The 1,136,831-nt window shown below is 39.5% G+C and overlaps 4 protein-coding genes and 4 non-coding genes across 8 annotated transcripts; 4 read left to right on the top strand and 4 right to left on the bottom strand.

The window, feature by feature from the left end:
* The first annotated feature begins 67,713 nt into the window (after positions 1-67,713).
* Positions 67,714-67,784, top strand: TRNAG-GCC (transfer RNA glycine (anticodon CCC)). Its single transcript has one exon. It is a non-coding gene; the product is annotated as a tRNA-Gly (tRNA).
* A 3,016-nt stretch (positions 67,785-70,800) lies between these two features.
* On the bottom strand, positions 70,801-70,871 carry TRNAG-GCC (transfer RNA glycine (anticodon GCC)). Its single transcript has one exon. It is a non-coding gene; the product is annotated as a tRNA-Gly (tRNA).
* Positions 70,872-82,387: 11,516 nt separating this feature from the next.
* TRNAG-GCC (transfer RNA glycine (anticodon GCC)) lies at positions 82,388-82,458 on the bottom strand. Its single transcript has one exon. It is a non-coding gene; the product is annotated as a tRNA-Gly (tRNA).
* A 6,381-nt stretch (positions 82,459-88,839) lies between these two features.
* On the bottom strand, positions 88,840-88,910 carry TRNAG-GCC (transfer RNA glycine (anticodon GCC)). Its single transcript has one exon. It is a non-coding gene; the product is annotated as a tRNA-Gly (tRNA).
* Positions 88,911-210,487: 121,577 nt separating this feature from the next.
* On the bottom strand, positions 210,488-459,373 carry LOC136863701 (UNC93-like protein MFSD11). The gene is made up of 8 exons (XM_067140062.2): positions 459,195-459,373; positions 300,641-300,810; positions 291,668-291,844; positions 282,038-282,303; positions 279,524-279,649; positions 266,746-266,914; positions 225,553-225,688; positions 210,488-211,728 (listed from the first exon to the last, which is right to left on the bottom strand). Exons 1-8 carry the CDS (start codon positions 459,285-459,287, stop codon positions 211,525-211,527), a joined length of 1,341 nt encoding a protein of 446 aa, XP_066996163.1. The 5' UTR covers positions 459,288-459,373; the 3' UTR covers positions 210,488-211,524.
* Positions 459,374-459,943: 570 nt separating this feature from the next.
* On the top strand, positions 459,944-841,969 carry LOC136885432 (rho GTPase-activating protein 44). Its single transcript, XM_067157983.2, has 17 exons — positions 459,944-460,079; positions 460,195-460,392; positions 478,775-478,916; positions 530,011-530,084; positions 544,080-544,268; positions 556,640-556,742; positions 556,825-556,975; positions 568,397-568,546; positions 575,652-575,829; positions 590,248-590,460; positions 611,978-612,057; positions 640,344-640,560; positions 659,083-660,061; positions 735,757-735,916; positions 779,986-780,129; positions 801,027-801,189; positions 840,560-841,969. The coding sequence occupies exons 2-16, from the start codon at positions 460,340-460,342 to the stop codon at positions 801,173-801,175; spliced, it is 2,982 nt and encodes a 993-aa protein (XP_067014084.2). The 5' UTR covers positions 459,944-460,079; positions 460,195-460,339; the 3' UTR covers positions 801,176-801,189; positions 840,560-841,969.
* A 53,915-nt stretch (positions 841,970-895,884) lies between these two features.
* LOC136885429 (histone H3.3A) lies at positions 895,885-916,588 on the top strand. The gene is made up of 4 exons (XM_067157969.2): positions 895,885-896,001; positions 896,332-896,464; positions 896,581-896,734; positions 915,643-916,588. The coding sequence occupies exons 2-4, from the start codon at positions 896,337-896,339 to the stop codon at positions 915,769-915,771; spliced, it is 411 nt and encodes a 136-aa protein (XP_067014070.1). The 5' UTR covers positions 895,885-896,001; positions 896,332-896,336; the 3' UTR covers positions 915,772-916,588.
* A 95,930-nt stretch (positions 916,589-1,012,518) lies between these two features.
* LOC136863690 (ubiquinol-cytochrome c reductase complex assembly factor 4) lies at positions 1,012,519-1,066,332 on the top strand. Its single transcript, XM_067140053.2, has 2 exons — positions 1,012,519-1,012,623; positions 1,064,644-1,066,332. The coding sequence occupies exons 1-2, from the start codon at positions 1,012,532-1,012,534 to the stop codon at positions 1,065,014-1,065,016; spliced, it is 465 nt and encodes a 154-aa protein (XP_066996154.2). The 5' UTR covers positions 1,012,519-1,012,531; the 3' UTR covers positions 1,065,017-1,066,332.
* Positions 1,066,333-1,136,831: the final 70,499 nt, after the last annotated feature.

Raw genomic sequence — 1,136,831 nt, 5'->3', positions numbered from 1 at the left:
TGAGTGTGTCTATATCTCAAAACTTTAAAATTTTACAGATGTGAAAATTGGTATTTAGAATCTTCTTTAAAAATAAGGAAACACGTATTTTTTTGTTTTGAGACAATCCCAATAGGAGGGGCACAAAAGGGTGAAAAATGGGTTGAATGCCTTTAATCGGGATACCGGTACTTATATCTCAGAAACTGAAGATATTACAGACATGAAAATTGGTACTTTTGATCTCTTTTAAAAATAAAGAAACACATATTTTTTTGTTTGGGGGAAATCCAATTAATGGGAGGGTGAAAAGGGGATGAATTTTTAAAATGGGTGCATCTATATCTCAAAACTCTTAAAGTTTACAGATGTAAAAATTAGTACTTAGAATCTTCATTAAAAACAAAGAAACACGTATTTTTTTGTTTTCGGAAAATCCCAATAGGAGGGGTGAAAAGGGGTGAAAACGTGGTTGAATGACTTTCATGAGGATACTTATATCTCAGAAACTGAAGATATTACAGACCTGAAAATTGGTGTTTAGGATCTCCTTTAAAAATGAAGAAATACATATTTTTTGTTTTTGGAAAATCCAATTAATGGGGGGTGTGAAAAGGGGGTGAATTTTTAAAATCAGTCTATCTATATCTCAAAACTTTTAAAGTTTAAAGATGTAAAAATTGGCATTTAGAATCTCCTTTAAAAATAAAGAAACACGTATTTTTTTGTTTTCGGAAAATCCCAATTGGAAGGGTGGAAAAGGGTGAAAAAGCGGTTGAATGCCTTTAATGAGGCTACTTATATTTCAGAACCTGAAGATATTACAGACCTGAAAATTGGTATTTGGGATTTACTTTAAAAATAAAGAAACAGGTATTTTTTTGATTTTGGAAAATCCAAATAATGGAGGGTGAAAAGGGGGGTGAATTTTTAAAATGAGTGTGTCTACATCTTAAAACTTTAAAAGTTTACAGATGTAAAAAAATGGTATTTAGAATCTTCTTTAAAAATACAAGAACACGTATTTTTTGCTTTCTTTAAATCCCAATAGGAGGGGTGTAAATGGGTGAATAATGGGATGAATGCCTTTAATGAGGATACATATATCTCAGAAACTGAAAATATTACGGAACTGAAAATTTGTATATGGGAGCTCCTTTAAAAATAAGGGAACACGTATTTTTTTGTTTTTGGAAAATCCAATTAATGGGGGTTAAACAGGAGTGACAAACTGGGGTGAATTTTTTGAAAGACTATATCTACAGAATATCTGAAAAACGTAAAATGTTATAGACGTAAAAAGTGGGTATTTGGAATCTCCTGTAAATGTAAAGAAAGATAGGTGATTTGTTTTCGGAAACTCCACGTAAGGGGAAATAAAAAGGGGTGAAATTTTAAAAAGCGAATTTCTACAGTATATCTCAAAAACTTAACATGTTACAGAAGTGAAAAATGGTATTTTTATCTCTATTAAAAATAAAGAAACGTGTATTTTCAGCTTTCGGAAATACCACTTGGGTGGAAGGGGGGGGGGTAAAAGTGACTGAAAATGGTGTTGAATTCTTTTAATTAGGCTACTGATATCTCAAAAATGAAGATATTACAGACGTGAAATCTGCTTTGGAATCTGCTTTAAACGTAAAGAAACACGTATTCTCGGAAAATCCAATGAAGGGGGGGTGGGGGGTGAAAGAATTGAAAAATTAATTGAATTAATTGTATGAGAATACATACATCTAATAGAAACTAAAGTTGTTACGGACGTGAAAATTGGTATTTGAATCTCCTTAAACAAAGAAAAACGCGTTTGGGGGGCGGGAGTGAAAAGGAGTTGAATTCCTTTCATGAAGACACATAAATCAAAAACTGAAGAAGTTAGAGTCGTGATAATTACTATTTAGAAGATCCTTTACTATTAAGGAAACAAGTATATTTTGCCGGAAAATTCACTTACGGGGTGGGGGGGAGGAGAGTGTGAAAGGAAGTGAAAATAAAGTGAATTATTTTTATGGGGATACTTATATCTCAAAACTGAATGTAACAGATGTGAACATTGGTGTTTGGAATATCTTTTAAACATAAAGAAACACGTCTTCTCTTTTTGGGGGGGGGGGTGTAAATAAACTTAACGGCGGTGGGGTGTAAAAGGAGGTGAGATCAATTGATTTTACTGTTCATAATGTACTTAAGGAGCCTCCGTTGCTCAGGCGGCAGCGCGCCGGCCTCTCGCAGCTGGGTTCCGTGGTTCAAATCCCGGTCACTCCATGTGACATTCGTGCTGGACAAAACGGAGGCGGGACAGGTTTTTCTCCGGATACTTCGATTTTCTCTCTCATCATTCATTCCAGCAACACTGTCCAATATTTCATTTCATTTGTCATTCAACGATCATTGCCCCAGAGGTGTGCTTCGGCAGCCGGCACAATTCCTATTGTCGCTGCCAGATGGGGCTTTATTCATTCCATTCCTGACCCTGTCGAATGACTGGAAACAGGCTATATAGTTTCGATGTACTTATTCTGATCATAAACCGATCATTTTTAATCTTTCCTGGGCTGGTTTTCAACAGCCATCTTTTCCTTCGGAGAACGTTCTTAGATTACAGTAGATCCTCCTGGCATGTAAATAAAAATTTAAACACATTTGAAATAAACGATAGGAATGAGATGGACCGTCAAATTGTTCACCTCTATAATAAGGTCAACAATGCACGGAAGTATGTCATTGGTATCGCCAGAAATCCCGCACACTTGCCTACGCGCGACGATGGTGCTGGTCACATTGTAACAATGACACTGGCAGCAGATGTAATTTACCGCCAAGTAGCGATCTTGCAGCTTGCTGTGGGGTTCAGAACATCTTTTAATAATAATAATAATAATAATAATAATAATGTTCTGGACCGTTGTCAAATGTGCGGACCCCCCTGGAAAATGGTCCTGGACGGGTAATGACTAAGAATGCAGTCCGGCCGTGGGTTCAGTACCGCCAAGGCACCTAAGACGACACCACGCCGGATCTCCTGAAGGATTTGATCCATATTAAAAACGCTTATAGGAAAAGATGGCAAAGATTTAGGGACCCAACTGACGGGGTGGAATATCTGGACCTAGCCCAGGAAGTACGAAATCGATTGCTGGAAAGAAAGATTGAAAAATGTGAGGAAACATACCGTAATCTATTAGAAAACGAGTCAGATCGCGAATTTTGGCGGATTCTCGCAGAAAACGAGTCAGATCGCGAATTTCGGCGGATTATATATCTAAAACAATTAGCATTCAATTATAAATTTCAGTATAATACCGTAGCGAAGCACGGGTATCTTGCTAGTAATCTATATATATAAAATAACTTGTCCTGACTGACTGACTGATTCATCATCGCTGAGCCAAAACTACTGGACATAAAGAAATGAAATTTTGGGGATATATTCATATTAAGATGTAGGTGCTCGCTAAGAGAGGATTTTTTGATATTCCGTCGCTAAGGGGGTGAAAAGGGGGGTGAAATTTTAAAAAGAGTGTATCTATATCTCAAAACTTTAAAAGTTTACAGATGTAAAAATTGGTATTTAGAATCTTCTTTTAAAATAAGGATACACGTATTTTTTTGTTTTCTGAAAACCCCAATAGGAGGGGTGAAAAAGGGTGAAAATGGGGAAAAATGGGTTGAATGCCTTCAATCAGGATACCGGTACTTATATCTCAGAAACTGAAGATATTCCAGACCTGAAAATTGGTACTTTTGATCTCTTTTAAAAAATAAAGAAACACGTATTATTTCGTTTTTGGAAAATCCAATTAATGGGAGGGTGAAAAGGGGGTGAATTTTTAAAATGAGTGAATCTATATCTCCAAACTTTTAAAGTTTGCAGATGTAAAAATTGGTATTTAGAATCTTCATTAAAAATAAAGAAACACGTATTTCTTTGTTTTCGGAAAATCGCAATAGGAGTGAAAAGGGGTGGAAAAAGGGTTGAATGCCTTTAATGAGGCTACTTATATCTCAGAAACTGAAGATATTACAGACCTGAAAATCGGTGTTTGGGATCTCCTTTAAAAATAAAGAAACACGTATTTTTTGTTTCTGGAAAATCCAATTAAGGAAGGGGGTGAAAAGGGGGTAATATTTTAAAATGAGTGTATCTATATCTCAAAACTTTTAAAGGTTATAGATGTGAAAATTGGTATTTAGAATCTCCTTTAAAAATAAACACGTATATTTTGTTTTCGGAAAATCCTAATAAGAAGGGAAGAAAAGGTTGAAGAAGGGGTCGTATGCTTTTCATGAGTCTACTTATATTTCAGAACCTGAAGATATTACAGACTTGAAAATTGGTATTTGGGATCTACTTTAAAAGTAAGGAAACACGTATTTTTTCGTTTTTGGAAAATCCAAATATTGGGGGTGAAAAGAGGGGTGAATTTTTTAAAATGAGTGTGTCTACAATTAAAACTTTAAAATTTACAGATGTAAAAATTGGTAGTTAGAATCTCCTCTAAAAATAAAGGAACACATATTTTTTTGTTTCCTGTGAATCCCAATAGGAGGGGTGTAAAAGGGAGAAAAATGGGTTGAATGCCTTTAATGAGGATACATATATCTCAGAAACGAAAGATATTACAGAACTGAAAATTTGTATATGGGATCTCCTTTAAAAATAAAGAAACACGTATTTTTTAGTTTTTGGAAAATCCAATTAATGGCGGTTAAACAGGAGTGACAATTTGGGGTGAATTTTTGAAAGACTATATCTACAGAATATCTTGGAATCGTAAAATGTTACAGACGTAAAAAGTGGGTGTTTGGAATCTCCTGTAAATGTAAAGAAACATAGGTGATTTGTTTTTGGAAACTCCACTTAAGGGGAACTCAAAAGGGGTGAAATTTTGAAATGAGAATTTTTACAGTATATCTAAAAAACTTAACATGTTACAGAAGTGAAAAATGGTACTTTTTTATCTCTATTAAACATAAAGAAACGTGTATTTTTAGTTTTCGGAAATATCACCTGGGTGGAGGGGGGGGGGTAAAAGTGACTGAAAATGGTGTTGAATTCTTTTAATTAGGCTACTGATATATCAAAAATGCAGATTTTACAGACGTGAAATTTGATATTTTCAATCTGCTTTAAAAGTAAAAATACACGTATTCTCTAAAAATCCAATGAAGCGGGGGGGGGTGAAAGAATTGAAAAATTAATTGGCTTAATTGTATGAGAATACATACATCTAATAAAAACTAAAGTTATTACAGATGTGAAAATTCGTATTTGGATCTCCGTTAAAAACAAAGAAAAACGCGTTTTGGGCGGGAAACCATCTTGGAGGGCGGGAGTGTAAAGGAGTTGAATTCCTTTCATGAGGACACATAAATCAAAAACTGAAGAAGTTAGGGTCGTGATAATTGGTATTTAGAAGATCCTTTACTATTAAAGAAACTATTTTTTTCGGGAAAGTTCACTTAAGGGGGGGGGGGGAGTTGTGTGAAATGAAGTGAAAAAAGTAAATTACTTTTATGGGGATACTTATATCTCAAAACTGAAGGTAATAGACGTGAACATTGGTGTTTGGAATCTCCCTTAAACATAAAGAAACAAGCCTTCTTTTAATTTTTTTGGGGGTGGGCGGTAAACAAACTTAACGGCGGTGGGATGTAGAAGGAGGTGAGACCAATTGATTTTACTGTTATTAATGTACTTATAAGGATCCTCCGTTGCTCAGGCGGCACCGCTCCGGCCTCTCAAAGCTGGGTTCCGTGGTTCAAATCCCGGTCACTCCATGTGACATTCGTGCTGGACAAAACGGAGGCGGGATAGGTTTTCTCCGGATACTCCGGTTTTCCCTGTCATCAGCCATTCCAGCAACACATAATAATAATAATAATAATAATAATAATAATAATAATGTTCCGGACCGTCGTCAAATGTGCGGACCGCGCTGGCAACGGCTCCTGGACGGGTAATGACTAAGAATGCAGTCCGGCCGCGGGTTCAGTGCCGCCAAATCACCCAATATGACACCACGCCGGATCTCCTGAAGGATTTTATCCATATTAAAAATGATTAACGGAAAAGATGGCAAAGATTTATGGGCCCAACTGACCAGGAGGAATACCTGAGCCTAGCCCGAGAAGTACGAAATCGATTGTTGGAAAGGAATATTGAAAAATGGGAGGAAACGTGCTGTAAAATAATATAAAACGAGTCAGATCGGGAATTTTGGAGGATTCTCGCAGAAAACGAGTTAGATCGCGAATTTCGGCGGATTATATATCTAAAACAATAAGCATTCAATTATAAATTTCAGTATAATACCGTAGCGAAGCACGGGTATCTTGCTAGTGTTATAATATGTGTGTAACACAGTTGTTGGCTTGAGGTAATAAAGGTTTAGAAAATTCATATCGATCGATCATATTATCGATTCAATTCAGATTTCATTTCCATTCAGTTGGCAGTATTACCGGAACAGGGGGAGTTCCCTCCTTACTCCACACCCCCCGTACATAAATCTGTCACTAAAAAGTGTGCGAGTGATACAAGAACATCTTCCGTAACTCTAAGAACACCTCTGCGTCTCGCCGTGCTGCAAAATCATTTAGTATTGGAGTCAGTCACTCTGTAGGTAGCCTATTACTCCATCTAAGTTAAGCAAATATTATATGACATCAGTCTCTAACTTCAACTCTCCAAAAGTATCATAGATTGCAAAACATTATAGATTTCTCATTCTATGTAACAGAGATGAATTCTATTTCATGTACGTATACCCTTCACGGCCAGAAAAAAATAGTCAGATCAATTCGAACTAAAGCTAAAGGTCCAAATAATAATTCAATATCCACGATTTCTACCTGCATTACCTTATATCTTTCTGCCTTTGTGCATTTATTTAACTTCTCTCTACAGAATGCATTTTATCCCTCAGAATGGAAGCGTGCCAATGTAGGTCCTGTGCCCAAAATGAAAATACCTGCAGTATGTAGTTAATTTAGGCATATCAACATCCTCTGTGCACTTCGTAAGGCACTGGAAAAAATTGTTCATGAGAAGATATGTGAATATCTGCCTAAATACCACATTCTAAATCCCTACCAGTCTGGCTACAAGAAGGGCCATACTACTACTACTACTCTGTTGAAGGTTACAGATGATATACGCCCGGTTACCGATAAGAGGCAGCTTCCTGTCTTATGTCTCTTTGATTTCTCTTGAGGCATTCCACTCTGTTAATAATGAGTTGTTTCTTGCTAAGCTGAAGTCAATTGGATTCTCGCAAAGTGCTCTCTGGTGATTGATTGGCGGACGATCCTCTAGCTGGGAATCAGTAAAATGTGACGTACCACAAGTGTCTGTCCTTGATCCAGTATGTTTTGCTATTAATGACATCTCTGAAGTCTAATAAAAGCAATGCCTTTCACATGTATGCTGATGACCTTCAGGCTTACTTCCACTTTAGTCCCACTAACGCACTTTCTTGTATAATGCATTTTAATCATGACATCTCTCGGTTGATAGAATGGAGTGCAAATCATGATCTCCAATTAAATATGATAAAGACCCAACTTATTTGTACAGGTTACACAAAACTCCTGAAAACTGTTGATCTCATATCCCTCCTAACAATACAAATTCGAGATACTGTAACCGTTCATCACTATGGTATATGCATGTTAGGAGGTTTAGTCAATCATATATGCCTTTTTCCGCAACATTCTGCGACATATAATGTCGTAATTAGCAGTTTACATGCCAAACCGGCATATGAGTTGCGATACGCAGGCCCGAAGAGAGCAGTTTTCTGCGCTGTATTTAGAAAAGGATAGCATATTACCACGGAACCTGTAACCGTACAACAGGGTTACAGTCTCCATTCTGTATTTATTATTATTATTATTATTATTATTATTATTATTATTATTATTATTATTATTATTATTATTATTATTATTAACCCGATTCATTAGATTTTATATATTCTGTTTCTCATCAATTAGACTGTAATAATTAGGTATCGCGTATATTATTGTATTTAATCATAGGTTAAGTGAATATGTTTGTAATTATTCTGTATTGTAGTAAGTGAGATTTGTTGGTTTCATATTGTCATGCTGTGGCTTGTAACTTTGGCTAGATGAGCTGGCATAGTATTTTGCAATCGAGGCTATGTTTAACTGGGAATGTTGTGTACAAGGAGATTTCCCGGTGACGCATTCGGTATAGTCATTCTTGGTCCGCTTGGGTACGCTTAGACAGCGCGTGACTGATGACATCAGTGCGTGGACACGTGATTGCGACCAAGTGTCAGTATTCGCCAGCTACTGTATGTGGAAGTGGAAGGGATGAACAGTGAGTGGGGAGATGAGTCGTCATCGCGAGGTGATATAAGTCGAGGCAACGGTAGTGAGAGAGGCAGATGATATCAATCAGTGGATAGTACTCAGTTCATAAGCAGTTGATATCGTGCAGATCATATGTAACAGTCAGATGTATCAAATGGAAGAAGTGGTCTTAGTGTGATGGTAAGAGCTAAGAGTTGTGTTTGAAGAAGTAATAATCGAAGAAGTCTACAAGTGGTGCTTGTATCCGAGCAGAGACGGGTACTATGCTGATAAAGAAACATCATCTTCTTGTGAGGATGGACTTCACAAGATGTTTCAATAATATTTTCCAATTATTTAAAATATATTGAGTGGACGTAATTACATTGGAGCTCCCTACACGCGTACATGGTATGTAGGCCAACTCCTTGTTATATAAGAAGATAACAACAGACGGCTCCCGACTTCAGCTCACAGGTTTTCCCAAGAATTTCAAGTTCAACAGCGGTGTATGCAGACAACAGGTAATTAAAGCATCAGACATGTTATGCATTCATAACATGAAGAAGAGTGTAATCAGCGGCGATATCATATCTCACTTCAAGTTCATGCCAATAGCTTTTTTTGTTTAGATTAAATTTTCCTTTTCTTTGTACCGCAAATCTCACGATATATTTCTTTTGTTAAATTAAAAGACGTAAATGATTGTTCATTGTGACGTAAATTTAGTCATAAACTCAGTTTTATTTTAATTATAATAAGTGATTCCAGTTCCATGTACAATCCTCAATTGTGGAAATGCAATAGTAATTTAATATTTTCCTGATCCATATCCCTGTATATTGCCAAATATGTGAGTTTATCACCTCACGCCTTGAGATAATTGATATAAGAGGTATGCTCTACCGAATTTTGTTGTTTTTCTTAAAAAAGCAACTGGCGCTCAAACAAATGTTATTTATATTATGTGGAATATATGAAGGTATAATAGTAGTGGTCGGAGTAGCCACAACGTGTCGCCAGCAACGTGGGACTCGAAAGGTTCAGAAAAAGTGTTTCTGAATGGCAATATACATGGATCAGTTCTTTTAATGAGTACGCACATGTTAAATTCACCGAGTAATGTTAGGAAGGTCATTTTGTTGAAGTTTGTATTTAAGGGGTAATGTCAGAGGAATTGCAAGGGGAAATAGCTTTGAGATCGCGAAAAATTAGTAGGAAACCGAAGATGGACAAGGATAGCAATATGCAGTCAGGTGATGAGGCTGAGGTTATTGTGTCCAAGGAAATCCAAGGTGGTAACATAAATAGGAAGTTGGTGACTAAGGTGGGACCTGCTGAAAGTCAGAAAATAGTAGAAACTGAGGAAAACGCTGTCATGCAAGATCAAAGTAAAGGGGTGATTGACCTTGGTTTATTTAATTTGCTGATGTCCAAAATGACTGAGCAGAATAATGCTATGAGTGAGAAAATTGAAACGGTCATTAGTGAGAAAATTGAATCTCAGAATAATATTATGAGTGAGAAAATTGAATCTCAGAATAATATTATGAGTGAGAAAATTGAATCTCAGAATAATATTATGAGTGAGAAAATTGAATCTCAGAATAATATTATGAGTAAGAAAATTGAAGCGGTCATTAGTGAGAAAATTGAAGCTCAGGGTATTAGTATTAATAAGAAGATCGATGATGTTAGTAATAAGATAGATCATAAGGTGTTAGAAATAAGTAAGCAAATTAATAATTTAGAAAGTAAGGTAAATAGGGAGTGTAGTGACATCAGAGCTGAGATGGAATTGGGTCGGAGCAATCTCCATACTGAAATAGAGCAAGTTAGTGAGACATGCATCAAACAAGGGCATAAGATTGATGAATTAGGCGCCAAGATCGAGTCTAATAAAGGAAAAATCAATGAGTTAGTAGAAGAAAGGTTTGAAAAGATAACCAATACAGTGGGGCAAGAAACTAGGAAATGTATTAGTAGGGTAGAACATGTGGAAAGAAAACTTGGAGAAGTAGGTGATCTAGAGAGTGAACAAAAATCATTATCACAGAAGGTGAGAGAATCGGAAGAAAAGTTGCAAGAGGAATTAAGAAAAATTCAAGAGAGGGCTGAGGAAACAGTGGAAGAAAAATTTCTGAGTTGCCAGAGAGTACTCCAGAAAGAAGTGCGTGATAGTAGAAATGTACGTGAAATAATTGTAAATAATGGTTTAATCACTAGAGATCATGACTTACCTAAGTTTTCTGGGAAAGAATTTAACCCGATGGAATTTATGAGAGTAGTAGAGAAGAAATTTGCTGTTCAATTAAGAGACAATATTATTAGCTGGGAAACTGTATTGGAGATCTTATCTAATGCTTTCGTAGGAGAGACTAAGTCTTGGTTTCAAGTATATAAAAGCTCGATGTCTAGTATAACTGAATTTAAGGAGAAATTCGTGGCTAAATTTTGGAGTGAAGGTGTTCAGAGTAGAGAGAGAGAGAGAGTAATGTTTGGCAGGTATAATTCTAACGAGGGTGTTAGAATGACTGAATACTTTTTGGCTCATGTTTTGGTGTGGAGAAATTTAGAATGTATTGGACCTGAGGCTGATATAGTTAGACTTATGGCTAAGCACTATCCCGATAGAATAAGAGAAGCTGTTTGTATGCAAAGAGTGGAGACTATTAAGGAAATGGAGATTTTGTTGGAAAGTTTTGATGCTTTAGGTAGTAGCTTGAATAATAGTAGAACACTAAATAGGAATGTAGAAGGAAGGAGTAACCAATCTAATAATCAGGACAGGACTATGAATAGTCGTAACTACAGCAGAGAATATCAGGTGAGACCTAATAATAATTTCCACAGGGAGAGAAATTATCAAAATAGTTCGGAAAATTTCAGGACTGGGAGGCGTGATTATGGTAATCAACCAGAAGCTGGGAGGCGAGAGAATACAGGCCATAATAATAATAATAATAATGACGCTAGAGGAAATAGGCAACAGGGGAGGCCGACTGAGGTGTGTAACCAACAAGTCGTAACCGAACCAAGTACTTTAAACGCGCAACGGACTGTATAAACAGGTCACTGAGACAGTCCGTAAATGGTGAGTTCACGTATAAGGTAGATAAGTATGTTAATGTCGACCAGCCTATAGTTGTAAGTGAACATGATTGTGACCTAAGTAGCAATAATTCAAATATTTTAAGTGACGACTTAATCGTAGACAATAAATTTTATAAGTGTAATTTAAATTTAGATATAAGGCAAGATTTGTTAAGTGATCTTATATTATGTAATGAGGATAATTTAAGTAGTGTTACTGTTACACCGACGATTGAACTGCTGATATGGGGCAGAAAAGTTAAGATTTTGTTGGACTCTGGTAGTGAGAAGTCATGTGTAAATTCCAAGCTGTATGAGGAAGTTTTAAGAGAGAAGTATGAGGTAGCGGAAATTCCAGTGAGGAATACGTTCATCGTAACAGCTGTTGGAAACAAGTCTCAAAGAGTGAATAAACAAATAGCTGTCCCTATTAGCATAAGTGGAGAATGTATTTTCCAACCATGCTTAGTTGTGCCTAATTTAGTTTATGCCGTTATTTTAGGTACTGACTGGTTAACGTGTCACAAGGCTAAATTAAATTTTGATCTGTGTAATGTCAATCTTATTTGGGGAAAGAGTAGCAGGGAAGTCAGTTTACCATATGATGTTTTGTCAGAAATTAGTGCGAATAAAGGGTGTTCTAGTACGGAAGGATCTTGTGAAATTCCTAATATGAGGAAAAATATTGATGTCTGCCATGTGTCTATACAGAGAGATTCTAGAGATGAATTGTATGAGACAGTGGAGAAATGTAATTTAGCGGAAAGTCAGAAGGACGAATTGTGTGAATTATTGATATCACATAGTGATGTTTTTAGCGATCGGCCTGGTAGAACACATCTTTACGAACACAAATTTAATGTTCTTGATAACTCAACTTTTGTAGGACCGAAATATCCCATTCCGTTAAAATACGGTAGCGCTGTTGAAGAGCAGGTTGACATTATGCTAGATTATAATATAATTGAACCATCATGTAGTCCTAATTTAAATCCACTTGTTATTATACCTAAGAAGGATAAAACGGTAAGATTGTACATGATAATTTTTGTAGGACTATATTGGATGAATTTGAGCTTGGTGACAAGGTTTTACTCAGAGTGCCACTCCCGTCATCAGCAGAAGCTGGTCAATTTTCTAAGTTTTTTCTTGTTATATAAGGGATACTTCACCGTAGTGAAACGGATTGGGAAATGTGCTTATTCATTAGAAGACAAGGAAGGAAATATCGTAGGCACATACAATATAAGAAATCTTAAGAAATATATCATGTGAGTTTGTTGATTAATTTTCATTATTATGTTAATTCACCATATTTTATGAAGCTGGCATTGCGAACAGGACTTCAGTGAAATTAGCGTGTGTTATGATAATAAGTGAGGCACGGCAGTGCAATAAACTCCAGTGCTTGGAGACAGTGTATATAATGAAATGTCTTCGAGAATTACTTTTGAACACTCAATGAACGTTTGAAACGACAGAAGTGAGAAAGAAATGTAATCTGTATGTAAATAATACTGTATAATCAAAGTAAAAATGATAATTGATAAATGTTTTATATGTGTAACAACGAACATCCAGATGGATGATACTATGTACCAAATTTGTAAAGGGCATTTTTATACATGTATCTATGGTGTACTCGATTTCAGGTGATTGTGTAGATATTTCATGAATCAATCGATTCATTTAATCGATTATTTCATGAGGGAGGCGTTCTGTAACCGTACAACAGGGTTACAGTCTCCATTCTGTATTTATTATTATTATTATTATTATTATTATTATTATTATTATTATTATTATTATTATTATTATTATTATTAACCCGATTCATTAGATTTTATATATTCTGTTTCTCATCAATTAGACTGTAATAATTAGGTATCGTGTATATTATTGTATTTAATCATAGGTTAAGTGAATATGTTTGTAATTATTCTGTATTGTAGTAAGTGAGATTTGTTGGTTTCATATTGTCATGCTGTGGCTTGTAACTTTGGCTAGATGAGCTGGCATAGTATTTTGCAATCGAGGCTATGTTTAACTGGGAATGTTGTGTACAAGGAGATTTCCCGGTGACGCATTCGGTATAGTCATTCTTGGTCCGCTTGGGTACGCTTAGACAGCGCGTGACTGATGACATCAGTGCGTGGACACGTGATTGCGACCAAGTGTCAGTATTCGCCAGCTACTGTATGTGGAAGTGGAAGGGATGAACAGTGAGTGGGGAGATGAGTCGTCATCGCGAGGTGATATAAGTCGAGGCAACGGTAGTGAGAGAGGCAGATGATATCAATCAGTGGATAGTACTCAGTTCATAAGCAGTTGATATCGTGCAGATCATATGTAACAGTCAGATGTATCAAATGGAAGAAGTGGTCTTAGTGTGATGGTAAGAGCTAAGAGTTGTGTTTGAAGAAGTAATAATCGAAGAAGTCTACAAGTGGTGCTTGTATCCGAGCAGAGACGGGTACTATGCTGATAAAGAAACATCATCTTCTTGTGAGGATGGACTTCACAAGATGTTTCAATAATATTTTCCAATTATTTAAAATATATTGAGTGGACGTAATTACATTGGAGCTCCCTACACGCGTACATGGTATGTAGGCCAACTCCTTGTTATATAAGAAGATAACAACAGACGGCTCCCGACTTCAGCTCACAGGTTTTCCCAAGAATTTCAAGTTCAACAGCGGTGTATGCAGACAACAGGTAATTAAAGCATCAGACATGTTATGCATTCATAACATGAAGAAGAGTGTAATCAGCGGCGATATCATATCTCACTTCAAGTTCATGCCAATAGCTTTTTTTGTTTAGATTAAATTTTCCTTTTCTTTGTACCGCAAATCTCACGATATATTTCTTTTGTTAAATTAAAAGACGTAAATGATTGTTCATTGTGACGTAAATTTAGTCATAAACTCAGTTTTATTTTAATTATAATAAGTGATTCCAGTTCCATGTACAATCCTCAATTGTGGAAATGCAATAGTAATTTAATATTTTCCTGATCCATATCCCTGTATATTGCCAAATATGTGAGTTTATCACCTCACGCCTTGAGATAATTGATATAAGAGGTATGCTCTACCGAATTTTGTTGTTTTTCTTAAAAAAGCAACTGGCGCTCAAACAAATGTTATTTATATTATGTGGAATATATGAAGGTATAATAGTAGTGGTCGGAGTAGCCACAAACCTTGAAATCGCGCTCCCACTTCGTGCGAGAAAGGAGGAGAGATGACGCTACGCATGGAAATGTATGTTGTCAGAGAATGTGGTGAATTAAGGTGTGTTAACCCCCAAGAAATAAAAATCCTTACTGATTCAACACCGCATTCATTGGTGCCATTTCACCGTATTAACTAAAAAGAAGGAGAAGAACAACACCTTTTTCTGAGATAATCTATGGAAATTTATAAGTCAGGTCTCATTCGAACCAACGTATTTAATGCAAATTGCTGATGCATATAAATGCAATACTTTAATAGTGGATCGGTAATGACGCATGTCGTATGGTGGTGCGCAGACTGAAGCTGAGTACTGAGATCTGGCAACGTGCGGAAAAAAGTGGGGGCACTTACGAGATGATTCATGACGCGTGAATTTATAAAAGGACGCTTTTGAGATTGTGAACGATCCGCTGATCGGATGAACTTCGATTTGGATCGGTATAAGACAGGGGTCACGAACTATTATTTCACGCCGCTGAAAGATTCCGTTTACCGGAGCCCAATCTCGATTAGGGGCGTGGTCTACCACCTCCCCAACCACTCAACCCAAACACTATAAATAAGACCCGGACCTAGATGCAGCATCCCATTGTAATTTGTGCAGCTACAGTACTTACGTGTCGGTAATGGACTATGGATATCAGTGTATGAAGTGCTGTGTCAAGGAAAAAAAATATCAGTGCGGTGTAAATATCGCGAAATAAGGCGTGTGGTACGAGATAAAGTACAGTGGTGATGAATAGAAGTCTTACTTTAAAATGTAATCCTTTAAATATAGACGACAGTCAGTGTCGGCTTATGATGCAATCATCAGAGAAAGGACAAACGCATCAGGTTTTTTAGAAGTAGTGAGACAGCCGATTATATTCAGTAATTAATAGTGGCTGATTTAAAAGCATTTAAACAGTGAATGACACTCAATAAAATTAAAAGAACGGTGTTCATGATAGGAAGAATGTTTGCATACTCCATGGACACTCTTGGTAACAATTAGTCAGACTGTGTGATTAAAGGGGGAATGAATAGTGACTTCTCCAAACTTACCACTATTTGGATTAGTCCATTTGAATTAATAAGTGGATCTAATCACCAGTAGGTTCTTTGAAAACACATAAACAGTGTTTATTAACTAATTGTCCCATTTTTGCCTGTATGTTCGTGAGTGATCATCGAACCCAAGAATTGGAACCACCGAGAATCGTACCTAAGTGCCAGCATTCATCTCTTCAGGGAACGTCTAGATATTCCAACAACGGAAGACCACAATTCGGGACATGGATGTTGTGAGGAAGAAGAAGAACCAAGGACTATTTAAGATTGGAGCTGACGTCATGAGGTCTAAAATATTCCAGATGTACCCTCGAGATGGCAGAAAACCACAAACAGTATTCGATAAATATATTTTTTGAATATATTAAACCACGAGATTTGCATGCTAGTATTAACTTTTATTTGTAAATAAAAATGTCGTAATTAATATTAAATGTAGGGAACACTTACACGTGTGACTGGGAAAGATTAATTTATTAATTTAATTAGAATTTCTTCTGTGATTTAAGGATAATCACTAATATTCCAGTGGGGTTATTTGCATGAATTAGTTCAGAGATCCCATAAATTCTTAGTGCGCATGAAGCACATATTTTGAGGAGAATGGCACTTCAATTAAATTTATAATTTCTTCCTAATGTTACTAACTGGTAAGTATCTTCACAATAATTTGAATATAGATTATGTGTTCGCTTCGCAGGTGATTCACGTATTTTATAAATCCCATATAATAAAGTATGTGATCATTAAAGATATTCAAGCGGAGATGTAATCTGTGAATTATATAGATACACGGGTGAAATTGAATTGGTTAAATGACTTGTGAGAATGGAGTCTTCTATATAAATGTATAAAATGGATTTGAGGTGCAGTAGTGTGAATGGGGAATATGAAACTTGTGAAATGTTTGAGATAATGAAATGACTAAGAATTAGAACAACTATGGCTGTTGCGATGTATTGAATTAGACTGTATATGGCCGGAAAAGTAATAAGATATAAGAATTGGTGGCCCTTAAATAAATGTGTACTTGGAAACGAGCCAAGATGAGAAGAAATGAAAAGAAAGAAAGAAAGAAGAAAGAGATAGAGAGTGTCTTTTAGCCGCGAGGTAGGACACTGGCCATTATTAGAGAAAGACAGATTTACGATGTAAGGATTTGCACGGTCGGAGGGGGACTGTGTTGTCTCCAAGAGTCTTAAACATTTGCCTTGTAAGTTTTCTTTCATTCACTAATGCAATATCAATCCCATGCTAATAATACATGATGAGTAGCGTTGATAATTGTATGATTCTGCGAAGGACGTATTCCTCTCCATCTTTATGTATCAAATTACCTCGTGATAGGAGTTTTAGATTTTGTACATCGGAAGCTGGAGGACGTGGGTTTGACCCACGTCAGAATGATGGATTTAACCAGATACTATATGGCTTGACCCGGCCATATCTTCAAGATATATTCTCTGCTATATGTTTAATATTTCTCTATGTAATGTATTTATGTATTTCATTATTTCCAAGTGTTTATGGTGATGGGTTAGATACCAGTGTTGGTTGATTTACAATGAATATAACATGGTCAGGTAAACCCAGGATACGCGTACGTGCTCAGTATAATATGTAAATGATGTCGTCAAATAGACCATGTGTTTGATATACGGCGATGCAATCTCGTGCGTGAGAAAAATGAATTAATCAATACGTATACATTCCACAACCATGACTGTTAACTAATAATAGGATTTAATGGGAGAATGCCATCATAACTTCTGGTCAGTCCATTCAAATAATAGATACCATCGAGTATCATTGCTTAGAGATAAATAAATCTGCGTACGTGAAATGTGTATATAGTATTAGTGCGCGCTAGTAAGGGATTTAAAGTATGCCAAGCGATAACCACAATAGTGTTTGAACTGATAGTGAAAGCCGTTAAGGCATACTGTATATAAATGATTGCTTTACCATTGATTATTTTTGTGTGTGTAATAATATGGCATTATCTCATGTATTTATCGTGTGGTTCTGCCAGTTTAATAAAATGTTTGGTAAATATTCTTGACAAAGATCCTTCTCATTTAATAATATTAATGTATTCCTCTTCCTTATAGAGAATCCTACTTTCGTTATATTGTATGTAGTGCCTATTTTTCTTTTACGAACGTTTCATTACCCGTATGGTTCTAAGCTATTGGCATTGACGCAATGAAAGTAGGGAGGATGGGACCTCGATCCCCGGGAAGTGATTTCCGAAGGTTCTCATCCAGGAATTCTATTTATGTATTTGTTTGTGAAGCCGAATTGTGTAATTTGTTGCCCAGATATGCCCGGGATGGGTTCAATGCGGAAGTCAATTATAGTGACACCGTTAATAATTCAGGTCTAATTTTTGACAGCATCTTATCTTTGTCTGATCACACGTCAAATTTGATCCGAAAAGTTGTGCCATCCATTCATATTATTAAATTAACATCTCGTGTACACCACCTTTCATGCAAAAACTACTTCTTCAAAGTCTTATATTCCCGATCATTGACTACAGTTCAGTCGCACACAGCGATTTTTGAAACTTTGAAAATAAAACTGCAGAGGGTACAGAACGCGTATGTTCGTTACGTGACAAATGTCAAGCGTGATGAACACGTAACACCCTATAATATACAGCTGCAATGGCTGAAACTCCATGAACGTCGGGAAATCTGTAGCTGTTGCTACGCACAAAATTCTCAAACTGAGGAGCCCGTCCTAACTTTAAAATGCATTTAAACCTATGGAGTCGATACATAACAGAGATAATCGGTTTATAAAAACTACCCTTCAAATTCCCCTCCATCGTACTACTAAATTTAATACACACCGAGCTCGATATCTGCAGTCGCTTAAGTGCAGCCAGTATCCAGTATTCGGGAGGTAGGTGGTTCGAACCCCACTGTCGGCAGCCCTGAAGATGGTTTTCCGTGGTTTCCCATTTTCACACCAGGCAAATGCTGGGGCTGTACTTTAATTAAGGCCACGGCCGCTTCCTTCCCAGTCCTACCCCTTTCCTTTCCCATCGTCGCCATAAGACCTATCTGTGTCGGTGCGACGTAAAGCCAATAGCAAAAAAATAAATAAATAAATTTAATACATACTTTGTTTGCATTGGATCACGTACCTTTAACGTCTTTATCTTCACCGTTTCGCAATTTAAGCAGTTGTTAACATCTATCTCCCTGGAGGAGTACGCAGGGACTGAAATCAGACATTCTTGTGACTAACAATCCAAAATAAGTACATTTCTTAGTAAATTGCTTTACTCTCTCTTTTAGCTTTAGATTCTGTAGATTCTTGTAGTCTAAAGTAATAAATAGGCTTTAGCGTTTTACTTTCTTGCTTATTATATAACGTATGTTTTAATTTTACTGGATTTGGTACCTGCATTTAAATTTTTAAATTTAATATTTTATTTAATATATTAATATTATAAAAATTCAGTTAGTGTGTTCATAAACCTGCACATTATTATATGAGGACGATACATAAAGGGGTTTTTCATCCTCAGTGGCATGTAAATCATCAATAAATTAAATGAAATTCGTTCCTCTGTGGTTGTAGAAGGTGCCCCTAGTCTTGCAATTGCTGTCGAATTATTTATGTGATAAGTATGAGGTCCTTGCACCACATTCTCCCTGGGCAATCAATCAATCACTACTGATCTGCATTTACGGCAGTCGCCCATGTGGCAGATTCCCTATCTGTTATTTTCCTAGCCTTTCCTTAAATGATTGCAAAGAAATTTGAAATTTTTCCTTCCTATAAACGAATATTTGCCACAATTTGTCCTCTTGAATGCCAACTATATCTTCGTATTGTTATCTTTCCTATTTTTAACACCACTCAAACTTATTCGCCTACTGATATCATTCCACACGATCCCTCCACTGACAGCTCGGAACATACCACTTAGTCGAGCGGCTCGTCTCCTTTCTTCCAAGGCTTCCCAGCCCAAACTTTGCAACATTTTTGTAACGCTACTCTTTTGTCGGAAATCACCCAGAACAAATAGAGCTGCTTTTCATTGGATTCTTTCCATTTCTTGAATCAAGAAATCCTGGTGAGTGTCCCATACACGGGAACCATACTCTAGTTGGCGTCTTACCAGAGACTTATATGCCCTCTCCTTTACGCCCTTACTACAACCCCTAAATACACTCATAACCATCTGCAGATATATGTACCCTTTATTTACAATCATATTTATGTGATTACCCCAATGAAGATCTTTCCTTATATTAACACCTAGAAACTTACTTTTATTTCAAAGGAAACTTTCAACCCATCAACGCAGAAATTAAAACTGAGAGGACATTTATTATTTGTGAAACTCACAACCTGACTTTTAATCCCGTTTATCATCATACTATTAAATACTCTCCATCTAAGAACATTATCGAGGTCATTTTGCAGCCGCTCACAATCTTGCAACTTGTTTATGACTCTGTAGAGAATAACATCATCTGCAAAAAGCCTTATCTCTGATTCCACTTCTTTACACATATCATTGATGTATATAAGAAAACATAAAGGTCCAATAATACTGCCTTGAGAAATTCCCCTCTTAACTATTACAGGGGGAGATAAAGCTTCGCTACTCAAATTCTCTGAGTTCTACTTTCTAGAAACATAGCCACCCATTCACTCACTCTCTTTCAAGTCCAATTGCACTAATTTTTGCCAGTAGTCTCCCATGATCTACCCTATCGAATGCCTTAGGCAGCTCAATCGCGATACAGTTCAACTGACCTCCTGAATCCAGGATATCTGCTATATCTTGCTGGAATCCTACAAGATGAGTTTGGCTCGTAGGTTTAGCTGACCACGTCCACTTGAACGCATAATTCTACGATGAGAAAAATATTTTTATTTTTCTCAATATTTATTTCAAATAACAAGCTACTTTTATTTTTGAGAGCAGCCATGTTGCGCTTCCAGAGCCTCGCTGTCGCGTGGGAGCGAACTCACCCGCGGTAAGCTCGTGAAATACCGTGACACCTCGGTGGACTTAGAGTACACAACAATTTTCAAATTCACGGAATTCTGCGTAACGAGAGATTTTGGCAACACACTAAATACAGAAATAAATAATCTAAATTATTCTTAAACCCTACGTGGACAGAGCCCCCAGGGTAAAATATAAATGCAGTTAAGCCTAAGTAAAAATCAGCGTCAGATCAGTGGACTAGCTCCACGTGCCAAGGTCAATGGATGAAGAAAACCCGCGAAACGCCTGGGCAGAAATATTTTTTTTCACTTGTTGCGAGTGTGGTAAAATTATAAGATTAACATCTAAATAAATCACAAGTCTGTCCGGAATTCTGGAACAAGTTTCATGAAAATCGGTCTATTGGACGCGAAATTAGCAGATTACGCAATCAAGCTTAGTGGTGTGAGTAGCGTCACTCCTAAGACTATAAAAGAAACCCCCCCTCTGCATTTTTCTCAGTGTCGATCTGGGTTCTGAAGTAGCGGAAGCTTACGCCCGTCGCCAGCAGAAAATTGTATAAGATTAATCTACAAATAACTTAGTACATGTTCGTAGCTGAGGTCCATATCTTCTGTTACAAAGGGAGGGTGATAGAAAATTTTCTGAATTTTTGCCGACAAACTGTGAAAGCATAGGCGTCTGTTAAAGTACATAAAAAGCAGATTTTTATTGTATCACCTAGTGTGTGTTGGAAAGTGTTAAAAGAGTTGGGAAGATAACCAGAGTAGGTCTGATTTCGTTATCTGTTGAACACCTGTTGTATTAGGGTGACAGAAACCCGACTCTGGGGAGAAGGGAGACAGTCGCAGTTGACTGCAGAACGAAGGAGGTTTGGTGTACAAATTATAACGAAGAAAGTGCGTGATTTGTGTTGTCATTTAATAACGTGTGGAAAGGCAGTATTTGTAAGATAGATATGTTTGAGAAGATGATGTTCCCTGTACCAATGTGCGGCTAAGCATGAGGTCAGCTGGCAAATGTAGCCAGAATACTGGATATGACGTCAATGCAGGTCTGTCTATATTTTGTATTATGTTGTAGTTAGACTTTTTCTTTTTGTTTGTCCCAACCAATTTTTTCAAGATGTGTGTCGGGTTGATATTTTTAATTATCAGGCGAGAAGTGCTATAATTATGGTCAGCGTGTGAAAATTTTAGTTTTGTAAATTTCACGTCAAGAAACCGTAAAATGCAACGTTTAAATCTGGTGTTAATGTTCTATGAGATATTGTCCAAAGTGAGAAAAATTAGGAAAGCGATAATGGTAAAATAGTCGTAGCGAATGTCTTAAGTTCAAATATCGTTTGAATTCAGAAGTTTTTCAAAATTAATAATATTAATATTAATAATAATAATAATAATAATAACGTCTACCGCGGGATAAAAATTTTCCTATGTTAATAGTGCATTTAACAAGTATGTTTTACAAGGATCGCAAGCATTTAGAAAATTCCAGTGAAATTCGATAGAATTATGTTTTATTCATGGGAGGAAACATTTTGTGACATCGTGTATGTCGATGATACGGAAAATCGCGGTGTGTTCTTGTATTCTCGAGGTCCGAAAATTGTAGTAACAGTAAAATAAAGAGGTGTATTTTATAATGGTTATTGTTTTCATAAGAGGATCGAAATGTGAAAAGGGTCTTGGAAATATAAGAAAATGGATTGAGAGCGAAGAATTTATATATGTGGAGATGAGAGTGATAGGAATACCGAAGGCGAAAGGGAGCCTGGATTTTAAGTAATACCGCTGGGATAAGGCGAGGAGAATGAGTTTTGAGACAGGCTATGTTCGCCGAGGAAGGATTTGTGTGACAGGCTGTATTGTGGCAGGCTGTAGTGTTTTCCGCTAACAATCCGAAAATTGAGACGACTACTGTGTGAGGCACCGTAGATTTCTAGTAAGATACCAAGTGAAAACGATTCTAGTAAAGATTAAAGGTCTTGGTAGTAAAATTCAAGTGACTAGTTACGTAAAGTCAGTATGAATATTAAGATAATGTGACCTCAAGGATAAAAGAGCATTTAGAATACACGGTTGGTGTTGTATTGAATTTCGTTTCACTGGATAGTCATAGATATAAATATTTGAAATTGACGGTAGGCGATTTGAGGGTTTCCAATGCGGTAGTGATGATTATTATTTTGAATACATCCACTAAATGGTAGACGTGTGTTGGGAATTATTATTTCTTCCCTAAAACTTCATTGCGCATGCTGAGATCGCGTTTGAGTTGAGGGATTGTTCGTCACGTATAGTTATTTTCGAGCTCACGTTTTGTAACGAGATAGAGACTTACTGCATTTTTCGACTTGCGTTTGTTTAATAGTAAGAGACGTTGTTCCGTGATGTGTTATTAGTCTGACCAGGTTTACAACTGAAATGTCAGGGTTTGTTTGAAATTGCTTTTTCGCCTGATATGCCAGTGGAAGCATAATACGACCCATTTTACGCCCGACAATAGATTTAGGACGTCACATGTTATCCTTTGAGTATACTGATGAGACGTCCTAGGAAGGTATCGTGTGCATAGAGATTAGTGTTAGGATGTACAGATTTTAAGTGAGCCCGACGATAGGTCTGGGATGTCAGCTGTACATACTCAAGTCTCAGATTAGATGTTGTTTTTTTGTTTTTGCGAAGTGACCTGGGCGAAGGTAGCATCTACAGTAATCTACGAAATCTGAAGAGGGTTAGATCGGTATTAATGAGGCCAACTTGTGCGCAGCTCCAAACAGCTGGAAGGTGCTCCCTAAGATATGGGACCGTTATCGGCGAATGAGGGTTGCTCCACATTGGATTTCTTCTAAATGGTGATTAAATATTTTACTGTAATTCTCCATGCGGGTTGAGTTTAAATAACTTTGATATTTTATTTTTATTTTACGGACTTAATTGTTTTGTCGTTCTGACGTCTGTTTCGTTTTGATAGTGTTCATATTGACACTCAATGTATTAGTGTGAGACTTGAGTTGCGAATGTGGTTTCGATTCGTCAGCCGGTAATATTATTTTTATTTTCATTGTCGTTCTTTCATTTGTAATACGTAGGTGAGTTCGATTAAGTGCTAACTTTGTAGTTAGTGTGTTGGGTCAAACAAGAAGTAGATGGATCTGTAATGGTAGTCATTGTTTTAAAAGGAAAGAATTCCTTATGTTGTTGTATTTTTCAATGTGGACTGGTAATTTCATTAAGCGTAACATAACCATTTCTAACGTGAAAATCGGTTTGATAATAAGTGATTTACCACTTTTTGATTAACTTCCGTGTTTGGCATTTCTTCTAAATGCGTGATGAATAAATGTTTCCTGCATTTCGCAGTTTTGTTCCTTCAGAACGACGTAACGTAAGATCTTCGCGGTCATGTTGTTGGTTCCTTCTGAACAGCTGTTTGGGTGATGCACATTTAGCATCGGGATTATTTTATCGCTTAACCCTTTCTTGACCGCTATATATGAAAAAATATTTTTTTGTTGAATGTTGTTAAATTTAAGGTTAATACACTCTAAATGAAACATACTACATAGCATTTTACAAAAAAGGTAAATACATGATAACAAAAATAGATTGGGACTCAGAAGTCCCGTTGGGTAGTAAACAGTCACAAACCCAGTATTGACCACAACTTAGACGTATATGTTGAGACAAGATATACATTAATTATTTACAATTATTATTTAGATAGGATGCACATGAATTGTATTGAATTATTAACTAATTATGAAGTAACTATCTAACTAATATTTACAACTGAAAAATTCAAAATTTGAAATTGGCTTCCTGTAAAATTTGTGCATTCTAACTTATGACTACATCAAGCTATAGGACACATTTACAACTGAAAAATACAAGTATGCACTGTCACTCTAACTTATCTCTACTTCATGGTACAGGGCAAAGCAGTTTTACCTGTCATTGCAGCACAAATGAACTTTACAAATCTTACAAATTGAGTAAGGCCTAGACTCAACTTTCTGTAGGCTGCACACTTCACATCTTCCTCTGTGCAGTGAAAATGCAGGCCAATGACACCCCCTATTTCCTAGCCTTACATCATTCGACACTGAATAGGCACCTTTCTCTCTTTTAGGTTGGGGTGCATCACTTGGCATGGGTCTTCGGCTGGATCTCTTCCTTCCTACATTCTTTTTTGTCACCAGTCCTTGGGCAACAGCTCTTCTGAATTGCAGGACTGTTATCTTTGGGTACATCTGGTTATGTATGATGAAGGCATTGACAAGAAATATGTCAAATATTCCCCAAAACCACCTTTGCCCCCACTTTCTTGACTTTCTATCAACACAGTACAGGGCACGCAGATGATCAGCTTTGTCAGCACCTCCCATATCTGCATTGTAGTCTTTTACTACAATGGGGCACTTAACCTCTATTTTAGTGCCATCATTTCTTGTTCTTTGCACAACAGATGTTCATATACAAGTATCACCGTCGAAGGGGGCTTTCTTCTCCATCCTCTGTTGGGCTCAGGAAGTTTAGCTTTCTTTCTTGCAGTCTTACTTTCAATTGATGGATCATCTTCAGCATTTGCATCAAAAACATTGCACAGTTCATCTCTTTGTCTTATTTTTATTTATTTTCATTTGTATTATTTGTATTTGTGTTAGTGTTAGGCCATTGATGGGAAAATAAATAAATACTTACAGTCAGCAGCTTCCAATTCTGCATCAAATACACTGGTAAAATTATCAACTGTTTCTTCTTTGTCACTGTCTTCCAAATCGGTTAGGTTTCCTCCATCCACTGGAATATCTTCACATAAGACAGCAATAAGTTCATCTTCACTTAATCCTTTTGTCTTAGACCTAAACATTTTCAACATTTCACTCGAATTCTAACTAACACAACGTGCATAATTCTTACCGCCCTCCAACAACACTAAGGCATGGAACAAAACACTCACGACACGAGTGTCACTAGCTGCCCATCGGGACTTGCAAGTCCCTTTTAGAAATGTGTGAATGTTTATGATATTACGTATTAGAAGCCTTGTGCAGTAATAGAAATATATTCCCAAATATGCATGATTCATAAATATAATATCATAAGTTTATTTATACTGTCACACAAGGCAATAAATAATTTGAAAACTGATTACACTTTTCTCTACGGTTGCCTAGATACCACAGCTGAGATATAACCATTTAACTGCCATCTGTTGACCTGAAATAACACTACAAGTATATTGCTTCCTGCTCAGAAGTGGGACTAGCAAGTCCCAATAGTCAAGTGCCATCCAAACTCTGCCAATAAAATGTGAATGCACTTTTATAAGGGCGGGACTTGTAAGTCCCAATGGTGAAGAAGGGGTTAAGGGTGTCATGATATGACAAATACATGGTGGAATTTTATTTCAATTGTGAATGATGCTGTTAACTCGTAGTGAACACCATGCTTTCCCATAATATTTCGCAACCTATCCAAAGCAACTGATAGTCAATTTGGTTCGATTAAGGGTCCATTCGGCGGGTGTTCCTTATCCGTAAGTGTATTCGACTGGTGGATAACCTTAATTGAGAGGAAATCAGGCGTTCTACTTGTTGAAAGTCAGATTTTCCACGGATCGTGTGGATAAATTCTCAGTTCTCGTTTGGAGTAATAGGTGCCCGGTTTTCAGGTCTTTCCTTTTTCAGTTTTTCAGTTTCGCTGCCCACTAATTTATTACTTTCCCGAAGCAACTCTTCGATATTGTGAAAAATAAATCAACGCTATGCAATGTGACTGCGTTTGAAACATTCAATAATGAATGATTTATAATTTTTTTATTTCAAGGATTTATATTAAAATAAAAATGTTGTCGTGCCATTTCGAATTTAATAAAAGTCAGTAAGCACATATTTGCTCCTCATTTCAAGTAGTTAGGCTCTCTTCTGAACCCCATCGTTTGGTTAAGATCGTGACCGAATTTCTTCCCGCAACGACCCATGATTTAAGAGTTCTATATTGCTCTACTGTAGCAGCTGTGGCCGACCAACGATGGAATGGTAAGTTCAAGGGTTCACACTAGCGATCACTTTTATGTTGAGCGGATTTGTTATTCAGTAAGGTCACTCTCTGTTGTACCCGTAGGTGATGGGACAATTATTTAGCATGTGCATGATTACTATTTTGTCGGCCCATCAAATTGTTCCCGAGATTCTGAGGCACGCAGGTGGCCATGCGGCTGTCAGAGGCTTGAAATGACGTACTCCCTTCGTGGCTGTCTAGCGCCTTTCATACTTTCATCCTTTTTTATATTATTACTGGTCTTGTTTTCTTCTCTTACCTCGAAAATAAAAGCCAATTATCAGCTTAATATTTAAAAACAAGACTTCGTACGGATTTAAAAAGCCTCTAAACGCTGCCGCGATGATTACCGTAGCAATTCTCAATAGCATTAATTATCTCTCCTTGGACTTCACTCACTTCCACACAGCCGACGTTGATGTTTACGTTATTTTTCACTTTATCGGTAAAATGTGTAAATGATATTCTAAATAAATTTTGTCATGAGCAATGTTCGTGTAAAACCAACTATAAAATATGTTTTTTATTTAGTCATTGTATAGGCCATGTTTGGTTTCTTTCCTGGACTCGCCCAGGGATCCCACCTTCACTGCCTCGAGGGCAGTGTCCTGGAGCGTGAGGCATTTGGTCGGAAATACAACTTTTTTTTTTTTTTTGCTAGTTGCTTTACGTCGCACCGACATAGATAGGTCTTATGGCGACGATGGGACAGGAAAGGGCTAGGAGTGGGAAGGAACCGGGCGTGGCCTTAATTAAGGTACAGCCCCAGCATTTGCCTGGTATGAAAATGGGAAACCACGGAAAACCATTTTCAGGGCTGCCGACAGTGGGGTTAGAACCTACTATCTCCCGAATACTGGATACTGGCCGCATTTAAGCGACTGCAGCTATCGAGTTCGGTAGGGAAATACAACTGGGATGGAGGATGAGGACCAGTAACTTTCCCAAGCGGCCACACCTGTTATGATGAACAGCGGTCTTGTGGTTGGTGGGAAGGTTGGAAGGGACTGACAAGGAAGAGGGAAGGTAGTGTCCGTGGCCATAAGTTCGGCACCATCCCGGCATTTTCCTGGACGAATTGAGAAACCACGGAAAACCACTTCGAGGATGGCAGAGCCGTGAATCGAACCCCCTACTCATATGACCTCCCGAGGCTGGGTGGACGCCGTTCCAGCCCTCGTACAACTTTTCATATTTCGTGGCAGAGCCGTGAATCGAACCCTGGCCTCCGGGTGTGGCAGATATTCACACTAACCACTACGCCACAGAGGTGGACCATATCCCCTCTGACGCCCGTCTCCGCTAAATTATATCTCAGATCCTACTCGTTTATTTCTAAACTTAAATACTGTTATGAATAAAACCGTGTGTTTTATCACTCTAATTTATTTCATGATGACCCAATAAATACACACACGCAATTCTATTCAACCATGAATAACCACACTCGCCAATTGCTGCTTATTTACAAGTCTCTCACAGCAGGACTCCATCTGGACAGTCTTTACCAGAACAATGCCCAAAGCCTAATAGACGGGCCTTTCAATTGCGCTCACTGGTCCAGTCAGCCCACTCCACAGGTGCGTGCAGACAGCTAGGGTTGAACACCGTCTACTGGCCACAGAACCCACGACGACTGTTCCTTGGTTCGACCCCAGTGATTTACACAGTCGCATAGAGTGCATAACTAAACAGCAACAGTGCTTACCAACAGGACAGTACGCCTCACAACACGACCATTAGTACTGTTCCAATCACAGAGTTCTATAGCTGCAGTCGCTTAAGTGCGGCCAGTATCCAGTATTCGGGAGATAGTAGGTTCGAACCCCACCCCTGAAGATGGTTTTCCGAGGTTTCCCATTTTCACACCAGGCAAATTAATTAAGGCCACGGCCGCTTCCTTCCCACTTCTAGCCCTTCCCTGTCCCATCGTTACCATAAGACCTATCTGTGTCGGTGCGACGTGAAGCAACTAGCAAAAAAAACTCTTCCAATCACACTCACGATAACAATCAGTCCACATAATTACACACACATAGTACTCTAAGGCAGTAAACACAGTATTCCTCTCCGTACCCGACGATAGCTTGACCCCCGTGGGTCGCTGCCGGCAGCCAACAGCCTTCCCAATTTAACTATTCGCTGGACAATACCACACAACAACCTCGCTTGCAGTGGCCTTGTATTCATACCTCAATAATGGGTCACTAGAATATTCAGGCTTCGGCTAGAGATGGAATATTCCAGTTGTACCTTCCATAAAGCGCATTGAGAAACTAGACGAAGGAAACAATAGAGAAGAGGCTGCGCCATGTCCTCGGGTGGGCTATGAGGTTCTCCCGAGCTGGCTTAGTGATCCCTTTCAGGAAGTACCTAAGGGGCTGCGACAAGGCTGACGATCACTTGAGAATGTAACATTGCCTCCCTTCGAAAGCTGATCGTCCCGATCAGCCACTTTCTTTAGCTGTTACCCGGTAAGGCGCCATTCGGTCCAGATGCACCACTTTCATCTTGCTTCTCGGGCTGCGTTGTATGCGATATATGACGTCATTTATTCTCTTCATAACATAGTAATGCCTTCTCACGCTGACTGGAGTTTGAGGGACAAGCCTCTCTTCCTTATGGGGTTATACAGCCATACCAGGTTTTAATCATGATATCCGGTAGCGACCGCTCATAGGCCGTATCGCCTTCATTCGGGCGCTCTTTATTTTCAATCTCTTCCGGACAGCGGTGTGTACATCCCTTAGTTTCCTTGTTAGATCGAGGCAGCAATGGCCCGTAGGGGCAGGATGGTCCTCAGGTCGGCCAAACGCTAAATCCACCAGAGGTGCAATTCTCTCCCAAACAACGCCCTTGCTGGTGTGCATCAGTAGCCTCGTGCACTGCCGACCGGTACGCCAACAGGAACAGGGGAAGATGACTATCCCACAATCCACGTCCACAGCCGCGCCCAGCTCAGTCCCAACTGGGGTAGTCAGATCCTCTCCTCAGTTTAACCCAGCGTAAAGCAGTGCCTTCCCTGTATCCCCATCCCGAAGCGTGTTGGAGCTCATGTCCAGGATGATTCGATGATCGTTCAGAAAATCGATTTCAATGATTTTCTCGTCCACGATGTCTGCCACAAAAACAAGGTGCTTCACTGTCTTCATTCCTACGGAGAATTCCGTCACTGTTCCGCCGTGGACAGGTGTGGTCTCTCCTATGGCATTAGCCAAGCTGAGTTTCACCGGCAGCGGCCGAATTCTCCAACGTTACGCAACTGTCAGCTTGACGATTGTTCCCGTTGCTCCGGTGTCAATCTGTATGTTCCGCGCTATCCCGTCGACGAGTCCATCGGATCCTAGCCTCGTTACGAGGGCGTGGGATGCTGGGACTTGACGACTATCCTGAGCCAACCTTCGCCCCTGAGGCTGACTAATAGTCGTTTCCCTGACTGGTGTGTTTCCAAGTCTCGTGACGTCAGATGGTGGCTCCCCATTTTTGGCGGTCTTCGCAATTCCACCTCATGTGGTCCTTGTAACCACAAATCCAGCAGGTGACTGATCTTCAGGATATCCGCTGGCTGGAAGATTCTCCCGTTGCCTCGTTTGCTGGGTATCTCTTGACTCCATAGAAGTCTCCCGTGGCATCAAGGAAGTCGATCAGCGACTAATCAACCTGTGGCTGCTGAGCCTCTTCCACTTCCAGGCGACGCACCCTAGTCTCGATGCCTGCTTCGCGGCCTCGAACTCCGACGCGAGGCTGAGAGCGTCTTTTAGGGCCTTGTGGTGGGCGATGGGAATTGCTTGTTGAATATCTGGGTCACGTAGTCCACCTATGAAAGTCTGCCTACCTAGCTGCTCGAGGAACTCTTCTAGTGCTGATAGTTAGGCCAGACCGACGAGACGGGTGACATTTGTCTCGAACACTTGGAGAGTATCCGTATTCCTCTGAGATCTGGTCCGAAGCTTTGTCTTATTGGAGATGACGATCTCCGTATCGAGCGTCAATGTGGGCTAGTAAAGCAGAGCGCCTTCTGGTATCGCCTGTAAAACAGTAAGTGCGTTTCCTCTCAGGGCCACGAAGAGGGTTGTAGTTTTGTCTCCTTCCCTCCAACGCAGGGCCTTTCAAACACCCAAAATCTCACGCGTGCAAATCGAGGCACAGAGGTTCTGTGCACAATGCATCGGTCCGACCCGGCTCGGTTCAGACCAGCGTTTTTTTTCTCGGGACGATTCGGCTAATCTCGCCAAAGCTTGGTTCTACTCTGCTTGAGTGGTGGAGTGCTGCAGAGCAAGTGAGGAAGGGTGAGACAGGTGGAGCGAGCTATACAGGCATAGGGAAAGAGAGGGACAGCGCTATTGCTCAAAATTGAGGAGTGGGGTATGTACTCTGGTCAACCTAACCAAACCTTGCGTCGCGCAATGCACCGGTGCACGCACTCTGAGAGGCCTTGCTTTAACAGGCCGCCTCGAACTGCCGCAGGTATGAACTCCATGGTACCTTCCCGTCAAATATTGGTGGCGTCACCTTCGTCCAACTCGGTACTGCAGACGATGGCCCATCCACATAGCTCCCGTCTCGTGCCTTTTCTCGTAGTTAGGCGACTGCCCTCTGCAGGTCCTGGCAAATAGCTTTACAATTTTTGGTCAACCGCGAATATTTTCTTGTCAACCTCATGTTGTACGGTGCTCTTTCTTTTTGTCTTTTACTTTTGTTATCTCTGCATGCAGAATATAATTTATCTCAAGAAGACCCTCCTCGATCTTTCTTTCTCCGTCGTCCACTTTCTTCCGTCTTCTCCTCCGTAATCATCCGCACTCTTCCGTCTTCTCCCCCATACTCCCTTGATTTTCGTCCATATTCTCTTCCATTTTCTCCTGCTTTATCTTCTGGTCTTCTTTCATCTCTTTTCGATTTTCCCCCACCTTCATCATCATATCGGAGAGCGCATTTAACTGAGCCTCCGTCTTCGTGTGGTCTCAAGTATCAATTGTCATGTAGAAATGAACAAAAAACTAAACCGAATGACTTATATGTGTGTGTACTCACTATATACAGACGTTCTAGAATACTGAAGCTATGTGCGGTGGGGAGTGGAAAGAAGCCATCAAGATGGACATATAACATCAGTGCCTTTAGAACCGTTCGTGGCAAGTTCCAAATAAGATAACCACTGTCGGTGATGCCACAGTGAATACGAAACCCTTGTAGATGTTTTGAGTTCTTGTTCGTACTGTGAATCACTGCGTTATTCGAGGCACCATAAAATATGTCATTTCTGTCTCTTTAAGAGAGAAGGGCTTTCTTGTTCACGAAGAAGTCCACGGAATGTTGGAAACAGGCAGCACAAGGTGTATCGTCATTATAGCCATCAAACTTGAAAAGATAATAGGTAGGCCTACTATAACAGACACAACCCTAAAAACAGAGTCATAGCCTACCTCGAATAACCATCTGATCTGCACACCGAAAAATGCTCCATCTATAATCCAACCATCCCTTACTGCAAGTCAAAGTGTCAACTTGACAACATTAAGATTAACGGTTTAATGATCGGTACGAAAGGTACGCTCCCAGGGTTCTTCGCAAAGTTCTGCGAGGAAGTCCATCTGTGCAATGCCTTTGTTTTATGAATTGGAATTATCGCTCTAAAAGGACCCTCAACTACTAAGTATTTCTTTAATGATTTTCCAAACTCTGTTACTTTTAATTATGTAAGCATATGCGCCTTTAATGCGTCCAGGGCGGGTCGCGAAGAAATCCAGACTAGCTTGCTCAGGGTCCATCTCCTATCAAAATTATTCTTTATCGTGGTTTCCGAAGAGATTCCGGGAGCTCTCTAGGTCATCTGCCGTAGATTCTAATGGATGTCTCCAACCTACCGATTTGAAAGATATAAATAGAAATATTTCCTAATTTTTACCTTAAAGTAACACTAAATATATATGAGTATGCTAAAATCTAAATATAAATACCAGTGTACCTTACTCACTATTATTTATTCAAATTCTGATAAAATCAAGAAAGATGAAGATTAATTAAAGGAAAATTATCATCTCATTTAAAAAATTAATACATAACGTTTCATCATAGTCTTAGGATCCTTGGTTGAATTGTGATAACAATTATGTATAACAAGAAAAATGAATAATCATAAAAATTCCAATTGTTGAATTAAATTCACATATCGTCTCCTCACCATTATTAATTATATACAAAAGATAATCTTCCTGAGCTCTAATTAGAATTTCTCATATTATTTACAAGTTGTCTTTTGAAATACTACATTTCAGCATCGTGTATAACTTCTATTATAACCATTTATTTATTTATTTATTTATTTATTTATTTATTTATTTATTTATTTATTTATTTATTTATTTATTTATTTATTTATTTATTTATTTATTTATTTATTTATTTATTTATTTATTTATTTATTTATTTAGGATATATTTATTTATTTAGGATGAGCATTCGATTTTCTTCATTCTGGTATTTCACCTTAGGGATGCATCAGGGAAAAGGTAAGTACCAAGTCAACATCATATGTACTAAAATCTATGGCAATATCAAACGTCTCCAACCAACTCAAATATCATTCATTTTAGCAATCTTACCAATTAGCTTAATCATGTAAATGTATCAAATAAAACATGTTGTCAGATAATTAGTTGAATTCCAGCACATTACTTAGTGTCATCTACTAAAATAGATGTAAAATATTATTCATGAAGATTCTATCAACTATTCCTAGCTTCTCAAATTACTTATAAAGAAATTAAAATACTTTTCCATAGAATTCAATGAGTGCCGTGTACTTATTCAATAGATACTCACCATTACGGTAGAGATATAGGCTAATTTTTAATCAACGTAGTACTCAACATTCCCAATACTGAGTTATTTCAATGAATTACTAGTAGTAGATATATTGGACAGTTCTGCGGCCTCCGCCGCCGCAAGGCCCCCATGGGGGACCTTCCCAGGGGCCCGCTCCTCCTCCCGCGGGAAATTTGAAATTGTAAACAAAGCCACGTGCTTTTTGACAACTGTCGTCGACAACAACACATCGCTAACCTCACTGCTGCCATCTTGACGGGCCTAATACTCAGTGCTGTCAACTAAACCATACTAGCGCAAGATTTGAATGGGTAAACAAACCCACGTGCTTTTTGAGAGCCACGTGCTTTTTTGACAGCTGTCATCGACAACAACGCATCGCTAACCTCACTGCTGCCATCTTGACGGGCCTAAAACTCAGTGCTGTCAACTAAACCATACTAGCGCAAGATTTGAATGGGTAAACAAACCCACGTGCTTTGTGGCAGATGTCATCCGCCATCTTGCATCGCTAACCATAGTGCTGCCCTCTTTAGCTACTTACCTTTGAGGCGGCAATTTGAAAAATTCCACGTGCTCATGTTTGGAAACAAACCTACGTGCTTTTTTGACTGCTGTCATCTGCCTCTTTAATCAACAGAGCACCGTGCTGCTGTCTTGCGGGCAATCCCGTCACCTGTCATCCGCTATCTTATATCGCTTACCTCGGCGCTGCTATCTTTATGGTACTAAACCTTATCGTGGTAGTGGTGGGAAATTTAAAATCTGCATGTTTTTTTGACAGCTGTCATCCGCCATCTTTAATCATGAGAGCGCCGTGCTGCTACCTTGCGGGTAATTCCGTCGGATGTCACTCGCCATCTTTAATCAACAAAGCATCGTGCTGCTATCTTTAGCTACATACATTTAACACGTGGTGGCGGATAATTTGAAAAAACTTCCGTTAGCTATCATCCGCCATCTTTAATCAACAGAGCATCGTGCTGCTATCTTAAGCTACATACATTTAACATGTGGTGGCGGCAATTTGAAATTCTATCCAGATGCCATCTTTAATCTATTGAGCACCGTGCTGCTATCTTGAGCTATATACCTTTGAATTGCGGTGGCGGATAATTTGAAATTCCGTTAGCTATCATCAACTTTAATGCATTTGCGAACCTAACCTTTCATCTACCATCTTGAAGGAGATCATACAACAAGATGCCCCTCCCGACGCTAATTACTACTTAGAGGTTACTACACAAGATGGTGGTGGCTGTTATGGCTACCTCCTCCTCCTCCTCCTCCTCCTCCTCCTCCTCCTCCTCCTCCTCCTCCCGTACCTCCTCCGCCTCCTCCTCCTCTGTCAAGGCATAGCTTTATCGAACAAGCATCACGAAGGCAAGAGTGTGCAGCGATAACATTATTGTGCATGTTTAGACTTGCGGATTACAAAAGAAACATAACAAGACTAAAATCGATGTTGTTAACTTCAACATGTGATTAGAACATTGATTGATGTGTTCCGATCACTAATTAGAACCGAACATGGTATAACATGTGTTTAGAAAATGTCAGGGGATACATTTGTTCTAAGAAGATCAGATTGAAACATAACAAGACTAGAATTGATCGATGTTGTTAACTACAACATGTGATTAGAACATTAATTGATGTGTTCAGATCACTAAACAAGTGATCAAGACTAGAACCGAACACTGTACAACATGTGTTTAGAACATGTCAAGGGATACCTTTGTTCTAAGAAGATCAGATTGAAACATAACAAGACTAGAATCGATTCTGTTAACTTCAACATGTGATCAGAACATTGAATGATGTGTTCATGTCACTAAACAAGTGATCAAGACTAGAACCGAACACTGTACAGCATGTGTTTAGAACATGTCAGGGATACCTTTGTTCTAAGAAGATCAGATTGAAACATAACAAGACTAGAATCGATGCCGTTAACTTCAACATGTGATTAGAACATTGATTGATGTATTCAAAACACTAAATAAGTGATCAAGACTAGAATCGAACACGGTACTCGATACAACGTGTTTAGAACATGCCAGGGGATACCTTTGTTCTAATAAAATCAGATTGAAACATAACAAGACTAGAATCGAACACTGCACTCGATGTTGTTAACTTCAACATGTGATTAGAACATTAAATCAGATTGAAACATAACACGACTAGAATTGAACGCTGCACTCGATGTTGTTAACCTCAACATGTGATCAGAACATTAATTGATGTGTTCAAAACACTAAATAAGTGATCAAGACTAGAATCGAACACTGTACAACATGTGTTTAGAACATGTCAGGGGATACTTTTGTTCTAAGAAGATCAGATTACAAAAGAAGTGATTAAGAATAGAACCGAACACTGTACTCGATACAACATATGATCAGAACATCGATTGATGTGTTTTCAACATGTCTGGGGTATACTTTCTTTCTAAGAGAAAAAATTAATGAGACTAGAATTCTGAACAGCTTGCGTAAGGTAGCGATTGTTATAACCTCCTTTTCCTCTTCCTGCTCTGTCAAGGCATAGCTTTATCGAACATACAACGCGATCTTATGCATATTACGTAGCTAACTCGCTCAGTAAACGATATAGCAGCACGTCAATTATTTGCCTAGTGCGAAAATCAAAAACATACTGCGTAGCTAACTCGCTCAGTAAGCGATATAGCAACACTTCAATGATTTGCCTAGTACGAAAATAAAAACACTATGCACATATCGCGTAGCTAACTCGCTCAGTAAACGATATAGCAACACTTCAAATGATTTGCCTTGTCTTGTGCGAAAATCAAAAACCATACTGTGTAGCTCACTTGCTCAGTAAACGATATAGCAACACTTCAATGATTTCCCTAGTACGAAAATAAAAAAACATACCGCGTAGCTAACTCGCTCAGTAAACGATATAACAACTGCACCCACACACCCGAACACACACATCGCATACACACACTCACTCATGCCTTACACACACTCTGCTACCGTAGACACGCACACGCACATACATATATACATACATACATACATACATACATACATACGCACACACGCATGCATACACACACCAACAGGTCCGTGAATACTTACCAACTTACCTCATGAGACGAGGCCGTGGACGGGCTGGAACAGACTAAAACAGTCTGGAGCTGGACTCGAACCAAATTAGACTAAAGGAAGGAGCGGGAGACGGAAAGAACCCAGAACCCTTCCCGATAAATGAAAGAACGGGGTCAAAATACATGGGGGTTTATTAATGAAAATAAAGCAAGATAAGGCAATAAGAAAAAAATTCAAGTTTGAAACATTACTCACGGAGATATGCGTAGAAACTTATCGTGTAGGTTATTCATCCAATCATATCAAGAGGCAGATTGAAAACATATCAAACATGGCCACACAAGCCTCTTACAATCACAAAACTTGTAACATACGATTTACTTCCTCCACATAATTTTATACACGCGACGTATGACACATTCGTCCTCGCAATGAACTAATATCAGTGGACATGCATCGAAAGAACTTACACGCACATAAAATAAAAACATACACGTTACATCTCACACATCTCCATGCATATGGACCAGCATCCCAGAGAAGAGATCCATCACGCAACAATCCCCCATTTGAAAAAGCACAGCATCCCAGCAAAGAAAAAAAATCAAAGAATAAATATGGCTGCCATAGTTACGAGGCGAGTAAACAATGCTAACAATGAAAGAAGACTCATTCAAATGAAAGCAACAAACGTAAATATATAATTAGGCCAGCAAATAGCCCGAGGAATGAAAATAAGAAAATGTAAATAAAACATAAAAAATAGCACTGTAAGAAAAGGAGAATGCTGTTAATCAGGCAGGCATACAGCACAACCACACGTACACACACACCATAGAGACCCAAAAGAAGTGTATACAGGTAAAATAATCAGTTTTGTCCAGACACATAACGAACACAGAGAGATCCGCATAGCAAGACAAGTGCTTTCATGGACTCATGAGCTCAATACAAGACGCGTAATATAACAAAGGATTGCCGCATCATGGCAAGGCATATCCCCACTTAAATCATAGTAGCATCATCGTAACCATCACGCCCACAACGTATTCATATCGCCTCGCCACGGACGAACATGAATACCAGTCATAGCGTCAAAACACAACGTCACGCATCAAGAGCTCGGCCATGAGAGAAATCGACGAATAAATAAAAGGCAGTTGGTCTCAAACTTCAGATCACATACACGCCAAACAAACATACAACCGACCAAAACCATCCTCCGTCCTTGCAGGTTTATGTCACACAAAAAGAACACACAAATATAATGGAAACTAACAGTAAGGTGAAATGCAAAATTAACAGTAAAATATATACGACTAATATGCCCACGCAACCATAGCAAGCCAAAAAAAAAGGTTACCTTAATAGTCAGGCGTTGCTCAGAACTTTAGGTAGTCACAAAATAGCGACTCACATGAAGAGTCGGGCATACAAGCGGATAAATCCACTGCAGGAAAAGCAGACGACACAGGTTAAAGATCTCGTATCTCAAGATGCACATTATAACATCGGCCGCCATGATGGCTACAACCGTCATGCGAACTTGTTTCAAAGAAGGCGAGCACAAGACTCCTAAGAGGGCACTTCGGCTGATGGCCGGAAGCGCGCTCTGTCAAGGAGATAACGAGTCATACGTCACGTCCAGGGAATAGATCCATCAAAAGTCGATAGTGGTCAAAGAATGTATTACATACAGAGGAGTGCGCCACCAAAGGAAACTTGGTGTGGCACACAACACTTCAATGATTTGCCTAGTACGAAAATAAAAAACCACACTATGTAGCTAACACGCTCAGTAAACGATATAGCAACACTTCAATGATTTGCCTAGTACGAAAATTTAAAAAACATACTGTGTAGCCAACTCGCTATGTAAACGATATAGCAACACTTCAATGATTTGCCTAGTGCGGAAATCAAAAACACACTGTGCACATATCGCGTAGCTAACTCGCTCAGTAAACGATATACAACTTCAATAATTTGCCTAGTACGAAAATCAAAAAAACCATACTGCGTAGCTAACTCGCTCACCGCACTGCTAAGACGCTTGGTAATTGCAAATACACTGATATATGTCATGCGAAAATCAAGAAAGCACACTGCGTAGCCAACTCGCTCGGTCACACTGCAAATACATCACAACACGACTAGAACACTGATATACGTTACTCTTTTTTTCGAAACACACACACGGATAAGAATGATGCGAGATACTACATAGGCTACTTACATGTTTAAAAAAATGGGGGGTGAAAAATCATAAATTATTCGTACGCATCTTATCTCCTCCAAGTTGTAAGACGAAATGGACGCAGTACTGTGAGTTTCTGCTATGGCTGGCGATCGGAAGTGGCATGTTATCTCAGCAAAAAATACGCATGACCTTGTCCTTGCATACACGCGAGTCAGACACAATGATGGATACCGCGATTCAAATTGTGGCAACTTATGCCGTCAGGAAGCGCATCCGGCCAGATCCTTATACACGTTGTCAGGAAGACTGACGATCGCGCAGGAAAGGGCTAGCAGCGGCTAGCTACCCCGCCTAGCATTTGCTATCTTCAGGGCTGCCGACAATAGGGGTTAGAACCCGCTATTTCCTGAAGTAGCGAGAATGATTGCCTTGTGAAGGCTCTTTCGACAGGAGTAGGCTGTGTCGACACCGGATTTTACCCTCTCCCTACTGTCGTATATTACATCTTCTTTTTTTCAGAAATATAAATACAAAGTACACAATAAATTTGTTATTAAATATCACTTTGTCAGAAACATAATGGTGAACTTCAACGGGACAGGAATATATCATAAAATAATTTTATTCAGAACTGTGCTGTTAGTTTTGTGTCTTCAGTCAGAATCCTTGGAAAACTCTCTGTAAATAAAGAATAATTATTCACTGTTTCAAAAAGAATATTTTCATGGCAGCAAACGATACGTTTAAAATTCAGATAATTACGAGGTTTGAATTGAAACGGAGATTAAATAAAGACATCATTTCTAAGGAGATAACTAGCTATTCACGAATAAAAACTGTGTACATTATTGTACAATTTTATTATTTATTGACAACTGATATCTAACCGAATATTCGTTTTACTTTAAAAATAAAGTTACACAGAATTTTAAACATATCGTTTGCATATTCTTCATTTACAGAGATTTTTCCAATGATTCTGACTGAAGACACAAAACTAACAGAACAGTTCTCAATACAATTATTTTATGGCATATTCCTATCCCGCTGAAGTTGAGCATTATGTTTCTGACGAAGTGATATTTACAGTAGTATCAAAATATTGTGTAGGCGTACTTTATATTTATAGGTATTTCTGAAGAAAAGTCCGGCTCCATGGCTAAATGGTTAGCGTGCTGGCCTTTGGTCACAGGGGTCCCTGGTTCGATTCCCGGCATGGTCTGGAATTTTAACCTTTATTGGTTAATTTCGCTGGCACGGGGGTTGGGTGTATGTGTCGTCTTCATCATCATTTCATCCTCATCACGACGCGCAGGTCGCCTACGAGGGTCAAATCAAAAGACCTGTATCTGTCGAAACGAACTTGTCCTCGGACACTCCCGGCACTAAAAGCCATACGCCATTTCATTTCTGAAGAAAAAACTTCGAATTTTAAAATATACTTCCAGTTATTTTCAACCATTTTCAATAATTATTACTACTGGGGATGATCTCATTTCATCATTTATAAAATGCGTACTATAGTGAAAGTGTACATGTCAGTACTTTCGTAAATTATGACATTAATGCGAGTCCTATTGCGCGCGCAACCGCTGGCATCTATCGGGTGCTGGTGCTGGAGTAAGATATTATTTCTTGTCGGAGCGGAGTCGGCTATGTTCGGCTTTGCGTGACGTCACGCGTGGTACTAGATGGCGTGAATCTTAGGCCTCTCTAAAGAGTGCAGCACTGAGGTTTGCGATACAAGATGGTGGATGACAGCTGACACAATTTTTTAAATTACCAGCAGTGTCGTAAAGAGTGCAGCATAAGGTTTGCGATGCAAGATGGCGGATGATATCTGTCAAAAAAGCACATGGTATTTAAATTACCCATCACCACATTTCAATGGTATGTAGCTAAAGAGTGCGGCACGGTGCTCTGTTGATTACAGATTGCTGCTATCAAATAGAACTTTTCAAATTGCCCTCCACCACATTTCAAAGGTAAGTAGCTAAAGAGTGCAACACTGAGTTTTGCGATGCAAGACGGTGGATGACAGCTGACGGATTTTTTTTAATTACCAGCAGTGCCGTAAAGAGGGCAGCACTAACATTAGCGATGCAAGATGGCGGATGACAGCTGCCAAAAAAGCACGTGGCTTTGTTTACCCATTCAAATCTCGCGCAAGTAAGGTTTAGTTGGTAGCACTAAGGTTTAGGCCCGTCAAGATGGCAGCAGTGAGGTTAGCGATGTGTTGTTGTCGATGACAACTGTCAAAAAGCACGTTGCTTTGTTTACAAATTAAAATTTCCCGCGGGACGAGGAGCGGGCCCCTGGGAAGGTCCCCCGGCTGGCGGCGAAGGAGCGGGCCCCTGGGAAGGTCCCCGGGTTGCGGCGGAGGAGAGGGCCCCTTGGAGCTTCGACGCTTGATATCCTCTAATTATAATTTATTTTCTTGATTAATCCATCTCTTCTCAATGAATATCATTATCACTTCATATTACTCTCGTATCCATACCTAATTATAATCTGATATCATAGGGCACCGTTCAATTTTCATACTACGGGATATTAACCATTACTCACTGATAACCTAAAATATTCTATCGATATTGATCACATAATTCATATATGATAACCTCTTCACATGTTTAAATATCACTCCAATGGCACTAACGTACATACTTCTCTTCACATTTCCTAGCCAAGGATTGGTTATATATTTCAGATGATTACCTATTATTCCTGTATTCTGGGACAAGTATAACATTAATTCGCGAGAATCCAACATATCTAAGCTAATTTGAAGATCATAACGATTATCCATCTACATACTGGGACCTTTCCCATCATCCCCATAGCTCATGGGACCATGTGAACGACATAAATGTAACCCTGTCGGGTCATGAACACATGGGACCATGCTCCAAAAGGCGACAGTCAAGGGACCTTTACGGCCTAGTGACAATGCCGCCTCACCGGGATTTCATATAATTAATCCATTCACGTGGGGCGACAAATGCCCTTCACGGCACAGCGAGGTCACCGCCACTCTCCCGTTCCTAAGGTCTGAACCCAGGCCTCTCGAGGGCGCAGAGCGTTCGCGGCAATAAAAATAAAATATCTTACAACTAACTTAAAAGCATACAATGAACGGAAGAGGTTATGGATGCTAATTTTCGACTAAGATAGTCAAAGATAACTTTCCATATCAATTTACTTGGCGCTCGTTGAAACATATACAATATTTCTACAACCTTGTTAGATTAAAATGTAACAAATACTAAACACTCGTTAAGCAACGGAAAGTCCGTGCTGCCATTCAAATCAGCCTTCTGATTCACATTCCAAAAAGTCTCTATGTGGATTACAAATGTTCGCTGTTGAAAGTTGATTATATAAGAAATCATAACTTTATAGATCAACAACTTGCGTGTTACCTCACTCTCCATTTTAATATGTCCAGGAGGATGACATTTCTTATTAACAATTCACATTCCTACATTGGTTTTTGTAGTCTATCGATCCACTGAATGTAACTGTTGAGTACGACAGATAAAATCATAATAACCCTCACATAATTATAGTTATAAGCTATGACCCTCCAAATGCAAGTATTCCACGGGATTAAACCCCACATTATATACTTTAAAAATTCATTTTTACACTGAAAAATTTCGTTTTAGTATGGCCGCCTAACTTAAATTTACCGCAACAGAATATAGATAAAAATAAATCAAATGGTAAAATAATGAGCAACTGCTCAGGTAATTCAATACAATCCCACAAATAGCACACTTAAATCCGATTAAGGTGGTTATGAATCTCTCATTTACTGAACTAAACTATACACATAATCATGATCGAAACTCGTCACTTACAGCAACTATCAATGGACTTTCACGAAGACTAGCTTCAAATAGAACACTAATTAACTAAACACATGTTCACACCCTGAAAAAGAAACACTTATTATACACATACACAATAAAACAATGGCTGTATTCTGTTCTATAAAATCCGTTGCTTGGGTGACTTGCCGTTCTCATTGTGCTCCCGAGGTTCGAACCAGAGACGTGTGGCCGTCTCCACCAGGGACGCTGAAATCAAGCCCTAGCTATCGTATCAAGTGATGTAGCAGTCAAATGTTTCTACAATGCTTTGGTCCCGGCTTGTGGCGGGTGTGGTAATTACGTAAAATATTCTGTCTTTATTTTCACAGAAGAACGCAACGTTTGAAAGAACCCAATTCCTTGGCCGAGCAGCTCGCTCAGCTGGCTTTTCTCACAAGGACTCTCCCCACCCTGGGGTTGTAAATCTCGGCTCGCGACCGCTCCCCTTCCACACTGGGACAGTAGACCGTTCGACACACTCATTATAGGAGGTCAATGGGTCAATAAATTCATACAAGTGTACTGATGCGTTGTATTCATGCTCAAATCAGCTCGTATGTTCTTCATGTCCAAGGATTATCTCTCAAATTAATCCACTATATCATGTCAAATTCCCTCAACTTTCTGGAGGTCTAGAATTCAGCAAACGTTCTCATCACCTTAAGATTCACCACACCTCCACCAGCACACAACCAAATAACAATGTTCTCTAATTCTCTGACCAATGAGGCGGGAGTGTGTACGAGACATCAATTAACATTATGCTCAAATATATCGGCATATAGCATCCGATCAAATTAATAAAAATAATAATAATATAAAAATAAAATATTAAACATTACCAAACAATAAATAGGCCTTAACATATGGAGCCTAACTAGTGTATGGGAGGGCGGATATTCGAACCTCAGCGCAGAACTCTTGACACAAAATCCATATTGCACCCATAAGCGAATTTACGTAATTAATTTACAAATCAAAAGTTGAATATTTCGCATATGGGATACCACAGTTAGGCTGTGAAACTAGCAGTCACAAAGGAACTTTCTGGCGCCAGTCAGGCGGCGAGTAGAATCCACAAAACTCTCCTTAGAGCACGTCCAACTTGTAAACCACCCTGAGTACTCCTTCCAATAAATTTTATGACACCGCCTAGGAGTGGCGACTTTCTTCTGGTTCTCACGAGAAAATCACGCGTTGAGGCCTGACCTACTTAGCTAGGACAAAAGGGACAACGACAATAACCGCCAATCCTTGGGAGGAAATGGAAGCATCCACGCTACGAAGGGCGCGAAAGTCTCAGCCAATCACAAAATTCTAAATTTGAATGAACTGTCATAAGCGGGAATCTACAATCAGTATTTCGCGATCTGAAGCCCGGTGTGGTGGTGAAAAACAGTGTCCTGACTTCTTTATAATATTTGGAAAATTATCAGTGCGAATCTGTGGTTAATTAGTGCCTAATTAATAAAATTTAACTTCACACGGAGGAGTAAGTGGGCCCAGCAGAATGAAGTGTCATGGCGGGATGGAGCCATTCACCGGAAGAAAATAACACCAGTGACGCGCGCCGTCGTGTGGATTATCCTGTGATCATTTCCCACGGCGCAATATTACATGTAAGTCAGACAAAAATTAGGGAGTTTTGTACATAAATTTTGAAAACCTTAACCTACGGATGTACGATAAAGTGCTCCCGAGGGCTAGATCATTACGCCACATCCCTTCCACGGAACTATTTTCTAGGTGGGGGGAGAACCCTTTACAAAACCCAGCGACCAGGGGGTTGATTTCTCAGTGTTTCTTGAGTTTCTCAGTGTGTCTTGAGTTTTCGCAGTGGTTCTTGAGTATTCTCAGTGAAACTTCAGTTTGACAGTGTGAATCAGAGCGACAGTGTGACAGAGTGCGACAGCTAATTTAGTTAGTCAGCTTTACTTTTGGCTGGTAAGAAAGTGATTAGAGACACTTATAGGCATTTTGAGAAAGCCTTGTATTATTTCACTCGGGAGAGTAACATTTCAGAAATGAACACTTTAACAAACTTTTGCTATTTATGCAGAAACAACAGACAAGAGCTACACTTTCAACACTTGGCTTAAATAAACTCACATTACGAGTCGAGAGGAACAAGTCCATGTTTTCAGCATAATTACATAAAACCTCTCTAACCCACGGGTAGTTTCACATTTGTTATAAGCATAAATTTCTCCACAACATTGGAACTGTATTTAGCTTGCTTTTACCATGTAATAAACTGTTTGGAAAGCGAGATGTTTACGGGGAGAAACTTGTAAAGGCAGACAGGGAGGAGAATGACTTTTCTTTAATGAAGGCCGCAGTGGCAGACCTTGAACAAACAGTTATGTCCCGTTGGGGTTAATGTTCGATAAGCTGTGTGTGTAAACAAAAGCTGAGAGACCGGTGTGTAGACCAACAGGTGATTTCCAGGCAGGTAGCTAGACGACCGTCTAACTTCACGACAGGAGTCTGCAGTGGCATCGTCTAACCTTCACTGGAGTGCGAGAAATACGAGTGTTTTCTGTCAACGTAAGCGTGTGTTACGCCATGGCAAATATGTGTCAAATTTGCGTGTGTAAAAATTTGGAATACCACATCAGCTTGAAGATGGAATTCTAAATTCACCATGACCGAGGCTGGAGGGTGAGCCAACATGCTGCCATCACACAGGTATGAGCATCAATAAATAATGTAAATAAATAATGTAGGACCGTGACTAATCGATGATCAATGTAGCTTAAAGTATTAGGTAGGATTGTAAATAGTTCACATCTTTTATATAATCATAATTGTAACTATAATAATCATAATAATAATAATAATAATAATAATAATAATAATAATAATAATCGAGTTATGTGTGCACTTCGTCTAGGTAGATGTTGTTTGCGTGTTGTTATGGATTGTTTCTGTAGTATGTCACTTTGACAGTTTAGGCAGCTATGATATTTGATCTACGAGTGTAATGCCGATTTATAAGTAATTTTTATATTTTCATCATGTTATTATATCGTTGGTCTTGAGTCATATTTTTGTTGGAGTTTTGATCTTGTAAACGCCGCCTAGATGATTTTACTGTTTATTTTTGCTTTTATGCGCATTCAGCTTGTTTTTATGTTGTCGGATCATCCTTCAGATGACCGCGTCTGATTGTACTTATCTCGTGTCTTTTGCGACGATTTTTGGTAGACGCGAGTATTTATTTCTGTGTAGTTGCGGTTACACATCTTTCAACATCTGTGTTTTGAGAGGCAATCTCGCCACTTTTTTTATATAGAAACAGTGAGTGCCAGGAAACCGTTGATGAGTCAGCTCTAATTTTTTTTTGTGAGATGCGAAGCAGAGAATGATCAAGAGATCGAGCTAGATGATTAATGTCCCTGATGATCTACGTTGATAATGGAAATATGATATTTGGACCATGTCATGAACTGTCGTAAGAAGTCGTAATGTGCACGACAGATATTTTGCCCGCCGGATACGAGCGAGGCCGTGTTGTGAGAATAATGAATAATAAGACGTCGAGAATTAATGAGTAAAGAGAATTGTGAAATGAATAATTTAGCCAAGAGTGTTAAATGTGTTACGACATGGGTTATGATTGTAGGCAGAAGCCTGTATTTGTTTAAATAATTCCAGGGAAAGTAGATGCTCGACAAATATGCTAGCCATTGTACAATGTGAGCAGAGCGACGAGTCAATGTGTTTTCTTTTTATAATCATGTAGAGTCATGGATGACATGAAATAACAGTCATTGTCCACAAAGGTTAAATAGTATCATGGCCAGACATTATTCGTCTGAGGTTAGAGATTGCCGTCAAAGCCACAATATTTATATTTATTACATTTGCTACTCGCAGCGGGGTATATTTTTATGGAGACTCCGATTTTATTTTGCGCATTCCATCCTTATTAATTTCCAGTAGGCCGCGATGGTGGGATCTAGCTTTGCTTATTTGTTTTTCTTTCTGAGTGTACTTTATTACCGTTTATTTGTAGGACGTAAGCGTATGTGAATTATTTATATTTGATGTGATGTAAATAGATAGGTGTAGATAGGCTAGTTTTGATTTTTGTATTTTCTTTGTCGGAGCAATGTTTCTCCATTTAACAGATTTAAGGATGTAAATAAGATTTCAGATGTTAGGTTAATGGATCGTCGATTAGGTCACAGTCGAAACGATAGTAGTGGTATGCTCATACCAGGCATTTAAGTAATTACCAATTTTTTTTTAAATCCACTACATTTTATGTAGAGAATGAAGCGATCTTTAATAAACCAATTGTATAAACTGCCGCAATGAATGAGGTAAACAAGATGGCATCTGCCTCCATCTAGTGGTGGTACCACAAACAATGAGTTGATAATGAAATGCAGTTAGCGGCAAATTCAATAGAAATTTAATGTACAAGGATCGCTGTCATTTGAAATGTTAACATCAGGCACTTGGCCTAATCTTTTGGATTATTTTTAAGAAGTCCAGTCTATCACAGCTATGCAAGTGAAGTTTAAAAATTAGATGAGTGGTTGTAACACTCAGATTGATGTTTCAATAATTTATTTGTTTAATCATGAGGTTTGAATAAGACAATGGTTATGTAGGAAATGAAGGGTGATGTTCATGGCTGTTTTCTTCGAATTATCCCTGATGTGATACACTTGGTTAGTGCAGGCCATGATTATTTTAAAGTTGGGTATTTTACCAAATGAGCCACATGTGATAAATATTTGATAACTCCTATGAGTCAGTGGATTGATGACGTAACTAATTACTTTATTATGATTCAACTATTTTAATTTAGTTTGGAGAGATATTTTCTACGTAATACCATTCTGTAGTTCAAGAAGGTGGTCTTTCTGACCAGAGTTTTAATTGATTCACGTTATCAACATAAGACAGTGTCAACATAGTCTGGAATTATTGTAATCAATGTGTTTGACCTTCAGTCAGTTTATTAGGCAGATTATGGTGTTAGTGTAAGGCAGATCTTCAATCTTTAATTTTTCTTAGTCTCATTTATTTCATTCGTTTACATTTTTCACCAGTCTAGTTCAGTTTACGTTCATTTTTTTGGCACTATGCATTTTTTCAATAAATCAGTCTTTTATTTAAATTTTAATTCAGTCTTTGGGTACCGTCATTTTAGTTAGTTTACCCCATCTTTTCATTTCCTCACTCCTTGATTCGACGGGTGGCCTCTCTTCGGGGATAGCGGACGGTCACGACTGAGGAAGAAGAGTCTACATGCAGCGGTGAGTATGATTTACATGTCATTTATTACAGGAGCAGCCGGCGCACAGAAGAAGGAAGAGTTCACCGCAGTTGTTGCCTTGGAAAGGGCACAATATACAGCCCAAATCTTACTCTAACATGCAACTCAATCTACTGATTGATATTTAAAGAAAGTGCTGCAGCTACCCCACACTTACATATTTTCAGGCACTTGGCGAGGATCCTATCATCCGACAATCCTAATTATTTTATTCACTCACTCAGATGAAGTCTGCATCATTAACCTGCCAAAATTCATATTTATCTTCCCCCCTTTCCTTGACAGCACTCGCAAACACAAATAAAATAACATGCTCATGCAGTAACTAAAAAGGGTCCCCAAATTACATACAACATCTCCTAGTTCATTTCCTTCCCCTATACTCTCAAGTTAGATAGACTGAAAAGGGACTCATCTGACCACTCTAAGCGAAATAGCCCATCAATTTAATATTATAATTAACCCTATCTTTACATTGTTTTATATTTACAAGGAAGGGGAAATACTAGCATTGGAAAATCATAGCTCAGTACTCAACAGTTTGGGGCATCCCGCATTGTCCGGGCCTCCAGGGACCCGCCGATGGCTCTTACTCCATGGCGCTGGCTCGTGCAGTCCTGGGTTCTAGATGTCCCTCGACGGCTCTTGAGTAATCCATAGTACTGGTATTGGAATCACTGGAAAATATATTTCACACAGATTTTACACAACTTCTTCCCCACACGCCACAGTCAAAACTTCCCGTGTGGATAATTCTAACGGATGAATCAGCTAGTCTACGTCACTTTGATAAGCTAAGACGGACATTCACTATACTCTCACTGCAATAGTTCATCACCTCAGATTGCTGTGACATTAGCTAACTGTATTTATCATGATATCCTGTCTAGTTCGTCTGTTTCTGCATTTCTATCACTTCCCCGTCATGCAGTGCTATAATTCTCCTGACATCTGTTCATAATCTAACGTGGATTTTGATAGTACATTTTCACACGTTTACTTTTAAAAAACAAAGGATTCAAAATATTAAAATCAGATGCCTCGAACTTGGTATCTCTCACTGCTACGGGAAATTAGTTCGAAATTAGCGTTCTCCGTCCGGAGTTTGATACTACATAGTGTAATAATTACACAGTCATAATGTACGACGTAATTTCGCGTAATTACTGGCTGCTTCGCGGCCGATATGTCATGCACACACCACTATCGTCCAATTACTTTCTCTATCGACACTGCACAAGGGAAATTATATGAGTTACACTCCCGTTTTTGTTCATTTTTTAAAATACAAAGGAATGGCACTTCCGCTCACTAACCGGCCGTCGTTTCACCCCGGAGACTGCTTCTGGACTATCTCGCCACTAGAGATGGCTGAAAAATAACGTAGCAGTTACTTTGTCCCAGTTACATGTCTGTCATTGTTACAAATGTAACGAGGACGAGAAATAACAGGTTATCGAGTAACGACAACAGAAAAACATACTAGTGAAAACAGTATCTGGGAAGTGGGGACCAGTCACTAGTAGCAGCTTGCACACTAGTAGCACCTTACAGACACAGAATGTGACCTTCAGATAGTACGCATGTCTTCCAAGTGAGAGCGGTTTCGTAGGAGATTGCTTTAAGTTCCTGCTGTCATCTGGTAGTGGTAACTAAAGTGTAAACTGTTATCACACATTCAACTGTTCGTGCAAGGCTACCTACATTATAATATAAGTTTCACCCGTATAATTTTTCTTGTACCATAAATAAATTATTATGCTAACTTTCCATACTGAACTGATATTATAGAATGAACGTAGATAAAATGCATTTTGTAATACTATTTCACTTTGACATCATTATAATTGAATAAACCTGACCCCGCCGGGGATCGAGCCCGGGACCGCCAGGTGACAGGCGGGCGCGTTGCCCCCTACACCGTGGAACACAATGAGCACAATTGTTTGAATATTCATAACAAGTACAATAAACATTTCAGATTGTCATGAATGAAACGAACGTGATAACGTCTCTTCACCCACTTAAGTTTTTATTAATTCATTTCACACAATCCATTATAACAAAATAACACATTATCGGTTCTTCATTTTACTTAAACGATCCTCTTGTACCGGTTTGTGCAAGGTTTGGCAGACAGATCATCATGTTTTCTTGTCTTCCATCCTTAACTGGGGCATTGTCAAACTCACTCCTCTAGATTTCAGAAAAAGATGCTATGTTGTCTTCTCATTTCATCCCCTGTCTGTCTCTTGATAACTTTATAGCAAATTGGAATGCGTGTTTTGCTGTTCAACAGTGTGTGTAGTGATGCGTGCGCGCATGTGTGAGTGAATGAATGGCAATTTGCAACACAGCTGTAAGGGGACAAGCTTGAAGCCGTGACCAGGCTGTGACCAGTAAAAGGTGAGTAACGTTGGACGTTAAACGGGGACAAGCTTGAAGCCGTGACCAGGCTGTGACCGCACAGAACACCAATGTGTGACCGGTAAAAGGTGAGTAACGGTGGACGTTATTTTTCACTGATACTTTTCACAATTACTTTATTGTAGCAGTGACAGATGTAGCAGTTACACAAAAATAACCGTTTGTCACACCTCTACTCGCCACCCTCGGAAGTTCGTGCATATATGGTCAGACTCGGAGTGGGGGTGGTTCCAGGGACCTCGTCCTCACCCTAATTTTGAAATCTCCTGAATCATACGGTTTTTGAAGATCAGCTACGCGCCGGATTGTGTGGCCCGGTGATCGCAAGTACTCGATGTTATGCGGAACTCAAAACGATCAATGGTTTTGTTGTAATTTATCTGTATAAAATCGGAGTGGGGAGGGAACCCTCATTGGCATCTGGTTTCCCAGTTAGCGTGAGGACGCCAAGCCACTTACGTAATCTCATTTAGACGCACTTTCATAGACGACATTCTTTTACCACGGTTTATAATTTTGCCATTCATCCAATATTCTTCTAATTGCTCTGGCATGTGCTTCCTAGCTAAATTAAACGTTATTAGGCCGAAAACACCTCTGAAATGACCCCCTCAAGTTGGCTCTACCGTGAGTTGGCATTTGTTTTCAAGGCGGATTCATCAAAAACTGTATTCTTCTTCGCCTTCTTTCTTGACGCACGCTCAGTTCGGGGGTTTTCTGAACCATCAACTGCGTGTTCTAGGCGCCGCCACCCCCGGAGGCCCGCCTCTGCCACGAAATTTGAAAAGTGGTACGAGGGCTGGAACGGGCTCCACTCAGCCTCGGAAGATCAACTGAGTAGAGGCGGGTTCGATTCCCACCTCAGCCATCCTCGAAGTGGTTTTCCGTAGTTTCCCACTTCTCCTCTAGGCAAACGCTGTCGCTTAATTGCGGCCAGTATCCAGTATTCGGGAGATAGTGGGTTCGAACCCTACTGTCGGCAGCCCTGAAGATGGTTTTCCGTGGTTTCCCATTTTCACACCAGGCAAATGCCGGGACTGTACCTTATTTAAGGCCACAGCCGCTTCCTTCCCAGTCCTAGCCCTTTCCTGTCGGTGCGACGTAAAGCCAATAGCAAAAAAAGGCCACGGCCGCTTCCTTTCCCCGTCATTCTTCCCATCGACCCGCAAGGCCCCTGTTCAGCATAGCAGATGAGGTCGCCTGGGCGAGGTACTGGTCATACTCCCCAGTTGTATCCCCGACCCGATGTCTGAAGCTCCAGGACACTGCCCTTGAGGCGGCAGAGGTGCGATCCCTCGCTGAGTCCGAGGGAAAAACCGATCCTGGAGGATAAGCAGATTAAGAAGAATCCCTTCTTTTTTCGATCACTGCCACCTTGATTTTTTCTATTTCGATCTCGTGATATACTATATCTTATTGATATAGATGATTGAGTTTATGCATCATATTTAACGTAGGTGTTGACAATTGCCTCTATCTTATTTCCATAAGATGATCAGTTTAGGACAGTGAAATGGCACATATAGGTCCAGCAAGCTTTGTCTTATGGCAATCTCTGAATGGGAAAGACATATTTTTGTTATCAAGCAATAAAATTAAAAATATTGTGAAAACAAACAATTGTGCAAAATATAATATTCGATTTTACATATTTCTGTACATTACAGCACATAGTACATTACGAGCTTTGGTAACGGAGATATTACATAATATATTGAACCATTCTGTTCATTGGAACAATTGTATTAATTTGAGTATTGGATATTGGAATCACACAAGACCACCCACGAAGCCGATGTCTTACAGTATATGTCATAAAGGGGTCCAGAAGAAGCGTTCTTATGTGAAGTGAGCGCGAGCGTCATTATGAGAAATCTCCAGAACTCATTAAAAGGAGTTATGTCCCAAGCCAAGCCTCTTGATGAAGATTGGGGACGCTTTCCAGTTCCCGGCTAAACTTATTATAGGAGGGAAGAATGAAATAAATTAATATCTTTGGTTACGGAAGAGTTGCATTGGATTTGAGACAAGAATTGCAACCTGTATTATTTCTGCTTTATTTTGATAGGCATTAGGGCTGCATTCATTAATGCATTCGCTAATTTGAGCTCATGATATAATTAATGCGGGAAATTTTCCCGGGCGCGCTAAGATTGCACGCAGTCAAGCGGCTTGATGACGCTATCCGGAATTATAAATTAAGGCCGCCAGAGCATATCAGGGTCATTCTTGGACCGAGAGGCTGCGTGAACGAATCGTCATACTGCGTGTTGGTACTGAGAACAACGCTTTGTCTTCGAGCTACACCGACTACCCGTACTGCTATTTCTGCAAGGAATTACCCCAGCATCAAGTCAGAACGAGTGTTTGACAGCATCATTGCAAAGAAGCCACAACCAGGAGCTGAAGCCAACACAACAACGGGCATCGATCCAGGAACGTTGGGAGCACCTGATCAGCACAACATCGAAGGGGACACCTTCCGACTACAGAGGGAGCTGTACGAAGACGCCACACAAGCAAGAATGTCTCCAAGTGGTCAACACTATCTGATGCCAGCTCTGCAGTCTATCAGAATGTGGTAGATCCAGTGGTCCACAGGGATGGCCGCTCCGCTATGTTCCCGATAAATTAAGGTCAGAGCTTTCCAATTCTGTTTCAAGCATGTCATTTAAATTTAGATAGGAATATGGGGGCCGTCAGTCAACATATTTGTGGTAGTAGGAGAATTTCCCTTGTAATTTAGAGCTAGGCCCCAAACTCGAACCCCGTACTTTAAGGTAGATGTTATTTGTAGAGTCCTTGTTAGCGAAGTTATAGCTCATTTTGATTGCGTTATTTTAACGTACGTGTTTTTGTAAGGGTCTGATCGAACTCATTTAGGCATGGAGGTAGTCTACAGATAGGTACTTTGATTAGATCGCATTTAGGCATTTGTTTCTGCAGACGTAGAAGTGTTTAATTATGACCAAGTCGTGACCAAGCCGTGACCAGTAATTCCCCAGAATCACTGATAGAGCGAGCGAGTCCAAATATTTAAGAGATTTGAGCCCATGAGAGGCAGAAGTAAAATTTGCAGTTGGCATGAGAGAGCCCAACCATTGAAAGTTTATTGAATTTATTTTGGAAATGCCTAGTATGGCCATGTGACGATCGCTTAATGATTAGTGTTTTGTAGCACCAGGATTTAGCCCATGAGAGGCATAAGTAAGATGAGCGAGATTGCTGGAAGTATTGAGACGAGGGCAGATAGCCCAGGTATATTTAAATGAGGGCTTTAGCAGCTGACTACGTGAAGTGTTCTTTGAAAGGCAAGACTTTAGCCTGTCACCCCGTTTGAGCTCATAAATTAGGGGACTGCCGCAAGTGGAATGGTGAGGGTGGAGGTCATTGAGCTTGACGTCACAGGCTTGTGGGTTGGTCGTCTGCAGTATGTCAAGAATGCCGAGAGGGGAAGAAACGATCTTCATGTTTTGAAAGCAGAGAGAGATTTGTTTTATGTCCTATTTGTTTTATGTGTAATATTTTAACACTGGCCCGTTTTATCCTGACACCCATGTATGTGTTGATTGGGTCCTTTTATATTGTGTGCATAGGTATCTTGGACGCCTTACTTGTCATGGGACTAGGGTTCGTGACCGAGTCAGGTCATTGTAAATTTTGTGGTGATTTTTGTTTGCACCGGGGTTCGACGGCGCGAGGCATTGTATAATTTTATGGGAATCATTGTTTTTGTGTTATTAAGCAGATATCCATCTTTCTAAACTTCGTTACTTACTCTATTGTAACATGCTTGTTGCAGCTCACGTGTTTTCGTGAAGGCAGTGAACTGGTAGTCATCGGCTCAGCGTCATTTTACCATCTCATATTGAAAGGCTCTTTCATTTGTAAATAATTCAAGTTTATGTAATAAATCCCTATTTGTTAAACTTTGAATGCAGCGGTGTTTTCTGTTAGATATTTTATTTTTTTTATTTTTAATTTAGCCGAATTCTTACCGGAGTAGGTACATGTCCTAGTGTATTATCTTTATGTTGCCCCGTTATACCCATGTTATCCCTGAGAAGAGCGCTCTCCCGGCTGATTGAAGAGGACTGTATTCAGGTAAGACTATGTGCACCAGCTCACGTCTGTGAGAGTTCGTTCACTACTGTACTCTGGGTTCGAGACCGGCCTTCGCCTGGACGGAACTTTAAAGTGCAGTAGGGCACATAGTATAAATGGCGCCGAGCAACGTGGTGGCCGAAATTCCGTAAAGGGGCCATAGCGCCATAGTATAAATGGCGCAAGCCATCGTGGGGCCTCGATATTGCTGTAATGAGGGCTACCCAGACAGTGTAAACAGAGCGCCATAGTATTAAATGGCCAAGCAACGATGGGGCTCGATAACTTTGAAAAAAGGGCTGACCATAGCGCCATGGTATTTATGACGACGAGTAACGAATGGCCCGATATTTCAGTAAAAGGGACCATAGCGCCTTTGTCTACATTGTGAACTTGGTGTGGCTAACTGAGGACCCGATATTGCAGAACTGAGGGTCATACAGCTTATTTTTATTATGCCGTCAGGTGATGCTTGATATTTGTGTAAACGAGCTCACACAACCAAGTGGTATTTTACTGATTTTCCCCATGAAATAGGGCTATAGGTCATAATGTGTGTCTATAAAGGCAGGACCTGATATTTCGGTAAATAAAGGTCGTGCAAGGCTTGATTTCAGGCATATGTTATGACAGCTGCATTCAAGTATGTGTTGTGCAGGTATACCAAGTTTTGGTCTGTGATCTGTACTGTTAGCTTGAGGATATTTGGAGTATGTTGTTAAACTTGTGAGGTTGAATGACTGCCAGTTCAGAGAGGTATTTTGTGATGTTATGTCTTTGATCTTACCATTAGTTTATGGATATTGCTGTTGGTGGTGTTTAGCGAGGATGTGCTGATTTTGTGGTTTCCTTGAAGTGATGGATGATATTCGTGCGGGGATTTGACCTGCAAGGTGTTGTGTTTTACAGGTGTATAATCGGATAGCTTGGATTTGTGCATGTGGTAGTTTTTGCTGGTTTATGACATTTTGTGGGAGAATTTTATGTTTGTGTTGTATATATTTTGTATCATAGTGTTGTACTGACGGTTACCCTATGTTTGAATGACATGATATTAGATTGAGGTAGCCAATTTAGGCTTTGAAAGTTCGAGAGTTTAGCAGTAGGAACAGTTTGATAAATTAGAAAGTGTAGGAAATTTATAGTATTTGAAATTTAATCGAGGACATACGGAGCGGTTTTTCCCGCCGGACTTTATAACAAGTGAGTGGAATGTCGGTAGACATAGGAGAGGTGCTGAGGCAACTCAGCGAGCAGATGAAAGGACAGTTTGTGGCGCTTAAAGAGGAACTTAGGGAAGATATAGGTGAACGTTTGAACGAACAAGTGACTAGGAATCGTGAGCTATTGGTTCAGAACGGTGAGCGTTTGAACGACCAAGTCAGTGCACAACTTAAAGAACAGGAAATTAGGAACTCGGATCAGATAAAAGAACTTAAGGTACACGTAACCGAGCAACTTATGAAAAAAATCGCGGAGTGCGAAGAAAAGGTGACCGAACAAGTAGTACGCACCGAAACACGGGTAGCTAACCAAATAACTGAGCTAAAGGAACACACTAGCATTCGTTTGGAGCAATTGGCCTCTGAAAATGAAGCGACTAGGGAAACCATAGCAGAATTAGATACCAAAATAGAAAATGTACGGCTGTGCTGTGTTACCACGACCGAGAAGTTGAGTCTACAGATGGAAGAATCGCACAGAACGGTAGAGAAGCAAATCCGGGAAGTAAAGAATAGTATCGAGGGAATAGAACAGCGTATGGAAGAAAAGGATAAGGAGACTCAGTCCGAACTAGGAACATTTAGAGAAAACCTGGTGGCAGTCGTAGTCCGCATGGATCATACTCAAGAAGAACTAGTCAGAATAGAAGAAAAACTAGAGGCTAGGACTCAAGAAGTGGTAGACAAATATGAAAGGACGACCGAGAAAAATAAGGCTAAAATTGCTGGACTAGAATTGGATTTACAACAAACTAGGAAGGAAATCAGCGCGGAGGTCCAGGGTTTGAAGAAGTGCCGTGAGCAGGAACAACGGACAACTGAGAAACGTATACTAGGGTTAGAACATGAAATGGAGAATATACGGGATAAGTTGGACCAATTAAAAATTGAGGAAGACGACGGAGTAAAGAAGCGGAAACTGAGTAGGACTCATAGCCCGATGGAACGCCAGTATGGAGATGACAGCCTGAATGAAAGTCAGGAAGAGGGACATGAGATACTAGGAGAATCATTTAGGGCTAAGCCAAGGATAGGAAATTCAATCCTATTCAGTCAGGACAGTGTTTTCCCGGGTTACCATTGGATTAGGGCACCTGAGGAGAAACCGAAGAAATTTGAGGGGAATGGAGAGGTCACACCCCGTTCATTCCTGAAAGAATTAGAGACCTACATGGACGAAGGACAGATACCACCTGAGCGCAGACTACGCACGGCAGAAAAGTATCTTGGAGGGATTGCTGGAGCCTGGTTTAAGGCGTTTGGGCAATCATTTAAGAATTATGAGGAGTTTAAACGGGCATTCCTGAATAAATTCTGGAATCAGGGACATCAATTGGCACTGAGAATGGAGCTCTACGCACGGAGATATGCGAATAGTACTCCCACTAGACTAAGCGAGTTCTTCATTTCCCAATATTTACGTTTGCAAGAGCTAGATCATCAGCCCGAAGAGCTGGAAATCGTCACAACCATTATCAGACAGCTGCCGGTAGAGGTGCAGAGGGCTCTTATCGCGGCAAATGTAACGACGGCGGTAGCAGCGGAAGAAATGCTTAGGCTCTGGGACCAAACGTCTGCACTGCATCAGCCACGGATACGGGCCATAGAGACTGTCCATAATGTGAACATACAGGCAGAAGAGCAGATAGGAGAACGTAACCACAAGGAATGTCAAAATTCCGGCACTCAGACACCTACCCGGAGGGAGCGAGATGAAGAAAATCCTAAACCCAGAGGAGATACGAACTGGCGACCTCGAAGATGGAGCACATGGCAGGAGGAACCGGACCGATGGAAAGGGCAAGAACGCCGAAGAAATTCATTCCAACAGCGGCGGAATGACCGGCCGTACTGGAGACGAGACGGTGAACGTTATAACCCCAGAAGTAACAGCCAGCGGTGGAATGGGAACCGAGCGAGATATGACAGGCCTAGGGAGAGTTCACTGCGCCCGAGAAATGGTGAGAGACAAGACGGCGCCTACCACTCAAGAGGGAGAGAATCGGGGGAGATGTCAACACGCGACACATGGCAGGAAGCAATCCGAAATCACAGTGCTGCCAACTCTCCTGGAGCTGCGAGCTTGGCATTCCAAGAATTTCATAATGGAGCCAGGCCGAAGGGTCTCAACCCAAATGCACCCAGCTTTGCCGAGATCGAGAGAGAGGATAAAAAAACGAGAAATTTAGTGCCAGGAGATAGAATATTTCGCGAGGATGCCGGTTGGATGACTATAGCTATTCATAATTGGGTTATCACTCCTGATGATCTATTAGAGGATCCTAATAAAAGTAACTTGCCCCGACCGAAAGAATTACCTGTAATTTATACAAGAATTCACGGTTTAAACGTACGCTGTCTGGCTGACACTGGATCCACGGTCAGTGTCGTATCACAGGCTTTAGTTTCGGAAATTCAAAACAGAGTTCGTATCCCGTCTATACCAATTTCAAAGGTCAAAATTAAAGGGGTTATACCTGACAAGGTAACGTCCTGTAAGGAGCAGGTATTACTTGACATCCAGATTGGAGATTTACTGGTGTCCCATCCATGTATTGTGCTGCCTAAAATGGAATACAATCTTATATTAGGAGCCGATTTCTAAAGAGAATACGAAGCTGTTATTGACATGGGTACGAACTCTATCCTGTTAAAATTAAATGGTAACCAGGAACGAGTAGAATTAAACCAGAACCAGGAGTACCAACCCGGGGAACGTATTTGGACAATGGACATGCAGACGGAAGAACTTGATTCAGAAAGGTGGCTACAGGATCACGAAGAAATTATTCCAGAGTTCGAAATTATGGTATCCGAATTGGAAGAACAGCGAGAGAAAGAAAAATTTTTGGAACTGTTGCCGAGTAAAATCGAAGAAGCAAAGATTAGTCCGGAAGACAAGGGACGGCTGCAGGAGCTATTGATGAGGCATGAGACGGTCTTTGGTTCGAGGCCTGGAAAGATCCCGAATTACCAATACAAATTATGTGTAAATAACTGGGAGTCTTTCAAACAGAGACCATATCCAATTCCAGAGAAGATGCTACCCCAGGTCCGGGAGGTAATCGAAGACATGGAGAGGAACGGGATAATGGCCAAGTCCCCGAGTCCGTTTTTAAACCCGTTATGTGTAGTGCCCAAGGCAAATGGTACGGTGCGCGTGTGCCTTGACGCACGATCTTTGAACCAACGCCTAGTCCCCGAGTATGAGAGACCTCCAAACCTTAAGGATATTCTCAAGAAGTTCGGAGATATGGAATTTTTCAGTACGGTAGACATGACCTCAAGCTTTCACCATATCGTCTTGGATCCAAGTACAAATATGCTAACTGGATTTTTATTTGATAACCAGACGTATATTTTCCTACGTCTTCCATTTGGCCTGGTCTCAAGTTGTGCTGCTTTGATACGGGCACTGGAATCGAACCTCAGTCCCGAGGTAAAAGAGTTTACGATTCGGTATATCGACGATATTTTAATCTGCACTAAAACTCTTGAAGAACACATGGAAAAATTGAATTTACTCTTTCAGGACCTCGAGAGATGCAATTTCAAGGTTAATTTTGAAAAGTCACACTTCTGTCAGCGCAGGGTATTGTTCCTGGGGCATGTTGTCGACGGTCAAGGCATTCGGCCCAACCCAGCTAAAATTGCGGCGATACAAAATTTTCCTAGGCCGATCAAGATTAAACACGTTAGGCAGTTCTTGGGCCTAACGAACTTTTTCTCCAATCATTGTCCCGGTTACACGGATACAGTGGCGCCTCTTCAAGATATGTTGAAGACCAATAATAGATGGAAATGGGGAGAAGAGCAAGAAAAAGCTTTTGTAAACACGAAGGTACTTTTAGAAAATTCTGTAAAATTGGGGTACCCTAGCTTCGATAGGAAGTTCATCATCCAGACGGACGCTTCTGCAGTTGGAGTCGGAGCAGTGCTGTACCAGGAAACACCCGAGAGGGAGCATAAAATATCATATTTGGCTTTCATGAGTAGAAAATAACGAGGACACGAGTTGAAATACACGACCACCGAGTTGGAGATGTTAGCCATAGTTACTGCCTTAGCTCACTGGAGAAAGTATGTGTACGGATTCCCAGTAGTGATTAGAACAGATCACAAAGCACTTACCTTCATTCTGAAGACGGACATGGCTAATGCACGGGTCAGTAGATGGGCACTTTACGTCCAGCAGTTCGACCTCACGGTAGAACATTGTCCAGGGAAACTGAACATACTAGCTGACGCGTTGAGCAGAAATCCTAATCCGGAGGAACTTACAATACACTTAACTATGTTAGACCAAGAGGATCAGAATATACTGGAGAGACTTCGGAATATTCATGAGGAACAGGAAAATTACCCAGAGACCGGACGGTTAATCCAGTACTTTCGGAAAGAACTCCAACCCGGGACTCCACAGTACGCTGAAGCGGAGCGCAAAGCGGTAAATTACCACTATTTTAACAACATTTTGCATAAATTTGTGGATGAGAATCATACGAAATTTAGAATTGTGGTACCTCCGCGATTACAGATTGACTTGATATGGATAGCTCATCACGCTACAGGGCATTCAGGAATTGATAAAGTGGTAGCAATACTGCAGGAAACTTTCGTGTGGCCGAAAATGAGGTCGATGGTACAGAAAATCCTGCGTACATGTGACATTTGTCAGAGGGTGAAACCAAATCCGTACCTTCTGAAGCAACCGCCACGACCACTGATACCTACGGGACCACGTAAATTATTTGCAATAGACTTCTTCGGTCCCTTACCCTCTGCTACTAGGGGCTTAAAGTACATCCTTGTCTGTATGGACGTCTTCAGTAAATTTGTTACATTATGCCCTATTCAAAAGGCGAATACTCGTTCGACGCTATCGCAGATCAAAAGAAAGATAATACCCAGTATGGGTAAGCCTGAGAGCATCTTAAGTGATCATGGGAGCCAATTCACTGCGGCAGGGTTTAAGCGTGAACTAGAAAGACTAGGGATCAAGCATGTCTTATCCAGCATCAGACATCCGCAAGCTAACCCGAGTGAACGTATCATGAGGGAGATATCCAAGTATTGTAGGATATACTGCCCGAGAGAACATTATAAGTGGAACACTGTAGTGCCCATTATTACAGAGTGTATTAACACAACTAGACACGAATCGACTGGTATGATTCCAGTATGGATTCACAATAATGAGCTGCCTAAACGTCCTTGGGAAAATGTAATTCCGTGCCCCAGGGATCCTCAACTAGCTCACGAGATATGTGTTAATAACGTTGCAGAACACTTAAAAGCACAGGCTGAGAAGCGGCTGCGAAGAACTAGGAATAAAAGATTTCATAGGCCTCTACAAGTGGGCGAGTTGGTGTTAGTTAAGACACCCACTATCTCTAACCCTACGGAGAGATACTACCATAAGTTCGCTGAGCTATACACTGGACCGTATAGAATAATTCATAGTTATGAAAATAACTCATACAAGGTACAAAGCTTAGACGCTACAGTGACTAAGGTCTTTAACTCATCAAACCTTAAGCCCTTTTTCCAACCCGGCCAATATCAATTAGACAATCAGGAAGAAGAAGAAGAAGAAGAAGAAGAAGAAGGAGGCGAAGAAGAGGAAGAAGAACCTGAGGAGGAAGATACCGAAAATATTGCCAGAGAGGAGGTTATCATTCCGGAAGAAGATGAAAATGACAGCGGAGAAGAACAACCAGAGGTACCCAATGGTGAAGAAGAAGAAGAGGAAGAAGTGAATATGATTTCTCCAGACGACCAGAAACAGCTATCTGAGCAGCGCGAAGAAACGGAGTGTCAAGACTGCGAGAGTAACCACCGGAGATTTCTAGCTCTGCTGGATGCCTATTACCAAGTTAGGAAGCATAGGGAGGCTATCATGTCTGTAGCTGAATATAGTCCCATGCCCTGAAGTTTTGAATATTGACAGCATAGATGATTGCAAAGAGAAAATGATCTTGGAATTTGGGAAAATAAAATTCTTAACAAAATTTTATTTTGTCGTTCACGGGGGGCTATGAACCATTCTGTTCATTGGAACAATTGTATTAATTTGAGTATTGGATATTGGAATCACACAAGACCACCCACGAAGCCGATGTCTTACAGTATATGTCATAAAGGGGTCCAGAAGAAGCGTTCTTATGTGAAGTGAGCGCGAGCGTCATTATGAGAAATCTCCAGAACTCATTAAAAGGAGTTATGTCCCAAGCCAAGCCTCTTGATGAAGATTGGGGACGCTTTCCAGTTCCCGGCTAAACTTATTATAGGAGGGAAGAATGAAATAAATTAATATCTTTGGTTACGGAAGAGTTGCATTGGATTTGAGACAAGAATTGCAACCTGTATTATTTCTGCTTTATTTTGATAGGCATTAGGGCTGCATTCATTAATGCATTCGCTAATTTGAGCTCATGATATAATTAATGCGGGAAATTTTCCCGGGCGCGCTAAGATTGCACGCAGTCAAGCGGCTTGATGACACTATCCGGAATTATAAATTAAGGCCGCCAGAGCATATCAGGGTCATTCTTGGACCGAGAGGCTGCGTGAACGAATCGTCATACTGCGTGTTGGTACTGAGAACAACGCTTTGTCTTCGAGCTACACCGACTACCCGTACTGCTATTTCTGCAAGGAATTACCCCAGCATCAAGTCAGAACGAGTGTTTGACAGCATCATTGCAAAGAAGCCACAACCAGGAGCTGAAGCCAACACAACAACGGGCATCGATCCAGGAACGTTGGGAGCACCTGATCAGCACAACATCGAAGGGGACACCTTCCGACTACAGAGGGAGCTGTACGAAGACGCCACACAAGCAAGAATGTCTCCAAGTGGTCAACACTATCTGATGCCAGCTCTGCAGTCTATCAGAATGTGGTAGATCCAGTGGTCCACAGGGATGGCCGCTCCGCTATGTTCCCGATAAATTAAGGTCAGAGCTTTCCAGTTCTGTTTCAAGCATGTCATTTAAATTTAGATAGGAATATGGGGGCCGTCAGTCAACATATTTGTGGTAGTAGGAGAATTTCCCTTGTAATTTAGAGCTAGGCCCCAAACTCGAACCCCGTACTTTAAGGTAGATGTTATTTGTAGAGTCCTTGTTAGCGAAGTTATAGCTCATTTTGATTGCGTTATTTTAACGTACGTATTTTTGTAAGGGTCTGATCGAACTCATTTAGGCATGGAGGTAGTCTACAGATAGGTACTTTGATTAGATCGCATTTAGGCATTTGTTTCTGCAGACGTAGAAGTGTTTAATTATGACCAAGTCGTGACCAAGCCGTGACCAGTAATTCCCCAGAATCACTGATAGAGCGAGCGAGTCCAAATATTTAAGAGATTTGAGCCCATGAGAGGCAGAAGTAAAATTTGCAGTTGGCATGAGAGAGCCCAACCATTGAAAGTTTATTGAATTTATTTTGGAAATGCCTAGTATGGCCATGTGACGATCGCTTAATGATTAGTGTTTTGTAGCACCAGGATTTAGCCCATGAGAGGCATAAGTAAGATGAGCGAGATTGCTGGAAGTATTGAGACAAGGGCAGATAGCCCAGGTATATTTAAATGAGGGCTTTAGCAGCTGACTACGTGAAGTGTTCTTTGAAAGGCAAGACTTTAGCCTGTCACCCCGTTTGAGCTCATAAATTAGGGGACTGCCGCAAGTGGAATGGTGAGGGTGGAGGTCATTGAGCTTGACGTCACAGGCTTGTGGGTTGGTCGTCTGCAGTATGTCAAGAATGCCGAGAGGGGAAGAAACGACCTTCATGTTTTGAAAGCAGAGAGAGATTTGTTTTATGTCCTATTTGTTTTATGTGTAATATTTTAACACTGGCCCGTTTTATCCTGACACCCATGTATGTGTTGATTGGGTCCTTTTATATTGTGTGCATAGGTATCTTGGACGCCTTACTTGTCATGGGACTAGGGTTCGTGACCGAGTCAGGTCATTGTAAATTTTGTGGTGATTTTTGTTTGCACCGGGGTTCGACGGCGCGAGGCATTGTATAATTTTATGGGAATCATTGTTTTTGTGTTATTAAGCAGATATCCATCTTTCTAAACTTCGTTACTTACTCTATTGTAACATGCTTGTTGCAGCTCACGTGTTTTCGTGAAGGCAGTGAACTGGTAGTCATCGGCTCAGCGTCATTTTACCATCTCATATTGAAAGGCTCTTTCATTTGTAAATAATTCAAGTTTATGTAATAAATCCCTATTTGTTAAACTTTGAATGCAGCGGTGTTTTCTGTTAGATATTTTATTTTTTTATTTTTAATTTAGCCGAATTCTTACCGGAGTAGGTACATGTCCTAGTGTATTATCTTTATGTTGCCCCGTTATACCCATGTTATCCCTGAGAAGAGCGCTCTCCCGGCTGATTGAAGAGGACTGTATTCAGGTAAGACTATGTGCACCAGCTCACGTCTGTGAGAGTTCGTTCACTACTGTACTCTGGGTTCGAGACCGGCCTTCGCCTGGACGGAACTTTAAAGTGCAGTAGGGCACAATATATATTTACTGCTGAGTCCATCAACGGTGAGCGCCATCGACGTGGAAATACTGTTCACTTGTCCTAATAACCTAAAAAAGTGGAAAGTGTGTAAAATTTCAAACTTGCTCAAAAAAATTGAAAAACTGATAAGCGCTATTGATTTATTTATTTGCAGAGGAAATCACATTTAATGACGATTTCTCTTGAAAAGAGGACCAGTAAACTGGTAAATGGGTAAATAATATCCTGCTTGTGTACCGAACAACAAAGAGTGAAAAGTATCTGACAATTTTTATTTTATTTTATTTTATTTTATTTTATTTTATTTTGTTTTGTTTTATTTTATTTTATTTTATTTTATTTTATTTTATTTTATTTTATTTTATTTATTTTCTGTATCCGTTTAACCTTCAGGCTTGGTTTTCCCTCGGACTCAATGAGGGATCCCGCCACAACCGCCTCAAGGGCAGTGTCCTGGAGCGTGAGACTTTGGGCCAGAGATACAACTGGGAAGAAGGATCAGTACCTTGCGGGGGATGGGAATATTGGAACGGATAGGCAGAGAAGAGGGAAAGAAGCGGACGTGGCCGTAAGTGGAGAAGTGGGAAACCGCAGAAAATCATTTCGAGAATAGCTGAAGTGGGAATCGAACATCCTCTACTCAGTTGACCTCCCGAGGCTGAGTGGATCCCGTTCCAGTCCTCGTACCAGGTTTCAAATTTCGTGGCAGACTCGGGAATCGAACCCGGAATACCAGGGGTGGCAGCTAATCACACTAACCCCTATACTATAGAGGCGAACTCTGACAATTTATTATTACTCTTGTGAATTTTTCCTCGACCGGAAATATATTATTCGGACATATGACAAGGGCTTTCATGTAACGGGAGGGGGATATGCTTCTCCTGTTAATCCTAAGTTCTAAGTTGTTCAAAAAGTACAGCTAGAGATAAATACAAGTTTTTACTAATGGTACCTGTAGCTTCCGCTGAAGTCTCTATCTTATTTATGTCGGAACGCGTCCACCTGCTACAGCTATTTTTCTTTCTCATTTGTGGTCTTCTCACAACACATCTGTTCTGTCACCTACGTTTTAACCCTGACAATTACACCATACGATTTTCTGACGTGTCGTGCGAATGAATGCCATCTAGTCCTCATAAGGAGGGGAGAGTTATCCCCTCCACCACCTCTATTTCTTGTGCATTCTGTCTGGTAACTTTAACGTAACTTTAAATAATAGGCTTTCTCCGACTTCCCTTCCGATACCCTACGACCGACTTACTAGCAATATTCCCTTTCCCACCCTTAGACTCCTATGTCCTCACACAATTCCAGCGATCCTACCGCCGAGCCCTAGACCGAGACAACCCAACCCTCAACCAACTCCTCAGAGGAGACCTACCCCCCAACCCCCACTTCACCCAAACCCCGTTCCATCTCTACCGGTCCCTCCCCCCACCCGATGAGGGCACACATAAGCAAAGAAGCTGTGACGAAAATACCCCACCCCATAAGCCCCTAACCCTGTAAAATCCCACCCACTCCCATCACAGGTAAAGCAACTCCAACACCCCAAGAAACCCTGGCGTCCTCCCCCCCCCCCCCCCCCAACATCAGGATATATGTTAAATGTAATAACAAAACCCTCCTATGTTTCAGAAGCAGTGCCGGCCAACCACAAGCAACAACAAATGTAAACCTGCTAACAAACAACTGTAAATACCCAGAACAACTTGTAAATAACTCCATTTTGGTCTACAACTAATTATGTAAAACAAGACAATGTACTGTAAATAACAACGTATTGTAAATATCAAGCAACTGGAATAATCAAGTGTAAATATCCAAGTTCTGTAAATAGCCAAGCTCTGTAAATAACCAAGTGTAGATAGTCCATAGTGTAACAGATGTAAATATCGTATTGTAAATATCAAGCACTGTAATTCTGTAAATAACCAAGTGCAGATAATCCATAGCTAAACAGATGTAAATATCCTAATAACCCCCTAATAAAAAAAAGAGGGGGGAAGGGATATATCAAATACACAGTAGGCAAAACAATAAACAAGAAAATGTCACAGCACAAGAAAAACAATCTTATTGTAAAAACCCAAAAATTGTAAAAATGTAAAATGAATACTGTACATATTGAAGAAACCAATAAATACTTAGTCAAGAGGTCGAGACCCCCCCCCCCCAACTCCTCCAACTTAGCAAAGCTCCATCCCTCTCTACCAATCCCACCAAATCCCCAAACCCCGCCAAATCTCCTGGCCAGAGAGAAGGCGTAACCTTCTAGGTGGCCCGCCCCTCCCCTTCGGGGAGGGGAATGAAAACTTCCCCCTTGGTCCTTAATAGGCTTTGAGTGGCACGTCTTCGAGACGTGTGGTGTAACTAAAGCGATATTTATAGACATGTTACTCTCAGGGTTAAGGTAGATGTCGGCCTTAAGGGTGTGTCGCTTCCCTTGTGGTAAGAGCGGTGTCGAGTAATGACAGAACTCGACTAGTACGTCTGGGTGCCGTGAAAGTAGCTACTCGTAGGACCAATGAGGAAAACAATAAGAAACAACCTCACTCCTCAATTTGCCTAGTACGACTCATTAGTGCCACCATATGTTGTTTATAGTTTCCATACAACTGAATAACACATAGTGGTACTATTTGAAGGTCCTACCAGTTTCAGTACTGATGACATGAAAGCCAGAACTATGTGATACATAACAGTAAATATATATATATATATATATATATATATATATATATATATATTTATATTACAATTTGCTTTACGTCGCACCGACACAGATGGGTCTTATGGCGACGATGGAATAGGACAGTGTTAGGAGGGGGAAGGAATCGGCCGTGGACTTAAAATAAGCATTTGCCTGGTGTGAACATGAGAAAACACGGAAAACCATCTTCAAGGCTGCCGACAGTGGGGGGGTTCGAACCCACTATCTCCCGGATGCAAGCTCACAGCTACGCGGCCCTAACCGCACGGCCAGCTCTTCCGCTCGTAACAGTAAATATGTACTACAGTTTACCTGTGCTCTGCCTGGCATAGGTCCATAGAAAAACTATGAAAACACGGCAGGTGTAGATGATAGTTGTTTTAAGGGGTAATACAAAGTTATTATAGCCCGTCTTAACATTAATTGTTGGAGAAACCGGAAGAGTTCCGTCTTCACAAAATATCAGGAAAGGTGAGAAGAAAAAGAAAAGACTTCCTAGTCCGCGTGAAATAATAACCTAAGGGACAGAATAGTGCAAGAGTTGAATAAGCAATGTCAGATGCAAGACGGATTACTGGAAGAAGCCATCTAGCTGGTCTGGTGAGGAATGTAGTCAATGAGCTACACAACATTAAACAAGCTAAACATTGCAACTGAAGTCTCACTTCTAAAAAGACAACAGTAGTGTAGCATCGGTGGTTCAGTGGTAGAATGCTCGCCTGCCACGCGGGCGGCCCGGGTTCGATTCCCGGCCGATGCATATTTTTATCCAATGATGCTGAAAACCTGTTTTCGCATTCCCCTATTTTATTAACCAAATTGAACGCATGTCCGCCTCTGTGGTGATGTAGTGGTTAGCTACCAACCGCGGAGGCCCGGGTTCAATTCCCGACTCTGCCACGATATTTGAGAAGTGGTACGAGTTACTTATTGGATCAGGATACACTCAGCTTCGGGAGGTCAAATAAGCAGAAGGGGTTCGATTCCCACTTCTCCTCCAGGCAAATGCCGGGATGGTACCTAACACAAGGCCACGGCCGCTTCCTTCTCTCTTCCACGTCAATCCCTACCGATCATCACATCTCCACATATGGCCCCTGTTCAGCATGCCGGTGGCCACGACTGGACCGTGCCTCTACAGGTCTGCATTCGAGAGGTGACGAAATGCAAACGTGTGCAGTAGAAGTAGTAGCCGAATAATGTTACAAGTCATATTAATCTCACAATATTAGCAATGTTTATTAGCTTGAGCCAGCGCGTGCAAGCAGCAATCTTAAAAACAAATTTATAGTCGATCGAGCCGAAAATCGTTCCCTATTTAGCAGAGTTGACAGAATAGGTCGGGGACGTTGGAGACGATTGTGAGCATTCTGTATCTGAATAATAGAATCATATTATTATGTTTCTCTATGATATGGCTGTTAAACATTTATAGTCCTAGTCCGGCTTGCTCAGTCGGTAATGGGAATCTTAATCTCGGGGTCGTGGGTTCGACCATTATGTTGGACTTTGAATTTTTGCAATTCTTCACATGAAAGCATATCATTCAAGCTGCTTTACGTTGAACTGACACAGATAGGTCTTACGACGACGATGGTATAGGAGGGGGAAGGAAGCGGTAGTGGCCTTAATTAAAGTACAGGCCCGGCATTGCCTGGTATGAAAATGGGAAACCACCGAAAACTATAATCAGGGAAGCAAATAGTTTTCCAGGCCAAACCCGTCACCTCGGCTTCTCTGTAATCTTGCAGATTGTAAATACGTAAAACATTTTTTTCTACTCTGTTGTTTGTCTACGCCTAAATCCCTTTACTTGATACGTGATCGGGAATGAGGTGAAATTAATGTATGCTTTAACGGCCTGATGCCAACCTCAACTAATAAAGATGAATGATGAATTAAATTGTGTAAGAAGAGGAAATGAATTGTCTGTGGCTCATGAATTGGAACAGTCCTAACATTTGCCTGGAAATGAAAATGGGAAACCACCAGAAAATACTCTCAGGACAACTGGGGAGGGGGTTCGAACCCAGGTGTCTCCCAGTGCAGCGCTTGGCTCCGTAGTCATGCCCTGTGAACGAGCGGCCATTCTGATCGGCATTTTTCAATAGTTTCTTTCTTTATCCGTTTACCGTCCAGGGTGGGTTCTTCCCTCGGACTGAGAGACAGATCCCACCTCTACCACCTCAAGGGTAGTGTCCTAGAGCGTGAGACTTTGAGTCGGGGGATAGAACTGGGAAGAAGAACCAGGCGGCCTCACCTGCTATGCTGAACAGGGGCCTTGTGGGGGGATGAGAAGATTAGGAGGGATAGGGAAGCGGCCGTAGCCTTAAGTACAGGCCATGAAGGCCCTTGGAGGAGTGGAAAGTAAAGGCTTCCACCATTGTTAACCGCGCCACGTGATGGAGTAGAGTGGTTAGCTCAACGCCCGGCCGCCTTTGCCTCCAGGAATTAACCTGGTGCTCATTTTTGGTGTAGGCTGAGTGAACCTCAGGGCCATATGCACCTCCGGAAGTGGAAATCTGGTTTCTTAAATTTTACGACTTCCTGGCGGGGATTCGAACCCACGTCCTTCCGGGCGAACTGAGCACACTGGGAAATCGCACACACAAAAAAACACTTGTAAGATGGCTGAGGTGGGAGTCGAGCCCCCTATATCACTTAAACTCTCGAGGCTGAGTGGACCCCGTTCCCGCCCTTGTAACTTTTACAATTTCGTGGAAAAGCCGGGAATCGAATCCGGTCCTCCGGGGCTGGCAGCTAATCGCACTAACCACTACACCATAGAAGCGTACTTCAGTAGTTTAATGTAGGAAACGTATAATGTTGTATCTTCAGCCTGGATTGCACCACCTTCTTGCATGTCGTTTGCTTGAAATATCGTACGATACTGTGCGAAGCGCCTGGCAGACCAGGTCGCTTAATACACGTATATTTCGATAACTGTCATTATCGTACTGGTGTACACCTGTTAAGTCTTTTCGATATTGTAGTTTGCACGCGCGCAAGCGATGTCATATACTGAGCCATGGTGAATAGGGTGATTTCAATGTCACTTCAGAAAACTTACTACAGAGAAATGTGAGAAACGCAATCCACAAATTAGCTTGATTTCTTTCTTTTTTTTTTACTCTCCAGGGTTGGTTTTCTCCCCGGAATCGCCTCAAGGGCAGTGTCCTGAAGCGTGGGATTTTAGTAAGGGGAGACAGCTGGGAAGGAGGACCAGTACCTGCTATGCAGAACAGGGGCCTTGTGGGGAACGTGAAGGAAGCGGCCGTGGCCTTAAGTTAGGTACCATCCCGGCATTTGCCTGGACGAGAAGTGGGAAACCACTTCCAAGATGGCTGAGATTCGAATCGAACCCCCCCTCTACTCATTTGACCTCCCGAATCTGAATGGACCCCGTTTCATCCCTCATACCACTATTCAAATTTAGTGGCAGAATCGGGAATCGAACCCCGGCCTCCGGGGTTAGCCGCTAATCATGCTAATCACTACACAACAGAGGCGGACATTAGCTTAAAGAATGTGCGAATCGAACCCCCCTCTACACATTTGACCTCCCGAATCTGAATGGACCCCGTTTCATCCCTCATACCACTATTCAAATTTAGTGGCAGAACCGGGAACCGAACCCCAGCCTCCGGGGTTAGCCGCTAATCATGCTAATCACTACACCACAGAGGCGGACATTAGCTTAACTTAAAGAATAAAACAGGCGATAGGAACTGAATGTTTTAAAAATTATTAACAGTGGTATGGTATAATATGAGCGCTGCATCGGCCGGGAATCGAACCCGGGCCGCCCGCGTGGCAGGCGAGCATTCTACCACTGAACCACCGATGCTTCGCTAGCTGAAAACAAAAGAAGTGTGACTTCAGTAAGATGTTTTATTGTTCTGAAGTTAAGTAGGTCATTCGCTGCATTACGTCACCAGACCAAGTAGAGAGCTTCTTCAGAGACCATTCCGTCTTCTCCATGTGATCTCCCTTACACAGTTCTTGTAATCTTCTGAACCCGAGCGCATTACCTCTGTATGACCAAGGAAGCCTTAATTTTCCCACTGTTAATGATCCTTCTCCGTCTGCAACAGACACATTCATATTTTGAGGGGATGCACTTTCCCTGTTCTCGCTGCCAGTGTGAAGAGAGACTAATATTCACGTTGTTTCGCCCCTTGAAATAACAATCACAGCCTCCTATAGATGGGAGTTCAAGAGAAGAGTTTCGCTAGGAATGTGGCCGGGAATGCGTTAGCCCTCGCTTCGCCCCTCGTCCCTGGCTTATCGTCTCCAAGCTGGTGTATATACTTGCGTTTCTGAAAACGTTCGCCCTCGCAGTCGCAGTGTCCTCATGTGGTCTCCTCCTGCAAGGCACTTGATGTATTTTTGTATACCGCAGGTGGGCAAAATTATTCATTTATTAATAGACTACATCTGACCAGCGAAATATTAAGACAAGGCAGTTTCCAACTAACAGTAATCTAGGTTAATTTCCAGTGACATTGGGAATTTATGCCATCTTCAGAATTAGATTTTATCACTGGCAGAGTCCATCTTCAAGATGCAAATCGAAAGAGCTTCTGTTATTATTTTTTATTTTAATGTATATACTGTATTAATTATTATAATACTTTTTACCTATTTTTACAAAATGATCGCCAACGTCCGATGACGGTTACATTACTAGAAGAAGACGATATTTATTTCCTGTATTTCAAATGTAGTAATTTTCATGAAGTGAGGTAAAGGCAGGTCAATTTCGTTCGTCAGTGTGCCGAGTTACGAATGCATTCTCTCTCAAACACATGTCCCGGCAAGTTCGTTACGTGAAGAAAATAATAATAATAATAATAATAATAATAATAATAATAATAATAATAATAATAATAAACCAGATTGAATATGTGCGCGTATAACAATTTTATGATTACAATCCAATCATTCAACTCATCCAGACATGCAGTTAATATATAATGTCTATTGTAAGCTAAGGAGAAATATGTTCGGACTCTTAAAACAAATTACACTAATAATAGGAGTACCGGTAAGATACGTGTTGTCCTAGACAATATAACACTGTTAATGTTTAGCCTCTTCAGTCCTGAGGTACACATATGTTTACAAAACTATGAAATAAAATAACATTTAAAACAATAGTCTGTAGGCCTAAATTAGCTTAATCAATCCTTGTGTCTCTATGTCACTTTTCTTGATAGGCAAAACTATGAAATAAAATAACATTTAAAACAATAGACTGTAGGCCTAAATTAGCTTAATCAATCCTTGTGTCCCTATGTCACTTTTCTTGGTGACACACAAAACTATGAAATAAAATAACATTTAAAACAATAGTATGTAGGCCTAAATTAGCTTAACCAATCCTTGTGTCCCTCTGTCACTTTCCTTGATAGGCAAAACTATGAAATAAAATAATATTTGAAACAATAGTCTGTAGGCCTAAATTATCTTCATCAATCCTTGTGTCCCTATGTCACTTTTCTTGGTGACACACAAAACTGAATGAGGGTCCCGCGTTCGATTAACGGCCGGGTCGGGGATTTTAACCTTAATTGGTTAATTCCATTGACTCGGGGGTTGGGTGTTTGTGCTGTCCTCAACATCCCTGCAACTCACACACCACACATAACACTATCCTCCACCACAATAATACGCAGTTACCTTCACATGGCAGATGCCGCCCAACCTCATCGGAGCGTCTGCCACACGAAATTATTATTATTATCACATTCTTGGATAACATGTCTGATAACCTCCCTAGCTTCGCTGTGGATAGTCTTTCCTTTCTTCCGGCAGGGTTCCATAATAGTAATACAAAGTAGCACTATAATAACATAAATGTTTTATAACACAGTTATGTAAGTCTCAATATATAAATCGCTGTAAAACACTTACAACACACAGACAAGATCAACACTACCGAACTGTTCGACTGGCCATTTGTATCATCAAAGGGAGACTGGCTGCTGGCTGGCTGGCTGACGATATTTTTAGGAAGAGCCATAGCCGAGACGACAGAGAGAAAAAGCTGCTCCCCCGTGTCCCACCTCACGTCCCGCTAGTCTTCTCTTCAGCTCGCATCTATACCAACTTTCAACCGTATTTAGATAGACTCCTACCGCGGTGGAGTGCAGGAAATACAGTTTATTTTCAGCCAACTGCATCCAAATCCTGAATACGCCTAAATTGTTTCATTTCGTAATTTGATAGGTGTATTTAAACTAGTATTGTTGTCCTTCACTGACCAAAGTCGCTTTCTTTTCTATATATCAACACCTGTCATAACAGTAATTACAAGTGTAGGGGTAGTGTGTCTGCCTAGACTTAGGGGTGGATTGAAATTCAATCAGCCTCGTAAGAACTGTAATCGGGCAAGTTGGCCGTGCGGTTAGGGGCGCGCGGCTGTGAGCTTGCTTCCGGGAGATAGTGGGTTCGAATCGCATTGTCGGCAGCACTGACAATGGTTTTCCATTTTCACACCAGGCAAATGCTGGGGTTGTACCTTAATTAAGGTCACGGCCGCTTCCTTCGAATTCCTAGGCCTTTCCTATCCCATCGTCGCCATAAGATATATCTGTGTCAATGATACGTAAGCCACTAGCAAAAAAAAAGAAAGTAACTGAGAGGATGTTTATGTGAGAGACAGCGGACCCGGTCACAAAGCCAAGTTGTACAACTAAGAACGTACAGTGCTCCCCAAAAACCAAATAAAAGCAAACCCCATGGCGCAACAGCCTCGAAGGTACATGGCTTACCAAGCGACCGCTGCTCAGCCCGAAGGCCTGCAGGTTGAGGTGGAGAACGTATTCCCCCCCCCCCCAAGGGGGTTTGGCCGTGCGGTTAGGAGCGCATAGCTGTGAGCTCGCATCCGGGAGATAGTGGGTTAGAATCGCACTGTCGGCAGCCCTGAAGATGGTTTTCCGTGGTTTCCCATTTTCACACTAGTCAAATGCTAGAGCTGTACCTTAATTAAGGCCACGGCCGCTTCCTTCCCATTCATAGGCCTTTCCTATCCCATCGTCGCCTTAAGACCTATCTGTGTCGGTGCGACGTAAAGCCACTAGCTGAAAAAGTAAAACTGAAGAGATGTTGAAGTGAGAGACAGCGGACCCGGTCACGAAGCCAAGTTGTACAGTTAAGAACGCACAGTACTTCCAAAAACAAACGAAAGCAAACCCCATGGCGCAAAACCCTCGGTGGGCCTGCAGATTGAAGTGCAGAACGCATTCTCACTGGCCCTAAACATTCTGACATCTGCCAGCTATCTGACTGAGTGACAATCGTCTTGGAACAAAAAGGCACTTAATGTTCTGTACAGTAGATTCCACGGATTGTTTTGTTTGTCATAACAAGAGAGATGGATTTCCCCCTACAGAATGTTTGTTGACTTGCATTTCCTATTCGATGTGGTCGTCTATCTCCTTCAAACCGATCGACCTGGTGGCTATGTGGTTTGTGTAACGGATCTGTCAGCTTGTATGCGGGAGATGGCGGGTTCGAGCCCCACCGTCAACTGGCCTGAAGATAACTTTCCGTTGTTCCCCATTTTCCTACCAGGCTAATGCTGTGGCTGTACCTTAATATTTACTACCGGGCTGAGTGGCTCAGACGGTTAAGGCGCTGGCCTTCTAACCCCAACTTGGCAGGTTCGATCCTGGCTCAGTCCGGTGGTATTTGAAGGTGCTCAAATACGACAGCCCAGTGTCGATAGATTGACTGGCACGTACAAAAAACTCCTACGGGAGTAAATTCCGGCACCTCGGCGTCTCCAAAAACCGTGAGAGTAGCTAGAGGGACGTAAAGCCAATAATATTATTATTACTACGTAATTTGCCCACATCTGTGGTCCTTAGGTCTGTGCCACCCTGTGTGAGATGTTCCTAACTCGCTGACTAAATTTACAAATATTATAAAACTGCATTTAACTTGAAAAATCTGAATATCTGCATTTAAAATGGAAATTATGAAAATTAATATTCATTAAATAAAATACACACTCGTCGGACCTTGTACTCACACTTACTTGTTACCTGCTTACTTACACATACGTTATTTGAAGGGCGCCAGCTGTCACTCAGTACAGCAATAATACAATGAGACTCTTGACTATCTCGAGGGTGTGGGGTAATAAGCTTACTTTTGACAACATACCATATAAGTTCTGGGAAAAGGAGATTGGCGTTCCGTTTCCCCATTAATTTTGAGGTTAAGATATTTTACTTTCATTGAAATAAAACTATGAATTCGTTTGATAGAACAATATATATTCTTTAAATAATATATCAAAAAATAGTGAGTCTTGTTGCGATAAAACAGATGAGAATGTGAAATTATGACATTGCAACTGAAAGAAACTAGGCATGAATTTGAATTCTTCTTGACCGGACATTTAACAATTTATACGAAATATTTCCCTCACTGATTCACTTGACTGTACCTTCAACACTTTTAGTGTAATTACGACGTATTCCTTTGATCTGGTGTTTACTGTAGATATGTCACGCCTAACGTGGTGATACATCCTTGTGACTGCTTCTTCTCCATCTCATCTGACTTCTTTGTAAGTCAGTATGGTATTACCTCTTGGTAGGTCCTGGGTTGCCCTCTCTGACTTCATGGTAAGCCCTTGCGTCCGTGTCTTCCACTAAGTGACGGACCAACCTCTTGGTCTCACTCTCTCAATGACCAATAATTAATGGCTCACTGAGTCTTCACCATCTCTCGTTCACACTGGTTGACTGACCAACTAAGGCCTCTTGATCTAGTAGACTTCTTCACTGTACTGCATCCGTATAACTAATGACTGACGCTACAATATGCACCCACCTTTTATAGACGTTGGTTGACACAGCTACGTAATCTCCAGAAATAACAATGACATACTCCCACCTACGCGACAGATATTACATCCAGTGGTGAAATAGCCCCGGGCCGGCCGACACTCTGAGCGCATATCTAAATAAATACGATGCCGTAGCCATGGAGTGGCGATGACTTGGCAGAATCGCCAGTGGTATCGCAATATAACAACGTCACTTCCAATCTCTGATATATACAACAATTCTCACTGTACAGGTATTGAGTGTTATTCTACACATACGTATATATGCATACATCTAAGTACAATCTTGCAAGCAACAGGCATTGCAAAATTGAATTAAATAAGACTGATAATTACAATAATAGTAACAATATCACAGATAACATAATAATAATACTGACATAATAATAATAATAATAATAATAATAATAATAATAATAAAATACAGATAAAATCATACAATAATAAAAATACAGATATCATCTTGTAACGGGATTTGAACCGTTACAATTCGCCTCCCTCATAAATAAATCGAAGAACAAAGAATCGATTGATTTATGAACAAAATTATATATATAACACTGACACAGATAAACACTTTAAATGAGTATACAACAATAATTTTCTTTTTCAACATCCATACATTTTATAATACATCACATATATGAGAATTTTTCTCGCACATTGTCATCGCAGATAACTGTCCAGTGTCCCATTCTCATACAATTCACAAGAGCATAGCCCTTAATTTAACACACACAAATAATTTTATATGATTACACTACATTCTTCTTTTTTTAAACATTTTGTGAAAATTCACTTATATGAGAACTTTTCTCGCATATTGTTATCGCAGATAACTGTCCAATGTCCTGTTCTCCGTTTTGTCACACAGAACATGACAATGTAGCACTTATTCTTCCAATACACCAATACGACACTTGGTTCACACGCAAATCGCAGATGTTAGTTTTATTTTGCCAGTTTCTCACAAAATTTAATCATCTTACTCTTATTTCAACAAATCTCACGTGAAATACTTCTTTACATATATAATACTACAAATACCGACAATATCCTCTTCCTGAATTTATAAGGAATATGCACACTCCCCGATACGGCTCACAATAGTGAAATACCCCTGATACAAAAGAAAGAATTTAGACATATTTCCCGCCTCTGCAGATGATGAAATGGAACTCTGAGTAGCACTCTGTCACTCAAACTGAATCAATTTTGCCCTTGTTAACTTACATCTCTCAATAAATCACATCCTCCTTGGCAACAATAATTAAAGAATCAATACTATGGCTACAAGATGGTTCAATTATTCCGTAATCCAGCATAATGTTTATTTGTTCTTAGACTTCACTAGTTTTTTTAAGTTGAATGGGGTACTTACCTCCCACAAACGATCAATGGTCATTTACTACAAATTTATGTTCATATACGTGTTCTTCCTCACTTACCACTAAATACCTCTCGATGCTTACCTAACATCGAACACAATTACTTCTCCTGTAATTCACTCAAATTACCTCACGTCACTGCCTCATACCGACCATCCCTCGGATACTGGTCGTACAGGCACGTAACACACCCAACAAAACATTTCCTCTCACTAGGAACAACTTCACTTACCTCTCACCTATCTTTAAAGAACACACGTTACCAAACACTTACCTCAGACCATCATAATTAATACGTACTTCTTTGCTAGTTTCCTCACAGGACAAACACACACTACCTAAATTAAAGTCTACTCTAGCTCCATGATTTACAACCAAGTCAGCTCCTAAAACAACTGAATACACAAGTTTTGGTACAACGCATATATGAAACTTACAATTATCTTCAATTATGATTGGTACCGCTATCATTTTATTTACTCACTGTGACTTACCCAACGGCTGTTATAAAATAGTACCTTCTTCACATCACAATTTCCATCATCGGAGTTACTACTTCACTACTTACATCATATTCTCAGTATTATAAGTACTTACATCACGTAACAACACTTCTTACATCTGCCTTACTACTACTATTAATTACATCATTATCTACGACTACGTCATTACTTAAATATCTCACTTAACATTACTTAGGTCACAATCACACTACTCTTAAATTTACTTTCACTACATAACTACTTATACTAAATACCTGTTCATCTACTACCTTCAGCCTGTCTACTTAACTTACCCGATTCCCTGTGAATTTGAGATACTCTGGGTCGATAAAGACACCTGGATAACATTCATATTAAGACTATCATAATCCCTCTGATAACTCAAATCCGTACGCCTCCCATCTCCCGATTCTCTCTGATTACTCCTCTGACCTTCTCTCTCATAACTCAAATACATACGCCTCCCATCTTCCGATTCTCTCTCGTTACTCTTCTGACCACTATCACTATCAACACAACTATTAATCCTCTGCGGATCATGATCACCCCCTCTCCTCTGATACACGGATAGCATTTTCCCCCTTCTCTCTACAATACCACTTTCCCCAGACATCATGCGCGCTCTCTCTCGCGCGCGCCCTAGTACACATTCCTCCCAAAGCCTATCAATGAACACTTTAAACTCTCCTAAATTATACATATTATTCCAGTATACTCGAAACCATATTTTACTTTCACCGATAAAAACATTCGACAAGATTTCCACCACGTATTCCCATTCAATAACATTATTCCTCAACTTACTTGCAAATCTTTTCTCAACTACTTTTACAAATTCTATAGAATTAAACTGTTTTCCAGAAAACTTGGTTAAATCACGATCCCTACTGAACAAACCACTCGCTATTATCATCTCACCCGCCGACTCACCTGCAAATTCCAATTCCTGCCGTATCACTCCCTGGCAGTTCACAACTTCTTCTTCTTCTTCTTCTTCTTCTTCTTCTTCTTCCGCTGCTCTCTCAGAATTCTCTTCCACTATTCTCACTTCTTCCTTCAATTCTTCCTCTCTTTCTCTTACCTGCTGTGATAGCGTTTCCTGTTCGTTCCGTAGTTCAGTGACCTCCACAAGTTTGCTTTCAATTTGTTCATTACTACTAATCTGTTCCCCCGTATCTTCCCCAACTGCATTGCAAATCCTGTCCAATCCTTCCTCGACTACCTCATGAATTTCTTCCCGATTACTCGAAATTTTATTACTTAACAGTACGATCTTGTTTGTACATGTTCCTTTGACATGCTCAATTTGAGTATGAAAACCGCTCCGACTCAACTCCCTTTCTCCTCTAAGGTCAACGCACACTTTATTAAACTTATTTTCTAACTTGTATATTTGACCAGTTACCTCTACTATCTTAGTATCTATTTTAGAATTTAGTGATTCACTTAACCTATCTAATTTATCATTAATCGCATTAAAACGTTCGTTACAACTACCAATCATTTCTTCCATCTGTTTATTATTTTCATTACTAGTATCAATCTCTTTCTCCCTCTTACTACAGCTACCAATCACTTCTTCCATTTGTTTCTCATTATTTTCGCTACTAATATCAAATTTTTCCTCTATTCTTTTCTGACTATTTTCACTGAGCTCGGTCATTCTGGCCATGAACAAATTAAAAAAATCTTGGTTCATTCCCCCCGCGATTTCCTTTTGAGTTTCAGTGTGCTTCTCAATTTCTGCACTTTCCTGAATTAACTCAGAAGCTTCCATCGTATTCACCTGTTCCCTACTCTGAATTTCACCTTGGATGTCCGCAGAAGCAATGACCTCGTCGTCACATGACTTGTTATTGTCTTCCTTGTCCATCATTGGCTCGCTAGTGATAGTACGCGATCTCAAATTAATTTCCCTCTTCAAATCCCTTGACATATCCCCAAAATACAAATATATATCACAAAGTTACACTCCTAATATTTACCGGTAATAATTCCGTTGGCTTAAATTTGCATACTCCTCCCAAAATGAACCTATGATATGCTGTCATTCAGAACAAATTCTGAATTTATTCGAGTCCCACGTTGCGTCGACACTTTGTGAGATGTTCCTGACTCGCTGACTAAATTTACAAATATTATATAAAACTGCATTTAACTTGAAAAATCTGAATATCTGCATTTAAAATGGAAATTATGAAAATTAATATTCATTAAATAAAATACACACTCGTCGGACCTTGTACTCACACTTACTTGTTACCTGCTTACTTACACATACGTTATTTGAAGGGCGCCAGCTGTCACTCAGTACAGCAATAATACAATGAGACTCTTGACTATCTCGAGGGTGTGGGGTAATAAGCTTACTTTTGACAACATACCATATAAGTTCTGGGAAAAGGAGATTGGCGTTCCGTTTCCCCATTAATTTTGAGGTTAAGATATTTTACCTTCATTGAAATAAAACTATGAATTCGTTTGATAGAACAATATATATTCTTTAAATAATATATCAAAAAAATAGTGAGTCTTGTTGCGATAAAACAGATGAGAATGTGAAATTATGACATTGCAACTGAAAGAAACTAGGCATGAATTTGAATTCTTCTTGACCGGACATTTAACAATTTATACGAAATATTTCCCTCACTGATTCACTTGACTGTACCTTCAACACTTTTAGTGTAATTACGACGTATTCCTTTGATCTGGTGTTTACTGTAGATATGTCACGCCTAACGTGGTGATACATCCTTGTGACTGCTTCTTCTCCATCTCATCTGACTTCTTTGTAAGTCAGTATGGTATTACCTCTTGGTAGGTCCTGGGTTGCCCTCTCTGACTTCATGGTAAGCCCTTGCGTCCGTGTCTTCCACTAAGTGGCGGACCAACCTCTTGGTCTCACTCTCTCAATGACCAATAATTAATGGCTCACTGAGTCTTCACCATCTCTCGTTCACACTGGTTGACTGACCAACTAAGGCCTCTTGATCTAGTAGACTTCTTCACTGTACTGCATCCGTATAACTAATGACTGACGCTACAATATGCACCCACCTTTTATAGACGTTGGTTGACACAGCTACGTAATCTCCAGAAATAACAATGACATACTCCCACCTACGCAACAGATATTACATCCAGTGGTGAAATAGCCCCGGGCCGGCCGACACTCTGAGCGCATATCTAAATAAATACGATGCCGTAGCCATGGAGTGGCGATGACTTGGCAGAATCGCCAGTGGTATCGCAATATAACAACGTCACTTCCAATCTCTGATATATACAACAATTCTCACTGTACAGGTATTGAGTGTTATTCTACACATACGTATATATGCATACATCTAAGTACAATCTTGCAAGCAACAGGCATTGCAAAATTGAATTAAATAAGACTGATAATTACAATAATAGTAACAATATCACAGATAACATAATAATAATACTGACATAATAATAATAATAATAATAATAATAATAATAATAAAATACAGATAAAATCATACAATAATAAAAATACAGATATCATCTTGTAACGGGATTTGAACCGTTACACCTGGTCTAATGTCTACTTATACGGAAAATTGCAATCATACTCATAATTGTGTCGGAAATGTATTGTTCACTTTGTAATCCTACATACACAGAATGTGTCCGTCTGTGTGGTGTAGTGGTTAGTGTGTTTAGCTGCCATCCTCGGAGGTCCGGGATCGATTCCCAGCTCTGTCAAGAAATTTGAAAAGTGGCACGAGGACTGGAACGGGGTTCGATTCCCACCTCAGCCACCCTCGAAGTGGTTTTCCGTTGTTTCCCGCTTCTCCTCCAGACAAATGCCGTGATGGTACCTAACTTACGGTCACGGCCGCTTCCTTCGCTCTTCCTTGTCTATCCCTTGCAAACTTCCCATCGCCCACATACCCCCCTCCCCACAAGGCCCCTGTTCAGCATTGCAGGTGAGGCCGCCTGGGCGAGCTGTTGATCCTCCTCCTCCTCAGTTGTATCCCTCGACCCAGAAGTCTCACGCTACAGGACACTGCCCGTGAGGCGGTAAAGGTAGGATCCCTCGCTGAGTCCGAGGAAAAAACCAAGAAAGATATACAGAATATACAGGATATCTCTATCATCACACCAGCTAAAAGGCCAATGAGCTGAGTGAACACCATTCCCGCCGTCAGTTCAGAACGAAAATCCTTGGACTCCAACTGATTCAGCGTTACACGTCTGTTCTCTGGTTCCATTTCATCAGTGTCGCTAATGAATGTGTCTGATGATAATGAACGTCCACTCCGATTTTCTTTTTTCATGGACAACTCCTGTAATTGTTGAACAAATATCACAATCTCTCCCGTGTCGTCTCAAAACTCACGAGTCTCAAAATTCACGAGTGTCAAAACTCATTAATTCCAGGAAGAGGATTAGTAAGAACAGGTTTCTCTAGCTGGGCCAGTCTCAAAACTCATGAGCAGGGTCAGTTCTTCTTTGAATAGATAAATGTCCACCCTATTACTGATGGGATAATGGAATACTTTTAATAATCGAATAACTTCCATCCCATTATTTAAGTAATCGAATGAATAATCAATTTAAATAATCAAAAATCACTCGCATCGGCCGGGAATCGAACCCGGGCCGACCGCGTGGCAGACGAGCATTCTACCACTGAACCACCGTTGCACGGAACGAAGCCGTTAATAGGACTGGGTCTTCATCAAGATGCATCGCTAGTGAAAGTTATCTGGGCCATTCTCTGAATTACTGAACATGTCGGCATACTGGCCCGCTACCTCCGACCTGAAGTGAATCCGTCCTCGACTGTTATTTCACTGGCCGTAGTCATAGTCTTGGGCTGTTAAACCAACGACAGTGAGAATGCTTTAACGGGACGTACAGCGCTAAATGTTGCTTTATTAGCATCCAGAGATTTTCCATCTTATCATTGGAGAAAGAAGTCTTACCTACGATAACGACGAAGGCGATTTTATTCGTTTTCATTCGGGCGGGGCGGGCCACCTAGAGTGCAAAGCCCTCTCGCAGGCCAGGAGAAGTGTTAGAGAACAGTAAATGTGATGGGTGAAGAAGATGGGAAAAATAAGATAATATTTGTTGGAGGAATGATGGCGCCCTCCTTGCTACGGAGATGTGAATTATGGAGGATTGGAATTTCAGACGGGAGTTCCAAGGTGAAGGGTGAAGATTTGGAGTGTTATTGCGATATTACGTTGAGAGGTGGTAAGGATTCTTATGAGGTCATCTTATCTTTCGAAGAATTAAGAAGGGCAAGGGCCATGAAAGACGCGAAATTAAAAGATCCCCTAAATCTTGAGGAACTAAATATCATCGTCGGGGTCGGAGTGAGCTAGAATTTGCCTATAATGAGGTATTGTGACCGTTCATCACCATGCCATAGGCATGTTTGGAGGTTAAGTCAATCATATATGCCGTTTCCCGCAACATTCTGCGACATATAATGTCGTAATTATTAGTCTACATGCCGAACCAAGATGTGATTTGCGATACGCCAACCCGAAGGGAGCAGTTTTCTGCGCTGTATCGAGAAAAGGATAGCTCATTACTGCTGAACCTTGAAATCGCGCTCTCTTTTCGTGCGAGCGAGGAGGAGAGATGACGCTTCGCGTGGAAATGCAGGTTGTCGGAGAGTGGGCTGAATTAAGGTGTGTTAACCCCCAAGAAATAAATATCCTTTACTAATTCAACACCGCATTCATTGGTGCCACTTCATCACAATTAACTAAAAAGAGGAAGAAGAACACCTTCATCTGAACTAATTTCTGGAAATTTATGAGTCAGGTCTCATTCGAACCGACGTATTTAATACTAATTGTTGATGCATGTACAGTAAATGCAATACTTTAATAGTGGATCGGTCATGACGCCTGTCATATAGTGGTACGCAGACTAAAGATGACTGCCGAAATCTGGCAACATGAGGAAGATAGGTGGGAGGTCTTGCGAGGTGAACCATGACGCGTGAATTTCAAAAAGGACGCTTTTGAGATTGTGAATGACCCGCTGATCTTATTAAATCTAAATGTGATCAGTAGAAAATAGGGGTCACGAGCTATAATTTGATTGCTTTCACGTCACTGTAAGATTCCGTTTACCGGAGCTCCATTATGACCAGGGGCGTGGTCTACCTCCTCCCCGACCACTCAGCCCAGATATTATAAATAAGACCTGGACTTAGATGCAGTATCCCATTGTAATTTGTGTAGCCGCAGTACTCACACGTTAGGAGTGAACTATGGATGTATGAAGTATTGTGTCGAGGAAGAAAATCACATCAGTGCGATGAAAATATCGCGAAATAAGCCGTGTGGTACAAGATAATGTACAGTGGTGATGAATAGAAGTCTTATCTCAACATTTAATCTTTTACATATCAACGACAGTCAGTTGCGGCTCATGATGCAATCACTAGTGAAAGGGCAAACGCATCAGGTTGTTTAGAGGTAGTGAGACAACTAATTACGTTCAGTAATTAATAGTGACCGATCTAAAGCATTTTAAGAGTGTGTGACGTTCAGTAAAATTAAAGAACTATTCCTGATAAAATTAGCGTTTGCATACTCCACGGACACTCGTGGTGATAATTACTTAGACTGTGTGATTAATGGGGAAATGAATAGTGATTTACACAAACTTGCTACTATTTGGATTAATCTGTTTAAAGTTATTAGTGGATCTACTGTAATCACCAGTAGATTCTTTCAAAGCACATAAACAGTGTTTGGTAACTGATTTTCCCATTTTTGCCTGTATGTTCGTGAGTGATCATCGAACCCCGAGAACTGGAGCCTACGAGAATCGCGTCTAAGTGCTTGCAGTCATTTCTTCACGGAACGTCTAGAGACTCCACTAAGAAGACCACAGTTCGAGACATGGATCGTGTAGGATGAAGAGGAACCAAGGACTATCAAAGAGAAGATCAGTCATCATGATGGTGTAAAATCTCAAGTGTAACTCGAGATGACAGCAAACCATACCCAGCATTCGATAAGTACATTTAATTTGAATATATTAAACCACGAGATTTGCATGCCAGTAGCAATTTTTATTTTGTAAATATTAAATAGTTATAATTAATAATATTAAATGTAGGGAACACTATACGCGTGTGACTGGGAAAAGATTATTTATTATTTTAGTTAGGGTTTCTTGATGATTCAAGAATAGTGAACTTATTTGCATGAATTAGTATATAGATCCCATCAATTCTTAGTGCATATGAAGCACATATTTTGAGAAGAATAGCGCTTTAGCTAAATTTATAATTTTTTCGTGTTGTTAGTATCTGGTAAAGATTTTCAGAGTAATTTGAATATAAACTATATGTTTGCTTCAAGGTGATTCAGGTATTTATAAATCCCATATAATAATAAACGATCATTGAAGATATTCAAAGCGAGGTAATATGTGAATTATATAGATACGCGAGTGAAATTGAATAAGTTAAACAACCTGTGAGAATGGATTCTTCTCTGTAAATTAATAGAACGGATTTGAGATGCGGTGGTATGATACGGGAAGGTGAAGCTTGTGAGATGTTTGAGATGTTGGAATAATAAAGGATTTTAATAATTATGGCTGTAATGATAAACTAAATTAGGCTGAATATATAGCCAGATAATAAATAATAATAATAATAAGTAATGGCTCTCAAATGAATGCGTACTTGAGAACGAGCTAAGATAACAGAAAAAAGGAAAGAAAGAAAGAAAGAAAGAAAGAAAGAAAGAATACAATATATTTTTGTAGCCGCAGAGCAAAGCACACAGACATTGTCATAGATTGATTGATTTACAAAGTAAGGATTTGCAGTGTCTGAGGGAATATTGTGTTGTTTCCAACCGTCTTAGCTTCTACCTGCGAGCTTTCTTTCATTTCCAGTGCAGTATCGATTCCATGCTAATGATACGTTATGAGTAACGTGGATAATTTTATGATTTTGCGAAGGACGGATTCCTCCCCATTTTTATGCATTAAATTAGCTCGTGATAGGAGTTTCAGATTTTTTAGCTCGGAAGCTGAAGTACTTGAGTTCGACTCACGCCGGAACCATGGATTTAACCTGATACTATGGCTTGATTAAGCCATATCTTCAAGATGTATTGTGTGCTATATGTTTGATATTTTCCTATGTAATGTGTTTACGTGTTTTATTATTCCCAAGGTGTTTTATGGTGATGGGTTCGATACCAGCGTTGGTTGATTTTACTTTGAATATAATTTGTTAGGTAAACCCAGGATACGCGTATGTGTTCAGTGTAATATGTAATCGTTGTGGTCAAATAGACCATGTGTTTGATATAGGCGATGCAATCTCGTGTGTAAAAGAAAGTGTACTAGTGGAATGCATACATTCTACAACCATGATAGTTAATTAACGATATGATTCAACAAGATGGTGCCATTTTTGATCAGCCTATTAAAATAATAGATGCCATTTAGTATCGCTGTTATAGATAAATATATCCACGTATCAGTGCGTATTAATCAAATGATTTAAGGTATGCCAAGCGACAACTACAACTGTGAATGAACTAAAAGTACGTTAAGGCATACTATATATAATTATTGCTTCAGTCTTGGTTATTTCTTTGTTTATATGTTGTAATATGGCATCATCTAGTGTACTTACCGAGTGATTTTATCAGAATAATAAAATGTTTAGCAAATATTTTCAACAAAGATTCTTCTCATTTAATAATACTGTATTAGTGTATTCCTCTCACATTATAGAGAACCCTACTTTCGTTATATTTTATGTAGTGCCGATTTTCTTTTACGAACATTCCATTGCCCATATGCTTGTGAGCTCTAGCCGGTGACGCAATGAAAGTAGGGAGGACCAGACTTCAAGCCCGGGAAATGACTTCTGAAGGTTCTCATCCAACAATTCCATTTATACATCTCTTTGTGAAACCGAATTATGTAATAGTTGCCCTAATATGCCCGGGATGGGTACACTAAATCAAAGATAAAAATGAGGAGACTAGCACAGATATGTTGAAGTAATTCGACACTCTGCTAGATCCCTCCTCATGCACCCAAGATGAATATATCTGCCTGGATAGTCGGCCTTTTAATATTAACTTCAAAATAACAGTTATTATTCTTTCTTTCTTAATCTGTTTACCTTCCAGGGTTGGTTTTCCCCTCGGACTCGGCGACGAATCCCACCTCTACCGCCTCAAGGGCAGTGTCCTGGAGATTCAGACTCTAGGTCGGGGGATGGGATCATTTAAAGGGATAGACAAGGAAGAGGGAAGGTAGAAAGTTAGGTACCATGAAGGCATTTGGCAAGAGGAGAAGTGGGAAACCACGGAAAACCACTTCCTGGATGGCGGAGATGGGAATCGAACCCACCTCTACTCAGCTGACCTCCCGAGGCTGAGTGGAACCCGTTCCAGCCCTCGTATATTTGGGGACAAAACATGACGGCCTCAGTTCCTAGAAACGAGCTGGAAGCCAGTAGTCAATCACACCCTGCACCCTGGTAAGTTAACGAGTTATAAGTGGCCCTTGTTTGTTTTGGAGCGGCTGCCAAACCACTTTCTTCCTCACACTCTGTAGTATTTACCCTTTCTTCGTGTAGAGTGCAGTAGCCGATTTGGCAACTCTGGCTGCAGTAGAGGTAGTAAATCCTATAAGTCGCTAATAGACACCGAGCTCCCGCTGGAAAGTAGTGGTGTGAGACGAGGTCGTTTTGATTTGTCCCCAACTATACCACTTTTCAAATTTCATGGCAGAGCCGAGAATCGAACTCGGGCCTCCGGGAGTGGCAGTTAATCACACTAAGTACTACACCACAGAGGTGGACATACTTTCTTCTTTATTTATTTCTTAATCTGTTTACCTTCCAGGGTTGGTTTTCCCTCGGACTCAGTGAGGGGTCCAACCTCTACCACTTCAAAGGCAGTGTCCTGGAGCGTGAGACATTGAGTCGGGGTGATATAACCCGGGGGTAGGCCCGGTATCTCTCCCAGGTGGCCTAACCTGCTATGCTGAACAGGGTCCTTGTGGATGGATGGGGAGATCGTAAGGAATAGACGAAAAAGAGGGCATGAAGCGGCCGTGGCCTTAAGTTAGGTACCACCCCGGCATTTGCCTGGAGGAGAATTGGGACACCACGGAAAATCACTTCGAGGATGGTTGAGTGAATAGAAGTACCCTCTGCTCAGTTGACGTCCAGAGCCTGAGTGTACAGCTTTCCAGCCCTCGTACCACTTTTCAATTTATGTGATAGAGCTGGGAATCGAACGCGGCCCTCCGGGGGTGGAAGCTAATCACTACACAACAGAGGCGAAAGTAATAATAATAATAATAATAATAATAATAATAATAATAATAATAATAATAATAATAATAATAATCATCATCATCATCATCATTATCATCATCAAACCCCCACGGCACTACAGCCCTTGAAGGGCCTTAGCCTACCAAGCGACCGCTGCTCAGCCCGAAGGCCTGCGGATAACGAGGTGTCGTGTGGTCAGCACAACGAATCCTCTCGGCCGTTATTCTTGGCTTTCTAGACCGGGGCCGCTATCTCACCGTCAGACAGCTCCTCAATTCTAATCACGTAGACTGAGTGGACCTCGAAACAGCCCTCAGGTCCAGGTAAAGGTCTCTCACCTGGTCGGGAATCGAACCCGGGGCCTGCGGGTAAGAGGCAGGCACGCTGCCCCTACACCACGGAGCCGACAATAATAATGACCATTGTTGTAAATGAATTAGGAATTTCCGTTGGTTTTGCTTGCTCAGTTACCAGTTGTTTCCTCAAAAGCACGTTTTCAGGCGTGGATAACGTTAGATCTACCTTCGAAGTTGGATTTGGATAAAACCTGAAATCTATTAAATACAATAGCGACGTATGTATTGTTTTATATTCATTCGGGAGGTTATCTTCCTAGTGCGCAACATTTATTTTGTTTATATTGTACAGTCACAAGGGACCACTTTCTGAATCCAAGGGTAAGTCGAATTTTGTGGATAAAATTACGAAGAAAATGAATTGCATCAAAAATCACTTGCATCGGCCGGGAATCGAACCCGGGCCGCCCGCGTGGCAGGCGAGCATTCTACCACTGAACCACCGATGCTCAGCACACCCGGTTAATAGAACTGTGTCTTCATCAAGATGCTTCGCCAGTGAAAGTTATCTGGGTCATTCTCTGAATTACTGTACGTGTCGGCATGCTGGCTCACTACCTCCGACCTGAAGTGAATCCGTCCACAACTGTTATTCCACTGGCAATGGCCCGGCGGCTGGGTGTTTGTGCTGTCCCCAACATCCCTGCAACTCACACACCGCACGTAACACTATCCTCCACCACATTAACACGCAGTTACCTACACATGGCAGATGCCGCCCACCCTCATCGGAGGGTCTGCCTTGCAAGGGCTGCACTCTGCTAGAAATAGCCACACGAAATTATTATTATTTCACTGGCCTTGGTCTTAGTCTTGGGTTGTTAAACCGACGACAGTGAGAATGCTTTAATGGGACGTACAGCGCTATATATTATGTTGCTTTATTAGCATCCAGTCTCCTGAGATTTTCCATCTTATCATTGGAGAAGCCGCCTCTGTGGTGTAGTGGTTAGCGTGATTAGCTGCCACCCCCGGAGGTCCGGCTTCGATTCCCGGCTCTGCCACGAAATTTGCAAAGTGGTACGAGGGCTGGAACGGGGTTCACTCAGCCTCGGGAGGTCAACTGAGTAGAGGTGGGTTCGATTCCCACCTCAGCCATCCTCGAAGTGGTTTTCCGTGGTTTCCCACTTCACCTCCAGGCGAATGCCGGGATGGTACCTAACTTAAGGCCACGGCCGCTTCCTTCCCTCTTCCTTGCCTATCCCTTCCAATCTTCCCATCCCCCTACAAGGCCCCTGTTCATCATAGCAGGTGAGGCCGCCTGGGCGAAGTACTGGTCATACTCCCCAGTTGCATCCCCCGACCAAGAGTCTGAAGCTCCAGGACACTGCCCTTGAGGCGGTAGAGGTGGGATCCCTCGCTGAGTCCAAGGGAAAAGCCGAACCTGGAGGGTAAACAGATGATGATGATGATGATGATCATTGGAGAAAGAAGTCTTACCTACGATGACGACGAAGGCGATTTTATTCGTTTTCATTCCCCGCCCGAAGGGCGGGGCATGCCACCTAGAGTGCAAAGCCCTCTCACAGGCCAGGAGAAGTGTTAGAAACAGTAAATGTGATGGGTGAAGAAGATGGGGAAAAATAAGATAATATTTGTTGGAGGAATGATGGCGCCCTCCTTACTACGGAGATGTGAATTATGGAGGATTGGAATTTCAGACGGGAGTTCCAAGGTGAAGGGCGAGGATTTGGAGTGTTATTGCGATATTACGTTGAGAGGTGGTAAGGAGTCTTATGAGGTCATCCTATCTTTCGAATTAAGGAAGTGATGGCCATAAAAGACACGAAAATAGAAGAACCCCTAGATCTTGAAAAAGTAAATATCATCGTCGAGGTCGGAGTGAGCAATAATTTGCCGAGTAATGTGGGATAAGTGAGGAGACTAACACAGATAAGTTGAAGTAATTCGGCACTCTGCTAGTTCCCTCCTCATGCATCCAAGATGAATGTCCCTGTTTGGAAAGTCGGTCTTGAACCAATCACCTCAAAAATGCAGTTATTGGGATATTAGAATAGAGATTTAAAAGATATGCGTAAAACACCAGCAGGGTGCATGCCATTGAGACAATATGCCGACCGCGCTCCGTGATTAATGATCGACTGTCATTCATCAGACGCTTCATTTCGCTCGGCGACACTGTCTTACCAACAGTGATATAACACACCAAAATGGAACTTAACCCCTTAAGAAAATGTTTTTCATGTTCTGCTTAATCCGCCTACCCTCCAGGGTTGGTTTTTGCCTCGGACTCAGCGAGGAATCCCACCTCTACCGCCTCAAGGGCAGTGTCCTGGAGCGTGAGACTTTAGGTCGGGGATACAACTGGGGAGAATGACCTGTACCTCGCCTAGGTGGCCTCACCTGCTATGCTGAACAGGGGCCTTGGTGGGGGATGGGAAGATTGGAATGGATAGGCGAGGAAGGAAGCGGCCATGGCCTTAAGTTGGCACCATCCCGGCTTTTGCGAGGAGGAGAAGTGGGAAACCACGGAAAACCACTTCGAGGATGGCTGAGGTGGGAATCGAACCCTTCTCTACTCATTTGACCTCCCGAGGCTGAGTGGACCCCGTTCCAGCCCTCGTGGCAGAGCCGGGAATCGAACCCGGGCCTCCGGGAGTGGCAGCTAATTCACACTAACCACTACATCACAGAGGCGGGCTGTATTTCATTTTAATTTTGTTTATGCCATAATTTATACTGTCTTCTTTCTTTATTTTTTAATCTGTTAACCTCCAGGTTTGGATTTTCCCTCGGACTCAGTGAGGGATTCCACCTCTACTGCCTCAAGGTCAGTGTCCTGGAGCGTGAGACTTTCGGTCGGATTGATGCAACCGGGGAATAGGTCCGGTATCTCTCCCAGGTGGCCTCACCTCCTATGCTCAACAGGGGCATTGTGGGGGGAGGGGGGTGAAAGGAAGATCGGAAGAGATAGACAAGAAAGATGGAAGGAAGCGGCCGTGGTCTTCAGTTAGGTACCGTCCCGGCATTTGTCTGGAAGAGAAGTAGGACACCACCCAAAACCACTTTAAGGATGGCTGAGGAGGGAATCGAAGCCCCACTCTACTCAGTTGACCTCCCGAGGTTGAATAGACCCCGTTCCAGCCCTCGTTCCACTTTTGACATTTCGTGGCAGAGCCGGGAATCGAACCTCGGCCTCTGGGGGTGGCAGCTATTCACACTAACCACTACACCACAGAGGCGCATGCCCTTGCCCATGAGTTCACTGCCGTATTTTAAATTGTGTTAACTGTAGCATCAACCAATAAATATCAAGATTTGTCAGACGCATTTGACTGTGTGATTAGAGAGTTACTATTAAAGAAACTACGCACAAGAGGTGTAGCTAGAGATGGCTCAAGTCATACTTGGCGGATCACAGCCAGTGTATTCAAATACACTCTGGAAATCAAACTGAACTTGGGATAAGTCTTAAAGCTTATACACAGTAAAGCACAAATCACTGTATTGGTCCATATCATGTTTACTTTTTATCAATATTCTACCAGATATTTTAGATAAAGAACATGCAAGTACCATATTAAATGCACGCGATACTACCAATTTTGTCAAGCGAGGCGATATAAGAGAACTACTTCATTACATTACAGTTACGATGGGTAACACTTAAAGTTTGTGAAAATCATACAAACTGAACCAAGTATTAAGAAGAGGCATTAAATGAATGTGGTACGTCTGGCACAAAACTCCATGAAACCGAGCTCGATAGCTGCAGTCGCGGCCAGTATCCAGTATTCGGGAGATAGTAGGTTCGAACCCCACTGTCATTCCCGTTTTCACACCAGGCAAATGCTGGGGCTCTACCTTAATTAATGCCACGGCCGCTTCCGTCACACTCCTAGCCCTTCCCTATCCCATCGTCGCCATAAGACCTATCTGTGTCGGTGCGACGTAAAACAACTAGCAAAAAAAAACTCCATGAAAAAAAGGTTTAGTTCTTAATGAAGCACATACAGTGGAAGCCCGGTTAAACGCGGTCCGATTAACCGCGGATTTGAATTGAACGCCGAACTAAGTATGTCTCTGAAAGAAAATCATCAATGAAATTCTAATTATTTTAGTGTTTTAACTAACTGCATGGGAGTATTATACAGTACAATCTAAAAATGTTATCGACTCTGCGCTAAACAGAACTTCAAGAGACGACTGGATGGGGTTTTAGAAAGTGCGTGCCTGTCTGTTCACTGAAATAGTGGGACGTGAACAATTGGCTACGTTTTTACTTACAGATAAAGTTGCTACCGGTTTCTCGGTAATTACGCACGTGATGGAAAAGAATTGGAGTGTGTTTTCTGAATCCCCTAATACAATTAAAAAATTCGGAAAAAGAATGTCTATATTTTTAATGCATCAGAAGATATTTGAGGTGGGCAACTTCGTTGAATAACCCTGTACCCTTCGTTACGTAAAATGTTCGTACATTAACATAGCAAAATTAAAAGTGCACTAAACCAGACTATGCAAATTCCTTTTTAGCGCTGTATAACGCTAGCTGTATGAAAGTGGGTAGTTACACCCTGTTATACAACCAGCATTTTCTGTACTGTAATCAATAAAGTATGCAATAACTAATAGTAAGTCAATTGATACGGTGCTAGTGTACACACAGAAAATACAGTACAGTAGCGTAGCCAGGATCGACTGACGTGGGAGAAGGGGGGTATAGTTACAAAATTATGATCGAATATAATGAAGTTGCTTGTCCGTGTGTGGTGCGCGCACGCATGACTGTCTTTATGACACTGATACAAATTAATTATGTTGATTGCAATACCGATACACTACAAAATCTTACATTAAAATACAAAGCAAGAACAATATGAGATGGACAGCAGGCAATGGTATGTTGATAAACGGGGTTAAAAGTCAGGTTGTGAGTTTCACAAATAGGAAAAGTCCTCTCAGTTTTAATTACTGCATTGATGGGGTGAAAGTTCCTTTTGGGGATCATTGTAAGTATCTAGGTGTTAATATAAGGAAAGATCTTCATTGGGGTAATCACATAAATGGGATTGTAAATAAAGGGTACAGATCTCTGCACATGGTTATGAGGGTGTTTAGGGGTTGTAGTAAGGATGTAAAGGAGAGGGCATATAAGTCTCTGGTAAGACCCCAACTAGAGTATGGTTCCAGTGTATGGGACCCTCACCAGGATTACCTGATTCAAGAACTGGAAAAAAATCCAAAGAAAAGCAGCTCGATTTGTTCTGGGTGATTTCCGACAAAAGAATAGCGTTACAAAAATGTTGCAAAGTTTGGGTTGGGAAGAATTGAGAGAAAGAAGAAGAGCTGCTCGACTAAGTGGTATGTTCCGAGCTGTCAGCGGAGAGATGGCGTGGAATGACATTAGTAGACGAATAAGTTTGAATGGCGTTTATAAAAGTAGGAAAGATCACAATATGAAGATAAAGTTGGAATTCAAGAGGACAAACTGGGGCAAATATCCATTTATAGGAAGGGGAGTTAGGGATTGGAATAACTTACCAAGGGAGACGTTCAATAAATTTTCAATTTCTGTGAAATCATTTAGGAAAAGGCTAGGAAAGCAACAGATAGGGGATCTGCCACCTGGGCGACTGCCCTAAATGCAGATCAGTATAGATTGATTGATTGATTTGAAGGTGAATATTTTTATAAGGAATGGTATGTTCAGATTACAGTCTAAAACACAACTTCCGAAGCTTCCAGATTCAAGAGATCTGTTGGTTTTACAAATATGTCTCTGTGAATGTTTAAAAGAACAGCCCATTGAGTAGACTTTCACTAGTTTATCATTTTCGTTTGTCAAAATTCCATGGGGGAGGGTTATGACCCCCCCCCCCAGTAACCCCCCTACCCCTTGGCTACGCCCTTAATACAGTAGCTGACCATCTTTAGAGCTACCAACTCTGTGTAATTTCTTAATATCTAGAACTCGATTCATTTCTGCACCGAGTGATTCCAATGGTAATGTAGCGTGGACCAAGATCAAAGGCGCCAGCTCCTGATGAGAGGATCTGACAGTCTACTTCATTAACTATTTCATCGGGCAGGAAAGCCATTAAATGAGGGCGGCTAAACAAATGCTGAAGGACGAACCTGATGACTGTTCCATCCGAGTCTACACAATGAGCTGTCTACGGATGCCTAAAGGTAACTCAGGCAGTTAATAACTCCATGCAGAGTAAGTTTAATTTATTGTGACAGATGGAAATCAGTATGCATGGAAGTAGCTACTGCAGTAGCCCGCCGGCGGCGAGGCTCGTCGTATATTCATCTCAAAGTAGCCCCGGAATTAATATTAGAGATGAAAGATTAAGAGAAAATAGTTTGCTTCATGTTTGCTCCTATTCTAATGCTTCTATACTCTGCAGTTTTCGTGAATATCTATCTTAAGGAAGATACTGACTTGGAGTTCTAATGTAGAATATTTTAGTCTGCACAGTTTCAATGGAAATATTTGCCATTCCATTCGGTTATCTATCAACGCCAGCCTCGTATCTCGTGCTAGACTGGGAGACTGAATATTTTACCGTATATAAGTTTGTTTGTATGTGTTTCATCACCTAACTACCAGGAGATTCTGCCTACTGCCATTTCTTGATGGGTGCAGTACTTCTGCATTTGTCCCTTGGCAAAAGCCAGAGAAAAATGTACTTTCTACCGAAGTCTTACAGACAGTCTCATCCATGGTTGTGACAATATGGAAGCTGCTGAGTAATGAGATTCGGAGCACGACCAGTGAGTCTGATTGTTATGAAAGGTGTTCCTCGTAGGGTCAGTCGTGCTGCGACAGCACGTTCTGACCCAGTGAGGAAAGCAATGGAAAACTACCTCACTCCTCATCTTGCCTAGTACGTCTCATTTTGGCGCTGCCATCGGTTTTTGCGACCGCATAACCTTTGGTGGTGCTATTTGAGGATCCAGCCAGCCTTTGGGCTGATGACCTGACAGATAGACACCAGGACTTAAGAACACAAGTAAAATTAGAATGAAATTAAATGGCGTATGGCTTTTAGTGTCAGGAGATCCCAGGACAAGTTCCGCTGATTTGAGACCCGCAGGCGACTTGCGCGTCGTGATGAGGATGAAATGATGATGAAGACAACACATACACCCAGCCCCCGTGCCAGGAAAATTAACCAATGATGGTTAAAATTCCGGACCCTGCCTGGAATCGAACCCAGGACCCACGTGACCAAAGGCCAGCACGCTAACCATTTAGCCATGGAGCCAGATAAAGTTAGAATTATAAAGAGCTAGTTTGAAATTGTCTGTCCCGTTGTAGGGAGTAATATAAAATTTTCTATCTGACCGGCTGGAATTCGATTCGTGGCTCTCCCACGAATTTAAGACAGGATCATTGATTCCCTCTCACATAGCATCACTCTACCTCCCAGCGTTGTCCAGCTGGCCTAGGGTCCGCTTCGCAGGTCAATGAATACCATTTTGAGCGGTCTTGTACTTCGCTGAGCTTCAGACTAACAATCTTTAATTCTGAATGTTTTGTGTCTTGGCAGCGCTGCTGGGGGGTTGGTTAGAACCGCCCCCCCCCCCCGCATTGCAATTGTACAAAAATAAAATAAACATAAACTGGCAATAAACTAAATAAATATTCAGAGACGTAATTGTAGAACCAACAGATCTGTAGAAACTAATTTCTAAGAAGCCTCGAAAGTTGGAATTTAGATTGTAAACTCGACATACGATTCGTTGTAAAACTGTTGACCTTGTTCTGTATTTTAATGTAAGATTATTTACTGCGACCGCCTCTGTGGTGTAGTGGTTAGCGTGATTAGCTGCCACCCCCGGAGGCCCGGGTTTGATTCCCGGCTCTGCCACGAAATTTGAAAAGTGGTACGAGGGCTGGAACGGGGTCCACTCAGCCTCGGGAGGTCAACTGAGTAGACGTGGGTTCGATTCCCACCTCAGCCATCCTGGAAGTGGTTTTCCGTGGTTTCCCACTTCTCCTCCAGGCGAATGCCGGGATGGTACCTAACTTAAGGCCACGGCCGCTTCCTTCCCTCTTTCTTGCCTATCCCTTCCAATCTTCCCATCCCTCCACAAGGCCCCTGTTCAGCATAGCAGGGGAGGCCGCCTGGGCGAGGTACTGGTCATACTCCCTAGTTGTATCCCCCGACCAAGAGTCTGAAGCTCCAGGACACTGCCCTTGAGGCGGTAGAGGTGGGATCCCTCGCTAAGTCCGAGGGAAAAACCGAACTTGGAGGGTAAACAGATGATGATGATGATTATTATTTACTGCTCTGCTATCTGACTATCAACATCATTCACTTGTATCAGTGTCCTTATAATGACAGGCATGCATGCGCGCACCACACGACACACGCACAAGCACCTTCACTGTGTTCTATCATCATTGTAACTATAACCCCCGTCCCAGTCCACCGATCCTGGCTACGCTACTGTATTTGTCCACAATTGACACGGTATTCATTTGTTGCCGAATTGTGTCGTTCCTGACGCGGTTGATAAGAGAGATGCCCATCGCCCAGCGGAACATTATAATTTCCATGATGACTAGCTGGCGTTCATGCTCTCTTCCAACTCTATCGGTATTAGGGTACGTCCAAGATGCATGCTGGTTTTCTGAGTCAGACAGTCGGCGCCGAGTCGACATAAGTATGTCCTGTGTTTTTAAGCGGGATTGGCCATAATGCACCTGCGCGCAGGAAGCCTGCGCACTGGTAGTCTGACTCAGATATTTACCGGAATGATTCGTTCATTCTGGTTTCAGACAACCTGCCGCGCAGGCTGTTGATTTTCGTGTTGAGTGTGGTAATTCGCCCAGTTTTTCGTAAGCCTGTGTTCAAATTTTAACAAAATAAAACAAAACGTATCCGAACTCATTCTGAAATATTCAAAAATCTGTTTTCGTCGACAAGTAACTGTGGAAAAAGGTGTTTGTACTCCCCGTAAATATATCTTAATTCATTTATTGGATGTATATCACTTCTCATTCGTTTTAACTTGGTTGTAACATTGTCACTGAGCAGCAATAGAGCCGCAGCCTGTTCTCTTGTTAGTTCCATGCTGCACTGATCAGTTGTATTTCATATCTTTTCTTTTGTGGCAGCTCTGTCTGCGCTGACAACCAGCTTTCATAATGCCCACATCCCACCTGCCACTCGGAGTCAGACATTCAGCGCCGACTGTCTGACTCAGAAAACCAGCGTGCATCTTGGACGTACCCTTAGATTTGTTGAATGATGTCGTGTGGCTGATACAGGGCTTTCTAATTGACACCCATAGGCAACTTGCGCGTCTCTCTCTCTCTCTCTCTCTCTCTCTCTCTCTCTCTCTCTGTGTGTGTGTGTGTGTGTAGTGATGATTATAATGAGGTAGAGAGAGGGTGAAAGCTGGTGTCGGCACATAGTCTGCTCCTGTAGAATATCACCAATGGATCTGCTCCAGGCTTTACGTCCATCCGACGGACGTATTACCATCAACAGAGCCATATGCTCTCACTGCATATAACGACTGTGGAGAATTTTGAAACTGAATCCATGCTTTTGGCACTTGATCTAGTGATTAGAAATTGTGTATCACCATCTCTCCTAGTCTGCTTGCTAACAATAAATCAATCAATTATCATTGATCTACATTTAGGGCTGTCACCCAGGTAGCAGATTTCCAAAATTCTGATGGCGACTTTTTCTACAACAGCGGGAGTGGAACCAGCTAACCATACAGACTTACCGTCATAACGAACGCGGCCACCAAGTGGACTTCAGATTTGTGACGCCTGGGAAATATCATTTTCGTCCGTTTTATAGGCCTTCGCTTTCTCTGGTTCACTCATTCTTCGAACCTCTGAGGGTAAAAGAGCGTATTTACCTCACAATAATTTTACTATCAGATGTAGCTGTAGTCTAGAGGTAGCGAGTTGGCTCTCATCCGGAGACTCCAGCCAGGCCAGAGACATTTTTTAAAATCTGGATCTGGGTCTAGTTCAGCCTAGGGTCTGTCTGAGGATAACGATCCCAGTCTAGAAAGCTAAGAATAACGGCCGAGAGGATTCGTTGTGCTGACCAAGCATCATATCGTAATCTGCAGGCCTTCGAACAGAGGAACGGTTGCCTGGCAGATCAAAGTTCTGTTAGTGCTGTAGCGCCATGAGGTTTTTCTCGGCTGGTTTGTATTGTATGTGTACATTTTTGTGGTTTTACCCGTCAGTGTAATATCATTGTTGGTCTGTTTTAGAGGCGTAGGCCATTGTTCGTCATAACATTTTTTTTCAAGCTCGCCGATGATAGAGCGCTCCAGGCCGCAGAAGGTTTTTATTCCTCCTGTTTTTATGAAACATTTTACCCATATTTTTTGAGTGATTTCTCCTTAAAATCTTCATTTTAATAGTTATATTCCTCATCAGTAGAGGGTGATGACCACATGGTTTTTAACCTTATAGCACGATGCACGTCGTTGACAGACTAAATCCCCCTGTGGGTGGGGGCGGTAGAATAACACCCACGGTAACCCCTGCCTGTAGTAAGAGGCGACTAAAAGGGGCCCCAGGGGCTCTGAACTTTGGAGCGTGGGTTGGCGACCACGGGACCCTTAGCTGAGTCCTGACATTGCTTCCACTTACTTGTGCCAGGCTCCTCACTTTCATCTAACCTATCCGACCTCTCTTGGTCAACTCTTGTTCTTTTCCGACCCCGACGCTATTAGATTTGCGAGGGCTAGGGAGTCTTTCATTTTCACGCCCTTCGTGGCCCTTGTCTTCCTTTGGCCGATATCTTCATTTTTCGAAGTTTCGGACCCCTTCCGTTTTTTTCACTCTGATTAGTGTTATATAGAGGATGGTTGCCTAGTTGTACTTCCTCTTAAAACAATAATCACCACCACCACCACCTGACAGACTAAACAATAAACATCTAAATTAGTCATTATCCTTATTATGATATCTCTTACGGTAAATGTGTATCAGATATAAGAAATCGAAGAATTGCACTTCCTAAAACAATTTTATGTACCATTCTTAAATACTGGACGAAGTATTTACGAAGATGTTTGGATTTTTTTTTTAAGAATTCTGTAATCACCGTCCGCCCCTATGGTGTAGTGGTTAGTGTGATTAGCTGCCACCCCCGGAGGCCCGGGTTCGGCTCCCGGTTCTGCCACGAAATTTGAAAAGTGGTACGAGGGCTGGAACGGGGTTCACTCAGCCTCAGGAGGTCAACTGAGTAGAGGCGGGTTTCGATTTCCAGTTCAGCCATCCTCGAAGTGGTTTTCCGTGGTTTTCCACTTCTCCTCCAGGCAAATGCCCGGACGGTACCTAACTTAAGGCCACTCCCGCTTCCTTCCCTCTTCCTTGTCTACGCCTTCCAATCTTCCCAACGCCCCCTTCCCCCACGCACAAGGCCCCTGTTCAGCATAGCAGGTGAGATCGCCTTGGCGAGGTACTGGTCCTCGTTCCCAGTTGTATCTCCCGGCCCAAAGTCTCACGCTCCAGGACACTGCCCTTGAGACGGTAGTAGAGATGGAATCCCTCTCTGAGTCCGAGGGAAAAACCAACCCTGGAGGATAAACAGATTAAGAAAGAAAGAAAGTTTTCGAATGCTCAAAACACATGAAACATAAAAGATCGGAAATGATATCTTCGATAAGTTTTATTATTTACAGTTTTTCGATTCAGCTAATATTAATGAAGAAATTGGAGATTTACTATTTTGGACTCCTTAATATAGCTACGCTACAGCAAACTAACCAAAAAATGCATAGCCTAGTTCACAACTCGGCTATCCTTGGACTTGCAAAATTATGTGCAGTCGATTTCCCGTGATGGCGGAACAGAGAAACGGCGAACCCTGATATGAACTTACTTTCGACCTTTGTACATCTTATCCCAGATGAAAACAAAGTACGAGACTAAAATTTGAATTGTACAAACAAACAAAATTCTTCGTTTATGAACAATAGATTAAAACCTCCTGCGAAACTGAGCGAGTTGGTTGCGCGTTTAGGGTCGCATAGCTGTGAGCTTGCATTCGGGGGATTGTGGGCTCGAATCCCACCATCGGCAGCACTGAAGATGGTTTTCCCTTTTTCACATCAGGCAAATTCTGGGGCTGTATTTTAATTAAGGCCACGGCTGCTGCCTTCCCAATCCTAGACCTTTCCAACCCTTGCGTTGCCGAAATCCTTCTATATGTAAATGCGACGTAAAACCACTAGCAAAAAAGAAAAAATCCTGCCGTTCTTCCCACCAGTCCATAACCCCAGAATTTGCTATGAAGAAGAGCTAGGAGGAGGAATAATAAAAAATAAAAGAACATTCGGTGGTTATCCTAACATTCTTATCTATGATCAACGAGAGGTATATGCGTTATGTACAACTATTTTTTTATTTGTACCGGGCGGTACACCTCCACGCCGCTAATTTAAAATGTGCGCCAATTGAAACTCCTCTGCTGGAGGAAGTCTGAACTTTATTAACGGTATTAATTTTCAAATTTCTCAGAAGATGTCACTACGTGGAAAATTTGGAGTTTTTGAACTGTGTCATTTTCGACGTATTTTTGTTTTGCTTGAAGAAAGAAGTGTGAACTTTCTCTTCTAGAGGACACTACTGAAGATCAACAATAGTGCACCCTAGTGCGGAGTGAAAGAACTGTTTTTTTTTTTTTTTTTTTTGGAGAAATTTTTATTTCAAAAGTTTGTTTCTTGTTAAATTTCTTTCTGTTATTGTTTAAGTTGGCTGTATACCCCTCTCTTTCCCCTTGTTTTGTATTTAGCCAATCCCGAATTTCTTTTATTAATTTCTGACCAATCGGATGTATCTTCCCCCAACTTGAATATGTTGCTGTATCCTACCCAATAAAGTTATTGTGGGCGGGTGTTTTCTTCCCCTAAACGCCTCGAACTTTCCGCGAGAGGATATAAACTGCTGATTTTTGGGTCTCTGTGCCACTTCTGTTCCATCTTTCAGTGTGTAAAGTACATAGCAGGGGGCGGGAAGCGCCTCTTTCTCCGGCAGCGGTCAACAACCAGGTAATGGCCGATTAATTACTTCTTTTCTTGCTTGCTCAGCAGTTTAACTCTCGGGGCGGGTCCGAAGTTTTTCCATTATGTAACCTTCCTTAAAATGTAAAGAAACTTGTATTTATTCTATCCTTTAAACTACATATTGGGATAGAGAGTGCTTAACCCTCTCGAGCTCCCACTCATATTGTTTTGAGGTGAACTTATATTTTTCTCAACCTATTCTTCTTCGACTTAATGTAAATTGTTTCCTTCTTAAGTCACCTCTTTAGTATGAGATTAGCCCTTGTATTAACGGCCTAGTGCCAAGTAGGTTTTAAACAAAGCGTATTAGGAGCGCAAGTTCGCCTCCTCTCAAATTGTTATTTTAGAGGTCAAGTAATTAATCTTTTCTCACTTAATAGATCTCAGTAGGTTGGGTATTTTACCCCTGTGTCTATGTCCAGAGAGGACAACTTGAAGGTGGAGTTTGGTGTGGCCTTTGAGAGGCTTAAAGTTGAGAGCGAGTGGCTCTTTCTTGAAAACTAAGTGTTGTATGCCACGAGGAGGCTTTTCTGTGTAATTTGGAGCAAGTGCTCTGGAACATGAACGGGGTTTTCGGCCCCTCTGGTAAAATTTATTTTGGAGTAAAGTCGGGCTAATTGCTCAAGAATTGTGAATTTGGGGCTCGAAGCCCAAATCCTGTAAATCCTGTAATTGGAACTGTTGTTGCCTTGCTACACTGTACCTGCCGTAATTGTTATTCTTAATTTCGAAAAGAAAATATAACCTTGTTAAATTTTAAATTAATTTTACTTTCGTAGCTTGAGACCTGTTCACCACCCCGCACCTTCTTTCACCTCTACCTACCACCAAAATACGGTAACAAGTGGTAGCAGAGCGTGGTTGAATGGGTCTCATTTTAGCCCCTTTTGACGGCTAAACATTGTTTTGATCCGAACTCTAACCATTTTCTCAGTTGCTGGAATGTTTTGAGTTTTTCAAAATTGTTCTGTCATTATGCCCGGCCCTCGCGATGTTCTCCATCTTAACTACTTGCGCAAGGAGGAGTTGATCTATGAATTGACTATTAGAAATGTGCAATCTGGAGGCACGGTTGCGGTAGACACAAACAAGCTTAGAGAGTCCCTTGAATTGCCCATTTCCATCCCCACCTTGGGAGAGAAAGAAATTGACGACTCTCTTTCCACGATCGTCGAGAATATTACTGGGCTAGCCTCTGTAGTTAGTTTTTTTGATGAAAATGATCCTTCTCCTAATCAAATTAAGCGTGTGCAAGCCAGGCTGTTTCATTTTTCAAATAGAGTTAACGATCTGTTGTCCCTAAAGTTGAATGACGTTCAGAAGAAGGAAGCTAGTACGCTACTTGAAAATATTTCTGAGTTATCTAGCAAGGTCACTCAATTGTTAACTGGGGAAATTCCTCCCAAAATTGATCAACCCACCACGATGAATGCAGGTTCCGAGGAAGAGCCTCCTAAGGGAGAAGTTAACAGGATAACCGTTGCTGCTCAAACTATCTCTGCCCCATTGGACAACGAGTCTGGACGCCGTGCATCGTTGAATAATATACGTTCGGAATTAACTTCCTTGCCACTGAAACCTTTACCTACTATGTCACCCGGGTTCAGCAGTTTGCCTCATCCATTGGCAATGTTGCTCAGAGGTATCTCTAAGTTTTCCGTTAATACCACTAGTGAAGTAATTTCCTTTTTAAGATTTTTAGTCGAATTTCAGGATCATGCCCTTGTGTTTTCTCTTTCTCCATGTCAAATTTTGCAAATTATCTATCCCTATGCAATTGGTATTCTCTCTGATAAAATAGTAAGAGCCATTGCCGAGCAATCATCTATTGAGGATTTCCACGCCCACTTGCTAGCTAACTTCATCCCGGCTAGGGCCAGGTCCTCCCTTATTCAGAAGTACTATTATCGTGTACAGCGTTTGGATGAAAACTTGGCAGACTTTATCCTAGATATTAAATTCTATACTAGGGTGTTTGCTCTTCATTTTCCTGAAGACCAGATTGTACAGGCTATTGTAGAAGGAATTTCACCACCCTATAGGTCATATTTGTGTTTCGCGGCGTGCCCGCAAACTTTCTCCGAACTTGAAGCGTTGGCCGTCTCAGCGGAAGGAGTGAGATACGCCGATTCCTTGCGTGTCGCGAAAGAACCCCCGCCATCTTTTAGTAATACTCGGCCTCCACCTCGCCGATCAGTCACACCTCGTAAATGTTATGCTTGCGGGTCGCCTGACCATCTTCGCAATAAGTGTCCACTGATCAAGTCTAGTAGGGCAAATAATGGAGCTGGTTCATCACAAGGCTGTTTTAAATGTGGGGCTTTCTCACATATCGCCAAGAATTGCCCAAACTCAAATAGCACCCCCTCCTGCTCAACTTCTGGTGCAAATTCCACCAATGCCAATAATAAAATGTGACTAGCGGCTTCGGCTGAGTCGACTAATTCTGCTTCTCAAGGCTCAGCCCCTGGCAAAAAGGTCGTGAATTCAGGGAACGTTCAATTTGCAAATCCATCTTTCGAATGCCCCAAAGAATGTCTTAGGATTGCGGCGGATACCCCCGCACATGTTCCTTTTCTTAAGATTGAGTTAAATAACGAGCCTATAACAGCTCTATTAGATTCAGGCAGTGTTTGTTCAATTATTTCGGACCAATGGTATTCAAAATTGAAGTCTGTTTGTAAATTACCTGACTATGGCTCATCTACTGTTCAATATGTTTCGGCTAATTCATCTCCATTAGAAATTGTAGGTTCTGTACAGGTCAAAATTCGTATTTTTAAATTCACATGGAAAACCAAACTGTTTGTGGCTAAGCACTTGTCTTGCCCCATCATACTGGGAGCGGACTTCATTTCTCGCACTGGTCTTGTGCTCGATCTTCAGAGTAAGTCGTGCACGTTCAAATTTGCGTCCAATTGTAAAATTCCCTTGCTAAAGTGTAATTCTGTATCATGTTCATCTATTTCGCCTACCCAGGATGAGATGTTGTTAGACCTTAGACATCTACCTGAGGAGCAGGCTGATAGTATTCGTAAATTATGTCAGTCATTTCCAGAGGTGTTCTCGGATACTCTTGGCGTTACTGACCTTATTGAATACAAAATTGAGGTCACGGATTCGATTCCCGTCCGTTTTCCACCTTATAGGCTATCGCCACCTAAAATGAAGGCTCTGAAAGAAATCATTTATCAGATGTTGAAGGATGGTATTATTAGGCCCTCTAAGTCGGCGTATTCGTCACCTATTTTTCTAGTCCCGAAACCCCAAGGAGGCTTCAGGCCTGTCATTGATTATAGGGCTCTCAATCGGAAGGTGGTGTTACAATCTGTGCCCCTTCCCGACCTTCATTCTTGTTTTTCATGGTTCCGTAAGGCCAAGATCTTTACTATCTTGGACTTGAATCAGGCCTATAATCAAATTCCCCTAGCCGAAGAGTCTAAACATCTTACAGCGTTTGCCACGGACTGGAATTTATACGAATACAACCGCGTGCCTTTCGTGCTCCCCACGGGAGCAGCTGTACTCACTAGGCTACTAGATAGGGTCTTCTCCGACATCAAATTTGAGTACTTATATCACTACTTGGATGATGTCGTCGTATTTTCAGAGACTTTTGAAGAACATCTAGATCATCTGCGAGAAGTTCTCGATCGCCTTCGTAAGGCTGGGTTAACTGTCAAGTTGTCCAAGGTTGCCTTCGCTAAGCCCTCTATGTCGTTCCTAGGGCGTATTGTGTCACCTGATGGTGTAGCGGTCGATCATTCTAGAACACAGGCCATCCGTGATTTTAAACCTCCCAATGACATTAAAGGTATCGCCAGGTTCATTGGTATGGTGAATTTCTTCAGGAAGTTCATTCCTAACTTTGCTAATAGAGTGGCGCCCTTGAACCTTCTTCGTAGGAAAGGCATCAAATTCGAGTGGGGACCTTCTCAACAAGCCGCTTTTGAAGATCTTAAATTAGCTCTCTGTAATGCCCCTGTACTTGCTATGCCTGATTTCTCGAAGAAATTCATCGTCCAAACCGACGCGTCGTCGTCAGCAGTAGCTGCAGTCCTTCTTCAAGAGACTGAACTAGGGAGGCGACCCATCGCCTATGCATCGAGGACCTTGTCGGCTCAAGAAGCCAAGTATTCTATCTATGAGCTCGAAGGGTTGGCAGTCTTATTTGCCTTAGAGAAGTTCCGTCTCTATCTGGAACATGTCAAATTCGACCTGGAGACAGATAATCAAGCCTTAAGCTCGGTCTTAGGTAGGCCGCGTCGTACTGGTCGTATAGCCCGTTGGGCCATCCGTATTTCTGCCTTCCAATTCGATGTCCGGCATATCAGAGGTACCGAAAATGTTGTCGCTGATGGACTCAGCCGTATGTTTTCCAACGACGTCGAGACCCACGAACCGGTCGACAGTTCATCACCTCCCGAGTCCATACTATCTGGTGTTAATGCCATCTTAACTGATGCTCCCATGCTCTTCAGGGATATCGAGAAATACCAACGTGAAGATCCGACGCTGGCTCCGATAATGGAAACCCTTTCTTCTGGGGAACATGTTGTCCCTTATGTTTTGAGGAATGGTGTTCTATGTTGCCCTTCGAGGCATGACAAGATGATGAAGGTTGTCGTTCCAGCTATTCTTGTGCCTATGATCTTCAAATACTATCATGAGACCCCATTAGGAAATGTGAAATGTTCATCTGTAAGGGTATGGACGGTGAAATCCGGGAACTAGTAAAAGCTTGTAAATCTTGTTTGCTCAGTAAACCCACCATGTCCACCAAGGTAGGCCTTTTGTCTTCGCATCAAGCGTCGCGTCCCATGGAACGCCTGTATATCGATTATGTAGGACCCTTCCCCCAGTCAAAGGGAAATGCCAACAAGTTCATCTTTGTATGCGTAGATGTCTTTACTAGATTTTCCTGGTTATTTCCGACTAAGCTGGCTACCGCTCAGTCCACCATTACTTGCCTAAATTCTATTTTTGCTTCTTTCGGTCAGTGCCAATATATTGTATCTGATAATGCTAAGGCTTTTACATCTAATTTATTTCGTAAGTTCTGCTTTGACCTGTCCATCTCTCATGTGACAACTTCTGCTTATTACCCTCAACCATCTCTGGCTGAACGGGTTAACCGTAATCTCAGGTCCGCGCTTATTGCCTATCACCATGAAGATCATTCCAGGTGGGACACGTCCCTGCATTGGTTAGCTTTTGCCTTGAATTCGGCGGTTCATGAATCACATAAATTTACTCCAGCTTCTTTGATGTTCAAGTTTGTTCCCAACACCCCGCTCTCTAACCTCTGGTCTCTGAGTGACATTCTACCTGAGACAATAGATCCGGACAACATTAAAGATCTTTGGAAGAAGGCTAAAGCCAATCTTAAAGTGTCTCATGAAAAGGTTAGGGAAAGGTATGATCGTGGACGGAGACCCACCAATTTGAAGGTAGGTGACCAAGTGATGGTCAAGAATTTTGTTCCCGCGGGCAAGCTTGCCCCCAGATTTCATGGGCCGTGTGTCATTCTCGATTTCCTGACGCCGGTTACGTTATTATTAAGTAATCCAGCTACCGAGAGGATATTTAGGGTTCACCTGTCACAGGTGAAACCGGTGTAATTTCTGGGTTAACTTGCTTCATATAAGCGTGAAAGGAATATGAAGGTTATATTTTTTTGAGTTTTCACTTTTAAGGCATTCTGCCCCTTCTATAATATTTTGTTTCATATGTAAGTTTTTTGTAAACCCCTCCCGCACGGTTAAACTGCCATCCTGTCCTTGCCACGGCCATTACCACGCTCCCGCCTCCTGCTCCACTCTACACAGTGGCTTAATTAAGGCCATGGATTTCTGCACGCCGCTGGCCCCTCAACCTCTCCACAAAGCCTGTGCCCTCAAAAATGATGATGGTCCAACAATTCTGCCGCCTAGCTTTAATGTTTCAGTGCCCCCGCAGCCGCGCGGCGCCGTGCTGCGACTGGGTCAGAGGAAGGGCCCCCTCTTCCCCAGCGAGGACCACATGTGCACGGCGAGCCGGAGCTCTCCTCCCGGCCAAGGCTGATGTGCGGCGCACGACCTGCTACTGGCCCGCAGCCTGTATATGTTCACCACGGCCGCTGCTCCCCTCATAGTGCGGGCGAGCGGTATCTCAGGGTACTTGAGGGGTCCGAGCGGCCTCCTCTGGACGCAAGCTGCAACGGCCGGTCTGGCCATCCAACTTAATCAACATCAACTATATGGACATTCCAGATCAACTTTACTACCTTTTCTTGGGTATTCTACTGCAATATTTGGTGGACTTAGAAAATTTTCCTCAACTTTAAAAACTAAAGTTTTCTTTCTGAATTCAACTTCTACAAACATAAAAACTTTACTTCTCCAGTTACAACAAAAATTTTGAAACTGAACCAAACCACATTAAGAAAATCTTATAAATTCTTCGGCAATTAATCTCCATATCTACATCAAAAATTGGACCTTGTTTTCAAACAAATTTCATGTGTCACCCCTGGAGGAACTTTTGAGGGGGGAGGTCTGTACCGGGCGGTACACCTCCACGCCGCTAATTTAAAATGTGCGCCAATTGAAACTCCTCTGCTGGAGGAAGTCTGAACTTTATTAACGGTATTAATTTTCAAATTTCTCAGAAGATGTCACTACGTGGAAAATTTGGAGTTTTTGAACTGTGTCATTTTCGACGTATTTTTGTTTTGCTTGAAGAAAGAAGTGTGAACTTTCTCTTCTAGAGGACACTACTGAAGATCAACAATAGTGCACCCTAGTGCGGAGTGAAAGAACTGGTTTTTTTTTTTGAGAAATTTTTATTTCAAAAGTTTGTTTCTTGTTAAATTTCTTTCTGTTATTGTTTAAGTTGGCTGTATACCCCTCTCTTTCCCCTTGTTTTGTATTTAGCCAATCCCGAATTTCTTTTATTAATTTCTGACCAATCGGATGTATCTTCCCCCAACTTGAATATGTTGCTGTATCCTACCCAATAAAGTTATTGTGGGCGGGTGTTTTCTTCCCCTAAACGCCTCGAACTTTCCGCGAGAGGATATAAACTGCTGATTTTTGGGTCTCTGTGCCACTTCTGTTCCATCTTTCAGTGTGTAAAGTACATAGCAGGGGGCGGGAAGCGCCTCTTTCTCCGGCAGCGGTCAACAACCAGGTAATGGCCGATTAATTACTTCTTTTCTTGCTTGCTCAGCAGTTTAACTCTCGGGGCGGGTCCGAAGTTTTTCCATTATGTAACCTTCCTTAAAATGTAAAGAAACTTGTATTTATTCTATCTTTTAAACTACATATTGGGATAGAGAGTGCTTAACCCTCTCGAGCTCCCACTCATATTGTTTTGAGGTGAACTTATATTTTTCTCAACCTATTCTTCTTCGACTTAATGTAAATTGTTTCCTTCTTAAGTCACCTCTTTAGTATGGGATTAGCCCTTGTATTAACGGCCTAGTGCCAAGTAGGTTTTAAACAAAGCGTATTAGGAGCGCAAGTTCGCCTCCTCTCAAATTGTTATTTTAGAGGTCAAGTAATTAATCTTTTCTCACTTAATAGATCTCAGTAGGTTGGGTATTTTACCCCTGTGTCTATGTCCAGAGAGGACAACTTGAAGGTGGAGTTTGGTGTGGCCTTTGAGAGGCTTAAAGTTGAGAGCGAGTGGCTCTTTCTTGAAAATTAAGTGTTGTATGCCTCGAGGAGGCTTTTCTGTGTAATTTGGAGCAAGTGCTCTGGAACATGAACGGGGTTTTCGGCCCCTCTGGTAAAATTTATTTTGGAGTAAAGTCGGGCTAATTGCTCAAGAATTGTGAATTTGGGGCTCGAAGCCCAAATCCTGTAAATCCTGTAATTGGAACTGTTGTTGCCTTGCTACACTGTACCTGCCGTAATTGTTATTCTTAATTTCGAAAAGAAAATATAACCTTGTTAAATTTTAAATTAATTTTACTTTCGTAGCTTGAGACCTGTTTTTCGATTCAGCTAATATTAATGAAGAAATTGGAGATTTACTATTTTGGACTCCTTAATATAGCTACGCTACAGCAAACTAACCAAAAAATGCATAGCCTAGTTCACAACTCGGCTATCCTTGGACTTGCAAAATTATGTGCAGTCGATTTCCCGTGATGGCGGAACAGAGAAACGGCGAACCCTGATATGAACTTACTTTCGACCTTTGTACATCTTATCCCAGATGAAAACAAAGTATGAGACTAAAATTTGAATTGTACAAACAAACAAAATTCTTCGTTTATGAACAATAGATTAAAACCTCCTGCGAAACTGAGCGAGTTGGTTGCGCGTTTAGGGTCGCGTAGCTGTGAGCTTGCATTCGGGGGATTGTGGGCTCGAATCCCACCATCGGCAGCACTGAAGATGGTTTTCCCTTTTTCACATCAGGCAAATTCTGGGGCTGTATTTTAATTAAGGCCACGGCTGCTGCCTTCCCAATCCTAGACCTTTCCAACCCTTGCGTTGCCGAAATCCTTCTATATGTAAATGCGACGTAAAACCACTAGCAAAAAAGAAAAAATCCTGCCGTTCATCCCACCAGTCCATAACCCCAGAATTTGCTATGAAGAAGAGCTAGGAGGAGGAATAATAAAAAATAAAAGAACATTCGGTGGTTATCCTAACATTCTTATCTATGATCAACGAGAGGTATATGCGTTATGTACAACTATTTTTTTATTATTTTAATTTACTTTTAGAATTGCTTTACGTCGCACCGACACAAATAGGTCTTATGGCGACAATGGAATAGGAAAGGGCTAGGAGTGGGCAGGAAGTGGCCGTGGCCTTAATTAAGGTACAGCCCCAGTATTTGCCTGCTGTGAAAATGAGAAACGACGGAAAACCATCTTCAGGGCTACCAACAGTGGGGTTCAAACCCACTATCTCCGAATGCAAGCTGGTAGCTACGGGATCCAAACCGCGCGGCCATTTGCTCGGTGAGGAATATATATATATATATATATATATATATATATATTTGCTACTTGCTTTACGTCGCACCGACACAGATAGATAGGTCTTATGGCGACGATGGGACAGGAATGGTCTAGGAGTGGGAAGGAAGCAGCCGTGGCCTTAATTAAGGTACAGCCCCAGCATTTGCCTGGTGTGAAAATGGAAAACCACGGAAAACCATCTTCAGGGCTGCCGACAGTGGGGTTCGAACCTACTATCTCCCGAATACTGGATAACTTACTGGCCGCACTTAAGCGACTGCAGCTATCGAGTTCGGTAAGGAATAATTACATTGTAATGATTCTGTTTTCACTTTCTGAGTTACTAAGTAGTTATAATGAGTATGTGATGTAGCCTTTCACAGAAATTGCCCGAGGCAAGGTATATAATTCAGGACGCCAAATCTGGTGTTTCAGATGAAATAGAAAGCTAAAAATAAGCTACGGTAACTACGGTATAAGGCGATAGTTAATTTTTATGCTATGATTTATTTCAAATAACCTGGAGCATAGGAGCAAAAAAAATAATTAGGTCATGAGCTGAAGGGTTGCTGGGCTTCCCACAGAACTGTTTGCTATTCATGAGGCTCCGCGTCTTCTCCAAGATCCCCCACCCCTTCCACCAGAACTGTAAATTGGATTCGATCTCTGGTAATGAGTGCAGCCAATTAACGATGAAGTCACAGAACAGTAGCCCTTGCTGATGCTAGTACTACTCGTTCTAGAAACATCAGTTCATGTTCTGGGTGAAGGGCCGCTGCATTAAGGGAATAATTGTTGTTAACAGATAAAATCAAAGAAATGTAATGGAATAGTCAACTGAAGTGAAATATGAACCACATAAATAATCAAATCGATATTCAAAGAATTGAAATAAGCAAATGTTTTCAGATTACTTTGATTATTTGGGTGTTTTTGACCTAGTACAATTGGTCATGAGATTAAAATCTCGGCGCTGACAATGTTGTTCTAAGGACCACGATACGCACTCGAGGAAACTATTGGACTAGTACCTTACTGTATATCCTGAGGTTCTTTCCAACATCATAGATTCATACTACAGATTGCATAGTTTATAATATATTTCATTAATGACATGGTCCCAATTGCTGACTACTAAATTGACAAAGCAAACAATTCACACACATTTATTTTAATGAAATGCAAGATTAATTTGGGAATACGAGTAGTCTGTTATAATACGAATATTCGCAATATGAATCTATTATATTCTGTCACAAAGACTGTTCTTCATTACATTCAATGATTCTTCCCCTGTGGATAAACATTTTTTTTTTTTTTTTTATAAAAATCGGTGAACTTCGTCAGTAACTTTTCTGTAGCCTCAATAGTATATCTTCATCATCATCATCCGTTTACCCTCCAGGTTCGGTTTTTCCCTCGGACACAGAGAGGGATCCCACCTCTACCGCCCCCCAAGGGCAGTGTCCTGGAGCTTCAGACTCTTGGTCGGGGGATACAACTGGGGAGAACGACCAGTACCTCGCCCAGGCGGCCTCGCCTGCTATGCTGAACAGGGGCCTTGCGGGGGATGGGGAAGATTGGAAGGGATAGACAAGGAAGGGGGAAGGATTTGCCTGGAGGAGAAGTGGGAAACCACGGAAAACCACTTCCAGGATGGCTGAGGTGGGAATCGAACCCACCTCTACTCAGTTGACCTCCCGAGGCTGAGTGGACCCCGTTCCAGCCCTCGTACCACTTTTCAAATTTCGTGGCAGAGCCGGGAATCGAACCCGGACCTCCGGGGGTGGCAGCTAATCACGCTAACCACTACATCACAGAGGCGGACATAGTATATCTTACATTTTCTTAATACACGAACATGTGGTACTAATGGCCAATGTCTCTTAATTATTATACCGTTTTGTTTTGTTTCTTTTTTTAAATTATTATTTGAGATATCGTAGTCTACCGTAAATCTTTCTGCCAACTACTACTCTCTTGTGTCATCTGGCCCACTCCCTTCTAACACTCAAAATCACATAATCCACGCAGGAAATACCTAGGACAGGAATACAATGGCCGGATCGCTCGGTCGAGACAAACATAGAACGGTTTGAATTTTGACCCGTCATTCCTACCAAATGTGGATAAACTATCTACAATGAACCCAAAGGCAGCGTATGGGGAACAACACAGATTTATTAAGCTGGAAAGAATGGAAATTACACGTTAAATATAAGGGTATCATAAATTTCTTGTAATGTTGATTGATGTTGCCATGGCAATCTAAGAGTTAAGATGATTGATGGTGGTGGTGATTATTGTTTTAAGAGGAAGTATAACTAAGAGTTAAGACAGTGGGCTTGTGCACGAAGGTTAGCAAATGAATAAAATAATTGCCCACGGCAATGAAAGGAAATAACAAGGAATAAAAAAGGGATAAGGACAATGGTATAATAATAAAATAGTCATATGACTTACGCAACTCAGGGAAGATTCCCAGAAGATATATGCAAAGCTGAACAACATTTGAATCATACATGGCTCCAGGATATAGATACACGAGACTTATTCGACATACTTGTAGAACAGGATACTATTTGGTGTTCGGGATAAAGAACACTATTGTGAAAAGTATATCAATTTCTTACAAGAAGTTCATGAGGAGAAAATTCACACCACAAAGCGGTTTAAGAAGAATATTACCAAGTATGCAAAAAAATTATTTCACCAGGAGTGAAACCCGCCACCCTCGACAAAATAAAAATCGTAGGAATGTCCCCAGAGAAATGAATAAAAGGTAGAAATGGGCCTAGAATAAAGGCCATCAAGATGCAAAATAAGATGAATGTTCCATACTGTTGGGTGCCTGGCATTGTACCTCCTAGAATGAAGACACAGAGAAAAATGCTAAGATTAAGAGGGAGAAAAATGAAAACAGTAACCAAATTGAAAAACGCTCTAAATAATGCGAAGTACAACAGATGCACACCGAGACTTTCATTCCGCGCACGCAGCGTAGACAGTCTGGAGGGAAGCAATCAATGCGATGAGCCACCAGAAAAATATATCCAATTTATGTCCATCATTTGGACATAATAGTCGCAAATCACATGGGCAGGAAAATATTATGTGCAGTAATTTAGCACAGCAGACTCCTTTCCATCCATATCTCCAGAGGAAACACTTCCCTTTCGTCTCATGCTCCTGTGGTACGTAAGTGAACGTATGAAATTCCGCTACGTTGCACCAACAAAACTTTATTTAAGATCCTGTCTAGCCTACGTTACCACCAGGTACATTGAAGCTCGTTGAAATTGGTTGGACGCAGTGCCTGGCCTCTCCTTGTTAGAGAGTAGGAGACAGGATGAAAAGATAATAATGTTATTGGTTTTACGTCCCACTAACTACTTTTACAGTTTTCGGAGACGCCGAGGTGCTGGAATTTAGTCCCGCAGGAGTTCTACGTGCCAGTAAATCTACCGACACGAGGTTGACGTATTTGAGCACCGTCGAATGGCACAGTAGGTACTCAGCCAGGATCGATCCTTCCAAGTTGGGGTCAGAAGACCAGCGCCTCAACCGCCTGATCCACTCAGCCAGGCCCCTTTCTTATTCCATCATCACCAAGAACCCGCATGTGTTAGAGTGACGATAAACCACTAATCAAAACAAACAACTTATCTGACCTACCTTGGTCAACCTGTGTTCTCTTCTGGCGTAGTGGTATTCGATTTTCAAGGTCTATACAGTCCTTCATTTTCATGCCTTTCGTGGCCCTTTCTTTAATTAGATCTTCATCCTCTTCCGTTTACACTTCTGCTTAAAGTTAAGAGAGGATGGTTGTCTGGCTGTACTTCCCCTTAAAAATAATCATCACCATAATCACTATGTTCGTTCGTAATCTGTTTACTCTCCAGGGTCGGTTATTCCCTCGGACTCAGCGAGGGATCCCACCTCTACCGCCTCAAGGACAGTGTCCTGGAGCTTCAGACCCTGGGTCGGGGGATACCACTTCCAGGATGGCTGAGGTGGGAATAGAACCCCCTCTACTCAGTTGACCTCCCGAGGCTGAGTGGACCCCGTTCCAGCCCTCGTACCACTTTTCAAATTTCGTGGAAAAGCCGGGAATCGAACCCGGGCCTGCGGGGGTGGCAGCTAATCACACTAACCACTACACCACAGAGGCGGACAATCACTATGTACGTACGTAAAAACGTATTATGTTTCGTTCTGTTTCTCCCATTCTTCGTTTAGCATTTGATTGCATAGAGGTCATGCTCTCCAGTATCGACTTCTTAACAATGATAATTTGAAAATGTATCTTCTCATGAAGAAGAATTTTCATAATTCTTATATTGATTAGAAAGCCGGCCCCGCGGTGTAGGGGGCAACGCGTCCGCCTGTCACCCGGCGGCCCCGGGTTCGATTCCCGGCCGGGGCAGGGGTTTTTAATTGTATATTATTAATATCCCTGGCCTGGGGACTGGGTGTTTGTGTTGTCTTTAACGTTCCTTTCCTCACATTCAAAACTTTACACTTCCGCCATTAACAAAGTGCACACAGGTTCCTCACATATGATGCAAGTAGGCGCAAAATATCTTTCTAGGTCGACGCCCCGAACAAATAGCATTTTTTAAAAAAATATTGAATAAAAAGCGCACAATGTGTAAGGAAAATTTTGAACAATATCTTAACTCTCCTGCACCACTATGAGGAAAGGCACATCCAAAGACATGGATTGTTGAACTTGTTTTGGCCTGCTTCGTCGTATCTGGGAGGTGATTATCGGAGGTGCGTGCTCGTAATGAGCTTAGCACAGTAATGAGATGAACTTGTTCCCAATATCTTGTAATCTGAGACACCTTCGGGATAATTAAAAGATAATATGAGAAGCCATTCACTTTCTTTAAGTGTTTCATGTACTCTTCTGTTCCGATCATTTAGAGATAATGACTAACCCGGTAGCGTCTTCACTTCATTACAACCTTGCTTAAGCCAGGCGTGGCGGAAACAGGACCTCAGTCTATTCCTACATGTCCGAGCCATTAACATTCTTTAAGAGACACTTTGTAATGTCGAACCGAGCGTCCGTTTGTTCGACGGGTGGATTATACTAACTGATATAGTCGTATGGTCCGCCTCTGTGGTGTAGTGGTTAGCGTGATTAGCTGCCACCCCCGGAGGCCCGGGTTCGATTCCCGGCTCTGCCACGAAATTTGAAAAGTGGTACGAGGACTGGAACGGGGTTCACTCAGCCTCGGGAGGTTAACTGAGTAGAGGTGGGTTCGATTCCCACCTCAGCCATCCTGGAAGTGGTTTTCCGTGGTTTCCCACTTCTCCTCCAGGCGAATGCCGGGATGGTACCTAACTTAAGGCCACGGCCGCTTCCTTCCCTCTTCCTTGCCTGTCCCATCCAATCTTCCCATCCCTCCACAAGGCCCCTGTTCCGCATAGCAGGTGAGGCCGCCTGGGCGAGGCACTGGTCATACTCCCCAGTTGTATCCCCCGATCAAGAGTCTGAAGCTCCAGGACACTGCCCTTGAGGCGGTAGAGGTGGGATCCCTCGCTACGTCCGAGGGAAAAACCGAACCTGGAGGATAAACAGATGATGATGATGATGATGATGATGATATAGTCGTATGTATTAACTCATATTTGCGGGGAATAATTTAAATTGAATTTTTCACGCCTGACTCGGAGACCATTCTGAGATATTTACACGCTCCTAGGAAATATAGGAATAATAATTTATACCAAATCTCATGACACCTACCACAAAACTTGTCCTACAATATTCAGTTAAATCCTGACAGATAAGGGATACCATAAATACACGGTATCACCTATCCGTGACGAATGTTAGACTATTCTTCTTCGTCTTCTTCTTTCTTTTCGTTTTGGCCATCTATAGACCACGTTTGACAGTCTTTACTTGGGGCGTTCAAAAATTATCGACAATAACATTTAATGGGTTTTTTTCTTCACAGTAACCATTCACTGAAATGAAATAAACACAGTTTATTTTAGAGGTATTCCCCGCCAAGGTCCGGCCCCATGGCTAAACTGTTAGCGTGCTGGCCTTTGGTCACAGGGGTCCCAGGATCGATTCCCGGCAAGGTCGGGAATTTTAACCATAATTGGTTAATTTCACTGACACGGGGGCTGGATGTATGTGTCGTCTTCATCATCATTCCATCCTCATCACCACACGCAGGTCACCTACGGACGTCAAATCAAAAGACCTGCATCTGACGAGCCGAACTTGTCCTCGGACAATCCCAGAACTAAAAGCCGTACGCCATTTCATTTTATCCCCGCCAAAGTCTTTGCCCCTTTGTCATCGTTCCGGTAGTTTCCATACTTGCACAGCAAACCATGCTTTGGTACGGATCAGTGCCTAAATGGTGAGCGCACTGCCCGTTGGAATATGTGGCCCCGGGTTAGATTCCCGACCAGGTCGGAGATTTTAACCCTGATTGATTAATTCAACTCACTAGGGGCTTTGTGTGTGCGCGTTGCACTTAATATTAAAATTGTGCCTATTTCAATATGTTTCATTTCATCACGTTGTGTGTATCTAGCAAGAATCAAATAATGACTCATTACAAAATTTGTAATATTTAACATAGAGTGGCTAAATGGTGAAAATCGAAAGCTAAAATTAAAAAAAACATTTTTGATGGATATCCCGGCGCCACCAAGACCAATTTTCATTGCATCAGACAACATAGTGCTAGGTGAAAGATCTCGAAAATATGGCGGATGACGAACCAGAGTACCCAGGATGGGAGTGGTCTGCCGACTGCCACGTAGCCGCACGTTGTCATTCGGTCCCTATTTTCCGTGGCAGCGTTGCAGAATGCGTCGGCGGAGTTCATGCATTGAATTGCAATACTATCACTTTCGACGGTCGTCTTGCGGGAGGGATCCCCTCCTGATCGCAGAGTACAATCACCATTTTTGCTTCCGAACGAATAGTCCCGGCGATGTTTCCTTCGGAGGAAGGCTCCCACCGTGTTTCCAATTCATATACTGGTATTTCTTCTCTAGAGTCCCGAGCCTGAACAATGACTCGCCGACGGTGACCAGACGCTCAAAGAACTTTGCCAGATCCACGCTGTACTGATGTAACAACTGTTGGCATGCTTCCACACTCTTCTGGGCCTGTACAATGGTGATAGAACGGGGAATGCATTGAGCACAGGCCTTTTTCATCTTCACAATCCTAATGAACGAAGGTGTGCAGTGTTTCGCGTGACAAACCTGCTGCGTTCTTATCTCTCCAGTGTCAAATCGAACACGCGATGGGTACTGTCTGGTATGCGTGCAGTTGTTAGACGCTCAATGATTATATTTCTTTTAGCACAGTCCGAGTCGTCTTTGAACTCTGATATCCAGCGAAACACGGTTCTGCATCATGGGGCTGCTTCCCCACATACGGCTGCTAACCTCATGTGAATGTGTAAAGAAGCCACTCTTTCCTTCCATGACTGCCTGCTTCCATGTTGTCTGAACTTTGTCGAGGAATGCACCTGCACACCGGCAGAAATGACGCAGCCCCTGTTCTACCAGAAGTAGCAACGTCATCCGGTGGTAAAAGACGACTTTATTGGACATCTTTCCGCAAGTTATGGAGGGGGTGTCAATCATTTTTCAACGCCTTAAATATATTATTTTTCACCTTTCTCTTTACTTTCTGTCAGTATCGTTTCATCCCACCGGGCTGAGTGGCTCAGGCGATATCCTTCTGACCCCAACTTGGCAGGTTCGATCCTGGCTCAGTTATGTGGTATTCGAAGGTGCTCAAATACGTCAGCCTCGTGTCGGTAGGAATGCAGTTTGTCCCCTCTTCTTTTCAATGTTTATATAGAACATGCTGTGAAGGAAATCAAAGAGGAATCTGGACAAGCAATCACATTCCAAGGAGATTAAATAAGAACTCTGAGATTCACGTACGCTATCGTTATTTTATCGGACCCTGCAAAAGATCTGTAGAAAGTGCTCAGTGGCATGGACACAGTCTTGGAGAATGAGTACAAGATGAAAATAGGGAAATCCAAAACAGAAGTAATAGAATGCAGTAGAAGTCAGGTGATTAAGGAAATATTAGATTAGGAAACGGTCTTAATGAAGTAGATGAATATTGTTAGGAATAACCTATGTTAAGGGCACAACACTGAAGATGGTGGGAAAATTATTGAACTTTCTAGTATTTTTAAATAGTAATATATTATTTATACAATGAAAATGTATTGTTTTATTTAAATAATTACGCGAGAAATGTTAATGAAATTAAACCATTAAAATAAGAAGTTAACAACTTTAATTTGATCATTCTGAGGTGCCACAGTCATTACAAACCTCCTATCGGCTGTGCCATATTTAGGGATCGACTTAGTACAATGAGTTTGAGGGGGATGGCAGAAGAAAGGAGGACATAAAAATGCAGACTAGCACAAGCAAGAAAAGCCTTTCCCAAGAAAATGCATTTTCTCACTTTTGACATTGACATACAAATTAGAAAGATGTGATTGAAGACGTTCACCTGAAGCGTGGCATTCATTGTATGGAAGTGAAACTTGGACATAACTAGCTCAGAAAGAAAGAGAATATAAGCTTTTGCAATAAGGTGTTACAGACAATTCCGAGGGTCAGAGGGGTAGATCGAATCGCAAATTACGAGGTACGGAAGGAAATTTGTGAGAGGAGAATGATTTGGCGAAATTTGACCAGAAGAAGAGATAGAGTGATAGAACACATCTTAAGGCAACCAGGACTTGTTCCGCTAATTTTGTATGGAAGTGTGGCCGGTAAGAACGGTAGGGGAAGACCAAGGTATGGATATGAAAAACAGATTAGTGTAGATGTAGGATGTAGTAGGCAAGGGTTATTCTGCCTGAAGGTAGGTCCGAACCTCCGCAGAGGTGTTCCTGAGCCGGAGTTTACGTGCGGTAGGGTTAGGATGTAGTAGTTACATAAAAATGAATAGGGTTAGCACAGAATAGCGTAGCATACAGAGCTGCATTAAACCAGTCTATGGACTGATGACCCAAACAATATCATTCCCACTACAATGCACCACCATTCGTGAAGTTCTTGCAGTCAAGTACCTGGGAGAGTTAATATCAGCCAATGAGATTGAATCATTGGCAACAGACACTTGGTGTGCCAAATTGGACAGGGTCTACAATTCCTGCAAGAGCATGTACACGTCCAAATACCTTTCCAAGAATCTTAAACATAACAATTCCGTGATAAGGCCAGGGCTCACTCAGGAAAAGCAGAGCTCAAGAAACGGGAAATCTTAAAGAGCATATTAGGACCCATAAGAGAGAAAGATGGTATTTATAGGATCAGGCACAACAGTGAGCTCTATGATCATGAAGACATAATCACATCCATGCGAAAAAGGCGACTAACCTTCTGCTACCTCTTAACGCGCATGGACCCCTGTAGGCTAACCGGTAAGCTCTTCAACACAACAGGCAGAGGGAAAGCTTCTAAGAACAAATGGATTACCGCAGTGAAATCGGGCATAGAACAATTAGATATTCCACTAAACATCATACAAGACCTATCCCAATTCCGACAGATGCAAGAGAAGTTGTTACCTTGTCCCACACCCGTTTGGACGGGGAAGTTTTCGGAGAGCACACCTCTGAGCTCAACTTTGGAGGTGGTGTTCCTCAGAGTAGCCTGGGTTAGTCTGGAGATCTTGTCTCCTAGGTCTAGTTCCCACAGTATGGAGAAGAGGGTCTGTCTGTCTGCTGAATCATATGCCTCCTGGAAATCTACTCAGATGATTATCCATGGGTGTTCACAGCGACTTCAGTATGCAAGGATGGTCTAAGATATTGTATCTGCTCTGCGCAAGATCTACCAGCGCGAAAACCGGTCTTATAGTCACCCAGATGGGAGTCAAGTTGGTTGATGACTAGTCTGCAGGGCATTAGGGAAGATCTTCTATATGACAGATATTAAAAGATGTCTATGTAATTGTTGATGTCAGTCGATTACCTTTCTTGTGTAGAGGATAGATCACACTTGAGGTCCGTCTTTCTGGTAAGGTCTCTGTTACCCATATGTCCTGTATGATGTGAAGGATCTATTTCTTCCTTGGTTGGTGGTATGGAATCTAGACCCCTAGCAGGGGCATCTGGAAGGTTAGTCTCTCTTCAGGTTCTTCTGCGCTGAAGAGATTTTGGAAGTACCCTGAAGAATACTGGTGCAGTCCCTACTTTTGAAATGAAGCCTTCCATCGGATCCACTAAGATGAAGTGTGGGAGCCACGTACTGCGTCGTCTGCTTCTTGAGTTCCCTGTGGAAGCCCCTTGAGTTGTTACTGTTGAAGTATTCCTCTGCTATATCATCAGCGAACGCTAAGCAATCTATTTCCACTCCGTTTTTCTTTGTCTCAGTCCTTACGGGTTTGTAAAGGTTTCTTTCTTTTAACGTCTTTCGCCACTCCTGTATTACCTTCTCAAGTACGCAGTTGAAAACAAGAGGTGACAGCCCATCTCCCTGTCGAACGCCTGTCTTGATCTCAAAGCGTTCATAGAGACATCCTTGGAAGTTTATTTGGGATTTGGTATTAGTTAGTGTTGCCCTTATTATCACCAGCTGTTTCTCATCTACCGCCATTTCTGCAAGGATGTTAAGCAACACATCACGGTCGATGGAGTCGTATGCTTTCCTGAAGTCTACAAATGTAGATGCATAGGTTCAACCTCTCAGCATATGGTATCTTATTATGGTTTTTAGGTTAAGTATTTGTTCTGCACTTGATCGGCCTGTCCGAAAACCTGCTTGGTATTCCCCGAGTTTGAGTTCAACTTGCTGTTCTAGTCTTTCAAGGATGCATAGTGACAGGATCTTGTAGGCTACTGACAGAAGACAAATTCCACGGTAATTGTTAACATCTCTTATATTTCTTTCTTGTGTAAAGGATGTATCAAATCTAGCTTCCAGTCCTCTGGTAGTTGTTCTTTTTTCCATATATCTACAACGGTTTGGTGTAGGATGCCAATTGCTTCTTCCGGGGCATGTTTCCACAGTTCCGCAATCATGGAGTCTTCACCAGAAGCCTTGTTATTTTTCAGTATCTTTATGTGGCGTTTGATTTCATCGCGATTTGGTGGAGAAGACGGCAGGTTTTGGCTCACTGGTTTGTTTGTTTTGATGGGGTTGGCTGGTTTTTCACAGTTTAGAAGGTCGTTAAAATACTTAGCTAAGATGCCGCAGTTCTCTTCATTTGATGTTGCATGAGTTCCATCTTTCCTTAGAGAGCAAAGGGAAGATGCCTTGTATCCTTGTACCTTCTTTTTAAAATTTCTGAAATTCACGGGTCTCGCCTCTATGAAAGTCTTGTTCAATCATGTCCAGTAGTTCCTTTTTATACTTGCGTTTCTCACTGCGTATTATTTTTGCTGTTTGTGCTTGTTGTGTTTTGTACGTCTTCAAATCTTCTTTTTTCGAGGTGTAAACCATTTTCCAGGCATTCAGACGATCCCCTATGGTCTTCTCGCAGTTATCGTTCCACCACGTGTGTTTCTTCCTCTTCTTGACTTCGGCCACTCCTTTTGCAGCTTGTATCGTCTGCTTTCTCGTGCTGTTGAAGTCGTTTTCCAGTGGTTGGGAAAGTTCTTCGAATTCATTCTCTCTTTCTCTGAGCTTTTTTTTCTTGTGTCAAAGCGAATTATGGTAAGTTCTTTATTTTGTTGAGAGGGATTGGCCGAAACTTGCTGACTGATACGTAGTGATCTGAGTCTATGTTTATTCCCTTTTTTACGGTAACGTTTATGATTTCCGGACTGTATCTTCGAGATATAGCAACATGGTCTTTTTGGAATTCTCCTATTGTTTTGTTTGGCCATCTCCATATCGTCTGTTTGCTTGGTAAGTGACGAAAGTGTGTTGACATCAGTTGGAGGTTATGGTTATCACATAGCTCAACGAGGCGTTCTCCATTCTTGTTGGTTCTTGTGTGTTCTGGGAGGAGCCCAACAACTTTCTTGTGTTTCCGTTCACGTCCTACCTGTGCATTAAAATCACCCATTAGGATCTTGACGTGTGTTTCGGGATTTTCGCCAATCTGGCATCCAAGACGTTCCAGAATCTATCTGTGTCTTCCAGGTCTTTCTTTTTTTTTTGTTCATTAGTTGGAGCATGTGCATCGACTACCGTATATGTTTTATTTGCACACCGCAGGGATAGTAGGCATAACCTATCATTAACACTTGGAAAATTTGAGACTGACCTAAGGATTCTGGTGTTGACAGCAAAAGCTGTACCGAAGATAGGGGTGATTTTCATTACTCTCTTATGGGATTTGCTCTTGAAGAACCGTTACCCTTCATACTCAAACGTATCTTCGTCAGTGAAGCGAGTATCTTGCAGAGCCATTACTGCGGTTTTATTTTCGTGGAGGGCATTTTTCAGCTGTTTCATCTTACCAGTTTGTATTAGACTGTTTATGTTGAATGTTGCCAAAAAAAAGGTCTTAGATATGGGTTTCAGCTTTCGTGACTGTTCAGGATTTCCAAGACGCTCCGACCCGTCTTTAGCATGATGTTGCATCTCTCCCCCCACCCCCCAGAATCCGAACGGGATGCATGCGTCGCTTGTAAGCGACGGTGGATTTCTTTGAAAAGTTGCCACCTGGGGTATTAACTTCATGTCTTTGTTTTACCATCATGCTTGAGAGGCTTTAGCTTAGCTTGGAGCAAATTGCTCATTCTGAACACAACCAAGGTTGTTAACCCTGGAGGGCCTCAAGATGTTCTCCGACTGTGGGCAGGCATTTCCTCCTTACCCGAATAGTTATGGTTTTCCCGCCAATACTCGGGTGGCTGATTGCAATGGTTTCCCACCGGGCGATGGGTTTATTATTATTATTATATTATTATTATTATTATTATTATTATTATTATTATTATTATTATTATTATTATTATTATTATTATTATTATTATTATACCGGGAGGTACACCTCAACTCCACTCATTCAAAAGAAGCGCCTTAATGAACTATATCTAGCCAACGAAATGTGAAAATGCTACGGCATGAAGTTGGGACATTAATCAGAAGGTGTCACTACTGAATTGTACCGGGCGGTACACCTCCATGCCACTAGTTCAAATATTGCGCCAGTTGAAACTCCCCTACAGGAGAAAGCCTGAACTTTAACAAACTGAATTAACTCAACGGTTTCTCGGAAGATGTCACCACTGTAAATTTGGTAATTTTGAAGTGTTCTGAACTGTGTCTATTTCGATTTGTGTTTGTTTGATCCGTGTCAAGAAGTTGGGACATTCTCTAACAGATGTCTCTACCAAAAACTATGATAAAGGACTCTGGTGTAAAGGAATGTAGTCTCCTGAAGAAATATTGTATCCCTAAGTTTTGTTTTTACTAAATTTTGTTCTGTGGTTTGTGGGTTGGCAATATAAATCCTTTCTTTCCGCCTGTTTTGAATTCAGGCAATCCCGAATTTTCTAAATTAATTTTCCTCCAATCCTAGGTTTCTTGTTCATGTTGTGTGTAACTTTTGATGATAGCCAATAAAGGGAAGGGGTGTGGCGCTTTTATTTCATGAAAGGTCTCGAAGCTTCCTTCTGGGTATAAAACTACTGAGGTTCATGGCTCGTCGCCACTCCATCGACATCTTGCTTAGTGTGTGAATATGTAGCAGGGGGCGGGAGGCGCCTTTTTTTCTTCGGGAAGCACTTTATCAACAAGGTAATGGCCTGTTAACATCTTTATTTCTTGCTAGCTCTGCAGTTTAACTCTCGGAGAAGGTTCGAAACCTTTAAAATGTAATCCATCTTCCTTAAAATGTAATTCCTTTTTGCTATCTATGTAAAAACTACTATTTCTTGATTTCTTGAACTGTAAAGCGGGGATAGAGAGTGCTTCACCCTCTCGAACTCCCCTTCATTTTGAAAAGGAGGTGACTATGTTTTCATAACCGTTCTTCTCTTCTTTAATGTAGTAAGTTTTCTCAAACGTGTCACCTCCCTAGCTTGGGATTAGCCCCTGTATGACCGGCCTAGCGCCACATAGGTTTTAGACAAAAACCTTGTGTAGGAGTGCAAGTTATCGCCTCCATTCAATTTTGTATTTTGGGCCCTTTACTTAACCCGTTTTGTTTTCCTTCCTGCGAAGGCCCCGTAGATTGGGTATTAGATACCCCTGTTTCACTGTATGTGTGCCTTGAGGGCAGTTAGTGTAAAGTCAGTTTATGGCCTCTTAAATAGGCTTGAAGACTTTGAGAGCGCATCTGCTCTTTCTTGTGTGTGAAACGTGCCTCTAGGAGGCTTAACATGGTAATTGGGAGCTGGTGCTCCTTGGCATGATTGGGGTTTTCTGCCCCTTTGTATGAACTGGGTACATTGGTAAAGTTGGGCTCATAGCTCAATGATTGTAATTGTGGGGCTCGAAGCCCAAAACTTGTAACGAACTGTAATCTGTAATTTTTTAATTTGTTGATCTGCTACTTGGTACCTGTTATACTTTGTTATTTGTTGATTTTGAAAAGAAAATATAACCCTTGTTAAAGTTTTTTTTCTAGGGGCTTTACGTCGCACCGACACAGATAGGTCTTATAGCGACGATGGGAGAGGAAAGGCCTAGGAGTTGGAAGGAAACGGCCGTGGCCTTAATTAAGGTACAGCCCCAGCATTTGCCTGGTGTGAAAATGGGAAACCACGGAAAACCATTTTCAGGGCTGCCGATAGTGGGATTCGAACCTACTATCTCCCGGATGCAAGCTCACAGCCGCGCGCCTCTACACGCACGGCCAACTCGCCCGGTGTGTTAAAGTTTTAAATTAACTTTAATTTGGTAGTTGAGTTCTATTCCAGCCCGCACCTTCTTTCACCTCTGCTGTTCCACAGATACCTCGGAACAAGTGGTAGCAGAGCGTGGTTGAATGAGATTCAATTTAGCCCCTTTTGATGGCTAAACATTGTTTTCGATTCGAACTCTAACAATTTTCTCAGTTGATGGATTTTTTTTATATTTCTAAATTTTTTGTTTTCATGTCCGGCCCTCGCGACGTCCTCTATCCCGGCTATTTGCGCAAGGAGGAATTGATCTATGAATTAACGATTAGGAATGTTCAATCTGGAGGCACGGTTGCGATAGACACCAATAAGCTAAAAGATTCCCTTGATTTGCCTATTACCATCCCGACTTTGGGAGAAAAATTGATGACGCTCTCTCCACGATCACTGATAATGCTACTGAGCTAGCATCGGTAGTTGGTTTTTTTGAAGGGGGTGATCCATCACCTAATCAACTTAAACGTGTACAAGCTAGATTGTACCATTTTTCCAATAGCGTTAGTGATCTGTTGTCTCTTAAATTGAATGATACTCAAGGGAAGGAGGCTAGTGCCGTCCTCGAAAACCTTTCCGATTTATCTAGTAAGGTTAGCCTATTGTTAACTGGGGCAGTACCTCCCAAAACTGATCAACCCGCTACGGTAAACGTAGTTAGCGAGGAAGAGTCTTCTAAAGGAGAAGCAAATAGGAGAGCTGTTGGAGCTCAACAAACCTCTGCCCCATTAGACAACGAATCTGAGCGTCGTACCTCGCTGAATAATGCACCTTATGAACCAGCTTCTCCGCCACTTAGGCCTCTACTTTCTATGTCACCTGGGTTCAGCAGTTTTCCCCATCCGTTATCAATGCTGCTCAAAGGTATTTCTAAGTTTTCTGTTAATTCCACCAGTGATGTTATTGCCTTTCTAAGTTTTTTCGTTGAGTTTCAGGATCATGCTCTTGTGTTTTCTCTTTCTCCACGTCAAATTCTGCAGATTATTTATCCCTATTCCGTTGGTGTTCTCTCAGACAAGATAGTTACGGCAATTGCTGAACAATCTTCCATAGAAGAATTCCATGCCCATCTGTTAGCAAATTTTATTCCGGCCCGAGCTAGGTCTTCACTAATTCAAAAGTACTACTACCGAGTACAGCGTCTGGATGAGAACCTTGCCGACTTCCATCCAAGATATTAAGTTCTACACTAGGTTATTTGCTCTACATTTCCCTGAAGATCAAATTGTACAGGCTATTGTGGAAGGTATTTCTCCATCATACCGATCATACTTGTGTTTTGCGTCGCGTCCGCAAACTTTTGCCGAGTTAGAGGCTATGGCTGTCTCAGCCGAAGGAGTTAGATATGCCGACACACTACGTGTGGCGAGGGAGCCCCCTCCTTCTTTCAGTAATCCTCGGCCTCCACCTCGCCGACCAGTCACTGCCTGTAAATGTTACGCTTGCGGGTCGCCTGACCATCTTCGGAACAAGTGCCCCTTGATTAAACCCAATGGGACCAGGACTGGAGCAGGGTCATCCCAAGGCTGTTTTAAATGCGGCGCTTTTTCCCATATTGCCAAGAACTGCCCTAATGCTAACAGCACCCCCTCCTGCACAACTTCGGTTGCAACTTCCCCCAACAACCATAAGTGACTAGTGTCTTTGGCTGAGTCGACTAACTCTTCTTTGCGAGGCTCAGCCCCAAGTAAATCTGCCGAAAGCTCAGGGAAATTTTGTTCCTCTAATTCGTCTTTTGAAGGTCCCAAAGAATGTCTTAGGATCGCGGCGGATACCTCCGCACCTGTTCCATTTCTCAAAATTGAATTGAATAAGGAGACTGTAACTGCTCTTTTAGATTCAGGCAGTGTTTGTTCCATTATTTCGGCTGAATGGTATTCCAAATTAAAATCTATTTGTAAACTTCCTGATTTTTGTTTGACTTCGGTTCAATATGTTTCGGCAAATTCCTCTCCATTAGAAATTTTAGGTTTTCTGTATGCCAAAATTCGTATATCTAAATTTACTTGGAAATGTAAACTGTTTGTGGCCAAGCACTTGCCTTGCCCCATTATATTGGGAGCTGATTTCATGTCTCACACTGGTCTAGTGCTCGACCTTCAGAGCAAGTCGTGCACTTTCAAATTTGATAGTAATTCCAAAATCCCTTTGTTAAAATGTAGTTCTGTATCATGTTCATCCATTTCGCCTACCCAGGATGAGATGTTGTTAGATCTTAGACATCTACCTGAGGAGCAGGCTGATAGTATTCGTAAGTTGTGTCAGTCGTTTCCAGAGGTTTTCTCGGATACTCTTGGTGTTACTGACCTTATTGAATACAAGATTGAGGTGATGGATTCTATCCCGGTTAGATTCCCGCCTTATAGGCTATCTCCGCCTAAAATGAAGGCCCTGAAGGAGATCATTGATCAGATGCTAAAAGATGGTATTATTCGCCCCTCTAAGTCGGCGTATTCTTCGCGTATTTTTCTAGTCCCGAAACCCCAAGGTGGCCTCAGGCCTGTGATTGATTATAGGGCTCTCAATCGGAAGGTGGTGTTACAATCTGTGCCCCTTCCAGACCTTCACTCTTGTTTTTCATGGTTTCGAAAGGCTAAATTCTTCACCATCTTAGACCTTAATCAGGCTTATAATCAGATACTGTTAGCAGAGGAATCTAAACACCTGATAGCGTTTGCCACGGATTGGAACTTGTATGAGTACAACCGCGTGCTTTTCGGGCTCCCCACGGGGGGCAGCCGTGCTTACGAGACTGCTAGATAGGGTCTCCCCGGACATCAAATTTGAATACTTGTATCATTATCATGATGATGTAGTCGTGTTTTCTGAGACCTTTGAAGAACATCTTGATCATCTGAAAGATGTCCTAAGTCGCCTTCGTAAGGCAGGGTTAACGGTGAAGTTGTCCAAGGTTGCATTCGCTAAGCCCTCTATGTCATTTCTAGGGCATATTGTGTCGCCCGATGGTGTCGCAGTCGATCATTCTAGAACACAGGCCATCCGTGATTTCAAACCTCCCAAGGACATCAAAGGTATTGCCAGGTTCATTGGTATGGTGAATTTCTTCAGGAAATATATTCCAAATTTCGCCAATAGAGCGGCGCCCTTGAACTTACTTCGTAGGAAAGGCGTCAAATTTGAGTGGGGACCTTCGCAACAAGCCGCTTTTGAAGTTCTCAAATTAGCTCTGTGTAATGCCCCTGTTCCTGCCATGCCTAATTTCTCTAAGAAATTCATCGTCCAAACCAACGCGTCGTCGTCGGCGGTAACTGCAGTCCTTCTTCAAGAGACTGAACTAGGAGAAGACCCATTGCCTATGCCTCTAGGACATTATCGGACCAAGAATCCAAGTATTCCATCTACGAACTTGAAGGTTTAGCAGTTTTGTTTGCTATAGAAAAGTTCCGCCTCTATCTGGAACATGTCAAGTTCGACTTGGAGACTGATAACCAAGCCTTAAGTTGGGTCTTAGGTAGGCCGCGTCGTACTGGTCGCATAGCCCGCTGGGCCATAAGAATTTCGGCCTTCCAATTTGATGTTAGGCATATAAGAGGTACTGAAAATGTTGTGGCAGACGGACTAAGCCGTATGTTTTCTAATGAGGTAGACACCCCTGAACAGGTTGATAGTTCTTCACCTCCCGAGTCCATACTACCTGAGGTTAATGCCATTCTAACAGATGCTCCATTGCTCTTTAGGGATATTGAAAAATATCAACATGAAGATCCGACGCTGACTCCGATAATGGAAACCCTTTCTTCTGGGGAACACGTCGTCCCTTATGTACTGAGGAATGGTGTTTTATGTTGCCCTTCGAGGCATGATAAGACGATGAAAGTTGTAGTTCCAGCTGTTCTTGTACTTATGATCTTCAAGTACTACCATGAGACCCCACTAGGGGGGCATTTAGGCATCTTCAAAACCCGTGAAAAGATCCGTGAAATGTTCATCTGGAAGAGTATGGACGGAGAAATCCGTGAATTGGTAAAATCTTGTAAATCTTGTTGGCTTAGTAAACCCACCATGTCCACTAAGCAAGGGCGTTTGTCTTCTCATCAAGCGTCGCGCCCCATGGAACGTCTTTACATCGACTACGTAGGACCCTTCCCCCAGTCAAAGGGGAATGCCAACAAGTTCATCCTTGTGTGTGTAGATGGCTTTACAAGATTTTCTTGGTTATTTGCGACTAAGCTGGCTACCGCTCAGTCCACTATTTCTTGTTTAAATTCTATTTTTGCTTCTTTTGGTCCGTGTCAATATATTGTGTCTGATAATGCTAAAGCTTTCACATCCAATCTCTTTCGTAAATTCTGTTTTGATTTGTCCATCTCTCATGTGACTACTTCTGCTTATTATCCTCAACCATCTTTGGCTGAACGGGTCAATCGTAATCTCCGATAGGCGCTAATTGCCTATCATCACGACGATCCTTCTAGGTGGGACACATCCCTTCATTGGTTAGCCTTCGCTTTGAATTCGGCGGTCCATGAATTTCATAAGTTTACTCCAGCTTCTTTGATGTTCAAGTTCGTACCCAACACGCCGCTCGCTAACCTTTGGTCTCTTAGTGATATTCTACCAGAGGCAATAGATCCAGATAATATTAGAGATCTTTGGAAGAAGGCCAAGGTCAATCTGAAAATGTATCATGGGGATATGATCGTGGACGGAGGCCCACCAACTTAAAGGTAGGAGACAAAGTTATGGTCAAGAATTTTGTTCCCGCGGGAAAACTTGCCCCCAGATTTCATGGGCCGTGTACCGTCTTGGATTTTTTAACGCCGGTGACATTGTTACTAAGCAATCCAGCCACCGAGAGGATATTTAGGGTTCACCTGTCGCAGGTGAAACTTGTGTAATTTCCGTGCTAACATTGTCTTCATAATTTTGTAAGAATCCTGAAGGTTATATTTTTAGTTTCATTTTAAGGCCTTCTGCCCCTTATATTTTTACATTTGTTTGAATCTGCTTTGTATAAATGTTGTAAAACCCCCTCCAAGGGTACTTTGCTGTCCTCTCCATTCGGCCATTACCACGCTTCCGACTTCTGCTAAACCACACCTGTGGCAAAATTATATAAAATTTTCCACGCCGCTGGCCCCTCAGCCTCAACTCCTAGACAGTACCCTAAAAACATTATATTTCAAACAAAATTCTGCCGCCGAGATCTTACTGTTTCAGTGCCCCCGCAGCCGTGCGGCGCCGTACCGCCACTGAGGTGGAGTACGGGCCCACTCCACTCCAGTGAGGACAGAGGACAACCTGTGTACGGCGCGCCCCGCAGCCCTCCTCCCGGTCAAGGCTGATGTGCGGCGCACCTCCCGCAAGCTACTTGTGGACTGTAAACAAACTTCGCATCTGCGGCGTGCAGCACGACTACCCCTCTCATAGTGCGGGAGAGCGGTATCTCAGGGTATTTGAGGGTTCCGAGCGGCCTCCTCTGGACATAGGCAGCGGCAGCAGGTCTTGCCGTCAAAAGTAATCGGCAACTAATGTACTCCTTCTGCTACATGGACTCTCTATTCGGCAATTAAATTCTCCTTCAAATCAACATTTGGTGGACTTAGAAATTTTTTTTTCAAGAATTAAAGTTTTTTTTTCTTCTGATTTCAACTACTACAACATAGAGACCTTTTATCAAAATCTACTACAAATGGTTTAAAACTGCACTTAATCTAGTCTAGATTTTTGATATAATGTTGCCTCGAATATGCTGTAAGAAATTGGTTAAAGTGGGAGAGCATTCTACTGTAATATTGAGGAGTGCCTCTGGAAGGCTAGAGATTGTAACTTTTGGAGCAAGTGCTCTTGAATTTGGGGGATTTATATCTTTGTCTAAATAATACCACTTTTGAAAAGTGTAAACTTGCAAATCTGGGGTTTGAAGACCGGAATTGTTAAATTCCCTATTCTGGGGTTCTCTATTTTAATCCCCAAATTTGTCATTGTTATTTCACTAAGTGAAAAGTTGTTAAGTTTGTTTTTAAAAAAGAAATAACCTTACTTTCAAGTTTCAAATTAATTTTTGATATTGTAGTTAGACCCATTCTACCCAGCATCTTCTTTCACCTCTGTATTCCACAGATACCCCGGAACAATTATTATTATTATTATTATTATTATTATTATTATTATTATTATTATTATTATTATTATTATTTAGTCAGTTTACCGTCCTGGTTTGGTTTCTCTTCCCTAGAGTCAGCGAGGGATCCCACCTCTACCACTTCAATGGCAGTGTCCTGGAACGTGAGACTTTGGGTCGGGGATACAACTGGGCTGGAGGAACGGTACCTCGCCCAGGCAGCCTCACCTGCTATGCTGAACAAGGGCTTTGTGGGGAGAATGGGAATACTGGAAGGGATAGACAAGGAAGATGGAGGGAAGCGGCCGTGGCCTTAAGTTAGGTACCATCCCGGTATTTGCCTGGCGGAGATGTGGGAAACCACTTCGAGGATGGATAAGGTAGGAATTGAACCACCCTCTACTCAGTTGACCTGCCGAGGCTGAGTGGACCACTTTCCAGCCGTCGTACCACTTTTCAAATTTCGTGGAATAGCCGGAAATCGAACCGGGGCCCCCGGGGTTGGCAGCTAATCACACTAACCACTACACCACAGACTTTTTTTTTTTTTTGCTGGCCAATGTGATAAAATCACCGAATCTTGTTGCTTTTAAATCTCTTGGGTTTTAAACATGTTTTCTTTTGCATTTCCCTGAGAATTTACTTAACATGAAATATGTCCTTTCAAGAAATATTATTTACCGTAATTGTAATTTGCTTTAAAACAATAATTATCACCATCGCCACAAATAACAACCAGTTTCTATTCCTAAATAAATGGCAATTATTTTTTTTTCGTTTATTGTGGAAACGACCTCTTTCAAGATGTTTCGCGTGAAGAAGGAAATTTTCTAGATAACTGGGCAATGTTTACACAAATTATCTCCGTAAAGACTACAAGAATATTGTTATGCGCCGAGGGTAAGGTGGTTCTGCTTGGTAGAGTAGAAAGACTGAACAAGTTGCACCCCTCACCACATGCAGGTGCAGGCCTCGCCATGTCGCCACCTTGTTCCAGCCGCTGACGGAACTCGCTAATGTAGTCGATAATTAACAGCGATGAAAGGGCTAATGCTGTCCGCCTTTTTTTGTTGCCGCCACTTTATTCAAGAATCGCGTGATTCTGAAAGTCATCAGAGCGTATCTTGATGAGGGCTACATATTAATTACCGTGCCCCGATTCCCAGCAGAACTTGTAATAACCAATGGAATGTTTGTTTTAATAATGCTGCCGTTCCTTCAAGAGACATATTTGCCGTCGATTATGAGAAGAGCACCTATTGCGGCGTTTAGCCTCCGCACAACCTGTGTTCAAGTTCGACTCCCGAACCTTTCACAAGTTTAAGACAGAGCTGCAAATCTGTAATTAGGCGCTTTAATTTTTATCAATGGACATAGATTTTATTTGTAACACTTGTATGGACGCGCGGTCTCAGTGAGCGCTTAATATTAATTTTATTCTGAAGGTCTGTCTGTCTGTTAGGTCATCAGCCCAGAGGCTGGTTGGATCCTCAAATAACACCACCAAAGGTTATGCGGTTATAAAGAAACCCCAAAAACCAATGACAGCACCAAAATGAGGCGTACTAGGCAAGATGAGGAGTGAGGTAGTTTGCCATTGCTTTCCTCACTGGGTCAGAAAGTACTATTGCAACACGACTGACCCTATGAGCAGCACCTTTAATAACACTCAGATGCACTAGTCGTGCTCTGAATGCCATTACTCGGCACTACCCATACCCCAGCAACTTCCATATTGTCACAGCCATGGATGTTGACTGGGACTTCGGTGGAAGCCACACTTTACTCTGGCCTGTGCCAAGAGATGGATGCAAAAGTACTGTAACCATCAAGAAATGACAGCAGGTAAATTCTGAAGGTAAAAAAAGAAATTAACAAAGGGTCAAAGCCAATTTTTATTTTAACCCTGTATTTTTCAAACATCTGGAAGTGGCTTCTCTCCTGGGATATTTGTCCCGTTTTGTTAAATTCATTTAATTTGGTCACAGTGTCTGTTTTTGCTGACAAAGAGTCATTCTCTTACGATTTAGTTTCAGGAATGCAATCAAAATTAAATTTCTCTTTAAGTTTGATATTGCTCTGCATCCTGCCTGTGTATCAGCAATGTAAATGAGTCTTGGAACTAGAAAAGGATTTTTTTTGCAAGTTGCTTTACGTTGCACCAACACAGATATGTCTTATGGCGACGATGGGACAGGAAAGGGCTAGGAGTGGGAAGGAAGCGGCCGTGGTCTTAATTAAGGTACAGCCCCAGCATTTGCTTGGTGTGAAAATGGGAAACCACGGAAAACCACCTTCAGGGCTGCCGACAGTGGGGTTCTCCCGAATACTGCATACTGGCCGCACTTAAGCGACAGCAGCTATCGAGCTCGGTGAAAAGGAAAAACGACTATGCACAATTTCCCCGCCCAACCCTACGGACCGTTGTACAAACATGCGATGTATTGCTCACTGAAATACCAGATGTGCACGTAAACCATTATTCAAGTAATATTTCAATCCATTCACTCCTTAAGTGGATTTTCCGAAGACAAAAGAACACGTTTACCTTTTCTTTGAAAGATATAATTAATAGGTTATGCCACGTGATCTGTAATGGTGGACAGGTAAACGAATGACGTAAACCATTATTGAAAACTCTGGCACGGATATTAACTTTCTAGGTGGAAGGGCTGTAGTTTAGCACTATACTTCCAGCGCGTATTATGCACGTTGTCTTTATGGCTGAGACGGCAATGTGCCGGTTATATGCAGTATCATAGTACAGGTAAGGTAGAGGTCCAAACCCAAACTTACGCATTGTTTTAATGACAGAACGCGACCCACGAGGACATAATGTTCATCCATACCAATCAGGTCACATAGCGGCAATTATTAATTCATCTTGAATTTGTATAGGACGTTGTTGTAATGTTAAGCTAGTAGTAAGCTCTTTTCTTTCTTTCTTAATCTGTTTACCCTCCAGGGTTGGTTTTTCCCTCGGACTCAGCGAGGGATCCCACCTCTACCCTCTCAAGGACAGTGTCCTGGAGCTTCAGACTTTGGGTCGAATGATACAACTGGGGGGTTGACCAGTACCTCGCCCAGGCGACCTCGCCTGCTATGCTGAACAGGGGCCCAATGAGGGAAGGGAAGATTGGAAGGGATATACAACGAAGGGGGAAGGAAGCGGCCGTGGTCGTAAGTTAGGTATGTTTTGAACGTAAACTCACTCACTTGATTAAATACTAACATTTATTACATTTAAGACACTTATATAACACATTATAAATACATAATACTGAGTATTGATGGGCAGATGCCCTCGATAACAGTCAGTCACATGTTCTCGTGTCCTCTCGCACGAGGCACCCAAGCATGACAGTCTCTCATCCCCTTCCATCCACACCACTTCCGGCTGGGTGCTGAAGGGTGCTGCTATCTGTCCTAAAGTGGTAGCGAGTAAGTAGGTGGTCTAGCCATAGCTAGGCCGGAACATGCTCCCCACCGTTGAATCACCATGATTCAACCGAATTAAATTGCCTGACATGCCCTCATGAGAGTTCAGTTCAAATATCACACAGGCACTGACATACAGAGTTCATGTACAGTAACCAAAATGAGTTGATCATTCAACAAAATATACATATAAACATAGGCAAAACAGAAACACAAGCAACAAAATATTTACACTGTTAACAGAAGGTACTAAGTAGGTTGACTGTGTCCTCATCCATTATTATGCAATATGAATTAAGCACACTATAAGTTCTCAGTTCAAATCACGCACACACAACACCATAATTACACTCTGAAATGAACAAGAAAAAATATTCACATGAAACACATTATATTTTAGCCACAACGATCCTGTTTAGTTCTCAATAGGTAATGGAATTAACTTGTTAACAGGTCGTTTAAAAAGACCACTGGTTGTTCTGATGGTAGCCACTCGTGCAAGTCCATCCTTCCCAGGGTGAACAGTCTCCACCACAGCCAACTTCCAACAGAGAGGAGGAAGATTGTCCTCCTTCAGAAGAACAACTGTACCAGTAGCTAGGTTCTCCTTGGGACAGGTCCATTTTTTCCTCTGCTGCAGTGAGTTCAGGTAATCGGCAGACCACCTCTTCCACAACTGCTGCTGCATTGACTGGATACGCTGCCATCGAGACAATCTGTTGATGGGCAGGTCAGTAATGTCAGGCTCAGGGATGGTTGTAAGGGGGGCACCAATTAGGAAATGAGCAGGTGATAAATAATTAAGGTCACTGGGGTCATTAGATAAGGCAGATAGGGGGCGAGAATTAAGACAGGCTTCTATCTGTGCAGTAAGGGTACATAGCTCCTCAAATGTCAATAGCGCATTACCCGCAACTCTTCTCAAGTGGTACTTCATGGACTTGACAGCTGCTTCCCACAGTCCGCCAAAGTGTGGAGAGCTGGGAGGTATAAAGTGCCACGTGATGCCTTCCATCGCTAATGAATTCCTTATCTCTTCACAAAAGCTGGTTGAAAGGAATAGTTTTTGGAGATCCTGCATTCTTCTATTGGCACCAATGAAGTTAGTCCCATTATCACTATAGATGATGGAGCATTTCCCACGTCGAGCTATGAATCTCCTCAGGGCTGCCATAAAGGCATCAGTAGAGAGATCACTCACTACCTCCAGGTGAAGAGCCTTGGTAGCCAGACAGATGAACAATGCAATGTAGCTCTTCGTTGTCTGTTTGCTTCTTACATTTCCCCTCTTGACGAAGAAAGGACCAGCATAATCAGTTCCTACATTAAGAAATGGGCGACTCTGTTGCACTCTGGTAACAGGGAGCTGTCCCATCAGCTGTTCAGCTGTTGACGCCTTGAATCTAAAACAGGTGAGGCACTTGTGGATGACTCTTCGAACAACTGCCCTAGCTGTGGGAATCCAGAATCTTTCTCTTAATGATGCAATTACTAATTGAGCACCTGCATGTAAAAGCCTAATGTGTTCTGCCATCACAACAAGGTTTGTGAGAGCATGCTGGGGAGGAAGGATAAGCTGGTGCTTATTGTCATAAGGTAGTTTTGAATTTACTAGTCTTCCTCCTACCCTTAGCATTCCCTTATCATCTAAGAAAGGATGTAAATCTGCAATTTTACTTTTCCTTGAAATGCAACACTTAGAGTTGAGACTGGCTATCTCTTGAGCGTAACACACTTGCTGTGCAATTTTGATACAGGAGTGCAAGGCCATCTGCAGCTCTTGTGTACTTAATATCCCTAACCTCTTGTCTTGAGGATTGGCACTATTGTGAATAAATCGCCAACAATATGCAGTAACTCGAGTCAGTCGGGACAGTGACGAGTACTTCAGCATAAGTTCATCCCAGTTTGTACCTATCAACATAACTACAGGAAGTGTGCTTCGTGACTCAGGTAGTTCCTCTTCTGCATGGGCTGAGCTTGTGTCTGGCCATGATTCAGTGGGCTCAGTTAACCAGGATGGTCCGTGCCACCACAGGTTCATACCTCGTAGTTGTTCTGGAGCAACACCTCTGGATATTAAATCTGCTGGATTACAACTGGTAGGAACATGTCTCCATTCAGCCTTGTGAGTGTATTCTTGAATTGAAGAGACTCGGTTGGCCACAAATGTTTTCCAGCGAGTAGCAGGAGATGCGATCCAGGCTAATACAATGGTGGAGTCTGTCCACAGGTACAGCTTGCTGACTGGCAGAGACAAAGCTGGAAGGGTCTTGTGGAGTAGTCGGGCAAGTAGTAGCGCTCCACACAGTTCAAGTCTTGGTAGTGTCAGTTTCTTCACCGGTGCTACTCTGGATTTAGAACATAATAATCTGACACAGGTCTGTCCCCCTTTGTCGACAGACCGTACATAAAGACAAGCTCCATAAGCTTGTTCTGAAGCATCAGAAAAACCATGAATTTGTATATCAACAGGGGGTCCCTTACATGTGACTAACCGCTCAATATAAAATTCTCTTACTGCCTGTGGCTTAAAGTGAAGTTCTTCCCATTCTCTGACTAGTTGAGATGGTAGTCTGTCATCCCAGTTCAGATTGACTAGCCAAAGTTTCTGCATAAAAACCTTGTAAGAAATTACCAAAGGGCTGACCAACCCAAGTGGATCAAATATTGGTGCAATAACAGATAAGACCTTTCGTTTAGTTACATGAGAGTCAGCATGATAGAGACTGTCTGAATACAGATTGCCACAAATGAGAAAATGATCAGTGACTGGATGCCATAATAGGCCTAAAGATTTCACACTAGTGCCTTCATCAAGACTTAAAGGCAGCTGGGTTTCCCTGTCCTCTTCTGAAACTGCTTCTAGTAATGCTGGGTGGTTTGAACACCATTTCCTGAGGTGAAATCCTCCACTCTCTAGTAAATTAATAATTTCAGACTGCAACTGAAGAGCATCCTGGATATCGTCACAGCCGCTTAATAAATCATCAACATAAAAATCTCTGCGAACAACTTGTGCTGCTCTGGGGAACCTCGATTCTTCATCTTCAGCAAGTTGCTGCAGGCATCTGGTAGCTAGGAAGGGTGCTGATGCTGTGCCATATGTTACAGTTGTCAGTTCATAGTGAGAGGGTGGGTCCCTAGGTGATTCCCTCCAGATAATCCGCTGAAGTTTCCTATCATCTGCATGAACCATGACTTGCCGATACATTTTAGCAATATCTGCGGTGAAGGCAAAGGTATGCATTCTGAATCTTAGAATGATAGAGTAAAGATCCTCTTGTATTGTCGTTCCAACCATTAATATGTCATTCAATGAAATGTTGTTAGAAGTTTTAGAAGATGCATCAAATACTACCCTAGTTTTGGTAGTCGAGCTACTAAGCTTAAAAACTGGATGATGGGGTAGATAATAGCTTCCACCTTCATTCCCTGACTGAGTAGATGTATCCACCTTAACCATATGCCCCATCGCCTCATACTCGTGAAGAAAGTTAGAGTACTCGTGCTTAAGTGAGGGCTGCCTGCTGAAACGCCGTTCTAATTGAGTTAGTCTTGACATGGCATGATTGAAGGAGTTTCCCAGAACCTCAGGTTTCTGCTTGAGGGGTAAGCGAACTATGAATCTACCTGTAGCATCCCTAGTAGTATTCTCTGTAAAGTGTTTTTCAGTAGCTCTCTCTTCTCTTGTCATGACTCGTGATGTAAGCTCTTCTATTTCCCAGAACCGTTGTAGTTGAGTGTCTAACCTGTCCTCTGACTTCAAGAAACATGTAGTTAGAGTAGGATTTTTCTCTTCCCTACGATGGTAGTGTCCAGCAATAATCCATCCTAGTTCAGTGTCTTGAAGGATAGGATAATCTGGTGATCGAGTTCTGCGCCGAGGTTTCAGTAATGAAAAGAAATGTTCTGCGCCTATTAACAATTCAATGCCACCTGGCTGGAAGAACTTGGGGTCAGCGAGCTTCAAATCAGTGGGCAAGTTCCAATGCTCATGCTGAATGTAACTACTGGGCATGTTACCTGTGATACGTGGAAAGACAGAGCAAGTCATACTCACAGTGAAGTTACTTACAGTGGATTGCAATTCTAACTGAACACTGTACCTTGATTGAGAAATGGAATCATTTATGCCGCTGATTGGTATGGGATTCTTCATTTTCTTAAGGCCTAATCGCTGTGCTAGACTTTCAGTGCAAAGATTAACCTGGCTGCCACTGTCAAGAAGTGCCCGGCAGACCTGCATTTGCCCCCTACAATCTAGTACCTTGACCATGGAAGTGGACAGCAGAACCCCTACAGGGTCTTTTGTATTGCAGTATGTGTGAGAGGAGTTGGATGCAGTTTGATGGGCTGTACCTCCCTCTCTACCTGATGGATTATGTAATGAGGTGTGATGCTTCCTACTACATAATTTACAGCCACGTGATTTGCACTGTTTGGCAGAATGCTGTGTACGCAAACAGTTAAAACATAAGTCCATTTCCTTAACCCTTCTTTGTCTATCTTCCACACTGAGAGCTGCAAACTCTTCACATTTAAATATCGGGTGATTACCATGACAGCAGGGACACTTTATGAGACTGGTAGTGGTGTAAGTGTAACGTGGTTGAGTATCCCCTTGAGGTTTAGGCTTAATTCTGTCAGCTTGTTGTCTGTGCGATGGTGCAGTGTGCTGTGAGCTAGGGAAGTTCTCCAGAGCTTGCCATTTATGCTCAACAAATGACAGCAAGTCATCAAGTGATGGAACCCGAGTGTCTGCCTGTGATAATTCCCAGTCTCGTCTAGTACAAGCATCAAGTCCTTGAGCATACAGTTGAGTCAAAATAACTTCATGCAGTGGAATGTTTAGTTCTAGGGCCTTGAGTGCATTCAAATGACTATTAAAAGTGTTAGAGTACCTTAACAGTTCTGTGGCTGTTTCACTGGAGACTGATTTTAAAGTTAAGAGTGCCTTAACATGAGTAGCTGCTATTAGTTTCTTGTTCTCAAATCTGTCCTTCAACATTTTCCACGCTACCTCATAATTTGCCTCTGTGATGGGTAAATTTTGAATTAATTGGCTGGCTGGGCCCTTGAGAACAGATGCTAAATAGTGAAATTTCTGGACACTTGGCAGATTATTGTTGTTATGAATCATAACTTGAAAACTGTCTGCGAATGAGAGCCAGTTTTCGTATTTTCCATCGAAATGTGGAATGTTAATAGCCGGTAACTTTAAACTCGCGACACTGCTGACCTGAGTTCTTCCTGAATCTACCGTGTCGCGTGATGACTCTTCAAGGTTCGCTATTATTTTACTCATTTCGCCCTTTACCTTGTAGTATTTGGTTTCGAATTCGGCACGCGCCTGATCATGAGCTTGCTCGTTTTCAGCGTCTCCTAATTCTAATTCTGACTGCACGTCATCAAACTTCGACATTAATGCACTCATGTCTTCGTATCGCAGTTTAATTTCATGCGAATTCGAATGCTGTTGAGCGATGAAATTTTCAACGAATGTTTCCGAGCGGGTAAGTTGCGCTTTAAATCGCGACCTCTGCTTAAGAAGCTTTTGCCTTGTTGAAGATTCCATGATGGAGGGGGTAAGACAATAACAAGGAGAAAAGGAGAGCCTTAAATGAATAGTACTGACCTGCCTTCAGTTTAGTTTACCTCTGGTGCTGGAACATCGAACCTGGGACTGCCAGATGATGTCATTGAAGTGAACTTCCAAGTATTTCCATGTTACTGTAGAAACTAGTCGTCCATACTACACGCCACGCTGCTTTCACGAGATCCTCGTGGTGTAGATAATCCGGCCCGGTAATTGGACCATGTTTTGAACGTAAACTCACTCACTTGATTAAATACTAACATTTATTACATTTAAGACACTTATATAACACATTATAAATACATAATACTGAGTATTGATGGGCAGATGCCCTCGATAACAGTCAGTCACATGTTCTCGTGTCCTCTCGCACGAGGCACCCAAGCATGACAGTCTCTCATCCCCTTCCATCCACACCACTTCCGGCTGGGTGCTGAAGGGTGCTGCTATCTGTCCTAAAGTGGTAGCGAGTAAGTAGGTGGTCTAGCCATAGCTAGGCCGGAACAAGGTACTATCCTAGCATTTACCGGGAGGAGAAGTAGGAAACCACGGAAAACCACTTTCAGGATGGCTGGTGAGGGAATCGAACCCCCCTCAACTCAGTTGACCTCATGAGGCTGAGTGGACCCCGTTCCAGCCCTCGTACCACTTTTCAAATTTCGAGGCAGAGCCGGGAATCGAACCCGGGCCTCTGGGGGTGGAAGCTAATCACACCAATCACTACACCACAGAGACGGACTAGTAGTAAGCTCAAGCTATAGTATTTTAAGCCGTAGTACTAAGCACTGGAAATACTTAAGCTGTGTGTGAATTTGTACCGGTATCCTGTATTTTTAAGGACTTTCCAAATACCCAGTTTCTTCTCTCTAACATGTTAAGTTTTGACATATAATGTAGATATACCGGTACTCATTTTAAAAATTCACCCGCTTTTCCAATTCTTTTCAGCCCCTTAATCGGATTTTCCGAAAACAAAAATATACGTGTTTCATTATCTTTAAAGGAGATTCCAAATACCACTTCTCACAGTCTTTACGTCTGTAACACCTTCAGTTTTTTTAGATAAATGTATACTCATAAAAATAATTCAACTTCTCCTTCTTCACTTCTTTCCACCCCTCTCCCGCCTTAAGTGGACTTTCCGAAAACAAAAAATACGTGTTCCTTTATTTTGAAAGGATATTTAAAATATCAACTTTCACGTCTGCAACAGCTTCAGTTTTAAAGATAAAGTATCCTCATAAACATATTTCAACTCCTTGTATTTATTTTCAACCCCACACCCCTTACGTCGAACATCCGAGAGAAACAAATGCTTGTTTATTTATTTTAATGGAGATTCCAAATACCAATTTTCACGTCTGTAACATCTTCAGCTTTGAGATATAAGTGTACTCATAAAAGTAATCCAACTACTTTTTCACCCCCCTTCCTATCCGTTAAGTTGATTCCTCCCTCCCCAAAAGTGCGTGTTTCTTTGTTTTTAAAGGTAAGGTAGGGATTATTCTGCCCGAAGGCAGGTCCGAACCTCCGCAGAGGTGTTCCTGAGCCGGAGTTTACGTGCGGTAGGGTGGCCAGTTCCTTTCCGCTCCTCCATTCCCTTACTCCCCACCAACAGCGCGTGGCAACCCATCCACCTCCTGACCACGCCCAATGTTGCTTAACTTCGGAGATCTCACGGGATCTGGTGTTTCAACACGGCTACGGCCGTTGGCTTTGTTTTTAAAGGATATTCCAAATACCGATTTTCACGTCTTTAACATCTTTAGTTTTTGAGATATAAGTATCCTCACACAAAAAATTCAAGTAATTTTTCAATTCAGTCACCCCTTAAGTGGATTTTCCGAAGACAAAAGAACACGTTTACCTTTACATTGAAAGAAGATTCCAAATACAAATGTTCATGCCTCTAACATCTTTAGTTTTTGAGATATAAGTATCCTCATAAAAAGAATTCAACTCCTTTTTCACCCCAGTCGGTTAAGTTGAACCCCCCCCCCTCCTTCTTTATTTTTAAGGTGACTCCAAATAAAAATGTACACGTGTGTAACCTTAAGTTGTTGAGATATAAGTTTCTCCATAGAAAGAATTAATTTTTTTCACTTCCTTTCACCCTCCCCCCTTAAGTGAAATTTCCAAAAACAAAAAACAGACTCTGGGTCGGGATATACAACTGGGGAAGATGACCAGTACCTCGACCAGGCGGCCTCACCTGCTATGCTGAACAGGGTCCTTGCGGGGGGGATGGGAAGATTGGAAGGGATAGACAAGGAAAAGGGAAGGAAGCGACCGTGGCCTTTAGTTAGGTACCATCCCGTCATTTGCCTGGGGGAGAAGTGGGAAACCACGGAAAACCACTTCCAGGATGGCTGAGGTGGGAATCGAACCCACCTCTACTCAGTTGACCTTCCGAGGCTAAGTTGACCCCGTTTCAGTCCTCGTACCACTTTTCAAATTTTTTGGCAGAGCCGGGAATCGAACCCGGGCCTCCGGGGGTGGCAGCTAATTCCACTAACCACTACACCACAGAGGCGGACGAAGCTTTATCTCACGCTTTAATAATTAAAGGGGAATTCCTCAAGGCAGCATTACCTTTTATATTTTTTATTTTTTTGCTACTTGTTTTACGTCGCACCGACACAGATAGGTTTTATGGCGACGACAGTATTATTGGACCTTTATGTTTTCTTATATATACTGTATATATATACATACATACATAAATGATATGAGTACAGCAGTGGAATCGGGGATAAGGACTTTTGCGGATGATGTTATTATGTATAGAGTAAATAACTACGTTAAAAGATTGTGAGCAACTGCAAAATGACCTCGATAATGTTGTAAGATGGTCAGTAGGCAATGGTATGACGATAAACGGGGTTAAAAGTCAGGTTGTGAGTTTCACAAATAGGAAAACCCCTCCCAGTTTTAATTACTGCGTGTATGGGATGAAAGTTCCGTATGGGGATCATCGTAAGTACCTAGGTGTTGATATAAGGAAAGATCTTCATTCGGGTAATCACATAAATGTAATTGTATATAAAGGGTACAGATCTCTGTGCATGATTATGAGGGTATTTAGGGGTTGTAGTATGGATGTAAATGAGAGGGATATAAGTCTCTGGTAATACTCCAACTAGAGTATGGTTCTAGTGTATGGTACCCTCACCAGGATTACTTGATTCAAGAACTGGAAAAAATCCTAAGAAAAGCAGGTCGATTTGTTCTGAATGATTTCCGACAAAAGAGTAGCGTTACTGTTGCGAAATTTGGGCTGGGAAGACTTGGGAGAAAGGAGACGAGCTGCTCAACTAAGTAGTATGTTCCAAGTTGTCAGTGGAGAGATGGCGTGGAATGACATTAGTAGACGAATAAGTTTGAGTGGTAATTTTAATTTCGTGTGGCTATTTCTAGCCGAGTGCAGCCCTTGTAAGGCAGACCCTCCGATGAGGGTGGGCGGCATCTGCCATGTGTAGGTAACTGCGTGTTATTGTGGTGGAGGATAGTGTTATGAGTTTGAGTGGTGTCTTTAAAAGTAGGAAAGCTCACAATAAGAAGATAAAGCTGGAATTCAAGAGGACAAATCGTGGCAAACATTCGTTTATAGGAAGGGGAGTTAGGGACTGGAATAATTTACCAAGGGAGATGTTCAATAAATTTCCAATTTATTTGCAATCATATAAGAAAAGGGTAGGAAAACAACAGATAGGGAATCTGCCACCTGGTCGACTGCCCTAAATGCAGATCAGTATTAGTGATATATTTCCAGAGATTTTGGGCTATGGAAATCTGAGCCCTACTGATGACCCTTAAAAAGAGCGTGTTTTTCTTACCCCTGGCGTACACTGGACTTGGCTGAGCAGAACAAAAGAATGAAAAACAATGCAATGGAGCGTCTCCTCGCCGCCTTATTACAGCGCGGATGACAGTTCTTACGAGCGGAACGTGGATAATTATTCGGGATATGAATTATAACCGTCACAAAACAGAGCGCATCCCTTTTAATGGGGTTCGTAAGAAATGTTTCATTTCACAGGAAGAAACTCAAATACTATTAAATCTATTTGCTTACTCAATATTCGCTAGTTGGGAAGCTGAGCAATGTGTGTGGACAAGTTGTCTTCAACGGGTTATTTAGGTTAAGATAATAACTTAGAGGGGCTGCCTGGCAGAGGCGGTAAAGGCGTGCTTGGTTCGCCCGGAAGGACGTCGGTTCGAATCCCCGTCAGAAAGTCGTAAAATTTAAGAAAATGAGATTTCCACTTCCGGAGGTGCATATGGTCCTGAGGTTCACTCAGCCTACACCAAAAATGAGTACCAGGTTGATTCCTGGAGGCAAACCACTCTACCCCATCACGTGCCGAAGTTACGAATAGTGGAAGCCTTTACCTTCCACCCCTCCAAGGGCCTTCATGGACTGTTCGGGGATGACTTTGCTTTGCTAATAACTTAGTCTATTCAGACAATGAACTGCATGACCGGCCAGCGTTCTCGATCGTGAGATATTTGGTCAGGAATAAAACTGGGAAGGAGGACCAGTACCTCGCCCAGGTGGTCTCACCTGCTATGCTGAACAGGGGTCTTGTGGGGAATGCAAAGGTGGAAGGTCTGAAACCATGATTAGCCGGTTCGAGTCCGGTTGTTCGAAAAATTCACCGTCAGAGTGTTGGCGGCGAGGGTACCGGTAAGAGAGGTGGTAGTATATAACTTTTAATCCCTAGATTGCGGGCCAGAATCCTGCATTCAATTCATGTGGAGTGAAGGCACATGAAGCTGTTGGTAGTGATTCGTTTGTCGTATGGGGACGATAAACCTTGAGCACACCCCTTGGTGCTATTCGATAGTAGACTATTTGCCGGCACCGGGTTTCACCCTCTCCCTTCCTACTACTATAAAGTATATCACGCCAATCTTTTCATATCATTAACTCCTCTGATGAGGGACGTCAGGTCGTATAAACTCGCTACGAAGATTCATCTCATTTCATACCCGAGCCCGTAGAAAAACGGGACAAGGGTTGGACATACATACATTCAGGCACTAGACTCGTGATTTGCCATTGATATTATCATTTTATCTGAGTGTCCAGGTCTTTGGTCGAATGGTTAGCATACTGCTTTTCGGTTCAGGACGTCCGTGGTTCAACTTCCGGGGATGTTAACTGTGTATGATCAGTTCTTCTGTTTCGGTACGGTATTTGTTATGGTCTTGGAAAACATGTACACGATGACAAGTAACCTTCATTATAGATCGTTACTCACCCGGCTCCTTGGCTGAATCACCAGCATACTGACCCTCGGCTCAGATGGGCCCCGGATTCGATCCCTTGCCGGCATGGGCGCCCGCAAGGGGGGGCAAGGGGGGCACTTGCCCCCCCCCCCTGGAATTCTAAAGATGTTGATGTTCAATTGTTTAATGTCATACCAGATTATTTCATAAACTGAAATTACTGACAGTCATCTAGCATATGTTATAACTGGAAGTTTCTGTAAACAATTTAATGCTGCTGACGTTATATTGGTTTTTATATTCAAGAAAATTGTTTATGTGCCCCCTCCTGGAAAAGATCCTGCGGGCGCCCATGCTTGCCGGGTCGAGGATTTTATCTACTGTGTATGGTGAATTCCTCTGGCTTGGGGTTGGGTCATTGTGCTCGTCTTAATACACCTCTCTTCATCCGCATACAACACACCACACTACCAACCACCACAGGAATACGCAATAGTGAATATAGCCCTCCACAAAGAGTTGGTGGCAGGAAGGACATCGGACTATAAATTTTATTTATTTTCCGTTTACTCTCCATGGTGTTTTTTTTTTCCTTGGACGCAGCGAGGGATCCCACTTTTACCGTTTCAAGGGCAGTGTCCTGGAACGTGAGACATTTGGTCGGGAATAAAACTGGAAAGGAGGACCAGTACCTCGCTCAGGCTGTCTCACCTGCTATGCTGAACAGGGGTCTTGTGGGGGATGGAAAGGTGGAAGGAAGAGGGAAGGAAGCACCCTTGGCCTTAAATTACGTATCATCCCAGCATTTGCCTGGAGAAGAAGTGGGAAACTATGGAAAACCACTTCAAGGATGGCTGAGATGGGAATCGAACTCCCCTCTACTCAGTTGACCTCCGGAGGCTGAGTGGACCTCGTTCTAGTCCTCGTACCATTTTTCAAATTTTGTGTCAGAGCCTGGAATCGAACCCGGGCCTCCTGGAGTGGTAGCTAATCACACTGGGTCAAAGGACTTTTACCTCGAATGATAGATTCCCTTCGCGTGCTTGTGTGTGTCTCACTGTTCATTTCAGCCCCCCTCAGCTTTTCTGTGTGGAGTTTAGCGGTAGTTGATGGATAATGGGACGGCTCTCCATTGGAGGGTTAATAGCAGAAATACTTCCCGAACCAAAACTGGAACTGGCACATCATCGTTCATTAATGAGTGGGGTCGAGGCGCCGTTTCAACCTTATACGCGGCCCTGCAAGAAGTGTCATAAATAACATCAACCCTACACAGACTTCGGGAGACTGGACGAAAGGCAGTGGTTTTACGCTATGATACGATTTTTCTCATTTTTTTTAATATCTCAACACTAAGTACTGATCACATACTTAAAACTTTAAAATGTCTCACGAAAACGCTGAGATATATTTGCAGTGTGTATCTGCAAACTCCTGTGCTGTGTGCAGAAGATTACTGTCACTTATTTTTTGTTTTAATATCTTGGTTCTAAACTTATAATAATCAAAACGCTTCAGTAATAATGTTGTGTCGTCGCCATAAGACCTATCTGTGTCGATGCGATGTAAAGCCAATAGCAAAAAAAGAAAAAAAGTAATAATGTTAATGTCTTTACTTCCCACTAACTCCTTCTTGACGGTTTCGGGAAACGGCGAGAGGCCGGAATTTTGTCCCGCAGGAGTTCTTTTACCTGCCAGTCAATCTACCGACACGAGGCTGACGTATTTGAGTACCTTCAAATACCGCCCGACTGAGCCAGGATCGAACCTACCAAGTTGGAGTTTGAAGCCAGCGCCTCAACCTTCTGAGCCATCCAGCCCGGCCGATATGCTTCATGAAGCTCTGAAACGACACTGTATTTTTATTATGACATCCAGCACGCGAAAAAAGAACCAATTTATACACTCACTGTTGGCTTTAATTTATACATATCTCCCTTCTTTGCACCATCAAACTTTGTGCGCCCTTGGACATATGCTCAGTCTGCCTAGTTATAAAAGCTACACTGATTTCCTGTCAACGCTGCCATTGAAGGGCGCTCGTTTTCCAAACATAAAATAATAAAGAAGAATTATATGAGGAACACAATGGGTCAAGAAAGACTGAAAAAGTTGGCATTTCTTCCAGTCGAATAAGAAATAACCTACAATGGGTAACTTCACCGAGATCAAAGGAAGAAGACACGAATTTTATGATATAAACAATTTTATTTAAGGGTCTATATAGAAACTCTGACTTTGAACACTCTCTATTGTGATCTATGAGTGGTTTTGGTTAGTAAAAATGTGGTTGCAGCTTTACTTAATATGTACCCCAGTCACTTTTTCCTTCTGTTCTTGGAGGCGAACACCTGTTTGAATGACAGTACGCTTTGAAAGCCCTAATGTTTGAGATATGCGATCCACAACATGATCTACAGGAACGGAGAGACGGCTATACAAGCGTACGAATTTCGTCTCCCTCTCGTAAAACTCGCGAGTTCTCCGCACTAATTCTAATGCCTGACTATTAAGGGACACTCCGCGGCTCAAAGGATTATCACTTCGCGCTTCATGACTATGTTGTCATTTCCGAGACATCGCACTGCATTCGTTAAAATAAAATTTCACAATTATCTCAAAATGAAAACAAAACTTTCATAAACGCGCGAATCACACCTGACCACGTGCTAGCGGCGACAGGCAAAACGGCAACACTTCAATACAGTAGTCAAGCTACTTATAGATGGCACCACTATACTACCTATGTTGCCAACAACAATCAACTGAAAATAGTTCGTATTTATTTTGTAGCTCGCTTAAACCTTATAATATCTTTTAAATGCTCATATTTGTGTAGGCAAATAAAAGATTATGAACACTATACGGAATTAAATACGAATTAACATGAATAAAATGCGTAACTGTATCTGACATAAAAAGTAGTGGATTGGTGATTCTGACTGACGGGTGACGTTCTTCATTTCATTATTGTAGTGGTGCCAACATGACTTACAACTGTCAAGTGCAACCTTGAGCCGGCCCACCTATAACTACAACAAAAGACCCCTACTCACAAATTTTCAAACATATTTCTCTCAGCGTCCGTCTTTGTGGTGTAGTGGTTAGTGTTATTAGTTATTAGTTTTAGTTAGCTCGTCGCCATAAGACCTATCTGTGTCGGTGCGACGTAAATCAACTAGCAAAAGAAAAAAAAAGTGTTATTAGTTGCCACACCTGGAGTCCCGGGTTTGATTTCAGGCTCTGCCACGAGATTTGAAAAGTGATACGAGGGCTGGAACGGGGTCCACTCAGCCTCGGGAAGTCAACTGATCACAGGGGGGTTCGAATCCCACCTCAGCCATCCTCGAAGTGGTTTTCCGTGGTTTCCCACTTCTTCTCCAGGCAAATGCCGGTATTGTACCTAACTTAAGGCCACGACCGCTTCCTTCCCACTCCTAGCCCTTTCCTATCCCACTGTCGCCCATAAGTCCTGTGTCAGTGCAACGTAAAGCGGCTTGCAAAAAATTAAATAAATTCAAAATAATTTGCATATAACTCGTAATTAGAGTTGTACGCTTCAAATATGCATGGCATAAAAATAATAACTACATGCAAATATAATAATGGGTGTCAGAGAAGTTGGCAGGGGGGGGCCTAAGAATTTGTCAGGTGCCTATACGTCCATTGTTACGCAGGTATGAACATGAATTCGGGAGACAGTGGGTTCGAATCCCATCGGCAGCCCTGAAGATGGTTTCCAATTTTCATCCCAGGCAAATGCTGGAGCTGTACCATAATTAAAGCCACAGTCGCTTCTTTCCCATTCCTAGCTCTTTCCTATACCATCGTCGCCGTAAAACCTATTTGTGTCGGTGTGACGTAAAGCAAATTATTAAAAAAAATTCTTCTTTACCGTTTTTGCTAGCTGTAGTAAGTGGAGACTTAACTGGTCGCCTCCGGAAGGTGGGTCTGGGCGGAAGAACTGACCCAAAACCTGTGCCAGCTTATTTCAACTGTTAAATGAATTGTCCACGTCTATGAACAGTAAATCGGAACCAAACGAGAAGTTATGAGCCTGGGGGCTACAGCAGACCTTCCATCATAAACACTGAATTACTGCGGTATAAATAAGGATTTGGTGCTCGCCTTTCAACCTGAATGCTGTTTTAAAAAAAGAAAGAGACACTTACCATAGATATGCATGTGCCTTTATATTTAAATGAGTTGCAGGGAACTGGCTCTGCTCTGGTTATTACAAAAGAATTCTTTCCCAGAGTAACCAACCTCTCCTCAGGAACTCGTTTGACAACCGAGCACAACGAATGTAATGCTAAGATGACGGTGTACTGAACACGCCCTAATACCACACCATGCGGTCGTGTTAAGAGCTGGAGCCTCATGCACCCAACATGAAAATTATTCCTTTTCAGGCCATGAATGTCATGTGTCCTTCAGCCAAAGCTGAAATAATATCGTAGTAGGCTCTTGATTTGAAGGCTACAAGGGTGTAATTCGTGTATTTTGAACATCAATTGAAGGACGTGGTAGAGTGATGGTGATTTAACATAGCATTCAGTGCTTAATTTCTAAAATTGTAGGTGCCGAAACGCATACCCACACATTTTAACCCCCCCACCTTAAAAGTCACAAGTTTCGATGCTTGAAAATGTGTGAGAAAATTGTTACATACATGTTCCAGTAACTTTTTATTGAGCAATCCCCTTAAAAATACTGTACAAAAAAAAAATTCCCTGATCCCTGGGAGGTGCCGGAACACTTCCGGCGCGTTCCGGCCGAAATTAATCACTGGTCGCACTAACACATCAGAGGTTTCCGGTGGACGTGACAGACTAAACAGCTGCGATTCTAATCCCGATTAATCCGTGGTGAACTTTATGAAATGAAAATTCACGTCTTGATGGTTCGTATTCCACGTAAACCTAGAGGCCCCGAGGCTACGTTCACTGTGTTAATAATCCCGTGAAACTTTAGACTTGTTTGCTTGTTTATTTTATGTTGATCACAGGTTTGGTCCAATTAAGATGTGTTAATTGATTCCAATTATCAATCACCTAGATGTTAGTCCCTTAAAGTCGAACAGAAAAAATTTAAATAAACAAACAAATAAATTTAAATAAATAATAAATAAGAATTGCTGGCGGTTCAATATTTAGGCTAGAAAATAATTTTGATACGTGAACTTGTTAAATCACTGTATTGGGCACTTTTGCTATAGTAGTTTAACGTCGCACTAACACATAGGTTTTCGGCGACTTAAGGTTGTGGAAGGGTGAAGATTGGGAAGGTAGGAGCCGTGGCCTTAATTATGGTTCAGCCCCAGAATTTGCCTATACTGTGAATATGAAAAATTATCTTCAGAGTCTGGCAATGGTGGGGTTCCAGAATACACTGCGTACAGTTGTAGGATCATGCATTGCATACTTTCATTTATGGCAGATTTTTTTAACCAGTTGTTTTACACTGCACCGACACAGATAGGTCTTATTGCGACGATGGGATAGGAAAGGGCTACGAGTGGGAACGAAGCGGCCGTGACCTTAATCAAGGTGCAGCCTGGTGTAAAAATGGGAAACCACGGAAAACCATCTTCAGGGCTGCCGACAGTGGGGTTTGAACCCACTATATCCCGAAGGCTCGATACTGGCCCCACTTAAGTGACTGCAGCTACAGAGCATGGTAGACACATTTTGTTACATTATTTTGTTTATACTTGCTCCTAAAGAATGTTGCGATTTTTCTTTAAGGTTTAAATATTTGTCATTACATTTAATGATCTTAATGATCCCCAAGTCCTTTTTTCACCTCAATGAACCAGGTTCATTCGGTCTTCATATCCATAAAGAAGATTGCCTAAACTCATTCGTGTCAGATGGCCATAGAACGCAATCCTTCTTTCTAGAATGGGTCCGTTATCTATTCCACATGTGAATATAGCCCATGGTTCTCTTTTCTTATGTCTTCTTCTTTATCTGCTTTACCCTCCAGGGTCGGTTTTTCCCTCAGACTCAGCGAGGGATCCCACCTCTACCGCCTCAAGGGCAGTGTCCTGGAGCTTCAGACTCTGGGTTGGGGATACAACTGGGGAGGATGACCATTACCTCGCCCAGGCGGCCTCACCTACTATAATGAACAGGGTCCTTGCGGGGGGGTAATGGAAAATTGGAAGGGATATACAAGGAAGAGGGAAGGGAGTGGCCGTGGCTTTATGTTAGGTACCATCCCGGCATGTGGTTGGAGGAAAAGTGGGAATCCACGGAAAACCACTTCCAGAATGGCTGAAGTGGGAATCGAACCCTCCTCTACTCAGTTGACCTCCAAAGGCTGAGTGGACCCCGTTTCAGCCCTCGTACCACTTTTCAAATTTCGTGGCAGAGCCGGGAATCGAACCCGGGCCTCCGGGGGTGGCAGCTAATCACACTAACCACTACACCACATAGGCGGACCTTTTCTTCTATACTTACCATTTTTCCTGGTGGGGCCTAAGACTTTCCTCAGGATTATTATTATTCTTGTTCTTGCTCTTCTTATTATTATTGTCATCGCTTTGTTGGTGAGATCTAAGTGTTTGCAGGACATTATGTCTTCTGGTATGGCCTATTGCAATTTTGTTAGACTACTTTCATTGATCTGTCTCAGTCTTACCCTTGGCTTTAACGATGTGAAAATGATTGAGGTATGAGTGATGCTAGTAAGCCATTCCTAATGTAGCCAGCACCTACTATGAATAGTATGAAAATTTTGCTCAAAAGGTCGCTTGATTCATGCATTTCAGTGGGCTTGGCAGATTGATATGTAACAGCAACTTCTGGCTCAGCGAGGAAAGCAACGGAAAACTACCTCACTCCTCATTTCCCTAGTACGTCTCTTCAGTGATGCCTAAACCATCTAAGACAGCTAATGGTGGAGCTGTTGAGAATCCAACCAGCCATCGGGCTAAAATCTACTTGAAATTGCAGATGACTGCGAGGATCCAGGATTCTACAGCAAGTTCATAAATGAATAGCGTACAGTGGTTATGAAATACCACCGAAGCGTACTTATGAATTGAGAAAGTGCAATACCTATAAAATAATATCAAACAGAAAAATGTGTGATTTGTGGCGTATTGAGTGAAGACGAATGTAGATGATATCTCATTGTCTTGATTTATCCCTTCAATGCTGTGAGGACAACGGTGTGGACGACATCCTTGTTGATTCTGAGTCTGTTGCAGTAGTCGACAAAGAAAGATGCAGTAATCGTGTCCTCGTTCCTGATCATAACTCCCACAACTGCAAATTCCTGAAGTGATACCTATTACGATAGTAGGGGTTACACAGATGGCATCTATTTTTCTTTCTTTGTCATTTTTTTGCTCTCTCGCATCAGTCTTGAATCTGATAGTTGGGTCGATTATATACCCGCTTCCTTTTCTCTCTCTCTCTCTCTCTCTCTCTCTCTCTCTCTCTCTCTCCCTCCGTAGAAGGTGATGTCTATTCGACAAGTACTACCGGTAGTGGAGATGCTATGAACTTCTTAGAAGACAGCCATGCCTGGAATCTTGCAAGCTCTTGGGCCAGGATAGAACAAATGCTGTGGTGCCTGACATTAATCAGAGTTTCACTGTGCTTGCAGTGACCTAAGACTGTCTGTTCTTCTCTAGTATTACTGAATTACTTACCGAGTGATTTGGTCGTGCGGTTAGGGTCGCGTAGTTCTCAGATTGCATTCCGGAGATGGTGAGTTTGAATCCCAGCATCGGCAGCCCTGAAGGTGATTTTCCGTGCTTTCCCGAATATGACTAATGTGTAGCAGCGAACACATACCGCTTAGCCATGGCACAATTTACATTGACGGAATATTTGGACATGATTTCAATTTACGGCGAAGTAGGGCTGAATGCTCTTGCAGCTGCGGAGATGTACGCTGAACGATTTCCACAAAGAAGGGTTCCGTATCGGCGTACAACTGAAGCAGCTCTTTTAGTGTGAGATTATCTATCCTAGTACACAGTCTGAGCTCTCTAGGTCAGCAACTTCACTTCATTCTCGTCTTTTCTTGTATTTTATTTGTTCATCGTATGGCTTTTAGCACCGGGAGTGTCCGAGGACATGTTCGGCTTGCCTGGTGCAGGTCTTTCTATTTGACGCCTGTAGGCGACCTGAGCGTCAGGATGTGGGATGGTCTGACCAAGTGGTCTGCTCAAAGCTTTACGTTACCATCCGGCGGACGAATCACCATCAACAGTGCCATATGCCCTCACTCCATACGAGCACTGTAAGAGAGTTTGGAACTGAACCCAGACTTTTGGCACGCAATCTAGTGATTAGAAATTGTACACCACCACCTCCATTGCCCTGCCAGCCAACATTCTGATGGTGAAATTGTTTTCGACCAACCGGCTAACCATGGTGTCAGACCATGTAGACTTGACGCCTTAACATTCATGGCCACGAGGCGGGCTGCAGGTCGAGTGAACCTCAGGGACATGTGCACCTCCAGAAGAGGAAATCTCCTTTCCAAATTTTTCGACCTCGTCATTCTTTCAAGTGAACTGAGCACGCGCGTTAACACTTTAACAGCGTCTTAATAATACAAAAATCAAACATTTATTACATAAACCAAACCAAACCCCATGGAGCAGCAGCCCCGAAGGGCCATGGCCTACCAAGCGACCGCTGCTCAGCCCGAAGACCAGCAGATTACGAGGTGTAATGTGGTCAGCACGACGAATCCTCACGGCCGTTATTCTTGGCTTCCTAGACCGGGATTTATTACACATATTACCCCAATAATCGGTTGTTCAGAGCCATTGTGACTTTTCTTCATTTACACAAAACTAAGCTCCACTGATTTGCAATCTCTATCTTACGTAATTTCTACTTCATGCCTGGAATGAGTTGACCTTTCTCTGGAACTGGCCTTCTAAGTATTATCAACCTAGCACAGCTCGTCATTTTACAGCAGATAGCTGGCTTAAGGCAACACCGTAACTTCAAATTCTTCAGTAAAGTAGAAAATCGTGTAGACAACTCTAGTGTCTTTTGTCGACCGAAATACTAAAAGAAGGCATGTTATCCCGATCCAGCCCAAGACATTGATAGTCAGTCTGCGTGTCACGAGCTCAAGAAAACGTTTTGTGCGACATAATTTACATACGTAATTCCAATTTATTATTTCAGACTTATTAACGATTCAGTGTGTGAGAGATCTCGTTATAAACCCTGTCACAAAAACACTAAAATAACGACTTGTATGCTTTCAATAGGCTCAATCAGTCAAAACAGAACCTTCCCTTTGTCCATCATCCAATGAATTAGGTTATTATATTCAATGCCATTGAATTTATTATCTGATAACTCCCATCGTTACCATCAATATTTATCAACAGCTTCTCCATTGTGTTCTTTTTTCCCTCTCACCTGAATGTCATGTGTCTTGCTTTACCTCTGGGTGACGCTAATGGACGACGGCCCTGCAATAATAATTAAACCTTCAGTGTCAGACGGCAAGCGATGGAGTGTTGTGATAACCTTCACCATCCCTCATGATGATGTAGCAGAGTTCCAGTATAGTCATCACAAGTCCCCAACCCTGGCTCTCAACTTCGGAACGTTGACTGAGTCAGGTTTTATTTCCACGTACACTCAACCGCACAAAAACTGGCCATCGCAGATGACTTTCTTTCAAACCTGTTGTTTGAAATAGGATGAACATGTTGTGCCGGTGATAGAATCCAAGTATTATCTCCTCGGCTATCAGCAATTAACGAATATTCTTGCGTTTAGAGAATGTGTAAAGTTAAATATTACGTTGCTGGTCAAGTTTTGTGCGGTGGGGTGAACTTCTACCGAGCGCTTTGTTTTCATTTTCCTTATCTAATCTCCGTTGGTCGATTCTCGTTCTTTGCCCTGACGTCAGTCCGGCTCCATGGCTAAATGGTTAGCGTCTTGGCCTTTAGTCACAGGGGTCCCGGGTTCGATTTCCAGGCAGGGTCGGGAATTTTAACCTTAATTGGTTAATTTCGCTGGCACGGGGGCTGGGTGTATATGTCGTCTTCATCTTCATTTCATCCTCATCATGACGCGCAGGTCGCCTACGGGAGTCAAATCAAAAGACCTGCATCTGGCGAGCCGAACTTGTCCTTGGACACTCCCGGCACTAAAAGCCATACGCCATTTCATTTTTTTCCCTGACGTAATTTTGTGAGGTCTAGGGAGTATTTCGTTCTCATGCCTCTCCTGGTCCTCTGTTTATTTTCCCAATATGTATTTTTAAAATCGGTCATTTACTTTTTGAGATATCAATAAGAACAGCATGTGAGGTTTTGCATGTCGCATCAGACAGCGTGCAGTCGAGCAAGGACATATTGACGCGCAAGCAGTTTCGGGTGTGATTCCAGCCACAGAGTGGATACCAGGCATATAAGCATATCGTACACATGTGATGGGTTTACAAAGTGTGCATGACAGGCTAACTCATGACAGGACAGGGAGAGTTGATGATCTTAAAAGGAATAAAATAATAACTTTGACTTGAGAATTGAGAAAAAACATAACAAGGGAAACCCGAGGAGCTCGTTCTAGAAAAGCAAATGAATAACGTAGTAGCGTAAATTCGGGCTCGAATCCTGCCTCACCCGACCTGAAAGTGTTTTTCATGGTGTCTCATATTCAACACCAGGCAAATACCGGATTGGTACCTTTGAGATAGGCCACGGCCGACGTCCTTTCCAAATCCTTCCCATTCCCATCCGTGGGGAAAGACGCCAAACTGAACACAACCTGTTATACATGGATTTCAAAACAAAACAAAACAAAACAAAACACAGAAACTTTAATCTACCTTCCCCGTTGTGTGTTCGCCAGTCAGGGTATGATCGATCACATCGCAGGAAGGCACAACGACACCGCAACCATCTCTGCCATTGCTCTCCTCTGCTTCAACGCACTGCATACTTTTTCTTCGGCCGGGTAACTGCTCACCTTTACTTATCACCCCGTCGAGACAACAAAGCACATAGGCCGACACCGGGCAGGAGGTCGGCCTTCCCACAAACTTAACACCTGCTTTGCTCGTAACGTTCCTCTTGTCTTCTCAGACCACGATATCCTCACTGCCCTTCGTCCGGCCGGCGCCTGTGGTGTCTGCCGGCTGGTCGACGACGGGGCTCAACCAGCTGACGTCTCTACCATCATCAAGAATGGCGCACGCATCCACAAAGATCTCTGTGCAGTTGAACCAACTCCAGAGTCTCTTTTGGCCGAACTACCGGACACCGACGACCCTCCGCCTGGAACCATCGATCTGCCCGCTGCGACCACACCACCTTCCTACTGGTCACCCCTGCCCCCTTTGTCCTTCCCTCCTGTTACTTCTGTCACTGCTCTAACCACTACTACCGCCACCATTACCACCCCAGTTCACACCTCCTCTTCCCTCCCTGCCACTACTCCTATTACATCTCATCCTTCCCCTCTCATAACATTGCCTCTCCCCTTCCCTCCCTTCACTGACCCCACACACCCTCAGCGCTCATCACTTCAGTCATTTGCCGAGGGATATTCCCCTCAAAATCCCCCTGGCAACTTGACACATCCACCATTGGTCCCACCGACTTCTACCAGCACTACCACCTTTAGCTGCGTCGCCTGCGGTGTGAAGCCCAGTCCAGGAACTCCGCCAGACAGGGATACCAGTGCACCGAGCCTTTGGGATCTATAACTCCACTGGACCCACCTATCTCGTCCGACTTCATCTACCAACTGCTGAAGACGTTGAACGCCTCATCGCCATCGGGATCCACCTCAACGGCCGTCATCATCGCATAGAACCATCTCGCTCTCACCTCCACAACCTTCATCTCGTCCCCCCACACCTCGAAGTAGACCCCGGCCGTCCCCCCCCTCCAACCACCTCATCCATCTTTTCATCCTTATCTCCTTCCACCCGCACCTCGTTACTTTTCCCCACCTCCTTCTTTTGGCATCCTTCGCCTTCTTCTCACTTCCCTTGTTAACTTCTCCTCCTTTTTCTCATAACCTTGCCCTTCATTTATTTCCCTCTCACCTTTTATAACCCCTCTCATCATTGCATCATTGTTAAGTCTTTTTATCTAACTTCTCTTGTCTACTTCACCTCCTCGCCCATTACCTTACCCCTCACACAAACCCCCCCTTTGTCCCACAGCCTTTGCATCTTCCTTCTACCTCATCATGCTTTCCTACATTCCTGAAACCCAGTAAATTATCGTTTGTAACATGCCCCAGTCTTGTATTTTTGTAACTTCATAGATGAAATAAATAAAGCGATGCACAATACTTAGCATAGGCACACTCCCATCTCCTAACTCTTCACATCCTTTACCCACCTCCTTCTTTCATCACATCTCCCAACCCGCCTGCACCTCTTGGCCAGAGAGAGGGCGTTACCCTCCAGGTGGCCCGCCCCACCCTTTCAGGGTTGGGGAATGAAAATGAAAAAAAGGGTTTGATCCGCTACATCACATTATGTGAACGATAGTTTACAGTACATGCCTGGTATTCGTTCTGGGGCTGGAATCAATGCCAGGAAACAGCATGCGTGCAAATAAGTCCTTGGCTGACGGCACGCTGTCTGATGGGGCATGCAAAAGCCCAAATGCGGTTTTTATGGATATCTCAAAATGTAACTGTCCGATTTTGAAAATACTTGCATATTTGAACTTGTACGCGATTGAACGTTTAGATAAGTTGTATGTATTTGTGCCGTTCTATTTTAAAATATGGTGTTAGTATCAATATCTCGGTTATTAATCACCCCATGGGAATAAGTAGCACATTATTTTACAAGCCCCAGGGTATCATTTACGAATATGAAAACAGAATACCGACGTATTTAATGGTTTAGACGTTATGTCCGTGTAACATCTTAAGTGAATAACCCTGTATATGGCAGTCTGATTTGAATTTATTGATTGAGATACAGTCAGTAACAGTTTTATTCGTACATCTGGAATGTGAATATAAGGTTCTGTTTGCACATTTTTGGTACGAACATGCAAAAATATAACGTCTATTCTTAACACGTGAAGTCAAATTTTACATATCACCTTCAGAAGATATATGAATAGTCTCGGAAAACACAAAACTGAACTTTCTTTACAACTTTTCTATTCGTACACTTCATTCTAGGAATTATTCCAAGAAACAATCAACACTTCCACAATATTATTACCTTGTAACATATTAACAACTTCCTCGCATCGTGTTTGCATAGAAGAGACTATTTTCTTGCATAGCTGTGGACTGGTGTTCCTCAACATTGTTCTGCAATGACTCTTCGGAGCTCCGGTATGGATGTACTTTTGCAGTTTCTGCAACTACCTTTCAAAATCGGCCATAAATGTTCAATTGAATTTAAATCCGCTGACTGAGGAGGATATTTTAGTTGATGGGGAACGTTCGAAATCAGACAAGTTTTTACAAGTTCCGAAGCATGTTTAGGATTATTATCATGTTGAAACATGTAATTACCGTGAATTTTCTGGGTACTATTTTTCAAGTTTTTCGCCAATATATGCTTACACGTAGTTTTGTCACAACGAAGTGTAGATTTTCCACTCATTGGGAAGACATACAGGCCCATAACAGAATGGAACCACCTCAATGTTTCACTGTTGAAACAGTATTTTCTTTACGATAGTCTGTGTTAGGCTTTTTACAAACTTTGCAGCTTCCATCCGGAACTAAAATAAATATATTTTTCTCTCATCGGACCCTATGACTCGATCCCAAAAGTCTTACCTTTTGAAGCGTGCTCTTTCGCAAATGTAGGTCTGTCTGTCTGTTAGGTCACCAGCCCAGAGGCTGGTTGGATCCTCAAATAGCACCACCAAAGGTTATGCGGTTATAAGGAAACCCCAAAAACCAATGGCAGCGCCAAAATGAGGCGTACTAGGCAAGATGAGGAGTGAGGTAGTTTGCCATTGCTTTCCTCACTGGGTCAGAAAGTACTATTGCAGCACGACTGACCCTATGAGCAGCACCTTTAATAACACTCAGATGCACTAGTCATGCTCTGAATGTCATTACTCAGCACCACCCATACCCCAGCAACTTCCATATTGTCACAGCCATGGATGTTGACTGGGACTTCGGTGGAAGCTACACTTTACTCTGGCCTGTGCCAAGAGATGGATGCAAAAGTACCGTATCCATCAAGAAATGACAGCAGGCAACATTGTAGGTATCTAGGTGTTAATATAAGGAAAGATCTTCATTGGGGTAATCACATAAATGGGATTGTAAATAAAGGGAACAGATCTCTGCACATAGTTATGAAGGTGTTTAGGGGTTGTAGTAAGAATGTAAAGGAGAGGGCAAATGTCTCTGGTAAGACCCCAACTAGAGTATGGTTCCAGTACATAGGACCCTCACCAGGATTACCTGATTCAAGAACTGAAAAAATCCAAAGAAAAGCAGCTCGATTTGTCCTGGGTGATTTCCAACAAAAGAGTAGCGTTACAAAAATGTTGCAAAGTTTGGGCTGGGAAGAACTGGGAGAAAGAAGACGAGCTGCTCGACTAAGTGGTATGTTCCGAGCTGTCAGCGGAGAGATGGCGTGGAATGACATTAGTAGACGAATAAGTTTGAGTGGCGTTTATAAAAGTAGGAAAGATCACAATATGAAGATAAAGTTGGAATTCAAGAGGACAAACTGGGGCAAATATTCATTTATAGGAAGGGGAGTTAGGAATTGGAATAACTCACCAAGAGAGATGTTCAATAAATTTCCAATTTCTTTGAAATCATTTAGGAAAAGGCTAGGAAAACAACAGATAGGGAATCTGCCACCTGGGCGACTGCCCTAAATGCAGATCAGTATTGATTGATTGATTGATTGATTGATTGATTGATTGATTGATTGATTGACTGTCAATCGCTTTAATCTGCTTTTGCACTAATGGAAGGCTTCTTGCGTTGAACTCGATCACGGAAGCCGTTTCTCCACGAAACACGACGTAGTCTGGATAGAAAGTTTCTTTTGCATATTGTGTTTTAAAAGCGTACGCAGTTTTGGTACATTTAACTTAGGATCACGTCTAATTTGATGCAAAATGTACCTTTCATCCCTGTCACTTAATTTTCTCTCTTTTTTGGTTTTCGCCTCAAATTCTACCATGCATCCCCATATTGGAATTTATTGACGATATACTGGATTGTAGAATGCTTTTGACCAACAATCGTACGTATTTCGATGATGATGATGTTTGTTGTTTAAAGGGACCGAACATCTAGGTCATCGGTCCCAATGTACTTATTTCCCTTAATGATTTTCCCTTAAGAACAAGCTGGACAATCATTTTCTCCGGGTCGTCTGAGAGCTCTCTTATCTTCACCATCTCCCACCAAGTTTCATTTGAGTGTAAACAAATAAGCTACAGGTAGCGCTGAGGTATAACAGGGCAGCTTGATGCTGAGAAGTGGAACTAACTTGCAGGTGTACAAACAGAAACGTTGTAAGTAAAGTTCAGTTTTGTACTTTCTGATATTGTTCATGTATTTTCTGAAGGTGATATGTAATATTTGAGTTCATATCTTAAAAAATAGACGTCATTCTTCATCAGGTCCCAACAAGAAATGTGTAAAAATATATATATTTATTCCACAAAACAGCCAAATTTAATTCACATTCCAGCTTTACGAACAAAACTGTTACTGACTGTATGAATTTAATTTGTAGTTTAATTTTTAATTATATTTACATTTTACTTTTTGAAGTGTTACAAATTAGACAAATCACATATACATTCTTACAAACTAAGCACGTTACAAAACAAGCTGCTAACGTAAGGAGGATTCGATACATTTTCTAATAATAATTATAATGGTATTGGCTTTACGTCCCACTAACTACTCCTTTACGGTTTTCGGGGACACGATGTGCCGGATTTTGGTCCCGCAGAAGTTCTTTTACGTGCCAGTAAATCTACCGACACGAGGCTGACGTATTTGAGCACCTTCAAATACCACCGGACTGAGCCAGGATCAAACCTGCCAAGTTGGGGTCAGAAGACCAGCGCCTCAATCGTCTGAGCCACTCAGCCCGGCATGGTCTAGTGAGAACTGTAAGAATTTGGAGTGTAAAGCTTAAAGAACATAACATTTTGCCGGTAACTTTGCGGAGAAAAAACAAAGGCATTGAAATAAATTGCCTAGCATTTGCAGACGATTTTGCTATATTGTCAGAAAACGTAACAAGTGCAATTTCTTGGGAGAAATAGCCAACAAGGCAGGTTTGAGAATCTCCATAGAAAAAACAAAATTTATCACAAACATCAAGAATGCTCCAAAATTTTTGGCAACAGATATTGGTTAAGTGGGAAAAGTAACGAAATTCAAATATCCGGGAGAAATAATTCAAGAAAATGGTTTAGACAAATAGCAGTAGAAGAAAGGGAACACAAGATGGAAAGAGCATATGGTATCACAAATAATTTTTATAATAAAAAGTGTCTTCCTAAAAATCTTAAAATAAGGCACTACACTGCAGTGGTGAAACCGGAATGCCTGGTACTAAACTAGAGATTACATACACTTGAGGTACTAGAAAGGAGAATCATGAGAAAAATCTTAGGCCCTGTGAAAACAACGGAAGTATGGAAACTAAGATCTAATGATGAAATATACAGGAACATAGAAAACATAACAGAAACCATAAGAAAAAGGAGATTGCAATTTTTAGGACATATTTACAGAATGGATTATTCCAGATTAACAAAAAGGATTTTCAAGTACCTTTGGGACTAAAAGGCAACAACTAGCTGCATTCAAGAAGTAAAGAAAGATTTAGAAAGAAATAATATAATAGAGAAGAAACTATGGACAGAGATTTTTTTTTTTTTTGCTATTCGCTTTAAGTCGCACGGACACAGATAGGTCTTATGGCGATGATGGGACAGGAAAGGGCTAGGAGTCGGAAGGAAGCGGCCGTGGCCTTAATTAAGGTACAGCCCCAGCATTTGCCTGGTGTGAAAATGGGAAACCACGGAAAACCATCTTCAGGGCTGCCGACAGTGGGATTCGAACCTACTTTCTCCCGAATACTGGATACTGGCCGCACTTAAGCGACTGCAGCTATCGAGCTCGGTCGGGAGATTTTTAGAAAGAGGGTAGTAAGTACGGAAGGATTCCAAGGAAGATTGAACAAGAAGCCTAGTGCGAAGTGGTCCGAGGACAGAAAGAAACAGCACAGTGAAAGGATGAAAGAATATTGGAAGGAACGAAAGAGAAAACAAAGTATGAAGAAGTGAATTGAAATTGGCACGTGGTCCTTAGCAGGCCTCATCGGATATAATAATAATAATAATAATAATTGTTACGGAGATATCCGTGGTAGGTAGAGGTGAAAGAAGGTGCGGGTGTGAATGGGTTTCAAGCTACGAATTTAACGTGCAATGTAAAATTAATTTAAAATTTAACTAGGTTATATTTTCTTTTCAAAAACAAGAGATAACAATCATAACAGGTACAGAGTAGCAAAAATGTAGGTACAATATTACTGGATTCGGGCTCAGTGCCCTTACTTCATAACTCTTGGGCCATCAGCCCCGCCTTACTCCAAAAAAATTTTAGCCAAGGGGCAGAAAACCCCATTCATGCCCAGGAGCACTGGCTCCAAACATTACACATAAAGCCTGCACGAGGCATACAGAAACAAATTTCAAAGAGCGATCCGCTCTCAAAATTGTAAGCCTATCACAAGGCCACACCAAACTCTACCTTCAAGCTGTCCTTCTAAGGACGTATTCACAGGGGTAAAATACCCAACCTACGGAGGTCTATTACATGAAAAGAAGGTTGATTACATGACCTCTAAAATAACAATTTGAGAGGAGGCGATCTTGCACTCCTAATACACTTTGTTTTTAAAACCTAATCTGGCTCTGGGCCGCTAACGCAAGGGCTAATCCCATACTACAGAGGTGACTTAGAGAAGAACACTTTACATTACATAAACGAAGAATAGTTTGAAAAAAATAAGTTCACCTCAAAACAAATGTGAGTGGGAGCTCGAGAGGGTTAGCACTCTCTATCCCAATATGTAGCTTTACAAGAAAAAGATGAAAAGAGTAATTACATTTTAGGAAAAGGTTACATGATGGAAATGCTTCGAACCCGCCGCGAGTGTTAAACTGCCAACCTAGCAAGAAAAGAAGTTATTAATAGGCCATTACCTGGTGTTGAACGGCTGAAGAAGAAAGAGGCGCTTCCCGCCTCCTGCTATGTACTTAATACACTGAAAGATGGAACAGAAGTGGCCCGGAGACCCCAAAATCAGCAGTTTATATACTCTCGCGGAAGTTTCTAGGCGTTAGGGGAATGAAAACACCCGCCCACAATGTTTTTATTGGATAGGACCCCGCAATCGATTCAAGTTGGGGGAAGATACATCTGATTGGTCAGAAATTACTAAAAGAAATTCGGGATTGGATAAATCTAAAACAAGGGGAAAAAGAGGGGTATACAGCCAACTTAAACAATAACAGAAAGAAATTTAACAAGAAACAAACTTTTGAAATAAAGATTTCTCCAACAAAATAGTTCTTTGACTCCGCACTAGGGTGCGCTATTGTTGATCTTCAGTAGTGTCCTCTAGAAGAGAAAGTTCACACTTCTTACTTCAAGCGAAACAAAAACACATCAAAAGTGACACAGTTCAAAAACTCAAAATTTTCCACGTGGTGACATCTTCTGAGAAAGTAGAGAATTAATAGAATAGATAAAGTTCAACCTTCCTCCAGAAGAGGAGTTTCAACTGGCGCAACTTTTAAATAAACGGTGTAGAGGTGTACCGCCCGGTACAATAATAATAATAATAATAATAATAATAATAATAATAATAATAATAATAATAATAATAATAATAATGTCCGCCTCTGTGGTGTAGTGGTTAGTGTGATTAGCTGCCACCCCCGGAGGCCCGGGTTCGATTCCCGGCTCTGCCACGAAATTTGAAAAGTGGTATGAGGGCTGGAACGGGGTCCACTCAGCCTCGAGAGGTCAACTGAGTAGAGGTGGGTTCGATTCCCACCTCAGCCATCCTGGAAGTGGTTTTCCGTGGTTTCCCACTTCTCCTCCAGGCGAATGCCGGGATGGTACCTAACTTAAGGCCACGGCCGCTTCCTTCCCTCTTCCTTGCCTATCCCTTCCAATCTTCCCATCCCCCCACAAGGCCCCTGTTCAGCATAGCAGGTGAGGCCGCCTGGGCGAGGTACTGGTCATACTCCCCAGTTGTATCCCCCGACCAAGAGTCTGAAGCTCCAGGACACTGCCCTTGAGGCGGTAGAGGTGGGATCCCTCGCCGAGTCCGAGGGAAAACGCCGAACCTGAAGGGTAAACAGATGATAATGATGATGATGATAATAATAATAATAATGTTATTGGTTTACGTCCCACTAACTACTTTTACGGATTTCGGAGATGTCAGGGTGTCGGAGTATTGTCCCGCGGGAGTTCTTGAACGTGTCAGTAAATTTACCAACACGGGGCTACCGTATTTGAACATCTTCAAGTACCACCGGACTGAGCCAGGATCGCGTAAGAAGTGACTAAAAGGGATGACCCCCAGGGCACTGTCAACTTGGGAGGGCCTTTACCGACTAGCTTGTCAATAATAATAATTTTGTGTGGCTATCTCTAGCCGAGTGCAGCCCTTGTAAGGCTGACACTCCGATGAGGCTGGGCGGCATTTGCCATGTGTAGGTAACTGCGTGTTATTGTGGTGGAGGATAGTGTTATGTGTGAGTTGCAGGGATGTTGGAGACAGCACAGAAACCCAGCCCCCGGGCCACTGGAATTAACCAATGGAGGTTAAAATTCCCGACCCGGGCGGGAATCGAACCCGGGACCCTCTGACCAGAAGACCAGTACACTGACCATTCAGCCAACGAGTCGGAGCTTGCCAATTAAAGTCTTGTTTATTTCTTTTCACTGTCTGGTGTGCCATTGGTTATTTTCCTTTAAAATTTAGATATTAGATTGCATTACATATACATCAGTTCGACTGAATGTTTCATGGTTTTATTTTGCAAACGTCACTGAAAATTGCATTTTAAAAACACGTAGGTTTTAAGAATAAGGTATATTTTTAGTTGAACCTAATAGAATCTGTAAAAAAAAAAAAAAAAAAAAAAAGTCCATAGAATTACTTAAGACATACTTCTTTATTAAAGCGTAATGTTAAAATATGCGATGTTGCTAGATTATCGACCTAGTTATCATATGTTAAAAACAAATATATATATATCATCATCATCATCTGTTTACCCTCCAGGTTCGGTTTTTCCCTCGGACTTAGCGAGGGATCCCACCTCTACCGCCTCAAGGGCAGTGTCCTGGAGCTTCAGACTCTTGGTCGGGGGATACAACTGGGGAGTATGACCAGTACCTCGCCCAGGCGGCCTCACCTGCTATGCTGAACAGGGGCCTTGTGGAGGGATGGGAAGATTGGAAGGGATAGGCAAGGAAGAGGGAAGGAAGCGGCCGTGGCCTTAAGTTAGGTACCATCCCGGCATTCGCCTGGAGGAGAAGTGGGAAACCACGGAAAACCACTTCGAGGATGGCTGAGGTGAGAATCGAACCCACCTCTACTCAGTTGACCTCCCGAGGCTGAGTGGACCCCGTTCCAGCCCTCGGACCACTTTCCAAATTTCGTGGCAGAGCCGGGAATCGAACCCGGACCTCCGGGGGTGGCAGCTAATCACGCTAACCACTACACCACAGAGGCGGCATATATATATATATATATATTAGTATGTTGTCTGACGTTCCACGGAAGTCGTATTCGCGTGTCATCTAGTGGCACGCGTGTCATAGGTTCGCCATCGCTGACCTAGGGAGTCTTTTTCATACGGGGTCCACTCAGCCTCGGGAGGTCAACTGAGTAGAGGTGGGTTCGATTCCCTCCTCAGCCATCCTGGAAGTGGTTTTCCGTGGTTTCCCACTTCTCCTCCAGGCAAATGCCGGGATGGTACCTAACTTAAGGCCACGGCCGCTTCCTTCCCTCTTCCTTGCCTATCCCTTCCAATCTTCCCATCCCTCCACAAGGCCCCTGTTCAGCATAGCAGGTGAGGCCGCCTGGGCGAGGTACTGGTCATACTCCCCAGTTGTATCTCCCGACCAAGAGTCTGAAGCTCCAGGACACTGCCCTTGAGGCGGTAGAGGCGGGATCCCTCGCTAAGTTCGAGGGAAAAACCGAACCTGGAGGGTAAACAGATGATGATGATGATGATGATGATGATGATGATGATGATCTTTCATTCCAGCAACACTCTCCATTATCATTTCATAGCATCTATCAGTCATTAATGTATCACTTTGGGAGTGGCGACCCCATCGTACTAACAGCCTATGGTTCATTCATTACATCCCTGACCCGGTCAAAGACTGGAAAACAGGTTGTAGGTTTTCATTTCAGTTAATAATAATAATAATAATAATAATAATAATAATAATAATAATAATAATAATAATAATAATAATAATAATAATAATAATAATATTCAGATCTGTGCCGACGATGTAATACATCTCCAGAAACCATCCAGCACATAACCTCAGGTTGTCAATTAATGGCAAACACAGACTACAAGTATAGACATGACCAAATTGCAAAAATCATTCACCAGAAATTAGCCCGACAAAGTAACCTAATCCATTGTACCACAGTATATTGGAAGTTCAAACCCCAATCAGTCTTGGAAAGTGAAAATTACAAAATTTACTGGGATAGAAGTATAATCACTGATAAAACTATTACCTGCAATAGACCAGATATAACTTTTGTAGATAAAAACAAGAAAATCTGCTTCATAATTGACATAGCATGCCCTAATACTCACAATCTTCAATCAACACATACAGAGAAGATTTCAAAATACACAGATCTGGCCACAGAGATAAAAACCATGTGGAAACTCAACAATGTTACCATACTTCCAGTAGTGATTGGATGTAATGGTATTATACCAAAGACACTACACAGGAGCATTGAAGCCCTTAATCTCGACCCTCTCACTTAGGCCTACAGAGAATTACAAAAAGCAGCAATTCTGGCCACTTGCCATATAGTAAGAAAGTTTATTGGCATGAACCATTCACCATACACAGAGGACTAATGAAAATCGTCCACTAATAATTTTGGCCGTTTGTATATAGTAAATATCTCATAAATATCTGTCAAGTCTATTTGTCAGCAACGTTAAGTATATACCGATATGTATGAAGCATATGTGCGTATGTACCAAATAGTACTTCTTCCATGTACATTGTACCGAAGAAGCTCATAAACCCAATTATAAAACTGTGAATTATATATTATAATAATAATAATAATAATAATAATAATAATAATAATAATAATAATAATAATAATAATAATAATAATAATAATAATAATAATAATAATAATGTTACCGGTTTACGTCCCAGGGTGCAGGAATATTGTCCCGTGAGAGTTCTTTAACGTGCCAGTAAATCTACCAACACTCCACATGACTGGCAAACCTAACAGCATTGTGGTCGGAAGAAACCTAGTTTTGAAAGAAAGCGATACGAGATACGAAAGAAAAAATTACAGTATCGGCCAAAGGAAGACAAAGGCCACGAAGGGCGTGTTAACGAAAGACTCCCTAGACATCGGAATCTAATAGTGTCGGGGCCGGAAAACAACAAAAGTTGACCAAGGAAGGATAGGATAGGATAGGATAGGATAGGATAGGATAGGATAGGATAGGATAGGATAGGATAGGATAGGATAGATGAAAGTGAGAAGACTAGCACAAGTAAGTGAAAGCAATGCCAGGACTCAGCTAAGGCCCGTGGTCGCCAAGCCACGTTCCGAAGTTAAGAGCACTTGGGGCCCCTTTTAGTCGCCTTTTACGACAGGCAGGGGACACTGTGCATATTATTCTACCGCCCCCACCCTAAGGGTGGTCCCACTGTCACACTCCACCCTTCCAGGAGAAATTGTATCTAATAATTGTAAGTTATAAAAACAATAGCGTGTGGCCTCTGCGGAGGCCTGGTGCAGGTCTTTCGAGTAGACGCTTTATAGGCGACTTGCGTGCCTGTCCATGATGAATTATAATAAGATGACACACACACACACCCAGTCCCGAGACATCGGACCCGGCCGGGAATCGAACCCGGGATCCCTTGGGCCGAAGGCCAGCACGCTAACCATTTGGGCATAGAGCTGGACAATTGTAAGTTAAATCATGTCAGATGAGCACCAATAAATTATAAAGAAGAAGAAGAGGAAGAAGAGCCTCAAAGTTCATTACTGACCAATTCGGGAGATAGTAGGTTCGAACTCCACTGTCGGCAGCCCTGAATATGGTTTTCCGTGGTTTCCCATTTTCACACCAGGAAAATGCTGGGGCTGAACCTTAATTAAGGCCACGACCGCTTCCTTCCCACTCCTAGACCTTTTCTGTCCCATCGTCGCCATAAGACCTATCTGTGTCCGTGAGATATAAAGCAACCAGAAAAAAAAAAAAAAAAAAGCATTACTGGCCTCGTAGAAACTTGCAGAAGTCCTAGTATAAGGTAATTTTTGTCTTCTGTATTATGATGTTATGATGTCCCCACCCACTGATTTTAAATATTCTCTCATAATTATCTGTACAATAATTTATGACCTTTTTTGTACCATGAACTACCTTTTCTTTTGAAAAATGGATTCAACAACAATGTCACTAGGTCATCACTCATTTCCAATTAAAACTCGACTACTGACAAATGGCTCGTTTGTATCAACTTTTTACTGTGCTCTTTGTTTAACGTAAAAACATTTCTCGATGTTGTCATCTGTATGTTACAGATCTTCAGAAGAGATCAGATGCGTGGGCCTCGTCCGCATCGCGTGTTCCTTAACGACATGCACCTCAGGCAACGGAGTGAGTGTATTTATGAGTTTATAGTCAAGTCTTTGTCTACTGGACAACTGACTCCATCTATATATGCTGCCTACAATTTTATTTTGTGAAATATTTTGAAGAGAATAGTCGCAGGTAATTACAGTATATGGTATATATATTTAACAACTTCTTTAAAGAAGAGCAGGTGAGACAGGAAAAAACATTTTTTGCCCTTAGCGAGCTGGTGTTTTCTTTAACAACTCATGTCTAACATCTGATTTTTTTCTTTTACTCCACATACACAAGAGAATCATTCCAGGAGCGGATAATAAAGATTATCTATTAACAAGTGAAGAATAATTTTAACACTACATGTTTCAAAATTAGGATTCCAGGAACACAGGAGTGATTCGTGAATGCTAGGTACATATCAAAAGTTTGCTATTTTAATAATAATAATAATAATAATAATAATAATAATAATAATAATAATAATAATGTTCGCCTCAGTGGTGTAATGATTAGTGTGATTAGCTGCCACCTCCAGAGGCCCGGGTTCGATTTCCGGCACTGCCACGAAATTTGAAAAGTAGTACGAGGGCTGGAATGGGGTCCACTCAGCCTCGGGAGGTCAACTGAGTAGTGACGGGGGGGGGGGGTGCGATTCCCCCCTCAGATGTCCTCGAAGTGGTTTACCGTGGTTTCCCCACTTCTCCTCCAGGCAAATGCAGGGATGGTACCTAACTTGAGGCCACGGCCGCTTCCTTCCCTCTTCCATGTCTATCTCTCCCCATCTTCCCGTCCTCCAACAAGGCCGCCTGGGTGAGGTATTGGTCCTCCTTCCCAATTGTATCCGCGACCCAAAGTCTCACGCTCCAGGGCACTGCCCTTGAAGCGGCAGAGGTGGGATCCCTCGCTGAGTTCGACGGAAAACCTCTGGCCTGTGCCAAGAGACGGATACAAAAATACTGCATTCATCAAGAAATGGAAACTGGTATTTTATTGATATAAGAAATATAAATCCGACGTACCGATTTGGAAATATGGGACATGAGAGAAAATATTGCTCGCGATTGGACCCAATTAATACGTTTGGGTGGGGGTGGCTTTAAAAAAGTGAAGATTTTTAGTCAAATGATTTGAATAACTCCGTACATAAGAAGGTGGATAAGATGGCTTAAGATAGAGTAATTGGCGCGTTACAGTTGTAAAGCAAAATGGTCCGAAAAGAGAAGTAGAGAGAGACCAAGACGACGATGGTTATTCTGAGTTTCTAACGATTTCAAGATAAGAGGTATAGAAGTAAATGAGGCCACAGCACTAGTTAAAAATAGAGAATTGTGGCGACGTCTAGGAAATTCACAGAGGCTTGCAGACTGAACGCTGAAAGGCATAACGGTCTATAATGATAATGTATGTATGTAAGCTATTTGACCATCTAAATATAAATGGCCGGCTGAGTGGCTCAGACGGTTAAGGCGCTGGCCTTCTGACCCCAACTTGGAAGGTTCGATCCTGGCTCAGTCCGGTGGTATTTGAAGGTGCTCAGATACGTCAGCCTCGTGTCGGTAGATTTACTGGCACGTAAAAGAACTCCTGCGGGACTAAATTCCGGCACCTCGGCGTCTCCGAAAACCGTAGAAGAGTAGTTAGTGGGACGTAAAACAAATAACATTATTATTATTATTATTATTATTATTATTATTATTATTATTATTATTATTATTATTATTAAATATAAATGTCGACCCTCATGTCGGTGGTGGTGGTGATTATTGTTTTAAGAGGAAGTACAACTATGCAACCATCCTCTATATAACACTGATCAGAGAGAAAAAATGGAAGGGGCCCGACACTTCGAAAAATGAAGGCTTCGGCCAAAGGAAGACAAGGGCCACGAAGGGCATGATAATGAAAGACTCCCTAGGCCTCCATACGTAATACCGTCGGGGTCTGAAAAGAACAAGAGTTGGCCAAGGGAGGTCGAATAGGATAGATGAAAGTGAGGAGCCTGGCACAAGTAAGTGGAAGCAATGCCAGGACTCAGCTGAGGGGCCCTTGGTCGCCAACCCACGCTCCAAAGTTCAGAGCCCCTGAGGCCCCTTTTAGTCGCCTCTTACGGCAGGCAGGGGATACCGTGGGTGTTATTCTACTGCCCCCACCCACAGGAGGAGACCCTCATGTCGGGTACCGTCAGAAAGTTCTCTCTAAGCTCGGGATGATGGTATTACAACGTTGACGATACAAAGGGGTGAAGTGATGCAGGGGTCGAAAATGGGAGATTTCTTAATTTGCTTCATATCAGCTTCTGAATATAAAGTCCGATCCATGATGTGTGTAACATTTAATACAGAATGTTACGCCTAACGTAACGATACCATTGCGATAGATTTACAGTTAGGGCAGAATTTACATGGCGAAGGAAATTTCGAAAATTACAGTACCAAACATTTCGAAACATTACCGTGTTTGGTATCGTAAGAAACGTCTTGCCTGCTACGATGTCATTCGTACTGTTCTTGTCATCGGCCTCTTGCAAACATTGTTTTGAATTAATTGTCTAACATGCAGGGGCAATTTCTCCGAGCATGCTACGCTTGCTGCGCAAGCGCAATATTTTTCTAAAGCAGGCGAGTTAAAAAAATTACAATATGTACCGTATCTGTAATAGATCTGCATTATACAAATCGCATGTTGCATATATCTTAGCGAGTCCAGCGAGGCTTGCTCGTGTTTTAGGAGCTTCAGCGGCGCTGTCGACACAACAAGAAATGTATGCGCGCGCAGGTTTCTTCTCTCCAAGGGCGATTGCAAGCTGTCACGTTTGTAATGTGTAGTTGGAAGCTCTGGTCTGAGAGCTATAGATCTAGTGTGTTGTGTCAGTGAGTAGTGTACTGTAAGTTTCTGATCATCTATTCTGAATGATTTGATGTGCTGCAATGGGTTCCGAACCATGCATTATTAACAGCTTGTTATCAAATCCATTTTCTCGGAGGACTATCCAAGACGCAGCAGGTCGTTATGCTACTTAGGTTCCAAAATGGGTAAAATATAAATATGTAAATAAATTCAGTGTTAATTTTAATCTTATACCAGTTGTATAGTATTATTAGAAGTAATTTCACATACCGTACTGTATATGAGTTGACTATGTTTGTAAGATATTATAAGTAGAATTTTGTAAACAATATAAATTTATTAAGGATGATGTGTGTGTTTAATAGAAAAAATTATTAGCGTAAATTGTATAATATTGTATTCTAGGAAATTTTTCTTCGTCTCCTGTTAATTTAAAATTTAGTGCTTGACATTAATGTATTTTAGTGTACCATTTGCCACCGAGGTATACACCTCATTTGCAAATAAAGAGATTTTGATTTTGATTTGATTTGAAAACAGACATTATTAAGAATGGCAGGCCCTGTCCGGCGCTGTCAGATTTAAAGACACAGCACAGGGAGAAAGATAGAGAATATGTACGTTCATTCTCTGTATCTCAATATAATAATATGCACTGGTTGACAGGGTCCAAGAAACTGAATAGACTGTTTTGCTGGCCATGTTTACTATTTTCTGCTGATACTGGTGTATGGTGTAAAAGTGGCTTTGACAATTTGAACACCTTGACACTGTCCATTACAAGACATGAGAAATCTGCAAACCATATGAAGTGTTTCTTGCAGTTAAATAGCTTTGGGCATACAAGGATCGACCACCAGCTGGATGAACAGAAACGCATCAGCGGCCAACTTCATAATGAAAAGGTAAAGAAAAATCATGACATACTTAAACGACTGATCGATGCAGTGTGTTTTTTAGCAAAACAGGAACTACCATTTCGCGGACATGACGAGTCTGCAACTTCCATAAACAGAGGGAATTACATAGAACTTCTACAATTTACAAGTGAATATGATCCTCTTCTGGCAGCTCATCTGAAAGACTCCACCATTTTTAGAGGGACGTCGTCTGCAATCCAAAATATTTTAATAGCAGAAATAAGTTCAGTAATTTTGAGAATAAAGGAGGAGCTTAAACAAGCAACTTTTGTGGCAATAATGTTGGACGAAACGTCCGATATTATTAATAAGTCACAACTCTCTACTTTACTCCGTTTTGTAGATGAAAGTGGTGAAATTCAAGAGAGGTTTCTTGGTTTTGCTGACGTTAGTAAAGATCGCACTGCTGGAGCCTTGTTAAATCATGTTCGTCCTATTTTAAAAGAGTTCAGTTGTGAGGAAAAGATTGTGGCTCAAACATATGACGGTGCTGCTGTCTTAGCCGGTCATGTGAATGGGCTTAATAAACTACTTCAAGACCAGTATCCATATGCGACATTTGTGCATTGTTATAGCCACGTATTGAATTTAACACTACAGCAGTCTGCTTCAAAAATCAAAGAATGTACAATTTTCTTCCAAACAATGTCAGGACTTGCTGCTTTTTGTTTCAAAGTCTACAAAGAGAACAGCTGCTCTTCGAGAGTTTGTTCAGAAGAAGTTGCCAAGAGTAGCACCAAAGAGATGGAATTTTGCTTCACATCTTATTATTACTGTGAAGGAATATTATGATACGCTGGTGAAATTCTTTCAACATGTACAAGATACTTCAGACGACTGGAATGAAGACACTACATTGAAAGCACAAGGATTTTTGTTCTTCTTACTTAAGTTCAACACTAGATTTCTGCTGGCAGTGTTCTCCAAGATTTTTTTCATTCTCCGATACAGTGTTCAATATTTTACAAACAAAAAGTCTGGATATTCAGTACTGTGGCAAGAAGGTTGAGGAGCTCTTTTTAAATATCCAGTCTATGAGAGACAAAGATTTTGATAGTTTGTATGGGCATGTTGATACTGAAATTGATGTTTATGGAGGACAGCCGTGCCCTAAAAATTGAAGAATTAGTGATGAACCAGAAACATCAAAATACAAACGTCTATTCAATTAAATTATTGACAATGTACTTGTCCAAATAGGAGTGCGTATTAAATGCATAAAGAAATTTGTGTTCTTCTCGCTGTTGGATTGTGATTTGTTTGAGAAGCACAGAAATAGGTTTCCAGACAGTGATGTTACTGCCCTAGAAAAGACCTATGGTTCATTTTTTGACATTGTTTGCTTAAAAACCGAATTAAGTGTGATGTATTCATCTTCTGATTTTAAAGAGAAAAGTGTTTCAGACTTAATGCAGTTTATGCATACTAATAAATTGTACATGGGTATGCCAGAAATTTTCAAGCTCATCAAACTTGTAGCAACAATTCCTGCTACTACATCCTCTGCAGAACGTCCTTTTTCAACACTGAGGCACATTAATACATATTGCAGATCGACTCAAGGTCAGGAGAGGCTATCATCATTAGCTATGTTGTCGATTGAAAAAGGATTGCTTACAAAAATTAGATTACAGTCCTCTTACTGTGATGCAGTTATTGATGGTTTTGTAAAGAGAATTGCAAGTGACTAATCTCATGTTTTAATCCGTATTGAAATCTGTTGATATATAATAATAAAGTTTTATTATGAATCCACCTGTTCAATACATTATAATGTTGTTACATTTAAAATAACTTCATTAGTTAAAAAGTTATATATGGGACATGTTTCGCTCCCTTACAGAGCATCATCAGCCAAATCTGAATCTCAAATAATTGTTATTTACGTAAATAAAGACTTAAGAACTATTAGAACATTTTTGACAAACTTAAAACTTATTCTATTAGAAAAATCATAAAATATAAAATCTTTGTATACATGGCTTAATTACATGTGCTTAATAGGAAGATACATTAAAATTATGGAAGAGAGAGTACTAAAATATAAAATAAATAATATATATATTATGTCCAAAATCCTAGAAAGACGTGAAAATCAATCTTAGCAGCTAAATTTGAGGATTTTCTTGGCAATGAGATCTGGTAAAAAAGTTATTTATCCCCTATGGATAAGAGTCTATAAAGATTCAAATTTATCGTCAATTTGATGATTGAACTTATAACAGGATAAATGTTGGTCTTCAAGAAATTTAAATGCTTGTTGTCATGTGACCTCGGCGAATGCTGTTGAAAAGATATGTTCTTATAGATGTCGAGGACCGTTCGTTGAACTAATGGATTTGATAAGGATGATTGAAAGGGACGTAAATCAACGTTTGTGTCTGGCTCCATGGCTAAATGGTTAGCGTGCTGGCCTTTGGTCACAGGGGTCCCGGGTTCGATTCCCGGCAGGGTCGGGAATTTTAACCATCATTGGTTAATTTCGCCGGCACGGGGACTGGGAGTATGTGTCGTCTTCATCATCATTTTCATTCTCATCACGACGCGCAGGTCGCCTACGGGAGTCAAATCAAAAGACCTGCACCTGGCGAGCCGCACATGTCCTCGGACACTCCCGGCACTAAAAGCCATACGCCATTTCATCAACGTTTGTATTGAAAGCTGCTGCTTGGTTTATCTTGTTGAATGTCTGTAACAAGAAAAGGAATCTTGTAAGTAATCGGAATTTTTGTTGCTAGTTAAGAGTGTGCTTCTAGAAACTTCACTTACCCCTCCAATTGCTTTTGTCGGTTTGGTGTTGTCCGAGGTTATGTGGTGACTGTCAGTTCTGTGTCTACTCCTTGTGTTGTAAGAGTGAGGTGGTGGGGGTTGAGGGGAGGGAGTAGGGGTAGGAGGAGAAATGTTTGTGGGTGTGGTTTTGGAAGGGGAATGTCTAGTAGGAGCGCAGGGAGGGGTTGGGTTCTTTAATGTTGGATGATTATTAGTTGTTTTGGGAATGAAAACTTTGGCAAAATTACTTTTTTCTAGATTAAGCGTCTTTAAGAGTTTCGGTAATTGTTCGTGTAACGGATTTTTTATTTCAGTTTCGTCATTTAAATTGTTTTTCCTTATTGAAATACTGGTCTAAGTGGATATAAATATTTTCTAATTCTGTCATTAGTTTACCTTTTCCTATCTTCTTTATAATTTTTAGGTCTTTCTCTATGGTTGTAAATTGGTGGCCTGACTCTCTCATGTGAGCACTCATCGCAGAATGTTTGTTGTGCTTTGTAGCATTAACGTGTTCTAAGTATCTTGTGAGAAAGTTACAGCCAGTTTGGCCAACATATGAACATTTACATTCTACACATGTTAATCTATAGATGCCAGAACTTAAGATAAGGGTTCTTGTTGGAATGTATACTATTGTGGTTGAAAAAAATGTTTCTGTTAGTATTTTGTGTTTTGAATGCTACATTCACATCTCGTTTTTTGATAGGATTAGTTATTTGAAAAATGGCTGGATTGGTGAATGTAAATGTTGCGAATTTGGACTGCTTAGTTTTTTCGGGAGTAAGATTAGTTACTAACTTTTGTTTTACTTTATTGATGATCCGATTGACTATATTTATTTTATATCCATTAATTGAGGCCAGATCTTTTATAAAATTGAGTTCCTTTTTTAAGTTACTCTCTGAAAGGGGGATTTTAAAAGTTCTATAAACTAAACTGTAAAAAGCCATCTGTTTATGTGATTTTGGGTGAAGAGAATCATTTTTTATCGTTAGAGGAGCGTATGATGGTTTTCTAAATATTTGAAATTCAAATCTATCTCTTATTCGTGTTACATTAATATCCAGGAAGTTTATTGAGTTGTTAGTTTCATCTTCTTTCGTGAAGTCAATTCGTGGGTCAATATTATTTAAGAAACTTAAGATTTTTTCACTATCATTTTTTTGGCTATCTATTATGACAAAGGTGTCATCTACATACCTGATCCAAAGGCAAAGTCCATTTATTTTTGTGTTTATTTTGTTTTGCTCCAAATGATCCATATATATGTCTGCCAGTATGCCCGACGTGGGATCTCCCATTGCTAGGCATGTTTGATGGTAAATCTTTTTATTAAATGTGAAGTAATTATTGTTTAATACAAATTTCAGTAGGTTTACGAATTCATCTATTTCACATCTACTTAATTTACTGTATGTAAGGAGATTGTGTTTGATGATATTGATGGTTTCTTTAACCGGTATATGTGGATACATGTTGGTTACGTCGAATGAAACCATTTTATGTTGTGGTTGTAAATTGAATTTTCCTAGTTTATTACAAAATTCTATTGAATTTTTGATTGTCAATTCGTTGTTAAATTTGTAATGTCTTTTGAGAAAATAGTGTATAAATTTGGATGTTTTATACGTGGGACTATTTCTACTGTTTATTATAGGATGTATGGGTACGTTGGGTTTATGTAATTTGGGCAATGCCCTAGCTGTTGGTAACTTTGGATTCATATTTATCATTTTTTGGTGTTCTTGTTCATTAAATAAAAAAGTAGAATTCTTGAGGATAATTTTTAGATTCTGTTGAATCTTATTTATGGGATCCTGGTTTACGACAGTGTAGGTTTTGTCTGAAAAGAATTCTTCTGTTTCTTCAATATAGTCATTTTTATTTAAGAGGACTGTGGTTTCACCTTTGTCTGCTTTGGTAACAACTACATTATTTTTGTTTAGTTTTGTTTTTAGTGTCATTATTTCTGTTATGAGAGTGGGATTAGAACTTTTGTTTATTTCCCTTACGAAAGCCGGGAGCTTCTTTTTAACTTCAAATCTGATGTCGTTTTGTATATCTGGTGTTAATTTATTCAAGTTTGATTCAACTTCTGCTACTACATTGATTACGTCTTCTACTTTTTGAGAGTTAGGCCAATTAAATTTTGAACCTTTATCTAATAGGTTCATTTCATTATCAGTGAAGTTTGTGTTTATTATTGTATATTGTAAAGAGAAGCCGCAGAGTAGCGTTTGTTTTCAAGTAGGATGATCTAATAAATAGTTGCAATTTTTCTGTGTACATAGTTTGACGTTTACTGGCTTGTCATGATTTGTTAATAATTATAAAATGTGTCTGATAGTTATTATTCTTTTGGCCATTCTTGAAGGTGTGACTAACCAGTTTGAATGCATGTTCATGTAACCGATGATTAAAATGTTCATGTGATTTAGCGATTATTGGGTTTATAAATTTTATTCATTCAGAACTATGAATGTCCCACCCCACCAACTTTCACGAATGGAAGAGTAAGCCTGACTTTCATGACCAGCATTCGCCCCTGCTAACGTGTCTTTCATTTCTCACTGTCAGACTTCCGTCGCGCAACAGTCACGGAAACCCAGCGGGACAGGGTGCGTAACATTAGGACCTGCAGGGCCTGCAATGCAGGCGGGCCCGGGCCTTTAAGGCCCTCCGCAGATTCCTTGCAAATATATAAATAAAACATGGTGGATTTTAATTTATGCCGTAATAAATTAGGTTAGTCAAATAAACACTAGCATTGCGCTTCGCGTAATCGCGTTGGCGCGTAATGCAATATACTAATCTATGCATTTCCTACGTAAAAGCGTTTGGGTGTATGACTCATTCACACATGCGGAGCATGAGTTCTTATTATTTTTAAGGCTTATCAGAGACCAATCGTCCCACGCACACACGTCCTGTAATCCTGTCAGGGAATGGAGATGGTAATGTTAATTTCCCTGTGATGTTATTGATGAGTTGATGACAATATTTGGATATTCCGACCAGGACGGCATAAACTATAAGCTCGCATGCAGTTATAAGACCCTTGAAATCTTATAATAATGAATAATCCCTTTGTTTACATAAATTGACAATATATTGTATTACTTCTTCCTGCTGTGATTGAATTTGTATTAGTTATCCATAGGTTTGCGAACGCTTGGTAGGCCATGACCCTTCGGGGCTGTTGCGCCATGTAATTTTGTTTTATTCATAGGTTTTATATTTTATTTGAAGGAGCCCGAATTTTAATTTTTGCAGGCAGGCCCGCATAAAATTTCCTTGCGCCCCTGCAGCGCGACCGTCCCCTCAAATTGATAAGTTTCTTCTGCCAAGATGGGCTCATCCCTACTTTCATTAGAAAATTGCTTTTTCACAATTACAGATCTGGAATCCTTATATTCAGTAACAGTCCCCAAAGATGTAATCAATTCTTCTGCTTCCTCTTAAGGTTTTTCAAGACCACTGATCCGAAATTCCTCAATAACACCCATTGTTTCATTTGACCGTTTTGCTGTTGATCCAACTGCATGCCTTTCTGTTGAACTTATGTACTGATATAATGGCTATTATACCAGATCACAAGGCACAAAGAAAACTTGAATGTTGTGATCTCTTTTAGAAGACTGCCTGACTCACTGAAACACATGGAGTCTCCTTCAGGAATTTTTTCAACTTTTCTAAAGCATGTTTTGCATCTAACAGCTTTAACACTTTCAATCCTAGCTTCCACTCTGGTTTCACACAGTTCAAATAAAAAAATAATAATAAAAAATCAGTCACTACTGATCTGCATTTAGGGCAGTCGCCCAGGTGGCAGATTCCCTATCTGTTGTTTTCCTAGCCTTTTCTTAAATGATCGCAAAGAAATTGAAAAATTATTGAACATTTCCCTTGGTAAGTTATTCCAATCCATAACTCCCCTTTCTATAAACGAATATTTGCCCCAATTTGTCCTCTTGAATTCCAACTTTATCTTCACATTGTGATCTTTCCTACTTTTAAAGACACCACTCAAATTTATTCGTCTACTGATGTCCTCCCACAGCATCTCTCCACTGACAGCTCGGAACACACCACTTATGATATAGATGTTGACTCCCATAGGGAACATGAAATATTTGTCCTGAATGAATAAATTTATAATACCAATATAAGGGTCCGTTATTGGACATTATAAATTTTCCAGCTAACTCATTCTTGGTTGCCTGCGTTTCGCCCTCGTGTGCTAAGTTGGGCTCATCAGTTGGTACTTAGCACACCTACCAAGACGCAAGGCTAGTGCATACCGTGGAGGTCACTGCATAGGCTACTTGAAGCCACCAGCAGTGACTATGTCTCACTTCCAAAAATTGATGCCTGCCTGGCCATCAGATGATATAGATGTTGATTCCCATAGGGAACATAAATGAGTAAATTTATAATACCAATACCAATACTAATACCAATTTATAATACCAATCATTCAGGACAAATATTTCATGTTCTCTATGGGAATCAGCATCTATATCATCTGATGGCCAGGCAGGCATCAATTTTTGGAAGTGAGACATAGTCACTGCTGGTGGCTTCAAGTAGCCTATGCAGTGGCCTCCACGGTGTGCACTAGCCTTGCGTCCTGGTAGGTGTGCTAAGTACCAACTGATGAGCCCAACTTAGCACATGAGGGCGAAATGCAGGCAACCAAAAATGAGTTAGCTGGAAAATTTATAATGTCCAATAACGGACCCTTATATTGGTACATACCACTTAATCGAGCAGCTCGTCTCCTTTCTCCCAAGTCTTCCCAGCCCAAACTTTGCAACATTTTTGTAACGCTACTCTTTTGTCGGAAATCACCCAGAACAAATCAAGCTGCTTTTCTTTGGATTTTTTCTAGTTCTTGAATCAAGTAATCCTGGTGAGGGTCCCATACACTGGAACCATACTCTGGTTGGGGTCTTACCAGGGACTTATATGCCCTCTCCTTTACATCCTTACTACAACCCCTAAATACCCTCATGACCATGTGCAGAGATCTGTACCCTTTATTAACAATCATATTTGTGTGATTATTCCAATGAATGTTTTTTTCTTATATTAACACCTAGGTACTTACAATGATCCCCAAAAGGAACTTTAACCCCATCAATGCAGTAATTAAAAGTGAGAGGACTTTTCCTATTTCTGAAACTCACAACCTGACTTGTAACCCCATTTATCATCATACCATTGCCCACCGACCATCTCACAACACTATCGAGGTCACCCTGCAGCCGCTCACAATCTTGTTATTTATTACTCTGTACAAAATAACATCATCTGCAAACAGCCTTATCTCTGATTCCACTTCTTTACACATATCATTAATATATATAAGAAAACATAAAGGTCCAATAATACTGCCTTGAGGAATTCCCTTCTTAATTATTACAGGCTCAGATAAAGCTTTGCCTACTCTAATTCTCTGAGTTCTATTTTCTAGAAATATAGCCACCTATTCAGTCACTCTTTTTTCTAGTCCAGTTGCACTCATTTTTGCCAGTAGTCTTCCATGATCTACCCTATCAAATGCCTTGTCAAATGTAGATGAGTAGTCAGCATTTCTCAGCACTTCACAGATGCAGAAAATAAAGTGAACAATCATTGTGCTAAACCAAAGAAATGCAGTGCAATTACTGAAGATTTAACTGAATCATTGACAACCAAGTTCATACTATGAGTGCAGCAAGGTCTAACGGGTGGTTCACCAGCCTTTTGCAATTTAGTTTTATGCATACCGCCGTTTTTATTACAATTCTGAAATACTGTACATCGGTCCCTTTCCCTAAACAGGGTTAATACAGTAAGATGTGTGCTTACAGGCTAAAAGACAGCAGATATCATGAGTGCCACTATTAATTCATTATGGGTACCTCAAATGAACCCATAAAATGAGCACAGATACAAAGAGCCTGTACCTTACAACAGGAGGTGCACACACAGACCAGAAGCAGGTATTGTATACGCTGGAAACTGCTCGCTGCATGTCAAGCCTCACAGGGCGGGGCGTGGTGCGCAAAAGTTCGAATCCGAGACATGTATTTTTTTTTATTTCGCCACCAATTGCCTGGGATGTGGTAGGGCTGCATACTTGTTAACTTCCACAGACTGACTTGTTTATTTAGCCCTGTAATGGGCTGTATGTATCATGGCATAGGGTTGGACGAGGATGAGGAGATGATGGTCTGTGGCAAGGACACAGGCAACCAATTAGCTATATCATACATGTTCCACACTTCACAGACCACAGATAGGGCAAAGTGTGCCCTATTGGAACGATAACAACATGTGATAACATGTAGGTATGTAGATGCGCTAACTCCCCTCCTTCGAGGCAAGTCATAACATAACACAACATAACACAAAGATTATTCACTGACTCTTGATGTATTCCAGTGACGAGTATGTGGATATGTTACTCATCTATGGAGAAACTAGACAGAATACATACCAGGCATAGTGCCTGTATAAAGAATGCTATCTGGATAGACGACAACAGACAGGCATGATATTTCGGAGTGTAGAAAGATGTCTGTGGGCTACTGTGTCCCTGGGAAGAACACGGCCTGTTTGAGATCATCCCGTGACGTCTGCTCACAATGAAGAGGTTGTATTGGACGCTGTCCAGCATAACACTCACACTAGCACACGGGCCATTGCACAGGAGATGAATATTAGCCAGGTATCTGTTATGCGGATATTGCATACCTAGAGGTTTAATCTGTACCATCTGCACTTACACCTGGAGTTCCATAGTCATGATTTCGAAGCATGGGTGGCATTCTGTCAATTGACCCCACAACGTGCGAACACTGATCCGGCCTTTTTAGCGACCATGTTATTTACGGACGAAGTGCGGTTCCACAACAATGGAACCGTTAATTGATATATGTGTTACTGGAGTGTGGATAATCCCCATTGGGTACGACAAGGAACTTTTCAGCTACAGTGGGGCATGAATATATGGTGTGGCATCGTGTGTGATCACCTCATTGGTCTCCATTTCTTTGAGGGACCTCTGATGGGAGAACGCTATCTACGGTTTCTCCGAGATGACTTACCACCGCTCTTGGAACATGTGCCACTCCTTGACAACTGCTGATTTTTAGCCTGTAACCGCACCTTGTTATATTACCATGGTTTAGGGAAAGGGACCAATGTTTTTCAGAATTGTGGTAAATGCAGCTGGATGTGCATAATAGTAAACTGCAGAAGGCAAGTGAACCACCTGGTATAACGAGCTCTTTCGTTTTCTTGAAGGATACTAGCTTCTGTTCCACTATGCTTCCATTATCAAATGATTGTCCATGACAATCTACAAAAGGTATCCCAATTTCAATTAATATCTGAAGCTGTATCATAATATGGTAAAATCACAACAGGCCCGGCAAGCTGGTGATGGATTAAAAGTTGCTTTTAAGGAAAGAAACATTAAGTTGGGCAGATATATCAGAAGACTACCTTGGCAAGACAACGGACTACGATTTGGAACATTGAACATTACAACATTAACAAACAAAGTGGAGAAAATTGTGGATGTGATGGAGGAGAGAAAAATAGATATACTAGGTTTGGCAGAGACAAGATGGAGAGGAGAAAGTAATAAAGAACTGAGGAATGGTTTCTGGCTGTACTGGAGTGGAAAGGAAGAAGGAAGGGATAGTGGAGTGGGAGTAGTAGTGAGAAAAAGACTGAAAGTGGAAGTTAAAGGAATAAGTGACCAAATGATGAAAATAAAAATATTTGTAAAAGGAAAGAGCTTGGACGCACTTCAGGTGTATGCTCCTCAGGTAGGCTGCACTCAGCAAGAGAAGGACGATTTTGAGGATCACTTGCAGAAACAGCTAAATGGCCAACACATTATAGTCATGGAAGATTTAAATGCTCACATAAGTATGGACAGGAGGGACTACAAGAATGTGCTGAGGCCAGAAGGTTGGGGAAAGAGGAATGACGAAGGGAAGAAATTGATGGAGTTTTGCAAGAGGATTGGGTTGATGGTAGGAAACTCATGATTTAAGAAGGAGAACCACAAGATAACATTGTATAGCAGGGATTGGTCACTGAAATCAGTTGTGGACTATATGCTCTTCAACTCTGAGATGAAGAGGAACATCACAGATGTGAAGGTAATACCATCAGTGACCTTAGAAAGTGACCACTAGCTGTTAGTAATGAATCTCCGAATACAGGAAGAAAGAAAAAATACAGAAGACCACGAAGGGAAAATAAAAGTAAGGAAACTGAAAGAGAAGGAAACCAAGAAAGAGTATCAAGAACTTATTTTTTTGCTTTACGTCGCACTGACACAGATAAGTCTTATGGCGACGATGGGATAGGAGAGGCCTAGGAAGTGGAAGGAAGTGGCCGTGGCCTTAATTAAGGTACAGCCCCAGCATTTGCCTGGTGTGAAAATGGCAAACCACGGAAAACCATCTTCAGGGTTGCCGACAGTGGGGCTCGAACCCACTATCTCCCGATTACTGGATACTGGCCGCACTTAAGCGACTGCAGCTATCGAGCTTGGTCAAGAACTAGTAAGGAAGAAATTACCAACAGATGAACCAAGGACAGGAAAGGAGGAATGGGAAAGATTCAGAAGTACATTGTTAAAAGCTGCGGAAACAACATGTGGAAGGACCTGTGGAAGAAAGAAATAGAAGGAGACACCATGGTGGAATGACAGAGCGAAAGAAGCAGTAGGGAAGAAAAACAAGACCTTTCAGGTGTGGTTCCAACAAAGAACACCAGAGACATGAGAAGACTATACAAACAAAAGGATGGAAGCTAAAACAAAAGGTGGTTACGGAGGAGATGAGGAAGTGGATGGAGAAGTGGGCACAGATGATGGAGGAAGGTAGCAAAGGCAATCGGAAAATATTGTATGGAATGGTGAGAAATAAAAGGAAGAGTAAGCAGAGTGAAGTGGACAGAATAGAGGATAAAAATGGTAGTCTAGTGGAGAAAAAGGAGGAAATTAAATCTGGAAGGAATACTTTGAGGACCTCCCAAATGTGATTGGATTAAGTGAAGAAGATCATATTGAGGAAACTGATGGCAGGTGTGAAGAGAAAATGGAGGAGTTAACCTGGACAGAAGTGTAGGAAGCTGTGAAGAGGATGAAACTGGGAAAAGCACTAGGAGCAGATGAGTTAAGTGTGGAGATAAGAGCTGCAGGGGAAGTGCGTACACAGTGGCTATACAGGATGATGCGGGTCATGTGGAATGAGGAAAAGGTACCAGAAGATTGGAAGAAGGGTGTAATAGTACTCATGTTTAGGAAAGGAGACAGAAGAAAATGTCAGAACTATCATGGTATAACCCTGATGTGTCACTGTGCCAAGATATATGAAAAAGTACTGGAAAAGCGAATAAGAAAGGCAGTGGGTAAAGAATTCAGAGAAGGAAGGTCAACTATTTATCTCATATTCACAGTGAGGCAGCTTCAAGAACAACACTCTTGAGTATGGGGAAGATTTGGTGATGGCCTTTATGGACATAGAGAAGGCATATGATAGTGTCCACAGGAACAAGATCTGGGAAGCTATGAGAGTAAAAGCAGTAAATGAGCAGATATTTGTTGTTGTTGTTGTTGTTGTTGCTGCTTGTTGTTTAAAGGGGACTAACATCGAAGGTCATCGGCAAGTATGAAAAATATGTATGATGGAAATGAAAGCTGTATTTAAGTCAAAACCCAAAGAACTGAATGGTTTAAGTTAACAAATGGTATAAAGCAAGGAAGTGTCCTCTCACCTTTACTATTTATAGTGGTGATGGATGATATAACATAGAAGGTAGCACAGACCATTGGGGAGAGAATAATGAAAGCAGTGTTGTTTGCTACTAATATGGGGAAACAGTGAGAGTGAATTGCAGAACAGCTACATGTATGGGATGAAGTTGTGTCATCTTATGGAATGAAGTTCTCAGCACAAATTAGTGAAGTGCTGGTAACGACAAGAAACAAGATCCGAGCGTATAATGGTTTGATATTAGGAGGGGAGCAGTTGACAAGAGCTGAAAGCTTTAATTACCTGGGAAGTGTAATTGAAGAAAATGGAGGAAATAGCATGGAAATCAATGAAAGAGAAAGGTGTGCAAATGGATTCTTTAAGAGTGTGGGAGGATTGATATGAAACAGGGATGTACCACAGAGATGTAAAGGAATTATCTACAACACTTATTTTGTGTCAATTTTGACATATGGATCAAAAACATGGTGATGAAGGAGAGGGATAAAAGTATAATACAAGCAGTGGAAATGAAGTTGCAGAGATGTTGAGTAGGTTTAACTGGAATGGACAGAGTAAGAAATGAGAGAGTTCGGGAAATGGTAAATGAGGCACCCCTGCAGGAAAAGATATAAAAATCAAGGCTGCAGTGGTATGAACATGTTAAGAGAATGGGAGAAGAGAGGATACTAAGAAAGATGTTAGTTGGAGTTGAAGGGAAGGAGACCTAGAGGAAGACCAAGGGGCAGATGGCTGAAAGGTGTAAAGAAGAGCGTCAAGGCAAGAGGAGGGAAATGGACGACAGTGCGAGAGGCTTATGTTCCAAGCAGACTCAGCCTGTGGTTGGAAACTGCTCAAGATGATGATGATGATGATGATGATGATGATCTGAAGCAGTAATTCAGAAAGAACCTTTCTAGTAATGTTATGAACAACACCATACCAAATATACATATAAATTCTTAACATATTTTATTAACCTCGGTATGCATCTACTGCACTACAGTAAGATGCGTACCATAGCCAGCCTTCCAGGTTTTGCTGATTGCTAAACATATTCATTAATACATCAATTCAACTAGTACAAGAAAGTTCCCACTACCTGGATGTCCCAAATCTTCTTGATCACCCCTCAAAGGAAGATTCCTTCCCGCCAGAAACAAAATGATATAAAACAATTCCTCTAAAACTAACCTCCACCTTTTCAGTTTGATCTTGTGCTATCTGGTCATTAATGTTGGGATTTCTATTCTTTGAGAGCTCTTTCCACTTGTACATCTTTTTTTTTTTGCTAGGGGCTTTACGTCCCTCCGACACAGATAGGTCTTATGGCGATGATGGGATAGGAAAGGCCTAGGAGTTGGAAGGAAGCGGCTGTGGCCTTAATTAAGGTACAGCCCCAGCATTTGCCTGGTGTGAAAATAGGAAACCACGGAAAACCATCTTCAGAGCTGCCGATAGTGGGATTCGAACCTACTATCTCCCGGATGCAAGCTCACAGCCGCGCGCCTCAACGCGCACGGCTAATTCGCCCGGTACTTGTACATCTGTTGTGAGAAAGTTCATGGTTAGAGAGAACCTTCGAGAGTCCTTGCCAGTCTCTATATCCACTTCCCCTGAGAGAGGCTCAACTGGAGTTAAACAATTTGCAGCAAAAGCAATATACAGAATCTTTATCTTCTGAGTATATAAGCCAATTACACTTTACCTTTCTGATCATTTGGAAGACTGGAAGCCAACAAAAGCAGTAGTATATACTAAAACAACATCTAACTTCTTTGACTGTGGGAAATAACATGTTCTTAGCCAACAGTCTGCCCATAGTCTTTCTTATGTAACCGAATTCTAAAATGTTTGTCTACAACTTTTGGCCAGTTTCCTGGATCACTTGAATTGAATACACACTGAAGGTCTTGAACTACTGATGGTCTTTCTTCCTTCCCATGTAGATGAAAGTTAGCTGAAGACGAAGTTGTTTTTTTTTTTTTTGTTTGTTTGTTATAGAAACATTCAGATTTATGTTCAATACCGGTAAAGGAAGTAGATGAATATTGTTACTTGGGTAATAAAATAACTAATGATGGCGGAAGTAAGGAGAACATAAAATGTAGAATAGAACAAGCAAGGAAGAGCTTTCTTAAGAAAAGAAATTTGTTCACTCCAAACATTGATATAGGAATTAGAAAGATGTTTCTGAAGACTCCTCTGGAGTGTGGCATTGCATTGAAGTGAAACATGGACGATAACTAGCTCAGAAAGAAAGAGATTAGAAGCTTTTGAAATGTGGTGTTACAAAAGAATGCTGAAGGTGAGATGGATAGATCAAATCACGAATGAAAAGGTACTGAATTGAATTGGTGAAAGGAGATCAATTGGCTAAATTTGATGATATACATGTTGATTCCCCTGCTTCCTTCTCCTCCCTCCCTACCCCTAGTTCTGAGAATATAATTTGTCTCATTACGATGATATTATAGAACGTTCTTCCTTTCCACCATCCCCATCTCCTCTCCCAAGTTCAATTGGTGGCTCAGTTGGTACTTCATACTCATGTCGATGTCTCTTATTCAGGGAATGCATTTTGCATTCTTTCCCTTGAATGTGTCCCCGTTTCTAAGTTAGTGTAATGAAAATTTATTATGCTAACATTCACTCCCTGAGGTCCAACCGACTGCTGTTTGACACTTCCCTTTCCCTCTATACCCCAGATGTTTTCTTACTGAATGAAACCTTTTTGACCCATAGGCAAAATCCACAGTTCTCTTCTTTCACTCTTTACCGCGTGGACTGCCCCACTAATGGCAGAGGCATGTCGCTATTGGTGTCCGAAAAGACCTTCCAGTTGTTCAACATACTTTCCCACCTTCTGTCAATCGTTTCCACGAATATCTTATTCTCAAAGTTCTTACCTCTCATAAAGCTTTAACAATCGCCACACTTTATCTACCCACTCTCAATCCTGTTCCCGTTGAGTTTATTAAATCCATCGACACTAAATTCAATGACTACATCATCCTCGCTGATATTAATATTAATTCCTACACTCCTCCTCAAAACGCTGAATTTCTAAATGTTTGTGCTCACATTCGGGGTATGCACTTCCCGTTCCCTTTCCATACCCTTCCCACAAATAACACAACTCCTGATGTCCTTCTTCTCTCCCCTTCCTTGTCTACCTCTGTTACCATCCAACAACTCATTTCTATTAGTAGTGACCATGCCCCCACTCTTGTCACCCTCCCTGGTATTTTACCTCATTCACGTCAACCTCCTCCTCAACCCCCACACACCCGACGCTTTTCCCACACCGACTGGCACATCTATCGTCTTACAATCATTAATCACCTTCAAAACCTTCCACCTCTCACCTCACTGTCTAACTTACTCCCTTTCATTACTGTTCTCGAATATGCCATCACTACCGCTGACCATCTCCACATTCCCCGTCACTCTTACCACCCCTCCAAACCCCCTATTCTCCCCAAAGCTTTGCGTCTCTTACAGCTAGCTCACGACCTTTATTACTCATGTATTCATACCCGCGACCCTACAACATTACAGCAACATCGTCGGACCTTACGACGTCATGCAAGTTCTTATATTAAGGCTATTAAGAGAAAACTTTGGACTGATAAATGTACTGAGCTAGCTGACGTTCGCGACCCTCAAAAATTTTGGACCACTTTCCGCCATCTTACCAAGACTAACAAACCTCTTCCTACATATCCCTTTCCCCAACCCCCAGCCCAACCGCTCTCTGACAAGAACAAAGCTGACTTATTTGCTGACCACTAGCGACTAGTCTTTTCTCCCTCCTCCGCTCCTGACCACATTCACCCCCATGAACCCACTATTAATAACCTGGCCAACCCTCTCCTTCCTGAAATACAACCCTCTTACCAACATCTACCTCCCATTGATTACACCCATCCCTTAAACGCCCCCATTACCCCACAGGAAATCACTCGATTAAACACAAGAAAAATACTGCCCCTGGTCATGATCACATCACGTAACATCACATTAAAGAAGCCCCTCCCCTCTTCATTGACCAAATAACCCTCCTCTACACCTTCATGTTATACACCGGTTTTTACCCCAATCATTGGGGTAAAGCCAACATTCTTCTCTTTTTAAAACCCAACAAACTGCCCTCCGACCTTCACGCCTATCGACCTATTTCTCTCTTACCTGTCCTCAGTAAAATCCTCGAAGGCATTCTTAGTAAGCGTATAACTTCTTATCTCAGCTCCTTAGGTCTCCTTCCCAAATCCCAAGTAGGTTTTCGCTCCCACCATGCCATCCAAAATAATTTATTTCACATCTCTGCTTGACTACACTCTTACCTCCATCCCCGTCGGACCGTTGCCTTAGTGTGTCTGGATGTCGACAGGGCTTTTGACTCTGTCTGGCATTCAGGCCTCCTGTTCAAACTCCATCACCTACCAATCCCACTCACTCTTATTCGTTTCTTAAGTAACTTTCTCTGCCGTCGAACAGCCCAAATCGTTACCCATGGTTCCCTTTCTTATCCCTTCCGTCTGACCGCAGAACTTGCTCAGGGTTCCCCACTCCCCCCCTCCTATATATCCTCTTCACCTACAATATCTCCCACCCTGCTTCCCCACTCTGATTATATCAATACGCAGATGACCTGGCTATTCTTGCCCTTACACTCACTCGAAAACTCCAGATATATCTCGATACCCTTGTTACCTGGCTTAACTTCTGGCACAGCACTGTCAATCCTACTAAAACTCAATTCATTGTTTTCTGCCGTAAATCCCACCTCTGTCATCCCCACCACCATGTCCCTCTAACGATATACAATCTCCCACTAACCAAAACTAATCTCCTCAAATACCTAGGAATAACTTTTCAAAATAATCTTAAATGGCTCCATCACCTTAACTCTGTCTATAAAAAAGCTCTTCACCGCTTCCGAGTTCTCCGTATTCTTACTGGGAATATGTGGGGACTCCAGCTTTCCCAGATCCTTCCCGTTTACCAAACCTTTATTCGCCCTGTCGTTACTTACGCTTCATTTACTTGGATGACCGCTGACTCCATACAATACACACGTTTGTTCAAGTTAGACCACCACGCTATATGCATTGCTTATCACCTTCCCTATGCTACCCCCTCCGCCCAGTTTCAACCGCTTTACTCCTTCTCTTCTATCCTTTCTCATATTCACAACCTCCGTTTTAATTATCTTACTAAAGGTCTCCAAAATCATAACCATCTTATCACTGAAGCACTCACCTTATTCCCCCTAGCTACTGCCATCCACCAACGTGTTCATACTCCCCCCACGTCATATTTATTTCCCCCTCCCCACATCACCACTGCCCTCTCTGAACCTTTACTTACTTTAAAATTATGGTACTCGGTTGCTCCTGGCAGTGGTTATTATAGCCTACCTCTGCTATATTACTGATCTTTAGGCACCACAAGTGCTATCTACCATTCTGCTCTTCCTTCAGTACTGTATATATTGCTCCATACCCCCTTTTCTCTTAATCTTGTCCTGAAGTGAATTTTCTTATGTGTTTGTGTGTCTAGTAGTTCTATTTCTGCTTTCTTGGCTATGTTCTATCCTTTATGGACAATTGTGCAGGACTATGGCACATATATAATCGTTCCTTTATAAGTGTTATCATTGTATTATCGATTTTTGTGTTCTTACAAGTGCTAGTGCTACCTACTCAGACTCGGATCAAGCCAAGTGTTTTCTTTTCTAAGTTCCCATTGTTAACAGTGTTTACAGATATATTTATTTTACTTTTCCAAAGTGCCACAAGAGTCTGGCACGGACATACTTGTGTTATATTTTCTCATCCAGTGTCTTACCTCCTTTTGTATGATTTTTTTTTTTTTTTTTTTTTTTTTTTTTTTTTTTTTTTTTTGCCCACATTCTCCTACTTATGTATTCTATTCCTCTGTACATACCTTCCAGTATTGCTTTCTATGATCTTTCTCTCTCTCTTTGCGTTTAGGCCATCTGTGGACCACGGTGCTTGTGTTCTAGCTGTGTTTTTGTCTTCGTCTGCCCCTTTTAGCATACTGGATTGTGTTCTTAGTGGCCTCTTGAGCCTTCCTGTTGGCCCAGTATTCCTTCATTTTCTCGCTGAATTCTTTCCTGCGCTCCTCTGACCAATTTCCGGCTCCGCTGATGTAAGGGATGTTAGGAAAGGTTTAGTTTTGACCATTAAACGGTATGCATTTCTGTCAGTAATGGCGGCTTGATTAATATTAAGCTCTGCAAGATCTTTGTCCACTTGTTTGGTCCAGGGGAATCCAGTAGCTTTGCCTTTGTTAGCAACCTTGAAGATCTTATGGGATAATCTATTAGGATCCATTCTGTATAGGTGTCCATAGAAAGTCAGACGTTTTCTTCTGATGGCATCTGTGAGGTTTTCTTGATGCTGGTAGAGCTCATTGTTGGGTTTGTACCATCGCCTTCCATCTGGTAGGATCCTTGGCCCTATTATTCTTCTCAGGAATTTCCGTTCTTGCACTTCCAGGGCTCTCAGTGGGGTTTTTTTAGTTAGGGATAGGCATTCTGCTGCATAGAGGACTGATGGTCTGACTACTGCATTATAATGTCTCAGTTTTACATTCTTTGATAAATGCTTTGAGGCATACATGATCTTTATATATATATGTCTGCATTCTTAAATTTTCAATAAACGGGAGGCTAGCGGGGGCCAACTATGGCGGGTGTGGTGCGGGATCATCCTGTGGGCCGCTCTGTGGTGTTGCGGTTGCCTCTGCGCCAGAAACTCTCCTACCTCCTCCTGCTATGTATGTACTACACATACTCTCCTTCCATTTCCCCTAACGCGATTCACTTTTTTCTCTCGGCCTAAGAGCTGCTTTGTTCAGCTGGTGGCCCACCTTCCTCAGAAATGGGGAAGGAATGAAATAACTACGTGACTGACTGACTGACTGACTGAGTGATTGGCCTCCACGGTATGCACTAACCATGTGTCTTGGTAGGTGTGCTATTTACCAACTTAGCACACTGGGACGAAATCAAATACAGTAGAGACAATATGCGACACTTACGGATTTAGCCTTGATAAAATGGGAGACAATTCGACGGTGACGCTTCTAGTGACTTGACCTGAAAAGTCGCGCTAAATTCAAATATCAATGGAAATGCATATACGAAAATGGATAAATAAATTACGTCTAGAAAGAAAGTATTATTGAGATATTAACTTCAGAGTTGCTAAAGCAATTCTGGATAAATGAATGAAGTATTATTTAAAAGGTTATTATTTAAAGACTGAAATTAGACATATAAACAAGATGTGAAGTGGACTGCTGTGAAATGGGTTGATCTTTCATTTATGCATTACTTTTTTTGCTTTAGCATTCCTGCCTGAACTTTTACGGTTACATTTGTCTTTTTTCTCATTTAAGAAACATTGTATCATCACATTAAGACACTTGTCAATAAAAATATCAGCACATTCCTTACAATACCAATATAATGGTCCGTTATTGGACATTATAAATTTTTCCAGCTAACTCATTCTTGGTTGCCTGCGTTTCGCCCTCGTGTGCTAAGTTAGGCTCGTCAGTTGGGACTTAGCACACCACCCAAGACGCAAGGCTAGTGCATTCCTTACACACGATGCAATGAATTAACATTTAAAAGCTGGACAATTTTCCTCCTAACACGATGCCTACTAACAGAAAGAAAATCTATAAAATCCTGGTTTTAATCTGAGAAGAGGGATAAAAGAAAGAAAAGTATGAAAATGTTGTCGATACTGATGCTTTGAGGAATATTTACGTACAATTAGAGTAAAAATGTAACAAACCCTTGGCTGTATAGTCAAGGATTTTTAAAGGCGCTGGCCTGGAAATGATCTGAACAGATCTTATAATTCTTATATAAGTGTAACATCCCTTCTTTCTCGTACACCTTTTCCAAATCACTTCTGTGACATTTTAAAACCCACAGATCACACCTACAACAACACATCGGTATTGAAGGTTAACTGCTGCACTACACAATAAAATATGCTTATTATATTTTAAGGCAGTTAAAATATGGGTCGAGCAGGTCAGAAGATTATGAAGTACTATAAAAATCTCTGTCACTGGAAGAAAATATATGCAAACACAATATTACTTACATTTTCTTGTCACGAGGGTAGTGAAAGAAAGACAGCGCATTCTTCTCTACTTCATAGTTACTGCAGCCAAACACAGCACATACCTTTCCCCTCATGTTGAGAGGATATATCAAGGAATGACACATGCTACTATTTAATTATGTCAACTCACTGAAAACGTATAAATAACACCAAAAACTTCACACACAAATACACGTGCTCTTATGACAGAATCAGTAGTTCTCAGGTCTACTCGCTAGAGAGAGCTCCAATAGCTGTCCCTCGATATCTCTCTCAGTGTCGCGTATTGTCTCTACTGTATTTGCCGAAATGCTGGCAACCAGGAATGAGTTAGGTGGAAAATTTATAATGTCCAATAATGGACCAACTGTATTGGTATTGGCTAAATTTGACAAGAAGAAGAGATAGATTTTTAGAACACATCTTAAGACACCCAGGACTTGTTCAGTTGGTTTTTGAAGGAAGTGTAGGTGGTAAGAATAGCAGGGGTAGACCAAGGTTTGAATATGACAAGCACATTAGAGCAGATGTAAGATGCAGTAGTTATGTAGAAATGAAAAGGTTAGCACAGGAAAGGCTGGAGTGGAGGGCTGCATCAAACCAGTCTATGGACTGATGACTCAAACAACAACACACTGGTAAACAGTTTTCCACAATAATTGTGTTGAATTTTCTGCACTCTCTTCTTATTGTACACCTTTCTTATTTACAACAAAACTGATGGATTTTTGCTACACTCAGTTGATGGGTTTTTTAATAATTCTATGCTTGTTTGCTCTATTCCCTCTACTCCTATCACACTGTTCATTCATAGGCACCACCTTGAGTTCCCTTTACATATTTAACATGCCTTCCAGCCGTGATGATTCTTTCCTTAGCTCCTTCTTACACTTTCTTTTTTGAAAACATGATAAGTGTTTTCTATCCATTTTATATTACATTATGATAAACCATGGGGACAAAGCATGCACTTACCCGACTAATAACAATCAACTAACATGCTAAGCAGACAGGAACAAGAAATACATGGACTGGAAATTAATGATAGATAAATATCTTCAATTGAACTAGAACTAGAAATGCAGTGGTGTGCATATCAGTTTCAAGATTTTAATGATCTAAAACCAGTGATAATTAAAATGGAAGAGTAAGCGACGTTAAAGGAAGACAATTTTAGAGGGAAATGAAACCTGTTTTTACTAACAACGCTTTTACAAGAAGGAAACGAGGGGCCCCCTTAAGCTCGCTCCCTTCCCCCCCACACACCTCCACAGCTAGAGGAGCTGCGGGGCGCTTAAACCAACCCCGTGCAGAATGAAAACAAAACAAAAATTAAAGTAGAAAATTTGAAAGGTTTGCTAATAACAAAGAATTGTAAAATGACCTGTGTAGAATTCTATGTGTGCACAAAAAGGGACAACATTCTCAAGGAAATTCATTCTGTGTACAAAAATGATCACTGTAGTGTAGCAGCAATGTAGGGTGTCACGTCACATCCTTCCTCATGTTTGCCCTCATTTTGGTGAGTTTAAAATAATAATAATTATTATTACTTTTGTTATTTTCACCAATTTTCTATTATTTCATTAGCTGATGACATTTGCAGCCTTTGAACAACAACAACAACAACAACAACGACGATGACAACAACAACAAAGTAGCCAACCTTTGACAAGATACTGTGGTGTCCTGTACTTTTGTTATGAGAAATTGGTCACCTTACCTGGGTGACAAGTTTCAAGAACCATGAATCAAGAGTTGATTTATGTTGCTCCCCATATGGAGAATGCAACATGACATTCAGAGGTGCTAGGCCGATGACTTGGATGTTCGACCCCTTTAAACAACAACAATCATCATCAGAGGTGTTGTTTCCTAATGCATTACTTATTATTGGTTTTGCCTCTTTTATATTTTTTGGAGTCACGGAGTACCTAAACTTTTCGCCCCTCAAGTTATTTTATGTGCCAGTAAATCTACCAACACAAGCTGATGTTTCTGAGCTCCTTCAAAAACTACCAGACTGAGTTGAGTTCAAACCCATTACCATGGCTCAGAAAGCAAGGGTTTTACCTACTGAGCAACTAAGCCAGGTCTGTCTGAGCCTGAATCAGGGTCTAGGTAGCACTGACTTGGCTTTTGTCAGCTACATACAGCTGGTAAATATGTGTAATAATATAGATTTGGAAACACTACTAAGCAGTGGCGAATATGGAATTTTTTTTGCGGGTGGGGGATTAATGTAAGGTTAGGTTAAGTAATTTTAAGAGGTCAGATGATTTCAAACACTTTAGAAAGGAAAAAAGAAACATTGATTTGGGCTGATATTGGAACTACATTGATTAAGCTCGAAGCAGCGACGTCACAAGAAGCAGTTCTATTTGCAAAGTCATATTGTTTGTATTATAGGGATTAGCCATTTTCTATTATTCTCAATATCCAGTCTTTGGGCATTTACTTGATTGATAACACTTTCAGCCTTTTTCAATTATACCTTTTGTATTTTCAGTGATCAAAACATATTTCTTATGATAGGATAAGTTTTCATGCTTGCTAAACATTTCCCTGGCTTTTTTAAGATTGGTAAAAGCCTGAGTGACCAACGCCCCCTGCTACTTGGTGATCTCCTTTCCCTACATTTTTGGTATGGGAAAATAACACACAGTACTTGCAAAAGGATCCAAATTTTTCCTCTGAATAAGCTAACCATGTAAATTCTTTTAGCCACTTCATTCGAAAAGATCTAATATGATTTGAACTAGTAATGGAGGGAAATTCGTATCCAGGCTGAGGTTTACAAACATTTTCTAACATCAACATTTTTTTGTTTGTTTGTGAAAGACTGTGTTTCCAATATAGTTTGCTAATCTACTCCACAAAGGAAACTGGAATATCTGTAAGATCTGACAGTAGAAATAGATTTGAACACAATGGACATTCATAAATGACATAATCTAAGGTTTAGTATGGAGCTCTACAATCACAATCAGGGAAACTAAGGAAATGTCACCAATGAAGTGATTAAGTAGACAGTTTTGTGCAGTTTCTATTTAGTGATGTCCATGTTCTACAATAATACCAAGGATTCCCGGAATTAGATTAGGAAGAAGTGGCCATCACCACTCTGAAGCTGAATGTTTCCACCTCTTCATACATTTCTCATCCACTTGGTGATGCTCACTTCTATCACTTCTTAGCTGATCTAACTGGATGGAGAGAATTTGGTCTATTCTTGGAGAAATCCAAGATGCTGCTATGGATCAGTGGGAGGGAAGAAATATTGTAATATTCCTGGAGGAGAGCATTAAATTGGTGCAAGTCTGGTTGAACAAAGGAGAAACAAATGAGGAGCAATAACTTACCATGTAAGAAGCAGACAACGGAACAAGCACAAAAGGAGAAGAAAATATTGCACGGTTTACAGTTTTTTTACAATCCTTAACACTGGAGCGAATTAGTTGCAACAGTTACAAGATCTTGCCCAAAGCTTCACTACCACTGCAGAAATATAATCAAACTGATCCCTCAAATCCACTAGCATTTCTTTGTGTGTATACAACTTATAATATCTCACCTAGATAATCTTCAATTCTGAGTTAACATATCTTTATATCCTATTAGAAATGTCCATTCTGTTTCATTTGTCTAACAAGGAAGATTTTCCTGTAATTTAATATTCACCCACTTCAGTTTGGTTGGAATGTTGTATTGTGATATAATGTATTCAGTTAAAATAACAAGTCATAATATTTTACTGAAACATTGTTTTATTTCATTGAATATATAACAGACAATAAAAATATGTATTAAATAAAGAGTTAAAATATGTAAAACATAACCAGAAATGAAGAACATCATCTAGCAACCTTCATAGAATAAGGAGGAAACAGACCATTTAACTTATGGAAATTAAATATATATTCTGTACATTCATTAGTCATTTTTATAGTCAAGCATTAACAATTATTTTTCATATTGCACATTTCAGTTAATAAAATTAAATTAAAAATCTATTTTATTTTAAAAACAAGCTTTTATATAGCTAAAAATGTATGGTACATGAAACACTTATCTTACAGTACAATGGTACCTGTATCACTGTCAGTAAAAATGCTCCAAATAGATAAACGCCATAATACTGTATATCAAGTTAGTTATACCAACCATTAAATATCACTGTGGTATTATGAAATGTATTCCCAAAATATATTAAAAGGATGATGATAAGACAGAAACCATAATTAGAAAAACATTCTATAATGAAATGAAACATTTTTTAAAACTTGTAGCTCACCTTCGTAAATCCATTCACAGCAGCACAAACATCACAGATGATGGTAGTTATTCTCTACCATTAATATTTCAACATCCTTAGAGGCATAATCAAGGAGGAGAAGGAGAAAATTCTGTATTCCTATAGCATTTTAACTACATCATCATGTGCAAGTTCAAAATGTTGATATAAACACAATATTATATCTCCTTTGCAGTGTGTCATTTTGAACCTTTCTTTCATATTCTATAGCAAATGTATTACTGTATTTCTATTGAAAATACGGTATATGCAGAAACTAAAATTTAAAATGAATAATCAGCCTGATGTGTTGTAATATGCATTCTTTATTAAATATGATAATTAACTTCATGAATAATTTATTTCTAAATCACAAACCGCAGTACTTGAGTAATAGGAGGTAAAGAAACAGATGAGGAGTAATAATTTACCAAGTAAAAATGCAATTAACCGAACAAGCACAAAAGAAGAATATGACAGCATTACAGTTTTTAGAACAGTCCAGAACATTGGAGGATAGAAGAATAATGACTCACCAGATGGTAATGTCTTGGACGTTGCCAGAAGAGAAATAAAGAGAGGTGAGAAAATTCTTACTGCGTTTTCTCTGTATCAGTGTTCTATTTGATGTTTTCTTCCTAGCGTTTATCCTGCATAATCGCAGGGCCTGCTTTTCTGCACTTTGCTTTCCATTGCCTCCAGTCTGTGGCGTCAACTGAAGTGATGCCCACCAAGCACATGAACTCCTGTAGTGCATCGAGCCATTGCTTTCTTGGCCACCCTCATAGTCAACGGCCCTCTGGATTCAAATTCAGTGCTGTCTTCACAACTGAGGAACTACTGCTGGACAGTAGATGGCCACAACATCTCAGGCGAGTCTTCCGCATTTTATCACTAATTGGAGCCACTCCAAATGCTGCTCTGACATCCATTTTCTTACGTGGTCCAATTTTCCAATTTAGTGAGTCCCAGTGGACATTAAACATCTTCATTTCCATTACTGGACATGTTTCTTTTCATTAGCCAACACTTCGTCACCTATAGTGCCACAGGACTGACAACCATTCTATATATCTTTCATTTTAAATGCAATGGGATCTTCCAATTGAAAAGAACTCATGTAATTTGGTGCCACTTCATCCAGGATACATCTACTCTATTCATTGAATCTGAGAGTGTATTGCAGTCTGAAATGATATCAATCTCAAACATTTAAACTGATTTGGTTTTAGGAATATTGATGCCATTGATTTTAATTGACTCACTTCCTTGCTCTCCACACTCCAAATACTCAATCTTTCTGGTGTTAAGTTGCAGTGCTATGTGATGTCTAGCTTCTTCCTGTATCTTTCCTATTGTTTCTTTTTTTTTTTTTTTTAAACATTAAAATCACTAAAAACAAGAGGACTAGTTTATAAGTGAACACGATTGAGGAATGTAATAGTTGCTAAACGAAATGTGGTGGACCCAAGTTCGAAGACAGTTTAGTATTGTATAATTTCCAGGTACTGCAGTTAGCACACAACTGTTTTGGTTAAGAGCAATAAAGAGAGGTGAGAAAACTCTCTACTGTGATTTCTCTATATCAGTGTTCTATCTCCTTCTCTTCCTCTTCCTCCTCTTCCAGTTGTAGTGTCTGCTCCTCAAATCAAAAGTCGTCTTTTTATGTGGTTCGAACTGAACAATTTTCATGTTGTTAGCTAGTACATCTTGCCATTGTTGGTCTATCATAGAGGCAATTATCCACAATGGTGAAGTTGGAGACATTATAATCAATGGTACCTGTTGCTGTTCTCAGGACATTGCAGTACCACCTCAGCTGCCCCTGCCCCATTGTTTCCAGTATAGGAACAACTGCCACTCTACTAGATCATATTGCTGGTTATTTGATCAAGACGTGAAATCCAAGAGACCAGAATAATATGCACATCTCCTTAGTGTGAAGACGAAGCACAGCACTCTTGGTGGTTGATCAAGTCTTAGTCCTATATGATGTCACTAGATGGACCATAGTGCACCGACTAATTTAAGGTGGACCGGCATGCAGTATACTCCTGTGACTCCTTTCCATCTAAATCAAGCTTATCTCACACTTTCACACACTTCCTGATCAATTTGGTGGTATTAGGTTTGTGAGGTCCAACTCAAATTTTTGTATCCTTCATGGCCCTACTAACATCATTATTCTTCAAAGAATCAGTCTCACAGGTGAGAAATAATTCATATACTGTGTTTTTCTTAACAATTATATGAATATGAAAGTTATAGAAGGAATAATTAATATCTTTCCAGAACACAACTGTCCATATAATATATATGGATATTATACAAACAATCAAGATTATAACTGACAGAAGTGAATTCATTATATACCATGAAATGAGAATTCCTTTAATCATCAATAATCCATCAGTACCCCAGGGCTTTCAATATGAACCATAGCTGACTTTGGCATTGCTTCTACTTACTTGTGCAAGGTTCTTTGTTTTTATCTTTCCTACCTGACCTCTTTTGGCTAAATCTTGTTCCCTTCTGTCGCTGGCAGTATTAGGTTTGCAAAGCCAAGGGAGTCATTTTTGCACCTTTCATGACTCTTACCAACATCTTTATTATTCAAAGGATCAGATTCCTTTATTTTCTCCTCTAATAAGTGATAAGAGGGGATGGTTGCCTAGCTGTACTTCAACAAATGAAAAGTTTTATAAAACATTAGAAATTAAATTAAACTTATTTTATAAAAGGAAACATGAACGTTGAAAATAGATTCCTTTATTCCAGCTTAACAATTTCCACGTTGATAAGGAACAATGCTTGAGCACTTTAAGTGACAATCACCATCACGACATGAATGTAACCCTAAGTTTATTATTTAGTTCCTAAAACTTAGTACTAGGACCTACTACAATATTGTAAAAAAAAATTAAAAAAGAGAATAATAGGATGAAGCTAGACAAACCTTGCCTTTGTGTCATCACTTGGATCCTTATTTGTGTAATATACCACTCAAAATGGAAATCGGATCAATTCACATATTGTAAGTCAAGTGAGCTTCAATGTATGTTATTAAATGGGAAATGCCATAAAACACCCTTAATGGACTGAAACTAGTACAATTTACTTACTTTCATGTCATCATATCCTTATCTCAAAACTCATCACAAACAATGAAATTCTTAATGTTGTAATTTGCATTTTAAGTGGTATATTATGAAACTGGTGAGAGATTCTGTGGTGAATGCTTTTGGAACTCTGGTTCTCTTTATCTGACAACAGGTTGAAAAATTTGAAGATACAGACAAATCAACAAGAGCTTAAATGGAATTTGGAGAGGGGATGGGATATGCTATACCCTGTCTCCTCAGGCCATCATTAAATCTTGGTGTACTGCTATTGTAACACAATTTCTCTTTTCTTCATTTTCTGCTCAATGAACATGGAATTTTTAAGGCCATTCTTACCTCAGCTACTTCTATTTACCTGTCAATTTTATTTTCCATTACCATGAGAAAGAAAAGGATGTATACAGTATTTCATAGAAATTCCCATCTTGTTAAACTACAAACTTATGAAAGAGTTCTATTTGCAAATACGAACAATTTACGCACTCGCTCAAATGCTTGATTGTGCCATTGTGAAACATCCTGGTTCACTTCTCATATCCAAACTGCAAAATTCAGGGCAGAAAATTGGAGCTGTAGCGCTTTCCAGTTTGTAACATACAATAATAATCTATAAGTAATAATAATAATAACGTAAATGTTTCCACCTTTTCAATACAATATATTCACAAAATTACAAAATTATACAGTACTAGTTTCGACCCTAGAAACTAGTACCGTATATCTATAATACTAAGTACTGAATGAATTTCATTTCTGAAGAGTAAAGGATTGATATCTTGTTGGATTCTATCTAATATTTAAAAAGAAATGCAATTTAAACATTTAAAGTACCAGTACCGGTACAGTATATGGAAAATTCTCCAGCACACACTATTTTGTTGCTTCACACATAAATCAATGAAGTGCAGTTGCTCCTTCAAGCAAATGAAATCAAGAAAAGCTCAATAACTATTTTGGAATTTCTTTTAGTCTTCTACAAATATTGAGACGAATTTTCGAGACAAAGACTTCCAAAAAAGATATAGGGCCTAGGTTATGTACACTCAACTCTCGATTAACTGGGATAATGTAGGGTTAAGGTTTCCCAGTTAAGTAAAATCGCAGGTGTACTGAAAGTACAGTTAAAATGATAATAAGTGATACAACTGTATTGTTTTTTATTAACTTACCCAATACAATGCAGTAAAAGTAGCACTTAGCACAATTAATAATAGAAAAGTAAACAGCACTTTTCGTTGAAACTAATAAGGCGAAGAAAAATATTCAGACTACCTAACTTGACTGTTTCTGAAAATAATCAGTCATGGTTTTCTGCTATTGTGCCGAGACAGTTTTTCTTCATTTTGATTCTCAAATTTCTCAAAACAAGTTTTCAGAGTTGAGAGCATCATTTTTTTTGGCCTCTGTACCTTTAAAAGAGCGAGGTTTCTTTGCTTTCCCAATGACGAGTAAAGGTAATTTATGAGTGTCCGTTGCATTTGCGCAGGTCATAATCATCATCCTTTCTTTAGAGGCTTTTATAGCCTGGTGCACAATGCTCCTATTTGAAAGCAAGAGTACGGGTTTGTAGGCATTTCCAATACAAGCCAGACTCATCCGCATTGTAAATTTGTTCTGGGACCGAACCCTCATCCAGAACAAATTTTTCAAAATACGAACTGAACTGTTGAGCAGCTTCTGTATTTTCACTTAACAACTCTCCTTTTACACTAATATCGCACATGCCATGTCACTGTTTAAAACGTGTAAACCATCTGGATGGCACATCAAAATCACCCTCCATGCCAAGAGCTTTGAAGAAAAACTTCACTTTAGTCATACAGATCGGTCGTGATACTGGAGTTTCTTGAGCTCGCTGTTGTGAAACCACTCCAACATGCACAGGTCAAACTCCTCGAACGTAGATTTTTTTCATAGTTTTTTGGTTTGTCATACCACCTGTTTACATCGGAGGAACAAGCAAATGATAGTACAATATCCAACTTCCGTTGTATCTTCAAAACAACACGCTTCTATTTGGTTGCCATTGTTAGCACTGAGCATAAACAAGACAATGACTGAAAGTGAGGCAGTGTGGAGCAGAGCAGGTGTTCATGGCCGGTGACACACTAGCTACAAATAACTTCAAGGTTGCGCCACCCCTGCTACTATTATGACTCAGCAATATTATCTCGACCCTTTGTAATTCTGTACTACTGTAACTCCTAACATTCATGCATTTTTAGTGTTTTTGACATTGCGGTTAAGCCACAACATGGTTGATCCGATTATGGTATCCAGAGTATATGTTTGTTTCACAAACTTTCAAATTGTTGAAATAACAAGATATCTGTGTATATATAAGAACCAATATATGGACTATTTGTAATCTGACAGAAAATATGGGGGAAAAATAAAACATCATGCTCACAATCTGCTTATATAGGGTGAGAGAAACCATCTAATTATGAGCTTTGAATGTAACATATACACATGGTAGAAGTGTAATTTCTGCCTGGGAGACTGATTACCTCGGATCGAGTAGGGGTATTTCAGTCGCCTTGACAAAGAATACTGCAATGTATTCGAAACGTCGGCAAACTGTACATGATATGCGTACAAGTACAACACGGTTCAACCCAGAAAATAAATTAAATAATACTTATTTATTGTTCGTTTCACATTGCCGTCATTGGCTTTCTTTACCTGTTTTCTACTTTAATTTGTTTTATTCTTTGCTGGGCGCCTTCTGTGTTAGTTGTTTTGTGTGAAACCATGGTAACCGCCCCTTTTCCATTTTTCTCTCTGCTTGAATTTTATGAGCTCGGTGCAACCTTCCCTGTTCTCCCATTTTAAGCTCTTTTACTTAATGATAATATATTCTTGGGGGACGTGATTTTTATTGTTGAGAGTTTTATGTCTTATCTGGGGAATTGAAAGGGAGAATTTTATGATTAGGTGGTGTTACTCCCTAAACTTATGACTGTGTAGACCCGATGTGCTACAAAGAAATGTTTTGTACCCACCTGAATTCATATTCTTCAATTATTTAATATAGATGCCAAGTCCTTATTCCAAACTTTCCTTCGCGTCTTTTATGAAGGCAAGCGTGTGTGAAGGTGCTGTAATCAATGAGTCTGGTGTATTTTGATTACGGGCCACATATTATTAATATTAGCTATTTGATTTTTGGCCCCCTTGTTTTACCTATGCAACCTTTTTTTTTTTCTTTTGATTTCCTCTCCATTATAAATTCAAGTCCTTGCCCTTATTACTGTTATATTTTTATTTCTTTGCGTCTCTTATATGATTGTTGTCTGTAAGAGGCCCAGGTCCAGTTCCTGGCAGTTTTTTTGCTAGTTTTTACCAAATCCACCATACTGGGTCTTGTCTTGTTCCTAGTGTCAGTTCATACGGGAGAAGCAGATGACCCCAGGATCCCTAGAAAAATCAAAAATTCTCAAAATTCCCTGAAGGGGGCATGCTGGGGGGCCTCAAATTTTGGGCTCAGCATAAGAATGCAGTCGTATAATTTTTCCAAAGTGACAACCTATAGGTTTCGTGCGCTTAAAAATGTTCAGCAATTTCCTAATTTTTATCCCCTGTCCCCCCAAATCAAGATGGCGGCATGACCTGCCAGACGAGGTAGAAAATTGAAATTTGGTGAAATTATAGCTTTTGGTCCCTAAGTGACAGAAAAATTCCTAGATGTTCAAATTTTTCACTTCTTACCCCCAATGACATCAAAATATGGAGGCAATTTTAATGACTGTGCACACATTCCTTTTGAGCTATTTGTTGGCTAAACGGTAAGTCATATCACAAACCGGATGGCTCAATCTCCCTTCAATTCGGAGTGATCTACAACTTTGGTCCTATGACATTTTGTCGTATCTCTCTCCCTTATACGTTAGATTTGGCCGTATTTCTGGATTGTTCATAAATTTGCTGATTTTTACAAGTATATTTCATTGTTTGACACACTTATAGGAATGATAGGATCATCAAGTTGGGTGCACATATTGGCACGATCAAGGGCCATATGTGGACCAAATTTCATGATTCTAGCTTATACATAAGTAGGCAAGAATTAATGTAAAATGTTAAAAATGTACCCAAATTTCACCCTAATCAAATTTTTGAACTCAATTTACCCCCTAAAATGGGAGATATGAGGAAATGGCTTAGAAACAAACATATAGGGCGATAAATGAGGCGTCTGATGGCATAAAAAGTTTGTTAATATCATGCACCGTTTAGGAGTTATGAATATCGAAGTGGACGTCTGCACTTTTCAACGTGCTCATACTTATCAGTCATCTATACATATAAAAATGAATGTATGTATGTATGTATGTAAATGACATCTCCGCCCAAACCACTGGAGCAAAATCAAAGAAATTTGGTACACTCATAACTTACTATCTGCAAAGGAGCACTGTGGGGGTAAGCCATCCCTAGCACCCTTAGGAGTGGGGAGTTAGGGTGGGTATATATAAATTAATAGAAAATAGTGTTGAATACATAGTTTCTGTGTTCGCTGACATGAATAGTGATACGCCAGGTTTTTTTAAAGTCCAAGTCACCCCCTTCATGAAGGGGGGCGAGGGGGAAGTGATATATAAAAATAATCAGTAATAGCGTCGAATCCATTGATTTCGGGGTCGCTGAGATGAATAGTAGCACTCTGGAAATTTTTAAAGTCCAACTTCAGCCACCTTTGGAGTGGGGGGTCCGAAGGGGAGTGATATATAAAAATAATCCAAAATAGTGTCGAATCCATACTTTTTGGGGTTGTTAAGATGAATAGTGTCACTCAGGTAATTTTTAAGTACAAGTTCAGCCCACATTGGGGTGGGAGGCGTACAAATATTACTTACTATCTGGAAAATATACTGTGGGGGCAAGATGCCCCTAGAACCCCTAGGGAAGGGGGTTAAATATAACCTATATTAACAAATGGAATTTGGTTTGGAACGGTCTATATACGTAGTATACTGTACTGTATATATAAGTTAAGGTATAAAAATTAAAATAGACCTGACTTAATGAGGCACTTCAAGGCATCCTAGAAACTTAAAACTTGGACTTCAGGATCCCTAGAAAAATAGAAAATTATCAAAATACCCTGAGGGGCTTCGCTGGGAGTCTCAAATTTGGGGCTCAGCATGAGAACGCAGTCGGATATATTTATCCTAAACAATAACCTATAGGTTTCATGGGCATAAAAGTTTCCTGAAAGTCCTAATTTTTAATCCCCTCCCCCATATCAAGATGGTGGCATAATCTGCCAGACGAGCTAGAAAACTGAAATTTAGCAAAATTATAGCTTTTAGCCTGTAACCGACGGAAAAATTACAAGATGTTTAAAATGTTTATTTTTACCTCCCAAAAATATCGAAATATGGAGGCAATTTTAAAGACTGTGCAGACGTTCCTTTTGAGGTATTTGGAGGCTAAACGGTAAGTAGTATCACAAAACGGATGGCACATTCTCAGTTCAATTTGGAGTGATCTACAAGTTTGGTCCTATGACTTTTTGTCGTATCTCTAACCCTTATCTGTTAAATTTGGCTCCATTTCCGGATTGTATGCATTTTTGCACTTTTTACACGTATAATTGGTAGTTTGATTCACTTATCCAAAAGATAAGATCATCAACTTCTACGTGAACCTTAGCCCATGCAGTAGCTATATGTATACCAAATTCTATGTTTGTAGCTGTCACATGTGTGTCCGAAAAGTAATTCACTGTGAGAAAACCTTACCAAAATTTCACTGTATTCAACCTTTCCAACTCAATCTTACCCATAAATAGATGAGATACGAGAACATATCATAGAACCAGCCATTTAGACCGTTACATATGGCGTCTTATTGTAGGCCTACAATTCTTTTGTCGATATGAATTACCTTTTAAAGCAGTTAATCTTCAAATGAAGGTAAAGATGCACACAGTTTCATATGTCGGTCTATATTTATCCCTTGAAGTTGATTTGCAGCGATCCAGAAAGGGTGTGCGTGCCTTTGTAATTATTACTTCACAAATCGGTAATGACTCAGCAGGAAGGTGTCTGCTATTATAATCAGTACCCCCCTACATCGACTTTAACTGGCAGCATGAATGGGGTCTTTCTCTAACTCCTGTGTACCATTATAATGAACTAGCTGATGTACCCGTGCTTCGCTATGGAATTCTAAACTGTAGGCTATACAGAATTCTAGGTTAGGTAGTGTAAACGTTGTGAGCAAGATTGTATTAAGTTGCATAGCTCTTAACGTTGCCCTAGAAACAGGACGGGGAAGTCACCAACGTCTTTTCTCATATGAAGACTGGGTTAGGAAATTTTCATTGTAATGGTAGGCCAGTTTGCCTACCATCAGTCACAATCAGGGTGGGGAGTTTTCATTATAATGACAGACACTCACTCTTCGCCTGCCTTTATAGATTCTCAGAAAGACTCTCTTAGTGGTTTTCCCGACTAAAATGAACATGGGTCATTACAATGACGTCAGTAGGAATGGTGCGATTAAAAGCAATGCTTTGATATGAAATACTCAATCAAATAAAAACCCACACATTTTCTCACTTTTAACGAACAGTACTACACTGCAGAACTAACAGCCCAAAGCTACAGAGCTGGAATGACCAAGACGCAGACATCCGTGATCCGTGAACAATATTAGTCTTTTTTTCGGTGGGGGGGTTTGAATAATGGATAGTCCCAGGGCACAAACTATGCCCGTTTACTTATCTGTTTCCTGGGAGTACCCGATGAGTCAGAAAATCTCAATTCAGCACACACTGGCGGGGGAAAGAACTATCTGACGTGGAGGCAATTTTTCCTCCAAGCCAGAGAAGAAACCACATCTTCGCTGCTAATTTGGAGTAAAATGAATGCAGATTTAATAAAAAGTGAAGAGGAAGAAGCTTTTCTTAAGAAACGGCTCTTTTCAGGGTTGAATTTTGAGTTATTTAGTGAATTGTGGTACTATAATTTGGAATAGGCCTAAATTGTAATTCTAGACAAGTTCAAACTACTACTACTACTACTACTACTACTACTACTACTACTACTACTACTACTACTACTACTACTACTACTACTACTACTAACTGAGCCTCTGACTTAAGTGTGCACACTGCTCATTCAAAACAGCGCGTCAAAGTAGCTACGGTATCGAACAGCTGGAATACTATAATGAACCAGTGTGTTACGTACCAGCAGTATCAGAAAATATATGAACCAGAAGAATGGCATGCTAAAGAAGAAAGTTATCTAACTCCTCAGCTATTTCCCGCCAATATTCAGTTAGGCTGTTATACTCGGTACGCAGCAGTAATCCCATCTATCGGAGTTGAATGTCAGCATAAGAGACATAGAACATTACAACAAACAACGGTCAGTGTAACGTTATTGTTGATCAATGTTACGCGCTTTCAATATTGTAGGCCTTCACATTATTAATTGTCTTCCGGTTCTGAAATACACTCTTATCATAGTCGGTACGGTAAGACTGAATAAAACACAAATGATCGGAAATTGTATTCTCTATAACTTTTGTTATGTAGTACTTTTCTATAGGACTAAGAACATTAGGTATTTAAAAATGAAATTTTAGGTGCCTTCCCCTAAGCTACCATTTCACTCACGGTGAATACCATTGTTTATAGCTTAAAATGTAGCTTCTTATTCCCTGACTCAATATACTGATTTTCATTAAATCCTGTTTACCCATTTTCTCGGGGCTCGGTGTTGATATGGGCTTAGCAACAAAAATCCAAATTCATGAATATCTGTGTCATCATAGCCAGTATGGTAAAAAGGCATAAGACGTAAACGATCGGAAATTAAATTCTATATAACTTTAGGATGTAGTATTTATCAATATGACCACTAATAATATATTATTTGAGATATAATTTTACGCCTTCCCCTAAACTGCCATTTCACTCAGCGTGAATAAAATGATTTATACGCTAGATTGTAGCGGCTCACCCCCCGACTTTACATACCGATTTTTATTAAATTGTCTTCAGCCGTTTTCTCGTGATGCGTGTACATACAGACAGACAGGCAGGCAGGCAGACAGACAGACAGACAGACAGACAGACAGAAATTACCGAAAAGTAAAAACTGCATTTTCTTGTTACTGTGGACATGATCGATACAGAAATACCATTCTTTTCAAATTCTGAGCAATGTACAGACAAAACTCTTATTTTATATATATAGATAGATATTTTCCTTCTCGATTTGACTGGAAGAAGGCTAGGGAACATGCATTATTTCAAAACTCCATTACCCGATTGTGTTTGGTAGTAGGCTAGGGTGCTTGCCATTATAAACCAATTTACCCATCTAAAATGTGCATGACGTTAGATATAGTGACCTGCTATTATAATGGAAACTCACCAACTCGGTGTGAGTGGCTTTTTTTTTTTTTTGCTAGGGGCTTTACGTCGCACCGACACAGATAGGTCTTATGGCGACGATGGGATAGGAAAGGCCTAGGAGTTGGAAGGAAGCGGCCGTGGCCTTAATTAAGGTACAGCCCAAGCATTTGCCTGGTGTGAAAATGGGAAACCATGGAAAACCATCTTCAGGGCTGCCGATAGTGGGATTCGAACCTACTACCTCCCGGATGCAAGCTCACAGCCGCGCGCCTCTACGCGCACGGCCAACTCGCCCGGTGGTGTGAGTGGCAGTAAGCTGTCTGGCATTAGAAAAAGGGGCCTGTCATTACATTGATAACAGCACAACTCAATTTTGACTGAATGTAGGGAAGGTGCCTGCCATTATAATAAAACCTCCTCGATTGTTATCTGTCTGGAAGTAGGAAATGGGGCCTGTCATTGCAACAAGAACTCCCCAAATATATTGTGAGCGTGCAGCAGGCAATGGGGCCCACCATTACAACGAAAATTCCCAAATCGATTGCGAATGGCAGTACGTAAGTTGATCTGCCTTTATCGTCACAACTCCGCAACTCGCTCTTTACATTAGAAGCAACGTATGTGGACCTCCCTATGCCATTTCTCGGATAACGCTCAGAGACATGGAATTAAAAAGAGATCTTATTCAATGCATGTACAGTAATTTTTCTTAGATATCCGTATACAATATAGAATACTGTAGTGAAGCACGGGTACATTTGCTAGTAATATAATAATGACAATCATGTTAATGGTTTTACATACCACTGATTACTTTTATGTTTTTCGAGACATCAAGATACCAGAATTTCATCCCACAGGAGATCTTTTATGTGCTGGTAAATCTACAGACATGAGGCTCATGTATTTGAGCACCTTCAAATACCATTGACAAAGCCAGGATCAAACTCACCAAATTGGGTTCAGAATGCCAGCACTCTCCTGTATGAGCCACTCAGCCCAGCATTAAATACAAAGGGGTAATATATCTTAGCTTTGTAATTTGAGTTTCCTGCTAAATAATATTTTGTATCAGTAATTGATATTTAACAGCAATCAAAAGCTGTACACAAAATAAAATAAAATGAGGAGCTACAGATAAAATCTGTCATCAATTTTCTGGTTATATTAGAACAATTTCACCATATTTTGAATAAGATAACAAGCACACACCACCATTCCAAATTTGATGAAAATATTTACTATATTTTATCATTCTTTTTTTAAAATGGAGGATTAAAAAAGTACAAAAACAATCCTAGTACCAATTAAAATATAGTACTATTCCTTGAAAATTTGATGGAAGGATAAAAATATGCACACAGTGCCTTTCAGTAAAATTGGAAAGTCTTCATTTGGGAAGATAATGAGATCATGAAAGAAATTTCAAACTGTTTTGGAATGTTATACAATACTGTCTTGGTTATGGAGAGCTACAGACAGGGAAGAGTATTTGCGTGCAAGGAAGACAGAATTTCAGTTCCTGAATGTATCCTTCCACACATCTTCAAGAGCAATCAATAATTAAGTTAAAATATCACATTCTGCCACTGAATAATATAAAACTCACAGAGTTTTCTAGAGAAAATATCATCACTTCAACAGTACTATGATGATATGTTTCATCATAACCATAGCCTCAAGCTATTTATACCACTCCATATTACATAAAATGGAATATTTTGAAGTTACATATGGAACTCACAATTTCATAATGACTAGGGCTGAGAAATAGAGTTTTTCTCCATCTGATTGGGTTCCTCTGTATCACTTGTATAACCTTCAGTCTTCTTCGCTCTTGATTGCCACTCTACTAAACAGAAAGTAATTATGCTCGCTGTTGCTAACACGACGAGGATTCCTAGTTGAGCATACAGACCAATGGCACTGCTGTAGAAGAAACTCGCTGCAGCTGCTACAGACTGGAAACAGGAAATAAGAGGGTCTACAGAACTGAAAGAATCCAAGAATGAATTTAAGCAAAATAACATTTGTAACAATGTTTCTTAGTTTTACTAAAAATGTGTTCTTCCTGCTGGAGTTCAAAGATATGAGACAAAGCATTACAATGAGAGCAACTTCAGAAACTGCAGCAGAACGACAAAAACATGTGATTAGACAATTTTTATTTCAACATAACATCTTCATCACTGAAGAGGGCGAGAGATTGGTCAGCACTCTGGAGTGGATGAGGATAACACGAGAGAGAAAAAAGGGGAAAATAATTACGTTAATTCCTTCTCAGAACAATTATCATTACCACTACATATTTACATCGGGCATTTACGGTTCACACTGGCTTTACTAAAAACAAGAATTTTGCATTGCGCCTTTAGTCAAAGCATACCTAACAATTACCGCATAGTACATTGCTGATGTAAGGTTTAAAAAAAAAATAAACCATGACGCATACATTTAATTAAGGACCTTGGGCTTGCAAAATGACTACTGTCAAGCCAGATGTCCTGTTGTGTGCCAAAAGTTCGATAAAATTAAATTAAATGTACATTTCAGCCAACATAGTCTAATAACCACACAATGAACAATTCCATCATTAAAACAAAGTCACCGGGCGAGTTGGCCGTGCGTGTAGAGGCGCGCGGCTGTGAGCTTGCAACCGGGAGATAGTAGGTTCGAATCCCACTATCGGCAGCCCTGAAAATGGTTTTCCGTGGTTTCCCATTTTCACACCAGGCAAATGCTGGGGCTGTACCTTAATTAAGGCCACGGCCGCTTCCTTCCAACTCCTAGGCCTTTCCTATCCCATCGTCGCCATAAGACCTATCTGTGTCGGTGCGACGTAAAGCCCATAGCAAAAAAAAAAAATAAAAAAATAAAAAACAACAAAGTCATTGACCAAATTGTCCGTTATAAATTGTCCAACTAAACTAGACACAGTCACCCTCATTTCCTCTTCCGCATTGATTTTCTTTTAATAGTTACCTCTTACCTCTTTGTTTCTTTGGCAAGTGTTTTAATGTTGCACTGACTCAATTAGGTCTTTTGCTAACAATAGGACAGTAAAAGGCTAGGACCAGGAAGGAAGCAGCTGTAGCCTTAATGAACATACAGCCCCAGCATTTTCCTGGTGTGACAATGGGAAACAATGGAAAACCATCTTCAGGAGCCCATCTGGTGGCCATGATAGTTAAGGTGTCAAGTCTTTATGGTCTGACACCATGCTTACCCAGTTTGAGTCCCATTGGTCGAAGAAATTTTACCATCAGAATATTGGCCGGCAGGGTAGGAAAGGTGGTGGTATACAATTTCTAACCAGTAAATTGCGTGCCAAAAGCCTGGATTCAACTCCAAACCTCTCCAGAGTGTTCATATGGAGTGAGGGCATACAACGCTGTTGATAGTGAATCGCCCATTGGATGGCGATATTAAGCTTTGAGCAGACCCCTTGGTGTTATTCAACAGGAGTAAGCTATATGTCGACACCAGATTTCACCCTCTCTCTACCTCATTATCAACATCATCCCACATCCAGATGTGCTGGTCACTCATGGGTGTCAAATAGAAAGACCAGCACTACAAACCATACAATAAGTACGTACCATCTTCAGGGCTGCCAACAGTGTGGTTCAAACCCACCATCTTCCAAATGCAAGCTAACAGCTACACAACTCAAACTGTGTAGCCATCTTACTCTGTACTTCTTATCTTAGCAACCACAAAAAAAAAAACCCACACAGAAGAAGTAAAAAATAGTATTAGAATTCACCGAGCTTTACTGTAGATAATTCCATGTTAAGAAATCAGTACTACACTTATGGACCTACAAGGAATGAACACGCACCTTCTTAGACACCCACAATTCCTCATGATTAAGGAATATTATAATGCAATTTATATTGTATTAGGAAAGAAAGAAAAAATGATGAGGCATTTTTTACCCATGTGTCATTAAAATAACTACTGAAGCTTTTCTATTTCATAAATAAATTTGAAAGGAGGGAACACTATGGCAGGAACAGCCATCGGTTTGTTGCCTTTCTTCATTTTCTTTCTGTGTTGCTCTGGTACATTTGACATGCGATCTGTTACTCTGCGAATTCTGGCAGCTTATTACTGTTGTAGAGAAGTTGTTTATTTAAGTGTTGCAGATCTCTTTTTAGTCTTAATGTCAGTGCATACATGTCTTGTGTTGAGTGAGTGTTATATGATTAATTAGCCTAATTGTGCTATTTCTTTCTTTAACATTAATACAATGATTTATTTACTTTATGGACAAGGCTGAGAAATAAAAGTGAATTATGCTTAATATTTACAGCTTATTTTCTTCTTCCCCCTTTTATCTTGAACTTTATAACTAGATTTCACAAATTTATGTTCCATGGTTTTGCCGTTATGCTGTGAAAACCAAAATGAGCCCCTTCTAAAACTCCAGTCCTCTTGAGCTCATAAAAGTAATTTTCAGCCAAGTTTTGTACCCGTTTTATGTTGAACTTAAATACCGACTTCCACAAATTTACGTGCCACCGCTTTCATATGATACTGTTAAGCAGAACCATTTGATATGACAATTCTGTCACTGTAAAAGCAATACTGTTTTCTTGACATGGAATGATCTATAGTTAGAAGGGGATCTTTAACCGATATCCAGAATTCAGTTAACTTTTTTTGCAAGACATCTATTAAGATTCCCTTCTTCTACAGTTTTAAATTCAGATTGGGCACTAGAGCTGAATTGATCCTCAATTATGTAAACTTAAAGCCAAAATATATGTCCTTTAAAACCAGATGTCATAAATAAAGAAGTTAGCTCTATTAAGTTGAAAATTACTGCAAAAAAGGAAAACAATCTTTGCCTCTGTCTTCATTTTATTCCACAATGGGTTGGTTTTTTCCTTTCCTTTTTTTCTTTTCTTAGTTATATTTTTTCAAACCTTTTCAAAAGGTACTGTTGTTTCCTTGCACTAGAGCATTCTACTTTTCAAATATCACACTAGGATACTACTTTTAGCAGAAAATCGGTATCCACTAAATTTTCAGCATACTGTACTTGTGTTCTCTATGCTACAGTTCAAAGATTCAAGAAAAAATGTTATGACAAGAGAGGCATTGCAAACTGCAGTAGTACAACAAAGAAATGTGCTCAGCATCCACATCATCACATAATCTTTTGAACAACCTTGCCTTCAATATCTGAGTTTTTATAAATTTTACAATATTCACTACAAATTCTGTGAGCTTGTTCAGTATAGGACTCTGATAGTTATGATGGAAGTGCCTCCCTTTGAATAACACAATGGGTCCACAGTACATCAGGGGCTTTTCTTCAGATAAGTACCTGTAAGCCTTCATAACAGCCAGACATGGAGCAAGTACTAACACACTTAATTCACTTCAAATAATTTTCAGATATAAAAGTATCAAGGATCTTGAACAAGTCTTGAGCATTTGTATTTGCAGAGAAGATCTCCTTCTGTTATTACAATCTATCAAATGTATAGATCATCATTATTATTTTTATCTGAAATCTCTTCCAGTTACAACCAATACTTCTTTCCCTACTAGTCTTTCAATTAACTGATCATTGAGATCCTCTGCCATATGTTGTATTCTGAAACTGATGGTAATTTTGGACAAAGGCACTTTTAAAAGTAAACCAGTACACTCATCAATCACAATGTTCATGATGCACAGAAATCAGTAGAATGAAACTGTTCTGCAATTATGTGGAAGTTGTACTTTTTCATGATTCTATATGCCACCTCGTATGGTGGTAGCAAGCACTGCTTGATATCAACACCTGCTTAATAAAGATATCTATTTGTTGATTTAATTCTGTTAACTTACTGGTAAAGTAGTCATGAGTATTACTAACCATATTGCAATGATTAATTTCAGAATAGCATTTCAAGTTACTTCACCATTGACTTCTGTCCACATAAAACCAAAGTTCAAATAACTAATATTACATTTGTAATATTTATGCTTCTTCATGCTGTTGCCTCTAGTTGGTGGTGTACTTTCTGTATTTCCTCTCTCACAATGTTCAATGAAAACTGGCCCATTTTTACAAATATATAAAGAAATACTTAATTAAGAAATTAAATTATGCAGCAAAATACTTAATCGCACTAACATCTAATTGATATAAGGTCCAAACACCAACTCCATATTGCACAAAATCAACACCATTTATATACGAACAAAAAAATACGGAGAAAGTTTGGCAGGCTACTAGAAGTAAAGATTTGTAAAGGCTTTAGTAAAGAGTTAGGTACTATTTGAGTGTTTAGACCTTCTATTCGTCCCTGGTCCTCACCCTTGCACCTTACACCTAAGCGAGACAACTCATGGCATCCATGTGGCGATTACCGGGCGCTGAACACAAGAACAATACCTGACTGCTACTCGGTATGACACGTAGGAGACTTTGGCATAACACTGCTGGGTCAACCATTTTCAGTACCTTTGACCTTATCAAGGCCTACCAACGGATCCCGATGCATTCCAGTGACATTTGCAAAACAGCTATAACAACACCTTTCGGGCTGTTTGAATTTCCCTGTATGTCATATTTTTAAAACTTTTTTATACAACTTGCTTTACGTCGCACCGACACAGATAGGTCTTATGGCGATGATGGGACAGGAAAGGGCTAGGAGTAGGAAGGAAGCAGCTGTGGCCTTAATTAAGGTACAGCCCCAGCATTTGCCTGGTGTGAAAATGAGAAACCACGGAAAATCATCTCCAGGGCTGCCGACAGTGGGGCTCGAACCCACTATCTCCCGAATACTGGATACTGGCCGCACTTAAGCGACTGCAGCTATCAAGCTCGGTATATGTCATTTGGGTTATGAAATGTTGGACAAACTTCCCAGCATTTTATGGATGAGGTCACTAGGGATTTAAACTTCTGTTTCCCATACATTGACAACATTCTGGTGTTTTCACAGGATGCTGAAGAGCATATGTGCCATCTCCGCATACTTTTACAGAGATCAGCTGATTACAGTGTAGTCATAAATCCATCCAAGTGCGTATTACAAGCAGTGAGGTAACCTTGGGCAATTGGCTCTCAAAGGACAGTATCAAACCTTCACCAGAAAGAATCCAATCTGGAGTATCCTCTACAGAAGACTGTCCAGAGCCTCTGCCGGTTTTTGGGCATGGTCAACTTCTATAGACATTTCCTACCATATGTGGCTAAACTGCTGGCACCATTGGTGAACGTCCTAGCCGATTCTCAGCTAAAGGGCTCGGAAGAATGAACTCGTCCCACATACAGGACGCACTCTTGTGCACGATGCAATATTGCATCAGGTTGTATAAACTCTTGAACGAGCATCATTCGGCGGCGTCAATTATGTCTGAGCTACACGTCTCTATCTTGTCTTGTTTAACCGATGTATCAATCAATCAATACTGATCTGCATTTAGGGCAGTCGCCCAGGTGGCAGATTCCCTATCTGTTGCTTTCCTAGCCTTTTCTGAAATGATTTCAAAGAAATTGGAAATTTATTGAACATCTCCCTTGGTAAGTTATTCCAATCCCTAACTCCCTTTCCTATAAATGAATATTTGCCCCAGTTTGTCCTCTTGAATTCCAACTTTATCTTCATATTGTGATCTTTCCTACTTTTATAGACGCCATTCAAACCTATTCGTCTACTAATGTCATTCCACGCCATCTCTCCGCTGACAGCTCGGAACATACCACTTAGTCGAGCAGCTCTTCTTCTTTCTCTCAATTTTTCCCAACCCAAACATTGCAACATTTTTGTAACGCTACTCTTTTGGCGGAAATCACCCAGAACAAATCGAGCTGCTTTTCTTTGGATTTTTTCCAGTTCTTGAATCAGGTAATCCTGGTGAGGGTCCCATACACTGGAACCATACTCTAGTTGGGGTCTTACCAGAGACTTATATGCACTCTCCTTTACATCCTTACTACAACCCCTAAACACCTTCATAATCATGTGCAGAGATCGGTACCCTTTATTTACAATCCCATTTATGTGATTACCCCAGTGAAGATCTTTCCTTATATTAACACCTAGATACTTACAATGATCCCCAAAAGGAACTTTCACCCCATCAACGCAGTAATTAAAACTGAGAGGACTTTTCCTATTTGTGAAACTCACAACCTGACTTTTAGCCCCGTTTATCAACATACCATTGCCTGCTGTCCATCTCACAATATTTTCGAGGTCACGTTACAGTTGCTCACAATCTTGTAACTTATTTATCACTCTATAGAGAATAACATCATCCGCAAAAAGCCTTACCTCCGGTTCCACTCCTTTACTCGTATCATTTATATATATAAGAAAACAAAGGTCCGATAACACTGCCTTGAGGAACTCCCCTCTCAATTATTACAGGGTCAGACAAAGCTTCACCTACTCTAACTCTCTGAGATCTATTTTCTAGAAATATAGCAACCCATTCAGTCACTCTTTTGTCTAGTCCAATTTCACTCATTTTTGCCAGTAGTCTCCCATGATCCACCCTATCAAATGCTTTAGACATGTCAATCGCGATACAGTCCATTTGACCTCCAGAATCCAAGATATCTGCTATATCTTGCTGGAATCCTACAAGTTGAGCTTCAGTGGAATAACCTTTCCTAAAACCGAATTGCCTTCTATCGAACCAGTTATTAATTTCACAAACATGTCTAATATAATCAGAAAGAATGCCTTCCCAAAGCTTACATACAATGCATGTCAAACTTACTGGCCTGTAATTTTCAGCTTTATGTCTATCACCCTTTCCTTTATACACAGGGGCTACTATAGCAACTCTCCATTCATCTGGTATAGCTCCTTCGGCCAAACAATAATCAAATAAGTACTTCAGATATGGTACTATATCCCAACCCATTGTCTTTAGTATATCCCCAGAAATCTGATCAATTCCAGCCGCTTTTCTAGTTTTCAACTTTTGTATCTTATTGTAAATGTCATTGTTATCATATGTAAATTTTATTACTTCTTTGGCCTTAGTCTCTTCCTCTATCTCGACATTACCCTTGTAACCAACAATCTTTACATACTGCTGACTGAATACTTCTGCCTTTTGAAGATCCTCACATACACACTCCCCTTGTTCATTAATTATTCCTGGAATGTCCTTCTTGGAACCTGTTTCTGCCTTAAAATACCTATACATACCCTTCCATTTTTCACTAAAATTTGTATGACTGCCAATTATGCTTGCCATCATGTTATCCTTAGCTGCCTTCTTTGCTAGATTCAATTTTCTAGTAAGTTCCTTCAATTTCTCCTTCCTTCCACAGCCATTTCTAACTATTTCTTTCCAGTCTGCACCTCCTTCTTAGTCTCTTTATTTCTCTATTATAATAAGGTGGGTCTTTACCATTCCTTACCACCCTTAAAGGTACAAACCTGCTTTCGCATTCCTCAACAATTTCTTTAAACCCATCCCAGAGTCTGTTTACATTTTTATTTACCGTTTTCCACCGATCATAGTTACTTTTTAGAAACTGCCTCATACCTGCTTTATCAGCCATATGGTACTGCCTAACAGTCCTACTTTTAAGACCTTCCTTTCTATCACATTTATTTTTAACTACCACCTGTTGTAACCAAGGTTGAAGTTTACAGAACACAACTTTATTTGCTTCACTTTATAATATTTACACAAATAACTGAAATTTATTTTGAAGCAAAAAGGAATATTGAATCTTGAGAAAAGTCTGTCTTTATACAATATGTACAGGTTTGCAGTCTTTATATACACTTCTATCTTGAAAAGATAGTCTTTGTGAATTGACACGTTGATAGTCGAGAACTATCTGGCACACTAACATAAATGTTCATGAGAGTCCTTGTTTGTTGAAGTGCCTGAATTCCTAAAAAGCAAGTTCAATTGATTGAAGAAATTCCACCTAGCGAAACTAAGGGAGCTTGCATAACTTAGGGAATGAAAATGGCTTGTAAAAGAATTACGGAACATAGGCAGCGGAAACAGGTAAGGGAGCGGTGACCAGAGGTGAAACCTCGTACTGCCAGAAATTCAGTCCACCTGGTCGAAGCACATTTTCAAGAGGAGTAGCCTCCGTGCTCGACGTAGGGTGTATTCTGGAGCTGGACACCGGGGCAAGTGGGCAAGTGAGCAGGCCGGGAGCTCCTATTTATAGTACACTCGATGGTCAGGCACGCGCACTGAGGGCTGCGCGTCGAAGCTAGCAGAATGATACACAGGCGCGCGTGCAGCTGGCTGGCGGAGCGAGAAGGGAGCGCCGGACATACAACACCCTCCCCTCCTAAATGCGCCGGTACGGCGTGAAACGGCGGCGGCGCTGGCGGCGACTGCGATGCTGGGGCGGAGCTGCTGATATCTCTGTTGTATTGTCCGGAGCTGGAACTGGGCGGAGTGGCGCTGTCTCGTCCTGAAAGGAACCCATTGTTATTAAATGATCTAAGGCGCGTTCAGCAATAGATTTATCTGGTTTAGCAATAGCATCAATGGCTGGACAGGGGCGGTAGCGCAGACGTATCTGATCTTGATGGCGGCAGATACGTTTCTCCGTAGTCTGTATCTCGTAGAGACGATGACCCAAAGATCTGCAGATGACTCCAGGTATCCAGAGTGGGTTGGATTTGAATGTCCTGGTGTAGACCTTGTCGTTGAGGGAGAACTTCGTTGGTGAGGTCTTATGCTGGGCCGGAAGAGGCTGTAACAGAGAAAGTAAAGTTCTGTGAGGTCGTCCATGGAGCTTCTGTGCAGGAGTGATATTATCAGCGCCGGGTAGAGTTCTGTAGTTGTTTAAGAGTTGGAGCAAGGCTTGGTCTTTAGTTAAGCCTGAAGAGACAGCTTTCTTCATACTTCTTTTAAATGTTTGTACGAAGCGTTCAGCTTCACCATTAGATTGAGGGTGAAAAGGTGGTGCTAGGATATGACGAATGCCATTATGTGTACAAAAGTTCTGAAAAGCAGTAGCTGTAAATTGAGGTCCGTTGTCCGAAATGAGTACTTGCGGTAAACCGTCTGTAGTAAAGATTTTCTGGAGAGCACGAATGGTAGCTTCGGTTGTAGTAGTCGAATGCATATCCACGACATATGGAAAGTTTGACAGTGAATCGATGACTATTAACCACATGGAATTGAGGAAAGGACCTGCGAAATCGATGTGAACTCGTTCCCATGGAGTAGTAGCAGGAGGCCATGAAGCAAGATCAGAAGACGGGGCGTTCTGATTCGTTTGACATTGCTCACAATGACGTATTAGCTTTTCGATGGCGGCATCAATACCGGGCCAGTAGCAGTGTTGACGGGCGAGTTGCTTTGTTCTGGATATACCCCAATGGCTTTGGTGTAATAACTCGAGAACTTGTTTCTGTAGGCTAAGTGGGATAACCACTCGGAAGATGGTGCCTGCTTCTAGTAGTACAACTCCGGCACGAGTCGTGAGACGATGCTGCATACGATGATAAGGTGCCAGGTGGGCAGGAAGTGTGCTCTGAAGAGGCCAACCGTTGCGGATGTAAGTACGTACAGTAGCAAGTGTACTGTCCTTATCCGTAGCTTTAGCTATGCAGGTAGCATCAATAGGAAAACTGGATACAGTATCTTCAAGTTCTATGTCCAACTGAAGACATTCAGATTCTTGAGAATCGAAGGCAGTATCAGGACCAACGGGTAAGCGGGAGAGGGCATCAGCATTACAATGCTGGGATGTGGCTCGATATACAATCTGATAGGAATAATCAGAAAGGAACATGGACCATCTTTGAAGCTTTCTGAGGGAATTCTCTGGGATCTTATTACCAGGATGGAATAAGTGTACGAGAGGCTTATGATCGGTAATGATCAGGAAATGGTTGCCATAAAGATATTCATTGAAACGGCGAATACCAAAGATGATGGCTAAAGCTTCTTTCTCTATCTGTGAGTATCGACGTTGATGGTCATTAAGTGTTTTCGAAGCGAAGGCGATGGGGCGTTCTTGGCCATGACGATCCTTCTGGGAGAGAACGGCACCGACACCGTAGTCTGAAGCGTCAGTAGCTAGCGTGATGATCTTGTCGGGCTGAAAATGAGTGAGTTGTATAGCTTGAATTAAGGCGTTGTTGATTGTTTTCCAGGCCTGTTGGCATTGCGGAGTCCACTGAAACTTAACACCTTTTTTACGTAGAGCGTTTAATGGAGCTGCCACTGTAGCGAAGCGTGGAATGAACTTATTATAATAGTTCGCTTTGCCTATGAAGGACTGAAGCTGCTTGAGGTTCTGAGGTGCTGGCATGTTTACTATCGCGGAGACATTCTGCATACTAGGACGAATTCCATTCTTATCAAGTATATGTCCAAGGTAGTGAACTTGAGGCTGAAAGAAGGTACATTTAGCGAGATTCGCTCGTAGGCCATTGTCTTTCAATTTCTGGAGAAGAAGGCGGAGATTGGTTAGATGTTCCTGATGATCTTTTCCAGTAACAATAATATCATCCAGGTAGTTAGCACAACCGGGAATTGAGGCGGTGAGTTGAGCCAATTAGCGCTGAAAAATAGCCGCTGAGGATGAAATACCGAATGGGAGCCGCTGGAGCTGGAGCAGTCCGAGAGGAGTGTTTAGTGTGAGAAATTTCTTAGATTCTTCGTCTAAAAGTAGCTGGAGATATGCTTCTTTAAGATCAACTCGAGAGAAGAATTGTCCACCAGAGAGACGACGGAATAAGTCTTCTGGACGTGGAATAGGAAAGATATCGGTGTCGAGTTGTGCGTTGACTGTAGATCGAAAATCGCCACAAAGTCGAACATTACCATCAGGTTTCTTGATTACCACGAGTGGAGTAGCCCATTGACTAGAAGTAACTGGTACTACTATTCCAGTTTGTATCCATCTTTCTAATTCTTTCGTGACCTGGTCTTGAAGTGCTAGGGGTACTGGCCGTGCTTTGAGGAAGCGAGGCTTAGCTCCGGATTTCAGCTGTATGTGAGCTGTATAGTCTTTTGCTGTTCCGAGCTGAGAGTCGAAGACTTCAGGAAACTGCGCTAGGAGAGCGGTAACGTCAGAAGTAGGATGCAATGTAGATACGACGTTAATGTTGTCATGTATCTGGAAACCAAATAAGTTAAATAGATCCATGCCCATAATGTTTGATGCAGTGTAGTTGTTAACTACGAGAAGAGGAATGGCCTTCTGAATTCCTTTATAACTAGCCTGAAGCTTAATTTGACCTTTGATGTCAATTTTCTTCTTGTTAAATGTCACGAGCTGGATGTCAGCTGGAGAGCATGAAGGTGAACCTAAGTCGTGGTAGGTAGTCAGGTTAATAATAGAGACAGGTGATCCAGTGTCTAATTGAAAATCGACAGATCGATCAGAGAATGAGAGAGGAATGATGATTTTGTGAGAATCCTTTGTGGGAAGAATAAGATTGATCTGATCAACTTCCATGTCTTGGCGGGGCTGTATATGCTTCCGGCGCGCTGCAGTAGTCTTAGCAGGGCGGAGTGAACTTTGACAGACAGTCTTAATGTGTCCAAGTTTATTACATCGTTCACAAGTAGCTTTGAAAAAACGACAGTCACGACGTTCATGATGCTTGAAACAACCTCGGCAGGAAGGCAGGAGTTTCGAGGTGCTTTTAGAATTGGGCTTCCGTGTAGCATGACGAGAGGGAACCTGGCGAGAATGCTTGGTGGAGAGCGCCTTATCCGTACGGTTCACTGTAGCAGAGGACTTGCGGGCCTGAGGCGAGACTTGTGCAACTTCGTGTGGAGAAGCTATGGCTGCGGCAGTCTTGGTAGTAAGCTCATAAACCGTAGCAATACGCTGGACGTCTTCTAAAGAAGGGTTACTCTGCTTGACAGCGTCAAAACGTATTTTGTCTTCAGGAGTATGTAAAATTATCATGTCCCGAATGAGAGAATCAGTGTAGGATGAACCACAACCGTCCTTGGAGCAGATGAACTGGCAGGGTTTAGCTAGACCACGCAGTTCAGTTATCCATTCAGTATGTGTCTGATGGGGTTGCTTTCTGCTCTGAAAAAATTTATAGCGAGCAGCCACTATGTGAGGAGCTTGGGCATAGTGTTCCGTGAGACGGGCCAAGAGCTGCGTGAAGGGTACCTCAGATAAGTGTTCTTCTGGACTTAATTTACGTAGTAATTCACACGTAGCATTGCCAACCGAACTAAGAAATAGTGCGCGGCGGCGTTGATCGTCTGTGACAGAATGGCAGATGAAATGCTGTTGCAAGCGGGCTAAATAAACTGACCATTCTTCCTTAGCCGGATCAAAAGCAGAGAACGGAGGAATAGCTGATGGCTGTGTAGAGACAGAAATAGCTTGAATAGCCTGAATTAATGCTGCCTGTTGTTGTTGCATAAACTGTTGTTGTTGCTGCTGTAAGGCTTGGAAGACCGTAGCGAGTTGTTCCGCAGTAGCCATTGCGAGATGCGTGCAAGAAAGAGTAAGGTAAGCTGCGTGTCAGAACTGGTTGGAGTGTCGTTGCTGTTTAGCACGTCGCCGTAGAGTTGACCACTGGGCCCGTTGAATTGTAGTGTTGGTTTCGTTTGTACCTCGTCGCTATAGAGTTGGCAACTGGGACCGAAGAATTGTAGTTTGTTGCTTTTTTACCTCGTCGCCATAGAGTTGGCGACTGGGGCCGATGAAGTGTAGTGTCGCTTTTTTACCTCGTCGCCATAGAGTTGTGTTGTAACCAAGGTTGAAGTTTACAGAACACAACTTTATTTGCTTCACTTTATAATATTTACACAAATAACTGAAATTTATTTTGAAGCAAAAAGGAATATTGAATCTTGAGAAAAGTCTGTCTTTATACAATATGTACAGGTTTGCAGTCTTTATATACACTTCTATCTTGAAAAGATAGTCTTTGTGAATTGACACGTTGATAGTCGAGAACTATCTGGCACACTAACATAAATGTTCATGAGAGTCCTTGTTTGTTGAAGTGCCTGAATTCCTAAAAAGCAAGTTCAATTGATTGAAGAAATTCCACCTAGCGAAACTAAGGGAGCTTGCATAACTTAGGGAATGAAAATGGCTTGTAAAAGAATTACGGAACATAGGCAGCGGAAACAGGTAAGGGAGCAGTGACCAGAGGTGAAACCTCGTACTGCCAGAAATTCAGTCCACCTGGTCGAAGCACATTTTCAAGAGGAGTAGCCTCCGTGCTCGACGTAGGGTGTATTCTGGAGCTGGACACCGGGGCAAGTGGGCAAGTGAGCAGGCCGGGAGCTCCTATTTATAGTACACTCGATGGTCAGGCACGCGCACTGAGGGCTGCGCGTCGAAGCTAGCAGAATGATACACAGGCGCGCGTGCAGCTGGCTGGCGGAGCGAGAAGGGAGCGCCGGACATACAACACCACCCATCGGCTAAATGAACTAAAACTGTACGTGGAGACTGGGTGTGAATAAATCTGTTAACCATGAAGACTGATTCACTTACGGTAATGATGTGGAGCCGACTACAAACCAAGACACCATAGGTTTGTATTAAATCTGTATTGCATTGAAAATTAAAATAAAATTTAAAACATTTTGTAAATTTCTTTGGCTCCATAGCATTGTTGTGAACACTTTAGGAACTGACAACATACATACTTTGGTTTTCAAATCTCAATGAAAGAATAAGAGTGAACAGAACAGTCCCATATTCTGATAGACCTAACCCTTATAAATCCTATTAAGACTGGCAGCTGATATGGTAGTACCTAAATGAAGCCAATTTTGAGCCAAGCTTGACTTAAATTGACTAATTTTAACAAGCAGCAAATTACTTTTGAACTTACCTGAGTAAACTTGAAGAGCGCAAATGCAGGAGCACTGTCCTCAGCCCACACGCTTCCCAAGATAGAATAGATTTGTGTATTGTAACAACTGTCTCCAAATCCAAGCATAAAACTGCACAGCATGGCCAGGTACTGACTGCAGAAAACAACAATAACATGCATAATTAATGTACATAATATATTCATACAAATAGGAAAGACATTCAAAACTTGCCCTGGGTGGGAATCAGTAAACAACGAAATTACTCTTTCTTTTATTGTGCACAGAAAAATAAAACTGGCCAGAAAATATGTACAATACATTTACAATAGGACTGATGTGGAAATGACCCCTGTTCATGAACATCACAGAAGATGGTGGAAACAGCCACCACTGACACTGATGCAGCGCTGTGTTCAATTTATCAAACTGTGAGACGCGTAGCAGCAATAGCGTTTTCAATGTTCTGCTGTATATCTTCCAGTGTGTGAGGTTTATTGAAGTACACCTGACCCTTCAATTTGCCCCACAGGTTATAATCACAGGGAGGGAAATTAGGCAATTGAGGTGGCCAGTTGACTGCAGTCCCTCAGCTGAGTATCCTCTCCTCACCAAAAACCTCATGCACTCGTGACAAGGTTGTCAAGGTGGTATGTGCTCTTGCTCCATCTTGCTGAAAATATCCATATATTCAATTATATTCTGTGAGTTGATCCTGACACTTTCCTAACTGTCTGACTAATTTTACAAACATATAAAACTGCATTTAACTTGAAAAATATGAAATATCTGCATTTAAAATGGAAAATCTGAAAATTAATATTCATTAAATAAAATACACACTCGTCGGACCTTGTACTCACACTTACTTGTTACCGGTACCTGCTTACTTACACATACATTATCTGAAGGGCGCCAGCTACCACTCAGTGCAGCAATAATAGAATGAGACTCTTGACTATCTCTAGGGTGTGGGGTAATAAGCTTACTTTTGACAACATACCATATAAGTTCTGGGAAAAGGAGATTGGCGTTCGGTTTCCCCATTAATTTTGAAGTTAAGATATTTTACTGTCATTGAAATAAAACTACGAAGTCGTTTGATAGAACAAAATATATTCTTTAAATAATATATCAAAAAATAGTGAGTCTTGTTGCGATAAAACAGATGAGAATATGAAATTATGACATTGCAACTGAAAGAAACTAGGCATGAATTTGAATTCTTCTTGACCGGACATTTAACAATTTATACGAAATATTTCCCTCACTGATTCACTTGACTGTACCTTCAACACTTTGAGTGTAATTACGACGTATTCCTTTGATCTGGTGTTTACTGTAGATGTGTCACACCTAACTTGGTGATACATCCTTGTGACTGCTTCTTCTCCATATCATCTGACTTCTTTGTAAGTCAATATGGTATTACCTCTTGGCAGGTCCAGGGTTGCCCTCTCTGACTCCATGGTAAGCCCTTGCGTCCGTGTCTTCCACTACGTGAGCAACCAGCGTTTGTCCTCACTCTCTCAATGACCAATAATTAATGGCTCACTGAGTCTTCTCCATCTCTCGTTCACACTCGTTGACTGACCGACTGAGGCCTCTTCATCTAGTAGACTTCTTCACTGTACTGTTTCCGTTTAAGTAATGACTCACGCTACAATATGCACCCACCTTTTATAGACATTGGTTGACACAGCTACGTAATCTCCAGAAATAACAATGACATACTCCCACAACGTGGCAAATATTACATACAGTTGTGAAACCGCCGCCGGCTTACTGGGTTTCTCAAAGAAAGTGAGCTCAGTGCTAACTAAATACGATGACGTAGCCATGACATAGCAATGACTTGGCAGAATCGCCAGTAGTATAGCAATATCACAACGTCACATCCACATCTGATATACAGAAACTCTCACTGTACAGGTATTTAATGTGAATCTACATATATGTATATATGCATACACTCAATTACAAATACGCAAGCGACAAGCTTTGCGTAATGGAATTGAGTAATAATTATAACAAAATAATAGTAATCTCATAGATAAAATAATAATAATACGGACATAATAATAATAATAATAATAATAATAATAATAATGATGATAATGATAATAATAATAATGATAATGATAATGATAATAATAATAATAATAATAATAATAATAATAATAATAATAATAATAATAATACACATATTATCTTGTAACGGGATTTGAACTGTTACAATTCGCCTCCCTCATAAATAAATCGAAGAACAAAGAATCGATTGATTTATGAACAAAATTATATATATAACACTGACACAGATAAACACTTTAAATGAGTATACAACAATAATTTTCTTTTTCAACATCCATACATTTTATAAAATATCACAAATATGAGAATTCTTCTCGCACATTGCCATCGTAGATAACTGTCCAGTGTCCCATTCTCTCTCTTTCTCTCATACAAATCACAAGAGTATAGCGCTTGATTAAATACATACAAATAATTTTAATTGATTATACTACATTCTTCTTTTTTTTAACATATCAAAACATTTTGTGAAAATTCACTTATATGAGAACTTTTCTTGCATATTGTTATCGCAGATAACTGTCCAATGTCCTGTTCTCCATTTTTGTCACACAGTACATGACAATGTAGCACTTATTCTTCCAATACACCAATACGACACTTGGTTCACACGCAAATTCATATATGTTAGTTTTATTTTGCCAGTTCCTCACACAAATTAATCATCTTATTCTTATCTCAACAAATCTCACGTGAAGTACTTCTTTAAATTCCTAATGTTATAAGTACCGACAATCTTCCCTTCCTGATCTTTTAAAGAATATGCACACTTCCCGATACAGTTCACAATAGTGAAATACCCCTGATACAAAAGAATAACTTCAACATATTTCCCGCCTCTGTAGATGATGAAAATGGAACTCTGAGTAGCACCTTGTCACTCAAATTGAATCAATTTTGCCCTTATTAACTTACATATCTCAATAGATCACATCCTCCTTGGCAACGATAATTGAAGGATCAATACTATGGCTACAAGATGGTTCAATTATACCGTAATCCAGCATAATGTTTATTTGTTCCTAGACGTCACTAGCATTTTTAAGTTGACTGGGGTACTTACCTCCCACAAACGATGAATGGTCATGTACTACAAATTTATGTTCATATACGTGTTCTTCCTTACTTACCACTAAATATATCTCGATGCTTACCTAACATCGAACACAATTACTCCTCCTGTAATTCACTCAAATTACCTCATGTCACTGCCTCATACCGACTATCCCTCGGATACTGGTCGTACAGGCACGTAACACACCCAACAAAACATTTCCTCTCACTAGGAACAACTTCACTTACCTCTCATATATTTTTAAAAACACACTTTACCAAACACTTACCTCAGACCATCATAATTAACACGTACTTCTTTGCTAGTTTTTCTCATAGAACAAACACACACTACCTAAATTAAAGTCTACTCTACTTCCACGATTTGCAACCAAGTCAGCCCCTAAAACAACTGAATACACAAGTTCTGGTACAACAAGGCATAGATGAAACTTACAATTATCTTTACTTATGATCGGTACCGCTATCATTTTATTTACTCACTTTGACTTACCCAACGGCTGTTATAATATCTATTAGAACCTTCATTTACCTTCTTCATCTCACAATTTCCATCATCGGAGTTACTACCTCACTACTTACATCATATTCTCAGCATTACAAGTACTTACATCACTTAACAGAACACATCTTACGTCATTACTTAAATATCTCACTTAACGTTACTTAGGTCACAATCACACTGTACTCTTAAATCTACTTTCATTACATAACTACTTATTACTACACACCTGTTCAACTTCTACCTTCGGACTGTTCACTTAACTTACCCGATTCCCTGTGAATCTGAAATACCCCGGCTCGATAATGACACCTGGATAGCATTCATATTAAGACTATCATAGTCTCTCTGATAACTCAAACCCGTACGCCTCCGATCTTCCGATTCGCTCTCATTATTCTTCTGACCCCCTCTCTCATAACTCAAATCCATAATCCTCCCATCTTCCGATTCTCTCTGATTACTCTTCTGACTTCTATCACTATTGAAATTTCTATCATTCCTCGGCTGATCATAATTATTCCCTCTCCAGCTATTCTGTCTATAATTCCTCGCATAATTCACATCTGCACGCCTCTCATCTTCCGATTCTCTCTGGTAATTCTGCTGACCCTCTCTCTCATAACACAAATCCATATGCCTCTCATCTTCCGATTCTCTTTGGTTACTCTTCTGACCCCTATCGCCATCAACACAACTATTAATCCTCTGCGGATCATGATTACTACCTCTCCTCTGATACACGGCTAACATTTTCCCCCCCTCTCTCTACAATACTACTTTCCCCAGACATCATGCGCTCACTCTCTCTCGCGCGCCCTTGCACACATTCCTTCCAAAGCCTATCAATGAACTTGCCTTTAATTTCTCCTAAATTAGACATATTATCCCAGTACACTCGAAACCACATTTTACTTTCACCAATAAAAACATTAGACAAAATCTCCAACACATATTCCCATGCAATAATATTATTCCTCAACTTACTTGCAAATCTTTTCTCAACTAATGTTACCAACTGTATAGAATTGAACTGTTCTCCAGAAAACTTGGTTAAATCACGATCCCTACTGAACAAACCACTTGCTACTCTCACCTCTATCGCTGTCTTACCTCTACCTTTCTGCCGTATCACTCCCTGGCAGTTCACAACTTCTTCTTCTTCCGCTGCTCTCTCAGCATTCTCTTCCACTATTCTCAGGTCTTCCTGCAATTCTTCCTCTCTCTCTCTCACCTGCTGTGATAGCGTTTCCCGTTCATTCCGTAGTTCAGTGACCTCCACAAGCTTGATTTCAATTTGTTCAATACTACTAACTTGTTCCCTCGTATCTTCCCCAACTGCATTGTAAATCCCGTCCAATCTTTCCTCAACAATCTCGTGATTTTCTTCCTGATTACTAGAAATTTTATTACTTAATTCTACGACATTCTCTGTACATATTTCTTTGACTTGCTCGGTCTGAATATGAATATTGCTCCAATTCAACTTCATTTCATCTTCAATTTCAACACACTCTTCATCTAACTTTTTTTCTAACTTAGATTCTAATTTAGATGTTTGATTATTTATCTCTAATATCTTAGTATCTATATTACTAATGATCACATTGCAATTTTCTTTATTACTGCCAATTAATTCTTCCATTTGTTTCTTATTATTTTCATTACTAATACCAATCATTCGTTCCATTTTATTACTACAGCGACCAATCACTTCTTCCATCTGGTTATTCCTATTTTCAATACTACTACTAATCATTTCTTCCATTTCTTTATTATTATTTTCAATTAATTCTTTCATGTGTTTAATCCAATCTTCACTCAGTTTCTTACAGTTTTCATTACTGATCTCGATAAATTTGGCCATCATCAAATTTATAAAATCTAGGTTCATTCACCCCGCAATTTCCTTTTGGGTTTCAGTGTGCTTCTCAATTTCTGCACTTTCCTGAATTACCTCAGAAGCTTCCATCATCTTCACCTGCTCCCTACTCTGAATTTCACCTTGGATGTCCGCAGAAGCAATGACCTCGTCGTCACATGACTTGTTATTGTCTTCCTTGTCCATCATTGGTTCACTAGTGATAGTACGCGATCTCAAATTAATTTCCCTCTTCAAATCCCTTGACATATCCCCAAAATACAAATATATATCATAAACTTACACTCCTGACATTTACCGGTAATAATTTCCGTTGGCTTAAATGCGCATACTCTTCCCAAAATGAACCTATGTTATGCTGTCATTCAGAACAAATTCTGAATTTATTCGAGCACCACGTTGTGGAGCCAATTTGTAACTTTCCTAACTGTCTGACTAATTTTACAAACATATAAAACTGCATTTAACTTGAAAAATATGAAATATCTGCATTTAAAATGGAAAATCTGAAAATTAATATTCATTAAATAAAATACACACTCGTCAGACCTTGTACTCACACTTACTTGTTACCGGTACCTGCTTACTTACACATACATTATTTGAAGGGCGCCAGCTACCACACAGTGCAGCAATAATAGAATGAGACTCTTGACTATCTCTAGGGTGTGGGGTAATAAGCTTACTTTTGACAACATACCATATAAGTTCTGGGAAAAGGAGATTGGCGTTCGGTTTCCCCATTAATTTTGAGGTTAAGATATTTTACTGTCATTGAAATAAAACTATGAATTCGTTTGATAGAACAAAATACATTCTTTAAATAATATATATAAAATAGTGAGTCTTGTTGCGATAAAACAGATGAGAATATGAAATTATGACATTGCAACTGAAAGAAACTAGGCATGAATTTGAATTCTTCTTGACCGGGCATTTAACAATTTATACGAAATATTTCCCTCACTGATTCACTTGACTGTACCTTCAACACTTTGAGTGTAATTACGACGTATTCCTTTGATCTGGTGTTTACTGTAGATGTGTCACGCCTAACTTGGTGATACATCCTTGTGACTGCTTCTTCTCCATATCATCTGACTTCTTTGTAAGTCAATATGGTATTACCTCTTGGCAGGTCCAGGGTGGCCCTCTCTGACTCCATGGTAAGCCCTTGCATCCATGTCTTCCACTACGTGAGCAACCAGCCTTTGTCCTCACTCTCTCAATGACCAATAATTAATGGCTCACTGAGTCTTCTCCATCTCTCGTTCACACTCGTTGACTGACCGACTGAGGCCTCTTCATCTAGTAGACTTCTTCACTGTACTGCTTCCGTTTAAGTAATGACTCACGCTACAATATGCACCCACCTTTCATAGACGTTGGTTGACACAGCTACGTAATCTCCAGAAATAACAATGACATACTCCCACAACGCAGCAAATATTACATACAGTTGTGAAACCGCCGCCGGCTTACTGGGTTTCTCAAAGAAAGTGAGCTCAGTGCTAACTAAATACGATGATGTAGCCATGACATAGCAATGACTTGGCAGAATCGCCAGTAGTATAGCAATATCACAATGTCACATCCACATCTGATATACAGAAACTCTCACTGTACAGGTATTTAATGTGAATCTACATATACGTATATATGCATACACTCAATTACAAATACGCAAGCGACAAGCTTTGCGTAATGGAATTGAATAATAATTATAACAAAATAATAGTAATCTCATAGATAAAATAATAATAATACGGACATAATAAAAACAATAATAATATGGACATAATAATAATAATAATAATAATAATAATAATAATAATAATAATAATAATAATAATAATAATAATAATAATAATAATAATAATAATTGTACCGGGTGGTACACCCCCACGCCGCTAAGTCAAACCTTGCGCCAGTTGAAACTCCTCTACTGGAGGAAGCCTGAACTTTATCTACTGTGTTAATTTTCAAGTTTCTCAGAAGATGCCACTACTTGGAAATTTTGAAGTTTCTGAACGGGGTCGTTTTCGATGTATTTTTGTTTTGCCTGTAGTAAGGAGTGTGGACATTCTCTTCCAGATGGCACTACTGAAGAAATACAATTGTGCACCCTAGTGCGAAGTGAAAGAACTATGTTTTTGGAGAAATTTTGAATTCATAAGTTTGTTCTTTGTTAAATTTCTTTCAGTTATTGTTTAAGTTGGCAATATTAACCCTTTCTTTCTGCCAGTTTTGAAACTGGCCAATCATAATTTTCTGTAATTAATTTTCCACCAATAAGGTGTTTCTTCTTCATCTTGTGTAGGGGTTTTCTTGGTTAGCCAATAAAATTCTTGTGGGAGGGTGTTCTCATTCTTGAAACGCCTCGAACTTTCCGCGAGAGTATATAAACTGCTGATTTTCGGGTCTCCGGGCCACTTCAGTAACATCTTTCAGTGTGTAAAGTACGTAGCAGGGGGCGGGAAGCGCCTCTTTCTTCGGGCAGCAGTTCAACCACAAGGTAATGGCCGTTTAATAAATTCTTTTCTTGTCGGCTCAGCAGTTTAACTCTCGGGGCAGGTCCGAAGCCTTTCCACCATGTAACTTTTCCCCTAAAATGTAAAGACACTTAGTATATATTCTATCTTTTAAACTACAAATTGGGATAGAGAGTGCTTAACCCTCTCGAGCTCCCACTCATATTGCTTTGAGGTGAACTTATTTTTCTCAACCGTTTCTTCCAGTCTAGCGTAATGTAAATTGTCTTCTCGTATAAGTCACCTCTTTAGTATGGGATTAGCCCTTGCATTAACGGCCTAGTGCCAAGTAGGTTTTACACAAAATGTATTAGGAGTGCAGCTTCGCCTCCTCTCAAATTGGTATTGTCGAGGCCATGTAATATTTCTGTTTCTTCACTTAATAGGCCTCAGTAGGTTGGGTATCTTTTTACCCCTGTGTCTATGTCTTTGGAGGACAGCTTGAAAGTTGAGTTTGGTGTGGCCGTTGATAGGCTTAAACTTTGAGAGCGGATCGCTCTTTTGAAATTGATTTTGGGGGCCTCGAGGAGGCTTTACCTTGTAATTGGGAGCAAGTGCTTCTGAACATGATTGGGGTTTTCTGCCCCTTTGTCGAATCTTGTTTTTTTTTGGGGGTAAAGTTGGGCTAATTGCTCAAGAATTGTGAGTCCGGGGCTCGAAGCCCAAATCTTGTGAATACTGTAATTGTACATTTGTTACCTTGCTACTCTCTACCTGCCATTCTTGTTATTTCTTGATTTTGCTAAGAAAATATAACCTTGTTAAATTTTATCTTAACTTTAATTTCGTATTCTGAGACCTGTTCACCCCCGCACCTTCTTTCACCTCTGCTGTTCCACAGATACCTCGGAACAATAATAATAATAATAATAATAATAATAATAATAATAATAATAATAATAATAATAATAATAATAATAATAATAATATACATATTATCTTGTAACGGGATTTGAACCATTACAATCCTCATACAGATTAAACAGTGTTTGGACATACCGGTTAGCATTAACAGTTTGGTGAAAGAATTGTGTTACAATGCAAACACCAGACATTGCACACCACACACCAATCTTGAGATTAAGCAACGGCTTTTCAACATACTGATGGGGATTTTCTGATGCATAATGGTGCGTGTTCTGTGAGTTCACATACCCTGACAGGCTGAACCAGGCCTCATCTGAAGAAATGACAAACTGAAGGTCCTTAAGTCCTGACTCCACTTCACTTAGAAACCACCGGCAGAACTCAACACGCAAAGGTTCGTCTGGGCGCTTTAATGCATGTACAACAGTAAATGTGTATAGATATAGATGCAGGTCCTTTTTGATGTTTTGACACAATGATCTCTTAATTCCCACTTGCACAGATAAACGGTGCTGAGATTTTATCGGACTTCGTTCCACGCTCTACTGTACTCGATCAATGTTTTCTGGTAATCAAAATCTTTCAGATAGTTACAGTTTTTTATTCACTACAGAGCTCATTTCATGCCATTTTGCTACTAAGTTTTGCATTGCAGACTATGCTGGAGGTTTTGCCAGAACACTTCCAGTATTAAATTCTTGCACAAACAGTTCTGCACAGGTTTTCCACATGCTTCACAAAACACTTGACAATGAACACTTGCTGTTTTATTATGAGCACCATTTTGTGTTGCGTTCAATTGGTCACTAAACACGTCTGCTCCTCTCACTCACGTAAACGTAATGACATAGTGACGGAATCAGGATAGAGCATGTGGAAGATGCGCATGCACAGACATGTAACGGTAACTGACTGGAGCATTGAAATAACAGTTTGCAACATTTATTGTGATGGGCAGTTCTCCTGTTCATTAACCCAATGAACTTGGATGACGAGTCATGCCCGCTTGCGCGCACATGGCCTACAACTCGGATGATGAGTTGGGCCCGCGCACTGCCAATGCTCAGATATCTTTCTATAGTCCACTCAGTTTTTAACAGATAGCTCTTGCGTTAAGATTTTCGTATACTAGAAGCATATACGCTATGCTAGAAGGTTGACGCAATGTCGAAGTTTCCCTTTGTTTGACCTTCACACCACGTGTATAGGGTGACTCAGAAATATTTCAAATTCCTTTCAAGTCAGTAGTCAATATCGCAATTAGCAGCATGCGCATTTCTGAACACAAAGAATTAGTGAAGTTAATTAACAGTGTTTTAGATAGTGATTCTAATTATAGTGTAAGTGACGATCTTCAGGAATTAGAAGACGATAATTTGTGTGAGGAATTGCTGAGTGTAAATAGTGTTAATGAGTCAGGAAATGTATACATCACTAGTGACTCAGAGAGTGATGATGAGCAAAACCTTCACGCCATTCCTCCACAACTAATCTATCACACAATAACATCATTTTAGGTCAATACATGTATTCATTCACCTTATGGCAAAATTTCACATTTAAAAAAAAAATGCTATTTGTTCGAGGCGTCGACCTAGAAAGATCTTTTGCCCCTACTTGCACCATATGTGAGGAACCTGCGTGTATTTTGTAAGTGGCGGAAGTGTAAAGTGTTGAATGTGAGGAAAGGAACGTTAAGGACAACACAAACACCCAGTCCCCAGGCCAGGGATATTAATCATTTACAATTAAAAACCCCTGACCCGGCCGGAAATCGAACCCGCGGACGCTGGGTGTCAGGCGGACACATTGCCCCCTACACCGCGGAGCCAGACAAAATTTCACGTTAATATCTTGTATAGTATTTTTTTTAAACAATATATTTTCCATTGTGCTGCACAAACAGCTTCTCCACTGGGATTTAAATCTGAGTCAAAGTGACACGCAGGGGTATTTAAATGAGAGGTCCATTGGGTTAACAAGGGTCAATTCTGCATCAATCACAAATATTTTCCAGACCCGTTTTATTTTGACCACATGGTATATCTCTAACTGGTATAAGATTTATCTCCATTCTAAAGTTTTCTGGATGCAGTCCTTACCTTCCTGAGTAACCTAATTAATAAATAGACCACCAAGGACAGTCTGAAATGAGAGAAGTATTACAGGCAGGTCCAGGTAGACTGTAGCATAATGAAAAGAGATGTGATAAAGTATGTAATAACTTAGCACTATATGCATCAAAATTAAGCATAAACTATTCTAAATTTACATGAAGCTGGATCCAAAGTTGAGAGACTTGGCATATAGCTCATTACCGTGAATACTTTAAAACACTGATGCACAAGTGCTTAATCCACTTGGGTGGCTGCATACTTCTGGCATCATTGATAAAGCTTCCATAATCTAGTTGGAAGCTATATATTGCAGAATATCATAATATCTCCTATAATGATGCTTTCCCCTTATTTGCTGATGCAAAATGACATCCCTCCAGATGCTACTTGTTTGGTATTCAGTCAAAAGGTGCTTCTTCAACATGAAAATCAAAAGAAAATCTGACAGGATCAAAGTAAAAGTAAAGTCATGCACGAGGGTTTTCTTTTATTTTAAGGGAATTGTTCATCTGGAATTCACTCCAAGGACAAAACAATAAACAAAGAACTGTATCTGGATATTTTATGCCATTTGTTGGAACTCATCTGTCATAAGCGGCCTGAGATACAATGAAGTGGACAATGGTACCTTCTCCATGACAAGGAATCCTCGTCATGTTACCAACAGCAAGCAGATTTACTTTCTGTATAGCAGAGTGGCAATCACGAGCAAAGAAGACAAAGTTATACAACTGATACAGAAAAACCCCATCAGATGGAGAAAATACCCACTAATACAAAATACGATCATTCATTGCCAAAGAGCTTCGTGCAGAGTGTTCAACCATTTACAAAGTGGTTCAAGGCTTGTCAACGAACAGTAGCACCAAAAGAATAGACACGATAACCTTTAAAACACAGCAACAAGAAAGGTTATATAATCAAACCCAAAGTCAGAATGGAACATCACATTATATATTCAATCAATCAACAATCAATCAATACTGATCTGTATTTAGGGCAGTCGCCCGGGTGGCAGATTCCCTATCTGTTGCTTTCCTAGCCTTTTCCGATATGATTTCAAAGAAATTGGAAATTTATTGAACATCTCCCTTGGTAAATTATTCCAATCCCTAACTCCCCTTCCTATAAATGAATATTTGCCCCAGTTTGTCCTCTTGAATTCCAACTTTATCCTCATATTGTGATCTTTCCTACTTTTATAAACGCCATTCAAACTTATTTGTCTACTAATGTCATTCCACGCCATCTCTCCGCTGACAGCTCGGAACATACCACTTAGTCGAGCAGCTCTTCTTCTTTCTCTCAATTTTTCCCAACCCAAACATTGCAACATTTTTGTAACGCTACTCTTTTGGCGGAAATCACCCAGAACAAATCGAGCTGCTTTTCTTTGGATTTTTTCCAGTTCTTGAATCAGGTAATCCTGGTGAGGGTCCCATACACTGGAACCATACTCTAGTTGGGGTCTTACCAGAGACTTATATGCACTCTCCTTTACATCCTTACTACAACCCCTAAACACCCTCATAATCATGTGCAGAGATCGGTACCCTTTATTTATAATCCCATTTATGTGATTACCCCAGTGAAGATCTTTCCTTATATTAACACCTAGATACTTACAATGATCCCCAAAAGGAACTTTCACCCCATCAACGCAGTAATTAAAACTGAGAGGACTTTTCCTATTTGTGAAACTCACAACCTGACTTTTAGCCCCGTTTATCAACATACCATTGCCTGCTGTCCATCTCACAATATTTTCGAGGTCACGTTGCAGTTGCTCACAATCTTGTAACTTATTTATCACTCTATAGAGAATAACATCATCCACAAAAAGCCTTACCTCCGATTCCACTCCTTTACTCATACCATTTATATATATAAGAAAACATAAAGGTCCGATAACACTGCCCTGAGGAACACCCCTCTCAACTATTACAGGGTCAGACAAAGCTTCACCTACTCTAACTCTCTGAGATCTATTTTCTAGAAATATAGCAACCCATTCAGTCACTCTTTTGTCTAGTCCAATTGCACTCATTTTTTGCCAGTAGTCTCCCATGATCCACCCTATCAAATGCTTTAGACATGTCAATCGCGATACAGTCCATCTGACCTCCAGAATCCAAGATATCTGCTATATCTTGCTGGAATCCTACAAGTTGAGCTTCAGTGGAATAACCTTTCCTAAAACCGAATTGCCTTCTATCGAACCAGTTATTAATTTCACAAACATGTCTAATATAATCAGAAAGAATGCCTTCCCAAAGCTTACGTACAATGCATGTCAAACTTACTGGCCTGTAATTTTCAGCTTTATGTCTATCACCCTTGCCTTTATACACAGGGGCTACTATAGCAACTCTCCATTCATCTGATATAGCTCCTTCGACCAAACAATAATCAAATAAGTACTTCAGATATGGTACTATATTCCAATCCATTGTCTTTAGTATATCCCCAGAAATCTGATCAATTCCAGCCGCTTTTCTAGTTTTCAACTTTTGTATCTTATTGTAAATGTCATTATTATCATATGTAAATTTTATTACTTCTTTGGCCTTAGTCTCTTCCTCTATCTCGACATTATTCAGTCAAAAGGCCTCTTCCTCAATATCCTAGAAGAGTACTTTATATCTCTAGACCAGTTTTCTAATTCTGCTTTCAACATTAATGAAATTTCAAAAAAAACCGAATGTCCTCATTGAGTCAATTACCCTTAGCATCCAAGTATTACATTAAAAAATTCAATACAAGTCACACAAATGATCCTCCAAACGGTTGCCCTCCACCTCTTACTCCTCTCGCACCTTCCTCCTTACAACCTTTCCCTCTCTCTTCCCTCCGTCCCCTTCCTTCTCCTTTCTCCTCTGCTATGTCACAACAAATTCAAAGATTTTGTTACACTGACAGCTGTGCCGGTTGCACCACGGTAAATTTGAAGGGTAAGCTCTCTCTCTTTTACCAGTCATATTCCTGTGATTTTGTTTCAATTCGGTCTAGTAATTTTCCTTCTTTCTCTTTTAGATATTCCCCCTTTTAACACCCTTACAGACGGATATGACTTGCTTTAATAACATCGGGATATTCTTGTCTTATAACCAAAGTAGAATGTTCCTTCCATTAATTATACAGCTGTTGACATGCACATCAGCAACGAACAAGTTTTATTTGAGTCAACATTGTGATAATCTCTTGTATAAATGATATAGTTCTTTTAATGTATATTTTAATATGATCTGACTCTCAATAGACAATGACATTTTACGTCACCAAGTTTCTTTAATCTTGTTATCTGCTAGGTTTTATTCTGGAATCCCAAATCCACCTGACCATTATCCAGTGTCTAATGTTTGGACTTTTAAATGTGTACATTAGTGTATTTTCTGAGTTTTAATTTTTTGTAGTTTTAACTCAGGAGGTTTGTTTATAATGACACTATGTCCTTCTAATTCCAATTTTTATGATGAATAGCTGAGGATCCATGCTATGTGCGGTTAAAACTAGTACTATTTGAAAGTAAAACTATGTATTGGATTAGCTAAAAGAATAAACTAATGTTTGTAAAAAGAGAGCATCATTTGGCCAGCTTGAGGAGGTTAACAATGAAAAAAAAAAAAAAAGAGAACATATACACCCTACAATCAAATTTTACAGGAGGAAGTACCATTTAGAAAAGGTGGAAGTATTGAGTTTAATGGCAGGGGCACAGGGCGCAAAAGAAGGATTTAATTAATTTCTGGAACAGATTTGGTTTACAAAAGTCCAGAATACGTATTCTGGTAATAGCCTCTTTATAGGAATCTTAGTCTATTTTAAAATCACATCTCTATTCTCAGGAGTTCCTTTTATATTCCCATTAATGTCCTAATACTGGAAGTACTGTTCATTAATTTTTATATTTTCAAATTGTTTAGAGCTATTTATCATGTATTGTTTGAGTCATCAGTCCATAGACTGGTTTGATGCAGCATTCCATCTCACCCTATCCTGCGCTAACCTTTTCGTTTCTATGCAACTTCTGCATCCTACATCTGCTCTAATCTGGTTGTCATATTCATACCTTGGTCTACCCCTACCGTTCTTATCACCTACACTTCCCTCAAAAACATACTGCACAAGTCCTGGGTGTTTTAAGATATGTCCTATCGTTCTGTCTCTTCTGATCAAATTTAGCCAAACTGATCCCCTCTCACCAATTCAATTCAGTATCTGTTCATTCATGATTCAATCTATTCATCTCACCTTCAGCATTCTTCTGTAACATCACATTTCAAAAGCTTCTATTCTTTCTGAGCTAGATATCGTCCATGTTACACTTCTAAACAATGCCACGCTCCAGTCGAAAGTCTTCAAAAACATATTTCTAATTCCTATATCATGACTGAAATGAACAAATTTCTGTTCTTAAGAAAGGCTTTCCTTGCTTGTGTTAGTCTGCATTTTATATCCTTCTCACTTCTGCCACTGTTAATTATCTTACTACCCAAGTAACAATATTCATCTACTTCCTTTAATACTTCATTTTCTAATCTAATATTTCCTGCATCACCTGACTTCATTCGAATGCACCCCATTACTTTTGTTTTGGACTTATTTATTTTCATCTTGTACTCCTCACCCAAGAATCCATCCATACCATTCAGCAGCTTCTCCGGATCTTCTACAATCTCAGATAAAATAACAATATCAGCAGCAAATCTCAAGGTTTTAATTTCCTCTCCTTAGATTGTGATTCCCTTCCCAAATTCCTGTTTGATTTCCTTTACTGCTTGTTCTATATAAACAATGAATAGGAGGGGGGACAAACTGCAACCTTGCCTCACTCCATTCTGGATTGCTGCTTCTTTCTCAAGGCCCTTCATCCTTATCACTGCAGACTGATTTTTATACAGGTTCTAGATAACTCTTTGTTCTCGGTATCTGATCCCGATCATCTTCAGAATCTCAAATAGCTTGCTCCAATCAACATTATCAAATGCCTTTTCTAGATCTACAAATGCCATGTATGTGGGCTTGTTCTTCTTAATTTGATTACTTCATGTATTCCTACATTTCTTCTGAAGCCAAACTGATCTTTTCCCAACTCAGTTTCAATTTGTCTTTCCATTCTTCTGTAAATAATATGTGTTAAAAATTTTGCCGTGTGAGATAATAAACTAATGGTGCTGTAGCTTTCACACTTGTCAGCACCAACTTTCTTGGGAATAGGTTTAACAAAATTCTGCTGAAAATCGGATGGCACTTCTCCTGTCTCATATATCTTACACACTAAATGGAATAACCTTGCCACACTGGTTTCTCTTAAGGGAGTCAGTAGTTCAGAGGGAATGTCATCAATTCCAAGGTGCCTTGTTCCTATTTAGGTCTCTGAAAGCTCTGTCGAATTCTGATCTCAAAATTGGGTCTCCCATTTCATCAACATAAACAGCCCCTTCTTGTTTCAGAACCATACCATCTATGTCTTTACTTGATACAAATGTTGGATAAGTTCCTGCCATCTTTCTGCCTTGTCTTCTTTCTCTAGAAGAGGTTTTCAATCTAATCTCTTAATATTCATATGATATCCATATCATATGGTATTTAATATTATTATGTCTGTCTCTGTGGTGTAGTGGTTAGCGTGATTACCTGCCACCCCCGGAGGCCCGGGTTTGACCCCTGGCTCTGCCACAAAATTTGAAAAGTGGTACGAGGGCTCGAACGGGATCCACTCAGCCTCAGGTCAACTGAGTAGAGGTGGGTTCAATTCCCAACTCAGCCATCCTTGAAGTGGTTTACTGTGGTATCCCACTTCTCCTGCAGGCAAATGCCAGGATGCTACCTAAATTAAGGCCACGGCCACTTCCTTCTCTCTTCCTTGTCTACCCCTTCCAATCTTCCCATCCCTCCATAAGGCCCCAGTTTAGCATAGCAGCTGAGGCCGCCTGGGCAAGGTACTGGTCCTCCTCCTCCCCCCCCCCCCCCCCAGTTATATCCTCCGACCCAAAGACTCGCGCTCCAGAACACTGCCCTTGATGTGGTAGAGGTGGGATCCCTCGCCGAGTCCAAGGGAAAACAACCCTGGAAAGTAGACAGATTTAAAAAAATATTATGTTTAATATTATATACAGTATTCAAATTGAATTTTGTTACATTTTTTGATGTAGTTAAACTTTGTCCTTGTGGAAGTCCAGAATGTCTAGAAAGTCATTTTCTCAATAAATACATATAGAGGGTTCCAGTGACTGATGTTTGTGAAATGTTTCCTCTTTAGGCCATAATTTCCTGCAGCAACTATTAACGATGAGTAATTTGTTATTTCCTCATTCTCTTTTATTCTTAATAAGTTTCTTTTCCCATTTTAGTGTTAGATTTTGTCAGATGATGTAGAGGAAATGCTGCAGAAATGGAGTCAAGAGTTGAAGAGATATGATTTAAATATCAACAAGGCTAAGACGGTGGTGAAGAAGTTACAAACGGGAGATGACAAACCAAAAATCAGAATAAATTACACCAAACTGGACAGTGTTCCAACGTTGAAGTACTTGGGTAGTATAGTATCAAAAGATAACCTTGCAAAATATGATGTGGACAGTCAAATTAGCAATATAACTCAATTTTGCCACCAAGTAAGACAACTGCTGTGGGGTAAACATGTACCATTGAAAGCTAAGATGACATTATATAAGTCATATTATACACCCATTCTCATGTATAGCTTGGAAACTACCACATTAACAAGACAACTCAAAACTCCAAGCTGCAGAAATGAAGTACCTATGCACCATGATACATATGACCAGGAAGAACAAGTTCAGGAATGAAAAAGTCTGAGAAGAGGTGGGAATGGGAGACTCCCTACTACAGAGGATTCAGAAAGCAAGACTTTGGCCATGTAAAAAGGATGAGTGCAAGTAGGACTGCAAGGAGAGTATGAAAGAGAAGTAAAAGGAAAAAGACCAGTGGGAAGACCAATAGAAAAATGGACTGATCTGGTGAAGAAAGATGTCGAGGAGAGAGGACAAGACTGGGAGAAGATTATGAGAGAAAAGTGGTTTATGGACAGACAAAGATGGAGGAGGCTCGTACACCACACCTGGGCAACTGGAGATGGTTGATGATGATGATGATGATGATGATGTTAGTAAGTGCATTCAGTGCACTTTCAGTTTTTATTTGTAAATCTGTTTTTAATGAGTTCTCATAATTTGTTAAGTATTCTGATGTTTGATAAATTTCTCATTTCTTTGAAAAAATTAATTAATTTCATCATCATCTGTTTACCCTCCAGGTTCGGTTTTTCCCTCGGACTCAGCGAGGGATCCCACCTCTACCGCCTCAAGGGCAGTGTCCTGGAGCTTCAGACTCTTGATCGTGGGATACAACTGGGGAGAACGACCAGTACCTCGCCCAGGCGGCCTCACCTGCTATGGTGAACAGGGGCCTTGTAGGGGGATGGGAAGATTGGAAGGGATTGGCAAGGATGAGGGAAGGAAGCAGCCGTGGCCTTAAGTTAGGGACCATCCCGGCATTCGCCTGGAGGTGAAGTGGGAAACCACGGAAAACCACTTCGAGGATGGCTGAGGTGGGAATCGAACCCACCTCTACTCAGTTGACCTCCCGAGGCTGAGTGGACCCCGTTCCAGCCCTCGTACCACTTTTCAAATTTCGTGGCAGAGCCGGGAATCGAACCCGGACCTCCGGGGGTGGCAGCTAATCACGCTAACCACTACACCACAGAGGCGGCATTAATTAATTTACATTTTAAAAGAGTTGTGTGTGATGGCCATATAGCATCAGTTGTTCTTCCACTGGTATAGTGCTGGCAAAAGAGGTACGACATTGGTCACATTGTTTGCAAACTGAAATAAGAACTATCAGAGCATACATGATAGTTGGTACCTCCTCATGTTACTTCACCCATGAATAAGTATTTTAACATGAAACTTGTGGCTCAATAAAATTATTTAATCATTAAGTGGTCATCTTAAAACTCTAATACAACCATAAACCTAGCAATGTATCCTACAAGACTTTTTTTTAAGCCTCCTCTCTAAAAGTTTCACATTTTAATCCTTTTGACAATGAATCTGGGTAGACACTACTCAGCAGTAGTATCCACCATGTGCTTCCCTCTCTGAGAAAAGCAAAATAACAAAACAAATAATGTGACATCAAGGTGAATAGATCATGTACAGTATTTCATTGGTACATTTAACAATTAAAATTGTTATTTAGATAGTGTACAGTAGCTTAGAGTCAATTAAATTTACATTAACTGCTAACAACACTAACAAAACAGCCTACTTGGATAGATGCATTGCCAAGCCAACATTGCCAAGCTCAAACAGTAATATTTTATTTTATACATGCAAAAAAAATTATTTATTGAAATTTATTGAGCTTTTGTTTATAAACCATGTATTATTTACAACCTGATTATTTATCACTTCCAGAAAAAGAAATACTTCATGTCACGTGTAGACAGGATTTTAGCTATGCTATCAGTCAACGAAGAAGAGTCTGAGGTGAAAGAGGATGAAGATGGAGATTAACTCAATTTATTTCCAGCATCTAAAACTATAGGGAGATAAGGAACTACAATGTCCTCCAAATTTTGACATTTTTTAAGACTAACTACAGCTGTTATTTGAAGAATTAGATGTTATGGTGTTGAACGTCATTATTACTACAAATGTAGTGGATGTAAATGAAAATCAAACTGAACATTAGGAGGAAAGTCAAACTCATATTAGAGATTCTGAGGAAAATTTGGATCTTCATAGAGTGCCTGCCCATCCTCCATTATTGAGAACTACATGTGATAGATATAATGTGCCCCACCGTAACCACCAAGTCTAGAAGCTACAATTTTTTGTCAAATGGGAAAGAATTCCAGAGCAATGTCAATGTTGAAAATGACACTTTCATTATACCCCTACAAGTTGATATACAGCTGGAATGTTTTAAGACATTTTTCAGTTTGGATGTCTTTACGATGATGATGGATTTATACTCCATTGAGCAGATAGGGAGGATGAAAGGCACAAGAACTGGGTCAAGGCACCGATATGTAAAGAGCAAGCCTATGGGACTTTGTTTGTTAGATTAGGTGTTTCAGGTATTGTCTACGATTTCTTGATATATTGTGGAAGTAATACACAGCCAGAAAAAACATGCAACATCCTCAAGGACAAGATCATTTCATTCACAAGCGATGTGACAGTTCATCATTGGAGGAATATATGATTAAAAATTCAGACCAAATGAAACACACATCACAGACATGTAATGGATGTTACTGGAGTTAGAGAGGGTAGTAGCACTGAGAAATGCACCAATGTATCTGATGATGATGATGCTTGTTGTTTAAAGGGGCCTAACATCGAGGTCATCGGCCCCTAATGGTATGAAATGAAATAACAAAAAGTACAAATTCATCCACTGACCAAAATAAAATAAAAAATGTCATGAAGAATGAATGGATGGACATGAATCCAACAAAAAACAAACAAACAAAAAAACAGTGGATCAGACTCAAAAAAAGATCTAAATAATAGTATTACTGACCAAGGGACCACTTATAAAGCACAATGATGCTTGATGTCTAAAGGGGTGCAAAATCCATGTCTAAGGCCCCACAGAATGGTACATGTCGCGAGTAAAGTAGAACCATGGTATTTGTCATGTTGGGGTACTAATCAAAAGTAGCGAAGACTCACGGGGTTCCACACAAGATGGTACTACCCACAAGTATTTTACTTTGTACAGGGAACACAGACCTATGGTGTTTCTCACACAATGGTGCTACTCACAGCCAACTAATCATGGGTGTACTAATCACAGGCGCCGGCATTCCTGTGGTGTTCCTCCCATAGTGGGCACCAATCACAGGCAACGCAGACTGACGGTGTCGCTCATATAGCGGTACAACACACAGGCTACGCCCAGACCCGCGGTGTTGCTCACATGGGTACGACGCACGGGTACTGGAAACCCCCAGGCCAGCCTCTTTACTGCTACGAATCACAAACCTATTTCGTACCTAATTTAGTGGTACTACTTGCAAGTACAGGCAACCCATGATGTTCCCTGTATGATGGTACTAATCAAAAGTAGTTTCATGGTACTAATTCAATCATCCCTTGGTCGCCCCTTTTAGTCGCCTCTTACGACAAGCAGGAAATACCGCGGGTGTGTTCTACATGTGTGTCTCCCACCCGCAGGGGGTAGTGCGTTTGGTCCGCGAGAGGTATTTTATTTCCCTCAAGTCCGCCAGCAAGCTGGTTAGGAGCCCCCTATCCACCACCTGGGACGCGCCACATGGGAGTATCACCTCTCCCCCCATCAATGTATTGTTACTTCCTCCAGGAGCTGCTCGATGAAAGCACATGCCACGTTGGTCCGTATACGGACAGTTCGTCCTGAGCGTTGCTGATCAGCAGTTGCCACATGTACTTGCTGAAACTTTCCTACCCACCATGCTACTGTATGGTATGGGGGGGCATTATTCCCAAGTGCTTCCACCAATTCACTGTGACATTCTCCTGCATTTTTCCCCCTAGAATGGCTATTTCGATATATACGAGCTGCTCAACAAAGGTTACTTCCGTCTCGCATGATGCTCGCCCCCCAACTGATTTCACAGCGCTTTCTGTGCTACTACCAACAATCACAGAGCCATCTGTTGTTGTGAATACACACTATGCCTGCATAGCTTCCACGCAACAAATATCTGCAAGAAAACAAATACTGTAGTTGCAATGACTTTTGTCCCGACCCTCATATTTGCCACTAATACTATAAACTCTTTTGCTTCTACAGCTCTTACTTTGAAATCATAGCACTAAGTTTAACTATTCTCTGCTTCTCTTACACTCCATGGCGAAGTCAATTATTTCCCTAGATAACCAATCGTCTTCCATTCGTCCCACTTAATCCCATATGGTCAATTCTAACCAAACTTTTATATTTTCATTATGTATACTTTCTTGAAATGGTTACTACCTATCTGAACCAGTGATCATTCTTCTTATCTTCATGCCTCTTACCTCCAACTTTTACTCCATAGAGTAAAGCTGATGCAAAAACAACAGAATACCACTGGTAGCAAACTCCTTGAACTTTGCTACCAGTTCTCTGAGTTGATATTTCTCGCTATACTACAATTCTGCTAGATGTGTCATAAGTACTTCAAAAGATCCACCAGTTCCAATTTTGTATTCCTTACCTGTCATTAACCCTCATATATTTATTCCCAATCAATATGATTATTTTTGGAAATTTTAAATCAAACTTGCTATATTTCTTTTTATGTTCTAAAATATAAGATTGCAAGTTTTTGACAAAGTCAGCCATTAAGACCACAGATATCAGTATAAGCAGAGATGTCCTGCATATAAGGGGTACTTTGTCATCCATACATATCAAAGTCCCCTGTAAGTGTCCGTCTGTTATTTGTGCAAGAGTTTCTCAAAAACTACTATACAGATTTTGATGAGTGTTTGCTACTGTACAGATCATATATCAAGGAAGGCTTATATGTCTGAAGCATTAACGTATGACAAAAGGGAACTGAGCAGTGGCAATTATAGGGAAGGAAGTAAAAGAAAAAATGGCTTTCAAGTGCTTTCTTGGCTTACACTGCCTAAAATATCAGTGACAGACCCCAATTATGTGTCAAAGAATTGTTGAGCATAAAAAGTTCTACAAAAAGATCCATGACTATATACTTATCTGTAAATGGTAGCCTTCAAGCATGTTTATGTTATGGTTTGTAGTTTAAAAAAATCATCCTTAAAATTAGAAATCATATTTCCTTAAAATTAGAAACAATGTGAATGGTCTGTGCTAGATATCTAATTAACTTATAATGATATTCACTGAAAAATTAAAATCTTCAACGTGATTTATCAGATTTATGTCGTACTGATCAACACTTTGTACTTGCATCCCTTGTTCTTTGCCATGGGATGGATGAAAGTTGTGAGATCACAAGTAGCTCGACCTTGAAGTGTGTCAAGTTTGTGAATACAGTAACCTTTGTGCCTATAGGTTTGTGTATTCAGCGTACTGATTAGAAAGTTGAGATGCATAAGAAAAAGTTATTAAATCATCAACTAACGAAGACAAAATTCACTTGCTTCAAGAAGACACGACTGTCCCCAGCAGAAACGTGTTAATGATGTTTCACTGTATTTTGAAGATGACAAATCTGAACTAAAATATTAGGATGCAATATTCATAACCTACCTCTGCCTTTTCTCCTTATTTTTTTCCACTAGGAATGATCATTCTTCTTTCTTCTCCCTTTACCGTTTGAAACAGGAGCAATATTCTCCATCATCCTAATACATTGTATTCAGAGCACAAAACTGTGAATAATAATAATAATAATAATAATAATAATAATAATAATAATAATAATAATAATAATAATAATAATAATAATAATAATAATAATAATAATAATAATAATAATAATAATAATAATAATAATAATAATAATAATAATAATAATAATAATAATAATAATAATAATAATAATAATAATAATAATAATAATAATAATAATAATAATAATAATAATAATAATAATAATAATAATAATAATAATAATAATAATAATAATAATAATAATAATAATAATAATAATAATAATAATAATAATAATAATAATAATAATAATAATAATAATAATAATAATAATAATAATAATAATAATAATAATAATAATAATAATAATAATAATAATAATAATAATAATAATAATAATAATAATAATTTATTATTATGAGTCTGTTGTGCAGAGTAAGTCTGTTGTGCATGAAATGATCGAAGATTTCGTTGGTAATCACCCGTATATTGACATGGAAAGCGAGTATAAGTAATATTTAATATCCGTGCTTTCAACATTTAATAGGATAAACTATGGTAGTGGGTGAAAAGTTCAAGACATTGACATTGTGTGTTAGTGAAAATGCGTTTTTAGGTTACCTAGTTCTAGTTTCGTCATAGAAAATGAAATGATCGAAGATTTCATTGGTAATCACCCGTATATTGACATGGAAAGTGAGTGTAAGTAATATTTAATATCCGTGCTTTCAATATTTAATAGGATAAACTACGGTAGTGGGTGAAAAGTTCAAGACATTGACATTGTGTGTTAGTGAAAATGCGTTTAAAGGTTACCTAGTTTCGTCATAGAAAATAACAGAGAATAGATATATCTCTGCGACCTGAGTCACGGCCAGCTGGACTCCATACTCACGGCACGATGTTGGGAGCTGGAATCCAGTGCGACTCTGTGGATTTGAATCCAGCATCTATGGAACATGGCCACAATATCATGGACGTGGAGCGCACGCATGATACATGCAATAGAAGTATTGAGCAGAATGCGAAAACGAATCTGAGGCTTGATATCACTCAACAAATTATGGAGGATATGCTAAAAGAGGAAGAACAACTGGAAATCACCAGGGGCCTGTTGAAAAGTATTCTTGCAATTCAGCAGAAAAATATGAAGATTGAAATTCAGCAAGGTTTAAAGAAATTGGAGGAAGCCCTAGATGCGGGATCTATGCACAGAAAAGCTTGGAAAGCAAGTAGGGCATTAATGCAAAAGGATTTGCCCGATCAAGAGAAAGTAGAACAGAGCACCACAAACAGAAACGTAGAACAGGATAACTGAGAAATAGCGTTATCCAAGAAGAAGAAGAAGAAGAAGAAGAAGAAGAAGAAGAAGAAGAAGAAGAAGAGGGAACAAAGGCAGAAGAAGGCAGATGAAGATGAAGGTACTCAACCTGAACCAGTACCGGTATCTGAAACTCTTAAAAAGAATGAGCAACGGAAACGTTCAACTATAAGAAGCCACCCAGAAGCCGACACATTAAACCGATGAATGGCAAGACTTTTGCAGATGTTGTGAAGGATATCCGCAGCAAGGTGAACCCAGAAGACAGTGGCGCCAGTGTTAGATCGATCAAGAAAACCATGTCTGGAGCAGTTCTCCTTGAATTTAATAAGGCCACGGAAAAGGAGAATAGAGACAATTTTAATAAATCACTTAAAGGCGCTCTTGGACATGATGGCGAAGTAAAGGTTTTGACGCCTAGAACTATATTGGAAATTCGGGATATGGACAGTGCCACCACTATTTCCGACGTAGAGGAGGCTGTAAGACAAGAATTATAAAATCTTAATCAAGAATTGAAGGTCTCAATCACAAATCTGAACAGCAGGGGACAAAAAATCGCCATCGTGGAGATAGAAGATAGCGAGGCACGAAAGCTGTTAGACATAGGCAAAATTAAAGTAGGCTGGCTATACTGCAGAGTAAGACGGTGGGCCGTAGTTCCTCGGTGCTTTAGATGTCTGTCATATGGGCATCAAGCACGAAACTGTCAAGGATTGGACAGAAGTAAACTCTGCTTTAAGTGCGGAGAAGCTGGTCAGAAGGCAGTAGGATGCAAAGCGAATCCACGATGCATAATTTGCACAGATATGGGCGTTGAAGAGTCAAAACGACATCATGCTCTTGGCTCAGGCAAGTGTATTGTGTTTCGTGAAGCACTAGAAAAGGCCAAAAAGCAGTGGTGAATGGTACAGATCCTTCAAGCCAATATACACAGGAGTCTAACTGCCAATGATCTATGAGATAGGAGCAGACATCTTGATTCTCAGCGAACAATATAAAGACAGAGATCAACCAGGCTGGTTTTCAGACAATCTAGGGACAGCTGCGATATGGGTACCAGACCTTGGAAAATACTCAGTTACAAATCAAGGATGCGGAGATGGGTTCGTCTGGGTCCAAGTTGAGAAGGTAATTTTTGTCAGCTGTTATTTTACCCCGAACGAGGCTATTTCTGACTTCCAGACAAAACTAGATGGGCTTGAAGATACTCTGCAAGGGATGAACACTAACCTAGTTGTTGCTGGTGATTTTAATGCTCAAGCAGTTGAATGGAACATGCCTCAAACAGATTCTAGAGGGCGGCGTACAATGGATATGGTCGCGAGATTGGGATTAATGGTTATCAACGTTGGTAATGTGACAACCTTTCGGCGACCAGTGTGTCAGGGAACTATACCAGATGTAACCTTTGCTTCTGAAGACATTGCGTCTAGGATAACTGAATGGCGAGTAATTGAAGCGATCATCAGTATATCACTTTTCGTGTACTTCAAGAGATTCCGAATCTAAGGATTACCACACCCAAGCCAGAAAGATGGAACATAGCCACTATGGATAGAGAAAAATTTCATGAAGTAATACAGAATGGAATGGATTGTATGACGGATACATGTCACGGAGGCAAAAGAAGCATTATTGCTAATAAATGCGTGGAACACACCATGAGACTCCTTCAGCAAGCATGCGACGCATCAATGACCAGAATCAAACAACGGAGAGGCAAGCGTCCAGCATATTGGTGGAATGAAGAAATTGCTTAGTTGAGGAAACAATGCCTGCGACTCAGACGAAGGACACAAAGAGAACAACATAACGATGAAGCTCTCTCAGTAGAGTACAAGACTATGAAGAAAAGACTACGAAATACAATTAAAAAGAGTTGGTTCTGATTAGTAAAGGGAAAACTGGGGGTTATAGACCTCTATGTATGCTGGACACTGCCGGGAAAGGTTTAGAGAAGCTCCTACAACCGAGAATACTAGCAGCAGTCCGATTAGCTGGCGACCTATCCGACCAACAACATGGATTTCGCAGAGGTCACTCAACGCTTGATGCTGTGAAGGAAGTGGTGAAGACAGCAGAACGAGCTCAAACGGGTAATCATTATTCTAGGAAACTGACACTTCTTGTGACTTTAGATGTTAAAAATACCTTAGAACTCGGCAAGATGGAGTGATATTTTGGAAGCTCTAGAAGAAACTTTCAAGCTACCAGAATATCTCATGTATATACTGCGAGACTATTTGAAAGACCGTACATTGTTATACGACACGGAAGACGGTCAGAGAAGAAAATGGCTCACAGCTGGTGCAGCGCAAGGCTCAATTCTCGGACCACACCTTTGGAACATCATGTATGATGATTTGTTATGGCTGGAGATGCCAGAAGATGTAAAACTTGTGGGTTATGCTGATGATGTGGCTGCTGTGATAGTAACCCGTAACCTAGAGCTGGCTCAATTTAAATTGAATCAGGTGATGCGACGTGTCAAAGAATGGATGATAAATCACAAGTTAGAACTCGCAGATCACAAAACGGAAATTGTCCTCCTGACGAGGAAAAGGATTAATACTGTTGTACCGATGCAGATCGGACAGATAGCCATCGAAACAACTAGGAGCACAAAATATCTTGGTGTAACGCTTAATACTAAGCTTACATATTGGGACCACATCCAACGGGTAACAGATAAGGCAGCGAAAACCATGACTGCACTGAGTAGACTCATGGGAAATATCAAGGGACCGATATCTAGTAAAAGGCGGCTTCTCATGTCGATCGTTCAATCGATACTGCTATACGGTTTGGAAATTTGGGCTGAATCGTTAAAAAATGTGAAATATTGGACAAGAATTGCAGCTGTGCAACGGAGAGCAGCTTTACGAATTGCTTGCGCATATCGCACAGTATCAGAACCTGCGATTCTAGTAGTAGCAGCAGTAGCTCCCATTGACTTGTTGGCCTTCGAAAGACAAGAAATTTGGCTCACACAAGAAGAGCTAGGAAGGAAAAGGGCAAAGGCTTTGGCTCATAGTCGCAGAATGCAACGATGGCAAACAAGATGGGAAGATGATTCTAGAGGGAAATGGACGAAAAGACTGATACCTTCTCTGGGCGTATGGGTTGCCCGAAATCATGATGAAGTGAACTACTATCTCACACAGTTCTTGACAGGTCATGGATACTTCCAAAAATTTCTTCATAGGCTAGGGCTAGCAACTAGTCCGGTGTGCATATACTGCGGTGATATCGATGACGTATCACATACTTTCTTTGTGTGTGTTCATTGGCTGCCACAAAGAAGATGCTTAGAAGTTATGCACGGAGAATTGACGCCAGAAGGGATCGTGTCAGTAATGCTACGAAGTCGAGAATCTTGGGACCAGGTGGCAGTCTACGTAGAAAATATTCTGCGTCAGAAGAAGAAGGACCTGGACGATTACGACAGACAGTAAAGCAGAAGAAGGAAGATGAAGCACAAGATGCATTAAGCACGACATCCACCCTGAAGTAATGCGAGAGCGATTTCCGGGGCGGAGATAAACGTCGTGGGAAAAGGGAGTGTGGTTTTTAGTGGGTAAGAATCTCCACACACTTGTTGAGTGCGGACCCTCACAAGTGTCTTATGAAAGATTTTCCACACTCCCTCGCAAAAAAAAAAAAAAAATTATTATTATTATTATTATTATTATTATTATTATTATTATTATTATTATTATTTGTGAAGTAAAAGTGCATAAAACATAAAAGATAAGAAATATTTTAAACAAATTTTATAATGTACAGTTTTTGAATACAGCTAATATTAATAGAGAAATTTTACACTCTCCGTTTTGGTCCCCATAATACTGCTATGTCACTGTGTACATATCAAATAACATATAGCCTAGATCAATCTCCGGATATCTCTGAACTTAAATAGTAAGTTTCAAGAAATTCTGTCAAGTTCTTTTCCCGTGATGTTCACACAAGCATTTATCACTGCTATGGCACAAGAGCTCTGCCAGGAAGCTAGTGTGGTAGGACAGATTTCCTGTAAATTTCATTTGCAGGCACCATTCAGAAAAATGGCTTCTCATCATGAAAGCATGTTCAGGCCACAGGGTGCCATGCCCATTCCCTAGAATAGAAAAAGTTCAATGACATAAGTACAATTTCCTAAACTAACTTCTGATCACTACCTTTTCCACACCCTCTAACACAGGCCTTTCCAACTCGAGCACTGAGTGCTGGGGCGCACCAGCGCTGCACTCAGCAGCACCGTTCCCACCTACTGCACACAGTACATTGTATTTTACATCAAGAACAATTATGTGCAAAAAACTTTTGCAACTTTAAATCTGTTATGGATACTGTGTCAAAATGTGTAAATTTCTGCAGAAAGCAAGGTTTGAACCATCGGCAGTTCAAAGAATTTTTAAAAGATGTCGAGGAAGAATGTAGTGACATTCCCTTTTATTGTATTGTGCGCTGGTTAAGTTGCAATAATTGAAGAAATTGCTCTGTTCATAGAGATGAAATGTTCTCCACAACCAACTTTGCGGAATAAACAATGGGCAGCTGACCTCGCTTTCTTGGCGAACATAACGTCTTATATGATAGATTTAAATATTTAATTGCAAGGGAGAAACTCATTGATTAGCACCATGTGTGACAGAATTAAGGCTTTCAAAATGCAGTGTTTGTTTTTGAAAAGTCAGCTTGAAGCCGGAAATTTTGACAATTTTACTTCATTAAAATCATTACATTTGCCTACTTACAAAAATCTTAGAGACTATCAGACGTTGTTACAGATTTTGCACCATGAATTCAATGCCCAATTCAAAGAAATGAAGGATATGGCACCTCAACTTGAAATATTTATGACCCCATTTTCAGTGCGTTCTGAAAAGTCACCATCATATTTCCAAACAGGGCTGATAAAACTACAGTGCAACGCAATCCTAAAGGACAGGTACTACCACTACAACGGTGATTTAATTTCCTTTTACAAAGGTGTTCATCCACAAGAATTTCCCAGACTTCATGCACTTGCCTTAAAATTTACGTCGATGTTCAGTACAACTTATGCATGCGAACAGAATTTTTCAATTCGGAATTTAAATAAACGTAGAACTAGGACTTCTCTGTCTGATGTTGTCTTAGAGGCTGTGCTTATAGTTTCTACTGCCAAACTGTAAATTAGTTGCCGCAAAACAATGTCAACAATCGACTTATTTCTTTTTTTTTTTGCTAGGGGCTTTATGTCGCACCGACACAGATAGGTCTTATGGCGACGACAATCGACTTAAACGCTAAATGTACATTAAGGCAAACGCAATGTATGTACAGAATAAACTGTTTGTTTATGTGTTCACAGAATTGTCATAAATACACTGACTGACAGAGCAAATGCAACACCAAGAAGGAGTGGTCAGAACTTTATGCCAATTGCAGGGTAGACTGACGTCACTGAGGTATGCTCATGATGTGAAATGCGCCGCTGTGCTGCGCACGTAGCGAACGATAAATGGGACACGGCGTTGGCGAATGGCCCACTTCGTACCGTGATTTCTCAGCCGACAGTCATTGCAGAACGTGTTGTCGTGTGCCACAGGACACGTGTATAGCTAAGAATGCCAGGCCGCCGTCAACGGAGGCATTTCCAGCAGACAGACGACTTTACGAGGGGTATGGTGATCGGGCTGAGAAGGGCAGGTTGGTCGCTTCGTCAAATCGCAGCCGATACCCATAGGGATGTGTCCACGGTGCAGCGCCTGTGGTGAAGATGGTTGGCACAGGGACATGTGGCACGTGCGAGGGGTCCAGGCGCAGCCCGAGTGACGTCAGCACGCGAGGATCGGCGCATCCGCTGCCAAGCGGTGGCAGCCCCGCACGCCACGTCAACCGCCATTCTTCAGCATGTGCAAGACACCCTGGCTGTTCCAATATCGACCAGAACAATTTCCCGTCGATTGGTTATAGGAGGCCTGCACTCCCGGCGACCGCTCAGAAGACTACCATTGACTCCACAGCATAGACGTGCACGCCTGGCATGGTGCCGGGCTAGAGCAACTTGGATGAGCGAATGGCGGAACGTCGTGTTCTCCGATGAGTCACGCTTCTGTTCTGTCAGTGATAGTCACCACAGACGAGTGTGGCGTCGGCGTGGAGAAAGGTCAAATCCGGCAGTAACTGTGGAGCGCCCTACCGCTAGACAACGCGGCATCATGGTTTGGGGCGCTATTGCGTATGATTCCACGTCACCTCTAGTGCGTATTCAAGGCACGTTAAATGCCCACCGCTACGTGCAGCATGTGCTGCGGCCGGTGGCACTCCCGTACCTTCAGGGGCTGTCCAATGCTCTGTTTCAGCAGGATAATGCCCGCCCACACATTGCTCGCATCTCCCAACAGGCTCTACGAGGTGTACAGATGCTTCCGTGGCCAGCGTACTCTCCGGATCTCTCACCAATCGAACACGTGTGGGATCTCATTGGACGCCGTTTGCAAACTCTGCCCCAGCCTCGTACGGACGACCAACTGTGGCAAATGGTTGACAGAGAATGGAGAACCATCCCTCAGGACACCATCCGCACTCTTATTGACTCTGTACTTCGACGTGTTTCTGCGTGCATCGCCGCTCGCGGTGGTCCTACATCCTACTGAGTCGATGCCGTGCGCATTGTGTAACCTGCATATCGGTTTGAAATAAACATCAATTATTCGTCCATGCCGTCTCTGTTTTTTCCCCAACTTTCATCCCTTTTGAACCACTCCTTCTTGGTGTTGCATTTGCTCTGTCAGTCAGTGTAATATTGTTTTTGTAAGCTGCATGCTGACTTGACGACCTGTGGTTCTGCCGCTTGCCCTCCTTGTCCCACCACCTCACCGGGGCTACAGCACAGTGCCGGGGCTGCTGCCAGGGCCGGCCGGGGCCATGGGAGCACCTCAGTTGGAATCGTTTGCTCTAACACCTAACTAAGAATAGTACTGTTGATCATTACCAGAGAACGGATTTCTATGTAAATACATATGCTACAAGTTAATTGAGAGACTAATCCTGAGCAGAATCGTCTCAAGAGTGCTTGAGATAGTTCCCACAGAACAAGCAGGACTCAGACCACAACGGAGTTGCACAGACCAAGTACTCTCATTAACCACCTACATTGTGGCAGGGTTCCAGAATCACCAAAAAACATCTGTGGCATTCATAGACCTTAAGGCAGCTTACGACACTGTTTGCAGAGAGGGTGTTATTTACAAACTACTTCAGGTTTCCCTTGTAAGACATTGACTCATCTTGTAAGCAACATGTTGAATGATAGAAGTTTCCAGATCATCATTGGCAGTGAAATCAGCAAGCCAAGTAAATTAAACAATGGACTTCCTCAAGGATCAGTGATTGCCCCACTGTTATTCAGCTTGTATATATCAGATTTACCCTCCACAAAATCCAGGAAGTTTGGATATGCCGATGATTAGGCAACTGCTGCTAGAGATCCATGTTTTGAAGAGGTGCTGACAAATAGTCTCTCTGTTCTGGGAGACTACTTCCGAAAATGGAGACTTCAACCAAGTACAACTAAGACCGAAGTTGCTTGTTTCCACCTGAACAACAAAATGGCAATAAGGGAACTTGCAGTTTACTTTAATAACACCCTCCTTCACCACAACAGACATCCAAGGTTACGTGAACGCTGGTGATCCACGAAATATCACTGTAATATTTGTCACAAATTGAAGAGAGTAATTGTTTTTACTCAAATAAAGTCTCAAATCCCAGGTAAATTAAGAAATAATACGAAATATTTTATTTTAGAGAATACATACTTTACTGCCTTACAACTATTTCTGCTACGTCGCAGCACTTCCGTAAGTGTTTTGTTTTGTCTAGTCTTTGCTCACTGAAGTTCTTTGGTGTCGTTTTATTGATTTTTCTCATTCGATGTAATTTGATCGGCTGTCACTTCAAGAGCACTATAACTGATTCATTAAACGATTTATTGGTCCAGGGATCATGCTATTTTCCTTTTAATATATATATGTATTGGTCCAGGGATCATGCTATTTTTGGTTCAACAAAATACCCGCACTCCCATTCATCGGTGCCAGCCAACGAGCTAGAAAGAGAGCTAGAGCTCGTTGTTAGCTCGTTGGTGCCAGCCCTGGACCTTAAGAAAAAACAAACGACGGCGCGAGCAGCGGAATGCAAGACATATGGACAAAGATAACAGAGATCACAGACATAGCACTCCCATTCATCGGTGCCAGCCCTGGACCTCAAGAAAGAAACAAAAAACGGCGCAAGCAGCGGAATACAACATAATGGACTCCTGTTTACAGCTCGTATGTACGTATTCATATTTCTTGCTAGTAACGATGGTATTTCTTAATCAACCTGGGATTTGAGACTTTATTTCAGTAAATCAATGATTACCTTCCATTTGTGACAAATATTACAGTGATATTTCGTGGATCACCAGCGTTCACGTAACCGACATCCAAAATTTTTGGGTGTAACTCTGGACAGAACACTGTGATTCAAAGAACATCTATATATGACTGCTGCCAAAATGAAGACAAGAAACAACATCCTGCAGAAATTATGCAGTACCCCTTGGAGTGCCAGTGCAACTACTCTCCGTTGCTCAGCTTTAGGTTTAGTTTATTCTATCGCCAAGTATTGTGCACTGGTGTGGATAAATAGTCCGCATGTAGATGTACAACTGAATAACACCATGCGCATGATTACAGGAACAGTTATGTCAACTCCCACACAATGGTTCCCTATTCTCAGCCACATCCCTCCACCTCATTTGCAGCGATACAACATTCTGATAAGAGAATATTGGAAGATCCAGACCAACAAACAACTTCCTATTCATGGAGACGTTGCCGATCTACATGTGAAACGATTACATTCAAGACATCCACCTATCTTCTCAGTAGAGAACCTCATAGCTAACAAATTCAATCTGGCTGAGAGATGGTCTCATGATTGGAAATTGTTTGCCCCACCAGAGAGTTCAGAAATGCCCTGCTTAACTGAGAAGGAGCCAGGGTTCATTCAACCTAGAGAGATTAGGTCGAAATTAAATAGAATTCGGACCAATCATGGTGTATGTGGGGATCTCCTGTACAAGTAGAGGAAACGACCTTCACCATGTTGCAAATGTGGCGCTGTAAGACAGACTGTTAGGCACTTAGTTCAAGAATGCCCACAAACATCTTACAGTGGTGAATTAAAAGACTTCTTCCTAGGGACGCCACAGACACTGCAAAAAATTTGTAATCTTGATGTAGAATTATAAATAATTTTCATGTATGCCATACGATAAATAAACACATGTATTTAGAAAACTAAAATTAATTATATTTTGTATTTATGAATCATGATGTGTGGAGTTGAAATGAAAAATGCTGTGTTTAATTTTCCATATTTTTCCATAATTTGGAGTTGAGCACATACACTGAGATCAAAAGTATCCGGACACCTGCCTGAACATGACATACAACGTTGTGGTGCCCTCCATTGGTAATGCTGGAATTCAATATGGTGTTGGCCCACCCTTAGCCTTGACGACAGCTTCCACTCTCGCAGGCATACGTTCAATCAGGTGCTGGAAAGTTGCTTGGGGAATGGCAGCCCATTTTTCACGGAGTGCTGCACTGAGGAGAGTTAGCGATGTCAGTCGGTAAGGCCTGGCATGAAGTCGGCGTTCCAAAACATCCCAAAGGTGTTCTATAGGATTCAGGTCGGGACTCTGTGAAGGCCAGTCCATTACAGGGATGTTATTGTCGTGTAACCACTCTGCCACAGGCCGTGCATTATAAACAGGTGTTCGATCGTGTTGAAAGATGCAATTGCCATCCCTGAAGTGCTCTTCAACAGTGGGAAGCAAGAAGGTACTTAAAACATCAATGTAGACCTGTGCTGTGATAGTGCCACGCAAAACAACAAGGGGTGCAAGCCCCCTCCATGAAAAGTACGACCACACCATAACACCACTGCCTCCGAATTTTACTGTTGGTACTACACACGCTGGCAGATGACGTTCACCGGGCATTCGCCATACCCACACACTGCCATCAGATCGCCACATTCTGTACCATGATTCGTCACTCCACACAACATTTTTCCACTATTCAATCGTCCAATTTTTACGCTCCTTACACCAAGCAAGGTGTCGTTTGGCATTGACCTGCATGATGTGTGGCTTATGGGCAGCCACTCGACCACGAAATCCAAGTTTTCTCACCTCCCGCCGAACTGTCATAGACTTGGAGTGGATCCTGATGCAGTTTGGAATTCCTGTGTGATGGTCTGGATAGATGTCTGCCTATTACACTTGACGAGCCTCTTCAACTGTCGGCGGTCTCTGTCAGCCAACAGACGAGGTCGGGCTGTACGCTTTCGTGCTGTATGTGTCCCTCCACATTTCCACTTCACTATCACATCACAAACAGTGGACCTAGGGATGTTTAGGAACATGGAAATCTCGCGTACAGACTTTTGACACAAGTGACACTATCACCTGACCACGTTCGAAGTCTGTGAGTTCCGCAGAGCACCCCATTCTGCTCTCTCACGATGTCTAATGACTACTGAGGTCGCTGATATGGAGTACCTGGCAGTAGGTGGCAGCACAATGCATCTAAGATGAAAAACATATGTTTTTGGGGGTGTCCAGATACTTTTGATACCGGGCGAGTTGGCCATGCGCGTAGAGGCGCGCGGCTGTGAGCTTGCATCCGGGAGATAGTAGGTTCGAATCCCACTATCGGCAGCCCTGAAAATGGTTTTCCGTGGTTTCCCATTTTCACACCAGGAAAATGCTGGGGCTGTACCTTAATTAAGGCCACGGCCGCTTCCTTCCAACTCCTAGGCCTTTCCTGTCCCATCGTCGCCATAAGACCTATCCGTGTCGGTGCGACCTAAAGATCCTAGCAAAAAAAAAAAAGATACTTTTGATCACATAGTGTATGTACTGGACCATATTCTTAGTCATTAAAATCAATCTAGTCGATATTTTGGGTAAAAATAATAATATTAAATTCTATGAAATTAACAGTCCTCTCGATAATGGGGAAATAAATTTAAAATTCATATTTAAACATTTAACACTTCTACTTCTTGTACAGCTCAACAATCGACATTGTGCCAGTGGTTTCCCGATTATTTTGTATTTCAGGCATTCCCTTTCATTGCTTTATGGGACTTAATGGATGAGATTACTGCTGCGTCCCGACTAAATCAGTCTGCCTGCATATTCATGGGAAGTAACTGGGGAGTTAGATAACTTTTTTTTTTAGCATGCCATTCTTTTGGTTCATAATTTTCTGATAGTTATTGGTACGTAACACACTGGTTCATCATAGTATTCCAGCTATTCGATCTCTATTCTGACACACTGATTGGACAATGTAGCAAAGTCTAACTTATGGTACTGTGTTATTAAGTTATTCAATGTTATCTTTATTGTTTTGGCTGTAAACGTTTCACTTTTTTTTATTTTCAAAGACAAGGCAAAGGTTGTCTGACCGTGGCATCCGTTCAGCAAGCACGATGTTTTCTCTTTGGTCCAGCACAATGTTTTTTCTTTAGACATTAGGCGGTCGGGTGCTGGCAGGAGAGCCCTCAGTAAGCTCCTAGAGTTTAACAAGAGTGAGGGGTGCGGGGGGAGCCTTGGAAGACGATTTGGGCTTGTCAGGGGAAGGAAGAGTGCAGGCGGGGTGTATGCTTAGAGCATTTAATACTTGAGGGGTATATGGTCTGCCCGGCAGAGCCCGTAGCAACGTCGCCAACCACTTTACAATGTACCTAGGCCTTTTCTCACACGTCTTACGTTAACTGTTGTTAGAGGTTAATTCCAAAACTGTTTACAAAACAATGGATTCCATTAGACTGACTATTTAAACAATTCAGTTCTAAAAATAAGCTAAAATAAATATTTAAAATCTAATCATAAGGTGACGGCACTATTTGTACGTTGGTCACATTTCTTTGAGATTTGAGGAAGCCGAAAGGAATTCTGGCGTGCATTGTTTATTTGTTCTCGTGAATGTCATTGTCGTTTGTGATCAGTGAAACAGGAGTAGCCATGATTGCAGTAGCTGTTAGCTGGCTAATGTGTGTGTGTTTAAATGACATTGTAGTGTAGTGTTGCTGTGCAAGTGTCCAGTAGATAAAACTACGGTACCATAATAGTTTAAATAACATTGTAAATTCTACCTTCAGTTTTAAGTGTCGTTTTAATATCTTCATTCGTGTGTTTAGGACTTACCTGCCCATTTGAAAACTAAATGTTACAGTCTTAATTTAAGAAGGCAAGGAAGATGAATTCTGAAAATAGTATTTTAAGTAGTGACGGGAATTTAAGTTTTGAACATAGGATAGAATTGAAGAAATTAGGGTCTCCTCGGCCGAATTTAAATATTTCACAAGAACAAAAATGCATATACTAGGAAATTCAGTCCGTCACTTTATAAGCAGGCTGTGCGGATGTGAGATAAAGAATGCGTTCTTCTGTTACTCTTGTTTAGCAATGAATGTCGTTGACGCTCCATGGACATCATTCGGGGTATGACATAAAACACCTAGGTGAAAAAGCATAAACTGAGCGCGAAGCGTATAAATGCTGGTATTGAATTTGCTATGCTTGGTAGAGTAGATATTCGATGCCAATTAGACAGCGCATACAGACTTAAAATTAAACAATCAAATGAACAGGTTTCGAAGAATCGATACATTCTTAGTAAATTAATTGATGCTATTAAGTTCTGTGGGAAGTTTAAACTAGCGCTCAGGGACCACGTCTGTCTGATAAACCAGGCATTTTTCGAGGTTTAGTCAATTTAATGTCAGAGCTAGACAGCACACTGAAAGAACATATCAAAAGAGCAAATAACAGAGTATTTGTTGGTTTATCTAATACCATACAGAACGAGCTTCTGAATTCAATCTATGCCGTGTGCCATCAAATGATTTCGGAAGAAATCTCTCAGACAAATTTTGTGGCAATTCAAGTTGATGAAACCACCGATTGTTCCACCTTATCTTAACTCGTTTTTGTTGTACGGTACGAGCTGGGTAGCAAAATAAGTGAAAAATTCATAAGTTTTGTGTTGCCTGATAATCACTCAGCAGAAGTATTCTGCAGTATTCCAGGAGTTGGAAAAACTTGAGCTGGACCAAACTCCGGACACAGTCGTTGCGCAGACGTACGACGGCCATTCAGTAATGAGTGAAAGGCAGACTGGCGTTCAAGCAAGGGTCAAGGTCGTTTACAAAAACGCTCATTTTTTGCACTGCTACGCGCATCAATTAAATTTAATTGTTGAGCGATGCGCTACTCAGAATAAGCAGGTCGGGATCTTTTTTTTAAAAGTAATTTAAAAGGGTCTTATTTTTTTCAAAATCTGCGAAACGAACTGCTGTTTTGGACGAAGTGGTAAAAAGGCGCATCCCAAGAAATGCCACCAGAAGGTGGAACTTCAAGGCACGATGTGTAAGTACGGTTTTTATGTACAGAAATCTGATTTTCGCTACGTGGTCGTTCTGCCTCGGAAGAAGATACATACAGTATTTAGCCAGTGTCATCGGATTATTATTATTATTATTATTATTATTATTATTATTATTATTATTATCATTATTATATTTCATCTACAATTATCGTGGTGCTGGACAGTGAAAACTGGGCCATTGGAAGGGGGGGGGGGGGGGAGGAGATGACGGCACAGCCCTGCCAGAGTAAAATGTCACGAACTGCCACTGACAATTATGTTCCTAATCCAGATGTAGGCTATCAGGTGACATATTCGCTACCCTTCACTGTACCACTCAACACAAAATAAATTTCAATTTTTGAATGGAATGCAAAATACAAGCACAAACAGGCTCTCTGAATCATTCAGCAATCTTGCTGCTAACCAGCAAGCAAAACTGAACATTCCTGAGACTAACAGCTTGCTCCCTTAAGTTGCAACTTATCCTGTGAGTTTGGGAATTCAAGGTCTCTTCCCGTTATCATTCAAATGTGGTGAGGGCTCTTTCTTACCCAATTTAGAAATCATGTTCCTTTCACAAGGGATGTCAAATAACATTTCCAGGGCTGAAAAAAATGTGATCGTACTAAGCGAGCGGTAATAGCGAAAATTCGTGACACTATAAGTATTTTTATATAGATTTAATACAATGTGAATCAGGACTTTGAATTTACAAAGTGCTGAGCAGGAAAACGTGTTAATGAGGTTTCACTGCATATACGAGTGTTGGACACTCCAATTTTATGGACTGCCTGCTAAAACTGTAGACAGTGGATCATGTGGTTTGGAAGTTATGGGTGAATATTTAATTAACCAAATAAACTAAAACTTTTAAAACTTACCTAAAGGATATTCTTTAAAATTGAATTTTAACTCCTTCCCTTCTCTTTTAGCATTTAATGTGCTTCTCGGTCAGTCGTGCATATATGTGCAGTATTCAGGATTTTTTCAGTGTTTTCAAAGTATAGGTTTTCTTTTGATGTTAAATCTTTTCTTTTTTTTTTTTTTTGTAGTGGCTTTACGTTGCACCAACATAGATAGGTCTTATGGCGACGAAGGGATAGGAAAGGCCTGAGAGTTGGAAGGAAGCGGCCGTGGCCTTAATTAAGGTACAGCCCCAGCATTTGCCTGGTGTGAAAATGGGAAACCAAGGAAAACCATCTTCAGGGCTGCCAACAGTGGGATTCAAGCCCACTATCTCCCGGATGCAAACTCACAGCTGCGTGCCTCTAACTGCACAGCCAATTTGCCTGGTAATGTTAAATTCTAGTAGTTTAGGAAACTCTTTTCAAAATTTGTGCCTACTTGTGTTACAACAGGTTCACAGTATCATCTATATGTTGATGGTGGTAAATAAGATTTGTTCAAATACCAAAGTTATGTCAAAGGTGTATCTTCTCACCAGTTGTTATTGCTGTTCTTGCAAATGATATATAAACATGTTTTTTCAAATAGGATTCTACCCTTTATTCTACATAACCTTAATGTATTCTCCTGTTTATTCTGTACCTACCACAGAAACCTCATTTAGCCCAGAGCCTTCCAGTTGTAATGCAACTCTTTGATTATTGTGGGATATTACTTTCTGTCAACCTCTATACGAGACATAATACATGGTAGCATTATTATTTATTATTATTTATAAATTTCATTTTCCGTATTGACAGATTCAAAGAACACAACAAGCCTTCAAACACATCGGCACAAGACTTCCACAACAACTAAAACTACAACCACAAATGTAGACGAGAGAGGTGTTGCCACCAACTACTTCTAATTCATACTCAAGACCTGCTGTTTACTATATTAAAACTTACCAGAGTACATCACAAGTTGGAATATATAACACAATATAAAAAATTTCTTCATGACAAAGGTCCATATCAATGTGACGCATACCAGCTTCAGAACTTTCTCGAAGATTACCATACACAGCTAAAATCAACATAACATAAAAGCAAAGGAACTACACAGAAGATAGAAGAATGGAACTTACGTAACATGAACTAAAAAAAAAAAAATTAACAAGTGTCTACCTATACTTACCAAATTTTAATGTGTTAAAACTTTTTAAGTGTTTTATATTATGACCCATATGTTTTAATATGTCCTACATACTCATGTTCTAACTTATTGTAACTTTTTACCTTGACTACTGATATTTTAATTACATGCTACTGTATACATTTCCATCCCCCATTAGACATCCGGATGTCTAATACAATAACAACTTGTGAATTGTCTAATGGCTGGAAACAAATCATGTACTAGCTGATGATGGCCGTAAAAAACCGAAACCGGTACTAGTTTAATCTATTTAAAATAAATTGTGTATTGATTGGTGGAAAAACACTTTTCTATACATGGTAGCAGACTGCTATAATTTCATGGTAGCATACCATGGTAGCAAAGCTGACCCGTATTTCACCAGCCAATGCATGTGGAATTTTTGGAACGAATAATCATATCAGTATAGTTTGGATTCCACATAAAACTGGAGGTCTGGTAGTTATGATCATATCAATAGTAGTCTAATGTTATGAGCTCGTTTGCTTGCTTTTTGACTAAGGTTTCCTGGCCAAATATTTCACATAGTAATTAATGCAAGTGCAATGGTGGTATGTCATAAGAAGTATGTAAATTGCTTTATACATCATTTGTTCAGCCTCCATTGGTTCAACTCTATTTCACAGTAATTCTAAATTCATGAACAGAAAATATGTTTAAGTTGTATACTCTTACTCATTTCCGAGTCCAGTCTTGAATTTTCAACTAATACACTTCCTAAGTAGGCTACCTACTTTTCTCAACTACTTCAAGATCCTTGTATCTATTTCTGATAGCTTTATGTTCCTTCTCTCTTTCCTCCTGTTATCACAATTTTGATGCAACAAACAAAACAAAAAGTAAATAACTATGTTAATATTACTTACTTGCTTTTAATGAATGCTTCATCTTCTGTGTCTTTAAATGGAGAAGCATCAGGTAGATTGAGGAAGATTAAGAAGAAAGAGAGCATATGTATGAGGTAACCAATCATGACGATAGGATCCCTTCCCCATCGGATAGTTCTGTGACCCAGTATTCCAAATAATGCTCCCCCTAAAAGAAAGAACAGGTAAAAGTATTATACTACCCTGCAACCATTGTAAATTACAGTATCATCATATCAGTGAACTCTATACCATGAACATACAAAATTTACTGTAAGAAATTAACAAATATGGAACTACTGATGATGAAAAATGCAGGAAAAACATACTGCAATGTATACTACTTCTTTTCCTTCTCTTTTCATTACAATGTATATTCAATAGAAAACCTTTCAATTATATAGAACTATTTCATTATAATATTCTGAATAGTTTTTCTTCTTTTGGCATTTATTTTACATCACACCGACTCAGATAAGTCTTATTTGCAGTGGTTTTTCTGGTGTGAAAATTTCATTTCATTTGTCACTGATATGCATTTAGGGCTGCCGCCCATGTGGCAGATTACCAATCAATTGTTTACCTACTCTATTCTTAAAGATTTTAAAGAAGTTGGGAATTTATCAAACATCTCCCTTCATAAATTATTCCAATCCCTAATTCCTCTTCCTATACACAAATATTTGCCCCGTTTGTCCTCTCAAATTCCAACTTTATCTTCATATTATGATCTTTCCTACATTTAAAAACTCCATTCAAGCTTATTCATCTACAAATGTCACTACACCCCATCTCTCCACTGACAGTTCTGAACCTTAATTGAGCAGCTACCAAGGAAACCTTCGAGCAGCTTGTCTCCTTCCTCCTAAGTCTTCTCAGCCCAAAGTTTGCAACATTTTCGTAACATTACTCTTTTGTCAGAAATCATTCAGAAAATATTGTGCTGCTTTCCTCCAGACCTTTCCTAGTTCTCAAATCAAGTAATCCTGGTGAGGGTCCCCATACAGAGGAACCATACTCTAATTGGGATCTTACCAGAGGATTGTATGCCTTCTCCTTTACATCCTTCCTACAATCTCTAAATACTCTCAAAACCATATGACATGATATGTAACCTTTATTTACAACCTCCCTAATTAGATCTTTCCTTATATTAACACCTAGGTACTAAGAGTGATCCCAATGAGGAACTTTCACTCCATCAACACAGTCATTAAAACTCTGAGACCTTTCCCACTTGGTGAAACTTACAGTACAACCTGGCTTTTCACCAGTTTTCCATCATACCATTGTCTGCTGTCCATCTCACAATTCTGTTGAGTTCTTTTTTGCAGCTGCTCACAATTCCACAAAATATTTATTTCTCTATGCCTGGCGAGTCCAATAGCTCACCTTCCGACCAAATGTGGTCCTCGTCAACTCTGTATGCAGCCCAAATCCAAATTTATAAATTAGATACAATTTTTAATAAAGAAAATCATATTAGAATAGAACAAAAGTACAACACCAGTATTTTTGTGTGAATCCTAAATTCAGTCTAATAAAACTGTTTCCCACCTTACAAAGGGCATCCAGATGTTTTGAGAGTTTATTTTATTACATCCATTTATTGTTACTCAGTGCTTTCCAGCAAAAGTCTTATTTGTGATACTTAGTAATAAACCACTCGTAACTCTTTGAAGTCTCTGTCCACTGTTGAATACCAGTACGTCAGACCTCTGAAGGTGTCAGATTACTATTTAATATTTTAGCAAAAAACAATATACGTAATGTCACTCCGAGCTCTCACATTCCCAGTTCGTAACCTGTCAATGTTAATGAGAAGCCTAGTTTCCAATGCTATGTGAATAGTGTTTGTTCATATCAATTGTTTTTTTTTTTTACTGAAATGAAAAGCAAAGCAGTATGAAGAATATAATTAATTGATTACAGCAACTCTGGTTCTATTGAAGTAAAATCTAGTAATAAAAGTACTATCCCCCTTGATAGATACCACCCGGACTTACACTTACTCTTTTGTGTGTGTACAAAGAAGTAGATTTGTACAACACAAATAAAATGTTTACTGTTGAAGCTTTTTTACTCTGTACAAAATACATGTTTCTATAACTTGCTTCTTTTGCTGAATGTACATTAAATCCATAATCTGAACAAGCTTGAGGATGCCTTGGAAAAACGATACATATACAAATCTAACCTAATATGTACAATTAGTTTCTCATTGCCAGAACACAATGCAAATCAATATCCCTATAATTGACTGCCTAAATTGGTCTTGAGAAGAGTTCTAGCAGAAGGCAATGTAAGTTTACAATCTTAATATGACTGATGTCATTAATGAAAATTTATCAAGTGATAGAGCCATGCAAAGCAGATAGGATGAGGCTAGAGAGCTTATCCTGTGGTGAAACCTCCCGGCTAGCATTAGTCCACCAGTTCGGTGCACATTTTCAAGATGCGTGACATCTGTGCTTGATTTACGGTGTAGGCTAGTCGTTGGACAGCTGCTAACAGCCTGCCTGTCTGTCTCTTCCATCTGCTTGCCTATATATACCGCAGGCGGGCTGACGTCACAGTCTCGTCAGCATGCTGGCTGGGAAATAAGTCATGTTCCCGGAGACTTGACGTGTAGCGACTGTGTAGTGACTTCAAACACGTGAGGTAGCACCATAACAATGTTTTTACCTATAAATGAGATGTTCAATTCCTTATCTGCTCGTAGTGATCATTTTAATTTTTTTAAATGGAGATTACCGAGTGAGTTGGCTGTGCAGTTAGAGTCATATAGCTGTGGGGTTGCAAGTGGGAGATTGTAGGTTCAAATCCCATCATCAGCACACCTGAAGATGGTTTTCCCCTGGTTTCCCATTATCACACCAGGCAAATGCTGGAGATGTACCTAAATCAAGGCCATGGCTGCTACCTTCCCAGTCCTAGCTCTTTCCCATCGTTGCATCACCAAAAACCTTTGATGTGTCAGTGCGATATTAAACAATGGAAATAAAATAATTAAATGGGAAATTATGATGGATTAAATTATTATCTGTCTCCATTCAGCTAGAAGGTGTTGTTTCAGAATATATCAACCGATGAAGCAGCAGAATGCTTCTATTTATTACTACATTATGGCATGGAGTTAAACATTAGGGAACATCGACTTAAACTAGTGCGGGAGAAGAAGAAACAAATAAATCTTAAACATCTAGAAGAAAATAAAGAGAAATTCCATCAAGCCCTTCAACAAAGCCTACATGACACAACTGGTGAAAATCTGGCAAAAATGCTAATGGATACGGCTGAAGTAATTGGAGGGTTGAAAAAGAATAACACTCGTGTTAAGAAACTCAGTGACGATACCAGGAACCTGCTAAAGAGGAGGAGAGAAATGAAAATTCAGTCTGACTGTGACAAAATACAGTACTCTGAGCTGTGCAAAACCATAAGAAAGAGAATTAAAGCCGACTTAAAGAAATTCAACGAAGATACTCTGAGAACTTGCTTATCTGAAAAAGCAAGTTTGAAGTCTGCTAAAAGGAAGCTACAGATCGGGAAGAAGCAATTAATTGCATTAGATGGGGACAACGTACGAATTACTGATAGGGAAGAACTTCTTGAGTTCATCAGGAACTTTTATAGCAAGTTGTACGAGAAGGCTGATGATAACCTGTCCTTGCCTGACTTATCCAACATTTCCCAAGTCCCGGAAGTTCTCCCATCTGAGATCAGACATGCTATAAACAGTATGAAAAAAGAAACAGTCGCAGGTAGCGATAACCTTTCAGTTAGCGTTCTCAAACTTGCTGGTGATGAAACTTTAAGCCACTTGGCAAAAATATTCACGTCTTGCCTACACAATGCATTCATCCCTCCATCTTGGAACAGAGCAATGATAATTCTCCTGCACAAAAAAGGGAATATACATGACATCAGAAACTATCGTCCTATTAGCTTGCTTTCTGTCCTTTACAAGGTTTTCACTAAGGTACTGACAAATAGAATCAGTTCAACGCTTGATTTTGCCCAACCAATTGAACAAGCAGGTTTCCGCCGAGGTTTTGGAACAATCGACCATATACTCACCCTTCGTGAAGTTATCAGCAGAAGTAATGAATATCAAATGCCGCTCTGTCTAGCCTTTGTGGACTTTGAAAAGGCTTTTGACTCGGTGAGCCACGCTGCTGTTATGCAAGCCTTAGCTGAACACGGCGTCGATGCTGCCTACATAAGAGTTCTCCAGCATATCTACGAAACCTCTTCAGCCTTCATGAACATCAATGTGCCAACCACGGATTTTCCCATTCAAAGAGGTGTTAAGCAAGGCGACCCCATATCTCCCAAGCTGTTCTCAGCCGTATTAGAAATGGCCATGTCAAAAATCAACTGGCAAAGCACAGGAATCAAAATCAATGGGAAAAGGCTGAACAATTTAAGGTTTGCAGACGACATTACACTTTTGGCCAACGACATCGATGAACTACAAACTCTAATAAATGATCTTGTCTCAGCCTGTCAAAAAGTGGGACTATCCATGAACCTTTCTAAAACCAAAGTAATGCTTAACAAATGGGCCCCAGCAGGAAAGCTGCATGTGGGAAACACCACATTACAACAGGTCAATGAATTTGTCTATCTTGGGCAACTTGTAAACATGAAAGGGGACTTAAGACCGGAAATCTTCCGACGTATCAAACTAGGATGGCAAGCCTACGGAAAAAATTCTTCAGTCTTCAAATCCAACATGCCACCCCACCTAAAGAAGATAGTCTTTGACCAGAGTGTTCTCCCCGTACTGACTTACGGTTGTGAAACCTGGACATTGAGCGAGTTTGTTAAGCAAAAACTCAGAACAACCCAAAGAGCTATGGAACGGTTCATGCTAGGCTTGACGAAGAAAGACAGGAAGAGAGCAGATTACATCAGGTCAGTCACAAAGGTCAGTGACATTTTAGAAAGGGTATTTACCCTAAAATGGCAGTGGGCAGGCCATGTTGCTCGGAGAACTGATGGTAGGTGGACAAAGCTTGTGCTTGAGTGGTGTCCGAAAGATCATCTCAGACCAAGGGGAAGACCACCGGACAGATGGGATAAAGACATCCGGAAGATTACTGGGATCAATTGGCAGAACATCGCTCAAGACCATCCCAGATGGAGAGACCTCATGAAAACCTACCTTGCTTTGGACTTAAAGAGGCCACATCGTAAAAACGATTGAATATGGCTGATAGTGATAGTGATAGTGATATGGAATTTCAAGAACCCTAAATTCATGAAATGGTTTACTCATGAACTGAATTCACTAATTATTAAAAGGAAAAGAGCACAAAAGTTGTACAAAATATCAGGTCTCAACAGTGATTATCAGCATTTTTCTAAATTAAGAAATGAACGCACGTCTGATTCCAAATCTTGCTCTACAAACTATATTATCTCCAACTGTAAACAAAGTATTCATTCTAACCCACAGAAATACTGGCAATATCTAAAGTCTAAAAGATCATACAATAATATTCCTTCATCACTGCATCTTAATACAAGATATCTGGAAGGTTCTAGAATTAACATCCAAAAGTCCTTGGTAAGTTCCTGTTCTAGAATTATCTTGAAAAATGTTGGTCATTACAATGTATTATCTAAGGATATCCAGAAACACCTAGAATACTATATAGATATCCTTGGTAAGCTACACCAAGATTCCAGAGTTCATTTATGCCAACATACATACAAGTGAAAGTTTCCCAGGCAACTTGAAACACATGAAAGATTATTTACAAGTGATAAACATGATGTAACTTCAATCCACAGTTCTAGAGTTAACACATATAAAACTAGAAGTTTCCTTACACTCTACAACATATGAAAGATTATTTGCATGTGATAAACTTAACCTAACTTATAATACATGAGCTATATAATACACGCACACATTTTAGTGATAAATGGACACCCTAGTGCTGAATCGGTCGACCTCGGCAATCTTCAAGATTCGTATTGGCAACCTTTGAAACACAAACTATGAATCGCTCATGCATCGCTGTGCGACATCTGGCATACATTTTACGTACTAGTACTGTTGTTGTTTACACAACATAGCCAAACTATAGAATTTATGCTAGGAACAAGATTCGCATTGAGAAATGTTATGTAATGTGTGTGAGACACAGTTGTTGGCTTAAGAAAATACAGTAAAGGTTTAGAAAATGCATATCGATCGATCATATTACCGTATCGATTCAATTCAGATTTCATTTCGATTCAGTTGGCAGTATTACCAGAACCGGGAGAGCTCCCTCCTTACTCCTCACCCCCGTACACAAATCTATCACTAAAAAGTGTGCAAGTAATACACATGATTAAACCTAAATACATAACATAGCCTATAATATATGAAAAATTATTTTCCTCTATACATACAACCTAACTTGCTGGAATATGAGGGAGGTCCATACCATCAAGGGCATATATTACCCTCCTTATCAATGATGAGATAATAATATAACATTTTTGTCCAATCAAAACAAAAATTTTGCAACTGAACCTGTAAGCAAGTTGTTTCACCACTTTCTACAGCTGGCAGCGATAGTAATATGCCCAGCGACCCACTCCATTTGACATGTTTGTGACATATCGACATGACTGCAACCTCCACATAGACATCCATAGTGATAACATGAAAACCCACTTGACGTGTTTTCACATTCAAGAGTTAAATATCTGGATAGTGAACCACTGGCCAGACCCTCAGAAGGCTGGGTTCATGGTTTAACAGACAATGGGAAGACTGATATGAGTGACAACAAAGACAACTATGTAGGATAAGTAACTGATCCAACCATCCATGAGTCAACCTGAGAGAGAAGGGAATATATGGGCCCACAATTCCTTTCTACAAGGAAGCATACAACCTAAAAAGACAAAGGCACTGGCTTGCTAATTGGGAGCAAGAGCACTGAAAAAATTTGTCAAGTGGTGCAAGACATTAACCCCTACAAAAAACTTTTATATGTGATGTTTTCTTTTTTTTGCTTAAAAACTGTCAATAAGTACCTATTTTAAGAAACCATCTTTGGTGATTTTCTTTACAATTAAGAAATTATTTTTCTTTATTTTTCCATTCCTCACTTTTAGCTGGCACAAACTATACTTTGTCTTTTAGGCAGCCTCCAAATTGAGGAAATGTTCCTATATAATAAATTTATACAGAAAGACAGTAAAAATTTCATACAATAATCAAATTACTAGAAAAAAAAGAGTGTATTGAACCAAGAATGACTGTAAAATTATTTTTATTATAAAAAACTAAATACCATTTCATCCAGCATGAATAAAATTATTTATAGCCTAGACTATAGTGCGCCGGGCTGAGTGGCTCAGACGGTTGAGGAGCTGGCCTTCTGGCCCCAACTTGACAGGTTCGATCCTGGCTCAGTCTGGTGGTATTTGAAGGTGCTCAAATACGTCAGCCTCGTATCGGTAGATTTACTGGCACGTAAAAGAACGACCGCGGGACTAAATTCCGGCACCTCGGCGTCTCCGAAAACTGTACAAGAGTAGTTAGTGGGACGTATAGCAAATAACATTATTATTATTAGACTATAGTGCTCTATTCCCTGACTTTACATACTGATTTTCATTAAATTCTGTTCACCTATTTTCTTGTGGTTCAGTGTTGATATGGGACTTAGCAACAAAAACTGAAATTCATGAATCTCTCTCTTATCATAGCCAGTATGGTAAAAATGTATAAGACATAAATGATTGGAAATTTAATTCTCTATGTAGTATTTATCGACAGGACCACTAATAACACAGATTTTTGAAAATGACATTTTAGGTCTTCCCCTAAACTACCATTTCATTCAGCGTGAATATAATTATTTATAGCCTAGATCGTAGTGCCTTATTCCTCAAATTTACAAACTGTTTTCATTCAATTCTCTTCAGCCATTTTCTCGTGATGCGCGTACATACATATATACAGACAGAAGGGATGATGGAAAATTAAAAAGTGCATTTCCTTGTTACTGTGGACATGACCAATACAGAAATACCATTTTTTTTAAATTCTGGGCAATGTACAGGTAAAACTCTTATTTTATATTTATAGATATGTGGCAGAGGAAAATTTGCTACAATGTATGTATAACAGAATGTATAACATTGTTTAATGTCTAGGTCAAAAGAAAGAAAACTAATGATATGTGAAATAGTTATAAAACACTTCTTGGACAAACTAACTTTCATAAGAATTTTTTTAACATGTATGGTATCAAAACGATTATTTGAATTTTAATAAACAAATTTTCTCTCCTCATTTTCAGGTGATCCAGAACTAGGGAATGGGAGTATTATATTCAATCCTATTATGTGTTCGTACTCATGTTCCTATCTTTCTATCCCCTGTGGGTGAGGGCAATAAAATACATCCATGATAACTCCTGCCTGTTGTACGAGGTGACTAAGAGGGGGACCAGGGGCTCTCAACTTGGAAACTTGGTTCCCTAACTCAGTCTGCCATTGCTTCCACTTACTTGTGTCAGGCACCTCACTTTCATCCTACCTATCCAACTTCCTTAGTCAACTATTGTTCTATTCTGACCTCGACTGTATTACATTTGCAAAGCCTAGAGAGCTTTCATTTTCACGCCCTTCACGGTCCTTCCCTTTCTTTTGCTGATACATTTATTCTTTGAATGGATGACCTCTTCCATTTTTCTTTTGATTAGTATTAATAGCCAATGGTTACAAAGTTGTACTTCCTTTTAAAACAATAATCACCACCACCACCACCACCACCACCACCACCACCACACACCCTTCCTATCTTTCTGTATATGACTTGATTCATCACTTGTTGGCTCCTTTCCATTACCTACAGTACATCCCTGATATATCATATTTCAAAAGCCAACCTTTTTGGCATTCAGTCCAAATGTCAATAAATAAATTAATTTATAACCTCTTCACTGAAAAGATACCTACAATGTTAACTGAAATGTAAAACAAAACAATTACATATATCATTCGATAATTTAGCATACAAACAACAGGTGAAACACATGATTACTGGCTAACGAAAGTGAAAAGGATGCTCGACAGAATAGGAATGGGAAGCTACTGGGGCAAAGAGATTTAGTATAAAGATAAGGACTTCAATAAGAAAGTAATGGTCAGAATGAAGGATACTGAGAAACAGATGATTATAGCAGAACGTGGAACTAAAAGGACACTGCTGGAATTTTGTAAAGTTATACACAATATGGCAATAAGGAGAAGAAGGCTTCCTAACAGAGAAGTGAGAGGAATGGTGTGGTGGCTAATGGAAATTTATAAAAATAAAGGTCAGAGAGAGAGAAATAACAAAAATCAGTGTCCACTCTGTGGAGAAGAAATGGAAGAAGCACATCTATTAAGGGTTTGTAGGGCAACCGGAGCAATGAAAGTAAAATATCTGGGAAGTGAATAAGAAATCAAACTAGAAAGAGAGAGAGAGAGAGAATTCTATACAATTGCTGAACTATTAAATAAAGAGTGGATTATACCAGGAAGAACAACTAAATATTTTTATATTTTAAAAAGTATGTCGAAAAAGAAGTCCGCCTTTGTCGTGTAGTGGTTAGCGTGATTAGCTGCCACCCCCGGAGGTCCGCGTTTGATTCCCGGCTCTGCCACGAAATTTGAAAAGTAGTACGAGGGCTGGAACGGGGTCCACTCAGCCTCGTGAGGTCAACTGAGTAGAGGTGGGTTCGATTCCCACCTCAGCCATCCTGGAAGTGGTTTTCCGTGGTTTCCCACTTCTCCTCCAGGCAAATTCCGGGATGGTACCTAACTTAAGGCCACGGCCGCTTCCCTCCCTCCTCCTTGACTATCCCTTCCAATCTTCCCATCCCTCCACAAGGCCCCTGTTCAGCTTAGCAGGTGAGGCCGCCTGGGCGAGGTACTGGTCATTCTCCCCAGTTGTATCCCCCGACCAAGAGTCTGAAGCTCCAGGACACTGCCCTTGAGGCGGTAGAGGTGGGATCCCTCGCCGAGTCTGAGGGAAAAGCCGAACCTGGAGGGTAAACAGATGATGATGATGATGATGATGTGGAAAAAGAAAATTAAAAGAACCAAAACAAATATAAACAAGAATAATGAAGGATACAGACATAACATGGACATAACATACAAAATATTTTCAATAATCATCCTTAATAGGCTAAGTTTACAACTTGAGACAGAACTAGGAGAATATCAAGGAGGTTACAGACCCTGGAGGAGCTGTCCTGATCAGATCATGAGTCTTAAGTTGATAATGGACTATAACAGGGGAAGAAACAGAGATATGGTGATAACATTTGTAGATTTCAAGAAAGCTTATGATTGCATCCATAGAGAATCTCTGTTTAAAATTTTAAGACACCTTGGACTACACCACAAATTAATAAACATGATAAAATTGACTCTCACCAACACCAAATCAAAAGTAAAGTTTAGGGGTAAAACATCAGAGACATTTGAAATTAAAACTGAACTATGGCAGGGAGATGGGCTCTCACCATTATTATTTAACTGTGCTCTAAAAATGGTAATGAGGGAATGGTTTAGGAAATGTCCCCCCAAAATAAAGATTGGCTGAAAAATCAAAACAAATTGCCTGGGTTTTGCTGACGATTTAGCATTACTAGCAGTGGACATAAAAGAAGCAAAAACCCAGATATCAGAACTTCAAAACATTGCAAATAAAATTGGCCTCAAAATATCACTTGAAAAACAGAAATTATGCCCCAAAAACCAACACAGCTAAAAGAAGTTACCATAAATGGTAATAAAATCAAAATAGTAACTCAATTTAAATATCTTGGAGAAGTAGTAACACATAACCTAAATGAAAAAATCTCAATCCAAATAAGAACAAATAGATTAGCTAAAGCACAAAAATTAACATGGGATATCTACAAAAAGAGGAGCCTCCGTGGCTCAGACGGCAGCGCGTCGGCCTCTCACCGCTGGATACCGTAGTTCAAATCCCGGTCACTCCATGTGAGATTTGTGCTGGACAAAACAGAGGCGGGACAGGTTTTTCTCCGGGTACTCCAGTTTTCCCTGTCATCTTTCATTCCAGCAACACTCTCCATTCTCATTTCATAGCATATATCAGTCATTAATAAAACCACTTTGGGAGTGGCGACCCCATCGTACTAATAGCCTATATATGATTCATTCATTTCATTCCTGACCCGGTCAATGACTGGAAAACAGGTTGTAGGTTTTCATTTTTTCATTTTTTTCATCTACAAAAAGAAATGTCTATCAATAAATACAAAAATAAAACACTACTACACAGTTATAAAACTGGAAGCTACATATGCAGCAGAAACACTCTTTTATCTGAATAAACAATCAAAGACTGACAGACTTCACAAATTGAAAGGAGGACTGGAAGAACCTGCATCAACAAAAAATACCAGAAAGATGGACAGTGGCGGTTAATACCTAACAAAGTCATGTACAAAGAGCTAGAACCCATTACAGATACTATGCGTAAGAGGAGACTGGAATTCTTTGGACATATCAGGAGGATACAGGATTCAAGACTTCTGAAACAACTAGTACAACACAATCTCGTCTCAAAAAATACCACAACAGTATGTAAATGGATCAGAGAAGTAAGAGAGGATCTGAAGGAAATAGGCCTTACAACAGAAGACACCACAAATAAGATAAAATTGAATACAAAACTCAAGAATACAAACCTCCGTTTTACCCTTACACAAAACAAACCAACAACATGCATATTTTCAACTGAGGAAAGGGCACCAAGATCGGAGCATCTGAAGAAGTACTGGGAGGACCGCAAAGCCCGAACAATCCCTTCAAAGGGACCTGAACGACGGACTGACTAAAGTGATCCTATATGGTCATAAAAGAAGAAGAAGAAGGATTCGGATTAGATGGATAAGAGGCCTGCGTGTCGTAGAATAATGAATATGATTACTAGTAGGTTAAATATAATATCAAATTTAGTAATATTGTTATCTTCTATTCATAATTCGGCCATTAAGTAAGGAATGTTGTTAAATAATAATAATAATAATAATAATAATAATAATAATAATAATAATAATAATAATAATAATAATAATAATAATAATAATCGTATGGCCTCAGCTACCGTTTGCAGACATTTCGATTTGACGCCATCTGGCTGTCTGCTCGTCAATTTCGACGTTCCGTTTTACTCTAGGCCCCCACTAGATGGCAGACAGAGTAAACCAGATCTCTCTTGGGCGTCTATGGCTGAGATTTAATTAATTTTGTCGGGTAAATACCAAATGTATCACCAGAGATCTTTTACATGCCGACATCGTACGACATGGAGTGTCAAATGGACTTTTTTCCGCCCTTCAAAAATCCGACTACCTCTGCCGGGTTTGAACCCGCTATCTTGGGATCCGGAGGCCGACACTCTACCACAGATCCACAGAGGCAGCTAGGAATGTTGTTAATGGTAGGATACTCCAAAAGACTTTCGACACAAAAGTAAGCATTCAATAAGCTAACAAAAGGGAAGATACAGGTTGTCCTAGACAATATAGCATTGTTAACATCTAGGACAAAATAAATTATATTTAGAATAGTAATAGTCAAATAATTATAAGAGGAAAACATAATGCATGTATCAAACTTTAATGAATTGCAATAAAAGAGCGCTGTCTGCCTAGTTTCAGGCTATCTGGGAGTACTGTATTCTATTCTATTCTATTCTATATATCATTCAGTATGGTATCGTATGAGTTACCTAAAACTTCTCCCACTCCAATGAAGATACCAGAGAGTCCAACAAGTTGTTTGGCATTGCTTCCCATCTGTAAGGTGAAACCTACACTGGGACCATACACACCACTGAAGAAAGACAGCTCAATACCTGAAAAGTAAGAAATAAATAGATAATACACTACTTTCACAAAAGATATCATACTGTAGTTTTTGGCAAGTATATGGAAATAATAAAATCACTACTTAACCATGTACTGTATAATACCTATGCCATCAGTTTGTACCTCCTACAAGGTATTCACTACCAGTATCCTTACATCCCTTATCAACTGATTTCAGTTGATCTTTGAGATGTCAGTTTTTATAAACTCTTCATATATCGGTACCTGCTGAAATTTTTACATATTACCCTGCAAGCATTTAAAACTTCCCTTAACAAATATATCATTTACATTGCTTAAGCCACCCACAAGGTTTCTACCTATCCAAATAATATCTTGCCAATCTTCTGGTAGGCCTAAGTAATAAATTCACACAAAAAAATTATATCAGAAAGATCACTCACACATGGGGTTTCAAGGAAGAAGAGAGGAAGACTTATCAACATACATGGTCAATGCAATAAAAACACATTCACTGGTTGCACATGAAGGAATGCTGGGCTAAAAGAAAGACAAAGATCTTGATTCCACATGATCCTAAGTTTCCCCATTCATGAAGTTGACAGATTCAATCCCAGCTCAGTCTGGTCGTATTTGAAGAACGCTCATATATGTCCATCTCATGTTGGTAGATTTACCATGTAAAAGAACTCCTGCAGGACAAATTTCCAGCCCTTCAATGTCTCCAAAAACAAAGAAATGTTAGTGGAATGTAAAACAAATAACATTATTAAGAAGAAGAAGAAAAATGAAGTATGGTACTTGCATTTCCATGTTCATTTCTTATTTCTCTGGTGGGCAAATTTGTACAATATCTCCTCACTGAGGCCTGCTATTCCTGTGATGTATGCACAGATACTCATCATAATCTACAGACAATGTTTAAGTCCTCCTTCAATGAGGATGGTTCCCTAGTTGTACTTCCTCTTAAAACAATCACCACCATCATCATCACCAGTCTTCCTTCAAGAACTGAATTACTGGGCAGGCATGTCTTAATTCAATTCTGGGTGCCGAAGCATCATTCTGCATTACCAGTAGCCAGCAGTGTTAACTTTCTGATGTTCAAAGAGTTGATGAATGTGTCCTTTTTGTGAACAACTAACACTTCACTTCTTAGCTTGTCTTCACAAAATATTAAATTTGTGATGATGTTACAAACTTTCAGGAATGATAGAGGATGGCAAATGGATCAATTTGAGATAAGGAACCATATTCTGAAAACAAGCAAGACAAAAGTTAAGCAAAATTCTACTCATTTACGTCAAGTTTCACAAGCTGCTCCATTTGCAACAAATGTTCAAAATGGTGCCCCCCTGCGTCAATGCAGGCATGGCATCATCGCACAAAGTCCTGTCATTTGAATAGCGTCATAGGCAGCGAGAATTCTTGCCGAGAGATCCTCTTCAGTCTCAACAGGTGTCTCATACACAAAGCTTATCACATGGCCTCACAAGAAGAAATCAAGTGAGGTGAGATCAGGTGAAGGAAATTCCGACACCCTGGCATCTGTTAAGAACAGACACTAAACAGGATTATTAATAACTTCTGAGTCAAACGTTTCTGGACTGTGGTTCCTTATCTCAAATTATTAATTTGCCGTCATTCATCATTCCTAAAAGTTTGTAACATCATAATGGATACACCCTGTATAGACATGATTGTCTGGATAGACACTTGGGGGGGGGGGGGGGGATTCCGGATTGAACCGTGTTGTTTTCTGTACATTCAGTGCAGTTTGCCGACATTTTGAATACATTGCAGTATTCTTTGTCAAGGTGACTGAAATACCCTTACTCAATCCAAGGTAATCAGTCTCCCAGGCAGTAATGATTGCTGTATGGAATGTACAGAATACAACAACATGGTTCACCCCTTAAGAATAACTAAATAACTTTACAGTAGAAAGAATCCAAAACAGAATTTCAGATGCCCTGAAGGAAAATGCTAGACTGTGTACTGTGCAATTTGATGGAAATGTATGTTTGAACAGCTCTTTCGTACAATTAGTGGTCGATGCAGTATTCTGTGTAAGTAAGCAAGAATTAGCATTTTTGTTCATACTAGGTCTTCACCTAACTTTACAGCCATGAACTCCCACTGAACCCTTCAACAGAAAACAGTTCCAACTTCAGGGCTCGTTGAAGCTGGCTCCAGATTACAATGTCAAACAAAAATACATCATAAAAAAATACAGGTTTCTGGAAAATGGTCTTAAAGAATACTAATTTAACACACAATCACATCACAGTGAGGTACAATAGTAGTATTATCTGGTAGCACCAATACCATTGGCCCTTATCCAGAAGCTGCCCTTGTTATTTACATTATAACAGGACTCTGAATGCTTCAGTACATACTGAAAGATATCTTACCAGTATAAAAGAAAGTAACGCTGAGTAGTGCCATTTCTTTAGTGAAGAGGAGAGCGAAAGCTCTCTTCAGAGCATGGAGAGGACCGCCAGTATCCTTGCCTGCCAGTTCTCCATCAGCACTCTGGGCAGGCCTTAGCAGTAGTAGGAACACAATACCAACAGCTGCCAGTGCTACCAGCACAATGAACACCAAAAGTCTTGTGTCATGATCAATGTGAGTCTTCCCTTGGAACTTAAAGAACACAAAGAGGTTGCCAAAAAACATGCTAGAAAAAAAAAAGGATAACAATTAGATTACAATTACAGGGAATAGCTATTTATAATAAAGTAATGACTCATGAATTAGGTCACACATTTTCTGAAAAAAGGAAATGTAGTTGGAAATGAATGTGAGGGAATGTCATCTTCTAAAATATTCCAGTTTTAATTCCATTTTATCATAAACATGACAGGTTAAGTCCAGGAGAATCAAAAGAGAAATACAGCCTATCCTCCCAAATTTACAAGCAAAAAAAAAAAAAAAAAAAGAGAGATCAGAAAGAAAAAAAAAGGGGGGTCTGGTACAAGCAGGGCAGGATCAACTCAAAATGGTGTAGTTTCCATCCATGTATTCATAAATTCTGATATCTGGGAGTAGAGGTAGGATTAGGAGTGATGGGTGACAATCTCATTTACACTGAAGGAACTTAACTTACAGAAGTAGGAATAAATGGAAATAATTTAAGTTTTCTTCAAATAAAATTAAGAAAAGTATACAAGAAAATCAACTGCATACTATGGCAGGAAAAAGAGTGCTTAGCTTTCTAGCAATCTGAAAGAATAGTTTAGGCTTACTAAGAACCAGTCCGTGTGATACAAATGAGTCTTTTTCGACACTGCCTCTCCCATAACTTACAGCCATCCAGTGTGAAAATGTTCCATCAAAGAGAAATGCACTGGGTGAATAAAGAATGATGAGGAAAAAGGCTTTGTAGCAATGTATGCAATTAATGCTTTAGAACATAGCCATATGTTTAATTTGCATATTTTCATGTAAATTATTCATCTATAACCAGTTGTCCTCTGTAGATGAACTATACCAGTTCAACAAGTTTAATAAGTATGAATTTTTCATACCAGCAAATGCCTTAATTAAGGACACAGTCTCTTCCTTCCCATTTCTAGCCCTTTCCAATCCCATCATTGCCATAAGGCCTATCTGTGTTGGTGCAACAAAAAACAAATAATAAATGCAGTAGGAAAATAAATTGGATCCTGAAATTGCATCAGGCTTGCTTTGGTTGTACAAAATGTTTACACCTCTCCAAGATGTTTTGAAACAAACTGCCATTGTGACTGGAGAATTATACGAGGGGGTACCCAAAAATAATCGGAATAACATTGCCGTAAGCAAAGTTTGTGTAGTACGCATTTCTGTCTCTAGGCGTGAATAGCGCAAGTCATTGCCAGTTCAGTGCCGCCTGTGTTGTCAACCTGGCTTGTTCTGTTCATCTGCAGCGATTGTTTTTTGCTAGTGCTATTTTGTTCTTGTTTCTTTTTTTATGATAGTAAGTTTAAGTGAACAACGTGCAAACCTTTTATTGGGAAGTTTTAATAAGATTGCGCATCAGTGTTTGTCAAAAAAGACCCAATTTGTGGCAGACAGGAGACTGGTTCATCCACCACGACAATGCACATGCATATACAGCCATCTCTGTTACAGTTTTTGGCTAAAAATGGCATGGTTCTGCTGCTCCATGCCTGATCTGGCTCCGTGCAACTTTTTCTTATTTCCACACATGAACAGGGGCATGAAAGGACACCAATTTGACAACAATGAAGAAATAAAACTTTCATTGTTCCGTATTGAAAAGTATGACAGTTAAAATTGAAATAATATATAAAGAGGTTCAACCTATTCAATACAAAAGAATAAGAAATGCAGTGATTACATTCTTATTTAATAATAAGTAGAAGTGGTATCAGTTTCGACCCTAGTCCAGGTCATCATCAGCCGATTAAAACATAAAAAACAATGCACTGTGCATATATGTTTTCATTTGTTTCCGGTATTGCGCTTTTTACTATATTTTCTCTCTTCACAATTTTTTTTTTTCACGTCAACTGCTTCAAAAAATCTACAAGATCACAAGTACTTATTCAATTACATTGAATTATATTATATATATATCTATATATACTTACATTCTCACAACCAAAGCAAATACTGGATCATTAAGCTATTCTTCATTTTATGTTGGCGTTTGAAACCACAGTGCCTGATGTTGAATATATCGCGCTGATCACCAGGAGCTGGCAAGTTACTTCAATTGATCTACTCATCTTCAGCTTCAGCACGATTATGGATCTTCATATGTGTCCGATTGTGTTATGACTTTGTGCCTGACAGTGTATACAAGCTAGCTCATTTAACCGTTCTCCGCTTTTCATAAACATTATAAGACTTTGCCTAACACTGCGTGTGCCATATTGCCGTTTAGAAAATTACGCACTGTTTCTTTTAAGTGACTTACATTTTACTTCTTCTGAATTTTACAGTGTCTACTCCCGTCATTTTTATATTGCCTCTTCTACTGATCTGGAGTGAACAAATCTTTTATTTTCTTTTTCCTATGCATTGTTTTTCATGTTTTAATCGGCTGATGATGACCTGGACTAGGGTCAAAACCAGTACCACTTCTACTTATTATTAAATAAGAATGTAATCACTGCATTTCTTATTCTTTTGTATTGAATAGGTTGAACCTCTTTATTTATTATTTCAATTTTAACTGCAACAATGAAGAGGTCAAGAAAAAAAATGAGGGAAGAGCTGTCAAACAGTCAAAAAGTCAAAAAGATGACTACAAAAATTTTTTCTAACAGTGGAAGCACCGGTGGGCCAAATTTATTAGTTGTAATGGAGTATATTTTGAAGGGGATAAGGTCGTTTTGTAAAAATTTTGAAAATATATAGCTTTTAAAAAATAATTCCGGTGTTTTTTGGGTACCCCCTCGTATACCCCCATCTATGCAGACACCTCCTGCCATCTTTTAGTCCCACGGAAGTTCTTTAATGTCCCAGTAAACATACCGACGTGAAGCTGGCATATTTGAGAATTTTTCAAATACCGCTGGACTGAGTCAGAATCAAACCTACCAATTTCTACTCTGATATCTACATCTGAACCACACAGCCCACCTAATTTTTTTAAATTTTTAAATCACACCACCACTTGATATTACTCTTCATGGATAACAAACCCTGATAAAGAAAGTTTGAACTTGCCTTATTGCCTTAGGTCAGAAATATAACAATAAGTCAGTGTCAAGACATGGGCAAGGCTAGCTAGGCAGTCAGCTTATATGTGTTGCTAAAATGGAGATGCTGCATTGGACAATGGGTGTGATTATCAACGAGCAGGTCAAGATGAACACATATGAGGGTCAATGAACATCAGTGATATCACTGAAAAAATGGGTACTGACCAACTATAAGGGTATGGTGATGACCTATGTAGAAAACCGTCTTGTGAGAATTGAACAGTTGCCAAAAGGAATACAAATAGATAGATAGATAGATAGATAAATGTCTTTATTGGCGTAGTTAAGGCCATTAGGCCTTCTCTTACACTAAACCAATTTGTACATAGAATCAAAGTTAACACTAGCGTAATTAATACTAAGTATAGCACAGTTAAAGACAATCTAAATATTTTATGACAGAAATAAAATTCCACCCCAGTGAGATAAACATACTTACAACAATAATAATAGGCCTAATAATAATAATAATAATAATAATAATAATAACAGCAATAATAATAATAAGAAGAAGAATAAAATAATAATAAGAAGAAGAAGAAGAAGAATACGAATAGCTAGTAGTAATAATGTACTAACACCATCAGTAAAGGACTAGAAATGCACAGTTCATTCGTATCCTGCTGTACCTCTTAACGCTCTTTTAAATGACCTGGTGGTTGGTATTCCTCTGACGTCATCCGGTAAGCAATTCCATTCTCGGGCAGCAAACACAGAAAATGAGTTATTATATGTTGCAGTTCGATGGTGAGGAATGACGAGCAGGTTTGATGTTTGAGCCTGTGTACCTCTGTTATGCACATTTGAGAAATAATGGAAACGCGAAGAAAGGTAAGTTGGGGAAGATGTAGTAAGGACTCGGTGGAGGAGAGACAGAGTATGATGATTACGACGAACGTGGAGTCGCGACCACTCTAGTTCTAGGAAAGATGATGACACGTGGTCATATTTTCTTAGACTGCATATATACCTCACACATGCGTTTTGAGCGCGTTGTAGCCTTACGGACAGCAGTGGCCTCACATCATTGAAAACAACATTGCAATAGTCGAAATGTGGCATTACAAGAGCCTCGATTAATTTCTGCTTAAGTTTTATCGGAAATATGTATTTATATAAAGAATGAAGAGCAGAGAAAACCTTCTGGCAGATATAGCTATGTGGGAAAGATTTTGCAAAGAGCTGCTGAAGAAAAAATGTATTTCAGAATTACTGGTACACCAACAAAGAGACTAGACTACTCTCTCCATATTCACTGACACTGAACTGAAAAGAGAAGTTGAATGTCAACTGTGTTTATGGCAAGCAAAGAAAAATAAAAGAACTGCTACTTCTAGATCTGTTTGATGAAAAGACTCTGTAAATATCTCTTGCAGTCCCAGGGATGCCAGATGCCACCTTCTGAAGATCCCTCGCCAGGATGATCTCTCTCACCGACCCATGAACAGAAGTGTTACAGTAGGGTTATGAAAATGTTTCAAACTTTGGACTGGGAAGACTTGGGAATAAGGTGACAAGATGTTTGACTAAGTAACATGTAATTCTAATATAACTGATCCATCAGTGGACATTATAAATTTTCCAGCTAACTCATTCTTGGTTGCCAGCATTTTGCCCCACTGTGCCAATTTGGGTTCATCAATTGGCAACTAGCACACCTAGCAAGACACATGGCACTACAGGAGACTTAGTCTCCTTTACAGAAATTGATGACTGTATTTCAGGTTCCCTATGGGAATCAATATCTGTATCATAAGTGGTATGTTACAGATGTTGATTCCCATAGGGAACCTGAAATACTTCTCCTGGATGGGTAAATTTATAATACCAATATAAATGGTCCGTTATTGGACATTATAAATTTTCCAGCTAACTCATTCCTGGTCGCCAGCATTTCGCACCAGTGTGCTAAGTTGGGCTCTTCGTTTGGTAAATAGCACACCCACCAAGACGCATGGCCTCCACGGTATGCTAGCCATGCATGGCTGGAAAGTTTATAATGTCCAATAACGGACCATTTATATTGGTATTATAAATGGAATGTTCCGAGCTGTCAGTGGACATGGAATGACGTTAGTAGACGAATAAGCTTGAGTGGAGTTTTTAAAAGTAAGCAAGATCATAATATTAAAATAAAGTTGTAATTCAAGAGGACAAATTGGGGTAAATATGCATATATAGGTTGAGAAGTAAGGGATTGGGATTAATTTTTCAAGGGAAATGTTCAATAAAATTCAATGTTCTTTGAAAATATTTCAGAAAAAGCTAAGTAAACAATTGATAGGTAATCTGCTGACTGACCGACCGACCGACCGACTGGACTGACTGACTGACTGACTATAAATCTGAGATTTATAAATAGACAGATACAATGTTCTTTTTTGGCACCTTACATGAGAACAATCATTATATAACCTGTAGATTTCCACTTTAGACATACAGTACCTATAAATATCTTTTTAAATAATATGTCATTAATAAAATTAAGGAAATATATCAGAATTTACATTGCATACTCAACCGTGCTAATTTTCATTGCTACCTTCAAAAGTCCTTCATTGCTTCTCTTTTAGAAAATTAAAAAGAATCTCAATGCAACTTTCAGGTAAGTTCCCTCTGATTTGCTGTTCTCTGCCACTGGGCATCTGGTTTCTTTCATTCCACCACTGGCTCTTTATTAAGATGAATATTATTTCAGCAAAAGAGTCCCATCTAACTCCTTACCTTACAAGTATTCTTCCTCAACAGTTCCCAGTTCTAAGTTTCCCCTCTTTGAACCCCCTAAAATATTAAATGGATTGAATAGATTTGAAGGTATGTTGTTTGAGCACATGTGAATGATGAGCATGGTATAACAACAAATGAAAGGAATATTCCTGGCAAAATTTCTTGCATGACATGAATAACCATATATGTGGGTGAGTGAAAATATTAGCCAACTAAAACAAGACTTTCTTGTTATGTAATAACTAGTTATGAAAGTGATCTGAGTGTATTAGTTATACAAGTATGGGTGCAGCTGTTACAGTTGGCAACTGCAAGCAGAGTCACCTGGGTGGTCTTGACTAACTTAATGAGATTAACATACAGTAGCTCTCCCTTCTGATTTAAAAAGTTATTAATGTCTATACAGATAGTTTATGGTATGCTACACAAAACAAACTAGTGACATGCATACTATAACAAAAATTTATGGCACTCTTTGATAAAATGAAAGAACCACAGTCAGTCACACATAAGTGAAACCAAATGCATTTCCTGGCGTTCCACGATATAAACAGGATTGCTTAAAAAAAATTATATTAGATACTTACATTACCTTTTCTATAAGAAGGAAAACCAACAAGACAGATATTTTGAAAGGGGCCATGACAGTTTTTACTGTAAATACCATCTGTGAAAAAATTAAAATTGTTTGAGTAACATTTATATTTATATGGAATCAGACCATCTTAACTGCACATAGGCTACCATTATTAATTCAGTAAGTGATATTAAAATCAATTATATTTTTAAATTAAGAATTTGGCCAATTATAGACTGCTTAGAAACTATCACTCTACCACTTTCATTTTCTGCTTTAGTGAAAGAGTTTTACAGGTATGTTTCAAAGAAATGTATATAAAACTATAAACAAAAATAAACACTGATATCACAGCTGCAACTCCTACCATAGCTTGATTAGTGTCAAAATGAGTGACGTGACAATTTCTAATTGAAAAAAATCAATTGCTGAGCAAACAGACGTTCCTGCTTGTTGTTAACAAATTTAAATGCATTGTTACATTAAAAGATCAATTATAAACAGTGCGACACTTTATTTTCACACTGATATTGTCAATGATCAGAAGGCGGCAACAGACAACGTGTTAACTGCATTATCACAAAGCACAACAATAAATTGTATCTAATAAAATTACATACCGTTATGCTATTCTGAATTGAGGAGTAAATCAATACTGGTAATATCAATCAATCAATCAATCAATCAATCAATCAATCAATCAATCAATCAATCAATCAATCAATCAATCAATCAATCAATCACTACTGATTTGCATTTAGACCAGTCGCCCAGTTGGCAGATTCCTATCTGTTATTTTCCTAGCCTTTTCTTAAATGATTTCAAAGAAATTGGAAATTTATTGAACATCTCCCTTGGTAAGTTATTCCAATCCCTAACTCCCCTTCCTATAAACGAATACATGCCCCAGTTTGTCCTCTTGAATTCCAACTTTATCTTCATATTGTGATCTTTCCTGCTTTTAAAAACACCACTCAAACTTATTCGTCTACTAATGACATTCCACACCATCTCTCCACTGACAGCTTGGAACAAACCATTTATTACAATTTACGAACTTCATCATAGAGATCCGTATTGATACAGTTTAAATTAAGAACTAGTGTTAGGTTTAATGGTCCACCCAATCAATACACTTCACTTTACAAGTGAAAACTATTTAATATAAAATTATATTAAACATACAGTACTTTGAAACATGTTTCATCTCATTTGAGACATCTTCAGCCATAATGTCTCACAGCAGATTACAATGCTCATTGCTGCTGTCTAATAATTTAAAAATGGAAGACGCCCTGGTCCTTTAAGAATTGTTTGAGAATACACTAAAGATAAAATATACACATTATTTACATAAAATTGTCCATCACTTCTTGCAAAAAAAAATGTTACCTTCAATGTTAAAATTTGAATGACACTGAAGCCACCAGGTACCAGCACTGCATGTCACATTTTCAAGAAATGTCATTCAAATTTTAACAATGAAAAAAAATTTTTTTTTGCAAGAAGTGATGAACAATGATATGTAAATAGTGTGTATATTTTTACTTTAGTGTATTCTCAAACAGTTCATGGGTTCTTCCATTTTTAAATTATTAGATAGCAACAATGATCATTGTAATCTGCTACGAAATGTTTTGACTAAAGAAGTCTCAAATGAGACAAAACATGTTCCAAAGTACTATATGTTTAATATATTTTTATATTAAATAGTTTTCACTTGTAAAGTGAAGTGTATTGATTGGGTGTACTATTAAACCTAACACTAGTTCTTAACAAACCACTTAGTCGAGCAGTTCATCTCCTTTCTCCCAAGTCTTTCCAATCCAAACTTTGCAACATTTTTGTAACGCTACTCTTTTGGTGGAAATCACCCAGAACAAATTGAGCTGCTTTTCTTTGGATTTTTTACAGTTCTTGAATCAATCCTGATGGGGGTCCCATACACTTGAACCATACTCTATTTGGGGTCTTACCAGAGACTTATATGCCCTTTCCTTTACATCCCTTACTACAACCCCTAAGCACCCTCATAACCATGTGCAGAGATCTGTAACCTTTATGTACAATCTCATTTATGTGATTACCCCAGTGAAGATCTTTCCTTATATTAACACCTAGGTACTTACAGTGATCCCCATAAGGAACTTTCACACCATCAACGCAGTAATTAAAACAGAGGACTTTTCCTATTTGTGAAACTCACAACCTGACTTTTAACCCTGTTTATCATCATGCTATTGCCTCCTGTCCATCTCACCACATTACTGAGGTCATTTTGCAGTTACTCACGATCTTGTAACTTATTTATTACTCCATATAGAATAATATCATCTGCAAAAAGCCTTATCTCTGATTCCACTTCCTTACTCAGATAATTTATATAAGTATATAAGTAAACGTAAAGATCCAATAATACTGACATAAGGAATTCCCCTCTTAATATCAATAAGGGATACTAGAAAATAATATGTGTTTCAGAGTACTTCATTTTTTACTTTTTAGTTTTTTATAAACTGTAATATAATGCAGTACATACCAGAGTTATAAACTAAGTTTCTGTCTAACAAAAAAAAAAAAAAAAAAAAAGGGAAAAAACCAACATATTGTGCTACTAGCCATTGCAGATGTTTCTGGCTTATACATGGTACTTTTACATATAAAGTTATTGTTCTGAGTTTTTTTAATACATTGTTACAGGTTTCCTTCTTATACAGGATCTGTAATGTAGGTACACGTTTTACTTACACAGTACAAAAAATCCAAAATAAATACTGTATTACCATACTTGTAAATGAGTATATTAACTCAGGTCCATAACAGGCCCAGGAAGTAAATAATCTGGAGATTCAAGTATTGAAACCCACTAACAACAGTAACTATACTGAATAGAATAGCCTCATCTGCCCCAAAACACCATCACACAAACATAATGCTGGAATATCCTTACACTAGGTTCTAAGCTATGAACATACAAATCATCAAAAAATTATAAGTAAAGATAGAGCAGGATGATGATTTACCTGGCCTGCAGCATGGCCCAGAAGATGCCAGAGTTTCGAGATATTGTGACTGAATCGGAGTTCAGTGTCAAATAATTCCCTTGGCCAGTCCATATAATTGCAGCACCAAAGCCAATAATACAGGATGCAAGATACAGCAACCATGTTTGTGGTGTTAGAAAAGACAAGATAAATAGCCTAAAAACAAAAAACATTATGATAGACAAAGTTAATATAATTTAATATTATTTAATATGCGAGTTGTATGAAGAACAAACAATATATCTCTCCATATGCCATGAAAGAATACAATTAAGCGATATTTATGATAAGTGATATATAATTTTTAGATGATCATTTCAAAAGCCCAGAATAATAAACATGATGTTTTTTGAGTTTATATTATGTGAAACTGTTCTTATAAACCATCATGATTGGTCATGGTTCATTTCTGAGAAAGCAAAGCAAAGTCTTCACAAAAGGTAAAAGTCTTCCTGCAGTTCATTTTGTTTTACATGGCATAAACCCAAAAGATCATGTTGATTATTGCTTTAAGAGGCCTCACATCAAGGTCATTGGTCCCAAGCCCAAAATAAATATCATGTTTGCTCTCACTATTGTCATTCAGAGTCACTTATCTTACTGTAGTCCTATATGTCTAGCTTTTACTCTTTTGTCATTTTTTTCCTGCAATTTTTTCAACTCCCTGGTGGAGTCGTGGGTGTGATGTGTATTACACATGTGGACCTGACCCAGTTTTACGGCTAGGTGCCCTTCCTGATGGTAACCCAGTATGGCGGGATGTATTCTGTGATGGTTGGCAGTATAGTGTGTTGTGTGTAAATGAGGAAGAATATATTTTGACAAACACAAATATACAGTCACAAATTTTTTTTTTTTTTTTTTTGCTAGGGGCTTTACGTCGCACCGACACAGATAGGTCTTATGGCGACGATGGGATAGGAAAGGCCTAGGAGTTGGAAGGAAGCGGCCGTGGCCTTAATTAAGGTACAGCCCCAGCATTTGCCTGGTGTGAAAATGGGAAACCACGGAAAACCATTTTCAGGGCTGCCGATAGTGGGATTCGAACCTACTATCTCCCGGATGCAAGCTCACAGCCGAGCGCCTCTACGCGCACGGCCAACTCGCCCGGTAGTCACAAATTTAGAGGAATTGATCAGATGAGGCTAAATTCCCCGATCCGGCCGGCAATTGAACCCAGAACCCTCTGAACAGAAGACAGTGACGCTGGCCAATCAGTCAAGGAGCAAGACAATGTTTTATTATTACTATTATTATTAATTTTATTTTTTTCACAACGTTGTGCCCAACTAAGGAGCGCGATTGAACTTATTTAGGAGATGAATTTGCTTTCTTCTCTTTCCAGAATCTCCATCCTCTTGCTAGGACTTTTTTTTTCTTTTTTCCATTCTTCCTTCATGCAGGGGTGGTTCTCATCTTGGGCTTTTCAGCAAAATTATGTTTGTTCACAGACATTCTAAAGCTAGGCCTGTCCCATATATTTTCACTTGTTATGCTAATTTCTTGAAGGTCTTTTCAATTTTGAATATCCAATTATTCTTAACTTTTAGTGAGGAGGCATCATTAAAAAATTTTTAGTAAGTCTTTCATTGTCTATTCTTTGAATATGACCATTAATTTCAATCATTTTTATCTAACAGTGTCTGTTATTCTCTCAGAATCCTGGTATAACTCCTTTTTATCCATACTCCTTCTGTGCACACTGGGCTGAAGATTTTCCTAAGGATTTTCCTTTCTTGTTTTTCTAAATTTTTAGTTACCATAGTGATCTGCCTCCAATGATCAAGGTTTCTGATGTATATAATGATACAGGCTTAGTTACTGTGTTATAGTGTTTTAATTTAGCATTCCAAGATATTGATTTTTTGATTGTATCTGTTCCACAGGCTTTTTGTAATTCAGAAATTCTCCCTCTGTTTGCTTTATGATTTAATCCAGAAGGTTCGATGATTACCCCTAAGTATTTGTAATTATTTACCTGAGGTATTTTACCAAACTGAGTTACCAGAGGTTGTCTGTCGAAGTATCAAGGAGATCCCTTCCATTTATTGGGTTTTCTCATGTGCTTCTTGCCTAATGTTGGATAGAACCAGATCATCTGCAAAGGCCAAACATTTGATATGAATTTCATCTTTAACTAGCTTGCCGATATTAATCCGTTGTGTTTCCTTTTCCCAAGTTCAGACTACTTTCTCTACCAGAAGATTAAACAATAATGGAGACAAGCCATCTTCTTGTCTGACCCCTGCCTTAATATTGAAAGGTTCAGAAATTTCACCTAAGAACTTTCAAGGTTGTGTGTCAGTGTCTGTCTGATCAAATTTCTTGTTTTCTTACTTATCTACCCTAAATTCTCCCAGCACATCAAAAAGTGTTTGCCTACCTAAAGAATCATATGCCTTTTTTGAAATCTACAAAAACTGTCCAAGTTTGTCTGGTTTTATGTATTTGTAAGATGGCTTTGAGATTAAAAATTTGTACTGCACACGATCTTCCTTTTCCAAAACCTGCCTGATATTTATCTCTTAGGTGGTCTGTTTGCTTCTCGAGTCTTGTGAGTAGTGCTTTGGTGAGAATTTTGTAGGCAACTAGTAACAGTGATATCCTTCTTTGTTATTGATGTCAGATTTAAATACATAGTTACAGGTTTCCTTCTTATACAGGATCTGTAATGTACATGTTTTACTTACACACATACCTGCCAACTTTACAAAACCAAAAATCAGGAGATTTTGATTTGTAAATCAGGAAAAATCAGGAGAAATCAGGAGATACAATTGGTCAAAATTGCTTATTCTACATGTCTTGCGCAACACAGTACTACAATATATTTATAACACTTATTGTCTCAAAGCCCGACTGTTGCTATACGAGGCTACAAGGCTAAAAATTACACATCTCTATTCCCTCACAGGAAGTGCGTGAGTGGGATGATCGGTCTCTGATAAGCCTACCGAAAATAGTATGAACTCATGATCCAGATGTGTGAATCAGTCATGCACTTAGATGCCATTACTTAGCAAATGCATAGATTAATATATTGCATCAAGCACCCGCGCAATTATGCGAAGCGCAATGCTATTTGGATCAAATAACTAGCTGATGTACCCGTGCTTCACTACGGAATTCTCAGGAAGACTGTCCTTATAGTTTTCCCAACTGAAGTCAACATCTCATTACAACGACGCCAGTATGAATGTCATGATTAAAAGCTATGATTTCATACGAAATATTCGATAAAATGAAAACAGTACATTTTCTCAATTTTTGCGAAAGGTACTACAGTGTCAATCTAACAGTTCAAAGTTTCAGAGCTAGAATGACCAGGCTGCAGACAGCCGCAAACACTCTTGTGTAATTATTCTGTTTAAGTGTGCACACTGCTCATTCAAATCACTACCTCCGAGTAGGGATCGAATAGCTGGAATACTATGATGATCCAGTGTGTAACATACCAGTAGTATCAGAAAATTTATGAACCAGAAGAATGGCATGCTAAAGAAGAGAGATCTAACTCCCCACTCCCCAGCTTCTTCCCGCCAGTATTCAGGCAGGCTGTTATACTTGAAACCCAGCAGTAATCCCGTCTATCGTAGATAAATGGCAGCAGAATACACAAAGCACATCACAACAAACAATGGTCAATGTAATGCTATTGTTGATCAATTTTATGAGCTTTCTATATTGGAGGCCTTCACATTTAGTTTTCTTCTGAATCTGTGATATTAGAGCATCTAATGTAAAGTGAGTCGTCCTTTCTTTCATGACTCCCTCTTGTGGTATTATTCAAGCGATCGTTCGTTCATGACTTTCTTCATTATTATAATCTTCAAAATTTAATCACCATCACCACCAATATTATTGTAGTCAGAACAGTAAAACTGAATAAGCAAATTATCACAAAAATAATTTATTCTATTATTACCACCTATTCAATACAAGCCACGTGTTTCGTGGATGAAATGTACATAATACTATATACACTTCTCAGGGACATGTTTCGCCCCTTGTTAACGGCATCATCAGCCTGTAGGTAACCTTAAGGTCAAATGTCTGAAACATTATCTATTCATATATGGATTACAATGAAAAGTATGTTACACATTAATCCATGTATGAATAGATAATGTTTCAGACATATGAACTTAAGGTTACCTAAAGGTTGATGATGCCCTTAACAAGGGGCAAAAAATGTACCTGAGAAGTGTAAGTTATACGAATCAATCATGAGAAGTGTCTCTTGCAAAACTGAATAAGACAAATAATCGGAAATTGCATTCTCTGTAACTTTTGTTATGTAGTATTTTTCAATATGACCACTAAGATAGGTAATTTAAAAAAAAATTTGGCACCTTCCCCTAAACTACCATTTCGAACAGAGTGAATAAAATTATTTATAGCATAGACTGTAGTTCCTTATTCCCTGACTTTACATACAATTCTGTTCACCCATTTTCTCGTACATCGGCGCTGATATGGACTTAGCAAAATAATAATAATAATAATAATAATAATAATAATAATAAATAAATAAATAAAAAATCTAAATTCATGAATATCTCTGTTATTACAGCCGGTACGGTAAAAATGTATAAGACATAAATGATAGGAAATTTAATAATATATAACTTTAGTTATGTAGTATTTATCATTAGGGCCAATAATAACAAATATTTGAGAATTAAATTTTAGGCCTTCCCCTAAACTACCATTTCACTCAGCGCGAATAACATTATTTATGGCCTAGATTGTAGCAACTTTTTCCCCGACGTTATATACCGATTTTCATTAAATTCTCTTCAGCCGTTTTCTCGTGATGAGCCTGCGCACGTACAGACAGACAGACAGACAGACAGAAATTACGGAAAATTAAAACTTATTTCTCCTTGTTAATATGGCCACGACCGGTACGGAAATATCATTCTTTTTAAATTCTGAGCAATGTACAGACAAAACATTTTATTTATATTGAGATAAATTAAAATTAGTCAGAATTGTCTCCAAATGGCTTCTAAAATCTCTAGAAGTCACCCGTCGTTATCATTGAAATTATGTCACTATATTACTAAGAAAGCGACTAGTCTCTAGAATCGACCAAAGAGGATGGAATCGACTAGACTGACGTGAACGAACACGAACATAGCACGCGAGAACGAGAGATTGACAATCGATATGCGCGTCGCGATATACAGGTTTCAATAAACATCGCACATTCGCGCACATTTCTCGCATTAATAAACTTCGATATTTCGTTTGAAAGTGGCCAATGAGCGAAGGACTTCCGGCACTGACGTAAAAAAGCTGAAATGGAGGGATTTGAAAACAAATGTTTGAAGTTCACCAAAAAATCGGGAGAAAAGATAGAATATTCGGGAGGCGGGAAAAACTGTCGAAAATCGGGAGTCTCCCGCCTGAATCGGGAAAGTTGGCAGGTATGTACACAGTACAAAAAATCCAAAATAAATACTGTATTACCATACTTGTAAATGAGTATATTAACTCAAGTCCATAAAACGCCCAGGATGTGGTGACTTGTGAATAAATCTGTTTTCCATGCGGATTGGTAACTGTTTCCCATGTTTTTCTGAGAGCTGACCACATAAAGTCTCCTTTGCAGCCCCCATACTCTGGTCCTTACCCTGTAGTTCACCGTAATGAGAATACTTTGACACTAATGATTGGTAACAAGGAAGTAGTAGTGAGTACAGACCGTGTGAATCCTGCATACATAAAAACAAACCTTGCTGTTCCTACCTGCACCAACACACCTGACACATCTACTCCCTGCTTCACCCAGTCAATGCCGGGCTGAGTGGCTCAGACGGTTAAGGCGCTGGCCTTCTAACCCCAACTTGGCAGGTTCGATCCTGGCTCAGTCCGGTGGTATTTGAAGGTGCTCAAATACGACAGCCCCGTGTCGGTAGATTTACTGGCACATAAAAGAACTCCTGCGGGACTAAATTCCGGCACCTCGGCGTCTCCGAAGACCGTAAAAGTAGTGGGACATAAAGCAAATAACATTATTATTATTATTATTATTATTATTATTATTATTATTATTATTATTATTATTCATCCAGTCAACCTAGCACTTCTTTTACACCTGACGTACTCAATGCGTCATCACCACCCAGAAAGTAGGACTACACAACATGATCAGGACGAAGAGTTTGCTTTGCCCGTCCATTTGATTTGTGAACTTTTCTTTACTGTGGTGGTGGGGGTTGATGTTGTGGCATCCGGAAGAATGAACTTGCCCCGCATACAGATTGTACCCTTGTGCACGATGCAACATTCCATCACGTTGTATAAACTCTTGAACGAGCGTCATTCGGCGGTGTGGAGTGTGTTTGAGCATCACGTCTCTTTGTGTCTTGTTTGGTGTAACCAATGTATCCTGTAAGCTAAGCGTACTAAAACTGTATGTGGTGACTGTGTGAATAAATCTGTTTTCCATGAGGACTAATTCATTTATGGTAACGATGTGGAGCCGCCCACAAACCAAGACTCCATCTATTAATGCACACTTCCACTCGTCAGAAATATTTCTGTAATCCAGGTATCTTCAATAACGGTGTGAATTTGCTGAGCTAGGTTATCACCATCTATTTTCCACATTTCAGTAGTTATACCATCTTCTCCTAGTATTTGATTATATTTTAGTTCACTGACTTCTTCTAAGGGGGGGGGTTCTGAGTCTGGATTAAATTAGGGTTTTTCAAAAGAAAGGTGCTGGTGAGGGTGCTCACGATTTAACAGGTCTTTATAATAATTTGCAAGAAGTTTGCTATTTTCCTTGTTATTTGTTTCAAGGGTCCCTTCTCGATGTTTGAAACAAAGAGTAGGTGCCTTATAATTTGACAATTCTTCTCTAAATGTTTTATAAAAGTTCAATATATCCTGTTCAATTTCCATTAATGTTCATTTATCATAATCGTGTTTTTCCAATCTAATGGTTTTCAAAACCTGTTTATGAATTTTGAAGAATTAATCCCATTTTTGTTTGGTTTTGTGTGATTTCAAATTTTGCCAGGCCTTCATTCTAAATTCAATTGTTTTGTCACAGGTCTCATTGCATTTCCTGGGAGGTAATCTGATGGTCTGGAAAGACTTTGTGATATTACCTTTGAGTTCCATCCAATCAGAATTTTGGTTGGGGATATTTGTGAGGAAGGACTCTGCATTTTTGTTAAGAGTGTCTGAATCAATTCTCAATTGTTTTATTGTTCTGGCCTTGGGTTGGGTTGAAATTGAACTTTGATTACAGATATATAATGATCAGATTCGATGATTCCAGTTTTCTAACCTTGACATTCATAATTTTCCTTTGATTTTTATTAGAAATCACCACACGGTCTAATTGAAATTCTTCTGAATGAAGATTTGGAGATCACCAATTTTTATTTTTATTTTTTTTGCATGGAAGTGCCAAGAAATGAGTCAACATTAGTTTTACGGTATGTAAATTAAAGCTTTTGCAGAAACTCATCAACCTTTCTCCATTTCTATTGGTTTGTTTGTTCACTTCCATCTTACACGTTGAAATCTCCCAGTAAAATTTTGATGTGATGTTTTGGAATTTTGGCTGTGGTTTCTTCTAGCAATCCCCAGAAGTCTTTTACTTTTTTGGGATCCTTTTTTATTGTAATGATGTTAATTATTATTTCTAAAATCACTTATTAAATTTTTCTTTCTTTTCTGGCATTTGCTCCAACTACTTGAGCTCAGCACTACATGTGGATGTAAGTACAGTTTTACGGATAGATGCCCTTCTTGACGACATACCTTTGTGTATATGTTGTGTGTAAATGAAGATATATGCACTAAGGTGATCTCAAACATTTCACATCGGAGCTAGAGAAATTTAACCAGACACGGTTAAAATCCGCAGCCCGGCTGTAAATTGAATCCAGAGCCATCAGAACTGAAGTTGCTACACTGGTCAGTGGTCATTCACCCAAGAAGCTGAACACTTCTGAACAAGCCCTGCATTATTAAAACCCAGTTTTTGAAACAAATGTTTTTTCTTTCAGCTTCCTTACATCGCTGGTATGCCTATGGCCTAGGCCATCCATGACAAGTACTATACATACATACATACATACATACATACATACATACATACATACATACATACATACATACATACATACATACATACATGCCACTGACAAAGCAAGCATATTTTAAGTAATATGCAAGTGCAGTACCTACTGATGAAAATTAAAATTCACAGCCTGTTCCCCATCATTCGATTGGATCAGGAATGGAATGAATGAAGCCTCATCTAGTGGCGAAGATAGGAATTGTGCCAGCTGCCAAAGCCTGTTGCATGTGAGTGCTGATATTGTGATCATAATCAGGAGACCTCTAGGGAACGAGGACCAAGCAAATTGGCTACGCTGTCCAGGGCATGAAGCTGTAACCTTGCATTCGGAAGATGGTGGATTCAAACCCCACCGTTGGTAGCCCTGAAGATGGTTTCCGTGGTTTACCATTTCCGCATCAGATGTTAATTATTTTAATTAAGGTCATGGCCGGTCATGGCCGCTTTCTTCCCAATCCTTTCCTGTCTTTGCGTCGCCGAAAACCTTCGATGCATTTACGTACCGGTACCGGTAACGTTAAACTACTAGCAAAAAAAAAAAAGTCCTACGAGGATTCGGAATCACAAGTACGTGTCTTTATTTTTAAAATCCCGCACGCACTGATTGGGATTCAAATTACGGCTTCGTTTTGTTTGAAACCAATGACTATGTCACTCCGTATGACTTTTCTGGTATGGGAACCTAGGGTATACGTCCTCCCTTGTTCCATCTTAGATACTCGTCTGTGTAATGCATAAAAGAGACAGAAAAAGGAATGCATTCTCTACAAGTATCGTGCATTGTCATTCATGGGTCCAAACATTCATATTATCATCACATTATTCTGAGGACAATTGCTACTCACGCGTAAGTGATGGCTCCTACAATCATGGCAATCCGAGGACCAGTCACAGAGATGATTGATGGTGTGACCCAATTACAGAGAGCGAACACAGCATATATGACGGCCAGACTTGTGTATCCATCCCCCGTGAAGCTGGGATCATCACGCTGAATACTGTCCAAAATTGTTTTCTGCAAAATAGAAACAAAAAAATCCAGAATAATTTCTCCACAACGTTCGCCATTAATACGCAGTAGCAGATAATGAATCAGTGAAACAATTCATTGAAAATGGCCAATCCATTACAGTAGCCTATGCTGTATCGTATTTCAGTTCTCCATTCCCTTTCAGGCCATAAAAAGTAAAACCCTACATTCTAGGTTGGAAAAACTGGGCTAATTTTGTATTTAACAGCATTTTAAAAAGTAAGCTTACGAAATTGTGTACCGGTACATGTCCTCCTTTACACCGCCTTCGTGAATAGAACCCGGTACAAAGGAAGCCTGCATGTAAAGCACCACCATGTAATACCGATGGTTGCCGCCAATTTAATACAACTGTCTTCATGATCCATGTCAGTGTACGCAAACAATGGTGATGGTGATTATTAGCATTTTAGCCAGGATAAATCATTGATCACAAAATCTGGCTGTTCTATATCAGCGCATTGATTTTTTATGCCCAACTTAATAATGTGTGATTTTTCAGGTGAAAATTACAACCCAACATCCACCAGGATTCGAACATCTGCCTTTCAGGTGAGAAGCAGGCAGCTAAGCCACTGTGAAAATCAACCGTTATCCAAACTAATTTGAGACAAGAAGAGACCATTATCCCCTTCGTGCACACGCCAGACCGCTTTCGTCGGATAAATTCTCACAAACGACGTAAATATCCAGATTTATCTCCATGTTCAGGTCTCAAAGTTTCTGCTTTCTACGTTTCAATGTCCCGTCTATTCAATAGACTTGGAAGAAGAATTATTTTGCATTAGCAAGTGAGGTAAAATCAGCATCATAGGAGATATTACGAAAGGTAGCGAAAGATGGTTTCTAGCAGTGTTTCCGGAAGCTTTACAAACGCTGACAAAAGTGTATTGCAATTGTTCTAGGGAATTGCTTTGATGATGTTGTTGATGATGATGATGATGATGATGATGATGCCTGTTGTTTAAAGGGCCTAACATCTAGGTCATCGGCCCCAGGTAATTGCTTTGAAGGTGGTTATGCTCACGTTTATATTCACGGTACGGAACTGTATACCAAGTTCCTGAACTTTATGGTCCTACATTGTATGAGTTAGTAAGATACCTCATAATCTGCAATCTATCAATCAATCACTACTGATCTGCATTTAGGGCATTCGCCCAGGTGGCAGATTCCCTATCTGTTGTTTTCCTAGCCTTTCCTTAAAGGATTGCAAAGAAATTGGAAATTTAGTGAACATCTCCCTTGGTAAGTTATTCCAATCCCTATGTCCCCTTCCTATAAACGAATATTTGCCTCAATTTGTCCTCTTGAATTCCAGCTTTATCTTCATACTAGCAAATGTAACCCGTGCTTCACTACGGTATTCTACATTGTACACAGATTCCTCCGTAAATTACTGTAAAGGCAGTGAGTAAGATTAAATTAAATTGCATGCCTCTTAGCGCTATTCTAGAAACAAAACAGGAAGGTCAGAAGACGTTGTTGGTGATGTACGGTAGACAATGAGTAAGTTTTGAGGATAATGGAAGGCCACATTTCCTACTGCCAATCACAATCGAATTCGAAATATTTGATTATAATCAAGAAATGAAGTGCTATCTAACGTATCAACAATCGAGACAGGACACTAAGTCATAAAACCAAAGTTGTTGATCTCTCCAAATAGAACGAGGATTTTTTTTTTTTTTTTTTTTTTTTGCTAGTTGCTTTACGTCGCACCGATACAGATAGATCTTATGGCGACGATGGGACAGGAAAGGCCAAGGAATGGGAAGGAAGCGGCCGTGGCCTTAATTAAGGTACAGCCCCAGCATTTGCCTGGTGTGAAAATGGGGTTCGACCCCACTATCTCCCGGGTGCGAGCTCACAGCTGCGCAGAACGGGGATTGTGCTATCTGTTTTGTCATACGACTTACCGTTTAGCCACCAATTATCCCGAAACGAAGGTCTGCACCGTCATTAAAATTGCATCCGTATTTCGATATATTCCGGGGCCTAAAATTATATATTTGTATAGCTTGGAATTTTTCCTCAAAGAAAAGAGTTTCCAGGTTTCAGGATTAGCACTCCCATACATACAGAAGTAATTAAGGAAGAAAGTAATACAGTTAAGGAAGTTGAAATTAATAGGAAATAGGATTATGTCTGAGGACAAGCGGATAGGGCAAATATGTACATACCAAGTGGATGTAGGTATTGGAAAATCAAATGTCCCTCAATAAATTTTGAAGGTATGAGTTATGGATATAAGAAAGCGGTAATAGAGGAGAAATTCAGGCGCAGGGATTCTAAGGAAAACAGATCAGAAGATGACTTACGGTGTTATTACTTAAGCTATTCGAGGATGGTTATAACCTCCAACGATATTCCGCCAATATCCCGCAGAATGACCGATTGGTGTCCCTTTTGCTTTCTATGCAAGGAACAACTACGAGTTTACAGTAACGATGAAGAAAATGGCAATACGTTACTTCCCTGCTGACAAGCAGTCAGAGACGTTGCCATGGTAACTTGTAGGTTCGTTGTCGGTCACTCAATGCAGAGTACGATACCAGCAGAAAATAAGTAAGAGTAAGCTAAATTATGAACACAACAAAAATCGTTTATAACGAAGAGACGTGTGACATGCAGTCCACGAATTTTACAGAAAATCAATAGTTTAAGAGAAAATGGAAGAAAACTGTTCTGATTTTCCTATAAACCACCCGTCTATTCAAAGTTTTTTAAATCAAGTGCATATCAAAACCTTCCCCGTGATGAGTATACTCTAAATGTGACGTTTGGTGGAGATCTATTCAGCAGTTTCCCCGTGATGGTGGAACAGACAAACAGACACGAAAAATAAAAACCACAGATGCGGTCTTGAGTTGACCTAAAACTGATAAATATCTGAAAAGTTGGCAAAACAAACGAAATTACAAACAGCGGAACCCCTACAACTTTGTTTATATAGATTGTGATCTTTCCTACGTTTAAAGACACCACTCAAACTTATTCGTCTACTGATGTCATTCCACGCCATCACTCCGCTGACAGCTCGTCACCTTTCTTCCAAGTCTTCCCAGCCCAAACTTTGCAACATGTTTGTAACGCTACTCTTTTGTCGAAAATCGCCCTGAACAAATCGAGCTGCTTTAGAATAGAATTAGAATTTATTATTATTATTATTATTATTATTATTATTATTATTATCACCGATCTCTTCTCAAAACTGACACATTCAGAATATTTTAGAGGTGGTAATTCATCTCTTTGCCGAAAGGAGGACTTGGAACTTATTTATGATACTACAGTGATCACATAAAGTTTTGCATATTATTATTTCATACGGTATAGGCATTTTTTGCAATATGCACTGTAGACCAATGTCTTAGACACACAGTGAAGCTAAACCCAGATCAAGTTCGATATTTGCCCAATACGAAACATTTGCCGTTTGGTCAGTTTGACATCACTACTTGTTTAGGTCGGTGGTGCACGTGAAATACGGAGGTAAATATGGCAAGAGTACCCATTTCTGCTACTGACCGCATTCGAATTGTGACAATGCTTCAAGAAGGATAGCGACAGGTGGATGTCGGCCCTCGTGTTGGAGTGAGTCAGACTGATGTCTCCAGAGCTTAGAAAAAGTTCAGGGAGACAAACGGTTTCTGATCGACAACAGACGGGTCGCCTACGCGAAACAACTCGCGTTGTTGCTTTCAGCACGTCGTAAGCCCACCGCTGCTGCCATCTCATTCCGCCAGGATCATCGGATGGGGGGAGGGGGAGGGAGGGGGCAACACGGGAGTGTACCAGCTGTATGCATAAGTCTTTTCCGGATTCACTACGAGATAGCGCCAGCGATCAGTACGCAGCGTATGAATTTGACACATACGTCAGTTTGTTCGTCTGACATTAACCTACCAACACACACAAGTTGAGTTCGCCAAACACTAGCGTCTGTGTTGCGTGTTGTAATAATATTTTTGGCTTAACGTTCCGCTAACTACTTTTACGGCTTTCGGAGACACTGAGGTGCCGGAATTTAGTCCCGCAGGAGTTATTTTACGTGCCAGTAAATCTACTGACACGACGCTGACGTGAAATGAAAAGGCGTATGGCTTTTAGTGCCGGGAGTGTCCGAGGACAAGTTCGGCTCGCCAGATGCTGGTCTCTTGATTTGACGCCCGAAGCCGAACTGCGCGTCGTGATGACGCGGACATATGAAGATGATGAAGAGGACATATACACCCAGTCCCTGTGCCAGCGAAATTAACCAGTTATGGTTAAGATTTCCGACCATACCGGTAATCGAACCCGGGATCCCTGTGACCAAAGGTCAGCACGCTAACCATTCAGCCATGGAACCGGACGAGGCTGGCGTATTTGAGCACCTTCAAATACCACCGGACTGAGCCAGGATCGAACCTGCCAAGTTGGGGTCAGAAGACCAGCGTCTCAACCGTCTGAGCCACTCAGCCCGGCATCTGTGGTGTATCGTTCAGTGATCATGTCGACGTTTGTGCCTGAAAAAAAGAACATTTGCGGCATGCACTGCTTTCCTTATTTAATTAAAAAAGGCTGGGGAAAGTCATCGTTTGCTGGTAGAAACATATGGTGAACACGTTCCATCGATTACAACATGTGAGACATGGTTTCGACAAATCGCTTGTGGGACCAGAGCGGTATTGTGAATTATAAACTCTTGAAGCCCGACGAAACCGTTAATGCACAACGCTACCGCCAACAAATGATTAATTTAAATCACGCATTGATCGAAAGACGACCGGAATGGGCCAGGAAGACATGGTAAAGTGATTTTGTTACACGACAATGCGCCGTCTCACACCGCAAAACCAGTAAAAAGACAACTTGAAATCGTCTGGATGGGACATCGTTCCGCACCCGCCGTACTACCCCGACCTGGCGCCATCTGACTATCACCTCTTCGCATCAATGGGACACGCGCTCGCAGCGCGGCACTTCAGAAATTTCTAGGAAGTTGGAAAATGTCTCAACGAATGGTTTGCCTCAAAAGACAAGCATTTTTTCTGGCATAGTATTCATACCTTACCTGAAAGATGGGCGAAGTGTGTAGAAGCCGAAGGCCAATATTCTAAATAAAGAAATGAATTTCCATTGAAAATTACGTGTTTTCTTTATCACAAAAACCGGCAAAAACGTATGCATACACATGGTATGTGTCAGATCACTCAGTGTGGAATCGGCTAGAAGATGGAGGACTGATATCAAAGATGCCTGTGATAAAAGCTCTTCTTAAACCACATCATAAAGCAGCTTGTATGAGCTGGCAACAACTCATAGCCCATCAGGAACAGAGGAGGTGTACGCTCTTTTCTGATGAGGTCACAATGAGTTGCACCGATACAACAGGAGCATTAGAGACTGGAGACGATCCGGCGAGACATAGAGCGAGCCCTTCATACTGGAGCGCCATCGGCAGTAAGAATGTTTTGTCATGTTTTGGGGTGAGATCATGTTTGGTTGACGTAAGCCTCTAATTGCTGTCCAATGTAACATGACTGGTCTGATATACAGAGACTACTGGAGGGAATGGGCACATAGCGACGGGCAAGCATTGGCTAAGTAAACCGGACGACTGCGAAGAGAGGCCTGATGGCACCCCACGCAGTCGGTGCACACCGGTTTCTCTCTAGGTGCCGTGCAAGCTGCGTGGTGGTGATCACCAGAACAGCTGTTACAGCGTACCTGGAGCCCACAGCTACCCTGTCAATGGCCCCACCTCATACAGCGGAAACACTGCAAGAGCTGCAGAAGGGGACGTTCAGATCTCATCGGACTGCCGCTTCCCGCTAGGGTCCTCTCCTGGGTGGTCCGTCTTTTGACTGACCTGTAGTTGCAGGATTTGCTGCAATGGTCCTCTCCTGGGTGGTCCCTCCTTTGACTGACCTGTAGGTGCAGGATTTGCTGCAACTATGGGTGAGGGATTTCCACTAGTGCATGATAATGATCATGTTCAGCGAGCCACAGTGGTCAATCAGTTCCTTGAGACACGTGGCATACAGCGAATGGTGTGGACAGCAGGAACTGAAGAGAGTTATTGCCCACCGTCCTAATCCACCTGTTAACGTTTAGCAACTGACTACTGAAGCTGTTATCCAAAAGTGGAATAATCTGCTCCAAAACAAGCTGGATTATTTGATGCTGAATATGCCTCGTCTTGTTCAAGTATGCTTCAGGACCTGAGATAGCTACACACGGTACTGACCTGTCACAAATTGAACAATAATTTTGTGTTCAAGATCTTACATTACCAACTTTGTGCTTTTACTGTGTTTCTGTTGCTTTTGCATAGCTAACAACGTTATTTTCGTTATACATACTCTTGGTAAAATATAATAATCGTGCATTCACTAACAAAACAAAAAACAAAAACAGTGCTCTAAACCAACATATCCACACACAAAATTGAGTTCTGTAAATTATGGATACTACTAAGGAAGAAGGTAAGCTTTTGCCTAGGTTACCTCAAAAATAGGATAGATAAGGAAGTAAAGAATTCCACAATAGGCTGTTGTAACCTATGAGAAAGGCATCGATACTTTCCCCGCATTTGCCTAGCTGAAATAGAACACCACAGAAAAAATACGAGTATTGCCGAAGCTTGAATTCCAGTTCTGCTCTTTGAATTCAGTCCTCAAAGGCTAGTGACCATGTTGTTTATTTGTTATTGTCATGATAAGTCCACATATACATAATTTGATGCAGATATCCATACCATTCTATTCTCTTCAACCTTTTTATCTGCACACAATTGCTGCATCCTACACTAATCTGATAGCCTTACCATATTTTAGCCTTTCCTACCACCATTATTAATTCATCTATTCTGTTTTAAATCCATTAATTTAATTTAATGAATGAAATTAATTTTAATCTTATATTATGTTCTTAGACTGAACCCCCGTGGCTCAGGCGGCAGCGCGCCGGCCACTTACAGCTGGATACCGTGGTTCAAATCCCGGTCACTCAATGTGAGACTTGTGCTGGACAAAGCGGAGGTGGAATAGGTTTTTCTCCGTATACTCCTGTTTTCCCTGTCATATTTCGTTCCAGCAACACACTCCACCATAATTTCATTTCATCTGTCAGTCATTCATCGTTGCCCCAGAAGAGTGCGACAGGCCTCGGCAGCCGGCCACAATTCCTATCCTCACCGCAAGTTGGCGACTTCATTCATGCCATCCCTGACCCGGCCATTGACTGGAAAACAGGTTGTAGGTTTTCATTATGTTCTTAGACTGCGCTCATACTATTCAACAACTACTCCAACGAGCAACATGGCCACCCGGTTTGGGTCGTGTAGCTGTGGGCTTACATTCGGGAGTTGGTGGATTTGAACCCCACTGAAAATGGTTTCCCGTGGTGTCCATTTTCACCAGACAAATGCTGGGACTGTACCTTCATTAAGGCTACGGTCGCTTCCTTCCTACTTCTAGCTCTCTCCCACCATCGCCATAAGACCTATCTGTGTCGGTGCAACGTAAAGAAACTTGTAAAAAATATCAAAAACTTCCTTGAAACACGATTAATACAAAAATACGTATTGATACAGCAATAAACACACATTATAAACACAAGAAAAGAAACTGGGTTACAACAATAATATTATCTTGTGGCAATGAAGGCCAAGAGTGCACGGGGTCTGGCAAGACTACAATTCTAGCGAGAGGTGCATGTGCGGGGCCAGCAGCGAACGAAATCACCGGCAAATTGTTGAGGCTCACGATATGGAAGCTCCTTAGAGGAAGCTGGAAGCTGATTAACAATGGAGCGGACATCCAGAATGATCTGGAAGAGGAAACTACCGAGAATCTTCTACGGGCTTATTCTAAGCGTGCAGATGGCAAATACTAGTCAGTCTTGAGCGAGTAAGCCACGAGTGAATGCATGCAGTTACGGGACATTCCATACGAAATCGGACAGCAAAATAATAAGTCGTTTTCAATTTTGAAGTAATGACTCAGAAAAAGGAAGTGGTTGAAGATCTTTATTTCTGCCTAATATCAGCTTCCTCTGTTCAACAGCCTTCTGAAGGTCACATTTTTCTAATTTTTCGTTATTTAAAAATATATGTACAGTATATTTTCGTAAAAATAATTTGGTTTGTTTACAGTCTGTTTGGAAATAGTCAACACAAATTTTCGGCAGATTCGTTGTAATGTTTAGATGCTTGTTTATAAGGGCCTAACATCTAGGACATCGGCCCTGTAATGTTTAAATATTGGCCCATTATGCTTTAGTTTTGATTCTAAAATGATATAATGTGTCGCCGTCTGGTGTGCAAACCTAAATAATATTTTTAAAATAAAATAACTTATACCGAAGACTAAAAAATAGTCAGTGACTAAAATACAGTTCTTACAATTCTTTTATGGCGGGAATCATATAATTGCTCTCCATAAAACAATACCTATCTTTTAAATAGGTGAATATATGGGAGAAAAATGTATTAAAAATATGTTACATCTGTATTCGCGTGTCATGTATACGTCACAGCTATTACATAAGGTGCAATTTACTTGAGAACAAACTTTATTCTCTTAGTCGAAATATTCGTTTATGCTGAGATTGAGTGAGTATAAAATAATAACTAGTCTTCATTCATCCTCCTCATTGTCATAAGATTATAGACGGCAACTTTTTAAAGAACGAGTACCCAGGTAATCCGAAAATCAGCTTTTGAGTGAACGAGTTCCCAGGTACTTACTTCTTATCATCCGTGTATGGGGATTACCGGAACGCATCGGGAAATATTCGGGTTCTGGAACACCCAAATATCACGTGTCTGTAGGTTTCAACTGTTAGGTTGCATGGTGCCCACGTGCATTCTTGACGGTTATAGCGATGTCCAGATCTTACCCCCTCGACATCATACAGTCCGTTACAGATGCACATCATGCTGAATAGACGCCCCAGACGATCGCAGACAGCGTATTTGGTGCGTACCAATTAATACTGCAAATCTTAAACACTGAACCCGACATATGCAGTCAGGTGATGGCTCACTGAGGTTCTGGGGTGGTATTACACAGGGTCACCGTACACCGTTCGTGATTCTTAGGGACACGCTGCGTGCTTCAAAGTACAAGGGCGACATTCTCCAACCAACAGCGGGATTATATCTCAGCAATTCGCAGAAGACTTGATCTTAATGGGCGATGATTTTCGTGTCTATCCTGTACTTTGGTCTGGGATACACTGAAACAAGCTGTTCTAGATGTCCTAACCATACACGTAAACTCCAAGACTTACGCAGAAACTCTAGTGATGAATGGGACAAATTGGACCAAGTGGAGGAAATGTCAAGACGTGTATCCTAGCTAGGGCATATGCAACTTAATACCGACGTTGCCAACATCGATGGAAAATTTCCAGCTGAGAAACTTATGATGTGATCTTGTACAGAAGTGTTTTCATTTCTGTTTTGTTGAGCAGGAATTGTTTCAAATGCGTATTATACGCGAATCAAGTCTATAATCCGTGTTAAGTGTCATGAACTACTGTACATACTTCATAGGGGACGCAAAATGTATCTTATGTGTGCATATTCTCTACTGTGATCCAGTATTCCAACGGAGCATTCAAAACCTATTCTGTTCATTTTTAAGATTTCCGAAATATAGCAGACCTGTGGTTTGGAAGAAAGATTCTCTCTTCTCTCTGTTTATGCCAAGAAAAGAAAACAACGCACGTCTAAGTACAGTTCTTTATCAAATTCGATTAACTGTACCATGTGAGGGTCAGTAATGGTCATACACTTATCAAATATCAGCTAATAATGTCACACAGAATTAGGGCACTGGGTTGCCAAAGACAAGATAATGACGCATAAATCTATAAGAGTGGCAGAATGACAACTTAAATAACCTATAGTCCTCCCACTTTTCTACAAAAACCGTCCAAAGTATGGTTAGTTAGTGGGACGTAAAAACAATAACATTGTTAAAGTCCTCCCACTCAAGTATTTGCATCAGTTGCTACGCGAGGTGACAGCCGAGCAAGATTCTGAGAAAGTGGCATTGTCACTGGCTTTTCTTCAAGGCAGCTGCAGTTCGAATTTCGGCCAGTGCATGCAAGATTGTTGTAATTACATATCCAATTACATATTCACGTACATTTGGAGGTCCCAGATGACCACGACATCAAACCCACATATATCTACAAAATACAAGAATACTTCCCTAAATCTTCCATTTCTCTAACACCGCATTGAATGCATGCATAATTCCTGTTGGTCAAATCTCCTCTCGCTTACCAAGTCCATCCATCCAACCTTCTTGAGATTCGTGATTTTGTCTTCTAATACAGTGGTGGAGATTGGTATAAAGGCACGTGGTTTTGTATGGGGGAAGATGTTTATTTACTTATTTAGTACTGCTGCACGCATTTTTTCTCGTAGAGATTAAAATCAAAGCATACAAAATACATTCTCATTTTACAAAGTTTAGAATTTGTACTTGAAAAAAAAAATACATATCTTCTAAGTCTTATACCTATGTGGAAATCGATATAAAGACACTTGCGGTATATAATTTTGTTAGAAATGTGTAAAACTATGTAGCATCAAAATTAAATATAATGGTCCTACCAACCTAATTCGTAAACATCTTAAGCTTTCAGACACATACATACAGGGCAAAAATATATAAAGGTGTGATTGCGTTCTAAATGTGAAAAAACACGGGGATATTCACTTACCAATATGTGTCAAGATAGTTTACAAATTAATAATTATTAATTAACAATCCGGACTCTAGTAATGATGGTATCTCCGCAAAATTAATATACGAAGAAATGATGCAGTTAACTGCCAAAAGCATCCTCAGCCACGCCTGCAAAATCAGATGTGCAATGCTGCTTACCATATTCGCTCAACAAAGACCCAGTTTGTATGTCCAACTTTCTCACAATAGCCAATATCGTGTCTCTCTTAGGAGGATCGCTCACACCATACTCTATCCTGAACGCCCTTTACGTGGCTACCTACGATGGACTTCGCAATCCAATCATGTTTTACTAGAAGCACGCACTGAGGCAATGTGTACTGCACATGGCCGTCCATAGGATAGTTTGTAGGGGTGAGGGGGGGGGGGGGCTAGACCTGGGGGTATGTAGTATTTTTAATATTTTGGAAGATGAATATCGACTTGTATTCCACGGTAGAATACCACACACGGTATCCCTTATCACTTCTACGTAATACCGATTTTTAAACCATTTTAATAAAAGAAAAACAGCTGACTATATTAGATTTTTTTCCTTTCCTTGAGAGCTAGGGGTGGGGGGGCACGTCCCCACCTTGCCCCCGGGTATGGGCGCCCATGGTACTGCACCTTGAACGAATGTACGGTAAAACAAGCAAGCAAGCCAGCAACAAGCAAAGAGGAAGCTAACAAAGAATAACTTGCGTATTGTTGACACATGTTGGTAAGTGAATCTCCCAGAGTTTCTTCGCATTTAGAACGCAATCGCATCCCATTATCTCCTGTCAGACGGAAATGGGGAATAGGGCAACAGTATTAGTTTCAAAATGTACCCTAATCTCAATTATTGATTTTGTTCTAAGCAACGTCTACATTGTTCAAGGTATATTATATTTGGATATCCGGGCGAGTTGGCCGTGCGGTTAGGGGCACGCAGCTGAGAGTTTGTATCCGGGAGATAGTGGGTTGGAACCCTGCAGCCCTGAAGATTGTTTTCCGTGGTTTCCCATTTTCACACCAGGCAAATGCTGGGGCTGTACCTTAATTAAGGCCACGGGTGCTTCCTTCCCACTCCTAGGCCTTTCCTATCCCATCTTATCTGTGTCGGTGCGACGTAAAGCAAATTGCAAATTTGGACAGATCCTCATTTCCATCCCTTTAATGTGAATAATAATTAAAAATAATAATCTATATATACAAAATCCTTAATTCTATCTGCCATTCACAGTGATATTGAAAAAAACGAGGTTTCAATAGCTGCAATTGGTGCCAGGGTTATAGATTTCTACGTCTTCTTTACAAGAAAAATACGTTTCAATGTTTCTAAGTTCCTTGGTTTCTATCAGCGAAGTCGTTGTCTCCGATGTCGCATATTTGCGATGATGGTGTAGGTACACAGCTACAGTATATCCATCGTCATAACGTCGAACTACCTACATGCTGGCTTCTGTTACCTTCCACAGATATATTCAATGATACCGGATATGGGTTACAACTACAATGCAGTGATTGCAATCATACTTTAACTGTTCACTAAAAATACTATCTTTCAGCGAAATAAATGAATCTTTTTTTTTTTTTTTCATTCTGATGTTTATCAACACGCACGAAGCAGACCAGCACGCCTGGTGACCATAGTCGTTGACGCGTCAAATCTACAGTAGTGAGACACCGTGCCTAGACGGTTCGAGACCCATTCGTTGAAAATATTTTTACGACCAAAATGTTGGCCGGCAGGGTAGGGGAGGTGCTGTACATTTTCTAATCACTAGAATGCGTTCCCAAAGAAAAAAACAATACCATGGCGCAACAGCCCTGAAGGGCCACGGCCTATCAAGCGACCGCTGCTCAGCTCGGTTTAAATTCCAATCCTCTACGCAGAGTTCATATTATGGAGTGAAGGCATATGACGCTGATGGTGATTCGTCCGTCGGGTGGAGACGTAAAGCCTTGAACCATTGGCGCTTATATCACGTCATTCATGCCATCTCATAAACTTCTCTGATGAGGTTGATGTCAGGAAGAGCATCCGGTTGTAAAATCTCGCTACGAAGATTCATCTCACTTCATATCCGGCCACGTAGAGAAACGAGTCAAGTGTTGGGCGTACAAACGTCATGAGATAGAAAGCCTTGCGCTGAGTCTGAGGAGTGACATTTTAACCAATGGTGATCAGTGCTTCGTTGTAGATGTCTATTGCAGAGATATGATTCGGTTGAGATGGATGGTTCTCTCTCGATAACGAGGCGAGATTGTCATTTTGTTGCACATAATAACATTAACATCATTTATTGGCATAAGACTGAATCAAGTTCTACTCTTTGCTTTGAAGTATTCACGTACTGAATGCGATAACAGAGAACAATCGTTTATGCTTTTCAGTCAGTGCAGTGAGGTTCTCATTTTAAGGCAATATAATGGCATTAGACTGAACCAAGTCCTGCTGCCCGCTTTGATGTCTTCGCCTAACAGATACACGTATTAGCAAATAACAATAATTCAGTATTCATTGTATTTGTGAAAATGAAAACCTACAACCTATTTTCCAGTCCTTGACCGGGTCAGAGATGTAATGAATGAAGCAGATATAGGCTATTAGTACGATGGGGTCGCCACTCCCAAAGTGATTTTATTAATGACTGATAGATGCTATGAAATGAGAATGGAGAGTGTTGCTGGAATGAAAGATGACAGGGAAAACCGGAGTACCCGGAGAAAAACCTGTCCCGCCTCCGCTTTGTCCAGCGCAAATCCCACATGGAGTGAGCGGGATTTGAACCACGGTATCCAGCAGTGAGAGGCCGGCGCGCTGCCGTCTGAGCCACGGAGGCTTTCATTGCATTTGTATTCTGTGCATTTAAGTGTTTGGGTAGCAGACATCGTCTCCATTTGCTCGCACTATAATGGCAGATTTAATTATAATCTGGTGATTATTTATCGAAGTCCACCTCTGTGGGGTAATGATTAGTGTGATTTGCTGCCACCCCCAGAGGCCCAGGTTCGATTCCCGGTTCTGCCACGAAATTTGAAAAATGGTACGATGGCTAGAACGGGGTCCACTCAGTCTTGGGAGGTTCGATTCCCACTTCAGCCATCCTCGAAGTGGTTTTCCGTGGCTTCTCACTTCTTCTCCAGGCAAATGCCGGGATGGTAGTTAACTTAAGGCCACGGCCGCTTCCTTCCCGTATCCTTGCCTATATCTTTCAATCTTCCCAGCTCCCCACGAGGCATAGAAGATAAGGCCACCTAGGCGAGGTACTGGTCCTCCTCCCAAGTTGTATCCCCCGACCCAAAGTCTCACGCTCCAGGACACTGCGGTAGAGGTGAGATCCCTCACGAGTCTGAGGGAAATCAACCCTGGGGGGTAAACGGACTAAGAAAGAAAAACTATTTTGCTAGTGGCTTTACGTCGCACCGACACAGATAGGTCTTATGGCAACGATGGGATATGAAAGGCCTAGAAGTTAGAAGGAAACGGCCGTGGCCTTAATTAAGGTACAGCCCCAGCATTTGCCTGGTGTGAAAATGGAAAACCACGGAAAACCATCTTCAGGTCTACCGACAGTGGGATTCGAACCCACTATCTCCCGGATGCAAGCTCACAGCCGCGCGCCCCTAACCGCACGGCCAACTCGCCCGATGAAAGACTATTTACCAGGAGATTTTAATTATATTTTTCACGAGAGAAACATATTTTAGGCCACAATATATATATATATATATATGCCTATATTGCCATTGGAGCTTGGAGCTTTGGACTTCGTTCAACCGGCTATACGTCCACACATTCAGACAATAATTGAGGTGCTGAGATAAAAAAAAAAAAAACAGGACATGTCACGGAATGGTAGTTTTGAGATATATCAATTTTTGTGTATAATTATGTATAATAATATTTCTACACCTTATAGTTAACCCTACATGCTCATTAGGAAGATTAAAGTCATATACCAAAATATGTACTCTTATAATAAAGACACATACTAGGAAATCGATATATAAAATCAGTCAGTCACTACTGATCTGCATTTAGGGCAGTCGCCCAGGTGGTAGATTCCCTATCTGTTGTTTTCCTAGGCTTTTCTTAAATGATCGCAAAGAAATTGGAAAATTATTGAACATCTCCCTTGGTAAGTTATTCCAATCCCTAACTCCCCTTTCTATAAACGAATATTTGCCCCAGTTAGTGACATTACTGAAATTACTGACAAGTCCCGTTTTTGATTTAAACAACACTCATTTTGCCAAAACTAAAGTTTAACTCAAAAATTCCTACAATTTTACAGCAAAAGTCTTTTTAATCGTTTAAGCATATTCACATTCCAAATAAGCGTATAAAAATGCGTCATGTAACAAAACATACATATCAAAATCGAAGTTGTCAAGTCAATAACCTATCAATACCTTGGCTTGTAACATGGAAGGGATAATACAATGGGAGTTTCTTACTAAACAACCCAGGTTAATTAGTCAGACAACTATGTTCATATTTGATTTGGACGCCAGATTTCACTCCAGATCACTGTCCCAAACTTCACTTTCGCACGACACAAAATTTCAACACTGGTTTAGACAGGGAAAGAGTTAATGAACAAGTCCCATTCTAGCATCAACGGATGCGGAATTCTATAAAGATATATACCTCCAAAATAATGACTAGTCCCGTTTCTTACCTCAGTGCCTCAATTAGAGGAAATGTCAAAACATTATGTCACGCATTTTATACGTGTTTTTAATGATCACTTCAACATTAATACTAACGATAGTTTAAACACTAATACTTCGTTGTCACGACAGAATTATTTTATATTTAGGCTGTTCCTGACTCCTGTTCCAGTGTTAATCACCGAGTAGATCAATTGCCAAACATAATCGATTGTGGAGTTTACGCCATCGTTTTTGCTGCATCCGCCATTTCAACAGAAATCCTTCAGGAGAACATGACGTCCATGAGGGTATGAGGTCTCACTTGAAAGAATTTTCGATCGTCAAAGGCTGTATGCATTTCGCGTGTTAAATCAACAAATGTTAAAATGAGTCGACCATCCAATGTACAACTCCACGAGGAAAATGAAAAGACCGAGCTCGATAGCCGCAGTCGCTTAAGTGCGGCCACTATCCAAGAATCGGGAGATAGTGGGTTCAAACCCCGCTGTCGGCACCCCTGAAGATGGTTTTCCGTGGTTTCCCATTTTCACACCAGACAAATGCTGGGGTTGTACATTAATTAAGGCCATGGCCGGTTCCTTTCCATTCCTAGGCTTTTCCTATCCCGTCGTCGGTGCGACGTAAAGCAAATAGCAATAGAATAGAAAATGAAAAGCATAAACAAAGGCAGAAGTGGCAAAGATAAAATACGCAGTTACAGAGACAAACAACTGAAACTAAAACGATACGTTTCGAGAAAGATGAACGGAGAAAAGTTAAGTCACAGGGAAGAGAGAGTAATTTGGAAACTTCTACGTCTAACATAAGAATGTCAGAAGACGCGGAATAAATGAGACAGGTTAGTTAATCAAATGGGAGGAGCCAACCACAGCAGGCTCCTTCAGCAGTAGGTCATCTACTTATAAAGAACAAGTCACCTTTCGCTAGAAAAGAGATCTTGCTTACTGAAGACTTCAGACAGTAAAAATAAAAATTAAAAAAACCCACGTTCTTCAGCTTATCCCACTTATTTCTGGGTAGCTGGAGCCAACTAGGCTCATTTTGGTTTTGGCCGGGGGTTTAAAACCGGATGCCTTTACTGACGTCACGCGATTCTTGAGATGAAGATCTCGGCCCAGAATCGACCGGGATTCGAGCCTCAGCCTTCCGGGTGGGAAGCCAGCAGCTAAGTCACTGAGCTAATCACGCCCCCCACAGACTTCAGACTCATGTGGCAGTAATTCCACACTGTTGCAGAGCAGGTGTTCTCCAGTCAAGTTTGAAATATTCTACTTTATGGCTCAACATTACAATTTAACTTCACTGAACGGCTTGTAAACCTCGAAAACGGTGAACTAGGCCAAACTGCACTAGTGAGATTCAACAAGAAAGTATTTAAAAACAATTTTACATTATTCAATTGGTTCTTTTTATTTTTCATCCAAGTCAGAGTAAAATGTTCCCAAAGTAGGAAATTTTTTGCCCATGGAACGAAGAAGTTAACATCATCAATCAAAATGTTCTGAATAGTTTGATAGGTGACCAAATAACGCACATTATCATTGCCTCCATAATATGCTATGATGTTAATGAAGTAAATAGAACTGTTTTGTGCAATGAAACGAGGTTGAATCTACGGAAGCTAAACAAAAAATATCCTTCATGCAGAAATTCAGACGGACTCGGCTTCAGGAAGAAAGTGTTTTGGTCCAAGAATAGATTTAGAACTTGTGGTTCCGGGTATACCATTCGTTCTTAAATAGAGGCAATTTCATCTAAATGTAGCCATCTGTATCTCAATGAATAAGTCACTAAGATAAAATTTAAAGCTGGGATAAATCTTCCCATTCCTGAGTTCTGGACAGTTGTATGTAGCTTTCTCAAGAGTACGCAGATCCATAGACGTCAAAATACAACTCCGAGCTACAACTGCATTCAACACGGTTTGTAAGGAAATGCTACAATACCTGTCTTGATTTCATTCGAATGCAATATGAAACCTGGAAAGTGTAACATTTTTCATAAGATACATAGTAATTTCGACAGGCTTATGTAATCATCATTACCATCATCATCATCATCATCATCATCATCATCATCATCATCATATGACTTTAACTACCGTATTCACGCATTTTGATTTGACGCCATTTAGCTCGACTATTAATTTTGATGTTCCATTTTATTCTACAGAGAGAAGCTAATGAATATAATGAAGGGTTGCAGTAATATGTCAAATATACCACAGCTTTGGATGAAAAACAAAGACTATACCTTTTTAAAGAAAAGTAGCTTTCGTCCAGACGATTCATAAAATGTTAGAAGAAATGTATGACAATTTCCAAGTCCCTTGCTGAAATAAAATGCAGACTTGAGTTAGTAGTTTTGTCGCAGAAATTTCTACTACTTATTTTTGCATGTCAATATAGTTCACAGAATGTCTATACTGAATGTGCTACACTTATTGATATCATTTTCTATATGTGTTAGGTTTAATTTACCAAGCATAATTTATTTATTTAATACTTATTTATAGTGTTATTTGCTTTACGTCCCACTAACTACTTTTACGGTTTTCGGAGACGCTGAGGTGCCGGAATTCAGTCACGCAAGAGTTATTTTACGTGCCAGTAAATCTACCGTCACGAGGCTGACGTATTTGAGCACCTTGAAATACCACCGGACCGAGCCAGGATCAAAACTTTCAAGTTGGGGTCAGAAGGCCATCGCCTCAACCGTTTGAACCACTCAGTCCGACTATTTATTTATTTATTTATTTATTTATGACATAGAAAAACTGTGTTTTGATGCTTTATATAAAAAAGTAGTAACACCAGTAGACAGAAATGAAAATGAAAACCTACAACCTGTTTTCCAGTCTTTGACCAGGTCAGGGATGTAATGAATGAAACATATATAGGCTGTTATTACAATGCGGTCGCCACTCTCAAGGTGATTTATTAATGAGTGATAAATGCTATGAAATGATAATGGAGAGTGCTGCTGGAATGAAAGATGACAGGGAAAACCGGAGTACCCGGAGAGAAACCTGTCCTGCCTCCGCTTTGTCCAGCACAAATCTCACATGGAGTGACCGGGATTTGAACTACAGTATCCAGCGGTGAGAGGCCGACGCGCTGCCGTCTGAGTCACGGAGGCTCCAGAAATATCCACTATTCTCTTATAATGCCGCTAGGATTGGTAGCTCTAAGGGGTGCTCTCCTATATTTTATTCCTGTCTGGCCTTTTTTTTTTTTTTTTTTTTGTCCTCCATATATCCTGAAGTCTCGTATTTTACCAGGTCGAAGGTAATATCAGGTAGTAGGCTACTATCTGCGTATGAAGAGAAGTCTCGGCAGCTTATAGGTACGGGACGAGTAACAGATACTATGCTCTTACCTACAAGCATCAGTCGTGACAGACAGTGCGAGCTCTATGAATCATCTTCATTATTAGGGCACAATCGCCCTACCACTTCGAAACTTCACGACAGCACCTCAAATCGCAAGAGTCACCACGGACGGAACAGATATTTATTGTCAGACCTTGAGACTTGAGATAGGCGCATGCGCGGTGGCCATGCTTACCCCTCGTACCTCTTATCCCACACCCATGAGACTTCTCGTCAGACGACCATAGTATTTTGTTGTTGACCGGCGATTACGCAGTTTGTTCCGCTACTCATTTCTCCTAGATATAGATATAATCGATTCTTCTTCTACCACTTTTTCACACCCTGATGAGGTCACTGGTGCGAGCTGTGACACTCATGTGGGTTTGGCCCTGTTTTACGGCCTTTACGATCTTCCTAACGTCAACCCTGCAGAGGGGTGTATTATTGCGTATTTCTGTTGTGGCTGATAGTGCAGTGTGTTTTCTGAACATGAAGAGGAATGTATTGGGACAAACACGAAGTCCACGAATCAGTAAAATTAACCAGACGCAATTAAGATCACCGACCCGACCGGGAATCAAACCTGGGGCCCTCTCAACCGACGGCCTCAACGCTGACCATCCAACCAAGGAGCCGGACGACATATATCATCGATATCTTTATAAGTCAAATCAAAGCAAGCTTGCAGTTTTAACAGACTGTTGATATCCATTGTCATAGCCATGGGTCCTCCAGTCTGCTGAGGGATCTGAACCACACGAATGCGACTTTACATTTCAAACATCGAACTTACTTCGGCGGGTATTTGAACCGCGTTAGTGTTTACGGCGATAAACAAGTGGAAGATTAACACAACTATGCACTGGATACTGACATATTAACTCGTGTCAAGACGAAAATGGAATTTGGAATAACATTCAATGAGATTTAAGATTTAACGATCATATTAAAATGATTACGAATAACACCCTGAAAATGTTAGGCTTTATTATACGGAATCCATTATCATTTCGTCCAAAGATGTTATTACCTTTGTTTAATTCATTTGTAAGGTCCAGACCTGAGTATGGCTCGATTATTTGAAACCCAAAGACCACAAGGGACATCAATATTATCGAGAGTGCTCAAAACAAGCTTTTAAAATTCATGACATGAAATCACAGAAAATTGCCCTTCATAAATTATTCAAGTATACTGAAAGAACAAGGTGTGAATAGCTTGCACCACAGACAAAATTGCAAATATTTTACTTTCCTACATATAAATAATGAATTATGAAACTGATGACTCAAATATGTTGCAGTCAATCTCTTTCTATGCACCACAGAAACTAAGTCGTCCTAGAAATATCTTCATTCTTTCACAGGATAAGAATGAAATTCACAAGAACAGAGCGATGAGACCTTACAATAATATTCATTCCTACGTAGATATTTTTAGTAAACTTATGACAGAAGTTACATTCACTTCGTCATATAACACTGTACTTGAATATAGTTTAATAGATCATAAGGGATTTAAAAAAATATATACATGTTGTAAACCATATTATTAAATTTATTAGATCCCAAGTGAAATATCCTGTTCTAATAATTGTTTTAAGTATTATAAAAACCAAACCAAACCAAACCCCATGGCACTACAGCCCTTGAATGGCCTTGGCCTACCAAGCGACCGCTGCTCAGCCCGAAGGCCTGCAGATTACGAGGTGTCGTGTGGTCAGCACGACGAATCCTCTCGGCCGTTATTCTTGGCTTTCTAGACCGGGGCCGCTATCTCACCGTCAGATAGCTCCTCAATTCTAATCACGTAGGCTGAGTGAACCTCGAACCAGCCCTCAGGTCCAGGTAAAAATCCCTGACCTGGCCGGGAATCGAACCCGGGGTCTCCGGGTGAGAGGCAGGCACGCTACCCCTACACCACGGGGCCGGCTTTTAAGTATTATACCAAGTCTAATTAGTACTCTAACGTAATATTAGTTATATTATCCTTCATGGTATTTTTTAATGTGACTTGTGTGTCGCTGGAAGTAATTTTAAGATTATTCTAGCTAAATTATTGTAGCTATTTTTGTAACGTCTAAGTAATAACCATAATGTCATTTGATTTACGTTCCACTAATTGCCTTTACTGTTTTCAGAGACGCCGAGGTGCCGGGATTTAGTCCCTCAGGAGTTCTTTTACGTGCCAGTAAATCTACCGACGCGAGGCTGGCGTATATGAGCACCTTCAAATACCACCGGACTGAGCCAGGATCGAACCTGCCAAGTTGGTGTCAGAAGACCAGGGCCTCAACCGTCTGAGCCACTCAGCCCGGCAAACGTCTAAGTAACAATTGTTGTGAACATTGTAATTGGGACTCATGACCTGTTATGTTCATAATAAATAAATAAATAAATAAATAAATAAATAAATAAATAAATAAATAAATAAATAAATAAATAAATAAATAAATAAACAGACACACACTCCGCAACCACACTCCCTTGCCCAATGGACCATGTTCAGTATGCAAATCAACTCGAATTACACGATTAGGCAAACAACAGGTTCCATAGCATCTCTTGTTCTCTTGAATATGATTTAACATTAGCACTCTTTTGAAGAAAATTAAGAGATGTTTGAGTAGTGTTCTAAGTTTACGTGAATTTAGAGCGTTATAGCTACTAAATAATCAATTCTCTGGAACGTGACAATTTTGGTGAGGTCGATTTATGAGGCCCCTCTGGTGAATTTTCACACGTAGTCGGAATGCGTGGTAAAACCAGTCAGCTGTTCTGAAAGAGAACAGTTATATTCACGGTGAAGAAACACTCACCGAACCGATACAGCCGACCGCTTGGAATTCCGAGACGTACGACAAGGTCGGCAGCAAGGCCATCAACAACTGTTCTTTAGTTAGTGAAAGTAACATACTCGTCGATTAAAACAACCTAAGACGCTGAGGAAAAGCAGTTTAACTCTCTTACACACAGTGCGACCACATGAGGTCAAGTGTTGTAAGCCTATTAAATTAGTGAATTAAAGAAGACTATTTTTAATGCCATACAAAGAGTGAAGTTTGTACGCGGACAAAATCTTTAATTTGATATGTTGTGATAGTACATATATCACACCCCCGAATTATATGTAGAAGTTAGAGATATTATTGTCAGTATTCGATTTATTATTATTATTATTATTATTATTATTATTATTATTATCGGTATTTCATTTGTATGTTTTGTCATTTATATTTATAAGCTGGAAGATATCCACATATGTAGGTATGAGTAATTTGTTTTGCATGAGTGGGAAAACATTGCTTTAATAACTCTGGTAATTTGAATGAGTCATATGGCTGCCCCAGTGCTTGTTGTGATGTACTTGTGTCGGGAAATTCATGAGTCATGTATATATCCCAGCCTGATGAGATGAGCTTGTTGTTGTATTAGGAAAATTTGGCGATTCATGTAAAACTCCCGAGAGTTTGTTATTGTCTTGGGAGGAAGAAGTAGTTCAGGGCTTGGTCTTGACTTGAGATCACTCATGATTGGTGGGCAAGCACCAATCAAGACGTCTCATCTGAGAGGAGGGGGATGTTGATGTCTATAAAGGTTGATCATACGGCGGCAACCAGGACATTGTAAGGGACATTGTAAAGGTGATTGTAGAGGTGATTGTAAAGGAACGGGAAGGAAGTGGTGCTGATACACGGTACTGGAGTGACACGGCTGCAATGGACTGGACTTCAAACGTTCGTGGAGCGTAGTCTAGTTATGTTCGTGGAAAGTGGCTGATTGTGGAGAGTGCTTGCGCATTAAGTAGTGTAGCACTTGTGGCGGCCTAGCATTATATGTTGGTGAAAGCTATCTCAGACTTTCCATAAATTGATGTTGAGGATCGACAGACGTGTGTATATATCTCTACAACAAGTGTTAAAATATGTGAACACAGAAGTACAAGGTACAGTATCTGTGTGATGTGATAACTGCCAATTATGAGAATCAGTAAGTCGAATTGATATAGAGACAGTGAAGGGTATTTATCTTCATACATGTACATTGTTCATCGGACTATCTACAAATGGTAGCTTAGTTCTCGCTTTCCTTTTCCCACGATTTTCATTATTTTTGTTGTTGTTGTAAATATGGAGTCTTCCAGCAATATTTTATGTGTGTATTATATGTATAATGTTGTATGTTGATGAGGTGCCCATGCACGGAATTTGTTAAGAATATAGTTAGCTATTTTAGAATCAGTGTTATTGATAAACCTAGGTGCAGTTCCTACCTAATTAGTCGTTTTCAGGAGGTTAGGTAAGGCCTGCAGCAGATGTACCAGTACGCAGCATTATGTACACGCCCTGGGATATAAAGTCTATCATGCTCTTATCTAAATTCGAGGGATCCATTCTGGTGAACTCTGGCGCCCATACTACGGACATTTCGGTTAATTATGCTTATTAATTTTATTAAGTTTTTGAGTAACTTTATTTATATATTTTTGTTTATTGATTATATTTATTATTATCAGCCCAAAAAAGGTTACAATGTTTGGAGAAACCCACGAAACATACGAAGGGATTTTTTATTAAGAATGAAAAGGAAATGGCATATTAATCACTGGCAAGATCCTAATTAGAGCATGTTTCTAAGTGTATGAGAGACTCACCACAGTTACTTGATTCGACAATTGAAAAAGATCCAAAGGAAAGCAACGCGATTTGTTCTGGGTGATTTCCGACAAAAGAGTAGTGTTATGAATAAGTTACAAACTTTAGGTTGGGAAGACTTGGGAGTAAGGAGACAAGCTACTCGATTAAGAGGTACGTTCCGAGCTGTCAGTGGAGAGATGGCATAGAATGGCATTGGTAGACGAAAAAGCTTGAAGGGAGTTTCTAAGATCATAATATGAAGACAAAGTTGACATTCAAGCGGACAAATTGCGGCAAATTCTATACTACTAAACGAGCAATTTTTATAGGCTACATATATGTACTAGCTTTCTCGAAAACGACTCTGACGATTTCGACGAAAAATCATAGACTAGAGTTCTTTTGGGTCTAAGAATCTACCTCCCCGAGGCTCATTTTCGGGAAAATTCATTTTCAGGTGTTCACGTGCGCTTTTTCAGTGTCACAGCCAGCGCGAGAGGCGGATCTTTCTTTCGAGGTTTATTGTAGCTAAACGGTAAGTCGTAATAAGAAAAAAGAATTGCATCGGAAGAGCCTGATTTTGAGAGACCTTTAGTCGTATCTCCAACGGTTATACCTGAGCTGCAAGCTGTTCGACTAAGTGGTATGTTCCGAGCTGTCAGTGGAGAGATGGCGTGGAAGGAGATCAGTAGATGAATACGTTTGAGTGCTGTCTTTAAAAGTAGGAAAGATGACAATATGAAGATAAAGTTGGAATTCAAGAGGACAAATTGAGGCAAATATTTGTTTATAGGAAGGGGAGTTAGGGATTGGAATAACTTAACAACTAAAAGAATCTGTGAAAATTTTCCAAAACTTACACTAAATCTAAGTTTCTACCTCAATCGATTGAGACACTACAAAAGCAATAGATCAAAACTGTAGATATCATAAAATTTGGCACGCTTATGGCAGTTAGATGTACCAATATGCCTGCCAAACTTGATGATTCTAGCTGGCCTACAAGTGTGTCAAACAATTAAATAATTTGTGGAAAATGTACAAACTTTACTCAAAACCAAAAATGTAGCTCTACCTAAGGTATAAACGATGGAGATACGACAAAAAGTCATAGGACGAAACTTGTAAATCTCGTCAAGCTCTCAAAATGCTGTACTGCTGGTGCAATCCGGTTTTTGATACGACTTATCGTTTAGCAAAAATAGTCATTTAAGAACATCCATAAATGTGCTCGACAGCTGCAGTCGCTTAGGTGCGGCCAATATCCAGTATTCGGGAGATAGTAGGTTCGAACCCCACTGTCGGCAGCCCTGAAGATGGTTTTCCGTGGTTTCCCATTTTCACACCAGGCAAATGCTGGGGCTGTACCTTAATTAAGGCCACGGCCGCTTCCTTCCCAGTCATAGCCCTTTCCTGTCCCATCGTCCCTATAAGACCTATCTGTGTCGGTGCGTCGTAAAGCCAATAGCAAAAAAAAAACCACGGCGTTTGCATAAAATGCGCGAAATATGATTTTTAATCACTATGTACCGAGAAAATAAATTAGTTTAAACGCTTGTCATATACAATGAAGTCCAAAATAAAAGGCATTTTATTTTTTACGGGTTTCACATGCTCGGCTGTTCTATGAAAAAATTATGGATGTAGAATAATGTCGATTTTTTCTTGCTACTTGCTTAACGTCACACCAACACATCAAAGGTTTCCGGCGACGGAAGGATGGGAAGGTAGCGGCCTTAGCCTTAATTGAATCAGTCATTTGAGAAACACCCCATCTCCATTTTTGCCGAAATTGAGTTAAACATACAAAATTGTTAGTGAAGGCAAGGCACATCCAATACATATAAAACACCACATCTCCAATAAGTAAGCACAATGATAAGAGATGTTCAAACATTCGTTCATTTGAGAAACACCACACATCTCCTGGAAATGTGTTGTTTCTCAAATGACTTAAAATTCGTAGCTGGTGGCAGCACTGCACCTCTTTATTCTATTCCAACCTAAAACTGCTGTATATGTGTTCAGTTTGTTGTTGTCATAGTTTGTTTCTGAGTAAACATTAGCTCAAGTGTAAGTGATATTAGTAATTCTGCACGCTTGAAACGTAGAAAAAGGCAGAAGCAACTTGCATATAAGTGTGAAAGAATACAAAAGTCACGAGTGAAGAATGAAGAATACGAAAACTGGAAAGGAAATGTAGTGAAACCAAGAGAACATGGATTCCATTGCAGGTACTGTCCGCACACTTTATCTTGATGCATTTGTGTACGGGGTGAGGAGTAAGGAGGGACCTGTCCCGGAATCGATAGTGCTGCCTGGTGCTGCCAACTGAATGAAAATGAAATCTGAATTGAATCGAGAATATGATCGATCGATATGAAATTTCTAAACCGTTATCATCTTAAGCCAACAACTATGTCACATACACATTATATAACATTATAAAACATATCTCTCGATGCGAATCTTGTTCCTAGCATGAATTCTATACTTTGACTTTGATGTGTAAACAACAACAGTACCAGTACGTAAAGTTTACGCCAGATGTCGCACAACGATGCTTAAGCGATTCATAGTTTGTGTTTCAAAGGTTGCCAGTATGAATCTCGAAGATCGACGAGGTCGACCGATTCAGCACTAGGATGTAAATGCACCAAGATAAAGTGTGCGGATAGTAACTTAACCTATAAACGTAGCATAGCTTAAATTGTTTCCATCTGCTTGCACAGTTGGTGCCATTAAACAGAAAGCTTAACTTGTTCACAACTTTAAATTATTATAAACACTAGGACTACTTGATTAACGTACCTGTCAAGAGTTATTAGTTTATTAAGAGTAACCTCTTTTTAAAAATTTAAACATATTTTTGAGGAAGTTTTGTTTAACCTAAGCCGAAACATTCAAAAACTCTACTACCTTTTCACGTTTAACATACCTTTTTAGTATTTTGATGGCTGAAATTTAGTTTGATCTAAAGTTGCTTGTTTTAGGTGCAGATGAAATGTATCCCAGAGCAGGTTACAGAGGACAAAGCAACTGAAACATGTGCCCAGTTTATTGATTTCAATACCAAAAACTCATTGAGTGTAAGCCAATAGAAAGAAAAAGGTGTAAATCAGACAATGGTGAAACAACAAGTAATACACCAAAGTCGCATTCGTTTACATATTCTGTGTCTACATCTAGTGTAAAAGTATAGGTCTAAACTTTTATTTATTTCTGTCCATGACTTATCTTTTGAACGTGTCAAAAGACTATGTAAACCACTGTCACAAGTCAAGTCACCAAGAGATTACGAGGGAAAAATCCTCCGGGGAACGCTAAACCGGGACATATTATAAAGGCTATTGACGACCATATAGTCTTTTTTCTCATAAAGAAGCCGATTACATCAGCAAGTCTTACAAATACCTAAACTCAAACCTAAACGTAAGAATTATGTAGATTTTTTTCAAAGAAAAACATCCAGATGTGAGTCTTGACTATAAGTTCTATTTAAAACTCTTCCATGAGCATTTTTATTTAACGTTTGGGAGGCCACAAATCGACTCTTGCTGCAAATGTGATGAATTATCTGTGAAAATAAAAAGTCCCTCTTTAAATGAAGCGGTTAAAAGAGTTTATGTTGCTGAGTTCCTTGTCCATAAAAGGAATTCAAGTTTTTTTAAGGAAATTGAAAAAATATCAGAGACAAATGTTTTATAGATAACAAAATAGCTGGTATCTGTATGGACTTTACGCAAAACGTTCAGCTTTCCGAAATACCAGTCCAAGAAATATTCTATAGGTTATGCGACAGTTGACGGTGAATGTTTTAACATTCATGATATTAAAGGTAATAAAGCCAAATTTTATGTCTGTCATGAAGGTTTGGCCAAGAAAGGGCCCAATTAAATTTGCACATTTTTAGTTTTATATCAATGAAGTTCTCGAAGCTGATGTTAGGCAGGAGGACAAAATAAAAACAATGTGGTTGTGAGGCTATTTCTTACGCCAATGGCAAGCGGCCGATTTGACAGCATTCATCACTCCTTTCCCATACGGGGTCATTCGTACCTCCCACGTGACAGAGACTTCAGTGTTTTAAAAAGAAAGAGTGAATTTTAAATCGTGGTGGCCTCAGTTTTATAAAGTTGTAATATCAACTGAAATTCAAACTAGGAACATCCATAGAGAAAACAAAATTAAAGTCAGCATTTCAACTTTTATGGAGTTTCATTACTCCAACAAACATGTGCATCAAATTAAAGCAAAAAAGTTCACTAGAACTTCCAACAATCAGTGCTTACCCACAAAAATGTGTTCCATCGAGCTTGATAGCTGCAGTCGCTTAAGTGCGGCCAGTATCTAGTATTCGGGAGATAGTAGGTTCGAACCCCACTGTCGGCAGCCCTGAAAATGGTTTTCCGTGGTTTCCCATTTTCACACCAGGCAAATGCTGGGACTGTACTTTAATTAAGGCCACGGCCGCTTCCTTCCCACTCCTAGCCCTTTCCTATCCCATCGTCGCCATAAGACCTATCTGTGTCGGTGCGACGTAAAGCAACTAGCAAAAAAAAAAAAAAAAAGTGTTCCTATAAACATGAACAGACGTAATGATCTCAAAATACTCAAAGACTATATTCCTACAGACATTGTTGATGAATTAAATTCAAAAAAATTAGACTGGCCAACTATTGAAAGGAATGAAACTGAACTGATGTAAAATATATATATATACAATGCCTAGGAAATGTACCTATATAGATTGTTCTTAAAATAAATAAAAACTGGTTTTCATTCAGCATGTATATCTTTTAAAAGTTATTTCATGCCTGATGACTTCACATTATGTCGTCAGTTTAGTAACAATACATCCCCAGCGACTTTGTGAATTTTTTCACATTAAAAAAAGTATTTTTCTTAAAATATAATTAGCTTACGAAACCCCTGTACCCTCCTCCCCCATGGCACTAGAGCCCTTGAAGGACCTTGGCCTACCAAGCGACCGCTGCTCAGCCCAAAGGCCTGCAGATTACGAGGTGTCGTGTGGTCAGCACGACGAATCCCCTCGGCCTTATTCTTGGCTTTCTAGACCGAGGCCGCTATCTCACAGTCAGATAGCTCCTCAATTCTAATCACGTAGGCTGAGTGGACTTCGAACCAGCCCTCAGGTCGAGGTAAAAATCCCTGACCTGGTCGGGAATCGAACCCGGGGCCTCCGGGTAAGAGGCAAGCGCGCTACCCCTACACCACGGGGCTGGCAAAACCCCTGTACATACTTTATATATAAAAATTCTAATACTGATAGGCCTACAGTGTGAAATACTGTCTCAGAGATGTTTTCTCCGAAAGTTTACTTTTGTGGATATGACGTGTTTCTCAACTGACTGATTCAATTAAAGTGTGAAAATGGGAAACTACGGAAAACCACCTCCAGGGCTTCCGATATTACTCGAATTCAAGCTCACAGATGTACGCCACTAACCGCATGGCCAATTCGCTCAGTACCTTAAGCAGTTAGTGCGACGTAAAAGAAATATCATTTACGGGACTGAAAGTATTCGTCATTTCCGCTTGTGGATATTGTGGTAGTATTGATGTTTCAAGTGAGAAGATAAACACTTTAACTCAAAGGTAGAAGAGGAAGAATTTCGACCCTTCGATCGAGTGAGTTGGCCGTGCGATTAGGGTCGCTCAGCTGTGAACTTGCATTCGGGAGGTAGTGGGTTCGAATACCACCGTCGGCAGCCCTGAACATGACTTTCCATGTTTTCCCATTTTTACACCAGTCATATGCAAAGTAAGGCCACAGCTCTTTCCCATCCACACGAAAAGAAAAGTATTTCTCCACACGGCAAGATACGGTACGTATATTACAGTATAAGTTCTATCCTCACTGTGGATGGGAGCGGTAAAATACACCCATGGCATCCCATGCCTCAATTCAAGCCTTAATGCCACCTAGGTCGGAAGATAACGATAACTGGCTGTAGTCAATTTAAAGATGGGGGCTAGTACCAAAAATCTGAAGCAATAGCTTACTCGACTAAGATTCCTTAGTTACTATAGTAAAATGAAAGAAAATGAACTTTTACACTCTACCTGACTGTTGAAATAGTGGTCATAGTTATAGGATCTCTAGTTTTACGTGGAATCCAAAAGAAAGGCACATAACTTTTCGCTTCGAAAGCCCCAAAAACATTGGCCGTGTTTGTAAACGCAGCCGCCATGGTGAGAAGCCAGTGATAATACCACTTACTGTAGCAAGGTCTCACAGTGTCGTAGGTCCGATATCCTAATTGTGGTAAAACCTTCAGTAATCATATTTAATTTAATAGATAAAATAATAGGAGTTACGAAGATCTGTAAATTGTGTTAATAGATTAATGTTTTGTGTCCCTGGACGTACAACGTCCATATACTTATTCTGCTTATATATTAGCATGCTCAGTTTACGATGAATAAGGTACCAGTGGACAGGATGTTTAAAGACTTGTGACATAGTAATGGACGTATTAATACTCAAAGACTTCCAATATGGCGTCAAGAAACATAACCAATTAGTCATTGGTGTGAAACATGTATTTATTCTTAAAAAAGAGTGATTGTTTTAGGGAATACAAACAGATCGCAAGTGCGAGAAAAGAAAAAAAAGAGAACGATTGAAGAGAACAGTATATGTATCGTAGTGACAATAAAGTTGTTATACAAAGAAGTATGTTAAACGTGTTCTCGTATGATATATTTCTTGCGTAAGAAAAAATAAAAATTGCATATTGAGAACGACAACAGATTATGAGCTCCTGGGATTGACGTACAGTATACTATAAGCACGAAAAGAGCAGGCTTTGTTGAGACCGATCAGATTTTGCGCCCAAAGATGTAAATACAGTTTGAGGATTAAACACATTTTGGAAATAAAAAACATTGAATAATATGTGTATAAAGGTGAGAGGATGTCAGTAGAACTTCAATAGATAGGTCTGACCTTGACTGCAAGAGATCAACAAATTATTAGCACTCAAGAGATTATGCAACGAAGAAAACAGCATGTGCAAACAGGACAGTAGGGTGAAGCTGACCTTAATAGCTCGTTAATTGGTGTTAATGTCACAACTTTCTATGCCTGGGCTGGAATTGAACGAGTGACTTTCTAGAAACCAATCTCAATTTGCCACTTAATCACAGAGTACAGTAGTTGTAAAGGAACACGTATACTTAAACACCCATGTTGTTTACACACTCTAAAGAAATTACAAACCAACAATAACTAGGATGTTGTACTCAGTTTGGATAATAAGTTTTAAATGTTTTAATTGATATTTTTATTGATGAACACATCGAAGAGAGAAAGATGTTAGTCCTTCATGGTATACTGTATTAGGATCGTCATTATATTAGAATTCTTATAGGGAAGCGCACATTACTAAATTATTGTGAACCTACATCAGAAAATGCTCTAACAGCAATTATGCGTTATTTCGGTTGAAGTTGCTAAGCACAATCGAGATTACGTGCTGATAAATGTAGTTTCCTATATATGTTTTCCTTTATAAGGCTGACAATAATAATAATAATAATAATAATAATAATAATAATAATAATAATAATAATAATAATAATATTTGCTTTACGTCCCACTAACTACTTTTTCGGTCTTCGGAGACGCCGAGGTGCCGGAATTTAGTCCCGCATGAGTTCTTCTACGTGCCAGTAAATCTACCGACACGAGGCTGACGTATTTGAGCACCTTCAAATACCACCGGACTGAGCCAGGATCGAACCTGCCAAGTTGGGGTTAGAAGGCCAGCGCCTTAACCATCTGAGCCACTCAGCCCGGCTATAAGGCTGACAGAACCTCCTTAACATTTGTTGACCACACCAACCCCTTAATGAGACAGTCTCTTATTGGTTTGAAGTGAATTCTGGCACACAAACACTAACAAAGATCAGTTCAAGGTGAAAAGTGAAAGAGAAGGAATAAGTAAAAAGTGAGCCTGGACTCCGAAGACGTGAAATAAGTATCCCCTACAATAGCACAGTGAGGCACACACGGCGGGTCGAGACTGACCGTAGCAGTGGCAGGTCATGCAATCATATTAGTCATATATTTTCTTTACGTAAGGTTAAATAATTATGATGTATTAGTTCTATTACAGTTTCTTCGACAACAAACCGTTTCTAACATAGTTATAATTGCAACATAGCCTATGAACATAACTACTGACGAAAATGTATTTACAGTGCCGTACTTAGTTCAGTTGCAATCTTCGGAACACTGAGAAGGGGTTTTTTCTTGATAGATCGGTGGATAACATGCGTATCGTATGGTGAAATACTTTGCGGTCGTCCCGTTCTTGGCCTGCTTTGGGTGGATTTGTCCCTGCCGAATTTGTCTATTACATCGTAAACAGTTGAACGAGGTCAAATAACAATCCGGCTTATCTCATTCAATGATTTTAATTGATTATGTAGCTTTACAATCAGTTTTCTTTCAGCCTGTGTTATCTCCTTACTTTTGCGACCCATTCTATGTTTCCTTGTTTCTGCTGTTGATTTCATTGCTGTCCACATGCTGCAACTCATTTCTTTCTGTCTCATTACGTGTCGTATACGTTTGGAGCGTAGAATAAGCCACCTTTTCCAACTGGTGTTTAATATAAAGGACATGAAAGGAACTGGTAAACAAAAGCTCACTAGTTTTTTTTTAATTTCGTGTGGCTATTTCTAGCCGAGTGCAGCCCTTGTAAGGCAGACCCTCCGATGAGGGTGGGCGGCATCTGCCATTTGTAGGTAACTGCGTGTTATTGTAGTGGAGGATAGTATTATGTGTGGTGTGTGAGTTGCAGGGATGTTGGGGACAGCCAGCCCCCTGGCCATTGGAATTAACCAATTAAGGTTAAAATCCCCGACCCGGCCGGGAATCGAACCCGGGACCCTCTAAACTGAAGACCAGAACGCTGACCATTCAGCCAACGAGTCACTAGTAATTATAGACTATGGCATGCAGAATTTCACTTCCTAGCCATACGGGTGGAAGTTTTACGTTTTACATCGAAAGTGCTGAAGTGTTCGAATACTTTTGGTACTCAATGTACTGTAGGCTAAATTTCACGTATCGTTCAATAACAAAAAGAAAATCGTACAATGGCGTACTAAAATCTGCATACATAAAATCATCAATCGATGGTTTGAGGTACAGTTATTCCGTGAACTTCTTATACCGTATTTCCTAATCCTGATAAATAACATAAACATGGCCCTTTTAAGGAACACATGCATATCTGTTCTTTGGAAGAGAATATGCCAGTCAGTGTATCACGAGCTTATGAGCAACCGCCTCTGTTTTAGTCCCCTCGTGAACTTCCACAAGACAAAATCCCTCATCGTATTCCTCCCCAAATTAATGTGAATAACTCTGTTTTACATGATAGCCCTACTTCTTCTTTTTTGTTGCTAGTGGCTTTACGTCGCATCGACACAGAGAGGTCTTATGGCGACGATGGGGTAGGAAAGATCTAGGAGTTGGAAGGAAGCGGCCGTGGCCTTATTTAAGGTACAGCCCAAACATTTGCCTGGTGTAAAAATGGGAAACCACGTAAAACCATCTTCAAGGCTGCCGCCAATGGGATTCGAACCCACTATCTCCCGGATGCAAGCTCACAGCCGCGCGCCCCTAACCGCACGGCCAACTCGCCCGATGCTGCTTCTTTTGTGATGGATGTCTTAATATCCAATGCCCACAATCTGATTTAACATCTTTTAAAAGGAATAACCTCTTCTAAAGGTCCTCCAACATCTGAAGAATTGCGTGAAATGATTTCTCGGTGCATATACAATGGTCATTGATCTAAAACATAGTAAAATGGAACGCTCAGGCAGATACAAAAAAAAGACAGTTTATTACAGGAGGTTCGTAACAGGCTAATTTCTGTTGTCGCCATATCTGAAAGTTGGACATTTCCAGGTTTGGAAGGTTTACAGGTTTTCGAGTGTACGGAGATGATCGTATGGATGTTTGCGGTGGAGCAGCTCTCAATATTTTCTCTCGAGTACGACGTAAGATGATTCTACTGAACTTCAAACAGTTGACGTCTTTCCAGGCCGTAGCTGTACGGATAGACTTCGCTCCCAAGCCTTTTACACTGATATCAATATATGTCCTCCTCGATATGTGATAGAAATTAACGAGTGGTAAACACTGATATCACAACTTGACCCAGCATACCTCAACCTAAATGCACATTGCGATGCCTGGTGTTGTGCGTTCACTGATGTCGCGGGCGCTGCCCTAATGAAAACCCTCGTTATTTTAAATTACAGCTCTCCAACTCTCGTCCCTCGAATTGAGCAGCGACCTTCTACTGTTGATATCGTGCTTACTATGGAACGAGTCGTCCGAGGCATTGATGTGAGAATGTGCGCTGGCACGTTTTATTCGTGGTAGAAACCCTATTCATACACAGATAGGTCTTATGGCGACGATGGGACAGGAAAGGGCTAGGAGTGGGAACGAAGCGGCCGTGGCCTTCATTAAGGTAAAGCCCCAGCATTTGCCTGGTGTGAAAATGGGAAACTACAGAAACTACAGAAACTGCAGCTATCGAGCTCCGTAAACCCTATTCAAACAGGAATGCTGTATAATCAGGCAGTGCAGTATTTAGCCTATGCTGATGATATAGTAATCCGGGGAAGAACGGTAAGAGCCTTGACCACAGCATATGAAGAGCTAGAAAAAGAATCAGGATAAACAGGCCTAAATGTTAACACTGACAAAACAAAATATATGCTTCTATCACATGAGAAGGGAAATGAAGATAACTTAATTATCAACGGGAAAGTATTCGAAAATGTTAATAATTGTAAGTATCTGGAATCAAGACTCACTAATGATAATGATACAATGGCTAAAACCAGGGGGAGAATTGCGCAAGGAAATCGTTGCAATTTTAGCCTTCTAAAAGTAATCAAGTCGCGTACAATTTCCGTGGTTCCCCATTTTCACACCAGGCAAATGCTGTGGCTGTACCTTAACTAAGGCCACGGCCGCTTCCTTCCCAGTCCTAGCTCTGTCCTGTCCCACCGTCGCCATAAGACTAATCTGTGTCGGTGCAACGTAAAGCCAATAGCAAAAAAAAAAAAAGATTTATCGAACAGTAATAAGGTCGGTGGACACATATGTAGTAAAACATGGGTGCTAACCAAAAGAGGTGAGGAAGCGTAAAATTCTTAGGAAGATTTATGGTCCAGTTCAGGAAAACGGAATCTGGCGAATACGAAATAACAGAGTTATACAGCTTTTATGGGGAACCACGCATATCAGTAGAAGTAAGAAGAGGAAGACTTCGATAGGCAGGATACCTGGAGAGGATGGAGGAAAAACGAGCAGCACGCCAGGTATTCCATCGACATCCTGAAAGAAGAAGACAGCAAAGACGACCGCGCAAGAGATGGTTGGATGAAGTTGAGGAGGGCGTGCGACAACTGCGAGTCCATGGGTGGAGAAGACTTGTTCTTGACCGTGAAGCATGGATAAATGTGACTGGGAAGGCCCGGGTTCTCCATGAGCTGTAGCGCCGATGAGTAAGATACTTCTACTGTTGATGTTACGTTGTGCTCTTCTACTCTCTTGAATATCGTGTCCTGGAAAATCTTGCCATATGTTATAGGTTCGGACCATTATGCGATTATTCTATTGCGTATCATTTTATCTCATCGAGCATTATTTACCCATTCACAAGGTGGAATACAAAACTTTCAGACTGGTACGCCTACACTTCTAAAATCGAAAACGATCACCCAGTTATTGTGGAATCCGTTAGACCCATGGACCACTACCGGAAGACTGGAATACTCAAATAGTGGTACCCGTATTGAAGCCTGGTAAGGATCCTCAAGATGCAACATCTTACAGACAAATCGTTTTTATCAATCTTGCGTGGTCAAAACAGTATAACGGATGGTTAAAAAGAGATATTAGAATGGCTTCTGGAACACTACATCTCAATATAGATTTCGAAGAAGACGTGGGATCATGGATCATCGCAGTATATTCACCACCGATATCGAGCGTACTTTCCAATCTCGGAGTTGCCCGCCTGCGCTTTATTTGGGTACTGGTTCTGCGTACGACAATGGACGTACCTCTCCTGCTGCGCAAGTTAACAACACTGAAACTCCCTAGAACTCTTATCTTCGGGATTGGGACTTTGATTAAAGAACGCGCCATATACGTTCGGAACGGATCTAATTTTATTTGGACCGCGTACGGTCTCTAAGGATCTTTCACAAGGCAGTACATTAATCTCCTTACTGCACGTTATCTACACCTGTGAACTGGACGCATTATTAAGTCCCACTATCCGTGTCTTGCAGTATGCAGCTGCTGTCTGCATTTACACATCCTCAGTCTGACGATTACTTTCCAGCGCCTGAACATTGCGACACGCCGTCTTCAAGAATGGACTACACAGAGTGGACTTACACTTTCTCTTTCGAAATTATCACTAACTATATTCATTAAAAAGAAACTAGTTCTTCAGTCTTCTACAATTCAACCTGGACCATATTTCTTTCCTATGAGGTCTACTGTCTGTCTCCACGAACCTTCGATTTAATTTGTAGGTTGCTTTCCTGCATGGTGACAGAGCATGTGAAACTTTTCAACCAAAATATTGTCCATCATTTCGATCTAGTTGCCAAACGTGTTCTGTAGACAATTTTCTGTTCATAATGCAAGCTTTTGCAACGATAACAATGACTGCACAGATGAAGTCACGTGTTACTAATAAGCCAGTCCTGCCACTATTCTTTCAACAAATTTCCTTCAATTCACATGAGGTTCCGCCATTACTTAATTAGCTTAAATTTTAATCGACAATAATGTGCAGCGGTTAACTGACTTACGCTGCACCTGTCAGGGGTTATTTTATGGGTGAAAAGTTGAATATTATTTCACAATATAATGAAAGAATTCCGACCTATGGACATAAACTACAGCTGGAAGTAATCAGTACCAAGAGATGTTCTAGTTTGAATCATTCTCTGGATGAATGGAACTACTCCACGAAGTGTGCACGTCTGTTGTACCCCACTTTTTTGTCCAGTATATATAGGATTTTGAAATGGGAAGTGTAAGGTACTTCAAAAAGTTTTACGAGGTATCACATTGCATCTATACGAAATGGCCGGGAACCCTCTCTTAAAACAGTGCAAAAATCTCTATTCAGATCAGAAATTGAACATTCTTTATCACTTCCTTCTCCAGACTCATAATCCAAAGTAGCTTCCCCTCGTACAATGAAAGTGTAACGTTCACCTTCAATAAAAAAAATACCCCTGATACTCAAAGAATTCACAGAGCCTCACAATAATATTTCGAAAATAAGATCGTATTCCTAAAGCTATCATTGTAAGTTTCCGTAACCGAGTGAATTAGCAATGCGGTACGGGTGGCAAAGCCGTAAGCTTACATCGGCATCCCTGAAGATGGTTTTCCGTGCTTTCCCATTTTCACACGAGGTACATGCTAGGGATGTACCTTAATTTTCCTTGCCAGTCCTAGCCCTTGTCTATCCCAATGTCACCAAAAACCTATCTGAGCTGGTGCGACGTTAAACCACTAGCAAAGAAAAGAAAGAAAAAAGAGAAACATTATTTAGTTTGAAATTAAAGCTAACAAGCTACTTAGATAAAATGGCTTAAAATTAATGTTTACGTCCTCACTTCATATATTTTAGTAAAATATGTGTTTGTGATACTGTCAACAAATACATAACAAAATAGAAACAATAATATACGAGGCAACATATTTCAAAGTAACCTTGCTTACTGTTTATTATAACCAGATATTTTAAATGACATATGTTATATTATTTTCAAACCAGGGGGTAAACTGTATAACCAGAATGTTTTTGAGAGAAGTGTGTTAAATTCTCCACATAACATACTTAAAGTTTATTATACACTTTAAGTTTGTCGTTACATTAATGGTTTTCATCCAATTCCTTGTATCCTAAAAATATTCTTCCTTCATTCTACTTTAAAAATTGGTATATCTGATATACATAGATCTCTGCATACCACTTGATTCGTTATTAATCGTAAAGAGCGTAGAAATTAACTTTGTAAAATATCAGCCAAATTATAACAAGTACGTGGACCTGGTCATCAGTACATTATGAATAACATGTTCGTCTCTTTTACTTTATAAAATTACCTGGAGATGTAACCTATTTTATTTCTCCAAGAGACATCAGGTTATGCAATATCAGTGACCGCAGGGGCCCAGAAACAATCTAATAATCACTTGCAACGGTACAAATGATCGGATGGCTTATCCTGTGGAATAATAATGGCGGTGAAGTAATACTGAAATAATCGCAGGGAATCCTTAATAAGAATTCCGTTTAAACAAACAAACAAACAAACAAACAAACAAACAAACAAACAAACAAACAAACAAAAATATATTGCAAGGAATTTTAGATATCAGATTTTCTTGTAGAATGCACCCTTACTTCCAAAAGATAGTCTTGTAACAAACCAGTTTTTATGAAGATACCGGGCGAGTCAGCCGCGCCTGACGTTTTATGCTTCCCACCGAACGTCACTGGTGTTATAATAGGCCTATATTCTCCTTTGCCGTATACCAAGCAACAATCGCCTCACTGCACCATTACCTTTGCACATCATGTACCGTATGCGATAGCCATTTGCACAATGCATCAAACTGCTATACGGTTATGTAAAAAGTACGTGCCAATTATGAGCTTTCAGTAGGGTATGAAATCAATGCTAAAAGCGATGGCATACTGATAGAAAACGTGTGTGCATTTGTGAAGCGGAATTAATGGTGCATCTAGTAGGCTTTATGGAAACCTCGCGATTAATTAAATTTATTTATTTATTTATTTATTTATTTATTTATTTATTTATTTATTTATTTATTTATTTATTTATTTATTTATTTATTTTGGCACTGTTCTAGGCCATCAGGGCTGCTTATGTGGATGTTTTATAAGCAGAGCTGGACGAGGATAGAATGGTTGGGGGTTTGAATCAGCTTGACTGAGCAACAGCCTGTTAACGCAGTAAGTGTTCGAATAGATGGCCTTCTGCAGCAATGCACGTTTCAGCACGCCGTTGAACTGCCATTCGGGCGCTTTGTAACATTGTAGGTGTTACGGATTCACAGGCTTCTGTAATAAGGTATCGATGGCTTTCAGGTTTTTTCGGCTGCTGAGCGTACACTTCATCTTTCAAATAGCCGCATAAGAAGAAGTCCAGTGGCGTCAAATCGGGCGATATAGCAGGCCAGGTGACAGGTCTTCCCCTCCCTATCCATCATTGGTCTTGAAGAAACGATAGGTACCGGTCTCCTGTTAAATGGTCCTCAAAGAAATATGGTCCAATTAGGTGATCACCCAGTATACCACACCAGACATTTACTCCCCATCATGCCTGACGTGCTGCCTGCCTTACCCAGTGGGGATTTTCAACACTCCAGTAGTGCATATTATGACTATTCACAGAGCCATTATTATGGAATCGTGCCTCGTCCGAAAATAAAATGTGAGATACAATTTTTGGATCATTTGCCACTTGCGTCAGTATCCACGCACAGAAATCAACACGAGTTTCGAAATCTCGTCCGTGGAGTTCTTGATGTAGTTGCAGGTGATACGGACGAAAAAACTGGAATGCAATATCCTTACAACAGACGACTGGCTGATGTTGGCCTGTTGTGCTACTGCCCGGGCACTCGTGTGAGGATTCTCCTGGAAAATGTCCAGAAACCATGTCAGCAGTTTGACTGGACGTAACTGGTGCCTCTCTAACAGGACCTGTTCGGAAAAGTGACGAAGTTGTACGAAAACGTCGTTCCACCCTCCTAAACGTATTTGCGTTTGGTTGATGTCTGTGTGGAAATCATTCCTGGTACAGTTGCTGTGCTTCCTGTGCGTTCTGTCTTGCTTCACCGTAGATGAGGAGCATGTCAACATACTCATCTGTTGAATACATAGCGAAGAAATGACCAATACTGCTAGGCTACACCAAGTGTCAGGCTACTACACATTGAACATGCATGCTATTGGTCGAATGTGGCACGAATGGCCTGTTGTCTGATCCTCAAAGTTTAAAATGAGAATACAAATATTTATCGCTCGTGGGATTCGAACCCACCTACCAGCGCAACATGCGTCAACACGTCTGTGGTTAGTCCACTACACCAGAGTGACGGTTACCTTCAGTTTATCAGAAAGCTTTTTTGGTGTAAAACTACGCCCCGCTTCACAAACTCACACACGTTTTCTATCAGTATGCCATCGCTTTTAACGATAATTTCATAACCAATCGAATGCTTATAATGGAACGCACATTTTACATAACCGTATGGCAGTTTGATGTATTGTGTAAATACCAGTCGCATACATGGTTTTGCAAAAGTCGTGCAGTGATGACGCAGTAAGTGCTTTAAAGGCGACTGTAGCTTGGTATACAACAAAGGAAAATCGACCATCACCCCACTGACGTTCGTTGGGATGTCTAAAAGCAGAAACGTCAGGCGCAAAGGACTCATCCGTTATATTACTTACAGCTGGCAGAGAAGCAAGGCAAACAAGGTTCTCAGATGACCTTTTTCTCAAAGTTCACTTCAGATGCTTGTTATTGGTCCCCAAAGTATAACAAAGTAGTTTATTTTTGGTATATTTTCAATAAAGAAAGTCCTTTCCAAACTTCTTTGTGGAATAACCACATCTTCTCATCAGTATGTTCAAAATAACACAATTAACACAATTACAGTTTTCAAGAGGTACATTACGACCTTCCCTGGAAGATGTGTGTAATTCCATCTACAGTAGATACATGTTACAACTTCTTGTGACACTGTTTGTATTATGAATATCCTTCAAATTGAGTTTTGATAAAGGTTATGAAGATGTTATTGCTGCAGGCGCAGGATGATAGGACCACATACACGTTTGATGATGATGATGATGATGATGATGTTTAAAGGGAACTAACATCTAGGTCATCGTCCCCTAATGGTACGTGATGAAGCGCAATGTAATTCCAAAATCCATCCGCTGACTAGAATTCAAAAAGACGACGATGAAAAATGACCCGGAGTGTTTCTCACACAGTTGTACTATTCACAGGTAAAGTAGACCCATGGTGTTTCTCATATAGTGGTACTAATCATAGGTAAGGTAAACTCATGGTGCTCCTCTCCGAATGATACTAATGACAGACCCATGGTGTTCCTCACATAGTGGTACTAATCACAAGTCGACCCATGGTGTTCCTCGCGTAATGGTACTAATTACAGGTAATCTCATGGTTCCAAATCCATCATCCCTTGGTCGCCCCTTTTAGTCGCCTCTTAGGACAGGCAAAGGATACCGTGGGTGTATTCTTCGTCTGCGTCCCCCAACCACATGAGGTACATACTTTTCGCGTTTATAATTGTGATATTTTTTAAATATATGATTAGTTTCAGTGGTTAAGAAGAATGAAGGCTGTTTTGAAGGAAACTATTGTAACTTAGGTTTTTTTTCAATCAACTGTCAAATTCTTTCAACGTGTAAACCGAAGGATATAACTTTTTCTGCATTGAAATATTATATGCAAGATATCACTATTAAAAGCAAGGAAGCATTAACTCATTTTAAAAATGGATACAATATGCTTTACATTTGAGTTATTCAAATTTTAAAAAATATGGACTTCAAAAAGCGCTTGTCAACTCTAAATGCTAACATGATTTATAGGGAAATAAGTGCCGAATCTAATAGAAAAGGTAACTGTTATTGAATTCAGAAGAACATTGGCCATTAAGTCCATACAATTGAGAGATATATCCAACTACCTGTTTTATGGAGGTATATTATTACAGCCCACGTTTGAAAGAAATGCCTCGAAATAAAGGTAAATTTCTCTTTCAGCAGTTGCCAGAGGTTAAGTATGAAAAGGTCACTCTCTCTGACAAAATATTAGCACAAGCAATAAATAAACAATATGAGAATTGCGGCTACCGAAGAGGTTTTGGATTCTTCAGCACAATTAGTCAAGAATGCAACATTGGTTGGTTGGTCAACTCATCAGCCAGAAGGCTGGTCGATTCCCTAAATGGTACCACAAAAGGTTATGCGGTTATAGCAAAACCGCAAAAACCTGATAGCATCGCCAAAATAATAATAATTTCGTGTGGCTATTACTAGCCGAGTGCAGCCCTTGTAAGGCAGACCCTCCGATGAGGGTGGGCGGCATCTGCCATGTGTAGGTAATTGCGTGTTATTGTGGTGGAGGATAGTGTTATGCATGGTGTGTGAGTTGCAGGGATGTTGGGGACAGCACAAACACCCAGCCCCCGGGCCACTGGAATTGAAATTGAAATCCCCGACCCGGCCCGGAATCGAACCCAGGACCCTCTGAACCGAAGACCAGTACGTTGACCACTCAGCCAACGAGTCGGACATCGTCAAAATGAGGCATACTATAGACCATTCTATGTTAAGAAAACAGTATTGCTCTTATGACAACAGGGATGCCACATCGAACGGCTCTGTTCAACAGTAACACGGGAAAACGGTGGTACATACATTTGTGAAGCTCAGTTTTCTAAGTTCAAAATAAAAGGGAGAAGAAAATAAGCTGCAAATTAAGCAGTTAACTTTTGTTTCTTTCCCAGCCTCATCCATAAAGTAAATGATCACTGCATTAATGTTAAAAAGAAAGAAATCGCACATGTAGGCTAATTAATCACATAACACTCACTCAACACAAGATAAATACAGACAGATTTGAGGACAAAGAGATACGCAACACAAAAATAGACTACTTTTCAATACTAAGCTGCCAAGATGCACAGAGTATAACGGATTACGCGTTACATGTAGCAGAGCAACACAGAAGGAAAACGAAGGAAGGCAACAAACCGATCACTGTTGCCGCCATTGTGCTTCCTCCTTGCGAATTTATTTAGAAAAGTTTCAGTAGTTATGTTAATACATCGGTCTGTTATCAGACCAACTTTGCTCTACGGGAGCGAAAGCTGGGTGGACTCAGGATATCTTATTCATATGTTAGAAGTGATAGACATGAAAGTAGCGATAATGATTGCTAGTACAAACGGATGGGAACAATGGCAGGAGGGTACTCGGAATGAGGAGATAAAGACTAAGTTAGGAATTAACTCAAGGATGAAGCTGTACGCATAAAGCGGCTTCGGTGGTGGGATCATGTGAGGCGAATGGAGGAGGATAGGTTACCTAGGAGAATAATGGACTCTGTTGTGGAGGGTAAGAGGAGTAGAGGGAGACCAAGACGACGATGGTTAGACTCAGTTTCTAACGATTTAAGGATAAGAGGTATAGAACAAAATGAGGCCATAGCACTAGTTGCAAACAGAGGATTGTGGCGACGTTTAGTAAATTCACAGAGGCTTGCAGACTGAACGCTGAAAGGCATAACGGTCTATAATGATAATATATGTATGTATGTATGTATGTATGTATGTATGTATGTATGTATGTATGTATGTATGTATATGTATGTATGTATGTATGTATGTATGTAAATAAAGCATGGTCAAAAAATGCCTCATAATTTTTTTCTTTGTTTCGTAACACAATATAAAGTACATTATAATACTCCCTAATCATGAGCAATTATGGGTGTCTAACGGGGGGGGGGGGTGTTCGCTCCGTACAGGTCCATTAAAGCAATAGTGTTTTCCTAACATGGAATGGTCTATACTCTATAGGCAGGATGAGGAACGAGGTAGTATGCCATTGCTTTCCTCAACGGGCCAGAAGTGCTACTGCAGCACAACCAGCCTTATTAGTAGCACCTTTCATAACACTCAAACGCATTAGTCGTATTCCGAATGCCATTACTCAGCACCACCCATACCTCAGCAGCTTCCATAGTGCCACAGTCATAAATGAGACTGGAACTTGGGTGGAAACTACATTTTGCTCTGGACTGTGAGAAGATAAATAAAATATAGATAGGAGTTTTATTCCACAAAGATGTCATTATCAGAATTCAAAATACATGTATTTACAAGTTGCCTAAAGTCGCACCGACGCATACAGGTCGTATGGCGACAATGGGATAGGAAAGGGGTAGGAGTGGGAAGGAAGCAACCGTGGTCTTAATTTAAGGTACAGCCTTAGCATTTGACAGGTGTGAAAATGGGAAACTACGGAAAACCTCTTCAGAGCTACCGCCAGTAGGGTTCGAACCCACTATCTCCCGAATGCAAGCTGATAGCTACGTGACCCAAACCGCGCGGCCACTTGCTCGGTAGTTCGCAAAATAAGATAGGATAGGAAAGAGCTAGGAGTGAGAAGTACAGCCCAGCATTTTCCTGGTGTGAAAATGGGAAACCACGGAAAACCATCTTCAGGGCTGCCGACAATGGGATTCGAACGCACTATCTCCTCGATGCAACCTAACGGCTGCGCACCCCTAACCGCACGCCGAACTCACCCGGTCAGTAAAGTTTACTCCATCTAAATCGAAAGCGAACTTCTTCGGTGTGGTAAACCATTCAGGAGATCAGATGGCTAACCATAATTGAAACGCATATTTATCATATTTTATATATATAAACAACTATTCTATTATATAAAGGTCACCTCTGCTAATGTATGTCGTAAATGTAAATAACATCTTTAAAACGATAAACTATCCAAGGAAAGAAAGTCTTAGTTAAAGTTACAGAGAAGAATAATTTGAAAATAGTTCAAGTAACTTCACACTTCAGTAGATGGAAAGCGCAAGTTTTTGGCAGCTTTAGCACATAATAAACCGGTCTGCAAACCATATGTAGGCCACAAGCCATTTTATTTACAGAATAGCAAACAAGTTTCTCTCCCTGTACTGTTCAATCACTGCAGAGGCGGCACTCTTTCCTGCAAGAGCAAAGTATACGTGTTCCAAGTGAATCTGCGCATTCTGTGAAGCACCGTTTTTTCAATTTAATTTCCCTTTCTCTACGGTCATTGAAAGCTGTTATGTGAACGAACTTCAAACTATCCCAGGAACATCGTGTGTTACAAATATGTAATCTTTAGTTTGTATCAACCCTAAACTTCTGAAGCGTACACTTCAAATGAGAATATTTTTAGGACCTATCCGCGAAATTGTAGTTCTCACTGAAAATAATTCCTGAATCATTAAAGTAACAAGTTATTCAACGTAAATATTACGAATAGTATTGAAATTTTATGATCAAATTAAGAAATAAGTAAATGAATAGATGGATAAAACTGGAACAATTATAATTAGTTATTTAACATGATTTTTATCCTCTTCCTACATGCAGTTGTTCCATAAGTTATACATTTATGAAAGTAGTATCATGGGCTCTTGAAATCTTACTTCCGACCTAACTGAATGGTTACGTTGTCCGGCTCTTTAGCTGAATGGTCAGAAAGCTCCGGGTAGGATTCCCGGCCGGGGCGAGGATTTTAACTGCGTACGTTTAATTCATTTGGCTAGAGAACTGGGTGTTTGTATTCGTCTTAATGCACTTCTCTTCATTTATATACAATACGTCACACTACTAATCACGACAGAAAACGCAATAGTAAATAACTCTCTCCACATAGAGTGGGCGCCAGGAAGGGCATGAGGCCGTAAAACTGGAAACATCCACTTCAAGCGCCGACCCCAGTAAATCGGGAAATAGACCAGGAGGAAGAAATTATTTTTATGTAGGCAAGTACGTAACACCGCCGGGTACATCCATTAAAACTTTTTTCTTTTTTTCTTTTATGATATTTTGCTTTACGTCGCACCGACATCGATACGTCTTATGGCGACGATGGGGCAGGAAAGGGCTAGGAAAGGGAAGGAAGCGGCCGTGGCCTTAATTAAGGTACAGCCCCAGCATTTGCCTGGTGTGAAAATGGGAAACCACGGAAAACCATTTTCAGGGCTACCGACAGTGGGGTTCGAACCTACTATCTCCCGAATACTGGATACTGGCCGCACTTAAGCGACTGCAGCTATCGAGCTCGGTTCTATTAAAGCGAAGTAGTTAGTCATCAATTAATAGGTATAGCTGGCGGTTGTATGTTTGTTGAAGAGGTCTCGCATAATTGGAAACAAATAAACTACCGCATAAAGTGAGAACACCAGAATTGATCTTCCTCTTCACACACACACACACACACACACACACACACACACACACACACACACACACACACACACACACATTCTCCTTTCACTATTTCACTAATCTTGCTCATAATTTGGTATCTCTGGTTTTCTTCAAGCACTAGTTTCATTTCCTTCATTTCATTTAATTTTATCTCTTTTCAGATATGGTTCAAATATATGTATTTACTAGTTGTAATACCCGTCGCTGACGGACAATCATAACATGTGCAAAGTTATTTAACTCCCCAGCTGCTTTGCGTCAATATTCAGGCAGGCTGTTTTACTCGGGAAGCAGCAGTAATCCCATCTATCTGTGAATGGCAGCAGAAGACACAAATCACATTACAACAAAATGTTATTGTTGATAAGTTTTATGAGTTTTCGATATTGTAGGCTTTCATATTTAGTTTTCTTCCGGCTCTGTGATATTAGGTCATTTCATGAAAAGGGAAGTCCTTTCTTCTTTCAGACTCCCTCTTTTCTTATTCTTCAAATGATCGTTCCTTTATGATATTTTCTGTCCGAGTCGTTGGCTGAATGGTCAGCGTACTGGCCTTCGGTTCAGAGGGTCCCGGGTTCGATTCCCGGCGGGTCGGGGATTTTAACCACCATTGGTTAATTCCAATGGCCCGGGGGCTGAGTGTTTGTGCTGTCCCCAACATCCCTGCAACTCACACACCACACATAACACTATCCTCCACCACAACAACACGCAGTTACCTACACATGACAGATGCCGCCCACCCTCATCGGAGGGTCTGCCTTACAAGGGCTGTACTCGGCTAGAAATAGCCACACGAAATTATTGTTATTTTCTAATGTTTTATAATCATCTTCACAATTGTCCTTGTCGATATGGGCCGAAGACCACGCGGTTTTACAACTTACGACACTTATGATAAAAACCATCGCAGTTAACACGATTAAACAATATGCCCATGATCAGCGTTGATATGAACTAAGTACGGTACGGTAAAACTGTATAGAACATACATGATCGGAAATGTATTATCTATGTTGTTGTTGTTGTTGTTGTTGTTGTTGTTGTTTGAGTCATCAGTTCATAGACTGGTTTGATACAGCCCTCCATGCCACCCTATTCTGTGCTAACCTTTTGATTTCGACGTAACTATTGCATCCTACATCTGCTCTAATCTGCTTGTCATATTCATACCTTTGTCTACCCCTACCGTTCTTACCGCCTACACTTCCTTCAAAAACCAACTGAAAAGTTCTGGGTGTCTTGTGTCCTATCATCCTATCTCTTCTTCTCGTCAAATTTAGCCAAATCGATCTCCTCTCACCGATTCGATTCACTATCCCTTCCTTCGTGATTTGATCTATCTATCTATCTATCTCACTTTCAGCATTCTTCTGTAACACCACATTTCAAAAGCTTCTATTCTCTTTCTTTCCGAGCTAGTTATCGTCCATGTTTCACTTCCATACAATGCCACGCTCCAAATGAAAGTCTTCAGAAACAACTTTCCAATTCCTATATCAATGTTTGAAGTGAGCAAATTTATTTTCTTAAGAAAGCTCTTCCTTGCTTGTAGTCTGCATTTCATGTCCTCCTTACTTCTGACATCGTTAGTTATTTTACTACCCAAGTAACAATATTCATCTACTTCCTTTAAGACTTCATTTCCTAATCTAATATTTCCTGCATCACCTGCCTTCGTTCGACTGCACTCCATTACTTTTGTTTTGGACTTATTTATTTTCATCTTGTACTCCTTAACCAGGACTTCGTCCATACCATTCAGCAGCTTCTCGAGATCTTTTGCAGTCTCAGATAAAATAACAATATCATCGGCAAATCTCAAGGTTTCGATTTCCTCTCCTTGGATTGTGATTCCCTTTCCAAATTTATCTTTGATTTCCTTTACTGCCTGTTCTATGTAAACATTCTCTATAACTTTTGTTATGTAGTACTTTCGATAGGACCAATAACATAGGTACTTTAGGTGCTTCCCCCGAATCTAACATTTGATCCAGCGTGAATAAATTATGTATAGCCTAGTCTGTGGTGCCTTATTCCCTGACTTTACATACCGATTTTCATTAAATTATCTTCTCCCGTTTTCGGCGTTGATGTGGACTTAGCAACAAAAATCGACATTCATGAATAATCCTGTTATTACAGCCAGTGCAGTAAAAATGGATAAGACATAAATGATCGAAAATTTCATTCTATATAACTTTAGTTATGTAGTATTCGTCGATAGGGTCACTAATAACAGATATTTGAGAATTATATTTTTGGCTTTCCGCTAAACTACCATTTCACTCAGCGTTATTAAAAAATCCTTTATCGCCTAGATTGTAGTGCCTCATTCTCCGACTGTACATACAGATTCTTCATTCAATTATCTCCGGCTATTTTCTCGCGATGCGTGGACAGACAGACAGACAGACAGACAGACAGACAGACAGACAGACAGACAGACAGACAGACAGACAGACAGACAGACAGACAGAAAATTAAAAAGTGCATTTCCTAGTTACTGTGGACACGACCGATACAGAAAATATTCTTTTTAAATTCTGAGCAATGTACACACAAAACTATTATGCAGACTAGAGAAAAGATGTCAAAAAGGTGATGAACTAATGTTTCGAATTGAGAGTTGGCAGGAAAAATGTAGTCGAAAGTAGGTGAAGTTGCAAAAAAAAAAAAAAAGCCGGTAAGACCTCAAAAAAGACTAAAACAGGATCAATAAGCTAAAAAATGCCAAAAAGGCAAAAAAGGATATATAAAACCCACCATTTTATGGCCTACGATGAAGCTAGAATAAACATTATGTTCGGCCTCGTCTTCGGACATTCGAGAACAAAAGGATTTTTCCTCAACGTCGGAGCTCTACTGATGAGTCTAGTATCAGGTCTAAGACGAAACGCTGGTTTATAGAGCGAATGCCTGAAAAATCTTACATCTAATTTACCAAACTTTTAAATATAAGAACTCAGTTTTTTTACAATTATTAATACTATACAGAATACATTAAATAACTGTCTTTGGAATTATTTATTAACATGTTCTGGGAACATACGTATTTGTTGAATTTCATCGATATTCCCCACACTTAAAAATATTTTGAAAGTTACTACGGTTTTCTCTTCAAAGCAAGAGATGGAATGCCTTCAGAAAACTTTAGATGGGCTTCCTGTAATTATTGTTATTTGGGTCATCAATCCATAGACTGATTTGATGCAAATCTTCATGTTACTCTATCCTGTGCTAATCATTTCATTCCTACGCAACTACTACAGCACGTCCTATACCAACTTTAATCTGTTTGCCACATTCATGCCTTAGTGTACTCCTACCCTTCCCACCGCCTGCACTTTTCTCAAAAACTAAATGAACAAGTCCTGGATATCTTAACATGTGTTCTATCATTCTATCTCTTCTTGTCAAATTTCGCTGAATCGTTCTCTTACGAATTCGATTCAATATCTCTTCCTTCGTGGTTCGATCTACAGATCTCATCTTAAGCAGTCTTGTGTAACGCCACATTTCAAAAGCTTCTACTCTCTTTCTTATAGAGCTAGTTGTTGTCTGTTTCATTTCCATACAATGTCACACTCGAGACGAAAATCTTCAAGAACATATTTCTAATATAAATCACTGAAGTACCAAATTTCTTTTCTTAAGAAAGACCTGACTTGCTTGTGCCAGTCTGCATTTTATATCCTCTACTTCTGCCATTCTTAGTTTTATACTACCCAAGTAACAAGATTCATCTCCTCCCTTGAAGAGTTCATTTCCTAATCTAATATTTCGTACGTCACCTGACATCGTTCGAGTGCATTACATTACTTTTTATTTATTTATTTATTTATTTATTTATTTATTTATTTATTTATTTATTTATTTATTTATTTATTTTCATCTTGTACTCCTTCTCCAAGACTGTGCCCATACCATTACGCAATTTCTCCAGTTCTGCAGACTCGGATAAAGTAATATCATCGGTAAACCTCCGAGTTTTCGATTTCCTCTCCTTGGATTGTGATGCCTTCTCCAAATTCCTCCTTGACTCCCTTGACCGCCTGTTCTACATAAACACTGAAAAGGAGAGGAGACAAACTGCAGGTATGCCTCACTCCTTTCGGAATTGTTTCTTCTTTTTCATAACCCGAGATTCGTATCACAACATACTGATTTTTGAACACGTTGCCTTCTCGGTATCTCATACCTTCAGAATCTCAAATAGCTTGGTCCAGTCAATGTTATCGAATACCGTTTCTAGATCTCCGAATGCCATGCACCTAATCTTCTCTCAACTTACTTTCAACTTGTAATTCCATTCTTCTGTAAAAAATACGTGTGAGATACTAAACTAATGGTGCGGTAGTGTTCACAAGTGTCAGTACCCACTTTCTAGGGAATAGGTATAACAACATTTAAAAAAATCGAATGGCATTTCTCCTTTATCCTGCACACTAACTGGATAACCTCACCGTGCCGCTTTCTCCTATGGTCATCAGTAATTCTGAGGTTATATCATCAATTCCAGGTACCGTACCGTGTTCTTATTTAAGTCTCTCAATGCTCTGTCGGATTCTGACCACAAAATTTCGTCTGTCATTTCATAAGCACCAACAGCAGCCTCTTCTTGCTCCAGAATCTTATCACCTTACTCTTCCCTCTTTTACATTTGCTGAATATGTTCCTGTCATCTTCCTGTCTCGTCTTCTTTCCCTAGAAAAGGTTTTCTATCTGAGATCCTAATATTCCTACCTAATTTTTCTTCAACCAAAGATTTCCTTGATTTTCCCCGTTAAGTGCAGGAGAGGGTCGCGAGCCCTAACTTCACCACTGGAAAACAAAGAGCATCTGCCTTTCCTACAACCATATCATCTTGAACATCCATGCATTTCTCTTTCAGCCATTCTTCCTTGGCTTTCCTTCACTTTCTGTCTACTTTATTCTTTAGTAATTTGTATTCTTCTCTGGCCTCCCCATGTTTGTTTTTTTTTTTTTTTTTTGCAGTCTTGTACTTCCTCCGTTCGTCAATCCGGTCTGGTATATCCTGAGTTATCCACTGATTTTTGCTTGGTCTGGTCTTTCTTCCTAACTTTTCTTCTGCAGCCCTACTGATCTCATTCTTCCGGACTGTCCATTTTTCATCTAATATGTTTCTTTTAGCGTTTTCATTTGGTCCTTGTGCAACATGTTCCTTGAAACAATTCCTCACTCTCATCCTTCAAGTCGTCTACATTCCACCTCTTTGCATTCCTTTATTCAATTTCTTCAACTTCAGATTTCATTTCATGACCACCAAGTTATGCTCAGAGTCCAAATTTGGTCCTGGAAAGGTCTTGTAATCCAGCATCTGGTTTCTGAATCTCTGCCTAATCATAATGAAATCCCCAGGTCTTGTACACGTATACAACCGTCATTTATGGTTTCTGAACCAAGTATTAACAAAGAATAAACATAATTCTACCAGCCGACTTCCTGTTTGATTCCTTTGTCACGGTTCATGTTCTTCTACTACTACATTTTCTTACATGGTCAACTACTGCATTCCTATCTCCTATCGCAATTAGATTCTCATCTCCTTGTACATATTGAAATCTTCTCTCTCTTCGTATTTTCTTCCGATTTCGTCATCAATCGGCTGAAGTAACAGACATTGTGTGGGCAATGGCTTGGTGTCTTTCTTGACAAAAATAATCCGTTCACTATGCTGACCATAGCAACTTACTGGCTGCCCTATTTTCTTATTCACCATTAAACCAACTCCTGCATTCCACCTATTTTGTCTTGTATAATAATCTGTAGTGCCTGTCCAAAAATCCTACTCCTCCTGCCATCGTACTTCACTCATACCAATTACATCTAACTTTAGTCTACCCATTTTCCTTTTCGGATTCTCTAACCTACCACAACGATTCAAACTTCTAATTTTCCACGCTTCGACTCGCAGAATGTCTTCCAGATGATTGCCCTCCCCACCCCTCTCGTGTAATCCTTACCCGGAGATCCGAATGGGGGAGGGGGGGGGGGAATATTTTACACGAGAGGAAGCCATCATCAGTACACCATTCATTCATTCATTCATTCATTCATTCATTCATTCATTCACTCAGAGAGAGAGAGATGCATGTTCTCAGAAGTTAGTTACGGATGTAGGTTCCCGTTGCTTTCAACCGTGTAGCAGTATCAACATAGCAAAGCCATGTTAAGTATTATTACAATGCCATATCAGTCAATCATCCAGACTGACACCTTCACAACTTCCGAAATACCACTACCCCCCTTTCGATGAACCATTCCTAAGTCCGGTTTCTCGACAGATACTGACATCGTTGTCCCTATTGTCTACCTGCTTCGTTGATACGCACAAGCCTCCCTACCGCAGTTAGGTCACAAGGTAAATTTCCGTTTAATATCGCATTTCACTGTACCTAAATCCGATATAGGCACAATAATTACATACTAACTTTACACGAAGGAAATATATCCACCAAACACTGAACTGCTAAAATACACCCGTGTATAACAAGCATGTGATCTGTTAACATGATTTATTCTGAAAGAAAAGTTTGTATTACATGCGAACAAATACAGTATACAGCGGGGTAATTCGTGTGAAGGACATAGTTCAAATGTGTCGTCTTACCCAACGTAAGTTAGCGGAAAGAGTTTGCAAAGGGCAATACGCTATTTTGAGGTCAGCGCCGTGCACGTCACAGCAGGCGCTTAGCTCTTCGTATTCATGGTGAGAAAGTTGCTCCGCTAACGTCTTCAAGCTGGGGAGAAAGTACTCTAGTTATCAGAAATGCTACCCTTTAACGCGATCATCCGACTGAGTGCAATAACATGCATTCAGCTCGCATTTGCATTATCTAGTGCTTTTCATACTAAAGACGAGCAACATACGAGAAGCAATAATTTGAAATAATGTTATTCGTTTAACGTTAAGTGTCAGAATTTTGATCAGAAATTGATTCTTTAACAGAGAGGATTCGTCGTGCCGACCACATGACACCTCATAATCTGCAGGCTTTCCGGCTGTGCAGTGGTCGCTTGGTAGGTCAAGGTCCTTCGGGGCTGTTGCACCATGGGGAAAAAGGATTTGTTAATATGACTAATTCTGACAAAGCACACTTCAAAATTAACCGACTGCGGCGGGATTAGAACCCGTAACTTCCAATATAGAAAACGAGCGCCTAACTGAAAAGAAAATTATAGTGGGTGAAGGAAGGAAGGAAGGAAGGAAGGAAGGAAGGAAGGAAGGAAGGAAGGGAGGGAGGGTGGATGAGGAGGGGGCGATAATCAGAACAAAGAAAAATGTGGTGGTGGTGTTTTTTCTGTTACTGCTGCTGCTGCTTCTTCCTAAAAGGAGTTTGAGACAACGGCATTCTCTCTCTCTCTCTCTCTCTCTCTCTCTCTCTCTCTCTCTCTCTGTTTGTTTTAGTCTGGTAGTGGTGGCGGTTGTTGTTGTTGTTGTTGTTGTTGTTGATGTTATTGTTTTATGAGGAAATACGATGAGATATATCGCCTGTCCTCTAAACACAGCAGAAAGAGAAAGATTGAGAGATAGATAGAATCGACTTATTTGGGTTTTGCTTACATCTTACCAGTTTTTAAATATATTTTAATTACAATTTACCAAACCTTCAATTAAATACTGCAATAATAATATTAATCTTGCGTGCTACTAATTGTTTTACGGCTTTTATTTTCGGAGACGCCGAGGTGCCAGTATTTATTTCCCCGCAGGATTTACTTTACATGCCGATAGATCTACAGAATGGCGAATCTGAGCATATCAAAATGCTGCCAGACTTAGCCGGGCACCTCTAAGCCACTGAGCCCGGCACAAAAATAAAAGATATCAACTCCTAGAATAATGAAGTTAATGGCAAGAATTGGTGAGGGATTTGAAAGATGTGGAAATGAAAGATTCCGGAGATCTCGCAAACCTAATATTGTCGGTGTCGGAAGAGAACAAGAGTTGACCAAGAGAGCGCAGGAAGGAAAGGTGAATGAAGTCTGACAAAATTGGAATCAATGCCCGACTCAGGCAAAGGCCAAATGACCGCCAACTACGCTACCAAGTTGAAAGTGATGGTGATGGTGGTGATTATGGTTTTAAGAGGACGTACAACTTGGCAACCATCCTCTATATAACACTAATCAGAAAGAAAAACTGGAAGAGATCCGACACTTCGAAAAATAAAAGTATCGGCCAAAGAAAGACAAGGGCCACAAAGGGCGTGAAAATGAAAGACTCCCCAGCCGTCGAATGCTCTAATAGCGTCTGGGTCGGAAAAGAACAAGAGTTGATCAAGGGAGGGCGGATAGGATAGATAAAAGTGAGGAGCCTGGCAGAAGTAAGTGGAAGCAATGCCAGGACTCAGCTGAGGGCTCCATGTTCACCAGCCCAAACTCCCAAGTTGAGAGCCCCTGGGGCCCCTTTTAGTCGTCTCCTACGACAGGCAGGAGATACCGTGGGTGTTATTCTACCGCCCCCCACCCAGAGTATACCAAGTTGAAAGCCTTAAGAGAAGGGTTAATCTGAAATAGGTCAGAACGTGTGACACTGTGTTGTCTACTTATGTGCAGTATATATCGGGACTAGGGTTCGAAATAAAGCGGCCGTACTCTACATTTTAGATATGGGAGTTAGAGATTTGCTGCGTAGGCTTAGAACAATCCGTCCAAGCCCTTCAAATCAGCCTTCAATTCGTAGCATTCAGAAAGTTATTTTTTTACAATTTGCTTTCCGACGCACCGACACAGATAGGTCTTATGGCGACGATGGGATAGGAAAGGGCTAGAAGTGGGAAGGAAGTGACCGTGGCCTTAATTAAGGTACAAATCCAGCATTTGCCTGGTGTGAAAATAGGAAACCACGGAAAAACTATTCTCAGGGCTGCCGACAGTGAGGTTCAAGCCCACTATCTCCCGAATGCAAGCTCAAAGCTACGTGGCCCAAACCTCACAGCAACTTGCTCAGTGCAGAAAGTTACAATGCTAACCCTAAACTATGGCACTGAAATGAAAAGAAACATCCTTGACCCTCGAAGAATGAGCAATCCACAGTTCATCCTCAAGAAAACCATTCGGATAAGAGAATAAAATTTACTGGTAAGTACATCTAACACAGGGTTATCAATTTCCTAGCTCGCCACACGTAGCCCGTATATGTCGTCCTCGTCTTCTAAGCTGCCGAGTTCGTACGTTTACTCAGGGGACGGTTTTGGGACAGTTGCCGAATTCGTGCGTTTGATTTTACCAGAGCAGGAAAAAGCTGCAGAGTTCGTGCAAGCTCGAGAGTGCCAAGGCATGAACTAGAAGATTTATATTTCTACTGGTTTAACGTTGTACCAACACATTGTACTAACACATCGAAGAATTTCGGCAATGGAAGGATGGGAAAGAACTAGAATGGTAAAGGTAGCAGCCGTTGTCTAAATTAGGCTACAGACCCAGCATTTGCCTGGTGTGAAAATGGGAAATCGCGGAAAACCATCTTCAGGACTGCCGACGATGGGCTTTGAACCTACCATCTCCCGAATGCAAGCTCACAACTGCGCGACCCTAACCGTATGGCCAATTCGCTCGGTCAAACTAAAAGACTAATGCTAGAAAAGACGAGCACACATAGAGTAGAAGAGACTTGAATAAGCTAAAATAAAGTGAATATACACAGTGAATCATAAAAGCAGAGGAGAGCGTAGTAGAGATGAAAGAGGTGGGTAAACATTGTACTCATTATGCTAGCATATCTACTCAAACAAATGGCAGTGAGACAGACTAGCAATCAAGTGGATTCTCGTCACAGTCTTCACCACTCTCAATACAGCGAACATTTGACATGTGTAGTAATGTAGTTATTTCAGTTGTTTCAGTAGTTTCGTACATAAAATATTCATTCAAAATACCTATTTATGAATCAAGTTCTATTTTTCTGTTGACTTGCGAAAATTACTGAAAACTCGTTCAAAAACGTATTTGAGAAACAAGCTCTATTAATGTTTTTTTTTTTTTTTCTGTTTGTTCGTGAATATTGTTGTTATATACGAATGTCTGCATTATTTGCTATTTGCTTTACGCCGCACCGACACAGATAGGTCTTATGGCGACGATGGGATAGGAAAGGACTAGGAATGGGAAGGAAGCGGCCGTGGCCTTAATTAAGGTACAGCCCCAGCATTTGCCTGATGTGAAAATGGGAAACTACGGAAAACCATCTTCAGGGCTGCCGACAGTAGGGTTCGAACCCACTATCTCCCGATTACTGGATACTGGCCGCACTTAAGCGACTGCAGCTATCGAGCTCGGTATGTCTGCATTAATACTGTAGTTGTTCCTCATTTCACATGCCTGTGTTCATGTTAATCATGCCCCCACAATAATCACCCGAAGTCGGCGCGTCTGAAATATTGTAGTTCAACAAACCGTAAATACTTCAAATCTAAGTTATAAGCAATTTGTTATTCCACCGTGCCCCTTCAATCGCTTTCCGTTTACTTCACCTTTGTTCCCTTCTTTTGGTTATACATTTGGAAACAGTATTAAATACAGAGCGAATTTGTAAGTGAAAAGCAAGCGATCATGTTTTCTCGAAGCTGATATAAGCATTCGTTAGCGATATGCTACTCATAGTATCTTGACACGAATCTACAATAGCTCACCAGTAGACATTTTCTGAAATTAAAAAGAAAAGAAAGTGCATGGTAGGCTTTTCCCAACATTTTCACAAGATGTGCTTAAAACACTTGTCAAGCTGCAGCACAACCTGTTAAACTGCGGAAAGGACAGAAGCCGAGAAACGCAGTAGAGATACGCTAAAAAAAAAATCAATGAGACTTCCCAACGAGGGAGCACAGGCAAGAGTTTGAATTGCGGACATTTGCGTGTAAAGTATAATGCCACCGCGCATATTACGCCGATGGCTCGCTTCTAAACCAGTTTAAAACAAATTATGAAGGATATTTTTTCATTTCCTGTTGGTTATGTCACATGATAAAACAAGAGTAAGTTGGAAATGTATGTGTCCTCGAGACTCGAAGCAGAATTTTCAACATATTCCAGACACCCACGATGCCAATTTCTGCAGAATAATCGTGCTCGAGACTTACTTCACAACATTCACACATGTTCACGACATTACTAGTGCGTTCTTTCAGCTTGAATCAGATTTACAACGTAGGACATTACACACGGCTTTAGGGGACACTATCTTTCGGAATGGCCATTTCTGAACATACCTTATATTTTCACCCAAAGCAAAAAAAGGCGAACGCATAACCGTAAAGGTCATGAAGGCCCTTGGAGGAGTGAAAGGCAAATGCTTTCAACTATCCGTAACCTCGGTCCTGAAGAGTGGTTAGTTCTAGTTCTGGTCACCTTTGTCGTCAGGAATTAACCTGTAACTCATTTTTATTGAACATAAGAGCCGTGTACCTCTGGAAATCTTGTTTCTAAATGTTTCGACTTCCTGATGGGGAATCGAACCCTCGTCCTTCAGGGTGAACTGAGCAAACTTTAATCTCATTGGCTAGACAGTTTTTCACCACGTAACGATTTATTTTTTAAATCACAATTCCGGTATTGGATTATAGAAAGCTGGAATAGAGACAATTCTCTCTATAAAACACAAAAATCTAAGTACAATACAATACAATACAATGGATTTATTTTGTCTGGCAAGATTAAGGCCATTAGGCCTTCTCTTCCATCTAACCAGAAAATACTGTATCTACATGTGCAAAATTGAAATAAATACACTTACAATAGAAACATCATGCAACTACTAAACAATACAATATTATGATAAAAAATAACAATAGGAAAAAATAGGAGAATGATGATGCTGATGATGAAGATGATGATTATTTACACAATTATGACATGATTAGTTAATTTCTATTATCTTTGGTAAAAACAATGGGATTATATACAGTCTATAGTTTGAGGAAGGCTAAATCTACAATATTTCCATAGCATTACTTAGTAGGTAGCGGTGACAAAGTTGCCTAAAACTAGCAGGTGAGGTTCCTCTGACAGAGACGGGGAGTGCATTCCATTGTCGTGCCGAAGAAATAACAAATGAGTTTGTGTATCATGTGGTGCGGTGAGGTGGAATAGATAAGAGTGTATCAGTTTTGACCGTGTTCCAAAAGTAAGCAATGCTGATAACTTATTCACTAATTGCATAATTCTTCAGCGTAGGATCCTTGGGAATATTTTCATTTCTTAGGTCATAATCTGTAAATTCTACCTTTGTTGTAAAAGATGGTATCAACGACCGTCAGATTTTCCTAAGTTCTTAAATAACTGCCATTATTTTGGAACCCAGTCCATCCAGCAGTTACCAATATTGCATAATCTAAAGCGTGAAGTTCCATAATTGCGGCTGTTTAAACACTATGAGGTCTAACTGCAATTCAGACGGAATTTTCTCGATTTTTTCATATTCACTCAGTTAAATGCTGAATTAAACCACACAACAAGTTAAAACAAAATGCCTAATCCTTAAAATGCAAAATAGACTATAAGAAGTGGTTTTCACTAAGCAGGTCTGTTTGTGTTTTTAATATTACTTTCTTCTTTCTTCATCCGTTTACCGTCCAGGGTTGTTTTTTCCCTCGGACTCAGCAACAGAGGCCTTATGGGAGGAGAGGAAGACTGGAAAGGATAGACAAGGAAGAGGGAAGGATGCGGTCGTGACCTTAAGTTAGGTACCATCCCGGTATTTACCTGGAGAAGTGGGAAACCATGGTAAACGGAGGGATGAGGTGGGAATCGAACCCCTCCTCTACTCAGTAGACAGTTCCAGTGCTCGTACCACTTTTCAAATTTCAAGGTAGAGTCGGGAATCGAACTCGGGCCTCCGGGGGTGGCAGTTAATCACACTAACTGCTACACCACAGAGGTGGACATTCAGTAATATACTTGCAAATATTCACCAAAGCATCTTAATCTTAAACTGTCAACATCAGTCCCATTGAATCTTATGGCTTTACACCTGTACCGTGGTGTACGGATAGTATGTATGCCTATTACACCGAGACTTCGGGGATTTTAATTCTCGAACAGATTCAGCCTCGTAAGACCAACTGAAGAGCCCTTTGGTACGGGAATCAGCGTACCCAACCAAGAAAGCTGAGCAAAACAGCCGAGAATGTCGTCATGCTCACTACGTGGCACTCCAGTACCTGCAGGACATCTGGCAGGGCAGCAGTCATCTTGGCAGCCAAGGTTCTAATGAGCTGTTGGACCAGGAGTTTGGGAAAGAAGGTTTTCCGTAATTCGAATTTGACGGAACAATGAAAATCATAACTTACAAGGACGGGCAAAGTATTTGACCGCCGGCCTGAACAGTGTTAAAGGGATATTAAAAATAAATATTATTTATTATTTTTATTATTTTTAATATTATTATTATTATTGATATGGATTAATTTCATCGTCTGAATTTATAATCTCTAGTGAGGCAAATTATATATGTGTGGTCTTCTTCTTCTCCTCCTTTAATGATGCAAGTATGGATATCCAGTGCTCCATCAGAATATCACTATCTACCATGGCTGAAAAACAAACCAGAGGGTTTTGATCTTCCACGGAAGACCTGGACAACTATCAACAGGATTCGTACTGGCCATGGCAGATGTGGCGACTCCCTCCATAAATGGGGAATACTTAATTCGGCAGCGTGCAGTTGTGGTGCTGTGAAGCAAACAGTTCGGCACATTGTGGAGCAGTGTCCTCTCACTGCCTACCTGGGAAATCCAAGAGACTTTTTTCTGCTCTCACCCTTGTGTGTTGAATATGTAAATAATTTGAACCTGTAAATACTTCAAATTGTAAATATTATTTATTATTATTGTATCTATAATGTGATGTGTTAGCCATACGCTAAATAAATAAATTAATGATGCTATGCTAGTGACTTTGCAATTCTATTCTTTCAAAGACAACACCATTAATATGGACGGCAGTTTCAAATGAAAGATCACTGGATATCATTCACAGAAAGAGTACCGACGTCACCAGTATCAACGCGGACCATGACCACCGTTATTTACATACCCTTCCGTGAACCAACGCCAAGCAGCTGTTTGTTGCGATAGCAGAACGCACTTTAAACTTACGGACTGGATCCTCGTGTTCTTCGCGCCCTGGTTCTTTAACCTGATAAGTGTGTTAGTATTGAGAGCATGTCAGATAATGTGCCCTTCACTTCGTTCATTCAACTGGGTGACAATAGCCATCCTTCACTTCTATCAACAAAGTACTGAGTAAACAGTAGCTCGTCACTACCTCCAGTCCGGAGATTGTCGAGTATCTACAAAGAAATTCAAAAGGCATAAAATCTCCAAGTGACTCCAGTTATTTACTTTTTTCTTTTGTTTAAATGACGTACTCCGTGTACTAGTAATTTCGTTGAAATCTGAGCCCGTTTTAGTAACTGCAGCTTAACGTCATATCATACTGAGTTACAGTATTCTAACTGCAAATTCTCCGGCAGAAAAGGTCAAAAAGGTTTATCACTCACTTTGCTTCTATAGGTTTATGAGTAACTGAGGCAGTTCGCTAGGATAAAGAGCATAGGAGTAGTTAGCGCTATTAGATGCCATCTTCTCCTGACCGAGTTTGATTCCCGGTAAAGCCATAAATTTGAGATTGACAGGAGGGCTGCTATGGGGTTACAAAGATGCATGCGGCTCACCTCCACTGGTAATGTGCCTGAAAAAGAGCTGTACCACCTCGGGACGAGGACGTCGTCAACGGACATCGATTCTGCGTAACCAATTCAACTCAACCAACACAACAACACAACACAATGTGTAGAGGAAAACTCCTACGTAGGTACAGTCACTCCCATAAATATTCGGCCACTAATAAAATCCGTGGCAAAGTAATGACAATAACGTAACCATGGGCAGAATGTGAAACCAAATGTGTCCAACTAATGGAACTACATGCGTTTGCTTATGCAGAAAAGGAATCACGAAGCATTGATGTACAGTATGCTGTAAAAGAAAGGACATTGCACACATGGGTGAAATGACACGCCTCAAATATATTCGGCCACCCTGAAAGGCCGGGTTTGTCGCTTTGTTCATTGACGGCGACAGGGCTCATAGTGTTGCAAAACGTTCAGTTCAGTAGTGCGGTGCCGCAAGACATGTCGTGCCGAAGTCATTTGCTGCAGAGTTGCGGAATGATATCAAATGGGATGCAAAAGACAACACACTACCACCTTTGAAAAACGCCAGCTTGTGATATTCCATCATTATCGAGGTAAATAGCATAGAAAGTTATCGCAGATGCTTAAAATAAGCAGAACAGCAGTTGTAGATACACTAAGACGATTCGAAAATGAAGACAGAATTGATTCAATTTCCCAGACAGGCAGACCAAGAAGGCAGACAGAACGAGAGGAGCGGTTTGTGCTTCGGAATGTAAAACGAAATCCAAACATTAGTGCCCCGAAACTGGTAGCAGCTGTTTTAGAGGAGTGTGGAAAGAATGTGGGTACTGAAAGCGGGCGAAGTAATGAGTTCTTTGAGAGAAGAGCTAGGAGGAAACCATACATTAATGCGGTAAATAAAAATAAGCAGCTAGAGTTCGCAAACACCTACGTAAGCAAACCCAGTGCTTGGTGGGTAGATGTATTCTTTGTTGATAAGTCGAAGTTGAACGTCTTCTAGTCCGATGGAAAGCAAATGGCGTGGCGGAAACGTCACGAGGAACTTAAAACAAGCAATTTACAAGCAACGGTAAAATATGGTGGAGGGAGTGCAATTGTGTGGGGATGTGTAGCATCGAACGGGGTTTGTTCACTCAGTTTCACTGAACATACGTCGACAAAAGAGGGCTATTTTGGCTATCCTCAAAAACAGTTTGCGACAATTTGCGGAACAACTTGGTATACAGCGTACTTTCAAGTTCTACCAAGATAACAACCAGAAACACAACTCGCAACTTGTCAGGGAGCGGCTGCTGTACAACTGCCCGAAGGTTTTGGAGACTCCACCACAATCAGCCGACCCGAAACCCATCGAGAATGTGTGTAGTAGAATGAAGGGAGCTCTGCAATTGCGGCCGCCAAGTTCCCTCACAGAAATGAAGAGGAGACTGCTACAAGAATTGGCGCATTAAGCCCTGATTATACCAAGTAAGTTATCGCCAGTATGCCGAATCGACTGGAAGAGGTCATAAAACATCAAGTTGGACCTACGAAGTACCGAATGTGTAACACGGTTGTCAATTATGCGAGAGTATTTTGCTTTATGTATAGTGGCCGAATATTTTTGAGGCGGCACTGGAATTACTGCTTTTATTTAAAGTACGACAGATGGCGTACTAATGACTGTCAGAAGAGTTTGACTTACATCACAATGTTTGTAGAACGTGTTATGATGTTTTCCTACATGTTTCGTTGAATTATACGTTATAATTATATTGTAAGAACAGCTACCCAATAAAAGTGTGTCAAAAATCGGAGTGACCGAATATTTATGGGAGTAACTGTACTTCATAGCTTGTCATTGGACTTCCATTCTATGGCTATTTCATTTAAAATTATTGAAGGTAGTGAGCGTCGTTTAACACAGAATTACAACATTCACTAGAAATTAGATCTAGGCTACGCAAAACTAACAAAAACGTACCCGCACCTAAACAAGCTAACAAACTTTTCTTAATAGTCTTCGACTCTTTATTTCTTTCTCTCTATTTTTTTCCTGATTTTGTGATAGTGTCAATACTGTTTTCGGCTTGAAACATACTTTGGAAAACTATTGATCTTAAGGTCCTGTCGGTTCCTGTGATGCAATACATAGTTTTGGTAACAAAGTGCTATCCATACTTATTATGGGAATTATATTGTAGGAATATGTTAGTGCACTGACTGACTGAGCTACTGTGTGCGTGTTTCTCCCCGACGAAGGACAAGTGTCCTTTTAGTTCGCATTTCGCCTTCAAAGCCACTTTGGTCTTTGTTGTGGATAGAGGAGTGTGTGTAGCATATAAATCGTCTTCCCAATCTCTGAAGAAAACTATGTTCTGCTTTTGGATTCACGTACATTGATACAATTTGTACTGAAGGTATTGCTCCCAGTAAGGCAATCTAACAGTTCCAGATTAATTCTGATTCTACGGGGGAAAATACCAACCGTTTGATAAGTTGTTTTTCCGGCAGTGGAAAACTGTACCGACACTTACGAGAACAATAGTGTATCGAGAGGATATTCACGCCGAAGTACTCCACAGGGATATCATACTTACAGTGCAATGCTTTATCCATGTTCAAATTTCATCTCCAAGATTCCGGAATATGATAAAGTATTCTTGGTATGCAAGTCGATAAACAACAGAACGACCTCCAGAATGTATAGTGCCAATCAAATATAGTCTTGAAACGACGGGAAAACAATGAAGAACAGCATGACAAAGAAGTGCTTAATCAATCACTACTGATCTGCATTTAGAGCAGTCGCCCAGGTGGCAGGTTCCCTATCTGTTGTTTCCATAGCCTTTTCTTAAGCCTTTTCTTGTATGATTGCAAAGAAATTGGAAATTTATTGAACATCTCCCTTGGTAAGTTATTCCAATCCCTAACTCCCCTTCCTATAAACGAATATTTGCCCCAATTTGTCCTCTTTATCTTCATATTGTGATCTATCCTACTTTTAAAGACATCACTCAAACTTATTCGTCTACTTCTCGCTGTGCATGATGCATGTTTTCACCATTCAGTCTATACTCTATACTCTCACAAAGCGTGTACCCTGGACGGGGAAATAAAGATAGACAGTAGGCAATGGTATGATAATAAACGGGGTTAAAAGTCAGGCTGTGAGTTTCACAAATAGGAAAAGTCCTCTCAGTTTTAATTACTGTGTTGATGGGGTAAAAGTTCCTTTTGGGGATCATTGTAAGTACCTAAATGTTAATATAAGGAAATATCTTCATTGGGTTAATCACACAAATATAATTGCAAATAAAGGGTACAGATCTCTGCATTTGGTTATGAGGGTATTTAGGGGTTGTAGTTAAGGATGTAAAGGAGAGGGCATATAAGTCTCTGGTAAGATCCCAACTAGAGTATGGTTCCAGTGTATGGGACCCTCACCAGAATGACTTGATTCAAGAAGTGGAAAAAATCCAAAGGAAAGCAGCTCGATTTGTTCTGTGTAATTTCCGACAGAAGAGTAGCGGAAAAAAAAAAGTTGCAAAGTTCGGGCTGGGAAGACTTGGGAGAAAGGAGACGAGCTGCTCGACTAAGTGCTATGTTCCGAGCTGTCAGTGGAAAGATGGCGTGGAATTATATCAGTAGACGAATACGTTTGAGTGGTGTCTTTAAAAGTAAGAAAGATCACAATATGAAGCTGGAATTTAAGAGGACATATCGGGGCAAATATTCGTTTTTAGAAAGGAGAGTTAAGGATTGGAATAACTTACCAAGGGAGATGTTCAATAAATTTCCAATTTCTTTGCAATCATTTAAGAAAAGGCTAGGAAAACAACAGATAGGGAATCTGCCACCTGGGCGACTGCCCTAAATGCAGATCAGTAGTGATTGACTGAAGATGCCAGAACACACAAGATTAAGGGTTACGGGAAGCAACAGTGAGAATAAGAGACTTTATAAGCCCTCAGAAGGGAGGAACCGATCAATAGACTTGTGAAGAGAGAAGAATCTGATACAAGAAAGAATAATAATGCTATTGGATTTCCGACCCACTAACTATTATTTTATCGTTTTGGGAGACGGCGAGGAGTCAGAAATTATGTATCGCAGGAATTCTTTCACGTGCCGGTAATTGTAGCCATACGAAACTGGCGTATTTGAACACCCCACTTGACTGAGTCGGATAGAACCCACCACCTTCGGTTCAGAAATCGAGCGCTATGCCAAAGCAACTCAGCCCGACACGCATTTTTTTTTTTTTTTGCTTTACGTCGCACCGACACAGATATGTCTTACGGCGACGATGGGATAGGAAAGGCCTAGGAATTGGAAGGAAGCGGTCATGGCCTTAATGAAGGTACAGCCCCGGCATTCGCCTGGTGTGAAAATAGGAAACCACGGAAAACCATCTTCAGGGCTGCCGACAGTGGGGCTCGAACCCACTATCTCCCGATTACTGGATACTGGCCGCACTTAAGCGACTGCAGCTATCGAGCTCGGTGACATGCAACAAAGAGGAGAAACTGTCAGATTCAGTGATGTTCCGTATTGACAGATGCTCCTTGTGAGTCATGAAAGTGAAAATAAAATACCTAATCTAATCGTCAGCAAATGTTCAACTTTAGTATTCAAACATGGCGGAACAATGCTCGTTACAGTCAAACAGTGAAACCAGAACCGAGCACTATACCATCTTAGGAGCCCGCTCGTGTCACCGATTAGGATATTTGAATCGAGGTTCTACTTACAGTACGTAACTTATTCAGGCCAAGACGTTTAGTTTGGAAAGCATGACCTAGTAGTCTCATCTCTACCTTGGTAATTTGTTACTTAGCATTCGACACAAGTTTCCTTATTTTCAGGCAGCCTAACCTAAGTTGCTACTACACATTCGATCAAATACTCTAACTACAGTAATTCTTGAGTACCATGTCCGGCTCAGTGGCCAGATAGTTAGCGTGTTGGCCTTTGCTCCAAGGATGCCCGGATTCGATTTCCGGTCGGGTCAGGAATTTTAACTTTCATTGGTTAATACCGATGGTTCAGGGTGTTGGGTGTGGATGGCGTCTTCAGCATTAGAATTCTTCACAGACGCGCTGGTCATCTATAGGCATCAACTTGGTAGAACTGCATCAGGCCTCTCCGGAGGCCATACGCCGTTATATTAGTGAGTACCTGGAACTGACGAGCAACCAGTGCTCTAACAAGGGGGCATTCCCTACTCGTCACCACCGATTTCGCTCAAATTTATAGAACATGCAGGGCTTGGCTAGAAATGAAAGTACCCAAAGTGGGAACTCCAGATGGCCAAGTATATAGAAAATAAAAAAAATAAAAAATAAAAATGTTGACGCGGCTCTCGCACTGTATAAGCCACTTAGCGCACGCCGAGCAGTAGTTGGTGTAGCGGTAAGAGCTTGAACTAGTAATTCGACGGTCGTGGGTTCGACTCCCTGTATGGTGAACATTTTTCTCAATCTTTATATTATTCATTTATTTTAATTAATTTTATTTATTTATTTATTTATATGCAAAAGGCATATAAGTTAGGACGTCATTTTTTTAATGAGCGCACAACTGTAGAAACTTTGGAGTTGCGAACTTTCCCGACGTGTTCAAACAGAAATTTTTCTTTTTTCTCTCCTTGGGGAATGTGCCATAAACGTGAATAATAGTTTCGCTGTAAGATTCGTTTTCACCTGACAAGTGAAGCTTGCTCCTGGCGGCTGTACACAAACAATATATTCTTGGCGCAGGTAAAAAAAAAGTCTGACAATGAAATCCCAATTTTTTACCTTTTCTATGCCTTTTGCGTATAAATAAATAAATAAATAAATAAATAAATAAATACATAAATAAATAAAATAAATTATTCACCTCTTTGCTTAATTGGAAAATGAATAATATAAAATTTGACAGAAAAAAACCAGTCTTCACACAGAAAGTCGAACCCACGTCCATCGAATTACCAGTCCGAGCTATTACCGCTACGCCAACTACTGCTTGGCGTGCGTGCTAACGTAAGTGGCTTATACGGTGCGAGAGCCGCGTCAACATTTTTATTTTTATTTTCTATACGCTTGGCCATCTGGAGTTCCCACTTCGGGTACTTTCATTTCTAGCCAAGCCCTGCATGTTCTATAATTTTGAGCGAAATCGGTGGTGACGAGTAGGAAATGCCCCCTTGTAAGCGTCAAGCAAGCAGTGCTGTGTTTCAGTCGTGTGCTCCGTAAAAGAAATCCTTGGCCAATACTGCTGGGGATTCTAAACGGGGTTAAAAGTCAGGTTGTGACTTTCACAAATAGGAAAAGTCCTCTCAGTTTTAATTACAACGTCGATGGGGAGAAAGTTCCGTTTAGGGATCATTGTAAGTACCTACGTGTTAATACAAGGAATTATCTTCATTGCGCAGGTCTCCTACGGGAGTCCAATTATAAGATCTGCACCTGGCAAACAGAACATGTCCTCGGATAGGCCTACTCCCGGCACTAAAAGCCATACGCCATTTCATTTCAAGATCTTCATTGGGGTAATCACACAAATGGGATTGTATTAAGGGTACAGATCTCTGCATATGGTTATGAGGGTATTTAGTGGTTGTAGTACGGATGTAAAGGAGAGGGCATACGAGTCTCTGGTAAGACCCCCACTAGAGTATGGTTCCAGTGTATGGGACCCTCACCAGAATTATTTGATTCAAGAAATGGAAAAAATCCAACGAAAAGCAGCTCGATTTGTTGTGGATAATTTTCGACAAAAGATTAGCGTTACAAAAATGTTGCAAAGTTTGTGCTGGGAAGTCTTGAGAGAAAGGAGACGAGCTGCTCGACTAAGTGGTAAGTTCCCACCTGTTATTGGAGATATGGCGTGGAATGACATAAGTAGACTAATACGTTTGAGTGGTGTCTTTAAAAATAGGAAAGATCACAATATGAAGATAAAGTTGGAATTCAAGAGGATAAATTGGGGCAAATATTCGTTTATAGGAAGGGGAATTATGGATTGGAATAACTTAACAAGGGAGATGTTCAACAAATTTCCAATTTTTTTCCATTCATTTAAGAAAAGGCTAGGAAAACAACAGATAGGGAATCTGCCACCTGGGCGACTGCCCTCAATGCAGATCAGTAGTGATTGATTACCGGGCGAGTTGGCTGTGCGGTTAAGGGCGTGCAGTTGTGAGCTTGTATCCGGGAGATAGTGGGTTCTAACCCCACTGTCGGCAGCCCTGAAGATTATTTTCCATGGTTTCCCCATTTTCACACCAGGCAAATGCTGGGGTTGTACCTTAATTAAGACCACGGCCGATTCCTTCCAAATCCTAGCCCTTTCCTGTCCTATTGTCGCCATTTGTGTCGGTGCGACGTACAAGAAATTCTGAAAAAAAGGTTGTGACATTGATTGATTGAAACTAAACAGGTTCGTAGCAATTCGATCCTTGTCCAAACAATCGCTTCAAAGACACCTATTCAGTTACTAAACAATTTCTCCTCTAAGTTTCATTCTCAAGTCTAATTCACACCGTCCCATGCCAGGGAATCAAACCTGTGCCGACCGAGGAAAACCACGCTTCTTACTAACGCCTTTTTTTCATACTAGTGGCCAAAGAATTTGCCACGGGGCGAGTTGGCTGTGCGGTTAGGGGCGCGCAGCTGTGAGCTTGTATCCGAAAGAGAGTGGGTTCAAATCCCACTGTCGGAAGCCCTGAAGATGGTTTTCCGTGGTTTCCCATTTTCACACCAGGCAAATGCTGGGGCTGTACCTTAATTAAGGCGGATTCCTTCCCACTCCCAGGCCTTTCCTATCCCATCGTCGCCATAAGACCTATCTGCGTCGGTACGACGTAAAGCAAATTGTAAAAAAAAATTTTTCCAAAAGTATTAGATTGATTTGTATGGCTTGTAGTCATAGCACAGCATGAGAGAGATGATGTAGCAGATACCTTATGAAGTTATGATTGATCTATAACTTCTAACTGGAATTATCTGTAAGATTAGTTGTGGTGATTATTGTTTTAAGGGGAAAACAACGATTCAATCACCCCTCTTGACTTTCATCGGAGGAAAACGGAAGACATCCGACATCCGACCCTGACAAGAACTAAGTCATCGACAAAAGACAGAAGAGCCACGAAAGGCATGAAAATAAAAACTCCTTAGACCTCGCAAATCTAGATCGGAGGAAAAACGGAAATGAGAATCCTCGTACAAGCAACTGAAAGTATTGCGGACTCAGCTCAGTTTTGTGTGTTCTTGAGCTGCTGACGACAGGAAAGGAGTACCATGGATGTATTCTACACCCCATCCTAGGGGGTATCGTCTGTCAGGGTAACACGACGGTTATATGAGCAAGTCACATCAGCAAAAAATTAGGGAACAGCGAGGCCACACAGTCTGATATCCTGGTGTAGTGGATATGAAAACACTGCAATGACGCGGTTTATCATCACTATCACCTGATTTTTTCTTTTTTTAGGTTTCCTACTGCTTTTTCTCCCAAATAATCGAACAGATACCTATTTTGCGTAACATCGAAATCGGAAACTAGAACGTATGAATATAACGCCCGGCCAACGCCCTATAAACCTCGAGCTGTCCTAGGTGTTTACTTCCCGTACTGCCTAATGACATTATGTTTCAAGTAACCTTGACATTCTCATGGTCGCATTCCTCGAAAATAACATGACGAGAAATTATGCCCCAGCATGGTAGTAAAATCGGAACAACATTTCAATTGCAAGATTGTGCCCGGTTGATCAATAAAAGTGAACTTCATTACGAAAGTAGATCGGACAAGAGGCCGTGGTTTGCATCAATTTCTTGCGCTAGTAATAGTAGAGGAATATTTCTGAATTTGTGGAATAGTACTGTATCATGTAGGAAAGGTCACGACGGTTACAAGTGAATATAGTATGTACAGTCGTACAGCAAAGAGATTAAACAATGGACATAATTGAGACGAGTTCTTTTTTGCTAGGGGCTTTACGTCGCACCGACACAGATAGGTCTTATGGCGACGATGGGATAGGAAAGGACTAGGAGTTGGAAGGAAGCGGCCGTGGCCTTAATTAAGGTACAGCCCCAGCATTTGCCTGGTGTGAAAATGGAAAACCACGGAAAACCATTTTCAGGGCTGCCGATAGTGGGATTCGAACCTACTATCTCCCGGATGCAAGCTCACAGCCGCGCGCCTCTACGCGCACGGCCAACTCGCCCGGTGAGACGAGTTCAATCCGAGTACAATAACCGATTCATCAGAAGGGTTACTACCTGCTTGAGTTTCACACTTCACGTAAGAATGGAAACAACTGTAAAATGAGCACTAAACGGAGAGAGAGGACAAACGACAAAGTCAAACGTCCTAATAACTACTGTCCCTAAATATACGTCTGAGTGTCAAATTGTTCCTTGAAAAGAGGTTCCTTAACGTGGTAGTAAGTCTAGTCACTATTACATGTCAAAAAGCTTTGCCAGGTTTCGATCGCCCGCACACGATCAACTGCACTGTTCAGATGATCCGCGCTATCAGTAACAAGACTTCTTACACCGCTTTTCCACCCTTGAGGGGTTGTGGATGCGAACTGTGTTGCACATGCTAATTTGGCCCTGATTGACGGTCGGATGATCTTCCTGAAGCCAACTCTAAATGGAGGGATGTATTAACTATATGTGCTTCTGTAGTGGTTGGTACTGTGCTGTGTTTACATGAAGAGGACTGTAATGGGACAAACACAATTACCTAGTCTCCGAGATAGAGATATTAACCAGAAACAGTTGAAATCCCCAACGCGGCAGGGAATCTAACCGGAGACCCACTGAACTGAAGGCCTCGACGCTGACCATTCAGCCAAGCAACCGGCCCAGTAACACGACTACGTATTGTATTGTATATCATTTCAAAAATATTATTATATAGTTTTGGGAGACGCCGAGGAGTCAGAAATTATGTTTCACACGAAGTCTGTCACGTACCGGTAGCCTAAATGTATCCATACGAAACTGGCGTATTTGAACACCTCTACTTGACTGAGCCGGATCCATTAGGATGTCAGAACAGAACTCACTGTGCATGTTTATACGACCTCACTGGCATCTGTGAGTTATGAATAAGCTGAGATCTCCTAAAATTCTTTGTTCCCGCAACTGGTAAACACGCAGAGTAAAGTTGAAAATCCGTTTTAGGTCAAATTATGATTATTAAAAGGGATATGTTAGTGCCTATAAATGCCTATTTCAATCGTTAATGCCCATTTTGTGATATAAGACTATTTAAGTGCCTATTATTTTTAAATATTGTATTTTTTATTTTATTTGCTTAAAATATCTCGCTGGCCAGCCCGATAACATCCTGTGAGGATGAGAGCACAGTCTCTCGATTTAGAAATATCCTCACCGAACAAGTGGGTGTGCGGTTTGGGTCACGCAACTATCAGCTTGCATTCGGGAGATAGTGGTTTCGAGCCCCACTGTCGCCAGCTCTGAAGATTGTTTCCCGCGGTTTCCCATTTTCACACCAGACAAATGCTCGGGCTGTATCTTAATTAAGGCCGCGGTCACTTCCTTCCCACTCATAGCCCTTTCCTACCCCATCGTCGCCATAAGACCTACCTAAGTCGGTGCGACGTAAATCAAATTGTAAAATAAAATAAAAAGAAATATCCTAACTGAAACAAGACATAAATTGACACCAAAATACTTTGAAAATGACATAGTAGTCACAAACTGGCACTTCCAAATATAGTAACATTCGTCGGGAGACATTTCAAATTTGAATTACGGTAGTTAATGCAAAGTCCCGCTCCTTCGTCGAATGGCCAGCGTCGAGGCCTTCGTCAGATGAGTTCCGTGTTGGAACCCAGCCGCGTCGGGAATTTTACGCGCGTCTGGTTAATTTATCTAACTCAAGGACTGGGGTGTTTGTTCTTGTCCCAACAAACTCCCCTTCATATAAACACAACACAACACAGCACAACATACTACCAACACTTACAGAAACATGGAATACTGAATATACCGAGCTCGATAGCTGCAGTCGCTTAAATGCGGCCAGTATCCAGTATTCGGCAGATAGTAGGTTCGAACCCCACTGTCGGCAGCCCTGAAAATGGTTTTCCGTGGTTTCCCATTTTCACACCAGGCAAATGCTGGGGCTGTACCTTAATTAAGGCCACGGCCGCTTCCTTCCAACTCCTAGCCCTTCCCTGTTCCATCGTCGCCATAAGACCTATCTGTGTCGGTGCGACGTAAAATAAAAAATAAAAAAAAATACTGAATACTTAGTCGGCTTCGGGAGAGATGTGAGTGCTGTGACAAGGTTGTACACGAGGCGTTCAGTTTATAGTGTATGTCTTGCAGCAAAAGAAAGTACAAGTCATGCTAACCATTTAATCAAAAGGGGTTTTGTGGGTTTTTTCAATTTGCTTTACGTCGCACCGACACAGGTGGGTTTTATGGCGACGATGGGATAGGAAAGGCCTAGGAGTGGGAAGGAAGCATCCGTTACCTTAATTAGGCCTAAGGTACATCCCCAGTATTTTCCCGGCGTGAAAACGGGGAAATCACGGAAAGCCATCTTCAGGGTTCGAACCTACTACCTCCCGGATGCCAGGTCACAGCTGCGCGCCCCTAACCGCACGGCCAGCTCGTAATGTTATGTCATGTCCAACATTACTAAGCAAGCAAGCAAGCTTGTACTTTTACGTGAGCTGGTCTGAGTAGCTTAGATGGTAGATCACTGACCTGAGCTTGTTGGCGGGTTCAATCCTGGCTCAATCCAGTGGTATATGGAGGTGCTCAAATACCCCAGTCTCGTGTCGATAGATTATGGCACATCGGCGTCTCCGATAACCGTTGAAATGAAATGACGTATGGCTTTTAGTGCCGGGATATCCCAGGACGGGTTCGGCTCGCCAGGTGCAGGTCTTTCTATTTGACTCCCTTAGGCGACCCGCGCGTCGTGATGAAGATGAAATGATGATGAAGACAATACATACACCCAGCCCCCGTGCCATTGCAATTAACCAATTAAGGTTAAAATCCCCGACCCGGCCGTTCAGCCAACGAGTCGGACACCGTTAAAGTAGTTAGTGAGACGTAAAACCAATATTTCTTCATCATCATCATCATCATCATCTTCGAATCACAAGGACGTGACTTAATTTAACAACTCTCAGTTGCACCACTGACCGGGATTCGAACAGCGACCACCTTGGTGAGAAGCCAGTGATGATGACTTCGGCTGTCGCGCCCTCCTCAATTTTCCTTGTGTTATGTTTTAATATGGGAACACAAATTGTTTTATTGTATTTGGCGTATCAGAACACTTTAATGGATGATCCAATCACTCATCCTAGGGCTCTAGGCAGTTATCTTGTTTAACTGAACGGGACAACAGAGTCGCTTAAGTAACAAACCTCTGTACCCTCTTCCTTCTAGTAAGCAAACAGATAATAAGTAGGCCTACATTATTTTTTTCTATTTGTTTAACATCGCACGAACACATTGAGGGTATTTTTTTTTTTTTTTTTTTTTTTTTTGTGACGGAAGAATGGAAGAATTGAGAAGGTAGCGGCCGTAGCCTTAATTAAAGTACAGCCCCAGCATTTGCTTGGTGTGAAAATGGGGAATCTACGGAAAACTATCTTCGGGACTTCCGACGGTGGTATTCGAACTCACTATATTCCTACATGATGTAATAAGCATGAAGTAGGGCTACCTGCACACAAGTCTACATATTGGTTGCCTGATTTCTGCCAAGCCTGGAGTGCATTGCAGTTTGAATTTATTGTGGTTATCTTTATTACTACACAAGCCTCGTAAATAAAGAGTGCTCCTCTGAGGTCACTGATTTCTAAAGACTTGGAATATTGCAGCTGTCAGCTCCATGTACACTTTACAACAATGACATGAAATGTGATCTGCTGAAAATGCTAAGTACCCGAATACAAGCACGACCGAAAGTAGCACAAATTACATACAGTATATATTTCTTGACTATTTAACACATGGTTTTAATTTCACTTTAGCAATATAAGAGTGTGATTCAATGCGTTAAAAAGCGTTTGAATGATAGCAGTCCCTATAGTTTCCCTAAACGCTGATTGTACAGTACATAACAGAATAAGAAAAAAATGTATAACGAAGGACCATAGTCGTTTTTGTGTCACGAAGTGCGCGCGGACATCTACTCAGAGAGAGAGAGAGAGAGAGAGAGAGAGAGAGAGAGAGAGAGAGAGAGAGTGTGTGTGTGTCTGATAAGCTGTATCACTGCAGTGTCTACACTGACATATTTAAACAAAATAATTGACCTGGAATTTGGAAAGCAGGCGGTTTGCCGAAATTTGAAGGATGTCAGGTAAAGGTATTTAAAATATGCCGGGCTGAGTGGCTCAGGCAGTAGAGCCACAGTTGGCAGGTTCGATGCCGGCTCTGTACGGTGGTAATTGAAGCTGCTGAAATTCGCCAACCTCGTGTCGGTAGATTTACCGGGACGTAAACACTTATATGGGACAAAATTCCGACACCTCGCCGTATCCGAAAATTGTAAAAGTAGTGGTGGGTCGTAAAACTAATAACATTAGGCTATTGTTAGTACTTAAAAGCGACTTGACAATGGAATTTTCCCTCACCTGTTTCCTAAGTCAATGGTAGTCCAAAATGAACCGCGAATATCAATTTTATTTTTTATTTTTACAATTGGCATTACTTTGCACCGACACAGATAGGTCTTATGGCGACGATGGGATAGAAAAGGTCGAGGAGTGGGAAGGAAGCGGCCGTGGCCTTCATCAAGGTATGGTGTGAAAATAGGAAACCACAGAAAACCATCTTCAGGGATGCCGACAGTGAGGTTCGAACCCACTATCTCCCGGATGCAAGCTCACAACTGCGTAGCCCTAACCGCACGGCCAACTCGTCCGATAATATCAAATTTGAAAGCTGTTCCACAACGTGAAAACCAGAACTCTGCAATCGAGAGGCGAAGCCCCGTCGTCCCGCTTGCATTTCCACTCGGGTACGGCTGGACTCCACTGTCATAATCACTCACTCCCTCGCTCGGTTGGTGTGCGGTTGTATATACAGCCGAGCGAACTCCGCTCATTTCTTCGCATAAATCGTCGATAACTTGGTGGAAAGGAATTGCATACAAGCGCACGAATGGCACCATTCGCGAGAAATCGAAAATTTGAACTTTAATTGTTCAGGAATGCGTGTTTGTTGAAGTAATTGGAGACGGGAGAACTGAAGAGAGTAGGTCAATCTATAACAGTAGCGTAGCCAGCATCGGCCGGTGGGTGAGGGGTGGGTGTTCAAGTTACAATATGACAGAACACAACGAAGATGCTTTGTGTGTGTGGTGCGCGCATGCAAGACTTGTCATTATAAGGACACTGATACAAGTGAATTATGTTGATATTCAGATTGCAAGACACTACAAAATCTTCCATTAAAATACAGAACAAGAACAATACGATCAAGGTCAATAGTTTTACAGCGAATGGTATGTTGTTCATTTTACAATCTAAAATCAAACTTTCGAGGCTTCTTAGAAAATAGATTCATCAGATCTCTTGGTTCTACAATTATGTCTCTGGATGTTTATTTAGTGTATCGTTTATTGTCAGTTTCTGTAAATTTTCTTTTTGTAAAATATCTAGGGGGACAGGTGTTCTACCCCAACCCCTCCCCACTCCTGGCCTCGCCCTTAATCTACAAGCACATTAGCACAGGATTTAGTTGGTGGTAAAAGAGCATCAAAAATATAAACGTGACATATTTTAAAATGAAATAAGAATTCACAGGGAAATATTTATACTAGGGAGATGAAAGATCACAACCACAAAAAAATGCAGTTGCTATTATTTTACACACAATTATACATTTATTTATTTAATTTATTCATTCACACATGTACACCGTCATTGATACAGGCTGCAATGATAAATATAATAACACAAAATTGGAAAATGGCTTTACGTTCCACAAGCTACTTATTTTCTGGATACATCTCATGTATGATATTTACATCAGACCTTGCTTCACGTATTGCCCTGTTGAGGCTGGACAGAAGATAAGAGTGTGACGGGTCACATGTTGGACTGGCTTCCGCCACATGTGATCTGTCACGCAAAGAATGGGAGGAAAACACAGTGTCAGCAAGTTGCCTGTGTGCTTCGGTATCCGACTAACGAGGCGGGGCTGCTGGTGGTGTCTACGGGTTGAACGGGTAGTTTTCCTTACGAGGGGAGATGTCACGACCAGCCAGCTCTTTTAACTTGGTCTTAGGCAGTAGAATAAGCTAGTTAGGATGTTAGTGTAGCTTTATCTTACATGTGGTGCTGACTATCCGCGCATGTGTGGGATGCTACATAGTAGATTTAAGAGATAGTAAACTTAGAATTAGGGGCAGTAGTGGCTTGTTATATTTATTACCTAACCGATGGTATGTACTATGGTGGAAATAAAGATATGTATGTATGTATGTATGTATGTATGTATGTATGTATGTATGTATCAGGGACGAATGCTGGTCATGAAAGTCAGGCTTGCTCTTCCATTCGTGAAAGTTGGTGGGGTGGGACATTCATAGTTCTGAATGAATAAAATTTATAAACCCAATAATCGCTAAAGCACATGAACATTTTAATCATCGGTTACATGAACATGCATTCAAACTGGTTACGTCACACCTTCAAGAATGGCCAAAAGAAGAACAATCAGACACATTTTATAATTATTAACAAATCATGACAAGCCAGTGATTATATAATTTAAACAAGTAAACGTCAAACTATGTACACAGAGAAATTGCAACTATTTATTAGATCATCCTACTTGAAAACAAACGCTATTCTGCGGCTTCTCTTTACAAAACCATCAATAACTTCATCATAGAAAGAGGACTGTAATCTAATTTTTGCAAGCAATCCTTTTTCAATCGACAACATAGCTAATGATGATAGCCTCTCCTGACCTTGAGTCGATCTGCAATATGTGTTAATGCGTCTCAGTGTTGAAAAAGGACGTTCTGCAGAGGATGTAGTAGCAGGAATTGTTGCTACAAGTTTGACGAGCTTGAAAATTTCTGGCATACCCATGTACAATTTATTAGTATGCATAAACTGCATTAAGTCTGTAACACTTTTCTCTTTAAAATCAGAAGATGAATACATCACACTTAATTCGGTTTTTAAGCGAACAATGTCGAAAAATGAACCATAGGTCTTTTCTAGGCCAGTAACATCACTGTCTGGAAACCTATTTCTGTGCTTCTCGAACACATCATAATCCAACAGCGAGAAGAACACAAATTTCTTTATGCATTTAATACGCTCTCCTATTTGGACAAGTACATTGTCAATAATTTCATTGAATAGACGTTTGTATTTTGATGTTTCTGGTTCATCACTAATTCTTCGATTTTTAGGGCACGGCTGTCCTCCATAAACATCAATTTCATTATCAACATGTCCATACAAACTATCAAAATCTTCGTCTCTCATAGACTGGATATTTAAAAAGAGCTCCTCAACCTTCTTGCCACAGTACTGAATATCCAGACTTTTTGTTTGTAAAATATTGAACACTGTATCGGAGAATGAAAAAAATATTGGAGAATACTGCCAGCAGAAATCTAGTGTTGAACTTAAGTAAGAAGAACAAAAATCCTTGTGCTTTCAATGTAGTGTCTTCATCCCAGTCGTCTGAAGTATCTTGTAGATGTTGAAAGAATTTCACCAGCGTATCATAATGTTCCTTCACAGTAATAATAAGACGTGAAGCAAAATTCCATCTCTTTGGTGCTACTCTTGGCAACTTCTACTGAACAAACTCTCGAAGAGCAACTGTTCTCTTTGTAGACTTTGAAACAAAAAGCAGCAAGTCCTGACATTGTTTGGAAGAAAATTGTACATTCTTTGATTTTTTGAAGCAGACTGCTGTAGTGTTAAATTCAATAGGTGGCTATAACAATGCACAAATGTCGCATATGGATACTGATATTGAAGTAGTTTATTAAGCCCATTCACATGACCGGCTAAGACAGCAGCACCGTCATATGTTTGAGCCACAATCTTTTCCTCACAACTGAACTCTTTTAAAATAGCACGAACATGATTTAACAAGGCTCCAGCAGTGCGATCTTTACTAACGTCAGCAAAACCAAGAAACCTCTCTTGAATTTCACCACTTTCATCTACAAAACGGAGTGAAGTAGAGAGTTGTGACTTATTAATAATATCGGACGTTTCGTCCAACATTATTCCCACAAAAGTTGCTTGTTTAAGCTCCTCCTTTATTCTTCTCAAAATTAGTGAGCTTATTTCTGCTATTAAAATATTTTGGATTGCAGACGACGTCCCTCTAAAAATGGTGGAGTCTTTCAGATGAGCTGCCAGAAGAGGATCATATTCACTTGTAAATTGTAGAAGTTCGATGTAATTCCCTCTGTTTATGGAAGTTGCAGACTCGTCATGTCCGCAAAATGGTAGTTCCTGTTTTGCTAAAAAAAACACACTGCATCGATCAGTCGTTTAAGTATGTTACGATTTTGCTTTACCTTTTCATTATGAAGCTGGCCGCTGATGCGTTTCTGTTCATCCAGCTGGTGGTCAATCCTTGTATGCCCAAAGCTATTTAACTGCAAGAAACACTTCATATGGTTTGCAGATTTCCCATGTCTTGTAATGGGCAGTGTCAAGGTGTTCAAATTGTCAAAGCCACTTTTACACCATACACCAGTATCAGCAGAAAATAGTAAACACGGCCAGCAAAACAGTCTATTCAGTTTCTTGGACCCTGTCAACCAGTGCATATTATTACATTGAGATACAGAGAACGAACGTACATATTCTCTATCTTTCTCCCTGTGCTGTGTCTTTAAATCTGACAGCGCCGGACAGGGCCTGCCATTCTTAATAATGTCTGTATTCTCTTGGATAGTCCTCCGAGAAAATGGATTTGATAACAAGCTGTCAATAATGCACGGTTCGGAACCCATTGCAGCACGTCAAATCATTCAGAATAGATGATCAGGAACTTACAGTACACTACTCACTGACACAACACACTAGATCTGTAGCTCTCAGACCAGAGCTTCCAACTACACATTACAAACGTGACAGCTTGCAATCGCCCTTGGAGAGAAGAAACCTGCGCGCGCATACATTTCTCGTTGTGTCGACAGCGCCGCTGAAGCTCCTAAAACACGAGCAAGCCTCGCTGGACTCGCCAAGATATATGCAACATGCGATTTGTATAATGCAGATTCTATTACAGATACGGTACATATTGTAATTTTTTTAACTCGCCTGCTTTACAAAAATAATGCGCCTTCGCAGCAAGCGTAGCATGCTCGGAGAAATCGCCCCTGGTATGTATGTATGTATGTATCAGTATGTAATGTCCTGTTGACAACTGCCGATAAAAATAATGTTATTAAACCGCATCTTTGTGTTAACATTCGAGCTTTTCTAAAGGCTGCAAGCATAGCTATGGCAAGAAGTGGCCATGCAGCAAGGAACTTTCGAGACTGTACGTTACTAGACCTGCGCCTTACTGCCTGAACATTTTAGCGAGTGAAACCGAGTGTAAGAATCACATGACGTTGAGTGCTCGCCGTACTCTTACACGCGACCAGACGGGGATGCAATCGGCATTCAGGTTGCGTCGTGAATCTTCGGAAAAGTTTGCTGCACAGCATGGAAACTCATCTACTGTCTCTCTGTAACACCTCTGTTGTATCATCGTAAGCGGCTTTATCACACGTTTGCAGGGCTCTGGTAGCGAAAACTCACATCGTGTCTGAACAGTTGATCATGAGACGTTAGCGAACAAAATAGGAAAAAGAGAAACTCTGAATGCGTCGTCTTGGTATACGTTTCAGTTTTCTCTGAAGACTGGTTATTTACTCATTTTGGGATCAATAAGCCATTATGATGGCAGAAACAACAAAGTCATTATCCATTTCGAAAATAATAAAAACTTCATTAACACTGAAGTAGAAGGTCGTTTGAATAGAAAATAAAAATGACGTGCCGAAAATTCGGAAAGAAATAATGAAGGGATGAATTTTTATGTAACTCAAGTGGGTTAGAAGAAGCTTACTCAGTAGGCCTACAGGAAGCACTGAAATTGCCAAACCCTACCCACAGTCTGCATATATATTGTGATAGTACATATATCACACCCTCGCACGATATGTAGAAGTGAGAGATATTGTCAGTATTCGATTTATTATTATTATCTGTATTTCATTTATATATTCATTCTTATTTGTAAGCTGGGAGATCTCCACATATGTAGTATGAGTAATTTGTTTTGTACGGCTGGGAAAACATTGCTTTAATAACTCTGGTAATTTGTATGACTCATGCGGACATCCCAGTGTTTGATGAGATGTACTTGTCGTCGTCGGGAAGTTCTATGAGTCATGTATATATCCCAGTCTGATGAGATGAGCTTGTTGTTGTACTCGAAAAGTTCTATGACTCATGTGAAACACCCAGAGTTTGTTTATGTCTTGGGACCAAGAAGGAGTTCACGGCGTGGTCTTGACAAGAGGATCTACCATGCTTGGCTGGCAAGGACCAATCCAGACGTATCATATGAGAGGAAGGGGAATGCTGAGGTCTTTATATACTTCGACATTACAGCGGAAGAGAGACAACCAGACACACTGTACGAGAAGGAAAGAGTTCTGACACACTGTACGGGAAGGAAGTGGTGCTAACAAGATACGGGAGTGAAACTGTGAAACGCTGTTACTATATACTGGACTGGACTTCAAACGTTTGTGGAACGTAGTCTTGTTTGTGGAACGCACTATTTTATGTTTGTGTAAAGTGACTGACATACAACTTTGGATTGTAGCACTTGTGGCAGCTTGGCATTATCTGTTGGTGAAAGCTATCTCAGACTTTCCATAATTTATGTTCAGGATCGACAAGCGTGTGTTGCTCAAATGTATTAAATGTGTTAAAGTCTGTGAACACAGTATTACGAGGTACAGTATCGTTGTGGTGTTATCTACAAATGGTGGCTTAGTTCTCACTTTCGTTTTCCCACTGTTTTCTTTGTTGTTGTTGTTGTTGTTGTTGTTGTAAATATGGAGTCTTCCAGCAATCTTTTGTTTATTATAAGTGTACACTGACTGAACAAATGCCATGGGATAGCGGAGCACTGATGCACAGGTGTGTTGTCTGCGCACCACACGCCCCCTGTGCCAGCGGCAGTTGTATAGGAGACCTTATGAGCAGTGGCTGTGCATGTGACAGGTGTAATATGAAATGTCGTCGTGAGCTGACACCGTTCGAACGTGGTATGATGGTCGGTGCCCGACGGATGGGAAATGCGATTTCGGAAGTGGTGCGGGAATTCGGATTCCCACGATCAACCGTGTCCAGGATGTATCGTGAATGGTTGAATGCGGGTGTCACCGTCCGCAACAGACGAACGACCGGCCGTCCAGCCACCCTCGATGACCGTGACCTGCGACATCTGAGACGGATTGCCAATAGTGACAGATGGGCAACCGTGCAACAAATCACGGCTCAATTCAACACAGGCCGTGCTAGAGACATCTCCCAGTGGACAATCCGTAGGAATATGGGTTCTATTGGATATGCGAGCCGGCGCCGCACACGGGTGCCACTGTTAACCCAACGTCATCGGGCACAACGACACCCATTTGTCGCCAGTCACCAGGGATGGACACTGGAACAATGGCGTAATGTGATATGGTCGGACGAATCACGATTTCAACTGCACCATGCCGATGGGAGGCACCGTGTATGGCGCAGACCACATGAAGCGATGGATCTCGCCTGCCTCGAAGGTGTGGTCCAGGGCGCTGGTGTGTCTGTTATGGTCTGGGGTGCATGTTTCTGGTATGGAATGGGCCCCCTAGATGTTCTGAAAGAGACTTTGAATGGTACGCGGTATGTTGAGCTGCTCGGAGACCATCTCCACCCATTTTTGGCCTTCCAGCGCCCAGACGGTTCTGCGGTGTTTAAAGATGATAACGCACCGCCACATCGCTCTCACGTCACCCGGGAATGGTTCCAGGAACATGCATCGGAGGTCCAACGACTGCCATGGCCATCCAGGAGCCCCGATATGAACCCTATGAACCCTATCGAGCGTATCTGGGATGTCCTGGAACGCAGGCTCCGTGCCATGGATCCTGCACCCACAAAGAGACCAGCATTGGCGACCGCTATGCAAACGATTTGGTGTCAGCTGCATCCAGAGGACTGCCAGGGACTTGTCGACTCACTTCCACGGCGTCTCACTGCAGTTCGCAGGGCCAGAGGAGGCCCCACACGCTATTAGGTGACCATCCCATGACATTTGCTAAATCAGTGTATTTTGGTATGTTGATAAGGTGCTCATGCACGGATATTATTGAGAATATAGTTAGATATTTTAGAATCAGTGGAGTTATTGATGAACCTATGTGCAGTTCCTACCTATTTAGTCGTTTTCAGAATGTTAGGTAAGGCCTGTAGCAGATGTACCAGTACGCAGCATTATGTACAAGCCCTGGGGTATAAAGAACTATCATGCTCTATCTAAATTCGAGGGATCCATTCTTGTGAACTCTGGTGCCCATACTACGGACATTTCGATGAACTATGTTTATTAATTTTATTACGTTTTTGAGTAATTTTGTGTATTTATATATTTTTGTTTATGATATATTTTATGATATCCAAGAAATTATTTATTGGTATTCACAAAGAGTTACAATATATATATATAGATAGATAGATAGAGAGAGGACCTATACAATGATCAAGACAGAAGTAGAGTACTTATATTACACAAAGATGTTACCAAATGTTAACGAATATTTTCATCTGTTTCTTGGCTCAGACCAGAGCGAAGGGTAGCTTCCACTGATGTCCCAATCTCACTTATGGCTATGACAGTATGGAATTTGCTGAAGTACGGTTGGTGCTGAGTAATAATATTCTAAGCATGACTAGTGCGTCTGAATGTTATGAATAGTGTTATTCACAGGGTTAGTCGTGCTGCAATAGCACTTTCTGGCCCAGTGAGGAAAGCAGTGGTAAACTTCCTCGCTTCTCATCATGCTTAGTACGTTTCAATTTGGTGCCACCATCGGCATTTTCTGTTTTATTACAACCTTCGGTGGTGGCATTTCCGGATCCAACCAGCCTCCGTGCTGATGACCGAATAGTTAGTTAACCCAGCTTAACAATATTTTGTATTTAGTCTTGCTCCCCCTCTGATTGTGCAATACAAACCTTAGAAAAACAGGTAACAGGATCAGAAAGGTAATGTTCAGGGAGCGGATTTTTATATCATTACATTTTTGCGTTTGTTTTACACAATTTATGAAGTTCATCATTATTATTATTTTCATGCATCCGCAAGCATCTTAATCTTATATCATATAAAAACACATATTTTCACAAAATTTATATGTAAATACATATTTTACGAAAATCCATAATAAGCACATAAATCGGCAATACAATTTAAAATGCTTCTGTATTAAAAAGTGATACCCTTATTCTCATTTTACGATTACTGTATTGTTAATAGCAATTCATTTATTGATTTATGGTCTGAATGTTGTGGCTATTTATGGACTTCCCTCCGGAAGTTCGAGGACTTGCCGGTCACTAGCTACGTCGTTTACCTTTAGACAGAGATTTGATTTGCTGCACAAGTTGTTTCCCTCCATGATTGAGTTACAGTAGCTAGCATTCTATCTCGCTCCTATTAAACAGCTCGCTCGGGTTTTGTCTATACAATGTTAGCGAAAGGCAAGGGGAATGCTGTCCTGGTCGAGTGATTTTTGTCTGAATTTCATAGATAGATGAAATATTTCTTTCAGTGTCTGCTACTGTTCTTTTTTATTGAAACAGTGATTCGCCGTAAATGCGTGTGTCTTAACCTGCAAAACAATGCCGAAAGTGAAATCGAGAACATGATCCGTCTTCAACAATAAGTAGAGTAAGTTAAAAATATTTTCACTGCCGGTATATACGTATTATTTTGTCAACCGTGTAGTAAAACAATAAGTGCAGATCAACGTTCTAAAATACCTGGCATTTGTCTGGAGATATGCAAATTGCGGCTACTTCGCTTGTGCGTTCGCGACAATTACTAACAGATGAACCAGCTTCTTCAAATGTAGGCCCATCCAAATACTCCCAGTATTATTTAGCTGTACGTAGAGCTTTTGTTTGCGCTGATATTCTTCGTAAAAACCAAACCCCGTGGCGCAACAGCCCCGAAGGGCCATGGTGTACCAAGCGACCGCTGCTCGGCCCGAAGGTCTGCAGATTACGAAGTGTCGTGTAGTCGGCACTACAGATCCTCTCGGCCATTATTCTTGGCTTTCTAGACCGAGCCACACCTCTTGCCAGGCGTAGGCCGTTCTGTAAGCCTTCCGAAAATGATACACGTAACTTGCGTAGTTCATGTTCTACACAAGGTATGTGAAACTGTACGGGCTCAGTATCCTAAAGTGGATAAATTAGTATCCGATGACACAAAAGTCTTTGTAAAGCACCTTCAAGAATAGATCTGTGCACAGAGAAAAACACAGGTCTTGCGCTTCCTCCTCTACCTATTGTTACGCGGTGTGATACCTGGCTTAACGCTGTGGTACACTTAGCAGACAATTTCGAAAGTTTTGCATCTACCGTGAACGCACCTAATTAAAACGATGCTTCGTCTATTGAGATTCTTCAAGAGTTACTGAGCGACAGCTCTTCGAAAAATGTTTTGGCGTTTATATCTACCAATGTAAGTTTCCTGTGTAAAATCATAGACATGCCTGAAATATCCACTCACTGCAATTCTGAGACTACTTCTAGCAACTAATATTCCAGCGAGTGATTGGTGAGTAAGTTACGAACTGGTACAAATTGTTCACAGATGACAGGTTGACTTTGCCATATTTAAACAAATTAGTTTTTTTTGCAAAAACCATATGCACATCGAAAATTAATATAGCATACTGTACTTTTTCATGCACAGACATCCATTTGCCTTAAGGAGCACGTTTGGTAGCACCATATTTTAATACAATATAGTTATTTACTTCTTGAACGCGAGTGGTTACGTGATATTTAAAAAGTAATATTTTAACTTTTTATACAATACTATATTTTCATTTTTAACACATAAAAATAAACATTGTTCACAATTTAGCACCTAGTAATGACGATCTTCTTATTCCTCTTCTTCTTAGCCCTTTGCCAACTTCGTGGGTTCGGCAACAACGTGGACCAAGTTCAGTTTAAGGGCTGGGTGCAATTCCTGATGCCAACCAGTATATTGAAGAAATAAAGAAATACTCCTAATTATCACGTTTTTATCTCTAATGCAAGTAGTCTATTCTGAATAATCCGAGAAGAAGATTACATGAAAAACTAAGTGCCTGTAATGCTGAGGGACTACAGACTTCGAAAAGGTAAAAAACAAAAACAAGAGGTGTTCAGTTGTCCCTTATGGATCTCAGTGCTGCCCAGCAACTAAGAGTGCCGAGAAACAGCTCCATGTTACGGAGATGCGAATGTTGCACTGGACAATGGGCTTCACTCCCCTTGACCATATCACCAATGATGGCATAGTGTTTCACCAAACCATGAAAAAATTTAAAGAAAGACATCTTCGGGAGTATGGCCACACCTTGCGCGCAGCACCTTCTAACCGTAGTCAGTATCGCACACAACTGGAATGTTGATGAACCTTGACCAAGGGGCTGACTGTAACAGCGCTTGCAAGACACCAAGAACCTAGACCTGAAGAAGACCAGCTTACGCTCAGTAGACCCCTATATCGAACAACTCTGAAGGAGGCAAGTAGAGAACAAGTTATCAAATTGTTAAATGTTTACGCACTGTAACCGTACAACAGGGTTACAGACTCCATTCTGTATTTATTATTATTATTATTATTATTATTATTATTATTATTATTATTATTATTATCATTATTAGTATTAGTATTATTATTATTATTATTAACCCGATTCATTAGATTTTATATATTCTGTTTCTCATCATTTAGACTGTAATAATTAGGTATCGCGTATATTATTGTATTTAATCATAGGTTAAGTGAATATGTTTGTAATTATTCTGTATTGTAGTAAGTGAGATTTGTTGGTTTCATATTGTCATGCTGTGGCTTGTAACTTTGGCTAGATGAGCTGGCATAGTATTTTGCAATCGAGGCTATGTTTAACTGGGAATGTTGTGTACAAGGAGATTTCCCGGTGACGCATTCGGTATAGTCATTCTCGGACCGCTTGGGTACGCTTAGACGACACATGACTGATGACATCAGTGCGTGGACACGTGATTACGACCAAGTGTCAGTATCGCCAGCTACTGTATGTGGAAGTGGAAGGGATGAACAGTGAGTGGGGAGATGAGTCGTCATCGCGAGGTGATATAAGTCGAGGCAACGGTAGTGAGATTCAGATGATATCACTCAGTTCATCATATCTATTCAGTTGATGGTACTCAGTTCATAAGCAGTTGATATCGTGCAGATCATATGTAACAGTCAGATGTATCAAATGGAAGAAGTGGTCTTAGTGTGATGGTCAGAGCTAAGAGTTGTGTTTTGAAGAAGTAATAATCGAGGAGGTCTACAAGTGGTGGTTGTATCCGAGCAGAGACGGGTACTATGCTGATAAAGAAACATCATCTTCTTGTGAGGATGGACTTCACAAGATGTCTCAATAATATTTTCCAATTATTTATAATATATTGAGTGGACGTAATTACATTGGAGCTCCCTACACGCGTACATGGTATGTAGGCCAACTCCTTGTTATATAAGAAGATAACAACAGACGGCTCCCGACTTCAGCTCACAGGTTTTCCCAAGAATTTCAAGTTCAACAGCGGTGTATGCAGACATCAGGTAATTAAAGCATCAGACATGTTATGCATTCATAACATGAAGAAGAGAGTAATCAGCGGCGATATCACATCTCACTTCAAGTTCATGCCAATAGCTTTTTTTTGTTTAGATTAAATTTTCCTTTTCTTTGTACCGCAAATCTCACGATATATTTCTTTTGTTAAATTAAAAGACGTAAATGATTGTTCATTGTGACGTAAATTTAGTCATAAACTCAGTTTTATTTTTAATTATAATAAGTGATTCCAGTTCCATGTACAATCCTCAATTGTGGAAATGCAACAGTAATTTAATATTGTCCTGATCCATATCCCTGTATATTGCCAGATATGTGAGTTTATCACCTCACGCCTTGAGATAATTGATATAAGAGGTATGCTCTACCGAATTTTGTTGTTTTTCTTAAAAAAGCAACTGGCGCTCAAACAAATGTTATTTATATTATGTGGAAGATATGAAGGTATAAGAGTAGTGGTCGGAGTAGCCACAACGTGTCGCCAGCAACGTGGGACTCGAAAGGTTCAGAAAAAGTGTTTCTGAATGGCAATATACATGGATCAGTTCTTTTAATGAGTACGCACATGTTAAATTCACCGAGTAATGTTAGGAAGGTTATTTTGTTGAAGTTTGTATTTAAGGGGTAATGTCAGAGGAATTGCAAGGGGAAATAGCTTTGAGATCGCGAAAAATTAGTAGGAAACCGAAGATGGACAAGGATAGCAATATGCAGTCAGGTGATGAGGCTGAGGTTATTGTGTCCAAGGAAATCCAAGGTGGTAACATAAATAGGAAGTTGGTGAGTAAGGTGGGACCTGCTGAAAGTCAGAAAATAGTAGAAACTGAGGAAAACGCTGTCACGCAAGATCAAAGTAAAGGGGTGATTGACCTGGGTTTATTTAATTTGCTGATGTCCAAAATGACTGAGCAGAATAATATCATTAGTGAGAAAAATGAATCTCAGAATATTATTATGAGTGAGAAAATTGAAACGGTTATTAGTGAAAAAATTGAATCTCAGAATAATATTATGAGTGAGAAAATTGAAGCGGTCATTAGTGAGAAAATTGAATCTCAGAATAATATTATGAGTGAGAAAATTGAATCTCAGAATAATATCATTAGTGAGAAAATTGAAGCTCAGGGTATTAGTATTAATAAGAAGATCGATGATGTTAGTAATAAGATAGATCATAAGGTGTTAGAAATAAGTAAGCAAATTAATAATTTAGAAAGTAAGGTAAATAGGGAGTGTAGTGACATCAGAGCTGAGATGGAATTGGGTCGGAGCAATCTCCATACTGAAATAGAGCAAGTTAGTGAGACATGCATCAAACAAGGGCATAAGATTGATGAATTAGGTGCCAAGATCGAGTCTAATAAAGGAGAAATCAATGAGTTAGTAGAAGAAAAGTTTGAAAAGATAACCAATACAGTGGGGCAAGAAACTAGGAAATGTATTAGTAGGGTAGAACATGTGGAAAGAAAACTTGGAGAAGTAGGTGATCTAGAGAGTGAACAAAAATCATTATCACAGAAGGTGAGAGAATCGGAAGAAAAGTTGCAAGAGGAATTAAGAAAAATTCAAGAAAGGGCTGAGGAAACAGTGGAAGAAAAATTTCTGAGTTGCCAGAGAGTACTCCAGCAAGAAGTGCGTGATAGTAAGAATGTACGTGAAATAATTGTAAATAATGGTTTAATCACTAGAGATCATGATTTACCTAAGTTTTCTGGGAAAGAATTCAACCCGATGGAATTTATGAGAGTAGTAGAAAAGAAATTTGCTGTTCAATTAAGAGACAATAGTATTAGCTGGGAAACTGTATTGGAGATCTTATCTAATGCTTTCGTAGGAGAGACTAAGTCTTGGTTTCAAGTATATAAAAGCTCGATGTCTAGTCTAACTGAATTTAAGGAGAAATTCATGGCTAAATTTTGGAGTGAAGGTGTTCAGAGTAGAGAGAGAGAGAGAGTAATGTTTGGCAGGTATAATTCTAACGAGGGTGTTAGAATGACTGAATACTTTTTGGCTCATGTTTTGGTGTGGAGAAATTTAGAATGTATTGGACCTGAGGCTGATATAGTTAGACTTATGGCTAAGCACTATCCCGTTAGAATAAGAGAAGCTGTTTGTATGCAAAGAGTGGAGACTATTAAGGAAATGGAGATTTTGTTGGAAAGTTTTGATGCTTTAGGTAGTAGCTTGAATAATAATAGGACACTAAATAGGAATGTAGAAGGAAGGGGTAACCAATCTAATAATCAGGACAGGACTTTGAATAATCGTAACTACAGAAGAGAATATCAGGAGAGACCTAATAATAATTTCCACAGGGAGAGAAACTATCAAAATAGTTCGGAAAATTTCAGGACTGGGAGGCGTGATTATGGTAATCAACCAGAAGCTGGGAGGCGGGAGAATACAGACCATAATAATAATAATAATGACGCTAGAGGAAATAGGCAACAGGGGAGGCCGACTGAGGTGTGTAACCAACAAGTCGTAACCGAACCAAGTACTTTAAACGCGCAACGGACTGTATAAACAGGTCACTGAGACAGTCCGTAAATGGTAAGTTCACGTATAAGGTAGATAAGTATGTTAATGTCGACCAGCCTATAGTTGTAAGTGAACATGATTGTGACCTAAGTAGCAATAATTCAAATATTTTAAGTGACGACTTAATCGTAGACAATAAATTTTATAAGTGTAATTTAAATTTAGATATAAGGCAAGATTTGTTAAGTGATCTTATATTAAGTAATGAGGATAATTTAAGTAGTGTTACTGTTACACCGACGATTGAACTGCTGATATGGGGCAGAAAAGTTAAGATTTTGTTGGACTCTGGTAGTGAGAAGTCATGTGTAAATTCCAAGCTGTATGAGGAAGTTTTAAGAGAGAAGTATGAGGTAGCGGAAATTCCAGTGAGGAATACGTTCATCGTAACAGCTGTTGGAAACAAGTCTCAAAGAGTGAATAAACAAATAGCTGTCCCCATTAACATAAGTGGAGAATGTATTTTCCAACCATGCTTAGTTGTGCCTAATTTAGTTTATGCCGTTATTTTAGGTACCGACTGGTTAACGTGTCACAAGGCTAAATTAAATTTTGATCTGTGTAATGTCAATCTTATTTGGGGAAAGAGTAGCAGGGAAGTCAGTTTACCATATTATGTTTTGTCAGAAATTAGTGCGAATAAAGTGTGTTCTAGTACGGAAGGATCTTGTGAAATTCCTAATATTAGGAAAAATATTGATGTCTGCCATGTGTCCATACAGAGAGATTCTAGAGATGAATTGTATGAGACAGTGGAGAAATGTAATTTAGCGGAAAGTCAGAAGGACGAATTGTGTGAATTATTGATATCACATAGTGATGTTTTTAGCGATCGGCCTGGTAGAACACATCTTTACGAACACAAATTTAATGTTATTGATAACTCAACTTTTGTAGGACCGAAATATCCCATTCCGTTAAAATATGCTAGCGCTGTTGAAGAGCAGATTGACATTATGCTAGATTATAATATAATTGAACCATCATGTAGTCCTAATTTAAATCCACTTATTATACCTAAGAAGGATAACACGGTAAGATTGTGCATGATAACCCTTGTAGGATTATATTGGATGAATTTGAGCTTGGTGACAAGGTTTTACTCAGAGTGCCACTCCCGTCATCAGCAGAAGCTGGTCAATTTTCTAAGTTTTTCTTGTTATATCAGGGATACTTCACCGTAGTGAAACGGATTGGGAAATGTGCTTATTCATTAGAAGACAAGGAAGGAAATATCGTAGGAACATACAATATAAGAAATCTTAAGAAATATATCATGTGAGTTTGTTGATTAATTTTATTATTATGTTAATTCACCATATTTTATGAAGCTGGCATTGCGAACAGGACTTCAGTGAAATTAGCGTGTGTTGTGATAATAAGTGAGGCACGGCAGTGCTATAAACTCCAGTGCTTGGAGACAGTGTATATAATGAAATGTCTTCGAGAATTACTTTTGAACACTCAATGAACGTTTGAAACGACAGAAGTGAGAAAGAAATGTAATCTGTATGTAAATAATACTGTATAACCAAAGTGAACATGATAATTGATCAATGTTTTATATGTGTAACAACGAACATCCAGATGGATGATAACAAGTAACCAATTTGTAAAGGGCATTTTTATACATGTATCTATGGTGTACTCGATTTCAGGTGATTATGTATATATTTCATGAATCAATCGATTCATTTAATCGATTATTTCATGAGGGAGGCGTTCTGTAACCGTACAACAGGGTTACAGACTCCATTCTGTATTTATTATTATTATTATTATTATTATTATTATTATTATTATTATTAGTATTATTATTATTATTATTATTAACCCGATTCATTAGATTTTATATATTCTGTTTCTCATCATTTAGACTGTAATAATTAGGTATCGCGTATATTATTGTATTTAATCATAGGTTAAGTGAATATGTTTGTAATTATTCTGTATTGTAGTAAGTGAGATTTGTTGGTTTCATATTGTCATGCTGTGGCTTGTAACTTTGGCTAGATGAGCTGGCATAGTATTTTGCAATCGAGGCTATGTTTAACTGGGAATGTTGTGTACAAGGAGATTTCCCGGTGACGCATTCGGTATAGTCATTCTCGGACCGCTTGGGTACGCTTAGACGACACATGACTGATGACATCAGTGCGTGGACACGTGATTACGACCAAGTGTCAGTATTCGCCAGCTACTGTATGTGGAAGTGGAAGGGATGAACAGTGAGTGGGGAGATGAGTCGTCATCGCGAGGTGATATAAGTCGAGGCAACGGTAGTGAGATTCAGATGATATCACTCAGTTCATCATATCTATTCAGTTGATGGTACTCAGTTCATAAGCAGTTGATATCGTGCAGATCATATGTAACAGTCAGATGTATCAAATGGAAGAAGTGGTCTTAGTGTGATGGTCAGAGCTAAGAGTTGTGTTTTGAAGAAGTAATAATCGAGGAGGTCTACAAGTGGTGGTTGTATCCGAGCAGAAACGGGTACTATGCTGATAAAGAAACATCATCTTCTTGTGAGGATGGACTTCACAAGATGTCTCAATAATATTTTCCAATTATTTATAATATATTGAGTGGACGTAATTACATTGGAGCTCCCTACACGCGTACATGGTATGTAGGCCAACTCCTTGTTATATAAGAAGATAACAACAGACGGCTCCCGACTTCAGCTCACAGGTTTTCCCAAGAATTTCAAGTTCAACAGCGGTGTATGCAGACAACAGGTAATTAAAGCATCAGACATGTTATGCATTCATAACATGAAGAAGAGAGTAATCAGCGGCGATATCACATCTCACTTCAAGTTCATGCCAATAGCTTTTTTTTGTTTAGATTAAATTTTCCTTTTCTTTGTACCGCAAATCTCACGATATATTTCTTTTGTTAAATTAAAAGACGTAAATGATTGTTCATTGTGACGTAAATTTAGTCATAAACTCAGTTTTATTTTTAATTATAATAAGTGATTCCAGTTCCATGTACAATCCTCAATTGTGGAAATGCAACAGTAATTTAATATTGTCCTGATCCATATCCCTGTATATTGCCAGATATGTGAGTTTATCACCTCACGCCTTGAGATAATTGATATAAGAGGTATGCTCTACCGAATTTTGTTGTTTTTCTTAAAAAAGCAACTGGCGCTCAAACAAATGTTATTTATATTATGTGGAAGATATGAAGGTATAAGAGTAGTGGTCGGAGTAGCCACAGCACATGCAACATAAAATAGAAGTACGTGTTGTGGTTATTAATCATCATCATCATCATAATAATAATAATCATTTCCAGCTCCAGTTTCCCGGGTGTGATGGGAGGCTTGTTTTGGTTTTGAAAGCAAAGAAAGAACTCGTCAACTCTGTTCAGTTAGCTTAGTAGGCATAATACTACAGAGGATTTTCTATCAGGGCAATCTCCCTTTGCCTTTGGTAGTCCCTTGCCACACCTGCGAGGCACCAGCGTTTTGGTGAATCTGTGTGTCATTTCCCATACAAAGGTTTCAGCAAGCCTCTTAAGCAAGTATTCTTCCGCCCTTAGCTGTTGGTTCTCCCTTACTTTGTCGGGTTTGGTGCTGGCCGCCCATCCCTACTCCAGACAGTCGTATGCAGTACCGTCTACTGTCACATACGGTAGCAGAGTGCTCCTTCAGCAAAATATTAATTTATGTTCTCACAACTGTGGCAATATGTCCCAAAAATGAAAACTTACCAAAATATGCATTTATGCGCAAAATTCAATAAGTGCGTTGAGAGTAAGATTAATACAGAAAATCCAGATAGTTAGAACTTTGAAACTAAAACATGATATGTCGTAAGGATGCGAATTCTAGCTATAAAATTCCTCTTTGTGTCGAAGATCGTGACAGAGTGATAGCCGAAAAATGAACAGCGGAGTAAAGGACACCCATTTATAAGGATGGACGGGTATTGAGGTATTTATTATTTATTTATCGTATGGCATATATATACAGAAACAAGAACGCAAGTACATTATATTTTAATGTCCAAAGTTGTTATCCATTCTAGAGCCTCTATATTGCCTCTAGAAAATTAAACCAATCTCCAGGGTAGGCTCTTCTGCTACACTCCTTTACAATGTGTTCGATGGTTTGAAAAAGAGCACCACAATCACACTCGGGGGATTGTATCTTTCACTAAGGGACGCAGCACAGACACCATGACCACATCGAATCCTATTAAGGATGTTCCAAGTTCTTCTTGGGAGATCAGACCTCGAATTAGGTGGGAAGAAAGGCCAGAGATGTTCACCTGTTTTTGAGAACCAATCTTCCTTCCGTTGGGCACAGGGGTTGAAATTGTCTTCTGTGAGCTTCTGAGCGAACTTAACTGGCGGATGTCTAGATTTCAATCGGTTTCTCTGAAGGTCAGGGATATTGGAGTGGATGGGCAAGTCAGGGCTCTCATTTATCTTGGAGTATTCTCTCAACAGTGTTTGTGTTCTACGGAATGAAGGAGGAATGATGTTGCTCAAGACAGGAAGCCAGTGGGTAGGAGGTGAACTGTGGGAACATACCAGATGAGATCTTCAAAATACAAAAGAATGTGAAGCAAGATGGGGAACACATCGCCTAAAGAGGGGAAAGAATAGGCTCTGATGATGATCATGATAATGATGATTATTTGTGGCAAGTCACAAACGACTTCATGTTTTGGTAGCCACAAATCTAGTGTATGGTTCCGGATATTTGATTCGGGTACTATGGCGAAAGGAATCATTCACTCACTACAGAAAGACATGACTCTTCTCGTTCTTAAGTAGAACGAGCAGTCGCCCAAGGACTGGCGAAAGTTATATTAGAGAGAAGAATGCGTCTTACGGAAAGCGTTCAGAAATGTATTTTATGTTGTTCTAACAATTACTTAATTTCCAGCACTATTTCCAGTAGTAGTGCATGGCAGGTGAAAGATGGATCAGTCAGAGCATGAAGAAATAATAGTTAAGTTCAGCGAGATGGGCAACTATTAACTGACATGATCGAGCGATATGAACAAGGTGTCGTCAAAAGAGAAAAGAGTGTGTGCATGCGAGGAGGGGCAGGTGTAGGGTTGACAAGGCCTATCCTTCAAGACAAGACAATATATTAGGTCACTCGGCACTACTGTATACTTCCAGGTACAAAATATGACCGGCTGAAAAATTGTAAGTCCTCCAAACACTATTAAAATTCAATTATCATGCTGTTAAGGGCGAACGGCTGAAAATTCAAGTTTCATACTTGAGTAATCGAAACCAAGCGGTTGAAGTGGGAGGAGTTCGATCGACCGAACTTCATATACAAAATGGAGTTCCACAAGGTTCTGTCTTAGGCCGGTTTCTATTTCTTGTACAAATAAATGACACTACTTTATAACACAGGGTCTAATGCGAGTTCAGTGTTATATGAAGATGATACTAAATGTTTAAATCAAGTCAAATGTCGAAGAGCTCAATGTATTAAGTTAGCAAACACTTAACATGGCAGTTGAATGGTTCTCCGTAAACAAGCTCTCGGTAAATGCTTCGTACTTCCTCGGTCTGGTATCTCCATTGTACTGTACAACTGAGTCGTCTAACTTTATTATTATTATTATTATTATTATTATTATTATTATTATTATTATTATTATTATTATTATTATTATTATTTTGAAGAAGTGCCTACCAAGTTTACAGGTGAGAGCATTGTAACAGTATGTAAAAAATGTTCACTGAACTATGTTTCATCAGAGGATCTAAGAACCGTAGATCAAATTTTGTGAGATATTTAAAAAGGATGCATGGGCATGATATATACGATACCGCAAGTATTCGGAAACTAAAAAAATTGTCCTGAAAAACAGCATCACACGGACAAGCGTCCTGAAAAGTAGTGACTACCTTCAAGTTAATTTTTCATGACATTTCAAAAGGTGTGTAGAGAAATAATTAATAACTGAATGCTGAAAGCTCGGGTGTAAAACATAGGCCCTAAGCGGTCGAACACTCTGGCACGAGAGTATTATGCCACTATGAGCAATAATCCACTCTAATCGAGCAAGACTCAGAAAATAATTTCATGTATATTTACACAACTATAGATGTGTGGTAAGGGCGCAAGCGCAGTTTTTAAGCGTAACAGCTCACTGGATCAAATCTTCGACTTTACTAAGGCTGTCGAAGGCAATAAAATGACAACGATTTAAGGGGACACACAGCAACGGCGAAATTTATGAATTCAAAGAAATTTACACAGATTTAGGTTTGCATCCCATTAAAGTAGTAACCGCAATCACAATAAAAGGAACTTCATAAAATCTTTCTTAGCGTTCAACGTGAATTCATTAGCTATTTTTACAATTTGCTTTACATCGCACCGACACAGATAGATCTTACGACGACGATGGGATAGGAAAGGACTAGAAATGAGAAGAGGTGACCATGGCCTTAATAAATGTATAGCACCAGTATTTCCCTGGTGTGAAAATGGAAAACCACGGAAAACATTTTAGGACTGCCGATAGTGGGGTTCGGACCTACTATCTCCCGAATTTAAGCTGATAGCTACGTGACCCAAACCATACAGCCACCAAACCAAACCAAACCAAACCAAACCCCAGGGTACAACAGCCCCGAAGGGCCATGACCTACCAAGCAACCGCTGCTCAGTCCGAAGGCCTGCAGATTCCGAGGTGTCGTGTCGTCAACACGACGAGTCCTCTCAGCCAGTATTCTTGATTATCTAGACCAAGACCGCTATCTCAAAGTTAGATAGCTCCTCAATTGTAATCACGTAAGATGAATAGACCTCGAACCATCCCTCAGATCCAGGTAAAAATTCCTGACCTGGCCTGAGGAATACGGCGAGAGGAATACTAACAGTGAAACGGATGTCCGACTCCTTGGCTGTATGGTCAGCATAATCGCCTTAGGTTCAGAGGGCCCTGGATTCGATTCCTGGCTGGGTCAGAAAGTTTGACCTTAAATAAGAAGTTAAAAAAAATCAGCGGAACATGTTTTGTAACGTCTGGTATGTGAACGTTAATTTGGTAGATGGGGTTCCAATGGTCGTACAGCATACCTTGAGACCTTAGCTACTCAGGGTATGTCAAATCGACGTTATACTCCATCTGTAGACGTAGCCATGCATTAAACTGTCAGGTGACCCCCCAAAACAAAGTGAATAGCTGTGCGTTCGTGTGTCGTTGTGAGGTACAGACTACTGCGGTCATTTGAGCACATTGTACGTAAACCAGCACATCCCATGAGACATCTTAACGAGGTTCAAGTCGCAAGGGCCGTCACTTTGATCCAGGAAGGATGCACTTTTCGTCGTGTTACTGTGGATCTCAATGTCTCACCGTCAGTTATTCAACGCTTGTGGAATAGCTACAATGAGAGAGGCCAGTTCACAAGGAGGGTTGGACAAGGTCGTGGACGCATGACAACTCCACAGGATGGCCGATAACCGACCATCTGTGTGTTGCGGCATCGTTCAGCAACTGCCAGAGAACTGCAACAAGACCTCAAGAGGGTCACTGGAGCCACGGCGTCTGACCAAACATTAAGAACAGGTTAAGAGAAGTGTCCTTACGGCTCAGACGTCCTGTTCAAGTGCCCCGTTTGACGCAGCAACATCGCGCAGCTCGCCTTCTGTTTGCCCGTACCCACGTCAACTGGCAACTTTTTTAAAAAAATAAAAAAAATCAAAATCTCTTTCTTTGCAAATGAGGTGTCTACCTCGGTGGCAAATGGTACACTAAAATACATTATTGTCAAGCACTAAATTTTAAATTAACAGGAGACGAAGAAAAATTTCCTAGAATACAATATTATACAATTTACGCTAATAATTTTTTCTGTTAAACACACACATCATCCTTAATAAATTTATATTGTTTACAAAATTCTACTTATAATATCTTACAAACATAGTCAACTCATATACAGTACAGTATGTGAAATTACTTCTAATAATACTATACAACTGGTATAAGATTAAAATTAACACTGAATTTATTTACATATTTATATTTTACCCATTTTGGAACCTAAGTAGCATAACGACCTGCTGCGTCTTAACCAGAGCCTCTTTTGCCACCACTTTTCAGAGTTCCTGAAGGGCCTTCACAGCTACCGTAGCGGTCCCAGGGCCCTCGAGGTCCCCACTGTACTTCACCCCTACAGGCAGTCCCCTACTTGGGCTGTCCAAACTCCTTAGACCAGGGGATGGAATTAATTTAATCACACACATTTATTATTTACAATATCCTGCACTGGTCGAATGCCCTCTAACATTTAATTTATTATCTCTGTTGTTGTTTATTCTCTTCTTGAATATCTGTACAGATTTTGGAAAAGGATCAAACACTACCCCTGGTAAACTGTTCCACTCCTTCACGCCCTTCCCAATGAAAGATAATTTACCCCAATCGCTTCTGCTAAAATTCCTTCTAATTTTGTACTTGTGGTCAGTTCTACCAATATAATAATTTTCCAACCGAAACCTCTCACGGATATCTTCCCATGCTTCTTCTCCTGTATAGGCTCTATATAATCCTATAAGTCTAGTTTTCTCCCTTCTCTTACTTAAAGTTTCCCACCCAAGTTCCTTTAACATTTCTGATACACTACTCTTTCTCCTGAAATCCCCTGTTACAAACCTTGCTGCTTTCCTCTGCACACCATCTAGTTCTTTTATTAGGTATTCTTGGTGAGGATCCCAAACACTGTTTGCATATTCCAATAATGGACGAACCATACTTAAGTAACTTTTTTCTTTTAATTCTTTGTTGCATCCTTTAAGTAGTCTCATTAAGACATGTAACGATCTGTATGCTTTCCCAACAATGTCATCAACATGACCCTTCCAGTGCAAATTACTTTCAAATCTCACACCTAAGTATTTGCACTTGCCATCTTTTGGGATAACTACTTCATCCAAAGTATATTCAAATTCAGTTTTAAAGCTCCTGTTTGTAAATGTTGTAACAGTTGATTTGCCTCCATTAATCTTCATATTATTTTCTTCAACCCATTCTTGGATACTGTCAAGGTCCCTTTGTAATTCTGAACAATCCTCAATGTTATTTATTTCTCTATAAACAATTATGTCATCTGCATACAATCTTATTTTCGATGTTATATTGTTCCCTAAATCATTTGCGTATATTAAGAAAAGTAACTGACCGATTATACTACCCTCTGCAATTCCCTTCCAGACTTTCTCTTCCTGTGATATATTATTTCCTACTTTGACTTTCTGAACCCTTGAATTTAGAAATGTTCTTATCCAACGTATAACCCTTACATCCAATCCTATTCCCTCCAATTTCTTTAATAATATTCCATGTTCCACTCTATCAAAGGCTTTGGAAAGATCTATGGCTATGCAATCTAACTGGCCTCCTGGATCTAACTGATCTGATATGTCCTGCTGAAATCCCACCAGTTGTGCCTCGCAAGAAAATTTCTTTCTAAATCCATACTGGCTCCTCATGAACCAATTTTTATCATCACATATCCCTCTGATGTACTTTGCTATTAAAATCTCCAGTATTTTACAAACTATACTGGTCAGGCTGATTGGTCTGTAGTTCTCTGGTTTCCTTTTATCACCCTTTCCTTTATAAATTGGTATTATTATAGATTCCTTCCATTCCTTTGGTATTACACTATTATTTATGACATAGTCAAAGAGAAATTTTAAATAAGGCACTATATACCACCCCATTGTCTTTAATACCTCCCCAGTAATTTGATCACTTCCTGCTGCTTTTCCTTGCTGAAGCAGTTGGATTTCTCTGAAAATATCTTCATTTGTGAATGAGAAGCTTCTTGTTTCCCTCTGTGTCTCTGCCTCTCTATCTTCTGTTACGGTTTCCAAGTCCTGACAATCTTCTACTGAATCTCGAAATTCCCTACTAAAGAGGTTTGCTTTCTCAGTATCTGTTAAATAGTGTTCACCCTCTTCTCCCACCATTGTAGGAATTTGGATTCCTTTTCCTTTTTGATTCCTAATATATGAATACAGCTTTTTCCATTTCCCTTCACCAATGGAGACCTGTGTTGTTCACAGACGAGTTCAGATTTCTCCCTGGCACAGCGTCATGGACGTCAACGTGTATGGAGACGCCGTGGTGAGCGGTACATGTCTAATGTTGTCCAGGAAGGCGACCGATTCGGACAAGGTTCTGTGATGGTGTGGAGTGGCATCAGTAATGATGGCCGTACGGATCTTGTCGTCGTCCGTGGTAATCTTACCGCTGCAGAGTACATCGAACAGATACTGCTACAGCATGTGTTGGTTGCTGCATACGGTGTTGGCCCTGAATTCGTACTCATGCACGACAATGCCAGGCCTCATATAGCGCGCATCACCAGAGCTGTCTTGCGAGAATTGGACATTCAAGAGATGGAATGGCCAACAGTGTTTCCCGACCTTAATCCCATCGAGCATGTGTAGGATAGGCTTGACAGAAGTGTTCGTGGGCGTTCTGTTCCACCATAGACTCTCCAAGACCTCGAACAGGCTCTCATTGAAGAGTGGGACCTGATACCGCAATGTGACCTCCGTCGACTTATACGGAGCATGCCACGTAGGTACCAAGCTGTGATAAATGCTCGTGGAGGACATACACCATACTGAAGCTCTCCAACTGTGATAAAAATCCACCCTGGAGGACTGTTATCACTTTCTTTTCGCACCTATTTGGACATTTCCGTCTGTGTTCTGAAAATGAACGTGAATCCATCGATGTTCTTTTGTAGACTTCAGCGGTAAAGAATAAAGGTTTAGCTGGTAATATACCTGGGTGTGAGGTATTGTTTTGTGGAGCATGGCATAGTTCAAAAACATGTTCCCCTAATTTCTTGAACTGTGTAGTTAATTCCGCTGGTTCTGGGACTGGGTGTTTGTACTGCCCCCAACATCCCTGCAACTCACACACAATACTATCCTCACACAAGGCAGATGCCGCCCACCCTCGCCGGAGACCCTACCTTACAAGGGTTGCACGAGGCTAGCAATAGCTACACGAAATGTTTAGTGACACAGATGGTTCCGTATTTATTGGGCCAAGATCTTGTAATCAGCAACGTTGAATAGCTTCCTATGATAGATAGTCAGCCAGAATGGTGGTGTGTAATGTATACTCAACCACGCAAAGTCTGGCCGCTAGCTAAAATCGAAGAATCTTTCATATTAGAGACTCGCCAATCAGGTTAAGCCTGTACAGTTCTGGGCATGAAGCGGAAGCATGCGTAGTATCCGGTTTGTAGACATCACTGCGATCCAATTTCTGGTCGACAAACTCATTAATATCATAAGTCATCGCCAACTGGAGGTTATGGACCTGCTCCAACGGTGGGATGTAGTTGCTTCGTTAGTAGAGGCGCTGTATTTGGACGATAGGGTATAAATTGCGGTGGTTCGAATCCACCCAATGCTCCCTACCCCGACTCCACCCCCTTTCTATCGCTAACTACAACAACTTGTAAGTACAGTGCATTTTTCGAACACACAATAGTAATGGGAAAAAGTTATCGTAATTCCCTTATTGCCTATTTAATTTCTTTTCTCTGTATACCAAATCATAGGGAGAAGGCGCATTCTTTCGGTTTATTTTTGTTATTAATTAAAAAACAACCCCAAATGGCCATGTCCTACCAAGCGACCGCTGCTCAGTCCGAAGGCCTGCAGATTGCGAGGTGTCATGTGGTCAGCACGACGAATCCTCTCGGCCGTTATTCTTGGACTTCTAGACCGGTGCCGCCATCTCACCGTCAGGTAGCTTCTCGATTTATAATAATGTAGGCTCAGTGGACCTCGAACCAGCCCTCAGATAGGGAAGAGAGGGGCAATTGCACGCATCTAAAGCGTAACACCGTCCGGCTCCGCGGTGTAGGGGGGTCAACGAGTCCGCCTGTCACCCTGCGGCCCCGGGTTCGATACCCGGCCGGGTCAGGGCTTTTTTATTGTAAAGATTAATATCCCTGGCCTGGAGACTGGGCGTTTGTGACGTCCTTAATCTTCCTTTCCTTACACACAACATTCCACACTACCGCCATCTTTCACGCAGGATCATACAATATGGTGCCAGTTAGGGGCAAAAGGTCCACATGGGTCGACGCCCCGAACAAACAGCATTAAAAAAAAGGCAATACACCTGTATGAGGTACTATGTTGGATCAAAAATGTCTACAATACTTCAGTATGATAGGAAATATAGTTAGGAATATGGAGTGTGGAATACAACTACACAAGTAGTAAAGTTTCCGAGTCTTCTATCAAAATATAGAAATTGGTTTTGCGTACAATTACCCACCCATGTGGGGCAATAGCATGCATGTACTTCTTTCACCACAGAAGAAACAAATATCGTTGGTGGTATTCCTCTGTGGCAACTCAAATACCACTTTTTCTGTGTAATTACTATCATCTTGACGAAGTTAATCATCCCATATTTCATCTGAGGAACTATTGTTGTTTTGAAAAAGTACCTTCCTTCCTTGTCGTCTTCATTTTCGTGAATTTGCAACTCGAGTCTTCTTGACAATACGTACATTCGTTTCTCTTTCTTCTTTTCCAACTCCTCTAATACTGATTTTCCGTTTTCCTTGCAGAAGTTAAAGGAGGAAAGTGATGTGCGACTCGAAAAGAAGAGTTTGATTCTTCACTGATGATTGCGTGTGTGCAGCGAAATGCTTGAGCCACGTCAGGAACAAGTCCTCATGCATCCATCCTGACTTGGAGTACACGTAAATGCTTCCCGGAGGACCTCCACGTGTTATTGCAGTGGACATTCTCACTCTAGGATGCACAGTATAAACATGGGTGGTATATAATTACCCGTAGGATCCAAGGCGAAACATACAGTAATATTTAGTCTTCGTTCTAAGCTGGTAGCTGTCCTTACTTGATTTTGAACTTTGCGGCTTCCGGACGGCCCAAATGCTGGTTTCGTCAACGTTATAAATACGTGACGGAGGAAACTTACGTTTTTCACTGACAGTCAAGAGATTATGATAAAGTCTGTCAACTTCTGCTTTATTAAATGATAAATTTCTGCTTACACTAGTTGCTTCGTGCTTCCGCAGACCGAGTTCTGCGTTTCTTGTCAAGAAACCTTGCGCCCAGTCCTTGCTGGCCAGCTAATTCAGTAGAGTTGTTAAAAATTGTTAGAACTAATGTTCCTGTCCGAAAATTAAAAATAATAATAATAATAATAATAATAATAATAATAATAATGTTATTGGCTTTACGTCCCACTAACTACTTTTACGGTTTTCGGAGACGCCGAGGTGCCGGAATTTAGTCCCGCAGGAGTTCTTTTACGTGCCAGTAAATCTACCGACACGAGGCTGACGTATTTCAGCACCTTCAAATACCACCGGACTGAGCTAGGATCGAACCTGCCAAGTTGGGGTCAGAAGGCCAGCGCCTCAACCGTCTGAGCCACTCAGCCCGGCGTGTCCGCAAATTCATAGGCAACAAGACGTAGTTCAATCATCGTCATGCCGTAAAATAGCCTAGCCAACTGAATAAGGTGAGAACAGAATTGTAGGCACTGAAGGGGTAATGTGACGCAGAGCGCGTACGATTACCCCTGTAGACATCTCCACACCTTCTGTCCTGCCATTTTTTTTATAGTTGCTTTACGTCGCACCGACACAGATAGGTCTTATGGCGACGATGGGATAGGGAAGGGCTAGGAGTGGGAAGGAAGCGTCCGTGGCCTTAATTAAGGTACAGCCCCAGCATTTGCCTGGTCTGAAAATGGGAAACCACGGAAAACCATCTTCAGAGCTGCCGACAGTTGGGTTCGAAACCACTATCTCCCGGATGCAAGCTCACAGCTGCGCGCCCCTAACCGCACGGCCAACTCGCCCGGTACCTGCCATTTTATAACCGATGAAGGAAAAATGGAAATGACGTGTGTATCACAAGATATCGCACTTCACATTCAGAAAACTGAAGACTTTCGAATAAAAAGTGGACCGTTTAGTACGTGCCTTAATATAAATTGAACTCTTCTGATGTAAGATGATGTAACAAAACGAATATTTCTGCACAGCACAAGAAACATACGCAACTCAGGCTGGCATTCGACTCCCCATTAGATTGAAGCAGATTACAGAATGCTTGCTACCAGGGGAGGGGATTTAGTGGGGTGCGTCCCATTGCCCCTCTCTCCTCTACAGGTAAAAATCCCTGTTATGGCCGGGATTCGAACCCGGGGCCTTTGAGCAAGAGGCAGGCACGCTACCCCTACACCGCGGGACACTTTTGTTATTACTTACTTGCACTAAATTAGACACATTATTGTATGGTTTAATGCACAGAACATGTTAGTCCCTTGTTATATTAAGCACAACATAAATGGCTTCATCTTTGATTCCTATTATTTTAAGGCAATGGAAAGCGAGGACTGCTATAGTTTAATAAAAGTACGGTATGTAGATTTATCGACGGGTTGGCCAGTGGAATAATAGCTCAGCTTGTAAAACTGATTGATAGAGTCGGATACTGTAGTTGTAAGTTGAAGTGCAAATCCCTGTCTCTACAGTCACTGTGCGTTCACCGTCGCCATCGTCGACGTTGTTGTTGTTGTTGTTGTCATTACTAGCCGTCACCCGATGCCGTGGAGGAGTTGGCTAAGTGAACCCCTAACGGAATAAGAATCTCTCACCGTACTCAGTTAACGACCGCTGACGGTAGAGAGTCCTACTGAATTAACCCGTTAATGTACACCTACCGTACGTATGAGGAGCGCTCTCCTTGACCTTCTCTTAGGCTTTCACGGAACATAACCGGAGCCTATGGGCGGAACCTAATGTACAGGCTACAGCTTAAAAATGTTCTCTGAAGGTCACAACAAATCCAATTCGCACACTAACATAAATACAACCCTAGCCTGCAAAAGTGACCGTCTTAGTGACGAAATGTATGTTCAGAGATCAAATTGAGAATCTTTCGAATGGTCTATCATGAACTGAAAACTTCTCGATAATGACTGTTTTGGTAAAATTAACGAGAACTCGGGTTCGAGTCCAAAGGACGGCTGCCTTTTCAAATCATTGTTCTTCAGCTTTGAGCGATGTTATCCTATAAATAAATGACTAAAAATTACACGCTGCTGACCGGCACTTCTTTTTCGTTTTAATCCGTTTACACTCCAGGGTTGGTTTTTCCCTCGGACTCAGCGAGGGATCCCCGCCTCTACCGCCTCAACGGCAGTGTCCTGAAGTGTGATACTTCGGGTTGGGGATACAGCTGGGGAGAATGACCAATACCTCGCCCAGGCGACCTCACCTGCTATGCTGAACAGGAGACTTGTGGGGAGAATGGGAAGATTGGAAGAGATAGACAAGGAAGAGGGAAGGAAGCGACCGTGGCCTTAAGTTACGTACCATCGCGGTATTTGCCTGGAGGAAAATTGGGAAACCACGGAAAACCACTTCGAGGATGGCTGAGGTGGGAACCCCCCGCTCTCTACTCAGTTGACCTCCCGAGGCTGAGTGGACCCCTTTTCCAGCCTTCGTACAAATTTCGGAAATCGAACCCGGGCCTTCGGGTAATCACACTAACAACTACACTACAGAGGAGCACACCAGCATTTATTATTGCCTATTATAATTTGAAGATGTAAGAGTTGGTATTTTCCATTGGATTATTAAATCCCAGAAACTTTTTAGAGTTCTGTGCAGATAAGAAATGTTTTTTTTTCCTTATGGTCAAACAAACGAAGGTCTAAACTCTCCCCTCCTTCGTGACCTGCCATGAGTGGGTTATTTGAACCGCATGAATTTTTTTTAGCTAATCACCACTCCGTGACCACTACTAAAAACTGGTCCTTAAACATTCTTAGAATTTGGTCCATGGTATTACAGCCAACATACGGATTACCATAGTTATTTCTTCTCGAACTGCAAAAATGTAATACAGGAAGGAAGTCAATAATTTTCAATAAATTTTCAAACTCAACTCAAGCATCCGTTTAACAACTTCTCCGTGCGAGACAGACAGGCAGTAAAATCGCTAGTGAGGACATCAACATAGAATCGTTAGTGTGAAATATGTAGTAATGAACTCCGTGTCACAGATGACCTTGAACATCGTTGACCAAGGGCAACTGATAACAAACGGGCAGTAAACACTTTATCGCACAGGAAGAAGGAAGTACATAATTACAGAACTATTTTACTGGCAGATTTGCCTTTAGCTACGATACAACAATTTTCTCTAATTTATGTATGCATTTTTTATTTAGCGTATGACTTTTAGTGCCGGAAATGTCCTGAGACATGATCGGCTCGCCTGGTTCAGGTCTTTTTTTTTGACATCCACGGGCGACCTGCGTGCCGTCTGGGAGTGAGATGATGATAATGAGGTAGGGAGGGGGTGAAACCTGCTGTCGGCACATAGCCTACTCCCGTTGAATTAAACCAAGAGGTCTGTTCAATGCGTAACGTCTCCATCCGACGGATGAATTACCATCAAGGGCGTCACATGGTGCATACCACCAGCTATCCTACCCAAATCTGTAACATTCTGGTGGTGATATTTTTCACCAACGGGATTCAAACCAGCTAACCTCCGAGTCAAATCACAGAGAACGTCTTAACGATTATGGCTACCAAGTGGGTTCTCTATCTAAAAATACGAACAAACTAAAATAATATCAAACATTAAGCAAGATTAGCATTTGAAATACATTCTGAAAACAAAAGAGAAAAATTCTTCTTTCTATATCTAATGTTGTTGTTGTTGTTGTTGATGATGATGATGATGACGATAACACCCAACAAGGATAACAAAAGGAATCCAGAAGAAGTCAAAGATGCTGGTCCCTACTTGTAAGAAAAAATGAAATGAAATAGCGTATGGCTTTTAGTGCCGGGAGTGTCCGAGGACAAGTTCGGCTCGCGAGATGCAGGTCTTTTGATTTGATACCCGTAGGCGACCTGAGTGTCGTAATGAGGATGAAATGATGATGAAGACGACACATACACCCAGCCCCAGTGCCAGCGGAATTAACCACTTATGGTTAAAATTCCCGACCCTGCCGGGAGTCGAACCCGGGGCCCCTGTGACCAAAGGCCAGCACGCTAACCATTTAGCAATGGAGCCGAACTACTTGTAAGAGAACTGATGCAAGAACCTGACCATCACGTAGAAATTCTAATGGGCAACTTCAATGCGTAAATTAGGAAAGAAAATAAATAGGCCTATAAGAAAATAGTTGGAAGATATCTACGCCATAAAAGGACGCATGAGAACGGACAAAGGCAGACTGAAGTCTGTGATCGTTCAATCTGAATTTCATGTCCACCCGGTTCGAGAAAGAAACCAAAAGGATGTTGACGTGGCGATCGCCGAATCCCAGTTTGGCAGAATTTCAAATTGATCGCGTGACAATCATGGTGGCAACCTCCAGCCCCTGGGAAATAACGACTGTCAGGCTTCAAAAGGGAGCCAACGTAGACTGACCATTACCCGTGTGGGGTAAAGATAAGGTTCATACCTAAAACCAACAAAAGAACCCCATTTAAAACCAAAAGATTTAGGATAGAAAACTCCAAGATCAATCCAGAAAACATGGTGAAGAACCAGAAAAGCACGAATCATTTGACACGTATGGACCAAAAGAAATTACGAAGAAAATCCAATAGGCAGCCGAACATACGATATTCCTGGCAAAGAAGAGAAAACATCCCTGGAGCAACAACGAGTGTAACGAACCACTGCAGGAAATATCCAGAACATGAAACAGATGATGCTCTAACCACAGAGAGAAAGGACTGCCAAAATCGTCAAGAATGCGAAGTGATGGTACGAAAACGAAAATTTTGACCGCCGGCCGAATTTTCCGTCAGACCACAGCGGTCCGCAGGGAGCGCCACTGCACTTACTATTTCCTGGAGAGCAGAGGCCCGTTGTTAAATGGAAATAATTTAAGCTACGGGCAATTGTGGTCCTGCGGAAAGTTCAGTACGTCTGCATTGCGAGTAAGAATACTGCGAAGTACAAAAATAACTATCTTATTGTTTACATCAGAGGTGCTCAGCTGGGCGCCCGTTGAGGCTAGCCCAGTGCGGCCGGGCTGACGTGACGTAAATGCGGGCAGCTTACGTAAGAAGCATACGTTACAGTGAAGCGAGAGAGCGAACACACTTTGCAGGGAAGCGAGAGAGCATTTGCGTTTGAATGTGATTACGAAGCTCTCCTCCACTATTGAAGATATTCCGGTTTAATTCGTACTGCGCTCGATATAAACAGTCTGTTTTATTTTCTTATAGTTATCCATTCAAAGAAAACTTACACGTTATAATTTTTGTGTTAAAGTCTACAAATGTACAGGGTTTAAACGCACAAGCTACGATTTACAATTCCTTGGATGGGAAAGACAGTATTTCCATGTATTTTAATGTAAATTTCCTGTTATTCATTAAGCAAAAAGTAATATAATTACACAATGCGACAATGATTTTGCAAAGTGTTGTAGTGTGACTTCCCTTTTCACTGAATTTTTGAAAATAGCATTTCAAATTTAACAGGCGTCCCATGATAATAGCTAGCCTCCAAATGGCGAGAGAGAGTTTCATCACGAGTGAGGACACAGATATTTACTGTCCAAGATTAAAGTACAACAATACAAATATAGCAAGCCTTCAAATAAATAACCTCACTAATTTTATTCCCGGTAAGCATGACTGATGAGTTTATCAGGTAATTTAAGTTTCGAATATTAAGTTGGAATTCAAGAGGACAAATTGGGGCAGGGATTAGAATAACTTACCAAGGGAGATGTTCAATAAATTTCCAATTTCTTTGCAATCATTTAAGAAAAGGCTAGGAAAACGACAGATAGGAAATCTGCCACCTGGGCGACCGCCCTAAATGCAGATCAGTAGCGACTGATTGAAACCCAAACAACCATAAGCCAGAGCTTATCCACCTTAACTCCGTATTATATTAGAACTGTTTCTAAATCACCTCTTAAAGTGAAGGCCTAGTAAAAATTGTAATTCGTTACGTCATCATCATCATCATCATCATCATCATCATCATCATCATCATCATCATCAGTTTACCCTCCAGGTTCGGTTTTTCCCTCGGACTTAGCGAGGGATCCCACCTCTACCGCCTCAAGGGCAGTGTCCTGGAGCTTCAGACTCTTGGTCGGGGGATACAACTGGGGAGTATGACCAGTACCTCGCCCAGGCGGCCTCACCTGCTATGCTGAACAGGGGCCTTGTGGAGGGATGGGAAGATTGGAAGGGATAGGCAAGGAAGAGGAAAGGAAGCGGCCGTGGCCTTAAGTTAGGTACCATCTCGGCATTCGCCTGGAGGAGAAGTGGGAAACCACGGAAAACCACTTCCAGGATGGCTGAGGTGGGAATCGAACCCACCTCTACTCAGTTGACCTCCCGAGGCTGAGTGGACCCCGTTCCAGCCCTCCTACCACTTTTTCAAATTTCGTGGCAGAGCCGGGAATCGAACCCGGGCCTCCGGGGGTGGCAGCTAATCACGCTAACCACTACACCACAGAGGCGGACGTAATTCGTTACGTACATTACAAAAATATTTGTGGATGTAAGCCTAACTTTTTATTGTATCCGGTCAAAATACTTATTTTTCTTTTGCTCTTTGCTTTACGTCGCTCCGACACAGATAGGTCTTACGGCAACGATGGGACAGGAAAGGCTTAGGAATGGGAAGGAAGCGGCCGTGGCCTTAATTAAGGTACAGCCCCAGCATTTGCCTGGTGTGAAAATGGGAAACCACGGAAAAGCATCTTCAGGACTGCCGACAGTGGAATTCGAAACCACTATCTCGCGGATGCGAGCTCACAGCTGCGCGCCCCTAACCGCACGGCCAACTCGCCCGGTCAAAACACATGAACTGCAATGAACACAAATAAGTTATTTCTTACAACGTACATTGAAAATTACGTGGATTTCTGCCATCTTTCTTTCATTATTTTCAGCCTCCATTTCAAACTCGGATATCGCCGCAGTGATCGAGAGTGACCTTCACGGCCTGTGACGTAACCACAACGTCACAGTGGTTGAATAGCATACGCTCATCGCCTGCCCGCCCACTTACAGCGCTGAGCGCCCACGGGACGGAATGACCAGCGTGAACACCTCTGGTTTACATCATCGTTGTTACCGAGCTTGATAGCTGCAGTCGCTTAAGTGCGGCCAGTATCCAGCATTCGGGAGATAGTAGGTTCGAACCCCACTGTCGGCAGCCCTGGAAATGGTTTTCCGTGGTTCCGGCCGCTTCCTTTCCACTCCTAGCCCTTCCCTGTCCCCCTGTTCCATCGTCGCTATAAGACCTATCTGTGTCGGTGCGACGTAAAGCAACTAGCAAAAACACCATCGTCGTATTCTTCAACATTTTATTAAGTGTTTTGTTAGTCCAGTATTACGTACATGGCTCAAAACATGAACCGAAGCACGAATGACACAAAAATATCTAAATGAAAGTATTTCCTGTAAATGTGAGGAAAATTTGCCTGGACCGCTACGAATACTGTCAGAAAAACATATTTTTTTCATTCCATTTATGCGCACTTATATTTTAGTCCGCAGTTTTCTACTTTAATAATATAAACAACACGACCCAACGGGAAGGTTTAAAAAATCGTTTGGCGTTCAACGTGTTAAGAAAAATAATGCCGGGGAATTTTACGGAGTTTTTAAGAATAAAACTAAGCGATCCAATCCTGGGACACGGGTCTTAAGAATGAGGATGGAGAGCTCATCACGACCAACAAGAATATTTGCGAACACTTAGCTTATTATTTTCAGAAACCTTTGAACAGTGACACCTCTGAGGAAGGACTTGTTTTTGGAACACCCATAGAAAACTGCAGAATTCACATCCTCCTAATAAAGAATTCAAGAGTATATTAAAGAGCTAAAAAACAAGGCTCCTGGGAAAGACTATCACGGCAGAATATTTTAAATACGCATGCAAAATTGTGTGTTGACAGTTGGAAAGAATTTTGGCTCATATTTGGGCAAAAGAAATCCCAAAGGAGTGGAAGAATGCTCTGATTCACCCCTTACACATAAAAAAAGGGGTGATAAAACGGGTATCATTAACTGCCGAGGCATCTCTTTTTTCTTCACATCGCCTACAACATATTGTCGAAAGCATTTCAAACTGGGAAGTAGGCCAACCTGGATAAACAATAGGGGAAATACTAGGCAGGGTTCCGCAAAGGATGTTCATGTCCAAAACAAATTTTCATCCTCAAATCATTGATCAAGATTAGGACAATAAGACAGAAAAGGATGAATATCATTTCTGAATTTCAAGAAGGGCTGTGATTCAGTGAATCGTGAGACTCTTGTAAACATTCTCAGGTAGTTCGGAGTCGATAAAAAAAAATCGCTAGCCTCGATCCAACAGACTCTCATAGACGCGTATTCACAAGTTAAGTTTTTAGGTCAGCTGTCGGAAACAGGACCAAGACAGTGAGATAGCCTCTCCCTACTCCCGTTCAATTATGTTCTGGATTAAGTGATCAGAGAATGGAGAAAAGAGTTGGCAACAAATGATATCCGAAGTGGAGTAAGAAGAGCAGGCTGCAAAAACACTGGCGGTCTTTGATGATGATGTAGTGATCCTTGCAAACAACTTCCAAATTGCAGAGAGAAACAGATACGAGGGCTGTAAATACAGTAGTAGCAACGTAGTCCAGACACTCGCAGGAGATCGAGCACGCGGAAATAGGATGTGGAAGCGGTCAGGTGGCACTGTTGTCGATGTGTAGTGTGCATTTGACGGGCATCTAGTTGGGAGTGTTGTTGCTGTGTGGCGTTGAAGTGAAGAGTGTCGATTTCACCGCTCTAACACATGTTATCAAAAGGTGATCAGCGTTCATGGATTGAAATCGAGGTTGCCCGTGGCAAAAATGCATCAGAATGTTATCGAGGATTACTTGAAGCCTGTGGCGAAAATGCATTACCGTACAGGACGGTTGCTCGATGAGTCAAAACGTTTCGTGCGGATCGGAATGAGGTCTTAGAACACCCTCCATACTTACCAAACACGAGTCCTTGTGACTTCAACCTGTTTCCCAAGTTGAAGGAACACCTCCGAGGCCTGACGTGGCATCTGCACTCCGCGCAGTACGGCGCTCCGTCACTGTCATCAACATAGAACGCCTTGTCAACGGTCCCCAACAGCTTCCCGACATTTGGCAAAAGGTTATAGACTTTGAGGGTGACTACACTGAAGGAATGTAATGCAACTGTACTTGTCAGTTCATTAAATATCGCGTTCTCTCAATATTGCCACTACATTATTTACAACCCTCGTAACTGCTAAGACTAGCCTGGGGATCTCATTTGAAAAGACAACGTACATAGACTCGGCTAAAACAGACCCTATCCGCAAGATTGAAACAGTGTACGGAAGTAGCATATCTGGAGGACTGAGAAACTTAAGTATCTGGGTGAGGTCCTTACTCCGAATAGCAATGAAAAAGAATCGCGAGAGGACCTTTAAACTGTGCCCTAATATCGACAAGTTCAGATCGAACTTCCAGGCAAAACTCAGGCACTACTGCACATTAGTCAGACTGGAAACACTCTACGCTGCAGACAGACTAGCCAAAAAATACAGCCCCAACATTTGCTTGGTGTAAAAACTGAAAACCATGGAAAAACACTTCAGGGCTGCCGACAGTGGGATTTGAACCCACACCATCTACCGAATGAGAGCTCACAGCTATGCGACCCTAACTGGATTCCACAATTGAGAAAAAGGAAAGGGAGTTTCTCAGTCTAAAATCCAGGAAAGTGTTGGGGGTTTTTAAATTCCATCTGAGATCAATAGGGAACTGTGTGAGACAGCAGAGCAAATTATCAATACAATCAGAAAGGGGAGACTGGCCTTTTATGGACACCTAAATAAACTGGATCCCGACAGACGGGCGTATATAATTCTCGTTCATCAGAAAAAATCGGATAACTCATCCCCGTTGGCTTACAGAAGTGCAAGAAGATCTAAAGGAAAGAGGCATAAACTCCAAACAAATTCATGACAACAATATTCAGGAAGAAATTTGCGGATATGAGGGAGAATCCTAAGAGGTATTCTACTAAACCACGCAACATCTCGGTGGAAGATCGACAGAAGAGAAGTCTGAGATTGAAGAACCTTTGGCTACGATGTAAAGAAAAATGTGTAAGCCACTGAAAGAAAAACGGCAGGTAGCTTGTGCAGCTGTAGCCCATAGCTGGCTGTATCAATGCAATAATAATAATAATAATAATAATAATAATAATAATAATAATAATACAGTAAGACGAAGAAGAAATGCGAAGCAGTGAAATAGGCAGAGACCTCTCGGTAGCATGTCTGCCCCGGGGTTGATTCTTCGGAGAGGAGGAAATGGGGGAAGAGGAAGGAAATTATAATTCAAAACTGAGGGCTAGAATGGTGTTCACTCACTCGTGAGACCAGCTGACGAGCGATTTTATAAGGGAAGCAGCGGGTCCGTCAAGAGAGTTAAGTCATAGGTTGACGATGGCGCAACTCTGACCAGTATCTGCTAGCCATCTAGGTTGGCAGCAGTCATCTTGGCAATACAAAGCTCTGAATGACCTGAATGTGCTACGGAGAATGTGTTTCAGGAGAGACAGCAAACTAATTAATATGAAATATACAGCTTAAATTTGTAGGCTCCATATATAGCCCCAAAACTATATTAAGCATTACGAAACAAATAGATATTTAATCACGGTCGTATCCAGGACTTTTTTGTGAAGGTTAAGATTTTTCGGGCGGGAAGGGGAGGGGGGGGGAGCTATAAAAACAAACGCTATAGGAGTAATTACAAATATCCGGTGGATAAGGGTGGTACTGTACCCACGGTATTTTCTCGATTCAGGAGTTGCGTTGGCAATCATGATTCCCGTAGCTGAGTCCGCAATTGCTTCCACTTGTGTTAGGCTCCTCACGTTCATCTTTCCCCCCCTGGTCAACATTTGTTCTCATGCGACCAACGTTGTAAAGTTTGCAAGGCCTAGGGAGTATTTCATTTTCACACCCTTGGGCCCAATGGAGATGAGCTACATGTATCATTTTCACCTCATACCAACCTTCCTGCCATTCTTAAATCTCTGGCAGTACCAGGAATCGAAACCAGGCCAGTAGCACTAACAGTGTCCGGTGTTATTTGAAGGTGCTCAAATACGTCAGCCTCGTGTCGGTAAATTTACTGACACGTAAAAGAACTCCTGCGGGACTAAATTCCGGCACCTCGGTGTCTCCGAAAACCGTAAAAGTAGTTAGTGGGACGTAAAACAATTAACATTATTATTTTTCTTCAGGTGTAACTAATGTAACAGCGCGGCAGGAGATCAACTTAGCTTTGAAGAGAGAAAGTTTGTCCTTAAATGCAATTTGAAAACCGAAAACGCCATGGAAGTGCAAAGACGGCTCAGAAGGGAGTTCGATAAACCGCCACCAACACACCGGACAATTACTCGCATCAGGGATAAATTTTAAGCAGATGGAACCGTTCACAGCGTCAACAAGAAACGCTCTGGACGACCACGGACATCCACCAGCCCTCGAAACGAAGAGCAGGTGCGGGAAACCCTACTTCGATAACCACGGAAATCTCTACGACAAACGGCTCGGGAGACACACCTCTCAAAAGATAGCGTCCATCGCATCGTGGAGCGTCTGCGCTGGAAATGTTACATTCCAACACGAATCCATGCTCTTAATGAAGACGATCCGGATCGGAGAGTTCAATTCTGTGAATGGTACTTGGAAAAATGTGCAGAAAATGCAGGGTTTCCACACAAAATTGTCTGGAGCGATGAGACCACCTTTAAATGACTCAATTAATAGCCATAACTGTACCTACTGGGGTCCTGTAAATCCTCATGTTACAGTTGAATACCATGTAAACTTACCAGGGGTAACAGTGTGGTGTGGGATATCAGCATTGGGCATCATAGGACCATTTTTTGTCAACGAAACCTAAATGGTGACAGTTACCTAACCTTGCTGCAGGCAGGAGTCCGTCGGTCCACACACTGAAGAGATGTTTGGTGATGACGAGATTTACTTTCAGCAAGATGGAACACCTCCCCACTACCACCGCGATGTAAGAGCTCACCTCGATGCAATCGATCCAAACACATGGATTGGACGAAGAGGTAGAATTGAATACGCTGCGCGTTCCCCAGACCTCACGCCAATGGACTTCTTTTTAAGGGAATATTTCAGGACAGGGTTTATCGCACGAAACCAAGAACAACTAATGTATTGAAATTGGAAATTGAAAGACAATGTCGCGAAATTCGAAATGTACTGTTTCGTGACGATTGCGAATACATCGCTTCGCGTTATCAGAGTTGTCTGGACAATAACGGTCATCAATTTGAACATTTGCGAACATGATTCTCTAATTGCATGTTTCTGCTGTAATTCAAGCCCTCAAACTCTTCTCCATGTCCACAAATAATGACTTTACAGTCCTTCAAAGTGTTAGTACATTATTTTGAGACACTCTGTATATGACACTAGCAAACCAGGCACCAGCAGGGTATCCATTTTTACCGGGAGAGTTGGCCGTGCGGTTAGGTTCGCGCAGCTGTGAGCTTGCATCCGGAGGATAGTGAGTTCGAACCCCACTGTCGGCAGCCCTGAAGATGGATTTCCGTGGTTTCCCATTTTCACACCAGGCAAATGTTGGGACTGTACCTTAATTAAGGCCACGGCCGCTCCCTTCCCATTCCTAGGCCTTTCCTATCCCATCGACGCCATAAGACCTATCTGTGTTGGTGCGACGTAAGACAAATAGAAAAAAAAATGGTATCCATTTTCTACAATGGAGTTTGTTATGGATATATTTCTTTTCTGTGAACAATTAACATGAATAATTGTTCCGTTTAGTAATACATACATACATACATACATACATACATACATACATACATACATACATACATACATACATACATTATCATTATAGACTGTTATACCTTTCAGCTAATAATTAAAACAAAATGAAATGTGTAAAAAGTTATTTGTTGTCACTTAACTTTACCTTTACATTTCCCGCCAGAGCTGTTGAAATGGATTCACTATTTTTTTTATTTGTTTACTATCTGCTTTACGTCGCACCGACACAGATAGGTCTTATGGCGACGATGGCACAGGACAGGGCTAGAAGTGGGAAGGAAGCGGCTGTGGCCTTAATTAAGGTACAGCCCCAGCATTTTCCTGGAGTGAAAATGGGAAATCACGGAAAACCATCTTCAGGGCTGCCGACAGTGGAGTTCGAACCCACTCTCTCCCGAATACTGGATACTGGCCGCACTTAAGCGAATGAAGCCATCGAGTTCGGTATTCACTACTTTTGGGACGATTGATGCAAACATTCTTTGGAGAATTTAAAGAGGGAAGCTGGAATACGCATCTTCCGTAAAAAGCCGTAAAAAAATTAAAGTAACGGTAAGTCTCATCTCAGCAGGTATAGCTTCGCACGTATTTGTGTCCAGTTTACTAATTTTTGGTTCAATAATTTCCAACAGCTTGTGAGGACATCCGGGTAAAATTACGAAATAAAATATTTAGAGTACATTACTACTCAACTCAACTCGGTGTTTACGTTCATCCTAATGTAGTTCTTAACCCATAGGCCTAATCTCTTCCTTTTCTCTGCGATTTTCTTATCTCGCGCTCGCCTTATTACCTAATAAGCAGAATAAATACCCGCGCACGTGATAGCTTTCGCATCGCCCAACGCGATACAGTTATAGTTGGGCCCACGAGAGTTGAAGTCTGACATTTGAGCGGCGAAAGCGTTAACTACGAAGTACGCTGCGTTGTCATAGTTACCACAACCTGCGGCATATCACCCTTTTATACAGGCTGGATATTTAATCAACTATGCTGCCCTAATGCAATTCAATATTCTTTGACCCCTTCCTAAACTCGTGCTAATAATTCAAGCATTTAAGACAGAACACGTCATTGCCGATAAATATGAGATTTCATATTCACTAAACTGACAATAACCTAAACATATGCACATGTTAAATAGAGAATAGAACTGTAGAACTAGCCATTGATTAACTTAAAAAAATACCCTAACAACGAAAATAATATTCAGAAAACTAACACTTAGGCCCGGTTCCATCACATGCTAAATATATACTAACAAGTAGTTAGTTAATACGGAGTTAAAAATGTAACATCTTGTTAGGTTTCTTGCGTTTCATCAACTTTTCTTGTGAAATGTTAACTAATCGACTGTTAACTCTCCCAATATTGCGAACTGGTACGAATCAAGTAGGCAGTGGTACGAACATGCTGTTTTACAGCGCGCTCCGATGTGCTTTTGTTTGAGTACAGCTGTAAAATATGGCGCGTGAAGTGAAACGGAATCGTAGTTCTAATTTTTCCTCCTTCGAAAAAGAGTTGTTAATTGAATTAGTTAGTAAATATATATAAGTTATTGAGTGCAAACGTAAAGATGGCTTGACGATAAAAGAAAACGACGAGGCGTGGGAGAAAGTCCGCAGGGTTTCAATGGGGTTAACAGATACGTTTTTAGCGGGTATCCACTGTCACCTAACAAAATCACTTTGTTAATTGTCCCCACTTCAAACTGTGCTCCGATATGGGAGTTATTAAAATAAATATTGTATTGTCGTGTGCAGAACCAGACCACCTAACAAGTATATCCCTGATTTGGAGGTTAAGCTCACTAATCACCTGAACATTAACAGAGAAATATCCCTCACTATTACGATATATTTCGGCCCAATTGCCTCCAGGTGATTGGATTCTTACATGTGTGCAATCTATTGCACCTAGAAAAACACCAGGAAAACGGCTTATTTCATAGAAGTCGCGGATAATTTGCTGACGCTCGTCTACTGAAGGAAATGTTATATACCTCCTTATCATGGATGCTATTGCTGCAGACACTCAACAAACAACTCTACTAACAGTGGCTTTAGAAATTCCAGCACTTGTCTCCGATCATTATGTGAAAAGAACCAATAGCAAAAAAATCTTAATATTATCAGTACCTGCAACTTTGGAGAAAGAGGTAAGTTTCTCTTCGTAGGATATTCCAACCTCACTTAAATTTCGTCAACAACCTTAGCAACGACTATTTTCGATAACCTGTATCTATGAAGAAATTCTGCATCCGTCAAATTTTCAAAGTCATTATGTCGCTGAACTTTTCTTCGATCCGGATTGTTTTGTAAAAGATCTAAATAGAGCAATTCTGCATCGAAAGCGAGATTCACAGCAGCCATTTTGGAACAGGTTGCTAAATGCTAATGTTAGCCATTTAACATTGGAAATTGCTGATGTTAACTTTAATACGCAGTTTAACATTTATTAATGTTAACAGTTGTTGTTGAAACGCAAATTTTCTTAAATCGTATGTTAAAATGATTAAACACCTTGTTAAGAACTAACATGTGTTGATGAAACCGGGCCTTAAATGATTACATAAACCAGCAACAACTAACACAGCTGACACAGTACTACTCGAATAATATCACAAAAGCGACTGAGAGCAAACCAACCCACGTGGCGACGCATTCCTTAAATGTGGCACCTCTGTTATCGTTGCCATAGCAACAGACCATTTTCGAGCAGCGTTAGTTAACTTTTTCTCCCCGGTGGTGCTAAACGTCAGACTTCAACTCTCGTGGGCCCAAGTATAGTAACTTGAGGCACCATGTGGACACGTCGAATGCGCACACTACGGTGTACGTTCCATCCGTGCGCTTTTATTCCAAGAGGCGTGCACGTTTGAGACCTCAAAAATGCATCGTGTGGACGCGCCTGGGAATATAGCAATCAGGAAATAGGCATAGCGAAGAAACACGTACCCAGCATCAGCGACGAAGAAGTCTTAACTGGACAATCAGCTTCTGCATCGATCGATCGATCAATCAATCAATCAATCAACACTGATTTACATTTAGGGCAGTCTTCCAGGTGGCAGAGTCCCTAGTCGTTGTTTACCTAGTCTTTTTTTTAAATAATTGCAAAGAATTTGCAAATTTATTGAACATCTCCCTTAATCAATTATTCCAATCCCTAACTTCCCTTCCTAGAAAATAATATTTGCCCCAATTTGTCCTCTTGAATTCTAACTTTATCTTCATATTTTGATCTTTCCTACTTTTAAAAACACCACTCAAACTTATTCGTCTAGCTAGCAATAGCTAGGTATGAGAAAGTTCCAGACAGAGCCTTAGCTAGGAATTAATTTTGATGCCCTGGGTAAACACATGATAACTGTCCTCCCTCCCCCTCAATAAAAAGTGTCAAGATTTTCATTTATTTCTTTCTTTCTTTCGAAGTATTACAGTACATGCTACCTATTTATTGTGTACGCCTTACTTAATGATTTATATAACGTGGCTATCCCAAAGGCGTGCCAAGTCAGGCCATAAGCAATGCCCTACGTTGTATTTAATCAGGTCCCTATAAGATGTGTCTTATAAGGGCACAGTTATCTCGTCGGCATGCCTGATAATGGCCCGAGTTGGCCCGATGACCTTAGATGTTAGGCCCCTTTAAACAACAAGCATCATCAATGGTCCGAGTCCACCCTCATTACTTTTTCTAACAGGGTCCGTGTGGCGAAGTTGATAATATTGTACATTTGTCTAAGGAGCTATAAATATATTTCCCAATTTCACTGGTTTGTAAATGATAGTATTAAAACATATAAATGTACCATATATACATGAGCTGAAAGTGTAACGCATTCTAAAATTACAGCTGCTTTAGTTTCGCTCAACTTTTTCATTTCGTGTCATCCCCAAGCGGTTTTTTAAATTTGAATTATGTAGATATACTCGTTTTGCGTTATTCGAAATTAATTTTTACCTTAAACATTTACAAGGTTCTTGTTGCAAACAAGGAATAAGTTTAAACGACCAATTTTCTCTGTCATTTTTGTCCCTTATTTGATGCCTCCCGCTCACGTCGCTTACCCCTACTCTAGTTCCAAGCTAATGAAAATGCCATCCGGTTGGCTCAAATTCTTGGAGTGAAGACAATCAGTTAAATGTATGGTTCTGTTTACGTTTATAACCCCCTGAACAATGAAGTGGTATCGTAGTACTATACCACAAAAGTCAGAATGTTCCGAAGTGCGTAACAATGGTTATGACTGACCGAGCTCGATAGCTGCAGTCGCTTAAGTGCGGCCAGTATCCAGTATTCGGGAGATAGTATGTTCGAATCCCACTGTCGGCAGCCCTGAAAATTGTTTTCCGTGGTTTCCCATTTTCACACCAGGCAAATGCTGGGGTTGTACCTTAATTAAGGCCACGGCCGCTTCCTTCCCACTCCTAGCCCTTCCTTGTCCCATCGTCCCCATAAGACCTATCTGTGTCGGTGCGACGTAAAACAACTAGCAAAAAAAAAAATGGTGATGACTTTGACATGTGTGTTAACCGTCGTAAAAAGCGTTTGCCAGCCGACTGCGCCAGGATTGGAACCTGCAATCTTGAACACAGAAGGTGACCAATGAACTACGCTACAGTCGGTCATGGGATTACGACAAAGCTAGGAGTATTGATTGGCGGGATTATCAACGCTAGAATACGATAGTTAGACTCAACAGAAACTGGTTAAATTCTTGTTAAGATGTAACTGCTATGTACCTGCTAAGTGCTATTTGCTCTAATCGACTATCGTAATTGATGTCCGTCAGAGAGAAGGGTTTTCTTCAAATGACCTGAATAACGGATCGCCAGTTATCAGGTGCTACAAACAACAAACCACTTGAGCCTGTGTCCCCTCTTGGTAGATATCACAACAGTCAAATATTTACTAGTGCTATGTAGGTCAACGAAACTTCATAATTAGCGAAGTACTGTAATCAGGACCATGTAATAAGTTTTGTAGAGGCACCGGCAGATAACAGATTCGACTGTACTGCCCATAGGTTTTTAATAAGCTACATGAGCACAGTATACCTGAAGTGTTAACAATTAACGTTACTTTATTTCCTGTCTCTATATGACGAAGAATTCCTCAATTTCCATTAAGATTCTGCCCTGGATACTCTGACATATTCTGACAAGGAATGAATGCGACATGTTTTAACGTAAATATAAGTGATATGTTGAGCACAAAACACCCTGAAAGTCAGATCATTGTAACAATTTGCTTATTGGATTATGAGATTACCAGCAGAAATCGTGCAAGAAAAACAAAGCCATCTCCGTACAGGCCATGATAAGTTTCCACCACCTATACGATCGGCACTAAGTGGTCAACTCTCTGCCCGGCTACTTTAATTTAACTGGTTTCTAGTACTCTATATAGAGTCACTGTAGTTTTTAGTGTAGGTTGAGTGAACCCTTAAGCCGATGTGCCTCTTCAAGTCGTCTTGATTCTATTCCGATCTCTTAACGGGGAAACTAACCCACTTCCTTTCAGGTGAACCGAGCACGTCTTTATTGCCTCGACTGGGCAGTCCTTAGTTAGAGGCATACTAGATATGTTTAAAATGCTCTTAATAATAATAACAACAACAACAACAACAACAAGAGAGCGAGAAAGATGAGAGAGAAAGGTATGAGTCAAAAGAGACCGTAGGGCATGTTATAGCACCAAAGGTATATCTGGAAAAGATGATTCATAATGGGATATAGTACAGCATATGCATAAGATCACTGTAACAATTTGCTCTCTGGATTACCAGCAGAAATCATGCAAGTCAACAATGAAAACGTAATTCATTTTATGCACATTTTCGTAGAGTGTGAAAGTGATGGATGATAAGGGGGTCATAATTTTCTCGGAAACGCTCTTCGGTTAATTAAACTCCAAGGCAGTTTCAGAGGACCTGAATGATCTCTGGAGTAACAGCATTGGAAAAAGCAAAGCCTCCCCCCCCCCCTCTCCCAACATAGTATGATAAGTAGTTATTCACTATACATAATCAATGGATACAATAACAGACTCAGACGAGACCTCATGTATGATGGTCGAGAAGTAAAACTAGGTAACCATCCTCTCTGAACAAATTATGTGGAAAGAAACATGAGAATAAAACTTATTCGATGAGGGAATTTGAAGATGATCTTTTAAATAAAACAGAAGGTATTTTATTAAGCCGAAATGGACACAAACACATCAAAAGGGAACGTAGGTTTATTGAGTAACAGAACACTTGAAATTGACATGCCCTTCATTAATCCACTTTCACACATATGACGAAATCGACAGTATTCTCGCCCCGGCTATTATGAGTTCGAGTATTTCCTACAGGCCGAGGTTCCGTCCTAGGCCAGAGAGATTGGCGCACTCTACGAAGTGGGCCACGGTGAATTCGTCACTACAAGAACACACTAGGAGGTCTTCCCTCTTTAGAAGGCATGACTACGTAGATCTTTAACGACCTCTTGGTCTCAGTTGGTCTCTACTATTCCACTCCAATAGCAGTTTCGTCCATCTTTCATGACAGCAACATGACCGGCCCACTGCCATTTGAAGGCAACTGTTCTCCCCAGGACTTCATTAACCTGTGAAACCTAGCTAACGTATTTTGCCCTATTCCTACCCTTCCGAGTAAAAACCAGCAATGACCTATCCATACCTCTTTGGGATGTTCTCAGTTTTCCTTTAGTAGATTCGTTTAGTGTCCAGGTTCCACCGCCATAATTCTGCACAGAGAGAAAGCACTGTTCAAAACGAGTTTTCTTCACATTTACAGCCATGTTTGATCTGAAATTGATTGATCTTTACTTAAAGGTATGAAGCTTAATCACCACGCCTGCTTCAATGACGGATTGGTGATCCTCCCTCACTGACCTGCTCACCGACCCCGTTTTTTCCCGCTGAGATTGGATGGATACCCGAACCTTTCACTGAGTTGCTGGGCTTAACAGCAGCACCTCTTGTAGGTTACATGCTTGGATTTAGAGTGAGAGAGGCTAGAGAACTCAACCTTGCCTAGTTCTTATGTTATTGTTGCTACAATGGTTGCAACGACGAATAATTTCATTCCCATTACGCTTTTAGTGCCGGGAGTGTCCGAGGACATGCTCGGCTTGCCAAGTGCAGGTCTTTCGATTTGACTCCCTTAGGCGACCTGCACGTCGTGATGAGGATGAAATGAAGACGACGCAGACACCCAGCCCCCCGTGCCAGCGAAATTAACCAATGATGGTTAAAATTCCCGACCCTGTCGGGAATAGAACCCAGGACCCCTGTGACCAAAGGCCAGCAGGCTAACTATTTAGCCATGGAGCCGGACTACGCCCATATTATTTTTCAACCACATAGCGTGGAGGTTCTTGCCGTTACAGAACGAGATAAATGTGAATGACGCTGACTGGTGCACGTCTTAAGTAGGCCAGTGAGTCTAGGGGCTTTTAATGTGATCGCCGACCATGGCACGTACTAGAAACCACTTTCGAGGCACAGTTCTGGAATCTAGGGCCTAATAAGACAATCGGCATTTAAAGGGACGTTATGCACGTAATATTATTTATAAATGATTTCATTAGTCCGATTCTTTGGTTGAATGGTCAGCGTACTGGTCTTTGGTTCAGAGAGTCCAGGCTCGATTCCAGGCCGGGTCGAAGATTTTAACTCCATATGATTAATTTCTCTGGCTCGGGGGCACCTTCGCAGAAAGACGCAATAGCGAATCCATTCCACCATATAGGGTTAGCATCAGAAAAGGTATCCGACCAGAAAACAGAGCCAAGTCCACGTGTGTGATAGAGTTCACACCTGCGACCCTACCAGGGTGCGGGGAAGAGGAAGAAGAAGAAATTATTTCATTAATGCAATGGCGAATGGTAGTTTAGAGGAAGGTCTAAAATAAATTTTATGCTGGTTCTATGAAAAAATTGCACGCGTAAAAATACACACATCTTCATTATAGGCTGCTATGTCTTTCAGCTTTCAGTCTGCAATCCTATGTAATTGGAACCTCTATATCGAAGTAGCATTGTGAACTCGTCTTTGAAAACGAGAGTTCTACCACAGTCATCTATAAGTTTACCCGTGCCGGGCGAGTTGACCGTGCGGTTAGGGGCGCGCGGTTGTGAGCTTGCATCCAGGAGATAGTGGGTTCAAATCCCATTGTCGGTAGCGCTGAAGATGGTTTTCCGTGGTTTCCCATTTTCACACCAGGAAAATGCTGGGGCTGTACCTTAATTAAAGCCACGGCCGCTTCCTTCCAACTCCTAGGCCTTTCCTATCCCATCGTCACCATAAAACCTATCTGTGTCGGTGCGACGTAAAGCCACTAGCAAAATAAAAAATGTAAGTTTCCCTGGGCTGCTTTTATTCTCCTTCAATTGCCACATATTACTCCACCACTGAAACTGGTTCACACGTGGTTCGAGTTTCTGTAGTCACGTCCTCGTTCGTGAACTATGGAGAACGACTGAGTGGCCTAGGAAGTGGTCCTGAGAGCTAGGTTGCCAATCTATATATATAAAATAAGAGTTTTGTCTGTACATTGCCCAGAATTTGAAAAGAATGGTATTTCTGTATATGTCATGTCCATGGTAACAAGAAAATGTACTTATTACTTTTCCGTAATTTCTGTCTGTCTGTCTGTCTGTCTGTCTGTCTGTCTGTCTGTCTGTCTGTCTGTCTGTCTGTCTGTCTGTCTGTATGTATGTACACGCATCACGAGAAAACGGCTGAAGAGAATGTAATGAAAATCGGTATGTAAAGTCGGGGGATGAGCCGCTACAATCTAGGCTATAAATCATTTTATTTACGCTGAGTGAAATGGTAGTTTAGGGGAAGGCCTTAAATTTAATTATCGAATATTTATATTATTAGCAGTCCTATTGATAAATACTATATAACTAAAGTTAAGGCCTACAATATCCAAAGCGCATAACTCTGATCAACAATAACTTTACATTGACCATTGTTTGTTGTGATGTTCTTCGTGCCGCTCAACTCGGATAGATGGGATTACTACTGCGTACCGAGTATAACAGCCTGACTGAACCAGGGGCGTATCCTCCTTGAATGCAAGGCATTCATTGCATGCGTTATGATAACACAAAGAACTGTCTGATGTACGATTTTAGGTTGTTTCAAGTCGAATATTAATGATTTCATCTCTCAGAAGTTCAAAAGGTCCGTGCAACTGTACTAGTTCCGTTGCTTGACTACGTGTGGTGCTGGTGTAGTCTCCCCGTCTACACCACTCTAGGAAGAAAGAGACAGCGAATGGAGGAGTTACGGTTGTAGGCAAGACCAACTACAATATATCAGACCTTAATGCAGCTATCGATATTAGCTAAAATGGCGGCCCGATCGGTTTGTTTAAATGTAAACATGAGCATGTGCAAAGCAACTGTTTAGTTCTTTCTGTTGGTTTGGATTGATTAGAAAACGTTAGTGTAGTCATTTTTTTTAAAATATGGTTTTAAGACTATTTTGATATATTAGGACGTGTCGATCGTATTGTATGCCTGGATGTAATTCATATTACAGGAGATGCACTCGCATTTAGATCAAGTGTACTCAATGCATCGTGACGATTTCGTAGTTACAAGTAATTTATTACGGTGCATTAAAACATTCGAGGATAAATTTGTCAATAGAGAGGATGTGTTCCGTGTAATTGATGAGCTGCTTTTTCCGGATAAGGCCAAAACTCTGTGTTGGTGCCAATCCTAGTACATTTCTCAATTACTATACCTTTTGAGTATTTTAAGAGTGAGGTTATAAAAAGTGATAAAGCTATTTATTCATCTGTGAATGAAGATTATATTCTCCTTGTTAAATTAGAGGACAAGGTATCAATTGATATACTGTCCCTTACAGTACGTATTTACGTTGCCAACGATGTGGGTGTTAAAGTGCTTTAAACGAAAATAAATATGCTACCAGAGAATTTCAAGTTCATTCTCCTATAGATTCTCTGAAGTGAAACAGATGTAGCAGTTTGGTGGACCATTAGGCCCTATCAGAATCATTGTTATGAGAGAATTGAAATTCGCGACAAGGTTATGTTTCTAAAAATTTTCTTGAACGAGGTAGGCTATTATAGGCCTACTTAAAACATATGGTAATAGAAAGGTCATTCAAATAAATGTATTTATAAAACAAGTATTGATTTATAGGAAGAAGAATTACGGTCTGGAATAATTTACCAAGGGTGCTTCCTATACCAATTCGATAAATTTCCAATTTCTTTGAAATCACTTAAGTACTAAGTATAGTAGACAATTGATACGTAATCTGCCACTTGGTTGACAGCCCTAAATTCAGATCATAGGTGAGCTATTAATTGACTGAATTGAAACGTATCAAATATTCCCCCCAGGACTGTTATTTTAGAATGCAATCCTATATTACCTATTTCCTTTACCATACTAGTTCATAGAAAATATGTACCGGTACCGTATATTTTGAATTATCCACATATTGCTTATCTAAACATAGGCTGTTTCTAGATAGTGTTGGTCTATTACCCAAAGTAAAGTTTCTGTTCGTTATTATTGACAGCTCATCAATTCAATACGATAATCAAAAGAGTATGTTTATGTATCACAGGCGTGTTTACATGGAACCGATGCGTCGGCCATGTTGTTTTTGTATTAAGGTCTGATATTATTGTAGATGGTCTTGTTGTAGGGCATTCAATCTTAAAATTGCATTCGGTGGCAGACGTAGTTCTGAAACCCTCCGAACGATGTCGCTGCAATTGAAACTTGGTCAGAATTTGTCACCCCATACCCGTGCTACCCTCTGCCATCTGTTAGCAACTTGGAGAAAGTCGGCATCTTTACAGCGAACGTGACCCACAGATTACCCCCCCCCCCCCCCCAGCGAGAACCCAATGCCACTGGGGTGACTTACCTCCAGTGCTCGAGTTGTGGCCAACTAGTGAGTTAATTCATTGTGTTTTCGGTGTTTTATTATATTTTGTGCACATGTGGTATTGACGGATATAATTGTAAATCAGTTTGAAAAGCCATTTACTGGCCGTTCGTTTGATGAAAAGATTCAAATAGTTAAAGCCGGGAGACCTCTACCTTCCCTCGTAAACTTCTTCTTCTTCTTAATCTGCTTACCCTCCAGGGTTGGCTTTTCCCTCGGACTCAGCGAGGGATCCCTCCTCTACCTCCTCAAGGGCAGTGTACTGGAGCTTCAGACTCTGGGTCGGGGGATACAACTGGGGAGGATGACCAGTACGTCGCCAAGGCGGCCTCACCTGCTATGCTGGGGGATGGGAAGATTGGAAGGGATAGACAAGGAAGAGGGAAGGAAGCGGCCGTGGCCTGAAGTTAGGTACCATCCTGGCATTTGCCTGGAGGAGAAGTGGGAAACCACGGAAAACCACTTCGAGGATGGCTGAGGTGGGAATCGAACCCACCTCTACTCAGTTGACCTCCCGAGGCTGAGTGGACCCCGTTCCAGCCCTCGTACCACATTTCAAATTTCGTGGCAAAGCCGGGAATCGAACCCGGGCCTCCGGGGGTGGCAGCGAATCACACTAACCACTACACCACAGAGGCGGACCCTCGTAAATTTAAAAACAGAAAACAAGAATTGTGTACACACGTTCAATCCAGAAACTTACAGTAAAACTGTTTGGCTCGAGTTCACCTACATGTAATTAGGGTGAGTAGAATTGAAATTTACTTAATACATTGTGTTAACTGCATGGTTACTAGTTGCATGCCTCAGTGGAGATTCCAGGATACGCCACTGGACTGAACATTGGAGGGAAATAGCTAGGGAGTTGGAAAACTTTCTTCTTTAGCATGCCACTCCTCTGGTTCATACATTTTCTGATACTGCAGGTACGTAACACACTGGTTCATCATAGCATTCGAGCTATTAAATCCCTACTCTGAGGCACTGATTGGAATGAGTAGTGTGCATATTTAATGGAATAATGACAGAGGAGTGTTCATGGCAGTCTGCGACCTGGTTGTTCCAGCTCTGGAACTTTGGACTGTTAGATCGGCACCGTAGTACTGTTCCTTGAAAGTGAGAAAGTGTGCGGTTTTTCCATTTGATCGAGTATTTTATATGATAACATTGCTTTCAATCGCTACATTCCTACTGATGTTTTTTGTAATGACCTAAGTTGAATTCAGTTAGGAAAACCACCAAGTCAGTCTTTCTGAGAATCCCGTAGCGAAGCACGGGTACATCAGCTAGTTTCTTTTAGAAAGGACTGCAGATCTCGGACAAATTCTGAGTAGTTCATCTGGTTTTATCAGCTCCACGTCTAGAATATTTTCCCCTCTATTGGTTCTATCACTTTCTGATTCAACTGTCCTTATTTTGAATTTATTTACCATTTGATGGGCATAATTTCTGTCATTCGCATTACCTTCCCAGAAAACATTTGGTAAACTGAGATCACCCGCTACAATAACGTTCCTTCGTGTGTCGTAGCTGATTGTCTTATTAAATACTTCCGTATCAGCGTTAGTGTCACCCTTTCCAGGTCTGTACATCCCCAAAACATCAAATTGCCTATTATCTTTAGAGATAAGCCTTACAACTAGAATTTCATGTTTTTCATCCTTTCGTTTTTCGTAGTTTTCAATTTCCTTTTTCATTAGTGTGAATACCCCCTCCTGCCATTCCTATCCTGTCTCTACGATAAGTACTCCAGTTCCGTGAGAAAATGTCCGCATTCATAACATCACTTCTCAGCCATGGTTCAACTCCTATTACAATGTCTGACATATATCTATCTATTGAATTATTTAACTGTATACCTTCCTTTGTAATAATAATAATGTCCCATTAACTCCTTTGAACTGTTTTTGGAGACGCCTAGATGCTGGAATTTTGTTCCGCAGGAGATATTTTACGTTCCAATACATCTACCGACACGAGGCTGACATATTTGAGCGCCTTTCAATATCACCTGACTGAGCCAGGATCGAACCTGGCAAGTTGGGGTCAGAAGGCCAGCGCCTCAACTATCTGAGCCACGCAGCCCGGCATAGATTTTGTAAAGCAGAAGACAATTAATTGTGCGCTTAAATCTTCCCCGTTCTATCACCTAAACTTACACTGTTATACTGAAGAATTACGAAATGTTCTCAAGAAAACCTATTTAAAATATTATTTACATTCTTAAGTGTAAACACTAACTCACAGAAATATGGAATACGATAATCATTTACAATCAGGTAATGCCATTCTAACTACAGCGAGTGGTAAAATGACAATAATGAAAAGAGTTAAGTTCGTTTCTTCAGCACAGCACTCTTGACTAAACACTATTACTGCAAATATTACTGTATTTACTCTGGTGAATATTAATTTTCATGCCCGCATTGTTCTTGAAATATTATTATTATTATTTCGGGGATTTTTCGATGATACAGACCACTATCTGATCTGTAGTGAACTAAGTATCTCTAGGCCTAGGGTAGAGAAAGTAAAAATCTGTCTGCAAACGAATAAGGGTGGAAAATCTCCAGGACGAGGAAATTAGACAGAAGTACATGGATATGATTAGTGAGAAGTTTCGAACAGTAGACAGTAAGCAGGTTCAGGATATAGAAAGTGAATGGGTGGCATACAGGGATGCTGTAGTAGAAACAGCAAGGGAATGCCTAGGAACAACTCTGTGTAAAGATGGGAAAAGGCGAACATCTTGGTGGAATGATGAAGTGAGAGCAGCCTGTAAACGTAAAAAGAAGGCTTATCAGAAATGGCTCCAAACAAGGGCCGAGGCAGACAGGGATTTGTACGTAGATGAAAGAAACAGAGCGAAACAAATAGTTGTTGAATCCAAAAAGAAGTCATGGGAAGATTTTGGTAATAACCTGGAAAGGCTAGGTCAAGCAGCAGGGAAACCTTTCTGGACAGTAATAAAGAATCTTAGGAAGGGAGGGAAAAAGGAAATGAACAGTGTTTTGAGTAAGTCAGGTGAACTCATAACAGATCCCAGGGAATCACTGGAGAGGTGGAGGGAATATTTTGAACATCTTCTCAATGTAAAAGGAAATCATCATGGTGGTGTTGCAAACAGTCAAGCTCATGGGGAGGAGGAAAATGATGTTGGTGAAATTATGCTTGAGGAAGTGGAAAGGATATTTAAATAAACTCCATTGTCATAAGGCAGCAGGAATAGATGAAATTAGACCTGAAATGGTGAAGTATAGTGGGAAGGCAGGGATGAAATGGCTTCATGAGTAGTCAAATTAGCGTGGAGTGTTGGTAAGGTACCTTCAGATTGGACAAAAGCAGTAATTGCACCTATCTATAAGCAAGGGAACAGGAAGGATTGCAACAACTATCGAGGTATCTCATTGATTAGTATACCAGGCAAAGTATTCACAGGCATCTTGGAAGGGAGGGTGCGATCAGTCGTTGAGAGGAAGTTGGATGAAAACCAGTGTGGTTTCAGACCACAGAGAGGCTGTCAGGATCAGATTTTCAGTATGCGCCAGGTAATGGAAAAATGCTACGAGAGGAATAGGCAGTTGTGTTTATGTTTCGTAGATCTAGAGAAAGCATATTACAGGGTACCGAGGGAAAAGATGTTCGCTATACTGGGGGACTATGGAATTAAAGAGGCATTTATGTTGACAATTGGGCTTCAGTGAGAATTGTGGTAGAATTAGTTCTTGGTTCAGGGTCCTTACAGGGGTTAGACAAGGCTGTTCGTAGTTTACATGGATCATCTGCTGAAAGGTATAAAATGGCAGGGACGGATTCAGTTAGGTGGAAATGTAGTAAGCAGCCTGGCCTATGCTGACGACTTGGTCTTAATGGCAGACTGTGCCGAAAGCCTGCAGTCTAACATCTTGGAACTTGAAAATAGGTGCAATGAGTATGGTATGAAAATTAGCCTCTCGAAGACTAAATTGATGTCAGTAGGTAAGAAATTCAACAGAATTGAATGTCAGATTGGTGATACAAAGCTAGAACAGGTCGATAATTTCAAGTATTTAGGTTGTGTGTTTTCCCAGGATGGTAATATAGTAAGTGAGATTGAATCAAGGTGTAGTAAAGCTAATGCAGTGAGCTCGCAGTTGCTATCAGCAGTATTCTGTAAGAAGGAAGTCAGCTCCCAGACGAAACTATCTTTACATCGATCTGTTTTCAGACCAACTTTGCTTTATGGGAGCGAAAGCTGGGTGGACTCAGGATATCTTATTCATAAGTTAGAAGTAACAGACATGAAAGTAGCAAGAATGATTGCTGGTACAAACAGGTGGGAACAATGGCAGGAGGGAACTCGGAATGAGGAGATAAAGGCTAATTTAGGAATGAACTCGATGGATGAAGCTGTACGCATAAACCGGCTTCGGTGGTGGGGTCATGTGAGGCGAATGGAGGAGGATAGGTTACCTAGGAGAATAATGGACCCTGTTATGGAGGGTAAGAGAAGTAGAGGGAGACCAAGACGACGATGGTTAGACTCTGTTTCTAACGATTTAAAGATAAGAGATATAGAACTAAATGAGGCCACAACACTAGTTGCAAATCGAGGATTGTGGCGACGTTTAGTAAATTCTCAGAGGCTTGCAGACTGAACGCTGAAAGGCATAACAGTCTATAATGATAATGTATGTAATGTATGTATGTTATTATTATTATTATTATTATTATTATTATTATTATTATTATTATTATTATTATACATGCTGAAGAGATGTTCAGTACAGAACAACAATGGCCAAACGGACACCAGTGAGATCCAAACATATATGACCCAGAGTCCTAGATCATTATACTGTAGCTCGAACGGAAGAATATCCGACCCGAAATCGGAGGATTGTGAGTTCGGATCCCATTGGCCATTTTTATTCTGTATATAACATGCCTTCGTCATGTACTCAACACGACCTAATAAGTTGAAAGTGTATTTAAAATTGAAACCTACTTTCAACCTATTAGGTCGTGTTACGTACATTTAGTACGTGTTGAAGAGATGTTAAATACTGTACAGAACAAAAATGGCCAACCGGACACCAGTGGGATCCGAACCCACAACCTCCCGATTTCGCGTCGGTTGCAACCGACAAGTTTTGATCTTCAACACGTACTAAATATACGTAACACGGCCTAATAGGTTGAAAGTCTGTTTCGATTACAATGCCGTCGTGAAAATTAAATATTCATTGTATTTAAAATTATTTACTCATTTTTGGAGTCGAGTCAATATAAACATCAACCAACTGACCGGTTCTTTGGCTGAATGGTCAGCGTAGAGGCCTTCGGTTCGGAGGACCCCAGGTTCGTGTCCTGGCCGGGTTAATTCTCTTGGCACAGGGAATGGTGGTTGCATTTTCCCCCAACATTCCTGGAACTCACACACCACACCACAGCAACACACGGATGACACCGTCCACCCTTGTCGGATGGTCTGCCTAACAAGGCCTGCACCAGGCTAGCCGAGCTGAGCAGTTCCCGGCTCAGTCCCGTGGTATCTGAAGGTGCTCAAATAAGCCAGCCTCATGTCGGTAGATTTACCAGCACGTAAAAGAACCCCTGCAGGACAAAATTTCGGCACCTCTGCTTCTCCGAAAGCCGTAAAAGTAATTGTTGAGACGTAAAACAAATAACGTTATTACTGTTATGAATAGCCACAGTAACTATGATATCAGTCCAGTGGTATTTAAAGGCGCTCAAATACGTCAGCTTCGTGACGGTAGATTTACTGGCACGTAACAAAGCCCTCCTGAAGGGCTAAATTCCGGCACCTCGACGTCTCTGAAAGCCGTAAAAGTAGTTAACTGGACGTAAAGCAAATAGCATTATTTAACCACGATATCAAATGACTCGTCGAGATCTGGCAGGGTGAATTAAAATAAGAACAAACTGTATGAACAGAAGCATGGAAGTCATCATCAAGGGAGATATTAATTTGTATGAAATCCAACCCAATGATTGAGGTTCAAACCACGGTCATTATCACGCTCCACGTATAAACTATATCGACTGAGTGTATAATATGTCTGAAAGTCACCAATCTGTTGTCAGACACAGGCTAATTCACACTACATACTAAGCACTGTGTTTAAATTCATGACGCAAGTGATTTTATGGCACTAAGGCTGTATGTGTGTGAGTCCTCAGCCGAAGGCTGGTTGGATCACCAGCAGCAGATCCACTGTCGGCTGTAACAGATGCCCTAAGCGTCACTGAAGAGGCGATCTAGGGAAATGAGATACGTTCTTGCTGCTTTCCCCACCGAGCCAGATATTGCTATATATCAGCCTGCCAAGTCCACCGGAATGCATGCTTCAACCGACCGTATGAGCGACACTCTCACATCTTTCATCAAAGAGACTGGCTGCAGAAGAAATGGTGTTACCAGTAATGTTCATGCCTCCGGCACTTTCACACTGTCACAGCCAAGAATTCTGCAGTGAAACGGTTAGCGCTATTAGCTACCGTCCTATACCTGAAGACATTGTGCAATGTTAATACTATTTCTATTCTTCAAGGACGCCCATGCCCGCGGCAAGGGGGGGGGGGGGAATTGCTGCGGCCCCTCCCTAGCTCGCAGGGAAAGGAAAAATCTAATGTAGTCAGGTGTTTTCTTTCAAGAAAATGATATGAAAGTCAGTATTGCGTAGAAGTGGTAGTACCGTCCCCACCAACAGGCAGGGGATACCGTGGGTGTCATTCTACTGCTGAATACACGTCGCCATTCATCTTCCAAAATATTAAAAATACTACATACCCCCAGGTCTAGCCCCCCCCCCCCCCCCGGGAAAAGAGCACAGTATATTTCACGAATGTTCTCCCTGTGAGAGGGGGCGTACACGCATTTATACAGTATCCCCCTCCTCTCAATAAGAGGAGACTGCCAGGGGTCTCAAATGGGGGAAGGGCAGGGGGGCATCACAGGGCCTCTACTTGTCTAGCATTAGCTCCCTTGTGTCAGGTTCCTTGCTTTCATCTTTTCTATCCGACGAGCCTTGGTAAAATATTGTTCTCTTCCAATCTCGACGGTGTGAGGTTTATGAGGCCTAGCGAGTTTTCATTTTTGCTCCCCTCATGACTCTTCACTTCCTTCTTCAGATACCTTCATTCTCAAAGTATCCGACCGCTTCTGATTAGGTAATTAAGAATTATACTGATTTTACATCCTACTAACTAATTTTCACGGTTTTTGGAGGCGCTGAGGTGCCAGAATCTTGCCCTGAAGGACTTACTTTTACGTAACAGTAAATATACCGTCACGTGGCTGACGTATTTGAGCATCTTTCAAATACCATCCAACTGACCGAGGTCAAACCCGCCAACTTGAGCCCAGAAGGCCAACGTTCTACCATCTGAGCTACTCAACCCGGTCTTCTGAATAGAGTTAATAAGGGATGATGGCCTAGTTGTACTTTCCCTTATAACAATAACTGCCACCACAACGACCTTTCCAAAATGTAAGCCGAGTGTAATAATCTAGCCACTCTATACAATACTCATTTTCCAAAAATGCGAGGTCGAATGGGCCGGTATGAAAATCCTACGAGCCGGTCTGAGTAGCTCAAACGGTTGAGGCGCTGGCCTTCTAACCCCAACTTGGCAGGTTCGATCCTGGCTCAGACCGGTGGTATTTGAAGGTGCTCAAATACCTCAGACTCCAGTCGGTAGAGTTCTTCTTCTTCTTCTTGGGGCTTCTAAATACATATTAGTTCCTAATTAGCGTCGACCTCTAAAATATTTTGCTACCATGTTTTTCCTTCATTCCCACCTAGATATACCTGATCCCTTCACAAAGCTGCAGGTTGGTCTTCTTGGATGTTCTCTCTCTCTCTCTTCACCTGGTAGTCCTAGAGTTGAGAATCTGATTCTACCCAGCGTCTCACATTCGAAAAGTATGTGTTCAGCTGATTCCTCTGCTTCATTGCATTTCCTACATATATTGTCTCTTACTACTCCAATTCTATGTAGGTGTTTTTTCAGATGACAGTGTCCTGTCAACAGTCCTACTACCCATCTTATGTTTTCTCTGCCGAGATTCAACAGTTCTTTAGTATGCTTCTTGTTTGGTCCTTTTATCAGTTCCTTTGCAAGCCTGCGTCCTAGAGTATTTTTCCAGTTCTCCATTTGTTTCTTTTGTACCCATTTTCCTATGTAGTGTCGGGCTTGTCCATAGGAAATCCCGCATACAGGTTCTGGACCAACAAAATGTGTTTTTGTCCCTTTCCTGGCCAGTTTATCAGCCTTTCCATTTCCTTCTATTCCTGCATGCCCTGGTACCCATATTATTTTGACAATGTTGTACTTTGAGAGCTTCAGGAGAACTGAATGGCAATACCAGACAAGTCTGGATATGCGGACATGAAAATGTTCTTACTTGTCGGTAGATTTACTGGCACGTAAAAGAACTCTTGCGGAACAACATTCCGGCACCTTGGTGTCTCCAAAACTCGTAAAAAAGTAGTTAGTGGGACGTAGAGCGAATAACATTATTAAAAAAAGATTCTAAGTAAAACATATAGCCCACATAAGCATAAAAAATATGGCATAATGTTATGTTTCTATCACATCTGTTTTCATAAAACTGCCATTTCGTTATTCATAACAATCATAACTCTCAATTTCGAACGTGGGTTGGTGACCACAAGTCACCTAGCTGAGTCTAGCAATGGTTCTACTTACACATCCTAGTCTCCTTACTTACAGCTTTCTTATTCGATCTGCCATAATCAACTCTTGTTCACTCCTGATTCCTACGATATTAAGCTTGCAAAGCCTTAGAATTCTTTCATTTTCACGTGCTTCGTGGCCCTTCCCTTTTATTTGCTAACACGCTCATTCTTCGAAAGGCCGGACTTCTTCCTTTCCACTTTCTGATTAGTGTTAAGAGAGGATGGTTGCCCAGTTCTACTGCTCTTAAAACAATAATCACCACCATCAATCAGGTACCAATAAATCTTGTTTCCGAAGTTGGTAAAAATCATAATATAAAATGCTTTCACTGGAGTAACCCCAAAATCGTAGTCAAATTCATTGAAAGTTTAAAGAACTTTAGAAACTATAGAGTATTTTGAGGCGTAGCCGAATGAGCTGAATACGCGATTCGAGGCGTGTAGCTGTTAGCTTGCATTCGGGAGATAGTGAGTTGGAACCCCACTGTTGGGAAACCTGAAGGTGGTTTTCCGTGGTTTCCCACTGTCATACCAGGCAAATGCTGGGAGAGTACCTTAATCTAAGCCACGGCCACGAACTTCCCAGTGGTAGTCTTTTCCTATCACATTGTTGCCATAAGTCGTCTCAGAGTTGGTGAACGTAAAACAAATAGCAAAAGAAGTATTTTGAGGCGTAGTATTTGCAGAGGGTTTCATTGTAAGGTTTTTAGGAAAGAATCTAAAACAGCTTGTTCATCGAATGTTTTCAGAAATGAGTTGAAGCAACTATAAATATTATTCAAAGAAGCTTGCTCGCTTACAGCTACGCTTGGATAACATTAACTGCAACTATTACATGGTCCAGAGTTGAAGACTTTAGGACGTTTTACCGGTAGGTGGTATCTATCATATTGTTACGAATAAACCACTGACTGTTTTACTGAACTAATTTAATCTAGGGTAATCCAATCAACACACACACAATTATACTCGACAATGAATCACAGCAGTTCCGTGTAGTCAGGTTCGAACTCACGTCCGGTGACATGACTGCTGTACACTTGGCTCGACAGCAGACAAGACCGAGAATTCGCACAATCAACTCACGTGACCGCTCCACACACTGAACTCTCAGCTCACGACTCGTAAATGACTACTCAACACACAACACAGCATCATCTTCGAGGCGAGCCTTCTTTTATATACTTGGTGATGAAGTTCTAGTATCTTCGGCGTACGGCCAGAATACGAGTGTTCTAATTTCTCTTCCAGAAAATTCAGACACACCAGACGAAAGGGATAATAGGAACAGACGTTATCACGTGCCCGCATGTCAGTCGGTAGCTTACCAGTCTGATTTGCTCATCTCTTCAAGAAACTGTCGGAGAGGGCTTCAAGAGAGCAGACAGTCGAATTACCACGTAACAACAGTATCCCCTAGCACTTCAATGATATTCTCAGTATACAGTAGTTCTGAAAGGAACAGTCAAACGCAAAGTTAACGTTAAAACGTAGGATTAGACTTTTAAAATTACATAGAAACACTATCGCGCTTAATGTATCGCAATCTTAACCACATCTGAATAGATACAGAGTTAAATGTTGAATCTTCCACACGGATGTCAGGATGGTCAGCTGGCTGGTGCCGAATAACACAGTATGCAGTTCTGTAAATCGACTAGAACACAAAATGAGACCCCCGGTATAGTATACTATACCTTAGGTTTGAGGCATGATGTGGCCTCTTGTATTGTCACTTGCTGCATTTCTAGCACATGGTGACATCTGTGTGAACTAGTGAGAACTATCAGTGCAGAAAAAAATCAGAATATGCTTTAAATCTTTCCTTAACCCCAGAACCTAGTTTAAGTCAAATCTTGCTAAAATCCAAGTCCCGGGTCTCAGGAGGTTAGTGTCATTTATTTCATTTCCGATCTCGATGGTCCAATCGGTTTGTCGTTAGTCTTCAATTATCGGGGTAGTGGTTTCGATCCCAGCTGAGTTCTGTGACGTGTTGCTTAATTTGTGACAACTCCAAGCCGTTGGTTTCCGACACATAGAAACCTGTGTGGGACTCGGTTCTGACAATCCGGTGGCTCTTAAAATTTATAGTAAGGTCGTTGGTGTGAAAATCGCCTCAAAAGTACAGCTGAACTCTGAACAGATAGCGGCAAACATTCAGCTCCACTCATGCAAATAACGGGACAGCTATTAGACGCAGTATTAGCCGAAAGGAAGCCAGTAAACACTATGGGCCAATTCAATAAGCAATAACATCTAGTAGCTCTAAAATCTCATTATCTTTCACTCGTTTCATGTCAATTTCTTAGAACTTATGTAAACAATCGACGTTATTAATTTAAGGTTGGGGCCTCGAATAAAAAGTCATATTAGAAGTCATGCAGTATGCATCTTACGTTAAGAGAAAAAGAGAGGTTTACAAGTTTACATGATTCGATTACAAGCAATCATCTTCAGCTCTAGGGAAATTTTCATCTCTCATACAGTTAAATGTTTTACATTACACAGTTACCTGTCATTTATATTAAACAACCGATGCTTTTTTTTCATTAAAAAAACTGATCCACTACCGGCCGATCGCTGCTGAAGTTGCCTATCAGATCGCTTCGCGGAAGATTTCAGATGAGCTTTGCGAGGCAGTGTTGCTAAATCTGCACATGGCTTATGACTGGCTTGAGAATGTCATTAGAAGAAATAAACTTCTCTAGTGGAGGGACTTGAGCAAGGACCTCCCTACTGATACGCTCGGCCCACAACATGCTTCGGTGGCATTTGCTGAAACCCACGGCGCGTTAGTGTTTGATGTCATACTTCGGCATGGCTCTCAAGCCCGACCAAGCCCGTGCAGATTTAGTAAAGCCTAGTTGAATTCGCCCGTGAAGGGATCTGACCAGCTGATAAAATGACCTAGAAGTTAGGTAACTTTAAACAACAAACATCAGTTTAAGGTTGCATGTCTGTCTAATTAGTAAATGACACTTTACAATGTTCAAATTTGTTCATTTGGGAATTTATCACATACTAGCAATCCCCTCCTCTGCGAACCATGTGACCTTGCCGCGGTGGGGAGGCTTGCGTGTCCCAATGATGCAGATAGCCGAGCCGCAGGTGCAACCATATCGGATGGGTATCTGTTGAGAGACCAGACTAACGAATGGTTCATCGAAAGGGGGGTAGCAGCCTTTCGGTTGTTGCAAGGGCGGCAGTCTAGATGATTGACTGATACGGCCTTGTAATAATACTCAACATGGCTTAGCTGTGTTGATACTGCTACACGGCTGAAAGCAACGGGAAACTACAGCCGTAACCACCTCCCGAGGACATGCAGCTCTCTCTGTATGAAAGATGTACTGATGATGGCTTCCTCCCGGGTAAAATATTCCGGAGGTAAACTAGTCCCCCATTCGGATCTCCGGGTGGGGACTACACGAGAGGGGGTGATCATCAGGAAGATGGATACTGACATTCTGCGAGTCGGAGCGTGGAATGTTAGAAGTTTGAATCGTTGTGGTAGGTTAGAGAATCTGAAAAGGGAGATGGATAGGCTAAAGTTAGATGTAGTTGGTATAAGTGAAGTACGTTGGCAGGAAGAACAGGATTTTTGGTCAGGCGACTACCGAATTATCAACACGAAATCAAACAGGGGTAATGCAGGAGTTGGTTTAATAATGAATAACAAAATAGGGCAGCGGATAAGCTACTACGACCAGCATAGTGAAATAATTATTGTCGCCAAGATAGACACCAAACCAATGCCCACCACAATATTGCAGGTCTATATGCCTACTAGTTCAGCGGATGATGAAGAAATTGAAAGAATATATGAGGAGATAGAAGATTTAATACAATATGTCAAAGGTGACGAGAATCTAATTGTGATGGGAGACTGGAACGCAGTGGTAGGCCAAGGAAGAGAAGGTAGCACAGTAGGAGAATTTGGATTGGGACAAAGGAACGAAAGAGGAAGTCGGCTGGTTGAATTCTGCACTGACCATAATTTAGTCCTCGCCAATACTTGGTTCAAACACCACAAACGACGGCTGTATACGTGGACGAGACCTGGAGACACTGGAAGGTATCAAATAGACTTCATTATGATTAGGCAGAGATTCAGAAACCAGGTGTTGGATTGCAAAACTTTCCCAGGAGCAGGCGTGGACTCTGACCACGACTTGTTGGTCATGAAATGCCATCTGAAGTTGAAGAAATTGAAGAAAGGAAAGAATGCAAAAAGATGGGATCTAGACAAGTTGAAAGAAAAGAGTGTGATGGATCGTTTCAAGGAACATGTTGCACAAGGACTAAATGAAAAGGCTGAAAGAAACACAGTAGAGGAAGAGTGGAGAGTCATGAAAAATGAAGTCAGTAGGGCTGCTGAAGAAATGTTAGGAAGGAAGAAAAGATCAACTAAGAATCAGTGGATAACTCAGGAGATACTAGACCTGATTGATGAACGACGAAAATACAAGAATGCTAGAAATGAAGAGGGCAGAATAGAATACAGGCGATTAAAGAATCAAGTGGATAGAAAGTGCAAGGTAGCTAAGGAAGAATGGCTGAAGGAGAAGTGCAAGGATGTCGAAGGCTGTATGGTCCTGGGAAAGGTAGATGCTGCATACAGGAAAATCAAGGAAACCTTTGGAGAAAGGAAATCTAGGTGCATGAATATTAAGAGCTCAGATGGAAAGCCACTTCTAGGGAAAGAAGACAAAGCAGAAAGATGGCAGGAGCATATCCAACAGTTGTATCAAGGTAACGATGTAGATAATTTCGTTCTGGAACATGAAGAGGCTGTTGATGCTGATGAAATGGGAGACCCAATTTTGAGGTCAGAGTTTGACAGAGCTGTGAGTGACCTAAATAGGAACAAGGCACCTGGAATTGATGATATTCCCTCCGAATTACTGACTGCCTTAGGAGAAACCAGCATGGTAAGGTTATTTCATTTAGTGTGCAAGATGTATGAGACAGGAGAAGTCCCATCCGATTTTCGGCAGAATGTTGTTATACCTATTCCCAAGAGAGCCGGTGCTGACAGGTGTGAAAACTACCGCACTATTAGTTTAGTATCTCATGCCTGCAAAATTTTAACGCGTATTATTTACAGAAGAATGGAAAAACAAGTTGAAGCTGAGTTGGGGGAAGATCAATTTGGCTTCAGAAGAAATGTAGGAACACGTGAAGCAATCCTGACTTTACGTCTGATCTTAGAGGATCGAATCAAGAAGGACAAGCCCACGTACATGGCATTCGTAGATCTAGAAAAGGCATTCGATAATGTTGATTGGACCAGGCTATTTATGATTCTGAAGATGATAGGGATCAGATACCGAGAACGAAGAATTATCTACAACCTGTATAAAAATCAGTCTGCAGTGATAAGAATCGAGGGCTTTGAAAAAGAAGCAGCAATCCAGAAATGAGTGAGGCAAGGCTGCAGTTTGTCCCCTCTCCTTTTCAATGTTTACATAGAACAGGCAGTAAAGGAAATCAAAGAGAAATTTGGAAATGGAATCACAGTCCAAGGAGAGGAAATCAAAACCTTGAGATTTGCCGATGATATTGTTATTTTATCTGAGCCTGCAGAAGATCTCGAGAAGTTGCTGAATGGTATGGATGAAGTCTTAGGTAAGGAGTACAAGATGAAAATAAATAAGTCCAAAACAAAAGTAATGGAGTGCAGTCGAACGAAGGCAGGTGATATAGGAAATATTAGATTAGGAAACGAAGTCTTAAAGGAAGTAGATGAATATTGTTACTTGGGTAGTAAAATAACCAACGATGGCAGAAGTAAGGAGGACATAAAATGCAGACTAGCACAAGCAAGGAAGAGCTTTCTTAAGAAAAGAAATTTGCTCACTTCAAACATTGATATCGGAATTAGAAAGATGTTTTTGAAGACTTTTGTGTGGAGCGTGGCATTGTATGGAAGTGAAACATGGACGATAACTAGCTCAGAAAGAAAGAGAATAGAAGCTTTTGAAATGTGGTGTTATAGAAGAATGCTGAAGGTGAGATGGATAGATCGAATCACGAATGAAGAGATACTGAATCGAATTGGTGAGAGGAGATCGATTTGGCTAAATTTGACGAGAAGAGATAGAATGATAGGACACATCTTAAGACACCCAGGACTTGTTCAGTTGGTTTTTGAAGGAAGTGTAGGTGGCAAGAACGGTAGGGGTAGACCAAGGTATGAATATGACAAACAGATTAGAGCAGATGTAGGATGCAATAGTTACGTAGAAATGAAAAGGTTAGCACAGGATAGGGTGGCATGGAGGGCTGCATCAAACCAGTCTATGGACTGATGACTCAAACAACAACAACTAGCAATCCACCACGACCTCGTCTGTACAGAACTGTTATGACAATTTGTTTGCTGAGGTTCGAATCCCGGTCGATTCTAAGTTGAGATTTTCATCTAAAAAAAAAAAATCATGTGGCGTCAGGAAGGGCATCCGGCCTTAAACCCCCGGCTAAAACCACAAATGATCGAGCTCGATAGCTGCAGTCGCTTAAGTGCGGCCAGTATCCAGTAATCGGGAGATTGTGGGTTCGAGCCCCAATGTCGGCAGCCATGAAGATGGTTTTCCGTGGTTTCCCATTTTCACACCAGGCAAATGCTGGGACTGTACCTTAATTAAGGCCACGGCCGCTTCCTTACAACTCCTAGGCCTTTCCTTTCTCATCGTCGCCGTAAAAAAAAAAAAAAAAAAAAAAAAAAAAAAAAAAAAAAACAGAAAACCAAACCATGAGCCTGGGTGGCTCCAGCAACTCCAGAAATAACTGGGATAAGCTGAAGAAAGTTTTTGGGAATGAGTAAGTTGAGTGGAGCTGGTCTTATGATTCCCTACCGGAAGTATGCTTATGTTTCGTAGATAATATACAGAACGTATAAAACCGTTCTAGGAGTATAATAAAAGCAAAGCTAAGTCATCTCCGTACAGGCCAGGAAGGCCCTTGGAGGGGTGGAAGGTAAAGGCTTCCACTATCCGTAACCTCGGCACTTGACGGGGAAGAGTGGTTAGCTCTACGCCCGACCGCCTTTGCCCCCAGGAACTAACCTGGTACTCATTTTTGGTGTAGGCTAAGTGAACCTCAGGGCCATGTGCACCTCCGGAAGTGGAAATCTCGTTTCTTAAATTTAACGACTTCCGGACGGGGATTCGAACCCACGTCCTTCCGGGCGAACCGAGCACGCCTTTACCGCCTCGGCCAGGCAGCCCCTTCTATAAAAAGAGCATCCAGAGTTAAGAAAAGACTACAGGCCTTATGGGCCTGCTGCCTTCCACTGTTGCCATACTCGCTCACTCACCGCGGCTCGGACACTGCTTGTGAAATACAGTGATGACATAAAATTATACATCGCTTGGTACAGCTGTTGCAAGACTAATAATAATATAAATGCCAGATTATCTCCAGTCATTAATGAAATTACAGTCATAAAATTTCGTTTTGCCATAACGTTTCTAAGGATAATAGCCCACTGACTGTAACATTCGAAATAGAGTAAGAGTTTGAACATGCAGGGATGCGGACAACATGTCCAGAAACCGAAATGATTGTATTGTTTCTTATATCTGAGAAAGTTTCATGATCGTTGTTGCTTTACGGGAGCCCCCAGAAACATTTTATTATTAAGGCAAATACTGTGTGGTTACAACACAGGAAGCTGACGGCGAGATATCTCTATCTCGGTGATGTATCCTTCAGGTCATTTCAGATAAATTTACTCATAAGTGACAACAGATGCAAGGGCTTCATGTTTATCACAAAATACTATAACTTAAATATTCTTCCGCAACATAAAGTACAGAATGCTGAATGACCTATTCGTATGATTTCTTAAAATCAGGTAGTTCGGGGTTGCTGTTTACGGAAGTGATGATTGTGTTCAGAGTTGGCGGTTCATCTCAAAAACAGAATTCATGAACAGTGCGCTGTATTCCACTTCTGACAAAATCATCGTATTTAATGAGTCTGGAATTACTGCGAATTGACTTTTTCCTTTCCCGCTTCTTGCTGGGACTCTGGAGTGGCCCTTCGCTGGCTTCCTTCCTTATTTTGAAGACGGAAGACCTCGAAATTCCTAAAAACTTCAAAGCTTTATCTACTACCCAGTTTACACTTCGTCCTGGATGCTTTGTTTTCAAATATGAAAATGAATTAAGCACCATTTGCCGTACCTTTCTCCTGACAAATTCACTACTTCTCCTTTTCACACGTTCAGCTATAATTTAAATGTATTACTCGCTGATCGATTATATAAAATACTAAACAGACAAAAACAATACACGATACACACAACCAAAAGCAATGCAATACACGGAAAATGAAACACAATATACTGTATTTATAACAAAACACTATGCGCCCGAGGAAGACGATCACTTCACTCTGCCGAATATCTCCCTTACATAAGCAATCACTGTAATGAGTGACACACACAAAAAGGGAAACATGCCGCACTGACCTCACCAATGATGATTCGCAGTGGTTAAGCTGAGTTATTACACGTGTTGACTACTGTACACACTTCCGCACTACACGCTGAAATGTGGCGCGCAATGCGACAAGCATGGCCGGCTGTTCCGTGTACTGAACCGCATATACGATATTTAGAAGGATAAACTCAAAGATATCAAAATGTTTACACATCTTCTTCAGTATTGTATGGCACAACCAATGCTTGTTTCATAAGAAAAAATATACATTTTGTTAGGAATTCATTACAATTTTTATATACATGTAGAACTAAAGTGGGTAACACCAATAGAAGTAAAAGCCCACAAGGCCTGTAGTCTTTTCTTAACGCTGGATGCTCTATAGGAGTATAATAGTTTGTTTAAAATTCATAACAGGGAATGGCTCCATAAGGAATGGTATCAGTAGCATCGCTCGTACCTCAGTTACTTTCATACTGTTAAAGCCTATGATGAGACTGGGACAAGTCAAAAGCCTAGGATGAGACTGGGACAAGTCAATGAAAGTAACAAATTTGTTTTAGCTTATACCAGAAGACATCGTGTACTGTCAGCACTAAGTCTCGCCAGCAAAGACAGACCTCCAAGATACTGTACACTTCTTGTGTGAGGAACCTCTCTTTCATCTTTCCTGTGTTACTATCCGTTACTTTAGCTTTCTCTTTTCTTTTTGCTACCACTTTTCTCCACACCTGTGGGTTCGCGGGTGCGAACTGCGTCGCACATGAGGATTTGGCCCTTTCTTACGGCCGAATGCCCTTCCTAACGCCAACCCTATATGGAGGGATGTAATCACTATTGCGTGTTTCTGTGGTGGTTGGTAGTGTGGTATCTTGTCTGAATAGGACGAGTAGAGCGTTGAAAGGACACATACATCCAGTCCCCGAGGCAGAAGCGATTAAAATCCCCGACCCGGCCGGGCATCGAACCCGGGACCCTCTGTAGCGAAGGCCAGTACGCTGACCATTCAGCCAACGAGTATCCGTTACTTAAGCTTATACCCTCGAAAAGTCTCTCTTCTTGTTTGTGTTATTGTTACAAGGGGGTTAATATCAGGCTGCTTTCCTTCAAACAAATCACCGCCAAATTGGCCGAGTATACTGATGCTCTCTTGCACAGTACATCCACTGCAAAGCTGCATATTAAGATATATAATGTTAACAGTAAATGGACACATAAATGGATTCGGTTTCATACTTTCGTGTTTGTGATAAGACTTCTGATTTGGTCATTCACATAATCTCTACAATGAACGATTAGAGTCTGGGAACTGCAAATACACCATTTGTGCCGTGCGAGATGCGAATGCAGCATGTTTTCCCATGCTTCATAGGATACACGATGAATTAGAGAAGTATCAATATGATCATACTTTTGAATTATACTGTATGATACAGTAGTCCTATAAGTGCGCAAAGAGCAACCCTTTTCCAGTAAGAATGGTCTCCAGTCGGTCGGTTTACCTGTGAGTGGGGGCAGTAGAATAACATCCTCGGTATCACCTGCCTGTCGTAAGAGGCGACTGAAAGGGGGACCATGAGCGTGGGGAGGCGACCATGGTTCCTCTAGCTGAGTCTGACATTGCTTCCACTTACTTGTGTCAGGCTCTTCGTCTTCACACGTCCTATCCGACCTCCCTTGGTTAACTTGTTTTTTTTTTTTTCCGACCCCGACCGGACTGTATTAGGTTTTCGAGGCCTAGGGAGTCTCATTTTCATTCGTGGCCCTTGCCTTTCTTTCGTCGATACCTTCATTCTTATAAGTGTTGGACTTCTTCCCATTTTCCCTCTGATTAGTGTTAATAGAGGATGGTTGCCCAGTTGTACTTCCTCTTGAAACAATAATCACCACCACAGCACTTTCGGTAGGGCACAACTGATTTTCCTAGATAGCGGTGCTACTAGCTATTTCTTTCCTTGGTAGTTTGAATTCGTATCTGTTAGCTTACAGTTTTTGGTGCGTGCAAATTTTGTTACAAACAATATTATATTTGGTGTTGGGAAGGCCCTAATCAAAATGAACAAACATATCAGAATAAAGAATTTGTGAATAAATAATCGTTGTTTCCAATAATTTATACATTCAGTCTTTTAAAACATTTCAAAATGTTATATTTTAATAAAAGAACAATTTCAAAAAGAGGTTCCGTATCTAAAATAGCTTACTTGTAGAAAGTACCATCTGCATTCATTGTGCCCGTTGATGTGACTTGTAGCACTGCGCCCAACCGACAGTTAAATTACAAAATGGTGTGTAAAAATAGGTAAAATTATACAAGGTCCAGTCCGGCTCTTTGGTTGAATGATTGGGGTAGTGGCCTTCGGTACAGAGGGCTCCGGGTTCGATTCCCGACAGGGCCGAAGATTTTAACTGCGTATGGTTAATTTCTCTAATTTGCGTTCGTCTTAATTCACATCTCTTCATCTACACACAACTAACACCCCACAAAGGGTTGGCGTCAATGCACCAAAATATGTATTGTTGACCCTAAAATTGGGCCGTTTTTGAATGTTTACTGACAAACTGAAATGTTTAAATTCTGGTAAGATATACTGATCGTTTGTTGTTAATGTTTTTAATAAAATTTGCACCATTATTCAATTATTTACACTCCAGATCAAGTTAATCATCTCTAAGATGTTTTTCTTGGCCTCTTTGTTAGCGTCGCATAAATACGGAAAATTGCCTAACATTACAAATGCCGTGTGGCCTCCGGAGAGGCCTGGTGCAGGTCTTTCGAGATGACGCCGTATAGGCGACTTGCGCGTCTGTGACGGATAGGGCCCTACCTTTGATGAAATCTAGGCCTAATGCTGAAGACGGCACAAACACCCAACCCCCGAGCCATACGGATTAATTAATGAAAGTTAAAATTGCCGACCCGACCGTGAATTGAACCCGGGGCCCCTTGGACCAAAGGCCAGCATGCTAAAACCATTTAGACATACAGCCAGACATTGCAAGTGTTGAAACATATATTCGAATGGCTATAAGCCTCCCTCCGCTTCCCTGCGCAATTGTTTTCGGGAGGGAATTAGAGGTATATTGTTTTGATGGCCTTTGAGTCTCTTTATTTCTTTATTTCAAACTCGCCACCACCATATCTCATTATCTCAACCGCCACAATCCTTCCTATTTTCCGAAATACCGGAATTATTGCAGCAACCAACATGTCGAAGACAATTACGATGCACCAAGCAAAAAACCACCCCTAGGTAAGGGATATAGGACCGTATAGTTCGGAGGTCCCACCCTTCAATTCCACTTCGGGCGGCGCACGTGTTCGGATCGGATGAGTGTTGGTCTGTGATTTACGTCCTGGTAGTTCTTCACATCAGTGTTCAGACTTATTCACCTATCCAGCTGGGCATTACTCTCGCGTCTTCACCATATACCCATCCCTCACCATTTTACTCACTACAATACAAAACCAATCAATACTGATCTGCATTTCGGGCAGTCGCCCAGGTGGCAGATTCCCTATCTGTTGCTTTCCTAGCCTTTTCCTAAATGATTTCAAAGAAATTGGAAATTTATTGAACATCTCCCTTGGTAAGTTATTCCAGTCCCTAACTCCCCTTCCTATAAATGAATATTTGCCCCAGTTTGTCCTCTTGAATTCCAACTTTATCTTCATATTGTGATCTTTCCTACTTTTATAAACGCCATTCAAACTTATTCGTCTACTAATGTCATTCCACGTCATCTCTCCGCTGACAGCTCGGAACATACCACTGAGTCGAGCAGCTCTTCTTCTTTCTCTCAATTCTTCCCAACCCAAACATTGCAACATTTTTGTAACGCTACTCTTTTGTCGGAAATCACCCAGAACAAATCGAGCTGCTTTTCTTTGGATTTTTTCAAGTTCTTGAATCAGGTAATCCTGGTGAGGGTCCTATACACTGGAAACATACTCTAGTTGGGGTCTTACCAGAGACTTATATGCCCTCTCCTTTACATCCTTACTACAACCCCTAAACACCCTCATAACCATGTGCAGAGATCTGTACCCTTTATTTACAATCTCATTTATGTGATTACCCCAATGAAGATCTTTCCTTATATTAACACCTAGATACTAACAATGATCCCCAAAAGGAACTTTCACCCCATCAACGCAGTAATTAAAACTGAGAGGACTTTTCCTATTTGTGAAACTCACAACCTGACTTAACCCCGTTTATCAACATACCATTGCCCGCTGTCCATCTCACAACATTTTCGAGGTCACGTTGCAGTTACTCACAATCTTGTAACTTATTTATCACTCTATAGAGAATAACATCATCCGCAAAAAGCCTTACCTCCGATTCCACTCCTTTACTCATATCATTTATATATATAAGAAAACATAAAGGTCCGATAACACTGCCTTGAGGAATTCCCCTCTTAATTATTACAAGGTCAGATAAAGCTTCACCTACTCTAATTCTCTGAGATCTATTTTCTAGAAATATAGCAACCCATTCAGTTACTCTTTTGTCTAGTCCAATTGCACTCATTTTTGCCAGTAGTCTCCCATGATCCACCCTATCAAATGCTTTAGACAGGTCAATCGCGATACAGTCCATTTGACCTCCAGAATCCAAGATATCTGCTATATCTTGCTGGAATCCTACAAGTTGAGCTTCAGTGAATAACCTTTCCTAAAACCGAATTGCCTTCTATCGAACCAGTTATTAATTTCACAAACATGTCTAATATAATCAGAAAGAATGCCTTCCCTAAAATCACTCCTTGTCTAGTTTTTTTACACATGTGTCATCAGTTCTCGATCGTGTTTCAGATATACTTAAGAGTCTGAAATTAAAAATTATTAACAGCATTTTCCACAGCCTATAGTAGGTTAACGAATTAACAGATTCGATTTTGTAAACAAAATATTCAGCCTTTAGTTTCGAATTTTTCAGTGTCTTACTAGATTTAATCTCGAATAGTTGTCGTACATTCATGTTTGAAGATTAAAATTATTTAAAAATAATTCACGGTAATAAAATAATCTAACGATTAGAAATTGTACACCACAGGGTGGGCATATGCCATGTATAGGTAACTGCGTGTTGTTGTGGTGGAGGGTAGTGCTATATGTGGTGTGTGAGTTGCAGGGATGTTGGGGACATCACAAACACCCAGCCCCCGGGCCATTGGAATTAACCAATTAAGGTTAAAATCCCCGACCCGGCCGGGGATCGAACCCGGGACCCTCTGAACCGAAGGCCAGTACGCTGACCATTCAGCCAACGAGTCGGACAAATAATTCACGGTGACAAATTTTTTATCATTTCGAATTTTGCTTCCAGTAATTCTATCTTTCTTAGGGCCATTTTCTCCAAATCGAGTTAAACCTGGTATAAATTAAACCCGTTTAACTTTAATACCTTGCGTCCATGTTCTCCACCAATTTCTGACACTCGTTTAGTTTAAACCAGAGCCGTCTACATAAACGGGCGAGCTGTCGTTGACGCTAACGTTGGCTGCACTGAAGGAATAGTCGAAGGCATGGTCGATTGGAATTGGCCAATCAGAGCCAAGTAATTCAATGACCGACATTTTTGTAATAATATCAGCTGTTTGTGGAAAATTAATGATGATGATGATGATGATGCTTGTTGTTTTAAGGGGCTTAACATCGAAGGTTATCGGCCCGCAAATTAATGCTATCGTACGTAGTGAATAAAGAACAAATTCGGCGGGATATTAGCTTTACTGATAAATAAATTGTTTACATTTGTGCGAAGTGTTGTGTCATATAATTTTACCTATTGCTGTCTACAATTTCTTTTATTTCTTATTTTTCTCTGTCATGCTTTACCATAAACAAGTACCGTGGGCCTAATACGTGTCTTTTGATGTCTGTATTGTCTTACGGAACACACGGGAACGTTGAAATATTAAAATCCTGGTCTTTCAGCAATAGACCTACGGTATTCCTTTCCTCAGAAAATCAACATTTATGTGAATTTCAAGTAAACAACTTCCAAGCATGCTCGGGATCTATCTCCTATTAAAATCCATCGCCCTCGGCCGGGATCAATCTCACAAACCTTGGATCCAGCAGACAGACCACCGAGGATGTATTATTTGGAGATGTATTACTTGATTCTATATTCGTTTATAACATAACCAAGTTCGGGGTATGTCGTACTGTATGCATAATACTCTTCTCCCTATTGCATTAATATTTCTACTGTGGTATGCTGGCAATAGTTACGATGAAACATTCTTAACTATAATTTATTCTATTACAAGTTTACTAGCAAGCATGAAACACTTTGTTTTTCTGATCCTGTACATATATATAATCTAACGATTAGAAATTGTATACCACAGCCTCTCCTACCCTGCCGATCAACATTCTGATGGTAAAAATATTTCCGATGAACTGGATTCGAACCGTCTAGTCGCAAATTCGGACGATATTGGCCTAACGCTTCAGCGACGACAGCCACCAGACACCGTATGGAGAGCGGGCGTATTACACGACTTATGTAGGAATATTTTTATGTTTCACATTACAGTATTCATACCACCAACAGTACTTTACAGTAGGTATATAAAATTATAAGGAGACTGCAATTTAAGGTCTGTGGTCCCCGTTGTTAACAAGAAAAATGCCTGCTGCATCATATCTTAAAACAACCAGAATCATTGCTTCTAGCGAAATAGCATTACTTCGTGCAGTTGACGTTTTAAATGAATCCTTCTTCGATACTAGACAATCCTTGCTGTTCGCTTATGAATTATAAATCCTTCAAAAAAAAAACTCCGTTACATCCGATTTTCCAAGATTGTAAACTTTTGTTGGAATGCGGCTTCTTAACCTCACTTGCACATCAAAATTATTTCCTATTTAACCAAAGACTTCAATAAATTCTCCCATTTTTCTAATGCTAATACTAGGTTATAATTTTAGTACGTTTTCTATTAAAGTGCTGCAGTACTGGTAGTCAAAACTAACCCTTCTACTAGGAAAATCACAGATACGTTAATAAAATGTCAAGAAGGTTGAATATAAACAGCAGTTTAAACCAACAATATAGAAGTTTTAACTTTGAACTAAGTTTAAACTTGATACAAAGTTTAAACCAATATGGGGAAAATGAATGTTAGTTTAAACTCAGGCTTAAACCAGATTAAAATAAACTTAATTTAAACTCATTTGGGGAAAACGGCCCTTAACCTGTTTACCGTCCAGGGTTGGTTTTCCCCTCGGACTCAGTGAGGGATCCCACCTCTACCGCCTCAAGGGCAGTGTCCTGGAGCGTGAAACTTTGGGTCGGGGGAGATACAACTGGAAAGGAGGACCAGTACCTCACCCAGGCCGCCTCACCTGCTAAGCTGAACAGGGGCCTTGTGGTGGAGGGGGGAGGGGGGACAGACCAGGAAGAGGGAAGAAAGCGGCCGTGGCTTTAAGTAAGTACCATCCCGGCATTTGCCTGGAGAAGAAGTGGGAAACTACGGAAAACCACTTCGAGGATGGCTGAGGAGGGAATTACCCTTCGAGTAACTGCATTTGTAAAATCCTTACCTGAGCCTGCCAATTTAAAAAAAAAACAAAAAAAAAACGGTTCAAACCTCGGGCTCAAAAGCACGAAAATAAAGACCCGCGAAGATAACCTATAGCCCTATGAAAACCCAATAGACGTAGTAGAGATTCAGAGGCACAGACATTTGAAGGAAAGAAACCAACAGATGTGGAGTACTTTTTCTCTGTCAGAATCATTTTAGTTCTTTATTTCCCCACCTTTGCAGTATATAAACGCTGAAATGAAGCAAAGTTATTTAAAATCGTATTCGGTCTTCGCAAATCTCACCATCGTACCGTTTCGACTTGTTAGAACCGGGCGAGTTGGCCGTGTTGTTAGGAGCGCGCAGTTGAGAGCTCGCATCCGGGAAATAGTGGGTCACTGTCGGCAGCCCTGAAGATGGTTTTCCGTGGTTTCCCATTTTCACACCAGGCAAATGCTGGGGCTGTACCTTAATTAAGGCCACGGCCGCTTCCTTCGCATTCCTAGGCCTTCCCTTTCCCATCGTCGCCATAAGACCTATCTGTGTCGGTGCAACGTAAAGCAACTAGCAGAAAAAAAAAAAAAAAAAAAACTTGTTAGACCCTAATATTAATAGTTATAGTTTGATTGTGATTTCACGAGTTATTTACTCTTACATTACAACACGCCCACAAGTTTCATGAAAACTTATCATAAAAATATATAAACTACAATAATAACAAGTGGTCGGAAACAACGTGAACCGACTATATGAGCGTTAGAGCGTTGGTCATACTGATAGGTAATTTGAAAAAATTACGTCGATATCTCGTGCCGTTGTCATTTTATCAGCTGGTCAGATCCATTCACGCGCGAATTCAACTAGGCTTTACTAAATCTGCACGTGGCTTGGTCGGGCTTGAGAGCCATGCCGAAGTAAGACATCAAACACTAACGCGCCGTGGGTTTCAGCAAATGCCACCGAAGCATGTTGTGGGCCGAGCCTATCAGTAGGGAGGTCCTTGCTCAAGTCCCTCCACTAGAGAAGTTTATTTCTTCTAATGACGTTCTCAAGCCAGTCATAAGCCATGTGCAGATTTAGCAACACCGCCTCGCAAAGCTCATCTGAAATCTTCCGCGAAGCGATCTGACAGGCTAACTTCAGCAGTAAGGTCTGTTGACTGCTCGTCATCTCATACGACGAGGGGTGATGGTACTCGGAAGTTTTAGACTACGACGCAGATCGTCCAGGGCCACGCATTCCATGTGTACCACAGTAAGATGACCGCCACAAGTACAGAACGGGGAGCGGGGGGGGGGGGGGGATCTGTACTTTCTACCAGCCAGGCAACTGTACTTGAAAGAGCATTGTCTACTGTTTGTACTTTTAAGTATGCAGTACGAGCATTATCAGGAAGCACTTCTCAGTGCTAGCTAGCTCTTTTAGAGGTTTTATTTAAGGAGGATAAGGATGGAGCAGCTATCCATCCCAGCGAGACCGGACGACTACGACTTCAGGGCGGCGACAGAGGATCTCCAAGTGAGGCTGGTCTCGGAGCTCCCTCCGAACTTAGACTCCCGGCGTTGATGGTGCACAACCGGTGGGGGAAGTACACCCACAAGAAGGCGATTGTCATAATCGATCTCCTTACAGCGATTGCGAAGCACATCGGAGGGGAGACGATCACCCAGCTCGTCCACGAGGTGATCCCTGGCTGGACTGTTATCATCCGCCCTAAGGTCCTAAGCCGTCTCCGCGCCTACGAGAGCCTGGTGTCCCAACATTTCCAGGTTGTCCGGCTACCAGAACTCAGAGAGCAGCCATGAGACAACCACCCAGACGTCATAGGGGGTGTCTACCGTCGAGACGCAGACTGCCAGGAGGCAGAGGAATGAGCAGGTGGGAACGGACCCACGCTTCTTGGCTCCCGCAGAGCCGAGGACGACGGCGGCACTCCCGAGCGCCGCGACGGTGCGATCCAAGTTGATTTGCTGTACTTCACGAAGTACACTCAGACCAATAGGCCCCCAACCAGGAACGTCCACCACCTGCCCGAGCCACCGAGGGAAGGCTCACCACCTGGGCGCACACCACGAAGACGACCCGGACGGCAGAAGGTTGCACGGAGACGGACGCCCTCGGGCGTTCAGAGACTGCCACGTAGGCTCGGCCTGCTAGCGCCTTGTTCACGATGCAGACATCGATGTGCGCCCCCAGGACATGGAATGCAACAAGATGCCAGCAACGACCGACGCTGCCAACCAAGAGGAGGGAGAAGCCGACGCTGCAGCGGGACCACCCGCTACCCAAGGGTCACCAGGCCAGGAGGAGGGCCACCAGGACGAGGCCTCTTCCCCCGCTGAGCAGAGACCGCCGCCCCCGGACAAGAAAGAAGAAGACGACGCCGGCCGACCAGGCGCAACCCAGGACTGCTCCCAGCAGCCAGTCAGGAGAGAACCTCAACGGGTAGCGGGAATCAGGTGAGATCGAAACGTCCCCCTCAGCAACTCTTGCAGTGTTTCCGCTGTTTGAGGTGGGGCCACCGGCAGCAAAGGTGTGGGCTCATAGTGAGGTGCAACCGTTGTGGGGGTGATCACCACTACACGGTCTGCGCGGCACTGAAGGAGGCGCCGGTGAAGGCCAACTGTGCGGGGGGTCACCCGGCGGGCTTGGCCTCATTCTCCGGGATTGGAGACCGGATACGAGGGACCCCAAGGAGGTAGCGCTGTGCGGCGGGCCCTAGTGGTGTAACGTTCCAGACGTTACAGTGTAATTATGTTAATTTTATTATATGTAATTAATTCAGGAATTTAACGTCATGATATTTATTTTGGTATGTAATTGTATTATAATTCATGTTTAATCATTTGCTCACTATCATTTCATTACTTTGTAACTACGACTTGTAAACGAGGGCTGAATATTCTAATATTCACTTAGATTCTTGCGACATTGGTTTAAAATTAACTTGCAGTAGATTTCCTCTATCTTGCAACATCACCGAGGAAGGAGGAAGGACAAATTTAGACATCAAGTTCTGGGAAAGCGAGCACGTGTTCACGCGTCCCAACGTAAGCTACCGTATTTCGACCAGAATTATTCAAACTGGACAACGCCTATATTTTCAAAGGAGCGTCATGTTGCCATGGATAATGAGTGAATGGACCAATAGAAGAACAGTTAATATCAGAGTTAAGACCCGTCAACTCTAATATCTGGAGTGGGGAGAGACATGTCATCTGATTGGACCACGTGGAGCGACCTGTAATTAGCGCCAGAGAAGGTTATAAAAGGGCGTGTTGGAGCTCGTGGCTTCATCTCTTCAACTTGATCTCATCTCATCTTGCATCTTGGATCTTCGACGTGACCTGCTACTTAATCTTCTTCGTTTGATTCTGCAGTAGTATTCTACATTAATTTACCACGACGTGGTACTTAGAAATTCCGAATGAGGGGTGTATAGCCACTCTCATCAGGAAGTACGTACAGCTCGGCTACAAGACCGGTTTGAACCAGTCTAAGTCAATAGGTAGTATTAATCTAGATAGAAATGGAATTTCAGAGAACATTTTCAGTAAAATTGGAAGGATTCTTAATTGAGTATCCTCTCCAAATAACCCAAGGTGGTTCTGCTAACTGTGACTTAGGGCTTATCTCCAATATACGGGATGAAGCATAATAGGGAGTGCTAGTTTTGAAGTCATCTTCCAATTAGTGGTGGGTGCAATTTGCAAGGCAGGAATGGTATTTAGCTGCAGATGAAGAGATCTCAAAGACGACCGATGATGTTCCCGCTACAAGGATGGAAGCTTCCCAAGGACCAGCAGAACAAGACTAAATGGTGAGCAAGCGAGTTAAAGATATTGCAAGTTTTCGCGAAGTAGAGTCATTCAATTCTTTATTAAATTCATTTTTTATTTTACATTCAGTTCCCGTTAAACCGTCGTCATTTCTCTTAAATATAATAAATAGTATTTTTCTAGTTCACTTTAATTAATCTGCCTTAATTAGCCTTTTGATTTTGATTTCTCCTGCTTAATGATTAGTGCACTATCACCCCACCCCTGTGATAAGAGTCCGTCCAAGCTTGATTATAAATTTTTATCTTTAAGTCTTCAACTTAAAGATTGGCGCCCTTAGCTTGAATGGTTGCATTTCTCATTTGATGATGTTCTCCGAGAGGGGAAGTCACAGTGGTACTTGACGCATGGCTCCGCAACCGGCAAGGCCCGCGCTAGTCACGGCAGTGCCCAGAAGGACTGATCCCTTGACAACAGGAATGGCGAGAATATGGATCATGGCTGGTGCATGATACCTTTTCTCTACTAACACAAACACCTGGACCTATCCAGAAACCACATCCTTGCATGAGCTATCATAATTTGTCAGGTTTTACATGTAGGCTCTTTCTCTTTCCGCCTATGTAGTTTTCTTCTGACCCTTAATACCACGCCTTAACACCACATACCTAACAAAAACTCTGGCCTTGGTAGCATGTTTGACATGGAAACAGGCAGATACTCCTTGTATCACTTCTCACTCTTCCCTGCTATCTCCTTCTTCGTAGAAATAATAGCATGTCGGAGATAAAGTAGATTCAGTGGATGCCACGCGGGAGGAGCGGGCTTCGGGGGCCCCCTGAAAAAAAAGTGGGTCTCGGCCCACAATTGGCCACGGCCGGTCCGTGGTTCAACTGCTCTGCACTCCGACCGGCCAACTGAGCAGAGGAGAGGTGGCCACGGCTCTACCGTATCTCTACGCCTCTGCATTCGGGAGACGGGACAGGGCTGGACCTTACGGCTGGCCCCAACCGTCGGCTGTCCTGAGATTGGTTTTCCGTGGTTTGCCATTCTCCTGCACTAAGGCGAATGCCGGGACAGTTCCTAGTATAGGCCACGGCCGCCAACCCCCTCACCTTCTCCGCGCACCTCCTTCACTGTGACAAACCTCTCGGCCTGAGAGACGGCGTCACCGTCTAAAGAGGTCCGCCTCCGCTTTCAGGGGAGGAATGAAAACATTTGAGTAGTAGTAGGATGAGTAGGAGTAGTTCCTTTAGTAAGGAGGAGCGTGTTGCTGTACTATGGCCGATACGAAGACGACATAATACCACTGCTTCTCTCCTAGCAACCCGAAGGGAAGTCTTCCAGACCTTCATGATTTATGAAACAATAACCCTTTTTATATATTTTTTTCTATAGAGCAAAATGTGAAATTCTCTCCCATTTAAAAAAGGTAGCCATTAGTGACTATATTGATATTAAAATTTCACAAGTCAGACTTTCTTCAGCTTATCCCTACAACCCTAATTTTTAATTTCTGGACTCGCTTGAGCCACTCAGGCTCACTTTGGTTTTGGCCTGAGGTTTAAAGTCGGATATCTTTCCTGACGCCACGTGATTTTTTTCAAGTGGAAATTCCAACCCAGGATCCACCCTTCGATCCTCGGTCGTCTGGGTGGAAAGTCAGCTGCTAAGCCACTGCGCTAATTACTTCCCCCCATTAGCATCTCAAAAATGATACGAAGAAATAATGTCTTACAACATTATGCCGAAAAGCAACATTTGGTACTTACAGCAAAACATAACAAATAAAGGAGCCTCATCTACGCGTTTTGTTTTTCAGTAGGCCCCTACTTCACCAACATGCCAGATATATACTTTAATAGTACGCCTACTAAATGAAATATATTTTGGCTATAATAACTTAGCAAACTTCAAAATATTATCAAAGTTATACATAAATACATTTTTATGCCGTGATTTTAATTCATAACTTTGTATATGTAAGTTGTAAATAAATTACATTCACATTTAATACATAAACAAGGGTAAATGATTACATTTAAAATGTGACGCTCGATGGCACACTTTCTAGTTTAAATAATCAATTTTTGATGAACAGATAGAAATATTTTCACGTTACCGAGCCACTAAAGGTTAAAGATATCAAACTTGTACACATTTTACACAATTATAGAGAAAAATGATTCCTCCATTTCTAAACAAATGACAACTTTATCTCACACCGCACATAAGACCGCTATGAAATTACTTTCACTTAATCCATTGAGCTGTACGCTCAACATACACATACATTTTTTTTTTTAGAAAATCTATTTGACAACTAAAAACAGAGTTTTTTTTCGCTAGCTTTTGTTTTTAGAGGACCTCCCCACGAAAAATTTACAATTCTCACGCTCCCCATCTGAAAAGAAATCCTGGGTTCGGCCCTGGTTCCGACGACGCGAAAACAGCATTCTGAAGGAATAATACCTTTCTACAAGAAATAGTCTCCATTACTGAAACCGTTTTTATCAACTGGTCTACTTCCGACCCTGGTCTAAACTACAGTGTAATGGAAATACGCCGACGTATCGTAACAGGTCCGACCTCATCCCAAAAATCCAAGGTGATCTTTCGAGATGTTATCTTCGCTGTCTGGGAGGGATTGGCTGAAATTAGACGCTATAATGTCTCTCTCACATAATTTCCTCTTGTCCAGCTCACTGGCTGAATGGTCGACGTAGTAGCTTTCGGTTCCCGACCAGGACGGGGATTTTAACTTCGTCTAGTTAACTCCGAAAGTCAATTTTCATTATTTTAATGTTATGATCAAAGATAATATTTCAGACTGGAGCATAATTGGATAGAGTTTTGATTAAATACTTCATACAGAAACAGCTATTTATTTCCTTTTCTATAATATTCTGGCATGTGATCTGTATCAACGAGAAATGTGACTCATTACGAGAGGCAGAATGTGTGTGTGCGTGTGTGTTACTATACCCCCAAACATCAGTAGGCGGAATCCTCTTCCTCTTGTCCTCTTGATAACCCAATTGCAATCCCATCCCCGTACCCTGTATGACCGGTAATTATTTTACTTTATTTATTTATCCATACATTACACTGAAGTGTTGTACATTGAACGTTTGATATATTATATCAATGGACGTAATGTACAAAATATAACAATGGTTCATGTCATTTATTTCCCCACTTGACATGTCATGAAATTAACAATTTATCATTTTAACAAAATTATGCAGGTTCTAAACTCAAGATGAATGAAAAAAAGTTATTTAGGACGATCATAACAAAATGCCACAGATAAATTAGAACACAAAGAGGAAAAAAAAAAAAAACATTGTAATGAAACGTACAAAAAAAGCAAAGCAAAGTCATCTCCGTACAGGTAAAGGCTTCCACTTCCACTATCCGTAACCGCGGCACTGGATGGGGTAGAGTGGTTAAACGAACAAGGTGCACTTTAATATTGCCTCTACAGTATGGTAGGCTATCTGTTTGGGAAATCGTGTAGATTTTAAAGGTTTCATAGACATTATTGTTATCGAGCGATTTGGCCGTGTGCTTAGAGGCGCGTAGCTGTGAGCTTGCACACGGGATATAGTGGGTTCGAACCCTACTGTCGGCAGCCCTGAAGATGGTTTTCCGTGGTTCCCAATTTTCACACCAGCAAATGCTGGGGCTGTACCTTAATTAAGGCCATGGCCGCTTCCTTCCCACTCCTAGCCTTATCTCATCGTCGCCGTAAGAACTATCTGTGTCGGTGCGACGTAAAGCAGATTTAAAAAAAACACACATTATTTACTGCATTTTCATCCATATTGTTTCGAAATCAGAAATCAGGACTCAATCTACGGCGGATGAAATAAAATTAACTACCTGCGTTCATATCAGTCGTACAGTATAGGCCTACGGAACAAAAAATTAGTTGGTTTTTATTTCTTCAATGCTGATGCGCATTACTTTATAAGAAGAAAAATTACACAGACGGACTATCAAATAATGATGTTCAAAAAATGATTAAAAAGTATAGGTGGTGGTAGTACAATACACAGCACTAAAATATTATTATCCTTTTGCATTTATAAAGTGTAGGTAGGCTAGTTGTGTAGATCGAGAGAAATAACATTAAAGCAAGTTTTAAACAGATAATTAGTTTATATGATAAGGGGATACCAGACTATAAAAATAGACATTTTATTGACAATTTATTTAACATCCTTTCACATTTATGTGAAGATAAAATTGGACAGATGCAGAATACCGTACTTACCTCTATATTCCCCATAGTCTGGAATGCTGTGAAAACAAACATGAACGCAAACCCCAACAAGATCACATTTACGAATCTTCTGTCGCACCCCATGTTGTTATCCAGGTGAGCGGACGTATTGGTTTACGTACTGAGTCTGTCGTGTTACAACCACAACTACTGATGCCCAACTGCTCTATTCATTGATACCGTACCATTCGTACGTGTAGCCTAGTGTGGAAAGTGTTGTTACATGATAAATTTACAAACATGAGCGATTAGAAAGATATGATACGCTACTAATATTGTTCACATAATTCTTCTAATTAGGGCATAGCTCAAATTAAGTAGTGGTGTAACTGTCAGTACCAAGCATTAAATAATGTTTCAGTTTTCAATAACGTTGTAAAAAATGCTTTCAAGATTATGCAGAAGAACTTTCACGATTAGTTGAATTTAATGGTATATCTCTATGAGAAGATCCTTGAAATGTTATCGAATTTAATGACACTAGTCGACAGAATCTTCAACGATATATATCAATTATTGGCGGAAATCGATTGTACTGTGTGTTCGATAGTACTGTACAGTGGAAAAGAGTGAAGAAAGCGGTGTTTTCCTCGGACTGGTACGTGTAAAATGCTACACAATCACTTTTCATTAAAATTAATTGAATAATTAAATGTGTAGCAGTTAAATTTATGCGCCGTATGCTTAAACGTTGAGTTTAAAATCCATGTATGCGTGTTCATATGTCTAGTTAATAGGATGAGATCATCCCTGCCATTATGATTTCTGTAATGGGCTGGGCTTATCTTGTTTGATTAGTTAATCTAACACTCGATTTGCCTTGATGGTAGCTCTTCTGTTATTCAATAGGAGCATGTTTCTTCCTGTTATGATAGGGTATGTGAATCATTTGTCCATGACTTCCCTGTGTAAAAGACTGTGGAAAAGTTTCCTGCTTAGACTGTGGATTGTATTTTGAGCTAATATAAACAAGTGTGTGCTTCTATTTCAGGAGGAGAACGTCAGAGAAATGAGTAACAGAAGCTGTAGGAACACCTAAAGTGGATAAATTCCAATGTTGTTCCCTTTCATGTAGCATATTATTGAGTAAAAGCAAATAATCTACCTCACCTGGCCTTTGACATCTGCCTGTCAACATGAAGAAACAGTTCTTCAGGGTGAAACAGCTTGCTGACCAGACATTTTCAAGGTGAGCTAATTACAGAAAGCATATAATAACTATCAAGGGAACCCTGTTTACCTGTTGTCAATAAGCATATTCGGAAATTATTAGTAGTTATGTGAGATATAAATTTAAATCATTAATCAGAAATGTTGCTCCTACCTGAGAAGTTTAAAAGGTTTAAATATAATACTTTGAATGTAATTGTCTATCAAACTTCTTATGGAAGATTATTGTCAGCTATTAGTAAAGATATATTACAGAATGGTATTTTATATAAGCATTCATTAGCAGTGTGTTTACAAATGTTAGCACTACAATAACATACGCAATATATTTCGTGTTCATAATCACAGTAGTTTACTGTACACCTGACGTGCAGTAGAACACTTTTTATCCTGTTACTTTTCCATGGACAATAACTAATCTCATTTACATTGATGATGATGATTTTTTCCTTCAAAATTAGCATTTCGTGTTCCTGACCAGGTGATGAGCAAGAGGATGTCGACAGTAAGAATTAATTCTCTCTTGACAACTTGAGAGAAGATGAAGTACGACATAATGATTTAATGATCTGTTCGCTGGACTAATATTGGTACAATCAGAAAGGAACATGACTGAACTGAAGACAGTTGCTAATAGCCATTGGGTTATTGTGTTCTCCACAAGTTGCATTAACGTCCAAGGGCTCAACCACAGGACAGTATGGTGGAAGTTATTTAATCTGACTTCAACATCATGACTGCAACAATATTGATAATAATCTACGCCACTGTAAAAGAGACTTCACTTTTTTCCTATACTGGTAGTTACTAATTTTTGGTAAATTTTTTTTGGATGATGGGTGCTATTTCTTTTTTTATTTTTTTATTTTATATTATTTTTTTTTGCCAGGGGCTTTATGTCGCACCGACACAGATAGGCCTTATGGCGACGATGGGATAGGAAAGGCCTAGGAGTTGGAAGGAAGCGGCCGTGGCCTTAATTAAGGTACAGCCCCAGCATTTGCCTGGTGTGAAAATGGGAAACCACGGAAAACCATCTTCAGGGCTGCCGATAGTGGGATTCGAACCTACTATCTCCCGGATGCAAGCTCACAGCCGCTGCGCCTCTATGTGCACGGCCAACTCGCCCGGTGTGCTATTTCATTGTCGTGATGGATGCTTAGTAACACATTGTCGGAAGTATGAGGTTGAATTTTTGTGGAATGTCAGATTACTGGCCTGCTTTCATTACTCGTACCGAGCGAAGCAAAATATTAGTATTTAGATTACATTTAGTTGTGCGTGTGTGTTCAAATTTCACCATTGGTTGAAAAGACAGATCAGTCAGTCACCATTGATCTGTATTTAGGGCCATTACCCAGGTGGCAGATTTCCCATTGGTTCTGTACCTAGTCTGTTCTTAAGTGATCTCAAAGAAGAAATTTATCAAACATCTTCCGCGATAAATTATTCCAATAAATATTTCCCGTTGGCAAAGTTTTACCTGGTACTATGGAACATTAGTACCACGAGTCACTGTTTGCAGTGCAGACATCTAGGCGCAATAAGACTGTCATCTGTTTCGTTCTTGTGGATGACGTGATCACGTGCTGCACAAGGCTGCCAACTTGTCAACTTAGGAACTAGGGAGAAATTGATTGGTGAAGGATAATGACAAAGCCATTGGTGTGGATTGGTTACGTGCGGTTGTGTAGGTAGCGCCTTAAGGCCGAGACTGCAATGAATTTGATGTGACAAGTCCCCATCAATGACTGTGTTTTTATTCTGCTTGGGATGGTAACAATGTATTTCTCTTAATTGCTGGGAATGATGTCTTATCTGATTACAAAGGTGGATCAAATATAAACGGGAATTTGAATGTACCACTACTGTTAGTAATAATTCTGAGGCGGGGCTTTGCCAGGATGTTGGTGGGAGTGTCTGAAGAAGGGGTTTGTGTGCGCGAAACAGTGGAGAGCTGGGCTGCTTCAGTACTCCATGAGTGAACAAGAGGTGCACGCAGAAGGAACACTTTCACAGACTTGAGTTTATGAGTGGGCTAAAAATTTTGTTGCAGGAAGAGAAGCTGTGGAAAATGAACCTCAAGAAAGGAGACCGCGAACAAACATCACTGCAGACAACATTGTTGCCATTCGTGACGTTATTGGTGAAGATCGGCAAATAAAAATTCCGCAAATTGTTTTAACCATAGGAATAATTTACGGAAGTGTTCAAACCATCATCCAAGATGAACTCCACTTCACAAAATTTTCTGCCAGGTGGGTTCGTCGTCTCCTCTACCGGGAACAAAAAACTTTACTTCAGGTAGTTTGTCAGAGACTCCTGCGTCACTATGAGGGGAAGGAGAGGATTTCTTGGGTCGTATTGTGACTTGTGATGAAACTTGGGTGCATCATTACACCCCAGAGTCAAAGCAAGCAAGTATGGAGTGGAGGCGAAGAGACGAAGCAGGTCTGGTCAAGGTCAAAATACGCCCATCTGCTGGAAAGGTGCTTGCAACAGTTTTCTAGGACTCTGCGGGCGTTTTGCTGGTGGATTTTCTTCACGAAGAAAGGACAGTTAATGCAGCCTATTACTGTCGCCTCTTGGTTGAAGCAAAAGCTGCGTATCACAACAAGCAACGCCGGCAACCGATTCGAAATGTCATTCTTCTCTATGACAAAGCTGCATACTGTCGCTTTGACGCGGGAAAAACTGCAGGAAATTCACTCCGTAGGTCCAGATTTATTGCCCTGTGACTACCATTTATTTGGACCACCCAAACAAGACCTAGGTGGACAGCGGTTTAATGATGATGCAAGTGCAGAAGAGTTCGTCCGCAACTGGCTCTTCTTTCTGTCAGGACGGCATCAAAAACCTCGCCAATCCGGTGGAGAAAATGTGTACCGAAGGCAGGACATTATGTAGAAAAGTGATCTCTATATGTGTATTTTTTTGGTTGATGCAATAAATTTTAAAAAATAATTTCCATTTATATTTGATCCGCCCTTGGGGAGAAGTTAATTGCTGTAGGATAGTGAAGAAGCCATTGGTGTGCCTACCGCAGAGCTTCAAGGATAGCATAGAGCTCTGCTGTGTACACACTATAGGTTTCCGGTAGAGGAAAAAGAAACTTCTTATCAACAATGAACGTGCAGCCTACTTTCCCTTCTGCCCTTGAACCATCCGTGTAATAACTGAACCTGGATATGGGCTAACAGTGGACAGGAAGAGCCTCCGATAAATGGAGGGGTCTGTGTTCACTTTTGGGCTGGGGTGCAGATCCAGGATGATTTCAGGTTGTATTAACCATGGAGGTACCTTACTTGGTCATCTAAGAAGACAAGGAACTGAAGGTACATCAAACAGTCTGTAATTGTTATCCAAGCTTATACCAACCGGCTGTGTTGCTCGTAGATAAGTAGCGTACAGCCGACAGTTTCCATTGTCGAATGCTCAGGGATAGTTTGGGTGAAGTGGCATCTGTCGCAAAAATACTATTCAGTTTCACAAGGATGCCTAGTCTTGCTGATCCATATTTTGTACTGCCATAGTCTAACCTGGATAAAATATGTGCTCTATAGAACCGTAGGAGCATTGTGCGGTCTGCCCCCCCCCCACATAGTGCATTTAACTTTTAACTGATGCATCACAATAATTTACTGTAGAGTTTGAGGGATGTTCCACTATTCAACACATTGCAACAATTTATTAAATTATAAGAAGAACGGTTTTGACTCCCATGGAGTCATCATCAGTTCTTGGTAAAAATTGAATTAAGGGAAAATCTGATAACAATCATCATAATGAAAAATCCTTGCACCTATAGGTGGTTGCATGGAAATACATCATTGAGTTGATATATATAACCTTGAAATGCAACATAGCCTACACTTGGCAAGGAGAACTTGGAGCTTAGAAAGTTCCCAGTTCTCCTTGCCAAGTGTATGTTGCATTTCAAGGTTATACCTACCAACTCAATGATGTATTTCCAGGCAACCACCTATAGGTGCAAGGATTTTTCGTTATGATGATTGTTATCAGATTTTCCCTTAATTTAATTTTTACCAAGAACTGATGATGACTGGTCTTCTTATAATTTAATAAATTGTTGCAATGTGTTGAATGGTGGAACATCCCTCAAACTCTACATTGTTGGTTAAACGTCAACACGGAAATGAAGATTGTAACTTACGACAATAATTTACTGCCGAAAAGGAACCCAAGAAATCTGTATGTATATGTCAACTACAGGAAGAGTCCCCCCCCAAATAAAGCTCAGAATGGAGGTGAAGAGTGCGCTTTCGGTAGAAGTGAACAAGAGAAACCTTTTCATTTGAAAACCAGAAGTCATATTCTAAGTCCACTGTTTCACTCTCCTAATAGCTTGCTGTATGTTGCTCTGCATCTGCCCTCCTTTGTGTGCTATAATGCAGAACAAAATCGTCCACATATAGTGACAGTACTACTGCTGAACTGCTGAGCGACAATACCGTTATATGGCCGTCGTGAACTGAGTGACACTGAGAACCGACCCCTGTGGGTCTTGTATTTTCCTGACATGATATTGTGAATATGTCCTCCCTACTCAGAGACAGGAACAAAGGAATCGTAATAAAAACTGGCAAGTTACTTCGGAATTTCCATTGATGCAGAACTATCGCCATGTGGTGTCATAGGCCTTTTCAAAATCAAAGAAAACGGTCACTAAATGCTGTTGTCAGAGAAATGGGTCCTGGATAGAACTTTTCTGGCATACCAAGTGGTCAGTGGTGGAGCGGGCAGCTCAAAAACCACATTGGTACTTGGACGAAAGTCCTCTTTTCTCCAAACACCCCATAAGTTGGCAGTTCACCATCCTTTCAAATACAGTAGTTTACACAGACAGTTAGTGAGACAAATAGATCTGTAACTTCCTGCATATTTAGGTTATTTGTCAGGCTTGAGGAGAGGAGTTACTATTCCCTCACGCTACTGTGACAGAAACTCTCTCTCTGTCCAGATTCGGTTGAAAACCCCAAGAAGATATAAAAGGCTATCCTCGCCGAGGTGTTTCAACATCTGGTTATGAATATTATTTGGTCCGGGAGCAGTGTTCTTGCAAAATGCCAAGGTGCTGCAGAGTTCCCACCCTGTAAAGGGCACGTTATAATCTTCTGTGAGTGGCAAAACATAGATAATGGCATTCTGCCTCCCGCTTCAGAGCACGGAAATTAGGATGGTAATTCCCGGAACCAGACTCATCTGCATAGTGACTTGCTAAATGATTAGCAACCGTTAACGTCCATTAATTGTTTTTGAATTTCATTAATTTTTTTTAAATTTGTGGTTGTAGTAAATATTGTCTAAGTTTTTGGGTTTTCTCTAGGAAGTGCTCACTTAAGAATATGATACATGGAAAATTGTTTGTCTGATGGTAATGAATTTGTTATATCATTGCTGGGACAAAACCTTCTATGTGGTAATATTTTTGGATATATAGTGACCCGCAGCACATACATTATGAATGCCTTGACAATATTCACACAATATTGCACCTTAGATGAGAGAACCTTACCAGCCAAAGTTCTAAGCTAAAATATTTCACATAGGAGGTTTTGTCCCGGCAGCGATGATATGTTATAAACACATATATTCGTAATGTAGGACTCAAGTTACAATTTTTTTTCAACCACCCCAAAAATAAGTTCTTATTTTTCTAAAGCAACTTTTTCTCAGCCCAGGAAACTTGGACCGGGCGAGTTTACCGTGCGGTTAGGGGCGCGGAGCTGTGAGGTTGCAACCCTCATCCGGGTTTGAATCCCACTGTTGGCAGTCCTGAAGACAGTTTTCCGTGGTTTCCCATTTTCACACCAGGCAAATGCTGGGGCTGTACATTAATTAAGGCCACGGCTGCTTCCTTCCCACTCCTAGCCCTTTCCTATCTCATTGTCGCCATAAGACCTGTCTGTGTCGGTGCGACAAGAAGCCACTGGCAAGGTTTTGTTTTGAAGCACTCAGTTATGGTTATCAGAAGCTATAACCACTGTAACCATACAGTGATACTGAATTTATAAAGAGTAATATTGATAGGAGTTTGTGTGCACGCTGGATTACAGTAAGAGTTTTGCATGACCTTAACTTTTGTGATCATAAGCCATGGGACCTCCATTTTTTATGGGGAATGACTTGTAGGATAAGACATTTCCTTTTTTTTAAACCCTCGTGCATTGGCCAGGAATCAACCTGACTGCCTCGGTGAGAAGTGAGCTGCGATCTACTGGGATTGTTTCTATTACATCTCATTGTAACCCGTATTTCCTGCAGGGTTAGGAGTTGTAAGAGATATGGCAGAGCTTTATAGCCAGATTCCCTTCTTGACGACAATCATTAGATGAGAAATGCTGCATGTAAATGTGGTGGTGGTAATTGTCGTGTCTTGTTGTGTGCTGTATACAAGTGTTGAAGACGACTGAAAGACCCAGTCCCCAAGCTGTAGGAATCCACTTGTTAATGTAATTGTGTTGCAATTCTTGGAATTCCCAAACATGACTTTCCACGAGAATAGTGCAAGCTACAGACCTGAAACTTGCAACATTGAGATCCTCTCCTCAAGGTCTATTATTCATATTATTTTGATGCATCAGTTGCCTTAATCTTGCCAGGTAAAATAAAACATTACTAAACTAAACTAAACTAAACTTACCTTCCACCCTGAATATTCCTTGAGTGTTTGGATGATTTAAATGTAATTTCAGTGCAGTTAAGTTGCTGTGAAAATCATGTTACGTCTATTTGTATTCCGCTACTTGAAATGCCGATTCTTCTTCTGCACACGGGAGATAAAAAAGGAATTATTTACATTACATGTAACAAACTTTAACATCTTCATTTTAGATGAAAATCCGTATTGACTATAAAATCAAGTAGCGAATATTTAATAAATTAAATATTATATTTAAGCGGTTCGCCTATTCAATACATATATAAAATTTATTAAATCTAGTACGTGCTTCGTCCCCTAGGGGACATCATCAGCTAGAATAAATCATACAATGTATCAGATACAAAAATTATATTAAGTTACTAGATTGGTAAGACAAATTAAAAAGACTTTTAGGTATACACAAGGACATTTAAAATAAATTATTAGCAAACTTTGTTAAAGTTTAAAGTCATATAGTCAATAAAATTGGTATGAATAGTTCATTAAAATTCTTGATGACAGAGTTCATGGAAATTAACAGTTGTATTCGTAAAATCGTAAGATAGACATTGATGCGAATAAAAACATTTGATCTAAAATATTTCTTGATAAAAGATCCTTGCAAGGGAACTCTTCATACTGTCATATCGAAATTGACAGTGAAATTTGGTAAAGAGGATGAGAGGTCCATAAGAAAGCAATGTACAAAATTTCAGCTGCCATTTCGATCTGTAAGGTCCTGAAATCGATACGGAAATGTCTAATAGAATCGCACATGTTAGCATATAGCTCGACGTTGACAGCCCTGGTGACCAGCTGAAGCAACCGGGTTACCTTGAGCTTTCTGCGCTAGCCAGTTGACACATGTTCCTTTGAAAGAGCAATCATGAATCTGGCTAATCGTCTAGAGTATGCTTTACGTTATTGCCGTGTAAAAGGTTTCTCCTCTTCTCATGAAGTAACTTCAGAAGAAAGTGAGATGGGTTGACATATGATTGAACTAATTGAAAATCATCCCATGGGTGCCAGCATCGTCTTGGAGTCGTGTCTGGAGAGAAATAGTGACAGAGAATGTGATAGTGGAAGCAGCGACACCTCATCTGCATTATCTGAAAGAAAAGGCAGCACACCACTGCCAGGGACAAGATGTGTTACTGATCCGGTTTTGAGCCCCGAGTCTGATTCCTGTCAATCCAGTGAATAGACACCGCAGTCACCTAGCAAATCTACTAATTCAAGCTATGCTTCCATTCCACAGAAGAAAGTGAAATAAACTATAGATCTTGCATACAAGAGAAAAGCTGTAAATTTATGGTTAAATAACAGGAGTAAGAAGCAGCTTTTATTAACCACTGTTCGCAAAAGTTGTCATAATTTGACGTCACTACAGCAACTGTACAGGTGGAAGAACCAATTTGAATCTACATCAGCAAGCCCCATTGAACACAGGAAATTGATGCATACAAAATTATTTTCTCCCTTTACAGAAGCAAGAAGACTGAAGCAGAATGTATGTGATGAGGACCTGCGACTGTGGGCCTTGGAAATTTCAAGAGAGATTTCAATGGGGCGAAATAATTTCAGCGCAAGTCTGAGAGTCGTTTTAAGAAAAAGTACAGAATAAAAAGTAGAAAAACAGCGAAATTTGTTTCTCGTACGTATCTGCAAGAAGAAGACAAAAAAGATAAAGTCGCAAAGAAATTTGTGGAAGCAGCTACAGAGCGATTTCAAGATTACACCCCTTCTTCAATATACAACACTGATCGGAGTGGTATCTTGCGCAAATTAAAAGCGAAAAGGACTCTATCGTTTGTTGGTGAGAAACATACAGAAACAGTTGCTCAATCAGTTAGTGCACTCACCCATTTGTACACAATTATGCCTACAATTAGTATGGCCAGTACTCTTTTCCCGAAATTATTCATTGTATTACAGGAGGCAACTGGACCTTTCGGTCCGAGAGTTTCCAAAGAAATGTTTCATGCCAGAATTATAATTGAAGCGATGCACCGAATAGGGGTCTAACCACCAAAATCTCTCTTATGAGTTAATTGCATAAAACATTATCTTGGGCTGGAGTTAGATCCCTTTTCCGTGCGAGACAGAAGTTCTCCACTCCCTAACACAGCAACAGGTTCCGAATTCTTCCACGTGACTACGCCACTATGCAGGAATGGCAATGTAGATCCTTATTACATTGAAACCTTACTCTTGGCAAAAATGTTGTTAGATCCCTTTTCGGCGCATCGCTTCAATTGTGACAGCCACAAAATCAGGGAAAATGGTGAAAAAGGAATTTTTTTTTTTTTGCTAGTTGCTTTACAATGCACCGACACAGATAGGTCTTATGGCGACGGTGGGACAGGGAAGGGCTGGAAGTGTGAAGGAAGCGGCCGTGGCCTTAATTAAGGTACAGCCCCAGCATTTGCCTGGTGTGAAAATGGGAAACCACGGAAAACCATTTTCAGGGCTGCCGACAGTGGGGTTCGAACCTACTATCTCCCGAATACTGGATACTGGCCGCACTTAAGCGACTGCAGCTATCGAGCTCGGTGAAAAAGGAATTAAAGTATAGGTTTAAAGAATCCTTCTTCCCATTTGTGGAAGAGAAGTGTTTGCTACTGCTAGATTCCTGGACTATTTAGAGTAATAAGAGCTGTCTTGAAGACATTCCTCCAGACACCAGTATAGAAATTCTCCAGATTCCTCCTGGTGCTATAGCAAAAGTTTTTTTTTCTTTTTTTTTTTTTTTTTAGTTGTTTTTACGTCGCACCGACACAGATAGGTCTTACGGCGACGATGGGACAGGAAAGGGCTAGGAGTGGGAAGGAAGCGGCCGTGGCCTTAATTAAGGTACAGCCCCAGCATTTGCCTGGTGTGAAAATGGGAAACCATGGAAAACCATTTTCAGGGCTGCCGACAGTGGGGTTCGAACCTACTATCTCCCGAATACTGGATACTGGCCGCACTTAAGCGACTGCAGCTATCGACCTCGGTAAGTTTTTCTTCTGGCAGTGGAAAGCTTTGTATCACCGTTTAACAGACATTGTGCCGACTTGTGAAGACTTTCAGTTTCATGTTTATCAGAGAAACAGCATACCAAAAATTCAGTCCTTCATTCAATTTCAATTTTCTTCCCCACAGTTCAAGGACATGATTAAATATTCATGGTTCACAAACAGTTACACAACGGAGAGACCTCCCAAGTTCGAAGTGAATGCAAAACAAGTAAAGATAATTGCGAAGAACAATGTGGCCTCAAAGTGCATATTCGTCGTGCATGGTGTTAAAAATATTTGGGTTTTTATCATGCGATTAACACACCTTATTTATGTTTCACATTCGTTCTGTAACAATAAAGTGACCGTGGTGCGTGGCAGCCTGCCAGTTCGTTCTCTCTCTCTCTCTCTCCAACACAAGTGCAACTCCACTCCGCTGTGCGCCGCGCGAGCCAGCAAGAAGCGAGGGGCGTCCAGTAAGCTGTATTGTTACACGGATTTTGTATCAAAATTTCAAAACCTTCCAGTTCAAAACGGCAGCTGAATTTTTGTACATCGCTATTTTATGTGTCTCCTCGTGGTCTCTGGAAAATTTCATTGTCGATTTCGATATGACAGTATGGACAGTTCCCTTTGATAGACAATCTTTAAATTGCATTTAAGAATGAACGCTTCAGGATTCCAAGTAAACATGGGGCCAGAGCAGTAAAGTTATTTGTAGACATTACATACATACATACATTATCATTATAGACTGTTATGCCTTTCAGCGTTCAGTCTGCAAGCCTCTGTGAATTTACTAAACGTCACCACAATCCTCGATTTGCAACTAGTGTTGTGGCCTCATTTAGTTCTATACCTCTTATCTTTAAATCGTTAGAAACCGAGTCTAACTATCGTCGTCTTGGTCTCCCTCTACTTCTCTTACCCTCCATAGCAGAGTCCATTATTCTCATAGGTAACCTATCCTCCTCCATTCGTCTCACATGACCCCACCACCAAAGCCGGTTTATGCGTACAGCTTCATCCATCGAGTTCATTCCTAGATTAGCCTTTATCTCCTCATTTCGAGTACCCTCCTGCCATTGTTCCCACCCGTTTGTACCAGCAATCATTCTTGCTACTTTCATGTCTGTTACTTCTAACTTATGAATAAGATATCCTGAGTCCACCCAGTTTTCGCTCCCGTAGAGCAAAGTTGGTCTGAAAACAGTCCGATGTAAAGATAGTTTCGTCTGGGAGCTCACTTCCTTCTTACAGAATACTGTTGATCGCAGCTGTGAGCTCACTGCATTAGCTTTACAACACCTTGCTTCAATCTCACTTACTATGTTACCATCCTGGGAAAACACACAACCTAAATACTTGAAATTATCGACCTGTTCTACCTTTGTATCACCAATCTGACATTCAATTCTGTTGAATTTCTTACCTACTGACAACAATTTAAGTCTTCGAGAGGCTAATTTTCATACCATACTCATTGCACCTATTTTCAAGTTCCAGTATATTAGACTGTAGGCTTTCGGCACAATCTGCCATTAAGACCAAGTCGTCAGCATAGGCCAGACTGCTTACTACATTTCCACCTAACTGAATCCCTCCCTGCCATTTTATACCTTTCAGCAGATGATCCATGTAAACTACGAACAGCAAAGGTGAAAGATTACAGCCTTGTCTAACCCCTGTAAGGACCCTGAACCAAGAACTCATTCTACCATCAATTCTCACTGAAGCCCAATTGTCAACATAAATGCCTTTGATTGATTTTAATAATCTACCTTTAATTCCATAGTCCCCCAGTATGGCGAACATCTTTTCCCTCGGTACCCTGTCATACGCTTTCTCTAGATCTGCGAAACATAAACACAACTGCCTATTCCTCTCGTAGCATTTTTCAGTTACCTGGTGCATACTGAAAATCTGATCGTGACAGCCTCTCTGTGGTTTGAAACCACATTGGTTTTCATCCAGCTTCCTCTCAACGACTGATCGCACCCTCCCTTCCAAGATGCCAGTGAATACTTTGCCTGGTATACTAATCAATGAGATACCTCGATAGTTGTTGCAATCCTTCCTGTTCCCTTGCTTATAGATAGGTGCAATTACTGCTTTTGCCCAATCTGAAGGTACCTTACCAACACTCCATGCTAATTTTACTACTCTATGAAGCCATTTCATCCCTGCCTTCCCACTATACTTCACCATTTCAGGTCTAATTTCATCTATTCCTGCTGCCTTATGACAATGGAGTTTATTTACCATCCTTTCCACTTCCTGAAGCATAATTTCACCTACATCATTTTCCTCCTCCCCATGAGCTTGGCTGTTCACAACACCACCAGGTTGATTTCCTTTTACATTGAGAAGATGTTCAAAATATTCCCTCCACCTCTCCAGTGATTCCCTGGGATCTGTTATGAGTTCACCTGAATTACTCAAAACACTGTTCATTTCTTTTTTCTCTCCCTTCCTAAGATTCTTTATTACTGTCCAGAAAGGTTTCCCTGCTGCTTGACCTAGCCTTTCCAGGTTATTACCAAAATCTTCCCACGACTTCTTTTTTGGATTCAACAACTATTTGTTTCGCTCTGTTTCTTTCATCTACGTACAAATCCCTGTCTGCCTCAGCCCTTGTTTGGAGCCATTTCTGATAAGCCTTCTTTTTACATTTACAGGCTGCTCTCACTTCATCATTCCACCAAGATGTTCGCCTTTTCCCATCTTTACACAGAGTTGTTCCTAGGCATTCCCTTGCTGTTTCTACTACAGCATCCCTGTATGCCACCCATTCACTTTCTATATCCTGAACCTGCTTACTGTCTACTGTTCGAAACTTCTCACTAATCATATCCATGTACTTCTGTTTAATTTCCTCATCCTGGAGATTTTCTACCCTTATTCGTTTGCAGACAGATTTCACTTTCTCTACCCTAGGCCTAGAGATACTTAGTTCACTACAGATCAGATAGTGGTCTGTATCATCGAAAAATCCCCGGTAACCTCGTACATTCCTAACAGATTTCCTGAAATTGAAGTCTGTTAAGATATAGTCTATTATGGATCTGGTACCCCTAGCCTCCCATGTGTAGCAGTGAATAGCCTTATGCTTGAAGAATGTATTCGTAACAGCTAAACCCATACTAGCACAGAAGTCCAGCAAACACTTCCCATTCCCATTAGCTTCCATATCTTCCCCACATTTACCAATCACCCTTTCGTATCCTTCAGTTCTATTCCCAACTCTCGCATTGAAATCGCCCATTAGCACTATTCTATCCTTGCTGTTGACCCTGACCACGATGTCACTCAATGCTTCAAAAAACTTGGGTGACTTTTTCTAGCTGATGATGTCCCCTAGGGGAAGAAACATATATTAGATTTAATAAATTATATATGTATTGAATAGGCGGATCACTTAAATATATTATTTAAGTTATTCTTAAATATTCACTACATGGAAATATCTACATCGATAAAAGGAAAATCATGTCGCAAATGCTCAAAATTGTCTAGCTGCTAAAGTCTTCCTTAAGTATGAATTTTGTATAACTGTTTCTTACTTAGCAGTAGTTATGCATGCCACTGTTCATCTCTCTAGATCTCGGGTGTTAGGATTGCCACTTGGGCTGTGGATCATGGCAACTCGAGCAGCGCTCCATGGCTGACTTGATGCGTGGTTCTAGGTAGCTCCTTACTGGCATTGACAAATGGGTCCATGGACTGTAATATGAATAGTTTTGTAGCTCAGCACATAGCACTGGTAGTCTGCAACTGTGCGATAAAATAATGAATGCTCTTCTGCTGTGGAAAGGTATTGACTGTGATTGTCGATTTTTCGTCATTTAGAGGTATGGAGATTGTTCCATAGGTAAATATTGTTGAAATTATTAATCCTAAAAGCAGCTTCCATTGATATTTGCCAAGATAATGTTGTGAAATGAAACTGTAAAGACATAGTGTTGTCCAGCTGACATTTCTTAAATGTGAGTAATAAGTAATCACTTTTATTATCCATAGTATTTAGATACATAGAAGAACTTACCATAAGGATATTGTTCTATAATTTTGTCTTCTGATGTAATAGTGAGATTAAGCTTCATTGTTCAATTAAGAGACTTAAAAATTTTCAAGTGCTGCTGTCAGGATGTAGACGTGGTCGAAACAAAAAATTCTTAATTTTTGGTGTGCTTCAGGATTTCAATGGCTTCCAATGGAAGCTTCAACCTTAAGGAGGAATCTGAATGGGTAAACAGAGCCTGGTTTCCAGTCCTTGAAAGCCTTAAATCCTGAAGGACACGATGGCCACAGCATAACAGAAAAAGCAACAGGTGATCAGTTGCCTGTCCCCGCCAAGGCAGGTCAGTGTACATCGGGCTCCTTAATGCTTCAACCATTGGCCGAAGAACAGCCAATCAACGACTGCCCCTCCAGCATGGCGGACCAATAGGCAAGCAGCGCTCCGTAGCCTGCACTATATATTGAGGTGAAATTATGACACCACTTAATTCCACATTGAGCTTCGCTGCTATCAAAGTCAGTCAGAACCCTTGAAAATGCTGAACGCAGTCTTCGGTGAAACATGGAGAGCATCACATGCTCCTGGACCACGGCCTGCAAGCCCGGGAAACACTGACATGATTTGTAACGCTGGCCTTGAAAGCCTCAATTGCTATATATTAAAAGTTATTTCCATCCTCCTTGTTCTTTCTTCTAGCAGTCTCTTTCATTGCCTTTGGGAGAAAGTTTATCTCTCAATCTCCAGATATTTCCATCTTATGGGTAGGGCCCGGTTTAGCTGAGTTCATATACATTGTCTTTTCAAATAAGATCCTCAGGCCACTCTTAGCATATATGTATGGCAGTATCTCTATTTGTTTTCTGCTGTTGTGGGGTTGTCTGCAAGGATCACTTTGTCATCAGTAGGGGGTGAATGTTGTTGAAATGTCATTTTTTTTCCCCCTGTGCATTAGGATGTTGCTCAGAAGTATAGAAATTCATCATGCGATATGACAAATGCTAATAACATGTTTTTATTTTGCATTCTTTGTGCTTTTTGACAGTTTGGGATGATCGGTTATTATTTCAACTTTCAAGAAGGTTTTAGGTAAATATATTGCATTTTGAACGATTTTTAGATCATTTCAAAATGTTTTTAAAAATATTTATGCATATATTCGTTATTGTCAGACTGATTAATAGTCCACAGGTGACAACATAAAAAATTATAATTTTTTCTTACATATGGTTAAATTTGCTGAATATCTTTCATGACCAAGCAAATTGGTCAGCAGTTGTTGGTGACTGAGAAAGGGTAAGAACAGGATACCTGTGAGCCATGTGTTTCCAAAGATATATGCAGGAACACAGCACAGAACTCAAATAATTAGGAGAAAGTATTTCCTAAAATGTCTTGAGCAGAAGGAATGCACCAGCCTTTGTACCCGCCCTACAGCCAATCATTTACCCCCGCGTACCTCAAGACCAAGAACAAATGGAAACGAGAAGGGATTGGAAACAACAGTTATTTAACTTTCTGCTTCAGTACAGAATTTTCCTTCCAGGTAGCTTTGTTCAAGAAAAATGCAAAAAGTGAAATCACCACTTAGTGTATTTTTAATTCAGCTAGTGAATGAATTTTGAAAAGACACGTTTATTTACAACAGATGGATATGTTTTATTTTGTAAATTGTGCAATGTTAAAGTGAGTGTGGAAAAGCAGTTTGTTTATAAAGGCACATTAAATGAGGAAACACCTGAAAGCTGTAATGAGCGTGAAGAACAAGTGTTCCCAGGTTCTTCGGGGTTGAAGTGCTTGCACTACATCCAGCAAATCATTATGTCCATATTTATACAGTATACACTTTCAAGGGGATGATTACTTCTATAAAAACAAGAGCTGAGCAGTGAATAGAACGGGGATATATTACTTGTAAGACCATTGTTACACAGTCTAGAATTTAGTTTGATCAAATTTTTTAAAGTCTTTTTTAAATTTCATAGTATTTTTCTATAAATTTAGGGGCATGTTATTATTTTCAGTGACGTTTAGGTCATTAACATCTGCCCCCTAATCCTCAGCAAAGGCTAGGCAATCAAATGTAATACCAGTGCTTTTGCAACCAACTCATCCTCCACTTTGGATATGATTTGTTGCCAACTCCATTCTCTGATTGATTTATCCAGAACACAATTGAACAGGTTGCCTCCTGGATTTTCTTAGTAGTTTCCATTCGCACCGTATTGGATGCTTTACCACAATTGGATTGACGTCGTCTGTTCGCGAAGGCTCTATGGAAACTTTACCTCCATTCACCTCCATAGAGTTGGTGTTGAGCATGGTAAACAGACATGTTGCATGTAATAGTAAAACTTGTAGAAGTCAGGACATCAAAGAGGGTCTGGTGAGTTTAACAGCTGTAATGTGGCATGCCTTTTTTAATCACATGGTGACGGAAGAGCTAAGATTCTGGGAATTGTTCTTTATCAATTCTAATTAGGTAAAGTACTTTATTTCAATTTTCTTTAATATTGCCTTTTCAGAACTATATTTCCCTTCTAGAATTTAATTTTATTGAAGTAATAAATATTGAAAGTGTGAATTTTCCTTATATGTGCTGCTGTGAATGATTTATTACATATGTACAAATCCATCAACCTTCCGTAATTTATTTCTTTTCTGAGATGTTACATATCCAGGTGTGATATATCATTCACTCATTGTTTATTCCTCACAGACAGTGAATATAATTTGCTTTGTAATTCATATCATCATTACATTTCATCTACATGTTGACATAAGTGGTATCCAGCAACAGTCTCATGTAACTGCGGTAACCAGGTGAGGTATTGACAGTTCCTAGACAACCATACGTGGCTCTTGCCATGTGCTCGGAAGTAGCCCGGCCATTCACTCATCAACGTAAAGACCACGGATGGATACATAATGTTCTTGGTTTACATCAGTTTCGGTTCTCTCGATGACAGCAGAATAGAATTTTTACTTGATGGTCAGGTACTTGCATCAGTTCTTTTTCAGTAGGAACCAAAATTCTTTCACTTTATCCAGATTCTCTTTGTTATCCTTATTGTTTGGACCATGGACCTTCAGAATCACGTAAGATTTGTTTCCACTTTTAAAACCCATTCGTGTCACAATAAATGGCCACACTGTTGACTGTAGAATCAGATTTAATTTGCCGGTCAGAAGTTTGAGCATACCTGTCATACAAAAACATACATAAAATACTAACTAATGAAGATAATTCACTCAAATTTCACATTTATGGCATTGAAAGTTATGTCTTACCCATACTACATTCCTTGAATGACTGCTGACTATGGTATAAATGTTTCATTTGAAATAACCTGAAAAAGAGCTTATCTGTGTACTCTAAAAGCATTGCAAGTTCGGACAGTGGGCGGAATCTAAATTTTTGGTATTTCTGAAACGCCGCTGTATCCACAAAATGGATATATATATCAGATTTATTGTCTTTATTCTCCTATTTTCAATCACTACAGTTCTTTAATGTCACCGGTCGCACGCGTTTGGAAGAACCTGGAGTGGCATTTTCACTCTTATCTTCTTCAATGCTCTTTGCACTTGAGTAACTTCCACTGTTGCTGTCACTACCCTCAAACTCGGATTAATTTTCCAAAACCTCATTATTGTCATAATCGTCATCTAAAACAGTGTCTACAACCGCTTTCAAACTCTTCTCGTCATTACAACAATGCCGGTTCTGCGGATGCTTCTTCTGAAGTGAAGCTGATTTCTTGGACTGACAGTAGTTTTATTTGGTACTTGTCCAGTAGTTTAACAATTTCCATTTGTTTGCCAATAAAAGTAATTGGGGCCGATGACCTCGATGATAGGCCCCTTTAAACAACAAGCATCATAAAAGTAATTGGTGGGTTGTAAAACCGATACCGGGTGAGTTGGCCGTGTGGTTAGGAGCGCACAGCTGTGAGCTCGCATCCGGGAGATAGTGGGTTCGAACCCCATTAGCAGCCCTGAAGATGATTTTCCGTGGTTTCCTATTTTCACACCAAGCAAATGCTGGGGCTGTACCTTAATTAAGGCCACGGCCGCGTCCTTCCCATTCCTAGGCCTTTCCTGTCCCATCGCCGCCATAAGACCTATCTGTGTTGGTGCGATGTAAAGCAAATAACAAAAAATAAATAAATGTAAAACCAATAACATTATTATTGTAAAGAAACTACTTATATTTTAGAAGTGAAGCTTCCATGGTGTGTAGAATTATTAGTTGTTCTTTCAGGTTGAATCAGGTTGTTGTTTTCTGTACATTGAACAGTAACAGAACTGTAAAGAATAACATTATAAGTAATTATTTAGTAGTTCTTCTGGGTTGAACCGTGTTGTTTTCTGTACATTGCCTACAGTTTGCTGACATTTCAAATACATTGCAGTATTCTTTGTCAAGGCGATAGAAATACCCCTACTGGATCCACTGTGATTGCTGCCTGGGAGACTGATTACCTCGGATCAAGTAGGGGTATTTCAGTCACCTTGACAAAGAATATTTCAATGTATTTGAAATGTCTGCAAACTGTACGCAATGTACAGAAAACAACAATATGGTTCAACCCGGAAGAAGAACTAAATAATTATTGATAATGTTATTCTTAACAGTTTTGTTAATGTTCATGTATATATAATTAGTGAGAGACAACACTTTTTATTAATGTCTTATGGTTGTGTGTTTCTCTTACAGAGCTGACAAAACAGAAGTCCTGTCTGATGATCTCCAAGAGGCAGATAGAAAGGTGGAGTATATCAAAATGGCATGCCAAAATACAGGAAAGAAGCTGGCATCATGTATTTCTAATCAGGGTCAGGAAAAGGACAAGAGACTGGTGAGTAGAATGTTACATCTCATTAATAAAACAAATCATTCTATAGTGGCATTCTACACTCTTTCAGATTTACTTTATTTTAAAACTTGTGGAGGTTGGGATTCTGCATGTAAACAGTTGTTTCTGCTTGTCTTCTATGAGATACTATGCCGATTCATATAATCATTTTGCTAGAATGTTGGTAGCTGTGCAAATTGTGTGCAGAAGTTGTTCAATAAACTGATTGAAGTGACGCAGTGGCTGTGGCGCAGTTGCCTGGGACTATGGAAACAATAAGCAGACTATTCACCACAAAGCCTTTGAATGTCTTACCAGATGTTAATGAGGCAACAGGCAAAACTTTGTGTTATTCTTGGAGAAGTTGAGTGGCACTTGATGCCTATTTCATTCTCAACTGTATCAGTGTGGCACTTCAAGTAGTGAACTATGCTTCTGCTCAACTTATTATGACTTGTTTTGTATTCTTCCTTCCCTTGAAATGTGTTTGTGAGGATAATTCCTTGGTTGCCCTTGTACTTCGAACAGTTCCATTTCTGTGAGTCTGTGGTGTCAGGAAAGGAAAGGAAAGCAATAACTCTTATCATTTCTAAAGTTACCATCATTTATGTTTAAACCTGTGACAACAGTAGCTTTTTTAAACTGTAAAACCTTACAGAGTGGCTGAAGTTTCTCATACAGATAAATAAAAAGAAGGTAATATTACTACAAACTTGTATGATGAAAGAAATTTTGGATAGTCTTTGTCCTCACTCCATCCATAGCTGCTCCTCTCCCCTCAAGATGGCGGACGGTTACAGGCATGTTGTGAATGTGGTCCTGATAATAATCGTGTTTCTTGTGGTCCAAGTGCTTTTATCGCGGTTACGTGTGAATGAAATTGAACCAACTAGCGTATACTTTGATGTTAAGTGGTATAACTTGTTGGGAAGATATACTCTCCAATAATAAGCTGAAAATAAGCGCCCACGTTGTGTATTAATGGCAAGCAGCAGTGAATGGCGTCCAGTCAGCGTGTAAAGCACAAGCCTTCGGCCAGTGACACATCTACCTCCATCCTGACGCTGAGTATTCTACTACTAGCAGTTGCCGGCGATGTCCAGCTGAACCCAGGACCAGAGGTAACCTACCATCAGAATATCTGTAGTCTTAAGAAATCACTCGTGGACTTTAACGTCGCTCTGAGTGACATGCATTACGACTGCGTATGTTCAACGGAGTCCTAGCTTGACTCTTCAATCGACAATAGTGAAATACTGCATGACAATTATGTTATTTTCCACCAAGATAGGCAAAATATCATTACTGGTAAGAACAAGGGAGGTGGGGTTTTAATAGCAGTGAACTCTGCTTACGGTGCAGTGCAATGACCCTACCTAGCGGTTAACTGGGAATGTGTCGTTGTGAAAGCCACCCCTTCTGCTGGCCGAGCGCTGTACATAGTCTGCTGTTACCTGCACCCGGACAAGGTGAAAGTGCGGCTCACGGACTTCCGAGAAACCCTGGCTCAAATCAGTCGCGTAGCAAAAAAAAATGACACTGTCATGATGTGCGGTGATTTCAATATAAGCCAATTAGCCTGGGCTTCAGACGATTCGGAACCTATTAATCCTATCCTCACCCATGTCAACGAGGAAGCCTGCTTTCTTTTAGAGATCACCAATGAATTTAACCTTCGCCAAGTTTGCGGTTTTCCATTACGAGGAAATAACTTCCTGGACCTTGCTTTTGTGTCTGAAAAAGTCACTAATAATACCCTGTGTGAAGCAACTGAACAGTTAGTACAATCAGATCATTATGCGCTTAAGCTCAGACTTCATATTTCCCGTGTTCCTCGTTTACCACAGACTACAGAATCATTATTCATATGGACAAAATCAGACTTTCCTCATCTACGAAATATCTTATCCCGCTGTCCATGTAACTTGCTCAAATCCTGTCCATCCCTTGATGCCGCAGTTGACTTGTTTTATGATTTACTGCACAGCGGTCTTAAGGACGCTGTACCTTCCCGCATAATGAAGACTAGGCATCTTCCCTTTTGGTATGATTCCGAACTTACAGACAAAATGCGGGCAAAGGAAAGAGCAAGGAAACGAGCTGCAAGGTCTTCACTTTCCTCAGGTTACGTCGAATTTGCGACGCTAAGAAAAGAATACAAACAAATGCAGCGGAGAAAGTACAAGGATTATGTCGGGTCTGTGATTTTGGAAATTTATTAATTGTAAATCAAAATCTAGACAAGGAAATCAGCTCACTGAAAGAAATTCTGGATAATTTTGCTGTCACTTTCAAAAAATTCCATCCACCCAGTGTTCCCTGTAATTCTCACACCGTACAATTCGGGGAAATTAACTTATCATCCGTGATAACGTCGGCATCATCGGAAGCCTGCAACATCTTGAAGTCAGTGGATACGAAGAAGTCATGTGGTCCAGATCACATTCTAGGAATACTGTTACGTGAGTGTGCTGAGGAGCTGGCAACCCCACTAACCACGATAATCGACTGGTCTCTTCGTACAGGCAATTTCCCATCCGAATGGAAGAAAGGGTATGTTATTCCAGTCTTTAAGAAAGATGACAGATCTTTATTTTTCAATTACAGACCAGTAGTTCTTCTGTCACTCATTTCCAAAGTAGCGGAAAGAGTCGTGTACAAAGCCTTGTACAGTGCAGTCAGTGGTTTAATTGAGCCGCTGAGAGCCAAAGTGGTCTAAGTCAATTTTTTCCATTTTTCTGAGAAATTAAAGGTTTTGCGTTTCGTTTAATGTAAATTCAGGCTTTGCAAGAATTCATGATTCATTTGATGAAATATGCAGATGATATATTAAAATTATATTTAATAAAGACATTTTAGTTACTTGTTCCTTAAATTGCTTTTTTTCGTTCCTAAAATTTGAAGTACCACTTTTCCTGTCAGCAGTTTACTCATAGCGAAAGGCAAAGTGGTACAAATCAAGAGTAGTACCACTCTTCCGATAAATATTTTTTTCGAAGTTGAGTAAAAGGAAAATGTATATGTTGTGTTTTAACCTCTAATATGGCAATACATTGAAACCTCGGAATGCGAGTAACTTGGTCTACGAGTGTTTTGCAAGACGAGTAAACATTTTAAATAAATTGTAACTTGATAAGCGAGTGAGGTTCCGCAATACGAGCGTCACGTGTGCCTACGTTTTCCCCTTCCCTGTTAGTTTGTTGAATGGATGAATGAGGTCTTTGGTCCTGTAGTAAAGAAATGGCTTTCAGAAAATAATCTGCCGCTCAAAGTCTTGCTGGTTAAATACAATGCTCCTGCTCACCCTCCAGGCCTTGAGGACGACTTACTGGAGGAATTCAAGTTCGTTAAGGTTAAGTTCCTTCCTCCCTACACAACTCTAGCCTATGGATCAGCAAGTCATTTTCGAACTTCAAGAAGCTATACACCAAAGCACTATTTTAGCGATGCTTCGAAGTGACCGAAGAAAACAAACCTTACCCTCCGAGAGTTTGGGAGAAATCATTTCCCCATCGTGAACTGCCTGAAGATCATCGATAAAGCCTGGAATGGAGTCACCAAGAGAACTCTCACTTCCGCTTAGGGAAAGGCTGTGGCCTGACTGTGTTCTTGGATGTGACTTTGAGGGGATTGTTGGTGACAGTGAACCGCCGATTGTCGATGAAATTGTGTCTTTAGAGAAGACTATGGGGGTGGAGGTGAATGATGTGGACATTCAAGAGCTGGTGGAAGAACATAGCCAGGAACTGACCACCAACGAACTGATGGAGCTGCATCGCGAACAAGAGGAGGGGTTTATGGAGATCTCGTCCGGGGAAGAGGAGGAGGAAAAGTCACTGGAATCTCTCACTTAAACTGAGATTCGGGAGAAGTGCAAAATGTGGGAAACGGTGCAAAATTTTGTAGAAAAACACCACCCGAATAAGGTTGTAGCAGTGCGAGCGATGTATCAGTTCAATGACAATGCAGTGTCGCATTTTCATGAAATCCTCAAAAAAAGGCAAAAGCAACAGTCATTGGACAAGTTCCTCGTTAAAGCTGCACGAAAAGAAAACAATTCCAATGAGCCAACAGATAGCAGTGATTCCGTTAGTGAAATTCGTGCTGTCCGCCTCTGTGGTGTAGTGGTTAGTGTGATTAGCTGCCAGCCTCGGAGGCCCAGGTTCAATTCCCGGCTATGCCACGAAATTTGAAAAGTGGTATGAGGGCTGGAACGGGATCCACTCAGCCTCGGGAGGTCAACTGAGTAGAGGTGGGTTCGATTCCCACCTCAGCCATCCTGGAAGTGGTTTTCCGTGGTTTCCCACTTCTCCTCCAGGCAAATGCCGGGATGCTACCTGACTTAAGGCCACGGCCACTTCCTTCCCTCTTTCTTGTCTATCCCTTCCAATCTTCCCATCCCCGCGCAAGGCCCCTGTTCAGCATAGCAGGTGAGGCCGCCTGGGCAAGGTATTGGTCATTCTCCTCAGCTGTATCCCCCGACCCAATGTCTCACGCTCCAGGACACTGCCCTTGGGGCGGTAGAGGTGGGATCCCTCGCTGTGTCCGAGGGAAAAACCAACCCTGGAGGGTAAGTAGATTAAGAAAGGAAGAAAGAAGGAAATTCCTGCTACATAGTAACTCTCCTCATGTCATCTCTCGTCTCCCTCACACCAACAGTGATTCTATTATAAGGAAAAGTGCATTTTTATTTGTTTTAGAATGGTATGCGAATAAATATTTTTGTGCTGTGGACAAATCATCCGTGTTTCAATTGTTTCTTATGGGAAAACTTGCTTTGATATACAAGCGCTTTGGATTACAAGCATGTTGCCGGAACGAATTATGCTCGCAATCCAAGGTTCCACTGTGTATGTATAAAATAATTCTTAATGATACATAATGTTGTACAGTAGATGTGAAACTGCACTTACGGCTTCCATCACAACTTTTTTTCTCACAGATTGAGTTAAAATAATTGCTCTGTTGTTAAATGCTAGCTACGCAATCTGGTCGAATAGTTCAGCAGTACGGACACTCATGAATTATAAATAAATTGTTTTGCCCAAATGTAAACGTTTCTGAAAATTAAATTATCATGCTGAAATTTAAACAGACTTTATAATTGAAGATGCCAGTTTACTCGATTTCACAATCTAGGTCATCTTCCTCTTGTAATGGGTCGACATAATCAGGTCCATACTCCACAGCCGAAATCACAGTATCAGTTGATTGAAGAAAGTGTGGTGTACCGGACGGATGTATGGGAGAAGGGTCATCATGTTTCTCGCCTTTGCCTCGGTGACAGGTCACACATCGTTGTTGAGAGGGATGAGTTGAACACCAGACAAACGAGGACGGCCATGAATACGATGTGAAGGAGTAATGTCCAAAGTTTTGAAAGGGATTCCTTCAACGAGAGATTTCTTGTAGAGAATGAGATGAGGAGAAAATGAAATGACGTATGGCTTTTAGTGCCGGGAGTGTTCGAGGACAAGTTCGGCTCACCAGGTGCAGGTCTTTTGATTTGACTCTGCATCGTGATGAGGATGAAATGATGATGAAGACGACACATACACTCAGCCCCAGTGCCAGCGAAATTAACCAATTAAGGTTAAAATTCCTGGCCCTGCCAGGAATTGAACCTGGGACCTCTGTGACCAAAGGCCAGCACGCTAACCATTTAGCCATGGAGCCGGACGGATGAGGAGAGTCTTTCTGAAAACGAAGCTATCGAACATGAAGCCAACTGAACTTTTAATTTTGCATGTTCACTTTCTAAATCTTACATTTTTCTCTATGTCTTTTGTTGAGACAAAGTCATTCAGAGCCATTCTATAAACGGCAAAGTGTTGTTTTCTCCTTGCCTTTTAAATGGTATTACACCAATCATCAGGAGTGAACATTTGAACAGCTCTTGATTTTTCTCTCAATAACTCCGAAATCCCGATTGTTTGGAAGAAAGGAATGTCCTGATAGCATGAACTATAAGCGAATTTCCCTTATAAAGACTATTTTTACTTTAATAACACCTGGATATTAAAAATCTAAATAAAGAAAACAATACCGATACTTACTAGCACAGTTACAAGGACTTTTTGATTTTAGAACGTAAATAACGATAATGAACACAGAACAACTCAACCGCGTGGCCAGGATGCTTGACTTATACCATTATTCCTGTAAATGCGCTCCACTCCGGTGTGATGGGAAGAATGCATCTAGTGCTCTCAAGCGTCTCCCATGAGAGTTATTGTTATACCACTTCTTCACAACAAATTTTTTGTGTTATAAGTGCACTGAGTGGTATAACTCAAAAAATGACATTTCTTGGCTCTCAGCAGCTCAGTTAATATTAACCAGCGTGGTTTTGTCCAGAAACACTCAACTATCACCAATCTTGCTGTGTACTCCCACTTCATATCTAGCGCTCTAGACAGTTGCAAGCAGGTTGATGCCGTGTACACAGACTTTTCCAAAGCTTTCGACTCTGTGCAGCATAATGCTCTTCTGACTAAGTTGTCAGCCTGTGGCATTCATGGAAGCTTGCTTGAATGATTTAAATGCTATCTTTTCGACAGGAGATATTCAGTAAAATATGAAGGTATCATTTCTCGTCCTTATCAGCCTATGTCTGGCGTTCCACAAGGTTCACTACTGGAATCTTCATGTTTCCTTCTATTTAATGATCTGCCATCATAAATCCATTTGAGCAACTACCTGCTCTATGCTGATGACCTTAACCTCTACAGGGTACTTGAAAAGATGAATGACTGGGAATTGTTACAGTCTGATATAAATAATATTAGTGATTGGTGCAAAAAGTGGCATTTAACCCTAAATATTTCAAAGAGCAGTGCAATATCCTTCATGAGAAAATCGCAAGTCATCGTATTCCATTATCATATAAAGGATCAAGAAGTGAAGCGTGTTAAGAAAATTAACGAACTTGGTGTTATTCTTAGTAATCATAATGGTCTATCTTTCAATGAGCATGAAGGCATTTAAAATGTTAGGCTTCCTCAAAAGAAATTGCAAGAGTTTAAAATCTGTTGCCCCTTTAAAAACCCTGTATTTCTCGCTTATACGATCTAGTCTAGAGTACTGTTCTGAAGTGTGGATCCCCTCACAGCAATACTTCGTTAATGAATTTGAGCGAGTACAGGTCAGATTTTCAAAATGGATCAGTAAAAAGTGTTTGGGTATCAAGCTATCATCGATAGATTATGACTTGTTTTGTACAAACATGTGTATTGAGTGTCTTAGAACTAGGCGCAGGAATGTCAATGCACGTTTCATATACAAATGTATCGGTAATTTCCTTGACTGTCCCAATTTACTCCAGTTGCTACCAATTCATGTTCCTTCCCGCAACATCTGACAGGCTGTCACCTTTCACTTACCCAGGTGCAGAACGGAATCACACAGGAACTCTTGGTTTGTGCAGGCCCTAAGATCCCGGAACAAAATTAGCGGGATGGTGGATATATTTCACTCGTCAGCTAGTGAAATTCGCAGACATCTTATGGACGCTTCATAGACAGTGTGTTGTTCCTTGTAACTTGTTCTGTACATCTGGTAACTGAAAGTTATACTTCCTTCCTTCGGTCATTGCAAATGTTAAATACTTTTCTGTTTTCATGGTTTCTTTTTTCCTTATGTGTTTTGTAAATATGTATATATTATATATTGCTTACTTATAATTAGTAGTAGTAGTAGTAGTAGTAGTAGTAGTAGTATGGATGGTCAGGTCAGGAGTGATCCTGCAACTGTATGCGACAGTAGATGGTACTACCTGCGTCTGTCTGGCCGAGGGTTGGGCGGCCGACACCAAACCCGACAAACTAGGGGAAGACCAACAGCTACGGGTGGAGGAGGTTTCCCCTAGAAGGTTTGATGAGACCCTTGTGTAGGAAATGACACATAAATTCATCAGCTGCTGCCTTGCAGTGAAGTAGGGGACTGCCAAAGGCTAAGAGAGAATACCCCTGACAGAAAATCCCCAGCAGTAAACGAACTGCAGCAGAAATACAGAGCTCAGAAACTACGAGTAAATAAAATTGTGGCCGAAGAAAAACAGAAAGCTTGGACTGATTTCACAGATAAACTAGAGCAAGACAGCAAAACTAATTCTAAACTACTTTACCGAACAATACGAAATATAAGAAGAGACAATGAATACATAACAGCAATAGAGGAACCAGATGGTAACATAGTTAGGGAAGAGACAGAAATAAGGAAGATCATGAAAACCTATTTTGATAATTTATACAACTGTACTGGGAAAGACTCCAATGATGTAACCACGCAGGTCAGTTTAAGCTGCAATGATGAGCCTGACCAAGAGAGCCCGCCAACATGGAAGGAAGTAGAGACGGCCCTTAATAGTATGCCCAAAGAAAGATGAACAAGATTTGATGAAGTCAGTGCAGATATGATCAAAGCAACTGGTGCAATAGGAATACAGTGGCTTCATAGAGTGATTAATGCAATATGGAAGGATAGGTAAGTCCCAGATGATTGGAAAAAGGGAATAATAATACCTCTCGTCAAAAAAGGAAGCCAGAAGAAATGTAGCAATTATAGAGGGATCACTTTATTGTCTCATGGTTTGAAAATATTTGAGAAAATACTTGAAAAAAGGCTAAGGAAAATAATAGAACCACAACTACAGGAAGAACAATATGGATTCAGAGAACACTGATCAACTACCGATCTCATATTTGCACTTAGAATACTGTTAGAAAAGCATTGGGAGAAGGGCAAGGACTTAACACTAGTGTTTTTGGATCTCGAAAAAGCATTTGATAGTGTTCCAAGGAAGACTATATGGGAATGCTTAAGAAAGAAAAATGTACCCAAAGGGCTTATCCAGAAAGTTAAAATGCTTTACGAAGACTGCTGCAGTTGCGTACAGATAGGAAACGGTAATTCTGATTGGCTCCAAACCACTAAAGGAGTGCAACAAGGCAGTATCCTTTCACCCTTACTTTTTATCACTGTCATGGATGAAGTCATGAAAGAAATTAAGCAGAAGAACAATATGGGCATCAATGCATTTGCATTTGCAGATGATGTAGTAATTTGGGGAAATACAGAGAAGGAAGTCCAAGAGAGGCTGAACACCTGGAATGAACATTTAAAAGCACAAAGATTAACAATAAATAAATCGAAAACTGTTACTATGTCTGTCAACAGGTAGAAGAAGAAAGGAAAAATAATGCTGGAAGGTACACAGCTGGAAACAGTAGACCAATATAAATATCTTGGGTGCATCATTTCAAGTGATAACAGAATACAGCACGAGATTAACAACCGCATTCAAAAATCAGCTCAGTTTTACCATCAAGTTCAGAACCTCCTCTGGAATGAACAAGTTCCCTTAAGATCAAAACAGATTCTATTCCAATCATACTTCACCCCCATAACAACATATGGCCTAGAAACCTGCACAACAACCCAACAAGTGGATAGCAAACTACAAGCCGCAGAAATTAAGTTTCTACGAACTATGGTACAGAAGACAAAAAGGGACAGTGTAAGGAATGAAAGAATAAGGGAGGAAGCTGGTGTGTACCCATCCCTGAATGAAAAAGTGACAAGGGCCCATTTGAAATGGTTTGGCCATGTCAAACGAATGGACGAAAGAAGGACAGCAAAACAATGGCTACACACAGTCGTGGCCGGAAAACGACCGGTAGGAAGACCTAGGAAGAGATGGCTGGACCAAGTGAAAGAGGACATAGGAACAAGAGGAGTCAGCTGGGATGTCGTCTTGAGAGAAGAGTGGTACATGGACAGACAGAAGTGGAGAGAGCTCGTAAACCACACCTGGGCAACTGGAGTGGAGAACTGATGATGATGAGTAGTAGTAGTAGTAGTAAGTGCTGTTAATGTTATTATTTAAAAGTCCATTATAGCGAGAATTCACAACAGCAAAAAATTTACTCTCTATAATGGATTGTCGTTATATCCGATTTTTTGTAAAAAGTCAGCGAAACCCTCGTACACATTAAAATCGGTATGAAACGACAGTCAGCTTGAACAAAACTTGCATTTTCGCGGATAATATCCACTCTACGGCTTACTTGTTTGTTATTTTTCAAAATCTGATATTACCTGAAAGTATGTTTAATTTCATTCTGAAAAATTATAGAACCGTATTTCTCCGAATCCAAGACGCCCCCACCTTTTCCTTCAAAAAATTTATATCAGTCTTAAAAATTGCTTTGTAAAATCATATGAATGCCTTTCTTATACAGTACACATTTTAGACTATTTTTAGACGCCGAACATTGGCTTTAGTTATGGCATATTACTTTTCGGCTGCACGCTTATTCTCTATTTTAGCGGGTTTAATAACCATTAACTTATAATTGGCATCATAATATGTAATCATTAATAATAATAATAATAATAATAATAATAATAATAATAATAATAATAATAATAATAATATATAGGCCTAATCGCAGACGTTGAAGGTCAACGAACAAGTTTATTGCGCCGCAGTATGGCAATTCCGCCCTTGCATTTTTTGTGCACATACTTCACAATTTCATCTGCGACTTCTTTAAAGTGTCCGTGTTGCGGGCCACAAATGCATTTTATTTTTTTTGTGCAATACACATTTTTAAGTTATCCTTGTCTTTACGCTAACGCCGAATATTGTCTTTTGTTAGGCCTATGCCGTATTTTCTTTCGGCTGCACGTTATTCTACATTTACGAGTGTTTAATAACCATTAACTTAAAATTGTCATCATAATGACGAGCACCCATTGAAAATTTGCCGGCAATACGTGTTCCACGTATCTTTACAGTACGATGATCCATCACGAAAATATTCCTGCTATCTGTAACACTAAGCGTCAGGTATAGTGAACGCGTTATAACTCTGCTACTGAGTAGCCATGGCCTTTCTAAGAATTCGAAGGCTCGCATTTTTTATGCCATTGTGCAGATTTGAGAAACGATTGTGTAGAGAGGCTAATATAATGTCATTCTCTCTTCAGTATTTCCCGAGATCCAGCGATGTACACATGGGCATTGAAGAACCGGTCGCCGCGGGCTAGTGATGTATAATAAAGAGACGGTCGTTTATAGTCAACGAGTTTTGTGTGCACGCGCGGGGAGGGGGGGGAGGTTGCACCGTGGTTACAACGATAGTTGCGAAGGCCGCGAATGGAAGACGACCCTTGATATTTCACATGATATTCTGAGGGAAAAAAATGTCTTGGATTCGGAGAAATATGGTATCACTCCAGAGGCTTCTGTGGCAAACATTTCCGTTTTCTTCTTCAAACGGCGTCACCTAACCTGACCTAACCGCACCTATGTGTATCGTGAAAACACATTTGAAATGCATGTAGAGAAATGATAACCTCCTTGCTAAAATTTACATGGGAATAGCCATTCCAAAATTTAACTAGACGCGAGAAAATATAAACTATCCTCTGAAATCAGTGATGTGCTCTGCCACATCTAGAGGTGTTTCACATTCTTACTTAATTTCAGCGTATTCAGAAAAGGAAATTCAACGACTTTAGCTGTCTGCTGTCTCCAGACTGACATAGAAGAAGCCTTAAAGAAACCAGGGGGTAAACTGCATGCCATTTTTATAGATTATTCGAAAGCTTTTGACACCATAAGCAGAACCATACCATTAGAAAAATTGGAGAGTATCATTGGTAGTATGAACTACCTTATACCGCTGATTAGGAACCTACTGCTCAACAATTCAGTAGAAGTAGATGATGGCATTATCATTCTAATATTTTGGAACAAACAACTGGGGTATTACAGGGAGACCCATGGTCTTAACATCAGCGCCAGAGAAGGAACTCCGGAATCATTCAACCAAATAGTAGGTTGGATAAATAAAAAGGAGCTCAAACTGAATGTAGAAAAAACAGTTTTCATGACGTTTCAAAGAGGGGGCCTCATCGAATCTTTTTTTTATGGAGACCAAGAACTTAAAACGTAAAGCATTTTAAATACTTGGGTGTAATTTTTCAAACCCAAGGTAATGTTTTTACCCTCCATCTCATGGACTGTCTAATTGCATCTATGAAAGCAATATCTGACATTAACCCTCTGAGAAACTTGTCTTTAGAAACAACCATAAAACTCTTTCATCTAAAAATCAGCCCTATAGCAACCTATGGCTTGGAAAACATTTCGGAACATTTGAGTATGAAACAGATAAAATCGAGAAGTTGAAGGGAATCTACTTGAAACGGGCTCTATGCTGCTCCAAATATTCTCCTTCCCGGCTCGTGTATGAGCTATCCAGAGAGGGATTTTATGTGGAAGAGCTAAGGTTACAGTTGTTACTTCCAGCAACAACACCCTATGTACATCTGTTTCGAGACCTACGATTGAAGAAGGCTGACATCTGGAAAGATTTCTACTCTACCGATGCCATGCTAAATTGCGAGTGCGTTCAAGGTGGATATGAACTGCGACACTTGCTGACAATGTTCCCCGTTCATGGGTTCCATTATAAACTATGTAATATTAAGCATTATCATGAGCCAGGTTTGAACTGTGTATGTTCAGGATGTGGTGCACACTGTACTAGGTACCATGTTATAAGTTGTAAACAGCGATCGGAATCACTGGTGACATTTTGTAAAGAAGAAACCATTTACTTCAGCCTTTATTTCTAACGAGTTAACAACTGCTATCGGCCACGTTATTTACGCATTTATTACGAAAACATGTTATCCTCTTTCATTTTGAATTTCCTTTAGAAAACAGCAGTCGACGGGTATTACTAGGCTAATCAATTCCAATATTGCCTTTGAATGTCGACGAGAGAGCTCGCAAATGCACATCGCAAGAAAACTACACCGTACGGAAAATGAAGCTGATTACTTGCAAAACTACACCGTATCAAAGATGATTGATCGCATTTTGTGGCAAACATTTCAGTTTTGTCATTCAAACAGCGTGACCTAACCTAACTTATCCGTACTGTATTTATTGTGAATACTTACGTACGGTATTTCTAGCGCCATAAATTTTCATGATAATAGCTTTTCTGAAATTAAACAGACACGAGAAAATAGAAACTGACCTCTGAAATCAATTATGCACGCTGCCATATTTTGAGGTGTATTTCATCCTTAATTATTCACAGTATTTATTATTAAAGTTAAGCAATCATTTCTGCAGCCTTTATTTTTAACGAGTTAACAACTGTTATTGGACACATTATTTATGCATTTATTATGCAAAAAAGTCCTCTTTCATTTTGAATTTTCTTTACGGAACATCAGTTGACGGGTTTTACTAATCGACTCCGACATCGCCTTCGAATGTCGACGAGAGAACTCGCTAGTGGACATAGTGAGGAAACGATACCAAAGGAGATCGATTGCATGCAACATAATCGCTGGAGTGCATAAATATCGGTAACGGAAAAATCGCTCATAATAACGGATGCGTCAGTGATAGTGCTCTCACTGTAACTGAAGGATATAACACAGTCTAATATAGGAATTTTGAAGGGACCCGCAAACGTTGTTATAACGGGGTTCTCGTTATGTGCCGTACTCGCTACAGTGGACTTCTACTGTATTATATCATCTGTAATTGGAGAATTACTAACTCTGTTGATGATAAATAAACAAATCAAATCTATCTTTCCAATTAGTCATATCGTAAAGTTGAGCGTTAAGCGGTACATAATTATGATGCAGACTTTCAGAGCATCATATTTGCTACACCCAGCCACCGTACTTCATGAATATCACCGAGTTTTTCTATTTCACTTTGTAAAAGTTTTGCAGTGTTTTTAAGCTCATAGAGGTGTTTTGGTGATCTTTTGTAAAATTTGAATATTTTCTTTTAGAGTTTTTGCAGCCTCCATGGTGCAGGTGGCAGCGCGCCGGCCTCTCACCGCTGGATACTGTGGTTCAAATCCCAGTCACTCCATGTGAGATTTGTGCTGGACAAAGTGGAGGCGGGACAGGTTTTTCTCCGGGCACTCCGGTTTTCCCTATCATCTTTCATTCCAGCAATACTCTCCATTAACATTTAATTTCATCTGTCAGTCATTTATCATTGCCCCAGAGGAGTACGACAGGCTTCGGCAGCCGGCACATTTCCTATCCTCGCTGACCTGGTCGAATGACTGGAAACAGGCTGTGGATTTTCATTTTCTTTAGAGTTTCATCAAGCTTTTCCAGGTAAGGAATGGAATCAGCAAATCAAGGATGGCCAACTGTAGGTGACATGCAACACTATGGGTGGTGTGCACCAACCAAGAGCAAGTTCTACTTCCGTAGTAAAGTACTCTTGAAGTCAGCATTCGGCGACTTCCATACGAGAGTAAATTACTTCCGAAGTACTTTAGTCCTTTCAGATACTCTTGGACTAAATTACTACAAGAGTAAAATGTTGAAGAGCACCATCTTGTAGTATATTACTAAAGGAAGTAAATAATGCACGAATATAGGTTAGAATTTACTCTCACGTCGTGCATGGAGTAAGCTAAGTTTAGACTTGTTGACTAATGATATCGTGCCGTATATGAGAGGAAAGACGTTTCAAACGTGTTTATGGATTACTTAGATTATATTGGCGATCTCATCGCAGTAAACGACGGGAAATGCAATAGTACGTGAAAGGCGAGAGCCGTATAATGTGCACACGGAGAGTTTCAGGAACGTTCTTGGTCTTAGGAAGGAATCCTTTACTTTCCTTTTAAATCTACTTGGAGATCACTTTCAGCTGAATTCCTGATTTAATTTTCTTGTATCTCTCAAATTACAGTTGCGGTGTGCCCTACGAGTGTTTCGTACCGGAACATTTCAGTACAGTTGCCGGTGATCTAATTAACGTTTACCGCACAACTGCTGGCCGTATCTTTCATCGCGTGGTTAAAGCACTAGTTAAGGCTAAGAGGGAGGTACGCCTGCAAATGATGATGATTGTTCGGAAAATAAAAGGATATTCTTCACGTTGGCAGGTTTCCACACATCGTGGGTGCAGTTGACTGTGACTGCACTCATATTCCCATTTTTTGCCTTCTCGGTGACAACGGTGAACTTTTCAGAAATTGGAAGAGGTGTTTTTTTTCAATTTGCTTAACGTCTCACCAGCACAGATAGGTCTTATGGCAATGATAGGGTAGGGTAGGCCTAGGGATTGGGAAGCGGCCGTGGCCTTAAGGTACAGACTCAGCATTTGCTGTTGTGAAAATGGGAAAATTTCGCTGTGGATGTAGGCGATCTGTAGGAAGAAACCACCATCAGTTTTAATTTTTTCCACGCGTGTCACTCGAAGCATTGAATTTTTCTGTCATGGCTTTCCATGAATTTCTTTTCCTAACTAGTGTGTTGTGTTTCTTACACCCTATATCCTTTGTGTAGATCGTCATTAGCTCTATTAACAAGCATTTATCTTTTTCGCTTACTTTCCCCCCCTCCCCCCTCCCGTTTCCTATCGCACATAACCTTATCCATTTAGATTTCTTTAAAGAAGATTCTCAAACACAACACTACTCCGCGAGTAACGAACGCTACTTCTATAGTAGTAACTAAAAGAGTAAATTGTACTTCAACTCTCTGACGTTACTTCCGGAGTAAATAACTCCCGTAGTAATTTACTTCTGTAGTATGGACTTCTTTAGTAAATGCTACTTCCGTAGTAATTTACTCCAAGATGGTGCACGCCACCCTATGAATACTAATTAAATGCACAGCTTCTTCCTTCAGTTGTACTACAGAACCTAATTTAGAGTCAAACATAGGACGATGCTCCCTCATTTCCAAGCTAACCATGTACTTATCTCTTCTCCAATCAAGCCCTAATATATCCAGTAGCCCAGTAACAGCAGCAAACTATGACTCTGCCTTACCACAGTTGTAATGAAACAAATCTGTTGTATTGAATTCTGGGAGTGATGCCTATCTTACTTTGTATTAGCAAATAGCAGTTTTATGATAATTAATTATAAAAGTAAAGTTTCTTCTTGGGATGGGATGGTTGGGCGTCAGCTTTGGCAATGAACAATTACATTTCCTACATGTCCTACGAGGTAAGATTCCACATTCTAGCTTATATGTTACAAGCTAATGCGACAATACTGAAGAATCTACCCTGCTGGGCTAGTAAAAATCATGAACTATTTTCTATATTATTTACTTAATAGTATTACTCATATCTAAAGTTTATGTGCTTTGTATAATGTCATACATAACGCTCAGAAAATTTTCTTCTTACCTAGGTGTCGCTTCTGAAAACTAGGCGCCACAATAATACAAATACAGTGTGATGTACAAGTCAAGATTTTATGCCCTTAAATTTTTATTGTTGCTGATATAAAAAGTACAAACTTAATTTAGTGAACAATCTTTCTCTCGAAGATTACTGCAAATAAAGGCAATGTAACTGAAGTTTCACAAAGTAGCAGTGTATGTTTTATGTCCATTCACACATCTTGTAGTTTGAGCACTGACACATCAATTTTCCAATGTTCTGGATTGATAAAAATTTTCATGTTAATATACATTAAATTATTAAGGTTGTCTGACCCCATTAATCACCTCAAAGTTTTACCTATTGGGTTCATTAACTTAAACCCTCTCACAAGAAACACTTGATGCAGTAACCCTGATGTAATATGAACCAAGTTGCCTACAATTGAAAATTTATCTTCTTTTGAAACAACTTTGCTCAAAATCTTGCTTAACTTCATTCCCTTGCCAGACATTTTGAATTCATATAACTTGTGTAGAGTGCCTTCCTTTTTCGAAGTCCATGCTGTCCAAAATTCTCTTCTGTCCAGTAAAAGTATAAAATACGCTGGTGCACAATTCAATGTTCATTTTTGAGAAACCTTTCCCCTAGATGTTTTTCTGCACCTCGCACCAATGTTTCTTGGTCAGCTTGAAGAGAGGAACTGATACTGACGCAAGTGTAATAGACTAGTATAACTTGGAAACAATATTCTCTAACCCATTGGTAAATAATGGAAATATTGATTATTATTGTTATTAATATTATTATTATTATTATTATTATTATTATTATTATTATTATTATTATTATTATTATTATTATATATAATTCGCTGGGGCCATCATGGACCACGTTAAGTCTTGTTGCATTTGACACTGAACTTGGCCTTCTTTAGAGCCAAAATTTTCCTCATTCTTTGTGTGTGGGCCTGCTTACGCTCCTGTGTCCAAGGGTCACCGTGTCTTCTCTTCGGTTGCTCGTCTCGGCTTAGCCCGTTCGTCAATATTTTCTTGCGGAAGAGATCTCTGTTAAGGGCGTCTTCAGCTGAGATATGTAGCATTTGCAGGTCTTCTTTGGTATTTCTAAACCAGGGAATTGTGGTTTTGGGGTTTGAATCAAAAAGGTGAAAGATTTCTTTAGTTAACTTTCATCCGTCCATTCTTTTCAGATGACCGTAAAATCGTGCCAGTCTTTTTCTGATTGTGTCGGTAATTTTCTCTATTTTGCTGTAGACTTCCTTGTTGGATCTCTTTTGATGGATTCCATTTCTGTACTTTGATCCCAAGATTCCTCTCACAATTTTGCGTTCTCTTTTCTCCAGTTCTTCAAGGAGTCCTTTGTTGGCATTTAGAGACAGGGTTTCGGCTGCATATAGAACTACTGGCTTCAGAACTGTTTCATAGTGACGTATCTTGGTGTTTTGGGAAAGACATTTTTTGTTGTAGATTGTGCGGGATGTTTGGTAGGCTATTTCCAGTTTGCGTACTCGCTCCTGAAGTGCTTCTTTGTCCAGTCCATTTTTCATGATGATCTCACCCAGGTATATGAATTTGTCTACTCGGGTGATGTCCCCGTATTTTGTATGGAGTTTTGGTGGAGCCTCTTTGATGTTAGTCATTACTTCTGTTTTCTCAAACGATATCTGCAAACCAGTTTGTTCGGCAATTTCCTTTAAAATTTCAACTTGAGCTCTAGCGGTTTCTATGTCATTTGAGAGAACAGCAATATCATCGGTAAATGCTAAGCAGTCTGTTGCGATCCCCTTGGATTTGGTTCCTATTCTCAATGGACTGTAGTTGGTTTCCTGTAATCTCACCCGCCAGGTTCTGATGATCTTTTCAAGAACACAGTTGAAGAGTATCGGGGATAGCCCATCACCTTGTCGGACTCCTGTTTTGATGTCAAAGGAATGCGAGAGACATCCGTGGAACTTCACCTTGGATTTTGTATCGGTCAGGGTGGCTCTAATTAATGCCAGCAGTTTCAAATCAACTCCAAATTCATTTAAGATGTTTAGCAGGACTTCCCGGTCAATGGAGTCGTACGCTTTCTTAAAGTCCACAAAGACAGACACATACTGCTTGGACCTTAGTGTACAATATCTGATGATCGTTTTGAGATTTTGGATATGTTCAGCTGTTGAGCGACCTTTTCTGAACCCTCCTTGGTATTCACCTGTTTCATGTTCGACTTGTGCTTCCAAACGCTCCAGGATGGCAAGTGATAGAATTTTGTAAGTCACGGGTAGCAAAGATATTCCTCTGTAGTTGTTGATGTTCTTCATGCTGCCTTTTTTGTGTAATGGATGGATCAAAGCTATTTTCCAATCTTCGGGTAGGGTCTCCTTGTTCCAAATTTCTTCTATTTGCTTTTGCAAGATATCAAGTGATTCCTCTGGGGCATATTTCCATAGTTCTGCTACTACTGAGTCTTCCCCCGGAGCTTTGTTATTTTTGAGACGGGCAATGTGGCGCTTGATTTCATCTTTGTCGGGTGGTCTGGAATCTGGGTACCTGAGTAAGGGTTCCTTGGTCTCAATGGCGCTTTCTGGTTTAGAGCAATTAAGTAAATTCTTGAAGTAATCTGCCAGAATGCTGCAATTTTCTTCATTTGACATCGCCAGTGTGCCGTCCTTTCGCTCAAAGCATAGAGATGGTGGTTTATAGCCAGTGAGTTTGCGTTTGAAGGCTCTGTAGTACTCTCTGCTTTCATGCTTCCTAAAGTTTTGTTCTATCTTATCAATGAGAGATTTTTCGTATTTACGTTTCTCAGTTCTGAACACCCTAGCTGCTTGGGCACGTTGGGTTTTGTAGGTTTCTCAATCATTTTCTGATTTCGTAGAGTAGTACTGTTTCCACGCATTGAGTCTTTCTTGGAGGACTGATTCGCAAGTACCATTCCATCAGGCATGCTTTTTGCTTCTCTTGATTTCTGCAACGTCTTTGGCGGTTTCAACAAGGAGACTTTTGGCGTTGTTAAAGTCACAGTCATTTGGTCTAGCCTTCTCCTGGAACTCCTCGACCCTTTGCCGAAGTTTATCATTGTCGAAGCGTGTGATCTGTTTGGTTGTCTTCCTTGTGTTTGCGGGAATTAGTTTGAATTTGATAAGAGACATATAATGATCTGAGGCCACATTGATGCCTTTCTTTACCTTGACATTCATAATCTCAGGGCTGTTTCTGCTGGAGATTGCAACATAATCAATTTGGAACTCTCGGAGAGCTTGGACGGGAGAACACCAAGTCATTTGCTTTCTGGGTAGATAGCGAAAGTGAGTCGACATGACCTGCAGGTTGTGATTTTCGCAAATGGACACCAGTCTTTTGCCGTTGGGATTGGTTCTTTTGTGAGCAGGGTAATTTCCTATAACTTTCTTGTACTTCTGTTCACGATCTAGTTGGGCGTTGAAGTCACCCAAAAGAAGCTTGACATGGTGTTTGGGAATTTTGTTTAATTTTTCATCCAGTAGGTCCCAGAAATTATCAACTTTGTCTGGATCAGACTTGTTCTTATCGTTTGTAGGAGCATGTGCGTTAACTAGGGCGTAGGTTTTGTTTGCACATTTAATTGTGAGTATAGACAATCTGTCATTCACAGGTTCGAAATTTGCAACCGATTTAAGGATCTTGGTTCTAACAGCAAACGCGGTTCCAAGCATCACAGCTGCATTCAGGATTCCTCTTTGCGCTTTGCTCTTGAAAAATCGGTAGCCTTCGGATTCAAAAATCTCTTCATCTGGGTACCTTGTTTCCTGTAGGGCCATTATGGATATCTGATTTTCGTGAAGAGCTTTGGTGAGGGTTTTCAGCTTGCTAGTTTGTGTAAGTGAATTTATGTTGGAAGTTGCTAGAAAGGTTTTAGATTTTGGCCTGAATTTTTGACTCTTCGGGGTACACCGAGACGCTCCGACTCGTCTCTTGCATGATGTCGAGTCTCCCCCAGAATCCGAACGAGACTCGTGCACCTTGGTGTTCACGACGAGGGATTTATCCGAAGATTTACCCCCTGGGGTATGTTTCTTGAAATGTTGTGCCATCATGCTTTTTGACTTGACTTTGCTTTGGACGGGTACCCATCCTTTTACAACTAGGGTTGTTAGCCCTAGAGGTTGCCTCAAGATGTTTTCTGGCTTCTGGTCATTTATCAGATCAAAAATTAGATGTAAGGCTTTTCAGGCGTTTGCTCTATTAATCGGCATTTCGTCTTAGGTCTGACACTAGACTCGTCAGAGTGGGATGTATCAGACCCTACCCACTGATGCTGGGGTGTATGCAAGTGAACTTATCAGAAGACTATTTATGAGGCACAGTCTTATAACTGCATTCGGGAGATAAAACTCCACAATGGAATTAATGCCCGCCTAGCAATTCCAAATGGAAATTCTAAATTCCCATGGAGGGAATTAGATATTTTTCCACCAATGGAGCATATCAAAAATCACATCAAAAATTAGATGTATGGCTTTTCAGGCGTTTGCTCTATTAACCAGGATTTCATCTTAGGTCTGACACTAGACTCGTCAGAGTGGGATGTATGGAGTTTTATCTCCCGTATGCAGTTATCAGTCTGTGCCTCATAAATAGGCTTCTGATAAGTTCACCTGCATACACCCCAGCATCAGTGGGTAGGGTCTGATACATCCCACTCTGATGAGTCTAGTGTCAGACCTAAGACGAAATGCTGGTTAATAGAGCAAACGCCTGAAAAGCCATACATCTAATTTTTGATCTGATTTTTGATATGCTCTATTGGTGGAAAAATATCTAATTCCCTCCATGGGAATTTAGAATTTCCATTCTGGTCATTTACCAGTGTTCGCCATAACCCTGGCAAGGGACCAATTTTTTTCTTCACGGTGGTATTTTATTTCCCTACTACCCTCTGACTCTGCTGGCGGCAGAGCCAGCGAGCTTCCCCAATTCTAATGGGACGCGCCCAATGGAGGTAACCGGTAAATCCCCACACGGGTATTATTATTATTATTATTATTATTATTATTATTATTATTATTATTATTATTATTATTATTACTTGTGAGGTGTGGCTATGAAGTTGTTTACATCTATTAGTATTATTATTATTTATGTAGATATGTCTGGACTTTATTTGATATAAATCATGATTCTATTATTTGTGTAGTTATGTCATGAAATATCTGCTGTATGTACCTATATTAATGAGTTTATTTAATGTAAGAACATGTAATTAATAGTATATAATTTATTATTACCTGTATATATGATGTATAAATCCACTGCAATGGTGTGCAACACACAGAACAACCTATCTTTGGAACTAGAGAGTTACAAAAAATTCCATTCATTGTAAATATGTTATTGGAGACTCTCAAAATTACGAGAAAAAATGTTGTGCCATACTCTGCTAGAAGCCTGGCCAAGCAATGTGTATAAAAAGGCAGTCTTGAGGGTTGGGGAGTGTGGTTTAACAAGAGTTGTAAATGCAAGTCGTTAATTGAGTATGTGAATTATGTTGTGATTGGTAGTACATTGACATGCTATTGTGGCAGTCTTATTCATCTTATTCTTCATGACAGTGTTTTGTTCAAGAGCATATTAGTCAAGTGTTCAAGATGGTAGTTTATTAGAGCGTGTGTGTAGAATATGTATAAATATGTATATATAGATTGTAAATAAAATGTTGTACACAATTGACAGGATTTCGTGTGTGCATCTTTGTGGTAACAACATTGGCGACCGTAACAGGATTGAAGAATAAATTTCGGAATACGAGTGTAAGTGTATCAGAAAAAAATGCGAGTGATACTGGAGGATATGTCTGTACAACAACTTAAAGACGAACTCACAAAGAGAAATCTTCCGATGAACGGCAAGAAGAAGTCGCTTACAACATGATTACGAGAAAATCTCATTGAAAGTGGCGAAGATCCCAAAAAGTTTTTTATCGAGGTGGGTGAAACACCGGACTCGTCATCGGAAGAGGAGGTAAATATTACTAAAATGTGTTCCAACTTAATGAGCATGATGCAGGCACTCAATGACAAAATCTCATAGACGTTGATTCACGAGTTAATTCCACCTTAACGGAACAGTGACAAACTTACAGACCAAATTTCTCAAGCTAAGACAGTTTTAACCAGACAAATATCTCAAGTGTACACGCAGGTTAACAAAGTAGAACTGGGCGTAGAATCAAAAATATCAACCGTAGATGATAAAATTTCATCCCAAGTTAGCGACGTCACCAATCATTTAACACAGGAGATATTGGACATCAGGTCAAAACTGGGACAGGTTGAGCAAATCAATAGTAGGGTAAACCAGCTGGAAGGGGACATCTCGAACATCAAGGAGGATGATATAGGAGGAGGAGGTGGTGGAAATCCAGGTTTCCGGCATAAAACAACAGGTTGAGGGAAGAATTTCTACCGTTGAAGGAAATTTTGAAATTTTCCAAACTGTATTTCTGCCATTAAAGGAAGGTTAGAAAACAGGATTTCGACCATCAAGGGAGATATGCAGAATATGAGAGAATGCATCCTTCACGCGGTAGATAGATTAATCAAACAGGACCTATAGCCACGCCTTCAACCCCCTCAAACCTAACTGGCATTACAGGACACCTAGACCAAAAGGTGATCATAGAGAGCCTTCCGGAATTCCACGGGCGACTGGAAGAGAACCCAGCTAGCTTCATTGAGGGATTGGTCAGTCTACTAGGAAGGACTAATCTACCGGAGGACATCTTCGTTCAACTCATCACACCGCAGTTAAAGGGGAAGCTGCTACTTGGTGGAATAACTTTAAGGGCTTAACCTTACTGGACTGATTTCAAGAGGGAATTCCTTGCTAGGTTTAATATGAAGGGGTGAAGAGCTCTGTGAAAAATAAGCTACTGACTGAGGTACAACCCACCGGCGTGAGAGCAAGCACGTTCGTCCTCCAGAAGTACCAGCTCTTCAAGTGCCTGCACCAGGAAGGAAATGAGAACGAGATCTTACCAGACATCGTATAGCTACTCCACGATAACATTAGACCTCTAGTGAAGGTATCACAACTAGATCCTTTGATAAGTATTGGAAGGTGGGAACCTACTCATAACTTAACCTTAGTTCCTTTGAAGTTCTGCATAGAATCATCGCCCAGTTGGAAAAAGAACACAAGAGCAAAGCCACGGATGAGACCAGCTCGGTTAGGAAATGCTACCAGTGTGGAAGAACAGGACCCTGACAAAACTAGATCCAGCCCATTCTGGATTGAGCGGGGATGGGACCAGGAACAGGAATGCGCCTCAAGACCCGACATTACAAGATATTAGAATTAGAAACATTCCGTATTGACGGTTTTCACTTTACAATGGCGAAAAATGAGAGTATCCTCCTATTCAATACATCATATGATGAATATGAATATGATGAGAGTATCCTCCTATTCATATTCATCATATGATGTATTGAATAGGAGGATACTCTCATTTTTCGCCATTGTAAAGTCAAGACCCGACAGACAAGCAACCCTGGTCAGGTAGGAAAGGGATTGGTCATATTGTGAGCAGAACAGGCCAACCTTGCCCAGCTATCATCTTGAGGATAGGCAACTAGGATTTTTCAGCCATACTCGACAGCTAAGCAAGCCATTCATTTGTAAGTGGGACTGTTGCCAGATTACTACCGCCTATGAAGTCTCACCATCTCAGAAGGGTAGTGGGAACAGCGGATGGGGTGACCTATTCCATCCAAGGACAGACTAACCCAACCGCTAAATGCATGGACCTGCCTATTGTAATTAACGTTGCAGTGATTCAGAACCTAATACCTTACATCATATTAGGTCATGATCCTAGACTATGCAGCTCATGAAGTCTTTTTGGGAAAAGACAGACATTTGATGGTTGCCTGGCACGATGGAAATCTCCGGACTCGCAAGGATGCGGAAGTCGACGTAGACCTGGGAGATATCCAGTTAACGCATCTTCAACCAAGTTAGGAAGAGGAGCTAAGACGTGCCTTAAAGGACTTTCCGGAAGTCATCATTAAAATAGGACGGAGTACCACTGTATTTCACACCATTGAATGCAGTGCTTCCTCACCCATCAAGCAAGGTCCATATCAATCAACCCAGATAAGCACAACTTTGTCATTCAGAAGATTCAAGAGATGGAAGGGCAAGGTCTCATCGAACCCTCTACATCCTGTTGGGCTTCATCTGTTGTTCTACCAAGAAAAGAATAATGGGGAGTATCGACTGTGCGTGGACTTCCACAAGTTGAATGAGAAGACCATTAGTGACGCCTACCTCATGCCTGACCTGAAAGATTCACTGAAACAAGTAAGTGGGTCTAGGATTTTCAGCACGCTGGATCTCAACTCCGGATACTGGCAGGTGGAGGTTGAGGAAAGTTCTAGGCCACTGACTGCCTTCATGACACCGAGAGGATTGTACCAGTTAACAGTAATCTATTTTCGACTGAAGAATGCTCCTGTAACCTTTATGCAACTGATGGACAAGGTATTGTCAGGATATGTTGGATATTACTGCCAAGTGTATCTCAACAACATCTTATATCACAGCAAAAATTTTCAAGAACACCTCGTACACCTGAAGAAATTGCTGGAACGATTGAAAATTCATGGACTGACCTGCCAACTGGAGAAGTACCACTTCGTCTAGTCCGCGTAGAATATCTTGGCCATGTCCTAACATCTGAAGGTTTAGAAAGGCAACCAGAGAGGAATCGAGCTATCGAGGAAACTGAACGCTCGCAGACCAAGCGACAAGTATGTCAGTTCCTTTGCTTGTGTGGGTGGTATAGCAGCTTCGTGCCACACTTTGAAGAGAAGGCAATACCACTTACCGATCTACTCCATAACTGCCCATTCTGATGGACCAGCAAGGAGGAGGCAGCATTCCAAAACATTAAGGCTGTGATATGCAATGCTCCTGTTCTAGCTCATCCCAACCTTCAGCGGAAGATGTGCCTGCAGATGGACACCAGCGACTCCGGCTTAGGAGCAGTGTTATTCCAGGAGAGGAGTGACCATGGAAGAGACATAATCAAGTATGCCAGCAGATAGCTATCCCCCACCGAACAGTGCTACTGCACTGCCGAGAAGGAGGCTTTAGCCATGGTGTGGCCCATGGGCAAATTCAAAGGATACTTGGAGGTAAGGAAGTACCAACTGTACACCGATAACTCAGCTCTCAAATGGTTGAACTCAGTCTCTGGCTCAAAATCTAAATTGATGCGATGGGCTCTGTTAATCGCAGAATTTGATTTTGATGTATGTCACGTTCCAGGATCGATGGACATAGGAGCAGACAGTTTATCTAGGCACGCGGAGATGGAACCTCAAGTTAGAAGCTCCATTGTCGAGAGGGAGTTTCCACAAAATCATCAGAGCGAACCCAATGAACCTGTTCTTATGTTCAAGAAGGAACTTGATCTGGGAGTAATCACGCAATGGAAAGAACAAGAGAAGCCCTGTAGGACCATGATGCATTGGATTAGGAGACAGAACACAGATAGTCGACTCGTCCTGAGGGAATTCAAGATGTGCTACAAGAACTTCCAGGTTGACTCTTGATGTACAGATCGCACATCTCCGACACGCCTGCAGTAGTGGTGATCCCTGGACAGCACACGACGGACATCCTCGAGAAGTTCCACGACAGCACTGAAGCCGGACATCCAGGAAGTGAAGAGACAAATCAGTCTATCCGACAAAGATTCTTCTGGGTCAACATGCGGAAAGACATCCTTGATTATGTGAAAGGGTGCTACAACTGCGCCTGCATCAAGACGAACAACAGGAAGATAGATTCCAGTCAGCGGGGAAGACGACCACAATGCCCTTGGGAAGTCATAGCCTTGGACTTGATGGGTCCTTGCCCTAGAACACCAAGGGGTAAAACAGGACTGCTAGTAATCATCGACCTCTTCACAAGATGGATTGAGGCCTTTCCGATACCAGAAATCATGACGGGACGCATCACCAGTCTTCTACAAGATGAGATTATCCACAGTGCATTCTGTCAGACAACGGGAGTCAATTCACGTCAACGAAGTGGCAGCAAATGATGACTGAATGGAATGTGGAGCATTGGACCACCCCTATCTACAACCCAAGGGCCAATCCAACGGAACAACGAAAGAATGCTACGGGTCCACCTAATAGATAAGGAACATTGATTGTGGGACCATCACATACCGCATTCACCCTTTGCCCTGCGACGGCGCTTCGACCATGTCACTGGCTGTTTTCCAGTGGAGCTGTTCTTTGGTCGATAGTTATACGGCACCGGGGATTGGGAGATTCTTCCACCACCCACTTCTAGTCAAGATGATGCAGCTGTTTCCCTAGCAGAATGGCAGCATAAGCAGCAGCAGAACATCAAGGAAAAGCAAGCTTTGGCTGAGAAGAGATCCCTTACCCAGGTCATGGCTCAGGATGTTGAAGAGACCCAGATCTTCCCACCAGGTCAACAAGTGCTGCGTCGTAACCACCCAGTCAGTAATAATATGGACGGTTTCACGCAGGTCTGGCACCTAAGAGGGTTGGTCCCATCGAGGTCAATAAGCAGCTGGGCCATGGTGTTTACTTACTAAAGGCCGTTGACCACTTTTTCCTTTACGTCAGTTAATCCACGGGTGCTAATTTGGCTATGCCTTATTCACACCTGTCCTCAGCGGCGATGTGTGAACTAAGTAAGGGGTTAGACAGAGATTGTTTTAATTTAAATTATTTAAAACATGTTATATATGGAATTTTATTTTCAGTGCATGCAGACCTGTATTCAGTATTATATTAATGACTCTGAAACCTCGCCTATCAGACCCTACTTGGGCAATCATATCACCAATAACAATGGTTCCTTCACCTCTAACTTGCTCTTCCAACATACATACATACATACATTATCATTATAGACTGTTATGCCTTTCAGCGTTCAGTCTGCAAGCCTCTGAGAATTTACTAAACGTCGCCACAATCCTCGATTTGCAACTAGTGTTGTGGCCTCATTTAGTTCTATACCTCTTATCTTTAAATCGTTAGAAACAGAGTCTAACCATCGTCGTCTTGGTCTCCCTCTACTTCTCTTACCCTCCATAACAGAGTCCATTATTCTCCTAGGTAACCTATCCTCCTCCATTCGCCTCACATGACCCCACCACCGAAGCCGGTTTATGCGTACAGCTTCATCCATCGAGTTCATTCCTAAATTAGCCTTTATCTCCTCATTCCGAGTTCCCTCATGCCATTGTTCCCACCTGTTTGTACCAGCAATCATTCTTGCTACTTTCATGTCTGTTACTTCTAACTTATGAATAAGATATCCTGAGTCCACCCAGCTTTCGCTCCCATAAAGCAAAGTTGGTCTGAAAACAGACCGATGTAAAGATAGTTTCGTCTGGGAGCTGACTTCCTTCTTACAGAATACTGCTGATCGCAACTGCGAGCTCACTGCATTAGCTTTACTACACCTTGATTCAATCTCACTTACTATATTACCATCCTGGGAAAACACACAACCTAAATACTTGAAATTATCGACCTGTTCTAGCTTTGTATCACCAATCTGACATTGAATTCTGTTGGATTTCTTACCTACTGACATCAATTTAGTCTTTGAGAGGCTAATTTTCATACCATACTCATTGCACCTATTTTCAAGTTCCAAGATGTTAGACTGCAGGCTTTCGGCACAGTCTGCCATTAAGACCAAGTCGTCAGCATAGGCCAGGCTGCTTACTACATTTCCACCTAACTGAATCCCTCCCTGCCATTTTATACCTTTCAGCATATGATCCATGTAAACTACAAACAGCAAAGGTGAATGATCACAGCCTTGTCTAACTCCTGTAAGTGCCCTGAACCAAGAACTCATTCTACCATCAATTCTCACTGAAGCCCAATTGTCAACATAAATGCCTTTGATTGATTTTAATAATCTACCTTTAATTCCATAGTCCCCCAGTATAGCGAACATCTTTTCCCTTGGTACCCTGTCATATGCTTTCTCTAGATCTACGAAACATAAACACAACTGCCTATTCCTCTCGTAGCATTTTTCAATTACCTGGCGCATACTGAAAATCTGATCCTGACAGCCTCTCTGTGGTCTGAAACCACACTGGTTTTCATCCAACTTCCTCTCAATGATTGATCGCACCCTCCCTTCCAAGATGCTTGTGAATACTTTGCCTGGTATACTAATCAATGAGATACCTCGATAGTTGTTGCAATCCTTCCTGTTCCCTTGCTTATAGATAGGTGCAATTACTGCTTTTGTCGAATCTGAAGGTACCTTACCAACACTCCACGCTAATTTTACTACTCTATGAAGCCATTTCATCCCTGCCTTCCCACTATACTTCACCATTTCAGGTCTAATTTCATCTATTCCTGCTGCCTTATGACAATGGAGTTTATTTACTATCCTTTCCACTTCCTCAAGCATAATTTCACCAACATCATTTTCCTCCTCCCCATGAGCTTGACTGTTTGTAACACCACCATGATGATTTCCTTTTACATTGAGAAGATGTTCAAAATATTCCCTCCACCTCTCCAGTGATTCCCTGGGATCTATTATGAGTTCACCTGAATTACTCAAAACACTGTTCATTTCTTTTTTCCCTCCCTTCCTAAGATTCTTTATTACTGTCCAGAAAGGTTTCCCTGCTGCTTGACCTAGCCTTTCCAGGTTATTACCAAAATCTTCCCATGACTTCTTTTTGGATTCAACAACTATTTGTTTCGCTCTGTTTCTTTCATCTACGTACAAATCCCTGTCTGCCTCGGCCCTTGTTTGGAGCCATTTCTGATAAGCCTACTTTTTACGTTTACAGGCTGCTCTCACTTCATCATTCCACCAAGATGTTCGCCTTTTCCCATCTTTACACACAGTTGTTCCTAGGCATTCCCTTGCTGTTTCTACTACAGCATCCCTGTATGCCACCCATTCACTTTCTATATCCTGAACCTGCTTACTGTCTACTGTTCGAAACTTCTCACTAATCATATCCATGTACTTCTGTCTAATTTCCTCGTCCTGGAGATTTTCTACCCTTATTCGTTTGCAGACAGATTTCACTTTCTCTACCCTAGGCCTAGAGATACTTAGTTCACTACAGATCAGATAGTGGTCTGTATCATCGAAAAATCCCCGGTAACCTCATACATTCCTAACAGATTTCCAGAAATTGAAGTCTGTTAAGATATAGTCTATTATGGATCTGGTACCCCTAGCCTCCCATGTGTAGCAGTGAATAGCCTTATGCTTGAAGAATGTATTCGTAACAGCTAAACCCATACTAGCACAGAAGTCCAGCAAACGCTTCCCATTCCCATTAGCTTCCATATCTTCCCCACATTTACCAATCACCCTTTCGTATCCTTCAGTTCTATTCCCAACTCTCGCATTGAAATCGCCCATTAGCACTATTCTATCCTTGCTGTTGACCCTGATCACGATGTCACTCAATGCTTCATAAAACTTGTCAACTTCATCCTCATCTGCACCCTCACATGGTTAATACACGGACACAATTCTTGTCCTAATTCCTCCCACTGAGAAATCTACCCACATCATTCGCTCACTTACGTGCTTAACAGAAACTATGTTGCGTGCAATGGTATTCCTGATAAAGAGCCCTACCCCAGACTCTGCCCTTCCCTTTCTAACACCCGTCACGTACACTTTATAATCTCCTATCTCTTCCTCCTTATCTCCCCTTACCCGAATATCACTTACTCCTAGCACATCCAAATGCATCCTCTTTGCTGACTCAGCAAGTTCTACCTTCTTTCTTCCATAAGCCCCATTAATATTGATAGCTCCCCATCGAATTCCATTTCGTTCGCCAAGTTGTTTCCAAGGAGTCCCTCGCCTGTCAAATGGGAGTGGGACTCCATTACTCCCATAGGTCCGAGGCTTGCTTAAAGTGTTCTGAGCTCGGTAAATTCATGAAGCAGGATGCTGCCCTACTTGCACATAGTCCAAGTGAGGATCTCTCCTCTAACGGGTTATGGACCACCGGTGAATTGTGTAGTCCTAGCCGCCTGAGCACAAGGAGGGCCACGACTCAGAATATGTCCGAAATGCCCACTCCCATTCCATAGCAACTGGTATCCCGACTCTCAGGACCACTTACTAGGCCACTCAGCCGTTGCCCATGGTTCACGAACTAGGACGTGACTACAGTAACCCACAAACATGAACCATTTGCTCTTCCAAGTATTCTTTAAATAGGTCTTTCTCTGAACTATCACATCCTACTTGCGGGCCATAGCACTGAATTATACTAATGTTCTGGGTAGGGTTTAATTTTAGATTGACTTGGATAATCCTGTCAGATTTGAAGTTTATGTCTGTTACATGCTATTTCATTGAATGGTCCATTATAACACTCACTCCATTCTTAGCTGAACTTCCTCCCGACCAATATAGATATTAACCTTCTCTGAATTCTTTTGACCCTTGTCCGTTCCACTTGGTTTCACTCAGTCCTAGTACATTAATATTCCTCATTTTCATCAAATCAACACACACTTCTATTTTCTCTGTCAAAGTAATGATATTCGGAGTTGCTACTCTGATTGTAATCGTTGTCTTGTAGATTTTAGTTCTCCTGCTGGATCTTGATGGAGCATCGAGCGTTGAGCTGTCATTAATATCAAAACCAGGATAACTTGCATTCTTATTGGGTTTGCTTAACACTCCGAGGCTTCTTTTGGTTTTGAAAGCAATTAAAATTTCCCTCTTCCACTGACTTGCTAGGTGTAATGTTTCAGAGGATTTTCTGTCAGGGGTTGTCTCCCTTAGCCTTTGGCAGTCCTCTGCCTCACTGCAAGGCATCAGCTGATGAGTTTGTGTGTCATTTTCTACACGAAGGTCTCATCTAACCTTCTGAGGGAAAATTCCTCCACCTGTAGCTGTTGGTTTTCCCCTAGTTTGTTGGGTTTGGTATCGGCCGCCCAACTCTAGGCCAGACAGTCGCATACTGTCGCATACGGTAGCAGAGTCTTTCCTGACCTGACATCGAAATATAAATAAATATTATAAGTATAAATGTAAGTATAAATAAATATTATATCCTCTGTTAATTCAGCATTCAGATATGCAGATTTGACATCCAAAAGTCGAGCATGGAGACATCCTTGTGCAGCTAGTACAAACAAAACTCTAATAGTCTCGCATTCAGCAACTGATGCAAATGTTTCGTCAAAATCTTGTGAACATTTCTGTCGCTGTCTCATTTTGCTTTGAAAACCTTTTTGCAGGAAATCACTTTTTTTCTGGATGTTAGTTCTGCCAATTCCCATACCTGACATTGATTTCAAGTACTTCCTCTTGAGCAGCAGTTGACCATAACTTTTAGCTCGCAGGGTGTCATTTTCAATACCAATATAAATGGTCCGTTATTGGACATACATCAATAGGATGACATTTTCACCAGTTCATCCTGTGTGCTTGGTTCTCTCATGTAATCTGTTTGCGGTTTGTAGGTCAGTCCTGTTGGTGGTACTTCATTTTTTCATTTTTCTTTGTTTTTACGCATGTCTTGGGGTTCCTCTTCAATTTCCGATGTTCAATTCTATTCCATATTTAACATGTGGATTTGTTGAGGTTATTGCCAGAAATGTGATTTTGCTAGCGATTATGAAATCTCGTATTTATCGGCAATGACATGTTCTGTCTTAAATGGTGGAATTATTAGCTCGAGCTTAGGCACGTGTCAAAGTTTATTGAATTGCATTAGGCCTTTAACACAGTTATTGTGTTTTACCTTATCTGAATATGAAGATAGGCGTTGTGGCCAGTTGTTCATTAACCACAGCGAAATCCCTGTGCCCCAATTGCAGATGCCATAGACGTAGACATCCTGCTTCTCTTGCATGTTAGGTACCTGCCTTAGATTTACATCAAAGAAAGGACAATAAGTTCCACCTTTTCAGTACTATATATTGTGTGAAAGTTTTACATTACAGTTAAAACATCACAACTTTTGTACATTCGGTACCGGTTTCGACAGATTCTCTGTCATCATCAGCCTTAGAGTCACAGTTTGAAGTCAGAATAAATTACCATCACTTTTTGCATCATCAGTGATCTGTTGTCCTTTGTAGACTCCTGACAAATTCTTCTCAAAAATTACATGATGACCTTGTTTTATCATCCATTAGAGAGAAATCAAATTATCGTCTTGTTGGGGAATACACAAAATGTTTTGCAATCTTATCTCCTAATTTCTCCTTTTGGTAATTTACAATTCAGTGCTCCTTCTCCCACTCCAGCTGCCTGTACTGATACTGGCAGACCATTAGCAAGATAAATAGCAGACTTTACATCATGTATGCATAAGAAACTTTTGCGGGTGTCAAGTCATATGACTTGTTGCACTGTTATCAATGCACTATCTCTCAGGCCATATGATACTTTGCTTATCTTGTATGACATAACTCTGTTTACCTTCTACCTCAACTGATGATTTGGCAGATTCTGTACCTCTTATTTTTTTCACTTTACTTGAACCAATTTCATTCGGTCTTTAAATGGCCAGGTTTTTGACAAAATAACACATTCAGGTCTCTCTATGAGATTTAATTTGTGTTTGTTCTTTGTACCCGTGGGTGATCCTTTTTTTATTATGATGATCAACCTTACTTGAGCCTGTTAGGGTTGACTGTTGTATGATCTCCAAGTCACCATTTCCCAACTCACCTGCTTTGACATTTCTTTGATACTCGTTGAGTATTTTTCATGTTCCACAGTTAAAATCCACTTCATCATGGCCTTCAAGCACTGCAGAGAGTCTTGAGTATGCGTCTGGAAGGCTCACCAATAAAACTACGACAATTTCGTCATTCTCAACAGGCTTACCTGATGCATGCAGCAATCCGACTGCTTCCATGATGACATCAGTATGCTTGTTTATTGAGTCACCACGATAGTGTATTCAGTACATCTTACGACGTAAATACAGCCTGCTCCAAACACTGGTCTCTTATACTTCCTTGTCAATATTTCCCATGCATCGTACGTGTTTTCCAGATGATCAGAATGAATGAGTTGTCTGTCCTCAACATCCAGTGTAATGTGTTGTATTGGAAGCCATTTCTTTTTAGTTTCAGCTTTGTTAATTTATAACTGTTAGGTTCTTCAGTCTGTCAAAACAAATTTATGAATAAATAAAACTTAGAAAATACCTGAAAAAGAAAACATATAACAACAGATTATACCTGAAAAGGAACAACTTAATTAAAATAGAATGATGTTTCGTTCTTGAAAGAACACCATCAGATTCTATCAAATAGCACACTTGTTTTAATATATAACTTATGAATTGATTAATATTATTGAGAAGTGTATAAACCATTTACAATAGAAACCTGTGTGCAGTCTTCTAATAGTTGTTGAATGTTGTAACTTGTATTAACCCATTTTCATCATTTGACGAGCTGTGATCGAGGACGTTGTTTTGGTGAATGAATCAAATTATGAGCTCAGCTTGTAATGACACAATATCTCATATATCTTTGTATATTTATATTACATTTGCAATATAAGTTTTCACAATACACACTATTAGGAACCAGAGACATGTACACTGTTGGTAAAAAGTGCAGTCTGTATTTCTGTGTGACATTGGGATTGTTGAACAACATATTATTATTTTTTTTTCATTGCTATTCAGTAGTCATCTTGCATGCAGTAATGACAACAAGAGTTTGAAAGCGCTTGTAGACTGTTTTTCAGATAGCGATTCTGGCAGTAATGACTTTTCGGAGAGTAAATCTAAGTTTGAAGGTAGTGATACCGACGGTGAAAGTTACTAGAGTTGCTGAGAGCATTGAAGAAAGTTAAAGTGAAAGTGCCATGCCAGATCCTTTGAAACGTGCATGGCATATGATGCAAAAGAACCGCAGTGATTGGAAATAGGAGAATAAAAACAACAATCATTACATTATATTCATTTCATAGATACAGTGGTGTTTCAGAAATACTTTAAAAAAAGTTTGAGTCCGATCCATCATCCGAACTTGCGATAATTTTAGAGTACCTGGATACGCTCTTTAAAATAATTTCAAATAAAACAAATGTACCACAACCAACAGTCATTTAAGGAATGAAGTATGGGTAAGTCATAACTTTCAATGATATGAATGCAAAACTTGGATGAATTATCTTGATTAGATAGTGTTTTATGGATTTATTTGACAGGCATGCTCAAACTGCTGGCAAGCAAATTAAACCTGATTCCACTGTCAAAAATGTGGCCATTTATTGCGACTTGAATGGGTTTATGAAGTGCTCGTCATGTGATTCTTCTCCTCTCATTGGTCCACCTAGGAGAGTAACGTTGCATATTACACTGTCACTAGTGTTGTACCAGCTGGCTTGTTTCCAGTAACTTTCCATTATATCACGTTCCGGTGATGCCATGGGTCTTCCTGGACTTGTAATTATAGCCTATTATTAATATTATTGTCATATTTTAAACTGTTTTGAATCATTTAAGGGATGTTTAATGAGCATTAGTAAATGAAATAATTATATAATTTTGAATGGAGGTTGAATTGTTGTTCTTTCTTGATACGTGATTTAATTGATGTAGTGAATATTGGGAAATCTTTTAGGTGCATGTATTCATGGAGGTTTTTGTTACATAATGCTCTGGTGACGGCATTGGCCCGCTTGCAACTGTAATTGTCTTCATCTTATTATTATTGTTATGGAAATATCGCGCAGATCACAGAGGGGTAAGAAGCAAGAGGGTTGAATAGGTAGACAAGGAATTAACTAGAGCACAACTTAACACAACAAATTTTGAATATTTTTTTTCCTTTTTTTTAAAAAAAAATTATACATTGATAAATAGAAAATCTGAAAGAACAACAATATTAATGAGCTTGTCAGCTCTAGCAATAACAAGGTCTTAAAAGTCCAAAAATCAGGTACCAAATTTACAATTGTTAATAGTGTGGTTGATTTACATAGAAAAGAGCGTTAGTGCTCTTGCCAGGTACAAAATTTTATAAGAGCTAGAAAAGCTCCAGGAAAATACACTTCGTAGGAGTCTCCTCTCCAACTTTATCACAGTCCAGCCTCGCAGAGACATCAGTTTTCTCATGGCACACTTACAACCGGTTGGTTGTCCTCAGTTCAAGTATTTACACTAAGTAGCCCTGATTTGGGCTTATCTATTGCCCAACAGTTTATACGTTACTGTTCCTAAAGGGAACTTTACATCAGAAACAATTATTGAATAAACAGGGGCATGATTGCCCATACTAACTGGCCTTAATGTAAAAAGAAACGGATGAACATGACTGGCCATAAACAAAAGGCTAGGAAACAAAGCCCTTGTCCTCCTTATAGAAATAGTTAAAACCCGAAATGGGCTTATGGCCCAATGATACAGAGGCGAAACCTATTCTGCACTGGGGTGACTAAGTAAGAAATATTAAAGCCAAATATGATTAAAGAAATTTAGAGGTTTTGAAAACTGTAGTCACCCCATGCCAAGTTGAATGGGAACCAACAGAGGGTAATCACTCTTTGTTCCCTTACATTACATATTTCAAAGTAGGGAATAGGATAGAGTCTTCAGACTTGCCAAAAATTCTACATTTAAACCACCAAATCCAAAAATTTACATAAATAAAGGAGGTAGAAACCTTCCCCTCAAGCTATCCACAGGAGCTATAACATGTTTATGAAAATTCTGCCATTACCTTGAGTTGCTGGGCCTATCTAATGCCGTCCGCGGCTCTGCCCCCTGGTTCACATCAATACACCCTCCTCACACTGGAGCAGTTCAGACAATACGGCCCTCAGGTGCCCAGCTTTTATAGTATTTTTTGAGGGGAAGCTTCCAGAACTCTTTACGGATAGACTGGATTCATGTACACACCCCCAATTTTAATTGGCTAGAGAAAATATTTACAAGTTTCTCAAGTTTCTGATAGGTTGATTATTGTTGAAGTAGGAACCAGCAGAAGTGTTGACAACTTTGATACATGAAAACAACAGTTTTCAAAACCTAAGGTTTGCCAACTGTAAAAATAAATTTTCCTTTGTAGTTGATCATTGATCCCGCCAGGGGGGTTGCACTTAAACCGATTATAGAGACATCTCACAGTTGAAGACCAAAGCATCTTGTAATATACCAGTTCAAGTTTGTTTACATAGATGGCCTTATAGAAGGTGCGCAGTTTAACTGGCTAGGGAAGGTGTACCCCCGGTACAATTATTATTATCATCATCATCATCATCATTCTAGATTGTTGTGGAAATATTTTAGGGGCTTGTTAATGAGTATTATCAAATAAATAAATAATATGAGGGCGTTTTTTTCAACCTCCGGAGGGTCATAACTGAAAGACAAGTGTACGTATCCAAATGAATTTATTACCAAATGTTAGGTACAAATGTGTTCACTTTTCAACATAATCACCATGAAGGTTGAGGCATTTGTTATACCTGTGGACAAGTTTTTTGATCCCCTCTGCACAGTATGTTGCCGCTAGTGAGTTCAGATAAGCCTGAACGTTGGTTTGAAGATCTTCATCCTCCTGGGACCTCTGCCCTCCCAGCCACTTTTTCAGTCCTGGGATGAGGTGGAAGTCATTCGGCGCTAAATCGGGACTGTACGGTGGGTGGTCAAAAATGTCCCACCGAAATTCCTCCTGCAGAAGTTGTTGGGTGACACGAGCACTGTGAGGGCATGCGTTGTCATGAATGAAGAGGATTCCAGACGTTAGCATGCCTCGTCGTTTGTTCTGTATGGCCCTCCGCAGTCGTCATAAAGTCTGGCAATAAACAGCTGCATTGATAGTAGACCCCCGTTCCATGAACTCAACAAGCAACACACCCTTTTGGTCCCAAAAGACTGTAGCCATCATCTTCCTTTCGTTGAAGGTTTGCTTAAACTTCTTCATTTTGTTTGGTGAGTGCGTGTGCATCCATTGACATGATTGTTGTTTTGTTTCTGTGGTGACGTACGAAACCCAAGTCTCATCACCAGTCACAATTTTCTTCAACAAATCGCCACCTTCAGCCTCATAAGGGTAAGAAACGTCAACTCTGCTGCCATCCGGCGACTTTTCCTGTAGCGCAGGTGTTCTGTTAGGATCTTGTAAACAGATGACCTTGAAACTGCAGGAAATTTCTCACACAACTCACTTACGGTAAACCTTAGGTTCTTGCGAACCTCTTGGTCAATTTCGTGAACAATGTCATCTGTAGCGACAGACTTGTGTCCTTGCCCCCCTTCATCGTGAACATCGGTCTGGCCTTCTTTGAACTTCCTGCACCATTCAAGCACAGCACCATCACTCATAACGTTTGGACCGTATACTCGACTGATTCGTCGATGAATGTCAGCTGCACTATTCCCTTCTGCTTGAAGGAAACGTATCACACTACGCACTTCACATGTGGCGGGAGTTTCAATAGTAGCGGCTATGTTTCTGTGCCAGTACCTCGGCTCACACTGGTGTGAGGAAGTTGGCTGTGACCACGGGTAGAGGGGAGGACTGCGCAGTCACCTTCCATGCGCGAACAGTTCCCACAGCTTGTGTGGTTCTTTACCTGCGCGATCGGAGGTTGAAAAAAAAACCCACCTCCGTATAATTTTAACGGAGTTTGAAATATTGCACCGTATCAAATTGATTTAATTAAGCAGGGTGGAGGCGAATCTGTTAGTGTATGTGAACATTGAGGTTATTCTGGTTGCCTTTATTCGTGATTTGAATTTCTATTGACTCCATTACATAAAAGATTTTTTTATTATTTTCTGTGTGTAATATTTTAAGATCTGTGTTGATGTCTCCAAGGTGGTTGGTTTTGTCACATATGTGTTTGCAGAAGGCTGAGTCTGTTGTGTCTAATTGTGTTCTTTGTACCTGATGTGGAAATTATGTTTTGTCTGATCAATGTATGTGGCATTACAATTTGGTTCTTGGCATTTGAGTATTTTTTATTTAGATTACATTTACCAGTTTGTTTTTGTAAAGTTTTTTATGTTCTGAATGCTATTTTAAACCCTTGCTTTTTGAATATGTTGGCTATTTTGTATGTGTTTTTAGTCGCAAAATTAAGAACTATGTATTTATCATTTTTGAGTGAGGTTTTGTTTAGGTTTGTTGTTTTTTTAATGGCCATTGTACTGTGTTGATGACTGTTATTTTCTGCCACAATTTGTTTTATTTTTGTATTTTGTTGATGAAATCTGTTTTGCTCATCAGTATGGTTATAGTTCTGTGTATCATTGCATTCAATCCTGCCAATTCATGTGTGATCGGGTGATTAGAATCATCGTTAATTGTGTGTGTTTTTGAGTGGGTTTCCTGAATACCTTGTATGACAGTTTGTCTTTATTTCTACTGATTTTGATGTCCAAAATAATAACAACAATAATAATAATGCATTGAGTGGCAGTAAATAACCTAACACCTTAAGGTAATCTATGGCTTAGGGAAGATGATTTCCTTTATGAGGGTGGTGGTCCCTTAATGGAGGATATGCTGCTAGAATCCATCAAGCAGCATCTGTACTCCAGGTTAGGGGCAGCTGCCAAAGGCATCTATTCTCCAACAACAGAAACAACTACGGCTGGCGACTGTTAACATTGGTATGCTCATGGTACACTCACAGGTCGCAGACGTGAACTTGTATCTGTACTGAAGAGTTGACATATTGACATCACCTGTGGACATGGGTCAAGGCCAAGAACATCAGAGACTGGTACAAAATCTACTACCACAGCCGAAGATCAAATCAGAATGGCATCGCAATGGCTGTAAGTTAGAAGTTTGAGGGTAGTGTAGTTAAGTAAACTGCATCCCAAACCAGCAGCTTTCCATTAAAATCGACTCCATCACCACTACCATCTGCATGGTCTCACGCTATGCACCACAAGCAGAAGTCAAGAAAGATGAGTTTTGGAAGAGCGTTGACACCCGTCTCCAATCCTTTACTGAGGATGAACACGTGTTACTTGGCGGAGATCTTAATGTCCATGTGGGTTCAGCTAGCAGCTAGGGACAGGTACCCTCAATGTCATGGTGAACAAGGATTTGGCAACTGTAACACCAATGGCTGCTGTGTCCTTGACTGTCCAGAAGCACTTGATCTCATTGTCGCCAATACCTATTTCAAGAAATGGCCAGCCCACCAAATCACATATTATAGTGGTGGATGAACATCTCACCTCAACTATTGGTTTGTCTATAAAAGGGTAGAGAAAGGTCCATCTATTCAATATCATGTATTGGTTTCTCTGGTGAAACTATTTCAAGTTGGTGGTGAATGCTAAGGTAATTCAATTCGACAGTGTAGCTCCTCAACAGCACTTGCTCATTTTAGACCTCAGGCTTGATTTCATTCACAAAAAGAGGCACCACATGACTGGCATTGATCTGTTCGGACGATAACGTACTACCCGATGCCCATGCTCGTGTCGGCCGCTAGTTGGCTGAAGTGGAGACAAGTCAGTGAGCGTCCTTTTTGATCACAGGATACCCATCCATCTGAAGGCCAAGGTTTACAGGAGCATTGTATGCACAGTTGCCTTCTATGGTTCTGAATGCTGGCCAGCATCCATTAAACATGAGGAACCAAGAAAAAAGTACATATCGAATTTTAAAATGATAAACTATATAGTCAATATTCAGTTAAAAACAAAATATATATTGAACAAACAATATGAAGGCAAGTTCAGCGCCACTGTTTGATGCATACATAGCCAAAAATGGTGCCTACTGTTGAGCCTACATGAAGCATTTTGTTCAGACAGGAAGCTAGGAAGGAGAACATGAAATCGCAAAAGGAAGACTACAGTGATAGGCTAGTGTGAACAGTGGAAGCAACAAAATGAGAGACAAGGACAGTGATAAAAACTCTTACAGGACAAGGACCTAAAAAAAAAACCAGTCTTTCTCCTTTACTCTGTCAATCGTAGTTCTTCCAGATCGATTTCTTCTCAGTCCCTAACAAGCTTTTCTCTGCTTTCCAGCTTTGTCAGAGGTGGACATCCACCTTCATCAAAGAAACCATTCTTGATAATTCTTAATTTGTGAAGGTGTAAGAAAAGAGAAAACTGAATAAATGTAAGGAGGGAGAGGCAGAAGAAAGAAATATTAGTGCACATAATGAGATACAGAAGAAGGTACAAATGTAGAAACAGAAGTTTATGAATATAAATCATCAAAGGTAAAAACTAGGAAAATGGATTGGAACACAAGCAAGAAGGACCACTGAAGCATGCCAGTGAAGGCAGAGGGAACAACAGAAAGGTGAAACGAACTTCTCATTGATAATTTATATTCGTATATTTGTTTGTTTCATTTTTATATTTAATACCACATTTTGTTAAGTCTAAATGTTGATTGCAGTTTTTGTATAGCTGTTGGTCTCTGCTGCTTTTCTTTCTCATTATTTTCCTCCTTGTTCATGTCCTTTTCTGAAATAATTTTTCTGTATTATCTTCTGGACAACAAACTTTCATGCTTGATGGTTTTAGCATCCTTATTTGTAAGGAAGATTGGGAAACATGGATGTCTGACTAGGCACTTAGTACATAATTTAGGACTCTAGGAAATCCTGTTTTTCATCTAGCGCTGACAAGGGAAATAACAGGTAAGACAGGTCGAAACCTATCCTGAATTTTTTTGACACAATTGTTGAGCATGTTGAGAATCAGCCTCCAGATTAAATGCAAGGTTCTGAAATCATACCTTGAATCCTGGTACGAAAGCATGACGGGTTGTGCAGCTGGATATCCCTGAGCCAGCTCGGAGTTTTGGTGTGGCGGGGTGTATAAGCATGCAGTCTCTCTATCTGCTTTGAAACTATATTGTTTCACTCACATGTCAGTCACTCACAAAAGTATAGCAGAAATGACTGGTATAAATTGCATGATAATAATAATAATCGTATGGCCTCAGCTACCGTGTGCAGACATTTCAATTTGACGCCATCTGGCTGTCTGCTCGTCAATTTCGACGTTCCGTTTTACTCTAGGCCCCCACTAGATGGCATACCGAGTAAACCAAAACTCTCTTGGGCGTCTATGGCTGAGATTTAATGAATTTTGTCGGGTAAACACCAATTGTGTCACCAGAGATCTTTTACATGCCGACATCGTACGACATGGAGTGTCGAATGGACTTTTTTCCGCCCTTCAAAAATCCGACTACCTCTGCCGGGTTTGAACCCGCTATCTTGGGATCGGGAGGCCGACACTCTACCGCTGATCCACAGAGGCAGACAATTGCATGATGATAACATAAGTTGTTTGTACTCCAAGCACAACAAATTAGAACTTCATTGTCAAACTGTTCTTCACACGTTTCTTTTCTCTTCTCCAAACAATATTTAGCGGGCACTATGAACTCAGGAGGTTGCTCTCTTGTGTAATTCATTGCAAACCATGAATATTTTATCATATCTTGAAATCGTGGAGATGAAAACTGAAAATGTATGAAAAACTGCAATTTAAGGATCATGTCTCTGTGGTGAACCTCAACTTTAACATCATGTATGAGAAGTTAGAATTTCTGTTAATCGGCAATAGAGAGCGTTCCACTGTCGGAAGAAGTATTTGTCTAACGGTTGAATTATGCCTGTGCTACCTGGAGGAATCTGAAGCAGTTCTATTGTTTTGTGTGGACAGATGTCTTCAAGACAAGTTGTATCACTGCATGTGGTCCACAAATCAAAACGTTGGGCATAGTTGTCGTCAGAGAACGGGAAAAAAAGGCTTCTCTAAACAATATTTTCAGTTCTGTTTTCCCCATTTTCCTGAATTTGTGGCAACGATGTTATCTGCTTTAAACATTTTTTTTTTTTAAACCAGAGGACCGAAGGACCCAATCAGATTCTGCAGTAAAATAAATAATTTAGTGAACATCTCATTTTGCGCTCAAACCCACTTTGATCGGTGTTGTAAATAGAGGATTGGGTGTAGTGGAGAAATCGCTCTTGAGCCCTCTCTAGAAATTCTACTGCAGCCTTATTCCTTTGTTTTTCATCCTGAATGTGTGAACGGGATACAGATTTTGAAATTTTCCTACTCCCAATTCTGTATTGTCTCTGGAAACGGCTGATCCAGGCATGAGAGGCAGAGAAATTACCATTTTTGATAGATAGTTCATGTGCAATTTCCAAAGCCCACAGTCGTATCTTTATCGCTTACATTTTTCCTTCCCCTTCTTGCCTCCTGGAAATGGCAATAGAGTTTTCTTACGTAATATTTTTTAATGTTCAGTCGGACTTTCTGACATACACGTATTTTGTCATGTGCGATTATTTTTATTTTTTCCATCTTGATGATTTACGACTCACAGTTACAGAGTTTTCTGATGTTCCCACCTAATCTACTACTGTATATATGTTACTTGATGATTTACCCTGCTTTGCTACGGGATTCTTAGAAAGACTGACTTTGTGGTTTTCCTAACTGAAGTCAACATAGGTCATTACAAAAACGTCAGTAGGAATGTATCGATTAAAAGCAATGTTATCACATAAAATTCTCGTTCAAATGAAAAACTGCACATTTTCTCACGAACAGTATTACGGTGCCAATCTAAAAGTCCAAAGTTCCAGAGCTGGAATAGCCAGGCCGCAGACAGCCATGAACACTTCTCTGCCATTATTCCGTTAAATATGTACACTTCTCATTCGAATCAGTGCCTCGGAGTAGGGATTGAATAGCTCGAATGCTATGATGAACCATTGTGTTACGTACCAGTAGTACCGGAAAATTTATAAAACAGAGGAATGGCATGCTAAAGAAGAAAGTTACCTAACTCCCCAGCTACTTCCACCAATATTTAGGCAGACTGTTACACTCGTACGGCTGGGCGAGTTGGCCATGTGATTAGGGGCGCGCAGCTGTGAGCTTACATCTGGGAGATAGTGGATTCGAACCCCACTATCGGCAGCCCTGAAGATGTTATTCTGGGGATTCCCATTTTCACACCAGGCGAATGCTGGGGCTGTACCTTAATTAAGGCCAAGGCCGCTTCCTTCACACTCATGGCCCTTTCCTATCCCATCGCCGCTACAAGGCCTAATTGTGTCGGTGCGACGTAAGGCAGATTTTAAAAAATACTCTGTACGCAGCAGTAATCCTATCTATCGGAGATGAGTGGCAACAGAAGACAAAGCACATCACAACAAACAGTGGCCAATGTAATGTTATTGTTGATCAATTTTATGAGCTTTCTATATTATAGGCTTCCACATTTAGTTTTCTTCCGACTGTGATATTAGGGTGTCTTATAAAATTATTTATAGCATAGACTGTAGTTCCTTATTCTCTGACTTAACATACCGATTTTCATTAAATCCTGTTTACCCATTTTCTCGTGACTCGGCGCTGATAATGACATAGTAACAAAAATCGAAATTCATGAATATCTGTGATCATAGCCGGTATGGTAACAATGTATAAGCCATAAATGATCAGAAATATAATACTACATTATCGATACATTACATTATCATTATAGACTGTTATGCCTTTCAGCGTTCACTCTGCAAGCCTCTGTGAATTTACTAAACGTCGCCACAATCCTCGATGGGAAGATGGGAAAAGGCGAACATCTTGGTGGAATGATGAAGTGAGAGCAGCTTGTAAACGTAAAAAGAAGGCTTATCAGGAATGGCTCCAAACAAGGGCCGAGACAGACAGGGAAAGACGAAAGAAACAGAGCAAAACAAATAGTTGTTGAATCCAAAAAGAAGTCATGGCAAGATTTTGGTAACAACCTGGGAAGGCTAGGTCAAGCAGCAGGGAAACCTTTCTGGACAGTAATAAAGAATCTTAGGAAGGGAGGGAAAAAGGAAATGAACAGTGTTTTGAGTAATTCAGGTGAACTCATAAAAGATCCCAGGGAATCGCTGGAGAGATGGAGGGAATATTTTGAACATCTTCTCAGTGTAAAAGGAAATCCTCCTATTGGTGTTGCGAACAGCCAAGCTCATGGGGAGGAGGAAGTGGAAAGGATGGTAAATAAACTCCATTGTCATAAAGCAGCAGGAATAGATGAAATTAGACCTGAAATGGTGAAGTATAGTGGGAAGGCAGGGATGAAATGGCTTCATAGAGTAGTAAAATTAGTATGGAGTGTTGGTAAGGTACCTTCAGATTGGACAAAAGCAGTAATTGCACCTATTTATAAGCAAGGGAACAGGATGGATTGCAACAACTATCGAGGTATCTCATTGATTAGTATACCAGGCCAAGTATTCACTGGCATGTTGGAAGGGAGGGTGCGATCAGTCGTTGAGAGGAAGTTGGATGAAACCCAGTGTGGTTTGAGACCACAGAGAGGCTGTCAGGATCAGACTTTCAGTATGCGCCAGGTAATTGAAAAATGCTAGGAGAGGAATAGGCAGTTGTGTTTATGTTTCGTAGATCTAGAGAAAGCATGTGACAGGGTACCGAGGGAAAAGATGTTCGCCATACTGGGTGACTATGGAATTAAAGGTAAACTATTAAAATCAATCAAAGGTATTTATGTTGACAATTGGGCTTCAGTGAGAATTGCTGGTAGAATGAGTTCTTGGTTCAGGGTACGTACAGGGGTTAGACAAGGCTGTAATCTTTCACCTTTGCTGTTCGTAGTTTACATGGATCATCTGCTGAAAGGTATAAAATGGCAGGGAGGGATTCAGTTAGGTGGAAATGTAGTAAGCAGTCTGGCCTATGCTGATGACCTGGTCTTATTGGCAGACTGTGCCGAAAGCCTGCAGTGTAATATCTTGGAACTTGAAAATAGGTGCAAGGAGTATGGTATGAAAATTAGCCTCTCAAAGACTAGATGTCAGTAGGTAAGAAATTCAACAGAATTGAATGTCAGATTGGTGATACAAAGCTAGAACAGGTCAATAATTTCAAGTATTTAGGCTGTGTGTTTTCCCAGGATGGTAATATAGTAAGTGAGATTGAATCAAGGTGTCGTAAAGTTAATGCAGTGAGCTCGCAGTTGCGATCAACAGTATTCTGTAAGAAGGAAGTCTGCTCCCAGACGAAACTATCTTTATATTGGTCTGTTTTCAGACCAACTTTGCTTTACGGGAGCGAAAGCTGGGTGGACTCAGGATATCTTATTCATAAGTTGGTAGTAACAGACATGAAAGTAGCAAGAATGATTGCTGGTACAAACAGGTGGGAACAATGGCAGGATGGTACTCAGAATGAGGAGATAAAGGCTAAAGTAGGAATGAGCTCTATGGATGAAGCTGTACGCATAAACCGGCTTCGGTGGTGGGGTCATGTGAGGCGAATGGAGGAGGATAGGTTACCAAGGAGAATAATGGACTCTGCTTTGCAGGGTAAGAGAAGTAGAGGTAGACGAAGACGATGAAGGTTAGACTCGGTTTCTTATAATTTAGAGATAAGAGGTATAGAACTAAATGAGGCCATTTCAGTCAGTGTGAATAAAGTTATTTATGGCCTAGATTATAGCGGCTTATTACCCGACTTTGTATACCAATTTTAATTAAATTTTCTTCTGCCGTTTTCTCGTGATGTGTGTACATACATAGAGACAGACTAGGGTTACCAACTGAAAATTTCCAAATGCAGGACATTGCTTAGCAAAAAGCAGGACATTTAAGAAAAATGCCTGACAATTTTAATCGATAACAAATTTTCATCATCACAGACTCAATATCAACAGGAAGAGCATCAGCTCCATGTTGCAAACAGTTGTGTAGAATGTGAGCAGGACATCCAACACCTACTATGTTTTCATTCAAGTCTTTTTTGAGACATTATCGATACTATCACTAATAACATAATTATTTAGGAATTAAATGTTAGACCTACCCCTAAACTACCATTTCATTCAGCGTGAATAAAATTATTTGTGACCTAGATTATAGCAATTTATTCCCAGACTTTGCATACCGATTTTCATTATGATAGGACCACTGATAACAAATATTTGAGAATTCCATTGCAGGCCTTCCCCTAAACTATCATTTTTCTCAGTGTGAATACAATTATTTATGGTCTAGATTGTAGCAACTTATTCCTTGACTTCCCCTACAAATTTTCATTTAGAGACGACCATTAATAACAAATATTTGAGAATTAAATTTTAGGCCTTCCCCTAAACTACAATTTTACTCAGCATAAGTAAATTTTTTATGGCTTAGATTATAGCGACTTATTCCCCAACTTTGTATACCAATTTTTATTAGGATATGAACACTAATAACATAAATATTTGAGAATTACATTTTAGGCCTTCCTCTAAACTACCATTTCAGTCAGTGTGAATAAAGTTATTTATGGCCTAGATTATAGCGGCTTATTACCCGACTTTGTATACCAATTTTAATTAAATTTTCTTCTGCCGTTTTCTCGTGATGCGTGTACATACATAGAGACAGACTAGGGTTACCAACTGAAAATTTCCAAATGCTTAGCAAAAAGCAGGACATTTAAGAAAAATGCCTGACAATTTTAATCGATAACAGAATTATACATATATTACACACAACTTTTTACAAAAGGAAATACCTTACTTAATGATCAGTCCTTGCTGCAGTTCATTTCCTTGAAGCTGTATTTTTCAACAGAACCTACTTTTGAAAGAAGATGTGAGTTATTTTCTGAAGTACATATTTATAAAATTCTTCACACGACACATCTTTGAAATTGAACTTCACAAGTAACATTCCTTTCACTGATTCTACCAACAAACGGTTCCTTTCCTTTGTCCATTGAGCATTTATGAATGAAAACACACGTTCAGTGGAGGCATTGCTGCCTGGTATGGCAAAGAAAAACTGGCAAATATTCAAAAGTTCAAAAATACCTCAATGTTCTGGCACTTATTAAAAAAAACAGACCATTGTTGGTCTAGTGTTGTATCTTTATCCAAAGTTGAAGTTCTAGAATAAGCCCTTACGTTGCAGAACTGGTCGAATAATTTTGAATCATCTATTTCTACACCTTTTGACTGTAAGTACTGAATACTTGGTACAATATCGTCAAAACTGAGGTCTTTAATGTTTTGAAGTTTCAACCATTTGAAACACTTGAATTCCTCTATAGGATGCATCTGTTTATCCAAGTACTCAGTGCAGGTTTCATAGAAACAAGATACATTCTCCATAAACACTTTGCATTCTTTATCCAAACCATCTTTTGAAAATGTATTTAATATCTGTCTGACTTTAAGGGGAATGAATTGACCTTCAAGTCTGCCTTTCAATGAAGATTGGACAGATTCTAATAGTTCAAGCACTTCTACAACTGACTTATGTTCTTTCTCAAGTGACAAAATTTTATAGTGAAAAATGTGCATGGTTGAGGAAAGAAGCAAAAGATAGAGCTCTGAAAAGTCATTTTCAAGGAAGTTTCTAATTGATGAAGGCACTGACTTCCTACCCTGAGAAGGAAAGTAGGATTTCAGAGCTGGGAACAATTGCAGGATTCTTTCAATTGCTGGATACAGTTAACCACCTAGTCTTAGAATGATTTAAAAGCTGCAGATAATTTACATCAACAAATTCACAAAAGTCTTTCAGTTCCTGAGTGCGCACTGCATATATATGAAAGAAGTTGAAAATTTTCATCACCACAGACTCAATATCAACAGGAAGAGCATCAGCTCCATGTTGCAAACAGTTATGTAGAATGTGAGCAGGACATCCAACACCTACTATGTTTTCATTCAAGTCTTTTTTGAGAGCAGTGAATACATTCTTCCCTTCCCTGCGTGCAAGGCCTCCAAAATTAACATTGGCATTGTCTCCAGAAAATGCAATGCATCTAGAAGTAAATTTATGCTTTTTGAGAGTATCTGAAATATAGGAGGAAATACATTCAGAACTTTCATTTGGACATGCTTGTAAATCAAGAACTTTTATCTGAATGCCATTATTTTTGTAATCAAATAATTGGATGACAATTGGAAACAACTTTGGTGCACCATGATTGCTTGCATCTATTCCTAGGCCAAAAAATGGAACTTTATTGTCAAGAGTTTCAATTATAATATCTGTCGAGTGAGGAGCAATAACATTATTTATTACGGCTTCTGTTTTAGTTCTTGCACAGGTCAGTTTCTGTGCTACTTCAAAACCTAAGAACATACTCTTATTCAATTTAGCTGTGCAGTCCATTGATTTGTACGACTGGTGATGGAAAACTCTATGAAATGACATTGTAGCTTCTGCGGCTTAAACTTTTTTATCATCTGGTGAATATTTGGGAGTGACAAATGATAACATTGAACATGATATTGACCTAGTTCTCACCGTCTTTTTGTGTTTTTCACTGTTAACGTGTCTTTCCAAGTATCCTTGGTATCCGACATTAACATAACCATCACACACTGCACGTTTCGCTTCACTTTCACTGCGTCCGTGAGTAAAACAAGGATACTTATGTTTTAGTTTATCCGAAAATTTACACTGTCTTTTTTTAGATTCACTCCTTTCAGGTTGCAAAGATGACATACCGGTATGTAATAGGATGCGATGAGCTTAATATTTCACTCCACTCACTGCATACTCGCACTATAATTTACGGCGATAACCAGATAACCAAACACGATAGCTGCAGATCATATGGCAAGCACATTTAAACTGTAGCTCTCGACACTTCCAGTTTCTCTCAACATAAACGTGGAAATGAAGTGCGTTGAGCGCGTTGATTGGTTGATCAATGCCTGGACTTTGTGTTCAATATATAGAATATTAGTATTACTTATTTCCACCCTCGGAAGTAGCGCCCTGAGCACATGGAGTTGTTGTACGATACAATAACATGCTGTCTTCAGCCTAAAACCTAAGTGAGCAGTCTTGTAACGAAAAATGCCAGACAATGTCGATAAATTAGAAATGCCGGCCGGACATAACCAAAATTATTGAAAAGCAGAACATGTCCAGCAAAAGCCGGATGGTTGGTAACCCTAAGACAGACAGACATTACGGAAAAGTAAAAAGTGTATTTCCTTGTTACTCTGGGCACAATTGATACGGAAATGCCATCCTTTTTAAATTTTGAGCAATGTACAGACAAAACTCTTATTTTATACATATAGATTAAATTTATTTATTTACATCTAAATTTCAATACTAGTTTTGATCCATGGATCATCCTCAGTCGCTTACACTAACAGATTAAAATAGCACATCACAATCATTAGAAACCACTTTCTTTGAGCTTGTCATATATTATAGTTTTAAAATCTAATAACCATCCATGTTTCATTTCACTAGCATATCGCTATTAGTTGAATTAAAACTCTCGTCTTGAACTTTTACAAATTCACCGTCTCAAAATCTAGTAGCTAGTTTGTTTGGTTTGTTACACTAATGATTAAAAAAGTACATTTCCAATCATTGGAAACCATTTTCTTTGAATTATTGTTATATATTACAGTCTAGTGCACTAGTGTAACAAACAAAACTAGCTACTAGATTTTAAGACAATGAATTTGTAAAAGTTCAAGAAGAGTCTTTTAATTCAACTAATAGCGATATGCTAGTGAAATGAAACGTGGACGGTTATTAGATTTTAAAACTGTAATATATGACAAACTCGAAGAAAGTTGTTTCTAATGATTGTTATGTGCTATTTTAATTAGTTAGTGTAAGCAACTGAAGATGATTCATGGATCGAAACTAATATTGAAATTTAGATGTAAATACATTTTATAATATATATGATACTGATTAGGTGGGAACATCAGAAAACTCTGTAATTATGATACCCATCTTTTCCAACCACTTCTTCCATAAGTAAAGATATCGCTCCGATCTCACTAAAATATTTGCAGACGTGTAAAAGTGATAATTGCTTTTTACCACCTTCATTAAGCCAGAATTTTACAGTCCTCTTGTATTCCATACTGATGTTTTCTCACACACTTTTTGTGGGACTAAGAACATACCTAGAACTGGACGATTTGCATGGCGACGGATTCATGGCATCACTAGACTCCGGAGAGTCATATTTTAGTTTTGAACTCAGACCTGGAACTTCACTGCAATCGACAGAAGGTTTTGACGAACGGAATCACTTGAGTCGCTCTCACTGTTTCCACTGTGTACATCAAGAGAAACCTCCTCATTATATTACTCTCCTCTAAAGTTTATTTTCCATCAAATCAGATATTGCTGCATTTTCTTTTCTTTCAAGCTGATTTCTCCGGAAGACAAAAACCCCTTTTTGCGGAAATAACTCGTTACAAACTCCGCTACGTTAGGATTTAAAACGTCATCCTATAGGAACTCAATTTCACTGTCTTGCTTTCTTTAAAACAACCATCAAAACTGTTATGTTGTTGCTGTATGCAGTGAAACGCCCTACAGTTGACTAGCGTGTGCGGCTTTGCTTATCCTTGGCCTTGAGTACCTGGGACGTCAGGGCTATCCACTCCATCCAGCATGTACATCCACGATACTGCCACTACTTCCCATTGATCTGTATGAGAGATTTGGCACATGATTTCGGAGACTTGTAGTAACATCTAGCGGCTGATTTTCTGCACGTTGTCCTCTTATAGAACAATTGTCAAATAAAATTCAGGATAGGTTTCAACTTGCCTTACCTGTTTCTTCCCTTGTGAAGTAAATATATTTGTTGACATTTTTATATCTTTGTCCATTGTGGTCACTCGTAATTGAATAGAATATTTAAAAAAAAATATAAATATAAATATTTAAAAACACTGACTGGACGCTCAGTATATGAGTGGCTTAATAGGTAATTTATAGCTGAAAAAAGATAATCAAGATCCATTAAATTGATGTTTTGTTTCTAGTGTTCACCATTAATAGATGTCCACCCTATAGATTTTACTTACTCCCCCATTAAAAATGTTTCTTAAAACCTATGTTACTTTTTCAGAAAAAGATTCCAGAACATTTATTGGGTGTTGCTATGCAAGACTCTGGAGCAAGTGAGGATGATTGTCTACTTGGGTAAGTTTTGCATTTCTGTCTCTTCAGCATCAATTTATAGTACATACTTATTAGAACTGTATGTTTTTTTAATTCAGTTGTTTCAACATTTTAATTATCTGTTGATATATTATTAACTCAATAAAGTTTTACCGTACTCCATTTATCTGTGTAATTGTGGCTGTAGTACTGTTTGACCTTATCTATAGATAACTGCTCCACTTGTGCTGCAGTAATTAAAGTCTTGCATATTCTTCTCCATTGTACTTGAATGAACATTGCCCTTATTTGATGTAAATTTATAATCAGTAGATTTACATAGTTATTATAAATGCAAAATATAGCCAAATACTGATGTTTAGGAAGCAATTATTAAAGTGTATCACTGTATACTGCATGTCTATAATTGAAATACACTCACTGTATGAGGGCGAAATATTATTTGTAAGAAACATTTTTTTTTTTTAGAAGAAAATATATACACTAGCAGGGAAAGAAATCCCAACACAAGAAGACATCAGTTTAGAGAAATGCAATTTAGGCTAAGCAATTGTGTAGGTAAGATATTTATTTGATTGAAATTTCCAGGTTACAGATTCACGGTATGCGTGAGAAGTCATGTGACATGGTGGTACATTAATAACTGCTATAGTTATCACGATTTTTAATGCAAGCATGCAAACGTGCACATATTGTGTCGTATTTTCTGCACATTGTCCTCTTATAGAACAGTTGTCGAGTAAAATTCAGGATAGGTTTCAACCTGTCTTAACTGTTACTTCCCTTGTGAAGTAAATGTATTTGTTGACATTTTTATATCTCAGTAGAATATTTAAAAACACTGACTGGACTCTCAGTATACGAGTGGCTTAATAGGTAATTTGTAGCTGAGGAAAGATAGTCAAGATCCATTAAATTGATGTTCTGTTTCTGATGTTCACCATTAGTAGATGTCCACCCTATAGATTTTACTTACTCCCTCATTAACACGCGATGGGTCGCGCCCGTTCTAGAACCCGAGAGGTCGCGCGAAGGCAAATTGCTCACGCTTAATATTTTAATGAGCTGCTATTTTCCTTTTGCAGTGGATAAATATATGAATATGTACCCTGTTTAACTGCCTTTCAACTAGTACTAACATAATTACCTTGTAAAAATATTTTCTTAATATAAAAAAATTTATGATTTTTTTTTCAAAATCTGGTAAAATTACGCAAGTTTTTAAAGAGCGCGGGAAATCGCGCATGAGCAAATTGCCTCAACGCTTGCATTTTTACATTTCAATTAATGATTTGGTCACAATTCAAGAGAAAATGACAGCACCACGCTTCACTGAAAGCCACCATAAAGATCATGATCTTTACTTAAGAAACTTTCTTGGAAATGCAGTCATGTAAGAATGCACTACGCGAGGGATCGCATGAAGGCAATTTGCCACGGCAGATGCGAAAGTGAAAGAGAAGTTAAACTACTCTGGAAGGCAGCAGGCAATACACTGACGATAATCGTCAGGCGGGAGAGAGGGAGTGGAGGGATCAAACGAGCGCCCTAAGCCCTACAGTGGCTAGCAACAAAATTATTAACAAATATTATAAAGTGCGGCAAACTGCCGCAGGCGCGACCACTCGCATGTTAAAAATGTTTCTTAAAACCTGTGTTACTTTTTCATTTTGTGGGATGGAATTCCGTGCCTGTTGCATTTGGTCAGTCAAATCAGCAACAGTTAATGCTGGTATTGGATGATGCTAGATTTGTCATCCCATAGTATCCCATACATGCACAGTGGGCGAAAGGTTTGGTGATCTCACAGACCAAGGCAACTGGTCAACACTCTGTAGAGCACGTTTGGTGACAGTCACAGTATGAGGATGTGCATTATCCTGTTCGAAAACACCCTCTTGTATACTGCAAATGAATGGCAGCACATCCGGTTCAGTCATCAGTCTGATGTACGAATCTGCTGTGAAGGTTCTTGGGATAACGAGAGTGCTCCTGCTGTCAAAGGAAATCGTTTTCCAGACTGTAACTCCTGGTGCGTCGACACTGCAGCTAGCGTGGTTTCAGTCGCTCACCTGGCCTCCTCCTTAACTAACCTACGGTCATCACTGGCACCAAGACTGATTTTGTTAAAATCATATTTAGATGGGAGTGTACGGGTGTTCTTGAAACATCTTGGATTCTTAAATTTTCCAATTATTAGTGGGGGTACTTTTTCACTCCCATCACTGTTAACACATAACAACACTCTCAGTCTTTCTTTCCTTTTTTTAATATTTTGCCTCCGTGGCATTTTTCTCTGCGAACAACGTATGTCTTGGATGGGAGCAAATTGTAAAACACTCCTGTTTCATTGGCGTTAAAAATATCCTTAGCATCATATCCTTCAAGAAGTCGAGGCAATGTATTCTTTTTTCAGTACACAACTGTATCGTCGTTAACCTCTGCACTCTCGCCGCATATGTTTTGTAACGATAGATTGTGCCATTTTTTAAAACTATCAAACCGGCCATTAGAAGCGTCGTATCATAGCATGTAAACTTCATAGTTTTGATCCGTATTGAATTGTGATCACTAGGGATGGGCTTGAACGCAGCTCAAGCATCTCGAGCTGATGACATCACAACTCAATGTAGGTCGAGCAGTACTCGAGCAGGAGTATGGCCCGCCATCTCTGAGTGATATCCTTGTACTAAATCAGTTGCGTGGCAGTCTTCTTTGTTCTTTGATGTCAAATATCGCATGTTCGTGGAAATAAAATAAGTTTATATCGAAATATGTTGAATTATTAATGACTAATCCACGAGAATTACAAGAACATAATACCAGCCCTATGTGTCCATTAATGCATTTTCGCAACATGTAGTATCTACGGATTGTGAGATATAATTTAAAAAATCCTGAAAGTTCAATTATATCCTATCAGATTTAGGAATTCAGTTCTGTTCAAATTTTCTTATTATTATTACTATTCTCCCTCCTTTCCCTTTTCCTAATTAGCATATACAACAGGAAAATAATTATAAATTGAATGGATACAAATTAAATATCGAAAGTCCCGTCATACCAATTGTGTATTGTATATAAACACGTCTTTGTGTAGGAGAAATAGTGTCATAGCACTATAATAAAACTGAAAAGAATATGTTATTAAAATGATACATCCAATGATCAGAAGAACCAGAATTGGAAGCAGCGACCAAGTAACGACAAGAAAACCACAGAAATATCATCACCACACAGAGCTCATCTTCATGTCGAGCAGTCAGTTCAATTTGATAACAAAATGTTATTCTGGGCATACATGGGTTTAATAAACACTACGACGTACGGTACGTCTGTACTTCTGCAGAATGATCGCCAAATACTCCACTGCAATGTAGTGCTGGAATGTGAATACCGAGGAGAATGAGTGAAGACGGAAGTGTGGCTGGAGTCACAACACACGTGCCCTGCTTAAAGCACATGCAAGCCTACGCCACGAGGGAATTCTGTGCTGCTCGATCTTGCTCGACCAAGCTCGACACACCAGTTCATGACATCAGCACTCAAACCTGTTTGGGCACGCGATCGAGTGGCATATCCCTAGTAATCACAATAATAATTTAACTTATGTCGTAATGGTTCCACCTTTCCAGTGTTTACATTACATTTCATTACAAGCATAGAAATGGACCGAACCCAGGTTAAGTGTGACTTCTTGAGTTGTTTGTTTAAATATGTTCTCGTCATTTGGAGCATCCTCACTCTTTTTTTTCCCTTGGAACCATTTCATTAAAATATGTTCAAGTTCTCTGTACAGTGAAGAACGAATAATCTTCCATATTTTTACCCCAGAACCACACTCCTCTTCCGCAGTCAGAATAGCTTCCTTCTGTTTCATGCCAAACAACATAGAGGGTGCCAATCCATATTTTTTTGCCATCCCTGACAAAGGGACTTGGCTGTCCCTTTCAACATCACTGATGATGTCAATCCTTTGTTGAAGAGTCAGCTTCTTACATTTAGCAGTCATAATGAATGTAGTCCATCCTAACTTGCAGTGCAACTCTTATCACAGACACAAAAGTAACTCGTAGCACAACTTGCAACAACACAGGAACGAAAACAGTGAATGAGGCTGAAGATATTTTTCAATCTGCAACCTACACATGATTCCTAAGCAGCGATTGGAGCCGCGAGACGGAAATGCCTAACCGGTGTAAAAGCGCTGCGGCTATAGGTTAAGACAGCTGACCTCACTGGAGACATAATCATTGAACTAAATGAAGACTGGACAAAGGATATTTAATTTTATTATGGGATTTTCTTTTCATTTAGGGCCACAAGTGACCACGACAAGTAACTATAAAGCATTTCTAGAGCCTTTTTTGCAGCCCAGAAACATTGCATTCTTTCTCTGGCTATCTGTCTTCTCTCTTCTGTCCAGCTGCTGTTCTGCTTTTGCTCATCGTGGAAATCCTTAAAGTTCTTGATCACTGATCTGTATTTTGTTCAGTTAGAGATGTTCTGATTCAGTCCCATGCTCTTGAGGTCCTTCCTTTTTTCTTGACCCACTTATCTGCTTCTTAGTTGGGTTGCATCCATTCTGAACAGATACCTGTAGAACTTCAGTCGTCATTTCCTTATTAACTCCATCAGCCATTCATTATCTCTGTATAGCTCTTTTCTTCCTTGGAGTCTATACCGTCCATCTGTTATATTAGTACCCATTATTTTGTGAAGGATCGTGCACTCATACTTCTCTGCTTCTCTCAGTCCAGCTTTTCCTGTCATTCTGAGGCATTCACTTGCGTATAGATATTTGGGTTTGATCACTGTGTTATAGTGCCTGAGTTTAGCTTTTCTTGAGATTGCCTTTTACTTGTACAGGACATGCGTCATACGACAAGCTACGGTCATCTTCTCTCACCTGTTGTTGTTAGCTTCTTTCTTACTAGTTTTAATGTGCAGTATCTCACCAAGATATCTAAAACTGTCCACATTTTCTATTTTACCGTACTGTATTGTTGGGTGTTCAGGTGCTGTTTGGAAACTGGTTATGTACTTTGTTTTCTCAAAATAAATTTGGAGGCCAGCTTTCTCTGCCTGCTTTTTCAGCATATTTATTTGTTCCACAACTGTCTCTATGTTTCTTGACAGGATTGCCAATTATTATTCCAGTTTCCCATATCTTTTCCATCTCTTGACTTAAGGCATTAATGGTAATTTCTCCTCCACCTTTCAAAATTTCTGCTGTGATTGAGTCTTTCCCGGCAGCTTTGTTATTCTTCAGTTCCGCAACTGTCCTCCAAAGTTTATCAGAAGTAGGAGGAGCTGAATCATTGTTTCTTTGCTCTGGAATTATTCTCGGCCATTTTTCTCTGGGTTCTTCACAGTTAAGCAGTGTCTTGAAGTACTTGGCTAAGATCAATAAATCATCACAGTTTTCAATATTGTTCACTGCCACTTTCCCATCGTCTCTCTTGAAGTTCAAACTTGGTTGTTGATAGCCATTTTCATGCTGCTTGAAGGTCCTGCAAAAATTTCTCCTGTTGTTTTTCTTTAAATTGTGACTCAGTGGTCTCCATTCCTTCTGTGATTTTGGCTCATTTGGTTTTATGGAAGGTTTTTGCAGTCTCCTTCTGTTTTGTCTGTGTTCCATATTTTAAATGCCATTACTCTTTGGTCAACTGCCTTATCACAGTCTTCAGTTCACCATGAACGCTTACGCCTCCTTCATAAGGGTGCAACTTCGTTTGCAGTATGTGCCATGTTTTCTCGGATATCATGCCAAGTCTCTGTTTTTCCTTGCTGCAACAGTTCTTGGAAAGTAGCTTTGTTTTGATTTAGCTTATCCGTGTCATTCCTCATAACTTTAATCTGAGGGAGGTTTTTCTTATTTAATGGAAGAAGTCTAACCTTTATGCAGGTCAGGTAGTGATCTGAGTCGAGATTGGCTCCTTTTCTTATTTCTACATTCATTTCTCTAATATTCCATTTTTATATTGTGACGTGGTCCAACTGAAATTCACCAAGATCTTCTCGTGGAGAGCGCCAAGTTTTCTTTTTCCTAGGATGTCTTTTGAAATGAGTAGACATAAGTTTAAAATCGAAGGCATCACAAACATCAATAAGTCTACTGCCATTTCTGTTTGTTCTATTGTGAACAGGGTAGTTACCAATGATATTCCTAAATTGTTCTTCCTTCTCAATTTGCACGTTGAAATCAACCATTAAAATTTTAATTTTTCCAGATTAGGTTTTTTGTATTTTGCTTTCTAGCTGGACCCAGAAGACATCTGCTTTTTCAGGGTTTCTTCAATCGTCTTTGTTTATGGGTGCGTGGGCATTGAATAAAGTACACCTTTTGTTTGCACATTTGAATGTTAGTATAGAGAGTCTGTCTCTGAAGTCTGGAATGGAGTCAATTATTTGTTTGTGCACACAGAATGCTGTTCTGAGTTGCTGTAGATTTGTTCCAATCCTTTTCCCAGGTTTCCCTTTGAACATTCTGTAATAGCCTGAATCAAAGGTATTTGAATCTGTGAATCGTGTCTCCTGTAACACAAGTATCAGAATTTTCTGTTTTTCCATCTCATCTAGAGTTAGTTTCAATTTCCTGATCTGAAGTTGAGTTTGTATGTCCCAAAATGCTGATGCTTCTTAGCTCGTAAATTAGACCTGGTTACATTGACCCTTGTTTCAGTTTAATTTCTATTGCTTAAAGGGCTTCCAGATGGCTCTGACTCCATCTTGCATGTTGGTACAGGCTCCCCAGAATATGGAGACCTGTGTGTGCCGCCTAAAGCAATGGCGGATTCCTGTTGCCGTTTACCAATTTGAGTAGTTCTTTCCGAAAGTGTTTTCATCACGTATAATTGTTACTTTATAGTATATTTGGGAGGGCAGATACCGTATTTCACCGCATAATCGTCACACTTTTTATACCAAAATTTTCAAAAAAATAGTACGGTGCGACTGTTGCGCGAAGAATATTTTTGTTATTTGCTTTACATCCCACTAACTAAAGAATATTTTAATACCAGTATTTGTCTTACTGAAAAAATAATTTGTAACTAAATTGTATTTCATACAAGCTTAAGGTGCACATAATAATCGCGTATATACATTAAAATAATTAAAATAGTCCAAATCAAGCTTCATAATTTATTTGCAACAGTTCGATGAACGTTTCTGCAATCAGAAAATAAAAATGAGCTTATTACGTTAATTGTCATTAATCAGAGCATTAAAGTTAAAACATTACACTAGCAAAAAATTATTGCATTATTGTGAAGTATGGTCTTCCCAGTAAACAATTTATTGAAATCTTCTGTGCTGCTATCGCTGGTTTCGGTATCTGATGTGTCATTCTTCCCATTGCTCATACCAGTATCAGATTCTTAGTCACTCTGCCACACAGCGTCATCTTTGTATCCGTCTAGTGCATTCGAAATCCAAGTCTTTTTGAAATTCTGGGAAACTAGTTCAGGTGGTATAAAGTACCAACTCTTGATTGCCTACGAGCATAACAGTCGAAGGATGGACACCTAATATTTCCAGTGGGTGTCATGTCATTTTCGTTGAGAAGTTGCTTCACTTTGTTCACAAGGTGACCTGGGAATCCATCTAAAATAAGCAGAGCCGGCTGTTTCAGTAGTGCACCGGGTCTTCTATCCCACACAGTTTTAACCCACTCCAGCATGTGTTCTACAACCATTGGTTGCACTCATACACGAATTTGCTTAGGCATCGTTTTCCTCTTGAAAATTATGTGTGGCAGGAACTTTCTTCCATCAGCTGTAATGGAAAGCATTGCCGTGCATCATAATTTCTCACTACCACTAGTTTTGATAAATTCACTCCATGATTCGTATAGTGCGAGAAGCATACGGTATCGAAAAAGACTGGAACCTGATAAGCATTACCGATTAGAAAAAGTAAGCATACATTTTTCTGGCGCAAACGTAAGAAACTTTGCAACCTTTTCCGTGTAATCAGCAGTCAGTCTTTGATACCAGTGTTGTTCTCCTTCGCACTGACAGATTGCGTCGTTGCATGGACCTCATAACCCACCCAGAACTCACCTTAAACTGAGTTAATGGAACGTTGTGTTCACGCACTACCTTCTGTGCCTTCATTTGTAACATTTTATTTGATACACTAGAGCCAATGTTACGTATTTCATTGACGTACATGAACACTTCATCAATTTTCGGACATTACCCAGTTTCCGGACATCTAAGCGTGCATCTAGAATAGTTTTTGTTTCTAGCTGCTTTTTATTTCCGCCAGTCACACACCAAGCTTCCACTCACTGAAAATTTTCTTTCCACAGCTGTTACCGTACTGTTCAGTGAAAACAATTACCTTTAGCTTGAAGGCCGCAGAAAGGTTTATGTAATTATCTATAATTACAATTTCCTTTAGCGTGAAGGCGGCAGAAAGGTTTCTGTAATTATCTATAATTATATGCTTCATGCGTTAATGTGTTGTTATATAAATTACTGTCCGGAACTGTTCTGCATAATTGTATTAAAAAACAGAATATTTCTACAAACATCCCGAAAACAAAATATAACTTAAATTCTCACGCACACATGCCTACAGTAATCAAGTCACTTATAAAAACACACATGCAACTGTACACATTCCAAAGCAGGGGATACTTCTGCAAGAGTACCTAATAAACACTAAACGGGAAAAACCTACCTACTCCTACAACATGGAGAGGTCCACTAGAGGTGAAGTACAAGGGTTGCAAGCGGGAGTGTACCTACTCGTAAATTTCCCAGTACTGGAACATTCAATTATGTATTATAGTAGACCACAAGAACATGACAATGTTCTGAAAAAAGAATGTATTCATTCTGATGTTTACCATTGATAAGAGCAAATATTAACTTTTTTTTTCCTTTTCCTTTTTCTTGATTTAGATTCTCAATGACTCATTTTGTTGTTTGCCTGCGCGTTCTAAAACCAGTGCACCCCTGGTTGCAGGGCTTTGAAATCCGTACTAGAAAACAAGTGTGTTTGGTGCCCGTATTTCCCAGCGATGTTGCCGATAAGCGATAACTTACAGCCTTACGTATTTCAAATGAGAACTCATACATCACTGGTGTATAAATTGTACACTGTCTCGCTCTGTAGTTCTGTCAAACGCGAAAGCAATAGAAGCTCATCTTTAGACCAAAGGACACTGTTTATGTTTCCCAATAGGTGATGATATATACCTCAGGCTACTTGGTGAAATAGCTTATGGCTCGAAGTAGGTAGAGATTTCTGGTGTCTAGTCAATTTAAGTCAAATAAAATGTCAAGAATTCTTCATAAAATGTATACTAAATCTACCTGTATTCATAATTTAGCATTATTATTGATCAACAATCTCATAAATACACCTTATAATCAAGATACAGTCAACTACTATAACTTCCATTATTTACAAAGTCATGCTCCCGGTTTGACCAAACTTTGAATTCTGGGTTAATTCAGGTTAAATTTTCCATACATTTCCTTGCTAGTTCTGATGAGCTATCTTCATCAGTGCTGCCTTAAGTGCGTTGTCGGCACCATTGTTGTTGGTCATTTCTACTACAGTTTTGTCAACAGTTCTCCATCCCTCAATACTTAATCAGTTTCCTGGAACTCTTTCACTTCTGCTATTTCATAGACAACATGCATACGTGTCTTGTAGATGATTAAACGTTCCTTTGAAGCCGTGGTGAGTGAAATGGTTTTGACTGATCTTCCTTCTACCTGCTTGACACCAACCTACTCATAACCTAACTCTTGTAAAACCTTCAATTATTATGTTTAATATATTTTAATTATCTTTTATTAAATGCTAAGTATGACTATATCCTGTAAATATATATTAAATATATATTGTACATTAGTATAACTTCAAATACATATTGTGAATATGTCTAACCTCAAAAAGTGAGTAGTCGAAAACTGGAGAAAACTCTGTAATATTCATATATTGGGTATAATCCACTATAAATCTGATACATACGGATGTTTTGGAAACTTATTGTAATGATTTATTATCCAGATACATGTAGAAACATTGGAAATGTTATAGATTTCTTCATGTGTGTTTATAATTTGCAATCAAATATTTGAGTTTGATCTACTCCAATTGAGAGGCCGGACGATCCATTGTTCCTTGTATGTTCGGATGTGTTCCACGAGATTGTAGCAAGAACATTTCCAGAAGTTGATATTTCTAGACTGTTTGTCAAACAGTATGTACAGCATATCAAGCTGACGGGCCGAGTGACCAGTCAGTCAGACAGTGCAGTAAGAGAATATAGAGTGTGGGTTTAGAGCGAGTGTAACAGTGAGCTGAGGAGTTGGTTGATATCTGTACTTTTCAGAATCGACTTGAGTGAGAGGGTAGTCAGTCTTGCCTTGTGATGGCAAAGTGAATAAGTGAATAATCAGTGTGTGGACTGTTGATATATCTACTTTTCAGAATAATCTGTGTGATGATAAAGTGAATAACCAGTGTGAGAACTTGTTGATATCTGTACTAGACAAAATCGATAGTAAATTGTTTCAGTGTGTTTCTGTTGTGTATAACTGCGTATTGTTAAGGAACAGACATAGCGCAATAAAGTGGTTTCATGCAAGGAAGTGAGTGTATCTCGTGTGGTGTTTATTTACACCAAAATAAAATCGGATTGAGAACGATATGCTGTCTGCTACAAACTGTACTGCAGACACCTTTACTTTAATTTCCTTTGTTGTTGATAATGATGTCAGGAGTTCATCTTTGCTAACGCTATATTCTATTAGTTCTAGATTTTTTTCAACAGAACACAGATGAATCTTAGACTGTCCAAAATAGGAAATTAAACATTTTTCTTAAGTCAGATGAATTTTCTCTTGATTTGAACAAAGAGTTGATAATATGGAAGAAATCCTTTGAAAACTTGTTCATTGTAAAAGAAAAGCTTTCTAGTATTGTCTCTGAATTGAGTGGGGTGAGTAAGGATGGAAAAGGAAGCAAATGATAAAACCAACTCGAGAGAATTACATTAAGTCTAGTTTACATGACAACAATAGGTTTTACAACTAATTTCGTGAAACTGATTTCATGAAAGTAATTACATGGATGGTTGTTTACATGGAGACACTTATGAATACTGTAGTTTCATGATATCTCCTGCATTTTATTTCAGTATTATCAGTTTATTATGGATGCTCACATCCTTGCAGCAACTAGTGTGTTATGCCCTTTTAAACAACAAGCATCAAACAAGCAACTAGTGTTGTGGGAGAGATGTTGATAATGACACTAAAGGCTGAGAAACAAAGATAAAATATGAATATGGAATGAATAAACAGATCACATTTAGGATGTTCTGAAAAATTACTGAAAGAAATAGTAATAGAGAATCCCAAAATTCACCACAATCATTTACGAATGACTATTTAAGAACCTGAAAAGATACAATCAGTATCTTAATGTGATATTTTATAAATGTTAATGAATCATACTTACGAGATTTGAATAACTTCCTCTTTTTATTTTCCTCAGAAATAAATCAACAGTGTTGAGCTACTGGACTTCTATACTATTCCTTTGTTCATGGCCCTAATAGAATGGATTTTGTTTTGGATTCATTAACTGTCAGTCTATCCATATTATTATTTCTTGCAGATTAAGACCATGGTCACTTCCTTCCCAGTCCCTTTCCTATCCCATCATCATCATAAAAGTCTGTGTCACTGTGACATAAAACATAGCAAAATGCAAAAATACTCACTTCGATTATTTAAAAAGTTTAAAGTTATGAAATGTTATATTTTTACAGGCTTATTTTTTTTATAAAATTTCTTACAAAATTGTCTCTCTTTACCTTATACTAAATTTGAAAATTCATGTATTTCATATCAGTGTACTTTATTTCTTCATAAGTTCTGCAAGAGCTCATTGTGGATGATGTAAAATTATCCCCTGAGACATTATTGACCTGTGGGAGTGTATTAAAAATATTGAGATTTCCTCTCTCAGGTTACAGTGTTCTGGTTTTTTGGTGAAATCATATTAAAGATTTGTTTTTTGCATTTCTGCACTGGTGAATTATTTTACCAAGAGCAAAATAACCATGTTAAGGAAACAGTTGAAGAACAGAGACTTTCCTGGTACGAATACATTAATAGAATGGACATTAAAAAAAAGACAACAAGAAGAAGAAAACTTACTCACTCACTCCTCCTCCTCTTCCTGATACTGACAATTTTGGATCTTAATGATATCATTGCTTAATGATGATGTTTCCACAGTGTGCTTTAAAATTTTCAGCTGTTGAAACTTGTGGAGTAAATACAGCACTCTTAAACACATCACTGTGCAATCTAATCTACATTAAATAGCAAAAATGAATATGTTATTTGCTATCCTCATTCAGATATACTAATCACGTAATCAGTCATTACAATATATGGAACCTTTTTTCATTTGCTACATAATTATACTTGCTACATCTGTATATTGATTATGATATTAATAATCAATAGGATGTAACGTGATTCCTTTATGGCCAAATCCCAGGTATCTATTGCTTGGAGGGGGAGATATGATTCTTACTGGCTTTAACCTATTTCATATTATTAATACATGAAGTAACAGTATATACTGATTTCACTACTAAATAAGTTATGTTGTTGCAGCACTATGAACTGCATTTAACTATCCTTGATAGCTGACTTTCAAGACAGGAATACTCAAGGTCTTGAGTTCACTTCCACCCTTGAAAGATGCACGTGTCTGGACACAAGACAACATGCTCCATCATCAAGACAACCACTCAAAAGCAGTTGAAAATGCTTGAATGTGACTGTTCGTTTACTGTTATAAAACAGTTGTGAAGTCAGGTTAATTCCTTGAAATTGTTATCACTACATAATGATCATCAGTATTGAAGAACCCCATAGTTTTGGAAAAGTAGTCATATCTGCAGCCTGCATTAATATATTAATATAATGTTATAGCTATGGACGAAATCATAAAACGTCTAAAACAGAGTATCAGTAGTGATGAAGTGAATGCTTTGGTATTTGCAGATGATGTGGTGATTTGGGGAAAGGGAGAAAAGGAAATACAAAGAAGATTGGACGTTTGGAATGAAAATCTGAAGGAGTTTAGAATGGTAATTAGTAAAAAAGAAAACTGTAGTCATGCACTGTGGAAAAGAGAAAAAGAGAAGCCATGTGAACATACACAGAGAACGGTCAGAGAATGTAGAACAGTTTACATATCTGGGTAGCATTATTAATGGAAGTAATGAAATCAACCCTGAAATCAATAACAGACTCGGTAAAGGTACAGCATTTTATCATCAAGTCAGAGAGCTTTTATGGATTGACAAAGTACCCAAGAGAACGAAATTAACATTATATAAACAGTATTTCATACCAATTGGAACATATGGACAACAAAAGCTGGTAACTAATAAGAGACAAGGTAGTAAAATCCAAGCAGTAGAAATGAAATTTTTAAGAACATCAGTTAAAAAGACAAGAAGAGATAGAATTCAAAATATTAAAATCAGAGAAGAGCTAAATATAGAACCGTTAGTACAGAAGATACAGAAAGCAAGACTGAGATGGTTCGAACATGTAAAAAGAATGGGAAAGGAACGGGTAGCAAGACGGGAATTTGAAAGAGAAGTTAAGGGAAAGAGACCAGTTGGAAGACTGAGAAGAAGGTGGATGGATCAGATTTGGAAGGACATTAGAGAAGCTGGATTGGATGTGGCAGAAGTAATGGAGCAGGAAAAGTGGAAGAACAGAAACGAATGGAGGAGGCTTGTTAACCACACCTGGGTGACTGGAGTGGGACATTGATGATGATGATGATGATGATGATGATTGTAGCTATATGAAAAATGACATGATTTGTCACTGTGGACGGAAAATCTTGCCAACATTAGAGGAAAAGTCAATATATTTTTAATGTACAGTAAGTCAGCCATTATTTAAAGGGTGAAACTAAGTCAATTTGGGACATATTTCTTGGTTACAGGCACGTATTGGTGGACTGTGGTAAAGTAGAGCAAGACTTGGCTAGTGCAGAACTTGAATATGAGATTGAGGTAGAGCAGATAGTGATGGCAGCTCTGCAGATGGTGCTGGAAAAGGACATACCTAATATCATGAAGCACAAGAGGAACTTATCAAAAGTAATTTTGGATATGGATTCTGCAAGAACAAGGTAGGAATTCTTTGAAACTTTTGTTTCCTGAAAAGATGGACTATATCAGTGTTTCATTGAAGTATATGCCTGTAAAAACTTATTTACAAGTTTCTTACAATAGATGATTTTTCCTTGATCAGTTTTAAAAGCTGGAATGAAGTGGCATGTTAATTAATTCATACTTTATAATGAACTACTGTGAGTACTCTTATTCTCAATTATTCTTACATTATTTCTGTGTGAGCATGTTATGCCAAGATTCTTCATAAGGAAGGGAAACTTGAGACATTTGTTTGTTTGTTTGTTTGGTTTGTTTGTTTGTTTGTTTGTTTGTTTTTGACTGTGGTCAATTCACTTGTTTATTTCCAATCTGCAAAACCCTCCTGATCTAGTCAACAATTAAAATTTTCCTAGACAGATAAAAACCAATTCTGTGCCTATGTTCAGGTAAGTAAAGATTTGAATCAAGAGAAAACTTTTTAAGTTAGCATAATACCCATCCCATATAATCTCTGTAACCACAGATTACGGAAAGGGTGTTGTTTATTGTAATCTTTTCTTTTAATACATGCAGTTAACAATAATTTTAAACCGTATGGCATAGTTGAAAAACATACAGTAGAGAGACAAAGAATAAAGTAATCACAAAGTTTATACAAGGAGTAATTTTAATACCACGTAGTCAATACAATTTATTCAATTATTGTGTGGTTAAATACACATAGAAATTACCAGATTTTAAAGGTACATGTTTCGCCCACTATTTATTGGGTATCATCAGCCTCATTGAATCTTAAAACATACACTGGTCTAAGGAATCTTAACAATTTATATAAAACGTATTGATGAACATTTACAAGTGTTGATACTGTGGTTGCATAATGATTACAGCACAAAAATATTGAATAAAACAGAACTTATACTAAAATCACTTTGAAAAATTAAAATGTTCATCTAAAAGTAATTGTCACACATTGTTTCTTAAAAAAATAATCGATGTCTGGCACTGAAATGGATCTTTTTGATAAAAAGCTTGAGCAATATGTATCACGTTTGGAGAACAGAATATCAAAACCAAGGCTTCACAGGATAAGAACAATACAGTTAAAAGATACAGTATTTGATCAGGTTAGAGTCCAATATTTAAAATTAGGATGAAAATATGCAGTCGAATTGGAGGCGATATAGATTAAGACGTCTTGGAAAGTTGAATAAAAATCATGGTAAGTCGAGAAGCGCTGAAAACCATAGAAGAATTTTCCAAAAACACTGCTAAAATTATCCAAATAAAAGAAGGTAGGTACATAAAAATGATATTCCAATGTGTCCTATTATTAACTGCCGCAACAGTCCAACTTATAAAGCCTCTAAGTACATCCATGGCTTCCTTAAGAGACATTACGTGTTTAATAACAAGCAGCCCTTAAGGAATTCAATAGATTTTTGTGAGATTATAAGCAAATTTAATCTTCAACCAAATCAAGCAATATGCTCTTTCGATGTGATTTATATGTACCCAAATATTCAGACTAATGACACAGTTAACATCATCTATGATAACATCTGTAAACAAAGTGGCCTCAGTAGAAAGGAGATCGATAAATTCATGAAACTATTGAATTTTGTTCTGGACAACAGTTGTTTTACATTTAACAAAAAAATTTATAAACAGAACGGTTTAGCAGTGGATAACCCAATATCGGGCATCCTAGCTGACATTTACATGGACTCAATTGAACACACCAAAATAAAAACTAATATTAAAGGGATTTACTTACAGTTGAGATACGTGGACGATACATTCATAATAATTGATAAAGATGTTACCAATAGTAGCAAGATTTTGGAAAAATTAAACAATATCGACCCTAACCTGAGTTTTACTAAGGAAGATGAAGACAAGGGTTCCTTAAATTTTTTAGACATAACAGTTACACGAACCAATAACACTTTTGAATTTCAAATATATAGAAAGCCTACACATACTCCGATAAGTATAAATAATTCCTCTGGTGTGTACCTGCGGCGACCATCTCTGTGGTACACATCCTTACGGAGTGTGTGGACCTGGTCGATCTGCGCCTTAGTCTTAACCTTCCGAGTACAATCACCCTTATCTTGCGAGATGACGAGCAGTCAGCAGACCTCGTCATCCGCTTTATGAGGGATAGCGGTCTGTTTTATCATGTGTGATGATGTCCTTTGTCCTAGTGTTTTTTTGTGTCAGTTGCGCTTTTATCCCATTGACTTCATTTTAGTTTGTGTTGCGCATTTTAATGTGTTATTTTAACGTCTAACGTAAATTATGTGTTAATATCTGTACTACTGGGCAATGCCTTATTCCTTCGTTTTCCTGTATTTTCTCTTATTTTATTAGAAAATAAGGCATTGCGTATTAGATCCACTGGATGTTTTAATCTCACCCTCATTTTTCTTCATCACCATTTTTAAAAACTCCAGTCAGTGAATACTTTTTAAAATTTTAACTTCATATCTCATTACATAAAATCAGCTTCATGGTCCGTATCGCACTTCAATAGATTCACAATTAAGTATTTATTTATTTTCCACCTAGTCGATACAATGATTGCTTAAGGCAATTTATAATGGTCAAAAGTGGTACATGTTTCGTATATTATCAACATCTTCAGCCACATAACACTGTTTAGATGAAAAATATATAAAATTGACAAAGTAATGCTTTAGAGGAAGTGTCCTTAAAATGAATATAAGATTTTCTCTTGAGTTATTTGTTTGTTTTAATCTTGTCAATCTTATGTTCATTTTAAGGACACTTCCTCTAAAGCATTACTTTGTCAATTTTATATATTTTTCATCTAAACAGTGTTATGTGGCTGAAGATGTTGATAATATACGAAACATGTACCACTTTTGACCATTAAAAATTGCCTTAAGCAATCATTGTATCAACTAGGTGGAAAATAAATAAATACTTAATTGTGAATTCATATCTCATGTCGTTCATTTCGTTCCATTAGGGGCCGATGACCTTTGATGTTAGGCCCCTTAAAACAACAAGCATCATCATCATAAATAATTCCTCATTACACCCTGGCTCCCAGAAACAAGCAACTTTTCATTTTAATTTATAGAGCACCGAAGATCACTCTTTCCGCTACTGACTTAAGGAATGAGTTGAACTACATAAAAAACCTAGCCAGACTTAATGGGTTTAAGGTCGTGACGGTAAACCGCTTAATTCACAAAATCAAAAACAAGTTATCTACGAATCTCATACCCGACAAACCAAAAAGAACTAAATACGCCACTTTCACTTATAGTAGCCCAGTAGTCTACCAAATTGCGAATACTTTCAGTAAATATAATATGAACATAGCCTTTCGAACGATTAACACAACTCAAAACATATTTTTAAATCATAATAAGATTAATTACGACAGTAATAGATATTCAGGTTCAGGAGTTTATAGATTAACATGTTCTCAGTGTGGAAAATCATATGTTGGACAGACTGGGCGTAGCTTTTATATAAGGTACATGTAACATTTCAATGCCGAAAAACATAATAAATACTCGGCAATGAGCACCCACATGAAGGAAACTGGACACCGTTTCACTACAATAGAAACAGATCTCACAGTAATCAGGAATACAGGCAAAAGTAAACTTTTGAATGAATTAGAGAGTATTTACATTTTCTTGTACAGGACATATAATAAAGATCGTAATCTTAATGACGACATGGAAGTCAGAAGTCCGCTACATATTTTAACGCCTAAGTTATTAAATACGGTCAACCCAAACCATTGTAAAGTCCCTCAGATATTTAAATCCTTAGAATTAAAGACTCCCTCTATTTCGCTAAATACCGACCCCATACTTGCTCCTTCAAATAACGCCCCTCCTATACTGACTACAACATGTGAAGCTCTGCGTACCGGTACCCCCTCTTCCCCTCAGCATTCCCCAGCACCTCCACAGTGTCGATACTACACTAGAAGTAGGAACTTCAAACAGACTAACGCTGCAGATACATTAGGACATAGGTAACATCTTGAGAATGAGTAAGTACACATTATGCAACATATAGTTTTCAGTGATATACTCTTGACCTAATTTCCCGTCGTCAAGTTAGCTTTCCGTTTCATTCCAGATTGACAACATTGTTTACTACGGACATCCATGTCTACACGAGACATTTTCTGGTTGCACAAAATTGTCGTCTGACCTACCTTCTTTTATTTGGATAATTTTAGCAGAGTTTTCGGCAAATTCTTCAATGTTTTTTAGCGCTTCTCGACATACCATGATTTTTATTCGACTTTCCAAGACGTCTTAATCTATACCGCCTCCAATTCGACTACGTATTTTCATCCTAATTTTAAATATTGGACTCTAACCCGATCATATATATCTTTTAACTGTATTGTTCTTATCCTGTGAAGCCTTGGTTTTGAAATTCTGTTCTCCAAACGTGATATATATTGTTCAAGCTTTTTATCAAAAAGGTCCATTTCAGTGTCAGACATGGATTATTTTTTAAAAAACAATGTGCGACAATTACTTTTAGATGAACATTTTAATTTTTCAAAGTGATTTTAGTATAAGTTCTGTTTTATTCAATATTTTTGTGCTGTAATCATTATGCAATCACAGTATCAACACTTGTAAATGTTCATCAATACGTTTTATATATATTGTTAAGATTCCTTAGACCAGTGTATGTTTTAAGATTCAATGAGGCTGATGATACCCAATAAATAGTGGGCGAAACATGTAAACTTACCTTTAAAATTTCGGTAATTTCTATGTGTATTAGCCAACGGCCGTAGCCGTGTTGAAACACCGGATCCCGTGAGATCTCCAAAGTTAAGCAACATTGGGCGTGGTCAGGAGTTGGATGGGTTGCCACGCGCTGTTGGTGGGGGGTAAGGGAATGGAGGAGCGGAAAGGAACTGGCCACCCTACCGCACGTAAACTCCTGGTCAGGAACACCTCTGCGGAGGTTCGGACCTGCCTTCCAGCAGAATAAACCTTACCTATGTGTATTTAACCACAGAATAGTGGAATAAATTGTATATGCCGGGCTGAGTGGCTCTGGCCTTCTGAACCCAACGTGGCAGGTTCGATCCTGGCTCAGTCCGGTGGTATTTGAAGGTGCTCCGGCGTCTCCGAAGACCGAAAAAGTAGTTAGTGGGACGTAAAGCAAATAACATTATTATTATTAATAAATTGTATTGAATAGGTGGTATTAAAATTACTCCTTGTATAAACTTTGTGATTAGCTATTTTTCAATACGGAATAATGACGAGAATAATGGTTTGTAAAGAATAAAGTGTCGGGAAAACAATGTTAGGTAATAACCAAAGTTTAACACTTTAAATTAAACAGAGAAGGAAAGGACTGAAAGTGGTATCAAAGGTATTTTAGTAAACTTCTCGGACATGTTATAGAAATTCATCGGATACCGTGGAAATGTGACCCTCAGAGTGAAAGTCAACACAATAGTCATCCTCAGTCCCTCCATACCATATCTGACACCTCAAGTGAATATGAGCATTAAATTGTCAAGTAACATGTAAATTAATTAGAATACCATTAATTAATTATAAGCTATAACTATAATCTATGTACCTAATTGCTCTATACTTCAACAAGTTAATAGGACCTAGCTGCCTCTGTAGATCAGTGGTAGAGTGTCGCCCTCTGGATCCCAAGATAGCAGGTTCAAACCTGGCAGAGGTAGTCAAATTTTTGAAGGGCGGGAAAAAGTCCATTCGACACTCCATGTCGTACGATGTCGGCATGTAACAGATCTCGGGTGACACATTTGGTGTTTACCTGACAAAAGTAATTAAATCTCAGCCACAGACGCCCAAGAGAGTTTCGGTTTACTCGGTCTGCCATCTAGTGGGCCTAGAGTAAAACGGAACGTCGAAATTGACGAGCAGACAGCCAGATGGCGTCAACTTGAAATGTCTGCACACGGTAGCTGAGGCCATATGATTATTATTATTATTATTATTATTATTATTATTATTATTATTATTATTATTATTATTATTATTATTATTATTATTATTATAGGACCTATTGCAGAAACAGTTTTTAGACAATGTCTATGGTTAAACAATACCTAAGTATGGCTGCTGCATTGCAGAGGCTTTATTTATCACTTAGGCACTGTCTAAAACCAATGTTCAACCGGCCATGTTTAAACACTGCCGAGAACAATGTTTAACTTCAAATGAGAGGAGTGAATCACAATCAGAGGTTATGTACCATGAACCATGCAATTTGTATTATGTCGAGACGATTCCGGGAAGAAAGGTTAGTCCGACGGCCTCTCTGTGGGTCGCCTGCTGCAAAATAGCAGCAGTTCATTTGAAATGTATGGGGAGGTAGAGCTTAAAAGAAGATTTTATCTAGTCAAGAGACTTATTTCTTGAGACTGACAAAGGGACTGTTAGTAACTGTCAACTTGAATGCAATAAATTCTTGGCAACTGATATATTTTATTGTAGGACTACATGGGGTAATTTCCATGGAATTATAGGTCACTTTGACTACATACATGTCAATTACTTATCCCAGTCGTCACAGGGCTGTCACATACATCAACCGGGAGGGATTCACTTATATTTACTGCCAAGTAAGCACACATAATAGTGAAAGCTAAAAAGTCGGTTGTATGTGGTTTTTATATATATAATCGTCGAACTAATTCAGATAAGTTTCTAGCAACTATTGAGATAGGAAAAGGCAAATGGTGATGTTGGTGGTGATTATTGTTTAAAGATGAGAACTGGGGAAGAAAAGCCGTGGCCATAATAACAGCCCTAGTATTTGCCTGGTGTAAAAATAGCATAGTGTCCACATTCTCAAAAGTCAAGGAAAGACAGGGAAAAAGACAATAAAATCTGGAAAGTCAGGGAAATCTCCCCCAATGATGGATTTGAGGGGATATTTTTAGGCTCTAGTCTGTTGTAACCCAGGCTGTTGTGGCTTTTCTTTTTCAGGTATTTTTTCACAGCAAGGGCATAACAATTCTACAGTTTTTGTTGTGCCCTAGTGTCATTTCTTTTGACCATTTTTTTGTTATTTTTATTTCAGTTCTAGGATGCTTTCTTGAAACTCATGACAATGGCTTACAAGCAGTGTACATTTAATAAACTTTGGCTAGACAATAAAGTGTTTCCTGAACTGAGTGGTTGGTTGGACATACTGGTAAATGATGCAACTTCAGCATATTGTAAAGTGTGTTGTAAATCATTCAAACTTAGTAATATGGGCAAACAAGTAGTCACTTCTCATGCTAAAGGACCTACTCATATAAAATACATGAAAGCTAAGTCTTCCCAGCCAACAATGTCATTCTTTGCAAAGAATACCTCTACTCCATCTCCACTTGAAGATATGCAACCAAGAGTTAGCACTACATCCACAGCTACAAAGGAATTAGCAGTGCCAGGAACAAGTCAAAGGAATTTAAAGACTTGCAGTGTTAGACGATGTTATACCGGCTGAAGCCATATGGGCTCTCCAGGTTGTCACTGGAAAGATGTTTCTCAACTTTTGTGATGAAATCTCCGCAGCATTCAAGGCAATGTTCCCAGACAGTAAAATTGCTCAAAACTTTACTATGAGCAAGGCTAAGGCTTCCTTTGTTATAAATAATGGATTAACCTCATATTTTAAAGAAAGTTTGCAAAATGACTTAAAACAGTGCTCTGACTATGTTGTTTGTTTTGATGAATGCACTCATACCCTTTAGTTTTGTTCTTTTTGTTTGCTCTGACCATTTTTAATTTCCACTTATCATACCAAAGTACTCCGTTATTGACAATGAGAAGGTTTTTTAATAACATTATTCTTCATACTCAGATCATTTATCTTTTGTAAAATTTATTTTTCAGCTTCAGTTATTCTAGTGGATTTTTTTTTTTTTGTTAAGAATGAAGCCATATTTTCCAGTGTCGACTTAGTTAAATGCAATAAAAACTTTTCAGTCTGTCAAACACACAGCAATTACAATATAAAATTTACAACAGAAGACACCAAAAATAAGATAAAATTGAATACAAAACTCAAGAATACAAACCTCCGCTTTACCCTTACACAAAACAAACCAACAACACGCACATTTTCAACTGAGGAAAGGGCACGAAGATCGGAGCGTCTGAAGAAGTACTGGGAGGACCGCAAAGCCCGAACAATCCCTTCAAAGAGACCTGAACGACGGACTGACTAAAGTGATCCTATGTGGTCATAAAAGAAGAAGAAGAAGAAGAAGAAGAAGAAGAAACATACCTGAAAAATTAGTGTGTATTTTACAGGTATGTTTATAGTGTTATAATTTATATTGTAATTGCTGTGTGTTTGACAGACTGAAAAGTTTTTATTGCATCTAGTGGAATTTATTAAGTTAATCTAGTTTCCTGTTTTTGGTAGTTGCTTTGTTTTGAGTGTTTCGGGAATGAAGCAATTTGTACATTTAAATGTTATTTGAGACAGTCAGATTGAAAAATGTATTATGTAATGATTTGATGTACACTTCCAATCCCACCCATCTGACTCAGCCAATTTTATTCTCATAATTCCTTTGTCAAATCCATATGACTTGATTTTCATTTTACTTCTTTTGTTGTTAATAAATTTCATGGTACATGTGAAACAATCTTACTTGCTCACAATTCCACACTTTATTACAGCAACATCGGTTTCAGTGACAACTCGCCTATACCGTCAGGTATCCTGTCATACCAACGTATTCCTCTTTAGGAAAGTGTTTTTCAGCCTTGTTTAATATGACAAACATATATGCAGCTACCTTTTACACTATATAATGTCAGTGCAAACCTCAGTTTGGACCACAGTTTTCTAAGAACCAAAGTATTTTAAAATCTCTATTGTCACTCGAATGTTCTAAAGCCAAAGATCATGTCAGTGACAGAGATGATACTTTGCCGTTATCTGAATTGCTGTGATAAATAAACTGTGATATTCTAAATCAGTGTGACTATGAAACATATGCAACAATAGATGATGACCTAGTTTCAATGGAGGTACAAACGGTTGACAATATTATAAGCGGAGAGAATAATTAGGACCACAGTGACTAACAAGAAGAGGAAGAAAAAAATGGAAATGCCTGCTCCAATATTGAGCGATACTTTAGATACCTTAGCAAGAACCTCAATTACTATTTCTCAAAATAATGTAAACCATTCCAGAATACAAATCAACATATTGAACTGTTCAATGGACATTCTAACTATCAACATCAATACATAGTGAAAAAATTAACTCATCTATTTCTGCTTGCATTGAACATTAATATAATTCTTCCATTCTTAAGTCCAAGTTGAAGCTCCAATCGGATTTTATTGTACATATTTTATGTGGAACACCATTCGACTAAATGTTTGTTTACCTTTTTAATGTGTCAAACATGGCTACATAACTTCAATGAATTGACTGGTCAAAAAGTTAAAATATTACAGAATTAAGCCTACAATCAAATTTCACTATAGGCCCTAATTATATATCACAAGAACAAAATTTCTTTTAACAAATTAACCGTTTAATTAGAAATATTAAGGTGTACACCTCATAGAATAATGACCATTCCCATTTTACTTACCTTTTATTTGTGTGTGTGTATATATATATATATATATATATATATACTATTTTAATCATATAATGTACATTTTTAATCCACCATTGTAATCACACCATAAGAATCATGATCTATACGTGTCTTTGTTTAATTATTCTCGGCTGATGATGACAGGGAATCTGTCGAAACCGGTACCGAATGTACAAAAGTTGTGATGTTTTAACTGTAATGTAAAACTTTCACACAATATATAGTATTGAAAAGGTGGAACTTATTGTCCTTTCTTTGATGTAAATCTTGTTTCAATACGGAACCTAAATATGAAATTCTTAACGTTAAATGATACTTTAGAAGCCATCAGAGTTGTACATGTTGTACGAAGCTACTAAAAGGGAAAAAAAAGGGGTTAGGGTGCAGTGAATTTCAGACAAACTGTACTCATTTTATATGTATGTATGTATGTATGTATGTATGTATGTATGTATGTATGTATGTATGTATGTATGTATGTATGTATGTATGTGTGTGTATGTATGTATGTATGTGTACCCATTAGTCTCTTTTCCTGATATGGGGTCAGGGATGAGGTGAGATGAAATTATACAGCATGTATCTTAAATGTGAAGTTTTCACGGTATGTAGTTATTTAGTTCTTCTTCCGGGCTGAACCATGCTGTTGTTTTCTGTACATTCCATACTGTTTGCCAACATTTCAAATACATTACAGTATTCTTTGTCAAGGCGACTAAAATACCCCTCCGATCTGAGGTAATCAGTCTCCCAGGCAGCTAACCGATGTCACAAATTGAACTTTAAAAATCGCAGGTACATACAAGATCATCAGGCGAATTAGTCAGCAGATTGCATCAATTGATAATGGACTTTCTAGGCACTGTATGATTTAAATGAGGTTATGTTAGCTGTTTTTAGACTATATCAGTAGACCTGTTTGTTTTTAATTGTAAAGCTAAACGTAAATGGAATATAGATAACCAGTAGAACCTTCCTGAATTTCGTCACATTGTATTTGTAATTCAAACTGGTGATTTAATGTTTGTGAATAGCGCTACCTGTGTTTTACAGAATTTTAATTTGTGACAATCAAATAATGAACATTACAACTTAAAACTTTTTACATGTTGTTTTTCAAATTTGTGACTCGTTGTGTTTGTGAAGCCTAAGAACCTTAAAACCAGAGTTTTTAGATTATATTTTAAGTACATTTCATGATTATGTTATAGTTCTAGATATGTTAAGAAGTTTTAGAATTTGTGAGCTGATGAAGAGATTGAAGGTTTTGTGAACATGTACTCTTAGAATTAATGTAGACAACAGTTTGTGATTGTAATTAATGTAGACAACAGTTTGTTATTGTCTGTTTAGGTATTGACAAGGTGGATCCAATAAAAGAAACACTAATTGTAACAGTCAATACAGACCAATTGAACCAAAATGGTCAAAATTATAAATTCTGACACTAGGCTATTATCCATTATTGCATAAGTTTCAAAGTCACATTGATTCAGAATATCACAGTCTATTTTTCACAGCAATTCAGATAACGGCAAATTATCATCACCATCAATGCTTAATTATGTTATTTAAATGTAATTGATACTATCAGGATGACTTACTGAGCTGTTTTAAGGCCTCATGTGATGCTTCTCTTCTTGGCATGGTTGCAGAGGCTTGTCTTCTAATAAGGTAATGCCCACCCATGTGCAGAACAGGTTTTCTGCAATTTCTCTTGTGATGTGGAGATGCCTCCTTGTGAGAATTTTGTTTCAAATACCATATTATGTTTCACTGCATGTAAAGGAGTAACTACAATTTCTTGTCTGTAATACTGTGCATTTTTACATCTTTCTTAAAGATACACTCTAAAGAGCTTTAACTTTTGTAGTTTGTTCCATGTTTCTATGTCATTTTTAATATACATGACATTAAAGGGTGCCTTTAATGGTCCTACATTATTTTCAGTAACAAAAGCATAATTGAAAGTGCTAATTATCATTTAGTGCTTTTTCAGTTTCTTTGTCTTAGAATCTAAACTTTATCTCATATACCAGACTTCCTGATGTTACATGATCTATTTCTTTTAAAACAGTGGAAACATATGAAGATAGCCCTTTTTATTCTCAAATTTGATGATTAGGCTCTCTTTTTCTTCATATATCATCTCCCTAATCACTCAGGTTTAGAATTGATATTTTTTCTACATCTTACTCCATGATGTGTGTGTATATTGTATTCTTATAGACATGATATAGGCTTTTGGGCTTATGCCGTGTCAAGAAAATAAGGTGAAATTATTTACGTTTCGCAGAAAACTTTGCTTTGCATCATCAGAAGAAAATCTCGACTGTTCACGAAAAAGGCTTCTCAAGGAATGAGGTTTGAATTTAGATGTTATAATAGAAGTGAAAGTGGTACGTTCATTCGTCACCAGATGGCTCACCGGACGCGCTACAGTGCTAGCATTCAAAGCGGAAGTTGACGGAACCATCAGAATCGGTCTGAGAGGGAGTCACATAACAACAGGAGTACACACATATGAAAGTATGACATTGATACAAGCCTGGAATGAAACATATCGTAATGAGGAACGTACGGGCTATGAAAGCATCAATGACAATATTGTATTCTTGTCTAAGTTGAAATATTCTTTCTTACTGATTTCCTTTTCCTGGCTTGGCAGTGATGTGCGTACATTTATTTCAAGTATAGTGGTATATTATCACCATTATTATTGTTGATTTATATGTTTTGCTTTTCTACCTTCAGGTATCAGACTGCATTGAAGCATAGCGCTAATACAGGAACATCACGTGTTGAATCCATTAAGACTGAATTAGAAGATGCAGAGTGTAAAGTTGAACAAACTAGGGTAAAGATACTATTTTGTATTGATTTCTTATGTAAGTAGTTGAGTAATTTAACTCCTATTACATTCCACTTTCTCTTTTTAGGATATACTAGCCTCAGAAATGTTCCAGCTTGTAAGCCGAGAGTCTGAAATAGCTCAGACAATAGTCCAGTATGTAAAGCTTCAACAGAAATATCATGAAACAGCACTTTCACACCTTAGAGAAGTGATTCCTGTTTTAGAAAGAAGTATAGGTAAGGGGAAGTTTTAAGATTTCAAAATCTATGGGTACTGGAGGAGAGAGAGAGAACTATTTGTGAATTATGGGAAAGTTTATGATGATGTAACTACAAAGGAGCTGTTTCAATGGACAGTACTAATTACTCTCAGAAAGTTCTTCTTGTTTTGGTTTTAAAATTCACATATAGCATTGATGTTAAGGTGCAGAAAGCTATTAGTCATTGCTAAAACAAAATCATGATGTCCAATCTGTTGTCCTGATGAGCAGTCTATTCGTTGTAGTACAGCATGGCATGCAACTTCTCCTAACTCAGTAGTTTGCAGTCAGCTATTCTTTTTGTCAGGAAGAGAGATTTTTTATAACTTAAATATATTTATTTTAATACTTGTATCTTGTGTAAGGCAACTGAAATTTTCAAAATATGGAGGCAAAATTCTGTTGTCCAAATTCTTTATTCATCTGATAGTCTTGTTACTCAGGAATACAAGATTTGGATGTAAACAGGACGAACTTGCTTGTTTTTTCCTTAAATGCCCATAATTCAAATTAGTTTATTCATTCAACTTAAATTCGAGAGACAAATTCTTCATATGAATGTGGCTAATACTTTATTCTCTAACAATAAGTACTGGGCCCTTCTCTGTCAGGGGTGACCAAAAACAGTGATCTTGGCTGTTTCATGAATTATAACTTTTTAAAAAAAAATTGGGGTCCATGTTGGTGGGAGAGGATACACCAATAGGTAAGTCCTTCTTCTTCTTCTTCTTCTTCTTCTTCTTCTTCTTCTTCTTCTTCTTCTTCTTCTTCTTCTTCTTCTTCTTCTTCTTCTTCTTCTTCTTCTTCTTCTTCTTCTTCTTCTTCTTCTTCTTCTTCTTCTTCTTCTTCTTCTTCTTCTTCTTCTTCTTCTTCTTCTTCTTCTTCTTCTTCTTCTTCTTCTTCTTCTTCTTCTTCTTCTTCTTCTTCTTCTTCTTCTTCTTCTTCCTCAGTTGAAAATATGCATGTTGTTGGTTTGTTTCATGTAAGGGTAAAACGGAGGTTTGTATTCTTGAGTTTTGTATTCAATTTTATCTTATTTGTGGTGTCGTCTGTTGTAAGACCTATTTCCTTAAGATCCTCTCTTACTTCTCTGATCCATTTACATCCTGTTGTGGTATTTTTTGAAACGAGATTGTGTTGTGCTAGTTGTTTCAGACTCTCGAATCCTGCATCCTCATGATATGTCCAAAGAATCCCAGTCTCCTCTTACGCATAGTATCTGTAATACTCTTTGTAGATGACTTTCTTAGGTATTATCCGCTAATGTCCATTTTTCTGGTAATTATTTTCTTCCCAACCTCCTTTCAATTTTTTATTATTTATTCAGGTGAAAGAGTGTTTCTGCTGTATATGTAGCTTCCGGTTTTATGACCGTGTTGTAGTGTTTTATTTTTGCAATTATTGATAAACATTTCTTTTTGTAGATATCCCATGTTAATTTTTGTGCTTTAGCTAATCTATTTGTTCTTGTTTGGATTGAGATTTTTTTCATTTAGGTTATGTGTTATTACTTCTCCAAGATATTTAAATTTAGTTACTATTTTGATTTTATTACCATTTATGGTAACTTCTTTTAGTTGTGTTGGTTTTGGGGCATAATTTCTGTTTTTTCAAATGATATTTTGAGGCCATTTTTATTCGCAGTGTTTTGAAGTTTTGATATCTAGGTTTTTGCTTCTTTTATGTCCACTGCTAGTAATGCTAAATCGTCGGCAAAACTCGGGCAATTTGTTTTGATTTTTCGGCCAATCTTTATTTTTGGGGGACATTTCCTAAACCATTCCCTTATTACCATTTCTACAGCACAATTAAATAATAGTGGTGAGAGTCCATCTCCCTGCCGTAGTCCAGTTTTAATTTGTAATGACTGATGTTTCACCCCTAAACTTCACTTTTGATTTGGTGTTAGTGAGAGTCAGTTTTATTATGTTTATTAATTCGGGGTGTAGTCCAAGGTGTCTTAAAATTTTAAACACAGATTATCTATGGATGTAATCATAAGCTTTCTTGAAATCTACAAATGTTATCAGCATATCTCTGTTTGTTCTCCTGTTATAGTCCATTATCAACTTAAGATTCATGATCTGATCAGGACAGCTCCTCCAGGGTCTGAAACCTCCTTGATATTCTCCTAGTTCTTTCTCAAGTTGTAAACTTATCCTATTAAGGATGATTATTGAAAATATTTTGTATGTTATGTCTGGGATTGAGATTCCTCTGTGGTTATTAGGGTCAGTTTTGTCTCCTTTCTTGTGCAGTGGGTGAATGAAGGCTGTTGTCCAGTGATCTGGACAAGTTGTTGATGGAGGGCAACTTTTGCTGATCTTCCTGCATATTTCAAGATTTCCGCAAAGGTCTGATCATCTTCCCCTGGCGCTTTGTAGTTTTTTAATTTATTGAGTGCTTGGTAGACTTCCTTTATTGTGGGGGGGATTGATGTTCTCTGGTGGTGTTTTTATTGGAGTGTTGGTGTCCAAATGAAGGAGTTCTGTAGGTTCCTCACAATTTAGAAGCTTGTTGAAATATTTAGCCAGAATTTCTGCATTGTCTTTATTATTATGAGCCAGCTTACCATTTTCATCCTTCATCAGTAGGGTCGGGGTTGATATTTTTGGAGGTGTTTTCTGAAGGTTTTGTAGGAGTCCCTTGATTGAGTTTTATTGAATTATTCTTCAATTAATTGCAGTGTGTCCTTATGATGCTGTCTTTTTATTCTTCTTAAGACCCCTTGGGTAGTTTCTTTTCTCTGTTTTACTAGATTTTGATAGAATATTTCTGATTTTTGGGACTGATGTAATAGCCATGCCTGATGTCTTTTCTCCACTGTTCCATCGCATTCACTCTTCCACCATTGGTATTTTTTACGTGGTTTAATTGGAGCCAGGTTTTCTGCATTTTGTTTAAGGTTGTGTACTAAGTCTTCAAGTTTATCTGTAATTTTTATTTTTTTCAGTTGCTTTTTGGTAATTTTCATTGTTGATTAGCTGGGTATGATCTATTTTTCTTTTAGTTTTAGCGGCTTGCTTTTGTTGTCTCCTCTGGGGAGTGAGGTTAATTTTTATTTTAACCATGTAGTGATCTGAACCTGTGTCTATTCCTCGGAGAAATTTGACGTTATAGATCTCTTCGTGGTGGTATTTGTCCATGCAGATGTGATACAGTTGCCATTCTCCTTTAGTGTAGTCAGGGTGCTTCCACGTTTTGAGTTTTTGAGGTTTTCTCTTAAAACATGTAGATTTTGTGATTAAGTTATGGTTTCTACACAGGTCAACTAGTCTCTCTCCATTTTTATGTGTTTTCTTGTGTGCTGGCCATTTTCTGATGATTACACAGTACTTTCTTTCTCTGCCTAGTTGAGCGTTGAAGTCGCCTATTAATGATTTTACATGGTGTTTGGGGATGCTATCTATGGTCAGGTCCAACAGGTCCCAAACTTCTTCTGTTTCCTCATGGTCTTTTGAAGAATTGTTTTTGTCATTAGTGGGAGCATGGGCATTTATTATAGTATAGATTTTATTAGATGTCTTTAAGGTGAGCATTGAGCGTTGAGAATCGTGGAGACTGTGATTTGAATTCTTGAACTGAGTTTATTATTATTTATTATTTTAAGGCTGACCAAAAATCCTGTTCCAAATTGTGGTACATTCTTCATCACTCTCTTCCTGGGTATACCTTTATAAAGTCTGTACCCTTGAGATTCCAGGGCATCCTGGTCAGTGTTTCTAATTTCCTGTAATCCTATGATAAGAATTTTGTGTTGGTCCATTATGTAGGTGAACACTTTTAGTTTACTGGTTTGCATGAGTGAGTTTATATTGTGTGTAGAGAAGTAGGTTATCTGCTTTGGTTTGATACTTGACTTTGTGTCGTTCGTATGTGGTATTGGGGTATTTCCGTGCCTCTGACTTCACAGAATCTTTTATGTGGCAGCCCACCGTATCCGAATGCTGCCTTCTCTGAACTCTTGGTTCAACCGGTGGAGTATTTCTTAAAAGACCTTCCATGGTTGACTGTCAAGGTGTCACCTGTGTGGGACTGGGTCCTGAATTACAACTCTGGATGTGATCCAGTGAGGTGATAATGAGGCCGCTCCTCTGGAGTACAGACATCTTGTGAAGCCGCCCCTAACCTGGAGAACAGACGCTGCATAATGGATTCCAGAGGCATTTCCTCCATTGTGGGGACCATCATCCCACCTAAAGGGGCTCATTCGCCCGAAGCCATTGGCCCCCTTAGGGAGTCAGGTTATTTCCCGCCGCCCCAACACTCGGCGTTGGCAGTTTTACAGCTGGGTACCAGACCAGCAAACCCTCCTCCTTTCTCATTCCGGACAATGGCGGAGTTAATTCCTACTTATTATACAAGATAATTTAAATGATCTGTTGATAAGTTGTTCCTTTTTTGAGGGTTTGGCCATCAGCTCCCATTTCTCAACTTTTGCGTGTATGTCTTGCATGGTCAAACATCTCTAGTACAACTCTCTCAAAGTTTGAAGTCGTGTACAGAGAGATAGGAACATGAAATGAAATACATAATTGGGTGAACACAATGACAGGACAGTGTGGGAAGAGGGAGCAATGGAAAGAGATGACACAAACATGAATGCACCAAGGAACAAGGACAATCTCCCCACATACGTACACTGCCATCTTTAAGTAGGTAGGCTCTCTCTCGCCAGTCCTAGTTCTTCTACATCCGTCTCTTCTCAGCCACCAACGAGCTTGTTTCTGTTTACCAGCTTCATCAGGAGGGCAGGTATTAACACTCATTGAAGGGCTATCTTAACTGATCTTCAGTCTTGATGCAGGAATTTTAGGGTAAAAAGAAATCTGGATAAGCACAGGAAAATGGAAGAAACAAAAGATAGTTGAATTATGTTGGTGAAGGGTATAAAGTTTTAATTTTTAATTTAATAAATAAGTATTGATTAGGTGGAAGCCTTCTTCTCATTGTATTTGTTATATACTCCTCTTTTGTCGGAAAATTATTCAGAACAAATCGTGCTGCTTTCCTTTGAATCTTTTCCAGTTCTTGTATAAGGTACGGTATTCTGGTGAGCGATCCCACACACTATAACCAGAATCTAATTGGGGTCTACTGAGCTCAATAGCTGCAGTCACTTAAGTGCGGTCAGTATCCAGTAATCGGGAGACAGTCGGTTCGAGCCCCACTGCCGGCAGCCCTGAAGATGGTTTTCCATGGTTTCACATTTTCATACCAGGCAAATGCCGGGGCTATACCTTAATTAAGGTCACGGCCGCTTCCTTCCAATTCCTAGGCCTTTCCTATCCCATCGTCGTCGTATGACATATCTGTGTCGGTACGACGTAAAGCAAATAGCAAAAAAAATAAAGATAAAATATTAATAAAAAAATTGAGATCTTACTTGTGACTTTCACATCCTCTCCCTTACATCCTTACTACAACCCCTAAAGACCCTCATAACTGTATGAAGTGATTTGTAACATTTATTTAAAATCCTGTGTATAGGATTACCCCAATGAAGATCTTTCCAGAGCGGATGACCTAGATGTTAGGCCTCTTTAAACATCATCATCAAGAAGATCTTCCTTTATATTAGCACCTAGGTATTGTACTTTCAGTGATCCAATGATCCATTAATTACTGTCATCCCATCAAAACTGAGTACTGTATGACTAATGGTGCAACATATGGTGTTTTTATCATTGTAAATAGTCATTCAGGTGGATCATCATCTTCTTCTTCTTCTTTTCTTCTTCAATTTAGTGCTATGCAACCTCTTTGTCACCTTCACATGGAACCTCATCGGATATAAATACCTTTACACTGAGCATTTCTCTGCATTATGATACAGTTCTGTAACTCGGAGGTATAAGGCACTATGTCCAGTTCTAACCAAAATGGGATTATTGGCACTCCCATGTGGGTTTCTTGTCCTCTACTCATAGGTATACAACACAACGTCCTACTTCAAGTATTGGGGGAGTTATCCATATGCTTTTAAAGGAACACCAAGTCCATTTTAACTTAGAGGTATACAACACCATCTGGGCGTAGTTTTGTACACTTCCGTACTTTCTGGTGGATTTTCCGTGAATTAAAGAAAAACTTTGCAGTCCAGTCAGTTTTACATGTAATTTGACATCTTTACCTCCTTTGTGTGTGTGATAGGCGTTGAGAAAAATTAATCCAAACTCTCATTTGTATAAAATTATGAAGTTACTTCTAGGCAATAATAGTACTGCCTTAATAGATGAGCTATTGATTTCTGCAGTCCTCATATTAGTGAATATGTATTACGGTAGCAAACATAAATTATTTTGAATTGGTATTTCAACAGACCATAACTAGGAAGTTTTTACGAAAAGGCTATACCCAGATGGAGCCTGACAGTGTTCATGCCTTGATAGAGAGGGAAAGGAAGAAACTGAATAATATTTGCATTTTACCACCCTGGGATTGGCAACAACTGGTAAGACAAACTTCTAGCATTATATGCTGTTCATATTGGAAGTACCGAGCTCGATAGCTGCAGTCGCTTAAGTGCGGCCAGTATCCAGTATTCGGGAGATCGTGGGTTCGAGCCCCACTGTCGGCAGCCCTGAAGATGGTTTTCCGTGGTTTCCCATTTTCACACCAGGCAAATGCTGGGGCTGTACCTTAATTAAGGCCACGGCCGCTTCCTTCCCAGTCCTAGCCCTTTCCTGACCCATCGTCGCCATAAGACCCATCTGTGTCGGTGCGACGTAAAGCCAATAGCATATTGGAAGTTGAAGATTTTAAATGTTTCACTGTGTATGTCACACACTCATCCTGTTTATAGGAAGAGGGATATTGACAAATGGCAATATCTCCTATCAAAATGTGTACAATTCCAAGTATCACAAGAAAACATGGAAATTCTGTACATAAATACATATTTTGATGGTGTAAACCTAGTTGATGACTTCATAAAGTTCCCCCCATACATTTCCAGTAGATTTGAAACAGCTCTCAAATGTCTCCCTTCTTATTTTCTAGTAGAAATGGCGCTATTACCCCTATACCCCTTCCGTTCACCATGAGATTTATAATGAAATTAAAAACATGATGGCCCACCGCGATGCACTTTACCGACGCTTTAAACGAACTCGTGACCAAAGTGACTTCGAAAATTATCGGGTCCTTAGAAATAGAGTTAAACAGTTCGTTAGAAACTGTAAATTTACTTACTTGCAAAACATGACTGCAAACATGAATTCTAGCAGTGCTTTGAACACACTTCGTTCCCTAGGCATAGGGAAACCTCAGCAACAACCTCATGTGCCAGACATACCACTTGATAAGTTAAATGAGTTTTTCACTGAAGAAAGAACACCACCTAATGTACTAAATTCCCCAAACTCAGTACCCACCTCCGTTATGAACCCTTTACCTGACCAAGAACATTTTACATTTCGCCCCGTTACTGCTAATAAAGTTAAAAAGGTATTATATTCTATCAAATCCAAAGCCAGAGGAGTGGATTATATCCCTATAACTTTCCTACACAACATTATTGGTGCTGTTTTACCCATTATTACCCACATTTTTAACTACTGCCATAAAAACGGAACCTTTCCTTCACTATGGAAACTAGCCAATGTTATCCCTGTGCCTAAGAAACCTGACCCTTCCCTACCATCCGACTACAGACTAATTTCTATCTTACCTGCGATTTCCAAAGCACTCAAGCGTCTGGTTCATGAGCAGGTTTTGGAATACTTAAACAACCATTCTCTCCTAGACCAATTGCAATCTGGCTTCAAGAAGGGACACAGCACAGCAACTGCCCTGCTCAAAGTGACTGATGACATACGACAGGCAATGGACCAAAGACTGGTGACAGTACTTACTCTCCTCGATTTCAGTAGTGCATTTGACACTATGAACATCCAGACTCTACTAAATAAGATGCAATCTTACTACTTCGATCAACGAACTATTAATTTCTTTTCACCGTACGAATCATAACCCTTGATCAAACCTCTCACTGGCTGACCAGGAAGGAAGGCACGCCGCAGGGTAGTGTTTTAGGCCCGTTGCTCTTTATTTTGTACATAAACGACATTTCATCTAATTTAAAGAATTGTAGCTACCATCTTTATGCGGACGACTTATAAATTTACTGTCACTGTAACACCTCTGATTTGCCATAACTGGCATCAACGCTGACCTTCAGCGACTTAATGCTTACTCCTTGAAAAATTCCCTCCTTCTTAACCCCTCCAAGACACAAGCAATCATTATTGGCTCTCAAAAATTGTTGGCCACACTACGGTACGAAACTATTCCTCCAGTTATACTGAATGGTAGAGTTATTCCATTCAGCCAAACTGTGAGAAATCTTGGAGTGACAATGAACGAAACTTTAAATTGGACTGAATATATTAAGAAAGTGTGTAAAAAAAAATATTTTCGACACTCCATTCGGTTAAAAGAAATAGCGATATTCTACCTTGTAATGTGAGAGTCAAACTCATACAAACGCTAGTGCTTCCCTTCCTCGACTACTGTGACGTCATTCTGGTAGACGTAACAAAAGAGCAGACCTCGAAACTTCAGCGAGCACTTAATTGTTGCCTTAGATTTGTATACAGTCTGAGTTATGATACGCATGTCACCCCATACTATCACACTATTTCATGGCTGAAACCTGACAAATGACGAACGTACCACATACTGATACAGATATACAGACTGCTCTCTGAAGACAGACCACTATACATTTCTTCCCAGCTTAAGTATTCGTCCTTTCACAGCAGTAATACCCGCTTTGGTTCCTCCCTTTCTATTCCTGTTCACTGATCCTCTATGTACAACAATTCCTTTGTTGTGGCGGGTTCTAGACTTTGGAATTCCCTGCCAGTCAGTGTCAGAAATTCCACCTCATTACCTAAATTTAAGACTGCTTGCCGAGACTACCTTCTAAATGCAGCTGACTAACTTGTATGACTGGAAGATCGAATGAATGTGAGTTAGAATAGTGTAATGTATTTTTGTGTAGGTTATTTACTATATAATATTATGTACTCAAACTCTGCTCCCATTGATGTATCACTACAGTGGTTAAGTGTAAGAGAGGGCCAAGAGCCCTAACTTCGCCACCTACAAAGGCATAATAAATAAATAAAATAACATACCGGTACATGTAATACAAACAATATAGACTATCTAGAAGAAGACACAGTAGAGGTTTAGGATTGGATCTAACATTTACAGTATGTTCCTGCAGCAAGTCATTCCACAACGTATGTAATGTTCTGTTTATGTAATATATTTCTTCAAATGAAATAATTATAGTTCAGTAGTGTGTTTCTTGTTATTCCTTAAATACCGCAAACACTACGTCATCCAATACAATACGCTCATGAGAGGTATACAACACCATGTCCATAAAAAATCAGTAAGTAAAGAAACAAATAACATCAATGTAAAACACTGTGATACATAATGTACAAAGAGTTAACTGGTAAATTTTTGTTTTGAAAATGCTATGTATAGGCAAGAAATGAAGGGAGATCAAAGTAAAACATCTTCAAACTTCAAACGTAATGTAGTGTCCTATACCTCCGAGGTACAGAGTTGTTTCCCTATTAGCATAGCTTCTTGGGAGATTACTGCAGAAGATTCTGGCATGACAGGTCGTCTTCAGCAAGAATGTTCTTAACATGTATCTTATCTCCCTCTGCTTCCTTTCCCTCATGACCCGATGATAGGGCGTGCTCAGCTATTGCTGATTTGTCTGGCTGGTTGAGACAAATATTTTGTCACGATGTTGTTTTCCAAGATGTTCGAGCTCTTACCCACGCCAGACGCTACAGCTCTAGGATTATATGGGAAGCTGTGGAAAAACCTAGAAATCCTAACAATTTCAACAGGGACACTGGCTATCAGTTAAGTAATACATGGTTGCCAGCCATTAAGGATTTACGTAAGTAATTCTCTTCCCTGTCCTTTCATTGTTGTTATTTAATTTCGGTGTTTTCCAAATTCGTACATTCCTCATCACCAGATGTTTCATTGCAGGCTTGTGTCAGTGTCATACTTTCACAATGCATGTTCACCTGTTATGCCCCCCCCTCCTCCCAGACAGACTCTAATGGTGCTGTCAGCTTCCACTTGGAATGCTAGTGCTGTACCAGAGTACAGTGAGCCATCTGGTGACTTCTATTACTAATGGCTAATTCAAACTTTCATTATTGGAGAAGTCTTCCTCGTGAACAGTCGAGATTTTCTTCTGAAGACGTGAGCAAAGTTCTCTGCGAAACATAAAGAATTTCACCTTTTTTTCTTGACATGACATAAGCCCAAAATGCCTATATCATGTCAATCACTCACTGATATTACAAGATGACTGTTGTGTCTAGTATATGTCATGTTTGACATTAAGGAAGTTTACTGATGTGATGCATCCTCCTTCAAACAACAAACTGCTTGTATGATTTCTTGGAACATCCCATCACACATTCGCTTGCTGATGATGAGACCTCTCTGAAAGTGACTCATTTGACTCTATGAGTTTATGATACAGTGATGTTACATCCTAAGCAGTTTCTGCAGACCACTTACTAGCTAGCACTAAGAGTTTGACCCAAAACCGGAACCTATTTAATCATATATCACCCATTCAGTATCATGCGTCACAGAGTCTGATTGACTTAAGATAACTATTCCTGGGTGATTGAAAATGTAATACTCTTTATTTCATCATTACTGCAAAATAACCTGACCTGTGAAAAATCAGTTACTTAGCTCTTAATGATCTTCCAATTTTTGTGAGCTGCTGTATGCAATATGAACATTTGAGTAATTATTGTCCACATTCTCATACCTTAGAATTCAAATACATTTTATATTTATGGTCTTTTTCAATTTTCATTTTCTGGAAATATCACTTTTTAAGTGCAGTTTATACTTACTTCTATTTTGATGAAAGCAAATTCGTTAGAGATTTTATTACAAAATGATTTTATCATCATTGACTACACTTGCAATTGCACAGCTTTGTTCGCTATTCCAATGTAAGAAAAAGAAGTAGGCCTGTCTAGTGTTTGGAGATGAAACAGAATTATATAAAAAAGATCAATGAATCTTTGTACAGATACTGTACATCTGCTATGTTGTGAGGTCTGTTGATATTACTCAGGACTCAAATGCTCACTAAATCGGAAGTAATTAAGAATATTATCATTCTCTTTCATCCTCTCATTGACCAAGAATTTTCCCACCAGATGAATTAAGGTTGCCCTGAAACTTCTCTCTCAGTGTGCAATGAAAGTCAAGTGACTGTTGTTCTTGCCTAAGTTGTCGCACTTGTGGAATATGCTGTGGGGTATGCCTAATACTACTGTCATTTCTATTCATTCTTGTTTTTTCTTGTTTGCATTTTTTTCAGAGGATAGCTGCTATAAACCTGTGTATGGGATTTCTTTAGAAGAACACCTTCAGGTAACTGGCAGAAAAATAGCCTTTCCTATTGAGCTGTGTGTATGTGCCTTGCTGGAACTTGGTATGGAAGAAGAGGGCCTCTTTCGTGTGGCTGGAGGTTTGTACAGCCTTTATGGATAATTATCAGCAAATTGCATACGATTCAATAGAGTGACACAGGACTTTCAAAATAGAAATACATTGTGAATAAAATTATAACTTTCTATAAAAACTAGTATATCTAGATTCCCTGTTACATGAGAATGCTTATATTTTACATTTTTATTAATTTTTAACCTTTTTAGAAGAGATATCTTAATATTGGTTTACAAGACCAGTGTTTTTATTAAACTACTAAAACAATATCTTCTTTACAAGGCCTGTTCAAAAATTTTACAAACTCCCCCTCCCCCCTCCCAAATCTTTTCTTTATCCCCCGTCAAAATACTGTACTTCCCACTGAGCAAGTGGCCGCACGGTTTGGGTCGCGTAGCTATCTGTTTGCATTTGGGAGATAGTGGGTTCTATCCCACTGTCCGCAGCCCTAAAAATGGTTTTCCGTGATTTGGTTTCCCATTTTCGCACAGGCCAAATGCTGGGACTGTACTTTAATTAAGGCCACGGTTCACTTCCCATTTCTAGCCCTTCCCTACTCCATCATCGCCATAAGGCCTATCTGTGTTGGTGCGACGTAAAGCAGATTGTAAAAAAGAACAAAAGCTTTACTCCTCTACTTATTCCACATGCAATACTGTTACCAAATCAGGCAAACAAGCATGCATGGATTTTCAATGACTATTAATCTCGCATCATAATCCACAGGACCTACAGTTATTTGTGCATGGAATCAAATTAATGGATGTAATCTATCAATCAGTCCTCATGATCTGCATGTAAGGTGTACGGGCAGGAATTTCACGACTAGATATAATGAGCACGTAAACGCAATTAGGCATAATCATTTCTCGGCAATAGGGCAACATATGCATGAATATAAGCACAATTTTACGGACATAAATAACGATTTAAAAATATTAAATGTAGAACCTAAAGGTCCTTTGCTTAATATAAGTGAAGAATTATATATAACACTAGATCAGTATGCAAATTCTAATTATAACATAAATGAGTTATCTGAAAAAACTAATATTTTGTTCAATAAAATTGTTCCTGTCTTAAAAAACGACTACGTCAAAATAGTCAACAGACGACGTCATACACAAGCTACGGCGCAGACAGCGAACCTCAGTGACTCCGCCCATACACACGTAACAACCTCCCTTACTTATCCCTCCGCCCCTCTCACAACAGACAACACTAGAACCATCAGTACGAGGTACATTACTCGTCAAACGGCCAAGAAACTCGCATTTCAAACATCCAGCAGTAAGTAAATTAATTCAGGCTTTACAAATTCACACAATATTACACTTCCATTGAAATCTAACTCACTTCATTCATTTTGGCTTACAGACTTTACCAGCCTCAAAAAGGGAAAGGAACCACCACATTCTTACGGCATTTGATGGGACGAAACTCCAGAACAGAAGTTAGGCCAGAACTGAATCACACATATAGTGCATAATTTAACACGTATCAAGCTTATATTGATCCATTTCACAATTATAGGAAAGTGCTGTTATTTACAAATGGAACCTATAAAGACCAACATTCGACATATATAAAAAAAGGCAAATTATGGAAATATAACGCAAGAATCAAGGCCAACACGTTTCAGTGTCGCTAATACATTGACTATATTACTAGACATTCAAGTGTTTTTAAAAAACTTCTGTAGTAAATGATAAGCATTCTATTTAATAGACATTTATGTTTTATACAATACATAATCAACATAATATGAAACTTGTAATTTTATGCAAGAAGGAACTGACATTTAATCATTAGACTTAAAAGCCAACCATACACGGCATATTTAAATATTATCAATATCTGATGTTATATAAAGACAAATTGTTACAATATTTTACCACATAACAACGCAAGATCCAAAGCAATAAGTATTTTAGACTTTAAAGTACAATGATTAGACTTTAAAATATATTAGTGTGTTTATGTAAAATATTTTATAGAGGTCAACACGCATTTATATTCTACCTAAAATAATATCACTCCAGCAATATGGTGTAAAGATGTAACATGATATTTTATTATAATTATCACGCAAGTTTTATTTATCAAATTTTACTGATAGTCTATTCACGATTGTACATAAGTATAAAAGGGAATCGATTCAACAGAATAAGGAACAATACCTAACATAGATGCTTAATCAACCCAAGGACGCATTCTGTCAGCCAAAGGGCATGTATATTGTTACCGTGGTTTGGTGGATTAGCAGAGGTGAAAGAAGGTGCTGGGGTGAACGGGTCTCAACTTACGAAATTAAAGTTAAGATAAAATTTAACAAGGTTATATTTTCTTTGCAAAATCAAGAAATAACAAGAATGGCAGGTACCGAGTAGCAAAGCAACCAATCGAGAATGTACAATTACAGTGTTACAGGATTTGGGCTCCGAGAGCCAGACACATAATTCTTGAGCAATGAGCCCAACTTTACTTATACATAAGGTTTAACAAAGGGGCCGAAAACCCCAATCATGCCCAGGAGCACTCGCTCCCTATTACTCAGAAAAGCCTGCTTGAGGCACACAGAAACCAAATTTTAAGAAAGAGCAACACGCTCTCAAAGTTCAAGCCTATCAAAGGCCACACCAAATCTACTTTCAAGCTGTGCTCCAAGTACATGAAAACAGGGGTAAAAATACCCAACCTACTGAGGCCTATTAAGTAAAGAAACAGGTCAATTACATGGCCTCCAAAATACCAACTTGAGAGGAGGCGTCCTTGCACTCCTAATACACTTTATTTAAAACCTACTTGGCACTAGGCTGTTAATGCAAGGGCTAATCCCATCCTAAAGAGGTGACTTATATAAGAAAACGATTTACATTACATTAGAAGGGAAGAAACGGTTGTGAAAATAAGTTCACCTCAAAGCAATATGAGTGGGAGCTCGAGGGGGTTAAGCACTCTCTATCCCAATTTGTAGTTTAAAAAGATAGAATAGATACCAAGTGTCTTTACATTTTAGAGGAAAGTTACATGGTAAAAGGCTTCGGACCTGCCCCGAGAGTTAAACTGCTGAGCTAGCAAGAAAAGAAGTTATTAAAAGGCCATTACCTGGTGGTTGAACTGCTGCCCGAAGAACGAGGCGCTTCCCGCCCCCTGCTACATAATTTACACAATGATAGATGTTACTGAAGTGGCGCGGAGACCCGAAAATCAGCAGTTTATGTACCCTCGTGGAAAGTTTGAGGCGTTTCGTGAATGATAACACCCGCCCACAAGCATTTTATTGGATAATGGCAAAAACTACTACACTAGACGAAGAAGAAACACCTTATTGGTGGAAAATTAATTACAGAAATTCCTTATTGGTCAAATTTAAAACTGGCAGAAAGAAACGGTTAATATTGCCAACTTAAACAATGACTGAAAGAAATTTAACAAAGAACAAACTTATGAACCCAAAATTTCTCCAAAAACACAGTTCATTCACTTCGCACTAGGGTGCATAATTGTAGTCCTTCAGTAGTGCCATCTAGACGAGAATGTCCACACTTCTTACTACAGGCAAAACAAAAATACATCGAAAACAACACAGTTCAGAAAACTTCAAAATTTACAAGAGAAACTTGAGAATTAACACTGTAGTTAAAGTTCAGGCTTCCTCCAGTAGAGGAGTTTCTACAGGCGCAATGTTTGAATTAGCGGAGCGGAGGTGTACCGCCCGGTACATATATAATATTCAAAGTTTTGTAATTTTAAAATTTAATTTTAACACAACGCTTAGAAATTTGTAAGTTTTTAAGATAAGTTTTCACTGAAAATTATGAAACAATATATAATGAAGCTCTTTCAGAGGTATAAGATAGAAATGCAAATGTGATTCTGATATAGCTGAGGATGACCTATGAAGGGTCGAAACCGGTCCTAGATTGTAATACTTTACAAGAAAATAAATGTATTGATTAGGTGGAATTTTTCTTTCCTTTTATGACGACAGATAGGTCTTACGGTGACAATAGGAAAGGCCTAGGAGTTGGAAGGAAGCGGCCATGGCCTTAATTAAGGTACAGCCACAGCATTTGCCTGGTGTGAAAATGGGAAACCTCGGAAAACGATCTTCAGGGCTGCCGACAGTGGGGTTCCATCAACAACTTGTCTCTATCTGGATTAAAGAAGAACTGCCAGAACACTGGACATCAGCCCTCATTCACCCACTGCACAAAAAAGTAGACAAAACCGACTCTAATAACTACAGGGGAATCTCACTCCTAGACATGTCATACAAAATTTTATTTTATGGAATACTTCTTGTCATGCAGAGGCTGCCTTGCGACAAAGTATACTTTTACATTTATTTTTAGAAGATAAAATAGATATACTGTACTTGATAAATGTTGAAGGTAGCCTACTTGTAACAGTGATTTCTTAGAATTATCAGTGAGCCCCTTAAGGCTATGATGGCAATCTCCCGTAACGCTGTAACTGGCAGAGACATCTGTTTCCAGAAATTAGTGGCAAAAGCGGGAATCGTTCCCCTTGCTCCAATCATCAGACCTACTATGTCGATTTCCTCTATCTGGTATTTCTCCCTGTAGTAAGGAATTGTTGGCAAGTAAATATTCCTTTTCTCTAGGTTAACATCTGAGGGCTGCGACTTATGGCTTTCAAAGCGAATTGTGGGGTCGATGATGTAACCTCTCTTCTTATTCTTGAAAGCAGTGATGTCAATCCTTCTGTGGCTTCCGTTGTCCGCTAAACCATGAACCTCTTCAAATACCTGATAACCATGGTCTTTTAGCGTTGCCGCAATTAACGAGTGAATGTTATGGTGACGCATATTCCTTAAAAGTTCACCACAAGGACAAGATCCCAGAACATGCGCAAGAGTTTCAATCTCCTTGAGGCAGCGCCTACAAAGGGAATCGTTCTGAGATCTTCCTGGTACCGATCTAACTGCTGAAATGTTTGCTGTCGTCTTAATTGCTTCACGCCATTCACTACATGATAAGCCTTGATGGTCTCGAATCCAGGAGTTGGCAGGAGTATATTCATTGTACAAACATACACCTCTTCCTTTCTGCTGCAAGTTACACCACTCACTGAATGCCCTTTCTCTCAGTACTCTTCTCACTTTCCTGGCATCTGTTATTTCTAGGCATGGATGCAGCAAATTGTCAGATGGAGGGACATTGAGGGATTGTAGTGAGAGAGTTATTTCTTCTTTCAGATTTCTTGTAGCACGGATGTATTCGTCACCTGAGCTTAATAGTACCTTACAGATGTTAATGTGCTGAAGATGAGCTTCCCAAGTGGTGCAGAAGAGTCCTTAACAGGATAAGTTTACAACTTGAGAAAGAACTAGGAGAATATCAAGGAGGTTTCAGACCATGGTGGAGCTGTCCTGATCAGATCATGAGTCTTAAGTTGATAATGGACTGTAACAGTTGAAGAAACAGAGATATGGTGATAACATTTGTAGATTTTAAGAAAGCTTACGATTGCATCCATAGAGAATCTCTCTTTAAAATTTTAAGACACCTTGGACTACACCCCAAATTAATAAACAGGATAAAATTGACTCTCACTAACACCAAATCAAAAGTGTAGTTTATTGGTGAAACATCAGTCATTTGAAATTAAACCTGGACTATGGCAGGGAAATGGGCTCTCACCACTGTTATTTTATTGTGCTCTAGAAATGGTAATGAGGGAACGGTTTAGGAAATGTCCCCCAAAAATAAAGATTGGCTGAAAAATCTAAACAAATTGCCTGGGTTTTGCCTACGATTCTCACTGACGATTTAGCATTACTAGCAGTGGACATGAAAGAAGCATATTCAGCAGGAACACTTTTTCACCTGAATAAACTATCAAAGACTGACAGACTTCAGAAAATTGAAAGGCGGATCAGAAGAACCTGCATCAACAAAAAATACCAGAAAGATGGACAGTGGCAGATAATACCTAACAAAGTCGTGTACAAAGAGCTAGAACCCATTACAGATACTATGCGTAAGAGGAGACTGGAATTCTTTGGACATATCATGAGGATGCAGGATTCAAGACTTCTGAAACAACTAGTACAACACAATCTCATCTCAAAAAATACCACAGCAGGATGTAAGTGGATCAGATAAGTAAGAGAGGATCTGAAAAGGGGCCTTACAACAGAAGACACCACAAATAAGATAAAATTGAATACAAAACTCAAGAATACAAACCTCCGCTTTACCCTTACATGAGAGAAACCAACAACACGCATATTTTCAACTGAGGAAAGGACACGAAGATCGGAATGTCTGAAGAAGTACTTGGAGGATCGCAAAGCCCGAACAATCCCTTCAAAGAGACCTGAACGATTGACTAAATTGATCCTATGTGGTCATAAAAAAAGGAGAAGAGAAGAAGAAGAAGACGAAGAAAAAGAAGAAAAATAGGAGGTAAATGAATGAATGAATGAATGAATGAATGATTTAATAAATTAATTAATTTAAGTGATGAATATAACTCTGAATGGTCCATATTCATTTTTGTTTTGTTGTATATGTACTCGATTTTTAGGGTTGCTTTTCGGAGGACATGTGCAAAATCATACGTGTGTAAATGCAATTGTTTCAGAATCCAGCTATTCACCGAATTACATGCAGTCTTTTCAGGTTGTTCTTATCACTGTAGTGTTATAAGTGCATACAAACTTTCCAGTAGGTTTCAGTATAAACAGCGAGCGTATGTACTTCAGCAGTCCTACTCGCAACATCAGTACACAGAAAAGTAAACCATCTTAATGACTGGTTCGTTGCTCTTAAAACAAAGAAACAACAATTTAGTCTATAAAACTCTACATATCTGGTAACAAATTTTTGTGCATGACAGGTATGATAGAAGTCTTAAATAAATATACAGCTTTTATATGTACATTACCGACATGTTTAATCTGTTCCCACTTTGTAAGCTGTACACGCTGAATTTATTACCTAATTTCAGGAGAAATATGTGGTAATTGGAGATAAATTATTATTATTAACCCAAAATGATTCAAGACACACACATATCTATATTATTACATGTATTGATATCAGGTTTCTGTGTGTTAAGTTACTGAATGAAAAATTTGTTCATAATGATTACAGGGGCATCAAAGCTGCGCCGAATGAAGATGAGCTTAGATGCTAGATGCCTTACATTGCAGACTGCTCTTGAATATAGAGATCCACATGTAATTGCTGGTGCCCTAAAATCATATCTACGAGAACTTCCAGAACCGCTTATGACACATGCACTCTATGAAGACTGGATGATGGCAGCTAGGTATGTTAAAAACAACAGTGGTCTGAGTATGCCTTTTGAAATGATTTGACCATGCTATATGGTATCTCGTGTAACTTATAATTCAATGTAAATATCTTAGAACACCAGTTTCTGAAATACTTCGTCGCATAAGACCATCAGTCTTGTTGACTGTGTATAGGTATGAGGATGTTATAATGAGCCTCTGGAATTTATACATCTAGGCAGAGTTACAGGTATTTCAGGGAAATACATTCATAATTCTGCTTATAAGTACAGTGGAACTTCGATATCTTGAATCATCTCTGGAGCTAAATTTTATTTCAAGTTATCAAAATTTCAGGATACAAAGAATACTATTTTTGAGCATGTATAGTACATAATTGAGTCATATGTATCTACAGGCTAATACTGAATATATTATTTTTAACAGTATTTAATAATATACAAAGAAACTCTATTTTACAGCATCACCATAATTATAACACTTATTATAGTAACTTTTTAGAAGATAGGATACAGTACATACAGCAGTGAAACAAGAAACATACCTCAGTTAACACATTTGGAAAAAAAATCTGTTAGTCTCTTCTGTTTGTTATTGTTAACCTTTCCTCCCTTCACGTTGAAATTTCTCGTTAATACCACGCAGCCGAGATTCGTAAATGGGGCTTGTCATCCGCGTAAGTTTTAGTTTTTCGGTTCTCATCATATTAGCTCCCAGCATCACTGTAAACCTTTCTTTACTTGTTAACTGTTCCTCACAAACCACAGATGTCATATTGCACAGTTAATGTTGCACAAAATTCGAGTTGCAGAGTATATTTGGCTTCAAGGGAGGCAATGTTTGCTTCGAGAAATCGAGAAATTTGTGTAACCGAATTTCAAGTCATAGAAAAATAAATACATGTAAAGAATAGTACAAACTGCCTGGATATTTAAGTTACTTCAAGTCTGAAAATTTGAGTAATGGAGGTTTGAAATATCGAGGTTAGACTGTAGTTGTAATAGAATAGATTAGGGTACACACAACAAGACAAAATGCACTAGAGAACTGCAAATAAAGAATAAATTGTTTTAAACTAAAAGAAATGCAAAAATCTCCAGCGACACATTCTGCATTTACCAAACAAAATTAAAACTCAGCTATAGGTTGCCCAACAGAGTTCAGTTTCTCTGCCATCTGATAGAGTAAAATGAACATCAAAATTGAGATGCAGGCAGCCTAAATGATGTAAAATCAAAATACTTGAACGTGGTATGTGAGATCATTTGATTATTATGATTATTATTATTATTATTATTATTATTATTATTATTATTATTCACCCAAAAGATAAAAAAAAACACACACACATTCATTATGTCTCTGAAATATAATTAACTGAGTCCAGGTTTATTACCTCACATTCAGCCATTACTTCGATAAGGCTATTTCCCATTTCTCTTTTCTTCAGTTTCCACCAGATGCTTTGCACATATTTACCACTGCTGAGGCGTAACTTGTTTGATTCTCTTCAAAAGATGTGGCCAATGGCAGGCCTGCGGGTTGCAAAAAAATACAAAATTATGATAAAACCTTGTTGAAATGTTTCCACAGGGGACAAGGAAAGAGAACGTGTTAAGTGAGAAAACGTACTATTGAATATACAGTAGAAGTCCGTTACAGCGAGAACTCATAACAGCTAAAAATTTACTCGCTATAGTAGATTGTCGTTATATCCGATTTTTCTTAAAAGTCCGGGGAAAACCCATTCACATTAAAATCAGTATGAAACGGCAATCGGTTTGTTCAAATTTTGTGTTTTTGCGGTTGATATCAACACTACGGCTTACTATTTTGTTATTTTACAAACTTCAGTACGACGTGAAAGTATATTTAATTTCTTTCTGAAGAAATGTCCGACTCATTGGCTGAATGGTCAGCGTACTGGCCTTCGGTTCAGAGGGTCCCGGGTTCGATTCCTGGCCAGGTCGGGGATTTTAACCTTCATTGGTTAATTCCAATGGCTCAGGGGCTGGGTGTTTGTGCTGTCCCCAACATCCCTGCAACCCACACACCACACACAACACTATCCTCCACCACAATAACACGCAGTTACCTACACATGGCAGATGCCGCCCACCCTCATCGGAGGGTCTGCCTTACAAGGGCTGCACTTGGCTAGAATTAGCCACATGAAATTATTATTATTCTGAAGAAATAATAGAATCTCTCCAGAGGCTTCTGTGGCAAACATTTCAGTTTCCTTATTCAAACAGAGTCACCTAGCCTAACCATATATGTATCATGAAAACATATTTCAAGCACCTGTAGAGAAATTATAATGTCCTTGTTATAAATTTACATGGGAATAGCCCTTCCAAAATTTAACCAGATGCAAGAAAATATAAACTATCCTCTGAAATCAGTGATGCACTCTTCTATATCTTGAGGTGTATCACATTCTTATTTAATTTCAGTATATAACGTTAAAATTAAGTGATCGTTTACTTCAGCCTTTATTTCTAACGAGTTAACGATGTTATTTACGCATGTGTTATGGAAATGTGTCATCCTGTTTCATTTCGAACTTTCTTTAGAGAACAGCAGTCAACGGGTATTACTAATTGGCTCTGACTCTGCCTTCAAATGTCGACGAGAGCACTCACAAGTGCACATAGAGAGAAAACTATACTGAAGACGATAACATTTTGTGGTGAATGTCTGTTTTCTTACTCAAATAGCGTCCGTCACCTAAGCTAACTTAACCGTATTATACATATAGTGGAACCACAATTATCCATTCCCGGAAACTATTGTTGTTAAAATATCATGAAAATGCTCAAAGGTTCTTCTGTTGGACATTGTCAGTGGTTGAATCAAGGACGGCACACGAAGATGTGGTTAAATAACTGGCACGTTCTTAATTTGTAACCAGTAGATATTCACATTTCAATGCAATTAATGTAAATGTAATTTAAACATTGCACAATATAGTAATGAAAAAGTGGATCATTATAAGTTTAAATATTGTGATCACAATTCAATACAGATCAAAACCTTGAAGTTTTTATCCTATGATCCTAATTATATCGTGTTGTAAAAATCCCGCATTTAACGTTCCTCGAAAAACTATTTCCCGGATCAACCGTCCAGCAATTTCAGTCCCATCAACGCTAAATCCTCGATCAAGCATTTTTCAAGAAAAAGTTTTGCACGAAAGGATGGCTACAACACAGCTATGGATTTTAATGTTAACGTCCCGTCATTGCGATAATTAGAGCAAGTACTGTACTGGGAAAGTGATTGGCGGTGAACTTTGTAAGGGACCATTTTAGCATCACATTCAGCTGGTATTGTTTAGGGAATCGTTGGAAATCATAAAGCAGAGCGGCCACAACAATTGGAAGGAGACGGAGCGTATTTCAACAGCTCTACTTGAAGAAGAAATGAGTTTCGTCCAATGTTTGTACTTGTAAAACATTACGTTATGTACAGGATTAGATGTTTATTTTTGAATTTTTTCTATTGTATTGCCGAACAGGTTTTTGGCACTTCCCACAGGGCACTATATAACATAGTCACAGAGCTTTAAGACAGGAATCGAAATTGCTCTTTCCTAATTCAAATCTAGTATTTTAATATGATCGGTTCCAATTGCGTTCTCGAGACCAGAAGAGATATTGCACTTTACATATTTAAAGCCATTACTCTTTTGGTCCTAATATAAGAGAGAGACTTTTACATTTACATTTTTATGTTAAAATGCCTTAAAAAACATAATTTGTTTTATTTGCGCAGCGTATCATTGAAAAAGATTCCAGCTGATCTTTAGGTCACTAATAAACCGAAATTTCTGGAGTTTTGATGGGTTTCCAATCTGCTTGTGATTAGTGACAGGCAGAATTGAATATTTAATGTATTGGAGAACTTTTGAGATACATTCAAAACCATATTCTCAAGTTCAAAATAAATTTTAAAAGTCATAGGCCTAATTTACGCCGCAGTAGATTTCCAGAAACTTAATACAGACAGTATACCGGTGACCAAATTACAATGGAAGATTTAAAAAAAAAAAAAAAAAAAAATTGCCATCATGTTGGGTGCTTTTGTATCTGATATTCTTCGATTAAATTAGAGAATTAAAAACTACTTGCAAGCGATTGTTGTTCGGCTTGGCGATATTTATTAGATATTTTGATGAGCTTGGCTGATCAGAGTTGCTGACATGAAAGATATTTTCGGGTAAAAGTGACTGTAACGTATCGAGATTTGTAACTCATGTAATTAATGTTTGAAGCCGGCCGCACAGTCTAGCTTGCTTGCTTTTCACCCATATGCCCTGGTTTCGATTACTGGCCACGTCAGGCATTTTTACCTGGATATGAGTGCTGGTTCCAGGTTAATTGAGGAGCTATCTAATGATGAGTTGGCGATCCCAGTTTAGAGAGCCAGGAATAACGGCTGAGAGAATTTGTCACACTTACCATATGTTACCTCATAATCTACAGATCTTCGGGCTGAGCAGCGGTCGCTTGGTGGGCCAAGGTCCATTAGGGCTTTAGTTTGGTTTGTTTTAGGGTGTTTGTTAGATTATAATTATATGCTTTTAATTGTTGTGATGCTTAGCCAAATTGTTGATGATTTTAATTCTTTCCTGAATTTTCCGTTTTCCCGTATCTTACGTTTCTTCCCCGTGGTCCACCCAATAACGGTGAATCGAGGTTCCACTGTGTCGTGAAAACATATTTCAAGCGCCAGTAGAGAAAATAATGATAACCCCCTTGCTATGAATTTGCATGGGAATATTGTATTAAAATTAAGCGATCGTTTACTTTAGCCTTTATTTCTAAGGAGTTAACTACTAGCAACCACGTTATTTACGTATTTATTATGAAAATATGTTCATCTCTTTCATTTCTAATTTTTTTTATGAAACAGCAGTCAACGGGTATTATAATCTACTCCGATATCACTTTTGAATATTGACGAGAGAGTTCGTGAATGCACATAGCGAGAAAATGATATCGAAGATTATCAATCGCATTGTGTGACAAACGTTTGTTTTCTTATTCAAACAGTGTCAAATAACCTAACTTAACCGTATGTGTAGCATGAAAGCATATCAAGGGCCATTAGAGAAATGATAATCTTCTCACTATAAGTTTACATTGGAATAGCCTCTCCGAAATTTAACCAAACGCGAGAAAATTAATCGATCGTTTACTTTATCCTTTATTGATAACGAGTTACCAACTGCTATTGACCACGTTATTTACGTATTTATTATGAAAACGTGTTCTCTTTCATTTCTAATTTTCTTTAGGGAACAGCAGTTGACAGGTATTACTAATAGACATTGCCTTCGAATGTCAACGAGAGAGCTCGCAAGTGAACATAGCGAGAAATTGATACTGAAGATGATTGATCATATTTTTTTGGTGAATGTTTCAGTTTTCTTATTCAAATAGTGTCGCTTAACTTAACCGTACTATATTTATAATGAAAACATATTTCTAGCACAGCAGATAAATGATATTCTCGCTGTAAATTTACTTGATAATAGTCTTTCCAAAATTTAACCAGATGCAAGAAAATATAAACTAACCTCTAAAAGCAATGATGCATTCTGCCATATTGTTATATCCCAGTAGGATGCGCGTATGTTGACCACAGCATTTATATAGACTGTTTTATTCTTAGTTCTTCCATCGTTTGAGGTTGATTATTCAGATGTATCATGTGACAATTTCAACACAATTTTTTTTTTTTGAAGTAATTTGCTCATGCTTAATTATAAATGTAATTCTTGTATGGTCATGAAAAACATATCTTGAAGTGTATCCCATTCTTTATTTCAGTATATAGCATTAAAATTAAGCAATTGTTTACTTTAGCCTGTATTTCTAACTAGTTAACAACAACTGTTATCGAACACGTTATTTACACGTTTATTACGAAAACATGTTCTCCTCTTTCATTTCAATTTTACTTTAAGGAACAGGAGTCAGCGGATATTGCGAATTGACTCTGACATTGCATTCAAATATCAACAAGAAAGCTTGCTAGTGGACATAGCAAGAAAACGATACTGAAGACGATTGATCGCATGCAGTATAATGGCTGGGGTGCATAAATATAGGTAACAGAAAAAATCGTGCACTGCTCAATCGCTCGTAATAACGGGTGTGTTGATGATAGTGCTCTCGCTGTAACTGAAGGATAATACACAGTTTAATATAGGAATTTTCAAAGGACAGGCAAAAACTGTCGTAGCAGAGTTCTCGTTATATGCCATACTCACTATAGTGGACTTCTACTGTACGAATAAAAACTATACAACAAGGATATATAAACAGTTGATATGTTTTTCTGACATACGTGCATTTTATGTCGTGTATATACGGGTACAGTGAAAGATATAGGCTGTCAGCATTTCTAAAGATGAGATGAGTGTATTAAAAGGCGTGGAGAAGACAAGAGAACAAACACGAAAACCTTTTTCACAGGGACTTATTAAATAACAGTGTATTAAAGGCTGTGAAAAATACCAGACAACAAATGTGAAAACATTTGCTCTGGGCCCACGAAAGTATTAACATATTATTACATGATCACACTCTTTCTGAAAGAAATGTTTGGTGAAGCCTTATATTTCAGACCAGGGAGTTTTTAAATATTGTTTTCTGGTCACACTCTTTGATCATGAATTATTTGGAGATTAAGCTCCCATTGTTTGTGGGAGTTAGTGTCTCTTAAAAATATGTTTTTCTTTCTCAAATCGCTCATTTTCATCTATAGATACAGATTTGGATATCCTGCATGCAGCCAATAAAGGAACTTGATTAAACTTTCTGGGAAATATTTACATAAATCTCGATCAAAAATGGAATCCCATTCTCAATCTCAACGAAATTCAGGAAAAGACTAACATTCTTGTTGATATAATAAGTGAAAGACATCTTAATCAGCAGGTTTGCTGTAGCACACAATACATGTGCAGCTCTTCGTCCTTCAGCTCATTCCCCTTTTCCTCATCTGCCACTTTCCCTTGTGAACATTATCTCTGAGCAGTCCCCAGTCAGTGCTAAGGTCAACATCAACTCATCCTGAGACGGAGTACATGTTTCAGCATTTTATGTATTAACTCTGTTTCTTCAAATTTTTTCTCGTTCACGCACTTAGTATTTTTGAGTTCCCTTTAGATACCTGCTCAACATTTCATTCTTCATTGAAGAAAAACTGAACTTAAATTTCACTCTGTTCTGACATTGATGACTGATAATTGGCAATCCATATAACTGGAGTTTGGGTAATTAGAGTTCTACTGTATTTAAATTCTGTATAAATGTGTGCGACCAGTGACACTACCACTCATCATATATTGGCCCTCAAATAGGATGAAGTTGGTCACACTTGCTCTAAAACAACAGTTTCTCTCACGCACAAGGACAGAGCACCAGCGGGCCATTATTGCTCTGCAGACTCAATATCCCTTTACCGAGCTCGATAGCTGCAGTCGCTTAAGTGCGGCCAGTATCCAGTATTCGGGAGATAGTAGGTTCGAACCCCACTGTCGGCAGTCCTGAAAATGGTTTTCCGTAGTTTCCCATTTTCACTCCAGGCAAATGCTGGAGCTGTACCTTAATTAAGGCCACGGCCCCTTCCTTCCCACTCCTAGCCCTTTCCTGTCTCATCGTTGCCATAAGACCTATCTGTGTCAGTGCGACGTAAAGCAACTAGCAGAAAATAATATCCCTTTTATATGTATTTTATTTGATCAGTTTAACCTTTTAAGTGCTGAGTTACCAGTTGACTGTTCGGTACCTCAGTGCTGAGTTTTTTAATTCGTATATAAATTTTTTTGTAGAAGCCTCAATTTTAACTTATCAGTGGGGTGATTAGCTTAAAATGTTTATAAATGTTGGTGATTTATAAATCTAATGCAAATGGAAAATCCTACACTTACGTTCAATATTATTTTGAGAGAAAACAAAATTACACTTATGTGCCCATGCGTGCATTATCTTTATACAAAGTAAAGAGCCCAAAATAACATTATTTCCTAAAATCTGTAGGCAACTAAAACATGTAACTTCTTACAAGTATATAAGTTGATATTTTAAAATACTTTCCAAACCTGGAATGTGGTGATAGTTAAATGTTTTCTACTGGTTTTTGGTGATGCCGATTTGTTCAACTATCTGCACCAAATCCACCGGCACAAAAGTTTCTAAAACGTCAATGATTTTCGGGTTGTTACCAAACACTACTTGGCCCTCAGAGCCTGTCACAGTTACTGGAAACTCTGGTGAGGAAAAGTAATCCATCCGCCATGAAAATAATGATAAAATAGCTTTTGTACTCACCGTGTTTTTCTTCTTTCGTTTAGAAGGAGGTTCTGTTTCTCTCCCACATACAATATTTTCGGCACTCTCTCTATCACTCTCACTTTCAAAATCGCTTAACAATTCATTAAAATGATCATCTCCATCATCACTTTCCGTTGTGGTTAATTACTGAAAGTTTCTGTGGTCCGAAATGACATCGCTGCATGAGAAACTAGACTGTTGTTCCACCATGTTTATTTACATCACAGATGAACTCCACAGACGTCTACAAAAAGCTCTGTAAGTTACTTCCCGAAGCTATAATCTCTGATCAGTTAGTTCTACATAATGCCCAACAGAAGGCAGAACATGTCAGAGATCAAATTCGCACTCGAAAGTGAACCGGGAAACTAAAAAAAATTAAAATTCTCGTGGACCGTCTATAGACGGGCGTAGCAGTGGTGGACCGGACGCATCAGCCCGTCTATAGGCGGGCGTAGCACTCATCGGGTTAACCTAATAACTGGAACCCCATTTGAACTTCATCGTAATTCAACCTAGCTGATGTACCCGTGCTTCGCTATGGAATTCTACATTATATACAGAATTCTAGATGAAATATTGTACACATTGTGAGTAAGATTTTATTAAATTTCATAATTCTTAGCATTACCCCAGAAACACAACGGTGAAGACGCCATATATTGTTTCTCATGTGAAGACCAGGTTAGCAAATTTTCTTTGTAATGGCAGGCCCTCTTGCCTACTGCCACTCACAGTTGAGTTGGGGAGTTTTCATTATGATGGCAGGCCCCCTTCCTACTGCCAGTTACAATCGAGTTATGCAGTTTTTGTTATAATGGCAGGCACTCGCTCTCCACCTGCCTATCTACATCCTCAGAAAGACTCACTCTGTGGTTTTCCCAAATTTTTAAAGGATGTGCCAATGGACGGAAAACAAACATGACAGCAATATGAACACAATAAAGTGTTTTTTGCTTCTCTGTGTAAGTACAGATTCAAAGGAAATATGGTTAATAATTAATATGAATGTTTTATTATTGAAACATACCATATTTTCTTGCATAATTAACGCCCTTGCATAGTTTACGCATCCCAATATTTTTGGGTCCAAAGTGGAGAAAAAGAAATGTTCACGTATTTGACGCACCCACTTCTTTGAACATCCATCATACAGCTCCAGATGCATTTCAAAATAAAGATGACAGCTACTCAAGTAACAGCCTTCCTATTGTGAAACCGAGCATTCAGAATACTGGGCAGTGTGCTGTTATCAGCCGGTAGGAAATACCACTGCACTAGTTCAATGAGAGAATCAGTGCAGAAGCGACTAGTGACGCTCTATTCCAGTCTGGTACAAACATATTTTAGGAATGTTACGGGGACGGGACATGCGTTTTCTGTGATCTCAAAATTGTTTGTTATTCCACAGTGAGCAAGTATTTGAGTAATACTGCTTCATATAAACTCACGGTGATCAGTTACGCCGAAACATACAGAAATACGGCAGCGGGCCGCAAGTATTGTGCCTGAATGCAACTTGCGCTACCGCAGTAACAGAGAAGTGTACTTCAAGCGACCAACAAGTCTCGTAAAACATTTCGCGGACCAAAAACCGGCAAGTTTCGCCAAGAAGAGGAGGGTCTGCTTAAATATATGATTTAGTTACACAACATTGGATATGCTGTTTCTCACAAAATGCTGTATTTTAAAGGACGAGAAATCGCTGCTGCACATGGAATCAGTGTGTCAGATATGAAGATTAGCCACAGCTGGATGATTAATTTTATGAAGAGAAATTGACTTTCTCTCTGACTAAGAACAATGTTATGCCAAAAAAATGCCAAATTATTTCAACCAAAAAGTAATTGATTTTCATCGCTTTGTGATTGAGAAGCGTAAAGTGAAGGAATATTTGATCTCCCAAATAGGAACCGCAGGTCAAACGCCACTCAGTTTCCATATGCCACAAAGTTGAACAGTCAATAAGAAAGGGATATAATGTGTTATCGTACGCACTACCGGAAGCGAAAAACAACAATGTACTGCAATGCTTGCTGTAACACCTGATGGCAGAAAGCTTGCACCTAACGTTTTTCTAAAATGAAAAACATTGCCTATAGTTAAATTTCCATGAGGGATCCATGTTCGTGTCCAAGAAAATGGGTGGATAGGCACATCACTTATACAAGATTGGATATGAACGGTTTAGGGTAATCTAGCAAGGTCCCTCCATCGATGCCCAGCCCTTCTCGTATTGGACAGGTTTTTTTATTTTTTTTTATTTTTTAAAATAAAACTCACTGAAAACGCATAAATAACCCAAAAAAAACTTCACACACAGATACACGTGCTCTTATGACAGAATCAGTAGTTCTTATATGACAGAATCAGTAGTTCTCAGGTCAATCCGCTAGAGAGAGCTCTAATAGCTGTCCCTCGATATCTCGCTGAATGTCGCATATTGTCTCTACTGTATTTGCTTCATCCCCTCGTCATATGAAAGTTCGATAAGCCACCATATTTTAAGGGCGTCGGGCACTTTCCATGCCAGTACAAAGCATTTAAAAATGCAAACAGTACAGAAATCAAAAAAAATAATGCATTTGCACAGTGGAACCAGCATAATTTATCCTCGTCTTTGAATTGTGTGATTTTTTTCTTTCATTGCGTGAGGTTATGTTTGTCAGTGATTTATCCAAGTGCATTATTTAAACATTGTAAATGCACTTTGTTGGATACCTTTCGGAAATATGTTTTTTCATGGCATTAAAGGTTTAAAATGTGAATCAAGGTGATTGCATGTATTAATGGGTCTTAGAATACTTTGTGACATGGCAAGTGTTCACATTTCTGACGTACGAGAGAAGTGCCATGGCGGGAAATCGTACAAGGATAGAGTCGTAAGGAAGTTTGATTTTAAGGGCATCGGGTACTTTCTGTGTAAATACAAGGCATCTAAAATGCATACAGTATAGTAATCCAATGAATAAAGCACTTGCACATGGGAGCCAGCATAGATTTCTCCCTGTCTTTGAATCGTGTTTTATTTTTTTGCCTTTCTTTCGTTGCGTGAGGTTATGTTTGCCAGTGAGATATCCAAGTACATTATTTGAATACTGTAAATGCACCTTCTTCGATACATTTTGGAAATAGTTCTTTTTTCATGGCATTTGAAAGGTATAAACTGTGAATCAAAGTTAACTGCATGCAGTAACGGGCCTTAGAATATTTTGTAACGTGGCAAGGGTTGGTACTTCTGAATTGCGAATTGGCAGTTAATTCAAAATCACGCAGTTCAAAGTCCGATTTTTGAGTCCCAATGACTTCGAATTAATGCGTTTTTACTATGTATATTTAAAAATCCTTTAGTTGTGATATGTCTTGAATGCAATTCAGCTGTGGTGAAATTAACTCCAATATTGACTCTTTTACAACAGAATTTCATATTAAATGCTTTGTGGTGTACAGCTACCTTCTAAAAGCCTGAAGTCAATGCTGACTTGTCCCATGACCATGAAAGCAAGTGTAATACTGTACATTAGAAATGCTTCTCTTTGTAACATTTGGAAAGTCATGCTTGTTGACAGTCCTCATAGAGACATAATTGTAAAACTGACAGATCTCTTGAATATATCTTCTAAGAAGTCTTGAAAGTTGGATTTTAGATTATAACCTGAACATATCATTCGCTGTAAAACTGCAGAGTTTGATCATATTGTTTTTCAGTATTTTAATGCAAGATTGTGTAGTGTACTGCAATCTGAATATCAACATAATTCACTCAAGCATGCGTGCGCTGCACACGCACAAGCACCTTTATTATGTTCTATCATAATTTTGTAACTTTAAGCCCACTCCCATAAATTGATCCGCAACTGGCGTGTAATGGCATTAGTAGAGGAATAAGCTTGGAGTGGAGCTTTTAAAGGTAGGATAGATCACAATATGAGGATAAAGTTGGAATTCAAGAGGACAAATTAGTTCAAATATTTATTATAAGAAGAGGAGTTAGAGATTGGATCAATTTATCGTGGGAAATGTTTGATAGATTTCCAAGTTCTTTGAAGTCATTGAAGAAAAGACTAGGTAAAATGATAGGGAATGTGACCAAAATGCTGATCAGTGATCACAGATATGTATTGTACAACTTTTAGGAGTAGGTAGAGGATCATATATATCAGTCCCCAATATCAAATACAACATAATTTCTGTCAGCTAGGTGGTAATACCCGGATGTACATAGGTGCCCTCAAAATGAGGCGCTCTTTATAAAACATCGCTGACTATACAGACTACCTGTTTAACCTTTTTAGACCATTGGCTGAAGAGTATGTTTCCTATTGTAACGTATCACTTTGCTGTATGGGATTGAAAACTTATTTTGACGTAAAGCCCCTAGCAAAAAAAAAAAAAAAAAAATTATTTGTAAGCTGAAAGAGACATGAACGTAGTGGGAATGATTACTAATACATTGTGTCATCATCACAGGCATTCCCTCATGGCAAGCATAACGATTATCTTCAGAGTGTATCATTGTTTCAGATAATGGGTTCTTGATGGCTGAAGAGATCAGTTCTAGAAACACAAGCTTTGCTGCAATGTTTGCACCTCAAATCTACCAAAATTCCTAGTGTTGGAGAACCTTGGTCATTTCTTGTCTAATTGCTTTATTCTTTTGTACGTTCTTATTTATGTGACTCGTTCCTACATCTCTGTTGCTCAGAATGTTTTGGGCCCTTGTGGACAATACAGCTGAGAACAATGATAGGAGGACACTTGCATCATCCATCCCATCCTGTCCGTCCATCTACCTACCCTCATTCTGTCTCCGATTTCCTTCCTGATGTCCTCATTTCTTACTGTCCGTTCTTGTTTTTCCTTTCATATTTCTTAATATCTTCATTTTACTGGCCTGGATTTTATTCTCCTGTCTTTTGTCACTGTCCAGGTTTCTGCTACATATGTCAATATTGGACAGAAGTACATCTTATACATCACTTCATTGGTACCTCCTTCCTCCACACCAGGTTTTCTCACACTCTGGTAGAATGCATTTCCCTGTTGAATCTTTTTACTGATCTCCATGTCCAGCCCTGCATCCTGCATCAGTTTGCCTTCCAAGTACTTGAAGCTGTCCATAATTTCAAGGTTTTGCCCCATTATTTTTGTAACTCCTTTCCCCTCCCTTTCTCCTGTCTTACTCTTTTCTATGCTGATTTTCATTGTATAAATTTCAATAATCTCACTCAACATATCGCGTTGCCTTGTACTTTCTTTTGCAGTGAGGAGATAAAAGGTATCTTTGAAATATGTTACGTAGGTATATGTATGAACAGGCTTTGATGGTTGGGTCATACGAAGCAAATGGAGTGGACAGGTTACCGGAGAGAATAATAGATTTGGCCATAGAGGGAAATGATGACAATGATTATTAGGTTCTGATTTCAAGTTAGAGGGTGTAGAACTGGAGGATGCTACAGTGCTAGTTACACCTAGGGGATTGTTGAGGCACATATTTCATTCATGAAGGTTTGCAGAATGAATGGTGAAAGCCATAACAGTCTGTAATGAAAATGTATACTCTTACGTTAACAGACTCTCACTGAAAATCCACAGCCTGTTTCCAGTCATTTGACCAGGTCAGAAATGGAATGAATGAAGCCCCCATCTAGCGGAGAGGATAGGAAATGTGCCAGCTGCCGAAGCCTGTCACACTCCTCTGGGGCAATGATAAATGACTGACAGATGAAATGAAATGTTAATGAAGAGTGTTGCTGGAATGAAAGATGACAGGGAAAACCAGAGTACCCAGAGAAAAACCTGTCCCACCTCTGCTTTGTCCAGCATAAATCTCACATGGAATGACCAGGATTTGAACCACGGTATCCAGCAGTGAGAGGCTGGTGCACTGCTGCCTGAGCTACTGAGGCTTAGACTCTCATTATATTCAATATTTTCATGTACATTCCAAAGCATAAACTTAATACTTGTAGTTGTATTACTGACACCATTGCAGATGGTTCTTTTATCCTGTTGATTTATTGTCTTATAAATACCAGTTGATCATTTTGTAGTTATAATGGTCACTATTGTGTTTCATAGATCCCAGCATTCCAACGATGCCCGTCTTCAAGCGTTATGGCAGGTGGTTCAGAAGCTACCTCAAGCTAACCTCGACAATCTACGCTACCTGATCAAGTTCCTATCTGCTCTTTCTCGCAACCATGAAGTAAATAAGATGACCCCACAGAATATTGCAATTGTTATTGCCCCTAACCTCATATGGAGCCAGTCAGATGAAAACAGTGCAATAGGGTAAGTAAATGCCTTGAACTATATTTTCTTTTCATAAATATAATTTAGAGCCTTTTGGATTGAAACAGTGCAGTAGGGTAAGTATACGTAATCATTTCTTTTCGCCTTGAACTGTATTTTCTGCTTATTTATATAATTTTGTTCTGAGCTACTTCTCATATGGGTGAAATAGATACAAACAGTTCAAGAAGTTCTGATTATGGAGTATGGAAAAGAATGAAATTAGGAAAGTCGTTGGGAGGGATTACAAAAAAAAAAAAAAAAAAAAATCTCATAATTGTAAGGAAAATTATGTAATTGAAGATGTGTGAATATTTGTAAAGGTCAGAAAGATTTCATGATCAAGAGTAGTACAGATTGAAATCGCTGTTGATGCCAGTCTAATCGTCACACTTTTTCATTTTATTTCATAGGTACATTTTCAATGAATCACTGTATTGCATGAATATAAGAGAGCTCTGAAATCTAACAGACGTTTTACAGAAAGAAAACATAAGAATGTGTATTTTGGCAATAAAGGCCTAGAATGCAGGCAGCACAAGGCTACAGTGCCGACCCAGCACTGACAGTGTGTGTGGGGCCAACAGGGAGCAAAACAATGCACCCAGCGAATTGTTGAGGCATGCAGTAAGGAAGCTCCTTAGAAGAAGCTGGCTAATAATGAAGAAGGCGCCTAGAATGGTTTAGAAGTGGAAATTGTGAATTTCTTCCACTGGCTTACATAAAGAGCGAAGCCAATGAGGGTGTGTCAGTCGCGAGTTATGAGACAGTTGAGAATCGGTACATCTGTGAGGAGCAAGACAGCCTTGGTTACACGGGGTGCAGTGAGTTATGTAGTTAACTGCCGTAGGAATAAGACTGCACTGTGAGAAACCATATTTGAGAGCAGAAGTTCCATATGCCAGAGAGTTGAGTGTTCAGTTACATTCGTGAGCACAACCTGTGTGAAGTGGAAAACTCAGACGTGAGTGAACTTGTAAATACAGTAACAGTAAATAGTAGTTCAATACATGTAATCAATAGTAAAACACATACCTGTCTGTGTAGTCATTTGAGTTTTGAGGCCCCTGTCAACCTGCCACAGTATGTAAGACAGTATGTATGAATGTATATATTTTCTGTCCCTTAGTCCTATTTCTTGATACGGGGTTAGGGATGAGGCGAGATAAAATTATATGGCATGTTTCTATGACTGATGCCAATCCTAACGCCAATCCCATTTCAGGAACTAATGAAAATTAAATGAAATTGGGTAAGAGGGTGAAAGAAATCAGTTGTGGCCTATGAGTAGGAACTGTCCCAGCATTTGCCTATAAGTAAAAATGGAAAACCACTGAAGACCATTCTCAGGACAGTCAACAGTTGGGGTTTGAACCTACTCGTCTACTGAATGCAGAGATCGGCTCCACAGACATAGCACGTTAATACGCGGGGCCATGCCACTCAGTCACAGTATATCAGACCATCACACGCACAAAATTACCTAATTTGTGATGGGGTTGGTCCATGAGATCCTCAAGATCTGCCTAAACACCCATACTTCAAAAGCTTGCACTCTGTAGCTGCTTCAGTGCCATATAAGAGAGTTCAGAAGATATAGCACCTAACAATCCCTTTCTTCTAGGCTCACACGTATTGCAGTATTATTAAAAGAAAAATGTTCTTTTTATCATCATCATCATCATCATCATCATCATCATCATCATCATCATTTCCCATTATCCAGCTGTAGCTGGGTAGGGGCAAATATGGTTCCTCTCCACTTTCTTTGGTCTTTCCACCACTTCTCCTCCAACAACACTGTGTCCCAGTCCAGGTTTCTTTAATACTGCGATGAATTGTGTCCTTCCATCTCAATCGTGTTCTTCTGCGGCCTCTCCTTCCTTGCATTTGCATTTCCTTTTTTTAGCATTCTTTCATCACTCATTTATAAATACTGAATTTATTTTAAGTCCAATTTATTTTGCAATTATCTGTTATTAACTCTTTGATGTTGGCCATAGTGGTATTTTAAAGGGGGGGGAAACAAAACTGAAAAACATTACCAGCACCTGTTAACTTTCTCAGAGATGATTTTTAAACATTCTTGAACAATTTGGCATTTGTAGGAGTCACCGAAAGAATTCATTAAAGTGAACTCAAGCTTTTTCTTTTTGTTATGAAACACTATTATTGATATTTATGTACCATTTAGAATATTCATCTCTGTTTATACCGCAGTCATTGTCGTCATCCCCATCATTGTGTCAGTCCCATCCTTTTTTGCTCAAGCTAGGCTGAGAGGCTCAGATGGTTCAGATGCTGGCCTTCTGACCCCAACTTTGACCCAGGTTCGATCCTGGCTCAGTCTGCTGGTATGAAGGTGCTCAAATGTGTCAGTCTTGTGTCGATAGATTTACTGGCATGTAAAAACTCCTGCAGGACAAAATTCCGGCACCTTGGCATCTCTGAAAATCATCAAAAGTAGTTAATGGGACATAAAAACAATATTATTGTTGTTGTTATTATTATTATTCCACAGAATGTCATCTTTGGTACCATCGGGTGCATTATACCACATTTCTTGAAATTTTCGACTCCAAGTTCTGACATATTCAGGTCTCACATGGTCTTTATCCATTTACATATCAGCTCCAAGCCGAGTCTTCAAATTTTCTGATTGACACATGTATGGTTCCTACCTGCCATCAGTTTGGTGTATAACCATTTCAAATGTGCTTTGAGAGGCTTATTAATTCACACATCAAGTGGTGAGTCCTCCAGGTATGATCACTTCATCCTTGTTCCCTCATTGAAGGAAGTTTTCACTATATCTTTCGTGTGTCCATGAGAACTGTTCATCACAATCATGTTGTTGAAGTTGAACAAATTGTGTCCATCCAATCTTTTTCTTGGGTCATGGTTATTACATCAGGCACACTGATTTTTTAATTAAATTTTGCACCTTAAAATTATCTAAGGTGGCATATTTCCCACTTCAGGTGTGACGTTCGTCATCATGGCATCAGCAGTGCAAGCTTCTAACGAGCACTCCCGGATTTTGTTAGAAAATTAAGTGAAATGTTCTGTGAGATGTACAGACAATGGCAGGTAGTGAGAAGAACAATAAAGGTATTCACAGTAGTGAAAATATTCACTTTGTATCGTCAGAAAATTAAATTTGTACCGATAATAACTACGAACACAAACATGTGACTAGGCCTAAAATGATGCCATCAATTGTCCATGAAAGTGCTGAATCACTACACAAAATAATAGAAGTGCTACGTAAGGATTTGGTAGAAGTAAACTCCATAATTAAACAGTTATCTATTGAAAACGCAAATCTGCTTGAAAAGGTAGAGAAGTTAAAATCATTGCAATAATTAGGGTGACCAGCCGTCATGCATTTTGTGGGACGTTTCTCATTTTAACGTATTTTGAAGATGTCCCGCATGGGACGTCATTTGTTCCTCAATTGTTTTGTTTTCTGACTGATTGAATTTTCAAGTTATTGTCATCGGTACGAATTTTCACAATACGCAACTGTCCTGCCATCTAGCTGCAACTAAACATAGCATAACCATTGCCAACAGTATGATCTTTGAAAGTGCAAAGAAGCAGGTTATAGCATCTTTGGAGAAGCTTACTGTATTGTGACTTCCGAGTTACCGTTGGCGTGGCGTGGCGTGGCGTGGCGTGGCGTGGTCATTCTGTAGCATGAAATGCATCAACATAGACATGCTGTATTAACTGGTGTTTTTCTTTAAGGTTTTGTGATTTTTTAAATAGATTCGACATGGGTTAATAATGACTGTACTACTACCTCGTCACGAAAAGAAGGCCATCATTTAAACCCAGGAAGGCAAAAGGGAAAACTAAACACGTGTGTGCACATAAAGCAAAGTGGGAAACAAACATGCCGTACTTATCACCTGATCGAAGTAATGTCCACAAGACATTTTGTAAACATTTCAAGAAGACATTCTGTAATCATGGATGAGGGGTCTTCAACCCACGACTTGAAAAGAAATTGTACAATAAAGATGAGTGAAATTAATTTTTTCTATATTATTACTTCAGTAATAGCAGCAAAATTAAGACATTATAAAACAGTCACACAGCCAGAAATAACATACGCTAGTGAAATCATTTTTAAAACTACTAATACAGCTGAAACAGACAAAATACTTAACACAGAAAGAAGAATAATTAGGACATGCATAAATTAACAGTATCAGTCAGTCAATCAATCAATCAATCAATCAATCAATCAACACTGATCTGCAGTTAGAACAGTCACCCAGATGGCAGATTCCCTATCTGTTGTTTTCCTAGCATTTTCTTAAACGATTTCAAAGAAATTGGATAACTGAACATCTCCCGTGGTAAGTTATTCCAATTCCTAACTCCCCTTCCTATAAACAAATATTTGCCCCAATTTGTCCCCTTGAATCGCAACTTTACCTTCATATTGTGATCTTTCCTACTTATAAAGACACCACTCAAACTTATTCGTCTACTAATGTAATTCCACACCATCTCTCCTCTGACAGCTCAGAACATACCACTTACTTGTAGGATGCTAATTTATTATTTAACCACCTATTCAATACATTAGTCCGTGGCGTGGGTGGTCAGCGGAATGATAAGCGATGAGGGCAGATCGCAGGTTATGATTCACTCTTTCAGCATAATTTGGCCTCGGGTAATACGTGGTAGTGGTTACATGAGCAGTGGATAGATCAAAACAGAAATTCCGGAACTGGACAGAGGTAAAAACTCTTGCATTATCACTCACCAAAAATTGACAGGGTCCAAAAGAAGCATCAACATAGACATCATTTGCAACATACCACTTAGTCGAGCAGCTCGTCTTCTTTCTCCTAAGTCTTCCCAGCCCAAACTTTGCAACATTTTTGTTGCGCTACTCTTTTGTCGGAAATCACCCAGAAAAAATCAAGCTGCTTTTGTTTGGATTTTTTCTAGTTCTTGAATCAAGTAATCCTCTGAGGGTCCCATACACTGGAACCATACTTTAGTTGGGGTCTTACATCCTTACTTCAACCCCTAAACACCTTCACAACCATGTGCAGAGATCTGTACCCTTTATTCACAATCACATTGAAGTGATTACCCCAATGAAGATCTTTCCTTATATTAACACCTAGGTATTTACAGTGATCCCCATAAGGAACTTTCACCCCATCAACGCACTAATTAAAACTGAGAGGACTTTTCCTATTTGTGAAACTCACAACCTGACTTTTAGCCTCTTTTATCATCATATCATTGCCTGCTGTCCATCTCACAACATTATCGAGGTCATTTTGCAGTTCCTCACAATCTTGTAACTTATTTATTATTCTATACAAAATAACATCATCCGCAAAAAGCCTTATCTCTGATTCCACTTCTTTATTCATATAATTTATATACATAAGGAAACATAAAGGACCGAGCTCGATAGCTGCAGTCGCTTAAGTGCGGCCAGTATCCAGTATTCGGGAGATAGTAAGTTCGAACCCCACTGTCGGCAGCCCTGAAAATGGTTTTCCGTGGTTTCCCATTTTCACACCAGGCAAATGCTGGGGCTGTACCTTAATTAAGGCCATGGCCGCTTCCTTCCCACTCCTAGCCCTTTCCTGTCCCATCGTCACCATAAGACCTATCTGTGTCGGTGCGACGTAAAGCAACTAGCCAAAAAAACAAACAAACATAAAGGTCCAATAATACTGCCTTGAGTAATTCCCCTCTTAATTATTACAGGGTCAGATAAAGCTTGGCCTACTCTAATTCTCTGAAATCTATTTTCTAGAAATATAGCAACCCATTCAGTCACTATTTTGTCTGGTGCAATTGCACTCATTTTTTCTAACAGCCCACTAACCCACGCTGAACAGTAAATGTATACTCACCATAACGTGAATACTTACCTCATGGACTCGGTAGGAACAGGCTGAAAACTGCCTGGAGCTGAACTTGTGCCTCTTAAATTACGGGGAGGAAGTAATAGAGGTATGACCCCTAATAAAACAAAACGGAGGGCCGATGACCTTCGATGTTAGGCCCCTTAAAACAAGCATCATTATCAAACAAAACGGATCCAATAAAAGGGTTTATTAACATAAAAATGAAATTAAATGAGTAAATGAACAAAATATGGGGATACAAATGACAAATAATTTAAATGTTTTATCCAAGGAATACCGTGTGTGTTGTCAATTTCCTTTCAGTTCAGAAAACTTTATCTTTTACAAACACTAACGGAGTTGTCACGGAAGCGTTCCGATGAGTGAGAATTACATCAGTGATAAAACAAACCTTTTCTCGGAACAGTTAGTCAAAATACGAAGCATCCCTTTTCTCGCTGTGAAAAGTAGGACACGCACAAAAGACCACATATAACTCAGAAAGTTGCGTAATGGAGTATATGGCAATGTTGGGCCTCAACAGCCACATCCATTCAAAAGACATGGGCCACCACAGCAAATAGCCCCGTAGAGACTCGCATCCCCAGCTATCAGAAAAGAACCGAGAAGCAAAAGCCCGGCCAAAAAAAAAGCTAGGAAGATGATAGTTCGCGATAGTTACCGAATCAATCAATATCTCAAACAGTGAAACATGTTAACTGAAAGAATTTTTTTTAGAAATCGGGCATACAAAGCCAAAAACAAATATAATAAAGAAAGTAAGGAAGGCACAAAATAATATTCGCGAGATGCGGAAACCATCACAAATCTCATCCATCAATGCACAGTCACACACGCACAACCGAGAGACCAGTATGAACAAATCCAAATAAGTATAGGGGCCAGGCTAGGATACGCACCGCATGACAAATAAAACCAGAGGCTTGTGAGCTTGAACAAGATACCCATATCACAACGTCGGATGGCCGCGCAGCAACCCAGGCTCATCCAGCATTTGGAGTAAAGGCCAACATTAACGAAACAGGAGTTTGCTTGTGTCTTTCATGGACGGCAGTGTTAAATGCAAACGACAACCAATTTAGTGAAGAATCCCACGTAGAGTGGTCAGCGGAGTGATAAGCAATGAGGGCAGATCGCAGGTTACGATTCACTCTTTCAGCATAATTTGCCCTTGGGTAATACGGGGTAGTGGTTACATGAGCGATGGATAGATCAAAACAGAAATTCCGGAAGTGAACATTATAGAGTATGTTATTTTTAGGCATTGGTGCTGACCTTTCATCTATAAACCTACATGTTCAACCATCACTTTTGTGCAACTATTTCCCATACTTAATTTTTGTATGTGCTAATAATATGTATTAATTTGTACATGTCTACTACTAACCAGTTACCTGATTTTTTACCTTGAGGTGATATTTTGACTGATGATGCCCTCAATGAAGGGCGAAACATGTCTCAAGTGGAATCTACAATAAATTCCTAAATTATAAAATTTATATGTATTGAATAGGTGGAAAAAAACAAAACTTTCCATTTTCCAGAATTAGTAAGGACATATTTCTAGAATCCACAACTGACAGGGAAAGTTCGCGTTCCAACCTTTCTGGACTGTTCCAGCTATTACAGAGCGGTAATTTACAATTTAATAGTTACTTAAGTGGATCAAGGGAATACAAATAAAATATACTACAATATTTTACACCATACAGGTTAGGTAGCTAAATGGAATATGAATAAAATATTCTACCACAACATTCCACATCATATAGTGAATATTTCTAAAAACGATTTACAAATAAAATATTCTACAACTTTCCACATCATAGAGATTCTACACAGGTCTCAATATTTGCAGGAAGTTTCAAATTTATGTATGAATCACAGCCTTTTATGATTGTGGACAACTCTAAACTACCAAGCATCTGCAATATTTCAGTCCCATTAGATTGACAATTGATGACCTTGGTGCAAAAAATGGTCAAAAGCACTATCAGCAATCACAGTGTTCGGTAACCTGCATATATAGTTTTTACTCCAATTATGTGTACGGTGTAGAAGTTTGTAGCCAGCCTTCTGGTGTAGGGGTAGCATTCCTATCTCTCACCTGTATGCTCTGGGTTTGATTCCCAGCCAGGTCAGGAAATTTTACTTGGACCTGAGGGCTGGTTCAAGATCTACTCAATCTGCATGATTGCAATTGATAAGCTATCTGACGTTGAAATGACGGCCTTGGTCAAGAAAGCCAAGGATAACAGCCAAGAGGATTCATTGTCCTGACTACGCGTCACCCCATAACCTGCAGGCCTTCGGGCCTCTTCACCCTCTTCAGTGCATTTAGGCTCCATAAAAGAAAACAAAAGAACAAATCTCTCTCTTTCTTTTCTCCTTGCAAACAGTCTTTAGAAACTTGATGCCAGATAGAAATAAGTTTAAATGCATGTTTGCATCTTCTGAAGCATCTTCATCGTCATCAACAATGTGTAACCCCACCTCCAAAATGAGCACCAGCCAAAGATCCACTTTCTTGGCTTAACCCTTGATGCTGACCACCATACATCATATTGACCTCCTTTACTTCACATGCTGCCGACTTTGATACGTGGTATGGATCCCTGCAGGCCTAACTTCATTTTGTTCTAGCTTGTAAAGTATTAAAGTTGTTGAAATGGAAATGGTATATCTTTGAAGGTTTCCTTTTTTCTTTTCTAAAGTGTTTGAAATAGTCTGACATCTTTCCGGTTGAGAGCATTTCTGCTGCATTCCAGCGGATATATGTTTCAATACTTGATGTTTCCTTATGTAGATTGATAGTATAAATTGCCATCTCTTCGCTGATATGAATGTTCACATCATCTGGTGAAAATTCCTGTAATTCTTTCAACTCGCTGATACCTCTTATGAATTGTATTTACTTATTTCGCTGCCACTTTGAAATATGTTAATTGCGTGTCACAGAAGGATGGTACTGTGCAGTTTTTGAATGAAAAGTAATTAAATTTAATAGAGTGAATGCATAACTTAAGGAATGGGAGGGCATAGTTCGTGCAGCCAAGTAATGGACTGAACTGAAAGTAATGAACTAACCATCCCATTAATCTGAGATTTGTGCTGAATGAATCTTTGAACTATCATTCCCAGTTCTTCTGCTCAAAGTTCCCGAAGCAATGATTACCCTAGTTTTCATTGCATTGTGAATCAACCCAGGCAAATACAAGAACATCACTTTCATTCTGTACAAAATATGCAAGGTTTCTTCTCCATTACTACACTATAAGATAAATATAAAGTTAGTGAATGTAAAATACATTCTTTTGAGTCTCTACTGTAAACATCTGAGCTAAACTGTTGTAACAGTGAATTTTTAAAGAGATCGCTGCATTCTGTTAGTGCTCACATCTGAATCACCTCTGTCCACTGGGTAAAGTGGCATCCAAATGTTCCCTGTTGCTGAGGGGTTAATGGAAAAAGAAAGGAGCATAATCTCTTGAAATTTCTCCCAGTAAAAAGGAAGAGCAAGAAAATGGAGAGTGATGAAGAATAAAGTTACAGGTGAAACATTGTGATACTGCATGAAACGTGGTGTTTCTCTTCACCCTGAGGAGTGTTATACTAGATATCACACCCTTAAAATTCACTAGATTTATGTACAGAATTTTGTATTTCCAACAAATATGGTTTAGGAGCAATGTTATATTTTATAAAGTATTGCATAGAAGATGAGAGGAGGATGAAAATGGCTGGACCTAGCATTTAAATGCTGGGACTGAATGTGTTAAAATAATATTGATAACATATTGCTTAAAGTGATAAATTTACTGATTTTCTTTTATAAAAGAACATTAACATTTTGTTGCTCTATGCAATAAATGTACTGTGTTTTCATGTCAGATTAAAAGTTTCATACTATTGGACACATATACAACACTATACACGTGTTGCTAACGTAATAGTCTCATTATTCAATGCTAGATTTTATGCATCTTTTTGCTGCACATGTTGTAATATTTAATTTTATCCTCCATTGTTCAATTGAGAACTCCTGTATCCACTGCCGAACGGAAGACTTCGTGGATTTCTGAGCCCTAGTTGACTGATTCAGTCTTGGCTCAGTCTGGAAGTATTTGAAGTTATTCAAATATGCCAGCCTCTTGTTGGTAGATTTACCGGCACATCAAAGAAATGCTGCAGGACAAAATTTTGGCACTTCAACATCTCCGAAGGCCATAAAAGTAGTTTGTAGGACTTTAAAATAATGTTATCATTTATATTCTTATTGTCGATGAGATGGAGCAAGATATTTTTGTCTTCCTGGCACTTTGCACGAATGTACAATTACACTGAAATCTTTTACTACATTGAATGCAAGAATTAAGTTTCCAGCTCTTCCTCCAAAGAGATTCACTTTGAAGTTTCCTACTTCTCGTGTTCACTGCAAGAGGTTGACGTGAGAATCACTTAATGACTTTGAAATCTTCTGGGGTGTATTCATCTATTGTCATCAGCTGACTGATGTCATGTGGCTTCTGGAGAAGCCTACCTGGTCACCTGTGTATCTGAGAGTGTGATGATGATCATGATGATGATGATGATGATGATGAATAAATGGCTTGTGGCCTTCTGAGAGGCCTGGTGCAGGTCTTTCGAGTTGACGCCCGATAGGCGACCTGCACATCTATGAGAATGGGGCCCTACTTATGATGAATTCTAATAATGAAGGCAGTACACACACCCATTCCCTAAACCACCGGAATTAACCAATGAAGGTTAAAATCTCTGACTCGGCCGAGAATCAAACCCGGGACCCTTTGTACCAAAAATCAGCACGCTAACAATTTAGCCGTGGAGCCAGACATAATGATGATGACCCGGTGTTGATATATAGGCTACTCTTGTCAAATAACACCAAGAAGTCCTATGTCCCCATCCGATGGACGAATCACCACTGACAGCATCATATGCTGTCACTCGATATGAAGCCTGCTTCCGTAGCATAATGGTTAGCACTATTAGCTGCTGTCCTTGGTGGCCCGTGTTAGATTTCCAGTACTGCCAGAAATTTAAGAATGGCTGCAGGGCTAGTATGTGGTTAAATAGGTACATGCTACTCGCCTCCATTGGGGGTGTGCCTGAAAAGAGCTACATCACCTCGGGATGAGGAGTCAAATTTACATTACTCCATATGAACACTGTGGAGAGGTTTGGCATCGAACCCAAGCTTTTGGCATGCAATCTAGTGATTAGAAATTGTATACCACCATCTCTCCTTCCCTGCTGGCCAACATTATGAGGGGATTTCTTTTTTCTACCAATAGAACTTGGTGTCAGACCATACAGACTTGATGCCTTAACAAGCATGGCCACTAGGCAGGCTTTTATAATGCTAATGTGAGAGGATTATTGTGGAGGTATATTCCTACAACTCCTCTTGTCTGTGAAAATGAAACATTTCCTAAGGGATTTAAACAAACAAGGACTGCATGACCTTGTTGTTTTGTGTGAACACTGCAAGTATGCACAAAGTGAAGCCAGCAGTGAGAGGGAAATTCCTAAATCCGTGATGTTTCAGATATGTCATAAGTAGGGGTGGATGTTGATGACCTAGAAGTTCACTGAAAATTATCAGTTAAATGCCCTTAAATTTATGGATAAAATGCCATAAAATAATTTTAAAAACTTTAAAATATTTGACCAAACTGTAACTGTATAACAATAGTTTTCCAAGAAATGTATCCCTGTTCTGTTTACCGCAGAGCTCTTGTTTTTAAAGATACTTATCTCCTAATATATTTGGAAGTACAGTATATGCAATATGGACATAATTAAAATCATTAGCTTAATAAATTTTTTAATTTGATCCCAAAACCACTTTTATACCTGTACGTTGTTATATGAAGCTTACTTTCCTAACACAAAAGTTAAGGACTGAAACCTATGAAACTAACTACAATAATGCATTCCAATTAATTTAATTGTTAACAGGAGACAACATGGAAAATCTAAGATATGCATTTGGAAATGTACGGTATGTACTTGCGTATGATGCCACTAGATAGTGTATGTAAACAACAGTGTGGGTCTAAGCACGCTCCCAATTTCAGTGTGTGAGTGAGAGCGTCACAAAATGGAAGTCTACAAGCAAGAGCAACGATCGTATATTAAAATAGCAGTTCTCCGCGGCAGAAATGCATGCCAATGTCATGCAGAGCTGCGGGAAGCATTAGGTTTGCATGCCATGTCCTATAGAACAGTGGCGAGTTGGGTGCAGACGCTCAAACGGGGTAGAGTATCGACTGCCGATTTGCCTCGCCCAGGCCGTTCAGTGTCCATGGACAAATATGTTTATTACAATTCTTTCTTTGTTGTACCAATTGCGCCGTGCAGTGTGAACCAAACGTCCAGATCTTTTGGACAATGCCATAATCCTACATGATAACGCGACAGCTTACACAGCAGCAATCGTTCAGCGTCGCTTACAACGGTGGGGATGGGACCAGATCTTTTGGACAGTGCCATAATCCTACATGATAATGCGACAGCTCACACAGCAGCCATCGTTCAGCGTCGCTTACAACGGTGGGGATGGGAGGTTCTTCCACACCTGCCTTATTTGCCTGATCTGAGCCCATGTGGCTATGATCTAATCCCCAAAGTCAAGAAGCTAACAAAGAGGACATCGCAACAGCATTTCGGAGAGAGCACACGTTAGCGATACACATGCAGCGAATGGTATTCACCGCCTGCCCCACCGCTGGCAACGCACAGTGGAAACCTTGGGTGATTATTTCGAAGGTCTGTAACCAGTGGAAACCTGTCCTTTGTACGTAGTCTTGTGTATTTGCTGTCTATACCATAATAAAACTATGTTTACCCATGGCCTGTGTTCTGTCACTTTCCTACGAGAATCTCCTGAAGTCAGAATTTGCCTTCAGGCATTATGTATAAGTACATGCCCTATATTTCCAAATGCATATCTTAGATTTTCCGTGTTGTCTCCTGTTCGCAAGAAAAAAAAATGGTTGCCATGACTTATGACTCGACTCTCGTATTATTTGCCAAAATCTTCATGAACATCCATGCTGCTTTGCATACCAACTGATGTTAGAACAGGAGGACTTTTTTAAATTGCAGTTTGCTTTACATTGCACCAACACAGATAGGTCTTATGGCTATGATGGGATAGAATTGAGAAGGAAGTGGCCGTGGCCTTAAATAAGGTATAGCATTTGCCTGGTGTGAAAATGGGAAATTACAGAAAGCCATCTTGAGGGCTGCCAACAGTGGGGTATCCTGAATGCAAGCTCACAGCTGCACGATCCTAACCGCACGGCCATTTGCTCAGTGCAGAAAGATGATGTGTGTGAAAACCAGACCAGGAATTTCTTTATTGTTAAGACATGGGAATGCCATATTCTCCTTCCCTTCATTATCCAAAATATTGTTAAATAAAAATTATGAACAATATTGATGATGGTCTGCACCCGTGCTTTAGCCCAATGCCTACTTGAATGAATTTATCCTACCATTTCCCTCTACTTTAATCGCACATTTAAACTCTGAAAGCAGTTCTTCTGTGGCATTAATCTTTTAATTCAACACCCCTGTTCTAGCCAGCCTTGCAGCAATGGTCCATCTGCTAACACAATCGAAAGCTTTCTGTAGATCTATAGCTGTAACTTGTAATTCACCAACTTTCCTCTAAGTAATTATGTATTATTCTTTTAATGATGACCGAGCAAGTGGCTGTGTAGTTTGTGTCACTTTGCTGTTAGCTTGCATTCTGGAGATAGTGGGTTCGAACCCCACAGTCGGCAGCCCTGAAGATGGTTCCATGGTTTCCCATTTTCACACCAGAAAAATGCTGGGGCTTTACTGTTATTACGGCCATGGCCACTTCTTTCCCATTCCTAGGCCTTTCCTAACCCATCATCACCATAAGACATATCTGTGTTGGTACAATGTAAAGCAAATTGTAAAAGAAAACTTTCCAAAATTCATGATTCCACTAATAGCACCTGATTTCCCCTCCTTTCAATTTTTTCATTAGCACTAGTACTTCATCCATAATCCCTTGAAATACTTTATCCACTCATCGTTGCTTATGTTTACATGGTTACTACATCTATTTTCTCTATAAATTTTGTTTATTCAGTTCCATTCTTTCTTGGTTTTTTTTTTTTTTTACAATATCTATTTAATTACTGTACCTCTTTGGCCTGCCAATTCTTTATATTTTCACTCAGTAAATATTTGTACTCCTTCCTTTCCTACAGAATTGTATCCTTAACTCATGCAATCCCTTATTTTTGTATGCTGTTAGTGCCTTTATCACTTCAGATTTGTTTTCCTACACTCATCATTATACCACAAGTTTTGTTTATTTTCTCTTCTCAATCTTGCAGCACCGAGCTCGATAGCTGCAGTCGCTTAAATGCGGCCAGTATCCAGTATTCGGGAGATAGTACGTTCGAACCCCACTGTCGGCAGCCCTGAAAATGGTTTTCCGTGGTTTCCCATTTTCACACCAGGCAAATGCTGGGGCTGTACCTTAATTAAGGCCACGGCCGCTTCCTTCCCACTCCTAGCCCTTTCCTGTCCCATCGTCGCCATAAGACCTATCTGTGTCGGTGCAACGTGAAACAACTAGGGAAAAAAAAAAAAAAAAAAAAAAAAAGCAATCTTGCAGCCATTTTGCTGCCTGGTATTACTGTCGATCTTTCAACAGTTTGTATTGCTTCATCTATGTTATTATTCTTCATCATATCTTCAATACCTAACTTCAAAATTCAAATGTTGTCCCCCCCCCAATAATCATTCCTAAATTATGTTCCTCTCTCCACTTATATCTTACCAACTGCTTCTGACATTAGTAATCTGTTGTTTTTCCTTCATTTTCCCTTCACTTCTCTACAATCAAGTAACAACTGGGAAATGATGAGATGCTGCCCAGTTCTTTACCTTTATGTCTTTAATTCAGTGCCTCTCTAGATACGACTACTAGATCGGTAATACTCTCTCCCGAATCGACTTTGTAAGTTAATTCCCTTTTTTATCCCCTGACCACCAACCATTTAGTACGGTATGTGTAATTCCTCTGCTGCACACATTTCTGATAGTTTCTCTCCATTCATATTGCATTCTTTATCTTTGTCAGCTCACAACATAATACATTTGCACTGTTTTCAAAATTTTTATTTTTTAAACGTTGGAGGGAGTCATGCAAACAGGTAGATATCAGAGATGTATTTAAGAAGTTCAAATATTCATTTGTTACACTACAACGTGGATAGTCATCAACATTCTTGCCATACCTTCATATTTATTTGTTAGTACATTTTTGTAACAATATATATACCAGTGATGGTGAATGTTCTGTAGACTACTGTAAACTGTTTTCTCACTTAATTTGTGTAGGCTATGTTGTAAAGCTTAGAATTATGATTCAGTACATTATCAATGGATCCTTTGCATTTTAACAGTTACCTATTAAAATACAATTTAAAACCTCTGGAAGTTCTACAATATGCCTAAATTCATTAATTGAGAATATTTATGTGATATGTAGTATAAATAATGCATTTTTGAGCTAGTCCATAGAAAATCTCAGTTAACCTGCAAAATAAGTTATCCTGTACTAGTCTGGGCCCATTATTGCTGGATAAGAGGGATTTTACTGTATTTTACTGTGCTTTCTTTAAACAAATATATTTATTATTCAAAAGCACAAAATATAAAATAAGTTCTGTCAGTTTAAGCATTTGTAGGTATAATAGAATTTCCAATATTGATTGTGCTAATATGCAGTGACTTAATTTTACTGTATATCAATGAGGAACAAAATATTTTTGCCTATTATCCAAGGTCAGCTCATCATATTTTTTTTTTTTTTAATTTATTCGCCTTTTCAAAAGTACAAAGTTACAAAGTACAAATCACATTGCAAATTAATTTTTTAAAATGACAGTTTAAAGAAAGGGACTGACCTGAAACCCAAAAGCACACCTGTAGAATTGTATACGAGTGTTGAGTCTAATAGAAACACTAAACTGCACGTTATAATTTAAGGAAAGAATCCAAAATTAGAATAACACTCTTTTAAAAAAAAATACAGAGTCATCTCACTGTTATCAGTTCTCAGTACCTCACCGGATAACATAACAGAAAATACATTTAAAAATGAAATAGATGTTTCGCAAATTTCTCTATGTTGCGGTTTTTTACCAGTTCCCAACGAGCAGTCTTGATTGATCTGATAAAGTCCACCAAAGTCCATCCACTCTTATCGTATGCCGTCAAATTCCAATGCACTGCCGCCGCTAGCAACCATGTTACAGCATTCACTGCTGATTTTTCCTCCAGTTGAAATTCGCCAATCATTAACTGCTCAGTCGATAAAGAAGACAGACCTCCGTGTATTTTCCGCACTGTATTGACAGTCCATGTCCAGACAAGTCGCGCTTCTCGACAAGATGTAACTCGGTGCACTGTGGTATCAACCTCGCCGCAATGTCCACACTTATTATCTTCAGACAAGTTGTGACGAAATCGTTTTGTTGCTGTTGGAACGATGTCATTAATTAACGAGTAGACTGATGACCTCCACGGGGTGGGTACTTGTTGATTGTTAGCGTTTGACCACACCATTTTCCATTTTCTTTGAGGAAATTTTTGTTCTACCGGTACTGGTCGCTGTAATCCTTTCAGCAGGTAAGTGTAGAAATTCTTTGTCGTGTGAAATTCTTTTCGTTCCTTCCGATCCTGCGGGAGGCTGTCAAGGATACCAACGATGGTTCGGAAAGCAGGATGTATATGCCTATGTCGACCACCTCTGACATCAGGCTCCGGAGGTGTAAGAAATGTCAGTTCTGTTCGAGTGTGCAACCCTGACAGTGATTTAAGTATTGTTCTTCCCAGCAGAGCCTTACATTTCAGGTCTACACAGATTAGGTTGAGTCCGCCATGTGTAACCGGCAAGTACAGCTGATCACGTCTCACCCGATATAGGGAACCTCTCCAAAGATAGTGGCCTAGACAAAGTTCTATACGCTGTGTTATTTGTTTTGTTGCAGGTAGGACTTGCGCAAAGTACCAAATTTTAGATAAAGCAAACACATTAATATGCCATACTTTTTGGATGAAATTCAGAGACCTGGTATGCTGCTGCATTAAGGTGTTTCTAACTTTATTAATTGTCGACGTCCAATTCTCGGTTAACATGTCTTTAAAATTTTGTTGGAAAACAATTCCTAAGATCTTCAACTTAGTTGCAATGGGCAGTGATCTATTAGGCGAAGGTGATGGATGACGGCCAAGAAGCAGCATTCCGGACTTTTTCTTATTTACGTTCGATCCTGAATCTTCTTCAAATTCGTGGATGATATGTAGAGTTCGCTCTTCGTCGGATGGTTCTGTTAGGATAACACACACATCATCAGCATACGCCCGTACTGTCACTTTTTGTGCACCGAGTGACAGGCCAAATATACACTGATTTATTCGGTGGAGAAATGGTTCTAGCGCTACGATGAACAGAAGCATAGAGAGGGGACATCCTTGACGAACTGATTTCCGTATAGGTATTTTCCCAGTTAGATGTCCATTTATAAGGATTCGTGAGGTAGCTATTCTATACAGTTCTTTAATGCACTCAATCAATTTAGGTGGAAAGGCGAAAGTTTGCATTGTGGACCATAGATATGGATGTTTTATTCTGTCGAAGGCCTTGTGGAAATCCAAACTTACGAGTGTCGTGGGAGGAAGGTTCGATGAGGCTTTGTCGTGTAACAGAATGATGTTTCTGAGCACTAACAGATTGGAGATAATATTTTGATCTGATGTCCCACACGATTGCCATGGTCCGATGATCTGTTTCAACTGCAGTTTTATTCGAGATGCTATTATTTTAGTGAAGATCTTGTAATCTGTATTTAGCAAGGTGATCGGTCTGAAGTCTTCCATTTCTAGAGGTCTTGTGGTTTTGGGAATTAAAAGAATAATTCCCGACGTGAAATCTTCCATTAAGATGTGTGGCCGCTCTAGTATTTCTTGGTACACTTGCAACAGGTCACCCCCTATTATGTCCCACATTATTTTGTAGAATTCATAAATTATTCCATCTGGGCCTGGAGAGCTATGACGCTGTGCTTGGGAAAGTGCAGAGAGTATTTCCTCCGAGGTAATGTCTGCAATCAAACTTGACTCATACGATTTATTCAGTGTTGGTAGACCGTGCTGTAGGATGCTGTAAGAGGGCTGATTAATGGGTGGGTCGTCATGGAATAGTGTTGTGAAGTAGTCTGCACCAATTTTGAGAATGTCTGTCATCTCCGACTGTATGTGACCATGCTCATCCCGGAGTTTAGTAATTGCTTTCCTCTTCCCTTTACGTCTTTCAGTCAAAATGTGAAATAGTGAAGCACGCTCTTCTTCATATACTGAGGGGACTTTTGCACGGACGAACGCCCCTTTCAGATGATTCTCTTGAATATTAATGATAGTGTGTTTGAGTTCTTTCATTTCATTAAGGACATTCTCTCCACTGGCTTGCTGTCGTTGAAGCTGGTATAAAACTTCATAATAAAAATTCAAGGTATTCCTCTTTTCCTTTGCCCGTTGTTTAGAAATCTTTTGAAAAAATCGTTTAATTTCTGGTTTAACAGTATCCGTCCACCAGGTCACATGGTAATGGTATTTAGATCGTTTACTACGCAATTTCATCCATAGTGCTCGAAAATCAATTTGGACATCTTGGTCGTACAAGAGGGACGCATTAAGTTTCCAGAATCCATGCCCATGTAGAGGTGGTCGTATTGTTGTTGAGTAACGAAAGAGGAGAGCATGATGGTCACTGAAGGACACCGGTATAACCTCAGAACTGTGTAGCCTAGTTTTCATCTCTCGTGATATATACGCCCGATCTATTCTAGAAGCCGACCCAGCCCTGTAGAATGTAAATTGGACATCAGTTCCATGTTTCAGTTCCCAAACGTCATGTAACTGTAATCCCTCAACAAGATTTTGTAGGCTGCGACAGTTATTGAAATGTCCAGTTTGATCACGCGGATTTAATACACAGTTAAAATCACCGGCCAAAATTATGTTGTTAATAGGGCCCTGCACAAAATATCTGATGTCATCTTCAAATAAGCGTTCTCTGTCTAGACGCCCTTGCGAACCGGACGGAGCATAAACATTAATAAAAATGGTGTCCTCACATTGCACAGAAACAATTCTACCATTGGGATGAAACTCCGCGTCAGAAACAGTCAGTCCTGCTCGATATATTATAGCCGTACCTCGAAGTGATGGACCTACGTTTACTTTATATTCGTATCCCGACAGCCAGTCTAAGTTTGGATCATTAACTTCTTGAAGAAATAGGATATCTATGTCATGAACCCTGAGAAAATCCTGAAGGAGAGCTTGCGTGGTTAGACTTTTGACGCCGCCTACATTCAAGGTGGTGACACAACGTAGAAGAGTCATCTGCAGAAACAAGGGAAGAATCAAGGTAATTGTAGTAGAATTCATTCCGGTAGAAGGATGTGATTAAGCTGTTGTGGTCAATACACTGTCACACATACTCTGGTTTAGAGTTTCTATTATTTAAGCCGACTGCGTGAGGTACTACGCCTTTGGGTGTTGTACGGTTTTGATTCGTCACGTGCAACGTATTGTTTGACAACTTTCATCTGTAGGTTGTGAGAGTCCTTGGTACTGCCTGTCGTATTCGGGGTAGTCTTGTCACCTGCTAGCAACGTCACTGCACTTTCACTAACACTCGGTCCTGTAGGTGTGTTAGGATCAGTTACAGGGTCAGCAAGGGAAGAATTGTCTAAATCCGGTGTAAGCTCCATGTCTGCACTGCGCAAGGAAGCAGGCTGTGTTTGTTTGTTGTCTGTAATTGGATGGTTTGTAAAATCTGGGTGTGTGTTCTTGTTGGTTAACTGAGTGTCTCCTGTTGGTGTATGAGTGTCGTCCTGAAGTTCCATATCCTCAGACCACAGCTGTCTTTCTAGTGGTGTATTTACTATTTGTTTCATTCCAACTGGGTTCTCGTCAGCTGCCGCCTGATCTACAGTCTCCCGTAGTGTCTGAATATTTTCCCCCTTCTCCAGGTTGTCGCTACAAAGTGTCCTGATTGCTTCTTCCGTACTACGAGGTAAAGATGTGTCTGCTATGCTGTCAGCTAGAAGCGAGGTTTCTTGAAAGTTGTGTTGTTGTTTATGCGGAGTGTGAGTAATACTCTCTAATACGGTTGGGTATTCAGGCGAGAGAACGCCGACTTCTGCATCTGTTGTATTGCTTAGTGTACTGCTCCCATCAGACTCGGCCACTGCGGAGCTGTATGTTTGTTTTCTACTCAGCGCGGAACGCGCTTTCCTATTGGGACAATCTATTTGAAGGTGTGTCGTTTCTTTACAATAGAAACATGATTTTGATTGTCCTTCGTACGATAGTAGAATTCTACAATCATTCAGCATAAGCTGAGACGGGATAGGGTACTTAAGTTCTATTTTTACAATTCGTATGCCATTACTTACATCAGAAAATTCGTAGGCTTCATTCCACCGTTCTTCCTGGATGTCTTTGACTACTCCATATGTAGAGAGCACTCGTGCAAGACGATCGTTGCTTACTTCTGGAGGGAGGTTGAACACACGTACGCGTTTAGTTAACGTGTCCGCTGCCGAAACCGTTACTTTAGTGGTACCACCATTAGCTAATAGAAAAGTTTTCACTCCTTCGTGACGTGCTAGAAGGTTTTCATAAAGAGTCACAGATACTAGTTTTATGTACACAGCATTTTCTCCGTTATTTAACTGTATAGCAATCACTTGGTCTCTGTTAAGTTTTAGTTCGTGACTAACCCAACGATGGATTTCTAAAGGTGAAGGCCTATTAATCCTGTCGTCGAAAACACATTTTATAGTGTTCTTCCTGATACTTGCCATGATTGTACGTACAATTTCCCAAGAACTACACAAAATATGTATTAGGAACACACACTTGCACTACGCGATAACCGCACAGTACCGACACGCCGCTTGCCGTGTTACCTCGGCCGAGGTTACGCACGAACTGATCATATGACTGACAACTATCGCAAAGTAATGATCTGTATTGGGAAACTGGCTAACCTCACATCACATAATTTGTAGGTTGGTAGTGAATGAGTAATTTGTAGAAGTCTCACCAATTCCTCAACATACAACACTGTTGAAGGTACAGTATTCTGCAGGTTGATCTCATTGGTAATAAAATATGAGAAATAGTACACTATGCATTTAGACCAGATTTCTTCATTGGAGACTCTGAAACATTCTTCTTATGGAAGGCAACAAAATGTTGTTTGTTGTAGAAACCAAAGTCATATTGTATGCTTAGTGGTCTGCATTTTCTTATATGAAAACAGTGTACCATCAGTAATCAGTCAAGTCTTCTGTAAGGATAATTTCAACTGATATTTCATCCAGAGGATGCAGGCTTTACACTTCAACTTGTGTTTTCTGCTTTTGAATCTTTAACTCGTTTTGCATATCTTTGGTTATGTGTAATTGAAATTTCCTTTGCTAAGTTTTTAGTCTCCTATTGTTATTTTACAGGATGAATATGAATGCTGCAAATACATACAGCTTGATTGTGGACAGTCTCGTTAGTTACGCCGATTGGTTCTTCCCTGGAGGTAATGTAGATATGCAATTCAACGTACATCTAATGTTCTGTGTTTTCTGAATAAGTTCCTTGATTCTTGATTCACATCCTTTCTGAAAGATTTGAGGAGCTACCAAAAACTCTTGTGTTAATTGATAATCCTTCTGCTCTTTGAGTTATTTCGAAACTTGTCACATCCTCTCTTAGATGTTTTGTAAGAAGATATTTTCTATACCTGTGTCAGTGTTAAGAGAATTCGTAATGTAAATGAGCAATGGTTCAGTTATAGCACTTAGTCTGATATTCTTTTCTTCATTTTTATTCAAGAGGTCAAATGACTCAGTGTGTAGAGTGCTGGATTTCTGAGTCCATAGGTAGGTTCAAATCAGCTCAGTCCAGTGATATTTGAAGGTGTTCAGATAAATCAGCCTTATGTTGGTAGATTTATGTACTAGTAAAAGAACTCCTGCAGGACAAAGTTTCCTGCACTTTGGCATCTCTGAAAACTGTGAAAGTAGTTACGGGAACATAAAACTTTTATTATTATTATTATTATTATTATTATTATTATTATTATTATTATTATTATTATTATTATTATTATTATTATTATTATTATTAACCAAGTGGAGTGATTGGTTGCGCATGTAGACCGAGCTCGATAGCTGCAGTCGCTTAAGTGCGTCCAGTATCCTGTATTCGGGAGATAGTGGGTTTGAACCCCACTGTCGGTTTCCCATTTTCACTCCAGGCAAATGCTGTACCTTAATTAAGGCCACAGCTGCTTCCTTCCCACTCCTAGTCCTTTCCTCTCCCATTGTCGTCATAAGACCTATCTGTGTCGGTGCGACGTAAAGCAACTTGTAAAAAAAATGGTTGCGCATGTTAATGCACTTTGGCTATGGAGCCAAGCTCTGAATTTGGGAGGCGCGTTGGTTCAAACCCCACTGTCAGCTGTCCTGAGAATGGTTTTCTATGGTTTCCCATTTTCACTTCTAGACAAATGCCGGACAGTTCCTATTCATAGGCCACAGCCGATTCCTTCCACCTCTTAACTCAATTTTCACTCACCATAATTCATTTAACCTTCATTAGCTCCTCAACTGAGGTTAGGGTCAATAAGGGCATCCGGCCATAAAAACATGCTTATAAATTCATCTTACCTCATCCCCAACCCTGCATTATGAAACTGAACTAAAGGGGTAGAAATACATTATTACATTCAACATGGCGTGTACAGTACTTTATCATTTATTTGTTTTGTTTTGTTTTGTTTTGTTTTGGTTTGGTTTGGTCTGGTTTGTTTTGTTTTGTTTTGTTTTGTTTTGTTTTGTTTTGTTTTGTTTTGTTTTGTTTTGTTTTGTTTTGTTTTGTTTTGTTTTGTTTTGTTTTGTTTTGTTTTGTTTTGTTTTGTTTTGTTTTGTTTTGTTTTGTTTTGTTTTGTTTTGTTTTGTTTTGTTTTGTTTTGTTTTGTTTTGTTTTGTTTTGTTTTGTTTTGTTTTGTTTTGTTTTGTTTTGTTTTGTTTTGTTTTGTTTTGTTTTGTTTTGTTTTGTTTTGTTTTGTTTTGTTTTGTTTTGTTTTGTTTTGTTTTGTTTTGTTTTGTTTTGTTTTGTTTTGTTTTGTTTTGTTTTGTTTTGTTTTGTTTTGTTTTGTTTTGTTTTGTTTTGTTTTGTTTTGTTTTGTTTTGTTTTGTTTTGTTTTGTTTTGTTTTGTTTTGTTTTGTTTTGTTTTGTTTTGTTTTGTTTTGTTTTGTTTTGTTTTGTTTTGTTTTGTTTTGTTTTGTTTTGTTTTGTTTTGTTTTGTTTTGTTTTGTTTTGTTTTGTTTTGTTTTGTTTTGTTTTAGAAACGATGCGTGAAAAGAAATCAAAGCTGAACAGAGTGTGTAGCCCAGTATGCCTCTAACTGTAGGTATTAATAGACCACACCAGAAAGTAAAGCAAAAGTAAACAAATAAATATGTGGAACTTGTGTGGGTTTCGGGCTTATGACAAGGGAAAGTAAGACTTAAGTGGATACAATACCTTAGTTTAAAAACAGTTAAAATTAGAATTGAAAATAAACAAGGACATAAAGGTGCTTTACATAATAAAATTAATTTAAGAGGTGAACGGAGCCTGGAGGCGTAAAATATTCACTTCATCTCAGGGAGCTTTAAAAGCGACTGTGATCAAAATTCACTGCAATACAAATTTTAAATAATAAAATGAATTTGACATTAAAGTTACCTATATATATGTACATACACCTGCAGGTATCTACTAACATAAGACTGATCTACTTGAGCACCTTCAAATATCATCAGACTGCGTTGATTCTAACCTGCCTAAGGCTCAGAAATCCAGCGCTCTACTAACTGAACCACTTGACCTGTAGAATAGAAAGGAAGAAAATAATGTTTATCAGACTAAGGACTATAATTGAACCATTCCTCATATACACTGAGTGGCCAAAAATCATGGGAAGACACTGAATGTGATGTTAATGATAAGCTGTTCCTCTGTGAGCCCTCAAAGTGGCAGCAGTACGGTGAGGCATCGACTCTACAAGGTGTTGGAATCATTCTGGAGGGATCTGGACCCATGCTTCTTGCACTGCTACCCACAATTGATATTGTGTAGTTGGTGCGGGGTTCATGGAGCGTACACCAGCATTGGCAGCATCCCATAAATGCTTGATTGGATTAAGATCGGGGATCTGGAGGGCCAATCTATGGTCGTAACTTCAGTGGAGTGCTCCTCCAACCACCTGCGTGCCACCACAGAACAGTGACATGGCGCATTGTCCTGATGAAACATGGCAGCTCCATCAGGGTAATCGAGGACCAGAAAGGGGTGCAGATGGTCTGAAAAAATGTCAACATAATGTGCACCTGTCAGCACAGCGCTCCCTGCAGCCGGACAATGGTGCCTATTTGCGACCATGAGAACTCCGCCCAGACCAGAATTGAGCCACCTCGCTCCTGAACACAACCTTGTTGACACACAGGATCCATAGCTTCATGGGGCATACGCCACACACTCGCGCGCCCATCAGCTCGATACAACTGGAACCGGGGTTCATCGGACCATAGCACACTTCACCACTGTTCCATTGCCGATGTTCATGGGCCCGTGCACAGCGTTGAGTTCTGTGTAGACGTGTCAGCAAAGGGACACGAGTAGGTCGTCGGCCAGTGAAGCCTATGCAGTGCAATTGCCTCCTTACAGTTCTGGTAGAAATGGGTTCCTGACTCGCAACATTCAACTGGACGGTGATCTGACTCACAGTAGCCAGTCGAGCGCCCAGTGTGGTTCTGTGGAGGCAACGTGATGTTCGTTCATTAAACACCTGTGGTCTTCCCGTGTGGCGTTTTTTGCAAGTGGTAACATTCTCTCTGCGATTTTGAAGATCTACCCTCGACACTGATGACCTTGGAAACCTGAATTTGCGTGTAATCTCCACAGTGCTATGACCCGTGTAAGATCCACCCTCGACACTATTGACCTCAGAAACTCGAATTTGCATGTAATCTCCGCAGTGCTGCCGTGTTGCCATCTTCACGACACGGGTGTCTGTGACAGACTGCTCAGCTACGCCCCACTAGCCGCAACACTCAGGGGTCCTACACGGCCCATTTTCTAATGGGACACCCCTTCCCGTGACTTTTGGCCACTCAGTTCATACCGTATTTAAACTCTCTCAGTTTGACCTTAAAGATTACACTTACACCTAATTACTATTCCCACGTAATTTCTAAATTATAGTTTAAAAAAATGGAAGCTGTTTATATTTGTCCAGGCATTAACAGTGTTTTATTGTCTAAGGCAACATGAATCTTACCTTTACTATTAATTGGCACGAGTGTGTGTTTGTTTTGAGTCCGAACAGATTTCTCCTCAGCTTAAATAGACACTGTGAATTCTCGACCTACAGCTAAGGAATTCCAGCAGCTATATATATATATATATATCGTATGGTTGTACAAGTACACAAAAGTTTACAAATAATCAAATGGAAATATCCAAATTTGACAACCATTCCAGAGCACATGGTGTCACTTGGTGTAGAGTCTTCAGACCACCGTCAAATGCACGAAGTGGGCACTCTTGAACAATGTGTTGTATGGTTTGGTCCTCCACTCCACAGTCACAAGCAGCAGATGTACGGAAACCCCATTTTTTAAAAGTGTGACCTCACCTCCCTTGACCCGTTCTAATGCGGTTCAGCTTCGACAAGGTTTGGCGTGGTAGTTGGAATCCCTCTACCTTCTTTGTAGGATCTTCAACCAGGTGAGCATTGTTGGGTGGATGTTCGTTCCAACTTTGTTGCCACTTGTAGGTCATGTTGAAAGAATTGATACCTTCCGGCAGCTGAATAAGACACAGTTCATCTATTGCAAGCTAAACAGATTCACGTGCAATTTAACACTTTAATAGTGACAATAACACTACAACCATGTTCTTGGTATCTTTTCATACTTTTAGTTAGTGCTAATCTCTTTTCATTTCCTTCTGCCACATACTTCTTAAAATACAAAAAAACTTTGCTATTCGTACTGGTGTGATCCATTCTTTGTTTAACGATTTAGCTATTGTATAGAATTCCTTCTCTCTTTCTATTTTTAATTTATATTCACCACCAAAATATTTAATTCTAAGTGCTCCAGTTCACCTAAATACTCTCAGTAGATGAGCCTCTTCCACTATTTCTCCACAGAGTAAACCATGATTTTCATTATGTTTCTCTCTCAGCCCCTTATCTATATAAATAAAATTGTAGGGGGTCCGCTGTCTGTAATTTCTTTTGTTTTGCCAATTTTTCAGATATTTATCCGTTTTAGGTCAACTCAAGACCGAATCGGTGGTTTTTACGTTTCGTGTCTGTTTGTTTGTCTGTCTGTCTGTTTGTCTGTTCCACCATCACGTCGAAACGGCTGGATAGATCTCAACCAAACTTCATATTTAGAGTATACTCATCCCGGGGAAGGTTTCGATATGCATATCGTTTTAAAATCTTTGAATACACGGGGGGTTTATAGCAAAACCAGAATGGTTTTTCCGCCATCACGTCGAAACGGCTGGATAGATCTCAACCAAACTTCATATTTAGAGTATACTCATCCTGGGGAAGGTTTTGATATGCATATCGTTTTAAAATCTTTGAATACACGGGGGGTTTATAGGAAAACCAGAATGGTTTTTCCACCATCACGTCGAAACGGCTGGATAGATCTCAACCAAACTTCATATTTAGAGTATACTCATCCCGGAGAAGGTTTCGATATGCATATCATTTTAAAATCTTTGAATACACGGGGGTTTATAGGAAAACCAGAATGGTTTTTCCACCATCACGTCGAAACGGCTGGATAGATCACAACCAAACTTCATATTTGGAGTAAACTCATCCCGGGGAAGGTTTCGATATGCATATCATTTTAAAATCTTTGAATAGATGGGGGGTTTACAGGAAAACCTGAATGGTTTTTCCACCATCACTTCAAAACGGCTGGATAGATCTCAACCAAACTTCATATTTAGAGTATACTCATCTCGGGAAAGGTTTCGATATGCATATTGTTTTAAAATCTTTGAATAGACGGGGGGTTTATAGGAAAACCATTCTGGTTTTCCTCCATTTTCTCGTATGCTATTGATTTTCTATAAACTTAGTTTACCGTACGTGAAACGTCTCTTCATTATAAACAACTTTCGTTATGTTCATAATTTACATTACTCTTCACATGACGGAGAAATTTACAATTTTCCGCTGGTATCATGCTCTGCATTGAGTGACCGACAGACCGACAACGAACCTACAGGTTACCATGGCAACGTCTCTGACTGCATGCTAGCAGGGAAGTAACGCATTGCCATTTTCCTCATCATGCTTTTAAATTCGTGGTTGTTCCTTGGGTAGAAGGCAAGAGAGGCGTCAATCGGCCTATCTGCGGGATATTGGCGGAATATCATTGGATGTTATAACTGCCCTTGAATAGATTAAATAATAACACCATTAGTCATCTTCTTATTATTTGTTTACCTAAGAATCACTGGACCTAAATTTCTCCTCTGTTACTGCTTTATTATATCCATAACTCACACTAGCATAATTTATTGAGGGGCATTTGATTTTTCAATACATTCACTTGGCATTTACATATTTGTCGTTATCCGGCTGTCCTCAGTTATAATCCATTTTCTATCCTTTCAACTTTTTTAACTGTATTATTTTCTTCCTTAATTACGCCGTATGTACGCGAGTGATACAAACTACTGGATGTATTTCCACCAAGACTCATATTTAGAATACACCTGTCCTTGATAGGTTTTAGGGCAAATATTGTTTCTAAATCCCTGAACTGACTGGAGGTTTATACGAAACCGAAACAGTGATTTTGCACTTCCACAAAATATACACAACCAAACTTAATGGAAATCTACCTACCTTGGTAGAAATTAATTTCTAAACCTTTTTTCTCATGTGCATCATTTCGATACGAGTATTAATAGGGGAGATATCATTAACGGACCGTTTTTCTGTACAAGTCCCATCGGACTTAACTCACGGGCGGGTGCTTGTAAAGCGTATTCCTTACAACTTGAAAACTACTGAAGACATTCGAACCAAAATTTATATTTAGCATCCACCTGTCCAAAGGTAGGTTTTAAACGTAAATAATATTTCATGTTCCGGAATGGACTGGTGGTTTATAGGGAACCGAAATGGTGATTTTACTCTTCCACAATATATACAGAACAAGACCAACCTGACTGGAAATCGACCAAACGTGATGGAATTCCACCTCTAAACCTTTTTTTTTTTTCATGTGCATTTTTTCGTCAGGAGGATTAATAAGGGAGATATCATGAATGGTCACTTTTGCAGGTTAAGTCCAGCGGACATAGCCTAAAAGGCGTTTTACATGGAGCAGATTCCTTATCTATATAAATCAAATCATAATGACTGTGTGCCTCTACACTGACTATTTTGGTGAAATTTTCATACAGCTTTCCGTTTAAGGGGTAATAATGACCATCTCCATAATTTTTGGTTTAGTTTCCTGAAAGTCCTAATTTTTACCCGCCTCGCCCAAAATACAGATTGCGGCATAATCTGCCAGAAGAAAAAGAAGATAATTGAAATTTGACAAAATTATACGTTTTAGCCTGTAATGAACGGGAAACATCCTAGATCATTAAATTTTTCTCTTTTTATCCCTGAAGAATATCGTAATATGCAGGCAATTTTAATGATGGTGCAGACCTTCAGAAATTCCTATCACAGAACGGATTGCACAATCTCCGTTCAATTTGGGATGATCTACAACCTTGGTCTTATGACTTTTTGCCGTATCTGTATCCATTTTACGTTTGATTTTTCTCTATTAATCGATGTTAAGTCAATTTGGAATTTTCACATGCATAATTCATACTTTCAATTACTTATATGAAATACAGAATCATCAAACTCTTCACAAAAATTGGCCCACCCAGTAGCCATATGTGAGCCAAATGCTATGTATGTAGCTGTCACATAATTATCCGAAAAGTAATGTAATGTGAGATAATCTTACAAAACCTTTACCCTGTTCCACGTTTCTAACTCAATCTGACCCAAGAATAGATGACATATCATAGGACCAGCCATTTAGGCCACTAAATCCGGCGTGTCTTATGGTATAATCCTTTGTCGATATGATGTACGTTTAGTAGCAGTTAATCTGTAAATGAAGGTCTTCAATATTGTAAACACGCATATACTTTCGTATGTCGATCTATATATATTCACTGATGTCGATTTGTAGCGATCGAGAAAGGGTGGGTCTGCTATTGTAATCAGTACTCCCCACAACGACTTTGACTGGCAGTAGGAAAGGGTTCCTTCTCCAACTCCTGTGTAACTGTCATTAGTAAGGAAGGCCTACAATTGTAATGAATAGTTCCCTTCTCGATTTGACTTGCAGAAGGCAAGTGAGCATGCAGTTTTGTTTAAAAGTCCCCTACCCGATTGTGTTTGGCAGTAGGCAAGGGTGCCCGCCATTATAAAGAAATGTCCTCATCTAAAATGTGACTGGCATTAGGCATAGTGGCCTGCTATTTCGATGGAAACTCACCAACTTGGTGTGACTGGCAGTAAGCTGGCTGGCAGTAGGAAAATGGGCCTGGCATTATAATGATAACTGCACAACTCAATTTCGAGTGATAGTAGGGTAATTGCCTGCCATTATAATAGAAACTCCTCAACTGTAATCTGTCTGGAAGTAGGAAAGGGGGGCTGCCATTTTAACGAAAACTCCCCAAATAGATTCTGTCCGCGTAGTAGGCAATGGGGCCTGCAATTATAATGTAAACTTCCCAACTCGATTGTGAATGGCAGTAGGCAAGTGAGCCTGCCGTTATATCACAAATCCGTAACAAACACTTTACATTGGAAACAACGTACGGGGACCTCCCCATGCTCTTTCTCGGATAACACTAAGAGACATGCAATTTTAAAACAATCTTATTTACTGCATGTACACTATTTACTTCGATATTCGAATACAATGTAGAATACCGTAGCGAAGCATGGGTACATTCGCTAGTTTTTATATAATCCCATTAGCCACCACACCACACCTCTTAGTTCTCTATTCGGGAATCTTTCTTTCCTTCTTGACATATTTTGAATAATTTCACAAAATTCTGATAATGTTCTTATAGTCTCACATTTTAATAATAATAATAATAATAATAATAATAATAATAATAATAATAATAATAATATTTGCTTTACGTCCCACTAACTACTTATTTTTATGGTTTTCGGAGACACCGAAGTGCCAGAATTTAGTCCCGCGGGAATTCTTTTGCATGCCAGTAAACCTACCATCACGAGGCTGACATATTTGAGCACCTTCAAATACCACCGGACTGAGCCAGGATCGAACCTGCCAAGTTGGGGTCAGAAGGCCAGTGCCTCAACCGTCTGAGCCACTCAATCCAGCAATCTCACATTCTGCCCCAATCATCTGTTTCTCCATGTCCTACACTCGGATCGTTACTTTTTTTATGAATCTCTTCTCTTCATCCCAGTATTCTCCCATTCCTATTCTGTCTAGCATACTTTTCACTTTTGTCACCCAATAATCATCATCTAGGTGTTTCATCTGGTGTTGGTTTGCTAGGGTCTAACCTTTTTCCTATCCCATCACTGCCATAAGCACTGTCTATCATTGTGGCGTAAAACAAATTGCAAAACAAAATTCATGCTCTTCATATCTCTACGCCTACCTCTCGACTAATGGTAACATAGATGCTGAAGTACAGTGTTGCGTAAGATACACTAGTGCAGTATTTGGTCTTCTCCTTAACCATGATCTCATTGTCAAGACAAGGCTGCTGTATTTACTTACGTATCGGTCCCCATCGCGTGATTTCCCCACCCTCGATTCAAACTTTTTTGTTGTTAAAAAACTGGATGAGTAGACTAAGGCTATGTTAGGATTGACATCTATAGGTGAAGCTGTACTCATAAACCAGCTTTGGCGGTGAAGTCATGTAAGATGAATGGACGAGGACTGCTTACATAGGAGAATAATGGATTCGGTCATGGAGGATTAGAGAAGTAGGAGGGAGACCAAGGCAGCGATGGTTAGATCCAGTTTCTAATGATTTAAAGATAGACAGTATAGAACTCTACAAGGCCACAGAGCTAGTTACAAACTGAGGATTGTGGAATTGATTATTTTAACCATGTTGGTTCAGTCTTGTCCATATTGACTTATATTAAATTTCTATGAAACACTTTTCCACCTTTTCAATACTTAGTAAGATTGTGGAGGCGTTCAGTTAATTCACAGCAGCTTGCAGACTGAACACTGAAAAACATAAGTCTGTAGTAAAGAGGTATGTATGTGTGTATGTATGAAAAACTGAAGTTTCTGCAATATTTCCCTCATCAGCTTTCTAATCCCATGAGTCATCAGAACAGCCAATTTATGACCAGATTGTCTTTATCTGTAACATGTTTCCTCAGTTATTTCCAGTCAGTTTGGAGTATGTATTCTTTTGTGTAATAGTGCATGATTCATAAGTGATAATGCCATAAAATAATAGTTAACACCACAGGTTTTAAGCTAAAAACGATTGCTTCCATGAAGAAAAACCGTGTGGCTGCAACAGGCCAAGATTTTCACCACTCCACTGACCAAATGATCTTTCCAGGCACTCTAATCTGGAAAACTTCAAGGTGTTAGAAAATAAGTGCTAGAATGCATAATCAAATTTAGAAATAATGAAGTAGAAGTGATTCATGAAATGATACACTTAAGAAAATGGAAATTGCAACATCATGAAGGTATTGGTCGTTTGTGTTGATTTTCAAGATATGGAACTATGCCATGTAGGTATGTAAACGATCCAAGTTTCAGACCCATTAGATTGTTGCTACAGGTCTCCGCACTGATTGGTCGCGGAGGAATCAACTCCAGTATACGGACTCTGGTGTAGCGTAGTTGACTTGCAGTCTGTGCAGTGAAGTGTTCCCCGTCAAACATGCCTCGATGACAGAGAAGAGCACGCTATCAACAACTGTTGCCGTTTGAGAGGGCTCGAATAATTGGGCTGTGTGAGGCTGGATTATTGCTAAGGACTGTCGCTGCACGTGTTGGCCGACAGGCATCTACGGAACAACGTGTATGGCAGCAGTGGTCAAATAAAGGTACCCACACTCGTAGACCTGGCACAGGCCCAGCACGACAGACAACTGTGAGAGAGGATCGCCGCATCATTCGGATGGCCCGGATGGAACCCCATGCAACAGCAGCGCAAATTCGAGCAGCTGTGGCACCGCACGTTACACAACAAACAGTTGATAATCGCCTGCGTGCAGCTGGCTTACGAGCCCATGTCCTTGCAGAAGGTGTTCCATTGACCCCACAACAGCGACGTGTAAGGCTGGCCTGGTGTCGAGAAAGATCGACGTGGGTCGACAAATGGCATAGGGTCGTCTTTAGTGATGAATCGCGCTTCTGTCTTGCCCGCAATTATCGCCGGAATTGTGTGCGCCGATGTACCAGGGAGAGGGGCCGCCCAGATCTTTTTGTCGAGAGGCACACAGAGCCAACAACAAGCATTATGGTCTGGGGAGCTATTGGCTTTAATGTGAAATCACAATTAGTGCTTGTTGAGGGCACTATGACTGCTCGACAGTACGTGGACAGGGTACTCAATCCAGTGGTTGTCCCTATCATGGCGAACATTGCTAATGGGATGTTTCAGCAGGACAGTGCCCGGGTTCACACTGCACACATCTCCAGAGAAGCTCTCCATGACATCACAACCTTAGAATGGCCCGCCAGATCCACGGACCTCAGTCCTGTTGAGCATGTGTGGGACATGATGGGTCGACAACTGGCCAACTGTCCTCAGCCACCCACAACTATGGAACAACTGACGCGTGCAGTGCTGCAAGCATGGGCCACAATTCCTCAGGAAGCGATCCAGGACCTTACTGACTCCATGCCTCGACGAATTCATCAATGTATATATCCTGTATTGATTGTTGTCCAAACTTGCGGTCAGAGGGACCTGAAAGTGTAATCATCGAAGCACAACCGAACACTCGTCCTGCATGTTCAATTGCAGCAATGTAGCACCGCTCCTTCTGGGTGTTGCAATTTCCATTTTCTTCAGTGTATACATGAAAGCACGGGACATCGTGAAATTACACGGAAGTTTGAATCAAGAATTCAAAGCTAACAGAAGATGGGCAACACATTTTATCAGATGCTATGAACTTGGTTTACTCAGAAGAATACTATGGCTTCCTAAAGATTACACAGACTAAGTTATGGAGTTCCAGCAATTCGTTCTTCGTCAGCAGTAGGAACATGAATTACTACTGTTGCAAATTGGGAATGCTGACCAGACTCCAATATTTCTTTTATATGCCAAGAAACACCATGAATAATGAAAAGGGTGCATCGAATGTGGTCAGAAGAATGACAGGAGCAGAGAAACTTCATTGCACATTAGTGCCTTCGGGTTGACCACTCTGGCAAAGCAAGAACAGAAGCATGGCCTCAAGAATGAGAGTGTGGGGTAGCTGGCCCTGTTCACTGTATGGTATACTTTCTGCTTTCTTACTCACATTTGTTCACGTTGTTAAGACACAACATATTGGTAACTTAAAAAAAATATATAGTTCATTCAAATATAATTTCTAGAGGCAAGATTATTTTGTGAGATGTAATAACGTAAAAGAATTCTAATGTACGTTTAACGTGGATAACTGCCCCTTTTGTTTCATACAGATGTTCACTGCTAAAGAATCAATTTGTAAAATAATGCAAAATGAATATATATTGTGAAAACTTGAAAATCCATATTTTCTTTCTGTTTTTGTGCAATCAATAGATTTTTTATGCATTTTTAAGTTTATTTTTCACTTTACTTTTGTTAGGTTAGAAAAGAAGACCAACCTGTTCAGCTGTCGTCTAATATTACTAAATGTCAGCAGCACTGAGAAATCAATTATAAATTGATTATGAAGATTTTATTTCCGAAACTACAGTAGCATTCCTTGCAGGAGGTGTACCTGTGGAAAAGTTGGATAATCCAAAACTTTGCAAATGAAAAAATAAATATAAAGGCAGTGGTGACCTTCCCTGATTGGTTATGGTACATTCTGTTACTTAAAGACGAGTAGGAAGATGAAACCAAAGAGCTTGTGTAGGATCAGTACATTGTTGTGTTGGTTGATGAAGCAACTGACAAGATGAATCACTGTGTGTTCAACATATCGTTCTCTATGCGGAAACCATCTACTGAATCTACAATAATATTGGTGGCTTCTGTGGTGCTAGACAGCAAAAATGCTGCTTCATGTTTGGGAGCCATTGTTGACACATTACATAGGTACTGTGTTGATTTTGACAAAGTGATTATGTAACAGACAGTGCAAGACACAACCAGATCTGCCAACACTGCTAGGTTTAGTTTAAGTTTCATGCACATCAGTGTTGGGCCCCAACCGAATTAGGTGATTGAGGACCGGGTGAGTTGGCTGTGTGGTTAGGGGCGCGCAACTGTGAGCTTGATCTGGGAGAAGTGGATTTGAACCACACTGTCGATAGCCCTGAAGATGGTTCTCTGTGATTTCCCATTTTCACTCCAGGCAACACGAAATTAAATAAAAAACTCCAGGCAAATGCTGGGGCTGTACCTTAATTAAGACCATGGCTGCTTCCTTCCTACTCCTAGGCCTTTCCTGTCCCATCATCTCCATAAGACCTATCTTTGTCGGTGCGACATAAAACAAATTGTTTAAAAAATCATTAAAAAGATGATTAAGGCTTTCACAGCCAGCGTTACAAATCATGTCTCTATTTTCTGGGCTTGTAGGCCCTGGTCGAGTAGCGTCTGATGGTCCCGACATTTCACCGAAGACTGCACTCTGCATTATCAAGGACAATAAAGATGTTGATTCCCATAGGGAACCTGAAATAGGTGTTCCGTATGAGTAAATGCACTAGCCATGCGTCTTGGTGGGTGTGCTATTTACCAGCTGATGAGCCCAACTTAGCACACTGCCGCGAAACGCTGGCAACCAGGAATGAGTTAGCTGGAAAATTTATAATGTCCAATAACGGACCAACTATATTAGTATTATCAAGGACTCCGACTGTCTTCGATAGCTGCAGAGCTCACAGTGGAAAGGAGTGGTGTTGCAATTTCACCTCCTCATATAGTGCAGGCTATGGTGCGCTGCTCACCTGTTGGTCCGTCATGCTGGAGGGGCGGTCGCTGATTGGCTGTTCTTCATCCAGTGATTGAAGCATTAAGGAAACCGATTTAGGTCGATCTGCCTTGGCAGAGACGAGTAATTTATGGCCACGGCAGACTAGAAAAAGCAGCAGGTGATCAGTTGCTTATCTCCGCCAAGGCAGGTCGACCTACATCGGGCTCCTTAATGCTTCAGTCATTGGCTGAAGAACAGCCAATCGGCGACCACCCCTCCAGCATGGCAGACCAATAGGCGAGCAGCGCACCATAGCTTGCACTATATAATGAGGTGAAATTTCAACACTACTCCATTCCACTGTGAGCGTGACAGCTATCGAAGTCAGTCGGAACCCTTGATAATGCCGAATACAGTCTTTGGTGAAACGTTGGGACCATCATATGCTCCTGGACCAGGGCCTACAAGCCCAGAAAATATCGACATGATTTGAATTAGGTGAGCTGAACAATGTTTTATGTAAAGTGAAAGTAAACTTCCTAAATACAAGAAATGGAGACACATGTATTTATCGTTTCTTAGAAGGAAGTATGGGGATAATTCAGATAAAGTGAAGTTGTTCCCTATTCCAATTGTAACAAGGCTTAAATCTGTCTTGTATGTGTATGAATATATTCAGGATATATTGAGTTCTTTGAAGAACTGGGAGAAGAAACCTCAGTAGTGAAAATCCTGAAAAATATGGCTGAGGGGGAAGTAAAGATCTGTAAAGTGCAAGCAATGTTCATCTCTAATTGCTGTAAAACAATTCTGGAGGTGATAAATATCTTAGAAGGCTCTTCCTATCACAGAATTTATCTATTACTTGCCAAATTAACTGACGTGCTGAAGAACTGCTCTCATTTGGAATTTATTCTGAAGAACTTAAAACCATACTTACAACACTGTCACGACTGAAATGTGGGGAGCAGACATCATTGTTTTGGAAAACAGTGCAGTTATATATAATTATTTATATATATAACACAAGGAAGACAACCAAACAGATCACACGATTCGACAATGATAAACTTCGGCAAAGGGTCGAGGAGTTTCAGAGAAGGCTAGACCAAATGACTGTGACTTTAACAACGCCAAAAATCTCCTTGTTGAGGCCGCCAAAGACGTTGCAGAAATCAAGAGAAGCAAAAAGCATGTCTGGTGGAATAGTACCTGCGAATCAGTCCTCCAAGAAAGACTCAATGCGTGGAAACAGTACTACTCTACGAAATCAGAAAATGATTGGGAAAGCTACAAAACCCAACGTGCCCAAGCAGCTAGGGTGTTCAGAACTGAGACACGTAAATACGAAAAATCTCTCATTGAAAAGATAGAACAAAACTTTAGGAAGAATGAAAGCAGAGAGTACAACAGAGCCTTCAAACGCAAACTCACTGGCTATAAACCACCATCTCTATGCTTTGAGCGAAAGGACGGCACACTGGCAATGTCAAATGAAGAAAATTGCAGCATTCTGGCAGATTACTTCAAGAATTTACTTAATTGCTCTAAACCACAAAGCGCCATTGAGACCAAGGACCAAGGTACCCAGATTCCAGACCACCCGACAGAGATGAAATCAAGCACCACATTGCCCGTCTCAAAAATAACAAAGTGCCGGGGGAAGACTCAGTAGTAGCAGAACTATGGAAATATGCCCCAGAGGAATCACTTGGTATCTTGCAAAAGCAAATAGAAGATATTTGGAACAAGGAGACCCTACCCGAAGATTGGAAAATAGCTTTGATCCATCCATTACACAAAAAAGGCAGCATGAAGAACATCAACAACTACAGAAGAATATCTTTGCTACCCGTGACTTACAAAATTCTATCACTTGCCATCCTGGAGCGTTTGGAAGCACAAGTCGAACATGAAACAGGTGAATACCAAGGAGGGTTCAGAAAAGGTCGCTCAACAGCTGAACAGATACAAAATCTCAAAACGATCATCAGATATTGTACAGTAAGGTCCAAGCAGTATGTATCTGCCTTTGTGGACTTTTAAGAAAGCGTACGATTCCATTGGCCGGGAAGTCCTGCTAAACATCTTAAATGAATTTGGAGTTGATTTGAAACTGCTGGCATTAATTAGAGCCACCCTGACCGATACAAAATCCAAGGTGAAGTTCCACGGATGTCTCTCGCATTCCTTTGACATCAAAACAGGAGTCCGACAAGGTGATGGGCTATCCCCGATACTCTTCAACTGTGTTCTTGAAAAGATCATCAGAACCTGGCGGGTGAGATTACAGGAAACCAACTACAGTCCATTGAGAATAGGAACCAAATCCAAGGGGATCGCAACAGACTGCTTAGCATTTGCCGATGATATTGCTGTTCTCTCAAACGACATAAAAACCGCTAGAGCTCAAGTTGAAATTTTAAAGGAAATTGCCGAACAAACTGGTTTGCAGATATCGTTTGAGAAAACAGAAGTAATGACTAACATCAAAGAGGCTCTACCAAAACTCCATACAAAATACGGGGACATCGCCCGAGTAGACAAATTCAAATACCTGGGTGAGATCATCATGAAAAATGGACTGCACAAATAAGCACTTCAGGAGCAAGTACGCAAACTGGAAATAGCCTACCAAACATCCCGCACAGTCTACAACAAGAAAATGCCTTTCCCAAAACACCAAGATATGTCACTATGAAACAGTTCTGAATCCAGTAGTTCTATATGCAGCTGAAACCCTGTCTCTAAATGCCAACAAAGGACTCCTTGAAGAACTAGAGAAAAGAGAACGCAAAATTGTGAGAGGAATCTTGGGATCAAACTACAGAAATGGAATCCATCAAAAGAGATCTAACAAGGAAGTCTACAGCAAAATAGAGAAAATTACCGACACAATCAGAAAAAGACGGGCACGATTTTACGGTCATCTGAAAAGAATGGACGGAAGAAAGTTAACTAAAGAAATCTTTCACTTTTTTGATTCAAACCCCAAAACCACAATTCCCTGGTTTAGAAATACCAAAGAAGACCTGCAAATGCTACATATCTGAGCTGAAGACGCCCTTAATAGAGATCTCTTCCTCAAGAAAATATTGACGAACGGGCTAAACCGAGACGAGCAACCGAAGAGAAGACACGGTGCCCCTTGGACAGAGGAGCGTAAGCAGGCCCACTCACAAAGAATGAGGGAAATTCGGGCTCTAAAGAAGGCCAAGTTCAGTGTCAAATGCAACAAGACGTAACGTTGTCCTTGATGGCCCCAGCATTGCCATTTCTGGAGGAAGTGAATGAGGCTAAATTCCTGTAAGACTATGTTATTCTGTAGTTGGTGAAGGATCAGAGAAGTTCCTATGAAATGTAAAGAGATAATGTACAAAATGTACTCTACCCCTATATTAACGTATGCATCAGAGACTTGGACTTTGACAGCAAGAAATGAGAGTAAAATTCAGGCCAGCAAGATGAAGTTCTTGAGAAGTATGGTAGGGAAAACAAGGGGAGACAGAGTAAGAAATGTTGGGGTCAAAAAAGAGATAGGGGTAGAAAAACTGAGTGATAGGATGGAGAAGAATAAATTGAGATGGTTTGGATGTTTTATGAGTATGGAGGAGGGAATGATAACGAAACAAGTGTTGAAAGAGGACATGAGGGAGGCCCAGAGTAAGATGGTTGGACTCGGTCAAGAACAGTATATGAAAAAGAAGACTGGACTGGAATACAACTACTAAAGAGGAGTGGTGGAAGGAGAGGCAACGGTGGAGAAGTGCCATGAACATCCCAACCTGACAGGAGCTGGACGAGGGTAAATGAAAATGATGATTAAATCCATCTCATCTTAATATTTTTCGAAGTTACTTCCCTGTGTGATGGTACAAACTTCCTGTGCATTATACAGTTTCTTGTACATTATGGAATATGGTACCAAAACACTTTTAAGATACCTTTAGAAGTGCTAATACATTGGCAGTGAACAGCAGCAGGTAGCAAGTGACAAGCTTGAAGGTCACTCAAATTCTTGCCTTTGAACAGACTGCCCTTTACACCTGGTGGCTCTGCCAGAAACTACAGTTTCACAAGACAACCACTAGATATTTTTCTCATATTGAGTTGATGAATCCTCTGAATTGCTTTGGGTCCAGCAGCCAATGTTGTTGCTCTCTTGGCATCACCCAGGGGTCACGTGTAGGGTAATATAAGGTTAAACCTACGGACGTGTAGCAATGGTGATTTTGCCTGAACAGAATCCACACTCACTAAAGATCTCTGCAGAATTGATAATTATTTTAAAACCTGGCGACTGAAACCAAACATAACAAAAACAGAGGTCAGCTGCTTTCATTTGAGCAATAAACAAGCCAATAATGTCCCTCAGGTTCAATTCAGAGGTCATATTCTGAAGTTCAATCCACATCCAAAATATCTAGTAGTTTCCTTGGATCGATCCTTGACTTACAGCAAACATGTACGCAAAACATCAGCCAAGATCAAAACCCGCAATAACATCCTGCACAAACTCACAGGAACAAGCTGGGGCCCATCTGCATCCACCCTCCGAACTACAGCACTTGCGTTAGTATACCCAGTAGCCGAATACTGCTGCCCAGTATGGCTCAACAGTGCCCATACAAAGAAGATAGACACTCAGTTAAACGATACAATGAGGACTATATCAGGAGCCATCCAATCCACACCTCTGGATTGGTTACCAGTTCTTTCAAATATTCCACCTCCTCATCTCTGAAGACAAATGGCACTGAAGAAAGAATGGCTTAAATGCTGTGATAACCCTCTCCTACCAATGCATCAAGACTGCTTACTTGAAGATCTCAGGCTGAAATCTAGGAACCCTTCTTGGTTACTAGGAAAGAGGCTAGCCCAAGATGAATTTCATACTAACACTGCCTGGTGCGATGGGTGGGCAGCTTCAAACCCTGACAGATTAGGCCTAATTTTGGATCCAGTTGTGCAACCTCCTGGTTTCAACTTACCCATAAAAATTTGGTCATTACTTAATCGGATCAGAACTCAACATGGTAGATGCAACTTCTGGAAACACAAGTGGAAGATTATCAGCGACCCTTACTGCGACTGCTCTAACGTGCCTCAGACCGTTCTGCATATCGTCACTGAGTGCCCACTCCGAAGATTCAATGGGACAATAAAAGACATTCACGGTGTCAGTGATGAAGCTGTGAGTTGGATAACAAAACTGGACATTCAGCTTTAGCAGCAGTGCAAATATTGATGAGCTCAAATGTACAAATATTGTTTGAATTATTACGTACTTGTTCTGTGTGTATAGATGAAACTTTTTTTCCCTGTAATTGTACATATTTGTAAATAACCAAACTGTAACAATGTATCCTCATGCCATACGAAATATATATATATATACCACTAGATATCATGGAGGTTGAACTTCTTCAGCAGCTTATTTATTATTTATTTATTTATTGACTTTAGCAGTGGCGAAGTTAGGGCTCATGGCCCTCTCTTACACTTAACCAAATAATTAATTTACAGAAAATACATAGTCTATATAAAAGAAGTGTACTATTCTATTATAAAATCAAAGATAAGCTAAAAATGACAGATTTGGACAACATATAATGAAGAAAGAAAGCAGAATTCAACAAATAAAATAGAATAAAATTCGGAGCATAAAGATAATAAGAAAAAGACAAAGTCATAATGAAAAAGTAAGATACAAACTGAAAAAATAAGCAATGCGTAAAGAGAACACAATAAGTAATAAAGTAAATGGAAATATAAGCATGGCCATAAAAGTGATCTGTGTACATGAGTAGGAAGCTAAATATTATGTACATTACACTATAATAATAATAATAATAATAATAATAATAATAATAATAATAATAATAATAATAATAATAATAATAATAAGTACATTTACACTATAAGGATGATGATAATAATAATAATAATAATAATAATAATAATAAACACAATCACACAACCTATTATACATCATCATACACACGAAACAATCAGCGGTATTCAACAGGTAATCTCTACATGCAGTCTTAAATTTTAAGTTTGAGTTCCTGACAGCAGCTGGGAGTGAATTCTAAAGTTGTGACCCAGCCACAACGAAGGATCTGTTATATATTGAAGAGTGGTTGATGGGTATAGCAAGGGCAGTGCCAGATCTTGTGTTATAATTATGGAATGAGGATAATAAATGGAATTTTGAAGAGATGTATTTGGGTAGATTTTCCTTCTGAGTTTGATATATCAACGTAAGTACGTGTAATTTCCGTCGCCTCTCGGGTTTCAGCCAGGAAAGAAATGTGTAGCTAGGGGTTATGTGAGCATCGTAACTCAAGTTAAGAACAAATCGAAGACCAGAGTTTAGTGCTCGTTAAAGTTTCATAGTTTGTTCACGGGTCTCATCAACGAGGACAATGTCGCAGTAGTCAAGTATTGGTAGTATCAAAGTTTAGAGTAGTTTTATCTTTACGTCTTGTGGCAAAAAGTCCTTATGTCGTTTCAGAGGGTGTAGCGTCTTGTACATCTTTCTACATGTATTTCTTACGTGTGCAGACCAATCAAGAGTTTCCGTCAGGGTCATACCTAGGTTCCTTACTTATCGTAGCGAAGCATAGAATAAAGGAACAACACACAATTGCTACAGTCCACCATCCATGCGACATCACTCCGGTGTGACTGCTGGGGCAGTCCACCGGTTACCTGGCAAGGCTTTATCCCAACTGCTACAGCAGTCCAGGAGTGAAAAGGTTGAGGAGATGGGAGAGTCATAAATGCTGATCAACGAACAAGGCAGTCAATGCTCCCAAACAACAAATTATTTTACAGTTGATTGTAACTTTACGTAATACTTCCAGCACGAGTTTTAGTAGAAGTACTTCATTCTGAAAGGGTGGGAGAATTAGGTACGGCATGCCTGTAAATACAGCAATTACCACTTGTTAACTTCATGAGTTTTACCTAGTTCACCTAGCAGTATTTAGCTGTTTCTCCATTTCATCATTGTTTTTATTAATGTATAAATTTAACTTACCATTTTCTTATTTTGAACTGGATGATGCAACACTTGGGATATTCACGAGGATCCTACTGCCATGGAGAGGTATTTGCACCAAATTTTGTAAATTTAATACAAAAATGTACTTTATTTACTTATTAGACAAACAGTATATACCAATTTTCTATCAATAACCGATGGATAATCATTTTTTTTTTAATTTCTTGAATTTACCTGTGTCTGATAAGATCTCTATAATTATCCCCTTTTCAACTTTGCTTAAAAATTCTGAAGGAAAAAAAAAAACGGAGACTGATACGCAGAAATATAACAGTTTATTTGTACAATGTTGCAATGATGCTAGCAGTTTCTTATAGATGCAATACTTGGAATACTTACAGGAACCACTTAAAATGACTGAATAAAGTTAGATGATGAAGAGTAAAATGGTAGGACTGTCTAATGAACTTAGTGTCAGAAGCATTGAGGCAATGATTATCAAAAGCTTCCATGGGCCAGCCTCATCACCCACTACCGTAACACATGCCTCCCAAAGCAAGTGATGTTTTCCCAATGAAAGATGGACAACGCAACCGGGAAGGACTTAGTTTAATTATGTTATAGTGTTGCATATTATGTTCTGGACTAGTGTGTTTGACAGACTGAAAAGCTTTTAAATTACATTACCTGGGAGGACAGCAAAAATGATACAAGGACATTATTTTATTTTTTATCGTATGGCTTTTAGTGCCTGGAGTGCCCAAGGACACGTTTGGCTTGCCGGTCGCAGGTCTTTCTATTTGATACCCATAGGTGACCTGCGCGTCTGGATATGGTATAATTATGGTAGTGAGATAGGGAGAGGGTGAACCCAGCGTCGGCATGTAGCCTGCTCCTGTCAGATAACACCAAGCAATCTGCTCAAGGCTGAACATCCTCATCCACTGTCGATAGTGTTGTATGGCATCACTCCACATGAACAATGTGGAGAGGTTTGGAATTGAATCCAGAATTTTGGCACACTATCTAGTGATTAGAAATTGCATACCACCACACCTCTCGTACTCTGCTGGCCAACATTCTGATGGAAAAATTTATTTCCTCCAATGGGACTCAAACTGGCTAACCATGGTGTCAGGCCATATAAAGCGAAGTAAAGACACTAGCAAAAAAAAAAAAAAAGAGACCCCATAGACTTAATGCCTTAATGACAATGGGCTATTTCAACATTATTTTTAATATGAAGAAGGGGCCAATTAACATTGACAACTAGGACAATATAGCTTCTAATCAGCTGATGTGGTAATGTATTTCTACTTGGGTTCACAACATTTTGAGCAACAGCAAAGAGATCGTAGAAAAGAATGAGAAAGTCACAGAATAAATGACTGCTAGTAGCCTTGGTATATTTGATATGTCAGCATTGCTGGAGAGCTTGTTCTAGAATTGGTCTCTTCAGCCATCCGAGAGCCCATAATTGTCAACATTGATGTTATCGGAAGACATTATTTACATTAGTCAGTGAAATGAAATGAGTGAATACATAAGATGATGATGTATTTTGTGTTGATTCTTGGTGCTATTTCACATGGTAGTGACTTTCTTCAAGCAGATAGTTTTCAGTGCACATGGCTGCCATTCATAAAGAAGTATTTTTTGTAAAGATTGGAGTTCGTAATTTTATTTAGTACAGTAGAGTCTCGATTATCCGACCCAAACGGGACCTGGAGTATGTCGGATCAGCAAAAATGTCGGATAATACAGAATTACTTTGAAAATTAACTAAAACAAACAGGAAGGCCGTACTGTGTTACTAAAACAATAACGTGTTTTACAGCACTCTATTTATTGAATTATCAGTTCAATTGCACAGTACATGCAGTATTGAACGAAAACATTCCAAGTATTTTACGAAAAGAAACTTGCCAACAATCAAGGATGAAAGGAGTTTCCGCCGATATTTCCTCTTCAGTGTTTCCAGTACACCTCGGTCCACTGGCTGGCATAATGACGTCACGTTAGGAGGGAGGAACGTGAATTTGATAGCACCACTTCTAAGTTGCTGTTCATTTGGGTGTGATGGAGCGTTGTCTAGTTGAAGAAGAGGTTTTCTAGGGAGAGTGTTTGAAGCTAGAAATTTTTCTACATCTGGAACAAACTGTGTAACAAAACAGTTTTTACAGATGTCAGCAGACATCCAGGCAGCCTTCAGATTCGTGTAATGGACTAGAAGAGCATTAACAGAAATATTTTTATAAATGCCCTAGGCTTCTTTGCTTTACCAATCATAAGCAATTTTCATTTTAAGTACCCAGTAACATTACTACATGCAAGAACAGTAAATCTTTCCTTACTACGCTTGTAGCCAGGTGCAGACGTCTCGACTTGGGCTGCGAGAGTTTTTGATGGCAGCATCTTGAAATTTCGCCTAGTCTCATCACAATTAAAAATCTGTTAACCGGTTTATCCTTCAGCAAGTATTATTACTTGACATTCCTTTTTAAATTTCACAACCTCATCGGATTTAGCTGACAGTTTTTCTCCATAGATATTAAGCTGCCTAATTCCGTACCGTTTTTTCCACCGATGAAGCCACCCAGCACTGGCAGTAAATTTAGGGTCTCCTTCATTAAACCTCCTTCTGGAAATACATCGCCTTTTCTTGCAGAAGGGGGCCAGATATTGGCAGGTCCTTTAGTCTCCACCAAAAGTTGAAAATTATGTCTACCAGTGTCGGATAACACGGAATGTCGGATAAGCGAAGGTCGGTTGAGCGAGACTCTACTGTATTATTCTCCCGTTGTAACTGCTGGAAAGTTCTGGAATTATTACATCTACATGTGATAGTGCTACTTTTCCTATTGCTTGCTTGCTCGCTCGGTTTTCTAAACACATATGCCGTAAGTCTTTGTTTAACATGTTGGATTTCATTTCATGCATTACTCTCCATTGTCCACTTTATGTGCTCCCTGTTAGCAACTTGTTTAATGATTATAAACAGTGTTTGGGAAGTAATTATTACCAAACGAGTTGGCCATGTTCTTAGGATTACGTAACTGTGGGCTTGCATTCAGAGATAGTGGGTTCAAATCCCACCATTGGCAGCCCTGAAGATGGCTTTCCATGGTTTCCCATTTTTACACCAGGCAAATGCTTGGGTTGTACCTTAATTTAGGCAGTGGCTGCTACCTTCCCAATCCTAGCCCTTTTCCATCCTGTCTCTGAAAACCTGTAATGTGTTAGTGTGACATTAAACTACTAGCAAAAGAAAAGGTAATTATTGAGTAAAAGTAATCAAATTACCTGTAATGAATACTATTTTAGTAATTGTACTTGTAATCATTACATTCTAGTAAATCAGTCTGCATTGCATCGAGAGTTGACAACTTTGAAGGCCCAGCACTTACATGGCATCATGCCACAAAGCCAAGGATATGTAGGGACGTTGCAGTACAATACAATACAATGCAATACAAATGTTCAATGCAATATTTTGTTAAAAAATGATACTCAAGTCACAGAAATATTGATGCTCCGGTAATATTGGAACCACTAGTATTGTGCAATATTGGCAGTATTGTACAGGCTGTTTCGAACCTGGAGATAACAAAAGAGCAGTAATGAATTAATGAACAATAAAATGTTCAAATTTCTATTATATGCGGATGCATTATGTGAACATTACAAATAGCAGAATGCTAACGCATAATAAAAATACAAATAAACTAGCAGAATGAAGGGTACCCTGCTGACGGGTTGTTAGTTGGCAGTGTCACTGACTTCTGTTTCTACCAATTGTTAACGTGTAACCTGCCATTTTTAAGTCACCAGTCATAAAATGAGGGAGCCGTGAAAAATTACAAGATGAAATATGTATGACCTTACTTTTTTTTTTTGTTAAAAATTAATTTTTAAGTCACTAAGTCACATGCTGGGTGTTGGGCTTTTATTGTGAGAGGACTAACTATTTGCCCCTTACTTGTAGTGAATAAACCATGCACATGCCTTTGAATACCAACATATGAATAGGCTGCTTGCTTTGAGGTTTTTATGGAAGGTGTACAAAAGAGGTTTGCGTTGCACTGACAAACAGAAAATTAACCGTAACTGTAGGATTGATTTCTGCATTAAATGTTCATGGCTAGATGGAGAGGAGATTGAAGAAGCATTTCCCTTCTGAAAAAGGGTGTAGATTCCACCTTTGAAATGGCCAGGGCTGTTGAGACTGTGTGTGTTGAAGCAGGAATGGGAAAAAAATAAAGGGATAATAAAGATAACTTTTTCATATTTACTACAGTAGATTCAGCAGCTTCACCAGGGCTGAATGGTCTTTACTAGAACGTAAAAGAACTCCTTCGAGACACCGAGAATCGTTAAAAAATAGATAATGGAACGTAAAATCAATAACATTATTTTTTAAACTAGTAATACACAGATATTAAAACTGAGGGGACTTTTCCTATTTGTGAAACTCACAACCTGACTTTCATCCCCGTTTATCATCATACCATTGCCTACTGTCCATCTCACAACATTATCAAGGTCAGTTTGCAGTTGCTCACAGTCTTGTAACTAATTTACTACTCTGTACAGAATAAAATCATCTGCAAAAAGCCTTATCTCTGATTCCACTTCTTTACACATATCATTGATATATATAAGAAAACATGAAGGTCCAATAATACTGCCTTGAGGAATTCCCCTCTTAATTTTTACAGGGACAGATAAAGCTTCACCTACTCTAATTCTCTGAGTTCTATTTTCTAGAAACAGAGCCACCCATTCAGTCACTCTTTTGTCAAGTCCAATTGCACTCATTTTTGCCAGTAGTCTCCCAAGATCTACCCTATCAAATGCCTTAGATAAGTCAATCACAGTATAGTCCAATTGACCTCCTGAATCCAGGATATCTGCTATATCTTGCTGGAATCCTACAAGTTGGGCTTCAGTGGAATAACCTTTCCTAAACCCAAACTGCCTTCTATCGAGCCAGTTATTAATTTTGGAAACATGTCTTATATAATCAGAAAGAACGCTTTCCCAAAGCTTACATACAATGCATGTCAAACTGACTGGCCTGTAATTTTCAGCTTTATGTCTATCACCCTTTCCTTTTATACAGGGGCTACTATAGCAACTCTCCATTCATTTGGTAAAGTTCCTTCATGCAAACAATAATCAAACAAGTACTTCAGATATGGTACTATATCCCAACCCATTGTCTTTAGTATATCCCCCGAAACCTTATCAATTCCAGCTGCTTTTCTAGTTTTCAACTTTTATATCTTACTGTAAATATCATTGCTGTCATAGGTAAATTTTAATACTTCTTTAGTATTAGTCACCTCCTATATCTGGATATTATCCTTGTAAGCAACAATCTTTACATACTGCTGGCTGAATACTTCTGCCTTTTGAAGATCCTCGCATACACACTCCCCTTGTTCATTAATGATTCCTGGAATGTCCTTCTTGGAAACTGTTTCTGCCTTGAAGTACCTATACATACTCTTCCATTTTTTACTAAAATTAGTGTGGCCACCAATTATGCTTGCCATCATGTTATCCTTAGCTGACTTCTTTGATAGATTCAATTTCCTTATAAGTTCCTTCAATTTCTCCTTACATCCACAGCCATTTCTAACTCTATTTCTTTCCAACCTGCACCTCCTCCTTAGTCTCTTTACTGCTCTGTTATAATATAATGGATCTTTACCGTTCCTTACCACCTTTAAAGGTACAAACCTGTTTTCACATGCCTCAACAATTGCTTTAAATCCATCCCAGAGTCTGTTTACATTTTTATTTACCATTTTCCACTGATTATAGTTACTTATTAAAAACTCCCTCATGCCTGTTTTATCAGCCATATGGTACTGCCTGACAGTCCTAATTTTAATCTCTCCTTTCCTTTCACATTTATTTTTAAATACCACAAAAACTGCTTCGTGATCACTAATACCATCTTTTACTTCAGTTTCTCTATAGAGCTCATCTGGTTTTACCAGCACCACATCCAGAATATTCTTCCCTCTAGTTGGTTCCATCACTTTCTGAATCAGGTGCTCTTCCCATATTAACTTATTTGCCATTTGTTGGTCATGCTTCCTGTCGTTCGCATTGACACAAAAGAGAACTTATTTTATGGTAAAGTCTTATGTACTGTAACGTTAAATACCTCCTTGGAGATTTTGACAGGTTTTTTTTCTATTATCGCTGAAGAAGACAAGATTATTTTCTCAAAACATGTACGATAATGAAATGAATCGAATTAGTAATCACCCTGTACTAATTGTGTAAATCAATTGTATTGACTAGCAGACCATTATTAGCCCTGTTTGTTCATAGGTTCAATCTCTGATAAGTTTATTCAGGTCGTTGAAGAAGGTGAGCCAACTAAACCAGATATTTCATCTTCCTGTCATTATGCAAAACTAAATGATCACACTGTGGTGCCAGATTTAAAAGAAAATCATCAAATCATTCCATGCATATGATTACACATTTTTGATATCGTTTGCTGGAGTAGCACTGTCTGGCCCAGTGAGGAAAGCAATGGCAAACTACCTCACTCATCTTCATGCCCAGTATGCCTCATTTTTGGCACCACCACGAGTTTTTTTTGTTTCCTTATAACTATGTAACCTCTGGTGGTGCTATTCAAGGATCCAACCAGCCTCTGCGCTAATAACCTAACAGACAACAGTTATTCACTTACACTTGTGGGAATTTCTTTTCTTTTGAAACATACTTTTAATTCATAGATACATATATTATTTGAGACCCTGACACATAAAAGCCAGACTATTTACAGAGCCAATTAAAAAATTCACTGCTTCATTAAATGAATTGTTTATAACACAGAATGATTGAACTCTGAATATGTTATTGCTCTGCCAGAACCCCACATCCCACTTGAGTTACATCCTCTAAACAAATATTTGAATAACAAACAGTTCATAGTTGTGAAACTTCTACAGTATTTCTTATTATAATCTCTCCATAATACTGTTTCTAGGCCTACTAATAAATCAAAACAGTGTATGCTCATCACAAAAATGTAAATCCTAGAAATGATATTCTTATCATAGAAACTGAATCACAAACAATATACAACCTAATCAAAGGTTCCATTCAAACATGTTTGTAACAATCATTCCTCCTAGAATGCAGGTGCTCTTAATTGCTTGCCATTTTATGATGTTTATACCATTTATCCTTATCCCTGTAGTATAGATGTGATGCTATGAGAGATAACAATGAAAATCAGACTTAGTTCATAATCAGTATCTTCCGAGATTAAAAAAAAAAAAAAAACCTTGTGCAGAAAACCAAAATGTACTGTATGTGTGTGGAACCATGTTAAAATAGTAATGAAGAAACAATCAAGACCCTTTTACATCCTCATTACTTACTTCTTCTTAATGAATTTGTATTTTTCATATGTAAATGTGAATGTTGATGGACTCTTGTTAGACTGACCCATTCCTTAAGCCTGTAACATCTAGCTCTTTCCTAATAAGGAGTGAATTGTCAAGTTAGAGGTAGTATTATTCCTTTCTCACAATAAATATGATAAAGTTATATTTTCTTTCTTTTGTAGACTTGGATTTTTATCAGACATTTGCCAGAGAGACTACTGGTATGGTAAACGGCATGACTACCAGTATTGGTCCTGTACCTCAAGATATTCCATCTGTTCATCCATTTTCAAGTGGTCATGTACGTAGCAGCAGTGGAGAGGGTCAGTTGATACACTTGGGAGAAAGTGGGGATATGAAACGGACCCAGTCCAACAGCAGCCTATCTGACCATAGCAGGTAATATTAAAGTTGGTTTCATGAAGCTTCAGTGATACCTACTTGACATTCAATTTAATCAAGTTAACTAGTTCTAAGTTTGTTAAGCATAACAGAATAGCTAATTTCTTTATATAGGGTCTTCACATGCAAGAATGAAGAACTTATGTTGCTTGAACTCTCAGATCTTATTAAACTGAATAATAATAAGAGACGTTAGTCAACTAACAATCAACCTTAAAACTTGTCAATCCTCAAATTATGTGGTACTACAGTTATCTTAAGGAAGTATCACTGATCTTCTCTGAATAATAGAGCAACAAGATTTAGTTTGATAAAAAAAAACAACACATATATTCTGTACCTACATACATTTATAGACTCTTATGCCTTTCAGCTTTCAGTCTGCAAGCATCTGTGAATTTACTGAACACCTCCTCTGTCCTCTGTTTGTAACAAACTCTTTGGCATCATTTAGTTCCTTACTTCATATCTTTAAATCATTAGAAACTGAGTCTACCCCCTGTGGGTCCCCTCTTTTTTTTTTATTGCTTCTTGAGTGTTAGTTGTAGACCGATTCAAAATTCTTGATGTGCATGCTGCTCAGAGATGGGCCTCTTACATGTGCAATTATGCCCGAAAGCCCACTTGTGACCACCCAGGGATCTTGCGGGTGGGAGCGTCATGAACCCGTGCAGTAGTATCCACCTGACAACACAGGTCCCCGCACAGCCGAATGCCAGAAGGACATATTATTATTAATTGTTTTTTACTTTTTTCCTATATTTATTACTCTGTACACGGTATGGGGTACATGCTACTGTGGGTGATTGGAGGAAGGAAGTCCTAGTGCGCATTGCCTCAGTCATTCCATATTAGGCATCATCCAACATTGGACCCCGGGCAATAGCGGCTACGACCAAGTGGGTATTTGCCTTGGCTGCTTGGATCGGCTACAGAGGCCCCTGATCGGAGCGGGTGGCATTTGGGTAGGATGATTTCAGGCATGGCTTTGAAACGTCTTCAACCTGCCCAAGGTGGTCCTCCATCGAAGTCTTTAAGTTTTGATTCCTTGAGTGGTTCAACCCCGTGGGAACAAGCGCAGCGTGAAGGAATGGGATCCAGCTTCCCTAGGTTTCTGGTTGCTACCAGAACTGATGGGCGCGATTTTAAGCTGGTAAAATCGATCCTTTTTAGAATACACATTGAAGGCGTCTACAGCGAACTTGAGGATCTCAAGAAAATGCGCAATGGTTGTTTGCTTTTGAAGACTCGCACAGCACTGCAAGCTGATCAGTTGCTTAAGTACGACCACTTTGGGAATATTCCCGTCAAAGTTGAGGAATACAAATTCTTATAATTTTGTTAATTACCACCTATTCAATACAATAAAAACGTAGTACAAACTTACATATTTATTAAGATGTTTATATGGTACATGTTTCGTTCCTTTTTCGTGAGCATCATCAGCCAACTATTATTCACTTAAGGTTGTATAAGATCATGAAACAATTCTTTTGGATTAAGATTATCCTATAAAACTAATTGACAAATCTTATAATATTTTACAAGTCATATAACAATAAAATTATGTCTTTAAGTTAAAACGTTTTGTCTAAAATCTATCTGAGTCTAACATTTTATTGACAAAACTCATCTGGTGAACATCTTTTAAATTGTTTAAAAAATAAAAAATTAAAAACTTTTGAGATCTGGCTAATTGTATTGATTCATGTTGCTTAACTTGTATGATTGTCGTTAAAACTTCGTAAACTATATTGACAATTTTCTGCAGTTGATAATTGTCTATGTTATGGACATTTGACTTGTTCTCATTGCTGGAGTAACATTATACAAATGTATTGGCATTAATTTTATATTGTCAATAAGATAATATTGTTCGTGAACAAACTTGTTGATGAAACACTTTCTAATGTGATATTGGATTTAAAATGTTCTCGTATGTTCCAAAATGGCTTGTTGGTATATTTTTCTTTCTGCTGCGTAATTGTTTAGTGTTACTCCTAGCTTCTTGAGAACTACTTGTTGTTCTGTGTGCAATATCTTGAAGTTTCTTAGTGGCACTACTTGGGGGGGGGGGGGGGGGGGAGGCAACCTCATGGTGCTCCTACAATTTTATAAGGCACATATTTTATCCAGGTTAGACTACGGCAGCATATGGATCAGCAGGGCAAAGCGTCCTAGCCTAATTGAATAGCATTCACCACAGTGGAGTTAGGTTGGCAACGGTAGATAGTCTGCTCGCTGAATCTGGTATGCCGCCTTTACACCTGAGGCGACATCAAATGCTTCTGTCCTATGTTGCAAATTTGCGACAGATGCCACTTCATCCGAGCTATCGTTGCGTATTCCACAATGGAAACCGTCGGCTGTACTCTACTTATCCCCGAGCAACACGCCCAGTTGTAATACGCTTGGTTAGCAGTCACAGATTATTTGATGTACCTTCGGTTCCTTGTCTTGTCAGACGTCCAAGTAGGGTACCTCCGTGGACAATACGACTACCCGAAATCATTCTTGATTTGCACATCGGCCCGAAGGAGAACACGGACCCCTCCATTTATCGGAGGCTCTTCCTGTCTGTTGTTGGCTGGTATCCAGGTTCAGTCATCGTTTACACGGATGGTTCTAAGCCAGAAGCGAAAGTGTGCTGTGCGTACTTTGTCGACAATGATAGGTTTCCTTTTGCTCTCCCGGAAACCTGTAGTGTGTACACAGCAGAACTCAATGCTATCTGTGAAGCTCTGCGGTACGTACTGTCCAATGAGTGCCGACACTTTCTGCTGTGTACTGACTCCTTGAGCTCGCTACTGTCTATTGATACCTGTTTTCCTTGACACCCTCTGGTGCAGCGGATCCAGGACCTGCTGGCTGGGTGTTGGGATGCTGGCACCAGAATCATGTTTATGTGGCTCCCAAGCCACATGGATAGAGGGAAACAAGTTAGCAGATACGGATGCCAAGGAGGCAGTTACGTTCCCCCCCGTTGCCTTACAAGGTTCCAGCAAGTGATATTTGCTCTCAGCTGAGACATTTTTTTGTGTACCATTGGGAGGTGGAGTTGCATGCCACTCCACTTCCAAATAAGCTGAGAGTGATAAAAGGTACAACAAATGAAAGGAGGACTTCCCTTGGGGATTCTCGGAAGGTAACAATGTTATTATGTCGTCTTCGGATCGGCCACGGTATAGTAATGCACTCCTGTTTACTGAAAGGAGAACCTCCTCTGGTGTGTACTTGCGGCAATCATCTTATCGTGGTACACATCCTTACGGAGTGCTTGGACCTGGTCAATCTGCGCTGTAGTCTAAAACTCCCAAGTACCATCTCTCTCATCCTGCAAGATGACGAGCAGTCTGCAAACCTCGTCATCCTTTTTATGAGGGATAGTGGTCTTTTTATGGTGTGTAATAATGTCCTTTGTCTTAGTGTATTTCTGTTAAGTGCGCTTTTATCCCATTGACTCTATTCTAGTTCGCGTTTGCATATTTTAATGTGTTATTTTAATTCTAACTTGAATTATATATATATCTGTACTTCCAGGCAATGCCTTATTCCATTGTCACCTGTATTTCCTATAATTTTTTTAGGATATAAGGCATTGCAAATTAGATCCACTGATTGTTTTAATCTCATAATCATTTTTCATCACCATTTATTTTCAACTTCAGTCAGTGGATACATTTTAAAATTGTAATTATCATATCATGTCGTCCATCTTGTACCATTAGCAAGAATCATCATCATCAGAAACTGAAGTCTAACAATTGTCATTTTGGTCTCACTCTACTTCTCTTACCCTCCATTACCAAGTCCATTATTCTCCTTGGTAACCTATCCTTTTCCATTCACCTTGCATGACCCCACCAACAAAGCTGGATTATGCTTGCAACTTCATCAGTCAAGTTCATTTCTAACTTAGCCTTTATCTCCTCATTCTGAGTACCCTCCTGCCATTGTTCCTACCTGTTTGTACTAGCGATTATTCTCGCTGCCTTCATGCCCGTTATTTCTCACTTATGTATCCGATATCCTGAATCCACTCAGGATTTTTTTTTTACATCGCACTGACAAAGATAAGTCTTATGGCGACGATGGAATAGGAAAGGACTAGGAATGGAAGGAAGCGGCCGTGGCCTTCATTAAGGTACAGCCCCAGCATTTGCCTGGTGTGAAAATGGGAAACCACGGAAAACCATCTTCAGGGCTGCCAACAGTGGGGTTTGAACCCACTATCTCCCAGATGCAAGCTCACAGCTGTGCACCCCTAACCACACGGCCATCTCGCGCGGTACCATTCAGGTTTTACTCCCATACAGCAAAGTTTGTCAGAAAACAGACCAGTGTAAAGATAATTTTGTAGTTTTGTCCAGAAGCTGAATTGTTTCTTACAGAATACTTGATCACAACCACAAGCTAATTGCATTCGTTTTGCAGTTCCTTGCTATTCCAGTTTTCTAATCCCAACCTGACATTCAATTTTCTTAAGTTTCTTCCCTGCTGATATCACTTTAGTTTTGGAAGGCGTAATTTTCATGTCACACTCATTGCACCTATTTTCAGGTTCTAAGATATTGGACTGTACGCTTTCAGCACAGTCTGCTATTAAGACCAAGTCATCGGCATGGGCCAAACTGCTTACTACATTTTAGCGTAACTGAATCCCTCCCTGCCACTTTATACCTTCCAGTGGATGATCCATATATACTAGGAACAACAAAAGTGAAAGATTACAGCCTTGTTGAACCCCTGTAACGACACTGAACAAACAGCTCATTCAGCCATCAATTCTCACTGCAGTCTAATTGTCATACAAATGGCTTTGATTTCTTTTAATAATCTACCCTTAATTCCATAATCCCCCTGTACAGCTAAAATCTTTTCCCTCAGTACTCTGTCATATGCCTTCTCTAGATCTATGGAACAAAACTGTATATTCTTCTTGTAGCATTTTTTTAATTACCTGGTGCATACTAAAAATCCTATCCAGAGAGCCCCTTCACACTGGTTTTCATCTAAATTACTCTCTACCATTGATCGTATCCTCCCTTCTAAAATACTATTGAACACCTTGCGTGGTGTACTGATCAATGAAATACCACGAAAGTTGTTGCAATTACTGCTTTCATCCAATCAGAAGATACCTAATATTCCATGTTCTTCTTCTTTTCTTCATGGGGCCTCTAAATATTAGTTCCTAATTAGCGTCGACCTCTAAGATCTTTTGCTACCATGTTTTTCCTTCATTCCCTCCTAGATATTCCTGCTCCCTTCACAAAGCTGCAGGTTGTTCTTATTGAGTCTCTTGGGATTTTTTCTCTCTCTTCACCTGGTAGTCCTAGAGTGGAGAGGTTCTACCCAGCGCCTCACATTTGAAAAGTATGTGTTCAGCTGATTCCTCTGCTTCATCGCATTTCCTACATATGTTGTCTCTTATTACTCCAATTCTGTGTACAGGTAAACCCCGTTATACGCGGTTTTGTTATACGCGTTTTTGCATATGAGCGATTTTGGTTTTAGTCTAGTGCTGCCATCTGTTAAGAAAACTGTACGTGGAAGCTGTAATGCCTTAAGGCGGGTACAGACATGCGGACCTAACTCTAACCTACACTATATTGCACGCCAAGGTTAAACGAGGCGAGCATCTCTCTACGCGGATCTTCTGCCGTGTTTGTCGAGACTTGAATTGTCAGTTCTGATCAGTAGAGCTGTGAAGTTGCACTTGACAGGCGTATTTAAAAAGCCGGATAAAAGGAAAGAAAGTGTGCCTGTCGAAGTCATATTAGTTAGAAACAAAGTTAGGAGTTTTGGATAGCTATGAGAAAGGTGGGCGTATTGTTGATATTCAGCGTGCATTGTGACTTAGTGAATCCACTGTGAGAACTATTCATGACAATGCCGAATCAATTCGAAAAAAGCTGTTCAATCTTTTGCTAACTTAAGTGTGACTGGAATGGCCAAATCTCGTTCGGAAGCGATGCAAAGAATGGATCGGATTGAGCATCACAACCAACAACACATGCCTTTCTCGGGAGCTGATATTCAAGCTAAATTCAGGAGCTTGTATGCAGAATTTATTATATTATTGTGTGTTTAAGTGTTACATTTTTAAGTTTATAAAGTTTGCATTAAAATGCGTTTAAGAAACATGTTAATGATTTTGTTTTTTTGTTGTAGAAATACTAATAATATTTGCTATTGCACCCGCTCATGTAGCGGTCAGTGCCAAGTTATCCCGGTGGCTCTCTATTTCTTCTCAGGGTATCCATTTCCGCTCATAAAATCTGTGATTTTATATATGATTATTTTACGTGGTTTCGAAAGAGAAATTGGTCGCTGGGATACGCTTCACGGGAGTATCTATACGCACAAGAATGAACCTGTGACCGATAACTTCAAAGGGATATCGCTTTTCGTTTGAAGAACATATCAATTGCTTACATCTAGAAGACTTATCGACTAACTTACAACTATGTTAAAAATTAAATAACTGGAAAGGAGGTTCAACCTATTCAATACTCAAAAGAAAGAAACGTAGCAATCACATTTCTATTTAAATGGGACCGGTTTCGACCTTAGTCTAGGTCATCATCAGCCATAAAAATGTGATTGCTACGTTTCTTTCTTTTGAGTATTGAATAGGTTGAACCTCCTTTCCAGTTATTTAATTTTTAACATCAATAATTTCAATACGGAACAATGAAATTTTTATCTTTAAATTAACTTACAACTAGACGTTACCCGAACAAAAATTAAAACACAGTCACTTACTAAAGAAAAAATATATAAGATTATTTATTGACTAAAATAATGTTCGAGATATAGTGAAATCTGGGTAGTATTAATTCTGTATTATTTAATCATTTGAAAAACTAGAGTCAGCGCTGGCTCAAATAAAATAAAATAATGAAAGCTTAAAAAAAAATGCTAACATACTCTCATAACTAATGTACAAATTCCAATTAAAACATATCTGAATATACGTAGCCATGTTCCGAAAGTATTACATTTTCTCCAATTATATTCGCGATCACTGAGCATTCATGGAATCAAATAAAATTTACATATTGTAAATACTGCTCTGTTAATTATTAAAATTATCCTCACAACATATAAGACGTCATACTGTGGTAAAATGAATGATTTGTTAACTTGAAAACGTAATAAAATTACATAGGAAAAAGTTAAATTGTAAACGCAAATCTGCTCATATTTTCACGTAATTATTTCCCAAATATACTCTTTTGTGAGTATTAAACAGTAAAAGTGTCCTCCAACTTTCCATTCATAAGTAATAGTCTTTCACAGATTATATTCATTCATAGATCTGAACTCTGACTATTGGGTCACATATTTTGAGTACGCACAAGTAACAAACTTACGAGCTAAGGCAATACCACCCTAAAGCCTACGACATATGGCTCCTAACTAACCATAGTAATATACTTCATATTTAAAATTCCCGAATTGAAATAATTATTGTATGAAAAGAAATAAATATCTAACTATTTATTCAAGTAGTTTCTGATATACACACTCCTCTATTATTGGCTCAATGTACTCTTGCGATCTGCACTGTCTCAATACTTCATATATATACGTGCTACTGAACTTGTATGGATAGTATAGAATGAAATTATTTCGTATTCTCCTGTAACGTCATCGCACCACGAAATATTTTATGTATACACAGTCATGAGTCTATTGAATCATATATTAAAACACTCTCTCATACGCAGTACCTGTTATTCACCAAAGTCAGACATAAATATAACTGTCACGATACACAATTCTACATAATACATGTTTATCTTACCTTAGAATGGTCATCTGCGCGTTATTCTCTCCTTGTCATATACTTTCAAATACGGCACAAAAACTCATCTTGTATTTCTAATATACCATTATCACGTCGAATAGCAATTCTTACACTTCCCGTAGAACATAAACAAACCTCTATACTTTAACCATTCATCAATATACTCCAATAAATAATCACATTTCAACACTATTCCAAAGACACTTTAACATAATACCGGCTTCCATATAGCCGTATGCATATAGCTATTACTCCCAAAACTATATGCTAAATATTCTAGAATTGCCTTGTACAAATACGCAGTTAATAACCTTTATCTTAACGTCAGTAGTACGAGTTCAATGCCCTCTTTCTATGATGAAAGGAATACTTAATTTGACAATAATCAACGCATCGCGCAGGTATTTCGTGACGTAATCTATATTCATGTAAGCGAGATTAATCGAAATTTCACTAGTAAGTTAGACTCATTGCTACTAGGTCTACACATGTAACACTTCTTTCTCTAATCCAAACTAGTTCCACTGTAGATATGCTAGTGCGGTAACCTGTATATGTCATATTAGCATTCTAATTCTACACTTCCATCTTATCTTAAAGCCTTAAGTATTTCACACTTCACTTATATTACACACGCGTTCTTAATTACTTCAAAATTCACCAAATATTCAGCACATGCCATAATAGATTGCGGGTGCAGATTACAAGAAACTACTCTACTAAAGAAATGTATGGACTTAGCTCGTCAGTTGCTACGTTTGGTCTGGTGGTTGCTCCATCCTTCGGTTGCAGCTAGACCCTCAGATCGGATCTGGATCTCTGGTTGGATTGCACGTTCATGGTCATCAGCTGGTCACATAGCTCGTCGGACCACTCCTAATCGTCCGGTCTCTTGGCTGGCCGGTGTTCATCCAGGTCATCATGTCCACTGGTTGGCCGGTCCAATCATCCACAGCAGGTCATCTGGCTCGACGGTACATATCCCCAGTTCGGTCCATCTTGTTAAATTAGCAGACAGTCATCATCTTATATCTGTAGACAACGAAAAGAATTCCATGTGCGCAGTAAATAGCCATGATATTTTCCATATTTCTAATATTTAAGGTAATCGTCGAAGTTTTTCTTTGCTCTGAAAAGATTCCTCCGTAAATAGTTATTAGGTTTACTGCTATGGTATTTACTATCTTCTCGTATGAAGTTATTCAAAATTATAAAATGGTGAATTCCGATTCTTTCGATCGCTGAGTTGGTGCTCACTAAACCAAGTCCGTCGTATATCACCAAAAATTATATATTTATATACTTTTCTCGCCTCTTCTACTAGTATACACCAGTGAATAATTTACTCGTATGCTATCGCCGATATATATAGTTAATATTCTTCTTCAATAGCTAAGAACATTCTTCGAATATGTAGTTCCGCTCGTTTCTGCGTCTTGTCTCCGCGAAAGTAATTTTTTGAGAGTGACTTCTTAAACAATCCTCCCGCTGCTATATTTTTTTTAAAACAATTCAAAATGAACCTCTACTGTTCTGCAGTGTCTTCGAAATTTATCCTTTCCATGACGTACATAGCCTCCTATTCGCTGCATTGATATGAAGTTCATTGCCTTAGTAGATCGCATGGGCCATACCTTCCTATGCCGCCATTTTGTTGTTGGTCTTCGAGATGCGAACGGGCACACTATTTTAAACTTAACATGTGAGTAAATGGAAATCTAACCCTATATTTTACATATAAATGACTCTCGATTTACGCGAATTCGGTATGCGCGGCAATTCCGCGGAACGTAACTATCGTGTATAACGAGGTTTACCTGTAGGTGTTTCTTTTTCAGATGGCAATGTCCTGTCAACAGTCCTACTACCCATCTTATATTTTCTCTGCTGAGTTTCAACAGTTCTTTAGTATGCTTCTTGTTTGGTCCTTTTATCAGTTCCTTTGCAAGCCTGCAACCTGGAGTATTTTTCCAGTTTTCCATTTGTTTCTTTTGTACCCATTTTCATATGTAGTATCGGGCTTGTCCGTAGGAAATCCCACATACAGGTTCTGGGCCTACAAAATGTGTTTCTGCCCCTTTCCTGGCCAGCTTATCTGCCTTTTCATTTCCTTCTATACCTGCATGCCGTGGTACTCATATTATTTTGACAATGTTGTACTTTGAGAGCTTCAGGAGAAGTGAGTGGCAATACCAGACTGTAACCGGTTTTCGGCGGTTACACGATACACAATTAAAAGGGAGGAAAATAAATCAAATTACACGGTACCTTAAACCCTAGACACGCAATGAACATCAAATGAACTGCGCCTAATGCACACAAACAAATATCAGGTTGGGCAACTTGACGACTATAAACAAGGAACGTGGAACGGGGCTGGGAAAGCTACCAAAGGCCATAGAGATGCAAAGGTTGTGGGTTTCCAGAAAAATCAACAGTGATTTCTTGTTTTCAAAATATTCTTTTCCGAAATCAACATTACAAGGTAACTTCTGAACATATTCATCTATCTCCACAATCCAGACACACAGTTTATGAATACAAGATTAGATGTTGTTTGACAAGAGCTTTGCTTTAGACCAAGAAGTTAACCAAATATATCTTAGCATAAAACAAGTTCTACAATATGATTTTGGGGGTAAGAAGACACACAAGATACAAATACAAGCTTAAAAAAAAGTAAACATACCTTCTAAAGCATCTGAGGAATAGAGTGGCGAGCAATGTTGCCAACTTAGCGGATTTTCCGCTAAATTTGGTGGAATTAGAAGACTGTCGGCGAAGAAATATATCATTTAGCGGACAGCGGATTTTTTGGCGGAATTCTAGATTTATTACAGCGGAATTTACTGTTTTATCATTTTAGGTTTTTTAAAATTTGTACTCCATTGTTTCTCTGAGCTATTCCGTATTTCTTGTCAGGAGCTAGCATTCACATGAGGAAAACATGTTATTTGGATATGATGTTATGAGATCATGTTATCATAAATTAATAATGCGTGGGGAAAGGGTACTTATCTCTTAGTTGATGAATGACGACAGATGATAAAACTGTGAGAGAGTAGAATTTATATGTATGCTATGAAGGAAGACCGTTTAATGAACAGGCCTGTTCTGTGTGTGGCCCTTGAGGTAGAGGATTCACATTGTTTGCACCCGGCACTACAACGCCTACAAGTTTTAGCTCGCCGGCTCACAGGCAGGGGGTTAATCCCAGTGAAACTCACAGATCAGGTGAGTGCAAACAGTTATTATTATTATTATTATTATTATTATTATTATTATTATTATCGGATTTCTTGGCGGAATTTTAGCGGATTTTTAGCAATATTTAGCGGATCTTGAAAATATAAGTTGGTAACACTGGTGGCGAGTAGGGCAAACTCCTATGTGATAACACCAGTGAAACATTAAATGTAAATTAAAGGGAAACCGAAATCAAACGTTAGTAAGGACATATTTCTAGAATCTACAACCGACAGGAGGCAACACACCCTGTTCTAAAAGTCCGCGTCACAACCTTTTCTGGACTGTTCTAGTAGTTACTTAAGTAGATAAAGGGAATACAGATAAAACATACCACAAAATATTTTACACCATACAGATTAGGTAGCTAAATGGAATGCGAATAAAATATTCTACCACAACACTCCACATCATACAGAAAGTATACCAAAAAAATGGTTTACAAATAAAATATTCTACGAACACTTTCCACATCATAGAGATTCTATACAGGTCTCACAGACAATTCTGGATATTATCCGGACTGCCTCTAGTGCCTTAATGCCCGCTTGGCTGTCCATAAAAATGAAATTGTTCTTATTCTTTATAGTTCATTTTCAGATTTTCTTCAAGACATTTTGTGATAGCTATCATTAATATTCCATGTTAATCTTATTACTCTGTGAAGCCATTTCATCCCTGCCTTCCCACTATCTTTAACCATTTCAGGTTTAATTTAATCTATTCCAGCTGCTTTAAGACATTGGAGTTTATTTACTATCCTTTCCACTTCCTCAAGCATAGTATCAGTGACATTACTGTACTCCTCCATTAGCTTGGTTGTTCACGTTGTGAGCAAAAATATTTCCTTTTGCATTGAGAAGATTTTCGAAATATTCCTTTCACCTGTCCAGTGATTCCCAGGGACCTGCGATGAGTTCACCTGATTTATCCAAAAAATAAACTATTCATTTCCTTTTTCTCGATCCTTTCTAAGATTCTTTATTACTCTCCAGAGAGTTTTCCCTACTGCTTGACCTAGCCTTTCCAGGGTATTACCAATATCTTCCCATGACTTATTCTAGGTTCAAAAATTATTTCTTTTGCTCTGTTCCTTTCTTCTATGTACAATTCCCTGTCTGCATCAGTCCTTGTTTGGAGCCATTTTCTGATACACCTTCCTTTCACGTTTACTTCATTCTATCAAGGTGTTTGCTTTTTCCCATCTTTCTGCACAGTTGTTCCTTGGCATTCCCTTGCTTTTTCTGCTACAGCATCCCTGTATGCCATCCATTCTGTTTCTATATCCTGAACATTCTTACTGTCTATTGTTTGGAACTTTTCATTAGCCATATCGATGTACTTCTGTCTGATTTCCTATCCTTATTTGTCTGCAGACAGATTTCACTTTCGCTATCTTGCACCTAGAGATACTTAGTTCACTGCAGATCAGATAATGGTCTCTATCATAAGATACCTGCATGTTCCTTACAGACTTCCTGAAATCAAAGTGATAGATAGATAAGGAATAGGTGAGCCGTGCCTTCTCAGGGCTCCACACGTAGGTCTATGAAGACCCTTTGTGTCCCTTAAATGGGTTTGCCTAGTCCAGTCCTAGTGCTCCTATGAAGGATACCAGTGTCCGGATGTTGGCATTCCTGAGGTCTTCCAGGTTCACAAAGTGTGAGCCAGATTTCAATGTCTAGTGCGTGCAAGAGCCTCGCACTGACACAGTACATGCGCAGAGGTCTCTTCCTCCCTACCGCATCTTCTGCACATTGGATCTTGACTGATTTTTATGATGTGTAGGTGTCTCTGTAAGGTGTTGTGTCCTGTCAACAGTCCAACTACCATTCTTATTCTGGTCCTATTCAAGTTTATTAGGACCTTTTTATATATTTGGCTGGGCTCTTCAATAAGTTTGCGTGCCTGCCTTGCCGTATGAAATCAAAGTGTTTATGGTTTAGTCTATTACAGATCTGGTACCCCCTTCCGTCCCATGTGTATTGGCGAATAACCTTAGCCTATGTTTGAAGAATGTATTCATAACTCCTAATCCCATACTAGCACAGACGTCACGTAACCGCTTCCCATTCCTATTAGCTTCCATATTTTCCCCACATTTACCCATCACCTTCTCCTATCCTTCAATTATATTTCCAACTCCCACATTGAAGTCTCCCATTAGCGCTCACTATCCTATCCTTGCTGTTGAACCTTACTATGATGTCACTCAGTGCTTCATAAAATTTGTCAGCATCATACTCATCTGCACCCTCACATGGTGAATATCATCATCATCATCATCATCATCATCATCATCATCATCATCATCATCATCATCATCATCATCATCACCATCATCAGTGTCCCACTCCAGTTGCGCGGGTGTGATTAACAAGCCTCCTCCACTCCTTTCTGTCCTTACACTTTTCCTGCTCCATTACTTCTGCCACATGCAATACAACTTCTCTAATTTCCTTCCAGATCTGATCCATCCACCTTCTTCTCCGTCTTCCAACTGGTTTCCTTCCCTTAACTTCACTTTCCAATTCCCTTCTTGCTATCTGTTCCTTTCCCATTCTTTTTACATGTCCGAACCATCTCAGTCTTGCTTTCTGTATCTTCTGTACTAACGGTTCTATATTTAGCTCTTCTCTGATTTTCATATTTTGAATTCTATCTCCTCTTGTCTTTTTAACCGATGTTCTTAAAAATTTCATTTCTACTGCTTGGATCTTGCTATCTTGTCTCTTGTTAGTTACCAGCGTTTCTAGTCCGTACGTTACAATTAGTATGAAATACTGTTTATATAATGTTAATTTCATTCTTTTTGGTGCTTGTCATTTACTGAACTCGATAGCTGCAGTCGCTTAAGTGCGGCCAGTATCCAGTATTCGGGAGATAGTAGGTTCGAACCCCACTGTTGGCAGCCCTGAAAATGGTTTTCCGTGTTTTTCCATTTTCACACCAGGCAAATTAATTAAGGCCACGGCCGCTTCCTTCCCACTCCTAGGCCTTTCCTGTCCCATCGTTGCCATAAGACCTATCTGTGTTGGTGCGACGTAAAGCAAATAACAAAAAAAAAAAAAAAAAAGGTACTTGTCATCCCATAAAAGCTCTCTGTCTTGATGATAAAATGTTGTACCTTTACTTAGTCTGTTATTAATTTCAGGGTCGATTTAATTTCTTCCTTTAACAATGCTACCCAGATATGTAAACTCTTCTACATTATCTAAACATTCTCCATCTATGTTCACTTTTTCTCTTTTCCACAGTGCATGAGTACAGTTTTCTTTTTACTAATTACCATTCCCAACTCCTTCAGATTTTCATTCCAAATGTCCAGTCTCCTTTGTAGTTCCTTTTTTCCCTTTCCCCAAATCACCACATCATCTGCAAATACCAAAGCATTCACTTCATCACTACTGATACTCTGTTTTACACGTTTTATGATTTCATCCATCAGTATAATAAACTCACCTTAACCAACACTAAATCAAAAGTCAAGTTCAGAGGGGAATTCTCTGAGCCATTCATCATAAGGCTTAAGACAAGGAGATTGCTTGTCACCACTGCTGTTCAACTGTGCCTTGGAATATATAATGAGGGAATGGTACAAGAGTAACCCAAAGAACATCCAAATTGGAAGACCCAAAGACAACATAAGTTTAAATTGCCTAGGTTTTGCCGATGACCTTGCTCTCTTGTCCAACAATATTCAGGAAACCAGACAAGAAGTTATGTCACTACAGGAAATAGCACAGAAAATTGGTCTTGGAATATCTTTTGAAAAGACAGTAATCATGTTTACTGACCCACCACTCATAAACAGAATTGCCATAGGAAACCAAGAAATCAAAATTATAGATAACTTTAAATATCTAGGAGAAATCATAACATATAACCTCAATGAAAAGCCAGCATGGCATAATAGAATAAATAAACTGACCAGAGCACAGTATGTCACCAAGAATACCTACAACAAAAAGGGCCTGTCAATAGCAACAAAATTAAAACATTACAAAACAGTCACTCAACCAGAAATAACATACGCAAGCGAAACCATCTTCAAAACAACTAACACTGCACAAATAGACAAAATACTCAAGATAGAGAGAAGAATCATTAGAACATGCATCAACAAATCATACCAAAAAGGTGGACACTGGAGAGTAGCTTCTAATGAAACAGTCTACAAGGAAATAGAACCAGTAATGAGCACAATCAGGAAGAAACACATTTCATTTTTTGGATATCTAATCATGACACCAGAGAACAAATCATCAGGAGAATAATAGAAAAATTATGGAATAGTAAGTCCAACATTAAGTGAATTACAGAAATCAAGGAAGATATGGATGAACTACAAATTACAGTGGGAGACCTAAGAAACAAAACCGACAAAATCAAGGAACTCACAGACAAACAAACCAGACTGCAAATCAGAATCAACAAACAGACAATAGGAAGGATGCAAATCAGAATCAACAAACAGACAATAGGAAGGGTGATTTCCGATGAAGAAAAAAGGATAAGATCAGAGAGAATGAAGAAGTACTGGGCTGACAGGAAACTGAAAAATTCTTTGTATAAAGTTGGCTAGAGTGGTCCAGTGAAGGCCATAAAATGTAAATAATAATAATAATAATAATAATAATAATAATAATAATAATAATAATAATAATAATAATAATAATAATAAACAATAATGATGACAGTGCAGTTCCTTGCTTGAGACCCTTTTTCTGTATAAAATGTTTCAGAGTCACCATTCCCCACTTGTACACTGCTCTTATTCTCATGATACAACATTTTTATCTTGTTAATTAATGATTTTGGTACAATTCCTTTTCAGTAGACATTCCCATACATGTTTTCTCTTAACTTTTTCCAAATCCAAAAATATGTTGATTTCCTTGTTCCTTTCCGGATGTTTTTCCATTAGTCAAATTGGCAGCAGTAACGAGCCGTTAAGAAAAAAACGAGAATAGGGCGGCGATACTTCAATCAAATCAGTCAATACTGATCTGCATTTAGGGCTGTCGTTATCATTTGCACCGTAAATATCAAGTCTATTGTTGATCTATTCGGTCTAAAGCCATATTGTTCTTCTTCTAACTGTGTTTCTATTATATCCCTCAGTCTTTTGTCTATGACTTTCTCCATTATTTTTAGCCCATGTGATAATAGAGTTATACTTCTATAATTTTCACATTTCTTCCTATTTACTTTTTTGAACAGCGGTACAATGCTTCCTTGTTGCCAATCTTCAGGTATCCTTTCATGCTTCCTGCTGCCTTAATCATATCAGCATTGAATTTGTCTTTTCAGCTTGCTTTACCTTTGGTCATTGCTTTTACTGCCTTTTCAAGTTCCAACCATGTTATCGGGTCTCTTCTTTTTCTCCGTCTATTATTTCCATTTTCTTATCTCCTTCTTCCTCTGAGCAGTCATCCTCATTATAAAGTTTTTCAAAATACTTTGCCATCACCTTCTGAAGACCCTTTTCATCCTGTACTATGGATCCATCTTCTCTTTCTAATGCCTTGATTTTTTCTTGATTTAATCTTTTCAATTTTATTACTCTCTATAATAGTTTCTGATTGAATATAAAAAGACGTTTCTCATCGTAATTCCTCCAATTGCTAAATCTACCCACATCATTTGTTCATTTATATGTCTAACAGACACTTTGTGGCTGCAGTAGTATTCCTGAGAAACAGTCCTGCTCCATACTCTGCACTTCCCTTTTTAACACCTATTAAGAACACTTGATATTCTCCTATTTCTTCCTTACCCAAATATCATCAACTCCTAACCCATCCAGACACATTCTCTCTGCTGATTCAGCCAGTTTTACTTTCTTTCTTCCAAAAGCCTCATTAATATTGATAGCTCGTCATTGAATTCTATTTCATTTGCCAAGTTGTTTCCAAGGAGTCTCTTAGCTTTCAAATGGAAATGGGACTCCATTATTTCCATAGGTCTGAGGCTTGCTTGAAACATGATTTTGAAGTTAAATAGGAATCTAAACTTGTAGAAACGATCCATAGAGAGTTTAATTAAAATTTTAAAGAATATTGTTTGAATAAATATGCATCATGCTTGTTTAAATTATAGATTGCTATTAACTCTTCTTTGTAAGTTACGGGGCCTCATATTCAACAAACAAGTCTCTACTTATGTATCGGAGGATGGAAATGATATGAAACTGCTCAAACCACCAATATTCATTCTGAATCACGGCAGCAGAAGTAGATAGCCATCGCATGTTAAAAGTTAATTGATCAACAGTCTCATTTATAAGAGTGATGCATAAAAGAGATAAATGAAGTTAGTAATGCTCTGTTGGTAGATTAATGTTGTGCTAATTCCTATTATAACAAAGCGGGAGAATGTCAGTCCAACTCCTCGGCTTAATGGTCACCATTGAGGTCTTCAGCTCAGGGGTTCCGGGTTCAATTCCCGGCTGGATGGGGATTTTAATTGCGTTTCATTATTTATTCTGGCTCAGGGACTGGATGTTTGTGTTTGTTGCAACACTTTCCTCTTCATATTCAGACAACACACTACACAACCAACCACCACAGAAACACGCAACAGTGATTACATCCTTCCATATAGGGCTGGTGTCAGGAAAGGTGTCCAGCCGTAAAACAGGGTCAAATTCACATGTGCGACACATTTCACTCCCCAGAGCAAACGCCTGAAAAGCCAACATCCAATTTTTGATCTGACATTTCACTCCCGCGACCACACAGGTGTGGGAAAAGTAGTAGAAGAAGAAGGTGGGAGAATGTCAGATTTCGGCATCTTCTGTAGTTCAATATTTTGCATGTAAATAGTCATCAGAAAACTTTTATTGTGCCTAAATCCACCTTGTTATTGATTATTTCCTGATTTTGTTATAAAATTGTAAATCTTAAATATATGAGGTTCAGCAGTCATAACCCTCAGTACTCTTCTTTCTTCATTGTGTCCTTGAGGAAGTATTATGATGCCATTTGACTGCTGACATACATACAGAAAATGTTGTGTTTCCAGTTATGTGAAGTTCTATTGTCCTTCTATTTTTGCTGTTGGAATATTTTCATTGAATTTTGTGGTACTGGCCACCTGAGCAATTCTGTTGAATAGGCTCTCTTGCCCTGAACTCAATGTTGTAATATTAGATCCCAGCATGATTGGGATTTAAGAGTGCTTACATGTAAGACACCTGTGTTAGTAGATTCGCTGGTATGTTGGAGTACTTCTTTTCAGAATAGACGACTCTAGTGCCCCTGAGGTCTAATTATAGTTGGTGGTGATTGGGGCATTTTACATACATAGGCTATCATCATCAACATCATGGTAATCCACTGTAAGATGATTACTTAATTTAATGATAGATCATGATGTGTAGCACAGTCATAATATGTGACACTTCTGTGATGTATTTTCTATGCTTACTAAATTCTTTTTATTACATTTTTTAGCCCACCTCATGGTAGCCCGAAGCCTGCAACTCGACGGAAGAATAAACCTGCTCCCATACCACCAGCGAGCGTGGCATCCAGCAAGGAACAGCCTCAGTCATTCACATCAGGTACAGAGAAACCTGATAAGCCTCCTCGCCCAGCAGGACCTGTTGTGACTACACTGCCTCGTCCTAGCAAGAAGCATACTGATCACCATGATATTTCCCATCCCAGTGAACCTACCGATAAATTTCAGAAGCAAGGTACGGGGCCCATAGGGTTTGAGCATTTCATGCAGGGTAGTACTATGGGAAGACGTAGTGTAGATTTGGACCATACCAAACAAGTGGCTCATAAAATTCAAGTTTCAAGTGGAGAAAAAGTTCCTCCTGATAGTTGCAAAAGCAGTGAAGCATCTGCTTCTCATGGTAGTAGTGAGGCGATGCATTCCCCACCTGTCTCAGATAATAGTAATACTGGTACGACGACAGTGACGGTGACTTCAGGTAGCGTAGGTAAGGTTTCTGTTATTTCAGAAAATCCATCAAAGGTTTGTAGTAGTAATACAAGTGGGACTAGTAAAATTCTTGTTACCTCAGAAAATATACAACAGAAAACATGTAACAATATCACTAGTGGAACCAGTACTATTGAAAGGAAACAACGACCAGTTGCTGCGCCACGCTCGATAGTCAACATCAATGTCAGCAGCGGTGGTGTGACAGCAGTGGAGAGTCGGAGTGGGGAGCCTGCAACAGTGTCTCCTTCCAGCAAGACTTCTGCTGAGTCATCAAGGGAAACAGAATCGGTGGGTGGAAATGACGTTCTTAGTGGAGTTCCTTTGAGGAGAGCCTCTGCATCAGATGGTGAAAGAGTGAGCAAACCTGTCGTTCCCGAAAGACCCGCAGCCTTACTTCGTCCTACTTCTTCTTCCTTTCGTGTATCCAGAAACTCTTCTGATTCAGACTGTGCCACTGGAGACAAACCCACCTCAGAAGTAAGTATAGTCGTATCTCACTCATAGTTGCTGTATAAGCCTGTGTAAATAGCATATTCTCAAAGTAAAATTCCTATGTTCAGAAAAATTCTTTGTTGTAAGGCTCTAGTTGATCAACTTTGTACCAGATATGGTAACCACCAATCCCAGTTATGTGATTCATGCATAAATGTGTCTAATTTCACTTGAGTTAGTTGCCTTAACTTAACAGTGGTACGATAATTTTGATTCTTCAAGATTTGCTGTTGCCTGTGGAAATTCAATACATTATGTATTTTATTGTGTGTTACTTTCCCTTCTTGGGAAGTTGAATTTTGAAATTTTTCTTATTCGTTTAAGTTTGTAAAGTCATGATTTTCTTCCCCTCAATTTTTCATAAATAGGATCTTTAACCCCTTCAGTGGCACGCCCGAGAAATTCTCGGGTGGCGCACGCCTGCCCATAACGTCACCGCCCGAGAAATTCTCGTTTAGCTGCAGTGTTCATTTCGCGATCGCCCAATAATTTCTCGGGTGCTCTAATCGCTTTGGAAAATGTTTTCAAGCATTCTCAACAAATGGCGGGAGGATTTCCAGCTGTATTCACGAAGCGTCTGGCCTAAAATATGCCTTATCTTTTCTACTTTACATATACAACCTCTGGCCAGCTGACGAGGTAAACAGAAATGGCGAGCGCGAAACGGAAGAGAAGTTTGTCTGAAGACAAAATAAGGAACTACATCAAAGATGAATCTCTAAGTGACATTAGTATTTCTGATAGTAGCTATAATGGTACTATTGATTCTTCAGATGATGACCTCAGTAATTGTAGTGAAAGTGAAGAAGGTATTACGCCAGAAGCTAAGGTGATGGTAGATGTTGAATATACATTCGTTTGGAAAATGTGTAAGCCTGGGGATAGTGCGCGACCTAATATTATTCCATTTACGGCAAATCCTGGTGTGAGGATTATCAGAGGTGAGTGCGATTGACTGTTTTGAACTGATTGTAACAGATGAAATTGTAAATTTGACAGTGCCCGAAAAAATTCGTTGGCCCTATTCTAAAATTGCATTGAAAAACTTGTAAATAAATCTCCGCATGGAAGGGCACAGTTTTGGAAAAAATAAACTCTTACAAAATTTGGCAATTGATTGCGTTAGTGTTGCTGATGGGAATAATACAAAAGCATGAAATAAGAATGTATTGCTCACAGGACAGTATAGGTCCTACTCAAAACACCAGTGTTTTATGATTTTTATGAAACTATATCACAGGCCTACTGTAAAAAAGTGTTAATAGAGTGTAAAGTAAGATTTTATTAACCTTGAATAATATGTGAATGTGTTCCCTTAATAATTGTTACTCATTCCTTGCTTCCTAAAAATAAATAATTTCCTCCGAAAAACCTCACTTTTCTGGCACAGGAGGTCTCCCAAAACCCGCCACCGAAGGGGTTAAATTTCAAAAGAAAGGATCTTAAATTTATTGTCAGTTGTGATTGATTGGTTTGCACAGGCTTATTGCTTTCTATAGTGAGACTATGTCTATGATTCAATAGTTAATAAATTCTTCTTGTGGTACACTGGTTCATCTAAAAGTGAAGCATTGAGTTCTTCAATACCTACATTTTTCTTTTTGCTAGAATTCGTGCTGCATAATCTCTGATTCTTGGTTCTGGTTAATGGTATCGTATTTATTTTTTAAAAGAACTTGCTGTTGCTCATTTTATTGAAAACTAGCCTTGAAAGCCTTAATTTTGAGATTTGAACCTGGCTCAGACTGACATTCTTCAAGAATTTGAATATGGCAGTTTCACTCTATTAAATGTACCAACAAGTTCAGCTGTATGGCGCAGCTGGTTAGTCACTTGCTATGCCCAAAGTTATAGAAATATATCCTGGCTAAGTGATTGAAAAGTGTGACTAAATCAGAGATGTGGAAAAAGTTCCATCATCCATTGAATTTTTTGTGTTCTGAGATACCTAATATTTTTTGGTGCTGTTCCTTTATTATGTTTTTCTAATATTCCCTATTTTTATTTGACAGCACGAGTCAATTTATTTTTATTTCTTTGCTTGATGACAGCTGAGAACAAGAAAATAAAGATGGCAGATAATTGTGTCTAACACCATTTTCTGAAAGGCAAAAAGATATTTAAATACAATCATTGTTCGAAAATATGTGAAATATCTTCTTCCTTTCCCCCCCCCCCCCTCCCTCCCTATGTTTATGGTACCCCAGAGATTATCAGCCACTGGACAATCAAAGATTGATTGTATACTTTGTATTTAGGGTTTCTGTTTGTACATCAATTCAACCTATGAGAGGTATGATGTGCCCCATTTATAGACCCATGTTACAGATGAATTTCATTCTTTTCATGTTATGTTTCATTTATAAATGTGCGCTAAATGAGCTATAATGTTTAAATGAATATCAGGTAAACATAACATTTATGACAGTTAATTGATTTTATGTGAAATTTCAATTTGGATATAGTAGTTCATTCACTTCATATAGAAGTATAGTTTGTGTATAAGATCCCTATTACTAAAAGAGTGCCTCTGATAATGCCAACAATTTAGATTTCAGCACCGAAAAATTAGTTGTGGAACTGGCATAGGAAAGCTGGCCCTACTGTCTAGGGATACTGTGTCTACCTCTCACCTAAAGCCCTGGGTTTGATTCCTGGCCAGGTCACAGATTTTTACCTGGATCTTAAGGCTGGTCCAAGGTCTACTCAGTCTACGTGATTACAATTATGGAGCTGTCTGATTGTGAGATGGTTGCCTGGTGTAGAAAGCTAAGAATAATAATGACCAAGAGGATTTGTCTGACTATGCGTCACCTCAGGGCAGGCCTTTGTGCTGAGCAGCAGTCACTTGGTAGGCCAAGGCCTATCAAGACTGCAGCACCATGGGGTTCAGTTTGTTTTGTTTAGAAATAGTAGGTTATTTTTAATTTTATGATGATAATCTTTGGTCTGCACTTATGTTCTTGAAGTGCTATGGCGAATGAAGAAAATGAATTCTCTGCCTCATTACTGGACAAGTTGCTTGTGATGTTGAGCTCGAAATTTATACCCTGTAAATGTTTTACGGCAGAGAAAAAATTGTGTGTGTATGTTTCTTCGTGTATTATACCCCCTTGCATATTGGATTACCCTGGCTTTTCAAGACAAAGAAAAAAATAATGGTTGCATATAAGATCCCCTCCAAAGTAATTCATCAGAGAAGAACAATGATTCTGCTTCGAAGTGGGTACAGGCTGTACTGCCGTTCCAATGACATCACACAAATTTGTGAATAGTTTCGTCCATCCGACCCGTGCAGTGAAGATACGAATTAAAGTCATGTGGTAAGTCTGTGTTTCGTAGTTAAGAAATGTCCACCTCCGTGGCGTACTGCCGCTCCGATGATGTCACACAAATAGCTGCCCAGTTTCATATGTCTGACCCGCGCATTGCAAGTGTGGATATGTCATGCGATATGTTTGTGTTTTGTAGTTAAGAATGTCCGCCCATATAATGGTTAGCACAATTCGATTCCCGGTACTACCAGAGATTTATGAATGGCAGAAAAGTTGATATGAGGTAAAATGGTGCATGCAGCTCACCTCGATTGGGGGCGTGCCTAAAAAGAGCTGCACCACCCGGGGATGAGGATACAAGTTTACTTTAGTTAAGAAATATTCACGGTTGTTGCTATTAAAATAGCAGGCGAGATCATTAATAAAGTGATTGTTTAATATATCGTAACTCAGGCCAATATACATATTTTTTTGAGAAGTAGGTTTAAAACATGATAAAACAAATCCAATCATAATGATTGTTTTACTCATCAATGTACCTAACGAATAATAATTATATTGGTTTTACGTCCCAATGACTACTTTTACGGTTAACTTGTAAAAATTTGAATTTTATAATTCCACCTTTACAATACTGTTTTTGTCTTTATTAAAAAGACTACATTAAATTATACTCGTGAAACATGTTTCGTCCTCTTATGGGACATCTTCAGTCACAAATACAAAACATTAAAAATAAGGCGAGGACACGTTGAAATAAGTAAATAAAAAGTCTTTGTATCCTGTGACACGGCGTGATGGTGTCTTGTCAATCTTCAATGTTAAAATGGCGTGGCATGAACATGATATGAAGCATGAAGTCCATTAAAATCATAGGTTAAAATTCTTGTTCAAAACAATGAATTGTCAATTATAAAAGGACATAAGTGGCTGTGCGAATAAAATTATGTGCATATTGTACATAAAACAGTGTTGTGGTAATGCCACATTAAAATAGCTTTCTTGATCAGGAGGTGTTATACTGATGATGCAAGTTGAACTTGATTGTGTGTTGACAATATTTTATAAAGTTTATAACGTGCAATACTTTTATAGTTTTCGGAGACTCCAAGCAAATCATCATCTTCTTCTATTACTACCGTTTTTCTCACATCTGTGGGGTCGCAGGTGCAAACTGTGTCATCACATGTGGATTTGTCCCTGTTTTATAGCTGAATTTCCTTCCTGATGCCAACCCTATATGGAGGGATGTAATCGCTATTACGTATTTCTGTGGTGGTTGGCAGTGTAGTGTGTTGTCTGAATGTGAAGAAGAAAGTTCTGGGACAAACATAAACATGCGATCGATTAAAATCCCCGGCCCCCGCCGGGAATTGAACCTGGGACCCTCTGAACCCAGGAGGTGGAGTGAACTAAAGTACGAAATTAATCATTGTGATAATAAAACTCATTAGCTCTACACCTTTAGATATCCATAAATATGGCAAGCTTTCCTGCTTTTAATTTTTATTTTTTTGTTGTGGAACTTCGGGCACTATCTGTACACATGATAGCATACCTAAGCTAATTAATCCGGCCTCTCTTATCTCATTTACACCTGTTTAGGTAAATCCTTATGTGATAAATGTAGAAATATACTTAAAAGTAAAGGTCTAGTTTTCAACAGCCGCAGTTATCCAAAGGACGCTTCCAGTCACTATGTAATACATTCAGAAGTACAGTTTGTAACATTTGCTAGCAATCAGCTGGTGGGTTGACACACTTTCTACAGCACAGTTTTATTCAGAGAGGGTGGCTTCTGCTATACCTACACCAACTCTAGAAAGAAACTATTTGCAAATAGATTCTCACTGTTTGAACTCTATAATCGGAAACAAAACTAATTTTAACAGTTTCTAAAAGACCGGGATCTTGAATGGTCTCGATGGCTGGTGGCAGGGAAGTTGGTGGCAAAAGACAATGATAATTCAAATGAAAGCAGTGATTAGGTTTACTGTGTGATAAGCCTACTGCTCAACTGACAGAGACTAATGACTGGCCATTATTTTGTACTAGTATTGCATAAAACTCTTTGTCCAACCCCTATCCCTTTTCTCTAAGGGGTCGAGTATGAAGTGAAAAGAATCTTCGTAGCAAGCTTTTATGACTGGATGTGCTTCCTGATATCAACCTCATCAGAGGAGTCAATGAAATGAAACGAATGACGGGATATAAGAGCAACCAAAACTGATTATATGTACAGTATGTGTAGGCCTAAAAAGTCCTATGTTCACCATTTATTTTCTCTTCATTTTTTAAATTTAGAAATACTGCCTTCCAGTGAAAGTAGCCAGTAAGACTCAAAATACAATCATTTTAAAAAAATTAATAGTGTAGAATACATACATGTACAATTTCTAGTTCAATAGGACAGACAGACTGGGAACTTTTTTATGTCCTATTTGACTAAGTCGACTTTGGAAAGTATGGCTTCCTTCTTAACAATTTATAGTTCTTTATACCCAGAAATCGCTGGACGAAATGGGAGGCTATCGCATATTGGACCCGCCCTCGCTCCACCCCACCCCACCCCCCCACTCCCCATTATATTTTTCAGCTATAAAAACAGTGGCTCTAATACACAACAAAATACTTCCCACCACCACCACAAATATATTATTGTGAGAGTAAATTTGTATCATTTCCTTTAAACACCCTGTATCAGAGATGTAAAAGTTTCAGCTACTTTTCATTGTGTTAGGATAGGACAGATCAAGGAGCGAAAAGGTAGTGACCATGGCCTTAAGTGTTTAAATTGGCTGGAATTAGATACTTGCACACTCACAATTTATTTGTTCTGTTTAACTAATTGTTTTTACTGCAATGAATTAGAAGTTATTGATGAAGTATATTTAAAATGTAAACTGCCATGAATCATGAACTTGTCATTGTTGAGGCAATCCTTAATCTCAGGAACCAGAACCAAGGATGAAAGCATTGTGCATGGAGTCTCAAATAGGAGCCTGCAATCTATATTTTGGAGTAAAACATGAAATAAGTCATAGGTAACTTAGCGAAATATTTTAATATTACTACAGTCAGATGACTTTTAGTTATCATTTCTATGGTTTGGAAACAAATAAAAAATACAGTACTTATTGGGATTTTGTTGATCATTTTAAAGAATATCTACATAAAAAAGGGAAATTTCATGGGATTTGGCTCACTTTATTTTCCTGTTTCTTTTCTTACTCACAGGGCTGGATGGGAGTTAATAGTTTCCTTATTCTCATTTATTTGTTCTTTGTTGGTTCCCATAACATGGTCTGTTTTGCTGTTCATTCTGGTTACACTATTTCAATCCATATAATGTTGTCTTTTACACGTATTTTATGACTTCTTTCTCTATGCTTCATATTTATATCTTTACCCATTCCTGCTTCTGATTTTTGTTTTCTTACCTTCAACCAAATCCCAATCACTCGCATTGCTCAGCATGTAAGTATAATAAATAAGTAAGGATATTGTATACTTTTATAATAATATATTTTTCTACTTTTTATTATTTTATCTGTATATCTTTCCTGTTGGCCTTTTTTCTTTTTAATTTCCAGAAATTTGAGCATTAAAAAAAGTTTTTAAGAATTGCTCTTTATGTTAAAGATTGCTGAGGTATGGCATAATGCAGTTTCAGCTCCAATATGATTTTGTGGGAATCTTTCCTTACTCCCCTTCCTATATACTATTGTAAACCTTGAGAGGCTTCTTAATTGGGTGAGCATATGACAGGTATTAAGTAGTGATACTGGTGGTGGAAATGAGAATCATGAATAAGAAAGAAAGGTTGGAAATAACGAACTTTCCTCTTTTTTTATTCCAAGAGCAACTTGTAATCTCCCATATCAACTTCTTAAATACTTTTACCTGATGAGAAAATAGGTTACATCTGTGAACAGTACGTTCTCATTTTCTGCCAGATAAAATTTGTACTGCAAAAGTTTTTGCTACCAAATGAGCATAAAGTAGCATTAATGTAACATAATTAGATGTCTAGGCAACAGTAGAAGATATAACACAGCTACACAGAAATGCACTTGAATATTTTCACTTGACATTCTAATCTACCATATTTATTCGCATAATGGATACACCCGAATTTTGGGAGGAAAAGTTCCACCTTAAGTGGATGTATTTAATTCTCTACACAAATTGTCTGTAATATTTAAAATCTTAAAATTGTATGGATTGCAGTCATTGTTACCAACACTGTAAAAGTGAAATCCACTAATTGACTGTGCCAGTTACGCTAGAAATCTGCTAGATTCTTCAGTATTTATTTTTATTTAATTTAATAATAAATTAATACATAAATAAAATTTATAATCTTGCATATTAGTTTTCTTAGTTGGAACAAAGCTTAATAGGGCATAGAAGTGGGAATGGTGGCAGTAGCACCATTTAGTTAAAAGAGAGTTTGATTTATTAAATTTATTGCTTAACTGCTTACCACTTACAAAATAAATACGTTATTACAATGACCAGGCGTTAAGATGCTATTACACTGTGAAATGTTCCACGGAATTTTAAGACCCCGACATCTGTTGATTCAACAGTATTGTAAGTGCTGTCACCTATATATATTTTTCAACTCATTTAGATATGAAATGAGGTCCAAGTATTTTTTTTTAAATTATTGCAGTACCGGGCGAGTTGCCCGTGCGGTTAGGAGCGTGCAGCTATGAGCTTGCATCCGGGAGATAGTGGGTTCGAATCCCACTGTCGGCAGCCCTGAAGATGGTTTTCCTTGGTTTCCCATTTTCACACCAGGCAAATGCTGGGGCTGTACCTTAATTAAGGCCATGGCTGCTTCCTTCCAACACGTAGCCCTTTCCTATCCCATCATCGCCATAAGACCTATCTGTGTCGGTGCAACGTAAAGCCACTAGCAAAAAAAAAAGTTTATTGCAGTACACTTTGTTTTATGCATATGAAAATCTCAGGCAACAACAGAGTTTGTAAACATCTTCTTGCAAACTTAGACAAAGTGATCAGTGGTTCTGGAATAAAGAAGGTTGCCTTGCCATCAGCAGATTTTGATTTGATAACTGTGGTTAATATCAGAAAAGTGATAACCTGTTGTTGGGCTGGAACCAATACGTTCACCACTTCAATATGCTTTGTACTTTTACAGTGATTTGTAAGTTACTGTAAATCTACAAAAAATTTACACTCCAAATAAACAGCTACTTCTTTTTCAGGTTTTGAAATACAATTTATTCTTTAACCATTCATGGCTAAATTTTTGGGTGGATTGTGGGTTTGGAATTTTTATGAAACTTAGTAAAACATTCTATATTTAAACATACAAACACAGTAAGTACCATGAGTCAATGTTACACTTCATTAAGGCACAGGTAATATAAATAAAAATGTAAATATATAAATATAAATTGTCTAAGTAAATCTTTTAAACATAAAAAAACACAGAATGCATGCACAGCACACTGATGAAAGTCACAAAATTTCTAAATACAGTATGGTACCTCAAAAAATGACTCCTGTGTTGCTGCAGTAGGATGACTCAGTCCCACACAGACACCAATGAAGAACTGAACTAAAAAACACATTCACAAAGGAAGGCAGAGTTTCTCCAGTAAAAAATAAAAGTACTTCCTATTTACATGAAGGGGATTCACAGGCTTGTCCTGACGCAATTGAAAACAACAGTAGTAGTACTTCCACCAGTGACTAGATACATTCCGATTTTTCCCACTAATTGGATTCAGTGATATTTATGCTACAAATGTGTGAGATATCATTTACATGTTACAAGGCCACTCAAAACTCTGGTGACACACCAAAATTCTGCCAAAAATTCTACTTGCCCCTAAATGCATTTTTTCACCATTAGAAGGATATAGAATCCACCAGATTTAGCAGGAAATCTGCTAAGTTGGCAACACTGATTGCAGTATGCAATAAAACTAGGAAACAGAGATCAGAGATCGGCGGCTGCAAACTCATTTGTGCTAACCACAAAATTCACTTTCCAGGAAGGATAGCTATTATTACTTTTCACATTTAATTCTGACATTATTTTCCTGCTTCTTGGTTCCCCATAAATACAAACATTAGGTACCCTTAATGTTACCAATAGCATATGTTCAATACTGCACATTATAACATACAATTTAACACACAACTGATGTGTGCAATTTCTCCACAAGACACTTGTCTGTCGACCGAGCTCGATAGCTGCAATCACTTAAGTGCAGCCAGTATCCCGTATTTGGGAGATAGTGGGTTCGAACCCCATAGTCGGCAGCCCTGAAGATGGTTTCCCATTTTCACACCAGGCAACCAGGAATGAGTTAGCTGGAAAATTTATATTTTATAAGGTCCAATAGCGGACCAACTCTATTGGTATAATAATTTACTCAATAGAGTAAATTAATGTATTATTTGGGTTCACCTTTTCAATACAAAATGTAAATAGTTTAAATTACATAAGTGATTAGGGACTAGTTTCGACCTAGTACTAGGTCATCGTCAGCCTAAAGCAAAATTAAAACACAAAATATCAAAAAAATTAAACAATGTAAAGACACGTACGGTCTCGTAAAAGTACATACCATGTGAGATATTGTGCAGCACTATGTTAAAAAATAACTCTCCGAAAGAGATTCATAATAAGTCCAGTGCATATAAAAAGATGTTATAGAAAGGAATCCTTGAGTTGCTGGAATATGCTGGCTCCTTTAAGATGCAGGTAACCAATTGAAGAACCACTGAGCCGAAGTCACGTCCCAGTGCACCGTGTAGCATTAAAAGGTTGATAGGGATGGAAATTTTTCAGTTGTTGGTCAAGGAATTCAACATATGCTGGCTTCTTAAATTTGCCGCTGTATATTCGAAGAACAACTGAGATGAAGTTACGTCGTTTTTTAAGATATTCGTAGACGTTAAAAACACATGGATGCTGGAAAGGCTCTTCAGTTTTTTGGAACTTGAAGGAAGGTAATTGTTGCGCGTGGAGGCTTAGGAATCCAGAGATGCGCTATATTATGTTAAAAAATAGAGATCCATAAAAAGGTCCCGTGCGCCGTATAAAAGTAACAAGTTGTAAAAGTAATACTTAAGTTGGTCATGGAAGTCGAAAAAGGTTGGTTTTGAAGCGATGCTGCTGTTCATTCAGAGATCAATTCAGATTACAGTACCATAACATTGTCTCCTCGAGATGTTTATAAACTTGAAATAAATGTCGATGTGAAGTAAGATGCTAGAAGAAAGCTCTTCTGTTTCTAGAATCTTGAAGGACGATGCATGTTACGTGAGGAAGATTAACATATATGGAGTTAAATAAAGGTGGATAGAAATTTGCAGATCAAAGAAAGGAAAGGAAAGAAAGAAAGAAAGAATACCCAAACATCTTCCACTATTCGCCAAGATTCCTCTCATCCACAAAGCCATAAAAGAGCAGCTTATTATAGTATGGTTCATCGAGCCTATAATGTCCCAATGACCGAAAGTGATCTTAGAAAAGAATTGAGCAATATCCGTATGATTGCTAAACTCAATGGATACAATAGTTCTTTCATTGAAGGTATTATCAATAAATACAAACATCGTCCTGTAACCACTCTAAAAAAAAGAAAAACCAAAAGTTTCTTTATTTTCTACCTTTACGTTCAATAAAGATATTTATAAGGTCACTAACGTTTTTAAAAAACATGATGTTAAGATCTCCTTCAGAACCAACAATAATAACGCTAAAGTCTTACACAACTCATCATCTGTTAATAGAACTGATTGTTTTTCAAAATCCGGTGTATATAGGGTCAAATGCAACAGCTACAATTTTTCTTATATTGGACAAACAGGGAGAAGCTTTAAAATACGGTACTTGGAACATGTCAATGCCCTAAAACACAATAAATTTTCTGCAGTTGGTCAACACATGAATGATTATAATCATAAATTTACGGACATTAAGCATGATACGGTAATTCTCAAAATTATGAATAAAGGACCCCTCCTTAACATAACAGAGAATTGCTTTATAAATCTAGACCAATATTTTAATCCAAACTTCAATCTTAATGACATTTCCGAAAAATCAAACATTCTGTTTTGACCTGCTCATTCAGCTTTTCAGACAATCAAAATCTAATATTGAAGGTCCGATTTTTCATTCTATTTATAGTACTTTTCTTAAACAATCTTCCATATTCCCACATCCCTCAGCCCCACTTGAATATCCTCTCCCCCTCCCTCTTTTCTTCTCCTTCCGTTATTTTTCTCCCTTCACCTCCTCAAGATTTCCTTTGAACCTCACCTACCCCCATTTCTCTCTTCAGCTTATTACAACACGCGTTAATTCCCTTATGACATATTTTATTTAAATATTTTCTTCCACCTGACCAAATTTCTTTCTTTCTTTCTTTCTTTCTTTCTTTCTTTCTTTCTTTCTTTCCTTGCTGTCGTTTATTCAGAGTCAAATGTATGGTCCGCATTGATCTACGAATTTCTATCCACCTGTATTTAACTCCATATATGTTAATCCTCCTCGCGTAACATGCATCGTCCTTGAAGATTCTAGAAACAGAAGAGCTTTCTTCTAGCATCTTATTTCGCATCGACATTTATTTCAAGTTTATAAACATCTCGAGGAGACAATGTTACGGTACTGTAATTTGAATTGATCTCTGAATGAACAGCAACATCGCTTCAAAACCAACCTTTTTCGACTTCCATGACCAACAACTTAAGTATTACTTTTACAACTTGTTACTTTTATACGGCGCACGGGACCTTTTTATGGATCTCTATTTTTTAACATAATATAGCGCATCTCTGGATTCCTAAGCCTCCACGCGCAACAATTACCTTCCTTCAAGTTCCAAAAAACTGAAGAGCCTTTCCAGCATCCATGTGTTTTTAACGTGTATGAATGTCTTAAAAAACGACGTAACTTCATCTCGGTTGTTCTTCGAATATACAGCAGCAAATTTAAGAAGCCAGCATATGTTGAATTCCTTGACCAACAACTGAAAAATTTCCATCCCTATCAACTTTTTAATGCTACACGGCGCACTGGGACGTGACTTCGGCTCAGTGGTTCTTCAATTGGATAGCAGTATCTTAAAAGGAGCCAGCATATTCTAATCTCCTTATCCAGCAACTCAAGAATTCTATCTTTAACATCTTTTTTAGTGCGCACTGGACTTTTTAATGCTATACGGCGCACTGGGCTTTATTCATAAATAAATGACGTAACTTCGGCTCAGTGGTTCTTCAATTGGTTACCTGCATCTTAAAGGAGCCAGCATATTCCAGCAACTCAAGGATTCCTTTCTATAACATCTTTTTATATGCACTGGACTTATTATGAATCTCTTTCAGAGAGTTATTTTTTAACATAGTGCTGCACAATATCTCACATGGTATGTACTTTTACGAGACCGTACGTGTCTTTACATTGTTTAATTTCTTCGATATTTTGTGTTTTAATTTTGCTTTAGGCTGATGATGACCTAGTACTAGGTCGAAACTAGTCCTAATCACTTATGTAATTTAAACTATTTACATTTTGTATTGAAAAGGTGGACCCAAATAATACATTAATTTACTCTATTGTAATCACAGTTCAATACGGATCTCTCGTTATGAAACTTATTTCATTTAATAATTTACTCATTCGAACAAATATTTCAGGTTCCCTATGGGAATCAACATCTTTACATCTGATGGCCAGGCAGGCATCTATTTTTGAAAATGAGACAAAGTCTCTCATAGTGCATTTGCACTGCCGGTGGCTCCAAATAGACTACGCAGCGGCTTCCACGGTATGCACTAGCCATGCGTCTTGGTGAGTGTGCCATTTACCAACTGATGAGTCCAACTTGTCACACTGAGGCGAAATGCTGGCAACCAGGAATGACTTAGCTGGTAATTTATAATATCCAATAACGGACCAACTATATTGATATTGTAGTTCGGGATTTAGTATTAGTTACATATGTCACTATACAAAATGAACCTTCTGTTATTGTACTTAACAATGTCCCAGGTGGAATACACACAGCGAAGTCCCGAAGGATTAATAAAATCACTTATTGTTTAAATACTAGAAACTGGTGTTATCTGAAGAAATGTTTTTTACTGAAATGTGCTTCTTCTTTACTTGACTTCTCGTTTTCTTCCTCGTCACTTTGTACTGTACTAAAAAGGTTGATCCTCTTGTTTGACCTTTTTAAAGTTGAAAAGGTGTATTCGCTGTTGGTTGAATTAAGAATTGTATTCATATACATGTCAGGTTGGATAGCTTGTTGTACGATCTGTAACCAGCAGAAAAAAAAGAAATGGGTCAGTTAGTTAAAATCGCCTGTGAAAGTGTTGTCTAAGGAAACTGTTCCGTATTAAAATAATGGAAAATGATTTTAAAATTTTGAACTTATCCGTGTCCAATTCACTTTCTTTACTCCCCGTGATTACGGGTGTGGGTCTGTTTCTACTGTCCTCGACCTTGTGTAATAGCGATGTGATGTGGTCTGTTTGCTAGCGTGATTCGGAGGGGAGAGGGGAAGCGAGGACGTGTCATTGTTTCTCGTGAGAATGTGGCTTCTGGCTGTGATGTAGAGACCTCATGCCTGCTTGTTACACTTGCTGGGTGTGTTTGATTCCTACCTAATAAATCCATGTATCTCAGTATATGTTTGTATAAGGGATTTCTTTGTTCATTTATACGACATCAAGGTAGCGTTTTCAACAAACATTTCCTCAAGATAACAACACCAGTTTCTAGTATTTAATCAATAAGTGATTTTATTAAGCCTTTGGGACTTAAAATGTCACCAAAGACATTTTAGCTCAGAAGATAGTAAATTTTAAATTTAACTCCCTTGTAACAACCGTCCCTCCCGTCGCACATTACCCCGTCCAACCCATAAGTCCTTTACTAACATTAGTTTTAAAGTCAACAAATTTTTAACTATGTGCTTGCTTTATGCTTTTTATCTAAGCCTTTGAATATGCAGCTGATGATGATCGCAAGCGATCGAAACATGTCCCGTTATTCTTAATGATATTATAAATTGCCAAAGGCAAAATAAAGAAAGGTATCGATTAGGTGGAAAATATTTTCTTACAAAACCATTAGATTTGTTGACAGCACAACAAAATTGCCAGTGAGCATTTGGCAGGGAGTAAATAGGAAATACATGTGGTTAAGGACACGCTGCTGTAAGCTTGCATTCAGGATATAGTGGGTTTTGAACCCCACTGTTGGTAGCCCTGAAGATAACTTTGATTAAGAGGTAGCTTCTGCTTTACAATACTTGTTTATTATCTTATATTCATGTACAACTAACATTTAATTTTATGTCTATCTTAGTACATGTTTCATCTCTTTTTGGAGACATCTACAAAAAATGATACAGACAATAAAAATTGCATTAAAGCAACTTTAAAACCATTAAAAACTTGTTAAACACTGACAGTATGCTTGTTGTTTATCCTTATTATTATTATTATTATTATTATTATTGATGTAATTTTTTTTTTTTTTTTTCTCCTTTGTACATGATATAGTAAGATGTTCAGTCTTAATTAGATGCCCCTAATACATGATTTGTATCTGTGTTCTAAAATGGAACAGTCTAATTTCTATTGGCAGGTGAAACTCCTCTATACCTTGGTTGAATTTAGGTATAATGTGCTGTATTGTCTATTGATAATAATTGTATTGAGGAGTCTGAAAAAATAGAAAAAAAGGCAGTGATGGTGGTGATCGTTTTAAGAGGAAGTACAGCTAGGCAACCATTCTCTATATAACATTAATCAGACAGAAAATGTGGAAGGGGTCCGACACGTCAATAAATGAAGATATCAGCCAAAGAAGGACAAGGGCCACAAAGGGCAGGAAAATGAAAGACTCCTAGGCCTCGAAAGCTCTAATACCATCGGAGTCTGAAAAGAACAAGAGTTGACCGAGGGACGTTGGATAGGATGGATGAAAGTGAGGAGCCTGGCACAAGTGGAAGCAATGCCAGGCTCAGCTAAGGGCTCTGTGGTCGCCAACCCACGCTTCCAAGTTGAGAGGCCCTGGGGACCCTTTTAGTTGCCTCTTACGACAGGCAGGGGATACTGTGGGTGTTATTCTACCACCCCAACCCACAGGGGGATAAGAGAAAAGGGAGGATGTATCTTCAGTGTTTAGCAAGTTTTTAAGGACTTTCAAGTTGCTTTAATGCATTTTTTATTGTCTGTGTCATTTTTTGTATGTCTCCAAAAAGAGATGAAACCTGTCCTAAGAGAGACGTATATTTTAAGTGTTAGTTATGTGTGAATATAAGATAATAAACAAGTATTAAAAGATTAAACTACCTCCAAATCAAAGTTGAGTTAGAGTCAATATGGACCATTATAATGTACTTCATAAACTGAGCCCTGAAAATGGTTTTTGTGGTTTCCATTTTCACACCAGGCAAATGCTTGGGCTGTATCTCAATGAAGGCCACGGCCGCTTCCTTCCTACTCCTAGTCCCTTCCTATCTCGTCATCGCCTTAAGCCCTATGTGTGTCAGTGCGATGTAAAGTAACTTGTAAAAATAAATAGAAACTTGTGTTGATGTAGGCTTTCATGGCCTACATGATTGTCTTGAGTACTGCTAGATTGTACCACTCTGGCCATCTAGTAAATTCATACAGTGAACTTTTCTGTGGGGCGATGCTAGAAAGTTTTCTTGAATTTCTAATGACGAATTAAAAATTCAGTAAAAAATATTATAATTAATTATTTTATTCTACATAATTATGTATAAATAGAGAGATTGGCACCTAGGTAAAGTGCTAGCTAAGCACTTTGGCATTCAGCATGTTAAATCAGAAAAATTGTGGGCTCATGATGGATGATTAACTACAGTATTTTTCACTTCTTTGTTGGTTTTAATGCCTTCTCATTTTTGAAAGTGGTTATACACTTTCCTCCTCTGTGTAAAATTATTGATTAGTACTCGCAAGGAAACCCGTCCATCAAAAAGTCTCTAATCTGATTGAGATTTGGTACTACAACTTCAGTAGGAATGCTTTATTCAGCCATATCAGAAATAGATGCCTTGCCCAGTTGTATATTTAGCACCTGTTTTGGGGTGTCAAAGTTCGCTCATTTAAGCGCTGCATGGACAGGAGTTAAGAGGCGGGGCAGCCGTAGTTCATGTGTCACGCTCTCACTCTTTCTCTCTTCGCACACATATTACTTCCCAACCTTTACTTGCTTCCAGCCGCTCACCCTTGTCTGTGCAGTGCTTAATTGAGCAAACCCCAAAACAGGTGCTAAATACACGACTGGGCATCTAATGTATAATATAACTATTTATAATAGTTTATTTAAATCCGCCTTGATCAATACACTCATTAAATGAAAGAAACATTATTAATTAAACCATACATGTTTCGGGAAATCTCAACCATTCTCTTCATCAGTGGTTAGATCAAAGAATAACACAATATGACACAATCTTTTGTTTTACAATTTGAAGGAGTATTGTGTCCCAATACATCATATCAAAGAGTAAAGAGAACTTATGAAATATTATAAAAATGATCAATACATACAATTTTGGTTGAACTGAATGAGAACACTACACAAATTTAGGATCCTCAAGTTTTTCTTCTTTTCTTCTTCTTTTTGTTCCTTAAATGATTATATGCTAGCCTAAACAGTGGGTTATCTTCTGTACTTTTCTCATTTAAACTTGATTCAGAATTACATTTTTGTGTAAGGTAAATTTCTAAATTTTCCAAAACATTCATCAGTTTTCCCTTTTTGGTCGAATGTAATAATTTCATGTCATTGGAAATGTCTGTAAATTTATGATTCATTTCAACCATATGTTCTCCCATTGCCGAATATCTTTTATGTTTGACCGCATTAACGTGTTCTTTGTACTTCTTCCGGACTGTCCTATGTATCGTTGTTTACATGTTTGGCATGTTAATTTGTAAATTCCTGATTTATTAAATATACATTTATTCTCTATTTTATCTGAATTGAAAATTATCTTATTAGTATTATTATCCGTTTGTATGTGACATTGTTCTTTTTCCTGAAAATTTTAGCCAGTTGATAAGAGTGCTTATTTCGAAAAGTTAGAACTACGAATTTCTTTTTCTCTTTTCGCTCTTTAATTAAAGTTGTTTTAGGTTCATTTTTCACTTTATTTATCATTCTATTAATAAATCTGTTGGAATATCCGTTGCTACGAGCGATTTGATGGATTATATTTATCTCTCTATTATGATTCTTCTTAGACATAGGTATGTTCAAAGCTCTATTAATTAAACTGTAAAATGTTGCCTTTTTATGTTGACCTGGATGATTGGAGTCATTTCTGATAATAGTATCTGTTTGAGTAGCTTTTCTGAAAATTTGAAAATCAAAATGACCAGAATTTCTAGTAACTGTCAAATCTAAATAATTTAAAGTCCTATCATTTTCAGATTGCATCGTAAAATGCACTTGTCTATCCAAAGTATTTAAATACTGTAATATACCATCAGGTTTAACCTTTCGTTCATCGATAATAACAAATATATCATCGACGTATCTCAACCATGTAATCAATCCATCTATTTTATCCACTATTTTATTATATTCCATGTAATCCATGAATATGTTAGCTAAAATACCTGAAGCCGGCGAAATTTTGTTGTCAAAAACAAAATAGTTATTTTCCAAAGTAAACTCTAGTAATGTTAAAAATTCTTCAATTTCCACCTTGCTTAATTTGCTGTGTTGCATTAAATTCTTTCTTACTATTTTTATAGTATCTACAATAGGAATGTTGGAGTACATATCTTTGATATCCAAACTATGTATCGTGTAGTAGTCCGTTAGCTCAATGTTTTTAATTCTGTTACAAAAGTCAATAGTATTAATTAGGTGCGTCTGGCTATAAAACTTATAGTGTTCTTTTAAAAATATTTGTATGAATTTGGCCGTCTTATATACTGGACTATTTCTATTGGTCTAATAGGAATTTCTTGTTTATGAATTTTCGGTAGTGCCTTTAAAGTAGGTATTTCTGGGTTCATGTTAATTAAACAGTTAGTATCTTTGGAGTCTAATAAAAAATTTATGTTATTGAGAATTTGTTTAAGCTTTTTTTCTGCGTAGAAGACGTGGGATCTTTTTTAATCAATTCAAAATTATTGCTAGTTAGAAAATTCTTAGTCTTTTCAGTATAATCCTGTCTTCCTATCAGTACAATAGTATTACCTTTATCAGCTTTTGTCACAACAATATTATTATTATCTATCTTATTCTTCAATAATTTGATATTCTTATTCAACTCCTCATGGTTCTCTACCGTATGTTCTGGCATCTAATTTCGATATGGCTGAATAAAACATTCCTACTGAAGTCATCGTACCAAATCTCAATCAGATCGGAGACTTACAGTTGGAATGGTTTCCATGTCAGCCAAGTTAATTTAATATTTAAAGGTGCTGAAATACAATACTGTACATACATCTGTACGTAGAACCTATATCAGAATAATAAAGAATAACTTTAAGGAAAATTTCTGACATCCTGAAATTTCTTGAGACCATACGATGTTGAAAGAACATTAAATGCATAAAATAATTTTCCTTGTTAATTATTTCTGAACATTATTTGAGGATGAATTTATTAAATACTTTGTCATTCATCGTAAATGTTCCACAATTAAAAAAAGAAAACACTTCTAGGTTCTATTTGCTGGAATAGAATCTCCAGTATATTATAACATTGTCCATCCATTGTGGGATTAATTTCTTCCCACATTGTACTCATGAAGGACAAATTATATTAGATTGTTTCTGGTGTTAAATAGTGAAATTGCATACTGTTTTAAAACATAAGAGATTTACTTATCATGTAAATGTTCCTTCCTTGAAGACCTTGCTAGTTCTGAGTTGAAACCTCATTGATTTTGTTCTCAACAGTGCCGTGCCCATGCTTTTTTCTCACAACAGCAGCATAAATCAGTTTATGAGGTAAGAGATCTTCTTTTTGGACATTTTCCAATGGGATGATTGAAAATGTTCATACTTAGGAATTCATACTGGAATTCAAAGGGCATGTTTACAACAGTTCATTGTTGAAATATAAGTTTGGTATTCCCTACAACACCCTGTCTTTCTCTTTGCTGCATATATATGATATGGAGGCTTCTGTCCATGCTCATTCTGGTCAAATTTTGTTCTGAAGGTGAAATTCTGTGCTCAAGTCTTCCACACTAACCAATGTGCATGTGATAATATGGTCACTGTGATGGATTAGTATGATTTTTTTTTTTTTTTTAAGATTATTATTCATTGATTGAAAACAGAAAAACACTTAAGGTTAGATATCCAAGTCATGTCAGTTTCTATATTTTTTTAATGGAGTTTTGCATTTTGAGTTTAACTCTATGCAATAGTTCTTCCAACTCTTTGGCATATACTTATGAAGTATATTTACCTGAAACCTTGTTGTTTTTTTCTATCTTTCAGTGTAATTTGAAACAAGAAAGAGCATAATTGAGGCCTTTAGAATGACAATGACATATTTGTCAAAATCTTGTTTTGAGATAAATGCATTAAGAGTTATGAATCCATTTCCTCTGCATAGTGTATCTGCCATTGCACAAAAGAAAAAGAAAGTACAACATTAATATTTATCCACTTTCAAAATAGCATAGGGTCTATACTTTATACAGGGTGATTCTTATAAAAATCATTTTTCATTTGATGTTTATTTTGACAAGAAGGATACAAATAGCGTGCTATTATGTCTGGCATGTACCGAATATCTGGGAGATTACTTCGTCATTGAAGGTTGTGCTGAAAATGTCCTCCGTCCGTCTCTAGGCACAGCTGAACCCGCCATTCCATATTTCTGGCAGTTCACTGGAATGTTGCATTGTCAGTACCATTGGTTTCGCGTGTAATATTCTCCTTCAGACTGTCCAAAGTCCAAGGGCATGTAGGGTAGACAGACTCTTCCCTTTGGATAACCCCACAGGTAAAAGTGTGATGAGGTAAAGTCCGGCAATCTTGGTGCCGACCAGTTCCTGGAGATTATGCGGTCAATGAAGTAACTTTGGATCAGCGCCATTGACTCGCATGATATATGGTGAGTGGTATCGTCCTGTTGAGAGTACCCTTGACATAGCTCAATATCATCCAATTGCTCAATGAATTCACTGAAAATACATTATTACTCTTCAGTCTTCACTGTTTCGTGGAAAAAGATTGGACTCATGATTCTCTTTGCTGATAGTGCACAGCAAACTCTGACTTTGAATGGGTACATAAGTGTTTCTTGAATGCCGTGTGGACTTTGTGCTGACCAAATGTGTGTGTTCTGTGAGTTTGCGTAACTGATTAGGTGTAACCATGCCTCTTCTGTGAACCATGTAATGGACAGTATGCCAGGATTTTGAACATTGATCATCTGGAACCAGCGGCAGTATTCCACCCTTATATCCTTATCTGGCTCAAGCAGTTCCTGAATAGATGTTACCCTATATGGCTTTAAGCTGGTCTTCTTCACAGCTCTTTCACACATCGTGTATGAGTACCCGGTCTCCTGTGACAGTCGCCTTTAAGACTTACGCGTGACCACTGTAGTCACTCCAGAACGTCCACAGCAGCTGTTGGAAGTCAAACTATGCTTGCTGGTTTTGCTCACAAGATGTCCACTTGTTTCCAACTTGTGCACCAGTGCCAGTATTGTGTTCTTGTCTGGATGATTGCAAACACCGAATTCCCTCTGGTATGCCCTTTTTGTTACTATGACCGATTTTGTTATCCAGTAATTTTTAAGAATACCCCTTGCTGTAACGTGTATTGCATCTTGACTGACAATAACAAAGCAATGACGGCTCCTGACACAATCAAATGACAGTGACAATGAACAACTTCAGGCTGCAACTCCAACTGCGCCACCTGTTAACAAATGCCTAAAGCTCCCACGCGGCATGCATTCAAAGCTCCAAGGCTTCCCCTGTCATTTGATAGGTAAATGAAATCTTGCTGTATATTCCTATTTCAATGAAAGATAATCATGAGTTTTATATGAATGACCCTGTATTATAAATTGCTTTGGATGAAAAAATCATAAATGGTACATTTGTTCATACAGTTTTAACTACTATTGCTAAATAAATGAGGTAATAAATTTTAAAAATTCTGATAGTAACAATCCAATAAATAAATAATGAATAAAAGGGGTGGTAGTTTTCCTTTACTTAAAAAATCAAATGGTACAGTCAAAAGATGCTAGCGGTACTCCTGAATAGGTAATGCATCAGTCTTACAGCATATAATCATCTTTATATTCAAAGACTACCACAGTATCTGCATTTTCTTGATTGGTAATGATATCGCTGAATTAAACACGATATGAATGTGGGATGTAGTTCATAAGTTGCCAAATATCTGATAGTTTTTCAGGGGTTTAAAAACTGGCTTGCTGTATTTGTTTGGGAGTGCTACTTGATAATTTGAATTGTACTGGATTGTAGTCCTTGCTTCAGCCCTTTTACAGACTTTTCCAGAAAGAAGTTTCTATGTTATTTGAGATTTTTATTTGAAATATAACTCTTTCTAAAAGGATTACAGAAAAAGATCATTACCTTAAAAAAATATGCACCCTGGACTTGTTGCTTGGTCACATGATGCTACAGGACATCCACATCTTTGAAATCTTTCTTTTTTTTTATTGTTTTCCTGCAGTTCTTAGTAATTTGAGCATAATGGATGCTAGTGAATACTGCCCTTTCCCCGACATATTTTTTCTACATTACCATAATTCCTATCACAGGGTATTTAAGAATGCCCAGGTATCATGAAAGTGTGAGCTATTGATTTGAATCTGCCTGAATGAATGTAGCGGGAACATTTCAACACCATATTTTAGTTGTTGTTTTGTCCACTGGAGTTATCGCTCAAAATATGAAGAGTATTTACTTCTTGTCCAATATTATTCTCTGTAGAGTGCATGAAACAGGTTACCATTTCACTTTAACCCATCTTCCCCACACCTGCATTCCAAATATACATAGAGGCTTTTCCATTCACCTCATTATGAATTCTGAAATTATAAGTCCATAATCATAAAGCTCTATTCGTCAATTAATTTTAGGTGTTGTAATGCCTGCTGGAGATCTATTGTGATAACTGCCACTGTAGAATCTTCATGTGCAGGAAATTGTTTGAGGGAATATTGTGTCACCTTAACATTTCTTCATAAGCAATTTTTTTCTGCAGTTAATTTCTGCAATCATTCCGCATCATGTTCTTTATCCAGGGCATTGAGTTCATAATTCACTTCATCTCATTAATTACAAGTATTGGACATTGGAGGTGCAAAGCAAAGGATAAATTTTGTATTTATGATATACTGGTAATATGACTGTGTTACTGGTTTTCCATCTCTGTAATTTTCAATTAACCAGTCACAATGCATTTCGTACAATGCAGAAATATTTAACTGGGGATTAGTTTCTATTAGGACTTCTTGCCATGCAATAGTGGCTGGAAAGAGCAGGGTATGATACTCAAAATTTTATCGTACACAGTATGCAATCTTCCTTCACTTAGGCAATGAATATTTCTAAAAGTAACAGCACAAACACTGTAAGAGGCACCATGGTAAACAACTCTATATTCTGCAGATCAAAGTCTTCACGAAGATCTGTTCTTCACCCATATACTTTTGACATTGACAATTTTCATTAGAATATTCAAATAATTATTTTGCAGTTTGTAATCTCCAGTTTTGCAGAATTCACCAAATATCACATCAATAATATTCTTACCAATTTTTGAAAGCAGCCACAATGACTGTTTTTGGTTTTTTGCCATTTTTGTAGTTTTTCACACTAACATACTCTTGCTTACTGTAAATTTATTTTACAGTTTGTTTTTTAACTGGATGCTTCCTAGAACTATTAGGGTGCTCCTGCCCAATAACTGATGCACGGGGAACATGGGATGACTACTGCCTGTAGAATGTCAACAGAATAAGGCTAGGCTGCACCCAGTATGGAAGACTTCTAGCAGAAAACCATACTAACTCCAGGGCTTTTTCAGGCTGGCCCTACAGTACACTGTCAAACAAAAGTACATTACTAACGTAATGTGCATTCACAACACATTGATTTGTATGTGTAGTAATACAGTAATATCTGGTGGAACAAAGTCCCGATGACCTTCACCCAGAAGCCACTCCTGGATATGAGTTGACATATGGAGCACACTTTTAAAAGGATACTCCTTTATGTTAGTACTCATATTGTTTATTTCAAAATTGGGGAATACTATTTTACAAAAGTTATGATGGAATGAAAGTGCATGCCATGAATTGTGTAATGTAAAAGAGAATGCATACTTAGGTGTGAGAGAAAGACGAGTATTGAAGTAAACTTTGAGTGTAATTGATAAATTGAAGATTGATACCTGAAATTAACCTGTAATTCAGAAAATTCATATAATTCAATGGAGAAAAGTTTGCTTAAATTTTCAGACATAGTGAGTATGCAGTGAACTTCACTTCAGAGGTGAGCGATCAAAGGAATCACATTATCTTGCTCAAAAAACAATGAAGCTAATAGGAAAGTTCTCATTTGTCCATATTCCAGAATTGAAAACCCATTAAAGGGTAATAAGTTTCCTTCTGGAGGTCACCTGTTTAATGCTGAAAAATTGCTGGAGAAGTTCTTAGCATGCATGGCTGGCTTTTACCGATCTATGATTATTATTGTTGCTGATATTTTTTTCAGTTACCTGGATAAGATGTAAGGGCTATTTTTTAAAGAATGGCTGTTTGCCAATATCTTTTGAAATCATGCATAGCCATCCTTGTATACGTGCCCACAATTCCCAGCATTCTTCGTCCACAATTGGACAACATTTCGAGCCACATGTGCAGCGTGTGTGCTTCAGACTGTGTCATGGAAAATGTTTTAGACAATTGAGCAGATGTGAAATCAGATTGGTTCTTAGCAACAAGAATACTTGCAGTAGCAGAAATTCATTACTAGATCTGTGGAGATTACGACAACAATTTTATGAGTGAAGACAAGGTTCATAAGTGGGTGAGGTTATTTGAGGACAGTCTGGAGAGTGTGCATCACGAACTGCGTTCTGGTCAGCCATCTGTAATCACTGACGATGATGCTTGCATTAGACACCAAAATTCATGACAGCCAATGATTCACAATTTCTGAACTGGCGTTGCATTTTCCACAAGTGTCAAGGTGTGTTCTGTATAAAATTGTATCAGAAAACTTGGGCTTCAAGAAACTGTGCAGTCAATGGGTTCTGAAGATGCTGATGGAGAAAGACAAAATGAAGAGATGTGCTAGTGCTTTAATGTTTTTGACCTTGTACCATGAGGAAGGAGATGAATTATTGGACCACATCATCACAGGATGAGAAAGGGTGTCTCACATGACACTTAAACCAATTAACAATTGATGAAGTGGCGAAATGTGACACCTCTGACGAAAGTGAAGTTCAAACAGTCATTCTCAACCTGCAAGATTATTGCAATGGTGTTTTGGGACAGGTGCAGGGTTTGCTTGTGAACTTCATGCCTCAAGGTGCGACAATCAACGTAGCTTTGTATGGTCTTACATAGCTAAAGATTAGGCAGCAGTCCATGATAAATGTCATGGCCTGCTGTGTACCAGAGTACACCCCCTTCATGATCATGCATGGTCCCAATGTGCTGTTCAATCGCAAGGTCTCATCCAGTCATTTGACTGGTAGCTGTTCAACCACCCTCCCTACAATCCTGACTCTACTTCTAGTGACTACCATCTCTCTCTGCATATAAAGAAGTTCCTCGCGGCAAGCATTTTCTCACCAATGATGAAGTTAAAATGATGAATCAGAAATGGTTTCCTTTTTAGGTAGCATACTTCTGTGATGAGGGTATACAAAAAGTTGTCCCGTGTTACACTCAATGTTTGAATAAGCATGGAAAATTATGTGGCAAATTAGCAGAAGGTGTGTAGAATGGAATAAACAAGTAATTGACCAATAGCATGTAGTGGTTGTTACATTATTGGCAAATAGCCTCTATTAAAAAAATAGCCTTTGTACAAATGGAAAGGAAGTGTGACTTACCTATTTAAAGAAATAATCCAGCTTGAGTTATTGCCTCCGTTTGACATAGTCGTTTTTCTTCCATGACTTTTTACACACATCAACAAAAGTTTCACATCACCTGTGTATTATGTAGTTAATGGCACAGAAAAGAAAACATAGTACTGATTCATGAGGGAAAGTACATTTGCAATAACTTCACACACACACACACACACACACACACACACACACACACACACACACACACACACACACACACACACACACACACACACACACACACACACACACACACACACACACACACACACACACACACACACACACACACACACACACACACACACACACACACACACACACACACACACACACACACACACACACACACACACACACACACACACACACACACACACACACACACACACACACACACACACACACACACACACACACACACACACACACACACACACACACACACACACACACACACACACACACACACACACACACACACACACACACACACACACACACACACACACACACACACACACACACACACACAACCCCCCTCTCTACAAGTAAACATCATTTCTTTTACATGGGAAGTTTTCACATCAATCATGATAAACATTGATACAGGATAGCATGCCCCATAGCTTGCATACAGGCTGCAATCTACACTCATGTTCATGAAAATCAGAACCTCTTGAAAGACTAGAGATAGGAAGTTCATATTCACAGGATATATGCATTAGTACGTTCTGAAGAAAATGTGATTAGCATTTGAACCATGTCGGCCCTCAGGTTCAAGGTCCACATCGTTATCTCGGCGCACCACCACTGACTGGTAAAATGTGCCTGCAGATCTCATTGTCGCTATAAACCGAAGGTAATGGATCAGTGTGACTTGAGCAGACGTATGCGAGGACCGTACTGTCATATGAGTGAGTTTGAAAGAGGGCGCATTATTGGCATGAGAGAACGTGATGCATCCATTCGGGAAATTGCTGCTCATGGGTCCGGTCACGCCACCCAGACCAGCCCCGAGAAGATCGATACCTCATCCGAATGGCATTGCAGGACAAATCTGCGTCCTCCTCAATTCTGGCGGAACAGTGTAACACATCATACACTATCTGGAGTGACAATCCGTCGCCGTTTATTACAGTCTGGGTTACCAGCGCATCGTCCACTTCTCCGCCTTCCTTTGACTAATGTGCATAAACATGCTAGACTGCAATGGTGTATGGAACGACGTCACTTGGGGCAGGAATGGCAGCAGATAGTGTTTTTTGGATGAATCCAGGTTCTGTTTGTTTGAAAATGATGGCCGCATTTTGGTTCGCCGCAGACAGCGGTAGGGGCATCACATTGACTGCATTTGCACAAGGCATACAGCACCAACTCAAGGCCTTATGGTGTGGGGTGCTGTTGGGTGCAACCACAAATCACATTTGGTGCATGTGCAGGGCACTGTGACCAGTTTGACGTATGTGAATAACATCCTGCGACCCGTAGCCATATCTTTTCTGCACGACTTTGCAAACGCTATATTTCAGCAGGGCAATGCATGACCACATGTTGCTGCTTGAACACTTGCTTTCTTGCTGTCGCAGGATGTCAGACTGTTGTCCTGGCCTGCCCGAATACCGGGCTTGTCGCCAATCAAAAATGTGTGAGATATGGTGAAACGATGGGTACGACGCTGTGACCCAATGCCAACCACCAAAGATGAACTGTGGAACCAGGTGAATGCAGCATGGATGGCTATACCCCAGGATACCATTCACGCCTTATATGTGTTGATGCCATCACGCATGGAACAAGTTATCAGTGCCCATGAAGGACCCAGTGCCTACTAGGCAACAGAACACATGCTGAACCTAGGTGACTGAAATACTAATCGTTTGTGCAGTACATACTAATGAACATGTCCTGTGAATATGAACTTCCTATCTCTAGTCTTTCAAGATGTTCTGTTTTTTATGAACAAGAGTGAATCATGGCATGCCATCCACATCATCCAGCCTTGATCTATTTTTCACAGGCAATTCTGCAATAAGTCGTGCAGAGTACATGGTCAGTCTGGACATCCGATCTATCTGAGGCATGTTTGATGGGGTTCATGTCTGGCGAACAGGCAGGTCACTCCAGTCGGGTGATCCCATCATGTTGAAGGAAGGTGTTCACGAGAACTGCTCAGTGAATATGTTCGTTATCATCTATGAAGTGTTCTCAGAAGGCTGGTGATACAATTCCACTATTGGTTTGGGAATGTTGTTTTTGTACTGTACAATATTTAGGGTGTCCAGAACAACCATGAGAAGTGTGCGGTGATCCCATGAAAAGCCACCTCAGAACATTGCACAATTACCTTGTTGCACATGTGTAATGCTTTGTTGGAGGCATGTGGTATTACAGGGTTCCCTCCAAACACATTGTCAGGAGGACAAACAGATCTGACAGTCATCAGATACACCAATCCTGGGGCATCCATGCCATATGATTTCATGGAACGGTCTGCGTGATGTTGTGATATACAAGGTGAGACTCGCCTTGATCATCAGGAATATAGATTCGCATCATGCAACGTTCTCCTGGTGGTTTTATTCAACACGTGACGTCCTACAGACCCCACAAACTCAGTTTGGCATCACTCAGCCCTCAGTTCTTCCAAGCCAGCATTCAAAGATAACAATCATCACCAGCATTTGTCACACGTGGAAGGCATGTGGGGCTAAGTCCTCAACACTACCTGTAATTCTGAACCAATCCCATGTCCACACTACATAACTTCAACTCGGGTGCACACATCGAGCAGCTTTGCTGACTGACAAGCTTTTTTGCTGTCCACTTTGTTACAGGAACATTCATAGTAACAATACACACACACATGACATACTGGAGCGATGAACACTTTTATTGATATGTGTATATTTGTGTTTCCTTTTACTAAAATTTTAGTAATTTCAACATTAGTATATTGAACTGTAAAGTAAATTTCTATTTCTAAGTAAAGAAGATAGCTCTTCTTTCTTGTCGTTTTCCTTGTGAAGAGATTAAATTCATTACTGATAACAAATCCATATTCTTGCGAAGTTTCCAGTGACTGTCTTCTGGAAGATAAATCTGTCTAGCATATTCTGTATTAATACAGCCCGTATATTCTGTACTTCCTTCGGACTTACCTTCAGGATATCACGGAATATGTAAATGTTCTCTCTGTCCATTTTATCGGTCCTTCAGTGTACCTCTTGTTCTTTTTTCTACTTCCATCTCTTAAATTTTCCAAAGACTATCTGTTGTTCTCTGTTCTTTTTAATCCTCCTTGGATCTTCTTTCAAGTAGTGGTTACTCTGCCACATCTCTGTTTCTTTGTTTGTATTTTCATGTTCTTGTAATCCTCAGAAATTTCTTTTTGCAAACAAATTTACTCTTTCAATGCTCCAAGTATATGTTAGAATTGATGCTTATTTGAGAAGTAGGTCCTCTTTTCTTAGATCCCTAGGGCAGTGTTTCTCAACTTTTTCTGTTAGTGTATTCCCTTAGGCCTCCAAAATTTGTGAAATACCCCCATAGTAAATATGTCAATTATAATTACAAGCATAGTTAAAGGTGTAATAATCATGATTAAAGTTATTCTTGGCAGTAATATAATTTTGGATATTTTATTTAGCCATACAAGGATCTGTGCAATGAATAGCAACATATGAATATGAAATTGACAAAGTAATTTTACTAATTTAAAAATACAGAAAAAATCATTATTGTAACTTAAAATCTACATGCTAAAACAACATATTAAAATTGAGGTATTAGGAAAATGTGAGTGTAGTTATGAAAAGTTGATTTAATGAGAGGTGTAATCCTGCATTCGTGATATCTTTTATTTTATGATACTGAATGTTATTCTCTAGTATGTTATCATACACTGACAATAGAAAATCATTTTCAAATGGGTTCTCAACGCTGTCTAATTACTTATTAGTAAATTCATAGGCTAAAAGATTGTACCCCTTCAGTCCTCGCAAAGTCCCCCCAGGGGTACTCATATCCCCAGTTGAGAAACACTGCTCTGGGGTACATTCCTACTTCTTTTTTTTTTTTTTTGCTTTACATCGCACCGACACAGATAGGTCTTATGGCAACGATGGGACAAGGAAGGGCTAGGAGTGGGAAGGAAGCGGCCGTGGCCTTAATTAAGGTACAGCCCCAGCATTTGCCTGGTGTGAAAATGGGAAACCACGGAAAACCATTTTCAGGGCTGCCGATAGTGGGGTTCGAACCTACTATCTCCCGAATACTGGATACTGGCCGCACTTAAGCGACTGCAGCTATCGAGCTCGGTCATTCCTACTTCTAATAAGGCTCCTCCTTTTCGGGAATATTCCATCCTGTCTACCTTGCGTGTCTCAGGATTTTTTGCATCTTATGTCTCTCCACATTGGAACGTAAGACTTGTCCTACAGTTCTTTCTTTCTATACTACTCCCTATCTTGAAGATAAGTTCTGTATATTCCTCTCTACTGAAGTCTTCCTCTCCTTCCACATTACCTTCATAAATCAAAATGGTAGTTATGTTCCCATATTCCTTGTTGCTCCTATTATCTCTACACTCGATCCTTTGTCTCTCTGTAGCCTGTCTTCCAATTTTCATATTCTCCACTTCAGTGTAACTTAATTAGTGTTGCAGACCTAATGACAATAGAATATTATTCTAAACCATCAGAGGAAAATATTTCTTTCTATTTCCTGGTTTAGATTTTTACTGAGAAATTTCTCATGTTCTGTAATATGAAATCCAATTAAATAAAATTATTTTGGTCTCATTCATATTAAAGTGGAAAGAAAAGAAAACATCAGCATAATTTAGTGTATTCTAAAGTCATAGAAACAACATGCCATCTGACTGAAAATTTGAATGTTAATACACGGATTAAAATATTTCATTAAATGTAGTGACATAATTTGGAATAGAAACCAAGTAAGAACCATAATTAATATTATTTGATTTAGGTAGAGTTATCAGTTATTACTTTCCATGTTAGTGTTCTTCTTATATCTAATTTACCTCATGAATTCAGACAGGTTGACAAATAGAATGAGGCTCTGAAAGTGAATATTTGCACTGATAATATGAAAATTAAGGCACTAAATAAGGAAACGCTCATCAGTATTTACTGTAAAGTTGTAAATCTACTTAGATGTGGAATTTCTGGCATCCACTTCGAACTCTCTTTAAGCACTGTTTTGGAGGGAGAAATGAGAGGAGAGCGTTTGCAGAAATGCTGGTATGCATTGAGAGTGTGTGCTAATTACTGTTCAGGAGAAATTAAATTTCTTGTTTCGTTTACATTCTCTTTTGTTTTCTTGTACACAGTTTAATGTAAATACCTACATCCATCTTACACTCTAAGAAATTGGGGACCATTTATACCTGAGAAGTGACTGAAATCTGTAAGTTTCAAAACATATTTTCACTGAACATTCTGTTTTTCTCAAAATGAGTGATTTTTCTGGGGAAAACTGAAACAACTAATAATTTTGTGTGGCTATTTCTAGCCGAGTGCAGCCTTTGTAATGCAGACCCTCCGATGAGGGTGGGTGGCATCTGCCATGTGTAGGTAATTGCGTGTTATTGTGGTGGAGGATAGTGTTATGATTGGTGTGTGAGTTGCAGGGATGTTGGGGACAGCACAAACACCCAGCCCCCGGGCCATTGGAATTAACCAATGAAGGTTAAAATCCCCGACCCGACCGGGAATCGAACCCAGAACCCTCTGAACCGAAGGCCAGTACGCTAACCATTCAGCCAACGAGTCGGACACTGAAACAACTAGGAACTTCTGAATATGTGTATTTTAAGAAATTTCTATATTCAGTAATGTTGTATGGTCTTAAAGTTGAAATAACATGTTCACATGAGTTTCTGCAGTTGTAAGATTTGGAATGGGATTTATTTGACTTTAAACTCCTAGTACTGTTGGTGGCATTAAGCTGTCCCATCCTGGATCTGTAACATCCTCTTTTTTGTTTTGTTATTCATTTTAGTCTGCTTCTTTGAAGGCTTTCTTTCCATGTTGAAAGTGGTGTTACTGTAGGTTCATAAAACATCAATGAATGGTGTAATGTCCCACCACTCACTCGTACCAAAAAGTAAAAAAAGTAGTAAGAATATTTCAAATTGTGGCCTTTAGGAATGTTTTTAAATCATTAAATTGAATATTTTCCTTTTAAGAATAATGAAACAGTTAATGGTTGGGAAACCATGCTTTAATTTTAAGTTTTATGCTACCAGGTAACAAGAATGTTTCTCAGGTGGTTTTGTGAAAATTTCAGTAATAGATTGGTTTTCTTTTCTTGTATGACATAGTATCTCCAATGAAAAAACTAACTCTAATATATCACATTTGATTAGAAAGACATTTGTGAATGCTACAGAAAGAAATTAAAGCATGGTTTTATTACATTTCTTGTGGGAGCTCCCAAATGGTGCAGCCCTTTGAGAGTAATTATGTTTTGTTTATATTTCCATTAGATCCCTCCCAGTATAATATCAAAGAAAAATTACATAACTACCATCCATCCTACACCCAACATTTAACACAATGTGATTTCTAGTCATTTTGGATTTAATTTCTTGTCCATTCAGAAGATAAGTAGCTGCATTGGTAACTCACACCATACTTTTATTGCTGCAGTAAGCTTAATAAACCCTCTCCTTTTTTAAAAAAGAGCAGGCTACTTGAATTTAAATCTGGTTTGAAGATTTATAAAGTGTATGCTAAACCTTGTAAGGTTGATTGAAGAGCTTTTGGATCACTAGGTAGCCACCCAGTTTCAAAAACTTGCATGTATTGCAATGTAATCATTTGTGTTGATTACACATTACTCAGTACTGTTCCAAGGAAGATTAGTAATCAGTCAGGAGCCCTAGGCGTATGAGATCTGTTGTACCAAGAATACTTTTTGTTTATTTATTTGTTTTTTATTTTAGTAGACCTCTTATTACAGTCCCAGTAGATGTGTGAAGTGGATGCCAGAATTTATAGGTACATATGTTTTTGAAACATAGAATTTGCTCAGTTTAGAATTGTTCTCTGAATGTAAAACTATCAATTTCCAGTTTGGGTATCATAACTGGTCACAGTTGAGTGCTTAACAGATGCTGCTAAATTGTAAACTTGTGTAAAAATTTCTATTGTGTGCTGTCTTTAGCTTGGATTCAGTGGTAGTAGTATTTCTTATGTGGGCTAGTTGTGCACTTTTTGGATGTGATAGTTTGGTCCCTTGTTGTTATGCTTTTTGTTTCATGGCATTTTGTTTTTCTTTACATGGGAGTATTTCCTTTTTTAAGATTGTATGAGGAAACATTGTGAATGCTGGTGACAAGGATGAATTTGTTATGAGTTGTTGTGCATGTTATGTGTTTCTCAGCCTGTGTGCTGTACAGTGCTTTATGAAAGTATTTATATCACTTAAAGATTTTGTATGTGGTTGTCTCTTAATTAAATGTATTTTATCATATGAATCATGTATAACTTAAGGACCTTATTTCCTTTTTTATGGCTGTGATGATTAAAAAAAATCCCCTTTAAATTTAGAACTATCATTAATTTACATTTCCAATATATCTGGTCACAGTAGACTGTGTAACAAATGTTGCTGAGTTGTGAACTTTTGTAGAAATTCTTATATTATATGCTGGTTTTAGCTTTGTTACAGTGGCAGTATTTCCTTCATGGACTAGTTTTGCTCTTTTTTGAATGTATTTTGCATGATCCCTTGTCATGCATATGCTCATAAAAAATATTCCCTGATACATGTTAAAAAAATAATTCTAAAAATGGACTTGTTCTCAAATGATGATATCTACATGAGAAATTATAACAAATATTTATGTAAATCAAATCCAGTTCCTAGCTGAATTGTCATCATTGAGGCTTTCAGTTCAGAGGATCCCGTGTTCAGTTCTTGGCTGGATGTAGGATTTCAACTGTATCTGGTTAATTCTTCTTACTCGGGGACTGGCAAACTGATCCATATCTAGTAAATACATATGCACTAACCAACCAGATAAAGTATATAAATCCAGCCAGTTGGACTTAGAACTTCTATTATCTCAAAAAGGAGTCTCGCTGACTGTACTTTGGAATTCATCGTTAAATGGTTTCCAAGTGCCTGTTTATGAGGCAGTAGGGTGTAATTTACTGTAGTAGAATTTCTGACAAAAAATTGTTAGGAAATGAATAGTCATCATGGCCCTAAAATGAATCTCTGTGATAAAATTTTGTGTTGTGAATTGAATCTCACTATAGAGGTTGAGAAACACTCAGCAGTATGATGATATTTTATGTTTGTTGATCAGTATCTTAAGTATTGTACTCTAAGCATGGTTGAGCACGATATGCTTCGCTGCATATGTAAAAGGCTTGTTGGCATGTTACTTCTTCTAAACTGTTGTTAACTGTGAATAAGTGTGGCTGCAGAGTATTCATTAGAAGTGAACAAACTGTAATTGGCTTCTAATACTACCCATATCAACATGAAGAGCACTATTTCATTGACTTTTTGTATTGCAACATCTTTAATGACCTTCCTAGTAATATTTTGAGATACGGTTTGTAGGGATTTCAATTTAATCCAGACATAAAAAATAATACACTTTTAAAATAAATTTTTTAGGTAACCTACACTCTCATATTACCTTTTTTATAGCAATTTGAACATAACCAGAAATACATTAGAAAATTTAGCTGTAATTTGCAGGTGTTTTCCTGTATTAGTCTGAATTTTTCTTCACTCTTTCTTTATAAATTATGAATATTGCTTTATTGCCATTATTTAGGGCATTCCATTCAGAATGGGACACATCAAGATGTACAGTATACTGGTGCACATTTGTATTTCAAATATCAATCTGCTGTAAACTTCCAAAATAATTATTATAAAAAATACTTCCTTATCCAGATATTTCATCACTGTTATTCTAAAATTCAAGACCTATTTGTCAGGCTTTCTTTTATTTTTTCATGTAGTTTACTGTAACATATTGCTTTTCTAAAAGCAGTTTCTGCTCATTGTTTGCTCCAACTTCATTGTCTTAATACACAATTACTTTTAAATGTAAAATGAGCTATGTTGATTTATTATGTCTCAGTGTAATGATCCTCTCCGTTTTAGATGAAATAAGTCTCTTTTTCTATAAGTTGAATACCTTTACTTGACACCTTTGAATTGCCCCTGTCAGTGTTTCATGAATGTAGATGTATTAGCTCATAAAACCACTGCTTAAATAACTAGAAACCCTATTCATGAGTTCTATTTTTGGGCTTATGCCGTGTAAATAATTATAAACACACTCAACGTTTCAAAAGGAACCTTGCCTTTCTTCATCAGGAGACAAAAGAGAAGAGAAACGACGTATTGATGGTTGCTAGGAGAAAGCAACAAGGAAGCTTCAAATGGTGCCCAAAGATGTAAAGGGGATGCCATTTTAGCCCAATGCTAGAGACAATGAATAGTAGCAGCAAAGCATTACTCTCTAATGGTTCTGATTATAGGTAGCCATGATTCACTGAGGTTGTAACCTGTATCGCGGTTGAAATTTTTTTTTTTTTTTTTTTTTTTTTGCTAGGGGCTTTACGTCGCACCGACACAGATAGGTCTTATGGCGACGATGGGATAGGAAAGGCCTAGGAGTTGGAAGGAAGCGGCCGTGGCCTTAATTAAGGTACAGCCCCAGCATTTGCCTGGTGTGAAAATGGGAAACCACGGAAAACCATCTTCAGGGCTGCCGATAGTGGGATTCGAACCTACTATCTCCCGGATGCAAGCTCACAGCCGCGCGCCTCTACGCGCACGGCCAACTCGCCCGGTGCGGTTGAAATTATCTGGATGTTTACGTATTTCAACCGCCTCCCTGATAATTCTTGGGCGATATTGCTTTATACGGGCAAGAACATCCACTTCTTGGAACAAGACATCATGACCAGGTGTTAGGGCATGGTCAGCAACAGCTGATTTATCAGGTTGGTTGAGTCTGATACATCTGGTATGTTCTTTGATGCGAGTACACACCGTTCTCGAAGTCTGCCCAATATAAACCTTGCCACAAGTACAAGGAACTCTGTAGATACCAGGTTGTTGTAATTTAGGCAAACTATCCTTAGTTGGTCGCAGGAGTTGCCTAATCTTAACTGATGTTCCAAAAACAGTTCGTACATGGTACCTACGTAAGATTTTAGCAATACGATCCGTCGTGTTATGTATGTAAGGTAGGTAAGCAGTTCCTTTTACATCTTTTTTCTTAACAGACGTCCGATTATGTGCCGATTTCAGAACCCTTGAGATCAAAACTCTGCTGTAACCGTTGCTCTCAAAGGTGGTTCTCAAGGTGTTAATTTCCTCTTGTAGATCTGACGCTTCACAAATCCTCCTGGCCCTGGTAGTCAGAGTTGTAAGGATACCATGTTTCTGGGCAGGGTGATGGTGAGAATCTGCGTGGAGATATCTATTGGTGTGTGTGGGCTTACGATACACGCTGTGTCCTAAAGATCCATCCTCTTTCTTGGTGACGAGAACATCCAAAAATGGTATCTTGCCGTCAGATTCCATTTCCAAGGTGAAACAAATGGAAGGGTGCTGGCGATTAAGGTGATCCAGAAAGTGACCAAGATTGTCTTCACCTTCTGTCCATACGACGAACGTATCATCCACAAATCGCCACCAGATCTTCGGCTTGCAAGGTGCCGACGACAAAGCTTTCTCTTCGAAGTTTTCCATGAAGAAATTGGCCACAACAGGAGAGAGAGGACTTCCCATGGCCACACCATCTGTCTGTTCATAATATTTCCCATTCCATAGAAAGTAGGAGGAGGTCATGCAGTGATAGAAAAGCCTTGCGATCTCTTCAGTAAAAATATCATTAATGAGAGACATAACACCATCAACAGGTACTCTCGTAAACAGAGACACCACGTCGAGACTCACCAAGATATCGCCTGGCTGAAGTGATATAGTTTTTAACTTCTCAATGAAGTGTGTGGAATCCTTAATATATGAAGGGGTGTTACCCAGGTGTGGTTGAAGAAGACTACCTAAATATTTCGAAAGGGCATATGTCGGGGAACCAATCGTACTGACAATAGGCCTAAGAGGAACACCCTCCTTATGTATTTTGGGAAGGCCATATAGTCTCGGAGGAATAGCATCCCCTGGAAGGAGACTCTTTGCTGTATCTTCTGGAATAGAAGATTGCTTGACCAATTTGACGGTCATATTTGAGTAGCGAGTTGTGGGATCACGACTGTTAATCCTGTATATAGGATCAGCTAACAAGGACGAGATCTTGTTGTCATATTCATCTTTATCCATCACCACCGTCGCGTTACCCTTGTCAGCGGGGAGAACGATTACATCAGAATTGTCCCTTAGATCTTTTAGCGCCCGGATTTCACCTTGTTTTAAGTTGGACTTAGGTGGATTAGCGGTCTTGAGAACTCTGGAACATTCTTGTCTAACTTCCTCAGCCTCTTCAGGTGTGAGGTTATGTACCGAGGATTCTATAGATGTAATAAGTTCCTCAATTGGAATTCTTCTAGGCGCTACAGCAAAGTTGAGACCTTTAGCGAGAACTGCCTCTTGGGTTTCATTCAAAGGCATACTGGACAAATTTACGACAACTTTGTTGGAATCATGTCTAATGGCATGTGGTTTCTGCTTCTGACATAACCTTTCATATTTGGAAATATGCCTGCCCCTAACCTGATCAAGTATGTTGTTGGCTTGCACTGCAGTAATACGATCAAACACCTTCCATAATTCCTCATCTACGAAGTTTGAGAGGCGTAGATGCAGCTGTAGCAACTCCCTCGAGATTGAATCCAACTCCTTACGAGTCTGCTGTATCCTCTCTATCAATAACGCCTTGCTAGTACGACGATAGATTCTCATAGCTTTTGGTGTTCTGAAGGTATGCTTCAACATAACAAAATTTGGTAGTATATCATGGTCCCGGCATCTTAAGAGAAAAGTGAGAGATCCTTGTTGCTTTCTCCTAGCAACCATCAATACGTCGTTTCTCTTCTCTTTTGTCTCCTGATGAAGAAAGGCAAGGTTCCTTCTGAAACGTTGAGTGTGTTTATAATTATTTACATGGCATAAGCCCAAAAATAGAACTCATGAATAGTTACACGGGCCGTGAAAGTCTAAATGATAATAACTAGAAACCCTCTTAAAAATGAAGTTAGTTTTTTAATTTATTTGATGTTTCCTTTTGTTTACTTTCTCCTGCAGTTTCTAAAGTTTGGTTGAATATTTTCTGCATCACAGAAATGGTGCTTCAAAAAATAATTAGATGAATTTCTATTATTAAAATGTACATAATTGGTTTTTGGAAGGATTTTCACAATTTTATATCATGCACCTCTTATTTCTAGTACCCTTTCTGTTAATTGTACATATATCAGATTTAAATTCCTTGTCTCCACAAAGCACTTTTAACTGCTGTGCTGCCGTACTTGTTCACAGAAATATAGTACAGTGTTGCATGTCTCTTGGTGGGCTATGTAACTATGAGTTGTTAAATAAATCAGAGCATAAGTAAATAGGTAACATATTGAAGTGTAGAAAAAGAAAGTTGTCCATCATTATTCTAGTAGCCTTCTTTGCTAATTTTTGCCTACATATGTACTGTATATTAATTTATAGTTATTTCTTTATTATGTTCATGTCGAAAACTAATTTGTTGTGTTCTTTTATTTAATAATGCTTTGAGTACTGGTAGTGTATTTAAAATATTTCTTTAGTGTCATAATAAATGAGTTGCTTCATTTTAAACATGTTATTTGTAGTTAACAATAGTAGCTGGAGTGTCTTTTCTAAGATTTTGTATTAATTTTTTTTTTAAATGACATTAAACATGTTCATTCTGTAGAACGTGTGAATTATGTTACCTATGGCTTGTGTCCTTCCTCTTTGTTGCATGTATGTAAATGTGCAAATGAAGAGTGATGTCACTTAGGGGCAATCAGCTAGCTTCGTGGAGTTTATAATACTAGTAGGATGTGTAAATACCTGCATAAAATATGTTTTACTAGAAGTTCCATTTTAGAGGGTGTATATACACTTACTACATAATTTCAGAAATATTAGCAAAACCTCAGTAGTGTTAAGGCAAGGATTTTATCCTTCTTTACATATTGACGGTATATTGAAACTTTCTGAGCGACCTCGGTGTCATTAGGTTCAGTTGTTCAGACTGTTTGCTGTGGTTGAAATTGAAAAAGAAAGTACATGCATTGACATTTCAAAACAAATTCCTGTACATGCTTAACATCTTTGTTCAAAAAATTAAAACCAGAGATGATGTTCCTTCAGCGGTGCTTTACAGTTTATTTTGTCTCCATACCTTAAGGGGACTTTGTAGCCTAAGGGGGTCATTCTGAAAAATTATAGTACCGTATTTCTCAGAATCCAAGGTGCCCCCACCTTTTCCTTCAAAATATTTATATCAGTCTTAAAAAAATGCCTTGTAAAATCATATGAATGCCTTTCTTATACAGTACACTTTTTAGACGCTGAACATTGGCTTTAGTTACGGCGTATTATTTTTCGCCTCCACAATTATTCTCAATTTCAGTGGGTTTAATGACCATTAACTTATAATTGGCATCATAATATCGAAGAGAACGAGTTGAAAATTTGCCGGCAATACCTATTTCACGCATCTTTACAATACGACGATCCATCAGGAAAATATTCTTGCTTACTATAAAACTGTTACTTTCACTCAGCGTCAAGTATAACTGGCTGCCGCTACACGCTCGTCTCACTTGCCGACTTCCGCCAAGTTCAGTGGCTAGCGATGAATAGGCCTAATCGTGGATGTTGTATGTCAACGAACAAGTTTATTGCACTGCGGCATGGCAATTCCGCCCTTGGGTTTTGTGTGCTCATACCTCACAATTTCATCTGCGACGTCTTTAAAGTGTCCATGTTGCAGACCACTGATTGCATTTTTTGTGCTGTACGCATTTTTAAGCTATCTTTGTCTTCACGCTAATGCCAAATATTGGCTTTAGTTAGGCCTATGCCGTATTTTCTTTCGGCTGCACGATTATTCTACATTTCCGAGTGTTTAATAACTATTAACTTAGAATTGTCATCACAATGTCGACTAGCACCCGCTGAAAATTTGCCGGCAATATCTTGTTCTACTTATCTTTACAGTACGACGATCCATCACGAAAATATTCCTGCTATCTATAAAACTTAATTTTACTAAACGTCAGGTACAGTGGACGCGCTATAACTGCTACTGAGTAGCCATGGCCTTTCTAAGAATTCGAAGGCTCGCATTTTTATGCCATTCTGCAGATTTGAGAAACGATTGTGTAGAGAGGCTAATATTATGTAATTCTCTCTTCACTATTTCCCAAGATCCAGCGACATTACACATAGGCACTGAACAGACGGTTGTTATTGTCAACGAGTTTTGTGTGCACGCGGGGGGGGAAGTAGCACCATGGTTACTACAGTAGTTGCCAAGGCCGCGAATGCAAGACGACCCTTGATATTCTGAGGGAAAAAATGTTGTCTTGGATTCGGAGAAATACGGTATCACTCTAGAGGCTTCTATGGCAAGCATTTCCGTTTTCTTCTTCAAATGGCGATGCGTAACCTAACCTAACCGTATATGTATCATGAAAACATATTTCAAATCCATGTAGAGAAATGGTATATAACATTAAAATTAAGAAACCATTTACTTCAGCCCTTATTTTTAACGAGTTAACAACTGCAATCGGTCACATTATTTACGCATTTATTACGAAAACGAGTTATCGTCTTTCATTTCGAATTTCCTTTAGAAAACAGCAGCCGACGGGTATTACTAATCAAATCCAATATCGCCTTTGAATGTCGACGAGAGAACTCGCTAGTGGACATAGTGAGAAAGGAGATCGATCGCATGCAACATAATCGCTGGGATGCATAAATATCGTTAACAGAAAAAATCGCTCGTAATAACGGAAGTGTCAGTGATAGGGGTCTCGCTGTAACCTAAGGATAATACACAGTTTAATATACGAATTTTGAAGGGAACGACAAAAATTGTCAGTATAGCGGGGTTCTCGTTATGTGCCATACTCGCTATAGCAGACTTCTACTGTATTTGCCAATTGATTAAATACATTGATCAGGGGGCATTTTTTTTGTCACCTCTTATGCTTAAGATTGAGAGTCCAAATCCCAGTTCTGTCACATGGCATTTACATATATTTAAATATGAAGAGACCCTTGTCACTAGATTTACAGGCACTTTCAGGAACCCATTTCCAGCTCAAAATACCAGCAATTCAGCATCTCATAAGGTACGTTAAATACAGACTGCTGTCATCATCGCCATATATAGGACATCAATCTACAAACTTTTTGTGTAGCGTACCCTTTCTGGAACATGAAATTTCTGTATTCTTCCATCTTCAAATATTCGTTCCTGCTCACGAGATATTATGTATAACACATCTGTCTAAAGTAGTAGTAGTAGTAGTAACAATAATGTACCGAATGAGTTGACCGCGCTGTTAGGGTCACGTAGCTATGAGCTTGCATTCGGGAGAGGGTGTGTTCAAATACTATCATTGGCAGACCTGAAGATGGATTTCTGTGGTTTCCCATTTTAACACCAGGCAAATAAAACATTGCCATTACTCAGATTGAGCAGTAGGTCTGTTTGGCATATGTTTGAAGAGCTGGGTTGATTTGCATACCTCATTCAAATTGTTCAGCATCTAACAGAAAGGGGTAAACGAGCCTAATTACAGTATTGTTGCCAAGTGTTGTTCATGACGTATGAGGATTCAGATTTCTTCTGCAACATATAACTTTCAGATGAAACTATATTCACTTTGATGATTACATCAACTCACAAACAATTCTCTTTTTTAGAGTTTGAACAGTCTGATGTCGTTATACAGAAACCACTACACAGTTTGCGGGTTATGATTTGGTGCACTGGTGATGGAATATTGGACACTTATTTCCTCGAGGATGCTGGACAGAATCCGAAACTGTGGACCAGATAATCTACGGAGATCCTACTATGAGGGTTTTTTTTTTTTTCAAGGTCCGATCGGTCGTGACAGTCAAACGCCCGTGAATATATGATGAACCGCTGCACAGATGTGTTGCGCAACGTCTCGGAAATGACCGTTATGCGCCTCACCTCAGTTCCGTCAGTAGTGAACGTGCAGCGCGCTCGTAAACATGGCTACAACGATCGCTTCGCCCGCCAAGTGTGAAGTGCGCGGTGTAATTTGATTTCTTCAGGCTGAGGGGTGCAATGCAGCCGAAATTCATCGCCGAATAAGTTGTGTGTATGGTGAAACGTGCATGAGCGACAGCAAAGTGCGACAATGGTACAGGAACTTTACAGCAGGGCGTACAGACGTCGATGATGCAGGCGGCCAGGGAAGGAAGCGTGTGTCAACCGATGATCTTGTTCAGCGTGTGGATCAGGCAATTCGAGAAAATCGTCGGTTCACAATTTCTGTGTTGAGTGCTTCGTTTCCTGAAATTTCCAGGTCACCTCTGTACACAATTGTGAGACACTTCAGTACCGCAAACTTTGTGCGAGATGTGTTCCGAAGATGCTGTCTGACCGTCACAAAACACAGCGAATGGGCGCCGCTTTAGCGTTTCTCCAGCGCTACCATGATGAAGGACCGGATTTTTTGAACAAAATTGTCACAGGGGACGAGACATGGGTTCATTTTGAAACGTAAGAAACAAAAGAGCAATCCAAACAGTGGATGCATTCGCACTCCCCGAGTAAGCCAAAGAAATTCAAGCGAACATTCTCCAACAGAAAGTGTATGGCTACTATGTTCTGGGACCGGAAAGGAGTTCTGTTGGTGGAATTCAGGGAACATGGTTCCACCATCACTGCAGCCGCATAGTGTGCGACTATTCAACGTCTACGACGGGCAATTCAGAATAAGCGGAGAGGGATGTTGTCATCAGGCATTGTCCTCCTCCATGACAATGCTCGGCCGCACACTGCAGCTGCCACCACGAACCTCCTGCAGCGTTTCCAGTGGGACGTTTTCGATTACCCAGCATACAGTCTGGACCTGGCTCCATCAGATTTTCACCTCTTTGCTCACATGAAACGCTGGCTAGGAGGACAGCGTTTTGACACCGACGAGGCGCTGCAGACCGGCATACAAAGATAGTTACAGGCGCAGGCGGCGACGTTCTATCAAGAGGGCATTGACAAGTTGGTACCACGCTACGACAAATGTCTCAATCTGCGAGGCGACTATGTTGAAAAATAGCTGTGATGTATCAGTAAGTGTTACTAATAGAAAAGTGTCAAATTTGTACTGCTGTTTCATTTCGTGACCAATCGGACCTTGAAAAAAAAATAGCCCTCGTATTACCTCATTCATGTGGGTTTTGCGCCGTTTTTGTCGTGCCAGAAACTTGCCTCCAATAGATGCAGCAAGATGGAGCTACAGCCTACACTGCAGGGGAATCACATACCTTTTCTGCAAGGACACTTTGGAGATTGCCTAATTTCATGTGGAACTCTATTTCCATATCCTTCCTACTCCCTGGGTCTTATTACTCCAGATGCTTGCATATGGGGGCATGTTGAAAAACTCAGTTTTTCCAAGACAGATGACCGACCTACGAATATTTCTAAATTACACAAGATGATGTCATCTTTCGTGTCCTTCGGACTTTATTTATCAACATGTTCGATAATCTTCAAAAACATAAGAAGCCATGTGTGGCACATGGTGGTAAACATTTTTAACATACATTGTACCAACACAATTAATAACATTTCAGTGTCATTTGTTTTGCCACATAGGGTGTAAAATATAAAATAGGCATTAATAATTTGCTAAAGAATGATACTAATGTAACAAGGTTCCACATTTATTTAATTAATATAAAAAAGAAACTAATTCATATTTCACACTCTGAAGGTATCCATACACAAACCAAATGCTTTATTTCCTTTACAGTGGATTTATCCATCAGTATTAGTATTCCTATAGGTTGCCTCACAGCAGATGACAGATTTATTTTTTTCTTTCCTTGCTTATCACTTTAAATTTCAAAAATGTTTTAACCAGGACTGTGTATTCAGCAGAAGACAACCAAATACAACCAGTTATAACAGATATAAAAATACTGAATTACTGCAAACACAATAATGTAAATGCAACGTGTCCAGTATGCCATGATATTGCACGGTACGGCATTTAAGTTTTACAGCACTAGACCTATTAATTATAGATGGACTGAAGAAAGAGGGTAATAGTTTTATATTGGGAATGAGAAAATCTGTGTTAATTCAGTTCCACCTTCGTTGTTCTTTCTGATTAAAACATTAACAGCACAATTAATATCTTCAGTCCACCCAACACTGTGTCTAACTTATTTATCACTTTTTGCCAGCAATTCTGGCTGCTTCAGAAAGTTTTTTACTTTGCTGTGTTCAGCAGTTGAAGTTGTTAATAGATAGGCTTCCCATTACTTCAACACCAGTAAGCAGGTTTGTATTGAACGTAAAGTGTTTTTTTTAACATCCCATGGATACAGATAGGTCTTGTGGTGATGATGGGAAACAAAAGGGCTAGGAATGAGAAGGAAGCAGCCGTGGCCTTAATTAAGGTACAGCCCCAGCATTTGCCTAGTGTGAAAATGGGAAACTTCGGAAAACCATCTATAGGGCTGCGACAGTGGGGTTCGAACTCACTATCTCCCGAATGCATGCTCACAGCTTGAACAGTCTGATGTCATTATACAGAAACCACTACACAGTTTGCAAGTTACGATTTGGTGCACTGTGTCCAGTGATGAACAGTTCTGGCTGCTTCAGAAAGTTTTTTACATTGCTGCATTCAGCAGCTGAAGTTGTTCAGCTTCCCATTACAACACCAGTAACCAAGTTTGCATGGCTAACTCGCTTGGTGAATGTAAAGTGATTTGATATACGCCAAGTCATTCTGTACAATAGAATCATCTCTTTGGTGCATGGAAAAACCCTTCAGAAATAACAGCAGACTGTGGTTTACTATATTTCTATTTTTTTTTACTTGCTGAAGGTTATTTACCTGTAAACTGCCACATTCAAACATGCTTTCCTCATACTGAAAGTGATAGGGTTGGGATCCTTGGCTCTGTACCTCTAGAATGCAGGAAGGAAAAGGAACATAATATTCCCATGCTTCCATCAAAATTTAAACACATTTACAAAGTCTAGTTTACAAGTAATAAACTTCATAATTGTTCCATATTGAGTAACAACTGTTATACAGAATTTTCTTATAGAAAATATATTGAATTTTCCCACCTTTCTAATACTATCACATTTCAATTTTGTGACCCAAAAATTGAGACTCTTTGTACTGATAAATAGCTAAAACAGTGCATGTTTCAGTTCTTTTGAACCTTCTTCAACTGTAAACATTAAAAATTCAATCGCAGTCCATCAAACAAAATATTTTCATGAAAAAATCTGGATGCATTAAAAAGAGTGACGTAGCACACATTCATGTTGTTAAAAGTTTATGAATAAAATCTTCTTAATGATGAGTTGAAAAGATGTTCCAGAAATGACTAGGATGCAGCAGATGTTGTGAAGAGTGGATGTTGTTTTACATAAATTGTTGAATTCAAATATATGAAAGACAGTTGTGGACTTGTCAATATGGAACAAGATTAATATTGCTAAGTCTTGTTGGAATTCATTGTGTTCTATTATTCTTGGCCTCAGAATTAAAGTCTAGAAAGAAGGAAATTATGTAGGGTAAAATAAAAGAAAGAAAATGAAAACAAGAGAAATGAAACAATGGCAAATTGGGAAACGTATTGTACTTGCTCCTTGTTGATAATGTTAGCGTGTGAGCTGAAAGTTGGAAGTAATGAATAAGTGGAGCTATTGCTAGTGAGGGGAGATTGTGGTATGGGAGGTTGTTGGGAGTGTGTTGTACGTTTTACGAAGGGTGCTTTTTTTTTTTTTAATATTGAATATTTCTTCCTAAAGTATAGTGACATCATCAGAAATTTCATTTAAAGTTAGGTTTGAATTTATTTCTGATTCAGATGTATGTGTATATTTTCACAAATGTTGAGAGACTTGCCTTTTCGTATTCTAATTAAATTTTAAATCTACTGACACCTTGGAATGTATCACTCCCATGATCTGCCGTATCAAAAGACTTGGATAAGGTAGTTTCTTTTATTTTTTATCTCATCCCCATACTGCAGCATCTACTTTATTTTTCATTTTGTCTCATTTTAAGCTAGCAGTAGTCTGTTGCTGTTGAACATTGTCTCTGATCTCTGTCTTAGTGCACTGTTGTTTCTTAGTTTCCTTGGTAAGCAGTTGTTAAAAGCATGCGAACTGCATTACGAAGTGTAAAATAGCATTTTCCTTGAATGTAGAGATCATATGTTGTTACAATAGTATCAGTGAGTCCGGCTCCATGGCTAAATGTTTAGCGTGCTGGCCTTTGGTCACAGGGGTGCCGGGTTTGATTCCCAGCAGGGTCGGGAATTTAACTATAATTGTTTAATTTTGCTGGCACGCGGGCTGGGTGTATGTGTCATCTTCATCATCATTTCATCCTCATCATGATGAGCAGGTCGCCTACTGGCGTCATGTCAAAAGAGCCGAACATGTCCTCAGACACTCCCGGCACTAAAAGCCATATGCCATTTCAGTTTCAATTTCAGTATCAGTGAATTCAGTATATTCTGAACGAAGTGCTCTCCTTTGTGGCTCTTTTAAGCTGTGATGGAAGTGATTTCTATAACAAACTAATTTCATACATTAATTCAGAGCTACCAGAACATGGAGAATTCGCATGAAATGACATTCTCTCTTTGGATGGACTGTGTGTGTTTTGATTTGATATGCCTTATTTGAAAGAACTGTGATTATGACTACCATATATCATGCTTGTCTATACTGGGAAGCATTGATGAAATAGGCCAATTGTTTCAACAAGAAAGAAGAACAATACAAGAATAGCTGCACTGTGTGTCTTGGTAATACCTATGTGAGAGAGAGAGAGAGAGGAAAATACCTCCACCTAGCTTTCTTAGTGCTATAACTATAAAAGTATGGGCACCCACGTTGCTAATGTCTTTCCATGTTGGCAAGAGCTCAGCGTTAGAAATGTCAACATATTTACAATGTCAAATACCCAAAAGAAGGCATGTGTAAGCAACATGTCAATAGTTCACAAAATGGAAATCAATATCATAATTTGATCTTTCCATCATGGCCATTCTCTACCTTTGCAGATCATATTGACAATTGACAGTGATATTTTTCATCTCAAATGCAAGCGGTATAGGTTGGAATATATCTATGATATTTAGTGGATTAATCTAACGCATCGTCGTCGATGATAAACAACCTCCTATGTGATGGAAAATTTCTTTTTTGACATACTGGTATTGATGTGTAAGGAACAATTGCGTAAGTGATAATTCTATGGACACAAAAATACTCCTATACAATTGCCTTTTCTTGATAACAGAATATCTCTCTTCTGCTAACCTCTACGTAGGAAGTTTCCGAAAAGTGAATGTGAGCTTTGCCAGGTGCAGCAAAGTGCTCAGGAACTGTTAGTCTACTCATAAATGGAAGTCAAAGTGTAGCAATGCATAAAGGCAAGTATAAAAACGAAAGCAGACATGCATTAATGAGGCACTTCGAGGCACCCTAGAAACATAAAATTTAAAACAAGGGAATTTAATACCCCCAAGATCCCTACAAAAAATTTAAAATTTTCAAAACTCTCAGGGAGGCAGGGCTGGCGTTGTGGGAGTTGGGGTTGAGGTTGAGGTTGTAATTGGGCTCAGAAGCAAAACAACAAAGTACATAAGCATAAGCATTTTTTTCACACAGTGGGAAGCTTTTTCCAAGATCTATATATACTATGGGCTTAAATGTTTAGTGAAAGTCCAAATTAATTTTTAACATCAAACCTCAAAAACATGCTAAGAGAAAATGAGATATTAGGGAAGTAAAGAGACATAATCTAGTCATAAATGGAAGTCGAAGTGTAGCGATGACTCCCAATTTATTTACGTGGTGCCTATTTCACCGTGGCTCACTTCCTCGCTGAGTGCTTCGATCTATCTGGCGTAAGACAGAATCTTGGCCTGCAGGCAACACTTGAACTTATACTAGCAGATGATGAGAATACTGATATCTTCATTTGATTTATATGTGATAGTGGTCTAATCAAGCACATATAAATTTCAAGTGTTCTGCTACTCAGGGAAATTGCATTCCTTTTTGATGTGTTTTGTGTTCATTTTGGCTCTAAACAAATTTTATCCCTTCATTTTCAAAATTTGTTTGTTGAATATATAATTTATGTTTATTTTTGTTATTTTTGTTTCCATTTAGTTTGGTAAGAGAGGATGGTTGCCAAGATGTACTTACCTAAGTAGTTTCAAGAGTAAGATGTACTTAGGTGCGGTCAGTATCCAGTAGTCAGGAGATAGTAGGTTCGAACCCCACTGTCGGCAGTCCTAAAAATGGTTTTCTGTAGTTTCCCATTTTCGCACCAGACAAATGCTGAGACTGTTTTTTTTTTTTTGCAAGTTGCTTTACATCGCACCAACACAGATAGGTCTTATGGCGACAATGGGACAGGAAAGATCTAGGAGTGGGAAGGAAGTGGCCGTGGCCTTAATTAAGGTACAGCCCCAGCATTTGCCTGGTGTGAAAATGGGAAACCACGGAAAACCATCGTCAGGGCTGCCAACAGTGGGGTTCGAACCTACTATCTTCCGAATACTGGATACTGGTCGCACTTAAGCGACTGCAGCTATCGAGCTCGGTCTTCCTACTCCTAGCCCTTTCCTGTCCCATCATCGCCATAAGATCTATCTCTTTCAGTGCGATGTAAGGCCAATTTATTAAAATTTTTACAATTAATTTATTAAGAACCACCTATTCAATACTTTGAAGTCTTTACAACTATGATACAATTATTATATTAAGGTTTAAGCATATAATGGTACATGTTTCACCTGTCATTGCAGGCATCATCAGCCATAAATTCTATAATCTAGGTCAGAGCTCTGAAGTGGATGTTATATGAAAACTAATTGTTTACAATAATATACATTGATGTATAAGGAACATTGTGGTCACATTTGGAATGAATTGGATATGTTTTAAAGTTCTAATGGGAAGTCTTATTTATTGTTCACATCAAATGGAGATAAAATAAATAAAAATATATTAACATTCATAATGTTGATAATTGAAGTCATAGGGAATCACAATATTTACACAGATTTTTTCCAGTATATACGAGAGAACCATATTTTCAGCTTAAAATGATTTTTGGATTGCTAAAATCTTCTATAGAATAAAATATTTTCTTAATGAATGAGTTAATAACACACTTAATAAAATTATAAACAAAATCAAGATAAAAAAACTGCAAGTAATTAACCCCTGAAAGACCTTAAAAAAAAAAACAGTTTTGCTGCTTTTACCTTCACAAGTCCAGCTCTATATCAGATCACCAACCTGATTAAGAAACACGGCGGCAATATTGCTTTCAAAACTTGTAATACAAACAGAAATATATTCTTTAACTCCCATACAGTAAATTCAACACACAACTGATACTCAAATTCAGGGATTTATAGACTCAAATGCGACCGATGTGAGTTTCCTTACGTGGGGCGAACTGGACGCAACTTTCAAACAAGATATTTAGAGCATTACAACGCATCTAAGCACAACAAACACTCTGCTGTGAGTCTTCATATGCAAGAAACAGGACATAGCTTCACCACTATAGACCAGGACCTTCAGATCTTAAAGATTATTAATAAAAGTAGTTTAATGACTGAATTTGTAAACACCTATATCTTTTTAGACCAGCATTTCAATAAAAATCAAAATATAAATGACATCGTAGAAACAAAGAGCCCAGTCAAGGAGCAGATTCCCAACGTATTGTCATCTCTTAACATAAACAGTAACACCTTTTCAAAATCTTCAACTATAAATCCAGCATTAATACCCCTATATCAACAGCAGCCAATGTCTCATCGCCTAGCCACACTCCTCCCCCTACGCGTACCAACAGCGATCTTAACGCCCTGCCCACCCCTCTCCACCCAACACACTCCCCGCCAACAGTGACACACCCCTACAATACAAGGAGTAGAGATAAAGCGACTGTCAAACCACCTCACACAAGCAATGCTGCCGGACATCTCTCCTAAAGTCTGAAGAGTATGTGTCAAGAAGATTAATTCCACTAGTGTACAATTCCAATATAGCATTAACACACCTTTTCGTCTATTTCACAGATGTCAACACTTCACAAGCCGTTACACTTACACACCTAAGAATCCAGTTGAACTCCTCTTCAGACTTACACAGATAATAAATAACTTTATAAGCTTCACTACCGAGGCAACAAACTGCATATTTAAGAGAAGATGAAATACTCTATTTTATCGCATAAGCTCCCCCCTTGCATATTTCCCTCTCCTACTATTTTTCATTATTAAAAATGATTTTATTAATATCGTGCATAATTCCCTCTCCTGGTTTGATCTAACTGGAGTGGCCTTCAAATGACTTGATAATGGACAGCAATGAACACAACGGTACTTGACATAAAAATGTTTCCATTGTCACAACATGCCGTAAATTTGAACAGTGAAGTTGCAGGCGTGTTTCTAGGTCAGTTTGTTACAAGTCGTCATAATGTCGAAATATTTAAACTACATGGCAAAATTTAAATTAAATGTGTTATCTTACGCCGGCCGATACAAACGGAGTGAAAGCTGCAGGAAGACATTTCTCCGTTGATCCTAATTCAATATGGTATTGGCGGAGACAAAAAGATAAACTCATGACTGCAAAGGCAAGCTCCAAATCTCTCCGTGGGCCTAAAGCAGGGAAATATCCCAAAATTGATAATGGTGCAATTGCTTATGTCAATGAACTTCAGAATGATGGTTGTGCTGTTTCTTACGAAATGAATCAGAACAAAGCTTGCGAGATAGCTGCCACGCTCAACATTGACAGAAAGGATTTTAAAGCAAGCGTTGGTTGGGTGATTCGTTTTATGAGACGGCAAAATCTCAGTTTACAGAGGAGAACATCTTTGTGCCAGTGTTTACCTCGAGACTACACAGATAACGTAATCGAGTTCCATCGTTATGTAATACAAGTGCGACAGCTTACTCTCTCAGGTTGGTAACGCTGACCAGACTCCAGTGTTTTTTGATATGCCGCATAACACCACCGTTGCTCCAACTGGCTCAAAAAGTGTCCTTGTGAAGACGACTGGAGCGAAGGGTCTAAAATGCACAGTGATGTTGTGCATTACAGCAGATGGCAATAAACTTCCACCATATGCCATCTTTTAAAGGAAGACATTACTAAAGGAGACTACCCCACATGGAATTCACTTACGAGTTCAAGAAAAGGGCTGGATGACAGCAGATTTGATGGTGGATTGGTTGGAGAAAGTCTAGGGAAGACGACCAGGGGCATTATTACAAAAGAAGTCCCTTCTTTTCCTAGACAGTTTCCGGGGTCACTTTTGGAAGCTGTAAAAGAGAAAATGAAACTGATGAAGTCCCATCCTGTCTTCATCCCTGGAGGTTTAATGTCCATTCTTCAACCTTTAGATGTCAGCATCAACAAACCTTTCATAGAACATCTTTGACACCTGTATTCAGAATGGATGGCGGCGGGATCTCATCAGCTGACTCCAGGAGGCAAGATAAGGAAGCCATCAATACCAACGATGTGCAAGTGGATAATTCGGGTGTGGGAGAAAATTAGTGTCGATATTGTTAAGAAGAGTTTTAAAGAAACTGGAATTTTTTGTGCCATTGATGGTTCCGAGGACAACATGTTGTGAAATAGTGAAAATGAAGATGATGATGTGTTATCTGAGCCTGAAAATAGTGACGAAAGTGAGGCCGCAGAATAGTGAGAGAAAAGAAACAATGCATTGCTGCTCTTCATTGTAGCCTAATGAAACCATGGTATTCTTTTGTGTTAATTGAAAATAAATACCAGTAGGTACCACTTTTTTCACATACCGGTATTACCGTAAATATAACTTTTATCTAATACATCGTTTCCCTTCCTTTCTGAATGCCTGGAAGCACCACTCGCATAATTCCCTCCCTAGTGTTTTCAAGAAAATTTTTCTAGAAAAAAAGGGGGGGAATTATGCATTAAAATACGGTAATTTGCTATTTAAATGAGACTTGATCAAGCGTCCTCTACTAGCTATCTTGCCATTGAACCAGCACTTTAATAATAGACTCCTGTTCATTAAGAAAAGATTTTATTCTATAGAAGATTCTAGCAACCCACAAATCATTTTAAGCTGAAAATATTGTTTCCTTTGACTTCCTTATCAACATTATGAATGTTAATATATTTTTATTTATTTTATCTCCATTTGATGTGAACATAAATAAGACATCCCACTAGAACTTTAAACCATGTTCGATTCATTCCAAATGTGACCACAGTGTTCCTATACATCAATGTATATTATTGTAAACAATTAGTTTTTAAGAATAGTTTTCATATAACATCCACTTCAGAGCTCTGACCTCGATATTAGAATTTATAGCTGATGATGCCTGCAACAACAGGTGAAACATGTACCATTATATGTTTAAACCTTAATATAATGATTGTATCATAGTCATAAAGACTTCAAAGTATTGAATAGGTGGTTCTCCATAAATTAATTGTAAAAATTTTAATACATCGAATTTCAATACAGTCAAAATGAAAATAGTCACTTGAAAAGCCAATTGTATTTAAAAAAAATCTACTATCAGCACCAGTAAAAGGTAGGTATAAAAATGAAAATAGACATGAATTGATGAGGTACCCCAGACACCCTACAAACCTGAAACTTGGTACAGAGAAACTGATACTCCCAAGATCTCTACAGAAGAGGAAAAATTCCTAAAATTCCATGAGGAAGCTGAGCTAAGGGTGTTCGATTTTGGGACTTGGTACCTAAACAGTGTTATTATGCAAACATATGATTATTTTTAACCCAATGAGAAGATGTAAGGTACACTGAAACCATGTGCTTAGGAACAAATATGTGTGTCTCTCTCCAGTCGTTCCACTCATGACTGAATATCGTGACGCAAGGACTTTTTGTTTCTTTTATAAGCTGATGCCATTCTGTACGAACTTGCATTTTCTGAACAGTAATTCTCCATGGTAAGTCCATGATCTCCCTTACTTGATCAACCCATCTTTTTGCGACTTTCCCTTGTACAATTAATTTTTCCAGGTTGTCTTCCTCTCTTCTCAGAATGTGACCAAAGAATTGCAGGATTCTCTGGTACACAACTTGGCATAGACTTTCTTGTATTCCAATTTCATGGATGACAGAATCATTTGTTCGCCTGGCTTTCCATGGTATTCGCAACATCCTTCTCCAACACCACATTTCAAAGGCATTGATACGGTTCCTGTCTTTAGCTTTTGTGGTCCAAGTTTCACATCCATACAGGAAGATCAAGAACACAAGCAAATAGACTAATCTTTTCTTCATATTCATAGATATTGCTCTATTTGTCTTTTCATGAGAGTTTATTCCTGATGTAAACATGGTATGTCCACGCCTCCACCAAAGAAAGAGTTGTGATTCACTGAGCGTGTAGTACCAACCTCCACCCCATCAAGGTCTCGTGTTCGGACGTACAGGGATGCGCATCACATACGACAACAGTGTGAAGGTCTGAACTTCTGAATAAATGACGAAACCTGGATTCTATTCACTTTGTTTATTGAACACATTCACGATGCACTGCCTATTGTCACTTCTGAGCGGTTTTCCTCTTTTGTGCTTCACAACACACGATGGTCCTACCTCTTGCTCCATTTGTCTCACTATGAATACTGACACTGACTGCTGCTGCCAAATGCAACATCTTATCTCCACGCTGTACAGCTTGGGACTTTCCCTCACTATGAGAAGACTTCCTGTATTACACCACGCCTTGTGCCTTCATTTCTCATTATTTAATCACTATTTTATATGTATTTAAAAACATATAATTATATACCGGTATATATGACAACCATATTTTAATTTGATTACGTACTCTTCCAAACTCTCTAAATGTAATAAACGAAAATAAAATAAATGTCATGTACTACTTTTCTTCGAGCTCACATACTGTCGAGTGAGTGCGACGATTGCTTCTCCAATCAACTACGACTGTTTCCACACGTAAATGCAAGTAGCTCCACCTATTTGTTTACATCAGGATTAAACTCTCGTGAAAAGACATATATCATCTTGGCAGATCTTAGCTATACGTCCTAGAATGATACGGTGTTTGATTTCTTTCCCACAGCTACTTGTATCCTCGATTATTGAACCAAGATAAGGAAACTTACAGATTCTTTGGAGATTGTTCAGGTGCTGTGGCAGCTGAATTTCTGCACCGTTGTTGACAATGATTAGTTTTGTCTTGCTCCAATTAATATCCATGCCAAGATTTTGACTTTCCTGTTGTACACAATCCATTATCTCAACAAGCTCCTGTATACTGCTGGCTACAAGTGTGGTGTCATCCACAAAACGGAGGTTATTCTTCCCACCAATCGAAAATCCTCCTTCCCAACTGTCAAGGGCATGCCTCATGATATATTCACCATAGATGTTAAACATTTGAGGTGATAAGATGAATCCTTGTCTCACACCTGTGGAGACTTTGAAACTTTATGATAGATCACCATCAACTCTGACTTTGGCCAAGTTGTTATCGTATAAGCCTTTTATAAGTGAAATGAGATGAGATGGAATTCCCATTTCCTCTAGAACACACCACACCTTCGGCCACAAAAAACAATCAAAAGCCTTTTGGTAGTCAATGAAGTACAGAAACAAAGGAATTCATGTGCCTTTTCAACCAACTGACGAATATTTAAAATCTGTTCTCTAGTTCCTCTTCCATTGACAAAGCCAGCCTGTTCTGATGGGAGCTGACATCTAATGTAAGGTTTCAAACGTTCATTTATGATATGTAATAATATTTTACTTGCATATGATATTAGTGAGATGGTTCTATAATTCCCGCAGTTCCTTGTTGATCCCTTTTTTGTGAAGCGGAATGAAGATGGAAATGAGTCAGTCTTGTGGCCATACACTTCTGTCCCGTATCTTATTACAGGAGAAGTGCATTAAACGTACTCCTTCCCCCATTTCCTTAATCATTTCCCCAGTGATGCCATCACTTCCTGATGTTTTATGATTCTTCCGGTGTTTAATTGCTTCTACTTCTCTCCTCAGTATTGAAGGTTCTGGTTCTGAGTTAGATTGGTTAGGGATGTACTTATTACAAACATTCCTGGTAGTCACATCTGCATATAGATTTTCCCAGTATATTTTCCACATTTCAATGGCCAGTTGCTTCTCTCCAATGAGGGTACCCTCTTCATCTTCCACAACCCATGAACGGGGCTTGACGTCGTGGGTAATTTTCTTTACCTTCATAAAGAGATCACGAGGTTGACAGTGCTGCAAGTGCTGCTTATGCAGTTCAATCTTTTCACAGATTTCATGAATCTGGTTTGCTTTATCAAGTCTGCACTTTTTGAATTTTCCTAGATGGTGATGTATGCATTTGTAAATATTCATTAGTTTCATAATTGTTTCTTTATAGCTGTTTCCTTTCCTCTATTAGACTCAAAGTTTTGGCACTTCCTAGAAGATGAATTGTGCCCATGTATATCCTTGCTTGCACTACTCACAGCAGTCTTCAAGTTGTTCCATACTGAATGTGCAGTGTCAGTGGGATTTATTCCTAATGACTGTAGTTTGGGATGAATAGCCTCTCTGAAGCTACATAGAGCTCTATCATCAAATTTAATTTCCCGTACCTTTGTTGTGGTTTTGAGTTTGTCGCATTCTCATGATGACAAGGATATGGTCTGTACCACATTCAGCACCAGGGTAACTTCTGCTGTTTAAAACAGATGACTTCCAACGACTTCTGATCAGGATCAAATCAATTTGATTTCGTACCCTGTTTCCAGGGGATATCCTTGTATATCAGCGGTTAGGGTTATGTTAAAAGAGTGCATTGGTAACAAGCATTTCCTTTTCTATACAGAATTGCAGAAGATGTTCTCCTCTATCATTTCTAGTCCCAAATCCATATGGACCAACATGTACACTAAGGTGGTTATCGGATGATGTGTTACCAATCTTAGCATTGAAGTCCCCTTGAATGATGATCTCTTTGAGGAATGTTATCAAGAAAGCATTCTAATTGACTGTAGAATTAATCTATCTCATCTTCAGGAGCAGCAGACATTGGTACATACCCTGTACAATATTTAATTTACAAGGTGTTGAATTTATCTTGATGGAAATAATTCTGTCATTAACTGGATAATATCCAATGACTGCACTACACAACTTCTGTGGAACAACAACCGCTGACTCTTAAATACAACTGTTAAATAATACATAGGAAAGAAATAATGTATATAAAATACATAGGTTGATCTTTTACTAATGGCAACTATTTATTTTCTAGATACATGCATACAAGGTTCTAGGTTTTACAGGCCTTCGATGTAGCCACCAGTATTGCGTACCGCATGATCGCAGCAACATGGAAGCCTTTGATACCATTGATATGCCTAATCTCTGGATGGTGTGAAGAGAGCGATCGATTGCCTGCAGAATGTCTTCAACTGTTTAGAAGCGAATTCCATGGTTCCTTCATCTCAGGAATTAGGTTGAAGTCGCAGGAACTTAAATCCAGAAAGTATGGGAGAGTGATGGAACAAATCAGACGGTATTATTGTAAAGTATACTGTTACCCCAAGGCAGACCCACTATTTTTATTGTTTTCTGAAATGCCAAGATGCTGGAATTACTTTCCATAGGAGTTCTTTTACATACTGGTATGCTTTTGCTTGCGCAGCTCACAGCACTGACACCAGACTGACTCCACCTGTATAGCACAGAGATAGGATTAGGCAAATTTTACACATTCCATTGCATGGAAAGTTATGGTAGATATGTTTGTTATTAAGTTAAAATATTGTTTCAGCTGCTCTCTACTTTCAGATATATTGTCTATGTTGCTAGAATCAGTAAGTGTAAAATTGGAACGAATATTGTCCACATGCTATCTTCTCTGCCATACGCTGGATACAGCCCGCTACCATATCTGTCTTAGGCTAGATTTGGTACCGAATGTGTTAATAAACAGATGAAGCACATTTGACACATTCTCCAAAAATGCATTGAGTAAGATATGTATATACAGTTACTTAATATTTCTATTACTTCAAGTATTAGGGCATATGTTTTGTTCCTAAGCAGTGTACATAAAATCATCAAAAAAAAGTTTCCCACCAGGTGAAAATAAGTGTTGCACTTAATTGCATATACTGTTTTGCTTCTGAGCCCCAGTTTTGAAGACCTTCAGCTCAATCCCCTCAGTGAATTTTAGTAAATTTTCCATTTTCTAGGGATTTTGGGGATAGGTTCTCTCATTTCAAGTTTTAAGTTTCTATGTTTACTGGATGTGCATCATTAATTCATGTCTGTTTTAACTTGTTATTCCTGCTTTTATACATCACTATGCTTCTTATTAGTGTAGATATTTATGTATACATGAAAGTTATGTATAGTAAAACCTCGTTTGTTCGGTCTCTTTAGTCCAGATTCGTCTGGATCAACTTTAGCAAAAATGTTAATAAATTTTAATGAAAAAGTGATTATTAAATTGTTATGCAAAACAAATAATTTAACAGATTACAGTAGAGTACTTTACAAAACTGTAATATAAAAGTAAATAATATGTTTAAATTTCATGTTTAAGTGATTAATAAGCGATTCAAATACACGCGTCGTCATCGGCTGATACTCGTATCCAAGTTTTCGTTTCTCGCCTGCAGTTCCGTAATCCTTTGTCCACATGATGAAGGTGGCACTGATGGCTTATCAGACTAATTCTTGTATAAAACATGCAATCACACATGTTGCATCCAATGGAAGGAGGGGGACGTGGCAGTGTTTGACGTAGCTTCTTTCTCTGGCGAGTTTCCTCTTCCTGTCTTCGACGTTCCTGCTCAAACTGTGCAACTGCAGCTGAGATAGCAGCATGCCATTGAGGGCAATCCAATGCGAGAGTATGGCAAGTATTTGGGTTTATATATGTGCCACAGTGAATGGCTCCAGGACCATAGCGTGTGGGTCACTCCCCAGCAAATTGCAATCCACCTTAAACAAACTCATGCCTATGGCATTCTCTCCTGCTGTTCCTCTAAAACCCCAACACAAACACTCTACTCTATTTATCTGTTTATCAGTTATGTGTAGTATGGTAACGTTAATAGTGCAGTAGAAATAAGTGAAAAAACACCTTGAGGTGGAACTAATTGCAACAAAAATGGTTCTTGTTGTAAATGGTAGGTAATGCGCTCCTAATCAACATACCAAAAATATACATTCGTACTGTCGCAAAAATGCAGATTTTGTACTGCCACCTTGAAAAAGCATTATAAATTAAGATTTAATCATAAAAAATCATATGTGGTATCAAATTACAGGAAATTTCATGCTGAAAGAGAATATGCTATTGGTTTTTAAAAGTAAGATGTTTACAAAGATGAAGTGAGGGGAAAGTGATGAAAAAAGTATCCTTATATGACCCTGAATGATCAGGATATTTTGAAATGCACTGACTGGCAGTTGAGCATATGTTACCTCTTTTCTTTTTTTTGCCAGTTCAGGTCATGGTAATTATGCTAAATGTGCAAGAATGTACTTTCAACAAAGGCGGGAACTAAAAACAATGAATCCAGAACTCTACAGAATGCTGAATGAAGTCCATTTTATAGTATGAATAAATGACAGGATGTGGTCTGATGTTTAGACTGATATGTACATTGAGCAAACTCTCACAGTACATTGAGCAAACTCTCACAAAATGCACTAAAAGTTATTCTGGTATGGAGGAGGAATGACTGAAAGTCAACATGCTACTTGGATTTTGACCCATTTTAAATGCAGTGAAGTAACGTGTGATGAGTTTGCCGACGTATTGTTTCACATATTGGTAGTGAATAACATACTGATTTAACTGATGCAAGTATTGCTAGAGATTTCAAAGATATGAAAAAGATATTGATAAAGCGTTGTATCGTGCGGAATATTTTTAATGGAATTATGGATAGTGAAAACAAAGTGACTGTACTGGTGGTTTCACACCCTGTTAATGCATGAACAAGAAGCAAAGTTTTGTAAGCCTCGTCTCCAGTAGATCATTGCATGGCTTGAAAGTCACAAACGTCGTTTTGTGTGGCAGACTGCATTAAAATGTTTTGAGAAGAATGATATAGCAGTAGGATTAAAATATCAGTTTCATTGGCTACTACAGTGATATGTTTTTTCTGGGCTATGTTTAAAGCTTCATTGCTGATTACTGTGTCTGTATCACCTTCTGTGAGGATGATTACCTAGTTGTACTTCCTCTTAAAACAAAATTCACAGACTGACCGACCTATCACCTTCTGCATGAATGACGGAATGCCCTGTTCTTTGAAAATATATCTCCAGTATATTGATAAAAGCGTTGTTTGTTTGTCGAGTTAGAAAGAAATTAGTTAGATGACTGTTTCATGCGCAGTCTGTGCTCCATATCTTTCATATTCAATTTTTCATACCCATCAAAAACTATTGTCACTTTTCCATACCTTCTGTTGATATACAATTCGCATTGCCTTATGACATCGTCAGATGTTACAGAAGCAGACCTTGGTAACTGGTGAATTAATTCATCTCCATCAAGAACATAGGAAGCACTAGACTGGGAATAAAACTGTTGTATTTCATTGACGTTCATACTATCTAATGAGTTTGCCAATTATGATTTATCAGTTTTTCTCATTTGCTGAGACCATGGTCGAATAATGAAGTAGGTAGAGTGGATAATTCTTAATTGAAAAACTCCCTTGCATCTTGAGTGTGATTATCCAAGGAAATGCAAGCAAGTATCCTCTGTGTTAAAAGATGTGAATCTACATGGTGAGTCTCACCAGCAATAACAATCCCTTTCCTCAGTACTTTCGTGGTTACTGCTTGGTCTGATTTCAGTAAAGTGTCATCTTTAAAAAGTTTGCCGGTAAGTTTATTTTGGATGTTTCTTCCAATAATGTCAGCATTTTCTGCAGGAATTTTCTTTACACTACTGTATTTGTAATTCCATTAAGAATATTCCATAAATTACTAGAAGCTGACGTTGACTGTCTGATGTGGCTCAGCTATTATTCCTTTGAAGATAAATGGTAAGTTTCAAAAATTGCATTCCCCCCCCTTGTTTTTCTATAATCCAGATTTTTTGTTAGTCCAGATCACCTCTAGTCCCATTTAGTCTGGAGAATCGAGGTTCTGCTGTACTGATATTAATGGGCAGTGGATTGTGATATATAAAAAATTGCATTATCTTTTTCATATCTTTGAAATCTTTGGCAATCCTTGCATCAGTTAAATCAGTATGTTATTCACTACCAATAAGTGAAATATTAGTCACTTGGTACTTCACTGCATTTAGAGTGGCTCAAAATCCAAGTTGCGCGTTGACTTTCAGTCATTTCTTCTCCATGAGTTATACCAGAACAATTTTTAGTGCATTTCATGAGTGTTTGCTCAATATACCTATCAGTCCAAACACCAGACTACTATCGGCAGCCCTGAAAATGGTTTTCCGTGGTTTCCCATTTTCACACCAGGCAAATGCTGGGGCTGTACCTTAATTAAGGCCACGGCCGCTTCCTTCCAACTCCCAAGCCTTTCCTATCCCATCGTCGCCATAAGACCTATCTGTGTCGGTGTGACGTAAAGCCCCTAGCAAAAACAAAAAACAAAAAAACACCAGACTACTTCCCATCCTTGGCCATGCGGTCCGGGGCATGTGGCTGTGAGCTTGCATCCGGGAGATAGTGGGTTTGAATCCCACTGTCGGCAGCCCTGAAGACGGTTTTCCGTGGTTTCCCATTTTCACACCAGGCAAATGCTGGGGCTGTACCTTAATTAAGGCCACAGCCACTTCCTTCCAACTGCTAGGCCTTTCCTATCCCATCATCGTCATAAGACCTTTCTGTGTCGGTGCGATGTAAAGCAACTAGCAAAAAAAAAAAAAAAACAACCCTTCCTGTCCTTGTCCTTTATTCTTACAGTAAAATAGCCCCTATTCAGCATTTTGTAGAGTTCTGGGTTCGTTGTTTTTAGTTTCCGCATTTGTTGAAGGTATATTCTTGAACATTTAGCAGAATTACCATGACCTGAACTGGCAAAAAATGGTAGCATATGTTCAACTGTATGAAAGTGCATTTCAAAATATCCTAATCATTCAGGGTCATATAAGTATACTTTTTTCATCATCTTCCCGCATCCTTACATATTCTCTGGAAACCTGCACAGCAACATCACAGGATTGTAGTAGGATTCAAGCCTGTGAAATGAAATTTCTTAGAACTGCCTTCCAAAAGACATGACTTTATTACGTCAAAAATGATGAGATCCGATCTAACCTAAGTCTAAATGAATCGATGACTCATCTAGACTTAAATGGTTTGGGCATGTTAAACGAATGAATAGCACGAGGTTACCATGTGTTTATTTGGAAAAGAGAATAACAGGTAGAAGACCAGCTGGAAGACCAAGAAGAAGATGGATCACCAACTGAGGAGAAGAGGATGGAACTGGGAATCTGTGATGGACAACAAAATCTTTTTGAATAGGCAGCTTTGGAAGGTGGTCGTTTTCAAACACCCTACCCAGCTCTCTGGAAGGGCAGACCGATAATGATAATGATGATGATGATGATGATTATGATGATGTTCTTGCACATTTAGCAAAATGACTATGACAAAAAAAAAAAAAAAAGGTAGCATATGCTTAACCACCTGTAAGCGCATTTCAAATCATCCTAATACTTTTTCATCATTCTCCCCTACTTCATCTTTGTAAACATTTTACTTTTAAAAACCTGTATCATATTCTTTTTCCGCATGAAATTTCCTGTAATTTGATATCACATATGGTTTGTTCTTAATTTTCTATCTCTTCAAGATGGCAGCCAAACACCTATTTTGCATGACAGTACAGATGTATATTTTTGGTAAGTTGATTAGGAGCATGTTACCTACCATTTACAATAAGAATCATTTTTGTTGCAATTAGTTCCACCTCTAACACTATTTCTACTGCACTATAAACTGTCTGATGTGGCTCAGCTATTAATCCTTTAAAGATAAATGGTAAGTTTCAAAAATTGCATTTTCCCCCCTTGTTTTTCTATAATCCAGATTTTTGTTAGTCCAGATCACCTCTAGTCCCATTTAGTCTGGAGAATCGAGGTTTTGCTGTACTGTTATTAATGGGCAACAATTTTAAAAAATCAGAATACATCGATATACACAGGCAGAAAATTAAATCCCAACACCAAGAAGACATTAGAGGAATGTAATTTAGGCTTAACAATTGTCTAGATAACGTATTTATTTGATTAAAATTTCCAGGTCCCAGGTTAAAGGATTTGCGAGAAGACTTGTGACATGGTGATACATTAATAACCACTATAGTCACCACAATTTCGAATGCAAATATGCAAACATTATATCATACAGGTGCCATATACAAGATATTAGAAGCATTCCGTATTGACAGTTTTCACTTTACAAAGGAAAAATTAAGTGTATCCTCCTAATTCAATACATCATATAATTCCATCATTAGATGGAGTAATCAAATTCAAACATGTTTCGACTCATTTGAACCATTTTCAGTGAAACAAAGGGGGGAGGGGGGTAAAATAATTTACATAATACAAACTAAAATGTGCCAAAAGCAGCATTTAGTGCAATTCATGAGCGTTTGCTCAATATACCTATCGGTCCAAACACCAGACTAATTCCTCCATTATTCTTGCAGTAAAATGGCCTAGTCAGCATTTTGCAGAGTTCTGGATTCGTTGTTTTTAGTTCCCGCATTTGTTGAAGGTATTGCACATGTAGCATAATTACCATGACCTGAACTGGCAAAAAAGGTAGCATATCCTCAACTGTCTGTAAGTGCATTTCAGAATATCCTGATCGTTCAGGGTCATATAAGTATACTTTTTCATCATTTTCCCCCATACTTACATATTCTCTGGAAACCTGCACACTAACATCACAGGACTGCAGTAGGATTCAAGCCTGTGAAATGAAATTTCTTAGAATTGCCTTCCAAAAGACACGACTTGATCATGTCAAAAATTAAGAGATCCAATCTGACCTAGGTCTAAATGCACACTAACATAGTGAGTGGTCATTCCAAGCGCTCACCTGGCCTCTTCATTACCAACCTACGGCCATCACTGGCACCAAACCAGAAATGGCTTTCATCTGAGAACACAACAGATCTCCACTTCGTCCTCCAATGAGCTCTAGCTTGACACCACTGAAGTCTCAGATTGCAGTGATTCAGAGTTAGTAGCATGAATGCTACAGGACATATGGCTCAAAGCTGTCCCTCAAGTAATCTTTTGTTCCTTCATTATGTTTTTGGCACATTTTTAGCTTGTATTATGTAAATTACTTTAACCCCCCCACCCTTTGTTTCACTGAAGATGGCTCAAATGAGTTGAAACATGTTTGAATTTGATTACTCCATCTAATGATGAAATCCTAACAGCAAGGAGAAGTTGTGCTAAATAAACAAAATTCAGGAGGCATGTTTGCACATCTGAAAGATGACACTTATTCAGATTTGAGCGCTAGTTACAAAGAGTGCTAGTAGTGCCAGTATGGCCTTGCAAAGCAAGTTGGCTTTAAATGCATGCTGTACACTTTGTGAGGGTTAGTCATCATCTGGTGTTTGAATTAGGAGAATACACTTAATTTTTCCTTTGTAACGCAGGTGCCATATGTCATTTTGTAGGATGGAGTTCCACACCTATTGCACTTGGTCAGTTAAATCAGCAACGATGAATGGATTTGTCATCCCATAAAGTCCCATATATGCTCAATAGGCAAAAATTGTGGTGATCTTGCAGGTCAAGGCAACTGGTTGACACTTTCGAGTATGTTGGGTGACAGCAGTGGTATGAGGTCGAGCGATATCTTCTTGGCAAACACCTCCTTGAATACTGAAAATGAATAACAGCATAACCGGTTCAGTCGTCAGTCTGACATACAAATCCGCTGTCTAGGTTCTTGGGATAGCGATGAGAATGCTCCTGTTCTAAAAGGAAATCGCACCCCAGACTATAACTTCTGCTGTAGGTCGACTGTGTCGATGCTGCAGATAGCTTGGTTCCAAATGCTCACCTGGCCTCCTCATTACCAACCTACGGCTCTCATGGCTCTCATCTCAGAACACAACAGATCATCACTCTACCCTGTAGTGAGCTCTAGCTTGACACCACTGAAGTCGCAGTTTGCAATGATTCAGAGTTAGTAGCATGAACGCTACAGGACATATGGCTCGAAGTTGTCCCTCAAGTAATCAATTTGTTGCTGTTTGCTGTGATGCTGTGGTGCCAATTGAAGCTGTAATAGCTTCTGCAGATGCAGCACGATCCATCACAGTCATGCGACAAATATGGCAGTCTTCCCTCTCCGTAGTGACTCGTGTGGCTGGTCCCTGGTCTTCTTGAGTCAGCGCCTTCCTGTGACCACTGTTGTCAACACCGATGCACTATGGATACATCTCTGTCTAGTCTTTCTGCAGTATCGCAGAAAGAACATCGACCTTCTTGTAGCCGTATAACATGGCCTCCTGCAAGCTGCTGATACTGCCTTCTCCATCTCTTTGATGGCATATTTGATTTGAACCTACCTCACACAATATAAACACCAGATGATGACTAACCCTCACAAAGTGTACAGCATGTATTTAAAGCCAACTTGCTTTGCAAGGCCATACTGGCGCTACTAGAACTCTTTGTCAACTAGCGCTCAAATCTGAATAAGTGTCATCTTTCAGATGTGCAAACATGCCTCCTGAATTTTGTTTATCTAGTACAACTTTTCCTTGCTATTAGGATTTCATTTTCTGCCAGTGTAGTACAACCAAACATATCATTGCAACTACAGAAATACACCACACGTGTTATTACGATGTCATTGGTTTTGATTGTGTGAACATAGGCAGTTGTTTCAAAATGGCTGACAGCGATGTTTCATTTTGGCAATGTGTTGTCTATGAATTCTGTGGTAAAGAGAAATTCCTCCTGCTTAAATCCATTATGGTTGCTAGCAGTGTTAGGAGATGAGTGAAACATTTCAAAAGTAGAAACATGAACATCCCAAGATCAACACTGTAGCAGGCACCCACTAACTACCTCCACTGAATGCAACATATAAAGAGTTGACAGCATAATTAAAGAAGATAGACATGCCACTGTGAACACATTTGCAGCAAAACTTTAAAGGAGACAACATTTTATACTACATAAGCATGTAATTTAAAATATTGATCCTAAAATGTACGTTACATTCTACTATCTCTCTATGCAATTTTGTTTTTTCATGCTGCAATCACACATATCCCACGTCATTCCATCTAGAAATAAATAAATAAATAAATAAATAAATAAATAAATAAATCAACTCTGAGAAAGATTAATCAATATCATGAATGTTGATTCAAGCTTTCAGGAGAAAACTTTAAAGAAAGATGAATAGAATCTAGATTATTACCCTGAACAGTGAACAGTATTCTTTTTAACTACATATTCTATCAGTGCTAGACTATATAAAGAAATCTCACATTTCAGTTTGAACAAGTTGTTCGATCAAAATAGCTCGAGCATATTTATCAACATAAGAAAGGAGCATATGTTATGAATTTCATTATGGTCCGTATTGACAATTGATCACTATCAAAGGATAGGAAGGATCCACCTATTCAATACTATGAGCAGTTTTATCAGTTTGTATATTGTCTTATAAAACACTGAGCAGTTTTATAAGACAATGTACAAACTGATAGTATTGAATAGGTGGACCCTTCCTACCCTTTCATAGTAAGAAAGGAGCTGTATTAGCATAATAGTGCCAAAGTACACGTGATCAGTGTATTTTAAAATTTTTGAAGTTATCATTTATCATGAACACTGTTTTTATAATAAAATAACTAAAGTGCTGAAAGTTATAGAAACTTGTTTTTCAGTTTTAATGTGGAGGTTTATTTCACAAAAGTCTTAATTTTTTAAAATATAACTATTATTATTATTATTATTATTATTATTATTATTATTATTATTATTATTATTATTATTATTATTATTATTATTCAAACATTGCCTCATATTTAGCTATTTTCTTGAACCAGTGGCAAGATACTTTTTATGGACTTTTATAAGTAACAATCTTTGACTGTCTGTACCTTGAAACCATCCTACCGACTGAGACAAAGTATTTACTATCTGTCTTATGGAGTTGAAAATCTATTACTTTCCTATGAGCAATTAAACTGCATCTAAACTAATTTCTTGTATAGCTTTTAGTGCCGGAGTGTCCAAGGACATGTTCATCTCGTCTGGTGCAAGTCTTTCTATTTGATGATCATGGGTGACCTGCACGTCTGGATGTGGGATGATGATCGTGATAATGAGGTAGCGAAAGGGTGCAGGTGAACTAAGACAAATACGATTATTCTGCATTATACTCTTATTTCTGTACCATGTACTATCCATTACAGTGTTCAAGGTCAAGTCCTATTGCTATATGATGTTCTTAACAAGGTCCATCTATCGTAATCTGGATCTTCCTTAGCCTTTCTTTCCTTTCATTTGTAATTCCATTGTTTGTTTTAGCATTACTTCTCCATTCATCCATTTAATACACCTAAACCATTTCAGTTTAGTTTTCACCATTTCATCAGTCAGCTTTACTTCCTCTACCTTTTCCCCACACATTTTTAGTTCTCACTCCATCTCTTCTTGTCATCTGTAACATACTCATTAGTCATTTCATTTCTGTTGCCTGAATTCAATTTCTATCCTTCGTTGTCACTGACCAGCCTTCAGCAGCATATATTAAATAGCTACGCAGTGATGCTAGCATATTATGTATTATCCTTCATCAAAATATCTTTGTTCCATGGTAGATTCCATATTCTATAATTTAAAAAAAAAAATGCCCATGTTTTATACTCCTTTTGATTCCCATACAAGCTCTTGAATTCTCCATTAATTCACTAAAGTACATGAAGTTACCTACAACTGTGTCTTTGTATCCAATTTTTATTGCTCCTTTTCTTTCTCACTTTCCTCTTGTCATCACCAGTGTTGCTTTATTCCACATTTATCCATATTCTAATTCTTCAACTTTCCCATACAGGGTGTAACAGTAAGGTACAGCCAAACGTTTAGGACACATTCCTCACATGTAGAAGGAGGAATAGAAGAGTAAAATATGTTATATGGGCGTGGGTCCAGAAACACTTCATTTCCATGTTAGAAATCATTTTCTACAACTCTGCATAGTACATTAATCATGGGAAACGCAGAGGAACAGAATGTACCAGCATACCACATGAAACTTTTTCTTACATGAAATATATAAAATAAACTGTGGGTGGGGGCCGCAGATGAAGAATACACCCACAGTATCCCCTGCCTGTCGTAAGAGGTGACTAAAAGGGGTGACCAAGGGATGATGGAATTAGAACCATGAAACTACTTGTAATTAGTACCATCACGCAGGGAGCACCATGGGTCGATTTTACTTGCGCGTAGTACCACTTTGTTAGGTACAAAATAGGTTTGTGATTAGTAGTAACAGAGTGCGTTGCCGGCTTTTACAGTACCTGTGATGAGTACCACTATATGAGTGACACCATGGTTCTGGCTTGCCTATGATTAGTACCCAATATATGAGGAACACCACGGGATAGTGCGGGGTCCCTGTTGTTAGTATTACATGATGAGCACCATAGGTTTGCGTTGCCTGTAAATGGCGCCGCAAGGTGCGAAACACCATAGGTCTGTATTACATGTGTGAATTTCATTACCTGTGAGTAGTACCATAATTTGTGGAATACCACGGGTCTACGCTACTTTTGATTAGTACCGCAACATGACGAATACCATGGTTCTGCTTTCCTAGTGATAAGTACCATTATGAGGGGCGGATGACTTGGATTTTGGATGCCTTTAGACTACAAACATCATCTATTCAGTATTGTGCTGTAGAAGCAGTCCCTTGGTTAGTAATACTATTGTTTCATGTCAGTTTCTGTGACTGTGAGGCATTGCGGGTCAGATCCACTGATTCTTTTAAATTCATATCCATCCTTTCATTCTTCGTTGTCATGTTTTGAATTCTGGTCAGTGGAGGATTTTGGACTTTTAATTTATTATTCCATTTTGTCTCATTTCGTACCATTAGGGGCTGATGACCTAGATGTTCATGTATGCACGACAGACATGTGACATGGTGGTACATTAATAACCACTGTAGTCATGATTTTGAATGTGAGATGCAAAGTGCATGCATTGTGTCGTACAGGTGCCGTATGTCATTTTGTAGTATGGAGTTCTACATCTATTGCACTTGGTCAGTCAGATTAGCAACAGTTAATGATGGGATTGGAAGACACTGGATTTGTCATCCCATAATGTCCCATACGTGCTCAATGGGCAAAAGGTCTGGTGACCTCACAGGCTAAGGCAACTGGTCAACACTCTGTAGAGCACGTTGTGTACAGCATCTGAAATATGATGCCTATTCAAATTTGCCTGCTAGTTGATGAAGAGGGGTGCTAATAAGCCATTATGACCTGGCAAAGGAAGTTTGCTTTAAATACATACTGTACACTTTGTGAGTGTTAGTCATCATCTGGTGTTGATGGTATGAGGAAGGTAAGAATCAAACCTGCCTTTAAGGAGATGAAGAAGGCAGTATCAGCAGCTTATTGAATTTTAATGAAGCCGTGTAATAGGGCTACAAGAAGGAGGATGTTCTTTCCACGATATTGCAAAAAGACTTGGCAGAGATGTCTAACATGGATTTAATCCATTTGACGACGGTTTTACTCACCTTGCTCTTTCCAATGCTTTGATCATAGAGTCATAGGTTGTACTGCTGAAGGCTGTTTCTATATCTAGAAATGCCGCCAGTACAGTTTCTTTATATTCTAGGCTTTTCTCTAGTTTACAAACCAACTGGTAGAGTGCTACTTCAGTGGATCTGCCAGGTCTATATGCAAACTGATTTTCGTGTAACGTTATTGAGTTCAGTTGAACCGTTCTTCTGATATATTTATCTAGAATTTCTCCATTGCTTTCAGCATGAAGGAGGTTAAACATAAGGGTCTGTATGCTTTGACTTGGGCATAATTTGCCCTTCCAGGCTTAGGTATGAATACTGCTTTAGCTTCAGACCATGATTTTGGCACATACCCTAAAGCTAGACTGAAAAGGTCCGTCAGGGCATTGCCGAGTATCTCCTGTCCTTCCTGTAGGAGTATCGGAAGTATCTCATCTGGCCCTGGAGTCTTTATAGGATGAAACATGTCGATTGCCCATTTTACATGGTTATGTTTTATTTTTTTGTTGGCACAGTTCCAGTCTGCTCTTCGAGCTCCGGTTTCTGTTCCATCCGTTTCTTTCTGTCATCTCCTCAGCCTCAGGAAACTGACACGCCATTAGTATCTCCAACGCGTCCCTCCCTGCCTGAGTAAATGACCCATCTGGTTTCTCCAGTGTCCCCACTTTATTTATATGGATTGCTTTCAGAACCTTCTGGAGTCTTGCTGTTTCAGTGTGTGATTCCACTTTCGCACAGAACAGTCTCCAAGATTTTCTTTTTGCTTTCCGTATCTCTAGGTTATACTCAGTGAGTTTCCTATGATATACGTCCCACATACCATTTCTAGATGATATTCTATACAACATCCTAGCCTCTTTTTTCATTTTGGCTAGTTTGTTGTTCCACCACCTTACTTTTTTGGTGTTTTTCTTTTCTTTGAGAGGACATTTTTCATGGAATGAGTCTGTAATAGCCTCTTCTAATAGTTCCACTGCCTCATCCAGTTCTTTCTGTCCTCTCGCGTTAGTTGGAATTTTTTGTACAGCCTTCCCTAGAACTTCTCTGTATCTGTCCCAATTAGTTCTTTTTGAGTCTCTGTTTATCTCAATCCCACATAGTCTCGCATCTATTGTAAATTGGATGTGTTGGTGGTCTGCCATTGATGGTTCCTCCAGTACCTTCCAGTCTTTAATAAAGTTTGCAATATGCGTAGTGCTTTGTTGTAATGTCTATTACCTTCCTACGATTTTTATTTATAAATATAGGCTTGTTTCCTAGGTTTAGTATTGTCAACTCAGTTCCAATAATAAACTCTAGTAAAGACTCCCCTCTTGCATTGCAGTTCATGCTGACCCATGCCATGTGGTATGAATTTACATCTGCTCCAAGGATTAGGTGTTCGTCTTTCCTCTTTGCATTGCAAATTAGGTTCTCAACTTCTTCTGATGGGGCAGATTAGTTGAGTCATATGGGAGGTATGCAGAGCCTATGATTATTTTTCTGGGTCCCTCCCAATTTCCAAGTTTAATCTTGGCTACGGTTAAGTCCCATGAACACTGTTCCTGCAACATAAGACATTTACAATCAGAGATAAAGGTAGGGTTTTCCACCTGTTCAATACTGCAAAATAATGAAATTATTAAAACACATTTTTGTTGTCATTTTTGGTACCGGTTTCGGCAACTTTATTTGCCATCATCAGCCTAGGAGATTGGTGCAGGACATTATGATAGCTACATTAAAATATTTATGTACATAAACAGAACCTTCTAAAATAAGTTTTGTTATTTACAATTGCATATATAGCATAAAACTTATGTAATTGGAAAACGGAGACTAAATCACTCCTTATGAGGTTCTAGAAAAGGTATAAAAAATGTTTTATATACAATCTTTTAAATGTACATCTCCTTGCGTTGTCAACTGTTTGTAACTATACATAAAATTAATAATAACACCCAAGTTTCAGATAAAATTTACTTTTTAAGTGTATCTTATTCAGCTGTTAAATATGTACAACTAGCCTTGAAGAGGTATAAAAACATTTTAAAACATTTTGTCATGAGCGATCTTTACAATAATACATTAACAGATGGTTTCATTCTAGAATATTGTTATAAAATATAAGTGGGTAGAAGATCATTTTCAGTGACCAATTTGTATAGAATTCAGTTCCTCTTTAACTTTTCACTCGTGAACTTGGTGCTCGAGGTCCATTTGATTCAAGATCTCTCCAGATTCACGATACTCTACCTGAAAATAGCGCATTTTCAATGAAGTCTCGTCTATCAATTCACAGCCTCAAGTTTACCATATAGTGTTGGATGTAATTTTAAAATATAGGACCAAAACTAATGACACACTATTTAGTTAAGCTGATTCAGTGAATCCATATGACATATGTCATTAATCTTTTAATCTAACAACCAGAAATTCTGAACAATATAGATGGTTCATTGATTACTTTCTATGAGGAACTGTTTTCTATAAAAATTGGTCACTGAAAATGATCTTCTACCCACTTATATTTTATGACAATATTCTAGAATGAAACCAGCTGTTAATGTATTATTGTTAGGATCGCTCATGACAGAATGTTTTAAAACGTTTTTATACCTCTTCAAGGCTACTTGTACTCTTTAACAGCTGAATAAGATACACTTAAAAAGTAAATTTTATCTGAAGCTTGGTTGTTATTATTAATTTTATGTATAGTTACAAACAGTTGACAACGCAAGGAGACGCATACTTAAAAGATTGTATATAGAACATTTTTTAAAATCTTTTCTAGAACCTCATATGGAGTAATTTAGTCTCCCTTTTTCAATTACATAAGTTTTACGCTATGTACGCAATTGTAAATAATAAAGCTTATTTTAGAAGGTTCTGTTTATGTACATACATATGTTATAAATATTTGAATGTAGCTATCAAAATGTCCTGCAACAATCTCCTAGGCTAATGATGGTAAATAAAGTTGCAAAACCGGTACCAAAAATGACAACAAAAATGTAATGTTTTGATAATTTCACTATTTTGTAGTATTGAACAGGCAGAAAACCCTACCTTTATCTTTGATTGTAAATTTTTTTTCAATACGGACCAAGAATGAAATTTTTGACATTAAACGTAAGACATTTTAATTTCCTGTTCACAAGAAGACATGTTCTGGGTATTTCCGATGTTGTATCATACATCAGCTTATCTCCAGATTCTGCTAGTCTTGCTACTACTCTGCCATTGACTACCCACTGGCTCTTGAATAAGAGCCACGTCAATAGCCTCGGATTTGAACTTCCTCACAAAATTGGCCACAGATGCTTTTTTATGCTGAAGATTGGCCTGAAGGACCTTCAGCTCCATCTTTATCAACATTGGGTTTTGTTTTTCCCTTAATTACTTGAAACTTGATCTGCCCAAGTCCGAACTTAGCCTTAAGGCTTCTCCTTTCGAGCTCTTCAAAGTCTCTTTCATCAAGGGCTAAAACGACTGTCCTTCCTGTCTTGTCGATTGAAGTGGCATTCAGCACTCTCCACTCTTGTGTTAGAAGTTTGGTATCATGCTGATTGATGCTGACAGCATTCTGCTCTTTTGGAGCTTCTGTTGCCATTTCTTGTTTTGAGTCAGTGAAATCCTATCCAGTTGGGACTTCTGTCTCCATTTTTTCATCTTGGGCTTGCTCCCAAATCTGCTCTACTGGAGCTTCCTTGGCTTCCCTTGATGTCGAAGTTTTTGAAATTGGTTCTTTATAAGCATCCATATTTTGATCAATCATAGGGTTTTTGCCCCTTCTAGGGTCCTGAGCGTCGTTCTCACCATCCGTTGTGATGCATACAGCCAGACATTGTCCTCCCGCAACTCAGGCTCTCCGTAGCAGAGACCACGCCTCTCAGTCGTCCATCCAGCGGTCCACCCCTGGCCCGAACCTAGCCAGGTTTGTTCCCCCTTCAGTAGGCCTACTCACGTGGTCTCCACTTGGCATTAAAATGACTGAGTTCACAGCCATGACTTCTCCCCTAGGTTGGGATCACCCCTTTCCCAACCTGCGGCTCGTCCTGGCTATGTAGAGCAAAGTGATGTGTTGGTTCCAGCACCCCGCAGTGAGCCTTCACCTCAATCACCAGCCCCACTTCACCTGAACCACCATATCACCCATGTGGAGGAACCATGGATGCCTCTCTAGCATGTGTGGGCGAGGTCTCCACTTCCAAGCCTTGACTTGGGCTAGTAACAATTCCAAGCACTAACCTGGCCTCCACATTACCAACCTACGGCCATCACAGGCACCAAGACAGAAATAGCTCTCATCTGAGAACACAACAGATCATCACTCTACCCTCTAGTGAGCTCTAGCTTGACACCACTGAAGTCGCAGATTGCAGTGATTCAAAGTTAGTGGTATGAACGCTACAGGACGTCTGGCTCGGAGCTGTCCCTCAAGTAATCAATTTGTTACAGTTCGCTGTGTCACTCTGGTGCTAATTGAAGCTCTAATAGGAGCTGCTGATGCAGCATAATCCACCACAGCCATGTGGCGAATAAGGCGGTCTTCCGTCTCCGTAGTGTGTGTGGTCAGACCGTGGTTTTCTCGAGACAGTGCCTTCCCGTGACCACTGTGCCAACACTGATGCACTGTGTATACATCTCTGCCAAGTCTTTCTGCAACATCGTGGAAAGAACATCCTCCTTCTTGTAGCCCTATTACATGGCCTTCTTCATCTCCTTAAAGGCATGTTTGATTCTTACCTTCCTCATACCATCAACACCAGATGATGACTAACGCTCACAAAGTGTTAAATACAGCATGTTTCCGTGGTTTCCCATTTTCACACCAGGCAAATGCTGGGGCTGTACCTTAATTAAGGCCACGGCCGCTTCCTTCCAACTCCTAGGCCTTTCCTATCCCATCGTCGCCATAAGACCTATCTGTGTCGGTGCGACGTAAAGCCTCTAGTAAAAAATACAGCATGTATTTAAAGCAAACTTCCTTTGCAAGGTCATAATGGCTTCTTAGCACCACTCTTCATCAACTAGCAGGCAAATTTGAATAGGCATCATATTTCAGATGTGCAGACATGCCTCCTGAATTTTATTTATCTAGCACAACTCCTTCTTCATGTTGGAATTTCATTTTCTGCCTGTATATATACTGTACAGGATGATTCCGCTGTTCACCTCAAATAAACTTGTAAACCATTAAAGACATTGATCATTTGCTACACTTTTGGTAATATTACCAAGGGGCTTATAATTGAACTTAAAATATTTTTTCAGAATGACCACAGAGATAACAGTACTAACTTTATGATAATTATTTGTGGATATTAGGTCATGTATTAATAAATAAATACCAGCTGACGCGTTTCAATCCTGCGACCAGGATCGTCTTCAGAGCAACAACAAAGCAAAATGGCTACGGTCACTCCACCTTTTAGCATCCTACACTCCATAGTAACCAGACTCAAGATAGAGAGAGACCCTGTTAGAAATATAGTTCATACCAGGGCCTCCAGAGTCACGGAGAAAGACGTTGACAAGTTAACTATGGAGGGTAGCCATGATTTACTCAGTATATAGCCGTCACCTTTGTTGAAATTATTCGGGCGTTTAGCAATTTCTATCACCCGAGTCTGGTTACTATGGAGTGACCGTAGCCATTTTGCTTTATTGTTGGTCTGAAGACGATCCTGGTCGCAGGATTGAAACGCGTCAGCTGGTATTTATTAATACACGACCTAATATCCCCAAATAATTATCATAATGTCATTTAGTAGTCGTGAAAGTCTACGTATTAAGTACTAACTTTGTTTTTTAAATGGAACTTGACTGTTCTCCACACCTAGCGTTAGAGTCATGGATATTATAAATTCAAGGGTGGAATTATTTTCAAAATCTGGAAAGTAGTGTACTTTTTGAGAAAATGGAATGTCTTCAAATGTACTTTATTCACCGGCCATGGGCCACCATATTCAAAATTAATCTCTAACCTGGTGACCGAGATGTGTGACACACATGAATCCTTAGCAGTTGACATGCACAGTTCCTTTGCCATCTTCTGCCAGCTAAGTATTCACTCTGATGTGCATGTAAATACACTATGATAACATTGCATGATTTAAAATCTTTGATAGTCATAGATAACTCATAAAGGAAAACCAGATTTGCAACATTATTATCTTGACATGTGATGTTAACCATTGTACATTTGGCATTTAATAACAGATTTTAATTAAAAACAGTGTTACTATTAAAGTTACTGTAATCCTAGGTGTAAAAATCTGTGCAGTTCAGTGTTTAAAAAAAAAAGTCAGTACTGTAACATTATCTCAACAGATATTCACACACTGCAAAAGTACTGCAAATCTGGATATGCAAAAGCTTCTAAGGGATAGCATGGATAGCATTACCATGTAATGTTAACCATTATCTTCACTGTAACATTAGCACCACTACCGATAGTGATTTTTGATATCTTTAACTGTTTACATGTTATTTGAGTTGAACATCTTTGCTCACTCGCCCTGTATATTTTGTAGCTTTTCCAGTACATGATTGTTTACCATTTGCCAAGAACTGTTAAATGGGATCTTTCTCTTAATAATCTTTGCGTGTTGGATCTTCTGGTCTTCCAAAACCCTGCATTCATAACTAGCACTGTTGTCTCTTCCGCCTTTTACATTTAAGGAATTAATGAAATGTACAGCCATTACTATATTTCTGCATTTTTTGCCCTCTACTGAAGTAACCTATTCTTTTCCATTTGTCTCGCATCACCCTGTTTTCAAGGGCAATAGATAAAAAAGGTGCATTCCTTACTAAACCAATATCTCTTTTAATTCTCACTATAAATTTATTTTTTTTTAATGTGTTTTACATTGATGACATTGATGAGCATAATTCTCATATGCAGTTCTTCTATGATTATTTAAGCTACACTCCCTCTGAAAGCTTGAAGTGAGTGCTATTTGGTGGATAATAGCTTTTGTGTATGTACAGTGAATGTAAAAGAAGCATTTGTTGTGGGGTTGTGAATTATTCTATCACAATTTGTGGGTTTATCCTTCCATACTATACTTCAGCAAGATCTTTGAAACTTCTGTGTTTTGCTTTTGCTTAGTGTTTGTATGTATGTCCGTTTTCAGTCTGAACGTCCAATGCTTGAGCGAACTCACATGTATTCAGTAGACAAACAACAGGTGTCTATTATACAAGTGGGAGGAGAGAGGGAGAAGACTGATAGTGTGTTACAGCGTAGTCCCTCTGTGGGGGGAGGTGTTAGACCTCTTTCGATGTCACTGCCAGGTAAGTGTATGTTCTTAAATTGCTTTATGTAGTACATTATTGTTTTATTGTTCATTGTTGTGGCTCGATGGTTATTTTATTAGTTTTTAATTTTCTTCTGCCTCTTTTGTCATTAGAAGATTTTTCTTCATTGCTCTTTTATTCTCTTAAGTTTGCATTGTGCTACTCCATTGTAAATATATTTTTCATTGCGGAGCTCTGTAGTTTGGCATCTTACTGTTTTGGTTCCCAAATAAATAAATAAATAAATAAATAAATAAATAAATAAACATTTACCGGGCGAGTTGGCCATGCAGTTAGTAGCGCGCAGCTTTGAGCTTGCATCAGGGAGATAGTGCGTTAGAACTCCACTGTCAGCAGCCCTGAAGATGGTTTTCCATAGTTTCCCATTTTCACACTAGGCAAATGCTGGGGCTGTACCTTAATTAAGGCCACGGCTGCTTCCTTCCTAGTCCTTGCTCTTTCCTATCCCATCGTCACCATAAGACCTATCTGTGTCTGTACGACGTTAAGTAAATAGCAAAAAAAAAAAAAAAGTAAACATTAGAATACATTTGATGCATGAATATTGTGTCTGGTGGAGATATAACTTCCTTTTTCCATTCAGTACTCATAGGGTCATGAAAATTAAAAGTGCACTTACCTTGGTCAATAGTAGAGGCCATGCAAGAGTTTGCACTATCCGCAGAGCTTTTAGTGACACTTAGGCTCCCTAGTGGTGAATCATTGCAGCTCGTTTATCTTCATGATACAGATTGACAATCTAGAGAAATGAATTTCATTTTATGGGTCCGTATTGAACTTTGATTACATACATACATACATACATACATACATACATACATACATACATACATACATACATACATACATACATACATACATACATTATCATTATAGACTGTTATGCCTTTCAGCGTTCAGTCTGCAAGCCTCTGAGAATTTACTAAACGTCGCCACAATCCTCGATTTGCAACTAGTGTTGTGGCTTCATTTAGTTCTATACCTCTTATCTTTAAATCGTTAGAAACCGAGTCTAACCATCGTCGTCTTGGTCTCCCTCTATTTCTCTTACCCTCCATAACAGAGTCCATTATTCTCCTAGGTAACCTATCCTCCTCCATTCGCCTCACATGACCCCACCACCGAAGCTGGTTTATGCGTACAGCTTCATCCATAGAGTTCATTCCTAAATTAGCCTTTATCTCCTCATTCCGAGTACCCTCCTGCCATTGTTCCCACCTGTTTGTATCAACAATCATTCTCGCTACTTTCATGTCTGTTACTTCTAACTTATGAATAAGATATCCTGAGTCCACCCAGCTTTCGCTCCTATAAAGCAAAGTTGCTCTGAAAACAGACCGATGTAAAGATAGTTTCGTCTGGGAGCTGACTTCCTTCTTACAGAATACTGCTGATCGCAGCTGCGAGCTCACTGCATTAGCTTTACTACACCTTGATTCAATCTCACTTACTATATTACCATCCTGGGAGAACACACAACCTAAATACTTGAAATTATCGACCTGTTCTACCTTTGTATCACCAATCTGACATTCAATTCTGTTGAATTTCTTACCTACTGACATCAATTTAGTCTTCAAGAGGCTAATTTTCATACCATACTCATTGCACCTATTTTCAAGTTCCAAGATATTAAATTGCAGGCTTTCGGCACAGTCTGCCATTAAGACCAAGTCGTCAGCATAGGCCAAACTGCTTACTACATTTCCATCTAACTGAATCCCTCCCTGCCATTTTATACCTTTCAGCAGATGATCCATGTAAACTACAAACAGCAAAGGTGAAAGATTACAGCCTTGTCTAACTCCTGTAAGTACCCTGAACCAAGAACTCATTCTACCATCAATTCTCACTGAAGCCCAATTGTCAACATAAATGCCTTTGATTGATTTTAATAATCTACCTTTAATGCCATAGTCCGCCAGTATGGCGAACATCTTTTCCCTCAGTACCCTGTCATATGCTTTCTCTAGATCTATGAAACATAAACACAACTTCCTATTCCTCTCGTAGCATTTTTCAATTACCTGGCGCATACTGAAAATCTGATCTTGACAGCCTCTCTGTGGTCTGAAACCACACTGGTATTCATCCAACTTCCTCTCAACGACTGATCGCACCCTCTCTTCCAAGATGCCAGTGAATACTTTGCCTGGTATACTAATCAATGAGATACCTCGATAGTTGTTGCAATCCTTCCTGTTCCCTTGCTTATAGATAGGTGCAATTACTGCTTTTGTCGAATCTGAAGGTACCTTACCAACACTCCACGCTAATTTTACTACTCTATGAAGCCATTTCATCCCTGCCTTCCCACTATACTTAACCATTTCAGGTCTAATTTCATCTATTCCTGCTGCCTTATGACAATGGAGTTTATTTACTATCCTTTCCACTTCCTCAAGCATAATTTCACTAACATCATTTTCCTCCTCCCCATGAGCTTGGCTGTTTGCAACACCACCAGGATGATTTCCTTTTACATTGAGAAGATGTTCAAAATATTCCTTCCACCTCTCCAGTGATTCCCTGGGATCTATTATGAGTTCACCTGAATTACTCAAAACACTGTTCATTTCCTTTTGCCCTCCCTTCCTAAGATTCTTTATTACTGTCCAGAAAGGTTTCCCTGCTGCTTGACCTAGCCTTTCCAGGTTATTACCAAAATCTTCCCATGACTTCTTTTTGGATTCAACAACTATTTGTTTCGCTTGGTTTCTTTCATCTACGTACAAATCCCTGTCTGCCTCGGCCCTTGTTTGGAGCCATTTCTGATAAGCCTTCTTTTTACGTTTACAGGCTGCTCTCACTTCATCATTCCACCAAGATGTTCGCCTTTTCCCATCTTTACACACAGTTGTTCCTAGGCATTCCCTTGCTGTTTCTACTACAGCATCCCTGTATGACACCCATTCACTTTCTATATCCTGAACCTGCTTACTGTCTACTGTTCGAAACTTCTCACTAATCATATCCATATACTTCCATCTAATTTCCTCGTCCTGGAGATTTTCTACTCTTATTCGTTTGCAGACATATTTCACTTTCTCTACCCTAGGCCTAGAGATACTTAGTTCACTACAGATCAGATAGTGGTCTGTATCATCGAAATATCCGCGAAAAACTCATACATTCCTAACAGATTTCCTGAATTCAAAGTCCGTTAAGATATAGCCTGTTATGGATCTGGTGCCCCTAGCCTCCCATGTGTAGCGGTGAATAGCCTTATGCTTAAAGAATGTATTCGTAACAGCTAAACCCATACTAGCACAGAAGTCCAGCAAACGCTTCCCATTCCCATTAGCTTCCATATCTTCCCCACATTTACCAATCACCCTTTCGTATCCTTCAGTTCTACTCCCAACTCTCGCATTGAAATCGCCCATTAGCACTATTCTATCCTTGCTGTTCACCCTGACCATGATGTCACTCAATGCTTCATAAAACTTGTCAACTTCATCCTCATCTGCACCCTCACATGGTGAATACACGGACACAATTCATGTCCTAATTCCTCCCACTGACAAATCTACCCACATCATTCGCTCATTTACGTGCCTAACAGAAACTATGTTGCGTGCAGTGGTATTCCTGATAAAGAGCCCTACCCCAGACTCTGCCCTTCCCTTTCTAACACCTGTCAAGTACACTTTGTAATCTCCTATCTCTTCCTCATTATCTCCCCTTACCCGAATATCACTTACTCCTAGCACATCCAGATGCATCCTCTTTGCTGACTTAGCCAGTTCTACCTTCTTTCTTCCATAAGCCCCATTAATATTGATAGCTCCCCATCGAATTCCATTTCGTTCGCCAAGTTGATTCCAAGGAGTCCCTCGCCTGTCAAATGGGAGTGGGACTCCATTACTCCCATAGGGCCGAGGCTTGCTTAAAGTGTTCTGAGCTCGGTAAATTCATGAAGCAGGATGCTGCCCTACTTGCACATAGTCCAAGTGAGGATCTCTCCTCTAACGGGTTATGGACCACCGGTGAATTGTATAATCCTAGCCGCCTGAGCACAAGGAGGGCCACGACTCAGAATATGTCCGAGATGCCCACTCCCATTCCATAGCAACTGGTATCCTGACTCTCAGGACCACTTACTAGGCCACTCAGCCGTTGCCCATGGTTCACGAACTAGGACGTGACTACAGTAACCCACAAACATGAACCATGAACTTTGATTATTAAACCAAATAAAATAATAAGTGAGTTATTCTACCTTTTCAATGCAAATTAAATAATGTTTAATAAATAAACATTCAATGGGACCAGTTTCGACCTATTTAAAGGTCATCTTCAGCCATATCGTGTGTAGAATAAAGTATTTGAAACACAGTTGTTTTAAGGATGGTCTTAAAACATACCGGTATGTTTGACACTATGAAAAATTGTTTTATAAAATTTCCTGAAAACACATTTGTTGTAAGAAATTATTCACTTAGCTGTAGGAATATATGAGAAGAAGAAGTCTTAGAATATTCTTCGTAGTATTCGAGAACGTAGATACAATTCAAAATTCACAGTCTTGATGAGATGTGGAAATGGGCATATATGCATAGTGTTGTTGTGGTAGAGGAGAAGAAGTCTTATGGTATTCTTCTTATCACTGCAAAACGTAGATACACTTTAAAATCATTCATAATCTTGATGAGATGTAGAATTGAACATATACAGTATGCAAAGTATTGCCTTAGTAAAATGTGAGTTAAACAAATACAGCTGCTCGCATAAGTATTTGTCCACGTACGTCGTGAGGACAATGGCCAATAGCACAAATATCATAAAGAAGTTAATGATAAACAAATAATAGTATGTTTTATTTGCCATCTGAACATCTGAGAACATAATGTATAGCACTGTAAGCACTGGCATTTGGAAAAAATAAAAAACAATTACACTGCTTCCAGAAAAGTCACGTTGCAAAAGTATTCGTCCACTGTAAGAACTCGAGGAATGTTACAGTCATTTCCTAAGAATCAGCAGTGCATCGAAGTCCTTTGGAAGCAATCACAGCTTGAAGGCTTTTTGGCATGGATGTCACCAGCTTTTCTATCACTTACAGGCCTATTTTTTGCCATTCGTCCATGAAGTATTGCTTCAAAGCTTCCTTATTTATAATACGCTGCTTGCTCAGTTTACATTTTAATTCGGCCAATAATTACTCTGTGCGGTTTAAGTCTGGGGACTGGAGTGATGTCTGCAGCACATGAGGTGTATTGTAGAGTAGCCATTCCCTAACAACATGAGCAGTGTGCTTAGGGTCATGATCTTGCTGGAAGAAGTACCCACTATCAAGACCTAATTTTGCTATGCTGAGTGATATGTGTTGCGTTAAAATTTTCAAATATGGAATCTTATCAATCCGTTCAGGTATTATATGGCATTTACCTACCCCAGCTGCCGACATACACCCCCATACCATAATGGAACCTTCTCCACATTTTACGGTTGGTTGCAGACTTTGATTTTCAAGCTCAGCGTTCTTCTTTCTCCATACACGTCGCTTTCCAGAGCAGTCATATAAACAGAATTCGCTCTTCTTGGTAAACAGCACATGTTTCAAAACGCCGGAGGCTTTCTAACGTACTCTTTGGCGAATGCCAGCCTCTTCTTACAGTTCACCTCACTCATCGAGGGGCTTCTTCTGTCTTTTACGGCCCTGCAAAACAGCTCTGTAACACACATCGTACGGTGTTTGTGCCAATGTTCTTCTCAGTGAAGGTTCGTACATCTGTTCGAAGCACAGGTCCAGACACATGGGAATTTTGCTGGACGGTGCGTATAATGCTTCGCTCTTCTCTTGCTGTCAGCTTTCTTGGCCGCCCAGTTCTTGTTCTGTCGAATACAATTACACTGGTCTTATATCGCTGAATGATACTTGCGACTGTATTTTGCGGTATTCCTGTTTTCTCAGCAATTACTCTCTAATAATCATCAATTTGGTAGAGTTGGATAATTTGTTCGTGTTCAACAACAGTTTGTTTCCTTATCTTAACCATTGTATTCAGGGCATGCACTAGGTGTTCACTCACTCGCACTCTCCGCATCACTGATTGGCTGAGCTTGGTGATGTGACTGACTTCTTCAATGCTGTTAACGTTAATCAAGACAGTGCACAAAGTGGACGAATACTTTTTCGTTGCCATTTCCTAGCTCAACCACACTTCTTATTTTTTATTAAAGAGGATTGACCTGCAAGAGGGTATATTCTGCCATTATTGTAAGTATACATTGCATATCCACTGCTTACTTCTTTCTTAACGTACCTTAAGCTTTTGTAATGTATTCGTGGTGTTCAATATATGAAAAGGGCAGATGGACGAATACGTATGCAAGCGGCTGTATATTATTGCAGTGGAAAGGAAAATCTATATAGTTGTGTATAAAGAAAACAATGTAATAAATGTTGAAGGTATCCATGGAGATTAATGACTTCATTATTATTATTATTATTATTATTATTATTATTATTATTATTATTATTATTATTATTATTAGAAAAGCACATGAATGTGCATTACAAAGATTATTGACCGTTTTAGTCTCTGCTATAATCGCATAGAGATTTGTTGTTGTTTTTACATCTTGTGATGTGATATATGTCACAGAACTGATCACACAGCAAACACTCACATTTTTCATTTGGGTCGTGATAAGACATATTTTTACATATTTTATGGTGGTACCCGTGTACTGCTAGTTTTATTATCACGTCTTAGCTTCTGGTTGGCATTCGTCCAATTTCGATCCAACATGGCATCTGTAGCGGAATTTCTTCTCTCTTCTTCCGCCTCTCCGCTAGGTGTGCTTCGACATTCGTTGTGGATGGCAGTGGTAGTTTTATCCTCAGTTCTTCAATAAGGAAGGGTTCCTATGCTAGTTCGTATGTTAGGCGGGAACGTGTGTATTTTGAGATGCCCATTATGGTCTTTAGGAATTTTGCCTTAACTCCTTCTATGGTGGCCAGGTCTCTCTTTGTTAGTCTTTCCCGTATCAAGTGGATTCCATAGGTGAGTATTGGTAGGATCGTTGTGTCAAATAGGTGCATAGCTGTTTTTAAGGATAACTGCTGTAGGTTGTTGATGTCGTACATGGCTTTCATAGCTGCAACTGCTTTGTCTTTTATGTGTAGTCTGAACATCACAGTAGTCTGCAAGGTTATTCCCAGGTATTTGAATGGGTTTACTATTTCCACTTTGCCGTCGTCATATTCTACGTTGTCGTTTGGTGCATTTCGTCCGCCTTTCCGAAAGACCATCTGTTGAGTTTTTGTCCAGTTTATTTACAGACTGTTATTTCCTGCCCATTCAGCCAGCACTGAGAAAGCGTGTTGGAGCTCTTCCTTCTTTGTTGACCCTAGGACCATGTCGCCTGCATATATGTAGATCACTGCATCCTTTGCTCTTTCTCTGATTGCTTTTGTTACATCCGCGGTGGCAATATTGAATAGTATGGGGCTGAGTGAATCACCTTGCAGCACTCCATTAATTTGGGTGATTTCCTTTGTTTTATGGGTTGCATCGTCTATGGTGATCTGGTTGTATGCTAGAATATTTCTTATTAGAGCTGTAAGGGGAGTATTTCCAATCATAGTTTGGAGTTTTGACATTAGTTTCTTCCTGTCTATTATGTCGAAGGCTTTTGTATAGTCTATGAAGACTACATAAAATTTTCCTTCGTGAAGCCGTTGTGCTTCTTCTATGTCATTGAGTAGGTTTTGAATTGCATGCAGGGTTCCTCTTTCTCTTCTAAATCCAAATTGCTCTTCTGGCATTTTCGGGTCTACTTCTTCAACTATCCTGTTGGTTAGGATTCTTGTTAACAGCTTGAAGATATTGCTTTCTAGAGCGATTCCTCTGTATGAGTTTGGGTCGTTGGTTTCACCTTTCCCTCTATAGAGGGTATAATTGTTGATTTTCTCCATTCATCGGGAATATTTCCTAATTCTAGGCATTTATTAAACAGTTTGGAGCATATTTCTGCTAGATGCTGCGCGGATTCTTTAAGGTGCTCATTATAAAACTCGTCCGGTCCAGCGGATTTTTTGCATTTTGTAGCTTTGATAGTGTCTAACACCTCTGCTTTGGTGATGGGAGGTATCGCTTCAAGCTGGTTGTTGTATTCAATTTCGTACGCCGCCTGTTTCCTTGCATTGTTAAGAATATGAGTGAAGTGCGTTTCCCAGGTTCCTATTTCTATGTTGCTAGTTCTTGATGATCTTCTGGGTCTGATGGCTACATATGGGTCTTTTATTGCTTCTTCAGCGGTTTTTTCACCTTCTTTCTCTATGTATTGAATACGTTTTTGTGTTAGTAGGTTCTTGTAATATTTTCGTTTTTCACTGTATATTTGTAGGTCTTCTGGTTTTGACGTCATCTTGGCTTGATGCAGCGCATTTAATGTGATTCGTCTTTCTGTGTAGCACTCCTTGTCGAACCACGGTTGAGCTTTTCTTGTGTTCAGTTTGTGGGTTATACTTGCTTTTAGCATATCGTTGATTGTTGCTAGGGCTTTGTTTAAATCACTCTCCTTGATTGCCTTTTCTGCTTCAGTTACATTTCCTAATACTCTCTAGTTCTGCCAAATTTATCTTCCTGGATATGGTGATTTTTACATTTGTTGTTATAACTTTCTTTGGAATCTTGAGTGAGAATTTGGTCTGTATGGGGATGTGTTTTCTCAGCGGGGTTACTGGTGAAGTCCACAATCCCTTTTGTTCTAGAATGTGTATATCGTCTCCTTTATGGAATACCAGGTCGATGGTGCTACTTCCATTGTGGGCAAAATAAGTTTTATGTTTTGGGTCATTCACTAATTTGAAATTTTCTTCATCAAGAAATGTGAGGACAGCTCTACATTTCATGTCGGGTTTGTCTAGTCTGCAGTTCATATCTCCTGCTAGTATGACGTTTTCTTCTGTGTTTGGAATTTTTCTGAAGGAAAGCGTTAGGAGCTCCATTATTTCTTCTATGTCGGTGTTCGGGCTTATATAAATGCCTATTACAGTGAACTTGATTGTTTTTGCAATTATTAGATTTTCTTCTGTATGTAGGGTCTTCATGGGTCCTATCCATGGTTTGTAGTAGATAGATACACCTCCTGATGGCCTTCCTTCTGTTGGTTTCCTTGCTAGGGAGTGGATAGAGTAGAATCCTTGTATGTCTATATGTTTCGTGAGGAATGTTTCTGTGAGGACTAGTATGTCTGATGTTTGTAAAGCGTTTTCTGGTGCTAGTTTTAGTAGTCCGTTTAGCCCTTCTACATTCCAAAGGAGCATGCTTATGGGATTATTCGAGAGATACGCCTTCGTTCCTCCTGGAGAAACGAAATTGAAATCGGCGCACAGTTACTCTTCTTGGCCAGAAGTCGGGATTATATGCTTTGTTTTCTCCTCTTGTTGTGATCTCTTCGCAACTGATGTTTCCTTGGATTCCTTTCTTCCTCAGATAGTTTGTCACCATCTCTGTAGTCGTTTCTTGGTTCAATTTCCCAATAAATAGCCAGGCTTTCTTGTCTGCCGCTTGTAGATCATCTTCTACTGTTCCAGTGCCAATTAATATTTTAGGTGCTGGTCGGCGTTGTTGAGTGCCTTTTAATTTTAATTGTGACTGCAGCTGTGTATTTCTTTCTTCTTCCGTATCCGCTCTTATTTGTACATTTGTGTTGTTGTCTCTTGGTTGTTGCTCATCATTTCCTTTTTCTGGGAGTGGGGGGAATTCTTGTTTGGAATCCGCGGCGTCTTTGTTCCTATTGGTTGTTTCATTGGTTTTCATATTTTTTTGTTTGGTCACAGATGGTGCCGGTTCCCCTGTTGAATATCGGTGGATTGCTTTCTGTACTTTTTGCTCTATAACTGCATCCAGTGTTTGTTGTATATATTCTGTCATTAATTCCACCTTGAGTGTCATTTACTATTTACCAGGATGCCCTCTATTTTGGACATGAGTTTCTGGAGTATATCTTCTTTCTGTTTGTTTGCAGATTTAATTTACAGGTCTTGCATATCCATGTTAAGTTGCAGTTACTTTTGCACATTATATCAAATTCTCCTTGTTTTATACCAGCGCAGTCCTTGTGATGCCATAATTCACAGGCTCCCTCGCACTGTATTGCTTGTTTGTCCTCTTCAAATCCTTTCTTGCATGTACCGCACTTCTCTTCTCTTTGGTTTTCTGCGTGTTTATGTGGCGACATCTTTGGGCAAGTGTGCACTTTCCATTTCCTCTAACGGTATTTACTCTGTGAGTTTTTAGTCGTCCGTAATTTCTTTGTCTTTGTTTTTGCACTTGTATAAATTGTAGTCTGCTATAGATGTTGTACACCTGATATTGGTTAGTTAACACTCGTGTTAGTTTGTCTCTTTTAGGTATCTGATTCTTCTATTTGTCACTTACGGGTTGATTTATTTAGACTATAGGCGAACAACTTCTCGCGCATAAATTGATAACGTCATGGCCATCTATATACACTCCTTGATAACTGGTGGACTATCCACGAGTATTTATAAATTCCAAGATAGCCAACGGAGTTTTATATATTAAGTTAATATCGATTGCTCCTTGGCGAATACTTCTTGGGCATTCTTGGGCGAAAAATTAAAATGGTGGGTTTAACACAAATCCTCAATAAATCCAATTGCTTCTAATCACCATATCACTAGCAAACTAGATCTAGACAACACCAATCCACATGAAGGTAAATATTTGAATTATACTAAACAGCCACTCGCTTATATTGACTCACAATAACACCAGTTACACACACGCGAAAAATAGACGTTTGCTGGCCTTGTTTGTCCACCTAATCGATAATTTTTTTTAAATGAAAGTGAAAAGGCACTTGAAGATATGAATTTAGTTTAAAAAAATTATATTCTTTGTATTAAAATGGTGGAATGAATTCTCATCTAATGCTGATATAAAAGAAATGAAAGATAAAATTAGAAAAATGTAGGAAATAGTAATGAAATTTAAGGGATGTAAAATATTGAAAGAAAGAAAGGAAATAAGACAAAATGTGGCTCATCTTACATAACCAATTCTTGGACATATTAGTAAACTAAGGTACTTGGAAGCAAAAGACATGGAAAAAGAAAAATACTAAGGTTTAAAAGTTGAATAAATATATAGTTGTAATGAAAGGTGTTATGAATGGAGGGAAAAATCTTAAGGTGGGGCTGAAAAATGAGGAAATGGAGGTAAATGGTGAGGAGAGGTGGAATGAATAGAATGGAAGATTGAATTTAGATTGGTTAAATTAAATTTTTTAAGAATAATGATTAAAAGATCAAAAAGAATGTTGGTTTTTCACTTTTTTTCATTTTGGTTGGAATTAGAGTTAAAATATTGATCCAAATGCATGAAAAAATTATCTGTTATATCAAATATTGAGCCTTTGTGTAATGTTTTAAGAATTTTTAGGTCTTGTTGAATGTCAGTGAAATTATGGTTATAGTCATGCATATGTTGACCTACAGCTGAAAATTGTTTGTATTTAATGGCATTCTTATGTTCTGAGTATCTAGTGAGGAAGTTTCTCCCTATTTGTCTGATATAAGAAAAATTGCAATTATGACATTTGAATCTATAAACACCTGATTTAGATAAACAATTAAATTTGTTAATAGAGGTGGAGTTGTATAAGATGTCTGAATTATTATTAGTTTTGAATGCTGTATTTATATTGTATTTTTTAAAGGTGTTTGTGATTTTGTAAATGTCCTTGTTAAAAGTAAAGGTTGAAATTGTTGAGGTGTTAGGTTTATCTTTAATTTAGGTAGTTAAAGAGCGATGTCTGTACTTATTAATTATTCTATCAATGAAAAAGCTGTTGTATCCATTTGATTTAGTGATGAAATAAATGGTATATAATTCACTTTTTAGGTCTTGTTTGGACATAGGAATAGTGAAAGCTCTATGAACTAAACTATTGTAAGTGGCCCGTTTGTGGGTTATAGGGTGAGTTGAATCATGACGGATTATGGAAATAGTTTGAGTAGGTTTTCTGAAGATTTTATAACCTAAAGAGGTTGAGTTTCTAGTGATGGTTAGGTCTAAATAGTTATTTTTTTGTTCTAGTTCGGATTCAAGTGTAAATTTAGTGCGGGGGTCAATATTATTAACCCTTAGATGTGAAGCGTGTAATTTACTCCCTCAAGTCTGATGCTCCCGGTAATGACGACATACCATTATCTTTCATAAAAAATATTATTGGTGCCATATTACCTATTCTGACGCATATATTTAATCATTGCCTTGTACAGGGAGTATTCCCAACTGTGTGGAAGCACGGTATCGTCATTCCTATTCCTAAGAAGAATTCTCCTAGTTTACCATCAGATTATCGCCCTATATCCATTCTCCCACCCCTTTCCAAAGTACTAGAACGCTTGGTACACGAACAAGTCCTCACTTACTTGACTAACTTCTCACTGCTTGACCCTTACCAATCTGGTTTCAAGAAAGGACACAGCACAACGACTGCCCTACTGAAAGTAACTGATGATATCCGACAGGCAATGGACACTCGACAAGTGACTGTACTGGTTCTACTTGATTTTTCTAGTGCTTTTGATACTGTTGTTCCTCAACTGCTACTTTCAAAATTGGATTCATTAAATTTCAGCAAGACGGCAATAAACTTTTTCAGTTCGTACCTCAAAAATCGCCGTCAGTGTGTCAAAGTAAATAATAGCAGATCTGAGTGGCTTAACAAACCCCTCAGTGTCCCCCAAGGGTCTGTACTTGGACCATTGCTGTTTGCAATTTACTTACACGATGTTGCCAAATCGATTACACATTGCAAGTATCATCTTTATGCTGATGATCTGCAGATCTACTACCACTCAAGAAGTGATAAAATTCAGAGTGCTGTAGAAAAAGTTAATGCTGATTTAAGTCTCATAAGTAATTTTGCATTGAGTAACAATCTCAAAATTAATCCTCTTAAAACGCAAGCAATAATCATTGGTACTTCAAAAAACTTACACGTCTTAAAACAATACGAAATTCCTCCTGTAGCACTAAACAATACCATTATTCCATTTTGTGAAACAGTTATGAATCTTGGTGTGGCTATAAGCGAAACATTGAACTGGTCGCAACATGTGATGAAAGTGTGCCAAAAGGTATATCAAAGCCTGCATCCTCTGAAGCGGTTTAAAAATATATTTCCTCGGTCCTTGAAAATAAAGCTCATTCAATCACTCTTGTTTCCAATTCTCGAATACTGTGATACAGTTTTTATTGATATCAATAACGAGCAAAGCATGAGACTGCAACGTGCCCAAAATGCATGCATCAGGTATGCATTCGACATACAACCATATGCCCATGTATCCCCATTCTATACACAATTATCTTGGTTACGACTGAATGACAGACGTAGACTCCACGCAACTACTTTGGTGTATCAAGTGCTTTCTGAAAACACTCCTCCTTACCTATCCACCAGATTTCGCTACCTTAGTTCCCTGCACCTGTTCAATACCCGGTCAGGCTGTACGCTAGAAATTCCTGTGCATCGAACCGCAACCTACAATAGATCGTTCACTATCACCGCCACGAGCTGGTGGAATGAACTCCCCAATGACATCAGGGAAGCTAAATCTAAGACAAAATTTAAAATCCTTTGCCAGCGTCATCTTTTAAGCACTTCCAGTCTTTCTTGAGTGTGAATGGGATGCATGAATGAGAGTGAATATGGTTGTTTATTGCAATGTGTTCCTGTATATAATTTAGTTATACTTTACTCACCTTAGTTTAGTTAGTGATACTTTAGTTGCTTTAGTTATACTTTAGGTTGTAAAGATTTCATATGTTTAAATTTTATGTAAAATATACATTGTATATACATGAAGTGGTTAAGTGTAAGAAAGGGCCGGGAGCCCTAACTTCGCCACAATAAAGACGCTTTAATAATTAATAATAATAATAATAATAGATAAAGAATGGGTGAACCCTGCCTTTGCAGGGCTCCACACGTAGGTCTGTGAAGACCCTTTGTGTCCCTTAAACGGGTTTGCCTAGTCCAGACCTAGTGCTCCTATAAAGGATACCAGTGTCCGGATGTTGGCATTCCTGATGTCTTCCAGGCTCACGAAATGTGAGCCAAGGTATCGATGTCTAGTGCTTGCAAGAGCCTCACACTGACATAACACATGCGCGGAGGTCTCCTCCTCCCTACCGCATCTTCTACACATCGGATCCTGACTGATTTTCATGATGTGTAGGTGTCTCTGTAAGGTATTGTGGCCTGTCAACAGTCCAACTACCATTCGCATTCTGGTCCTATTCAAATTTATCAGGACCTTTTTATAACTTTGGCTAGGCCCTTTGATAAGTTCACGTGCCTGCCTTGCTATAGTTAACCTCTTCCAAATGTCTAAGTGAGACTGGTTTGTCCACTGGGATATTACCAGTTTCACGCTTCGGAGTGACACTCCCAGGAAGGGCTCTGGTCCTATAAAAGGACCTTTTGAGCCTTGTTTCGCTAGTTTGTCAGCTTCTTCATTTCCACTGATACCTGTGTGCCCAGGGACCCATAAGAGGGTAACTGAGCTAAATTCACACAGCTGATCTAACATCCTTTGGCATTCCCATACCATTTTTGATGTTGTTTTAACTGCACATAGTGCTTTTAACGCTGCCTGGCTATCGCTGCAAATAGTGATACATCTTCTGTGTCCAGGCATTTTCCGTATATATACAGCACAGGCCAGTATTGCATATACTTCGGCCTGGAAAACAGTAGCGTATTTACCCATAGGTAGGGAGAGCCTTGTCTTAGGCCCCCAGACCCCGGCGCCTGTGCCCGTCTCTGTCCGCGAGCCATCTGTGTACCATGTACAGCCCCCAGACCTAAGACGGGCCCCAGCATCCGCGGCCCACTCCTCCCTTGTGGGTATCACCACTGTGAATTTATAGTTCAAATTAAAGCTAGGCTTCATCAGGTCCCCAATCATCATTGTCATAGGGCAAGTCTGGTGAAGCCTTGTGAGAATAGAGGCATGACCTCTATTCGGATTCTTGAAGGACCATCCTCCGAGTGACCAAAGGCGGTAGGCACTCATTCCCGCTATTTCCTTAACATATAGATGTAAGGGGGGAAGACCTAGGATGGCCTCCATTGCACATAATGGTGTAGTATCCAGTGCCCCTGTTATTCCTAGACACGCAAGTCTTTGGACACTGTTTAACTTGGTGGTCACAGTTTTACTTTCCGAGCCTGGCCACCAGACTAAAGATGCATAGGTGATCGTGGGCCGTACAATAGAAATATAGAGCCACTGGACCACCTTAGGTCCTAGGCCCCAAGTCTTTCCAACGGCCCTGCGACAGGCCCACATAATCTTGCGAGCCTTATCCACCTTATGGTCTATGTGTTTCTTCCAGCTCAGTCTTGCCTCAAGGATTACCCCTAGGTACTTAACTGAGGTTGTCTTAACTAATTTTTTCCCAAATAGGAAAGGCTCTGACAGTCCGTCTAGCCTCTTCCTCCTGGTAAATACCACGAGCTCCGTCTTGTCGGGATTAACCGACAAGTCCGTGTCGTGGCACCATCTTTCCACCCTACGTAGGGAGCTCTGTACGAGCTCTGAGACCGTACTGGGGAAATTTCCAATCGCCATCAGGCTAATGTCATCTGCATAGCCTTGGGCGTAAATTCCTCCAACATTTAACCTGGTAAGTAGTTCATCCACTACCAGACACCATAATGTTGGTGATAATACTCCTCCCTGTGGACACCCCCTGTCTATATTAGCTCTCAACATAACTGCGTTGAGGGTAAAAAGAACTTGACGGCCCTGCAGCGAGGCCATAATCCATTTTATGAGCATCCTGCTCACTCCTCTTCTCTCTAGACTAAGTTCTATGGAGCCCAAAGATGTGTAGTTAAAGGCCCCTTCTATATCTAGGAATACAACCATAGCAAGTTGCTGCTGATCCAAGGCACTCTCCAGCCTAGAAACTAGCTGGTGTAGTGCCGTCTCAACCGACTTCCCTGGTTGATATGCATGCTGATGAGGATGCAGGGGACAGTCTCTTAAAACTTTCTCCCTGATATATCTATCCACTAGTCTTTCCAAGGTCTTAAGAAGAAAAGACGTTAGACTGATGGGTCTATAATCCTTAGGTCTAGTATATGAAGACCTTCCGGGTTTAGGTATATATACTACCTTCGCCTGACGCCACAAGGAGTACACGTACCCCATAGTGAGACAGGCTCTAAAAATTCTGACCAGGTATGGTATAAGGACCTCACCCGCTTCCTGAAGAAGCGCCGGGAAGATCCCATCCATTCCTGGGCTTTTGTAAGGGGCAAAAGATTCTAATGCCCACTTCACCCTTCTGTGGGTAACAATCTCTGCGGCTTCCTTCCAGCCACTTCTATCGGGTCTGAAGGATCCGCTCGATTCTACTTCACTATTCGTGACTGCTGAACCTGGAAAGTGGGCATCAAGCAGTAGGTTCAGGGTCTCCCTCTCTGTGGATGTGTATCCGCCCGAAGGTGACTCCAGTGAGCCCAGCCTTGCCCTTCCATCCAAGGTTAGAATTTTATGAAGCCTTGCCGCTTCATGTTGACTTTCAATGGAGTCACAAAACTGTCTCCAAGATTTCCTAGAAGCCTTTTTGACTTCTGACTTATACCTTCTTTGTGATTCTTTATAAGAATCTAGGCTTTCTTGATCCTGAAGTTCCCTGTATTTATTCCAGAGCCTTCGTGTGTTTCTCCTCAGGTGTTCAAGATAACTATTCCACTTGAAACTTCCTGTTGCTCTTTTTGCCTTAACAACTGGGCAGTTTAATTCATAAGAGGTAACCAGTATTTGTGTGAGAAAGCTCACACTAAGCTCCAGCTCCTCTTTGTTCTTAATTATATTTGAGGGTCCTCCTTCCAGTCCCCTCCTCACGTCCTCCCTAAAAGACGTCCAGTTGGTTCGTCTAGGGTTTCTATAAGGTGGGATCTCGAAGGAGCCCTCTATATGAAACACAATGTGTCTATGGTCTGACAAGGAAGGTTCTAAAGAAACTTTCCAGTCTTTAAATTCCTGTATGATTCCCATGGAACCCAGGGTAAGATCTATGATCCCCTCACTCCTGTTATTGATGAAGGTAGGGGTATCACCTATGTTCATGATCTCAAGATCAGTTGTACATAGAAATTCTATGAAATGCTCTCCCCTTCGGTTTGTGTGTTTGCTTCCCCAAATGCTGTGATGAGCATTGGCGTCGCATCCTACTATAAGGTTTAGTCCTTGTTTCTTACAATATATCACCAGTCTCTTGAACTCCTCCGACGGGGGTGGAGATTCAGAGTCTCCTGGGAAATATGCAGAACAGACAACCAGATCTCTTGGCTGTCCGCCCTCTTCATATCTCACTAGAACTGCTACAAGGTCTCTAGTAATGAAGCCTGGTATAGCCCAAGCGTTATGATCCTTAACTAGTATACATGCTCTAGGCTTTTCCTCTGCTATTCCACTGAATAGAGTGAAGCCTGCACCTCTTAGTCCCATGATATGCCCCTGTCTAAGCCAGGGTTCTTGTATCAGGGCGACCGAAAACCTGCCTTTCTGGATACTTCTAATAAGTACCCTGGAGGCCGCTATACAATGTTGTATGTTTGCCTGTATGAAAGTAATCATTCCTTACTTTCATGCAATACTTTACCTTATGCGGTCTCCGGAACGTGCTGCTCCGTCTCCCGCGATGAATCTTGAGGCTTGGCTGGCCCCGGTTCCTGTCCGGGCTCCCGCTCTTCGCCCCTGCTAGTCTCAGTGTTGTCTGTGGTGGGGTTGGTCCTCTGCTTGTCACGCTTGCCCTCCACCAAGGTGAAGGTAGCAACATGCACCCCGCAGAAGATCTTCTTCCCCACCACTTTCTCCACATCTCTGGAGTCCATGCTGACCACAAGTCGGACACCTCTCTTCTCCTCCTTGCGGTCATAGACCCTCCAACTGTTGGGATTTAAGCCATGGTTCTGGCGTGCCATTCTTCCCAAAAGGACGTTATTGTCCTTTGGTTGTCCTGGTATCCAGACCATGACTCTCTTATAGGAAAGGAGTTTATCCATGCCCACAATTGTGAGCCTGGCTCCTTCCCACGGTTGTAGACCTGTAACAAGACTAGAAAGCCATGCTACAGTCTCATCATTCTCTGCGATAATGACGGCCGCACCTCTCGACAGATAGCAATCCAGGAACTGAGGCTTAATGGGCCCCTGCTCTGGAAGCCCGTCTATCAGATCGGTGATAGCCCCCTCCACAGATTCTACCTGTTTCTCGGTTAGCTGCTGGTCAGGATATCCTACAGGTACAATGGCCATCCTGATCCCAGCTTTAGCTATCCTAGCATACTCCACCTTGGGTTTTTTGTGGGTCGGCCGATCTTCTTCTGGGGTTGCCCCCGACAGAAGTCGTTTCCCCACTGGTGTCTTGGTGGGTGGAGTCCTCTGTGCCCTAGAAGCAGAGCCCTTTTCAGGGTCCTGCCTCTTGTGCCCATTGGATCCCCCCACCGTCGTCGCTGTCATGGCAGTAGAAGGCCTCTCAGCTCCAGGAGTTTGGCCATCTTTGGCCTGCTCCCGGGCCTTTAAGGCCTTCTTATACCTCCTCTTCTCAGCGCCGGAGCGCTGTTTCTTCTTCTTCTTCTGGATTAGTAGATTGCCCACCTCTAGAGTGAGCTCTCTTACTGTCGAGGTCGTACTATCCGAGGGTATCTCCGAAGAGTACCCATCGGTTGTTGAACTGGTGTTTCTCTCGGAGGCCCCAGAAGAGCTCTCCGGTTTATGGGTAGCTACAGTACTCATTTAGGTCCCACGAGGAGCTAGGGAAATATATGTCCGCCCAGGCAGAGCCCCGCATACCCGGGTAAGGCTACTTACTTCGAGAGGGCGCCAAGTATCTCGAAGGCTCCGTTCAGGACACATCTCCCATGTGCCATGCACCCCATCGGCACGGGTCGCGTTACACCTTAGGGTTGGGTGGTGCTTTAGCTTCCTCCTCCTTGTATACCGAATGGTTACCCAACAGGGCTCCACTCGGCATCGCAAGAAAGGAGCTACTAGTCCCCCCCACCACGAAGAGGATCTTCAATTGAAGAGGGTAACCAAGGTTAATCCCCTACAATTGTAGAAGCACACACGAGGGGGATTATTAACCCTTTCTGCTCGTGTGTCGACCTGAGGTCGACAGCCGTCACTTAGCGTTATAGCTCGTGTGTCGACCCTGAGTCGACACAGTGTTTCGCCGCTTGTTGGTAGGTTACCTGGGATGCCAGGGCTTTTGTACTTCGTTTCGTAAGTGCTGGTCCCTTCTGGAAACTGAAAGAAACCAAATAGGTGTGTTTTAGTTTCTCTTTGCTTGGCAAAATTGCTCCGTTTCCTTGACAATGGAAAGCAGTCGCGTGAAGCAACATGGCGGCGCACAGTCTGACCGAAGCAGAGATTCTTGCGTCTCTTTCGGCTGATTTTGATGATAGTGACCATGAAAGTGATGAAAATTTTGAATCTGGCAATGAAAGTGAGTATATTCATTAGTAATTCAAATGACGATATTGATATCAGCGTCACAAGAAATCATGGAGGAGGCAATAGTATTGTGACTCGTCCCGGTTCCAGTCATACAGTGCTGACTTCAAGCATACCTTGGAGATTGTGGAGAACAGGTGATGAAGGATTAGCCAAATTTCCTTACAGATTAGTCAGTGATTTATGAGTTGTGGCAATAGACCTAAAATAGAACTAGAGTACAGGTAGCTATTTTTTGCTGATCAGTTGATAACCTCTATTGTCCATGAGACAAATAAATTTGCCAAAATGAATATACAGCAAAATGTTCCACTTCCGAAGAGATCTATCTGGTTTTCTTGGAAGGCTGTGACTTTAGAAAAGCTGAAGGCATTTATTAGTGTAATTACCAACATGGAGATGAATAGTAAGGCAGAAATGCAAGGTTATTTTAGTGAAGACCAGTTGGATAAGCAAGCAGGGCTCCATCCAGGCATTTTCTTTGAATACTTCCACACACTCAAGACATACCATTAAGAAAGTGAAAAACATGATTTTGTGTCATGTAAATACCATACATTCATTCATTTTGTAGTTCCTTCCTGTATATATTGTTACAACCAGGTTTTAAAATATGAAGAATGCTGACAGAAATAAATACGAGTTGGGAGAAATCAGGACTTAAAATAATTTGAGTGGAAAGGGTTAAGATTTAGAAGAGTGGACTCGGCACTAGAAATGTTTTCATCTAAAATAACTAGGACATCATCGACATATCTATGACACCAAAAATGAGTCCATCATACATCTCCAGTAAGACATCTAGCAGTGTAATCACAAAACTTTGAATACTATTGTTATTTATACAGTAAAGCAAGAATAATATGGCTGAAAACTGAAATTTTGAAACCCATTCGAATGAAGGAAAATCCAATTACATCGCAGGAACACATTAGAACTCTACTCGGAAACATTACATAAAAATTAAAGCAAATATAGCAGGTTGCTGTAATAGAGAAAAAGAAAATAAACCATTGCTCTTCCCTCTCAGTAAGTCGATTGGACTTCCATATATATGGTAAAAGACTTTTCCATGATTAAGAGGATTAACACATTTTCTGCCTCTCATCCTAACAAATCTCCAGGCAACCCTGGTAAGAAGAGGTAGGCCGGGCTAATTATTTTATTATGCTTGAGAATATTATGGATGAAAAAATTCTCGAGACATGATGTGATGCATTCGAGGGCTGAAAAATTTGAGTTCTCTCCTTACCTCTCGCCCCCACGAAACGAAGTGTCACTAAAAGTTTAGTGGGTAGTATTCAGGTCTTGCATGTTCAGAAGGAAATGTCAGTGCAGTTGTATAGTGTAAAATATATCTGTCCCATCAATGATGTAGCAGTTGTAGTAGTATTATATAGTGAATACAATCAGATCACTGTAAAACATTAATTCTTCAATCAAAACCTCTATCTTATCAGTGAAATAAATCCTGCAGGTAGGCTATGAAATAATACTTCTCTCATAAGGCTGAGAGAACAATGGGTAATGAAAGATTGTTTCATATGATAGAATTTGGGAAGTAATCAAGACCATGGTAAAGGCTGTTTCTACATACCTATGTTTCTCCTTCGAAATCAACTATATATCACCTTTAAGTTACTAGTGGTGTCCTGATAATACAAGCTGAGTGACCCAGTATCCTTATTTGTTGAGACAGTCCCAGTTTTTACTTGTTTGTCTGTAAGTAATTTTAAAAACTCATGCCTCAGTTTTTAAGATAAGAAGATTTCCATAATGTCAGATGAAAACAACTCTCATGAATTTACACAGATTTCACTACTGTTTTTGACTGTAAATGAATTATCTAATTGCTAAATAGCTCTTGTGGACAACTGAGATAGAAACCAAGATGATTCATTTATCATCTCAAGATGAAGTCTGTGTATTCATAATAATACTGTGTTTTATGAAAAACTCTAATCCCACTGTCATTTGCCTTTTATAGGTCTAAAGCTTACAGATCTATATTATTAGATGAAGTATTGAAAATGAATTATTGGATTGGGGTATGAGAGGAAGGGGAAAGGAATATAAAGATTAGAGATGGAAATATTGTAGTTGTAGTGAAGTAATGAGGAATTTTAGCCTGGGCATGGAAATCAGCATACAACTTGTTAGTGTTTTCTATCACAGTTTTCTCTACCTACAATAGAATGAATATGTATCAAATAGACTAAAGAAATAATGTACAAGGCATATTACATGCCTATTTTAAGATATGTCAAGACTAGTCAGTGATATTCATTCTCTAAAGGCTAAGTCTTGTCACTGCAGCCACAGAATCTGTTTTGAGCAGTTCACTTTAGCTCTAAATAAGATCTGCAGGTCATTCTGGTGGCCAAGATTTTGAAATAGGACTCTTTTGGTTATCCTCTTTCCTTTCACATCCATATGTAAGTACATGCCAGCAATATAGCAATATAGTGCTAGAAGAGGAGTGGTGGAAAGATCAAGAAAGGTGGGGGAATGGATGATGAAGAAAAAAGAAGTAGAGATATAATAGCTGCAATAAAATTGAAAGAAATAAACTTTCTTTGAACTTGTTAAATGGTTGAATGAAGATTGAATGAAGCAAACTACAAATTACAAATGAAAGGAAGAAGAGACTGAGGAAGACTCAGATTAGGATGGATGGACATGGTTAAGAAGAGTGTAAGACAACAAGATCTGTATTGGAACAGTTAATGGATGAAGAATGTTGTAGAGATAGTGTCAAAGTTAAAGATACCTGTCTCCCTTAATCTCAAAAACCATAGATTAGGGAGAGGGTATTGTTTATTGTAACCGTTTCATAATTTGTGATACATGCAGTATACAAAATTAGAAGGAGTAACTTGAGATAATTGAGAATTGTGTTAATAACTGGTACATTCAATGAATATTAATATAAAACAGATGATAAGAGATTGAACAGAGAAAGAATAATGTAAACTGAATGTTGGAGTTACGTTGATAGATGGCATTTTGAAAGAAAAACCAAAACATCTATGGATATTGACATCTTTTCAGATTATAAACAAAACCTCAAAGAATCTCAGTATTTCCTTTACGGGCTATTAAGAAAAGAGAAAAAATAAAAATAAGTATTCGGCAATATGGCAGACTAATAGAACTACTGCAACAAGGTAGTTCCATACTATACCTTAAGCCTATGTACCTAATGGCTCTAGACTTCAACGGAGTTATATTGTCTAGGTTACCTTAGGTACAATTCAGTTCCTGGCTGACATGTATCACATCCTTTCCTTCCCTCAGTTTCCTACTCCACATTCGCCTAATAATGTTAAATAATTTTGCGATTCTCCCCGGTTGCATCCATTCTCTGTTCAATAACTTTACAATTGTTTACAACTGATTTTCTCTCTCAATTTTCTTTACATCCTCCTCATCTATAAATTTCTCTCGTATTTGCTTTGTCATTGAACAATCTTTTATCAGGTGTGCCCATCCCATTTCTTCAGAACATAGTAAATATTTATTTTCATCTCTGTTTTGTCTGTATGCTTTATTTTTATGTATCCCCATTAACCACCATATTATACCCCTCATTCCCTTTTTCGTTATAATCTCTACATTTATCCTCATTCTCCCACTTACATTACAAAATTCTTCTAATGACCTCTTACTTCTACATTGTGCATCAATACATTGCTTTTCAATATTCTTAATTCTTAGCACTATTTTTTTTACATCTTCTCTATACAGTCTCTTTTCCAGTAATATCCCATTCCTGTCGTTTCCAAAATGTTCCGTACCCCATCCACCCAGTATCCTTGGTTCTGATGTTTCATTTGGTGTGGATATGTTATCTGTAATACTTCGCCCCCTTCTCGCAGCTTCATTCTCGGCCAATACTTTATTATCCTTTTAATAATATCCACTTGCAAACTTATATCTTTGCATATCCTTCTCACTCCACAGTCAGCTGTACAACTGGGTAGACCCATAATTATTTTACCAAATCTACTCGTAATTGTATCAAGTGAATCAACCCTCCCTTTAACTCCCCAAGTTTCCGCTCCGTACAACACTAGATTTAACTACTGCATTAAAAACATTTTTATGCACTCTGTAGTCTGTGTTGGGCATCTTCTTCTCCAGTATGTTAATGGCTGACAGTGCACTCATACCTTTTAGTTTCAATCTTTTTATTTGCTCTGTCCATTTCCCATTTCCGCTTAATATCAAACCCAAGTATTCCACTTTCTTGACAACTTCTAACCTCGTCTCGCCCATCCACCATTTTTCATTCTTTGACAATTTATATCCTTTTTTTCACACCATTACCTTGGTTTTCTGTGCATTAAGTTTTAAATTCCACTCTTTACAGTAATTTACCACTACATTTACACTACCCTGCATACTATTGGGTGTCAAAGTGAGCAGAAGGATGTCATCAGCAAAAATGAGACCCGGAATATCCTGGTTCTCAAGACTTGGGTAAACCCCTGCCTCAAAACCTTTTGATTGAAAGATATCAATTATAAACAGTAGGAAAAGTATTATTGACGACGTACAACCCTGTTTCAGCCCTACTTTAGAGAATATTTCCCAAAATACTGCTCCCTCTTTAGTTTTAATTGAGCACTTTACTTCTAAATATACGTTTTCAACCGCTCTTATCATCTTCTGAAATACCCCTATCCTTCTCATCTTGGCTACGACCGCCCCTCTGCTCACAGAATCAAATGCTTTCTCCAAGTCAATAGCAGTAATGTACAATTTTCCATCTTTCTTTTTTACATACTTATCCATTATTGTTTTCACTACAAAAATATTATCTGTTGTCCTCATCCTTTCTCTAAAGCCTGACTGAAGTCTCTCTAGAATCGATCCCCCCTCTGGCCACTTCATTAACCTCTTTGCTAACACACCTGTGTATATTTTACTCAATGTATCCAGGAACGTTATGGCCCTGTAATTACTTGGGTTAGATTTATCTCCTTTCTTCTTGTAGATTGGGCAGATCACTCCCTCTTGCCAAGATTTTGGAAACTCCCCTCCTTCAAATATTCTGTAAAATAGTTTCACCATACTTTCTAGGATATCCTTATTCTGTGCCACCTGCTTCCAAAATTTGTTAGTGATGCCCGAAATCACTCCTGATTTGCCTTTCTTGGCTTTCTCTAAGACCTCTCTTATTTCTTCTACTAATATTTCCTTGTCTAATGCAGGCACAGTACACTCCAGCCCTACTGATATTCTGTTTTCATTTATTCTTGGTCTCCACCTATCTTCAACCTCTAATAGTTTCTTATAGTGCTCCACCCAGATAGCCTGACTTATTTCAGTCTGACGCAGAAGCTTCCGCATTCCACAAATCCTCCTAATTTTACTCCATACTTTCCTGCTATCATTCTATTTTGCATTGCTATTCAATTCAGCAACTCTCTGCTCCTGCCATTCAGACTTACGAGGGGGCATTCCCTAGTCGTCACCACCGATTTCGCTCAAATTTATAGAACATGCAGGACTTGGCTAGAAATGAAAGTACCTGAAGTGGGAACTCCAGATGGCCAAGCATATAGAAAATTAAAATTAAAATGTTGACGCGGCTCTCGCACCGTATAAGCCACTTACATTAGCGCACACGCCGAGCAGTTGTTGGCGTAGCGGTAAGAGCTTGGGCTAATAATTTGATGGTCGTAGGTTCAACTCCCCGTATGGAGACTAGTTTTTTCTGTCAACTTTTATATTATTCATTTTCCAATTATGCAGAGAGGTGAATAATTCATTTTATTTATTTATATGCAAAAGGCATAGAAAAGGTAAAACATTGGGATTTCATTGTCAGACTTTTTTCTACCTGCGCCAAGAATCTATTGTTTGTGTACAGCCGCCAGGAGCAACCTTCACTTGTCAGGTGAAAACGAATCTTACAGCGAAATGACTATTCACGTTTATGGCACATTCCCCAAGGAGGGGAGATAGCCAATAAAGGAGAAAAAAGAAGAATTTCTGTTTGAACACGTCGGGAATGTTCGCAACTCCAAATTGTCTACAATTGTGCGCTCTTTAAAAAAATTACGTCCTATATGCCTATAAATAAATATAAATAAAATGAATAATATAAAAACTGAGAAAAATATTCTCCACTCGGGGAGTCAAACCCACGACCATCGAAATATTAGCCCAAGCTCTTACCCCTACGCCAACTACTGCTCGGCATGCGTTCTAACGTAAGTCGCTTATAGGGTGCGAGAGCCGCGTCAACATTTTTATTTTTATTTTTATTTTCTATGCACTTGGCCATCTGGAGTTCCCACTTCAGGTACTTTCATTTCTAGCCAAGCCCTGCATGTTCTATAAATTTGAGCGAAATCGGTGGTGACAAGTAGGTAATGCCCGCTTGTTAGTTGTATACAGTAATTCCCTATATTCTCTTCTCAAGTTACAAAATTCCATCCTATGGTTTTCTCCCCCATGCTTCCCATACGCCTTCAATGCTTTCAGTACTTCATACTTTTTATGCCTGCATTCGTCATTGTACCAACATTTTCCTATTAATTTATGCCCCTCCTTTATCCTCATCTTCGTGGTTACCCATTTTCACACCAGGCAAATGCTGGGGCTGTACCTTAATTAAGGCCACGGCCGCTTCCTTCCAACTCCTAGGCCTTTCCTATCCCATCGTCGCCATAAGACCTATCTGTGTCGGTGCGACGTAAAGCCCCTAGCAAAAAAAAAAAAAAAAAAAAAATCCTCATCTTCTCCCCTGCCATCTTTACAGTGTTTTCTATTATTTTAACTGCTGTACTCGTTTGGTTAATCTCGATACCAGCTTTCACTATCAGGCCTATTTCTCCCTCATAATAGTTCATAAACTCCTTTAGCTCCTCTCTCCACCTGTATTTATTAACTAACGTTTCTTTGAATTTTATTGTATTGCTTGTTAATGCCCTACCCTCTCTATCTTTTACTCTGACAATAATTGGTAGATGATGTGACTCACCCCATGCATTTAATCACAGGCAACGCATTCCTAGAGCATAGCGCCAAGTCTATGCTACTACCCCTTGTTTCCGTTATGCATGTCAGGTTCCCTAATTCTTCGCCATGCCACCATCCATTCAAAATATATAGTTCTACCGTACCACACAGCTCTAGCAACTTTTCTCCATTTTATTAGAGGCCTTATCCTGGCTCACTCTCTTTTGTATATAAACTTCTTCTGCCTCCTTTTCGTACACCGGCTTCTGATCTGCAACCCTCACATTGAAGTCCCCCATTATTAGAATGCCTGCATCCTTAAAAATGTTTTATTATTATTATTATTATTGCATACTAATGTACATAGATGAAGTAAAAGGAAAATTCGCACCTATATAGTTACTCTTTGCTATAGTCCACGATCGATCTTTCTCGTTTAGGACACATGGTTATATGGTATCTGTCACAGTGGTTATTACACAATGCACATACACATTCATTGTTTGGTTCATGAAACTTTTTGTTTTTACAAATTTTATGGTGAAAACCATGCACTGCCAATCTTGTAATTACATTTCTAAGTTCTTGATTTTCTTTTACCCATCTCCTGTCGATCATTGCATCTGTGCTATAGAAGTCCAGAGGGATTTCTTCGCGCTTCTTCTCTCTTGTCTGGATAAGTTTTGTCGCTTGCTCAGTAGATGGCAGGGATAGTTTGTAACGTAAGTCCTCGATGTAGAAGGTATCTCTTGCCAATTCGTAAACAAGCCTGGAAGGTGTTGTTCTTGCCACTCCAAGTGCTCTTTTCAGATATCGGGCTTTTACTTTCTCCATTGAGTTTAGGTCTGAAAAAGATAGGTTTTCCCATATCAATTCTAATCCGTAGGTCAGCATTGGCGATATTTTGGCATTAAATAAGATCATAGCCGTCTGGAGGGATAGACTGGTTATGTTCTTTATGTCATATATTCCTCTTATAGCAGCTGTTATTCTTTCCTTTACGTGTATCCTGAATGAATTGCGTGTTGTTTGTAGGGTAATTCCTAGATATTTATAGTAGTTTACTGTCTGCAGTTCTTTCCCTCCTAAAGTCATTTTATCCTCTGTTGCTAATCTTCCACCTTTCCGGAACACCATGTATTTTGTTTTGTTACTATTTATACTGAAGTCATTTTCTTCTGCCCAGTTATGTAAGTCATTTAGTGCTTCTTGTAATTCAAGTCTGTTTGAGGAACCTATGACCATGTCGTCTGCATACATATATAAAGATAATGAATTCGATTTTTCTAAGATCTTCACGATATCTGTACTGGTTTATTCGAGACTTTTCCTAGTCCTGAAGCTAATATTTCTGCTTGTTGAAGTTGTGTTTCCAAGATAAGTGTCATTTTTTTCATCAACTCTTCACTCACTACTTCTAGTTTCTTTTTGATGTCGTCACATGTTTGTTTGTTTTCGAGTGTGGCTTGCCTGGCTTCATTGTTCTCTTGTATAGCAGAATTGAGCCCGTAGTTTTTTAGACGATGCCTACATGACCCGCACATCCACATGAGGGATCCATTATTTGATGATAGGGCCTTGAATTCCGTTACATTGACTGACGTGCATTTTCTGTGAAACCAGAGATTACATACTCCGTCGCAGCCAATAACACTATCTTCATTTGAGAATGCTGTATCGCATTTTGCACATTTGTTTTCTCTTTGATTGTCTCCCATTGTCTGCTTGATCTTTACAAACTCAAGAGGGCTGTGTCTTTGAAGCCTAACCCAATATAAGGAGCGCACCCTGTTCTCGTCACAAAGTAAGATGGCTTCCCTTTCAAAACTGAACTGTGTGATGTTAATATTCAACTAATATTTACTATACCACACTTTTATTCTTGTGAATAACACTTCCTCTAATTAAAATTCACTCTAGGAATTGAACTGGACACTAATAGCTTCACCAAAACACTACAGCACTGAGTTTATAAGGTTTCAACACGCACCAATTGACAACCACCTCCATACTCTTCAATTTCTAGTGCCAACTCATCAAAGAAATCCCTTTTTGCAAATGGCGAGGCTTCAGGAGGGTTGTAGACAAAACCAATACATAAATCTGGCCCATTCTCATCGTACATCTTTATTTTGACCCACATCATCTCCTCCATTTCTGATTCAATTTGGACTATTCTAGCTTGCAAATCCTCCCTAACCATAACCATTATCCCACCAGGATATATACCCCTGCCGGTTCGTCTTTCTTTTGCCTTATAGTAGACCGTGAACTCTTCTATTTCTACATTACTTTTCAGTGGAATCAGGTTTCCACACATACGAGGATATGCAAGCTACGTAACAACTCTTTAAAAGGTTCATTCTGTAACTTACTTCTAAGGCCTTCAATATTGATGCACCCTACTATTATCTCTAGTTATTTCTTTCTCCCCTGCCCCTCACTTTGGCTGTTCTTCTTAGACCTCGCAATGCTAGTAACACCCAGTTCAACAGAGTTCTCATCTAGAGTATTAACACATTCCCTATCAAGGCCACCCTTATTTAAATTCCTTTTTCTGTGCCAGAAGTCTTTGAGACTCTGCGTTTCGGTGTTGCGTCTCTCATGGAGTCAGCACTCAGCTATCGCTGAAGGTCACCAGGACTGCCCTCACTATTAGTTGTCTCTGCGTCTGCTTCTTCCTCTCTCTGTCCTTGGCGCTTCACTACCTGGTCGTCACTCTCTGTTCCGCCTTCTGCTGATCTCAACTGCCTCGTGCGTTCATTTTCCTCCTCAGCCAATGTATTACAGTAAAATTAAATTCCTTCAAGGTCCATCTATTCAATACAATGACGTTTTATTGTGATTCAATCACATGTCAAATGGTCAAATGGTACTAGTTTCGGCATCTATGTGCCATCATCAGCCTTAAGTACAAATTAAACAATTTATATATTCCTAAAACATCTAAAACACATTTTAACACATTATAAAATACAATTGCCGTAGTGATATATGAGATAAGTTAAAATTATAATACAATTGATTGCTGTGATATAAAGTTCTTAAAATTCCAGCTGTTCGTTACATAGTTCAGTCTGTGTACATCCGGGATAAGTGAATTTGTGCTGTTGTGTGCTATCTATGTGAGTGACATTTATTCCTTTGATATTAGGTGGTTCCGGAGAAGTTTACTTTGATCATGTAAGATCGTGATATAAATAAAGATGAATTCCCAGGTCGGAAAGAATGAATTAGTTCTGGGAGCAGCAGAAGAAACATAAGCCATATTTGTAGCTAATACTCTTAAGACTTAAATGTATATGGATTGATTAAAGTGTTCCAATGTGGATGTAAAATAATTAAATAAATAAATCTACTGTAAGTCATCTAAAGATGACAACCAGTAGGCAGCCACTTCAGGGCATTGAATGCTTGCCATATCTTAGAAACCATCTCTCCAAAACCCAATTTTGATGCAGAAGTTCATCACCACCTGCTTTTGGAAGACTAATAATAATGACTAAGGACACTTGAATTTCTTGAATGAAATGGTGCTGAATTCTTGAGTAAAAAGTTAAAACATTCTTGAGTAGCGAGGGAAAATTCTTGGGTAGGTAATTAAAATTCTTGAGTACGAAACAAAAATTCTTGATTAGAAAAGACAAAGTCTTTGATAATGTGGGTGTTAGGGAAATAAAAAAACACAGGCAGTATTTTCAAATATTGATATTAATAATAATGTTATTTGCTTTACGTCCCAAATATTGATATTGTAACTGCAAAATTATCACTTCAAAAGACAGAAATTGCAAACATTAAAGACAAAAAAGAATATTTACAAATTTTACCTCCCTGCTATCTTCATGCTTTACATTCAAAATTGTAGAACGGCATCAATTCCAAATTTGTCATTGTGAGATTGGTTCTGAAATCAGTAAACACACAAGAAAATTTTGAAGAGAATCTTTCACAATTTACATTTAACACTGGAACCCACGTTGCCCTTAGTGCACAATCCTGTTGCTGAAAATTCCTATAACAGCCACTTGTAAATGCTTCTTCAAATTCTGAAGTTTGGGATACACATCTGCAGCAATTGGTTAGGAATTTGTCTTCAGTCTGAGCAATAGAGGTTTCATCACCAATTGTGCAGATTTAACGGAAAGAGCTTTCACATAAAGCACTTGTAATTCTGATTCCATTATATTCTGCAGATGTGAAGATGCATAGATTAAAACATATATATATTAATAAAGTGTCATGTGCAAGCTTAGACTTATAGTACATACTTGCTCTTCCTCCTCCTCCTCCTCCTCTTTCATGGCTTTTCTGGTTGCCCTTCTCTAGCAGCTTCTCTCTTGAACACTATTTACATTGGCATTAATGTTGTCGAGGTCCTTTCTAACAAAAGTACCCTAGAGTAATAAATAAGTTACAAGATTGTGAGCAACTACAAAATGACCTTGATAATGTTGTGAGATGGACAGGAGGCCATGGTATGGTGATAAACAGGGTTAAAAGTCAGTTTGTGAGTTTCACAAATAGGAAAAGTCCTCTCACAAGGGGGCATTCCCTACTCATCACCACCAATTTCGCTCAAATTTATAGAACATGTGGGGCTTGGCTAGAAATGAAAGTACCCAAAGTGGGAACTCCAGATGGCCAAGCATATAGAAAATAAAAATGTTGACGTGGCTCTCGCACCGTATAAGCCACTTCCGTTAGTGCGCACGCCGAGCAGTAGATGGCGAAGCGGTAAGAGCTTGGACTAGTAAATCAATGGTCGTGAGTTCGACTCCCGATGTGGAGAATATTTTTCTCAATTTTTATATTATTCAATTTATTTATTTATTTATTTATTTATTTATTTATTTATTTATTTATTTATTTATTTATTTATTTATTTATTTATTTATTTATTTATTTATTTATATGCAAAAGGCATATATGACATCATTTTTTTAATGAACGCACAATTGTAGAAAATTTGGAGTTGCGAACTTTCCTGACGTGTTCAAACAGAAATTCTTCTTTTTTCTCCTTTATTGGCTATCTCCCCTCCTTGGGGAATGTGCCATAAACGTGGATAGTCGTTTCGCTGTAGGAGTCGTTTCCACCTGACAAGTAAAAGTTGCTCCTGGTGGCTGTACACAAACAATAGATTCTTGGCGCAGGTAAAAAAGAGTCTGACAATGAAATCCCAATTTTTTACCTTTTCAATGCCTTTTGCGTATAAATAAATAAAATTAATTATTCATCTTTTTGCTTAATTGGAAAATGAATAATATAAAAGTTGACAGAAAAAAAACCATTCTCCACATGGGGAGTCGATCCCACGACCATCGAATTACCAGTCCGAGCTTTTACCACTACGCCAACAACTGCTCGGTGTGCGCACTAACGTAAGTGGCTTATACGGTGCGAGAGCCGCATCAAAATTGTTATTTTTATTTTCTATATGCTTGGCTATCTGGAGTTCCCAATTCGGGTACTTTCATTTCTAGCCAAGCCCTGCATGTTCTTTAAACTTGAGCGAAATCAATGGGGACAAGTAGGGAATGCCCCCTTGTCAGTTTTAATCACTGCATTGTTGGGGTGAAAGTTCCTTATAGGGATTTTTTTTTTTTTTGATGATATTTGTTCGTGGCATCGACCTCTGTAGATCTTTTGCCACACTACTTTCACCATTTGATAGGAACCTGCGTGTAAGTGTAATTGCGGAAGTGTAGTGTTGAATGTGAGGAAAGTAGGGTTAAGGACGACACAAACACCCAGTCTCCAGGCCAGGGATATTAACCATTTACAATTATAAACCTCTGACCCAGCCGGGAATCAAACCCGGGGCCACCGGGTGACAGGCGGACGCGTTGCACCCTACACCGCGAGGCCAGACTCCTTATGGGGATTACTGTAAGTACCTGCGTGTTAATATATGGAAAGATCTTCATTGCGGTAATCGCATAAATGGAATTATAAATAAAGGGTACAGATCGCACATGGTTATGAGGGTACTTAGGGGTTGTAATAAGGATGTAAAGGAGAGGGCATATAAATCTCTGGTAAGACTCCAAATGGAGTATGGCTCCAGTGTATGGGACCCTCACCAGGATTACTTGATTCAGGAACTGTAAAAATACAAAGACAAAGTCACCTCCTTACAGGCCATGAAGGCCCTTGGAGGAGTGGAAGGTAAAGGCTTCTACCATTGTTAACCACGGCACGTGATGGGGTAGAGTGGTTAGCTCTACGCCCGGCCGCCTTTGCCCCAGGAATTAACCTGGTGCTCATTTTTGGTATAGGCTGAGTGAACCTCAGGGTCATATGCACCTCCGGAAGTGGAAATCTCGTTTCTTAAATTTTACGACTTCCTGGCGGGGATTCGAACACACGTCCTTCCAGGCGGATCGAGCACGCCTTTACCACCTCGGCCAGGCAGCCCCTAAAAATACAAAGAAAAGCAGTTTGATTTGTTCTGGGTGATTTCCGACAAAAGAGTAGCGTTACAAAAATATTGCATAGTTTGGGCTGGGAAGACTTGGGAGAAAGAAAATGGGCTGCTCAACTAATTGGTATGTTCAGAGTTGTCAGTGGAGAGATGGCGTGGAGTGACTCTAGTAGACGAATAAGTTTGAGTGATGTCTTTAAAAGTAAGAAAGATCACAATATGAAGATAAAGTTGGAATTCAAGACGACAAATAAGGGCAAATAATTATTTATAGGAAGGGGAGTTAGGGATTGGAATAACATACCAAGGGAGATGTTCAATAAATTTCCAGTTTCTTTGAAATCGTTCAAGAAAAGGCTAGGAAAACAACAGATAGGGAATCTGCCACCTGGGCGACTGGCCTAAATGCAGATCAGGTTTGTTTTGGTTTTTTTTTTTTTTTTTTTTGGGTCATCCTGGAGCTGGTGGGAGTAAAGTGTAAGAACAGGATTTACCAAACAGTGTATTTAATTTCAAGGATAACCAGGGTGTATATATTATTTCATTCGTATTCAGTTGCATAGCTATATTAAAGGTATGGAAACAGCAATTGTTCAATTTCTCCATTAATATTAGCTGTAATTGAAAACTGTATGTAAGAACAAGAAGTGTAAAATATAATTTCCAATCTTTTTTATTATTACAAGTTATACATCTCATCACTGAGTCCTATTGAGCAACTTATATTTTTCTAAAATAATACTTTTGAAAGTTCACCTTTTCAACACAATACGGTTTTTATTTACATAAACAACTTTACAGTATTAATGTTTTTATGGGACATATTTGGCCCTCATTTTGAGCATCATCAGCCATTGTTCCTATACTCAGTCAGAATTATCAAAAATAGCCAGTTGTTTCCACAAATCATAATTATATGTACACAGAAACATATTTTATTGAATAACATCCAAGTTAGCATAACACTTTTAAATATTTTATCAGGATACAAGTATCCAGGATCCTGGATATTTTGATCATTGAGTATAGGAAAAACGGCTGGTGATGCCCAAAATGTGGGCGATACATGTTCCGTAAAAACATTATTAAATTTACATTATTAAAGTTTTTATGTAAATAAAAACCATATTTTATTTAAAAGGTGGACTTTCAAAAAGTATTATTTTGGAAAAATATTTTATATTTCATGCATTTTTACTCGTCATGGTAGTGAATTAACTGGTGGTGGTGGTGGTGGTGGTGGTGATGATGGTGGTTGTGATTTGTTTTTATAAGCTGAATGTGAGGTCATTATCCAATATTTGTCAGGAATATAATCAAGAAGACTATCAAAATGAGAAGGAAAATATGAAGGAAGGATCTCTCAAAAAAAAAAAAAAAAAAAAAAAAAAAAAAAAATTGGAAACAGGAATCATGAAAGTGATTATGGTGTTGAAAGCCTTGACCTGGAAAAATTCAGAATATAATGACTTGCAATGTCATAAGCTCCTAAAACAATTACAATACAGTGATTGAATGTTGTTGTTAAATGAAGTATGCTATGTTTCTTCTGCTGCCACTCATCTGTTGGAGGATTACTACTAAAAACTAATTCATCAGTAATGGTATAAAACAGCTAGTATTTCTAAAAAAAAAATTCTAAACTTAACTTATTCTCCTCCACAGTTGATTGTTTCCTAAATATTATAATTTATTTCATAAAATTTAATTATTGCTTACTTTCTGTTCCTTTGTGAGATTATTGAAGTATTACTAAGAAACACACTAACTTGCTTAGTAATGCTTTCAAGCACTGGTAGTGTGTTTACAGTGGTTAACATTAAGAATGTATATTCATATTCCAAAGCAGAAATGAGTTGAAAGCAGAAGACAATTTAAGGATTTGTACCCAAATCCTCCCAATTTCTAGATGTATGTTTTACACTTTTTCTTAAACAGCCACTCTACAGGAACATCACTTCTTCGTGGAAACAGCTATATATGAAACACTACCTAAACATTGACAAAATTCTGTAATGCAAGTCCTCAGTCCACGAAAGAAAATATTTAGTCCAATGAACAGTACTTTGGTACTATCTCTCACACCAGGCAAATGCTGGGGCTGTACCTTAATTAAGGCCATGACTGCTTCCTTCCTACTCCTAGGTCTTTCCTATCCCATCGTCGCCATGAAACCTATCTGTGTCGGTGCAACGTAAAACAAATTGCAGAAAGAGAAACAAAAAAGTACTATCTCCCGTTGAAGTTTCATAATGTTTTTCACCCCAGCATGATTATTTTCTAACCACACAATGGCACACAGACCAACAATCCCCTTAACCCTTAATAATTCAGATGTCCCATACTCATTGTATTTAATTTATTTATGTTTAGAAATGGTTTTGTAAGAAGAACTAACTTTAAAGCCATTTCCGTCATACCTAGGTCCTAGTCTTATTTTATAATAGTGTGATTTCTTATAGTATTAATATTAAGATCTAATTGACATTGCTGTACAGCCAGAAAATCATAAATGTTTGCATGTCTACATAATTGAAAGATTAATATTTAATGATTTGTTAGTAGGTATTTGAACTTATCAAAGTTGTGACTCCTCCAAGTTATGGAATACATATTATCATTATTTATTGGTGACAAAAGGTCCCGTCAGCCTCTGACTCGTGATAGGAACAATACAGTACATACTTTTTTTTAAGGCGACACAATAATTACATTTCATATACAATAGCTTTTTCTGTAAAGTGACAAGTACATTTTTGGATAACTAAGACATTGCTTTTTTTTTTTTTTAATACATGTTAGAATCATAGTTTTTCAGAAGTATATTCAGATATTGCATGGCTGTAATATATTAAATATGGACAATATATATATTATTGTATTAAATAAAGCTACTGCTAGTTGCTTTACGTCGCACCGACACAGATAGGTCTTATGGCGACGATGGGACAGGGAAGGGCTGGGAGTGGGAAGGAAGCGGCCTCGGCCTTAATTAAGGTACAGCCCCAGCCAGCATTTGCCTGGTGTGAAGATGGGAAACCACGGAAAACCATCTTCAGGGCTGCCGACAGTGGGGTTCGAACCTACTATCTCCCGAATACTGGATACTGGCCGCACTTAAGCGACTGCAGCTATCGAGCTCGGTATTAAATAAAGCAAGTTATACAGAGATTGTATTAAGATATCTGTAAAAGAGTAATATTCCTTCAGTTTTTTCTTAAAACATATAACCGATTTAGAGTTCTTCATAACAGGGGGCAACATATTATATTCCCTAAACATTGATGATTCTATGCCTTTGACTTGCTCTATTACTTGGTCCTTTTTAGGGTAACAGAGTTAGCCGCTGTGATCTTATGGGCTGTTTTATGAAAGATTAAGTATTTTGTTTTAGTCACATTTATGATCATTTTTTGAGATAAAGCCCAGTCCGATAACTTGTCCAAGTCACAATTTATATCTTCCATAATTTGCGTTTCACATAGTTCTTTGTAAGTTATTAAGATATCATTGGCAAATACTTTACATTTTCCCTTTAGTGTTAAAGATTGTATGTCATTAATATAAATCAAAAATAGAATAGGACCTAGTACTGAGCCCTGCGGTACTCCCGTTTTTGTTTGCTGCTTAGAACTTTTAGTATCGTTAATCATCACATATTGTGTTTGGTTTGATAAATAATTTTGGAACCATTTGTGTTATAAACCCCTAATTCCTACTAATTTTAACTTGTTCAGAAGTATTTTGTGGTCAACCAGGTCAAATGCTTTCTTAAGATCTATGAGTAGCCCTGCTGCTAATTTATTTTCATCTAAGGTCTTTTGAACATCTATTACTGTATCAAATACAGCATTATCAGTTCCTCTATTTGGGAGAAACCCATATTGATTATTGGAAAAGTAATTAGTTTTACACAGAAAATTTACCAATCTAATTTTTACTACCATTTCTGTGAGTTTTCCAATTGCGGATAATATACTAATTGGTCTGTAATTGGATGGATCTGTGTTATCTCCTGATTTAAAAATAGGTACAATTCTGGCACATTTGAGTAATTGGGGTATCTCTCCACTGAGAATGGAACGGTTAATAATTTCCACAATATATGGCAGTAAACTTTCAACACATGTTTTTAACATGACATTGGTTATTTTATCTTCTGTTAAATTATTTTTATTTTTTAGAGAAGTGATAATTTTGAGCACTTCACATTCATCAGTTGGAGACATGAAAATACTATTAGTTTGACTTTCAGCTGTTGTGCTGCCATGAACTTGCTCATCTTCAGGAAGACCTTTTCTTATATTTTCAGCTACGTTAACGTATAGTTCATTTAGATTCTTGCATATAATTATGTCCTCTGTGTTTGTAATGCTGACATCATTTACCACCAGATGGCTGATTTCATGTGTATGTCCAAGCTTCCTATTTAACACGTCATTGACTACATACCATGTTTCTTTTTGTTTTTTGCAATTCTGTAATCTGTGTTCATAATACCTTTTTTGTAACTCTCTCTTCAATTTGGTTATTTTATTACTGATTCTTTTGTATTCTTCAGTTACTTCCGCAGAGGGGGTTTTTATTTTAGTTTTGGAAAACAGTGAGTCTTTGATGTGAATCATTGTTAGTAAATCTTGGGTAACCCAAGGTTTTAGGGGAATGTCTTTGGGGTTCTTTCTTTTTATTGAAATTGAGCTGGTTTCAATTCCTGTGCTAATATACTCAATAAATTTATTATAATAAGTGTTTATATCCATTTCCTCACAGTTAAATTTATTTTGTAGGATATACTGATTTAATTTGTTGTAATTTAGAAATTGCTTACCACTATCTTTGACTATTGGTACTACTGGAACTGATTTTTCACTAGAAATTTCACATACCAGTAGGTACTGATCACTTAAGTTATTTGTTATATTGAATACATTACATTTTTTACTACTATTTGTGACAAGTATGTGATCAATTAACGTGAAGGTTGTTTTCATTACTCTAGTTGGGTATTTGTTATTGCATGTTATATAGCCGTAAGTTGTTATTAAATTGTCATACAAAGTTCTGTTTCTGGAGGTTGAAAGCAAGTCTATATTTGTATCTCCAAGTATTATTGAACTATTATTTAGGATATTTTCTAGATCAAACATAAAACTTGGCGAGTTACTTTCCTGTGGGTTATAAATGGTAATGATTTCATATCTTTGATTTCCTTTTGTAATCATGACTTGTAGTATGCTATGAGATTTATTTATTTTATTTATGACATTGCTTTTCCATTTGTTTGAAACAAAGCGAAACACCCTCACCTATCTGCTCCCTTACCACTTGATGAGAAGTGTAGTTTTTTATTTCAAAAGCGTGGGTTAGTTTGTTGGTTAACCAATTTTCAGAGATTGCAAGAATATCTACTTCTTTAATCTGATCTAAGATAATTTGGATATCATCAAACTTCTTTTTCATGCTTTGTGCATTTATGTGTAGGCCTTTCAAATCACATGATCTACTTTCTAAAACTCTATCTTTAATATAATTATTTAGGGTTTCACATTTAAATTTGTCTACTTTAAGAAATTTGTTTTCAGGATCCAGGTTTGGTTATGTAAGGATAAAAATTTGAAATTAAGAAAAGAAAGCTTGGAATTGAAGGAAAGGTTACCTCATTGTTTCTAGATCAGCTGAAGTGAGCAAGTTCATGCAGAACTTCAGGGTTTGCCACTAGCCTCGAAGGACCGTCCTTGAACTTACGGATATACACTTTACAGTCCCTGACCCATGTGCCAAATCAAAGAGAATGAGTAGTGCCAAATATTTTCCCCTGTTGCCGTAGCTCGCGGCATTTTTTGGCGAGGGTCTCATTCCTAGGCGTTAAGTGCTCGTTGATATAGATGTTATTTACCTAACTATATCCGATTTCGTTCATTTTTAGTGTCCTTTTTTGTCGTCTGCTACTGAGGATTTGTTCTTTCTTCCATCGATTAAGAAACTTCACGATGATAGGTTGTGGTCCAGGTTTTGTGGATGGAAGCCGGAGTGCAGCGTCAATATCTTCGGGCTTTATATCGACTCCCAGCTCCCTGCCAACTTCAGTTACTTTCTGGAAAACCTTTTCATCCTTTTCAGCAGGAACTCCATACACTAGTAAATTGTTTTTGCGTTGATATTGTTTCAAGTCTTCTAGCTCGTTCACGGCTGCCATTGTCACAATTTCCGCATTTTTCTTATCTTTCCTCAAAGTGTCTAGTTCGTTCTTGAGGTCATCATATTTTTCGGAAAGAAAGGTTGCTAATTTCCGTAATCCTTTGTTTTCTTCCATTAGTAATTTGAGGGACTCTTCAAGTTGTTTGGAAAAGTTCACCATAACCTCATTTATGTTAGGTTGTGCAATGCAGTCTTCACGTTTACACGACCATTGGAATTGTTCTTCCTTACGGAAATTTTGGAGAGTTTCTTTGTTCATTTTTACACATGTTACATGGAACCAACATGCGGGATTTACCATCACAGCCTACAGCCTGTTGATTGTTTTTTATTTTCTAGCCACACGGGGAGCACACAAACACCATGATGTTGTTTATCTTATTTATTTAGTTGTAGCTGTTTGAGTGCTAATTCAATTTTGTTTTAATGGTTTCCTAAGTTATTAATGTTACTGATCTGCAGTATCTTCCTGAAGAATTGTGGATATTACGTAAATTTGTTTTTTTCGTCACTTCACTTAATATATCACACACTCACTGCCACCATGTTTAGACCTTATTTAAATAGATAAAGAAGAGTAAATTCATTACTGTTTCCACCTTGACAGCTGATTTTGAATAGGTATGAGCTGAATATTGTCGATAAATGTCTCACCTTACTATATGACATGAAACTTGTCATCTCTTTCTAACATGTCCTATTGCACACAAGCTCAGAATGTAATGTTTTGGCTCTCAACAGGCAAAAATACAACAAAGTTGTGGTAGGTGTATTGTTCATCTTTGCAGCACCCAAGTCTGGGTCAAACTGCAGCAAGAGCCCAAGAAAAGCTGTTTGTATTGAGAGACAGTTTGTCTGCTCTTCAGCAGCACAATTCATTGGTTGCTATTGTCAAAGTATATGTGCAGTTAAATGCAGTCCAGTTCAAAGACAGTTCCAAATTCTCTGCTGCCCAAAATTTATACACAACTGACTACATTATGCCTAGAGGCTTGCTTGTTAGGAAGCTCTCGGTAATAATTACACACTTTACTAGAGAACATTTGCAGAATTGATTGAAAATATTTTGAATTGCTTTCATCTTCCACAGTGAGTCTACATTTAGAGCAGTAATGAATGTTGTGGAGATCGATTCCCATGTTGGGAGTGAATGTTGTCATATGGGGTAGGGACACTTCATATTATTGTATTGATGAGCATCTCACTAAAGAGTAATATTTGCAAAATATCATCAACTATCAGAAGATTACAGAGGATGAAAGGTGTACCACTGTTGTTAAATGCCTTATTGTTCAGGCAAAAACTTTTTGGCAGAAGAGAAAATTACTGTGTACCAGTCAACTTAGTCTTTCCCTCCGAATGAGAATGCTACAAACATATGTATGGACAGTTTCATTGTATACCTTTGAAATGTGGACACTAAACAAGAATGAAAATAAATATCTTAAAGCCTTTGAGATGTAGTGCTATTGTAAGATGATAAATGTGATGTGGAGAGAGGGAGAAATACCAGAGTTCTGGACACTTCAAACCAAAGGAGATCAATCCTTTGCACAATCTGTAATTGTCATCTTGCATGGTGGGGGTCACCTCCTTTTAACAAATTCTAATTGACACCCAAGCACAGAATTATGTTTCAGTGAAGGAAGTGGCAAATGACAGGATGATCTAGAAATCTTTTATGGCAACTGCAAACCAATGATAGCCTAATGCTTAATCTGAGAGTGCACTATCATGGTGAGATTATCCAATTCTAACAGGATCTCTCTCTTGTTGACACACCAAATACTATTCAGGGATGGTTCACCGTACGAGCAGACACTGAATTTGTTGACAATCCTCTTTGAGCTCTCAACTTAATTCCAGTTGAAAACATGAGAGTGACCGGGCGAGTTGGCCGTGCGCGTAGAGGCGCGCGGCTGTGAGCTTGTATCCGGGAGATAGTAGGTTCGAATCCCACTATCGGCAGCCCTGAAGATGGTTTTCCGTGGTTTCCCATTTTCACACCAGGCAAATGCTGGGGCTGTACCTTAATTAAGGCCACGCTTCCTTCCAACTCCTAGGTCTTTCCTATCCCATCGTCGCCATAAGACCTATCTGTGTCGGTGCGACGTAAAGCCCCTAGCAAAAAAACAAACAAACATGAGAGTGAAAATAAAGTGTTGCATGCAATTACAATTACCACAAACAACTCCATGAATACCAGATCAACTCAGTACCTCTCGCCTCTTAGACGGTGAGACATTACAGACTCCATACCTAGATGAATGAACAAGGTAATAAATAGATGCTAGCAATGGGTGGTCATCATACTAACTTCATCTATACAACAATCATGTTCTGTACAACCAGTACTAAAATAAAAATCAAGTCCTTTGAGTGGATATAAGAAAGCTCAAAAATTCTGCTATAAAAACGGAAAGAAATCACACGTTAATAGTAAATTTGAACCACAACTTTTTATCCAACTAGTTACTGAAGAAAACAGCTGAAAAACCTGTGCAATAAAGTAAATGCCTGAAACAAGACATGCAGTATCACAGCATACCATTCATTGGAAAAGCATCATATCCAATAGCCAGAGCCCTCATGAAGCAAAATATACCCATCAGATTCTCAACCAAAGAAAAGTGTGTCAGATTCTACCACACACAGTCTATACACCAGATAAATTCAAACACATTGTTGTGTATAAAATCACCTGTGAATGGAAGAGGATTTGACATCATATTTCAAGAATATCTGGCAGCACTTTGGCTACATAAGCATGAAAAGAATTATACATATGGGAGTAGGAAGTGTAAGGTGCTGTGGAATGTATGAATAATGCTGAGTAGGTTTACCTGGATTAGGATACAAAGCAATGTAATTGTCAGCCATGAAATCCTCATGCTACATAATATTTAATCTCAGAGAGTACAGTAACCTTTATGTTAAACTCTCAAAATAGTCCCCCAGATTGTCTACAACACGTTGCCAGAAGACATCAGATACCAGTCGCCTTACCTTATGTGAATTTGCAGTCTCATGTTTCACAGCGTTGGCAATGTCCTCTTGTGTCCCAAACTGTTTCCCCACACAATGGTTCTTTCACTTTGGAGATGAGGTCAAAATTGCATGGAGAGAGGTTTGGTAAATGTGTCAGGTGTTCCAGTACTTGTCTTGTTACATCCATTTTGAACAGAGCCTGACTCATTACTGCAGTCCCATCACCTTGTCCGTGGTACCTGTCCAATGCACCAGCATCTCATTCTGTGTCCATGTACCGTGAGTGCCATGCTTACCAGGACATACGACTATTGTATGGCAGCACCTTGCAGATGTGAGGACAAAAAAATAGTTGCCATGATGTATGCCCCAAACCTCATATTTTGTATATTAGCAAACGTGCTAGTTTTGTTGTTGTGTAAAAATAGATACATGTTTGCCAATGTAGAAACATATGAATATCCATTATATTTAATCTGTTAGTCAATTTGTTTTGTATGCTACGTAGTACAATGATTCTTTTCTCTGTCAGAAAAAAAGAATTGTTACTAGTTTACTGTGTCAAATGGTTCAAAATTACAACCACCATAATTTTGATGTCATGTTATTCGTTGTTCTTCGCTAGCCCCTTGCCTCACGTGACATGCAGTTTGATTGGTAATTAGCAAGTTTAATATTTTATTAACAATAATTTTGGTTTTCTCTTATTTCTACTGAAAAATTAATGACACCTGTCCTCTAAGTTGTTATGGGCAAGGAGACTTCCCTGCTGCAGGAAGAGGTGGGGAAGCAAAGAACGAAGGAATGGAGGAAGAACTGTGTTGGTCAATGATTCTGAGTCATAGACTTTGCAAAATTTTGGACACTGCTGATATAGATGATGTGGTCATGTCCTGGATTAAAATCATTGATATAACATCATCAGGGTACCAATCAACTCACACTGTGAAAAAATCAAGGGATCTTTTGTCAATGTGCTTTGTTTCTTATTCCCTTGTTTGAATGGATAAATATGACAGATATGATGCACTGCATCATACGCACGTGAGGGAATAATATTTTCCGCCATTGCAGAACCTGTTCTTACACAAACTAGTGGAAGTCAAAATGCAGTACAAACTTTTCCCAGCTCCTGTATGATTTAAATATTTTTAGAACAAATTTATCTCTTCAAAGCTCGCAATTGACATATTGCTGGTCCCTGTATAAGAGCTTTGCTGAAAACAAACTTAAATCTGCCTCTTTTTGATGTTATATATTATTTTTCTGAAAGTACATGTTTCAGTACATTTTGCCAATTTTTAACATAAATATGTATATATTTTTACACTTTGGTATTACGCCCTACACATGACCCATATCACTTACCCAGTCTGTTCAGGACTGATGAATTCTCATTGTTGTGTGTGGCATATCATTCTGCACTGCTCAGTTATTGCAGATGCATTTTAATAATAAATAATGTTATTTGTTTTACGTCCCACTAACTACTTTTACGGTCTTCGGAGACGCCGAGGTGCCGGAATTTAGTCCCGCAGGAGTTCTTTTACGTCCCAGTAAATCTACCGACATGAGGCTGTCGTATTTGAGCACCTTCAAATACCACCGGACTGAGCCAGGATCGAACCTGCCAAGTTGGGGTCAGAAGGCCAGCGCCTTAACCGTCTGAGCCACTCAGCCCGGCGCAGATGCATTTTATTAATGGTCACTGTATGCTTCACTTTTTATGTTTTTGTTATGGTTGTGTTAGTCAGAGACATGCGAAGGGTGCATAAACCTTTCCTGGTATAGTGGTTTATGTTTCTGCAATTGTACATAAATTGTTACCCTCGCTGAATATTTTAATATCCTGTATGCAATAATATGTATGTACGTTTTTTAAGAATGTAAATGTTCTATCTGTTAATGTTCTTAATACTTTCATTTTCAGACAAAACTAGTCAGGTGGAAAAGCCTGAGAGACCACCGAAATCTGAAAATGTTGTTCATGTCAGCGAAAAGGAGCACCGGCACTCTAGTCATTCCCGTACTCTCTCGGAAGGAAACATTGTCGACATTGACTCCAATAAAACAGGTAAGAATTTAATAAGAAGCTACTGGGTTCAATGAATCCACACATGTAGTTGAAAGAAGATAACTCATGAGATGAGGAAAAAGATAGGTAAAATGGTTCAAAAGTAAGAGTTTTTATGTTCATATCAAGCACATTGATATTCAATTTTTTCTGCTTTGGGTAAACTTGTTTGGACAGAGTAGATGTTAGTGTCTTATAATGCCATTGTTGATGGACTTATCAGTTGGTGATCAAAACGGCCAAGGTATCATCTGTGCATACTTTTTTGATAAGCAGTAACTTGGCTGTGCCTTTTGAGTCCTTTCTGGAAAATGGTATTTGGTGACATCATTTATAGACTCCATCTGTAATATAAGTTGATAAATCAGAACTGTGTGGAGAAATTTTGACTGATTATGTTTTGGGGAATGCAAGGATATTTTGATGAACTGAATAACAATTTATTCTTTATAAAATAATATATTGTTATTATGGGTGTGGGTAATCGAGATGGGCGAAGTGACACTGCTGACTGTTACGAAACATTCAATATGGTACAGCGAATTGCTTCGAAGCAGTGTGTCGACACACGGTGCACAGACTGCAAGAGAAGCAGTGTTCTGTACACAGTATCTTGACGGTGTTTTGCGATGACGTGGTAAAGCAGTGTGTTGACACACAGCGCACTTCTGTCTCCGACTGCAAGAGAAGCAGTTTGTCAACACACAGCACACTTCCGTCTCAGAATGCAGGGAAGCGGTTTTCATGATAGCGTAGTGAAACATAACCATGCTTCATAGCTAAGTTCAGTCACTAAATAAAATGTTTGATGTTCCGATAACAATAAAATGTGAGGTTCATGAAATATTAAATGAGCAGCTGTACAAAATATAGTATGAAAAATAGATGATGTACAGTGTAGTAAGTACCAATATATACTGCATTTGCTTTTTTACTGTGTGCTTACAAAGATACTAAAAGGGATCAGTTTTACAGTTAAAAGCATACTAAAATTGTAACTAATTTGAATAATTATAAAATTATTCATGAAAATTAAGAACGAGTTCAGAATAGATATTCTATGTGCTATAACAGTACAGTTACAAAAGCATAGTAAATTTGTAGTCTAAGTAAATGAACTAACTTGAATAACTTTAAACTGAGTAATAAAATCTAAGAAGCATCTGAAATCGGAATTCTACGTACATTAACAACCTAAATTAGTAACGAAAATGTAGCAAGATAGTTAATAAACTAAATGAACTAATTTGAATTATTGTAAAATCAGTAATTAAATCTTAAGAAAAGTCCAAGATCGGTATTACCGGTATATGTACAGTAACAGACTTGACCTAATCCAGATCAAAAATCTACTTCAAATCGAAGTTTAAAAATATAATTTTTTTTAACTTTTGCACTTGACAAACGGGAGCATCTTCCTGTTATACTATGACCATGTTTTGAGAGCAATAATGTCCTTTTTTCTGTGTAAAGCAAAGACATTACATTGCAGAGTAAATTTTTCTTTTAGTAACTTGACTCGCAGTTTGGAGTATGAAGCTTCTATTAATGAGTGTTGGCTCATCTTCAGGGCAATGTCGTGTGGAGTGTTTCTGTTGAAAGCAAGAGGATGAATAAAGCACCATCACTGTTTTGAAGCATCAATGTAGCTGACGTGTATGGAAAGACTGGAGTTTCTGTTCATGCGACACAACACACGAAGCAATCTAACTGCTTCTAAACAGTAAAGCATTGTTGTGTTCAGGCATCGAGGCAGCTGATCGCTCTGACTCAGTGTTTTGAAGCATATACTCACACCAGCCAACTCTAGTGTCTAACTCCATCATCTGTTAATAATTCTCTCTTAAAGTGTATGTCTTTTCCTTGTAGTTAATAGATAAACTATGAAAAAAAAGAATGCATCCCCATTGTTGATACTCAGCAAGTTGAATGTAGACAAAGCAATCAGGATTCTAAAATAATTACTTTTGGTTTTTTTTAAATGAGTTAGACTTCAATAAATTATTATTATGAACTGGACTACATTTTGTGACACCAACATGATACGAGTACAATAAACTCTTGCAATATCTGCCGCTTGCTTTTAAATACCATAACCCATCTATCCATGCCCAACCCAACCTCAAATGACAGTAGTCATGAAAGTAGTAGTGAAAATACCACAATTTTGTCAGCAGGTCCCTACACATATATCGCTGAATTTGAGGAATCTGAGGCATGAAAGGAAAAAAAAAAAGTTACTTACAGAAGTCTAATTTGATGGCAGAAAGCCGTTCATATTCCTTAGGGAAACCGCTAATTCGCAAATAACAGAGGCCTTCTTAAAAACCCTTTTTCTGCAATGAGTTCCCACCAGTGCATGATCTAATCTGGCTGTTGGTCAGGATGTTGTCTCAGTGCAGTAACCTCTATTCCTGAAAAAATCCTGGAGATCTCCACACCTAGTCAGTTTGTTTATTGCACAGAAGTCGTTACTTCATGCTCTCACATTTAGAGAAGCAAGTTTTTGAAGTAACGAGTTATATCGAGAGAATCGAGAATCCAGTTACAATAAAGAAGCAGAAAGTCAGCATGACACTTACAAAAACATTCTCTCTATTGATACCATTTTAAATTGAATGCAAGGAAATGCACCCCACCATGCTCGTTGATTCAGCGAACCACTAGTAAAAATCCTTCAGAAAACATGCAGACCAATCACTTGGTATAGCATGAAGTGAGGAGGCCAGACGACTCTGCCATCTGGAGTACCTCAGCCAGTTCACTAGGGACATTTGATACCTTAATTGAGAAGAGAATATTCCTGCTGATACTTGTCCCAGAATTGCAGGAATTATGTTTCAAGGCGTGGGGTGATAAACTCACATACCTGGCAATATACAGGCATATGGATCTGGACAGATGTAGATTGTGGTCACATCTCCACAATTGAGGATTGTACTTGGAAATTGAATCAGTTGAATGAATCAAGAAAATTGAACTCCTGACTATACTATACATCACAATCAACTTGCATTACTTTAATAGAATAATATAATACCCCATGAGATTTGTTGTTACGTACAAGGAAACCTGATATCAATTTAAGAAGCTATTAGCATTTAATATGAATTATATTTTATATTGCCGCTGATTAGTTTCTTCTTCATGTTATTTACGCATAACATGTCTAATGCTGTAATTACCTTATGCCTGCAACCACCGCTGTTGAACTTTGTACTCATGGAACCACCCCGTCCAGTTTGTGATTGGAAGCTGTAGTCTGTTGTCTCATCTTCTTGCTTACCTGGAGTTGGCCTACTTTCCCTCTCTGAGTGTAATGACCTCCATGTGGTCACGTCCATTCAAATTCATGGTCAGAAATAAGAAGATTTCACTTTATTTATTTAATCGTATGGTGATTTTATACAATATATATACTACAAGGCAAAATCAAACTTTAAAAGTCCATCCTTCTCAGCCATTGAGATAAACTGGGTGTGAGAGTGAACAAATCATCAGGAGTACCAGGGTACGAATGAAGAGGACAGCGTTGGATCAGGTGCTCAATCGTCTGTTCTTCCAGGTTACAATCACACATTGGTGAACTGATCCCACCCCACTTGTACTTGAAATAGTTGCAACAACCATGTCCAGTCCTTAACCTGTTGATACGGCACCAGAGGTTCCTCAGTAGGTCAAAACCACTTGGCTTCTTTGTGGGATCAAGATGGTGGGCACCTGTTCCCAATGTTTTTGTTGACCACTCATTCTTCCAGCTTTCATTTAGGTCAAATCCATCCGCAATTAGTTGCCCTGAAGTGACACTTGCTGGTCTTCTTGATTGCAGTCACTGTTGTGATGGATGGCAGAATTCTTGGTGCAGTGGCAAAGAGGGTGATGCAAAGATTTTCTTAGCTTCCCTTATTAGAGCTTGGAGGGATGTGACTCAGCACAGGTAACCAGTGACGTGGAGTTGATTTGATGGTACTAGTAATGCAACGCATTGTATTTTTCAATTTTGTGTCTACCTCTTCACATGTACACTTTCCAACCAGACAGCCGAGTAGACAAGGCTGATGCCAGTTAAACGTAGACAATCAGCAGAGGCTTCCCAGGAGGTACCTCAGAGTTTATGCAGTAAAGTCTTATGTCTACAACCACTGCTGTTGAATTTTGTACTCGTGGAACCACCCCGTCCAGTTTGTAGTTGGAAGCTGTAGTCTGTTGTCTCATCTTCTTGCGTACCTAGAGTTGGCCTACTTTTCCTGTCCGAATATAATGACCTCCATGTGGTCATGGTCATTCAGGCATGCTATCTACTCTAGTTTCGCATGTCCTGATAGCTAATATAGAGACTGTTGATACAAATACAACAGTTCTATGTGATGTTAGATGCATGTACAGTATGAACAAAGTTCGCGAATTACGTAATAGAATTCAATTAAGAATTTTAAGTACCCTGGCGACTGTTAACTGAACGTGTTGTTTGAGTCATCAGTCCATAGACTGGTTTGATGCAGCCCTCCATGCCACCCTATCCTGTGCTAACCTTTTCATTTCTACGTTACTACTACATCTGCTCTAATCTGCTTGTTATATTCATTCCTTGGTCTACCCCTACCATTCTTACCACCTACACTTCCTTCAAAAACCAACTGAACTAGTCCTGGGTGTCTTGAGATGTGTCCTATCATTCTATCTCTTCTTCTCGTCAAATTTAGCCAAATCATCTCCTCTCGCCAGTTCGATTCAGTATCTCTTCATTCATGATTCGATCTATCCATCTCACCTTCAGCATTCTTCTGTAACACCACATTTCAAAAGCTTCTATTCTCTTTCTTTCTGAGCTAGTTATCGTCCATGTTTCACTTCCATACAAAGCTACGCTTCACATGAAAGTCTTCAAAAACCTCTTTCTAATTCCTCATTGCTCATATCAATGTTTGAAGTGAGCAAATTCCTTTTCTTAAGAAAGCTCTTCCTTGCTTGTGCTAATCTGCATTTTATGTCCTCCTTACTTCTGCCATTGTTAGTTATTTTACTACCCAAGTAACAATATTCATCTACTTCCTTTTTTAAGACTTCATTTTGTAATTTAATATTTCCTGCATCACCTGCCTTCGTTCGACTGCACTCCATTACTTTTGTTTTGGACTTATTTATTTTCATCTTGTACTCCTTACCCAAGACTTTGTCCATACCATTCAGCAGCTTCTCGAGATATCATCAGCATATCTCAAGGTTTTGATTTCCTCTCCTTGGATTGTGATTCCCTTTCCAAATTCCTCTTTGATTTCCTTTACTGCCTGTTCTATGTAAATACTGAAAAGGAGGGGGGAACAAACTGCAGCCTTGCCTCATTCCTTTCTGGGTTGCTGCTTCTTTGTCAAAGCCCTCGATTCTTATCACTGCAGACTGATTTTTATACAGATTGTAGATAATTCTTCGTTCTCGGTATCTGATCCCAGTCACCTTCAGAATCTTAAATAGCCTGGTCCAATCAACATTATGAAATGCCTTTTCTAGATCTATGAATGCCATGTATGTGGACTTGTCCTTCTTGATGCGATCCTCTGAGATCAGACGTAAAGTCAGGATTGCTTCACGTGTTCCTACATTTCTTCTGAAGCCAAACTGATCTTCTCCCAACTCAGCTTCAACTTGTTTTTCCATTCTTCTGTAAATAATACATGTTAAAATTTTGCAGGCATGAGATACTAAACTAATGGTGCGATTGTTTCACACCTGTCAGCACCAGCTTTCTTGGGAATATGTATAACAACATTCTGCCGAAAATCAGATGGGACTTCTCCTGTCTCATACATCTTACACACTAAATGGAATAGCCTTGCCATGATGGTTTCTCCTAAGGCAGTCAATAATTCAGAGGGAATGTCATCAATTCCAGGTGCCTTGTTCCTATTTAGGTTGCTCACAGCTCTGTCAAACTCTGACCTCAAAATTGGGTCTCCCATTTCATCAGCATCAACAGCCTCTTCTTGTTCCAGAACCAAATTATCTACATCTTCACCTTGATACAGCTGTTGGATAATGTTCCTGCCATCTTTCTGCTTTGTATTCTTTCCCTAGAAGTGGCTTTCCCTCTGAGCTTTTAATATTCATACACCTAGATTTCCTTTCTCCAAAGGTTTCCTTGATTTTCCTGTATGCAGCATCTACCTTTTCTAGGACCATACAACCTTCCACATCCTTGCACTTCTCCTTCAGCCAGTCTTCCTTAGCTACCTTGCACTTTCTATCCACTTGATTCTTTAATCGCCTGTATTCTTTTCTGCCATTTTCATTTCTAGCATTCTTGTATTTTCTTCGTTCATCAATCAGATCTAGTATCTCCTGAGTTATTCCTAACATTTCTTCAGCAGTCCTATTGACTTCATTTTTCATGACTATCCACTCTTCCTCTATTGTGTTTCCTTCAACCTTTTCATTTAGTCCTTTTGCAACATGTTCTTTGAAACAATCCCTCACGCTCTTTTCTTTCAACTTGTCTAGATCCCGTCTCTTTGCATTTTTTCCTTTCTTCAATTTCTTCAGCTTCAGATGGCATTTCATGACCAGCAAGTTATGGTCAGCGTCCAAGTCTGCTCCTGGGAAAGTTTTGCAATCCAACACCTGGTTTCTGAATCTCTGCCTAATCATAATGAAGTCTGTTTGATACCTTCCAGTGTCTCCAGGTCTCGTCCACATATAAAGCCGTCGTTTGTGGTGTTTGAACCAAGTATTGGCAAGGACTAAATTATGATCAGTGCAGAATTCAACCAGCAGACTTACTCTTTCGTTCCTTTGTCCCAATCCAAATTCTCCTACTGTATTACCTTCTCTTCCTTGGCCTACCACTGCATTCCAGTCTCCCATCACAATTAAATTCTCGTCACCTTTTACATATTGTATCATCCGCTGAGCTAGTAGGCATATAGACCTGCACTATTGTGGTGGGCATTGGTTTGGTGTCTATCTTGACAACAATAATTCTTTCACTATGCTGGTCGTAGTAGCTTACCCGCTGCCCTATTTTCTTTTTCATTATTAAACCAACTCCTGCATTTCCCCTGTTTGATTTTGTGTTGATAATTCGGTAGTCGCCTGACCAAAAATCCTGTTCTTCCTGCCAACGTACTTCACTTATACCAACTACATCTAACTTTAGTCTATCCATCTCCCTTTCCACATTATCTAATCTACCACAATGATTCAAACTTCTAACATTCCACCCTCCGACTCGCAGAATGTCAGTATCCATCTTCCTGATGATTGCCCCCCCCTTGTGTAGTCCCCACCCGGAGATCCGAATGGGAGACTACTGTAGTTTACCTCTGGAATATTTTACCCGGGAGGAAACCATTATTGGTACATCATTCATACAGAGAGAGCTGCACGTCCTCAGGAATTAGTTACGGCTGTAGTTTCCCGTTGCTTTCAGCCGTGTAGCATATCAACAAGGCCATATCAGTCAATCATCTAGACTGCCGCCCTTGCAACTTCTGAAAGGCTGCTGCCCCCTTTCGATGAACCATTCCGTTGTCTGGTCTCTCAACAGATACCCATCCGATACAGTTGCTCCTGCGGCTCGGCTATCTGCTTCATTGGGGCACACAAGACTCCCCACCGCGGCAAGGTCACATGGTTCATGGGGGAGGGTTAACTGCATATACGAATTTATTAAGGTCTATATATACTGCCTATACATCTACAGAAAATGGCACCAAGCCTCTGGTGAATATACTGAAATACAGTAAACTTTCATTCACACGTTCTACCTTGCAATTAGATGCTGCTGCTTCTCCATCAGATCAGTACAAATTCCCACTCATATTAGATGACTCTACTATCTTTTTTTTTTGTTTTTTTGTTTTTTTCATGCTATTTGTTCGGGGCGTCGACCTAATAGAGATCTTTTGCCCCTTCTACTATCCTTACATCGACTGCTTCTCTCATATCAGTGTGGATATAGTGGGTCTATTACCAACTTCTCAAGCTGCATGTACTAGTTAATAATGGTTGACAGTTGAAGATGGCTTTCCGTGCTTTCCCACTTTCAGACCAGGCAAATGCTGGGGCTGTACCTTAATTAAGGCCACGGCTGCTTCATTCCAACTCCTAGGCCTCTCCTCTCCCATCGTCGCCATAAGACCTATCTGTGTCGGTGTGATGTAAAGCCACTAGCAAAAAAAAAAAAAGATTGACAGATTTTCTCGTTGACTGGAAGCGGTGCCACTCAAGGAGATCACTGCAGAAACAATTGACAGCGCACTTCTTTCATCGTGGATTTCACATTTTGGTATGCTGTGATTCATCACCAAAATTAGTGGGTAACAGTTTAACTTCCGGCTGTTCACTCACCTCACAAAACCCTTAGGCAGGCACCACATCAAAACTACTGTTCTGCTGATTAGCATACAATTCCATTGTTGTTCTGTTGTTGATTCCATTGTTGGACATGCTTATGAATGGTCAGCTGTTGAGAGTGCTCTTGCATTATCGTAGTGATAAAGAAGTTAAAACCTATTGAAGTTGTTTAATTTTGTGGGTGTGTGATCCATTTAGTGCTATTTATATACAGTATTGGTGTTTAGTGCTTATTGGTAGAAATTAGGAGTAGTGATATTTATTTAAATTTTATATCAAATAGTTCAGTTGGTGTTCAGTAGATGACATTTCCTAGGTGTGGAAGGCTAGCTAGGTGTACTTTGTTTCAAATTTAGGTTTAGGAAATAATTTAGGCAATAATATTAACTTTTTAAATTTAAATATCTAAAAGTTCATTGGTAAAATACGTACAAAGACAGATTATCATAAGGAGTTCCAACTTCCACAGCTTTTACATTCACGCAGACATTAGACATTGTATTCCATATAAATATCCATTCAAACTATCACGAAGGTAATAATTTATTCAATTAAATAACATGATACACCTGTAAACTTTGATTTTAAAAAAGAAGTTAAAGAATATATATGGTACTTCACTGGAGAATTACTCAACAGTCTGTGGATTTTTTATAATTGCTGCCTTCCGACAAGAACAAAGAGTATAGGGTAGTTGAGAAAACAAATACAGGAATCAGTTGATTGCTATATTCCGATAATTTGTAGTTCCAAGTCCCCGGCATACTTCGTACATTGCACCTTCAATTATTCGTCGAGTAAAAGTGAATAATCTAATTCCTATATCCCAATCATTGCAATTCAGGTCCCCAGCATAGTCTTGACAGAAGTTTTTTGAGATATTATTGTAGACAACCTCCTATTTTTCTTTATTTAAGGACACTTTTATTTTCCATCCCATAGAGTAGGGAAAATAATAGTAATCTACTAGCTGTAATAATCACATAACCACATTTCAGTTGAGAATTCTAGTTTAGATACAGTATATTAGATAGTATCTTGCCTGCTTTATTCGTGTGTACCTTTGTGTACGGTAACCCTGTTGATACTTCAGCATTTAACCAAACGGCAGTTTTTATTTCTATTAGATCATAGTAGGATAAAATAGTACTAATAATAATCTGTCTACACATGTAGCTTTGTTGCTAATCCTTCTGTAGTTCTTGTGAATTTCAAACTTTAACAGCAATTTCATTTCTGTTTGTGCTTAGTAATAACCTATTGTAATTACGATACGTCTGAATGTAAATTAAAATTTTTATAGTGTATTGTTGTATCTTATTTGAAATTGGCATGCTTATTCTATTAAAGTGAAATATTTGTGTTGTAGAAGTATCTGTAGACAATCTCTTACTAGAATTCTGTTGTTATAATTTGGATAGGCCTAACCGCAGTTTAAAATTGTGTAATTCTTGTATATTCCTTTTAGTATTCAGTAATTGAAGGCAGTTTTCATCCTGTTAGGGTACTGTTGGATAAAACATACTATGACTAAGTACTGTAGTATTGTAGTGTATAAATTACCTTATTGTCATGTGATCTTTGTGTACTATCCTGGACAATGTTACTTTCCTTTCATTTCTTGTACACAGATTAAGTTATTTTCTTTTTTTCTTGTTTTTTAATTATTCCATAAAGAATGGCTAAGGTGTGCAAGTGTAGAAACTGTGGGTGTGGCCAGGCATTAAGGAGTATGAGGGAGGAGTTGGACAGTTTGAGGGAGATAATTTTCTCTCAGAGGACAGGAAGGAAGGTAAGGCCTCCCTCAAACAATGTACAAGATACAGTAGGTGTAAAAGAGGAATAGGAAGGAAAGGGGGGAATTGTAGAAGACAGGTGGTCTAATGTTTTAAGGGGAAGGACATTGGGCTCTGTTCAGGATCAGAATTCAGAACAGGTGTCTATAAGAATTCAATACGAGTCACTGCAGGTAGAACAACAGACGGAAGATGGGGAACAGGGAACTGCTGTTGAGAAGTGTGGAAGTAGGAGGAAAGGAAAAGGCAGGAAAGGGAAATATAGAGTTGAGGATGATAGGTGATCTGTTCGACTGTGCTTGTGTACTCGAGCAACCCACTCTCCTAACAGCGGGTCAGCACGAGCGGGTACAGAGCGAACACCTTCAATGCATGTTTCCATAAGCCAAGGCCATACCATCACCATTCTACATCAACAATAGTCGACGACGGTTACAACTGCATCAGCAAGTGATCCATAATGAAGGATGTTCCCCCAGCTCTTCTACCAACTTAAATCTACTAATAAGTTTATCCATCCATCCAAAAACACTGCAGGAACATATAAACTAAACCAGCAAGTTCTAAATATTTTCAGTGTCAAACATATTCTCATTTCAACTATATCTTACATCAGGTTGTTTAAATCAGGGCCAACAATCAAGTTCCGTGTTCCACAAACACACAGTAATAATTCTAACTTAGACCCAAGACCTTTCTGTAATACTAAGCATCTCAAGCCAATGTATAATTTCAGCTGATTACCAAACATTTCTTGTGATTGTGTGGTCATAATGGTTAACAAGTTTTGTTTTTGTTTGTTCACATATTCCAGTTGAGTGTGGCATGACCGCTTGACGGGTCTGTACCGAGTTGCACGGACATACAACAGCATTTTTACTCATATCCAAGAACGTTAAAGTGCCATGTGTTTCATATCTGTACATAAACTTTCAATCCATGTGTATATTCTCAACTACGATAGTGCATTTGTTTCCAATAGATTGGACCAATGGTTCTATTCTAATTCCTCGAACACGTGACAAATTTTTTGGAAACCAAACCAAGAACTTTTAGATGCCAAGTGGTTTGTCTTTGTACATTTAATGTATATATGTTTCATCTAGTTTAATCAGTTGGAGGCAAGACTGTCAAGCCCAGGAACATACTTGAAATGCCAATTGTTTCATATCATTGTGTCTCACATCGTAAGTGTGTTTTCAACCAGTGCAAGAAATTCCAGTATTTCCGTGTCTATGAATGCGCGACGGTCTAGACCAGAACCATGTCTTTGTACATTTGTTTCAAGGTGTATGTATTTTATCCAGTTTTTTAAAATAGGAACAAAACTGTCAAGTCCAGGAACGCTCTTAGACAGCCAAGGTTTCATATCATTATAAGTGTCCGTGTCATATGTTCAACAGTGCATGTGTTTCCAGTGTTACGTGTTCCATGAACATAGGACAGTTTAGCCCAGAACTAAGAACATGTTAAGTTCCAAGTGCTGCTTGCCATGTATGCGTTGCATTTCAAGGTAATGTCTTGCAACCCATTGATGTTTTCCCATGTTATCACCTTTAAATTTTCTTATTATGATGATTGTTATCAGATTCCCCCTGAATTAATTTTCAACAGGAACTGATGATGACTCCAAGGGAGTCGAAACCGGTCTTCTTATAATTTAATGTATTTTACAATGTGTTGAATGGTGAAACATCCCTCAAACTCCATCTTATTAGTTAAACGTCAACACGGAAATGAAGATCATAACCTACGATGAGTATGACATTGTTTCCATTTGAAAAATTTTATTTTGTAATCAGTGAGTATTGTAAGAATAAAAAGGTGAGCGATGGACGGCTATGGGGATGGTGGAGACCAATTAAAAAAAAAATTGATATCCTTCCTGTCATTTAATGACTCGAGAGTCAGGGAAATATTGTCTTTTCAGTCATGGAAAGGCAAGGAAATCAGTACCAAAATAAAAGTCTTGGAGCTAGCCTCCTGTATGCATTAGGTCACTTATGCTGCTGTCAAATGTTTTTTGTTTGTTTTTTTCCTTCTTGAAGTTATACCTTCTCCAGAGAAGTATTGTAATGAGAAATGAGTTATGAAGAAATTATTATTAACTTAGTACTACTGAATAACACTCCAGCCACCTCAAATAACCTTTCCAAGCAGAAATTTCTCACAGTATTGGCTGTTTGTTTTCCTTTGAAGTTTCATCATCATTGTACAGTTCCAGTTTCCCGGGTACTGTTAATGAGCCTCTTCCACTTCTTCCTGTCCATATACACTGACTGACAGAGCAAATGCAACACCAAGAAGGAATGGTTCGAAAGGGATGAAAGTTGGGGAAAAAACGGAGACGGCACAGACGAATAATTGATGTTTATTTCAAACCGATATGCAGGTTACACAATGCGCACGGCATCGACTCAGTAGGATGTAGGACCACCGCGAGCGGCGATGCACGCAGAAACACGTCGAGGTACAGAGTCAATAAGAGTGCGGATGGTGTCCTGAGGGATGGTTCTCCATTCTCTGTCAACCATTTGCCACAGTTGGTCGTCCGTACGAGGCTCGGGCAGAGTTTGCAAACGGCGTCCAATGAGATCCCACACGTGTTCGATTGGTGAGAGATCCGGAGAGTACGCTGGCCACGGAAGCATCTGTACACCTCGTAGAGCCTGTTGGGAGATGCGAGCAGTGTGTGGGCGGGCATTATCCTGCTGAAACAGAGCATTGGGCAGCCCCTGAAGGTACGGGAGTGCCACCGGCCGCGGCACATGCTGCACGTAGCGGTGGGCATTTAACGTGCCTTGAATACGCACTAGAGGTGACGTGGAATCATACGCAATAGCGCCCCAAACCATGATGCCGCGTTGTCTAGCGGTAGGGCGCTCCACAGTTACTGCCGGATTTGACCTTTCTCCACGCCGACGCCACACTCGTCTGCGGTGACTATCACTGACAGAACAGAAGCGTGACTCATCGGAGAACACGACGTTCCGCCATTCCCTCATCCAAGTCGCTCTAGCCCGGCACCATGCCAGGCGTGCACGTCTATGCTGTGGAGTCAATGGTAGTCTTCTGAGCGGACGCCAGGAGTGCAGGCCTCCTTCAACCAATCAACGGGAAATTGTTCTGGTCGATATTGGAACAGCCAGGGTGTCTTGCACATGCTGAAGAATGGCGGTTGACGTGGCGTGCGGGGCTGCCACCGCTTGGCGGCGGATGCGCCGATCCTCGCGTGCTGACGTCACTCGGGCTGCGCCTGGACCCCTCGCACGTGCCACATGTCCCTGCGCCAACCATCTTCGCCACAGGCACTGCACCGTGGACACATCCCTATGGGTATCGGCTGTGATTTGACGAAGCGACCAACCTGCCCTTCTCAGCCCGATCACCATACCCCTCGTAAAGTCGTCTGTCTGCTGGAAATGCCTCTGTTGATGGCGGCCTGGCATTCTTAGCTATACATGTGTCCTGTGGCACACGACAACACGTTCTACAATGACTGTCAGCTGAGAAATCACGGTACGAAGTGGGCCATTCGCCAACGCCTTGTCCCATTTATCGTTCGCTACGTGCGCAGCACAGCGGCGCATTTCACATCATGAGCATACCTCAGTGACGTCAGTCTACCCTGCAATTGGCATAAAGTTCTGACCACTCCTTCTTGGTGTTGCATTTGCTCTGTCAGTCATTCTTCTTGCTAGGGGCTTTACGTCGCACCGACACAGATAGGTCTTATGGCGACGATGGGATAGGAAAGGCCTAGGAGTTGGAAGGAAGCAGCCGTGGCCTTAATTAAGGTACAGCCCCAGTATTTGCCTGGTGTGAAAATGGGAAACCACGGAAAACCATCTTCAGGGCTGCCGATAGTGGGATTCGAACCTACTATCTCCCGGATGCAAGCTCACAGCCGCGCGCCTCTACGCGCACGGCCAACTCGCCCGGTGCTCTGTCAGTCAGTGTACAACTTGTCATGTAGAACATCTTCCACTGTCCATCCTCTGGTAACTAGATCAACCTTGATCATGTCCATCCATCAGGTTTTAGGTCTTCTGGCAGGTCTTTTCCTTTCCACCTGTCTTTCCAAATTTATTCTGGCTCCATCCTCGTCACGTGCCCGTACCACCGTAGTCTGGATGTGCCAATTCAGTCTAATAGGGATGTCTTTATTCTGGCTTCTTTCCTCACCTCCTCATTTCTTAACTCGTCCATCTTGGTCTTCTGGATGGTGGATCTAAGAAATTTCATCTGATTCTTGCAGTCTTGATGAATCTCTTTTTGTGAAGGTGTATTCTTCAATACCATAGGTTAATATTGGTATGAAATAGCTGTTCAACATCATCAGTTTGGCCAGTTTTAGAATCATGTCATCCCATAAAAGTGTTCTTACTTGTTGGTAGAATTCTGATCCTGTTTGGACTCTGTTTGTAATTTCCTTTCTGACCAATTATCCGTGGAGATTACTCTTCCAAGGTAAGGAAAACTATCCACACACACTAGCTGATGGTCTCCCAGTTTTACACTTGCTAGACGTTCTTCTCTGTTGACTGCCATCACCACATCTCGCTGATGTTGAAGTTATATTCCTGGAACTGGGATTTCCATACGTTGAGTCTGGTCTGTACTTCCTCTTCTATTTCACCCCAAATTATGATATCATCAGCAAAGGCCACTGCATTCAGTTCACCTTACTTTTCCTTGACGTTCTTCATTATATTATCCATAACAGTGATGAAAAGTAGTGGGGACAGTGCACTTCCTTTCTGAACTCCACTCTTGGTCTCAAACCATGATGATCGACCTTCCCCAATTTGCACACGGTTAGTACAGTCTTTGTACAACATCTGAATTTTCCTTACCAGTCCTTCAGGCACATTTCATTTCCTCAGGCACTCCCAGATCTTATCTCTTATAACACTAGCATAGGCCTTTTCGATATTCAGGAATACAATGACCAGGTTCTAGCTTTTCTCCCGATACATTTCCATCAGCATGCGCATGCTAAAAATTAGATCCATTGTTGATCTATTACTTCTGAATCCATATTGCTCCTCCTCTAACCGTGGTTCAGTGATAGTTGTCAGTCTCCCTTCTATGATCTTCTCCAGAATGTTTAGTCCATGAGACAGCAGTGTTATTCCTCTATAGTTGGTAGGACTCCATCTGCTGCCTTTCGTAAACAGGGGAATTATAATGCCCTTGCTCCAATCTGCAGGTATTTTGTTGTCTGCCTATACGGCATTTGGTACTCTGTGCAGCCATTGTATACCCTGGATGCGTGCTGCCTTTATCATGTTTGCATTCACTTCATCTGCACCTGAAGATTTCCCTTTAGGCATAGATTTTAAGGCTGTCTCAGTTTCTGTCCAGGTGATGGGAGGTTCTTCATTGTAGGCTTGGATTTCCAGTTCTGTATTTTGTTCTTGAACTGGTCTATTCAGTAGGTGGTCAAAATGGTTCTTCAGGACTTCTCTCGTGTCACTTTCTGTCCTAACAAGATTTCCATTTTCATCTTCAAGTGCCTTTATGGTATTCATTGGTTTTCTTTTACCTCTGGTAACACTATACAGTAGTTTCTTATTGCCTCTGCTGTCTTCCTTCAGTTTCTGAGTGAATATATTCCATGCCTTGGTCTTTTCTTCTGTAACCGTTCTTTTAACGTCCAGTTTCTTGTTTCAGTACAATTGTTCAAAGTTTCTGATCTTTGCCTCATCTCTAGTAAGATCCGGTTTATTTTTCTCCAAATCGAGTTAAACCTGGTATAAACTAAACTCATTTAACTTTAGTTACCTAGTTTAAACCTGCAACCATTTTCTCCGCCAATTTCTGACACTCGTTTAGTTTAAATGACAGCTCGCCCGTGTAAACTAATGATGTCAAGTCTGCACTAGCGTTGGCTGCACTGAAAGGATAGTCAAAGGCATGGTCGATTGGAATTGGCCACAATTAAGTATTTATTTTCCACCTAGTCGATACAATGATTGCTTAAGGCAATTTTTAATGGTCAAAAGTGGTACATGTTTCGTATATTATCAACATCTTCAGCCACATAACACTGTTTAGATGAAAAATGTATAAAATTGACAAAGTAATGCTTTAGAGGAAGTGTCCTTAAAATTAACATAAGATTGGAATTGGCCAATCAGAGCCAAGTAATTCAATGACCGACATTTTTGTATTAATATCAGCCGTTTGTGGCAAATTAATGCTATCATACATAGTGGATAAAGTAGAAATTCAACGGGATATTAGCTCTTCTGATAATAAATTGTTTACATTTGTGCGAAGTATTGTGTCGTATAATTTTACCCATTGTTGTGTACAGTTTCTTGGAGAGTACTTTTATTTCTTATTTTTCTCTAACATGCTTTACCATAAACAAGTACCTTGGACCTAATACATGTTTTTTGATGTCTGTATTGTCCTACGGAACATACGGGAACATTGAAATATTAAAATCCTGGTCTTTTAGCAATATTCCTTTCTTCAGAAAATCAACATTTATGTGAATTTCAAGTAAACAAATTCCAAGCGTGCTCCAGATTTATCTGCTGCTAAAATCCATCGTCCCCAGCCGGAATCAACCTCGCAAACCTCGGATCCAGCAGACAGACCAGTGCGGATGTATTATTTGGAGATGTATTACTTGATTCTAAACTCGTTTATAACATAACCTAGTTCGCGGCATGTAGTACTGTATGCATAATACTCTTCTCCCTATAGCATTAATATTTCTATTACTGGTATGCTGGCAGTAGTTAGGATAAAACATTATTACTAGTTTACTAGCAAGCATGAAACACTTTATTATTTTTCTGATCCCATAAATATTTATTGAATATAGTTTATATATTCTTAAGAGCAGTTGCCTTAAATATGGCGAAACAATCACATTATGTAAGTCGTGTCGGTAGATTTACTGGCACGTAAAAGAACTCGTGCGGGACTAAATCCCAGCACCTCAGCGTTTCCGAAAACAGTCAAAAGCCATTAGTGGGATGTAGAAACAGTATTATTATTATTATTATTAGAAATGGGGAGGGTAAAGCCCGGTGTCGACATAGCCTTCTGCTATCCGGGCTCTACTCAGGGCTTAGCGTTTCCATCCGACGGACGAATCACAATCAACAGCGTCAGTGCCCCCACTCCATATAAACATAGCAGAGAGGTTCAAGATTGAATCCAGGCTTTTGGCATGCAATCTCGCCATTATAAATTGTATACCACCTCTCCTACCGTGCCAGCCAACATTCTGATGGTAAAAATATTTTCAACCATCTGGATTCGAACCGTCTAATCACGGTTTGGGATGTTCCTTGACCTAACGCTTTAACGAGCACAGCCATCTGACACCACACAGACAAGGGACATATTACACCACTTATGTATGAATATTCTTATGCTTCACTTTACAGTATTCATGCCGCCAACAATATTTTATATAATATTATACGGAGACTGCAATTTAAGGTCTGTGGTCCCCGTTGTTAATGAGAAAAATGCCTGCTGCATAATATCTTAAAGCAACCAGAAACATTGCTTCTAGCGAAATGGCATTATTTCGTGGAGTTGACGTTTTAAATGAATCCTTCTTTGATACAAGACAATCCTTGCTGTTCTCTTATGAATTATAAATCCATAAAAAAATACCTTGCATCCGATTTTCCAAGATTGTAAACTTTTGTTGGAATACGGCCTCTTAACCTCACTTGCATATCAAAATTATTTCCTTTTTAAACAAAGATTTCAATAAATTCTTCCATTTTTCTAATGCTAATTCTAATTCTAATTTTAGTATGTTTTCTATTTAAGTACTGCAGTACTGGTAGTCAAAACTAACCCTTCTACTAGGAAAATCACAGATACATTAATAAAATATCATAAAGACTGAATATAAACAGCAGTTTAAACCTATAATATAGAAGGTTTAATTTTCAACCAAGTTTAAACTCAGTACTTAAACCAGATTAAAATAAACATAGTTTAAACCCATTTGGAGAAAACGGCCCTCACTCTTTCGTTCCACCAAGGTGTTTCCTTCTCCCTTGTTTTCATACTTGTCTTTCCACAAACTTCAGTTGCTTCCTTAACCAACGTGTCCCTTAGTCCGGTCCATTCTGCCTCTCCATTTTTCCTGTCATCTCTTGGTAACAGGGTTTTTATCTGGTTCTGATACTCAGTTCTCCTATCTGTTTCCTGGAGTTCCCATACTTTTATTTTTGGCATTTTCCTGTTCTGTACTTTTGGCACATAGAAGTTTCTCAGGTCCGCTACTAATAAACGGTGGTCACTGTCAAGGCTCCCGCTGGGTATTACTGTGTCATCTGTTACCTTTCTGCTCCTTTCTTCATCTGAGATGATATAATCAATTACAGTCTTTTGTAGTCCATCCCAACTGTATCGTGTTATCTTATGGCTCTGTCTCTTCTTAAACCAACTATTTTTCACCACCAACCCATTCCTGATACAGAAGTAAAGGAGATCTTCACCTTCTATCTTTTGTCCACCATATCCATAAGGTCCCATTATGTTCTCATATTCTGTTCTATCTGTCCCAATCTATGCATTCAGATCTCCTATAATGATTACTCTCCCTTTACTAATAACTTTTTCCAAATCATCAAAAAACCTGGTTCTTATCCTCTTGATAACATCCAATTTGAGGTTTTGAAGTTTCAACACCTCCATTAGCAGTAATGATTTTATAAAAGCTTACTGTTATCTCATGCCTTAGAGGAATGTAAAAATCAACCTCTTACTTTACAAGCAAATGTTTCTTGACACATAGAATCTCAACAAGAAATCAATTTAGGAAAATGTTGAGCTTGTATAACTTATTTCGTATGCATTGTAGATCGATATAAAAAATATGATGATGCTTGTTGTTTAAAGGGGACTAAGAACTAGGTCATCGGCCCTGTATTAAAAAAAGAGAATAACCTCCAAGTTTCCTAGTATTTAGATTTTGTGCAGTTCGTTCTACCTGTAATACATCTGTTGTATTGACTGTTTCAAAATGATCATCTAGTGTTTTATTTGGAGTTACATACACTGACTGACAGAGCAAATGCAACACCAAGAAAGAGTGGTTCGAAAGGGATGAAAGTTGGGGAATAAACAGAGATGGCACGGACGAATAATTGATGTTTATTTCAAACCGATATGCAGGTTACACAACGCGCACGGCATCGACTCAGTAGGATGTAGGACCACCGCGAGCGGCGATGCACGCAGAAACACGTCGAGGTACAGAGTCAATAAGAGTGCGGATGGTGTCCTGAGGGATGGTTCTCCATTCTCTGTCAACCATTTGCCACAGTTGGTCGTCCGTACGAGGCTGGGGCAGAGTTTGCAAACGGCGTCCAATGAGATCCCACACGTGTTCGATTGGTGAGAGATCCGGAGAGTACGCTGGCCACGGAAGCATCTGTACACCTCGTAGAGCCTGTTGGGAGATGCGAGCAGTGTGTGGGCGGGCATTATCCTGCTGAAACAGAGCATTGGGCAACCCCTGAAGGTACGGGAGTGCCACCGGCCGCGGCACATGCTGCACGTAGCGGTGGGCATTTAACGTGCCTTGAATACGCACTAGAGGTGACGTGGAATCATACGCAATAGCGCCCCAAACCATGATGCCGCATTGTCTAGCGGTAGGGCACTCCACAGTTACTGCCGGATTTGACCTTTCTCCACGCCGATGCCACACTCGTCTGCGGTGACTATCACTGACAGAACAGAAGCGTGACTCATCGGAGAACACGACGTTCCGCCATTCCCTCATCCAAGTCGCTCTAGCCCGGCACCATGCCAGGCGTGCACGTCTATGCTGTGGAGTCAATGGTAGTCTTCTGAGCGGACGCCGGGAGTGCAGGCCTCCTTCAACCAATCGACGGGAAATTGTTCTGGTCGATATTGGAACAGCCAGGGTGTCTTGCACATGCTGAAGAATGGCGGTTGACGTGGCGTGCGGGGCTGCCACCGCTTGGCGGCGGATGCGCCGATCCTCGCGTGCTGACGTCACTCGGGCTGCGCCTGGACCCCTCGCACGTGCCACATGTCCCTGCGCCAACCATCTTCGCCACAGGCGCTGCACCGTGGACACATCCCTATGGGTATCGGCTGCGATTTGACGAAGCGACCAACCTTCCCTTCTCAGCCCGATCACCATACCCCTCGTAAAGTCGTCTGTCTGCTGGAAATGCTTCCGTTGACGGCGGCCTGGCATTCTTAGCTATACACGTGTCCTGTGGCACACGACAACACGTTCTACAATGACTGTCGGCTGAGAAATCACGGTACGAAGTGGGCCATTCGCCAACGCCGTGTCCCATTTATCGTTCGCTATGTGCGCAGCACAGCGGCGCATTTCACATCATGAGCATACCTCAGTGACGTCAGTCTACCCTGCAATTGGCATAAAGTTCTGACCACTCCTTCTTGGTGTTGCATTTGCTCTGTCAGTCAGTGTATAAGGCAGTCGTAATCTATGACCAAAGCACCATCCTTGAAATTTTCTGTGATTAAAGTGAGAAAATGAAACCCACTTAAATCCTGAAAGATCCACACTAAATCTAGAATGATTTTTTTTTTTTTTTTTTCCTGATCAACCCAAATATACAAAACAGAACTTTGACCACACACTATATTTTTAAATGTATTATAAGTGTTTGCCTAATTTGTTACTGCTTTTTAACTGTCTGTGATGTAGAATTTTCAGCTTTGTGTAAAGTTCCATACATATTGTAATTCTTTCAGTAATTCTGAAGCATCCTCCAACTAGTAGTGGCAATCCTCCAGGTTCCCCAAGGGTTCTGAATCGTCCACCACGACCTCAACCACCTCCCCCACCACCACCAACAATAAAGTCAAGGTCAGATAGCACGGCTGAGAGCACGGATCTGTGACTGTTGTAGTATAGGTAAGTTCGTGGACTTGTATCTCTGAAATGATTTCTTCTTCATCATCATCATTATCTTTTTTTTTTTTTTTTAAGCATATGATGTTAAATATGATACATATTCTTAAATGAATGGAAAGTTATTCAAGTAGACTAAAATGATAACAGTCTGGCTGACTTATACAAAGTAGAGCGATGGCCTTACCGACACATAAGAGAACTCGTTTAGGACAATATTCCAGCACCTCAGCATCTCCAGAAAACATAAAAATAGATAGTGGGACATAAAACTAATGAATTATTATTAAAATGATAACATCAGAAAACAAATTTTAACATTTTGTTTGCAACACGGATAAAACATATCTCTACGTATGCATGAACTGTACTGAACGTGCAAATGGTAAGGGAAATATCAGAATCAAGAATCTTTATTTGGCATTGACCATATACAATGAAATAGGCTTCATCAACTAATGATAATTTAGTACTTAATATTTCTAAGGCTATGACGTAGCTCGCGACGACGCCAAGAATGTAAGATCACAACTTAAACATACACTAGGGAAGCTGACCCACACTAACGTTTTTGTAGTGAACGTGCCCCACAGGCATGATTTGAGTAGAGACTCGTGTGTGAACATTGAAGTGGACAAGGTCAATACAGATATTGTTAAAATTTGTAAACATTTTCGGAATATTCAGGTTATTGAATGCAGCAGTTTTGAGAGATACTGTTATACAAAACATGGCCTCCATCTAAACAATTCAGGTAAAGGAAAGATAGCAAATATTGTTCTAGATTTTATTAATCTTAAGATATGTACTGTAAAACAGGCAACTCCCTTGAGTTATAATTCTGACCAGGAAAACTAGTAGAAAGAGCCAGCTGTACTTCAAGCTGGCTCAGTCCACTAGAAAAAGAAACTCAGGATAGTAAGGAATTTCAAGTTACCCAATTGCAACAGTCAAGTTTTAGGGAGGAAGGGGGTCTGAGATTGCTCTTGGTAAACTGTCAAAGTGTAGTAAATAAACAATTAAAATTCAGTACATTGATGGAATCTTATGAGACTGATGTGGTGATAGGAGTGGAATCGTGGTTGAAAGAAGGGGTGGGTAATAGAGAAGTATTTCCAGAAGGGTACACAGTCTATCGTAGAGACCGAGGAGATAAAAAGGGAGGGGGGGTGTTTATTCTGGTGAAGGAAACTTACTGTTCACACAAATGGTTTACCGATGAAAGGGATGAAATATTAGGGATAAAATTAGTTTGTGATAATATGAAGGAGGTGGGAATTATAGGAACATACAGGCCTGGAAGAGAGGAAAGAGACATGGAAATCTTTGAAAAAATAATAGATTATACTCGTAAAAACAATAATAATGATATGGTAATAATTGGGGGAGATCTAAATTTGCCTGAAGTTGAATGGAAAGGAGCTGCAAGTGAAGCCCATGAACAGAAACTGGCAAATAAGTTAATTTGGGAGGGAGGATTTACACAAGTAGTACAAGAACCGACTCGTCTCAATAACTTACTAGATGTATTCTTGGTTAAACCATGGGAAATTGTTGATAAAACTGAGGTAATTGAAGGAATAGGAGACCATAAGGCTGTAATAATGGATGTAGGACTCGTACCAAAAAGGCTTAATAAGAGGGTTACACAAGACAAGAAATTGTACAGAAAAACTAAAGTTGATGAATTTGGGACTTACCTTAAATCACAATTCAGTTGTTGGATAAGTGAAGGGAGTAACGTGGATACACTTTGGGCTAAATTTAAAGGAATTATTTGGGAAGGAGAGAAGAGATTTGTACCTGTTAAGAAGGGCAAAATGACCTCAGACCCTGTTTATTATACAAGGGAAATAAGAAAATTAAAAAGAAAATGTAGAATAGTAAACAGGAAAATCAAAGAGGGTAGGGAGAGTAGAGAAACTAGAAAACAGCTAATGAGGGAACTGAATAGAGTGAAAAAGGAAGCAAAAGAGAATTATATGAATGGCATACTTCAAGAGGGTAATGACCACAAAGGGAAATGGAAAAAGCTGTATTCATATATCAGGAATCAAAAAGGAAAAGGAATCCAAATTCCTACAATGGTGGGAGAAGGGGGTGAACACTATTTAACAGATACTGAGAAAGCAAACCTATTTAGTAGGGAATTTAGAGATTCAGTAGATGATTGTCAAGAGTTGGAAACAGAAACAGAAGATAGAGAGGGAGAGAGACAGAGGGAAGCAAGAAGCTTCTCATTCACAAACGAAGATATTTTCAGAGAAATCCAACTGCTTCAGCGAGGAAAAGCAGCAGGAAGTGATCAAATTACTGGGGAGGTATTAAAGACAATGGGGTGGTACATAGTGCCTTATTTAAAATTTATCTTTGACTACGTCATAAATAATAGTGTAATACCAAAGGAATGGAAGGAATCTATAATAATACCAATTTATAAAGGAAAGGGTGATAAAAGGAAACCAGAGAACTACAGACCAATCAGCCTGACCAGTATAGTTTGTAAAATTCTGGAGAGTTTAATATCAAAGTACATCAGAGGGATATGTGATGATAAAAATTGGTTCATGAGGAGCCAGTATGGATTTAGAAAGAAATTTTCTTGTGAGGCACAACTGGTGGGATTTCAGCAGGACATATCAGATCAGTTGGATTCAGGAGGCCAGTTAGATTGCATAGCCATAGATCTTTCCAAAGCCTTTGATAGAGTGGAACATGGAATATTATTAAAGAAATTGGAGGGAATAGGATTGGACATAAGGGTTACACGTTGGATAAAAGCATTTCTAAATTCAAGGGTTCAGAAAGTCAAAGTAGGAAATAATGTATCGCAGGAAGAGAAAGTTTGGAAGGGAATTGCACAGGGTAGTATAATCGGTCCGTTACTTTTCATAATATACGCAAATGATTTAGGGAACAATATAACATCAAAAATAAGATTGTATGCAGATGACATAATTGTTTATAAGGAAATAAACAACATTGAGGATTGTTCAGAATTACAAAGGGACCTTGAAAGTATCCAACAATGGGTTGAAGAAAATAATATGAAGGTTAATGGAGGCAAATCAACTGTTACAACTTTTACAAACAGGAGCTTTAAAACTGAATTTGAATATACTTTGGATGAGGTAGTTATCCCAAAAGATGGCAAGTGTAAATACTTAGGTGTGAGATTTGAAAGTAATTTGCACTGGAAGGGTCATATTGATGACATTGTTGGGAAAGCATACAGATCATTACATGTCATAATGAGGCTACTTAAAGGATGCAACAAAGAATTAAAAGAAAAAAGTTACTTGAGTATGGTTCGTCCATTATTGGAATATGCAAACAGTGTTTGGGATCCTCACCAAGAATACCTAATAAAAGAAATAGATAGTGTGCAGAGGATAGCAGCAAGATTTGTAACAGGGGATTTCAGGAGAAAGAGTAGTGTATCAGAAATGTTAAAGGAACTTGGGTGGGAAACTTTAAGTAAGAGAAGGGAGAAAACGAGACGTATAGGATTATATAGAGCCTATACAGGAGAAGAAGCATGGGAAGATATCCGTGAGAGGCTTCAGTTGGAAAATAATTATATCGGCAGGACTGACCACAAATATAAAATTAGAAGGAATTTTAGCAGAAGCGATTGGGGTAAATTTTCATTCATTGGGAAGGGTGTGAAGGAGTGGAACAGTTTACCAGGGGTAGTGTTTGATCCTTTTCCAAAATCTGTACAGATATCCAAGAAGAGAATAAACAGCAACAGAGAAAATAAATGAAGTGTTAGAGGGCATTCGACCAGTGCAGGTTATTGTAAATAAAAAAATGTGTGTGAATAAATTAATTCCATCCCCTGGTCTAAGGAGTTTGGACAGCCAAAGTAGGGGACTGCCTGTAGGGGTGAAGTACAGTGGGGACTTCGAGGGCCCTGGGACCGCTACGGTAGCTGTGAAGGCCCTTCAGGAACTCTGAAAAGTGGTGGCAAAAGGGGCTCTGGTTAAGACGCAGCAGGTCGTTATGCTACTTAGGATCCAGAACGGGTAAAAAACAAAAACAAAAAATAGTAAATAAATAAATGCAATGTAAATATTAATGTTATACCAGTTGTATAGTATAATTTGAAGTAATTCCACATACTGTATATTAGATGACTATATTTGTAAGTAGTACAGGAGATATTATAAGTAGAATTTTGTAAACAATATAAATTTATTAAGGATGAGCTGTGTGTTTAATAGAAAACATTGTTAGCGTAAATTGTATAATATTGTATTATAGGAAAAATTTTCTTCTCTTGTTATTTTAATATTTAGTGCTTGACAATAATGTATTTTAGTGTACCATTTGCCACCGAGGTAGACACCTCATTTGCAAATAAAGAGATTTTGATTTGATTTGATTTGATTTGAAATGAACATAAACCTTTTATTAAAACTTAATACTAACATTATGCATTTCTAAGAATCCAGAGGTATTATAAAATGGATTTTCTATTAACCAATCATACATTTTTCTTTTAAAATTACTTAAACAAGTGAGTGGACTGTGCAGAATGTGGTAATTTATTAAATAATCTTAAACAACTGATTTTATGTGAGTGAGCAGTTTTTGACAGCCTGTGAATTGGGATGTCAATGTCTGCTTTGCCCCAAGTATCATGAAGGTGAATGTTTTCCCTAGTACTGAATTCATTTATGTTGTTTTTAACATATGTCAAAGATATATAAATATACAAATTTATAATTGTCAGTACGGTATTTTAAGAGAGGTCGACAACGGTCAATTGCACCAGCCCTACACATTGTTCGGACAACCTTTTTCTGTATTAGAAGAACATTATATACATAAGAAGAATGCCCCCATAATAACAGTCCATAAGTAATGTGTGACTGGAAGAGACCAAAATATGCCATCCTTAGGTAGTCACTGCTAACTAAATCTCTCAATTTCCATATCAAATAGGCTGCTCATGATAGTTTTACAAACATGATCAATGTGTGTTTCCCAGTTCTATTTGGCATCTATATGGAATCCCAAAAATTTGACTGACTAACTTTCAATATCTTTGGATAATCCTAGTGTGAGAAATTGAGTTTTATCCTGATTGCACAACAGCCTATTGAATGAAAACTAATGCATTGCAGTTGCAAGAGCTTCCTGTGACATCTGATTCAAACCTGAGATGCTCTGACCTGAGATGCTCTGGTATTTTGTAATTAACGTTGTATCGTCCGTATACGATATAAGAGCATGGCATTTGACATTTTGGGTAAAACATTGACTGTATAGACAAGAAATGTGTTTTTCCACCAATCAATACTTAACTTATTGTAAACAGATTACACTAGTACCGGTTTCAGCCCTTAACGGCCATCATCAGCTAGTACATGATTAGTTTCCACCCATTAGACAAAATCACAAGTGATCACAAGGGCCGAAACCAGTACTAGTGTAATCTATTTACAATAAATTAAGTATTGATTGGTGGAAAAACACATTTCTTGTCTATACATTGAATCTATCAATACGGAAAATGAAATGTCGAGATAGAGAAGGAGACTAAGGCCAAAGAAGTAATAAAATTTACATATGATAACAATGACATTTACAATAAGATACAAAAGTTGAAAACTATAAAAGCAGCTGGAATTGATCAGATTTCTGGGGATATACTAAACACAATGAGTTGGGATATAGTACCATATCGGAAGTATTTATTTGATTATTGTTTGCTTGAAGGAGCTATACCAAATGAATGGAGAGTTGCTATGGTAGCCCCTGTGTATAAAGGAAAGGGTGATAGACATAAAGCTGAAAATTACAGGCCAGTAAGTTTGACATGCATTGTATGTAAGCTTTGGGAAGGCATTCTTTCTGATTATATTAGACATGTTTGGAAATTAATAACTGGTTCGATAGAAGGCAATTCGGTTTTAGGAAAGGTTATTCCACTGAAGCTGAACTTGTAGGATTCCAGCAAGATATAGCAGATATCTTGGATTCTGGAGGTAAAATGGACTGTTTCGCGATTGACCTGTCTAAAGCATTTGATAGGGTGGATCATGGAAGACTACTGGCAAAAATGAGTGCAATTGGACTAGACAAAAGAGTGACTGAATGGGTTGCTATATTTCTAGAAAATAGATCTCAGAGAATTAGAGTAGGTGAAGCTTTATCTGATCCTGTAATAATTAAGAGGGGAATTCCTCAAGGCAGTATTATCGGACCTTTATGTTTTCTTATATATATAAATGATATGAGTAAAGGAGTGGAATCGGAGGTAAGGCTTTTTGCGGATGATGTTATTCTCTATAGAGTGATAAATAAGTTACAAGATTGTGAGCAACTGCAACGTGACCTCGAAAATGTTGTGAGATGGACAGCAGGCAATGGTATGTTGATAAACGGGGTTAAAAGTCAGGTTGTGAGTTTCACAAATAGGAAAAGTCCTCTCAGTTTGAATTACTGCGTTGATGGGGTGAAAGTTCCTTTTGGGGATCATTGTAAGTATCTAGGTGTTAATATAAGGAAAGATCTTCATTGGGGTAATCACATAAATGGGATTGTAAATAAAGGGTACAGGTCTCTGCACATGGTTATGAGGGATTTTAGGGGTTGTAGTAAGGATGTAAAGGAGAGTGAATATAAGTCTCTGGTAAGACCCCAACTAGAGTATGGTTCCAGTGTATCGGGCCCTCACCAGGATTACCTGATTCAAAAACTGGAAAAAATCCAAAGAAAAGCAGCTCGATTTGTTCTGGGTGATTTCCGACAAAAGAGTAGCGTTACAAAAATGTTGCAATGTTTGGGTTAGGAAGAATTGAGAGAAAGAAGAAGAGCTGCTCGACTAAGTGGTATGTTACAAGTCATTAACCTCATTTTTTGGTCCGTATTGACGACAGTGAATGCATACAATTTCCAGAATATTCGTTAAACGTCAACCTAGTCAATACTTACAATACCACATTTTGTGGTTAGATAATTATAAAAAATAGACAGAACGTGAACATGATTCACCCTTTCTAATGGGCATCATCAGCACAATGGATAACCTTAAAACAAATGATTACAATTAAGACTGTTTACAACTATTAGTCATATAAAATTGGAATGAGATGTTGTGATATTAAAAGTTATTTTCGATATCATGATAAAAAAAGTTTGATGTCAATATTACAAAAACAAGTTAAAACAATTGTAGTACAATTTACAATATTGTCTTTAAAAAAAAAAATTATTTGTTAATATTCGTGAGAAGTTTGTCAGTCGGCATTCGTCTGGAATTGAAATGGATCCTTTTCTTTTAACTTTAGGTGAAAGTCAATATTATAATCGTATTCACCAGCAAGTAGAATTTGCAGAATAGAATATATAAAAAACATATGTCATATGGTAGAAAATTAGGTCAGGAATGATCATTTGGTGTTTCTTCTTGAGTTAAATTGGTTTAAATCCATTCAGGTAAGAGTACGTTAAAATAGAATATACGTTGAAAATTTTATCCGATGTACTGGTTGAAATATCTATCACTTTGACAGTAGTCTTCCATTTGTTGTATAAATATCTGTGGTTAGAATGTTGATAAACTGCAAAGAAATATAAAAACGCATTTAATGTGTATGTATATAGTGGATGTGGTTGTATAGTGTTATGGGTTACATAAAAATGTATACTTACTCGAATGCCGTAAAGTGCCTATCTAGTTCTGTTATTAGCGTTAGCCTGACTGGCGTTCCTGCTGCGTGTGTTGTATGGGTGTGGCGGAGGGAGGGGAACGGGTTGAGGGAGGGAAGAAATGGGCGGAGTAATACATACTGGTATCGGTACGGGAGGGGGGTTGTTCGGAGGGGGAATTGTAGGTTTAGTATTCGAGGGGGTAGATGGAGTTTTTGAATTGGCAACTTTTAATATATGCGGAATTTTCTTTTGATTTGGGATAACTGTTTTCATTAAACTAGGTATTAATGTGTATAAAGAACTCTTAATCTCCATGTCGTCATTAAGGTTATGATCTTTATTAAATGTTTTGTCCAGATAAATATAAATATTTTCCAATTCATTTAGTAATTTTCCTTTGTTAGTATTCCTTATTATTGTCAGATCTTTTTCTATTGAGGTAAAATGGTGGCCTGATTCCTCCATGTGTGTACTCATAGCGGAATATTTGTTATGTTTGTCTGCATTGAAATGTTCCATATATCTTGTAATAAAGCTTCGCTCAGTCTGGCCAACGTATGAATAACCACACTGCGAACATGTCAACCTGTATACTCCTGAACTTAAATATTTGCTGTTACTATTATTATTTATTTTATTATAATTAAAAAATATGTTCTGTGTAGTATTGGTTGTTCTTTAAGCTACGTTTATATTATACTTGTTGAAGTTATTAGTAATTTGGTGGATTGTTGGGCTATTATATGTGAAAACGGCATGCTTATTTCTGTTAGGCTTATCTGGTTTGAGGTTAGTGGATAGCTTGTTTTTTATTTTATATATCAGACGGTTTATCATTTCAATTTTGTATCCATTGGTTACTGCAAGATTTCTTATGTAATTTAATTCAGTTTTCATATTTTTGGGAGATAAGGGGATTCTTAAGGCTTGATATATTAGGCTGTAAAAAGATGCCTGTTTTTGTGTTGCAGGATGTAGTGAGGAATTATTTATTGTAATTGACGAGTGTGTAGGCTTTCTGTAAATTTGATATTCAAAGGAGTTATTAGATCGTGTAACTTTTATATCCAAAAAATTTAAAGAGCCTCCTTCTTCATCTTCTTTTGTAAAATTTACGTTGGGGTTGATCTTGTTTAATTCATTTAATATTTCATTATTGGTGACATTCTTGTCAATTATGACAAATGTGTCATCTACAAACCTTAACCATAAACTGATTCCTTTTATGTTGGTTTTAATTTGTGTGTGCTCTATCGTATCCATATAGATATCAGCCAGGATATCCGAAATAGTGTCTCCCATCGCCAAGCCATTCTGTTTGTAAATTCTACCATTAAACATGAAATAATTATTATCTAATGTAAATTTTAATATAGTCATAAATTCTTCGATTTCCATTTTACTGAGGTTACTGTATTGACTGATATTGTTGTATATAATATTAGTGGTGTCTTTAATGGGAATATTTGAAAACATGTTAACCACGTCGAAAGAGCACATTATATGATGAGATTGTAAGTTGAAATCGTTAAGGATTTCGCAAAAATCAATTGAATTCTTTAATGGATGTTTGTTATTAAACGTATAGTGTCTTTTGAGGAAACTATGGATATATTTAGAAATTTTGTAGGTTGGGCTGTTACGACAGTTGATGATGGGACGTATTGGGATATCTTTCTTATGTATTTTGGGGAGGGCTCTAGCTTTAGGGAGGCTGGGATTCATGGTTATGAGATTTTGTTGTTCCTGGTCATTAAAAAGAAATGTTGATTTTTTTAATAATGATTTTAAGTTCCGTTGTATTCTAATTATCGGGTCTTTGTTTACTATTGTATAGTTGTTATCATTAAGAAAATATTCTGTTTTTTGGATATATGCATGTCTATCTAATAGAACTATTGAGCCTCCTTTATCAGCCTTGGTTACGATAATGTTGTTACTATCTGTTTTTTTGTCTTCATGTTCTGTATTAATTTATATTGTTCAGGGTCAAAATTGGTGTTCAGGTTTTCTGCTAACCTTGGGAGCTTTTGCTTTATATCAGTTCTTAAATCGTTTTGTACATTTGTACATTTCAATGCAGACAAACATAACAAATATTCCACTATGAGTACACACATGAAGGAATCGGGCCACCATTTTACCTCAATAGAAAAAGATCTGACAATAATAAGGAATACTAACAAAGGAAAATTACTAAATGAATTGGAAAATATTTATATTTATCTGGACAAAACGTTTAATAAAGATCACAACCTTAATGACGACACGGAGATTAAGAGTTCTTTATACACATTAATGCCATTAATACCAGTACGTATTACTCCGCCCATTTCTTCCCTCCCTCAATCCGTTCCCCTCCCTCCGCCACACCCATACAACACATGCAGCAGGAACGCCAGTCAGGCTAACGCTAATAACAGAACAAGATAGGCACTTTACGGCATTCGAGTAAGTATACATTTTTACGTAACCCATAACACTATACAACCACATCCATTATATACATACACATTAAATGCGTTTTTATATTTCTTTGCAGTTTATCAACATTCTAACCACAGAGATTTACACAACAAATGGAAGACTACTGTCAAAGTGATAGATATTTCAACCAGTACATCGGATAAAATTTTCAACGTATATTCTATTTTAACGTACTCTTACTTGAATGGATTTTAACCAATTTAACTCAAGAAGAAACACCAAATGATCATTCCTGACCTAATTTTCTACCATATGACATATGTTTTTTATATATTCTATTCTGCAAATTCTACTTGCTGGTGAACAAGATTATAATATTGACTTTCACCTAAAGTTAAAAGAAAAGGATCCATTTCAATTCCAGACGAATGCCGATTGACAAACTTCTCACGAATATTAACAATTTTTTTTTTTAAGACAATATTGTAAATTGTACTACAATTGTTTTAACTTGTTTTTTTAATATTGACATCAAACTTTTTAAATCATGATATCGAAAATAACTTTTAATATCACAACATCTCATTCCAATTTTATATGACTAATAGTTGTAAACAGTCTTAATTGTAATCATTTGTTTTAAGGTTATCCATTGTGCTGATGATGCCCATTAGAAAGGGCGAAACATGTTCACAATCTGTCTATTTTTTATAATTATCTAACCACAAAATGTGGTATTGTAAGTATTGACTAGGTTGACATTAAACGAATATTCTGGAAATTGTATGCATTAAGTGGTATGTTCTGAGCTGTCAGCGGAGAGATGGCGGGGAATGACATTAGAAGACGAATAAGTTTGAATGGCGTTTATAAAAGTAGAAAAGATCACAATATGAAGATAAAGTTGGAATTTAAGTTGACAAACTGGGGCAAATATTCATTTATAGGAAGGGGAGTTAGGGATTGGAATAACTAACCAAGGGAGATGTTCAATAAATTTCCAATTTCTTTGAAATCCTTTAGGAAAAGGGTAGGAAAGCAACAGATAGGAAATCTGCCACCTGGGCGACTGCCCTAAATGCAGATCAGTATTGATTGATTGAATTTATAAATAATAAAACATTGACTGTCGGAATGAATAAAAATGGACCGAGGACAGAGCCCTGTGGCACACTAGTTGTAACTTTCTTCAAAGTGGAATACCTATTTTTAATTTTGAGACAAATTGATATCTGTTATTTAAGTATGATATAATTAATGTTTAGTGAGGGATACTCGACACCATACATCTCAAACTTTGCAAGTAAAATTTCATGATTAATACAATCAAAAGCTGTTAATATCTGATTAACAGTTTCAAGAACAGCAGTAGTAGTACATTTACCTTACAAATCATCACGCTCATTCTTGGTCCATATTGAAAACAACGATCTCACTTAGTTTACAAAAGGAGTACATTTATTGTTCAACCTGTTCAATACAATCAGTACCACTTTATGTGGTTAATTAGACATAGAAAATCTGAACATTATGGGCACATGTTTCGCCCTTCTTATTGGATCATCAGCCATATTAATTTGTCTTAAAACAAACATTGTTAAAAGGACAATGACATTTATAATTTGTAAAAAATGAACTGTGAGATCTTATGATATTAACTTTACAAAATATTGGTTATAAAGTATGATATTGGGACATACAACACCTGCTAAAATTATTGTAAACTAATTCAAAATAATGTCTAAAAGAGAATTTGTGTCGATATAAAGTTCTAAAAACGGCACATGTCTGGTACTGAAGTGGATCCTCTTTGTTATAAAAGTCTGCATATATTCGCTGCAGCAGTTGCCAACATAAACTTGAGGGTGAATATTTTTTATATTTTGCGTTCCAACATTAAAAGAATGGTTAAGAGAAAAGGCGAATGTTATGATGTTATCCTCAGTAAGTAGATTAGTCTAAAATATTATTTGACATAACCATTGCAAACAGACGTTAGTATGCTGGTTGAAGCTGTTATGAGACTAATTTATTTCAAGTATTTGAATTTTATGTTCGATGGCTGATGGCTGATGATGCCCAATAAGAAGGGCAAAACATGTCCTTATAATGTTCAGATTTTCTATGTCTAATTAACCACATAACGTGGTACTGATTGTATTGAATAGGTTGAACAATAAATGTACTCCTTTTGTAAACTAAGTGAGATTACATTTACCTTGTCAAAACGCAAACTGACAGTTGAATAGGAGATCGTAAGTTTCAAAATAGTTACTAAGTTGATTGTACAAAAGTGATTCAAATATTTTAGAAATTATTGGAACAATTGAGACCGCACGATAGTTCTGAAAAATTCTTTGTACCCACTTTTAAATACTAGAATAACTTTAGAAATTTTAAGTAGATCAGGAAAAATTCCAAACTCTAAACACTTATTAAAAATAAAAGCTAGAGTTTCAGAAATCAAATGTATTATTCTTTTGATGATGTAATTAGATAACAAATAACAATCCATACGCTTCGAGTTTGATAATTTTAAGCTACAGTAACTTTAATTACTTCATTAGATGTGATTTCAACCCTATGGAAAGTGTTTCGGCAGGGGGGTTGATTGTGAAGGAAGTCACTCACAGTTTCTTAGTAGTCCAATAGATACATTTTCAGTGAAAGTCTAATGTTATTTATTCTGTAATGCATTGTTGTTTACCTCAACTAAAACTTCTTCTGTCGGCTGACCTTGTATGCCAGTTCAAAATTTCTCCTGTGACAGGCTAACAGTGGTCAGCAAGTATATTTACTCTCCCCTTTCACTGGTAATACTTTTCCAGAAGTCGAGATTTATTAGTGAAATCTTTCATCATATTCTTCGTTCATTGTCCACAAAATTTCAATGTGGGAGGAAGGACATATTGCAGTCCATTTTGTAGTAGAATGACTGGAAAATCCTCTCATGGTCATCGTAGTTTTCTGTTCATTAGTTTCTCAAGATAAAGTATGCAATTTATTCGAAAAATTTCCCTTCCTTCTGCTTTCATACATACAGCATAACGAATAGAATAACAATTATTGTGACACCTCCATCTCACTCATATGTTAAAGTCGAAGGCTTAGACGTTTTCTGCCACGTGGAACGCTGCAGCCACTGCCAGTCGAAACTTGGCACGTTATTCATGGTACTTAATATGGCAGCCGACTTGTAATTACATTAGAACCTCGATTATACATTCCTGGAAACTACGTTTTCCTGTATTATTCATAATTACCCCGATTCTCCATTTTTGGAGGTATCATGGAAGAAATGTACAACACGGGAACGAATGAACCATCAACAATTTGGCTAAACATCACAGAAATAAAATATGTATACTTATAATCTTACAAACGCCCCCTAAACCAAACCAAACTACAGCCCTAATGGGCCTTCCGCCTACCAAGCGACCACTGCTCGGTCCGAAGGCCTGTAGATTACAAGGTGACGCATGGTCAGTGTGACGAATCCTTCTGCACTTCATAGTTACTGCAGCCAAACTCAGCACATATCTTTCCACTCATATTGATAGGAGATGTAAAGGAATGACACACGCTACTATTTACTTATGTCAACTTATTGCAAACGCATAAATAACGCCAAAAACTTCACAAACAAATACAGACTCGGTAACTCCAGGTCACTCCACTAGACAGAGCTCTAATCGCTGTTCCTCGATATCTCACAGACTGTCGCATATTGTCTCTACTGTATTTGCGTAAAGTTCATATTTCTGAAATCTCCTCAGATCAATTCACAGAGAAAACAACAATGCTTAGTATAGCTTTGTTGTGGCCAAGTTCAAGAGTAATATACATTTTAAACTGTTTATTGTGTTGTCGCTTTTAGCAACGTATTGGATATAATGACAAAATTTAATGGTCCCATCTAAATCCTTTATCTCCTTCTGTTTGATTTTGGCCACTACGGACCCACGGAGTAACAACTACGGTATCCTGGATCATCTTTTCCCTCCTCCGGCTTTGATCTTCTGCCAATATAGCTTCATTCATTGGCTTATCTGCTTCCCTCTTTCTTCTCAAGAAATCACTTTTGAAGGTTTTTTTTTTTCTCCTTCTCGAAAGCCTCTGAAGTCTGAAACTAATTGTTGAAAGTGGTTCCTGTTTTGTGTGTCTTCATGACTAATGCCCATTCTCTCCATATCAGCATGTATCTCCATAAACCACCTGGGAACAATTTTTTTTTTTCCCTTCGAAATGTGTAACGAGTTTTTGAGTCAGCCTTTCTTGATTCATACATAGGAGATGTCCATAAAATTGTATTTGTCTCCCCAACTTGGCAGGTTCGATCCTGGCTCAGTCCGGTGGTATTTGAAGGTGCTCAAATACGACAGCCTCATGTCGGTAGATTTACTGGCACGTAAAAAGAACTTCTGCGGGACTAAATTCCGGCATCTCGGCGTCTCCGAAGACCGTAAAAGTAGTTAGTGGGACGTAAAGCAAATAACATTAATTATTAATGTATTTGTCTCTTCTTCATCGACTCTATAATTCCCTCAGTCTCTCTGTATAATTCTTTTTTAATCTTTATTATCCACCAACATGTATAGGTCCCAGAATCTTCCTTTCTTTCTTCTCCAGTAGTTCCAGCAATCCTCTGCTTGTTAAATCCAATGTCCCAGCAGCATATAGTCCTTCTGGTTTGATCACGGTGTTATAGTGCCTTAGTTTTATTCTCAGACTTAATATTTCTTGTTATTTCTTGTTCTACACATCTTTCATCAACTGGTACACTAATTCCATCTTCCTGATTCTAGCCTTGATGGCCTCCTGTTGTAAGCCATTAGACTGGATCATCCTGGATCATCACACCAAGATATTTGAAGCTCTTGACTTTATATAATATATTTTTTAAACTCATAGTACGTCATTGCTTATTACAACGTATCATATAAAATGGCGTATTTTTATCACATTTTTGGAGAACTGTATTGACTATATCATCCAATGATAAATGTTGTTTATTATGCATTTGGGAACTGTTGACAACAATGTTGATCTTATTTTCAAACTATTGTTCTCAGTAGATTGTAGATCTCAAATCAGTCTGGGTGTTAAATAGTGAAGGGAAGCATCGCTGTGATGATGTTGCAAAAGATAGGGAAAGTGTTCAATAGTGAAGAAAAGTCACACATATTATGGCGATTACAAAACGGGGAAACAAACGTCAGCAGCGTGAAGGAATTGGGTGTATCACACTAACGATTTCTACAGTAAGGACAGAGAGACCATCTCATTTATTATCCAAGACTGAGTGTGACATTATTGATCAGTTTACATAGTTGCTACTTCTTTCCTCACCTATTATTTCATATTTTGCTATCATATTATATTAAAAGAAAAATTCCCCTCAGTCCCACTCTGCAAATACGTGTGCTTTTTGAAGTTTTAATTTTTAGCAACAAAAGAAAAGACTGGTTCCTGTGACTATCACCTATGGTGCCATTAATTGGTGGCCCTTTTGGAGTTATTATTGCCGGTTGTGGCTGTACTTTCAAATTTTCCATTTGTAGTTATTATAATGAACTTAGATCATGAAAATTTCATATTATGTACTACCCTTTCACATGCCACAGCGTTGCCAATAGGGATCGACTGTAACTGACTGGTGTTATGGAGTAACACAATGTTCAGGCTTAATTTAGTTGCGTTTATGAAGAGTCTCCACACCTCAGAGGTTTGCTTTATGTGTAGAGCCTCCAGTAAGGAACACACATCATTACAAAATACGAAATTACCTTCTATGAAGAAATATTTCTCTAATGGATTCTGACATTCACAAGAAACAAACTTTCTCATTTTCAGCTATAAATGTATAGTGTAGTGAGTTAGATATTCATCCTTTATGCTGAAGTTTGAATCCTAGTGCTGCTGTTTGGCATTTGAAAGTGCTTAGATGCAAGAGAACTGGACTTGTGAATTTACAGACATGTTAAAGAATCCCTTTTCAGGACAAATTTGCAGCACTCCTTGCTATCATATTTATAAATAATGATAATAATGTTATTGGTTTTTACATTCCACTAACTACTTTCACAATTATTGGAAATACTGAGGTGCCAACATTTTTTCCTGCAGGAGTTTTTGTACATGCCAGTAAATCTACTGACATGAGGCTGATATATTTGAGTACCTTCAAAGACCACCAGACTGAGCCAGAATCAAACTTGCTGACTGGGGCTCAGAAAGCCAACTTCTTAACCGTCTGAACCACTCAATCCAGTTTATATTTATAAATATCTTGGGACTTTTTTCATCTGGTAGTTTAATGCAACAGTCGAGGAACTAACACAGTCAGAAAAGTAAGGTATGATACAGTCTAAAAACCAGCCCTTTAGGGCCTTTGCCTGCAAAGATGACTGCTTTCCTGCCAAATGGCCTGTAGATACTGAAGTTCCACGTGGTCAGTGCAATGACATCCTCAGCCACATTGCGTAGCTTTCTGCTGCCTTTCACATCAGACAGCTCTTCATTGATCTCACAAGGCTGAGTGGACCCCATCCCAGCCCTCAGTCCAAACTTAAAATCTCTGGACTGGCTGGGAATCAAACTGAGGTCTCCAGGTAAGAGGCAGATAAATTATCTCAACACCACAGGGTGGCCCAGTAAATCAAGACAAGGAAACTATAGTGAGGAAGAGCAACTTAACTAAAGGAGGAAATGAAAGGCACATATGTTTGAAATTAGAACAGCATAAAAAAGTATTAACAAATAGGGAGCATCATTGAACCGCAACTAGAAAGAACAATATGGATTCATGGGTACCAGGACAACCATAGATCTCAACTTTGCTGTTAGGATGATTATGGAGAAATAATGGGAGAAAGGAAGAGATATCATCTTTGTTTTCTTGGATATACCAGGTGTATGCATACATTTTTGCCGGTTTTTGTGGTAAACAAAACACTTAATTTTCAAGGGAAATTCATTTTTTGTTCATGCAAAATGTTGGCCATCGGCTTCTACACACTTCACCTATCTTTCAGGTGAGTTATTAATACCATGCCAGAAAAACTGCTTGTCTGCAAACCATTCATCGAGCCATTTTTCAACTTCCTCTAAATTGCTGAAATGCTGCTCTGTGATGCAAAGAGGTGATAGTCAGATGGCATCAGGTCGGGGCAATATGGCGGGTGCGGAAGGATGACCCATCCAAGTAATTTCAAAGGTGTCTTTCACTGGTTTTGTTGTGTGAGACGACACATTGTCATGTAACAAAATCACTTTGCCATGTCTTCTGGTCCATTCCAGTTGTCTTTCGAATCAATGCCTGATTTAAATTAATCCTTTGTTGGCGGTAGTGTTGTGCATTAACAGTTTTGCCGGGCTTCAAGAGTTCATAATACACAACACCACTTTGGTCCCACCAGACACAAAACATGGCGATTTGGCCTTGGTGTTGAAGGACTGGCTTCACTAAGTGACAGCCATGGTTTTCTCCACTTCGGGTTTTCAAAATAAATCCCTTTTTTATTACACGTCACAATTTGGTACAGAAATTATTTTCTTTCGTGGCATTGAAGCAGCATTTTGCAAGTGACTTTGCAATTTTCCATTTGCCGTTCATTCAAATCATGTGGGACCCATTTACCAAGTATATTGATCTTCTCCATTGCTCATAAACATCTGCTGCTTGTTTCTTTTGACACATTTAATGCTTGTGCCATTTGCTGTTAAGTTTGTGTCCAGAGCACACACTGTCTTTCACAATGAAATCACTATGTTTAAATTGTCGAAACCGCATCTCATATGTTCTAATCGATGGAGCGTGTTCACCATATGTTTCTACCAGCAAACGATGACTTTCCACAGCCTTTTCCTTTTGATTAAATAAGAAAAGCAATGCGTGCCACAAATGTTCTTTTTCAGACACAAACGTCGACATGATCACTGAACGATACAACACTGACGCTAGTGTTTGGCGAACTCAACATACTAATGTGTGTGTCAAATTCATACGCTGCGTACTGTTCGCTGGCGCCATCTCTTAGGGACAATATCTGGGAATGTCTGACAAGGAGAAATGTACCAGAATCTCCTGTCAGGAAAATGAAAATGATCTATACCCATTGTCAGAGCTGTGTCCAAATAGGGAGTGGATATTTAGATTGATTTGTCACAACTAAGGGAGTGTAACAAGGCAGTGCATTGTCACCATTATTATTCATCACTGTAATGGATGAAATCATAAAAAAGCTGAAACAACAGAATTCCAGAAATGATGTTCAGGCTTGTGCTTTGGCAGATGATGTAGTGATATAGAGTTGCATAGACAATGAAGTACAGCAGAAACGACACACCTGGAACAACCAATTTAAGGAGTTTGGCCTTAAAATCAGTCCTACAAAAACAGTTATGAGTTATTTATTTTAATTCACATTGTTACCGTGGTTTGGTGGATTAGCAGAAGGTGCCGGGGTGAATGGGTCTAACTACAAAATTAAATTTAAAACTGTAACAAGGTTATATTTTTCTTTTGCTCTTCCTTTTTTTTAACAACAAGAAACAATGCAATAGGTACAAGTAGCAAAATTAACTCTAGGAAAGATAAGATTGGTGGTATAAACAGAACTTGGGCTTCAAGCCCTCCCTTTACATTTTCTGAGCTCTCAACTCACAAACACATATTTACCAAAGGGCAGAAAACCCCTAATACCTGGAGCACTTGCTCCCAACTTTTAACCTAAAGCCTCTCAGAGGCACCTTTATACACTGGAAAAGAGCTAACATGCTGTCAGTTTTTCAAGCCTATTAAAGGCGATACCAGTCTTTACCTTTAATTGCCATCAAGGCTCAACTTCCACAAAATGAAACGGAGGTATCTCATACCCAACCTACTGAGCCTTAGTAGAAAAAGAACAGGTTAAGTAAATGGCCCAAAATACAAAAATGAATGGAGGCGTGTACTTGCACTCCAACACATATATTCTTAAAACCTAAGAGGCACTAGGCTGATGAAACAGGGGCTATTCCCAGACTATGGAGGTGACTCATATAATGAATAAATTTAACACATTAAGGAAGAGTAGAAAATCGGTTACCAGAACGTAGTCACCTCAAATCAAAATGAAGGGGAGCTCGAGAGGGTTAAGCACTCTCTATCCCTGATTTACAGTTAAAGATATATGAAGCACAAATTTACATTTTTTTAGAAAGGTAGGTTACATTGTAAAAGTTTCGGACCTTTCCTGCGGGTTAAACTGCTGAGCTAGCAAGAAATAAAGATGTTAAGCGGCCATTACCTTACTGAAGAACTGCTGCCTGATGGAAGAGGTGTTTCTCGCCTCCTGCTACACGTCCATACACTAGGTTAGATGTTGATAAAGTGGCCGAGAGGCAAGAAAATCAACAGTTTTTATACCCTCAGGGAAGGTTTGAGACCTTTCATGAATGATCAAGACACACCCACGGAGTTTTATTGGTTAACATCAAAAGGTACAAACAAAATCGAAGAAGAAATACGGGATTGGCTGAAAATTAATTACAGAAATTATTGATTGGTTAACTTCGAAACTGGCGGAAGAAAAAGATAAATATTGCCAACCCAAGAATGAATGAACAAATTTAGTAAAGAAAAAAAAGTTATGAATACAAAATTTCTTCAAATAAAGTTCCTTCACTTTGCACCAGGGTGCATGATCATAGTTTTTTTTTTTTAGTAGAGACATCTATGAGAGAATGTCCACTCTTCTTGATAAATAGTAAACAAAAACAAGTCGAAATTCACACAGTGACATCTTCAGAGGAAAAATTTAAGTTGGTCTAATTCCAAGTTCAGTGTTTCTCCAGTAGAGGAGTTCTAATTGGCGCAAGATTTAAATGTGCGGCATAGAGGTGTACCGCGCGGTACACACATTATTCACAATTATTATTATTTTACGCCCACATTGGAGCACTTTAATCAATCCATATACACTTAAGTCGTATAAGTATTAACTACAAATTTGGCTTATGTTTCTTCTTCTGCTCCCAGAACTTCTTCATTTTTTCTGACCTGGCTGCCCTTTCTTCGTCAGTTATGGTGTACCGTTTGCGTGTAAGCATTTTTAGTTTAAGTCTCAAGTCTCTGTTTCTCAGGATCCTCTTCTCTTCTCGGTCTTCAGTTTGCTGAATTTTCAAGCCTAATTCATCTAAATCATCTTGGACTTCTTTGAATCAATTATTCTTGGTTTTACTTTTCCAAAAGTAGTTGAAAAGATGTTTCAGTACCCTGGTTTCTGGTAGTCTTGATACGTGACAGAAAAATGCAACCCTCCTTTTCCGCATTGTGTCTGTTATTGACTCGTTTCCTGGTATACAACTTCATTAGCTAATAATCGCCATTGTCCATCTATTTGGTGCTTTTTGTTTATGATTATTCTGAGAATTCTTCTTTCTGTCTTCTGTAATTTATCTGTTGTTGACTTGGTGTTCAAATTGAATAGTATTTCACTAGCTTAGGTAGCTTCAGATTTAATAACGGAGTTGTAGTGATTGAATTTTGCATTTATCGAGAGAGATTTCCTCTTGTAGGTTGGCCAAGTTATACGTTGTGCTTGTTTCAATTTAGTTGTTCTATTTTCTACTGATACTTTCTTGTTTAGGTTCCAAGTAATAATGTCCCCAAGATACTTGAATTTATTTACAATCTTAATTTGTTTGTTGTTATTCAGTGTAATAGTTGGTGTTTCAACCATGAAGAATGGCATCATTTCCGTCTTTTCAAATGAGATTTGTAGTCCGACTTTTGCTGCTATTTTTTTGAATTCTTCAATTTGGTGTTTAACCTCTTCCACACTATTTGCAAGCAGCGCAAGGTCATATGCAAATGCCAGGCAATTGAGTTTGATACTTTTGCCAAACTTGATGTTTGGTTGTCATTTCTTAGTCCATTCTCACAGTCCGGATTTCAAATGATTCAGACAACTTTCCTCTGAATTTAAATTTTGATTTAATGTTCTTAATGGTAATTCCAATAAGATTGATAAGTTTTTGGTATCATCCAAATTCCTTGAGGATTTTAAGTAATGACTCATGATGGATGCTGTCGTATGCTTTCTTGAAGTCAACAAAAGTGATGACTAACTTTTTGTTTCTCACTCTTTGAAGTTTCATGATCCACTTAAGACTGATGATTTGATCTGGACAACTTCTTCCAGGTCGAAATCCTCCCTGATATTCTCCAAGTTCTTGGTCAAGTTGTTCCTGAATTCTTGTTAGGATAATTCTAGACATCAAGTAAAGAAATCCCCCGGTAATTATTTGGATCCAATCTATCACCGTTTTTGAGTAATGGATGAATTATAGCTGTGTTCCATTTTGCAGGCAGTTGTTCAGAATTCCACCTGTCTATGAAATGTTTGTGGAGGTTTTCAAGTGTTTATTTGCATTCTTCCACAGCTCTGCAACCACTTGATTCTCTTCTGCTGCCTTGTAGTTCTTGAGCTAACCAATCGCTTTGATTACTTCATTGAAATCTGGTGGTATAATCTTTTCTAGACTTATTTTATTTTTTGGATAAGGATCACATTCTAAGTATTCTTTTGGTTCCTCAGCATTTAGTAATTCTCTGAAGTGATCGGCTATAATTTTGGCATTCTCTTGATTATTGTGTGCTAGTTTCCCTTGTTTATTTTTCATCATGAGTATGGGTGGAGTATACTTTGATTGATATTGTCTAAATGTCCTGTAATAGTCCCTTGTCTTGTGTTGTCTGAATGATTCATCTATGATGGTCAGGTTATTATACAATTCATATCTGTTTAAAGAAGCCAGAACCGGGCGAGTTGGCCATGTGGTTAGGAGCGTGCAGCTGTGAGCTTGCATCCAGGAGATAGTGGGTTCGAATTCCACTGTCAGCAGCCCCGAAGATGGTTTTCTGTTGTTTCTCATTTTCACCAGGCAAATGCTGGGGCTGTACCTTACTTACGGCCACGGCCGCTTCCTTCCAACTCGTAGCCCTTTCCTATCCCATCGTCGCCATAAGACCTATCTGTGTCAGTGCAACGTAAAGCCACTAGCAAAAAAATAAAAAGAAGCCAGATGTTCAGACATTGTTTTATACCTTTGGCTCTTTCCTTACCTTTTTTATTTCTGGGGGTAGAGTATTAAAAATACATGGTCCTAGATATGCTGGCTGCATGTCTCTGTCCAAGAAGTGTGTTTTTACTTGGGATTGGTAATGCAGATCTTATTTGTAGTCTAGTGCCATGGCATGTTTCTGGTCCTGTAATCTGTGGTAGTTCTTTACAGTGTGTGCTGTGACAACTTTTGTGTATAACTGTCGTATGTTTAAAACCTGAGCTAAATTGACAATTTTATCAGAGGAAAGAAAAAAGATTTCCCATTTATAGCTTTTAGTATCTGCTTATGGGTAATGGATAGGAGGCTTATATACTTGTCCATTGCCTCACCCCATCCTATAATTCTTGCAAAACAGAATTGACAAGTGGATAATAAACATTAAGCATTATCTTGAGAGACACAATTTGTCTAAGCTGATTGAAGATGTATAGACTGAGCGAGTTGGCCATCTAGTTGGGGGCGCGAAGCTGTGAACTTGCATTCGGAAGATAGTGGGTTCGAGCTCCAATGTCAGCAGCCCTGAAAATGGTTTTCTGTGGTTTGCCATTTTCACACCAGTCAAATGCTGGGGCTGTACCTTAATTAAGGCGACGGCTGCTTCCTTTCTATTCCTAGGCCTTTCCTCCCATCATCGCCATAAGATGTATCTGTGTCGGTGTAACATAAAGGAACATGATGATGTCTCTCTTTTAGTCCAACCCTTCGTAAGGGTGTAGTACTATCACGCAACAACCCTTTTGGTGATCTTCCTCCAGGAGTCTCTGCTTTGGGCATGATGACTTGCTTGCTGTAAGCTCATCCTGGTCAAGTTCTTGATCTGGTCCATCCATCGTAACGGTATACGTCCTCTAGGTCTTCGGCCTTCAACTTTTCCCTCTATGGTAAGTATTTCCATTGCCTCCTGTCTTCTGGCAATATGACCAAAATATTTGAGTTGTTTTTGGTTGATAAGGGTCGACAGTCTTGTTCTGATGCCGAGCTGTTGCAGGATCGATTCATTAGTACAGTGTGCTGTCCATGGTATTCGCAGTAATCTCCTATAGCACCACATTTCTAGAGCATCAATCCTGCGGCGATCTGCCGTCTTCATCGTCCAAGTTTCTGCTGCATAGGTTGTGATAGGGAAGATCAGATTTCGAATGAGGTGAGCTTTGTCTTGGAAGTGATGGAGGTGTCCTTCCAGATGCGAGTAAGTTTTGCCGTTGAATTTCTCGCAATCGCAATGCGCTTGCGGATCTCAAGTTCACAGTCTCCAGTATTTGTGACAATAGATCCTAGATTCTTGAAGCGACTGACAACCTCATAATCCGCAATTATTGTTATGGCAGGTCTGTTGTTATTAAAACGGTCTACAGTCATCACTTTGGTCTTTTTATTGTTGATTTCAAGACCATATTCTCTGCTTTGCTCATCTAACTTCCGCATGATGGCTTCTAGTTCATGACCATCTATTGCAATTATCACAGTGTCATCCGCATATCTAAGATTGTTAATTTTCCTGCCACCAACTGTGATGCCATCACTCCAGTCCTCGAGAATCTCCCTCATAATGTACTCGCTGTATAAATTAAATAGGAGGGGAGGAAAGAATGCAACCTTGTCGCACTCCAGCACTAGTAGAAAAGATGTCTGAGAAGTCGCCATTAACTCTCACTATCGCAGTGTTCGAAGAGTACAATTGCTGAATCAGGTACACTAATTGTCTCGGCGTCCCCATCTCAGTGAGTATAGCCCAGAGTTTTGACCATTTTACCTTGTCGAAGGCTTTCGTGTAGTCCACGAAGCACAGGAACATCTTGATATTGTACTCCCTTGTCTTCTCTATGAGCTGCCGGATGTTTAGGATCTGCTCACGAGTTCCTTTGCCTGGAACAAACCCGGTTTGTTCCTCTGAGATTTGTGGAAGTAAGAAGGTCTTCAGCCTCTCGTTCAGCACCATGAGCATGATTTTACTGGCATGGGAGATGAGAGCTATCGTTCGATAGTTTGCACAGTCAAGTGGAGAACCTTTCTTGAACAGTGGTACGAAGACGGTGTGGCACCACTGGTCTGGCCAATTTCCAGATGTCTATATCTTCTGACATAACTTGTGTAGGATGTCGACACCTAGGTCACCCATGTTCTTTAGGATTTCAGCAGTGATTCCATCTTGGCCTAGTGTTTTCCGGTTCCGGAGCTTTTTTATTGCATGTTTCACTTCTTCTCTAAGGATCATTGGTTGACTGTTGGGTTCTGGTGACCTGGTATTGGTTGTCGGTCATCAGTGAACAGCTTGATGCAGTATTCTCTCCATACTTTGGCGATGCCCGCTGCATTTGTGATGATATTCTAATAATCTGAGTCTTAGGCATAAACTCTCGTGCTAAGTATTTCACCTTGTCGTACAGTTCTGCGCTGTGATTTTTGGTCGCATGTGCCTCTAGTTCTGCACACAGTTTCTTAATGTGTTCATTCTTGTCTCTTCTACAAGCGTGTTTGCTATCACTGTTCATTTTCTTCATTAGTCGACCTTGTTGTTCTGGATCTGTAACTGTGAGCCGGATGTTAAGTCTCATTTCAACCAGTGCCAAAGTTTCGTCAGTCATCCAGTGTTGTCGCTTCACAACGGTGTTCATCTTTGGGACCTTGCTCGCTGCATCTGTGATCCATTCTTCAATTCTCTTCCAAGCCATGTCACAGTTTCCCTCTAGGTCAGGTGACCCAGTGCTTCGTAGTGTTTCTTGGAAAGCAATTGGCTCAGGGGCCGCTAACTTTTTCGAGTTTCTTTTGACGACTGGTTTGCTCAGTTTGATTCTAAGGTAGGCCCAGAGTAAACGATGATCCGATCTGCATTCGGCACTAGGTTTTGTTTTCACATTACGGAAGGAGGTTCTCCATCTTTTATCGACAAGGACGTAATCAATTTGGTTCTTAAAAAGCCCATTCCGGGAGGTCCACGTAAAGAGATGACGTTTGTGGTGTTTGAACATGGTATTCATAAGGGAAAGACTGTTGTCAGTTGCAAACTGTATCAACCGATTGCTTCGCTCATTACGTGCATCCAGGTCATACTGTCCTACAGTTTCTCGCAAGTGGTTGTCCATCAAGGTGGTTCCTACTTTTGCATTGAAGTCTCCCAATATGATGGTAATACCTCTTGGTTTAAGTGATGCTATTGTATTTTCCATGTCTGCATAGAAGTCTTCGATCTCTTGGTCGTCTGCAGCGATGGTGAGTAGATATACCTGGATCAGGTGTAGTTTATATGGTTTGGTGTTGAGAGTGAGGGTCAGTATTGTTCCATTGATAGGTCTGTATTCCTCAAAATATTGGGATATCCGCTTATCAACAAGAAACGCGACGCCATTCTGACCTGTATAATTTGCCCCGGCGATGTATATTACATGGTCATCTGTTTCAAAATGCCCACATCCTTTCCAGTGAGTTTCTGACAGTCCACAAATGTTGATTTGATGTTTCTTTAGTTCTTTTTCTACAATGCGAAGTTTTTCCATCTGAAGTAACCCTCTCACATTCCATGTAGCTATTGCTTTACCTTTGTGAAGTTGGTCTGCATTTGGTCAATCAGTAGCAGATTTATCGTGTGAGGCCTGATCGTTCACCTCTGCACGTCCGGTCGCACATTTCACATCGTTTGGCTTGGACCCAAACTGGCGCCAATCGCTACTCGGGTCGCGCAGCATACCAATATTCATTTCTTGACTCTGCATGATGCGCTCATGGGATGATAATCAGGTGGATTCTCCTTGCCTTCCTGATCCTATGCCGTGGCCATCCAGTGGCTCTTCCGCCTTCAGGGGCAGTTTCCCACCTCAAGGACAAGAGGGTGCCTTAGACTCTACCTGCTCGTCCGCCCTCCGGGGAGGCCGTTGGCACTTTCCCGGGACATGATGATGTATAAAAAAAGTTTATAGTCGTCTCTCTACATAGGAGGTATGATAGTTCCAATTCAGATGGCTGTCGATCGTATACCTAACAAGGAACTATCAATAAGGTCATACTGAAACCAACAATGCAATTTCGCTGAGAGGATGAGGAGACCATAAAATAGCGATGTACAAAATTTAGCTGCCATTTCGAACTAGAAGGTTTCAAAATCTTGGTTCAAAATCCATATGACAAAGCAGCTAGTGGACAACCCTTGTATCTTGCTTGCTGGCTTGGCACACAGTGGAGTGGAGTTGCATTTGTGCTGGAGAGAGCTAAAACAAACTGGCAAATTACTGTGTGCCAAGGTCACTTTAATGTTAGGGAATGAATGTGAAACATAAATGAGGTGTGTTCATTGCATAATAAAAACAGAATTTTTTTTTTGACACCACGCACAACGAATATGCACTTTAAGGTCACATTATCCTTCAGTTTTCCTATTTGCAGGCACTTCAAACTTGGGAGGCCTGTCCGTTGTGTAATTGGTTGCAAGTAACAAACTTTTTATCATGCCCTTAAACCATGGGGAAGAAAATTGAAAATGAATGGATGATTGCATTTTCAACATGCTGTTTCTCTGATAAACATCAAACCAAAAGCTTTGACAAGGAATCTGGAGTATTTCTATACTGTTGCTTGGAGGAATACTTTCAAGGCAGCTTCCAACTCCTATTACTATAAGTAGTCCTGGAATCTAACAGTCACAAACACTTGTCTTCTGCGAAAGGGAAGAAGGCTTCTTTAAACCAATACTTTAATTCCTTTTTTTTTTTCCCCTTTTTCCGTGATTTTTGGCTGTTACAGTTACATTTTCCGCATGAAACATTTCTTTGAAAACTCTCGCACCATAAGTTCCAGATGCCTCCTGTTGTACAGTGAATAATTTCGGGAAAAGAGTACCAGCCGTACTAACAGTGGCCATAATTGTTTACAAATGGGAGAGTGCACTAACTGATTGTGTAACTATTTCTATATGTTTCTCACCAACAGATGAGTCCTTTTTGCTTTCAATTCGTGCACGAACCACTCTGATCAGTGTTGTACTGTATATTGAAGAATGAGTGTAGTCTAAAAATCGCTCTGTAGCTGCTTCCACAAATTTTTTGCATCTTTTATCTTTTTCCTCCTCTTCTCGCAGATATGTACGGGATACAAGTTTCGTGATATATCTACTTTTGATTTGGGACTTTTTCGTGAAGCAACTCAACCAACCAGTAGATGCACTGAAATTACTTTGTTCCTTTGAAATCTCTCTTAAAATGTCCAAGGCCCACAGCGGTAGGTCTTCATTGCAAACATTCTGCTTCAACTTTCTCGCTGTATAATTCTAATTTTTTAAATATTAATTTCCTGTGTTCAATGGGACTTACTGATGTAGATTCCATTATAAGTTCTTCCACATGTTCAGTTGTCGTAATACTGGGCGAGTTGGCCGTGCGGTTAGGAGCATGCAGCTGTGAGCTCGCATCTGAGAGATAGTGGGTTCGAACCCCTCTGTCAGCAGTCCTGAAGATTGTTTTCCGTGGTTTCCCATTTTCACACCAAAGAAATTCTGGGGCTGTACCTTAATTAAGACCACAGCCGCTTCCTTCCCATTCCTAGGCCTTTCCTGTCCCATCGTCGCCATAAGACCTATCTGTGTCAGTGCGACGTGAAGCAACTAGCAAAAAAAAAAAAAAAAAGTTGTCATAATGACGTCACCATACGACAATTTTTACGAACAATGATTAATGAAAGCCACTTCTTTCCCCCACCGTACCCCCAATTTTACCATAAATTTACAGCTTTCCTCTGTTTGCAACATCTACATAGCTTGAACTGGTAGATTTGTCAGGTGACTGCAGTGTCTCTTCACTGGATTTACTGGAATGAGACTTGGGGGTCAAACTCCGATCCATAACATATCTTGTACCTGGCAGTGGTGTAGTGCCTTCTCTTTTAGATGATGTGGATGAGGTATTGCTGCTTCCACTATCACTATTTCTCTCCAGCCATGACTCCGAGACAGTACTAGCACTCAAGGGATGATTTTCAATTAGTTATGTCGACCCATCTTCCTTTCTTCCGAAGTTATTTCACGGGAAGAAGAGAAGCCTTTTTCACACAAATAACGTAATGAATCCTCTAGAACTTCAGCCAGATTCATGACTGTTCTCTCAAAGGAACATGTGTTAACTGCTTGGCACAGAAAGCTCAAAGTAACGTGGTCACATTAGCTGGTCACCAGGGCTGTCTGTGTTCAGCTGTACAGTATGCAACTGTATTAGACAGTTCCATGTTCATTTAAGGATCTTACAGCTTGAAATGGCAGCTAAATTTTTGTACATTGCTTTCTTATGGTCTTCTCATCCTCCCAGAAAAATTCCATTGTCGGTTTTGATATACCTTATTGATAGTTCCCTTGTAAGCATTTAATATGGGTTGTTTTCTGTACCACGTTGCAACTACAATCATTGTCTGAACATTTGTTCACATAGATTTTGATTTTTAAATGATCTGGGGGCTGCGGTGTTTTATATTGTGAAAAGGTAATGTAATAGGTCTTATTTTCATTTAAAGTATTGTTTATTACCACTGCTGTATTACATTTATTAACCCTTACCCCTCGAATTAAAGTTCTCTGTGTTGTCTCTACTACTCGTATTTTAAATGTGAATTTTTATCTTATATGACCTGTATTCATCTTTCACGATTTTGGAAGTAGCATTTGCTTTTAAATGATGTATTTAGGCTATACACATTTTAAGCAGGCTATACCGGTGCAAATAAAAGCAGTATGTGCAATTTAAGACAAATTATTTTGCATTATTATTATTATTATTATTATTATTATTATTATTATTATTATTATTATCATCATCATCGTTATCGCATCATACCGATTGGTTTCGTTAATTATTTCACTGAACAAATTAGCGGTAAAAAGCAATTGAAAAACTCTGTTCAGTCTCTGGTTTCATACCTCACGGTAGTCTGTAGGCTAAACGGCGATTTCTTTGAAATCGGGATCAGTTGATTTATAATTGTGCCAGCCGTCAGCATCAGGCACATGTAGGGTTACGATACACAAGCCGAACATCGCCAGTTCACTTTTAGGGTACCGTACAAGGAATGTGAAGAGGTGCGAAAATACTGTGGTTTTGTGTGTTACCCGACATATGCAACATTGAACAGTAAACTATATATGATAAGAAGAGCACATGGCGACCATATTTGTTTTTTTTCTTTTCAAAATGGCGCCCGGTAATGACGACGTAGTGTTTTATCCTCCGAGTAAATTAACCGTAAAATGTGACGAAAAATGCCGAAAATGTCGAAGATTAGTGAAAAATGGAATGTTGTGTGATTCATGTGATTGATGGTGGCATTATAAGTACGGAAATTGCCCTAGAAACGTAAAAACTAATGAAAATGTTGACTGGATTTGTGAGCAGTGTGTTCAGAATGTTGTAGTTGGCGACAGCGTTGACGATGAAGCACCGAAAACAATCGATGAGGAATATAAAAGTGCATTAGAAATTATAAACATTCTACAAAAGGACAATGAGGCTCTTAAAGTTGAAAATCAAGAATTAAAAGAAAGACTGCGATCGCTAGAATTTGGGACTGACCCTTCTTCGAGTGATATACCGGTACCAGTAACAAACTCGAGCACGTGGTGTCAAGTAGTTTTGGGATGGCCGGCTAAGAAGAAATCTACAACTGAATTTCCGGAAATAAACATCAGAAATAGGTTTTCTGCCCTAAATAATTTAATTCTGGAAGAAAGTGTTCGCGCGCGAAACTAAATCATCGCGATCCCCTGCCGTTGCCGTGCCGAGGTTAAAATTTAGGCCTAGATTTCAGATTTAAGACCCAGTTAGGCCTAAATCAGCAAAGGTAGCTGTGTTTGGTGATAGCCAAGGAAGGGGAATTGCGGGAGTGATTAACGACGAGAATATAGCAGCAACCGGAGAAATATATCCAGGAGCTTCTATCAACAGTGTCCTGAAAAACGTAGAAGAAACAACTAGGAACTTCGGGAGCGGCGATGCAGTTCGTATCATCGGTGGGACGAACGACGTAGCTCACGACGACGCCAAGAATGTAAGATCACAACTTAAACATACACTAGGGAAGCTGACCCACACTAACGTCTTTGTAGTGAACGTGCCCCACAGGCGTGATTTGAGTAGAGACTCGTGTGTAAACATTGAAGTGGACAAGGTCAATACAGATATTGTTAAAATTTGTAAACATTTTGGAATACTCAGGTTATTGAATGCAGCAGTTTTGAGAGATACTGTTATACAAAACATGGCCTCCATCTAAACAATTCAGGTAAACTAAAGTTAGCAAATATTGTTCTAGATTTTATTAATCTTAAGATATGTACTGTAAAACAGGCAACTCCCTTGAGCTATAATACTGACCAGGTAAACTAGTAGAAAGAGCCAGCTGTACTTCAAGCTGGCTCAGTCAACTAGAAAATGAAACTCATGAAAGTAAGGAATTTCAAGTTACCCAATTGCAACAGTCAAGTTTTAGGGAGGAAGGGGGTCTGAGATTGCTCTTGGTAAACTGTCAAAGTGTAGTAAATAAACAATTAAAATTCAGTACATTGATGGAATCTTATGAGACTGATGTGGTGATAGGAGTGGAATCATGGTTGAGAGAAGGGGTGGGTAATAGAGAAGTATTTCCAGAAGGGTATACAGTCTATCGTAGAGACCGAGGAGATAAAAAGGGTGGGGGGGTGTTTATTCTGGTGAAGGAAACTTATTGTTCACATGAATGGTTTACCGATGAAAGGGATGAAATATTAGGAATAAAATTAGTTTGTGATAATATGAAGGAGGTGGGAATTATAGGAATATACAAGCCTGGAAGAGAGGAAAGAGACATGGCAATATTTGAGAAAATAATATATTATACTCATAAAAACAATAATAATGATATGGTAATAATTGGGGGAGATCTAAATTTGCCTGAAGTTGAATGGAATGGAGCTGCAAGTGAAGCCCATGAACAGAAACTGGCAAATAAGTTAATTTGGGAGGGAGGATTTACACAAGTAGTACAAGAACCGACTCGTCTCAATAACTTACTGGATGTATTCTTGGTTAAACCATGGGAAATTGTTGATAAAACTGAGGTAATTGAAGGAATAGGAGACCATAAGGCTGTAACAATGGATGTAGGACTCGTACAAAAAAGGGTTAATAAGAGGGTTACACAAGACAAGAAATTGTACAGAAAAACTAAAGTTGATGAATATGGGACTTACCTTAAATCACAATTCAGTTGTTGGATAAGTGAAGGGAGTAATGTGGATACACTTTGGGCTAAATTTAAAGGAATCATTTGGGAAGGAGAGAAGAGATCTGTACCTGTTAAGAAGGGTAAAATGACCTCAGACCCTGTTTATTATACAAGGGAAATAAGAAAATTAAAAAGAAAATGTAGAATAGTAAACAAGAAAATCAAAGAGGGTAGGGAGAGTAGAGAAACTAGAAAACAGCTAATGAGGGAACTGAATAGAGTGAAAAAGGAAGCAAAAGAGAATTATATGAATGGCATACTTCAAGAGGGTAATGACCACAAAGGGAAATGGAAAAAGCTGTATTCATATATCAGGAATCAAAAAGGAAAAGGAATCCAAATTCCTACAATGGTGGGAGAAGGGGGTGAACACTATTTAACAGATACTGAGAAAGCAAACCTATTTAGTAGGGAGTTCAGAGATTCAGTAGATGATTGTCAGGAGTTGGAAACCGAAACAGAAGATAGAGAGGGAGAGAGACAGAGGGAAATAAGAAACTTCTCATTCACAAATGAAGATATTATCAGAGAAATTCAACTGCTTCAGCAAGGAAAAGCAGCAGAAAGTGATCAAATTACTGGGGAGGTATTAAAGACAATGGGGTGGTACATAGTGCATTATTTAAAATTTCTCTTTGACTATGTTATAAATAATAATGTAATACCAAAGGAATGGAAGGAATCTATAATAATACCAATTTATAAAGGAAAGGGTGATAAAAGGAAACCAGAGAACTACAGGCCAATCAGCCTGACCAGTATAATTTGTAAAATACTGGAGAGTTTAATATCAAAGTACATCAGAGGGATATGTGATGATAAAAATTGGTTCATGAGGAGCCAGTATGGATTTAGAAAGAAATTTTCTTGTGAGGCACAACTGGTGGGATTTCAGCAGGACATATCAGATCAATTGGATTCAGGAGGTCAGTTAGATTGCATAGCCATATATCTTTCCAAAGCCTTTGATAGAGTGGAACATGGAATATTATTAAAGAAATTGGAGGGAATAGGATTGGACGTAAGGGTTACACGTTGGATAAAAACATTTCTAAATTCAAGGGTTCAGAAAGTCAAAGTAGGAAATGATGTATCGCAGGAAGAGATAGTTTGGAAGGGAATTGCACAGGGTAGTATAATCGGTCCGTTACTTTTCTTAATATATGCAAATGGTTTAGGGAACAATATAACATCAAAAATAAGATTGTATGCAGATGACATAATTGTTTATAGGGAAATAAACAACATTGAGGATTGTTCAGAATTACAAAGGGACCTTGAAAGTATCCATCAATGGGTTGAAGAAAATAATATGAAGGTTAATGGAGGCAAATCAACTGTTACAACTTATACAAACAGGAGCTTTAAAACTGAATTTGAATATACTTTGGATGAGGTAGTTATCCCAAAAGATGGCAAGTGCAAATACTTAGGTGTGAGATTTGAATGTAATTTGCACTGGAAGGGTCATGTTGATGACATTGTTGGGAAAGCATACAGATCGTTACATGTCATAATGAGGCTACTTAAAGGATGCAACAAAGAGTTAAAAGAAAAAAGTTACTTGAGTATCGTTCGTCCATTATTGGAATATGCAAACAGTGTTTGGGATCCTCACCAAGAATACCTAATAAAAGAAATAGATAGTGTGCAGAGGAAAGCAGGGATTTCAGGAGAAAGAGTAGTGTATCAGAAATATTAAAGGAACTTGGGTGGGAAACTTTAAGTGGGAGAAGGGAGAAAACTAGACTTATAGGATTATATACAGCCTATACAGGGGAAGAAGCATGGGGAGATATCCGTGAGAGGCTTCAGTTGGAAAATAATTATATCGGCAGGACTGACCACAAATATAAAATTAGAAGGATTTTTAGCAGAAGCGATTGGGGTAAATTTTCATTCATTGGGAAGGGTGTGAAGGAGTGGAACAGTTTACCAGGCGTAGTGTTTGATCCTTTTCCAAAGTCTGTACAGATGTTCAAGAAGAGAATAAACAGCAACAGAAAAAATAAATGAAGTGTTAGAGGGCATTCGACCAGTGCAGGTTATTGTAAATTGAAAAATGTGTGTGAATAAATTAATTCCATCCCCTGGTCTAAGGAGTTTGGACAGCCAAAGTAGGGGACTGCCTGTAGGGGTGAAGTACAGTGGGGACTTCGAGGGACCTGGGACCGCTACGGTAGCTGTGAAGGCCCTTCAGGAACTCTGAAAAGTGGTTGCAAAAGGGGCTCTGGTTAAGACGCAGCAGGTCGTTATGCTACTTAGGTTCCAGAATGGGTAAAAAAAAAATTAATAATAATAATAATAAATAAGTACATAAATGCAATGTAAATTTTAATCTTATACCAGTTGAAGTAATTCCACATACTGTATATCAGTTGACTATATTTGTAAGTAGTACAGGAGATATTATAAGTAGAATTTTGTAAACAATATAAATTTATTAAGGATGAGCTGTGTGTTTAATAGAAAAAATTGTTAGCGTAAATTGTATAATATTGTATTATAGGAAAATTTTCTTCTCTTGTTAATTTAATATTCAGTGCTTGACAATAATGTATTTTAGTGTACCATTTGCCACTGAGGTAGACACCTCATTTGCAAATAAAGAGAATTTGATTTCATTTGATACTATCCCTCGACCTTTCGTGTGCGTGAGTGGACAGCTGACGGCTACACTGCCCTCTAAATAATAGATTATTGACTGACTGTCAAATAATATCTGGATTTTACAAAGTTCCACGCTGAACCAAAAGATGGCAGAACAGTATAGCATCATTTATTTTGATGGCTAAAAAACGGCAGACGAGCGGTGGGTGATACAATGTCATGTGACCGGAACGGGAATATCGTAATGTCGGGCCTCACCCGACAGACGAGTGGTAAGGGTTAAAAGTGTGTTCCCAAGACATACTGTTAAAAACTATTAATGTGTCATCAGCATATCCCATCTATCTGTAAATTTTAAAAAAGTAGCAATGAAAGTGAGCAGGCGAGGGGGACATACGAACATTTTTCTGGACGGAAAGAAATTAGATGTTGATCATTTCGAATACCCTGGCATCATTGTAACTAAAGACTGCCAAAGCTCAGCTGAAATCGCCAACAGAGTTCAGAAGGAGCCCATTTTTATCACCAAGTCAGGAACCTCGTTTGGGACTGTCAGGTGCCTTTGATATCTAAGAAGACTAATTATTGGTACGAAGTAGGCCTGATACAAACATATGGACTGAAAACTTGCACCATGAACAGAAGGGATAATAGCAGACTCCAGGCTGCAGAAATGAAATTCCTGAGGTCAGCACTTTAGAAAATAAGATGAGATAAGATCAGAAATGAAATGATCTGAAAAGATGTCCAACTTTGTGCAACTCTAGGCAACATCAAGATTGAAATGGTTTGGTCACTTCAAGGGAATGGTTTGAAAGGGACCTGGAGGACAAGTGACCTAGAGGTAGGCCATGGACAAGATGGATACCTCAAATAAAAGATTATCTGCTAGGAAGAGGCGTAGAATGTTGTAAAGTTGTAGAGAAAGAAATGTACGTATGGAGACTCAAATGGAGGGTGCATCCGGGAAACTGGAGATGGCTGAATGATGATGATGATGATAAAAAGTCAGTGTTGTCTTCACTAGTCATAAACAACTGTGAACCGGGCAAGTTGGCCGTGCGCGTAGAGGCGCGCGGCTGTGAGCTTGCATCTGGGAGATAGTAGGTTCGAATCCCACTATCGGCAGCCCTGAAGATGGTTTTCCGTGGTTTCCCATTTTCACACCAGGCAAATGCTGTACCTTAATTAAGGCCACGGCCGCTTCCTTCCAACTCCTAGGCCTTTCCTATCCCATCATCGCCATAAGACCTATCTGTGTCGGTGCGACGTAAAGCCCCTAGCAAAAAAAAAACAACTGTGAGCTTGCATTTAGTAGATAGTGGGCTTTGAACCCCACTGTTGGCAGCCCTGAAGATGGTTTTCTGTGATTTCTCATTTTCATACCAGGCAAATGTTGTGGCTGTATCTTAATTAAGGCCATGGCCACTTCTTTCCCACTCTCAGTCATAAAAGGAGTCTTCCAGGAAGGTCTGTAGAGAAGAAGGGTAGAATGCCAAATTGTTAATAATAATAATAATAATAATAATAATAATAATAATAACAATAACAACAACCACCCAATGACATTGGCTGAATAGAAATCTGCTTCCGAGACAGAAAGGTCATGTGGCAAAAATCAGATAACATTGAAAAAACCTCAAAAAGAAACCTGGGTTGTCAGATGTATCTGCCTGAGCACTAGTTCAAACTGCCCACAGAACTTAACAGCACATATTAACTTACTAAATATGCAGCATCAACAACATTCATTGCCAGACAAGCGTAACGAAAGTACGCATTCCTTATTTCACATCTGCACAGCCAGTCAGCGTGATTATAACGTGACGGAGTGAATTTCCTATTTTATGTATTTTCGTTCTTATAACTCTTCTGTTCTTGTACAGTGTTTAAATTTGGGCTGAGGAGGACCTAACTTCCTTAATTCTAGCCTATGTTCAAAACATAAATTCCCGCCACTAATTAAAATGCTACTTACAGAATTCATCATCTTTGCCTTCTTAAATTAAGACCGTAACACTTGCTGTAGTTATCAACAGAGGTTTAGTTGGACTGGAACGGGCCGGAACGCCGTTCCAGAAAATATTTTGCCGCTTTAGAATGACGTAACATTTTTACACTCAGTAAGAATATCTTATATCTATACATGGCGCTGAAACGTCATGGGTGTACAATGAGATCTACGCCGAAAAGAGAAATAGGCTGCTGGTTGCAAGATCAAGCTTACTTATTTTCACAAGCAGCGTTGGACCCCCTGTGCATATATTTAACCCACAACCATATGTCAAGTCATGGCTACAAAAGGGGAAACGTTCAGCTGATGAAACAACTTGTCGGAAACATAAGGCCGCTGATTTTGACACCTAATACGAGTCCATTTGGAAATTACTGAATTAATAAGGTGAGTTCTTGTAAATATTTTGTTCCAACTACATCACTGGTTATCAACTAGACATATAAACATTAAACACACGATTGAAGATATTGACATGAGATTTAAATACTGAAGGTAGAATTTACATGACTATTTAAACTAGAATGGTGCCATAGTTTTATATATTGAACACTTGCACTACAGTAAAATGGCACTTATGACACATTGACAGGCTACCAACTATTGCAATCACTACTACTAAGACACTGCACTGTTTAACTATTCACTAACAACAATAACAACATTAGCGAAAGCAAATAAACAGTGCAGTCCGAATTTCACTCATCTTGCCTAAATCTCAAAGGATGAAGACTTAGTTTACAATTTGACCAAAGGTACCATCGTCTTATGGCTACATTTTAAATCTTTAGTTTTACCTTCTCTGTAGAACTGAATTGTTTCAGTAGTCTATAATAGAATTCATTGTTTTGTAAAATGTTTTGGAATTAATCTCTAACAACAGTTAATGTAAGACATGGTGGGGTAAAGCCTAGGTACATTGTAATGTGGTTGGCGATGTTGCTGCGGGTTCTGCCAGACAGACCATACACCCGCCTGCACTCTTCCTTCCCCTGACAAGCTCATATTATGCTTCCCGACTTCTTCTCTACCCCACACACTTGCTAAACTCTAGAAACCTACTGAGGGCTTGTCGTGATCCTAAGGACTGGACAGGCTGGGAACTTGGGTTTGATTTTAGGGAGCTTACACTATGGCAATAACAAGACTCCACTTCAAGTTCACTCACAACTCCCTTCACCAGTATTAAGCAGAGCATCGGTACACTCTTACAAATACACAAATAAACAAGGAAACTAGTCTTTACAAATATGTACGAACTTGATATGTGAGAGGGATTTTCTCAAGTCTCTGTCCTCACAAATTCTCTCTAGACAAGCTAATTTACAAGTGAAATATACCTGTGAAACTTGGTGAATACTTAGCTCATGTTTTAGGATCTTCTTTCTTCTCTCTTCTGCCTTCTCTCTTGATTCTTCTCTCAGTCATCATAAAGTCTAGTTGAAGGAAATTGCAAATCCACAAAGTTGAACTCGGTATGCTTAAATACTGTTGTTCCCCAACTCAAGTCCAATTTTCTTTACTGTAGTTTTGTAGTTAATTATGCATTTGTTGAGCATAATAACACTCTGCCATTACTTAAATTTCTTTAACAGTGGAGTAGGTTCACTCTCTCATTGTCTCTGCAGCTCACTGCCACAACACATCTTTCACAGTGGCTGGACAGATTCTCAGCTTCTCAAACTCCAACTCATATGTTTATTCCTACTCTCTCAAATTTTTTCCAGTGCCTTCTCGAATACCATCCCCTACTGCCACCAAGTTCTATTGTTTCTCAGTCTGATTGTCTCACGTGCTCCTCCCACTAACTAACGGGGCATTGTCATGGAACACTCTAGAACAAAATATTTTTCTCATGCGTCAAAATCACCATGTGGCCTACGTGACATTTCTTTCTACTGGCTTCTCAAACTACCCTCAGGATTTCCCTATTGTGTTTCTGTTTCTACATTGGCGCTGTTCTGTCGATATTTCACAATGTTGCACATACACTGCACTGGCTTCCAATAAACTTAGCTTTATGTTAAATTGAATTATATGCTTCATTTCAAATTTCCACTCAAATAAAATTATCACTCACTTAAATATTCGAAGCACTGTAACTTCTTGCTGTTGTTATACATTCGCTTAGGTTTTAGACCATTACTCCCAATCTCGTCATTCTCAGAGGTCGTGGATTCGAGCCTCACTAGAGTCCGTTTGCTCGGCACTGAGATGTGAAAGGGGTGCGTCATGACACGCGGTCATGACAGGCTCTTCTGCCAGAGCCCAACCGCCTCAAGACTAAAGAGAAAACATCGTGCTTGCTGAATGGCTGCCATGGTTTAAAAATAGAAAAGCGAAATGTTTACAACCAAAATAGTAAAAATGACATTGTATAATTGAATAGCACACCACTGTAAGTTGTATTTCTCTACATATGTCCATCTATTTATGTAATCAGTTACAGAGTGAAATTATATTAAGTGTTTTTGAAAAGGCAGCGGGGCAGCATCCAAAAGCCCTTCATGCACCAACTGCCACTGGTTCTTACATCAAGACTTTTACCGTGATATATTTTATACTGCTATGATATTTTTTTTAAGATAGGCAGCGAATTAAATTGTGTCATATTATTTCAGTGTATATCTTATATGTATTTCTGGAATTTGTTCTCATTCAATAAGTGGCTGAGGATGTCCTGGAAGAAGGCACGAAACCTGTCTCACTTGATGTTAATTGTATTTTAATTAGATGCATTGCTTTTAGTATAAGGTGGACTTCTCTAAAAATATTTAATATTAATCACTGTCAATACTGGGCTTTTAACCATGAAATTTATTTCATGATAAGGAAGATAATCTGCACCAAACAAGAGTCTGATTTTCAGTACTTGAAAACAGTCAGTAGCCCAATCGCTGTATCATTTCTCTAGCAATAAGAACTATGCTGTGAACACTTGTACATCCATGTACATAAGGAGAGGTCAATTCCATATAACTGCCAGAATGTCATGACTAGGCCTGTAGTCTTGTGGACATGTTAATTATGTATAAGCATTATTTTCATGCAGTTTTCAAAATGAAGCATCGTTCCATTCATCCTCCAAAACAAGTTTTCCTGCCCTTTATGTTTGTTTCAAACTAGAATAGAGCAGTGTTTTGCCTTTTACTATCTGTCATCAACTGATAGAAAACTGGAAAACTAATAGTGTTGATAAGATTATTTTCCTTTTCCTTCAGGTGTTGTCAATTCATTAAAAAGAAGTCGCGTATTTTGCTAATCATTCCTGAGTTATAGAGTGACTTTAAGTTTCCAATGTGGTTTATGTTGCAGGCAAAGTTCTGGCTGTTACCTAGGGGTAGTTCTGCATGTAGCTGGCTGGTACATGGCTGTTGTGTCTAACAGCACACCTGCTCCTCTGTCAGCACAGGCCTCATGCATCTCACTAGTATGTCTAAGCATAGTTTTCTATGAGTCATCCAGCTGTCAGACTGACATGTTACAGACAGCTTCTTTGGATCTTTTTGTAATTCTATTATATATTGATAAAGTTAAAGTCACTAAGCTTGGGGGAAGTAAATACATTGAAAATAGTATTGAACTTCATTGTTGTTTTGGTCATAACCATTTCTAGAATTTTGTAATGGAATCCGCTATTTCATAATCCACTTTCTTGTTATAATGTCTGAATCGTTCTGTACCGTATAAGATATTGTGTAAGGTGATTTATTATCCATATGTTCCTTTAGCATTTCCATTTCTACTACTGAAGTGTCAAGAATGCACAAATGTTACATTGTTTTAGTAAAATTTTCTGCAACATTTTATATGAAACTTAGATGCTGTATTTTATATCACATTCTGCAGATATAAACATCAAAGCTTTATTAAGGAAATAATTAAACACATTTTCTTCTGTTTTATTGTAATATATTTAATATATAATATACAGCTATATAGAGAGAGATATTTATGTTTATTGTATTGTAATATAAATTTAAGATAGAAGATTGTAATTAAATTGTTGTATGGTAAAGGATAGAAAGAATTCTCTTGAGTATTAATGCAGTTGGTATGTTACTGTAATTCTCTTCAGTGACTAGTGTTGGTATTTGAGCAATTTATTGTAGAGTTGCTACAATTTTTGCTTCATTTTAAGAGATACTCAAATTTTCACATGATTTAAGGTTTCTCCTTACATTAAACAAACAAACAAACAAACAGAAGCTGAGCCAGGTTAAGCTTAAGGGCCTGTGGCAACAGAACATGCCTCACATTTGCTAACAAACCTGTTGCTTTTACAGGTATTAATTACTTCAATGTTTGCTACGCCCACAGTTTTTATGGGGATGAAAATTGAAACAAATGTAGTTACCCTCCCTACCATTACTATGGGTCTAGCTAGAAACATCTCATCCCCATATTGTTAGGGATTTTCAACCATAGATAACATTTGATGTGTAATTCTTTGGATTATAAGAACACTGTCACTTCATTCATTTAAGCATAGGAAGTTATTGTAAATTGGAATGGAGGCTCACCAAGGTTTCTTTAGAACAGCACATAAAGCACTCTACCTATTATCTTTCAAAAATTCGGGAGATAGTGGATTCGTATGCCACTGTCGGCAGCCCTGAGATGCTTTTCCATGGTTACCCATTTTCACACCAGGCAAATGCTGGGGCTGTACCTTAATTAAGACCATGCCCGCTTCCTTCCCAGTCCTAGCCCTTTCCTGTCCCATCATCGCCGTAAGACCTATGTGTTACATAAAATCAGCTTCATGGTCCGTATCGCACTTCAGTAGATTCACAATTAAGTATTTATTTTCCACCTAGTCGATACAATGATTGCTTAAAGCAATTTTAGTGGTTTCGCTTTATGTTAACCATTAAAATTGCCTTAAGCAATCATTGTATAGACTAGGTGGAAAATAAATACTTAATTGTGAATCTAGACCTATGTGTGTCAGTGCGACGTAAAGCCAATATTGAAAAAAAAAATCTTTCAAAAAAACATTCAGTGACTCAGCAAAAGAAGATGACATTAAATTGCAGCCTTTTTACTGTCTATTCTAGGAGGAGGAGTGGTGGAAAGACTGAAGAAAGTGGATTATTATTATTATTATTATTATTATTATTATTATTATTATTATTATTATTATTATTATTATTATTATTATTATTATTATTATTATTATTAAAAGTAAAATATCACTCAGCATTTTTCACTGGGTTCCAGCCAAGTAGGCTAGTGGTAGGGGTGGTGATTTTTATTTTGAAATCAGAAATTAACTTTTTATAGTGTTTTGAAGAAACACTTATAATTTGAGATAATTCTGATATATAGGTCATGGATTTTGATAGCATTACTCATCATCATCATCATCATCATCATATCCCATTATCCAGCTGTAGCCAGGTAGGGGCAGATGTGGTTCCTTTCCACTTTCTTTGGTCTTTCCACCACTCCTCCTCCAACACTGTGTCCCAGTCCAGGTGTCTTTCTCTAATACTGCATTGGATTGTGCCCTTCCATTTCAGTCGTGGTCGTCCACAGCATCTCCTTCCTTGCATTTGCATTTCCATTGCCTTTTTGGCATTCTTTAATCACTCATTCGCTTTAAGTGCCCAAACCATCTTACTGGGCTCTTCTCTATTCTCTCATTCATTTTTTCCACTCCAGTTTCTTCCCATATTTTCTCATTTCTTATTTTGTATTTTCTTCTCTTCTGCATCATACTCCTCAAGAACTTCATTTCGGCTGCCTGTATTTGACTCTCATCCTTCTTTGTCATTGTCCAAGTTTCTGCTCTGTAAGTTGTTATGGGTATGTCATACATCTTGTACATAGTTTTCTTTGCTTCCATTGGCACATCTTTGTCCCATAACATGTTTCTTACACTATGATAGAAACAGCTTCTAGCTTGAATCCTCTTACTAATTTCAGCATCCAGTTGAGCATTAATTCACTCCCCAGGTATTTGAACGTCTTCACTACTTCCAGGGGCTTGTCTGCAAGTCTAATCTGACCTTTCCCTTCTTTCTCCCCTCTAGTCATAACAAGAGTTTTACTTTTTTCTATACTTATTTTCAATCCAGATTCTTCGATCGTCCCATTTACCACATCCAACTGTTCTTGAACATTCATGTCTTCTTTTCCCCAAATCACAATATCATCTGCAAATAACATGATGTTCATTTCTCTTTATCCATATGCTGCTTTTGCTGTTCTCATGATGTCATCCATTACTATTGTAAACAGGATTGGTGATAAAACACTTCACTGTCTCAGCCAACTAGTGATTTTGAACCAACTTATACTGCCAACTTGTGTTTGCACGCAACTACAACATACCTTGTACTTTGCCATGATCATTTTTATTAATCTTTGTCCAATTCCTTTTGCACCAGACTGTCCCAAACTTTAGTCCTGGGGACACTATCATATGCCTTTTCAATGTCAATGAATGTCATCACCATATAATTCCCATACTCCCATTGCTTTTCCATTAGTTGTCCATAATGAAAATGTGCTCTATTTTTGACCTTCCACTTCTGAAACCAAACTGATTTTCTTGTATCTGATTTTCAACCCTCAACCTTATCCTACTTTCCAGAATCCTCTCCATTATCTTATCAACATGGGATGTCAGAATAATTCCCCTGTAGTTCTTCAATACTTTCTTTTACCTTTCTTGAAAATTGGGATGATTATTCCTTTTTGCCAGTCCTCAGAGACCTCCTTATTCTCCCAGACAATCCTGAGAATTCAATATGACCACTTCAGGCCTACAGCTCCAGCTGTCTGTATCGTCTCCACTGAAATTTCATCTATTCCAGCAGTTTTTCCATTCATCTTTCTTACTGCCATTTCAATTTCATTCATTGTCATTTCTTTATCCATTTCTTCATCAACTACTTACCTTTCCTGGTGGTCTGTTGAATGTAGATCTCATGTTCAGCAACTTCTGAAAATACTCTCTCCATCTATTTCTTATTTCTTCTGGCTTTGTTAATATTATGCCACCTTCATCCTTCACAAATCTGGTGTTTACTTGATCTCTCTTTTTGTTCTTAAGATACCATACAATCATGTCTTGCTACCCTGCATATCATCTTTCAATTTCTGTGTGAATAAGGCCCAGCTTTTCTTCTTTTCTTCCTCCACTACTTTCTTGGCCAAATTCTTTGCCTCCACATATTTTCTTCTACTTTCTTCAGTCTTAATTGTTTTCCATGCCATTTTCTTTTCCTTCACTTTAATCTTTACCCTGTCATTCCACCAATGTGTCTCTTTGTCTTTTGCATTTCCTGATGTTCTGCCACCTACCTTTTCTGTACATCAACCAGCACTTCCTTAAATCTTTTCCATTCATCTTCAACATTCCCCATCTCTGTCCTGGGTACCAAGACTATTATTTCCCTTTGAAATTCTTCTTGTATGCTTTTCTCCTTCAACTTCCATACTTTAATTCTTTTCTCTCTTAATGGGAGTTTTTCAATCTTTTCCACTTTCAGTTTTCCTATCACAACTCTATGATCTCCACCAAAGGCTTCTTCAGGCATGGCTGAACATCTAAAAAGGTTCTTCCGGTGTTCTATGATTACATCAATCATGGTCTTTGTTCATCTATCTCCCCAACCATACCTTGTAATCTTCTGATTCTGCTTCTTCCTAAACCAGGTGTTTCCAACAATCATTTGGTTCCTCATGTAAGAATCCACCAACAACTCTCCTTCTGGATTTACATTTCCATATCCAGAGGGTCCTACAACATCTTCCTTTCCTCGTCTTTCTATTCCAACTTGTGTAATTAGTTCTCGCATCAATAGCACTTCCTTATCTTCTACCTGTCTCTCCACTTCCTCTAAAAAGTCCTCTAGATGTTCATCTATGCAACCCATTTGTGGATCATACAACTGAAATAGATCTTTCATGCCATTTTCCAACTGGAGTCTCATCACCATCATCCTAGCGCATTTTGTAGATTCCACATATTCTTGGATTTCTTTTCTAAGTATGATGGCCACTCCACTTTTTGCTTCAGGTCCTCCAATGTAATACAGCCTGTATCATTCTTTCAGAGGAATCTCTCCCGTTCCCCTCTTCTTGGTCTCACACAGTCCAAGTATGGCTATATCCTTTTCTTTTATGAAGCCAACCAGTTCTTCTGTCTTTCCTTTAAGTAACACCTCCACCACATTACAATATCCCCTCTGCCAACAATAACATAACACACTTCTTGGTCCATTTAATAAACCCAAATCCTATTTTTTTTTCAGAAAGAGATATAAACTGGATCATCGTCACTGCTTGTGTTAAGCAGAAGTTTGTTTATGGTAGGAGACTCATTATTACAAGAGTAACTATGTTATTTCCTTATGCACAATGGCTTTCACAAAATTTGTGACACCTAACGCAAGATAGGCATGCCTTTTCTTCTTTGGTGTACTAAGCTTCCATGCTGTAGCCTGATCTTCCCATGTGCTCTAAACAGCTTATGAAGACACACCCATAAACTCAAATATTAGTTGTATATGATTGTTCGTAGCTACAGTCAAATACTTCTCCAAAAATTCTGCATAATCAGTAATATTATTACCTTTCCACCTCCCTTCAATGGTTTGCTTTGTTTGTGTTTAAATATAGCTCTTGAACTCACTCCCATTTCACACTCTTCAGCACAGCTTACAGCACAATCAAAAAATTGCTTCAAGGCAGGTAAAATGTTGTTAATCATGGCACTTAAATCATTATCTGTTTAATGTAACTATACATTTTGTGAAGTGAAATATTTTACTGCACTGCCTAGAAATATACTGAATTGTTTGCAGTGCTGAATGCAAAGTTTCCAGTTAACTAACAAACTATATTGTAAAATTGCATGAACAGAATAAATAACATAAGCTAGTCCATTCAGTTTCTTCTACATGCTTTTGTTTACAGGTGCTCTGAAGATACAATAGACAGATTATACCCGTTTCCTTTTCGTGAAATATAAGTAGCATTTCACACCTTCATATCTCATTTTAAAAAATAGGTAAAAATTTTTATTCAAGCACCTGTGTACTTTTTATAACTGTTATTTTTAATTTTGGTTGGGTTTTGGGGATTTTCTAGTTAAAGAAGTAGAGGTGCCAGAACCTTTCTACATTAAAAGCACTCAAAGAAGTTCCAGATGTATATGCTGGTCCTATATGCTTGGAAACATCTGTGCAAATTTCATTCTTGCATTTATGGAAGTATTGAAGGTATGATGCAAAATATAACTCATGTATGTAATGTATGTATGTATTTATGTTCCTCATAATATCAGGTCTTCCCAGCAATGTGCCCAGTTTTTACACTTCTCCAATTGTATATCAGAAAGCATATTCATAAACTGTAATTCAGATCAATTAAATGAAAAGGTTTTTGTACACAAGTCTTGAACTGTTTGATGGTCATGAAAACTGGTTGATTTTTTATGTGATTGTATATCATAAATCTGTGGTACTAAGGCAAAACCCAAAATGTCAAAAAAATGTTGAATTTTTGGTTTTTACTGCCACTGTGGTAGATTTTGCGATGAAGAGTATGACGACAAAGCCTGGTATGATTCTGGTACCCGTAGAATACTCTGTCCCCAAAATAAAGATTCCAATATGTTCAGTACAAATATTGAGGTAGTTGAGTGATTTGTTCCATGATCTTGCTGTATAAATAAGAATAAAATTTGTTCCTTCTTTTTATTACATTCATAAATGTATGTCTCTTGAATTTAGTGGTCATTGAAATACAATATGAATTTCAGCGGGCTTGCCAACTTTTAAAAGCGCCTCCTGATAAATCAAGTTCTTTGACATATAGGGTCTTGCCTTGGTACCACATAAATATCAGTTTGAAAAAGTTTACAGAAGTAAACTGTATAAATATAGAATTAAAAGAGAGTTGCACAATTTGTCATTCTATGGCATGACATTCATTATTAAATATACTTCCATGTTACCATATATTTCACACTAAGAGTTTTAGGTTCTGTAATGAACCACAAGTAAGTGCTGCACTGGCAAAAGCAGAAACAGAACCTGTTTTGCAAAAGAAATATAAGCAGCACTGAAGAAGAATTTTGTAGAATGTGCCAACAGGGGAGGTATGTGAGTAGCTTCGGCAGGCATGTTAGGGATGGGCTACAAAACAACATTCCAGTGGATTCAATCTGGTTACCTCTCAGACCAACCCACCACACTAATTGCAGTCACACCCTTTTCAATCTAATAATAACAAACAATTCAGCGAAAGTCCTGCAACATGGACAAACATCAGCCCTGGGACTATCTGGACATGATAAATATTGAATTTACCAATTACAAAGCCCGAAACCAAGGACGAAAATATTATCATTCAGGGACCTCAGACGAATTGATGCAGATAAATTAGAAGAAGATGCTCTTTCCGTGCCGTGGATGGAGATAAATCGTGCCAATAATGTAGAGGAAATGGTCTCAACATTTAATAACCTAGTAACGCAACTCTATGATCAGCACACCCCAGTGCATGCGGGAAAAGGTTCCAGAACTCGTAAACCTCGGATAGATGACAAAATTCGCCACTCAATGGCTAAACGAGACTTGGCTCATAGACGATACAAGCACTACCCAACAGAAGTGAACCACCAGATTTATAAAACACTGCATAATAAAACGACCTCTAAAATTTGAAGCGCTAGACTACGTTACGCCCATAACTTGATTAGACCTGACATATGACCTGCAACGAAGTGGAAATCTATGAAATATTTTGGCATCAATAACCAGAAATCTGACGTAGAACTAAATGTTTACGTAGATGAATTAAACGACCCTTTCATCTCGCCAACGGGAATTAATCCGGCCGTGAAAGAGAAAACAATTCATACATATGATAATATGCCATCACCACACAGAGATAAATTTTACTTCAGTCACGTCACACCGCAAGAAGTGATTGACTCAATAAAATGCATCAAGACCAAGGCTAGGGACGTAGATAATATAGGCCACGAAATGCTCATGAAAATTCTCCACCACATCATTTATCCATTGGTGAATATCTTTAATTATTCACTGTTTCAGGGGACTTATCCGGAAGACTGGCAAAGGACATCGGTGACTATTGGCCGATTAGCATCTTAAGCATATTGTCAAAAGCTTTAGAATTCATAGTTCCCAACTATCTTACTCAACACAATCTCCACGACATCCACCAGTCCGGCTTCAGACAGAGACACAGCACTTGCAGTACATTAACACATGACGGATGACATAAGGCAAGCTATGGACAACAAACAACTGACAGTTCTAGCGTTATTGGACTTTAGTAAAGCTTTCGACACTGTTGACAGAGACATACTTATATCCAAATTAGTTTAAATTTCTCCGCGAGTGCACTTCAGTGGATCGGTTCCTATCTCGCCGGCCGCCGGTAGTGTGTACTTAATAACAGCAATGAATATTCAAATATCTATACGGTTGATGTAGGAATACAACAAGGATCTGTATTGGGCCTCCTATTTTTCTCTTTGTATATAAATGGCATAGCTTCCGGATTAAAACACTGTAAATACCACTTATACGCAGATGACTTACAGATATATATAAACACAGGAAACCCGAAAACCTACACTCAGAAACACTTCACCTGAATGAAAACTTGATGACCATAGACATATGGGCCAAAAATCACGGATTAAAATTAAACCCATCAAAATCCCAGGCAATAACTATTGGTTACCCTAAATTACTTTGTACCGGGCGAGTTGGCCGTGCGCGTAGAGGCGCGCGGCTGTGAGCTTGCATCCGGGAGATAGTAGGTTCGAATCCCACTATCGGCAGCCCTGAAAATGGTTTTCCGTGGTTTCCCATTTTCACACCAGGCAAATGCTGGGGCTGTTCCTTAATTAAGGCCACGGCCGCTTCCTTCCAACTCCTAGGCCTTTCCTATCCCATCGTCGCCATAAGACCTATCTGTGTCGGTGCGACGTAAAGCCCCTAGCAAAAAAAAAAAAAAATTACTTTGCAAACTTAATCGAACAGCGTTGTCACAGTTGTCCATAAGTGGTACTCCCATACAGTATAGCCAAAAGGTAAGAAATCTTGGTATAATATTTGACGAACATTTGTCCTGGTCTGCCCAAACTATATCTGTGTGTAAAAAAATATACAGAACGCTACACGGTCTCAGTAAATTCAAATTCACTTTCTCTTTTAAACTAAAGAAAATTCTTGTTATATCACTCGCATTAGTTCATTTTGATTATTGCGATATAGTTTACAACAACCTAGGAGTAGATTGGGGAAGGAAATTACAGTGTGCTCAGAATGCTTGTGTAAGATTTATCTATGGACTTTGTTACGCTGACCATGTCACACCGTCTTACACACGGTTCGGGTGGCTTCACCTGCAAGAACGACGCACACTTGGTACTCTTTGTTTCTTTCATAATATTCTTAAAACTTCTCAACCAGCCTATCTCCATGATTGCATCAAGCTCCTCTTCACAGACTATAACAAAAATACCCGATCCTGCAGCACCATATGTTTATCCCTACCTGTACACAGAACAGCAATCTACACTAATTCACCATTACCGCAGCCTGAATGGAATTTCTTACCAGTGGACGTCAGAAGCATGTCCAGCAGCTCAATTTTTAAACATGCCTGTGTCGAAATACTAGGTAAACATGCATGAATCATCAAATTATGACCTGAAAACACCACCTCCTACTGCCTCTTCATCATTATTTCCTTCTTCCTTTCACAGATTTTCTTCTTTTTCTCGTTCTTCTTACTAATCCTTCTCTTCGGCTCTCAATTGAAGGCAGTATTTCGGTGTACTGTAGAAATGTATACATTTTCTGAACTTTATCTTAAGTAGTAGTTAGGTATAGTATTTATTATTCATATATTTTTTATGTACTCTACGTACGATGAGTATTATATAGATGATACGATTTTTTTTAAATGTGGTTACTTTTATTAATACATATTATGGTCATCAGTAGTTATTATTAAGTGCTCTAGGTTAAGACTGGTTAAGTGTAAGAAAGGGAGTACATCCCTAACTTTGCCAGAAGAAATAAAACATTATTATTAATTATTATTATTATTAATTATTATTATTATTAATTGTCATATGGTCCAAGTCCATGATCAGCAAATACTTTCACTGGGAATGACCTTGACATCAGTCTACCATTTCCCCCCCACTTTTGTTTGTGATGACATAATCGATCAGAGATTTAGGTTTGCCATCCCAGCAATACCTTGTTATTTTGTGGCTCTCTCGTTTTTTGAAGAAGGTGTTCTTGATGATCATGCCATTTCTTCTATAAAGGTCAATCAGTTGTTCACCTTCTGCATTTCTGTTTCCAAACCTATGTGGCCCAACAATATCCTCACAGCCTTGTCTGTCTGCTCCAACTTGTGCATTTAGGCCTCCAATAATGATAACGTTTTCTTCATCAATTACATCATCTAGGTCTTCAAGAAATTTTTCTTTATCATCAGCACTGCATGCAGTCTGCGGGGCATACACTTGCACAACCACGTCATTTGTTGACTCTAATTGTCTAGATAATTTTATGATCCTGTCGTTCTTGTAGGAAACTTCTGACACAGCATCCATATCTTTTGTCAGTAAAAATTCCACACCAATATCATTTTTAGCCACCTCTGAGAACCTTGCTACCTGTCTTTCTCCATTTTGTTTCGCTCAGACCCAGTATAGATATGTTTCTCCTTTGCATCATATCTATGAGTTCTTCAGTCTTCCCAGTTAGGATCAATATATTAATGGTCCCAATTCATACTTTTCTCTTCTTGCAAATCCGTCTATCATCAGAACCATATTGGCTGTCATACCTGATAGATCTGTGTCACGTTAGGTAATAACTTCAATTTTTTACATTTGAAACCGATAAAAAGACACTAAGCACTGGCTTTCTGGGTCTATAGTGGATCTTCACGGAAGTGTTTGGTTTTGCACTAGATGGTTATTGCCTGATAAGCATTTCCTCATGTCAGCTAGATCTATGGTTTACCTGCCAATATTCGTGAAGCTGACTGCAGTGGTTGCCCACTGGGCGATGGGGTCGCCACATCCCTACGCCAAAACTATTTAATTTACTGCCATTATCATCACACCAGTAACACACAATAGACTTACCAGTGATAGTGATTTCTTCTGGAACGTCATCGCCACATCAAATATCAACAAGCCGTAACTATCAGCTTGCATTCAGAAGGTAGTGGGATCGAACCCCACTCTCAGCAGCCGCAAAGATGGTTTTCTGTGGTTTCCCGTTTTCACACCAGCTGTATGCTGGGGCTGGTAGGGCCATGGTCACTTCCTTCCCACTCCTATCCTATGTTGCTTTAAGTCTTATCTGTGTTGGTGCAACGTAAAGCAAATTGTAAAAAGATTTTTTCAATGAATTTAGTTGAAAATAAATGTAAGAGAGCTGAATACATGCAAAATGTAAACATATTCAATAGGGTAAACAAATTGTTTGGATAGACCAAACTAATTTTAATTTGTTTTGCCAGCAAACGAAGGGTTGCATCCTTGCTGTTGTGAGAAATCCCGTCTGCCTGGAAATGCCTCCAGCAAGAGGCCTGAAGCAGTTTCAACTGTAGGCATTATTACAGAGGAGAGGAGGAGGGGCTCATTCACAACTGTGTCTGTAAATGCTTGGATGACAAGCTTTTTTCTATAAATGGGCAATCAACTGAACAATTGTAGTGTGTGACAGTACACTCTGCAACTCCAGATTGGAAACCGTGCTTGATGGCACTGGAGCAGCACCATTGCATTTTGCTCTATATTCTCCATTGCTTAATCCTGTTGAGGTGATATGGTCAAAAGTAAAATCCTACATGAAGACTTATCTCAGAGCTCCTGAGGTTGCAGCTCCTGGAGTTCAAGTGTGAAAGCTTGTCAATTTAGAGAGGGTTTAGACCAGGCAAAAATTCCACTTGGGGGGAGATTGTGGTCATGTGGCACAACATACCTCAGTTCACCATACAGCAGCTTTGGCAATGGATGATATGCTTGTAGGTTGTTCAAATTTTTCATAGGTTCCGTGTATGTATGTATGTATGTATGTTTCATTATAATTTTTTTTTTAATATTTTGAATCATGGTTAGTGTATTCTGAATTACAATTGACACTTTCTGAATTACATTTTATGCTTTCTGATTTACAATGAAATTGATGAATTGCATCTAACTCTTTCTGAAATTCACTTCATTAATCTGACTAACATTTGATCTTTTCTAATTTACAACTGGAAAAGGTGTAGTATACCATCCTGTGTTGATTCTAGTATATGTAATTTTCAGTGCTATACGTAGGTAATAAAGCCACTGGACCATGTAGTCACACTCTTACAAAAATAAAAATAAATAGTATCCCCCTTTGCTACTAATATTGAATGAATTTAATATAAATTATTCAATATTTTTAACAATGGAAACTTTACCATATAAAACATTGTGATGCTAATACTAATCATTTGTTGCTTATTGTACATGTATTAAAATTCTGGAAGATTCAGTCCTTGAAGATCTTAACTAGCCATCAGTAACTGTGTTTATATGTATGAAGAATTCTTTCTGTACAGATGCATTTTGAATGCTTAATAGAGTGAGAAAAAGAAGAAACCATAGGTTTATTAAGAAGAAATTTGAACACTTGGAAGAGAATTAATGCCAACAGTTACATGGTAAATGTGTACATGCTGTTATCTTCTATTTAATTATGAAATATTGAAATATTGCATGTGTTTTTCCCTTAGTTATTTAGTTCACTGTGCATTTATGTTTTACATACTACTTTTAGTGAGACTAGCAGAGGTATTATTATACTATAATGTTGATGAATGTTCCAGGCTTCTGTTCAATTTGTCATTTCTGTATACAATATTTTTAACACTGTTTATTGTGGGGTAAGTGAATTTAATACAAAAGCAGTACAAATTATTTCTTATTTTTCAATCTGGAATGCCTGTTTTTTAATAGTTGTATTGTTTGATTTACCAATTATAATGTGATTGCTGGTGAATTTCTCTTCAATGTGTTTTTAACTATTTTTGCTATTTGAATGTATAGAAGAGTGAATAAAGTTGTTGGTCTTGTGATAACTCCTACTTGATGTTTGATTGCTTCAAAGAAGCATAATTTTCCCTTGAACCTCTATGAATATGCTACAAAGTCTGAGGATGTGTATATCATCATAGATGTAGCTGTTGTAGATGTAAAAGATGTTATCATTTAGAGTCTTAGGGCATGGTTATTATAAAGACCTTGAATCAGGCACGTTTGGGAAGGAAGTAGCTGTGGTCTTGAGAAATGACCCGCATTTTCTAGGAAATGAAATGGGAAACCATAGAATGCCCTTCAAGGATTGGCAATGGGGAAATGTGGGCTGTTGTACTTTGCTGATTGGTGCTCATCAGTAAAATGGGGAATCCATGGAATACTCTTGAAGAATTGACCTTACTTAAGGTCAGAGCCTTTTCCTTCCCATTCCTAGCCCTTTCCTGTCCCATCGTCACCCTAAGACCTATCCGTGCTGGTGCGACGTAAAGCAACTTATGATGTAAAAATACAATGGTTTATTACAATCCTCTTATTCAATACATAATTAGTTAGGATTACATCCTTACTAAAGAGTTATATATGGTACATGTTCCGCTCTTTTTCTGAGCATCATCAGCCATTATAGTTACTCTAGGTTAATTAGGAACTTGACCTTAAACTTTTGAAATAATTTATGCTATTTTACCAAATTCTTTGACAATCTTAATTAATTACAATGTTCATGTATGTATCTTAGCTATGGATCTAAAAACCTTTACTGTTATGTACATATTCAATTTAATCTATTGAAACATTAATTGTCTAAAATCTTCAAGATAATATTGTCTCTTAAATATAGAAAATGAACGAGACTCTGTTAATGAAGTCATTAAAACTTTACTTGAGATCTGGCTAAAATATTTTGTTTGTGTTCAGTAGAACATTTAGGAATCTTTAAATCTTCATGCTTCTTCATCTTATGAATTAAAGCTAATTGGGTTTAGCATGTCTCATAAATGATATTGTAGTTTCTCACTATCGATGACTTACATCATAATTGATCTTCAATACAGGTTCTGAGATGAGAATAGTTACTTTTTATGTAAAGCAACTTGTAAAAAAAAAAAAAACTACTGTATTTAATTTACTTCCATTGTCACACCAATAATACACAATAGACTTACCAGTGACAGTGATTTCTTGTGGAATGTCAGCAGCACATCAAGTGGCAACAAGCCATACAGACAAGGACTTAAATAAATCTATCAAAATCCAGCTCTCCAACAAAATCCCATGAAATGAGGAAACCAAGGAAATGTCAATAAATAATTGAATGATAAAATTTAAAGGTCAGTTAAGAAATGATAATGATGATCAGAAAGATAAAATCAGAATAGTAAATAATAACGGTAAAATATTAGACCGAGAGATACCATATCTCAAGAATTCAGCACTTTAAAGTTCAATATACCGTATAATCCTGAATACCACCCACACTTTTTTCCCCAAAATATTGGTTCTAAATCTTGGGTGTGGGTCGTATTCAAGCCATTCATTCTCGTAAATATTTACTACATTTACATGGAGTATTGAAATAGATTTGAATACGGTTACCGTACTCAATTACCACATGTAAATGGGCATTCAGGTCTTATTGTGTTTTAGTTGCGTTCTAGAAAACAAGGTCAATTTTTCCTTAATACAGTTACAGTGGCATGTAAACGTGAAATGTAAGGTAATGAAATACAGTAAATCAAAGAATATGGGTAAATATGCGGTAAATATGAAAGCCGTTGCTGCGGATGCTCGATCGTCATTTGTTTCACAAGTGTTGCTGGCATGCTGGGTGCGCGAATAGATGATCTCGCGGGATATCGTACTTTGCAAGAGTCGAGACTTGGTTACGGAAGTCTACCTCGCTCACATTCGAGTTCCGTATCTGTCCAGTGAAAGTGCTGTCTCGATAGTAAGCGTTGAATGCAAAACGACGTCTGTGGTCATTTACTGTGCGTGAGAAACTTAAAGTTGTAAGCGAAGCTGAAATATATGGAAATCGAGCCGTTGGCAGAAAGTACGATATTGATGAATCGTGTATTTGTGATTGGCTGAAGGCGAAGGAAAACTTCTAAAAGGTAACGGCGATCACAGAGCGTTCCGCAGGCAGAGTGTAGTGTTTCTGGAAATTGAAGAACGACTCCACAAATTTGTGATAGAGAAACGTGAGTTAGGATATGGTGTTTCTAGTGAAATGTGTCAATTGAAAGCACTAGAGATCTCAAAAGAACTCAAAACACAGGTTTTTACTGCAAGCCACGGATGGATCCAAAACTTTTATCGGAGAAAGGGAGACGTACGTCTATTACACAACGTCTCCCTGGAATGTATGAAGAAAAATTAACGGCCTTTCAACATCACATTATTCATTTGAGGAAGCGAAATTCTTATTTGCTGTCGCAAATTGGGAATGCTGACCAGACACCTGTCTATTTTGAAATGCCGTTGGAAAATACAGTGGATACGAAGTATTCTTAAAGTGTAACCATCAGAACAGGTGGTAACAAAAAGCAACGATGCACGGTAATGTTGTGCATATTAGCGGATGGGACCAAAATCCCTCCATGTGTGGTTCTGAAAAGGAAAACGCTTCCGAAAGGAAACTTGCCGTCCGGGTGTTACTGTTAGAACACATGAGTTTGGCTGGATGGACAATGCGTTAGTTGAGGACTGGTGAAGTGCGTTTGGCAATGTTGCCTGGGAGCTTTGTTACAAAATCAAAATATGCTTTTGTTGGACAATTACCGAGGACATACAACCAACGCCGTAAAAGATATGATGAGGAAAGGAAAAACCAATCTTGCGATAATTCCCGGATGACTCACTTCTATTCTACTGCCGTTGAATGTGTGCACCAACCAGCCTTTCAAAACTGCAATGAAACAGTTGTACACCGAATGGATGTCTGATGGTGATCAAGCTTTTAACACCAACCGGGCGAGTGAAGAGGCCTGAAGTGGGACTAATATGCAGCTGGATCAAGACCACATGGGTTCGCATTCCCAACGATCTAGTGTCCAAAAGCTTTAAGAAATGTGGAATTTCAAATTCAGTGGATGGTAGTGAGGACAACTATTTGTGGAAAGATGCCAGCGACAAAATTTCCTATGGTGAAACTTCAGATGACGACAGTGAATTGTGAATGATCTGAGTATTGGACCAATTTTATTTATGATTTTTGTGATGATGTTATTAATTGTAAGCTGTTTGAATTTATATTTGTGGTATATTTGAAGAAAATTAAATAGGTACGTGTTTTTATTTTTTTTCCGTATTTTGCCATCTCAAATTTAGGGTATGGGTCTTATTCGGTGGCGGGTGGTATTCAGGATTATACGGTAATTCATATCCTGGTTTGGTTAAAATGAAGGGAATTAACACACAAATGATTAGAATTGTAAAATTAAAGAAAGGTAAATTAATTCCAGAACCACAAAATTATTTTTTTCCACTTGATATGGGGAAGCAAGGGGAAGGAAATTATTAGAATAACAGCAGTTAATCCAAATAAAACCAGAAATATATCACAACAATAAATAACAAGCAAATGATTAGCATGATTAAATCCCAGTAGATGATTAATTAATTATTCATTCAAAAATTTCTAGGTTAATAATGGCATAGTCAATCAAAAATCAAGAAGACATGCCCACGCAATTCAAGAACCACCCACAATCAAAAACAAAAGATGCCAAAAATAATACCCTCCCCAGAAAAAATGAAAGTATCAGACAAGAAAGGGAAGCAACAATATGAAATCACATTACTACAGTATAATAACCCATTATGAAGGTTAAGAATAATTTTGAGGTTTCAGTTACATGAAAATTAATTAAATGAAATTGAAGAAAGATTTAGTCCATACTGTAAATGTAGAGTAGTTGATACGAGGCATTAAGTTAAACAACACTGCCATGGCGTTTTCATGGTGAATGCAGCATGCAATTTTGAATATAAGAAGTTTCACAGTATATTAGTTTTAAAGTTTCCTTCAGGATTCCAAACATAGAGTCCATGGTGTAACGCTAGATGTAAAGATCCAAAATAATCAAATTGCAAAGAATGAAGGATTAAACTTGGATACGGTCATTGACTGGACATTTTTCCCAGCAGCTCAATTTCTTCTCAGGGTATCCAATTGTCAAGTAAAATCTGGAGATCTTACATCAGGTTTCGCTTTACGTGAGGTCGAAGAGAATGCCGGTCCACGGTAAACTTATGTGTGGTCGTTTGATATAGACGTAATATCAATCAATTATTTCTCCCAACTAAGGTACCAACGACGTGAGAACTCAGCATATTCAAATCAGGTATCTACCCAGTCGTTAGTTCGCTTATCTTACCAACTAACTTATCAACTATGTCAAGATGAAAGAATTCATAACACACCAAATTATAGAAAAGCACAATAATAGTATTTATTGAATAAACAGATGCCCTATGAAAATGTAATTTGATTTGGGGTAGTATTTACTCTGGTATTATTTACAGGTAGAAGTTCAGAGTCAGCACTGGCTCGTAGAAAAAGGAAATAAATATAATGTTAAGTTATGTACATCAGTTCTGTCATGAATTCAAAATCGATACTAATATTTACCATTAATCACTGGACATCTACGGTCCTCCTTGAAATCAAGTCCTTGAGACAACACCAATATCATTATATTGTTAAGATTGCTCAGTTTCATTAAAAACCCAGGCTAAATAGATCTGAATAGATGTACAGTTAATCTGAAGTGAATGTAAGATCAACAAATAGATCTAAGCTTGAAAATAATTCTGAATTATAACTTCGAACTATATATCTCAATTATATTTGAATTATAAATTATATTTGAATTATAGTTGCAAATTATAAATCTGAACTCATTTATTTGATCTTTCTTCTATGTTGCGCGTGGGTAACGACTTACGGACTAAGGCATTTCTCCCTAGTGCCTGTTAAATCTGGCTCTTAGCCTATCATTTCCCTAACCATTACTCACTGAAAGAATGTAAATTCCAACAAACTCCGTATCAAGATAAATAAGCTATCTATCTAACTTCAACATAAATTTTTGGTCGACATACACACGTATTTAAGGCTCAATATGCCCTCTCTCTGTTATATTCCATAACATTTCTCATTTAGGCAAGTTACTGAATTCATATGCGCAGTCGTAATGTAAATAATATGTATTTGTACTTGGAAATATATTACCGCATTTATAGGTATCATGAATGCATTTGGTCAAGATCACCGTCATAAAACATATCATAATATTCTCGTAATTGGAACAAAGCATCTACAATTGACATATGATCCCGTCATAAATTCAATTCTACTTCAATGAATTCCATCCATACCTTAGTTTAGCTCATCTCTGCTGTGTGGTCAATTTCACGTACCTGTATCCTTTCACATAATTCCTTCCCTCTTATAAGTGTGGCATGGCATATTCTAAGCTGCAGGTACTCCTTGGCCTCTACGTAATACATAAATAAACCTTCGCATTTCATATACAACAACATACTTCGTCGAGTTACCACTATTGTAACCATATTTCCACATTCACTTAACATCTTAATTATCATAGCCTCCATAACAACATGTTGCGATTACATTCACTTTACTATGTCAAAATGCCACGATTCCTTTCTTATAAATGCATTTCAATATTGCTATTTATCATAACCCTAAAGCTGAGTTCAATGCACTTATTGCGAAGCAAGGAGTACGTGATTCTATACATTCATTACCACCGCGCGTACCAAACGTGACGTAGACATATAGCATAACCAATACGAGTTCATTGCAATTCCTCAATGTGTCATTACTATCAGCTGTTATTAAAGACACTTCTTTCAACTTCTCGTTACTCACAACTTATTCTGACCAATATGCGGTGATGTATATATATATATATAAAACATACAAGAATCTTATTCTACACTGCTTAATCGTATTACTATGGACTTAAATATCTCACACTTCAGTTTCATTATTCACTTGCACTTTAAATTCCACGGACAAGAGGGAGGGGAAGGAAAGGGAGGAGTTGTAGAAGACAGGTGGTCTAATGTTCTAAGGGGAAGGAGATTGCAGGCTAAGGGCTCTATTCAGGATCAGGATTCAGGACAGGTGTCTGTGCGAAATCGGTACGAGTCACTCCAGGTAGAACCACAGAGGGAAGATGAGGGACAGGGAACTGTTGCTGAGATGTGTGGAAGTAGGAGGAAGGAAAAGGTAGGAAAGGAAAATGTAGAGTAGAGGATAGGAAAAGACAGGTGGAACAGGGTCATGGGAAGGAGAAAAGGGAGGAGGAAGTAGCTTCTGCAGCTATCAGGAAAGATAGGGTTGACCAGGAGGGGAGGGGATCAAATGAGGTGGGTAGGGTTGAGGCTCTGGTCATGGGGGATTCCATCGTTAGACATGTGGGGAAAGTGTGTGGAGGAAAGGGTGCCAGGGTAGAGTGTTATCCAGGAATTCGGTTGAGGCAAATGTTGAGGAAAGTAGAAGAGAGGGAGGAGGGGAAGGAGAAGGTGGTAGTGTTTCACGTTGGTACCAACAACGTAAGGCAAGCTGATATAAGTACCAACATAGTTGGAGATGTGTGGGATCTGGTAAATGCAGCACGGGTGAAGTTTAAGAAAGCGGAGATTGTTATTAGTGGAATACTGTGTAGAAGGGATACTGACTGGAGGGTGATTGGGGATTTAAATGAGACTATCGAGTGGGTATGTGGGAAACTGGGAGTGAAATTTCTAGATCCTAATGGGTGGGTAGGAGATAGGGATCTGCGCTCAGATGGCCTTCATTTAAACCGCAGTGGTACGTATAAGTTAGGAAATTTGTTTGGAAGGGTAATAGGGAGGTACATTCAGGGAAACGGGATGGCCTAGGGAGCAGTGATAAGGGAACAGGGAACTGGAAATCAAGTAGGGATGACATAAAATTGTTAGTGTTGAACTGTAGAAGTATTGTAAAGAAAGGAATAGAATTAAGTAATTTAATAGATATATATTTACCAGATATTGTAATAGGAGTTGAATCATGGCTGAGAAATGATATAATGGATGCAGAAATTTTCTCACGGCACTGGAGTGTGTATCGTAGAGATAGGATAGGAAGGGTGGGAGGGGGAGTGTTCATTCTGGTGAAAGAAGAATTTTTAAGCTACGAAAAAGTTAAAGATGAGACACATGAAATTCTAGGTGTAAGGCTCATTTCTAAAGATAATAGGCACCTTGATATATTTGGAGTGTACAGATCAGGAAAGGGTAGCACTGACGCGGATTCGGAATTATTTGATAGGATAGTCAGCTATGTGGGAAACGACATGGAAAGAAATGTGATTGTAGCGGGAGATCTGAATTTGCCAGATGTCAATTGGGAAGGAAATGCAAACGACAGGAAGCATGACCAACAAATGGCAAATAAGTTAATATGGGAAGGACAGCTGATTCAGAAAGTGATGGAACCAACTAGAGGGAAAAATATCCTGGATGTCGTGCTGATAAAACCAGATGAGCTCTATAGGGAAACTGAAGTAATAGATGGTATTAGTGATCATGAAGCTGTTCTTGTCGTAGTTAAAAATAAATGTGATAGAAAGGAAGGTCTTAAAAGTAGGACTGTTAGGCAGTACCATATGGCTGATACAGCAGGCATGAGGCAGTTTCTAAAAAGTAACTATGATCGGTGAAAAATGGTAAATAAAAATGTAAACAGACTCTGGGATGGGTTTAAAGAAATTGTTGAGGAATGCGAAAACAGGTTTGTACCATTAAGGGTGGTAAGGAATGGTAAAGACCCACCTTATTATAATAGAGAAATAAAGAGACTAAGAAGGAGGTGCAGACTGGAAAGAAATAGAGTTAGAAATGGCTGTGGAAGTAAGGAGAAATTGAAGGAACTTACTAGAAAATTGAATCTAGCAAAGAAGGCAGCTAAGGATAACATGATGGCAAGCATAATTGGCAGTCATACAAATTTTAGTGAAAAATGGAAGGGTATGTATAGGTATTTTAAGGCAGAAACAGGTTCCAAGAAGGACATTCCAGGAATAATTAATGAACAAGGGGAGTGTGTATGTGAGGATCTTCAAAAGGCAGAAGTATTCAGTCAGCAGTATGTAAAGATTGTTGGTTACAAGGATAACAAGATAGAGGAGGAGACTAAGGCCAAAGAAGTAATAAAATTTACATATGATAACAATGACATTTACAATAAGATACAAAAGTTGAAAACTAGAAAAGCGGCTGGAATTGATCAGATTTCTGGGGATATACTAAAGACAATGGGTTGGGATATAGTACCATATCTGAAGTACTTATTTGATTATTGTTTGGTCGGAGAAGCTATACCAGATGAATGGAGAGTTGCTATAGTAGCCCCTGTGTATAAAGGAAAGGGTGATAGACATAAAGCTGAAAATTACAGGCCAGTAAGTTTGACATGCATTGTATGTAAGCTTTGGGAAGGCATTCTTGCTGATTATATTAGGCATGTTTGTGAAATTAATAACTGGTTCGTTAGAAGGCAATTCGGTTTTAGGAAAGGTTATTCCACTGAAGCTCAACTTGTAGGATTCCAGCAAGATATAGCAGATATCTTGGATTCTGGAGGTCCAATGGACTGTATCGCGATTGACCTGTCTAAAGCATTTGATAGGGTGGATCATGGGAGACTACTGGCAAAAATGGGTGCAATTGGACTAGACAAAAGAGTGACTGAATGGGTTGCTATATTTCTAGAAAATAGATCTCAGAGAATTAGAGTAAGTGAAGCTTTATCTGACCCTGTAATAATTAAGAGGGGAATTCCTCAGGGCAGTATTATCGGACCTTTATGTTTTCTTATATATATAAATGATATGAATAAAGGAGTGGAATCGGAGGTAAGGCTTTTTGCGGATGATGTTATTCTCTATAGAGTGATAAATAAGTTACAAGATTGTGAGCAACTGCAACGTGACCTCGAAAATGTGGTGAGATGGACAGCAGGCAATGGTATGTTGATAAACGGGGTTAAAAGTCAGGTTGTGAGTTTCACAAATAGGAAAAGTCCTCTCAGTTTTAATGACTGCGTTGGTGGGGTGAAAGTTCCTTTTGGCGATCATTGTAAGTATCTAGGTGTTAATATGAGGAAAGATCTTCATTGGGGTAATCACTTAAATGGGATTGTAAATAAAGGGTACAGATCGCTGCACATGGTTATGAGGGTGTTTAGGGGTTGTAGTAAGGATGTAAAGGAGAGTGAATATAAGTCTCTGGTAAGACCCCAACTAGAGTAAGGTTCCAGTGTATGGGACCCTCACCAGGATTACCTGATTCAAGAACTGGAAAAAATCCAAAGAAAAACAGCTCGATTTGTTCTGGGTGATTTCCGACAAAAGAGTAGCGTTACAAAAATGTTGCAATGTTTGGGTTGGGAAGAATTGAGAGAAAGAAGAAGAGCTGCTCGACTAAGTGGTATGTTACATGTCATAAACCTCATTTTAGGTCCGTATTGAAAAATTTTTAACAGTTCAACAATAATAAAGGTGTTTCAATTTATTCCACCTATTCAATACTTATATTTTCACTTATAGTTATTACATAATTAAATTCTTAGTTACATGGGACATGTTTTGCCCTCAATTAAGGGCATCTTCAGCCTAAATACAATAATCAAAAATACAACTAAATTAAAAGTGGAAGTTAAATACAATCATCAAAAATACAACTAAAATAAAAAGTGGAAGTTAAAAGTTTAGTCTGTTATTAAAATTCGGAACAATAAAAATGTGAAAAATGATAAAATAAAAAGATGCTAATGGAAAACTGTCTTATGATTAAACTATAATCTTGTCGGAGACTAAAACTTCTATTAAAATTCTAATTAAAACAGTTCATATAAAATATTGGAAAATCAAAGTGGTAGTAATAAAAAGCCAACGACATCAGGGCGTGTACACAAGCATAAACTTGATTGTCATGAATACAATCTTTTCAAGGCCGCTGATGAAATTCGTAGAATTTTAATAGAAGTTTTAGTCTCCGACAAGATTATAGTTTAATCATAAGACAGTTTTCCATTAGCATCTTTTTATTTTATCATTTTTCACATTTTTATTGTTCCGAATTTTAATAACAGACTAAACTTTTAACTTCCACTTTTTATTTTAGTTGTATTTTTGATGATTGTATTTAACTTCCACTTTTAATTTAGTTGTATTTTTGATTATTGTATTTAGGCGAAGATGCCCTTAATTGAGGGCGAAACATGTCCCATGTAACTAAGAATTTAATTATGTAATAACTATAAGTGAAAATATAAGTATTGAATAGGTGGAATAAATTGAAACACCTTTATTATTGTTGAACTGTTAAGTGGTATGTTACAAGTAACAAGTAACAACTCTCATTATTGTTCCGTATTGAAGATGACGTTAGGCATAGATATCAAGGATAATTTAATAAAAAACCACCTATTCAATACTTTCCACGTTTAATGTGGTTATTCTCTACTTGACCAAATAAGTCTACATAAAATCATGTAGAGAATAACCACATTAAACGTGGAAAGTATTGAATAGGTGGTTTTTTATTAAATTATCCTTGATATCTATGCCTAAGTGGTATGTTCCGAGCTGTCAGCGGGGAGATGGCGTGGAATGACATTAGTAGACGAATAAGTTTGAATGGCGTTTATAAAAGTAGGAAAGATCACAATATGAAGATAAGGTTGGAATTCAAGAGGACAAACTGGGGCAAATATTCATTTATAGGAAGGGGAGTTAGGGATTGGAATAACTTACCAAGGGAGATGTTCAATAAATTTCCTATTTCTTTGAAATCATTTAGGAAAAGGCTAGGAAAGCAACAGATAGGGAATCTGCCACCTGGGCGACTGCCCTAAATGCAGATCAGTATTGATTGACTGATTGATTGTTTCTATAACCAACTTATCGGCACATGCCAAAAGCACATGTGTACGCGAACCAAAAACTATGTAATTAAATAATGTAAATGACTTAGCTCGCTTATCGCTACATCTGGTCCAGCTGTTCCGCCTCCACTCGGATGTAGTTGGCTCTGCGGTCAGGTCATGGATTGGTCATCTGGTAGATCCTCGGCCTCCTCATCATGGGTTGGTCGTCTGGTTTCCCATTGCCTTCCTCATCATGGGTTGGACTTCTGGTCTCCCGTCGCCTTCCTCATCATGGGTTGGACTTCTGGTCTCCCGTCGCCTTCCTCATCATGGGTTGGTCGTCTGGTTTCCCATTGCCTTCCTCATCATGGGTTGGTCTTCCGGTAAGGATGTACTGCTCTCCAGCTTGGTCCATCATGCGTATTTAGCAAGCCATCATCATGCTACTTCTGCTAGCAACAAAATTTCAGATTTCAGAGCAGTAAATAGCCATGGTATGATCCATTCGACGATAATAATTCCTCAATTGTTATTTCTTTTTGCTGCTTTCAGAGATGTGAATTTAATGTCGTCGGGTTTAAGTTCTGCGTATATATATCTATATCGGCTGCTTCTTGCAAATCTCGAAAATTTATTCTTCTTCTCTCGAAACAAGACCAAGGTAGTCTTCCCGTAAGAAAATCTTTCTCCTAGGTTTCACTTGGTTCTTCCTTGTAGAATGTAGCTCGGTTGCTGTTGAGATCCTCCCACGCGTATTTCATTGTATCTTGCTTATTTTTATATTTTTAATCAGCTCTTCTTCGTCGGCTGGTGAATTATGTCATTTCTTTTACTATGGCAATCCCTTTTTCTCAAGTACCTCTTCTAAATCCTTCCGTCTTCTTCAAATTACGTAGCGCGTTCGCCAATTGCGTCTTCACTCTCCGATGAAAATTTTTAAGTTGGAGTTTTTTTTAACAATCCGTTGTCTTCTATTTTTTTGTAAAACAATTCACTTGACAGTCCACTGTCCGTAGTGCTTTCAATATTTGACCGTTCCATGACGTGTATGGCCTTCTATAATATCGCATTAGATATCTGTTGCTTGTATCTTATAGATCAGATGGGCCATACCTTCACTCGGCGCCATTTTGAAAGCTGTCTACGAGAAGTAAATGGGCACAAACTTAAATGGGTACAAACCAATATATACACAAAACTGAAGAAAATTTAAAATTAGGAAGATGAAAAAGACATTACCAACATCTTTCCTTTCCGTGACATAACCCTGGCCTAGGTCATACCCAAAATATCACATTTCTTCATCGTAGGGATGGGCTTCATATAGCCATCAGAAACAGGTCCCAACTTAGTCAATAGCTCCCAGTGAACTGACACTCATAACACAGTGTGTTTTAATTGTCGCTAGACTTAAGTCCGCGCCTACTCGCAGCAGCACCGAAAAGACAGCGAAAGCTTAGTGCACTAATTCACCAACAGTTCATGTGCGTGACTCAATTCTTAACTGTGCTTATAGCAGACGCAGCGGAGAACTGGTATTATCATCCACACTGAAAGTTAACAATCTTCTGGAAAGGAGTAATAATATCCAATTGACACAAATTTCTATCTCTGAGAAAACTAGTTCTGAAATGGGACATTAAATTCCTTAGAAATGTCACAATTATAAAAGTACTGACTGAGATATGGAAAAGAAAACAAGCTACTCATAGCATAGGCACAAATTGTATTTAGATTTTTCTTGCCAGCAGAAGAGTTAGTGAAAGGCATAAAGAATTACAATACAAATGCATTACAGCTTCAGGTGAAGGCATCTTACGTTATAGGTGTGTGTGTATATATATTTCATGTGGCTATTGCTAGCCTGGTGAAGTTCTTGTAAGGTAGAGCCTCCAATAACAGTAGGCAGCATCTGCCATGTGTGGGTGATTGTGTGTTTCTGGAGTGGAGAATAGTGCTGTGTGTGATATGTGATTTGTAGGAATGTTGGAGACAGCACGAATACCCAGTTCCTCGACCCAGCCAGGAAATGAACCCGGGGCCCTCTGAACTGAAGGCCACTACGCTGACCATTCGACCAAGGAGCCGGACACTCTAATGTGATCCTCTGAAACAAGCTAGTTGTAGTTCATTGTACAGATCTAATAAGAAGTTTAGAAATGAAACTTGTATTTAGTAGAGCTATGTCTGTCTGTTAGGTCAACAGCCCAGAGACTGGTTTGATCCTTTAATAGCGTCACTGGAGGTTATGCATTTATAAGTAAACCAAAAAAACCGATGGCGGCATCAAAATGAGTCACACTAGGCAAGATGAGGAGTGAGGTAGTTTACCGTTGCTTTCCTCACAGGGCTATGAGATGCACTGGTCATGCTCCGAATGTCATTACTCGGCAGCACCCATACTGTTACGGCCACAGACAAGACTGAGTCTTCAGTGGAAGCCGCATTTGCTCTGGCTTGCATCAAGAGACAGATGCTAAAGTACTGCATCCATCAAGAAATGCCAACAGGCAGATAGTAGAACAATATATTCATGATATTTCAAATAAGTGATATTGATCTGGAATTGATAATTAATATTTTATTATTTTAGAGGTGAAGCTTCCACGGTGTGAAGAATTATTTAGTTTAATTTCCGGGTTGAACCGTGTTGTAGTTGTCTGTACATCACGTACAGTTTGCCGACGTTTCGAATACATTGCAGTATTCTTTGTCAAGGCGACTGAAATACCCCTACTAGATCCGAGGTAATCGGTCTCCCAGGCAGCAGTTCTTGCTGGAAAAAATCCAAAGCAAAGCAGATCAATTTGTTCTGGGTGATTTCCGACAAAATGGGAGCTTTACAAAATTGTTGCTAAGTTTGGGCTGGGAAGACTTGGGAGAAAGAAGATGAGCTGCTCGACTAAGTGGTATGTGATATAGATGTTGATTCCCATAGGAAACCTGAAATATTTGTCCCAAATGAATAAATATATAATACCAATATAAATAGTCCATTATTGGACATTATACATTTTCCAGCTAACTCATTCCTGGTTGCCAGTGTTTCACCCCAGTGTGCTAAGTTGATAAATGGGATTGATGGCCAGGCAGGCATCAATTTTTGGTAATGAGACAAAGTCTCTCATAGTGCATTGGCACTGCCGGTGGCTCCAAGTAGCCTACGCAGTGGCCTCCACGGTATGCACTAGCTATGCGTCTTGGTAGGTGTGCTATTTACCAACTGATATGCCCAACTTAGCACACTGGGGCGAATAATTAATAAATAATTTTTTACATTATATTTTCAGTATATAGTGTAGCAGTAGTGATTTCCAGAACATCGTTGTGAGTTCGTTTTGACTGATTGAGTTTGTATCATTTGTATTTAAATGGACTGTTATTTATGTAGGTGTTAATTTTCATCGTCATTGGTTAATAAATTTTCGTTTGAAATGGATGGAAAGTCAGTTATTAATTTGTTATTTGAGAGTAAGATTTTAGAAAAGTTATTTCCCCTTGTTGAATTGTGCCTCCCCGAAGACTTATTAAGAATTTGGCAACTCAGTATTCCATTTACCTCTGCTACAAATGCAAAAGACCATCTGGAGGGGTTAATGAAATTCCTGGAGTTGGAGGTGGAGGGTGAACAGAGAATAAACATTGCTACATCTGGGTTTGACTTAAAGTGTGAAAGGACGAAAAAAAAAAAAAAAAACCTGAAGCACAAGGGGAAGGATTCAGATGACAACATTCCTACAGCTATGGGGCTATTGACATCAAATCAACGTAAGGATGACAAATGTGTGTTTTGTGAGGGTCATTATACCAGTGCAGATTGCTTCTCCGCTAGAAAAATGTCAATGGTAAGTAGACAGAAACTGTTAAGGGAAAGGGGGTGTTGTTATATGTGTCTGAAGTCTGGGCATATGGTAAAGAATTGTAAAGTGAAAAACATAAAATGTAAAAATTGTGGTGGGTAGCATGTTGTTTTAATGTGCAGACATTTGTTAGAAAAACAACATGCTGTCCCCAATGAAGTTAGCAACACTGAAGAAAAGGCAACTTAGGAAGTCACGTTGGCAAATTTTTCCACTTTGCCTAAGGTGTTGTTACAAACGCTTTGTGTAAATGTAAGATCTGATAGAAAGACTGAATGTGTTCGTGCTTTCGTGGATACAGGCTCCTAGAAATCATACATTTTGCAAAACACGGCTTTCAAGATGGGTTACACTTCACTGCGAAAGGAAATAGACCTCACATTCTCTTTTTGTTGGTGTAACAACACAATGGAATGAACATGAAGTTTACAGGGTGCGTGTAGGGGACCTGAACAATGAATTTCGGTGTAATTTTGAAACTTTAGACCAAGAAGTGATCTGTGGAGACATTTCACATGTTACGGAAGGGGAATGGATGAACAAGCTGAATAAATTGAAGATAGATATCACCAATAATGAGGAAAGTGTGAGGCCTATAGAAATACTTATTGGGGCAGACGTGGCTGGCAAACTTCTAACAGGAAGAAGAGAAGTGCTGTCGTGTGGTTTAGTTGCAGTAGAGACATTGTTAGGCTGGACTTTGATGGGAAAGATTCCTAATACCAAGAGATGTGAAGAAAATGAAGGCTTGCTTGTAACTTCCATGTTTATTAAAGAGGCAAGTATTACTGATTTGTGGAGGTTGGATGTAATAGGCATTTTGGATCCTGTAAAGAAAGTTACAGAGGGAACGAGAAATTGCAGCAAAAGATCATTTTCTCCGAAGTGTTCATCGTACTGAAGAAGCTCGATATCAAGTTTGGCTAGTCCGGCCCTGTGGTGTAGGGGGCAACGCATCTGCCTGTCACCCGGCTGCCCCGGGTTCGATTCCCGGCTGGGTCAGAGGTTTTTAATTGTAAAAGACTAATATACCTGGCATGGGGACTGGATGTTTGTGTCATCATAACGTTCCTTTCCTCACATTCAACACTCTACACTCGCACAATTCCACTTACATGCAGGTTCCTATCATATGGTGAAAATAGTGGCAAAAGATCTAGAGAGGTCAATGCCATGAACAAATATCATTTGAAAAAAAGAAAGTTTGGCTACCCTGGACTGAGGGGCATTCCGTCTTGCCATCAAATCTGAATCTTGCTCAAAGAAGACTGGGTTCTTTGAGGAAGAAATTAGCTGAAAACCTTTTTCAAGATTACAATAAATTGTTTGAAGATTGGTTGGCTGTGGGAATTATAGAAGAAGTGCCTGAATCTGAACATGTTCATTGTTGTCACTTCTTACTGCATAGACCAGTTGTAAAGGAAAACAGTGCAACTAAAAGAATCAGACCTGTTTTTGATACTTCAGCAAAACTAGGTAGTTCTCCATCTTTAAATCAATGTCTTGAAACTGGCCCAAACTGAAAAAACTCATCCCAAATGAGCTGTTGAGATTTAGAGAAAAGAAGATAGGAGTCATTGCTGATATTAAACGAGCATTTTTACAGATTGGTATTCACCCTGAAGACAGCTACTTCAATCAATCAATCAATCAATCAATCAATCAATCAATCAATCAATAAATCACCCTGATCTGCATTTAGGGCAGTCACCCAGGTGGCAGATTCTCTATCTGTTGTTTTCCTAGCCTTTTCTTAAATAATTTCAAAGAAATTGTAAATTTACTGAACATCTCCCTTGGTAAGTTATTCCAATCCCTAACTCCTCTTCCTATAAATGAATATATAGATATCATTGTTATCATATGTAAATTGTAATACTTCTTTAGCATTAGTCTCCTCCTCTATCTGGACATTATCCTTGTAACTAAGAATCTTTACATACTGCTGACTGAATACTTCTGCCTTTTGAAGATCCTCACATACACACACCCCTTGTTCATTAATTATTCCTGGAATGTCATTCTTGGAACCTGTTTCTGTCTTAAATTACCTATACACACCCTTCCATTTTTCACTAAAATTTGTAGGACTACCAATTATGCTTGTCATCATGTTTTCCTTAGCTGCCTTCTTTGCTAGATTAAATTTCCTAATTAGTTCCTTCAATTTCTCCTTACTTCCACAGCCATTTCTAACTCTATTTCTTTCCAATCTGCACCTCCTTCTTAGTCTCTTTATTTCTCTATTATAATAAGGTGGGTCTTTACCATTCCTTACCACCTTTAAAGGTACAACCTATTTTCACATTCCTCCACAATTGCTCTAAACCCATCCCAGAGTCTGTTTACATTTTTATTTACTGTTTTCCACCGATCATAGTTATTTAAAAACTGCCTCATGCCTGTTTTATCAGCCATATGGTACTGCATAATAGTCCTACTTTTAAGACCTTCCTTTCTATCACATTTATTTTTAACTACGACAAAACAGCTTCATGATCACTAATACCATCTATTACGTTGGTTTCTCTATAGAGCTCATCTGGTTTTACCAACACCACATCCAGAATATTCTTACCTCTAGTTGGTTCCATCACTTTCTGAATCAGCTGTCCTTCCCATATTAGCTTATTTGCCATTTGTTGGTCATGCTTCCTGTGGTTTGCATTTCCTTCCCAATTGACATCTGGCAAATTCAGATCTCCTGCTACAATCACATTCCTTTCAATGCCATTTCCCACATAGCTGATTATCTTATGAAATAATTCTGAATCCATGTCAGCACTACCCTTTCCCAGTCTGTACACTCCAAAAATATCAAGCTGCCTATTATCTTTAGAAATGAGCCTTACACCTAGAATTTCATGTTAGTCATCTTTTTTGTAGCTTACAAATTCTTCTTTCACCAGAATGAATACTCTCCCTCCCACCATTCCTGTCGTATCTCTACAATACACACTCCAGCTCCATGAGAAAATTTCTGCACTCATTATATCATTTCTCAGCCATGATTAACTCCTATTACAGTATCTGGTGAGTATATATATTAAATTACTTAATTCTATTCCTTTCTTTACAATACTTCTACAGTTCAGCACTAACATTTTTATGTCATCCCTACTTGACTTCAAGATCTCTGTACCCTTATCACCGCTCTGTTTTTTATGGTGGAACTGTTATGAAAAACAGAGATTAGGGTATTCTGGCATTCAAGAGTGGTTTTTGGTGTAAAGTGTAGTCCTTTCCTCTTAGGATCTGTAATTGAATACAACTTATTGAGAGAAGAGGATTCAAATCATTGTCTTAAAGAAAAATTATGCACAGTTTTTATGTTGATAATGTTGTTTCCAGTGTGGACACTGAAGCTGAACTCAATGCATTCATGTCAGAATCAGTCAATGTCATGGCAAAGGCCAAATTCGAGCTTAGGGTTTGGGAATGGTCAAGTGAAAAGTGTCAGAGTGCTCATGATAACTCTTATTCTACAGTACTGGGTTTGTTATGGAATTGAGAAAATGATGAACTCAAAGTTAACATGAGTTGGATTAGAGATTTCCATTTTGATACCATTACCAAGAGAATCCTGTCGATCTCTCACGAAGTGTTTGACCCTATAGGTTTTAGTTGTCCTGTTATGTTTTGTCCTAAATTGCTCCTGCAGAAAATGTAGAAGATGGAACTTGATTGGCATACAGAAGTTGATGATACTATCAAGAAAGAATTTCTGTTGTGGTATGAAGAACTCCCTCAATTAGAAGAAATTAGCATCTCCCGATGGGTACAGAAACCTGTGAATATAGAGGAATGCGCTTTACAAACCTTTATTGATGCCAGTCAAAAGGCATATGCAGCAGTAGTTTTCCTCAGGGTAGAGGCAAGCGACAATGTTGAACTTCATCTGTTGGCGACCAAGACACAAGTCTCTCCTATAAAGATGATTTCTATACCTCATTTGGAGCTTATTGCTGCAACTGTAGGAGCAAGGCTTGCAAAGTCAGTTCTGGACAGATTAGGATGTAAAAATGTGAAGACTTTGTTCTGGAGTGATTCTTTTTTATTTTTTCTATTTTCTTTACGTCGCACCGACACAGATAGGTCTTATGGCAACGATGAGATAGGAAAGGCCTAGGAGTTGGAAGGAATCGGCCGTGGCCTTAATTAAGGTACAGCCCGAGCATTTGCCTGGTGTGAAAATGGGAAACCATGGAAAACCATCTTCAGGGCTGCCGATAGTGGGATTCGAACCTACTATCTCCCGGATGCAAGCTCACAGCCGCACGCCTCTATGCGCACGGCCAACTCGCCCGGTAGGAGTGATTCTACTACAGTAATTGCATGGATTACCAGAGGAGACAAATGGACAGACTTTGTCAGAAATCGAGTTGATGAAGTTGGGAACATCACTTACTCTGAATCTTGGAAGTATGTCCCAGGGGAACTTAACCCTGTAGATTTACCTTCCAGGGGCTGCAAAATGAAACAATTAGTTGCTTCTGAATGGTGGGAGGGACCTGCATGTTTGAAGGAATCACCAGGAAAGTGGTTTGCTCGCAGTGATGATCCCAAAGAGGATGAGATCAACATGGAAAAGGTTAGATCTCCAGCTGTTTTGAATGTTAACTGTTTCGTTTCGGAGAATAAAAGGACTGGTATTTCAAATACTTCTCTAATTTTGTAAGAATTGTCCACATGGTGGGATGGTTGCCAAGGTTTATACGTAATAGCCGTTTACCTACAGATCTGCGTCAGAGAAGTAAATTAACTGTGGAAGAGTATGCCACTGCAGAGAGAAGAGTTGTTTGGTTTATTCAAGAAGACTCCTTTGCCGAGTTGAGGGATGACAGACTGCGAACGCTCAGTGTGTTTCAAGGCCGTGAAGGAATAATTAGGCTGAAAACTAAGATCACCTACCGAGATGACCATGAAGACTTTCATCAGCCTGCAGTACTTCCATCACAACACAAGGTAGTGAAGAGGTTAATCATGACAGAACACAAGATAAAAGGACATGTAGGATTGCAAATGCTGCTATATAACCTCAGGGAATGCTATTGGATTTTAAACAGTCGGAAAGCTATCAGGTCGGTTTTGTCCAAGTGTGTCTTATGCAAGAGACACAGTGAAAGTCATCTTGAAGTCATTTCACCTCGCCTTGCATCCAATCGAGTACAGGATGCTGCTGTGTTCGAGATTGTTGGATTGGACTTAACCGGGCCCTTATATCTACAAGGTGGAATTAAAATATGGGTGTGCCTCTTTACTTGCACAGTGTTTAGATCTATCCATCTGGAATTGGTATCGTCAGTCTCGACAGAAGCATTCTTGCAAGCACTCCGTTGATTTGTGGCTCATGGAGGAAGATCTTCTGTTATCTACAGTGACAATGGGACGAACTTCACCAAGGCTTCTAATTTGCTTTGAACTCTGAACTGGGAGGATATATCTAAGTAGAGCACTGCTAGGTGCATTGAATGGCGTTTTAATCCCCTCACTGCACCTTGGTGGGGTGGATGGTGGGAGCGCTTGATACGCCTTCTTAAAGATTTATTGAAGACAATGTTGGGTATTTTACAATGCTTAGTAAATACGGACAAAAAATGAAGTTTTTAATACTAAATGTTGGGTAGGTCATGTCTTACGAGCAGATGATGACTATATTATGTGACTGTGAGAGTTTGATGAATTCTCGACCTTTGACTTATATCATGGAAGAAGGTTTTGAACTAGTGCCTCTCTCCCCTTCTTTATTCCTGCAAGATATAAGGGAGGTTAGTGTTCCTGATCTCGATATGATAGACACACAGAGCCTCAAAAGGAGGTATAGGTACCGACAAACTATGAAAAGGGATTTGAGGAAAAGATTCAGAAGTGAATATTTGGGGCAGTCGGTGTTACATCATGAAAATGAGAGCACCGTACTGTAGCTGTGGGAGACGTTGTGTTGATTGGGTGTGACAATCTCAAGTGTATATACCGGCCATTGGGATACACAGGTGAAGTTATACCAGGTAAGGATGGTGTCGTCAGAACAGTGAAACTCAGAACTGGTCAGGGCGAGTTATGACCTCCAATACAAAGGATTTATCCCTTGGAAGTGTCTTCTGATGACCCTATTGTGCTCGCTATAAACTGTGATTCTTCAGGTGTACCAAAGGATGGCAACAGCCGTGATCTAGTTGTTACTCGAAGTGGACGGGTGGTGAGAGTTCCTGACAGATTTTACTTGCAAGCAGGAGTTTGTATTTGTTGGTATTGTTGAATAGCCTTCTGCTACTCAAGATGGGAGTATGTTGCATCAGACTTTCCTGTCGACACTGTCAGCCATTTGCTGGCAGTTCCATCTGCTGGACACTTGAGAAAAACAAAAACAATTGAATGTAGTAACGGTCGCTACTACGCACACCGCAGCGCGAGGTAAGCGTCCTTTCGCTTTATGGTAACCTTTTCTTCTCTCTGTCTCCTTTGTTTTTTACCGGCTTTTCTCCATTTTAACAGGTCCAATTTGGTTTCCGCTAAGAACTGAGAATTAATATCTCCACGCGCATTGTCCACTTTCTTCTTAACCAGAAATTCAAAAATAACTTCACATCCAACAATCAACAATGCTGCCCGTCAACACAGCTTTAATACACCAACTGCCTAATTTCTCTGCTTAAGCTGATCAGTGTCAAGCCGACTCGGCATATAAAGAGTATCACTTTTTACTCTCCAGACTTTGTACATACTTGTATATATTTTTATATGTGTCATTTTACATTGTATTCTTTATTACGAGGACTTACTGATTTCCATGAGTGTATAATTTTTACAACACTAAGCACCCCATTTGTACTTTGTTCCGAACTTCTTAGTATGTATATTCCGTGTATATTTATTAACTATTACTCATCTGTACCATAATAACATCTCTCATTTCATCTACCACACTTCACTTTATAAATTATAAAACCATAAGATTCTTACCGTTAAAATAACATGTTTTATGATTTCGCAAAGAGTTGTTTATGCTTTAATATGGCTGATGACCCCTAGGTGGGTCAAAACTAGTTCCATGTAATTTAAAATATTGTAAATACATCTTAGTATTGAATAGGTGGAAACCTTTACTGTGTTATTATTCATATGTTATGTTTTTGTAAAGTACCTATGATGTGATGTAAACTGTATACAGAAGTGTTTTAACATTAAATTCAGTGCAGACCAATTGTAAGACTTCCTTAAAATATGTTCTTGCATGTAATGGTATTACACAACAATATTACATAAAAATACAGGCCTTACTCATCATTAATGTGAAATATTAGGACGTTAAATCCACTTGGAAATGGAATGATCATCCGGAACTACATCTAGTTTTAATCATATTTATCATGGTCAAGTCTACATTTTCATAGTAATCTATGTAGTTGAGCATGGATAGTGTAATTTAAATTAAGTACTCTGATATTTAATCTCACAGCAAACATAATTGCTGCATAGTACTCGCTAATAATTCACGACACTGAAGTTTAGACATGACAATCCACTGTATTTTTCCAACAGTAAAACACCATACATTGCATGAAAATAAGAACTGGAACACAAATTTATTTATGTATTTATTTATTCATTCATTCAATTGTTGATGATGTTCTGGAAATCACTACTGCTACACTATATACTAAAAATATAATGTAAAAAATTATTTGTCCGACTCGTTGGCTGAATGGTCAGCGTACTGGCCTTCGGTTCAGAGGGTCCCGGGTTCGATTCCCGGCCGGGTCGGGGATTTTAATCGCTTCTGATTAATTCTTCTGGCTCGGGGACTGGGTGTATATGTCCGTCCCAACACTCTCCTCATCATCTTCAGACAACATACTACACTACCAACCACCACAGAAACACGCAATAGTGCTTACATCCCTCCATAGAGGGTTGGCGTCAGGAAGGGCATCCGGCCGTAAAACAGGGCCAAATCCACATGTGCGACACAGTTCGCACCCGCGACCCCACAGGTGTGGGAAAAGCGGCAGGAAAAGAAGAAGAATAATGTAAAAAATTATTTATTAATTATTCACCCCAGTGTGCTACGTTGGGCATATCAATTGGTAAATAGCACACCTACCAAGACGCATAGCTAGTGCATACCGTGGAGGCCACTGCGTAGGCTACTTGGAGCCACCGGTAGTGCCAATGCACTATGAGAGACTTTGTCTCATTACCAAAAATTGATGCCTGCCTGGCCATCAATCCCATTCATCAACTTAGCACACTGGAGTGAAACGCTGGCAACCAGGAATGAGTTAGCTGGAAAATTTATAATGTCCAATAACGGACCATTTATATTGGTATTATAAATTTGCTCATTCGGAACAAATATTTCAGATTCCGTGTGGGAATCAACATCTGTATCATCTGATAGCCAAGCAGGCATCCATTTTTTATAGTGAGACAAAGTCTTTCATAGTGCATTGGCACTGCCGGTGGCTACAATTAGCCTACGCTGTGACCTCCATGGTATGCACTAGCCATGCATCTTGGTAGGTGTGCTAGGTACCAACTGATGAACCCAACCTAGCACACGGGAGCGAAACGCTGGCAACCAGGAATGAGTTAGCTGGAAAATTTATAATGTCCAATAACGGACCATTTATATTGGTATTATATTAGACGTGTTTGCAAAATTAATAACTAGTTTGTTAGAAGGCAGTTTGGGTTTAGGAAAGGTTATTCCACTGAAGCTCAACTTGTAGGATTCCAGCAAAATATAGCAGATATCTTGGACTCAGGAGGTCAAATGGACTGTATTGCAATTGTCCTGTCTAGGATGGATCATGGGAGGCTACTGGCAAAAATGAGACCAATAGGACTAGACAAAAGAGTGACTGAATGGGTGGCTACATTCCTCAAAAATAGATCTAATAGATATATATATATATATATATATAAACGATATGAGTAAAGAAGTGGAATCAGAGATAAGACTTTTTGCAATGATGTTATTCTGTATAGAGTAATAAATACGGTAAGTTACAAGATTGTGAGCAACTGTAAAATGACATTGATAATGTTATGAGATGGACAGTACGCAATGGTATGATAAATGGCGTTAAAAGTCAGGTTGTTTCACAAGTAGGAAAAGACCTCTTAGTTTTAATTACTGCATTTTTGAGGTGAAAGTTCCTTATGGGAATCATTGTAAGTACCTAGGTGTTAATTTATGGAAAGATCTTCATTGGGGTAATCACATAAAGAGTATTGTAAATAAAGGGTTCCTGGTTATGAGGGTGTTTAGGGGTTGTAGTAAGGATGTCCAGTTTGTGGGACCCTCACCAGGATTATTGATTTGAGAACTGGAAAAAATCCAAAGAAAAGCAGTTCGAGTTGTTCTGGGTGATTTCCGACAAAAGAGTAGCGTTACAAAAATGTTGCACAGTTTCGGCTGGGAAAACTTGGGAGCAAGGAGGCGAGCCGCTCAACGAAGAGGTATGTATAAGTAAAACTCTTTCAAGAATAAAATTTACTGTATCCACCTATTCAATACAATTCACAGTTTATAGTGATTAAATTCTACATGAATTACATACACTTTTCTGGTACATGTGGAAAGATGGAGAGAAATGGCATTATTAGATGGATAAGTTTGAGTGGTGTTTTAAAAAGTAGGAAAGATAACAATATGAAGATAAAGTTGGAATTGAAGAGGACAAATCGAGGTTAATATTTGTTTATAGGGAGTGGAGTTAGGGAGTGGAATAGTTTACCAAAGATGTTCAATAAATTTCCAAATTCTTTGCAATCATTTAAGAAGAATAGACTAGGTACACAACAGATAGAGAATCTGCCACCTGGGCAACTGCCCTAAATGCAGATCAGTGGTGATTGATTGATTTGATTGATTGATTGATTGATTGATTGATTGATTGATTGATTGATTGATACTTCACCAGTATCAGTAACCTCCTCTGCCGGGATATAATTCTTATATCCAATCATCGTAACATACTGTTGACAGAATACTTCTGCCAACTGCAATTCCTCATATACACTCACCTTGTTCATTACTTATCTCTATGTCCTTCATGAAACCTGTTTCGGCCCTGAAGTACCTATATATACTCTTCCATTTGTCACTAAAATTCATATGATTGCCTATTCTGTTTGCCGTAATGTTATTCTTAGGTGACATTTTTGATAAATTCTGTTTTCTAGTAATTTCCTTCAATCTCTCGTTAGTTTCACAACCATTCCTAACTCGATTTCCTTTCTATCGTGCAACTCCTTCTTAATCTCTTTATTTCTCTGTTGCAATACAATGGGTCTTTCTTATTCCTTATCACCTTTAAAGGTACATACCACTTTCCACACTCTCAACAATTGCCTTCATTGCCTTTTTATTTACAAGTTTCCACTGATCATAATTACCTTTTTCTTTAACTCCTCTGTACCTCTCTTACAACCTTTCTTTCAATTGCGTTTATTTTTAACTATGACAGAAACAACTTTGTGATCAATTATACCATCTATCACTTTAGTTTCTCTATAGAGATAATTAGGTTTTATCAGCACCACATGTAAAATATCCTTTTAGTTGGTTCCATCACTTTCTGATACAGTTCCCTTCCCAGATTGCTCATGCTTTCTGTCATTTGTATTAAATTCCCTCATAACATTTGGTAAATTGAGCCACCTGTTTCAATAATGTTCTTTTCTCTGTCGTTCCCCACATAGTTGATTATCTTATCAAATAATTCCACATCAGTGTCAGTGCTACAGTTGTCAGGCCTGTACATCCCAAAATCATCAAGTTGCCTATTATCTTTAAAGATGAGCCTTATACCTTGAATTCCTTGTTTCTCATTCTTAATATTTTCATTGCTTACATATTTTTCTTTTATCAGTATGAATACTCCCCCTCCTACCACTCTAATGCTGTCTCTACAATAAACACACTAGTTCTGTGAGAAAATTTCCTCATCCATTATGCCACTTCATAGCCATGATTCAACACACATTACAATATCTGGTAAGTATATATCTATTAAATTACTTAATTTTTATTCTTTCTTTACAATACTTCTACAATTTAACACTAAGCGTAAGGATAATTTCTAAAGATAATAGGCAACTTGATATATTTGGAGTGTACAGATCGGGAAAGGGTAGCACTGATGCGGATTCGGAATTATTTGATAGGATAGTCAGCTATGTGGGAAACGACATGGAAAGAAATGTGATTGTAGCGGGAGATCTGAATTTGCCAGATGTCAATTGGGAAGGAAATGCAAACGACAGGAAGCATGACCAACAAATGGCAAATAAGTTAATATGGGAAGGACAGCTGATTCAGAAAGTGATGGAACCAACCAGAGGGAAAAATATTTTGGATGTGGTGCTGATAAAACCAGATGAGCTCTATAGGGAAACTGAAGTAATAGATGGTATTAGTGATCATGAAGCTGTTTTTGTGGTAGTTAAAAATAAATGTGATAGAAAGGAAGGTCTTAAAAGTAGGACTGTTAGGCAGTACCATATGGCTGATAAAGCAGGTATGAGGCAGTTTCTAAAAAGTAACTATGATCGGTGGAAAACGGTAAATAAAAATGTAAACAGACTCTGGGATGGGTTTAAAGAAATTGTTGAGGAATGCGAAAACAGGTTTGTACCTTTAAGGGTGGTAAGGAATGGTAAAGACCCACCTTATTATAATAGAGAAATAAAGAGACTAAGAAGGAGGTGCAGACTGGAAATAAATAGAGTTAGAAATGGCTGTGGAAGTAAGGAGAAATTGAAGGAACTTACTAGAAAATTGAATCTAGCAAAGAAGGCAGCTAAGGATAACATGATGGCAAGCATAATTGGCAGTCATACAAATTTTAGTGAAAAATGGAAGGGTATGTATAGGTATTTTAAGGCAAAAACAGGTTCCAAGAAGGACATTCCAGGAATAATTAATGAACAAGGGGAGTGTGTATGTGAGGATCTTCAAAAGGCAGAAGTATTCAGTCAGCAGTATGTAAAGATTGTTGGTTACAAGGATAATGTCGAGATAGAGGAAGAGACTAAGGCCAAAGAAGTAATAAAATTTACGTATGATAACAATGACATTTACAATAAGATACAAAAGTTGAAAACTAGAAAAGCAGCTGGAATTGATCAGATTTCTGGGGATATACTAAAGACAATGGGTTGGGATATAGTACCATATCTGAAGTACTTATTTGATTATTGTTTGGCCGAAGGAGCTATACCAGATGAATGGAGAGTTGCTATAGTTGCCCCTGTGTATAAAGGAAAGGGTGATAGACATAAAGCTGAAAATTACAGGCCAGTAAGTTTGATATGCATTGTATGTAAGCTTTGGGAAGGCATTCTTTCTGATTATATTAGACATGTTTGTGAAATTAATAACTGGTTCGATAGAAGGCAATTCGGTTTTAGGAAAGGTTATTCCACAGAAGCTCAACTTGTAGGATTCCAGCAAGATATAGCAGATATCTTGGATTCTGGAGGTCAAATGGACTGTATCGCGATTGACATGTCTAAAGCATTTGATAGGGTGGATCATGGGAGACTACTGGTAAAAATGAGTGCAATTGGACTAGACAAAAGAGTGACTGAATAGGTTGCTATATTTCTAGAAAATAGATCTCAGAGAGTTAGAGTAGGTGAAGCTTTGTCTGACCCTGTAATAGTTGAGAGGGGAGTTCCTCAGGGCAGTGTTATTGGACCTTTATGTTTTGTTATATATATAAATGATATGAGTAAAGGAGTGGAATCGGAGCTAAGGCTTTTTGCAGATGATGTTATTCTCTATAGAGTGATAAATAAGTTACAAGATTGTGAGCAACTGCAACGTGACCTCGAAAATATTGTGAGATGGACAGCAGGCAATGGTATGTTGATAAATGGGGCTAAAAGTCAGGTTGTGAGTTTTACAAATAGGAAAAGTCCTCTCAGTTTTAATTACTGCGTTGATGGGGTGAAAGTTCCTTTTGGGGATCATTGTAAGTATCTAGGTGTTAACTCTCTTGGTGCCAGGCGGTAGTGCGAGCATCCACCCTTTAAATTGCCAGAGCCGATCTGGTCGGCCGTTAACAATCCAGTCGGAAGTTGCCAGAGCCGATTACATCGGCCGGCTTAAAATTCTGTGATATACGTAATTTTGAGGCAACCTATAGTGAAGTGCATACTTTTGTTACAACCTGTAGTAAAGGGGCTACACGTCATTGTGTGCCTGGCCTTGCTTTGGCAGTTCTAAGAGGGTGTTATACCTTTCACAAGAGTCGTTTCCTGTGTTTACAAATACCGCTAACCGGTCAGTAAGAGTTTGCTCCTTGCCGTGAGTGGTTTTGTGACAGGAAAATGGCATGTTATTCACGTGATAATTTTTCAGCAGGTATTGATGACAATAAATTAATGCAGTATTTAGAACAGTGCGAAGTTAACGCTGATGATTTATCGGATAGCGATAGGGAATTTAGTTCAGAGAGTAGCGACGAAATTATACCGGACACGTCCGCGGAATCACCGCAGCTAAAAGAGAGACGTTTAATTGTGTCTAACAGCACTAAAGCTGCTCTGAATATGGTGGTAGATGAAACTAGTGATAACGAATATGATGATGATGATGATATCTCTGGAGAACATTTTGTGGAAATTTGTCCCAATGAACCCGACAACATTCCTCAACCTCCTGTCTCCTTCAAGAAAGTTCTTGGACCTAAACATGCCCTACCGTCTGATTCTCCGCCCATATCACACTTCTATTTACTTTTCACTTACTCTCTGCTAAACCTTATAGTCACATATAGTCCTCTATCATTACCTAAATGCCGGACTCCGCGGGCGAAGTGTAGCGTGCCTGCCTCTCACCCGGAGGTCATGGGTTCGATTCCCGCCCAGGTCAAGAATTTTCGCCTGGTCCTGAGGGTTGGTTCGAGGTTCACTCAATCTAAGTGACCCTAAGTGATTGCAATTGAGGAGATATCTGAGGGTAGGGGACCCCGGTCTGGAAAACCAAGAATAATTACTGAGAGGATCTGTCTCACTGACCATGATTCACCTCGTAAAGTGCAGGTACCGAACTGAGCAGCGGTCGCTTAGTAGTTCAAAGCAAATCACGGCTTTAGTGCCATACATTTCTTAATTTCGTAAATTCTGTTGTATAGTAAAAGTTTTTTCTAATATATACTACAACAGAAAACGAGAACCTACTTTTTCTGAAAACAAAATACTATAATATCAACTACTATTTTTTACTTATTTAATAATTCAGAATTATTTTCATACTGTGTTGTCCACACGTAGAAAATTTGTTGTCAGTATCTGCCAAACATCGATACATACACGCGAATTTTATCGGTGAGTAAAATTGTCTTGTTTTTATTAGTGACATATGTTTGAATTTTTATTTTTTACGTTTTTATTTTTCTCGTTCAAATTAGTTATTCTATATAATTGTATTTAGAAATACATTATACATAATTACGTATATTCTTTTGTTTCGTAAATTATTTTTTCAAAGTAGATATTGAGAGAGAAAGTGCGAAAATATTTTTCTCTTCCTAAAAATAAACGTTTTCGACAACTATAAATCAACAATAAAACGTTTTTGACTCTTTATATCACTCCAAACCAGTTTCTTATTCTGCGTAGTCGATATGTAGAAAATTTCATGCCGGTATTTGCTATACACCGGTAGATATAAGCGAATTTTAAAATACATGTATTTCCACTGAAAACGGCCTGGCACTTTACAGTAGTAGAGTGGAGTAGGAGCTCTGGCCTCTTCCAGCTGATGGGGAGCGGCCGACTAGATCGGCTCTTGGCTCCAAGAGGGTTAATATAAGGAAAGATCTTCACTGGGGTAATCACATAAATGGGATTGTAAATAAAGGGTACCGATCTCTGCACATGGTTATGAGGGTGTTTAGGGGTTGTAGTAAGGATGTAAAGGAGAGTGCATATAAGTCTCTGGTAAGACCGCAACTAGAGTATGGTTCCAGTGTATGGGACCCTCACCAGGATTACCTGATTCAAGAACTGGAAAAAATCCAAAGAAAAGCAGCTCGATTTGTTCTGGGTGATTTCCGACAAAAGAGTAGCGTTACAAAAATGTTGCAATGTTTGGGTTAGGAAGAATTGAGAGAAAGAAGAAGAGCTGCTCGACTAAGTGGTATGTTCCGAGCTGTCAGCGGAGAGATGGCGTGGAATGACATTAGTAGACGAATAGGTTTGAATGGCGTCTATAAAAGTAGGAAAGATCACAATATGAAGATAAAGTTGGAATTCAAGAGGACAAACTGGGGCAAATATTCATTTATAGGAAGGGGAGTTAGGGATTGGAATAACTTACCAAGGGAGATGTTCAATAAATTTCCAATTTCTTTGAAATCATTTCGGAAAAGGCTAGGAAAGCAACAGATAGGGAATCTGCCACCTGGGCGACTGCCCTAAATGCAGATCAGTATTGATTGATTGACTAACAATTTTATGTCGTCCTTACTTGCCTTCCAGTAGCCTATACTCTCATCAGCACTACTGGGTCCACTCCATTTCCCTGAATGTGTATCGTGATAACTCTTCTAAACAAACCTCATAACTTATCCGTACGATTGCAGTTCAAGTGAAGGCCATCAGAGCATAGATCCCTACCTCCTATCCACCTATTAGGACCTACAAATGTCACTCCTAATTTCCCACATACCCACCCTATAGTACCATATAAATTCCCAATCACCCTCCAATCAGTATCTCTCATAAATAGTATTCCACTGATAACAAACTCCACTCCACTGCCTTAAACTTTTTCTGCACTGTCATACCCAGATTCCATACATTGCCAACTATGTATTACGTATCCCTGCTTGTCTTATGTTGTTGGTACCAACTTGGAAAATTACCACCTTCCTTTTACTGTCCTCTGTCCCTTCTGCTTTCCTCAACATCTGCCTTAACCTAATCACTGGATAACGCTCTACCCTGGTTCCCTTTCCTCCTAATATTTTCCTTAGATGCTTAAAAATAGAGTTGTCCATAACCAAAAAAATCCCACCACCTCATTAGTTCCCTTCCTCTACTGGTCTTCCTTAACTCCTCTGACGCCTACAGAACCTACTTCCTCTCCCCTCCTCTGTCTCTCACGACCCTCTTCCAGTTCCCTCTTCCTATTCCGTACACTACATTTCCCTTTCCTCTTGCCTTGCTCCTCCTCTGTATCACTTTCGTGTTCTCCATCTTCCATCTGTTGGTGGTGGTGGTAATTGTTGTTTGAAGAGGAAGTACAACTAGGTAAACATCCTCTATATAACACTAATCAGAGAGGAAAATATGGAAGGGATCTGACGCTCCAAAAAATACAGGTATTGCCAAAGAAAGGCAAGGGCCACGAAAGGCGTGAAAAGGAAAGACTCCCTACGCCTCGAGTGCTCTAATACCGTTGGGGTTAGAAAAGGAGTTGATCAAGGGAGGTTGGGTAGGATACATGAAAGTGAGGAGCCTAGCACTAGTAAGTGGAAGCTATGTCAGGACTCAGCTACGGATCGCATGGTCGCCAACCTATGCTCTCACGTTCGGAGCCTCTGGGGCATTTAGGAGAGAAAAGGTAGGAATGTAGAAAAAGAGCACAGAACCTCCCAAGCAAGTCAGGGGACACGATATGGAAAGGAATGTGATTGTAGCGGGAGATCTCAATTTACCAAATGTCAATTGGGAAGGTAATGTGAATGACAGGAAGCATGACCAACAAATGGCAAATAAGTTAAGTAAGAACAGCTGATTCAGAAAGTGATGGAACCAACTAGAGGGAAGAATATACTGGACGTGTTGCTGGTAAAACCAGATGAGCTCTATAGAGAAACCAAAGTCATAGATGGTATTAGTGATCACGAAGCTGTTTTTGTCGTAGTTAAAAGTAAATGTGAGAGAAAGGAAGGTCTTAATAGTAGGACTATTAGGTAGTACCATATGGCTGATAAAACAGGCATGAGGCAGTTTTTAAAAAGTAACTATGATCAGTGGAAAACAGTAAATAAAAATGTAAACAGACTCTGGGGTGGGTTTTAAGCAATTGTTGAGGAATCTGAAAACAGGTTTGTACCTTTAAAGGTAGTAAGGAATGGTAAAGACCCACTATATTATAACAGGGAAGTAAAGAAATTAAGGAGGAGCAGAATGGAAAGAAATAGAGTTAGAAATGCCTGTGGAAGTAAGGAGAAATTGAAGGAACTTACTAGGAAATTGAATTTAGCAAATAAGTCAGCTAAGGATAACCTGATGGCAAGCATAACTGGCAGTCATACAAATTTTATTGAAAAATTGAAAGGTATGTATAGGTACTGCATCTGTCCCCGGCTTGGCAGGGCATTATTTAGACAACTTAGTTTCACAAAATAAATATCTGGATGGAAATCTTCTGGATGAGGAACTTCAGAAATCAATCCCGGGCGTCAAAGTCCTATCCTCCCTACTTTCATTGTCACAACGGCTAAGCTCAAGAGCATACAGGTCAATGGACTGTTCGAAATAAAGTGGGCACCTAATTTAAATATATTGAAAGTAGGCTGCTTTATAATATGAGAGGAATACACTAAACTTCTCAAATGAGAAGAATGTTTGTTCCCAATTCAAAACATAAAATTAATATAACTGATGGAGTCACAAGAAATCAATGTACACGAGGAAATGCTATGTTATTAAACAAAGGGAAATCAATTATATGGAGAATGCCTTTATGTCCATATCAGTCCTTTTTGCTTCTGAATATCATCTGGCATTCTCAAATCAGCTTGTTAATACACATCTATGATTATCACACGTCATAATGAATAAGGGCTTATCCCTTTTCTTATTTTTGGAACCCTATAGTATCTATTAGATTAATGCATAAACCAAACACATAATTATACATATAGATGACATTTCTCATGAAGCAAACACTATATTTTATAGACACCATGGTTTTGAGTTATTGTATGAGACATAGTTGAGCACACTTCCTTAACTATGAAAATCATGTCGCTACTTATCGTACATGAGGTTTACTTGATTACATTAATTATCGCCTATACGTGTTTCTCCGGGGTTACGATCTTATCCTACTCTATCACAAAGCGGACCCGTACAACGTTGGTACCCTGTAAATCACCATAGAACATCATAAAACAATACAAATATATGAATATAAACACGCAAAGAATAAACCATCACCTGAAAACACATGGACATACTATACACTTCATACACTTAAATGCATTCTGAAACTGTAACCCTTTCAGGTCTCCTGGTCTTGATCTAAGGTCGTCGATACCATGCGGTATCGAGCCCGTGTTCTTTGCACTTTGAGCTGCTTTGAGCAGAACATGAATATTACACTAAGTTGAGATCTGTTTGATACATCTAAGGTCTCATCTGCTTGAATACCAATGAAATCACAAGAATCTAACTCTGCTTTGATTGTCTCCTAAATATTCATAAGACTGTTCAGTTTAATAGCACCGAGCTCGATAGCTGCAGTCGCTTAAGTGCGGCCAGTATCCAGTATTCGGGAGATAGTAGGTTCGAATCCCACTGTTGGCAGCCCAGAAAATGGTTTTCCGTGGTTTCCCATTTTCACACCAGGCAAATGCTGGGGCTGTACCTTAATTAAGGCCACGGCCGCTTCCTTCCCACTCCTAGCCCTTTCCTGTCCCATCGTCGCCATAAGATCTATCTGTGTCGGTGTGACGTAAAACATCTAGCCAAAAAAAAAAAAAAAAAGAAAGTTTAATAGCACAGAAGCTCTCTTTGTAAACTATGAAGTAAGTTGGATCCAACAACTCAACAACCTAGATGCTTTCAAAATTGCCAAACTGTAGTTCCATTTGCATAATTAGGATGTCAAGAACTTCATATATGTTAAAATATTGAGACTTTAAAGTCCGATGTGGACTGGAGATGATTTCAGATGTGCTGTTCGTATTTTGAAAGAAGATCTAACAACTCTGGGTAATTGCCCCTGCTGATCGAGTCTTCCCCTTCAAAATGACCTTGAAATCCAAGCTCCTGTTTCCCGAAAAAACACACAATGTCAACATGTCTCTTAACAACAAGTCGATTTCGTTTCACGACTTTGTTATGTTTAACGGCTTAATTCTTGCACCCAGTAAATGAATATCTCTTCATTCTGAATATGTTTGTTTGATTTTTTATATTTTCTGCTTTTCTAAGAAAGTTTTTTTTTTATAACAATTACCCCATTTAAAATCCATTCCTTATCACCACCAAACAAAACACACGTATAACAAAACAGCTTCCCTTCTTTCGGAACAGGCTGTTAACCACGAATATCATGTACAGCAAGAAAATTGAAATTTTCTCACTACTTTACCATCATCTAAATTAGCCATACATCTTTTGTTTTTTGCTGCACAATTCCCTTCATCTGTCCAAGATGAGAATGGTTTACATTTAAAAGAGTTCAAAAGACTTGTTAAGTTCCCAAATGGGCCTACTGCACTCATTATTTCAAAGCGAGTCTCAACCAGATGATGTCAGTCTTGCTTTCTCACACCTAAGAGTCCATGTTTGAATTGTCACAAATAAAGCCAATAATGCACTGATTGCCTACTAATTCAAAAGAATAGCATTCAGTTAACAATACAGTACTTAATTGTCGCCTTCGCGCTGGGTATTTCTACGCTTTCAAATAGCAGAGGAGGCATGCCTCACTGGGGCCAAGACCTTACGGAGAGGGGAGTGCGGGTGGTAACTATCTTTCCTCCACCATCCCGCTCCCATCACCAAGCTGACGGGATGCAAACAAAACAAAAAGTCCTGGCTGAGTCAAGTTACAGCCTGCCTCCCTGTCAGAACAAGTAGTCTGCTGTCGCCATCTAGTGGGGCGATCAGCGAAACACATCATCCTCTGTCATCATGTAGCACACATCAAGTAGAGATTATTGTAGTTTTAATACAATATCAACAGCAGGTAAATTTGTTACCATATGTATTTAATTGTATTTCTTAGGGTAGGGCATTGCCTCAAATGACTCCAAGTAGTTTCGCCACTGGTAGGAAGGCTGGAAGATTTCCAGGGGATGGACACTGGTTGGGGGAGGACCTCCCAGTGGTGGTGATTATTGTTTTTACAATTTACTATTTGCTTTACGATGCACCAACACATATAAGTCTTATGGCGACAATGGGATAGGAAAAGGATAGCAGTGGGAAGGAGTGGCTGTGACCTTAATTAACGTACAGCCTGAGCATGGAAAACCACAGAGAACCATCTTCAGGGCTGCCGACAGTGGAGTTCGAACCCCCTATCTCCTGAATGCAAGCTCACAGCTGCGTACCCCTAACCGCACAGCCAACTTGCTCAATGATTATTGTTTCGAGAGGAAGTACAAGTAGGCAACCATCCTCTATTAACACTAATTAGAGGGAAAAGGGGGAAGGGTTCCAGCACTCAAAAAATGAAAGTATCGGCCAAAGAAAAATAAGGGCCCTGAAGTGCATGAAAATGGAAGAGGAAGTACTACTTAACAACCATTCTCTATTAACATTAATTAGAAGGGAAAATTGGAAGTGGTCTGACATTTCAACAAATGAAGATATCGGCCAAAGAAAGACAAGGGTGACGAGGGGTGTGAAATTGAAATACTTCTTAGGCTTTGACACCTTATACTGCCAGGGTCATAAAAGAACAAGAGTTGACCCAGGAAGGTCGGACAGGATAGATGAAGGTGAGTAGCCTGGCACAAGTACAGTAAGTGGAAGCAGTGCCATGGCTCAGCTAAGGGCCACATGGTCCCCAACCCACGCCACCAACTTGAGAGCCTCTGGATTCCCTTTTAGTCACCTCTTACAATAGACAGGGATACCGGGGATGTTATTCTACCGCCCCCACTCACAGGGGGAAGAACTTTTTTCTTTTGTTAGTTACTTTATGTCGCACTGACATGTCTTATGGCGACGATGGGACAGGAAAGGGCTAGGAGTGGGAAGGAATCGGCCGTGGCCTTAATTAAGGTACAGCCCCAGCATTTGCCTGGTGTAAAATGGGAAACCATGGAAAACCATCTTCAGGGCTGCCGACAGTGGGGTTCGAACCTACTGTCTCCCGAATACTGGATGTACTTAAGCGACTGCAGCTATCGAGCTCGGTGGGGGAAGAACAAGGAAGAGGTCCAACACCTGGAAGAATGAAGGTATCGGTAAAAGAAAGTGAGGCAAAGGTCACGGTAGATGTGAAAATGAAAGACTCCTGAGGTCTTACAAACCTAATACTATATAATGGCGTATGGCCTCTGACAAGGCCTGGTGCAACAGGTCTTTTTCTAATAGACGACCTGCATGTCTGTGAAGATGGGGGCCCTCCTAGGATGATTTCTAATGTTGAATACGCCACACACACCCAGCCCCCGAGCCATTGGAATTAACCAATTAAGGTTAAAATCCCCGACCCGGCCGGGAATCGAACCCGGGACCCTCTGAACCGAAGGTCAGTACGCTGACCGTTCAGCCAATGAGTCGGGCAACCTAATACTGTTGGGGTCAGAAAAGAACAAGAGTTGACCAAGAGAGGTTAGACAGAATAGAGGGAAGTGAGGATGGTGGTGGTGGTGATTATTGTTTTAAGAGAAAGTACAACTGGGCAACGATTTCCTATTAACACTAATCAGAGGGGACAAGTGGAAGGGTTCTGATTCTTTGAAACATTAAGGTATCGGGCAAAGGAATACAAAGGCCATGAACGGCATATAAATGAAAAATTCCCTAGACCTCAGAAATCTAATATTGTCATGGCCAGAAAAGAACAAGAGTTGACCAAGGGATGTCGGATAGGTGGTGGTGATTGTCAGTGATTATTGCTTTAAGAGGAAATACAACTGGATAACCATCCTCTATTAAGACTAATCAGAGGAAAACTATCAGGGGCGGTGCGTGGTATTGTTGCTTTTTTTTTTTTTTTTTTTTTTTGCTAGTTGCTTTACGTCGCACCGACACAGATAGGTCTTATGGCGACGATAGGACAGGAAAGGGCGAGGAGTGGGAAGGAAGCGGCCATGGCCTTAATTAAGGTACAGCCCCAGCATTTGCCTGGTGTGAAAATGGGAAATCATGGAAAACCATTTTCAGGGCTGCCGACAGTGGGATTCGAACCTACTATCTTCCAAATGCTGGATACTGGCCGCACTTAAGCGACTGCAGCTATCGAGCTCAGTGGTATTGTTGCAGGGTTGCACAACTCCCAATAATTTTGCTCTTCATTTGTCGTCTTTTCTTCTGTTTTAGTTTAATAAATTTAACATGTATTCAAAAACACGTTAAAATGAACCATCTTCGGTCGTTCGCTGTACTAATGCTTCGTAACGGACCAACAAACGCTGCTCGCTTTGAATCAAACTCAGGGGGTTTGCTCTTCTACGGCAACTCTCTAGCGGACAGAGCGGCGCAGTGTACCTCAGCAGGGACGAGCCTAAGCCTGTATAGCATCAGGTAGCATGCTCGCCAGTATCGGTCTCAGGGAGTTGCACTAGACTAGCACGTCCCCTACCGAGAAACAGTTCCAAATGTCCCTGTTAGATTGCGCCACTCTGCGGAGATTACTTCATTCCTACTTTCACTTCTCTCGCAAAGGTAATTAATTTCCAGTTTTTAAATTTACAACATCCATTTACGTTGCACCGACGCAGATAGGTCTTACGGCGACGATGGGGTAGGAAAGGGCTAGGAGTTGGAAGGAAGCGACCATGGCTTTAATTAAGGCACAGCGACAGCATTTGCCTGGTGTGAAAAGGGGAAACCGCGGAAAACCATCTTGTCAGTAGATTTACTGGCATGTAAAACAACTTCGGCACCTCGGCGTCTCCGATAACCGTAAAAAGTCGTTTGTGGGACGCAAAGCCAATAACATTATTATTAAGAGTAACTGTAGTTAGAGTATATAATTAGCTTCTTATTTCCTGGGTTGTAATTGCCAGATATATTACAGTTTTAGTAGGAATGTAGTTCACTACTTAATGAGAATAAGGTTTCTTGTTATTTCTGTAAGCTATAAAAATGTGAGATGAAAATGTTGGTGCAACACCCAGCTTCACATACCACCAGCTGCCACTGGAAACTATGAATGGGATCCAACATTTAGAAAAATGGAGATATCAGCCAAAGAAAGCCAAGGGCCATGGAGACCGTGGAAATAAAAAACTCCCTAGGCCTCGTAAACCTAATAATGTCAAAGTCAGAAAAGAATGAGAGTTGACAAAGGGAGGTCAGATAGGATAGATGAAATTGAGGAGCCTGAATCAAGTAAGTGGAAGCACTGTCAGGGGTCCTTTTTATCCACCTCTTATGAATGGGCAGGGGATACCATAGATACCATAGATGTTATTCTCCCCCCCACCCTCAGACAGATGTCAAATATGATAGATGAAATTGAGAAGCCTGCGACAAGTGGAAGCAAGTGATATGTATCATTATTAATCGGTATTGAAGATACTATGTGTAGGATGCTAAATAGTTCATTATGCCACCTATTCAATACATTAGAAATTTTAAACATTTAGGAATTTATCATCATTTCCATATGAGACATGTTTCGCCCTTCTTTGAGGGCATCATCAGTCATAGTACTACCTCAAGGCATAAATCAGGTACCTGATTTGTAATTAAATTGTAAATACTAAGATAAAAAATTGACAGATTACAGTGGAAAAGTCAAGAGAAAAACAATGTTCAATGATGATATAGATAACAATATATTAGCCGTTGGCTGTAAATTATCAGTTGTGAAGGATAACAGCGTCAAGATGTTAGGGTATGTCCTACAAAGGATAACTTAACATATTAACATGGGGCAGTTTAAGGAAAAGATAAGTGACTAGCACTAATAAGTAAGACCACCGGGTATTTGACAGTGTCCAGCAGCAGTGGTCCATAGAAGTATTGACGTTGTATTATCAGAAATGTTGGTAACTGTTACCAATGTCCTCTGTTACCACTAGTGAGAAGGAAAAGGAAGAGGTCCGACAGTTCGAAGAATGAAGCTATCGGCAAAGGAATGAGTTGTGATGTGGTGTTTACTGTTTTAAAAGGAAGTACAACTACTTGACAACTATTCTCTATTAACCCTAGAATAGTAAACTTCCGTCTCCCAGACGACGTACCCCTTTACTTTCCTAGGAAATTTCCAGATGCTATTGAACTGTGCCTTCCCCAGCTATCAATAATCAGTGCAGACCATGGTTTTGAACATAAAGGTCCAGTTGTTTATTCACTGTGATATGACCGTCGTCTGAGAGATGAATGTTTATGATTTGTGAAAGTATTCATGATCTGCACATAGTTGTAAATAGTGTGAATATTTGGTTCAATACAGTAATGTTTTTTGTACGTAATACGTAAGCTTAATAGGATATTGAAATGGAAAATCTAGTGCATGATGATGAATTGATAACGGCAGTTCTTTCTGAATTATACAGAGAACCACTCTCTCTAGGAGACATTAGTAGTAATGAAAGTGATGTAAGTGAAGTTGAAGATGGTGTATAAGAATCACTGCATTGGTCAGACTGTGATGACGAGCCTACCTTATTATTCAACAGCTCAGAAGCCAATCAGCAAGTGAAGAACTTTGAAATTCACCTCAGTAATAGTAATCAACATTCGGAATCTGTCAGTGATAACGATAATGATAGAAACAACAGTAGCCACCCAAATATAATTGTTCGCAGGAAAACAATTCTCAGAGGATGAGACGATTATAAGTGGTCCGCAAAAAAGCCACAAAGGGCTGGAAGTCGAACACCAGCTCGAAATATTATTTATATGAGACAAAGACCAGTAAATGATGCAGAAAAAGTGGAAAGTCCAATAGATCTATTCATTTTATTTTTTTCTGGTGATATGCTAAACCAAATAGTTACTCACACCAATACTGAAATCACTGATATAAAAAAAAAAAAAAAAAAAAAAAAAAAAAAAATATATATATATAACCTCAACCAACTGCACATATATTTAGTAGAAATGAAATCTCTCATGGGTCTGTTAGTACTGTCAGTTGCTCAGAAAAGTAACCATGTGAACTCTAAAGAATTATTTGACTCTAGTTTCAGTGGATCACGCTATGTATCTTGCATGTCAAAAGACCATTTTGACTTTCTGATAAACAGTCTTAGATTTGATGACAAGACAACCAGACTTTTGCGTCGTGAACATGATAAGTTTGCACCTATACGTGAGCTTTGGGATCAGTTTGTTTCAACCTGCACTCGTAACTGTATTCCAGGAGGGTTCTTGACAGTCGATGAACAGCTGATCGCATTTCGAGGCCGCTGTCCATTTTGCATGTATATGCCCAAAAAGTCCAATTAATATGGGATAAAAATCGTTTTATGTGATGTTAAAATGAAGTACATGCTCAATGCGATCCCATACGTTGGTAAAGGTACTAATCCAACAAGCCTCCCTTTGGTTATGTATTTCGTGAATGAAATTACCCGGCCAATACATGGATCAAACAGAAATATTACCACCGACAATTTGTTCACCTTAGTTCATCTGGCCGATTCTCTGCATTGCGACCATAACATGACAATCATTGGAACAATGAGAAAAGACAATTTAACCTCAGAGATGAATACAGTCAAAGGAAGAAAGCTTGGGTCCTCCATGTTTTGTTATGATGGTATAAAAACAATGGTATCCTATAAAGGAAAACCAAACAAGAATGTAATCCTCCCTTCTTCATGCCATGAAGTAGGAACAATAGCAGCCAGTGGGAAACCAGATATGGCGGAAAACTACAATGGGACTAAAGGTGCCGAGGACACTTTTGATGAAGGTCGTGAATGGCATATAAATGAAAAATTCCTTAGGCCTCAGAAATCTAATATCGTCATGGCCAGAATAGAACAATAGTTGACCAAGGGATGTCGGATAGGTGGTGGTGATTGGCAGTGATGATTGCTTTAAGAGGAAGTACAACTGGATAACCATCCTCTATTAAGACTAATGAAAGGGAAACTATGAATGGGATCCAACATATCAAAAAAATATGGGTTAAAAATTGTTTTACGTGATGTTACTATGAAATACATGCTCAATGCAACCCCATTCCTTGGTATTCCAAGAAAAACAAGATGGCCAATGTGTATCTTTTATAGTATGATTAATACATCACTTATCAATGGATACCATATTTATGTGCATATGATGGTTCAAAAAGACCAAAAGCCACTTTCAAGGCGAGAGTTTGCAAAGGATATGTCCGAAATGCTAATGGCTCCAAAGCTGCAAAACAGACTTCAGACACCAACTTTGAGGCGTAGTCTGAAGAGGACCATCGCTGGAATTCTTGGAAAAGATGGCATTCCTGAAGAGCCTCAACCAGGTACTTTACTTGTTGGTAGTCTGACAGACGAAAGTTTATGATTAGTGTTACACTTTAGACTTTATGATTCTAGAGTTAACACTAATCAGAGAAAATGTAAGAGGTCCGACACTTCAAAGAAGAAGGTATTTGGAAAAAAAAGGGAAGGATCATGAAGGGCATTAAAATGAGACTCGTTAGGCTTAACAAACCTAATACCGTCAACACCGGAAGGTAACAAGTGTTGATCAAGGGAGGTAGTAAAGATGATATCATGTTCACAACAATTTCCAAAGAAATGGTAAGTTAAATGGTTGTTTGTTTATTTTTATGTGGAGCATCAGTACCGAATACTCGTATTCTTCTGAGTAAATGTTTTTAACAGCGAAAGTGGAAGCAATCCATACTCAGCTATGGGAACCATAATTGCTGCTCCCAACTTGTGAGCCCCTGATACCTCTTTTAGTCCACTCTTAGGACATGCAGGAGATACAGTGGGTGTGCAAAGGAAAGAAAGCCTTGAAAATGAAACAACCCCGTAGGCCAATACCTTGCAAACCTAATATACGTTGGGATCAGAAAGAATTTTTTTTTTTTTGCTATTGGCTTTACGGCGCACCGACACAGAAAGGTCTTATGGCGACAATGGGACAGGAGAGGGTTAGGACTGGGAAGGAAGCGGCCGTGGCCTTAATTAAGGTACAGCCCCATTTGCCTGGTGTGAAAATGGGAAACCACGGAAAACCATTTTCAGGGCTGCAGACAGTGGGGTTCGAACCCACTATCTCCCGAATACTGGCCGCACTTAAGCGACTACAGCTATCGACCTCGGTCGATTCTTTTGTGAGACATACCGAAGGCACCATGGGAAAAAAAAAAAAAAAAACCTGTGCTTTGAATAAACGTAAGTGCAATTTAAGTGGTACAGCACTGTACATTTTTAACATACAGAGTTCAACAATGCTAAGTACTTGCTGTACCAATTCTCGTGAAATCATGTTTGCAACAATTTCCAAGGTAAGTTGAAATTATTGTTATTCATTTTTATATGGAACTTAAGCGCTTAATACTCGTATTCTTTTTACCATAGAAAATACAATGATACACTAATGAAAATATTTATCACAAAAAACGAATAAAGTTGGTAGCACACATTTGGCGGGGGTAGGGTACGCTTTGGTAACGGATTTGGTCGTTTTCCCGCCACAAATTTCCCATTTTCCCTCCAATAATCCAAGAACGTACAATACGCTGTCGATGTTCAGTAGCATATAACTTTCCACCAATAAGAAAGACTTTTATTATGACCAATAAGGAAACAGTCCCTTAACATATCATCCAATGAACACAGCTCTTATTTTGACCAATCACGGCAGGGAAAATTTGTGTCGTTTAGCCAATAGCAATTCATCAGCAGAATAGCGTCGGTTGTTGTTCGGAGTGCTTCGTGTGTGTTACTGTGACTCTTTGCTGTGACTGTGTGAGGAAGTGCATCTTTTCGTTAGTTGTAGTTACCAGTAAGCAGATCAGGTACAGCAGAACTGTTTTTGAAATTTGCTTTATTATAGTTGCAATTGACGTTAGTAATAAGTCGCATTATGAACTATTTCTCACGGAATTTCTTCTATAACTTAACATCATTAAGTCGTGGTTGATCATTGCACTCCTTGTCATCCGCCATTATTGTTCGTTATTGTTTATTTTGGAGGGAGATAATTGTCGTATTTCAGTGTGTGTGCGTTTGATATCGTGAGTTATAAGTAGTTATGGTTTTAATTTGTCTTATATTTAATCTTCTGTGTTTATGAAACTCGTTTAAAATTTTCTCCTAATACGCTAATTATCGTGTTCCATTTCTAGGTAGTATGGCTCGTACAAAGCAGACGGCTCGTAAATCGACTGGAGGAAAAGCTCCTCGCAAGCAGTTAGCTACTAAAGCAGCGCGAAAAAGTGCGCCATCCACAGGAGGTGTGAAGAAGCCTCATCGTTACAGGTAAGAAGGCGCCAATTTCATTGGCGGTAACTTAAGTTGTGGGTGTATTTTTAAAAATACTTTTAGTGGATTATTGGTGGGATTATGAACGCAACTTCTCGTGCTCTTTATTTTAGGCCAGGTACAGTCGCTCTTCGAGAAATTAGGCGATACCAGAAATCTACTGAATTGTTGATCCGCAAGTTACCTTTCCAGCGCTTGGTCCGTGAAATTGCTCAGGATTTCAAGACTGATCTTCGATTCCAGAGTGCAGCTATTGGAGCTCTGCAGGTACGTCTTGTGCAACCTTCTCTGTTAATACGTTACTGGTTTATTAGTGTTGCGGAAATCCTGTTCGTTGAGGAAGTAAAATTATCAAATTTACTCTGGGGAATATTGTGGGATGGAGATAGGTTTTCAGAAGTATTGATAAGCTTCAAATACCATTCATGTGGATTAGCTATTTGAATTATCTTTGACATTGGGTGCTTGCTAATTGTAATATCCCAACTAACCCAGGTTTGGTCACCTGTAATATTGCATTTTTGCAGCATTTATGGGTAATGGTTTGGCAACTCTTCAAGTTGCCAGCCGTGCAATTGAGATGTATTTATTTGAAATATTAAATTGTCAGTTGCCTGTCTTGTATTAATTCATTTCTAGAAGTGTATTGTACTTTCTCTTATAACAAAAATTACCACCACCTGGAGGTGTGTTTTGCAATGTGTGTGTGAGAATTTAGTTGGCTATTTATTGGGGGTAAAGATGTTTGAATCCTATCTGAATTAAATCCCTTGTGGTTTTCCTCAAAGGGATATGCCTTGGTAAATAATGCATGTTAGGATTGGGGGTGAAGTAAGTTTTGTGTATATAGGTATATTGAACACAGTCTGGAATAAAATTGAGTGTTCTTTTCTTACTATTGTGTTTAAAGCAAATATAAAGTGATCAATGCTTTACTTCTCGCAGCCCAGCACTTGCTACATTCAGCTGCGCGCGGAACGACTGTCGTTTGTTCACACGCTCGCGGCCTTCTCGGGAAGGATGTTGTGAAGCTATGCTCAGAGCTGCCAACCTCTGTACGGAGGAACTAATGAGTGAGGTGCTTCGATAGCTGGTGGCAATTGAAATAATAACATTAAGTTATTTATTAGACCACCTAATCAATACAAAATCGTCTTGGATGATTTACATAAATTTGTTAGCTAATAGTGGGACATGTTTCGCCTTCTCTGAAGGCATCATCAGCCATGTTATTATTTCAATCTACATCATCAATACGGACCAAAAATGATATTTATTACATGTAAAGCTGGTGGCAAGACGATTAGTCTGGACGGTTAGGATTCTTGCCGTGGACAAGGCCATTGGTCTGGACGGTTGAAGCCGCATTGTAATTTTACATGGTATTTTGTGCTTTTATTCAGCCGGGGTTGGTAACGCAATGTATTTATCAGCATTGATGGCAATGACGTCACATTCCGTTCACCATGACCAATGAGAATGCAAGAAACTACTTGAGCCATGGACGGTGGCGGCTACTGCTCTTTATTAGGTTATAAAAGTAAATATATTTCTCGGGGCGGGCTGGTGGGTTCCTAGACATGGCAGTGAACACATCTCTCCTCTAAAAGGAATTCCAAGTAAGATTTACATTATTTTCACTTCCCTATAATGTTATAAACGTTGGGCTGCGGGAAGTAAAGTTTTACCATAAAGTGAAGCAAGACATGGATTGGTTTTGGTGTGTTTGAAGTTTTATTGTTGGGTGGTATGTGTAGCTTTCGGATCGAGACAGTCTAGTCTTGCGTGTTGCCTTCTTGCCTGCTATTTGATAAAGGTATACTGATGGGTGCTGGTGGAGTGTGCCATGTAGTGATGTCTAGTTGGTAGTCCCTCACCTTCCACAGTTGCCAGCTGTGGCTGCACTACCCTCTTTAGCAGTTATATTCAGGTCTTGCACCTTTCTTGTGTTAATTCATGGTATAGTCTTACTGAAGGGGGTAAGTGTTTAAGATCAAAGAAAGCCTGTAAAACAGTGCCTGGAGTGGAGAGATCCTTTATTTACTGCGGTCTGAAGAACAGCTCATTAGTCTCAGATAGTGCTCGAATCATGTTTGGCCATAGGGCGAACTCCCAAGTGCCTTTGAAGGTTTTGCATGCATGGCTGATGCAGGGAATACTATTGTCGGTTCAAAACTAGAATTTAACAGGCTGAGATGCTCTGTATTGCCAATCGGTGTTCATAATTGCCTTCTTGTGGCAACCACGTATTCTAGAGGTTATTTCTAACGCAGTTTGCTTTCAGTACATGGCTGCACCCATATACCGCTCTATACGCATGCGCTGACTTTGTATAGGTTCCGGGATTGGTACATGATTGGGTTGTGTTGGAATGGATTCTAGTTCATGAACTCCAAGGAATAGGAGTAACGCAATTACTACTAACCTGGTGTAATGTTTATATTTTCCCGTAATGTCTTTTATGATATTCACTTCTTTCATATCGATTTGTAATATCTTGAGCAACTCCTCAGCTAATGCGGAAATGAGGAACAGTTTCTTCTGAAAAATACATCGTATTTCATATTTTGTTTCACCTGGTAGCAGTCTTGTCTGTTAGGTCATCAGCCCAGAGGCTGGTTGGATCCTCAAATAGCACCACCAAAGGTTATGCGGTTATAAGGAAACTGCAAAAACCAATGGCAGCACCAAAATGAGGCGTACTAGGCAAGACGAGGAGTGAGGTAGTTTGCCATTGCTTTCCTCACTGGGTCAGAAAGTGCTATTGCAGCATGACTGACCCTATGAGCAACACCTTTCATAACACTCAGATGCACTAATCGTGCTATGAATGTCATTACTCAGCACCACCCATACCCCAGCAGCTTCCATATTGTCACAGCCATGGATGAGACTGGGACTTCGGTGGAAGCTACACTTTACTCTGGCCTGTGCCAAGAGAACCTGGTAGCTATTGTGCCTTTATGAACTATAGGCCTAACGTAACACAATACATAGATAACTTAATGAAAGATGTTTAATTACATTCACCTAAATAATTTTAATTTCTTTTTCTTTTTGCAAAAAATAGTACCTCTTCTTCACTGGTTGAAGAGTGTAAAAAATCATCACTATCCATGCTAACCTCAGTAACTAAACAGCTGATTAAGGAACTCCAAATAAATCGACGTGCAGCAGGATGCAATGATAGTGTTGCACAGAAATGTACGGCTCAGTGCATGCGTTAGAGTACGGACTAGTTCCGACCGCCATGCGAAGAGTTAGTTGGAACACCTGACTGCAGTACACGGACGAATACATGAATGCAATTTTGACTGTGTTGGGAAGGATTTTTCGTATGGCGCATGCGCAAGGAGACCATGTATTGGTGCAGGGACTGTGTTGGAAAGAACCATAGATTGTTTTTCATACCATAACTACTAATCTGAATGCATGGTGTAAGAAGTTTGATGACTGGAATGAAATTGAACCCATCAAAAACAGTAGCTTTTTAATCAGCAGACATACAGAATGCAACATAAAAAATACAGGACCACCAAGTTGAAATAGTACACAAATTCAGTTATTTAGGAAGCGTAATCGCTAGTAATAACAGAGCTGAGAGAGAAATAACAGAGTAACCAAAGGCTCTAACTTTTACAGCATCGTTAGACACCTACTATGGGATCAGAAAGTCCCACAAAGAACAAAAATGACCCTGTACAAGTCATATTTCGTTCCTATCCTTACATATTCTCTGGAAACCTGCACACTAACATCAAAGGATTATAGTAAGATTCAAGCCTGTGAAATGAAATTTCTTAGAACTGCCCTCCAAAAGACCCGACTTGATCATGTGAAAAATGATGAGATCCGATCTAACCTAGGTCTAAATGAATCGATGGAGGAAAGACTTAGGTCATCTAGACTTAAATGGTTTGGGCATGTTAAACGAATGAATAGCACAAGGTTACCATGTGCTTATTTGGAAAAGAGAATAACAGGTAGAAGACCAGCTGGAGGACCAAGAAGTAGATGGGTGGACCAACTGAGGGAAGACGTGGAGAGAAGAGGATGGAATTGGGAATCTGTCTTGGACAACGAAATGTTTTTGAATAGGCAACTTTGGAAGACGCTCGTTTTCAAACACCCTACCCGGCTCGCTGGAAGGGCAAACCGATGATGATGACCATAACTATATTGGGAACAGGGTAAGCAGTATAGTAATGGGCCACTTGAGGATTTTTTATCTGCACAATTAACAGGGAATGTTAAAAAGAATTTTGAAATTTTATTACTGTACCCTGTGGGCCAAGACTTTCACACACATAAAGACTGTCTTTTGTTTACTCGCTCGCGTCTTTCTTGGAAAGGATGTTCTCCAGCAGTGCTGTGTTGCCAACCTCTGTGTTTAGGAACTGGTTCGATACCTGCTGGTGGTGGTGAATGTTACACACGATTAGGATAGGATCTGGACAAGATTCTTGCCGTGCGGACGGTTAGGGTAGGATGTGCACAAGATTCTTGCCATGCAGATGGTTAGGTTAGGATCTCGACAAGACCATTGGTCTGGACGGTTTGCAAATGCCGGTTCTGTCATGAGAACAGTTGCCCCCGTCCACACTCCCTTTGAGAGGCTCTTGATTACGGCCGTGGTGCAGACTGCCTGCTTGGCAAGAAAAAATTGTAGTTTAGTAGCTGTAACGGTGACGCTTCCGCAAGCAGGCCGGCATTGGCAATCATTAGTAAAGATTGAAAAGGAACATTTCACAATACCTGGAGTACCAGAGAGGAGAGATCCTTCTACGCTTGCTATAAACCCACCATCCCGCCCCAAAAAGCATTCCTTCTGAAAGCGAGACAGCATGAAAGAAGAAATTGCCACCATTATCTTTACTCCCATTGGCCAGTTCCGATCAGCTGTGAAGAAGTCTTAACTTTTTTCCTGCTAGAGGTTACATGATCAGTGGCCACATGGTTACCAATGTAATTTAGTAGCTGTAACCTATCTTTGTAAATCCAGGCCAAGCTATCATGAAAAGTGCCACACTCCCTTCAAGAGGCTCTTAACTATCGCCGCGGCGCATACTGCCCGCACGGCAAGAAAAAAGTTAAATTTAGTGGTTGTAACTTATCGTCACATTTTATCAACAGTTGGCGACAGCATCATCCGCCATCAAGCCTACGCGTATACAGCGAGCGGAGTGTGAGGCGTGCCATGCCCGGCCCGCTTAAGCAAGTTTTACCGCTGTAACATATATAAATATAGCGTAGTGAATTTTTATTACCTACCTTAATGCAGGGTAGGGTATAGTTCTCTGGCAGCTTGGAAGAAATGGTACCCTCTCTGGTGAGGGGAAAGCACTTTTAAACAGGATTTCAGCCAGATAACCTACAAAATGTCCTTTTTTTTTTTTTTTTTTTTTCCTCTTCGAAGGCTGGATGGAATAGCTTGTGTGTTTAACCCTGTGTGTCCTGCAGATACTCTAAAGTACTGGCTCATATTTAATCCTATACTCAAGTATAGCAAGCAAGGACAGTTGTGTTGTATTCTGTGGGTAATATCCAGTACCTTCAGAAGACACCAGAGTGCCTTTGGTGGTGTGATTCATACTGACGACACTAGAGAGCACTAAATTAGCATGGGTTACTCAAACTTTCATATCGTATCCCAGCACCGACATTTCGTTTCTCTTTAGTTGATGGAAGCCATAAATATGTAAATATTTTTCATATCGTGTGAGACATTGTAAAGTATAAAATTAACCAGTCAGCGAGCATGCTTTAGAGTTACATCAACTGAAATGTAGTAGGTACTTCTAAGTACCGGCAGAACTATAGACTTTCCACGATTCTTGTTCTCTTTGGTAACGTTGGTTTATGTTGATCAGATGTGATTGTTGCATGCTGTGGTTTTGTGTTGTGTTAAATATACATGAACTGTATAACACGACATCATGAGTAAACATAAGGTCAGTGGATGATATTAGCGATTTACTGTCTTGTATAACAAATAATGGTGGTACTTCCTTACCTGGTTCGGGGCTGTAAAAAATATTTAAATGGTGTTTTAGAGTACCTGAAGTAGCAGAGAGGAGAAATCCTTCCTGGACGCTTGCTTGTGACCATCCCGCCCGCCCCAAAAGCTACTTTTACTTAAATAGCGTAATTAAAACCGGGCTGCCTAAAAGTGTATATGGCCACCATTTTCCTTGTCCCTATTGGCTGGCATCAATCAGCTGTGAAAGGCTTTGACGAAAACAATGTTATTATTCTCTCCGATAGGGTTCGCATGAATAGTAGCCACAGGGTTACCACACCGCGCAAAAGAAAAACACTCGATCGTCAAGAAAAACATGTAATTTAATAGCTGTAACCTATCTTTTTAATTCCAGGCCAAGCTCTGTCATGAGAACAGTGGCCCCCTTCGGGGGCCACACTCCCTTCGAGAGGCTCTTAACTATCGCCGCGGCGCATACTGCCCGCACGGCAAGAAAAAAGTTAATTTAGTGGTTGTAACCTATCGTCACATTTTCTCAACTCTTTTTAAATCCAGGCCAAGCTCTGTCATGAGATTAGTGGTTGTAACCTATCGTCACATTTTCTCAACTCTTTTTAAATCCAGGCCAAGCTCTTTAGTGGTTGTAACCTACCGTCACATTTTCTCAACAGTTGGTAACAGCATTACCCGCCGCCACATCGTCTGAGCCGCGCTAAGTTTGTGCGGAGCGGCGCCATGTTGGCTTGCTCACGAACCGGGTATGGAACATTTACCCAAATAATGGAGCCTTATCTGATGTGAGTGATTGCAATAGTGATGAAAAACTGAGTAAAACACGTGAACAAGGGCACGACGTGATTAGGTTGCTGCTATACCACTGTCACTTCAACCTCATTGAGTTGGTACGGAAGTGGAAGGACTGTTAAGGAAAGTATTGCTCGAATGGATACGGCTTTGTGGGTGAAGAAAGTTAGCCGTGTCAGAACGTTCATTAATTTGGCAATGGCAACACATGGCATCAACAGAGACTGTTGGGAGTTGATCCGATGACAATGACAACGAAGGCGATGGTAGTGTTGGCAGTGATATGAAGTATATTGAGCCTCTACATTTGTAAATCAGGTATGAAAATAAGGTTCCTGAATTTTTGTATATTTTATAGATTTTACTTGAAACCCTTTGTGTTAGCACCGGTGTAAATTATTCTAACATTGGTGTATTTAAAGTGAGATTCTTGTCGGCTGATTTCTTCTGTACCTTCTACCATCGCGATAATAAAAACTTCGTAGTATATTTATCTCGTACCATATTGTGTGATGAATAAACTGCGAGTATCTATTTTTGTCAGCGGATTTCATTTGTATTATGTATTATCGCGATGACATTAAAAATATCTCTCCCATGTTTTTAAAAACTCAAGTGTCGTGCAATCAGCGGCTGTTACTGCGGCAACATCGCTTCGTGCACCATTGCAGTGTGACCAACATTGTGCGCAGCTGTCATGTGCAACCTTGCGCCGGCCCACCTATAGTTGTAAAATTAAAAGTGCCGCGGGAGTGTCTGGGTGTGGCACAGAGTAGGGAGGAGCAAAGCAGCGGCGGATGTGAGCCAACCGGGCTGTGCCAAGCTGTTCGTGCAGCCAGGCAGTGTATAGTTAGAGCGTTCCCCGTAACTTCCATATCGGATGTGCGAAACGTATGAAAACGGCACATGAAACGGTGGTCTGCAAGAACGATGCCTATAAGGTTTGAAAAATTCACGCCGGAATTCGTTTTACTCGTAATCAGTGCAGTAGTGATTGTTTAAAAAACGTGGACAAGCCACGTGCACCACACACATCATACAGCGCTTTCACAAGTATTACATTGAATATTGGAAGGCTCTTCTTTGTAACAATAATGGACTGTGTTAACAAATTGTAAAGGTTTCTTTGTAACATTGCCCATTGTACCATCTGAATTGCCACAGGCAACGAAAGTGCGGAGAGAACTGGTTGTGCATCAGATTGCACTTTTGAAAGGTTCCTTAAATGTACGTTGTCTTAAAAAGTTTAACAGAAATAAATCGTACAAAAGACGAATAAAATTGCTTCCAAATGCGGAAGCCCAAAACATCTAATGGCTGTATGAGTCCAGTGGCTCCTTTTGGAATTGTTTGAACATCAATGATTTTCTTGCTCTCAACTTTAGCATTTAAAACATTTTCTTCTTTCTGTCCGGTCAATGGATCGAGAACTAAAACACTACTCCTGCCTGCTGGCTCTTTAGAAAGTGTGTGCGTGCATCTTGTATTCAGGATTCATTCAAGACAAATATTTTCGCACTGCAAGTTGTGTGGTTAAGCTTATTTTAATATGTATAATTTTTGCTTTCTCAAAAATGCATTTGTTTCTACATTCGTCCCTGTTTTTATCTCCTCGTAAGATGTGGATTGTTTAATATAACACCTTGTGTAAAAAAATTGGGTTAAATGAAGGAGTTATATTATATTCAAGATCATGCTTCACGTCTCTACACAATATTTAAAATGAAATTTACCGTTGATCTTTATAGCTATTGTTGAGAGTGAAGAAGAATTTCCTGTTGTGTATGTTTATCAGGAACTCAAGGGAGACTTCATTAGTTAGTCGGAACATAGAAAAAATGATGAACTCTTCTCAGAAGAACTCTTAAGGTTTCACTTTACTTTTTCCTGCCTCCTGGCTCTTCAGAAATGTATGCGCGTGTGTTTTGTATTCAGGAATCATTCAAGACGAATATTTTCGCACTACAAGATATGTGGTTAAGGTTATTTTTAATATGTATAACTTTCCCTGTTTTTTATCTCCTTGTAAGATGTGTATTGTTTAATTTTCCTGTTGTGTATGTTTATCAGGAACTCAAGGGAGACTTCATTAGTTAGTCAGATCATAGAAAGAATGATGAACTCTTCTCAGAAGAACTCTCAAGGTTTCACCTTACTTTTTCCTGCCTGCTGGCTCTTTAGAAGGGTGTGCGCGTGCGTTTTGTATTCAGGAATCATTCAAGGCAAATATTTTCGCACTGCAAGTTGTGTGGTTAAGCTTATTTTTAATATGTATAACTTTGCTTTCTCAACGATGCATGTGTTTCCACATTCGTCCCTGTTTTTGTCTCCTCGTAAGACGTGTATTAATTAATGTAACACCTTGTGTAAAAACTGGGTTATCTGAAGGAGTTATATCATGTTCAAAATCATGCTTTCACGTCTCTACGCAATATTTAAAATTTTACCGTTGTTCTTTATAGCTAGTGTGGAGAGTGAAGGAGAATTTCCTGTTGTATATGTTTATCAGGAACTCAAGGGAGACTTCATTAGTTAGTCGGAACATAGAAAAATGATGAACTCTTCTCAGAAGAACTCTTAAGGTTTCACTTTACTTTGTCCTGCCTGCTGGCTCCTCAGAAATGTGTGCGCGTGTGTTTTACATTCAGGAATCATTCAAGAAGAACACTTTTGCACTGCAAGATGTGTGGTTAAGGTTATTTTTAATTTGTATAACTTTTGTTTTCTCAACGATTCATTTGTTTCCTATATTCGTCCCTGTTTTTATCTCCTTGTAAGATGTGTATTGTTTAATGTAACGCCTTGTGTAACATAAATGCCTACATGCTTGCCTGTTTCCCATTTTGGCTGATGATGACGCAAACACAGCGTCGAAACTAGTTCCAAGTACAAATACATGTTATAAATAAAATATAACTTTTTGTATTGAAAAGGTGGACCGTTTTAAGTTTTTCCTATCATCCTACTCCGGTAGATACGAGTTTGCAACTCTTCCTGACCTATAAAGGGAGGGAGCGCCTCTAGACAGGAGCTCAGTTGGATGGAGGCAGCGGAGGAGACAGGTCACCACAACTCTCCGATTTTAAATTTCTTTTTAAAACTCATTACCCAGGGATGAGACGCTCGGAACGTGTCGTAGCTAACTAGGCGATCGTATTTTAAGGCAGATTTTAAAATTGCTATATTGTGAACAATTTTGTTTCGTTGTCTACTTTCTTTGAGCTTACATATGTCTTCGTAACGATTTTTTTTCTCCCATTGTTGGCTCCCACTTGTAAAGCTCTTCCTGGCACTTGAATTTACTAAACCTGTGTTTCACTGATGCGAAGCTCATTTGTTTTGCCAATAATCGCCAACCTTCATAAGTTACTGGGATAAGTCATTGTTCAGCCGTCGTTGTGGATGCAGGGTTAGGGGCAACATTTTTGGAGACGGGCTCAAATATCGGTGTTTCAATATTGACTTCCTCGAAAACAGTCACCTGACATATCCAATGTGCCATCCAGTTCGACTGTCACATCGGTATCCAAAACCCTGTCGGCAATTAGACCTGTGAAACGGAGACGAACGCAATTCCTGTGAACACTTGTTTTTTTTTTCTTCTTAAAAGTAAATATATATAAATTGATCCACTTACCATATAATTCCAGTCCCGAATTCCTTTCATCTTCAGAAAATGGGGTGTTTTTTTGTCACAGTGACTTGGTTTCTTCTCTGTTGGGGGCAATATGCATGGGAAAGTGGGCCCATGATTTAGCTTGTAATCTGGTAGGGGTGAAGGTAGACCTCGAAGAGAGTACTCAGTCAACTGCAGAGTTTCAAGTAGCTTGCAATGCTAGTTCTGAAGTCAGTGTGGCTAGTCTTTTTGTTAGCAGTGATATTGTGGTACACTGTGAAGGAATTGAAAAATGCATATATCAAGGAAGTAAAATAATATTTTTCTATATCCTTTCACTTTGCGTTGCATGGCAGGGAACAGAGTTGTCACCTGATCCTGAAGGTTTACCCCACCCATTCCTTTCTGGTATTCAAGGCCACACTTGGGCTTTATCACGTCCTTCCTAGGGGTTTATTTCCTCTCTTTACTCAGTTTGCCTGTCCCCGTCATCTCGGCTGATTTGTGTTTAGTGGTGAGAGCAAACATCCTTCTTTCCACTTCACACATAATATACTGTTGGCAGCCCATGGCTCATACTCTCCACGTTTGAGTTTAGTTTTACTGATATTGTAAGGCATGACTTTTCGTTTCTGTTTAACAGTTCTAATTACATTTGTCTTGAATAAATCTGGGGAGGAATACCAGTTATTTAAAAACAATGTATGCCCTCGGCCTAACAATGGTTCACACATATTGAGCACAACGTTTTGTACTTGCCGGCAGACTTGGTTCCGTTAAATCACATACATGAATTTTGAAGGTTAAACAGTAGCTAGAACTAGATTTGCAAATTTTGTAAATTATTAAGTCTTAATCATTTAGACATATTGCACTGGACATATGAAAAACTGCATCTGAACTTCATTAGACTTTCATCTAGAGTGATGTCTTGTGAAGGTAAATATTATTCAGAAATTTTGGAACAGAAATGTATTATACAAGTCTAATCTTTCCGAGTTTGTCGCTACTATTGACTCGTTCGTCAACAAAATGTAAGAATCGCAAAATTCTAGTGAATCTTCGCCTGCTCATGGTTTATTATTATATGTTATGAGTCTCATTATGTTAGCAGTATTGAAGTACAGAATGTAAGGTCAGACCTTGTAAAGTACAGTAGAACCTCGATAATTCGAAATTGGTTAATTCAGAATCCCGCCTAATTCAAAGAAGCTCTTGATCCTGGAAACATGATACAGTTTTGTAGGTTATTTAAATTGTTTAATTCGAAATATGGATAATTCGAAGTGCAATGTCAGCCACATTGCCGAAATTCAGACGTTTAATTCGAAACTGCCTTTACATTTTAAAACAAAAGTATGTTACAGAGTAATTTCAACTGTAAATTTATCCGCATCATAATAGAGCGCGTGTTCTGGAACGTGGAGGGGTAGATTTCCGCACTTACTTCGGTGGGTCTACAGTGCGCTTCATGATAGCTGAGTTGAATGAAATCTAAATTTTTCGTATAAAACCTTTTAAGGAACGCCGTAATATGCAACAGGCAGTATTCGGAAGAACAATCTGTGAACACTGGCGATGCCGACAGTTGACAAAGACTTGGCTCACATAATAAATTTGCATGCACCGAACAATGTCATTGCCGATGAAACTGCATTGCTTATTTTAATGTGAGCCTATGTGGTCGTATGGTTTTAAAGGAGAAAGTGCCAGCTGGAAAATTGTACAATGGGGGTCATTGTAGTGTGTTGCAATGCACATGGAAGCAAGAAACTTTATCCCATCGTCATAGGTAGTTTGATAAGCCACAATGTTTTAAGGGCGTCCCGACACTTTGCATGCCAGTACAAAGCCTCTAAAAATGCAAACAGTACAGAAATTCAAAGAAATAATGCATTTGCACAGGAGAACCAACATAATATATCCTCTTCTTTGAATTGTGATTTTTTTTCTTGCATTGCATGAGGTTATGTTTGCCAGCGAGATATCCGTGTGCATTATTTCAATACTGTAAATGCACCTTCTTGGATACATTTTGGAAGTAGTTCTTTTTTCATGGCATTTGAACAGTATAAACTGTGAATCAAGGTTAACTGCATGCAGTAACGGGCCTTAGAATATTTTGTAACACAGTAAGGGTTGGTACTTCTATTTTTGAGTCCCAACGACTTCGATTTAACGAGGTTTTACTGTATTGGATTGGTGGTTTTTAACAAATTTATTTGAAACTTTCCATGCTCATGGTTTCACAAAAAATGAGTGTCTATACACTTTTACTCCAGTGTAACTGACTTCTTGATTTTTGCACTTGAAATTAGTATAACTATAGCACAAAGTATGCCCTAATTTCGTCTGGTGTAGTCTCAAACCATTTGTCTTCGTCTTTCCCTTTCTTTTTGTCAGACTTGCTCAACTGTCCTGCTGCATAAGCATTTGTCTTGTCAGGTAGGGTGAACTATACAGTAATGGGCACTTGAAAAGGGCTTGAATAGTTTTTTCACTGCACTGAATAATTATGAAGATACATATTTCATTCATTGCAAGAGAATAGTGAAGTGTTCCTAGTTTTACTAATTGCTGACCTTAAAATATTAATTTCAGAAATTCATTAAATGTCAGTGATGTGCACGTAGAAGACTTAACTTGGGCACTTTGAAACACAGTGATGGGCACAGAGGAAAACCTATTATCTCCTTAGCTTATCACTTTCACTGTAATCTACTATGTCCAAACGATTTATGCAGAAGAAAATATTCTCATCCTCTTGATTCATTTTCTGCTGGATGCATAACATTTCCCATGGGAAGGCATTTCTTGTGGATTCTGTCATATTTGACAGAAAACTCCTTGTATCTTAGTATTAAAACTACCGCCACACTGGAAACAAGGTCTAGAAGAAAATATTTCAGTGGATTTCTGAAAGGAACTGTTAGTTTTGCTCTCCGGCAAGAAGTTGCTTGTTGACGCACCGTAGAAACATCTTCCCATCTTGATTTCGCCTGTACTTGGGATGTTCATGGAAGTACTGCCTTGTACACAATCAGGCACTCCTTTCCCCTCAGCTTGACTGCCTGTTCTGTTTAAAGTGTTCACTGTCACCACGATTCCTTTCACCAGATTGCGATTCTCAAATACCAAGATCATTTTTTACAGATCTAGTAGCTGCAGTCATTTTGGGGTCATTGCTCTCTTGTATGACAGGCAAAATATCCTTCCTTTCCTTGTTTCCCCTTTCATTCTTGTTTATTTGGAGCTTTTTCTTTGTCTTCCTTCTTCCTCTCCTCATTTACTTTCGTGTCTGCCTTTTCTTTATGGATGTCTTTTCATTGCTTGGAAGTTATCACACAAGGTATGCGTTATGTTGCACATTCCATAGATTTTTCCTTTTGCGTGTTTCAGGCCATACAAGTCTTCCAGTTATTTAACATCCTAACTCTTCAATACACTGCTTGACGATGGTGTTCGTGGCTGAGGCGATTCGTTCATGTGTAGAGGAGCTGTACTGAGGATAGGTTGTTCTATATATCCTTTCTCCTGAGTAGTTTGAACCAAGCATGTTTCTCTGGTTTGCAGTTCTACATCCTGTCCATCATTTCTCTCAGAAAATTCTCGATACAGTCTGTACAATACAAAGAATTCACTGTGTTGTTCTTCGTTTACCTTCTCAATATTCTTGAACTGCTCAATTCTCTCCTCTCCAGCAATACTGCAGAATTTTTGAAATGTCAGTAATTTGTTTTTCTCATCAGAATTATTCGCATTTTTGTTAATATTGGGTGGAGTGACAATACTGTACTTTCTTCCAATACATTTAGTGAAGGCTTATGTTGTCTGGGTTCCATGGAACAAGACCAGACTCTAAAACCACTTTTCAAGGCTTCTGGCTTTATTCTCTCATTCACAATATTTTCCAGCACTGGAGCAAAGCCTTTTCTCGTGAGAGCATCAGAAGGATGTTCACGACGCCAATTTAGCACTACTCCCTTTTTCCACTCGCTCTTGACTGGCTAAAATACAGCAACGTCTGCTGGTTGGAGAATTCTTGTGGTGTTCTGAATAAAATCTATAAGAATTATCTGAAGTTAAGTACAGAGCTTGCCAAGCTGAAATGTAACATGGCTCTTGTAAACCATCCACAAAAAATAGCACTAGAAATTTCACTTGTGTAGTCACTAAATGGGGATGAAGAACGTTTGCCACAAATTCAATGAATACTTCAGATCTCGTCCCAAGTCACTGCAGCCTAAGCCTCATGAATCTGGAACAGCCTGTACAATCACATTAGGCAGTCTTTTTTAGTTGGAGGGCAGACTGAACCATCAGCTCCAAATGTGAACGTAACTGCCAAGGTTTCCTTTTCATTTCCCATTGAAACTTCATAAACATTTTTTGAACCTCTTGGAGCAACGATTTTTCAATTCTTTGGGCACAGTTGAAAGTTCGTTTCATCTTCATTGAACACTCTTGGTGGGTCTTAGAGTATATCAAATTTTTTGATTTCAAATATGTTTCAATCTCTTTAAACCATCTTCTAATACCTGCTTCTCTTATATTAGAACTAGCCTTCGTTACAGTCTCGTATGTTCTTTCTGATAGGACCAGATGTATCCTAAGGAAAGCTTTGTACCACCCAATTCCTGGTAGGTTATCCTTGAAAGGACTTTTCCTTTCGTTTGATTTCAGGAATTCCTGCACACTGAGTTGAACATCTCTTCGGCTAGGGAAATCTTTCTTGCTCAAGTCTATTAGCCAGTTAACCAAACTTTCTTCATTGTCGGTAAGGATCGGATTGGGATCAAATGTAGACCTAGGTTGTCCTTTGAGGTAATGCTGAAGTGTAGACCTGGGAACACAAGTTTCTTGCTGCAGTTTTGATTTTCTTTCCATCGTGTACTGCAGCAACTGCAGCCATTAGACTTAATTTTCTATAGGGCTCCTTTCTTTTAGTTGGCATTTTGGAGCTGGAATGAAACAAAGCTATGGAATTGAACTAAACAACTGTAATGAAAGTCTTTATGAATAAAAATATACTGAGTCTTTTGTGCTCTCTTAGCCTTATTTATGATGCTTATGCCCTTTAAGTACGTCTAGTGGAATAACTTCTGCTTAAATGATCTGTTAGGATATTTCTCTTGATAAACTTGACGAACTATAATAAGGGAGAATCGCAGTGATAGGTACTGCCAATATCACACTGATAGGCTTTACTTCGGTGAGTTCGGAATGTGGAAGAGGTGGGAGGTGGCAATCACCATTTTACATGTGTTCTATCGTTAAAATGTATACACTGAGGTCATAGTGAAAACATTGATGAAATAAAAATGTATAATTTCGTATTCCATCTTAAACACCAGCAGATCTGCTTGGCGCCATGATTGCAACTGGCGTGAGTGGAAATATGAACGAAGATTCTTTTATCTCTTGTTCCAGAAGTGTGATAACCTGGAAGCCATGTCTAAACTTCAGCTCAGAATGCAAACGAGTGGCATGTGAGTTAGTAATTGAACTACATGTACTAATATACAGCAGTGCATTACTGCGAGCTGAGCTCTTCATTGGATTCATATGCCACGAATAACTTGCGAGCTAGGGTAGTCAAATGATGAGATTCTATTAAGGTGTGCATAGAAAGTAGTGATTAGGTATTGGCCCCGTAGTAGGACAGTGCCATTCACTGTAATTTTGTGAATACAGTTATGGGCTACCCCATTATTCAGCCTACGCTTTGAAATAATTACAAAAGAAAGGTTTCTAGAGCATGCCTTGTCCTCAAACACTTTACAGCATAATTGATTGTTAATTGGTAATAATTTAGCTCTGAGGAACTTCATAATTATACACTATGTTTGGCGGTTTTTGGAAGATTTGTCTGAAATTAGAAAAGCAGCTTGACATGCATAAATGGAATCCGCCATTACTCAACGATAGCGACTAGCGGAGAGGACAGTAACCAGGAGTGAAGAGCGATACACAAGCATGCCATCTGCCGGAATGTTTCGGTGATAGCTTTACTTCGGTGTGTTTGGAATACGGAAGAGGTGGGAGATGGCAATCACCCTGTGGTTTACCATATGCTGCTAATCCGCGGGTAGTTTTGGGACTGTTGCAATCATCAGAACTTCTGGAACACCTAGAGAAACTGTGAATCTTGTCAATGTCCAGAAAGTTAATTTTCCCATGCAGAATCAGTAACTTCTTTCATATGAAGCACAGTGCCACTCCTCGCTCATTTGTCATCAATACTTGCTCCCTTGTGACCATGCAGTATGCGCGGAACGTCTGTCCCTTGCTTCTCAGGGAGGATGTCAGGCGGTGCACAAGACTGCTAACCTCTACTTAGGAACTAATGAGTGGTGGTGGTGATTGTTTTATTAGGAATTTAAAGATTTTTCTTGCTGTGCACATGGTTAGGATAGGGCCTGGACAAAACCAGTGCTGTAGGGACAAGCAGGTTAGAGCAGTACAATCCTAGTGTACCCACTCCAGCTTATAACACACTAATTTGCTAAGGAAATATATATGAATCATACCTTAAAATCCTTGTAGAAAGGACGTGTTCATTACCAATGCCAGAGACCACCAAACCTGCCAAAAGTACGTTTTCTTTCTATAACCTAATGAAAGATTTCACGCGCCAATGACCATTAGCCGGCCAGCTACGAGCACACCCATTGGCCGACATGACATCATTCCCATAATTCCTAACTCGTGCTTCCGTTACCAATCTGCGCAAAATTAAGACTCTGCAAGCAAAAACGTAATTTAGTAGCTGTAACCTAACTTTGCAATTCCAGGCAAAGTTCTGTCATAAGAACAGTCGCTGCCTCTGAGAGGCTCTTGACTATCACCGCGACGCAGGCTGCCCGCATGGCAAGAAAAGAAATAATTTTAATAGGTGATTCCCCTGATGTGGGGAAAGATACGATTTGGTGAAAGGGAGAAAAGTACAAAGGAGACTGGGTATTTGTAACCTATCGTTGGACATTTCCTTAACTGTTGGTAACTGTTCTCAGATCGTAGACTCATGTCGGCAATCCAATGAACTAAAAATGGAGTATCACCCGCTGCTTTGCTGTGAGGGATCGTGATAATGAACACAACATGCCAGTGTCACACTTGAGACTTTCTTTATTCTTTCTGATTCATCAGTAAACCATTGTTGTGAAGTTCCTTGGCCTGTTTATGTGCGACTTGTAAATAAGCATGGTGTCAAAGTGTAAAAATGGTGGTTTAAGAGAGGAAGAAGTTGAACTCCTGTGAAGGATTGTTCTGGTCAATGTTCCTTCCAAATACTTGGTATCAACATTATCTATTGCTTGGTTGCATAGTCAAATTCTGTGCAGGTTATACATGGTATGAGGTCGAATTGGCACTTGAATAGTCACACACATTATGATTTTATTTTCAGTGTCTTGTGTTAACTTGTGTGACTGCCATTGTTGATCGTTTCAATATGCTGGTATCGAGTTATTGACACCTCTGTAGATATTTTTTAAATGTATTCCTTGATTCTTGTATAATGTACGTGTGCCCTCCAGTGCTCATTTTTACACCATTTGTAGCTTGTCACACGCCTGGATGCGCTGGACCATCTGACATACAGTCAGTGGACAACGAATTAGGAATTTCCAAAAATTCTTATATTTTAGAACTTTATTTCAATTTGTACAATGCTTTCACCATGTTTCATAAGTTTTTAACTAATGCACTTATTTTCACATCATTTGAGACAGTCAGTACTTGGTAGTACCACCTTTAGCTTTAATAACAGCCATAACACGCCTTGGCATGCTTTCAATACTCCGTGCCACCATTTCAGTAATAGCCGCATCATGTTGCCATACTTGTTGCAGACGCTGTTTTAATTCAGGAATATTAGTGCACATGGGACTACTGACCTTATTTTTCATAATATTCTATATCCCTTCTATGGGGTTCAGGTCTGGGCTGTTCCCTGGCCAATCCAACACTTTGATTCCTACCTGCTGCAGATGATTCATGACAAATTTTGAAGTATGGCAGGGTGCCCCATCCTGCATGAAAATTCCATCATTTTCTGGATACCACTCATTTATTTGAGGAACTAGGCAAGTATCCAGGACATGTTTGTATTGTTCCTTCCTCATAGTACCCTCAACAAAATACAATGGCCCAGTGCCATTGACAGATATCACTCTAATGTTCTTAACAGTAATCTTTCGGTTACACAAAGCAAGATTCCTAAGCATCCGTTCCTGCCTTGGCGTGGTCTTTCTCAGTCCCCTACAGTTTTGCCGCTTTGTTGGTGTAACTGGTTCCTGTAAGTCCACCTTTCTTTTAATTCTTCCAACACTTTGTGGAGAAACATTACATTTTCTGGCAATTTCGTATGATTTTAAGTTTGAACTGAAGAAATGCTTGCCAACAATATTTTTTTTTATAATTCTCCAGCTACTTCTCGTCTTGTATTCAGGCAGGCTGTTGTATTAGTGAAGGGAACTAGAAGCTTACAGAAGCACATAGTAATCCCATGTTTTGGAGATGAGTGGCAGCAGAAGAGACAGCATTTTATAGTAAACAATATTCCATGTAATAGAAAATTTTTATGGGCTTTCAGAATTGTATGCTTTCAAATTTCCTTCAGATTGTGAAGTCCAAGTATACTGGTGACTTCAACTGCTCCAGGATTCTTCTTTGAATATGTTTTGTCAAGGTTTGATGAACTTACCTGTTGTACAGGATTTTTTTTCTTTTTTTTTCTGGTGTTAACTTGGATTTTTTGTTGTGTGTTTGCAGGAAGCCAGTGAGGCATACCTTGTCGGTCTGTTTGAAGATACCAACTTGTGCGCTATCCATGCCAAGCGTGTGACTATCATGCCTAAAGATATTCAGCTTGCTCGACGCATCAGAGGAGAACGTGCTTAAAGTGCTTCCTCCCGGTTAAAGAAATTAACTTTAATGGTTTGTGGGTTTGCCTCATTCCAGCATGGCGAAGTTGCACCCACACTACTGTGCAAAATCTTCATCGTTCATTTTCATCTTCGTCATTTGTGATCAATTAAACATAAACCCTTTAAAACACACTGCCATGGATTGATGAATACAGTGGGACAGGTTTTAAATATTGATGCACTTTTGGTATAAATTACTTTGGATCTGGAACTGTTAGTGATAATGTACTACTGTATGCTATTGTTAAAGGAAAGCAAAATTATTTTTATTGTTCACAACATGCAAAACTTGTCCCAATATTTTATACAATTAATGTACTTTATAGTTCTTAATAGATAACTCTTAAATGTGGTTTGATTGCCATGTTGGCAGAGCTGTAGTTCATTGTTATGAATTTTATGTATTAGTACAGTGAATTTTCATTTCTCAGATGTTTAAGACTTATTGTGTTGTCTTGTGATTCTATCTTGACCAGTAAATGGTCAGTTTCTAGTAAATTGTGTGTAGATTTCATTTAACACTTCCTCAAACTTGTGAGTTTCATTTATATTAGTTTTAAGGATCATTCCTATTGGAGTTGCATTGCTTCAAGTTATTTTCATGTCACCTGGAAGATCTATTATGGCTTTTGAAGACTGAGTATTGAGAACGCTATTGTCAGCTTCCTTTTGGCTCATTTGAGGTATATTTTGGCAATGTGAATTCCAATTTACTTGAGGTCAGTGATCTCGCTATTGTGTTTCAGTATTCATTTTTACTGTTCTTTAATAAAAGTTATGATTTAACACTTCTAAGGTATACTTTTTTCATCTTAATTTTTCATTGCTGATAAAATACTCTTACGTATTTCATTTAGGGTGATGCATTGTTTGGAAGGAAATTGGAGGCATCTTTCTAAATATAATGGGAGCCTTATCTGGAGAATACTGTCAGTGTCCCATGCCTGTGAATTGTATGTAGACAAGGGGACCACACATCCCTTATTTCTCTAGTGTCCTGTTCCTGAAAAAAAAATTGGATGCATATTGTCCCTTAATTTTTTTTCTTGAACCACCCCCATGTATTTTACAATACCATGTTTAAACTATTTGAAAACTGATATATTTCTCATGGTGACAAGTAATAACTTCGGTTGGCATTAAATGTAACAAACGGAAGACATTCGCATATGAAGTTTAAAAAGTGGTACCTTATAACCCTGCATAGTGACCATAGTTTTGATGTGAACGTCTTATGGCTGGGGGTTATCCAGAAATTTGTGTAACGCAACAACAGAAGTGACGTCACATTAGTAGTTACCCTGCGTCGTGTTCGCGAAAGATTCTCCGGCTGTGAATTCGTGTAGTGTGTTAAAATAAATAACACAGGTTTTTACTATAGGCCTTCGATGACGAAGGTGCTCCGTGAAATGTTGCAAATAAATGATCTATATTTTAGTTTTATTGTAAGACATTAGTGATCATTAGCTTTTTGCATAGGTGGTTATTTGCAACCCTTATGTACTGGAATTGGGCCCCTTCCATTTATTATTATAACCAGTGCTGGTTTCTTTCATATAAATGGTACTCTACGAAGTCTGTGGCTCGTTAAGTTCTAAACTTAAATAGGGCCTAATGATCAACAGCAGTCAAGTGTCCTGTTTTTTCATGCTGGTCACCGTTATGTAGACAGGGTCATATTAAAGAACTACTTTGAGGCAATGCTGACCATGTATGCACCAGTCACAATTTTCCCCTTCATAGTTGAGACTATGTTTTAAACATAGTCCAGTTTGTGGAACATCTTGATGACGCCTAGAAGTTCATCCAATCCGCGCATACTCCTCGTAGAGTTATACGGGTTGCGCAAAACCAGATTCCGTTCTGCAGGGATATCGAATTCAAAATTAAGTACATATTTGATAAAACTGTTAAACACCTTGTTGCAATATTTGAAGATCAACTTTTGACAGAAAAAAATGAGGACTACCTATTCCTCCAATAAAACTTAATTGCTTTATGATATGCCATGGGTAAATATTATTTACTAATTTATTATAATGCTTTTACACATCACTGCTTTAGCTTATGTTAAATAATTACAATGTTCTAGTTATGGGCCTAATTTATTTTTTGTAACAGGCCATTTTCAACGAGTTTATGCTGACTTACGAAGTGTAAGCCAGCCAACTGTGAGCAGAATGATTAGAAGGGTATCTGTACCAATTACTGGGAAAAGGCCCCAGTTCGTTTTCACAAGCTGAAAATAATGTATTCTGTGGTTGAGATAAGACATTGCATTATGCTAGCCCTGGTCAGAAATAACTAAATTTGCTTGACGGAAGTTCCCCTTCTCTTGTTTTCTATGATTAGAAGCACTGTTATTGCAAACTCCAAATACAGTTAAAATTTAGACTTCAGGCAAAGTCTACTTTGGAGAAGGTAGTGTCTATAAGAGAGCAAAGTTAGACTTTCCTATCAAGGTAGACTTTGTGTGCTTGATAGCATTTGTACTGCATTGCTCTCTTGATAAATTTGATGGGATGTGTCCTGTTACAAAGCAGGGCATGTTGCCACACACAGGCACAATTTCTCTCTGCTAAGAGTCCGTGCATTTTGATAGATTTGATGGTTCCTCGGGCTGTTGACATTTCGTTTCATTATGAATATTTTCATCTAAAGGATGTATTAAGCTTATAATCACTTTGCAGGAATATTTTTCATATGGCTCTTATTCTCTGCTTGAGGGCAATCTGAAGTATTAAGTGTTGCAGAGATCAGAGAGATACACGTGGTCCTTTAGTTTTATGTAAACCCTTTTTCGTTTTAGAATCGGTTACCCTAAATATACCCAAGTGTTTTCTGTGAAATTCCTACTGCAGGTTCTTGCGTCAGATGAAGGTTGGAGAGTTAGTTTAGACATAGTGTTTTTTCAGTTTCTTGTGTTGTGAAAATGCTTCGCTTTCAATGCAGGAGTTTACAGGAATGCTAAAAGAAATTAGTGACATACTTCTTGGATATTCAAGGTAATCTCTCGGAGGTTGATCTGAAGATCCCTGCGTTCTGCAACGCATCAAAACTATTACAGTGGAGGTCACAGCCACTTTTTACTATGAATGTTTGTCCATTGGGTCAATGTGACTGGTCCATGGGCAACGCTCTCAAGATTAGACATTGCAGATCTCGAGACATTCTCCTGTATTGCCAACTGTGCGACCTCTCAGTAATTAAGAGTGTAAACTGATAGTATATCATCAGTAGTTCTTGCAAGAGATAAGGTCCTTATATGGAAATGTCAGCCAATAAATTTCATGAAGAGCCTGGAAAAGTACTGCATGTTCAACTATGAACCCCTTACTGCATGACCTTTTTCTTCCTGGAAAAATTCTGACTGCTTAGTGTCCTGACTTAAGGTAAAGTAGTTTTAAAACATCTGAAATTAATTTGGCAGATCTTTGTTGGTTTATGGTTTGTGCCATATATGGGACAGCATGCAATAAGTTATCATTCGATGGTATCAGTGGTAACTTGGAAATAGAAAATAGCATACCTGTACATTCAGAGTGTTATACATATCCGATTAAATGTACTACACTTCGTTTAGTTTTAATCTATGAAAATGACAAAAGGTTTCAGAAATTACAACAGGTCCTCGCAAACCATGACACAATAGTTCTTATGACACTTGGCACACAAATATACCTAGTTCTTACAGGACACTAACCTACCTAGTCCTAGTGAAGCAATTTCTGTCCTTGTTTCAGCACAATTATGCATTGCACTTCTGACAAGTTACAAAAGATTTTTCTGTGCAGTTTGGGTGCTTGCAACGACCACGTTTTTTTCAGCCAGATTGGTATGAGATTTACTGTCCTGTCGTACCTCGCGCTGTGGAAGTTCTGTTGCAGACCCCCACTTTTTCATATCCAGTTATTTTTGGACTGTTGCTTTGCCTACCACGTTTCCTTGATACCACTTTTCCTGCTCTACAGAGGGCATTCGCAGCAGTTATCTTGAAATCGACCAGCGTCAAGTCGTATGGGTTATTTCTCCATAGCAACCGGCTAGCATTCATTACAGTGACTATGTACAGTGTGGCCAACGAGTGCTCCATTGTGATTGGCTCCGCCATGTTTTAGCCAAATGTCCTGTCAGCTTATTTAAACGTATCTATTTGGCACAGTGTAAGATAACTTTATGCAATTTCACTGAAGTACAGGCTGCCTGTTTTAACCTTAATACACCAAAAATATGTTCTTGAACATTTTCAGGATTATATTATTTTTCACAGATTTTCAAGTATCACCGAAAATTGTACTTAACACTTGCAGGGAAGGTCACTCCCGATCATTCACTGTCTCGTTCATTTTCACCATATGAGGTATTGTGATTGATATGTTCTCGAATTCAAACTTTTATGGCTATTCATCTACTAAATGTGGTTATAAGTGCCGCCTAGCGTCGAGTTGAGTCTTTTCATACATTATAATGATGAGAATAATAGTCTGACTCCGTGGTTGAATGGTCAGCGTACTGCCCTTTGGTTCCGAGTGTCCCGGGTTTGATTCCCGGCCGAGTAGGGTATTTTAATAGCTCGGGCTTGGGGCTGGGTGTTTGCATTTGTCCCAACACACTCTTCATACTCGGACAACAAATCACAACAGAAACAATTTTCGTCAGGAATATCTTCCGGCCGTTATATCAAATCTACATGTGTGACGCAGTTCCCACCCACTACCCCACAGTTGTAGGAAGAGCGGTAGAAAAATAAGCTATTGATAACAGTGATACACTGATGATAATGCATTAGCAAATAGAATGTTTAAAATACAGCAGATATCTAAGAGTACTAATCGAACCGGGGCACAGAAGTAGTCGCACATCACGGAAATCAAACAGCAGGTTGTAGATAATTGAGTCCTGAATACAGGTACACCGGGACCGCGAAAAATTGTTTTCACCGAGCAACAAGTAGTATTTTCTCAAACGATAGGCATGTTGTATCGTGATACATTTAATTCTTCGTTGCGGGGATCAAACCGTAGCCATCATTAAAGGAGCACTATACACAACCCAGGGACCATGGCAGTTGCTTGTTTTAGTTACTTGAGAGTAGCAGGTTTTCGCAATTATTTCTATTAGCACCACGAATAAAATGGTACAGTATATTATGTCAACTTATATTACGTTAACATAAATATGGAGCTAGGTAATACAATTTTGTCTACCCATCGGTTAACTAGTCATATTTTCTATCATTTGCGCGTGTTCAGATTACATACCGATTAGTCATATATAAAAAGTACATTTCTATGTATAGTTTTGATACTTCGTTGTATATTCTGATATGTAAATCCATGTAACCTGATATATGGTAATGTTATAATTTTTTTTAATCTAAATGACCGGGCGCGTTGGCCGTGCAGTTAGGGGCGCGCAGATGTGAGCTTGCATCCGGAAAATAGAGGGTTTGAACCCCACTGTCGGCAGCCCTGAAGATGGTTTTCCGTGGTTTCCTATTTTCACGCCAGGCAAATGCCGGGGCTGCATCTTAAGGCCGCTTCCTTCCCATTCCTAAGCCTTTCCTGTTCCATCGTCGCCATAAGACATGTGTGTCGGTGCGACGTACAGCAAATAGAAAAAAATTAAACGTAGGCTAACTTTACACTCATCACATATATTATTCAAGACAATGAATACACTATTTTATGCCACAGTAAAATATAAATGTTATGATAGGCCTAGCTACCAACTAGTGATGGGCAGTCTGAGACGAGGTGTCGAGATTTCTCGAGACTAGCGCAGGCACTATTTCTCGCCAGAAATTTCGAGAGCGTTGTCCCCGCATTGTGCGGCGAGCAGCTTGTAGGCCTACAGGTAGTCGGAGCTGAATGTTGTTAGTGCCGAGTATGCGAATAGCCAACCACGGGCCTCCTTCATTTCGTAAATGCGTGTCAACAAGCGAATAGGGCGCTCATTTCTACAGAGGTCTATTTTGAAGCAGTATAACATAATTATAAAGGATACGCATTGTATGCACTGGTATGTACACGAATGAGTGGTTTAAATACAGGAGCTGACGGCTACTGTTGGTACACGTACCTGGATTCTAGAGGCGTGCATTGTTCTAATTCGAGACGCATGATGCGCCTTGCTGCATATGCAACCACCAATACGCATGAGTGGAATGTGTAATATAAAATGCTTCAGTTTGCTCCAATTCTTTCGACAGGTTGTGTTTACCGATATTTTGGTGACGAAGGAAATAATTCTTTACAATGTTAGAGTATTTGCGTCATAATTAGGTACTTCGATATATGATGGTGCAATGTGAAATTGTCTATTTTTACGCAACAACTTGAAGACGATGTCCGAAACGCATTCGTGGATGTCGGCTATTTTAAGAGATGTCGCAAAGCACAGCCCACTGTGCTGCTTGATCAAAAGAAGTAAAATACTTCTGGGATGGTTCGGCACTTACAAACTCATATCAATGAGGAGGAATCGTCACAGAACACCTCCGGCCCGGACTGAAATCACAAGAAGCTACCCTTTCGACAACGATTGTGAGGCATACAGGTAGGTTTACAAATCCAGCTAACAAGTCTACCTGACATAACTCTTGAACAGTTTAAGATACTGGCATTCTGTCTTCACTTTCGTTAATGGTATTAAGGAGCTCATAGTTCAACGTGCAGTGCTTTCCTAGGCTTTTGACAAAATTTATCGTCAGGCACGTTTCCATATGAGAACTGCTGATAACTATCGAGCTTACACTCGTAGTTCCTGGGAGGTCGCACAGTTCGCAGCACATGAGAATCTGTCTCGAGAGCCTTACCCATCACCCCTGCTGAACGATTTGGGGCAAAGTCGGGCATTTTAGATTACACGTTCAAGTCGTGTGTAATGGGGGTGGCATATGTAGCAAAGCACATCTTCCCCGTCTCAGGTTCGAGTAATGCACGCCTCTAGTATCCAAGTAGGTGTACATCATATCTACAGTTATTCACAAATTATGCAGGGTTATTCGGCTAAGATGTCCATCCCAAATAAGTCGTGAACAGTTTAAGATACCGACATTCTGCTTTCACTTTTGTTAATGGTATTAAGGGGTTCATGGTTGAACATGCAGTACTATTCCAGGCTTTTGACAAAATGTATTGGCTCACACGTTTTCATATGAGAACGTTATTTAACGCAATAATTGCCAGTGATACACTATCAAGTTTGCAGTCGTAGTTACTGGTACGTCGCACAGCTTGCACTACAGGAGGATCGGTCTCGAGATCCGCGATGTCAGTCTCGAGCGAGAGCGTTGCCCATCACTACTACAACATAGAATTTCTAACCTCTTCATTGTGACATGTAGGCCTAAACCAAATACACCACGTATAACTCTAAATTTTGAAGTCTTACGTCAGGTAGTCAGACTGAATATAACAAATACTGATAGGTCTATATACATACAGCATAAGCAAAATAAATAACATCTTAAACATTGACCTAGTCTATTCTTTATTGAAATAATAATATCACTCTCCTTCATCTATCAGCTGATTGGGTACTTCGCTAAAACATGGCGGCTGGACTGGCCTTGACCACACTGTACACTAGCGTTCAGTTGCCTACGAGATACACGAGGCCGGTGGATACAGCACACCAGACTCGTCCTCGAGATACTTCCAGCAAGTGCCGCTAGAGTTCTCTTTACTGATCTGTCTCGCCCAAGGTCTGTCTAGGGAGGTCAAGTCACGAATGCTACTTATGAAGCCGCCATACTGGGTCTTTAAGTGAGCGTAACCGAAGGCAAGTGTATTCAAATTTAGAGGATTTCAGTATCGTACATTGAAATAAAAACAATATACCAACTATTTTTCATGAAGAATTTAATTGGGCATCCACTGTTCATGTATATATAACTGTATAACACTCAAATGATATGAACACATTCACAGTTATTAGGAAGATAATTAACAGAGCCTTTTTTTTATTTTTTTAAAAATTTTTTTTAGAAACAAGAATCAACAGAAAAGCTCATGTCCTACTCTTTTACTTACAACTTGATCTTACTGTGTTTCTTATTAATACCATCTGTCAAATACGTAATATTATTGACAGAAACATAGAAATCTGTACAGTACCTGTGTCATATTATGATTACCGGTACTTGAAGTACTGTACTTAAAGTACAATAGTAATAAATTACCTTCAGCGTTTTCTTGATTAAGAAAGCACCGATACTGCGTTTCTAAAAGGTCACCCCAGAATGTTGACAAACACTGAATGCCTCTTGAGTTGAGTGCATTAAATTATATATGGTAACTCTTGTTATCCATTCATGTGGTATTTCTTTGGGTTCTAAGGCAGAAATACTCTGCACATAAGCAACAAGAGCGGTTTCTTAGCTACTCTTAACAAGTTTATTGATAACGAGTGTGATGTTCTTAGCTACCCTTAACTAGTTCATTGATAACCCATGCAGCTATATAGTACAAAGTGGTGGTGGTGATTATTGTTTTAAGAGGTAGTACAACTGGGCAACCATACTCTATTAACACTAATCATAAGAAAACAAATGGAGGGGTCCAATACTTCCGAAAAATGAAGGTATCGGCAAAAGAAAGATGAAGGCAACAAAGTGCATGGAAAAGAAAAACTTCCTAGGCCTCGAATGCGCTAATGCCGTCGCGGTCGGAAAAGAAAGGATATGAATAAATAAAGGGGAGGTCGGATGGGCTGGAATAGGTGAGAGCCTGACACAAGTAATTGAAGGCAATGTCAAGACTCACCTTAGGGCCTCGTAGTCAAAACCCAAAATAGATTTCCCCTTGTGGGTAGGGGCAACAGAATAACACCCACGGTATCCCCCTGCCTGTCATAAGAGGCGACTGAAAGGGACGTCAGGAGCTCCTAACTATGGCGCGTGGACTGGCGACCACGGGACTCTTAACTGAGTCCTAACTTCATGCATATAATAATAATGCTTAAGAAAATTAAAGCCATTCCATAAGAAATAGACATTCAGTCACTATTAAGTTGAGTTAAATCTAGGTTAGGCTATTTGAGGGATTACCTTAGGATATTATGTTGGGCTTATGGCAGTAGTTGGTTAGTTCAAGTGAAGCGAGTGTTTGTCCAGTCATATAATGTGCTCTAGAGAGCATTTAAGATGAATGAAATATAGCTGTAAATAATAACGACAGTACCGTATAAGACTGCTATTAACAATTGTTGCAATGTTAACAAGCTGGACACAAATTGTTGGTTTGAAGTGATGGATAACTTCACTATTGTTTGTTGTGATTGTAATTGGTAAATGAATAGGAACAAGCATTTCAAATGTCTGTGAAATATACTGTCTCGCCAGGTGCAGGTCTTTTGATTCGACGCCCGTAGGCGACCTACGCGTCGTGATGAGGATGAAATGATGATGAACACGACACATACCACCCAGCCCCCATGCCAGCGAAATTAACCAATTATGGTTAAAATTCCTGACCCTGCCGGGAATCAAACCCGGGACCCCTGTGACCAAAGGCCAGCACGCTAACCATTTACCCATGGAGCCGGACACATGAAAAGGAAACTTTCATAAACATCAATACCACTATTAAACATTTCCTGTTTCTTTTCTTGCTTGTTTTGAAAGACAATTCTCTTTCTTTGGGAGGTTTCCTATTATATGTCAAAGACTTGGGTGGATTAGGGACGTTGAAAATTGTTGGAATGGAATTCCACTTGAGTAGTTTCCGTCCAACTGCCCTCTTTAGTTCAAATTGCGATTCTTCAAAATGATGCTAGAAGAAAATATATAATAAGACCGATAAATTTAAAACATCGTTCATATAAACATATTATTATTCAGGAATAATACGAATGTGTATCTTCACTGACCTCGTACAAAACGGAATTATCTGTAGCCATTTGTCACGCCTACAGTTTTGTACCCACTGAGCAGACTCCTGCAGCCAGACCCACCGCGCAGCACTTCGAACCCACGGGCTCCGGCAGCCCAGCCCGTGCAGTGCATTTCTCTTTCTGACGCGGCAGCGTACTGGCCCACAGCACTGGGCTCATACGGCCCACCGCAGTCCACCGCACTGTGCGGGCTCCAGGGAATAACCTTGAGTAGTTCTTCACAATAACATGTGCGCTGTGCACAACGAAATGTTCACGTCACGCTACTATGCGGATCATTCACTGTACGAATTCCGTACGCTACTAACATATTGCAAAGTAGGCTAATCGCATTTTGAAATTAAACGGTAGATATTTCTCCTGCACTATAATAATAACAATAATAATAATAATAATTGTACCGGGCGGTACACCTCCGCTAATTCAAACTTTGCGCCAGTTGAAACTCCTCTACTGGAGGAAGCCTGAACTTTAACTACAGTGTTAATTCTCAAGTTTTTCAGAAGATGTCACTACTTGTAAATTTTGAAGTGTTCTGAACTGTGTCGTTTTCGATGTATTTTTGTTTTGTCTGTAGTAAGAAGTGTGAACATTCTCTCCTAGATGGCACTACTGAAGGACTACAATTATGCACCCTAGTGCGAAGTGAAAGAACTGTGTTTTGGGGAAATTTTGGGTTCATAAGTTTGTTCTTTGTTAAATTTCTTTCAGTCATTGTTTAGGTTGGCTGTATAACCCTTCACTTTCCGCCAGTTTTGAATTCGACCAATGAGTAATTTTTGTAATTAATTTCCCACCAATCCTGGTTTTCTTCCTCAGTTTTGACATGTAATCTTTTGGCCGTCCAATAAAATGATTGTGGGCGGGTGTTATCATTCCTGAAAGGTCTCGAATGTTCCGCGATGGGTATATAAACTGCTGATTTTCGGGTCTCTGCGCCACTTCAGTAACACCTATCATTGTGTAAATTATGTAGCAGGGGGCGGGAAGCGCCTTTTTCTTCGGGCAGCAGTTCAACCACCAGGTAATGGCCGTTTTATAACTTATTTTCTTGCCAGCTCAGCAGTTTAACCCTCGGGGCGGGTTCGAAATCTTTTACCATGTAACTTTCCCCTAAATGTAAAAGACTTTTGGTTTAAATTCTGCCTCTGTAACTACATATTGGGATAGAGAGTGCTTAACCCTCTCGAGCTCCCACTCATATTGCTTTGAGGTGAACTTATTTTCACAACCGTTTCTTCCCTTCTAATGTAATGTAAATCGTTTTCTTATATAAGTCACCTCTTTAGTATGGGATTATCCCTTGCATTAGTGGCCTAGTGCCAAGTAGGTTTTAAAGAAGTGTATTGGGAGTGCTAGTTACGCCTCCGCTCAAGTTTGTATTTTGGGGCCTTGTAATTTTCCTGTTTATTTACTAAATCGGCCTCAGTAGGTTGGGTATTTTTACCCCTGTGTTTATGTCCTTAGAGGACAGCTTGAAGGTGGAGTTTGGTGTGGCCTTTGATAGGCTGGAACTTTGAGAGCGGGTTGCTCTTCCAAAAAATTTTTGATTTCTGTGTGCCTCGAGCAGGCTTTACTGAGTAATAGGGAGCAAGAGCTCCTGGGCATGATTGGGGTTTTCTGCCCCTTTGTCAAACCTGGTATCTGGCTAAAGTTGGGCTAATTGCTCAAGAATTATGTGTCCGCCTCTCGGAGCCCAAATCCTGTAACACTGTAATTGTACATTTTCGATTTGTTGCTAGGCTACTGAGTACCTGTTATATTTGTTATTTCTTGATCTTGAAAAGAAAATATAACCTTGTTAAATTTTAAATTAACTTTAATTTCGTAAGTTGAGACCTGTTCATCCCAGCACCTTCTTTCACCTCTAACTACCACGGAAAACTCCGTAATAATAATAATTGAAAACAAACAGAAAATTTATTTTAAACTAATATTCATCGGCAATTGAAAACAAGTTAACTGAAAATGAATCTAAATAACATGAAACATGGGGCCTCATTTGCGTGTAACTTATACTACAATACAAACTGAAATGACGTGCAATATGCCAACGACAAAAACAAACCTGAACATTACTTTTAATTAGTGTGAGTAGTTTATTGGTCACTGATAATTGGTGGCGGAATTGCTGTGAATGAAAAGGAGGGCATCAACATTGTCGGGGTGTAGATGAGACTGTCGTGCGTTGAGAATGAAGCCCGCTGAACTGAAATTCCTCTCTGAAGCTGAACTTGACGCTTGTATACATAATACCTTTTTAGCGATCTGGTGAAGTTTCGGATAGTTTTGTCCATTTGTTCTCCAGTAGGATGCTATATCTTCTTCCATTCCACAACTTTGCCTTAAATATCTTTCCAGCTCATCTGTTGGAGTAGGACCATCATGAAGGTCAGCCCACGAAGCAAACTTCATTACTTTGACAGGTTGTGGCATAGTCGTGGAGTTTGATGACACGGGAAGATTAGAATGGTCGTCATTCGTGAACGTCTCGTTCATCATAAGGCTTTTTACCTAAAAAAAAAAGGAAGAGAAAAATCAAATACGTCGCTATATAAGTCGGCATCTCGTTTTGTTTTTACCATTTGCTTTACGTCGCACCGACACAGATAGGTCTTATGGTGACGATGGGATAGGAAAGGCCTAGGAATCGGAAGGAAGCGGGCGTGTCCTTAATTAAGGTACATTTGCCTGGCGTGAAAATGAGAAACCACGGAAAACCATCTTCAGGGCTGCCGGCAGTGGGACTCGAACCCACTATCTCCCGATTACTGAATACTGGCCGCACTTAAGCGACTGCAGCTATCGAGCTCGGTAAGTCGGCATCAGAGGGCGTTGTATGATGTAAAAATATTACGCAAACAGTGGCTGCTAGTAGGTGAGAAGGTGTAGGAATTGGTACGTATTGTAGCAACTCTTACGCTATTTGCACGCAAGAAATGTGGAATTAGTTAGAATCAAAGAAAGTACTTATACATCTGATTTTTGAACAAACTACTATCCTGAAGAACACATAGGTTAATATTCAATTCAGTGCATCACGTGCCTTACCTCCGCTGTTACATCACACCTTTCATTGTCAGGCATCATTTTCAGATGGCGAAATGGTACCCACAGAAACGTTGCTGCTTTATGGTACTTGTGAATGATGAACTTCTCTTCCATATACAATTTGATGTGGTTCCGCAAAAGTTCTACTTCAGAAGCCTCCCCGGTATTAGGTTCCTGAGTCAGATGCTGTAGGAGCGTCATTTTCCATGGTAAGACAAGGTGCAGTGTGGGTGACTTCTCGCATTCCAATTCTTTTGATGCTTCCTTGAAGGGCTGTAAAATAGGCTTACACAAGGTGTGTAATAAATTCACCAAATGGAAAAAATTTAAACTGCCCGGTATTACTAATGGCAAATCAAAAGAATGTAGAAGGCTACATAACAAAATACATACCTGAAGGAGTGCGATCACGTCGTTCAACAGCTTGATATCGATTCCATCCATATGATTTGTCTGTCCTTTTTCAGCTAGTTTTTCCCACAAAGCCGAATACTGACATTGCACAGATTCTAGCATAGTTAAACGAGTGTTCCAGCGAGTGTCGTTGGATTGTTGCAATGATTTTTCAAGAGCGTTCAATAGGCCACTTTGTTTTACGTATGTAACAAGTCCTTTCGTCGCAGACATAAGGGTATCAATGTGAGGGCAACGAACTGATATAAACTGAGGATTGAACGCATTTCGTAGCACCGTGTTGAGCATATGACAGGCGCAATTCAGCCTCGTATAATCACGCAGTGCGGCAATTATGTTGGCACCCTGATCAGTTGTAAAAGGCACGTCTTTAAGTACGGTCTCGGTGACACCTAGGACCCAAAATCGTCTCACCAATTCTCTTTTAATATTATCACCTGTTTTAGGCTCGTCTGGAAACCTGGTCGTGAACAAGACACGAGACTTGAGTTCCCATTGAACAAAATAAGAAATCGTGCACGTTAAGTAATGGTTGCTTTTTGCGCTACATATCCACATATCTGTGGTGGCTGCGCATTCCCTTCTGCTTATAAGGTCGAGTACCTCCGGCATAATTGAATCCCGTAGACGTTTAGCACTTTCTGCTATGTGTCGGGGGACGGTTGTTGGATGAGGTATGATATCTGTTACGGATACCTTTCCATACACCGATCCAGTGTCAACCAATGTCTGAGCGAGATCCAGAAAGCCATCACCTCCAACTGTCTCATACGACCTTAAGTCTCGAGCACACAAAGCAACACATTTCGCAACAATCAAGTCCTGGGCAGGTTTAGGAAGACGATGTTCTTTTACGGGAGATGATTTGTTGTTAGATACACACGGATGACGGGAAATGTGCGACGTGCCTGTCAACCCTTTAGTGTGTACATACAGTTCACCGCAGATCGTGCAGCACACAAAATTAACGTCTCTTCCATCACTGTCAACAACAGGCTTGAATACCGACCAAATACGACTTCTAAGGTTAGGGTCCGGTTCAGAAGTCTTGTATTGTCCGGTTTCTAGTTTTTCTTTCACTTCACGTTTTCTTGCCACGGTTTCTTTTCCTTTGGAACCACACTCCGCACTCATTTCCAATAACAGGATAGACGGGCGAAGTCAAACAGAAAAGCACAGCAGACCTGATCGTCTCCACTCGAACGTAAGACAACGCACTCCGCTAACACGCAGTACACTGTACACATCGAAGCAGTCAGCCCATAGTACTACCACAGCGCTGCCCTTGGCTCACCGCGTACGCACGACATAGCGCTGCCCAGCCCGGCCCGTGCGATGACGTCACGGGCTTCGTATGTTCGAGCTTTGGAAAGCCCATTGCCGTTTATCACCGAAGCAGCTCATGGGTTGGGCCGCTCCGCAGGACTCTGCCACTGGGCCCTTCTTTGCTTATCTCTCGGGAAGCGAAACACTCTAATTCCGTCAGTCGTCTTATTTTGACAATTTGGTGCGGCACAGTATCCCATTTTCCTTCAAAATACAAGTAATAACTCATATCATTACATCGGGCGCGCCCACATAACAAGGATATTTAAGACCCAATATGGCCGCCACCGCAAAGGATTGTGGTAGCGTGACCAGACCACCCTAGACAGACCTTGGTCTCGCCCGCTCATTGCAGCACGTTCGAATATGGAAAACTATAAAAATTCATTAAAACTAGTAATTTCAGAAGGCAGCAAACAGATATGAGATCAAAGATAGACCAAGAGCAATTGTTTGACCCATTTTCTTCAACGGTATTTTTTACAATATGCTTAAACGAAATTAATTCACGAAAGAAGCGGAGAAATCTGATAGCGAGTTTGTCACTTCTTACCGATTCCTTTAATTGTGCTCCAGAGTATCCGATAAGCGGATCGAGATTGCGGTCATAAATAACTTTGGGTTTAATTATCAGCGATCCAATCATTTCCTCCGCACATCTGATATTTTGACACTCGTATTAAAGCCGCTGTTTGGTGAGCGATGTTATGCCCGTTACGCAAATATTTAGCGGCGTTTCACCGTATTTCTCTTTTTTCTTCCCATAAAATTAAATGTGTGTTCGCCTCTGTGGTGTAGTGGTTAGTGTGATTAGCTGTCACTCCCGGAGGTCCGGGTTCGATTCCCGGCCCTGCCACGAAATTTGAAAAATGGTACGAGAGCTGGAACGGGGTCCACTCAGCTTCGCGCGGTCAACTGAGTAGAGGTGAGTTCGATTCCCAGCTCAGCCATCCTCGAAGTGGTTTTCCGTGGTTTCCCACTTCTCCTCCAGGCAAATGCCGGGATAGTACCTAACTTAAGGCCACGGCCGCTTCCTTCCCTCTTTCCTGCCTGTCCTTTCCAATCTTCCCATCCCTCCACAACGCCCCTGGTACTGGTCATCCTCCCCAGCTGTATCCCGAGATCCGAAGTCTGGTGCTCCAGGACACTACCCCTGAGGCGGTAGAGGTGGGATCTCTCGCTGAGTCCGAGGGGAAAACCGACCCTGGAGGGTAAACGGACGAAGACAAGAAGAAAATTAAATTCGTTCTAACAGGAATAAAGCTCCTAAATGACCAATTTTAGCATGCTTTTCATTTTTTTTGTGAAGTTCAGATACCGTAAAACTTTTTTTTTCTGATTTCATTACCCGTATCCTACTTCTCAATTTACAGTTTGGTTTTCCGTAATCTGGTATTTAATTTTTTCATCCGTATATTTTTTTTAAAATTTAACAGAGATACCCGTACACTTTCCTTGCTGTAGAAACGAGACTTGTACTCCTTTTTAGTTTGTGGCTGACGTATGAAGATATGATATGTTCATCGTTATCTGAATCGGAACTTTTACTAAATTTTGAAGGACCGGGCGAGTTGGCCGTGCGGTTAGGGGCGCGCGACTGTGAGCTTGCATCCGGTAGATAGTGGGTTCGAATCCCACTGTTGGCAGCCCTGAAGATAGTTTTCCGCGGTTTCCCATTTTCACACCAGACAAATGCTGGGGCTGTAACTTAATTAAGGCCACGGCCGCTTCCTTCCCACTTCTAGGCTTCTCCTATCCCATCGTCGCCATAAGACCTATTTGTGTCGGTGCGACGTAAAGCCACTAGCAAAAAAAATTGATGGCAATACATCATTTTTGGGAGCTGGACACTTCCTGCGTTTGATATTTTCCTGTTTGTGAACAGAATACACAATGAAAACAGAAGGAAGTTTGATTGTGCTTACACAGAAATCTGTTTTATGAGAAGAATTGCTAGGTACCTAAAGAGATTCTACTATATCACCTTGCCTAGAAATAGTTTGCTTCCATTTCTCCCTTAAATCGCACTCGGAAGGGAAACTATGGAACGTCAATTTTCATGCTTTTTTAGTATCATCCGAAATACAGAGAGGTACACAACAGTGCACCTTCTTCTCAACCTCACAGACACTCACCGACAGAAACAATATTCACAATAAATTGCACAAAATCAACACAGCATCACAATTACTCCGCATATCACAATCTTAATTCCGCCAAGAACAGAATGGAAACCTGACGTCTAGCGGCCAGACCGTGTACACGGTCGGGCAGCTTTTTCAGCGACAAATTAGTAGCTATGTCCCGGCCTTGTGTATATCTCGTAGGCAACGGTTATTTTTGGTAGTGTACCATATGTCACTCTATGCAGTAACGAAGTAAACACTTCAATATAAGCTGTATAAAAATAAAACCGGTGTGTGCCATATCTGTCACAGTGCGTAATAAATAATGCTACTTGTTTAACGTCCCACTAACTACTTTTACGGTTTTCGGAGGTGCCGGAATTTTGTCCCGCATGAGTTCTTTTACGTGCCAGTAAATCTACCGACACGAGGCTGACATATTTGAGCACCTTCAAATATCACCGGACTGAGCCAGGATCGAACCTGCCAAGTTGGGGTCAGAAGGCCAGCGCCTCAACCGTCTGATGTCACAGTATGCGGTAGAGGGTTAATACCATTCAGGAAAGTGAAAACAGAATGTCTGTATCTTAAACTGTTCACGACTTCTTTGGGGGAACATCATCGCTTCTCCACGCAAGGTCTCTTTTTTCGGCCGGGTGATTCCACACCTCTACTATTTCACCCCGCCGATACCAAACACGCATAACGGCCTGACACCTCGTTGGAAGTCAGCCTCCCACCCTGTATACCTGTATCATCGAAGCAGTCAGCCTTGCTCTCTCCAACGACGACATCCAGACCGCCCTCCGCGGGACCGGCGTCCATAGCGCCTCACGGCTCTATGATGGCCCCGACCCATCTCCCGATGTACTTCTGCATTTCGCCTTTGGAGACGACCACCATCGCCTCCAAGCAACCGGAGCGCTCATCCATGGCTACCGACACCGAGCGACCTCTACTCCATCATATATATTAGCCCAGCTGCCAGAAGATGAACCTGTTACAACTGCTTCGCCCGTCGTGACCTCACCCCCTCCTCCATCGCCACCGTTGTTCCCTAGTCATCCCAAACCTGTTACCACTACAACTCTATCCCATCCTTTACCCCTTATGATGTCTACACTCCCCAACCCTCCCACCACTGATCAACCAAGACCTCACTGCATAACCTCCCAGCCACCTGCCGAGCGAACAAACACCGGGACTTCAACAAACATTGCCAATTCACCATCATTACCACCGTTGCCCAACCGTACTATTAACTACAGCTGTGTTGCTTGCGGGGTGGACCCAAGCATTCCTACTGACGACATCGCTACTCACCTCCGCCAGCAAGGACTACCCGTTTCGAACGTTTCGGATACACAACGCTGATGGTCCAACGTTTTTAGTTCGCCGACGCCCGAAGACGTGAACCGACTCATCACTCATGGAATCCAGCTATATGGCCGTCACCATCGTGTGGAACCCTCTCGTTCGCCTCCCCAACCTTCGACCCGATTCACCTCTCCTCGTCGCCGACCCCGGCCGGACCCTCCTCCTGTTTACCCATCTCCACCAGTTTGTCCTCCCCTTCCTCCGACTGGTTTCTTTCCCCCAACCGTCCCAACGTTTGAACTCCTTCGACTTCTCATCACGTCTCTTAATCACATGACAGCCACCCTTCATCTCCTTACCTTGCACCTTTACCCCGGCACTTCCTTCTACGCTTCCTCTCTCCCCCTTACACACCACATTCCATCCCTCACACCCTTTCGTAAATCATATATGTTTTTATGTATCATGTACTTATGACTTAAATAAAGCAATTGTGTAATACCCAGGCATAGGCACAATTCCTCTTCCATCTACCTCTTCACATCCTTTACCCACCTCCTTCTTCCATCACATCTCCGCAACCCGCCCGCATCTCTTGGCCAGAGAGAGGGTGACACCCTCTAGGTGTCGACAGGGTAGCTTGTGATTCAGACCGGGCCGGAGGTCTTCTGCGACTATTCCTCTTCATTTATACTGTGTTTTTTTAAGTGTCGGATCATCCCAGAAGTATTTCTGCCGATGTATTTTACTTTTTAATAAACACGCGCTGTGCATGTGATGATGATGATGACTTCTTTGGGGGACTTATCGCGTGGAACAATCCCGCTCCCCGCCCCATAGTACCCGTTCCCCTTCCACCCTCCCTTCTCCCGGCCCCACTTCCCCCCCGCCACACACCCCACCACCGCAAGTCATCAACCTACCCGCTCTACAGCCCAATTTTTCTCTCTCACCCTTCCAGAGATTGGACCTTCTCCGTCTCCTTGCTATTTCAGTCACCAACATGATCACAACCATATATTACCTTCTCACACAACATTACCCTACTTCGTACTCCAACTCCTTACCGAACCCACACCTTACACCGTATCAATATATGTAATACACTCGTGTAACTCTATGTAACAAACTTTTTCTCCGGAATGCGCGCCCGAGATACGTTGCTATAAATAAATTTCTCGCCTTTTCCTCTGGTGTGTGCGGGGTGCTTTGCGGGTCCCGCCTTGTTGTGCCGGTTCTCTAACTTCTTTTATGGTATGTACAACACATACCCCTCTGACTGCATTCTTCTCGGATCCTTTCTTTATATACGGCCAAAGAGCTGCCCGTTTAGCTGGTGGCCCGCCCATTCACCGTTCTGGTAATGGGAATGAAATGACCGTGTGATTGATTGATTGATTGATTGATTGACTTCTTTGGGGTGGACATCTCAGCTGACTCATTTCCCTTTTAGCCAGCTGGAGCCGGATAGGGGCAAATAGGGTTCCTCTCCACTTTCTTCAGTCTTTTCAACACTGTCCCAGTCCAGGTTTCTATAATACGGCATTGGATTGTATCTTTTCATCTCAAACTTGGTCGTCTATCACCTTTTTTTGGACATTCTTTCGTCATTCATTCGCTTTGTGTGCCCAAACCATCTTAGTTGGCTCTTTATTCTATCATTCTTTTTTCCACTCCAAATTCTTCCCGGATTTTCTCATTCCTTATTTTGTCTCTCGTACTCTTCTGTATCATACTCCTCAAGAGCTTCATTTCAGCTGCCTGTATTAGACTCATCCTTTGTCATTGTCCAAGTAATTTGTGAATAACTAGATAGGATATAGAGCCTCCGTGGCTTAGGTGGCAGCACTCCGGCCTCTTACCGCTGGATACTGTGGTTCACATCCCAATCACTCTGTGTGAGATTTGTACTGGACAAACGGGAGGCAGGACAGGTTTTTCTCTGGATACTCCGGTTTTCCCTGTTATCTTTCATTCCATCGACACATATCATGTCATTCATTAATCATTGCCCCAGAGGAGTGTGACAGGCTTCACCAGCCAGCACATTTCATATCCTCGCCGCTAGATTGGGTCAGGAATGGAATGAAACCCCGTCAAATGACTGGAAACAGGCTGTGTATTTTGTAGATAGGATGTACACATACTTGGATACTAGAGGCGTGCATTATTCAAACTCGAGACTGGGAAAGATGTGCTTTGCTACATGTGCAACCACCATTACGCGAGTGGAACGTGTAATCTAAAATCCCAGACTTCGCTCCAATTCTTTTAGCAGGGGTGATTGGCAACGCTCTCGAGACTGATTCTCATTTTCTGCGAGCTGTGCAACGTCCCAGTAACGAGTGTAAGTTTGATAGTTATCATCAACAGTTCTCATATGGAAACGTGTGTGACAATAAATTTTGTCAAAAGCCTAGGAAAGCATTGCATATTGGACTATGAGGTCCTTAATACCATTAACGGAAGTGAAGACAATGGCAGTATCTTAAAATGAATAACCCATATCATTTGTTAATAACTTATTAGGATGTCAACTACCTGCGTGTCTCACAATCGTTGACAGGGTAGCTTGTGATTCAGACCGGGCCGGAGGTCTTCTGCGACTATTCCTCTTCTTTATACTGTGTTTTTTTAAGTGTCGGATCATCCCAGAAGTATTTCTGCCGATGTATTTTACTTTTTAATAAATACGCGCTGTGCTATGTGGCATCTCTCTTCAAAATAAGACATCCACGACTTACGTCAAGTTGTCGCGTACAACTAGGCAGTTACACTGTCATATTCTGAAGTGCCTAAGTATTATTCTTATCGACAAATACATCGTAAATGGGAAATATCCTGGTGGCAATGGTCACTTACAGTAGTGTAATAATAACCAGCATACAGGACAATAAGGGATTGGAATAAATTACCTACAGCGGTCTTATATTGATTCCCTTCCGGTATCAAATCGTTTTAAGAAGATTGGTGCTGGTGGAAAGTAAAAGCTGTAAACGATGGACACTGAATTCTGGGTCTAGAATGTTAAACTAGTAGCATTTATTCTAATATTTTCTCTCCATGGAATTGCTTGTACTCTTTGTTCTAGTTGTTGGGTAGTTAGGTTTTAACTGTAATATCACTTGTAGCGTTAAGCTAATAGTAAAGTTCAACCTATAGTATTGTAAGCCATAGTGTTAAGTAATGGAAATACTTCAATTGTGTGTAAATTTGTGTATGATGATGCTGGAATTAGAAAGTTAAACTAGTAGCATTTCTTGTCATATTTTATTTTTGTAGGGCAACGATGTTTTTACTTCACTTTATTATCACTTGTAATGTTAGGTTAGTAGAAAGCTCAACGTATAGTATTGTAAGCGGGTACTGGAAAGAATTAATTTGTGTATGATGTTGGACTTAGGATGTTAAACTAGTAGTACTTGTAATATTTCCTATCCATGGAACTGCTTCTTGTACTCTTGTTGGGTAATTATGTTAACTTTACATATGACGCGAATACTATAACATTGTAAGGACTTAGTATTTCTTTTGTCACCAAAATATCGGTAAATACAAGCAGTCTTAATAATATGATATTGAATGTGGGGTCTGATAAAGATGTACACGTATTTGTTGAAAGAATTGGAGCAAACTCAAGCATTTTAGTACACATTCCACTCGTGCGTAATGCTGGTTGCATATCCACCAAGGCACATCTTGCCGCGTCTGGAGTTCGAATACTTCACGCCTGTAGTATCCAGGTAGGTGTACCTACAGCAGCTGTCAGTTTCTGTACTTAGCCTATTCATTTGTGTACCTACCAGTGCATGCAATGCCAGAATATAATTATGGTGCACTGCGTCAAAATACACCTCGGTAGAAATGAACGCCCTAGTCGGCACATTTACGGAAGGGAGATGGCGCGTGATTTCCTATGTGCAAACTCGGCACAAAGGACATTCAGCTCAGACTACCTGTATGCCTATGACGCTGTTCGGCACGCAATGCGGGGACAACTCTCAAAATTTCTCGTGAGTCTCAAGACTGCCCATCGCTATCCCCCTGCAATTTGTATGGCAATCATTTGTGGACATTTGAAAGTTCTCAGTAGTTTATTAGCCAGTTCCTTCTAACATCCGCGACCACCGCACTGGTTATACACAAAACATTGCCTTTTTAAACGCCGCACACCCTTTGTGTGCAGAGGAAAGAAACTGATCAACAAAGCATCACTTGGGCAGGCCACGTTTTGGAATTGCGGTGCGATATATTGCAAACACTAGGATCTTCAGCAAGGTGTGGTAGTTGTTTTTAAGAGGGAGTAAAACTAGATAGGCCTACTTTCAGAACAAGTTATGCAGAAACAATACCATTGTCCTGCAGGCCGAAGTTGTCTTAGTTCAAAGATCAGGGCACTGTGTACCATGTGGGCCACGGTGGATTCGGCACCACAAGAACACAGCGGCAGGGCATCTTTCCTCATTAGGAGGCAAGAGTGCACATATCTTTCATGACCCATCCTCAACCTACACAAAACTGCGGTAAAATGAAATGGCGTATGGCTTTTAGTGCCGGGAGTGTCCGAAGACATGTTCGGTTCGCCAGGTGCAGGTCTTTCGACTTGACTCCCGTAGGCGACCTGCGCGTCGTGATGAGGATGAAATGATGATGAAGACAACACATACACCCAGCCCTCGTACCATTGGAATTAACCAATTAAGGTTAAAATCCCCGACCCGGCCGGGAATCGAACCCGGGACCCTCTGAACCGAAAGCCAGTACGCTGACCGTTCAGCTAACGAGTCGGACAAAACTGCGGTGTTCGAAGGACAGAAAAAAGTACTGACAGGACAGTTATGGTGTGACATTGCCGCATACTGTGCCCAAGGAGACCATAAATGCATAGAATTATTTTAGGAACATGACCTGTTCCCGAAATTTACGTGGCAATACACTGCTCCATCATCACAAACGGGTGCTGCTATGGCTTCCACATCACCAACAGCGGGTTCTACATACTATAAACAAGTTAATTCCTGCAACATTTCCCATACTTCCAGAATATAGGACCACTGCTTTTGGTTGAAATTGAACAAAATATCGACACCATTACCAGCCACAGCATAAAATTGTGAGCACCTTAATACACGCATGAAGCCCGACACTTGCTTTTGCTAATAGCTGAATGTCGCACACACTGAAGGGCTAGAAATGGGAAGGCACTGGCTGTGGTCTTAATTTAGGTACCATTTGCCTGGTGTGAAAATGGGAAGTTACGGAGAACCATCAAGGCTGCTGGCAGGATTTGACCCTAATTGCATTGCCAACTTGCTCTGTACTCCTGAAAATAAAAACGTGCCGTTGCTGGTAAGAAGTAACGGAACAGAAGGAAGTTTTGCTGGTGGTGAGCAGCAGTGGAGTTGATAAGCAAAGTTTTGTTACATATATCAGTGCTACATGAAGTCTCGTTTTTTGTAGTCACTGAAGACTGTCCAGCCCGGGTTTATTCAAAGCCTCGCATATAGAAGAATGTACACCACAGAAGTAACTAGGAACAGAAGGAAGTTTTACTGGTGGTGAACAGCAGTGGAACTGGATGAGCAAAGTTTTGTTGCATATATCAGTGCTACATGAAGTCTCGTTTTCTGTGGTCACTGAAGACTGTCCAGCCAGGGTTTATTCAAAGCCTCGCATGTAGAAGAATGTACACCATAGAACTAAGTTACTGTAAACTGGGGTTACTTTATGACAGTTTCGATTTCTCAGCAATTCCTCCAGGTTGAGGGCAAATACATTTTTTGAATCCATAACGTAAGATTGTGCGTGTTTATCAGAAAAAATGAAAACATAATTTTCCCGCTATTCACAAAACCACACACTGTACAACAAGTAAGTTGCCATTGTGCACACAGGTAGCAGCATTACCGAGGAGTGAAAACAGATGTACATTGTCAGGTACTTGATGCATATCCTATGAAACATGAAATAAATATTTGACGTGCACCTGTCGCAAAGTAACTCTGGTTTATGGTATATTAAACCATTTGTGCTTAGTGATTCGTTATCGCAACATTTTACCACAGATTGCATTCAGTCACATAGGAAGCTTCCTTCAGTTGTACTTTCAAGATAGCAGTTCTAACAGAAGCAGTCCCTTCTCAGTGGCAGCCTTTTGTTGGTAAACTTTTGATGTGGAATGCGTATGCAACATGTCTTGTCAAAGGTTTATATAGCTTCTGTTTTATAAAAAGCATTGAATATAAAATACCACTATTGACATATTGCTAATCAACCTGTGTGAAACGTGTTTTTGCAGCAACAGGCACATCCTTTAATCATTGGGTTAAATTGGCTTTTTTTAGTGTTTCTAAACAGCTTTACATCATGGCAGTGTTTATTTGCTATGGTGTAACATAGGCTTCTTTTTACAGAGAATGATGTACCGTATGTTCTCGCGTAATCAACGCACTTTTGGGTTGAAAAAGACTTCGGATGCTTAACTTATTCGAATTCAAATATTAACAAAAACTTACCATTAATTTACATTTAAAAGGTACATTAAAATATAATATACACACAATTAATTAAACTCTTCTACGGTTATCATTTGGCGCACAATTCTGACAGGTTTTTCCTGCAAAATGAAGAAGGGTACATCAGGTAAGTTGGACACGTGGGTTTGAAGTATCGACACTGGAAAAATATTCTTCCCGTTACGACCAACAGTGAAATAAACATGATCTCATAAAAGTACAATTCCTGTATGTGCATAATAATGAAACAATGAAAAAAATGTCCAACACGAGAAGGGTCGGGCATCGGCGGAGGGACCCTCATAGATGCCACAAACCGTATCTAATCTTGTACGAGTGACTTGTCCATCCACCGTTTTTATTGGATACGAATGAGGATATTTTACTTCAGGCATTATTTTTTGTTTTATAACGTAAGGTGCAAATTTTCTGCCATCACTTGTTGCAACAAGCATTGCAGTACATTGTTGATTTTCACGTACGGCAACACTGTTCCCTTATCGAATGCTCGACTTTGTGGCATATGGAAACTGAATGGCGTCTGAACTGCGGCTCCTATTTGGGAGAGCAAATATTCCTTCACTTTACGTTTCTCGATGACAAAGCGATGAAAATCAATTAGCTACATTTTTGTTCAAATTTTTTGGCAGAAAGTTGTTCGTCGAAGAGAAAGTCCACTCCTTCAAAAAAGTAATCATCCCGCCTCTGCTAACCTTCAAATCCAAGATACTGGCTCCATGTGCAGCAGCTATTTCTCGTCCTTTAAATTACAGCATTTCGTGAGAAATTGCGTATCCAAAGTTGTGTAATGAAATCATATTTAACAGATCTCTACTTTCGGAAACTTGCTGCCTTTTGGTCCGCAAAATGCTCTGCGAGATTAGTTGGTCGCTTGAAGTGCACTTCCCTGTTACCGCGGTAGCGCACGTATTCAGACACTGAATACTTGCCGCCTTGCCCGCATGTTTCGGCGTAACTGAACACCGCGAGTTTATATGCAGCAGCATTACTCTAATTTTTGCTCACTGTGGACTAACAATTTTGAGATCACAAAACGCGTGTCTCGTTCCCGAAACACTCGTAAAATAAGTTTGTACCAGACTGGATTAGCGTCACTAGTCACTTCTGCGCTGATTCATCACTGAGCTAGTGGTATTTCCTACCGGCTGATAATGGCACGTTGCCAATTATTTGGAATGCCCGATTTTGCAATAGGAAGGAGGCTACCTGAGTAATTGGGATCTTTATTTCGAAACACATCTGGAGCTGCGATGGATCTTTGAAGAAGTGGGTGCGTCAAATACGTGAACATTTCTTTTTCTCCACTTTGAACCCAAAAATATTGGGATGCGTAAATTATGCAAAGGCGTTTATTACGCGAGAATACAAAGAACAAGAACCCGTTTACACACCCTGAAGTAACCGGTATAATAAAAACTACATGATTTTAATTGCTCTCTGTGTTCCATGGTTTCCCATTTTACACCAGGCAAATGCCGGGGCTGTACCTTAGTTAAGGCCACGGCCGCTTCCTTCCAATTCCTAGGCCTATCCTGTCCCATCGTCGCCGTAAGACATATCTGTGTCGGTGCGACGTAAAGCAAATAGCAAAAAAAAAATGCTCCCTGAACCAGCCTCTTGAGCGCCTACAGAAAGTGAATTCTTTTACGAACTGTGTACTCATATCAAACAAACTGACATATGATGTAGGGATGTTGTTTGCATTTCGAACACACTGCTGCGAGACTGCTCTAATGCGCTTTCTTTCCACACACTCCTGGTTAATTTAGTCATATCACAAAACGTGGTGTTGGTTTGAAAGGAACAATAAATGATACGATTTTCCATCGAAGAGAGTTCCTCATTAAAGGAAACTATGGGTTCTTCCGACTTTTCTACCAACAGTCTCACCCCAACATTGTACCGCTGAAATGACAACTCTGTGGTTACGGTAATTTCAAACTATGAAGAAGTTGTGCCAAATGTCTGACTCCTTGGCTGAATTGCCAGCGTTGAAGGCCGTTGCTTCAGAGGATCCCGGGTTCGATTCCCGGCCGGGTCAGGGATTTTAATCGCATCTAAGTCTTCTGGTTCAGGGTGTTCGTCCCTGCACTTTCATATTCAGACAACACACTACAGAAACCAACAATAGTGATTACATCCCTCCTTGTAGGGGCGACGTCATGAAGTGCCTCCGGCCATAAAACTGATAAATCCACACATGCGACAGTTCGCAACCACGACCCCACAGATGTAGGAAAGTCAGCTATGTCAATGAAGGTGTTCAGGAGTTGCAATGAAGTATGTGTCTACCTAACCTAATTGGTAAATAAATCAACATATGGGCGGGGGTAGTGATGGGCAGTCTGAGACGAGTTCTCGACATTTCTCGAGACTAGCGCAGGCACTATTTCTCGCGAGAAATCTCGAGAGCGTTGTTGCGGTATTATGTGGCGAGCACCGTGTCGTAGGCCCACAGGGAGACGGGGCTGAATGTTGTTTATACCGAGTATGTGAATAGCAAACCACGCGCCTTCTCCATTCCGTAAATACGTGTCAACAAGCGACTAGGGCGTTCAATTTTACCGACCGGGCGAGTTGGCCCTGCGGTTAGGGGCGCGCAGCTGTGAGCTTGCATACGGGAGATAGTGGGTTCGAGCCCCACTGTCGACAGCCCTGAAGATGGTTTTCGTAGTTTTCCATTTTTACAACAGGCAAATGCTGAGGCTGTACCTTAATTAAGGCCACGACCTCTTCCTTCCGACTCCTAGGCCCTTCCTATGCCACCGTCGCCATAAAACCTATCTGTGTCGTTGCGACGTAAAACCAATAGCAAAAAAGTATAATTTTTACCGAGGTCTATTTTGACGCGGTATAACATAATTATAAAGTATACGCCTTCTGCCATTGTATGCAGCGGTAAGTACACAAATGAATAGGCTAAGTACAGAAACTGACGGTTTTTGTAGGTACTACTGGATACTACAGGCTTCCTTTTTTCGAACTCGAGATTAGGCAAAATGCGCCTTGCTGCACATGCAACCACCATTACGAATGAGTCAACGTGTAATCTACAATACCTGAGTTTGCCAAAATTACTTCGGCAGGTAGGTGTACATCGTTATCAGACCCCACATTCAATATCATATTACCACTGCTTGTGTTTGCCAATATTTTGGTGACAGAGGAAATAATTCCTTACAATGCTATGGAGTATTCGCTTCATAATTAGGTACTTCGGTATATGACTGTGTAATTGTGTCTAATTGTACGCGACAACCTGAGGACAATGTCCGAAACGCAACATAAGTCGTGGACTTGGGATTATTTTGAAGGAACGCCAAATAGCACAGCCCGCTGTATTGTTTGTTCCAAAGAACTAAAATACTTCCAGCATGATCCGGCACTTAAAAACACATAACATCTCATCACGGGAATCATCGCAGAGAACACCTCCTGCCCGGCCTGCATCACAAGAAGCTACCCTGTCAACAACTGCGGAGCCGATGACCTTCGATGTTAGGCCCCTTAAACAACAAGCATCATCATCAGCATCAACAACTGCGAAGTATCCAGGTATGTGCACATCCTATCTACAGTTATTAACAAATAATTCAGGGTTATTCAGCTAAAAAGTCCACTTCAAATAACCTGTGAACCGTTAAAAATATTGACATTCTGTTTTTTCATTAGTTCAGTTGAACCTGCAGCACTTTCGCAGGTTCTCAATATCTACTGAGCTGTGGGTAATCATTATGTTTTTTAACTACTCTCCTTCACATAGACTTAAATGTACGGTCGGTCGTTAAGAATTCAGCGCTGTGACTATCTTCTCGAGAAAGTAGAATGTCATCAAACTTGTTTCATTTGCTAGCCGTGGGTTTTCCCATTCGATTGAATCACGAACGACTGTAGTCACGGAGGCTTCCGTCTTCTGAGGGGGTTGGAAAACTTGCACGGAGTGACATTTGTACGGAGCCTTTCACTCTACCTGATGAGTCAGAAGTAGGATGGTGACACTTGCACGGAGACTTTCACTATCTAACATGAGTCAGAAGTAGGATTGTCATACTAACATAAATTTTGGATACCTAATCTAATTTGATAGGTACTTCGACGAAGATGCACATAAATACTGGCATCTCCTGGAAATCCACTACTACACACGTAAATACTTCAACATGTAAGAAAATGACTCAAAAAGTATGGAATAGTCTTCGGCTCGTCAGGTGCAGGTCCCTTTGATTTGACGTCCGTAGGCGACCCGAGGATCGTACAACCAACCCCCGTGCCAGTGGAATGAACCCAGAACTCATTATGGCTAAACTTCCCGACTTTCTTCTGAGAGACAATATATCATTATCCTGAAGTAACATTAAAAAATACAGGACTGAGGAGCTGGCTGCGCGGGACATACCCCTGTGATCAGAGGCCAACACTCTAACCATTTAGCCATGGAGTCGGACAATAAATTTCATAAAAAGACCACATAATAACTTACAACTTTATAAAATGACTTAATAAATTGGCATTTTTTTTGCTACTTGTTTAACGTCGCACAAACACATCGAAGGTTTTCGGCGACGGAAGGGTGGACGATTGAGCCGTGACCTTCATCAAGGTACAGCATTTGCCTGGTGTGAAAATAGGAAACTACGGAAAACCATCTTCTGGCCTGCTGACAGTGGGGTTCGAACCCACCATCTCCCGAATGCAAGCTCACAGCTGCGCGACCCAAACCGCAGGGTCACTTGCTCGGTGATTAACATTTCTACAACGTAGGAACTATGATAAGGATTTCTATACAAGTTAGCAATGTCTATTTAAAATCAATTAAAAGATGACATGTCATCAAAAATCCTACCTCTGGTAATCACGGTAGTGAATTTAGATGCAATGCATAAGTAACTGTTCATTTTATAAATGTGGTGTAGGAGTAGTCCGCCTCTGTGGTGTAGTGGTTAGCGTGATTAGCTGCCACCCCCGGAGGTCCGGGTTCGATTCCCGGCTCTGCCACGAAATTTGAAAAGTGGTACGAGGGCTGGAACGGGGTCCACTCAGCCTCGGAAGGTCAACTGAGTAGAGGTGGGTTCGATTCCCACCTCAGCCATCCTGGAAGTGGTTTTCCGTGGTTTCCCACTTCTCCTCCAGGCGAATGCCGAGATGGTACCTAACTTACGGCCACGGCCGCTTCCTTCCCTCTTCCTTGCCTATCCCTTCCAATCTTCCCATCCCTCCACAAGGCCCCTGTTCAGCATAGCAGGTGAGGCCGCCTGGGCGAGGTACTGGTCATTCTCCCCAGTTGTATCCCCCGATCAAGAGTCTGAAGCTCCGGGACACTGCCCTTGAGGCGGTAGAGGTGGCATCCCTCGCTGAGTCCGAGGGAAAAGCCGAGTAACGTGTCTGCAACTTACCGGGAAGACCCGGGTTCGATTCCTGGCCAGGTCAGGGATTTTTTCTTGAATCTGAGGACTGGTTCGAGGTGATTAGATTAGAATTGAGGAGCTATCTGATGACGAGATAGCGGCGCTGGTGTAGAGAGCCAAGAATATCTACCATGAACTCCACTCACCGGGTGGGCCTCCCCCTCCCATGTTTCTGCATTCCAACCCTCCTTGGGCCTCCGTGCAAGTGTCACTGTTTGAAATAGCCATGCTTAGTAATTTCCGGGAATTTTTGGCTTTCCGTGGAGGTGTCAACACATCCCATCTCCGTGCAAGTGTCACAACTTCCTTCTGAGAGACAATAGGCCCTATATCATTATCCTGAAGTAACATTAAACAATACAGGACTGAGGAGCTGGCTGCGTGGGACGTATCACCTGTTAGCTTATGTTTGCCATACGGTTAGGGTCTCGCAACTGTGAGCTTGCAGCCGGGAGATAGTGGGTTCCAGCCCTACGTCGGCAGCCCTGAACGTGGTTTCCCGTTTTCACACCAGGCAAATGCTGGGGCTGTACCTTAATTAAGGCCACAGCCGCTTCCTTCCCACTCCGAGTCTTTCCTATCCCATCGTCGCCATAAGACCTATCTGCGTCGGTGCCACATAAAACAAATTGTAAATAACAGAAACTCTAAAGAGATATTATTACAAAGTAGTTTGTTGGTAGTGTATGTGCGCGGTCGTAGCGACTCTGTTGTTATTGTGAGTCATGTAAGAGTTCCTATTAACCCAATTCAATTAAGTTTTCATTAAATACTTTAATTGCGTGTCAGTGGCGGCTCATAGTCGTGTAGGTGAGCAACTGTAGTGTTGTTCTGTACGCATTACCGGTGGTATGCTGCATGCAGGGGCGCTCCCACGCAAGGTCCCACACCGCTGGCTGCGCAGAAGCGTGTGACTGGGGAAGACATGTCCATGCGTGTACCGCCATGTTGCGGGCACTCCTCAGCTTGACGCGGAGATCGTATGGAATTCATGCTGTAACTTACATTTCGCACACATGAAAACATTCGCCTTATAAAATTAATGACAGCCTACCGTGTAAACACGCAATATACATAATATCAAGACTGTGGTAATATTAAAATATACCTCTGTATAAAAACTGAACAATCTACACAAATCCTTTGGATAGCCTATAGGAGGCGCACCTAAAAAAGAAATATTTAGAAGACTGAAATATACACTACTACAAAAATACACTAGCGGTGCTTCAAAATGATCATGTCGCTCACTTTAATATAAGGGTCATGTTTGTAACTGATGTGTTTGAACATTGTACGTATGGCAAAAAGGCCAGACTCAAAGGACGAGAATCACGTGGCAATCTGTCTCTTGAGAAACCTAGGATCAACAATTATTTAGCTTTGTTGAAAATATGAAGACATGTTCAAAAAGCGGTCTACAACTTAAGTATGATTACATATCGTGAGATAAAAATTACCTGTATCTCAGCAGACGGGAGAACACATAAATTAAATATTTACAAACTCCTGTACCGATAACAATAATCTTCAATATCAACAAAAAGGCAACCTGTGAAATAAAATCTTTCTATGAAATGTACATAGCTTATGATTCCTCTTAGGTAAGTCATTACAGCAAGTTTTACTCAATTAACTGAATAGATTGTTTAAAAAGTACACGATTACATAAATCTTTCTAAAACAATCAGATACATGCTTTATCATTTTCTGAATATGAACTGCCGTCTCTGCGCTGTAGGGGTAGCGCGTCTACTTCTTATCCGGAGGCTCCGGGTTCAATCCCCGGCCAGGTCAGAGATTTTTACCTGGATCTGAGTGCTGGTTCGAGGTTCAGCATACGTGATTACAATTGCGGAGCTATCTGATGGTGACATAACGGCAGAGAGGATTCGCCGTGCTGACCACATGACACCTCGTAATCTGCAGGCCTTCAAGCTGAGCAGCGGTCGCTTGGTAGGCCAAGACTTCCGGGCCTGTTGTGCCATGGGGTTTGGTTTGGTTTGGATATGAAATAACGTAATTGGATGAGTAGGAGCTAAATTATCATGTTTGTGTGATTTGAATTTAGGTAAATGCTGCCTGACATTCGTTACACTGGTGCTAGTCTTCTATTGTGTATTTCTTAAAATGAAATTTATGTCTAGCGTTAGTTTGAGTTTCTCTGCGTGGTTTAGGCTTAAGTTTCATTTTTTACTATTTGCTTTACGTCGCACTGGCACAGATAGGTCTTATGGCGACGATGGGATAGGAAGGGCCTAGGAATGGGAAGGAAGAGCCCATGGCTTTAATTACAAGTACAGTCCCGGCATTTGCCTGGTGTGAAAACCGGAAACCATGGAAAACCATCTTCAGGGCTGCCCACAGTGGGGTACGAACCCACTATTTCCCGGATGCAAGCTCACAGCTGTGCGGTCCTAACCGCACGGCCAACTCGCCCGGTTAGGCTTAAGTAAGAATGTTATCATTTAAGATGTAAAACCCTCCTCATAATATTATCTTCTTAAATATTACTGCTTTTACAAACTCATTCTGAATTAACATTATCTGAGCACATAAAAATTGAAAGTGCGTTCTAATTTTTCTCTAACATGAGCACCATGATTTACACCAGAAAGAAAATAAAATGAAATTGAATGTAAAGCACTTGCAAACAAAAAAATTAATATAGTGAAAAGTTAATTTGATTAGCGTTTTCTAATGCAGACTAGGATTGACAAGATTGTAATGAGCTTTATTTAGACTTTATATTGTCAGATTTTTCTGACATAGCGTATTAACAATTGTATTCTTTTACTATAAAGCAAGTGGGAAAATATGATAAATTAAGACATACGATACTAATAAATCATTTTTCAGATAATTGATCATTTAAAGCGATAGCTTACCCTAATATTAGAAGGTTTTATCAATTTGAATCAATCATATCTTACGGATTCTAGGCCCAGGTGTATCAAATTTCTGCTCACATTTGAAAAGAAATACCAGATCCCTTCTGATAGCAGTCTGTGCAAATGAAGGCTGCACAGAAATTCACCCTCGTGAATATCTTTCCATTCCACAGGTAATGGCTAACTTCAGGCCTAATATTGCCGATCAGTTTAACTAACGTAATGTATCAGCTCCCACATTCCTTGAAAATATTTGGCAATAGCCTATATTATCACTCCGTCACATATAATACAAAACCAGATCCACTAACAGGCATGATTCAAATCGAAAACGTGCAAGGGTCTGTAAACATTACCACGTGCTAGCCATGCATTTGAAGCTGAAGCGCCCGCAACATGGCGATGCGAGAAAGTGTTCAATATTCCGCTTAGCATCAGCGCGCTCTGTGAGTCTAGATAAGTAATATTAAAGTTTTTGCTCCCACGAAGGGGGCTAAATCCCTTTCCACCGGGCGAATTGGCTGTGCAATTAGGGGGCGCGTGGCTGTAAGTTTGCATCTGGGAGATAGTGGTTCCAACCGCAATGTCGGCAGCCCTTAACATGGTTTTCCGTGGTTCCCATTTTCACACCAGCCAAATGCTGGGGCTGTACCGTACCTAAATTAAGGCCACGGCCGCTTCTTACCCACACCTAGCCCTCTCCGATCCATTTTATAGGGTTGTGTGCTGTCTAGAGATTTTAATCATTTAAGTTATTATTTTGGTTGTGATATCTAATCTTTCTTTCTCTCTTAATCTGCTTACCCTCCAGGGTTGGTTTTTCCCTCGGACTCAGCGAGGGAACCCACCGCTACCGCCTCAAGGGCAGTGTCATGGAACGTGAGACATTGGGTCGGGGGATACAACTGGGGAGAATTACCATTGCCTTGCCCAGGTGGCCTCACCTGCTATGCTGAACAGGGGCCTTGGTGGGGGATAGGAAGATTGGAAGGGATAGACAAGGAAGAGGGAAGGAAGTGGCCGTGGCGTTAAGTTAGGTGGCATCCCGGCATTTGCCTGGAGGAGAAGTGGGAACCATGGAAAACCACTTCCAGGATGGCTGAGGTGGGAATCGAACCCACCTCTACTCATTCGACCTCCCGAGGCTGAGTGGACCCCATTCCAGTCCTCGTACCACTTTTCAAATTTCGTGCCTGAGCCGGGAATCGAACCCGGGCCTCCGTGGGTGGCAGTTAAACACACTAATCACTACACCACAGAGGCGGACGATATTTTATCTTATGGTCTTATTTTATTAAGTTTTGGATTTTTACATTAATGAATATACATATTTTACTACCCCTTATGGCTTTGACTCATACATGAAACTTATAGTTATGAATTTCATTGGGTTCCGAATTGAAGTGGGATTACAGTAAATTAAAATTCTTTCAAGGTCCACCTATTCAATACAATGACATTTTATTGTGATTGAATCACATGTCAAATGGTACTAGTTTCAGCATCTATGTGCCACCATCGGCCGTAAGTACAAATTAAACAATTATATACATATGCTTAAAACATCTAAAACACATTTTAACACATTCTAAAATACATTTCTGTAATGATACATGAGATAAGTTATTATGTTACAATTGATTGCTGTAATATAAAGTTCTTAAAATTCCGGCAATACGTTATTTAAACCAGTCTGTGTAGGTACATCTGGGATAAGTGAATTTGTGCTTTTTTTTGCTGTCTATATGTGACACTTGTTCACTTGATACTAGGTAGTTCCAGGGAAGTTTAATTTGATCATGTAAGATAGTGATATAAATAGAGATGAATTCTCACTTCAATTTAAACCTGAAGATGAAATTGGCCAAGTTAGACTTTGGAAGCAATGTATGGAATTTACTAGAATCATTAGAATCATAAATGATGATTGACTCACCTTGAACAGCACGTTGAACGTTTTTGCACAGACGGAGCCGGACGATGTGTGTGTGATAGCTCAGGTAGGCAGCGGTAAAGGAGGCGAGGGGAAGGAAGGAGGCGGGGCATCTGCGGGGAATGGAACTAAGGCGAGGCGGAAGGATGGGGGAGTAGGGGTAATTGACGGGAGTGTGTATTACGGATTACGGAAAATTGAACTGTTTTTCCATAGCTTGGTATTTTTAAGCCAATTGATTAAAAGGTCGGAAAGGATATTGGGTTTCTCGTAAATTTCGCTTGAATTATAATTGGGGTTGAAGTATTGATCACAGTTAATGTAACAACTTTCAATTATATTCATGATGGGTCCCTTATTTGCTGTTCGAAGAACTTCCCTATCTTGTTCGATGTCGGTAAATTTGTGATTAGTGTCATGCATATGTTGACCCATGGCAGAAAACTTATTGTGCCTCATCGCGTTTTTATGTTCTGAATATCTAATCATAAAGTTACGTCCTGTTTGATCCACGTAAGAGCTGCTGCATTCATTTTATTTTAGTCTGTATATTCCAGATTTGGGGTAAATATTGGGGGTATTGACTGATGCAGAGTTGTGTAAAATTTCGGAGGTTCTATTGTTAGCTCTGAATAAAATCCTTATATTGTGTTTCCGGAAAAGTTTGGTGACTTTGTGGACGTCGTTATTGTTTGTTTCCTTTGATAAGTTTGGTTTTAGGCCGGTGCCTTATTTGTTTATTATTTGTTCTATAAACGGCCTGTTGTACCCATTGAACTTGGCAATTGCACTTATGGTGTTAGGTTCATTTTTAAGATCTTTCTTTGTCATGGGTATGGCAAAATCTCGACAGGCCATGCTATTATATGCTGCACGTTTGTGCATTAGGGGATGTATGGAATCTTTGTGGATCGTGTTAGCAGTTTGTGTATGTTTCCTGTAGATTTTGTAAGACAGACCAGAGATATTTCTGATAATGGTTATATCTAGAAAATTGATTGTTTTATTGATTTCTGACTCTAGTGTGAACTTAATGTATGGGTCAATACTATTCAAGTCTTGAAGAGTGGAGTCTGCGTTCTTGATTAATTCATCCATAATGACGAATGTGTCGTCCACATATCTAGCCCATATGAGAATATTTGGAAAGTTGTTATTGTTGATTTTTGCCTCCTTTACCGCTGCCTACCTTAGCTATCACACACATATCATTCGGCTCCGTCTGTGCAAACACGTTCAACATGCTGTTCAAGGTGAGTCAATCATCATTTATGATTCTAATGATTCTAGCAGTAACTTCCATGCATTGATTCCAACGACGTAACTTGGCTAATTTCTTCTTCAGGTTTAAATTGAAATGGGAATTCATCTCTATTTTTATCACGATCTTACATGATCAATTTAAACTTCCATGGAACTTCCTTGTGTCAAGTGAACAAGTGTCACATATAGACAGCAAAACAGCACAAATTCACTTATCCCGGATGTACACAGACTGGACTAAATAACGAATTGCCGGAATTTTAAGAACTTTATATTACAGCAATCAATTGTAACATAATTTTAACTTATCTCATGTATTATTACAGAAATGTATTCTAGAATGTGTTAAAATGTGTTTTAGATGTTTTAAGCATATGTATATAATTTTTAATCTGTACTTACGGCTGATGATGGCACATAGGTGCTGAAACTAGTACCATTTGACATATGATTCAATCACAATAAAATGTCATTGTATTGAATAGGTGGACCTTGGAAGAATTTTAATTTTGTGTCATACATGAAATACCACTTTCCCATCGTCGCCGTACGACTTATCTCTGTCGGTGCGACGTAAAGCAAATTGTAAAAACAAAATATATCCCTTTCCAGAATCTGATTTATACCCAGTTTGTAAACACTATAGTCCTTTATAGGAAATATTTGTAACCAGTGAAAGTATGTTTCCTACATCTAGGTACACAAATATTTATGTGCTCAATTATATGTTCTGAAGCCCGTCCTGAATGTGCCTCTGGTTGCTGTATGCCATGTAGATATAGGCGTATGGAGTGGAAGACATAACACCATACTGACCGTTTGTTGTATTTTTGTCTATTCAGAGCATAACCAACGACAGCAATAGCTCGATGCAGCATTGGTCCAGATGGTAACAACGGATTTCCAACCCCTTTCCATCGTCAACGATTCCGGATTCCGTAATTTTGTAACATTTATGTATCCGATATATAACATTCCGTGCAGGAAGAAATTAAAACGACTTGTTGAGGAAGCGTATGAACAAATAGATGAACATGTTCGTAACGAAGTAGTGCCACAGCACATGTTCCTTTGACCATCGACATGTGGACATCGATGAACTGTGAATCGTACATGACCGTAACAAGTCACTACATCGACAACGAATGGGCCATGCAGAGTCTATTGCTCGAAACGTTTCGATTTCCCCAGAGACACACGGCGCTGAATATTAGTGTAGCACTGGATACTGTAATTACCGACTGGGGGATAGCTGGAAAAAGTAGTATCAATTGTTACGGATAATGCTGCCAACATGACAACTGCTATGCAATTGGTCCTTAGCGGAGGTGGGGTGTGCAACACGGATCATGCATGGCGCACACGCTCAATGTAGCTGTTATGACCAATGAAATGTTATCAGACGTACGGGAAAAAGCCAGAAAAATAGTTTCATACTTTAAGTGCAGTTGCACTGCTAAAGATAAACTAACGGAGACACAAAAACAACTCAAAACACCTGAACACAAGCTCATTCAGGAGGTGGAAGCGCGTTGGAATAGTACGTTTCACATGTTGGGAAGGCTGCAGGAGCAAAAGGAGTGCATTGCAGCCTGTCTGACAGCTCTCCGTGCAGGCATTGAATGTCTGTCTCAGGAAGAATGGCATGTTCTAGATGAAGCCCTCCAACTATTACAGCCATTTGAACACATTACCATAGAGATGTCAACAGAACAGCATATTTCGATATATAAAGTTATACATATCAACAGGCGACTTCATTTTGCGCTGTCAAGGGGAGGCTAGAAAAGAAACACAGCGCGGCAATTCGAGAGCGACTTGCGGGAATCCGTAAGTATAAAGCTAGGTGACCCTGAAACCAATCCCCTATTCGCCACCGCGACCATTCTCGACACTCGTTTCAAAATATTGCCATTCACGGACGAACGTTATGCGACGACTCAGTGTACGGCTTTACTGACCAATGCATCAAGTCATGTATCAGATACCTCAACCAGTGAGCGAAGCACATCATAATCGTCCGACGTAGTTTCAGTATGGGCATCATATGATGCCGTAGTAGCAGCAGCAAGAAACAGAAGCCATAACGCTGCAGCCGATGCTGCTATAGAAATGCAGAGTTACCTTGGTGAAGCCTATGTTCAGCGCACAGACAATCTTCTACAATACTGGCGCTGCAACGGGAGCCGATAACTAACATTGTGTGTTTTTGTCAGGAAAACATCTCTTCATACCGTCAACATCAGTTCCGAGTGAACGAATTTTTTCCAAGACTGGTTTTCTGATTAATAAACACAGAAATAAGTTGCATGGGAATCTCGTGGGTAAACATATATTTTTGAATAAGAATTATGTGGCTTGCATTGTGGTGAAGGAGCCCACATTATTGTTGCTAACTAATTATTATTTCCAAAGAGCAGTTTGGTCGTACAATAATTGCAGATGTTTGGAGCATATAGAATACAAAGTCATACGTACCGGTAGTTATCAATTAAATTAATGAAAAAGTTAGTTACACTAGGAGATATATTGTACAGTAAATGTGTTATTGTAGCATTCTAACACAAAGAATATTTTATGTGGTCTCATGTAGCCAAGTAAACTAATAACTAATGCTTTCGTACCCAATATTCCTCAACATAAAACTAAGTTTGCCGCAATACTCTCACCCAAGTTTACCCAGTAATGTTGCGATTTATGTACGAGAAAAATTGGATTATAGAGGTCGTCCTAATGCAAAATTACGTCATGACCAGAGGCCGGGTATGGAGGTACAGTAGTAACGATGTTTGTGTTTTGTACCAAGCATTCTATGGTATGGCGTCATTCAGTTTGGCCTCAGTTATTACGTCATAAGTTCTAACATTTGATGATGGTCATACAGTATGATGAATAACGATTCAGAACTTAGGCAGCAGGATTTTAGCAAAAATTGTCGGCACACACGTTTCCATACGATAACATTATTTCACGCAATGCCCACTTATGATATACTATCAAGTTTACACTCGTACTTATTGGGACGTCGCATAGATCTCGGCACAGGAGAATCGGTCTCGACAGCAAGCCTGTCGAAAGAATTGGAGCAAACTCGGGCATTTTAGATTACACGTTCTACTCATTCGTAATGATGGCTGCATATGGACAAAGGCACATCTTGCCCCGTCTAAAATTCGAGTAATGCACGTCTCTAGTACATCGTATCTACTATAGAGTTATTCACAAATTATGCAATTATGTATGGTTATTCAGCTAAGATGCCACATCAAATGAATTGTGAACAGTTTAAGAAACTGACATTCTGTTTTCACTTTCGTTAACCCTCAAGCACACGCGCCAGATCTTAGGACGCAGACACACGCGTGGGGGTGCTTTCCACCCCACACATCATTTTATTGTAAAATATGAATTACTGTATTAATGGGAGATTTTAAGGTAGATTATGTAAGAATGACTCTTTCTGCGGGGATCCAGCCAGAAAGGTACAAGAGCGGGGAGAGCACACAAGAGTTATTTGTACATTTCACTAGGAAATAAAATGACCTGGAGTGGATTCCACCCCATACGCGTGTGTTTGAGGGTTAATGGGTTCATAGTTGAACATGCACGATTTTTCCATGCTTTTCACATATTTGTCGGCACACACGTTTCCATATGAGAACATTATTTCACGCAATAACCACTTATGATATACTATCAAGTTTACACTCGAACTTACTGGGACTTCGCATAGATCTCAACACAGGAGCCTCGGTCTTGAGAGCAACCCTGTCGAAAGAATTGGATCAAACTCCGACATTTTAGATTACGCGTTCCACTCATACGTAATGCTGTTTGCATATGCATATGCCCCGTAAAATTCAAGTAATGCACGCCTCTAGTACATCCTATCTACTGAACAGTTATTCAAAAATTATGCAATTATGCATGATTATTTAGTTAAGATTCCACATCAAATGAGTTGTGAATAGTTTAAGATACTGACATTCTGTTTTCACTTTCGTTAATGGGTTCATAGTTGAACATGCACGACTTTTCCAGGCTTTTCACAAAATTTGTCGGCACACACGTTTCTATAAAAGAATATTATTTCACGCAATAACTGCTTATGAAATACAATCAAGCTTACACTCTTAGTTACTGGGACGTCGCACGAATCGCAGCACAGGAGAATCGGTTTCGAGATTCTGGCGAGAGTCTCGAGATCTGTGACGTCAGTCTCGAGTGAGAGGATTGCCTTTCACTAAATAAATAATTTTAATTGTTTAATAAAACGCTGTACTTATATTTAATTGTAATAAATGTGTAATATTGTTCCTTTGGTGAAAGTTATTGTGTAGAACTGTAATAGATCAAAATCATTAAAAAAAAACTATTATTATCGCACTTAAATTGGTAAACTCTCAACCTTTACTTCTCTGTCGAAATTGGCTAAAAGAGCATAAAAACTTATTATTTTGTAGCTTGTTTCTCCAGTTTTGATATATATAATCCCCCACCCCCGTCCGATATTTCCTACAAACCCGGGTACTGTTTGTTTTTTGTTCATCTTTTGTTCCCGCAATTATCCCCAATCGCCGCTACTGTCCAGGTGTATCCTATTGCTCTCTCAAAATCATGATTCACTAGCTTCAACGTACTTCTGTAATATCAACTTTCAATTACTATTTTCTTTCTAAACTCGTTTTTGTCCATGTTTCAGAGTCCAGGCGCGATTCTTAAAGAAATAATTTAGTCTAAATGTTTTAAGTGGGTGTTTTTTTGTTAACAGCGTTTGTTCTAGTTGCATTTTTTTCTGCCAATGCTTCTGAGTAAGAATGTTAATCTAATTTCCTTTTGAATTTTCTACTCATTTTCTACATTACGTGAACTGTTATACTGCATTCTATTAGTTTTATTTTGGATTTTATTTTTAATCTTTTACCTCTCCAAGACTACATACCATTCAGCAGAGACTTGGATAAATTAAGTTCCCTAAGTCCTGTTTCCTGATGAGGGTTCATTTTTGGTGGGGAGGGGTTTTCTGCTTGTTTTTAGTACGTCACTGAATTACGGCTTTCTGGTCCATGCTCTGTAGCAACTTCGGAATGGGAGGTGGTCGCCGTCCTTCAAGTTCCCTGCCTTTATTTTGATAGCTTCAGAGTACTCTTCGGTGACAGCCTGGTGTAAATAATTCAGCTCACTTCTTTACTATTACTTGTCGGACTGAAGTGCCACCGCACAAAGGCTAAGTCTACAACCCGTACAAAAGTCGTGACGAGGTAAGGTTGAACCAAATTTCCTTCCGTTTCCACTGAATTGAAAAGATGTAACGTTGCTTTCCTTGTCGTAGTTCCTGCAGATATTCCTACTTGAATTCTATACGAAATAAGATCGTATTAATGAAATGCTGCGTTCGTCGTTTAAGGCATACTACGTTATTAAATGCATTATATACTTATACCCGCAAGTGTAACTTAGTGATTTTCAAAATACGGCACTCGCAGTCACAAAAATATCGTGACTACACAGTGCCAATCTGCGAGATAAACAGTAGTAGCTAAGACGTTGTATCGGCAAGTACGTTAGCGACACAATCGGAACCGAAAGTTAGAAGACCACTACCTTCAGTATTAACGGGGATAAAGAGTAACGTTGTACCATTAGTATAATACAAGCTTACGTGGCAGGGACTTTCATACACATAGCTGGGGATAAAATAAACACCCAGATACTGTTTCAAAACGACTAATCGTTGCGACTGCGATATCTGCTGTGGTCATATTTTTGGTAAAATACTGACCCGCAGCAAATGTCCGACTCGTTGGCTGAATGGTCAGCGTACTGGCCTTCGGTTTAGAGGGTCCCGGGTTCGATTCTAGGCGGGGTGATGGATTTTAATCGATTCTTATTAATTCTTCCGGCTCGGGGACTGGGTATTTTGTCCATCCCAACACTCTCCTCTTCATATTCAGACAACATACCACACTACCAACCACCACAGAAACACACAATAGTGATTTCATCCCTCCATATTGTTCCCGTCTAAATGGTGCCTGATTGAATTTGGGGAAGCTGGAGTAATTTTTGTTACAGAACATTGGGTTACAAGCAAGTATACATCAGCTGTTACCGTGCCGTGCCGCTACAGGCGGACGTGTTATGTCACCAGGCTGGTGAAGGTCGCTACGTCACGCATTACGTCACTTAGCGAGCCGACCGCCGAGAGGGGAAGTATACTCTGGATACATCTGCTTGCCGGTGTGAAGGACGAATTACGTCACAAGGAGGGCGACAGCCAATGAACATCGAGGAAGGTGCTGGAAGGTCTTGAGATTATTCTAGAAAGAATTCGAGGAGAAGTCTCTAAGGAAAATCTGAAGAGAACAGTATAGTTTCTACGAGATAATCGAACGGAAGAGTCTATGAGGAGAAGTTAAGTAAGACAGTCTTCAGGAGGAACATCGTATAATTTCAACCATCTAGCAAGAAGATGAACGTTCGTAGATATGGTTACTTTCTGCCTATTTCTTGTATGGCACAGCCACTATGTAATTTGAGTGCTAATTCAACTTTTCTTCAGCCTACTTCGGTGTAGAGCGAAGTGTTATAGCCGCACGATTCACAGGGTGGAACTTGAGAAACCACAGACAGTTCGGGCGCTCACTTAAGCCCAGTGTTGCAGTGGAAATTCATGGAGTGTCTCTTTGGATATTGTAAGGGAATTGAGCTATATAAAGCGAATATTAGAAAGGAAACCTGGCCTATAGAACGTCAAAATACTAGTAATAATGCTCCGTCAGTTTCAGGACTCACTGTAATCTTGTGAATGTGCTCGGAATTTGAAGCTTGGGGTACAACTGAACCTGATCGTACATCATTGTGCCAGTTAAATGTCATAAATAATTTAATAGAATACAACTAGTGTGGAACCACTTTTCTTATACAAAATTTTAGTTTCAGCCACCATTGTGAAGAGGAACCCTCAGCATGCAACAAACGCGAGGAATATCCTGGAATTTTCTGGAACGTTGTGGGAGTGATACAACGCTGTTGTTCATAGCCGTGGTCATCATGGGTTAAGCCAAAGTGTGCACGCCAGCGCGATGACCTTTACATCTATGAGCCTCCGTAGAGCAAGAAGAGGACGCCGACGCCCATAGTTGCATCCCGACGCCCATAGTTGCATCCCGACGCCAAGGATTTCCATCGGAACCTTAAGTACCATTGTAAATCAATTGTAGATGTAGATGAATAGTAGATTGTATCCTTGCTTAGAGTAGTGTAGTTTCTTTTGGAAATGTTGTATTTAAATGGTGATGGTGGAGTATTCATGTATTCTTTAATTTATGGTTTCTACATTTTCAATCTTTGCATTTCCTTAGAACAATGTTCGTGTTTTTGATTCGAAGATAAGTAATCCCAGTTGCTAATGAGTTACATGAGGTCAGGTACAATTAAGATCCTCAAAAGTAATTATGGGGGATTAAGACCTAATAATAATAATAATAATAATAATAATAATAATAATAATAATAATAATAATAATAATAATAATAATAATAATAATAATAATAATAATAATAATAATAATAATAATAAAATATGGTTATAATAATCACGACGAGGAGGATAAAATTAAATATCAGAGTAAATACCAGTAAATCGAAGTCTTAATGAACTATTAGTTTATGTGATATAATTTATATCAAAAGGGATGGGCATTGATGTGTACTAGGAGCAGCTCATCGAGAAGACGTTTCTAGGAGCCATAATAGGAGGAAGAAAAATAATTCATTATAATAATAATGAAAGTCGGGTATTTGACTGGTTGTTGAGAATAAAAATGTACGGCGTTATGATGGTAGATTTTACGATGAAATTGACTATATGGGACCATTAGGGTGCATATCAGTCATAATGATTATGGTGAATTATAGTGATGATAGTGTTTTATAGTGACTTGATAATATTTAGGAACTAATAATAGTTCTTTCCTTCCCTCAACAACCGATATTGTATAACGTACGACTTGCTTATTATTAGCCTTTCCTGGAGCTCACAGACGCATCCTTCTGATGATGGTGGTGATAATTATTTCTTCGAGATTAACTTAGTCATCCTATGTCGTTTTGTAACAACAGTCTTAGTGAATTCTTATTATGATCGATTCATGCTATAAGGGTCTTCAATAAAATTTAAGAGGAGAATATGATAATAAATGTTGATAATAATAAAATATGACAAGTTCAGCTGTGTGATAAATTTGCCTATAAACAGCTGGTGTGATTGAGTTATTCGTGAATATTATTCATGTCTTTTCAGGAATGCTTATTCTTTTTTATATTTTATGCGATTTATTGGTCAACGATGTTGTTGTTGTTGTTGATTACGCGTGGTGTTACGTGATGCTCTATCCATCCATGGAATACTAGTCAGATAGATATTGTTGATATAATTTATAAAGGGATACAATCGAGCGAAGTCTGCGAGAGGGGAGAAATGCGCCAAAGAATTTTCAAAGAATTTTTCAAAGAATTTCTCAAAGGAATCTCTCAAAATTGTATAAAATTTCTCAAATTGTAAAATATTTCACAAAAATAATTTGAATAGAATTCCTCGAGAATAAGTTGTAATGAATTTCTCAGTGGTGTGAAAAAAAGAGTTAGGAAGGATTTTTCAGATATGTCAAAGTAATTTCTCAAGAGAATTTTCTCCAAGTATGCCAATACAAGTTAAATAGAAAATTTGTCGCAGATGTGTTAAAGTAAAAATTATAATGAGAATTTGTGAAGATTAAAACTAATGAGAAATAGTTATTTTCATGTTCAATGTGGCATTGTTTCGTTGATGATTGTACGACGGTATCACTAATTGCACGATCAATCAATGTTACAGAGAATTTCTTCGGTTGGAGTTCATTGGAGATATTACTGAATCCCATGAAGCGACAAAGCATGTCAAGGACTTATAGTTATTTGTAAATGAGAAGATTAAGCAGTTGAATTATGTTGAAGAGATGTTAAAACAATTTTTTCCTTTTGATGCTTTGTCCAGACTGAGTTTTGTTTTTATATTCTAATAAATGAAGTGATTATTTTGTTCTGATTTTTAGTTCACATTATGTCTCCTATCCAGTCACCAATGGCCCTGTAAATAGAAATTTTCTGAAGGTCGGCCCCGTAATAGCAAATCGGCCCTGCGAACAGTCCACCCTTTTGGGACTCTCGCTCCGCCGATTGAGCGACCCCGGAGAAGGGGACAATATAGGGTTAGCGTCTTGAAGGGCATACAGCCGTAAAACAGGGCCAAATCCACGTATGCCGCGCAGTTCGCACCCGCGACCCCACAATTGTGCTAAAAGCGGTAGGAAAAGAAGAAGAAGACGAACCCGCAGCACATATAATGAGAAGAGCGAGAATTCCTTGACAATCCTTCGCACAATATTGAGCATTACTGACCAAACTACTAAACTGAAATATTTCACATAGCTGTTTTGCAGGCGCATCGGCAAAATGTTTGAACTACATTCTCTTAAGTCTCATACAGTGAAACCCCTCACTATGGACACCCGTTTTGATTGGACATGTATTGAAAGCACTGTTGTACTTGTTGAAAACCTCTGTAGATTGGACAGCCCTTGAATGATAGTTTGGACAGGTTCAAACTTTTTGTTTTGCTTTTTTATAACGGTTTTTGTGCTATGTATTTTAACATTATCATTGGAAATATTGCCTGTCCAAGCGAATTTAGGCAGCCTTCTTATATTTTGGCGTCGCAACAGAAAAGCATAGACGACAGATGATATTTTCGGTGACTGGTTAGAGAAATCAGCCTAAGCGTAAAATATCATTTGTCGATAATGCTACAAGCAACGTGGACCTGTATCTAGTGAACTGCAACCATTACACAAGGATATATTTAAAGCTGTAAAATATTACTGTACAGGAAGCTGTTAATGCGGGTCCTCGTCAACGCAGCAGGTAAGTGTCGCATTGCAATGGAATTTACGCAAGTGTGACTGCACTCGAGGCAATTAGCTGGATCCATGGTGCTTGAATGGACATGTCTAAAGAAACACTTGTGACATGTTTCCATCATGCAGAAATTGTACCCAGTATCGCACAGATAGCATGTCGTTAACTGATGAAATCTCTTCCTGAAGTCCTTAGCAGTGAATTGTCAAAAGTTGATGTATTTAGTGAACAGTTGCTGTCTCCAAGGAGCCACATATTCATAAAAAATCTGTGCAGTGTATTTGGAATGTCATGTTTTGTGTATAACCAACCAGAAATGATTGAAACACTATTTGGGTTACTTCGGAAAATTGAATCAGAATGGATACGTTTCAAAAGTCGAAAACCCAAAACGGTCTTGCGACTGATTTTTTCACTAAGCATTAAAGGGTGAGTGCCGTACAATTAAATATGAAAGATAAAACAGAAAGATACTCTATAGTCTTTACAGTTTTAGTAGGCTTAAAATTCAAAGAACCACTGTTTTAATTATGTATATACAATACGCGTTGAAGTCATTCATTCATTCATTCATTCATTCATTCATTCATTCATTTCAATTAAGTCCAACGAGCCTGCAGGCTCATACATAGGAATTGTACAGGACATCACATGCTGGCGTGCACTTACATATCGAAATATAGTTTGTGTATATAAGATTATTAGTAAAGGGTTGAGCATATAAACAAATACAATATATAAAATATGCACATCATCAATATGAGGATTACAGATAATTATTTCCGACTGTATTTACATTTACATAACATGAATGTTGCAAAGGTACAAGAATAGATTACAGAGTATTTTCATTTACATAACATAAGTGTTGCAGAAGTACAAGAATAGATTACAGATTACTTAAAATTACATAACATAAAATTTGTAGACGTACAAGAATTGATTACGGAGTATTTACGGTACATATACATAACACAGAGTTGCAGAGTTACAAGAACAGATTACAGAGTATTTACATTTATATAACATAAAAGTTGCAGAGGTACAAGAATAGTTCTGGACTGTTTGCAAGATTGTTTGAGAGAATGACTTAAATGACAACTGCTATTTTGATTTAAATAGTACTGTACCTTCCCCAAAAATAATGCTTCACTCTTTGTTTGAATTTTGCCAAAGTTGGTGCTGTTTTTACCTCCACAGGGATGTTATTAAATAATAGGATCGCAGAGAACTTCAAGCTGTTTATACCATATTTATAAGAACGAACATTGTATAAGGCAAAGTCATTTGCGTGCCTAGTACTATATGGATGGTTGTCAGAATTCAGAGTATATGTAGTGTTGTGGTGTATAAATTTATGTTTTATTTTACACATGAGTACGGCTGTATTGAATTCTGTACTCATGCTTAGCGGTGGTATTTTAGCACTTAGGTATATATATTTTATTGGAGTTAAGTAGGGAAGATTAAGTATATTTATAACAGCTCTATTTTGTACTATCATTAGCTCATTCAAGTCAGACTTCAAACAGCGCATCCAGATTACATTCAAATATTGTAGGTGACTATGAACTAAAGAGTAGTAGATCTGTTTTAGAAGATGTTGTGGGATAAGATAACTAAGTTTCTTTAAAATTCCTGCAACAGGTGTGATCTTTTTAGTAATGTATTCAACATGGTCTGTCCAGTTCAAGTTCCTATCAATTACCAACCCAAGATATTTGACAGTACTAACTAGTTTTATTTCAGTATTCTGCATATATATTTTACTGTGTGGGATTTCATTCTGACCTTGTTTTGTCATTATCATTTAATTAGTCTTTTGCACATTAATTGTTAATGTATTTGCTTGAAACCAAAAGCACAGAGTGTTGAGGTCTTCCTGCATATCTTTAACAATGGAGTCTATATTGCAACCAGTATAGAACATGTTTGTGTCATCGGCATATAGTGTGATGCGTCCTTTCAAACGGCAAGTTGCAATGGCGTTGATGTAGACTAGAAGGAGTATCGGCCCTAATATCGACCCCTGTGGAACCCTAATTGCTGAGGGCCTACAGTTACTCAGCACTACATACTGTTTTCTATCAGACAGATAATTATGAAACCACTTCAAAGAAACACCACGAACTCCTGGTCTCTCTAATTTAGCTAACAGTCTTTCATGGTCTACTGTATCAAAGGCCTTCTTTATATCTATAAACAACCCACCAGAAAAATTGACAGTTGCAGCAGATTTACGAGATCTACGGTTGCTATTTCATTGCTAGAGTTCTCACGAAAGCCATATTGTGCATTGTAAAAGAAATTATTTTTGTTTAAAAAGTGAGAAGTCTCTTTTTAGCAATAGTTTCTAATATTTTGGAGATTATGGGGGGATTACAGATAGGCCTATAGCTACTAGGATTCCTCCCATCCTACCCTTGAAGACAGGAACGACTTTAGCTACTTTTAGCTCACTAGGTAATGTAAAGGAAGCCAAGGGTTCGTTAATGATCTCCGTTAGCATCCCGCTTAAAGAATCCTTGAATTCTTTTAGAAAGTTGGCAGTTATACCATCCTGCCCACAGCTACTCTTGTTTTTTAGATTTGATATTATAGATCTTACTTCTGTTTCATCAGTTGGATATAGGTAAAATGAGTTCAAGTAACCAGGAACCCCAAGAGTTTCAGTGCCCTGGGGAGGGATTGCTGAAGCCAGGGTTTTAGCAATATTTGAAAAATATAAATTTAATGATTCACATATTTCCTGACTGTCTGTAATTATCTTGTCATCTATTTCTAGAGATGTACAATTATCGCCTTTTGTAGTTTTTCAGTTATGTATGATTTCATTGATTATTTTCCACGTTTCCTTTGGGTTCTTGTTATGATTTCTAAGTATTTCAGAGTAATATTTGTTTTTTAAGGTCCTTTTTAAATTTGTAACATTGTTTATACACTTGCGATATTCCTGATTGAGATTGATGTTATTCTTTAGAGTGTTTTTAAGTTTCGCATGTAAAATGTCACTTCGCTTAATAAGGCTGAGAAATTCAGAAGATATCCATGGTGAGCTACCGGTTCTTTGTGTTCGATGACTTTGTGCTTTCTGTCTTTGTGTACTAAGCGGTAGTTGGTCAATAAAGGAATTATATATTATGTCAATCCTGATAGTAGTGTTTACGACTTTCGTGTTATGTTCAGTGATATTACTACTTTCATGTCTACCATCTTTTCGGTCTACATTAGATGCTTTCAGGCTTTTCAGTTGAAACGATTGTGATGGAGATTTAGAATTTGGCAAAAGAATATCAAATATTAATATAGTATGATCACTTACATAGCGCCAACGGCCGTAGCCGTGTTGAAACACCGGATCCCGTGAGATCTCCGAAGTTAAGCAACATTGGGCGTGATCAAGATTTGGATGGGTTGCTGCCACGCGCTGTTGGTGGGGGTAAGGGAATGGAGGAGTGGAAAGGAACTGGCCACCCTACCGTACGTAAACTCCGGCTCAGGCATACCTCTGCGGAGGTTCTGACCTGCCTTCGGGCAGAATACACCCTTACCTTACTTACATAGCTACCAACATTTGACAAAATAATAATATATTCCAGAATTATTTATAGACACATGATCTATTAAAGTGCTTGTGGTACCACATATTCGTGTTGGACATACATTATTGCATTGTTTGAACGCATAGCAAGAAAGCAGGTTCATGTATTTTCTTTTTAGTTGGTCACTAGTTAAGATATCAATATTCGTGTCACCCAAAAATAGGCATAAATTGTTAGTTGTTTTACGTAGAAAATTTTCGAGGGATGCTAAAAATGGCGTGGCATTATTCCTATTTGGGTTATATCCTGAAATTAAATCAATACTTTTATAATTACTACTACTAAATTTATCCCTATAAATTTCAACCCATATCAAGCTATGTTCAAGTTCACAATTCATTTTCACATTTACTTTCCAACAGTGCGAAATGTAAATACCTAAGCCACCTCCAGCTTTGCCGTCTCTGCGTGAAAAGATGCTTTTATAATTTGGTATATTATATTATTTCGCCTCCTCACTTTTTACCCAGGTTTCTGTCACAACCAATATATCTACCTGGGCTATAATGTGCAACAGAATTTCTATATCCTCAAGTTTGTTTCGGATACTTCTGCTGCTTAGGTACCAGCACCTGACCGCACTGTAAGATTTTGACGGACCAGTAGAGCTGTTTCCGTCCAGGTGAGAAGCAACTGTATATGAACTGATGTTCTGAAAACAAAATTATTTATGGAATCGTATTGAATTTCATAACAGCCTAATGGAAAATGGAAAGTTGGTTGTAACACTTAGGTGCTGCCGTTAACGAGTGTTGGTATGATATCTTGGCTGTGCCGTTACACTTGTATCTTCGTTCTGCAACTTTCTAATATCATCAATGCTCCTAATTCGCCCTGATCGATGGTTTTCAGTCTTCTTACATAGATTTTGCAGTTCCTTGTCCAGATATATTTATATCCATATTGCCGTAGATCCCTGGCCATCTTGTGGAGATATTTATTCCCCGATGTCAGATGTTCATTGATATATACAGCTCGGTTAGCTGCTTGGATACCTAAAAACAAGATGGCGCGTGCTGTGTGTGTTGTGTAGGAGAGCTCCCTGTTACCAGCCCGAATTAGCAAACAGGTCCGGTGAGTGTGTGTCAATAATTGCACCAGACAACTGACATCTAGTTCTAGTAAAAACTAGTCAGTAAAAAGTGTAAATAAGCGTGTGTCGGACTTTGAAACAAAGTTTGTTAAACGGATGGACGATTTCCAAGCTCGCTTGGAACAGTTGACATCAGCTAGTGCCAGCAGGGCTGCCAACACTAACGACCGCGCCGATGAAAATCTGTCTTCCCTCTGTTCTGAGTTCAAAGACTTCCGCCAGTACATCTCGGCGGATATTTCTTGTGTAAAGGAGGAGTTATTAGTTGTGTAACAGCGTCTTCACCAGCACGAAGCAAGGGCTGACGAAGCCGAACAATACAGTAGACGGAACTGTCTACTCATACACGGGGTGAGAGAAAAACCGGCTGTGAATGTCTATGCCAAAGTGATAGAGACATTAAAATCTAAGCTACGAGTGGACTTACCGATGGATGACATCGATCGCTGTCATAGATTGGGACCTCTACGCAGATCAGCTGCGGAAGTCGTGACCTCGGGAAACAGGCCGATTATAGTTAAATTCGTCCGGTTTCATGTTCGCGATCGTGTCCGGCGCGCTAAGAAGCTCTACAAAGACACCAAACTATTGGTTACGGAGTCATTGACTGCTACAAGAAAAGATTTGTTAAATAGAGCCCGAGACCAGTTCGGAGTGCATAACGTTTGGACCCAGGAAGGAAGAATCATAGTTCTAGGCAAAAACAAAAACAAATTTACAGTGACCACTAAAGCGGAATTAAATGCTGTTATTTCAGGGCTAGGTGATTAGTAGAGTACATGACTCATGGATTTACGTCTTAATTATAAGTGGTTTTATTATAAGTTTAATGTGAGTGAATGTTTAAATGATTCAAGTGGCTTACGTAGGCAGGAGGAAACCATGGTAAGTTGCCTTCTGTTTATTTTTGATTATGGCTAACACAGGTAATAATGTAGCTTTCTCCCTGGGCAGGGTAAACAACCTTCACCTTGATACTGAACCCTCCCAACCTTCTCTTTCCCTGACTCCTTCTCACCTCGCCCGCAGTCACCTGGAGAGAGAATTCTCGTCCTTTCCCCGCTCATTACTGTCTGCCCATGTCAATGCTCAGTCTATAATTGCCCATCACACTGAGCTGAAAGCTATTTTTTGAAGGAAGCATGGTAAATGTTGTAGCATTTATTGAGAGTTGGATGAAGGACTCGGTCCCTTTAAACACGGTAAATATAGAAGGATTTAATGCACTTTTTCACAATAGACCGTGGAGGAAAAGTAGCTCTATACTACAAAAACAATTTAATGGGGAAGATTATACAAACTTCGACATTATCTACTAACACCTTAACTGAATATATGTTTGTAGAACTATCTGTTGATAAGACTAAAGTACTGATTGGAGATGTTTACAAACCACCAAAAGCAGGAAACTTCACCGACTTCAAAGAAAATTTACTAAGACTCGCACCTACCTACGAACATGTACTCATATTTGGTGACTTTAACACAAACCTGTTAATAGACTCCATCGAAACAAATCGTTTACAGAACATATTTATCTCTTGTAACATGTCAGTATTGCTACTTAACCCCACTCACCACGTGCACACAGGTAACAGATCTTCACACACTCTAATAGATTTACTTATCACAAACAATCGTCAGAAAATACTAAAACACGGACAAACATCTGTACCTGGTATATCATACCACGATCTCATATACAGACATGAAAATGTTAAATCCTCAACAATTAATACAAGATGCTAATCTCTGCCCGTGGGACGAAATACTGCACTTTACTGACAATGACGAAAAAGTAAAGAGGTTTTACACATTATTGTTGGGATTGTATAACAAACACGTACCTAAACGTACTGCTAGGGTTACTCGCAAAGCTGCTCCATGGTTATCAAATGACAATAAGTCCGCAATGGCTGAACGAGATGCACTACACAGATGTTATAAGCAGACATTATCAACTGAAGATTTTGAAAAGTACCGTGTACTTAGAAATAAAGTTAAACAAATAATCAGAAACAAAAAATGTGCGTACTTCCAACAATTAGCCAGTAACTTGAACACAAAGAGTACCTGGAGACAACTCAGATCCGTAGGTATTGGGAGGCAAACTACAAACTTCAATACGCATGACATAAATCCAGATTAATTAAATGCCCACTTTACTAGAGAAATAGTTAATACCGACCCTCATAGTATACAAACAACAATAAATTCTCTTTAATCTAATCCGTTACTACAACGGCCTTTGTTCAAATTTCGTAAAGTAAATGAAAATGATGTAAGAAGAAAACTAACATATATCAAATCACAAGCAATCGGAGTGGACGACATCCCGATATCCTTCGTCGTTACCTTGATATATGTAGTATTGCCAATTTTAACCTACATATGTAACTCATGTCTTTCGGAAGGCTACTTCCCAACTGTTTGGAAGGATGCTTTAATTTTCAAAGTATCAAAAAAATCTCTAGCAAATTCTCCATCTGACTATCGACCTGTCTGTATACTTTCTTCACTTTCGAAAGTCTTAGAAAAACTCATGCATGAACAACTGCTCCAATATTTGACGCACCATTCGTTACTTGATCACTTGCAATCTGTATTTTAAAAAGGGCAGTAAATCTACTGCTCTTTTAAAATTTACGGATGACGTAAGAAAAGCAATGGACGATCGTAAAGTGGCCGTGCTCATTCTCATAGACTTCAGCAGTGCTTTTGACACTATCAGTACGGACATACTAATAGCGAAATTGCATTCCTTCCATCTTAGCCACGCTGCTCTCAATTTGTTCGCTTCCTACCTCCATAACCGACGACAGTGTGTTGACATGAATGATAAGAGAACGGAGTGGAAGTACAAAGTTAATGGTGTGCCATAAGGTTCTATACTCGGCTCCCTGTTATTTATTTTATATTTGAATGACATCTCTTCTAAGTTGAAAAACTGCAACTACCATCTCTATGCCGATGACCGTCTAATTTACTGCCACACAAAAGTGAATGTCATAAATGCAGCTATTGAAAATATGAACCGAAACTTAGAGCAGATCAGCTGTTATGCAGCCGAGAATTCTCTCTCCACCAACCCAACGAAAACAGAAGCTATCATACTAGGGCAAAGAAAACTGCTTGCCCATTTGCATAGTCTACAAATTCCAGTCATTCAATTAAATTGCGTTGCTATCCCATTCTGTAAATCAGTAAAAAGCCTTGGAGTCACTATAAATTAAACTTTAAACTGAGATTAGCATGTCACTAACGTATACAGGAAAGTTCATTCATCCCCATAAGATTCACCGGACCGTATTACCTCTCAACTTAAAAATTAAACTGGTTAAAACATTGATACTTCCAATTTTTAACTATTGTGATTTGTGTTGCTGGATGCTACCAGTGAACAAAATAGGACATTGCAGAGAGCTTTAAACTCCTGCATTAGATTTATTTTTTCATTGAAGTTTGCCTCGCATGTATCCACTTTTTATGCACAACTTTCTTTGTTAAAAGTAGAGCAGCAGAGAAATCAACATGCATCAACCCTTATCTATCGACTCTTGACTGAAAATATACCTGAATCTCTCTCCAATAATTTCCATTTTCTATCTTCCTTTCATGAACGTGACACGCGATCTGGGTCAACAATTGCAATACCTACACATCATACATCTGTCTTCAGTAATTCTTTCCTTGTGTCGGGCGCTAGAATATGGAATGCTTTACCCCCTGAAATTAGAAATTGTTCCTCATTAATTACCTTCAAAAGACAGTCTAAAGATTTCCTCTTGAATACGTAGGCTATATCATGTAGTTACGTGTGAATGTGTGAGTGAATATCTGGAGCAAATAGTTCCCAAAAGTTTACATAAATTACTGTTATATTATATGAATTCCACCTAGAGTAGTTATTGAATTTATTTTTCTAATTTTAGACTTAGGATGTAATCTTTTAGTTTCAGTCTATATTAAGTTATATTATTATTATATTATATACAGTGTGTTAAGTTTGAATATTAAGTTTGTATTCAGTATTAAGCAGCATAATGTGGTTAAGTGTAAGGGAGGGCCAAGAGCCATAACTTCGCCACAAATAAAGACATCAATAAATAATAAATAAATAAATCTTTTGAGCTTAGTGTTGATGTATTCTTCCTTGCTGCGAGCAGTTGATCTTTTTTAACCGGCTATATAATTTTACAAGGAGAGGAGGAAGGAGTTCCTGCTTCTTTTGGGGTAGACGATGGCATGCATCAATATCACTGTCGGTCACATGGACACCGAGCGCATTGCCAAGTGCTTTCACAACTGCGAGTGGATTCTCGTCACCAAGCTGAGGCAATCCAAAAATTTATACGTTGTTCCTCCGGACGTACTGTTGGAGGTCTTGATTTTCCTCTCTAAGCTTAGAAACTTCTTCATCTGCTCTTGTCTTTTCCCTTTCGAGGACAGCAACCTTAGACTTCAATGCCGCTACTTCTGCCATAGCGTTTTTAAAGTCATCAGTTATTTTGTGCAGCTGATGTTTAATATCGTCGAAACTCTCAGCACAGAAGGTTACCGACTTTCTAATTTCAGCTTGTTCAGCTTCGATTCCTTCTAGTTTACATAGCCTTTTGTGGATGTCCCTAACTACAGATTCCATATCCCCAAGCTTATATTCACTCGGCCCTGTGGCCAGATCGCCATTCACACTATCACACTTGCCGCAGTACCACTTCCTGGATTTGTCCTCAATTAGTGTCTCGAATTCCCGTTTATTTAATTTAACACACGCTCTGTGATGTTTTCTATGACACTTACCGTCACAGATGATGTAGTCGTCCTCGGCAGTAATTGATTTTATGCACGAACCACACATAGCTAGTTGCTTATTGCCCGCCATCTTAGTTTCAAAGCCGCAATGGTGTGTCACCGTGGTTAGCCGGTTCGAGTCCCGATGGTCGAAAAAATTCACCATCAAAATGCCTAATCACTAGATTGCGTGCCAAAAGGTTGGACTAAATTCCAAACCTCTCGGAAGTGCTCATATGGAATGAGGGCATATGACGCTGTTGATGGTAATTCGTCCGTCGGATGAGGACGTTAAACCTCGAGCAGACCTTCCTACTATCGTATAACACGTCATTCACTTAATCTAATCTCATTAACTTCTCTAATGACATTGACGTCAGGAAGGGCATCCGGTCATAATAACCGCCATGACAGATTCATCTCGCCTCATACCCGACCCCGTAGAGAAACGTGACAAGTGTTGGACAAGCAAACATATACAGTACACACTAGCGCAAAGATTTTACTTTCTTGCACTCTTAGTGTACTTTTGAAATACTGTACCGCCTCCATTACGTAACTAGGGAATTTCTGAAGACTATCCAGTTAGAAGTTACGTTATATCTCGCAAACACTTCATTTGGTTACACGCAGAAGTCACTTTATGCTAGTAATTGCCGATGTATTTTTTATTTCAACGAAGTTTGACCGTGTCTTGAACTTGATTCATACTGAACCCAAATGGTTCATATCATTGGCCTATAATATTAAAAATGGTATAAAGCTACTGGAAAAACGAAGTGGAGTTACACGAGATGCCAGATATATGTTGTAATCCCGCTTGCTCAAATCAGTAGTCAGATAGTACACTTCTCATGGTCATTTGATTGCACAAGAGGGAAACAACGGAATCTTCCACGCTAGAGAGAGAAAAAGCGTGACAGAGTTATTCATAATTTAAGTTGGTAGGACTTCTGTTCAGCGAATCAAAGCACAGCGCGCTCGAGGCTGAGTAAGAAAAAATATGGACATCAACATGAAAGCTCTACTATATTGGTAAAAATCCACAGAGAGATAGTGTAGAAGAAGATTCAGACTTCTACGTAGTCGGAGAATTAAGACGATATATCCTTGTAAAATATTGTCATTTATGAATGTGGGTATTAAAGGCAGGAGGTTCTTCAACTGATCAGGGGTTTTCCCTAAGCTCTACGCCACGAGGCAGCCTGCTCGTCCACTGGAAGCGACTACATGCGATCACGAGATGAGGCGACTAGAGGCGACTTTGATTCATGCGATTACATGTGACTAGGGTCGTCCAGTGCAGGCGAATTCGCGCGGCATCTGTTCTCCTTACAGGTCTGCGTGTGTTTCCGTAGTGGACATTATCAAGTTATTAAACATATTAAATATTCTGTTAGAGGATGATGAGGACTTAATTTACATTCTGGAGAGTCCCTACCTGACGAGGAGTCGAAGGGAAAGTCTCAAAAGAAGACATCGGTGCTGGGTAAACCCAATACTAGGTAAAAGGAAGCCAATGGAAGAATTCCATCATCTACACAATGATCCGGACAAAGACCCCCAGAAGTTCTTTCATTATTATCGGATGCGTCCAGAAACGTTTCACTATATTTTGAATACAATAGAGCCAAAATTAGCCAAAACGTTAAACTTCAGGTAGACAATAACACCTCTGCATCACTTAGCTGTGACTCTAAAGTAAGTGACATGAATAGTTATTAAAAGTGTTGATATTTATTTATTTTTATTTATTATTTATTTATTTGTATTTATTAAAGAATCGAAGATCGAATCAAGTATGCATTTTAATTTATCAGTGTAACGCACAAAAACGAGAAAAAGCACACAATCCATAAGAAAAAGTAAACAGGGTTAAACAGAAATATAAAACCTTAAAATCTAATTTGGAAAGTCTCTAAATGTTGTTTTCATTCATACTCTCTTAGGTACTGTTTCCACTTAAATTTGCTTTTTTCATTTCCTTTTCATTTTATATTACAACAGGAATTGCATTTGTTTCTGTATTGAATTCATAAAAATAATATACTATAAATAATAATTATAAAGTTATAAGAGCCTCCGTGGCAGCGAAGGCAGGAAAGGGGGATAAAATAGGAGAAAACGAGTGGGTTAGGCATTTTAAAAGACTTTTAGAAGGGGAGGGGATTCGAGGGTAGAGAAATAGACAAGTCGTATGTAGGAAAGGAATTGGAAGTAGGAAATCAAATATTGGATGATGAGATATCAAGGCGGCAGGTAATGAGAGTATTAAAAAATTCTAGACCCAAGGCTGCAGGAGGTGTGAACGGTATTTCTAATAGTGTGTGGAAGGAGGTTGGGCTAAATGAACCGATGTTTGGGGGAATTGTGAAATTCTTTAATAGGTTGCTGGAAACAGGGAAATTTCCGAGGGAATGGAGGAAGGGGGTATTATGTCCTATTTATAAAAATAAAGGGGCTATAGCGATCCTAACAACTATAGAGGTATTACACTCCTAGACGTGCTGTCGGAGTGTACACAGGCGTTTTGGCGAATAGGATAACAAATAGGGCGGAACAGTATGATAGGTTCCCTGAGTTTCAAAATCGATTTAGGAAAGGAAGGAACACAGTCGATAATGATTGGATTCTGGACACCTTGATTACAAAGTATGTGAGGATAGCAGGGCGTAAATTTTATGTAGTAGCGATTGACTTAGAAAAGCCTTCGATACGGTTATTAGGGAGGCGCTATTTTTGAGATTACGGGAGGTTGGAATGTCGATGAAATTGAGGGTGGCAATAGAAACAATTTATGAGGAAGTACCTGTGATGATTAAATTGAAGGATGAAAGGATGAGTAAGTGTTTTGAATCGAAGAGCGGAGTGAGGCAGGGGTGTAAACTAACCCAGATATTATTTATATTATTTATAAGTAATATTTTAGAGGGCGATGTAGGAGAGGGATAGCAATGTCCTTGGATAGGGAAAATGGCGGTTCCGGCGTTGCTATTGCGGATGACATATTGATTTTGGCTTTGAAGGCAAGGGGGTTGAAAAATGGTTGGAGAAGGTAGTTGAGTATACTAGGATGTGGTCTCTCAGAGTAAATGTAAGAAAGACTCAGATAATGATTTGTAGGAAAATGGGTGGGAGAAAGGATAAGGAAGTTTGGAGGCTAGATCCGGAAGAAATTAGACCAGGGTGGGAACTGAGTACCTAGGAGGTGTAATAATTAGTAAGAATGGTGCTTGGAAAGAAAAGTGTAGGAGGGCTAAGTTACAGGGAGAAGGAGCGCTTGCGGCAGTGGGGGTATTAGAAAATAAATTTCCAGATCTTTAATACAAAATTCAGAAAACGGTGTTTAAATCACTAGTAATGGGCAAAATTCTATTTGGGGTGGAAGTATTGGGAATGGAGGCTGGCAGGTGTGAAATAAACCAGGTGGTGGCTAAATTTAGTAAGATCATGATGGACCTCCCGAACTGTACAGCCAATGACGGTGCCAGATAAGTCTGTAAAAAAATCGATGGAGGTTGAAATAGCTAAGAGGGTGTTCAAACATTGGATTAGATTGGATGAAGGGGAGGGTGGGGCATTAGTACGAGGAACGTTTAGTTTTCAGAAAGGTATGACGAATGAAGGTTACTGTGTGAATAAGTGCAAAAAAGGTTGCAAAAGATTGGATTGGGGGTATATGGAGATGCTTGGGGGGCAGGAATAAATGGGTATGGTAAAGGATAAAGAGAAGACTACTAGATATTGAAGACAGAGTTTAATAAGGGAATATATAGAGAGAGAGTCTCTTTATCAGTTTTAAATAAATTGGTGGAAGTAATAAACCCGAAAACTGAGTTTGAGTGTAGAAGGCATAAGAGAGGTTTTGTATTGGTGGGTATTGGGAGTTCGGAGGAACAGGGGATGGGTAGGTAGTGAGAATAAGGAAAGATGTATGTTATGTGGAGAGAGGTGGGCGGACTGCATATTTTTAAAAAAATGCCGAGCGTTGGAGGAGATAAAAATAAACTACTAAGTAAGAAGGAGGTGGATAAGGTGGGGTAAGCTATAAGATAACAGTTTGGTTATGTAGAGAGTGGGAGAAAGGAACTAATATAGCGAAATTCTTAAATGTGGCTAGATCTAGATTTATAATGAAAATGAGGGAATATCAGGGGTTGTGCAGATAAAGTGGTTCATGCCGAGGGAGGAAGGGGAAGGCATTTTGTTCAGAGGAATGGATATCCGCCCTGGGTAGATGCGGGAATGGTATCATGGTGTCCATATCAGAAGAACGGACTGTAGTGTTAGGGGAAGGGGGAGAGCGCCTTGCCCTGTGGCGCAAATTGTTGGAAAGTAGATCAAGGAGTAGTCGGATGGGAGGGTGTACTAGATTTAAGACTTGAGGAATACGAGAGTAGATGTGTTTATGAGCAAGTTTGGTAACAAGGGAAAGCCTGAGAAATTTATGTAGGAGTTGAAAACTGGGGAGGTTGAGTAGGCTCTGAGGGTAGTGTAAATATATGAAGTTGGTATATAGTATAAGTTTATCGTTGATGATTGAAATGAGGCTTAGTTGGAAGCTAGTAAAAAAAGAAAAATTAGTGAGAAGACTGAGTGAACTAATGGACTTGGAATGGAGAGCTGTCTGTGTGTAAATGAGGTGTGGGAAAAGTTTGGATTGTTCAAGTGTATTTGTGTGAGGAGGGAGGATAAATAAGATGTATCTAATAGTAATAAAGGTAGATTAAGTGGGACTGTAGTTAAGGAGTAAATGTTGGCAGTATGGAAACTATGAAAGAATTTCATAGTGTCTAAAAATGTTAAATTGTTTCAGGTGCCTTGATTGGGTTGTAAAATGATGAATTATTGATGTTTAAGTCTTAAATTTAATAAGATGGAAGAACTGGAATAAGTCTAACGGTTTGATGTGTGTAAGTGTGGTGCTGTCGATTGAGAAGACTGAGTAAACTAATGGACTTGGAATGGAAACTGTTTCTCTGCGTGTAAGTGAGGCGTGGGAAAAAAGTTAAATTTGCTTTAGTTGCGTTGATGAGGAATGTAAAATGAGTTTTAGTTGATGTTTAAGTCTTAAGTTTAATAGGGTGAGATGTAGTTAGCGGGAATAGTGAGAGAGAGAGAAAGAGCGAGGGGAGAGCGTGACGGATCAAGGGAAGATGGAGGGGTGGGGACTTGACCCACCCTAAAGAAGGCTTGAGCATGTCTACACGGGAAGAAAAAGGAGAGGGAAGGTAATGCGCTGACAATGGATCAGAGTAGGTGTGACGTACATAGCGGATGTTTGTGGCAGGCCACATGTTGGGTCTCGTTTCCGCCAAGGTGGCTTGTCACGCATGGTAGGGAAGGAACACAGTGTCAGCAAGTGTCGGTGAGATATGATATCACTTCTCACGTGGAGCGGCTGGTGGCTGCTGCCAAAGGGGTTGGTGGGCATGTGTTCCATTGCAGGGCTGACGCAGGGACCAGTCTACTAATTTTTTGGAGTTGTAGGTAGGAGTAGGTGATTAGAGTAGTTTGTAGTGCGGTGACATCCTGCATGTGTGCTGGCTATCCGCGTACGTGTGGAATGATACTGATTAGATATAGAGGTAGTTCATTTAGTTAAGTAGTTTTAAGAGAGATATAGTGGCTATTGTTTGTTTATTTTTGTTTCACTCTGTCCTTATTACCTGTAAGCCGATGGTGTACGCTAGGGTGGGCAATAAAGATATGTATGTATGTGTGCATATTTATGATCATTTCTTGAGATAAAGCCCAGTCCGATAACTTTCTCAAGTCACAATTTACATCTTCCGTAATTTGTGTTTCGCTTAGTCCTTCATAAGTTAGTAACAAATACTCGTGCTTCGCTACGGTATTATACTGAAATTTATAATTGAATGCTTAACATTTCATTCATAATCCGCCAAAATTCGCGATCTGAAGGCAAAGTTCATCCCATTTTTCAATCTTTCCTTCAGCACTCGATTTCGTAAGTAGGTGACCAAAAGGGGTTCTGGGGATTCTAGACCACGGGGACTCTGGACCAGCGCAGCCTCTGTGCAAGCGAGCGGTCTCCCCCCTGCAGGCGCCTCTCACTTGCCAGAGCGCGGGTGGAATGTACCCTCCTGTACGGAGGGCCTCTTGCTGTCAAGGCTACACACAAGTGTGGAATGTCGCTCCTTGTGGCACCTTTCTACTGCTAAGCCTAGGTGGGTGGGTGTTATGGGTAACAACACTTGTTATGGTGCGTGATTGAGTATCCTTTACTGAAGGGTATTGTAAGAGCAAGCATGCTAACTATTAACCTTATTCTCCTAGTAGAGATAAAAAAAGCTCTATTGAGTGTAATTAACTGCTTAGTTTAATAAAAAAATTCTAACCTACTTACCTATAATTATTTATGATCTTGATTAGCTCTCAAATCGTTTGTGTTGTTGACAGGAAGGACATCCAGCCATAAATCTGCACGTTAGATAATCGCATTGTCTACTAAATTTATATTTTTAGGGCCTCCCACTTGAAAGGACGCGTGTGGAATGTTAACTACACATACCCGGAGGTCTTTATGTAAGAGGTAAATATTTCTCTAAAGGTTACTGGTGTGAGCAAGGTGCAGTGACCATGGGGCAGTGAGTGGATTTGCTTTAAAATGTTACTTGCTGGAGTGTCTCTCACTGGTCAAGGAGGCCAGGCACATGTGAGGTCTTTATGTAAGAGGCAATTATTTCTTGAAGGTTACTGTTGTGGACGAGGTACAGTGACTATGTGGCAACTGGAATTGCTTTAAAAGGTTATTTTCTGGCGAAAGGTGAACAGGATGTTAGTTTATGTAAAAAGAACCCCCTCTCCTCCTCCTCTACTGTGAGAGGGGAAAAACTAAGGAGTGGTTCAGTGCAGCTGTTACTAGGCGAGATTTGCTTTGCAGCTTGTTGAAGGTTATCTCCATCATGAATGGTGAACAGGATGTTTATGGCAGGTTGTAATTTTGAGTGAAGGTGAACCACCAACGACTCCAGCCTACTGGTGAGGAGTGAAGGTGGAGACATATAAGTGGTTATTTTAATATAATAAAATAATAAAATTTTTCTAACCTACTTACCTATAATTATTTATGATCTTGATTAGTTCTCAAATCGTTCATCTTGATGACAGGAAGCACATCCAGCCGTAAATCTTCACGTTAGATAATCGCATTGTCTACTAAATATATATATATGTTTTCTCCCATACTAACTTATAAATACCTTATATGAATAAATGACATCTATGATATATCACTGTAGTTAAAACAAATAATTATTTTACTCAGATAAAGTCTGAAATCGGAGGTTGATTAAGAAATTCCCTCGATACGAGCGCGAAATAGGTATACTAGTACGAATTTTTACATACGGAATAAAAACAGGTCGCCATTTTGCTACAGTTCGCTGCATACGTAGTCAACTGTTTGTACTCTTCGAGGTCAAACACCCATACATGGGAGTGTCATGTCTGTGATTTCTTATTATCTTTGTCCAAGATGGCTAGCACGAGTATTTTGTAGAAAAAATGCATTATCTCTGAACTAATAAATTAGTTAGAGGGACACATGTAGTGCTATCTCATCAAAAATTATATCGAATATATATGTTTAACACGGAAGATGAAATAATAAATCGTTTAATGAATCAATTACGGCACATGAAGTTACCGCGAGTTAAATGACGTACAATAAGAAACATGCAATAAAAACGACACCAAAAAACTTCGGTAAACAAAGACATCAAACACGACAGTGTTCGACAAAACAAAAGAACGCGCTGCCACGTAGCAGAAATATTGGTTGAAAAACTGTGAAATAAAGCATGGCTTCTTTAAAATAAAATATTACGAATTATTCCTTAATCAACTCTGACTTGAGACATTATGTGAGTAAAAGCTATAATTTATCACACCCACACAGGTAGGTTTTTGATGATAGGAAAAAGAAAAAAATTCTGGGGAAGGAATCGAGGCTATATCATTTGCTTGGTGAAAAACAAAAATGTGTGTATGCATATATGGTTAGGAAAAATTATTCAACCAACTCGAATAATAAGTGGAACTTCACACTGTTTTATTTACCTGTTAGTTCAAAATACATTTTTAAATTCTTTCTTACATGCCTTACAGTGCTTAATCATTGGATTCGGACCGTCAAAATCAACATCTTCTCCACGGTGCATATAATGTCCATTGCAACGTCTGCAAACTGCTATTTCGAGTAATGCATTTGTGTAGAAGGGAAGTTTATCCCATGCCTCATCTAAATCTTTAGCGGCATATGTTGAGAAAAACCCAGATGTTAAATAGTTAATTAGATGTTGTGGCATTCGAAGTAAACTGCCATGTGTATAGTATGATGTAATAACCTCACTTACTAGTGAGAAATATATTGTATGTAACGCGTCAGGTTTAATATCTGGTGTACAAACTTCACATTTACACTGGATATTACTGTTAGCTTCAGGGTTTTTCTTCTCACCAAACACATTCCTTACTTGTTGTTCCATGATCGTTGACAAACACTGTTGCCAACGGTGACAATACCTTACTATTTATTCACACACTTTTTTAAATAGTATGCTACAATTGACATTACGTCACCCTGACATGTCGTATAGTAGAGTTAGCTTTAAGGTACCCCTACCTTAGTATTTGCCTAGTGTGAAAATAGCGAACTAGAGATAATTATGTTATGACTGGCAACGAGGAGGATCGAACTTGCTTTCTTTTGGGTAGCTAACTAAATATGTGAGTGAATTCGTTTGTTTTATATAAAATGTTAATGTTAGGTGTAAGATAATTTCACATCATATTACCAGACACGATTTTATTGTGTGTAAAAATATTATTTCGTACACACATGTTTTAAGCAGAACGTCGCTTCGTAGTGAATATCAAACCGGACGTTTCCTGCAAGCAGCTTTCGCCTAAACCGGTTAAAGACGTACCTCTTTGGCGGTCAATGGTGGTCATGGCCGTACTTTGACCACGATTTCCCCCTCAGGCTACTAAGAAGGATGCGTAAACTGAAGTGCGGCACGCCACGCAGGTTACCAGCAGATGTTGAACCCAAGCAGGTTTTTAGAAAGTAGTTTTTCAAATTACATGTCGCCGTTAGAAAGGGTATATATAGTGCGATTCGCTTGCTGTAAGTATGACAAAGTTTCGAAAAGCTTTGGAACATGTCAGCTGTGCAACGAAGCCTTTTACAAAACTCGTAGCGCTGCAGGAAATTATCAGATTAAAGGAACAGTGTGAGTTAATATTAGGGAAGTGGAGGGCGCGTTTGAACGCGCTGTTGCAAATAGAATGAGAGATTTGACCAACGAAGAATTTCAGCTGTTCGTTAGTCTGTACTCTCACGTTATTTCTCAGCGCGAGAGTCCGCACTTCCCACAACTCTTTCTCCACGGCTTCTGCTAGTTTTCCTGCAGCAGCATAATAATAAAGCTAGGGGAATTGATAGACTCTTATAGAAGTGACGAAGATGTAATTGGTGCGTTTCAACTTTTTTAATTTCAAGAAATCCTCTATTGTAGGATCGGGAAAGATTTAATTTTACATTAACTTATTTTTTCGATGTAGTGGAAGAAGAATTGGGAGAGCCTGGAGGAGGAGGAGAATTTAATTTATTCGAACCGTTATAAGTGGGTGTGAATATCTTTCATTTTCTTGCTTTCTTTTTTCTGCTCTTAGGAAGACAAACTAATGTAATAGAATTTTTTACGTCGCAATAACACAGATACGTAAAGGAGTAGGAAGAAAATAACCGTAGCTATATGTGTATATGTTTCATTTTTCTTAGGATAGAAAGAAGAAAGGAAGGGAGTGTAATTTTAGGAAAAAATATAAGGTTATCTTTAGTTAAATTTTGTTTAATATAATTTATTAAGATACATGTTACATAAATGTTTCGAATAAATTATGCATAGTTGAGGCGAAAATATCTTCTTGCTTGAGGTAATGTTTAACGTTGTCATCATCAAAACAAAGAACACTGTTTCTTGAGCAAGGGAGGTCTGCAACAATAGAGAGAGGTCACTATAAGATGGTAAATCTATTAGACATTAGAGTAAACAATTAAAAATATATTTATATATATTATAATAGCGTACTTACTATTGATTATTTTAGAATACATATTCCTTCGGTATCCATGAATTATGCATGGCGTCGAAACCTAGCCAAGAGACTAATACCTTGTTGTTCTTTCTGCGTAAAATTTTATCACTGAGGTATATTTTAGGATGTTTTGTCTTCTGCAGTTCTTGTTCATAGAGCGCTCCATATATTGGTTTATTTTGATAGTCGTGAAGCAAGTAAGTTCTCGGTAATGTTTCTTTTACTTTTCTTACAGTAGATAATTAATTACTCCAATTAGGGGTATAGCCCTTTGTAAAATATCGCTTAATTTTACTTATTCGTACTGTGTCACCTACTTTAAATTTTGGTGGATAAGGAGACTTCTTTTTCTTCATTTCTCGTAATTTGTACACAGTTGCAAGTTGTTGTGGATCATTTGTGACGTCTATAGGTTTCATACCAATCGTACGATGTTTTCGATTATTATATTCATTAAATAGTTTTGGTAGCATACGAAGCCAGTGGTATGATCCACATCCCGAGAATTTCCTCCACATCCACTGCTTCAGTGTTCGATTGAAGCGTTCAACTACGCTTGGCTTCAAGCTGCTCCTTGTCGAATAGTGTGTAATTTTCCTTTTTGTAATCTACTGATGAAAAATCTTATTATAAAATGCTTTTCCCCTGTCAGTTTGAAGATATTTTGGATAGCGTATACATTTTGAATAGATGCGTTCCATATTTTCCACTAGTTCGTTTCCTGTTTTTGTTTTAAGTGGGACTGCCCATGCATACTTTGAATAAACATCAATTACAGTTAACATGTATTGATATCCACTATTAACTTTCGAAAACAGGGACATATCAACAAGATCAGCCTGATGCAATTCATCCCTTGCCCAGCTAATAACGCTCCGTCTTTCAAAATACTTTCGCATAGGAGCGTGGAGTTCTTTCGCTATTTCTTCTCTGATTTTGTTCATAAAGTATGGGTAAAAGAATTCATTCTGTGTCGTCTATTCGTTTCTTGAATCGAAGTCGATCTGTAGCCTGTTGTTGCCAGTTGCTTCCTCTGTCTTCACATTGAATTTCATAGATTACTGAAATACCCTTAGAGAATCTAACCGCTTTAAATATATTTGCGAACGGAAGTTCGTCCCACCGCGCAGTGTTCATTTATTCGATAAACCTCGATTTTCGAAGTTCTTGGATTGAAAAGATTTCGTTTTCGTGTGACGAATGACCTGCAGTTCTAGATGCTTTTAACTTTTTCAGTTTCTCCACTAGATTGTTTGGAACATTCCAATGAACTAATTCGATCTTCTTTCTTTGTTCATTTTTCCACTTGGCTAATTTTGATCCTCTTCCTGTACGTTTGTATTCGTGTACACTTACAAATTTTGGTGTGCTCCTTCCTTTTCTCACTTTTGCATCTTCTACAAATTGCTTGATAATTTTTTGAAATTCGAGCGATTGTGTGCCTCTCATTTGCTTGCCTGCGTCATACTGTTTCCTGTGCACGTTAGTGTAATTTAATATATGACTGTAAGCTGACAGATCCTTATCATCATACAACTGTGCGTCTGGATCTTTCTGAAATAGTAATTCAAGGGGACCTTCAGTTAAAGGATGGTTAAAATTGTCAATTATGAGATTGTTATGGGGAAACTACTTTTTTACTCCCTAAATAGTGTTCTCCATGAACTACTCTAACCCCAAATATTCTATCAACTATGTGTCTCAATTGTGGGTTAAGATAATTTTGTAGGAGGGTCGTAACCTTTCTGTCGAGAGCTTCTTCTTCTTCTTCTTCTACTTCTGATTCTTCATCACTTATATAACTATTTAATTTTAGATATTTTTGCATTTAATCCATTCCAGTTATCTGTAAGCTGCTGCAGTTTATTTAATGGTTCAGTTATTGGTTTAAATGTTTCTTCTAACTTTAGTTGGTTTAAAGCCATATCTGCTTTAAGAGAGTTATATTTTTTACATCTTTTCTTAATATTGCTAGTTTATTTTTTACACGACTTTCTTCCATTATGTTCGCATGCATTTTTTAAACTGAAGTGTAATGTCTATTGTTTTACTCATATATAGTATATTCAAAGAGTATATGGAGCGGAAGATCGTTAGTATTCCATTGTTCTGGATTTTTTATGCGGAATAGAATTTCATCACCTTCCTTTACAGCAATTGGTGCACCTACTTCTAATTCGATTGGATTGTTCTCGTGATTAATCATCGCATATACCTGAGAACTACGTGAAACTGTTAACGGTGTTAGTGTGCCCGTGTAGAGAAGCTTATACATAAGTCGACAATTTGGTAGCATATATATTGGTGACTGATTTGATGGTAGACTGTTAATTTGAAAAACAGCTTTTCTTGGTTTATTGTGCAGTTCCTCTTTCATCACTTCAAACTCTTCTTTTGCAGTAGCAAACGTTTCTAAATACTGTTTGTTAACATCTTGCTCGTGGATAGGTGAATCAACATTTGTAATCCGTTTGTTCTTCATATTTAATTCTCCGTTAGATACTACTGGTAGATAATTTTTCTGAAGTTTAGATATGACAAGTTTTAACTCGTCAACTTCTCTCCGCGCAGCTGAATACTGTTGTACAAAGATTTTATTTGCAACATCTTTCTCATTTAACGGATTATGTACGTTAGTAATTCGCTTATCTTCCATACTCAACGTGCCACCCACATCAACGTTTAGTTTCTGTTGATTGCTTATTTCATTCTCCAGTTTTTCGAGTTCTCGCGCTGCTGAATTTTTTCCAGGTATGCTTTATTAATCACATCCGTCAAATGAATGGGTTTGCCGATGTTTGTTACTCGTTTATTTTGCATATCTATCGATCCATCGTCATTCAGTTGTAGTAGTCTACCTTTTGTATGCTTTTCCAAAAATAAATCGATATTGCATCTTGCTCCTCTTCAGGATCTGCTACACCCGATATTCTCTTGTTGTTCATGTTGAGGTTATTGTCAGTCGATGGAAGGTGATCTTCCACAATGTCACGTATAAGAGAGTCAACATATTCTATGCGTGCTGAAACGTCGATAACTTGTTTCTCCAAAACTCCTCTGCACATTGTTTTGTGCGTACGCATTGTGTCAAGCGAAACTGCTTCGTTTCCATTCATCGCTGGAGCTATTCCTTTCAGCCTTTTGTTCTTAAAATCAACTGTATCCTCTTCTAGTTCACATATGTCATGTATTTCATTATTAAGATCTAAAATTCACGTTGTATTTCTTCTTTATTAATACTGTCCTTAACGGTTTTTAACACATAACTTTTATTACAAGCATCCTCCATGTTTATAGGATTGCCGACGTTCCTTAACCGTTTACCATGAATACTTAAGTTCCCGTCAGATGTTGATGTTACGTAATTTGTATTAACTAACAGTTTTTCATCCACATGTGATTTAGTATCAATATCATGTCGTGATGATGGTCGCGTTACACACGTTACTAGTTCTGTTCGTTGATGCCATCGTGATGTTATTTCTCTACTCAACAATTCGAAAGTGCTTTCGTTAATGCATACACTGTGGTATTTATATCTCATAAAATAAATCGAATCCATTTCGATATCGACCTTTGCTTATTTCGCTATCCTTATCGTTAACGAGAAAGCTGAATTTGGACTGCGACCAACAACGATAACATAAATCAGTGAGCTGGTTGTAACTCATATCGGTGTTTACGTGATCATCGTAACCATGGCGAAGATTTCTTGCATCTTGTTTAAACAGAATAATGAAATTAGCGTTGTCTCTAATAAGATGTTTGGGAATGAAGGAATAGGTCTGACATAAGTAAAAACATCCACGATATGGTGTCGACCTCTACTAAAGTAGTCCTTCATGTGCTGCTGTTTCTCGCTTGCAACATCGTCGGAAATAAAAATGGAATTTCTTCTGGCGGTATTACTTTCGCACGATCAGAGTAAAACTCACATTTTACTTCTTTAAGAGATTTTAAAAGCTTCTCTGGTTCAATATATTTCTTCTGCGACAATGATTTTGAGTAAACATACACATCCTCAAATCGTAATCCGTTTGGTTGCAATAACCAATCAATCATAACATTAGTCTTCACTGCATTCGATGGACCGCATATGATACCGCGTATTGTGTCCGGTTACAGTTTACTATGTTTATTCTTCTTTCTTACTGAACGTTTTGTGTCGTTCAGATTCGTCAAAGGTAAAGATAACGATTGTTTTATTGCCTTTACCATCACCCTCTTTTGATGATAATTTTCAACGATCGAGTGCACAGGAGCAACACGTACAGTGGAATTTTCTGTTTTACTTGTCTAGTTCCAGAATGGTTCGTGCATCACACTACACCTAGTATTAAGTAGTGCTAGAACAGCTGTCGTGTTATAGAGATAGAGATCTAATAATACGTTGCCAACTTCACAACCCCTCATATACCGACACGAAGGTGACCATTTTCTGTGTTCTGTTAACGGATCGTCATTTTTTCACACGAAAATAATTCGATTCCGCAAAAAATACATTTAATTGCGTCTAGGTATCCTGTGTAGTAAAATCCAGCTTTAGCCAAACTTACGGGGTCTATCCACGGTACACGCCGTCTAGCGATATTCCTTGTCCGATCTACCTCAGATTTTAAATTTAACGGGCGAGGAATGTACGCCATGATGCAGTAAAATGAAGAGAACAGAAAAATATCTCTCTTTTTATATATCTTATCTACCTTCTTAAAAGAAAAAATGAACTTATATACATTTTAGTATTCAACAGTTGCACATCGTGTACAAATGTACTTCTTATATAATAACACACTTGCTAGCAGGAACTGTTATTTGAGTAAGCTGCGTCGAAGACGCAACGTTGTTGCAGCTTCATGTAAACGAGTAGGGAAAGGAGGAATAATAGGCAAAGTTTTTAATAAAGCTATAGATAATTTACCAGTAGAATTGCACATACCGGGTTATGAATTCTGCGGACCTGGGCAAAGATAGAAAAATGACTTCAGCGTGGTGATCAAGGAATAGATCTATTAGATAAGGCATGTAAAGAACACGATATCGCTTTTGCTACATACAAAGATCAGAACAGAAGGAAGGAAGCAGATGAAATCTTAGCCTCTAAGGCTTGGTCTCGAGTAAACTCTCAGGACGCATCATTGGGAGAAAGAGCAGCTGCACTGGCAGTTACGGGTATTATGAAAGCGAAAACTAAAGTAGGTGGGGGTAGACGAAGGAAAAATCAAAACATCGAAGAGAACGTGTAAAACCGAAAAAAGACCTCATGCTGTAAAAAAGAAAGGTCTTCTTCTTCCACTCCTTCCGATATTTGCAGCCTTATCGGGCTTGGGCGGTCTAGCAAGTGGAACTGCGGGCATAGCATCGGCTGTAAACAGGGCAAAAGCCGCACAGGAAGAGTTAAAAGAAATGAAGCGACACAATCGAATGCTAGAAGCGATGCGTGGGAAAGGGCTTTCTACTCGAAACAAAAGAAAGGGCATTTACTTAACTTCTTCAGTCCCGAGCCTGTTGATGCATTCAATGTTTTATATTTTGCTCAAATAATTTTTAAAAATTCACCATAGAAAATTAGTGTGTTTCACTAAGTTGTTTTATTCGTGTAGCATATATGCTACACAGGACTCAGAGTTGACTTTCCTACCATTATTACTTTTTCCTTAAATTATTTTTTGTTTTATTGTAAGTAGACGAAACCACATGTAGAGCATATGCTACATACGGACTGAGGAGGTTAAATCCTCCAGCATACAAAGGATAATGAAAGGTCTGCCAAATAGAGCATTACCTAACACAGATCTATATCGTTAAGCGTTTCGTTTAAAATTTCCTTATTCCGAGGTGTGTTTATGCGAGATACGTTACCGAAAATTTCTCGTAAAATGAGAGGTGTATAATGAATTTAGATCCGATAAGTAAATCTGGTTCGCACTGGGTTGCGCTCAGTAAACGAGGTGTATATGTGTACTACTTCGATAGTTTTGGTAATTTACGCCCCCCTAAATAGGTATTAGACTATTTAAAAAACGGTTACATTCGGTATAATTTTCATTTTTATCAAACTTTTAATTCACCAATGTGTGGTCATCTGTGTTAACTATTTATATACTGTATAAATAAAGTACGACTTTAGAATTTGTGTTCAGTGAGCACGATGCATTATGAAAGACGGAATACACTCGAGGGTAGAAGTTCGAGGATTGATGTAGTATTAGAAACCCCGATTTATTTAAAATATAGCTTCTTTCTATGAAATAGGACTTGCCGCACTATTTACATCTAACAGTATTCGAAATGTCACTAGTAAAAATAATAAGTTTGCTATATATTTGAATGGTAAAAAAATCATTTTGAATGTAGCAGAAGGTATTTATGAATTCGAAGATCTTGTTGCAAAAATAGAAAGTTTGCTAACTATTAAAAATGTGAAAGTATTTCTGCAAGAGTACACTCCAAATCTTAGTTTTTATCTCAACTAGGAACAACAAACCTACTATGCATTCTCCGTTTGACATTGATTTCAATGTACCGAACTGTGTTGGTAGTAGCTTAGGTTATCTGTTAAATGTATGTGAGAAATATGCTAACCATGAATCACAGCTGAATGAAGTAGGTAAAGTGAGCGTTAATAGCACAAATAACCAGATTGGTATTAAAATGAAGGAAGACAAAACAACTATAATCGCATTACCTGAAGGAAGTTACACTTTTTCAGAAATAGGTGCTCTAGTTAAAGAAGCAATAACTAACAACTTCCCTATTCTCGCAAAGATAAATAACCCTATAAAGGGAGTAAACTTATTACTATTACTTATGAAAAGACCTATCTTCGCTGTAAAATGTCATCAAACCCAGACGTAGATTTAGATGTTTCCGACTCATTTACAGATTTGTTAGGGTTTTCACGTCAAAGATATGAATCTAATAAATGACATATTTCAGTGGAGATTATTAAAATTAATAACGTAAACTCAATTCACGTATGTTGTAATCTCGTGTTAGGTTCCGGTTCTTACCTCAACGGTAAACAAACACATTCGTTATACAATTTTAAACCTCTTGATCCAGCATGCTATCCTATTGTAGTTCAACCGTCAACTATAAGCTACTTACCAGTAAACACTAGTGTTATTCAACATATATCCGTCGTACTCGAAGATCAGTTCGAAAACCCAATCGACTTACCAAATGAGGATGTAACAGTAGAGTTAATTATTCGTCCAGTGAAAATACAGTAATCGTATATAACATAAAGCGTACACTGATGTACTATCATTCGAGTAAGGAACAGTTGAACAACAACATCATGGTAGTAATTTACAACAACCAGTCAAAAAACCGAGGATTAAAAGAGGAAACATCCAGAGTAGTAAAATATAGAGTCAAGCTAAAAAATCTGTTCGTGTACGCTACAAGAAAAGATTAACCGCAAACAACAAAGACTTTTTGCAATCGCTAGGCTACCGAATACTATAAGTTCTATTTCTCCACGGAAACTACTTTAGTCTCTTTTCGTGTGTAATCAAGCTAACATCAACAAGAAATATTTTGAACGTAACAGACAAAGTGTATTTGATAACGGAGTAGCCGGGCGGGATGTAAGTAGCTATCGTTCAAATGCAAGCACGAAATATGAAAACTATGATGAAATTCGAGTTCCTGTACCTTCTGAAGCCGATGTACACATAGGTGGTATTGTTAAATCAAACACAGATAATGCACCTTCAACTTCAAACGTTCCCGATCAAACTTCCGCAGCAAATCTTTCCGATGAAATTCCTATTAAATTAAATGCGAAGGAAATTGAAAGAACACGGAAAGGTAAAGCATATAAATTCTATTTCTCTACCAAAAACTACTTTAGTCCCTTTTTGTGTACAATCACGGCAACATCAAGAAGAATTATGTTCAACGTAACGGACAAAGTTGTATTTGACAACAGAGTATCCAGGCGGGAAGTAAGGAGCTACCATCCGTATGCGGGCACGAAATATGAAAACAACGATGAAATTCGAGTTCCTGTACACAACCAAGAACATGTCTTTTTACCCTCTGAAGCCGATGTTCACATTGAATGTGAAATAGATCAAGCGCAGATAATACACCTTCAGCTACAGCCGATCCCGTTCAAAACTTCGCAGCAAATCTCTTCGATGAAATTCGTATTGAACTGAATGGGAAGGAGATTGAAAGAACTCGGCATGTAGGTAAGACTAGTGCTATAAAAACTTTCACCTCTTATTCTAAAAATAGAATGCTAGCGCTGCAAAATGCCGGTTATTTTCCTTCAATTTCTACACCACCAAACGAAGCTAATATTGCCCACGCAACTACAAAGCTGTTCCATACAATCATCCCACTGCGTGTTATTTGCGGATTATCTGAAGACTACAGGAAACCATTTATAAACTGTAAACTTGAATTTATCTTTATTCGTTCGAGAGATGACAAATGTGCACCATTTTCAGCCAACGCGGATGATACAGCTAAGGTCAAATTACGTAAAATATATATGAAGCTACCAACTGTAATATTGTCCGACGAGGAAGAAGTTAAACGCATAAAGTTGATCCAAAAAAATCCTTCTATTCCTGTAGCATTTCGATCGTGGATTTATCACGACTTACCTACTATTCCAAATTCAACGAAAATTAATTGGAATGTTATGATTACGTCACAAATAGAAAAACCGGGAGTTTTCAGGCTTGCTTTCTAAACCGATCGTAAGAAAATTAATGCTTCTTCTTCTCTGTTCGGTCACTGTAATATTCGATTCGTTGGCGTATTCTTAAATTCAAACTTTTATCCCTATGAAAAGGCTCTAGCTAATTTAAACAATGGCGACTGCAGTGAATTGTATGGTATGTTCATCAAGTTTCGTAATGGGTACTATCAGCTTGATGATAATCGTTCCGAACCGAATATATCACGAAGTGAATTTCAATCGCATTGTCCTATTGTTGTTATTAATTGCATGGAACAACTAGAAACGATAAAATATTCCACTGTAGATGTTCGCGTTGAAATTGAAACAAACGAACCTATTCCAGCCAACACTACTCTGCATTGCATTATTATTCATGATCGCATAATAAATTTTAAACCTCTAACGAATGAAGTATTTTTCTTCCAATAATCTTGCGCGAGTTTTTCTTCCTTTTTCCTAATGGTGTATATAAACGAGAGAGAGAGGATTCTCTGCTTCAGTTCTTCGTTATCGAGCACACCATGAGTGAAAAACCCAGAGGATTGATAATTGACATTCAAAAGTTACCTACTGGAGGTTACGAGATAGCCTGTTGTAATATAGATTCGTCTACAAATGTGTTATCTACAGCTCTATTAGGTATGAGTGTACCTAATTTAGATTTCACGCTTACGTCGTTCTTCAATCTTCTCAGTGATCAACAATACCAATATCTAGTTGTATGCAACGGTGTTAATGAGTTACGTCTATTAGCACTGCGAGAGTATCCTCGTACATGCATAATTGACTTGAACACTTTGGAAGGTGTACCCGATTTAAGAACAATGCGTAACGAGTGTTTCCCTGTTGACTGTCCGCGACATTTACCACATGTTGCAAGACATTCAGGCAGCTGTGCTACCTTCAACGTTCACGCAGTTCATAGTTGGTTAAAATCATCAGATGGTGTGATGAGAATAGTGTGTTCAGTAATAAACAAATTTAAGAAGGTGTGAGCAGATTCAATAAATTTGAGAGGGCTTTCTTCTCTGAAAACATATTATCTATTTACGAACAACATCAGTTAAGTGCGCTCTGGCAGTATCTACCAGATCATCTGAAGGGGAACTTACACCATGCTTGTCAGGATTCAGGTGCTAACAACGACAACAACGTCCGAGCTTGATATCAGCTACTAATTCAACAATTATTAAGGTGAAGAAAAATGCTATCTTTTTTCTTGCTTGCTTTTTCGGTTTTATTCTGCTACCAACTAATTTATTTTTTCTCCTCTGCATGTCTCTCCCCATGGTGGCAACAACAACAACAACAACAACAACGTGCGAGCTTGATATCAGTTACTAATTCAACAATTATTAAGATGAAGAAAAAATAAATATTAGTTTCCTTTTTCTTGCTTGCTTTTTCTATTTATTCTGCTATGAACTAATTTTTCTTTCATTTTTCACTCTGCAGGTCTCTCGTCGCGGTGGCAGTCAAAGATTCAGTCTCTGCAGGTCTCTCCTCGTGGTGGCAGTCAGAGATTCAATCAAAATTTTATATCAAATACTCTGTAGTTTCTCATTCAATAAATTTGAATGTAAAAATAAATATATTTTTTCATTCTCCTACTCCTACTTTAGTTAGAGTACAAGGAATAAAAGGAGAGGCAGCGCAGGATAGTTGAAAGACAAACTTTTCAACAACTTTTTGATCATCTAGTTTGGATTATAAAGGTTTACAATGCACTTTAATATATAATGAAAGTTGACTTACAGTACAATAGTACACAGTGTACTTTAAAGAGAAAGTATAAATACAGTACAATACATTGAATAAAAGAAACAACAAGTGAAATATTTATCTAGTTTGAAATTCTATAAGATCACAACTTTTTTTCTAAAATAAGATTAGTAAATCAAATACAGAAGAGACAAAAGTTTCTAAAATAAAATGATTAAAGTAAGAAGAAACAAGAGCTTCTCCTCCTATTACTTAATAATCGCCTACAGAGTAAATTACATTATTTTTACATATGGAAGGGTAAACCGATGAGGAAGTGGATGAGGTGCTCACAAAAAAGCAGACCTACTATGCAAGATAGCTACATTGGTTATACTTTTATCTGCAAGACTAATGTCCAAATGGTAATGTATTAATTTTGTTGTCTGTGATATACCTGTTGTCATCATTAGCTGTGGGTTCTAGTTTATATTGACGAACCGTGAACACAGAATGAGAAGTGGAAGTGATGCACACTTGTAGTTTGGTCACTCGCTCACCTTCATACAGAAAACGTCTATACTGATTAATTGTAAGGTGATCAACAACATTTTTGACAACCTTAGCTTTACATGTCGGTTTATCGTTTTCACACAACTTAATAGCATACATCTTTGTTCGCAAACCTACACATTCTTCAACAATACTTCCACCGTTTTCATCCTTCATTACACCTATTTCACCTGAATTTTTTCTTTCAATTTGGAAAGGATTATTTTCATAATTTCCTGTGTCAAACAAAACTGGATTTTCCTTCACAATCTCGTATATATCAAATGAAAACTTATATATCAAACTGTCGGTGTCAGTGTATAATAGCTGTGAGTTTGAATCAGTGTTTCTCAAAATAACGTTGTAGTGAAAATCGTTCATTTTCATTTTTGACAAATCTAAACCGGTTGATTGTGAAGAATTTGAAGTTTCTTCATTTCGATAATCATACACTGATCGTCCGCTATAATACGACATTTGAAGTTTGCTCTTGAGATCAACGTACGTGCACCATAACGACCCTCCCAATGTGTGACCCATCTGACGTCGCGCAGCTTCCTTACGTTCATTAATGAACGACCAAAGATTGCGTTATTCATTAATGTATAGAAACTTTTCTCGAACTCATTTTTGCTAACTTTCGTTTCTCTGTGTTCAAATCAATGTAGCATTTTAACCATGCGCTCTGATTAATCTGAATTGCTCAGTAAATGCGAGCTACTTTCATACCTAATTATACACACTGTTTTAATAGCCTATTATGAAGAACATACCGTTCCTTGTTGTAAAGAGTGCTCATTAGTTTCGTAGATTATCAGGACACGATGGATAATCGGCATGTTTATCATGAAGTTCTGGGGGTAGGTTAAATCATCCTCTACCATAAACCCAACATCTACTTCATCTCCTACATTCATAATGTCTAAATTCACGACATTCTTTACCCATTAAGAGCCGCCAGTTGGAAGAAACTGTTGCATAGCGAATCCATACAAATTGTTCACGTCAAAGAATATTATGTACGATTTCGGTTTGGACTCATCGCATGTTAACATGTAGTTGTTATTTGCTACTGCATGCCGCGTAACGCATTGCACATTACCACCGCGTATGGAGCATTCGAAAAACTGCAGCATGTCAACATATTGAAGTGATTCTAGCTGGACAGCTGTTATTTTTTCATAGCACTCCATGCCATAGACGGTACCGTGTAGAAATGAGCGGCATCAATAACATATGTCTCTTTTCCACTCAATCTAAAGTTTTCAAATATATCAGCCAAGAGTAAAGTATCGATTTTCAAATAAAGATCAGAATATTCACCCAACGATTTACTGTTAAAATTATTCCAAACAAGGTGAGCAAACGCGTAGTTTATTTCCGACACAGTTTCACCCTTTAAAGAGCTAAAGAATGAACTCCTTGGCGGTAAACTAGAGTCGTCGAACACCTCCATACTAGTGATATATTCGTATGGAAATATCCCTTTCCGAAATGCGAGTTTAAACTGTAAATCATCCGTGAAATACCGTCTCGTTACAAGCTTTGACTCTTTGACTCCTCACTAAGTAATAGTGCCATTTTGTCCAGCGAAAAAGGAATGTTGTAAGTTTCTATAAATCTTAGTTCAACACATTGTCTTTGGTTATAACGTATGAATTTTGAAAATCCTTTGTATCGCTCCATATTCACTGGTAATAGTTTAATGTACGCTCTGAGATTTGTCACAACATCCCATCCCTTCCTATGCAGTTCTGTAATTATAAAATGTCCATCATAGCCTGTCCAATTATGGAATGCTACCGGCAAGGTAAACATTTTACGATACTGTAAGTTACACGATTGATGTGTTGATCTCCTGTAGACACCCGTTAAATGACAATGATCGTGAACTTTAATTTCATTATCTGCGATTTCCTTCTCACATATGTGACATAATGTACACGAGGGAAATTTATTTTCTTGCTCAACAGTCAATGGTAACATCGGTTTCGCTTAAGATAATAGGGCGCAAGCGTGTCCACTAAGTTATACATCTCATCTACGAACCATTTATCACAATCACTACCTCGATAGAGTTTGAAAGAGCACAAATCTCTGTCAAAACTACATTGTAAATAATATGCTATGCTGTATGGCACATTTTCGTGAATTGGAGTTGAATGCGACGTGTTATCATTTGGAAAACAAGTAGACACAGGTTTCAGTATGAATTCTGTGTCAGCATATACAATAAAAGGCACTGTCTATTTAACCTTATACTCTGCTAAATACACTAGCCGCTACCTATCCGAAGGCATTATACGTTTGCCCACCGGAATTTGTATACAGTCATTACTGTGCAAAGCTAATTTTTCCTCATTTTGGAAGCAAGACAAACACCGCCTGCAAATATAAATTCTATTCCGGCTCTTCGTAAGAGATGAGCCCACAAGATAAGAAAGATTCTTAATTAAACAGAAGTGATACTTCTCACTGTCACCAATCTGAGGCATTAGAAGATCTACTTTCTTTTCACACGTTTTAATTGAAACGTATAAAAGGCACAAGAGTAAATTCTTTTTTGACATCTTTCTGTCCTATGCACACCCTGTTGTTCTCGTCATACTGCGCTCCGAATTATTTCACGGAGATTTCGTTTTGTTCTTCAAATTTTCTCATGTATCTCATTTCCATCGGGATTGGTATGTCTTTTATATTTAGAATTAAATTATAATGTGGATAAGAAATGCGATCAACATGATGTTTAGCTGGAACTAAGCCAGCAACTACACTCAACCCAAAGCAAGCATCCCGTGTGTTCTGCAGATTAATAACTGCTTTCTTGTTTCTAACTGCTGTAGGCAACGGTAGACTAGTTCGCGACTTGCCCACGTGAAAACCGACATTTTTATTAATGTTTATCCGCAATTCACGAATTCGTAGCAGAGACCAACCCGAATCAAGAGCCTCGAACTCTGTTAATTTTTTCAGAATCGGTTTAGTTACATGTTCGTTGTACCATTCTCTTAAATTAGTACCTTCGGTAATTTCAGCATTCCTTGAATGAAAATATTAGTTATCGATTTTATGGTGAAGAACATGTTGTGTGCAGGGAACGGTATTTACATTTAATGCTTGTGTGTTAAGTGCTTTCCTCACATATTTATTATACCACACGCAAGACTTATCTAGGAACTCTTCGGGAAGTAAGAAATCATTTTTAACATTTACCACCGCTAGTGTGTACACTCTGCGCCGAAAAGCTTCCTCGATTTGCTTACACTGGAAAGCAGACATATCTTCTATCTGAAAAGTTAGCCCATTAACAGTGCGAACGTGTAAATAAATTTCTAACATCCGATTACACATTTCCTCTAGCTCGTTAAGATTTTCAATCAGCTCGAACTGAGATTCTTTTTCTCGCTCCTCGCTAGGTTCGAACTGATATGAAATTAGTATTGATCCATTACCTCCCTCATAAACTCACGAATGCGTTCAAACGCTCTATCAAAATGAGCTTGCATTATTTCTTCATCTGTCTGTAAATTAATGTCTAATTTTCTACGTTTTCTCGAAGGGAACTCCATGACTAAAAAAGTGGCCAAAAATTACGCTCTGGTGCTAAATTTTTCTGCGTTCTCAAGACAAGTCCAGCAGTTGCTGTAGCAACGACTTATCAAGAATGTATAATCCGTCATCACACCGTATAACCATCGAGCTAGCTCACTCCATACTACATCTAGTGAACAGTGAACATCTTCGCTTGGAAACTCGTCCTGAAGCTTCCCTAACAATGTATTCCGGTAATAGGAAATTTTATTCGATTCTTGTGAAGAAAAGGAAAATTCAATCTTGTAAATTTCTTCGAATGTGTTATACCCAACAAATGGTAAAAATGTTCATTACTTGAAAATTCAGTCAAGAGAAATCGCACTACAGCAGCTGTCACCTCCTGCTGGCTTTCATATGCTTTACTCAGGTTCTTCACATATACTGTAAAATTAAAGTGTGCACACCCTCTGTTCCATAGTTCAATACAATTACCACTCATTTCTTGTTGTTGTTGTTGTGCGCTCAGTTGTCCCGCTTCATCTTGAACAGGTATGCACTGGCGACGACTTCCTCCTCTCGATGTTCTTGCGAGCGTCGACTCTGTATGCTTGGATATGCTTAATTTTCGGATCCTGGCTTAATCTCTACTTTCTTCCACTTCATCATAGCAACACCACGGACCTGAAAAGAAGCAGCACATACTATTTTCAATTAACAAAACATTTATACAAATACGGTGAAAAGAAGTTACATATAAGAACGAAAAGACCATCTGCATACTTAGATAAAATAAGTGTTGTAACTATCGGCATTCTACTGTACGACGCACACTTGATGGTAGCCCCTCTCCATGCCTTTGTACATCATTTTCAAGTTGTTTTTAAATACATTTATTTCTATTTCTTCTGCGGAAAGTTTCTCGAATTGCGCCGGCAGGAAAACACTCACGGTCCCCTCATCTTCCCCTTCTATATCAGCTATTATTTTCCTTCCGAAACTTGTTTCTACCGCTCTCAGCTCTTTAACCTTAAATGGATGGTTAGTTTGCAACTCGCTTAGTTTTCTATTGTAAAATTGTGGTGCCTTCGCTATCTTATTTAATTTCATTAGCTTATCCATTCTGTTGAAGCTAGTATGTCTTGTAAAATTAACAAACTAAATAAACTTAAACTCCCTTACTGAAGAGGAACGAAAAGTAGTAGTAGTAGTAGTAGTAGGAGAGAAGTTCTCTTCCAACTAGATGATAGTTTTCATGTCGTGCTCTGTTCCTTAAATACTTCCTGCCACCACCTTCACTCCTCACCGGTGGGCTGGACTTGTCGCTGGTTCACCTTCACTCAAAATTACAACCTGCCATGAACTTCCTGTTCACCTTTCGTGATAGAGATAACCTTCAACAAGCTGCAAAGCAGATCTTGCCTAGCAACAGCTGCACTGCACCACTCCTTAATGTTTTCCCCCTCATCCACAGTAGGGGAGGAGGAGGAGGGGGTTCATTTTTACATGAACTATCATCCTGTTCACCTTTCGGCAGCAAGTGACCTTTCAAAGCAAATCCAGTTGCCACATAGTCACTGTACCCTGCCCAACAACAGTAACCTTCGAGAAATAATTACCTCTTACATGAAGACCTCTAAGTCTGTAGTTATCATTGCACTTGTGCCTAGCCCCCTTAGTCAGTGAGAGGCACTCCAGCAAGTGACCTTTTAAAACAAATCCAGTCACTGACCAATGGTCACTGCAGCTCGCCCACACCAGTAAACTTTAGAGAAAAATTACCTCTTACATAAATACCTCCGGGTATGTGCAGTTAACATTCCACATGCGCTCTGGCAAGTGAGTGGCACCTGCAAGGGGGGGGGGGAGCCCGCGCGCTTGCGCAGAGGCTGCGCTGGTCTAGAGTCCCCGTGATCTAGAATCCCCGTGGTCAAGAACTGCTTTGGTTACCTACTTTCGTACTTCTCGGGCTAGCTCCAGGTTTTCCGCCCGGTCAGTTGGGTCCCTAAATCTTTGCAACCTTTTCCTACAACCATTTTTAATATGGATCAAATCCTTGAGGAGATCCTGCGTGGTGTCGTCTTGGGTACCATGGTGGTAATGAAGCCGCGGCCATACTGCATTCTTTGTCATTACCCGCCCAAAACCTGTTTCCAGCGCGGTCCGCACATTTTGACGACGGTCCAGATTATTATTATTATTATTATTATTATTATTATTATTATTATTATTATTATTATTATTATTATTATTATTATTATTATTATTATTATTATTATTATTGATGTTCTGGACCCAGCAGAAAGATGCAAGACAGCTACTGGATACTGATCTGCATTATGGCAGTCACTCAGGTGGCAGATTCCCTACCTGTTGTTTTCCTAGTCTTTCCCTAAACGATTTTAAAGAATTGGAATTTATTGAACATCTCCCTTGGTAAGCTATTCCAATCTTTAAGTCCCCTTCCTATAAGTGAATATTTGCCCCAGTTTTTCCTCTTGAATTCCAACTTTGTCGTGATATTGTGATCTTTCCTAATTTTATAAACACCACTAAAACTTATTCGTCTACTAATGTCATTCCACGCCATCTCTCCGCTGACAGCTCGGAACATACCACTTAATCGAGCAGCTCTTCTTCTTTCCCTCAATTCTTCCCAGCCCAAACTTTGCAACATTTTGTTAACGCTACTCTTTTGTCGGAAATCACCCAGAACAAATCGAGCTGCTTTTCTTTGGATTTTTTCCAGTTCTTGAATCAGGTAATCCTGGTGAGGGTCCCATACACTGGAACCATACTCGAGTTGGGGTCTTTCCAGAGACTTATATGCCTTCTCCTTCACATCCTTACTACAACCACTAAACACCCTCATAACCATGTGCAGAGATCTGTACCCTTTATTTACACTGACTGACAGAGCAAATGCAACACCAAGAAGGAGTGGTTCGAAAGGGATGAAAGTTGGGGAAAAAACAAAGACGGCACGGACGAATAATTGATGTTTATTTCAAACCGATATGCAGGTTACACAATGCGCACGGCATCGGCTCAGTAGGATGTAGGACCACCGCGAGCGGCGATGCACGCAGAAACACGTCGAGGTACAGAGTCAATGAGAGTGCGGATGGTGTCCTGAGGGATGGTTCTCCATTCTCTTTCAACCATTTGCCACAGTTGGTCGTCCGTACGAGGCTGGGGCAGAGTTTGCAAACGACGTCCAATGAGATCCCACACGTGTTCGATTGGTGAGAGATCCGGAGAGTACGCTGGCCACGGAAGCATCTGTACACCTCGTAGAGCCTGTTGGGAGGTTGGGAGATGCGAGCAGTGTGTGGGCGGGCATTATCCTGCTGAAACAGAGCATTGGGCGGCCCCTGAAGGTACGGGAGTGCCACCGGCCGCAGCACATGCTGCACGTAGCGGTGGGCATTTAACGTGCCTTGAATACGCACTAGAGGTGACGTGGAATCATACGCAATAGCGCCCCAAACCATGATGCCGCGTTGTCTAGCGGTAGGGCGCTCCACAGTTACTGCCGGATTTGACCTTTCTCCACGCCGACGCCACACTCGTCTGCGGTGACTATCACTGACAGAACAGAAGCGTGACTCATCGGAGAACACGACGTTCCGCCATTCCCACATCCAAGTCGCTCTAGCCCGGCACCATGCCAGGCGTGCACGTCTATGCTGTGGAGTCAATGGTAGTCTTCTGAGCGGACGCCGGGAGTGCAGGCCTCCTTCAACCAATCGACGGGAAATTGTTCTGGTCGATATTGGAACAGCCAGGGTGTCTTGCACATGCTGAAGAATGGCGGTTGACGTGGCGTGCGGGGCTGCCACCGCTTGGCGGCGGATGCGCCGATCCTCGCGTGCTGACGTCACTCGGGCTGCGCCTGGACCCCTCGCACGTGCCACATGTCCCTGCGCCAACCATCTTCGCCACAGGGGCTGCACCGTGGACACATCCCTATGGGTATCGGCTGCGATTTGACGAAGCGACCAACCTGCCCTTCTCAGCCCGATCACCCTACCCCTCGTAAAGTCTCTGTCTGCTGGAAATGCCTCCGTTGTCGGCGGCCTGGCATTCTTAGCTATACACGTGTCCTGTGGCACACGACAACATGTTCTACAATGACTGTCGGCTGAGAAATCGCGGTACGAAGTAGGCCATTCGCCAACGCCGTGTCCCATTTATCGTTCGCTACGTGCGCAGCACAGCGGCGCATTTCACATCATGAGCATACCTCAGTGACGTCAGTCTACCCTGCAATTGGCATAAAGTTCTGACCACTCCTTCTTGGTGTTGCATTTGCTCTGTCAGTCAGTGTACAATCCCATTTATGTGATTACCCCGATGAAGATCTTTCCTTATATTAACACCTAGATACTTACAATGATCCCCAAAAGGAACTTTCACCCCAACAACACAGTAATTAAAACTGAGAGGACTTTTCCTATTTGTGAAACTCACAACCTGACTTTTAACTCCGTTTATCAACGTACCATTGCCTGCTGTCCATCTCACAACATTTTTGAGGTCACGTTGCAGTTGCTATCATCCGCAAAAAGCCTTACCTCTGATTCCACCCCTTTACTCGTATTATTTATATATATAAGAACACTTAAATATCCGATATTACTGCCTTGAGCAATTCCCCTCTTAATTATTTTAGGGTCAGATAAAGCTTTACCTTCTCTAATTCTCTGAGATATATTTTCTAGAAATATACCATCCCATTCAGTCATTCTTTTGTCTAGTCCAATTGCTCTCATTTTTGCCAGTAGTCTCCCATGATCCAACCTATCAAATGCTTTAGGCAGGTCAATCGCGATACAGTCCATTTGACCTCCTGAATCCAAGATATCTGCTATATCTTGCTGGTATCCGACAAGTTGAGCTTCAGTGGAATAACATTTCCTAAAACCGAACTGTCTTTTATCGAACCAGTTATTAATTTCACATACATGTCTAATATAATCAGAAAGAATGCCTTCCCAAAGATCACATGCAATGCATGTCAATCTTACTGGCCTGTAATTTTCAGCTTTTTATCTATCCCCCATTCCTTTATACACAGGGGCTACTGTAGCAACTCTCCATTCATCTGGTATAGCTCCTTCGGTCAAACAATAATCAAATAAGTACTTCAGATATGGTACTATATCTCAACAGATTGCCTTTAGTATATCCCCAGACATCTTATCAATTCCAGCTGCTTTTCTAGTTTTTAACTTTTTTATCTTACTGTAAATGTCATTGTTATCATATGTATATTTTAATAATTCTTTAGCATTAGTCACCTTCTCTAACTGGACATTATCCTTGTAACCAATAATCTTTACATACTGCTGACTGAATACTTCTGCCTTTTGAAGATCCTCACGTACACACTCCCCTTGTTCATTAATTATTCCTGGAATGTCCTTCTTGGAAACTGTTTCTGCCTTAAAATACCTATACATACCCTTCCATTTTTTCACTAAAATTTTTATGACTGCCAATTATGCTTGCCATCATCTTATCCTTAGCTGCCGTCTTTGCTAGGTTCAATTTTCTAGTAAGTTCCTTCAATTTCTCCTTACTTCCACAGCCATTTCTAACTCTATTTCTTGCAAGTCTGCACCTCCTTCTTAGTCTCTTTATTTCTCTATTATAATAAGGTGGGTCTTTACATTCCTTACCTCCCTTAGAGGTACAAACCTCTTTTCGTATTCCTCAACAATTGCTTTAAACCCATCCCAGAGTCTGTTTACATTTTTATTTACAGTTTTCCACAATCATAGTTACTTTCTAGAAACTGCCTCATTCCTGTTTTATCAGCCATATGGTACTGCCTAATAGTCCTACTTTTAAGACCTTCCTTTCTATCACATTTATTTTCAACTACGGCAAAAACAGCTTCATGATCACTAATACCATCGATTACTTCAGTTTCTCTATAGAGCTCATCTGGTTTTATCAGCACCACATCCAGGATATTTTCCCCTCTGGTTGGTTCCATCACTTTCTGAATCAGCTGTCCTTCCCGTATTAACTTATTTGCCATTTGTTGATCATGCTTCCTGTCGTTCGCATTACCTTCCCAATCGGCATCTGGTAAAAACAGATCTGCCGCTACAATCACATTTCTCTCAATGTCGTTTCCTACATAGCTGATTGTCTTATCAAATAATTCTGAATCCGTGTCAGTGCTACCCTTTCCCGGTCTGTACACTCCAAATATGTCAAGTTGCCTATTATCTTTAGAAATGAGCCTTACACCTAGAATTTCATGCGTCTCATCTTTAACTTTTTCGTAGCTTACAAATTATTCTTTCACCAGAATGAATACTCCCCCTCCCACCATTCCTATCCTATCTCTACGATACACACTCCAGTTCCGTGAGAAAATTTCTGCATCCATTATATCATTTCTCAGACCCATGATTCATCTCCTATTACCATATCTGGTAAGTATACATCTATTATTTACTTAATTCTATTCCTTTCTTTACAATACTTCTACAGTTCAACACTAACAATTTTATATCATCCCTACTTGATTTCCAGTTCCCTGTTCCCTTATCACCGCTCCCTAGGCCACCCCGTTTCCCTGAATGTACCTCCCTATTACCCTTCCAAACAAATTTCCTAACTTATACGTACCATTGCGGTTTATGTCAAGGCCTCTGAGCGCAGATCCCTATCTCCTACCCACTCATTAGGATCAAGAAATTTCATTCCCAGTTTCCCACATACCCACTCCATAGTCTCATTTAAATCCCCAATCACCCTCCAGTCAGTATCCTCCTACACAGTATTCCACTAATAACAATCTCCGCTTTCTTAAACTTCACCCGTGCTGCATTTACCAGATCCCACACACCTCCAACTATGTTGGTACTTATACCTGCTTGCCTTACATTGTTGGTACCAACGTGAAACACTACCACCTTCTCCTTCCCCTCCTCCATCTCTTCTTCTTTCCCCAATATCTGCCTCAACCTAATTCCTGGATAACATTCTACCCTGGTTACCTTTCCTCCACACACTTTCCCCCCGTGTCTAAGGATGGAATCCCCCATGACCAGAGCCTCAACCCTACCCACCTCATTTGATGCCCTCCCCTCCTGGTCAGCCCTATCTCTCCTGATAGCTGCAGAAGCTACTTACTCCTCCCTTTTCTCCTTCCCATGACCCTGTTCCACCTGTCTATTCCTATCGTCTACATTTCCCTTTCCTGCCTTTTCCCTTCCTCCAACTTCCACACATCTCAACAACCGTTCCCTGTCCCTCATTTTCCTTCTGTTGTTCTACCTGGAGTGACTCGTACCGATTTCGCACAGACACGTGTCCTGAATTCTGATCCTGAATAGAGCCCTTAGCCCGCAATCTCCTTCCTCTTAGAACATTAGACCACCTGTCTTCTACAACTCCCCCATTCCTTCCCCTCTCTCTTGTACACCTACTGTAACCTGTACCTGTACCGTAATCTTGTTTGAGGGAATCATATCTTCCTTCCTATCTTCTGTGAGAATCCTAATTATCTCCCTTAAACTCTCCAACTCCTTCCTCATACCCCTCAATGCCTCGGCACACCCACAGTTCATACACTCGCGCTCCTTAGCTATTCTTTACGGAAAAAATGAAAAAATAAAATAACTTATTTGCAAAAAATAAATGAACGGAGGTATATATTGTCTGGGATAGTACTCAAAGATCACACAACGATAAGGTAATTAATATACGACTATACTACAATACTACTTAGTCGTACTCAATTTTTTATTCTACAACCCCTAACAGGATAAAAACTGCCGTTAATTACCGAATATCAAAAGGAATACACAAGAACTACACAATTCCAAACTTCAATTAAGCCTATCCTAAATACAACAACAGAATTTTAGTAAGAGTTTCTATGAATACCACTACTACACCAGTGTGCTGTGCTTGAGTCATCCGTCCACAGACTGGTTGGATGCAGCCTTCCATGCCACCATATCCTGTGCTAACCTTTTCATTTCTACGTAACTATTGCATCCTACATCTGCTCTAATCTGTTTGTCATATTCATACCTTGGTCTACCCCTACCGTTCTTACCACCTACACTTCCTTCAAAAACCAACTGAACAAGTCCTGGGTGTCTTAAGATGTGCCCTATCATTCTATCTATTCTTCTCGTCAAATTTAGCCAAATCGATCTCCTCTCACCAATTCGATTCAGTATCTCTTCATTCGTGATTCGATCTATCATCTCACCTTCAGCATTCTTCTGTAACACCACATTTCAAAAGCTTCTATTCTCTTTCTTTCTGAGCTAGTTATTGTCCATGTTTCACTTCCATACAATGCCACGCTCCACACGAAAGTCTTCAAACACATCTTTCTAATTCCGATATCAATGTTTGAAGTGAGCAAATTTCTTTTCTTAAGAAAGCTCTTCCTTGCTTGTGCTAATCTGCATTTTATGTCCTCCTTACTTCTGCCATCGTTAGTTACTTTACTACCCAAGTAACAATTACTACACAAATATTTTACAATAATGAAATAAGCACACTAAATTCTAACAGGATATTACTCGTATACTACTGTACAGGACACTACAGTAATTTTTAAACTACTTTCAGACGTTTCCTAATTACAATACCTGTGCCGTATGTCACTACTAAGCACAAACAGAAATGAAATTTGCAAGAACTACTGTACTCAAAGATTACCAACAAAACTAAATGCTTAGACAAATTATTATTAGTACTACGCTCTAATAGATAGAAAGAAACTTTGTCAGTATTATTTTACCTAGTCTTTCCTGGTCACAACAACTAGTACAGTTAAAGCGTTGCAGGAACTTTGGCACAACATAGACAATTAGTTTCTTTACGAGATTTGTTTCTCCCAAGTAACATAAAGCAGAACACGTTAACTTTAAAATGTTTCTTAGGAAATACACGAACTTTCTCGATGGATACCGTAGGGCATCTCGATCTTGCATTCTTATTAAGTGTGCTAGAGGTGAGAAAATCCGATGTAATTTTTCAGCGTTCTCTGATGCGGTAGTGTTAGGCAGTGCAAGGATCTCAGAAATCTGTAGCCGCTAGGTGCTTTCCTATGCCAGAGACGCAAATTTTTAGCGTCGTTTCACCGTATTTCACTTTTTTCTTCCCGTAAGATTCAATTTGTTCTAACAGAAATAAAGATCTTAAATTACAATTTTTACCATTCTTTTCAAGTTGATCTACTTTTTAGTGAAGTTCAGATATCTTAAAACATTTCTGATTTCATTGCCCGTATCCTACTTCTCAATTTAAATATTGTTTTCCTGAACCTGGTATTTGACTTTGTCGTTAATAAATATTTCGATTTAAAAGAGCTACTCCTAGCCTTTCCCTTAATATAGAAACGAGACTTGTACCCCTTTTTCGTTTGAGACTGGTGTAGAACCGTTATTTGCAGAAGATATATCATTATCTGAATCAGACATTCTACTAAATTTTGATGGTACGTCATTTTTGGGAGCTGGATGCTTCCTGCGCTTGTTACTTTTCTGTTTATGAACAGGGTACACACTAAAAACAGAAGGAACTTTGTTGGGAAGAATTCGCTTGATTGATGTGCTAATACTAAACTCTGACGTATTAAAATGCAAACTACACACTCGAGAAGAATTGTTAGGTACCCAAAGATATCCTACTTTATCACCTTTCCTGGAAATAGCTTGCCTCCGTTTCTCTCTTAAACCGCACTCCGAAGGGAAACTATGAAACTTCACATTTTCTTGCTTTTTAGCAGTATCGGTATTACACGGAGGTACACAACAGTTCACCATCTTCTCAACCTCACACACACACACCGACAGAAAAAATACTGACAATAAATTGCATAAAATCAACACAACATCACTATTAGTCCGCACATCACAATGTTAAAAGTCCGCCAAGAATAGAGTGGAAACCTGACATCTAGTGGCCAAGCCGTGATCACGGTCGGGTCGCTTTTTCAGCGGCAAATTGCTACCTATGTCCTGGCCTTGTGTATCTCGTAGGCAACGACCTGTGGGAGGATGACACCTTGGCTGCCAGAGGAGTGCGCGGGGCTGATCGAGGGGTGCTTTTGGCTGCTAGAGGGGTGCGCGGGGAGCGGAAAATATAGGCGTGGCTTCTTATAAATTGCTTAAATAGAGGTTTATCAACCTGGCTCCAGTAGCGTATACGAGTCCAACACTCGGCCACCTGGATTCCTCGCTGCACACCCTCTTTTCTGCGCATCTTGTAAGCAAAGAGAATGCTTGAAAGGAGCGGTTATGAGTCTCGATTACAGTAATAGCCGTGTGAGCGCTAAGGGTGTGTTTCTTTTTTGCTAGTGGCTTTACGTCGCACCGACACAGATAGGTCTTATGGCGACGATGGGATAGGAAAGGCTTAGGAGTTGGAAGGAAGCGGCCGTGGCCTTAATTAAGGTACAGCCCCAGCATTTGCCTGGTGTGAAAATGGGAAACCACGGAAAACCATCTTCAGGGCTGCCGATAGTGGGATTCGAACCTACTATCTCCCGGATGCAAGCTAACAGCCGCGCGCCTCTACGCGCACGGCCAACTCGCCCGGTAGGTGTGTTTTGTATGTGCCATCTGTCAGCATTCAACTAAAACTAAACTATTAAAATGGCGGTAATAGCTGGCGATTTGCATTTCTGTCGCGCATTACTTACTAGCGAATTTGGATTTTCACCGCGTTCTACTTCCTAGCATTAGGCGGCAATGGTCGATGATTTGAATTTTTAGGGGGACGTACTTCGTAGCGTTGCGCAATAGCCAGCGAGAAGAGGTTATGCGTTTCCAAAGTGAATTCATATATATATATATATCAATAGGTAAAACTTACGGTACCCACTGGGCGAAAATTAGGTTAGAGATCGAACATATCGCGGACGCCACCTTTAAATCAATATAAAATAGTATTCAAGTATGCTATATGTAGCATATACTATTTTTTTAAATTTACTTCAACAGATTATTTTAACCCCGCAGATGGATCTTACATGCATATTTCCTTCCTGTCAACATCATTACGAGTTATGTATATACCTAACCTCAAATTATATTGACAACACCTTTCATAATAATTAGAAATACGTTCAGCAATTAGCCTATATAATCAGTACTGTCGATGAACATGAGCGTACGAGTTCGGTAAAATATATATGGTAATAATAAGGCAGAGGAGAAAATAACATAAATAGGGTCATTATATCAATCGTATTCTTACAGTTGGATTGGATAATATAATACTTTTTTTTACTGGCTATTGCAGCCATTCCATTAGTTTAGTTGAATACTGAACCGACAGATGGCATATACAAACCACACCTTTAGAGCTCACACGGCTATTACTGAAATCGAGACTCCTTACCACTCCTTACAAGCATTCGCTTTACTTACAAGTTGTGCAGAACAGAGGGTGTGCAGCAAAGAGGACAGAATAGAATAGAATAGAGATGAAACTCAATGATAAATTTCGCTTCCAAGCCACTTGGCGCTAGTAGTTTTAGTCTCTTTTCCGAGATAGCGCCACAGTGTGCATTCTGGTGCAATACCTTAGTATTACTATCAACAGATAGCGCGGAGAATTAACATCCGGCGCAGTGACGCACATCCGGGTATGATTACGGCTCCTCCCCCCTCCTTTTCCTGCCCCTCGCCCTCCCCCCCGCCAAACGGCTATAATAATGCAGTTCTACTACTTCCAAGCCCAATACATTGTAATTCATATATTTTTATTTCCAAGTACTTACTACGTTGTAAATAATGATCTGATACCCCTAGTTCGTATGGCATACTATGTTACTGAGAACATAACCACACACCTCAAAGCAGCTTTAACTTCAAATGAATGATAGACACATTAACACAAAGCTGATATTATAACAAATAAGAAATCCCTTCGAAAGCAAGACAACAGAGCACACCATATGCAAGACAATGGGGTATCACATCAATATCCAAGTACATGAAAATAAAAATAACATAATTAAATGCACTGAGACAGGAAATATATAGAACTACATTAATAGAACCATTCAGCTTTCAGTCCCTGATGTGTACTCAAACAGGAAATACAGGATTTCAGGAGGACTGGCGAAGATATATTTCAAATAAACAAGCACAAGGAACTAGGATTTACATCACAAGCACATGAGCACTTGGAATTCTATTCTATTCTATCCTCTTTGATTCAAACAACACAAATACTGTAGCATCATGGGAACTATCGATTAAAATCGATATAAGATCGAACAAGGTTAATCGATTAGGTAAAGTCGAATTCGATGCAATTCAGCAATATTTTCTCCACAATGCTTGACGTTTTATGACTAATTAATTTATGAGAAGTGCCCACTGATTGAGGTTAGACTTGAAATACTTTAAATACTTCACTTCGAGACAAACTGCCTTTTAATTATTAACAACGCTCATTTCATGCTTACTTGCATGCCATCTACAGAACATGTATATAACTATTTACACGTTATGAATGACCTCCAGCGCCATCTAGAAAAAGAGACTGAAACTACCTGAAGCTAGCTACAGATTGGAACCAAAAGCCCTATTAGAGTTTCACCCCCCTGAGGTGTGCAGCGAGGAATCCAGGTGGCCGAGTGTTGAACTCGTATACGCTACTCCTGGCTCCTCCTACCACAGCCGACTTGATGCGTCGCTCCAGCTAGCTCCTTACAGCGCAGCGAGGGATCCAATCAGCCGTGCTACTACGTAACCAACTACTAGAAAAGTCGCTAGAGACCGTTGGCGCTCAATGTGGGAGTCTGTTATAGAACAGGGATGTCACCTAGCGACATCTGCTGGATCACGGTCGACTGGATCCCTCGCTGCGCTCCGCTAGCTAGAGCGACGCATCAAGTTGGCCGTGTCTGAATATATAAGAATGGCTTTAAATTTGAAAATAAAAACCGCCATTTCTTTCAATGTAGTTGTGAACTTTGTTATGTGCGTACAAGCTAAGTAGCTTATTGATTTCACTGTGTAAACATTCGTGTCAGCGTGTGTTTTTATTATTGTGCGTTTTTATCAGTTAGTGATATTTTGCCAGATCATGAATTCGGTGCAGTCTTTAATGTCTAGGCTGTTTCCGCAACGGACTGCCGAAGAAAAATCTGGGGCGATACGAATGGGTAGGCCCACGCGACCTTTAATTTCGAAACCAGATACAATACCAGAATTAGGCTACCTCAAAATGTTTGATTTCAATATGGTTAAACGTGCTCTTAAATGAAAAAATATGTTACTGGGTTGTAATAATATTCCAGAAAATAGAAATATAAAATGTTTGTTTTATTTTTAATAATAAAAAGTATTGTTGATATACCTGGATTTGAAAATCAGCCTGTAATCATATTATATCAACGGTAAAAATTGTGCACCACTGAACTCTTAAACCACCAGCCGCCACTGCTCACAACGTATTTTTCCGTTAATTCCTTGTTCTTTAAAGGAATTGAAACATAATCCGACAAATAATTACCGTGGCTATACGTACTTTTGCTGTGTAAACAAAAAATGGGTTTAATTACAGACAGAAGTTACAAAAAGGAATCTCGGCTGTCACAAAGTAATACTTTCTTAAAATGCGATATTTCCTTGGTTTTATTACTCCGATTAGTACAACCATACGCTGAGTATACGGGTGGCATTCTTAAAAGTGAGAATCTATCTTTTCACTACTTAAAACTTAAGAATGGTCAGGGGGAATGTTAGGGGGGTGGGATATTTTTGAAACATAATTATTTATTTCAATGCAATAGCATGCTTGGTTCCGCTAGTTTTATATCGAGTTTCTCTCTGCTGTTGGCCAACCTGCCTGCCTCATGCACTGAAATTAATCATGCAACGTATTGATTTTCTCTTCTAGCAGCTCTTAACGTAGGATCACTTCATGTACCTTGGGATTCCCTTTTCTCGTCTCTTTTATGAACGCAACTGTCGCCTTATTCTTTACTTTTTATCGACTACCAGCGGATAGGTGTATTTATATAATACCTACTGAATTTTTTAATTAATAAGAATTACAATCCACTGAAACATCAAAACATTGGAGACATGCATTGCAAATCTCTCGCCTTCTCTCTGTGTCCCTTCTCCTCGGTAACCGTAGGAGCATTTGTCTTTTTGGTAGATGTTAAGAAGAATCACGCACTTCGGGTCTCCCACTTAGTTCATTGCTCAGCTCGTAGAGTAAACGTCATTAGTTGCCAATGTCATGCAGGAGGAAACTCCCCGCAGTACGTGAATGTGGCAGACTGATAGCGTAACTCGATGTGGTTTTCGCTGTGACTGTGCAGTTCATGCAGTTGTAAGGCTATTTGCATGGTGTGTTGACAATTTAAGGCGATATCTGCGATGTATGAATAATTCTATGGAGTGATTTATTCTTTATTATTATTATTATTATTATTATTATTATTATTATTATTATTATTATTATTATTATTATTATTATTATTATTATTATTATTATTATCCCGATGAAAAATGGCTCGTTTGGTTCTGATCAGCAAAGGAAAACTTGGCGGTTATAGACCTTTATGTATGCTGGACACAGCCGGATAAGGCCTGGAGAAACTTCTGCAGCCCAGAATCCTCTCAGCAGTTCAACTAGCAGGGGATCTATCTGTTCGCCAACATGGATTTCGGAGAGGACACTCGACGCTAGATGCGGTGTGGGAGGTGGTGAATACAGCAGAAAGGGCACAAATGGGCAACCATCATTCCCGTAAATTGACACTTCTTGTGACCCTGGATTTGAAGAATGCCTTCAATTCGGCAAGATGGAGCGACATGTTGGTAGCTCTTGAGGAAACTTTCAAGCTACCACAATATCTTATGCGCATAATGAGAGATTACTTCAAAGATCGCACTCTGTTGTATGATACGGAAGATGGAGGAAAGACAAAACGCCTGACGGCTGGTGCAGCGCAGGGATCGATCCTTGATCCAGATCTTTGGAACATAATGTATGATGGCTTGTTACGTTTGGAGATGCCAGAGGACACGAAGCTCGTGGGCTACGCTGATGATGTGGCCGCCTTGATAGTAGCTCGTAACGTTGAAATGGCTCAAATCAAACTGAACCAGGTGATGCGGCGCATAAAAGAATGGATGATGAACCACAGTCTAACATTAGCCGAACACAAAACGGAGATAGTTCTTCTGAAGAGGAAAAGGATCGAAACTCTTGTACCAATGACTGTTGGAGAGTTAGTGATTGAAACATCTGCGACAAAATATCTAGGAGTGACACTTGACTCCAAGCTCACATTCTGGAATCATATCCAGAGAGCGACAGACAAGGTAGTAAAATACATGACTGCACTTAGCAGACTAATGGGAAATATTAAAGGTCCGAAATCCAGCAAACAACGTCTTCTCATATCGATGGTTCAGTCAGTGCTCCTATATGGCTCTGAAATCTGGGCTGAATCCATGAGATTCGCTTGGTATCGGAGAAGGATAGCTGCCGTACAACGGAGAGCGGCTTTACGTATTGCATGCGCATACCGCACGGTTTCCGAACCTGCAATCCTCACAATGGCAGCAATAGCCCCAATAGACCTACTTGCATTGGTGCGACATGAAATCTGGCGTACCCAAGGAGAGCTGGGAAAGAAATGTGCAAAGAAGCGTGCCTTCAGTCAACGGATGAGCCGATGGCAACTCAGATGGGAAAGTGACCCTCGAGGCAAATGGACCAAGCGACTGATACCACTCTTGGATATCTGGGTTGAAAGGGCCCATGGTGAAGTAAATTACTACCTCACGCAGCTTCTAACAGGGCATGGATATTTCCGGAAATTCCTGCATAAAGTGGGCAGAGCGAATGACGCAGCATGCATATACTGTGATGACATTGACGACGTATTTCACACCTTTTTTGTATGCGGCCATTGGACGATTCAGAGAAGATGTGTGGAAACTGAAGTAGGAGAATTGACAGCAGATAATATTATTTCGGTGATGCTGCGAAACCAGGAATCCTGGGATCGCGTGGCAGTGTAGGTGGAGAACGTCCTTCGTCAGAAGAAGAAGGATTTGGAAGCATACGAACGTTCGTAAAGGAGAAATGAAGAAAGAAGACATCTGAAAGACAAAGCACGATATCACCCTGAAGTAATGCGAGAGCGGTTCCGGGGTGATGATACACATCGTGGGAAAAGGGTGTGTGGTTTTTAGTTGGTAAGAATCCCACACACTTGTGGAGTGCGGACCCTTCACAAGTGTCTTTTGAAGATTTTCCACAATCCCTCGTAAAAATATTATTATTATTATTATTATTATTATTATTATTATTATTATTATTATTATTATTATTATTATTATTATTATTATTATTATTATTATTATTATTATTATTTGGGGGATAGTCTCATTTAGAGGAAATTTAGAAGTGACCTGTGGGGAAATTGAACTTAGGGGGTTGGCAACACTGCCCCCTTCTATTTGGTAACACATAACAAATGACAGTGAATCATGGCAGCTGTTTTTTTTGGTTCTCGTTTGAAGCATTTTGTGCGAGGTATAGGTTGGATCGATCCAAGTCGGACTAGGATTTATATTTCACGGTAAATTAAATGTGGTTCTTTTTGTGATATTGGTATTTTAAGCAGTCGGCTAACGGGGTAGATATCTTACATTTTAATTCCGTAATTGCATTGTAGTAAATTATTTATACATCATGTTTGTCAGGGAACAGGTCTATTTTTGGCCTTTTCGGAAGTGACTGGCTAATTCTGTGTTCCTAATTTCATAAGCACAATTATTGAAAGTGTCCCATCAAATACCAGTTTGTGTGCCGAATTGTTGCAAAGCATTTCTAGGCCTGTCAAGGGGGAGTGTCTGAAAAGTTTAAAAGCAGTGTGGTATTGTTTGAATAATATCTCTGGAATAGAGTGGTTCGGAATTGTTTTGAAAGAGACAAAACACACCTGGTGAGTTGACCGTGCGGTTAGGGGCGCGCAACTGTGAGCTCGCATCCGGGAGAGAGTGGGTTCGAACCCCACTGTCGGCAGCCCTGAAGATGGTTTTCCGTGGTTTCCCATTTTCACACCAGGCAGATGCTGGGGCTGTACCTTAATTAAGGCCACGGCCGCTTCCTTCCCATTCGTAGGCCCTTCATGTCCCATCGTCGCCGTAAGACCTATGTTTGTCGGTGCGACGTAAACCAATTAGCAAGACAAAACAATATGTCTGTCAACCTGATGTTAGTTTCTATTGATAAATGGTTTGGTGTGACCTAGAATGATTTAAAAAAAAATCAAGTGTTTTGATCTTTTCTATAACTCTAAGTATAACACTACCACATTTACCCCAATTTACACCTGGCGAGCAGTGCCTCACGCTCCTCCGTGTTTGTGGGGGTATTGAATACAGAAGTGGTATACACTCCTGTCGTACGGGGCAACCGTGGAAATACTCTTGGACTGTGTGATTGGATTTGTGAATTGAATCCTCTGTGGGTGGGAGAGTGTGAATACATCTACAGGTAGAAAGCAACTAAAAAAGTTATATGGCTAACAGTCCTCTCTTGAGAGTTTGTTGTTGACCTATTCTAAATTTAATGTGCCTGCTGGTCGGGGAACGACCTTTTACAAGTGCAACTATGCTCAATTGCCCAGATGGTATCCAGGAGGTGGGAGCGTCATGTAACCGCCTGGAAACATTGATTTTCACAAATTTGAATGCCTGACCAGAAACTCCTCTGTATGCTATGGGGTAAACTCCTAAACAGCATAGTTTAACAGTGGACTCTGGTTAATACCTTCCAAAACAGGTGAGTATTACTTTGGGTGCTTGATAACTACAGAGTCTGCTCATGATCAGAGTTGGTGGCTTCAGGAAGGATACTTTCTGATCTGGGCTTGAAATTTCTGAAGCCTGTCCAGGTTGGTCCACCACCCAAGCTTTTAACAGTATAATTCCCTCAGTGTGGAACCCCTTGGGAACAAGCATAGAGTGAATGTTTGGGATTCAGCCTCGTTACGTTCCTGGTTGCTGCCAGGGCCGATGGGTTGACTTTGGGGTGGTGCAGTCTGTTTTGTTCCGTAGGTGCGCAGAAGGTGTCTATGGCAAACTTGAAGACCTTAAAAAGATGTGCAATGTTAGTTTGTTGTTGAAGATGCACACTGCAGTTCAGGTTGATCAGTTGCTCAAGTTCCACCACTTTGGCATTCTTCTCTTCAAAATGGAAGAGAACAAATATCTGGATTGCGGAGTGATCTCTCACCGCGACTTCATCTTAAAACACTGACAATGAATTGATAAGAGGATGTGAAGAACCGTTGCATGACACACGTCAGGCACATTATGCAAGTTCTCGTATGGAGCTGGAAGCAGTGTTTAGGTAACAGAGTGGCTCGCCTCATCCTAAACGTCTTCCACGATTATGTTTGGTAAAAGTTTTCTAACAGATTTACAAAAGAGAGGTTAATAATCCAAATAGTATGGCTCACATGATGTCACAGCATACAACACAAGGCTGCCAACTTATGAACTTTGGTCTGGCTAGTGACAAGAACATGGTAGAATACAAGATATGTCCGGCTAGTGACAAGAACAGTGGATTGTCTCCTTCAGATTGTCAGTTGTACCAAGGAAAGTCAATGTCACCATCTGTCGATGCGACTTGAGACCGATGTTCCACCTCCAACGCGGTGCTATAATTGCCAGATGTTTGGACACATGGTATCTTGTTCGAAAAATCTGTGCTACTTGTGGAAAAGAAACTCGTGATTTGGAACAGTGCATACCTCCAAACTTGAACTAACAGTCCCAGTCTTCATTTTCCTTTTGATAGAAACTGTCCTGTCTATCTCCATAACAAGGTTCAGGAAATTAAGATGCTGGATGGTTTTTCATACGAGGAAGTTCTATGAATGCTCCTTCAAAAGCAGATGGATTATAACACAGAGTCCGTCAATTTAATAGTTTGTTCCATATACACCCAAGAGTGCTGCACCCAAGTTAGCAGTTGCTCCAGTGAGCAACGCTGCAAGGACCCTCTGCCTTTCCCAAACTTCATCCGGTGATGAGGTGACAGACATTAAGGTTTTCACCTCTATCCTCGTATGGAGCTGGAAGCAGTGTTTAGGTAACAAAGTGGTTCGCCTCGTCCTAAACATCTTCCACGATTATGTTTGGTAAACGTTTTCTAACAAATTTACAAAAGAGAGGTTAATAATCCAAATAGTATGGCTCACATGATGTCACAGCATACAACACAAGGCTGCCAACTTATGAACTTCGGTCTGGCTAGTGACAAGAACATGATAGAATACAAGATATGTCCGGCTAGTGACAAGAACATGATAGAATATAAGATATGTTCAGCTAGTGACAAGACCATTGGTCTGGATTGGTTAGGTCCAGCTAATGACAGTAGGCCTACCATTGGGACTGGATTGGTTAGTTAGGGGTATAGTGACAAGACTATAGGGGTGGGGGTAAGCAAATTAGGTCTGGGATGTAAGCCCCCAGGTTAAGGCTGCAAAGTGGCCCACAGGCCTCTACTATCCCCTGTGACGATGTTAGCTAGTGACAAGACCATTGGCTAACGACAAGAACACGATACCATGATACATCACTTTGAAACTCCGCAGTTTATTATTTTTGTGGAATGTGGTAGCAGTGGGCCATACATGATTTTAGCTCTATCAGAGACGTTAGAAACTGCCCTGTCGCCAACAGGAACACATGAAATTGACTGTATCACGGAGATCGACATAGTGTCTATTTTAATTTTTGTATAATTCAAAATAATTAATTTTAATTTTTGTATATAAATAAGAATATTTTGGTCCATGGTGTGGGTTACTGTAGTCACGTCCAATTTATTTATTTATTTATTTATTAGATACAGCCTATGGAGTGCTATTTTCTACTAATAATATTAAGTTTAAATAAGTATAAAGATAACAGTTGGTATAAACAATAATATTAAGTATCAGCAGTAAATTATTAACAGTGACAGTGTAACAAAAATGGAGACGATAACTGGCAAGGGTCGGTTACAGAGTTAGGAGGAAGAAAGGTCGTGGGTTGGATGGATGGAAGGAAATTGAAACCTGGAGAGGACGTCAAAGGAATCTTTTAATTTTGTGTTTGAAGGATGAGAAAGGTGTGAATATGTCAATATCGGTTAGTGAGCCACCAAAGGTAGGGAGACGGTGGAACATAGAGTGTTGTTGTAAGGTTAGGCGCAGGCGGGACACATGATGAGTATGCCAGTTGCGTGTTGGGTGGTTGGAACGTGTATAGGGGTAGTATGTCGGAAGAGTATTACATTTGGTGTAGCCATCGATTATTTTATGAAGGTAACATAGATCAGAGAACTGTAAACAGCTTCTCAGGTCAAGCATACCCATGTAGTTCAAAATGTCAGATTTAGTTAATTGTTCTTAAAAACAGGATTGTGAGTCTTAACAATGAAGGTGAAAAAGTTAAAAATATTATTTAGTTGAAGTATGTTTGTGATAGCAGATGAGGACCAAATAGGAGGAACAAAAGTCAATAATGTGGAGAACATCAGAGGCAAAGTATAATTTTAAGGCGTTAATATCATTAATTTCAGTGAACCTGTAAAGAATGCCTAGGGTACACATAGCACAGGATTTTATTAACTCAATATGAGCAGACAAGGTCAGTTTACAGTCTATTGTAACACCTAGATCTCTTACCTGAGAAGCCGATTGCAGTGTATTTCCCTGGATGGTATAGGCAGTGTTCATTTCTTGCTTTAGCGATGAAAAAGATATTGTGTTACACTACTTAATATCCTAGTTTGTGAACCATAGGCAACAGCCGAGTGGCTTAGTAAGTGTTCCTGAGAGTTGGGATACCAGTTGCTATGGAATGGAAGTGGACATTAAAAGTAATAAACTTCATTGTTAGGTTCCGTATTGAGTTGAGACTATGCTTAAAGTAAATACAAAATTTTAATATTCCACCTTCTCAATACTAAAAAATCATGTGATGTTTTTACAAAAACATTGCAATGACATTAAAATGGTACTAGTTTCGGTCCACTGTGGCTAGGCTGATGATGGTCCACAGTGGACCGAAACTAGTACCATTTTAATGTCATTGTAATGTTTTTGTAAAAACATCACATGATTTTTTAGTATTGAGAAGGTGGAATATTAAAATTTTGTATTTACTTTAAGCATGGAAGTGGACATCTCGGTCATATTCTGAGTCATGTCCCTCCTTGTGCTCAAGTGGCTAGGACCATACAATTCACTGATGGTCCCCAACCCGTTAGAGGAGATATCCTCACTAGGACTGTGTGTAAGCAAGGGTAGCAGCAAAAGTTGACTCCTTGCCACCCAAGGTTTGTAACATTATAAGGAAGTATAAATTATGCATATCTTACTTGAAATTCGTTACAAAGGAGAGGTGTTCATTGAGATGTCTAGAAACTCACCAGCCTGCCCCCAGAAGTACTTTTATAACTTAATAAAGAACAGCACCCGCCATTGTCCATTGTTGAAGAGCTACTTGCATTCGTATTGGTCAGGCGAAGAGGGATGTAATGTCATTCCCATCAATGATGACTGCATTACCAACCCTGGCAGAATAAAAACACAAATAAATAGAACATGTAAAGGAAACAGTGTGGAATGCAGAACAGCAAATATTCGTGTGAACATGTCAGATCGAATGCACTGCACTCGCCCACATAGAATGCTCTGCTTTCACCCTGGGCGAAATAGAATGCGCTTATCGCCCTACAGAATGCTGGAGAGCTAAGAGCTGCTTTGCGGCCTGGGGGTTACGCCCCCAGACCCCTTTTGCTTGGTCACAGTCCAATGGTTTGGTTACTAACTGGACCTAACCAATCCATATAGTGGTTTTGTCACTAGTCAGACCGAACCAATGCAGACCAATGGTTTGGTCACTAGCCTGACCTAGCCAGTCCAGACTAACGGCTTTGTCACTGACCCAAATAATAAATTAATTCAGCTTTTCACCACTGCCCAACATAGAATGCATCGCCCCCAGATTCCATTTGCTTGGTCACAGTCCAATGGTTTTGTCATTAGCCAGAATGATAAATTAATTCAGCTACAGATTGAAGTTCCTAAGTAGACAGGTTGGCAGCATTGTCAACCACCCAACCACATTCTGCGCAGAAGGCCGCGAGAAGTAAACAAACGACTGTAATTCTGTGTGTAGTTGAATGTAGTGATTATTGGGTGGCACGGCGTTTACTATTAATAATGGTAGCATCATTCTTCACAGAATTTTCACAGAGCACGCTCAGAACATTTTTAAGCAAGCCTCGGACCTATGGGAGTAACGGAGTCCCACTCCCATCTGACAGGCAAGGGACTGCTTGGAAACAAATTGGCGAATGAAATTGAATTCGATAGGGAGCTGTCAATATTAATGGAACTTATTGAAGAAAGAAAGTAGAACTGGCTGGGTCAGCAAGGAGGATGCATCAGAATATGTTAGGAGTTAATGATATTTAGGTAAGGGGAGATGACGAGGAAGAGATAGGAGATTACAAAGTGTACTTGATGGGGGTTAAAAAGGAAAGGAGAAAGTGTTGTGTAGGACTTTTCATCAGGAATACTATTGTATGCTAGGCCTACATAGTTTCTGTTAGGTACGTAAGCGAGTGAATGATACGGGTAGATTTGGCAGTTGGAGGAATTAGGACGAGAAGTGTCTTGGTATATTCACAATGTGAGGGTCTAGATGAGGATGAAGTTTAAACTTTTATGACTCATTAAGTGACATAGCAACAGCAAGGATAGGATAATGCTAATTGGGGATTTGAGAGTTGAAAATAGAGCTGAAGGATATGAAAGGGTGATTGGTAAATTTGGGGAAGATATGGAATGGGAAGCATTAACTGGACTTCTGTGCTAGTATGGGATTAGCAGTTATGAATACGTTCTTCAAGCATAATGCTATTCACTGCTACACATGGGAGGGCAGGGGCATCAGATCCGTAATAAACTGTAGGCCTATTTTAACTGACTTTGAATTCAGGAAATCTGTTAGGAATGTGCACGTTGTCCAGGGAATTTTTGATGATACGGACCACTGTCTAATCTGTAGTGAACTAAGTATCTTTAGGTCTATGATAGAGAAAGTGAAATCTGTCTGCAGGCGTTAGGTCTATGATAGAGAAAGTGAAATCTGTCTGCAGGTGAATAAGGATGAGGAAATTAGAAGTACATGGATATGATTAGTGAAAAGTTCCAAACAATGGACATTAAGCATGTTTAGGACATAGAAGGAGAATGGGTTTCATATAGGGATGCTGTACTAGAATCAGCAACGGAATGCTTGGAAACAACTGTGTGTAAAGGTGGGGGAAAAAAACTAACATCTTGGTGGAATGATGAAGTGAGAGCAGCGTGTAAACCTAAAAAGAAGGCTTATCAGAAATTGCTCTAAACAAGGACTGATGCAGACGGGGAATTGTACATAGAGAAAAGAAACTAAGCGAAGCAAATAGTTGTTGAATCCAAGAAGTCGTGGGAAAATTTTGGTAATAACCTGGAAAGGCTAGGTCAAGCAGCTGGGAAACCTTTCTGGAGCGTAAAAGAAAAAGAAAGGGAGGGAAATAGGAAATGGATAGTGTTTTGGCTAAATCAGGTGAACTCATAATAGATCCCAGGGAAGCACTGGACACGTGGAAGAAATATTTTGAAAATCTTCTCAATGTAAAAGGAAATCATCCTGGTGATGTTGCAAACAACAAAGCTCATGGGGAAGAGGACAATGATGTTGGTGAAATTACGCTTGAGGAAGTGGAAAGGATGGTAAATAAACTCCATTGTCAAAAAGCAGCGGGAATAGATTAAATTAGACCTGAAATGGTGAAATATGATGGGAAGGCATGGATGAAATCGCTTTATCTTATAAATAAAATTCTAGGGGTCCGCTGTTTAAATTTCATTTATTTTGTCTTATTTTGATATATTTATCCATTTTAGGTCAACTCATGACTGTATCAGTGGTTTTTAGCTTTAGTGTCTGTCTGTCTGTCTGTCTGTCTGTCTGTCTGTCTATTTATTTGTTTGTTCCACTATCACAGGGAAACGGCTGGGTAGATCTTGACCAGACTTTGGAGTCTGCATTCAGGAGCAGGTTTTAATATGCATATCATTTAAAAATCACTGATTAGACTGGGGAGTTTATAGGAAGACCGGAAGAATTTTTTTTTTCAGTTTTCTTTTACACTATTTATTATATCTCAACCAAACTTCGTATTTAGAGTCTACTCATCCCAAAGCAGGTTTTGATAAGCATATAACTTAAAAATCACTTAATAGACTGGGGTTTATAGGAAGACCAGAAGAGCTTTTTTCAGTTTTCTCTCATACTGTAGATTATATCTTGACCAAAATTCATGCTTAGTCTACTCATCCAGTAACAGGTTTCAGTATACATATCATTTAAAAATCACTGAACAGACTGGGGATTTATAAGATGATTGTGTAAAATCTGTGGACTATATGTGAACGTCCCTTCATTTAAAATCATTTTTGATATGTGCATAATTTTGCTTACTCTTCAAATGATGGAGAAAAATACAATTTTCTACGGGCTTCATGCTCTGCAGCCAGTGATGGACACCCTCACAGACCTACAGTTATTTGAATGATCCATAACAGGAGAAAATCAGAGGATGCATAATATTTCTCCTGGCTTGAAAATTAACCCCACCTAATGTAACTGAACACCAAGGAAACATGAGGTAGAACTTTTCCTTTAGGTGTTTGTCTATCTGTCTGTCTGTCTGTCTGTTCCTAAAAGTGGAAAACTGCTGGAAGTATTTCAACCAAACTATTTATTTGGAATCTGCTGACTCAGGATTGTGTTATCAGATGCATATGGTGTAATGGTAATCACATGGAGTTGGTATTTATAGGAAGATTATTCTCAAATATTTTCGTTAACATTAGGTCCATCAAAAGACTGTATATAACAAACGTTTAAGAATATATTATTTCCGTTCCTTTATGCCATGTACATATTTATCGTACAACTGATAACACAGATTATTACGAAAAACTGGATGTTTAGTCCAAGTCCTGTGAGTCATGTCTTGCATGTCACTTCAAGGTGGGTAACGGGAAAAGCTTAAGAGCTATTTTACTCTTTTTGATAGGGTAGATATTAAGGCAGAGCGCCTCACCAGTGGCCAGAGATACAATATACAACCTGAGAAGCAGAGGGAATTTCACATAACTTCGGACCAGGAACTGTACCATACAATAAATTCAGAAATAATCATTCTCCCTCGACTTTGTTCAGCTTCATCATATTTCATGTTACTGCCATGCACTGTCGTATTCTATTATGGGCAGTGGGTTCTGATACAAGGACATACAAATGGAATATCAGCGTGCCATCCATTACAATCCTTGACATTATCGTTGACATTGCCGCTATGGATCCAACTGCACCAAAGATGTGTTTGCTTCCCTTCACTGCGAGGGTTCGTCCAGATGGCAATTCTGTGTCAAATCTTGATTAGTTGTCATTAATTAATCTTGTAACAGACTTTTTTCGTCAATGAGAGACCTGATTTCTCTCATGAATTCATTAGCTCTTTGTTCAATATCAGCAGCTCCTTCAACCAATCGCTTGCTAACTCTAGGTTATTTTCTGGTTAACGATCTTATTATTTCATTTAAACTTTATTACCCATGAGTTGGAAGCTTTGAACAGCAGGGTATTGTCTGATCAATTCTCTTCTTAAATTTCATTGCCCAGAGTTGTAATGTACAGTCATGTACAGTATTATGGTGTTTTTATGTCTGCTATAAAATACTATATGCATTTTACGCTTTATGATATCCGGCAGGCTGTTTGGGTCTGATGAGCATGTTTTCAAAGTTTTGCAACACATTCCTACGCATTATTTTGCTTTTGTTTGTGCCAAGACTGTTAGAAGTTTCAGACAAGGTGTCATCAGTATTGCTAATTCAGGATGACATAGACGGGGAGATATACAATATTATATAGTAGGAAGGATCCACCTTTCAATACACCGTTGTTAAGTTGAACCAAATAGAAGTTACAACCTGTTCCTTAAATAAAACAAGTGTCTTTTCTAAATCAGGCGTATACCGTTTTAAGTGCAACAACTGTAACTCTTCTTACATAGGTCGAACTGGTCGTAACTTCAAAATTAGGTACTTTGAACACGTTAATGCAATAAAATACAACAGATTTTCAGCAGTGGGACAACACATACATGACACAAAACATATTTTCACTACAATAGACCAGGATATTGAAATTCTCAGCACTCTAAATAAAGGCCCTCTCCTAGACATCACTGAAAACTGTTTTATACACCTCAACCAGTTTTTCTATCCAAATCTTAACCTGAATGATATTTCTGAGAAGCCCAATGCCCTTTTTGATTTTCTCATCTCCATTTTAAATAACCTGAAGTCAACAAGTAAGCGATCTATCTTTCACAATTTACACAATACCCACTCATGCCACTTCCCCCTTCCGCAACACCCCCATGATCCTCCTTAGATACCCCCCCATTTTCCTTTCCCTCCCACCCTCATTATTCCCCACCCTTTTCTCTATTTATCATCTCCCATTCATTTATCAACCACCATGGCAAGCTATTTCGAGTTGAGCGTCACATTTTAATTTCTTTTAAAATTTCTTCCTATTTTTTATATATTTTATTTGGTTTTATTCTTTTTAAAGATTTAAATTATTTTCTAATTTATATATCCGCTTCAAATTGCCAAAATTAAGTCCTACACTGTTTTCCTAAGACTTCAATTACGTCACCTTTTACTCTTCGGCCGGAGAAACAAATGCCTACAAGACCTGCCTAGCAACAACTATACATAACTGCATATCATAGGTTCAGTTTAATAATGAGTTCTCCTTCAAGTCTGCATATTAGAACAAATCCTTCAACTCGTTATCGATCTCAAATACAACATCTTCATACGTCTTCATATGTGAATGCAGCATAACAGGATTGTACTAGACCTGCTTATGAACTTCAACTAGATTTGTTTCGGCACGAAATAGTGGTGTTCTTTTTACTCTTTTGACTGTGATCATTGTGTTATGAACATCAATTCGAATTGCTTCGACATGAAATATTGTTAATTTTTTTCTCTGTGATCATTGTGTTAGTTGATTTTGGATCTTTATATCTTAATTTTTGCACTGCTTTGCTAATTGGCTGATGATGACACTTCAAATGTGTTGAAACCGGTCCCAAATGAACAGGTTGTAACTTCTATTTGGTTCAACTTAACAACGGTGTATTGAAAGGTGGATCCTTCCTACTATATAATATTGTATATTTCTCTATTCAATACGGAACAATTATGAAATTTTTAACTTTAGACGGGGATATTAAACATTTCCATATTTTTTCTTTGTTGTTTTGTTCATATCTTGTATGCATCAGTCAGACATTCCTCTAGAAACTTCCTCTTTTTTTCTCTCGGAGGTGATGGCTTATGAGATGAACTGCTGCTTCCCTGGACATCCACCACTGGTAGCATTGCTTCATCACTCACTGTCACGGTACTATCACTTTCTTCATCTGATGCCTCCTCATCAATTACAAGTGTACTTACCTCTGCTATTACAGTTTCTTCTTCTGACAACTGCATTTGTTACCAATCTGTTCCTTTATTTGTTCACAAATAACATGCTCTTCTTCTGTTGGCGCATCTTCTGAAAAATCCAAATACATCTGTTTTGTGAGTTGTGACCACTGCGCCTTTTGTAAGTAGATAGGGAAATCTACACTGCCCCACCTATTCCTCCGCCGGGCTGAGTGGCTCAGAGGGTTGAGGTGCTGGCCTTGCGACCCAAACTTGGCAGTTTCGATCCTGCCTCAGTCCGGTGGTATTTGAAGGTGCTCAGATAGGTCAGCTTCATTTCGGTAGATTTACTGGCATGTAAAAGAACTCCTCCGGGACAAAATTTTGGCACCTCGGCGTCTCTGAAAACCATAAAAAGGTAGAAGGACGTAAAGCAAATGACATTTATTATTATTATTATTATTATTATTATTATTATTATTATTATTACTTATTCCTCTATTTCTTATCTACACGGTTGCATCATACAAGCTAAATCTTTGGAAAGAGTTTATGTATCCGATCATTAACAAAACAAAAGTATCGAAGTTTAAGTTCCCAAAAGGAAACCATAATTTAATTTCATCAATTGTAAATGTTAAAACATTTAAGCTCTTTAGGCCTTTTCAGTTGTGAAATTACCAACGTTTCGCCCCACTGTAGCAGTGGGCTAATCAGTTGGATTGCTGCACCTTTCCAAGACGCTGGCGGCTAGTGCACCATTGAGACAATACTACAAGCCTCTTATTTAGGAATGTAGTGATGTGCATAAGGGGAAGCATGTGCCTCCACTTGTATAAATACCATCACTGCGTTATCCTACACAATGTACTTGCAGTGGTGTCTTAACGGCGCACTAGCTGCCACCATCTTGGAAAGGTGTAGCAATCCAACTGATGAGCCCACTGCTGCACTGGGGCGAAATGCTGGTAATTTCACGATTAAAAAGGCCGAAAGAGCTTATGTGTTCTTAAAACAAAAGTAGTTTTGTTCTATTCTCCAAAACAACTGTCCTGACCTTTCTCTATTAGTGGCCAGGGGTTCAAACTCACAAAAAAAAAAAAAAAAACCCCTGAAATATTCAGTGTTATCTGCTCTACACATAGTCATCTACACACAGCACAGCACATTACTAAATACCATAGAAATACGCAGTCATTGTTACATCCCTTCACATGGAGCATCCAGCTGTAAAACTGGGCCAAAACTGTGCATGGTCTAAGAAATTGGGAATTGATGTGATCCAAGATGAAAAATAAGGAATTTGTAAATAGATATAATGTAGTAATGAGCTTTGGAATGGAAATTGTATCGTCACCACTTCCCTTGGGCATTAACATTGCTATCTTTTCCTTCCACATTATGATCAGTTTTGTTCCTAATATCTTCTCAGATTTTTAGAAGTGTAAGCCAGCCTTTAATTAGTTAAACATCTAGACAGCTAACTAAACTTGGGTCAGTGGAATTGCAACATGAGTTCCAATTTTATCTTCCTGCTTTTAAAAGCTCCACTCAGTCTTATTCGTTTACTAATGTCATTCCATGGCATAGATAAGTTGTTGCATACTTGTTGCTGTGTACACAAGAACCAGCCAGTTAAACCATTGCCCAAGGAATGCCTGATTGCAGTAACCACAATCTTCAGGGAGGCTTTTTCCCAAAGGAAGCTACATGTGACTTTCGACGGAACCGAAGTACCATATAACTACAATCCAAAATATCTAAGAATCACTCTGGATTGGTCCTTGACATTCAAACAACAGTGCATCATGTTATCTAAGAAACTCAGCTCCAGAGTGAATCTACTCCGCAAGATTGCCGGAAGTAGCTGGGGTGCGGACGCCAATACCCAACGCTCTGCTGCACTCACTCTTGTGTATTCTGCTGGTGAATACTTTGCTCCTGTATGGCAAAATAGCGTTCACTCAACAAAGATTGATGTAGAGCTTAATGAGGCCATGAGAGTTACTACTGGTACTGTCAGATCTACTCGCATTCAATGGTTACCTGTCTTAGCTAATATTGCCCTGCAAGATCTAAGGAGGAAAGCAGCTAAGGTAAACTAGCTCGAGAGGAACTCTCCCTTATACGTTGCCCTACAAGACCCACCAACAAATCGTCTGAAATCACGCAAACCACCCTGGACTGATTTTAAAAGTATCAGTTCTTTCGACATGATCTCTGAGTGGCAACAATGTTGGCATGAACATCCACCCAACAACGCTCACTTGGTTCAAGATCCAACAAAGATGGTTGAAGGATTCCAACTGCCGTGTCAAACCTGGCCGAAGCTGAACCAAATTGGATAGGTCAAAGGCGGTGTGGTTATATGTTGAAGAAACGGGGTTTCCGATCATCTGCCGACTGCGACTGTGGAGCAGAGGAGTAGACAATCAAACACATTGTTAAGGAGTGCCCACTTCGAGCATTTAACGGTGATCTGAGGCTTCTACACCAAGTGACTCCGAGTGCTCTGGACTGGTTGTCAAATTTGGACATTTCCATTTGATATTAGATATTTTGTGTACTTATAAAGCCATACGATATATATTCCATGACATGTATTTACTGATAGTTCAGAACATACCTCTTAGGGAGGCGTGCACCAACCAAGAGTAAGTTCTACTTCCGTAGTAAAGTACTCTTGAAGTCAGCCTTTGGCGACTTCCAAACGAGAGTAAATTACTTCCGAAGTATTTTAGTCCTTTCAGATACTCCTGGAGTAAATTACTACAAGAGTAAAATGTTGAAGAACACCATCTTGTAGTATATTACTAAAGAAGTAAATAACGCACGAATATACTCTCACGTCGTGCCTGGAGTAAGCTAGGTTTAGACTTGTTGACTAATGATAATATCGTGCCGTATATGAGAGGAAGACATTTCAAATGTGTTTATGGATTACTTAGATTATATTGACGATCTCGACGCAGAAAATGACAGGAAATGTAATAGTACGTAAGGCCTACAGTGCATGAAAGGCGAGAGCCGTATAATGTGCACACGGAGAGAGTTTCGGGAACGTTTCTGGTCTTAGGAAGGAATCGTTTACTTTCCTTCTAAATCTACTTGGAGATCACTTACAGCTGAATTCCTGTCTTAATTTTGTTGTATCTCTCAAGTTACAGTTGTGGGCCCTACAAGTGTTTCGTACTGGAACATTTCAGTAGGCCTATAGTTGCCGGTGATCTAATTAACGTTTACCGCACGACTTTCATCTTTCATCGCATGATTAAAAAGCTAGTGAAGCTAAGAGGGAGGTACGCCTGCAAATGATGATGATTGTTCGGAAATTAAAAGGATATTCTTCACATTGGCAGGTTTCCACACATCATGGGTGCAATTGACTGTGACTGCACGCATATTCCCATTTTTTGCCCTCCCGGTGACAACAGTGAACTTTTCAGAAATCGGAAGAGGTATTTTTTTTTTTTTCAATTTAATAATGTCGCACCGACACAGATAGGTCTTATGGCGACGATAGGGTAGGAAAGGCCTAGGAGTGGGAAGCGGCCGTGGCCTTAAGGTACAGACACAGCATTTGCCTGGTGTGAAAATGGGAAAATTTCGCTGTGGATGTAGGATTGGCGAAACTAGGGGGGAATCTAAGAGTCTCAGATTCCCCAAATGAAATACGAATAATACATTATTGATATAAGGCACGAAAATATGTCTAATAAACTTAATAGACTTCACGGCTATCCTCTCTGTTGCGCTACTCACAGAGCACTGAACCTAGCCTTAAGCCAGACTCTCACTTTCCTGCTAGTGGGCGGGGCTTGTGCTGGTTGCTATGACAACGTATCACGTCATGCTGCGGTAAGTGCTCGCTTTGAAACCTAGCTGGGAGTCTAGTCTCCAAGTCTCGAGTTATGAGTTAATGTTTACGTTGTGATCTGTTGATCTGTGAAGTTTACAACTTATTATTAGTGGTCTGTGTTTTGTGAAAAGAGTTGCCAGTATCTTTTAAATCCGTGTATAATGAATGAAAGTAATGATCTTATTACATACTTGCTTCAAACTCCATTTTCTTCTTTGTCCTTCAAAGAAAAATGTGCCCTGAAAGACAATGTGCAAAAGGATGGAAACCAAATAAGAACTTTCCAGTCCCAATGGTATAAGGATTATACATGGCTTACAGCAAGTGTGACAGATTGTAAGTTTTATTGTTACATTTGCTTATTATTTGGAGGTGATAGTGAATGGAATGAGGGTGGCATCAGTACCCTAAACAATTTTCATAGAAAAGCACGTAAACACCAAATTTCAAAAAGACATATTCGGAACAGTGAGCGTTTTCTTCTTGTCGGCAGAAGTAGAATAGAGCATGCCTTATCAGAAGTGGCTCGTCTTGCAACTCTAAAGCATAATGAGTTAGTAAATCGTAATAGACGGGTTCTTGGCAGGTTAGTTCAAGTGGTGTGTTTTCTCGGAAAACAAAAACTTCCATTCCGTGGGCATGACGAGAGTAGTGACTCCGCAAATAAAGGTAACTACCTCGAGACCCTGGAATTGCTAGCACAAGAAGAACAATTCACGAGAGAGCATCTGGGAGCAACTTCATGATTTAAAGGAACTTCGAGTGACATTCAGAATGAACTTATTGACTGTGTAACTCAAGTGATGAATGAAGAAATTCAGAAAGACCTTTCTATTTGTGAATTTGTATCGGTTTTAGATATATCTTGTCAGAATCAGATGAACATATTTCGGTATTGTGTTGGCTATAACGTTCACAAGAGGTTTGTGGGGTTCTACGACATCTCAAAAGATAAAAGTGCCACTGGACTGTCAGCCGTCATATTGGATGTCTTAAGAAAATGGGGCGTAGAAAAGAAATTAATATGTCAGACTTATGACGGGGCTTTCATAATGGCGGGTTGTACAGGGGGTGTTCAAACTACCGTAAAGCAAGTTTGCCCACATGCAATGTTTATATATTGCTATGCACATAAGCTTAATTTGGTACTCTTGTATGGAGCAAAAGCTATAAAGAAAGTGCGTCTCTTTACTTATGATTTGACTGCCTTCCATACATATTTCAGCAAGTCATCAAAGAGAACTCAAGTCCTAAGAGATAAAGGCTTTAAACTTCCCCCTGCATGTACAACACGTTGGAACTTCCACTCCAGAGCAACACTAACAATAGCATCCCATTCTAAGGACTTCAAAGAAGCTCTTACAGACATTGTTGATAAAGATGAAGAATGGGATGGTGAATCTGTTAATGGTGCTATGGGACTGGTCAAGAGATTAGATGACCCTAATTTCCTCTTTCTGTTGTGCGTCTTCAACAAGATATTTTGCTACATGGATCATTTATTCAAGCTGCTGCAAGCAAAATGCACATCTAATGTAAATATCTGCAACCATGAGATAAAGCAAACCATAAATAACTTAAATAATCTGAGAAATGAAGAAACAGTGAATGAATGCTTAGACACCAGCAAAGCTCTCAATACCGCAGTGACAACAGAATCATTTGTAGTGCCAACCCTCACAGCATTAGCATATGAAATAATTGATACCACCGTGGTACAGATGGAAATACAGTTCTGTGACTTTGAAAACTTCAATTTTGTTGAATTATTAGATGAGAATTAGTTTAAGGCTTACAACACAAGTTTTTCCTCAATGAAAATGAAACAACTCCTGAAGATGTACCCTTTTTTCGAAAGTGAACAACTGACAAATGAACTTGTGAATGTGTACTCTGATGAAGCTAAACATCTACCTCCACAAATACTGCTAAAATATATGTTGGATAATGGTCTGGACAAGGTTTACGAACAAACAACACGTTTGGTTCGTTTAGTTCTCACATTTCCAGTGACAACATGTTCGAGTGAAAGAAGTATGAGTGCGCTAAAATGCATAAAAACCTTCCTGAGGAATTCAATGACAAACAGAAGACTATGTAATTTAAGTACACTTGCGATAGAGAAATCTCTATTGCAGTAACTGTCAAATAACCAGAGCTTCAGGGACCACGTCATTGATACATTTGCAGACAGAAAGGAGCACCGCATACACTTGCTTTATAAAAGAATTTAAGGTAAGCTTGAACAATATTCTTAGACTCCCCTAGTAATATTGCTAGCTTCGCCACTGGATGAAGGTGATCTGTATAAAGAAACCACCATCAGTTTTAATTTTTCCTGCGTGTCCATGACTTTCTGCTTTTCTTTAGCCTTCGCTTTTAAGTCCTTTCACAAAATCTTAACTTGCTCTTCACTGCGTTTTCCATCACTCGAAGCATTGAATTCTTCTGTCACGGCTTTCCATGAATTTCTTTTTTTTTTATCCAGCGTCTTTATGTTGTGTTTCTTACACCCTATATCCTTTGCATAGATCGTCATTATCTCTGCTAACAAGCATTCATCTTTTTCGCTTACGTTTTTCCCCCGTTTCCTATTGCACATAACCTTATCCATTTAGATTTCTTTAAAGAAGACACACAAACACAACACTACTCCGCAAGTAACAAACGCTACTTCTAATAGTAGTAACTAAAAGAGTAAATTGTACTTCAACTCTCCGACGTTACTTCCGGAGTAAATAACTTCCGTAGTAATTTACTTCTGTAGTATGGACTTCTTTAGTAAACGGTACTTCCGTAGTAATTTACTCCAAGATGGTGCATGCCACCCTTAGTCATACCGTTTGTCTCCTTACTCCCAGATTTTCCCAGCTCAAAGATTGTAACATTTTTGTAACACTACGCCTTTGAAATCGCCAGAATAAATTGTACTACTTTCTTTTGATCTTTTCCAGCTCTCGAATCAAAAGTAATTGGCGTGAGGGTCTTATGCACTGGAATCACACTTTTATTGGGGCCTTACCAGTGACTTACACAATCTCCCTTATATCCTTACTACCGAGCTCGATAGCTGCAGTTGCTCAAGTGCGGCCAGTGTCCAGTATTTGGGAGATAGTGGGTTTGAACCCCACTGTTGGCAGCCCTGAAGATGGTTTTCCGTGGTTTCCCATTTTCTCACCAGGCAAATGCTGGGGCTGTACCTTAATTAAGGCCACGGCCGCTTCCTTCCCACTCCTAGCCCTTGCCTGTCCCATCGTCAATATAAGACCTATCTATGTCAGTGGGGTGTGAAACGACTTGTATAAAAAACAAACAAAACATCCTTACTACAACCTGTAAATACCCGCAAAACCATTAACAGCCTTGTTAATGTGATTACCTCAACAAAGATCTTTTCTTATATTGACATCTACAGCAGTCAGTCCCCATGCGGTACATTCTTTCCATCAACACATGTAGTGTAGATTTGAGTGTGCGTGACGTGTGACGTGGTGGTTGGTATGGGTAGGTGTCGTGTTGTATTTTAGATAAAGTATGTACGCTCAGAATATGATCTCGCCATGCACCAGAATGGGAATGGTGAGACAATGCACCAAGAAAAACACAAGGGATAAACCAGGATACTAATCCAACTGACGCAGTACCAATCGACGCACGTGATGGCGTAGCAAAAAGGGTGTAACAACACCCAAAAAAAAATATATATATATATATATATGTTCGTCCGTGCACAAGTTCACAGGTTATTTACAATTTTCAAGGTAAAAGGTTTTCAGCAGAGCGCATAAATGGAAGCTTTTTCACTGAGTCCATATATTCAGAGGAACCGAGGTAGGTACAAATTTCGTGAGGGCAAGGAAAGGCGTACGACAACAAAAAAAAGGGGAAAGAAGAAATCGTTTTCTTTTTTTTATAATAACAATATATTAGCAAAAAACACCCAGAAGAAACATTTACAAGCCAAAGAAAACAACAATCATCCAAAGGTCAGTTAGTTCTGACTTCCAAAAGAGAAAAAGCAGACGGGACAACCATGTTAATTTTCAGATCTGTTTTTCAAAGAGAACAGCTAGACTCGAAACCTTCAATAATAATACAACCTCTTTTACATGAGGAGTGTCCTACACAAGGAAAACAGAAATTTACGTATGAACACGAAAAAACATTAAAATTTGAAAGACATATGGGCCACTGTACAATAATACATGTAGAAGAAAAAAAAGGGGCGGAAGGGATGCGGAATAGGAAGGTGGGGAAAGGGGAGGGACGTGAAAGAAAACGGTACCAATGGCTGCCAACAGGGATTTGGAAAATAGGACCAGCCAGTATCGATGAAAATTCCAGAAGCTAGGTGATAGTTCAATTGATTCTATTCATGCGTTTGCTCGGGAAAACAGTTGAATTTCAATGGTTCATATCGCAGCAATCACTTGACGTATCACAAAGTCCAACTTCGGAGTGAGATGGTAATGTAAATTCCAAAGTAAGGTACCGCTATCAATAGCTGCAGTTAGCTTATTATCAACATGAACTGTCATTGGTAGCCAGTAACGGCAATTTGAAAATTAAGGAAGTGCAGCATTAAAAGAAAGTTCAAAGAACAACATGGAAATGAAATAAATTAAAGTTTTCGCTCACCCGTCCAGCAGTCGTAGCTTTTCAATGGTACACAAAAGCATATTTTAAAAGAGACATTGCACACAGTCCAGCTGGTAGCAAAATAAAACCCAGTCCTCCCTCCACACAAATCGTCATGTTCATCCCAACTCGCTGGTCAAGCCCAGAGCAGGCCAATTTATATTGAGGTAGAAGCGTCCAGAAAGGACGAGAGCATACAGTACCCAATGCGCAGCGAAGCGGTAGGGGAAGGAAAGAGGGAGGGTAAGCCGCACGAGCAGTTGAAGCTGGACGGGCGAAGAGAGCACAGGCAGGTTAGTAGTGGCATATGCAGCGTAGTAAACGTAGAATCCATAAAACAGTAGAAAAAATTCGGAGCACGTTATATACTCCCAGCAGCCGGAGAAATCCGAAGGATTGGGTGTAGAAGCGACGAAAGTCCATTGATGCTCCAGAGGGGCGCCGAACTCAGGAACACGAAGAGAGTGTCGTCGTCGAGGAGGCAAAAACAAAAAGCAAGAACAGGCATGAGTTACAAGTAAGAAGAGAAGAGAAAAAAAAGGGAGGGGATAAAGGAGAAAGAACGATCCGGATCGAAAAAAAAGGGTGGGAGGAGACAAGAAAAGGAAAAGGGTTACAAAAAAAAGTTTTACAATAAAAGTTACAATATGTATATATAAGTGGCTGTACAAAAATTTTACAAAAAGGTTAAGTAAATGAAAGTACAATGACAAAGGAGTATTTAATAAGATGGTGTCCCATAAAAAAAAGAAACCCATCAGGGGAAATGATCGATGGGGGAGCCGGAGGAAGCGACGAAGTGTGTGGAGGGAGCATGACCAGGTGAGCGAAAGAAAAAAGCAAAGATATGAACCACAGAAAAGAAAGGGAAAGAAAAAGGGGGGGGGGGGACATGGGTGAACAAACGCAAGTAAAGAAAAAACAATAGTACACTAGGAAAAAAAAAAGATGAAATGAAGTATAAATTGTCCATCCCTGCGGCAAGCCAAGGGGTTAAGCGGAGAACTTTTTTAAGAGGGAAAAATGAGCCTTACGAATATCATTAGGATTGTCCAAGGATTGCAACAAAGCTGTAACAGGGGACGGAAAGGAAAGAATGCGAAAGGGCCCAAGCCAACGGGGAGAAAGCTTAGCAGATAAGTGTTGAGAGGAGGAACTGATGGGATGGTTTTTGAAGAGAACTAAATCCAAAGGTTTGAAGGTGGGAGAGCGAACGCGAGAATTGTAAGTCTTTTCATGGAGGTCTCTGGCTTGAAACAACTTTTTGAGAGCATCTTGCAAATGATCAGGGGTGAGAAGATGAGATGGTGTGTTCAACAAAGAGGACAAATCCCATGTCAAAGAGAGAGGGGTGTGTAATTCACGGCCTAAAAATAATTTAGCCGGAGTATAAGAGGTTGAATTATGAACAGTAGCGTTTGATGCCAAGGCAAAATAAGGCAATTCGGCATCCCAAGTCCGGTGATCATGTGAATGAAAAATAGATAGAAGGGATTTTAGATTACGATGATAACGCTCAACGATGTTAGCTTGAGGGTGGTAGGGGGAAATATTGATTTTCTTAATCCCATGAGAAAAACAAAAATTATAGAAGAGTTTAGAGGTGAAAACAGTAGCATTATCAGACACCAACATTTTAGGAATTCCAGTGATGGGGAAAATTTGGGTAGATAGTAAGTTAATAATTATCTGGGAAGAAATAGTTCGTAAAGGACGAAGAACAATAAATTTAGAAAAACCATCGAGTAAGGTGAAAATATAAGAGTTAGATTTCGACGATTTTACAAGAGGTCCCACAATATCCACATAGAATTTCTCAGCAGGGTAAGTAGGGGGGGAGGCAGCATAATTACCATAGGGCTGATGATTGGGGGGCTTATGTTTCTGACACAAGTCACATAAGCGGACCCACGAATATACCTCTTTCCGCATCTGAGGCCAAAAGAACTGAGAAGCAAGACGAGCATAAGTTTTAGACATGCCAAAATGACCCCCAACAGGGGATCCATGGAAATACTGAAAAACCATTTGTCGGAGACTGGAAGGGAGAACGAGACGAGGAGTGGCGCGCGGAGTAGGTTTGAAAATTAAAAGCTGATTGTGGAGACGAAAGGGGCCAGAATAATCGGGAGAAGAAAGATCTTGACAAAGTTGTTGACAATAAGGATCAAGTTTTTGATGATCAAGACATGATTGAAAGGAAAGGGGAAAATTGATAAGGGAAGAAATAGAAGTAACAGAATTGATAGGAAGTTGATTAAGCTCAGAAAGATGAGATGAAGTATCATCAAAAAGCCGAGATAGCGCGTCAGCAACAGAATTATGATACCCGGAAACGAACTTAAGAGAAAATTTGAAACGGGATAGGCGAAGCAACCATCTACCGGTACGTCCAATTTTGGGGGCATTATGTAATAACCAAGAAAGGGCCTGGTTATCAGTACTAACTAAGAATTCGCGATGGTCTAAGTACTCCGCAAAATGCTCAATGGAAAGAATCAGAGCTAAAGCCTCCCTTTCATACACAGAATATTTACGTTCAACGGGGGTAAGAAGACGACTGAAATAAGCAACAGGTAAAGTTTGATCGTTCTTCGTCTGTTGGAGAACAGCACCTATGGCAACATCGGAGGCGTCAGTGGAAAGTTCAAATTTAAAATCAAAATCAGGGATTTGCAAAAGAGGGGCCTGAGAGAGCTTAGATTTTAACGTATCAAAGGCGGTTTGTTGAAGAGAAGACCAATGAAATTTGATACCTTTACGTTTAAGCAGATTGAGGGGTTCGGAAAGTAAAGAAAAATTGGGAATATATTTGGCATAAAAACCAATCATCCCAAGAAAAGAACGTAATTGCTTAAGATTAGAGGGAGGAGGTATTTTGTGAATGGCAGAAACTCTTTCAGGGTCGACAGCCACCCCCTGTGAACTTAAGATGTGACCCAAAAATTTAATAGCTGTCTGGGCGATAAGGACCTTAGAAGGGTTGACAGTTAAGCCGACTGAGCGGAGGCGAGTCAATACTTCACGAACATGGAGTAAATGGGTTTCAAAATCTGAAGAATAAATAAGAATATCATCAATAAAAGGAAATAAGTATTTATATTTTATATCAGCAAACAAGGAATCCACAAACCGCTGCATAATTTGTGAGCCAAGATTCAAACCGAAAGGGACTTTTTTGAATTGATATAGTCCATTCGGGGTAATAAAAGCCGTATAGCGAGAACTAACGTCATCTAAAGGAATTTGATTATAAGCCGAATTTAAATCAAAGATGGTAAAAAACTGAGCATTTGAAAAATGTTGAAAAGCAGATTGCAATTTTGGCATGGGATAGGCATCATAGAGGATGCGAGAATTTAATTTTCTATAGTCCACTATAAAACGAGAGGATCCATCGGGTTTATCGACGATGAAAGCGGGAGAGGCATAATTAGAAGATGATGGAATAATAGTCTCAGTTTGAAGCATTTGGTCAACTAAGGCATTCAAAATTTTCATGCGAGGGGGACTCAAAAAATAAGGAGAAGAACGAACCGGGGTAGGATCAGTAAGATCAATGTGAGCAGAAAAATTTTTAACGGTGCCCAAAATGGGGGTAATGACATTGGAAAATTCTTCAAGTAAGGACTGAACGCGGTCAGAATGAACAGAATTTATAGGTAAACATGTAGAGGGATGAGAAAGAGGGAAGTCAAAACTATGAACCAATGGAATAGACTTAGAAGAAAAATGAAAGGAGACCGTAGAGTTGACCGAATCCAATATAAGTCCAGTATGGGAAAAAAAATCAAAACCTAAAATAATAGGTGATGATAAGGTCTGAACAACCAAAAAGGTAAAAGGCCAAGAAAAATCTTGCATCTTAATATTCAAAGAAATAGCACCAACGATTTCTAAAGGTTGATTGCAGGCAGAAAGACAACGTACAGTAGAGGGAGAATAGGAGAGCTGGGGACATAAAGATTGCAAAGATTGAAAAAATTGCAAACTAACAAGAGAAACAGCAGCCCCAGAATCTAACAAAGCAAGAGAGGGTAGGTTATTAACGGTGACGAGAACATGAGAGGTCGGAGGTAGGAAAGAGGTAGAACAAGGCGAAAAGGAAGAAGAGGTGAAGGGAATGGGTGAAATCATAGAGGTAGGACGAGGTGTCTGAAGAGTGTGGGAAGGCAGATTTTCCCCATGAATACGCCGACTGCCTAGCGGCGAGGGGGAAAGGCGTTTCCCACAGGCAGAGTGGTGCAAAACTTAGAAATATGACCCGGTCCTTTACAGCGAAAACAGACAATGGGGGAACGAACATTAGAAGGAGGCAGAGCAGAAGATGATGTGGAGGAAAAGGAAGAAGGAATAGGCGGTAGTGGAACGGAAGAATAATAAGAAGTATCGCTTAACGCAGACAAAGCATGAGATTGAGCCAGATTATATAATTGAAGCATAGAAGTTGGAGGGTTCAGTGCATTAAAAAGTTGTCGAAAGGAGGGAGTAGCATAAAACTGAACAATCGAAATTAATTCAGCAACATTATGGGCAATATTTAGTACATCACTATAAGTAGTGATAGAATCTAAATAATCATGTGCGGATTCAGTCGGAAGTTGGTGACGACGAATGAACTCGGTACTGAGTTTAAAACGTATCTCATAAGGCAAAAAATAATTATGAATAGCATTACGTAACTCATACCAGGTGGAAAAATGAGACATGTTATCCAACCAAAATTTAGAAAAAAAACCCGTGGTCTTAGCGGATAACAAACCAAGCATTTGAGGAAAAGAGGCTAAATTGAGGTTGAGAAATTTACGAACAGAGAAAAGCCACATAGTAAGGTTACGAGGATCAGTCGCTATTAACTGCGGAACCTGAAGTAAAGATTGTTTGATAATATGAACATTCAAGGAACTGTCAACAGCACTAAGTTGGGGAGTGGATGGAGAAGAATGGGGGCCGAGATCCGGAGCCATGTTGTGATGGTGAGAAAACGGGAAAGATTTGTGATCAGAAAACGGGTTAGTGGATGAAGGAGTCGAAGGATAAGAGAAGGAACTCGGAGGAGTAGAAATAGAAAAAGAAATCAAGTCATTGACGGGAGGGTTAGGCAAAGAAAGATTATGATAAGTAGGAGGGGGAGAAGAATTGTCGTCACCCAAAGGGAAATTATCAGAGAAGCATGCCATAATGGAAAATTTGCTAAAAGAAATGGAGTAATGAGAGAAAAAGGTCTGCTACCATTTGTGGTGTGTATTGAAGTGTGCGTGACGTGTGACGTGGTGGTTGGTATGGGTAGGTGTCGTGTTGTATTTTAGATAAAGTATGTACGCTCAGAATATGATCTCGCCATGCACCAGAATGGGAATGGTGAGACAATGCACCAAGAAAAACACAAGGGATAAACCAGGATACTAATCCAACTGACGCAGTACCAATCGACGCACGTGATGGCGTAGCAAAAAGGGTGTAACAACACCCAAAAAAAAAAAAAAATATATATATGTTCGTCCGTGCACAAGTTCACAGGTTGTTTACAATTTTCAAGGTAAAAGGTTTTCAGCAGAGCGCATAAATGGAAGCTTTTTCACTGAGTCCATATATTCAGAGGAACCGAGGTAGGTACAAATTTCGTGAGGGCAAGGAAAGGCGTACGACAACAAAAAAAAAGGGGAAAGAAGAAATAGTTTTCTTTTTTTTATAATAACAATATATTAGCAAAAAACACCCAGAAGAAACATTTACAAGCCAAACAAAACAACAATCATCCAAAGGTCAGTTAGTTCTGACTTCCAAAAGAGAAAAAGCAGATGGGACAACCATGTTAATTTTCAGATCTGTTTTTCAAAGAGAACAGCTAGACTCGAAACCTTCAATAATAATACAACCTCTTTTACATGAGGAGTGTCCTACACAAGGAAAACAGAAATTTACGTATGAACACGAAAAAACATTAAAATTTGAAAGACATATGGGCCACTGTACAATAATACATGTAGAAGAAAAAAAAGGGGCGGAAGGGATGCGGAATAGGAAGGTGGGGAAAGGGGAGGGACGTGAAAGAAAACGGTACCAATGGCTGCCAACAGGGATTTGGAAAATAGGACCAGCCAGTATCGATGAAAATTCCAGAAGCTAGGTGATAGTTCAATTGATTCTATTCATGCGTTTGCTCGGGAAAACAGTTGAATTTCAATGGTTCATATCGCAGCAATCACTTGACGTATCACAAAGTCCAACTTCGGAGTGAGATGGTAATGTAAATTCCAAAGTAAGGTACCGCTATCAATAGCTGCAGTTAGCTTATTATCAACATGAACTGTCATTGGTAGCCAGTAACGGCAATTTGAAAATTAAGGAAGTGCAGCATTAAAAGAAAGTTCAAAGAACAACATGGAAATGAAATAAATTAAAGTTTTCGCTCACCCGTCCAGCAGTCGTAGCTTTTCAATGGTACACAAAAGCATATTTTAAAAGAGACATTGCACACAGTCCAGCTGGTAGCAAAATAAAACCCAGTCCTCCCTCCACACAAATCGTCGTGTTCATCCCAACTCGCTGGTCAAGCCCAGAGCAGGCCAATTTATATTGAGGTAGAAGCGTCCAGAAAGGACGAGAGCATACAGTACCCAATGCGCAGCGAAGCGGTAGGGGAAGGAAAGAGGGAGGGTAAGCCGCACGAGCAGTTGAAGCTGGACGGGCGAAGAGAGCACAGGCAGGTTAGTAGCGGCATATGCAGCGTAGTAAACGTAGAATCCATAAAACAGTAGAAAAAATTCAGAGCACGTTATACACATTAATTAAAACTCCTCTTTGTGAAAGTTACAACCTGACTTTTTACCCCGTTTATCAGAATACCATTGTCTGCCGTCCATCTCACAACTTTCTCGAGGCCTTTTTTGAGTTCCTCAAAATTTTGTAACTTGTTGGTTACTCTACACAGTACAGGGTGGGCGGGAAGTTCCCGTACCCCTGTAATTGTTTAGTATCAAATGTTATTTAGGTTATGTTATTTACGTATTAAGTGTCCAATATATCTGTATGTTCCCCATCATGCTGTAAACACAGTTCTGTACGTCTCCATATTCTTCTCGACATATTTCTGAGCATGTCCGGTGTTATAGTGTGAAATGCATCCTCAACAGCATTGCACAGCTCTTCATCTGTAGTTAACAAAGCACGGCATGCTAGAACGTGCTTGTTCCGGTCTCTGTCTGATAACTCGTTTACGAACGTTGGTCGAAAAGGTCTGTACTTGAGGTCTATTTTAATGTCATCTTGCATTGTTCTCGGTATACCTAGTTCTGAAGTATGTTTATGCGTCTACTTCATAGGAGATTGTTCACTCGAAGCACGTTTCTTCTCGTATCTCCTTCCTTCCACTCCGCGGCCTGTCTTTAACACTGTCTGAGGCAAAAGCACGTCTGTCCCAATCGATAAGTGTTGCTTTTCACAGTGGAACCTTAGTAAACCTTTCCTGGAATGCTTCCCTAATCTGTCTCATGGTCTGCCCCGTGTGTTGTCATTCGTGCATGTACACACTTGCCACTAACCGTTCCTCAGTAGTATAACTCTTACCACTCACATCTGTCGTAGCTTCACACTAACACATGACTGTGACAATATACATTCCAACACTTGATTCCAACAATTAATAAAAAATACACTAATGTAGCTACCAACCTGCCTAAGTAACATACCCTAAATAACATTTGAGACTAACCAGTTACGTGGGTACGGGGACTTCTCGCCCATCCTGTATATCGTCACCTGCGAAAAGCCTTATCTGTGATTCCAGTTCTTTACTCGTATCACCTATCTGTGTGTTTATATATTATACATATATAAAAGAAAACATAGAGGTCCATTCATACTGCCTTGCTGACCCCTCTTAATTATTACAGTACTAGCTTATGTACCCGCTATGGAATCCTCAGAAAGACTGACTGTGGTTTTCCCAGCCGAAGTCAAGACAGGTCATTACAAAGACGTCAGTAGGAATGTAGTGATTAAAAGCAATGTTATATAAAATACTCAATCAAAGGAAAAACTGCACATTTTCTCACTTTTAACAAACAGTACTACAGTGCTGATGTAACAGTCCAAATTTCCAGTGCTGGAATGACCAGGCTGCAGACAGCCATGAACACTCCTCTGCCGTTAATACCATTAAATGTGCACACTGCTCATTCCAATCAGCGCTTCAGAGTAGGGACTGAATACGTGGAATACTGTGATGAACCAGTGTGTCCCTACCAGTAGTATCAGAAAATTATGAAAATTTATGAACCAGAGGAATGGCATTCTAAAGAAGAGAGTTATCTAACTCCCCAGCTACTTCCCGCCAATATTCAGGCAGGCTGTTATACTCGGTAAGCAGCAGTAATCCCATCTATTGGAGATGAGTGGCAACAGAATACACAAAGCACATCACAACAAACAATGGTCAATATAATATTATTATTATTGTTGATCAATTTTATGAGCTTTCTATATTGTGCAAGCCTTCACATTTAGTTTTCTTTTGACTCTGTGATATTAGGGCATCTCATAGAATTATTTATAGTGCAGACTCTAGTTCCTTATTCCCCGACTTTACATACCGGTTTTCATTAAATTCTGTTTATCCATTTTCTTGTGACTCGGCACTGATATGGACTTAGCAAAAATATTCCAAATTCATGAATATTGCTGTTATCATAGCCGGTATGGTAAAAACGTGTAAGACATAAATGATCGGAAATTTAATACTATTTAATAGTTATGTGGTATTTATCGATAGGACAACTAATAAAAAAAAAAATTGAGAATTAAATTTTAGGCCTTCCCCTAAACTACCATTTCACTCAGTGTGAAGAAAATTATTTATGGCCTAGATTGTAGCAACTTGTTACCCGACTTTACATACCGATTTTCATTAAATTCTCTTCGGACGTTTTTTCATGATGCACGTACATACATACATACATACATACAGACAGACAGGAAAATTAAAAAGTGCATTTCCTTGTTACTGTGGACACGACCGATACAGAAATACCATTCTTTTTAAAATCTGAGCAATGTATGGACAAAACTCTTATTTTATATATAGATTGGATAATGCTTCACATATTCTAAATTTCTGAGTTCTGATGCTAACATTTTAGCCACCCATTCAGTCACTCGTGTGTCTAAATCCAGTAGCCCTCATTTTCATCAGTAGTCTCCCATGATCTACTCTATCAAAAGCCTTGGATTCGTCAGTAGTGATGCAGTCTATTCGATCTCCGGAATATACATTTTTTGCTTTGTCGTGCTGGAATTGTACAAATTGAACTACACTGAAATAATCTGGGAGAATTCTTTTCCAGAACTTTACATGCAAAACCTATCAAGGTGACTGACCTCTAATTATCTGGTTGTATATCATCTTTTCCTTTGTACAGTGGGGCTACTATAGCAACTCTCCATTCATTTGGTATAGCTCCTTCATGTAGACAGTAAACGGATAAATACTTCAGGTTCCTCTTTGTGAAAACCCATTATCGTTAGTATGTCCCCAGAAATATTTTCAATTCCAGCAGTTTTTCTAGCTTTCAACTTCTGTGCCTTTTTGTAAGTATCTTCAGTATCATAGCTCAGTTTTAGTTCTTCACTAGTATTAGTCACCACCTCTACCTGGACATTATGCTTATATCCAACTCTCTTTACATTTCTGACTAAATACTTCTACCTTCTGTAAATTCTCACATATACCCCTTGTTCATTATTGATTCCTGGAATGTCATTTACGGAACCTGTTTCTTCGTGAAATTACTTATACATACTGTTCAATTTTTCACCATTCATAGACTGCCAATTATACTTGTGAGCCCATTGTTTACATTTTTTACATTCATTATCATTATAGTCTGTTATGCCTTTCAGCGTTCAGTCTGCAAGCCTCTGTGAATTTACTAAATGTCGCCACAATCCTTGATTCGCAACTAGTGTTGTGGCTTCATTTAGTTCTATACCTTTTATCTTTAAATCGTTAGAAACTGAGTCTAACCATCGTCGTCTTGGTCTACCTCTACTTCTCTTAACCTCCATAACAGAGTCCATTATTCTCCTAGGTAACCTATCGCCCTACATTCGCCTCACATGACCTCACCACCAAAGCTGGTTTATGCGTACAGCTTCATCCATCAAGTTCATTCCTAAATTAGCCTGTATCTCCTCATTCTGAGTACCCTCAGGCCATTGTTCCCACTGTTTGTACCAGCAATCATTCTTGCTACTTTCATGTCTATTACTTCTAACTTATGAATAAGATATCCTGAGTCCACCCAGCTTTCACTCCCGTAAAGCAAAGTTGGTCTGAAAACAGACCGATGTAAAGATAGTTTCGCCTGGGAGCTGACTTTCTTCTTACGGAATACTGTTGATCGCATTTGCGAGCTCACTGTACTAGCTTTACGACACCTTGATTCAATACCACATACTACATTACCATCCTGGGAGAACACACAACCTAAATACTTGAAATTATCGATCTGTTCTAGCTTTGTATCACCAATCTGACATTCAATTCTGTTGAATTTCTTACCTACTGACATCAATTTAGTCTTCAAGAGGCTAATTTTCATACCGTACTCATTGCACCTATTTTCAAGTTCCAAGATATTAGACTGCAGGCTTTCGGCACAATCTGCCATTAAGACCAAGTCGTCAGCATAGGCCAGACTGCTTACTACATTTCCACCTAACTGAATCCCTCCCTGCCATTTTATACCTTTCAGTAGATGATCCATGTAAACTACGAACAGCAAAGGCGAAAGATTAGAGCCTTGTCTAACCCCTGTAAGTACCCTGAACCAAGAACTCATTCTACCATCAATTCTCACGGAAGCCCAATTGTCAACATAAATGCCTTTGATTGATTTTAATAATCTACCTTTAATTCCATAGTCCCCCAGTATAGTGAACATCTTTTCCCTCGGTACCCTGTCATATGCTTTCCCTAGATCTACTAAACATAAATACAACTGCCTATTCATCTCGTGGCATTTTTCAATTACCTGGCACATAGTGAAATTCTGATTCTGACAGCCTCTCTGTGGTCTGAAACCACACTGGTTTTCATCCAACTTCCTCTCAATGACTGATCGCACCCTCCCTTCCAAGATGCCAGTGATACTTTGCCTGGTATACTAATCAATGAGATACCTCGATAGTTGTTGCAATCCTTCCTGTTCCCTTGCTTATAGATAGGTGCAATTATTGCATTTGTCCAATCTGAAGGTACCTTACCAACACTCCATGCTAATCTTACTACTCTATGAAACCATTTCATCCCTGCCTTCCCACTATACTTCACCATTTCAGGTCTAATTTCATCTATTCCTGCTGCTTTATGACAATGGAGTTTATTTACCATCCTTTCCACTTCCTCAAGTATAATTTCACCAACATCATTTTCCTCCTCCCCATGAGCTTGGCTGTTCGCAACACCACCAGGGTGATTTCCTCTTACATTGAGATGATGTTCAAAATACTCCCTCCACCTCTCCAGTGATTATGAGTTCACCTGAATTACTCAAAACACTCTTCATTTCTTTTTTCCCCTCCCTTCCTAAGATTCTTTACTACGGTCCAGAAAGGTTTCCCTGCTGCTTGATCTGGTTATTACCAAAATCTTCCCACGTCTTCTTTTTGGATTCAACAACTGTTTGTTTTGCTCTGTTCTTTTCATTTACGTACATTTTTTTTTTTTTTTTTTTTTTGCTATTTTGCTTTACGTCGCACCGACACAGATATGTCTTATGGCGACGATGGGATAGGAATGGCCTAGGAATTGGAAGGAAGCGGCCGTGGAATTAATTAAGGTACAGCCCCGGCATTTGCCTGGTGTGAAAATGGGAAACCACGGAAAACCATCTTCAGGGCTGCCAACAGTGGGGCTCGAACCCACTATCTCCTGATTACTGGATACTGGCCGCACTTAAGCGACTGCAGCTATCGAGCTCGGTCATCTACGTACAAATCCCTGTCTGCCTCTTACCTTGATTAGAGCCATTTCTGATAAGACTTCTTTCTACATTTACAAACTGCTCTCACTTCATCATTCCATCAAGATGGTCACCTTTTCCCATCTTTACACACAGTTGTTCCTAGGCATTCCCATTCTGTTTGTACTACAGCATCTCTGTATGCCACCCATTCACTTTCTATATCCTGAACCTGCTTACTGTCTACTGTTCGAAACTTCTCACTAATCAAATCCATGTACATCTGTCTAATTTCCTCGTCCTGGAGATTTTCTACCCTTATTCATTTGCAGACAGATTTCAATTTCTCTACCCTAGGCCTAGAAATACTTAGTTCACTACAGATCAGATAGTGGTCTGTATTATCGAAAAATCCCTGGAAAACTCGTACATTCCTAATAGATTTCCTAAATTCAAAGTCTGTTAAGATATAGTCTATTATGGATCTGGTATCCTAGCCTCCCATGTGTAGCGGTGAATAGCCTTATACTTGAAGAATGTATTCGTAACTGCTAAACCCATACTAGCGCAGAAGTCCAGCAAACGCTTCCCATTCCCATTAGCTTCCATATCTTCCCCACATTTACCAATCACCTTTTCATATCCTACAGTTTTATTCCCAACTCTCGCAGTGAAATCGCTCATTAGCACTATTCTCTCCTTGCTGTTGACCCTGACCATGATGTCACTCAGTGCTTCATAAAACTTGTCAACTTGATCCTCATCTGCACCCTCACATGGTGAATACACGCAGACAATTCTAGTCCTAATTCCTCCAACTGACAAATCTACTCACATCATTCACTCATTTACGTGCCTAACAGAAACTATGTTGCGTGCAGTGATATGCCTGATAAAGAGCCCTACCCCAGACTCTGCCCCTCCCTTTCTAACATCCGTCAAGTACACTTTATAATCTCCTATCTCTTCCTCGTTATCTCCCCTTACCTGAATATCACTTACACCTAGCACATCCAGATGCATCCTCTTTGCTGACTCAGCCACTTCTACTTTCTTTCTTCCATAAGCCCCATTAATATTGATAGCTCCCCATCAAATTCGATTTTGTTCGCCAAGTTGTTTCCAAGGAGTCCCTCGCCTGTCAAATGGGAGTGGGAATCCGTTACTCCCATACATCCAAGGCTTGCTTAAAATGTTCTGAGCTTGGTAAATTCATGAAGCAGGATGCTACCCTACTTACACATAGTCCAAGTGAGGATCTCTCCTCTAACGGGTTATGGACCACCGGTGAATTGTATAGTCCTAGCCGCCTGAGCACAAGGAGGGCCATGACTCGAAATATGTCCGAGCTGCCCACTTCCATTCCATAGCAACTGGTATCCCGACTCTCAGGGCCACTTACTAGGCCACTCAGCCATTGCCCATGGTTCACGAACAAAGACGTGACTACAGTAACCCACACCATGAACCATGTTTACATTTTTATGTACAATTTTCCACCAGTCATAATTACTGTGTAAAAACTCCTTCATGTCTATTATCAACCATATTGTACAGCTGAATAGTCCCATTTTTATAACCTCTTTTCTATCACATTTATTTTTAACTACAATTAAAATAGCATCATGATTGCTTATACCACTATCTCTACAGTTTCTCTACACAGTTCATGTGGTTTTATCAGCACCACATTTAGAATATCCTTGGCTGACTAGTTTGCTGAATTCTATTTCCTGGTAAGTTCCTTCAGTCTCTCCTTACCTTCACAACCATTCCTAATTCTGTTTCCCTCTAACCTGCATCTCTTTCTTGGAATCTCTTTATTTCTCTGTTATAATAGCATGGGTCTTTTCTATTCCTTAGGCACATACCTCTTTTCACTCTCCTGAACTATTTCTTTAAACCCATCCCATGGGTTGTTTATATTTATTTTTTTTACAATTTTCCACCAGTCATAATTACCATGTAAAAACTCCTTCATGCCTCTTATCAACCATATTGTACGGATGAATAGTCCCATTTTTATAACTTAATTTTCTATCATCCCCTGTGTGTGGGCGACATACATGTGAAATACACACGTGGTATCCCCTGCCTGTTGTAAGAGGCAACTAAAAGGGGTGGCCTAGGCGCGGACATGGATTGCGGTTTGATATCATGTGGAAATTCTAAGTTCCCATGGAGGGAATTAGATTCTTTTCCACCAATAGAGCATATCAAAAATCAGATCAAAAATTAGATGGATGGCTTTTCCGGCGTTTGCTCTATTAACCAGCGTTTCGTCTTAGGTCTGACACTAGACTCTTCAGAGTGGGATGTGTCAGACCCTACCCACTGACGCTGGGGTGTATGCAGGTGAACTTATCAGCTTATTTATGAAGCACAGTCTGATAACTGCATACGGGAGATAAAACTCCACAATGGAATTAATGCCCGCCTAGCAATTCCATATGGAAATTCTAAGTTCCCATGGAGGGAATTAGATTCTTTTCCACCAATAGAGCATATCAAAAATCAGATCAAACGCCGGAAAAGCCATCCATCTAATTTTTGATCTGATTTTTGATATCATGTGTCGGACCTCCTGTGGATGAGAGGGGCTGAATACATTCACAGGTAATCCCTGCCTGTCATAGAAGGCGACTAAAAGGATCATGCAGCCATGGTCCCCTCTTCATTTTTGATTGTTTTTTTAGGGTTAGTTGTAGACCTATTCAAAATTTTTGATGTACGTGCTGCTCGGAGATGGGCTTCTTACGTGTGCGATACGCTCGAAAGCCCACATTTGTGACCACCCAGGGATCAGTGGGTGGGAGCGTCATGTACCCTTGCAGTAGTATCCGCCTGACAACACAGGTCCCCGCACAGCCAAATGTCAGAAGGACATATTAATTGTTTTTTAATTTTTTTCTCTATATTTAGTGCTCTGTGCATGCTATGGAGTACATGCTATTGCGGGTGAATGGAGGAAGGGAGTCCTAGTGCTCATTGCCTCAGTCATCCCGTATTAGGCATCGTCCAACATCGGACCCCGGGCAGTACTGGCTATGACTAGGTGGGTATTGCCTTGGCTGCTTGGTTTGGCTACAGAGACCCCTGTTCAGAGTGGATGGCATTCGGGAGGATGATTTCGGGCATGGCGTCGAAACCACTTCCGCCTGCCTCCTCAGGTAGTTCGCTACCCAAGTCTTTAACATTTGATTCCCTAAGGGCCCCTTGGGAACAAGCACAGCGTATTAGTCTGGGTTCCAGCTTCCCTAGGTTCCTGGTTGCTACCAGAACCGATGGGCAAGATTTCAAGCTGGTCAAATCGATTCTTTTCAGTCGACACATCGAAGGTGTATACGGTGAACTTGAGGATCTAAAGAAAATTCACAATGGTGGTTTGCTTCTGAAGACGAGCACTGTGCTCCAAGCAGATCAATTGCTTAAGTGCAACCACTTTGGTGAAATACCCGTCAAAGTGGAAGAGCACAAAACCTTGAATCTGGTTCATGGAGTTATTTTCCACCGTGACCTCGTTCTGAACACTGACGATGATTTGATGGAAGACACGAAGCACTGTGGTGTGACACACATCCAGCGCATCATGCGCAAAGTCAGTGGTGAAGACGTTGCCACGGGTGCATTCATATTCTCCTTCAAATTGTCAGTGTTGCCAGAGAAAGTCAAGGTAACAACTTCATTGCGATGTGAGGCCGTACATCCTGCCTCCTATGCGATGCTATCAATGCCAGAGATTCGGACACATGGTATCTCGTTCGAATCCATCTATGTGTGGTATGTGTGGAAGAGAAGCTCATGGCGCGGAAGAGTGCACAACTCCATATAGGTGTGCTAACTGCCCTGATCTTCATTCTCCTCGAGATCGGAACTGTCTGGTAATCCTGAGTGTGAAGAAGATCCAGGAGATTAAGACTCTGGATGGTCTTTCCTACCAGGAAGCGCACCGTAAGTTTAATTCTCTGAATCCACCGGCCAAGACACTAGATTTCACCGTGATAGCATAGTCTCTCCCAGGTTCGTCATTTACAACTGGAACACCTTTCCAGAATATCGCTGCACCCAAGGCGGCAGTTGCTCCTATGAGCAACGCCGCAAAGAGAAAGAGCTCGAAGGCGGGTTCGTCTCAGCCTTCGACCACAAACAAGCCTGTGCCGGCTAAAAATCCTACGCCGACACAGCAGGGGAAGAAGACAACGTCTCCTTCATGAGGTCGGCAAAAGCCGCTCCTAAGCTGGCGGAGCCCGTCTAAACAAGAATTAATGGCGGGAAAGAAGAGCACCCTTACAAGGCGTTCTTCTACCTCTCCTATGAATGGGGTCTCACGCCCTCCACCCAGAGGGTCTGAGTCTGCACCAGCGGGTTTTCCTCCTGATAAACCTGCACGCTTCTCTCGTAGGAAGAAACCCCGCCCCCGGACTACGTCGAAAAATTTAAGGCATGCATCACCTCGTCTCCATCTTCGGATGGGGATGTGAGTGCAGGTTAGGTAGCATTTCGCTACTTCTAACCTAAACCTCAGAAGTCCACACCCACACTATGGCACTGTTACAATGGAATTGTAACAGTTCTGATGGGCATCTTGCTGAGCTCCGCCAGCTCATTAGCGAGTATTCAGCAAGTATAGTGTGCATTCAGGAAACAAACTTCAGACCAGGTCATCAAACGGTCTCAAGAAATTTTCGACTATACTCGACAGAATGACATTATGCTGACCAGGCTTCCGGTGGCATTGGCATTTTTGTCCGTTGTGATACCTACAGCGAAGAGAATCCACTAAGAACCCCGCTGGAGGCTATAGCAGTTCGCGTTCCGCTACCTGTCATAGCAATAGTGTCTAATGTTTATTTTCCACCAGGCCAGCCTCTTAACATGACTGATGTCACTGACCTTATAGATCACCTTCCACCTCCATTCCTCTTATTGGGTGATTTTAACGCTCATCACCACATATGGGGCTCTGAAGCGCCTTGCCCCAGGGGAAGGGAGTTGGAAACATTAGTAACAGAGCTGGATTTATGTATTTTGAACACAGGTGAACCAACACATTTCAGTGTACATTACGGCACATACTCTTGCATAGACTTAAGTCTATGCAGCCGAACGTTGGTTCTGCTGTTTCGGTGAAATACACATGATGATCTCTGTGACAGTGACCATTTTCCCAGTATTCTTACTTTGTTGAAACAAAAATCTGTCGAGGCTCCTCCTTGATGGATTTTTAAACATGCCAAAATTCACATCACTAGCTGTCTTTAACGACGAGACCAGGCGGACCGTACACGGCGATATAAGTTACATAACACAAGTTATCCTTGCTGCTGCTGAGGAGTCCATTCCTTCCTTCTCAGGGACTCTTCGCCGAAAACTCGTTCCTTGGTTGAACGAAGAAATTGCAGCTGCTATCAAAGAACGCTGTCATGCTCATAAACGTTATCATAGGCAGCCTACTGTGGCCAACTTGGTAACATTTAAAAAACTCCACACTAAGGCTCGAGTTCTTATTCGCCAAAGTAAGAAAGCATCCTGCGAGAGATATGTGTATCCATCATCTCAAGTGTGGACTACACTTCGACATATTTCGGATATTCAAGGATCATCTTCTGTACCGGGAATTTCCATTGCAGGCAGTATTGTCACTGAACCACTCTCGATTGCTAACCATCTTGCAAGTCATTTTGCGGATGTGTCTGGGTCTGGGAATTACCATCGTGATTTCCTCGCTCTGAAGCTGGAGGCAGAAAGTCATCACCTTAGTTTTGCCACTCAAGCTTCAGAGGACTATAATGTGCCCTTTACGGAGTGGGAATTTCGCAGCGCCTTGGTGCTTTGCAAGGACACGTCCCCTGGGCCAGACAATGTCCATAACCAGATGTAGAAACACCTAAGTGAGGATAGTCTATTACATATCCTTCGAGTGTTCAACCGTATCTGGATAGAGGGTGAGTTTCCGTCTCAGTGGCGAGAGGGCATAGTCATTCTTGTCCTCAAGCCTGACAAAAATCTGAAGTATGCAGGAAGCTATAGACCTATTTGTCTCACTAACTGCTTGTGTAAGCTATTTGAGAGGATGGTAAATCGCCGATTTGTGTGGTGTCTGGAGAAACAAGGACTTTTGTCCGAGTACTAATGTGGTGTTCGAGCCGCTCGCTTGACCACTGACCACCTGGTACGCCTGGAGAGTTCTATTCAGGATGCATTTCTCCACAAACAGCATTTGGTGGCTGTTTTCTTTGACTTAGAAAAGGCCTATGACACCACATGGCGATATGGTATCCTTTCAGTCCTGCATCAGTGGAGATTCCGAGGTAACTTGCCGGTGTTAATTGAGAATTTTTTGTTCCTCCGTCTATTCCATGTCCGAGTTGGGAGGGCATATTGACAATACCACGTTCAAGAAAATGGAGTCCCACAGGGATCAGTTCTTAGTGTCACTCTGTTTGCGATTGCCATAAACGGTATTGTCACTGCTGCTGGTTCAGCAGTAATACCGTCGCTATATGTAGATGATTTTGTTCTGCACTAGCTCACGTAATATGGCAGTCGCAGAGCAACAATTAGCCTACAGCAAGCTATTAGGAGAGTGGAACAGTGGGCCTTAGAACACGGCTTTCGGTTTTCCAGCATTTCGTCTTAGGTTTGACACTAGACTCATCAGAGCAAACGCCTGAAAAGCCATACATCTAATTTTTGATCTGATTTTTTATATGCTCTATTGGTGGAAAAATACGTAATTCCCTCCATGGGAATTTAGAATTTCCATTTCGGTTTTCCACCGCAAAATCCTCTGTTGTCCACTTTTGTCGGCAACGCACTCGTCACCCACATCCTGAGCGTTATTTAGGAAATGTCGCTCTTCCCGTAGTTGACACTTACCGATTTCTTGGGCTCCTTTTCGATAGCAAATTATCGTGAGAGTCACACGTGCGGCAGTTAAAAGTGCAATGCACCAAGAAGCTGAATATCTTGAAGTTTCTTAGCAGCACTAATTGGGGTGCTGACTGCACGTTGCTCCTACGATTCTATAGGGCACATATTTTATCCAGATTAGACTACAGCAGTGCAGCATATGGCTCAGCAAGACCAAGCGTCCTTGCAAAACTGAACAGCATCCACCACAGCGGGATCAGGTTGGCGACGGGAGCTTTTCAAACAAGCTCCATTGCTAGCCTGCTCTCTGAGTCTGGTGTGTCGCCTTTACACCTGAGGCACCAGCAAATGCTTCTATCGTATGCCGCAAATTTGCGACAGTTGCCACTTCACCCAAGCTATCCTTGCATATTCAACAATGGACACCATCGGCTGTATGTTGCTTGTCCTCGAGCAACACAGCCGGTTGGAATATGCTTGGATAGCAGTCACAGATTGTTTCACGTACCTTCAGTTCCTTGCCTTGTCAGACAACCAAGTGGGGTACCTCCATGGGTAGTACGACAACCTGAAATAATCTTGGATCTGCACACTGGCCTAAAGGAAAACATGGACCCTTTGATTTATCGGAGGCTTTTCCTATCCGTTGCTGGCCGGTATCCAGGTTCAGTCATCATTTACAAGGATGGCTCAAGAACAGACACGAAAGTGGGATGTGCGTTCGTTGTCGACACTGATAGGTTTCTTTTTGCTCTCCCGAAAACTTGTAGTGTGTACACAGCAGAGCTCTGTGCTATCTGTGAAGCTCTGCGATGAGCGCCGACACTTTCTTCTGTGTACTGACTCCTTGAGCTCGCTATAACCTCTTGATACCTATTTCCCTCGGCACCCTCTGGTGCAGCGGATCCAGGACCTGCTGGCCGGGTGTTCGGATGCTGGCACCAGAATCACGTTTATGTGGTTCCCAAGCCACATGGGTGTAGAGGGAAACGAGTTAGCAGAAGGGGCTGCCAAGGAGGCAGTAACACTCCCCCCGTTGCCTTACAAGGTTCCAGCAAGTGATATTCGCTCTCAGCTGAGACATCTGGTTATGTCCCATTGGGTGGTGGAGTTGCAGGCCACTCCACTTCCAGATAAGCTGAGAGCTATAAAAGGTACAATGAAGGTATGGAGGACTTCCCTTCGGGCTTCTCAGAGAGAAGCAGTGGTATTATGTCGTTTTCGGATCGGCCATGGTATACTAACACACTCCCATCTTTTGAAAGGAGAACCCCCTCCGGCGTGTACTTGCGGTGATCATCTTACCGTGGTACACATCCTTACGGAGTGCATGGACCTGGTCGATCTGCGCCGTAGGCTAACACTCCCAAGTACCATCTCCCACATCCTGCGAGATGACGAGCAGTCAGCAGACCTAGTCATCCGTTTTATGAGGGATAGTGGTCTTTTTTATCGCGTGTAATAATATCCTTTGTCTTAGTGTTTTTGTGTTTACTGCGCTTTTATCCCATTGACTCTATTTTAGTTTGTGTTTGCATATATTAGTGTGTTATTTTAACTTCTGACATGAATTATATATCTGTACTTCCAGGCAATGCCTTATTCCATTATCACCTCTATTTTCTATATTTTTTTAGAAAATAAGGCATTGCAAATTAGTTCCACTGATTGTTTTAATCTCATATTCATTTTTCATCACCATTTATTTTAAATTCTGGTCTGTGGATACTTTTTAATATTTTAATTATCATCTCATGTCATCTATTTCGTACCATTAGGGGCCGATGGCCTTAGAAGTTAGGCCCCTTTAAACAACAAGCATTGTCATCATTTTCTTTTGTATCACATTTATTTTTAACTATGATTAAAATAGCGTCATGATCACTTATACCACCTATCTCTTCAGTTTCTCTATACAGTTGATTGTGGTTTTATCAGCACCACATTTAGAATATCTTTCCCTCTAGTTGGTTCCTTTACTTTCTGTTCTGCTGACCTTCCCAGATTAACTTATTTCTTTCACTTGTGTTACTGTCTCAGTTAACATTTGTGTACACTCTACAATCATGTTACTTTTTGACTTCTTCTCCATGTTCTCCAAGGTTTGATAGTGCATTAAGGCATTTTTTTTTGCTAACATAGAAGTCACTTTGGCACTCACTGAAGCCCTAAGTGCTGCTTGGCTGTCTGAAAATATCAGAATCTTTTGATATTAAAATCTTTCCTTATGTTTTTGTATGTGCACTGTTGGATTGCATATGTTTCAGTCTGGAATACTGGTCTAAATCCAGGTACCCCTGAGACTGTTCCCAAGTCTACTTTTCATCCCTCTGTAAACCAGATCAAGGAACCCTTAGGATGAACAAGCTCTTTCTTCTAGTAGTTGGGTCGGTGATGACTGTAAATTTCTTATTAAAATTATATTTTATAATTGTGTAGTCTGATTGCGTACTTAATATGGGATTGCTTAACATCAGCTCTCATCTCACCTTCTTTATTCCTCTAACTTATCTTTGATAAACCAAGGTTTCTGGATTAGAACCCCATCACAATCTCTCATAATCAGACACATTGCTGCCGAGGCAGCTTGCTGTGTTAGAGATTTACTTGCAGCAGTTTCATCCGTGGATTTGGGTTTAGGTTTATCCATCTCCTTCAGTGGTTTAAACTCTACCATGCCTAAAGAACAGAAGGCCTTAAACTGCTAAGATTTCAGAAAATTAAATGAGTCAAGGTTCATTGAAAATGGCAAAGTTTGTCCCTTTTCAGTCACTTTACAATTTATAAGTGTCCATTCATCAACTTTAAGGTCTGAGTTTTGATTCCTGTGTCTTGTCTTGATGATATTTATGTCTATAGTGGTTGATTTGTAGACAAGGACCCTTGGCCTCGTTGGAAGGTCTTTGCAGCACACCACATTCAGCTCCACTCTCTCGCAAAGGTAACCAAGTCTGCTCGCTGTCCGGTTAAGTTGCTGTTTGGCACCCTTATTTTCACAAGTAATCCAAAGAATCTCCTGTGAGAATTTGGACTTCATGAACTGTGTTGTTACATCCTCAAGAGGATTAGTAGGTATCCATTGCCTCAAGTATTTCAGCCTGAATGAGGTGTGCTTTTTCCTGATTCAGTTTATAATTTTGGCATTTTAATTCCCACTGCAGCGTCCTTGTAGGTAACAGTCTGCGTCTGATGGCTCCTCTTTTTCTTGTGATGCTTGTGTTTAGGTGTCGGTGTGCAGTAACCAGAGCAAAGTTTTTTGGTCCTTCCACTTGATCCTGCAAAGCTTGTGGAGATTTAGGCCTTCTGGTTGGCTTCTCTTCCATTCAGGTTCCTTCTACCATCTTACTCCCTGAGTAAATTTCTGCCTTTGTGCACCAGAGATTCTTTTAGACAGAGCGAGCCGACCTTGCGGTTAGGGTTGCGTACCTGTGACCTTGCATCAGGAGATAGTCGGTTTGAATCCCACCGTCAGCAGTCCTGAAGATGGTTTGCCTTGGTTTCCCATCTTCACACCAGAAAAATGCTAAGGCTGTACCGGTACCTTACTTAAGGCCACAGTCACTATCTTTCCAATCCTAGTGCTTTCCCATCCTTGCATTGCCGAAAACCTTCCATGCATTAGTCTGCTTGTAAAAAAAAGACTCCTTGATTCAGCCATAATCTTCTCTTTTCCCACAGCCTCTCCAGAAGTGACAGTGGTTACTCCCATTTTGGAGTCTTCAGTTGAAAAGTCTGTGAACAAAGCCACTTCTTGTAAAGTTGAACTTTGCTTAAATTTTCCTCGGGTTCTGTTTTGGTTCCACTAAGCTGAGTAGCTCAGGTGGTAGAGCGGTGGATTTCTGAGCTGAAGGTTGTGGGTTTGATCCTGGCTCAGTCCGGCGGTATTTGAGGGTGCTCAGATACGTCAGTCTTTTGTCAGTAGATCTAAATGAGAATTGAAAGAGATCCCACTCATCTGAAGCAAGTTGAGGTCCTCACATGACATCGGATGAAGACTGCGTATTCATTTCTCTGTTTTCAAATCACTACGCATTTATTCACACACGGTTTCCATTGTGGTATCCAGGTTGACATAAATTTCCATATTAGATTTTATAAACAGAATTCCTGAAACTTAAAGAATAATGTTAATATTCTATAAGATCCACAAATACAGTTCTTGAATTTTTATATTTAATAATAACTCTGACCTTTTGACTCTTAATTGATTTTTTATGAACTAGCAAATGTACCTGTGCTTCGCTACGGTATTCTAAATTATATTCTGATTTTTTAGTAAATTACTGTACAGGCAATGATTAAGATTCTATTAAATTGTATGTCTCTGAGTGTTATCCGATAAACACCACCGGGAAGCTCCCATACATCATTTCCCATGTAAGGTGCGTGTTGGGAGTTTTGATTATAATGCCAGGCACACTTGCCTACTGTCATTCACAATTGAGATTGGGAGTTTTATGGTAAGCTTCCTTGCATACTGCCAGTCACAATCGAGTTGGGGTGCTTTCATCATAATAGCAGGCCCCCTTTCATACTACCAGTTACAATCAAAATGGGGCGTCTTCATTATAATGAGAGGCACACTTTCCTACTGCCAGTCACAGTCAAGCTGGGGAATACTCATTATAACAGCAGGTTATCTTTCGTACTGCCAGTCACATTCGAGTTGGGAAGTTTCAATTATAATAGCAGGCCACTTTGCCTACTGTCAGTCACAATGTAGTTGGGAATTTTGTTCATAATGGCAGACACACTTGCCTGCTGCTGGATAAAATCGGATAGCGGAGTTATGACCAAAATTGCTGGCACCCTTGCCTACTGCCAGTTAGAGAATAGGATTTTTCATTACAATGGCAGGCCCCCTTTCCTACTGCCAGTCTTAGTTGATGATGGGAGTTTTGATTACAATTGCAGACCCCTCTCCCCTTTCCTACTGCCATTCTTAGTTGATGATGGGAGTTTTGATTACAATTGCAGACCCCTCTCCTGCTGACAGACACTATCAATTTGGGGAATTTTAATTACGTCAGCTCGCCCACCCTCTTTCTAGATCGCTACAAATAGACTTCAGTGTTTATACTGTATATAGATAAATGAATGTATATGCATGCTTATAATTGCATGCCTTAATTTTGAGTTTAACTGCTGCTAAGCAGTGCATCACATCAAACAATTCATAGCATCATCAGACGCCTTCTTTTTTTTTTTTTTAGCGGTCTACATGGTTGGTTCTATGACATTTTCTCATATCTCCTCTATTTATGCATTATACTGAGTTAAAAGTTTTGAATAGGGTAAAATTCCTTTATTTTTTTGCATACTTATGTGGCAGCTAGAATCACAAAATTTGGCTCGCATATGGCAGCTCGTCATGCCAATGTGCGTACCAAATTTGATGATTCTATCTTTCCTGTAAGTGTGTCAAATTATAAAATATACATGTGAAACGTACAGAATTCACCTAAAATCGAAAAAGCAGCTCTATCTAACGTATAAGGGATCAGAGATATGGCACAATGTCATAGGACCAAACTTGTAGATCACTGCAAATTGGGCAGTGATTGTGTTATCTGCTTTGTGATACGACTTACCATTTAGTCACTAATTCACTAAAAACAAAGATCTGCATCATCATTAAAATTGCCTTGGTATTTCATTATTTTTCAGGGGTAAAAGGTTAAACATTCGAACATCATGGAATTTTCTGTTGGTTACTGTTTAAAAGTTGAAATTTTGCCAAATTTCAGTTTTTTAGCTCATTTGGCAGATTGCGTCCGCCATATTGATTTGGGGGGGGGGGAGTAAGAATTAGGACTTTCAGGAATATTTTAAGTTCATGAAAACTATAGGCCATTGCTTTGGAAAAATATACCCCACAGGATGAAAGAAAGGCTTACACTTGTGTTCTTATGCTGAACACCAAATTTCAAACTCCCTCACCCAAGCCTGGGCCCCCTCAGGGACTTTTGGGAATTTTTTATTTTTCTGAAATGTGATCCCTAAATATTTAAATGAATTCACAATTTCTTAGACTGCTTCGCTGCTATGTATGCTGTCATTTCTGAAAAAAGCATTTGTACCGTTTCCTTTCTATTGATTCTGAGATTGTTGATATTGGCATACTCATCACGTTTGTCCATTACTGGCTTGTAAATCTTCTTCATTGCTTGATCCTATTGCTGTGTCATCTACATACTAGTAAATCACAACCAATGTATTATCCCTGATATTTGTGATATCTGCTAAGGCTATGTTGAATAATATTGGGCTAAGAGGATCCTGTTTTAAGACCCCGTTACTTTGTAGAATGACAGTAAAGGATGTTTTACCATCTTGTATCGTGGCCCTGTTACATGAAAGAATGTTATTTATTGCTATGGTGTCCGGCTCCATGGCTAAATGGCCTTTGGTCACAGGGGTCCCGGGTTTGATTCCTGACAGAGTTGCGAATTTTAACCATAATTGGTTAATTTTGCTGGCACGGCGGCTGGGTGTATGCGTTGTCTTCATTATAATTTCATCCTCATCACGACGCGCAGGTCGCCTATGGGAGTCAGATTGGAAGACCTGCACCTGGTGAGTCGAACATGACCTTGGACACTCCCCGCACTAAAAGCCATACGCCATTTCATTTCATTGCTATGGTTAATGTTTTGTCTGTTCAGATCATATTCTCTAATTTTGTAAGGAGTATTTCTCTATTTAATAGGCCGAAAGCCTTCTTGAAATCCACAAAGACGATATAGAATTTCCCCTTTGTCTTCTCATTGTATCATGTATATTGTCTAAGAGGTTCTTGACTGCGTGTAATGTTCCTCTTCCCTTCGTGAATCCAAATTGCTGTTCGGGGATCCTAATTCCTGTTTCTGCAATTAGTCTATTCTCTAGGATTTTGGCATAGATCTTATGGATGTTATTTTCAAGGGCAATACCTTTATATGAATCAGGGTTATCTCTGACCCTATTAACTTTGAAGAGCATTTTTATATCTGTCTCCACCTTTCATGGATTTTTCGTATCGTAAATCACTTTTTGTTTTTTTTACGACCCTGCAATGGAAATCAGCTTTACGAATAGGAACTTAGAATGTAAAAACCCTGTATAAACCCGGATCCTTCAAAATCCTCAATCAACAGCTGGAGAAGTATAGAGTGGGAATTGCTGCAATTCAAGAGACTAGATTATTAGGTAATGGCATACAGGACATGGAGAAGTGTACACTTTTTAAGAGTGGTAAAGAAACTGGACCCCACAAATTTGGTACTGCATTTTGTGTCCAGAATTCACTAGTATCGTCAGTGCTGTCCTTTGAAAATGTGAATGAAAGATTATGCTATTTGAGAGTACATTCTAGATGGCTTAACATATCACTGGTGAACTGCTATGCTCCCACAAACGACAAGGGTGATCACGTTAAAGACTCTGTTTATGAGGATTTGTTAGAACTCTGGAATACATTACCCAAACATGATGCCAAAGTGATTTTGGGTGATTTCAATGCAAAAGTTGGAAAGGGAGAAATTTTTGTGCCAACAATAGGAAGGGAAAATCTGCATGACGAAAGCAATGATAATGCCATTAGAGTAATCAATTTCGCTACATCCACAAACATGAATGTGCGGAGTACCACTTTCCCACATAAACATATACATAAAGAAACATGGTAATTGTGTGACGGTAAGACTGCCAGTCAGATAGATCATGTACTAATTGATAACAGGCATAGAAGCTCCATGATATCAGAGCTTACAGAGGAGCTGAGATAGGATCTGATCACAATATGATAATTGCTTCTGTTAAAATTAAACTGAAAACCTCTTGTAAGTCACAGACTGAGGAAAGATGCAAAGTTGACACTGAGAAACTGAAGCAGGAGGATGAAAGATTATGTGGAAATTGCAAACAGATTTGATATTCTAGGAGAAGATCCTACAGAAGACATTGATGAAACAAATGACTAAGTTTGTGAACGAATGTGGAATAACGCAAAACAAATCATGACAACAGTAGCAATGGAAGTGATACCAAAAGGTTTTAGTAAGAAAAAGAAATGGTTCGATGAGGCATGTCTAGATGCAGTTAATAAAGTGGCAATATGGCATTATAAGTGGCTGCAGTCTAATAAGAATGTAGATGTTGAGGAACTATACAGAGAAAAACAGAAAGAATATAGTAAATTAATTCGTAGAAAGAAAAAAGTCTACCTGAGACAACAAATAGAAACAATCCAAGATGACTACAGAAACAGGAACATCTGCAAAATGTTATTATGAGAGATAAGTCTAGAAATTTAATTGCTGATCAGGACAAATTATTAAATTACTGTAAGCAATACTTCGATTCCTTGCTGAATTGTGATGATCCAAAACCTGTATTGTTAAACCATTTAGTTCCCCATCAGAAGAATAAATACCAGACCCATCATATCAAGAGGTATTACAAAGTATTATACGTTAAAAAACAATAAAGCTTCAAGTAGTGACAACATTCCTGCTGAGCTTATTAAATACGGTGGAGAAAGATTACATAAATACATATATAAGATCATTCTAAGGATATAGCATGATGAAGTTATTCCAAAAGAATGGTAGGAACCACTTATTGTCCCAATTCATAAAGGAGGGGATAAGGAAAAACTTCAAAATTATCGTGGCATATCTCTTGTAAACACAGCCTACAATATTCTGTCTTTTATTCTTTTAAAGTGTTTAAAATCATTTGCTGAAAATGTCATTGGGGACTATCAGAACGGTTTTTTTTTGTAGTAACAGATCCACTACAGACAACATATTTGCAATTAAGACTATTAATGATAAGGTTTACCGGGCGAGTTGGCCGTGCGCGTAGAGGCGCGCGGCTGTGAGCTTGCATCCGGGAGATAGTAGGTTCGAATCCCACTATCGGCAGCCCTGAAAATGGTTTTCCGTGGTTTCCCATTTTCACACCAGGCAAATGCTGGGGCTGTACCTTAATTAAGGCCACGGCCGCTTCCTTCCAACTCCCAGGCCGTTCCTATCCCATCGTCGCCATAAGACCTATCTGTGTCGGTGCGACGTAAAGCCCCTAGCAAAAAAAAAAAAAAAAAAAAATGATAAGGTTGTGGGAACACAAGGAGTTGGTTCATTATCTCTTTATAGATTTCTTCAAGGCATATAATTCAATCCATAGAGAAGGGCTGTGGAACATCATGATGGAGTTTGGCTATCCCATAAAATTAATTAACATGTGCAAATTGTGTATGGATGGTATTGTTAGCTGTGTTTTGCCCAAGGGCAGAAAATCAAGTTCCTTCCAGAATAAAACTGGTCTGAGACAAGGGGGTGCACTATCTCCTCTTATATTCAACATTGCACCGGAGAAGATTATCAGGAAATTAGCTCTTGTACCTGCTGGCATCATATTGGAGAGACAACATAAAGTCCTTGCATATGCGGATGATATTATTCTTATTTGCCGCAATGAATTAGAAATTAGGCAGTTATTTGTGGAACTAGAGGAAATGGCAGCAAATATTGGCTTACGGGTAAATGATAAAAACACATTATGTACATGGTTGTACAGAGACCGAATCATGAGGAGGTTGACAGATTGCCTTTGAAGATTGGGAAATATATATTTAAAAGAGTAGAGGAGTTTAAATTCATTGGTGTATTAATCAATGGGCAAAACTGAAGGCTACAGGAACACCAAGCTAGAATTAAGAATGCAAATAAGGTATTTTACTCTATGAGCCCTATATTAGGCTCCAAATTTTTAACAAGGAATGCAAAAATGATTATCTACAATACAATCATTCGACCAGTACTTTTGTATGGTTTCGAGGCATGGAGTGTAACCAAGAAAGAGCAGCAGCAGTTGCAAGTCTGTGAGAAAAATATGTGGCCCATGGTTCGATCCTATCTCTCAAAGCTGGCAGAAAAGATCTAATTATGAGATTTACACCCTCTTTCAACAACACACTATAATGGGTGTGATAGAATCCAACAGACTGCGCTGGGCATGTACTATAATAATTTTGTGTGGCTCTTTCTAGCCGAATGCAGCCCTTGTAAGACAGACCCTTTGATGAGGGTGGGCGGTGTCTGCCATGTGTAGGTAACTGCGTATTATTGTGGTGGAGGATTGTGTGGTGTGTGAGTTGCAGGGATGTTGGGGACAGCACAAACACCCAGCCCCCGGGCCATTGGAATTAACCAATGAAGTTTAAAATCCCCAAACCAGCCGGGAATCGAACCCGGGACCCTCTGAACCGAACACCAATATGCTGACCATTCAGCCAATGAGTCGGACGGACATGTACTGAGGATGCAGATAACAGAGCACCAGTAGATCTGTGCAAGGGATCTCTTAATGGGAAAACTTCAGGAAGACGCCGAAGCACCTGGAGAAGGAGGTCAACAAAGTATGCTGGACCCTCCAAATTGATAACTGGGAAGAGCAGGCTCAAGATCAAAAAGGATGGAAGAGGATTGTGAGATTGGCACGGGAATTTCACGTCCCTCAGAAGCCTACGGAGTGAGTGAGTGTAAATCACTTTTTGAACAGTGTGGTCCATTTGTGAAGAAATATGTCAAATGTGTCCCTCAGATTTTCATTGAAAACTCTGTCTGGGCTTGCTGTTTTCTTATTTTTTGTGGACTGAATAGCAGTTTTGACTTCCTCCTGATCTATAGGTCTTGTTGTGCATTGTGAATTTTCTTGAAGTGGAAGAGCTATATCAAGGTATTGCTGATTAAGAATCCCCAGAGAATATTTTTGCCATGTAGTTATTGGGAAATAGGGCACATAGCTTGTTGTTTAAGGGCGATGTATGGATCTTTCAGGGCGTCTTGAGCTTGTAATTTAGCCTGTTTTTCTAGGTAGTGCGCTTTTTATTGTTCGATTAGTTCCTTATATGTTTTCCTTTTTACGGCATTGGTGGATGTCACACATGTTCTTTGTGCCTTGCATAAAAAGTCTAGGCTATCTTGTCTGACTGTGCGGCATTCCTCGTCAAACCATGGCTTGGCAGTTTTAGGAGGCTTTTTGATTTGTGCTTTCCTTATGAGGTTCAGAACTTTATCCAGTGCTGAGTAAAACATTCCTTCATTTATCATTTGCGGTACTCTTTCTAGGTCTTCATTTTCTTTCTCAGTAGCAGGAATATGTAATTTCCTTGTAGTACATAGATTATGACTCTTCGTGGTCACGGATCTTTGACTCCCGAGTTCAACTTTAATAGCGACAGGTATGTACTTTCTCAAAACTGCTGCCGGATGTGAGGGCATAACTTCTTGCTTGAGGATTGTTAGGCAATCTCCTTTGACAAAGAAAAGATCAATACTGCTTTTACCATTTGGAGCCATGTAGGTTTCTTCTTCGTCTGTATTGATCAGTTTATATCCTTCATCTTGTAGGTGGTCAAGAATGATATTATTTTTATGATCAGGTTTATCTGTTCGACAGTTGAAGTCACCTCCAAGAATCACATTTCTGTCATCCTTTACCATTGTTATTGCCTTTACTGTTTGATTGCATCATCTGTTGTCCTAGCTGGGCTTATGTAGATACCTATAATAGTTATTTTGTCTGTCTCTATTATTAGCATATTTTCTTCTTTATGGACTTCCCTTGGCGTGCCTATGCTGTCTCGATAAAATATACTAATTCCTCCTTCTGGCCTTCCCCTCTCCTTTGGTGTTGTTTGGACATGCTCGCTGTAAAATTGCGGAAAGTTAATGTGGTCAAGTATAAAAGTCTCAGTAAGTATGGCTATATCAATCTCATACCAGAAATTACCAGTGAGAGAAGAGCAAAATGATTTTAAACCTTCCACATTTCAAAGACTCATTTCCTGATTTAGTGTGTTAGTCTTGTCATGTGATCTTACTTTCTGTTTACAACTGTACATCTGATCTCTTTCTTGAGAAATGACTTCCGACTCCATTTCTTTGCTGAGTCTCCCTATATAGATCCATGCTTTCCTTGGAGCTGCCTTTAGGTGTTCTACATTTTCAGTCACTATTGATCTGCATTTAGGACAGTCACCCAGGTGGCAGATTCCCTATCTGTTGTTTTCCTAGCCTTTTCTTAAATGATTGCAAAGAAATTGGAAATTTATTGAACATCTCCCTTGGCAAGTTATTCCAATCCCTAACTGCCCTTCCTGTAAATGAATATTTGCCCCAATTTGTCCTCTTGAATTCCAGTTTTACTTCGTATTTTGATCTTCCCTACTTTTAAAGACACCACTCAGACTTATTCGTCTACTGATGTTATTCCACACCATCTCTCTACTGACAGCTCGGAACATACCACTTATGTTATAGAGGTTGATTCCCATAGGGAACCTAAATATTTCTTCCGAATGAGTAAGTTTATAATACCAATATAGTTGGTCCTTTATTGGACATTATATTGGTATTACATACCACTTAGTCGAGCAGCTTGTCTCCTTTCTCCCAAGTCTTCCCAGCCCAAACTTTACAAAAATTTTGTAACACTACTCTTTTGTCGGAAGTCACCGAGAACAAATAGAGCTGGTGTTCTTTGTTTTTTTCCAGTTCTTGAATCAAGTAATTCTGGCGAGGGTCCCATACACTGGAACCATACTCTAGTTGGGGTCTTACCAGAGACTTATATGCCCTCTCCTTTATATTTTGTTTAGTTTCAACTATTATTTCTCCTTTTGCATACCCATTTTCTATTTCCTAGTGTTCTTGGTCTTCTTTGATAAGTAATATATGGTTCAGTATGACTCTGATCTTGAGTTTCTTGTTTATTGTCATATTGGCAACTGGTACCTGTAATCATTACTTCACGGGTGTTATATACTTTTTTTTGGTGCTTTGGAAAATAGAGATTTGGTTAGTTGTTCAGTGTTGCTTTTTTTAGAGTTGTGCTTCATTTTGTCAACAGTACTGTATTTGAGCACATTCGTATGCAGAGGTGTCATCAATTTTAGATTTTAGATGTTACTGGGTCTCGCATTTTTTAGATTCTCTCGTGGTTGACATGAGGAGTTGATTTACACTTCGTATTTTTCGGGGAATCTGTTGGGATTTTGGACTGTTTCACTTGCATTTCAAGCATTAGTGCTAGTTTTGTTAGTAATGTCTCACTTAGGGCATTGATAGAGGACTTAACTTCTGATAATTCACATTTTATTTCTGATATATATGGAATTGAGTCCATTTTCTGGGCCATTTCTACTACAATCCTGTATAGTTAAAGGCAGCCATATTGTTGGACCTATTCATTACAAATGAATTACAAATGAAAGGTTTCAGTATTATGAAAATCTTGCATTAAAAATATTTATGCTTGTGGGACAAGATACTAAGTGATGATGTCACTGGCTTCTCACCAAGGTGGCCACTGTTATAACCCAGCCAATGCAGGTGGGATTTTTTAAATAAAAAAGTAATATCCTTCTACTTTAGATTCCCCATAAAATTAGAGGTCTCATGGCCATTATGATGTCAGTAGTCATATAAAAGTACAAGCTTGCTCTGTCTAACATTTATGTCTAAAAAGGCTGAAATTGTTATAAAACTTTGTCAGATTGTTTTGTTGTGATTCTTGCACAAATACTCTTGGCCTGTAAATACTGTGTAATATATTCTAAACTTTTAATATTTTTGTAAGTGTATGACTCAGTGCTGCAATTGAAATTATTGGTTTACCTGTGATTTTTCTTTTCCATTATAGATTGCCAACCTTTTGTTACCAAAGTAGCAGTACTAAGGCACAGGAGGATGAAGACAACAAGCCCCTTAAGTTTACATCTAGTCAGGCATCATCTTGGAAAGCCAAACACTCCAGGGGAGCTATGGATGATGATGATAAGCCATGGTATCAAGGTCTCGTAGTTTCTCTTAGCACAGGAGTGTTTTTGTTGTATTTCTGTGTACTTAGGGAAGAAAATGATGTCGATGAAGAGCTAGGGAAGAGTTTATATGGACGTATAGAGGGTCTAGAGGAAAACCAGTTGAAACTCTCCCTGAAATACAATGAAGAACATGGATTGGATACATCTGCAATTAAGCAAAGACTAAGGGAAATTCAAGAAGAAAGAATGTAATTAGCCTACTCCTGTGGAATTTGTTGATTACTAGTTTATGTATTGTTATTGCTTTAAGAATGATCTGTTTATTAACTTGTATATGAGAGAGTTCTAAAGTTTTGAAAGTACTTTACAAGAAAGAAGTCTCAGTTACTTTTGGTAATGTAACTAGAATGAGGTTCAGGATTGGAGTAGTCTTTTGCTACCCCCCTTTGCCTTAATTGTAATATTTTCATGTCTTATTGGATAGTCTTCATTTCTCTAACATAGATTTGGTGACAATTTTGTCAGGATCATAACTGTTTACAGTGTGAGACATTTGAATATTTTTCTTGATCTGGAAATCTTAAAATTTCTTAATTTTTCCACAAGTTTCTAATATTACTTTCAAATATGCCAAACTATGAAATGGCGTGCACATTATTAATTTTATGTAGTGTATTAGACAGCTTTAATTTATTGTATTTGCTTTCTCACTCATTCATTTGAAACCTTGAAGATGCTGATGTCCTTACAACACAGACCCTTCCATAGCTGCTGCAGATGTGAGAAGCTGATTCTGTTGGAGAATGCTACAGAATAGACCTGGAACCAATAAACCTGGATGTTAGGTCTCTTTAAAAAAACGATTGACATCATCAGAACAGACCTCTGTAGAAATTTGCCTTTTGTTTAACAACAATGATATGTTAAGCTGTGTATCTACATATGGCCTTCAGAAGATCTTTAAAAGAGAAAAGGATTCACTCATATTTAGGCTGATATAGTAGTTGTTTATGGGGAAGCAAATTTGTCAAATATTTAGAAGATGTTTTTCAATATTTCAAGACCCCAATAGACATGTTCCTGTGCAACATCATTGAAGGATGGATTACCAGGAAATGAGGAAGAGGACATCCCAGAGTGTCTTACTTCAGGAACCTTCTTCTGAAGATGAACTGCAAGTTAGAAAGACTGGCTCAAATTAGACACCTGTGGTTGTAGTGACAAAACTTAGCTTTTAGAATATGGTGATAAATTAATGAGTAAGAAAAATTTTAAAATCTGTAGTTAATCAGAAGTCTCATCCATCTACTCTATGGGAAAACCTGTCAAAAGCTTGGAAATGAAAGCCTTCATTCTCGTTTTTAGCTCCATAGAAGAGTGTATTTGCTCCATTACTATTTCTTATCCATTTTAGAAGGAAAATGAGCCACTTTTATTTCTTGGTTTATTGAACTTACTTTTGTTTTGTTTGCTTACAGTAAATATCATTGTGTCTGCTGAAGTTTGGTTTGTACTAGATTTTTGTAATAATTAAAATTGGAGTGCCTGCAAATAAATCTGACACAGCATATTGTTGTTTATCTACTCCTATAATAGGTGATATTTTGATTGCAGCCTATAGCAATATTTAGTGATGATATGATTAAACAAGTATGAGTTATTGCTATTCATACATATATAGTGTGCCCTACAGGACTCTATGGTTCCGGCCAGGCGAAAGCCGGTCTCGAACCCAGAGTACAGTAGTGAAAGAACTCTCACAAACGTGAGCTTGTGCACATAGTCTTACCTGAACACACATCCTTGCTCGGCCGGATAATAGCGCACTTCTCAGGGATAACATGGGTGAACAATGGGCAACATTAAGATAAAACACTAGGATATGTGACTAATCAGGTAAGAATTAGCTAAATTAAAAAAAATATATCTAACAGAAAACATCGCTGCATTCAAAGTTTTACAATCAGGGATTTATTACATAAACAAAAACTATTTACAAATGTAAGAGCTTTCAAATGCTTGGGTAAAGATAATGTTGAGCCGATGACAACCAGTTCACTGCCTTCACGAAACAGCTGTGCTGCAACAAGCATGTTACAATTGTGTAAGTAAGGAAATCTAGAAAAACGGATATCTGCTGAAATACACATCTAACAGTAATTCCCATAAAATTTACTATGCCTCGTACCATCGAACCCCGGTGCAAACAAATATAAACACATAATGTACAGTGTCCTGACTCGGTCTCAAACTCTGGTCCCATGAAGAGTAAGGCGTAAGAATACTCATATACAAACAATATAAAAAGAACACAACCAACATGTCCAAGGGGTCAATATCAAACGGGCCTGTGTTAAAATTAAAGTAGAACAAACCGAACACAAAAAATCTCTCCCTGCGTTCAAAACATCAAGGTCGTCTTCTCCCCCTACACACTCGACAAGCTGCAGACAGCAATATAACCGAGTTTCAAGACTGTGACGTCAGACACAACAACCATCACCATTCGACCACTTGACACGCGGCAGTCCACATAATTTACGAGCTCAGCTGGCTGCAGGCTAAGAAATCTCGCCTTTCAATACACCTCACGTACACCTGGGCTATCCGCCCTCATCTCAATATCACCAGCAATATAACATATCTTATTTCCGCCTCCCATGGGCTCAACCTTGATAATACAAAGACACAAATCAGTAAGCTATAATCACATGGCCATAATAAGGCATCTCTAATGCATCCAATACACTCTCAAACTGTGCTGGGCTTTCTCATGTCAATACATACAGTCAGCTACATGCATAATGCTCAAATCTCTCAAACATTCGGACTCGCTCGCCCTGTCAGTGAAGCTAGGTGAATTACGGGTTGAATCCTGGTCTCAACTATACAGCCTACGTCTGCAGAGACAAATGCCTGAATGCGACACAATAAATAGTGCCTGCCTGTTAGACTAACCTACCCTGACCAAGGGAGTTCGACCTGATCCATGAAGATAACACGTACGCTAATATAATACTATCGAAATTAAATATAAACACACCAACAAGGAATCTACAAACTATCATCTACCCTAATGTATGGGGTTCGAGCTTGAGGCCTAGCTCTTTATTACCAAGCATTTTCCTACCATAACTAACTTGTTGGCTGACGGCCCCCCTATTCCTATCTAAATTTAAATGACATGCTTGAAACAGAATTGGAAAGCTCTGACCTTATGTGATTGATGACATGACGGAGCGGCCCTCCCTGTGGACCACTAAATTTACCACATCATGACAAACTGCGACGCTTGCAGCAGATATTGGTGAACACTTGGAGACATTCTTTCTTGTGTGACTCCTTCGTACAGCTCCTTAGGTGGTTGGAAGATGTCCCCTTCGACGTCGCGCTGATCAGGTGCTCCCAACTTTCCTGGATCGATTCCCGATGTCGTATAGGCTTCAGCTCCGGTTCTGGCTTCCTCGCAGTGATGATGTAGAAGCTCGTTCTGGCTTGATGCAGGGGTAACTGAAAACAAATTCATTTATTACAGACTGTCCAGACTCGATGCCTGTTTCCACTGCTATCGTGTCTCACACGTTACATTGACCAAGTCTTGTTCTGAATTTTAAACCTGGTACACTATAGTTTCTTCACCACTCTTAGTAACACTGTTATTCCATCCTTTCACTCGGACAACATGCAGTGCCTGAAGAACTACCCTGAGCCTATATTTATTCTAGCATTACGTCAGTTACAACTTGACCTCACAGAAATATGAAGCTACTAGTTCATCAGTCTATTATAGGCAGTACCTCATCTCACCATAGCATATCAACACAGGTAACGTCAAGAATTTAGCTGAATAGGCAAGTTGATTACTTACTTCCTCGCAGATTCAGTAGTACTAGTTGTATGTGCAGCTCGAAGATAAAATGTTGTTCTCAGTGCCGACTTGTAGCATGACGACTTCGTTCAAGCAGCCTTACGGTCAAAGAATGAGGCTGATGTGCCAGGCGGCCTTACTTTTATAATCAGGGTAGCGTAACCACGCCGCTTGATCGCGTGCAGGATACGCGCGCCCGCGACTCGAAGTTTTCCCGCACAATGCACGTCAAGTACCCTACTTAACGAATGCATTTATGATTGCAGCCCTAATGCATAGCAAAATTATGCAGGTTGCAATTCTTGTATCAAATCCAATGCAACTCTTCCGTAACCAAAGATATTAATTTAATTCTTTCTTCCCTCCGAAGGTAAGTTTTGCCGGGATCCGGGAAGCGTCCCCAATCTTCATTAAGAGGCTTGGCTTGGGACATAACTCCCTTTAATGAGGTTCTGGAGATTTTCATAATGACGCTCTAGCTCTCTTCACACAAGAACGCTTCTTCTGGACTCTTTTATGAAATATACTATAAGACAATGACCTCGTGGGTGGTCTTATGTAATCCCAATATCCATACTAAAATTTATACTATTGGTCCATGAACAGAACGGTTCATAGCCCTCCGTGAACGACAAAATAAAATTTTGGCAAAATTTTATTTTCCTCAATGTCGAGATCATCTTCTCATCGCAATCATTTATGCTGTAAATTTTCAAAACTTCATGGCACGGGACCATCTTCGGCTACAGACATAATAGCGTCCCTATCCTTCCTAACTTGGTAATAGGCATCTAGCAGGGCTAGAAATCTCCGGTGGTTACTTTCGCAGCCTTGACATTCCGTTTCTTCTCGCTGCTCAGATAGCTGTTTATGACGGTTTCCTGAAGAAATCATATTTACTTCTTCTTCTTCTTCTTGTCCTTCACCACTGGGTACCTCTGGTTGTTCTTCTCTGCCGTCATGTTCATCTTCTTCCGGAATGACAACTTCCTCTCCTGCAAGATCTTCGGTGTCTTCCTCTTCTTCAAGTTTAGTAGGTTACAGAATCCCATATGTGTGAGTAACGAATTTATGTGGGTAACTGTTATGATATCTTTCTTCCCCATATCACATTTTGTTACATATGCCAATCCCTGCTAACTTCATCTTAAATTTCTTCATTCTTCATAATATTTAATTAATACAATTCACAAAAAAAATTATCTCTACTGGTTATACCCAAGTTTTCTATTTACAATTCTATTTATATACAGTGGTCATCATCTATATTGCTCTCCTACTTGTCAAGCTTACAGAAGTTCCCTGTAGTACGGCCGTTCCACAACTTTTCTTACACCCTGTCTCATTCAGTCTGCCTTCTAGCATGCGGAGGTTCACGCCACTTCGTGTTTGTTTACTTCTGTAGTTAGGGAGGTTCCCTCTCTCTGTTCCGCTCTCTACTTTGTGGAGTAAGAGATATTCCTTTCTCTCAGTTTTCCAATCAATTTTCTTCCGCCTTATTTCATGACACGCGGAAAGCCACCTCTTCGCAACAGTACGTTTTCTCCTCAACTGTTCCACGTAGCTTCTTGGTTTAAGCATTCGTCCCTCTTTCATATCTTCCCTTCGCCGCTTCTTCTTTCTTCTGCCGATTCCAGTCTTCCACCTACGGCGTATTCTTACTTGTCTTGCGAACCAACCAAACTGGTATCGGTATTTTTGGTTCTTCTGGCGTCTCTTGTATGACCTAGTTCTCTTTCCTTTACTTTGCTTCGACTGCTGGTTACACCATTGCTCGTCCCTTTCATTTCCGTCTGCTATCTCTTCAAGATTCTTTCCAACCGTTTCCTTTTGACTATTTTGTGCGTCCCCGGTCGGGTCTCCAATTTCTATTTGTACAGAAATCCCAGTAACGTCGTTTGCGATTTCCCTTCCTATATCATCTGCCTCGACCTTGGATACTGTTACACATTCCAGACTCTCTTCTCCCATGGCAGAATTTACGAGGTCTTTGCCCTCAGACGTCGTCGCGTAGCACTTCAGCTCGTCCCCTCCTGACAGGACTATGGCTATGTTGCCGGATCTCCGCACACTGAGATTCTTTAGCTGTTTTTCTTCTCCTTCCTGTAGCCAAACCAAAGTTGCCGTTTCCCCAGCTTCCTTGCTTTGATCTGTCTCCACTTCCGTGCTTGCCGTGTCATTCACTACTTCTTCTAAGGCTACCGTAATCTTTTCGTTTCCTGGTGTGTCTTCCCTTTCTGCTTCTGCCTCCTGAAGCATCGGACTGTTTGTAGCTGATTGCTCTATTCGCGCCACAACGATTTCTGGCGGTTCAACCGGTGAATCCGACTGCTGAACTTCTTTGACAATTTCATCCTCGGACACCTTATCATCGATTTTACCTTCCTTATTTTCGATCGATTCGTTCTCAGAGCCCTCTTGTTTAGTTACGTCCGTGACCTCTTCTTCCTGTGGAGCACCAATTTCTCCCTGCCTTTGCTCAACTATCTGCCTCGCTACAAATTCCTTCGATTCCTTCCGGGTCTGCTATCGATTAAGCTCCAGCTCGGCAATCTTCTCCTTATTCTCTTCCGTGGTTTGCTCTTTCCTTCCAACTCCTTCTCGAGTCCTAGCTTCCGTACTGTCTTCTACTTTCTGTTCTACTTTTTCTAGCCTCTCTTGCGTATAATCTATGCGATCTATTGCTGCTACCAGGTCTTCTTTAACGGTTCTCAGTTCAGTCTGAGTCTCCTTGTCTTTTTCTTCTATACGCTGTTCTATTCCTTTGATACTGTCCTTTACTTCACGAATTTGTTTCTCTACCATTCTGTGCGACTCTTCAACCTGTTGACTCAACTTCTCGGTCATGGTGACACAACACAGACGTACGTTCTCTATTTTCGTATCTAACTCTGCTATGGTTTCCCTAGTCGCTTCACTTTCAGAGGCCAATTGCTCCAAACGAATGCTAGTGTGCTCCTTTAGCTCAGTTATTTGGTTCGCTACCCGTGTCTCTGTGAGTACTAATTGTTCGGTCATTGTTTGTGTAACCTTTTCTTCGCACTCCGCGAATTTTTCTGTGAGTTGCTCGGTCATTGTTTGTGTAACCTTTTCTTCGCACTCCGTGAATTTTTCTGTGAGTTGCTCGGTTAAGTGTTCTTTAAGTTCTTTCTCTTGCTCCGAGTTCCTAATTTCCTGTTCTTTAAATTTTATACTGACTTGCTCGTTCAAACGTTCACCGTTCTGAACCAGTAGCTCCTCTATAAATTCTTTGAGCTGATCGCTCAGGAGCCTCAGCCCCTCACCCATGTCTACCGACATACGGCGCTCACTCGTCATAAGGTCCGGCGGAAAAACCGCTCCGTATGTCACCGATTAAATTTCAAGTACTATTAATTTCCCTCAATTCTAATTTATCAAAAATGTTCCTAACTGCTAAACTCTCGAACTTCCAAAGCCTAAGTAGGCTACCTCAATATAACATCATGTCATTCAAACACAGGGTAACCATCAGCACAACACTATGATACAAAATATATACAACACAAACACAAAATTCTCCAACAAATGTCATAAAAACAGCAAAAAACTTCAACATGCAAAAATCAAAGCTATATTATTATACACCTGTTAAACGCAACACCCTACAGGTCAAATCCCCACACGAGTATCATCCAACACTCCATGGTAACCACAAAATCAGCACATCCTCGCTAATCAACATCAACTGCAATATCCATATCCTAATGGTAAGACCAAGGAACATATAAGTCACGAAATACCTCTCTGAACTGGCAGTCATTCAACATCACAAGTCTCAACAAGATACTCCTAATACATCACAAAGCTAACAGTACAGATCAAAGACCAAACTTGGTATACTTGCACTACACATAATTGAATGCAGCTGCCATAACATATGCCTGAAATCAAGCCTTGCATGGCCTTTATTTACCGAAATATTAGGTCCTGCTTTTATAGACACAAGTTATGACCTATAGCCCTATTTACGGAGAACATCAGCAAAATACAACTTGGCTGTGTGAGCTCGTTTACACAAATATCAAGCATCACCTGACGGCATAATAAAACAAGCTGTATGACCCTCATTACTGCAATATCGGGTCCTCAGTTGGCCACACCCAGTTCACTATTATTGGGTAACCCTCATTTACGGATATATCAGGCCCCAGAGTTGGCTTGCAACATGTTTACTATGGCTCTATGGTTAGCCCTCATTTACGGAAATATCGAGCCCCACAGTTGGCTTGCGACATTAATACTATGTGCCCTACAGGACTCTATGGTTCCGGCCAGGCGAAAGCCGGTCTCGAACCCAGAGTACAGTAGTGAAAGAACTCTCACAAACGTGAGCTTGTGCACATAGTCTTACCTGAACACACATCCTTGCTCGGCCGGATAATAGCGCACTTCTCAGGGATAACATGGGTGAACAATGGGCAACATTAAGATAAAACACTAGGATATGTGACTAATCAGGTAAGAATTAGCTAAATTAAAAAAAATATATCTAACAGAAAACATCGCTGCATTCAAAGTTTTACAATCAGGGATTTATTACATAAACAAAAACTATTTACAAATGTAAGAGCTTTCAAATGCTTGGGTAAAGATAATGTTGAGCCACTGACAACCAGTTCACTGCCTTCACGAAACAGCTGTGCTGTAATAAGCATGTTACAATTGTGTAAGTAAGGAAATCTAGAAAAACGGATATCTGCTGAAATACACATCTAACAGTAATTCCCATAAAATTTACTATGCCTCGTACCATCGAACCCCGGTGCAAACAAATATAAACACATAATGTACAGTGTCCTGACTCGGTCTCGAACCCTGGTCCCATGAAGAGTAAGGCGTAGAATACTCATATACAAACAATATAAAAAGAACACAACCAACATGTCCAAGGGGTCAATATCAAACGGGCCAGTGTTAAAATTAAAGTAGAACAAACCGAACACAAAAAATCTCTCCCTGCGTTCAAAACATCAAGGTCGTCTTCTCCCCCTACACACTCGACAAGCTGCAGACAGCAATATAACCGAGTTTCAAGACTGTGACGTCAGACACAACAACCCTCACCATTCGACCACTTGACACGCGGCAGTCCACATAATTTACGAGCTCAGCTGGCTGCAGGCTAAGAAATCTCGCCTTTCAATACACCTCACGTACACCTGGGCTATCCGCCCTCATCTCAATATCACCAGCAATATAACAAATCTTATTTCCGCCTCCCATGGGCTCAACCTTGATAATACAAAGACACAAATCAGTAAGCTATAATCACATGGCCATAATAAGGCATCTCCAATGCATCCAATACACTCTCAAACTGTGCTGGGCTTTCTCATATCAATACATACAGTCAGCTACATGCATAATGCTCACATCTCTCAAACATTCGGACTCGCTCGCCCTGTCAGTGAAGCTAGGTGAATTACGGGTTGAATCCTGGTCTTAACTATACAGCCTACGTCTGCAGAGACAAATGCCTGAACGCGACACAATAAATAGTGCCTGCCTGTTAGACTAACCTACCCTGACCAAGGGAGTTCGACCTGATCCATGAAGATAACACGTACGCTAATATAATACTATCGAAATTAAATATAAACACACCAACAAGGAATCTACAAACTATCATCTACCCTAATGTATGGGGTTCGAGCTTGAGGCCTAGCTCTTTATTACCAAGCATTTTCCTACCATAACTAACCTGTTGGCTGACGGCCCCCCTATTCCTATCTAAATTTAAATGACATGCTTGAAACAGAATTGGAAAGCTCTGACCTTATGTGATTGATGACATGACGGAGCGGCCCTCCCTGTGGACCACTAAATTTACCACATCATGACAAACTGCGACGCTTGCAGCAGATACTGGTGAACACTTGGAGACATTCTTTCTTGTGTGACTCCTTCGTACAGCTCCTTAGGTGGTTGGAAGATGTCCCCTTCGACGTCGCGCTGATCAGGTGCTCCCAACGTTCCTGGATCGATTCCCGATGTTGTATCGGCTTCAGCTCCGGTTGTGGCTTCCTCGCAATGATGATGTAGAAGCTCGTTCTGGCTTGATGCAGGGGTAACTGAAAACAAATTCATTTATTACAGACTGTCCAGACTCGATGCTTGTTTCCACTGCTATCGTGTCTCACACGTTACATTGACCAAGTCTTGTTCTAAATTTTAAACCTGGTACACTATAGTTTCTTCACCACTCTTAGTAACACTGTTATTCCATCCTTTCACTCGGACAACATGCAGTGCCTGAAGAACTTCCCTGAGCCTATATTTATTCTAGCATTACGTCAGTTACAACTTGACCTCACAGAAATATGAAGCTACTAGTTCATCAGTCTATTATAGGCAGTACCTCATCTCACCATAGCATATCAACACAGGTAACGTCAAGAATTTAGCTGAATAGGCAAGTTGATTACTTACTTCCTCGCAGATTCAGTAGTACTAGTTGTATGTGCAGCTCGAAGATAAAATGTTGTTCTCAGTGCCGACTTGTAGCATGACGACTTCGTTCAAGCAGCTTTACGGTCAAAGAATGAGGCTGATGTGCCAGGCGGCCTTACTTTTATAATCAGGGTAGCGTAACCACGCCGCTTGATCGCGTGCAGGATACACGCGCCCGCAACTTGAAGTTTTCCTGCACAACGTATGTCAAGTACCCTACTTAACGAATGCATTTATGATTGCAGCCCTAATGCATATCAAAATTATGCAGGTTGCAATTCTTGTATCAAATCCAATGCAACTCTTCCGTAACCAAAGATATTAATTTAATTCTTTCTTCCCTCCGAAGGTAAGTTTTGCCGGGATCCGGGAAGCGTCCCCAATCTTCATTAAGAGGCTTGGCTTGGGACATAACTCCCTTTAATGAGGTTCTGGAGATTTTCATAATGACGCTCTAGCTCTCTTCACACAAGAACGCTTCTTCTGGACTCTTTTATGAAATATACTATAAGACAATGACTTCGTGGGTGGTGTTATGTAATCCCAATATCCATACTAAAATCTATACTATTGGTCCATGAACAGAACGGTGCAATAGATAGATTTATTTTAACTGGCAAAGTTATACACGTGTCCACACGCACGCACGCACACACTCTCTCTCTCTCTCTCTAGACCATTATGACTGAACAAGTTGGCTGTGGTGGTTTGGGCCTGGTAGCTGTGTGCTTGCATTCAGGATGGTAGGTTCGAATCCCACTATCAGCAACCCTGAAGATGGTTTTCTGTGATCTCCCATTTCACCTCACCTGGGAAACTGGAGTTCGAAAATGATGATGATTATAATGATACAGTACTGAAAATCTGATCCTTAAAGCTTGTCTTTGGTCTGAATCTGCACTTGTTTCCGTCCAACTTACTTTCAATCATTGATCACACTCTCACTTCCAAAAGACCTGTGAACATCTTGCCTTGTATACTGATCATAGCAATACTTCGATAGTTGTTGCAGTCCGCTAACATTCCACGCTAATTTTATTACTCTATGAAGCCATTTCATCCCTGCCTTCCTATTAAATTTCACCATTTCAGGTCTAATTTTATCTATTCCTGCTGCTTTATGACAGTGGAGTTTATTTACCATCCTTTTCACTTCCTCAAGCATAATTTCACCATTATTGTCCCCCTTCTCATGAGCTGGGTTTTTCACGATGTCACGAGGAAGATTTCATTTTACGTTCAGAAGATTTTCACAATATTCTTTCAACTTGTCCCATGATTCCCTGGGATCTACTATGAGTTCACTTGGTTTACCTAAAACACTATTCATTTCCTTTTTTCCCTCCTAAGATTCTTTATTACTGCCCTGAAAGGTTTTCCTGCCACTTGACCCAGCCTTTCCAGGTTATTACCAAAATCTTCCCACGACTACTTCTTGGATTCAAAAATGTTTCAGTCCTTTTCTTTCATCTACATACAATTTCCTGTCTGCATCAGTGCTTGTTTGGAGCCATTTCTGATCTGCCTTCTTTTTACATTTATGAGCTACCCTCACTTCCTCATTCCACCAAAAGGTTTGCTTTTTCACATCTTAGCTAGGCATTCTCTTGCTGTTTAAAATATAGTATTCCTGAATGCCATCGTATTCTCTTTCTATATATATTAACCTGCTTACTGTATATTTTTGGAACTTTTCACTGATCATATACATGTACTTCTAATTTCCTCATCCTGGAGTTTGCAGACAGATTTCACTTTCTCCATCCTTGTTGTGGAGATACTTGGTTCACTGCAGATCAGAAGTGATCTGTATCATCAAAAGGGAAAGCAATCTAAGGAGTGAGATTTTGTAACACATTCATCAGGTATTACGTACCGTATTTACTCGCGTATTAGACCTCTTTCCCCCCCCCCCCCCCACTTTTACAGCCAAAAATAGTAAAGGGGGTCCAATATGCAATAACCTCAAAATTTTGTGCAGCGAACACATGACTTCTAGGCTATAAAGAGCTATAAATTGTACGTTTAAACATTCTATACTATTATTTAACAAACTTAGAATGTATTTAAGTTAAACTGGCTATTTTTTTCGGAAGGGAGTATTTCTAAACGTAAAAAGACAATAAGTGGTGAACACGACTTTTAGACCTACGGTACATATAAATGTCCGTTTTAGTTACTCATATCACGTCATTCGTCACATCTCATTAATTCCTCTGGTGAGGTTGACGTCAGGAAGGGCTTATGGCCGTAAAAACGCGCTATGAAGATTCGTCTCACTTCATACTCGACCCTGTAGAAAAAAGGGATAAGGGTATCGTGTTATCATATAATTAAATATATATATAAAATAAATTGTCCTGACTGACTGACTGACTGACTGATTCATCATCGCCGAGCCAAAACTATTGGACATAAAGAAATGAAATTTTGGGGATTTATTCATATTAAGACGTAGGTGCTCGCTAAGAGAGGATTATTGGATATTCCGTTGCTAGGGGGGTAAAATTTTAAAAATGAGTGTATCTATATCTCAAAACTTTTAAAGTTTACAGATTTTTACAGATGTAAAAATTGGTATTTAGAATCTTTTAAAAAAAGGAAACACATATATTTTTGTTTTCAGAAAATCCCAATAGGCAGGGTGAAAAAGGGATTGAATGCCTTTAATCAGGATACCGGTACTTATATCTCAGAATCTGAAGATATTACAGACCTGAAAATTGGTACTTTTGATCTCTTTTAAAAATGAAGAAATACGTATTTTTTTGTTTTCGGAAAATCCCAATAGGAAGGGTGCAAAAGGATGAAAAATGGGTTGAATGCCTCTATGAGGCTACTTATATTTCAGAATCTGAAGATATTACAGGCCTGAAAATTGGTGTTTGGGATCTCCTTTAAAAATAAAGAAACACGTATTTTTTTGTTTTTGGAAAATCCAATTAATGGGGGTGTGAAAAGGGGGTGAATTTTTAAAATGAGTGTATCTATATCTCAAAACTTGTAAAGTTTATAGATGTAAAAATTGGTATTTAGAATCTCCTTTAAAAATAAAGAAACACATATTTTTTTGTTTTCAGAAAATCCCAAAGGAAGGGTGTAAAAGGGTGAAAAAGGGGTTGAATGCCTTTAATGAGGCTATTTATATTTCATAACCTGAAGATATTACAAACCTGAAAATTGGAATTTGGGATCTACTTTAAAAATAAGGAAACAGGTATTTCTTCGTTTTTGGAAAATCCAAATAATGGGGGTGAAAAGGGGGGTGAATTTTTAAAATGAGTGTGTCTACATCTTAAAACTTTAAAAGTTTACAGATGTGAAAATTGGTATTTAGAATCTCCTTTAAAAATAAAGGAAGATGTATTTTTTTGTTTTCTGTAAAACATTCTGAATAATGGGTTGAATGACTTTAATGAGGATACATATATCTCAGAAACTGAAGATATTACAGACCTGAAAGTTTGTATATGGGATCTCCTTTAAAAATAAAGAAACAGGTTTTTTTTGGAAAATCCGTTTAATGGCGGTTAAACAGGAGTGACTAATTGGGGTGAATTTTTGAAAGACTATATCTACAGAATATCTGAGAAATGTAAAATGTTACAGATGTAAAAAGTGGGTGTTTGGAATCTCCTGTAAATGTAAAGAATCATAGGTGATTTGTTTCTGGAAACTCCACTTAAGGGGAACTAAGAAGGGGTGACATTTTAAAATGAGAATTTCTGCAGTATATCTAAAAAAACTTAACATGTTACAGAAGTGAAAAATGGTATTTTTTATCTGTGTTAAAAATAAAGAAACACGTATTTTTAGTTTTCAGAAATACCACTTGGGTGGAGGGGGCGGGGGGGGGGGGGTTAAGGTGACTGAAGACGGTGTTGAATTCTTTTAATTAGGCTACAAATATCTCAAAAATGAATGTTACAGATGTGAGATTTGATATCTGGAATCTGCTTTAAAAGTAAAGAAACACGTATTCTCGGAAAATCCAATGAAAGGGGGGGAGGGGCTGTGAAAGAATTGAAAAATTAATTGACTTAATTGTGTGAGAAAACATACATCTAATAAAAACTAAAGTTGTTACAGACGTGAAAATTGGTATTTGGATCTCCTTTAAAAGCAAAGAAAAACACGTTTTGAGGGGGAAACCATCTTGGGTGGGGGGCGGGAGTGAAAAGGAGTTGAATTCCTTTCATGAGTACACATAAATAAAAAACTGAAGAAGTTTAGTTGTGATAATTGGTATTTGAAAGATCCTTTACTATTAAAGAAACAAGTAATTTTTTGCCGGAAAATTCACTTGGGGGGGGGGGGAGGAGTGTGAAATGAAGTGAAAAAAAAAAAGAATTTTTATGGGGATACTTATCTCTCAAAACTGAAGGTAATAGACGTGAACAATGATGTTTGGAATCCCCTTTTTACATAAAGAAACACGCCTTCTTTTAATTTTTTTTGGGGGGGGGGGGTAAATAAACTTAACGACCGTGGGTTGTAAAAGGAGGTGGGACCAACTGATTTTACTGTTCATAATGTACTTATAAGGAGCCTCCGTTGCTCAGGCGGCAGCGCACCGGCCTCTCACAGCTGGGTTCCGTGGTTCAAATCCCGGTCACTCCATGTGCCATTCGTGCTGGACAAAACGGAGGCGGGACAGGTTTTTCTCCGGATACTCCGGTTTTCCCTGTCATCATTCATTCCAGCGACACTGTCCAATATTTCATTTCATTTGTCATTCATCGATCATTGCCCCAGAGGAGTGCTTTGGCAGCCGGCACAATTCCTATTGTCGCTGCTAGATGGGGTTTTATTTATTCCATTCCTGACCCTGTCGAATGACTGGAAACAGGTTGTATATTTTCGATGTACTTATTCTGATCATAAACCGATCATTTTTAATCTTTCCTGGGTTCGTTTTCAACAGCCATCGTTTCCTTCGGAGAACGTTCTTAGATTCTCCTGGCATATAAACAAAAATTTAAACACATTTGAAATTAACGATAGGAATGAGATTGACCGTCAAATTGTTCACCTCTATAATAAGGTCAATAATGCATGGAAGTATGTCATTCCTATCATCAGAAATCCCGCACACTTGCCTACGCGCGACAGTGGTGCTGGTCACATTGCCAACAATGACAATGGCAGCAGATGAAATTTACCGCTAAGTAGCGATCTTGCATCTTGCTGTGGAGTCCAGAACATCTATAATAATAATAATAATAATAATAATAATAATAATAATAATAATAATAATAATAATAATGTTCTGGACCGTCGTCAAATGTGCGGACCACGCTGGTAACGGGTCCTGGACGGGTAATGACTAAGAATGCAGTCTGGCCGCGGCTTCAGTACCGCCAAGGCACCCAAGACGACACCACACTGGATCTCCTGAAAGATTTGATCCATATTAAAAATGCTTATAGGAAAAGATGGCAAAGATTTAGGGACCCATCTGACTGGGTGGAATACATGGACCTAGCCCGGGAAGTACGAAATCAATTGCTAGAAAGAAAGATTGAAAAAATGGGAGGAAACTTGCCGTAATCAATTAGAAAACGAGTCAGATCGCGAATTTCCGCAGATTATATATCTAAACCAATAAGCATTCAATTATAAATTTCAGTATAATACCGTAGTGAAGCACGGGTATCTTGCTAGTATTGATATAAAAGAACTTAATGGCCAGTCATTTGTTTCTGTCAGTTCAGCATAGGCCTACCACACAGTAAACCTGATCACTGCTTTCATTTGAATTATTGCCTTGCGCCGCCAACTTCCCCGCTCTGCTACCGGTGTGTCGGAATTCCAAGTGACGTCATCTTCACTGCCATCTCGTCAGTCGTGTCAGCCATGCACTGCAATCAAGAGCATACGAAGTCCCGTCTTTTTGTATCTTTTAAAAATCATCTCGTTCCCGACTATAGAGTCTAAACAGTGTGAATCTATTCCCAAATGGTTTCTGGAGATGGTCTCTGATATTTCTAGTTGGTATATATGTAGCAGAAGCCAGTCCTTCTGAATAAAACTGTGCTGTAGAAGGCATACCAAACCATCAGCTGATAACTAGTATATGTTACGAGCTGTACTTCCAAATGTAATACATAGTAACTGGAATCTTCTTTTGATAACTGCGGCTGTTGAAACACAGACCCTTATTTTTAAGTACATTTCATGCTTGTTCTCTACATTTATCACATGAGGATTTTTCTAAACAGCTGTCCATGAGATAAGACAGACCACATTGTTTAGGTTAGGTATATTATCGCCCTGATAGTGCCAAAAGTTCCTCGACGGAAAGAATAAAAATTAATAACAGGAAAATATACCACATTTATGGATATCTACAGGTGTGGCGGTAATGCGTGTTATTATCATAATGTTTAATTTCGTACATTCGTTGTCTCTTTTTTAAAAAATTAACGCATACCCTAGTATGTTTTGTTTGGCGTCTCCGAAAATCGTTTAAAGTATGTGGGGTCATTAAATTATTGTTATTATTATTATTTGTTAGGTACGTTGGCGAGTAAAACAATCGTTTTAATTGGATAGCTTTTATCACGTTTTAAACTTACTTCTCTCCAAATATATACCTATGACATTAAAAATATACTTAAGAATTCTGAATTGCTTTTGTTTGCTGATGATGAAAAAATTTTAATGCAAATTAATTGTCCACTTGATTGTTTAAAACTTTGTTTAAAACTTCAAGAAAATTTACATCATCTGGAAAAGTATTGCATTCAAAATGGGTTGAAACTTAATCATGAGAAATGTAAAATAATATCGTTTTTTAAAAACAAGAAGAAAATATCATTTCAGTACAAATTTAGTAATAACAACATTCTAACTCCTGTTTCACAAGTTAATGACCTTGGTGTTTTATTCAGTTATAACCTATCGTTTAATGAACATATTGAAAATATTTGTAAGAAAGTATTTCAAAGATTGGGTTGCATTACGAGATATTCTAGAGAATTTTCAAACTTAGCTACCTATCGATTGCTGTATGTGTCTATGGTACGCCCTATACTAGAATACTGTACACCTGTTTGGAACCCTTCTCATCAGACCTCTATCCATAGATTAGATTCAGTACATCATAAATTTCTTTGTTTATATTCATTTAGAGCAGGATTTTCATATGATAATGTTGATTATACATCCTTACAACAGTCCTTAAATATGCATAGCCTGTCACAACGCCGTGAATTATTGGATACACTCTTCATTTTAAAATTGCTTCATTCCTTGGTGAATTGTCCACAACTCCTTGCAAAAATTAACGTACATGTACCAGACACACGCACAAGGTTCAAGAATTCATTGTCTACACATTGGCATAGAACTAACTACGCATTCAATGGGCCAATTGAATGAATGTCAAGATCTCTAAACAAACTGGATATTGATATATTTAACTGCTCATTGTCAAAATTGAGAAATCACTTACATAATCTCCAGAATTGACTGTTACTTTCCTGTGATTACTTGTAACCTAACCTGTGTATATATCTGTACATATTTTTCTACTTATACTCCATTGAACTTTCTTTTTAGTGTGTTTTGTTTTGTTTATTCTTCTCTACTGTTATGTAAAATGGTATTACCGTTAATAAAGTATTATTATTATTATTATTACTATTATTATTATTATTATTATTATTATATTGGCCCGAGTTACGAGATATTAAACGACCACTTTGTTAATGATCTTGCCTGTTGTATAAATAGCAACAACCGTGAATATTTCTCAACTAAAGTAAGCTTGTTTCCTCATCCCGAGGTGCTACAGCTCTTTTTAGACACACCCCCAGTGGATGGGAGTTACATGTACCGCTTTTACCGCATATCAACCTTCCTGCCATTTGTAATTCTGTGGCAGTACGGTACCGGGAATCAAAGTCAGACTCCCGAGAACAGCAACTAATTGTGCTAACCATTATGCTGGCGGATATTATTAACTAAAAAACACAGACATATAGCATGACTGATGCATGCTTGCAATGCGTAGGTCGGACACGAAGCTAGGCCTATTCACCTATTTGTGCGACGTCTTCAGAGCTGCAGTAGACCTACGCTATGGAGGCGGACATTTCTTAACTACGAAACACAGATGTACCGCATGGATTTGACGCGTTTTCATTGAGTAGGTTGAACAGACGAAACTGTTCACACATTTGTGCGATGTCATCAGAGCTGCAATAAGACTTGTACCGGTACTCACTTTGAAGCGGAATCGTTGTTCTTCTCTGACGAATTACGTTGGGGGGTCTTATATGCAAGATTTATTTTTTCCATTTTCTTCGCCTCGAAAAGTCAGGGGGGAGGGGTTCTAATACACGAGTAAATACGGTAATATGTATGTTTAAAACCTTCCATTGTCCACGTCATTAGGAAAAGTTTTTCTGTTGCTTTTTCAGAACAGTGTCTTGTGCAAAGACAATAGAATGGAGATGAAACTCAATAATAAATTTCAGTGCCAAGCCAGAAGGCGCTTGTAGTTTCAGTCCGCAGTCAGAGATAGTGCCACAATGCAGATTGTGTGGTCAATACATTACTATTATTATCAACAGATTGCGCAGAGAAGTAACTTCCGGCATAGTGACAAACATCCGGTTATACTTACTGCAGCTCCTCCCTCCCCCCCCTCACCCATGGCCCTGCCCCTCCTCACCTAGTACGATGATTGTAATGCAGTTCTACTGTTTCCATTCCCAGTACATTATAATTCATATATTTTTATTTTCAAGTGTTTACTATGTTGTAAATAATGATCTGATACCCCTAGTTCGTATGGTATACTATGTTACTGACAACATAATCTCATACCACAAAACAGCTTTAACTTGAAATGATTGATTGATACATTAACATAAAGCTGATATTAAGAAAAATTATAAATCCCTTCAAAAGAGCACAGCATGTGCAAGATAATAGGGTATCACATCAATATCCAAGTGCCACATGAAAATAAAAATAACAGAATTAAATCACATAGACAGGAAATATATAGAAATACATGAATAGAATCAATCAGCTTCCAGCCTCTGAGATGTGCTCAAACAGGAAATATAGGATTTCAGGACTGGCAAAGACTTTACAAACAAAATAAGGTGACAGAAAGAAAAAGTGACCAACAATGTATAAAAAATACTAAGCTCAAGAATTACATTCACAACTCTAACATTAAGCACTAAAAATTCTGCATTAAATGTAGAAGATAGTGGAATAGAAGCCTATCTGTAACTGGAGTTTCAGTCAGTTGTTTATAAGCATATGTAGATGAATTTTTTGATAAAGTTGTAAACAATGTCTTGAATAATATATCAGTAAGCATCTTTAGCATAACAGTTAGCCCACAATACAAGTCAGTTTGCTGGGCAAGTAAAATTTTAACCATTGATGTTAATGTGGACTTTTTTCAATTAAGTATTAGAAACACACTTTCATACATCACTGAGATTTCACATGGCAATTTTGACACAATGACAAGTTTGATTAATACATATCAAACCACAATATTCCTGCACAAAATTCACATAGGTTGAAAATATTATCCATAGTGCAACTTCTGTAGGTTATTTGTGTTTTAAAAAACACTTTACAGAGGTCTGTTATAGCTAAATGACATGACTTTGTGATGAAGGTGACAACTGTTCAACGAACATGTGATTTATTTACTGTACAGGGAAAGTCATGTTCCTCGGGTTTGGATTCCAAGAAGAACCAAAGTCTCATGGGTGTGATTGCGTAAAAGTACAAAGTTGCTGGCTTCTTTTGTGTTTCATGAATATATCTGTAGCCATGAAGGGACTGTAAGAACAGTATCATAGAGAAGAAAATATCACTTATGCATTATATCACATCAATGGGTCCTGTTAATTAAATTACCACAAGGGAAGCCAAAACATATTAATACTGCCAAGTGAGTGTTAAGTTGATAAAGCTGGTAATATACTCCTCAAAATTTGGATGGTTGCCTAGTTGTACTTCCCTGAAAACAATAACCACCACCACCACCACCAATCATCTAACCACTAGAACAGGGTGTGGAACTGGAAGGGAAGTGTATTTCTCTGGAATTGAACCTTCCAAAATGTGAATTCCTAAACTCACTCCTAGTATAAAGGACCCTCAGTAGCACCTCATGGTGAAATACATATATACACTGTAAAACTTCTATTACCAGACTGAGCCAGATAGCCTACTGAGAAGACAAGGAACCATTAAAGCTCATAATACATTGAGTCACTGACTTCATGCAGATAAAGATCTGTGTTTAACAGATTCCTTGACTTCCCTGTTGTAGTACTTGGTACACACCAAGTTGCACAGATGGGGCAAAGAACTCTGAGAAACTTCTGCAGTAAAATGTTGCCGTGGCCATAGCCAACATTGTGTAGCCATGAAAATTCAATCTCTCTTTCCAAATTCCCTGCTAGAGTATTAATAAAATCTGCCATCTTTCGATCTGTATCAAGTATTTACTCAACAAGAATCACGCCCCAAGCAACGGCAGAAATGAGACTTTCTGAGGGATATGTCAAGCGTCTTTGATTGAGGTCCTTCTCTTGAGAGTCATCGACTTCATGCAGAATAAGATTTGTGTCAGCACCACACAAAACAGACATGCAACTCTTGCAGGGACCAAGGTCCCACAGCCTCTTTGCAATATAGCCACTAACATAGACTGTAGAGCACATAACGCTGTCACGTGGAAATCTGGCCTCATCAGAATCAACAGTGACAGGCATTATGTCATCCACAGACCTGAAAGTAGGTATATTGTTATTAGGCACATCAGGTTCATGACCACCATAAAGGAACTATCGTAAATTGGACAGAAGGTCTGCATCATTGTTTATACAATTGGAACTTCGCAGGATGTCTCCAAATGTCCTACAAACTGCTACATTGTGGGATGATCATTGCAACCACAATGTCATCAAATTAACCCAAACAAATTTTCAAGAGCATCCTGATTAAGATACTTCATCTCCTAATAGCCGAACCTCAGCAGGCAGGTTCTCACAGGTGCGGTTGAAAGACTTGATATTTGTCTATAAAAGCTACATAGCCTTAATGGATATAATCCAAGCATGCTGGAAGGGCATTTTCTTCTCTTTCAGAAACTGAGCTACAACCCTAGTACTAAAAAGCGCAAATATTCCAATCTTCTTAAGGCTTCTTCTCACATCTTCAGTGTGGACTATCACCTCCCAACTGTACTTTGAGTGGAGCTCCATCTGTAAGAAAGTAAAAAATAAACAAAGTCAGTAATATGCGACAATTATTAGTAACTTTCAGTTACCTAGGTATACTTGCTCATTTCTGTTATAAGAAATATGCTACAATTGTACTCACTCATAGGATATGGCAAACATCCATTGAAGGAGCCCATGAAGTCGTCGAAAAGTTTGCTGTATTCTGAGGTTGGAAGGCCACCCGATGGCACGAGGCTGAAATAAATAATAATATAATGAATGAAACTAGACACTAATTATTGATCGTCAGGAGTAATAGGGAACATGCATGATCCGGGGTTTTAGTTAAAAATATGCTAATCTGATTCAAAATTTCATGCAGAATTAAAAAATGTGATCAGAATGTACAAATAATAACTCCAAACATGATAAAAATCTAAATTAAAGTACGAAAATGTCACGTGATGCAAATACGCGATCTCATTGGTCTGACGCCATCGTACAGGTTGACTGAATTAGCAGACGAAATAACACACAGTGTGCTGTAAGAAGCAGGATACACACTGCATATTTCTACTTAATGTCAGTGTCTGGTATAGTTAAATTTGAGGTCTATGCATTGGATAATAATCTGAGTGGTATATTTTAGACTTAAAATGAATCCTGCGCAGACAGTGATGCAGAAAACTTATAAATGGTGTATAGTTCCGATGTGCAATAGCACATCGCATACCATCCCAAACCAAATGTTTATAAATGTTCCAAAGATGCTAAAACTAGGGAGAAATGGATTTTGGTGAGCCGGAGAAGTGCTGGTGATATATCGGAAAAGTCTACAGTTTATTTTTTTAAAGATCATTTTAACGTAAATGTAATTTGTTTGAATTTTCAATCACGTTTCCATGTCAGCTGTTCTGGTGGTAAAACTTTAAATTTTAATGTATGATGCTTTAATTAAATGCTTCAATTACACCTTGGAATATGAAAGTAATAAACAGTGCATTAATTAATGCTGATTATTAAAGTATTCTCCAAACCTAACGTATGTTTTGGGTAGTCCATGTCAAGGTAATAAATCAAAGGGATTATAAACCATATTGACAGCTCTAATAATACCAATTTATTTTGGCATGCGACAGCTATTTATGTCTTTATGGAAGAGCTTACATTTGTAAAGAAATTTAGGCTATAGCTAAATACTCCATAATATAACAAAAAATAGGCGTGTACATCATGAAAGAAAACAACGTGAATTTAACAAATGTATATCTCTACACAAAACCAATGCTTGTCTGTTAGGGTCTTATAAGTTAACAATGCTCAATTATAATAATTATAAGATTAATGACATAAATAATATAATTGCACACAGGTGAAAATAGTGATGTTGGTGTTTAAAATATTATCCAACTTAGCCTAAGTTTTAGGTTATACAAGCCAAGTCAATAAACTGAAGGGTAAAAATACCGGGCGAGTTGGCCATGCGGTTAGGAGCGCACAGCTGTGAGCTCGCAACCGGGAGATAGTGGGTTCGAACCCCACTGTTGGCAGCCCTGAAGATAGTTTTCCGTGGTTTCCCATTTCACACCAGGCAGATGCTGGAGTTGTACCTTACTTAAGGCCACAGCCGCTTCCTTCCCATTCCTAGGCCTTTCCTGTCCCATCGTCTCCATAAGACCTATCTGTGACGTGCGACGTAAAGCAATAAAAAAAAAGAGTAAAAGTCACAGTACCCAAAGACATTCCTGTATTGAACGACTAAAATGTCACCAAGACACTTTTCCTGGGTGATATGCTCAGCTTGTTAAAAGCCAAATGTAATTAATGTTATTGGCTTTACGCCCCGCTAACTACTTCTACGGTTTTCGGAGACGGCGATGTGCAGGAATTTATTCCTGCAGGAGTTCTTTTATGTGTCAGTAAATCTACCGACACGAGGCTGACGTATTTGAGCACCTTCAACTACCACCGGACTGAACCAGGATCGAGCCTGCCAAGTTGGGGTCAGAATGGCAGCACCTCATCTGTGTGAACCACTCAGCCCGACTTGTGAAAACTAGATGAAGTCATATTTATCTTTATCATGTTTAACTTTTTCCCTCCACCAAGATATTTAATGTGTCTCTTTCATGGGCCCCGGAATTGGGTAGGCCAGTTGCCCCAACCATAAATTTTTTTTTTTCCGGAAATGATAGCTTGTAGACCTATAGTACTATGATCTTTCTTTCTTTCCTTCTTTCTTTCTTTCTTAATCAGTTTATCCTTCAGGTTTGGTTTTTCCCTCAGACTCAGTGAGGGATTTCACCTCTACCGCTTCAAGGGCAGTGTCCTGGAGCGTGAGACTTTGGGTATGATGATACAACTGGTGAGGAGGGCTATTACCTTGCCCAGGCGGTCTCACCTGCTATCCTCAACAGGGGCCTTGTTGGAGGATGGGAAGATCGGAAGGGATAGACAAGGAAGAGGGAAGGAAACAGCCGTGGCCTTAGGTGCCTGGAGTAGAAGTGGGAAAATACGAAAAACCACTTCGAGGATGGCTGAGGTGGGATTTGAAACCCCTCTACTCAGTTGACCTCCCGAGGCTGAGTAGACCCCGTTCCAGCCCTCATACTATTTGTTTTCAACTTTCATGGCAGAGCCGAGAATCGAAACCGGGCCTCCGGGATGGCAGCTAATCACATTAACCACTACACCACAGAGCAACTTGATATATTTGGAGTGTACAGATCGGGAAAGGGTAGCACTGACGCGGATTCGGAATTATTTGATAGGATAGTCAGCTATGTGGGAAACGACATGGAAAGAAATGTGATTGTAGCGGGAGATCTGAATTTGCTAGATGTAAATTGGGAAGGATATGCGAACGACAGGGAGCATGACCAACAAATGGCAAATAAGTTAATATGGGAAGGACAGCTGATTCAGAAAGTGATGGAACCAACCAGAGGGAAAAATATCCTGGATGTGGTGCTGATAAAACCAGATGAGCTCTATAGGGAAACTGAAGTAATAGATGGTATTAGTGATCATGAAGCTGTTTTTGTGGTAGTTAAAAATAAATGTGATAGAAAGGAAGGTCTTAAAAGTAGGACTTTTAGGCAGTACCATATGGCTGATAAAGCAGGCATGAGGCAGTTTCTAAAAAGTAACTATGATCGGTGGAAAACGATAAATAAAAATGTAAACAGACTCTGGGATGGGTTTAAAGAAATTGTTGAGGAATGCAAAAACAGGTTTGTACCTTTAAGGGTGGTAAGGAATGGTAAAGACCCACCTTATTATAATAGAGAAATAAAGAGACTAAGAAGGAGGTGCAGACTGGAAAGAAATAGAGTTAGAAATGGCTGTGGAAGTAAGGAGAAATTGAAGGAACTTACTAGAAAATTGAATCTAGCAAAGAAGGCAGCTAAGGATAACATGATGGCAAGCATAATTGGCAGTCATACAAATTTTAGTGAAAAATGGAAGGGTATGTATAGGTATTTTAAGGCAGAAACAGGTTCCAAGAAGGACATTTCAGGAATAATTAATGAACAAGGGGAGTGTGTATGTGAAGATCTTCAAAAGGCAGAAGTATTCAGTCAGCAGTATGTAAAGATAGTTGGTTTCAAGGATAATGTCGAGATAGAGGAGGAGACTAAGGCCAAAGAAGTAATAAAATTTACATATGATAACAATGACATTTACAATAAGATACAAAAGTTGAAAACTAGAAAAGCGGTGGAATTGATCAGATTTCTGGGGATATACTAAAGACAATGGGTTGGGATATAGTACCATATCTGAAGTACTTATTTGATTATTGTTTGGCCGAAGGAGCTATACCAGATGAATGGAGAGTTGCTATAGTAGCCCCTGTGTATAAAGGAAAGGGTGATAGACATAAAGCTGAAAATTACAGGCCAGTAAGTTTGACATGCATTGTGTGTAAGCTTTGGGAAGGCATTCTTTCTGATTATATTAGACATGTTTGTGAAATTAATAACTGGTTCGATAGAAGGCAATTCGGTTTTAGGAAAGGTTATTCCACCGAAGCTCAACTTGTAGGATTCCAGCAAGATATAGCAGATATCTTGGATTCTGGAGGTCAAATGGACTGTATCGCGAATGACCTGTCTAAAGAATTTGATAGGGTGGATCATGGGAGACTACTGGCAAAAATGAGTGCAATTGGACTAGACAAAAGAGTGACTGAATGGGTTGCTATATTTCTAGAAAATAGATCTCAGAGAGTTAGAGAGGGTGAAGTTTTGTCTGACTCTGTAATAGTTGAGAGGGGAGTTCCTCAGGGCAGTGTTATCGGACCTTTATGTTTTCTTATATATATAAATGATATGAGTAAAGGAGTGGAATCGGAGGTAAGGCTTTTTGCGGATGATGTTATTCTCTATAGAGTGATAAATAAGTTACAAGATTGTGAGCAACTGCAACGTGACCTCGAAAATGTTGTGAGATGGACAGCAGGCAATGGTATGTTGATAAACGGGGTTAAAAGTCAGGTTGTGAGTTTCACAAATAGGAAAAGTCCTCTCAGTTTTAATGACTGCATTGATGGGGTGAAAGTTCCTTTTGGGTGTTAATATAAGGAAAGATCTTCACTGGGGTAATCACATAAATGGGATTGTAAATAAAGGGTACCGATCTCTGCACATGGTTATGAGGGTGTTTAGGGGTTGTAGTAAGGATGTAAAGGAGAGTGCATATAAGTCTCTGGTAAGACCCCAACTAGAGTATGGTTCCAGTGTGTGGGACCCTCACCAGGATTACCTGATTCAAGAACTGGAAAAAATCCAAAGAAAAGCAGCTCGATTTGTTCTGAGTGATTTCCGACAAAAGAGTAGCGTTACAAAAATGTTGCAATGTTTGGGTTGGGAAGAATTGAGAGAAAGAAGAAGAGCTGCCCGACTAAGTGGTATTTTCCGAGCTGTCAGCGGAGAGATGGCGTGGAATGACATTAGTAGACGAATAAGTTTGAATGGTGTTTATAAAACTAGGAAAGATCACAATATGAAGATAAAGTTGGAATTCAAGAGGACAAACTGGGGCAAATATTCATTTATAGGAAGGGGAGTTAGGGATTGGAATAACTTACCAAGGGAGATGTTCAATAAATTTCCAATTTCTTTGAAATCATTTCGGAAAAGGCTAGGAAAGCAACAGATAGGGAATCTGCCACCTGGGCGACTGCCCTAAATGCAGATCAGTATTGATTGATTGATTGATTGATTGAGGCCGACTAGTACTATATGTTTATGTTAGTGCTGAAATCCGATTTCTTACTTTACTAATGCTGAAAGCCCGAAAATGTAATGTTATTCTTTAATATGGGAATCAGTCTAGAAGGAAATGTTGAAAGTGATGTGATTTCTATCCAGGTTCGTTGTTATCCTAATACTATAAGTTACAGTACCTTGCACGTAGGCCTATATAAAAGATGCCACTTACAAACTTGCTTTTTATCCGCGAATTTCTGCGGCCACAAAAGTCACTATTTTTCAAGAATGATGACATCTACACATGGTAGATTGTCTTACTGTGCTGTTTTGAACCTTTCTTCTGTCATTTTGAAGTTATTCGCGATCACGTATAATAAGCAATCGGCTTTTAGTAATGGCTGATGCACAAGGCTGGTAGAGCTGCATGCAGTACTGGATCGTGACGTCACGGCGCGCCGCTTACGTCAGAGGCCATTTCACTCGCCTTGCGGAAAGGCACTATTAAACATTTTTTAAATGGTAGAAAACAAGGCAACTTACCACATTGTAATACATTTAAGTACTATTTCATTGGTGTACTTTAAAAAAAAAAAAAATTTTTTGAAAATTATACATGTTCTTTATTTTCTATAACAGTACATATCAAATTCCATGAGAAATAGAAGCTAACCTGTTCAATACTGACATTCATCTCGGCATGGGAATCAGGTGCTATGAGTGTATTGGTCAGTTTCTTGATTGTACGAATTTGAAATTTCTTGTCATCCTCGTATACTGCCTCTATGTACTTCCAGCTTGCCACACTTTCAAACTGCAAACTGGTAATTGTGACGACAAATTTCGCATCATATCTCAAGAGATTCTTCCGAGCACACTTAAGGAGATGAGGAGGATAAAAAATGGTGACAATGCTCTTGCCTCGGAAGGAGAAAACCGGATCATCAGTTGATGATAACTTCTTTCCAGTAAGCTCATTCAGTGCTGCTCTATTGCTGGAACCAAGATCACACACCGTGGTCATGACATTGGCTCCAGCATACTAATCACAATGAATAACATACTGTTAAACCTATAGGAAAAAAGTATTTAAAAAACTAAACATATTAATATAAGACAATCCAACAATTTCTAAAATTAAATCCTTAGAATAAAATCCAGCCAAAAAGGGTATACCACATAAAGCAAGATTAGAAATATTAAAACACACAGCTGTTAATAGTAGTTGATTACAAATATTTCCTATGAATCAAATGTCCTGAGAATCCTTTATATTATGAATCAATGAACCAGCACAAATAAATAAAAGAGCCTTAAATAACGCATGTGTTAAAACGTGAAAGAAGGCCAGTTTTGGAAATCCTATTGCTAAAATTCTTATTACCAATCCCAGCTGGCTTAATGTTGACAAAATCTTTATCAAATCAAATTAAAAATTAGCCCCTAACCCAGCATAAATATAGTTAAACCGGCCATAAACAATAAAAATTTAGATAAATTCCTTAGAAAATGACTTAATTGCATCTGCAAAAGGTTGGGGTAATCCAATAAACTCTACTTTATTGGTTCCTTCATGAATTTGAATATAACCTAAAACCTTACGCTCCAATAAAGTAAGAAATGCTACCCCAATTAATACACAAATAATCAATATAACAACACCTAATATTCTTATCAACACTTCTATTATCAGTACTACATGTAATACTCTTACATTTTTGAATTCTAAATTCAATGCACTTCCCTGCCAAAATAGTATTAATATATATTATTCCAACCAAAAATTATTGTGAATATTTGGTCCTTTCATACTAAAATATTCTTCAACTATAAAGATAGAACCAACCCAAGCACCAAGTACCTCCAGGATGAGCTTGCTTAGGTACACTGATGACATCCCACTGCTACTGAATGAAAAAGCAACAGGCTGCTTCCACTTCCGTACCAGTCCTCGAAGCATGAACACCCAGATGTCCACGATCCTCCAAACCATCAATGCAATCAAATTTTGAATTGTAATGCAGGCCCTCTCTCAATGGCATTGCGTCAAAGATGAGATAGCGCAGTCTGTCATGATCCGACATTTCTTGAGCGAATGCTTGATTGTTGTGAAAATGGTGTCATTGATCCCAGCAATGAAGGGCACAGAATTAATCAAGGATTGCAGTGTCCTTTTACAAGGGAGCACAAAATCTTTACTCAGGACTGGGTAACATCTTGGGCTCCTCTTGTAAATGGACAGTGCTAAGATCTTCTCATCTCATCTGTGGTCCAGCGCTTTCCCCGTGGTCACTTCTTCGAGCAACGTAATTGCGACATGAAAATAGTAACTGCAGAAGTAGATATTTGCCTCCGTAAAAATCAGTTACTTTTACAAAAGGAGAGCTTTTTCTTAGCCCAATACTTCTTTTGCAACCGAAACAAGGCCTTGTCTCTCATCTGACCATAATTCAAACGTTTCTCCTTTAAAGGAGTTACTCTGCCTTAGTATGCATCTTCAGCTGAGACAAGGTCAACCTCTTCCTTTTTCTCTTCCCTGAGTCACTTGGTAATGAGGTACTTCCTGCATCAGTACCATTAATAACCGAATCTGTAACAGAAGAGGCTACAAATGGAGGCTCGGAAGATTTCTCAAGTGGTAGGTATCCTAGACATCTGGGATTAGAGGACTAAAGGAAAGGCGAGATACACAGCGGGGTGTGGAGGTGAGGTGCTGGGCAGAGAAGGATGGGTCTCAAGATTGTTTGAGGACAAAAACTGGAGTTAGGTTATGACATTCTACAGGAGTAGGAGAGATAGAAGGAGAAGGCTGGATTGGTGGAGATACGTGGGGAACATGATGGGAGGGGGATGATAAGGTGCACAAAGCGAAGGTACAGCATTCCTATTAAGCCTCACTAGTAACTCATTCTGGGAGGATGCGTTTGTGAAGTGGGCACTGCATACACTTAACTGGGAACAATCCTTCAGCACCAATCCCGACAACCATTAATTTTGGCAAAATGCCACCCACTTCTTAAATCTGCAACAAATGATACAAGTACAATTAGAAATACTGAATCAATATCATATAACAGCAAGAGTAAAATAGTAATAGTAAACGTTAATGATTAGATACAGAATAGTTATGTACAAGATAATTTGAAACTCTTGTGTGATTGATATGGATTATTTTTATCAGTTTATTTCTCTGCTGTATAAGATTTTTTTCTTTTCATAGAAAGTATCTAGGATATCCATGTTTCAGAGCATACAGATACAAAAGTTGTATTAAATCTTCGAAGTGTTGCATTTAAAACAGGAACTTGCTGCATTTCATTGTTGTGAATAAGATTCTGTAAAGAAGTAAAATTGCTGGAATGCAGTTTCTGTTGTGTACTTGCATCCTACCATTACTTGCAATGCTTATGTCTGGGATGTTCCAAATATGCTCATTTGATTGTACTATATTAGAATAATAATGACATTCAAGTATGTTTAGAATCAACGTTTAGAATCACGTTTTGCAGTTTTTATAATGAACTAGCAGTTACCCGTGGCTTAGCTCGCATGGATTTTGTAATTTGATAAAACTAATCGTTCCTCGGTACTGTACTAACACATTATCTGAAAATCCCTTAAGCATAAAAAGTCACCGAAAAATTGAGTTTCATTTACCCCTGAAACTCTTTGCAAACCACGTTTGTAGTATTGCCTGTTGGGGAAAAGATGACCATGCGACATAGAACTATGCATGTGAAAAACAGTCTTCTCTCAAGTTGAAAAATAAAAATTAAAAAAATGTTTCTTTATTTTTAAAGGAGATTCCAAATACCTATTTCCACGTCTGTAACATCTTCAGCTTTTTAGATATAAGTAGAACGAATAAAAAGAATTCAACCCCTTATAAATCTTTCTCCCACCCCCACCTAAGTGGATTTTCCAGAAACAAAAAATGTTTCTTTATTTTTAAAGGAGATTCCAAATGCCAATCTTCACGTTTGTAACATCTTCAGTTTTTGCAATATAAGTATCTTTAAAAAAATTCAACTTCTTTTCACTTATTTTTTTCTGATAAAAAACATCTTCCTGTATTTTTAAAGGACTTTCCAAATACCAAGTTTCTTGTCTGCATCATTAGTTTTTATATAAGTATGCCCATACAAATAATTCAACTAATTTTTTAATTCTTTCATCCCCCTTAAGTAGATTATCCGGAAACAAAAAATATGTATTCCTTTATTTTTAAAGGAGACTACAAATACCAATTTTTCACATCTGTAACATCTTCAGTTTTTGAGATATCACATTCCTAATAAAAGGAATTCAACCCCCTTTTCATACCTTTTAAACCTCCACCTCAAGTGGTTTTTCCAAAAAGAAAACATACATTTCCTTATTTTTCAAAGAGATTAAAAATACCAGTTTTCACATGTTTAACATGTTAAGTTTTTGAGATATACTGTAGATATGCTCATTTTAAAAAATTCACCTCCTTTTTCAGTTTCCTTTAGATGGATTTTCCAAAAATAAATGATCTATGTTTAAAAGAGATGCCAAATACCTATTTCCACGTCTGTAACATCTTCAGTTTTTGAGATATAAGTATCCCCATAAAAAGAATTCAACCCAATTTTCAGTCCTTCCCCCACCCCTACCCCCATCTAAGTGGATTTTACCAAAAATAAAAAATACATGTTTATTTTTAAAGCAGATTCAAAATATTGATTTTCATGTCTGTAACATCTTCAGTTTTGAGATATAAGTACCCTCACAAAATTTTAACTCTTTTTTCACTTCTTTACACTCCCGTTAAGTACCTTTTCTGAAAAAAAAGAAAACATGTTCCTGTATTTTTAAAGGACTTTCCAAATACCAAGTTTCACGTCTGTAAGATGTTAACGTTTTTACATATACTGTGCATATACCGGTACTCATTTTAAAAATTCACCTGCTTTCTCACTTCTTTTCACCCCCTTAAGTGGATTTTTCTAAAACAAAACAATACATTTCCTTTATTTTTAAAGGAGATTCCAAATACCAGTTTTCACGTTTGTAACATCTTCAGTTTTTGAGTTGTAAGTATCCTCATAAAAAGAATTCAACTTCTTCACTCCTTCACACACCTCTCCCCTCTAAGTGGACTTTCCAAAAAAAGTAAATACGTGTTTCTTTATTTTTAAAGGAGATTCAAAATACCAACTTTCACATCTGTAACATCTTCAGTTTCTGAGATATAAGTATCCTCATAAACAGAATTCAACTCCTTCTTTACCTATTTTCACCCTCCACTAAGTCGATTTTCCGAAAACAAAAAATACCTGTTCCTTTATTTTTAAAGGAGATTCCAAACACCAATTTTCATGTCTATAACATCTTTGGTTTTTTAGATATAAGTATCCTCATACAAATAATTCAACTAATTTTTCAATACATTCATCCCCCTAAGTGGGTTTTACAAAAACAGAAGAATACATGTTTCCTTACTTTGAAAGAAGATTCCAAATACAAATGTTTATGTCTGTAACATCTTCATCTTTTGAGACATTATCCTCATAAAAAGAATTCAATTCCTTTTTCACCCCCCACCTGGCTTAAGTTGAATACCCCTCTCCCCAAAGGGTGTGTTTATTTATTTATAAAGGAGCTTCCAAATACCAATTATCATGACTGTAACATCTTCAGTTTTTGAGATATATGTATCCTCATAAAAAGAATTGAACTCCATTTTTCACCCCCACACCGAAGTTGACCTTCCTCCAAAAATGCGTGTTTCTTTATATTGGTAAAGGAGATTCCAAATACCAATTTTCATGTCTATAACATCTTTGGTTTTTTAGATATAAGTATCCTCATACAAATAATTCAACTAATTTTTCAATACATTCATCCCCCTAAGTGGGTTTTACAAAAACAGAAGAATACATGTTTCCTTACTTTGAAAGAAGATTCCAAATACAAATGTTTATGTCTGTAACATCTTCATCTTTTGAGACATTATCCTCATAAAAAGAATTCAATTCCTTTTTCACCCCCCACCTGGCTTAAGTTGAATACCCCTCTCCCCAAAGGGTGTGTTTATTTATTTATAAAGGAGCTTCCAAATACCAATTATCATGACTGTAACATCTTCAGTTTTTGAGATATATGTATCCTCATAAAAAGAATTGAACTCCATTTTTCACCCCCACACCGAAGTTGACCTTCCTCCAAAAATGCGTGTTTCTTTATATTGGTAAAGGAGATTCCAAATACCAATTTTCATGTCTACAACATCTTTAGTTTTTGAGATATAAGTATCCTCATACAAAGAATTCAACTAATTTTTCAATTATTTCAACCCCCTTAAGTGGATTTTCTGAAAACAAAGGAATACATATTTCTTTATTTTTAAAGGAGACTCCAAATATCAATTTTCACCTGTATAACATCTTCAGTTTTTGAGATATAAGTATCCTCATGAAAAAAATTCAACTCATTTTTCACTTCGTTTTACCCACCTTCTTAAGTGGATATTCTGAAAATAAAAGAATATGTGTTTATTTATTTTTAAAGGAGATTCAAAATACTGATTTTCATGTCTGTAACCTTCTGTTTTTGAGATATAAGTATCCTCATAAAAATAATTCATAAATTTTTCCACTTTCTTTCGCCCTTTTTCGAAAAGAAATAAGTATGTGTTTATTTATAAAGGAAATTCCAAATACCCATTTTCATGACTGTAACATCTTCAGTTTTTGAGATGTAAGTATCCTCATAAAAATAATTCAACTCTTTCTCCCCCCCAACCCCCCACCACTCTCCCGCTTAAGTGACCTTTCAGAAAACAAAAATAGGTGTTTATTTATAAAGGAGATTTCAAATACCAATGTTTATGACTGTAATATTTTCAGTTTTTGGGATATAAGTATCCTCACAAAAATAATTCAACCACTTTTACAGTCCTTTGTATTGCCCCCTTACAAGGTTTTTCCAAAAACAAAAAAATTACGTGATTCTTTATTTTTAGAGGAGATTCCAAATACCAATTTTCACATCTGTAACATGTTAAGTTTTTGAGATATACTGTAGATAGGCTGATTTTAAAAGTTCACCCTCTTTTCTTCCCCTTAAGTGTATTTTCTGAAATTAAATTCTGCGTGTTCCTTTACTTTTAGAGGAGATTCTAAACACCAATTTTCATGTCTGAAACATGTTATGTTTTTTATATTTTTATAATTCACCCCCTTTTCTGACACCAGTTCACCTACCTCCCTTAAGTGAATTTTCGAAAAACGAAACATACGTGTTTCTTTTTAAAGGAGATTCCAAATACCAATTTTCATGTCTGTAACATCTTCAGTTTTTGAAATATAAGTATCGTCATAAAAGGTATTCAAACCCCCCCCCTTTTTTTACCTTTTTTCACCACCCTTAAGGGAATTTTCCGAAAACAAAGAAATGCATGTTTATTTTTAGAGGAGATTCCAAATACCAATTTTTACGTCTGAAAACTGTTAAATTTTTGAGATATAGATATATTCATTTTTATAATTCACTCCCTTTTCTCACACCAGTTCACCCTCCCATAAGTGGATTTTCGAAAAATGAAAAAATACGTGTTTATGTTTTAAGGAGACTCCAAATATCAATTTTCATGTCTGTAACATCTTCAGTTTTTGAAATATAAGTATAGTCATAACAGGTATTCAACCCCTTTTTTAAAACTTTTTTTCACCCCCCTTAAGGGGATTTTTCAAAAACAAAAACAAAAACACTCGTATACTCATTTTAAAAATTCACCCCCCTTTTCACCCTCTTAGCGACAGGATATCCAAAAATCCTCCCTTAGTGAGCACCTGCATTGTAATATGAACCTATTCCCAAAATTTCATTCCTTTTATGTCCAGTAGTTTTGGCTCGGTGAATCAGTCAGGACAAGTTATTTTATATATATGTAGATTAACAGCTGCTTTGTTAACAATGTAGGTGTGAGCAGTAGCGAAAAAGCACCAAGTTGACTAGTGGATCGTCGCAGCCAACATCGTATTGATGATAGTTGTGAAAAGTCAATTGCTACAGCAAAAGAGTTAATATAGTATCGATACTTGATATGTTTGCAGCCTGTTCTTGCTTTTATTGCATTATACAGTTCTTTTTTTTTTTTTTCATTTAGAAATGAAAGCGTGGTTAAAAACGGGTTCTTAAAAAAGACAGTGATCTGCAGCAGGAAACAGAAGATTCTGAACTGGTGTCTGTTATTGTCGATTCGGAGTGCAGTTTTTGTGATTTGACTTGTATTACTAGTGAAGTACAGAAAAATTCTAAACTACTAAGTACAGCAGTGATTATATTAAATATGGTTTCATTGAAGCTAAACGAGGATCATTTTTGGAGTCAAAGCCCATGTATGATTTGCTATGATAGTCTTGCTAATGAATCTATGAAGCCAGCTAATCTCAGGTGACATTTGGAAACTAAACATTCACAACACAAAAATGTTGCAAGAATATCTCAAGGTAAAAGCAGTGGTGTTAGAAAGGTCAACAAACAGGAGAGAAAGTTTTGGTGTAAGTGCTCAAGAGAATATGACATTGGCTTCTTATGATGTTGCCAAAATCATTTCCAAAGCAGGAATGGTTCATCCTGTAGGTGAGGAAGTGATTCTACATGCCTGTGTGGCTATCTGCAAACGTGTACTTGGCGAGTCAGTGTCTAGTGAAATCATCAAAGTGCCTCTATCAAACATCACAATGAAACAAAGAATATGTGATATGTCTGCTGACATAAAACATGTTACGTTCTCGACTCACCTTCGTCGTATTCATCATGTTTGACATCCGCACTCGACCACTGCTACGCAACTACTATCAGCTGTTTTCTCACCTGCAACTTGGATGACATCATTTAGCCAGCGATTCTACACTCCTCAAGCATATTCTCGGCTTTTCCAGTGCCGTGTGTCATGCCTTCCCTTGTACCTCCCCTCTTAAACTCGCCATGTATAAACTGCACACAATACCTGCCTCGGAGAGACATTCTTCGGCTGTTGGAGAGAGGGCAATATATTCATGCTAAGCTCATATTTTCACATCTGTATGGACTTAAATTTCTGACCATGAGGTACTGTATTCTGAACTCTGCTTTACTTTCTTTCGAGTGTTGTACTCGATTATGTATTGATTATCCAGCAGCTGGATATCTAATTCCTTTATTCTGAAATAACTGTTGTTTTTTATTTATTTAAGTGACTACGAACTTTCTGAGTGTCGATACGTTCGAAAATTTCTGGTGCTTCAAATTACTCTGTATTCTTCTGCTCTTTAAATGCCCTGCCCTTGGACTTTGTTCACCTCTATCTTACTGGGCAAAAATGCATCGGTCTTACACTCAGTCTGTTTGGAACTATAGTTGGAAATTTTGCATTCTACTTTCTAAACCAGGATTATTATTTCTCAATGCCCAGATTTGTAATCTTGTAATGCTCTCCTTTAATTCATTTCCCTACTTTTGGTCTTTCCTATCTTTCCTATTCTCTTACGTATTTTGTGCAATTGGTTGGGAATCATTTGTTCTGTTCTTGTGCTCTTTGTGAAAATGCTGTTCTGATGTAATCATAAATTGTGCCCTTTTTTGTAAGCTACGTTCTACTCATTGGCCTTCTTGATGCCGTGTCATTTTCTACCATTTGTGCCTTACGTTTTCAATACATTCATTGTTGTTCATCTAACGTTGACAATTCTGATTTTTCTCTTAGCGTCCTTGTAAACTTCCTCCCTGTATGTGCATTGCTATTTCCCCTCTGGTACCATCCTTGGATTACCTCTGGATTGCCCAGCTCTTGTATTATATTGCTTCCATGATCCCTTATTTATTTCCTACTTCGTAAATATAAGAATAAATTATCATAATATCACTACGCCATAACGAAAACCATCCCGCCACAAACAGACTCTCATTTCAAGGATACAGACTTCTAATATTTTTTCATTGCAGATTGATGAAATGCTAGTTTTTATTTGCTACATATGGGAAGACAAAATTATGGAACATTTTGTGCATTGAACTGAACTTGTACAGTGTACAGCAGAGTGTATTTTTAATATTGTTAATTACTTTTTTGAGGAGAATTCTATTTCAAAAGAGAAATGACTATGGTGCACATGCTATGTCAGGAGTAGAAACTGAACTTAATTCTCGAGTGAAAAATGTAGTACCTTATATGAAATGAAACCACTGCTGTATTTGAGAAGTCTTGGCTACAAAGATGATGCCACAATCACTAAAGAAAGTACTTGATGAGGTAATTAACATCTCAACCATTGAGTACCAGAATCTTTTTAAAGTTAAGAAGGGGCGATATAAAAATGATGGGGGTAGACGATGTAAAATTGAGAAGTAAAATGTAAGTCACTTAAAAGAAACAGTGCATAATTTTCTGAACGGCAGTATGACACATGCAGTGTTAGGCAAAATCTTATAATGTTTATGAAAAGCGGAGAACGGTTAAATGAGCTAGCTTGTATACACTGATCTGGAGTGAACTTGATCTTTTATTTCCTTTTTCCTATGCATTGTTTTTCATGTTTTAATCGGCTGATGATGACCTGGACTAGGGTCGAAACCTGTACCACTTCTACTTATTATTAAATAAGAATGTAATCACTGCATTTCTTATTCTTTTGTATTGAATAGGTTGAACCTCTTTATTTGTTATTTTAATTGATAAAGTACGACTATTTCAGAATAATACTGAATTTCCATGTGATTAGCTGAATAACTTCTCTTGGTTGTGTATAGGAGCCTACGTAACAGATATTTTTGCATACTTGAACACACTCAGTGTCAGTCTTCAAGGTAGTGGCATGAATATTATTGATACTGGAGAAAGGATTCAGGCACCAGTCATTAAAATTCAGCTATGTGCAACCCAGGCTAAAGGTGGTAGCCTCAGCATTTTCCCAACATTGAAGTCATTTCTGGACTCCGCAAATGAAGAATTGCCACTAGAAGCTCAGCATGTCATCGTTGAAGATCTGAATGATTTAGCTTCAGAGATTACTTTTCTTCATCAGATTCTGAAAACTCATGGATAAGAAACTATTTCAAGTTTGGTTTGGTACAATCAAAAACTTCACAACCACAGTCACTACTCATCTGCATTTAGGGCAGTCACCCAGGTGGCAGTTTCCTTATCTGTTGTTTCCCTAGCCTTTTCTTAAATGATTGCAAAGAAATTGGAAATTTATTGAACATCTCCCTTGGTAAGTTATTCCAATCCCTAACTCCCCTTCATATAAACAAATATTTGCCCCAATTTGTCCTCTTGAATTCCAACTTTATCTTCATATTGTGATCTTTCCTACTTTTTAAAGACACCATCCAAACTTATTCAAGCCGGGCTGAGTGGCTCAGACGGTTAAGGCGCTGGCCTTCTAACCCCAACTTGGCAGGTTCGATCCTGGCTCAGTCCGGTGGTATTTGAAGGTGCTCAAATACGACAGCCCCGTGTCGGTAGATTTAACGGCACGTTAAGAACTCCTGCGGGACTAAATTCCGGCACCTCGGCGTCTCCGAAGCCCTTAAAAAAGTAGTTAGTGGGACGTAAAACAAATACCATTATTATTATTATTATTATTAAACTTATTCGTCTACTGATGTCCTCCCACACCATCTCTCCACTGACAGCTCGGAACATACCACTTAATTGGAATAATAACAGTAAGTTATTTATTAAATAGACCACCTAATCAATACAATACAGTATCATCAATATCATCAATACGGACCAAAAATGATATTTATTACATGCAACATACCACTTAGTCGAGCAGCTTGTCTCCTTTCTCCCAGGTCTTCCCAGCCCAAACTTTGCAACATTTATGTAACACTACTCTTTTGTCGGAAATCGCCCAGAACAAATCAGGCTGCTTTTCTTTGCATTTTTTCCAGTTCCTGAACCAAGTAATCATGGTAAGGGTCCCATACACTGGAACCATACTCTAGTTGGGGTCTCACCAGAGACAAATATGCTCTCTCCTTTACATCCTTACTACAACCCCAAAATACTCTCATAACCATATGCAGTGATCTGTACCCTTTATTTACAATTCCATTTATGTGATTATCCCAATGAAGATCTTTCCTTATATTAATACATAGGTACTCACCATGATCCCCAAAGGGAACTTTCACCCCATCAGTGCAGTAATTAAAACTGAGAGGACTTTTCCTATTTGTGAAACTCACAACCTGACTTTTATCCCCATTTATCATCATACCATTGCCTACTGTCCATCTCACAACATTATAGAGGTCATTTTGCAGCTGCTCACAGTCTTGTAACTTATTTATTACTCTGTACAGAATAACATCATCTGCGAAAAGCCTTATCTCTGATTCCACTTCTTTACATATATCAATGATATATATGAGAAAACATAAAGGTCCAATAATACTGCCTTGAAGAATTCCCCTCTTAATTTTTACAGGGACAGATAATAGCTTCACCTACTCTAATTCTCTGAGTTCTGTTTTCTAGAAACAGAGCAACCCATTCAGTCACTCTTTTGTCAAGTCCAATTGCACTCATTTTTACCAGTAGTCTCCCATGATCTACCCTATCAAATGCCTTAGACAGGTCAATCGCAATACAGTCCAATTGACCTCCTGAATCCAGGATATCTGCTATATCTTGCTGGAATCCTACAAGTTGGGCTTCAGTGAAATAACCTTTCCTAAACCCAAACTGCCTTCTGTCAAACCAGTTATTAATTTTGCAAACATGTCTAATATAATCAGAAAGAATGCTTTCCCAAAGCTTACATACAATGCATGTCAAACTGACTGGCCTGTAATTTTGAGCTTTATGTCTATCACTCTTTCCTTTATATACAGGGGCTACTACTTAGTCTGAAGAGGAACAAGATGAACTTGTTGATGTTACTTGTAATGGTTCATTTAATATGTTTTTCAAAGAATGTTTGGTTGAAATTATTTTCTGAGCATAAGTGCCACTGGACTGTCAGCCATCATATTGGATGTCTTAAGAAAATGGGGCGTAGAAAAGAAATTAATGTGTCAGACTTATGACGGGGCTTCCATAATGGTGGGTTCTACAGGGGGTGTTCAAACTATCGTAAAGCAAGTTTGCCCACATGCAATGTTTATATATTGCTATGCACATAAGCTTAATTTGCTACTCTTGTATGGAGCAAAAGCTATAAAAAAGTGCATCTCTTTACTTATGATTTGACTACCTTCCATACATATTTCAGCAAGTCATCAAAGAGAACTCAAGTCCTAAGAGATAAAGGCTTTAAACTTCCCTCTGCATGTACAACATGTTGGAACTTCCACTCCAGAGCAACACTAACAATAGCATCCCATTCCAAGGACTTGAAAGAAGCTCTTACAGACATTGTTGATAAAGATGAAGAATGGGATGGTGAATCTGTTAATGGTGCTATGGGACTGGTTAAGAGATTAGATGACCCTAATTTCCTCTTTCTGTTGTGCGTCTTCAACAAGATATTTTGCTACACGGATCATTTATTCAAGGTGCTGCAAGCAAAATGCACATCTAATGTAAATATCTGCAACCATGAGATAAAGCAAACCATAAATAACTTAAATAATCTGAGAAATGAAGAAACAGTGAATGAATGCTTAGACACCAGCAAAGCTCTCAATACCGCAATGACAACAGAATCATTTGTAGTGCCAACCCTCACAGCATTAGCATATGAAATAATTGATACCACCATGGTACAGATGGAAATACAGTTCTGTGACTTTGAAAACTTCAATTTTGTTGAGTTATTATATGAGAATCAATTTAAGGCTTACAACACAAGTTCTTCCTCAATGAAAATGAAAAAACTCCTGAAGATGTACCCTTTTTTTGAAAGTGAACAACTGACAAATGAACTTGTGAATGTATACTCTGATGAAGCTAAACATCTGCCTCCACAAATACTGCTAAAATATATGTTGGATAATGGTCTGGACAAGGTTTACGAACAAACAACACGTTTGGTTCGTTTAGTTCTCACCTTTCCCGTGACAACATGTTCGAGTGAAAGAAGTACGAGTGCACTAAAACGCATAAAAACCTTCCTGAGGAATTCAATGACAAACAGAAGACTGTGTAATTTAAGTACACTTGCGATAGAGAAATCTCTATTGCAGGAACTGTCAAATAACCAGAGCTTCAGGGACCGCGTCATTGATACATTTGCAGACAGAAAGGAGCGCCGCATACACTTGCTTTATAAAAGAATTTAAGGTAAGCTTGAACAATATTCTTAGATTCCCCAAGTAATATAGCTAGCTTCGCCACTGACGAAAACCTAAAGAAATGGAATGATGTAAAATCTGCTGTAAGAAATAGAAATCAAGCAAGAAGTGTTCTGTACCAATCAAGAAAGAAGGGTGATCTAAATGAAATAGTTTGTCAATAAGAAAACAGATCAAAAGAAAAATTGAAGCTTCAAAGTATAAATGGAAAGATCTTGCAAACAGAGTAGATAAAGCTGAAAATAAGAAACTCGTATATAATATTGTGACGTGTTGGCAGGGGAGATAAATTAACACACAACTGATAGTATTTAATTGTAGGATTTGTTAACTATACTCATTCTTACGCAACAGCTGGACTAAGATACTCAACTCCTTGCAGACAGACAGACAGACAGACAGACAGACAGACAGACAGACAGACAGACAGACAGACAGACAGACAGACAGACAGACAGACAGACAGACAGAGAGAGAGAACGAACATTCATTAATTCATTCTTCATAGTTTTTGTTTGGACTTGATGATGCTTGTTGTTTAAAGAGGCTTAACATCTAGGTCCCTTGTTTGGACTTTGCTTGCACACTACATCCAGTCACTGGCTTGATTTGAGTATTATTGACAACTGATAAATGGAAGTAGGAACTATTGTGTGGGAGACATTGTTTATTTACCATAAAACTTTGAACCGTTATATCCTTCTATGGTTAGTAAAAGCTGTTGTTCAATTTGTATCTTAACTTGTTTAGTACCATATGAGTAGCAAAGGGACAGAGGATATTACATCTTCACGCCAGTGTGGTCTATCATGGCGCTGTACTACCAAACACAAACATGATCAGAACACAAATAGGGGATTCAGGAAAATTTGAATTATATTGTGATATTACAGTACTAGTGGAGCCGTGCTCCACAGCATTCCTTATAAATAGGTCAGATAACTGATCTTGATATGTCTGCCTTAGTCATATTGTTTTTCCTGCTCACTTCAATAATTTTATGAACATTTAATACCGATAGTATAGTTTATGGATTTTCCAGAAATGAAAAATGTGTTTATTTTTAAAGAAGATTCCAAATACCAATTTTAACGTCTGTAACATTTTCAGTTGTATGATCCCGCCTGTATGTGTGTCTTACCCTACAGTTTTCTTTCCCAAACAGTAAGTCATAATATGTTTACCATAGCGATTGGGAACGAACTTTGACTTAAACGGCATTCAGAGTGTCACAGTTCATCTCAGCTACCCCAAAGACTATGAATTCATCACTAATATCGTCATTTTCAGATTTTTAAGTTTCACCCCCTTCCTTTAGGGGTTCTAGGGGTTTCTTGTCCCTACAGTCATTTTTCCAGATAAAAGCAGAAATAAGTTTTAAGAAACACATTATAATCTTCACATACTGTTGGGTAGGCAACCCACTGATCAGACTTGTCTTGTGGTTTGCTTATCCTCCCCAATTTTATTTTTCACCCCTTAGCGCCGAACTACCAGTCAGATTTCGTTCAAACTACTTCATAATCCCTCTCAGATGTAATAAGAACAAACTGTGAAAATATCAGTGAAATCGGTCCAGTAGTTTTTGAGTCAGTTAGCTTCAAACATACCAACATCCAATTTTATATATATAGATTTAAGAAATTTTGTTAACACTTCTACTGTTTGAACTGTCAGATGATATACTAAACAAGAAACATTTAGAGGGAGTTGAAACCCTATTAATAGTAAGTTGGAAATAAAATTTTGTTGCTGTACTTGATATTTAGTACATTGAAACAAGATATGTTTTATAGTACCAATATGATTACCACAACTACAGAAATTGCTGTCCTTAATCTTTAAATGATATAGGTGTTCCATTGTACAGGCATGATATAAACAAAGTCGTATTATAGTGGTTATGTGGTGTCTAGGCCTAGTATAATATCCCTTCACAAACCACAGTTTGTTTTATATTGAATTTTGGATATTGTATAAATAGTTATCTGTATGTTGTGCCAATTGACACCATTGTTCATTCCACTTTTTTGTAGAAAAATTTCTGACGTGTCCAGACATCATTTTGTAGAATCGCTATATGATATTGTAAGCCTTGGCCATTTGCTGCCTCATTGGCTAGTTTATCAGCCATGCCATTATCCACTATTCCATAGTGTCCCGGAATCCACGTGAATATTACTGAATATTTTCGTACAGTTAAATCATAAATTAATTTTCAGAGGTTTTCTATATACCAATTTTCCATGTTGATCAGGTTTTCTAATGCTTTAATAACACTGAGAGAATCTGTACATGTGAGTGCTTTTTGGATATACAAATATTTTATATATATACTAGCAAATGTACCCGTGCTTCGCAACGGTATTCTACATTGTATACGGATATCAAAGTAAATTATTGTACATGAAGAGAATAAGAATTTTTAAATTGCATGTCTCTTGGCATATATCCGAGTAAAAGCATAGGGAGGTGCGCAGACGTTGTTTCCAATGTAAAGTGCAAGTTGCGGAGTTGTGATGATAAACGACAGGTCCTTTTGTCTACCGCAATTCACTATGCATAACGTCAGTCACATTTTGATGGGTAAATTTGTTTATAATTGGGGGCACCATTGCAAGGGGGCACCTATACCTAATGATAAAGAGAATCAGGTAAAAGAGTTTTGAGGAAAATGCACGCTCCCTTGCCGTCTGCTAGACAAATCGAGATGGGAATTATTCATTACAATGGTACACAGGCGTTGGAGAAGGACCCCATTCCTACTGCCAGTTAAAGTCGGTGTGGGGAGTACTGATTACAACAGCAGATACCCTCCTGCTGACAGTCACTATTGATTTGTAAAGTATTAATTACAATGTCAGACACACCCCTTCCAGATCGCTACAAATCGACTTAAATGAATACATGTAGATCGACATACGGAAGTATATGCATGTTCACCTTCATTTACAGAATAACTGCTGCTAAACAGTGCATCATATCGAAAAACGGATTGTATGAAAAGACGCCTCTGGCCTCATTTAGCGATCTAGATGGTTGGACCTATAATATTTCCTTGTATCTAATCTATTTAAAGGTAAAATTGTTTTAGAAATGTTGAATAGGGTGAAATTTGTGTAAGGTTTTCACCCAGTGAAGTACTTTTCAGATACTTATGCAACAGGTTCAAACATAGAATTTGGCTCACATATGCCTACTGGGTGGGCCAATATTTGTGTAGAATTTGATGATCCCACCTTTCCTATAAGTGAATCAAACCGTCTATTATACGTGTATAAAGTGCAAAATGTACATAAATCCAGAAATAGAGCCAAATTTAATGTGTAAGGGATAGAGATACGACGAAAAGTCATAGGACCAAAGTTGTAGATCACTCCAAATTGAACAGAGGTCGTGCCATCCATTTTGTGATACGACTTACTGTTTATCCACCAAATACCTCGAAACAAAGGTCTGCACCGTCATTAAAATTGCCTCCATATTTCGATATTTTTGGGGGGTAAAAAATAAACATTTTTAACATTTCATAAATTTTTCCGTCAGTTAGAGGTAAAAAGCTATAATTTTGCCAAATTTCTATTTTGTAACTCGTCTAGGAGGTTGTGCTGCCATCTTGATATGGGGGAGGGGGTTAAAAATTAGGACTTTCAGGAAACTTTTAAGCCCATGAACCCTATAGGTTATCGTTTTGGATAAATATCATCGACTGTGTTCTTATGCATTTTTGAAACACCCAGCGTGTCCCCCTTAGTGAATTTTGAGAATTTTAGATTTTTCTAGGGATCCGGAAGTCATCAGCTTGTCTGGTACCAAGTTTTAAGATTCTAAGATGCCTAGAATGGTCTCATTAACTCACGTCTGTTTTCAGTTTATGCCTTAATTTATATATAGTACAGTATATATAGATCACGCCAAACTGACTACAATTTATTAATATGGGTTATATTTCACCCGCTTCCCTAGTGGTTCTAGGGGCGTCTTACTCCCACAGTATGCTTTCCAGGTAGTAGGTCATACTTGAGTCATACTGGAACATACACACGTCCATTATCTTGGTCATTTTTGACAATTTATTTTTTCACCCTTTCTCACCCCCTATGCCAAAGGGAGCTGAAGTTGGACTTTAAAAATCTGGAATGTTACTATTCATCTCAGCGACCCAGAAAACTATGGATTCAGCAGTATATTTGATTATTATTATATCTCACTCCCTCCTTCCCCTCCCTAAAGGGGGCTAAACTTTGAGTTTTAAAAAATCATGAGTGTTACCATTCATCTCAGCGACCCCAAAATCTATGGATTCAACACTATTTTTGATTATTTTTATATCTCAATCCCCCTCACCCCCCAACCACTAAGGGGGATGAACTTCGACTTATAAAACATCCGGAGTCTCACTATTCATCTCAGCGACCCCAACACTATTTTCGATTATTTTTATATATCACTCTCCCATTGCCCCCCACCACTTTAAAAAAATCCGGAATGTCACTATTCAACTCAGCAACCCCAAAGAGAATGGATTCGACACTACTTTCGATGATGTTTATACTTCAGCCCCCTCGCCCCTAAGGGTTCCTGGGGTGTCCTACCCCCACGTGGTTTGTCTCCTGATACTAAAAATTCAAAGTGTACAACTCACCTCAGCGACCCTGAAAGCTATGTATTCGACACTATTTTCAATTAATTTTATATAACACTCCTCCATCGCCCTCCCCCCCCCCCCCATCACGAAGAGGGCTGAACTTGGGCATTAATAAATTCTGGAGTGTTGCTATTCATTTCAGCGAGCCCGAAAAATATGGATTCGACACTACTTTCGATGATATTTTCTCACCCCCTTGCCCCACCCTACCCCTAAGCGTTCTTGGGGCGTCCTACCCCCACGTGGTTTGTATCCTGATACTAAAAATCCGAAGTGTACAATTCACCTCAGCGACCCCGAAAACTATGTATTCGACACTATATTTGATTAATTTTATATAGCCCTCCCCCCTCGCCCCCCACCCCAAAGTAGGGTGAACTTGGACTTATAAAACATCCGGAGTCTCACTATTCATCTCAGTGACCCTGATAACTATGGATTTGACACTATTTTCAATTATTTTTAAATATCACTCTCCCATTGCCCCCCACCCCAAAGGGGGCTGAACTTGGACATTAAAAAATTCCAGAGTGTCACTATTCATTTCAGTGAGCCCGAAAAGTATAGATTTGACACTACTTTCGATGATTTTAATATTTCACCCCTTCGCCCCCCCCCCCCCCGCCCTAAGGGTTCCTCGGCTGTCTTACCCCCACATGGTTTGTTTCCTGATACTAAAAATCCGGAGTGTACAATTCACCTCAGCGACCCCGAAAACTATGTATTCGGCACTATTTTTGTTTAATTTAATACATCACTCGTCCCCCACCCCGAAGGGGGCTTAATTTGGACTTTAAAAAATCCGGAGTGTCACTATTAATCTCAGCGACCCTGAAAAGTATGGATTCGACACTATTTTAGTTAATTTGTATATCTGACCCCCCTTGCCTCCCTGCCCCTAAGGGTTCCTGGGCTCTCTTACCCCCACATGGTTTGTCTCCTAATAGTAAAAATCCGGAGTGTACAATTCACTTCAGTGACCCCGAAAACTATGTATTCGATACTATTTTCGTTTAATTTTATATATCACTTCCCCCTTGCCCCCACCCCAAAGGGGGCTGAACTTGGACTTTAAGAAGTCCAGAGTGTCACTATTCATCTCAGTGACTCGGAAAAGTATGGATTCGACACTATTGTCGTTAATTTGTATATCTGACCCCCCTCGCCCCCCTGCCCCTAAGGGTTCCTAGGCTGCCTTACCCCCACGTGGTTTGTCTCCTGATACTAAAAATCCGGAGTGTACAATTCACCTCGGCGACCCCGAAAACTATGTATTCGACACTATTTTCGTTTTTGGCTTTTAAAAAATCGGGAGTGTCATTATTCATCTCAGCGACCCCAAAAACTGTGGATTTGAGACATTTTTCAATTATTTTTATACATTGAGCCCCCTGACCCCCGCCCCTAAGGGAGCTACGGATGGCTAACCCCCACAGTGCTCGTCTCCAGATAGTAAGTCATAAGTGTACCAAGTTTCGTTGAAATTACTCCAGTGGTTTAGGAGGAGATGTGTCATTTACAAACACATACATCCATATATATAAATATATATTAGTACTTGACAAACCGCAAATATTTCAGCTGTCCGACTCGTTGGCTGAATGGTCAGCGTACTGGACTTTGGTTCAGAGGGTCCCGGGTTCGATTCCTGGCCGGGTTGGGGATTTTAACCTTCATTGGTTAATTCCAATGGCCCAGGGCTGGGTGTTTGTGCTATCCCCAACATCCTTGCAACCCACACACCACACATAACACTATCCTCCACCACACATAACACTATCCTCCACCACAATAACATGCAGTTACCTACATATGGCAGATACCGCCCACCCTCATCGGAGGGTGTGCCTTACAAGGGCTGCACTAGGCTAGACATAACCACACAAAATTTAAAAAAAAATTATTATTGTACTTTGTGACAAAAATATACTCGTTATCAACAAAATATTATAAGTATTATTACCCTGCCATTGCGGTTGGACTTAAATATCTTGCCAACTAATATGTTAACAATGAATCATTATTATTATTATTTTTTTTTTTGCTAGTTGCTTTACGTCGCACCGACACAGATAGGTCTTATGGCGACAATGGGACAAGGAAGGGCTAGGAGTGGGAAGGAAGCGGCCATGGCCTTAATTAAGGTACAGCACCAGCATTTGCCTGGTGTGAAAATGGGAAACCACGGAAAACCATTTTCAGGGCTGCCGACAGTGGGGTTCGAACCTACTATCTCCCGAATACTGGATACTGGCCGCACTTAAGCGACTGCAGCTTTCGAGCTCGGTGAATCATTATTATTGAGATACTTAAAACCATGATTATAGTCAACACATGTTCCCTATTAAAATAAACATTGAATCAAAAAAATTTAAAAATTAAATATACAAAATAACAAAAGCTCATACTTAATGGTTTTCTCAAGTCAGCAAGTCACATTGTTCCTTAATAAGAATAGTTAAATTATGAGGTTTGATGATCATTAAAGCATGAATATACATAGTAGATCTATACTTAAGTGAAATGTACAAACTCAAAATATGCCAAGTCAAAACAACAATAATTTTTTTTCCTCAGTGACACACAAAGAAAACTTCAACACTATTATTTCTTGGCACAAGTAATTTTATCACACCTTTTCGTTCATAGTTATTGTCACTGTCACTCATCAACATGGTTTCACTGTCATTGGAAGTTACATTTTCACTAACATTTTCAACAATGTCCTTGATTTTTTCTGTATTTTCTTCCTTAAGGTACTTTCTTAAGGTCTTCTGGTTTGCTGATTTCAAAGGAGGGCATGGAAGTTTTGACAGCTTTAGTTCACGCTTCCTTTTCCTCATTCAGGCATGCAGGTGGGAGGTGTAGCATGAAAAAACTCATATCATGGTAGTCCCAAAGTCTACCTTGTTTGAGATCTGCTGGTCATTGATGCGATAAACTTCAACAACAGTATCACAAAGTTCTCATGAATGACAATACCTGTTCCATTTTGGGTTTGTTTGCACCATTATAAAGGATCCTGTATCCTTCTTCAATATCACGGGCCTTGGCACCAGTCTACTTGGTCTCTTGAAGGCAAGCGATGTCAAATACCAGGATATTTTGTTTTTGGAGATAAATTACGTTTAAATACCTTATAGGGTGAATATATAAAATATTTAATAAACCAAACCCCGTAACGCAACAGCCCCGAAGGGCCGTAGCCTACCAAGCGACTACTGCTCAGCCCGAAGGCCTGCAGATTATGAGGTGTCGTGTGGTCAGCACGGCGAATACTCTCAGCCGTTATTTCTTACTTAATATCTAATTCATAAAAGAGCAACTTCATGTGTCAAATGATTTTTGGAGGAATTAATCCTTAGGACATAGTTGCAAAAATCTTGTAAAATTTTAACTTCATACATCGAATGATTTTGGAGAATTGAATATTTTTGTTATAGGGCTTAACAACTCATTCAAACACCTTAGAGGTAGAAGTTCTTAAAACCATTTCTTATATGAATTACAATACGAAAAGGAGTAACCATTGTATGAAATATCAACTTCATACATCAAACAGATTGGAAGGAATGAATATTTTTGTTTTCAGAGCTTAAAGACAGAATGCTCTTAAATACTTCTTATCTAATATTTGATACATAGGTAAGAGAGCAACCATCATATGAGATTTAAACATTGTAATGAATACTTTTGTTTTTCAGGACTTAACCCTCATTCAGTCCTCTGAGGAGTGGAATATTTTAAAGCCCTGTCTCAACATAAAAGATTAAAATTTCAAATTTGTTTGGATCAGTTTTGGAGGAATGAATATTTTGGTTTTCATTATTTGATCCCCGTTTCACCACCTTAAAGGTAGAATGTTTTCAAACCCTTTTTTAGTGAGCACCTAAGATGTTAGTGCAATTATCGTGCACTGGTTCATTTGGGAAGGGTGCCATGAAGCTGTTGTATCCTCTCCTGAGGCAAGCTGTCCCACAACTGTTGTAACTGGTCCTTGATATCCTGGCTACTGGCAATGGGACGGAATTGACATTTGAGCAGGTCCCACACTTTCTATCGGGGACAGATCTGGGGATCTTTCTGACCATAGGACTACCTTAACATCATGCAGACAGTTCATATAGATACATGCCGTTTATGGATAAGCATTGTCCTGATGAAAAATGGCACTACGATACTGTCGCATGAGAGATAACACACAAGGATACAGGATGTCCGTGACATATCGTTGTGCCGTCAGATTTTCCTCAATCACTACCCGCTGTGACCTGCAGTCATACCCGATGGCTACCCACACCATGACGCCAGGAGTAACACCAATGTCTCTCTCCAAAAGATTGGAAGAATGAGACCTCTGCCCAAGTCGCCACCATACTCACAGACGATGGTCATCCGGGCTAGTGCAGAACCGCGATTCATCGCTGAACACAATGCGATGTCATTCATCAGCAGACCATGCTTCCTAGTCACGGCACCACTCAAAACGCAGCAGTTTGTGTTGTGGTGTTAAAGGCAGCTTACGCATGGGATAGTAATTCCCTAGTCTGGCTCCTGCTAGTCTCCAGCCAATGGTGCAGGATGACACAGAATGTTGCAGTGAGTCCCCTAATTGTTCTTGGATAGCAGGTGCAGATGTGAAGGTGTTACTTTTTTTGTTGTTGACAATTTGCTTTCACGTCGCACCGACACAGATAGGTCTTATGGCGATGATGGGATAGGAAAAGGTTAAGAGTGGGAAGGAAACGGGTGTGGCCTTAATTAAGGTACAGCCCAACTAGCCAGCCAAATGGAGACCCACAATGAGGCCCCTTTCAAACTCTGTCAGGTGCTGATAACGATGTCTTACACGAGTACGCAGCATCTCCGTGTCCTTCACAGTGTGACGCTGGTAACAACACTAAACACGAACAACGCTAATGTACTCTGGTGGCTGTTCTACCTGTCACAGGGAATTGCAAGTCTAATCATTTACATACCCACTGATGGTGTGTACATGTATGAAGTTGCATTGGCATCTGACCATTTCTTCTGGATGCTTCAATTTTTTTTGTCAAGCAGTGTAGATAATTTCTGCTATCTAGATATTTTGAAATTTGTTGTAGGAATATAAAAGGAAATAGATGATAGGATAAGAACAATGGCAAGTCAGTTGACTGACAGATGGCACATTAGGCCTCTGGAGATACCAAAAGGTATGCTAAAGGCTAAACATTCCCATCCAATGGGTGAATCTCCATCAGCAGCATGATATGCCCTTATTCCATATGAGAACTCTGGAGACATTTGGAACTGAAGCATGGCTTTTGGCACACAATCTGGGGACTAGAAATCATATGCTACCACAGCTCCTACCCTACCAGCCAACATTCTCATGGTGACATTTTTTCCACCAAAGGAACTTGAACCGGCTAACCACAGACTTAATGCTTTAACGATCATGGCCACCAGGAAGGTATGAAAAGTCAGTATGAGAAGAGGAAACCACAGGAAGAGGAGACAAGAACAAACATGAAAACATAAAACATCAAGGAAAAACATGAAAACACAAAATTACAAGGACAATCTCCACAACTTCATGCACTGCCATCTTCAAATATATGGGCTCTTTCCTCATCAATTCCTATTCTTTCTTTTCTTCTCAGCTCCTCATGACCTGTTTTCTGCTTCCCAGATTCATCAGGAGTGCGGGATTTAATGCTAATTGACGGGCCATCCTCAATCAATCAATCAATCAATCAATCAATCAATCAATCAATCAATCAATCAATCAATTAATCAATCAATCAATCAATCAATCAATCAATCAATCAATCAATCAATCAATCAATCAATCAATCAATCAATCAATCCATCCTGATCTGCATTTAGGGCAGCCGCCCAGGTGGCAGATTCCCTATCTGTTGTTTTCCTAGCCTTTTCTTAAATGATTGCAAAGAAATAGGAAATTTATTGAACATCTCCTTTGGTAAGTTATCCCAATCTTTAACTCCCCTTCCTATAAATGAATATTTGCCCCAATTTGTCCTCTTGAATTCCAACTTTATCTTCATATTATGATCTTTCCTACTTTTAAAGACACCATCCAAACTTATTCGTCTACTGATGTCCTCCCACGCCATCTCTCCACTTACAGCTCAGAGATAGATCTTCACTTCTGATGTAAGAAGGATCAGGTCAAACACAGAAGGAATAGGGCACCAGCAGATCAATATAAGTAGTAATTGACTTGATTAATCACATATGTTTCATCCATTTCCTTAAAAGTTTTGTGGATGTGAAACTTACAAGGGTACCAAAGAAAATAAATATGGGAATAAACACAATTGAATAGCAATGACCATGATTTAAATTGCAGCAAAATGTTGTATTATTACATATTGTGCAAGCTCACTTTTTCTTATCTTGAAAGAGTGATTGTAGTTAAAGAATAATTGAAAGTCAACATATTTCTCTCTTGTCCAACTTCACATTCGACAAAGTGCTTGTGAAAATGAAATAATCATATTCCTCTGTTACCATATTTGATTTATCCCTAATGAATAAAAGGATGCTGAAGTCGGCATGCTAGGAAGCTCTATGTTATTGCTCTTCTTGTATCATATTACAAACTTTTCAGAAGAAGTTACTCATATGTCCTCTGTGGATGGCATGTGGGCTGATAGGGAGTATAATAGACATTAATTGATCTATTAAGTAATTTAGATACAGTAATTTAAAGCATGTGGGCTGGTACAAGGTCTGAGTCACACAAGAAACTCAGTAGGTTTATGTGAACTTATTATATAAGTATGTGAAAAGAGTACAAATGAATCTTAACTAGTGAACTGAATAAGAACATATGCCACCAAGATATGTCTTCCATCCAAGTCTGCCCAAAAGTGGGGCCAAGGGGAGCACATATTGGGGTGCCCAGGATTTCAAGAGGCCTGGAAGTTTAATGAATTGATTATAATAATAAAAAAATCCTGGCTAAAAGTATTTGCATATGGCATTTTGCCTAATATTGTATTTACTTGCATATATCTTACCATTGCATAGGCTATATCACACAACCTAGTTTTTGACATACTGAGCTCGATAGCTGCAGTCGCTTAAGTGCGGCTAGTATCCAGTATTCGGGAGATAGTAGGTTCGAACCCCAGCCCTGAAAATGGTTTTCCGTGGTTTCCAATTTTCACACCAGGCAAATGCTGGGGCTGTACCTTATTTAAGGCCACAGCCGCTTCCTTCCCACTCCTAGCCCTTTCCTGTCCCATCGTCGCCGTAAGACCTATCTGTGTCGGTGCAACGTAAAACAACTAGCAAAAAAAAAAAGTTTTTGACATGGAATTGAAGGAGAAGATAATACTGGCTTAATGCCTGTTCTCAGCTCAAGGTCATATTCTCCTGTAATCCTCCACTTATCATAGATGCAGCAACACTCTCCCCTAGTTTGGTGAAAGCCTAGCAGGTAATTCCAGATACTAGGGTACTTCCTGGGCTAATGAACTTAATGGAATATGACACTGTTGAACTGACTGTAATTTCTGTATACAGTAATTGGGAGATGTAACGTATAAGATTGAGTCAGTATATTATGATACCATAATTTGCTTCCCAACATGACTGCTTATAAGTGAGCTATGGAGAAGAATTTTAGTTTTACATAAAGTTTTAAAATTTGAGTGATTCAATTTGTGGAGAAATATGATAATCATATGTGGGCCAAGAATTTAATGTGACGGAGTTCATTATATGCTACTGGTGAAAACAGAAAATTGCTCTTGAAAATGCCAACAAATCAAAAAAGTATTCTGGGGGCAGAAGAATGGAAAATTACTTCGGTCAGAAATGACTTCAGCTGAAGCTGCTTGTCAAGGTAGGGAAGCCTAATTAAAGTGTTGTGTGAGTGGATTGAGCATACTTGGAATAATGTGCCAGCAGAGTTCATTGTAAAAAGTTTCCTTAAAACTAGAATTGCAAATGCTCTGGATAGAAGTGAAGATGATACCATACGGAATGAGGAATCTGGTGATCTATATGCAGCTAATACAAAAAATACACAGGAGAGCAGTTAAATGTGAAGGTAATGTGAATGAAATTTAACAGAAGTCAATTTGGAACCAGATGAATTCTATAAACTGAAGTGATAGATGGTATATGTGATCACAAAGTTGTTTCAGCCGTAATATATATGACAGGAAGGAAGGTCGTCAAAGTATGATTATTAAGTAGTACCATTTACATGGTAAGAGAGGCATGAGAGAGTTAAAAAAAATAATTATAATTGATGAAGAATGATACAGTAAATAAAAGTGTGGGTGTTGAGGAATGTGAAAATCAGTATGTACCTATAAAAGTGGTAAGGAATGATTAAGACCCACTACATTATAATACAGAAATAGAAATTAAGAAGAAGGTGCAGGTTAGAAAGACTCAGAGTTAGGAATGGTTGTGGAAGTAAGGAGAGATAGAAGGAAGTTACTAGGAAATTAAATTTTCTGAAAAAGTCAGCTCAGGATAACATAATTGGCAATCACATGAATTTTAGTGAAAAATGGAAGGATATGTATAGATACTTAAAGGCAGAAACTGGTTCCGTGTAGGGCATTTCAGAAATCATTAATGAACAAGGGAAGTGTATATGTGAGGATTTACAGAAGGCAGACATATTCACTTAGCAGCATGTAAAGATTGTTGGATGTAAGGATAATGTTCAGGTGGAGGAGGTGACTGATACAAATAAAGTATTAAAATTTACATATCTTAACAAAGATATTTATGATAAGATACAAAAGATGAAAACTAGAAAAGCAACTGGAATTGATAAGATTACTGAGGATATATTAAAGGTAATGGGTTGGGAAATAGTACAATATCTGAAGTACTCCTTGATTACTGTTTACAGGAAACAGTTATACCAAATGAATGGAGAGTTGCTATAGTAACCCCAATGTACAAAGGAAAGGCTGATAAGTATAAAGCATATAATTACAGGCCAGGCAGCTTGATATGTGTTGCATGTAAGTTGTGGGAAAGCATTTTTGATTATATGTTTGTGAAATTGCAAACTGGTTTGATAGACAGCAGTTTGAGTTTAGGAAAAGTTATTCCAGTAAGGCTCAACTTGTAGGATTCCAGCAAGATATAGGAGATATTTTAGGATCATGAGGTCAAATGGACTGTGTCATTAATGACCTCTCCAAGGCTTTTGATAGGGTAGATCATGCGAGATTACTGACAAAAATGAGGGCTATTGGATTAGACAGAAGTGTGAATGAATGGGTGAATATAATTCTAGAAAACAGAACTGAGATTATTAGAGTATGTGAAACATTATCTGATCCTATTCTGATTAAGAGGGGGTTACAGAAGGCAATATTACTGGACCTTTAGTTTTCTTATACAAGGTGCTCAAAATATATACTATATATATATATGAAACATTTTGTACATGTTATTTTTGTTGTTTCAATGTTTGACTGTGAAGACTGTAGTTTGAATGTACAATCATCCTTTTGTCATTCCAGGATGGCTCAGTTAGCTAATTTCCAACATGAGCCGATTATTCTCTTCAAGGAAGAACATTCAAAGAAGGGATTAATGAAATGCAAAGACATTTTGCCAGTGTTCTTTGGTTCAGTAAGTAAAAATCAGTTTGCTGATGTTGTGGCTGCACTTAAAAATGAACAATCACATGCTGCAGAATTTCATACGTGTGGATCTGGCATGACCAAACAAATTCATACACCTACCAAATGGGCTGTGTTGGACCTTGCTGTGACACCCCCAAGTTAAAACAGACGACATTCCAGTCAGTGTGAAGTTTGCTGAGAACTAAACTTTTCAAAGGGTTCTGTGAGTATGTGATACAACATTTTGAAGGAAAACAAATATGCAGAAACAAATATGTTTTTGGATCTAGCGATTTTCATTTTTCATGCACGGTTGGACCAGAAAAACGATTGCATTTATCATACTGTTCAGTGTAAAATAAATGTTTCAGAGAATGATCTGTTGATGGAAGTTGACGAAATTTATAAGCAACAGCCATCAGTCATGTGCTAATGTGCGGTATCCTGGCATGGCAAAACAGAGTTGCAGTTCATTGAGGGTGGTGCTGCTGGGCAAGAACATATACCAAGGTACAGAAGAAAGAAAAAAAACACTAAACCAGGTTGTGTATAGAGATGAAATGTGCACCCAAATGTTCCATGTTCCACAAAATGATATGAGTGGACATGGCAACAGGATGGAGCAAAGGTCCATACAGCCAAGGACTCTGTGGCATGGCTAAGAGCCAATACTCCTGACGTTATTGAACCTAACGACTGGTCGTCAGAGAGTTCAAATCTTAACATAATGGATTGTAGTATTTGGGGTGTACTTTTACACCAGGTTCAAGTGCAGAGGAGAGGATTCACAGACACTGACTGCTTAAAAAATGTAACGTTAGCTTGGAACAATATTCCGCTTGAAACTCGCTAGAATGCCACTGTAAGTAGGATACAACATCTACATTATTGTGTAGCAGCCTGTGGGAACATTTTGAATATTTCAATTGAATATGGTAAAGTGTAACAAAGGTACAGTCATATTAAATGAACTGAAAGAAATTTCCAGTTCTTTTGTGGGGCACTCTTTATACACAAATCATATGAGTAATAAACTGGAATCACAGATCGCAGATGCTGTTATACTGTATGTATAATAATAACAGGAAGTGTGTGTCTGTGCACAGTGCCCAGCCGAATCTACTGCATGCAGAGATCTGAAATTTTTAAAATAGGTAGATTAAAGGGGGTCTAAATGCACCTTGAAGCCAAATTTTTAATTTTTGCAATTGTTGGTGAATTATGAATGAAAAACCAGTGGAAAATGTGCGTTGGGATATGACAATCCATCATACAGTCAGCAGGATTAAATACATAGGTTCACTGTCGCTAGGCAACGTACATAAGGTAGGTAATACAAGTCAAGGAGCCATTTTATGTCTGTGGCCTAGGAAGCCATTTTTGATCATCGACACGAGGAGCCACATTCAGTCCGTCATATCCGGGTGTGTTTGTCTGCATGTATGTGTGTGATGCCCAGCCAAATTGACGGCATGCAGAGATATGAATTTTTGTGTAGGCATATTCTTAGATAAATTATTACACAGATAAAGGCCTGCTTTCACTAATTATTTATATTACTTTTAATAATTTTATTTATTTATTTCATATTTACCTGATATTTTTGTGTGCCAGAAGCCTGGATTAAATTCCAAACCTCTCCGCAGTGCTCTTATGGAGTGAGGGCATATGACGCAGTTGATGGTGATTCGTCTGTCGGATGGGGACGGAAAGCCTTGAGCAGACCCTTTGGTGCTATTTGACGGGAGTAGGCTATGTGCCAACAATAGATTTCATCCTCTCCATTCCTACTATCACATCACGCCATTCATTTCATCTCATTAACTCCTCTGATTGAGGTTGATTTCAGGAAGGGCATCTGGTCTACAAACTCCTACGAAGATTCATCTCACTTCATACCCGACCTTGTAGAGAAAAGGGACAAGGGTTAGACATATATGCATTTAGAGGAAACATATAGTACATAAGATGGATAATAATAAACAAGGAATAGTAATATATCAGGAGCCTCCGTGGCTCAGGCGGCAGCGCACCGGCCTCTCACCGCTGGATACCATGGTTCAAATCCCGGTCACTCCATGTGAGATTTGTGCTGGACAAAGCAGAGGCGGGACTGGTTTTTATCCGGGTACTCTGGTTTTCCCTGTCAATTTTCATTCCAGCAACATTCTCCATTAACATTTCATCTCATCTGTCAGTCATTTATCATTGCCCCAGAGAAGTGCGACAGGCTTCGGCAACTGGCACATTTCCTATCCTCGCTGCTAGATGGGGGCTTCATTCATTCCATTCCTGACCCAGTTGAATGACTGGAAACAGGCTGTGGATTTTCATTTCAGTAATATATCAATCAAGGTGCCATGGTGTAGGAAGATGTTAGATCATAATATCCACAAGTGTTTTTCTGTGTATGAGTGTGATGCGCAGCAAAATCTATGGCATGCAAAGATCTGGAACTTTTGTCATATCTAGGCACAGCATTTCACCGATCATGCTTGGCTGTGTCAAAGAGCAATTCTTGCTCCAAGAAATGAAGCTGTCTATATCATCAACAAGCAGCATTTACAAGAATTACCCGGTGTTCTACAAATTTACAAGTCTATCAAAACAACATGTAATACAGGCTGTCAACTACACAGCAGAGCTTTCGAACAACTTGGAGTCATCTCGAGTACCTTCGAACATCTTGGAGCAGACTATTGTGGCACTGATTATCCTTCTCAGGAATATGAATCCTTCTTCCCTCTGCAATGGAACATGACTCTCATGAATACAGTAGAGACAATACGCGACACTTCCGGATTTAACCTTGTTAAAATGGGAGACAATTCTTAAGTGGCACTCCTAGTGGCATGACCTGAAAATTCACTCTAAGTTCAAATATCAATGGAATAGTGTATATGGAAATGGATAAATAAATTATGTCTAGAAAGAAAGTGTTGCTAAAATATTAACTTCAAAGTTGCTAAAGCAATTTTGGATACATGAATGAAGAATTATTTAACAGGTTATTGTTTAAAGAATGAAATTAGACATATAATCAAGATGTGAAATGGACTGCTGAGTAAGGGCTTGATCTTTCATTTATGCATTACTCTTTTAGCTTTAGTGTACCTGCCTGAACTTTCACGGCTAGATTTGTATTTTTTTCTCATTTGAAAGCATTGTACATCACTTTAGGACACTTGTCAATAAAAATTTCGGCACATTCCTTACAAACATGATTAAATGAATTTACATTTAAGAGCTGGACAATTTTCCTTTTACCTGAAGCCTACTAACAGAAAGAAAATATATCAATTTAGCTGCAAAAACATTCAAAATTTCCCTATAAGCAATACTTGCCATTACATTAGGGTAAAGCAAATTTGCATCATCATCATCATCATCATCATCATCATCATCATCATCACATTTCTGAAATCACCCATATTTTCTTCAGTGCTTGACAACGCATTATGGCATTCCAAATAGGGTAACTTGGAACACAACCAGCCACACACATATGCATATGCAATTTCCTGAATTAAATCAAAACCAACAGATCACACCTACAACAACACATCAGCATTGAAGGTTAACTGCTGCACTAATACAATAAAATAAGGTTATTATATTTTAAGCCAGTTAAAATATGGGTCACACAGGCCAGCAGTTTAAGAAGTAGGCCTTCTATAAAAATATCTTTGTAACTGGAAGAATATATATGCAAACACAATATTAACTTACATTTTCTTGTCACGAGGGAAACAGAAAAAAGATCGCGAATCCTTCTGCACTTCATAGTTATTGCAGCCAAAAGCATCACATGTCTTTCCACTCATATTGACAGGAGATATAAAGGAATGACACACGCTACTATTTACTTATGTCAACTTAATGCAAATATATAAATAACCCCAAAAACTTCACAAACAAATACACGTGCTCTAATGACAGAATCAGTAACTCTCAGGTCACTCCGCTAGACAGAGCTCTAATCGCTGTCCCTCAATATCTCGCAGAGTGTCGCATATTGTCTCTACTGTATTTGCTCTCAGTCAAGAAACTGGCGCCGAATATTATTGAAGCCACCAGTATGATTGGACGTGCCTCGAGCAAAGTAGTATTAATTTCTCGGATTCAAATAATCCCTTTGGATATACCATTTCAATTTAGATGTCTGCAGTTCCCTGTTTGTTTGAGTTTCGCTATATGCATCAACAAGGTACAAATACAAGGACGATCGCTTAAAGTTGTAGGACTCCATCTTCGGAAATGGTGCTTTGCCCATTTTCAGCTATACGCGCGTTGTTCAAGAGTTGGAAAGGCAAACACACTACACATCTTAGCTCCAAATGGAAGGACACTTAATATAGTATATCCATAAACTTTATACTGGTAAGGAAAAAGTTCATGGTGAGGGTTACTGTAGTCACATCCTAGTTCGTTAACCATGCACAATGGCTGAGTGGCCTAGTAACTGGTCCTGAGAGTTGGGATGTCAGTTGCTATGGAATGGGAGTGGGCATCTTGGACCTATTCTGAGTCGTGGCCCTCCTTGTGCTCAGGCGGCTAGGACTATACAATCCACCGGTGGTCCATAACCCGTTAGAGGAGAGATCCTCACTTGAACTATGTGTAAGTAGGGTAGCATCCTGCTTCATGAATTAACCGAGCTCAGAACATTTCAAGCAAGCCTTGGGCCTATGGGAGTAACGGAGTCCCACTCCCATTTGACAGGCGAGGGACTCCTTGGAACAAACTTGGTGAACAAAATGGAATTTGATGGGGAACTATCAATATTAATGGGGCTTATGAAAGAAAGTAGAACTGGCTGAGTCAGCAAAGAGGATGCATCTGGATATGCTAGGAGTGAGTGATATTCAGGTAAGGGGAGATAATGAGGAAGAGATAGTAGATTATAAAGTTTACTTGATGGGTGTTAAAAAGGGAAGGGCAGAGTCTGGGGTAGGGCTGTTCATCAGGAATGCTATTGCATACAACATAGTTTCTGTTAGGCACGTAAACGAGCGAATGATGTGTGTAGATTTGGCAGTTGGAGGAATTAGGATGAGAATTGTCTCAGTGTATTCACCACGTGAGGGTGCAAATGAGGATGAAATTGACAAGTTTTATGAAGCATTGAGTGACATCATAGTCAGGGTCAACAGCAAGGATAGAATAGTGCTAATGGGCAATTTCAATGTGAGAGTTGGAAATAGAACTGAAGGATACGAAAGGGTGATTGGGAAATGTGGGGAAGATATGGAAGCTAATGGGAATGGGAAGCATTTGCTGGACTTCTGTGCTAGTATGTGTTTAGCACTTACAAATACATTCTTCAAGTATAAGGCTACTCACCGCTACACATGGGAGGCTAGGGGTACCACATCCATAATAGACTATATCGTAACAGACTTCGAATTCAGAAAGTCTGTTAGGAATGTACGGGTTTTTCGGGGATTTTTCGATGATAGAGACCATTATCTAATCTGTAGTGAAATAAGTATCTCCAGGCCTAGGATAGAGAAAGTGAAATCTGTCTGAAAATGAATAAGGTTAGAAAATCTCCAGGACGAGGAAATTAAATAGAAGTATATGGATATGATTAGTGAGAAGTTTCGACAGTGGACAGTAAGCAGATTCAGGATATAGAAAGAGAATGTGTGGCATACAACGATGCTGTAGTAGAAACAGTAAGGGAATGCCTAGGAACAACTGTGTGTAAAGATGAATAAAAGCGAACATCTGGGTGGAATGATGAAGTGAGAGAAGCTTGTAAATATAAAAAGAAGGCTTATAGAAATGGCTCCAAACAAGGGCTGATGCAGACAGGGAATTGTACGTAGCTGAAATAAACAGAGCAAAACCAATAGTTGTTGAATCCAAAACAAAGTCGTGGGTAGATTTTGGTAATAATCTGGATAGACTAAGTCAAGGAACAGGGAAACCTTTCTGGACAGTAGTAAAGAATCTTAGGAAGGGAGAGAAAAAGGAAATGAAGAGTGTTTTGGGTAATTCAAGTGAACTCATAATAGATCCCAGGGAATCACTGGGCAGGTGGAGGGACTATTTTGAAAATCTTCTCAACGTAAAAGGAAATCTTCCTGGTGGTGTCGCGAACAACAGAGCTCATGCAGAGGAGGAAAATTACGTTGGTGAAATTATGTTTGAGGAAGTGGAAAGGATGGTAAATAAACTCCACTGTCATAAAGCAGCAGGAATAGATGAAATTAGACCTGAAATGGTGAAGTATAGTGGGAAGGCAGGGATGAAATGGCTTCATAGATTAGTAAGATTAGCATGGAGTGTTGGTAAGGTACCTTCAGATTGGACAAAGGTAGTAATTGCACCTATCTATAAGCAAGGGAACAGGAAGGACTGCAACAACTAATCTCATTGATTAGTATACCAGGCAAAGTATTCACTGGCATCTTGGAAGGGAGGGTGCGAACAGTGGTTGAGAGGAAGTTGGATGAAAACCAGTGTAGTTTCAGACCACAGAAGGGTTGTCAGGATCAGATTTTCAGTATGCGCCAGGTAATTGAAAATTGTTACGAGAGGAATAGACAGTTATGTTTATGTTTTGTAGATCTAGGGAAAGCATATGACATGGTACCGAGGGAAAATATGTTTTCCATACTAGGGGACTATGGAATTAAAGGTAGATTATTAAAATCAATCAAAGGCATTTATGTTAACAATTGGGCTTCAGTGAGAATTGATGGTAGAAAGAGTTCTTGGTTCAGGGTACTTACAGGGGTTAGACAAGGCTGTACTCTTTCACCTTTGTTGTTCATAATTTACATGGTTCATCTGCTGAAAGGTATAAAGTGGCAGGGAGGGATTCACTTAGGTGGAAATGTAGTAATCAGTCTGGCCTATGCTGACGACTTGGTCTTAATGTGCCGAAAGCCTGCAGTCTATTATCTTGGAACTTGAAAATATGTGCAATGAGTATGTTATGAAAATTCACGTTTTCAAGACTAAATTGATGTCAGTAGGTAAGAAATTCAACAGAATTGAACGCTAGATTGGTGATACAAAGCTGGAACAGGTAGATAATTTTAAGTATTTAGGTTGTGTGTTCTCCCAAGATGGTAATATAGTAAGTGAGATTGAATCAATGTGTAATAATGCTAATGCAGTGAGCTCGCAGTTGCGATCAACAGTTTTCTGTAAGAAGGAAGTCAGCTCCCGGATGAAACTATCTTTATATCGGTCTATTTTCAGACCAACTTTGCTTTACGGGAGCGAAAGCTGGGTGGACTCTGGATATCTCATTCATAAGTTAGAAGAAACAGACTTGAAAGTAGCGAGAATGATTGCTGATACGAACAGGTGGGAACAATGGCAGGAGGGTACTTGGAATGAGAAGATAAAGGCTAAGTTAGCAATGAGCTCTATGGATGAAGCTGTACGCATAAACTGGCTTCGGTGGTGGGGTCATGTGAGACGAATGGAGGAGGATAGGTTACCTAGGAGAATAATGGACTCTGTTATGGAGAGTAAGAGAAGTAGAGGGAGACCAAGACAGCGATGGTTCGACTCAGTTTCTAATGATTTAAAGATAAGTATAGAACTAAATGAGGCCACAGCACTAGTTGCAAATAGAGGATTGTGACGACGTTTAGTAAATTCACAGAGGCTTTCAGACTGAACGCTGAAAGGCATAACGGTCTATAATGATAATGTATATATGTATTTATATTAAAGTATGAAGGCTTTCACGGCCGGTGTCAATATAATAAAAATCTTCCAGGCTATTACGCCGTGGTTCACTCCTCTCATTTCGTCCAGACATTTTGACTACTGCTGCGGTAGTCATCTTCTGTGGCGTCATGTAGATACTCTCTCCTGTATCCCGCTGGCGACTGTATTTATATTGTTTTAATATTATTTGTGCCATCCACCAACCTGGTATCTTAAGCATTGAAAGTAACAAATATCTTTCTGCAATTTATGTGAAAATGATGTGAATTAATATATATATATATTGCTTTTTAAATAAATGTTTTAAAAACATCTTAATTAATAAATGCGAGTGAAGCTGTAGGTACATACTAGAAGGGTAATAAATGTTACAGGATTGTGAGCAACTGAAAAAAGACCTCATCAGTATTTTGAGTTGGACAGCAGATAATGGTATGATGGTAAATGCAGTAAAAAGTCAAGTTGTAAGTTTGATCAAAGAGGAAAAGTCCTTTCAGTTTTAATTACTGTGTTGATGGAGTAAAAGAACATCATGGCAATCACTAAGTACCTGGGTGTTAACGTGCAGTAAGGAAAGATCTTCATTGGGGTAATTACATTAACATGATTGTAAATAAATGTTACAGATATCTTCATATGAGGTGGAATGTAGTAAAAATGTAAAGGAGAGAGCACAGGTGTTAACATGCAGTAAGGAAAGGTCTTCATTGGGGTAATTACACATGGTTGTAAATAAAGGTTACAGATATCTTTATATAAGGGTACTTAGGGAATGTAGTAAAAATGTAGAGGAGAACATATAACTCGCTGGGATGAACTCAATTAGTATATGGTTCCAGTGTATGGGACCTCACCAGCATTACTTTATTTGAGAACTGGAAAAGATCCAAAGCAAAGGAGTACAATTTGTTGTGGGTGATATCTGACAAAAGAGTAGTGTTACAAACTTTGGGCTAGAAAGACTTGGGATTAAGGAGATGAGCTATTCAACTAAGCATTATGTTGCAAGTGATAAATATCATTATGGTTCCGTATTGAAGATACTATACTTGTAGTATGCTAATTAATTTATTATTTAACCACCTATTCAATACATTAACATTTTTATACAATTAAGAATTGATCATACTTACCTTATGAATGTGAGACATGTTTTGCCTCATTTAACATTCTGTCAAATTGCTGGAATATTTTTCCTAACATTCCAAATAATGTAATATTTAAATTTTAAAATCAGACCACTGCTACTAAGCACTGTATATGTTCCTTACACAACTAGTAATCAACAGCCAAAGGCTGATGTTGTTATACACATTAACACCAAATATTATATTCTTTTCCTTAGAGTGCTCCTATTGTAAAAAAGGTTAATATTATATCTTAGTAATTATACTTTAATTTTAAATCAGTAACCTTGAGGAGGTACAGTGACTGATGATGCCTTCTATGAAAGGTTGAAACAAGTCTCACATTCATAAGGTAACTATGATCAATTCCTAATTGTATAAAAATTTTAATGTATTGAATATGTGGTTAAATGATAAATTAATTGGCAACCTACAAGTAAGCATTATGTTTCAAGCTGTCAGCAGAGAGATGGCACAGAATGAAGTTAGTAGACAAATAAGCTTGAGTGAAGTTTTTAAACGTTGGATAGATCATAACATGAAGATAAAGAAGATAATTGACAATTGTCCATGAATGTTTTCCAAGTTGGTGATGCTGTTGCAAAATAGTCATTTTTAGTCTTTCCTGATGGCTATTTCTATCATCAAATCTAGAAAACTCCAATATTTCAGTAAATGGTTCTGTGTATGGTAAGGGAGAAGAAATGTGGACCCCATATGTGAGACCACAATGATTTTATCAAAGAGTTTTTGGTTCCATATGTGTCCCTTGCATATAAAAGACCTATTGCAACTTTCAGCATACCTATATGCAGCAAATATACTGTAGGATGTAAGGAAAATAGTTTGGAAGAAAGAAATATATGCAAAGTGTAAAGAAGTATGCACAAAATGTACTATTTGCCCATATTGACATACACAGTGGAGAACTGGACAATGACAAAAGAAAAGAGAGCAAAATGTAACTCCTTACAGGCATAAGATAGAAGATAAAGAATGAGGAAAGAAATTAGAAAGGAAATTGGTGTAGAAATGCTGAATGACATATGGGACTTTCTACATCAATCATCATCGTTTTAAACCACTTCCAGTTGCCCAGGTGTAGTGTACGAGCCTCCTCCATCTTGTTCTGTTGTTGTACCCCTCCTCTTTCATTAACTTGCCTCAATCACGACCTCTCTGCAGCACATCCTTCTTCACTAGATTCATCCGTTTCCTTTTCAATCTTCCCACAAGCGGACTTTTCCACCTTTCCTATAAATTCCCTCCTTGCAATTCTGTTTCCTGGCATCCTCTTCATGTGTCCAAATCACTTCAATCTTGATTCCTGGATCTTATTGAGGAGTGAATCTCCTAAACACACTTCTTCTCTAATCTTTACATTCCTGGTCTTCTCTTTCTTGGTCTGTAGGAATTTTGTTTCAGCTGCCTGGAGTTTAGAATTCCACATCAAGTTGGACATAAAACTGCAACTGTTTGACACTTAAAAATAGATAAAGAAAAGTGTCAAAAATCAAGATTACCATATGTAAATAATATTTTCCTAACTGTAAAAATAGCACTCACACAAAACATTTGCAAAATTATTGTATAATACTATTTTTTGTAATTTATGAGGTCCATAGTTCAATTGTCCTTTGAGATAGAAAATTGAATGAGGTTTTATTTTCACACATATAATATATGTTTTACAATTATATGTAAGTCATGTTGATTGTTCACGATGTTATTGAGATAATTTAAATTTTATTTCTATTCTAAAATGGAAAATTATCTCAATACATTAATGATTTTACTTTCAGCAGTCGAATATTTATGCTGTCAAATTTATGGGGCCATGAATTAAATAGAAATTTAAAAATTAATAAAGAATTGGGATTGAGAGAAATGTGAAATTCATTTTGTGTAGTCACTTGAAAAGGTTTGGATTCTCTGAGAAAGGTGGCCATATACACTATTTTCAGAAATTTCACTTTTAAAAAAAATCCATTTTGTTGGAAATTTCTTCTAGTTTTAGAAAATGTATGGTTAACAAATATACCATTAAATTTTCATGTCAAAATAAATAATTTACTGTTCTGACTGACAGATGTCCACCAGGAGAGAATAGTTGGTGTAGTTACCAGAGGTCAAAGGCTAAGGGAGAACTACATGCTTACAAAGTCAAAGAAGGCATCTCTTTTGATATTGTGCAGGAAGTAAAACCTATTTATGAATGGCTCACTGCTCCTGATATGCTTGCTAAGTGTCTGCATGGCAAGACACAAAATAATAATGAGTCGTTCAATGGCATCATCTGGCTGCGGTGTCCGAAAACCTCCTCACCACATTAAAACTATCAGTAACGGATGCTGTATGTCACTTTAATTGTGGAAGATAAATAGAGCTTCAGCTAATGAAAAGAATGAACATATTCCTGGAAAGTACATGGTATCTTCTGGAATGGAAGAATGGAATCTATGTAACATAAACAAAAATTTTAACAAGTGTCTAACCTATACATACTAAAAAATTTTAATGTGTTAAAACTTTTTAAGTGTTTTATATTGTGGCCCATGTGTTTTAATGTATTCTATATACTCATGTTCTAACTTATTGTAACTTGTTACCTTGACCACAGATATTTTAACTTCATGCTACTGTATACTACATTTCCATCCCCCATTAGACATCTGAATGTCTAACACAATAACAACTAGTGATTTGTCTAATGGCTGGAAACTAATCATATACTAGCTGATGATGGCCGTTAAGAGCTGAAACCGGTACTAGTGTAATTTGTTTACAATAAATTGTGTATTGATTGGTGGAAAAACACATTTCTTGTTTATAGTTTAGAGTGCTTGCGTCACTTGCATCAACTTGAATTCCACTAGGGTAGCTCTCTTTCATGCCTGCAAAGAAACCCAGCTTGCTGTAGAGCAAGCAGAATGTTGAAACAGTTATATTTAACATGACAGCTGTTTCCAGTTGTTTCATTTGAACATCATCAAAAACATTCTAAGGAATAATATGAAACTCCACCGTTCAATTGCAACTGACTCATTGAATACTGTCTCCATGATCCCACACTCTTTATATAGACCTACTGATGATTCTTGTAGTTTTCATTTCCAGATCATTCTTGAACCCTTCTTTGTTGTTAATCAGCCTCCAGCTTCTTCTAAGAGCTTCCTAATCATGAACCTCAACATTTCGTTGGTGCTATTGTTTTGCTCACTGCTGGCTTGTAAACACTGTTGGCACTCTGTTGGGATTGTAGCTTCTGCTGATCCTACATGTGTATTGAGAGGTTAACTGCCCATAAATCACTAGATAAAATTATTAATGCATCTTTATTGGATCAGTGGTAGAGTGTCGGCCTCTGGATCCCAACATAGCGGGTTTAGACCTCGCAGAGGTAGTCGGATTTTTGAAGGGCGGAAGAAAGTCCATTCGACACTCCATGTTGTATGATGTTGGGAAGTAAAAGATCTCTGGTGACACATTTGGGGTTTACTTGACAAGATTCATAAAATCTCAACCACAGATGCCCAAGAGACTTTTGCTTTACTCTGCGATCTAGTAGGCCTAGAGTAAAACGGAATGTGGTAATTAACAAGCAGACAGCCAGATGGCATCAAATTAAAATGTCTGCATATGGTAGCTGAGGCCATATTATTATTATTATTATTATTATTATTATTATTATTATTATTATTCAATTCATTCAACTTCGCTAATCGGCCAACTAGGGACCACGAAAAGCCTCACTTTACATTCTGGCATTTGTTCATTTTTTTGCTTGATCCACATCGTCTTCATTAGCTCACTGTGTTTAGCATGACGTTCTTCTGTCCATTTAGCACCAGTTGCCCGTTTTTCGTCCCGGAAAGTCCCAAATGTCTTGATGGCTGCTCTGAAAAGATTTCGGTCTTGTGCATCTTCTGCTTGTAGGCCCAGTTCTTTAAGATCTTTCTTGACATTAACGTACCATGGCATTGCCGTTTTTGGTTTTGAGTCAAATATACTGAAGATATGTTTCGTCCATCGAGAGTCGATCATCCATCGTATATGACCGTAGAAGCAAACACTGCCTTTACGCATTGTGTCCGTGATCTTCTCTATCTTATTATTATTATTATTATTATTATTATTATTATTATTATTATTATTATTATTATTATTATTATTATTATTATTATTATTATTATTATTATTATTCTTGCGTTCCGGCCTTCTAAGGATCACGTTACAATTTCAATTGTTTTTCCTTAGTTGTTCTTTCCTTTTCTTCCAGTATTCTTTCATTGTTTCACTGTGTTTCTTTTTCCTGTCTTCAGTCCACTTTGTGCCTGTTTTCTTTTCCTTCCTCCCTTGGAATCCTTCCATTTGTAAGACTTTCTTCCTAAAAATCTTTCTTTCCAATAATTCTTCTTCTCGTATGTTGTTCCTTTCCAGGTCTTTCTAGACTTCTTGAATCCAGGTGGTAGTTGATTTCTTTTCCCAAAGGTACTTGAAGATTCGTTTAGTTAGTCTATTGTCATTCATTCTGTAAATGTGTCCAAGAAATAGCAATCTCCTTTTTCTTATTGTTTCTGATATGTTTTATACGTTCTGGTAAATTTCATTGTTACTTCTTAATTTCCAAAATCTGCAATTCTTAGAGGACCTAATATTTTCCTTATAATTCTTCTTTCTAATATTTCTAATTTATCAAGCTTGTAGTTCAGTGCTAGACATTTGCTGGCATAAAGGCATTCTGGTTTCACTGCTGTGTTGTAGTGCTTTATTTTAAGTTTTCTTGATAAGCACTTTTTGTTGTAAGTATACTTAGTTATACCGTACACTCTTTCCATCTTTTGTATCCTCTCCTCTATAGCAGATTTTTCTAAACCATTTTCTTGAATTGTCTTACCCAAATATTTGAATTTCTTTACCTTTTATATTTGACCAATATCCATTACTAAAAACTTTGGGGCACTTTTCATATTCGTCAAAAATTTTGTTTTCTCGGCAGAGATTCTCAAGCCTGTCATGTTGGCTGTCTTTTCAAGGAGATTGACTTGCATTGCTGCATCTGTAAGGCTTTCTGAAAGTATGGCAAAGTCATCTGCAAATGCTAGGCAATTTATTGCAACACCTTTGTTCTTCTTCCCCAGCATGAGTGGCAATATTTTAGATTCTTTCAGTTTTTCATTCCAAATTCTTACAATTTTCTCCATGACATAATTGAAAAGGAGTGGAGATAGACCATTGCCCTGCCTGACACCTGTATTTATTTTGAAAGGTCGAGATACTTCACCCATAAATTTTACTGGAGATTCGAGACATGGATGGCGTCATTACCGCCGCAGACGTGGAGGAAGCTGTAAGACGAGATTCCGGAAATCCCCATGGAGAACTTAAAATATCGGTCTCGAAACCAAACAGCTGGGGACAGAAACTTGCCATCTTCGAAACCAAAGACGAGGACGCTCAGAAATTACTGAAGCAGGAAGAATTAAGATAGGATGGCTATACTGCAGAGTAAGAGCTAGAACCATGTTACCTCGCTGCTTCCGATGCCTATCATATGGTCACCTGGCAAGAAACTGCACAGGCCCCGACAGAAGTAAGCTCTGTTTTAAGTGTGGAGAATCTGGCCACAAGGCAGTAGACTGTAAAAAGAACAATCCACGATGTATGCTTTGTACAGACAAGGGTGTCAATGAAGCTAAACGAAATCACATTCCTGGATTGGGAGCATGTGCAATATTTCGTGGAGCTCTGGAGAAGGCAAAAAATCACAGTAAATGATGCGAATACTTCAAGCAAACATGCACAGGAGTCAAACAGCTAACGATCTTATGACACAGCTGATTTACGAGATGGAAGTAGACATCGTTATTATTAGCGAACCATATCAAGAGAGGGACCATCCAGGGTGGTTTGTGGATAACCTCAGAACAGCTGCAATTTGGATACCAGATCTAGGAAAAGTCCCAGTAACACAGCATGGATGCGATGACGGTTTTGTTTGGGTACAGACTGGGGGAATCACTATTGTAAGCTGTTATTTTACGCCAAATGAATCTGTTTCCAATTTTCAGATGAAAATTGATGGTCTTGAGGATGTAATACGCAGAATGGAAAAAAAAAAACTAGTGGTCGCTGGTGACGTAAATGCTCAAGCGTTGGAATGGGGCATGCCACAAACAGACTCCAGAGGACATCGTATAATGGAGATGGCAGCCAGAACGGGTTTGTTGGTCAACAACATTGGAAATGTGCCAACATTCCGACGGCCAGGATGCCAGGGAACAATACCGGATGTAACCTTTTCATCAGAGGATATTACGCCTAAGATTTCTGAATGGCAAGTGATTGAGAACTACACGGGGAGCGATCACCAATATATCATCTTTCGACTGCTCCAAGAATCTCCTCAAGAAAAAAACATCTTGCACAGGCCAGCACGGTGGAACGTAGCCAGTATTGACAAGGAAACGTTCATTGATGTAATACGGAATGGAATGGAGAACATAACTGAAAAATGTTCTACTCGTAGAGGGAAAGAAGCAGCTGGTGTATGTGTTGAACTCACTATGCAGCTAATCCATCAAGCATGCAACGCCTCAGTGCCCCGAAGGAGACCGCGAAATAGCAAGCGCCCAGCGTACTGGTGGACCGAAGAGATTGCTGAACTGAGAAAGAATTGTCTGCGACTTTGACGCAGGGCTCAGAGGATGAGAGGCAGTCAAGAGAATACCTCAGTCACAGCGGAGTACAAGTCAGCGAAGAAGGAACTCCGTAATGCAATCAGAAAAAGTAAAGCCGATAAATGGTGGGCACTGGCTAAAGAAGTAAAAGATGATCCATGGGGACAAGGTTATAAGATTGTAATGAAGAAACTCGGGACATTTTCAACCCCGAGTGCGGATCCGCAAACAATTAAACAAATTGTGGATACACTATTCCCAGACCATCCAGAGAGGATTGACTGTGATGACGAAAAAGAACTGGATGATATACCCCTCTTCACTGTAGAAGAGCTGAATAGAGCTATTAGCTCTCTTAGAAACAAGAAAACTCCAGGACCAGATGGTATACCTGCAGAAGTGTTAAAGATAATAGCAGAACTATGTCCAGAACTGTTGCTGAATATGTACAATCATTGCCTGCAAACGGGTGTTTTTAGTCCCCAATGGAAAATGGCTCGTTTGGTTCTGATCAGCAAAGGAAAACTTGGCGGTTATAGACCTTTATGTATGCTGGACACAGCCGGAAAAGGCCTGGAGAAACTTCTGCAGCCCAGAATCCACTCTGCAGTTCAACTAGCAGGGGATCTATCTGTTCGCCAACATGGATTTCGGAGAGGACACTCGACGCTAGATGCAGTGTGGGAGGTGGTGAATACAGCAGAAAGGGCACAAATGGGCAACCATCATTCCCGTAAATTGACACTTCTTGTGACCCTGGATGTGAAGAATGCCTTCAATTCGGCAAGATGGAGCGACATGTTGGTAGCTCTTGAGGAAACTTTCAAGCTACCACAATATCTTATGCGCATAATGAGAGATTACTTCAAAGATCGCACTCTGTTGTATGATACGGAAGATGGAGAAAAGACAAAACGCCTGACGGCTGGTGCAGCGCAGGGATCGATCCTTGGTCCAGATCGTTGGAACATAATGTATGATGGCTTGTTACGTTTGGAGATGCCAGAGGACACAAAGCTTGTGGGCTATGCTGATGATGTGGCCGCCTTGATAGTAGCTCGTAATGTTGAAATGGCTCAAATCAAACTGAACCAGGTGATGCGGCGCATAAAAGAATGGATGATGAACCACAGTCTAACATTAGCTGAACACAAAACGGAGATAGTTCTTTTGACGAGGAAAAGGATCGAAACTCTTGTACCAGTGACTGTTGGAGAGTTAGTGATTGAAACATCTGCGAGCACAAAATATCTAGGAGTGACACTTGACTCCAAGCTCACAT

The sequence above is a fragment of the Anabrus simplex genome, chromosome 1, assembly GCF_040414725.1.
Source record: "Anabrus simplex isolate iqAnaSimp1 chromosome 1, ASM4041472v1, whole genome shotgun sequence".
In the NCBI taxonomy this organism is placed as follows: domain Eukaryota; kingdom Metazoa; phylum Arthropoda; class Insecta; order Orthoptera; family Tettigoniidae; genus Anabrus; species Anabrus simplex.
This window is presented reverse-complemented; position numbering and strand designations above follow the sequence as displayed.

Coding starts and splice junctions, on each gene's coding strand:
- LOC136863690 (XM_067140053.2), top strand. CDS start 1,012,532: ATGGCAGCTGTTTTTTTTGGTTCTCGTTTGAAGCATTTTGTGCGAGGT. Junction 1,012,624..1,064,643: donor ACTAGGATTTATATTTCACG/GTAAATTAAATG, acceptor TTTCCATTATAG/ATTGCCAACCTTTTGTTACC.
- LOC136885429 (XM_067157969.2), top strand. CDS start 896,337: ATGGCTCGTACAAAGCAGACGGCTCGTAAATCGACTGGAGGAAAAGCT. Junction 896,465..896,580: donor AAGAAGCCTCATCGTTACAG/GTAAGAAGGCGC, acceptor TCTTTATTTTAG/GCCAGGTACAGTCGCTCTTC. Junction 896,735..915,642: donor CAGCTATTGGAGCTCTGCAG/GTACGTCTTGTG, acceptor GTGTGTTTGCAG/GAAGCCAGTGAGGCATACCT.
- LOC136863701 (XM_067140062.2), bottom strand. CDS start 459,287: ATGGGGTGCGACAGAAGATTCGTAAATGTGATCTTGTTGGGGTTTGCG. Junction 291,845..300,640: donor GTAGGAGCCATCACTTACGC/GTGAGTAGCAAT, acceptor TTTTGTTTTTAG/GCTATTTATCTTGTCTTTTC. Junction 211,729..225,552: donor CGCTCTTCAAGTTTACTCAG/GTAAGTTCAAAA, acceptor TCCTGTTTCCAG/TCTGTAGCAGCTGCAGCGAG.
- LOC136885432 (XM_067157983.2), top strand. CDS start 460,340: ATGAAGAAACAGTTCTTCAGGGTGAAACAGCTTGCTGACCAGACATTT. Junction 575,830..590,247: donor GACTGGATGATGGCAGCTAG/GTATGTTAAAAA, acceptor TGTGTTTCATAG/ATCCCAGCATTCCAACGATG. Junction 660,062..735,756: donor GAGACAAACCCACCTCAGAA/GTAAGTATAGTC, acceptor GTCCGTTTTCAG/TCTGAACGTCCAATGCTTGA.